At 44.2% G+C, this 1,097,527-nt stretch overlaps 49 protein-coding genes, 5 long non-coding RNA genes and 2 other non-coding genes across 103 annotated transcripts; 25 read left to right on the top strand and 31 right to left on the bottom strand.

Annotated features, from left to right (window-relative positions):
- Positions 1–8,873: 8,873 nt before the first annotated feature.
- On the top strand, positions 8,874–51,421 carry LOC143356547 (uncharacterized). The gene is made up of 11 exons (XM_076792341.1): positions 8,874–9,543; positions 9,614–9,711; positions 44,321–44,413; positions 46,276–46,467; positions 46,555–46,673; positions 47,333–47,663; positions 47,731–47,843; positions 48,128–48,263; positions 48,348–48,776; positions 49,058–49,180; positions 49,431–51,421. The coding sequence occupies exons 1-11, from the start codon at positions 9,501–9,503 to the stop codon at positions 49,767–49,769; spliced, it is 2,016 nt and encodes a 671-aa protein (XP_076648456.1). The 5' UTR covers positions 8,874–9,500; the 3' UTR covers positions 49,770–51,421.
- Positions 51,422–51,908: 487 nt separating this feature from the next.
- Hdac4 (histone deacetylase 4) lies at positions 51,909–115,934 on the bottom strand. Of its 12 annotated transcripts, none has more exons than XM_076792320.1 (19): positions 115,092–115,932; positions 112,168–112,308; positions 72,483–72,542; positions 69,340–69,506; positions 67,668–67,733; positions 66,006–66,110; positions 65,809–65,934; positions 65,654–65,736; positions 64,576–64,685; positions 62,960–63,097; positions 62,325–62,425; positions 61,482–61,622; positions 60,100–60,451; positions 59,156–59,653; positions 58,451–58,720; positions 57,934–58,280; positions 56,974–57,528; positions 56,235–56,374; positions 51,909–55,531 (listed from the first exon to the last, which is right to left on the bottom strand). In XM_076792320.1, exons 2-19 carry the CDS (start codon positions 112,241–112,243, stop codon positions 55,468–55,470), a joined length of 3,399 nt encoding a protein of 1,132 aa, XP_076648435.1. In that variant the 5' UTR covers positions 112,244–112,308; positions 115,092–115,932; the 3' UTR covers positions 51,909–55,467. The 12 variants fall into 12 exon arrangements, with proteins under 12 accessions (XP_076648435.1, XP_076648437.1, XP_076648436.1 ...); XM_076792322.1 differs by having other exon boundaries at positions 60,103–60,451; XM_076792321.1 differs by having other exon boundaries at positions 72,483–72,539.
- Positions 109,243–109,882, top strand: LOC143356550 (uncharacterized). The gene is made up of 2 exons (XM_076792344.1): positions 109,243–109,527; positions 109,624–109,882. Exons 1-2 carry the CDS (start codon positions 109,312–109,314, stop codon positions 109,867–109,869), a joined length of 462 nt encoding a protein of 153 aa, XP_076648459.1. The 5' UTR covers positions 109,243–109,311; the 3' UTR covers positions 109,870–109,882.
- Positions 115,935–116,230: 296 nt separating the features above from the next.
- LOC143356551 (uncharacterized) lies at positions 116,231–117,677 on the top strand. Its single transcript, XM_076792345.1, has 2 exons — positions 116,231–116,804; positions 116,939–117,677. The coding sequence occupies exon 2, from the start codon at positions 116,974–116,976 to the stop codon at positions 117,415–117,417; it is 444 nt and encodes a 147-aa protein (XP_076648460.1). The 5' UTR covers positions 116,231–116,804; positions 116,939–116,973; the 3' UTR covers positions 117,418–117,677.
- Positions 117,499–118,678, bottom strand: LOC143356549 (transmembrane protein 222). The gene is made up of 4 exons (XM_076792343.1): positions 118,489–118,678; positions 118,120–118,330; positions 117,918–118,048; positions 117,499–117,856 (listed from the first exon to the last, which is right to left on the bottom strand). The coding sequence occupies exons 1-4, from the start codon at positions 118,617–118,619 to the stop codon at positions 117,775–117,777; spliced, it is 555 nt and encodes a 184-aa protein (XP_076648458.1). The 5' UTR covers positions 118,620–118,678; the 3' UTR covers positions 117,499–117,774.
- A 6,214-nt stretch (positions 118,679–124,892) lies between these two features.
- On the top strand, positions 124,893–126,859 carry LOC143356366 (uncharacterized). The gene is made up of 5 exons (XM_076791990.1): positions 124,893–125,090; positions 125,246–125,518; positions 125,568–125,699; positions 126,431–126,582; positions 126,733–126,859. Exons 1-5 carry the CDS (start codon positions 124,893–124,895, stop codon positions 126,857–126,859), a joined length of 882 nt encoding a protein of 293 aa, XP_076648105.1.
- A 3,830-nt stretch (positions 126,860–130,689) lies between these two features.
- On the top strand, positions 130,690–134,833 carry LOC143356719 (uncharacterized). Its single transcript, XM_076792630.1, has 6 exons — positions 130,690–130,893; positions 131,551–131,790; positions 132,935–133,021; positions 133,657–133,788; positions 134,465–134,616; positions 134,707–134,833. Exons 1-6 carry the CDS (start codon positions 130,690–130,692, stop codon positions 134,831–134,833), a joined length of 942 nt encoding a protein of 313 aa, XP_076648745.1.
- Positions 134,834–137,342: 2,509 nt separating this feature from the next.
- LOC143356768 (uncharacterized) lies at positions 137,343–138,383 on the top strand. Its single transcript, XM_076792724.1, has 3 exons — positions 137,343–137,584; positions 137,920–138,004; positions 138,198–138,383. The coding sequence occupies exons 1-3, from the start codon at positions 137,457–137,459 to the stop codon at positions 138,381–138,383; spliced, it is 399 nt and encodes a 132-aa protein (XP_076648839.1). The 5' UTR covers positions 137,343–137,456.
- Positions 138,356–187,275, bottom strand: LOC143356767 (uncharacterized). Of its 4 annotated transcripts, none has more exons than XM_076792719.1 (10): positions 186,753–187,275; positions 156,006–156,124; positions 155,457–155,631; positions 151,343–151,670; positions 150,518–150,821; positions 148,140–148,427; positions 146,222–147,450; positions 145,120–145,518; positions 144,339–144,494; positions 138,356–144,236 (listed from the first exon to the last, which is right to left on the bottom strand). In XM_076792719.1, exons 2-10 carry the CDS (start codon positions 156,093–156,095, stop codon positions 144,077–144,079), a joined length of 3,129 nt encoding a protein of 1,042 aa, XP_076648834.1. In that variant the 5' UTR covers positions 156,096–156,124; positions 186,753–187,275; the 3' UTR covers positions 138,356–144,076. The 4 variants fall into 4 exon arrangements, with proteins under 4 accessions (XP_076648834.1, XP_076648835.1, XP_076648836.1 ...); XM_076792720.1 differs by having other exon boundaries at positions 144,094–144,258; XM_076792721.1 differs by having other exon boundaries at positions 144,102–144,236; positions 144,325–144,494.
- A 5,443-nt stretch (positions 187,276–192,718) lies between these two features.
- Mlt (tubulin folding cofactor E like protein mlt) lies at positions 192,719–217,105 on the bottom strand. Of its 5 annotated transcripts, XR_013082685.1 has the most exons (8): positions 216,664–217,074; positions 199,139–200,161; positions 198,518–198,687; positions 197,447–197,555; positions 196,962–197,066; positions 193,602–196,255; positions 193,423–193,558; positions 192,719–193,134 (listed from the first exon to the last, which is right to left on the bottom strand). XR_013082685.1 is itself a non-coding variant. In XM_076792244.1 (6 exons), exons 2-6 carry the CDS (start codon positions 200,147–200,149, stop codon positions 196,103–196,105), a joined length of 1,548 nt encoding a protein of 515 aa, XP_076648359.1. In that variant the 5' UTR covers positions 200,150–200,161; positions 216,664–217,074; the 3' UTR covers positions 192,719–196,102. The 5 variants fall into 5 exon arrangements, 1 of the variants encoding a protein (XP_076648359.1); XR_013082687.1 differs by having other exon boundaries at positions 192,719–193,558; positions 216,960–217,105; XR_013082686.1 differs by having other exon boundaries at positions 192,719–193,558; positions 216,980–217,094.
- Positions 217,106–218,866: 1,761 nt separating this feature from the next.
- Positions 218,867–245,960, bottom strand: LOC143356718 (uncharacterized). The gene is made up of 14 exons (XM_076792628.1): positions 245,558–245,960; positions 231,926–234,651; positions 231,288–231,846; positions 229,490–230,480; positions 228,994–229,162; positions 228,701–228,902; positions 228,070–228,564; positions 227,736–227,970; positions 227,317–227,485; positions 226,973–227,087; positions 226,489–226,807; positions 225,243–225,453; positions 223,173–224,790; positions 218,867–223,126 (listed from the first exon to the last, which is right to left on the bottom strand). Exons 2-13 carry the CDS (start codon positions 234,616–234,618, stop codon positions 224,643–224,645), a joined length of 6,306 nt encoding a protein of 2,101 aa, XP_076648743.1. The 5' UTR covers positions 234,619–234,651; positions 245,558–245,960; the 3' UTR covers positions 218,867–223,126; positions 223,173–224,642.
- Positions 245,961–254,800: 8,840 nt separating this feature from the next.
- Positions 254,801–367,444, bottom strand: LOC143356542 (uncharacterized). Of its 3 annotated transcripts, XM_076792317.1 has the most exons (18): positions 366,709–367,442; positions 364,019–364,128; positions 363,320–363,377; positions 334,465–334,522; positions 333,201–333,282; positions 329,392–329,477; positions 327,138–327,270; positions 325,905–326,095; positions 272,162–274,022; positions 269,175–269,348; positions 262,022–262,241; positions 260,474–260,709; positions 259,943–260,276; positions 259,328–259,542; positions 258,774–258,976; positions 258,530–258,702; positions 258,278–258,442; positions 254,801–257,718 (listed from the first exon to the last, which is right to left on the bottom strand). In XM_076792317.1, the coding sequence occupies exons 1-18, from the start codon at positions 366,770–366,772 to the stop codon at positions 257,228–257,230; spliced, it is 4,854 nt and encodes a 1,617-aa protein (XP_076648432.1). In that variant the 5' UTR covers positions 366,773–367,442; the 3' UTR covers positions 254,801–257,227. The 3 variants fall into 3 exon arrangements, with proteins under 3 accessions (XP_076648432.1, XP_076648433.1, XP_076648434.1); XM_076792318.1 differs by lacking the exon at positions 269,175–269,348 and having other exon boundaries at positions 366,709–367,444; XM_076792319.1 differs by lacking the exons at positions 325,905–326,095; positions 327,138–327,270; positions 329,392–329,477; ... (3 more) ...; positions 364,019–364,128; positions 366,709–367,442 and adding an exon at positions 289,004–289,253.
- Positions 367,445–368,919: 1,475 nt separating this feature from the next.
- Positions 368,920–370,083, bottom strand: LOC143356292 (uncharacterized). The gene is made up of 3 exons (XR_013082648.1): positions 369,568–370,083; positions 369,140–369,498; positions 368,920–369,044 (listed from the first exon to the last, which is right to left on the bottom strand). It is a non-coding gene; the product is annotated as an uncharacterized LOC143356292 (long non-coding RNA).
- A 1,712-nt stretch (positions 370,084–371,795) lies between these two features.
- Positions 371,796–372,270, bottom strand: LOC143356624 (uncharacterized). The gene is made up of 3 exons (XR_013082701.1): positions 372,151–372,270; positions 371,937–372,059; positions 371,796–371,860 (listed from the first exon to the last, which is right to left on the bottom strand). It is a non-coding gene; the product is annotated as an uncharacterized LOC143356624 (long non-coding RNA).
- A 310-nt stretch (positions 372,271–372,580) lies between these two features.
- On the top strand, positions 372,581–374,946 carry LOC143356623 (acid phosphatase type 7). The gene is made up of 7 exons (XM_076792477.1): positions 372,581–372,976; positions 373,208–373,402; positions 373,474–373,801; positions 373,858–374,040; positions 374,102–374,321; positions 374,413–374,607; positions 374,689–374,946. The coding sequence occupies exons 1-7, from the start codon at positions 372,874–372,876 to the stop codon at positions 374,788–374,790; spliced, it is 1,326 nt and encodes a 441-aa protein (XP_076648592.1). The 5' UTR covers positions 372,581–372,873; the 3' UTR covers positions 374,791–374,946.
- A 106-nt stretch (positions 374,947–375,052) lies between these two features.
- Akt (AKT serine/threonine protein kinase) lies at positions 375,053–379,734 on the bottom strand. Its single transcript, XM_076792476.1, has 7 exons — positions 378,944–379,734; positions 378,213–378,480; positions 377,892–378,129; positions 377,612–377,809; positions 377,272–377,542; positions 376,951–377,187; positions 375,053–376,496 (listed from the first exon to the last, which is right to left on the bottom strand). Exons 1-7 carry the CDS (start codon positions 379,023–379,025, stop codon positions 376,156–376,158), a joined length of 1,635 nt encoding a protein of 544 aa, XP_076648591.1. The 5' UTR covers positions 379,026–379,734; the 3' UTR covers positions 375,053–376,155.
- Positions 379,735–380,479: 745 nt separating this feature from the next.
- On the top strand, positions 380,480–384,494 carry Sec5 (exocyst complex component secretory 5). The gene is made up of 11 exons (XM_076792484.1): positions 380,480–380,876; positions 380,961–381,261; positions 381,319–381,514; positions 381,571–382,072; positions 382,142–382,431; positions 382,507–382,691; positions 382,761–382,875; positions 382,951–383,229; positions 383,286–383,612; positions 383,854–384,038; positions 384,107–384,494. Exons 1-11 carry the CDS (start codon positions 380,768–380,770, stop codon positions 384,291–384,293), a joined length of 2,676 nt encoding a protein of 891 aa, XP_076648599.1. The 5' UTR covers positions 380,480–380,767; the 3' UTR covers positions 384,294–384,494.
- Positions 384,431–390,523, bottom strand: LOC143356627 (rifampicin phosphotransferase-like). Its single transcript, XM_076792483.1, has 19 exons — positions 390,397–390,523; positions 390,197–390,321; positions 389,978–390,116; positions 389,726–389,906; positions 389,547–389,657; positions 389,252–389,476; positions 389,064–389,191; positions 388,867–388,989; positions 388,603–388,805; positions 388,401–388,546; positions 388,063–388,329; positions 387,695–387,845; positions 386,806–387,345; positions 386,245–386,547; positions 385,795–386,184; positions 385,402–385,727; positions 385,238–385,322; positions 384,850–385,159; positions 384,431–384,594 (listed from the first exon to the last, which is right to left on the bottom strand). The coding sequence occupies exons 1-19, from the start codon at positions 390,521–390,523 to the stop codon at positions 384,506–384,508; spliced, it is 3,969 nt and encodes a 1,322-aa protein (XP_076648598.1). The 3' UTR covers positions 384,431–384,505.
- Positions 390,516–394,089, bottom strand: LOC143356629 (lipid scramblase CLPTM1L). Its single transcript, XM_076792485.1, has 8 exons — positions 393,589–394,089; positions 393,228–393,348; positions 392,948–393,168; positions 392,585–392,870; positions 392,149–392,337; positions 391,916–392,088; positions 391,571–391,822; positions 390,516–391,498 (listed from the first exon to the last, which is right to left on the bottom strand). The coding sequence occupies exons 1-8, from the start codon at positions 393,840–393,842 to the stop codon at positions 391,408–391,410; spliced, it is 1,587 nt and encodes a 528-aa protein (XP_076648600.1). The 5' UTR covers positions 393,843–394,089; the 3' UTR covers positions 390,516–391,407.
- Positions 394,090–394,892: 803 nt separating this feature from the next.
- Positions 394,893–428,394, bottom strand: LOC143356548 (uncharacterized). Its single transcript, XM_076792342.1, has 6 exons — positions 427,791–428,394; positions 399,639–399,708; positions 398,072–398,761; positions 397,534–397,762; positions 397,380–397,470; positions 394,893–397,004 (listed from the first exon to the last, which is right to left on the bottom strand). Exons 2-6 carry the CDS (start codon positions 399,688–399,690, stop codon positions 396,894–396,896), a joined length of 1,173 nt encoding a protein of 390 aa, XP_076648457.1. The 5' UTR covers positions 399,691–399,708; positions 427,791–428,394; the 3' UTR covers positions 394,893–396,893.
- On the top strand, positions 407,419–408,729 carry LOC143356226 (uncharacterized). 2 transcript variants are annotated; one of them, XR_013082638.1, is made up of 3 exons: positions 407,419–407,777; positions 407,848–407,955; positions 408,023–408,729. It is a non-coding gene; the product is annotated as an uncharacterized LOC143356226 (long non-coding RNA). The 2 variants fall into 2 exon arrangements; XR_013082637.1 differs by having other exon boundaries at positions 407,845–407,955.
- Positions 425,481–425,553, bottom strand: Trnar-acg (transfer RNA arginine (anticodon ACG)). The gene has a single exon. It is a non-coding gene; the product is annotated as a tRNA-Arg (tRNA).
- A 761-nt stretch (positions 428,395–429,155) lies between the features above and the next one.
- On the bottom strand, positions 429,156–429,229 carry Trnai-aau (transfer RNA isoleucine (anticodon AAU)). Its single transcript has one exon. It is a non-coding gene; the product is annotated as a tRNA-Ile (tRNA).
- Positions 429,230–433,262: 4,033 nt separating this feature from the next.
- LOC143356783 (short-chain dehydrogenase/reductase family 16C member 6-like) lies at positions 433,263–439,830 on the top strand. Of its 3 annotated transcripts, none has more exons than XM_076792752.1 (8): positions 433,263–433,387; positions 436,780–436,939; positions 437,412–437,566; positions 437,818–437,995; positions 438,081–438,210; positions 438,282–438,408; positions 439,203–439,328; positions 439,392–439,830. In XM_076792752.1, the coding sequence occupies exons 2-8, from the start codon at positions 436,799–436,801 to the stop codon at positions 439,459–439,461; spliced, it is 927 nt and encodes a 308-aa protein (XP_076648867.1). In that variant the 5' UTR covers positions 433,263–433,387; positions 436,780–436,798; the 3' UTR covers positions 439,462–439,830. The 3 variants fall into 3 exon arrangements, with proteins under 3 accessions (XP_076648867.1, XP_076648865.1, XP_076648866.1); XM_076792750.1 differs by lacking the exon at positions 433,263–433,387 and adding an exon at positions 435,415–435,557; XM_076792751.1 differs by lacking the exon at positions 433,263–433,387 and adding an exon at positions 436,119–436,685.
- On the bottom strand, positions 439,410–442,230 carry LOC143356782 (ketohexokinase). The gene is made up of 3 exons (XM_076792748.1): positions 441,854–442,230; positions 440,612–441,208; positions 439,410–440,535 (listed from the first exon to the last, which is right to left on the bottom strand). The coding sequence occupies exons 1-3, from the start codon at positions 441,994–441,996 to the stop codon at positions 440,139–440,141; spliced, it is 1,137 nt and encodes a 378-aa protein (XP_076648863.1). The 5' UTR covers positions 441,997–442,230; the 3' UTR covers positions 439,410–440,138.
- A 685-nt stretch (positions 442,231–442,915) lies between these two features.
- Sym (symplekin scaffold protein) lies at positions 442,916–448,577 on the top strand. 2 transcript variants are annotated; one of them, XM_076792555.1, is made up of 16 exons: positions 442,916–443,249; positions 443,451–443,647; positions 443,743–443,976; positions 444,049–444,335; positions 444,405–444,634; positions 444,708–444,893; positions 444,971–445,413; positions 445,477–445,749; positions 445,835–446,018; positions 446,085–446,326; positions 446,390–446,568; positions 446,638–446,798; positions 446,882–447,017; positions 447,096–447,460; positions 447,553–447,630; positions 447,735–448,577. In XM_076792555.1, the coding sequence occupies exons 1-16, from the start codon at positions 443,196–443,198 to the stop codon at positions 447,819–447,821; spliced, it is 3,336 nt and encodes a 1,111-aa protein (XP_076648670.1). In that variant the 5' UTR covers positions 442,916–443,195; the 3' UTR covers positions 447,822–448,577. The 2 variants fall into 2 exon arrangements, with proteins under 2 accessions (XP_076648670.1, XP_076648669.1); XM_076792554.1 differs by having other exon boundaries at positions 447,714–448,577.
- Positions 448,578–449,020: 443 nt separating this feature from the next.
- On the bottom strand, positions 449,021–451,183 carry LOC143356672 (epidermal retinol dehydrogenase 2). Of its 2 annotated transcripts, XM_076792559.1 has the most exons (7): positions 451,069–451,183; positions 450,198–450,351; positions 449,962–450,129; positions 449,740–449,889; positions 449,416–449,675; positions 449,223–449,348; positions 449,021–449,144 (listed from the first exon to the last, which is right to left on the bottom strand). In XM_076792559.1, the coding sequence occupies exons 2-7, from the start codon at positions 450,339–450,341 to the stop codon at positions 449,078–449,080; spliced, it is 915 nt and encodes a 304-aa protein (XP_076648674.1). In that variant the 5' UTR covers positions 450,342–450,351; positions 451,069–451,183; the 3' UTR covers positions 449,021–449,077. The 2 variants fall into 2 exon arrangements, with proteins under 2 accessions (XP_076648674.1, XP_076648673.1); XM_076792558.1 differs by lacking the exon at positions 451,069–451,183 and having other exon boundaries at positions 450,198–451,001.
- On the top strand, positions 451,150–451,827 carry LOC143356673 (NADH dehydrogenase [ubiquinone] 1 alpha subcomplex subunit 1-like). The gene is made up of 3 exons (XM_076792560.1): positions 451,150–451,355; positions 451,517–451,603; positions 451,723–451,827. The coding sequence occupies exons 1-3, from the start codon at positions 451,254–451,256 to the stop codon at positions 451,747–451,749; spliced, it is 216 nt and encodes a 71-aa protein (XP_076648675.1). The 5' UTR covers positions 451,150–451,253; the 3' UTR covers positions 451,750–451,827.
- Positions 451,828–455,270: 3,443 nt separating this feature from the next.
- On the top strand, positions 455,271–536,679 carry Lapsyn (Leucine-rich repeat activity-regulated protein at synapses). The gene is made up of 4 exons (XM_076792557.1): positions 455,271–456,208; positions 532,779–532,993; positions 533,352–534,229; positions 534,917–536,679. The coding sequence occupies exons 1-3, from the start codon at positions 456,169–456,171 to the stop codon at positions 534,189–534,191; spliced, it is 1,095 nt and encodes a 364-aa protein (XP_076648672.1). The 5' UTR covers positions 455,271–456,168; the 3' UTR covers positions 534,192–534,229; positions 534,917–536,679.
- A 632-nt stretch (positions 536,680–537,311) lies between these two features.
- LOC143356235 (pigment-dispersing hormone peptides-like) lies at positions 537,312–538,054 on the bottom strand. Its single transcript, XM_076791748.1, has 3 exons — positions 537,925–538,054; positions 537,659–537,813; positions 537,312–537,587 (listed from the first exon to the last, which is right to left on the bottom strand). The coding sequence occupies exons 2-3, from the start codon at positions 537,800–537,802 to the stop codon at positions 537,465–537,467; spliced, it is 267 nt and encodes an 88-aa protein (XP_076647863.1). The 5' UTR covers positions 537,803–537,813; positions 537,925–538,054; the 3' UTR covers positions 537,312–537,464.
- Positions 538,055–538,822: 768 nt separating this feature from the next.
- LOC143356027 (uncharacterized) lies at positions 538,823–541,664 on the bottom strand. The gene is made up of 6 exons (XM_076791343.1): positions 541,084–541,664; positions 540,621–540,922; positions 540,401–540,550; positions 540,169–540,333; positions 539,662–540,099; positions 538,823–539,412 (listed from the first exon to the last, which is right to left on the bottom strand). The coding sequence occupies exons 1-6, from the start codon at positions 541,442–541,444 to the stop codon at positions 539,038–539,040; spliced, it is 1,791 nt and encodes a 596-aa protein (XP_076647458.1). The 5' UTR covers positions 541,445–541,664; the 3' UTR covers positions 538,823–539,037.
- An 877-nt stretch (positions 541,665–542,541) lies between these two features.
- LOC143356698 (translocon-associated protein subunit gamma) lies at positions 542,542–543,696 on the top strand. Its single transcript, XM_076792599.1, has 4 exons — positions 542,542–542,795; positions 542,961–543,088; positions 543,170–543,261; positions 543,371–543,696. Exons 1-4 carry the CDS (start codon positions 542,666–542,668, stop codon positions 543,567–543,569), a joined length of 549 nt encoding a protein of 182 aa, XP_076648714.1. The 5' UTR covers positions 542,542–542,665; the 3' UTR covers positions 543,570–543,696.
- A 5,176-nt stretch (positions 543,697–548,872) lies between these two features.
- Tpnci (troponin C type I) lies at positions 548,873–558,304 on the top strand. Of its 2 annotated transcripts, none has more exons than XM_076792593.1 (6): positions 548,873–549,147; positions 550,476–550,506; positions 554,454–554,597; positions 555,315–555,434; positions 556,227–556,358; positions 557,846–558,304. In XM_076792593.1, the coding sequence occupies exons 1-6, from the start codon at positions 549,124–549,126 to the stop codon at positions 557,872–557,874; spliced, it is 480 nt and encodes a 159-aa protein (XP_076648708.1). In that variant the 5' UTR covers positions 548,873–549,123; the 3' UTR covers positions 557,875–558,304. The 2 variants fall into 2 exon arrangements, with proteins under 2 accessions (XP_076648708.1, XP_076648709.1); XM_076792594.1 differs by having other exon boundaries at positions 548,877–549,126.
- Positions 558,305–558,393: 89 nt separating this feature from the next.
- Positions 558,394–563,723, bottom strand: LOC143356684 (NCK-interacting protein with SH3 domain). The gene is made up of 11 exons (XM_076792581.1): positions 563,620–563,723; positions 563,355–563,497; positions 562,337–562,683; positions 562,053–562,237; positions 561,078–561,902; positions 560,798–561,000; positions 560,622–560,725; positions 560,305–560,523; positions 560,076–560,248; positions 559,743–559,840; positions 558,394–559,473 (listed from the first exon to the last, which is right to left on the bottom strand). Exons 3-11 carry the CDS (start codon positions 562,359–562,361, stop codon positions 559,383–559,385), a joined length of 1,923 nt encoding a protein of 640 aa, XP_076648696.1. The 5' UTR covers positions 562,362–562,683; positions 563,355–563,497; positions 563,620–563,723; the 3' UTR covers positions 558,394–559,382.
- A 68-nt stretch (positions 563,724–563,791) lies between these two features.
- On the top strand, positions 563,792–573,957 carry LOC143356678 (C2 domain-containing protein 5). 4 transcript variants are annotated; one of them, XM_076792566.1, is made up of 15 exons: positions 563,792–564,003; positions 564,565–564,961; positions 565,049–565,189; positions 565,260–565,476; positions 565,581–565,700; positions 566,181–568,678; positions 569,502–569,651; positions 569,774–569,942; positions 570,004–570,790; positions 571,020–571,337; positions 571,402–571,600; positions 571,671–571,843; positions 571,908–572,033; positions 572,176–572,322; positions 572,397–573,957. In XM_076792566.1, exons 2-15 carry the CDS (start codon positions 564,592–564,594, stop codon positions 572,481–572,483), a joined length of 5,502 nt encoding a protein of 1,833 aa, XP_076648681.1. In that variant the 5' UTR covers positions 563,792–564,003; positions 564,565–564,591; the 3' UTR covers positions 572,484–573,957. The 4 variants fall into 4 exon arrangements, with proteins under 4 accessions (XP_076648681.1, XP_076648679.1, XP_076648680.1 ...); XM_076792564.1 differs by lacking the exon at positions 563,792–564,003 and adding an exon at positions 564,274–564,411; XM_076792565.1 differs by lacking the exon at positions 563,792–564,003 and adding an exon at positions 564,348–564,476.
- Ms (neuropeptide receptor myosuppressin) lies at positions 573,419–586,438 on the bottom strand. Of its 2 annotated transcripts, none has more exons than XM_076792596.1 (3): positions 586,198–586,438; positions 575,129–575,355; positions 573,419–575,056 (listed from the first exon to the last, which is right to left on the bottom strand). In XM_076792596.1, exons 2-3 carry the CDS (start codon positions 575,340–575,342, stop codon positions 574,968–574,970), a joined length of 303 nt encoding a protein of 100 aa, XP_076648711.1. In that variant the 5' UTR covers positions 575,343–575,355; positions 586,198–586,438; the 3' UTR covers positions 573,419–574,967. The 2 variants fall into 2 exon arrangements, with proteins under 2 accessions (XP_076648711.1, XP_076648710.1); XM_076792595.1 differs by having other exon boundaries at positions 575,129–575,352.
- A 6,154-nt stretch (positions 586,439–592,592) lies between these two features.
- Positions 592,593–609,344, top strand: LOC143356474 (acyl-CoA synthetase short-chain family member 3, mitochondrial). The gene is made up of 13 exons (XM_076792192.1): positions 592,593–592,688; positions 595,511–595,771; positions 602,932–603,097; positions 603,907–604,196; positions 604,515–604,611; positions 604,705–604,913; positions 605,184–605,412; positions 605,602–605,712; positions 606,115–606,314; positions 606,592–606,737; positions 606,808–607,030; positions 607,646–607,821; positions 608,980–609,344. The coding sequence occupies exons 2-13, from the start codon at positions 595,660–595,662 to the stop codon at positions 609,073–609,075; spliced, it is 2,055 nt and encodes a 684-aa protein (XP_076648307.1). The 5' UTR covers positions 592,593–592,688; positions 595,511–595,659; the 3' UTR covers positions 609,076–609,344.
- Positions 609,345–609,637: 293 nt separating this feature from the next.
- Positions 609,638–615,948, bottom strand: Erf3 (eukaryotic translation release factor 3). The gene is made up of 7 exons (XM_076792193.1): positions 614,829–615,948; positions 613,768–613,955; positions 613,461–613,581; positions 612,921–613,383; positions 612,523–612,829; positions 611,558–611,990; positions 609,638–611,364 (listed from the first exon to the last, which is right to left on the bottom strand). Exons 1-7 carry the CDS (start codon positions 615,067–615,069, stop codon positions 611,321–611,323), a joined length of 1,797 nt encoding a protein of 598 aa, XP_076648308.1. The 5' UTR covers positions 615,070–615,948; the 3' UTR covers positions 609,638–611,320.
- Positions 615,949–616,090: 142 nt separating this feature from the next.
- Dis3 (exosome complex exonuclease RRP44-like protein Dis3) lies at positions 616,091–620,447 on the bottom strand. Its single transcript, XM_076792191.1, has 14 exons — positions 620,238–620,447; positions 619,973–620,146; positions 619,742–619,899; positions 619,472–619,659; positions 619,155–619,381; positions 618,800–619,078; positions 618,425–618,709; positions 618,110–618,347; positions 617,778–618,036; positions 617,471–617,714; positions 617,190–617,410; positions 616,798–616,966; positions 616,450–616,728; positions 616,091–616,379 (listed from the first exon to the last, which is right to left on the bottom strand). Exons 1-14 carry the CDS (start codon positions 620,289–620,291, stop codon positions 616,191–616,193), a joined length of 2,964 nt encoding a protein of 987 aa, XP_076648306.1. The 5' UTR covers positions 620,292–620,447; the 3' UTR covers positions 616,091–616,190.
- Positions 620,448–621,411: 964 nt separating this feature from the next.
- LOC143356682 (interference hedgehog) lies at positions 621,412–630,427 on the top strand. 4 transcript variants are annotated; one of them, XM_076792576.1, is made up of 7 exons: positions 621,412–621,550; positions 625,783–625,863; positions 625,971–626,225; positions 626,339–627,319; positions 627,502–628,344; positions 628,422–628,537; positions 629,431–630,427. In XM_076792576.1, the coding sequence occupies exons 2-7, from the start codon at positions 625,794–625,796 to the stop codon at positions 629,590–629,592; spliced, it is 2,427 nt and encodes an 808-aa protein (XP_076648691.1). In that variant the 5' UTR covers positions 621,412–621,550; positions 625,783–625,793; the 3' UTR covers positions 629,593–630,427. The 4 variants fall into 4 exon arrangements, with proteins under 4 accessions (XP_076648691.1, XP_076648693.1, XP_076648694.1 ...); XM_076792578.1 differs by lacking the exon at positions 621,412–621,550 and adding an exon at positions 623,969–624,240 and having other exon boundaries at positions 629,220–629,559; XM_076792579.1 differs by lacking the exon at positions 621,412–621,550 and adding an exon at positions 623,969–624,240 and having other exon boundaries at positions 628,422–628,547; positions 629,431–629,524.
- A 1,210-nt stretch (positions 630,428–631,637) lies between these two features.
- LOC143356690 (uncharacterized) lies at positions 631,638–633,343 on the top strand. Its single transcript, XM_076792588.1, has 5 exons — positions 631,638–632,119; positions 632,191–632,327; positions 632,424–632,565; positions 632,646–632,767; positions 632,847–633,343. Exons 1-5 carry the CDS (start codon positions 631,948–631,950, stop codon positions 633,282–633,284), a joined length of 1,011 nt encoding a protein of 336 aa, XP_076648703.1. The 5' UTR covers positions 631,638–631,947; the 3' UTR covers positions 633,285–633,343.
- Positions 633,344–633,655: 312 nt separating this feature from the next.
- Positions 633,656–643,408, top strand: LOC143356685 (uncharacterized). The gene is made up of 5 exons (XM_076792582.1): positions 633,656–633,977; positions 637,269–638,335; positions 639,839–640,160; positions 640,231–640,471; positions 640,564–643,408. Exons 1-5 carry the CDS (start codon positions 633,970–633,972, stop codon positions 640,669–640,671), a joined length of 1,746 nt encoding a protein of 581 aa, XP_076648697.1. The 5' UTR covers positions 633,656–633,969; the 3' UTR covers positions 640,672–643,408.
- A 6,338-nt stretch (positions 643,409–649,746) lies between these two features.
- Ip3k2 (Inositol 1,4,5-triphosphate kinase 2) lies at positions 649,747–667,345 on the top strand. Of its 2 annotated transcripts, none has more exons than XM_076792584.1 (5): positions 649,747–650,972; positions 664,182–664,262; positions 664,937–665,299; positions 665,717–665,929; positions 666,545–667,345. In XM_076792584.1, exons 1-5 carry the CDS (start codon positions 650,625–650,627, stop codon positions 666,875–666,877), a joined length of 1,338 nt encoding a protein of 445 aa, XP_076648699.1. In that variant the 5' UTR covers positions 649,747–650,624; the 3' UTR covers positions 666,878–667,345. The 2 variants fall into 2 exon arrangements, with proteins under 2 accessions (XP_076648699.1, XP_076648698.1); XM_076792583.1 differs by lacking the exon at positions 649,747–650,972 and adding an exon at positions 663,037–663,960.
- On the bottom strand, positions 653,296–660,036 carry LOC143356695 (uncharacterized). 5 transcript variants are annotated; one of them, XR_013082722.1, is made up of 8 exons: positions 659,528–660,036; positions 658,559–658,880; positions 656,953–658,381; positions 656,398–656,897; positions 656,183–656,311; positions 655,521–655,657; positions 653,375–655,413; positions 653,296–653,335 (listed from the first exon to the last, which is right to left on the bottom strand). It is a non-coding gene; the product is annotated as an uncharacterized LOC143356695 (long non-coding RNA). The 5 variants fall into 5 exon arrangements; XR_013082720.1 differs by lacking the exons at positions 658,559–658,880; positions 659,528–660,036 and having other exon boundaries at positions 656,398–656,911; positions 656,953–658,546; XR_013082718.1 differs by lacking the exons at positions 658,559–658,880; positions 659,528–660,036 and having other exon boundaries at positions 653,297–653,335; positions 656,953–658,546.
- On the bottom strand, positions 667,125–674,629 carry Nfrkb (nuclear factor related to kappaB binding protein). Its single transcript, XM_076792569.1, has 15 exons — positions 674,144–674,629; positions 673,609–673,857; positions 673,310–673,542; positions 672,977–673,242; positions 672,490–672,842; positions 672,010–672,344; positions 671,672–671,917; positions 671,376–671,609; positions 670,913–671,134; positions 670,432–670,823; positions 669,945–670,265; positions 669,679–669,875; positions 668,811–669,596; positions 668,422–668,745; positions 667,125–668,012 (listed from the first exon to the last, which is right to left on the bottom strand). Exons 1-15 carry the CDS (start codon positions 674,147–674,149, stop codon positions 667,572–667,574), a joined length of 4,605 nt encoding a protein of 1,534 aa, XP_076648684.1. The 5' UTR covers positions 674,150–674,629; the 3' UTR covers positions 667,125–667,571.
- A 977-nt stretch (positions 674,630–675,606) lies between these two features.
- On the bottom strand, positions 675,607–680,579 carry LOC143356681 (uncharacterized). 3 transcript variants are annotated; one of them, XM_076792572.1, is made up of 13 exons: positions 680,248–680,579; positions 679,602–679,834; positions 679,281–679,533; positions 678,867–679,005; positions 678,623–678,792; positions 678,173–678,547; positions 677,934–678,093; positions 677,788–677,854; positions 677,471–677,714; positions 677,308–677,409; positions 677,119–677,232; positions 676,568–676,888; positions 675,607–676,491 (listed from the first exon to the last, which is right to left on the bottom strand). In XM_076792572.1, the coding sequence occupies exons 2-13, from the start codon at positions 679,815–679,817 to the stop codon at positions 675,890–675,892; spliced, it is 2,763 nt and encodes a 920-aa protein (XP_076648687.1). In that variant the 5' UTR covers positions 679,818–679,834; positions 680,248–680,579; the 3' UTR covers positions 675,607–675,889. The 3 variants fall into 3 exon arrangements, with proteins under 3 accessions (XP_076648687.1, XP_076648689.1, XP_076648688.1); XM_076792574.1 differs by having other exon boundaries at positions 677,119–677,199; XM_076792573.1 differs by having other exon boundaries at positions 679,602–679,824.
- A 319-nt stretch (positions 680,580–680,898) lies between these two features.
- Positions 680,899–697,585, bottom strand: Cib (thymosin beta cib). Of its 2 annotated transcripts, XM_076792591.1 has the most exons (6): positions 697,415–697,585; positions 683,443–683,596; positions 682,905–683,018; positions 681,886–681,999; positions 681,692–681,805; positions 680,899–681,603 (listed from the first exon to the last, which is right to left on the bottom strand). In XM_076792591.1, the coding sequence occupies exons 2-6, from the start codon at positions 683,570–683,572 to the stop codon at positions 681,575–681,577; spliced, it is 501 nt and encodes a 166-aa protein (XP_076648706.1). In that variant the 5' UTR covers positions 683,573–683,596; positions 697,415–697,585; the 3' UTR covers positions 680,899–681,574. The 2 variants fall into 2 exon arrangements, with proteins under 2 accessions (XP_076648706.1, XP_076648707.1); XM_076792592.1 differs by lacking the exon at positions 682,905–683,018 and having other exon boundaries at positions 697,415–697,584.
- A 1,034-nt stretch (positions 697,586–698,619) lies between these two features.
- Positions 698,620–701,552, bottom strand: LOC143356683 (transcription initiation factor TFIID subunit 6). Its single transcript, XM_076792580.1, has 8 exons — positions 701,123–701,552; positions 700,736–701,054; positions 700,260–700,663; positions 699,974–700,177; positions 699,715–699,897; positions 699,426–699,642; positions 698,989–699,317; positions 698,620–698,880 (listed from the first exon to the last, which is right to left on the bottom strand). Exons 1-8 carry the CDS (start codon positions 701,300–701,302, stop codon positions 698,785–698,787), a joined length of 1,932 nt encoding a protein of 643 aa, XP_076648695.1. The 5' UTR covers positions 701,303–701,552; the 3' UTR covers positions 698,620–698,784.
- Positions 701,553–701,562: 10 nt separating this feature from the next.
- On the top strand, positions 701,563–704,831 carry LOC143356687 (RCC1 and BTB domain-containing protein 1-like). 2 transcript variants are annotated; one of them, XM_076792586.1, is made up of 10 exons: positions 701,563–702,336; positions 702,413–702,615; positions 702,687–702,839; positions 702,911–703,148; positions 703,220–703,347; positions 703,425–703,694; positions 703,765–703,889; positions 704,250–704,347; positions 704,414–704,544; positions 704,623–704,831. In XM_076792586.1, the coding sequence occupies exons 1-10, from the start codon at positions 702,255–702,257 to the stop codon at positions 704,761–704,763; spliced, it is 1,569 nt and encodes a 522-aa protein (XP_076648701.1). In that variant the 5' UTR covers positions 701,563–702,254; the 3' UTR covers positions 704,764–704,831. The 2 variants fall into 2 exon arrangements, with proteins under 2 accessions (XP_076648701.1, XP_076648700.1); XM_076792585.1 differs by having other exon boundaries at positions 704,250–704,544.
- Positions 704,832–705,241: 410 nt separating this feature from the next.
- Positions 705,242–708,267, top strand: LOC143356771 (RCC1 and BTB domain-containing protein 1-like). Of its 3 annotated transcripts, none has more exons than XM_076792727.1 (10): positions 705,245–705,491; positions 705,577–705,776; positions 705,848–706,000; positions 706,083–706,362; positions 706,490–706,617; positions 706,674–706,976; positions 707,271–707,395; positions 707,458–707,555; positions 707,622–707,752; positions 707,836–708,267. In XM_076792727.1, exons 1-10 carry the CDS (start codon positions 705,407–705,409, stop codon positions 707,974–707,976), a joined length of 1,644 nt encoding a protein of 547 aa, XP_076648842.1. In that variant the 5' UTR covers positions 705,245–705,406; the 3' UTR covers positions 707,977–708,267. The 3 variants fall into 3 exon arrangements, 2 of the variants coding, with proteins under 2 accessions (XP_076648844.1, XP_076648842.1); XR_013082728.1 differs by having other exon boundaries at positions 705,246–705,491; positions 707,458–707,551; positions 707,836–707,976; XM_076792729.1 differs by lacking the exon at positions 706,674–706,976 and having other exon boundaries at positions 705,242–705,491.
- Positions 708,127–720,261, bottom strand: LOC143356772 (uncharacterized). Its single transcript, XR_013082729.1, has 2 exons — positions 717,681–720,261; positions 708,127–717,547 (listed from the first exon to the last, which is right to left on the bottom strand). It is a non-coding gene; the product is annotated as an uncharacterized LOC143356772 (long non-coding RNA).
- A 2,985-nt stretch (positions 720,262–723,246) lies between these two features.
- LOC143356786 (acetylcholinesterase) lies at positions 723,247–824,828 on the bottom strand. Of its 3 annotated transcripts, none has more exons than XM_076792758.1 (8): positions 824,504–824,828; positions 756,609–756,932; positions 754,394–754,624; positions 751,324–751,615; positions 749,526–750,161; positions 748,643–748,804; positions 747,605–747,786; positions 723,247–726,491 (listed from the first exon to the last, which is right to left on the bottom strand). In XM_076792758.1, the coding sequence occupies exons 2-8, from the start codon at positions 756,919–756,921 to the stop codon at positions 726,337–726,339; spliced, it is 1,971 nt and encodes a 656-aa protein (XP_076648873.1). In that variant the 5' UTR covers positions 756,922–756,932; positions 824,504–824,828; the 3' UTR covers positions 723,247–726,336. The 3 variants fall into 3 exon arrangements, with proteins under 3 accessions (XP_076648873.1, XP_076648872.1, XP_076648871.1); XM_076792757.1 differs by lacking the exon at positions 824,504–824,828 and adding an exon at positions 768,346–768,500; XM_076792756.1 differs by lacking the exon at positions 824,504–824,828 and adding an exon at positions 760,881–761,075 and having other exon boundaries at positions 723,248–726,491.
- Positions 824,829–832,601: 7,773 nt separating this feature from the next.
- Positions 832,602–836,063, top strand: LOC143356177 (uncharacterized). Its single transcript, XM_076791649.1, has 6 exons — positions 832,602–832,647; positions 833,831–833,911; positions 834,029–834,197; positions 834,513–834,707; positions 835,146–835,257; positions 835,615–836,063. The coding sequence occupies exons 2-6, from the start codon at positions 833,836–833,838 to the stop codon at positions 835,810–835,812; spliced, it is 750 nt and encodes a 249-aa protein (XP_076647764.1). The 5' UTR covers positions 832,602–832,647; positions 833,831–833,835; the 3' UTR covers positions 835,813–836,063.
- Positions 836,064–850,293: 14,230 nt separating this feature from the next.
- Positions 850,294–1,086,580, top strand: LOC143356689 (interleukin-1 receptor accessory protein-like 1-B). The gene is made up of 7 exons (XM_076792587.1): positions 850,294–850,730; positions 1,008,380–1,008,561; positions 1,033,360–1,033,573; positions 1,067,317–1,067,450; positions 1,068,821–1,068,985; positions 1,080,549–1,080,686; positions 1,083,486–1,086,580. Exons 1-7 carry the CDS (start codon positions 850,498–850,500, stop codon positions 1,083,929–1,083,931), a joined length of 1,512 nt encoding a protein of 503 aa, XP_076648702.1. The 5' UTR covers positions 850,294–850,497; the 3' UTR covers positions 1,083,932–1,086,580.
- On the bottom strand, positions 1,001,414–1,005,059 carry LOC143356345 (52 kDa repressor of the inhibitor of the protein kinase-like). The gene is made up of 3 exons (XM_076791949.1): positions 1,005,017–1,005,059; positions 1,002,804–1,004,621; positions 1,001,414–1,002,612 (listed from the first exon to the last, which is right to left on the bottom strand). Exons 1-3 carry the CDS (start codon positions 1,005,057–1,005,059, stop codon positions 1,001,816–1,001,818), a joined length of 2,658 nt encoding a protein of 885 aa, XP_076648064.1. The 3' UTR covers positions 1,001,414–1,001,815.
- A 432-nt stretch (positions 1,086,581–1,087,012) lies between the features above and the next one.
- On the bottom strand, positions 1,087,013–1,096,926 carry LOC143356680 (putative multidrug resistance-associated protein lethal(2)03659). Of its 2 annotated transcripts, XM_076792570.1 has the most exons (16): positions 1,096,769–1,096,926; positions 1,094,628–1,094,732; positions 1,093,919–1,094,221; positions 1,093,670–1,093,819; positions 1,092,646–1,093,073; positions 1,092,421–1,092,577; positions 1,092,139–1,092,341; positions 1,091,611–1,092,017; positions 1,091,323–1,091,537; positions 1,091,045–1,091,263; positions 1,090,588–1,090,771; positions 1,090,328–1,090,504; positions 1,089,789–1,090,248; positions 1,089,349–1,089,721; positions 1,088,418–1,089,114; positions 1,087,013–1,088,176 (listed from the first exon to the last, which is right to left on the bottom strand). In XM_076792570.1, the coding sequence occupies exons 2-16, from the start codon at positions 1,094,702–1,094,704 to the stop codon at positions 1,088,033–1,088,035; spliced, it is 4,194 nt and encodes a 1,397-aa protein (XP_076648685.1). In that variant the 5' UTR covers positions 1,094,705–1,094,732; positions 1,096,769–1,096,926; the 3' UTR covers positions 1,087,013–1,088,032. The 2 variants fall into 2 exon arrangements, with proteins under 2 accessions (XP_076648685.1, XP_076648686.1); XM_076792571.1 differs by lacking the exons at positions 1,093,670–1,093,819; positions 1,096,769–1,096,926.
- Between the last annotated feature and the right edge of the window lie 601 nt (positions 1,096,927–1,097,527).

The following is a 1,097,527-nucleotide window of genomic DNA, read 5'->3' as shown; positions in this document are numbered from 1 at the left end:
TGTACAATTGTGATTTTTGGGGGCCCCTCGTTTCTGTGTAAACGTCACAGTATTTCCCGGTTCAAGTTGAAATTGGTCGAACAAAATCGCCCACGATTACCACGATCACAATCAGAAGACCCACGCGGCCCTGATTTCCGGAAGACTATCGAGTCGACAGGTATCGACTGATAAGGGTAGCTAGAGCAGGTCGCCAGAGTGGATGCATCGGTTTCGCGTAAAAATCGAGCTCGGCGTATCGACTCAGGCGGAGGGAAAGGAGAGCCCCGGAGGGAAGAGGGCCCCGGAAGCAGTGTTTGCTTCGTCGAGGAGGGCTGCGGGTGAACGAGCGAGTTCCACAGCCGCCGCCGCCCCCCTCCCCCGGGAGAGAAGAAAAATTCGACTGTGTCGTTGGAACAAAGAGGAGACGATTCGATGCACGGGGAACACACACACAGAGAGAGAGAGAGAGAGAGAGGGGGGCAAGGGAGAATGAAAGAGAAAGAGTATGCGTTCTCGCGTAGGATGGATCTGGGTTCGAGGGACAGGGGTGTACAGCCCGGAATACGAAGACCGATCTGCCAGCGTTGGGAGAGGGGGGAGAGGAGTTAGGTTGTCGTATTCGGGCCAGCCAGTTCTCTAAATCACGTTTATCAGAGACGGATGGCGAGCGATGCAGTATCGGAGAAGAAGCGACCGGAGGTGCGGCCATTCGGAGAAGAAAGAGAGGCCCGGCGTCCGAGAGAAACAATGTGGGGGGACAGAGGGACACACCTGGGGAAAAAAGAATCGAGGAAACGGAGTAGCAGAGAAACACGAGAAAAAAAAAAAAGAGAGACAAAGGGAGAGACATAGGCGAACGATGAACGCGAAACGCGAAACGCGAACGGTTGATAAGTTGTCGAGTGGCGGAGGCGCGATGCGCGATGCGCGAGGCAAGAGGCAAGAGGCACGAGGCCGAGTATGAGAACGATGAAGAAGGGAAAGAAGGGAGAGGAAGCAGAGAGAGAGGTACACGCGGATATTGATTCCCGTGGGATATGCGCGCGCTCGACGAGACTCGGAAATCTAAACGTATGTACGATGCTTTGGCAGACATGCGGAGAGATATACGCGTCACGAGACATATAACTCGCGGCACCAGCCACCTCTCTCTCTCTCTCCCCCTCTCTCTCTCTCTCGCTCTCTTTTCTCGAAACGACTCCGAGAAACACGCGGCCCCTCGTATCTGCTAGCTGGCCAACGGACACGGCCAGAGGTGTTTATCTTATATTGGGAGCGCTCGAGAGCTGCCACGCCGGGGCGCTTCGAAAAATATGGGAGCCTGTCCGTCCCCTGTCCCCCCACGGAAAGATTGAAAACACACGGATCTCGACGGTGTATCGTGTTTCCCCGTGGCCGTTTTGCTCGCGAGGCACGCGCCTCGAATCAGGATTTAGCAGCTCGGAATCGGTATAAGCAGTTCGTTTAAAAGTTTAACCCGTCCACTGGCACTACGCCGATCGTAAAAGTCACGCGAGAACGGAACAAACTGCTTGGTAACAGAAGGCTAGAAAATACGAGAAGATTCTCATGCTTCCCGGATACCCAACACGACGGCCTGCTCAGTAGATTCTAATCAAAATTGATGCTCAGTTTTGATAAAAGACGTTCAGAGAAACATCGCTAATCCCTCGCACTGCGATACCCTGTCAGATTCGTGACGAAGGTTTCGAACAGAATGAAATTGAACATGTTGTCTACGGATTTCCTTCGAGTCGGAATAAAATTCTATCCCGTCATCGATATTAATTTAACCCTTTGCAGCGTATAGGACTCGCGATGAGGATTCTGAACAGAGTCTAATAGATACGGTCTATCGAGTTCTATCAAGCTTTACTATACGATGCGTAAAGGAAAATTTCCCGTTTAGTCTTCGTTACGAAAAATATAGAAGTTGCTTTTGCGCTTTTTCGCGGGCTTGTAATGAAAATTTAAAAATGTTTTGTGGATTCGTGTAAGTCGTGTACAAGCTGGAAAATTTCGCGATGTTGATTTGTTCCGTCGTTGCGACTTATGGCTGGACAAGCAAAGAGGAGGGCAAGATCGAGCGTGTGGGGCGGGCTGTGCGGCTGATCAGTGTCCACACGTTTTCACGAAACAGATCCAACGAGCGCTGGCGCTTATCAATTTGTGTACATCCATCGGCAATAAAGTTATGAATCGATGATGAAACGGCGACGATGGCTGTCGTAACAGCTCCGCTCGCTTCAACGTAAACACTTCCATTCTAGAGCAGTAGAATGCGTTTCCATGGTTCGCCCAGATCGTTTATCGCGGCTCGTGAATGTGAACGTACCTACCTACCTACCCTAAAAGCCGCCGCACACGCTCCGTCTTGTCGACCCTTTTGTGCAGTCACAAGTTGCAGCGTTGATTTCTCCGTGCATTTTTTCAGGTTCTTAATTCGTTTAACCCCTTGCAACATCGAGTCAGACGTGTTACGATGATCTCCAACGTAACGTACTAAACACGTAATTAATTCTCTTTACATCAGGCTGCATGTAACGATGAATTTTGCAGTATTCGCAGTTGCATTTTGGTTTGGGGATTGGATTGCGTACATGTGCTTAGACATACATGTGTGATTGAAGTGAGAGGGGTGTAACAGTTTTGCATTGTGCTCATCTGGATGATGTTTGTGTAGCAATGTACAAGGCTAGTAGAAGAATTCTCTTTAAAATGAAATGTAACGTGGAAATCAATTTTCATCTTCTTCTCAGAAACGATGGACAACTAAGAAATTCTAATTACTGGAACCGTGAAACAAATTATAGTGCAAGGGGAGTAATAACTGGACGTAATTCTTTTCTCTTCGGTAACCAACGATTATTTTTCTTTACAATAAGATCCACTGCGGCTGGAGTTGCTGTTAACCCCTGCGGTCCCAACGTGTTCCCCGTCTTTTGCTTCGGAGCTTGCTACAAAATTCTATAACTCGATTATAGTTCTATAGGTATGTAGCTCTACTAACCTATTTAGAACGGTCAAGAAACACTTGCTCTTGCGCAACTATGACATCATTGACGATTAGAGTGAAAACTATTCGTGCAAAAGCAAAAGTGTTATTCCAAGACTGACCAGAAAAGACAAGAAAAGAAAACAAGAAAAAAACCAAATCCGAATCCTCCAAAATCTTGTTTCCTGACAAGAAAATCTACATACTAAACGCGGCGGGTTCAACCGTGTTCCGTCCTGCATTGCTTATTTGCGACTGCACAATTAAAAGAGACGACAAGACGGAGCGTGTGTGGTAGCCTTAAGAATCGCGAATAAACGAGGCTCGCGAGAGAGAGAGAGAGAGAGAGAGAGAGAGAGAGCCGACGGAACATCGGGGGGTAGGGGGTGGGCCGGGGGTGGACGCGATCAATGTTGCACGATCGTGTCACTCGACGTTACGAAGGGATTAACGCACATTATAATTACGGGTACCGGTTTCGAGACACGGCGAGAACCCGACGGCTGCGCAACGACTGCGCAATGTCCGATGGTTCGTTTGGTGTTTTCGTCGGTTGCTCCGTTGCTGGTTTCCGCGTCCGCGAAACGAATTCGCTCGATATCGAAGGAGAGAAGCGCTCTTCTCCGAAGAGGGAGCTCGTGTCATCACGGTTTTATTTCTTCCTTTTTTTTCTCTTTTTCCACGCGCCGAGCGGATCGGGTCCGCGGATAATCGGCGACCGGATCGGAAGCCTGGGAATTACAGGTTTAGCGGAAACGGTCACGTGGATCCCACGTGGGTTTCATTCATGAAAGTCGGCCGTGGGTCTCGGAGGTGGCGTCAGCTGTGCGATAGCGGTAGCGGTCGGTTGTGGTAGGTAGCGGTAGGTTATGGCCGTAGCCCGGCATTAGTCGATAGCATTGGCTCTGCCAGAGCGACTTCCGGCTGCTCGCGAACGCTCGCAAGCACGCTCGGCCTGCTAATTCGCACGGGCAACCACGCGTGAAACTTTCACTCGCTGCATGTATCGTTGCATGTATCGTTGCATGTAGCGTCGCATGTAGCGTCGCCGTGATAACAGCGGCGGAATTGGGACCGGTAACCGACAACGATCCGAGCCACCGAGCCATCTTCTTTTTGCTTCGACATTCGATTTTCGCCGACGCGGCTCCGCTTCTCGCTTCTCCTGTAACGAAAACAAGCTCGATTTGCACATTTTTCAGAACTTCTTGCAGAACAATTATTGCACACACGGGACTCTTTCGGCGATCTAAAGAGATAGCCGAGTGTAAGAGGTTTCTCTTCTTATTATTGATCGCATAATACGCACGTTTCTCGAAACCAGGTTTTTTCAAAGTAGCCTGCACGATAATTAAAAGAACTAGTCAAGTAATCGAGGACGAAGCTCATACATTTCTTTAACCCCTTGCACTACTATTTATTTTGTGATTGACTAGAAATTCTTCATCGTTCAGAATTTCATAGAAAGTAAAGATAGTTTACATCTATTGTATGCCAATGTTTTCTCCAAAGGATATATACAGGGTCATCCGTTTTTAAACGGCCGAATGTCAACCAGCTATAGAGGACCCCAAATGAAACAACTTTCACCCCTAACACTTTTTTTTATTCGGTCTTGATTTTTAGATAATTCCAAAAACCCGTCATTTTTTGCGTTCACTTAAGATTAAATATATTAGGACTGCAATTATGTATCTTGATGATTTTTCCTTTGTTTGGTTTAAAATAAATAGGGGCATCTTTTTTATTAAGTCAACTTTTTTGTATGACCTTTGGATCTTGGTTTTTTTTTGACATGGGGCACGCCGTGGAGGCTGAATGAAATAACTTCGAATCAAAAAAAGTGTTAGGGGTGAAAGTTGTTCCATTTGGGGTTCTCTATAGCGGGTTCACGTTTGGCCGTTTAAAAACGGATGACCCTGTATATGAATGGCAACAAAATAGAATTTTATTTCGTTTTAAAGGAAATTAATAACACACATATTTATTAGACTCTGTTCAGAATTTTCATCGCGAGTCTGACTCGATATTGTAGAGCAAGGGGTTAAGGATTGGACCTAAAATTTACATCACACTTTCTATTTATATTTTTCTTCCAAACCAACTTCTTCAACTTTTTCATATTCTGCTTTCAAAGTAGGTTGAATCCCAGCGTACAGTATCTAACTTCAAGAAAATTTCTCGCTTTTTCTGTTTTTAACACTGCGGCAGGCGCTACATCGCCAGCATCGCGTACACTCTCGAACCTGTTAACCAGTTAACTGTGGAATTTAATTTGAAAAATCCCTCACGGCGCGGAATTAAAATCAAGCAACGACGAATATACACGTCGAACGCAGGCCAAGTGCGGCTATTATAAATTTTACGAAAACAGTAAAGCTAAATGAGAAAGAATTACGTTTTTATTCGATAAGAAATTAACAATTCATTAACGTTCACCGCACCGCAATAGAGTTTTCGATTGACGCGTATACACGTCATACGCGCTTAACTGGTTACGAGGTCTAGTATCCCATGTGTCGCTTTTAATACCGAACAAAAATACATCGTGGCTAGACGCTATGATATCGAAAAGGGTTAATCTGTCCAAATTCGAGTGCACCCTCGAAGATCGAACACACCAGCAGAAGGAACTGGAGAGAAAGATTTCCAAAAGGACTGTGCAATCATTTCCGAAAAATCGATTCTTTTATTCCACCAAGAGTGTACAGCCTTGGGCCCCGATTGGTAAATTAGGTTTGACACTTCGACTGCCAAACTGGAAACCCCAAAAACTCCATAAAATCAAAATAACTTATTCTTAATGAGATGGGTCCGATACACCTGGGAAAACATTTGAGTAACGCTCTATATGATTTTGAAAAACGATTCCTTCGCAAGAAGTGTTTCATTGCTTCGCGAGAAGCGTTCACCCTTACATTGCGAAATGTACATTCTCCCTTATTTAATGAGATAAACATTGCAAAAAATTCAATGTATGATTAGTCCCCCAACTTTCTTGCATCTCACAGATCCCAATCGCTGCACTGAATATACTACCGTAAAAATTCGTTTTAAAACCTGGACAAACAAATGCCGTCACCCAAATATGGGTGACATGGCGGTCAAAACATGGTGTTAAAATTGTCGAACAACAATTTCTCGTGGCAAAGCGACATTTCTTTTAATTTATTTATTTACACAGGTCGCATCAACAACTAGGTCATTAGCGACCACAGATGTTATATCATAATATTACATTATTATATCTTTGTACTTAACATATAAGTCACTCATAAGTATACCGAGGAGAACAAATTTCGTAATTGTTATATGTACACGATATTACAAAGTGTGAACAATTTTTGTGGATTTTAGAAATTCTAAAACTTGGACTATATTCGACTTAACATTGAAACGATCACTTGAATTGTTTGTCTTCTTTGGCCCAAAAACCGTTCAACCAGATACACTCGCCGAAATTTCTATAAAGTCATCGTCATTTTCATAGATATTTTTAAAATATTACAATTTCTGTTGCTTTATCGTATCCGGCCTTGTGCTTTGCTGACACTCGGATAGAAGGACCGCGCACTCAAGACCGCATTGTTTACTATTTACGTTTTTTTTAATTATTTCTGCGTGGTGCAGAACACAAGTGCGAAGTTTCTATAAAGTCACTTAGTGTTTCTCTGGATTCTGAGCAGAGAACTACGGGAAATTGCAAACATTCTAAAAGTATTAGTTTTAGAACTCATAGAAATCCTGTTTTTTATAATTTGATTCGCGTGTAGTACAATGCCGAGAGGAAAAGTACTAACAATTGAAGAAAAAGCATCGATCGATGCTTATAAAAATATGGGCTGCTCTAATCGCGCAATTGCTAAGAAAATTAATCGGTCATATACTGTGATTAATAATTATATCAATTTACGTGAAAATTGCGGAAAAAATCATTTTAAAGGTGGTAATAAAAAATTGTCACAGAGACAACATTCATTATTAATGAGGTCTGCGGCTAAGGAAACGAAAAATGCAGCACAATTGCGAGCTGAATTGGAGCTCCCAGTAACAAGAAGACGTGTGCAACTACTTTTAAATTATTCTGGGCAATTTGTGTGGACAAAAATGCAACGTAAACCAGGCCTTAAAGAAACACATAAACAGGCCCGTCTTGATTTCGCACGGGCACACATGTCCTGGACGAAAGAGTGGGAGTCTGTCATTTTTTCAGATGAGAAAAAATTTAATTTGGATGGGCCTGATGGCTGTAAATATTATTCGCATGATCTGAGAAATGAGAAAAGTGTAACAACGAGTCGTAACTTTGGCGGTGGTTCCCTAATGATATGGGCTGCGTTCAATGCTGACAAAAGGGCTCCAGTGTGTTTCATAAAACACAAAATGAATTCTGAAAATTATACGGATTTGTTAGACATGGTTCTAATACCCTTTACAGAAAATATTGAAGATGACCATTTTATTTATCAGCATGATAATGCTGCAGTGCACGCGTCGAAGCACACTGTGTTCTCCGGACATAAATCCTATTGAAAATGTTTGGGGTATCATTGCGCGACAAGTTTATAAAAACTGCAAACAATACAACTCCATTAGCCAACTAAGGGACGCGGTGACTGAAGCATGGGCGTCTGTTAAAACAGAAACGCTACAAAAGTTAGTTTCGTCAATGGCCAATCGCATTTTTAATGTAATTCAAAAAAAAAAAATGGAGGTTACACTAAACATTAAAATAGATATGATAAAAAAACAACCGTTAATTTCAACTTTATCCGTATAAAACGAAACTGACATTATAGAAATTTCGCAGTCTGTTCTGTGTGTAAAATTATATTTTCGTTTTCTTTTATCAATAAATGTTACACTTATGTTTGGAAATCGGCGTGTATGCTTTCTTCATGTAATCCCGAAATGCTACCAAATACAAATTTTTCATTGGTAATGGTATAATTATAAGAATTCGTCACAAAACACAGTGACTTTATAGAAATTTCGGCGAGTGTAGTCGTCTAGATTCGAGTAACCTCGTCGAGTTGGGAGAGCGCGTCGCGCAGTTTCGAAGATGTGAAGGCAACAGAAGGAGGAAACGCATAGAAAAGAGGAGGTCCGTGGAACGTCATCGTTACCATCTTGTTACAGTCACCGTCATCTCCATCTTTGCCGGGCCTCTGCATCGTCTTTACCCCACCTTTCGCGTTGCTGCAACAACCACTAGCATTGACAGAGCGCGCGTCCAACGTTGACGTACACGACGACGACGACGACGACGACGACGGCGGCGGCGGCGGTGGCGATGGTGGCACGGACAGCGGAGTAAAAGCTGAAGTTGTAGGTGGAGGTGGAAACGGCGGCGGTGGCGGCAGAGGTGGCAGAGAGGCAGAAGAGGCAGAGGCGGCGGCGGTGGTAGCGGCCTCGCCACCACCACCACTACCACCACCACCACCAGCACCGACGTCACGAATAACTTGGTTGCTTTCGCTCTCAGCGTCGATGTTGCCGTTGCCGGTACCGGTACCGGTGCGCAGTTCGCGATCGCAGTCGGTGCTAGCTGGTTAGAAGGAAATGGAATCGCGCTCGTGCGGCGGCGACGACCGCGGACGATTACGATAAAACGCGATTCGTCCACGTGGTTCGGGTCTCTCCCTCTCTTTCGGCCCGCTTCCAGCCCCGCTTCCAGCCCGCTTCCTCTCGAGGGAACCGGTCCGTGGTCTGTGCGATCTCTCGGTGACTCTCGGTGCTCGCTCCGAGGAGCGTCGAGCCCGGCACGAACGCCGATAACCTGACGCAACGCGCACGATAAGCCGTTAGCGTACGTACACTCTCGGCCGCGCGTCGTTGTTCGCCAGTGATGAGCCTGCACGAGGAGATACGTCGTGCGTGAACGCAGCCCGAATCGATCGGCCGGGTGGCTCTCGGTGGACACGCGAGTCTTTCGTCGCGAGACAGAGAGAGAGAGAGAGAGAGAGAGATCATCGTGACTCTCGTGAAATCCGCAAGGGAAAGTTCGAACGCGCGACACGATGATACGGCTCGTCATCTTCCGCCGCGATACGTTTCCACGGAGGAAACCGGAATACGTTTGCGACGTGCTCGACGGACGAGGAATCCTCGACGCGGTATAATCGACGTGTACAGAACGATCGTATAAGTTGCCGGTTCGCGAGAGTGGCTCTCTTTTTTGTTTTTTCCGGTGCGAGAGTAGGTTTCGTTCGCTCGGGATCACGGATTCGCGATTATCGGGATATCGGGAGGATAATATTCTGTAGAATTCGACCGTTACAGTTCCTCGGAATTATCGATCGGCGATCCGATGACGGTCGTCGGTCGCGCGTCGTGAGAAAGTCGCGTGGTGGCCGGGTTTCCGTGGTTAGGTGTATTGTCTCTCGCGGAACGGGACAAGCCGGCGGAAGACCAGGTGCGAAGAGGGCAGCAAGAGACCAGAGACCAGAGACCAGAGACCAGAGAGCCGTGTAAGCTGTGACAGAGAGCCCGGTGGTGCTGGGCCGCAGGAAGCCGCGGGAAGATGAGCGACGGGATCGTCGGTGCAATCGCGATCAGTTTGTTCGGTACTGGCTCGTCGCGAGAGTCGAAGCGCGTTTCCGCGGGCGATTTTCATTGACGGAAGCCTCGTTCCAGGCAGCGAGAAGAAGCGCCGGGACAGCATGGATTCCGGTTACACGATCCTTGGCAACGATGTCGACGTCTGCAGAATGTTCGACCAATTCTCCTACAAGGTTAGTTCTTTCATTTCGAGAGGGAACGCGCCGCGAATGTCCTATGTAATAGCCTCTCTGCGAGCTGGAAATTACTATCCGACCAGGGAGAGCGGTTCTAGGTTACACGGAGAGAGAGAGAGAGAGAGTAGGATTTCAAGGTCGGCGTATCGCGTCCGCCTGAGCCGTAACCTTCCGGCCAGTTTGTTATTGTGGTCCTCGCCGATCGAGCAACGATCTTCGCGTTTCGGGGATCGTTCGACAAGCTTCTGAACGCGGAATTGCTTCAGCGTGCTCCGCACCCTTTTGTTTCCACTTCCCCGCCGCGTGTTTCGCATTCCAGCTCCCGATCCTCTTCCCGAATCGAGACGGGAGGCGTACGATGAGTGCGCGTTGCTACGTAGAAACGCGCGGCCAGACGAACAGGTATCCCGTGTGGAGGAACGAATCCGCAAACGCGGATCGACACGCCGGGGAACCAGTAAAATCGCGTAAGCACCCCTTTTATTTCCACTCCTCCGCGCGTTTCACCGTCTGGCTCGCGATCGGATCGAAACGAAAGGCGTGCGGCGAACGCGTTGCTACGTAGATACGCGCCGTCAGACAAACAGGTATCCGTGGAACGACGAACGGACGCGGATCGAAACGAGTAGAATCGCGGAAACACGCGGCGAAAAGACGACCAACTCGTTTCCACGATCGTGGAAAATCGCACGCGTCGCGGACAGATGAAAATCACCGGGTTCGTCCCGACGAACGACTGTACAGGGCGTTCCATAAATGCATGTACCAAATCTACACAGTAAAGCAAGTTGGAAATGTCGTATGGACGCGTGTCCGATATTAACCCTAGGACGGCGGTGCCTGAATCTATTCCGCCTGAGTATTAACTCGTAGCACTCGAATGGCGACTGTAAGGCGCCACTGAAAATTGCTGCATCGTTATTCAAAATATTTTGTACGTTATTAAATTTGTTTGTATACAATAAATCACTAAACATTTCAGTATTGTACGAGTGAACTGCGCCATTCTCGTATGTATACCATGAAAAAAGAAATATATGGAAGGGAAATGTTTTAGGTCGAAAGAAATGCTTCGTTTTGGAGTTAAAGTAGCTTCGAGTGCAAGGGGTTAACACTAGAACCACCGAGCAATAAATGCGACCGACGTATATTGCTTTGGAACAGTGACAAGACTGTGCCCATTCATTGAGGAGGTTCGTTAAAAAATTTCCGCTGAAAACATTTTTACAATTTTAGTAATTGTAAAAGAAAAAAGCAGGGACCAGTCATTGTGACTGGTCCGGCAGTTCTAGTGTTAAAATCGTCGTTAAATTACTCAATTTAAGTTTAAGCACGATAGAAAGGCTAATGCATCTAGAAGAAGTACCTTCGAAAATATGTGTTTCACGAAATTGATAACAAAGCTGAGAATGGTCTGAAGCATTGCAAAAGTGCGATAACGGTAAATAGTGATTTACTCCTGGTAGGATTCACGTGTATTCATGGAACGCCCTGTATAATTGAATTCGCTTATCGCCGTTCGGCTTGGTTCGCGAGTCCAGAAACTTTCCCCATCTTCGCTCGCGTCTAATCCTTCTCTCTCTTCTCTCTCTCTCTCTCTCTCTCTCCCTTCCTTTTCCCTCGGTACTTTTTCGGCGAGACAACGAGGATCGCGACGAGCGAGCAAAGAGAAGCAAGAGTGAGAAAGCGGTGGTCGCTGAAAGATTGCGTTTGCTTTCTCTTTCGTGCGTAGATAAGCCGTTTCGCGGAGAAAGTGTGCCACGCGCGCCGCACGGACGAACGTGTAGGCGATTCCCGAGGAACACGTCGCGAAATCGAGAGACTCGCAGGATCGAGAGACTCGCAGGATCGAGAGACTCGCAGGATCGAGAGACTCGCAGGATCGAGACTCGTATCCACGAACTAGAGCTCGACCGAACGAGATTTCCACGATTCGCGAGCCTCGGTTGGGATTCAACGAATCGCAAGGATGCTACGAAACATTGTGAACACATTTTACATTGATTTATAAGAAATAACGAGAATGTGTCTATCTAAATTTTTGGCCATTTGAAAAATAACATATACCCAAAGAAATTTATCGTCTCAATAATCGTAAATTAAAGATATTAGAACGTGTCACTTTGACGCGTCCCGTAAACCCAGCGTTAACATTAGAACCACCGAGCCCTGAACGTGACTGATTACCTTGTACAGTGAATTCTCGATATATGTCACGGGTCTTTCCAGCGTCGTGTATCGTTTAGGAGACATGCTCGTGTTATGTTTACACTCCTCGGCCTCCTCGAGCTCCGTGGCCCCTCACGGGACATACCCCGCGGTAGTGGGGATAATTCCGCGACGTTTATCACCCAGGCCTTGGCGACATATACAGAGAAATCGCTGTAATAATAAAAGGGATTTAATATATTCAGATTTCATAGGATTTTTATGGTAACACGTTCTTGGCTTTCTCAAGGAAACTTTTCTGTAGCTTCGCTAGAAGAACAAATCTGAACAAATCTATTCCGTTTTGACGGACGGCTCGGTATGTAATTCTGTTGTTAAACGCGACAAATAATTCGCGTAGGGGAAGGTTTCAAGAATGAGATTGCCTCTATTCGCACAGACACACGGACCGGTTCCGTTTCAGTATAACAATTGGACTGCGGATTTGATGCGTTTGTAGCGACAACGAGTAGGTACATTGTGAAACAGTGGAGAGATTAAAATGATTTAACGACTTGTTGAAATGACTGAAGCGAGAATCGAACATTAATCTGGCTCCTGTCCCTTGGGATAGAAGCAAACGATTTTTATTTTCCATAACAATCCGCAGCTTAAGTCCATTTGACGTTAACTGTGCTGACATTTTCAACGATGCTTACAGTTCCAACACTTTCTGTTCATGCCTGAAACATAAATTAATCTGCGAAAACGTAAAAATCTGCAAGGATTTCGTTATTCGCCAGCGAGCATATGAAAGAAGTTATAAAAAGAAATTGAAAGTGGGTAACCAGGCACCCGGTTATTAAAATACGGGTGAAAGAATGTCTGATCGGCGCGGATAATATAAATCGGCCATAACGCGCGAGGGGAGAGTCGCGGAAGCGGGGAACTGGATCGGACACACGGAGCGGAGAGCGGAACCTGTTTTCTCGTCGAAAATCGCCAACTATTGCTGCCATTATGTTAAATCTACACTGTAACTCCCGGATATAACAATTTCGACAAATGCAGAACTTCCCAAGGATATACCCTAGAAAAGATCGACGCACCTGTCAGCGAGTCTTCATCGCGAAACACGCTGCGAGCTGATAATACTCGAACGAAGGGTGTCAGGAGCGGGGATCTCGACCGGACACTTGAAATTAACGATTTCCTTGTATCGGCGCGTGGTCGATCGATGGGACTCACGGGAAAATCGTGGTGGTTCCTATATTTTGCGAGATTGGGAAACCGATGAGACGATATGAAACGCTATGGACGGATAATGCGCGCGGGGGGCGAGGGTCGCAGAAGCGGGGAGCGTACCGGCGCGAGTGTTTCAGCGGTAGACCGCAAGCGGGTAACGGGTAACGGGTAACGGGTAACGGGTAACGGGTAACGGGGTAGCGGGTATAACCGGAGGTGGACAGACGCACGGACGCACCGTTGGTCGGCTCTACGGTTCCACGGGTCGGCGGGTCGACGGGTCGGCCAGCGGGCCAGTCGGTCGCAAAGCCACTGACAAAATCATGAGCCACTTGTTGATCGGCCAATGACCAATCGAATACGCTACTTTGCGGACGTCGCGGTGCGCCCGCAAATATTCGAGCACGCAACGGATCCTTTAAAATTGCTCGGACGAAAGCGACGTAACGCGCGTCCTCGACGAACCTTGACCGATTATAATCACGACGGGAACGCCTCCACGAAATGACCATTTCCAGTAACGATAAGCTGCAACGAACGAGGCTCGCGTAAAGAACGGACATTCGATCGGGAGTGCAATGACGGAGGACCTATTTTCGAGAATCACGTAATCAATGCTTATCGGCTGAACCTTGGCCTTCCTGCGAACCTGGTCCCTGCGTCATTCTGAAAAGTATCGCCGCAAACCATGGGGTGCGAGACTCCGAGTTCAGGGAACTCGGGAATACGTAGGGTTGACGACGGCTCCGTACAATTATGATAGAACTGTTAGGTAAGCTGGTTTGATCGTATAATCGCATTTCGCGTCTCCTCCTCGAGATCAACGCGCGTCGCGCCTACTTGACACCTTGTCGTCCGTACAGTGTTCAAAGATCGAGAGATCTCGATGACGCTGGGGCATCTAGCCGAGCAATTGTTGCTCCTTGTCTGTTTTTCTTCCTGTGGAAGAACAAGAACTTCCTGTGGAGGCTTTCGGGTGTAAGCCGTATCCTGGAGCAACGACACGAGACACAGTGAAGGTGTGTCTTCGACCCCCGTTTAACCCTCAAATGCATGAGTGGGGTCCGCAAAGGACCACAGTGTTGGATTTTGTGTTAACATGTTTAGCCGCGGCATTTTTAGTTTACAGAAATTTTACCGTTTTACAGAAAGTTTACAGAAATGAATTGTTGCTGTAGTCAAAGTCAGCAAGGAATTAGGTAAGCGGGGTCCTCGATGGACCCCATGTATGCATCCATGTTCCTAATATCTAGTTTACCTATGCACTTAAGGGTTAACAGGAACGGTTGGAAAAATAATTCCTCCAGGATACGGTTTACACCCGAATGCCTTGAACAATGAGGATTGTATGTTTGTTTTCATGGCATTCGCCGAATTCGGCGGGTCTGTTTGCCGGCGTGGCAGGTCCCGGCGCGCCGTGAGTTTTCGTAGCTAGGCTCGGCTCGGCTCTGCTCTGCTCTGCTCTGCTCTGCTCGACGCGACCCCTTATTGGCAACCGCTTCCCTTGTTCTCCGGCCCCCGACCCTATCTTACCCTACCTTACCTCGCGTTACCCTACTCCATCCATCGCTGGCGACCTCGCGAGCCAGCGAACCCGCGAGCCCTCCCCTTCGCCTAGCCTATTCCGCGTTACTCATCTCCTCTCTGTACCCTCTCCCAGACTTGCCTCTAACCTCCCCCCGCCCCTCCATGCCTCCCCCGATCTCCTGCTCGCGACCCCACGACCACCCTCGACCGCCTCCAACCACCCCCAACCTCCCCCTAACTGCCTCGAACCTCGCCGAGCTTCCCCGTGCTCGGTTTCCTCCTGTTTCTCTTCCGCTACTCTCTCTCTCTCTCTTTCGCTCCCTTTTCCTCTCCTCCTCTCTCTGCCCGTGTCTGTCTATCTCTCTCTTTCTCGTTAAATCAATAAGCCATTCGGTCCGCTGCCACACTAGCGACGAGGGCACTTTGTCCGATTTCGTTCCCGATCCGATTCCAAGTCGAAGTCAAAATCCAAGTCGAATTCGGTTTTCGGGAGTCGATAAGACGGAAAGATCACGACGATCTCTCGAATCGATCGCGATCGAATCCGAGCTATACGTCCCCCCACCCCTCGTCGTCAGAGTACGTAACCGTAAATGGTACCCGATCTCGCCCGTTCTGCGCACAGCGTCCCTAATTAGCTGTGCTCACGCGTTGCGCGCACCCTGCTCGAACAGGAACACCGAGATTAGGATAACGTCGTTTGTATTTTGTGCAGCTTCGCTCTGTGTTCTGAAAGTTATTACACTATTCAGTCGGTCTCCTAATCGATGGCGTGAACTTCGAGCAGAAGAATTTTTCATCGTTTCTGACTCGGGAAATTTTACGTTAGTCTAGAACAGAGATTTTTTTAAATCTTCGGTACGGGTCCGAATAAAAAAGTTGCGAAAAGCAACTACTTTTTTCTTCACAATTCTGGCGGAATTTCTCCACATTTTTCATTACAGTAAATCCAGCTAGCTTGGCAGAAAAAATGAACTGCGTTTGATCTTTCTGTGAGAAAGTTGGTCTGATTTAAAGTGTGCCATTAATTATGGGACCGAGTTGTATAGAACAACAGAAACAACGTTATGGAGGTTTTAATATCGCCGGTACATTATTCGCAATCTACTAAAATTGTAAATGACTACTCTAGCGACTGATGCAAAATAGAAATGTTTCTCATCGATTGCAAAAAACGGAGTCCGAATAGAAAATTCTTTCTCTCTTCACTAATTTCAGTAGATTGAAAACAATGTATTGTCATGCTTCAATTCCTTTATCTTTCAACTATTTTAAGTTTCCTCTGCTCGATGTTATCATGAACGCATAAAATCCGCAGCTCGTGAATTCTATACCGTAAAATTGTGTTTTCCGAAAATCGATTCGAAAAATCACGAACGTTCGATTTAATCGAAAACGATGCATCGATGTTCCCGAACTCCTTTCAGTGATTTTCAACCTCGTAAACACGAAACGCGTAGTCTAATAATTATATTGAAGTACAACTATCCGTATAATATAACCTTTTAGCTGCAGCGAGATCGCGGTAGAGATACGCCGAGGCACTCCGCGAGTCTGTGCGTAAACGACGTTGTAACATTTTTATACGCCCTCGTATTAAAAATGTTTAAAAAACGTTACGTTATGTACACACATATATATAAGCATATAATATACACGGCTTTCAATGCGAAAGCAACAAACGAGCCACTGTAGCAGCGTATCGTTCACAAAGTCGACAGACGAAAGCCACGCGCGAGGGCTTTTTTCGTCCTCAAACCCTTGCGCTGCAATTCGCTTGCAGAGCCAATAATGCCTAGGCACAAAGTTTCATTTTTCTGAATTTTATAGGACAGTGACTATAACACAGAAACTCGGCAGTTTTGTTCGTCGAACAATTGGTTATTATTAAACACTTCGGTCCTCGATAGTTCCCGACTGGCAGCTCCTCGTTATTTGGCATGAAAAACTCGTGATCAGCTACACTGGTCGTTTCAGTGGAAAAGATCAATCCCTGCACCGTGTTCGATTACTATAGTGTATTTAAACGTCTATACCTTTGCTAATATTAACTTTCGACCATTTTTCTAGAACGCAGACTAAAGTTACCGAACGAACAATTCAACCCTTTGATGAGGAGGATTTCTTAAAACGTTACAAGCATTGTCTGTTCTTCTGTTCTAGCAGAAAACATTAAATAAATGACGCACACGTTGCTACGATAATTACATTCTGTCTATGCGATATTACGAGCTCACTGTTTGCAACGTTTCCTCCGGAACTAAAAATGAATATTCTGTTATTCAAAACAATTACTAAATTGCTAAATCTCTTTGTGCGTAATAAGTGGGTAGACTTTAAAGCGATAAAAACACTGTTACATTATTTTCAATCTGCCAGACGTATTAAGAAAGAAAATGATTTCACTCCAGGTTGTAGCAAATCGGGTGGAACATTTTTATCGTTCATAAAGATTCGCAGTCTGGTAATAAATTGCCGGGCGTTCAAGCTTGCAATATAATCGATTTCATCTCGAAAAACTGGAAAAGGTCATATGTGACGAAAATATTCTAAATCAGATGAAACGTCCAAATTCTGTAATCGAAAATAGCTTCGAGCGCAAAGGGTTAAATACACGGAACCCGATGTCGCCAATTTGCGTTCGTCCTCAAAGGGTTAAACGATTACATACAGCAAAAGATTACTAGACATTTCTTCTTCTCTACAGTAATTCAGACATAGTTCTCCGAAGAGAATGTTTCCGGGTATTCTCAAAAATCCTGGTCCCCGAGGGGTCAATATTTCGAACGAATTGCGGACCTTGTCAAGTTTTATAGCACGAAGCGTGGGAGTCGAGGGACTCGCGAAACGGTTATGGACTCTGCCGACGGGAAGCATAAAGTCGCTCGAGAAACGTTTCCGTATCGATTCGTCGACTCGATCGACGGCCGAAGATCGACGAAGCTGGGCCGGACGAAAAGGTGCGTCGAGGAGAGAATATACACATAGAGAGAAAGAGAGAAGAGAGAGGAGAGAGAGAGAGAGAGGTAGGTACCCGTAAGGTAGCGACTTGGCAAAACAAGCGAATAAAGCGTAACGGAGAACCGAGTTCGTTCGTATTCGAAAGTTTTGGTGCGAACTCTGCAGCGAGGCAGTCGAATACAATGGCCGGGCAGAAGTTTCCGCGAAACTAAACAAGTTTATTTAACTTACCTCGGCACACCGGTTCCCACCCTTCGTATTCTCCCCCGTATTCTCATCGACTCTCTCTCTCTTTCTCGAGTCGCATCTCCGCGCGGAATCTACCCTGCGAGGGCTCGGTCCCCCCGTTGCGTCTCGCCGCCCCCCCGTAGCAGCCCTCTCTCCGCGAGCACACCAGCGACTATGGTTCTTCTTCGCCGGTACCCGCCGATCACCTCATCCATTTCTCCCTCTTTCTCTCATCTCTGTTCTCCTCTCTCGCCGTTCGCTCGCTTTTTACTTTTCCGCTGATCCGACTTGCATAGTCCCGCCCCTGTACCTGCAATAACGGCAAGTTTTCCAAAAGTTTCCGACAGATTAACGACTATTGGAATTGTTCGAGTTATGGAAGACAGAGAGGAGGAGGGCCGAGAGGGTAACGGTGCGGGAGGGGAGGAAGGAGGTTACCGGAAAAGGGGTAGGGATCGAGGAGGAAGGACGAAAGGCGGTTACCGATACCTTCACGAAGCGATACGGCGTGCTCGCGGTGCTCGGATACCGGCATTTTCATCGATGGCTATTGCTATCAACGGGCAGCGATAGAACAGGCCGCGGATATAACGGGGTGGGGGGGGGGGGGGAGGGGGCAGTCGATATCCGAGAAAATTGGATTTGATCTACGAGGAGATTGACCGTCGTTTCTCTCGCTCGCTCGATCCCCCGGTGTCTCTTCGAGGGGCGGCTGTCCGGTGCGAACGGATCCCGAGGAAGCCTGTAATCGTTCGTTTCGTCGATCTACGCGCGAGTTCCGTACCGACCGAAGCAAAATGGTGGCCGAAAGTCGGAAAGACGAGTAGTCGGCGAACGAAAAAGCCGAGAAGCTCGTGCAGAGAACGAGAAGAGAGGGGGGTGGGGGTGGGGGGTGGGGGGGACTCCGGTTCCACGTCCGCGAAGTACATACCGCGAAATAGAATACATATGTACCGCTGTATATCTTCTTTATGGCAACCATTAACATATTTTTTGCTACGCGTATTACCATACAATAGTGGCGCAAATATTACAACTTATGGCTGTAAATCAAAGCGCGGGAAGGGGGTGACTCGGGAGACGGAACGCCGAGCCGCGCCGCGCCGCGCCGCGCCGCTACGAGGACGAGACGCAACGGGGGTAGGCGAACGGGAAACGGGGAAAGAGGAAAGAGGACGGAACCGGGAATATGAAATGGGAACGGGAATGAAAAAAAAAAAGAAAAAAGAAGGAGGTGGGAAACGGCCAAAGAAAATGAGGGAGAGTGGAGTGGAGTGGAATGGAATGGAATGGAGCGGAGCGATCGGTGTAGACGCGTATACGTATTTACATCTATACTATTATACGTTATATATCGGCGTACGTGCGCCGTTCCTTGTACCTGTGTATCGTGTACGTGCAATAGATGTGTGTGTGTGTGTGTTTGTGCGCGCGCGCGCGTGCGTGACGGGCTCTGTGTGTGCACGCGTAGTACAAAGACGAGAGGCTAAAAGTACAGTCAAGTATTATAGAATAGGTCTTATTCATAGCAAGCGCGCGAGAGATATCGGTACTGCGCGTCCAGCGAGGTTGCAGCGTTACGTAGCCGGCTGGAGACCGGAATCGCCAAAAGCCGGGTCAATTGTGCATTATCAACCTCTTAACCGGGTGTCCTTTCAATCGTTAATCCCCCCGGAAGGACGTGAAACGAGATTAATAGAATGGATGTAACAATTTCGCCGGGATCCACGTAAACACCGGTTTACACCGACGTGGATGTTGGCGACACGATAGGGAGCGGAGAAATTGCTTGTCGAATCGTGAAGAAGATTAACCCTTTGCACTCGAGCGGTGACTCTGGAGCACCACTAAAAATTGTTGTGGCATTGTTCTGAAAGAAATGACAAGAAATATTACAAAATATTTGTTACGTTACAAAGTTTGTATTCAACGGATTACTAAACGTTTAAATATTATATGTAGAAGTCGGATCGGTTTCGTATGATTAAAATGAAAATATTAAGGGTTAATTATGGGCAAAGGGTTAATACTTGTCGTCCCCGGTTGAAACGTTAACTGTTTGCACTCGAACGACGACTTTGAGGCGTCGATGAAAATGATTCGTTACTACATTTTTAGCATTGCTCAAGTCGCGCTTTAACGAATTCCAATTAACCCTTAACGCTCCGACTTTTAATCTGTGAATATACCGGCAACTCCAACTTATTCTCATGATACTTCGACTTGCAAGTTTCTAAGTGTCGGATTTTAAATGCTACAATGATAAATAATAATATTAAAGTCATTCAAAACAATCTTTATTCATCTCAGAAGTAATATAATTTTGATTGGAATATTTATATTAATCGGTCGCACATCGGTGGTGCCTGAGAGGCACAGTTGGAGCGTCAAATTATGTGTGGTATGACGAAGCGTCCAATTTAATATGTATGAAATGAAGAAAGTTATATGCAGAATGCCAATATTCTAGATCGGAAGTCTTTGGTAGAAATGGCTTCTGAAGTTAAAATAGCTTCGAGCGCAAAGGGTTGATTGCGAACAGTTTTAGGAGTCTTCAGGGCCGTGCAATCTTATTCTGGTTCTACTTCGACTGGCTCGTGCGATAACGACTTATCAGTAATTTGATGAGTACAGTTCGCTGCTGTTTCTTTCTTCAATGTACACTGTACGAATCTCTATTGCCGTATTGTCGAGTTGCGATTACTGTGTCGCATCAATTAAGACAGTGCAAAAGTTCATGGCCGAGTCCTTGTTGTATTTTGATACGGAATCGGGCACGAATTTTTGCACTGACCTAATCATACATTTTCCGGACGATACTTCAACTCGTTGCCGAATTACTCGATGGTAATCCGAAACACGTGGGCCGTGCTCTGAACGCAGGTAGCTTGAGTCACACCTGGCCATGCGGTGCGCCGTTGCCGCCCGAGGAAACCCGAAAATGCGCACGTTTTCTCGGCCACCGTGACTCCTCGTCTTTGATTGGCGCACGTAACTAGGACCACCAACTACTATACTATCTCCTGGGACCCGACATCGTAAAGACTGAGGAATATTTCAAGATGAATTACTGGACTGCGAATTTTACGAGGAAAATGGAATTTAAGAGCGTCGATATATTATTCGCACCTTATCAAAATTATCAACGGAATAAAATCAATTTTCATTTGATCCCACCAGCTTGTAAATAATGCGGAAAATTTTTACTTTGCGTAAAGATCCGCTGTTTATTGATCACAGAAGGTCAGTCTATTAGATGCGACGTGTGCATCGTATTTGTTTCTCAGGTCTTGGAAATAGCTAAGGAAAATATCAAAAAGTTTCAATCGTCAATGGATTATTGTAACACGTTCTCGCCAGCTTCTTGATCGTACACAAAACGAAACTGTCGCTCTCGCGTTCGGGACTCCGTAGTACTACGTTCCTGCTCCGTTTATGTCGCCATTCGCGATTCTCGTAAACGATCTAGTGCTCGCCCCTCGAGCGGGGAAAGTAGCATTGTTATGGACTATAGATGCGCATGAAAACCTTCGAAAACGCAGATCTTACCGTTCGATATCTCCATTAACGTAGCGTCAATAATCAATCAGATTACCGAGAATTTCGTATAATCAAACCCGACCGAGTGTATTCGTTCTCGAGGGGGTTAAGTCGTCCGGTGCGTTATCAATTAACCGGGTTGCTACGCTACGAACACATTTTGATTAGCTTCCCACCGTGAAACATAGCGAGTGTGTGTCGATATTCATTCGTATCAGAGATTCACGACCCCGGTTTCGAATAGTGGCCAAACACACAGGGCTCGAATGAGACGTAATCGCATCGAAAAGGGCTTTCGATCTATCAGCCATGATTACGTCGAGGCCCGCCTACGCATAGAAAAGATAACGAACGAGCCAAGGAAGGAAGGAAGGAAGGAAGGAAGGAAGGAAGGCCGTGGTGTTTCGGCCTCGATGGATATACCGTTTCTTTGTACCTCCTGACGCATTCTATCGCATTGAAACGGAAACGTAGGAGAAATTTCAGATAATGCTCAATAGTAAATTAAGATATAATAACTTTCGTGAAAGTTGTACGACGGGGCGAAGAGATGGAGAGAAGAAAAAGACGATGGAGGTACGAGGGGCGAGGAGGTAGGGAACTCCATTAACTTTTATTTCTCTGGGAAAGTAACTTTGCCCCTTCCTCTCGGGTTCCTCGTTCTCCCCGTTTCTCCCCCTCCCCCTCCCTTGCTCCCGTACCACGTTCCGCGCTCCCCCCCTCCACCGCGAACCACTCGGCCACCCTCCGCCCTCCGCCCTCCACCCTCCGCTATATTCGCCCTCCGCCCTGCGCCCGTCACCTGCCACCCACCACCCATCACCCGTCACCCACCACCCGCTACACACAACGTCCCGTCTATCCTCCGTCCGTCCCTCCAACCTCGGCCGCTTCACCTCGTTCGCCTCCCTTCGCCGTTTCGTCGTTTCGCGTACGCCAATGCCTCTTCTACCCTCGCCTCCACCCCCCACCCCCTCCCTCTCCACCTTTCGTTTCCCGTCTTTGCCCGTCCCCCTACCCACCAGCCCCCGCTGCTCCCATCTCGCGTTCGGTTCCCCCGCCCGCGGCTTTCGTTCTCGAACCTCCACCTTCGGCAGAGCTCGTCCCGCTTCTTCGAGAGGATTCCCCTCCGTTTCCTCTGCCCCCCTCTCTCTCTCGCTCTAACTCGTCGATCCTTCTCGTACCTCGTCGTTCCTTCTCGTACCTCGTCGTTCCTCGTCGTTTCTCGTCGTTTCTCCTCGTTTCTGCCGGCTCTCCCACCGGCACGGCGGCGTAGCCCCGATCTCTCGCGGCGCCTCGCGCGCAACCCCCTCGCAGCCCCTCGCAACCCCCATCGGGCACAGGGCCCTCATCTCCTTCTCCTACCGAGCCCCCTCGTCTCTTCTCCTTCTCTTCTCTTCGCCGTCTCGTCTCTTCTCGTCTCTTCTCTTCTCTTCTCGTTCCTCGCAAGCTCTCTCGCAAGCCCGTGCACCGTTCCCGCTCCGCTGCCTCGATGCCACGATGCCTCGGTGCACCGGTGAAACTTTGTAAAGCGACTTAGTCAAACTTTAATAAATTCCTTCGTGGAGTTTCAAAGCGGTTCTACGCGGGATTGCAAATGATTACGTTTCCTCGCACCCCACCCCGACACAGTCGTAGCAGCTACTCTCTCACTCTCTCTCTCTCTCTCTCTCTCTCTCTCTCTCTCTCTCTCTCTCTGCTCCCCCTCCTCTCTCTCTCTCGTTCTCTGTCTCCCTATTCGAGAGATCGATCGACAAAAGGAACGAGCAAGCCGTTAAAAATTGCATCCGCAACAGAACCAGTGCGTTCTCGCGAGGCCGCGAATGCACCGGCGAACCTGCAGTCCCTGCAGTCCCTGCGCCCTAACTGACAATGATTTTTGGACACGTAGAAATCGTGGAAGTATTCGTGGAAAAACTATCACTGCCACGGTGAATTTCTGCCTGCACTTGTGCGCCCGTGGAATGGCGTGCGTCAGTGTATTGGTCGCCGGCCACTTCGGAGACTAAGATAGAGGGAGCTTAACACTAGGTGATCACGGGACCCGTCAAAATGACGGGTTCTAATATTTTTAATTTAGGATTGTCGAGATTGTGAAGATCCATCTACGTGGAATTACTCAACAAAGTTTCTTTCAACAAAATTACTCAACTAATAATATTTTTTGCCATGGTACCCCAATCATTTGTTACGTAGAATGAACGGAAGAATCGATCTGTGCAACAAAAAATATGCATTTCTATTTAAACAAATGATGCAATTGTTAATTGCACATGCACTGCTGCATCTAAAAAAAATTTAAAGGCCTACAGATGTAGTGCTGTTCGAACCATTTATCTTTCTCCTGTATCATTTTTTCGTAAATGCAATAATAACGGAGTTATGACTTGAAACAATTGCGTGGGCCAGCCTGTATAATTTCAAAAATGGCTGAAAACTTGGATAGACACATTCCTCTTATTTTCATAAAGTAATGTGAAATACTCACTCTTAATGCTCCGTAAACCTAGTTGTTAAAGGCCCCGTGCACAACTGCGTAGACGCTCTGTGCGTCGCTCTGGGTCAAAACGGACCCGAGTCCCGCTATCCGTGGATCAACGCGTTGATCGCTGTGTTAGTCGTATCCGGGGCGATGGAATTACTTGTACAGGATTGAACATTAATGTTTGCGTTTACTACATCGAATCTATCAAATTTGCTTACGATTCGCGAAATGTGAGAGGTTCGAAACAGTAATTACTCCTTTGAGGACGACGAATGCCGACATATTGCCTACGCCAGAACCGAGCACTAAATTACTATAGCGAACAAGTAACTTAATTGTGCACGTAACGGAGGACTAATACCGTAGACTGTGGATTTTATGCCAACGTGGGTAGACGAATTAGAAAACAATAGTATGATTAAAAGAATTCCACAAGGTTATAATATTTCTGGGATTTATTGAAATTATTACCAGGTGAAATCTAGGTTTATTTAACTGCCGATGCTTGCTATTAACGTAAACAGTTTTGATTTTACGTAAGAATCCGGTGTCTATTAATATGCATATATGTTCTTGAGTTTTCAATGTAGTTTAGACTTCGATACATGATCTGGTTCCACGAAGAAAACATTTTTAGATTGGTTAGATTCATTTTTGAAGTTAGTTATTGTAGACTAGTTGCCCCCAACGTAACCTACCCTACCTAATTATTTTTATCGGCAAAATTTGAGTAATTTTGACGCTCCAGATAAAAAATAGACCCGGTCCGCGTTGCCAAAGGATCTGATCGACCAATTGGATTAGTTTTGTAACGTCTCATTTCGAGGAAATCGGATCCCACGACATAAATAGAAGAAAATCGAAAATTTTGCTCAAAGCAAAATTTGTTCAAACCTTGATTCAACACCTTTGAAATTCGTCGTCTAACCCCGTAGCTGTACATTTCTCGTACACTTCAACTCTAGACCCGGCAAACCGGTCAAAATGGCCCACTTCGGAGGCTTCATTTTAAAATGACTGAAAATTACGAAACTGTTCCCGTCGAAAGTTACGAAACATACTTTCTTGTTCGTGCTCCTGTTACCAAAATTGCTCGAGATCTCGATGAAGTGGCTTGTATAATTTTAATGAAACGCCAAGGAGCATCGGCCAATGTCCCGTGCGATCGTTCTAACGTTCAAGTGTAATTGGATCCCGAAATTCCGAAAATCGACGAAACAGGTCGCTGACGTTGTCCAAGTGGCGATAAACTTGCTTACGACGATTCGAGTATACAGCAAAATTTCTTTATCCTACTTCCATTTCGTTTTTAACACCGTGTCTACCGCGGTTTTACGTGTACCATTTTTAACTGTAGAATCACCTACTTTTCGGTTGCAATCAACAATTACCGATCATCCTGTATACTCAAAGACATAAGTTTTATCGAATAATTTCCCTTTAACACATCTTTGCAGTCTCGATCGATTTTTATTGAAAATCTTTGGAAGCAGGTGTAGACTTTTACACCGATAGTTCTTTATTTTAATGATGCCCAGTATATAATAATATCACAACTATATGGTATAAAAACATTCACAGTGAATTATATAATATTGTATCAAGTTCTAAAATAAAATAGTGGCACAAGAGTTGGACCTGGAAGGATATCTCACAAAGATTTTCTTTAGCTTATGAAATTTTCCTGAACACAGTGAAGTAGAAATTGACGACATTTCATTCCTCCTTACGATGCAAATGGGTGAAAATTTGCTTAACGTTCTCGTCGACAAACAGCACAACTGCCATCGATTTCTACGTTCTTTGATAGATATAAATTAAATTGTCTCCGTGGCACAAAAACTCCGCGACGCAAATGGATTAATATCTGCTTAATGTTCTCGTTGACAAACAGCAAAACTCCTATCGATTTCTACTTCATTGAATACTTACAAATCGAGACAGACACGTCTGTATACGTCGTGGAAAATGTTATTGGCACAAGAGGGTTTCTTCGAAATCGAAATGAAAGTTTTAGAGAGAGAGGGGGGGGGAGCTGAAATCGTCTCGTCGTCTCCGGTTCGATCGGATCGACTTCGGACAGGATCGGATCGGATCGCATCGCGTACACGCATTCCCATGGCAACGATCTCAATCAGATACGAACTAGCTGAACGGAGAACAGAGAACCAGCTAGATAATGTATTCGATACAGGTAATATATAGCGTTCTAGATACAATATTTATGTCTCGACGTATTTCGCCTAGCAGCGCATTATTCATTCCGTATCGGTGAATAAGCATTTTAGAGTATGGTATCGCGTTCGGAGCGCTGCTGTTGCTCGTGGATTTCTTACACGACTACGAATCGCTTCTACGATCAATCCTCTCTCTCTCTCTCTCTCGATCTCGTGGAAACTATCGATCGACCGTGTTTCCGAAAATCGAGAAACTCCCCGACGCTTTCTCGGAAAAATCGAAACGAGAAATCTTGAAAGCTTGAAACGAGTATGCTTGCACGGAACAGTATATTTCATTTTTCTGCGAAACAAAAATTGTCTATCAAAATAGAATTGTTTTAGTCGCTGTGCTATTTTTATTTTCAACATAAATACGCGATATCCACAGTCTACTGATTCGTATAACACCCTTAGGATTCTAGAAGGAAATGAACGGTGTGTATCGACGATTTCTGGAAATCCTTCGATACAGTCGAGTCGAGTCTTGAAAGCAGGTAGGTCTTGCACCAGCAAATTGCATCAGAAATGCAATCCTCGGACCGAATTAAAGATCGCCAGACTGTTGTGCCGTCTGTTGCGACAGCGTACGCGTTCGTGTGGCTCGATGGCATTCGGATAACTATTAGGTTGTCGCATGTGAAACGTCCGATTTTAAAATGCAAATGTTACGAAGCGTTTTCCGCCAAGAAACACTAAACCAGATTCATTAATTTACCATTCTAAGGTACAGAGCTGATCTTCGAAGTGTTATCTTCATTTCCGAATCAAGGTGATTGTCGTTGTGTACTTTTCGCATCAGTATGGCGACAGCATTGTGCGATGTTTCATCGAGACATAGTGGTGAATGAGCGCGCTACTCGAAGATGGTGGAAAATATTCAAAAATATCGAGGACCAAAAAATTCAATCTCAACACACATGACCAAGAAGCTTGCAAACTTGTTGTCGGTATATGTTCAAATTTACGAATAGTGCTTACGTTTGTTTAACGTCACCGTTTGCAAATTAGACGCTTCGTATGCGCCGACCTAATAGAATGATCGCGTGGTCGCGCGCAATTGACAAACAATCGATTGCCCAGCTTGCGCGTGCGATCGAACACGATCTTTCGTTTTTCTGAGTGCGTTTACGGTAACAATGGACGCATTGAAATAAGGAAGACGACCGGCACGTGTCGCGTGCGATCCGAAACCGCACCCCTAAGAAAACGTGTCCCGTGTAAGAGAAGAAAGAGTGAAGCGAAACGCATTCCAAGAATTCTCTCGGATTCGACGGCCAACGATTGTCGGCATTCAATTAGGACGCAGGCTAATGCTTTGATCCCGTGGATCAGCGATTAGTCGCGGAAGACACAGAGGCTTGTCGAAAAACGATGCAATCTGGCTCCGGTATCGCGCGCACGACTCCCCGGGGGAGAAAGAGGGGTGGAAAAGGGCAGGGTGAGAAAGAAGGACGAGGTGAACACGCGGAGGGAGGAGAGGGGTGGTGGTGAGGGGCGGTGGTAGTGGCACTGGTGGTAGGTGGTGGTAGTATAGGAAAGCAGGGAGGAAAGCTAAGAACGGTCCGATCCGTAGGGTAGACAAGATTCACACTTGTTGCTCCCTTCTTGGTTGTAACGCGAAAAGCTCGTTTATCCGAAGAATTTCCTACGGTCAAGAGATCACGCGGTCACGAGACTCTCTTGCCGTTCCCCATTGGTTTCCCACGCGCGCAAGCTCTCGACAAGGACCGGTCGCCGATCCTCCAACAGCTGGCTTAGATCAATTTCTTCTTCTTAGATAAATTTCTCTTCGACCCTTCGACAAGGGCACCATGCTCGCTCAAACCCTCTGTCTCCAACCTTATTTTTATCGGCACCGTCTGCATACTGGATCCTTTAATTTGTTCGCGAAAAAATCTAAAAACTTCTGCAATACGTATCGAAGTCCCCATTTCAACACATAATCGTCGGCGCGTGTTAAAGCGTTAACGGGAAAGAAAGAAATACTGCGAAAAAAGAAGTTCGAGAGTGAAATTACGCTCCGGACATAAACGACCCAGTTTGCCCACGGAGGATCATCAGCTACTACATTCGACCAACGACCAAGACGAAGTCGACGAAGATTATGCGAACACAGTTTTAGTCAAGGTTTACTTTTCTCACTGCGTTCGGTTCTTTATTGCTTCATTTGCCAGGAAGAAGAACTCGGGACTTCCTCCTGTGCCCTAATAGCAGTGACCTATCACAAACCCGGTAGACCTCCACGGTCGGTCACGATCAGATGTAAGGGTTAGGGTTATCCCCGTAAACCCGCATACCGTTCGCAACGATCCCATGGCCTGTCCTCGACCATGCACAAATTGGGATTGTCTCAGGAAAACCCACTGTAAGATTCCAATTGGCAATTTTACCATTAATCAATTCACCAAAAAATCACATTCCTCGGGAGGGGATGCTGGTGAAGGTCACAGCGCTTCACCGAAAAGAAGTCAGAACTAAGACAACCATCGGCCACCAAACATCACATTTCTACATACTCCGCAAGAATCGCCATCTTGTTCTACCAAGATTTGATAACTAGATAGAGCTAGATTTGATAAATTATTACGAGTAATAATGCAAACCAGTGAAGACTTTCAAACACCGCTGTACTGCTTTTACCATGCTAATATCGCTAAAAGAAGAAATGAACGTCCACACAGCCCCCGTACCTTGGTGTTAACCCTTTGCACTCGAGTGGTGACCCTGAAGCACCGCTAGAAATTGTTGTGGCATTATTTCAAAGAAATTACAAAAAATATTACAAAATATTTGTTACATTACAAAATTTCTATTTAATAGATTACTAAACACTTCAATATTATATGTAGAAATCGGATCAGTTTCGTATGAATAAAATGAAAATATTGTAAGACGGAAGAAGAATTTAGTTTTAGATTGAAAACAGCGCCGAGTGCGAAGGGTTAATGTAAACAATATTTATGTCGCATAAAAATCCGCGGTCCAACTACGAGGCAAACCACGCAGTTGTTCTATCGAGCAAGCTCGCGCGAAGAGTGCAAGGGGTTTAACAACGATCTTCCTGAAATCTTTGGAAAGCGATCGTTCCTCGATCTCGGGGAGGTGGTCACGGGGGAACGAGGGGAAGGGGAGAGTGCAAGGGGAGGGGAGATTGCGGGTACACAAAGAAACGCTCGCTTACCGTCACCGGTAATAAGAGATCTGCGCGAGATAAGCGAACGCTCGCGTAATAAGTAAAACCGGTTTAGGAGACCGTCGACGATAATGAGAATCGAAGCGCGCGCGCGCGCGCACGCACGAGATAAAGACGAAACGGTTTAGCGAGTTGCGCGATTCGTCTCGACATGGACGAGGGACACGGGAGGGGACACGGCGAGGGTGGAGAGGAGAGAGGAGAGAGAGAGAGAGAGAGAGGAGAGAGAGAGACGCAAGCCAGTGAAACGCGAAAGTGCAAACACGAGAAAATAAAGGGACGTTTCGTCGGCGAGGAAAAGAGAAAACTGTTGTTTCGCCGATAAGCCTCGGGCTATTATCAGCTGTGCAAACGTTCGTCCAAAGAAATTTGTAAAATCAACATTTGTTCAAGATGTTGAAAAGCTCCGTTAATGGAGTCTGAAACGAACGAGAACGAGGGAAAGAGAGAGAAAGAGAGAGAGAGAGAGAGACAGAGAGAGGTGGAGCTGATATCGCCTCGGGTCCTCGCTCGCTGCGAATCCGTTTTAGGGTGGGTTGGTTTTCGTTGCACGGATTCGCCGCTGCCTGCGTGCAATTCGTGCAACTCTCGTACCTAAAACTCGTGCGGCTCGTTCCCGGCCGGCCGACAAACTGGCCGGTACGCTGACGGGACGGTTGGCAAGCGTGGACCCACAACCGTACCCGTCCCAGACCGGGTATCCGCCGGTCGCCCGTTTGTCCGGCTGTCTTGCCCTTCGACTAACTCCTCCACCTTGCTCCACCCCTCCCCTCTGCCCCCCTTCCCCTTTCCCCCATTTCCATCGTGCCCCCACTCGGAACAACTATTCGGTTGAGTCATAAGCAATCGCCGTTCCGTTCTTTCGCGTCGACTTTATTCCTCCTCCATGCAACTCGCAAGAATAACTTCATCTAGAACGTATTCCTCGTCGACGAGTACGACTCACGAAATTAACTCTTTACGCCCGGCTCGAGAACCCCTGCCTTATGCTTTATTTTACTGCTTTATGCTCCAGTGATTACAACTTTTTCTGTCGACTTTTATAGATTTACGGAGGATTTTTATGAGAATTTTTAAAAAAATATCGACACTTTACCCACCGGAAGCTTATTAACACTAGAACTACCGAGCCCTAAACGTGACTTAGACCTATCCCTTTATGATAACAGCAAGATTGAATTTGTTCAGATTTCGTACGATTTTTATGGTAACGTGTACTCCAAAGAAGAGATGTATTCAAAAATTTCTCGTGAAAAGGTTGTCATAGTTTCAGCAATCGTGAAAGAAGAAATCGTCCACCAGTCATTTTGACTGGTTCGGTAGTTCTAGTGTTAACCCTTTGCACTCGACGCTATTTTTATTCTAAAACTAAATTTTTCTTCCGTCTTGGAATATTTTCATTTTATTCATACGAAACCGATCCGATTTCCACATATAATATTTAAATGTTTAGTGATCCATTAAATTTTTTTTAATTATTACGCATTAGGCCAGAACTGGCCTATCAGCGGACATACATAAAGTGAACATAGTGCTGATAATAAATAACCGACAATATGCCTCTCAGACATATTCAGGTACTAACATTACCATCATATCACAATATAGGCTGGAAGCTTATCGACTAAAATAATTCCTATTACATCAATTATTCCACATCAAATATTATTTTGTAATATTTTCTGCAATTTCTTTAAAACAATGCCACAATAATTTCTAGTGGTGCTTCAGAGTCACCGCTCGAGTGCAAAGGGTTAACCCCTTGAACTGTAATACCTAGTCAGACTCGTGACGAAGACTTCGAACAGAATATGCTAAATATGCTATGAATTCTATTGCAGACAATATTCAGCCATTGGAGAACGCGTGGGTGTACAATAAATATTCTTTTTTTCCTAGTAAATTAGAAACATCAAAGAAGTTCTAATCATCGTGATCGTATGATCAATCGTAGCGCAAAGGGTTAAGAGGATTTTCTACATTAGGATTTTCTTTTCAACATTACGATCCCAAACGAAATGATTAGATGTCGTTACTGGGGATGACTGGTTCAGAATTGAAATTGCTGTTGCCGTAGGATCCATTAAAAAGTCTTCAGCCACGGACCGTGGACTGTTAAAAATTACGAAATAATCGCCGGTGGGTAATGCGTAAACAGTTGCAATTTAAGAAGAGTCTATTCTCTCTGTTTGTCCTATTGTTTACCTCTGGGTAATTGGTCCACGTTTCGCGCCCGTGCTATTTCGCGATGGTATGTAGCAAGAGATTTCAACTAAATAAAAAACGAGGAGGACGACTGTCGCGAGTCTTCGGGCCTCGGGTCGTCCGGGATTCCCGAAAAAGTTTACGACCGGGCACCAGCAATTACTCGCGACTTAACCGAATATTCACGAGCGAATCCTCCGGGTTGTCGGGGCTGTCCGAGGTGGGTTAGCCACCTGTTCCTCGGATCCGAATTTCGAACAGCGAGGTCCAGGCTAGCCGTTCCGTCGGGTTCGGGCCCGTTCGAGAACGGCACGGCCCGCGCCGTCGTGTCTCTTCCGACTCTCTCTCTCTCTCTCTCTCTCTTTCTCTCCGGAGAGAACCACGCTCCGATTCAATCCCGTTAGCACGCGTTTTAGCCGTCCGGGGGTCGGTTCTCGCTCGAAACTTTTCCTCGAGCGATGACGAAGGACGCTCGTTCGCCGTAATCTTGGCTCGTTCACGGCGCAAAAGTGAAACGACTCTAAAGAGGCTTATTTATCGCGCGCCGTGGACGCGCTCGACTCGGCTCGATCCGATCCGATCCGATCCGATTCGACGTCGACTCTGCTCGACACTGCTCGACACTGCTCGACTCGGAAAGCGTTTAACCTTTCCACGAGCATCGTGTACCGAACGTCTCCCGCAATCCTCCGATGAAATTCGATGAGAACTCGTCCCACGGTGTCCGCCGGGCAAATTTTCTGTGGAACAGCGTGAAATCTCGACGAACCAGCAACCAAACTGTTCCTGACCACTCCGTATCGGACACCGTTCCTTCAAATTATCGATTCCCGTTTCTTATTAACCCTTTGCACTCCACTGTCCCCCCTGAGGCAACATTACTACACCAAACAATCAAGGGGCCGGTCTCCGTAGATTCGCGATAAGGTAGAGCGACTACATTACCGTCAAAACATGGTTCTACGTGCTTCAAGTTTTTTCGTCCTTAGCACTTTGACTGGCAAACTAGAAACCTGAAAAATTCCATAAAATCAAAGTAAGTTGTTTGATGAAATAAAAATGGATAAAAATTAAATTTATGATATTGAGTAGTCCTCCAACTTTGGTACAATGAATATATTAGTGTAAAAATTCATTTTAAAGCCTGGACAAATAATTCCGTCGCCCACATATGGGTGACATGGCAGTCAACGTGTTGAATAAGAATATTTTGTCGCTGGTAAAGGACTCATTCGAAAGAGAAAGGTTCAATCTAGTGCGCGCTGGTCAGGAGCTGCCGAGATTATGCAGATATTTGGTAATATAAGCGTGAGAATTAGGCCAAAAATTGACGACGCGTGTGCCGTGGAATCCAAGCATTTTTATGCCGTTGGATGAGTTTTCTGGATGAAATTGAGAGCAGCGCGTGCTAGAAAATCTTTCCAGCTATTTACAAATCGAGCTATATTTTGTCTCGATTCTCTGCGAAATAAAGCCAAAAACTTGAAGCACGTTTCAGAATTCATAATATCGATAATACAGAGCAAAAATTGTGACAAGTTTAATCACAGACATAACACCCGTCGGATCAAGACCAAGACGGATCTTAAGTCTCTGAATGGAAATTATTAATTAAAAAGTCACGTGACTACCCCGGGCCCTTAAAAACAATTGCCGAATGCCTTTGTGTTTAATGAACTGGTAAATGCACAAGCGTGTTATCAGTAAATATACATTGTTTCGTATGGAGAAGATACAAAAGATGTTAAATGTCCGAATTCAGGAGGCAAAACAGCTTCGAGCGCAAAGGGTTAAGATTACCAAACGAAGAGGCAGCTCATGTTTCTCGCAATCGGTGTAGACAATTCTCATTTTTGCATACAGATACACAGCCTGCTCGGAACATGTTCAACCACAAGTGAAAATATTAACACAGCCAACTTTTAATTACATAACTCACGCCTTGCTAGTGTTATCTAATGAATATTCCGTGTGCAGTCCACAGTTCACACATAATTAAAAGTTAGCATAATAGCTGTGGCAATGCATACTCTGTTCGTAACTGTACACAATTGTGTATCAGTTGCCTCGCATAGATTTCGTTAGAAAAGCCAAAAATTTCTGGATTTTTTGCCGCGGCCATACGAAATCATGAGTTTCGCGTTATTATCGTTTAGCTTGCGGCGAGTGAAATATGCTTGTGAACAGATAACGTTCGAAGAAACGGACCGTAAACGATCGGAGGAGCGGTCGGTGCTCGTTTCGCCGATGAAAACGATTGAAACGCGAATCCGTTTCGATCGCGGAATGTCCCGCGGAGGAATCCGTGTATGTATATCGATTCGCAGGATATCTCGGCTCCGCGAGTCCTGTTCCTTGTTTCCTCCTTGATCGATCGTCGTCGTTTCCTCGAGCAACGAATTCGATTGTGCTCGGGGACGCGCCTTCTTGCAACGACGCCCGCACGTTTACCGTAGATCATTCGATATACAGAATGAGGCGCTTGATTACTTCGAACAGCTTCGAAATTCTGTAGAAAAAAATCATTTCGACAGATTTTACGTGGTGTATGCACACGACTTCTTCATAAGCGGAGGCGTTTAGGGGATTCAAAACTCTGGACTTGTCATGCACTGGCAGTTTGTTATTCTCTATAAAAAAGGTTTTACCCCACGAGGAAAATGATTAGTTCAGCAGATATTCTAATGGAAAGCGATAACTTTGTATACCATACTTCCGCAACACAAACTCAGCTTTTGTTAACACTATCTATTTTAATATTTACGTCCCAGGGTATGAGACATTATTTGCCCGACACATACCCGACCGCATGACTCAAATTACTCGTTTCGCTGGCGATCGCCAACGAACAAATGACTAATAACGGTCACATTAGTCATTTGTGTCTTCCAGTAAATAAATGACTATAGTTTCGTTACAACGTTCGCCAACAGCATCTGTCGCGTTGCTTACCTCCGTTGATCGAACGCTCGATTAAATGCAACGCGTCTCGTTTATTGAATATGAAAACAACTTAACAGAAAAACGTCGCGAAGCCTTTGAATTGTTACGAGAGTACGGCGCCGCGTTATGCTGAATAAAAATTGTCCGCATTTATTCCGGAATTAATTACAGCACGTAAACAGTCGTTTCTCGTATTAATAATTCTAGCGTGTTGGAAACGATACCAAGTATATATTTTTCATAAATGCATAGAATCCGCGGCTTAGTTCTGCGGTGATTACCTTCTTCATAGCGTAAGGAAAAACAGGAAGATGAACCGAGAAAAATGCTTGTCGAATACGCGTTAAAATCGCATTCCAGCGTCGAGTGGCAAAGTTCCAATTTCTCAGAGTGAAAACACCTTCGGCAAGGATAGTTTTACAATCGTTTCTAGATCCTGGGAAGAATCTCGGTTCCGTTCGCGTTCGATAATGTATAATTAACAGGGGGATGAATTTTGTGGAGGGTTCGCAACGGCTTCGGCGATCCCGTTGTCTCTCGATCGCGTAACAACCTCGTTCCAGCAAACGTTCCGAGTAAATTGTCGTTTACCGCGAACACAAATGTACGAGAATACACGTTAATACGATTGGAATGCCACTGAAATTAAAGCTACCTTTCACGGGAACGTAATGACTCTTTATAAACTGCGACGTAATCCTGGTACGCGGTACGGAGAGGAGAGGTGCGGTGCGGTGCGGTGCGGTGCGGTGCGGTGCGGTGCGGTGCGGTGCGGTGCGGCGCGCCTCTTGTTCCCCTCCAGCCTAGCTGTTTCACCGCCACCGCTGCCGTGGCCTACTTTCTTAGAATATTCGAGTATCCGAGCGTCGATAGATAATAATACTGCGTTAAACGCGCCGTAGAAACGGACCGCTCGCTGCGACGAGTTTTCTTTTCCTACGCGTCGTCGCGTTTCCTCTTCGTGTTTCGTCTTCGACGCGACTCGCAAGTTTTCCATACGCGTCTCTCTCCGTGGGAACCAAATGAAAAGAATTATTTCAGAAGTTGAAAATTGTTGAACCGATTGAAAATCTGCAAATGTCGCCTGAAAGCAGTCAAATTATCAATGATTTGTACACTCGTATTTACAGCAATATTGCCACCTTCTGATAATCTAGCAAACAAATATTAAAGCTATACAGATTATCCAGTTTTATGGACAAAAATTAATAAAGATGCCACTATCACATGGTAGTTCCTTGATCATAAGGGACACTAGATCAACATCTACGTTTATATTGCAGGTAAAAGATATACAAGATTCACAAGATTACTCAAATATTAAAGCTATACAAAACTATACACAACAAAACAAAACTATACAAAACTTAATCAGTATTTAGACGTCTATAAGCTTCAATATATACAATCTCGAGAAACAATTTTGTTCAACAAAAGATCACTTTGATTTGTTAACTATTAATATCCACTTTTTATGTCAGGATATTGTAGCCTGACATAAAATGCCAATGGCCTTGAACCTCTAAATTCTGTTAGTCCCGTACGACAATCGTTCCAGTACTCAGCCGCAGCGAGCGTCGCTATTATTAAATGCTGTTTTCTAAATTTGTTTACACCAGTTTGCCGAGATAAGGCACGTTTATCCTATTTTCAATAATCTTGACCCCCTTAACCGAAGACAATGAGCAAACTCGTCCTTTTTGTACAACTTTATACTGTATTCGAAGAATACGTCTTCTCGTTTCGTTATGTTCCGCTGACCTTGTAATTGAAAAGGGGCTCTCGGAAGGTTCGGAATAATCACTCGGTGCGTAACTGTCAAACAATGCGCGACTACCTAAATAGCTCTTTTGTACGAAGTAGCACAGAACTCGGAAATCATAACGGTACCCTATTACAACCACTTAAAGTAGAATCATGCCCTAAAGTGGCGGAAGGAAAGGACAATATTCCCGAACACCCCTGACGGTCAAGGAAAACCCATCTATAGTTGAGCCCCCTCTGTACTACAATACCTACATTGCTAAATTGAACCAAAAAAAAAAAAAAAATTCCCAAACGACCGAAAAGGAACGAAGCAGAATGGCAAATTGCTGCTCCATGTTAAAAGGGTTTTACGACAGGGTCTTTGGCCTGCGCGCGGTCCGGAATGAAGGTGCACGGGACAATGTTCGGTCGCCTAACTATCGGTTGTCGCAGGGATGTTTATTAGGACGAAGCATGCGAAAGTTAGGAACGGAAAATGCCGGGGCGTTACGAGTTTAACCGTGAACTTCTCAAAAATAATTACTCGGCGGACCCTTACCGCGGTTCTCGCCTGTTTTAGTTGTACCTTTTTCGCCTAGAGTAAACAATTTTCCTAAATCTAATCTACAAAATGGATACCATCAAGATAACAGCTATTTAACAGATGGATTGCGGATCTTTATGCAAAATAAAAATTCTCCTCGTCAATTGCAAGATACCGGGAGCCAAAGTCGACAATTTCGATTCTTCTTTAATATTTTTAACCTTCCGTCTGCAACATTATTTTCATCCATGCCATTAGCGACTAATTTTTCTTGCTGTATTAGGCTTTCAAGAAATCTAAAAAAATTCGCATGTTTGTCATGAATGTATAAAATCCGTTTACCAATAAAACATATGAACGACGAAGATACAGAGCAAAACAATGGCATCAAGCATGTTAAAGGAAGGTCCTTGTGCGTACAATGACGGGATCTGGCGAAGAAGTGGGGAAAACGAGGGTGCCTTTTGGTAAGAGGGGTCACGCTACCCCGAGACCTTGGGGGATGGTCTTATTTCTTTATTCCGATGATTTCATCGTTACCGACACGTGTTTCTGATTCGTTGTATTTCCCGGCATATGCCGGACGATTCGCGGATCGAGTCGAGTCGCGAATCGAGCTCTGTGTTTCCCCTGTCGGTTGCGCCATCGGCCTCTTTGAATCGTTGCCCCTCACCCTCCGCGCCCCATAGCCCGTAGCCCCATGGAGCCTGCCTAGGTGTACCATACCATCCAGTTGCTCCCCCTTCCTAGGAGCCGGTCTTCCCCTTTCTTTTTCACCGTCGTCGTCGCGTCCAACGATGCATGGTGCACGATGCACACGATTCCCGAGAGTCACGAGCCGTTATATGGGCCACGAAACCATGGACGCCATTGCGTTCGACCGATTTGTCGTGCTTTTCGATGCACGAACGACGATGCTCGTCGCTTCTTCGGTGTCCCGTGATCTCGTGGGACCTCCCGGAAATCTCCGCTGCTCTCAATCGTACCAGACGGTCTCGTTGAGGATCCCTGCGATTGAGGACCACTGGCGATACCTTGTTTCTCTTGCGAAACTATTATATTTTCTCGATCGAAAACCGAGTCTGCATTGCTGCCTTTCTCGATGGTTTCCGCGCGAAGGGGATCCGCTCTATCGCGCGGTGTATTTCGATCGATCGCCATGATTTTTTTAAATAGAGCGTCGAACCAACCGCTTTTCGATCCAGTTGGACAATTTTTTAGCGTAGAGACACCGCCGATCGAGTCCCCGAAACTTATTTGACATTATTAGGGGGGTTGCGAGAACCCGAAATATGTCGGGATTCTCAAAATAATCGGGATGCCCTAATGAATCGTGATTTCCGAAATGATCGGGATTCCCTGATGAATCGTGATTTCCGAAAATTCCGAGAACCCACTGACCAAATTGTGTTATTTTACTTTTTCCTTATTTAATTAATTGTTGTAAATTTATACAATTCGGAATATATGGAATAGGAATGGGGCATAGGTATAATTATTTATTGTAAATTGAAAGAATGCTGTCCATCATTATTTTCAAGAGTGTCATACGTTATATTCCCGACATTTTCGGGAAATCCGATTCTTTCGGGAATCTCGAAATTTTTGGGGTTCCCGACCCGACCCGACCCGACCCGACCCGACCCGACCTCTTCCCGACTCATCCCGACCATCGGCTTCTCGCACACCCCTAGACATTATTGTATATATGTACTGGGTAGGAACGATCTGTACCTCCAATGGTTATTGTAAAAAAATGTATGCAATTCAGAACCAGCGGATATTTAGGTAGAAATCACGAATTTACGAATATTTTAGGAATATATTCAATTCGCCCTGACGCGCGAGGGAAAACTTGCGATTACATAACCTCCTCGACTACGAAGAAGAGGCGGCAGAATAAGATAAAAATGAATTTAGATAGAAAATTATTAATATCCGTAGGCGACTTCAAAGCCGCTCGAAGTTACACAGGTGTAAAGAATAAAGAATTCTTAAAGTAGATGGAACTTTTTCAAACCTGAATTTCTCAGAGTCCTGGAGACGGCGGAGAGGAAGGATTTTGAGGTTCGTGTTCAGGAAATCTACGAGGAACACAACAAACAACGATTAAAAATTGAGTACTGTTTCAAGCGTGCTATAAATTTCATGGTATCCGGGTTAAGAAAATTTTTGAACTGAATATGTAACCTATATATCTTTGTAACTGGTCGAATAAGTACGTTTTACTTATTGAAGTTGCCTCATTTCTGCCACGGTAGAAAAGAAGCAGGAAGTGCCCAGGGATTTTAAAGAGTACACTGTATGGCGACCATAACTATGGAAGATAACTTATTTAGAAGTAATAATATCCTAACGATACAATGAAACAGAAGTTTATAGAACGAAGGAGATAGCTTCACAGAGCTGCCTCTTTACTGCACGAAACGTATTAAACACGCAATGCTATCTGTTGCGAAACCACCATACTTATCGCTCGCAGCTAACTTCTTTTTGTACCAGGTGAAAGATCACGCGTACGTATTTCTACCCTGGTATGTTCCTCGAATGAAAATCCAATTTAAATAAATGTATCCAGTGAAATACAAAATTCATACAAAAAACTAAAATTTTTATTTTCCATAAAGATCCGCAGTCTACTGATAATAACTCGGATCGTTTGTACGAATCAAATAGACAATCGAGTGTTAAAAGTTTCTATTTTTGAAAATCCATTATTTTGAAAACCGTGTAAATCGGTGGGAACGGTGTACATACCGTGAAATTTATTTCTGCCCGATTGCGTCGTAATTCGATGTGTTCGCTGAAAATACGAAGTTACGAATGAAACGTAATTGATCGAATTAGAGTGTACAATGAAATTCGACGAAGACTGCACAGGAGGGGGATATTTTCATCAACAATCGAGGATCGATGGTTAGAGAAATCGACGCCGAAAAATTAAAAAAACAAAAAGGAGCGTAGCTACCTCCATATTGTTGCAAACCTACAGTGACATCCACTAATATTCGGACGCTGTTAAAAATCGCATAACTTCGTCAATATTGGACTGTAGTATTTGAATTTTTTTGAGAAGTTTTTTGAGAACAATTGGATCACTACATAACGTGAGAAAAATGTTTGATTAAAATTGCAATTGGTCAAAATTACAGAGAAAGTACTAAAAGTTGTATCTTGCAACTTTTTTATGCGGGCTTATATTAAAAATGTAAAAAGTACGTTTTGTACATCTGTGTCAATTATACATATTCTGAATATTTCATCAGAATCGGTCAACATTGCACTGAGCTACAAACATTTAACCATGAAAACTTAAGGGCGAATTTCGCGCTTATGCGATCATTTTGGAACATCTGCAGCTCATTGCAACGTTCACCGATTTTGATGAAATTCTCAGAACATGTATAATTCATACAGATCTACAAATCGTACTTTCTAAATTTTCAATGTAAGTCCACATAAAAAAGTAACAAAATACAACTTTCAGTATTTTCTCTGCACTTTCGACCAATTGAAATTTTCGTAAAAAAATTTTTTTGCTTTATGTAGTGATCCAATTGTTCCAACTTCTAAAAAAAATTCAAGTAGTATAGTTCAATATTGACAAAGTTATGCGATTTTTAACGCGTTGAACGCCACGTCACCCATATGCGGGTGACGGAATTATTTGTGCAGGTTTTAAAATGAATTTTTACGTTGATATATTCATTGTACTAAACATGATTAGGATCTGTAACATGCAAGAAAGTTGGAGGATTACTTAGTGGCATACATTTAATTTTTCGCAATTTTTATTTCATTAAATAACTTACTTCGACTTTATGGAATTCTGGGGGTATCTAGTTTGGCGATCAAACTGTTAAGGGGGCCGGCAGGCATTTGGCCTTGTTATCCTGTGCCTTTTTTCTAGACATTTTACGTCTTAAATAAGTAAGTAATCAATTAAAAATGCATACCACCGTCTTTGTACATGTCTTTGCTACGTCTGTATAGAGCCTTTTTTTTTCGATACGAACACTAAATCTCTCGAAATTAAGAGAATCTTTCAGCGGCAGCCATCTTGTGACATGATACTTGCTTCAGAATTCGACTTTTCTGCCAAACATTACACAAATTACTCCACGATGAGGTAAAAATTCGCAATTTGGGCTCCATACAGACGTAGATTGGAGATTTAGGAAACACAATTGACCACTTCTAAACTGCTGATTGCAATATTGAAGCGGCAGTTTGTCTAGATGTTGACCCTTGCATACGTATATGGATTTCGAACCATGCAGGCCCCCTAAAGAGCGTACGAATACTTATAGGACCGACTGTAGATCGTCCGAATATTAGTGGGAGTCATTGTATTTGTTGGACAGCGGTGTCGTTGGTTTGGGGGATGGTAGGGGGTCGGTTCGGTTCGGTTGTCGGTTCTACTCGGCCCTGTGCTCGGATCCGTTGATTCTCCGTGTTTCCCCTCGCACCCCTGTCGCGATCGCTCGCATATCCCCACCATCGGCGCGTGCCACGAACCAAAGGTTCTTGAATCATTCCCGCGCCGGCCGCCGCGAGGAGCGCGCGTCGTTTTGCCACGCTGTCACCGGTTACGCCACGAGTCGACTCGACTCGAATCGAGTAGTGCCGAGCCGAGCCGAGCGGAGCGGTTGTGTACGTTGCGCAGCAAATTCGAAACTCGATCACGCGCTGTCTTTCGGTCTGGTGCTCGTGTGTGTCTTGTTCCGTCTATCGCGCGCGTGTTTACACGCGGTGTGGCAGGCGTTACGCCATCGTTTAAACATCCAGTCCACGTCGCGGGTACGCGTTCGAACGGCCGCGACGCCGTACGATAATCGCGCGCGCGCGCGTGTGTGTGTTCCGAACTATTTCATTTTCTCCACTGGCAAGTGGAAATCGAAAACTGAAAGACGGGCATCTGGTGAATCCGGAGTATCGGTGATCGGTCGTTCCAACGTTTGTGTGTTTCGAGCGTACCTGTGAAGCTTTTGCACGTGCATCTCGAGAGTCGATAATCTGGATTTCGTTGCGTCGCATGCTCCGTGGTACTACTTGGCTGCACGGTAAGTCGCTGTTTGGGAACGACGCTTCTCTTGCGAACGCGTCCGGTCGCGTCTCTTTTCTCTCTTTCTCTCTCTCTCTCTCTCTCTCTCGTCTCTCGCAAGCCGCGAACTCGGCTACGAATCGTATCGCCATGTGTATCGAATTCTCCACGATATCGCGAAGAGGTTACCATTCGACGCTCTCGCATTTTCTCTCGACGCCTGCACACGGCGTAAACGCGTGGCGTCGAGCGCCACCTCTCGAACGCTACGGAAAGTCTCCGAATTCGAGCCGCGGCACGCCATCATATTTTTCAAAGCGAACTTGTTTTCTCTCCATTTTACTTTTTTCCGGTTTGTCATCTGCTCGGATCGTCGCCCGGCTAATTATACGCGAAGCGACCGACACGTTCCGACGACGAAACATCTTCGTTCGCCCTTCGTTCTTCTCCCTCTGTTACGTCGAGCCCTTGAAACGTTCTCCCGTCAGAGAAACCGAGACACGGTTCTCTCTCTGTCCGAATTCGTTGCGCGCTACGGGATCAACGAAGATCTTCGGATCGAGTCGTTCGATCTCCCTCTCCCCGTTCCCCCGATTTGCCAAACGAATCGGTAGAAAATGGAGTTTTACAGCGGTGTCCGATGACTGCGCTCGTAACCATTGAATTTCATCAGAAATTGAGAACGACTGCACGAGCAACGAGGGGAGCAACGAGCTGCGAATTACAAAGGATAATGGTCGAGAGCGGGTCGGAGTGGGGATAGGAGAGCGAGATGGTGACGGTGTCGGCGATGGGGGTGGGGCGCCGAGGAACAGGTTTAACGTTGCTTACATCGAGTAACAGACCTGTTCGAGTATATCTATTAGATCTCCGCTCTTCTCTTTTCTCGCTTACCCGTGCTCGCTCGGATCTTTAACATGCTTTCTCTCTCTCCATCTCCTTCTCTATCCGTGGCCGAAGGAAAACCTGGTCCCGAGATTCGAGTCGTACGGTTGCGACAATCGGAACAGAGTACGAACCGCTTTCGATCGAAAACGACCGTGTCTCTCGTCCCGTAATTTGTATGCGCCATTACGGTATTGTTGGCGGCCACGCGGCCACGCGCAACGAGAGACCGTCGTGTCGATTCGACAGAAACCGGGAAGCGGAATCATTCTCCAGATTGCCGTCCTCGAGCCGTACACTCGACAAATAACACGTTACATCGTTCTCCACGGCCGATCTCTGAATCTACTCGCCCGTTGTATGCTCGCTCGCGTTCGTCCACCTAGCAACCTACCAACCTACCTATCTGCCTACCTTCCTGTCTACCTACCTACCCACCAACCTACCTACCTACCTGCCCCGCAGCCTACCTGCTACCTATCTACCTACCTGTTCGCTTTCTTGCCTGCTCGACCGGCCGCCAGCCCGTCTGCCTGCTGTTGCTTCTGCTGGAAAAAGCAAGCGTGTACTACTACTCTCTGCTCTCCCTCGTTTCGCGCGAGCCAGCCGATCGTCTCCCGTTGCCGAAACGATCGTTCCTCCCGAATCCCCGATTCTTTCTCCGACGGGGAAAGGTTTCGCTGAAGAGAGCAACCGATTTGACGCACCTGTTCGTTTAGTGGAATTATTATCGTTCCCGGTCGGAACGGCCGCGTATCGGTGCATCGAGAAACGAGGATCGCGTCCCGCCTACCAGATGTCGGGGACCGCTACGACCGACGAAGACGGAGCAACGTCCTTCTCCTCGAGGTCTGCTCCTCGGTTTTCGAGGAACCGACTCTCGGTTCGCTGGATCGTTTGTTCTCGGTTTTGAAAAACAAAAAAAAAAAAAGAAAAGAAAAGCGACGCAGACTATGGGAAACACGGGGATTTTGATCGCGTTTTCGTTCGAACGAATCCGGTAAACCAGAGGGAAGCGCCAAAGGGTCGATGACCGCGAAGGAACGCGAGTAACGCGTTTGGTCGAGGGTGGGTAGCGTCGGCGGCGGCGGTGGTGGTGGTGGTGGTGGTGGCGGTGCTGCTGCTGGTGGAGGTGGTGGTGGTGGTGTTGGTGGTGGTGGTGGGTGCTGGGTACCGGCGATGGTGGTGGAAGCAGCGACGGTAACGAACGTAAGGGGAGGCGGCCGAATCGAACTCGAGACGCACATAAAGAACCTAATAATGTTTCTGTTCGAGGCTTGGCGTCCCGTCGACGAACGGATGAATGCGCTTTGTCTTTGGCTTGTTTTTTTTTTGTTTTTTGTTTTTTGGTTATCACTCTTCTTCGCTCTAGCCCGCGGTAATCTAGTTGTAGGTACTGAGGGGGTGGGTGGGAAAGGAGACTCTCGCGAGGGAAAAAGCTTGTAAGCGTACTAGGAAACGAACGTCGTCGTCGTCGTTGTCGGGGGTCGGCCTAGGCAACACGGCTAGCCGACGGTTGATCAGGACGAATCGAAACTCTCCGACGAATAAATTGAAAGAGCGCGTTTCGTTCCCCTTCGACCCCCTCTCGTCCGACCCTCGGCGTTCCGCGTTCGAACGGAGAGGTCCAAGCCCCATAGTTCGGCAATGATTCAGCCGTGAGCGACGGTTAACGTCGTTTGTCTGTTTCCAGAGAAACGAGAACCTCGATTTCGCGCTGAACGTGCCGCAGTCTCATCACCCGACGCCTTATCATCATCAAGAGGGCTACGCCATGGCCGATCAGGTGAGTTGCCGCGACTTCTCCAGCGAGAAACACGGTCGAGCCAAAAATCGGACGCGGAAGGAACGCGCGTGCACGTTCCGCTCGCCCGGCACCCTAACCGATCACGGACCGGTCCTGATACTGAGCTTCTGGATGTCTCCGGTGGGCTCCATCTTCTCACCGATTTTCCTCATTTCGTAAAATCGCCCCCGAGAACAACTAGGTGTACTAGCCTCTCCCCACGGTTCCCTTTAGGCTCTCAGAAATTGAACGATCGGAGTTTCCCCGAGGAAAACGGAAACGAGAAGGGAACGAAACGTGTGCGCGCGCGCGCGCGTCCGCCGGTACAACATACCGATACAGTTTGCCCCGTCTCTCGACACGGTTTTTGGGATCGGGTTGGGCCGCATCGTTCCGAGCGACAGAGGGTGTCGTCTGCCGGCCCGCGCAGAGAACCCAGGGGGGAAGGCTTAGGCGAGTTTCGCACAAGCAGGACAAGGCATGCTTCTCTGTCCCGCGTTGCTTCCTCGAGTCGTTCTCTCGGAGGCAGGACGCTGAAGGATACGAAGGACCTTCACGAAGGTCCCTTTACGTAGTCTCTCTCTCTCTCTCTCTCTCTCTCTCTCTCTCTCTCTCTCTCGAATCTGCTCGTGGATGCGGGTAAGGGCGCGAGTTACGCGGGTAACGCGAGGCTGTACAAGACGAGCATATGCTCTGCGTGTACGCGGACACGAGAACGAGCTCGTTGCGTCGTCGCTCGCTGGGAACGAAGACACGGGCGAATAGGATCGCGAAACCAGGCGAGAGCACCAAGCAAACCTACCACTATCTTGCCGGAGGTATATAGATATATACATATATATATATACATATATATGTATATAATAGGGGCAAAGAGAAGAAAGGGGGTGGAACAGGCGAACGGAGAAAGAAAAGTTTCGACCCGGTGGAGGAAGAAGATGGATAGATGCGTAGTCGATTCGGCGGAGACGGAACGGGGTTTCGGGGAGTGGGTGCGCTGGAGAAGGAGTAGGAGTAGGAGTAAGAGTAGGAGGTAAGAGTAGTTGAAATAGGACGGGACGGGACGACGGGATGGGATGGGTTGGAATGGGACGAGACGGGACGGGCCGGGCCGGGCCGAGCCGGGCCGGGACGGATACGATGTACGCGTACACACGATAGCGGAGGGGTAAAGCGCGCAGCGAAAAGGGACGGGGGTGAGGAGGAGCGGGAGCGGAACGATAGAGTAAGAGAAACACCGCGAGTTAAGGGGTAACGCGATGGGCATGGGGGAGGAGAAGGGAGGCAGAGGTAGGTGTACTCGATCAATAGGCAAGTACGTTCCTTCAAAGGAAAATTCCTGACGCTATTAAATCCAATTTAAAAACTTTTATTCCCCCATGGACTCGCGCGTACAACACGAATTTCGTTCCCTTTGTTTCCCGCGCCCCTCCGTGTACCCCCTCCGTGCCCCTTGTACCCCGAAACACGAATTTTGCGGCGTGCGTACATGTACACGCGCCGCGAGTCTAACGAAACGAACGAACACGTTGTCGTTCGAACCACGATGTCGCAAGGCCATGTATGTATCCGTTTCGAGAACGACGAGAGAGCGAGAGAGAGAGAGAGAGAGAGAGAGAGAGAGAGAGAGAAGCGCGCCGGAGACGACGGTGCAGGAGAACCGGAACTGGAAACGGATACGGAAACGGAAACGATCCAAGTCCGCGAACCGGGCATGTGGAGGGCAGATTTTTCAAGTTTTTTCCGATTTCTGTCTTTGTTACGCAAGCTCTTCCCGCGCGTGCCACGTTGATTCGCCGATCCGAGCAGGCCGCGCTACTTCGATGCGTTCAACCGTTCGTCAACTTTCCCTTTCTTCGTAGACGTTTCACACGCCCAGCTTCGGCGACGAGGATTTCGATATTCCTTCGATTCATTCTCACTCGCACCAGCAGCAGCAGCACCAGAGGCAACAGCAACAGCAACAGCAGCAGCAGCAACAGCAGCAGCAGCAACAGCAACAACAGTCGCAGCAACAGGCTCAGCACGAACAGATGCACAGCTATCAGGCGAGGGTGAGTTCTTCGTTGCCGACGCGACAGAACAGCAACGGAAACGTTTGGTCGACTCGTTTTGAAATTCCTTTGAACACGATTTCACAGATGATGCAGTCCACCGGCGGCATTCAACAGTCCCCGGACGGATTAAATCTGGATCCCGGAGGATATCAGCAGTCGCTGTACATGCAGCAGGACCACGCGATGCAACCGATCAGCGTCGGGTAAGCTGCCCGCCGTCGATTCGTTTATCGGCGCGTCCCGTCGCGTCGCGTCGCGTCGCGTCGCGTTTCCCCTAATCTGACACGGGCCACGCGTTTTCCTACGCCGGGCGAAAACCTACCCCGTTGGCCCCGACGTCCTCGGATAACTTATCTTTTTGCGACCCTTGCGTTTTGCGATGTCCCATCGCTTTCAATCTTTCAATCCAGTTTGATTCCCGACGAACACCGTGTAGAAGCGAGAAGATTGAATTTACTCTGCGCGGTTTTCATTAGAATAAAGAAAAATTTAAACAAAGAACTCGATTCGGGCGTAAATACTGACCATTTAGAGGAAAAATTTAAAAATCAAAATTTAGTATTTAACACTAGGTTTACGGGACCCGTCAACATGACGGATTCTAATATTTTTAACTTACGATTATTGAGATTGCGAAGATCCATCGACGCGGAATTACTCGTCAAACTTATTTCCTTAGGTATATATTATTTGAAAAATGGCTGAAAACTTGGATAGACGCGTTCTTCTTATTTTTATAAAGCAATGTAAAATACTCACTTTTAATGCTCCGTGAACCTAGTGTTAATGAACGAGCTACCTCGCTAATCCCTAGCGACTTCGGACAGCAATTTCAACGACTTAGAATTTGTTCTTATTACAGCTCCAGCTATAGTAGTCCGCCGGGCTCGTACGCGCCGATGAGTTCCCCGCGTCAGCAACACGGAAATCAGCAGATGATGTTGTTGCAACAGCAGCAGCAGCAACAGCAGCAGCAACAGCAGCAGCAACAACAGCAGCAGCAGCAAGCACAGATGCAACAGCATATGCAGTACATGCATAATCAGCAACAACAGATGCAGCAGCAGCAGATGCAATACAGGAGTCCCACTGGGGGTAGTCCGCCCACTATACAGTCGAGCAACGTGCCCGAGCCGAACAACAACACTACCACCAGCGAGGACAGCGACGACAGCACGCCGCACTCTGGAATCGTAAGTACGCCGACGAGAAATGATTCGCGAATCATTCGTACACGATTGGTAACATCGGTCTCTTCAGATCACAGGGATAAAGCGACCGTCGCCGGAGCCAGCTGACGTCGGCGCGAAGAACCAGAGGAAGCCGAAGTCGCAGAAAAAGAAGAAGAAGAGGGATCCGAACGAGCCACAAAAGCGAGTATCGTTTTTTAGTAAACCTGCGGAACAGATACCCTTTTACCGTACATGGGATTTTTGAACGCACACGTGTAGATAGAATTCACTGGTACCGATTCTCGCGAACGTCTCGGAAACTAATCGAGACCGCCACTATCATGCGAGAGAAAAAGGTGTTAAAACCGTTAAATAATATATCGAAAAATCATCGAAATCCGAGGGTAGCCGTTCCGCAATTTCACTGATCCCATTTTACCAAACACTCGCAGAGTCTACATTCGCCGATGTAATTTCCGTTTCAGACCAGTATCGGCGTACGCTCTGTTCTTCAGGGACACACAAGCTGCGATAAAGGGTAAAAACGCGACCGCGAGCTTCGGTGAGGTGTCGAAGATCGTTGCCTCGATGTGGGATGCTTTGGACAGCGAACACAAGAACGTGAGTGCCGGTTTTTGTCGCTGACGGTGTTGTGTACCGTTTGTCCTCTGTTCCATCTTCTTAGTCCTCGTCGTTTTATTTTAGGTTTACAAGAAAAAGACCGAAGCGGCGAAGAAGGAGTACTTGCAAGCTCTGGCGGCATACAGAGCGTCTCTCGTTAGCAAAGGCGCGGCTGAAAACGAGCAGCCGCAACAGGCGTCCCCTCAACAACAACAACAACAACAACAGCAGCAGCAGCAGCAACAACAACAGCAACAACAGCAGCAACAGGTTCAGTACGCCACGTACGGGAACTACACCGGAAGCGGGACCCCCGTGAGCGTTTCGTATCAGGTCTATAGCCCGCAACCTCAGCCACCGTCTCCTCAGCAACAGCACGCGCATCCGCATTCGCATCAGCATCAACACCAGCACCATCATCCGCATCCCCAGCAACAGCAACAGATGCAGATGAAGAAGTCGGCTCATCATTTGAACATGACGGGGAACCCGCAACAGCAACAGCCTCAGCAGGTGACTTATCTTTGTTCACTCGCTTGTTCGCGTAAGCTCTTCAAACATTTTCAAAAGAAACGCGATCGATCCTCGTTCATTGTCCGGGAAATGATTTTTTTAAATAAAGAATCAGCTTTGAATCGGCTATACATAACTGTTTACAATTAATTCTTGGCCTTGCAGTCTTTACAATCTGACCAACTGGTCAATCAAAAAAGAATTGAATATGATTAAAAACATGTTTATAATATGGATAATCACATTCGCATTTTGGATTATCAACTGTTCTCCTTGTTCAGGGTATGATGAACACTGCGATGGTGTCGACGCACATTGGCCAGCAATCGCAACAGCCGCAGTCGCAGTCTCAGCAGCAACAGCAGCACATGCAACAGCAGGTCTCCCAGCAACAATACATGCAGGTGAGCCTTGACAGAGTCGATGACTAGACTGTAGATTTTATTCATTTATAAGAAAAATTGGTAGCTGTATAGCCTCGATACATTACTTTCGACTCATTAAAATTATTAGACATTTCCAAGTATCAATTTTGCATAAAAGATCCGCAGTCTACCGATAACCAATCGATTATCGCAAACGCTTTCGAGCACTCGAAGCAAGGTAGGCTAATTTTCTTCGTAACTAACACGGTATATCGGTGCACGTGGGCAGGTGCAGCAGCAGCAAGTGCAACAGGTTCAAGTGCAACACCAGTCGCAGCATCATCACCAACACCAGCAGCAACAGATATTGCACGCGAGCCCTCCCAAAGGGGATTCGATGTCGACTCCTTCTCCGGCCGGTAGCACAGGCCAGGCGACCATAACCGGTCAACGACCGGCGTCGAACGCGTGCATCAGGCATGGTTGCCCTAATCCCGCGGTTGCGAACAGCGAATGGGAGGATGAGTATTGCAGCAACGAATGCGTGGTCAGCCACTGCAGGGACGTGTTCACCACGTGGGTCTCGTCGAATCAAAATCCACAACAGAACTTTTCCACCGTCAAATAAGAATACGTAGGATCTTGAAACGTGCGATTCACCCGAACGCGTTCGACCGTCGTCATCATCGTCGTCGTCGTTGTCCGTTCGTTCGTTCGTATCCGATACGAGTATACCTGATCTAAAGCGTGTACATAAATTGACAAAGAGAATCGCGTAGGATCGAGCAACCTAACAAACCGATGACGCAAAACACTCGGACTGGTACGCGTGCGCGTCACGGGTCACCAGTCGTTTATCGTTCGTAGCTCTATATGTGCAAAACGCGAGAAGACAGTTCTCTGTCATCGCGGAAGAGTATTATGAAATCGCCAAAGTAGCCGATCGAATCGAACCGTAGTTCCGAAGCGTCGACGTCGTCCTCTTTTTCCCTCCCTTGCTCCCCTGACCCCTGACCCCTGACCCCCCACCGTTCTGTTTGAGATTCCCGCGCGTCAGAAACGAGAGAAAGAACGGCGGATCGAGTGTAAGGAAAATTGCATTTGTTTCTCGTAACGTTCCGTTAGGCCGTTTAGGCGATCGATTTTTAGCGATTACGTGTCAACGTAGAAGCACGGTACGCGATCTCGCGCATCACATTGACGTGCACTCGGTTACAATGTTCTTTCGCGAGTCGAAGCGCGTCTTCGTTTACTGAGCGTTTCTGACAACAACGTCCGAGAACCGTGCCCGGATGTCGGATATCTAGCGAAGACTCGCACGGCAACGAGCAATTTATTTTTGTATAATTATACGGATAATCGGTGGAAACTATAGCAATACGAAAAAGGATATCGGTCAAAGCTTGCGAGACGGATGATCATCTCGCCAGGTTTATCCTCGTCGACGACGGACGACTTAGGTGCGTAGAATTTTCTCGAATATTCCCGTGCGCGCGCTCGCGCGTTGTGGATTCTGTTTCACGCGAGATTATGCGAATCACCAAGCGGATAAAACACGTGGAAAACGATCGGACGAGGGTTGTGCCGCCGTCTGCCCGCCTGTCCCCCGCGTATTAATTCATGTCACCACCACTACCCCATTGTCGGCGGCGATTCTACGCTCTCTGATAGCTGATTCTAGACAGACGATCAATAATAATGCCAAGGAGAACCGTGAACTTTTGCGTGCCGGTGTTTCTATCGATGATGCAAGCAAGCAAGCAAGCAAACAAGCAAACAAGCGTTTTTAACAACCGTTTTTTGGTTTCTTTTTCTCGAGTATCCTCTTGTACATAGGACAAAAGAAATATTCCAATAGATTTTCAAAGCTCCACGATGTAAACATAATCGGTAGTGTACCATACTATGGTAAACATCCCCCTCAATATATCGTAAATGAAATGTATGAAATATATAAATACAAAACACAGAAAACCGACACGAGTACGTAAATACGTATATGTGCATGTGTACGTATAGACGATTCGCTATTGTATGTACGTATGTATAGATGTACACGGTGATAGCGTAGCGTCGCGACACACGTAACAAAAAAAAAAAAAAGAAATGAGAGAAAGGGTGAGAGAGAGAAAGAGAGACACATGCCACACACTGACACACACATACACACACGCATCCACTCGGCGAGCTGAATCGGACGAACGCGTAGATGAACCGAAATCGAAACAGAAAAACCAACTCTGAAAAGTTGTCGCGTCGTCGGCCACGTTGCGTAAGATTCTTCCCATGCGTTAGAGTCTTAATGGCGTCGATACGTATAAACCGAAGAAGAACAGGAGAAAAATACGTGAATAAGGAGCGAAAGAATGTAAGAAAGATGAAAAGATTGAAATAAATCTAGACAAGCTCGAATTACTTATCGTAGTGCTAGCACTTTGCGCCGAACGTATGCATACACGCATGCATATATGGGTATGGGTGTAGGTGTGCAGGTGCGTGCGTGCGTCCGCGTGTATGTATGTATATGTACAATGGTGGTTCGAAAAAAAAGAGTTGATTTGAATTCCTGTTGATTTCTGTACAAAGAGATACGATTAAACGAATGTCAGTGTGGAACATGCGTAACGCTTATGGTTACGCTTATGCGTAACACAGTGATGGGACACGGGGGTGAGAAGGGGCGAACACTCTCATTCTCCCTGTCCTCGGGTATAGGGGTGGGGAGGGGGGGTTCAAGAGACACTGCAAAGCGTCGGTAACGTATATGTAACACAATGACTATACCTTTTATTTAAAGTTATTTTACGAGGTACATTTATATACATAAAAAATGTATGATTAATACGTTTAAGCTTACGCAATATAGACATTCGTACACGTGCAATAACGTAATCGTAACATTTGTTTATCATCAACTTTAGCTTCTTATTCTGGTTTCGATGCGAGTCAACGAATATACATCTAACTGTATCGATTTTCTACGAACGATACCGGAATGTTGCAAGTTTCTTTGCCCGAAACTCATAAAACTCTCGTAAATTGTCAACAATTTATAAAGGTCCGTCGCACGCGAAATGGAACAAGTGGCAACGAAAAGTTTGGTCGAGCCGAGCCGATAAAACCGCGGTGAGATAAAAGAGGCGAGGATGGAAACCAGTCGAGGAGAAGATGGAGGACGCCGAGCTGTGGTCATAATATCTTCACGGACGAGCACACGATGTCCCGTTGTTGTTCGTTGATGCAGCCAGGCTTGGGGAGCGAATGGGAAATAGGGATGAAAGAGGTCGGTCTCGTCACGAGTCGACCAAAAAATTGTTTCGCGCGCTTGATAATTCCATGATTTTTTTCTTCTTTTTTTTTGGTAAAAACACGAGACGACACGCGACGAACGCTTGAGATTCTTCACGGACAAGCTTCGAGAGCGCGTCCGAACGCATGGCGTTCGTTCTCCTTGTACTCCGATGTGTCGGTAACCACGCGGCGCTCTTTTCCAATCTCGCGAAAACAATTTTCATCCGCGTGGATACACCATCGTGCCAGGTACGTTACTCGCAACGTACGTCGCTTGTTCGCGTGTCTCTCTTCTCTCTCTCTCTCTCTCTTTCTCTGTGTATGTGTGTGTGTTTGTTTTGTTTTTTTTTCTTTCGTGTTTTTCGTCAAATGCACGACACAAAAATAAATGCTCCTATTTCAATTACATATCCGTCATTCTCTCTCACAGCCATTCGCGCGCACACGCATACACGGACACACGCTCTTGTACAACATACACACGCGATACGCACGCGCGCGCACAGACAACAAACGCGCGCGCGTCAAATTTTCAACAGTTTTTTTTTTCTTCTTTTTTCTCGCGTACAGATTACAGCATGCATTCAGAGGCGCACGCGCTCGCACGTGTGTATCATTTAATAATTAAACATAGCTCGTTAAATTTCTTCTTTTTTTTTTTTTACAAAATATCACAAAAATCACACCAGCCTTTGTTCACGATAAAACAACCAAATTGTTGCTATTCCGTTCGAGGGAAATAGAATCGCTGCATTCGCGCGACACGCTGTGCCGTTTCTCGCTCGTTTGACCAGCTGGTTAGCGGTAGTAACCATAACCCGCTGGCCAAGGAGGGTCGAGGGAGCCTGGCAGTGGGATGTTCGGAGGGGCAAAAGACGGTCCAGGCACGGTGTACCACTTGGTGGTCAGGTGTACCTGATCGGGGAAAGGCTGAGGATGAAGTGTACAATATGCGCATCTCGCTCGTGTTGCCGGTCATCAATGGCAGGAACCTCGCGGCAAGATGTTAAAACTCTTTGCGTTTGATACTTGAAACTAGCGCCCTTACTATCCGCATATCCGGCTATTCAGATTACTCACTGTAACCGGAAATACGGAATGAGATCCGAACATTACAACTTAGCGAAACCACTAAAGACAAAAATAGATATCTGGTCTCTATGTCTTGCAATTAATGCAAACGATTCTTATTTTGCATAAAGGTCCCCAGTTTAACAATCAGTAATCTGGATAGTGGGACCATCTTGATAGTAAAAGTCCTACTGAGAATGGAACCGAGTCCCCACGTGATAGGTTGGTGAGACCCGAAGCCTATGGCGGAGTAGGGAGGTTATGGACCACCTGATGTTGCACTTGTTGGTTGGTTTGTAGGCTAATAGGCCAGAGGCTACGGCCAACCGAGGGCTCAAGCGAGATACGCAACATTCAGAACTTCCTACTTGACGCGGAGCTGGGAAAAGATCCTGGCCTCAGCGGCCCTCCTGCTGTAGGCCAGAGTACGGCTGCGACGAAGCCTACTGGACCCGCCCACTTGGCGGACTCAGCTACTAGGGACAAGGAGGTATATCAAATACAGCTTTCGTAAGGTCCCACGCGAAAAGCGGGGACTACCTCAGAAAAGGCGAGCATAGACCACAGGAGTGCCTTGAACGCATCATAGACACCATCAGCGAGGCTAGGGAGAGTGAGGCGGTAAAGTGTCAGGGGTAATCCCCGAGGAGGATTGGAGCCCTGAACTTTACGGGGACAAGCTAGATCTGGGCTACCCAACATCTTCCCCGTCGCTGCTTTACGACCCTGCTCCTAGTCATTCGGCTCCCCCACTGACCGATACATTTGCCGCATCCAGGCGACAGAAAGAGAGAGAACAAAATAGTTCTGATCGTTAAGGCCTTCGGCTGTAAGCCATGTCCTAGAGGAATTACTTTCCCAACGTTTCGCAAGCATTGCAACTAGGCTGATCGGTAGACTGCGGATCTCTGTGCAAAATAAAAATTCTCTACATTAACTGTGAGAAATAGCAAAAAACAAGTTCTTCCCCTCCCCCCAATAATTTTAATCTTGCTACTATTTCGAATTTCCACTATTCAATTTTTTCATAAATGTATAAAATCCGCAGCCTAGTCATCGGTGCGGCTGCCACCCTCTTGAAACGTTGGGAAAGAAAATCCTTCAGGAGAAAGAGCTGCTTCGCTAGCTCCTCCTTCCTGCAAACTATACCCGTCGGTGGAAGGAGCTGAAAGCCGTTCACGAGCAGCTTGTTGGGCAACCCTAAGCTAGACCAACCGCGTCAGGAGATTGCGAAGGAGTACGGAAACCACGGTTGTGGGCGAAAAGGTGCGTGGGGAGGCACCGTACACCGATTTCCTGGAGAGCCTTAAGAAGTATAAGATGCCCCAGCATGCCCTGCGAGGGCTGCTGCTGTCTCTGCCTGAGGGTGTGTTCGAGGACGGCGTACATTTACTTATACGAGTCCAATCGGCCGGGCGAAATAAGCGTATGACGATGCGGACGCGGAATCGCGGGCAACGCAACGGAGAAGAAGAAAACGTTCGAGGTGTCCCTAACGCTACTGTCTTTTAAACGAGAAATCGTGTAGTAGTCGTCGATCGCGACTCGTAACGAGGGGGGGATAGAGATCGCGTGCGCGCTTCCAGCGTTTCCGGTCGGTTCGTCGAGGATCCTCTCGGATGAACAAGAAAGAAAAAAAAAAACTACCTACCGATCAGGTCGACGTTTCACGGTCGACGTCGCGGAGGAGACTCCTCGCGAACAGGTGGGATTTTTGAACGGCGGCGCGGAGAAAAAGGTGTCTACAACGCGTTTCGGACGAATATCCGTGTTCAACCGGTCTGCGTTACGTCGGATGGATGCAAACGGATGGAGACAATGCCGCGCGGTCGCTCGTGGGCACGCGAAAAACGCAACGATGTCGCGTGACGTCGCGTCGCGCCGCGTACAAAGGGAAACGGCGCTCGACGGAGATGATTCGGCGTTTGTCGGCTGGAGGATCACTACTCCAGTCGGCTGCGAGTTCATTTGCCGTCGTCCTGTTCCATGGGCTCCTCGGAGACTTCGCGGGAATGTTCTGGGGTGGTCCTGCAAAAAGCACAATGTACACTGTGTATCCGACGCACACCTTAACAACGTACAACACAACTTTCGTCTGAAATATTAGATCACTCTTTGAAGCAAGTTTCCCCATGAGAATTATCCATTTCTCAACCAACAGGATAGAACGCTACTCAACCCTGAAGAACTGAACTTTTATAAAAACGACGAACAGAACATTTGACTTTTGTGACACGACAGATGAACCACTAAATACACCCGATTAATAAATCGATATTAAATATGACTTTTACATCTCACTTACGGCTAGTTCTTTGGAGGTTCTCTCTTTAGTAGTTCTCATTTGATTTTTATCCAGTCCTCTTATATTTTGCTTGCTCTTTGGTATACCAATGTGAAATAGTACTTTTGTAGTTGAGGTTTTTTGACTCTATTCTTTTCTAATCTGTTCTTCCTTTTTCACCCTTGATAATAAGACACGCAGGAAAATATCATTGCGTTTTCAGATGAACAACCGTTACCATTATAGACGATAGAAAGACTAACGTGTCTGCCAGAAGTCCCGTCAAGAATATGTTTAAAAGAAAAAATTGTTAAACGAAGCAGCGAACAGTCCTGAGCATCATCAATTACGAAGCTGTAAGAATGATCCGCTGTCCGAGGGTTGAAAGCCAAAAGAGGACCTAATACTTCCTCGTGTAATCGGGGTCTTCGAGACGGTGGGACTCACGTTAAATTGGTAGGCTGCTGCATCGATAGAGAGGCCATCGCGGAGACCGTCTCCGTTTCGTCGCGCTCCTTCTGACCGGCTTCGATCGCGCTCATCGTCACCGTGTGAGCGTTCACCTTAACGCAAGGCCAGTGCGACATCTGTATCGCAAGAAACACCGACATAAGAATAAGAAGAGATGAAGAAACGTTTAACACTTTGAACGCCAACGTGGCAGCCTTACAAGTTCCACAATATCAAAGTAATGTATCGAATGAAAGACGGAATGGGCTTTTTAGCTTGGAACAGAACCTGCATCATCTTTTTAGCCTGGACCAGAACCTGCGTCATCTTTTTAGCCTGGACCAGAACCTGCGTCATCCTTTTATCCTGTATTAGAAGCTGCATCATATTTTAGGCTGGATAAGAGCCTACATAGGAGAGCCTTTTTTTAACAATCTGAACTCTGGCATTATTTGGAATCCGCTGCTAATGATGCAGGTTCTGGTCCAGGCGAAAAATTAGACTAGGGGGCAGCACTATACCGGTGACGCTAAAATCCCAGGCGTGAGCACTTTCATTTCCTCTCTGATACGGAGAGTATGAAAGTTGACGAAAACTTCTATCAGAGTTGATAAACAATTCTGTCTTTCATTTCTGGGAGATGCGGCACTCAAAGTGTTAGACAAGGATCTATGATCAAGAGCCGATTCGGGGGAGAGTGGATGGGGAGTAGAAGAAAGCGAGATAGAGATCGTACCTGGACGGCGATAGTTTTCTGGAGCGTGTCGATCGCGTTTTGGCAAGGGATCCTGGTGAGCTCCTCTTCCCGGAGTTGGCTGGGTTCGTCGCCGAGTAACGCCCGTACGCATTCCTGCGCGGAATCGCAAATGGCGGCTAGGTCGTAGCCGCCCTCTAGAGCGAGGACGACCTTGCCGTCCGCCAGGCCGAGCAACTGTTGCGTCATCTTGCCGAAACAAGCGGGGCTGACCTTGTAGCCGCCTAGGGGCGCGGCATGGCCGACGGCCGCGTCGAATCCGGCCGAGACGAGCACTATGCTCGGGTCGAACGCCTTCGCGATCGGCATCACGATCGTGCGGAACGCGGCGAGATACTCGGCGTCCCCCATCGGCGGGTTCAGGCCGCCGGACCAGGCGACGTTCACGTTGCAGCCGAGTCCCTCGCCGGCGCCGCACTCGGTCGACCCGCCGGTTCCCGGGAAGAAGTTACCTTCGTCGTGCCTGTGTATCGACAGGTACAAAACTCGCGGATCGTCGTAGAACATCTGCTGCGTTCCGTTCCCATGGTGGACGTCCTACGGTACAGAGAGAGAGAAAGACAAAAACACGGGCCGCGCTATCGTCGACGAGGAGGCCGTCGCCATATCGTATCACAGAATAGAATAGAGACTAGAATAGAATAGAATAGAACATAACAGAACAGAATAGAACAGAATAGAATAGAAAATTCCGATAGAAGCCGATCTATAGCCGATACGAATCTGTATTTTCCGAGTCGATAAGGCGGTCTCGTGCGAGCCGAGGGACTGCCGAGGGACCGACGAGGGACCGACGACGACACCGATCACCACCGGGATGATGATACCCGAGTGGCGGCTGGTGGTGTTCTCTAGGTCCCCCGTCACCCGTCACCCGTGGCACGGAACGCGCCCAATTCGCCGAATCTTTTTCGAGAGTCGAGAATCGAGAGCTTGCCTTACCCAATCCAATATCATGATTTTCCGAACGTCAAGCTTTTGCTGGAGTAACCTCGCGGCGATTGCGACCGAATTGAAGAAGCAGAAACCCATAGCCTGATTGGTTTCGGCGTGGTGTCCCGGTGGTCGCACGACCGCGAAGCCGTTCTTAATGTCGCCCATCACCGTTTTGAAGGCCAGGTCGACCACGCAGCCTACTGCCATTCTGGCGGCCGGCGCGGTATTCAGTTCGTTCCACGTCGTGTCCGAATCGACGCCCACTCCGCCGCAAGGCAACCGAACGAAATTCTTGATCGGCAGTTGAGAGAGCTTCGAGACGTCCAACTTTTGTCGATTCATCGGATTCGTCCCTGTGCGAAGCACAATTTATTCCCTGTCCGTGCGTCGCCATCGAGGGCAACGGGCTCGCAACGAAAACCGGGAGGTGCGGGGATTAACAGGACTTAACGGGTACCAAGGACGGAAACCGGGGAGAAGGAAGAGTCCAACAACAAAAGAGATTCCCTCGCGAATAACTCACCAAAGAGAAGCGCGTGCGCCTCGCTGTGGCACGTCTGTATCTCCTCGAGGGTGGCCTTGCGTGATCTGATCCGATCGCATCTTTGCAGCAGACCGGTCTCCGAGAGCCGCGCCCACACGCTCTGCAATCGGCCACCGTGCTCCGGGTGGCCGCGCACCGTTTCCCCGCACACGCACGCGTGTTTCAACATCAACGGGTCGTAGGCCAATCCGGTGGTGGGTCGATGAGACGAGGATCGCGTGAATAGATCAGCGCCTCCCGACTGGGGACCTACGGACAACGCAATCTTTCCATTTTAGCCACTCTACCGAAAACGACGCAACCCGAACGGTCCGACTTGGTTGAAACTTTGCAGGCTTCAAGAATAGCACAAAGTACTAATTGCGTACTTTCTTCTAACTGCGACAACTCAAGTTTAAGGGGTGAAGCCACCCTCTCAATTCTCTGACCTTCATAATAGGTTAAAGTATGCATCCATCTCGGTAAATATGACCTCGAGATGAGCTTCACCCACACAGACTTATGTCCCCCTCCAAATACGATAGTTATTAGGGGTGGCAGGGTGAAGTTTGAGTTGCCTCTTAGAGATAGAACTTTGAAGGGTGCTCTCACCCCTCAGACTCGACCTATTCTTTGCTGCTCTTCAAGTTTCATCTAAATCCGAGGCGGACCGTTCGGGGCCTTTTCCAGCGAGTCGAATCTTACCCAGGTGAACCAACGGACTCGAGAGCGCCCTGGACAAGGGTCTGGCGCAAGATTGACTGCTCTTGCCCGTGCCCGATCCTCCGCCTCCTCCGCCTCCACCTCCGCTCCCGCTGCCGTTCCCGCTGTAGGCCGTGGACTCGTTCGAGATCTGAAGGGTATGCCTCATCATCAGGTCCCTCTGCTGCTGGAGAAATTGTTCGCGGTCCCGTTGCTGCTTCGAGATCTCGCTCTCCTCCTGCAGATCCTTCTTCCCGCCCGTCAAGTCGATCACCTCGGACTCCTCGGACTCCGGTGCCTCGTCGAGCTGATTCGCCTGACCCCGGGATCCGACTCGCGTCAACACCGTCTGACGGATCTGCTGTTTCAGGTAGTTGTGCGCTTGCTGCTGGTCGTGCAGCTGCTTCTCCGCCAGGTACTCCTCGTAGTGGCTCTGCGGCGCCATCATGCCACCCTGCAGCATCGGATGACCCAACGGCAACGGCGCCGACTGTGTTCTACCTGCGGGCGTGAACGACGAACCAGTGTCAATTATGGTCGTCGTGCTTTTCGGGAGGGACAAAAAAGGTTCCACGCGCGGGTATGACTGCCGAGACGCGCGTCCCTCTGAACCCCAGCTATCCTTTGTTGCCTTAACAACCCTCTCACATCCACCGTCTTGAGATGTGTTTGGCACGCAATGACCTTAGAGGTGAGAAAGAAAACTGTGATATGTTATGCTGCTCAAGTAGATAGTTAGTAAGAGACTGGCTTCTGACAATATTGTTGGAAAGAACAAGATTCTGACGATGCCAATATAAGATACAAACGTCACAACGTTTCTACCACAAACTTTCGCACACTTCTCAAGGCTGCCAACGACAGCCGTTCAGGCAACACTGCAGATTCGCCGCGCGTCTCGAGCACTCGCCGGTTCCGGGTTTGCCAGTAACAAAGAGAGAACATACTACCTAAAGGCCGGTGACCAGCCTTTTGCAGTCTCGCGTGCGCTACTTGCGTGTCCGTGATCGGCGACGCGGACGTTGCCGCAGCCGCCGCCGCGGCGGCCGCAGCCGCAGCCGCGGCGCTATGGTAGGCCGCGGCGGACGGGTGTTGCCTGTTGGTTACCGTCGGGTGCTCCAAATTCTGCATCTGCTTGTGCACGTAGCCGGAATTCGCCGAGTCGCCCTCGATCACCGTCAGCGACGGGTAGAACGGCAACGTGCCCGGTAGCATCTGCCCTGTCAACGGCATTCCCAGCCTTGCGGTGAACGCTGCCCTCACCTCCGCTTCGGAGACGGTCGCCAACTTGGTGCCGGTCTGAACAACGAGAAATGTCCGATGTTAGAATCCAAATATAATACGAAGCGCTTTGATCTAGAAGCGGGTGACTTGGGCTCTTGCTGTCCGGACATCTGATTTCGGTTTTTATGCATTTATGACAGAAACGAGCTGGTGCAATTTGAAATAGTATTGTCGGGGGCTGAAAAGAAGTCTCCTGAGACGGCACAGGGTCACGGGGGGAACCTCTCGCTCCACCATAGATGCTTCCGTAACGTTTAGGGTATTAGGGGAAATACGTGTGACTCGGGGCGTGCCCTTGTCGGATTCCTGCCAAGTGATTTCTTCTCAGACCCCGATAATATAATGATTAACACTTTGAACGCCAAACTAGAAACCCCAAAAATTCCATAAAATCAGTTATCGAATGAAATAAAAATGGCAAAAAATTAAATGTACGATACTGAGTTATCCTCCAACTTTCTTGCATGTTACAGATCCCAATTAACCATTTGCACTCGGCACTATTTTCAATGTAAAATTAAATTTTTCTTCCGTCTTACAATATTTTCAATTTATTCAAACGAAACTGATCCGACTTCTACATATAGTATTTGAATGTTCAGTCATCTATTAAATACAAATATTGTAATGTAACAGATATTTTGTAATATTTTTTGTAATTTCTTTGAAATAATGCCACAACAATGTCTGGTGGTGCTTCAGAGTCACCATTCGAGCGCTAAGGGTTAAGTTTAGTACAATGAATATATCAACGTAAAAATTCATTTTAAAACCTGCGCAAATAATTCCGTCAGCCACGTATGGCTGACGTGGCGTTCAACGTGTTAAACGATTTTAAAAACCCTAATATATCAATTCTAACTGATTAAGATTATCCAAGGAAGAATCTTCTATACGGTTTCTGTTTCTTGCAACGAATCTCGATTATTTTTATTTTGCATGAAGTCTGTCTGGTCTCGGAGAAAGAGACCGAGAGTCGGAAGTCGTTCCTGAAGGGTTCACATAGAGCGTTTTGGTATGAATGGCCGGTTGCGAGGAGACTGACCGTGTTGCCACCGGACGGAACGTGAGGTCTACCCAGGGAAATGTTTGGCATGGATGGCGAGCTGAACAGCGAGAGGTCCGAGAGGCTGCCTTGCTGACTGCCGCTGGTCAGAGGTCCTCCGTACGGGGTGTTTTCGCTTTCCTGGGAACAAAAAGCGCAGCGTTATCGCATCTTCCAGAGTGAGGGTCCAAACAGGCCTGAACGACTGATCACAGCAATTCAGCAGAGTTGCCAGAGAAAGTCTTTACCCCTCCCACGCTATACTCCTCTAGCGAATATGACGTCACGTATTCTCCTCGTGCAGAGTCGCTAGAGGAGGATCGAGCCACGTTTAGAGGGTAGAGGGGGAAGTTGAGTCGCCAGAGCGAGAAAATTGAGGGGCATATAGTTACCCTCTCTCTCCGTCATTATCGGCTTAGTCACGTGACATTGTGACACGAGCCGCGTCACGCGAGCGATCCGTGACGGAAGCGTGGGAATGCTCGCCGCCGGAAAATGGGGGAATAGCGTGGTAGAAGGGGAAGAGTAGAGTGGCAGACAGAAGTGATAATCTGGCGACACAGGTGGGGTGTACACCTCGGCTTCTCTCCCACTCTACCGTACTCCTTCCATGGCGGCAAGTATCCCCCAACAACCCCCACTTCCGTTCCTCCCTCTCCGTTGTGCACACGTGTCTCAAACGTCACGTGCTCGGTCCGGTAATGACAGAGAGGGGGTAACTGCTCTATTCCCCTAAATTTCTTGAATCTGGAATCTCTCTCTTGAATCTCTTTTCTACTTCGCCCGGCAACCCTGGCAATCAGTCGTCCAGACCCGGGGCAGTGTCAGCAGGTGTCGACTCACTTCTTGAATGGCCGCCGAGTTCCCTCCAGCGGTTGGACTCGCCTGCGAGTTGCCCACGGTCGGCGGTGAGTTAGGCCCAGACTCCGGATTGCTGCTAGAATCTGCAAAAGGTTTGGTCAGCGAGCAGCGGCGTGGCTGTCGGAGCGCGTGCCTTGCCGCGTGCCGCGTGCGAGATCGTGTTCATCCAAATTCGAATCCGGGACCTCCGAATTCGAGTTTGAAACCGCGCGAGGATGCGTCGCTCAAAAGGATCGATTAACACGTATCCGTATGAATTCAGGACGGTTCGTTCATTCTTATTCTTTCTGGTTTCTCCGTGCAATGTAGAGATTGCACGAATCGACCTTGAACTTGAAGACCGACGATCGCGGCGCATCCCGCGGACGTGATCTCGCCTTCGAGATATGTTAATCGATTACGACGGATTTCTCGTCGACATGCTGTTACTGGACACTGGCAGAAAGGCAAAAAAAAAAAAAGAATAAAATCAACGATCGATTAATCGAAAACTCTGGGTGCAAAAGAAGAACCGTTCGCTAATGCTCACGCAGGAGAAGTAGTCGGTAATCCGACGATCGATCTCCGTATTTTCTCGAGGCTCGAGTTCGATCGCGCGCGCGTGCTTGCAAACGTACTTGCTAATAGTGACTTCCGTTTGAGGTGCGACAGCAGGCGATCCTTCCGGCGTGCCGTCAGGGGCGAGTTTCTCGATGCTGCCATGTTCCTCTCCACGCGTTGCTTTAGTCGCACCTTCAGCAGGTTCGGCTCCGAGGCTGGCCAATTTTAGCCAGGGTTAGTTGTTGTTGGTCGTCATCGTAACGAACCGGAGGGTAAAACGGTTGCGAACACGGAGATTGGGGACGAGAGAGCCGTTTTACACAGGGATCGAAACGTACACGTGCAAACTTTATATTTAACCACCCAACTGTGGAAGTTCATTTGAAAAATCCCTCGCGCCGCCGAATTGAAATCAACCAATGACGAATATACACGTCGAACGCGGGTCAAAGCCCTTGTATAGCTAAATCAGAAAGAATTACATTTTTATTCGATAAGAAATTAACAACTCATTAACCGCGCCGCAATAGAGTTTTAAACGCGCTTAATTGCTTAACGCTTTAGCCACCGGAAGCCTACGAGTCGAACTCGCGATGCAAAATTTCGAACGAAGTCTACTAAACACATGTACTGTCAATCGACTGGACCTCATGCATATTATTATATATGCTTATGCAATTTGACACTAGGTTCACGGATCACTAAATGCGACTATTTTACACTACTTTATGAGACAAATAAGAATGTATCTTTCAGAATATATGCCCCGATGGAGTACATTTAGTCGAATAATTCTTTACGGATGCGTCTTTATTACAATCTCGATATTCGCGAATTAAAATTATGCCCGCTTGCGTGCAGTTTGAGGAACGTTCTCGTGGATATTTTTGAATCGGTCCAATAAAAGTTATTTCAGAACGTTCATCGAAAAGGGTTCGTTGTTGGCGGTAGCATTGAACGGTATTCGCGACAATGATCGATAACTTTTTTATCGGTCTCTGTAAAATAGAAACGCCTTTATTTTCGTGTTTGATCGGCTCCGGCCGAACATAAAACTTTCTTTAGCTGTCCCCGTCGGGAACTTATAGACGCGAGGACGTTTTTAAAACAAAGTTCTACGATCGACGCTCGAAATAGAATCTATTGAAAAGTTCCGTAACTCTTTCGATCCCTGATTTCAGGCGGATGGTGGAATAACTGGAGGATGTTAGAGCGACGAAACGCAGGTGAGAAGCGTCGCAGCGAATCGTCGACTCTCCGGAGACGCGTTCTCGCGTTTCCAAAGGCGACGACTCGCTTCGCGCTCCAACCGATGGTTATCGTCGGGAGGAAGGCGATGAATCGATCAGGCAGTATCGTTGGATCGCAAAAACCATGCTTTAGTAGGCATACTACCGTACATAGGCAACACAGAGAAAGAAAGAAAGAGAAAAGAAAGAGAAGAAAAGAAAATATAAACGGGAGAGAGTCAGAGAGACAGAGAGAGAGAGAGAAAGAAAAACAGAACGAATATAGGGAGATACAACAAAGAAAGAAAGACAGACAGATAAGAAAAACAGAAGAGAAGAGAGAAAGAAAATAAAATGTGTGGGGAGAGAAAAAAAACTACGTCTTACCAAGTAATATGCGAGTCACTCGACACCACGGGATAATTTGGCATGACGCTTGTATGCGCGTTCGCGCGTCCACGTACCTGTTTTTCGAAGAGGGAAATCGTCGGCGAACTTTTCCTGAAGCATCTGCGGCATTCGGTAGGGATGCGAGGCGTTCGCGGTGCCCGCCGATTCCGATTGTGGCTGCAACCTGCCGGACAAACAAACACGTTGCAAACTACAGAAAACGAATGATCCTAAGCAACTTTTTAATTCAACAACGCATCCAAGTCTCAAATACTAGGAACAATCGTCTTCTGTTACGTGCACGATTAACTTATCCGCTTGGGAATCGAGAGACCGGAAATACATTCGTCCTCGAAGGATTAATTACTATCCCAAACCTCGAATCCGTAAGCAAATTTGACAGATTCAGTGGTACGGTGACTCCCAGTAATATTCGGTCACTCTTAAAACCGATAACTTTTTTACCATTGGACCACACGACTTTTCGTTTCAGAAGACAATTAGCTATTTCAGCAGAATAAAATTAGCTATTCAGAATACAATTACTACAAGACGCGAGGAGTACATTTTGAGAAAAATATTTGGAACTGCAGAGAAAGTACTGAAGACTTGCGTGGGCCGATATCGAACATTTGAAAAGCAGGTTTGGTCTGAACGAGAGATATTCTGAAAATTTCAGAAAACGACCGCGAATGATCCTAAGCAACTTTTTAATTCAACAACGCATCCAAGTCTCAAATACTAGGAACAATCGGGAATATATGCACGTTAATCTTCCGTTACGTGCACGATTAAATTGTCCGCTTGGGAATCGAGACACCGGAAATACATTCGTCCTCGAAGGATTAATTACTATTCCAAACCTCGAATCGTAAGCAAATTTGACAGATTCAGTGGTACGGTGACTCCCAGTAATATTCTGTCACTCTTAAAAGCGATAACTTTTTTAATATTGGACCAGACGACTTTCGTTTCAGAACACAATTAGCTTACTACAAGAGGAGAACATTTTGAGAAAAATATTTGGAATTGCAGAGAAAGTACTGAAGACTTGCGTGGGCCGATATCGAACATTTGAAAAGCAGGTTTTGTCTGAAGAGAGATATTCTGAAGATTTTCTTGTAGAGATGAAAACTCTTTCTGAGATCTCACCAGCTCCTGTATCCAGGTGTGCCAGGTATAGCCCCGTTGGCAGCCGCGGCAGCCTCCCTCTGCTTCTTGTTCACGAGGAAACTCTGAAACGATGAAGAGGAAAGTCGTGTCAGTCGGTTACCGGCGGGAAATCATCGAAGAATCGCAACGAATACCTGAAGCCGTTGCTTAACCTCCGTCGAAGCGATCGCGCTGTGATCATGCTTGTCCTTCTTCCTGAGGGCCTCGAGCCGCTCCTTTTCCCTTCGTTGTTCCTCCAGTTGCTTCTGCTGTTCCCAAACCTGCGACAAACGATCCCCGTTACAGTCGTCCGACTTGAGAAGCAGAAGAGTTTCACAGTTTCTCTTGTTACCTTCAATTGGTGCATCTGCTGTTCGTGCAGCTCGATCAGCTGGCGTTCCTGCGCCTGATACTGTTGCCGCAGGATCTGCTGCTGGAGCTGGTGCTGTTGTTGCAGCTGCAAGAATATGCACTCGGTTTTAGCGGGCAATCGAGGACAACTATGTTAGAACGACGTTGAACGAAACGCGAGAAATGCCGGAAAAGTTGCCGACCAAGTTCGACAATTTATTAGACTGCGGATCTTTATGCAAACTGCAGGCCTTGCACTCGAAATCAATGCTTACAACGGTCACAACTTTTTACAGATTAGATTCACCCTTTTTTACAGACGCGTGCCTCCGCGAATCAAATTCATGTTGTGCGAGAATGGAAATAATGCAGTATCGCGATTTGAAATCTTTGCGAATTTCTCTAAGAGACTACTTACGAAAATTGAGTGAACATAATCTGGAGAAAGTGTGCGACAGCCTCGACAATCTACAGTTTACTATTGCTACCGTCATACTCTTTAATGACGGACCCCGTTGAAGGAGTGTCCTCCAACTCTTTAAATCAACATTTGGTGGTTGTTGGTAATCGTTCTTGCAACGATTGCCCACTGCAGATTGTCGCAATGATTATTTAAACGCACGTAGAAGAAACTGTGTGTACAGTATACGATTAAATAATTTTTCACATCTGTTTTTGTACTGTATTTCAATCTGAATCGGGTGAATTTGAGTTACAAGAGGAATGTCGAGTGCAAAACCTGTAAAAATAGTCCAAGTCAATTGTAGCAAACAGAAGTTCTTGTCTTGATTTGTTATCTATTTACGTAGCTAGATTTATTTAGTTTCTCGGTAGTTTCAATAAATAGGAAACGATATCTTGAAATTCTTCGAATGTGTACTGTTTCGCATTTGATCCACTCGCTTTTGTTATGAATGCATAAAATCCGCAGTCTAGTTAGAACTTGTTGGACACGAATGAGGGAACGGAGGGAAGAGTGGAAAGGAGAAGTGACGGAGAGAAATCCCTTTAAATTTTTCAACGACATTAGGAATGTCGATTAATGTCGGTCGACGACGATAAATTCCTCGATTTCGAATTGTTCGACGAACTTTTACGTAAGGAGATCATTTTTTCTTTTTCACTGCAACCCTTTGCGGTCGTGCGATCTTTGTGCTTAGACCGCGTATCAACGATACGTTTACGAACGAGTCTTTCTTGTCGACGCTGTGTCACTCGACACGCTGCATTGTGTTTATCGTGCGTGTAGACTGCGGATCTTTATGCAAGATAAAAATGTTCTGCATTAGTTACAAGGTACTGGAACCAAATAAAAGCGTTCTGCATTAATTACAAGGTACTGGACACAAATCAAAACTGTTCTGCGAGTGAATGGCAACGTACTGGAGGCAAATAAAAATTTATTTCTCCCGTTAAATAAATGTTAAGATTTCGACGATGACAACACGCGCGTATCGGTACTTCGTGCTTCCAACCCACTAATTTTTCTCGTGAATGCATACAATCCGCAGTCTAATAATCGTGTCTAAAAAATTCAGAAAAAATTCACAGTCGCGCGTGCTATTCCGTAGAGTGGTTCATGAATTTTTTCGTAATTTTTTCTTTTTCATTTATGTTAAGCAGAACAGAAGAAATAGAGCATAACTCATTAAATCGTGCTCACCCTATAACTACCCTTGTGGTATGGGTAGCGACTTGAAACTTCCACAGAGGGTTTTCTTTGAGGGCCCTATCGAATGGTATGAAGAAAGATCAATTTGGTTTGGGGGCACATCTGATCACCTTATCCGGCTAGAGGAGAGCGCAGAATACGAGATAGAGCAGAAATATGAGACACCGAGGTTTTGACCACGATACTGATAACAAGAATACGTCTGCGAAAGGCGTGTTTGAAATTTTCAGGCACAGATTAAAGGAGAAGTGAAAAATCCTGACCGGTCTCTTCGAAATTCCGAACAATAGGAATTTAGAAAAAAAGTCCAAGTCCAATTTTAGCCCTTTGCACTCGAGTGATGACTCCGAAGCACCACTAGAAATAATTGTGGCATTATTTCAAAGAAATTACAAAAAATATTTGTTACGTTATAAAATTTGTATTCAACCAGTTAACTGCGGAGTTTAATTTGAAAAATCCCTCACGGCGCTGAATGAAAATCGAGCAATGATATACGTCGAGCGCAGGCCAATTGCCGCAATTACATATTTTACGAAAATAATAAAAGAAAATGAGAAATAATTACGGTTTTATTCGAGAAGAAATTAACAATTCATTAACGTTAACCGCACCGCAATAGGGTTTCGGATTGACGTGCATACACGTTGAACGCGCTTAACTGGTTAATAGATTATTAAACATTTAAATATTATATGTGGAAATCGCAGATCAGTTTCTTGTGAATAAAACGAAAATATTCTGAGACGGAAGAAAATAGCGCCGAGTGCAAAAGGTTAAAAAAAGTCCTCGACTACATATATGAGCCGTTTATTTTGAAAGTGGTCTAAGTCCACTTATACTTGAGATATTTCAGGGTTTGTGTTTCGATAAAATTAAAAATATCCGTATAGGATACCAATGTGTCGTACTGCTTAAGTGCATCCAAAAGAGTTAAATTTACAGTTCCTATTAAAACAATAGCAATTATTAAGTGAATGATATATGTTTTCTCACCAAAAATAGAGTTAAGCCACTTTCAAAGTTAACAACCATTACTGAACCAACTGGCGAAAACCTACGTGTCCAAAATTATCGTACAAACTCTGAATATAATCGCGAATGTTGTTCACGACGACCAACTTGAAGTTGCACACGTAATTACGGGGCAACAACGAATAATTGACAAATGGACTTAGGCCGGTTTCAAAATAAACTTCTCATATGTGGAAATCGGAGATCAGTTCCGTCTCAATAAAATGACAATATTCTAAAGGCCCGTACAGACCAGAACATTTCGACGAACATCGCGCCGAACAGTGACCGAAACGCAAAATTGACATAAATTTCGGCGAACCGAACGGCGCGATTTTGCGTTTCGGTCACAATGTTCGGCGAAATGTTCGGGTCTGTACTAGAAACTAGCGGCGAGTGGAAAAGGTTAAAAAAAAAGGTCCTCGACTACATACACAAAATATGCGTTCCGAGAATGTCAGGATCGAAGAACGAACGTGTGCGTCCGATATTCGTACCCTCTCCTCCGTACCGTGTTCGCGGTCCGATTAGTTGAACCCGGGATCCAACGATATATCGAGGAGCCGTTCGTTGCGAACGATTGCGGTGGGAATTCGGTGGCCGGAAGTCGGGAGATCCGTTTGTTTGGTGGTGATGGCGGATACGTTACCTCTAGTATCTTTTGCTGGAGCGCGTGACCGTGGAGGGTGGCCGTGGTTGGATCGCCGGAGGCGGCGTGATAGACGTTGGGTGTCAAGGTGGCCGTAGCGCCGCCAACTCCGCCGACCAAGTCCCGCGGTCTAGACATGGGTGAGCCCGGCGTGTCCCTGGCCATTTCTGCGCACACACAACAACCACCGATCGCTCGAGTTTCGCTCTCCTTATCCCCCCTCCGCCACCCCCCTTCTCTCTCTCCCCCCCCTCTCTCTTTCTATCTATCTATCTATCTATCCATCTCTCTTTCTCTCTCTCTCTCTCTATCTATCTATCTATCCATCTCTCTTTCTCTCTCTCTCTATCTCTCTCTATCTACCTCTCTTTCTCTCTCTATCTATCTATCTCTCTTTCTCTCTCCATCTATCTATCTATCTATCTCTCTTTCTCTCTGTATCTCTTTCTCTATCTACCTCTCTATCTATCTCTATCTATCCATCTCTCTTTCTCTCTCTATCTATCTATCTATCCATCTCTCTTTCTCTCTCTATCTCTCTCTATCTACCTCTCTATCTATCTCTATCTATCTATCTATCTATCTCTCTTTCTCTCTCCATCTATCTATCTATCTATCTCTCTTTCTTTCTCTCTCTCTCTCTATCTATCTATCTATCTATCTATCTCTATCTATCTATCTCTCTTTCTCTCTCTATCTATCTATCTATCCATCTCTCTTTCTCTCTCTATCTCTCTCTATCTACCTCTCTATCTATCTCTATCTATCTATCTATCTATCTCTCTTTCTCTCTCCATCTATCTATCTATCTATCTCTCTTTCTTTCTCTCTCTCTCTCTCTCTCTCTCTCTCTCTCTCTCTCTCTCTATCTATCTATCTATCTATCTATCTATCTCTATCTATCTATCTCTCTCTCTCTCTCTCTCTCTCTATCTATCTATCTCTATCTATCTCTCTCTCTCCATCTATCTGTCTCTCTTTCTCTCTCTCTCTCTCTCTCTCTCTCTCTTTCTCTTTTCTAGGCTGTGGCGTGTCTATCTCGCGGCGGAAGCGAGATTGATCTCGGCGCGGGCGTCGAGCGTCGCAAAGGATACGCGACCGCGAAAACCGTCGCGGGCCCGTCCGCGCGCGCGATCGTTATCGTCGCTGGATCGTCGCTCGCGACTCGATAGCGCGGCTATTCTTAGACGTCGCGAGCGCGCGTGCACGCCGAACCTTATCTGCGGCCCCGTTTGTGTTCGCGGTTGCGAGCAAATGTCGCGCAGCCCGCCGCGGATACACGCGGGTCGAGCCGGATCGCGATCGATCACGGACAAAACACAGTGCGCACACCTGAATCCCGAGCGACGAGAGCGAACGACGGTCAACGGAGACGCGGTTAGGTAAGATCGGCGACCACGACGAAGAACTTTTACGAACTGCCATCGATTCGTATGCGAGGCCGACGCGCACCGGAAACGCGAGAAGCTTGGACAAAATTCACGTTGACGCTGGGTTTTAAGCTCGAAGCGACCGTTATCCGTTACTCCATGAAAAGAACAGGAATTTATTTAGGTTTTCGGGATCTGTATTGTAACATTTGTTCACTGAACATGTAACTGTAGTGAATAATTCTTCGCAGATGCATCTTCGTCGAGAATGGTGAATTGAAGAGATTAGAGCCCGTCGTTGACGGGTACTTTACGTTTAGCGTTCATTGTGATGCATTATGAACGACGAACTTTCTTTCGGCTGGTGATTCAATTCCGGTGTTACCGGTTTCTTTCGATATAAGGCGACGGCTCGGGACAGCCTTTCGACGTATTGCGGATCAGGGTACTCGGCTTGACACAGTGTCGCCAGATCAGGGGAATTCACTCGAACTATGGGGAACACGGTTACCCCCTCTCCGCATTACCGGATTAGTCACGACGCGTCGCGAGCTTGACACGCCTAAACGAAATTTCAACGAACGGAGACTTAAAACGGGAATAAGACTTGAGCAAAAGTTAGCATCGAAATTCTCATTAAATCGTTATTAGTAGCATCGCGCTCTCTTCCCTCGACTCGTTTAAGCAGCTCTCTTCTTCTATTTGATACGGAATATCTTCGTGAAACGAAAAATTGTCTTGCAAAAGTTAGCATCGAAATTCTCATTAAATTGTAGTAGTAGCATCGCGTTCTCTACTCTCAACTCGTTAAGCAGCTCTCTTCTACTTGTTACGAAATGACTTCGCGAAACGAAAAATTGTCTTGCAGATGTTAGCATCGAAATTGTCATTAAATTAGTGTTAGTTGCATCGCGCCCTCTTCCCTCGACTCGTTAAACAGCTCTCTTCTACTTGTCACGGAATGACTTCGCGAAACGAAAAATTGTCTTGCAAAAGTTAGCATCGAAATTGTTATTAAATCGGTATTAGTAGCATCGCGCTCTCTTCCCTCGACTCGTTAAGCAGCTCTCTTCTACTTGTTAAGAAATGACTTCGCGAAACGAAAAATTGTCTTGCAGATGTTAGCATCGAAATTGTCATTAAATTAGTGTTAGTTGCATCGCGCCCTCTTCCCTCGACTCGTTAAACAGCTCTCTTCTACTTGTCACGGAATGACTTCGCGAAACGAAAAATTGTCTTGCAAAAGTTAGCATCGAAATTGTTATTAAATCGGTATTAGTAGCATCGCGCTCTCTTCCCTCGACTCGTTAAGCAGCTCTCTTCTACTTGTTAAGAAATGACTTCGCGAAACGAAAAATTGTCTTGCAGATGTTAGCATCGAAATTGTCATTAAATTAGTGTTAGTTGCATCGCGCCCTCTTCCCTCGACTCGTTAAACAGCTCTCTTCTACTTGTCACGGAATGACTTCGCGAAACGAAAAATTGTCTTGCAAAAGTTAGCATCGAAATTGTTATTAAATCGGTATTAGTAGCATCGCGCTCTCTTCCCTCGACTCGTTAAGCAGCTCTCTTCTACTTGTTAAGAAATGACTTCGCGAAACGAAAAATTGTCTCGCTCGATCATTTCCATTCTTCCTCGTACGATCGTCATGTACTCGTACAGCTTTCAACTTTCTTAGCCTATAATTTTCGAGCAGCTCGGAATTTCGTGGAGAAAACGGGCTTATCAACGCGCCGTGCAACGCTTCGAACGCGGTTTTCCGCTTGACTCACCCTTTTGCGGCAAATGCGTGAACGCGGACGCGATCTCGACGCTTCTATAGCCCACGTCTTCTGAAACAGAACAGAGAATCGGTTCAGCGATTTCGATGATCGAACGGTGCTGCGTTGCTTCTCTCTCTTTCTCTCTACACCTATTCCTCGCTCTCTATCTTTCTCTGAGCGCGCACGTGTGTGTGCGCGCGCGTGTGTTCACGGCTCACGTTGGGGAGAGGCGAAAATGGGTCCAAAATGGCTGGCCGATGGTAGCGATCGCGAAAGAGAATGGACGAGCATCGAGTTAGCGAACGACCAGAGGTCACTGCACGCTGCATTCCTTCGAGTCAAGTCCAAGGTTAATCGAAGGAGGGCCGTTCTCCGACGCGCGTGCTTCGCTCTTCTCCCTTTATCCTTCGGGCCGTCGATACCGAGAACCGCGAAACCTCTGCTCCGAAAATGGGATCGTCGGCTTCGGGATACACGTATCGCGAGATTCTCTCTCTAGCGGTTTTCGTTTCGAGTACCGTTTTTCTCCCGTCTCGTCTCGTCTCGTCTCGTCTCGTCTCGTTGCGTCCCGACGCCGTCCGCTGCCAACGAAGGAGACAATTAAGGCCCACATTGATTAGAGTAATTGCCACAAAAAGCGTTGTCCGGATGTACGCGTTTAAACCCTGCCTAGTTATCAATTACACGAAAAATTTTACCGCGCGACCGTCCCTCTCGTTCTTCTTCCACGAATGGTCCCTCGGAGGATCCTCTTTCTTCAGAAATTTTGTACGCTCGTCTCGAATTCTTACACGCTTAGAACGTATGTACTTTCGTTAGGGTCTTTATGTGTCGACGAGATTAGAGCAAACGCGAAATCGAAGTCCGGAGGAAAATGAAGCAAGACCCTTTCGTTTAGTATAAATTCGTTCGGCCAGCTATGGATCTAATTCACAATTCATGGTCGATCGGTTGAAAGCGCTGACAGCACTATGAATGTGTCTCAAACTTTATGCATTTATGACAGAAACGAGGTGGAGCAATTCAAAACAGTAAAAATATTTAAACATTAGGTGTACGAAGTAACTCGCAGGCCCCACTTCGTGAATTTATTTTTTCTTTTATTTACAAACAACTGAGGGACGTTCTCCAAAACAACTTCCACCGCTGACCATGCAAATGCACTCCATCTACAATTGTTATAACGGTTGTTGAATGATTCGAACGCGAAAATGAAGTTACAATTGATTAATTCTGGGAGCCACGAATTAATTTGTACACCTAATAACATACCGTGGTCGACTCGTTGAGATTGTTAACCTCTTGACTTAAAAGCCCGAGAATGCTCGGGTATTACAATGTAAAATATAATACGCACTTTTACAAAATAATTGTTAAGTTAAGAGGTTAAAGAAGAAAAGGGAGGTCGATATGGTTACCGTTTCTCACAGTTGGTGCCAACAATTTTTATTTTACATAAAGATCCGCAGTCTGTCCGGGACACATTGTTAAACCAAACCCATAGTATAATTCTGAATAATGCTGCAAGTATGTATTTTCTTTTCAAGATAGATTGTTGCTCGACGTGAACGCCAGGCTCATGTTAGGCTACTCTCTCCCGCATTCTACCAACGCATACTTTTACCGGATCGAGTGTGGAACTGTAATTACGCGGCTCGCAAAGATACATCGATCGCTCGATCCCTCTACGAAGTTTGTCGCATGCAGCAGCAATTTCCAAGGAATTGGATCGCACGAACGGATTAGCATTCGCTTTTCTACTCTTATTCGCTGCGACACGCAAAATTCTGTGTCACTCTAACTGCCCCCCCCCCCCCCCTTCGAGAGTCCCATAAAAATGCCATGCTACATGCCGAATCCCATTTAACACGTTCGCGACAACGTCAGATTGAAATCGACCACGATTATTATACCACCGATGATGCATGTCGGTGTCAACCTCAAAAATTTCATAAAATCAAAGCAATTGATTTACTGAAATAAGAATTGAAAAGATAGGACGCGTTACACCAAGTAAATTTTCAAATCTGAAGAAACAATCCCATTTTTGGGAGATGCGGCACTCAAAGTGTTAATTTTCAAAAACCCTGTTGCGCCAAATGGAAGCTTAAAAATCTTTGACATAATAATCGCAAACGAAGTGAATATGTTACGTTATTAGAGGGAGTTGTTTATGCTTGAAGTTTCTGTTGCTGTTGAATATTTTCTGTTGCTATATATTAACACTACCGAGCACTGAACGCGATTAATTTGTATTGGCTTTGAGAAGGCAACAAGACGGTATTTACCGAGTCATTGCACGTAATTCTTCTATAAATAGACTGCGGATCTTTATGCAAAATAAAAACTTTTTATCTGAATTGCAACGAACTGAAATAGACATTTATTTTCTTTCTTATTATGTTTACCACTAGAACTGCCAAGCAGTAAATGTAACTGGCACACATTGCGTTATAATAACGACAAAATTGCATTTGTTTAGATTTCGTACCAGTTCTGTTTAAATCTCTACTTCGATAGAGAAGTTTATTGACAAATTTTCTGATGAACACATATTTATAATTTCAATATTTCTGAAAGAAAATATTAGGAGCAAGTCATTTTGACTCGTACGGTAACTCCAGTGTTGGCAGATTGAAAATAATATGACAGTATGTTGAAATTTTTCGAATACTTGTGCTACTTAAAATTACACCTACCAATCTTTGTCATAGAATCCGCAGTCTGTTTATAAATTAAGCAAATACAGCAATCGTCCAGAGACGTATCTTCACAGTCTCAATAATTGTGAAACTCCGGTAACGTTAAAACATCTATCAAACTTTAGGAAGCCTATCAAAACTTAAGAAATGATTTACGGTAGATAATACGTCAACTCAAGAGTGCTGATTCCGACGACAGTGTCCACTCGCATGAAATATTACATTATCGGGAGCAGTTATGTCGAGCATGCTCGAAACGAGCCGCGAAATATTTCAATATATACAGGGTGGTCCACGCAACTTGCACACCTATATAACTTCCAAAGGATGCGTTGCACGGAAAAGTTTTGTATACAGAAATTGCATGGTCTGAAGGGCTACACAATTTAGTGTATTTATTTTTTTTTACAGGTGGAAGTGTTTCGGAGATTTGAAGGTCGACTTTGTGTTTTTAAATGAAATACTATATTTTTTATACCAAAATATCGGAGAATGTCGAATTCTGAGTAAGAAAGTATTGACCTTCATTAGCCCTAAACCTAATAATTAACGAGTAATTTCACTTTATTTCCTGAAAATTTTCTTCGCGTGATATCAGGTTAGAAAAATAGAAAGAAAATTAAATGATTTTTTTTATTCTTTGTAAGAAAATTAAACTACTAATCTACTTTATTTCCTGAAAAATTTCCTTCGCGTAATATCAGGTTAGAAAAATAGAAAGAAAATTAAATTACTTTTTTTTATTCTTTGTAAGAAAATTGAGCTACTAAACTACTTTATTTCCTGAAAATTTTCTTCGCGTGATATCAGGTTAGAAAAATAGAAAGAAAATTAAATGATTTTTTTTATTCTTTGTAAGAAAACTAAACTACTAATCTACTTTATTTCCTAAAAAATTTCCTTCGCGTAATATCAGGTTAGAAAAATAGAAAGAAAATTAAATTACTTTTTTTTATTCTTTGTAAGAAAATTGAGCTACTAAACTACTTTATTTCCTGAAAAATTTCCTTCGCGTGATATCAGGTTAGAAAAATAAAAAGAAAATTAAATGATTTTTATTCTTTGTAAGAAAATTAAACTACTAAACTACTTTATTTCCTGAACATTTCCTTCGCGTGATATCGGGTTGGAAAAATAAAAAGAAAATTAAATGATTTTTATTCTTTGTAAGAAAATTAAACTACTAAACTACTTTATTTCCTGAAACTTTTCTTCGCGTGATATCAGGTTAGAAAAATAAAAAGAAAATTAAATGATTTTTATTCTTTGTAAGAAAATTAAAATACTAAAGTACTTTATTTCCTGAAAATTTTCTTCGCGTGATATCAGGTTATAAAAATAGAAAGAAAATTAAATGATTTGTTTTATCCTTTGTAAGAAAATTAAACTACTAAACTACTTTATTTCCTGAAAATTTTCTTCGCGTGATATCAGGTTAGAAAAATAAAAAGAAAATTAAATGATTTTTATTCTTTGTAAGAAAATTAAACTACTAAACTACTTTATTTCCTGAAAATTTCCTTCGCGTGATATCGGGTTGGAAAAATCAAAATAAAATTAAATGATTTGTTTTATTCTTCGCAAGAAAGTTTTCAGGAAATAAAGTGAAATTACTCGTTATAAAATTGTCCGAGGGAGCACCGTAAATCTGCTTAGGATGTTTGGCAGCGTTTGCAACGGGTGTCCATCGAGGGAATCGTTTCTAGCGCTTCCGTTTCTCGTCACCGTGCGTCCCTCCGCGTCGCGACGCGTCGTTTTCGCGTTTCGCGTTGTTCGAGAGTGGCCGCGGCGTCGCGAACGCTTGTCGGTATTATTAGCGGACGAATGTCGGTGTGTAGGTCGGGCAAACTGTTGCTCGAGAACCCGCTCGGGGACTGCGCGGAGCCGTGGCACACGGATTCGCGTCCCCGAGGCACCCTAACCGATCATTCGAGGACACCGTTCCTCGAACGGCGCGGGTCGAGGCGGGTCGTCGCAACAGGTGGGTCTGTACCCGGGTACACGGGTACGATCGCCGACTGAAAACACGCCGGACGCATAGTTGAAACTATGCGAACCACTGCGTCGGCGTGCAACACGTCCAAGCGGTTCGGGACCGTACGGGGTGGAGAGAATCGAGTTTCCTTCTTGGCTCCCATAACGCAAGCCCACTCTGCCATCTTTTCGGCTCCCGACGCCGCGAGCGAAACTACCAACCCGGTCGGCAAACTACGCTGATTAGGGCAATCCGTTGGATACCGTTCCAACTTTTAACATTTTGATCGCCAAACTAGAAACACGAAAAATTCCATAAAAGTAAGTTATTTACTGAAATAAAAATCGAAAAGAAATTATATGTATGATACCTGTATGATATCCTAATCAAATTTGGTACAATGAATATATCAAGGTAGAAATTCATTTTAAAACCTGCACAAATAATTCCGTCACACACATATGGGTGACGTGGCGTTCAAAGTGTTAAACAGTAGACTCACGGAGCGCTGAAAGTGACTATTTTACGTTGCTTGATTATGTAGGCGGCACACGGTTGGATCTTTATTCAAAATAAAAAGTTTCTGTGTCGATCGCAAGACACAGGAGCTGGATATGAATTCATATTTTTCGCTAATAATTTTGGTACAGAGAAAATGATGTATCAACACCTGTTTCAGGTTGCACCTACTCGTTTTCGTCATAAATGCATAATGTCCGGAGTCTAGTAATAATCATTAGAACGGTCCGCCGGACAGTTACGAGAAAAATAACAAAATTGTGCTCGAAGAAAAATAAATAAATCGATTGAACGATTCTTCACGAACGCGTCGTTGGAATAATTGCAAACTAGCAGATTTAGAATCCGCCATGTTGACAGGTCCCGTAAATCTAACGATGGAACTGGGAAACACGTGACTGACGTATTATGAGCCGTTCAATGCAAATGGTGCAAGTCGAAACAGTTAATTATTGGACAATGAGGAATTAGAAGGATGCTGCGTTTCGCTTGTGCGAGCCACGCTGTAATTATATCATAATTGTTTTATTTAATGGCGATTACAAACAGACAAATAATTATCAGTTTTATTTACGTTGAACGGCTCACATAGTGATTTGTATTATAGCAACCACACGACTAGTTACGGTGGTGTTTCTTGCAACACGTGTTGCGTGTTTTAAGTTTATTAAGAGACTACTTGGCAGACAACATTTCCATAATGTCAAGAATGTGAAAAGAACAGGCCAGGAACATTCATCGGATAGTATATTATTGTCCGTCCGTATATTGTTAACACGTTTACTGCGGTCTTGTCAACAAGTCTTGTCTATTTCATCCATACAAACGATTAGAGTTATTAATAACTATTACCAGTTATTTGATAATGAACTCTTCACCTCACACCGTAACTTAGCTCATCTCCGAACGAATAGATCGATGATCGGTGCTGCTAATTTTATGGCAATCATTAAGGCGTCAAGTGACTATAAACTCTCGACCAGAGTGTTTGTATGTATATTGTAGTTTTGTTGGTAAAATTGTGCACTATTAATTTGTAAATATACTTTTTCCGAAGTCGATATCGTTATCGTTCACACGGGTCTTCAAGAACGATTTTTGCGCGCACGTAATTATCTAAAATGGCTAATGGTTTCGGACTTTGGAACTTCGGAGGGTTATCGATCGACTGCGGATATCGTTATGCAAAGTAAAAATGTTTCACCTCGATTCGAACAAATAGGTATTCGGTAGACTTTCTACTTTCAATAATTTTAACCCTTTGCACTCGAAGCTATTTTAACTCCAAAACGAAACATTTCTTCCGACCTAGAATATTTCTCGTCTACATATTTGTTTTTTCATGTTACACATGTGAAAATGGTGCAATTTACTCGTACGATACTGAAGTGTCTAGTAATTTACTAAATATACAAACAAATTTAATAGTGTAAAAAATATTTTGAATAACGACACAGCAATTGTTAGTGGCGCCCTGCAGTCGCCGTTCGAATGCTAAGGGTTAATATTAGGTTTACCGAGCACTAAAACAGGATACCCAAATTGTTAGTTAGTTTTTGAATAATATATACCCAAAAGAAATAAAACTGAATAAATTCCTCATAGATGTGTCTGTAAGCCTAGTGTTACTGGGTTGAGCATGATGTATAACAGTATTCTTATAGTCTTCTAGTGCTTTTACGTGTTTCATCTATCGACTATTGTTACGAACGCGTAAAATCCGCGGTCTGGTTGCATAAAACAAATTCCTCGCAACATACAGCCGCAAAAATTCAATTTTGGCCACGGAAGAACGGGTTTCCAGCTCGGCGTGGTACGGCGGTATCGGGGAGCATGAGCTCGAGCATGGGAGCGCTCGCGGGCAAGGGTTGCGGGCGAGAAGAGAGAGAGAGAGAGAGAGAGAGAGAGAGAGAGAGAGAGAGAGGCGAGCAAGTTTCGCCGAAGAGGAGTCGGCGGAACTTTTTACTCGTGTTCCTGGCCGGTGGCCGACTAGCTAAGATTAGACGTACGCTCGCTATATATAGGATGACATTTATATACGCGTCTACTAAACGCGGCGAACGTACACGCGTTTCGGTCTCCGTCTCTCTCTCTCTCTCTCTTTCTCTCTCTCTCTCTTTCCTCTGCTCTGTTGCCGTGTTTCATCGCTTCCTTCGTCCATCCCTTCGATCAGCGAACGCCGCAACTCCGTGCGGCAACGACGCGATCAACGGCCCGGATTCAGAAGCGATTTTCAATTTTCGATCTTCGAGGGACCGAAAGACGGACAAGGGACGGCGCGGACCGGCCGGCCGGCAACGGTGCTTGACCGTCCGCGTTCTAAATTGATCCCGTGACACCGCCTAAGTGGCGCGAATGATTCCAGTGACGTCAGACCCGTGTCTCGTCGGTCTCTCTGGTTCCTCGTGCCGGATCCGCGAATCGCGGTCAGTCGCGGCATTCGGCTCCGCCGTTCCAAGGGGAATTCGACAGTGGTAGTTGGACGCGGCAGTGGTTCGATCCGTTCGTTCGTTCGAGAGCTTCGAGAGCTTCGAAGTTTCAGCTCCTCGGCGCGACTAGAGGGCACGTTTTTCCGCCCACGCATCGGCTCGACTCGTTCCGTGGTACTCTCTCTCTCTCTCTCTCTCTCTCTCTCTTTCTCTTTCTCTCTCTCTTGGCTGCTCGTTTACCGTCGGTTTCGAACACGGACGCGGCGCGAAGCGGTACATCTCGAGCTCGTTGCGGTCTCCGAAACCGGTCCCGTCTCTTTTCATCGATCCTTCGTCCCTTCGGGCGAGCCCATCGCGCGAGATCGCCCCCCGTCCCTGTTATCGTCGGCGAACACGGTATACAGGCACGGACACGTTGCCATAACACGTCACGGGACGTCACGTGCTATCACGGTACACACATATGTACATCAGTTTTGATGCGTCTACCATACAGTCCGGACCTGGCACCAAGCGATTACCATGTTTTTCTTGCATCGCAAAACTTCCTTAGTGAGAAGAAATTGGCATCGAGAGAAGATTGTGAAAATCGATCGCTAGAGTTTTTCGACGATAGGGACCAAGACTTCTGTGAGAGAGGCTTTGTGAAGCTACCTTTAAAATGGCAACAAATTATAGAAGAAAACGGCGCATATTTGACCCAAATCGGACAATCCGAAACGTGTTAAATAAAGTATTGAAGTTCACGTAAAAATGATGGATTTCTTTTTGCCCAACCTGATACAAATAATAATGCATATGCACTCGACGCGACGGTGATCTACCCTTAGGCTCGGTACAGACTATCGGCCCGATCGAAGATAAATGACATACAGTTTTCGACCGTTGCAACCAAAATGCACAGATCATTTACCCCTTTGCACTCGAAGCTATTTTAACTGCAAAACGAAACATTTCTTTCGACCTAGAATGTATCCCTCCTATACAGGGTCATCCGTTTTTAAACGGCCGAACGTCAACCAGCTATAGGGGACCCCAAATGAAACAACTTTCACCCCTAACACTTTTTTTTTACTCGGTCTTGATTTTTAGATAATTGCAAAAACCCGTCATTTTTTGCGTTCACTTAAGATTAAATATATCAGGACTGCAATTATGTATCTCGATGATTTTTCCTTTGTTTGGTTTAAAATAAATAGGGGCATCTTTTTTATTCAGTCAACTTTTTTGCATCACCTTTGGATCTTGGCTTTTTTTGACACGGGGCACGCCGTGGAGACTGAATGAAATAACTTCGAATCAAAAAAAAGTGTTAGGGCTGAAAGTTGTTCCATTTGGGGTCCTCTATAGCTGGTTGACGTTTGGCCGTTTAAAAACGGATGACCCTGTATATTTTTATTTTCATGTTATTCATACGAAAATGGTGCAATTCACTCGTTCGATACTGAAACGTTCAGTGATTTATTGAATACAATCAGATTTGATAATGTGAAAAAAATTTGGAATAATGGTACAGCAATTTTTAGTGGCGCTTTACAGCCGCCATTCGAGTGCTAAGGGTTAACACTAAAACTACCGAACCAGTCAAAATGACTAGCGGATCATTTTTTTCTTTCACGATTAGTGAAACTATGAAAACGTGAGAAATTTTTTAATATATCTCTTCTTTGGAGTACATGGTACCATAAAAATCGTACGAAACCTGAGCAAATTAAATCTTGCTGTTATCATAAAGTTATTATAAAGTCTAAGTCACGTTTAGGGCTCGGTAGTGTTACACACTTCAAATTCTCATATTGAGACCATAAATCGACGTAATGGTGGACAACGAACGGACGTTCAGAGCGGTTTTGTAATAATCCTAGAGGAACATTGAAAAATATTGTTGGAAGAAATGCAGTGGTAGCCGGTCACATCACGGTTAGGTTAGTGCTCCACTCTAACCGGAACGGTTCGCTTCGCACCGATCCGTTGCGCGAAAACGGGACCAAAATTTCCGGCAAGGTTCGAAGTGTTTGGTAACTCATTGGTAATCACCCTTGGTATTGAATCCGAGCAGCGATCGATGCACCTCCACGAAATTACCGTTCCGCGAAGAAAATGCAACGAAGGCTCGCGGGAATAGCGGAGACTCGATCGGGAGTGCAACGAGCCGGTCTGTATCGAGTTTTAACGCGTCGCGGCAGCGATAAACGATCGGGAGCGGAGCGCGTGGAAACAAACGCGTTCCATTGTTTCCCAATCGAAGTGTTTACGGTTGAAGCGGCGAGCGAACCGCGCTCGCAGGATGGGCGGACGAGCAGCTTTTATCGCGGATCCCGGCACAAACGTACCCTCGGTCGAAATCCAAAGAGGAGAACGGCTTTGCAACGAGAACGGGAACGAAAGCGAAACGGCGCGATAACGCGGCCCGTTTTGCAGCGTCTGGAGCTGGGGCGGGCATGGCCAGCGCGGATACGCTCCGAGCAGGAACAACAGGTGTCCGCTGCCGCCGCCGCTACTGCTGCTGCTGCTGTTGCTGTCGTCCGCATTGGAAATCGTTTTCCGGTTGACACGCAGGAAGCTCGCAAACGCGGTTGCTTCCCACGAGCGGATCGGAGAGACGAGACGAGACGAGACGAGAGGGGGTAGGGTCGGGTCGGGTCGGGTCGGTACGAGACGACGCGAGGCAAACCGAGGCACAGCGAGGCGAGGCGAGGCGAGGCGAGACGCGGAGAAACGAAAGGAGACGAGAATAGCGCGCTCCGGTTGTTGCGAAAGAGCGCCCATTCAGTCTGAGGAAAAAAGTCGATCCACGCGTCGACGGGAGGAAGATGCCGTTTCTCACGGAAAATTACGTCGCGACGATCACTGTCGTTTAGCAGAAACCAGGGAAAACGGGGACGGTCAAGGATCGTTCCGGAAGGTTGCTCGCACCTTTCTCGGCGGCGAACGCGGTCACTCTCATCGTCGACGTCTCCGAATCGCTGTTGCACCGCGTTCTTCCTCGAGCCGTCGTTCACCAATCACGATATCCTTTCTGCCTCTGTTGCGACTCCGACCACCCCCGGATACCGGTTTTCAGCCGATTCTGAGCGGGATACGATCTCGGACGGGTGAAAGGGTGAAAGCACCGGGTGAAGTCGATTCAGCTATGCTACATCGCGTCGCGCGCAAATCGAGCGAAGCCGTCGTCGCGAGCGATCGCGAGTCGCGACGCGGCGATCCGTGGAAGATTCGCGCGCGCACCACGGATATCGAGAGGATACTGCGCGTGAGCCGCGCGCTACCGCCTCTTTCGCGAATCTCTCTTCGCATTCTGCCGTTTGTCGCGCGACCACAGCGCCCTGCATCGCGAGCCTCGCGAATCTCGGCTATTTATAGAGACCCGATGTGTATTGTTGCGTTCGCGGCCCCTCCGCCTCCCGGCCGACGCTTCTATTTCTCTCTGTTTTTCGCTCTGCGGCGCGCGACCGCAACGTAATCGCGCGGCAGCCTCTCTTCCTCCCCGCCTCTCTCTCTCTCTCTCTCTCTCTTTCTCTCTCTCTCCGTCTCTCTATTCCTCCCTTCTTTCCGCCGCCCACAGCTTATAGTTTATATATACCACCCTCCTATCCGTCGCTGTCTTCCTCCGCGCCGCACGATCCCGTCCTCCGCTTTGTCCCGACTGTTTTCCCGAGCTCGGTACACCCGAACCGATCCGTCACGATCGTCGGAAACACCCGACTCGCCGATTTTCTTTTTTCCCGGCCGTCGATCGACGATCCATCCGGTCTCGAGGGAACCGGAAGATCGAACCGTCACCGAGCCGACGACGCTCGCCCCACGAGTCCCCGAAACGCGAACAAGCCGATCGATACCCGCCACGATGGTTCTATATGCGTGTTCTCTCCGTAACTGTCGTATCTTCCGGTCTGCCGAGCGACAGTTCTAGACGAGGTGCCACATTCTTCGTGTCGAACGTCGAAGGACTCGTGGCGGCTGGCTCAGCCATTTAAATTAAAAAAAAAAAAAGAAACACTTGCTGTTGGTTTTTTCGTCAATTAAACTTGAACATCGTGTTCGTCTCGATTTTTCGATTAGAATGACGCCAAACGCGATATAATTATGTACATAAATACAGTGTATTATGTACATAAAGACAATTACGGTAGAGGAACACGGATCCTTAAGTTTGCTTGTCGAACGAGTGATCGTAGTCGTAATCGTATCGTGTTTGGGGTCGTTTCAATTGGAGAAGCGAGACGAACACGATGTTCAAGTTGAATTGACGGAGAAACCAACAGCAAGAAATTTTGTTTTCTCTTTTTAACCCTTTGCGCTCGAGTGGTGACTCTGAAGCACCACTAGAAATTGTTGTGGCATTATTTCAAAGAAATTACAACAAATATCACGAAATATTTGTTGCATTACAAAATTTGTATTCAATAGATTACTAAACATTTAAATATTAGATGTAGAGATCGGATCAGTTTCGTATGAATAAAATTAAAAGACTGAAGGAAAATTTAGTTTCGGATTGAAAATAGCGCCGAGTGTTCGCCTTTCTTCTCAATCTCCATCTTCCTCCAGTGGAGGGGATGAAATTTTGCCTGTTCGACTGTTTCGATATCTTGAACGGCAAGGAAGTAAAGTAAGTCGTAAGGATTAAAAAAGGAACGAACGTGTACGAGGCTTCTGCGTCGTGCAATTAATGTGGACAATTTTTATTTTGCATAATAATCCGCAGTCTACTCATGGCCGTATATCCCGACAAAGATGCGGACATATATCGATGAAAGAGATCCTCGGCGCGCGATTCTGTGAAATCCATCGGGAAGGGTCTCCGGAGAGCGCGAGCAAGGGTAGTAGAGATCCTGCGAGAACAGGTGGTTCGAACGCGACCACTTAGGCGATCTTGTCCTGCGATGGCCACTTGTTAGGGCCATTCTTCGCCTCTGTCGAACGCCCCCATTCCGCTCTGTTTCCAACGCTCGAACGTCCAAAGAAGATCGCGACAGATTTGTAGGTAATACTTAGGAGATTGTTGAATAGATAATCGCGTCTACCCCATCTCGAATCGTAACAGTTAATTTCTATCTGCAATCTATAATGCACATCCCCTGCATTTTCAATCCACCCTTCCACATGTTTGAAAGAACATTGCGACGTTTTCTGGGGAAATGCCCTAGGGAAATACGGTGGTGGCCGGAGACAGAGTCGCCGGATTAAGAATTGTCTCCCCACTTCACCTTTACCCTTTCTACGACCCCGTTCCCCCACGCCGTCGTCACGGTTTGGTCACGTGACGCGTTTTCGCATGTGTCAGAATGTCACGTGACAAGCCCGACACCGGCAGGGAGAGGGTAACTTTCTTCCCCTCGATTCGAGTCAATTCCCCTGATCCGGCGACTCTGCCCGGATACATGTCCGCAATTCATCCCCCACCAATTGTCGGAAGCTTCGATACGAGCCGACTTATTCTGGTCTGTCTCAGATCTGGAAATCCCTGGAAAAAGTTCCTTAAAACGGACTGTACCCGGACTTGAATCAGCAAAGTTCGAATAGGTAAGAATTTTTGAAAAATTGCCAGTAGTATGTGTACGCGAATTTCGTATAGAAGTGAACAATTCGTCGTTAAAATGTTCGATTAACGCTCGAACCACCGAGCAATAAATGCGAGTGATGTATATCGCTTCATTCGGACCTGTTACAACTTTTATTCACTATATCAAACGTATCCACCATATATCGATGAAGGGGTTCATTAAAAAATTTCCGATGAAAACATTCTCACAATTTCAGTGAAAAATTAGGAACCAGTGATTTCGACGGGTCCGGTAGTAAGTGTTAAAAGCAACGTGCGTATCTTCAGATCGGAACCATTAGACAAAGGAGAGTCACGATCGAACGTTACGCTTGTTCCACGATGTGAACACTATTCAGGGGACCCGCTTCTGATAGCGACGAGGCAGTTCCGCGCGAGTCGCGAGCTTCTCCAAAGAGCTCGCGCGCGTTTCGTTCGGTTTCGATTCGATCGATAGCCCCCGGCCTCGCGTCTACCGCCTCTCGCGACGTCGACGACGACGACTACGGCAACGGGGATGTCGACGAGGACGCCGACGAGGACGAGGACGAGGACGACGGCAACGGTAACGGTAACTTCAACCCCCAACCTCTAAACCCTAACACACGTTGCCCGCGCACTCGAGTTTCTTCCATTCCCTCCCTGGCCGCCCTCGGGAGCAGGTTTCGCGCGGCCGAAAGCTTCCGACCGAACGGGTCACGAGAAAGCCACCTTCCGAAAATAGGAAGCAAGGTCACCCCTCCTCGGCCCGCCACGGCCCGCCACGGCCCGCCCGAGGAGCGCGTTCCCTTGCTCCGTTCTCGTTCGCTACACCCCGAACACGCCGAGCGAGCGCGTATCGATCGACCGAACGGTGGCCAAACAGTTCTCGAGAGGGTTACGAGGAAACCGTCTCGCTCTTCCTCTCTCTTCCTCTCTTTCTCGCTCACTCCACTCCCTCTATACGTCTCTATCTCTCTCTCTCTCTGCGTTTCGTTTCAGGGGTTTTGGAAATTGGGTCGGGAAACACTAGGGATCCTCGGAGAGCGTGTGTGTCGCTCTCGCTATCGTTCCCCGTTCGTCCCCCTCGATCCGGCTCGATCCGCTCGATCGAACAGGTGCAACGGGCCACGAACAACAGATATCCCGTTCGATCCGAGGAAAGATTTTTCCGACGAGAGGCGGGCGTGTCCGGTGGAGCTCCGCTCGTGACTCCGATCCATCCAGGGCCTCTCGTGTCACTTTCGACTATTTATAGACGACCGCTCGATATGATGTACCGACGTTATTTTTAGCTGCTTACCTAGCTACGGCCCTTTCACCCCCCCCCCTTCGAAATAGCTCTCGCTTAGACTCGAACCGAACGGGAACCGAACCGATCCGACGAAACTGGTTCTTGTTTTATCTCGTTTCATCTCTCGCTTCGCTACGCTCGTTGTTTGATCGCTCCGCTCGCTCTTTCTCTTTCTCTCTCTCTCTCTCTCTCTCTCTCTCTCTCTCTCTCTCTCTAGATATATATTTCCCTCTCGATTCGAGGAAATGCCAGCTCGCGCGAGCACCGACGAAGCCCGTCGCGTTTATTCTTTCGGCCGATCCTTTTTCGTTGGTTCGATCAGGTGCGACACACCTGACACTCGCCGTCTATTTCCGTGGTCGGTCGCGTAACTCCCGTTTAATTGTGTATTCGCGCGATTATGCCGTCGACTGGCAGCCTCTCGAAATAGCCGAATCGATACGGACGTCCGAAGGTTCGCAATGTCCCACCGACCACGCGCTCTCTCTCTCTCTCTCTCTCTCTCTTCTCCCCCCGAAATTCTCCTGTGGATGAAGACTACCCCCGACCCGGTTTTCCCGGCGCTCGAAATCGGAAAACACGGCCCAAAAACGAGAACAACAGAGAGAGAGAGGGAGAGAGAGAGAGAGAGAGAGCAGAGAGTGAAACACGACGGCAGTGAAATTCGCTTCGTAGGTGGCCGCTCGCACGGTAATACGCCGTATGGCGTGTTAGGACAAAAATAGCGGCGGACTCGTTCGAAAATATCGACTGCTAAAAATACGAGTAAAAATAAACGTCTACACGTGCGAAAACAGGCATTAATATTCGCTCGTACGCTCGACGGCCATATTTTCCTGTTTCCGGAGGGAACCAGTCGCTGACGAAAACGATCCGACGAGGAAGCTCGACGAACCGGTTCGAATACTGTCCGTAACAACGATTTTCGACCGTCGAATCGATTTTCTTACGGGAAGCTTGTCGATACGTTCCTCGATAAAGGTCGACTTATCCGCACAGACATGGATCGGTTCCGTTATACAATTTTCACCAGCGACCTCTTTGAAAAATGTGTACCTAAGTTGCGTACCAAAAATTAACCGCTGTTGGAATTGTAGCTGTTCTGACAAGAATACTCGTCATGACACATAATATTGCTATTTCTTCATGAGTATACTCGTCGAACACAGTTAACTGGTTAATACCACTTGTTTCGATGCTGTCCGATAGTGCACAATTTTATATTCAATTGAGGAATGCTTGTACGATCGGCGCTGATCCATATTCCGTGTCTCGGCGGATAGTATCGATCCTACGTCGAGGCAGAAATTGTTTAAAAGAAAACTAGTTTACACTCGGTTCTCGCCGCCCTCCCGAGTCGCAACAGTTGCACAAGGAAAAAAGAAGAAACTCGCGGAACGCGTTCGGTCCGCGTTGGCGCCACCCGGACGCATGGTGGTTTCATGCGTCATGCCAACCGAGCAAAGTCATTTTTATTGTTACTTGCTCGTGACTACTTTTCAAGCCATCAACACCCACCCGGCAGGCTAAACAATCCCGTAGAATCGAAGGAATTTATTGAACGAAATCAACATTGAAAAGTTAGGATTGCTGAGAATATACCTTTCGCCCTTCCAGCGTTTCTTCGGACCCTAATTTTTGCTACACTCAACACATCAACTGTCACGCGAATCTTACGCGTTTCACGCAAGTCAACCGTTTCATTCATAGGAGCGATTTTATTAATAACAATTGTTACTCGCTTGATAATGAAATTCTCACCTCGCAGTATAATCTAGTCAACTTCGGCGTTAATAGATTGATAATTAGCGGCATCCGTCTTACGAGATTCATCTCTAATTGCATGATGCCGGTCACCATGGCGCTTTCAACGTGTTAACGCAAAAATTTATTCACAAACCCGGTCGAATAACTCCGACTTTCGGGGAGACGTGGCGTTCAATTTCCAATACAGGTTGTAAAAAGCAGCCTTTAACATTTTCTTTGCAATGTTTCCAAAATTTCGTTCCCTCGTCATGCAGTACAGGTAGCCCTCCTACAACACGGCATCTTGTAACACGGTTTCGCTATAACACGATTCATAAATTGCGGGAACCCTCCTACAACGCGGCTACAATGAAATTAAAGTTGCGTTAAATGAAAATAATGCTTTTTGTTTTGTATTGTACATACATTTATATTTTTAATCAAAATTAACTAGTTTATGTAGAATTAGAAAAAATATTTGTTTTTAATGTTTTCGGATCGTAACCCCCCTTTTTGTACTGGCTCCGGGTCTCGTACTATCTACCGTGTTACAGGAGGGTTACCTGTACACTAATTGCTCTAACGTAAAAAAAAAAAAAAAAAAAGCAAAATAGAAGTCGTACGGTCCAGTTCTTAAAAATTTATCGTCTTCCGAATAGTGTCCGGATATTATTAGTGACTATACATGAGTGACTGTACATGAAATCGGACGTTTCATATGCAACGTTCTTACAATAAACATCCCGCTTGTTTTTCCTTTATAAAACGATCGAGAGCAAGGAGGCTCCGCTCGCTGCAACCATGAATAAAATCCTGCGGACAAGGGGGCGAAGAATGCGCGACGCAAAGGGGGGCGAGGAACGTAGAGGCAGCGGCGCCTCCAGTGATTCATGGGAAACGAAAGCCGCGATAACGCGGAGAAAAGCCGACGTGAATCGGGGGTGTCTCGATGGGAGAAGAAGAAGAAGACGAAGAAGACGAAGAAGAAGAAGAAGAAGAAGAAGAAGAAGAAGAAGAAGAGGGGGGAAGCGGTTCCGAGTCTGCGGCCGAAGCGGAAGGAGGAGCGATAAGGGGCAAACTCCTATAAATAGAGGGGACGTCGACGTCGGCCCCTGGACTTTGTCTAGGGTGACCTTTGCGGCACAGGGTGACCGTGTCCACTTTCGCGAACGACCGCTATCGGGCTGGATTATTGGTTCTGCTGGCCGCGTTCTCCGTTCGCTCGGCTTCAGCATCGGCTTCGGCTTCGGCTTCGGCTTCGACTCGGTTCGGTTCGGCCGGATGCCACCACTGTTTACGAATCTGGGTTATGTTTACTACCCCCTCCTCGCGGTTCAGCCACCTAATCGTACCTTGCACGAGACGCGCGCGTGCACGAGTTCGCCGCCACCTACGCAGTCTCGATCGCCTACTGTCGGCAGCTGAAAAGTTGGCAGTCGCGACGCTACGGGGGACAAAACGAAACTCCGACTTGTCTCCGACTTCCTCGCGTCCTTGCGACACCCCAGAAACTCCTAACTCTGCCCGCGAGAAGGCTCTTCCAAGAGACCGCATAGTTCGTCCGGAAAGTTCCCGGTAATAATTTGACAATCTCATAAGTAGGCGGATCTTATGCATTTATGCAGACGAAAATCAGTAGGCGTAATTCGAAACAGTAGGAAGATTAAACGAGTTCTACAACGTCGATATACTATTAGGACCTTGAATAAGTTCTCGCTGTTTCTTCAAAAATGACAGTAGCAGTACCCCGTTCGTGGAATTTCGAATGGTAACACACATGCAAGGCAGTAGTGTATCTAACCTTAAATTTCAGTGCATGGTAGTTCACTTTAGTGTAAACAAAGTAATTTTTTCTTAGTTCTGAAAATGTCTACTTTTGTGCCAAATAAAGTGTATTTGCGGGGAATTTTATTGCACTACTTTATTCAAAAGAAATCTGCAGCTGAAGCACATAGAATTCTTGTTGAGACTTATGGTGACAATGCTTTGTCGGATACGACATGCAGAGACTGGTTTCGACGCTTCAAAAATAATGATTTTGAACTTGAGGATAAAGAACGTTTTGGCGCACCGAAAAAATTTGAAGACGAAAAGTTGGTGGAATTACTCGATCAAGACCGATGTCAGACGCTAGCAGAACTTGGAAAAACATTACAAGTAGACGAGTCAACTGTTTCATAACGTTTAAAAGTTTTAGGAATGATCCTGAAGCAAGGACATTGGGTAAAAGCTTTTATTTTGTAAAAGAAACAGCGAGAACTTATTCAAGGTCCTAATATATATATATATAAATATAATTATATATATTTAGAAATATACTTATTTCTATACTTTAGAAATATACTTACGTATAGGAATATACTTAGAAACTGTAAAAGAATATGTTTCCTCCTCAACGATCGGTACAGAACAAAAGGCAAAACAAATTCTTTGCAAATAATTGATTACTTATGGGCCCCCCTAATAGTATTGAGGTATCGTGCCGAAACGGAACCCGTGTCTGTGCGGGTATAAATTGGAGATCGTGGTTTTGAACGCGTAGGTGCGCGTAGGGATCTCTGGGTGCAAATCGACCTTTAGGCGATCATCGTCGGTGATTCCGCGAATCTGTGTGGTCCCGCTCCCCGACTCGCGTTCGCATCCGAGAACCTTTTCATCGGCTGGACACCGAGTCCGAAAGGAACACGTCGATCGATCGCCGCTGCTATTTCTATTTTTATCGCGACGGCCCGTTGCTACGCGAACGGTGGTTTGTTCTCTGCTGTTCGCTGTTCGCACCCGATTCGATTTTTCCGATCGACCGCGGTCTCTCTCTCTCTCTCTCTCTCTCTCTCTCTCCTCCTCGGCTGTCGAACCGAGCGTCCATCCCAGAGATCAGTATCATGAATGGACATACAGCTAATTTCAGCTATCCTTGTCCTACCACGTTGCGAGACACCGAATTCTTCTAATATCCATACAGTAGAGGCATTCGGGAGATATACGAGCCGTTTATTTTGAAAGTGGCCTAAGTCCACTCATACTTAAATTGAGATATTTGAGGGCTTATGTTTCAATAAAATTGAAAATATGTGTCATACTACTCAAGTGTATCCAAAAGAGTTAAATTTACAGTTCCTATTAAAATGGTAGCAATTATTAAGTGAATGATATGTGTTTTCTTACCAAAAATTGAGTTAAGCCACTTTCAAAGTTAACAACCATTATTGAACGAACAGCGACAACTTGTGTGTCCAAAATTATCGTATGTACTCTGAATACACTTAACCGCAAATGTTGTTTATCACAGCTAACTTGAAGTTGTACACGTAATTACGGGCAACAAGAAATAATTGACAAATGGACTTAGGCCACTTTCGAAATAAACGGCTCATACAAACACTGTGTTTAGTGTTCAAACATGTCTTGGATCCACTGTACAAGTTTTAAATAAAATAAGAAATGTATAAAATATTTGTTACGTGTACACAAAATCTAGGTATAGTGTAGTAAATTATCATACAATAATAGATCGTTAATTGCGTCGACCGGATCAGAGAGTGTCTACTGCACGTAGTTCTCCAAACGACGATGCACCGCTGCAGTCGTATTTCGGTGCAGTACCACTGAATATTCTAGAAGAAAGTGATAGCGCGCGGGTCTGTGTGCGCGAGCTAGACTGGGAATCTTTATGCAAAATAAAAAAACTGTCTACCTCGATACCAATCAAATCGAATAAAATAGAAATGCATTTCCCTTCTTCCCAGCTCTCCAAACAGGTGGTGTATGCAAAACCTGTCAGGGCCGATCTGACATTTACGTTCTCTTGACGGTATTAAATTCGTCCGTGGCAGTTTTCGCATAGCAGGATTAATAGGTCAAATATTTTTAAATTCCTCCGCTCTTATTATTTCGTGCTTCTTCTACTCTTTCGCGTCTTCGTCTGAATTCCGCGACGAAACGGCGGAGACGTTCTCCATTTTCCAGGTGTACTGTCGAGACCCGAAAAGTTTAGTCTCGCATAGTCTTACCCTGCGCGGTACATAGAAAATTTGCCCTAATAACGTTTTTTTCTTTTGGTAATAATCGAGCCCCCAACTTGGTAACACGCGAACCAACATTTCCAAGTCATTCGGGAAAGAAATTTTATTTGCCTCCCATTTTTGTTTCGCACGAAGATCCGCAGTCCACTCATGAGTTGATTTTATGCAAAATAAAATTTGTACACATCAATCGCAATTTACAGGAACGAAGTAAAAATTGACTGTGCTCATTAATCATTTTTACACGTTAGAAATATTAGGACCTTGAATAAGTTCTCGCTGTTTCTTTTACAAAATAAAAGCTTTTACCCAATGTCCTTGCTTCTGGATCATTCCTAAAACTTTTAAACGTTATGAAACAGTTGACTCGTCTACTTGTAATGTTTTTCCAAGTTCTGCTAGCGTCTGACATCGGTCTTGATCGAGTAATTCCACCAACTTTTCGTCTTCAAATTTTTTCGGTGCGCCAAAACGTTCTTTATCCTCAAGTTCAAAATCATTATTTTTGAAGCGTCGAAACCAGTCTCTGCATGTCGTATCCGACAAAGCATTGTCCCCATAAGTCTCAACAAGAATTCTATGTGCTTCAGCTGCAGATTTCTTTTGAATAAAGTAGTGCAATAAAATTCCCCGCAAATACACTTTATTTGGCACAAAAGTAGACATTTTCAGAACTAAGAAAAAATTACTTTGTTTACACTAAAGTGAACTACCATACACTGAAATTTAAGGTTAGATACACTACTGCCTTGCATGTGTGTTACCATTCGAAATTCCACGAACGGGGTACTGCTACTGCCATTTTTGAAGAAACAGCGAGTATCATTTTTTTTTACAATAATAAAATGGCGTTCGTACCTTCCGAGGATCGTATTCGTCATTGCATACTTTTTCATTTTCATGCGGGATTTAATGCAACGGTGACAACAAAGAAAATTTGCGATGTTTATGGAGATGTATCGAAGGTCAACAAGGTTTGTTGCTGGTGATTATGATCTCTCTGACAGGCCTCGGACGACCAGTTGAATTTGATAATGACACCCTAAAATCTCTGGTGGAAGCTGATCCAAAATTAAGTATGCTAGAATTATCGAGAAGCCTTGGGTCCGCATGGTCAACTATACAAAGGCGCCTACACGAAATGGGAAAGGCATACAGGCAAGGAATATGGGTACCGTCATCAATTATCTGAGACCAACGAGAATATTCGTCGATCAATTTGCACTTGATTGTTATCCAGATTTCGTAGAGATCCATTTCTTAGCAGAATCGTTACCGGAGATGAAAAATGGATTCTTTATGATAACGTAGAGCGTTCCAAGCATTGGCTTTCTGCAAATCAAACCGCAATATCAACACGTAAACCTAGCTTATCGCTTAGAAAGGTGTTACTGTGCACTTGGTGGGACTGTCGCGGCATAATTCACTTTGAGTTGTTGAAACCTGGAGAAACAGTTGCTGCTGAGTTGTATTGTCGGCAAGTACAACGGCTGTATTCAGAACTATTGAAAAAGGGGGCATCTTTAGTCCACAGAAAAGGCGTAATACTGCAAATTGACAATGCCCGGCCCCGTACAGCGAAACTCACTCAGGAAAAAATCAAAAAATTGCAATGAAAAGTTTGATCGTACCCCCGTAATCACCGGATAGTGCTCCCTCTGATCTTTTCAGATCTCTGGAGCATTATTTAAGAAATAAAACATTCTGTAGAGGAGGCACCTTGAGTCATATTTTGCTTGACGAACCCTGGATTTCTATAAGAAACCGTGGATTGAAAATTTTCAGGAAAGATGGCAAACCGTCCTTGATAATGATGGAGATTATATAATAAATTAAGAAATAAAAACTTGTATTTACTACAAAATAATTAATTACTTATGGGCCCCTCTAATATCTCTCTTGTTTGGTTTCCGATACCTGTCTGCGCTGATACGATCCGACAGTATAAATAGTTATATTCCAATGCATTAAAGAACGTGTGATAATCAAAACCGTGATAATAAAAATCGGCGTTTAAGCCGCGAGCAGAGTACTCGTCGACGAACGGTGAACAGTGCTCCTATATTTTCCAGTTTATTTTCTGGTACCCAAGGAAATGAATTTATTGAATAACTCCTCGCAAATGCATCTGCACAATCTCAACAATCGTAGATTAAAAGTATTGCAACTCGTCATTTCGACGGGTCCCGTGAGCCAGGCGTTAAGGGCCCGAGATAGTCACGCGGCTTTTTAATTAATAATTTCCATTCGCAGCCTTCAGACACAGACTTACGATCCGTCTTGGTCTTGATCCGACGTGTCTTAACCCTTTGCACTCCGAATGTTATTTCAATTTCGTTACCAGCAGCTCCCAACGCTTTTAAGTATTAAATTTGATATTTACTTCAAGATCATTCGCAAAGATCATTCGTATTATCCTCCTGAGTTACGCAAGTTTTCTCTCGCTTAATAATAATAATAATAACAATAAACCGGGTCGGTAAGAGCGTCGGTAACGTGTGCGCGACATATACTTATTTGGACATGAAATAATGTCGAGTAGGACCCGACAATGGGGCTCCTGAGATCAAAACTAATGTCGAGTCACACTCGACGTAGGAGTGCAAAGGGTTAAGTCTCTGACTAAACTTGTCACATTAATTGCTCTGTATTATCGATATTACGAATGCTGACCAGCCAGAAACGTGCTTCAAGTTTTTCGCTTTATATGAGAATATTTTGAGGAAGGTTCGATCTAGCGGGCGCTGGTGATGGACTGACGAGAATTATGCAGATATTTGGTAATAGAAGCGTTAGAAGTGGGCCAAAAAATCCCGTGAAAATCCAAGCATTTTTATGCCATTGGATGAGTTTTCTCGATGAAATCGCGAGTAGAGCGCGCAATGGCGTTTCTCTGTCCGGTCTGGACGGGGCCTAAGCGGGAACGCGAGTACTGCGAATTCGAACTGAAACGCAAACGCAAACGCAAAGGGTATAGAGCTCGGTAGCCAAGAAACAGGCAACACCCGCGCCTTCGCCACGAGATCGGCCCGCGTTACGATGCGACGGAATTAGCACGGGCACAATACGCGATCCCGCCTTCGCCGGGAAAAATAGATTTGGCAAGACACCAAAGCCCGGCTGTGAATAGAGCCTAAATATATGGATCGCTGTCGTCTTTTGCGTTCCACCTCGAGACTTCCACACCGTGGGCGAAAGGGACTGGTCCGGACAGCCGAGGGACACGCGCGATTCCGCAAATCGACGAGTCCCGAGGACCGACGAGCATCGGCGGATCGCGCGCACACCCTCGCAACAACCCTTGCTCGCCCTCGAGCGATCGAGAATCGAGCATCGAGCATCGACGCGCCAGACCGTTCGGTAGCATCCTTGGGGAGCGGCAAACCGGGCGAAAATAAATGGAGCCGATGAAAATAAACTCTGCGAGACTATTTTACGCTCGCGCGGCTGTGTTCGACGCGCGATCCCGCGTATTTCTGCCGCGCGACTCGCCAACGCGAGGCGGACTCGCGAGGCAACAGCCGCGGAACACGCCGCCACCCTCGACGCCGCACGCCTAATCAGAGATTTCAGGCTTTCACGGCCTCTCGCGGTATAGTGCAGCTCTCACTGGTTAACGCATTACCTGCCGGAGATTTTTCCATAATTTTTGTTTTTAGTCTATAATCCATGGATAAGGAATTTTTAATATTGGAAATTAATTCGTGGCTCTCGATTTTCAGGAGGCTACGAATTAATTTGTACACCCGACAGAACCTTCAACAGCAATAGCAATCTCAATCGTAAAGCAACAACTCACTGGCAGTAACGTAATCTAATCGTTCGGTATTTTTTATGCGAAAGAAGAATTTTAACACTAGGTTTACGGGACCCGTCAAAATGACGGGTTCTAATATTTTTAATTTACGATTATTGAGATTGTGCAGATCCATCTACGTGGAATTACTCAACAAACTTATTTCCTTAGGTATATATTATTTAAAAAAAGTGCTGAAAACTAGGATAGACACATTCTTCTTATTTTTATAAAGTAATGTAAAATAACTCACGTTTAATGCTCCGTAAACCTAGTGTTAACGTTTTAAGACGTTCTGGTACAGCAAAAATATTTTGAAAATCGTATCAACCCTCGGACACCTGATCATCGTTACAACTATATAAAAGATGCTGTCTATTCATTGCTTTATCAATTTTTCGGGACACTTTTTTACGGTACTTCTCGCAGACACGTCAGTCCCCTGTCCATTTAATTTGATCGCCAGAAATTGAGTAGTTAATCCGTCAAGCGACTATAGTCCGTGACGGTCAATTTTAATAAATGATATTCATATATTTTGTACAGACTTTAGTTTTTTAAAAAGAAGAACCATTATTCACCGACAATATCGACTTTTTGGACCACTCTCTTGATTTTCGCGAGTCGCTTGAATGTCTCTTTCGATATCCTGGGTCGAAGCAGACCCAGGCACCGCTGTCGGACGGTTATCGGGCTTCCGGTAGATAAAGTGTTAAGACTTTCCGAAGCAGACCTTTCGGAATTATCTTCGGAAGATTTCGCAAGCATTGCAGCTAGCTTGGTCAGGGGTCAGAGCAGACACGTCGATACCGCGATCCTTGATCTTGCGATTCTTGACAAAGCTAGTTACGATGCTTGCGAAACGTCGGGAAAGCCTGAGCAGTGTAAACTGTTTGATTCCGAGCCGTGGCAGCCTCGAATCTCTGAACCAACGACCGCTGGTTCTTCGACATCGTCGATGGTGCCTCGCAGTCTCTTGTCCGCTACGTGTGGACGCGCATCGAGTGAGCTGCATCGAGTGAGCTGCATCGCATGCACTACATCCAGATGCTACGATTGCCTCGTGCTGCCTCGCGTCCTTGCCACGCAAATGCTAAAGAGACCCTCGAGAGCCGATCGGTCGAGGCTGCCTCGCAATGCCTGGACACGGCTCCGTTTGCACGTGGTTTAACCCCCATCTCTAATAATTAATGGACCCCTATGCAAAATGAAAAATCTCCACCTCGATTACAACGAACTGGAGCAGAATAAAAATTGACTTCCTTTCTTAATAGATTCAACAGGCTCAAAACAGTATGACAACTGTTCCAAATTCTTTTAATGTCTGTACTGCCTCGTTTAAATAAATTATGAGTTAATCACAATTTTATTTATATATAAAATTTATCAATATAGTGTAGATTTAAAAAATGTATAATCTAATTTAAGTGAAAATTAATTTTAAAAATGAATAAGACATTTAAATTGAACAGCGGTAAATTTAGTGCCTGTATCAGCGGTTAAACTGTTATTATGAATTAGTTTTTGAAACTCATCGAATTTTTTCATTTGAATTAACATGTATGTATTTGTTCGCGAAGTATAAAAATATAATTTAAGTGAAAATTAATTTAAAAAATGAATAAGACATTTAAATTGAACAGCGGTAAATTTAGTGCCTGTATCAGCGGTTAAACTGCTATTATGAATTAATTTTAGAAACACATCGAATTTTTTCATTTAAATTAATATGTATGTATATGTTCGCGAAGTGTAAAAATATAATAACAAATAAATAATCATTTTCATAATCGATGAAGTAATTATTGCCCTCCTTTAACTAACGCGGTAGCGTTAAAAAAAGTATAAATGTCTTGCGGGTTCACATGAAGAATTAAGTTTATGCTGAACCTCCAACTTGCAGTGACCGATATGAAGCAACATATCATCAGCCGATGCATTAAACAAAGTAGGACAATAACTATGTTGAACCTGTTCTGCAATGATCGCCTTAGTGTGACAACAATGGGGTCTTACAATCCTTTAAATTGAAATATTTCCTAAACTGTTCACTTCTCGACATAAGCAGGTTAACACTTTCTCGTAACTAATATTATCATTACTAATACATCATTCCATAAAAAAAAGAAGAAAACGAAGCTGACCTTCATATGTACGACTTTCACCCACGAAAAAACTAATAACACCAAAATATGTCACCTTCCAAATTTCTTCTGAAACATTTCTTGCTACGAAGAATAATAGCGGGAAAATCAACCCTTTGCACTCGGCGCTATTTTCATTTTAAAACTAAATTTTTCTCTTCCGTCTTAGAATATTTTCATTTTATTCGTACGAAACTGATCCGATTTCCACATAAGATATTTAAATGTTTAGTAATCTATCGAATACAAATTTTGTAATATTTTTTGTAATTTCTTTGAAAGAATGCCACAATAATATCTAGTGCTGCTTCAGAGTCACCGCTCGAGTGCAAAGGGTTAAGACAGTCTAATAATTTTCGACTTCTAAAATAATTGCATGTTTTTGCATTCCGTTTCTCATAATTGATCGACCACTATGCGTCGCGGTATCGATTCGGACCGAATCGGTGCGAACACCCGCTTCGCCTCGACCGCAACCCCGAAGCTGTCGCGCGACGATCGAGAATCTATGGCAGAACCGAGCGCGTTGTCGGCGTTGTTCGCGAATAGAATACCTCCTCGCCTCGCCTCGCCGTTCTCCACGCGTTTCTACCATCCCCTTCGATTCCCGTAACATTCGTCGGTGTTCCCATGGCAGCATTGACCGTTTCTATTTACGTAACGTTCTTGTTTTCTTCTCGCCGTCGGTTGTCGCGGCCGAGCTGGCCATCCGTGGCGCCACGGATACACGTGTACGAGCGCCTGCCTACGCGTGGCTCGGATCGAGAACAACGTTTTCACATTGTCCTATCCGCGCCGATGTGTCCCGCTCGATTGCCGGCCCCTATAACGCCAATCTTTCATTCTAACCCGTTAACCCCTTCCCTTGTCATTCCACAGCCAGAGCAATTAGAATCTCTTTGGGGCTGGAAATTTTCCATGAGAAAATCAAACTTAACCTTTACTGGTGTAAAGGATCATTTCGAGCAATGTCAATGGTTCGGCGGGGCCCCAAGAGGATTATTCGTCACACCACTTTACCGGTTTTTCCACCGTTTTCCATGTCTAATGGCGTACTCGAAATATCTCATCAACACTAAACCTACCGAGCCTTAAAAGTAATTAAGCTGGAGTGGGGTAAAACCGACTGAGAAATTGTAAAGTTTACTTTAAACTGATGTATTTTCTATCTGCTCCACTAAAACCTAATAATCTCAGTGTTTTTCTTTAGCGCGTGGTTTATTCTTTAAGTTGCATTAATTTGGATTAAACATATATTCTGGAACTTATGATTTTCTGAATAAATTGAAAACAGTGCTGCTAGGGCGGACTTCCCCGGAACTGGGGCAAAACTGTGCCTACCTGTTTAAAAATTATTGAATCTTATTTCCTTATATTATGGGGCAAAAGCGGAATCATCGTCGAGGATTTAGGAACTAGCGAATTATTAGTCAAGACATCTCTCACATTCATATTGTTTCTTTTTTTGATCCTTTGTTGCAGTTTCCACAAACCCAGTTCATGCAATTGTCATTTCTACCTTACAGTTGGTACAATGCAACGTATATTCGAATAAATAAAGCCTAGTGCGTTAGTGATCTACCCCATTGCACCATAATACATGTCTTATAAAAATGACGAAATTGAATTTACTTGCATTTTCTGCGGTTCGTAATATAATACATGCTCTCCTAAATATATCTATTTAATCATTCCCCACGAGAGCATCTTTACAACTTCAGTAATTGTAAAATAAAAAATCTGGAACGGTCATTTTGACCGGCGTTGGTAGGCTTAATGTTAAAATGAAGATGAAATTTCAAAGAAATGTGTGTTGTTTCTCTTTTCAAAGAACTCCTAAGCCCGAAAATTGATATATATCGTACGATTATATGTACAGTAGTCCGAGGCGGAGTCGTGTAAATTTAACCGTGCCCTAATGGCCAGATTACACAGTTGCACAGCTAGTAGCCTAAACCCAAAAGCCTTGTGTACATAACGGTTTCCGCTTTTTACCGAACAAAAGAAGAAGAGTCAACAAAGTGCGACAGAAAGTTGGTCGACGTTGCATCAGTGTGGACACAGCTTAAGAAACGAACGGTGCTAGAAACGCGTAAAGATCCGCAGCCTAGGTACAAATCGGTCCCCACCAACAGGCCATCCATGGCATTGGAATCTGAAAGACTATGTCCACACACATTGTGCAACACAGCTTCGCGATCCCCTGCGCCTCGCGAGGGTTCAACGCGCGTTGAATTTTCTTACCGCCTGCGAAAATCTACCGATCGATCGATACCGTTCCCGTACGGCACAGTCCGTCTCGGGAGCTTACGTTCAGGCTTACGATACTGATCGTCGAAAACCGTCCGACACCCAGAGTCGGCGTAATCCTTCGGCAGACGTTGAATTCTAAAAGGATTTTCGTGTCAATCGTATCGACGCTTCGCGACTCGATCATTCGTCGGATCTCTGAGCGAAACAAAACTGTTCCGCGTTGGCTGCGACAAACAGGAGCCGCTCATAGTCTTTGTTTAACCGTTTGGCACTCGGAGCCATCGATTCCGGACTCGTAATGTCCCCTTCGAGGGGGAAAATAATTCCTGTAGACTCGATTCCGTTAATGTTCCATTTCAGCTTCGAACTGTCGTCATTATTTTCATAAATGCATCGAATCCGCAGCAATAAGGTGACGCGATAGAATCGAAGATGGAAGATAATGGAAGATCCTCGTACCGATTACGAGCGGTTAAATCCCGCTGCCCGGGGCCAGCGTCGCGTCGTCACGAACGGCGATTACGTCGACGTAGTTGTCGAAGAGGGTTCTCGTCGCAACATGCTCGACTATTTTCACGTGGAAGTTATGGGACCTTCCGTCCCGAAACCGTGGATTCCCGTTCGGTCGGGTCGCGTATCGTCCAAGCTCGCGGAGTCGCGATATAAATAGCGTGGCTCGCAACTCGGATTGATAACGACCGCGACGATGATGCCGAGAGAGGGAAGAAGAGGAGAGGGGAGGAGAGGAGAGAAAAAGAAAGAAGAGAAGAGGAGAGGAGAGAAACCGTCGCGTCGCATGGCCTATACCAACCGGAGGAACTAATCCGTCGGTAACGTGTTTTCGTTAGACGATAGAACACCGGGAGTAGTGTCTTTCGCGGAGTGGCGGATCGATACGCGGCTACCTATTATTAGACGAGTCCGGTGGTCACGAGAAGTACGTAACGTTATCGTGCTCCTTCGCTATCGTCGTCCTTGACGCGTTACCATTAACGCGCCACCGCGGCGACGACGGCTGCGACCGCCGCGACCACGGCGACCACCATCCCTTCAGAATGATTTTCCCGTGGGTCGATCGTCACACGAAATTCTTCAAGGAATCGCAGGAACCCCGATCAGTGAGAATTCTTTCTCGAGAAATTTTATGATCGATTATTTCTCCATTTCTCGAGAAATTTCAGTATTTCTCGAGACATTTAAATCTAGGACCATTCTTATGAATCTCGTGTGTTTTATAGTAGTAATAATAATAGTATTCATTTATCGTTCCCCTCAGGGTTACAATCCCTTTACATCACATCTCCTTCAACTCGCACAATCGCAGACCACTAATTACACCGATAGAGAGAGAGAGAGAGAGAGAGAGAGAGAGCTACTGTCGCTTTTCAATATAATAAGTATAAGAACATAATAAAAAAAAAACGGACCTAGAAATATAAAATAATAACAATATATCAAAATAAAATAAAATAAAACAAATCAAATCAACCATAACGCTCGCCATAAATACAATATAGTAAAATAAAATAAAATACATTTCTATATTACATTATGTAAAATAAATAAAATAAATAACTGTTTTATAACATATAAATTCTTAAATTCTCTTAAATGCTTATTTGAAACTTTAGAAAAGCTGAATACCGAATTGAGCAATGAGTTTCTTGTTGTTATTAACCCTTTTAGTGCCGGGCGAAAAAGAGGTGCCTATGCGAAGATAACCGGATTGAAAATTACATAAATAACAAAGGTATAAGTGATCATAAAGAAAAGAAAAATTGAGTTCTCTCTTTCAAAACATAATTGTACATACGAAAAGTCATTCTTTTATCATAACTTTCTATAGACCGTTTATCACAAAGTATATTCTTTGCATTTCCAATATATTTTGTAACAAAATAAATAATATTGCACAACAAACATAAAGAATAAGTCCAAGGTACATGGTAGACGCCGGACGGATTATCTCATCCGAAACAAGTAATTGTTATAGGTAATATAACATATAGAATATAAGGGAAAGTTAAACCGAAAAACTATTTATTTGAATTCTCTCGTAATGAAATTACACCATTTATAACGTATTATAAATTTATTTTGAGATAGTGTTCTCTCGCGATGCGAATAGTAAAGCGCTACAAGGTGCGGGCCAATATATCGGCTCTGGCACTTTTCGACAGTGCAGCAAGGGCCGATATATTGGCCTCCGGCACTAAAAGGGTTAAAGAAGAAATATCGAAAAGAAGAGACAAGATTGTTGTATCCCTTATAAAGTATCCGCGTAATCCAGAATCTCTGCAAAAAAATTCGGAAGATACATTTTTCTATTTAACATCCCAGGCGGATATGTATAAAATGGCAAAACAAATTCTAAGCAGACTTTTTCGAAAATATGAGAATGATTCTTATGAAAATAATGAAAAACTTTCAGATTCTCAAAATGAGGAACTATCACTGGAAAAACAGAATTAGAAATTGCAGATAGCCTTCAAGAATTTAGTGTCAAGAGTTCGGTGGCAGAAGAAAATAAATGCCGGACTCTAACAAAGGAATTCCAAATTTTTGAGTCCACTGAAAAAACGACACCCAATCTTCAGCAACTTTTGGATGTTCTGTATACGATAAAGCCAACATCCACAGAAAATGAAGGAAATTTTTCTACGGCTACAGATTTTGTTACAAAAAAAAAAGAGAAATAGATTGTCTGATTCTACATTAGACGCATTATGCTTCTTAAGAAGTCATTTCAAAACGAAAGCGTAATGTTTCACTTCATAAAAGTTTGATAAAACTTTCCCAATAGCATACATTTAATGTTTTCAATTTTTATTTCATTAAATAACGTACTTTGATTTTATCGAATTTTTTGAGGTTTCTAGTTTGGCAGTCAAAGTGTTAAAATTTTTTCATGCGGCGGAGAGGGACCGCATAAAAAAGTCTCCCTTAGAAAATACGTCAAAGATTTACGGGATAGAGAGAAAGTGTTTCCCAAGCAAAATAAATAATTAAATTGCACACGGAAGCATTTCTTTAAAAAACTTTAATTTCTCATTTTAAACAATTTCCAAAATGCACATAATTCAATAGTACTCGTCGTAGTCAAAACGCGCATTTGCTTGTGATGAGAACATTACAAGGGTGTCATAATGCCAACACCGTTGGCATTCATATATCGCATAAAAAAGAAATCGCAGAAAATAAAATTCGCATAGAAAAGGACCGCAGAAAATAAAATTCGCATAAAAAAGGACCGCAGAAAAACAGGTGTGACTGTATTTCGTTACGCACCGATCGATGCAGTGTTTTATTCTTTACAAAACAGTACGAGCCCTAAACGATTAGTTTAGCAGAAATTTGAATTGGAATATTGCTGAGAAAACGTGTTTGTGGTATTGGTATACGATTTTTTCCTAGGAACATTGCAATTAAGATTTTTATAGAAAAACTGCATCGATGCATAACAAAGCATACGGTCGAATGGAAGAAATCAAAGTTGACCTTTAAATCTGCTAAACGCCTCCACTCGTAAGGTCATAGTACCCCGTCCCCCATAAAGATCATTTGTTCGTGCAACGCATAATTTCTAAGTTGTTCGAGGTGATCGAGTTAGGTGCTTCACCCAGTGCATCACATACATTGTCGCGGGCACGCGCGCGCGCGCGCGCGGAAGCGTCTCGAGGAAGAAACGAAACGAAACGAAACGAAACGACTCGCTGTCCGATTCGTACACGAGCTCGCCAATATGCGCGCATGCATAATGCCAAGCATAACCGAGTAGTTTATTTATAACGTCGCGGAAATACACGCGACGCCTTTATTGTAAAACGCTGTTGTGTAACGCTGGTTGCGCGTTACGTAACCCGCGGGAGAAGCTAGCCTCGCGAAACAACGAATCGGTTTTAGCGCTCGCGACGCTCGCTCGCTCATGCGAGCTCATGCGAGCGCGAGTATTCGAGGAATATCGCGAGGATCGCCGCGCCGAAAGGAAGCGGCTGCAGCCGCCGCCGCCGCCGACCTTGGTGCGCGAGCATGAGAGCTCACGCTTGTTTTGCCTGTCGAATTTTTCATAGCTGAGACAATATCGGATAATGCTGCACCGAGCCTCCTCGTTGGACATGAACCTCTTAGGGTTGCTATCAACTTCCAGGAACCTTCCATTTTCTTCTTAATTCGGCGACCACCTTCGCATCTTATCATAGTAATCATACACTAAGTAGTTCGCTATCAACTTCCAGGAGGACCTTCGATTTCCTTCTTACGACGAGCAACGTTCATCGCATCGCAGTAATCGTATATACTGCACCGTGTGTTTGCGGTGATTATGGTACGATTGTTGTCATCTCGATTGCATTCGCCGTTCCTCGTCGAAAGTGTTCACGATTGAAGATTTGCACGTCCGTAAGTGTGCAGAGTGATTCCCATGCGAAATCAAAATTGCCTGCATTAGTCGCCCGGAAACAGCAGCTACGTAGGCATTAATTGAATTTCATGATGGCATTTCACATGTGTTGGGAATAGAGCAATAGCATCTTCGAGTAGCTTGAATGTTTTTACTGGTACACATTTGATTTCCAAATTTTTGTCGTAAATGCATGAAAACCGCATGTCTCGTTATATGGTTAACACGTTGTACACCGCGTTGTGTCGTCGGTGACTGGCATTATATGTAGAATTATTTAAAAATGACTGTTGTCAAATGAACGCCACTGCGTGCCAATATATTGACGCCGAAATAAACTGGATAACAAGGTGAAAGCTTCATTAGCGAGAGCGTTATTTTTATTGTGAACGCATACAATTCGCAGGGAGTAAGTTCGTTAGTTATTAATCGGTTATTGTTGACTGATAAGTAATAGACTGCCGAAATTTGTGCACGATAAATATGCAAAATGCATACAAAAAATATGCTGCATATGCACGAAAAATGTGAAAAATATTTAGGTACGTATAAGATGTAGTATAACAATTTATTATACTGGTTATATTAATATTATTATATTATGTTAATATACAATATTCATAATAAGCAATATATTTAGTAGGATATGGCAAAATATTTTTCATAATTATTCCGATACATTACAGTTCGCGTGAGAATAAATTGCTTAAAGTGTTTTTTCCAAATTTAATCTCGTCAATTGATGGCGTTTGTCTGTCAAAATTAATTTATACGCGGAAAATGACCGCTCTACGTCACACGAAGTGATCGGTGCGTATTTAAATGTATTGGTCCTTGAATGCCTCCGTTATTTAAAATACTTGAAATCTTGGACAATATAGAGAATCCTAAATTCTCTTCTAACGTAGTATTAATTTTTATACGATTCATATATTGCTGGTGGTAACGTGTTTAAATGAACCTTAATGTACATTAACTTTGGAACAAGTTGATCTTGCTGGAGCGCTTGTTGTGCAATTTTAACGACGATGGCATCGGTGCTCGAATGATTGAACAGCCTCTTTAATTTGATCAGAATGGTAAAAATGCACGACAAATAATTGCATATTCAGTAATAGCATATGTTTTTCAACCAAGTTATGCAAAGCGTACGCATTATGCAATAAACGTAAAATAAAAGATGTATTTTTCTAATCGCAACACAAATTTCGTTCAAGGTCCCGGTTCTTTTAACGGTTTCCTTTAAAAATACGCGTTCGCATGGACTTCCGCAATCATACTAATAACGTCGATCGCTTCTATGAATCGAATAGTTGAAATTTGCTTGGCACGCGTAGAATTCACGTGGCAGCGAACGTGTGAAAACGACTACAAGACACGGTCATATCTCTGAAAGAGGGACGCGCGGCTATTAGCGATGCGCGTTTGCGGTTGCAAATGTGATTGCTGACGTAGAGTGATAGCGCGACGCGCGATACGTGATAGCGGTTGACGATTATCGATGGTTCAGCTATCGATACTTTATCGCTGTACAGCTCGTCGGATTTTCGAGCGAACGCGGAAGAAGGTGGTCGCGAGAAATCGCGTTGCTCGTCGGTTGTCCGTCGACAGATCGAAACAACGTCTGTCGTCAGGCTCCGAGTGTGACAGATTTCTGTTCACGGATTCCTCTCGAGTTTACGTATTTGTCGGTTGAATGGCTCAGAGCTGGATCGTCCGGCTCGCGGGACTTGCGATCGGGAGCTGCGGAACGGTTCTCTATCTGTTGAACGACTCGGTGAAGGCGGGCCCGAGAAGCCCGACCGAGTTGCCGAGCTACCCTTGGCAGTTCTTACGCATGTTCCAAACGTTCGATCACGCGGCCCTGCGAAGGGGCTGGCAAGTCTATCGGACAGTCTGCTCCACTTGTCACAGCCTCCAATTCGTCCGCTTCATGGACCTGATAGACGAGACTCACACCGCGGAGGAGGCACGCGCGATCGCCGAAGAGTACGAGGTTACTATGCCACCATTAAAACCGACGAAAACGTTCCACCCTTATCCGCCCCTCGCACGAAGTATATCTACACCCCTCGAACACGAATAACTTTTGCAAATGTCGACCAATCACTCGAATTTTTTGGAAATTTTACACGGATTAGTTTAACACGGGTTTGATGGGCATAATCTTTCTTAACGCTAGATTTACGGGACCCGTCAAAATGACGGATCCTAATATTTTTAATTTACGAATATTCAGATTGTAACGATGCATCCACGAGGAATTATTTAACAAATTGATTTCTTTGGATATATATCGTTAACGCTTGGCACTCGAATGACGACTGTAAGGCGCCACTAAAAATTGCTGTATCATTATTCAAAATATATTGAGTTCGATATATGAATATTGTACGAGTAAATCGCACTATTTTTGTATGTGTAATCTGAAAAAAATCTATAAAAGGGAAATATTCTAGGTCGGAAGAAATGTTTTGTTCTGGGGTTAAAATGGCTTCGAGTGCAAAGGGTTAAAAAGATGGGCACAAATTTTGATAGATACAATCGTGTTATTTTTGTGAAGTGATGTAAAATGGTCATTTTTAGTGCTCCGTAAACCTAGTGTTTAAAATTGCTGTTGGTCGCAGTTGAGAAGAAAAACGTAAAAGTTACGATTTTTCAATGTTCTATCGGTGCCTCTAATGAAAACTTTAAACATGCCTTTTTTTTTAATCCAAGCAAGTTATATACCTGCACAAAATTTCATCGGGATCGAAAACCTTGTTTCTTACAATTTTTGCTACCCTCAGTCGATCATATTTCATAGCAACCTTGGTCGATTTCGATGAAACTTTGTGCGTGCATTTACTTGGATCCACAAAAAGGCACCTTTTAATTTGTTCAGTACAGAAACAGATCAACTACTTAAAAATCTGTGACTTCTACGTCTTTTTCGTCCTGATCACGACCAACAGCAATTTAAAAAAAGATTATTTAACGGCCCGGAGTAGTCACGTGACCTTTTAATTAATAATTTCCATTCACAGACTTAAGATCCGTCTTGGTCTTAAGTCTGTGACTAAACTTGTCACATTTTTTGCTCTGTATTCTCGATATTATGAATTCTGACTAGCCAGAAACGTGCTTCAAGTTTTCGCCTTTATTTCGCAACAGAATCAAAACAAATTATAGTTCAATTTAGCCTTCTGAATACATGCTTTAGCATTTGGTAGATGATTTTTTCGAAAAGTTTAGCTAGAATGGGCAGTAGACTAATAGGTCTGAAGCCAGCGGGAAACTTGTGATTTTTACCCGGTTTTAATTTTGAATAACTTTAGCTATTTTCCAGGTGTTGGGGAAATAAGCCTTCTGAAATGATAGCTCAATTTGTAACTAGATATATTTTCTCGTCCAATGCAACAGTGCAAACTCATCCAATGGCATAAAAATGCTCAGATTCCACGTCACGCGCATCGTCAATTTTTGGCCTACTTCACACGCTTATATTACCAAATATCTGCATAATCTCGGCAGCTCCTGACCAGCGCGCACTATATTGAACCTTCCTCTATCGAACGAGCCCTTTACCAGCGACAAAATATTCTTATTTAAGGACGAAAACTTGAAACGCGTAAAACCATTTTTTGTCGGTAATGTAGTCACTCTGCCTTATCGGGAATCCACAGAGACCGGCTCCTTAACCAATTAAGCGCGTTCGGCGTGTATACACGTCGATCGGAAACTCTATAGCGGTTAACGTTAATGAATTGTTAATTTCATCTCGAATAAAAACGTAATTCTCTCTCATTTAGCTTTAGTGTTTTCGTAAATATAATGGCGGCATTTAGCCTGCGCGTATCATCGCTTGATGTTATTTCCGCGCCGCGAGGGATTTTTCAAATTAAACTCCACAGTCCACTGGTTAAGGATTGCGGGCAGAATGGTAAAACTCGAGCGCCACGAGAGAACAAATGGGACCGTTTTTCGGCACAGGTGGACGACGGCCCCGACGAGGAGGGTAACTATTTCAAGAGGCCGGCGAAAGTGTCGGAGAAGATGCCGCCGCCGTTCCCGAACGAGCAGGCGTCCAGGGCCGCAAACTTTGGCAGCTATCCACCGGATCTGACGTACATAGTGTACGGGAGAGAGAACGGCCCCAATTACGTCTTCTCCTACCTAACCGGCTGGAAAGATCCGCCGGCGGGCGTGCATTTAGGCGACGGGCAACACTTCAACCCGTATTTTCCTGGTACCGTCACCGGAATGGCTAAAGTACGCGAGCGTCGCCCACGCGTTGTTTTTCTCTTTCCTTTCCTCCATCTTTTCTCCCGACTACACCACGGTGTCATTCTCGCATCATACTCGCAGATACTGTTCGACGGCATGGTCGATTACGAGGACGGTACACCGGCGACCGAGTCGCAAATGGCGAAGGACCTGGTCGAGTTTCTGTCGTGGACCGGCTCCCCGGAACACGACACGAGGATGCTGATGCTGATCAAGATCTTGGGAATTCTCACGGTGATGTTGATCTCGATCATCGACCTCCATAAACGAAACATGTCGCACTTAAGGAGCCGTCGAATAGCTCACATCCCGAAACGGACCTGCTGAATCGGGTAAGAACGATAACTTCTTTCGAACCTCTTTCACTTCTCATCAGCGATAGACTGCGGATCTTCGTGCAATATAAGACGCTTCTGAATGGAGGATAAATAAAACTCCTTCGTTTAATCAATAAACGTCGAAAACAATACATACTACGGTATTCTTAACCCTCCGTGGGCAGCCTGGGGCGTTTCTGGCCACGGCTAACACACTTTCACCGTTCCAAGCTTTGAGAAAATCTAAACAAAATTCTGGAATACATGTTCAAGTTCTAGACTGCCAGGGTTAAATTCTTCCAGGGTGATCGCAGGATTGTGCTCGCACGATAAACGCATAAAATCCGCAGTCTATTCATAAGAGAAGAAGTTGCTAGGTCAAGGCAGCGACAATCGTAACGATCGCGTACACGCTCAGGATAGAAAATACTCGCTTCGCGACGGCGTTACTTCTCGGTGGACCCGTGGGCGCTTTGTTTCTACGAAAGTGATCGAAACACGGTTTATTCAGGGAAAAGATTAGGCAGCGTTGAAAGCCGCTTTGCTAATCTCGGGGTTAAAAATAGAGTGGCGCGCCGAACGGAACCGAGATACCATCTTGGAAACCGGTAACGAACGACAGCGATCGACGATCGACCGTCTATTTCGGATCGTAGGAGACCGCGCCTCGCCCCGCCATTTATTTTTACCTGTCCGACGGCCGCGGTCCCCCGTCGCTCTTCCGTTCCGTTGTTCCGTCCCATCTCGGACGCCCACGATCGCGGTTCGACCTGCACGATAAATCGCTACGGTCCCGAAATAGCGCGCGAGTAGTCCGAAATAATAATCACCGCCGCGTCTCCTACGCAGAAGCGCGGGTATATCTTTTCCTCTTCCCTCCCCTCGTCGAATTACATCGCGCGTCGCACCGTCGGCCATTTCCGTCGAAATAGGTGGAATTCGGCCCGGAAATGTTCGCGTCGTGAGGTAAGCTCTAATTAGGTCCGCTCGCGAGCTTACGCTCGTCCGAGAAACACTGAATGGAGAACAGACCTTGATCACCAGACTGCGGATTTTACAGGTTCACGACGAAACGCAGTGGATCAAATGGTATGCAGCAAACACGTTCAGTGCCGAAATTAATTTTTCACTAGCTTCCCACATTCGTTCTTATTGTGTTGTTTGTCGAATAAACAAGATTGCATGCGCAATTTTCGGATCCGGAAGTTTTTCAGATCAGTCTGATATCGAAGTTAATTAGATCGGTCTGATATTATGGGAATTTTTATACAGACTGTCGCATTATGTTCGACTTATCAACACCAGAACTACCGGACCAGTCAGAATGACTGGTTCCTAATTTTTTCTTTCACAATTACTGAAATTGTAAAAGTGTCTTCGTCGGAAATTTTTGAATGCACTTCTTCATAGAAGCACTCGTTACGACGGAAGTTGTGTGAAGTCTAAATGGACACAGTCTTGTCACGGTTACAAAACAATATACGTCAGTCGCATTTATTGCTCGGTAGTTCTAGTGTTAAAATCATATGAAAGAGAAGAAGAAATATTTATGCTAAAGTCCTAAAGCTTGAGATTAATGCAGCGGTTTGCGGTTTTCTAGACGAAAACATGTACTCTTATATTTTCGTTAATGGTCACCTATCGACAGAATTTGGTTTCAGTTCAAAACAGAGATGAATGAAGTACGTATTTCGTGAACCGAGCCCACCTCTGTTATACAAGTGATTGATAACGTCTAATTAACGTAGACACGAATTTTGTCCGTATTCTTGCGATTCTGGCTCGGTGCGCGTCGCACAGTGGTGGGCGAGTATGACAAATGGGACAAAAGAATCTGAAAAATACGCTGTTCATGGTAAAACTCAATTTTCAAGGAGTGCGAACACAGAGATCGGTTTCACGTGTATTACTTCATTGTAACAGGCGTGATGGGGTTTTCATTAGAAAAACGATGATGTTCACAAAGATACATCTACAAAAATTAACAGGCGTGTTCAAGTCATAATTTTGTTCCCAGTTTTTTTTTGCAAAACCGACCACTGTGCGCCGATGATCTATAGCGCGTCCCGCCGCGTCGCGTAGCGTCTCGGCGCTGAATGGCAACAAGTGGGATCGCGGGAGAGAAGGGGGGGGGGGCGGCACGGATCGAAAATATATTCGAAACGATGAATGAAAGCCCCGCGTCGAGATCCCGCGCCAACGATTCCTCGATCGACCGACGGACGATATGTAGCCGCCAGCGTCGTTTTCGCTTTCGCGATGGATCCTCGCGAATAAACAAAGCACGTGCGAATCATCCAGCACTTACCCGTGGTCGCAACGGCGCTCGCTCGCGGTTGCTCGCTGGACATTCTGTTTCCTCCAACATTCACCGTCCCCTGCATCTACCGTTTACCATCGACGCCTCGGCTTTGCGACACTGTTCTCCGTTCGCGTCATGCGTGGCACTCTGCAACGAAAATTCGACGCTCGTTTATTCCGTGTCGACGCATTGCGCGCCGAACGCGTCCCTCCCGGGGGTTGGTCAACATTTAAAAATGCTTCGAAACTTGCAAAAATAGTCTCATCGCTGGACCGTGGACTTTAAAGCGAATCCAAGTCGCTGTGGGACCTTTGAGCAAAATTGTTTCAATCATTAGCAAAGCACGTGTGCGTCGCTGACAGCAAACGTGTCAAACAGTTTCAAAAATTTTAAATAGTGCGATATTATAACATTCTTTCCATATTTCCTGAAACTTCGCATAATTCGTGCTCCTTGGGAGTCGACGAAAAATTGTCCAAAGTGTATAAACATCCACGGTCCATCAATGTTGGAATTGCATCGCAAGGAATACGCAGCTCGCGCTTTACGGCAACGTTTAAAACGAAATCGTTTCGACGCGCCGCGTGGACCCGGGATTTCAAATTTCCCGCGCTCTCTGGAACCGAGACCGCGACCGATCCACGGAACGAGACAAAATTCTTTCGCGCTCGCACGCGCGTCGCATCCGGTCCGCGCGAAACAAACGCGACGGATCGAGCGTGCTTCCTCGGTCGCGCGATTCCGAGACGACAGTTAAATAAATAATAAACCCCGGCGAGCGCGCGAACCCCATCGATCGGGGTTCAAACGCGAGCTCGGATGTAGGGTCGCACGCGCGCGGAACACAGTGCACGTTGCCCTGAAATGCAGTTCTAGCCGAGCGACAATCGAGCAGTACAAAAGAAACGAATTCAAAAAATATTCTACGATTTTCAAACAATTTTTAACACGATGACTAGCGTAGACAGTGTCAAAAGTTTTCGCACGAGTTTCTCATTTATTTCTATCAGGCGCTGAACAATTATTTGTTCACTAGACAATCGAGTCTTCGCCCTAAAATCTAGTCAATTTCGGCAATTTCAATCTAGTCAATTTTTCCCATACATCGATGCTCGATGCCATTAATTTTGTGACAATCGTTTCCGAGGAGGACTATAGGCATGGAACGTGTTAACAGTCTACGAACTTCCCAAGCGCAACAGCAATTCTATTCCCGAATCAACAAGTCTCTCGCGGTAGCGTAATCTATTTCGCTTTCGGGAAAGTTACTCGAGGCCAGATTTTCAAGCTGATTTTTACCTGCACGAAGGAACAGGTGGCTTTAACACAATCTACCGTTGCTGCGTGCTTGGTGAAAGAGGAGGGAAGAAACAATAAGAAAAGACACTTTGCTCGGCCGGAATCGCATTTTCAGCTAACCCTGCGGCGGATGTTCGATTCGCGCCGAGCGTTCCCGAGCGGAGCCGAGCCGAGCCGCGACGTGCCGAGACCGAGAACTCGGACGGGAGTTCGAGTTCGAGTCGGTGGTCCGCCGCGCGAAATGTCGATAACGAACATCGATCGTCGAGATGGAGCGGCTTTATTCTCGTCGGGAATCGACGTTACCGAATCGGTGCCCGGGATGATCGGTTTTTTCCCTGGAGCCTTGGTCCGGGTCACGCGAAACGGAAACGGAAACGTGGTTTACGTAAGAGGAACGACACCGATGAAACGGAGGCGGGAGGCTGTTGGCATCGTGCAACCATTCCGAAACCGCGGAGCAACAAATCGCCGGACAGTGTTTCGATTAATCTCAATTAGCCGGGCAGAACTGGTAACTTAGTTTCAAAAAAAAGATGGCTGCCCGTCATATATTTCTCTGTCGGCAGAATATGCATTAACATTTGATTACGTATTACTTTTTCATGATGGAAAGCAACGGCGAAGGTACGTGGATCGTCTCATTCAATTCCGTCAATTATTTTGAATGTTTAGGTTATGTTTGCAATGTTACGAGAAGCTGGAAGTAGACAAGAAACGTTGATGGACGAACCGAATTATGTTGCCAGCGTTAGAGCAGACTTTAACCTTTATCCGTCGACGTTTCGGACGATTTTCAGGAAGATAATCGCGCGAATGAATTATGTTTCCGACGTTTGCAAGCGTAGGAGCACTTACAAGAGAATTAAAATTACATTGTAAACGACAGGCGGGAGGCGTTAAAAAAAACGAAGAAAGGTTCGGCTAGTACCTCGAATCACAACACTGTGCCCGACGCGTCGGACGGGTTCGAATCTTGACAAGTGGCGCGCGGACTGGTTCGGCCGCGATGCCGTCGGTGGCCGAGACCGACCGATGCGAATCGAATCGGAATGGAAATTCGGTTTTCTTCCGATCGGTCCGTCGGAGATAAACGAGAGTAGACGAGGCGGGGCGAGACGGGACGAAGGAAAGCGTTGGGCTCTCGCGAGCTCGCGAATTCCTCGCGGGTATCGGCGTGTCCGCGAACGTTCGCGACGCTTGTCCGCGGACTTCGACTCGGTTAAGATGTGTTCGGCGACACGTGGCAAAAATGCGACGCGCGGACCGATTCGTTCGGCGAGCGTATTTCTCGAACGAGCGAGCAAGCAAGCACTCGACAGGAATGGAACGGGATGCATCGATGAAACGGAAACACAGGCGAAGACGAGGGAACCAAAGTAACGACGAGACCCCGAGCACGGGATAGAATAGAGGATGTTATGTTATGGTATGCTATGCTACGGTATGCTGTGCTATGCTATGCCGTGGCGTGCTGGTGAGCTATGAAATGGAATGGAATGGGATGGGATAGGATAGAAGCGCGGAGGAGAGGAGAGAAGAGGATCGGAGTGGAACGCAGTCGGAGAGGCAGCGAACAAGGGGGCCAGCGATGGTCGGTACCGCGCAAATTCACTAATACCGAGACTCACTGGTAACGTTGCCACACCTTCGCGAACCACGTATGTTTCGGCTCCTCGACGATCCCGAAGATTCCTTGGCACGACTTCCCTCCCGGTCGAGAACCGAAGCACTTTGGAACAACTGGACGCGTAAAAGAGACAAACGGTAGACACTCGCGATACACTCGCGCGATACGCCTTAGACAGAGCGTATATGCATGGTATGTACACACACGAGAAACATAAAAACAATGCGATCGAGCTGCTACCTCGACGCCATTCGTCCAACTATAACAATCCGTCGGACGACTGGCAAACGCACTTCGTTACCTTGGTAGCACGCATGCGTTTCCAAACACGAGGAACGCGTAAGTCGCTCTCCCGACGAGAGACCACTGGAGACCACGCGAGACGACGTTCGCCTCGATTCTCACGATCTTTCTCTCTCTCTGGCTCGTAAAAAACTTTCCGACTCGATCAACCGATTCGACCGCGATACGTCCGCGTTAGCTCGTGAAATTTTTCCAAATTCCGCGCTAACGTCCAGTCGCCAGAGAGACGTAGCTACGCAGCTATGCGACCAGCTATAACTAACCTACAACCTAGCGGTTCGCGTCAGGCTTGCCAACTACCGACTGGTGTACCTTCGACGACCTCGATCGACCAACATCTCGTCCGTGACGTCGTCGTTCCTACCCCCCTCCTAAACATTCTCTCACTCCTTCTCTTTCTTTCCTTTCGCACCCGCTCGCCTACTCGGTGCGGTCATCTGACGGAACGCGATGAAAACTCTGCGTTATTTACGATTTTCGTTTGAAGTCGGATAAAACGCATTGCGAACAGAGAGAAAATTCAAGTTCTCACACCCGGGATTTTAGCGTCTCCGATATAGTGCTGCCCCCTAGTCTAATTTTTAGCCTGGACCAGAACTTACCTGCATCATTAGCAGCGGATTCCAAATAATGCCAGAGTGGATGCTACTTCTTTGTTAAAAGAAGCTCTTCTATGTAGGCTCTGATCCAGCCTAAAAGATGATGCAGTTTCTAATACAGGCTAAAAAGATGATGCAGGTTCTGGTCCAGGCTAAAAAGTTGATGGAGGTTCTGTTCCAGCCTAAAAAGTTGATGGAGGTTCTGTTCCAGGCTAAAAAGATGATGCAGGAAAGTGGGGACACCAAAACCCCGAGCGTGAGCACTCTCATTTCCTCTCTGTTGCGAATATATTCGAACGAAATAAAACAGTTTCGAACACGGACCGCATCATTTTGGTACCGGTATTATACTAATGAGGCTGCACCGAAATGTACGAATACCGAGACCAAAATAATTATCGGTATTTCTTCGGTTTATTTTATCGATTAATTATTTCCCGCGCTCGATGCTTGACCGACTCGGTCCCAAAATGGCGCGATTCTGCAACACCGCCAGAGTGCGCAGTGAAGCTGCGCACCGATTCGCGGCCATGTCGGTATTTCAGACGATATGACGCGAAATTCTATACAGAGATTGGTCTATTCCCTGCAGCTCGTCTGTGATCGTATTCGATCGATCTCAGAAAGTTACTATATACATATGTAGTTGCGAATGCTGCGTATTTTCCATTCATTTTTTCCTGGTGCAAAATTTGTTTTTTTATTCCCTCGTTGAGTTAAAGTGTCGCGAGACGGGGATTCGTTCGGAAGATTGCATCAAAATTACGAGTCCCCGTGGGATGATTAATCTCTAAGGGGCATTTCTGCAGTTCGTAAGTTTTTCTCCTCGATGACAGTTGTAACGTCGTAAGCGACTGCCTGTAGCATTTTCTATCGATCTTTCGTGATGAAAGATCGCAATTGTATACGCGAACCTAACCTCTTTCGTGTTTGTTGGTTCGAGCAGGGACGATCGACACGGACCTTTCTATTCCGTGAACAATGTCTTGGCTGTTTGGATGGAAGAAGAACCAAAAGGGCTACGCGTCCGAAGCTGGGGAGGATGAAAAACCTTCGAACGAGGGCGAGGGCGATTACATATTCGTAGAAAAAAGGTTAGCACCGCAGCCGCCTCAACCTGGACAAAGCGGACCCGGATATCCAACCGGAAGCTTGTATCCGTGCATCCCTCCGATTTCCGAGTATTCCTCGATGACGATCGACTCAGCGACTAGCCAGGGGGAGAGCACTCGCTTCTTAAACGACATACCGTTTAAATTGTGCAAACGATTAGAGATCATAAAGAACAACGACTTCGAGATCGACAGACTCAGAATTGGCGAAATCATGTCGCTCATCGAGAGAATAGAGTCCAGCGATTACAGTTACAGTTTCTCTCTGGAGGAAGACGTTAAGGCGGAGATGAATAGCGCGGGCGACCAGTGATGCGTTCTCATTGAAACAATACTCGGGGAAAATTCGTATTGAATTTATTATGCATATTACACGGCCATGGACCGTTCGATCTGTTCCGACGGAAAGAACGTTTTTATTTTATTCTGGAAGGAGCAGGTGCGGCGACGGGCACCTGTACGCTAAACACTCGATTCACAGGTAAACTGTAAGCTTACAATCTCGCGCGTCGTGATATTACATATATGTACATATATCTGTAACATAATATAGTTGTTGAATATTGCCACGTACTTTGCATAAGCCTTAGATCCTAACCGTTGCAACCTCCACTGAAACCATTTCGTTTACACCGTTGTATCTCGCAGAAACTGTACTCGCGTTCGAGAATTATTGTAGGTAAATGCAAGCGATGACGATGATGCTGGCGATAAGGCAAAAGGGCATCCAGGTCTTTAGGAATGCTGCAAAACTAAAGGCAGACGGCTACGTGAGCAACGGACGTGAAGTCGTTCACAACGAACTTTTTTTACCTTACGTATTTCCCGTGGAGAAGCATCAAAAACGCTAGCTTCACCATGTTCCAATTGTTGGAATTGTTGTACGACATTAAATTCAACGCTGTCGCCACGTGCGAGTGACAGTTGTCGCAGCATAGGTTGTGCTGTGAAGGAAAGAAACGGATACGCATGACCAATCGCAAAACCATATTCGATTTTCGCGGAGAACACTGACCATTCTCGATTTGTAAATTTCGCTGGCTTCGGCGACACCGGTGTCCCATCCCCGAACGCCTCCTTTCGCTTTCACGTGGTTCAATTGCCAGTATTTCGTGGGTTTCCCGAAGGCCATGTTGTCCTCGGACACATGATACGGACCCGCGAAATCTCTTATCACGCCGGTAGAGGTGGCGATGCCCATGTGACCGATGAACGGTAAAAAGTACCTTATGAAATGCAAATAGAAATGGAGATGGGAACGACGATGACAGGGGTGGAAAAAATCAAGCAATTTCGAGCACGGTTTCAGGAAAACGCGACCGATCCTGGGAGTAGCAGATCTCGTTCGAAACTGTTGGAGGTTAGTCCGCGTTTCTTTACTCACGTCAAGATCGGCAACGGAGTCCAAACTATGCAGAATGGGAATCTTTGTCTATCCGGATTGATAGCGGTCTCCATGTTTATCACATCGCCTGAATATTGCTGCTCGTCAATCGGTAAATCCAGCTCCTTCATAGTTTGTTTTGACAGTGCGTATCCCCACCAGAGAGGAACAGAGAGTGCTCACGTCTGCGGTTTTGGTACCACTGGTATAGTGCTGCTCTCTAGTCTAATTTTTAGCCTGGATCAGAACCTGCATCAACTTTAGCCTAGATCAGATCCTGAATAGTGCTGCTCTCTAGCACCGACGAGATATATATAAAGACTGCCAGCCTTACGGGAGAACGTGTCGCTCGAAAAATACGGTGTTTTCTACTGCCCTCTAGGATAGATTTTGGCTGGAGTAAGAAACAGAAGGCCAACGACGGTATTAGAAATCCAGAAATAATTGATGATGTTCATTGAATGAAAAGGTACTCCGCGGCAAAAGTGTGTTTCGATTAGTAATCGAAAGAAGCTGCCAAGGAAAGTGAAGCTGGATCCTTGGCCCATCCCTAGCTACCTACAATTCAACATGTTTTTATAATTAGCAATTCTTAAATTCTATTATACAATGTTATCGCAAATTGTAAATAAGCAGCTATTAGCTCGATATTATTTTCTATTTGTAAGATACTGTTTCTATTCTCTATTCTCCATTTGTCGTTGCTCGTGGGGGGGTAGTTGGGAAAGGCAGTTTACTGGGTGGATACAAGATACTTGATTCACACTAATCTAGCTATCTCGTCTGTGATATTAGTTCCACAATATTAGTTCCGACCGATACGGTAGGACGTGACACAGATATGGTAAGGGCGCTCTGCGCTGGTAGACATACGTTACCGACAGATGGATATAGAAATAGTTGGTGGCGCCACCTTGTAGCGACTCGCTTTTACCACCTGTCGGTAATTTTGTCTACCAGTTTCAGCGTTTTGCCGCTACGCGAAGTGGCGCTAATTTTATATTTTACGGAGCAGATGATTTGTGCCGCTGTTAGTATTTTTCCTTATGGGCAGGGCGGCAAGAATCATCTGTTCCTATAAATATTATTCATTAATAACTAAAAATTATGATTTTTGGGCTCGGAAATGTATCTTCTCACATTTCTATAGATGTTAAATTATCCCTAGCAATTTCAAATGTAAAAAACAATGTTGCAAAGGCTTCCAAGGACTGCTATTGTCCTCAGGAACTTTAGAAAAATTGATCTAGAGATCCTTGGAGGATGTCAAAGATCCTTAAAATCTTCAGAAGTCCTTAGAAGGACTTTTATGATCGCCATAGACAGAAGGGATTTATGGAAAACTTGCAGTATCTCAGGAAATCCAAGGAACCCTAAAATATCTTGAAAGATCATCAGGAGTCCTTCTCATCTTTTAAATAAAAATAATTGTTCGCTGCTACGTTGAGAGAAGGAAGCAGGTATGTTCTCCAATAGAAACAAAACAGCTTGTTCGTTTCATTTCCTGTTTGACGTACATGTCCACAGGATAATATGCTTGGATCACGCGAGAACAGGGCGGCTGCATACAAATCATCAAACACGAGTGCAGCGCGATCGGATGTTCCGCTATGTTAACGCTTTGTGTGTCAAGTAGCTGTAATAGATATTCTAATCAACAAGGTTACACGGTTAGAAGATTCTTCGACATGTCACAATCGAAATTTATGAATAAAGGGTTGCCTCAAGTCTAGACAATTAACAGATGCAGCCTATCTCCCGAAGTTCACAAATGAATGACTACGAAATGACTATAAAATGACTACTTCGTTTTCAAGGATGTACTCTCATCCGTAAGTAAACTATTGGTCGCTGTGACCCATTTAAATGTTCGCTAACAATCATTTAATGTAGAACGATACAACTATTTGAATATTCTAATTTAATTTAATTTCGATCTTCCAGAGTCTTATAGTCAGCATCCAACGGTGCTTATGGCTTTCTAGACGGTCTATCCTGCGTTATCGCCGTTGACTCACCCAATCAGGACTGCAGCAAGATAAAAGATAACAATCTCCGGTCAGAAATGAGGAGCGGCACAGAACAGAAAATGACCGGTTCACGCTCGCTGGTATGTCGATGCATTTCTGTGTCAGTGGTAAAGGTCTAATAGCGGACCCGATTCGCCTATTCCTTTCGGCTTTATTATAGACGCAGGAGCATTGATTATTTCTTCGGGATCGGTCGCGGGGAACGGGTCTGGCGTTCTCCAGCCTTGCTAAAGTTCACAGAACAGTGCTTAGCCTAGAAACTCGTCAAACGGAGGGACCTCCTTCTATGGTAGCCGAGTTGCTAGACCCATTACGTTGCCGTAAAAGATTCGACAATTTCGTCCAAACGTTCTTACAAAAACATTTCTTGTCCTATATAGCCGCCCTGTTCACTCTGAATGACATTTCTGGAAACGCTCTTCCCACGACTTTCTGTTCGATGTTGGAGAGTTATCCAAATTAGTGGACTTCATTAATTCAAATTCAAGGAAGATAGATTTTGAAGGTCATCTGGACACGTGAGATATACGTTTACACCAGACCATTCTGTAAGCAATGTCAAATACAAAAATATTCCAGAGATGGGAAAAGAAGTTCACGTGGCTCGTGCAACCATGCGGTACTTTTAGCATTTAATGCTTTCAGGCTCATGTCAATGATCGCATAATCAGCTACCTACTTCGAACCAGCATTTCAGCACTCGTGCCTGCAAAGAAAATCCTCTTTTTAGAACAGCATCGAACCGTCTTCCATTCGCAGAGCAAGAGTACGTCCTAGTGGATCTGCATAGGAGACTTCGAACCCGTTCAGCACCGTAACTAACTTTCATTATTGACATAACGGTGATTCTCGGACTTCACGGGTAGCCTCTATCGATTCCTCATGGGACATTTCGACGAATCTTTCTCCGTTCGATCGGAAATGCAAGCGGCCCGCTCTGGCACGCTTACGCGAGCCGATCATTCTTCTGCCCGTTAGTTTTCGACGCCGGCTGTACTTTTATTTTCGATGACCCGGAAATTTTCGAGGATGCTCTCGGAGCCGTCGTAAAACCGCGGAATGCACCATGTAGGGCGAACTCCTTCGATTATGAGCAACCGGTCTTCAACGTTACGACGGGCTAACACGGCAATTCGACTCGGCAAGTGTGTCAAGCTTGGTCAACGGCATTCGTGCCTTCCTTTTGATTTTTTTTCTTCCACCGTGGTCGTTCCCGATCGATCCTTTATTTTTTTTTTATTTTTTTCGACAGGATGCTTTTTTCCCGACGCGGAAAAGAGAATTAGATCGGCAAATACGTTGAACGGAGGTTCGGCCGACGATCTCCTGGGATCCCAGGTCGTTTCGAGCACGCGGCGATTAGCGAGATCCTCCTAATAAGAAGACACACCACGCCAGCGTCCCGCTACTGAAACAGTTATGATGGATCGTGATCGCTTGGACTGCCGCCGGTCCATCGATCGGCCGTACCTTCAAGAAGAAAAGGAAAGCCTCGATCGATCCCCCGATCGAACCTTCGCGATCTCTGCGGATCCAGTCCGATGTTTTACCAAATTTTTCCTTCGAGGTGAAGGGGACAGCCCCTGGCGCAAGAGCGTTGTAGAAAATCGTTTACCGATTAGTAGATCGCGGAGTTTACACATTTATGAACAAATTTGTTCAAATTCTCAAACGGAGGACACGTCTGGTTCTCGAAATGAATGCAGACAATTTTTATTTTGCTTTGTGTTCAGCTGGCCGTGATGTCTTGTCGCTATCATCTTCAGTATGCTCGAGAAAAATTATTCAGAACACATTTCAATAAGCTGGACGTTGTTTACGTTTTATAAAAATTGATTTGACGAGATAGATGTTGTTTTCGTGTTGTGTAATGTGAGGCAGGGTTCGTTTTTTTTATCTATTACTTCATCCAATTAGACTGCGGGTTTTATGCATTTATGGCAACAACGAGTAGATCAAATTCAGAACAGTGAAAATATTCCAAGACTTCCGAAATATTGTTGTATTATCATTGACACAAGTCAAAGGAAGACTAGGAAATGTATATGTGGCTTCGGTAGTCTTTGCAATGAACGCAATTTTCCTCTGGAACGCTTCAGGTCCAAAATATTTCAAGTTTGTTGATTCTGAAAATCATTTGTCTCATCTTTGCGTTCGAGGTCACTACCTAACGTTCATTTCTACTTGAATAAACCTGCTACATTTCGAGAATGCGAAAGCACGTACGCAGGTGACCCGCTCGAGGTCTTCAGGGCTTCGTGCCCAGAAGACGATCGAGGAACGTGACTTTTTGCGAAAGACTTTTGACAGAGGAATTCGGTCGCACTGGATCGCGACGACGGGGGACGCGAAGAAACTCTGTTTCAAAACTGGATCTTCGGGGTCCGTGGCGGACAGTGGCGGAAGATTGGTCAGTGCCATTGAAAATAGTGCCAAAGGCGTGTGGTCATTGGCCGCGCGGTCTGCCCCCCACGTAAGTGCGCAAGCTATATAGAAGGCCCCGCGTGGAATTTCATCTTCAGAGTCGAGAGTCAGTGTCAAGGAAGTCCAGCTGAAAGTAACCGAAGTGAGTAAGTCCACAAGGTGTTAGCCACGAGAGAGCCTCTTAGACTATCCCCGCGAACGATTCTCAACCCTTCCTCGCCGCGTTTCCTCTTGCAGATACGCGATCTACACCGAGCTACTGATCTATTCTCCTTCGGGAACCTTTCACGAAGAACCTCGATCCTCCACCGATTCATTCTCTTCGTTATGACGTTGTCCCGACGCAGTCCTCTTCACAGAGAATTCAATAAATACTGTGATTAGACTTTATAATATCGCCCGGCTAGAAACGTTGACGACACCAATCTCTTCGAGGTCCTTTCACGAAGAAACTCTTCGTCTTCTTAAACTCCTTTTACTCCCCTATCTGCTTCCATTGAAACAGTATTTTGCGCAGAGTGCTTCACAAATACTGTGATTAGACTTTATAATATTGACGGGCTAGAAACATTGACGACACCAATCTCTTCGAGGGCCTTTCACGAAGAGACTCTTCGTATTCTTCGCGTCTTTCTAATTCTCTATCTGCTTCTATTGAAACAGTATTTTGTACAGAGTGCTGCATAAATTCTAGGGACAAGGTTTCATAAGATTGTAAGCTACGAAAAGGTCCTATCAGTGTTTTCCGAAAATACACTGTAATACCTTGACGAAATAAGAATGGTGTGCATTGGTTGCAGGAAACAGGAGCCAAGTAAAAAGTTCTTTCTTCCTCTGATAGTAAGAATAATTTTAGTAAGTTGAAGATAATTGCAATTTTTAAATTCTCCGAGTCTTTTCACCGTTTTAAATTGTACCTATCCATCTTCGTCATGAACGCATAAAATCCATCTAGTTTTTCAAATTTGGGACAGAAGTAACTCTCGCGTCATTCGAACTGTCACAATTTGGTCCAACACTGTGTCCGTTTCTGGAGAAACAATTTTTATGGATTTTCCTCGGCAAGTTCGTTGTAGAATTGACCGAATTTTTGAAGAGAGAGCTTGAAGACTGCAAGGTGGCAAACACGTGCGGGAGGCAGTAGAATCGTTTGACCATGATCGAAGGTACGTGTCCACGTGCTACGAACCGGTCGACACTGCCATGTTTCCTCGGCTGATCGGTCCGAGCAAGGGCGACAGTACATCGCGACCGCGTTTCCCTGTAACGGTACCGTTCGAGTTCAACAAACTGGCATAATCCACCGAGAAGTGGGCTAGCTGGCGATGCCAGGGCGACCTTAGCCGTTCTGACACACTTCGGGCCAGCTGCGAGTCGCCGTCCGCTGTTTACCGTTCTCGGTTTTACTTTTTCTCGGTTTTCGTATGGGGGTCAAGGTCCAGGAAACCCCTCGAAACCGGAAGAATCGGAAGAGCCATCTTCCCCCGAGCTTTCCAGTCTCCTTGTTACCGAGATCTTTTCATTACGCTAACAATATCCCCAAAAATAACAGTCGATCCAACGAAATAGGAAACGAGATACTTCATCCTCAACATCTTCATCTTCCTGCAAAAATTCTTCGAAAATTCTGTCACCATTACGCAACTCGCTACGAGCATGTTGAACTACAAATTCAATTGGCAAACACGAGTCGGTGCAACTGAAAACCGTAGAAACATTAAAAGAATTTAACAATGTCGATATCTCTTTGCAACAGAAAGCAAGATTGTTAAAGAAGAAGTGGAAAGAACGCGATTGACGCCAACATTTTTATTTCGCACAGAGATCCGCAGTCTGCTCATAAAATGTGACGGCCATTTTGTAATGAAATGAAATCTGCAACTCCTGAAACCTTCGAAGTAAGATATGCGAACGTTTGGATCTTGCTGATCTTAGATTTGTTCTTGCAGAATGTATTCCAAACAGTACGTGGCGTTGTGCATGGTGGCTCTCGTGCTGGGACAGGTGGCAGCGCTGCCGCAGAGTCCTCAGTATCCTCAGCAGAGCCAGCAACGGGTCAGGGACGACCGGAAGTTCGCGGAGAAACCGAACGCCATGAAGAAGGTCGGCATCGACGACTTGAACGAAGTGAGCACCAATCAGACTCAGGTGAGGAGCGAAGAAAGATCTCCTGGATCGTTCAGATTTAAAATGCTGAGGAAAAAGAACAATGTACATCCCAGCTGCTGTTTAGTCGAACAATTGAATCGCTTGTTTGTATTTTAAAGAATCGGGTAAGTCAATTAGTGAATTCATTTCAGGAGACCAGCAGCAACACCAGCTTCTCCTGGTCGAACATGCTGGGAGTGCTGATGAGACTATTGCTGGGACGCGTAGCCGGTGATAACGAGGTCAGTAAAAATGAAATTGAAGATGGCGCGCCTGCTAGTCCCTGGGCAAATGCAGTCGCTGTGGGTCTGAGAGTGATCACTGCTTTCATCGGTGGTCCTCAGCACGGTGACATCGAGGGCATTGACAAGGTCAACAACGACGGAAGTCCTATGCAGGTACCTTGCATTTTCCGAATTTTCAACAATGTACATTGCGATTTATAGTGTGCAAAAGTGACTCGATTCGTTTCAACAGTTCATCAGCATCGTGGTGAACCTTCTGGACGCCTTGAAGACCTCGTTCTCCCATCGTTCGTTCACTGCTAGGTCCGCCGGAAGACGAGACACGGTTTCCGAGGCAGCTGTCGCGTCCATCGCGATGTTCAAGGTACAATTTGCAAAATAACGGTGCAAAGTATTTACTTTATGCAAGATAAAAATTGTCTGCATTAGTCACGAGACACAGTGGTTCAAATTTTCCCTATATCATAATAAATTCACTGATATTCGTTCAACACACTGATCCATTTGCTTATGATCAATTTATTTACAACACATTCAAAGTCGATTGAAATATCCGTAAACACGCGATTACGATTTATACAACAAGTATTGAAAGAAAATCCAGGCATCTCGGTCACCTGGTATTTCTAGGATTTACAATTCTAATCACTCGGAAACCACATAACAGTACATACTACTAAGCTACAATACTCCAGACGTTCTCACCGTGTTATACTTTATCCGCTCAAGTTGGTTACAAGCGCGTAAACGAACAATTTCCTTGGTAACTGCAGCTCGCTTCGCCGATTAGGCTAATCTCTTAAATATTCGAACGTCACTGCTGCATCAACAACCACAAAAAATTTAATTAAAACCTGATTTAATATTCAAAGATACTACCACGAGTTACGCTAAATTTTCACGCGCCGCTAGTTCCACGCAGCTTTCGCAAAAAGAGCATCACCTGTTCGCAAACTATGGTTTCACGCTTCCGTGACTCTGGCTGATAACTGACGGCAAAACGAAGTCACGCACGCGTGACACCGGCCGTTGGAAGTGGACGCGCGAACACAGCTGCGCGCTATTGTTCGCGTTTAATTAAATATTCGTTTGCAGGGCTACATGAGGTCCTTGAAAAGCTTCAATAATATTGGCCGAGCGGAGGACGAGGGCCAGCAAGGTTGCGCCGAGAGAGCTCTTTGCGAGGCCAGTGCCGAGTGTGTCGCAGACGCTCAGGGGACTTCGTCCATCTTCTGTCAACTTGGATCGTAAGTGTCCAGATTAATAAACAGACTCCTTTTACCGAAACAATGTTTATTTCCATATTTTTTTTTAAAATCCCGCTCGAACTGACAACGCGAAAGTATTTTTCATTCGATTCTTATGAACCATTTGTTTGATTGACCGTCTTCTTCAAGGTACGCGACCAGCTACATTCTCCAAAGGCAAAGCGGAGTCGGTTTCGAGGCTCTCTACGAAGCAGGACGGCGAGGACGCACTGGTCAGGACTGCAGGACCCTCTTCATGGACTGCAACGCGGTCTGAAAGGTCCCGGTTCGATGATCCATGGACTCGCAGACTGACTCGGTCGCCTGAAACCAACGAAGACCCTAGGAAAGAATCGAGTTCTCGTCAACTAGTTACAGTTTTCCCTTTTTAGCGCGGCTCGGAGGGCACGGCGAGCCTCTAGCGAAACAGTGGACGCTGTTTCCTATTGGCTGGCTCGGTCGGTCACGCCGCCCACTCGCAATTACGTCATAGGAGTGGGGATAGAAGCGAGACGCTAACGAGGGAAAGCTGCAATTGCGGCCCGCCGCGATTGACTATACGTTGGGTAACCAAGAAAGATCATCTTCTCAATCGGCGAAGACGGATTCTAGGTAGCGGGAACCATCTTTGGCTTCCATTATTATTTTCCTAGCGATTCAAAAAAATTTGTATCCCGCTTTTTAGTACCTTCTAGAAACTGCCAATTTTGTGAATGATCATTTAGTTAATTTGGTTAGTCAAGTGCCCTGTCAAACAAGCTTCCATTGAACATTTTTATACCGTGTTTAACGATCACAGACAAACTTATGTCTAATCAACTGAATCTATGCGCGTTCGCAATTTACACAGTGTGATCATAGAAAAATGTAGAGCTTTCTTGGTAACCGGTGAAAATCGCTGAAATTTAGCAGAGCTCTCGGTGTCCGCGGGACCTGCATGATGTCCCGTGAACACTGACAGTCATCGAACAATAATGTCGAAGCAGACTGAAGAAGATTCGAGGCCACGATACTATATTTATGTTAAATATATCGACGGTAGAGTTAGTGCGGATTTCGTTGGCAACGTCCGTTGCATTGTACCCTCGCGCTTTCTATTATATCGCAGTTTTATTCAAAGAAATCGGTTGCAAGTAGCGTATCGAGCGAGAGAACAGTAGACGAAAATGGAGAAATTAGCAGCAGTCGCCGTTACGTGCACTCGAGAACGCTTGGTGGTTGTTGCTATCTGTAATTGTAAATACTGACTGTACGCGTTTGTAAATAAATGTAAATGAAACCTGCGAGAAATGGTACTGTTCACCCTCCAGCCCTTCCTTCTGCGAAAAGAACCAAGAAACGTCGACCCGAATCGAAAATACTGCCCCAAGAGTTAGGCAAATCCCTCGAGCTCTTATTAATTGGAGCAGTGTTGATTATCGAGCAGAATTATATATTTTTGCTGCTGGCTCGCTATCGAGAAAGTCCTCATTCTCTATCCAAATACAGCTGAAGCTGCAAGATCAGGATCTTCAGCATTCTCCGCAGCTTTCTAAGCAGCCTCAGAAGTTACGATCTCGACGGAGAAAAATTCGTGGCAACTGTCGGGAACCGTAAAGCTCGCGATGAAAAGTGTTTTAAAAGTAGACCTTCGGCCGATCGGCGACGGAGGATTGGTCAGTTCCATTGAAAATAGTGCCAAAGCCGCGTGGCCATTGGCTGCGAGGCCTACCCCCACGTGGGACCGCAAGCTATATAGCAGGCCCCGCGAGGAATTTCATCTTCAGAGCTGAGAGTCAGTGTCAAGGAAGTCTACCTGGAAGTGAGCGAGTGAGTACTCCGCCGGGCGAACCGGAAGTTCTCGTTTTCGTTCAGAAATTTCGCGACACACCCCTTCCACAAATTTTTCCCTTGGATTTCGGGCACGTAAGTAGGGCAAAAGCCGACGAAAACTTTTCCTTTCCGGTGGCTCTAGCTTCGGGTAGAGCATTTTGCTTTCGTACTTCACTCGATTAGCCTCTTCGGAAAAGGAACGTCCGCGGAAAACGCGAATTCTACGCGAATCCTAGAAAATTTTAACGATCTAGTCCCGGAACCACGGGGACATTTTATTCGGATAATTTCGAAGAATTAGGTAACGCTTGTTAATTAGTTGTAGGTGTTTTGCGAGTGTCTCACGGTGAGTAGCACACTCTGTTGATGATTTCAGAGTGCATTTTGAAGTTTTCGTTTTAAAGTTTTAGGGGAATCGGGGATCGGACGTGTGTAGAGTTGTTAGAGAGCGTGCGATCTTCCCAGCTCGCCAATTGCGTCGGGAGCAACGTTCACAAAAGGCCGAGCCGGGGAACGGGCCCGGAACAGGTAGAAAATACCTTTCGCAGGTGTCAGGGTACAGTTAGAAATCGTTCGTGATTTTTCCGGCGCGCGTGTACCGTTTTCGAGAGGCGCGCCGCTCTTTGCGCTACGCCTCGCTCTGCTCTCCTAACGCGGTTCTAATAACGCTCCATTAACAGTCACAGGCAAAAACTCACTTCCTGACACCTCGACCTATCCGCAAGAATTGTTTCACGACTGTGTCACCGTTATTAAATCGTCAGGGGCTCGTCAGACTTCAAATTGAACGTTCACCTAGCAAACGCGACAGCAAGGGAAATTCTAATCTATCGATCTCCGACTGTTTTAATATTCGTAGAAAAATTGTACCAAAATTGGTGCATCGGTATTTTCAAATTCTGTAAATTTCAATAGCGCCTGATATCGTTCGAATAACATTTGACGGCAATCTCCAACGTTGCAATCGTCTGATCTCCCGGAAAAAATTTCGAAAAGAATTCTGCCGCCGTTGTCGACTCATCGCAGGCTCGTCAAATTAATTGGGCTCGTTCTGGGAAACCTGGGCGACCAACGCCGAATGCTTAATCCTCAAAGCGGAACGTTTTCGTCGACTAACAGTGCAGCAATTCCATCGTCCTCGAAGCGTGAAGCATTTTTCATCGGTTTTCCTGGAACAGTCTTCTTCGAGAGCGGACGTTTTTCGTTCGGAATCTTTTTTCCCGCGCGGTTTCTTCGAGGTCTGCGAGATTTCCAGAATCTTCGCTGGTTCGCGAAGCTTTCTTTCCCCGTCGGTCGTCCATCTTTGTCTCTGAGCGGTCGCGGACGTAGAAGACGACGACGACAGTAGGTCGCGACCGCGTTTCCAGGTAACGGTACCTGTCGGGTTCAACAAACCGGTAGCTGCGACCGAGAAGTGGGCTACCTGGTGTTGGCAGGGTGACCTTAACCGCTCTGACACACTTTCCAGCCTTTCCAGCCGTTCCTCCGGTTGAACCGACTCATTCGTTCGGCTTTATTCGTTCCGTGCTAGGTCGCTCGCATTTTCCGGACTACCAAGGCCAGGCTCTACGACGATCAAGGTCAGAAATTGCCAAGTCCGCTCCCTTCCGCGATATCGGTACCTTCGGTACATTTGTCTTGCTCCAGGAAGCTGCTCGTAGTCAAGGTCGCGACATTAAAACGTCAAATCTACCACTTCTCGCTGTGATCTCGCACTGAGATTGACAGGACTAGTTCTGACATCAGTCTTCAACGTCTTCAACGATCAAGGTCAGACCATCGGAAAGTCAATCCTAACTCCCGAAATCGAGGTTTAAAAATTGTTCAGCCTTTTTCCACGAATTTTAAAATCTTAAATCAAGATCGCGACGTTACAAAGTTACGTTTAATACCGATCGAATAAAATTTCGTAGCGACAAAATTATTCTCAACCAGTTTAAACCAGTCTTCCTCAAAGAATGATTCTACAATCGTGTCACCATTATTAACTCTTTACGAGCTCGTCAAATCTCAATCGTGCTCGATAGAATTCTAATAGTAATCGATAATCGACATCGAAGCGGCACTCGAATCCCGCGCGTGACACATTCGAGACCAGATTTTCTCCCGGACAAGTCCCCGATCCTCCATTCTTGTTTTCTCTTTTGACTTATTGTCGTCGCGAGGGGAGAGAAAGAGCAACCATAAAGGTTGCTTTTCACGCGTCCACGGTTGAGATAGCAACCGAGGCGTCGGCACCTTCTCTTTTCGCGAGTGTTCCTCGGTTTCCGGCAGCCTGCGATTTTTGTTTTCAGAATGTCGAAGTATAATCAGTACGTGTCGCTGTTCTTCGTGGCGCTTGTTCTTGGACAAGCTGCCGCCCTGCCGCAGCATCCGGTGTACTCGCAGCAGGTCCAGCCTCAGCAGGTCAGGGAGGACCGGAAGTTCGCTGAGAAACCGAACGCTATGAAGAAGGTCGCTTTGGACGATTTGGATGACATCAGCACCAACCAGATTCAGGTGAGTCGAGCGACAAGATTTTCATCGGGACGTAACCAGACTGTCGATTTTTATGCAAAATTAACATTGTTTGAATCTGTGACGGACATTTGATACTTTAATCATATATTAACAATTAATTAATCTTACTACTGTTTGAAAATGCTACTCATTTTTACTATAAACGCACATAATCCGCAGTCTAGTTATAACATTAATATGTTCACTGTCTCTTTTTATTCGTTTATAAAGTGCAGAATTATATTCACGGAAGAAGTAAAAATATAAAAAGAATTTAAAACTATTGTTATATTGTTTTCAAGCTATAAAAACCTATTAAGAAGGAAAATCAATTTTTACGTTGCTCCAGTTCGTTGCACACGATGATACAATTCACACATTGTTAACGAAAAATTCTTCGATCGTAACATGTCCTAATCACAAAAAATTGCATAATAAATTGCCAAAACAGAAACGATTTTTGGGGATAACAACCTTGATATTGTGACATTTTTCTGGCTGCTGGATGGACAAATAATGCATTAAATGGCACACTAATTGGTCAGCATAGTTCCCGAATTTTTTTGAAGAAATTTAAAACAGCCCCGAACGCAGGATAAACTTTCGGAAAATGTGAAAAGCGTTTGTTTCGAGCCGTGGATCGTTTTGTTCCACCAGGAAGGTAGCAGTAGCGGTTTCTCCTGGTCAAACATGCTGAGCATGGTAATGCAAATGTTGTTGGGTCAAACTGGTGGTGTGGCTGGGCCGAGTAAAAATGAAATCGATGATGGAGCACCTGCCAGTCCGTGGGCCAACCTGTTATCCGTGGGCCTTAGGCTGCTCACCGCTTTTCTCGGTGGACCTCAACAACCTGTCGACGGCATCGACAAGGTTGACAATCAGAGCAGCACGATGCAGGTAGGTCAACGCGCGACTTGATAGCACGATCCACTCGATCGACACCGTTACGGATGTCTAGATCCTGGGAAATCCATTCTTCCAATGGAATCGTTCTATAAACTCCCGCTTGGAGTAGACAGGACACGCTGTACAGATTGTCCCCGCTTAATTGACACCCGAGTGTATTAACAGCGAATGTAAACTAGCGTGCCGATTAAGCGGGGAATCAATTAATAAATTGCGGATATGCATATACGCATTCACGTGGTTCATCCAAGTCTTCAGGAATTGCTGAGAATTGTTTAGCGAAGAATTTGGGAATTGTAGATTTTGAAAAATGAATTCGGAATTCTAAAAAAATTATAAACAAGGGAATGTTCAGTCTAGTGACTATTAGACTATTTGGAGGAATGTTCTATTGATCAATATGCAAAGCTTGACACCAAATTGCCCATTTTACCAAAAAGTTGAACATTTCCGAAGCGATTTGAAAATTGCGAGACACTGAACGCAGATCCGCATTTTATTAATTGCCACCGGTAGCACCCGCAGTAGATTGTACATGGCTGAGCATGAGTCTTTTCGGTTGTCTCGTTGATGTTTCTATTCTTACATACGAGAGAAGATGTAAAAATGTAATGACGTCGTTAAAGAAGTCACAAGGGTGTACGAAATCGGTTCCCGCCGCGAACGGTTGCCCACCTTAACGATGTCGCCCGAGCAATTAGGCTTGTCATCATTATTCTCGCACGGGGCGTGGTTCCGTTAACGATCGTCACGTTTTCTAAACGATATAATTCGTCGCCGCGAGATTCGATCTGTCGTTTGAAAGTCGAGAAGCAGAAGTTGTATAATTAGCGAATCGAAAGTGCATCGTTGTGACTGCTCGTTTCGCGACACGGGCATGCAAAGTTTGCTCTGTGCGGCCCGGCATTGGGGGCCAATAGGCCACGCCCACTCGGAGTCACGCCTACTCGGAGCTCTGAACGTTTCTCGCGCATTTATATTTCTCAGATATTATATTCAGCGGCTCCCAGGGGCAATCCGGGGCGATTTTTGATCATGCCTGTGTCGCAGACTTTCTTTGCTTGGGATTCGAGTTCAACCCCTCTTGTAAATAATCGTCAGAACTTAGAGCACACGGCTGGTGTCGGTTGTTTAGGAAATTTTGGCTGCGATGCTGGGCGCGTTTCTAGGACGAGACAGAGACCCTAATCAGATTTATTCCATGGCTAAAAACGCTTCCGAGGTTAGTACGCAAACGAACCAAATTGTAAAAAGACGAAACCTGACTGGTCGACTCTGGACGCTTTGCTGGGCGGACTCTGGGTTGCATGAAAAAACAAAACAAAATGGCTATTCTATCACTATAAAAATTATGAAGCTCTTCTGAATATCTTTACACAACGAAGAAAAAAAAAATTAAAACTTTGGAGAACTGTGGAGGAAGTAGAAGGAGTAGAAGAAACTTTGATCAGCAAATTTTGTTGCTACTCTCTGAACAAAATTCTTTATGGTAGATGATTGCAGTGTGATTACTCATATCAGTGAATTATTGATAAGTAACTGTGATGATCGTGGGGGGGGGGGGATTATTTTTTTCCGAGAAAGCAGGCTACAGCGGCCGCAGCGTCGGCCATCTTGTCGACCTAGATAATTCGATCTGTTCCGAAGTAACCCAGTGAAGCGTCCAGGACCATAGTAATAGAAACTTACGCTTTCCTCGTGTAGAACGCTTCTACTCTGTTGACTCTGCACTCTTAGTTCCCTGGGCGAGGACCCTTTCATCTCGAATTAAAACCATTGTACAGAGCGTTCGACGATCAAAGGGTCCGCGAGCGGAGGTCCTCAGATCCGCGTACTAATTCGATTCCTCTTAAATAGTTCATTAACATAGTGGTGAACCTTCTGGATGCCTTGAAGACTTCGTTCTCGCACCGTTCGCTCACGGCCAGATCCATGGGGAAACGTGACACCATTTCCGAAGCTGCGGTCACCACTCTCACCATGCTCAAGGTAAACCGACGTTAAAACGCGTGCCTAATTTCTTAGGCATTCATCTTTATCAGAAATTCCTTTGTTGGAACAATTCTCTAGATACCTGCATCGTCAGACCGCGGATCTTTATGCAAAATTATTTTGATCAATTTTATGAAACGCAAGGCATATTCAAATTTCTTTTTTAATCGACTGATTTTAATCGATTGAGTTGAGCTTTTACATTGCACCATCTCGTTTTTGACATAAATGCATTAAATCAGCAGTATATCTTTTGGTAGACTTTATTACAGAAGTTTCGAATAATAATATATTTTTCATAATTTTTGTCTGCGGTCCGTGGCTAAAAATTTGTTGACAGATCTTTCGATAGCAACAACAATTTCCGTCGTGAATCATTAATAACGTAATCTAGTAATTTTGTTTGGGATTAATTTATAAAAGGGAATTTCTAAGCTCTTTTTTCTTAGTACAGCAGAACTATGAAAAATCCGATTAATTAATAGGAAAAGTGTGAAGCTGAACTACTATCGAAGCTGAAGAATTAGTTTTCAGAAGTCGATGAAATGAAAGGAAATAGGGAAATACTTGCAAGGACATGAAATGAAAGCAATCCTGAAATCAATTTTCAATTTAGAACTGTAATCTTTTCGCTACCATCTCCATCGCTAACCGACAAAAATCTTGTCTCCAGGGCTACGTAAGATCCCTGAAGTCCTTCAACAACGTCGGTCGCTCCGAGGACGAAGGACACCGAGGCTGCGCGGAGCGAGCTCTCTGCGAGGCGAGCGCCGAGTGCGTCGCAAAATCCCAGGGCACCTCTTCCGTCTTCTGTCAATTCGGATCGTAAGCCCACCCCGCCTATTACTCTAATTAAACGACTCCGAAAAAAAAAAGGAGAAAGCGAGCTATCATAAGTTTTCTCTCTTCTTCAAGGTACGCGACGAGCTATCTTCTGCAGAGGCAGAGCGGCGTGGCGTTCGACGCGCTTTACGAGGCGAGCCGACGCGGTCGCAGCGGCGAGGACTGCAGGACCGTTTTCCTGAACTGCAACGCCGTCTGAGAGACCCTAATCCCAATTAGCTGAGTACGATTTAGGCTGCGAGGGACCCGAAAACCTCCGGGACTCGATCGCTCGGACCCTCGAACGAATCTAACAGAAAATTCCCCGCCCCCCGACGCTTCGCTGACCTTTGACAAGTTCGAGATCCTTCGTGACCGGGTTCTTCAGGGTCCCGATGCTTAGATCGCACTCAGAACGGCGAAGCAGCTTTTATACGCGACGTGGAACATGCGGAGAATCGTGTTGAAATCGCCGGACTGATTCGATAATACTTTGGCGATCCAATTAATTTTAAATTGTTTAACGCGCTCGTCCCGGCCGGGAAAATAATGCTCACGAGAATAGGCCGAGTTCCTTTCGAGAAGTTTCGTTTTCTTCGTCCATTTTCTTGGAGAAAACTGGAGGGGGGAACGTTCGGAGAACACGCCGAAGACCTGAACGAACTCGAGGAACGTTCGCACGGGTCTCTCGACCACGATATTTATTGCTATTTATTGATTTTAATTAAACATAGAGGTAGACACCACTCGAAACGGGAGACGGAGCTCTTGTGCGCTTGAAAGGGTTATGGTCGTTGACGATGAAGTTTCGCCGCCGATTTCTGGACCTAATTTGTTCGCCGACGGCTGGTGAACTTGTTCACTTAATTTTGTTTATTTGTTGATCACAGCGCAGTGATTATGGTCACAATTCTTCGCTGTTGTTCTCGTTTACTTGTGAGAATGACTCGGGAAGAATTGGAAATCTGAATTCTATGATCATTTCAAAATTAATATCTAATCTGAGACTGTATTTTCCCAATCGATTTTTTGCAAAATGGCCAACAGAAATGCACTGAGAAAAATTCGAGAAAAGAGCTAACGACAGGAGACCGGCTTCCGGGTCCACAGAGACCCGTTATCAATTTTTGGTTGCGTTTTCGGGGAATGATTAACAGTAGTTCATCCTCCAGCGAGTAAACTAGCTCCAGAGTAGTCGACTTAATAAAAATCGTGCGGAGTAAGTGAATTGGTCGAGATCGGACAATAGAGTTGCGCCCTTAGGGATTGTCTCGAGACAAGCATGATCGCGGTCTCCCTGAATCGACGAAAGCGTCGCGACAGCTCGAGTTGTCCTTTCGTATTTAATCTTTAGTTTGTTCGCGGTTTGCGAGAGAGAAATTCACTATCGGGGAGGAAGACGAGCTTAGGGCAGCTGGATCATCGAGGATCGGTATCGATAGCGCGCTCGGCGGATCTTGGTTCGATTGTTTTCGGTATCGTTCGTGCGGGAAGACGTCGAAGAGGTCGGTCGAATCGAGATTCGTCGTTTGAAAGACCCTCCCTTGGATTCGAACGAGTTAGCGTCTCAGGATACTATATTCGTTTCCCGCCACCCGTTATCAAACGACCGACTGTATATAGGCAATTATATACGCAGAGACGGGTGGACCCTTATCGCAATAGCCCACGTTCTATTTAGCTCAGTTAGCGTTATCATTTAGATTGTAAGCTGTATTTATGCGCGGATTGTACTTCAATCAAGCTAATAAACGGTCTCGTTCGCAGACGATCTTGATCCTCTTTTCTGATCCCCTTTCCTGGGAATTATTCCATCAATTATGGGTGGAGCACACTTTAATTCCATCAATAGATTAGCTTTTGACCACCTTGCGGTCCTGCGGGAGCTATTAGAATGCTGTAAAACGTGCGTATTCACCGTAATTATTCGCTTCATTATGCTAGAATTGTCACGAGGAAACTTCCGACTGGTGTAACAAATTTTCTCCCTTTTTAAATTTATATGGAATAATGTGTAAAAATGACAATCTGCAGAAAGATCGTCAATGTACTTGTAACAGATGTATATTTACAATATTTTTGACGAGCGACATTAATATGGTTCGAGCAAGCCATTGAAAATTCAAAAGAAACAAATAAAATTATAACAGATGGATAAATACACGATTGACAGTTTAGTGAAGATAAAATATAATGGTCGCCTAGAAACCTATTTCTTTAAATTTACGATTAAATAATTGTACCGCAGACTCTATTGTCGTGTCAGTAACACGTTCACTGACAAATCCTCACCTACAAAATCACGATTATACTTCTCCCATCAAGACAAAAATTATGAACAACAATTTACAACATTTTCCAAGCCTTTCGAAACACAGTTTACTTAAAATCGCTCTGTAGAAAGCCATTTTTCGAAGAGGCATCAACAGCCTCTGTTTCGCAATAAACCAGCATTTTCTGCTTCGAAGCTTCAGCTAATTTCCGTAACTGTCCCAGACAATTAAAAACAGATTAATTTACCCGGCCACCTGGAGAAACAATGGAACAACTGACCAAAATTCGCGGCGACCTCGTTGATCGCCAGCACGACGAGCACAACGATCGTTTAAACGGCGCGAACAGCGTAAAGGTGAACAAAATGGCAGCAGGAAGCGACAAGGGAGCCACGAGCTGTGACAGAAAGCAGACGGAACTGGCAGTTCGTTGAAAACGGTCCGAGAAAACGCGTTCCGGGGACAGTTGGTCGAAAAGTTTGCGAAATAGTTGACATTTGTCGCGGCCGAGGTGAGACAACGACCTTGACTCGTTGGCTTTTGTATCGAGCGGGAAGTTTCGTCATCGAGATGACGTTCAAGTCCTTGATGAACTTTGGGAACCTGGCTAAGGATTACTATACTCCCGTCGATCGCTATCACAGTGCTTCCAGGGGGTATCACCATAGCGGATCGGGAGGGTGGCATGGCTCCCGAGGGTAATTATGGTTGCAGTTCTCTGCTGTAATTTTTAATACTTCTTAATCCCAATTTAACGCATTTAATCCTTCATTTTATGCTTCAAGTCTTGTATTTTTTGGTAGTGAACAACAAATAACATGTGTGCACTTTTTGGAAGTGTTTTGAGCCAACAAAATGGTAGAATGTTCGAACTAATAAACAAGAATTTTAAGAATTTTACAATATACCAACACATGAAATTTCCACACCTGCACTTTTGGAAAAAATAATGAAATAAAAGTAGATTTTTTAGTAAAGAAACTATTGATATAAACGAAACTACCTACTATAGCTGTGTGATAATTATTTACAGAAGTTCGAAAGGTAAAGATGGAACCGGAGCTGCGCTGAGCGCGTTGACACTGCTTGCTTTCTTATTCCTGATAAACGTTATGCAGGTAACTTTCGACAATCAATTAACAGCAATAAACTATCGATAAATTCGCCAGTGCGAAGATTGTCTGAAATTGTGGTATATTAATTTTTAATGGTTCCTCAGAGTCGACGTTCGAGCGCGAGGGGTTGAAAATTGTGCAGAAAAACGCAGAAGAACCGCGAGGAAATGATACTTACGGATATTTCTGGTTTCAGCAATCGCTGCAGGATACTAATTCGACTATGCCAACGTCGCCGACAACAGTGTTTCTTCGTGACGGCGAGCTTCCGGTGGTCCTCGACACGAAAGAAGAAAAGGAGGTGCAGAAGCAGGACGAGGCGAGGCAGAGGACGCCAGCGAAATCCAAAATTCAAAGGCTTAACAATCAGTATATTAAATAAAACGAATCGGTACATAATGATTGATACACGATAGTAGTCGAAAAAGGATGGAGAAAATCAACACGGATCGATCGGATTGGAAGCTGCTTCGCGCTCGTTAACAATCCATCCTTGACGCCGCCCTTTTACATCTGTACTTTTTAAGATAATATTTATTTGAATCATTCTGTAACAATTCCTTAAACGGATGTGCTTTCTCGAAATATCGTATAGAATTACCGTATCGTTTCTTTCATAATGCATTCTCTCTCTCTCTCTCTCTCACTCTCTCTCTCTCTACTCGCTTCTCGCCATTTATTCTCGTCCGCTTTTCTATTTTTTCTTTCCCCCTTCGTCAACGGTGAATTCGTAGTCTCTATATTTATATATACATATATAATTTGTAATTTTTGTTTTTTCTGTTCTGAATGGAATCAATATAATTAGCCGTATAATTTCTTTTAAGAATAAACAGACATATATACAGCGAAAAATCTTGATCTCTCTTTCTTTCGTTTTCATTGTTTGTTCACGATTTTTGTTTCACAGCGCGCTCGAACATCGGGCTCTCGTGATCGTACGGACACTTCCGGTGGTCGACGCGGGAACTCAGTCGAAAGATTATTTATAAGAATAGACTCTATAGGAATAATGAATGCTGTTCCTCAGAAAATAACAGGCTGTTAGAGCCGTCCACGACGAAGAACCTTCTCGCATGTTTCTACGCGACGCACTTCTTTTGAACCGCCTCTTTCTCTCTTTTTTTTTTTTCTATTTACTTTTGTCTCCCGTTTTATCTTTCTCCCTTTTGTGGTGTTTCTCGTTTCGCCCCGGCCGGTTGCAATGTCTCGATTAACGATACACCGTAACCTCGTGTTTTCCCCGTAAATCCTCCGACCTCGAACATGGCGTCGCTCGTGGCGACGAACAACAAAATGGCGTGCGAGACTTCCGGCTCCGACGAGGACCCGATCGAACCTCGTGTCGAGAACTTCCCCTTTCGTATCCCTGTCAATCTCGAAATCTTCTTTGTCTATTGTGATTTTTTTGAAAGACGAAAGAAACCGACAATATGGCTGCCATCGTAGTTCTCGACCCGCGGCCGATCACCAGCCCCGAATTTGTACGTAACGTTACCAGCTAAAGCTTCTGCGCTAATCAATTAGCTCTTTACAATTTTCCGAAGGCGAGAGAGCATTCTAGAGTCTAGAGGAACGCGATTTGAAATGATTGAGCCACCCGTCGGTATACGCAAACATTTATTCTCTTTCTCCGGTTGTTTTTCTCTCGCTCTTTCTCTCCGACTCTCTCATTCACACATACTCATTCTTTCCGTCTCTCTTTCTCCTCTCATACCTCGTCTCACAGCGTTCTCAAGATATGCGCTCTCCGATGCTTTATTTACAGAACGGTAGAAACATTTAAACACTTTTTTAGACATCCTCGAGTAGTCGAGTCCCTTAAAAGTAATCGCGAATGCTAAGGGGAGGCTGGATCGTGGTTACGAGGGTGAATCCCAACAAGTGCTCCTCGTTCTCCCCTTTCTTTCCTAAACGAAGGACGGAAAGGGGTCATCTCCTGTTACCTGTGCGACACGGGGCCGTGGAGTGACGGGAGCTCGAAGATAAAACGCGGTGGAACCTGTGCCTTTACCTCTGCGCATCGTTTCATTCTTCAGGGTGACAACTGTTGTCTCGTTCTCTTGGAAGACTTGGTGTCCAAGTGTAAATCCTTGAGTCACACCCTCGTTTTATTCTTATAGTTCTCGGCGTGGTGACGTATCCATCTTTGGAGACTCTCTTGGCCCCGGGAGCTCACCAGATTGCCCCAGAGGGCCACGATTCGAACGAACATTGCCAGAAGAAGAGCATACGCTCGTTCCTAAATGTTCGGAGATCGTTTCGGTACATGAACATAAAATCGCAGAAATTGTTTAGTGTGACCCGAAAGAGAGTTCAGCGGTTCCACAGCGTTCATCTTTGATCGAGAAAGATCTTAGAGAATAGCAAGGGCTCGTCTGCGCGACAGACGATCTCCAGAAGACTTTCTCGATTCATCATTCCACGTCGCGAGTCGCGAAGATGGCGGCGACGAGCGTGGTTCCCGGATGAACGATCGACGAAGAGATGAAGCTACGCACACCGACATTCAAGGAAAAAACACTACTAATTACTAATCGTTCTCTTTGTCCGAGGGCGAGGATGAAAAGTAGAACAATGACTCAATTCCTAGTACACGGGAGAGCTCGAGAGGAATCCTGTGAATTGCAAACAAGTTTCTGCAACGGAAACAGCCTTGCCGTATATCCGATTGACGATTAAGGAAGATCTGATGCTCCGTTTTGCGATGAGTCCGTTAATGGCATTCTCGGATCGTTAACAAAGGAACAACGACAGGAAAGAAAATTTCGAACGTCTCGAACCCGAGGAGACTGAAGACTCGAGCCACGAAATTCGAGTTTCGATCGATTCCTCGAGAGATTCCTGACAAAATGGAGCCGTTTCCGGCGTCGCCGCGCGCCGACTTCCGGTGCGTCAGCACGACACGCGTTTCCCCCGCGGTCGAATTCCATTTTGAACACAGTGTTTTTGTTGTACACAGAGCTAACGTAGTCGAAGAAACGCAATTGTTGAGCAGAAATTGTTAAACACGACGGTCCTCGTTACTTTCTCGCGAGCGGGGCGCGCAGGCCCCATCGTCGCGGAGAGTTCGCCTAAACGCGACAAGGACACCCTCTAGGGTGGCCCCGCTGACTTTCGACCTCTACTGGATCCTCCTACTACGATCGACAAACGGAAAAAGCACGGAACAGCGATCTAGTCCGCCGGAAACGTTCACCGTTTCGCGACGATCATCGTTACTCGCGATCTCCTGGGACGCCGCGAGATTCGCATTCATCCTCGTCGCCTAATTTACCCTAAACCGTACAGCGGATACACCGTAGCTCGCTCGCTCAGCTAAATTAACAAGATCCCTATCGACCATACGATCTCCATTAAACTTTACAATTACCGCTACTACCTTGTACTCTTTAGGTCAACTTCCACCGAGCGGAATCGATCTCTCCCGAAAGAGCATCACCGACACTGTCAACCGTTCACTCTGTCAATCCTGAAATTAGGTTACTCCTTTAAAACAAAATCTCAAAGCAAAATGAAATAATTTCGTTCGAACGGACGTAACTTGTAATTTATAGTTAACGAATACCACGGTTAATACTAAAATTGCTCGTCTTTTTCAAGATCTTTGGCCATTTTGGAACTATTTTATAGCTCTCGGTTAATACAATTAATAACACCGAAAGTGTTCGTCGTTTGCGAGATTTGTGGCTGTATTTGGCCTAGTCCATCAGACAAGTATGACGTCCACGATTTGGCAGTTTACGTAAAGTCAATCAATCGAGTCAAATGAATTTTGTTGACGCTTAATTACGTCGCTAAATTGTTCTAGTAAACGACGAAAGAGGTACATTGCGTTTAACATTTTAATTGACAGGATAAAGTGGCCGTTTGTTCGTTCTTCTGGAAGCAGGATCGATCGATCCCGACCGCTCGTGGTTGTTTGATTCTGTCTTGCATCTAAGCTCGCTAACTAATCGCTGCCCTCGAGTTCCGTTCTCGTGGCAAACCGTTCCTGATCGCTCGCTGTTGGCGAACGGTGGCTGGCGACCGACAAAATAGTGATACCTAGAGAAAAAACACTCGAATTCGAAGGATATGACGTGCACGCGAATCCTCGATCGCGCGCCACACTCTTGAGTAATACTGGTAGCATGAGCTATCGATCGCGCGCGACCATTGACTGCGGAACGCGTGCGGAATTCCTCGACTTCCGCGAGCCCGACGCGTTTTGCAAAGATCGGCAATTTTCCTCGTACCTGTCCGTTTGATTCTTGATTCGTGAACAAAATTTTAGTGCATGGTGGCGTTAAACGAAATTGTGAATAAATGTTACTAATTATTGAAAGACGAAGCATTATAATAAATTATAATAAAGTCGAGAAGGCTTAACGAACAGATTCTACTAATTTGTTAGTGAAACGAAGGAGGAACTTTCACGATATTTCCGTAGAGTCGAGTGTTGTGACCAACGGCGGCCATATTGGAAAGTCGTCGAGAAGCAATCAGGTTAAAATTTGAATTCAATTGCTCCGCGTAAATCAATGAATAATTCACCGTGATTTTTAGGAATTGAATTTCGAAGGAACTGGTATGATTTAGTGAACGTTGGAATGCTTTCCGAAAATTTTCAAGACCGGAAGTCGAGTGTGGCTCTGGCTCGCTGGAGCGGTTCCAAGCGACCCGGCGCCGATAACGATCGTATATATACTTTCAACATTCGATAAATTTTACAGCTCGACGGAAAAAACACTTACAGAGCTAAAGTTCTACCTACATGATATGAAGCTGGTCGATGATAGAGAGTCGATCCATCGCGAGCCACCGTGCGCTGCCATTTGCGGATGTCGCTTGTACACTGCCTTTTCTACCGTAAGGAAGCATTTTTGGTCATCACGCGCGCGCGGGCGCGCGCGCACACGCGTACGCACACACACACACACGAGCAAGCATGCTTCTGTCCGTAAAAGGTAACGTGGAATCTAGATAACGAGGAAACGAACGAGTTCTCGTGGAAGGTACGCTCTTAGACTAAAAATGTCGCGAGTATAGCAACGTTCCGCTATTACAACGTATTTACAACTGTTCAATCGCGCGAGAGATAGCAAAAGAAGATGCCGGAACGAACGTCCGGAATTCCCTTGAAATCGACCGATTGCGCGCATTGTTCTTGAAGATCTTCCAGTGTGGGCATCGGTCGTTTGCAAGGAAACAAACAGGATCGTTGATCGTTATGGTCAACGTGTCAAAAATTTGGGAAAAGTGACAACAACGTCTCGAGACGTCGAACGACTCTGTACTGTCCTTCATTCGATACACCAGGCATGGGCAGGAAACGTAATACACTTAACGTCTCAGCATTCCAGAAACAGAGCAAGATTTCTCGAAGTGGAAGTTGTTCTATCTCCACTCTCATAGAAATGCGATAAAACGGAGAAAATACAGTACGAGAACGAGCGGGAGCACTTGTGGCAGCTCCTGGGAGCACGAGCTCGTTAGAAGGCGGAGAAACTACCCCCCACTGTACGGCCTCTCGCGTCGCGCGGCCACTCAGGCTCGGACGTCGCGTCCCCACCACCGTATCCACGCGATGTCACGCCCCTAACCCCGCCCTACCGTTCCGCGAGCGCTCCTAGCACAGTATAATTGGGCAAGTCTCTTTTCTAGGTAAAAAATGTCGTGCAACGAACAGAAATTAACCGTCTTCTGTCTCAAACATACTCTTCGTTCCAAAAGGTTTTTATCTTCGTTCAAACTCGGAGATGGTTTGTTCGAGTAAAGAGCGGTGTTAGTAAAAGATAAAATTGCCGCGGTAAAAATCCCAAATAATATTTTTTGATCCAGCTTCTGCGACAAAGTTCCCGACCATGCCTGAAGTATAGCGATCAAAAGGGGAGCCGAAGTGGTTCGGTCCGGGTGCTCAGAACGCCGCCGAAAACTGAATGATGGACAGAGAGAAAGAGAGAGAGAGAGAGAGAGAGAGGAGATTGCGAAGAGCTTGACGAGAACTCGGCCGAAGGAGTCTCAACGAGGAGGAGAGAAATCTGTTGAACAGGAGGAAAGAAGTAAGGCGTGGGAGGCGTGCCGTGAAATGAATTATTGGTGCTGGATCTCGTCAGTCTCGTCCTGGGACACGATGCTGGACCTGTTCGACCGTACGTCGAGGTCCATGCCGAAAGGTCGCGACGAGGAGTCCGCCGCGAGAAGGGTTTGCGTGCCCTCCTCGATGCTCAGGCTACACTCCAGCGAGCTGTCACTGAAAGTACAGAAACAGACTTCTACTCATCACTAGCGTCTTCGACGTGTGTCCTACGGAACGGTGCCGTTGTGATCGACGATCGTACCCGGGCGCGTTTACCTGACGATGCTGGCACGATCCACCGATCCGGACGCCGGCATCGTGCAGTTGTCGCCGTTGCACGATCGTTCGCCGTTGCTGCTGCACGAGGACGATGTCCTGGTCGCCGCGGCTTCCCTCAGCGACGCTCGACGAGACTCTTTGTGACACTCGCACCTGCCGATCGATTTTGCACCTGGTCAGTTAGCTGTTCACACGACACGCCCGGTGAGAATCGTTAGGTTGTCGCATACGAGATGTTGCAGTACCATCTCCGTAACTGTCGACGAAGACCTCTACCGTAACTGTCGAAATTTCATCCCCACTTCTCGTTCCCCTTGGAACCAAGCCAGCGAGGGATTAAAAGATCGCAACTTTTCTAATTTTTCTTTTAACGAAACTTTTACTGTCGTATTTGTCGCGTTTTTCTGATTAAAATGACACCAAGCGCGATATAGTTACGATCACAATTGCTTGTGTATAATAGGCGAAGTTAAGAATTCGTGTGCCTCTACCGTAAATGTCGAGTCCAGAAGTTGTGATCGTACTCGACCACTCGCTCGTCGACGCCCCAGTGGTGGGGATAACGTTCTCACAGTTACGGCAGAGACATTCGCGACGGTTACGGCGAGAGCACTGTAGTTGTAAGAATAGTCCGCCGTCCGAGGGTTTGGAATCCGAAAGGCTTTGTGATCGAAGTACTAGAATCAAGATTTGGCAGGCTCGACATGAACGAGTCGGGGATGAATGAATGAATGGAAATGGCGTGACGAGTCGACTCGCGCAGCTAATTAATTCGTACCTGCACTCTTCTGGCTGCACGTAGCTGTACCCGCCGGACTTCGGCTCGTCCTCGGTTCGCGGTACCGTTTGGATCCTCTTCGGCGCTTTCCTCTTCTCCGGTATCTCCTCGAAGTTGATCCAATTGCTAGGTCTAGCTGGCGCTCTCGGTGGCAGTGGCGGTGGACTCGGCGACTTGCCCGCGGCCTTGCGACTCGCGTCGGTCACTTTGCCCGCGAACTCAGAGAAAGTATTCGCTGCATGCTTCCGCGGGCTCTTCAGCTTGCGGCTGTCCTCCCGCGGCAGCGAGATCTTCATCTTCTCGATGCGACGCTCGTCGAGCGACGTCTGCATCACGAACTCGTCGAGCAGCGTCGGGTTTATGGGCGTCGTGGACCGCGGCCTCTCGATTGGTATCGTTCTACGCATCGTTCACAAACCAATTGTTGCTATCGTGATCACCGTAACGGCTACACTGCGGATCTTCGTGCGAAATAGAAACGCTCCAAGTCGACTCGACGAAACAAAAGTGAAACGAAAATGTGTGATCTTCGCTTCGCGTGTTTATCATTAATGCATGAAATCCGCAGTCTAGCAATGGCTACTGCCACAAGTTACTCTTCGTGTTTTAATTACGCATCAACTGTCTGAATCGCACTGTCCAACATTAATTTCGAGGTTGTCGGACAGTGTTATTTACAAGATGGATACCCATCGATGTTCTCAAGGTCAAAGTTTCGCTAGTAGTCTGAACGACGTAGGAGGGTTAGGTGTACCGACCGTGCAGAAGTTGAGTCGCCTAATTCTGTTAGGATAAGCATCAATAAAGGAGAACTGCTACCATCACGTAATTATTTCTAGCAATCTCAATTCTGACTCTTCCCGCTTATAAAAAATCCTGTGCATAGTCGAAACACCAACAAATCTGTACACCAAAGACCGAGAACGAAACACTGTACAGTCTCGTTCGAAAAGAATCGCGAACCTAGCAAAGTTAGGCGACTCCCTCGCACCGGTCGGACCGAAGCCAATAAACCCAAATAAAACGAACAGGTTAGCGAACACTATGAAAAACTCGGAATCTCCACCGTCAGTGGTGGAGGCTCGCCGTCGTTGGGACCTACCTAATTTCTTGAAGTCGTTGTTTCACAGGCAGGATCGGCACAGCCACGCTTTTCTCTAAAGGTAGGGTGGTCGGTACGTAGGGTAGATCCTCCTCGAAGCTCTCCTCGTAAAACAATCCTTTCCTCTCGTCGGGCAGCTCCTGCACGATCTTCTCGGCCTTGTTCCTGACGAACTCGATCTCGGAGTCCCGTTCCGACTCGGAGCTGTTGTGATCGAGATCGGAGATCACGCTGGGCGCTTTCACCAGGCCGTCTTCGGGTTTGAGTCCGTCGTCTAGGGTCTCTGTCCTCTTGGTCTCCTTGGCCTGCTCCTTGGGCTGTTCCTTCGGACGTTCCTTGGGGAGTTCTTTGGGATGTTCTTTCGGGTGTTCCTTGGGCTGCTGTGTCTGTCGGGGCAGGTTCTCATCGATCCTCTCCGGCGGTTCTATCGGCTGCACCTCTTTGCTCTTCCTCTTCGGCTTGGTGATCTCCTTCTTGCCGGAGACGGAGTCTCTGGACGAGCTGCTGGACACTCTGTGCTCCGAGGGAGGCCTGCTATCCGACGATCTAACCTCGACAATCTTGCTCTGGGAGCTAAGCTTGGAGTCCTTCGAAGAGCTCCTCGAGATCTCCGAGTCCTTCGAGACGCTTTTAGGCAGCTGGACGCTCTCCCGCGAGTACCTCGAGGTCGTCTCGATTTGGGCCTCCGTCTTGATCTTCGTGGGTACCGGATGATGCTCGATGGACACCTGGGTCACTATGCTACCGGTTCGTGGCTCAGACTCGTACTCGTCCAACAACTTCGTCGGCGTTTCCAGAGGAATCGAGACGCTCTCCGACGGCAACGCTTCCTCGTAGTTCCTGTCGTCCGCGTGCAGGCTGATGAAGATCGAGTCGTCCTTTCTGCTCTCTTTCTCCGTGTTGAACCGGAACTCCAAGTTGCCTATGCTCTCCAACGAAGGATGACCACCGCTGTCGTCCAGCTCGGTTCCGCTGGCGGCCGCGATCGCCTCGTCGTAGCTCTTCTTCCTCTCGCGTTTCTTGAACAGGCTCAACGTCGACGAGAACACGCCCTTGTTCTTCGAGTCTTTCTTCAGGCTCGAGCCTTTCTCCGCCGAGACGCGCTCGCGCGATTTCGATCTGCTGCGCAGACTCTCCGTGGTGTCCTTTATCTTCGAGGTCAGACTACGTCGCGGTTTCGTGCTCGGCGACGGTGATTCTGGGCTCAACACACTGCTGTCTGTTCGGCCCTTAAAAGTTGAACACGCGGATCGTCAAGAACATGCAGTGTTATGCGACACACTCTTCTCGAAAAAGCTAGCGGGTCTTCTACAAAGACAAAGCAAGGAATCCATGTGCGGGTGAAACAAGCGGGCCAAGCGTCAAGCGGGACGCGGCGCGAGCCTCCTTCGAGCTGACACATCGATCGCGATCAATACGCCGAGCAATCGAGCCTAGGAGGATCGAGGATCGAGCCTGACCAACGTCTCTCTTCTACGATCTTTTCAAAAAATACTCGTGGTCATTTTAATCCTCATTTCAGTGCGAAGTTTACCTCGTGACATTCATTATGGAACAATATCAAGAAATCGAGAATCATTTTAGGGTACAAAGCTGATCTTCAAGGCCTCACCTTCAATTTTACTTTGAAATACAGTTTATTTCAAGGTCAATCAACGCGATTGTTGCGTATTCTTTTTATACGAGTGGAAAAATAATATATTGATCGTAGCATTGTATGATGTTCGACGATGGTGAAAAAAAAAAACTACAAAATGGAGATAACAATGTCATAAACGAAGAATTTCTACCGTAATAATAATACGATCCTCCTAGAGATCCAGCGAACGATAAATGTCAACGACGATGTTGGAAGAGCGACCTAGAGGCTCGCGAACCTGCGCCAAAGACTACAGCAGTCTCGGACGATGAACGGTACCTTGAAGAGGGAGGCGAAGCTGCTTTTCCTGGAAACGGATGAGGGGCTTGGCGTCCGGGAGCCCTCGAGCTCCCTAACTTTCTGATGCCTCGGCAATTTCGGGCTTCCGGTTACGCTACTCGATGTTGGGGTCGTTTGCACGATTTCCTTGAAGTTCTGCGTCTTCTTCCTCTTGTCGTTGAAGTCCAGGCTGACCGGTTTCTGGAGCTCCGGAGGAAGACTCCGGCTGGACGATTGCTGCGGCGTCGTTGTACTCTGCGTGTCCGCTGGCTTCTTCACGATCGGCACCTGAAGAGTTAAACGGATGAAGAGGATGCCGAAGAGAGTCCTCACATCGCGTGCACCCAAGTGTTTTCACAAAATTCTTTCTTGCACACGTGATGTGCACAATTTCGCAATTTACTCGAACGCAGTCAAATTAATTTTAAACACATTGTTGTTTAAAGTTGTAGATATTGTTCTGTTAAGTTGTTCGAATATTTCGTAAAGTGGGTGCGTTGTATTGTAATACAATGTTTCAACAACGATTTGAACTAGAAGAACGGATACAGTGAATTCTCGATATATGTCAGCAACACGGGTCTCGGCAACGACGTGTATCGTGCAGGAGACATACCCGAGCCATGTTATGTTTACGCTCCTCGGCGTCCGAGGTCGCGGTAGTGGGAATAATTCCGTGACGTTTATCATCCAGGCCTCGGCGACATATACAGGGTGGCCCACATAACTCTGAACAGCTCAATATCTCGAAAACTATGCCATCGATTTTAAAGTTCTTAGCCTTAAATTGCATGGAACTGAAGGGCCTTTCTGACTACATAAACGTGAAGTGGCCTCCCTTCCCCTTTAACGGGGGAGGGGAGGTACCTTTGTAATTTTAAATGGAACCCACTATAAAATGTTACATATTTAGATTCTACCGGAAAAAAACAAGTCAATTTTGTCTGAAACATTTTTTTCTCAGATACTTCCATGATGAGATATAACAGTTTGAAGTTTCGAGTTGTAGGTACTTGAAGCGCTCGGAGATAGCGTTATGGAATTATACGCGCTTGAGTCCTTTGCTTATTCGTCAAGAAATAAAATGTACTTTAAATTAAATGTTCAAAATGTCCACCACGGGCTTGTAAACATTTATTTACTCGAAACATCAGTATTCTTTGTTTCATATCCTCTTTTGTCGTCGGTGGTTCAAACATAACTTTGTCCTTTACATATCCCCATAAGAAAAAATCTAATGGTGTTAGATCGGGGGATCGAGGAGGCCATTGACGAGGTCCCCCACGACTTATCCATTTGTTCCCAAATTTTTCGTTCAAAAATTGCCTGGTGATTGCAAAATGTGGAGGAGCGCCGTCTTGTTGGAACCACATTTCTCTTCTAACGTACAGTGGCACATCTTCCAAAAGCGCAGGCAAATGATTTTTTAAGAAATCACAATAACTTGCAGATGTTACAGTTTCTTGAAAAAATAAGGTCCAATCACAAAATCTCCTGTTAGGCCACACCAAACATTTAAAGACCATCGATAGTGAAAGGGAACACATCGCATCCAATTTGGGTTTTCCACGGCCCAATAATGCAGATTATGTCTATTTACATGCCCTGAATTCATAAAAGTGGCCTCATCGGAAAAAAGTATTTTGCACAAAAAGTCGTTTTCCACAACACCCTGCAGCCACTCACAAAATCTTACGCGGTGATCGTAATCTGCTATCGAATTCTCTTGTGATAAAACCATGTGATATGGATGATACTTTTACCGTTTCAAAATTCGTTGAATTGATGAACGACTAATATGTAATGTTTGTGCAAGTGTACGTTGACTAATGTGAGGATTTAATGTAATTGCAGCAAGAATACTGGCACTATTATTTTCATTAGTGACAGCTTTACTAAGCCGCTTTTCTAAATTATGAAATGTTTCTAAATTATGAAGCGCGTATAATTCCATAACGCTATTTCCGAGCGCTTCAAGTACCTACAACTCGAAACTTCAAACTGTTATATCTCATCATGGAAGTATCTGACAAAAAAATGTTTCAGACAAAATTGGCTTGTTTTTTCCGGTAGAATCTAAATATGTAACATTTTATAGGGGGTTCCATTTAAAATTACAAAGGTACCTCCCCTCCCACGTTAAAGGGGAAGGGAGGCCACTTCACGTTTATGTAGTCAGAAAGGCCCTTCAGTTCCATGCAATTTACGACTAAGAACTTTAAAATCGATGGCATAGTTTTCGAGATATTGAGCTGTTCAGAGTTATGTGGGCCACCCTGTATAGAGAAATCACTGTATTCGAATGTTCCCTATGCGATCACGTTGACCCAAACACAGTGAAAATGATACCCGGTGTCACCTTTAGTGCAATCACGAACCTCTATGTTCACCCTCTCCAGGTATCTCTTGGTGATCTCGACTTCCCTCTTGAAGATCTCCTTTCGCTCCTCGCGTCCTCTTCTTCGCGGCTTGTCGAGAGGGTCGGGCTTCAGGTTCCCGTCGATCATGGACACCTTAATGCTCTCCGGTATCAACGCTTTCGTGGTGTCGGCCTCGCGTTTCAACAGGATCTTCTCCAAGTCGTCGGTCTCCGGCTTCGACGGCTCTATCAGGTTGTCAGCCAGGGTCGGCTTGCTTCCGCAGAACGAGGTCTCCAGCAGGCATTTGTGCGGACTCGGTGACCTAGCGTGGAGACCGATTCATCGTCGAATTAAATCTCCATCCATTATCCTCGTCGTTGTCGCGATTAGCTCCGACTCGAATTTGAGAAAGTTGGCCTAGCTAATTCGTGAATATTTTAGGCTTTGCAACCGCGAGTGCTAACCACGTCGCGTTGGTAACCGAAGCGGTTACTCTTGTCCCTGAATTTTTCACGATTTTTAAAGTTACTATGTTCATGAGAAAAACGCGAAACGGCAGAAGCATTACAATTTAGAACCACAGCGTTTACTCGATACATGTCGCAAATGTCCCCACTGCGCGGTGTATATCCCGTGAGGGGTCGTGAACCGAGGCTGTCGACGCTGTTCTTTTCTACGTTCGGCTTGGATCAGAGAATAGTATCTCCTAGCCGATACGTGTCAATGGCTAGACCCATGTCTTGGACATGTATCGAGTAAACACTGTATTGTAATATTGTCAACCTATTGAACGTTTCGTGATAGGAGAATTTTGATATCGCATAAAGATCCTAATGGTCCTACCTCGATGAAGTGGCCGAGACGACGGAGAGCTTGCCAGAGGCGCCAGACCCCTGGCTGCCAACCGACGACAGCCTGGACGTCCTGCCGCTGATGTTCAACAGCACGATCTCGGAGCAGTTGCTGTCCTTGCGTTCTCTCTCGAGCTTGCTGCTGTAATCGGACAACGAGGCATCCTCTTTCTTTCTCTTGGCTAGCTTCTTCGACTCTCTTCGCAGGTCCTGCTCGTGTACAGGATCCTGCAGGTCCAGCTCCTCCGTGGACGATCTCAGATCTTGAGCGTCCTCCTTGTAACCCAGCGTCAGCTTGCATCCAGGTGGAGGCTCTCCGCCTGAAACGTTCACCGGAAAACACCACCTGAACCTGATCCAGAAGACGACGAAGAAAGTTTGCCGGGTCTACAGGTAACAAGTGTCTAGACGCAACTGGGGCTGCTACTCGCTATGTTCCCGGTACCAACCTACTTCTACGGCCGACTATTATAGTCTACAATCGATACAGGAAACACTGTTGGATACACCGTGCTTGGATGGAACCTTAGGCATCATGCACCGCGCGCTCTCGCCGTTCATGAGAAACGAGATACTCCTCGCAGGTGCAGATCGCGACCTCGAACGGTCGAATCAATTCCTCGCTACCGATTACCGCGTTTACCCTTCGCGTTCATAGTGACGCACAAAGTGGGGAAATTTGTCGAGCAGCTACCTACGCCTAATGCCTCGTGAACAGCTTCTTCGCAGCTAGTTTGCCGAGTTGTCACGTGAACAATGATGCTGCTCCTCTTAGACCAGCAAATGCTGTTCAAGAGATCTTCGTTTGTCAACCATAGTTGAAATTAGATGTGCCTGATAGTGGCTCTCGCCGTACATTTGTTAAATATTTCCATCGCGATAGTCTTTTAAGTTGCGAAAGAGAGAATCTCAAATTCAAAAATTTCTCACTGACCCGAATGAAACAGTATGTAAATCGTTTCGTTGGTCAAAAACAAATGTGACAGATCGAATTTTGTTATAAATTGTTATAAACACAGAAACCCGAGTCTGTATCTCCGAAAGCTGAAGATTGAAAAGAGAAAATGTACCTCTATTTAACTACTTTTGTTCACAGAGTATGCTTGCCGGATTGTTCATGCGACGACTCCCGGAAGGAGTGATTGTCCCACAGTAATTACAGAAGAGAATTATCCAGAATAGAATTACAGAGTAACTAAGCCTAAGATACAACAGACAGCGATCTACGAAAGTCGGACGAGGACCTGATCTACTTCCCTCGTGATCGTCAACTGACAGATTGTCAGCGGCTGACGTCACGGTGCGAACATCGTGCGGTATAATTGTCCGCTGTTAAACGAGCGTGGGCCAGTTGACACGAGCGACGGAGAAACGTGTTGCTTCTTCCTGCAGGACGGTGTTTGTGTGTCAGCGCGCGTGACAATGGCGAATATAGGACGGAACTTCCGGTAAACTCGCTTCGCGACCTGTATTAATTCGTGGTCGGGTACGCAGAAACGGGAATCGAGGCTCGCGTTATCTCCGGGGACCATTTAAACGGCCGCCGTCTCGATCGATTCCAGTCCGCTCGTTCTTCGACGCGAACTCGCGTTTTGTGCGCGAGGCGACATGGAAACGGGATCAAAAATACCGGGGTTGTTCGGAAGTTTACCGGTCCGGGCCTTTTCGGGGCAGATTCTGTGTGAAAGAGTCAAAGAAAAGTGGAGAATGCAATTTTTTGAATAAGATTTCTGTTCCCGGAGAATGGCCATTTTTCAACATTTCTGCAGCGCTTCCATTTCTATTGTCCGTGTCGTCCCATTTGTCTACGCACGAGCGAAAGATTCCTGCAGGACTTTCAAGAATTTTTCGCAAAAATGGAGTTTGATGGGAAGGCTTTAAACATAACTGCAAACACAGGAAATCATAGGTGTTAAAGACATCTATGTGTCACATTGCATTTTTATATTCACAATCTGTAGATAAATTCTGAATAATTTAGAAGGTCTGTTCAAGGAGTGTTCCATAGATAATTATAAATTGGCAAATAGTTATATGGAAGAAATAACGTACGTAGAGTAAATAAATGAGGATTGTTTAATTCGTGGAGAATGAAATTTCAAGTGGAGATAAACAACGTGCGAGATTGCATAATTGTCAATGGATGACTAGAGAGCTCGACTGTCAGCGAGACGATCAGGGTTCAAATCCAGGTTAGGGGGATACTTTTCACATAAAATAATTTTTCAATAAAAAGAAATAGATTGCGCAGTTTACTATGAAAGTTATTTCACACAAAACCAAGAAAAATATTGATCCAAACGGTTTAATACGTAGGAATAAAAAAAAAACCGCTATGAGCCCGGGTGGCACAATTACAAATTGTGCAACCGCGCACACAATAGGCGCATCCGAATAAAGCGCGTTCCGGTTGCAACGCTGTTGTTAAAAGTAGTAACAGCAGCAAGAGCGACTCTTTCAAAGTGAAAAGGCATCGGGTCATATCGAATGCGCAACTGCTTCGGCGCTGCAGGAGCGTTAACCTACTACCACTACTATCGTCGTACATCTCGTGGCATTCAAAATAACGTTGGAAAATTTACAAGTGCAATTCAATTCTTTACGCTTGATGCACGACGCTCGGGGTGGTTGGAGAGCGACGAGGCAGCAAGGAGAGAGGTAATAACCCCAACGGGACCATAAACAGGACCATAACTCTCTCTCTTCCGTCCGGGACTTATTTCGAAAAATTTCTAGAACCGGTCTGCGAAGCGGAGAATAATTTCGCTTTGCATCTTTCGCTGCCGCGGTTCAGCCCTCTTTTTACAGCTTCGCGTTCACTATCTCCCCTTGCGCAGTTGCCTTTCAGTTTTCCCCGTTCTACAGTGAACCTGTCGCTGTCAACTTTTCTTTCACTTTTTCTGCAGTCGACATTGTTCCGAGTGACCAAGGTCGGTTTACCCTAACGATCACGCCCGTGCACGGTCGTTCTCTGCGAGAAGGGAAAAAGCGACAGCGGGAGAAGCCCGGCGAGTGGATCGTTATTTTCGAAATTGGAAAAGCCAACGCCGCGCAACAGATATTTTTCAAGAAACCCTCCGTGGGAAACGAGCCACGGAAACAAAGGCGCGCCGCAGCCTTTAGGGTCAAGCTGTCGCTGTTTGATTGCCACGTCCGACTTGAAATTTCCAGACGACCCGAGGAAACCGCCGAGAGACGGACGCGTGAACCGTCTTACCGTGCTGTAATTGAATTTTGTCACACGCCCGACGCGCCGGCAATTCAATTTTCTCGCGGGAACGGCACTACCTACGTGAAAACTTCTTCGGGGGAAGAGGCGGCAAGTTGCTTCTTTCCTACCTGTACAAATATATTAGACGCCGGAGTGGCGTTGTGCGCGGACACGCTGGCCAACCAGACGGGAATCTTGGCCGAGACACGTTGGCCGATTCAAAACAGCAGCTTAGGAGGTTTTGGAAACCCGGGACACCGGTTCTTGGCCTCACATTTTTCGGAAACGATCAACGACCGATATATTTTTCGTGACAGAACTTGTCAATAACTTTCAGAATTTTTGATCGGGTCAGCTATAAAAATTTGTGCTTCCAACACGAATAGATGCGTACAAATAATTTCAGTTGGCTGGGTTGGATCGTTCTGTTGAAATAAATTGTCGAAAAGGCTCGTTTCCAGTACAGTGAATTCCCGATGTACGTCAACAACACATGTATTGCCAGCGTCGCGTTATGTTTACGCTTCTCGACCTTCGCGGCCCCTCGCGGGGTGTGCCCCGCGGTAGTGGGGATAATTAATAATTAACGCGACGTTAATCGTCCAGGCCTTCGCGACGTATATCGAGAAATCACTGTACCTCCTCTAGCTAGCTGTTTATCTCGGTAGGGAATGATCTGGATGCAAAGCTTTTCGGTGGATTCTCTAGAAGAGACAGGAGCATAGACTGCCCCGTAGGGTTTTGTCCACGTTCGGTGTACACGCAGAGGACAAGGCAGAAGGTCTATTTTTCTTTGTCGGTGAAGTCGAAGGCCCTCGAGGGGGCAATGCGGGAGGAGATCGCCGAGCAGGCTAGTCGGGAAAGGTGAAAGTGTTCCTTGGTTGAGAGACGTTACCTGCGAGAAGCTCCCTCTCGGGCGTCGAGTCCCTGGAGTTACTGTCCTCATGGTGGGAGGAACTGCTGGCCCTGCTGATGTCAATTCGCGGTGTGCTGGGTGTCTTTAGCGAACTGCCAGGCGTAGCCGGCGTGGTGACCTCGACGATGCCTGGCATTCGCGCAGCCGGTTCCCCCTGCATTCAAATTCGTAACGCTGGTTTTTCGCTTCGGGTCACAGTCACTGAGGGTGTGGTTGTGGTGGTGGTTGGTGGTTGGTGGTTGGTGGTTGGTGGTTGGTGGTGGTGGTGGTGGTAGTTGGTGGTTGGTTGGTGGTTGGTTGGTTGATTGGTTGGTTGGTGGACGCAGGTCAGCCTGCTCCGGGGACGCGGAGAGCTTCGAGAGTTTTTCGATAGACGGGGGAAGCGAGCGGCCCGCGCGCATATACGTGTACGCGCGCACGTAACGCACGGCAACAGAGATCGCAGAGATCGACGAGATCCTCGACGAAGGAGACGAGGCAGCCGATTTTTGAGAGAGGAACTCAAGGAGGACACAGGGAAGGACTCACGTTTTCCACCTCGTCGGACAGGTCTTCGAAGGATGCTATCGGCGCTGGTCCAAGCTTCCTCTGATGGGCGCCCGGTACCCCTGACGCCATATTTTCCGATAGCTCAGCCCACGATGATGCTGCAAAACACCCTTCATTTTAATCATTCGTAACGACACCGTGGCTACTGGCGCCGGCACCTCACGACGTGCAACTGGAACTCAACTCCGGACAATAGTCGGGACTATACCAATTGTTCATATTGTTCTAGCGAATTTATTGGGCGAGCCCCACCTGCGAAACATTGTTCGTATCAGAGTTTACAACCTGGGATTTATGTTCAAGTGTAGGGTAGAGTGTAGAGTCCAAACGCTCGTTAATTGTTTGGTCAGACTGCTTAACAGAATTTATCCGTCGACCTCCAGCTATAGAAATTTGTTTAAATCAAACTTTACCAACTGCTGCAGGGTTTACTTTATACGATGCATCACCATGCTGCAAGCACAGAACTTGTTCTTTAACCCTTTGCACACGAGGCTATGATATTTTAACTCCAAAACAAAACATATCTTCCAACCTAGAAAATTACCCTTCTATATATTTTTTTTTTTCGTGTTATACATACGAAAATGGCGCAATTTGTTCGTGCAACACTGAAATGTTTAGTAGTTTATTAAATACACAAAAATTTAATAACGTAAAAAATATTTTGAATAATGATACAGCAATTTTTAGTGGCGCCTTACAGTCGCCATTCGAGTGCTAAGGGTTAATTAGATCTTCAACCTGTCTAGTCGAATTTCTTAATCGATTTCCACCTATGAACAATTATTTGAATTACACCTTAAAATTTGTCACAGTGACGGTGTTCCAACCATAGTGCAATCATTTAGTCGCGTTGTTTATTTGTTATTAGACCTCCATCTGCGAGCAATTATGTAGAGCAGCGTTTCAAATGAAGGATTTAGGGTCAACGAGGATCGAGTCGATGTCACTCACGTTTGGCACACACGAGTTTTACGAAGTTGCAACGTGGTAACAAGTCACTGAACGTATGTAATCATCATTGTCACCGTTTGATTTTTTTCAGTATGCGAAGGCTACTTCTGCTGGGTAACTGGTGCCACCCGCGATCGGGGAACAGTCACCGGAGCAAAGAGGCTAATCAGAGCCGAAGTTAGAACATTTAAGCGAAGGACGAACCGATTAACTCGCGCCACGTCGCGTCGCGTCGCTCAGGATGAGGGATATTGAGAGCCTCTCGTGATCCGTCGCTGCTGATCGAGCACCTGACCTCCAATTTACCCACGAACCATCTCTGAATATCGGGTGACCGAAATTTTCGGACATGACGTGTCCCGTTTCAACCGAGACTCGAGAAAAATCATATCCAGACCGAGAGTTTTATAGCGATACGATTTTTTTTTTAGTAATGGACAGAATTTGCTCGATCAGATTTTTCATTTATTTTGAACCCAGTAGCACTTTCCGCAGAGCAGGATTTCTCTTTGCCTTCGACTCGCATAAATTAGGGCACAAAAATTTACATTTGCATAAGGAACGCGTAACAAGAACTTTCATCGAATTTTGTTTTTTAACGCGCGAGACTACTTCATCCCAGACTTTGCTCTCGGAAAAATTCCTGCAACGAAGTAATAGCATTAAATGTACTCGGGAAAGCTTGCTGTTTCCGCGCGGCGGAAATGTGGAACGCTGAACGTTTCTTCTCTAGATCTGGCTTTCTTGGCGAATTTATCCGATAAACGTATCCGTGGCTAATACCGATGAAAAGTATAAACGATGGAATTTGTTGAACCCTGTAACATCGAATAGACGTTAAAATGAATTTCCTTGAAAATTCAGTCGGAAGGGAACGAATTACCTATTATTTTTACAAGGAACTGCGGTGATTCGATCGTGTTTTCAGACGATTTTATATGTTTGTGAACTGTCGAGAGCCAGTATTAAATTTTCTGAAGTTAGTTTCGATATTTCCGAGCGGTGTTTTGACAGAATCTTCAACCAGGGATCCTTGAACTCAGCTCGAGGAAACTTCTGGATGGGAACGTTCGGAGTATCCGCGCAGCTCGGGCAAAGGATTTTTAACGAAGAACGCTGCGGAAAGCCCGCAACTTTTTCCCACCGCTGCGGAATTAACTGTCGACGCACAGCGGTTTCATTTCTCGAAAGCCTGCCAGAAATTTGTGAATTGAAAGCTGCAAAATTAGAAACAGAAGGAGCTAATGTCTATCAGAATATGGTATGCGATCTATCCGAATTATATTGGTCAGACGATAACAATCCAATGACAAAACGTTTGTTTGTTTTTAATTATTTTTATACGAAACTTCCACCAATATTTCGGTGACATTTTTCTGATTGAAACGAGTCCGAACACGACACAGATTGGATTATTTTTACGCGTTGTGTCCACGCTTAAGTAAACTCTCTATTATCCGAACGAATCTGTGGAAGATGACTATGTTCGATTGAACACGCAAATATGCTCCGAATGGTGTCGTGTTTGGGCTCATTTTAACCAGAAAAATATGAGCAATATGTTGGTAATGGTTTCGTGAAAAAATAATTAAAAAGAATATGTTGGTTGTCGATGTTTCTTTCGATGCTAGCGGTAAGAAATGAAGGAATACATTAAATTAAACAGAATATCAAGACGTTACAGTGAACGAAAAATCTACTACGTATTGTACAGTAAAGCCACTATATTTTTCAATAAATGGCACCTCCGTGCGACGTTCATTCTCGTCGAGCAGCCCACGCCACGGCGGAAACCGTAGGAAACCGTGGCTCTCCTGAGAGCTAAAGCAAACATTCCGACAAGTTGACGGTGCAAACAAGCCTGGCTCGGGAAGATTTATGCAGTATAATTGGACGCAACAGTGGCCGAGTGAACTACGCTTCAGGATATTCTTGTGGTTCGATCCTGCACGCCTCGATAACAACGGGGATCGAAATAGACAGTTGTTTTTCATTTTTAAATAAGTTCTTATACAAGAAATATCTTAGAGCCTACATAATAGAAATTCTGAACAAGTTATTTTATAACGCTTATTAGAAAGAGCTCCGAAACAAAAACATTAGCAAGGTTTGATAATCGAGGTTCCACTATATCGTGAATTAAACAAGCGAATACGCTCCGAATAGTGTCGTGCCAAAATATAATGAAAACACAAAAAAGGTTTATCAATAAAAACAGTACCATATATTAAAAATTTTCGCTTTCGGGAAATGTTTTTCGTCTGTTCCTGTTGGAACTGACGAACACAAAGGCAAACAAATTTCGCAAATTTTCCAACAAATTTTCCGGTCCACGTCTGAAACAGAACCCATCAAAATGTTCCATAACTTTTCAATTCCCGGAGAAAAATGCAAACCGGGAACGTCTTCGATCGAGCTTCCGAGGAGAATCGCGGCCGTTCGATTCGATGGGACCTGAGCTCGACCCTGGTTCGAGTTAGGGATTCGGTATTGTGTTACCAAGACCGGGAAGTTGAAAATATTCGAAGTTTACGGAAAGGACGGCGAGGACGACGCTGCGCCGGGGAAACGCGAACGGCGATCGTTTTCGGGTCGCCATGCAATTCCTTTCCCGTTGTCCCCTTTGAAAACGGAATGCGCGAACAATCGGACGACCGGCTTTCCCGGCGGCGGCCCTGGGAATGCAGTTTGCTCGAGAAAGCGAAAAAAGTATATCTGGAGCAGAAAAGAGGAGAAAATGTTGCGCGAGTAGAAAACGCTCCGCACGGTTCTCCAATTAATGAGAGCCGGCGCTCGATCTTGCGGAACTTTTACTGTCCGTGGCTCTCGAAACCCTCCATCGGTCGCTGCTGACCAACTACAGTTGCTTTTCAATCGATTTAGTCAAACATGTTCTCGAACATGCGAGTCAAACATGTTCTCAAGCATGTGAGTTAAACATGTTCTCAAGAATGTGAGTCAAACATGTTCTCAAGCATGTGAGTCAAACATGCTCTCAAGCATGCGAGTCAAGCATGTCGGTGAAGAATGTGAGTTAAACATGTTCTGAAGCATACGAGTCAAGCATGTGAGCCAAGCATGTGAGTCATACATGTGTTCAAGTATGTTAGTCACGCATTTAAGTCAAACATGTTCTCAAGAAAGTGAGTCAAACACGTTTTCAAGCATGTGAGTCAAATAGGTGAGTCAAACATGCTTTGAAGCATGTGAGTCAAGCATGTCGGTGAAGAATGTGAGTCAAACATGTTCTCAAGCATCTGAGTTATGCTCGTGAGTCAAGTATGTGAGTCAAACATGTTCTCAAGCATCTGAGTTATGCTCGTGAGTCAAGTATGTGAGTCAAACATGTTGTCAAGCATGTGTGAGTCAAACATGTTCTGAAGCATATGAGTCAAACATGTTTCCGAACACATAAGAACGGTTTCTGATGAACCATACTCGCTCTACAATGGATAGAATCACAACATTTTACATTTTACATTTTATAAAACTGTCGTGTCTATAGCATTGTCAAAATTGTTTTAAAATGGACCATGCGTTTAACCTCTACGAAAAAATGTGAGAGAAATTTCCGGTGGACCGCAGACGCTTTTCGCAGAATTCAATCAAACCATTTTATAAGAGTACTATCGGCTTTGTTCAGGTTGTTTTGAAACGGATTATAAATTTAGTCTGTGTCAAAAAACGCGAGGGGAATTTCTGCTGTGCCACAGTTGTTTTCGAACGAATTTGGTTCAACAATTCTACAGAAATGCCACGCGTATAACATCGTTAAAATTGTTTTAAACCGGGCCGCGCGTTTAATCTTTCCGAAAAAGTGTGACGAGAATTTCTGATGAACCACAGTTGCGTTGCACCGAATTTCATCGGGCCGTTTACCAAAACCACCAGGTTTAACTTTTGTGGGATCAGCGGCGTTAGAGTGAATGGTAATTTTGGGGGAATAAGCGAAACACGAGAGCGCGGTGTGCATGTTGGAACAGAAATAGTAGTAATTTCTAAATGGGTACGGTGGCTTATGGGTTAATTATAAAGACGAGCAGAGCGAACGGCGATTTCGCGGCGCCCGGTTACGCTGGGAAGGAGCTTCGCATGGAAAAAGGAAACTCGCGATGTAAGAAAGGTCGTTGATACGCTGAGTCAATTAGCAACGAAGTCTCGAGGGGCTCAGACGGAATCTCGTGCTTCAACGTGTTAAACACGCCGTGCCTCAGCCGTTCGCTTCCTCAGCGAAAGAACGACGACGCCTCTAGCTGCGAGGCAACGACCGATCGAACTTGACAGAGAGCGGCTATCGGGACAGGAAGACAGAGATAAACGACAACATTCCTTGCACAACAGTCTATTCAAACAATCGAGACCGTCACTCCAAAGACTCAGCCCTCGAGTCGACCATAATCGATCATGCCGTATGAATAATCATCCATTTTCGACGTCTTTCTGAAAAATATCTTCACCTAAATCGACAGAACTAAAAATGAAATATTCCATACGAGACAAACCACATTCTCGAAAAACAATAAAATACTTGAAGCAGTGAAGCGCGTATTTGCACAAATAAAAATGCTTCTAACATATTTAACGTGAGCGAAAGTGAGTTGAGTTTGTGCCAAGCTAAAAATTGATAATTAAACGATCTTCAGAATAGCATACTGAATTCGCTAAATGCTTTCATGAACATAGCAGATTATTTTCAAAACTTCCCAGAACTTCATTTCAAACAAAGATATTTTCTCGTTCTTCGTTCATCTATTTTAAGCCAGCGAACACATCACCTAACAAAAGCAGCATAAACAAGAAAATCACGCTGTCTGTCAGGCATCCGATCGATCCCAAATAAACCGGTCCGGTAGATTTGCTGTTCCACGCTCGATAAAGCACTAAATACCATCAAGTTTCAATTTCTGTTCATTGGTAGACGATCGAGCGTTTCCGCGCAGCAGTCCATCAACTTCGAACATCAAACAGAAGCTCGACGTTCAAACGAACGTAAAAAACGAATTTCTTCGTTTTCGACGTGGAAGATCAAGAGCTTGCAGCTCAACTCTTTGGAAATGTCTCCGTAAAATTTGAAGTTGGAACTCCCATTTCCGAAGTTGTGGATCACCGAACTGCACGTGGCTCGGTATTTCGAGTTGCAACTTCGAGGCCGTTCAGAAATCTGGTTCGGCGATCGACTTGAAATTTTAACTGCTGCTCAAGAAAGAGTTGTACTACCGTTTGATGTGCTATTTAAATGATAGGTGATGTAGGTATCTTTTTACCATTAAAAATATGGACAATTTTTCTCTACTATTGGGTTGTGAAATGAATTCGTTTGGTTGCAAACATGAGTCTGTTTTAATTTTAACGATTTAGTCGCGAGTGGCAATGAGTCAGGCGATAATTGTAAGTGTAGGGAAGTACCTAAGTAGTAGAAGAATAGTAGAAAAGTAGTAGTAGAAGTACCTGTGTAGGGGTGTACCTACTTGAAATTTTGGGCTCGGGATCCTGTTTATGAACAACGCGACCCAGAAATATGTGTACAGCTTAACGAAAGTGTGAGGAGAGCGTATGAAGAGTATCGGATGAGTTGCATCAGTCGGTTTAAAAAGAAAAACGGAGACATCGGTATTTTTCGTCGGGGAAAAAGTAATTCTGTTCGGAAAGGAGTAGACAAACAAGCACGAAGGCCGCGCGAAACTTTGCGAAAGGTGATCCATCCATCGGGCTGGTAATATCCTTAAAGTTGGAGAATTTGGCGGAAAGCCGAGCTAGACTGGTATAGATTTAGAATATAGATTCGCTGGAAAGCGGGGACCGTCCTCGAAGTTTCCGCCGCGCCGGTTCCATTCGATTCGGCTCGCGAATGATTTACGTTCCACGGCCTCGGGCTCTCTCGGATGGCGATCGTCGACTCGATTAACCGATCCGGACGAATTAATCGTTAATTAAATTCGATCACCGGGGCTCGTTACAAACGGTGGAAACTGCTCGTGGAAAACCGCGCCCGACTCGTTAACGCGTTTTCCTGACCGGAAAACGATGCGTCCGATTAGAACGCTCGTCGAAGTGCTTTCCTCTTTTTCGATTTTTTCCGTTCTGTTTTATCCTGAACGCAATAAGCGGAATGCTCGCGGATTTATTTTGTAATCAAACAACGCGATTCTCCGGCAATCTCTGTCCATCTCTCTCTCTCTCTGTTTATTGGTTTTGCAGTTATTAGAGATTTTATTTCGTTGGGAATTTGTGTGGAACGTAATAAAGGGTGGGAACGGTGTTTGTCGACGGTACACACGTCTTGTTTTGCTTTTAAAAAATTTACTCTGCGCCTTAATTTCCGGATTCGGCTCGAGATCGTCCGACGTTTGCCGATAATATGTTTCCGCGGAATCGTATCGATGTTACGACAGAATTAACGAAACGCGATCGGCCGTGCGTGAAACGCGGAGGATTCGTTAACGGGGTATTCAATCGAAAAATTCTGTGACGTTCGCGTTCGATGAAACAGGCGACAAAAACATGGCGCATCAACCTCCATGGCCTTATACAGTCGTTTTGAACTGGTCCCTCGTTTTTGCTCCGTAAAACAGTTTCAAAAAATCGTGAATCAATTTCCAAGGGCTTGTTGTAAAGAGGAAGCTTCGATCACCGAGCCCAGGGTTGGTTCAATCCCGACAAAAATTTTCCAGCGATTCTACAGCCGTTTGGATTAGCATCGAGGATGAACGTAAAACAGTAATCAACTCGTTCGCATAATTTTTTTCGTGACTTACCATCCGAATTTTGGAAAAGTAGAGCACCAACGAATTAAAGAACCATGCGCCATCGTGCCAAACGATTCGGAGTTTAGGCGTGTCGCCTGATAAAGGTCCGCCCAAACAAGACGGGCAAGATGCCGAAGTTGTTCGAACGGCCGAAGTCGCTGTCCATAAGGACCGAGCGAACTGACAGGCCACTTGAGAGGCGCTCGACGGTCCTCGCAACAAAGGCCAAGTGCCGAAAACCGCAGAACTGTTTACTCCCCTCTACACCCCCGAGATGCCTATGCTGGAGCGTGTTGCCCACGGGCAACCCACAGACAAGATTGAGCAGCGTTAGAAATCTCTGCGGATACGGACGCAGTCACGGTGCAGAATTTACTGGAAAAATTCAATATTCGTGTATATCACGATATTAAATACATTCCTTTTGCATAGAATGCGTATGACACTAAATGCGTATGTATATGAGAATGGAAATTGTTATTAATAATCATAATAATAATTTCTATGCATAAACAATTTTGCAATAATAATATGTCAATCATTTTTATTTATTCTTAATTTGCTTTTACTATACGTTTCGTACCTATCCGAAAATAATAAGAATGTAAAGATAGATCCAGATTGTTTGGAAGAACGTGAACAGAGATCACATTGAAAGTACTGAGAATGAGTCGGATAGCGAATAACATTCATTTATCATTAATTTCGTTTTTAATTTGTTAGTTTTTAAAAATAAATTTTGTTATGAAAATTGTTAACATATTTTTTCAAATTTTTTAACACTTCAACCGATGGTAAAATTTGCAAAACAAAGATATTAGTAATATTTTTGCATTAAGTAATCACATTCGAATATAAAATGATGAATTATTTAAAAAGAACAGTCTCTTGCGATGATGATTAAAAAAAGAAAATGTTTTTTATCTTTGTTTTTATCTTTTTGTTTTTATGTCTTTTATCTGTGGTATAAAATGTGTTGTGTAGGCAGTTTTCGTAAAACTCATCCCAAATAGCAAACTTTGATGGTCCGTATCCTTTAAATAATTTCGAAGATTACAAAATGATGGCTCAATCTTTCAGTTTCATCCAAATTCGAAACATGGTCCCCAAAAAAAGATTTAATTCACATGGAATGACCCCCTTCCTAATTTGGATATTTCCTTAAAAAAATTGTGTAATTCACGTATAACATAAGGATGTGTGATGCTGTTTCACCAAGCGACAGGCACAATTCTTATCCCCATGATGTTGTAGAGGAGAGATACCGATAGTTTACCTAAGGAGCTGTGGAGCCCCTAAAAACATTTTTTTTGTGCCATGCACAGCAGGGAACGTGTCAACGTGCTCTCGAAAGGCCATCTGGACGTTCAAAGTTATGGCCCCAACGACGTCGGGGCGACCCCGGAAAGATTTCGAGCACGAAGACCAATTCCTGACCGGCAAATTTCTAGCCCGTGTTCTTGAATCTGGCCGCCCAAACAACTTCGGCATCTTGCCCGTCTTGTTTGGGGCGACCTTAAACAGTCTTCCGGCAGGGTCGTCTAGCCACCGACGGACTTATACTACTTGACCGGTTCTTGGCGAAGGGGATCGGTTCTTTGGCCGGCGGGAACGCAATTTCGTGGTCCGTTTGACTCGTCGACGAGCGTTTGCACATCGGGCGACGCAGGATCGGCTCTTCGGCCGTTGAAAAATGCTGGGAACACGGGGCCCCGGGTGTTTGCGGACTCCGTTCTTCCGGGCGACAGGCTCAAAGAGATTAGCTCACGGTCTGCGGCCCCTGTTTTCGGTTACATTTGTCTAGACCCGTTAAAACGGTCTTTGTATCGCTCCCACCCGGCTTTGTACAGCTGACAGCCCCGTGCCCGCCACCTGGCTCTCAACCCTTTCTCCACCCCTTTCCTTATTTTCGATAAAACGCGCGACGGCGCGAGTCCATCCGGTCTCCGCCCGCCCCGTCGCCGCTTTATGGCTTCTAAAGTGATCCCGATCTCGCACCGGAACCTGCGTTAACATCGTTTGATGCACACGCACTTTGATCCGGTCCCCTCTGTCGAATATTTCGCTCGGCGATCGATTGTTAGTTAACGCTGGAACCAGCGAGCGTTAAACGCCCAGATTGATTTGTAATAGTGACAAGATTCAAGTCGTTCTTGAGAGTTCTTATTGGTTGCATTGTAGCGTGGAAAATTTCTCGCGAGGACATTTTTATAATTGTTATAATTTCCGCAATCGAGAAGGAAGACGCTACAGAAAAATCGTTTCGAGTGGTTCTAGCTTTATGGCAATGCTTCCATCTAAAGGGAAAAGATCGGTTTCTTTTATTGCATGTTCTTAAAGCGTAATGCTTCAAGAATGTGCTCCTGAAATTTTATGCTTCGGTTCCAGAGAAATGGCGAAGTTAGAATGATTTAATCAATGCCGCGCGCTCCTGGGAATAAATCGTGAAACGTTAAAGGCGCTTTTCTTGGGAGCGTAGCTTTGACAATTTCAAGCTCTCGAATTTGTTGCACGAAACGTACGCACGCGGACCTAATAATTTTTTAAAAATCATCACGAAGCAGTGCCTCCGACGCGCAAGCTTGTTAATGAAACATCTTGTGGTCAGCGTAGATGGAGTATCTTGTCAATGAAGAATAAAATAGACTTTCTTTGAGGTGCGTGGGAGCGTTCGAAGAGCTTGTTTATAAAATAACAGATAAAATATCTGCGTGAATATTTATAGTCTCCGTCTCCGGGCTCCTTTGATACTCGTTCGACCGGTGTTGCGTTGACGAAGACACCTTCGGCATCTTCCTCGCGGGCGAAAAATTCGCGAAACTATCTGAAAAGCCTGGAAGGGTTCTGGAATCGTTAGCAACAGTGGCGAACTAGTTAACAAACCGCCGAAGTTCGCGGGGAATTTACATTTTTGTAATAAAATTCGAGGAGACGGGAGCAAAGTAGAATTCTACGGTCTGCAATGCAAGTTTTAATGGAGTGGAAGTGAAAGACAGGCGTATGGAGACGTAAATGTGACATTTTTCAGGACTTGACGGCGCACCCTTGAAGAACGCGGGTTCATTTTGTTGTAGCATTCGTCATGACCCCGAAGTTATAAAGGTTCCATTTAAATTCTGACTTCCTGCGAGACCGTATAATTTATGAGCCAGTTACGCCCAAAGTTCAAAGTTCAAGTTGAGAAAATTAATGTCGGCTTCAAAGATGCGGGTTGCAAAATATATGTAATATCAAATCGGTGCGCGAGCTGTTATCGATTCTGATTGCGGTTCGAAAAACCCGCTAGAAAAGTTTTATCGATGATTCCCTCGAGATTGCTCGTTCGTTTCGAGAAGCTACGAGCACCGGTTAAGAAATCCTCGATTTTTCAATCGGCAACGAGGTTTAACGACTCCTGCGGGCAAGGTAGACAGTGGTTAATGCGTGGGAGTGGCTGCAGGAGCATGGAATCCTGCCAATATCTGCGAAATGTCTATTCCCGGAGGGATGGACGTTGCGCACGCAGGAAAGAGTGTAAGAAAGCGAGGAAAAACGAAAACACGACCGGGAAATAGGGTCGTCGAGACGGAATTTACATTTTTCTAATCAAATTCAGAGTGCCTGGGACTAAATAAAATTCCGGAACCTCCATTAGCAATTTTAATGGACCGAAAATAAAAGAGAAGCACACAAATGCTCGAATTCGACATTTCCCAGAAATTGAACGATCGCGTTCTCGAAGTACAATCATTTCGACAGGACTGTCAACTTTGTTGCTATTTGAGGAACCTGCGGGAACGAGAAAGTGGAGCACAGGACAGAATTTACATTTTTCTAATCAAATTCGGAGTGCCTGGCGCAAACATTTCAGCACCTCCATTAGCAATTTTAATGGACCGAAGATAAAAGAGAAGCACATCTGTAATTCGACATTTCCCAGAAATTGATCGCTCGCGTTCTCGAAGTACAATCATTTCAACAGGTCTACTTTGTTGTTATTTGAGGAACCTGCGGGAACGAGAAAGAGAAGGGGAAGAGAATTTATATTTTTGTAATTAAAATCGCAGAGCCTGACCGCAAGGTAGAACTTCGGTAATTAGTAGACCGCGGGTTTTTCTGCAAAATAAAAATTTTCTACCTGAATCGCAACAGACTGGAGTAAAATAGAAATTTATTTTCCTTCTTAATATGTTTAATAGGTTGAAAATAATGTAACAGTAATTTAAAATGTTTCCAATGTTTTTACTGCTTTAAAATACGCCTACCCATTTCCGTCACGAATGCATAAAATCCGCAGTCTGGTCGTTAGCAATTTTAATCGACTGGAAGTAGAAGAAAAGCGCAGGAAAGCTTGAATCCGACAATTTCCAGGTCTGCATGTTCGAAGCTCCAAGAAGAAGAATCGATTCGTTATGGTTGCAGGAACGTGCCGGGAGCGTCGTTACCGATTCTGCGGGGATTGCTCGCGCGTTTCAAGGAGCCTAGTATCGATTCGGAAATCCTTGATATTTCACTCGGCGGCGAGGTTTAAGGGTCCGGGATAATCACGTGACTTTTTCAGAGTCAGCAGGTCGGTAACTGCTGTATAATTTCCGTTCACAGCCTTAAGCCTGTGACTAAACTTGTCAAATTTTTTAAAATAAATATAATTCTGTATTGTCTAAGATAAAATATAGCTCAATTTGTAGCTGGAGATATTTTCTAGCAAGCGCTACTCTCGATTTCACCCCAGAAAACTGATCCAATGGCATAAAAATGATTCCACGGCACGCACGTCGTCAATTTTTGGCCTACTTCTATCGCTTGTATTACCAAATATCTGCATAATCTCGTCAGCTGATGACCAGCGCGCGCTGGATTGGACGTTCCTCTTCCGAACGAGCCCTTTCACGGCGAAAAATATTCTCATAAAAGGGCGAAAAGTTGAGGCAGCGTAAAACCATCTTTCGCCTATTTTCGTCGGTAACGTGGTCACTCTACCTTATCGCGAATCTACGAAGTCTTGGCCCGCAGGCGGGGTAGACGGTGGTTAATGCGTGGGAGTGGCTGCAGGAGCATGGAATCCTGCCAATATCTGCGGAGTGTCTGTTCCCGAAGGATTGTACGTGGCACACGCACAGAAAGGAGACGAAGAGTGCGAGCGAGACACGGGGGGGGGGGGCGAAGAGGAAAAACAGGAAGAGAAATAGGGTCGTCGAGACAGAGGAGAGGAGCCAAGAGGAACTAATAGCGGAAGAGCTCCTGGACGGCCGCGATTCATGCTGCGTTCCCCGATAACACTGTCCAACACCAAAAAAATTTTGCAATACCTGTTGGGTGATTCTTATACACTTTGTCATCCTAAAACCGAATCTGAAAGTAGAATTGCTCCATCACGCAACGTTTTCGAAAAATTTTGGTTTTTGTAAAAATGCCCGATTTTGATACGAAACGACGTGTTACGCAAAAACTAAACACGCGAGAAAGTTCAAATTTGAGTCAAGAGATAGAGGGGACTCTCCTCTACATATTTATATAGTCAATTATATTTTTATGTACTTCCTAATAGTTGTAAATGGTTGTTAAAGTTTGAAAATGTGCCGACGCGGGTACTTTGTACGCTCTATTTTTGTATTTATGTGAAAAATCCTTTATCTAGCAGGAATTTACTATACAGGAATGCATTCTACAGACATTTCTGGTAAAGAAACCATTCACGAAAAGTATTTGGTTCCCTTAATGTACGAGAAGGATCAGAAAATGTTAATTGACAGCGTGTGCGCGACGCGTTTGTAATGATTGGCACCCAAAAAGACAAAAAAAAATGTATTTAATTAAGCATAGTAAGCAAAGACATACTTGAGTGGTACCAACGTCGACTACGCATAGCGACGGCCCTGGCGAGTCGCGAAAAGGCTGCAATGGCCGTCTGGCGCGAACGCGTCGCGCACACGCTGTCAATTAACATTTTCTGATCCTTCTCGTACATTAAGGGAACCAAATACTTTTCGTGAATGGTTTCTTTACCAGAAATGTCTGTAGAATGCATTCCTGTATAGTAAATTCCTGCTAGATAAAGGATTTTTCACATAAATACAAAAATAGAGCGTACAAAGTACCCGCGTCGGCACATTTTCAAACTTTAACAACCATTTACAACTATTAGGAAGTACATAAAAATATAATTGACTATATAAATATGTAGAGGAGAGTCCCCTCTATCTCTTGACTCAAATTTGAACTTTCTCGCGTGTTTAGTTTTTGCGTAACACGTCGTTTCGTATCAAAATCGGGCATTTTTACAAAAACCAAAATTTTTCGAAAACGTTGCGTGATGGAGCAATTCTACTTTCAGATTCGGTTTTAGGATGACAAAGTGTATAAGAATCACCCAACAGGTATTGCAAAACTCGAAAAAAGTTTAATTTTGTTGGACAGTGTAACGACGAAACGGCGCGATCACTTTCGCGCGGCTTATCGGCCGGATCTGCCCTCAACGCCGCCTCCAATTTAACCGGGGGAAGACAATCGATGATGGGACGCACAGTGCACTTTCCCTCTTTCGCGGGAAGAGACTGGTCACTTGTCTGCGGTCCTCCCGAAATCGAAAGAGCCGCAGGCTCGTCTTCCGAAAATAGAATCTCCAGTTTTACGAATCGCCGGTTCGTTAACCCTCGGACGTTCTCTGAGACGCTCTCGAGGTACGGAGAATTCTCGATATATGTCGACAACACGGGTCTCGTCTGCGTCGTGTATCGTATAGGAGACACAACCCGACTCGTGTTTACACTTCTCGGCGTCCGAGGCCTCTCTTCGTGGGTATACCCCGCGGTAGTGGGGATAGTTCCGCGACGTTTATCGTCCAGGCCTTGGCGACGTATGTAGAGAAATTACTGTACTACATGATCTTGTAACGTTTGTGCCAAAAGATATGTTTCTGTAATGCTGGATCAAATAATTGTCTTTGTATTGTCGAAATGATTATTTCTGTGAGAGATATTCAGGCGCATATTGTAACAACCCGTTTGTATTGTACGATTTCTATTATTAACCCTTTGCACTCGAAGCTATTTTAACTCCAAAACGAAACAATTTCTCCGACATAGAATATTGCCCTTCTACGTATTTTCTATGTATGTTATACATACGAAAATGGTGGAATTTACTCGTCAATACTGAAATGTTTAGCAATTTATTAAATACAAACAAATTTAATAACGTAAGAAATATTTTGAATAATGATACAGCAATTTTTAGTGGCGCCATTCGAGTGCTAAGGGTTAACGGACCAATGCCGCCATATAAGCGGTATGGCACTTTTACTTACTGGGTCCAATGCAATAAATCATCTTGTTATCCTATTACTCTGTATATATATATATATTAATAAATCTTCACTAAAATATAAATATGTTCCTTACTATACTGGATATAAAAGTGTCGAGTCCACAGTTTCTCTTCGTATGAAAAATAGCTTGGTCCTGGTGGGAGGTAAACTTGAAATGCTTCCGGACCGTTAAGGGTTAAACAGCTCAAGTTCGATTCGTTTTTGCCATTTGTACAAACCGACAACAATGTCAACCGGCACCGTTAGATGCGCGAGCAGAACAGACGCAAAGAATTCGACGTTCCATCGAGCGTTTCGTCGGAGCACAAAGCGCGAGGAGGGTGAGATATCGTCGCCGGTGTCGTGATCGATGAAAAATATAATGGAAACGGGACCCCGTCCCCCGTGGGTCAGCGAGGGGGTTAAAGTTGAGCGGGCTAACGGGCTTATAAATCGCGGCGGGGCACGGGGGCCGGTGTCGTTTCATTATTCACCGCGCTCGCGGCTGTTCATTTGCTCGTGGAAACCGATTATCGGCCGGCCAGAGCTCCTTCTCCGGTTTAAAAAAAGACGGGAATTGTGTGTCCGCCTTGTCTACCCGCGTCTACCCGCGTCTACCCGCGTCCACCGTCGCCGTACCTACGTGCGAGAGCTCGACGTCTAACCGCTAACAAGGCTCCTCTATTTATAGCGCGCGGCGTTGTGTCGTACAACGCTTCGAGAACAAGCTCGCCCCGAAGCCTCGACAATTTTCCCATTTTCATCGCGACGATCGGCTTCCAGTCGTTCCGAAATCGGTTGGGAAGTGTACTGTTATGCGAGACTACCGGACTTATCTATTCTCTATAGATAAGTCAGACAAATAGATGAGTCAGAACTCACGGGCCTTCTCATCTACTAGACTAAGGCAAAATTACTCACCGGTACAGAGATTTCATGTTAAAGTCCAACCCTGCGAAAACTCCGACCTCCACGTCATTCCCTATCTCTAAGGGCTAGTGTCATCCATCCCCACCAAACTTCCATAGTTGTACTCTTATATAAGGCCCTGCGAATGGGCGCAGACAGACAGAGACAGACAGAGAAGAAGTTACAAGTAGCCCGTCAGTCGACTCGTTTGTTACAAAGTTATTCGTCGTGTACAAAATCGCTTGTATTCTTGCTTGGCGACCTATTCCCAAATAAACCTAAGTTGTGCTGGAAGAGTTTGGAGTTTATTCGAGGATACTCTTCATCTACCCCTTCCTGCGGCATAACAGTACGCTGCCTCCGAGATCATGCTAAGCGCCGACACAGCGCGCCGTTCAAAGCTGCGAAACTCTCAACACGGATTTCCAAGCGGATACAACGTTCTCTCGATTTTTGTCCACAACACGGGTCCACTCAGAGACATGTATCGACTAGAAGATACTGTTCTTCGGTGCACTGCCGTATATCGTGCAGATACACTGCCGAACGGGGTATATCAGTGGGGATAGTTCTGGGACTTTTATCTGCAAGGTATTTCTGACATTTATCGAGAGAACACTGTATTCAAATCGTGCGGATGATTCTCTCAAGCGTTCGGTGTGTCTGTGAATCTAGAACGATTAGTTCAACCCTTCGACGGCAGAGGCATCTTCACCTTTATTGTTAGTAGACTGCGGATCTGTATGCAAAATACAAATTTTCTACCGGAATTGCAACTGACTCTAAATCGATTTTCTTAATTTCGATTAATAGGTAAGGAAAATTATGTAACAGTATTTTTCACTGTTTTCAAATACGCCTACCCATTTTTGTGATAAATGCATAAAATCCGCAGTCTAATTGTTAGTATCAAAATCGTCATTCAATTGTTCAGTTTCTGGTGAATTAACGAAGTGAACAGTTGCTGCATCGGGAACAACAGAAATATTAAACTGTTTACAAGTATCTTCGAGAGTACGTTGTACAAAATTGATAAATAAATATCCATTTTGAAATGGATGAGCGTAATTTCAAGTACAGATGTACAGAGTAAAAATCCCCTTGAAATAAAATGATATTTTGTTGTTGCCGATATATTGGAGAATCCATGAACACTCGATAAATATAAACTTGCCTAGTTTTCTTCCAAGAAATTATTAAACAAACTGATTTTTAAGTGGACCAAATGGTCTTTCCTTCGGCGTTTCAGTGCCAGTCGTCGTTTGGCAGCTCACCGTGTGTCTCAACAGGTCACCGCACACGTTCGTCGCACAGGTATAGTTCGTTTCGATCGTCGAACATCTTCACGGTTGCGAGTCACATAGAGCTCGCAGTAGTTGCACAGTATAATACTAGCAGCTGTGGATCATCTCTCGATGAACGTGTGTTGGCTGCGTCAGTGTTCGCGAGAGCCAGAACCATTTTCGAAGCGTGACCGACACACTTATGCGGTCTACGCCGCTGGAAATATTCGTTGCGTCACCCTCGAATTTACGCGCGAGATCATTGATAAAATAAAATCATGTTACGACGCCAAGTATGACCGCTGAATTCCCCGCATAGTATCACGCGACATTATTTTCCTTGCGGTTGTCAACGTGCGCGATTATGGCTTGCCCGAGGAACCCGTGGCACGCCGATGAAAACTGACCTTGACATTCGCTGTCATTCACCACGTTTCTTTCAGTATGATTTCTGGGATTTTTCAAATCGTCACGTGCACTAGATAATGTCATTGTTAATATAGGAATTGTTGGATGGCTTGTACATTACTGTGTACTCCGCGAAAAAATTCTTATGTATTTTATATATATAATAATAATTTAATAATAATATCTAACTAGTGTTCTCGTTGTTCATTAATTTGCAAATTGTTTGTACGTAAATTGCTCTTTATATGAAAATTTTCATTCTAACGATACATCGTTTCTGAGCAGAATCAACCTAGCCATTTGTTCCAGTTTATTATCAATTAGGCGAATCGAGTGCCTGAGGTAACTTAATTAGTAGACCTTTACGAAGGATAAAACATTGATGCGTTAATTTAGAAAATGCAGGGGCCAAATTGAAATTTCTTTCTTCACACAATACGTTGTTTGTTATACGGGAAATTTATACGGGACTATAATTAACCTTGCTATTCTTTTCTGTTTACGATCAATTAGGAAAATCGTTCCATTGGCACGTCGATTTTCGTGCAGAATTAAAAGTTCACACATGTGTGTCATAGTTCACGTAATTTCTGTATTCAATATTAATTATGCACACTTTGACAATTACTCGAAGCGGAGGATTACACGAACACGAAGCAACAGTCCGTATCAATAATTAAACAACCAACACCGGTACAAATTATGTTACAATTATTAGCGTTCGTTTACAACATGCGTTCGGGTGTCTACCTGATAACTGATCAAACAACGTCCAATGTAGATTACATTATAATTATTGTATTCGATGAATGAGCGATGAACTGTTGTCTGCTTCACGCTGTGCCCGAATGAATAATTTTGCTTAACGGTATCCAAATGAGTGATTGTTAAACAGCGGGTTTTATGCATTTATGACAAAATGGAGCTCCTAGTGGGGCTGATGCAGTCCTACTTTTTGTGCTAGCAATTATTTAACGTGTAAGTATTAATTTTACCATCTCACTACGTTTCTAGTTACCATTTCGATGGAGGTGAATATTGTAAATCCAATTTAATTGAATCATTGCATTTTTAAAGCACATTCCGAAGGTCCGTTTAGGGGTTAGAAAAATTTAAGAATATCAATATACTATTATTGGCCTCCGTCGCTTGCATCTGACGTAGAACATTTCATAGTGATCGTGATGAGTTAATGGAGGCCAACAATTCCTCGGAATTGTTTCGAGTTTAATTAGACCAGACGGAAAATTTCTTTGCTAATTCCAGGCTCTCTGAAGCGGTGAGCATCGGTGTTTGGAATTTGAATGTTTCAGCGAACAAATACCCCCAGTGCCGTACATACCGACGATTTCGTGAAACTTACGGATCGATGGGTCCCGTGGAATCCGACGAGGACGTCGTTCCCACAGGGGCGGCACGTCGAGAGAGAAAAGCCAGGTTTTTATCCGGGATATTAGGGCACGCAGCGACGATCGAGCTTTCCAGCGCGTCCCGTGTATTTATAAACGTTCTTTTCATCCGACGACTTTCCGAAATTCCGATCTCGTCTGGATATTTGTCATCGCGACCACGAGAATCAATATTGGCCGCCGGCTTTCCGAAAACTTCGACAGAACCGATTTCTATCGCATTTTACAGCATACTCCGAACACACGATCGCAAACCGGTACACGTGAAGAATTAAAGGAGCACACTCGGTTCTAGTTGAAAATTACTATAACTTTGTGACGGACGGTCGTACAGCGATCGTTCTCGCCACACTCTAAAGCCTGAAGCCTCAGCTTTCGAACCCCTCAGTCAATTTCTTCAAAAATGTTTTTACATTCCACGGAAAAATGGAAAAGCGACGACCCCTTAAAAATCAAACAATTTCTCTCACCCGCAGACTGTCCCCCCAAAATTCAATAAAACGGAATCAAAAAATCGTACGAGCATCTTTCTCAGCTGATTTTGAAACCTGAAGCCCCCAGTCGATGTAAAAAAAAGAAAATTTAACATCCCATATGCGATGAAAAAGTCGCCCTCTCTGTCCGAACAATGTTTGCCACCAGCAGACTTTTCGCGAAAATGTTCAATTTCAGTCGTCAAGAAAGTTGTTCAAAGTCGCCAGAGTCGTTTGAATTTTGTAATCGCCGAGTATCAATTCCCAGGAAGAAGCCAACTGCGAGAGCAAACAAACCGGAGAGGCGTGCAATTGTTCGTAACGCGATTCGCAAGTTCCCGGAGTCCAATTAAATCTTTAGGTAATTAGGCGAACCGGTAACGAACCAACGCGACGCCGAGAGACGCCAGGCGGAACGGCAGGATGGAAGGATGGAGACCCGGCTCGAGGACACGCTGTTTGCGAGAGGATGACGGATGGCTATCGATTGTTCGCAAATTCTCGTGGCTTCCCATCGGACGCGATCACGAGGAAACGCGGCTTTCGACTGGCTAGCTCGGGATGCTAGCGAGTCGTCGACGCGACGGAAAGTCGACGAGTTAGACGTGAGTCATGGCAGCGCGGAATTTTGAAATTTTGCAAAGTCCCCGAGGCATCCGGTGCCATTTTCTCGCGATTTTTCCCTCGGCAGATTATCGTCCCATCGTAACTCTGAGGTGATTCTAATTGCAAACTCTAATTCCTATTTATAATTTTTCGGTGCTGTAAAAAGCAAATTTTACAAAATTTTCGAAGTGAATTTTTGTACACTTTACGGCCCGGAGAATCCCTCTGATGCGCTCTGTCGCTCATTCTACCGGAAAATGCGCATTTTTGCACAACTCGGTTGTTTTGCAATGGTTTTGAATGAATTTCGTTACTTTTTGCCCGCCCTACGCGAAAACCTCGTTACTGTATAAAACAACGCATGAAAAATATCAAAACAAGAGAACGACGTCATTCCTTGTACTATTTTCGCTCGTTTCCTGTTGTTAAATGTTGTAATTATATTTTTATATTTTCACGCGGAACAAACTCGCGAAAAATCAATGAACACGGGGGGAGGGGGGTGGGGGATGAACGTATCATTTCCTCCGATGGAAGTCTTAAGACCAGATTCCTCGCTGACACTTCCGTCTGCGATGCTTTAATTAATAAGGTTTGAGATGGCTAATGGATCGAGAGCTGTTTCCCCAGGTAAGCCTTTGAGTGGCTTCCGTTCGGAGCCTCGGCAAACAATAGGTACAATCTACTGTCTCCTAACCTCTTGCGTACATACACACGGTTCTCCTCCGTTGACACGATCCATGTAACAACGAGTCGAAAATCACAAGGAGAGATTTCTCTAACGATGCTACGAACGGTCGAATATCAAATTGCAACTGGCGTATCGAGAGATATTTCTTTTTTCACCGCTAAAATCGCATAACAAACTCCGCGCGGGAGCTTGCGAGGTTATAACAAATGCTCCTTCGCCAATTATAAAGCTGACCTCACTCCGCTCATCGAGCAAACAGTCCGAACGGTTACAGAACCCCTCGGGAAATCGATATTCCAAATTTACAAACATCCCTTCAAAATTCCAACAAAATCAGCCGCATCGTTCGCAGACGGGAATGCATTACAGGAAAATTAGGAGTATTTTAGTCGTAACATACTCCACCGTAAATCGATAATCCAAACTCGCGGAGATGAAAACTGGTTCAGCTGAAATAACATCCCCCAAAAATTGTAACAACTCATTTACAGAGGCAAGAAAATCGTACTCGAACTCCTTCGATTTTAGATTTTCATATTACAAGAATATTTCGAATCTGCAAAGAGCCCGATCAGTTCAGATAAAATACCTTCTGAAACATAGTAATTTATCCGCAGAGAAAGGGAAATTATACGTAAACGTTCCTTTGATCGTAGCTAAAAAGACATCCCCTATTTGCAATAAAATATACACGATTATTAGACAGCGGATTTCATGCATTTATGACAAAAATTGGTATGTGTAATTTAAAACAATGAAAGCAATAGAAGAATTTAAAAATATTGTTATAATATTTTCAACTTATTAGACATATTACGAAAGAAAATATTAGATAGAGAAATTTCACTCCAGCTTGTTGGAATTCAGGTAGACTTTTTTTATTTTGCATCAAGATCCGCTGTCTAACGATTACATATAGAAATGAAAAATCGACAAGTCGAATTTAACCCTTTGCACTCTAAAACGAAACATTTCTTCCGACCTAGAATATTTCCCTTCTATATATATATTTTTCATGCTATACATACGAAAATGGTGCAATTTACTCGTACAGTATTGAACTGTTTAGTAATTTATTAAATACAAACAAATTTAATAATGTAAAAAATATTTTGTATAATGATACCGGAATTTTTTAGTGGCGCCTTACAGTCGCCATTCGAGTGCTAAGGGTTAATCCTGAAAAAAAGCCGCACCGAATTAATCTTCCAATTTCACAAAAATGTCAAGTTCATTTCGAAATCATCCCCTAAGAATCGCGACGAAACTCGATTACACTCGAGTAGAATCGTACGACCCCCAAATTCGTTTGATTGCAAACTCGGAAGCACCCCCTAAATCAATATCTCGAATACTCGCTTCAGAATACTCTGTTAAAAAAACAACCCTTAAAACTCGCGATGAAACCACCGGTACAAATCGCACGAGCAAAATGAATAAATCCTTTGATTACAGTTCGGAAAGAAATATCCGGTGAACCGTTCGCGCTGCAAAAATCGTGGTCGACCATCGACTCTGCGCCTCCCCTTGGGCAAAAATCCGCCGAAGTATTTCAATTTCAACCCCGAGGGAGTGCATTTCGTGTCGCGGAATTCCCCCCGGAAAGCGAAAGTATTCGTGGAAAGACAGGGGGTTGGATTCTTTCAGTGGTTCGCGGCTTAATCGACCCGCACCCTTTAAAAGATCTCTCGGTATCGTGCTTTAAACCAGCCCCCGCGCCCCTTCGCACCCCCGCGACAGCCCGTTTCGCCCCGGCGCGGCGGCTGCAACCGCTTTTCTCCCACTATGCACCGCGTGCACCGAAACCCATGCACTCTCGATCCATATTCAGCTGCGTCCACATGTTTCGCTCTGTCGTCACGGCCCGCTGTCCGGAAGAGCAGAGGGTAGGAAGGGGGTGCGAGGGGGTGGAGCAGCGAAAATAGGAGGAGAAAGCTGCCGGTGGTGGGGGAGTGGGGGTGGTAAAAAGAGACCAGATTCGCCGGCCCGTTTCGCGCAATTGATCGGATATATTTATCGCGCGGTGGGAAAATTAGCTTTGTTATTTTTACGAAAGCGGAGCCCTAATTTCCCACCGCCGCCGCCGCCCCCGCCCGCTTCGTTTACCACCCTCTCGCTCCCCCTGGCCGTCAGCCTGAAAATGAACGCGGTTAGCCGGCGCTAATTAATCGAGTTCAAGGCAGGGATACGACCCGGAGTTACCGTAACCGCGCCTAGTTCCAGAAACCGGACTCTGCTCATTCTTTAAATGGATTTCATTATGCTCGGAGAGATCGATGCCGATGGGGCGCTGCCACTTTCGGCAGTGATATCGATTCCGCTCTCCCTGGAACTGCGATTGGTTCGCGGATTTTGTTATTCCCTTGATGCTCGCCCGACGGAGCCGGTCGCGTGACTATACCGGATCCGAGGCCGCGATTTTCAGGTTGATCATTGGCTCGTGGTCGTACATGCGTCTGTCGACGAATTTTCAATTTCATTGAAAATTTTTATTAGAATTTTTGACTGATTAAAAACGAGCTCTGACGTAATTTTGAGACGGCAGAGAAAGTAGACGAATTTAAGAACGCGAATTGTTTTCAACTTCTTAAGATTATCAAAGTAGAAAAGAACCGAATTTTTATTTTCCATAAAGACCCGCAGTCTGGATGGCAGTGCAGGTGCGGTAGAAATGAATATTAACGAACAAATTCGTTTTTGTCCGGACGAGTGCTGCGAGAAGTAGAGTGGAATGTTTTTAATGGAAGGCGAAGGTATGGCGACGAATATGTTCGTACAGCTGTTTTATGGGAGCAGAGTATTTTACACGTGCGGAACAAAATGGCGTTGTTAGACTGCGTGTTTTACGCATTTGTGAGCGATAGGTGAAATAGGTGAACGCTTATGGAGATTCAAATACGAATGAAAAATTATGAGAATGAATTACCGAAATTCTTCGGATGACGTATAGACTTTAATCTGATTCTAATCCTGATTCTAATTTGAGAATTAGATTGGGCACGTTCCCCGACATTCGGTCTTCCTCTTCGTCAAGTCCTTCGGGCTCTGTTGCGTACACAGCTCGGCGATTTATTTGACTATCCCTATTTCTCGCCGACGATTGCGAACACTCTAACACCAACATCCCCGAAAACCGATCCGTAAACTGAGCTCGAACTTTCTGCGCCCGGAAATCGCAGTGTACACAGACAGATTTGGGATCCTTAACCCCTTCTGACACGTTTCGCAGGATCGCTCCTCTACCGGGAACGTTCTGTCCCCCGATCGATCCGGATGATCCGAGCGTTAAGTGGGTCAAAGTACGTCGGGCGATAGGTATTCTTACAAATAGCAGGCTGGCTTTAAGTTTCTGCTTCGCCCGTTGACGCACTTCGACCAAAGGACACTGACCTAGACCCGAAAACTGTTTATTTTAAAGCCTGGTTATGGACATTTTTAACGGGGAAACCCGAATCAACGCGTTTCAGTCTGCGCTCTCTCATCAGAAATCTTTTTATTCGTTTCTATTAATCTACTTCTTAAAATTCCAGTTCCAGCCCAATCCCATCGGGCATCTCTCCGAAGGCAAGTCTTCGGACAAGTCAAGAGACCCGTCTCGTTTTTCCGCGCGAATCTGGAACGACGTCGACAGCATTGAGCAACGGAGAGGCGAGAAACACCCGGACAGTTAACGAGAAAGCTTTCCTCGCGACACTGTTCCCCGAGATAGAGAGAACGCGCCAAATCGCGAGGGTGAATTGTTCTCCGCTTTCCTGTCGAAGTGTCTCGCGAAGAAAAAGGGAATCCCGCTCTATATCGGTCGGACAATATTTGTCTTTGATCCCTTCGACACCCTGTGACCTTTCGCCTACAACGATCAAGTTAAATTAAACTCCGTTTTGTTGTTCGGGAAACCACCGCTCTGGGGATACTTAAGAACAACGGTGTTTTATACCTTTCCAGGAAGGTTGTATGATTACTGTGCGGAATGGTACTGTGGTCGGGGGGTGGGGGTACCAATTACTGTTTCTATATTAATTATATATTAACTGATTTTAACGAAAAAATTTAATATCTCTGTTTCAATGTTCGTTGCGCTCTAAAGATAGGTATAATTAATACAGGCACAGTAATGGTACCTCCGCAGTAATTGGGTCCCTTACCCCACTCCCTTTCGTCACAACCACATAAGATGCGCAGTATAATAACCACACAATTTCTGACATCCATATTCAACGGGTAGTTCCAACCCTACAATGAGAAGGTTAACGCGTCTACAGGAATATCCCTGGAAAACACGTATAAAACGTTGATAAATAAACCCGTGAATAATTGCAGGCGTCAACAGAGCACAGTTCTAAAAGCAGCTCGAGGTCTCAGGCTAAAACATCGAAGAACAGCAGGAAATAAGTAAAAAAAAGTCGCCAGACCAGTTGCTATCTACCGACACCATTGGCGGCATTAGGCTCGACTCGGTGTGCTGAGAAAAAAAAAGTAGCATTAACCCGGGGACGATTATTTATGCAGGCCAGATAAGAAAGAGCGTGCAACTTCTGGAACAAGTTGGTATCTTTCTGGCGTCGAGCAGGGCGGTAGTTTGCAATCGACGTTCCCCATCGGTTTTTGGGGCCACCCCCGGGGGTCGTCGGTGACCCCGAAACGCAACGTCTCAGTCAAGCTTCTTCGGGGTGGGTTCGCGGAGTCGATCGGACAGAGACCGTTCGCCGCGGACGTTCTTTGGAAGCATTCCAACGTTAATAGAGTCGCGCCTTCCTACCCCGGAGCGCGAAAAAGTTGTTAGGAGCCATTTACCTGAGGGCTCTAACCGACCCCTACACTCTTCGAGCCCGTGGAAAGCTTGAACACGGCCGCCGAGCCGCTTTCCGCCGTTCGCCTAGGCCTACGTGTTCTCGTTTAGACCCTCGTGTCGCCTAATTCGCCCATAGGGCCCCGGATAAGGAATCGTTAAAAGGAAGAGGAGGCCCTCACCACCCGGACCAATTTTGGTACCATTCTTAATTCACAATGATCAAAACTGTAAAAATACACGAATGGGAAATCGTTCAAAAAATGTATTTCCTCGGGTATATATTGTAAAAGAAGTGGCTAAAAATTTCGTTATTTTTAATTCGCCCATAGGGCCCCGGATAAAGAATCATTAAAAGGAAGAGCCTTCGCCACCCGGATCAATTTTGGTACCATTCTGAATTCAAAATTATTCAAACTGTAAAAATACACGAATGAGAAATCATTTAAAAAATGTATTTCCTTGGATATATATTGTAAAAGGAATGGCTAAAAATTTCGTTATTTTTAATTCGCCCATAGGTCCCCGGATGAAGAATCATTAAAAGGAAGAGCCTGCGCCACCCGGATCAATTTTGGTACCATTCTGAATTCAAAATTATTCAAACTGTAAAAATACACGAATGAGAAATCATTTAAAAAATGTATTTCCTTGGGTACATATTGTAAAAGAAGTGGCTAAAAATTTCGTTATTTTTAATTCGCCCATAGGGCGCCGGATAAAGAATCATTAAAAGGAAGAGCCTTCGCCACCCGGATCAATTTTGGTACCATTCTTAATTCAAAATTATCCAAACTGTAAAAATACACGAATGGGAAATCGTTCAAAAAATGTATTTCCTTGGGTATATATTGTAAAAGAAGTGGCTAAAAATTTCGTTATTTTTAATTCGCCCATAGGGCGCCGGATAAAGAATCATTAAAAGGAAGAGCCTTCACCACCCGGATCAATTTTGGTACCATTCTGAATTCAAAATTATCCAAACTGTAAAAATACATGAATGGGAAATCGTTCAAAAAATGTATTTCCTCGGGTATATATTGTAAAAGAAGTGGCTAAAAATTTCGTTATTTTTAATTCGCCCATAGGGCCCCGGATAAAGAATCATTAAAAGGAAGAGCCTTCGCCACCCGGATCAATTTTGGTACCATTCTGAATTCAAAATTATCCAAACTGTAAAAATACACGAATGGGAAATCGTTCAAAAAATGTATTTCCTTGGGTATATATTGTAAAAGGAATGGCTAAAAATTTCGTTATTTTTAATTTGCCCATAGGGCCCCGGATAAAGAATCATTAAAAGGAAGAGGAGGCCTTCACCACCCGGATCAATTTTGGTACCATTCTGAATTCAAAATTATCCAAACTGTAAAAATACATGAATGGGAAATCGTTCAAAAAATGTATTTCCTCGGGTATATATTGTAAAAGAAGTGGCTAAAAATTTCGTTATTTTTAATTCGCCCATAGGGCCCCGGATAAAGAATCATTAAAAGGAAGAGCCTTCGCCACCCGGATCAATTTTGGTACCATTCTGAATTCAAAATTATCCAAACTGTAAAAATACACGAATGGGAAATCGTTCAAAAAATGTATTTCCTTGGGTATATATTGTAAAAGGAATGGCTAAAAATTTCGTTATTTTTAATTTGCCCATAGGGCCCCGGATAAAGAATCATTAAAAGGAAGAGGAGGCCTTCACCACCCGGATCAATTTTGGTACCATTCTGAATTCAAAATTATCCAAACTGTAAAAATACACGAATGGGAAATCATTCAAAAAATGTATTTCCTTGGATATATATTGTAAAAGGAATGGCGAAAAAATTGGATAGATAAATTTTCGTTATTTTCATAAAGTAACGTAGAATGGTCATATTTAGTCCCCCCGTAAACCCAGTGTTAAAGAGCACCGATTAAACACCGGATTTTATGCATTTATGGTGAAATTTAAAACAGTAAAAACATTTAAAGAATTTAAGCATGTCAGTGTATTGTCTTTGGTCTAGGCACGCCATTAAAGAAAGAAAGGAGGGTCTGTGTAGTTACCCGTGGTTGATGCCGATAATTTTTATTTTGCATGTTAGAAGTCGGACATTTCGTATGCAACAATCTAACAGAGATAGTCGAAATAAAATATTAAACAGAAAATTATACAGCCAGGTTCGTAACACGTTTGAAAAAAATGACATCGAAGGGGGATGACAATCTACGAACGCACGAGGCTCGCATCAATTTTGTCGTGAACACGGCCTCTCTTGACTTTTAATATGGGAACAACATTTATTCAAGTACCTCGCTAACAACGATAATAATCGGATCGCCGGAGTCTCTGCAAATCGTTCTTTCCACGATCCAATTTAAAATGGCGACTATCGGACATGCTTATGCTCCTTACTTTCAATATTTGAGGAAAGTCAAGCGGAGGAAGGAGTTCTTATACAGAGAAATAATAAATTTTCCAGTATGTGAACTCGGGAAGCGTACGAGCGATAAATTTATGTAATAAATGTACTCTAAATAACAATGTGTACAAAACTAACTTTACTGTCTTTAAGCAAATGTCCCGTTTTCCTGAATGAGTGCACAAGGGTTGGACAAATTCATCTAATTGCAACGCAAACATAAATTTCACAGGGAAACCGAAAATTGTACAGGGTGGCCACCATTTTAACGGAGAAATGGAAAATTTTGCAGTATGCAAAGCAGAAGACGGGTGAATTCGAGCTCGCGGAACACGCGAGGGTTAAATTTTGTCGAAAGAGCGAAAAGGATGAAACGATAACAGTTTCCCCGTGGACGCGCTTGAAAAAATCCATCCCCCCCCGATTTCCTCCAGTGTTTCCTCATTCAATAAGCGTCCTGGTAACGACGCACGGAAGCTCCCCGTTTATCTCGTTCGCGGATCTCCGCGATTTACATTTAGATTTTCCTGGTAGCGAGCGACGCGACGTTCTCTTCACGGGGTGGTTCTATGGGGGTGGGCTTCGCGACCAGACCGTCAACCCCTTCCACGGCAGCTTCTTCAACGGGGTCCGCTGCACAATCACTCTGCCATGAATAGTTCACTTCAAACAATTTCCATATCCGATTAAAAATTCATCCCGCGTGTTGATAATCCAAAGGGAACCCCCTCGTTTCACTCGCGTTCCCAACTGAATTTACTACACGGAATATGTCGGGTAGGTGTTAAGGGCTCCTCTGGAGCTAAGGATATTTTTCAATGGTCGTCGTACGATGCTTGGAAATAAAAATAATGGACAATAATATAAATAGTCTGTGAAAGAAATACCAGAATAATATTTTGCTTTAACCTCTTGCAACGAGGCAGACTCAAGACAAAGGTTTCAACCAGGGTCTACTAACTCTACATGGTATCCATTTCTCTTAAATTTAATTGAAATTTTACTCAACACTAGAACGGTAAAGAGTAATTGTGGATATACAATAAATATAGATTTCCTTTCTCAACTAGAAAATTGTTAAGAATTACGGAAGGGTTGTACCAGTTTCTCTAGTCTTCATTTTGTATTAAATAACTTGGTTATTGCTTATTGTAAAGTGAAACTGTTTTGAATGACTACTGTCGGATGGACGTGGAAGATTTTGGTGTACAAATTGTTGTATTAAAGGTAATGGTTTTTTCAGAGAAAATAGGAGAAGATCAATTTGAACAGAGGGTGGTTATTGCTTCGTGTAGAGATGGGTATAATGGGTACGTACGGATTTGTAAATAATACTTTAACCAGTGGAAGAACTTGTTCGACCACCCAGACAGCAATAAATTTCCTGAACGTAGAACATGGGGAAAAAATCATTTCTTGTTAGAAAGATGGCTTTGTGTGTTGACCCAGACGGGGATGTCGAGGAAATATGTTCATAAAACGTTTCACATCGACGATGCGTTTGTGATTAATACTTGAGGTAGTAGAGGTACCCATCGGTCCACACGAATTACAAGAAATTTGTTAAAGTGCAAGTATCTGATAGGAAAAAACCTTTTTTGATAGGGGGTGGTTACTGCTTAGGTATTAGGTAAGATAACGAGCCCAAGAAAAATTGTTATATAATATTGTACTCATTGGTGCTGCGTTTTGCAAATAATTCTTTATGCACCGTTGGAGTCTGTCTATCAAACTACCCCTGATGAAAAAATTATATTCGATGAAAGGTGGACTATTGTTCCACATACTTCCCCAGATATGATAATGATACAATTGCAAATAAAACTGCAGATAGTCCGAATACCTCTGTATCGAAATACGCCAACCTCAAAAATGAGAAAAAATCATCTTCATGCCAAAACAATCAAGATAACTCATCAGAGTATTATATCTACTAACAATATCTTCGTACCCCATGTACCACCCCGCTTCTCCATTTTTCCTCGACAACTTTCCCATTGTTACTCCCAAACCAAAATCACAGCGACTCGATAATCTCGGCTAGCTGTACAGACTTCAAAAATAAAAACTCCAGTCCTGGCCCTAACAATTTCCACATGATCCTGCTTCGAACGATTTCACTTTCCACCCGAACACCAAGCAGTTCACACCAGCTTGCATAAATAGCTCCTAGCACGACTGTTAAGATTGTCCAGAGATAACCCTCGCGACACGCGAAACCGCCTAACAATCGTGTTCATCTGAATGGATTCCAGGTGAACGTGTTCGGTTACGAGAAAAACCATCGAAGCGTTAACCGTGCGACAGGACTCCAGAACACGGGGTTCGAACAAAGGGTCGAAAAAGACAATGGGGGTCAGTGGCGTGGGCACGGGGGTTGCTGAATCTCTCGCACGGCGACTCCAATCTCTCTCTCTCTCTCTCTCTCTCTCTCTCTCTCTCCAGGTTCGCAGAGATCCGCGGAAACGAGGCCACAGGGGCATCTCCATCGGCGATCGGGGATGAGAGCGATTTCGCACGCGGAATCACATCTCGACTGTAATAAGGGACGCATGGGCTCTCGCGACTGGCCGACGATCGATACGTTATCGATTGAGAAACACTTCCCGCTTTATCCGTCGCGTTCGTCGCGGAGCGAATGGATCGCGCGGATCGGATAGATCGGACAGATGTCGGACAGATAGATCGATCCCCGAATCCCAGTTACGGAACGCACCCCTTTAAACGCGGACCACGGTGGGCCCCCCCCCGGTGTGTGTCTCACTTACCCCAGTGCCGTGTCCTCCATGCCAACTATCGGGAAGCAATCGATCCCCCAGGTTCCCGCTACACCATCCTCCCTGATCGGCCCAGTTTGATCGCCCCTAGTCGCCACCACTTTCCCCTTGAAGCGAGCTCCACTCTCTTCTTCCTCTTCAGCTTCTACCTCTTCAGCTTCTTCTTCAGCTTCTTCTTCAGCTTCTTCTTCGCTTCGTCCGCTTCTTCTAGGTGGCTAGGTCGGCTAGGTACCTATTTCTCCGTTCTTCTTCGTTCTTCTTTCTACTTTCTCGGCTCTTACTGCTTTCTGAGCTGTTTCTCTCTTTCTCTCTCCCTCCCTCTCGCGCTCTCTCTCTCTCTCTCTCTCTCGTGCACGTTCTCTCGGCCTGGGCCAGCGGCTACCGTGGACACGTCTCTCTGCCGACAGCTTACATCTTGACGGTCCGTGCCAGCTGTGTTCCGCAGGAGACACGCTCTCTCGGCCCTCTGCACCGACGCACGGCGACCCACGTCCTACTCATGCTCGCTGTCTCTCGAACGCGCACTCGCCACCCTTACCAACGAACCAACGAGCACCAGGGGTGCACGATCGCGCGCAAGGGCCACGGGACTACCCTTGCCCGCCATCTTTCGAACAGCTCCAACCGACCCGACAGCGAGGCTTCAGGCTCGAATCCACGCACAGCGAACTATTCAACCCCAAATTGCGGTGGAATCTCCGTTTTCGTATACAGTAACGAGCAAAACTGAGTCTACACTATTCGAAGCAACATAACTTTTTAAAAATCAGATCAAACGACTTGAATTTTATTGAGAAGTTAGAAGGATTAGTTTATCAGACGAGGTGTACAAAATTTTTGAAAAACGTTTGAATTGGTCGGAATCGCAAAAGAAATAGTAAAAGTTGGTTTCTTTAGCTTTCTTATCTGAGCCTGTATTGGAAATTTAAAAAATGTGTTTGATTCGCTTGAATAAGTTATATCCGTGCTGAAAATTTCGCCGATATTGGTTAATTCGTTTACGAGTTATAAACGGTCAAAAGTGGAAAAATTGCCATTTTTCACGATTTTCGACTTAAAATCGCACTTTTAATCGTAATTCTAACTTCTCAATAAAATTCAAGTCATTTGATCTAATTTCTAAAAAGTTATGTTGCTTCAAATAGTGTAGACTCAGTTTTGCTCGTTACTGTGTATCCTCGAAATAATACAAATTTTAACTAATATTGTTCTAAAATTGGTCACATTCAGGAATTATCAACTCGTCCGCACGACTGTAAAAACGTCATTGTGATTGAAAACTAAGATTATTATTTTACAAGTGTACCTTCGTTTTAATCTGACCAATTCTTAATAAAATTGTGAGTGTACTAGATATGCACATTTTTACATTTCCCTTACCGCCCCAAATAAAAAACTAGTAAAAAGCAACTTTTCTGTGTTTTTGTAACTCAGACCGAACGCAATATTTGTAAAATTTTCATTGTGTATCCTCTTATAAACTAATCCGACCAGTTTGACAGAATAACTGAAATTGTTCAGTTATAGACTGCGGATCTTTATGCATTTATGGTACAATTGAGTAGATGAAATTTGAAATTGTAGGGGAATTTTAAAAATTTCGAACGTTAATACACTATTTCTCACCTATTATAATTAGCAAGAGAAGAAATAACGTTCTACTTGATTTATACTTCTTGTAATCGATGGAAACAATTTTTATTTTGCATAAAGGTCTGCAGTCTAGTTATAAAAAAGGTTATTCTGATTTGTATATCTGAGTTGCATCAGGTTTAATTTTTTTTTATTCGTCGCGAGGATGATCCCACAGCGGGATGGTGGTAATTTGGAGATTAGGGGATGATTACTTAGATTGGGTTGTGGGTTTTTGGAGGGAGAAGGTTCTGTGGTTTGGAGGGGTTGTAGATGGAAGCGTCGAAATTTGATTTGGGGAGTTTGAAGGAGGTTAGGAGAGTTTTCGTTGGGTTGTAAGTGCATTTGTGAAAGAAATTGTTAAATTGATTTGTGTGTTTGCGGGGATGTTGGGTTCGGAGGATTTTTTGTGACATTGAAAGGGTTGTTTTTGGTCGTAATTGTTAGGGGTGCTCTAGTAGTTCTGAAGGGAATTATCAAATAAATTGGTGCATTTTATCCATTTTCATTTGTAATTACTTACCGGAGGATGTGAAAACATTTTCGACGAAAATTACTAAATGCATCGAAGCATTCATGGAATCGTTAGCAGTGTGATTAAAATTGAAACCGTTTATTCTCATTTCACTTCACACTCTTTGTCTTTGTAAATATATTTCTGTAGGAAATTATTCAATAAATTGATGCGTTCGAGAGTGTATTAAAATGTAAGCTGATTGAAGTCTTGATAAATGCGGTACGGAATTTTATTTGTCTAATTGCATTCAGAATTTTTAATTAAAATTGGGAATTTGAGGGTGCTTTTGCAGAGGGTTGTTAAATAAAATATTGTTATGTATAAATGCACTTTAATGAAAATTCAGAATGCCAGAGGTACATTTTGTTGCAGAACGTGAGCATTCTGTTTTATAATTATTGAGAATGTCACAGTATCCCTGAGGGAAATTATTAAATAAATTCATGCGTTAGCGATTATATCAAAATTGAAGAATTTTAAATTGCGACTGTAAATTCGTGTATCCATAAATACATTAAAATTGAAGGACCTTATTAAAATGATAAAAATCATTAATCATTCTCTTTGAATCGTATGAAAGATATTATTTTAAAATAATTCTGATGCTACACGAATACAGAATCGCATAAAATAATTAAATGGAACAAGCCATTGCTGTCAAAATGAACGGAAATATCTCAAAGATTAAAATTGTCAGAAAAATATCCATTTCTTTAAATAAATTGATACACTCGTATGCATTTATTACAACGAAGATCAATCAAAGTCTCGATAAACGCAATCGGCTAATTTGTTGTTCTAAAAACATGTCTGTATTAGAATATTATTCGACACATGTTAAATGCTGCAGCGTGAAATTATTAAATATATTGATTGCTTCGTGCGTGTGCAGCAGTGGGAATCACTCGAAGCCTCGATAAATGCACTTTTAAAATTTACATAAGGAAATTGGTGCATACGATTACTTCAACTACTCTGTTCTAGCATTCACGATATTCAAAAGAACTTCTAAGTGCTACATATTTTCATAAAACGTTTGCTCAGACTTGATGAAAAGATTTAATCCAAAGACAATGTTATTAAATCATTATTCTGTGTTCATAAGCCGTAATACTTTAAACAGTATGCCTTCCGCTCAATGAAAACGGTATTGTCGCCTTAATCATGCTGGGTTCGCACGTTCGGTAAACTGTACCAAGGTGAATGACCCTGTTACCGACGACACGAGAACGCAATTGTTTCATAATGCATACTTTTTATGTCAATATTAAACCGCGTTGGCTATATACATACATACATATATTATTCCATGAAACGCTGGATTATTTATTTTCTTAATTACGTTCGACACGGTATTTTTATTAGAAATTTATAACGCAAAGAACACATTCGATCCAATGTCCCCTTTATTGACCCACTTGTGCCTGCCACGAGAATTTCCAAGCAAATGAATGCAAAATACTGTCCCCTTTCTATTCAACTGCTAATCGAATCTTTCTCGCTAATCGTTGCATAATCTTCCAGCTTCGGAAAACTCCTGTCGCGGAGTTTGCAACCCTTAGGAGAACAATTACACAAATATCCCTCATTACTTTGCTTCTAGCTGTTGCAACTTTTATAGTCGTTCGAATATTAAATTCTCTTTTTATTAAACACTGTTCTACCTGTTTCAACTCTGTTTCTCATCATCTTTCCATTAAAAATATTTTCAGGACCGTTTTATAGAAATACCAAAAAGCCTCAACAAAATTAGACTTACCATCTCTACTCTGAAATACACAGTTAAAAAATGAGGGTTGTTTATGTGCTTAAATGTAGCCTCGCAGTGAATCCACATTAAAATAAATGAAAAAGGAAACAACAAGGCTTTAAATTCTCTTTACCCTGTCAGTTTACAAATGAAAATATACTGGACCGTGACGCTTACAACAATTTCACCTGCAACCTAAACCATTCTACCTTTCTACCATTAACCTTGTTACAATTCTCCTTCCTAATCGAAAACCTTCAATCGTCCCCTAAAAATTCCGTCACCGTCCCAAAATCTTCAATCTTCTCTTAAAAACATTTTCAACCCTTCAGTTCTGTATCAAATAAGTACCAGGCTCCACAAGGTACAACAAGGTAATTAATGAGCAGGGGTTGTTCATTCCAGGAAAAATCGCTTTCAATCATCCCCTGAAAATCTCACCTCTATTTCAAGATCTCCAATCTTCCCTTAAAAACATTTTCAACCCTCTTTACGACCGTTCCAAATAAAAACAACCAAATTACTTGCCACCGTCATTCTGCAACAAGGTGTTCGCCAATCAGGGGTTGCTCGTTCGCCAAACAATCTCTTCTAAAGTATCCACAGCATAATGTTCGCCAATCGCGAAAGAACGAACGAAACGAAGTAGGAGAATTCGCGAACGTGTTAAGACACGGGGTTCCCCGAGCACAGTGTTCTTCCCTGCGGACTTAGCGTGGTAGTAGGGGCGCACGCTCCCCCAGGGTGGGATTAGTCACGATCCCACTCGGTCGTAAAGTTTCAAAGGTAAAAGGAAAAAGGTGGCGGCCCGTAACGAGCTGTCACCTCGCGCCGCTCTATTATTCCGGGTCGGATGATGTGCCATGTAATTGAACAGAATTTCGCGGCACTCGTTAATTGTTTACCGGGAGAACGACGTGGACGTGGCGTCCCGCCGATCGATCCCTCGTTGCTGCTGAAAAAAAAAGAAAGAAAAATAAAAACAGAGAATGGACACTGACGATGAGGACCTAGGGGGTAGGTCGGGGGTGGGTTTTGCAATTAGAAAGATTGAACGTTGGTGAGTTGCAGTGCGGAGAATCGAGATCGATTCGAATGGGATTGGAGGGCTGTTTGCTCTTTGATTTGCGAGAAAGCCTAACGAACCCGCACTAACTATACTTAGATATTCTTCGAGGTCGGGAGAAATGACAGACTCTTTCATTGGAGAGATCTTCTGTGATCTTCTTTTGTCTTCTTTGCGCTTTCGGCTGCACCAGAAAATTGTGCTGTAAGCAAATTTATAATAATAGGGGGTGCATCGAGGCGTGGGGCGACGGGCCTCAGGTGTTCGCACCTGTTTCAGGGGTGGAGCTATAGTGTTCCATCTCCCGTGGTCGTTTCTGTTCGTTGCAGCTGTAAAAGAAAATTGTTTTGTCAACAAGTTTGCAACGATCAGGGGGCGCATTGCATTGCACGGGGCCACGAAGTTTGGGTGCTCGCAGCTGTTTCAGGGGTGGAGATATTCATCATTTTTGATCGTTTCGTCTTGGTTGCGTTTTGGGCTGCACAAGAAAATTGTTTCGTCAGAAAATGTACAATGACAGGGGGTGCATCGAGGCACGGGGTGACAGGGCTCAGGTGTTCGCCGCTGTTTCAGGGGTGGAGCTAGTTCTCCGAGCACCCTGTGCGATTTTAGAGACATAAATCAGGGAGTATAAACGCGGTTGGCGTTTGTAGGCAATTTAAATTTGCTCGTTTTTTAACGGTCCACGGTAGATTCGTGATTCAGCTCGGAGATTTCGCTGTCGACCTGAATAATAAAAATTCCACAGCCTCGGCCAATCCGAGAGACGACTCCCTTAAGGGCGTCGCGACGCCGGCCGTCGCGATCGATGCTAGCTCGGCCATCCTCGCGGAAAGACCAGCCCCGTGCAACCAGTTGCGAAATAATATGCATCCAACCAAGGGCGACCAATCGCTTGACCTTTATTATTTAGGCTTGATCGACGTCGATTCGTTTTGGTGAACCGGAAGGAGCTTGCGAACGCACACACACGCACACACACGTACAAGGAGTGTCATATAAAGATTTTTATTTCGTTAGTACGTACACGTTTGCGCCAGCACAAAAAAGGATCGTTATTATATAAAATCAGAATGATGCAGAGGTCCTTTTCCGAGACTAGACACATATAGACACTGGTCGCGGGATCTCAGGGTTGTTTAGCGGATGCATCGATCAAACAGACCTTGAGATCCGACGCCAACAACGGTCGCGATGCAGCGTGCGATTTTTCGAGGAACACGTCTCGGCCGACTCTTCCAACCCTTGAACAACCAATCGCTTTATTCTTGGACCTTGAATATTCGAAATTTTAGGCGGTTTTGTCCTCGTGTGTTCCTCAGAGTGAAAATTTACCCTCGTTATTTGTTTAGACACTGCGAGACTTTGGCCTCTTTGTGTTTGTTTTCGAGGGTGTATTTGTTTCACTCTTCGCCCTTGTAATGTCCTACATCCATTAAATATTTTTGAACCTACTCCTTTGAGGTCAATAGATATTAACTATTCTTCTATCCTTAATGTCAACAGACAGAAGTTTAAATTGGCCACTAAACAATTACAATTTTGATAGAACCAAATGCACCCAACTGTTGCCATCCGAGGATTAAGTAAGAACATTCTCTTTTACAGATTTATGTACCTAATTCCTCGAGACCAACGCTGACCTTGACATTGTTTCGTTTTTTTCTCTTTCCGTTGAAGAGTGAATTTGCTTCACCCTCGTTAGGGGATGCTTTTGACAATTTCATGGTGGCTATAGCTAGATCCATTCAGATCCAGATGCTTCATTTCTTTTTACATATTAGCGAACCTATTTCGTTGAGATGAACATTGATTTTGATATTTTGCGATAGCTATAGCAATATATTGAAGCAAAGAAAAGAAAGAGATGTCTACGTAGCCCCTGCATCTTGCAATCAATACAAACAATTTTTACTTTGCACACAAACTCACAGTCTAGTTAGAACATTTTTACCAAAAACAATATCTTCACTGAAAATATACAAATTTCACCCAACCAATTTTTATCATGAATGCATAACAATCAGCTACTCGTAATGAACATGTTATAGCGTTCAGTAAAAGTGAAATCGCAATGAACCCAGGATCATTCGGTGCTACTGCCTCTGAGGATCGTACGAGAACAATGATTTCCGCAAATCGTAACAATTAGATCCACGAGATCCATGATCAATGAATATTCCAAGGTCAGAACCGACGCACCCGAAGAGTCGACAAAGTTGCGTCGCATTACGGATCCGATAAGTTCCGTTTCAATGGTATTTACAAGGGCAGTGTTAGATGTATCCGAGTTTATGCTAGTAAAAGGCAGGCACTAAGTGACTCTTCAAGGTCCCCCTGTCTGCTTCTCGTCTCGCGGAACACGCGACAACACGTTGCCGTTCTTCGTCCTAGTGTCTTCGCTAACGACCGGCCATGGCATCGTCGAGAAACTGGTTCTGCACACTCTCCGAATCCCAAAGAAAAACAACATATACACCACGAAGTGAAAGACGGCTGTAAATTATCGGCTAAGAAGTATAGAAAGTAGGCGGTACACCGTGTCGTCGGCAACCGATTCATCGTGACCGATTGTCTCGGAGCTTAAGTACACACCGAAAATGCATGAGATTGCGACCGAAACTGTTCGATGGTACCGGGACTCGTCCCACGCTGGACGACATCGTTTAAAAAAAATTCGATCATTCTCGCTTCTTCGGCAATTTCACCCAGCGCGAGAGCAGACCTCGAGGACAAACGAAAGATTCGGTGTATTCGCGTGTGAACGATACAAAGCGGTATACCGTGTACACTTTTCATCAACGCCCAGCCATCGGTCTTCGGCGAACTGCCCCGAAGACGGCTGCGGTCTACAAAAATAGTTCACTCTTTCTCTTTCTCTTTTGCTTTCTCTTTTTCTTAAAAACTCGCGACTCGCTCGCCTTTCGACAGAGTCCTCTTAATCGTTACAGAACATCAACAAACTGGAGTCAACATCTCACTACTCAACATCCAGCACGCAACACTAGAAGTCCGCCCGGGTGTCCGTGATCCGACGGTCGAATTCTTGACCAACTCGCACTCTCACTGTTCATTCGTCTCTAGGTCAACAAGGTCTACGATGAATTTTGATATCTTCTCTTCCATCGAGACGCTTGTCAACGGCTAAGGTATTTTGCTTCACTGTACAGTAGCAAAGTATTAACTGTGACGGCCCAAAGGATGCCGGCTAACCCGGTGGACGCTCGATAAGCACACGCGCTGGGGGCTGCGTCGAGACAGTCACGTGATTCGCCCCGCCCACCGCTTTACTGGCTGCCACTAGGTTTCATCGAATACCTCCGTTACTTTCAGAGGTACAAGAAAAGTTTTTTCACAAAAGTTGTAGGGTATCGAAGGGACTATAGCGTGGCAGTGCTTATTTATTCTTTCCGTTGCAGGATTTTAGCGGGCTTCAAGGTCAATTGTATTCGAATGAAATTCCTTGTATTTTTAAATTGGTTATCACTCTTTCTGTCTTCCTGTTTCCTGCTTATTTAAAGCAATAGTTCATGAAATGTTTTAAAATATATCATATTTTGTGTAACAACATTGTTTGTTAGCTTTCTGTCTTAATACTTTAATGCGTAGAACGATTCATAGTAGAAGATGATTTATAATTTAAAAGATTTGACCTTCAAGCTTCACCTTCAAACCTTCGGAGATTCTTTTTTCACAAAGAAATAATCACTGTGCTATAGTCCTCTAAACACCGTAAGAGCCTTATTTTCACCAAGATGATTTTATCAAAAAATTGTAAGCAATGTTTCAACAGAGAATCATGCGACACCAACGCAGTAGGAGTTCCCCGGCGGCTACTTATCGGGTTCCCACGGCACTCAGGAAGGAATCCGCGAGCGGAGTACTACTTCGACTAAGTACTTTACTGATTTATTTTTTCTCTGATAGGCTGCTGTAATCTACGCTAACGATTATTGCGAAGCTTCGCGGCAGGGTCGCTGATCCGTCAGCAAGTCTCGTGTAAAAATGAAAATGTTCTTAGCGCCCCCCACCCGCGAACGATCTACTTCGAGTATCAAACGTGGGCCAAACGATGTACCTAAGTTGAATCGATCGGTTCCTTTCGACCTCTCGAAACCCTGAAGAATCGACGATGAATACACAAGTGTCGCTAGAAAAACAATTTTACTCGGAGAATGCATATATAAAAAGGATCTTCGCCGATCGAGGCGGCCGCTCTCTCTCTCTCTCTCTCTCTATCTTTCTCTCACTCTCTCTCTTCAGGTTCTTTCTCTTCCACTCTCTTTCTTCGGGTCGTCAGCTCGTTACTGGAGATCGGACCCTGACGATCGTCAGGTGAGTTTCGCGTCGTCCGACGACTCGCTGGCGAACCTTCTTCAGGAACGTATCGACGGAGTCCCTGAAGACGCTGAAACGCAGCGGTTCAGCTTGCTGTCGATGATGATCTCGTCACCGTTCCGGATGTTGTACCGGTACAGCTGCTTGTTCGGGTAGAGCATCTCTTCAGGGCCGTACTGCGCCTTCATAACCTGGACGCAGGGATCGGAGTCGTTAGAAAACAATGAAGATGACTATACTCGCAAGGTGTCCGGTGTGAGCGCGCGCCGTTCATTGTCTTCCAATCTGCTCGAGATACAAGAAAGACTTTTTCTGGGAATTTTGTGGTGTTGTAAGAAATACTCTTTGAGAGGATGAAGATTTTTTTACAACGTTAATTTAACCCTTTAGAATTACTTGGTAGCAATTTTAAAGACCTAGATAAATTCACAATCTTAATGTCTTCAATATGGCGACTTCAATATGGCGACTTGTCTCTTCAACGTCTTGCAATCTCAATAAAAACGCCAGAATTTGAATAACCTAATGCTTTCTTGTATCCCGAGCAATTTCAAAGACTGCGTACACACACACAGGGCACCCCGTGCACACGCACACACACACGCACAAAGTTCTCGTACCGTTCGTACAACAGAAAAAAGGAAAAAAAAAAAGAGAATTCGGTACGCCAGCCGAAGGGTCGCAAAAACTCCGTCATTTAATTTACCTCGTGGCTCACGTGTTCGCAAATCGTGCAAAATTTTCGCCGAGATTCGTGAGAATGCGATGGGAGGGGTGTGTGTGTTGGGTTTTTTCTATATCGTGATTTCGTGCTTTTTTAGGGGACTCTCGAGGAACCAAACGTTCTGTAAAACAGAAGAAACAACAGATAAAGTAACGTCGCACGGGGCCGCTCACCTGGTCCACGTAGAACAGTCGCATCCGGTTCGCTGGGATTTTCACCATCGTCTCCAGCTTGGTTTTCAGCTCGAAAACCGTCCTGTACACGTCCACGGACCGTACCTACAATTTCCCATCGGTGTTTAACATGTGTCTACTAGCGTGTCGGGCCTATGGGGAGCCGTGAATCGCCTACGAGCTTTTTCAGTAGCAACGGATTGGGTCAGCTACGCGACAAAGTTGAATTCAATACGTTCATCGCCATTTTGGACACGCACTATCACTAGACCGTGGATTTTACGAAATAGACACGACATCCACAGTCTCACGGTTCATTTAAACATGAAAGAAGTACGGCGCGTTTAATAAAACAAAACGAAATGTTGGTAGTGCACTTGTTGGATTAGGCATAAAATTAGATTTTGAATTTTCCCTGCCGATATTCGGCAGTGAACGTGTCGACTATGGTGGCCGGTTATCGGTTTCGGAAAAGGTGGATTTACCTCGACCAGGTCGCCGTATGTGAACGTGACCTTGACCCTCTTCTCCGGCGTCAGGTCAACGTGTACCAGCGGGTCCAGCTTGCCATGAATAGCCACCAGCTCCGAGTACCTGAAAACGGAAGAACAGGGTCAAGTTGGGGTTCGGACGTAGCGGCGACAACGACGCCCGTGAAACTAGAATAGCTTTATGGTTTCTGGTTCTCGACTAGAATAGAAACGATGAATGCGGAGAGACCAAGAGGAATACGGCAGTTAATTCCCGACCAAATTAGCCCCTTGTACTTTGGCCAAATTCGACGGGCACAAACGCGCCATTCAAGGATTTGAACTCGCACGCGCCGGAACAATGGCGGCGGTCTCTATCTGGTTGCCAGCAACTCAAATTGTTAGTGATATTGTTCCGGCAAGTTATTAAGATCCATTTTTCTATACGAAACACTTTGGTCTTGAGCTTGGAAAAATATCTCCCATTTTCTAAAAATATTTAGTTGACAAAACTTTCTTCTTTTTGTTATTTCTTTGTGGGACTTCGAGCAACATATTCGTGGCATTTTTCTGATTAAAACGAGTCCAAACACGACATAGTTCGAAGCGTATTTGCGCGTTCGATCGAAGACACTCGTCTTTCACGGATTAGTTCGCATAATCGAGGTTCTACAATATCGTGGATTAAACGAGCAATCATGGTCCGAACTGTGTCGTGTTGGGTGTCGTTTCAATCAGAAAAATGTCGCGAATGTCTTAGTGGAAGTTTCATAAATAAATGTTTTTTCAGTTTCATAAATTGTTGTACGTTCGACGCCAACGCACAAAAGACCGAGGTACAGCGTCTGTGCACGATATAAGTGAATTTTCGGTTTCGAAATTTTCCTAATAGATCCAAGAATCCTTGAAGAGCGTGCACGTGGCGGCCGATCCTCGAGATGGCTTGCGAAAGGTGTTGATACGATCAAGAATAGAGCAACTACGAATTAGTAGAGCAGCGTGTTGATTAAAAACGGAGAGACGGGAACCAGACGCCAACGGATCTAAATCGAGGGACGAACGATTGAAAACCGAGTTTCGCCGCACCTTTCAGGCCTGTCCGCTTCCGGTTTGTCCATGTAGTAGCGGATGAAGGCCCTCTCGGCGTCCTCGCGTTCCTGAGACGATATCACACCGCCGCCGTTCAATGTCTCGACGTTCGGCAGTCTCGCTATCAACAGCTGCCGCCTCTCGTGCTCTGTGTACTCTCGAGGACTCTGAAAAACCAATTGGCAACTTCGCACTGTTCTTACGTTCACCTTCGAAGCCGGATGTTCACCATAACAGCAAGAAAATTCAAATTAGTTTCATCATTGAACCTGTACAGTTCTAAACGAAATAAGTTCTAATCTAGACAGCAAAGCAACACAATTTTTCATTCTTCTTGACAATCGTAACGAATGATGAAAGTAAAGAAAGACCGCAAGAAAAAGATTCAAAGGTATAGTCAGCCTCATAATTGATGGCACACGCTTTAAATCGGAATAACTTTTTCATAAATGGACCAAACGACTTCAGTATTTCTGCCGAGCTAGATTAGTTCACCGGATGAAGTTTAAAAAATGTGTTTCGATCATTAGCCCGTTTATAAAAAGGTTATTCCGATTTCAAGTGTGTGCCATCGCTTTTGCGACTGACTGGAGGTTTCAGAAGGGAGAACTGCTTCACCTCGAAAAGAGGACATCCCTGGATCCTCAGGGACTTCAGGACAGGGAACCTGGCGAGCCTCTCGACGTCGTCCCAGGTGGCCAGCAAGGTACCGTTCACGTTCAAGAACCGTAGCTTCCTGAAGGGATCGTGGGAGGACTTGATGGTAGTCCCGCTGGATTCCGACTCAGACTCGGACCTGTCATAATTAACCTTGCCCTCGGCGTATATCCTGTTCCCTTTCCCATCAACAGACCCGTTCTCGTCGACCCCCAGATTGTTCATGTTCTCGTTATCCTGGCAGAGACTCTCCTGCTCCTTCTTCTGACAATTAGTGGTCTCCTCGTCGTTCGAGTTCCTGTTATCGGTCAAAGCTAGCGATCTGAGAGGACACTCTGCAAGGACCAAGCTCTCCAGATTCGGGAATACGTATCCCAGCTTGGAGATCTCGTTCCAGACCTCTATGGGGTTCCCGGTGAAGTGTAGCTTCTTCACCGAAGGGTTCCCATTCTCCGGCTTCTGGTACTCGATGTCCACGGTCTTGTACTCGTTCAGGGACAGGTGTAGCTCCTCCAGGTTCCGTAGGAGACGTATGAGACCTTGTACCGTCGACCAGGACACCCTGGTGCCATTCAGGACCAGGTTCTTCAGCAGGTCGTAGCTGCCGTGCTTGACCTCGAGCACCTCCGCCAGACAGTTGAAGCTCAGATTGACGAACTTGATCTTAGGCATGTGCTGCAGGATCCCGAACACCTCCGTCCATTGCGAGAGCTTGTTCTGCGCCAGGTCGAGCTCCTCGACGTTCTTGCACTTGCTGCGCAGTTTCTCGTCGTCGTTGCCGGCCGACTCGATGTCGCAGTCCTGAAGAACCAGCAGCGCCGGCACCGTGTGCCGCGGGGACTTCTTCGGGATGAAGATGCTGACAGAGAGGGCGGCCTTCGGAGAGCTGGACTCTGTCTCTTCGTCGGTCAGCGAACAGTCGGTCGTTGAACTACCGTACTTCAGCTCCAGCGCTTCCAACAACGACGGCATCGTTACTGCATTCTGAAACGAGACAGGGAACGCCATTGTAGTCGCTTGGTGATTCGCTTAACTGGCTCGAAAAATTGATTTTTTTTTCGGGATCATGCAAAAACGCGTTCTATACGCTCGCCGGCGGTATTTGCTTCGCTGTTTTCCTCTAGTAAAATTTTTACATTAAATGCAACGTCCCTACTTTGGGAAATATTAGGACAATTTAGCAGAGGAGAGGCATAGACTTCGAGCGCATAAAATTAATTTTACTATCCTCCAGCACGTTGCGAGAATAGCTCAACTAATTTTTGGGATAGTTTCGATTAGGTTATCCCGCAGAGTACGGACCATTTCCTCAGTGGTGAGTCTTCTTAGAATATAAGAGAAGCAAGGCGGAAACGTCTCGCAAGAAGCTCAGAAGCCTAGGCCGCGGAGCTCAGATGTTTCGGAATGAGAGACAAAGGGCTGAAGAACACGGCGCAAAGTGGCTTTCGACGCCGGAAAAAGAGAGACAGGGGCATCGTCGAGGAAAGAGCCGCGTGACCGGGCATCCTCGAGGAATACCTGGTCTGACCATATCCGCTAAGGTCGCAGTATTGTCTTTTTGCGCGACAGAAAACCGGTACCGGTTCCCTTGTCGTCGCTGGCAAACGATACCTACGATCGAGCGAGTATTCGCCCACGCGATTCGACAGTCCGTTTCGCGTTGCCAACGACATCCTCTTACATTTCACTCTTGCGCGTACACGCAAAACGACACATCTTTATCTCCAACGATTCCTTCATGAAACCTTCAGCAACACATTCCGGGCATTTTTCCGATCAAAATGAGTCCAAACATGGCACAGTTCGGAGCAGATTTGCCGGTTTAATACGCGACATAATGGAACCTCTGGTATCCGAACTAGCCTGTAGAACGTACAGATAATGGAACAGTTACCTAGCTGCAATTCCAGATTAAATCCTCACCGACTCGTGCGGTAAATCGTGTTATACGCGAAACAGAATTTCAGATAATATCAGTTCGGATAATAGAGGTTCTACTAAACCGTGGATTAAACGAGCAAATACAATCGGAACTGTGTCGTGCTTGGGCTCGTTTTCATCGGAAAAATGTCGCGAATACGTCACTGAAAGTTTCCGAAAAAAATAATCTTCTGACCGGTGATGGTTTCTACGCGAATATCGTGCGGATCTCTTTCCCGTGTATCGAGACACTGCTGCGGCAACTGGAGCGCTATGGAGGGAAGGATAGACAGTACGCGTGCTATTAGAATGGACAATCGCGCGTCTCTCGAGGACATCGCTAGTCGCCTAACGCTCGAACGTGCCCGTTCGCTTCTAGCAGGCTTCTCGTTGCCAGACCCGCACCGGAGAAAGTTAATTTCGCATGGCCGTTGAACCGATATCGCGATTACGTAGGGGAAGCCAGGGAATAATGCAATGACTATTATGCCGGCCCCGTCCACTCCTCTCGCCGTGTCGTCCGGACCGTGTCGCCCGTCTTTTTTTTTTTTTTTCTCGGGCCCGTGCACAATTTCTCCGTGCGTACGTTAGGGGGATGAAAACACCCCTCGTGCGAAGATCGACAACCTTTTACTCTTTTTATTTCCGACCGGCGGCGCGGTCTCTCCGTACTGTTCTATCGTCGTGTCTAAACGGGACAATACCGTGAGACAGAGGGAGAGAGAGAGAGAGAGAGAGAGAGAGAGAGAGAGAGAGACCACCAGTAACCGAATTAGAAAGCAGGAGACGGAAAGGAGGTGCGGTGTCGCGTCAAAGTTTCGCGTAAATGGAAACGACACGGTTTGGCCGGTTTCCAACGCTCGCGGCCGCGTTCCTACGCCACCTCGGGATCTCCGCCAAATTGACGTAACGCTCCTCCGCCGCATAGTGCGACAGAGTAATCGGCAAATGTCAGAAAACGAAAGTCTAAAGTTCCCTGTTAACCCCCTTTGCAGCGCGAGGAAAAATAAAGACGTCGTTACGAATCGTTCTTTTTCGGAATAGGCCACCTTTGCTCTACCCTCTGGATTCACCCCTGAATTGACTTGATGGTAAAAAATTAGTGGAGAAAAAGACGAAGAAGATGAAGATTTCCTTTGAATCGATAAATTTGCTTTAATGTTTGAAATAAAATCGTCCTTGTAGTATCCTCTGTAGAACAGTATTTGGCGATCGTAGGTTCGAAATCGATCGGTTCAGGGGTGTAGGATTCTGTCCCGAAGAGTCAGGATTGTTCCGTGATGGCGTACATTTTTATCGGCATTTTTCATTTTCATTTCAGTCCAATTCCGTTCGAACGCGAAAATTTTCGATCGGCCTCGCTGCCGCATTCCATTCGTTGGCCAGCTCGAGACTCGAACACCAAGCGCTGGTCTAATCGGTTTAGGATGTGATACGGTAGAAAGCACCGATCGCCGAGAAACGGCCGAACTGTACTATCTTGGACCGGATCTTAACATTTTTCTGCACGGAAGGAAAACGTTTCAACGGTCCGCCGGAGGAATCGAGCAAGAATTTGTTACATCGCCGCGGGAACAGAAAAATCTACAATAATGTTGCTGTTGGTCGACGAAAATACTAAAAAGAAATTGAAAGCGGGTGTCCAGGTATCTGGCCGTTGACATGGGGGTTCAGGAAACACGAATGGAGAAAATCGGCACACCAAGGTGGTCAATTAACTGAGAAGGAAGCATAAATAAATTCGAAGCATCGATTGGTCGTTTTGGCAGGGAAATTCAACAAAACTGGAAAGGTGGTCGCTCAAAATGGTTGTTCAGCGGTTCAACTGGAACTGAGAAGGATGCATAACCGTTTTGGCAGATTCCGTGGCGTTCAATTGAAGCACTCAAAAATTGAAGCATCGATTAGGCGTTTTGGCAGAGGAGTGGCACGAAGCGCAAAAGGTGGCCAATCAAAATGGTTCTCGAGCGTTTCGGCTGGAACCGGGAGGGAAGCATAACTGTTTCGGTAGGTCTTGAAGCGTCCAACGGTCCGCGATCATGAATCAGGTTCTGGAGAGCTTGGGTCTTGCATAGGAGGCCATCTCAGGCGGGTGTTCGCGACAACAGGTCGTCGGGGTATTAGTCACAGAGTACCAGCGGATCGCATGGAAACACGGAAGGTCCTTCGCCTTGATTCCTTTCCGGTCGAGGACGCGGACAGGAAGGTATTCCGGGGACAAAGAGACGGTCGTCTGAAAAACTGGAAAAATCGATCGGTCAAACAACGAGATAGCCGCGACATCGTGAAACTCGCATCAGCGACGCGGTCCGGCGCTGATAATGAGCATGCAAAACGATCCTAATGAAATTACACAACCGGCGGAGTTGCATCACGCGATGTTTGCTGCTCGATACAACGCTGGACAACGGCGCAACCAGCAAGCCGAGTCAGAGACCGCCACGCTACTTTCTCCTCGGGCAATGATTTTCCGCGCGCACAATGCTCGCGGCCCGTAAATCAAACCGAGCAAATTGGAATGGCGATCGAGGCGGAAACCGGCACGCCGAGGAAACGATTAATAGGAGCAACGGATGCCTTCAACTCGGCGCGCTGCGTTCAACGGACGGCTATTCATGCTACCGTCGCATGAGAACTTTATTCGAACTGCGGTAATGTCCCGACGTATGCGAAAGAGATGTCCACGATACCAGCGAACCATTTATCCCCGTCAAACCGGACCTAACAGCTCGAAGAAACCTGAAGATTGATCGTCGAGAAGCGTAAGACCATTTTTCTCGAAATAAACTTTGTTATTTTTAATTATTTCTTTGTGAAACTTTTGTCGGAATATTCCTGACATTTTTCTGATTAAAATGATACCCAACATGGCACGGTTCGGACCGTATTTGCTTGTTTAATTCACGTACTAGTAGAACCTCGATTATCCGAACCGGGGACAGTTTAATCTAACACTATAGCTAGATTTAATCGTTGTTAGATTTTGTGGATCTAACAATGTGTGTTTTAGTCCAACGCTGTGCAGAACGCTTATCCGAGCAGTCATGTTTCACTGATTAGTTAATGGATTAGTTCATGGATAATGGATGTCTACTATATCATGGATATATCATCTGTGCCGTGTTTCATGTAGTGTTAAAATAATAAGTAAAAGTAAGTAAAAGTTTTATAGAAAAATCGCTAGAAATCTTTTTTCTTATTAGAAACATTGGAATTGATAGGATTTCCATCAAGGTAATAGCACAACTTCTTCGCACTAGAAGCACGATTGAAACCAACGTGGATCGTTTCTATCCGGTCTCTTTAACATAATCTCACAGTTCTGTTGGTAAACTTTGCGGTTGGGTGAAAGTTTTATTAAACTGTCTATAACTGTGACTGCAGTATTAATCGCGTGCGTACTAGTTTCAGATGTTCTAAATGTTCCAAGATGTACGCTAATCGTTGCTTTCCTTCTGTTCGGAGGATGGTAACGTTGGAGCTAGCAATAAACATCGAATGACCCATTTCAAGATTCCAGTTTTACAATTATTAACCTTCACGCGTTCCTCAGGATTAAAATTTACGCATCCTCTATTTCGATTCCTTTCTCTTTACGCTGCAAGATTGTGCATCGTCGAATCGTGAAATTGCAAACAAAATATTGTCCTAGAATATTCTGTTAAATTTTTCAGAAACACATGCTGGTCAAAAATACCTATTCATCCATACAAGGGCCATAATAAAAATGAAATTTCTAGGATAAAAGAAAATGGAGGCAATATGACCGCCGGGCGCTTCCACCGTTAATTGAAGTTTATTTTCTTAGTTTACCCGAAGTCACGCAGGTTGGAATATTTGCGAAGACGCAGCAAGTGGCCAGAGAACAGCTGACTACCAACCGTGCTACGAATTCGTCGTTAGGGTGGTTTCGCAACACGCTCGCGTGCCTCGAAATACGTCGGGGACCGTGTTCCTTCGAGAAAATGGGTAAAAGCGTTCCCGTTTTGATGCGGCTATTCGGAAGGGGCTTTCCACTGAATAGCCCTGGTCCTCTGAATGTCTAATAATTCTGAAAGAGCGTCGCGGTGGCGGTGCAAAAGCACCATAAAAGCGAGCTTTTGCTCGAACCGTGGCGTCGTCGCTCCCGCGAGCAACAGCGCGGAGCTAAATATACGTCGTTGGTGGCTGTTACGAAATGTCAAGCTGAAGCTGCCGAGCACTGGGTCAGTCGGGGACGACTGTTCTAGAGATGCTGCTGATTCTGATCGATCCTCGCGAAAACATCCTGTTCAAAACGCTTCACCAGGTCCGCAAACATAGTTACCGATTCGACGCAGAAAAATGGGCTCCGTTGACTCTGAACAGTAGTCCGAGCTTCAGAACATTGGAAACAATTTTTAATCCAATTCGGAGCAATTGTTAATGCGAAAATATTCCATTAAAAGCGCCATGCTGATGCTAAGATTCCTCTATCCCGGAAAATTTCTATTATTGATACTAAATATCATTTCTACTTCCATTCAGAAGATACACAGCCATTTTAATTCTGAACGAAGAGTTAAGCTATCAATATGGAAACGTTCTATTAAAAATATTATACTTGGGGCTGACAATAAAATTCTAAAACTGAAGAATGGGCTCCGTTGACTCTGAACAGCAGTCCGAGCTTCAGAATATTGGAAACGATTATTAATCCAATTCGGAGCAATTGTTAATGCGAAAATATTCCAGTAAAAGCACCCTGCTGACGATAAGATTCGTGAACTGGAAAATTTCTATTATTGATACTAAATATCATTTCTACTTCCATTGAGAAGATACACAGCCATTTTAATTCTGAACGAAGAGTTAAGCTATCAATATGGAAACGTTCTATTAAAAATATTATACTTGGGGCTGACAATAAAATTCTAAAACTGAAGAATGGGCTCCGTTGACTCTGAACAGTAGTCCGAGCTTCAGAACATTGGAAACGATTATTAATCCAATTCGGAGCAATTGTTAATGCGAAAATATTCCAGTAAAAGCACCCTGCTGACGATAAGATTCGTGAACTGGAAAATTTCTATTATTGATACTAAATATCATTTCTATTTCCATGGAGAAGATACACAGCCACTCTAATTCTGAACGAAGAGTTAAGCTGTCAATATGGAAACGTTCTATTAAAAATATTATACTTGGGGCTGACAATAAAATTCTAAAACTGGACGCAGAAGAATGGGCTCCGTTGACCCTGAAGAGTAGTCCGAGCTCCAGAACATTGGAAACAATTTTTAATCCAATTCGGAGCAATTGTTAATGCGAAAATATTCCAGTAAAAGCACCCTGCTGACGATAAGATTCGTGAACTGGAAAATTTCTATTATTGATACTAAATATCATTTCTACTTCCATTGAGAAGATACACAGCCATTTTAATTCTGAACGAAGAGTTAAGCTATCAATATGGAAACGTTCTATTAAAAATATTATACTTGGGGCTGACAATAAAATTCTAAAACTGAAGAATGGGCTCCGTTGACTCTGAACAGTAGTCCGAGCTTCAGAACATTGGAAACGATTATTAATCCAATTCGGAGCAATTGTTAATGCGAAAATATTCCAGTAAAAGCACCCTGCTGACGATAAGATTCGTGAACTGGAAAATTTCTATTATTGATACTAAATATGATTTCTACTTCCATTGAGAAGGTACACAGTCAGTCTAATTTTGAACGAAGAGTTAAGCTATCAATATGGAAAACTTCTATTAAATATATTATACTTGGAGCTGACAATAAAATTCTGAAACTGGACGCAGGAGAATGGGCTCTGTTGACTCTAAACAGTAGTCCGAGCTTCAGAATATTGGAAACAATTATTCATCCAATTCGGAGCAATTGTTAATGCGGAAATATTCCATTAAATCACCATGCTGATGCTAAGATTCCTCTATCCCGGAAAATTCTTATTATTGATACTAAATATCATTTCTACTTCCATGGAGAAGGTACACAGCCACTCTAATTCTGAACGAAGAGTTAAGCTATCAATATGGAAAAGTTCTATTACAAATATTATACTTGGGGCTGATAATAAAATTCTGGACGCAGAAAAATTGCTATCACTTATTCTGAATATCAATGTACAAAACTATGTCGAAAATGTTTTCAGACATAAACGAATGAAAAACATTGAACAATCAAAGCCAAAGCGAAATTCCAGGATAACATATTACGGTCTCTCGTTGATTTTGGAAAATTGCGATGGTTGTTCATAGTTCTTCAGCGAGTGGACTGTGCCAGGAGAGTTAGGATCCTCCAGGCACCAGGACACGATCGCGCTGCAGAACCCAAGGCCTTAGAAAGCTGCAGAAAAGAGCGCGGACCGTTCCCCCGTAGCGGAGCTACCATTTTCTACTATAATTTTCCCGTAATGCTTTTGGTCCAGGCCCGCGGAGAGCAACAAAAACTGATAGACGATACTTTCTAACGGTCGACTCGATGGAGCAGAGCGGCTGCGCAATTTCCTTTTGCGATGCGCATTACTATTCGGGCCCAAAAAGCGGTAAAAAATACTCTCCGACTGAATACGTCCGCCCGTACACATATTCATGCATATGTTGCTCATCTTTTCATTGGGAGATACGTTTATCATCGATATATTCCCTGCATCCATTCGTCTACGTAATATCACATTCCATACAGTCGAATTCTAAGATTTTCGAACATTTCAATCGTGAACACATTATCCACCAGTGATTATTCCACAGATTTTCAGTATTAAATCAACAATTTACCCTCGATAACCTAATCTAATAATTTCGTTTGGGATTACTGTGTGAGAGGAAATTTCTGAGCTTTCGTATGGTGCAGCAGAATTATTGGAAAAACAGGCTTCCGGAACGTTAAATTCTAATTAATCTTGTAGTTAATGTTAAAGTCAATGTTAAAGTAAATAACTTCTGTCAAGGTCTTAACAATTTCCTTTAGAAGGTTCCTCGTTGTGGTTTGGAAACTATGAAATCGAAGAAAGGAGCTTCTCGAGAAATGCGCTCCTTCTGTTTCACTTTTCTTTTTTTGTATTTAAGTGAACTGTACCTGTACAACGTTAACAATTCAGAGGCACGCATAGCAAGGTTCGCACGTCATAAAATTGCTATAGTTCGAAGAAGAGAATATCTCCACGAACGCATTGCACACGTTCGCTTCCAGGTTCGTAAGTGCACGTGCGACGACCACGATCTTCGACATTGCATAAAGAACAGACAATTATTTCGTACAATTTGTTAACATTATATTCCTTCATGTTTCACGAGAAAATACATTCTACTTAACAGAATGGAATGTAACTATGAAAGCTGTTGCTGAAATGAATTCTAGTAGCTGATCCGAAGAGCTCTTCGATGACATTTCTATAATTTTGAGACTTTTACAAATCCACATAGGAATGTGAAAAATGAGTGCTATTGGAAAGCAGTTTACTGTAACAGTATTCTCTTTCTTAGTTCACGGGACACATGGAATTCAGTAGAATATTGCAACAATGAAGGCTGTTGCTAAAGTAGAAAAAAATAATCCAAAGGAGCTTCTCAATCACACTTTGCCTGCAATGCCAAGATTGTGCGCGTGAAATCATACATGTACATAGTCAATATCGAATAAAATTGAAGGAAGAGTCCTACCACATTATGCTCCACGAATTTAATCAATTATCCCTTAGCACTCCAAAGGCGACCGTAAGGCGCCACTAAAAACTGCTGTATAACTATTCAAAATATATTTTACATTATTAAATTTGTTCGCATTGAATAAATTAACACAACAGTATTGCACTAAACACTTCAGTATTGTACGAGTAAATTGCACCATTTTCGTATGTGTAACATGAAAACAAATATATATTAAAGGGAAATATTCTACAGAAGAAATGGATGGTCGGAAGAAATGTTTCGTTTTCGAGTTAAAGTAGCTTCGAGTGCAAAGGGTTATTATCTGTGCGAATTAATAACTCATCGCGACGCCTAGAGAAAAGTGTTTTTCGCTGCGTTTCGGACCGAAACGTTTCAAGTGACGGTGTTCCGCGGGTTCGAGGAGCAGCGAATTGATTCGATGTTTCGAAAGGGAAATTGAAAGAAATTGTTTTTTGATGGCAACGGCACGGTCGATGCGAGAAGGAACTATCGACGAAGGTCCGGCTGCTCGCGGTGTGCTGCGCAAATGCTCTCCCGTCTCGGAATATTACTCGGTTAGCCAAGGTTGCCGTTCGCTGAGCTCACGACCCGAGCATTATACACGTGTGCAGATATATCTGCCACGCAGTTACAAAGTCACACACACCTCCACAGGGACGCCTATTTACGATACACGCGAGGATCCGCGCGCACAGCTCTCTCGCGCGACCTGTGCGTCGAACGGGGATCGGCGTCTCCCAGCCTTTTGTCCCTATTCTTAAACCGATTACCGGTTACGGCGAACACGCGTCCTTCCTCGTTTAGTTAGGCTAATCGCGAACACCCTCCGCCACCCCTTTCGCCGTAACGCGTCCGACGATTTCGCGCGGTTCAAGGCCGATCCGCCGCGCCCTCATTTCCCGTCGGTAATTTCGGATCCGAGGAGCCAGCCTGAGAGATTGAATTTGCTGTTGCTATTGCACACCGCGAGCCATCCTACGATCCCGAAAAATCCCGCAAGATCCAACTAATTCGATCAACCCCTCGCCGAACGATCTCGTTCGCGATTGCAATCATTGCTGCGCCAAAAAAGGAAACTTAAAGATTTTGAAATTAAAATATCTGCTAAATTAACACTGGATTTACGGGACCCGTCAAAATGACGGGTTTTGTGTTCTTTCGTTTGCAATTATTATGATTGTAAAAATGCATTTATAGGAAATTTATTTAACACATTTATTCCTTGGAACGTATATTATAGTAAAAGCCTGCTAGAAATCTGCCTGAATATATTCTTGGTATTTTTATAAAATAATCCAAGCTAGCCAGTTTTAGTGCTCCGTAAATCTAGTGTTAATCATTTTTGACATGTGTGGGTTAATACTATTTTATAGACAACGAAAAGCCGCATTGATTGTCAAAAAATATACGGCTCTATTTACAAAACCAAAGTTGACCTTTAAATCTACTAAACGCCTCCGCTTATCAAGAAATTATGTACACCACATCGTGTTCCCCTTGATATCATGTAGAATCTGTAGAAATAATTTTTTTGTACAAAGCGTAATTTAAATTTTATTCTGGGTGAGTAATGCATGACTGTCGCTTTTAGTGCTCGGTACTGTTAGCATTAACTATTCATTACAAAAGGGGAATAATATTCGCGTTTAGCAGATCTTGAAAGACGAAGAATCGTGTCACTCACGCATCGACGTGGCAGTCAACGTGTTAAAGAGGATTATGATGAGAGAAGATAGCTATGTCTCCTCCGAGCGCATCGCGCATTGCGTGGGACTCTCGGAATACTTGATACGACGAGTCTCCAGTAATGAAATATCAATGGTAACTGATTAGGCGCGATCGCAGTTTTTATTTCGCATGAAGATCCACAGACTATCTTTGCATTCTAATCATGACGAGACTGCTCTATTCCGACTTCTTACAATTTTTATTGCAATATTCGTTTCGACGATGATCGGAAAATTTATGATGGAAACATTTTTAGAACCTGAGCAATTGTGAAAGCAAAAATTAGGTTCATTCACTGATTCGGTAGCAGTACGTGCACATATGTATATAAATGTTATGTATGTATAATGGGAACATAAATATATGTATAACAGAGGCTGGTATTTCGAATTGCCGAGAATTTCGGTTGAGATGTTGTGTTTACAGTGTCTGGATATTTAATTATTTAAATATATGAATGAAGTATGTGCATATGTGTATGTAAATGTTATGTATGTATAATGGGAACATAAATATATGTATAACAGAGGCTGGTATTTCGAATTGCCGAGAATTTCGGTTGAGATGTTATGTTTACGGTGTCTGGATATTTAATTATTTAAATATATGAATGAAGTATGTGCATATGTGTATATAAATGTTATGTATGTATAATGGGAACATAAATATATGTATAACAGAGGCTGGTATTTCGAATTGTCGAGAATTTCGGTTGAGATGTTATGTTTACGGTGTCTGGATATTTAATTATTTAAATATATGAATGAAGTATGTGCGTATGTGTGTATAAATGTTATGTATATATAATGGACTGATTCGGTAGTATTGAAAGCCAAAACTGGAGTTCAATGGTATTTCAACCTTCCTGAATTTCGAGGAGCTTAATAAAACTCGATTTAATTGAATTCATCGCAATGAAAATGAATGTAACATGCTGAACACCCTCCAGAATATAATGCATTAACAACCAACACGTAGGTATGGTTATGCCATTTTATTTGGGAGCCGAATAAACCGCGATTCCGATCGCAAAATCGTTCGCCAACGACCCGAGCGATGGAAAAGTCGAGGGAAGGCGTTCTCGCGGCAAAAATACCCGAAGTGCGACGGGTTCAAATGACTCGCGGAGCATTGCGGTATCGATAGTGGATCGGTTGAATGATTTTCGCGAGCCACGGACGGTATAGAAACCGCCGTCGACCGATCGAAAGTAAAGGACAAGAGATTGGGAAACGCTGTGTGCGCGCCGCCGCGCTTCTACACGTACACGTACGCTTTGTTCGTTTCTCGGCTTTTAAGAGCGTGTCTCGCATCGGTGCACGGCAATTATATCGACGTGTGTGTGAAAGCCGACAAGAGAGACACACCGGACACCGTTCGCTGTGCATGTCTCTCGATCGGTACCGAGCCTTGTAGCCTGGCTTACAAAGGTTTCCCAGTGTGTCGTTCGACGCGAGACGAAATTTTCTTTCGAGCGACGAAAACAGACACACACAGAAACGAAATTGCGAATTTCTCTGGAAAGATTGACCACTTTAAAGTTCTCGCATTCTGCCAGGGACAAAAGCGTTCTGCGAGGAACAACATGATCCACATTTGTGGTCAATGTGTGGATCAGTAGAATTGGTGGCGTGATGATCAGACTTTCGTCAGCTCGGAGCTGAGGCGTTCTTTGATAGTGAGTTTGATACTTTTGTGTCGAAATAAAAATAGTATCGCATTTACCTGTGCGTTTTACGTTTGCATAAAACGCCGTCAAAGAGAATACGATATTGTTGTATAAACTGCAGTTAAATAAAGTACGATTTTACATGGAATAAAATGCCATTTTGTATGTTTTCATTGAATACCATTGAATGGGAATTTATACGATCATTGTTTAGAATGCGATTGAATAAAATACGATTTTGCATTACATAACGATCAAAAGCAAACAACGAAAAAATGGTAAAATCGTGTTCGGGGTAAAAGATTACGAGAAGTGTGATTCGGTTACAGTCAAATACGTGAAGATTTCCTTCGGCATTGATTTAGAACATGTTTGCAAAGACGGAATGTACTAGAAGATTTTATCGTAAATGTTGATGGAAAGATCGTGGAGAATTTTCGAGACCAATTTTGCAATATCGGAATCGTGGAAAGGAAAACCGTCCGAACCCCCAAGAACAATAATTCCCCATAGTTTCTAGTCCCCGTATACGAGACCTGAAATAGTACGTGATTAGAAAGCAAGCAACGGGTTCGGCGACCATTGTCCCGAACCAGTCCGGATAGGCCGGCTGTTATATTTTTAAACATTGGAAACACATCCGTTTCAGTCGCAGAAAATCCCGGAGTTCTTAATCCTCGGTGGAACAACGCAGGAAGTAATTAACGGGGTCTGAGATCCGCGTTAACGTAAATGTTACGGACAGTTTGATCGTCACTTCTTATCGACGGATCTTCTAAAGCAACCGACAACTTCCTTCCTGCAATCATCTTCGATCTTTCTCCCTCTTATTCTCGCGAGTCACGAGGAAAGTAGTTTCTTGGAACGAGGTTCTCCTCTCGCGTGATCTACGAGGTTCGTCGCGATAATCGAGAGAAACCGTTCTCCTCGCAGAGATCTATGGATCACGGATCCTAGTGTCGATCCGAATGACGTTCTCGGGTCGTTCGATTATCCCGTTGGAGAAATTGCGTGGGAAAGAAAGAGACAAAACCACAAGACCGAAAAGAACGCGGGATTGCACCGAGCAACAGTTAAAATAAACGAAAATGTAATTTTCAAAATATCGGAGACGGCAAAATGGAATTCGGTAGTTTCCCTTTCAAATCAATGTATGCTAACCTATAAACGCGTGAGTGTACACGTTTCCAGATTCTGTTATCGGTCAGAATTTATCTAATCTGTTCGACGAATGTTTTCGGTCATAAAAATGAATGCTGCTTCGGTGTGGACGTAGCTTTACTTTTGCAACCACAGAGAAAGTCCGGAATGTTGGGAGTTTTGCGAATTCGTGTGAACTCTCTGGCGACGGGAGAATACGAATTTGCGGAATAAAAATTTGCAGATGGGAACCAATGGTCGGAGATATTGGCCGAATTGATTGACGCGATTCGAGTCAGCGGAATCGTGATTCGCATAAATTTCGCGCTTCCTTATGTCCGAGCGAACGTGTCGGAGCACGGTTTCTCTCCTGAATTGCATCGGCCTTGAGGTAGACAAGGAACGGCGCAGTTCTCACGAACCCGAGACTCTTTGTTCGAGCCTCCTTCATCGCCCATTATCGTCGCAAAACGAACAGACGGTCCAACTTTTCGTCGCACCAAACGCAACAATGACTCCGATTAGTCACTTGACTCTTTACTACGCTGTTGCGATGCGTAACGCCGCGTCTTATCGGTGGATGATGAACGAATCGTTATGTTTGCGCACACGCGAGAATTTTATCAGAACAATTGACGTCTTAAACGATTAATCAACTTTTCCGCCTTCGAACACCGTCAACTTCGATCTAGAATTTCGTGGTTCGCCTGATTTAATTATTTCTATACTTGGCGAGTCCTGTTTCGAATGCTGTCCTAATGTCTGCAGGAACGTAAAGTAAAGTGTAATTATGCTTGTCGTGTGACAACAGTTAATTATACCGTTTACCGTCGGATATATCCAATTATACCTCGTTAGATCCGCGATAACATGGATTTACCGAGTGAAAGAAACCCGGAGAACATAATCTGTGACTGTTACTCTAATTTCCAGATAAGTTGAAACCCTGCTGATTAGTCCTAACGAGCCTGATCCGATACGAACAACGCGTAAATATGTGTGACTAAAGTTTCTGTGTTTGATGATTCTACCAACCTATCTGAAGATAATAAATCGATTCTGGAGTGATATCAACGGGTATGAACGATGTAGAAATCGCACGATTAATAGATTAAAGCCGCCCATTCAAACCAGACCTTCGTTAAACATCGAAGTCATGTTGGATAATTGACTCGTCAGTCCGAATCACCGAGCACGGCTCGTTATTTTGGCTGAACCCGCGACGCCGATCATCGATTCTCTTTAATTACCCGCCGACAGATCCTCCTTTCGAGTGACCTAAGTCGGCGAGTCGCTGGCCAATCCAGTTAAAACGAGATTTCTCAATGAAATTCACGATCGCGATAAGAGGCAGGATTGCGACAGCGGATACTGGTTCGAGGAAACGACGTCGACGACGTCGCGATGAAAATACGACGCAGAGCAGCTGTCAAAGCGTGCCTGCCGCCTAAGCGCGCACAGCTGATTGCGATTACGTAAGTCCTCGAACGCTCAGCTCAACGCACTGCGTCGCAGACCGCCGATAATGGACAACCGGACACGTGAACAACGTCCGTTCGTGGAAACGTCGAAAATACTCTATCCAATAGCGCGTTAAAATCTGTCTCAGAACAGCGTCTCCAGCAGCTTTACCGTCAGCATCATGCTTTCCGCGTCGGGTCTCAAAGATCAAACCTCGGAATCATTGCTATTCAATGTATGTTACAGTCATGGTACGACCCGATGATTTTACATGTGAAAATAACGTAGAAAAGAGAGGTACAACATTTTTTTGTTCCACGTTTTGTCTTCGAGAAAATCGTGTTCGTAGAGACGGCTCCTGGCGCGTCTGGTCATGGCTGACTGATTCTACTTCATGGTAGATTTCGGAGCTCGCGAACATGATGGATTTCCGAACTCATATTTCTCGATAGAATTATTCACGGCTACCGTAAGCCTTGTAGCCTTCGACATGACTATTAACATGGCAAGACTGCGGATTTTTATGCTAATTAAAAATTGTCGGAATTAATTGCTAGATACGGGGGACTACAATGCAGGGAAATAATGCAATAGTATCTTCAAAGGCTTTAGATATTTTCTCTGTTTTGTGTTCGACCTACCCATTTTTGTCATGGATTAACAAAGAGACTACCGAATATAGAATAAACATGCACATGCGGCGTGTCTGGTTACTCTAAACGTTCAAGTATTTTGGAAAATATGAACGATACTACAAAATGTTTCAAACAATTTTAAAATTTAGTTGACCTTGCGATGACCTTGGAAAGTCCGACAAACGTACAAATGTACTCTATCTACATTGTAAATTATGTACAAAAGCCTTAAATAATGAGGAAGAGGAACAATTTATGCTAATCTTTCGTTGAGAACACAGCTGAAATCTATATGCTTATTTAGCAATTAGATGTATAGTCTCATATTTGTTAATTCATCTCCTGCCTGACTGTCTCCTCAGGGATACTACTAAAAATTACTGTCATGACTAATAATTATAAATAATTTGTACATTGCAAAATATCTTTATGTTTAATAAACAGCTAATCGCTCGAGTGAGTGAAATGTACATTATTTCTTATGGACAAAATGAAAAAAGGACACACGTAACGAAAACATCCTAAATCAGATCAAATGTCCAAATTCTGGAGGCAAACTAGCTTCGAGTGCAAACAGTACCTTCGTTAAACCAATCCTGAAGCCGCGAGCTCTGTTAACAATGTTGAATTCACAAGCGACAATAAATACTTTGATAACATTTTCTAAAATAAGACGAACAATCCCCCCACCCCTCTCAATGAAACCAGACCTCAACAACACAGTGAACAGTGTCCTAGCTATAATAGTTGCAGATACAATCGCGTCTACAGCCCCTGCTGGATTCAAGTGGCCACAACACCCACCCACCGAATGGGCCAGACCCATCTCACGGTTTACGCTAGAAAGATGTTAGCAGGATCAGCAGGGTCGGGAGGCTGTACTCGGGAAGGAATCGAAGTCGGCCTGGCGAGGGGTAGGCCGATCCGAAAACAAACAGGCGGCAGCGAGGTGGCTAGCGGCAATCTGCGCAAGCTGAGAAGTCAGAGAAGCAGAAGCTCGGCTCCGTTCCGCGTTCAGGTTCGCCAGACCGTGCTGGTGCATCGCGTAGCCGTAGCGTAGAGCATAGCATCGCATCGCATCGCAAGGATAGAAGGGAAAACGCGACTACGTTCTGGCCGGTGGATCGATCGAGCACGGAAAGTCGTCTCGGAAAGATTGAACGGGAACAGACTTAAGACGGGTACAAGAATATCGCTGGGGGAATCGGGTCAAGGATTCGCGTTGGACCACAGAGAGCAGACAGACGGTGTATATCGGGGCGGAGATGTTACTCACTGTTTTTCTCGTCCTATATACCCGTTCCCCGAGATCTCTGCAGACCGGATCTATCCCTGGACACGGCCGATCGACCTGGCTGCTCTCGCAGACCACACACCGATTGCTATCTCTCCGTCCCCTAGCCTCTCTCTCTCTCTCTCTCTCTGTCTCTCTTTCTTTCTTTCTCTCTCTCTCTCCCTCTCACTCTCTCGAGTCGCACACTCTCGCGCGATTTCTATCCGCGCGATATCATCAAGCCAGATGGGACCGACTCGGACTCGACCCGGGGTTAGAGTGTGTAAAAAAAAAGGAACCAGTGGTGTGCCACGCGCACCCGACACACAAACGTGCCGCCTCGCCGTCCACCGTTGAACTGATTTCTGGCTCCTTTGTTTAGTAAACAGAAACAGCTGAGCCGCGCTACTGGTTACGCTGCTCGCGGAGGTGGCGGGAGCCAGGGCCTCTCTTCGACCACTGCACCGCGCAAGCACGCCTCTTGACAGATCACGTGGCCAACGAACAGCAGCCAATCGAATCTGATCAAGCCCCAGGGACGTATCTTCCAGGGCCCCGCGATCAGAGAAGCGAGAGTCTCTCGATGCAATTCTTGCGGTGCCTGGCCACTTTTGATACAACGATTGTGCTGCTCCATGCGGATCGCGACTGATTCCTTCTTAGCATGAAGTAGAACTCGGGTTTTCCAACCGACTCCGAAAACGTGGAAGTTTTTCAACATGTTGCTTTTTCCTTTCTTCGTCTGTCCAGCAATTACTCTGCAATGGATGGACCAATCGGAATCATTTGCATCTTGTAGAGAATGTTTTCCTCTTTAGTGTGGAGTAGAACCCACTGACTTGCGATGATAAATTGTTCAATAATAAAATTCAGTAAGTCTGAAAAAGGGAAATATATGATACAACTAATGTACATCTTGTATAATTTGGCGAAAGGAAAGAGAATTAATTTCGAGAACTGAAGCAAACTGTATACTCACATCAACCTGGGTTCTTGTCCATGTTAACGAGAAATTAATTGAGCTCGGGCCCGTTTGGTGCAGCACCGTCGTTTAAACGAAAGTTGTGGGCACTGGAACCCCGGGGTGCGAACATTTTTATTTCCACCCTGGTTCAATTTCTTTGGCGGAACCAAATATTTCTTATACGAAATAATATAAAAGCTCATTTGCCAGCTGTGTGTACCTCGCATAGAGTAAACTTAAACAAAAATAATGGGTTAAAATCATGAATTGTTTCAATTTATTATTTTTATTGGAACTTCAGTTGTGGACGAAATTGAAATGTGTCCTTCGAAACGATGCCCTGTTTGATGCATACCATTCTATATTTAAAATACTCTAGAATCATGCTCACAAGCAGTTTTTGAATAATAGTTCCTTCCATTAATTTTTTAGTATTGTTACCTAGCAGAAGAGGTTGAAGCTTCTCGTTGATATGAGACAGTCATTTGGAAGCCTATCATTACCTTTCGGTATTTAAAATGTTATTAAACTTGTTAACTTGCATTTTACAAGTGTGCACACCTCATGTCAGCATAAAGATTCGCAATCTGGTGATAAGAATGACCATTCACTAACCTATGCACTCCTCAGTTCCTGGTTGCCTAGATTGAGAGTCCCTGCCACCTTAATGACTCCTGGAGATGACGACATTCTACGAAATTGCACGATCTAGCACGGCAGATAATAAACTAGACTTTGGAATGAACCTTTCGTCAACATTGTTTCCGACTGTCCAGGAGAAACAAGCTTGGAAATTCGATTCCTGCTTTGATGTCCTATCAACTGAACCAGTGGTTCTCAAGGGCGTTCCGCGCATTCCTGATCGAGCGATGGAATTAGAACGCAGCAGGAATTTCAGTGTCACGGAGAAAGAAGTCGCAGATTTCATGAATGCGCTTGCGAAACCGCGAATCTGTAATTCATCGATGGCGCATAACAGAAATTATGTAACCTGACCAAGGAATGCCGTTAGACACGGTGTTAGGCGCGAAAACGCTCGATGACGCTGCGCTGCTGCAACCTGTTTTACCGTTACGAAACTTACCGAATCGTCAAACGACTGCCACGGTCCGCTGGCGTGTTTTCATTTTCACAGGAAATACGGATGATTTCTAGCGGATGGCACATCTACCGCTCGACATTTCGCGATTCTGAAAACATGAACGAACATTTACGCCAAACGCTGTGCAATCGGAATTGATAAGACGTCGACGTGGTTAACCCGATTTCGTCCCTTAAACAATGTTATATTATTTATTGATACATAGAATTTATCAATAATACCATTAGCTAACAGTATTACACTTGTTCCTGTCTCGTTCCCCGAAGGTTCTCGTTTTCGAAATTATAATACATACATGTCGAGTGGCTCGCCCCCTCAATCGACGCTCCTTTCTCTCTTTCTCTATCTCTCTCTCTCTCTCGCACTCTCTCTCTCTCTCTGTTTCATCATTCTTTGTATACATCGCACTGATTACTATTAGATCACAATTACAGATCATACATACATGTATAATTACACAATACGACGTTACATACATGTGTTGATGTATATATATATATTTTTATATGTATTAGATCAATGCAAAAGCTCGTGCCCGATTTCATATTAAAATACAACAAGGAATTGGGCACGAACTTTTGCACTGACCTAATACATATATATACATATATTTATATTTTTGTATTTATATATTTATATCTTTATAAATTACAGATCGGAGATTACAGGTGCTCTAACTCGATTAGTGGTCTTTGCGTTCATTTTCGGTCATCCTCTGCCTCCTCACATCTTCGAGGCTCGATGCCGTTCGATAACGGTGAAATCAACGTCGAATAATTTTAAAGTAAAAACAGTTCGACTATCTCTAATTACGCGCAATCGAGTAAAACCGATTCTGAAAGGAATTCGCGGCACGGGAAACCGAAGTCTAAATCTTCGCTAGCCCCTAACGGTGTTCCTCGAACCACCTACTTAGTTCGTTGATAAGTCAGGCAATCTGCTTTACCAGCAAAGACACTAATTTCGCACGGTTTGGTCGGCTAACGGTCGTTAGAAGTAATATTGTTAAAGGAACGTTTTTTCGCTTTGTCAATCAGCTTGAGAACCGTTATCATTTCCCCCGTGTAGAAAATTCACTCTTTTTTTTTTTTTCGTCGATAAAAAGCTGCCGGACAAAATTATCGGCTTATCTGCGACTGCGCGTGAAAAGGTTCGCGCGGGAAATACAATGAAGGCGCGTTCTTTTCAAAGGGGTTCTCGATTTTTCATTGCTCGATTCGCGCTCGGACACGCTCTCTAAATCTCTTAATATTCGCCTGTACAGAATGATAATCGCTCTTTCTCTCCCTCTCACACACTCCCTCCCAAGCATCCCTCTTTTTTTTCCTTTTTGCTTTATAGCGTTAATGATACAACAACGACACTACTAGATTTTTTTTTTGTTCTTTCACAATTAATCGTTAACAGCGACTCGAGACAACAGGGTTTCGAACTATTAGCCTACGCAGTTTAATATTTAGACGCACGTGAACGGATAGTTTGTTTGGAGATGGGGTGACGGATCTAGGAGCGGCAACAAACGGAGGTCGTACTGATTTATGATGACACTGTCTCAGCAGTATGGCGTCCTGACAGTAATTGTAAGCGTTTAGGTCAAGGTAGTAAGAAGTCCAGTTGGATCGGCTTAAAGACAATGTCCACTTTCTTATGTTTTTTGTCACGCAGAGATCAAACTGATCGAGTCCATCTACTGTTCAATCGAATTTATTGTACGCACGCTCGTCTACTTTTGGCTAAAATGGCGGCAGTCTATGAGGAACACAATGCTTCTCCTGCTAATCCTTGCGATCTTTCAGACATTCTAAATTATTCTACGATACCTCTGTTAATAAATATTGCTTTAACCCCCGAACGATCGATGCTTTCTAACCCCTGGCACTCCTGCAGCTTTCGATGCCATCGGCAAGCTTAAACGTTAAAGCGAAGCTCTCTAAAAACTTGGATTCTCGCAAAAGAAAATTGAAAATGTTCATTAGCATGTTCTCGTTCCTTCCATCGATCCACTTCATTCTAATGCAAATGAAAAGTGTCTTGAGCTGCGGATTATATTTGCCACTTCGACGGAGTGCAAAGGGTTAATCTCTGGACAGCAACAGCTGCGTACGAGCATGTAAAGCAATCAAAGTTCGACTTTACGCTCCCGTTTATGGCAACCCGACCGGTCGAGGGTCAAAGACCAAGATCAGCGCCAGCGATTCAAAATTAGACTCTATTGGAAGATACAAAAGCGAATGCGTTCGAAATCTAGACGTTAGGCATTTGCGAGAAACGGGCTCGATCAGTTTGCTTACCGGGCGAGACTGATCATTTTACAAATTCGGAATGAACTCAGGCAGAACCTTTAATCCGCGACGATCGCGCTCTTCGAGATTATTGATTATTGATTCTTCGATTATTATTGTTCGACGGATTAAGATTATGCTCTGCGATTGTGCGAGATCTCCGATCAATTCAATCGTCAGAAGAAAATCAATCGTAGATTACGACCTCCTCGCATGAACAACGGATTTTCGCGTTCATAAAATCCTCGATCATTCTCGCACACGTATATAGACACACTCGTACAACACACATCGGAGAAACACGATCGATAGGCATGCCGGTATATCACACATAAATCGCTAAATTTGAATAGCATTCCTAAAGATAACTATCCATATACGCATCGTGTGTTTATTCGGATTTCTCTCTCTCTCTCTCTCTCTCTCTCTCTCTCTCTCGCCCCCTTTTAGATACACAAACGCCGTTCCGGATCCATCGCACGACGCGGTGCGATATTACGCTTAGGTGAGATCACGAGCTGGAGTCGTTTTGTCCCGAGTGGAGGCACTCCTCGGAAAAGGGTGCGCACCCTCGGGATCCGTTTAATGTATCGAACGCAAACAGACCGCCACGACGACGCGGACGGAAAAGCTTTGGCGCTGCTTCTCAAAGAACGAAATCCAATTTTACCTAGGTTCCTAATTTTACCTAATCCTAATCGCACCAAGAACCACTGACTTCCGACCATAAGTCCCCGAAACCACCACCACCATCCTAATCCCAATCGTAATCCTCTCCAACAGTTGAGCCCCGTTCATTCCTCTAACCCTCTGGGGGTCAGATGGAGTCTAGGAAACTCTATGGAATTTTTTAAAATAACATCTTCATTGTGTGTACCATAAGTAGAGTTTTAGTGGTGCTACTCATTTTTTAGGCAGCCGAACGCGCTTGGCCTGATTCGTTTGTGTAGCCTCAAAGAGCAAGATGCAGTCTGGGACACCTGATGGAATATTTTAAAACAATATTCGGATTGTATTTATCAGGAATAATATGTGCTTGGTGTAACTCGCTTTAAAGTCAGGTAAAAGAACTTGGTTCCAAAGAGATTGTTTAATTGACCCACTTGAGAACCATTTAATTTATGAGATACACGTAAATTATTATCGCGTATTAAACAACAGAATAAAAGGGATTTTACTTAACCGCGTGAAATCGAACCTTTTTATGCCGTTTAACAGTACAATTCGTGTGCTGTAAACATTTATTTCTAGGCTAAAAGAGGTGGAGCCGTGAAGAGGACTTACGGCGGCCATCTTGGTTCCTGGACGAAGTCAACGAGGACCTAATGACTAGCAATCGCGATGCGATTGGACACGGATCAGAGCGACAATCTATAATACGACTAATTTTATTTGGCGGTTGAAACAGTACCATCCTTAAACCTCATTGAGTCCATATTGGGGACCATGGCTGAGACGAGAACCGGGTGACTAGCGCCCTCTTGGGCGTCTGACGTGTCACGACGATCATACTTACTAATAGTAGACTAGAGCAAACTCATCCGATTCTCCTTTGCAGGATGAGAAAACGTTGAACGAAAAAACTTGAAAACCCCTGAACTGAAACTTACGTGCCTACGTCTTCGTTCTCCGATATTAATCGCTACACCCTCCGACATCCTTACCCTAATGGATATATGTGTGCAATCACCCTTTTATACACGGAATTCCTCTCGGAACGGAAAGTCGGAAATGGAAACTTACGTGTACTTCTTACGGATTAATTTGCGAAGCGTTCGAACCGTTTTTCTTTTTCTTGCAACGAAACGACGCTGCAAGGACTAGATCAATCAATCGTTCACGCTTCCGTTCATTCGCTCGATCCTCTTCCGCTCCGGCTCATTCACTCACGCGAAATTATAGACACGGTTCTGCTCAGTGACCGCGCGATAACTTCTTATTTGTCTAGTAATCGACGGTTAGTCTCGATAAACTACGCTCTACGCCTGGATAACATTCGATATAGATCATCTGCAAGCTCAAACGACTAAGATATGCGCGCACGATCCTCCGGATCGCAACGATTCACTCTTAATTAACAACTATTGTCCTCTGATCGACGTGCTCGTGGGCTTATGTCTATTAGCGACAGATCGCGTGCTTGGATTCATGCGCTGGGAGAAACGTGTTCCACGTTCTACCCAAAGACTTAAGAACTGAGAAAAATAGAAAGAAATTTCTGAACGACTAGTTAACAGGCGGCGATCGATTCTCGATCGATTCACGCTTCTAGATCTCTCTCACTCTCTCTCTCACTCACTCTCTCTCTCTCTCTCTCTCTCTCTCTCTCTCTCTCTCTCGCTCTCTCTCTTGCTCACGATTCGCTCTTTGACGAACAGCGTCGACAAAGCCTTTTTCGCCGCGAGTCCGTGTTTACTACTTAGCAAGCTAAACTGAACGTAAAATCGGTATTGTCCTCCCTTACAAATTACATTGTTTCGTACATACATGTTTTTTTTTTCGTTAACTTCTACGCATTCAGCCGGGTCCACACTACGATCGAAACGTTGGATCGGTGTAGAGCCCGTTCGATCGACGATTTTAATCGCCGTTAATCAACACCGTCGCTATACACGATAATTATTGTATGATTAAAGGTCCGCCTGTTCATTAGCATAATCACAGGCGCTCCGCCGCGCGTGACATCTTCGACATTGAACCGGAAATGGATTTTCGGATGAAGCGGTCGTTCGTTGTGGATGGTTTGTTAGCTGTAATTGAACCGCGGATTTTACGCTTTTCATACGAAAAATTAATAGGTCTAATACAAAGGTAAGAAAATATTATAAAAGTGAAATTAGTCATGTGTCTGATTCGCGAAAAAAATATGTTACCGTGATAACTTATATAATATACGTAATTTCTCACATCATTATCTAATTAAAATCAAATCGACGTAACACGTAATAAGCAAAGAGATCAATTTTTTTTTAGAATCTTCACTCACACCACTATCATAATCGCCGGCACGTTTCGGTTTCTTATTTCGCATAAACATCCGCGGTCCAGTTATCATACTATTAACCGAGCGGAGCACTTGTAATCACAGTTTCTGTTGATGTACAGAGGTTGATTATTTTAAGACACTAATCAACAGTTGAAATTTATTCTTCTGAGCAAACGATGGATTATTTCTTCTCCAGGCATTCTGCGAGCAAATGTTGCATTCACGTGATGCAGCGAATGTTACAGCGATTTTATGCGCGGAGCACGGTTTCTAATTTGTAATATTGTCGTTCGATAAATGATCTCTAACGATTCTTACACTACACAGACCCACCCTGGGCCGATCTTAGATCTCATCGGAACCGGTTTCGATCGAGCGGGAACGCGGCTTCATCAGAAACACGCGGCGAGGTTCGTTCCACGTGGTCCGAGACGATCGAGACGCCGTAATTGGATAATACTGATGCGCGTTCGATGCTCGACGATTTTTTCCCACTCTCAGATATTTGAATATGCCGCCACGGAAAAACCGCTCGCCGCGCGTCGAGTCACAGGCATTGTTTTCTCTATGTTCGTCCCCGTTTCAACGCCGAACTGACAACTCCAATTGGTTCGGCGCACCTGGAATGTTACCTGGCACGAATCACGTTTACTCCGAGTCGGAGTCGAAATCGGAATCCGGTGGAGCTTCCGGTACTTCGCTCGGGACTTCCGGTGTTGTCTCCGGTATCTTCTTCGCGATCGTTGCTGACACGTACGCGCCCGGCCCTTCGCCCTGAGTGTGCTCGATCTCGACCCTAAACAATCGTTAGAATGATTCAAATGTTGAAATAAAATTGCTTCGAGATGATAAAACCCGATGAAAATTATTGTCACATTCTTGCCATAAATACATAAAATCCACAATATACTGATAAGCAATTCTTCAAGTATAATGATTTCTCTTTATATGTCGCCAAGAACTCGATGATAAACGTCGCAGGATTATCCCCACTACCCCGTCAGGGACCACGAAGCTCGAGAGCCCTCGGACGCAGAGGAGGGTTGTGTCTCCTAGACGATACAAGACCTGTGTTGTTGACATATATCGAGAATTCACTGTATCAAGCTTTTCCCTAAACATTGAGCCAATCGTCAAAGATGTTCGCCCAGAATCGTCTCAGAATTAAAGGATCACAGAGAGATTTATTATTCGGTTTGAAGCTTAGGGATTGTTATGGCTCGTTCGAATGGCACCTCCTTGTCTTACCTGTATTCGTGTCGCGATAGGTTCCTGACGTATTTCTCAGGTGGGGCGTCGCTGTCGCTGTTCTGAAAGCTGACGCTCCTCGCTGTCGTATGCGACACCTGTGTAGCCGGCATAGTGAACTCCACATAACAGTACTCGGAGAGATTCTCTGGTATCTGGTCGTAGGAAGTCAGAGCCATTCGACAGACCAGTTGATGCGTCGTGTACGCCCCTGAAGAATACATTGAATGCAGAGGGGGTTGAAGCAAGAAATTTTATTAGGATTTTTAGACTAGAAAATAGCATCCATCGTAATCAGTTTTACCTGTCTTTTTCCGACATCTAAATTACTTTAATTTTGTGGGAGTTTCAAATGTCTTCGTGGACAGTGCACATAGGTTGAAGCAAGAAATTTTATTAGGGTTTTTAGACTAGAAAATAGCATCCATCGTAATCAATTTTACCTGTTCTTTTCCGACCCCTAAATTACTCTAATTTCGTGGGAGTTCTAAATGTCTTCGTGGACAGTGCACATGGGTTGAAGCAAGAAATTTTATTAGGGTTTTTAGACTAGAAAATAGCATCCATCGTAATCAAATTTACCTGTCTTTTTTCGACCCCTAAATTACTCTAATTTTGTGGGAGTTCTAAATGTCTTCGTGGACAGTGCACATGGGTTGAAGCAAGAAATTTTATTAGGGTTTTTAGACTAGAAAATAGCATCCATCGTAATCAAATTTACCTGTCTTTTTTCGACCCCTAAATTACTCTAATTTTGTGGGAGTTTCAAATGTCTTCGTGTACAGTGCACATAGGTTGAAGCAAGAAATTTTATTAGAGTTTTTAGACTAGAAAATAGCATCCATCGTAATCAATTTTACCTGTTCTTTTCCGACCCCTAAATTACTCTAATTTCGTGGGAGTTCTAAATGTCTTCGTGGACAGTGCACATGGGTTGAAGCAAGAAATTTTATTAGGGTTTTTAGACTAGAAAACAGCATCCATCGTAATCAATTTTACCTGTTCTTTACCGACCCCTAAATTACTCTTATTTCGTGGGAGTTCTAAATGTCTTCGTGGACAGTGCACATGGGTTGAAGCAAGAAATTTTATTAGAGTTTTTAGACTAGAAAATAGCATCCATCGTAATCAATTTTACCTGTTCTTTTCCGACCCCTAAATTACTCTAATTTCGTGGGAGTTCTAAATGTCTTCGTGGACATTGCACAGGGTGTTGAAGCAAGGAGATCTTAACAAGGGAAGTTACCTTGGCCCTCCTTCGGCAGTCTGGGCATCCTCCAAACGATAGCGCGATGCTGGTGCTCGTATTTCGCCTGACCCGAGGTGACCTCCATCAATTGTGGCTCCAGAGTGTCCACAGCGCCAAGGAATCGTTCTATGCCTTTGATCTTGCCGGTTCTCCTATGGGCAGACTTCACCGAGCCGTACCTGAAGTGTTTCTCCACCCTGAAGAGATAGATCCAGCATTCGGGAATGGGGAATCGGACCATCACGTCCTCGCAGGGCACTTGGCCCAGCTTCCTGGAGGCGAATCCTGGCACCAGGATGTCGGCTCTCAGCTCCACCTGATAATCGAAGTGTTTCGATTATTCATCATCAATCAGAACCCCTGGGGGGTGGGGGGTCAGTTAAATGCATCCGAGGCTGAAAACTCCGAAACATTAAGGTATTAATTGGTTCGGATAAGCTTCCGAGGTTTCGTGCAATGTTAATTGCTGTTTGACCATTACCTTGTTACCGGTAACGCACATTACGGCTTTAAGCTGAAGGGGAAGCTCTCTGTTCTTAGGCGGTCTCACGCGGAATCGCATGAGCTCGATATAGCATGCATCGGGTGGCTTGAACCTTCAAACGGGTTAGTCAATGTTAATAATCGGATCACATTCACTCGCTGTAGGCTCCACGGAAAATTCAAACGTCCTTTCACAGTGTAAACCAACTTCGTCAGAGATTAGGACTGAGTTGAATCAATTTTAACAGAAACAAGAGGAGACAGTACTTTCCGTGAAACATAACGTTTTAGATAAGGTAATTGTTAGTGCAAAAGAGTTTCCGGGTGGCTCAACGAACGTACTTTATGATTCTGGATCTCTCGTACTCGTCCTGCTGGACACAGGCGTGGAACTCCACGTTCTCCAATCGAATCCATTCCTCTGTCACCACTGGAATGATGTCGTGTCTGCCCACAACTTCCTTTCCTTGCCTCCACATGTCGTTTATTCCCAGTTCAACGTCGGGCATCCCTGCCATAATAATAATAATAATAATAATAATAATAATAGTAATAATATTCTTTAACACTATAATATCTGATTTGCAACTTGTATCTGATCATTTTTAAACCAAGAACCACAGAACCTTCCAAAGTGGCCAAATTTTTGAAGACGCGAAGCAGTAAATACGTTCCCATTAATTTTACAAGGCAACCAGCCATTCTCAATGTTCAATAGATCTAGCGTGAACAGAGTGTTAGTGCTCGATGGAGGTTCTCACCGGAAAGGAAACCCAAGAAGAATAGTCGGACGCGCGCGATCTGCTTGTCCACGTGACCCTCGGCGCTCTGTTCAACATAGAGCTCATCGACCACGGTGATTTGCACCTCCTCCATTTTATAAGTCAGCGCTCGATCTCTGTGAGCGGACAATCTAAACAGAGCCTCGTCGATCGCGCAGGAGAACAGCTTCATATCCTCATAATTCTGGGAACCGAGCTTGAAGAGCTGGGAGATCTGCAACGTTACAATCCCGCCTCGGTTAACACGTACTTCAAGGTCACCAGCAATCTCTAATAATTCCAGGATAATTATCTTCGAACAACTGAGAAGTACCTGAGGCGCATGTTCAACCGGAAGTCCCAACTTCTTCAGGTCACTGCCGAACTCCTTCACCCCCTGATAGTCACCCTGAATGGCATAAGCAGCAAACTGGCTGAGCTTGTTCGTCAATCTCTCGGCCTTCGTCACCTGGCCAGGTCTAACCCCAGGTCGCTCCTTGTAGAAGATGTACTGCAGCTTCACCGTGAAGATTTTGCCATACTGATCGAACTGTTGCGCTCCGATGTCAGAGACCGAATAACAAGGCAGCAGAGGCAGCTCCTGGAAAGGGTCTTTCTCGTCCTTATTGTTGAACAGCTGGAGAACAGGATTGTCCGCTTGGTAGACGATCTTCAAGAATATCTTCTTCCAGAAACGCTGCCCGGTGATCTTCTTCTTGTTCGGTTGTCTCAGCTGCATCTCCCAGCCGTCCCCGGTGTACGTCACCCTGGGGAAGTCCTCCAAGGGTTGACTGACGTCCTCGTCGAACAAGGGCGTCGGTGGTGTTTCCTGAAAGTTTGCCTCTCAGTATGGGGCTTCGCCACGAAGATTTGGGAGAAGACAAGCGTGGAACAACATTTGGATTTTTCCCACTACCCGCTTGTTGACATTAGGATTAGTATTTATTTGCAGTAATCATGTGTACCTGAGAGTCACTCCTGGTCATTTCAGCTGTGGGCACAGCTTCCGGAGGGATGACAGCCTCCTGACCGAAGCCAGACTTGTCGAAGGGGTTGAATCTGGGCGAAGAGTCAGCGTAGGCAGAGTTCTGAGGACTCTTCGGGGGCGGAGCTAACACTGGGACAGCACCGCCCTCGCCATTGGCGGCATCGTCTCCCTTTTTGGGTCTGCAGAAAAACAACGATCATCCTCATGATATCCCGCGTCGTTTAAATCACCTGCTGGAACCAGTTAAAATTTGGAATTGTGGATATTCACTTGATGAAGACGCTGAAATCCGGCCCCTCGTCAGACTCCGCAGACTCGGTCCTCTTCATCTTCGCTTCTTGAGGCGGTGCGGTCATGCTGAGGAAAGAATCGAACCCTGCTGGCTCCCCGAAACCGGACACTGCTGTTTCCGACCCGGTTGCCGAAGAATCGCCCCAAACTGAAGCAAAAATTTGCGTTCTTCATAAAACACCATTACAGAACGTAGATCAAATAAAAATCGAAATTCGAAAGATCGCTTGAACGACTTAGAAGTTGGCAACGATGGCGGCTGCGGATCTTATGAAATTCTGACAAAAGTGAAAAAATACAGAACCGTGGAGACATGGACCAAATAAAATGATCAAAGAAAGAATACACTTCTTATTTAACTTCTGTCCCGTACAATTAATTTGGAAAAAATAGAAAAACTTTTTAAAACGAACAACAAGATCACCGTCGTAAAGAAACATTTTGGAAAATTATTTACAATGAAAAACCAGCTCACCGTCGCTGGAAGTGTCCATAGCAGTCGGTCCCCCGCCAAAAGCGTCCATGAACGGATCGGCATTGGAGTCAGGCTCGGCAGCTTTGTCAAACTTGGACGCGAAGATGTCGAACGCGTCGCCAGTGCTGTCGAGAGCCTTGGTGGTAGCAGCGAAGGTGTCCAGCTGCTCTTCGGGTCTGTAAGGCTCGCTCGCGGGGAACTCCGAAGCCGGAAGTGGACTGGTGACAGCCGTGGGAGTGACGTCTTTGCTGGGTTCGCCAAAATCGCCAAGCAGATCCGAAGCGAAGGGTCCCGAGGGTGCGGTGGTCGCAGCGAAAAGGGGTTGGGTTGGCGAAGGCATGGGCGCGGAGGTAGCAAAAGGCGAGCTGATGGTGCTGTCAGTCATGCCGAATGGCGCCGTGGTGGTGGTGTCGGTGACAGAGAAGAACGTAGACTCTGCCGTGGCTGTTGCCAGCTGATCGGTAACCGTCGAGAACAATTCAGCAGCCGTCATGGTCGGTTGAGGTTCTGGGACAGCTGGGGAGTCCGCCGAGAAGTCCAAACTTATGCCAGCCCTGTCCTCAACATCGCTGCCTACCACACCAGTCGTGGAGACGATAGACGGCCTCTTCTCGCTGGTGATGGACGCTGTCTCGGCATAGTCCCCAGCGAAAGCGTCCTCCACAGGAGCCAGGGACCCTTCCTGATCCGCCATGTTGGCGAACGGGTTGTCCTGAGCTGTGGTGGTGACCACGGCAACTCCGGAGACCACTCCGGTTGTGTCCCCTGTGGTCATCGGCGACGAGAAGATCGTGGTGGTCGTGGTGTCCGTATTGGGGGCTTCGAACAGGTCTAAGATGTCCTGGTTCTGAGGCGCCTCCATGACTGTAGGCCTGCCGTCGTCACACATCAAGTCTGGTACATTGGAGTCTACGTCCACAAGATCGGCGAAGCTGTGTTCCGGGGTTGGGGATGGAGAGTGCAACAAGGTTGGACTTGGTGTTCTTGTTGCCTGAAGAAGAATGATAGAATTACCGATGTGGTGCATAGCTGGTTGGTGAAAGAATAATAATCGGATGGTAGCTAAGTCCATTCATCCTCTAAGTATGTCCCACCCGGTATCCGAAACTAAATTGATAACATCCTCTAAGAAGGATCAATTTGCTGAACTAGCAGGTTGGTGAAAGAACAATGATCAGATGGTAGCTAACTTCATTTATCCCCTAAATCTGTCCCACCCGGTATTCGAAACTAAATCGACGACGTCCTCTAAGAAGGTTCAACTTGCTGAACTGTGACCAAGATCCAACCGACCCAACTGATGATTCGGAGTAGCAGAGTACCAGTTTCAAGTCGGTACACCTAACGCAAGGGTAGTTACAGGGTGAGCACGATTTAACGAACTGTGTCCTATTTCTCCTGTTCTGCTGAACAAAAAATTACGAAAATATTCACGAGCATTCTACCCAATCGCAAACACGACTATGAATTTTTTCCGAATTTTCGTCTGCAAGATCGATTTTTGAAAAATTCCAGAAACATAGAATTGTCAAGAAAACGTCCAGGAGGCATACCCGAGTCGTGTTATGTTTACAGCCTTTGGCATCCGTATACCCCGCGGTACTAGGGATTATTCCGCGACGTTTATCATGTAGGCCTTGGCGACATGTATAGAGAAATCACCGTATATTGAAAGTTTATCTTTGTACGTAGGGTTTTCTTTGGGGGTCCTATCGAATGACACGAAGAGAGCTCGATCCAACCCTCGATCATCAACTGTCCGTCCTACATGTCCCCAAAGAGGAATAATCAATCTAACCTGCAACCGATCCAACAGATGGTTCGACGTAGCATCCATGGCTCCCGTGACAGACAAGATGAGGTCCTTGGTGTGCTTCGGCGGCGCCGGAGGCTGCGGCCTAGGTGGTGGTGGCCTTGAAGGCGCTGGCCTGCCATTCTTAGGCTGAGCAGGCGGCTGCGGGGCCGCGGGTTGTTCGAAGATCTCCTTGGAGGGTGGTGTTGCGTCGAAGAGGTTCTCGGGCGGCTCGGTCGCCTCGAAAATGTTGCTAGGTTGGCTAGTGAATATATTGGTTGCTGGTGTAGTATCGGTGGTGGTCGGCACGGTGGTGTCCACGCCGAAAGAAGCAAACGGGTTGGTTGAGTCAACGGTGACAGCTGGCTCGTAGGCAGGCTGCTCTGCACCATAATTCAGGAAAGGATTCTCTCCAGCCCCGCTGGCCCCCGTGTCTCCAAAATCCTGAAGAAACGGGTTCGAAGCCTGGGCTCTGGTATCCTCCTCCGCCCCGTAGTCGTCCATCAAGAACGGGTTGCCCCCTTTGGAATCCATGATGACGATCGATGAACTACTACTTTCAAGATATCACCCGAAGGCGTGGGTAGCAAAGTGTTCGCTCGAGAAAGGGTGGCGAAGAGGCTGTTGCTGTAGGAGGACAGGCTTATTTATCCATCAGCTCGGACTCCAGCAGCTTCAGCTCGGTCTTGCCATGTCCAATGTTCGCGAAGCTGGTGTCGAACGGGTCCACGTCCTCCGCGAATGCTTGGTTGTCTGTCTGCAGAGGAGTCAGGACCTTGGCACCTGTGTCTTGATCGTCGATGCAGAGAAAGTCCTGCGCCTCCTCCTTCTTCTCCTCCGCTCGTGGATCGAAATCGTCGATCTCCGGGACCGTGGTGGCGATGATCGCGGTCAGGCTAACAGTGGTTGGTCTCACCGGGACCTCCTCTTTGATCTGCTGCAGCTCGCTCTCTAGGATCTTCAGCTCGGCCTTGCCGGGAAGAATATTCGTAGCGATGGACGTGTCGAATGGATCCTCGTAGGAGATCACCTCCTCCTCGATCTTAGACTCGATGGTAGGCGTCAGAGCCTTCGCGTCCACATCCACCTCAGCGTCCAACAAGCTCTCCTGTCTCTTAGGCGGCTGCTTCACCCGCGGTTCCTCAAACTTCTTCAGCACAGACTCCTGCACCTCCTGGAACTTGAGGTGTTCGGGCCTGATAGAGGCGGCCGTGAAGTCGCTCTGCCTCCTGCTGGTCTCGGTCTGCGCCTTCTCGCTGAAGTCGTGGTCGCTGACGCTGTGCGGCAACTTGGACTCCTGCTTCAGCAGCTCGGACTCGATCAGCTTCAGTTCCGTCTTCCCGGGCGCGACCTTGGCGACGAAGCTGGTGTCGAACGGGTCGACATCGACCTCCTCCTCCTCGATTGGCAGCGACTCCTCGATCGACTTTTGCGAATAGTATGGCGTAAGCGGCTTCGAGGGTAGAGCCTTCTCTTCTTCGGAGGTTGCTAGAAGGTCCGGTCTCTTGGACGGGGTCGGCAACTCGAATGCTACCGCCTTCGCGGGTGCCAACTCGAGCACTTCCGGCCTGGAAGTCCTTCGTCCGCTAAACTGAACCGCGGCAGGCTCCTCCTTCGGATCTTCTTCAAACTCGACCTTGAAAACCGGTTGAACGGGTGCCACGGGGACCGGTGGTCTAGGCGGAGCCTTCGTAACAACAGCCGGATGTTCCTCCTTCCTGGGGTCAAAGTCGTCGTCCTCTAAAACGCTCGGCGGTTCCGCTTGGTCTCCCAGCAGCTCCTTCTCGAGGAACTTCAGCTCGGTCTTGCCCGGTGGGAGTTCCTGCACGGACGAAGTGTCGAACGGGTCCACGTAAGTGATCTCTTCGACGGGAGCAATCGGTTGATCGACTAGCTGGGTTAAATCGGTGGTAGATCCTCCTAGCAGGTCCCTCTTCGCCAGGAGATTCTTCGCGACATGATCGTCCGACAGCAGTCCAGTCTCGTAGTCCCTCTTCAAGCCAGCGGGATCGGTCAAGGATATCGTCACCTCCGCGACCGGTAGTTCTTCTAGCTCTTTCTCGATGAACTTCAGCTCTGTCTTACCGGGGAGGATATTTTCAGCGAAGGTGGTGTCAAACGGGTCCTCTTCGTCGACGAAGGTGGCAGCCTCGAAGCTAGCCTCTACGATATCGGTCTGGAAGACTAGGCTCTCCGGTTCCTTGGTTCCGAAGGGATCCTCCGCTTCCTGGAGCTTGACCGGCTCTTCCGGCGCGGCTGTGAGGTCGAATTCCGCGTCGTCAAGGTCGGGGATCTCCTCTAGAATGTTCTTCTCTTTGAGGATCTCGAACTCTGAGATGTCAAGAGGCTCGTTGGCCGGTTTGGCGTCTGGTGCGCCTTCCCGAGTAACCGACGGGCTGGCCGGTCTAGGTAGAACTGGGGGAAGCTTGGTTAGATCGACCGGGATGTCAGGAAGATCGCTGTCATCGTCCAGTAAGGTCTTCTCTGTGGTTACCGGCTCTGCGGCTGTGTTCTCGGTCGGTAGTTCAGCTTCGTCAAAGTCGTCCAACAGAAGGTCCTGCTGAAGCCTGGGCCGTCTGCCTCTGGAGATCTTGCAGGAGCTAACGTAATCGACGCGGCCAGAGAGAACCTCGACCGCGTTCCCTAGGCTGACTAACCTGTTACCTTTCTTGTCGACTGTTTTGAGAACCTTGTCAGCGCTGGTAGTGTCGAAAGGATCGTCGCCAGTCTCCTCCTCGGTAGGGCTGTCCGGGATGTAGGCTAACTTTACGTCGATGTTCTGAAGAACGTCCACATAGGTGGTATCGAAGATGTCCTCGTCGACGGAGTCCTCCTGCTCATCGTTGTCCTCCGGGATCTCGACGAACCCGTCCTCGCTCACCAGTGGCTTCTCCTCTTTGCCCTTGACCTTGCCCTCGAAATCTGGCGGCTCACCTTCGATGGGGTTCCCTTCCTCGTCGAAACCGACCCACCTTTTCGAACCCTTCTTGCCGGAGTCTTCTTGGCTGTTCTCCTCTTCTTCGGCGTCCTTCTTCTTCTTGTCGTCCTCTAGCGGCGGTTTACGCTGGAAGAACGAGGTGGACTTGATGCGGTCGAGGTCGCCTTGGGTCTTCTTGAGGATCGAATCGACCCCGGCGGTTAGCGCTTGGAATTTCTTCCACTCGTCGGAGCCGGCGTTGCTGGCCTGCTCGCCGGATTCCTCGGCCTTCTGCTGGGCCTCCGCCCGCTCGCGCCTATAACGCTCGAGCTCCTCCGGGTCGAACTCTTCTTCCTCGGCGCCCTTCTTGCCCTTCTTCTGCTTTTTCTTCTTCTTCAGGCCCTTGGCTAGCTTGTGCATCCTCTAAGAGGTACAGTGGGTCGCGCGAGGCCTCTGCGAACAACCAATCAGGACAGTTAGAATCGTCCTCGAAGAGAACCTACTCGAGCTACGGTAATGCCTCGATACTGTGATCGACGCGTTGTCACTACGCTGCGGATTTTATGCGTTCATGGCAAAAATGTGCAGATCTGAGCTAAACATTTTAACCTAGTTAAAATATATAACAATTTCTGCATAAAAATCCGCAGTCCACTTGTGACACTTTTATCAGCATATTCCTGACGTTCTTCCGATTGAAATGATACCAAACGCGACATAGTTCGAGTCAAAGTTGTTTGTTTAATCCACGATACTGTAGAACCTCGATTATCCGAACTACTGGGTGGAACTGATGAGTCTTCGTTTACGGAGTTGTACAATAATTGCTTTAGATCGAACTGTTTACACGTGAAACACGTGTGTACTTGGATAACGGAGAATTCACATAGCATCGGTTCGGATAACAGAGGCTTTACAATATCGAGGATTAAACAGGCAACTTCGACTCGAACTGTGTCGTGTTTGGTATCATTTCAATCAGAAAAATGTCAAGAATGCGTTGATAACAGTTCCGCGAAGCAATAATTCAAAACATGAATAATCTCATAACAAAAGTCGAATGTTGAATCTTTTGTACTTCAACTGGGGAGGCCATATAAGTGTTTCTACAGTACGATTTTCGGAACAAGGATCAATCGGGACAGATACAGAATTAGCGGGACACTGGTATCAACTATTAACTACCATACTCGATCCACTCGTGCTTGTCTGCGTTGGTGCTCATGATACCTAGCAGGTTCTAGAGTTCTATCAGTCGCGTCCAGAGCTGGTCGACAGTTCGGATGCTCGCGCTTCGATCAAAATTGTTCGACCCTCTACAAACATTTCTCAAGCAAATGACAAGCGCACGTTCCACAAGAAGATGGCGCGTCCCCGTCATCCGGACTCGCAAACTATCGACCAGTTCGACGCGGCACTACACGATTTCTAGATACCGCAGCCCAAGGGGGCACGATTGTGGGATTTCTACGCGATTAGGGTGATTGGACAGGCAGGTTTCGCTTGGACCCGGTGCGTGCAAAACGTGTGACTCGCTGAAGGCCAGCTCCCACGCGGAGAATCCTCGAATACTTGTTGCACACTGCCGATCTTTATTTAGAGCCGGTTACACTCCGGCCGCGTCGTGCTATAAATGGTCCGGCGTTTTTTCGACGCGTGCACACCGAGATGAGTGTTCGCGTTCTCGGGCTTGACGACGAAGAACGACGACTAACGTCGACGAAACGCTCGATCGCTCGGAACAAGCTGCCACACAACAGGAAGCTAGAGAACTAGAAGCTGAAGGGGCCGGAGCTCTTCGGGGAAGCGTTCTTCCGGCCTGGCGCAACGAACTGCTCGTTGTCCAAGATTTCCGTTGTTGCACCGATACAAATCTTCGCCGCGAATTTGTTCCCGGGATCGTTGCCAGAACAGCCCGATCGATCCCCAGTGCCGTACGCTGCTTCTCACCCGCCCTCTCCTTTTCCCGAGACAATCGAACCGCCCGGATATCGTCGACGAACAAGATGCAACTGAGAAACGTTCTGCTCGACGTATCGCCAGCCGCGGTCCCCTCCGTCCGCCTGATAAGGAGCTTAAAGGCTTACGACGTGCGATATTTAACATATCAGCCCGACTAATCCCCGTCCGATGGGAAATTCAATTAACACTGTCCTGTCGGATCACGTCGCTCGATATCCTGCGAAACTATTCTCGGACCATCGTGATGGAGATACCCCGGGCATCACCGTGCAGAAGAATCGTTCAACTGTCCCGCCGAAGCATGGTGGACGCGCTTTCAGTATAGAAGTTAGGCTTCGATGTTCTGGGTGGCCGAATTGTTACAGCCGCTCTGCGTGTAGCGACGAAGTTATGCCGATGCGATCAATTTTTAAGCGGAAGCCTTGCTACATTCAGCTGTTGTTCATTCCTAATCGAGTATTATCGAGCTTTAGAAGTTGCAAATGTGGATTTGGGTATACCGCTGTACGGATGAAAAGTAGGTTCTTGAGTATAGCAATTTTGGTGGAAATGTTTCTTTACGTCTATATTGCAGTGATTGATTCTAGCAACTAGATGGATTTGTGCAATTGCAGCGAATATCAGCAGGCAAATGAAAATTTGTTTCTCCCATTAATAGTTTTAACCCTTTGCACTCGCATGGCGACTGTAAGGCGCCACTAAAAATTGCTGTATCATTATTGAAAATATGTTTCACATTATTAAATTTGTGTATTTAATAAATTACTAAAGATTTCAGTATTGCGCGAATGAATTGCGCCATTTTCGTACGTGTAACACGAAAAAGTATATATATATAGAAGGGTAATTTTCAAGGTTGAAAGAAACGTTTTGTATCGGAGTTAAAATAGCTTCGAGTGCAAAGGGTTAATAAGTTGAACAAGCTAAGTGCCGTGTATCTACCTTCTATTTAATGCTCGAAATACACGTTTATTAATGAAATGCGAACATCGAGATTCCGAATTTTTCATAACTGGATGGCCATTTTAAAGTGTTATCTTGGGAAGCTGACAGTCCTTTTTATTTCTATAAAAGGAATTAGGAACTTCTATTCCCGTGATCCGAGTACGTATTGCTTCGTTTAAACAATTTCCACAAGCAGAGAACAGTCTGATAAAAGCCCGTGGTGTTCCAAAAGCCTGAAGGATTGTATAAGCTTGACAGAGTAGGTGAGATTTTTATTTATTCGTGGTCGGATGGCCGCTGTTGGGTATCGCCAGCCCTTCTGCGAGCAGTAGCCCTTTCCACCGAGCCTGGCCGCCCTTTTTATCGAAGCCATCAGCTACCGGATCGAACAGAAGGTGTACAGGGTCTGAGATTGACCGGCGGCATCGTCGGTCGACCAGAGCAACGTGTACGAAACAGAATTCCGTCGATAACACTGTCCAACACCAAAAAAATTTTGCAATACCTGTTGGGTGATTCTTATACACTTTGTCATCCTAAAACCGAATCTGAAAGTAGAATTGCTCCATCACGCAACGTTTTCGAAAAATTTTGGTTTTTGTAAAAATGCCCGATTTTGATACGAAACGACGTGTTACGCAAAAACTAAATACGCGAGAAAGTTCAAATTTGAGTCAAGAGATAGAGGGGACTCTCCTCTACATATTCATATAGTCAATTATATTTTTATGTACTTCCCAATAGTTGTATATGGTTGTTAAAGTTTGAAAATGTGCCGACGCGGGTACTTTGTACGCTCTATTTTTGTATTTATGTGAAAAATCCTTTATTTAGCAGGAATTTACTATACAGGAATGCATTCTACAGACATTTCTGGTAAAGAAACCATTCACGAAAAGTATTTGGTTCCCTTAATGTACGAGAAGGATCAGAAAATGTTAATTGACAGCGTGTGCGCGACGCGTTCGCGCCAGACGGCCATTGCAGCCTTTTCGCGACTCGCCAGGGCTGCCGCTATGCGTAGTCGACGCTGGTACCACTCAAGTATGTCTTTGCTTACTATGCTTAATTAAATACATTTTTTTTTGTCTTTTTGGGTGCCAATCATTACAAAAGATTATAAAAATACGAGTTATATTCACATTTCATTGTGGAAATGCTTAATAAAGAAAATTGACCGCAGCAATGCGGTGACTGGAAAATTTTATTTTCAGTAATTGTTGTCTTATCTTTATAATTGTAATACCAATGGACATTCAAGATTCTTCCGATTAAAATAAGTCCAAACACTATGTAAATGGGACTATTTTTATCGATTTTATTGATCGAAGTACATAATTAAGACATAGATCGCTCTATATTAAATCGATAAAATCTCGCGGAAGTGTATAAATCAGCCGGACTGTTTTTGTTCTATTCATGACGAAATTATTTTAAAATCAAAACAAGGAATACAATTCCAGCATTAATCTTTCATCAAGATATTTCAACAATGGAAAAACGTTACAAAGGAAAAGACTTATGTGCGGATGCTTGCTGATTACTGCTGGACACTTATTATTGAAAATCGGGATACCAGGAACAAACGTCAAGCAAGGTGGAAACATTTTAAATTTGTTTACATCAGAAATAGGTAAGTTTTTGTATTCAATTTTCTTTATTAAGCATTTCCACAATGAAATGTGAATATAACTCGTATTTTTATAATCTTTTGTAATGATTGGCACCCAAAAAGACAAAAAAAATGTATGTAAATAGTAAGCAAAGACATACATGAGTGGTACCAACGTCGACTACGCATAGCGACGGCCCTGGCGAGTCGCGAAAAGGCTGCAATGGCCGTCTGGCGCGAACGCGTCGCGCACACGCTGTCAATTAACATTTTCTGATCCTTCTCGTACATTAAGGGAACCAAATACTTTTCGTGAATGGTTTCTTTACCAGAAATGTCTGTAGAATGCATTCCTGTATAGTAAATTCCTGCTAGATAAAGGATTTTTCACATAAATACAAAAATAGAGCGTACAAAGTACCCGCGTCGGCACATTTTCAAACTTTAACAACCATATACAACTATTAGGAAGTACATAAAAATATAATTGACTATATGAATATGTAGAGGAGAGTCCCCTCTATCTCTTGACTCAAATTTGAACTTTCTCGCGTATTTAGTTTTTGCGTAACACGTCGTTTCGTATCAAAATCGGGCATTTTTACAAAAACCAAAATTTTTCGAAAACGTTGCGTGATGGAGCAATTCTACTTTCAGATTCGGTTTTAGGATGACCAAGTGTATAAGAATCACCCAACAGGTATTGCAAAACTCGAAAAAAGTTTAATTTTGTTGAACAGTGTAATTGGAGGGGCGCACGTGCTCCAGATTGTCGGACAGGGTGGCCGTCGATGCTAACAAACTCACGCCGACTATCGCAGCCCACCCTTGGCTCCACCAAAACCGATACGAACCACTACAGCTGCAGAGCGCACACAACCCGGTGTTCGGATCGATAACGGAACAGGAATCCTCGAAGCGTTCCCGTTTCCCTCTTTCCCAGAACCCCGGAAACGCGATCGACAACCGATCCTGTGGCTCGTGCGATCAAGCACAAGATGTCCGACCGCCGGTACACATTGTACAACGTAATAGCGGAGCAACCGAGACATTCGAGTCGCTCCTGCTTCGATGCACTTCGCCATTGTTTGCCTCGGTGGAACAATCGGCAAAGACGCTCCAATTTGCAGCTGAAGCGGAAGGTTACTCGATTGCATCACGTGGAAAGAATTTTTATAGGGCTCGGGGATGATCGTGTGCACGTCGCCTGGAATATTTGTTGAAGAACAAACAACAAGTAAATCGCGTTTAACGTGTTCTTCAAATCTGTCTGGGACATTGGTCTGTACAAATTGTTAGCACACGAAGATTCACGACGCGCTTGCGCCTGGTGTCTACGGAAAGAATATATTCTTTTTACTTTTAGCGTATTCTTTTGCAGAATTCATTTTATTCATTCGTTTGCTGAATTGCTTCTATGTACTTTTTTTTAATGAATTTGTTGTACTCATTCGTACTCATTCATTTTTGGAATTGGTTATTCGCCCGTGAAATTCATTTTATCAATTCTTTCTGCGAACTTTCTTTTTCGAATTTTGTTCGCATTTCCCCGACATTTTCGAACTCCCCGCCGACCCGTAAAAATCAATAAACAAATAATGGACGCATCCGAGCGTAACACCGACCGGTCCCAGCGAGTCAGTTCAATAACAACAATTTCGAAATTCAGGCAACACGCGAAACAAGGTGAGAAGGCGAAATAGAGAGGCGTAAGGGCAAAGTTCATCGAGTATCGAGCGCCGTAGCTAAAGCCGTCGCTTATCCGCGTCTTCCTAACCTCCCCGTAGCGAAAAATGGCGGAGAAGTTGAAGAGAACTGAAGAATGTTATTAGACCGGCCACCTGCTCTTCCAGGCGAGTAAATATTGAGCTTGTCGAAGATCGATGGCTGACGTATTGACACGACAAACGGACCACCTGGAACCAGATAAACTCGTTGACTCGACGATTGATCGACCGATCAATGAATCCAGCTTGCCGGAAGCCTCTCTCGATCCCGAAAAACTTGTTAAAACAAACTCGCGGAACCTGTAAGCGGATTAACGAGTTGCGAGGTAACGATTCCCTCAGGGAGCTCCGACGTCTTCAAAAACCTAAAAGAAGACTCGTGTAACCCTAAACCCACCGCTACGATCTAATAATTTGATGTCGCTATTATTAAAATTATGGTGGATTTTATGCATTTTTATACGAGTAAAGTAAACGTAAAAATGTGTTGTTATCGTCTCGTTGAAATTATTGACGGAAGAGTGACAATTTTATTTGATTCCTGTTTCTCAGAGTTGATGCAAACGATTTTTATTTTGCTTCCAGATCCATAGTCTAGTTGGGAAGTTCTTTCCAGTGGAATGGAGTGAACGAGCACGTATTATAGCGAGAGGCTAAATAAGTTTGAACTGGTAATTTTCCTAAAATGATTATTTAGGAGAGCCTTGGCGCTCGGCTGGTGGGAACAGTCGAACGAGAAGTGACGTTTCGATATCGATAAGGGAGCGCGATGCGATAAGGTGTATTCTTATCTCCGGCAGCCAGATAATTAAATTTGGCTCGTGCCGCGTCACCGAGTTGAATAGAGATTATCGACCGGCACGGTTCGAGACCCTGCGGGCCGAGAATCGAGACCGACACTTGTTACGAGTTAATTATCAGCGCCCGGTGGACGTTAATTCATCGATGAACCGAACCAGACGAGCCTCGGACGTTCGTTCTGGGACCTAATCCCCGCCGCCATATTTGTTTCCCACATCTGGACGTATATTTTTTAAAGAAACCAGTTCTAGACTCACTTGAAACATTCGTTCCGTACTTCGCTCTTCTATAATTCAACGAACGTTCGGTTAAAACTTGTCATTTCAAATGCAGTACTGATAATTGCGAACTCTACAGCACAAGACACGTTGGAAAAGCGATTGCAAATTAAAAAGCTCTCGGCAGTCCGACGCACGAAGCTACGACGAACGTAATCGTCACGCGTAATTGCTCCGTGTAAAGAATCCAGAGTGCGCAAAAACCCGCACACTTCGCTTCGAAGTTCCCAGCAACCATAACGCACAACCGTGGACAGTGACACACTATCCCACTTCTGCCGACAATGACACAAACTATCGACTGCCGCTGGCCGCGGTGAAGTGAAATTTAGAAGCTCGACGAAAGAATCGTTCTCGTTAGACGGTGTCCGAAAAGTTCAAGGAGAGGTCGTAACCGGGTCGCGGAACCGAACGAGGGTAAAAATGGAGTTGGCACCGGCTTATATTTAGTTCGCCCAAGCCCCCATACAGAGTCCACGTCATTCGAAAGTCCCCATAAGCTTGCAGCTCCTCGAAAATAATTGATGGCGCCAGAGGAAGCGCAAAAATCACGAACAGACTGTTTTAATCCACCGGAACTCGGATTAAATTGACAAAAAAGATTTGGAGCCGAACGAGGGTAAGAATGGAGTTGACACAGGCTTGTATTCGTAAAACCCCGTACAGGATCTGAACCGTTCCAAACTCTTCGTAAACCTGTGGCTCCTCCGGAACAACTGATGGAGCCGGAAGAAGCACAAAAGTCACAAATTGCTTTAATCGATCAGAACTCGGAAAAATTAAAAAGACAAGTCGTGGAACCGGAGAAGGGTAAAAATGGACGCAGCACAGGCTCGTATTTAGAACCCCTGGGGCCCCATGCAGTGGCTATACCATTCCCATATACTTGCAGCTCCTCTGGGACAACTGATGGAGCCGGAAGAAGCACAAAAGTCACAAATTGCTTTAATCGATCAGAACTCGGAAAAATTAAAAAGACAAGTCGTGGAACCGGAGAAGGGTAAAAATGGACGCAGCACAGGCTCGTATTTAGAACCCCTGGGGCCCCATGCAGTGGCTATACCATTCCCATATACTTGCAGCTCCTCTGGGACAACTGATGGAGCCGGAAGAAGCACAAAAGTCACAAATTGCTTTAATCGATCAGAACTCGGAAAAATTAAAAAGACAAGTCGTGGAACCGGAGGAGGGTAAAAATGGACGCAGCACAGGCTCGTATTTAGAACCCCTGGGACCCCATGCAGAAGCTATACAATTCCCGAATCCCCATAAACTTGGAGCTGTACGAAGCACAAAAATTTCTTCGGTCACTCAGAACTCGGAAAAAATCGAGAAAAGAAGTCGTGGAGCCGAAGAAAAGTAAAAATGGAGTCGGCACAGGCTTGCATTTAGAAATCCCGAACCCCCATACAGAGTCCCCATAAGCCTGTGGCACCTCTGGATCAACTGGTAGAAGCACAGAAGTCACGAACGAATTTTTTTAATCAATCAGAACTCGAAAAAAAAATTGTAAAAATCACCGGCACCCGAAAAGTTCAAGGAGAGGGCAAAAATGAGTTGGGTCGAGTCTATATTTAAAAACCCCCAGACCCCATTCCAGAATCCCGAGAAGCTTGTGATTTCTCTAGAACAACCGACGAAGCCAAACGAAGCACAAAAATCACAATCAGCTTGAACAAAAATTGAACAAAAAAAAAAAAAAAGAAAAAGAAAAACCACCTGTATCCAAGGCACCGGGTCGCCATCGCGATCCCTGTAGGACGACAAGTCGTCGAGGAACGTTCTCGAGAAGGAAATCTTGACGAGTCACGGGATCTCGGGCCGGACTGGAATTTCTGACGTAATTCCGAGAAACTTTCCAGGAGAATACGGGTCTGTGATATCTGGTACAGTTGTTCCAGCGGACTTCCGGCGAAGGCGCACGCGTAATGCCGGTGCTCCGATGATGCTCGAGCTGAAGCTTCTCACCTGTCACAACCTTCGCGATTGAAGACCCGTGTCCGGCAGCGTCGCGATTCCGCTCTAGTTACCGCGAGAAATTCCCTGGCCGCGACCTGAAACCGTGATTCCCTTTGAAAATCGACGCGGAAAGAGACAACGACGACGGGAGAGAACCAGCACGCGTTTAGCGACCGGGAGCAGAAAAGAAAACGGACGGTATCGACCAAGCCAGTCCTGAATGGGCAGCTTCATTATCGTCTTAGCAACGATCATCGCTGCGTCAGCTATGTTCACGAAGCCAGACTAACTTACAGTCCTTTCTGGCTAGCCTATTTGTTAACGCGGTTCGAGAGAGAGATTGCGCGAGATTTTGCCACCCTCAATCCCGTGATTTCAACAACGTTGGATAACATTCAGATCCTGGGACATGGGGGGTTCAAAGGCAGCTTTTGGAAAAAAGGGTTCCAGCTTTTAAAAAAGCGGATGGAAATGATATTTTTGGCAGGAAACGTTTACACCCCAGAAAATGGGGATTCTGAACTCTAAAAGAAGAGAATCATTTTTGTCTTCTTTTCTTAAATACGGAGGCATCAGGATTCTCAGTGAACATTTACATCCAGAAAGTGGGGGTTCCAAAATGAAAATAATAATTCCAGGAAAAGAAGCCAGCAATGATTTTCTGGTCACAGAAGATTGGGACCCTAGAAATTGGGGTCCCGAAGTCTCCCAGTCCTGAGACAAGGAACCAGCAATAATTTTCTTACTCTTTTCTAAATTAAATGTCTAAACCCTTAGGCCCTGTAACTTGCAGGCTCAAGGTCTCCTAGTTGGGAAAAGCCGAGAAAACGGACTGACAATATTTTTCTTATCCTTTTCTCAAACATGACAGCGTCCTTGAAGGAACGAGGACTATCGGAGATCCTTCAAACCCTAGAAACTGGAGTAGTCTTTTAGCAACGCTACCAACAATTTCCCTGTCCCTCTCTTTCCTGAAAAAAGTACACAATTCGCAGAGGATTTATAGGATCTTTAAAATGCGATTTCAATGTTGCACAGTATCGTAAAGAGCTGAACGTGAAAGCATTTTTGATTGAACGAGGTACAAAGCATCTTGAATCCTAGAAAAGGGACTATAACCTGTTTTTCGAGAAAAGATATTTATGATACTGCCATAGTCGTAATAGATGTCCACCTCGTCCCTACTGCTTCAAGCTCGCAATATAGGCACGAAGTGGACAGCTATTATGACAGTCAGGATTGCACGTCAGGTTTTCTCTCTGGAAAACTAGGTTAAGGTAACGAATTCCTTCATTCTGACCAACTAGAACATAAACAAATAATTCAACCTTTCCTGTAGCCAGAAAAGAGACTAACAACAATTTCACTATCTCGTATGCACAGAAACGAGCCTAGTAACAATTCCAACGTCTCCCATTATTCCAAACGAGACTACTAACAACGAACGTGACTACCAAAACGTGAGCGCATCTTCAAAAAAACTACCATATACCATTTAGCTCCCTCTAAAACCCGTTACAATGTCCCCAAACTTCGCGAAAGATCCCAACAACAGAATTCCCTCACCCGAATCCCCGTGGATCTCCTCGAAAAGGCTAAAACCCCGAAGACTAGGTCGAGATACGTTACACAATCGAGCGGAGCGAGGGTCTGTTAACCATGACTGGGTCGGTGAAGACCCGAAGAGTCGGCTAGGGTCAGAACAACCCTCCGTGGTAGCGATCGATCAGGAAAATCGCGGAAGACCGACCGTGAACCTTTTTGGGATACCCTAAAACCGGACCACCCTCGAATCCGGCGATTCTCCAGAGAAAGTTAGGCAACCGGGGAATCGCGTTCTCGCGTTGGATCGAAGCGTGCGGAATTAGGGTGGCCGATCGACACGCGGCCGAGTCGACTCTTCTGTATCTGGAGCGGATCAATCGCTGGTGGCAGAAGCGTAGGTGTCGTGGGCCTCTAGGCTAGGCAGCGGTACGCCGTTGCATTCCGGGAAAGAAGCCCGTGCGACTTGCACAAACGGGGGTTGGTATCTTTGGGACAGGCTCGCGTAATCGTCGTCGAATTACTGTACTTACGATTCCAGCCTCGTCAGCCACATCGGTACGACGCACATTTTTTTCGAGTCATCCCGATCGAGACTCCTCTCTCTCTGTCTTTCCCTTCAGCGAGGCCCGAGGACGACGATGGCACACACTTTTTTTGGGGGGAGTCGCGGGGGAGGGTCACACCGGAAAGAAGAACAATTTGAAGAATGGCGGAGACTGGAGGACAACGGTGACACTCTTTCTCTCTCGCTCTGAAGAGGATTCTAGGGGTTAGGGAAAACGGACGCGACCGGAACCGAACTTCCGGAAGTCGGGCAGAAGGTGGTCCCCAGGTGAGATAGGACCGTTCTCTCCTGGCCTGGAAAACACGGAAACTACCGGGCGTAGAGAGCCGCGAAGGCCCTGCCGAAAGCGAAGCCGACTCACCTCGTACTCTCCTGCGGCTCGAGCTATTTCCAGCATCGATCCATCCGCCTCGCGGAGAAGAAACATGCGCGTACAACTTGGACGCCCACCGACGCCCCCGACGCCCCTGCCACAAACCCCCCCACCATCTAGCACTCACCCTCCAGCTAGCGACGGCCTGAAAACGCGACGATACGCGCGCGCCTACATTTCGGGATCGATTTCTTCCTACGAAATTACCGAGCCCTTTGTCGAACTATCGTCGGGAATTTTTCGTGGTCTTCCACGTCCACTTCAACAATTCAAATCGTGTCCAATATCTGAAGCTCCTAGGAGCCGTAGCTATTCGTACGTAGTGGACAATTGACGAGATGTGTTGGTTCGGTAGGTACTCTACTGCTAGACTGCTCCGGCCTTCGTTGAATTTTGTATTACATGATTGCTGGAGCCCTTTGGCAAGCTTTCGTTCGACAATTTCTGTGGTCTTCTTCGTCTACTTCGACATTTTAAATCGTGTCCAATATCTGAAGCTTCTAGGAGCCGTAGCTATTCGTACGTAGTGGAGAATTGACGAGATGTGTTGGTTCGGTAGGTGCTCTACTGCTAGACTGCTCCGGCCTTCGTTGAATTTTGTATTACATGATTGCTGGAGCCCTTTGGCAAGCTTTCGTTCGACAATTTCTGTGGTCTTCTTCGTCTACTTCGACATTTTAAATCGTGTCCAATATCTGAAGCTTCTAGGAGCCGTAGCTATTCGTACGTAGTGGAGAATTGACGAGATGTGTTGGTTCGGTAGGTGCTCTCCTGCTAGACTGCTCCGGCCTTCGTTGAATTTTGTATTACATGATTGCTGGAGCCCTTTGGCAAGCTTTCGTTCGACAATTTCTGTGGTCTTCTTCGTCTACTTCGACATTTTAAATCGTGTCCAATATCTGAAGCTTCTAGGAGCCGTAGCTATTCGTACGTAGTGGAGAATTGACGAGATGTGTTGGTTCGGTAGGTGCTCTCCTGCTAGACTGCTCCGGCCTTCGCTGAATTTTGTATTACATGATTGCTGGAGCCCTTTGGCAAGCTTTCGTTCGACAATTTCTGTGGTCTTCTTCGTCTACTTTAACATTTTAAATTGTCTTAGGCTTCTATGGGTTTTAGGAATTCGTGTAGGGTAGAGGAATGAGTCTTCATGTTCTTTTATTATGTACCCCGTTGTTCGACTGCTGTGGACTTCGAATTTGTTTCTAAAAAATTCTGGGGCCATTTTTTGAACCTATTATTTGTATCCTGTGGCTGTGCCCGTCCGCTTCACACTTTTGCAATTTTATTCGATGTCTGAGTTTTGTAGAAGTCGCGACAATTCGTATATAGTGGAGGAACGAGCCTTCGTGTTGTTTTTAGTACGTACTCTTCTGCTAGACCGCCTTGCACTCGAGCTATTATTGGAAATTTCTGTTGTTACGGTTTATAGGAAGCGGTGCATTGTGGAGGAATGAGTCTTCATGTTGTTTTAGTACCTGTGTACTCTTCTTCCGCCGCGCTATTTTATTCGTCGCTGAATGTCCCCCTACACGATTCTGGACCTCTTTGAAAGAGAAAAAGTCATTAAACATTTCAGCAGTTGTTCCTTCTTGTATTAAAGTTTTTAAACGTAATTTAGGTTCTTCGAATTACCATTTTTTACCCAATTTTGCGAAAGGGTGGCTTTCGGTGTTACCCAAGCGCCACCTTCCTCCACTTGTCGCAATTCTTTCTACGAAATTATTAAGCCCTCTAGGAAACAGTAATCGAAAATTTCAGTACTCATATTTTCATACGGGTTCAAGAAAATTTTTAAAAGCAGTTACTTTCACCATAGCACCTCATCATCTACCTTCCATATATAACCATTCTTTAGCCTTTTATGAAACAGTAATAGAAAACTTCAGAGCTCATTTGTCTGTAGGGATTCAAAAAGTTTTGCGAAAAGAATTTACTTTCCCAGAAGAGAGTTCCTATTTTCTTATAAACTATACTTTTAAATATAAAATGCTGGAGCTCCGTGTGAAGCAGTAATTGGTCATTTGAGTGTCCATTTTTCTCCCACAAAGTGAAGGCTTTGAAAATAATCTGCCTCCATTTTTTAAAACTGTGTAGAGTCTCGGTGATTGGAAGATTCAAAGTTTTTCCCAAGAGGGGTCCATATATAAAATTCTGGAGCCTCGTGCGAAGCAATAATTCATAATTTGAGCGTCGATTTTTCTCCCGGCAGAATAAGCTTTCCATCCAGAGCTCCGTGCTTTTGAAAAGTCTAGGGTCTTGCAGAGATAGGAAGACTCAAAGTTTTTTCCCCGCGAGGGTGACTTCCGCTGTTATTTGAGCGCATCGTTTTGTCCGAGATTGACTTGGGGGGTTGATGGGTAGCGGTCTTTGTCAAGGGCTCAAGATTTCCGAGGTTTGCTTCGAAAGGATTTTCCGGATCGTTGAACGCTTTCATGCGCGTTCGTGTCCTCTTATATCCATCGCTAGCCGGCGCTTCCGCCCCGCGTCGCCGCGCTGCCCTTTCGACAATGCCACTTCGTCGGGGGTGATTCTCCTTCGGCGAACGTTTCGGGGGCGAATCGAGTGCATGGAAGAGCGTATACTCATGGCAATAAATAACCGTGAATGAAACCGTCGGGGTTGGCCTGCGGCAAGTGTTTCGACACCGCAATTCAATTAGCAGTCCACCGCCAAACACTTTAATGACGAACATTCTGCTAACAGTCTCTCCAAAGTCTCGAAACATTTTCAAAAGTCTAAACTCACCTTACAGAAACGATACAGCAATTGATTCACAACCGATCAATTGCAATTTTACCAAAAATATTAGCTGTACTAATTAATTCATAACCCTTTTTACAAGCATCCGACGTTCCTTTCCATCAACTGAAATTCATCCGAGTATTTAGGATAAAACAAAGTTATAAATTACAACCTATAATTTAAGCTTGTTCCCCGCAGGTACCGCAATTTTTATTGCAGCAATATAAAGCGCAAGAAAATTAGTGGGAAATGTTAGCAAAGATCCGGTGGGAATCGTGAAATAAAATAAATTTCTATAATAAATATGGTAAATAACAACGATAAAAAAATATAAGAAATAAGAGAGATCTCGCGTGTGTTGTAAAAAGGGAGTAAAAATATTCTAGGATGATCGACGAGAAAGAACGACAGACTTGGTCGAGATTTTTATATTAAGAGAAGGGTAGGAGGGTGACGTAATCGAGGCAGGGTGCTATAACAAAGAATACATACTATACTGGGGAGTGCGAGGGGCATCGTATCTCGCCACAGGGAAACGGATAGGTCGTACGATTTCGTTTATTGCTGGCATCGAATTCATTTCGTAAGGGGTTGCAACGTTCCCGATACAGATACAGGGTGTCCAAACAACACCTAGCAAGCCTGCAAACCGACTCTTACATCAAAGACTGAGTCACTAAATTGTCAAATAAAATTACCTCATAATGTAGTTTCTTTTTTTTTAATATATTTCGAGGAAGGGAGTTTCGAAGAAACAAATGTCATTTCACATTTGTTCCACCCCTTTTCCGGTTGTCCTGCGTTCCTCACGCACCGCATATCTCTATGTGCATCTCCCCTTGCGTCGAGAATCGTGAGTAACAGGCAATTTACTAGCTGCAGTAAATGCAGCAAGTTGCAATACATTGTAAGTCAAATCACAATTTGTCTGGTGGATTGTATTCTGAATTATTCTGCATGTAAAAATCTTCTTTATTCAAGAACAGAACAGTTTTTTGTTAACTTAAAATCGAATCGACTCGTGGCTCAGAAGAAATAAATTTTTTGATGAATTACCTAATCCTGTACGAAGAAGTACTCTTCAGTGCTGGAAAAATGTATTTTTCAGAGAAATTTAATTTACAACCCTTGGATCAATTCACAACCAGTAAATCTTTAGTTGAATTATCTGATGTTGTCCGTAGAAATAGCCTTTATTGCTGGAAAAAAGGATTCTTGAGGGGAGTGATACTATTGATAATTCCCTTACTGAATTAAGTCACAATTCGCAATAAATAAATTCTCTATTGAGTTACCTGCTTGTTTGGACCCTAGAACTGGAGAAAAAGGATTTTGAAGGGTAGTAGTACCATTAATAATTCACACCCCCTACTGAATTAAGTCACAATTCGCAATAAATAAATTCTCTATTGAGTTACCTGCTTGTTTGGACCCTAGAACTGGAGAAAAAGGATTTTGAAGGGTAGTAGTACCATTAATAATTCACAACCCCTACTGAATTAAGTCACAATTCGCAATAAATTCTCTATTGAGTTACCTGGTTGTTTGGACCCTAGAACTGGAGAAAAAGGATTTTTAAGGGTAGTAGTACCATGAATAATTCACACCCCTTACTGAATTAAGTCTCAATTCGCAACAAATAAATTCTCTGTTTAGTTATCTGCTTCTTTAGACCCTGGGACTGGAGAAAAAGGATTTTTAAGGGTAGTAGTACCATTAATAATTCACAACCCTTACTGAATTAAGTCACAATTCGCAATAAATAAATTCTCTATTGAGTTACCTGCTTGTTTGGACCCTAGAACTGGAGAAAAAGGATTTTTAAGGGTAGTAGTACCATGAATAATTCACACCCCTTACTGAATTAAGTCTCAATTCGCAACAAATAAATTCTCTGTTTAGTTATCTGCTTCTTTAGACCCTGGGACTGGAGAAAAAGGATTTTTAAGGGTAGTAGTACCATTAATAATTCACAACCCTTACTGAATTAAGTCACAATTCGCAATAAATAAATTCTCTATTGAGTTACCTGCTTGTTTGGACCCTAGAACTGGAGAAAAAGGATTTTTAAGGGTAGTAGTACCATGAATAATTCACACCCCTTACTGAATTAAGTCTCAATTCGCAACAAATAAATTCTCTGTTTAGTTATCTGCTTCTTTAGACCCTGGGACTGGAGAAAAAGGATTTTTAAGGGTAGTAGTACCATTAATAATTCACAACCCTTACTGAATTAAGTCTCAATTCGCAATAAATAAATTCTCTATTGAGTTACCTGGTTGTTTGGACCCTAGAACTGGAGAAAAAGGATTTTTAAGGGTAGTAGTACCATTAATAATTCACAACCCTTACTGAATTAAGTCTCAATTCGCAACAAATAAATTCTCTGTTTAGTTATCTGCTTCTTTAGACCCTGGGACTGGAGAAAACGGATTTTTAAGGGTAGTAGTACCATTAATAATTCACAACCCTTACTGAATTAAGTCACAATTCGCAATAAATAAATTCTCTATTGAGTTACCTGCTTGTTTGGACCCTAGGGCTGAAGAAAAAGGATTTTTAAGGGGAGTAGGGTTCCTGAATCTTCCGCTAAATGACCTGACTCAATATCCAACAATCTGTAAAAAATTAAAATTTTGAGATAGGTCGCGCAATTATGCCTGAACTAAAGTCGTCCAACTATTCCCGCCTGTGTGATCGACGGTGCCCAAAGGGATCGATCTTGGGCTGTGGCGTGAAGTGGAGAAGCGACCTTAGAAATATTACAGTAACTTTTATTTAACGAAATATATAACAGAATATGGAGGAAACTGGAGGGAGTGGAACGGCGACGCTCACGCGAGATCGGGATATCTCGCTGGCCCTCGGGGTCGAAGTCTCTCGGTCATATACATACGTACATATACATATTCATGTGTCCGTGTGTCAGTGTGCATGTATATACGTTACTAATCCTCGTCTCCTATTTACAGAACGCCCTCTCTCCCCGTATCGGAACAACGATCTAAACATCCGAGTTCGATCCCGAGGGAGATCTTTCGCTTCGAAAAAAAAAAGAAAAACGAAACGCATCCTCTTCCTGTCTTCCTTCTTGTTTTTTCATTCTTTGAAACGCCGCATAGCTGCCTCCCGAAAAAGAAAATAAAAACGAGAAAATCACCCACGTTCCTGCGAGCATCACGCGAGCCGGTGATCGAGGCGACCGATGATCCTCCGACGTGGATCGTCGACGACCGGAAGTGGCCGTTGATGACGGAGGAACAATCGATTTTTTCGCTTTTTAGAATGTTTCGCCGCGCGGTCGTGCGCTCTACCCTCGCGTTATTGCTAATTATACTGCACGCCGTCTCGCTCGTCGAACGATCATGCTGCCGGAAACCGCCGCCGGAAGTGCACTGCGAAGTCGACAAACGTTCGCTCGATGATCTATTAACCTGTGGTCGTTTGCGAGTCGATTTCCTCGACTACTATTTTTTGATTACTCATAATCACAAGCAATAAAAAATTACTAAGAGAACCGACAATACCAATGAAAATGTTTAAACAAAATAGCACCCATTAGAGTCGAGTAATAATAAAAAAAATGTCGATAATTGCATATTCTGTGCCCATGAAAAATTAAGTAATTGCAAACTAGAGAGTTCAGCTTAATGTTTCGTCAACGATTCTAAATAGGCGTGGCCTGACGGCACACAACGCAGCCAGACGACTGCCCCAGAGGGCAATCTCTGCTCTCTGCGTCATCAACTCTTCTATTATCCCGTTTTCGATTAAACAGCAAAGCCACAGGTGATCTCAAACTTTTCACTGCACTTCCAGCGGACCCATTGGCGACGCAATTCCTCTTTCCTTGTCTAAGGACGCTGCAGAACGATTTATAACTCGCATAACCTTGAAAAATGGGGATCGCCCCGCGGGCTGCCTGGCTGCGACGCCCTCGGGGCGCTTCTAAACACGTATAGGATTGAAAATGAGGAACCGCGAAGCCAATTTTGGATTTTCAATTCGTCGCAGTGGCGATCGACGAGCGTTCGTTTGGTTTTGAACCTTCTAACCGGGTGTCTCTTCGATTACACTCGCTCGGGAAGACTGCAAATCGATATAAATAAGATGGACGTGACTGGAATTTTGCCACAATTAATATAAATAGAGAATAGTTTACACCAATGTGGGATAGCGTAATGTAATTAGACTGTGGATTTTATGCGTTTGTGTTGAGGTACAATTTAGGGCCGTGGACATATTAAAAGAATTTGAAGACATCAATGTGTTAGTCCCAGCTCTTTCTGTTTGCCTCCTATTCATAGTGATCGATGCAAACAATTTTTGTTTTGCATAAAAATCCGCAGTCCAAATGTGATGGAAGAATTTCATGGAAAATATTAATTTTTGGAAGGCGATGGCTGACAAGAATGTAGAGTAACCTCGTCCTTCATCCCCGGTTGAAAGGTCAAAAGGAAGCGGAAACGATCCGTTCCGACGATCCGACGATCTAACGCGATGAGTCACGACTGTTTTTTTTTTTACTGTTGCTCCTGTTTTAAACACTAACACACCACCGATTTTCTAAGACGACTTTACACGACTCTCTACCGCAACTTATTGAATACAGTCGAACGAGGAAATCCGTGGCTTCCGCGGTTTGTTCGGGGGATGGTTCAACCCCCATAAAGATGGTTCACCCGTTGCCCTGTAACATCAGATTTCAAACCGAGGGTTCAAACTACCCAGCCTTGAACGTTCACTCTTTCCCCAAGGAAAACGACAGAAACTTACAATTGAATTGAAAAAAGTTTGATAAAAAGTCAGGGTAAATTTTATAAAAATTAACCCCCCGCCTGCAACCTTATTTTTATCGACGCACGTCCACAAGCAGAGACGTTTATATTCGCGACTAATTTGTTTACTGTACTAGGTTTTTAAAAAGTCTCAAAAAATTCTGGAATACGTATTGAAGTCTCTATTTTAATATGTCGAAACGTCAAATGTTTAAAGAATTAACAGGAAAATATAATGATTGGAACGAAAGAAAATCAAGAGTGAAATTTCGCACCGGACGCGAACGACCGAGGTTGCAAATGGACGGTTAAAAATCAAGTTATTGTTGATACAGGGCAAGGGGTTGAAGAGGGAAAATTTGGGGATCGTGGCGGAACAATGACGTCGATGGACGAACACGAAAGAAGAAGAGCTGGAAGAAACGAGCACCGCGAAATCATCCTGGCCTCCCCCTGGTCGAAGGGGGGCTGGTGGGGGTGGCGGGGGAGGATTCAACAACGAGAGTCGATCTTAACAAAATACACGCTGAATTTTGATATTCCTGTATCGTATCTTTCTCGCTTTCGCAGTATACACGTGTGTTCTTGTGTCTGTGTACGCGAGTGTCTTGTGTATGCACGTGTATCTTCTTGTGTCTGTGTTTACGTAACGTGTGTGATCGTGTGCGTATATACCGTACGTATATACAAAACGTATATGCACCTATACATAGATAACGTCTCTCTTTCCAAGTTGTACGTTTATTTTACACATAAAGTCGGCTGTTCGTCGGATTAACGGAATCATGCTGCTTTTCATTCAATGTACAGAGAATGCCGACGGGCGCCGGTCAACGTCACGCTCGTTTAGGATCTCTTCGCGTCATCTGGCTGTGGATATTCATGCGATTTCAGCAGTTTTATTCAATTATTCTATGAAAGTTAGGACGAGAGAAAAATTCGCTTCGGTGGCTGGAGAAGTTCAATTGTGTTTTAGAACATTATTGTGATCGCACAGGAACGTCAGGGATTTCAAATGAAAATCGCAAAAATTTGTGCAAATTTCAATTCCAGTAAATTTACAAAAAAAAAAAAAAATACTTTGCCTCGCAAAGGGAAAGGATTCTCGCAGACGCATAAAGTTCCACAGCCTAATCGCAATAAAGAGTGTTCTTTTTCAAAGACTCTGTGAACCGGAAGTAGTCCTCCGACGCCCGGCGGCCGCGCTCGAGAAAAAGAGTACGGGTCGCGGTTAGCCAATAGAATAATCAGAATAACCATAATAATAATAATAATAATAATAATAATTAGAATAATGAATAATAATAATACTAAGTACAATAATAACGATAAAACCTCTTATTCGTGATCTCTGTTTCTATACAAGTGCACAAATATTTACAGAAACAATGTTAACGACGGACACGAGGGGGGGGGGGGTTGGGTGTCGTTGAGCGTGTTCCGTAGACTTCCACATACATACACGCACACACACATACACACGCGCACTCACACACACACCCACACACACATATACACCACGTTTTTCATTATTTTTTTTTCTTTTCTAGCCAAATCCCGTTCTCGTTTTCGCCTCCCAACGAATCGGAGAGCTCGGCCGGTCTCTTCTGGACAAGAGGACACACCCGGGACGCTATTTTGGCACATCGTTACCATGTTCATATTGGCACAACGTCCCGGGGCGTCGTCAGACGATCAATCTCGAATACTGAATCGCGGTCGAGACGAGAGGAGCATCTTCTTTTCTGTTCGGCTGGACTCTGAGCGACACCGAGATCGAGCTGCGCGACACTTTTCGTTTAAAACCGCGTCGCCGGACTGTCTTTTCGCATGTTCGCGCCGGGAACATCCGATACTGACACTGATCCAATCGAAATTTAAGTAAACAAGGAAAAGAACGGTCCTCTAGGTTCGTTGCTGCTCGCGAAAATGTTCTGCCGTTTTCTGGGGACCATAAACCCCTCTAGGTCACCGGGAATTTCTTTCAGGATATTGCAAAGCGTAGATATTCATCTCTAAAATGTCCTTTTCTATACGAAAATTATTTTTAACATTTTCTCTTCTTTGTTTTCGTTTTTAAGATGGTCTGCTTGAACAAGTAAAGATTTCTTGAATTTTTCTTCTGAATTTCTTCTGAAAGATTTCTTGAATTTTAGGTCTGACGAGACAAAGTGTGTATAATAAAAATCATTAAAGAAAGCGAGAACTATTTGTTTGGCTTCTACTTCTCGCAACTGATATAGAACATTTCTATTTCGCAGAAATGTCCGCAGTCCAGAGTACAGGACAATGTCAGTGAACAGATTTCAAGATGGTGGACAATTTCATGAGCAGCAGCGATCGGAGAGGACCTGACGAAGATCGGAAAGTCCTCCCGTGGTAGGTCAGCAATTCCTGGAGCCACGAAATCGCGTCTCTCGGCGGGGTTCGATCCGCTAAATACCGTTGATTATTGCTAGTCGTAAACAAGTGGAAAAAGGAACGGAAATGACCGTCCGTTCCGGGTTTTGGCCGAGGAAGTGTTACACCGGGTTCGGCCGGTTCTCCTTCACCGTTTTTTTCTTTCGAAAGATCGGTTCTCACGCAGATTCGCACACGAGCCTAAGTCTATCGTATTTAACGAGCTCTACGAGGGGAGGTTAGAGGGTACGACTCACTTGTCTAAACAAACACGATAGAGAAAGAGATAGATAGAGAGAGAGAGAGAGAGAGAGAGAGAGAGAGAGAGAAAGAGAGAGAGAGAAGAAAGAGATAGTGGGGAGATAGAGAGAGGGGGTGGGGGAGTCTACGACGAACGATGATGAGGGTTTCAATGTGGATTCCGTGTTCACGAGGACCGTGGAATCATCGGGAACGCGGTTCACGTTCTTCGCGTCATTTGTGAACGTGCACGCCGAGTTTCCGCGAGACAATTCCGGCTTGAAACGCGACAACAGAAGCTTGTACCGTGTCCCCGGGTTCCTACACGACCGGGGACGCTCCTGGTTGCCCTAGGTGGCTCGTGGTCTGAGTATCGTTCGCGGCTGTGTCCAGCAGGAAGTCGGTGAGCGGCTGAAAGAAGACCGATCCTCTTTCAGGCATCATCTTTGGGAAACGTATGTGTGTGTTTTATTTTTTTTTTTCTTCTCGTTCGCATCGTACGCGGAGTTGCGGCGGTTTTTTCCCTTGGGATCGGAGATATCGTTCTCGAGTTAAAACTACGGTCCCGAGCCAGCCTCAACCGGGAAGACCCGGGGCGATCGGGGTCCCGAAGATTGAGGATGACTCGCGGGAGGGAAATCCTGAGGTTTGCGAATAGCGCAGCGGATCGTCCTCAGGATTCGACTCCAAGGTTGACGCGCGTGTATTCCGAGGCCCAGTCGAGGAACACGAAGTGTCGCGACACGACGGGACGACGAGCTTGTTCTACTCTCGTGGACGCTGAAACGCCGGGGCGACGATCCTCGAAGAACATCTGATGGCACCGACGAATGCAACACGGAAGACTACGCCAAAACCAGCGGTACTTGGAGTACGATAGTCTGGCAAGGATACGCGCGCGTGTACGAAACGTAATATTGTATAACAGGCACCAGATAGAAGAACGAGTCCTTTTTGGGGAGCCTCGGGTCAGACTTTGGAGCTTGCTCTTTCCTATTTCGCTGTGCTACTGGCCCTCGCAGCTGTTCCGGGTCCGTTCGTCGGACCCGGTTCGACGGGATCTCATTCGATCATTTTCATTCCGGTTCTATGCTCTTCTTGTTTATTGTATCCAGGACGCCGGCACCCATTGCGGTTCCCTTTCCAGGGAGTTGATCTCCGTCAGCAGATCGTTGTACGCTCGATCCGTGTCGGTGTTTATGATGATCATGTCGAATAGGTGGCCGTACTTGTCCTCCATCTCCCGCGCTTTCTCGATTATGTCCTTCAGCTCTTCTTCCTTGAAACTCTCGTTGTTCTTGATCCTCTTCTGTCGCAGCTTCTCCAAGCTGGGCGGCGCGACGAACACCACGTAAGGCTTCAGGTCCGAGTTGCGCAGGATCTTCAGGCTCTGCGGGTGCAGGTTCAGTACACAGATTTTCCCGGAGTTCACCACGGTCCGTATCGCCTCCACAGACGTGCCGTAGTACGCCTTCTCGTATTCACCGTGCTCCACGAACTTACGACCGAGGATGTCCGACTCGAACTGAGAGCGAGAGATGAAGTGGTAGTCCTGTCCGTCTACTTCGGAGTCCTTCCGGGGACGACTCGTGTCTGGAAGGAACGGTTTTTAATAGTTGATCAAGGTTCGAGGGGAACACTGACGAATTGGTGAACTTCTCTATCACTGAACATGCCATACACAGGTCGAGTCTTACAAGAGCAAGATCGTTAAGGGTTCGTCAACCCCCTAGACTGAGATTTGGCTAGCAAAGAAAATGCACAAAAGCACAATGAACACCAAAATAAAGAGTGGGACACTTAAATCTTAATTTAAAGTTCAGTAATGTTAGGAAATTCTTTTATGCCATTCTTTCATTCTATTTAAAAAAGTACCGGTAACCTTGAAGTCTCTGAACATAACCTCATCGCTACACGTACCCCCTAAAATATTGCAACTTTGTCCTGAGTACTTTTTCCATAAAATCATTAATAGCAGAGGTCTAGTTAGGTGTTCCTATTTAAGTGCTGCACCCTGTATACATAATTCTTTGCTAGTCTAGAACCGCATGGTCCGTCCAGCCCTCTTTCAGCTTGTTCAGCAATACCGATTAACCAAATCGCGTGTATCCCTTCGAAATCGCTGATCAATTAAAGGGTTTGCTCATCTTACGAGGAATTGCCGCCGCAAAACGCTCGCTGTCCTGCATCAGTCTCTGTCTCAGCTCGTGTCTGCCAATGTTCGGCGGTCCGATCAGAACGATGGGTCTCTTATGGTTCGCCCTAGGATAGTACAACGCGACTTCCTCGTACGTTAACACCTCCTCGCTGTCGTAATCTACGAGGAGGACATAGGCGATCCATTAGCAAACGGAAACATTAGTCACCCGGCCAGCTAGCTCATGTTATCGTCCCCGATATCTACCGTCGATGGCTGTCGTTGCGTAATGCGGATAACCGTCGTCGTTGTAATTCGCCCCGAACTTGTTTCGCTTCTTCTTCTTCGGGTTCTTACGGGCGCAGAGCAGCGTGCTGGACTTCTTCGAGCTGCGCACGGTCGATTTGTCGCCGGCGATCGTCTGCTTCATCGACTCCCGTCTGAGGATACGAGTTAAGGTTCGATCGAAAGGTCGGGGACAACTAAAATAGAATAGGATCGATCCTCTTACTGGTTCTGGAAGGCTTTGCTGGGGATCAGACCGGCCAGGGTTTGGTCCTCCTCGCCTTCTCGGTACGCTTGCCACCAGTTCGGATCCTCCTGAGAGATCACGTGCAGCACGTCGCCCTTCTGGAAGCTAACGCCCAGCTCTCGACAGGGAATATAAGGGTCCTCTTCGGGGTCGTAGTCGAAGTGCGCTCGTATGTGTTGTATCTGGAGATAAGACAGTCTCGGTTAGCTAGCGATCGTCGTCTACACGACAGAGTTGTTGAAGAAAGCTCCACTGGTCAATAGAGGTGTGCGAGAACCGGATGTCGGGTCGGAACGGGTCAAGAATTCTCGTCAAGCACATAACAGTTCTCGAATACGTAGGGATTCCCAAGAATTTTCGGGATTCCCGGGAATAATCTCTAAAATTGTCAGGCGTCCCGAAATTTTGGAGATCCCGGGCCCCAACCCGACCACCGAGTTCTCGCACACTGATCCTCAACAATTCTCTTCTGGGTGTGGCTTCGCAAAGAAAATTGTTGTTGAAGATTGATCCAGGTAGGAGGACTCTGCTACCTGGTTGGTGTCCTCTCTTCGATTCGACAGGTTGTTCCAGTGACTCGTGGGAGCTGGCAACACCAGGAAAGTCAGACTGCCCTGCATACCAGCCAGGATGTCGCAGACCTCGTTCACACTCTTCCCACGCATCTCGACGCCGTTCACTTCAAGGACCTCGTCGCCCTCGTGCAGGAGGCCTGACTTGTCTGCTGCGCCGCCACGTACCACGCGACCTTGAATATCATTCGATTAGAGACTGCAGCGCTTTCACCCTTAACGAGTATTTAATTGTAAGCTGTAGCTCTCTCGCCCTTGGAGCAAATCAGTGAACTCTACTCTGGAGTCTACCTATTTAGATAGGAGGAGAGACATTCGGTGTGGATGGACATTGGGATACAGTTTTAGGGACTGCAGAGTCCAGGCTAGGATTTTTAGGATAGGCTATACTGTCGGAGAGTATAGAGCTTGTCTTTTCGGTAAGGTTCTTGCAATTGAAGGAGGAACAAGGTAGCCCAGAGCTAATTTTTAGAGGACGTGGTGCCTAGACCTCTAGCTCAGTATAGCCTATGATGGCAAGACTAGTCTAGGATCAAAGGTGTAAAGTTAGAGTGGAAACGAGGCTTGGGACGGTACCTATGATGACGGCGTCGCCCTCGTTCCTCACGGTAGCACCCAGGGGTTCGTTCGTCTTCTCGATCCTGATGATCTTAATGTTGTCCACCGTCCGGGAGCCTCCTCTCCAGCTGGAGGTCGGGCTGGGTGGTCCGCTGGGCGACGAGGACGACGGACTCTGTTTCCTCTGCTGTCCGTCGACGTACGAAACGATCGAGTCGTGCGCCAGAAGCAGAGCCTCCATGTCGTAGCCCGTCAGGAGACCGTTCAGCTCCTCGACGGCTGTTATCGTTTCCGCTCCGCCGACACCTGTTGCCGTCGACGACGATTGCCACTTCTCCAGAATCTCGACGCACTAAAACAACAATTCACCGTAACGACCTCGTTACTTTAAGACCGCGGTTCTGGCTAGACGAGGAACGAACGGCCCTGGGGAAACACGTTTCCTCGTGGTCGCATCAAACTCGGAGGTAATTGCTCTGCGGCTTTTAAGAGGATCCGCGGAACACCCGTTCGTTCTCCGTCGCGGTCGGGGTAATAGGTTTTACGTACATCCCGGGCCAGCGTGCACGCGTCCTCCGTGTGATGCTTCAGAACTTTGCTCGATCTCAGCTTGCTCTTCAGGGCGTGATGGGTGGCCAGGGCGGAGGCAAAACGGTTCTGGACCAGCAACGTCCTGACCGCTTCGAGTTCCGCTTCGACGCCGGGTCCGGAGATCCCCAGAGCACCGGAAATGCTGCGCAGCTGGAGCTGTAGCCTCTCCAGGGTCGCCACCACCTCTCCGTACGCTGGAACGGGTGTGAAAATGGTTAGATCATTTTTTGGAACGCAAGACAGAGGGATCGGTTGATAGAACCCCTTATGCTCCTCTAACTCCGCGAAAATCTGTGACTAACGATCAGCAGTTCAGCAGTTCTAACAGGGAATGTCAACAATTGAAATATCGACTGCTTGTCGAATTAGGCTGTCAAATGACATTAATAAGACCACAAGGGTGTCCTTGTTTTGCGAGAAAATTGAGAAAATTGGCTTGCATCTTCTCTAGAGGATCGTGCCTGGGAAACTTGATTAGCCGAAAGTGACAGCTCGTGCACGCGCATTTCATCAGCTAATTTAACAAATTTGCCATAACGCATATTTACCCTGATATCCCAACAACTGCATTACTCGCGTACATTTGTTATTTTATAGTCTGGTTTCGTAGTAACTTATCGATTACTCCGTAAAATTGGAGAAGATTTCGGAGTCGCTCGCGGCCGAGCAAGATGGCGTCCTATTAGGCTCGCAGCGGAACGATCCCATGAATCTCAAGCGTAAGACGTGAAAAAAGGGCCGACAATCGAGTTATGGAGATACAAGCAGGGTCTTATAGTCGCCCTAATAGGGCAACGAGTGTCGTTAGCCCGCCATCGAGTCAAGAGGCTCCGTCGACGAGGGTGGCGTACACACTGTCTCAGAAAAGGATGATCTTAAGAGACGCGCGGGTGGACGAGATAAAATTCAGTTGGAAAATGTCCCAGACACTGGCACGCTCGAACAGACGGACGTTTCATCGTTCGTGTTCCAACGAAACCCTACTTCCTATCTTCAGAGAGCAACGAAGCGACGTAGCCGCTTCTGGAGCCGCAAAGATGGCGGCCATCTTGGAAGTTGTGGCGCCCACAACACTTGCAGGGACAATTCAGAAAAATTTAGAGTTACGTTTGCCAAGTGTTTATAGACGGCTAGCAAAGATTAGCATTCTCTGATATTCTGATCTGTTGACATTAACTTTTGCACCAATAGTCTCCCTAATTTCACCCATTTACTATCGTACCAGTCTCTCAGCTATTTCACACAGGCCAGCAAAGGTACATGTGGCGGTATAATTGAATTATTATTATATGATTGAAAACCCTAGGGCTACCAAGAGACTCTCAGCTAAGTTGGACCAAGCTCGGACACATCTCGCAGCTTCTGCAACAAATTCTGAACGAGAGCATCGTCGGTGCTGACTTCGCAAGGAGTCTTTAATTGACTTCAACTTCTTCGTTGACTAGCTAAGAAAGACGAAGTTTGTCAGATGTTTGGCCGAGAGTTCGAGCGACGACGATAACTTACTGAGGGGCCTGGGAGGCTCCTCGACGTCCTGCACCGTGTTCGCGAAGACATGGCTGCGGCTAGCGACGATCGTCACCTCGTCCTGAGCGTAGGCAGGATTCTCTTGTCCTGCGAGGCTGGTCGCGTGGCTCTCCAACGCCTGGAGCTTCGTTGATCCTCGCAGCGATCGATTGAGTATCTCCTGCCTCTCCTCCTCATCCTTCCGTTTCCGCAGCTGCTCCTATAATCAGATCATCGATTTACGGTCTTCTGGCGACCTCGGGCCAGATCCGACAATTTCCTGGGACAGCGGACTTCTTAATTCGATCTTCCTCGGGCTGCGACGCGGAACCTCGTCGCTGTTCCAACCTCGATCACGAACGAGAGAAAGAGAGAGAGAGAGAGAGAGAGAGAGAGAGAGAGAGTAAGAGAGAGAGTGAGAGAGAGAGAGAGAAAGACACAGAAAAACAACGAGGACAGAGATACCGGTGGGGAACATTTAATTACCTTACCTCGTAACCAACGATTTACGTAATTTCACGGAGATAATCGTCACGGACATCGATCGGACATAAACAATGAACACGTTCACGCGGAAACTGAGATCGGTCGTGGGTGAATATGTTTATTTCGGGAATGACGGGGTCAGGGAACCCGGAAAATTATGAAACTTTCTATCCCAGCAGTCGTCTGGGACGCGATGCTATTTTTTGGTTTAGTCTGTTTCGCGGTTTTTAGGGGATGAGATCACCCTTTCGAAGAGGTCGCAGAATTTTCCACCCCTCGCTCTTCTGCGGATTTAAAGAGTGGTGTTGAACATTAATTTTCGAGGAGCGTGCACTTTTTAAATTACTCCTGCCTCCGGTTCTACGAATAGCTTTATCGTGGAAATTAATTGTACCGCGAGGAATCTTTTGGAGAGCCAAAGAAGTTCTTCCTTTGTGGTTATCATTTGAATGTGAAAATAGGAATTTCCATAAAGATCCACAATATATCGACGACCAATGGAACAATTCCGCATTTTTATCAAACGGAAATTTCGTCGTTTAAGATCCACAGAAAATTTCAATACGTTCCCGGGAAAGAGAATTCTGCATTTTTGCCGAAGGGGAAATTTCATCTTAGGTTCCACGACAAAGAAAATGCATTTCTTTGCGTCACAGACGACTTTCTCGAAAAGTTCAACAATTCCGAGTATTTCCGGGTTCCCGAGCCTTGCGAGATCGCTATCGCGGAGGGAATCGGTCCCGATCTGTTGAACGATTCGGCAGTTTTCAGCTCGGTTTGCCTCGCGCAAGGAGCAGCCATGAGAAACGAGCGTGGCCGATCGCGTCCTTGGACCTTGGCGTTTACCTACCTCCTTTCCCACGCATCTCGTGGCCTCAAGAAACGCTCGGCAAGCAGGCAGAGAGAACAAGGCAGAACAGACACACCGGCAACAAACGTCGAGGAACCGTAAAGAGCATAAACATAATGGGGGAATCGGCGGTGAACATCAATGGCGGAGCCGTGACGCTATCTAACATCAAGCAAGCAAACGATCGAACGACGAACGATCGGCCGGAGCAGAGTTCGTCTGCGATCGGCAGCGAAGCGGAATGTGTGCGTTGCTAAAATTAAATCGATCCTCCTATCGCTCCATTCGCAGTAAATCCGCCGGGGAATCGGCGCGATATCGGCTCTCGTTCCCGGGCGGGCGCGAGAGGCTCGAGATCGACGCCCACCGGGCGACCGATAAAACCAAGCGGAAAAATGCTATGCGAAACGTCCGCCTGGCCGATTTATGTAACACGCCCGGGCTGAAATACTTCGACGAAGCCCCGGTCACTCTCGCTACGGGCCGAGTACGGCTTCCACAAGCGTCACCTCATACCGATTCAATGGATTTCCTTGCGACTATGGCTGTGAGAGCCGCCTCGTCGCGCCGTGTCGCCCGAAATCACGGGTTTCTACTCGATTCCCATGTCTCTGCGAACTCGAACGGAACCGAGGACGAAAGACTGATCGGAGACCTCGCGTGACATCCTATACGGACGAGTAATTAAGTACCCGCCGGCTTCGGTGTTCTTAATGACCGTCGAGTGGCGGGGGCGAAAAAGTTGTGGTGACGTTCTTTGGAATTCTATGTCGGATGATACAGTTTAGGATTTTTTTCCGAAGCGACTGCATCACGGAGCTTTATGAAACTTGGCGGGCTTGTTTAGATATATCTAGGATATGTGCATGAATTTTTCGAAGTTTCTACGATTTCAATTGTGGAAGTGATTTTGTTGGAGATGTAGAGAGGATCTTTGGTAGTAACTTTAGGCCTACCTCGAGGGGTGGAATTTTTGATTAAGAAACTGAGCGAGGGATCTTTATGAAATTTTGCAGACTTGCTTAGACATATGTGGGCAATGTTCATGAATTTTTGCAAGTTTGTACGATCGAAATTATGGGAGTTGTTTACTGTGTTGTGAATTGGGCTCTGGTGTGGCAACTTTAGTTTAAATCTGCTTCCAAGGTGAATAGTTGTCCAGAGTCTTTAGGATAACTGTGCATAAAAATTCGTGAATGTAGGTTAGATATGTCGAAATCTACCCAGCAAGTTTCATTAAGATACGACGTTCGGTTCGCCCAAGAAAAATTCCCAAAGTTCCGGCTTCAAGATAAACTGAAAATAAGAAGAGTATACACCGTCGAGCTGTTCGAACAGCGAATGAAAATACAGGAACGGATAAAACATCTAACATGCAGAACGGAGCAGATCATAATGCTTCCAAACACATCGAGAATACTGAAAATCACGATCAGAAAGCAGGATGAGATATTCAACGAAGCCTGTCGACGACATAGCCTCGAACTTCGATTTCTTCGGCCAGCGCAAGAAAATCTACAAATCGTCGACCTCCCAATAAAACAAAGTAGCCGGAATCGTAAGAAATTGTTTGAATATACGCAAGCTGCAGCAACGTCTGAAGCACTTCCTCGATGCCGAAGACTCGGCGGAAGAAAATCTGTTTACGATGAAGGAAGGGACCTGTAGAAGAAGCGCGTTCATCGTAGAAAGAATCGTCGGACACCTTGTAGAGCAAGGTGGCAAGAAGAGAGGCTCTGTCGACGGCAACAGAACAGTCCGGAGACATTAACAGGTTGCGTTCCACGCCAGTGATGTGAGCAATATCACCGGAACGACGGGAAGATGACTCGTTATCGTTCACGGGAGATGATTCCGGGCTTGTCGAGTGGCCGGGTCTGGTTATGGGGGCCCACGAAAAAAATGCGGTTTCCCGGTAAAGGGGGCAGGGAAAAGCGAGGTCATGGTTGTTGGGGCTGCTAGGGGGGGGGGGGAGGGACCAGACCTGCCTGAGTCAGACTACGTTCCACACCTATCGAAAAACATCCGTAACGCTACACTCGAGCCTTGTAATCTTAGACCATTGTGCACGGGGGGGTTCTTTACATTCCAGACCACACTTGGCTTAAGGTGGCTGGCGCGAGGATTTTCTGAGATGGCTGCGTGCACGCGGGTTCCTCAGCTTCTGGCATTTCTCACGGGACCCCCCTCCTGCGAGGCCACTTTTCGATGCGATAGCACGGTGCCCCTTCAACTTTACCATTACAGGAGAAACGGTCGAGTGGGGGTGGTGGGTCCTCTCTAATTACCCCTTCTCGGTTGGAATTTGTTTCTTTCGTAGAAGCGAATTTAGTGGGTTCGTCAGGGTACGGTTTTAACAGTTTCAGCACCACGAAAAATGGGAGAATTATCTGTCGAGATTTATGCTTGAATTTTGGTGACACTCTGTATCGAGTCTAGATTTAACTGTCATTTGCGTGTAGGATCTACAGAATTCAAGAATTATTCCGTAATTTTTGAAAGTCCCTTCAACGAGAGCGATTTGAATCGTGAACCAACAAGTCAGCCTCGATAACCTGATCTAATAATTATGTGAAAGAGAATTTGTAATTTTTCAACATTCATTTCATTAAATCGATTACTTTTATTTCGTGAAACTTTTTAGACTGTCAAGGTGGCTCTCAATATGTTAGTGTTCAAGTGACTCATTTTTATAACATTTTTCGGAGCTACTTTTGCTGGTTTTAATTATTTGCCGAGTTACTTCAGCCAAGAACTGAATGGTATCAAGATAAATGGTATAATGGTATAAATTTCACTGGTTGGTTAACGTCTGTGTTAATCAGCTCGTGCGCCTTTTTCGAGGCCGGCTTTGTTAGTTTAAATTGTTTCGAACCTCTTTCGTTACGCGTGAGAACGAAGCAGCAGACTCGAAAAGAAAAATGATATTTTTCTTCAAAAACTCTTTCGTTAAAAAATTCTTTAAAATTTCTGTTTCCGTCCGAACAAATGCTCCTGCGCAACCTGCGCGAAAAGAAGAAAACGTGTCTGGGGGAAAAAAACTGGTCGTTCACAAAGGGGTTTGAAAAGCTCGGCGCCATCGTTATTCCTCTCGGGGCGGCATAAAAAATTCATTTTCTGTGCGTTACTCTCGCGCGGTTGGTTCTCCGGGTCAAGATTTCCCTACGAAACGATTTTCCGAGCCGGGAACGAAGTCGGCCGGCGATTAGAAAATTGCCTAACGATCTCCGCGGTTGCATACCACGAGCCCGTGAGAGAGCTGCATCCCACGGTTGTTCTACGCTTGCATCGTTCGCGGTGCATCGTTTGCATACGCCTTTACACGCGCGCGCGCGCGTGCAACAGCTGCGCCGGGTTGGTTGTCGCCCAGGCATCGGCGATTAATTTCCCGGCACCGCCACGCCGTTCAAATAGGAAATTCGAAATCTATAGAAACGGCCGCGCCGACACCGATACGGTCCTTCGGCATACGGACCATTGTACGGGCCGGGACCCGTAATTTCCTGTTCGAACGCGCGGGGACACCCCCGTCTGTGTCCCTTTAAACAACAGACCCGTCGATTCCGCCGCCTTTACAACCTTACGCAACGCTAAATTATTCATGCGGAATGCCAGAGCCGTGTTCCGCGTTGCATACTTCTCGTGATCCTGTCCCGAAATGCTCGACAACAGCCTGACCATTATTCCGAGGACGGGCGACGGTCCAATCCCCGCGATCCAGGACGATCCTCGTCAAGGACCTCATGAAATCGCTACACTGATTTCTCTATACATGTCGCCGAGGCCTGGATGATAAACGTCGCGAAATTATCCCCACTACCGCGGGGTACACCCCGTGAGGGGCCTCGGACGCCGAGATTAATAGATTAATAGATCGACACCAGCGTCCGGTGAAACAATAACTAATTTAGTGACGTAACTCCGTTGTTTGTAACAATTTTCTTGTGAAACTTTCGTCGATATATTCCTGACAGTTTTCTGATTAAAATGATACCCAACACGATATAGTTTGGATCATATTTGCTCGTTTAATCCACGATATAGTGGAACCTCTATTAACCGAACTAGTGGACCATGAGTGTTCCTATTAATGGGACAGTCTATATACCTATTAATGGCTCATCTAGATACAGTGCTAGGTTACATCTCCACTGACTTCTGATTGTATGAATCAATATGTCGTGCTTAGATTGTGGTAGATGTACGGTTCGGATAATCGAGGTTCCACGGAATCGTGGATTAAACGAGTAAATACAATGCAAATTGTATCGTGTTTGGGCTCGTTTTAACCAGAAAAATGTGACAAATGTGTCGCTAAACGTTTCACGAATAATTACCAATCAAAAAAGTTTATCCAATTGTTCCTATGAAAGATAGATAAATTGTTTAAAGGTTTTTTACGAGTTCAATGTTTACGATAGTTAGATTTAGACAAATCGAGTTCCACGAAAGGCATAGTGCATAATATCCTCGACAATTTTTCCTGCGAAGGATATCCAAATTTTTGTAATGTTTTTTGACTCAAGAGTTCAACGACCGGTGTTTTCGGGTCAGAGGATCGAAGAGCCAGAAGCCAGAGGCAAAAACTCAGTTAACGATTCTCGGCCTGGAATTACGTAGTGCACACGTCGTTCCTTATCTTTGCCAGAACTGGCAACGACGTGGCATGCAAGTGTTATTTCACTTAGCAACAGATCAGTTAACAATCGACATCGTCGTGCTCGGTTGGAATGTGAACGCGAACATGGCCAGCCAGGCAGCGCGTCTTCGCAGCGAAATCGTATATTATTGTCTTTCCACATAATCGCCGCCGGTGGTTAACTCTTTTGTTGTTGCGCGAGGCTCGCGTTTTGCTTGCGCGAAAATTGTACGAACGATTACTATGGGCAGAGATTGCGCTGGTAACCGATTGCGCAACCGGGAACAACTATGATCCCGCCTCTGGAGAGACAAAAATTTCGAAATGAAACCTGCCTTCAAAGAACGTGCTACTTAAACCACCTGTCGACGGAATGATCAAAAATCGATTATTATAAAAGACGCAGGCCTATGTTCAATATCGTTTTAAATCACATCCCGTGCTGTCAAATTTATCGAAAAGTTACCTAACGTTTAGTAGAGTTTATAGATCGGTATGTGTACATATTACTGACTAAATATTTTCGAATTATAGCGAAGAAAATTTCTATGCTCGGAGAGCTATAATGTTTCGAAGCCATTATCATTTCGAAGAACAACTCGGAAGTTTTTTTCTAATTCTGATGTTTTGCAAACTGGCGCACTTGTTTGCAGACACTTGGGTTTGTCGATCGCGTACCGAACGCGCCGGGGGCTCATTAATTAAAATGTTTCTCGACGAAGAAACATCGCGATCTTCTTTTCTGCAACGCTTGCGAAAGAAGCGATCGAATAATGGCGATGACTTAGTGGTTCTAGATTGAAATTTCTTAGCGGTTAATTATCCTCTCGTACCGGTTTAAACGACCGTCGTTAGACTGTCTAACCGACGAAGTACGTCATAGTATAATTCTTTCAGCAAAACAAACCACGGAAGGTCTCGATAAGCGTAAAATTCGAGGTCGTTTAATAAAAATAAACCTGTCGCGGATTGCCGAGGGAGTGGTTAACAAGCGAAACAACCGGTAAATATCCTGTTAACTGTCGCACAACTTGTACCGATGGGACCAACAAGTGGTTTCAAAGTCCGTATCTCCACCTAATTTTTCAGAAACCGGGCCCAGAAAGATTAGCGAAGACGATCCGAGCGTTCGCAGGAGCGAATTTCGCGGCGAACCGGAAGTGATCGGCTGGGCGTACCTGGTATTTTCTGATGGAGTGCAGCTGCTGCTGGGTGGGCTCGGCATTGGCGTAATCGGTGGTCTCCACATTATTGTTCTGCGTGGACAGACGCAGGTTATCTTTCGGCGGTCTGGCTGGCGCCCTCTTTTGATCTCTCGGCGGTATGGCAGGTTTCAGCCCGTTCAGACCGGCCTAAAAATCCGTTCCGAAAAGAAACAGGCTCGCATTAATCCAGCCGTGGTCGGGTGGCCGCCGCGCGATCGCGACTAAAACCGTCTTTTAACTAAAAACAAAACGTCCCGAAGAACATCTCTTCGTTTCGAGCCGTGCTCTTCAGCGAGAAATCTGTCATGATTCTCTTCAGACGACGACGAAGACGACGACGAAGACACTCGTGTGGATGTCCTCCGACGCGTCCGCTTCCGGTCTCGACCAAACGGAAGCGAACGACATAGGAGAGAGAGAGAGAGAAAAAAGTGGATAGAGCAGAGATGAAGAAGAAGAAGAAGAACATAGTGGGAAGAGCCTGGCGTTTTTGCGCTACAAGAGAGAGAGAGAGACAGAGAAATAGTTTTTCTACGACTACGCAGACAGTGTTCGCAATGGGCTCTGCGACTACTTTACCATGCTTTCCAAGTCTACTAGTGTGTCCGTTCCGCATGCGTTCTCTATCGCACCGTATACCCCGTGAGAAACCGAGCCTGGGTTCTTGCTCTCCGACTCGCAGACCATCGGAGAATCAGCTCACTTTGCACAACAGAGCCGACGAAGTTTCGCCGAATTCGCAACTTCCTAGACAAATTTTCCTCGTCCGTTGCCGCTCGCACTAATTGCTGCGTCTACCCTAATGTTTTGATATGCGCGCGAACTTCCGGACCGGAAACTTGCTTGTACCCGGACCGCGTATCCTCGTGCGAAATCAAAAGTTTCTGTCCGAATTGCGGGGGAACTGGACCGAACCGAAAATTGATTTTTACTGTTTTCAACCCTTTGCACTCGAAGCTATTTTCACTCCAAAACGAAACGTTTCTTCCGACCTAGAATATTTCGCTTCTATATATTTTTTGTCGTGTCATACGTACGAAAATGGCACAATTTGCTCGTACAATAATGAAATGTTCAGTAATTTATTAAATACAAGACGAATTTAATAACGTGAAAAATATTTTGAATAATGATACAGCAATTTTTAGGGGTGCGTTATAGTCGCCACTCGAGTGCCAAGGGTTAAATTAACAAGTGCCAAATATCAACGCCAGAGATTCTTACAAAATCGGAGTAATTTAATTAATGAAACCACAACTAGAAGTTTAAAATGTATTATAGGGGATGCTGTCTTAACTGTCTCATCTCATAATAAAAATGAATTTCTAAACCAAAAATCACTAGCCGTATATGATTGACGTGGCAGTTAACGTGTTAATGACACTCAGTTTTGTCGCAAGAGCATAAACTCCGCAGTCAATTCGGCGACACTATGGTAATTCATTGACTGTGTTGTGCTTAATGATTTCTCTCATGAAACTTCTACCAACATTCTCGCGACACTCTTCCGGTTAAAATGATACCAAACACGACGCGATTTGGATCTTATCTGCTCGTTTAATCCGCGATACAGTAGAACCTCGATTATCCGAACTGATCGGTGCAATACAAGAGCTTTCATTTTTTTTCTCATTTTTTGAATGTGCTAAAGCCCAAAAAATATCAAAGAAATCGGTAATTTCATATCGAAATTCCGCCATTTTGTAGTTAATCATTCATACAAAAATAAATTTTGTTTAGTTCCAATAAGTGGAAGTCGTTGGAACCGTCGAGCCGTTTTACAAAACATACTCTATATAAAAATATATACAACTCGTGTAATTTTGATTATTTTCACTTTAAAAAAATCGCACATGTACTTCAACTCCCAGTAAATGTTCGTGCGAAATCCCACTGCAAAAGGTTCGGTAGTTTTTCTAAAAAAAATTCCCAAATATTCGTGCAACGAAACCGTATCATCGGTTCGGATAACAGAGGTTCCACTTGAACGTGGATCGAACGAGTAAAAACGATGCGAATTGTGTCGTGTTTGGACTCATTTTACTCGGAAAAATGTCCGGAACAGGTAGATGACCGTGTCGGATCCTCTCCGAGGATCTGTTCGAGTCGCAAGAACCAATGATCTCGTTTGCCCAGATGCACCGAGAGCAGAAGGTCGAAGCAAAGTTTACCTGTGGTGTTTCGAGTTGATCTAGGCCCTGGTACGAAGCGTACATACGTGTCCTGGCAGAGTCATCGAGGATAGTGGTGTCCAGATTGCGCAGGCTCGAACCGCTGGCGGATATTCGCCAGGTGGGCGTGACCGTCCGATTCAGATTCGAATCCGAGAAGCAGGATTGGTGCATTCCGGAGCGGGAGTGCGCAAGGCGGGAACAGGAGAGCTTCGACTCGCTCCGTGACACCTCCCGGCTGGCCGTCAGTGGCCCGCCGGGGCATCTCGAGAGCATATCGCGTTTATACTCGAGAGACAGCCTTGAATTTTTCTGATTCTGCGTGTTCGGCGACTCGTCGAGACAACTGATCTCCAGCGTGTTCCATGGATCCGCGATTCTAACCCTCGCCATCTCTTGCATCGAATTCCGTGAATTTTGATTGGTCTCTTGGACGAACGACAACCGTTTGCGTTTCTCTTCGACGGAAGAGGAATCGCACGAGGGGCTGTCTCTCGCATGGAAGACGACGCTGCAGGGTCTGTTCGATCGATCGGAGGACAGGTCTCGCAAGAATCGGACCTGCGGGTGTTTGTGAGGAGGATTCGATCGGTCGTCCGCGGACAGATCGTGGATGCTCGGTTCGAGCCGCGGGCTGGAGCGTGTATAGGTCAGCGAGCTGTTAGAGAGCGAGCGGTGCGTGCTCGCGGAAGAAGCGTGCCGGGGCGGAAGCGATTTGCGGTGGCGAGGCTCGTGGTGCACGAAAGATAGGAAGCTGTCGAGAAGCAAACTCTTGACTTTGGACCTTACCTTCTTCGAGGAGGAGTCGCGCTTTCTGTCGAGCGTGCGCGCCGCAACGGGGTGCGGCTCGCTAGTGGCGCGCTGCTCGTCGCTGTTACTAGCAGCCAGCTGCGCGAGCTCGTTCGGGGGGAGACGGGACGTCGGCGACGACGACGACGGTAGAGAGGTAACTACCGGCAAGGTGGCCGCGATTGTGCTCGGTGTCGTACATGTTGCCCCGTCATCCCCCGTTAACGGACCGGTATCCCGACCACCGACCGTCCCGTTACGCTCCCGTTTCGGCTCGAGCGTGTTCTGCTTGCTGTTCCCGGGGGTCCTGTTCGGCGGGGGATAGACGGGATGGCACTTGGTCACCGGCACGAAATCCGGCGGACAGTCGACGGCCACCTCGCGATACGGTCTCGACCCGACCACGAGGAAACTACGCTCTACGTGCTCGTGATCGGTGGACGCGTCGCTCCTCAGCGTCGAATAGCCGCTAGAGATTTGCTGGTGACGCTTCTTCTTCGGCCGCTGCCTCGAGGACGAGGACAGACTGCTGCCCGACTCGATGCCCACTAGATCCTCGCTTGACCCCGACCTGATCAACTCCTCCACGTCCAGGCTCCTCGTCTTTGCCTTGATCTTGCTGCGATCGTCGGTCTGCCTTCTGGTCTTGGTGGTCTTCGCGGACTTGGCAGGGGTCGACTCGGTCTGCAGCTCTCGGGGCTCCTTGTTACGAGCTGGAGACGATCTATCCTGGTCCCTGGGTAGTCTAGGAACGGTGCATTGCTCGTCGATCAATCGTGTCAAATCGGACACCTCGTCGGATCTCATCAAGAGACCCTGGAGGTCCTGTAGATCGGCTAGACCGTATGCCGGGTTGTCGAACGACGTCGCGTCCCTGGTCCTACCGAACCTCGGTGCTACCTTGATCTCAGGGACGACCGGTCTGCAAGGAGAACCTAGATCTATCCTCCTGGCATCGTAGGTAGGAGAGTCTTTGCCTCTGTTCTTGGCGTGTCGCAGCACCAAGCTACTGTCCAGAGGAGCGGTGCTGTCCGACCTGCCCGAGGAGCTTCTTGGACTGGCGGAGTCGTCGCTGCAGGTCTTCAGCATGGTCGGGTAATCCTCTTTGGCGAACGGATAGTCTTCTTCGACGTCCACGTCGACGCTCGACTCTTTCTGGCCGTTCGTGTCCTCGTTCACTCCTTCGTCCTCCTCGTCGTCGAAGTCCTTGAAAGGATTCTTCAGGTCCGGCGAGCCGAGGGTCGAAGGACTACGACGGTACTTGTCGGTGTCGGTGTCGGCGGTCTCTCTCGCGTCTTTTCTCGGCCTGTCGCGCTCGTCCTCGTCCTCGAGGTTCTCCGACTCGATCTTCAGCTCGATCTTGAGCATGTGCGGCTGATGATGGCCGTTCCTGGTGGCGCAGGATCGCACGCTGGCGTCCGTCACGTCCGTTTGCTCTAGGCTAGTCAGCGTTTTACCGTCCGCGTTGTTGCTTATGCGAGGCGGCGGAGGCGGCGGAGGAGCAGGCGGCGACTTAAGGGTCTCGTTTTTAAGGTTTAGGGAGAGGTCGCTAGCTAGCTCGCTACGGGGGCCACGAAGCTCGTTCCTATAGTCGGAAGAGCAGTTCTTTACCTTGTTGGGGTAGGCCTTCTGGAGAAGGGTGTCGGGCACGTCGACTGGTAGCTCCCGGTGAGGCCCTAGGCCGCCAGGGGCCCACATCTCATCGGGACCCAGTCCCTCCTGAGGCTTCTTCGCGTTGTTGTTCTCCTGCAGCTGCTGTTGCTGCTGCTGCTGCTGTTGCTGCTGCTGCTGCTGCTGCTGCTGCTGCTGCTGTTGCTGCGAGTGTATGTCCGTCACGCCACTGCCGGTACGAATTCGGGACCTGTCGGACAAAACGGAGAAGGTGACCATTTTAACGATTTTCGATGCGTCCAGTGCTACCCTACATCCTGCATCCCCCACACATACACGATGCCCTAACCCTCTCTTCACTCGCACACTCGCTCTGTCTTTGGTTCGCATTCTCGATTACTCTCTCACACTCTCTCTCTCTCTCCCTCTCTCTCTCTCTCTCTCTCTCTCTCTCTCTCTCTCTCTCTCTCTCTCTCTCTCTCTCTCTGGCATTGGCTCTCTCGCGTCCCATCTCTTTTCTTTACAGAGATCTCCGGCCACGCGGCTCACCTCTATTCAACGACGACCCACTCACGCTATTTACAGAACGAAGTGGCCGCGCGACCCGATGCTGCTACGAAACTCGCCTCGAACGCGGATTTTTTTCCAACCGTTCGCGCGATAACCGATTCTCGCGATTTCGACGATCGAGGAGATCCACGGATCGATATACTCTGCCCGGAATTCACGTTTAAACGCCCCTTATAATGGAATAACATTTCCAACCCCTTGCACTATGACGATGGACTCGTGATCAAGATTTCCGACAGGTTCTATTCAATACTAGATTGTTGTTGATAGACTGAGGATCGAACGGTAGAACATTAACAAAATATCTTTTTGAATGAATGATGAAGAGAATGAATTGAATGACGAAGAGAATATATTTTTACTGTTTCTTGCAGTCGATGCTAACAATTTTTTGTTTTGCACAACGATCCGCAGTCTAGTTATTAATTGTCTTGACGATATAGAATTTTATTTTGCTGTTGTTGTTGATATGTAGTCATTGAAAAATATGTACGTAGGCATACGCAATAGGTATAATTTTTCATCTACTTCTTCTTCTTCTTCTTCTAGAAAACTCTGAACGACTAGGAAGTTCCAATCACTGCAACCATAAATTAAATCGTAGCGCAAGGGGTTAAGGTCGAACGAGTGGAGCATATTTAGTCTACCAAGTGACTAAATGATGAGCCATTCTCTGTCATCGTCAGCCCAATAAAGTATAAAAAAAAAGATGACGATGTGAAAACCTCGAATAAAAAATCCGACGATTCGAGGCAGAGTTTCGAAGCACTCCAGCTCACAATGATCAACAAACGTGTACAAACACAGGCGAAAGATGGAAAGTGCCGCAACGGGGGTAATTACCAAAATTTCGTTACCAAAAGTGACGCAAAGGGGAAAAGTACCATAATTTCGTTAGCAAAAGTTACGCAACGGAAGGAAATACCATGGTTTCGTGACCAAAAGTGCCGCAAAGGGAGTGGATACGACGGTTTCGTTATCGAATGTGACGCAAAGGAGGTAAACAGCACAGTTTCATTACGGAACACATCGTAAAAGGGGTAAACACCACAGTTTCATTATCAAATGTGCCGCAAAGGGAGTGACGCGAGGGGGCCGGGGATAACACAAAAGAAACAACAACGGAGAATACAAGGTAGTAGTTGGTCTGTGTGTGTGTGTGCGAGGTTCTCAAAAGTTAGGCTGCTTGAACAAACTATGCTTCGCATACTCGAAGGAAAAAGCAGTGCAACGTTACGGAGTTCAACAAGAACGCATCGACACACGTGGGGAGAGTAGTGTACAGTGTGTACGCGCTAACTACAGAGGAGCGGAATTAACCAGGGGGAAGTTAACGAGTTTTCTAAACGCGTTTCTTACGCGCAATCGAGGCCAATCTAGGTTACAGCCACTTACCGACGTCAAATCATAGTTTGAAACTGCGAGCCGCGGTTGGGGCTGGCTTCGCTTGCAAAATTTCCTTTGGGAGAAGTTATTTTTTACGGGAGTAACGCAAGAATTGGGTCTGCAGCAATGAAATTGATCTACTGACGGTGGATCCATTTTGTACCGAGAAGAACAAGCTTGCAAGAAACTCGGTACATCTCGTTTAAAATCTTTTCACAATCTTGTTTACATCTTGTTTAACTAGGATAATACTTCACTTACTCTAGTTTCATATTTTATATTAATGATAAATTAAGCATCATTTCTGTCAAATGTTTTACAGTTTCACAGACAATCAGTGAATTTTCACCTTGAGGAACGTATGTAATACTTCTTTCATTTTTGTTTTTCATGTTAAAGGAGTAGATTATGGTTTATTTGTATGAAACATTTTTCAAAAGCACTTTTTATGGAATGTGTTCATAAATTTCAGACATTAATGACATATACGAGGGGACCTCGAAATCCTTTAAGTGCTCGAGCCCTTGGAAGGTCTTGATCCGGCACTGGTTCTAGCAGGAGAGTGCTGCCGTTGAATTTTTATACGATCAACGCGTGAATGAACTATTATCGGAAAGCCGGTGACCTTAAGTGTCGAGCAAGGGACGCATGAACCTCCGACCGAGAAAAGAGCCTGCGTAAAAGTGAATTTTCACGCGACGTTGAGTATCGGTGGAAACCTACACACGAGTGTCCGCCCTTTTCGCCGTGTCATCCTCCGCAACGACCCACGTGCGACATAATAATTGCAACATCTCCGGAGAGGAGGATGCGATAAACCGCGGCCCGCAGAACCTAGATTTCCCTGGCTGCTCGAGAAAAAGAGAGACTTCTCAGCGAATTTCCACCGAGTCCTTTATCGAACTTCCGACTGTTAACAAGAGACCCGGGATCTCCGGTTAGGTAGGGCCACTGGCAACCCGGGACGTGAGACGATTCCTGGAGATTATGCGAAAGAGGATTTATCGGATCCTCGGTTCGAGGTGGAGCGACAAGAAATTGATGGTTAAGTCGGAATTAAAATCGCGGTGAGATGTATTGCGTCGGGACATCATTTGGTTTGTTCAAGAAAATATCTTCTCCGAAAAAACTGAAAGAATTTTAGAATTTTATGTCTACACGGTTTCCGAAAAATATTTTGCTTCAGTGGAAGGGGTGATTCCTGAGGTGATTCGAAGATATTTTTTCCTTTGCGAAAATGTTCTCCGCGGCTTCGTTCGGGAGTTATTAGCGAAAAACACGGGCCAATCGGAGCGCGGCTAACAGCGGACCGATTCCGGCTCAGCCAATGCCAACGCCACGCTCAGCGGGACTTGTCCCCGGATTGGCCCCGTGTTTTTCGTCAATAGCTCCTGAACGGAGCCGCGAGGAACATTCCCGCAAAGGAAAAAGTTACTTCAAATCGCCTCAGGAATCACCCCTTTCAGGAACGTACAACATTTTTGGGAGACCCTGTATATTTGTTACCGAAATAATCTTACTAAAGTATGAAAACATTGTACAAAGAGAGAACAATGGATTAAAACCGTTCTACGGAGAGGAATGTCGAAACAACGGAAGCAGAACCAAGTAAGATAAATAGTACCTTGTTATCAACGAACAAAAAGATAAATATTGTTGTAATAGATGTCGATACAAGCATTAAAAAATTGTTCCACTATCGGAACATCTGAACACAATAAAATTATATTACGAGGACCACTGTATTGACGTACAAACATTGTGCGGTAAACAATAATTCGTACATTTGGAGAACGTGTGAACAGTTTGTCAAAAATCGAACCAGATCCAGATCAGAATGAAAATCCATCGCTACAACGATCGTCCAATACAAACATTTTTATGAGGAATAGTAACGGATCGAAGGATTCGTTCGATGGTCAGGAAATCCTTAGAGTTGTTGTCGAACCGAAAGGGCGTCGGTCCGTTGCATCATCGATCGGTAATAAGAGATTAATGAAGGAAATTGCGCAGCGTTGCGCCGAAAGGGCGAGGAGAAAGAGCCGAGAGGTGAATAACGCGATAGAAATTTCAATCGAAAGTCACGGGGCCTGGATTGTCCGGCCGCCGAGATCGCGAGGGAATTTTATCGATTCGACAATTAGCACGTGCCTGGTAGTCCAACGGAGACTGGTCGCAATATATACATACATATAATACATACAACACAGCCGGTTTTTCTTTTCTCTTTGTTTCACGGTCCGGGGACGAGCGAAACCGATGAAATTCCGCATCGCTCGAAGAACTTTGCTCGTTAATACGAACGTCGGAGAAAAATGAGAAGCCCGACGGTTTCTCGGGCCAAGAACGTCTACAGAAATTGGAAAAGTCGTATCGGTTGCGATAAATTATCAACGACAGGCACATCCATCCAGATTTTGTTCCTCCCCTACAACCACCGAGCCCACCAAAATTACGGATTTCAGATTTTTTTTCTATTACAATTCATGAAGTTACAGAACTATTTTTTCAAGTATCCTTCGTTCAAGTACAGTTCGCGATGAAAGTCTTATGAAATTTGAATCAATACTTATTGTTATAAAAGTTTCGTTTAGTACTAGGTAGTTCTAGCGTTAAGTACTATGTTGTTGCTGCGGATCTTTATGCAAAAATAAAAATTATCAATATAAAAAGCAGTTAAAATTGTTTTCTTCCTTTGATGACTTCAATAAGCCGGAAATAGTGTATTAATATTTGAAAATTCTTTCAATCTTCCTACTTTTTCAAATTGCAGCTATTCATTACAGTTATAAACGCATAAAATCCGCGCTCTAATAATGTTTGCGTGGCTCGCGGAGGTTAAACGTGTTTCGTTATCTTTTTTCTCGATCGTCTCTCGAATAGGATAGACATTAAAAACTAATGTTTACGTTAATTATAGAGGCACAAACTCATTCAATGAACGTAGACGCAGGGTCATTATGAATTGAAGTTTTCCACTCGTTTGTGTTTCGTTGTCTAGACTACGATTGGAAAACCATCGTCGAAATGTGCTCGTTAACTTATCGACGCTTGGGAGCAGTTAGAGTGCCCCTGGTACATCTTGTATTTTTTTTTTGTTTTTAATGACTCTACGTGGATATAAAATATTGTGAAACCCGCTGTCCACACGAGTTATTCTCCAATTGTAAGACAGTCGACTAATTACTTCAGTTAAAAATGCTTGCTCTGTGGAGCAAGGATAATCTAACAATCTTTAGGGTATATAATCATCGATGAAAAGTGACTTAACATATTTGGGTTAGCAAATTATCCTTTAAGGGCACCAGAAAAAAATTACAAAAATTCCTAAATATTATTCAGCTCGAACTTTGAACTTATCCTTCGAAAAGTAATTATTAAGATAATCTAGTAAACAACCTTTCGAGGATCGCAGGACAACAAAGAAATTCCTAAACATTAATTAACTTCTTGCTCTTTCTGCTCACCCTTCAAAAAATCATTGTTGTTCGTACTATCAACAACCTCGACGTCCTTCAGCGACTTAATACAGAGAGGTACAGTATTCCCGCTTAGAGTTGACTCCATTTTAAATCCGCCTTCGAACCGTTGCCAAGAGGAACAGTCTAATAAATCCAGATCTCAAATATAAAAGAATCTGCAAAAATGCAGCAATCCGAAAAATTGACGAGGACAGTGCCAATTTACTGGGGGCTGTATCTCTCGCTCCAGTTCGTTGCCCCTTTCGAATTATCGCGGCTGGATCTTCGGCGGATCCCATAGGAGGACAATAGATCGTCCCGTGGATCGTTCACCGTGACCGAAAACCCGAGCGGAGAACCGCAGACGAATTCTCCGAACGCGATCGGCGAATGGTGGGGGGTATCCCGGGGTTTGAACGCGATTTTTCCCGTGGATCCAGTTACAAGGGCAACAACGGATGAAAGGGGGAGAGGAAGAACAAGAGAGCCCACGACGGCATTACGGTTGTGGGTAAGTGGCCACGTGAATTCACCGGCCTGAGGAACAGGAGGAGAGAGAGAAAGAGAGAGAGAGAGAGAGAGGGAGAGAGAAAAGAAAGGACAGAGACAATGCCGCATACCGGCTGGCCGGACAAAAGCGACAGAAAACGCGCGCGGGACGCAATGGCGCGCGATGCAACGTAAACGAGTTCACGTGCGTTCGCCGTGGCTCTTTTCAAAGGATCGTTTCCAAGGAACACACCCGCACGTTCTCCTTTCACGATTCTTTATTTCTTTTTTTTTATTTTTATTTGTTTCACGCTTTTATGCCGACGTACTCGTCGACGAATCGAACAGAGAACCAAGGAGATCCGAACGATTTGCTTGTGGCGCCCAATATGGCCGACGTTGGCCGACATTCTATCGACGTGACTAATGTTTCCTCTAAATTGATCTTCGTTAATCTCTTTTCTAACGCGATTGCATAAACAAATTCGTTCATTGAAAAGCGACAGAAACATCGAGAAAAGATTGCGAAGAATAGCGTGTTTCCTGTTTCTAAATTAGGTTGCGCCGACCGATACGGCCGACATTCCATTGACGTCATTTCGCCTACACTGATTCTCTCTTTATTATTATCCGTTCCTAAATTGATGTACGATTAAATCAACGAATAAACTCGCTGTGGAGCAACGCGAAAATGTAACGAGCAATGTACAACGTATAATATTCATCTTTTTAAACTGAAAATTTACTGATTTTTCGTTTTTAGGTTAGATCGACCAACATGGCGGACCTGCCGTTGATCATCTGTGTTTACGCGATGCTGTTGGTGTATCGTTTATATTAATACTGTCTTCATTAGAGTAATCAATTTTCTCGTAATAGATCAGTATTGCTGTCAGAAAGGTATGAAGCACAATTCACGATGCTTATTGTCAGCTCAATCTTCATGGTCTCCTCCGGCGAAAATTCAACCTCATTTCTATCTGTAGACACCGTAAACCATTCGACTCCATTCCGATTATGTGGCGAGCGATTAATTAAAACATCAAATTAAATATAAAATATGCAGATCGAAGAAAATTGATCCACAAAAGATTAAAAAATATTGATCCATCCACATTACCCAGGATCCACCCGACGACATCAGGAATCGAATTCGGGCACCCACCAGCCAAAAAACAAAAACTATCGAATCTCTCTCCAAACACATTAACGATCCAGCACCGCCCCCGCTAATTATCAGGCGAACAATCACCGGTCACGTTAGCCGCGTCTCTGAAATTGTCCGCGGCCGACAATCCTCGGTGATAAATCCCGCGATCGCATAAACGCGAGAGGCAACAGTCTCTCCCCGGCGATAATTCTCGCGGTCGATTCTCACGCGAAAGAACGCGCGGAATGAATCCGGTCTTGGGCGAGATTTTCGCAACGGAAATCTGCGAGCCGGTGCTCGGCGTTGCGCCGGCAACGATCGAGGCTCGCCGAAGTCGAACGTTTCCACAACGTCGACTTGGAAAAGAGCTCCGATAATTGTCGATCGCGATTCATCGGTGCCGCTGTCGACAATCGTGTTACCAGCGATGAAGGCCGCCGTGAACAGCGACTGTCGACGGAAGGCTGCATTCGTACGTGTTCCAGCAGGGAGATAAAGCGGATAGGGTGACACATCGTTGCGGAGTGAATCCAACTGCTACGTGGATACTGCGCTACTGCGATACAGGGAAACTTTAAACCGGATCGGTTCTCTCTTTCTCGGTTTGGCCGACAGAGAACTGACCGGGGAACACCGATGGCCTGGCTAGACGCTCGCCACGGATTTAACACGTTGCCTACCGGCGCGGCGGCCATTTAACCAGTGGCGAGCATGACCGTCGATTTTCTTTTCAATTATTTTCTCTACGAAACCTTCACCGACACATTCGTCGCATTTTTCTGGTTAAACCGAGCCCAAACACGACACCATTTCAATCGTATTTACTCGATTAATCTACGATACAGTGGAACCTCGATTATGCGAACCAGTATTACCGTTCGAGTACAATGTTGGATTAAATCTGATTCGTGACCATGAATCGTATTGTACGTGGATTAGCTTCGGATTAAACTGTTTTGGGAGCACAACTGCTGAGATATCGTCGGTTCGGATAATAGAGGTTCCACCGAATCGTGGATTACACAAGCAAACGTGCTCAGAAGTGTGTCGTGTTTGGTATCATTTTAACCGGAAGAAATCGAGCAATATGTTGGAAAATGTTCCGTGAAAAAATTATTAAAATTAGTAGAGGTTCGATCACTGAATTAGCACTGCCCCGCGAACAACGTGTTAGAAATTAAGCTGCATTGCTTGGTGAACGTTAAGAAAACAATTCCAAACGAACGGGGCTACCATTAGAAAGCCTTAAAATTTTGTAAATGGTTAAATATCATTGGATTTTTTAAGGTGTCCGGCGGTGAACGTGTGCGCAAGGGTTATTGTGGAAGGGGACGGGGGTAGCGAGGCTCGATTTCGACGGGGCACTTCGAGGAAAAGCGGTCGAGAGACCGACCTCAGGCTTTTCTGACTTTTCCACGGTACTTTCTTTCGTCTCTCTTTCTTCCTCCACGTGTGCCGGGTCTCGTTTGCCTAACCGAGGCTCATAGTAAAACATCTGTGGCTCCGGGGGCGCTAGACCACCGTCCACGCTATTTGGACGCTTGCCGGAAGCGCCGGGGTCAAGTGCTCTCTGTCTTCGTTCTAACGCGCGAACGCATTAAAGATACATTATCTGTCGTGCTTTCGACCCCTGTTCGCTGTTCGCTGTCCCCGGTACCGTTCTCGCTTGTATTCAATCCGTGTTTTGCTCGTAATTTTCGTAGTTTGAACGAATCTGCAAAGTTATGGGACGATTAGTGGGAAATTTAGAGGACCGAAGCGGTCGCTGTAATGGTCCCGGGCAAATAACTATTTAATGGGTGCGCGGGCTTTTGGAAATTTTATGCATTGTTGCCAGGAGTTGGGCACACTACATCATAGAAGCCTCGTAAGTATTCATGAGTCATGTGTTGTTTATATTAAATTGGTGCAAATGAAAAATGTTGTGTCTTAATTGCAACAGACACGAGCAAGAGAAGAGTCGATTTCTTCTCTTGTATATAATTTGCAACCGTTCTTTTAATGTTTTCTTTTCATTGCACCTGCTGACATGATTCTTTCATCGGGCTTGAAAATTAATTTCATTCGATAACCCAATCCAAGTTTTGTACGACTATGCCGTGCATTGGTAGATCATTTTTTGAAAATCAAAGAGTCAATGGGAACACTCCAGTCCTCCAAAGAGGCAAGTGTCTAACACAAGGTACAGTGAATTCTCGATATATGTCAACAACACGGGTCTTGCCAGCGTCCAGGAGACATACCCTGTGTTATGTTTACACTCCTCGGCGTCCTAGGCGGTAGTGGGGATAATACCGCGACGATTATCCTCCAGGCCTTGGCGACATATATTGAGAAATCACTGTATCTAGAAAAACGATTGAATTTTCGTTCGAAGAAATCACACGGGGATCAACAACATGAGTCATAGCGAAGCGTGTCCCTATAATGCAGGAGACAGTCGACTACGCTGGCAAAACTACTCGTTTGTCTGCAAGCGACAGCAACAATGAGGAAGGCAATAAATACCGAGAAAAATGCTGCAGTGTCGGAAACACTTGCTCTATACATATATACAGGTTTCGAAAAACTGTGCTTCGCACAAGTTAAAACCAAGTGCTGCGGACTAATTGCTTCTGTCCCACTGTCGAACCATCTGTGCACTATGTCGTGACAAGCAGGGCTTAGTAAAATCGTCGTATGTATTGTTAAAAAATGATTTTTGAGTCACCGATCGTTCCCAAGCTCTTTTCGGGAATATTAATTTTAAACGTTGAGCATTTCTCGCATTTCTAATCAGAATTTTTAGGAGGGTTCCGCAATGTTTAAGGGCTTTGCGGCGGGAAAACACGGGATATTGAGACTGCGGGCGGCCCTTCACGATCAGAGGGCCCGTTGATCCGACGATTCTGGAAAGGTCCGTTTCTGTTTTACAGAACAAGCCTGCCCTTTCGGGGCGAGAGGATCTGGTTTTTGTCTAGAACCGTTCCACGAAGTACCCCGTCGCTGTTACCGGGCTCGACGCTCGACAGACCTAATGGCATTGCGCCTCTTCAGCACCCGAACCCTCTTCGGCGGTCCTCTTCTTGCAAGGAATCCGCTAAAACCAGCCCATGCTCCTTCGCGACGACGCTGCGGCTGCTCGGTGGCGCCCGCCGGAGCGTTTCGCGACAACTCGCTGGGAAAACACCATTCACGATTCAAAATCACCGATAACCTCCGACAAACCTAATTGGAGTCGCGCCGAACGGAGATGGGCAAAACTGTGCCACCAAAATCCGAAAATCTGCGCTCAAACGACATCTCGAAACAGTTTCTTCCTTCGTAGCTTTTGAAAAGTTGAAAACGGGACTATTGTAGATGATTTTCACTATTTTTTTATTGTGTCATAAATAGACTGCAGATTTTATTGCATTTATAGTAAAAATGGGTACGCACAATTTAAAGCAGAGGCCATATTGAAAAGATTTAAGGACCTCAGCGTATCAGTTTCGGTTTAATAAGATCATTAAAGGAAGAAAACCTTTTTCATTTGCCTCCTGTGTCTTGCAATGAATGCAAACATTTTTTATTTTGCATAAAGATCCGCAGTCTAGTCATACATGTATAAGATTCCCAGTGTACCGATTGAATTGTACGAAGCTGCAATTTTGGTGCAATAATATGCACTGTGATTGACGAATGATTGATAGACGGTTAGGTGAACAATGAATTTGCAGGTTTTTGAGACGAACGGGTCAATGGATGTTTGCGCCTTTATGCTGACCGGATAAGATCGTATTGACGTGGCAAGCTGTATGTGCTTCTTTCTCGGATTGCAATTTAAAAGCACGATGGAAAATTGATTGGAACAGAGAAGAGCTGAAGAGAAGCACAAAGACAGCTGAAAAGAGCTCGCCAGTTCACGAAGAGTGAACTGAATTGTTTAGATCTTGACGGTTGGAGTGATCTTCGTTTCCATGAATTTCGTGGCAGGTTTATGAAACGCCAAAAGTACTACGTAGTATTGCCGCGCAAAAGTGACAGAATTCCTCTAGCTTTCACACGGCTTTACGACGCTTACAATGAACGTCTTTATGACGTCGATAATTGTAAAGCAAAACGTAAAGTCAGTCGACCGATGAATGATTGTTGGATCGTCCCTTTTCGAAAATCACGTGCTGCTCCGAAGATGCTGGTAACGTCTCGGTGCATTGAATAGAAATGTTTATCGTGCCAGAAGATTTTGATGAAAGCGGCGCTCCGAAAATTTGGCTCGTGCCAGCCATTTCGCCGGGACAGAATCGTAAATACCTTGTGTCTCTGCGCCGGGCAGCGCGCAGTCAACAGGTTCATCGTTATCAGAACAGTATATTTGCCCATCTCCGGATCAATGCGAGGGAGCAACGGTATTTAACGATGGATCCAAGGTCCTGATGATTCCCGGGACAATCTCCTGTGAAATCTTTCCGGCGTTCACATAACGCGATACGCTATCATTTTCGCGGTGGCGTCTTCCCGTACCTGTTCGAATCCGTTCTCACGGGGGGGGGGGGGGGGTGTGTGTGATTCGTAGAATCTGGGGCCCGAGGTTTGCCCGAAACAAGTTCCGAACAGTCCCCAGGACCACGGTTTAAACGGTTTCGATCGGTCTCCTTTGGTCGGCGGTCTTTGGAAACGAGAAAAATGCGAAGAAGCGAGTCGGCGAAGCCATTCATCGCGCAACGGTTTCCGGAAAGAGGAAAAATTCCTGCGTGGAAAATATAGAAACGACGGGCCGGGGTTCGGTGAAACGCTGCCCTGGCACGATACCTGCGCAGGTAAGCAGAGGACTGCAGAAACGGAAACACGAGATCCCCCCGTTCCCCCCCGGGCGCACAATGTGAGAACAAGTGTCTAATGGCTTCCCTGGGCGAGCCGCGATTATGTAAGCCACGGATCTCGGAACGAAAATCATTCTCGACGAGCGTGCCGTGACAACGACTGTGCTGGAAAAAATCGCGGACTGCTATTTTCTCGATTAGAGGTCGACCCGACCTCGCTGTTGCGAATCGCTTTTTTCTCCCCCGAGGGCCAAATAGAGCGGAAATTTTTAATTGGAGCAGCGACTACCAGACTGAGAATTGTGCCCGCACAAATTGTCCCTATCGTAAATTATTTTACAAATAAATCGAGCCAATGCAGAATTGATTTTAATACAGGAGTCGTTACCGTAAGAACGAGGATATTCGTTTGCGAATGTTTTTACCTAAATGTTTGTACAGATCAGCCGTGCGGCGATTACGACATTTTACTCCGAACTGTATGCCAACCAGTGCAATTAGTGGAATTTTGATGTTACCCTGTTTGTCCGACTCATTCGGGACGAACAGTTACGTTGAACTGAGCCTGCAACCTGCTGCATATTTTTTCTGACGGTATTATCGAGTTTAAACAGTGCTAACGAACATACGAATCTGTAGGATAAACATATGTGCCTGTCTGACTCGATTTTCTACTCAACACTGTCGTCGAACTCGACTGACGATTTAACGCAGGAAATGTACACGCCGTGCATTCATCCACGCTGTTATGAAATTTAGTAAAGTTTCAGGAACATTAGAGTGTTTCTTATCAACGTTGGAACGTGCCCGACCCGACACACTGTTCGCAATAATTCAATTCCGAAAATACGAGCAAGTTTTCTACGCCCCCAGCTCGACTTCCGGTAGCGCGGCCAGCCGCTAGGACAGGACAACCGGAGACGTCCCAATTTTTCTGGGACGTCAAGAAGTCAATTATCATTTTGATCTGCTCAGAATCGTCACAGCTTGCGTTCGAAGTTTAAATCGCACGCATCTGGTCATTCCTGGACAAAACCTGGATGAAACGTCGAAGGTGTCGGTAACCAAACGGAAACATGGCGGTTCGAAATCCTGGCGAGCAGAAAGTTCGACGCGAGGCTTTCAGAGTACCGTTGCCTGCCCATTCATGCTCGTTAGCCGAGTGCCTGGCAAATACTTGGTGCACGTAGGATTAAATACCTGTACCTTGCGCAGGCTGGCAGGCTGGCAGGCGTGTCAGGTCGGTGTACGTCCGAAGGAATGCACGTTTGATCGATCAACGAGTCAGCAAACGTTTTAAGTTTCGCGGGGACGCGACAATCTGCCATCAGTCGGCCGTGTGCCCCGCCTAACAGCGAAGCTTCCAGGATTATGCGCCGCGACGCTTCTTAGGCGAACGACCCCTGACGTTACCCATAAACATCCATAACTTACACTCCCATAGCTATTTCAATTCCGCGATCGTCCGAACCCCGTGTTCTCAGCTGCTTCTTTCTCCGGGGAATCAAGTCTAGGAAGTGACCAGGGATTCTTTAAACTCTCCCGACGATCCTACTCCAATTTCGCGATCTAATCTCCTAAACTCTAAATTTCCAGCTTCCTCTTTCACCAAAGAAGCAAAGCTACTCTCGGATGCTCTATACTCTCATAGCGATCCTACTCCAATTTCCCTGGCTAATCGTCTCGACTTTAAAATTCTCATCGAGCTCTCCTAATTTTCAGCTAGCTCCATCTCGAAAGAAGCCTACTCTCATCCTCTGTACTCTCGCAGCAATCCTACTCCGATTTCGCGATCTAATATTGTAAACTCTAAATATCCAGCTTCGTCTTTCACCAAAGAAGCAAAGCTACTCTCGGATGCTCTATACTCTCATAGCGATCCTACTCCAATTTCCCTGGCTAATCGTCTCGACTTTAAAATTCTCATCGAGCTCTCCTAATTTTCAGCTGGCTCTATCTCGAAAGAGGCCTACGCTCACCCTCTATACTCCCACAGCAATCCTACTCCAATTTTGCGATCTAATCTTCTAAACTCTAAATATCCAGCTTCGTCTTTCACCAAAGAAGCAAAGCTACTCTCGGATGCTCTATACTCTCATAGCGATCCTACTCCAATTTCCCTGGCTAATCGTCTCGACTTTAAAATTCTCATCGAGCTCTCCTAATTTTCAGCTGACTCCATCTCGAAAGAGGCCTACGCTCACCCTCTATACTCCCACAGCAATCCTACTCCAATTTTGCGATCTAATCTTCTAAACTCTAAATATCCAGCTTCGTCTTTCACCAAAGAAGCAAAGGTACTCTCTGATGCTCTATACTCTCATAGCGATCCTACTCCAATTTCCCTGGCTAATCGTCTCGACTTTAAAATTCTCATCGAGCTCTCCTAATTTTCAGCTGGCTCTATCTCGAAAGAGGCCTACTCTCACCCTTTATACTCCCACAGCAATCCTACTCCAATTTTGCGATCTAATCTTCTAAACTCTAAATATCCACCTTCGTCTTTCACCAAAGAAGCAAAGCTACTCTCGGATGCTCTATACTCTCATAGCGATCCTACTCCAATTTCCCTGGCTAATCGTCTCGACTTTAAAATTCTCATCGAGCTATCCTAATTTTCAGCTAGCTCCATCTCGAAAGAAGCCTACGCTCACCCTCTATACTCCCACAGCAATCCTACTCCAATTTTACGATCTAATCTTCTAAACTCTAAATATCCAGCTTCGTCTTTCACCAAAGAAGCAAAGCTACTCTCGGATGCTCCATACTCTCATAGCGATCCTACTCCAATTTCCCTGGCTAATCGTCTCGACTTTAAAATTCTCATCGAGCTCTCCTAATTTTCAGCTGACTCCATCTCGAAAGAGGCCTACGCTCACCCTCTATACTCCCACAGCAATCCTACTCCAATTTTGCGATCTAATCTTCTAAACTCTAAATATCCAGCTTCGTCTTTCACCAAAGAAGCAAAGCTACTCTCGGATGCTCTATACTCTCATAGCGATCCTACTCCAATTTCCCTGGCTAATCGTCTCGACTTTAAAATTCTCATCGAGCTCTCCTAATTTTCAGCTGGCTCCATCTCGAAAGAAGCCTACTCTCATCCTCTGTACTCTCGCAGCAATCCTACTTCGATTTCGCGGCCTACGCATCGAAACTCTGAATTTTCCTCGGGGCCTCTTGGTCGTCAGGGTTCTCTCTCTCTCTGGAAAGAGGCGAGCCTGAAGCGACCGGGGCCGGGATTGTCGAACGACCGCGCGTTCCCCGAATCGATTTCCATACAAAGAACAACCCGAACAACCCCAGGATTAGCGAGCAACAAAACCGGAAGAGAGCGACGCGACGCGACGCGCTGCGGGCCGAGCTCGTAGCGTGGTCAACGGTTGGGACCTACCAGTGGAGCGTTTTGAGGATTCTCATGGCGTGGCTTCTCTCAACAATTCGTCCTTCGTTCAAACCTCATGGACGGACCCTCTCTCGCGTGCAGCGCGGCCGACCAGCGAACGGTCGAGGAATCTCAATCGGCCGGCTATCTCGAGACACCTTCCATCATGCCCTCCGACTCTTCTTCCCTCCTCTTCTCGCCGAGTTCTTCGTGGTCCTCCGCTCTCCTCTCATCCGTCGCCCTTTCCTCTCCCACCGAAAACCCCTCTCTCCCTCGAATCCACCGAATCCTCTTCAACCTTTCCTCCACAATCGCACAAGGTGTTCCGGTTCCGGTTCCCTCGACGCACTATCACGTTTTTATTCGCACACCAGCACCACCAATCGACACGTACAGATCTCTTCGATACAGGCGTTGTACCCGAAGAGCAAACCGATCACATGGCAAAAACACCGTGAATCACTCCGCGGTAAGATAGCACTTGACGGGGGGGGGGGGGAAGCTGTCGATCAGGACCGACCGGAACTAGTTCGGGCCTGTATAGTTCCTCGGGCCCGACGCGAAGCTCGCGAACGAAAGAGAGACGCGGTGAGGCGCGCTCGCGCGCGTCACGAAGAAGCGCAGACTCGCTGGCAAAGCGAAGGTGTATGCACCTTTTGAAGGCTGCATGTGGCGCACACCAGAAGAAGGAGAAGAAGGTGGAGGAGGAGGAGGAGGAGGAGGAGGAAGAAGAAGAGGAACGCGCGCCAGCCAGCAAGCGCGTTCTCGCTATATCGCGTGGAGAACGCTCGTACCGGTTTTGGCCCGCCGCCGGACAGGTATTCCCGACTCCGTTAACCGCCTTAATTGCGCCCGGCTCATATCACCCGAGGGGGGAAACCGCTTTTCGCCACCCTCTGTTCGCCGGGGCCACCCCCTGAACGAAGCCTGTATATATCGACGAGCACTATCACCAGAAACGTAGTATTTCGCGCGTGATCCTGTTGGGTCCAGCCGAGGATTCAACGGGGACGCGCAGTTTGAATTCGCGGGGAACGGTTAGGTTCACCGACACCGGCTGGTTTCACTTTCAAGGCCGCCACCGGTGGCCACACGGTATTCGGTTCTGTGCGTGGATCGCGTCGCGGGAAAGATCGAGGAACGCACGAGGATCGCTGGCATCCCTCCAGCTTCGGACTGACGTGAGTTTGTTGGCTTCGGCTCGAGGCGAGCCGGTGTCCCCTTCTCTAGCTCTCTTCGTCGCTCTCCAGCGACACCGTCCTCTTCCAGCTCGTTCCTTTCCCTCGGCATACCTTGCCCCCTCCAACCGGACACAAGTCCTCCTCCACCTTTCAGCTGCGCGTTCCTACCTAACCTCCCCTCCACCGAGCTCTCCGTGCCCCTCCAACGCTGCGACGACTCGCCGGCGACGTCCCTGTTCTCTTACCTTCGCTACCTCTACTCTACCTCTTTACCCGTCTCTCTCTCTCGTTCTCACCTGTTCGCTCTTTACACAGAGAGTCCTCTCTCGGTGCGCACACACCTCTTCCCATCCGATTCCTCCAGCCTCAACCGTCTCTACCCGTCTTCTTCTTCTTCTTCTTCTTCTTCTACTTCTTCTGTGGCTGCTGCTGCTGCTTTTCGTTCCTCGTCCCTTTTCCGTGCAGATGCGTCGCCGTCTTTGTTCGTCGCGAGAGATTCCGGCCGGCTTTTGTTTTTCGACGACCACCTTTTCACTACGGGGAAAGACCGACTCCGGGGAACCCGGCCTCGAGCACCCTCCGACACACGAAATCGCCGATGACGGGCCTGGAAAACCAGTAGCCGCTGCGAGGAGGTCTTGTTTGGCAGTTTCGACCGGTCCCCCCTTAGCGTCGCGTGCGCCGCAGATCGCCGAGAGACGATGGCGTGTGCTGCACGGTGTCGCCACGCTCGGATTGTATTCGTCTCGGGGATCGAAAGGGTACCACACTGTTCTCGCGAATTTGGGAGCGATTTTGCGTCTTCTGGGAGACGCTATGGGGTAGGGAACGTTATTTTATACTGACTGGCGATTTGTCTATGCGATTGTCACATTGGCGTTGGTTTTTGTAAGCACACAGCGAACGGAAGGGACAGGTCTTTCGCGGAGCGTCGGTTGAGAGACGCTATGGAGATACTTTCTGTTCACCGACTATTTATCGGTACTGTTAGCAAATTAGTTTGAAGTTTTTCTGTTTTGTCGTTCTGAAAATTGAGTTATTCTGACGGGGCATAATTTTTCTATGTGAACAGGACAGAAGAAGGTGCTATTCCTCGTCCTCCTTAATGGAGCAGAATTTGGGAGACGCTACGGAATAGTAGACACATTTCTGTGTGGATTAAAGTACGATTCGGAATGACTAATACCATCTGCCTCGTTTCACAATTCTTCGAGTCGTGATTCTTCCTCCTTAGCGAAGAGTCATTTGGGAGCCGTTGTAGAATGATGAACACTTCTCTGAATCGACCAAAACAATGAAATGATTCGCTACAGCTTTCTTATTGTACAATTCTTGAAATTACACGGCGAATCACCCGAATATTGCATATTTCTAAAGACTTATGCATTATGGTTTTGGAGGAGATTTCCTGCTCCCTGGGCTAGCAGTAGTTAAATTTAAAATGTAATAACAGACCAGATGTTATTTATCGGTTTCGCCAAGATTCTCATTTCCTACGTTTGCCTTTATATTGCTCGTAAAACAGAATACTGTGCTTGCCTAATACGGGATAGCATATTACATTTATGTATATCGAATATACTCTTTCGATGAGAAGAAACTGTAGACCGACGAGCCTGTCACGTTCCAGGAAATGAAATCAATGATTCATATATCATGTTATTTCATTTCCAGCCGGTACTGGCCGCCATGGAAAAGACCTCATGCCACAGTTTCTGCTGCCAAATCGATTAACTTCGTTTTGTAGAAAAGCGAACATTTGTAATCCTTTGAATCGTGCAATATAAAATCTCCATACTCGCGCCGGAAGTGCAGAAACGATCAAACTGGAAACCGTGTTATCGTGTCGCTTCAAAAAATGCATTTGCCGATTGGAAATTCGAGTAATTAGTTGTTGCTGTAATATATATGAAGAAGATTAATTTTGATTAGGACCGAAGGTTCTTCATTCGTACAATAATAATTGAAGAGTATCAATGCATTGCTCGCAGCTTAATAAAACCACTAACGAAATAAATTCCTATCCGGTCCCTGCGTCTTGCAATTGATGCAAACAATTTTTATTTTGCATATCCGCTGGTTAGTTACAGGAATAACAGATATAGTAAATTTCATCTTTCCAGTTCCGATTTACTAATTCTAGATCTACGGGAACCGTCAAAACGGCGAGTTCTGACATTTTTAACCCTTAGCGCTCGAATGGTGACTGCAAGGCACCACTAAAAATTGCTATATCGTTATTCAATATATGTTTTACACTATTACATTTGTTTGTATTGAATAAATTACTAAACATTTCGGTATTGTACTAGTAAATTGCACCATTTTCGTATGTATAACATGAAAAATATATATACAAACGCAAAATCCTAGGTGGGAAGAAATGTTTCGTTTTGAAGTTAAAATAGCTTCGAGTGCAAAGGGTTAATTTACGATTATCGAGATTGTAAAGACGCATCCATGAATTATGAATGGCTGAAAATTTGGATAGATGCAATTTTATTAATTTTGCAAAGTAATGTCAAATAGTCGCTGTTAGTGCTCCGTAAACCTAGCGTTCACAAAATTAATTTGATTTTGCTGAATTTCCTGGTTGGTAACTCGGTGGTGAACGTGTTGATCCAGACCAAACCGCGGAGGATCAAAACAGAAATTTCATAACATGTGAAGAATGTCTCCGTCATAGTAGGAAGCTCGCATTCTCCAGGATCCTTTTCACCATACACTCTGTTTCTTTCCGGGGTTCCCATTTTCCTGGCAATCCTGCTTGTTATCAGTTTTTGCCTCCTCTCCACGTTTCAAACGAGCCTCTCCTCTCGTTCGTCGACTCGCGGATGGCTTTCTCTCCTCTCTCGTTCTCTCTGCCTACGGTCTAGCTTCTCTCATTCCCTCTGGCACTCTCTCTCTCTCTCTCTCTCTCTCTCTCTCTCATGCTCAGAGAGTGTCGTCGCTCCTGCGTTCCGGGGATCACGTAGCCAGGCATTGAAGTCTCTCGGCCACGCACGGCCTGCAGGAACGCGCCCGAGAGAAGCTGATCCCCGCCTCAACATTTCGCTCTCTTCTCCCCCCTCTCCCTCTTTCTCTCTCTCTCTCTCTTTTCTCTCTCCTCTCAGCTGATTCCCCCGCGTTTCCACAGAGATTCCTGCTCGTCCCTTTCCTACCGACGAACGGGGATCGACGTGGAACGCGATCGAGCCTTGAGGTTAGATCGAAAACGGCTCCTAGCTGTACTTTGCCTCTCCGTGGCTGCGCAGTTACTCCTCTGGCTTTTCTTCCTGCTCTATCCTCCCGCACCGCGTTCGCGCACGGAACGATCCGTTTAATAATCATTCATTGCACTCTCTATTTCAACAGGAACACCGGACAAACAATTAATCGTTGCTCGGTTATTCGATATTCGGGATGTTCGCCGTTTGCCTGGAGAATCTTCGTGCTTTTCTTTGATCTCCTTCTTCTTGTTCCGTTGCACAACCATCTCACAGGCGACAATCTTATTTGTATTACTTGTTATACTTTACACGCTTATTCTTCTTCTAGGCGTTTTACTCTGTTGCACAGCTTTCTCAGAGGCAACAATTTTACTTGAATCGTTTATTACACTTTACATGTAAATAAGCGCATCGAATAAATAGTTAAACGTTGCTTCGTTATTTGATACTGTACAAATTAAGTCCAGGCCCTCGCGATCACTCAGTAGCGACTTCCGCTTAGATCGAAATCTCTTATCAACCAAGACAATTATCTACAGATTGAAGTAAATACACAGCGATGAGTAGGACGCTCAAGGAATTCCAGAATGGAGGGAATTAATTTGTACACCTGACAAAAGCAGCTAATAACGCTCCTGTTTATTAAAGTTTGTTTCAAATCTTCAACGCGAAGTTCTCACACGATATTTATACCTGTACCAAGATGTTAAATAGGCACAGGTGCCTGTACTCCAAGAGGGAACCACGAAACCACGAACAAAATGAACAAAGTGAAACATGACGAAATCCAAAACGGACGAGAAATCGCTCAGAGATGTTTCTTGGATCTCCGTCGATCGCGTAAGGTGTGCACGCGTCGGACGTTAGAAAACATGGAAAGGAGGCTCTCTCGTTTTCGGTATCGATCTAGTTTTTCCAGCAGCTTTCTATCATTCTACCAGAGACCGGTCCGAGGCGTGTCCGCGCGGACAGCCGGAGCGGAAACCGCGTTAACCGAGGCGGAAGAGGAAGGAACTGAAGTTTTCCCGGAACGTCGTCGCAGCCTTCGAGGGTCTAATATCGCGACCTACTGCCCTACTCTTCAAACGAGGATCGACTGCTCCGGATCGACGTTTCTCTTCTCTCCATCGTTCAACTTTGTCGGCCCCGAGCGGAACGCGTAACCGTACGCACCCGTTCCGGGCGCGATTTACCGGGAAAATTGCGGCAGTTGTCGGGGCTTGACACAACCACTCTAAACGACCGTCTTTGTCTTCTATACGCCGACGGTTGGCCGGCATTGGTGCTCGACAAAATTTCGACCCGGTAATAAAATGTTTAAGCCGCTCTTCCGGCCGGAATACCAGCCGGAAGTGGACGTAACTGCAGTCTTGTGTGTACGAACGCGTGAAACTCGGTGAGATTGGGTCTCGGAGTTTGAACCCGTTCGGTATCCACTTCGTCCTGGGACTTCTGGATTCCGTAAACGAGGGGGAAAACGTGCCCGCGATTGTTTTCAACTTTGTTCTGGACTCGTTTGTTTGATTTTATTGCGAAAATATTAGACCTCGTGAAATACGACTGATTTTACACCATTGATTGAAGAGGAAACAGTTTGACGGTTTCATGAAATGACAGAGTAGGAGCTCGTTTTAACATCTGAATTCATTTCCAACATCGTTTCATGAATATTTATGCGGTTTTGTTAGAGTTTTAAGTTAGTTAACTGTACGAACGAGAAGAGGAAAATGTCTAGCACTTACAACGGACTTACAAATATTACAGAAAGAACAATAGCCTGTTTCAAGGCTCGTTATATCGATACATGCAAATGTTTCGCAAATGAAAAATCGAGCCCGGATGTTCGTCGGAATTTATAAAATAGAAGATTCGAGATACTTCGTTGTCCGGGACGTTCGCGAACGACACGGTGATTAACGAGGCAGCGAGTCGAAGGAACGCTCGCGCAAAACGAGGAAGTGGTCTTCGGACACGGTTTTAATTGCGCTCGTGTCGCGATTATGCAACGTTCGCGACGATCCTTCGTCGCTGCACGTAATCCGCGTGTTATCGAGCGAGCGCGATGATTTTCGCGTTCCTCTCCTGTCGTTTTTACTCCTGGCGTGTTTCGCGGATTTTCGGGTTTCGACCGGCCGCGCGCCGGAATTTCCCTCGGCGCCGAGCGTATTCGACCGCGACATTACGAAACGACCGCAGAACAATAATGAAAAGAGGGACGGCGGGGAAGAAGAGCGAGACCGAATTCGGTCGCGGACGAAACGCCGGTAATTATTTGCGGGAATTAATGCGAAATTCCTGGCCGATCGACACACCGTCGTCACGCCTCGGAAACTCGATCCCTCACGATTAAAACCGAGCACGGCCGGCTCGCGTTCGAACATTTCTACCCGAACCGTCCGACCAATTTTTTTACTCGATTTTCCGTGTCGGGGATGATTGTTTTCAAACCGTGTTCGGCGAGTTCTGACGCGGAAAATAATTAAAACGCGAAATTTCACAGATTTCGAGAGATTTCGCTTGGCAAAGAGTAATTTGCTCGTCCACAGATTTTTCGTGTAAACTATCATTTTTGTGACGAAGAGAATTTTTGTTCGAGTGGCCAACGATTAATCGTCAATCCGTGGATTTTGATGTGAACTCGAATGTTCGGGAACCAAAATTAGAAATGAATGATTGAACCGTGAATTTCGCTTTCGTTCTTGCGGATCGCTCGGAAACAAGAATGACGAAGAAAATGCCGGTTGAAGATATTAAGAGGTAAATTTTTCCAATTTGTTTAGAAGCCGGAATGTGGTAGAAATTTATTCCGGAGAGGCGAGGCATTCCCGTCGATGAAAATAGAGCGGAAACCTCATTAACGCTCGTTAACGCGGACGTTTTCTTGCGTTTTGCGAATTTACAGTCGCGATAAATGCGCGGCGAGTCCATGGATTACGTTGGAAGACGGCGCAAAATTATTCGTGAGATTAAATCGCGGATTCGTCGAAGGCGTTATTATCTTAGAAAACGAAATATTCAGCTTTTCCTTTCCGTCCTATTCCTCGTTTCGTATATTGAATAATTCATGAGTATCCACAACTTGTAGAATGGAGAGGACGAGGGTAACTGATTCTTTTTGTTTCTCTTTCTCTCTTCTGTACTTTTATTTGACGATATCGTATACGAGCTGTAACGCGCGGGAAAAAATGTCAAAGATAATTAACGAAGTCCCTGTCACGTTCGCGAACACTTCCCAGAGCAGATGATCCCGTTCGAAAACCGGTGGTCGTGCGATTCGATGAACTTTCTCATTATTCTCCGTGTGTACTTATGAAAGATCGATACTTTTAATCTATCTTTCGCCAACCGGCCCTCACACCCTCTCGCCGGGAAAAGCAAACTAAATTAATTACAGCTTACAGGCGTTTGCCGACGTGTTCTGCAATGGATTCCCGCGTTCCTTCCCATTTAAAAATGCAATATCGTATTTTCCTCCTATCTCGATTGTCGTTTGACATTCTACTTCTCTTTCTGGCCTCGTATTTACTCTACATGACATTTGCTTCACTCGACATTGTTTAAACGAGTACACGTGGTAACGCGATCCTTAATTTTATCAGGTGGAAGTTTTACACTCGAGAATTTATTTCGATTTTCTACCGTTTTTGTCGCGGTGTGTCCTTCCATAACGACATTTATTTAACCATCTCTTGTAGAGACGTCTATAAAATTCATGTGAAAACATCGACACCGAAATTGTACTGTGCATCGTGCGCGGACGCTATTCTTTCACCTCTTACCGGTAGCATCGAACGCGAGAGAATCTTAATTTTGTAACCTAACTCCTCCGTTTTCAACGACTTCTTAACGAAACTTTTACCAAAATATCCGCGACACCACGCCGATCAAAACGATACCAAACAGGATAAACTTCCGATCACATTTCCCAGCGTAATCCTCGATAAACGAAAACCTCTGTTATCCGAACCGATCAGAAAAACAGGGGGTCCAGCTCACGAAAAAAACTACCTAGCTTCGGTGTTACAAATCACGATAGATTTAGCGTCAAGCACCCGTTTAAGGCAAGGTGCAACCAACAACAGCAGAATGAACATTTCTCGGAACAGGGAGCTATTACGAAAAACGTCCACAGACAGGAAGAACCATGAAGAGGGGTTGTTTCCAAGGCCAACAAAAGAAAGTCCTCCGTCCAGCGGAAGCGTCGAGGGTTCCCAGACGAAAACAGGAAGTGTCGTAGGGTAAAACGACTGTGACGGAACTAATAGAAACGGTCCGACGGAGAGATCCTCGAATTTTCGTGTCGCGGCGACACGTGTACCGAAGCACCATGAGGACCACGGGGCGCACCCTGGAGAGGAGAGATCCAGCCACGGTATTTTATGGAGAACCGCTCGAAGAGAACAATGCCTCCCCCTCTGCGTCCCCGCTGGTGAAGTCTCGAGAGAAACCAGATTCGCGGCGCGGAAATTGCCGGGCAAAAGTCTCCGAAGGGCCACGGAATCCTGCCTTATTTTCTCGTTCTCGAGTGGGGCCCCCGGGCCCCCGGGGCCCTACTGAACAGGACGCGACCGTCTGTCGCCACATCGCGTCGCCACGCTCGCCCCGAATCAGTATTAAAACTAGAACCCATCGTGCGGCGGTTTTATGCGTGTTTCAAGTACCTCTCGATCGCTTCCTGAAGCGGTCGAATCGTTTTTCGTGGCTTTGGAATTAATTGTATTTTGTATAAACGTATTGTATTTGCTATAAATGGTATTTCATGCGCCCTTTCGAAGGAGATAATTTTCAAAAAATTATCTCAATCGTACTTTAAAAGCGAACGACTTTGATTGTCCTTGGGACGTTAGCCGCATTAATTGATCGGAATTGCGGAGATAAACAAAGGTGGCTTTTGATAACTTTTTAATCATGGTCTCTGTTTGGCGTTTAACGGTAAACCTAGCAAGTATTAACCCTTTGCACTCGAGTGGTGACTCTGAAGCACCACTAGAAATTTTTGTGTGGCGTTATTTCGAGGAAATTACAAAAAATATTACAAAATATTTTTGTTACATTACAAAATTTCCATTTAATAGATTACTAAACATTTAAATATTATATGTAGAAATCGGATCAGTTTCGAATGAATAAAATGAAAATATTGCAAGACGAAAGAAACATTTAGTTTTAGATTGACAATAGCGCCGAGTGCATAGGGTTAAACTATCTGCTACATGTTGTACAGTACAATTAATCTAGTGGTGAATAGGTTATGAAGAAAAGTCTCACGATAGAATTATAAATCGCAACACGAAGACGGCGTGACAAATACTATTATTCCATTTAATGTGAATTATGTCGATTCCCCGGGTGGTGTTCATTAGACAGATCACCCAGCATGTTTTCGTTCAATTTATTTTCAGAAAAGGCTGAGTATGTTCAAAATAAGTCGCGTCTAGTATCCACAGCGATTTCTCTATATACGTCGGCGAGACCTGCATGATAAATGTCGCGGAATTATCCCCACTACCGCAGGGTATACCCCGTGAGGTCTCGAACGCCGAGGAGTGTAAACATAACAGAGGGTATGTCTCCTGGACGATACACGACGCTGCCTAGACCCGTGTCGACGACATATATCGAGAACTGACTGTACTATCCTCTAGAAATCCTAAGAAAAGGGGAACATTGACATTGTTTACCTGCAAAACAGAGTTGAGATCCTGAGCCTGTTCAGGACGCACAGCCAGCAGGCCCTGCAGGGCCCGCGAGCGGCCGAATCCAAGTCGATCATGCTCGTTCAGAGGACAATCATCGGATGGAGAAGGGATCTGCACCCCTGATAAGAGGATCGCAGGTGAACGAACCACGAATGAAAACACACGGACAGACACACGGGGTGCAGAGAGACCAGACGGTACGAAAACTGTTGACACGGTCCGCGCGCACCATGAGAACTGGGGGCCTGGAATGTGGGTTTATCGGTCTCGGCACCTGATATCGAAAGCTTATCTCTCGAAGCGTCTCGTTTCTTCTGTGTGCATACGCCTATCTTTCCCAAAGCTGGCGCGCGTGTAAGTGCGGCGGGATACGTGCGTGTGCGCACGAGCCACTCCGGAATCGTCTCCGAGTGGAATTGATTTCCACTCGCGATCGGGTAGCATGCTCGAGAACCGCGGATTTAGGTTGTGGAGATCGTTTCTAATTTCGATGGGTTGACTGCTACGACGAAATTCGGTCCTGTGATTAATTTCTGGAGGTACCAGCCTCGGGAACTAACCTAAACGCTGTCTCCACAAACCGTTCAGACGGGACTGTTCATTAAAAACGATTTACCGACGTGTTTACTCGATGTTTGTGTTAATGGTCGAGTAGAAGTTACGAACAATATCGTAAACATTATAGAGGATTGTTGAGCGTTTAAGAGCGAATGTAAACACAGTCATTTAACAGGCGGTGACGTCACTCGTTCTCGCTAAGGTTTCATGCGAAATAATTTTCTGCATCGATTACGAGACACTGGAACCGATTAAAGATTTGTTTCTTCCTTTAATAATTCTACAAGTTGACGATAATATATCGACGCTCTTAGATTCGTTTTATCCTTCCACCGTTTCATGTTTTATCCACTCGTTTTAATTATGAACTCATAACGTCCGCAGTCCAGTTGTCACCTGTCAAATACTTCTCATTTTCTTCTTAATCCAACAGATAATTCTTTCGCTTTATTACGTCAGAGTATCAGTGCAAGTATAATCTACATCGTGTTTGCTCTTCTTTATCGAAGCAAAGATTAGGATAAAAATTGTATAAAATCTGAATAAATGCATTCGGAAGGGGACGTTCGTGCAATTGGGCTCTGTGAACGCGCTATATTGTTTGTTGGAGTGTGTGACAGATAACGAGTGGCGTTTGTTTGCGACTGTAGATAAAATTTGTTATCGTCGGAGATTCATCGACCACGTGGTGCATTCTGGCTCCTCGAAACATCACCTCTGAATTTAATAGCCTGATTCAATTAGATGTACCTTTTTTGGAATTGTGGTTTACACGTATACTTTATTTCCAACTGCTTTTTCGAAACTGTTCTAGATTTTCATGCGTTGTTGTAAATCCTATCTTCACGGAGTGACAGCAACAACGTTCGACAAATATTATTATACTTTTACATTATTTTCAATCTTAGAGTTCCGTTCATGAGAGAAATAAATTGTTATTTTTCTCAAGTTCGTGGCAACCGAGGTTGAAAATGTTTATTTGCATAAAGATCCGCAGTGAAATGACGGAGGATTGTGTGGAAAGACTCGAAGTGGTAAAAACACGGTAAAACAGTCACCGATCGTGTTACTTTTCAAAACACAGTCTACAAAAACAGTGCACCCATCTCGCAAATTCCCATGGTCGTGCATCATCCATTCAAACCCGAGCCGATGAAAAATTGCACCTACAAACGAGGAACTCCGCGAACAGCAAAAAAGAAAACAAACTAAAACCTCACAGTTTCCTCCGCTTTACAGGTCCACAGACACACACACACACACACACACACACAACAAGTACACAAAGATCCACGTGCGATCAATGCGATTATTCTGCTCCGCTGGAAAAAGAGGCCGAGCCTCGGGCGCAGACTCTTCGCCGTAGGAGTTTCTTTCTGCTCGCGATAATAATACATAGAAATTAACCGATCAGCCATCGGACTAATTGATCAATGCCGTTCGGCTCGCGCGAAATCTCCCGCGTATCTGGCAAATGGATCTAGCGATCTCGTTACCGCTCGGAATTTGCGAACCGACTATGCACGCCGGGAGCTTGCGGGTTTCGAACGAAAAAGATAAAAGCGAGGATCGGGAGTAAACGAGTTTCACGACTGGTTCGACGATAAGGGGATCCATCGATTTGCCGGCGCCATGCTCCACGTTCACGCACGTGGCCGATCGAATTCTCCGCTGTTTGCAGGGAACACACGGTGTGCGTGTACACCGGAGTGCACACGGTGCACACAGCGCACACCTGACGGGGGCAAACAGCGTGCCCGATCGGTCGTGCACGCGATAAACGCAACCCCGTCGATGAGTCAGCCGGTGTGACCAATAAAACGAACCATCATCGTCGCCGGCATCATGGAAACCCGCCCGGCCTTCGCGCCATCGCCGCTGAAAACGGAGCGTCGCGAAACGGGAACGCGCGGCGCTGCCATTTCTTGAAGAGCCGCCGGATATTGTACGATTTTTCTGCGATTCGACGTGCCTTTGCTTCTGCGATCGATGGATCGTCCCGTGTGCAAATCGACTCCCGATTTTTATGCGGAATAACGATTCCCGTTAACTGTCTCTACTGGTTACCATTTTTCTCGTACATCCAGACATTTTTCTCATACATAAAATCCACAATCTATTCGTTAACCATTCTGAATACAAAATAGAGCATCTAGTAAGATCTATCTAGTTTTTATAAGTTCATTTTTCGTAAAAATTGATTTCATGTTTGACCATTCTGATAAAATACACGATTTTTGTATGTAAGACGTCGCTGGACCGCGGATGTTTATGCAATTTCCAATCTTTGTAGACAAATCTCAAGGAAGCAGAATGAAATAAAATTCTATTTTGCGTGGGAACAGCCTCTGTGGATCCGAAACAAACAACAATCGCACTAAATTCCATTGAATTCTGTGTTACAGCATTTTTTGAAAATTTTCATAAATGCATACAGATCCGCAGTCTATCACGTGGTTCACTTTTAAAGACTTGAGACTAATAGCGTTTTAAAAAATATTAAAAGGAATCTATGGATTACGAGAGATGAATGTTCTCTGACATATTAAGTTGATCGATATATTTAACAAATTCAAATTGCACACGTTGCACGTGTACAACAATATACACAAGAATAATATTCATACAGCAAACGTGTGTAGACAGGTACGGTCAACTTGCTGTGCTAACAAAAACAGCTACATGTTTCGAAAATTGAGTTTTGACCAGCTTTTCGCGAAATGGCACCACTGTGGGACGGCTGTTCGTGCTGTTACGCGAATTCTCGCAAGCATGACGTCAACAATCTCTCTCTCTCTCTCCCTCGCTCTCTCTCTCTCTCTCTCTCTCTCTCTCTTTCTCTCTCTCTCCCTCTCTATCTGGTCGTCACGTGACCCAGAATCTAATGAAGTTTTCGTGTTCCCAGAGTGATCGGCGTGTTTACCTTTGCGCAGACTGGTTGTCAATTAAAAAGGCTCTATCAAGGTGTTAGGCAGAAAAGGTTACGCAGCCTAGATTACGCGGTTTCCTGAAGCTGAAAGGATCTCAAGCGCTTAGGCAATCATGGCGAATCGCTTTGGGTGTCAAAAGGACTCTTAACACTGAGATCGGTATTCGAGACGTTTGCGAAATGTTTCGAAGTTTTACGTGTGCAATGTTTTGTTATGTTTGTTTAATTGTAAAACATTGTTCGGTGTGGTCAAAGCTTCATTTTTTAGAAGATATTGAACATGACTGCGATTTTTATGCAGAATGGAAATTTTCGAAGTCAATTGTGAAAAGCAGATGTTCAATGGAAATGAATATTTTCTTTGAATAACTTTCATAAATCGCAAATAACGTAACAATACTCTTCAATTCTTCACAAGACACGAGTCTTCACACTTCTGTATTTTAACAATTCATTGTCATCAAAAAACGTCCACGCATCAATTTTGCCATTTTAATTACCAGATTGTCAGCCCTCAGTTGGAAAGTTGTACTTGGAAAGATTTTCAGTTAAAATGGATAGTTAAATAAGTGCTCCGGGCGCTTCTCTTTCAATGATTCTCTCGCGTCATTAAGGAGTCAATTCTCTTTCGACAAGAAATGCCAATAAAAATTATTAAACGACGTCACTCGAAGAAATCTCTTAGTGCGACCCAATGTTTGCCAACGGCAGAAACGATTTTTATTTTCTAGATCGAATCGAACCCTCGAGTTGAACCCACCGCCCAAGGGTTAGGAAAAAGGGCCAAACGAATCTGTGACTCGTCGATCCCCGAAAATGCGAGCGTCCCTGATTGTCAGCGAGACATAATCGTCGGCCGACGGATAAGCCTAAGAAGGTTGACTCGGGAAAGTCCCGTTTCACTTTCGTCGAATGATCGCGTCTGAATTCCGAGTTCGGTTTTAGGGTCTTCGAGGCTTCCGGGCGTCAGGTGCTCGCCCCTGCGATTCGGTGGGCAGGAAACGCAGGTGTACAGCCGGTGGATTCACCTACCTGGAGGTCGGGCTGGAGCCCGAAGCCTGTGACCGATTGCTAAAGCCTGATCCACACTTGACACACCTAATAACGCACGGCAACCGGACGACAAAGGTGTCCTTTTCTCAACTGTGGCGTCTCCAGGTGTATAATAGGACAGGTACGTGGCAGGAAAAATACAAATTGACGCTGAAAGGTATCAGGGAACGGTAGGATCGACGAGTTTCGGGCTGGTAGGCGCTTGCTAATGGTGTGGAGGGGGCTTTAATCGTGGCCCCTGGGTCACGAGACGACAGCCTGGTCGAGGGGGACGGGCCACAGGGATCACAATGGCGTCAGGTACGAGTAAACAGTCGCAGGTAAGCCCCGGACGACGGCTTTTCCCGTAACGATTCCATTGAAACGGCCCTGGCACCATGGATGGTAATGGGCTCGGCGCGGCGGACGCTTTGAATCACTCGAATCTACTGGGTGGTTCACAAATGACGGAAGAAACCAGCGTAGGCCGATTCTACCGGGAAAAATCGTTCGAAAAGGGACAATCAAATTTTTTCGTTCGACGCTTCGTTCTCGAGAAAATCGATTCCGATGTGAACGCTTCTCTATCGATTTTTAAGCCAATACAATTTCGACGCACGCGTAGGAAAAATACGCTGCAAAAGAAACAACATGATTTTTTCACTGGACGCTTCGTTTCCGAAAAAAGCAACTCTCAAGCGAATACCGTGGAGTTTGTCTTTTGAACACGATGCAGAAACATTTCCGTCGATTTTTGTAGTGGCACGATTTCGACGCAGGTATAGTCGAGTACAGAACGATTTTACGAGGACAAACGCGCCGAAAAAGAAAAATTCAATTTTTTCATTCGACGCTCCCTTTTTGAGAAAATTCACCCTGCACCGTTCGTTCCGGTTTCCTCTCAATTTTTAATTATTCGCATTAACCTACACAGGGCACAAGCATTGATCGATTGAAAGAGCTATTATTGCATTTAGTGCTCGTAGAAATTGAATAAAAAGGCACAATTGTGTAACGAACGTAATGGGAAACATTTCCAACGATTTCTAAAGTAAGAAAATTTCGTCGCGATTTTCGGCGGGATTTTTCGTGGAGTCCCGAGGTTCGATCGCGCCTAATGAAAATCGCACAATTGCCAAAAGTTGCACGTGAAACAATTTCACCTTGGCGGTTCGACGACGTCTCGTGTTCAAGGAGTTCGAACGCTCCAAGGCCCTCGAGACCCTCGAAACGACCGAGAGTCCTTCCAGAGACCGACCAAGAATTTTCGGGACGGCGGGGCGCGGCCCGCCTTTCAAGAATTTTTGAGCGATTCGAATCGTCGCGTGACCGAACTGCTTGAAAACTTGCACGGGGACACTGGCGAGAACGTTCCTCTCGCGGCTGCGAGCATTTTCGAGCGGGAAATATGCGATTTCTTTTTACTCGAACGCCGGAAACGCCAGCCTCGTCGACCGCACTCGACGACGCTTCAATTGCAACCTCCGACAAACAATTTGTTCGTTAACACGTCAGATCAGAGTTATTCGCAGACTGCGCATCTTTATGCAAAATAAAAATTGTCTGCATCAACGTTATTTCTTCCATTAATTAAATTTTTCATTTTCCTACAATATTAAATTTCATCTAATCAAGTTTCTTATAACTAAAATCCGCAGGCTTGTTAACCCTTTGCACTCGGCGCTATTTTTATTCTAAAACTAAATTTTTCTTCCGCCTTGGAATATTTTAATTTTATTCATACGAAACTGATCCGATTTCCACATATAATATTTAAATGTTTAGTGATCTATTAAATACAAATTTTGTAATGTAACAAATATTTTGTAATATTTGTCGCAATTTCTTTGCAATGATGCCACAATAATTTCTAGTGGTGCTTCAGAGTCACCACTCGAGTGCAAAGGGTTAATAATAATTATTATCAGTTACTTGAATATCAATAAATTGATATTCGCATTCCTCGAAAAAATCAAAATTCACGCCAAACTATAGTAGCAAAAGTTACAATTTTGTGGGCCTGTAAATCCACAGGGTACACCATGCAACGCAATTGGAACCGAACGAGAAATGTAGAAGTGAATACAAACGTAAATGATTCGCCGATTGAGTCGCTCCGTGATCTTAGACGATGCGACTTGAAACTCGAAATGAAAAAAAATTGATGTTCAGTGCCACCGCCGTGGCTGTCACGTGTTCAAAATTGACGCATTTGTCGACGGGATTAAAATAGAAGGCGCGCGTACACACAGTGGAGTCCCGAACAAAAGGAAACGAACCTTCCGCGGCACGAGTACCCTCCGAACGAAAAGTCCTCGCATGATTTCCCTTTGTGTCTCGAAAGAAGCAAGCCTACTTCGATTATGACACTTGTCGGCGGCTTACGATTGGCTGGCGCGCTGATCCTTTTGTTCGAGGAAAACTGTGGTCATTGTCCTAGCCCCGAAGCGAGACAGACCGAGAGAAAGGTCTCTATCCGAGTGAAAAGCTGAAGGAAGAGAGAAAGCGGGCGATCGGCGTCGAATATTACCGATTTGTATAGCCTGCGGGGCCCTGGTCGGTCCACGTCGCGACAGCCATAATGAACTTTCAATTAACGTGGTCGGTCGGGCCTTGACAATGAGCCAGTGGCTCTCATGCGAAGGGACAGGTACCCAGTCGTGCCTCGACATTAATTTCAATACAAATTCATCGCTTCTACTGTGTGACTATTAATAAACAAAAAACCTCTTTTGTTTCTATTTATTTTTTTATGAATCTTTTGCCTCGGATCATATTTGTCACATTTTTCTGATTAAAACAAGCCCAAGCACGATATAGTTTGGTGCGTAATTAACCGTTTAATCCACGATTTACTGGAACCTCTATTATCCGAACCGATCGTATATGAATTTTCAAATAGTTGTTCTCAGGAGGGGACTCGTATGGAATTATTGAGCAAGTCAGTAGAGATTTAATCCAGTACTGTAACTAGCTAATTTGCTGTACTATTCGAACATTCATTCATTTATTGGTTCGGATAATAGAGGTTCCATTGTATCGTGGATTAAACGAGCAAATACGATCCAAATTGTATCGTGTTTGGACTCGTTTTAATCGGAAAAGCGTCCCTAATATGCTGATAAACTTTTTATAGAAATACAATTGAAAAGAAAATAGTTTTACTACTAAATCACTATAGTTTTACCGATGTTTCGTCTATTCGCTATCCTTTTCTACGTTTGACGGCAGGGTAAAAGATCATCGAGCAGCGTCTGTGGACGATACAAGTGACACTTCGGTACCGAAATTTTCATCGAGACATTATGGTACACCGCTTATGAATTACGCTCGCTGTCGCACGAGTTCGATGGGAAAGGAGGGCCTCGCAGACCGCTCGACCTATTTCCACCGGTAAGATTTCGTTCGAGGGGGTTGATGGAACGATTCAGTGGATGGAATTGAAATCGATGGGCCTCGAGGCGGAATTCGAATCGATTCCGCCCTTTTCTTTCGCCTAATCCCGGGTGTCGCGAGCCTCGTTAACTCTCCTACATTGTTCGGCTTGATTTGCCCCGAAACTAAAGCCCGGTTCCCTCTCTCCTGTCTGGTCTGTTGCAGCGGAAACTCTCGGGCTTGCAAATTGATTTTAACAGGGGCATTTGTTGCAAAACACGCCTGCTGAATATTCGCTTCGAGGAAGAAAATTAAACGTTTGTTTTGTCCGGAGCGGTAGAAACAAACTGTTTTAAATGAAAATAGCGTTTCTTTCAGTCTTCCCTCTGTAGCGTCACCATTGATCCCAACCCCTGCACTTACAGGTAACCAATAAATTTATTTAATGGAAAAAAATTAAAAATTTATTTCAATTCACCAAAACACGAGAAAATAATCTGTTTTAAATGAAAATAGCGTTGTGTTTCAGTCTTCCCTCTGTAGCGTCACCATTGATCCCAACCCCTGCACTTACAGGTAAGGAATACATTTATTTAATTTAAAAAAAAATTGAAAATTTATTTTAATTCACCAAAACACGAGAAAATAATCTGTTTTAAATGAAAATAGCGTTGTGTTTCAGTCTTCCCTCTGTAGCGTCACCATTGATCCCGACCCCTGCACTTACATGTAAGGAATAAATTTATTTAATGGAAAAAAATTAAAAATTTATTTTAATTCACCAAAACACGAGAAAATAATCTGTTTTCAATGAAAATATAAAAATTTCGTGACTACGATTGTCTGAATTAAGTTCATACCTCTCTGCAGTGTCTCCTCTAGTGGCAATCCATGCACTTTTAATTAGGGAGTAAATTCATTTAACAGCAGAAAATAAACTGGGACCCAACTTACGTACTTGTAGCTGCAATCTAAATCCGTTTAAAAACGAACAATGAAATATTTAGGTGTATGAAAATACCTATGATTCTTTGAAACACGTTCACACCTCTCTATAATATCGCTGTTGGTCCGAAAACATGAATCGTCAAAAGGGAACAAGCTTATTTACTTGATCGAATAGAATGAAATGCTAACAATAGCTTATCCGAAGTAGAACAAACAGAAAGTCCTGGCTAAAAATCGAACTGAAGATATAGTAATAAGAACCGTACAATTAAATTATCGGTATTTAATTATCGGTCGGTTTCCAATCGTATCCGCAGCTCTCTCGTCACGCTAAGTCCCACCACTATGCCCAGGCATCAATGGAACAAGTTTCTTCTAACGAGTCCGGGTATCAAAGCTACCAATCGGTTTCCTTTTCTCGAGAAATCCGAAGAGCGTCGAGCGATCGGGAAAAATAGACTCCGCCGGGAGCAATTACTCGAGAGCGATCGTCCTCGAAATGAATAATTACCGAGCCGATTCGCCTCTTTTCCGTCGCGCGTATTAATACGAACACGGTCATCGGTACGTTAATAGAACCCCGATCGACTTTCCACGGAAACAGAATTGCTTCTTTTTCAATCGATACGCGCCTAACCTTGAGCGGACTTGGTCGTCTACGACGGGGTCCAAGGAGAGGAATAGAGAGCACGGACGCAACCGGAGGGGAAAAACAGGTGGGAAACGCCGATAAAATGCTCCATTTCCCAGGTGCGCGCTCATTATGGTGCCGGCGGCGTGGCATAGCGATTCGAAAGTGTTGCGCGCTACGCACGGCCCGTTTAAGCGCTCTCCCCTGCGAGCAGGATGTCCCGTCACACTCTTCGATTAATCGAAGCAATTAACACCTTCGCTGCCGTGTCATAAACATCACAATAACGCAATTATTCGCACAAATTGGTAATAAATATTCGAACGAAATTTTTTTAATGCACAATCGGAGATCTTTCAAGTCCTGCAACTTTCTGTAAAAAAACCTTACAACGTTCTATCCGTGCTCATTCGAAAGAGCGAAGTCTCTACTTTCACCTCCTGGAAATTACAATTAGCTTCTCCCAAAGACCTGACCTCGACGATTTTTTAATTGTCACGTGCAGACACTGCTGTTGCTCTGCTTCATGCGGCACTTCGCAGGTTCGGACGAGTGTGAGTGGTTCAACAATTTTTTTTCATATTCGTATCAATTGGATCTTATAGAGTGAAGTCTCCTCTTTGCAACGAGCTCTCAAAAATTCGTCTACGATTTTTTCTCGTAGTTTTATTGTATTTTTAACAAACAGTGTAGAAGGAGAAATTGCAGCTGCTTGTCTTCGTGATTGATTCAAACGATTGTGGGTGTCTCAAAAATTCTTGTTTCATATTCGTATCAATTGGATCTTATAGAGTGAAGTCTCCTCTTTGCAACGAGCTCTCAAAAATTCACTTACGATTTTTTCTCGTAGTTTTATTGTATTTTTAACAAACAGTGTAGAAGGAGAAATTGCAGTTGCATTTCTTCATGATTGATTCAAACGGTTGTGGGTGACTCAAAAATTATATTTTCATATTCGTATCAATTGGATCTTATAAAGTGAAGTCTCCTCTTTGCAACGAGCTCTCAAAAATTCACTTACGATTTTCTTTCGTAGTGTTATTGCATTTTCAACAGTGTAGAAGGAAAAACTGCAGCTGCTTTTCTTCGCGATTGATTCAAACGATTGTGGGTGTCTCAAAAATTCTTTTTTCATATTCGTATCAATTGGATCTTATAGAGTGAAGTCTCCTCTTTGCAACGAGCTCTCAAAAATTCACTTACGATTTTTTCTCGTAGTTTTATTGTATTTTTAACAAACAGTGTAGAAGGAGAAATTGCAGTTGCATTTCTTCATGATTGATTCAAACGGTTGTGGGTGACTCAAAAATTATATTTTCATATTCGTATCAATTGGATCTTATAAAGTGAAGTCTCCTCTTTGCAACGAGCTCTCAAAAATTCACTTACGATTTTCTTTCGTAGTGTTATTGCATTTTCAACAGTGTAGAAGGAAAAACTGCAGCTGCTTTTCTTCGCGATTGATTCAAACGATTGTGGGTGTCTCAAAAATTCTTTTTTCATATTCGTGTCAATTGGATCTTATAAAGTGAAGTCTCCTCTTTGCAACGAGCTCTCAAAAATTCGTCTACGATTTTCTCCCGTAGTTTTATTTCATTCCGAAGACAAAGCGTGCCGTAGATGTTTGCGTCACCCTCTAACCTCGAATAAAAGATTCTTCTCCACTGTCTTCGGTTTTAGATATGCAGCGGGACTTCCCGATGGCATCGGACAATTAACGATTCGCCGGCATGGAACTCGAGGAATGCTCGTCGCAGTCAGCGACCCGGTGCACCGGGTGGATGCATCGCGTGCCTTGATCACTCGAATGCAAGTCGGTGAACTTCGGCTGGCCAGAATCGACCAAGTTCCGACGTTCTTGGGTGGATATTGCACTCCGTTATACAGTATAGTGGCCCGCTTAATCACCCTCGGCGCAATGACGCACTGTGTGCGCCAATTGTTGACTGTCCTCAATGCTGACAGGGCCAGCTCCCGTTCGATCTTCGATTAGTATGAGAGGGACTTCGCTATGAGATTGCAATAACCTCGGATTTCGGACAGCGAACGGTAACCTGGCGAGATGAGGACGAGCTTGTCTATTTGATCGGAGTGGCAAATAATCCCTCGACCCTTCAACCGAGCCCTTTGCTTCGGAAATTAATTGTTGGAACACTGTTTCCTCTCGTATAAATTATTTTATTTGTGATTCCTACAAACATACAAATACTTTCATACAAAAGTTACCCTATATGACAAGGGTAGTACCCTGCGGTAGTGGGCACAATTCCGCGACGTTTATCACCGAGGCCTTGGCGACATATATAGAGAAATCACTGTAGAATGTAACAGGTTCAATATCATGTTCACGAGGACCGTGATCTACCGTTTCATATAAATGCATAAAAAGAGACAAAGGCTTTTCTCGCAAATTTTTCAACATTTCCTGAATGAGAATATCCTAATTTCGAGGCGCGCAGCTAAAACAAACGACGAACGTGTCGCCTAACTCGTCGCACGTCAGCATTTCGAACTGCTGAGCACGATTTCCGGCGGAAAGTCGTCGGATCGAAGCAGCCGCCGACGGATAACGCGAATTTCTAATCGACCATCGACGCGCGGAGAGAGAGAGAGATCGACGAGAGAGGTGAAACATCGAGAAAGAGAGAGAGATAGAGAGGAGAGAGAGAGAGAGGAGAGCCGATGCTCTCCTCGCGAGCGCGATTAACTTTCCGCGGAAGAAACACGGGGGCCGCAAAACCACTCGATTTCGTAGTTTCAAAGCCCGTAGCGAACGAAAGCGCCGCTTTAACGGTTTCGAACCACTTTCCTGGAGGCCGCGAGTGGTGAACGAGCACTCGAGCCATGCGGTGCACTCTCGAGTGCATTCTGCACTCTCGATGCACCAGCGCGTATCGGATCGCGCGCGCATCGAAAACACAAGGAGAACCACCCGACCGGGATCCCTCTGCTTCGAATATTCCGCGTTCGCTGATACACCGACTCGAATTTCACGATAGTTTCTAGTTGCCGGACTAATGGGGGATGGGGGCCGCTCGATCGCGCCAGTTCGATTATGATATGCTCGACGGGGATGCTACCCCACGCTAACATGATCGCGCGGGATCAATATTCGCCGCATGTGCTCGATTCTTTCGAAAATGTCCGGCGAAATTGCCAGGTGAGTCTTCCGCTGTAGATGCTATAGTGGCTCTAATAGATTTGCTACGGTAATCATGGCTGCTGGAGTTGCTATATTGAAGATTCGTGTAAATGTTTTCACGCTGCTGTTTGTCATTTTGTGAATGATTTCGGTAGGTTAAGAAAGAGAATAGAACAATTGAAAGGGTTCCTGGTGAACCTGGCTATTCGCATGCACTTTGCCCGGACCTGTTTATGGTGCAATGGTTGTTAGGCTAAGTACACCAAAATGGCAGCTATGGCTGCTATAGTTGCTGTATTAAAGCCATGCGTGGAAGCTTTTATTGTGTACGTTGCAATCGGTAATTTTACGAACGGTTTCAGAAGTTTCGTTGAGAGGAGCGAGAAATTGAAATTGTTTATGGTGAAGCTGGGTGTTAACGCCCTCCTTATGTTACCCTCTATGTTACGGTACGTACAACCATAATAGTTTCCTAGTTTGCCGGGGGAAACTAAAATTAACTTTGTGTGCCTCGTTATTCACAGCCGCGACGCGAATAGCTTGATGTTTAGGGAAATAATGGTTGTTATTGGCTGTCTATTGGTGCTTCGATCCAATGACTAGATCGCCAGGTACACTACAGGTAGTTTATAGGCAGTCTATAGACGGTAGATAAAATTTTATTATTTATGAAATATCATAAGTAGTAGCTTTCTAGTTCAAGTTTCTTTAATACTTCACTAGAAATTGCTCGAATGCGATAAACAAAAGTAGATCGGTTGAGATCGACGATTAGGGGTGGGTTTTCTGCTAGAAACTGACAAGATAGCCTTAATTACAGTTGCTTGAATGCTCGGATCATTAAGGCCGTCATAAGTAGCCCCCCGGCTATGACACACACTATTATGCTCCAGAGGAACCCTAGTTCCTATCAAACGCCACAAAATACTGTTGCGAATAGATCATTTCCGTCACGTTCGTTCGTCAACGTTTCACCGAGACTGTCTCGACCAGAACGAATAAAAATAACGAAGACGTCGAAGAACAACGGAGAAGACTGCAGAAGGCTAATTATCGAATGCAACGCGTAGCTCATCGAGGTCGGAATAAGTATGCCTCGAGGCTATGATGCGCTCGTACACACCTGAGGAATCCTACTTTCCATTGAATATTCCAAAATATCCACGCATCATTTTCATCAGATTCCCCGGATACCTCACTGAAATCCTCTTGAACGCGAAAGTAAAATACACGCAGGTGGAAATCAAGGATCAGGGAAGGATTTCCCGGAAAAAATCAAGCGAATGGTGATCGCAGAAAGGCGTATTGATCGATACGTGACCGGCCTGACGTCGATCGAGAGCGTGTTATCATTTTCGAACATTATTCTCGCCGCATATCGGTGTCAATGGCGTATCGTTCGACGCCTTTAAATGTGTATAGTCCTCGCGGGAACGCGGTGAGTCAACTGTATATACAGTGTGTGTGTATATAGATGTTTCTTTATTTCGACGTGTACACGATAACACGCGTTATCGTCGTTACGTAAATAACGCCGGAGCTTGTTCACGGAACGGAACGCAGCTCGTCGGCCGAGTCAATCGTTCGATTACTATGAAAATACGAGCGGAACACGCCGCCCCTGGGACTACCTTCGTTCTCAGTTCGCAAGCAACAGACGGACCAGTATGTTCGACGAACTCCCTTTGTGGAAAACCCTTTGATCGCGGAGCAGGTCGCTGGGGAAATTATGCATTGTCGAACGTCGTTGTGTATCGTTGGGCCCGAACGACGTCGAGCACTTTTCGCTCTCGTCACGCGTTATGCGAACGCCTCGTCGACGCTCCCATTTACCAAGACGGTTCCAGCCTTTCGTTTACCTTCAACTTTTAGAAACATCCGCGAGTACGTTCGACTTAATTTTCTTCTGCCCGCGTCGAAGCGCAGCGATTTTTAAAAATGAGTCTAACGTATCCACGCTTTTCGAGTATACGTCTGTTCAAGCACGTCGACGATTCTTGAGGACTTCGATTTTTAGAAACACGTTGTTACTCGTCGTTAACACTAGGTTTACGGGACGCGTCAAAACGACACGTTCTAGTATCTTTAATTTACGATTATTGAGATTATAAAGATGCATTCATGAGGAATTATTCAACAAATTTATTTCTTTGGGTATATGTTATTTTGAAAATGGCTAAAAATTTAGATGGACACATTCTCGTTATTCTTTATAAATCAAGGTAAAATAGTCACTTTTAGTGCTCCGTAAACCTAGTGTTAATGGCGGTACTAAATCGTCCTGGCCCTGTGCAGTTTTAAACTAAATATTATTTGGTTGAAACGTGATTGTTCGGTGGTTTAGGTAATTGTTGCTCGCAGGTATGTTTAGAATGCTGCATAATTAATGGTTCCCCGTCGATCTGGACAAATTCATTTAAAGATCAAGTATTGAGGACACCACAGTTCTCGATATATGTCCACAACACTGGTCTTGTATCGCCCAGGAGATATCATGTTTAAACTCCTCGGCGTCCGAGGCCTCTCGAGCTTCGTATACGCCGCGGTAGTGGGGATAATTCCGCGACGTTTATCATACAGGCCTTGGCGACATATATAGAGAAATCACTGTATTCGGGAGCTATCGAGGAGCTTATCCAGGAAAAATATGAATTAATCCCGTTTCACCAAATCTGGAAAAAAATCGTCTGCGACGATCAGTACGAAGAGACGAACCAGCCGATTAGGATCGAACGCCTCGAATCGCGAGCAGATTTCGCTGAACACCGAATAAAACGCGTCGAATGACGCGCATAATGCAACCGGTCGAACAATAGGCGAGACGTGCATGCATTGGCGTCGAATCGACGATGCCGTCATCCTCGTTACTTGCCCTTCCCCTCTTTCGATGTTTTTCTCTCTCTCTCTCTCTCTCTCTCTCTCTCTCTCTCTCTCTCCCTGTTAGTTCGTCCTCTCCTCTGCACCTTCTGCGTGCTTTTTATTTTGAAAGCGGGATACGTGGTCGGAACAGGAAACGCCATGGGAAAGTGAGCAATCGGTATTCCACGGTTGTGTCACGGAGAACCTTCATGGGACGCCATAGCGCGCGAGGAACAGGCCCTAAGGTGCATTCATGCATTCGTTGTGCAGCGAATGTAACTTCTATTGATTTTTCCTCGATTTCATTCGGAGGGATTGATTCGAAACTGTTTTAGTCCCGTTGGACCAGTCATTGTTATGTCAATCACCGAAATTTTCTACGTTGTCGTAGAAAAATAGTCGACGACGTTGCACCTTATAGTTCCAACGAATATTTTTACGCCTCGAATGCAAATCAATCTGTAGACCGCGGATTTTCATGCAACATTGACACTCATTTCCTTTTTTTAAGCATTTAGCATAAGCAACAGCATTTTCAAGTTCCTTAAATATTTTGTTCTATTTTGCGTTTGATCTAGTCATTTTTCAGTGATCACCTAAGAACCCAAAAATCTGCAATAATTTTGCTGCTTGTCAGCAGAAATGAAAGTTTTAAAAAGAACTTGAAAATGGACGCTAACCGGTTATTGACGTAAGGACTAATCAGTTTAATGATTCGTTGTCTTCACTCGGATAATATACTAGCAAAAGAGTGAAAGAAAAATTTGGAACGGTGAAACGAAAGTTTATCTCGGCGCAGTGAAACATGCTCTACTAATTAAGCTCGAATCTTAGAAAATGATCTAAAATTTGAAATTAAATAAGAGTAAATGAAAGTAAAATTCTCTTCGATCGTTGCGAAAATGGTCGAAGAAAGGCCGACCTGCTGGAGGTGAAACACGTTGAAAAAATAGTGGAAAATTTGGAATTCACGGGCGGGAAGAAACACACGGTCCAGAGCGAACGTGTTCGACATTGACGAACGCGTTCCTCTCTCTCGGAGCGATTCGCTTCGAATTCGCGGCCGGACTTCCGTCGAAGGCGAGCTCGTGCGAGCGAGTAGGATGATCGATCTATTTCGAGGGGAGGCGCGAGGACAAGAATATTGATGGCTCTGCGTCTCGAAGGCTTTTTAAGGCGACGCGGGACACGCGAGGAGTCCTCGAGCTGCTCGGTTCGGCCCGATGCAAATCCGCTCGCAGGCCGCGACGTGAAAAAATGTCTGTTCCCTCTGTACAAGCGCGCCGGGAGCAGCCGGAGCGTGAACGGCGGACGGATCGCGCGCGGATATCGATTTCGTGAGTGCAAATCGATATCCGTGGCTCGGATAGCGGACACCAGAACCGCGAATCTCACTGACTCGGTCACGGTGCGCTCGCGCCTCGCCGTGAAAGTCTTTCTTTTCACGATCCGGATAAAATTGCGGTCCAAACCCCTACCCCCCACCCCCCTTTGCGTCCCCTCTCGGCCGCTCGAGACGCGCGCTATCGATCAACCTTTCGTAATTCGTTTCTCGGGCGCAATATCCCAGGAATTGCGCAATTTACTCGGCATCGATCGATCACGGATTTATCGATTCGCAACGCGACGGACAAGTTGTTTCGACCCCCATACGGTCCCCGAGAATTCGCACGCGATACGCGTGCAAAATTTCCACAAACATCGAAGCGTTCGCGAAAACTCGTAGTAGACCACCGTGTAAAATTATCGGTGAAATGAAACATTTCTTCCAGTAATTGTTAAATAAAGTGGAAATACCTTTGTAGGGGATACGTTCAGCAACACCTCGACTGTACCTTTTCATACGCTTTTATTATTTATAATTACAAAGTGGCAACACCTGGCGAAAAGTATTCGACCACGTTTAAAACCGGACGAGTTGAGATTTTTTGAGGTATCAGTTTATATTAACCCTCAGCGCTCGAATGGCGAGGCACCACTAAAAATTCCTGTATCCAAAAGTGCTTCTTTCTCAACCCACCTATCATACAACCATTTGGATCGTAATTTCACTCGTGTCTGAACGTGATCTTTCTCGTATAGAATGAAACGCTTTACCAGAAGCAAGAGAGCATGTATGTTAATATATCGTAATGAATATAACTAGACGTTATAAAAAAATAAATGAAGGACTAGGAATCTTAATGGATCCTGATGGATCTTGGAACCTTCATTCGACGATGCACGTGTGCCAACAAATGTTCCATATTTATAAAAGTTATCCAAAAAAAAAGAAATTCCTGTATCATTATTCAAAATATTTTTTACATTATTGAATTCGTTTGTGAATTCGAGTAAATTCCACCATTTTCGTATGTATAACAAAAATATATATATATATATATATAGAAGGGAAATATTGTAGATCAGAAGAAATGTTTCGGTTTGGAGATAAAATAGCTTCGAGTGCAAGGGGTTAAACAACAGGCAAACAAAATTTCGAAGGAATTGTTGTCGGTCGGGATTCCGAAGAAACACGTAAGTCGGGTTCTCCTGATATAGATATTTGTACAGAAATTATATCTATAATACGGTTCCATTAACTGTTGTATATGTATCTCGTTACATTGTATCTCGCGGTGTCTTTAGGTATCGAATCAAAGACAGAGCCGCGCTTCTTTTTGGTCCGCCGACGTGTCCCATTCAGATGTTTTATTTTTCTTCAACGTATCGACGAGCTGCCGAAGTCGTTTAGTAAAAGCCTAGCCTTAGTAGAGGAAACATCGATCAAATATCGTTCATGATCATATCTGTGTTTTTTTTTATTCTTTCTAAATAAGTAAATACCTTGCTTCCCAAAACCAACACCTGAAAAGAATATTTTTAATTTTACCAACAACTTTGCACCTGTCCGATTGCATCGCTTCTTGTCTAGTGATGTGAACATCTTCCCAGGTTTCGTAGCAGAGGAGGATTCTCTCGGAGACGCGGGTTCTCCAGGGTGAAGGAAATCACCTTCAAGTTATTCATGGGCGGGGAGGTGTTCAGGTGTGCGAGTGAATGCGCCCATTGACACCGGGCCACTTTCGCACGCGGGGAAACACGCCGGTGAATGCGTCGGGAAAGTGGTTTCCCGGGCGAAACGTGTTCGTAGTGGAGGAACGGCCGTTTCGGGACCGTTCCCTGTCTCCGAAACTAGGCTGCCGCGCCGGGATCCCGGTATGGATCGGGATCGAGACCCGGCTCTGTCCCAGTTCTTTTCGCGTTTCGCGTTCCCGTGGCCGGCACGCGTTTTCTCGGTTAAACCCCCGCGAAAGCCCTCCAGATTGCGGACCTCGTTTCCGCGAAACGAATTTCCTGTTTCGAGAGCCCCCGTTTAACCGCCGGACGGATGTTGACGCCTCGATGATCGAACAACCGCTGTTTTCCCTGAGCGACGACAACGCCGGAGAGCGAGCCGCGCTTCCGTGTCTTCGTTTTCAATAGGAAATTAACGGGGAAACGGTAAATACCGGGCCGAAATTGTTTATTCCACTTCGTGCCAGCCGGGAGCTGATGGGACGTCGAGCTCCGTCGCCGCAGACGTTCGTTACGCTTTTGTCCGTCATTCCGTGCGACCGTGTTCTAATCAGATTGCGCAAATATTGCCGCCATCGTGGATATCCCAGACACCAAATAGTTCAGCGATGTGAACCACATAATTCACAGCTATCTTAATTGAACAACCACATCAAATTACCTCTGAGTGTAGAAAAATGTTCGTTGTTTCTCCAAATGTAAGTACCTATGTATTTTTTTCCTTTGTAAAAAAAGTGTAATTTAACACTAAACCTACCAAGCATTAACAGTACCCGGTAAATATTGCCTAGTAAAAATGGCAACTCTACGTTCACCGAGATTGTCGATAATTTGCAATGTAATAGATGCTTGGACGAGGAAATTTATTCCACTATTTTCCGTAAATGCATTTTTATAGTTTCAATCATTGCGAAATATAAAACCGGTCATTTTGACCATGGTAGGTTTAGCGTTAAATGCTTAATAGGAAAAAAATTTCATCTACTCGAATGCGTGACATCCGCTCATTAAACTATAGACTGCGAGAGTATCGCGCGTTTATTAAACTTTAATCGACCATCCGTCAAATAAAATTCTCAACGACAGTCCTGGCGTTCTACCATCGAAAGACTGACTATAAAAGTTTCGATTGGCGCGCGGAGTTCTGCAGTCGGACTATTAAAAAGCAATCCGAGGCAGTAAATTCTGTTGGACGTTATCCCGATTTTCGAAAACGCTTCTACGATAGCGGACGGCCGCAATGGAATCGCAGCAGGTTCATGAAAAATGAATTCACCGTTGGCCTTCGGTGACCAGTCTCAATCGAATAAAACCGGGATCGGCGAGCACGTGGCAATTTACCGAGGCGAGGAGGCGTTTCGTTAAAAATTCAAGATCCCGGGGTCCTCCGGCTAACAGAAAACAGCACACTTTCCTCGGCGTGCTCGCGAGAGAAGTGGCTCTTCGTCTGCTCGTGTTCGCGCGAGCCTCGCCTCGCCATTCGTCTCTGTCGTTTGCTCGCTGTGCAGCAGACAGCCAAAGGGAACAGAAGGCGGGCGAACGGACCTGAAGAGAGCGAAAGCAGCGAGAGAAGGATCGCCGAAGGGAGGAATCCGAAGCCGACGCGACAGCGTTTCCCAATCCCGCGTGTTTCGACACCCACACCTCGCGAATATCATCCTACCTTCTCGCTTTCAGAGGGACATGAATGAACTCTCGTGAACAACCTCGAATCTTGACCCCCTCAAACGCCCCAGCTACCTTCTGGACCATACTGCTTTTATTTTGATCATCTTTGCCTCCACTTTGACGCTGGAGATGCCGAGCACTGAACGCGATCGCTATAATATTGCTTCACGCTAACGTCCAGACTGCATTTAGTCAGGTTTATTGGTTGAAGCGTGTGCTTTAATATTGCTCGCTTTAATATCCCTAATATTAATATCCTCAATATTGCTCACCTTGACCAGTTAGCTGTTGCGACCTCTTTGAAAAATGTGTTCCTAAGTTGCGTCGCAAAAATTAACCGCTGTCTGAATTATAGCTGTTTTGACGAGTATACTCGTCAAACACAGTTAACTGGTTAATATCCCAAATATTAATATCCTTAATATCACCGTAATATCCCTAGTCTATATCAATTCTTTTCTGAATAATTTTACAGGTTTGCAAACAGTCAATAATTAATTTTGTGTTCGAACAACGAAAATTTGTAACGCTGTCTCCTTAGCGTAATTGTTCGATCCCTATTGCTCGTGTCCTACCGTTTTATGCTATTTTTACGCTGACTTTGTATCGATCATTTTGTGTGTCTTTTATTTTGTCGACCCCAATGTGCACACCGGAGCACTCGTTATGGTTGTCGAACGGTCGATCGAATCGCATACTGGAGAACCTCAACGCGCATGTTTCCAATGTCTTACATAGTCATGCATAATTAATTTTTTGCAAGAATGGTAGAAAACGGAAGGAGCGCATAACAGACCGGCAGAATTATGAAATGATAATTGTCACGCGTACGTGATTGCAGTCGACAACGTGAAATCGCATTGGAATGCGCTCTGCGATCGCGTTCGAGGAATGAACTTTCTAGGAGATGCACGGGAACTGCACGGCACGCTCGAGTAGCTGAAAAATAAATTCGAAACCGAGCGAGATCTGTAAAATTCCTTTCGAAACTTCGGTGTAGCCTCCGGAGCGATTTTACCGTGGTGTTTAATGAGAACTTTCGCTCCGAAGCTGGAAAATGGAATTTTTCGCCGTCGACTTTTACCATTTTTCTGGAACGAGCGCGAGCTTCGCGAATCGAAAAGCTGTCGACGTTAATTTCCCTTCTGCAAGTCTGAAAAAATCAAATGGAAAAGTCAAATTCTGCCACTCCTCTCGACTTTCATCCTCTATCCCTGGTGATCTTTGTAATATTCTTTAAACTAAAATCAGTTCCACAAGAGAAGTTCGGATAACCGAGGTTCCACTAAATCGTCTATCAAACGAGTAAATAGAATACGAATCGCGTCGAGTTTCGGCTCGTTTTAATCAGAAAAATGTCCGCGACATGCTGATCGAAGTTTCGTTAAAAACCTATTGAAAACGGAAAAGTTCAATCAACAAATGAAGAAACTTCTGCGATCCGTATCCCAAACTGTCGGAACTGCTGGGATCCCTGAGCTCGATGATATCAGGCGTTCGAACGCTAATTCGCGACTCGCATAACGAGCTATCCACGTCCCAGAAGAAAGGGACGGAAGCTGCGGCGGTTCTCACGCGAATTAGCTCGGGCGTCGATGATAATCTCGACGCAAATTGATCCCGAAATATTTATCGCGATGCATCGCGGGTCGGCCCGTAGGAGCCGTAAATTCCCAGGCGTTCCGAAATACCGGGTAAATTAGCCCGCGAACGAGTGTTTTAATCTCGTTGAAACTTTAATGGATATCGACCTGGTCCGCGCGAGTTGCAATGGCGACGACTGGTCCGCGCCGAATAAATTCTCCGCGAGAAAGAACGATGGATGGAAAACGCGGCGCGCGCCGCGCGGGGGGACAACGCGAGGCGGTGCATCGCCACGGCTGGAAAACGCATTGTTTAGGCTGCACTTGCACACACAGCCTGCGCTTATACGCCGGACTGGTGGGTGTGTCACGAGCGTGGAATACCGGCGAACCCAGACGATGCACTCCGTCGACGTTCCTCGGAAACTACGACGAAATTCAATCTTTCGAGTATCCACCTTTTTGCTGCTATTACCGGTTTCTTTTTGAAGTATCCGTGCGCCGAATGCTGTTTGAATTTTTTTTTTTTTTGGACATGCTCGTCCCTCGCTGAGATATAGCCCGACAAAGTTGATTAGATTAAAGCGTGTTTATTCTGGCGGGGAATGATTGTTTTACTAAAATTGCTTGTCGCTAAAATAGGCGTCATCGACGTTCCACTAAAACGAAAATGAATATCTTTGAATTCACCTTTGTAATTAATTTCTCGACGCGTCGTAGATTCAGGAAGCATTTATGACGGATATGAGTGCAGGTAGAATTAAAAAAAAAGTGAAGAGAATTTAAGAATATCTAAATTTAAGAATTTAAGGTTATTTATTTCAAATAAGATTATAATTTTACATTTTTAATTGTCTCATTTTAGTCAGAAGACGGAAAAATTTTATAAAAACAAGCTAGAAAACAACGTTCGCGTCAGTGATATTAAATTTGTCAGTTCGATCTGTACATTTTTAATGGCACATTCTAAATCAGCAACCCCAAAAAGATTCGTATGAAAATCGTACGAAATTCTGAATTTTGGCCACCGACCCGAGAAACAGCACCGCACAGACGATTCTAGTGAACGTTATGGGTCTCTGTGGCTATAGTGCTCGGCCCTAAGACCTCTCCCCCGAGAAATTAATTATCGGACCCGGCGAGTAAACCAAGCCCGGGCGACACGCCTTTAATTAAAAGTTCAAAGCTAGTTTTCGGAAAAGAACCGGCGCGAGACCGCCTCCAGACGCCGCTGGCCGCCATATTCCTCTTCTGGCTAGCCTCCTTGGATAATAATCGTAAAGACAATGCCGGGTACCACTGGGAAAGTTCGTAACGTTCGTTCGTTCGGCGCTACGAAACCAGGACTTTCGAATTCTTAGCCGGTTCTTTCTCTTCGCGTTTTTATCTCCGAGGGTGGTTGCGACAAACTAAAGATATTTAATAACGGGAGATAAGACATGCTCGGAGACACGAAGAATTCTCGATAGAATTTTGCGGATGAAAGGCATTTATCGATACACTCGATATCGAATTCTTAGGGGACCCAATAAATTCTTTCTGTACAATAATAATGGACTCTCGTTTACCGATCTGTTGGAAAAGAATCATTGAATGTATTCCTTCGGGTATTACATTTTTAAAGTCTCCTTTTCTATCGCCTTTATAAGGCGCCGTCCAATTATGCGCCCGTACAAAAATAATAAAGCTTGATAAAGTCTTTCAAGAATCAAATCCTGCGATTCGCCTCAATTTCACAAACTCCTTCGTCACCTTCTTATATTTCTCACCCTGTATGTATCACATTCCCATTTACCAATTCACTGGGAGTGAATCATTACCCCTTAACGGACCGATGCCGCCATACAAGCGGCATGGCACTTTTACTTACTGGGTCCAATGCCGCGTGTATAAAAAAAAAAAAATGAAACATAAATATTTTCCTTTCTGTTCTCGATATAAAAATGTTGTGTCCTGATCGGAAGTAAACTTGAAATCCTTCCGGACCGTTGAGGGTTAAATGAAATGTTCGCCGAGTTGTTGGATTTGCAAAGCTGGAGTGACGTGTGCCGGCAAAATGGAGGAAGCTGGAAGAATGTTTCCCAGCCGGGCATCCGAAAAACAAAAGGTCGAATCGGTAGCGTTTCGAATCGGCCAATCAATACGACGGCGACGCGAGGAATCAAACGTTAAACCGCGTCGCGTTGCGAGAGCAGCTCTCGTGGAAACTTTCAAGGGCGGAACTGCGAGAGTGGAGGAGACGGGGTTAGCAAAGTGCCCGATACAATCCTAGAACAAGTCGCCGGAGATTGATCAGCGAAGCTCGAGGAAGCTCTCGAAAATCTAGTGAAACTCGAAGCGGCCCATCCCCCCCCCCCCACCCCCCTCCCGGTTCTGAAATAAAAGCTTCGCGATCCACGAAGTTACAGTCGCCGCCGCCGCCTGCTCTTTTGATCCGAGTTCGGCTCGACGAACGCGCACTTTGCGGAGAGCCGGCCGGCCGCGATTGCATTACGCTATTCCATTAGCACCATTATCCTTATTGCGTTATAATTGCGGAGCCGGCGACGTCGCCGCAGATTAATCCGCGACGGATTCGTCACGGGGACGGATCAGAAATTCCATTAAAACGGTCCCGGGAACCAAGGTCCCGTGGACTTGGACTGCAGCCGGGCTGCTTTCACGGTAACGGAGGTTTCCGGTGCAACGGAGCCGAGCAACACGGTCATCGCGACATCTAACAGTCACCTGCGGAGGCCCCTGTGCACCGACCGGCCAAGAAGTGCATAGGCGCGGCCCAGTTGCAGCACGCAGGCAACTGAGAGATCTGCAGTCAGCTTACCTGAGCGCTGCCACTGCACTTTCCCTTGGACTGTGGAAATCGTGGGAAAATACTTTTGGTAGTTTGAGCCAACTTTCAGAGTTGGTTTTCGATGCACAATTTTTTCCCCTCACTTAGTTTTAGGTTTAATTTTATGTTTTAATAGCTTTGTACTTTGTTTGGAGTTGATAAGGGTGAAGATCAGATTACTGCTACATTCCTTGTGATGAAGAAATGTATGATGTTTTCAAATTGATCAGATAGTTTTTATTGATTTAATACAGTCTATAGATTTATTTGTGTTACTGCCAGTCTTCGGAGATTAATCGTGCTTTCAAGCAATGCAACACACACAATGCACACAATTGCACACACATTGACCACAGCTGAGTTTGTAATATAGATTGATGCCACTAGGGTTTTTAATAACGGTGTACAGCCCCTATAGGAGTGATTTTTAATGTACCCCAATTTTTTCCATAATCAATACAATTTTTACATTTCCTTTGGAATTGAAGTTGAATATTCGATTTTTTAAAAATTAGTCAGACAATTTTTAATCGCCTAATAAAGCGTATGTATTGCATTTGTTTTGAATGCTTTTGAACGCGATCTCTTGCAGGGTTTTTAATGTAGCTAGTCTGTTCCGTTAATTGTGACGATTTTTGTGTTCTCTTTTTAGGTCGATTTTCGACTCTTTCGAAACTGATATTTCGGAGAAATATTGGTGAGTGCTCGGTGTGCAGCGTCATAAATTAATGTAATGCCATCAGAGTTTGTAATAAATGTTCCACGAGGCTATCGCAGAAACCTGGCCCCGCGTCGATGATCGATTGCCATTAAAGATAATAGCGGATGCGGTAGAAAATAGTGGATTATTAATCGGTAAACCTGGAAACAGGCTTTTCGGGAGCGACGGACAATACGGCCAATGTGGCAGTAGATTGCTAAATTATTTAGGCACGCCAGCAAACTACAAACGTGTATCAATTAGGCTGGCCGGGTATCGTAACCTAATAATCTTTGTTCGACCGTCAACTCGTTGAACGTAAAACTGGGCCATACTCTATTGTTGCTCGAATGGTACAGCAAAAATGTTCATGTAAACGTTATTTCGTCAAACGAGCTGTTCTCTCGGCTCGATACAAAACAACGTTTCAATGAATAATCGCTAAGTGTTTGAAAAATAGACAAGAACCTATGTGAAAAATTCTCCGGTTCCCACGAACATGTTCTGCCCAACATTTCCGAGTACTGGCGCTAAATCATTCACACTCGCAACGTCGGCTAAAAAATCAACAGAAAGACAAAGCGGAAGAGCTACGCCAAGTGACAACGAGTAAACAAACAATGCAACAACGTCGCTGTCTAGCGGGTTAAAGTCTACCTGCTGGTTAAAGATGCATGCAGAATCTACTGGAGAAGAGAAAATGAAAAACGAGACAAACGATGATACGATCCCTGTGCACTGTTCAGAAGAATGGGACATTTTTGTTTCGAGAATTGAATTGCATCGGAGCAAGTTCCATTCTGCAAAAACAGGTCAGCTAAATGTTTTGACTAAATATGTGCACCAAATGAAACTTGCTGGGTTCCAAGACAATCTACACTGTAGTAGTCACTGATTTTTAGTCGCTCTTGAACGACCTTGAACAACCTTGAACGACCTAGAGTGATTTTTCAGGCTGCCGAATGACATTGAAAGACCTTCGCAATATAGAATATAGATCATTATATTCCTCTCGAAATGCTTGACTAAAATACAAATAAAAAACATCTCATACCATTCAAATAGACAACTGTTTACAGTGTCACTTGGGCAACCTTGAACGACCTTGAACACCCTTCACGGTATAGGTCACTATATTCCCCTCGAATCGCCGGATCGGAATGTAAATTAAAAAATGCTTCGATTCGTTTAAGACCGCAGGAGTGACCTTGATATCTCCTCTACGCCACCGCCCATGAAAGGATTCAAGAGACCCGATAATAGCTAGCTGAAATCAAGCAAGTTTCATCGAATGCGCATGGTTCCATTATCAATGGCAAGAGAGATGTTCAGTTGACCTGTTTTAAACGCTTTACGCGGCGTACGTTCGAGCAAGAAGAACGACAATTGAAAGGAAAGGGGTCTGCTATCAGAGAGGGGGAGGGGGTTGAAATCGTGCCGAACACGGTGCACGAGGGTCAAAGAAGACAGTAAACGGGGATCGATCGCCAATGAAATTCGGGTACTCGCCTGCGAATGGGTTTCTGGTCGTCACGTTCGTCCGGTTGGTTCGGGAAATTGGCGTCGTTCACCGCCGAAGACGTGGATCCTCGCGGCGACCTTGGCCCGCCTTCTGGCTCCCCGATCAGCACCTCCGTCTGGCCATTTTGGAAGGGGCTGCTCGATCTTCGTTCCCCGACCCTTCCGCCTTGCACCGGTGTCTGCAACGAATCACGGGTCCCTCGATCATAAGCTGAATCGATCGTCAAACATACCTCCCTCACACCCCCTCAATCCCCTAAAATTCGGATTACTTTGACAATGGCGAACGCTTGCACCCTGAACTTGCATTCTCCCTTTCGCACTGACTCGCCCAATTGTCCAAGCTTTCGTTTAGGCGACATCCCGTGTCTGGCATTTTTAAGTCTGCCCGAAGCTCAACACTATTTCTACCCTCTAATAAAAGAAAATTAATTGAGACGGCAGAGATTCAAGGGAAATTATTCTACCTGAAATATCTCCCAAGCTAACGGTTTTTCAGTATAAATAGATTAATAATTTTCTACGGGGAATGGCGAGCTGCATCGACCAACGCGTGAAAAATACATGGTTCTGTTTAACGAAACTAAAGTTGACCTTCATGTGTCCCCTACGCCTCCGCCTACAAGAAAACCATCGACATCGGATCATGTCCCCTCCGATACCATTCAACTATTGTTTGCAAAATGTTTCGATATCCTAAACAATTTCAGAGATATTCGGGGGGATGGTTTTAAATGTGACATTCCCCATAGTGTTGAAGTGCTAGAAACCATTGCATATGTTTGCAAAGTGATTGAACACCGTTCAATCGTTCGTTTTCCGCGTTCTTTTAATTTTTTTTTAATTTATTTCAGCAGCACCTCGCTTCGGTTTCGCTGTGTTTTCGCTCGGTCTTTCGCATTTTTATTATAATAACGTTCTTTGGCGCGTAGCCTCGCGGATTTAATTATGCGGGAATGAAGCACGGACAACGAATCGCGGTTCCGGGAAATGCTTGCTTCACGCTCGACCAATCGCGCATCGCCGCGCCGGCGTTGAGGCCGCGTTTACATAAGCGACGCGAAGGAGAAATCATTTTTACGCGGAAGGTGTAAAGACGCGAGAGGCGGCCAGTCGCTTTCAAGGATATTAAAAACCGCACGGACGTTCCCCGGAGAACGTCGCCTGTCCCGATTATTCTCGGCGTTGTCGATTCACAATGGATTCGGATTTGGCACTGACCAAAAGTTTCGTCTCCTCCGGGTGGCTCTGCTGCTTCTCGAGCGCGTCCTTCACCTCGCTCGAGTCCTTCCCAGGCCCCTTCGGGATCGTACCGTTGCTCAGCTTCAGGGCAAAGATGGTCGAGCTTGGCTCCCTGTGACAGAATTCATGCTTGTATTAGAATCGTTCGTGACCAGGGATTCGAATCTTGGTGCAATTGGGCGGAGCAATTCGGATTGGGGGGTAGGTTTTGATGATTAGGGTGGTTGAAGAACCTTCTTACTGTTCTCCGTCCTCGGTGAATGAATACTGTTACATGTATGGTTGGCTGTGCTCGGATGCATTTGGAATGTATACCCTTCTGTATGAATCTCAATTTTATCTCTCGGGAAAGGAGGGTGCGGTTTTATATTCGGGGTGGTTGAAGAATCTTCTTACTGTTCCCGAACCTCACAAAAATTAACACTGTTAAATATCATATAGTTCGACACGTTTAGTCACAATCTGTGACTTTAACCATTTGTGTCTGGGGAAAGAGGGGTGCGTTTTGCGTTTCGGTGAAAGAATCTTTTCACTGTTCACAACCCTCGGAGAACGAATGTTTTTAATGTTCTCAGCACTGTGGACGCTTTTGACGATCGTAGGATAGCAATGGATAGCCAAGTTTAACGGTGATTAATTGTAAAAATTAATTTCTCAATGCCGACCGATGAATTGAAGTTGAGTGAAAAATGAGCCGAGCCAAATGTTTGATATTGAAGAGAATCAATTAGAATAATATATCAAAAAATCTCTATAAATTAAAATAGCAAGTGCAGCAAATGGCGACATCTCGTTGTTCGGCTCTTAACAGGAGTCTGATATTTCTATTTATTTTTACGACGAAGAACGAAGGGAATTGATGAATTACCGGAGAGCTGGTAATGCGAAAATGAAAAAATTGATTGCGGGAACACGTGTCCCCGATTATCGACTGTTCGGAATACACGGACGTTCGATGATGTCACCTGTCAACGGAGGGACGAAAATAGCGGGGATGAATGATTGGCAAACTCTGTGTAAGACACGCGGCGTCAAATCGCGAGGAACACCGTGAACCGGTATTGACTTCTGACACGGTGATGCTACCACCGGAACAAAAACAACAACGGTATGCGCGGTTGCGCCGCGATGGGGTATCAATCACGCCAATCGCAATTCCTCGCATCCGGCCTGTAATTGTACTTCCCATCGGTTACGCGGCGAGTTTTCACGTTTCGCAGTGCGCGCTGCGCTCGGCGTGCACTATGCCGATTCCCGGCACCGTTAAGATTTCCTCGCAAAACACGTCAGAAAAACGACCAAAGCAAGAACGGCAAGCGCAGTCGTCTGAACAATAACGCTGGATCTGTAAAAATCCTGACTGCGCACTTCCACCATTCTTTCCTCCCTGCAATCTTCTCGCAATCAAGAAATTTATTCAAGAATATTTCTCATTCTATAAAAAAATATTTCACAGAAAGAGCGCGCGCGCGCGCGCGCGTCTTCGATCTCGAAGGTTCTTGTTCGCGTCTCTCTTTGCAATCGAGAAGTTCATTCCACGAGCTCTGAAATCTTTCATACGACTCGAAAATTCATAAAATTTTACAGGTAATTCGGTCGGTGCGAGACATACAGTTGAAACCGCTTGCTCGGCGGACATCAAAAATCGAAACGAGAACTGGAAAGTTAAGATCGGTCGCTTCTGATTACCAGATCGCGGCGTTCCGTGCATTCGCAGCGTATGAAGCTCTTCGAAAAGGATTTGACCAGAACCGTCAACGCAGAAGGTGTTCAATCCGATTCCAATTTCCTCGAACCGCCTTTATAAAACCATAAACGCGTCGAGGTAACAACGAGATCGTCTGTGCAGCGTCGCGCGAACGCCAACCCTTCCCCGAACCGGAAATGCCGGACGTAAAGATCAATTTTCAAATTCATCCGAGGAATAGCCGCGCTTAGGTGACAGAGAACGGTCGACCCCGTCCCAAGGTAGTCTAGAACATAACGGGCCGTGGACGCTCCACAAGTGTGTCCTATAAAATTTAACAGTCTGTCAATACCGGTTTACGAGCGGGGCGCAATCTCCCAGCGGAGCGAGCGACGAAAAACCAACAAAGCATGAAATAAAACAAGAGAGGAAGGGAGAAAGGGAGAGAAGGAGAGAGAGAGAGAGAGAGAAAAAAAACGAGCGTATCGCACGTAGGGGGGAAGGGCGCCGAAAGCAAAGAACCGTCAAGAATGAAATGGCACTTACTTCTCGGCAACCGTCACGGTAATTTGGTTGCCCGTCACATTTTTGCTCGCGCTGTCCTCGCTGGTGGACGCGGCCGACTCGTTGAACTGCACAGAACCGAGCATAAACGATCAGAGAGAGAGAGAGAGAGAGAGAGAGAGTTGTGTGTGTGTGTGTTACCTGGCAAACAGTTGTGCTTTGACAAAGAGAGAAAGAGAGAGACAAAAGAGATCCAGCAGCCGGGAAAAGCTATCCCGATCGATGCTCTTTCGCGGCGCGACAAGCAACGCGGAAAGAAACGCGAGAAGGCTGGCAAAGTCAGAGTGAAAAGCCCGGCAAAAACGTTTTTCGGGGCGCAACCTGTGGAATACGCCGGCGGAGCTGCGCCTCGACCAAGGCCGCGCATGATCGCGCCCGGCTACCACTCGCTCGCTCGGGCCTCGTTTACTTTGCATTCCGCATATCATAAGCAGCCTCCGCAACCGATTCCGATTCCGCTCGCTGTCGCCGATCCGCCGCGGCCTCTGATCAGAATGTCCGATAGATCCCTTGTCGACGCGCGCCGATGGAATAGGAACTAATTGTATTGAATACAATGCCGCGAGCGATCGCGGCCTCTATCTCGCCCGCTCTTCTGCGTATTCTACTGCGCGGCGATCGAGTGCCGCGATCGATCGCTTAGGCTCGCGTGTTCACCACAAATATCTGCGAGAAGGCTTTGATGAAGGCTGTCCTGTAGTCGACGTTGAAAAGAACGAACCATAGAACATTCATTCTCAAATAGGAACGTAAATGGAGATACTTGTACCTCTGTACTAAACCCTCGATACTTGTCACCGAGTGGAAACTCGGGTTACTAGAACCTCGAAACGTGCTTCCGCGTGAAAACGTACCTGAACTTTGCATTACAAAAGAATGGGCACCATCGGAGCCACCGTGCAGAAGTACAGAACAAACCTCGACACTTGTCTCCAGGTGTAGTCACAGCCGAAAGAGCTCAGCTTGCTTTCAAGCGAGAATGTTAAACGTCGAACACCAAAGCTTACACTCCAAAAGAGAGATACCACCGCGGAAACTCGCTCGAAAGTGGGATCACGGTACAGGCTTCGAAACTTGTCTCCAGACGGAGACGCAGTTCACAGAGCTTTCAGCGAGAACGATGTTGCAACCCGGAGCTTGCAGTCCAAGAGGAAATGCACACTGGAATCTCGTCCCCAAATGGAACCACGGCATAGACCTCGATGCTTGTCTCCGAGTGAAGACACAGTTTATAGACCTCTCAAATTGCTGTCACGTGAGGACAAGGTTTCAAACCAGAGCTTGCACTCTAAAAGGAAATGTACTCTAGAATCTCGTCCGAAAATGGAACCACAGTACTGGCCTCGATACCTGTCTCTGACACAGCTGGAATCCCTAAATTTGTACAAGTAGGCGTAGCATCGACCTTGGAGATTTGCCTCCCAGAAGGGAACATACACTAGAATCACGTCCGCAAATGGAACCACAGTACAGGCCTCGATACTTGTCTCTGACACAGTTGGAATCCCTAAATTTGTGGAACTAGACGTAACATAGACCTTCAGATTTGCCTCCCAGAAGGGAACGCACATTAGAATCTCGTTCCCAAATGAAACCACAGTACAGGCCTCGATACTTGTCTTCAAGGGAAGACACAGTTCGTAGACCTCTCAACTTGCTGTCACGCGAGAACAAGGTTTCAACCCAGAGCTTGTACTCTAAAAGGAAATGTAAACTAGAATCTCGTCCGCAAATGGAACCACAGTACAGGCCCCGATACTTGTGTCTGAGCAAGGGCAGCTGGAATCCCTAAATTTGTACAAGTAGACGTAACATAGACCTCGAGATTTGCCTCCTAGAAGGGAACATACACTAGAATCTCGTTCCCAAATGAAACCACAGTACAGGTCTCGATACTTGTCTCTGACACAGTTGGAATCCCTAAATTTGTGCAACTAGACGTAACATAGACCTCGAAATTTGCCTCCTAGAAGGGAACATACACTAGAATCTCGTTCCCAAATGAAACCACAGTACAGGTCTCGATACTTGTCGTCAAGGGAAGACACAGTTCGTAGACCTCTCAACTTGCTGTCACGCGAGGACAAGGTTTCAACCCAGAGCTTGTAGTCTAAAAGGAAATGTAAACTAGAATCTCGTCCGCAAATGGAACCACAGTACAGGCCCCGATACTTGTGTCTGAGCAAGGGCAGCTGGAATCCCTAAATTTGTACAAGTAGACGTAACATAGACCTCGAGATTTGCCTCCCAGAAGGGAACGCAGACTAGAATCCCGTCCCCAAATGGAATCACAGTACAGGCCTCGATACTTGTCTCTGACACAGTTGGAATCCCTAAATTTGTGGAACTAGACGTAACATAGACCTTCAGATTTGCCTCCCAGAAGGGAACGCACATTAGAATCTCGTTCCCAAATGAAACCACAGTACAGGCCTCGATACTTGTCTTCAAGGGAAGACACAGTTCGTAGACCTCTCAACTTGCTGTCACGCGAGAACAAGGTTTCAACCCAGAGCTTGTACTCTAAAAGGAAATGTAAACTAGAATCTCGTCCGCAAATGGAACTACAGTACAGGCCCCGATACTTGTGTCTGAGCAAGGGCAGCTGGAATCCCTAAATTTGTACAAGTAGACGTAACATAGACCTCGAGATTTGCCTCCTAGAAGGGAACATACACTAGAATCTCGTTCCCAAATGAAACCACAGTACAGGTCTCGATACTTGTCTCTGACACAGTTGGAATCCCTAAATTTGTGCAACTAGACGTAACATAGACCTCGAAATTTGCCTCCTAGAAGGGAACATACACTAGAATCTCGTTCCCAAATGAAACCACAGTACAGGTCTCGATACTTGTCGTCAAGGGAAGACACAGTTCGTAGACCTCTCAACTTGCTGTCACGCGAGGACAAGGTTTCAACCCAGAGCTTGTAGTCTAAAAGGAAATGTAAACTAGAATCTCGTCCGCAAATGGAACCACAGTACAGGCCCCGATACTTGTGTCTGAGCAAGGGCAGCTGGAATCCCTAAATTTGTACAAGTAGACGTAACATAGACCTCGAGATTTGCCTCCCAGAAGGGAACGCAGACTAGAATCCCGTCCCCAAATGGAATCACAGTACAGGCCTCGATACTTGTCTCTGACACAGTTGGAATCCCTAAATTTGTGGAGCTAGACGTAACATAGACCTCGAAATTTGCCTCCTAGAAGGGAACATACACTAGAATCTCGTTCCCAAATGGAATCACAGTACAGGCCTCGATACTTGTCTCTGACACAGTTGGAATCCCTAAATTTGTGCAACTAGACGTAACATAGACCTTGAGATTTGCCTCCCAGAATGGAACGCACACTAGAATCTCGTCCCCAAATGAAACCACAGTACAGGCCTCGATACTTGTCTCTGACACAGTTGGAATCCCAAAATTTGTGCAAGTAGACGTAACATAGACCTTAAGATTTGCCTCCCAGAAGGGAACGCACACTAGAATCTCGAACCACAGTACAAGCCTCGAAGCTTGTCCCTGCGAAGACGTGGCAGAAGCAAAAGAGCACGGGACACGTCTATTGACAAATATGCGACGGGCTCCTCCCCGACACGATCATCTCCGCCGGCGGCTGGTTTCGCTATAGCATTCGCGTATTTCTATGGGGTTACGTAACGCGTTGTTGATCCTAGTCGGTGAAAGGCCAGCTGGATCTTCTTTCCGCTAGCCGTTCGAGAGGCGGCCCCGGCCCGACACTGGAAAAGCTTAGGTTCCCGCGATTGCTCGTTACACCGGCGCTTACCTCTCGCTGTAGGACCGCTTCAATATCGCAGATCTGAATCTTCCAATGGGACGCTAGCCTCTTTAGTCTTTCCTCTGCACGCCTGCAACACAGAAACACCGTCCGATCTTACCAAAAGACGCCTCTAATGCAACGCTCTAGCCGACAGTGCTCAACAGGCTTTCTAAATCGAAAGATTTACAGCTAGGAACTCTGATTAGCTCCTCGATCTTTATCGCGATTTAGAATGAGAATCCAGTAAAACCAGCTGGCCGGGCCTAATTAATTCTTTTCTTCTGCTGCTCGCCGATCAAGCTCCGTCGTTAAAAAGCCTGTTATCTCTGTCTCCCGGCTACCATATTATTCACTTTCTTCTGCCGATCCAAGGCGATCCTCTAGTTCCGCGTTCGAACGAACCGGCACCGATCTGACGCGCGATACGATTGATTCTGCTTGTCAGATTTTTGTCGACGTCTCGGCGCACCGTTCGGCCATTGTGAGCTAATGAACGACTCTATCTGTTTCTTAGACGTAATCGTTCACTTGTTGTTTCAGTGTAACGCGACATTTAGCGAATTCGATCTCGTGTTCGTCTCGCCGATCGCGAAGTGTGAAAAATTAAGTCTGAACGAAGCGAGCAAATTGGAAGATTGAATGCGATACGAAACTGCAGCTTTGAGAAAATTACGTAACAATGTAACAGGAGAATGATCGCGGCGCTGTTTGCGCGAGATTAATTAGAAGATGTGTAAGAGCTTGAATTTAACACCTAACCGGTCATGTGCTGCGCGCAAGGTCACTCCAAGGCGATTTGCAAAGTTTTAATAATGAAAATTTATGTTTTTCCACAGGCTCTTAAAATCGGTAGAACAGTTTAATGTTAATGTTGTGCGACGGGTCCTATAAATAATCCTTTCAAACTATATAGCAGAAAATACTCTATTGCTAGAGTGTGCTATTTCCCCAGGCAGAGGATTCTGTCGGTTTCTTCGTTGATAACAAATTAAACGGACGACAGCGAGTTTCGCAATCGAAACGCGAGAAGGTAATTGCATCGGGAGGTGCGCAGTGCTTAATTAATGTCGAAGTTGGCACTTTAAAATGCCAGAAATACACCGAATTCATTTTTACATCGAATAATTGAGTGTTTGAGAGAAATAGAACGTTCCGTATGCCCCGAAACAAATGAAACTCGCATTTCACTCGTCGCTGCACCGAAAATAAAAAAAGACCGACAGAACCTCCGCTCGGCTGCGACGCTCGAACCCCGGAGTGCATTCATTACCTTTCGACGGCGATGACCCAAGCCTTCCGCAACCGGGCAGGATTGAAGCCGTCCACGTCTGCGCAAAAACAATATCAATCGGATTAATCGCACAGAATCACGCTTAAGTGCAGTTACGCGTACGCTCGCGACTACTCGCTCCGTAATATCGCGTCATATATTATCAAGGTCTCGAGCAGGATTTATTAAATACGAACGCCGCTTCCTTCGTTACTAAATCAAGCACTGAAAGTATCTGATAAATGTTGCCGGTTTTCGCATAATACAAGAGGGGGTTATTGGCTAGCGAAACACAACGGAAAAATTAAAAAATAGTATTGGCCAGCCCTGCTACCCTCAAAACGAACTCTGAGCACCACAATTTCGAGAGAAATCACAGACAAGAGCATAACCGCAAAACAGAGTTACAAATTAGTGAGATTAGTACGCAAACGAAAAATTGCATCAATTACGAGATACACGTTTACTTTTTCTCTGAAAAATTTTAGTGAGCTGAGAAGAAATGTAACGTTGCATTAAATATTGTTTAACACTGGGTTTACGGAGCACTAAAAGCGACAATTTTGTGTAACTTTATAACAGGAATATGGCTCTCCAAATTTTTAGCCGTTGTTCAAATAATGCATATCTAAAGAAAGAAATTTTTGGAATAATTCCTGATCTCATTTAAAAATAGTAGAGCCCGTGATTTTACGTGGGTCCCGTAAACCTAGCGTCGAATCGGTTTTCCCCGGCTCCACTTAAATTCGCATTTTCTCTCGAGGGATCACAGTTTACGGGGGTTCGAACAAAGGCGTCGAACGCAAGAGAAAGAGAGGGAGGAGACGATAGCACACGGATCGATCCGTATTCTGTACGTGTCGGACCTCCTCCGTTCCTGATCGAGGTTCCAGCAGCGTCCTCATCCGGCTCCTCGTCGTCTATGAACCTAATGGCGGACAGATCGAAGTGTTTCGCAAAATCCTCGCCGTCCCTCTCCGCCGGTGGAAATTCACTGGACTTGGACGCGTCGTCATCGACGGACTCGTCAACGACGAAGGTCCTGGAGTCCATTCCCGGCCCGCGGGGCGAGCATCCGCAGAGAATCATCTTGCGGAAGAACCTCGACATCCTCCTCTCCTCTGATCCAGCTTATCCGAGACTTGCTTATCGTTCTATCGGGCCAGGGAAAACCGTCGAGTCAGTGTTTTGCCGAGGACCGGTTGTTTTCCTCGATCGTTCCCATGTCCCGCGATCGAGTTTCCTTCCCGTCGTTCGCGGACACGCTCCGAACTTTTTCTCGGACCACGCAAACACTCTCGCGAGGAAAGGACGCACGGCGAGAACGCGAGGCGACGGCACAACCTTCGAAGATCGCAAAAAAAGGCCCGGGGTCGAGAAGTTGGTCGGATTTCGAAAAGTTCCCGAACGCAGGGAAGAGGAGACGATGCGGCGACGATGATCGCGCGCGCACGTGTCGCCCGACCATAGAAAATAAACTCTCGAACGGGGCCGGGAATGGATGGCACGGCAAGCACCGACCAAGGGGTTTATATTTGGAACCGCTCGACGCCATCGCACAGAAAAATTCGGCAGGAGAGACCGAGAGCGCCGACTTCTGCACAGAAGAGGATCGCGCATGCGAATCCCCCGTCCGGAAAACCGTCTGCGCCGGAAGTCTGTCTAAAGTTGGCCTAATCGGGCCACTGTCTCGCCCGAATTGCGATAATTGTAGTGATAATCATAGTAAAATAAGGGCCTGGGATAGTCACGTGACTTTATCAGAGTCAGCAGGTCGCCAACTGCTGTATAATTTCCATTCACAATCTTCAGCCATTGACTTAAGGTCCCTCTTGGTCTTGATCCGACGGATCTTAAGTCTGTGACTAAACTTGTCACATTTTTTGCTCTGTATTATCGATATTATGAATTCTGACGCCAGAAACGTGCTCCAACATTCCTCTTTCGAATGAGCCCTTTCCCAGCGAAAAATATTCTCATATAAGGACGAGAAGTTGAGGCACGTGAAATCATTTTTCGCCTATTTTTGTCGGTAACGTGGTCGCGCTACCTTATCCCGAATCTACGGAGTCTTGGCACTTAAGTTGTAAATCGATTTTTGACGGAATATCTATTTTTAAAAATTGCAAACAAACAATTTAATTGTATACGTAACAAGGGATCTAGTAATTCTTTCTTTTTTCCAGTATTTAAGACTGTGATGTGTTGTTCCTTGTATTGTAACTTGACCGGAAAGCAGAGCGCCAGTGTTAATTAACAACTTTGAGTAACAGCTTGATTTTTCGAGGAATGGAATGTCCAGCATGAATGCCTTCGATATCGTTCTGAATATACAAATGTCCCAATTCCCTGAACGGTGTGCAAGCATTGGAGGAAGCCTCAAAACCGCAACGACTCGATTCGTTTAGTTTTAATGGCGGGACTGTCTCCCGGAATTAGTCGGGGGACATTAATTTTACTTTGAGGTATGTAGGGAGGTAATAGATTGAGTCTTAAGGATCAAAAGGTGGCATCAGTCATTGCGGATCCACAGGCAGACACTAAAACGAGATGTCGTTTGTTCGTTTCAGACGACTCGAACAAATAGAATCGTTGCGCTGTAGGGCACAGTTAATTGTTAACGACTTACACAATTTTTAAGGAAGTATCTTGGAAAAATTTGTGCTGTTGCTCCAAGCGTGTATAAACACGAGTGCAAAATTTCGGAACATTCGGTTCGACCGTTTTCTTGAAATTAATTCCCAAATCTTCCAAAAAACAAGAAGCATTGGAAAACTATCGTTTTAGTTTGAATAATGGATCTCGTTAGAGTTAGTAGAGGGAGATTAATTTTACCTTTACCTAACAATAGAGAACTGAATTTTAATAATCCCAATCGTGTATCAGCACACACGACAATCTTCACATCGTGTCGTTACTAGATCGCGGAATTTATGCGTTTACGATAAAAATGAGTGAGAATAAATAGAATTTAAGAGCATCAGCCGTTTCCATCGACTTATTAAAATTATCAGAGGAAGATAATTTCTTTGATTCTGGTATTTAGCAACTGATGTAATAAATTTTGATTTCGTCCAGTCGCTCGTCAACATCGACAAGCATTACAAAAGAATACTAAACGAGAACTCGCGAGAAACAAGCAAACAGATATGACACAACAGTTTTTGCGCCAAATTGTTGTTTAGAAAGCATGTTCGACTCCGAAAGCGACTGCAACGAATTTCAACGGAACGGTGTAGCCCCGACGAATGCAATTACAAAAGAAACCTGAAACTGATAAACTTCCCCACAATTAATCCTACGAAATGACGTATAATTCGTCGTGCACGTGCACACATACTCGTTTCTCAAACACCATAAATCCTCCAAAAATTTCAGCATTCCGTGAACAACACCCATAACCGGGAAACAGTATAAACAACGTACGCTGCGTATCCGCGGCGAATCTAAGGAACTTATGTTCCACTTTCTAACTGCAAGTGATTTATTATTTAGGGGAACGCGGGAAATCCGATGGACGGAAGACTCGAGCACAGAGTCGAGCATAATGAACGCTGGATGCAGGTGGAATTAGTGATGTATAGAGTTGGTTCAGTTTCGCGCGAACATAAACGGAGCGAGTCGGTTCACAAATTCGCTAACAGCTAAATTCGCTGTTCACTGTATTAACAATTTCACAGGTACATTATACATGCTTTTCTGATTATTTTCAGGATCTCTTCCATTTACTAGAAACGTATAAGCAGTTTGTATTCTATCAAAATTGTTCGCATTTCTAATTGCAACTGAAAGAATTCATATTGCAACCGATCGGAAATTACGATCAATTTTTGACCCCTTCGGAGCAGATGGGCGGGGGAAAAATTGTCAGAATTTCTGAACAAAGACCAATTTTTCTATAAAATATATTTTTCTATAGTCGACATTACCAAAACATTTGCCAATGTTTTCCAGAGGGCGCACGACCAAAGGATTAAATTAAATGAATACCTGTCACGAACAAAAAGAGAACAAAAAGGAGGTAAGTTCGTCCTAAGAAGTAGCTAAAAAAATACAATTGGAAAAATTGCACCCGGTACAGTTCAATAAAATGTACGTTTGTTACATTGAGAACAACAGAGGAACTACAGTGATTTCTGGTATATATGTCGCCAAAGCCAGGACGATAAACGTCGCGGAATTATCCCCACTACTACGGGGTATACCGCGTCAAGAGTGTAAACATAACACGGCTCGGGTATAGCTCCTGCACGATACACGACCCTGGCAAGACCCGTGTTGTTGACATATATCGAGAATTCACTGTAATAGGTTCGTACGAAGAAGTTCGCTGCTCAAGTATCGTGAAGTATCGTGAATCGTACAGTTGTGGTGAAAAGGCTCTGCGGACGGGGGTTAATAATTAGAGTGGCATAACTTCGGTAAAAGTCCCGGGGGGGGGGTGTCGTCGCGACTTGGAAAATAGTCCGAGGCAACGGGCACGAGCAATAAACGGTCTCGCATTCGGCAATAATCTTATCGTGCCGGAGACACTCGAGTTTCTGGAAAACAGCCACTGACCCGGAAGCGGCAACGAGTCAGCAGGATTTTCATTATTTTTCAGACGGGCCGGGCCGGGCCGGGCTGCTCGCGAGAGCCAGCGAACCGGTCCTCGAATAATGGGATCCGGTATTAAATTCGGGACGCGGGGCTGCCGCGTAAATTGCACGCGATTTTATCTCCGAAATAATCGAGTAAACAGTCGACGGATCGCCGTACCCGCCCACACGCGGCCCGATGCCAGCCCGCGTGCGACCCGCCGTTTCAGTTTCGAGATTCGATCGAAGTTAACCCCCGCCCCCCTCCCGTAAACCGAGATTTTTATTGTCTTCGATGAATGCCTGTCTCGATGTCTTTTCTCTCTCTCTCTCTCTCTCTCTCTCTCTCTCTCTCTCTCTCTCTCTCTCTCTCTCCTTTTTATTTCTCACAGAAGATCGAATGGACTTTTGCTTTCGATGGAATCGACGGAACACGACCGGTAACGACTTCCTGGATCGATAAGACGATGATGCGATCGAGAGTAATCGACGAGCATCGAGGGCGCAACAAATTGGAGCGATGGCGCCGAGCTATTTCTATCGAGATGAAGGTGTCAAGAATTTTTGTTTCGAAGAGATCGAGGGTACGCGTGGCTTGATAGTGTATTTCTTCGAGGTTTCCGCATCAGCTACGAAAGATGATTTAAGAAGAAAGTTTCTTCCTCCTCCATCGACTTTAACGAATTGGCAGTAGCGTGATTAAATTTTCTTGATATCCTCGGCACTTACTATCCGTGAGTGCATACAATCTGCAGTCCGGCCGTACTTCATTGCTACACTGTGGACCTTCATGCAAAATAAAAATTGTCCGCATCAGTTACAAGAAGGAGGAGTTACATAAAAATTGAACTCCTCTCTGAATAATTTTCGTAGCTTGCAAACCATGTACCAGTAATATTAAATTTCTATTTTGTGTTCGATCTGCTCGTTTTTAATGCAGAATATTCGCAGTCCGTTCATCACCTTACGATCACTTCCATAACTATCACAATTAGAAGTACTTTATCGTCCATTGTACCAGTAATATTAAGTTTCTATTTTGTGTTCGATCTGCTCGTTTTTAATGCACAGAATTCGCAGTCCAATCGTCACCTTATGATCACGTTCATAAGTATCACAATTAGAAGTACTTTATTGTCGATAGTGTTTAACATGGAAAAGAAGATTTGCATTGTTCGCTCGTGGGAGAGACCAGGAGTATGGTTTGTTGTCAATGTAAATGTAAAAAATGAAGCCTGCTCATCGCCAGGCTGTATAAATAGTACAAGGATGATTTTCTCTCGTATAGACATCCTCAGTCCGTCTACTACAACCTTTAAAAAATAATAAAAGATCGAACACCTTTCCTAATCGTGCACGACAACGTAAAACACAGCTCCAACGAGTTCCCCCGACGGTACCGGGCTGAAACGAAAGAAATCATGTTTCGCTGCCGCCTTGTTTCACACAGACATCTTGGATCCATTCGTGACAACCACAGAAAATTGATAAAAGCTCGAAAACTTCGCCTAATCGTTCGCAACAACGTAAACCGTTGCTCCCGCGTTGTCGTCCGACGGTGTCGCGTTGAAACGAAAGAGATCAAGTTTCCAACTTTCTTTCTGATGTACGTCCTCGGTTGATTCGTTGCCGTTACTAAATCGTACAGAAAGCTCTAAAAACGAGCGGCAGCGTGCGCAACAACCTAAAACGTTATCGCGCCGGCGGACGGGGACCGAAGGGGGGGAAGGGGTTCCGTTCTAAGCTGACATTAGCGCATCAATGGCGGCGTGGGCGTCGGGTCTCGCCCTTGAAAAATTGTCTTGGCAAGCGGAGAGGCGCTTTCTCCGAATCGGTCGGGGCGATATTTGAACACGTTCTGGCCCGGAGCCAGGTTTTCCCTCCGAAACGGAGCAGATCGCGTTCCATTGTTACGGATTTTCTTTTTCGGGCTTGTCCCGCCGCTTCCGAGACCGGGGAGGAACCGAGGGATCCCGAGCGAGAGAACAACGGCCTAGGTAAATTTGCGCAGGAGCTTGATCCGTGGCCCCCGGTTGAACGATGTTTGCGCAAATCGGGTTACGTGCTCGAAATAATGGCGCGAGAAACCGCGGAGGATTTATTCACCTTGCCGTCGTCGTCGTCGTCGCGAGCTACGCCGTTAAACGCGTCGAACAATGATCATCAGTCGATCCTCAAAGGTTTTCATCTCTCCCCCGAGACGGGGAGGGGGAGGGGAGGCGGCGGAACGGGAACTTCGTGCGCCATTATCGAGTCGCGGATGTGTTTATGTAGATCCACGGTTTTATGGGCTGTTTAACATGTTCCCCCGGCGAACCCATAAAAATTCCACGAGACGACGCGTTTATACGCGCTTCTTCATAGATATTTTATGCTTTTACCGCTCCGTACCGCGGCCCCGGTTAATTCATACTTCCACGTTCGACAACGGGAGCTGATGAAGACGTAGACGCCCCCGTATTCCTCTTCCTGGACTGCGAATTTATGCCAAGTCCAATTTTCCAGGAGAATTTCTAGAAACAGGTACATACGTGAAAATGTGGTTTCTCCTTTTTACGAGTTTTCTTTATCGCAGAGTTTAACTCCTGCGATGGTTCCATGGTTTGGCATTTTACCTAATCATTTTCATTGCAAACGTATAAATTTCGCAGTCTAGTTTATCATTGACAAATAATCAAACAAGCTTGGATTTATTTTCAGGCTCTGTAAACTACCCCAATGAAATTATCACACAGAAAAGCTTGAAAAGTGTGCCTGCGCAACAATCAAAAAGCAATTGTACGTCATTTTACTTTAAAATAACACTGAGAGAAGTTACAGACATAGTGTTTCGCGTTCCTTATCTTTTCATGATACTAATAAATGTACCGAGGATGTGTACGCGAAAGAAATGCATCCTTGTGCAATTTCGAAAGTCTGACAACAATTGTTCGCACAAATGAAACGAGCTCGGAGAAACTTTTGGATTTACTTGCAACGGTCAGAAAATAGTATCGAAATATCGTTACGCACAGGGTGCGAGAACAATCGGGGTAACGAAAACGGAGAAACTCGTCGAGTAACACGTGACGAACGGTTTTTGAAGCGAACCAGGGGAACGAGCTCGCGCCGGAGAAAATTAATCGAACTGTCAAGCACATCCATTGCCTGTCCGAATTGATTTTAAACAATCTTCCACTAATTTCGTTGTCAAACAAATAGCGCCTCGCGAACAATACGGTGTGCACGGTTTCATTCGACGCGCGCGAACAATGACTCCCGATGATCGGTCCGGTTTCGAAAAAGTCCTATCGGGAGGACTGCTCTCGACGCCTATTCGCGAAATCGGTTTCTTCGGAATCATTCGACGCTGGGACAACAAAACGACGAGTCATCGGAACGTTGGGCGCACGCGAACGGCGGTAATACAGACTACCGCTCATTAAAATTTCATTAACAATGGCCCGATCAAACCATTGATACCAATCGACAATATTGGTCACGCTGCATGGATTTGTTTGTCGCTGGATTAACGACCGGTCTGAGTTTCGGCTCAACTCGGAATTTTATGTGCAAAATAGTGAAAACTGCAATCTAATAATCAATTCTAAGCAACCTTAAAAATTGGATGAAATCTGGCTAATTTATTTAACGAAATGAAAATTGGAAAAATTGAGATCTATGTTACTGAATATATATCCTTTTTTTTTTTTGCCAATTCCAATCAAAGGTAAACTGAATGTACACTGACAGGTGCGCTGGGCACGCGTATCAGTGGAAAAATTAATTTCCAAAGCTAGGAATTGAATCTCTTCAAACCTAAAAATCTCTCGTACCGAGAATTTTTCAAAAATCGGTGTTTAAACGCATTCTGGACCCGCTGTAAATGGAAGCTTCTGAAAGCAACAGCGAGCCAGTCATCGCCGCGACTGATAACAATGATAGTATTCAGAAAAGAGCGAAGTTCAAACTTCGCACTAATTCGTTTCGGTGCAGCGAGGGTGGCAGGAGGGAAGGGAAAAAAGAGTTGCGGGGGTGGCCGTTTATTCCGTGACGTTTAAGAAGCCGTGGTCGTAATCAAAAATTTCGCGGGATCTGGGTCAAACAACTCGTAACCTTCGCGTCGCGCTTTCCCGCTTGACAAAGCTCGGGCCGAGGGAAAACTGTGCGCGCCCGGATGGAAACCAGACGAGCAGCAAATTCCACGAGAAATTGCTTACGAAAAAAAAAAGGGCGGGAAGCTTCTCGACAATCGCGTCCAAAAACTCTGCGAGCCGAGTCGACGCGCTCAACATTTCCGCGGACCGAGCCGATTGACAGGGCGACGAAAGCGCGATTGACGCGGACGAAATTTTCGCGGGCCGAATGTACGCGCTCAAAAGTTTGCGTGGGCCGATTCTACAAACAACGAATTTTGCGCGTGACGATTCTACTACACGTTTCGTATTTTACGCGATCCAATTCTGCGCACTTAAAATTCTACGCGATCCAATTCTGCGCACTTAAAATTCTACGCGGACCGAGTCTGCGCACTTAAAATTCTACGCGAGACGATTATACGCGCTCTAATCTTTCCACGTGCCGAATATAGACGCCCCCAAATCTTGCGCGATCCGATTCTACGGGCCTCAAATTTCACGGGGTCAAATTGTACGCGCTCAAAATTCTACCTGAACCGAGCCGAGCCGCTTAAAATTTTGCGCGGGCCAGATTGCCACGCCTCCGAATAGTCACGCCCCAAATAGCCACGCCTCCGAATAGTCACGCCCCAAATAACCACACCTCCGAATAGTCACGCCCCAAATAACCACACCTCCGAATAGTCACGCCCCAAATAACCACGCCTCCGAGCAGTCACGCCCCAAATAGCAACACCCCCAAATAGTACGCGCTCCTAATTCTACGTGAACCGAACCTAGCCACTCAGAATTTCGCGCGAGCTAATGAACCACGCCCCCAAATAGCCACGCCTCCGAATAGTCACGCCCCAAATAACCACGCCTCCGAATAGTCACGCCCCAAATAACCACGCCTCCGAGTAGTCACGCCCCAAATAGCAACACCCCCAAATAGTACGCTCCCGAATTTTGCACGAGCCAAATAAATACGCTCCCAAAATTTTGCGGAATCCAATTCTACGCGCTCTTAATTCTACGTGAACCGAACCTAGCCACTCAGAATTTCGCGCGAGATAATGAATCACGCCCCCAAATAGCCACGCCCCCAATTTTTGCACGAGCCGAACAGACGGGTCCACAAATTTTTGCACGGCAAGCAATCATTCGCGTTTGAATTTCGCGCGGGCCGATTGGTTGGAGCACAAATATTTGCGGTCCGAGCAATCAATCGCGTTCGAAATTTTCGCGGGCGATGCAGAATTGCGCCCGAAGCCTCTAATGAACGGGCAGCGATTAACATTTTCTCCGGCGAGGAACGTGGCACTCTCTAAACTAAATCTCGCGTAAAATTGCGACCGGTCACGGTCGAACGTGCCGCGAGCTCGCGCGGATTCGTCGAATTCGGGTCGAGGGAAACGGTGCCGTGACGACGACGTTCCAGGGAATCCTTTTCTCGGTCGGAACACATTGTTATACAGAGCCGGCCGACGAGATAGAGCAGCCGGAATTCTTCGGACGACCTCGGGCAGGCTTTCTCGCACCACGCGATTATGCATTTTTCTTCTGGGGACCGATTTTTGTCTGCCAACCCTCGTGCCTCGAATTTTGTTCAATGTATGAGCGTTGTAAAAACGTATGTCTTTGATTTTGTATAGATCTAATACATTCCTGGAATTGTCAATGAATTTTTACTAATAAATTCTCTTTTCATGAAACTGAGGTGCAGACAATAGAAATGTAGACAAAAGATTTGGAGAAGTCTTGCTTTCATTTCCCTTCTTGTAGCATATTTAAAGAAATATTTAAATATAATATTAAGTATAAATATTCTCTCAACGAATGTTTTAATAGGTTCAGTAAAGTCTTTTGGACGAATTAAAATGCGGAGAGAAATAACACAGCCGTTCGCAAAAAGGTACAATTAAGAAATAGGAAAGGATGTTCGATGAATGTGAATAATTCTGCAATTAAAACGCGTAAATCCACCCAACCATTTCCCCGAACAATTCGCCCATTTATACTTTATATTGCCACCAATAAAGCTTCTCGGGTTTCGCGAAAAACTTCCGGCACGGCATTTCGAGCACCGAAGTTGTCAAACTTTTCAAATAATCGCGTTACAGGTCGCAACAACAAAATTCTTCGGTACTCCCGGCAAATCTGAAACGCGCGAAGCGATCTAATACCACCAAGGTCCAGGAACTCTTCGAGTTTATCGCCGAGTATCTTCTGAACTATTAATCGTTCTCTCCTCGATGTTAGCGTCATTAGCCTCGGAAACCAGGGTAACACCTTTGGAACTGTGAGCGAGCTCGAGGCTTGCTTAGCTTTTGCAATATTCATAAACGTCTCGGTCCTCGGGAGAACGATTTTACGAGTTTGCTCGGTCCTGTCTGGGGACCATAATACAATAATCCCGTGCTTGGTAATGTCTTGTTCGGCTAGTGCGCGAGCAGGACAGGATCCGCGAGGGCAGGCATCTTGCGAGAACTAACGAGTCACGCCACGAACTACTGGGGACCGCTCGAAAAACGCCCTAATTTTTGGGGGTAAGTGGTCCTTCGGGATCAAATTGCGCTGCCGCGGGACCACGTCCAACAACGGAATCGTGTGATCATTCTGAACCGGAATTTGGTGGAAGCTGCAGATCAACTATCGTCTGGAGAAAAAGGTATCTTTTGGGCGTGCAATGCGTTTATTTTCTTTTTCTTGTTTTTTTACAGAAATGTCAATTATTTCTGTCCTGGTCACAACCCCTAATTCCTAAGTGTTTAATCACGACCCTATTTACCGTTTTCTTTCTGATGTTTCTTACAGAACTGTCAATTATTTCTGTCTCGGATGCAACCCTTAATTCTCAAGTGTTTAGTCATGACCCTATTTACTGTTTTCTTTCTGATGTTTCTTACAGAACTGTCAATTATTTCTGTCTTGCTAACAACCCTTAATTTTCAAGTGTTTAACCACGACCCTATGTAATGTTTTCTTTTTGATGTTTCTTACAGAAGTGTCAATTATTTCCGTCTTGCTAACAACCCTTAATTCTGAAGTGTTTAACGACGACCCTATTTACTGTGTTCTTTCTGATATTTCTTACAGAACTGTAAATTATTTCTGTCTTGGTTACAACCCTTAATTCTTAAGTGTTTAATGACGACCCTATTTAATGTTTTCTTTTTGATGTTTCTCACAGAACTGTCAATTATTTCTGTCCCGGTTGCAACCCTTAATTCTCAAGTGTTTAAGCACGACCCTATTTACTGTTTTCTTTCTGATGTTTTTTGGAGAAGTCTCAATTGTTGCAGAATAAGCATCAACAATCGTTTCGTGTGTATTGTTATAACTGTTTAAAGTTGTGCATAGATAAACTCTTACTTCTTCGTCGTTTTCGTTCTTTTATCATTCATTGCGTTCTCCATGTGGAGAAGAAAAATGAGTCTCCAATTACCAATTCAATGTACCGAATTTTAAATACACTGATTCAGTTGTTGCATTTTTCAAGCCCACTTAGGGGTTGAATAATTTATAGAAATTGATCCTCACCGGCACAGTTTGGTACAATTAATTATCGATGGTTAGCGATGGAGAATTACTCGGACACAAAAATGGCTATCGGTAGAGAATAAGATAAAATACAAAAGAAAAATTCTTTATCATCCTCACTCCTCTCTTTCTCGCGAAGTGTGCTGTTCTATAAAAATGGCCAAAAATCCCAGAGTATTTTCTGTCCAATTAAAAATCGACTTTTCTTCGCCCGATCTAGCGACTGACAAGCGAAAAATCGACGAGAAGAAGATTCCGTGGCATTATCCCCCGTTATTTCAAGAGACCCCACTTTCATCCCCCAAACGAATCAGCATGTAAAATAAATTCCCGAAAAATCCCACGTAATTTCTATCTAAAAATCGATTGTTCTCCGCGCGATCTGTTTGCAGCAAACCGGCGACCAAAAAGCCGAAGAAGAAGAAAAAGCCAAGAACATAATTGGAGCTCGAGCGCAGAGGATGCTGGGCCTCTCTCGTACGGTACACTCGAGCGGGAATACTCGGAACCATAGCTTCGGGTATACGGGTTGACGCGCGACCAGGCGAAAACCAGTTTCCTAACTGTATAGGCGGTTCTCCGGTGTACGTTTTACAACCGTGCGGTGGAAGAAGTCAGTCATCGGCGGTGCGCGTAAAAATGAAAGTCCGTTCCCGACAACAACGGAGCCTCTAATAAATTCGAAACGGGCGTTGCGCGCGGCACGGCGCGGCACGGTGGTCCCGAAAGTTCTTCGGGCTCCCAAGGGTGTGACGGGGCGGGTTCGTCGCATGCAAATTTGCGGCCAGCCAGCCCGCAACCAGGAACTCCGTGAACGCGCGTTATCCACTGTCTTCGCGGCGCAAATTGCGCGGAATACTCGGGGCTATTTAGCAATCTAAATGCCGGTACGTCTGGAACGCGATGAACAATCGCGGCTCCTCGCGGCGCTGCTCCCTCAATCAGGATTTAACCGTTCCGAGCCAGACTAAGTAGCCCCTTTGAAAGTTCAACCCCTTAGCCGGCGACGACGCGCGCACTTATCGCCAGCAATATGAAAATTTCCGGCGGAGTGTTGTCGCGCGATACACGGGATGTTCCCGAAAGCGATGCTGCGGAAACAAGTCGGCGAAATGGAAAAATATCTTTTTGTTTCACGCCCCGTTTCGGGGAATATAGTCTGACGCGTCTGATCATGACCAACCCATTCTACTTTCTGCGTACAATACCGAAGCACGCGAACCCGGCGAGTCTAAACTCGATTTTCTCAAAACCGAGACGCTAAACAAAAAATTTTGAAACACCCTGTGTGAAGACAGCGGATCTTCGCCGCGAAATAAACATTTCCCACTTGAATTGCAACGTACTACAGTGAAATAGAAATTGGTTTTCTTTCTCTAATTTTTGTCGCAAGTGCATAAAATCCGCTGACTACGTACTGATAACGTTACATCGATTTATTTGAGGGCAGAACAGCGAGCAATTTGAACCCCCATGAATGTGTCGAGTTAGACGTCCGATGATTGAAATTGTAATTCACACTGATTGCTAAATATTCGAATTCGGACAGGGTGCTCGTAACACTGGATTAAAAGTGATGTATCGAATTTCTCACAAATATGGTGCACATCTCTTCTCCATTTATCGAGACAGTACTGTAGTCGCCGTGCACACGCGCGAACGTTCGCACACGTACGCGTGTAGGTGTAGGTTACGGGGCGTGAAAACGAAGGGTGAAAGGGAGAAGAAAAATAGATCGTTGGAAAATATTTATACACGGGACTGGTAGGCGAGCTACGCCCGTTCCGATTATCGCACTGAAAATGGCGGCACTGTGGTGGTTTTATAATAATTACAAGATCCAATCTATTGAGTTTATTTGCGATTCTTAGAACAGTGTGTGCTAAAAGGAAGAAAATTCGAGAATTTCCGTCGATTTGCTGAAGTGCTTTACTAGTTAATTGTAAAAAAAACTCGAAAAGTAGTTTAATTTAGCCTGGGAACGGTGCATACAACCGAGAAAAAAAATCAGCTAAAAATGGGAGCAACAACAAATTGCTGAAAACCCTTCAATTCTTCCTTCCCATATTTTTGAAAAAGCTACCCTTGTTTTTCACCCGGTATTTTTCCAACGTGCAGATCTCAGCAGAATGAAACAAAACGCGGGGGGTAGTTAGTTAATTTAACCTTTGTCTTTCTCGTACACAACAAAAACCGTGTTGAAATCAGAGCTGCCTTTGTGTTGCTGCCAACCGTTCAATTCTCCCCACTCACACATTTTCAAAACATCTCCATTGTTCTTCATCGGGCATTCTACAACGTGTAGACCGCAGTAAAATGCAAGAAAATTCGAAGCACAATTAACGCGTTAAGTGCCCAGCCCGTTTTGCTTGCCGTTTAAAAAAGTCCACACCTTTGATTACGTTGTTACAACAAATTACATTTACCCCTTTACATTATATTCTTTTCCTTGAAGCATCGACTGAACAAAAACTGATGTCCCCTAAGCGAAATCTTTAGTCTCGCGATCAGTATGCTTGAGGACCGTCGTGGCGCTTAACGTGTTAATTAAATTAGCCCTCGACCGTCTCGTACAACAAGCAATCCGTAAAAAGCAAAGCTGCCGCCTGCTTACACTGGCAAACAATTTCTCCCTCCCATATGTTTAGAAAACCACCCCTATTTTTCACCAGGTATTTTCGAACGTGTGGGCCGCGATCAAATGCAAGAAAATTAATTGAATTATCCCTCGGCCATCTAACGCAGAAAACAATCCGTAAAAATCAGAGCTGCCTTGTTATCGCGGCGAAACTTCAACGATTCCCTCCCAGATTTTCAAAAAGAAAAAAAAAACCGTGAAAGAGAGAGAATCTCCGCGCGTTCTCCGTCGTCGAGAATCGATCTCGACAGGCGCTCGGCTCGTCGAGATCGTTTTTCACCAGGTATTTTCCAACGGGTAGATCGAGGGCTGGCGAGATTCATGGTATGGTTTGGACGTGGATTGCCCGTCGTGTTCCCGTCGAACCCGAACGATCCGTCCCGTCCCGCTTCGACGTGTCTTCCCCTCTCCTACTCTCTTTCCCTCTCTCTCTCTCTCTCTCTCTCTCTCTCTCTGCCTGTGTGCCGAGTGCTCTAGATTACGCGGCAGCCAATTTAGACAACGCGTTTCACGCTGCTAATGGTTCGATCTTATCGCGGCGTCAATCGAATTTACCCCCGCAGAGAGTGGAAAGTGGCCGGCGCTAATCGAATTTACTTTCCCGCCGGGGGTTGATGCGGAACGATGGGGCTGTGACGCGGGGGTGTGCGAAGTGACGGGTCAGCTCTCTCCCTCTCTCTCTCTCTCTCTCTCTCTGCACTTTCAAAACGCGAAACGATCTCCGGAATTTCACGGGAAACGCCCCGGGAATTTGATGGTGGCGCGATCGAGGAACCCGCGTTTTTTAAACGGAATGCCGATCTCGCGCGGCAAGACGCCGATAGATTGCACTCCTGGCAATTGGCACGTTCCACAGTGGCTAATTTTATGAATATATCCGGGCGAAATCAAAAAACTGCCGGAATCATCCCACATCTTTGAAATTTTTTAAGTGGGCAGGTACGTATTTTATAGTACGGAATAGCATTAAAATCGTGTGGTTATCAAGATAAATTATATGTAAATTTGTCTGGCGATCGACTGTTAATCAAATATCAAAAGATTTTCGTATCCTGTGATAGCTACGGATTTTATGCATTTCTGGCAAAAACTAGTCGGTTTTTATTGTTTTAAAACAATAAAAAGCTTTATGAATAGCATTTTCAATTTTCTAAGATTATTCAGGAAACAAAGAAGCTTCTAAATGACTGCGTCTTGTAATGCAAATTACTGATGACTCGAACTGACTACAAGGTGTTACTTCAGTCAGAAAAATGTCTCACATGTGTCGGTAAAAGTTTCACAAAAGAATCCTTGCAGTTTTGTTGGAGCGGTACTGTCATACATCTAAGATTATTCAGGAAACAAAGAAGCTTCTAAATGACTGCGTCTTGTAATGCAAATTACTGATGACTCGAACTGACTACAAGGTGTTACTTCAGTCAGAAAAATGTCGCAAATGTGTCGGTAAAAGTTTCACAAAAGAATCCTTGCAGTTTTGTTGGAGCGGTACTGTCATACATCTAAGATTATTCAGGAAACAAAGAAGCTTCTAAATGACTGCGTCTTGTAATGCAAATTCTAATGACTCGAACTAACTACCAGGTGTTACTTCAGTCAGCAAAATGTCTCACATGTGTCGGTAAAAGTTTCACAAAAGAATCGTTGCAGGTACTGTCATACATCTGTTTTCTGCTTTAGCGATGAGAGATCATGGGACAGTGTCAGTAGAAGACGCAAGTAACATATTCGCACATGTATCGAGGCATTACTGTATCCTCATCTCCGCCGGTACACATCGGTGCCACTCTTTTTTCTGATACTTCCTTCTCCACCCCCTGCTCATCCTTCCTCCACGCTTTCCTCCCCCGCGTGTTCGGAACGCTCGCAACGGCATCCAGTAATTGTCCCGTGCTCGCGGTGCGTGCAACTCGCTTCCCTATTTTCCGCGCGGAACCGCTCGCTCGAGACTGAACCGGCGCAAATGATAGCCTCGAATTCGCAATCGGGACTCTCGATTAACCGTTCGACGACCGTTTCCTTCCGCCATCGGCTGGACGAATGGGGGGGGGGGGAAGAGGAAATCGGAAGAAACGGTGCTCGCTGTCGAGGGCTGATACGGATACTTAAGTCCGAGCACGATTCGAACGATGTTGGAGCTTTAAGAAGCTTGCTTAGAGTTTAAAGAGTCGTAGGACTCCGGTGGCTGTGGTGCTTAAGGCGTGGGAAATGAATCAGAGGTCGCGGGTTCGAGCCCCGGCTCTCTCACGCCATTACCATTTTTCAAGAAAGATCACTGATTTATGAGGACTCCGTTGAGCTTGGGTAAAATAAAAAGATCCAAAATAGCACAAAAATTGAACTTAATTCTGCAAAAAATATGCGAGATATACCCAGCGCATATTAGTTGAAAGAAGTTCCATTCAACAATCACCGATTGATGATAAGATTGTCATCAAGAAAGCAGATATTAATAATTGAAAATGCAAGAGAAAAAATGAAATTCGTTGGAATATAGACATCATATTTGTCCATAAAATGGAACAGTCAAACCGGTACATCATTGATAATATAAAAACTGTCGATTAATTATGAAATACACCGGACAGGGTAGCACACCGCCCTCGGGGAAGGGTAGATAGCAACGTCATCGATTGGATAAGATCGAAAAAAGAAAAAATCTGCCACTCAGCGGAGTAAAGTGTTGACAGGAAAATGGCGTGGTCGGTTAAGAGTGTATACGAGGGGTTGCATGCACCCCCAGAGTGATAACAGCCGTTATCGTTTAATAAAATGGTGAATTAAAAAGGAAAGCCGGAAAGAAAAACAATGGGTGCTCCGTTGCAGGGGGGTTAACGGGACGGGGCACGGTTGGTTGTGAAGGGGTTGCGTTGTATGCAGCACCCCAGGTGCACTATATGGAGGTCATCGGTTGATAAAACGGAAAAAAGGGAAGTAGGAAAATAGAAAAGAAAAATGTTGTCGCCCATTGTAAGGGGATAAAAAAGGGGAACACACGAAGTCGGTCGAGAGGGTCTGATGCAATGCGATCGTCATCAGTTGATGAGATGAAAAACAGGAGAAAACTGCAAGGAAAAAATTGCACTCCCTGCAAAGAATCAACGTGGAGGTAATGGACATATGAAAAATGGTTGTATGCACCGTTTAGCAGGATTATCAGTGCCTAATGGCGGGTTGATAAGATGCGCAAAGAAGGAGAAAGGAAAGAAAATAATAGAAAATCGCTCTCGTTGCATATGGCCAATAGGAAAGACCACCATAATTGGTATAGAAGGTTCGTACGCATTTCTAACACGATTACGAGTGCCATTAGAGTTGATAAGACGCGAAGGTATAGAAGAAAGTAAAAAAATTGCGCTCGTTGCCCTGGGTCAATAGCGACCGGGAACGGTTAAGTAGATAAAATGGAATAAAGGAGAAAGAAAAATGAAATGTAGGGTAGATAGGAGAGAGAGGAAGCACAGGGTCGTGTGCAGCCGTGGCATGGATCAGGAACACCTGATGTAAAAATTTCGCAGGATCGAAGGGCTGGGTGAGCCGCATCGATCTCTGACGCCACAAAGGGCGGTCCGGATCACTGGTCTTTCGCGTTGCCGAGGTCAAACTGCACAGGTCTATAAACACCGCAGCGGACTATGTGTTCCCCGGCCATTTTTACACCAGAAAAGGTGTGCTCCTCGGTCCCTGGCGACGTCGATCGCGCTATATCGGGCGGCGGACCAAGATTCTTTGGGGAATGTGGCTTCGAAATTGATATCGCTTCCCCGTGATCGAACTCTCGTGCACCTTCGGGACGCCGCGCCGCGCGCCGGCTCGTAGTTGTACAACTATACTCGACGAACTATCCCTGAAACCGCGGACCAAAGAATCTCGGAAACTTGCGAGCATCGCGTTCCAAAGACACGCGTCCCGATTGTTCGGAAAAACTTCGTACAAGCCAATGATTCCATTAAAATATCGATAACGATTCGAATATCTCGTTCTCGCAAACACGATCTTTGAATAAACGATTAACTCTGCCTCTGCGGTCTCCTTCATGTCTCCTTTTCTCTGACACAGTTACGATTGTGTAATATTTTTCGACCCAGTTGCGACATCGTGTTTTCAAAGATGGATTTACGTTTGGGCTATCGGAAAGAGGTTATAGAAAAAATGTGAAAGTTCATTGCTAGAAAAAAAATAATATTACATACATCAATTGCGAGGCATGGTGGTTGCATAAAATTAAACTGGTTTCCCGAGTTCTGTAAATATTTCTTCGATTGACGGTGCGGCGTGGATAGGATCTATACAATCGGAAAATAAATTGCGACGAGGCCTGCGATAATTTTGAGCATGATCTAACCGGCGCGGTGGTTGAAAGCAGCCACGTCCCACGGTATCGACTTTCCTAGCTTAGAAGAGACGGAGAGCAGCAGCCTCGTGGCGCAATTAAATGGGCGTGGAAACGAACAATTTCGAAATCCCGCGCGACTCCGCGATTTCCTATGCAGCCGCCGCCGCCGCCGCTATCGATCAGTCGCATCGATCCGTCGCGCGTCGGAACGGTAACTCGTTAGCGGTTGCATCGCGAAAGTGTCTCCGGAAGAAAGCGGATTCGTGGAAACCGCGAGCGGCGCGCGCGTTGCGCAGCGGTTCGGAAACAACGTCGAAGCGTGCACGCACGTCGATACGCGTCGTGCACCGGCCGATTGTTGCCCCTTCGTCGGCAAAACATTCGCACACGTTGCATCCCGCGCACGATACGCAAATACTAGTACGCACGCACGCACGCACGCACGCGTTTATCGGGCCGGCAGCCTGCGACCGTAATTACCGCTGCGCGAATCGCGATTTCCACCGTGAAACCTGCTCCAAATCAGTCGTAGTCGCGGGAATATGTTCCTCCATGGGTTTGGCTTCGTACGAACTCGAAGAGCTGAGAAGCCACGCCCACTCCAGAACGACTTACGGAGAGGAAAAGAAAATTACTCGTTTCCAGAGCTAAATTAATAAGGGACGTGATATCTAGGGTAGAAACGAGCACAGGATGCCCTGCGAGACATTGATCTGGCTCTGTTGAATTCAGAAGAGCAAAGAGGCCACGCCCACTAAAAACAATTTCCAAAGAGGAAGAGCGAAACGATTCGTCTTGAGAGATAAATTTATAAGGCACAGGATATCTAGGGGAGACATGAACAGAGGCTGTTCTGTAGTGTATTGGTTTGCCTGCGTTGAATTTTCGAGAGCAAAGAGGCCACGCCCACTCAAAACAATTTACAAAGAGGAAGAGCGAAACGATTCGTCTCGAGAGATAAAATAAGGGACAGGATATCTAGGGCAGACATAAACAGAGGCTGTTATGTAGTGTATTGGTTTGCCTGCGTTGAATTTTCGAGAGCAAAGAGGCCACGCCCACTAAAAACAATTTACAAAGGGGAAGAGTGAAACGATACATCTTGAGAGATAAAATAAGGCGCAGGATATCTAGGGCAGACATGAACAGAGGCTGTTCTGTAGTGTATTGGTTTGCCTGCGTTGAATTTTCGAGAGCAAAGAGGCCACGCCCACTCAAAACAATTTACAAAGAGGAAGAGTGAAACGATTCGTCTTGAGAGATAATATAAGGGACAGGATATCTAGGGCAGACATGAACAGAGGCTGTTCTGTAGTGTATTGGTTTGCCTGCGTTGAATTTTCGAGAGCAAAGAAGCCACGCCCACTCAGAAGAATGTAAAGAAAGAAAGAGGATGAAAACTGTAAATCTTCAGAGCTGAATTTTCAGGGAACATGATGTCCAGGATAAGTGTGTGCATAAATTATACTATGGGGTACTGTTACAGTCTTGTCAACATTTGGAGCAATGAAGCCACGCCCACTCTGAACATTCCACAGAGGAGAAGATCAGAGCAGCTAGCCTGCTATTTTCTCAATTTGACATTTGTCTCGATTTGCCCCCTGGGGCAATCCTAGGTGTTTTCAGGGCAAATAGCATTTGTTGCTAATGCATCAGGATCAAGTCTACCTGGTAACCATCCTCCGAGTCCTGAAGACTATAAGTTGAAGACTATAATCTGACTACTTCAATGAAGAATTAGGAGGAAAAATTTAGGAGGATCATTTTCGTCTTTCGAATTAGATGTTCAGTGAATCTGGGTGTGCGTAGATTGCCCCGTGGGGCAGTGTCCCGGTTCCCTCGGAGCGTCGAGCGTCAAGACCACGCCCACTCGAACCGAGCTGGTTTCTGTGCGGAATCGAGCTCGTCGGAGTCGAACGCGAGCGACTATTTAAAATAGTCTCATTCAAGTACGGGGCAATCGAACCGATCTATCGGCTCCCGATGATCCCCGGCGTTAATGGCGTGTCTCTGGCAGAAGCCTTTGTGAAGGTAGCCGATCGTTAAAGGTAATTCGCCCGCGGAAAAGGTACCCGGTTAATTATCGCGTCCATCGAAAAAGCAATCGCCATTTGTCGCTTGTAATCCTAATTACGCGATAATTTCTGTCGACGCTCGCAATTATGAACGCATTATGCGCTCGCTAATGCTCCGAAGGCCCGAGCCCGAGCCCGAGCCCGAGCAAGTCGCGACACCGTCCCCCAGAGAGGATCTCCTGGTTTTCCCCGGGAGCGCGATCGCGAAATTATTAATATCGAATGTCTGTAAATAACTAGAACGGGGCCCTGCGGTGCTAACAAACGCGAACAACAATCACCGTGTCCGATGATCGATGCGCTCGAGAGCGGCGACGATAAAACGCGTTCCGCGCAGCTTCTTCTCAAACAAATCCGTTTCGACTGTCGCCGGACAAGAAATACAAGCGGAAAACAAGCAGCGCCGAACGATTCCTCGTGCGACGCGACGCGGGTCGCCGTTCGATATTCGGCTAGCTCCGAAATTTCCACCGTTTACGATCTTCTTTTATACCGTTTGCTCCGCTCGTGCCATTTATCCCGTTCATTCCATTCATTCCGTTTCCGAGGGAAATTCAATCGACGACCCGTGCGGCCGCCGCGGCCGAAATCCCGTCTACGAAAAACGGAATTTGCATAATCGTCAACAGTCTGTTTGCACGCTGGTCGATAGCTACGGGTCACTTTGCGAGCCGGAATCGCGATAACGCGCGTTAACAACGACACGACGACGCTACCCGCTCGCGAACATGAAAAATTACTCGGCTCGTCGATTAATTAATCTACTAGCGCCTGTTGCGACGCGGCTCGACTTCTGACATTTGCAAAAACGTTTCCTCGGACAGAACCGAAAGTGTCGCTCTGGCTTTTTGCGGCCGGATCGTTAAGTCACAAATGTGCGAAACACAATGGAACCTCCGCGCCTGAATAATCTACATATGCTTCGTTGCTAGATCATTTTTTATTATTCAACGGATTTTATGCAGCTCGAAAAAACGACCGAGTGAAACATAAAATGGTAGGAACGTTAGCGGCGCTGTCCGTTGATGACCCGAAAGAGACGTGATTTTTAATCATCTCTGCTAGATAAAATTCATTAATTCATCTTCGAGACGAGTACTTTGTTTAAAAATGCACGTATTGCCTTCTAAAGTTCATGTTCCTTTCGGACTGTTTCCTAGGCCGATCTCTCAAGATTTTGTGCGTTTAAGGCACATGTGCTAGATCATTTTTTATTATTCAACGGATTTTATGCAGCTCGAAAAAACGACCGAGTGAAACATAAAATGGTAGGAACGTTAGCGGCGCTGTCCGTTGATGACCCGAAAGAGACGTGATTTTTAATCATCTCTGCTAGATAAAATTCATTAATTGATCTTCGAGACGAGTACTTTGTTTAAAAATGCACGTACTGCCTTCTAAAGTTCATGTTCCTTTCGGACTGTTTCCTAGGTGATCTCTCAAGATTTTGTGCGTTTAAGGCACATGTGCTAGATCATTTTTTATTATTCAACGAATTTTATGCAGCTCGAAAAAACGACCGAGTGAAACATAAAATGGTAGGAACGTTAGCGGCGCTGTCCGTTGATGACCCGAAAGAGACGTGATTTTTAATCATCTATGCTAGATAAAATTCATTAATTCATCTTCGAGACGAGTACTTTGTTTAAAAATGCACGTATTGCCTTCTAAAGTTCATGTTCCTTTCGGACTGTTTCCTAGGCCGATCTCTCAAGGTTTTATGCGTTTATGGCACATGCGAATAGCTGCAATTTGAACCAAGAGAAAAGAATCGGGCAACACCGGCTCGCGAAAATTATTGAACAGAGAAAGCGGCTCCTACGCGTTGCGAACAGAGGCGAACAATTTTTATCTTTCACAAAGATTCGCAGTGCAATAATCATAAATAGCTGCGTTTAGTTTGAAAGGTGAAAAGTGAAAGCTTCGGCGGCTGTGTTGCCAATCAATCGTTCTGGGCCAAACTAAAACTGATTGTAATTTGACTGGAGACCGTTAAGCTATCGGAAACGGTCGTGGTATGAATATGACAATTCATAATTGTGAATTAAACAAGAATTTAAAACCCCTCTTTTAAAAAATAATCCCGAAAGAAACGATTGAATTATATTCCTCGGAATGGCATTACTAGACCGCGGACGTTACGCGTTTATGACAAGAATGGCACGTCGGAGCAAATAATACTGTCACATTTAATTTATTGAAACGATTAAAGTCAGTCGAACAATTTTTGGAGAAATTCTGAGCAGCGAGTCGGAAAGTTTCAAACGCAATAAACAGCGGGCAGTAAAGCGACGGGCAAATGTGATTCGATTAAGTCGAAATTTGCATTGGAAGCCCACTCGATCTGGCAGCGATAGTGCAACCGCACCGTCGCGCACCCACGCATCGGCTCTCTAACCCAGAAACTGCAACCATGACGGATTCCTTGTCTCCGTTTTCGCCTATTAACGTGTCGCGTAAAACGATGACACATTGCTCGGTCGTGCTTTGCGGATCCTTGTCGTTCGTCGACGGCGTGCGCTCACGAAAACTCATTTTCTGTCGGCGAGGCATGGCACGGCGGTGGTCGTCCGAGATACGGCCCGTATAATGTACTATAGCAGAGCGCGACGGTTCCGTGCGTGTGTGTGTGTGTGTGTGTGTGTGCACGATCGACCGAACGGGGCCTTAAAACGTGCCCTTAAAAACGTGAAAGCTGCCGCCGCCTCTCGGAAAAACCAATCGCGCTTCGCCGACACGTAAAATCCCCCGATTAAATCCGACACTCTTGTCCGCCGATAACGAACGTTAAGCAACGTCCTTCAATTTTTATGGAACTCGCATATCCCGCGGAAAGAACATTTCGTTTCCTTAGCGAACGACTACCGTCGAAAATCGCCCCATCAAATGCAATTAATTTCGAGGATCGAACCGACTATGAATATTATTTCCTTGTTTCAAAGAACGTACCAGTTTCGTCGAAATAGAAAGGACATACCAGCACAACCACTCTAACGATTCGAACAGTCGAGCATGTTCCAGAAACGGGACGTAAAAATCGGTAACAGTGTACTTGTTATTTGCAATCACGAACATCTTCGCATACAGGAAAGACAGGTGGTCATTCAATGAAAAATTCCATCAAAATTGAAAGAACGTGCTAGGATAATGAACTTGATCGACGATTCGTCGAACGATCGAGCACGTTCCAGAATCGGGGACATAACAATCGCTTGCGCGATTTTTGTCATTCGTAATCATAGACATCTTCATTACCGTAGACAATTAGGCTACTCGCTCGTGGTCCGACAGGAAAGACAGGTGGTCATTCAATGAAAAATTCCATCAAAATTGAAAGAACGTGCTAGGGTAATGAACTTGATCGACGATTCGTCGAACGATCGAGCACGTTCCAGAATCGGGGACATAACAATCGCTTACGCGATTTTTGTCATTCGTAATCATAGACATCTTCATTCCCGTAGACAATTAGGCGACTCCCTCGTGGTTGAACAGGAAAGACACGGTCATGCAGAAATTCCATCAAAATTGAAAGAACGTGCTAGGACAGTGAACTTGATGATCGACGATTCGTCGAACGATCGAGCACGTTCCAGAATCGAGGACAGAATAATCGCTTACGCGATTCTTGTCGTTCACAATCAGAAACGTCATGGTTCCCGTAGACAATTAGGCTACTCGCTCGCGGCTCAGCAGGAAAGACATGGTCATTGAATGAATGCAGAAATTCCATCAAAATTGAAATAACGTGCTAGGACGTTGAACTCGATGATCGACGATTTGTCAAACGTCTTGGTTCCCGTAGGCAATTAGGCTACTCGCACGTAATTCAACGGGAGAGACACGGTCGTTGAACGAATGGACAAATTCCATCAAAATGGGAAGAATGTATTAGGACGTCAGCCTCGATGATCAACGATTTGTCGAACGATCGAGCACGTTCCAGAATCGGGGACATAATAATCGCTTACGCGACTCTTGTTGTTCATAATCATAAACGTCTTCGTTCCCGTAGACAATTGGGCGACTCCCTCGTGGTTGAACAGGAAAGACACGGTCATGCACAAATTCCATCAAAATTGAAAGAACGTGCTAGGACAATGAACTTGATGATCGACGATTCGTCGAACGATCGAGCACATTCCGGAATCGGGGAAAGAAAAATCGGTCATGCGTTGGCTCCCGTAGACAATCAGCTGATAACCCCCTTACAGTTCGCTAAAAACGATGCGATCATAAAATGAATATGCTAGAAAGAACGTGCTAGGACAATGGCCGTATCGAGCAAGCAATTTGCCAATCGAACAGGTTCCAGAATCGAAAGAGAAAGATCAATCGCAGTTTCTCATAAATAAGAACGGTCTGGTAATTCAACAAGGTAAACGTGGTCACGGAATGAATATGCAAGAACGAACATACTAGGACAATAGCCCGGACGAGCGAACGACTCGTCGAACGATCGCGCACGTTCCGTAATCGTGGAGAGAAAAATCGGTCAGGCGCAGCTAGTTGCTTATAAACTAAACTACGAGTGATCAAAGTGACAAACGAGTTGGCTCCCGCGGCCAATCAGCTCACGGCTGTCTCGCAATTCGATAAACGAAAAAAGGAGCTGTGGTGACAGAGTGAGTACGCGATAAATAGCATACTAGGACACCGGAGCGAACGGTTCGCCGGACAATCTTGCCTGTCCCGGTAATGGAGTAAAGAAAGATCGGTCACCTTTCGCCGGTGAACCAGCGAGCGTCGATCGGCGATTAACGGTAACGCCGGTCAGAAATCGTGGAAAGATTCCGTGGCTGGTCGGTGGTCTGTCCACGGTCTCCTGGAACGCTCGTCCACGTATCCAGCTGCCATCTGGCTCTTTGTCCCGGTTTCCCTCGACCGGTAAGGCGACCGGCCAGGAACACAGCCGAAGACACACGGTTCACGGAGTACACGCGCACAGAACGGTGGAACCACGGGAAAACCAACGTAGAACCAGGGAGAAATACGAATCGACTGGAACCAAACAGAACGGAGCCCGAGGAAGCCCGAGGAAACCCGGGGAACCACGGGGGAGGACCTCTGTCGAAGCACCAGCACAGCACTGTCGGAGCACGAACGTGTTCGTTTGCTTCCTTCCTTCCTGGTTCCACGCGAGCGGAAAAGAACTCGCTCTCTCTCTCTCTCTCTCTCTCTCTCTATCTTTCTCTGCCCTCTATCTCTCTCTATGTGTGTACCAGCCTGGTAGCAGGCCGCGACCGAAACGTACCCGCTCGGCTACCCGAGCTCCGGTGCGCACGAGAAACTGCCAGGAAGACGATGGAGTCCGCGCAGAATTGCCGCGGAACCGCTGGCACGTATGGACGGTTCCGTACTAGCGGGGACCGAGCGTGACAGCGGATACATTCGAAGGTTAGATCCACTCGGTTCCTCCGGGGACCTCTCTCTCTCTACACGCTCTCTACGCTGAACACTCAGAGCCCCTCTTCCCCCCCCCCCCTCCCGCTCGCCCTCCTCCGGCCCAATCCCCTCCATTCAACGGGCCCCGTCTCTCTACCCTCCCCCACCCCTCCTCCTCTTCCCTGGTCCCGCTCCTCTGCTACCGACGTTCCCGCGCGTCACGATCACGAGCCGCGACCTGAACGTTTACCTGGCGAACGCCGGAGCAGCACGAGGAAACACGAAATCGGCCGACGATTTACCTGAGCTGCGCCGGTAACGGAGAACCCGGTAACACAGGGACTTTGAAAATTCAGCAGTTTTTTCACATACAGTAACGAGCAAAACTGAGTCCACAGTTATTTGAAGCAACATAACTTTTGAAGAATTAGATCAAATGACTTGAATGCTATTGAGAAGTTAGAAGGATTAGTTTGTTAGACGAGGTGTAGAAAATTTTTGAAGAAAAGTTTGAATTGGTCGGAATCGCAAAAGAAATAGTAAAAGTTGGTTTTTTTTTTTTAGCTTTTTTTATCTGAACCTGTATTGAAAATTTGACAAATGTGTTTGATTCGCTGAAAATTTCACCGATATTGGTTAATTCGTTTACGAGTTATAAACGCTTAAAAGTGGAAAAATTGCCATTTTTCACGATTTTCGACTTAAAATCGTTTGTAACTCGTAAACGAATTAACCAATATCGGTGAAATTTTCAGCATGGATATAATTTATTCGAGCGAATCAAATGCGTTCTTTAAATTTTCAATACAGGCTCAGATACAAAAGCTGAAAAAAACCAACTTTTCTTGTCTAATATCTCGTCTGATCTCGTCTAATAAACTAATCCTTCTAACTTCTCGATAACATTCAAGTCATTTGATCTAATTTTTCAAAAGTCACGTTGCTTCAAATAGTGTAGACTCAGTTTTGCTCGTTACTGTACTCACCGTCACACACACGTGACGTCCCCGATCTACTGGCATAGTAGTCACCGGTGACCGGCAATGTTCATCCGATTAAAAACGATTGTCTAGGCTGCGGATCTTTATGCAAAATTGTTTGCATCGATTACGAAAGATGGGAGCCAAGGAAACAAATCTTTATATAACTTCGCGAAAGAAAAGTGGAAGAAAAGTCTCGCTTGGCAAAATATTTGCAAATTTTTGCGACACGAACCGCACCACGGTTGAACGTTTCTTTGTCCCGATGCATTCGTGTTGTTTGTTTGTTTGTTGAACGGTGAAGGGCGTTCGGGTCAATGGTTTTTATAAGGATCGTTTGATGTTGTCGAGGGTTAATCGGATTGTTGACGCCATTTTCGGAGTGGCAAGGTTTTTTGGTTTCGGTTGTTGATTCAGTTTATGCGAGACTGAGCATTACGAAACAGCGATTTTTAATCTTTTTCTTTTTGTGTGTGTGTGTGTGTGTGTGTAATACGACACGGTAAAGCTGCTATGTCGAGTCATGAATAATTTCTATTTCCGAGAATAAATTACAATGTTGCATTTATTATTCCAACAACTCGTCGAACTTGAGCTATCCGATAAACGATAAATGGCGCAAGAATGGGATTCGAGTTTGCCATGCATTGCAAAGTTGCCAATAAATGTAATTGGATATATAAACATTCATTTATCCTGCATTGTTAGGTTGCTGAAGAGAAATGTAGATCACCCTGAACTTCTGATGAAGTTGTAGAATGTACCTCTACTAAATTAGTAGCTGTATAAAATTTGCAATTGTTTTATAATGTCGAGGGTCACGAGAAGTTCCATTTAGCGAAAGTGTTCGCCTAATGGATACCCGCGGGATTAAAGATGGAGGCACGCGATCCCACGGAGTAGTTTTCAGCAAAATGATGGCAGCGTTCGTATGTTTAATCGTACCCTGTCGCGTTGTATTAACGGAACTATCGGTTGCGGCCGCGATCGAGCTAGCTAGCGAAAATCGATATACACCTCTTGGTACTTCTAATCGTTCGACGTGACACGTTTATCCTCTTTAACGGTCCATTTTGCACATCGATTTTTCCCTCGTTTCGCGCCGCTCCTAATGAGAAGTCATTCGAGACGTTTGCTCGGCCAACTACATGTTACGATACTGTTCCTGCTGTCTTGCTGCCGCGGAATTATGCTAATCAAAATGCTTTCGGAATGGACACTCACCCCTGTTGCTTCCGCTTTTTCTTCGGACCCGCAGACATACTGTTCGGGATTTGATGCACTGCGGATAGAAAACGATGCTGTTAATCGACAGGCTTAATATTCGAACCCCTTGGCAAATATTCGACCAAGCAAATCAAGGTTTAAACATTATAACTATCAGGATTATCATACCATCGTCGTCACGATTATTAACTTCTATAATTCGTGTACTTGACCGTGAAAGATATTTTAGTCGACGATAAAAGCGATGACAAAAATAGTCGGAATATAAAGAAAATCTTAGCTGGGAATTGTAACAACTATTTGAAGAAGGGTTTCGTCACTTCTAAGCGTTGGAAAGAACTTTTTGACGATCACTATCGTCTGTTCAACTCTTTGCACAGGAGAATTTGTTCTGTTATATTTTTATCGATGAGTGCAAACTATTTTCTTTGTGACGCAATTTTTCTTCTTCAATGCACGCGCAAATAATTCTGTTGACGGGTTCGGATCGAATATTTGCTGGCAGGATGAGCAATCGAGATGAGGGGGGAAAAAGAAGGAAATCGACTCTAACCAGAGCGAAGAGGCGTCGACGACTCTTTCTCTCGAAAACGGAAACTTTTTGGCACTTTTGCGCCGGTTTTCGCGCTTTAATAGACCTCCGCACGGGGGGCGAGGCGTGAACCGGAATGTCGGTGATAAATAAACGTTAAGTACCTCGCATATATATTGAATCACTTCGGGCTGGCTGACGTTCTCCAACTTGCTGCCATTAATTTCCAAAATTTCATCTGCCACCTCCAGCGCGTCCACGTAGCCCGGCGAACCTGCGACACATTCGGAAATTGTTTCAATTACTAACAAGTTTCGATTCAACACAGAGCGATCATGCGGTGAAAGAAATTGTCTCTGCATCGAGCGAAGCTGGATCCGTTCAAATCTTCACTTACTATTTCACATATTTTTCAATCTACTTCTTTGAGATCAACGACGATCTCACCGAATCTAATGCAAATAGAATTTTATGCGTTCATAACGAAAACTAGCGAAACGTGAAACATTGATCGATGAAACATATACAATAATAGAAATTTTAAACAGAATAAAAATTGAAACGTGATCAAACATTTTTTCTTTTAATAATTTTAACAAGTTGAAAATACTGTAACACAGGTTGGTCCGCGTTTTTAGTTAATAACTCCTTAACGAAGCCGCGGAGAAGATTTTCGTAAAGGGAAAAGTTATTTCAAGTGTTCTTGGGAATCATTCTTTCCGAGGATATGCAAAATTTTTGGGACCCCCTGTATAAACGCATTGAATCCATAATCTAAGTACAGATTTGTTAAAATTATTAAAGGAGAAACACAGTTTTACGTGTAGCTCGTGATTGTTGCAGTTTTATTCTGCGTAAAGATCTACGAACAGACAACGAATCGATTGCCAAGCAATTGGAAATTAGGTACAACGTTTGTAACTCTCGGTCCGAACAGACCCAGCCATTCGAAGTTCATTTGCGGCAAGGGAAGATTCCAGCGTAACACTGGCACGAGCAGTGTCCTCTGGGACAGTAGAAAAGGACGATGTCCGGTCAGGCAGGCAATCCGATTATTTTCAGCAGGACGAAGAATTTTCCACGAGATTCGTGGCTTTAACGAAAGAAGCTTGAAAGCGACGGTGTATAGCTAAACTCCTGCGTGCTTGACGACCACCTTCGCGGCTACTCATTAAACGACAAACACCGCTGCTAATTAAAGACGGGAGAGAAGCTTCTTTCGTAGCGGCCAATTTTTTCTTTTTTTTTTTTTTTGTTTCTTCACCGACACGTCGCACACGTATGGCGAGACGCGGAGCGTGCTAGGTCAGTTTCGAGTTCAAACGTAAATTCGACCTGTGTTCACGGGACAAGTCGCTAATTACAAGGATAGCATGTTTTCCCGGGTGATAATTTTTGAAAGTTCGTTCGACCTCGATCGGGGAAATGGAATTTCAGGAACCGAGAACTCGAACGGAAAATAAATCGTCCCTTCCCGTGTTTTAACCCTTTGCACTCGGAACTATTTTAACGGGAAAAGTTAGGGTTTTAGTTTACCTGGAACATTTCCGTTCTACATGATTTCTTAATTGTATGCATATGAAACCGATGCAATTTACTCGTGCAATACTGAAATGTCTAGTAATCTATAAACAAATTTAATACAGTAAAAAATATTTTTAATACTAAGGATAATTTTTAATAGAGCGTCGCTACTCGAGTGGCAAGGGTTAATAAAGAACATTAACTATTTGTTGAAATACAGAGCCACTATTTAGGGTATATCGTTCAATCCTAGAAAGACTTTTTTAGTAAGTTAAATTTTGGCTTTTGTCCAGCCAGAACATACTACTAGTCAATGTACGTCGAGTCAATTTAATATCAAGAGACAAATTAAGTTCGGAGAACGAATTCCGATATTCTTCATAGCTGTAATAAAACTCTAGAAAGTAAACAATAACGTATGAATGTTCATCGCTCCTAATAATCTAGTCTTGTGTAATCAATTTTGAAGTACTCGTCAGAGACAGTTTAATCCGCAACGACGTCGTCCCCGAAGGATTAATTTGCATCTAGAGTACGATATTTGCTGTCTTCGAGATACAGTGATGTCTCGACATATGTGAAAGCTTCGGGGCCAAAACGTTATTTATATTGTGTACGGTTAATTTCCAATTATTTCTGTACGAAAATTTTACCAATACGCTGGAGACGTGTTTCTGATTGAAGTAACATCAAACACGACAACTTTTGGGCCAACTTGGTTAACACTAGAACGACCAAGTCAAAATGACAGAGGTCAAAATGACTGCTTCCTAATTTTTTCTTTTACAATTACTGAAATTGTAAAAATGTTTTCACCGGAAATTTTTTAATGAACCTCTTCATTGAACCACATATTACACTAAAAGTTATATGAAGTCCGAATGGGCACAGTCTTGTCGCTGTTACAAAGCAATATACGTCAGTCGCATTTATTGCTCGGTCGTTCTAGTGTTAAAAATGATTATCACTAAGTATCAGTTTGTGAAAGTATAAATTAGACTAGAGTGTAAGCTGATGGTTTCGTTGGTTATGAAATGATTATCACTAAATATCAGTTTGCGAATGTATAAATTCGACTAGAGCGTAAGCTGATGGTTTCGTTGTCAAGTGACTAACAAATGTTTGATTGAAACAGGCGAAACACATAAATATTCGCGTGGCAGTCAGCGTGTTAGATAAAGGATTCGTGATGTAGAGGGTTAAAGACACCGAGTAACGTGGCACGGTCAAGTCGAATGCATCGTACCCGAATCCCAACGGGTCGGGTACGCGTGCACCCGCCTCGGCCTTGTGTCTATAGCAGGCAGGTGGAGGGGCAATCGATGCTCACCGTACAGTTTGATCTTGTCATTCTGGTTGATCAGTATGATAATGTATCCCCCGAGATCGACCATTTTCGCTGTGTTCGAGCGGGTAGACGGTCGGTCTACTCGGTCAGAGATGCGTAGAGCGGCGGGTTGTGTTCGGCAGAAAACAAAGAGAGAGAGAGAGAGAGAGGGAAAGAGAGAGAGAGAGAGCGTTGACACCGGGCGAGCACACGGTATCACAGGCCCGTCATCGTCGAGAAAACGAATCGTCGATGTTCACGTCGTCGTAGCCGCGTGCGATTCCTTCTGTTTCCTCTCGCATCTTCGCTTAACGTTCGATGGTACTATCGACCTCGCGCGACCTACTTTTCACCGACAATATCTACGCTTCCTATAAACGTAAACGCGCATCTTCTCCTCGGCCCCGTGCACTGCCTCTGTCCGTGTCTCGTGTGCTGCACACAGTTCTCCTCCGATCGGTAAAACCACGAGGGGTATAGTGAGCCGCGGGTGTATCCTCCACCGACAAAAAGAAAAAATAAGTATCCCGACTCCGCCGGCAACTCCTTCGAAACTGGTGCGAAGAAGAGATACGAGTCGTCACTCTAAGGGGACCGGGGGATCTATTCGTTCTAGGACACGGTCGCCGTACACCGATAGACTACATACAAGACTAAACAAACGCGAACAGACAGATCTACACACGACGAGTATCTATCTTTCCCTCTTATCCCGTGCTAAGATACGTGACCGTGGCCGGACGCTCATCCCCGAAGGCGGACAGAATTCGCAACCGAAAGGAACCTTCTTCGTTCGCTTCCCGGTACCCGGGGACACTCCGAACTTCAGCCGGAGGAGAGTAGAATCGAAATCGGTGGAGCAGCGGACAAGTCCACCTGTCCTGATCACCGTGTGTCCCGCGAGAAACAGTCCCGAGGAAACCCTCGTCGGGGCCCCGATCGTGGGCCCCCCCTACATCCTCGCAACGGTCTCCTCTTCCTTGAACGATCCACCGAGTACTCTCAGAACTCCCGATGTCCTGGCTTATTGATCAGAGGCCTCGCCGGACTCGGCTTCTCGCACGCTTCCAGCATCCTGTCCCGTTGCATCCTCGAGCAGCGTCGCGCGGCTCTCGGCCCTCCTATCGTCCCGTGGCATTCGCGAGAATGGGAACCCGGTTAGACGACACCGGACCGCCAACGGCAATCCTCATGCTAGCTCTCCGCTAGACTCGTGCCAGACTCCAACTTCCACTTAGCCAAGCATCCCAAGCGATTCCTCATAACATGGGGCAAGCAATTTCTCTCTCTCTCTCTCTCTCCCTCTCTCTCTCTCTCTCTTTCTCTTATGCAATTCCTCGAGTCCGCTTTGCCTTCGGGTGCCCTCCTCTCGCCCTCCCTCGAAGGACACTCTCGATGTCCTAGTTAGCACTTCGTTAGGACGTCTGCCACTCACATCCCCGTGTCAAAGGATGTCGCGTTCTCTTCTGCACGCAGGCTACCCCGAAGAGATACGACGGTTACGCAAAACAACCCTGCGGACATTCCTCGTGATCAGCCGACGAGGACTCTTGCTCTCTCTCTCTCTCTCTCTCTCTTTCTCCCTCTCTTTCTCTTTCTCTCTCTCTCTCTCTCTCTCTCTCCCTCTCTCTCTCTCTCTCTCTGTCAATCCGCCCCCGGTGCGAGGATTTTACTTTCGCTACCCTCGGATCACAATCATTTCTATCACTGGCGGACGTCCACGACCCGATCACCACGATTCACCGACACTGACCGACTCGTTTTCTGATCTACGATCGAGGACAGACCGAACCGAACGGCCACCGCGACGTCGCTACGGCTCTGGCGAAGTTTCGAAGGCGAGGATGGGTGTGAACCTGTGCGTGTTAACCGACGGCGGCTGCAGCCCTGACATCGCTCGTCGCCCGCTGATCTTCAACCCTCACCGCGTCGCGGCGACAGCGGCGGCCGCGCCGCGGCGCCCTCGTCGATTTAGCGCGCCCCCACTCGCGCAGAACAGAGAGGAGAACAGAGTCGCACGCAACCCCTACGTGTGTGCCAAACCTTCCGGATAAGGGACTTGGTTTCATCCCCCTTCTGATTACAGCTTGTGTTTTTTCCTTTTTCTTTCGGGGATATTTTGCCATTCGGAATGGGCAGTCGAAGTTAGGCGAGTCTAGCGACGGTTGAGACGGTGCAACATCCTCCGTGGTCTCTACACACCGAGGTGGAGGCCCGGATGTTTCTCAGATCAATGAGGGATTTCGTAGGTTTTTTTACCGCGGGATTTGTCTCCGCAAGATTGGTCAATTACGTCCAATTATGTCCTGTAGCATATTGGTGTCCTGCTGTATCAACCCCTGGCTGACAAGGAGGAATTTTATGGATCGATTACAGATTTCATAGGTTTTCAATGGGAGATTTTTAATGTGATAGATTCGGTGGTCAATTATACCTGACGATGTGGCACGGAGCATCCCCTCTTTGAATAACTTGACAAATTCATCCCCGATCGACGAGCTGGAGTCTCACAGTGGAGTTTCTGAAATCAATGACAGATTTAGTAGATTTTTATTGGAAGAATTTAATATATTCTAACAAATGGTTGGTTATGAGTTTTCTAATATCGTAGAACATTCTCCATTCGAATGGAGCATATTGAACCCTGATAGACAAGGTGAAACTTCTTGAATCAACGATAAAATTCGTTGCTTTTTAATAGGGAATTTTTTCCTGCCAGATTGGATGCTCAATTATGCCTCACAATGTCATGAAGCAACCCCTATAGAGACATCCCGCCATATTAACCTCCGTCTGCAAAAGCGGAGTTCCATAAATCAATGATTTTCATAGGTTCTTAATGGGGGATTTTGGCGTACTAACCTCGATGCTCAATTATGCCTGATGATAGCATGAGGCATCCCCTATGCGAATAACTCGGTATATTCAACCCTGATCGGCGGAGTGGAGTCTCAGAGAGGAATTTCCCAGGTCAATGATAGAACTCGCAGATTTTCACTGCGAGAATTTAATCTACTTTGACTAAATAGTTCATTATGGTTGACAATGTCGAACATCCCCTATTTGCCTGACTTAGTACGTCAATGTCTGATCAACAAGGTGGATAGTGCATCTTCCTAAATCAATGATAAACTTCGTGGGTTTTTAATGAGGATTTCTGCCGCGCTAGATTGGACGCTCAATTATGCTTGATAATGTCATGGAGCATTCCCTATTTAGGCACCCTGCTATATTAATCCTCGGCTACCAAGGTAGCTTCTTAGATCAATGATAAATTCCGCGGGCTTTTAATGGGGAATTTTAACGTACCAGATTGGAAGCTCAATTATGCTTGATGACACGGTATTGTATCCTCTATTTGTACAACTTATATATGTTTATCCCTGATCGACGAAGCGTAGTCTAACCGTGAAGTTTCTTGAATCGGTGATGAAACGAATGTTTAACTAACTTAATCTCGCGTCTTCGTATTAGTTCGTAAATGAGAAGTCGTTCCGTAGATTTTCTTTCGTGTTGGATGGAACAAACGGTATCCCTCAACCGAACGCGTCTTCTCAATGGCCCGCTTTATCGATCTATCCCCGTAATAACGTATTATAAATAAAAACGGCTTTTTTAACCTTGTTTTGAACGATTTTACTCTCGACAGAATCTATATTTACGGGACTCTCGCCGGTATTAATAATCGTAGTAGTAATCGGGCCGTAGTCAAAACGAAATGATAGTATTACCTATGGTACACACTCGGAGCGACTGGAATCGTTCCAAAGCAAACACACGATACTCTCGCGGTCCTTGGCCTTGATCGAAATACGGATGCGATACTACGAAAGTAATTGTTATCATCTCTTGCTCTCGATTATCGGGTCGATCCCTTAATATGCAACAAACGAAAGCAAAAGTTCATTCGATTCGCATCCGAACTAACGATCTCGTCGCAGTGTAATAATTATAGCATGGTATGCTGCTGAACCTAACTATCTTCCAGTCTCTTTTAACACTACACGAAGTTCAACAATCATAAAATTCTATCGTTTCAAAATTTAAACTAATAGAAGAACTAATTAAAATAGACTCAAGACATTGCTCTACATTTCCTTTGAACTAATCAAAATCTGTTTCTTTCGGACTTCCAGGTGTGCGTAACCACACCCCTGGAATAATTCCTGAAAGGTGGGCCTGCTGGTCAATATGGCGACGTTCGGCGAGGTTCAAGGCCCATCGAACGATCCGAAAAATGAATTTGGAAAATGATTGGATGGCCGGCGAGGAAGTGAGGCGGTAGCGAGCGTGTTAAGGAGAAAGAATTGAGTGTGCCAACCATGTTGTGTACGGAGCGACAAAAGGAGGGTCGGATAATGGGCGACTGTGAACAGTCCCCCGAAAAGAGAGCATCCTAACATTAGAACTAGGAAGATGGAAGAAGAATGAAGGGGCAGGCCCGTTGGTGGTGTCACGGGCGACGGTGTGCGTTCACGTTCGTCGGGATGCATCCTGTGTGTAAATACATGTTCGCGCACGTGCGCCGTAAAAGCGGAACGGCAATCGCTGCGACAAAGAGGGAGGAAGAACTGGCAGAGCGCGTGATCAATATAGGGCATAGGGGATGATGCTAGCTCTGCAATTGCCTGCTTAGTTCTCCGCTCGCGCTGTATTCCGTCCCAGCATCCCAACTTATTACAAATAACATCCTCGGGTCCCACTCGGCAATCCCCTCGATCGATATGCCGAACCGCTGCGAACAAAATCGAACGAACAATTCCTGTTCCGAACCTGTTCGCATCATTGGCGAGTGCAGACTGGCTCTGAAACCTAATACAAATTGGATATAAAGGATAATATAAAAGGCGATATAAAACGAAGTATCGTTCGTTTTTCTCTTTCTCTTTTGAATACGCGCCAATTTGCTCTTCCGGCGGCAACTCCCTGCATAAACGTTCTATATGCAATATATCGACTTATATATGTCGATGAAAAAATTGGTGCATATTCTTTGAATAAGAGACAAATTATTTTGAAAGATTCAGAAAGAACCGCCTCATAGTTTTTCAAAAAATAAATCGCAAGTGTCACCTTATTTCTAGCGTTTTAAATCGGGTTCACTCCTTAACGCCATCTGAACTTCCCTCCATTTTAGTTTCAATGGGTTATGAGACTGTAAAAATAAAAATTTGTAAAAAACAAAGAATCATCAACAATGTATCATTTCATCAGCATTTTCCTGAACCTACTGTCCTATCGTACTTGTTCAATGTATAAACAACACTATTTTGCGTCTTTTTTTTTTGCGACGTCTACGAATTTGATAACATAATTTCTACCAGGGATAGTATCATCCCTTTCTCGAAATAGATCTACGTAACACGAGAAATATCAATTTTCTTTCATACTTAGGAAATTGTTAAGGACAAAGGTTAATCATTGTAACGGAGAAGAAAATCATACGGTAAAGGGTTAAAGGCTCGGACCTCCGACATTTTGTTTCCAAGGGTTGAAACTAGCGTTTTGAACGAATTCTTGAATATTTCGAAATCAACGGTGCCCTAACCCTTTGAACACTGAAATCTCACTCGGCGGTACGTGTCAGCCCAGCAGAATTTCCAGCCGCATCTGTTTCTTCTTGTGTATCATGCCTGATCATGCCAGAAGGAGACTCGAAGTGCGTTTGTGCATTGGACTGCAAGCTGCAATCAATTACGGTCAAGATGGCGCTATTATGTGATCGCAGAACGCGGGGTACAAGCACGAACGAACTGTAATGCTTTGTTCGAGTGAGTTTCAACTTTGATCTGAGCCAAGATGACAATGACGTTGCACGAGTCCACGATCATGTAAATAGCGGAGTGAGAACGATCGATGCTGCGTCTGCAAACAGTGTGATAATGATAAATAACTGCCATGCTCACGGTGTTCAACAGTTAGCAGAGCTGTTCCTGCGATAACATCTGACTCATTGTATTTGACAATGCGATTTCAAGCGATACATACTTATCACGCACAAATTCAGTACTGTTTGTGCATCCGAGCGCAGCGATCCATCGACGCTTTCTGCATTTTCGCGCCAAGGTCGACGAAATCTGAAAATTCGTGCGTTTCGTAAATTCCGAGCCTATCCAATGCAGTGATTTGTTTGTTGCCCACGCCGCTGTGATTTATTAAAATTGAACGATGGCTGCGCTCATCTTTGCACTTGCAATTTTGTCGTCGATCTCTAGTGTATTTTGTAATGTAATTTATTATCAACCGGAAGCCGTACATATCGCTTATGGAGGTAAGAATATTTATGGTACATCGTTCGTTGTTAACACTAAATTTACGGAGCACTAAAAGTGACTATTTGACATTACTTTATCGAAATAGCAAGAATTTATCTATCCAAATTTTCAGCCATTTTTCGAACAATATATACCCAAAGAAAATAATGAGACTTGTCATTTTGACAAATCTTGCAAACATAATGTAAATTACAGTGGCAATTGTTTTACCTTGGTACGGTTTGCAGATAACATTCATGACATTGTTGTCACATGGAGCACTAAAAGCGACACAAAAGAATCTATAGTGGAATACGGAATAGGAGGATACATTCTGACTGCCAGTGGAAATGCCACCCTATTTACCGATGGTGGGAAACAAAAACATAAGCAATATATCCACAGAGTATGGCTGAGAAATTTGACACCAAATAGCAAATACAGTAAGTCAGATAATTGAAAAAATTATTTGTATTTTTCGTGAGAATCATATCGATAAAATATTTTTCCACAGCGTACCACTGCGGCAGCAAATATGGGTGGTCAAATGCTTTCTACATGAGAACCGCTCCAGAGGATTCTGCAGAGTGGTCACCGCAAATCGTTATTTTTGGTGATATGGGTAACGAGAATGCTCAAAGCTTAGGAAGGCTACAGGAAGAAGCACAGCGCGGACTATACGATACAGCAATTCATGTTGGAGATTTTGCGTATGATATGGACACTGACAATGCACGCGTTGGTGATGAATTTATGAAACAAATTGAAGGGGTTGCTGCTTATTTACCTTATATGACAGTACCTGGAAATCATGAAGAGAAATATAATTTTAGTAATTACAGGTCAGTTGCTAATTACTCCGTTTACGTTTCATTATTACTAATACAAATTTTTCTAGGTCTCGTTTTTCAATGCCAGGTGACAGCGAAGGATTATGGTATAGTTTCAACGTAGGACCTGTTCATTTCATTGCCATTGAGACAGAAGCATATTACTTCATGAACTACGGCTTGAAACAGCTGGTTAAACAGTATCAATGGCTAGAAAAGGATTTAGAAGAAGCCAATAAACCTATGAACAGGTAAAACAAAATTTTCTCTTGTTCCAATTCAGAGAAATAATTTAAAAAATATATTTTTCAGAGAAAAACGACCATGGATAGTAACATATGGACACAGGCCAATGTATTGCAGTAATGCGAACGCGGATGATTGTACGAATCATCAAAGTCTAGTCAGGGTGGGTTTGCCATTTTTCAATTGGTTCGGACTCGAGGATCTCTTTTATAAGCACAGAGTAGATTTGCTACTGTGGGCTCATGAGCATAGCTATGAGCGTATGTGGCCCATGTACAATTTCAAGGTATATTTCATTGTTTCGTAAACCGAAGATTATTTCGAGCATGTTTTTTTTTCAAATAGATTTAATCAATAATAAAAAGAACTAATCGTAGGTACAAAATGGTAGTTACGAAGAACCGTATAAGAATTACAAGGCACCTGTACACATAGTAACTGGGTCGGCCGGATGCAAGGAAGGTAGAGAAAAGTTCGTCCCGCATAAACCAGAATGGTCTGCATATCGTAGCTCAGATTATGGTTACACAAGGATGAAGGCATATAATCGGACTCATCTATATCTTGAACAGGTACTGGATTATAGTTCGGAATAACAGGCACAAGGAATGTTCGTTATTATTCATTTTACAATGTATTTCCGACGACAACAGGTGTCTGATGATAAGGATGGTGCCGTGTTGGATCAAGTTTGGCTCATAAAGGACGAGATTTTCCCGGCGTACAATATAGATCACCTTGCAAACAAACTATAGAGCACATTTCAGGAGAAAAAGTAATTGGAAATAATTACATAGACGTATCTTTTTAGTTATCATTTTTTCTCGTTCGACAAAATGTACCATGCTGTTTTATGGTAAATAGCAAAAAGTCTAAAGCTATAAACGTCAAACAATCGACTCTTTTTTTTTTAATTCTATCTTTAAACATTCTCCCTGTTCCCCTTCTCGCAGTTGAAACGAATAAGCTACAAGTATTTGCTAATTACAAATGAGATGGAAATTAATAATGCGTACGTACAATATAATAATCCTTTAATTGTTAAAATATAAATATATGTGTGTATATATATGTATATATATACACACATGTATATACATGTATATGTATATATATATAATCATTGTAGCATATAATATTAATAATATAATATTAGAGTAGCATTTTATATTTCCATCTGATTCTCACAGTAAATTATTAATTATCAATGATACATAATGAAAGCGCGAACCGTAGTAAAGGAGAACAAAAATTTCCTAGTTCTTCAGCAGTACTAGTCATTTATCAAAGAAAACGCTTCCTTTTTAGTGCTAAAAATCTTGATCTCAAAATTTACACGGTAGTTCAATTAAAGCTGTAAATGTTTCTCTATGCTCCTACTTTTAAAATGGATAAACACCACTTGCCCCGTGGCTGGCTCCTTGCCAAGTGTAATTTGCTATTTTGGCTTCTGCTATAACAGTTGACTAATGAATTTCAAAAAATAACCAGGAACTGCCCTTCCATAAATTATTATAATAAAGTTGACGATGAAGCTAAAAAGTGTTGAATCACCACTTTCGTCGAACAAAGAACTGTAACTATGATTATCAAATATCGTTCTTCCCCATGGAAGAAGCATGCTATACTTTACAATGTAACACAGCATCGGGGATCAACTTAAGTTTTTACCTTTAGCGTTCATTCTCTCTCTTTCTCTCTCTCTCTCTCTCTCTTCTGCTTCGTTCTTTTCTTTTAAAACAAAAATTGATCCCCATCATCATGTTATTGTAAACCTACAATCGGATAGTATAGTACACAATCGTTTTTCATGTACAATTTCAACGGATGCGCGTGTAGTTGCGCAAATGCCGCGCACACGTGCACACAGGCACACACGCGGACGCACGCACGAACTTGATCTGCCATTGGAGATATGTGTTAAAATTTATTCGAAGATGCGTAAAAAAAAGCATCATAAATTAGCAAAAAACGATACTTGAATTAATCTGCTTTAAAAAAAGACGTTTTTCCAAATTGGCCGACAATACTTCTTATCGTATTCGAGTGTCTTTGTTTGACCGTGCCCATGCATTTCGCCACATATCTCAGTATACAAACAACGGAAACCCTTGATACTGTCAGTGATGAATGGAAACGATGGAAGAGGTTGCTGCTGAATGACTCTCTTGATACGAGAACTGGGGAAAATGTTCTTGTTCTTCAGCTATCGAGTTCAAACCACCCCCGCTACCTAAAAAGCTTTGATCGGGAGGAGTAAGCTCGACACTTTCACCCGTGAATTCGCTATCAAAGTATCGGGTGTCCGTGTCGGAAGTTACTTGAGGTTTAAAAGGAGGAGGAATCTTCTTCAGCACCAAATCCGCCCAATCGATCGATGAAAAGAATGGATGATCCATGATCTCCTTCGCGTCGTTAATTCCGCCGCCTAATCTTTTGCCTGGATCTTTTATAAGTAATCCTGTAAAGCGAAATTCAACGATATAAGCTTGTCCTCTGGATCAACAAATCAATTGCAAATCATCGGTAAACCTGCAGAACAGTTACCTACTCTCCGATTTCGATGAAACATTTTCAACAACTTTTTCTTTTGCATGATAGTGGCGGTACCGTTACAGTGAATTCTGTCTACACTTGTGCGTCTGTGGCATGCGTTAACTGAGTTGGACTGCAAGAAATGTCTGTTATAATTATTTCACGGATACGTTGTCTATTTTACCTAGTAATTTTTAATTGAGTTATAACAGACATTTGGTACCGATAGTTTTCCGCAAATACCTCGGAAACTAAAAGAGACTGCTACTAATGTGCAAGGAAAAAGTTGTTCAAGATATCGATTTCTGCAATATATTCAAAAGTCACCGAACTCGGAGGATGGGTAGCTGTTCTGTTGGTTCACCAAATCATCTACTGACCACCGAGCATGTCTTTCGCCTCGTTGCCGAGCGTCCTAGGAAATTTGACTTCCTCCATCACGATAAGCGTGAAAAGTTTCTCATGGTCCTTGTTATAAAAAGGTAATCGACCACAGATCATTTCATACATAACAACGCCAACTCCCCACCAGTCCACCGCTCGTCCATAGTCGTTATCTTCGAGCACTTCTGGTGCCAGATACTCGGGAGTCCCGCAGAATGTTTTCGTTGTTCTTCCTACACGATTGAAACGTAACCAGTATTTGTTGGGACTCGGATAAATTCGAGAATGCGTTGCTGATTCTGCGCGCTACACCTTACCATACGTTATGTCTTCCTTACATAACCCGAAGTCAGCGATTTTAATGTGTCCGTCTTTGTCTAAGAGAAGATTCTCTAGTTTGAGATCGCGATAAATGATACCCTGCGAATGAAGGTAGCCTAAAGCCGAGATAATCTCAGCCCCGTAAAATCGTGTACGGTCCTCTCCGAATCTGCGAGAGCGTCTTAAATGAAAGAATAACTCCCCGCCGTTTACGTACTCCATTACAAAACACAGTCTGTCCGCTGTTTGAAAACTATACTTTAAAGACTGTAAAGTTCAACGTTAATTAGTCAGAAGCATTTAGCTGTAATACGGAATAATGTCTATGGAACATACAATTAGGAACGGATGATGGGTAGTACGCAATACTCTATTCTCTGTAAGTGCGTGCGCGACCTCGTGTTTACGAATGATCACCTCCTTTCGTAAAATTTTTATAGCATACAAGTGCCCTGTCGCCTTTTCTCTGCAAAGGATCACCTTCCCGAACGTACCCTTTCCCAGAACTTTTAAAAATTCGAAATTCTCGAGGGTCTGGAATGCAAAAATCAGAGTTAGAAAGTGTGACTACGCTAGTGGGGGAAAAAAATAACATATTAGTATTGTAAGTACATACTACTTTTTTCTTCCCTGTACTTTTACTACTCGAAGTTCCTTGGACACTAAATTTCGCAGACAATTCGTCAATACTACCACCGTCTATGTCTGAAGAGGACACTCCGACAGATCCACTCGAATCTGACCTACCACCTCCAGAAGATTCCATTTCGACATCTTCCGACGAGGACGAGTGTTGAATTGTAGGCGGTTGGTTCTGTTGGACTTTTTCGGTTGCTAATCTATCCGCTACGTAGCTGTTCACAAAGAAAAGAAAAACAATATTTTCAGAACTTTTTAGAAGGGACACACATAACATACATAAGAAAACGAAGCAAACCTGATTGCTGCCACCCAATCTTCTCTCTCTTGCTCTGTTTCTACATGAAAAGTCCTTTCTATTACAGCTGCCCATTGCAAACCTCTTATAACAAAAGTATAAGGCTTAGGTCTATCCACAGACATAATCTGGCATCCTCGAACCGTAAAATTATTTAAAGGCTGTGCGGCTGCTGCCATTTGTTGATCGGGCTTCGCTTTGAAGCCCACCAGTGTGCCGTCGTCTCGCAGAACAAAATACCTTGACCTCCAGTTTTTAATGTGCTCCCCTACATACAAACAATAAACGTTCGAATAATTTCACCGGGTCATTAACGGAGGCTACTAGCATAATTCTGCGAGAGTTTCATAGTTCGATTAGTCCCGCAACTGATTGCGTTACTCGGTTATTCCGATAATTTTTTCAAATTTTTTCAGACAGCAAAAACGTACGAACACAGTCCGATATTTTGACTCGGTACTGCCGGACGATTTATCAAGGGAAAAAATCGGAGAGGCGGCGAGACACGGATCTCGCGCGTGAAATAAGCTGGGACTTTCTAAAAATTTTCACGGGAAGACACGTCGGTCAACGTATTCTTGACATTTTGCTGAACAGACAATCAGCCGAGATTCGAGGGGGTACACAGGGAGTACGGGGAGAAGCCAGTTTGAAGCTCGTGTCGCAGCATTCGCTCGGAGCGAGGCGAACGGGTAAACAAAAATATTATGAAACTGTTCTATGGTGTGTACCGCGTTTTTGAAGCCAGCCTTCTTTAACGACACGCTGACCGCCGCCACCGGACGCTGCGACGTTCATCGCTGCGTCCTCCATAACTCCTTCCTCGGTCTGAACTCGTATGCAGCCTCCTGATACTTCTTATTTCCGTTCGGGCTGAATATTCCAGGGAAATTAGTAAAACACAACAGCGAGAATGGCACGAGTATACAAACTTGAGCAATCATAGATACACGTTTGGCAGGTAAACTCGAGTATACTCTGATCGACGGACGCACTAATGCGCACTAACTAGCATTGCCTGCTTGTATTCCGGAGATGGCGCGTCGATCAATCATGATTAAGGAAGAATTCTCATGGAACGTCCTTCTGCTCTCGTCCACCGTCGCACGGCCGGCACACACGCACACGTTTCTTTTCCGCAGTCCCTTCTAGGTAGCCCACTTTTTTCAGACAGCCGTACGCAACATCTTTTGTTTATCACGGTTTATTGTTGCATATAATTACGCACGGATCGGAAAGCATCGATTCAAAGACGATGAACTTGATTGCTAGCGAAAGCAGATATGTTACTTACTGTTTACGCTTGGTAAAAGTGGCTAGAAAATAATTTACCAACAGATTAGAGTCTGATGGTTAACTTGAGATACGCGCAGATGTTACTTATGGGGTTTTCTGTTTATAGTTGAGAGATTCTTAGAATCACTGTCAGATTTTACTGTCACGCTTGATGTTACCGGTTGTCTATAAATTCACGTTTTTAGGAGGAACAAAATGTCTTGTGTACTTCGTTTATACTACGGTCATAGACGAAGTGCGAGAATAGACTTCGAATTTTGTGTATTTTTGTGGCTCGAAGTTGACTGCTTTACCGACGCAGAAATTGAAGGTTGCTTAGAGCGACCTCTTCTCATAGACAATAGTCAGTTGACGAACTATTTGCTGCAGTAGTAGTGAAATTCACATCTCACACCTACACACTATATATACACACGACCCACATCATATTCTTTATCCTAAACTATACTTTCTGTATCCCTACTCCTTCCTTCCTTCGCTTTGAAATTAAAAAATTAAAATTAATTACTATTACAATAAAATCAATTACTATTAAAGGACACTAAATGTAATTGAAATCTGCTATAAACATTATTCATTACTCCGTTGGTAACGTTGCAGATAATTCGAAATTGTCAACCCTCATATACGCTTCACAAATAGTTGCATAAAAGAACCAATTCACCTGCCCTTGGTCTGCACTTTTAATCAACAAATTATGTTTCGTTTATAATGTTACGTTTCGAAGAAATACATCGTACAATACAAACAGAAAAAAGTTAATCGTTTTACAGATTCTAAACAGAAATAATATTTAGGTGATTGTTCACCCTGAGAAATGCATGAACATCAATGGGGCACCAATGGTCCAAAATATTGGACTACAAAAATATATTGAATGTTAGCTTCTTATGTCTCGAAACCTAAAGGAATAACCTTCCTCTCTGCTCGAAACAACGAAAAACCTGGTTCGACTTGTAACTATAATCCGCGACGTCAATGGCCGCTACTGTCATTGGGTTGTCAGCCGTCATTATTTTGACAGGAGTCCAAGTTATCTTCTAACCTGTACTTTTATGTCTAGATCTTGCAAACGTTATTGACATTTTCGATTCATGCTGCGTCCTAGAAAGCTCTCAAATAAAATATGCACTTGATACGTCTTTAGAGAAGAATCGTAGACTTGACCATAGAGCGATGATCGAGGTTAGAATTATGAGTAGCCGATACCCGTTCGCACAAAAGTAGGAAGAATTTTGTACTGAACTAAGATTGAGAAAATGGGTCCTCCACCGGTGGTAACGGGAATATCGCCCAAGGAAGGACCGCCAGGAACCCGCGTTATCGTTCGGGGCGAATTCCTGGGAAACAAAGCTCAAGACCTTGTAGGTTAGTATCCACAGATAAAATCACCTAAAACACTCTTTCTAACAAAAAACGGTGTAATACTCTAACAATATCCGATGCTCGTAGGCTTAACAATATGCGGGTGTGATTGCCTTCTGTCTGCCGAATGGAAATCCAGTAACAAGATTATAGCTCGGTCCGGACCTTGTAAAGGTCGTGGGGACATCATAGTTACGACTAGAAGCGGAGGACAAGGCACATCGACGGTACAATTTCGTGGGTATCACGAAACCATAGGACCTATGAAAGAGTCAGCAGTATGGGTGGAAGAAGCTCCGTTGCAAAGTTTTGTCTGGGGGAGGAGAACCCTCTCCCCTACGAATTATCAGCAAGAAGACCCTCTAGGTCTGAGCGTAGAGGGCAATGAGTATGTTCACTTAACAACTATTAATTGACAGAAATGTTTTAACATGTTCCCTTGCAGCAAAAAATTTCCTGAAGATGAGCTGATGGAACTTTTTGGAGAAGGTAGCGGCGATCTCACTAATGAGAAGTTCCATCCTGGTTGGTTTCTATTGCAACACCATCACGCTACCACTTTTGAAGATTTAAAAGCTGGCTTGGCGTATCTTAAACGAAAAGTCAATTCTCAGAAGGAGGGTCAATTATCATTTTTGAAGGTGATTCAATTGTAATTTTCGTCTTTGCTTGCTTATTGTGGTTTGTTATTTTTCAGGCTAATGTAGGATCAGTAATGGAACAATTAGACACAATAATGTTACTGAAAGAACAATTCGAAACAGATATAAAAACGTATGGTAGCGACCCTACCGAGAAATTAGAAAATGCTATTCAACAATCTATGTCTGAAGCAAACAAACTATTTGACGATGTATTGGCAAGAAGAGATAGAGCAGACGCAACAAGAAACGCTCTGGCCGTAATGCAACGATATAAGTTCCTTTTTTGTATGCCAATTAATATAGAGAAGAATATTAAACGAGGAAATTACGATCTCGTAATTAACGACTACGCTAGAGTAAAGAATTTATTCAAGACCACAGAAGTAGAGGTTTTTAAACAAGTGTTACAAGAAATTGATAATAGAATCGAAAATCTCAAGGTATTTTTAAGGAACAAGTTAGAGGAAATGCCATTGAGTTTAGAGGAACATAAAAAGATAATTAGAAATCTTGTTAATTTGGAGGCTGATGGAGATCCAGCTTGGGATGCAATAGGTATTTTTTATCAAATCCGATGATAATAACGTCGTAGCAAATAAAAAATATTAATCATTCATTTTTCAGTTTCACACGCAAATTACTTGAAAAAAAGTATTACAGGCTGTGTACAGGAAAATTTGGAATCGGAGAATTCGAACGGGGACGATTCGAACAAATCAAAATCTGCACAGAACAACAAACAATTAAGATCGAATAAACATGAGGACAATAATATGTTTCCGCAAATAATGTGCATTGAAGCGATTTGCGATATCATAGTTGAACAGTTACCAGATCTTTGGCGATTAGGTCAGAGTTATTTTACTGGACAGCTGCATGTCGCGGTGGACGTAGAGAAACAAACACCTTTCAAAGTAAATTAACGTTAATACATTAACATTACCGAACGGTGCAACATTTGTCCGATTTAATGAATTGTCTTGACGCAGAATCTCGTGCTATCTAGTATGCAACACGCAATGGAAGCTCTGAGAAACATGTGCAGTAACGAACAGGATGCAGTTTGGTTATTGCATACCTTGCGCAGGATTCGACAAATGTACGCTTCGCTGATTCACTTGGATTTACCAAGCGACGCACTGGATATCTTTGGGAAACTCATACTGGATCTGAGGTACGAAATGCTCCTTAAAAATATATTCTGCTATTTTGTTATATTATAAATTGAATATTTTTATTACAGATTACAGTGCTTCGCTAGTCTTTTCAAACAAACCGCAGAAAAGATTGGAGCTTTGAACAAAAAAGAAACTTGGCAAATTGAATACGTGAACGAAGACGGCGGTGTCACAAGATTGGTGATTATTTTTGTACATTGGAACTTTGTATATTTGTTTCTTGATTGAATATGCATTTTTTAAAATTTTGAGCAGCCATATTTATTCGAGGAGATGGTCCTGGATGTCTCGAAACGGGCTCGAGACACCGTTGTCGCTTGTGGTCCTCGCGAAGGTGCATTGTTCGCTAATTCTGCGCATCAACAATTGTATTATAACTCTATCAAGACGCTGTTCACGTCGTTCGCACGATGTTTACAGCAGTTAGCGTTCAGTGCCTGCGATGACGCTTTAGAGGATGACGAATCTTCCGTTTCTCAATTAGTTGGCTCCCCTTCCGGCTATAAAAGCAAGGGCAACAAACATCAAGGCCCGGTAGGTCCTTTGAATTCAGTGTTACATATTTGCCACTACTTATGATTTTGTTTCAGACATGGGAACAATGCCTTTTGATTTCGTTGAGTAACATTCGTTACACGTTGAACACGATTCTACCGAAAATTAGAGATGCATTGAAGGAAATGGATTACCCGAGCTTATCGAACGCGGTTGGATGGAACTCTGATTGGTCGCAACTGGAGACGTTGGACACCGCCGTTTTGGACGCGTATTTGGAACGCCGTTGTGACCCATTGGTGGGCACAATCGAGCCCAGTATGTATCTGGGTGGCCTGGAATGGGATTTCGAAACCGAACCGACTCACGTGAGACCGTACGCTCAAGAGATCCTGGCGAATTTAATTGCAGTACATGCAGAAGTATTTGTCGTTTAGTGATTTATTTGCTCAGCCTGCAAAATAGTTGCTCACCCTTCGATTTCGATGATTTTTGGATATATTGCAGAAATCAATATTTTGAACAACCTTTTCCGCACAAGTAACGTAAAACGTAACGTATCTGAAAATCATCGAAATCTGAGGATAGTTATCTGTTCTGTAGGTTCACCATTTATTTAGAAACAAATGTGTCTCCATTATTATTCATTGTATTTTTTTATAGGTCCGTCGTGTCGCGCCAGTTTTGTTGCAACGAGTGCTGTCTCACATTGTCGAGACTGTTGCAGAGGAACTAGCAAGACTCATGTCGTGCGTTACTCAATTCCGAGCTGCAGGTGTTGTTCAAGCACGAACCGACATCATACTTCTGCGGAATGCCTTGCAATGTTACAGTACAACCAGAGCAAAGTTTGTATCTCTTGTTCGAAATGATTTGTAGTGGTTGAAGTATGTTTTAATGCAACGTTCATTGACAGAAACTTCTTCGAGGAGGCCCTAGACGCTATACCCCAACCGGTCAGCAAAGACGACAGCATGCGCATCGACATGCTGCTGTTGAAAGTGACAACCTCCATGCAGCTGCAGTTATCGTGTCTTGCCAGTAATACTACAAATAATACTTCGCAACTGGTAGCCGATCCTAATCGCATAACCACTGTATAGTTACAATAGATACCCTAAGGACCTAATTTATTACACTCGCCGTTATATTTTTATACCGTTACAACGGGACTCTATATACATTGCAGTATCCATACTCACCGCTATTGTCATGGATAAATGAGAAACATCTCCAGATGTAAAACTGTATAGAACGATACGCGCGATTCGTGCGGAAAAAATAAAATTTGTTTATTACAGAAATTACAGAAATGTTACTTTGTCGTTCCCGTTTCTTCCTTTTCTTCGGGTCTCTCTACCAATTGTAATACTCCGGTGTCTGCGACTAGCAACACTGTGTCACCTAAAATCCGTAAAAGTTCCAATATATTATTTAGTTTCAAAGGGCTGCATACAACTTGGTGGGACAAAAAATCGATTTTTTCAATTGAGTTGAAATTTGACACTTATTTAGTAACTTGTCATAGGATTCTTTAAAAGTGTTACAGTTTCTTTCTTACAAATAAAAAAAAAAAGATTTTATTTGACCCTATTTTTCACGCTTCAAGGTGTATGCAGCCCCAGAAATCAATTTTCAAGACGCGAACGATATATTAACCTGTCTTGAACAGACGCGTGGCATGATTAGTCCCGACTATGCAAGGCAAACCATATTCTCTAGCTATAACAGCTCCATGGCTTACGAGCCCACCCAATTCCGTGACTATCCCGCTCAATAGGGCAAAGAATGGGCTCCAACCGATGTCGGTGGTGCGAGTGATTAAAATGTCACCGTTTCGTATTTTGTGCGTGTCCGACAAATTTGTTATCACACATGCTCTGTTAAGTACAGAACCGCCACATATCGGTGTCCCTTGGATCTTTATGGAACCATCGGTTGTTACCAATCTTTCAATTTCCGAGTCATCCTGTAACATGGCATCACTAGAGTCTCCACTGTTAATTGAAACAAAATGGAATCTTTCCACTAAAATAAATGTGACTACCTTTATTGGAAACGGCATACCGGTGTTGAGTTCCGAGTACTCAAGTTGTTTCAGGTGGGGATACAGTCTGCGTCTACGGATGGCTCTAACAAAATGTACAAACGTTTACAAATAACCCACGGAACGACCGTATTTTATAGAATTAGCAGCAGTTTGTCAATTACTTCTGAACAAGCGACGTGCTACGATAGTTTAACATCTTTCCTAATTCTTCATGCGTGAAAAAGAATATAAGGTTCTCGCTGGGTAGGTACTCTTCCAGGATCATCAGTTTCTCTAATCTCCTGTAAGCCATCCTAATCTTATGTACAACGAACACTAATCTTGCTTTTGTCAACTCTCTGCGTACAATAGACTTTCTACAAAGGGGTATGATTTTTTTTAAAATCCACCTAATGATCCTCGACTTTGGTGTCTTCAGCAAGGCTACCGTTTCCTCTGTGGTCAGCTGTTGTTTCGACTTGTCCAATTCATCCGCGGACGTTATAGTCTGGTGATGATATTGCCGTTTAGCGATTCATTAGAAATGATTTACTGTTTCAAGCCATTCGTTTTACCTGCAGCGTTACGATAAGGTCCTCCGGTCGAAGTAACCAAGGCTCTGCAATGAAATCTAGTTCTTGAATGCTTCTGTATCCATGTTCTCTAAGAACATTCTCAAATTCCTTTGCAGCTGGCGGACAGTTAATTTTCAACCAATCGATAGCCTTCGTAGGGTTCAGTTTCTGAAATTCCTGGTCAACCTCATACTTCTTAAGGTACTTCAGTATTTTTTTAAGTCCTGTCACTATCTGACCGCTGATTAAATCATTAGCAGAGCCCAGCAAGAGGGCGATGTCCGATAAATGGTCAGGCACTAAATCGTCGTAGCCACTGGTTAACAATGCCATCGCGAAAATTTGATAAGCGACATTGGCTGATGTCAATGTCGTGTGAAAATCTAAAATCTAAAAATTATACGTATTTTAATGCCCTCTTACAATGCTCAGCAACAGCCGACGACTTACTTCGTGGTATTCTGAAAAATGTTTACTAATTTCATTATATAAACTGTAGGCGGTGTAGAAGTCCTCAGGATTCAAAACAATGCTGTCGTGGAGTTGTTTGGCAGCCTTTTCTATAGCATCACTTCTGAAAGCGACCACAAACAACTTGTAGATTTGATGAAGTCGGGAGTAAGGAGTAATTTCACCGTTTCTTTCAAGTCCGATTTTATGTATTTCCGGCGATATCACTATGTGTCCAGATATAGCCATGTCGCAAACTTTATTCATAAGCGAGATGTTCTGGTCGGCGTTTTTTAGGAACATCTGCAATGACAAGCAATTGCTGTTTCTCTATCTTAAGGCCACCACACACGTTCCATCTTGTTGTCCCTTTTGCTGGTGCAGTCATAAGTTGGAATGCAAGGAATGTATGTAGTAAAATTGTCCGAGTTGGTGTGTGAGTTCTGCTAGTTGTCTCGCATGAATGCAACTACCAGGATGTTAAGCAAAAAGGACGACAAGGCGAAGCGTGTACGACGGCCTTTGTAAAAATATAATGATTTGCTCTGTAGAATAACTTACATTGGAATAGTTTAACATGCACCTACATGCTACGACGTTCAACATGTTCCGGTCAAAACTTCCATTGATATGGTTGGCTATATCGTTGAAGTGATGTTTGAGTAAAGAGATTGTCAATGGCGACACTGGATACGGCAATACTTCGTTGAAATTTGCCAATGTTAGTATGTCGACATCGCTGGGCACTGCTGTGTCTAATTCGTGAGTCAACTCGAAATCTGTCCAGGTGTACAAACTGGTGATCGGTCGTGCTTGGAGCAAATAAATCTGATCGCCGACTGTTGCCCATTCTATGTCTCGAGCACTAACGAACAGATTTTCTAAATACACTCCAATAGCGGCTAGTCGCAAAGCAATTTCTTTGGAGACGCAGACTTCTTTGCTCTCCTGCTCGCTCAAATCAACTGCAATTAAGCCATCGTCGCTTATCACCATCTTCTGCTGTTTATTTCCTGGCGTCGAACTCTTTACAGTCAGTTTATCATCCCAACTCTTGTGAACTATTATTGTATCTGGTTCAACTGCGGCTGACACCACCGTCTAGACAAAGTGAGCTCGGTAGTGATCAGTATTATACTGTCAGGTTCACCGTTTAGGTTGGCCGGTGTTGCATATGAAATAAATCTTATTCAGAAAAGCAGTCACCATTGTGACCAACATATTCTGTCAACGAAATACAAGTTTCTTGAGTGTAGTATGGTAGATATTGAGTTTCTTCATTTATTAATGCCGTCAATATGTATATTTTTCTATTCGTATAAAAAGCATACACGGCAACCACATTAATTCACGTTGAAAAAAACTTTATCTAAACTCTAAACACTACACAACAATTGTATTCTAAAATCAGACATTTCATATGCAACAGCCTAATGTATTATTACGGTACCTCTCCTAAACCATAATTGCCAGTGATAAGGATATTTGAAGGATCTCCAGTTGTCGGATGTCTGGTGAACATCACACCAGCAGCTTCAGCATCCACCATCTGCTGCACGCAGACTCCCATGGATGATTTAATAAACATGCTGTACTGTTTTCTGGTGCGTGCGTTATTAAAAATTAGAGTTTAGCGTCTTATGTGCAAATGAATAGTCACTAGAGATATGTGAGAATTCGAAAATGTCGGATATCCGATGGTCGGGACGGGTGGAGTTCCCGAAAATGTCGGGATTCTTGAGTATAATCCTAAAAATTGTCGAGAACCGACATTTTCGGGTTCTCGCACACCTGTGGTAATCGCCGCTTAAATCCTACCTGTATTTGACGCTTTGATAAGAGAATAAGCTTGCCCAACATTTAGCTACGCTTTGAACTATGTTATCAGCGCCTTGAATACCCAGATACGTTGAGTTCTGGCCAGCTGCTGATGTTTCTTCGCTGTCTTCGCCGACAGCGCTTGACCTTACCGCGTATTTATGTGGTTTATTACCACCCTCTTCTGCTTCCAAATCATTTATTGCTTTCAGAATAGACTCCCTTACTTCGTTCACCACAGGAGTCGATTGGATAATTTGGACAGCTCTGAAAAGGGCATACGATGGACGTTGTGTACATGCGCATTCATCAAATATTGAAGTAAACGACTAATTTACCTATCACAGTATTCTTGCAAGTCGCCATCCTTTTTGCCAACGCTAACATGCTCAAGATCTTCAATCGCCTTTTGTAATGATTTATGCGCACGCAGTTGTAATTCCAACCCGAAGACGGTGACGCAAAATCCTTTCGGTACTACAAACTGCAAATCATTCATGTGATTCGCCATTTTTTAAATCGACATAAGACACTACTTACGTCTGCGTCTTTAATTGAAGTTAAGACCGCGAGCGAGAAGCCCTTTCCGCCGACGATATTTTCGCTTTGGCATTTCTCATCATCGAAGCGCAACACATAATTACTCATTTCCACGTGAACGTGGAGCTGTTTTAAATATTGCAATTTTCTAGGCTTCTGACTCGGCCCATTATACGAATTACATAACTGCAGAAGTCCAACGCCTATTACAAATGTTACATCATAATTTTAATTTGTTACCACACATGCTTCCGGTATAAATACCTGGTCTTCCATTGAGTTCTAATTTCACAGAAATAATCTTGCTTTCCCAGTCCCATGGCTGACCGTAGCAAAACGTCACCGACTCGTTTAACTTCACAAGAATATTATAATCTTTACCGCGAGCTGGAGAGAAAATTATTAATTAAATTGTACAGTTATCTATGCAGACTTTGAGACTGAATTAAAACGTGAACAACCTGTGAACCAAATGTTATGCTCAGAAGAGCTCGTCAACTCCTTTTGCGCAAAGTCAGACAACCTGAACCCCATACGCTCTATCTCAAGAGTCTCTTCGTTGTTATCTCTAAATTGCCCATATTTTATTCTGTAATTATATAAAAAAACATCAGCAGCTTGGTAGAAAATGATCCATTGTTCAACTTACGTTGGGAAACAATGTTTCGTGCTGCTCGTATCCAAATAAAACAAGGCTCCATACATCATAGTGCCAAATAGGGTAACAGATTTGTTGAACTCGTAAGATTCATGGTTTCCCCAACGATGCTGATGAAGTCCACGCAAAAATAATGTGGAAGTGGTTCCATCGTTGTACTTCACCTCGCCTATCAGAGAACCAATGTAATCGGTACCTGTGTAATCCAGCTGTCTTCTGTAAAGGTTGAATATTCAGTTATAGAATAGTTAGGTGTCTACGGAATAATTTATCAAAATAGAGGTACATCTTGTTCATCCACTCAGGACTTCTCCATGGTTCACGAGCTAGCACATCCGCATGCAGTTTCGGACTCCAGTCTTCTGGCCATCTCTGTGGTATGGCATCCGTAATAAATCTAAATGAAAAGAAGAATATTTAATATTTCATTTAACTATCCATCCTGTTTTAGATTTTTCTATTTACATGCAGTTCAAGCGAACGTGTTGAACATTTTCATCGTTGCATTCGTCGCCCTGATTCAGGTTCCTCAACATGCCATTGTAAATTATTCTCCAACGCTGATGCTCTTGCAGTAATTCGATTTTAAGACCCGCTGTCGACCATTTCTGATTGGAACTGCTGGCCATCGTGGTGTCAGGGTAGCCTGCAAAATATTTAAAATTATTCAATGTTTTGCATTTAGAATTAGGGTAGTTATTGTCTATATTATCATACCGGGCAGCACGTAGAGACGACCATCGTTTGTTGCAAGATGCAACGTCACTTCCACCGTTTTGAATCCTCTATGGGCAAATTTAATTAATAACGTGTTCCCTTTCTGATCGGCACCATAGAAAAGCATGCTGTTGGTGCTCTACATAATAATAAAAATTACTGTCAAACGAATCACAAAATTACAAATACAAATGATAATTACGAATTATTCTTGCTTACATTTTTGTTCTTTATTCTTGGAGTCTCTGGTTTGTTGTTTCTACAATTGATCGAAGTCACTGCCTTCTTTCTTCTCATTCTAAGAAAAAACTCTGCTAGCCAGCGTTTTAGTAAAAAGTATATACCTGAAAACATTTTCAATTGTTTCAGTCTCCTACTATTCAATAATCTGTTTTGTTATTACAGAATAATGTACTCACTTGGAAGTTCGTGCATCGAACTTGAGCATGACGCCTTCTTTCTCGCAGCTTTGTTAAACCTGAGGTACAACAGTAATGGAGCGGCGACGGAAAGTGCGATTTTAGTAATAAGCCAAATGTTGTCCATGGTGATTTTGTATTTCACATAAAAATAATTACGTATAATAATAGCAACGAGTGCTATTACAATTGAATTAGCGTTCTATAAAAACAAAGCACATCCCACGGTGTCCACAAGACCGAAATAAGTTATTTCTACTGTAACAATCGTACGATGGCCAGTTAAGCAAATGCTACTTTCCTTAATTATCGTAAATAATCGCGTATCAGCAGTGTAGTGAAAATGTTAGTTTTTTAATTATTATGTTGATTCTGTAGTCGGACTCTTTATGTAACTTTCGATATGAATATATATTGAACGTCGAAATGTAATATTTCAAATTCCGATTAAGAAAACTGGCTGGTAAAATGTCCAACGGTATACTTGTGCCACTCGTCGTACCTGCAATTATTCTCGTTGAAGATTATGTAACAAACTCGTGCACATTTGAGCGATTGACGCCTGAGCGTCAAGCAGAAATTCTTATATTTCACAACGCCGATATTCACGAGATTAAATGAAGTTATATACAATTCTATACAATGCCTATCTTATACAAACATTATCTCAGAATCTGTATTGCGTTATCTTAAGCCGTCTAATAAAACACCAATCCATAAGTGACACAACGATATAATAGATTTCAATTGTCGCGTACGGATCTGTGTAAAGAAAATAATGATGACTGTTCGAATCTTTCTGTGTCGAGTGCTTTTTTTTCGTTCGATACAATTCGCGAAGTTCTCGTTGTCAGTGTCACTTTCTTATAATTAATGAAGTAAACCTCGTTGAGGTACGCTTGCTATGTTGGATTCAGGCATCTATAAATCGTTGGGTGTCTCACTATATCACAAACAGTGGAAAATATATTTTTATCTCTATTTAACAGTTTTATTTTTATCCCGCGTCTCTCAATTTGTCTTTTTATCCGAGTTTCCGAAGTTCACGGACTCCTCGCCAATTGTCTCAGCGTTTGGTCGAGATTTATCCACGGGGTATAACCTGTAGATCGTTAAACAATGTGAAACTGTCACTCTCTGTCTACCCACGCAACTAATTAACAATATGACTCACCATCTTTGATAGAGATAAACAAGGAATACTGCGTCGTCTCGGAAGCAAGCGATTCTGTGCGCGGTAGGTGTAACAATAATAAATGCGAACACGTCGTCAATGAACGTGTTAACTGCTTTATACATGAAGGCCCTCCATGGTAAATGCGACACGGATTTCAGCTTGTAATTGACAAACAGCTGCGGCAGCATGAACAAAAATCCGAAGACATACACGCCGTTCACCAACGAGTTGATGCTCCAGGAATACCAGCTGAAGTGACCAAAATTGCATATGGAGTGTATATTTATATATTCAGTAAATGTTTACGTCACCTTCTGTATTGACGTATTTCGTATCAGTTACCTTCTATGTGGTTGATAAAGCAACGAATATATTGCTCCGCTGATAACTAATGGGTATAATAAATAACTTAAATATCGCATGCTCTCCGCGTCGAACTCTCTTGTCTTTATTTCGGCCACGGTTTTGCTGCTTGTGCTCTGCCTGAGGTTGAATACCTTCTTCAGCTTCCACATCTGTTGAGAAAATACACAAATGTGTATGAGGTACACTAGAGAATGTGTTTGATTTGTTACCTCAATGATGGATGCTATTCCGGCAGGAACAAGAACAAGCAAAGAGGAACCCTGATCCAGTAAATAGAGAAATATGACAGTCTGACTAAACCCTCTCCAAATAACAGTCCACTTGCTAAGGCCAATGAGATTATCTCTCTGTCTCCAATAGCTGACGTCGTTTTTAAACGCGAGACAGTCGAACAGCAACTGCAAACAGGGTAGAACGTTCTAATATTTCTGATTTACGATTATTGAGATTGTAAAGATGCATTCGTGAGAAATTATTCGATAAATTTATTTCTTTGAGCATACATTATAAAAAGAATGGCTAAAAATTTGGATAGACACATTCTCGTTATTTTTATAAAGTAATGTAAAACAGTCAGTTTTAGTGCTCTGTAAACCTAGTGTCAAGTAGATTCAATTTTATTTCTTTTGCTAATGGACTACATACGTGAATAGCTGCAATGACGAAAGTCCCTCCCAGAATATATATATTAGTATCAGCAAAAATCTCTTTCACCGAATCTATATCCTTTTCAGAGAATCCGAGATTCTTCATAGCATGCATTGTGGGCTCAATTTGCAACAGCAGCCTCAACTTTCCGAGAGACATCGGCGAATATTGCAATGTAATATTAATTGTGTCATTTTGGGGTGTAATTCTCACTAAATCTTTGTGTCTGCTTTGCAGAAAGTCATTGTTAATGATCGGCAAAAATGTCCTGCCTTGTACAATCCTGAAAAAGTGGAAGCTCATGAAAGATTTGTCTCGAAAGAGCTGCCAAGCCAAATGATACAATTATTAATTGTATACTTTAAATGATTGACCAGCTCCATGGGTAACGACTGTACGGGAAGCTTCACATCGTCAGTCATTATTGTAAACATTACTCGGCTCTTAATATGGGTCACAGGACGTATATATTCTTTCTTTTTCTGTGAGTTCGAGTCTTTCTCTCCTAATAAATTAAAAGCCTTTGCTTCAGGAACTGTGTACTGTGTCATCTTAATAATGGTATACGATGTGTACGGATCCTGAAACATGTTTACATGAAATATTCATACAAATATGATTTATATATAACAACACTTACCTTTCGCATATCATTAATAGCAATGTTCTTGCTGTATTTCTTAGAGCTAGGCGCAACAACAACGTGGAAGTATAATGTGCCATTATTCCTTGTTTTGCGTGGCACATTTAATGTCAATGGGCTGGATGAAACGTTCATAAATTTTAATTAAAGATTAGACCGTAGAACTTTAAACAAATTCAGAATTTTATAAATATAACGAAATTGAGGTTAATTAAAATTTTATTCCCTTCGCGATCAATTTCAGCAAATTGGAAATAAAATAAAGCAATGTTCGATTTTACGAAATTTCTCAGATATTTTCTAATGCCATAGATGCGAGTTCCACGACGGTATTGAAAAAACATTTGCGTGTACTCACAAATTATTTGGATGTGTGTAATTAAAATCCTCTGTGCCATAAACGAACTCGTGGTGCCCGTTATTCGGGTATTTGTCAACGGAACTGTAAACCTGTAACTGCAAACGTGGCGTTTTGCTCAAGTAGGTTGTCAAACATGGTTTTCCCTCCTCGCAAGTCGGTGCCACGAATAATAGCGATAGACTATAAATTATGTAGGCGATATAAGTTAAAAATATCTCCGTCAATATCAAATTCAGCGACGGCCACTGCATTTTCTTGTTTTCTCTTCGAATGTTTACAACATGATCCGTCACCGTTTACAGTTAAACAACGTACAGTAAGTTCGATTGCTAGACGCTCAATTGTGACAGCGCGATAACTTACGCGAATGAGCTCATTGACATTTGACCCGCGCGAGCACGTGCAAATTGTTTACAGATTTTTGCCGGTCGAGAAACATAACCGATAAGGCTATTCGGAATTGTGCATTGTGGCACGACTACTGACATATGACATATGGCATATGTGCTGCAGCCCTATCGTTGTCTCTATCACGACCCTCGCGGAATGCGACAGAACTACAAAGATAATACAAAAATCAAGCATAAAAAATTCGAATATCTACACGATTAATCGTGCTAATTTCAAGCGAATTTATTGTATAAATGCTAAACGTTTCTTTGTATTTCGAAGCTTCAATATTGCGAGAGAAAGTCCTCTAGAACTGTTAAGTAAATCTGTAAAGTTTTAATATTTATGACTTTTTTCATGAATTTTCATTGTGAAATTGTCAATTATAATGTCCGAAGAACGAATATTTAACAGTACATTAATTGTTCGGTTTACTTCTAGTAAAATATGCAAAATGATTAAAGAAAGTATAAAGAATGTTTGTCTGTATACCGGGTTGCCTACTCAAGGACTGCACCGTGCCTCCTCGAGTATTAAAATGATGGGAGTCTTTTACAATTTCTTTCTTATGAAATAATGAGGTTAAAGGAAACTTTGAAAGCGGTGTTTATTATACAAGTCTTAAGGAATATTTATGTATTTTTCTTTTACATATATTCCTTAAGATTTCTGTAACAAAAATTGTAAAATATTACTATGAATTAAACAGTAACCCCCTTACTCGTTTATTCTGGCGAAACGGCGCATTTCCAGTGTCCTTAGGATTTTTCTATTAATGAAGCAATGAACAAAAGATCATTATCTATTCATGTAAAACAATTTCACATTAATTTCTATTTTAGCAAACGATTTTACAGTTGGGTATTTTGGACAAATGGGGAGCAGATTGAAGGGGGTTGACAGTCGATCGATTAATAATAATATGAGTGGTTTATTCACAACCGTTACCATAAGATGAATCAGTGATAATTTTACATTTATTAAACGCTACGATCTATCACAATAAACTCTGTTTTTCCTCGATAGCGCGAGGCTCGGTATAGAAATATATTTGAAACAACACGCGCTAAACTTCTACTAGAACGTAAATCGTGTTTTCGAGGACGACGGTTCGAGTGCCGTCGTAGAAATTTGCACACCTAGAAGATACATCCGTAATTATTGTACACGTACGTACATACATATATACAAGCTAGAAGTCATTAGTGGAAAAAGACGAATCGAATATCTCCGCCTCGCGAACGGTTTTGCTGGATATGTTGTAAAGGCATGAAGCTACGAACTACGTAATGTATTTGGTCCGATCCTTTCGTTAGCCCGGTTTCGTTTGTTCTCTCTTTTTGTTTCTCGAAAATAGTCTGTGTTCATTGAAGCCGACAGTAACGTGCGCAAGCGAGTTACAATATTCTGTTTCTCCCGTTATCCTATTAGAACCATATGTATACTCTCTTTCTGGTTTGAAGACCGTAAGAAACGTTTTTGAAGCTTGATCACAAAATTAAGAGGAGATACCTAAACGTGGTCGTAGAAATAGAAATTCATAATACATATATACAGGATGTCCTCTTTTACTTTATCTCGTAGTAATATTTCTTTCGCTTGGAGCTCTCTTAAAGGTAACAACGGTTCAGCCTGTATCTTTGCATCATAAAATAGAAAGCCACTACGTACGTTGCAGCCTTTAACGATAGTTCAGTGCCTTATGGCACAGGGTCACGAAAGGTCACCGAAGATCGCGGTCTAAATCATAAAACAATACAGACAAAGGTCTATTAAGACACTATAAGCAAAAGAAACTCACAAGGAGCGTCACCCGAATGAAACTTTGTGCACACCGACGTAAAAAAAATATTCGACGCACACTGTTTTAGCGGGCATTACTAGACCGCGGGAAAATGAATATTAACACAATTATGGTATTTTCCAGCCGCTTGGAATTGACAATTCTCATATTGCATAAAGGTCCGCAGTCTAGTTATTGTCTACATTCAAGGAGTGAAAACAGTCCTCGAGATCGGGGCTATGTATAATTCATTTTTGAAGAGTTAGTCGGACATTTAAACTTCTCGGAGTCTAATCTAATCGACCGAATATGGCTTTCAACCCTGAATGGGGCTATTCCCGTCTCTTGAATGCTAACGCGAGTTTGGTTGAATCGCTCGGGTAACGCCGCTTGTTCGGTTCAGTGATAAAGTTTGGTGGCTACCCTCGTAGTTTTGGAAGTATTCTCTGACGACTTTAGTATTCTCGTAGGAGTTCGTTCTTATCAAATCACTGCTCGCTCCCCTTCATCCCTATTTATATATATATATCTAGCTAGAAATTAACGGTTTTATTTGTACTTAATGTTCTAATGATTTATCGTTAACCGTCGCGCATCGATAAAGTACATCCTATTGCACCAACCGATTTTACTGCAGCCCGAGGCGACGATGCTCGCCGCTGCGAAATAGTAACGGTAGAAAAATATATATACGGAACGGTGCTAGTGACGAAATCAAAATCCAGGCGTGTGTAAGAATATCCCCGATCGTGTGACTGAACGATACGGGAATATAGGAATGCGTGCGCGTCCTGTAATTTTGATGCGTCGTCAACGATTCTCTCCCTCCTATCGAGTAGGCTAGAGTTCGACTATCGAATCCTGCGGGAACGGATAAAAACGCTTTGTTCGCTTCAGCGGGAGAGGAGGGACGTAAAAAATACAGAAGAAAGTAAACGCTATCGGAATTCATTTCCGTCCGTTCGTTAAAAATTGAAAACAAGAAAGAAAAAAAAAAAAAGAAACGAAAACGCACGGCGCGGCGTCGCGTTAAGTACTATTGCTCCAACAATGAAATTTGTTCGTGCGCTTCACCGTCGGAAATACTGAACGTTTCCATCCTCTTCCCCGGCTGGATTATCTTCTTTTGTCATAGCTTCGTGTGCTTCACGCTGTCCGTCCAGTAGTTCTGTATTGTCATCGCCTCCAACGAGTTTAGGAACGAATCGTTGTCCAGGCTGTACATCTCCTCGGAGTTATCCTGCAAGAACCGGAAGTAGTCAACTAGGATTCTGCATTCCCTTACACTACATCAAACTCTGTTTCACGTACAGTCAAGAATCAAGGCGCTTCTTCTATGAAGAAACGTTCGTTCTGCTTACAAGGCGAACTTTGAGAATTTTTTACAAGAAAACGACTGTATATTTTAATTCCAATTTTGGTACAGTTATTACCTGACATTTGAAGAATCTACTCAAATTTTTCCAGGCACAACAGCGATTGTAAGAACGTTTGAAACGGAAAATCAACTCGGGTAATTTTACTGTTCTAGTACTTGTTTAGAACTTGGCGCACGGGTTCTGCAAACGTCTCGACGACTGTACGTTTCCGTAGAATTCACGTTGGTGATACTCACACGAATAGTGGAATCGTCGATGTAACCGGAACTATCGGGGTTGCTGCACTTATCGCTATTCAAGGTCTGCGGCGGATTCAGGTACCTACGCCTGCAAAGCAAACTCGTTAGAACCTTTTCCGAGCGGCTTGGCTCTCTGCACCGAGATAATTACCTGTACATAATGAATCCGAGGCTGCCCATTGTGCTGAGCACGACAACAGTCGCGAGACAGCTTCCGGTGATCGCGGCGATGTCTACGGTGGACCTCGAGGAGTTCTCTTGCTGCGAGTTCTCGCCGTCGATGTAGTCAGGCAGATGGTCTGCTTGGATCTGATCCCTTTGGAAATCTTTGGGAAACGCGCTCCTGGCTCGGCTCAGACGTGTCGACTCGCTCACGCCAACTGAAACGTTCAATTTCAGGTTCGATCGTTGATTAAAATCAAGAAGCCCTCGCTTCTGAACGCCTCGGATCCTTGTTGCAAGAATAATATTTTTCAACATTGTCACGTTGCTGAATCAGAAAAATATAAAAATGGGACTTGAGATTGATGTTGCCTGGAGTCTATAAAATTAGATACAAGGTTAAGGAGGAAGACTCTAAATAAAAATGCGGGTCGGAGAGACAGAGATGGTTTCATGGATCGATCGGCACAGGGAAGGCTCCGAGAACTGACGATACTGAGACGCGAGGCGAGGATCTGTTAGATCACCTTCGAGGATCGACGCAGCGGTGGCAAACAGCTGCGGCTTGACTAGCTCCTCATCGATTTCAACGTCATCGTCGGACCGATTGAACGTTCTAATGCCTGATGCACCAGCCGACGAAGCCAAGGACGAGGAGGATGCGGACAACAGCGTCGCGGATTTCGTCTTGTTCAGTACCAGCCTGATTCTAGACACCTCTTCCTGAAGAGGCAACACCGTGAGGTCCTCGACAAACTCCACGCTCCCGTTCCGGTTCCCGTTCTCCTCCAACCTCTCTTCTTGTTCATACTTCGACCTGGCCGTCTTGTTCGACGTCAGGATCCAAGTAATCTTGCTGTCCTTCTTCGTCAAAGGTCCTCGAACCCTTTCCGAATTGTTGGGCCGACCAATCGGCTCGAGATTCGTTTCGTTTCCAAAATTGCGCCGGAAGTCCTCCGCAATGGGGTCCAAGCTCGTCACCACGACGTTTCCTCTGGACTCTATGGGAACTGAAGCTGTTGTGGATGGCAGCCTGTCCAGGACCATGGCTGCGTTTGTTGCTGGATTGAAACCGATCGCCTTTGCCACCCGGAAACCCTGTCGAGCCTCTACCATTTCCGCGTCTACTGATGACACTTCCGGTGTCGGCTCCGAGCTGGGACGACTCTGCACGCGAGGTTCCGCCGTGCTGGACGGCACTGGGTTCCCTAGAATCACTGAACGTGAAATGTCATTGTTAGAAACTTGCTTCGAATCTGTTTTTGCTGATCTAGGTGCTACTCGAATTTTTAGCGAGCTAATTCTGAAGCTTCGGAGGCGTCTGTTCTTTTTTAACACGTCTACCCTCGAAGAACTAGGTCCGAAATCAATACGTTCACACTAATTGGTAGATTGCGGATCAGATAAACATTTTTTTTTCTTTTTCTTTAACGGTTCTGATTAATTGAGGGTAATATACCAACGTTCCCAGACTGTTTTCATTTCTTTACTGTATTAAATTGCACCAACTCGATTTTACCGTATAAATCCGCAGTCTGGTCATTAGCGACTAGCAAACGCATTAGCAATCACAAAAACTGGGTGAAATCGAAGCAATTTCTTTCAGCACACTCAAAATAGTAATTCAGTTACTCGAATATAGGTGACATGGCTGAGCAATGCTGATCTTTCTGTCGAGCCTGATTTAAGTAGTTGACGATGCAAACTGACTGGTAGTAAATCGGATGTGAGGTTTGTAATTTTTGATCGAAGTCTAACTCGTGATTGCGAAAAGATTTTTCGGCACGAGCTAATAAATTGCAAACTTTCGATCGGCGAGAAGGGGGGCGGGCGGGGGCGCACAGGGGCCGTTGGGGGTTGAAGCTCGGTCATTGCGCAGGAATCAAGGTCTCCGGCTGCGGATCTATGGAAACCGTGTCGAGGATCGCGGATCCTCGCCGCAGAGACCTTGATCCCTGGCTCGGGGAGACGCCCGGTCTGCGAATACGCGAACGTTTCGAATTTCATCTGGACCGTGAACGCCGTGGCGCTGTTAGCGAACGGCGAGTAAAATCAAGTCGTCCTTGATTCCCCCGAGGATCGTTTCGAACGCACCGAGAAATTGAGCGGTAACCCAGAACCAGTGCATCCACCAGTGCAGCGTCATCGCGTCATCTGCGTGTACCTGAAACAGAAACGAGCGCTGTTAGCCGACGTCGTTGAATGATCGATTGCGCAACGGCCCTCGAGGCATCTGAATGATCGCGAATCGCGGTATGCGTGATTCGGTGATTCACTGCGGACGTATACAGGGTGTCGCACCTCAACACGAACCACCCGAGTTTCTACGTCTTCCGCCAGACAGGAAATTAAGTCGCGACGTAATTAGACCGCGGAAGCATGCGCGGTTGCCATCGGAAGAATTTTTACGCGGTTCCCGGCACTTTGGCTTTCTAACGTCTTTATGTGTATTTGTTTCTTTTTTTTTTTTTTAAATATTCTACAATTTTTAACCTCGCAGATGTTTCAACTCGGAAACAATTCTACCGACCCAGAATTTCTTCATTTCATTCCGATACAATTCTCACACAATACTTAAATGTTTAGTAATTGATTACATACGCACAAATGTAATGTAGACGATATTTTTAATACTGGTGCAGCAATTTTTAGTGGCGCCTCAGGGTCGCCATTCCAGTGCTAAAATTTGTAGACTACAAATTGATACGAGAAAAATGTTGAATGCTCGTTTCTGGTCGACTTGAATAAAAATTGCCTCTCATTTCCGGCCCAAGAAAAGTGATAACAGTTTTCTTTTCTTGGCTCGAATGCAATTTTCTTCGGTCAGCGTTAAAATCCGTATTTTTGCGATTCCTTATTTTTCTACGTCAGCGTTGCACAACGATGGAATCAAGTTTATGATTTTACACAGCAGGAGGATCGATAGGTAGTTGATTCTGGATTCGAGGTCAGTTCCGCGATCGCGGTCGGGTGTACCGAAATTTTTAACTGTAACTTCTATTCGGCGCAGCCTTCAACAGAAAAAGACCGAACGACACCACGGTGACACACAGGTGGTGCAGTCACCGGTACGGTTTTAGATGATACGTGTCCAAGATATCCCGTTACGCGGACTCTTTTTCCACGCGAGTTCGCTACGAAACGAAGAGCGAAACCGAGATGGAAATCGTGGGAGCAACACGCGAGCATCTCGATCAACATACGAATTATAAAATCAAATATCGGGGAACGTTGGCTTTGAACGGAGAAACAACGTTGATTGTCCGTCGTCGCGCTAAAAAACGTTTAGCATAACAATAGACGCTTATTTATAATATTCCGTTTTCATAGACTTTTCTCGAAGATTTCTCTTTTGGTGAAATTCAGGTCAGCCGTAAAATATTTTTCACGTTAGCCTCCGGAATTTTCACTTTGAAAAAGCTGTTTTCGCAACCACGAACCCCCGCTTGCGAGATCGTAACCGACTGATACAGATGTTTCAAATTAAACTTAACGATCCTGAATATCGTTGACTCGATTGTTTCGAGCTGGCAGAAAATTCCAGAAAGCTGGGAACAATGGGAATAGATCTAACGATCGCAGTTGCGAAAGAACTTGTGAAGAAGAGGGATGAAACGTTATTAAAATTATACAGGATGGACTAGAGCAAATATGTAGACATTCGAAGAATTAAATGTTGCTGCTATTCCCAGCTTATTAACCCATCGCACTCGGCGCTATTTTCATTCTAAAACTAAATTTTTCTTCCGTCTTAGAATATTTTCATTTTATTCATACGAAACTGATCCGATTTCCACATATAATATTTAAACGTTTAGTGATCTATCAAATACAAATTTTGTAATGTAACAAATATTTTACAATATTTTTTGTAATTTCGTTGAAATAATGCCACAACAATTTCTAGTGGTGCTTCAGAGTCACCATTCGAGTGCTGAGGGTTAAAATTATTAAAAGAGCAAACGCATCTTTACGCAATTTCCGTTTCTTATTCGAATTAGAAGAATAATGTAGATGTATGTAAATTTTTAATTATTCAAATCAGCTTATGGGCTTGTTGTGTAGATATTTTTCTTACTCGTGGCACTTCTGCATACACTCTCCGCCGTCAGCTAGCATTCCAGCCAGCCCAAATTCGCCCTGTATTTCCAGCAAACGTCTCCGCCGACGGGGAAACGATTCAATGGAGTCTCCCGACCCTTCGCCCTCGGTAAGAATAGAAATTTCTGGGTCGAAGGGATCGAGATATCGCGCGTTCCCTTGGTCCACGGATCGCGGCCCAGAATCTGATATTATCGGCGGCCTTGGAGGGCCGCGGGTGTCGAGGTCGAATTTCAGCCGTCCGAGTAAAGTCCAGTCGAAGGTCAACCTTCCAAGCGGATTAATATGGAAAGTGAATGATGCACGAGCGAAGGAAACGAGTCGTCGAGATTCGCTTACGCAACGGTCCCCGCGCGACCGTCTCGTCGCCTCGTGCCTTTCAGGAAACAAGTTTTCCTTCTCCTCTCGGCTCCCCGGTTTTATGGGACATCGCCGATCCCTTCTGGTTCTCCCATAGGCGCTTTGGGATACCCTTCGACCCTCCGGCCAAGCCGTTGCACCTTAATAAAAGGGACCTCGGTCGCAACGGTCCCCTCTACCCATATGGAACCTAACTTCTACGTCTTTTAGAACTGTTGCGACTTTTTCTTGCGAGAGAATGCTGTTGAGGGACGGTTTGTACTGTGGATTCTTTTTTCTCTTTCTGTTGGAGCAGGCCTGTCCAAACCGCGGCCCGCGGGCCACATTGAAGTCACGTTCCCCCACTATTTGACACCGCCGTGTCGCCATAAGCACATTTGTTTCTGTCGCGGACTCATGCTTATCGTATATTATAACAGAAGAAGGAGCCTGTGGGGGAACGGACAGGCTGATGATAGGGACCGTGTGGCCCGCCACGAAGAAGAAGTTGAACAGGCCCGGTATTAGGGCATGGTTGGACTGGGAGCTTCGTCATAATATTTTAAGATTTACAACAGCAATAGCAATGTTAACCCTTTGCACTCGAGTGGTGACTCTGAAGCACCACTAGAAATTGTTGTGGCATTATTTCAAAGAAATTACAACAAATGTTACAATGTATTTGTTACATTACAAAATTTGTATTTAACAGATTACTAAACATTTAAATATTATATGTGGAAATCGGATCAGTTTCGTATGAATAAAATGAAAATATTCTAAGACGGAAGAGAAAAATTTAGTTCTAGAATGAAAATAGCGCCGAGTGCAAAGGGTTAATTGTGATTCGGAGATTGTAGACGGAGATTTTGACTTCCTTTTGACACAGCATTCTTTCGAACGCAAAGTTTCATTCTCCATGGGGAGAATTGTTGCAAAAATGTGTAAAAGAAATGTTGAGAAGAACGAAATTGTTTCTGTGTTTATCTTTTGACCGCGAAGGGGGCCCTGGGCTGGAGCGCATGAAAGCCATGACTAGATCCGCCGCTGGCTCGGAGATTTGATTAGAATACAATACAAAGATTACACCCGGCCATTTTGTGGAAGAAAAATCGAAAAGAAAAATACGCAAATACCGTTTAAGCACTGTGAAATAGATATGATATTCGAAATTTTTCTTCAATTTCACTTCTCCAAGTGGAAAAGATACGACGAATTTACGAGACGCTCGAGTGGCCTAATCCTTTGAACACCATAAACCGGGTTTCGGCTCAAAGTGGAGCGAATCTTCTTCGACTTCGGAGGAAGAATCAGCGAGCGAATGAGACTAGAACGGCATCCGGACCAGCTTTTTGGTCTGAAAACGATGTGGCACGAGAAAAGAACAAGCCGGTCACCGTGCAGGATGCTAACCCGCGAATTATCCTTGATGACGGCGTCGTCGATGCTCTCCCGGCTCTCGCAGCCTTTTTATTGCCCGCGTGATTCATCGAGCTGTTTTATGTAACTCGCTCGGGATCGATAAGGAAAACGGGAACGACGAGCACAACAGATAAAATAATCTCGCGGACGGATTACGGGCTGCGGCGTAACGATAACGCTTGCATTTTAATGTCGCTTTATCGATCCTGCCTGCCGAGGATAATTAATTACTCAATTATCGTTATTGGCGAAATTAATGGCCCCTATGAATATCATTCGGAAATGAATCTGTTAATCGGACCGAGCAAACGACCGGTGACTTTTCATTCCCTTCTCAATTCGACCAATCATTCCACCGTGGTATCTTTATCGATGCAAGCTTTATTGTATTGTCTTTTCTTAGGGTATACAGGGTGTCCCAAAAATTGAAAAGGGTAATTCCCGAGGTGATTTGAAGAAACTTTTTCCTGTGAGAAAATGCTTCTCAGGGATCACCCATTTTGAGAAAGTGCAACATTTCTGGGACACCCTGTATACCTAGACAATGAGAGAATCGAGGCAAAGAGGATCGTTGTTCGAGATAGCCTTGTCGTCAATCGTTCAACCGTGCTGATTAAGCTTGCAGTTTACGTGCAATCTATTATCATTGTTTTAGCCGCGTCGGGCGTCTGTTGCGAAAATTGTGCGTTTCGCTCGACAGAAACATAATAACAACGATCACGTAACAAAGGGTTCCAATAATAAACCAATTTCAGCTAACATTCTTCACCATTCTCTTCGTCGAGACCGTTCGAAGACGAAATACAATTTCCGCAAACATTCAATTACTGTACGAGGTACGCCAGTCGAATAATGAAACGAAAAAATCATATGCAAAGAGATGGAAGTATTCTATGTCGGAAGAGATGTTTGGTTCAGGAGTTCAAATAGCTCCGAAGGGTTAATTTTTATAGTGATTTCACTGGGTGGATGCAATTTCAAAGAATAGAGGGATTCAAAGAATTTAGAAATACACTATTTAGTTCCTACGTCCTACAACTAATGCGAACAATTTTTATTTTACATAAGATTCGCAGTCTAATTGAACAGTTATAAATTTGAGTGTTCGATCAAGTCAAATAGATAATTTTTTTGTATTCCAGATTTGCTTTAGGACGTTCGCATTTCCTACGGAGGATGCTGCATCGTTTGACGCGCTCGGGAAAATTTGCATGAATTTTCATAGACGTGTCCGAGGCCCGGGCTTTGCTAGATAGAATTCGTCCTCGATCAACGTGTATCGCGGACACGACGAGCGTAGAGAGCGAAGCGTTTACTAAGCGGAAAGGGAGCGGCGCGACGCTGTTCCGGCATCTCCGTCGAGGCCGGTCCAACATCAACAGCGTCGGGAAAATTGCGAAATCGCGTCCCGGTCGCGTCGCACACCGTCCAGGTGCGCAGCTGGTCACAGTCAAGGGAGCATGACCGACCCGCGAATAACTGTAACAGATTTTTTCGCGTCCCTGGCTGCCGCTTCTTTTCTTTCCTTTGGAGACTTTTCATTCGAAGACGATACGCTCTCGACACGCAACTGCGTTCTTCGCACGGCTCTCTGCGCCGTCATTTTGTCGCCGGGACACCATTTTGTCGCTACTCTATGTTAGCTAGAAATCGCTCCAGAAGCTACACTGAATTTTGTCTTATTATCTAGTTCCTCTTCAGGTAAAATGTGTACCATATTTGGTACTTTTTGATGTGGTCTTTGCGATAAGTTTGTCGGTGCGACGCCATTTTGTCTTGTAATGAACGGTTTCGTACGAACCAAATTATCTAGTTCCTCTTCAGGTAAAATGTGTACCATATTTGGTACTTTTTGATGTGGTCTTTGCGATAATTTTGTCGGTGTGACGCCATTTTGTCTTGTAATGAACGGTTTCGTACGAACCAAATTATCTAGTTCCTCTTTAGGTAAAATGTGTACCACATTTGGTACTTTTTGATGTGGTCTTTGCGATAATTTTGTCGGTGTGGCGCCATTTTGTCTTGTAATGAACGGTTTCGTACGAACCAAATTATCTAGTTCCTCTTCAGGTAAAATGTGTACCATATTTGGTACTTTTTGATGTGGTCTTTGCGATAATTTTGTCGGTGTGGCGCCATTTTGTCTTGTAATGAACTGTTTCGTGCGAACCAAATTATCTAGTTCCTCTTTAGGTAAAATGTGTACCACATTTGGTACTTTTTGATGTGGTCTTTGCGATAATTTTGTCGGTGCGACGCCATTTTGTCTTGTAATGAACGGTTTCGTACGAACCAAATTATCTAGTTCCTCTTTAGGTAAAATGTGTACCACATTTGGTACTTTTTGATGTGGTCTTTGCGATAATTTCGTCGGTGCGACGCCATTTTGTCGGTATTCGTTGTTAGCTAGAGCCCACTGAAGAAGATACACGAAACTTTCTCTTCTTAATAAGTAACAAATTGTTTCGTAGATTAAACAAAATGATGTAGTTCCTATTCAGGTGAAATGTGCGATTTGGTGCAATTTTTCTAATAATTTCGTCACTGTGCCGCCATTTTGTCGCCGCTTATTGTTAGACGGCGGTCGCTGACGAGACGCCTAGAACGTTGCCTTCGAATTACGGTTTTTGAGTGTCATTTTTGCGATGATTATACGATAAATGTTTTCCGAAGGAGAAATACTAGTGTTTCTATTCTATTATTACCGCGAAGAATCTTCAATCACGCGAAGCAATTGGTTTTCTCTTGTAACGATTTTTGGAAAATATGCTCGTGAAAATTTGCGTTGCAACGTTCACTGGTTATTGATGAAAGTACTGTGTAATACGTGGATAACCGAAGTTAGAGCGATTAATAATTTCCATCAGGTGTTCCGTAGAACACAGGCCGCGGCTCGGAGAGAGGTTTCGTTCCTAAAATTCCTTCTCGCGATGAGTCATGTTGAAACCATGATTGAGCAACCGATTACTCACTTAAATATCCGATTTTCTGGACGACGAACGAGCTGCGGTTGTTCTACCGAGAATAGCTATGCTTCTGAAGACAGATAACGGGGCAGATAACTATCGAGGGCGATAAGATGAAAAATGAAGTATTTACATATCTGTAATACGTTAAAATATATTTACGGAAAGATATGCTTTAATCAGCTCCTGTATGCACTATTTATACCGGGAACATTTCAAATTTAAATCGCTTAAAAAATGCGCTCGACGATAATGATTTTCGCCACGAATATTTCACTTTCGACAGGAATATTACGCAAATAACAGGCATCGTAACTAACTAGTCGGCGGATGTTTACGCAAAATCAACTTTCCAAACGACGCTTTATGAAAGCATGCAACCAATAGAAATTTCTTCCTGAAGCAATTCCGACCAATAAAGAATAACACGAGCACGCCGAGGTGAACGTCAACTATCCTTTCCACTTGCAAAAACCTGCGCGTAATTTCGGATCATTCAAATTTATTGTAATCGTAACTTCCATAAAACAATTACAATTTCAACCTTCGCGATTTGCATCGCAAAAACAACAATTCGCGAAAAAGTCGTTTATACGGTTTATCGGACCATTAACACATTAGCGACCGGCAAATTTTTTCCGTTTCTAATACTGAGTACCGGCGAAAATAATGAAATTCTGAAGCTGGTTGCCGCAAACTTGTATCGCTAAAGCAAGGATTAATTAATTCATAATTAAAATTTAAATCCAATCCCATTAATGCGCCTAATGTTGCCGCATTCAGAAACAAAAATTGCAGGACGTGAATTCACCTCAGCGGCAACCACGAATAGAATTTAAAATGACGTGAATTCGCGTCAGCGGTCGCGAATGTGTTAACATCCTTATCTCAAGGATAAAAATTTAGATTTCCCTACCTCGATATGTATCTTTCGTTTTGAATATCCGCTCGGGCAGCGAGCGCATGAATTTTGGAAGCAAAAACGTGGCAATCGGGTCAAATAAATTATTTCCCAGTTTGGAAAATGTTTTCAGTCGTTGGACGACTTCGATGGCGTGTCGTTCGGGGAAGAATTGACCGGAATTTTCCGGGGCCAAGTGGAAAAGCTTCATTGTGGTCGGGAAAGCAGACGGGGTTCGTTCTGGTCCCAGGTTTGAATCGATCTGGCCAGTCTCGAGCACTCTGTCCACGTCCAACGCCGATATTCCTGCGTGTCCACGTGACTAATGGACCATTGTCCTGGCACGGACACCGAGAGGCCGGATAAACGACATCCACAAGGATCGGTCACTTTCAGAATTTCATGCGGGCTATCTCCTGCTTTTTTTCCTATTTTCTCCGATTTTTCTGGGGTCAAAGCACCAGCCGCCTGTGGACACTGGGCTCATCTCCACTTCGAACCGCAGTAATTATTTAAAAAGTAATTTTACCGTACTCTTCGTCGCCCAAAATTCAGCGAAATCACTTTTTAGCAGAAACTGAACACAGTCTCCTGATAGACCATACAGAATACAAAGAATGGAGTTTAGTTATTTTTCCTGCTAACGGGAGCATTATTGCATTCATCTCCACTTGGAACCACAGTAATTATTTAAAAAGTAATTTTACCGTACTCTTCGTCGCCCAAAATTCAGCGAAATCACTTTTTAGCAGAAACTGAACACAGTCTCCTGATAGACCATACAGAATACAAAGAATGGAGTTTAGTTATTTTTCCTGCTAACGGGAGCATTATTGCATTCATCTCCTCTTGGAACCACAGTAATTATTTAAAAAGTAATTTTACCGTACTCTTTGTCGCCCAAAATTCAGCGAAATCACTTTTTAGCAGAAACTGAACACAGTCTCCTGATAGACCATACAGAATACAAAGAATGGAGTTTAGTTATTTTTACTGCAAATGGGAGCATTATTGCATTCATCTCCTCTTGGAACCACAGTAATTATTTAAAAAATAATTTTACTGTACTCTTTGTCGTCTAAAATTCAGCGTAGTCATCTTTTTAGCAGAAACTGAACACAGTCTCCTGATAGACCATACAGAATACAAACAATGGAGTTTAGTTATTTTTACTGCAAACGGGAGCATTATTGCATTCATCTCCTCTTGGAACCGCAGTAATTATTTAAAAAATAATAGTAGCGTCTCGCGCGTCTCATAATAAGGATCAAAACGCGAGAGGAAATATGATGACGTGTATAAAGAGTGACGCCTGTAGAGTGTCGTTTCTTTTTCCTAAGAGCAATAACCTACTATTACTGCACTTACTTCCTCTTGGAAACTCGGTAATTATTTCAAAAACAATGTTAGCGTACTCTTCGTCGTCTAAAATGCTTTAAAACGCGTATGTTTGGTAGAATATTTCAAAATTACTACTGTCGAACAGTTCGTTCGTGTATTAAATGTTATAATTGAGATGCAGATTTGGATCCTAGTATGAACAACCAGAATATTCAGCAATCATTGCAAATTAATTAAATGTAACTCCGTTTACGACGGGCAACATTTTCCACAGCGTTCGGAGCAAGGTTAAAGCCGAATTTATCAGAGTAAATTTGTTAATTTAACTTTGTGAAAGCTGCTGGAACGTTGTACTCTATCCCCGATTGTTCAAACTCTTACGAAAGTAATTAAAACGCCGCGAAGAGGTTAATGGCAGGGAGGCAGTGGAAGAGAGAGGGGAACGTAACGAAATAAATCAAGAAAAACCAGAGAATTGGAGAAAACCATGTTTGAAAAAATTGTCTACCAATTAGCAATAGCAGGAGCATAATCAACAAAGAAGGGGGCACCGGAGGAGAGAATGGAGAATGTAAGAACACAACCAAACGGATAAATAAAAATCGTAGAACTGGAGCAGGCGATGAGACCGCCGCCGTTGAAGTAATGCTACGTCTAGAAAAATTGTCTATTAATTAACCGTAGCAGGAGCATGATCAACAAAGAAGGGGGCACCGGAGGAGAAAATGGAGAATGTAAGAACACAACCAAACGGATAAATAAAAATCAGAGAACTGGAGCAGGCGATGAGACCGCCGTCGTTGAAGTAATGCTACGTCTAGAAAAATTGTCTATTAATTAAGAATACCAGAAGCGTGGTAACCAAAGAGAGAGATGATGAAAGAGAGAACGTAAGAAATAGACCTGCAGAAGTTGGAGAACTGGAGCAGCCGATGAAAGCGCAATCACCGAGGCTCGCGACGCGACGCCCGGTGTAGAAAACTGGACTAGCAATCGACAATAACTGAGAACACGATGGCGGCAGAGCGATGGTCGCGGCAAGGACGGAAGGATAGAATCATAAAATGGTCGTATTAGTCAACCGTGACAATTCCGCGAATCATGGAAACGCCTCGCGGTTCGAGCGAGAACGACCGGTGCAACTTTCTTCGAGCGGTTTCCGGCACGAGTTTCGCGATTAGTTCGAGCCACGAGCAAACGGAACTGCCTCCCGCGAAGCGATTCTGACCCAGATCCACGTGGAAGCGGTTCCACTGTGATCCAGATGATCGCGAGCGCGTTAACGATCACTTGTTGCGAGACACCGTCTCCTCTTTCTCCGGAAGCGGAAGCGAGGAACCGAAGATAACCGATCGGCGCTGTACAGGCGACGATAATGCCATCCCACGATTCGATCGAGAGGAATGCGTGAAAACGGCGTCGCCATTGTTCCTCCCACGGGCTTTGTCTTCGCCGTTTCCAGCTGGAAAAGCGGCCTGATAGAAACACGCACGCTGGTCCCCAGTGACGGATCCAGGAGGGCGGTAAATTTTTAGAGAAATACCAAAGGCGCAGCAATAAAAACAAATAAATGAAAATGTTGAGCAATTTGAAAATAAAAATGTTTGAATGACGTTGCATGAAATTACAAGAAATCATTTAAAGCCGATAGAAAATTACGCTTAGCAGGAATTGTTCTTCTTTGAACCTCGTAAGCTTTTGACGATTTTATAGCAGCCGCGGTTAGGTTCGTCCTCGTGCACCAATTTTTTAGCAGCTACACTGCGGATTTTTATGCGAAATAAAAATTGTCCGAATCAATTGCAAGATACAGAAGCTGCACAGGCATTAATTTCTCTTCGTAATAATTTTAATCAGTATTTTCGTATGGTTTAAATATACTTGTATTTGGCTTACCCGATTCAAAGTGGATGGCACAAAATTAGAAGCTGGTACGTTTTCAACTGTGGGTCAAAATGGACCCGTCTCGCCCGTGAGTTAAAGCTTGTTCAAACTTCTATGGAAAGTGTCCCGACGGAATCGATCTTTTCGAATCTGTGCAATCAAAGTTCCCCGAAGATGGATCGTTTCAAACGTTGATTAGAATTTATTTAGAGGCAGAACATTAATGAGGGGCTCTATAAGAGAAACACAGACGAGCTTCGAATTGTGAATTGTACACACGGGTGTCACAAATAAGCGACGCATCCGCGACATCAGTTGAATCATGTCGACGTAAATTCTGAACCGACAAAGTCACGAATTTGCGAGTCTAATGGAGGGCTTTGATTGGAAAGTCTTGAGTTAGCAGAGGTTGCAGCCTCCGAACGAGGCAAGGGCAGAGGTTCAGAGGAAGGTTGAACGAGGGCAGCTGCCCGATTGGGAAACGTGATTAACGAGCAATTAGAGGCCGTGGTGTCAATCGCTAAAATTAACCTATGCCTCGCGCGGACCGGATTGCCTGTTAACAAACGGCAGAAAGAGGCTCGGGGGCTAATCGGTTCATGGCCGTTTGCCTCTTCGAGCCGGCTGAGTCAGGCTAGAGGAGCCTGCTCGATAGCGCGCCGTTCCTCTCCCATGGGAAAATAGAGATTTTCCATGAGAGCTTTCCACGATTTTCCATCGGTCTCGCAAACCCCAAAATCCTTTACCGCTTTGTTCTGTTTTTACGGACACTGGAATGCTCTGCACCCCGAAAAATCGTTTCTTCTTTTTCTCTGAAGAATTTCTAATCGTTATAATCGCTAAATAAATAGTAGCGCAAGGGGTTTAGTGTAAGACTGAAGAATCGCAGGATCAAGATTTGAAAATATTGAACATCTCATCCTACAATGCCCTCTTTTCTCCTTCCAAAGAAGACGCTTGGCTATCCCCAACAATTTAAGTGATTGTTTCAATGTTAAGTCGAATATAGACCAAATCTTAAAATTTCTAAAATCCACAAAAATTTTTTACACATTGTAATATTGTATACATATAACAAGTACAAAATTTGTTCTCCTCAGTATACTTATAAGTAACATATATGTTAAGTACAAAGATATAATAATGTAACATTATGATATAATATCTGTGGTCGCTAATGACCTAGTTGTTGATGCGACCTGTATAAATAAATAAATTAAAAAAAAAAAAAAAGATTTGAAAATCCGAGTTCCTATCGACATCCTCAGTGTGTCGGCTCATCTTCTCCCGGGGTGAGTTCAACGACCTTGTTTTCCCATTGAAATGATGCACCGTTCGACACCGTCGTCTCCTCTTATCCTCCCCGATGGGACCTCGATCGTTTTCCAGCGAACGGGGGAGAAAAGTGACGATCGCGACTCGTTTTCGATTACTCGGTTGCATAATAGTGCACAACCTCGCTATAGCCGATCGAGCAGAACTGGTTTCGCGCCACCGAGCCCCTCGATCAGCTCGAAATTAAGTGTGTTAGGCCGCGGGAATTGTTGCGGAGCTGTTTTATATTTGGCGTTATTTCACCGTGAAAAAGAAATTCGACGGCGCGGCGCTTAGCTCGAACATCATCCTGTAACGAGCGAACGATAAGCATCTTTCGCAGCCTAGAGCCAGGAGAACCGTGAGAATCTCGGTCACGGAAGCGACGAAACTGGGTGAATCGCGATGCGAGGCTTCCTGGCAACCGTGGATTTTCGTCTCGCAATTATTTAATCGTCCGACCACTCGTTTTTGCATCGTCGACGACCAGTTCTGCCAGAAAATCAAATGATCAACGCTCGATTCACGGCAGCACTGAAACTGTCCCAATTACTGTGGGGATATCGATTACCAATTTCGTCAATTTTCAAGTCGCAGTACGTTTGAAAATCGCAGCCCTGGAAAATGCGTTTCACTTTCGCGGCGCTTCTCTAAAAATCGTCCCGCTTCACTAACTGACCGATTTCTTTCCTGGATTCGCGCTTCATGCTTTCACTTCGGAAGCGATCGCATTTTTTTTTTATTTCTTCCTTTCCCCAGGACGACCCAAGCTAAATTCGGACTTTCCATTATCAAAATAATCCGCCAGTCCAGTCTTTCCGACGAAAATTAACTACTCGATTATACGCGAATTAGTCTGAAATCGATCGAAAAATTTCGATCGTTGTAACAAATGCTGAATCAGCGGATGCAGTACTGTGTAAAAATATTACACAATTTTCACGGTTAAATCGACGTTCCGATTATACAGACAACGCATGATTTTAATCTTACCAGCGTCTCTCTTGTGGAACCACGTTTTTGTTGATATAACTCCGCTATTTTTAATGATTTCTTAACGAAACTTTCAGCAACATCTCTGCGACACTTTTCCGATTAAAACAAGACCAAACACGACATACTCCGACACATGTTTGCCCGTTTAATCCACGATCGAGCGGTACCTCTCGCTGGTGTTTCTCTTGCGAAAGCTTTTTAAACAAATCTTTTAAAACAACTTTTATACGGATTGCGAACCATCTGTCGCATAAGCACCCTCTTCCAAAGCCAAAAGATACCCGTCGTTTATCTCGATCCCTCCCGAAAACATTGATCCGCATGTGCTTGAATAATTCCACAAACTCGCGAAGTTCGCGGAACCAGTTTCGTTACAGCCCGTCACGATTAATAATCAGCTGCTTTAAGTTTTATCAGTCGGCCGATAAAAACGAACACGTGTGTTTCGTGAACAGATAATGAGAAACAGGAAGCTCGAATTCAATGTCCCCGGACTAACGACAAGGGCCGGGCATCGATCGCGTCGATTGAAAGTCTTCATCGACGAGACCGATCGGGCCCATCTGCGCGCTGCTAACTCGATCGATCGTAATTCCGAATTGGAGCGGCGTTCCCGAATTAATCTAATTTCCATGGTAGCGTCTGTAACGAGATCCGTGCGGCCAACAGAGACTCGCGGAATCCAGCGAATCGAGGTCCGAAATCGCGCGCAAAATTCGTACCGCGAATCCAGACCTCGGTTCAACAGCCTCCGCAAATTAAAAAATAAAAAACAGCGTGCCGTGTTTTGTCCGTCGAGATGGCGCTCGAGGCTCGAACACCTTCTTGCATTTTCTACTAAACTATCATTTGTCATCTTTCTTAAATTTTCGAGAAAAATTGTAATTTTAGCTTTCGATAACGTTCACGGATTGTTCTATTGCGTTGTAGTATGGATACCTTCGGTTATCGATATCTCTCTTTCCGTTCATCAGATAAGAACAGATTTATAGAATCGTTGACTACGAGTGGTTTCTGTTTGAGCAACATTACCTGTACGTATTTGCAATGTGACTGGTAATCTTTAGGCGAAATAAAAACTTTCCAAGTCGACTATGGAGAGCAGAAGTTAAACAGAAACGTACTCCTCTTGACAGCTTCATTGAGTTGAAAATAATGCGATGAGAAATGAGTAGATCGAAGAAACAGTGAAAATATTCAAATGATCGTTATGGAAAGTTGTTAAGTTTGAAAGTTGTAATGTTTTAACAGTTTCGTGTTTCATCTATTCGTCTTTACCACAAGTGCGTAAAATCCTATTTCTGTGGCAACCTAACATTTTGATTTTTTGGGGGAGATCCTCAGGGTTGTGGGCCAGCAGTGAACGTGCGAAATCCGCGATTTTTCGAGCTATCGATATTCCGTTCGCTGAAAGAGCAAGTGAAATCCAGCGTGGAGAATTGCCAGGAAACAGCGCAACCAAACAATAATTCCTCAACACCGGCGTAACGTCGACGCTGTAATTAGAATCGCCGCGAACAATTACCGCAACAGGGGTCCGTGGCAAGCGTTCCGCTCGGCCCCGGAGGAGCAGATTCGCAGATTTCGGTTCGCAGATTATCCAACAGACGCTCATTTGCGCTCCGAAGCCAGACGGCACGTTGCAGACACTGCATTCGAAAAGTTCCCGGAGTGAAACACAGCCGAGATACACTCTCGAGGCTTCCACGTAAATCAAATTTGATCATTCCGCGCTCGGCCCGCGATTCTCTCTCGTGGGTATCTCGGTGCACTCGCAGTTACACTTGCGCAGAATTTGGAACACGCGCAGATACTCTTTCGCGGAATTACTCTTGTTTAACGCGTTAAGTGGCGAGCACGAAACACGGCGAATTACCGCAAGATCGGAACGTTAATTGCGTTAACCTCTCCCCCCGCGCAATGACGTGGTAGACTCGGGAAGCAAAGAACGGTGTTCGTATAAATCGAAATTCAAATTAAATTCGTATAAATCTGAAATCGAAATTACATTTCATACGTCCTCTTCATCACTGCGAATTTTTATGCAAAATTACATGGATATTTATTATATGTGGGTGACGGAATTATTTGAGCAGGTTTTAAAATGAATTTTTACGTTGATAGATTCATTGTACTAAACTTGATTAGGATCTGTAACATGCAAGAAAGTTGGAGGATTATCATACATTTAATTTTTTGGAATTTTTATTTCGTTAAATAACTTAGTTTGATTTTATAGAATTTTTCGGATTTCTAGTTGGGCGTTCAAATTGTTAACAGATGAAAATGATACAACAGGATTTTGATTAGAAATGCCTAAAATCCGTGCGACGGGAATTGCGACGCAAATGAACTTTACGGGAATCGATGCGAATTAATGTGGAGACTGTTGATAGCCGCCCTCTAACTGTTTCGAGTGGCGGCACGAAGATCGCCAGGGAAAAAAATCGATTTTGGGCTTTTAGAATGCAGCGGGTGGATCGACCAGTGAGCCTCGAAGAGCGAAGCTCGGCTCGTTGAAAGTCAGCCAACGATCGAAGGGTGGATAACAGCGTTTCGTCGGCGGTGTACGCGCGATGGGCAACAAACAGCGCAAAAGCCACGGACAACGGACGCGCCGAGGAAACAATTAACGCCGCGCGAGTCTCGTTAGCGAGCGGCCAGACGATTCGTTATTACGGCGACCAATTATCACCGGCGCGGCCGGGAACGTCCTCGACGTCACCTCGCGTCCACTTCAATCGACAAAGTTACGTTTGCTTTTCAATTGCGGCGCGTTATCGACCAGATTTTCGATTATTTTCGCCGCCAAGCAATTTCCGGAAAACGCGCGGCGTTCCTCGCGCGGAAGCGCAAATTAAGGGATGAAATTCGGTGGAGAGGACTGCACGCCATTAGCAGAACTCCGAACGGTTCGAAATCTACAGTACTGTCCCGATATACGCGAAAGAGATGCGCACGGATGATGCAGGATTAGTAATATCAGCGAGACTATTGCAATTCGTTGATGAAACTTTCTTGTTCTTAATTGGTTCTTTGCGAAACCTTTGCCGATATGTTTGTGACATTTTCCTGATTAAAACGAGTACCAACACGATATACTTCGCAGCTTATCTGTTTGTTTAATCCACGATTTAGCGGAACCTCGATCATGCGAATCGTGTTCGATGATATACGAATTACACTGACCGATTCGGTCCAAGGCGATCCAAATACAACAAGATTGTACAATTTAGCAAGGATTTAATCTTATTATCTGAACACTCGCGTTCCATTCATTAGTTCGCATAATCGAGGTTCTACAATATCGTGGATTAAACAACCAAACAGCGTCCGAATTGTGTCGTGTTTGGAGTCATTTTAATCAGAAAAATGTCAGGAACACGCTGTTACGAATATTGATTTAAACTTTTGTAACTTTTTCATTGCTCCCACGCATCTGGGCTCAGATTTTTCAAAGTCTCTTCAGGATGCTCGCGTTTTTCCCCGAAGCTCCGCCCACGAACAACAAGGCAGACGCGTGATAGGAATTTCAATCGAAATTTAATCCTGTAATTGTTGACCCAAATTGCTCCCGGCCGACTCTGATTTCATTTGCTCCTCTTTTGAGATTAGGTGCACCGAGCTGCTACGTAACTCGATTTTAATACCTCGTGGAGACTGCGAGAGCGTATTTATTGCAGCCAGCGAAACACTATTACGGCTCGAATGCTTTCCGAATGGAAAATCGAGAAAGAAACATCGTTTCACGCCAGACGTAGCATTATTTCATCCGCGTTCGCTTCGTAGTTTGATTATTCGGCAACAAAGTCGATGATAGCGGCAATAATACTAACAATGAATTTTCACGGCTGGCCGATGTCCGAAAGCAGAATAATTGATGCTCGCCTCGGAAATTAGTAACGATAGATTAAGTTTCACGAACGCAATCGAGAAAAGAAATCGAGTCTGCTCGTTGATCTCCGATTCCGCTCGCAATAAATACAGCGTTCACCGGTTTTCGCTAATCATTTATTAATTATTTATTTGCAGTCCGCTTATTAAATTTTATAAGCCTGTTTAATTCATTTCAACGACCGATACCGATCGGCGCGCGATCGCGATACGGGCCGTTTCGACCGGAGTTAATGAAAAACCCGCGATAATCAGGTTTCACTTTCGAAGAAAAATACGCATGTACAAGGGAGATCACGAGAACGGCCGGCAACGGTGCATCGTGGGAGAAAACGCGAGTGGCGCATCCGTAATTCATCGCGGGACAACGCGAGGAACGTTGCGGCGGGCCGCGACCGGCTAATAAGTTGCAGCTAGTATGTTTCTGAAAGCGAAAGCTTCTAACGCAACTGGTAGTCACGCTCGCGATCATGCAAAACCAGCGAGAAAGCAGTCGCGTCGCTTTCCTTGCCGATTAGCAAAGTCCCGGCATGCTCGATAAACCCGTCATTTTTGCGAGTTAGCCGCGCGATTAACCGTTCGAGCTTGGTCAGCCGTGGACGCTAGCCTTTAGCACGTGGACAACCCCATAAGAACCGTGCGAGTGCTCGAAATCACGGGGGACACTTGATCGAGACCGCAACTGATCGGTTTCGGTCGAATCTGTTTCGAGCAGTGTTGCCATAAAATGCCCATTTGGGTACCTGTTTCCTCTCCTCCTTTTCCCCTTCCACTATCCCATTCCACCACCATGAGCACGCTCCAACGTCCCCCACTAAGACCATAAACTGGTCACGTGACTGAGGCGCACGCGCAACGTGTCACGTATTACTCTGGTCATCGGAGAGGGGGTACATCGTATTCCCCTCGATTTTCTCCACCCGGCAACACTGGTTTCCAGCTCAAATATGAACATTCCGGGTCGAACAAGACTGGTTCGAGTCTAAAAATTATCATTTCGGATAGAACAGGATCGATTCCAGTCTAGAAATGATCGTTCCGAGTCGAACAGGATTCTTCCCAGTCTGAAAATGTTCGGTTTATCTAGAATTAGTCAGTTGAGGAGGAATCGTATCGGTTCAGGTTTGAAAGTAGGCTATTCAGCTTGATTTTTATTGATTTACGTCTAAAAGTGGCCGTCTAGGGTCGCATCGCGTTTGTTCAGCTCTACAAATGATCAGTTCAAGTTGAATCCTATCGAATGAGGTTTAGAAGTCGTGAGTTTAGTTGAAGGCGTATCGATACAGCTCTGAAACTGATCATTTGTAATCGAACCGGTCCAAATCAAGTCTAAAGTTAGACAATCCACGAGGAATTGCATTAGTTTAAGTCTAAAATTAATCGATTCGGGTTGAATCCTTCTGATTCAGATCTAGAAGCGATCATTGTAGACCGATTCGTGTTGAATGTTTGAAAGTAATTCATTCAAGTCGAGGCGTGTTGGTTCGGGACTAAAAATGATCCGTTCGGGCCGAATCTAGCTGATTCGGGTCTAAAACAATTGGATCTACACTTACACCCTTGTCCATAACTATTGGGACACCCTTTGAAAACGGATAACTTTTTTAAAATTGTTCCGGACGATTGATTTTGAGATATTAATAGGATTACTTGGCGTCCTCGAATACTCCTCGGTGTCCGAGACCTCTCGAGCTCCGTGGGCCCTCACGAGGTGTTCCGTAGTGGGGATAATTCCGCGACGTTTATAATCCAGGCCTTGGCGACATATACAGAGAAATCGCTGTGCTACGCAATTCGTAAAAGAAAAGTTATTCGTTTTTGAAAGGTGTCCTGATACTTATGGACGGGGGTGTAAGTTTAGATCCAGAGCTCAATCGTTTCAGGTATATTCCAAGCGATCGATTCGAGTCAGGTCAGTTCGGCCGCGGAGAGCGGTTCGATTTCGTTTCAGGTGCAGCGATTCCGTGCAGCAACCGGATCAGGTACGTGCCAAAAAATTTCGAGAAGATCGCGGCGCGACTTCCGGTGGAAGACACGCGACTCGACCCACCTGCGGCCTCTCTCGCAAACCAATTAGCGTTCTTTCAGTGGTGTACAGCCGACACGTAACGCCTCTGAAAAGAAGCAGACCGGTCCGCGGTCTGTGTATTTTTAGCGGTGCGCGTTTTTACAGTTCACAGAAATTCTAGATCGGAACCCGTCGACCGGGCACCGGAAAAATCCGGAACGAGCGGGCTTTAATTCGCATCCGCGGGATCGACCCAGCGATCAAGGACTCTCTCGGCTGGTAATCACCATTATCCTGTTTTCACCGACTCTGTTTTCTGTATCCCCCGGCAATTTCATCCGGCCGTCCTTCGTTTTGTTTCCCGTTGGATTGGTGCCATTCGCGTGGTTAATCGTCGGTGCTAATCATCCGCTCGATATTAAACGATGCGCTCGCATCGCCAACGACTGCTGATACAATTGTTGTTAGACTGCGGATTTTACGCGCCCATGACAAAACCGATTCGGCGAAATTTCGAACAGCAGAAAGATTGACCCCTTCCGCTGTTTCAACTCGAAAACCATTTCCATTTGTGTCCTATCCTGCGTGTGAAGTGTATTATTCGAGCTTACAACACTTTTATCAGTTTCTTAGATACGAGCAGAGCGGTGCTTTAAAAATTGTTTTAAATAATGGTGTGGCGCCTTGGAGTCGTCGGTTCGAGTGCTAAGGGTTAGCCATTTGTGTCTGGTTCGACCCAGAGTATTAGTTAAACAGTTTCATTAGAAATTTAAAATATTTAAAGTATGTTTAGAAAATTGATAAAAGAAGCTGCAAACAGTGTAACTACGAGAAAGATCCGCCGTTCGAGGGTAAAAAGAATTTAGGAGCAAGATTAAGGAAAGAAAGGGAATTGGATCGACGCAGCGAATTTTACATAAAGATCCGCAGTCTAATCATTGCGGATGAGAAACTCGGATACGCGAACTGGGACAATCAATTTCCAAAGAAAGCGCAATTAAATCGAATCAATCGGACCGCGGGCTATCGCGAATTGGTTCGATTGACGGTCGTCAATTTTCTTTCCGCCGATACAAAAGAAATCAATTTTTCCAATCGGCTGGTTTATCAATCATTCTTCGATATGACAGCCATTATACGGAACAGTGTAAACGTCAACTCGACGATCAACGAAGGATTGCTCCGGCCCTCGAGCTCGGTGGAAAGCTGCAGGGTTAATCGAATGTCCGCATGCGAATTTCCACGGAGAATCAGGGTGGAAGAGAGAGAGAGAGAGAGAGAAATAGGCCGGTTCGTTAAAACTCGCCGGAGGACCCGGTGAAATGAAATTAAAAATGGAAATTGGAAAGAATAACTGGCCGGAGCCGAAAAGAAACTGGCATCTGGAATAATCTCGTCGAAGAGGAATGGAAGAGGTAAAAACGGTTGAGAGGCGGGACAGCGTGGAAGATGCGATGGGGAAAACGATGTTTGCGGTCCGAGAAGATCTCGCTGGCTGGAAGTCAAGATACACTATCGCTTAAAAGCTTTGCTTTCACTTGCTGGGCGAATAACGAAGATAGATTCGCCGTTGAAAGCAAATAGTTGGAAGCCGTGGTGCAAAAACCTGGCTAGACAACTTTTTAGAAAAATTATACCTGTCGGAGTTCTACATACTTTTCTATATTGGTGATTATTTGGTGCAAGAGCATACGCAATTTGACTTTCTTGTATGATTTCCTTGCTCATGCAAATTGTCGATAATCTTGGCATTGGTAATATTAACTTCTGTTTTTGGATACAATGGTATACTATGGTTTTTAGATACAATAGTTGAGTATAAAGGTAGGCTATAATATTCCCTCTATAATGTTAATCTATTTGGAGACACGCTTCAGAAGAAAACTGTTTGCCTCATCCTGATTGGTTGCAGATTCGATACTGCATCACGGTTCGCGCGCCACGAGGTGGTGGGGGTAGAAGGGCGGTGCTGAGGGGCGTGGCTATGGACCAGACCACCGTTAGCGGGCGTGGCTATGGACTAGACCACCTTTAGCGGGCGTGGCTATTGACTAGACCACCTTTAGCGGGCGTGGCTATTGACTAGACCACCTTTAGCGGGCGTGGCTATGGACTAGACCACCTTTAGCGGGCGTGGCTACGGACTAGACCACCTTTAGCGGGCGTGGCTACGGACTAGACCACCTTTAGCGGGCGTGGCTATGGACTAGACCACCGTCAGCGGGCGTGGTTTCGTTGCTCTCGGCTCAGATGGGGCCAGAACAGTGACCAGGGAGCAATTCAGCCTTCCCTGCACGGAAACAGAGACGATATCTAATCTATGCTGCAGGGACCGTAACTGTGACCGAGTCCATCGGAAATCTAGCTTCTAGATCCCCTCGGAAATCAGATTAGATATCAACCGCGTTTAGATCGTTCATAAATGCAGCTTCAAATGTCCGAATCTTGCCCGCTCCACATAGATACCAGACGCTCCTAAGCTGAAAAGTGAAAACCGAAGGGAAAGAGGAGCAGCACGGGGCCACGTGCCATGATACAGGTGAGATATTGCACCTATCAAGTAATCGTCGGTTGATAAACCGGGACACCATGGAAAACGAAGAAGAGGAGGAAGAAGAACCGTGAAAAATAGTCTCACGACGTTCGCCATTGTCTATTGTCCGCGAGCGGCGAGATAACCAAGGCAAAGTTCCCTTTCACTTGCACGCTCGCGTCCTGGATAAGGATTCCGAGGACCGAGAACAATGGGGAAGAGGCTTCTCCGCGTGCTGGGAGATCACAGGCGTCTGTGCCGAGAGCGTTAGGAAACGTTTGAAAACGGCGCGAGAGAAATAGCGGGACGTTGCCGCCGCGCCGCGTCTTCGCCGATTTTCTCCGGTCCGCAGACTTTCCTCCTCGTATCTAACGGGTTACGAAAACGAAACCGCACAGCCAGATAACTGTGCCGGCGTAATTTATACGCGAGTGTCGAATTACCGAGAGCAACGAAGGGAAAAGTGAACGCGCGCCGAGAAAACGGTGTTGCGCTCGAGAGCGCCGCTTCGGAGGATCCTCGGTGATCCTTGAAGATCCGCTCGGGATCAAGTTCTCTCGCGCCACGATTCTTCTTTGAAATTTCAGAGATTGTGTGATGGCAGAGATACTTTTTCCCTGGCTGATGCGAGCTAACATTTAACGTCGCGTTGATTGCGTCATGCGCAATTAGCATTCCGTCTACCAGCGCGACTTCGAGGGATCCTCGGTGATCTTTGCACCACGATTTTCCTTTGAAATTTCCTCGATCATGTTAACAATAATTTCTCTTCGTTTGCAGGGTGCCGTTTATGTTACGTCGATCACGCGATGTGTAATTAAAATTGTGTCCATGATACCGCGAACAGATGGTTTCTTAGAAACTTCTGATTTTTCTTAAAAATTTCAATGATCGCGGTAACAAGGATTTAGTTTTATCTATCGGTTGCAATGCTCCAATTATGACATTTTGATCACGCCTTGCGCTATTAAAATTGCGTCTTCTTCATCTTTGCGTCACGATTCTTCTTTAAATTTTCAATGATCGTGGTGACAAGGATTTCTTTTTATTTGTGGGTCACGGGGTACCATTTATGACACGTTGTTCCCTTCGCACGCAATTGGAATTGCGTCGATGGCACCGTCGACGACTGTAATCGTCGAAACAAATGGAAACGAGTAGCAATCGCGAAACGGATAAACGATCGAATGCGCGCGAACCAAACAAATCTCCGCAAACGATCGTATCGCGAACAAAAGATCGCTGGTTCGCGTTTTCCATTGATTTCGCACGGGGGATTAACTCGCGCTGGTTCGGCCGTTTATGAATTTTGAAAGCGTATTCGGTCGTGCGGGATATCTCATTAGAGAGTGCTACTGGCGATTCGTTTGAAACGTTGAAACTTTTGTTTTCGTGAACCGATCAGCTAGAAATGTTGAAACAAATATTTTTAATGTTGGACATTTCCGACTGTCAACAATGACAGGCGAGTAGCTGCACGCAGCAAACCATTTTCGACGTGTTGAGCATTGTCGGATTGGATGCATCCTGTGGAAATTCGCGTCCCCGACCGGAAGTCGAGGGAGACCACATCGAGATACCCGGTCCCGGCAGCTGTTCCGATTGCCCGGCATGTCCACGACCTAGCAAATCACTTGGCTGGGGAAAAACTCGAGAAAAATGTCATCAGAATGATTACGAATCAACAGGGTTTCTGTCGAATGAATTCTATAAAAATTAATTTTCTATTCTCGACACTTAAAAGACACGTGGTCGTTGCGTACCAGATAAAGTTAATTGAGAAGGCTACAGAGGCCAACAACGATTAGCATTTGATGCCAAAGGAGTGAACCGATGCTCAACTTGTCCCGTTTCAAATAAATTTCCTTAACACTACCGAACGATAAAAATTGAAAGAACTGTTAAAAATAAACCTTCAGGTTCCATTGGTCCTCCCGAGTTTCTACTTTCCAGGGTAACTCGCTTAAGAATAAGGGAGCATCGTTTTAATCGTAACAAGATTCCCAAGGTCGTCCGATTATTTACGGGAAGCGCGAACGAGTTTTACTTTTGCAGCAAAGCCGATCCGAGTCGAGTTTATCAAAGTTTCCGCCAGTTTCGAAATAAAACAACAAGCTCGTTAAACTCTCGCAAACTCGTTCTCTCGCCGGCGATAATGCTCGCGAAGCCTGCGCATCCCGCGATGATCATTGTCATCGCATGGGCCTGGAGCGGACAGAAGAAATCACGTCCGCGTATAATTTATTTGCCAGGACTGGCGAGCAATCGCCGATAAGCTCGTTCCAATTCTCCTCTAATTAAATCGAACGACGATTAAACGTGTTGATTAGTGACCGTTGGCATTAATTCCGCGAGAAACGCTGCGCTGGCAGCGGGAAACAACCAGGTTTCTGCTGATGCTGAAGTTGGACGGCGAAAGCCCTGCAACGGCGAATGAACAGATCCGAAGAAATTCTTTGTTCTGTTTTTCATTCAATGGACTATTCGAACAGATTCGATGACAGACCGTAGAGTATCCGAGACTGTCGTGGATGCGTTCATTATGGAAGGACAATGGTGGACTGCGAAAGAATTGGGAAATATTTTGTAGGTAAATGGACTATTCGAGGAGATTGGGCACCCATAAACTACCCGAGACACTTGTCTACGCGTTCATTAGAAAAGCTGGGCTGCGAAAGCTCTATAACGGTGGACAATCTGAATGCGTTGCAAGAAGTTTTACTCCGGGTGATTTCTTAGTCTAATGGATTGCTCGAAGATGTCGAAGATAGCAACTTCCGAAGTATTTTGTGCTCGCTTCTATTAGAAAAGTTTGATGTATGGTGAAAGCCCTATCGAAGGTGAACAATCTAAATGGGCCTCGAGAAGACTTACTCTTGGCTGTATCTGTTAATCGCACGAATTGCTCGACGTTCGAGTCGAAATAAATTTAATGTGTGATTGCGAAATGCTGGTTGAGCGAAACTATAAATCAAATTTCAGCCAATTCTATGACTATACTGTGTCCCGCGCCTCGTGTCGCCAACGACCGATTTTTCACCTGCGGTCCCGACTCGAGATCTCAGCGGAGGAACCCTTGGCTCTCTGTTTATCTTCCGGGTGAAGATTCCGGCGGCGTCGAAGAACGCAAAATGAGAAACAAAAGCGGCGAAGAAGGGGCATCGTCTCCCGTCCCGGCCGGAATGCGCACTATTCCTGGAGATTCTTCGGCGGCGCGTTGCCTCGCTGCCTCGCGCTTGCGAAAAAGTTCTTCCTGGTCGCGCTCCGTTTACACGAGCATTCCCCTACACACCTGCCCAGCTAGAAAGTATCGGAACACCCGCGATCGATTTGCGATTTTACGTATAATCCATTAATCTGGCCGCTACTTCGTCTAGCGGTTCGATAGGAATTATCTTCGATCAATTCTTGGCGAAAAAACGCCGATACTCGAGAGATTAACGCTCCACGCCGAAGAGAACCAGTTTCGTTATCGTCTAACAAGTGCAGACTAATATGCGGCTGAATTTTGCAGAAAACGACCCTAATCTTTGCACGTAATCGGTCAAGCTATCAAGAGTTGATTGAACTGTGAGCCGTTCGAATGTTTTACACGTTTAACGTAGCTCCGCGTATAGATTTAATATACAGGGTCATCCGTTTTTAAACGGCCAAACGTCAACCAGCTATAGAGGACCCCAAATGAAACAACTTTCACCCCTAACACTTTTTTTTTTGATTCGGTCTTGATTTTTAGATAATTGCAAAAACCCGTCATTTTTTGCGTTCACTTAAGATTAAATATATTAGGACTGCAATTATGTATCTTGATGATTTTTCCTTTGTTTGGTTTAAAATGAATAGGGGCATCTTTTTTATTAAGTCAACTTTTTTGTGTGACCTTTGGATCTTGGTTTTTTAGACATGGGGCACGCCGTGGAGACTGAATGAAATAACTTCGAATCAAAAACAGTGTTAGGGGTGAAAGTTGTTCCATTTCGGGTCCTCTATAGCTGGTTGACGTTTGGCCGTTTAAAAACGGATCACCCTGTATATGTATAGATTTAATATAGTTTGTACAGGATTTTCTTTTCGGTGAATAGCGATGCAAGAATGGTTTGTCGACGGTTCAATTTTTGCATGTAAATTAATTCTACACGATCGAAGAGGATTTTGTAAAAAGATTTGTTTCAGCGGATAAGATGAACGGAGTGGGAGAGGGAATATAGAATGTTTAAAATTGAAAAAAAAATAATCCCGATCCTGCCAGGATTCGAACCTGGAATCTTCTGATCCGTAGTCAGACGCGTTATCCGTTGCGCCACAGGACCGCCTTGCTACAACCCCTCTAATTTCAGCATGAATTCCTACACCTAAACCCCACGTCATAACACCCCGAACTCGATAAACGATATTTAATTGTCGATCGATCGACACCTACGGCACGAGCAAATTCGTTCTTCTCGCACCTGACGCATTCGATATGACATTTAGAACTTTCCTGACCTTTTTACAAGAACTACCCCTGGCGACGGATCAAAAAATAGTTCACGTGTCCCATTTAACTTCGTACTCTAGATGCGGCCCGTAATTGCAGCTCGGTAATTGTTTGTACACTCGCAGAGAAAAGTTCTAAAGGAAAGTCCGTATTCGTTTCTAGATCGGGGACACCCGGTATACTCAAACAAGAATACCAAAACATTCTGAGAACAGTAAATCGAGACTGTCCGCCTGCTAAGTGAAATAAACAATTGTTTTTCTTTCGATAAAAGATCAATTTAAGAGGGCGGAATCAACCCCGAAGGTTTCAGTAATTTTTCTTAATCCCTCAATTTGTTATCGTTTTAAATGAATGAATTTACCGTAAAAGATAGCTCGTCCCTCGGTACAATTATCTGCATTGCATAATATGTAAATGATATATGCAAGTATAATCATTGGGTAATGACGGATGATTAAGGTGCCAGTTTATTTTAAAAATATCAAATTGTTATATAATCGCAGGAACGGAAGAGCAAACGGGCTCTGTCGAACAACCACTTGAATTCCGGTTAATTACTCGGGCATAAGAAGCCCAGGCTGGGCGGTTTAAGCTAGTTTCCAATCAAGGTAATCGGTTGCACGACGGGAGAGTACAAAAATGGATGCAACTCGGGAACAAGGTCACGCGGGGCAGATTTTTACGGCGAGTTTCAGTTTTTGTCACATGGTGCCCCATGTTCACCATTCAACTGGGTCCCCCAACCGTTTAAACGGAACTATCTGACGCGCCGGATGTCTAGTAGACATTTATATGCGAGTCTATTGTCTGCATCGGTAACAAATGCTATAGTTGAAGAGTGCTGGTAGAACATACTGTTTTAACATGGGCCTTAACGGAATCCTTGCCGCATTAAATACAGAGTGGTCTAATAATCACATTTTAAAATATTAAAATATTAATCTATCAATATAAACCGTTACCCCTTCATTTTTTGATAAAGAAATTCAAATTTGAAATGTTCCAGTGACTTTTGGATCACCCTGTATATGGAACCAAAATGACCCTGAACTCCACTCCCCAACAAATTGTTGGTCGAAGACGACTTTATTCCTCCGTTCGACATTATGGAGTGAATTTATTTTGTCCCCTCGTTGTTATATATAAACCCTCTTTTTCCATTCCATACTATTAATTTAACTCGCATTACCCTCCACCTCCCCAACCACCCCTCATAAAATATAGTTACAAAGATTTAGCTCCAATATTGTCAACTTATATTTAACCTTCATCCCTGTAAATACATCCCTTTCCTCATTCAACATTATCAACCCTTTCCCCATTCAACGTTACTAGCCAAGGGGTGGGAAAGATTAAATACCACGTCTTGCGTCTTTAAAAAGACGATTAATAAAATCACCGCTAGCGCCCCATTCATGACGTTATTTTTACAACGTTGTAACCTTCCTACGTCACTCGAACCCCATGTGGACCAATGAACCATAAGAGGTTAAAACGAGGTGGATCAATTCGCGGACTAATAAAAATACATCCATTGGATTCCCAGCGGTTCGCGTCATTTTGTTCATAAAAATACGCGACACGGTTAACCTATCCCGTACGCAATCGTTCTTTGTATACGAACGTGTCTTACAAAGCAACAAAAGCTATTGTTAACGTTCGAACTACCGAACGAGTCGAGACGGCATATTTCTCATTTCTTCTCGGTACAGTTGTTAAAATGATGAAAATGGTAGTCACAAGATATTGTTGAACAAACTGCTATACTCAAGCCCATTTATTATTGTACAACGATACATAATAATTATAATGATTATGAAGATCTTACTAAATTTAGAGTACATTCATCGATAATGCTAGAGTTTCGTAGCGTGTAAAAGCGATCGTACATCTCAGCTGTTCTTGTGCATAGGCGAGCAAAGCTAAATGTGTGAACATAATTGAGTTACGTTGAAGCGAGTGAAATGAAAGAGGAAAAACACTTCGGACGGCATAGTTAAAAACAAAAGTAGGTTCCACACGTCGAACGGGTTGATCGTCAGCCCGATAAAAGAACGGAGAACTTACCGTGGTCGATGGAACTGCAGCCGCGGAACGATGAATCAGAAAAATCACGCAGTATCGCAACGCGCGACAGTCCCAACTATCGAGGACTAGGAGCGTAATCGGTGCACGTTCGAACGCGCACACGATCGCACACGGGCCCGATACTTTCGAAACAATACGCGCACACCTCGTGACACTTCCGCGAAACAACAATAATCGAGAACACTTATCGAACGATCTCTCTTTCTATCGTCGACGACACACACCCACGGGAGCCCGATGGTCCCAGCGTTGTTTACACGGAGCGGAAGACGCGTGAAATGCTCAGGTGTGTTTCCGCGTAACGGACACGGGCCACTTTAAATCGACGAGGAACGTCAATGTCACCCCGTCACTGTGCATCGGGAGCACTAAGGGTGCCGATCCGATGTGCACGGGGGTGATCGTTGATCGGCAGAGCTTGCCACCGATCAATCGATGATATCCATTCACCGTTCGCGCTCGGATCGGTCACGTGTGCCACATAGTACCGCGCGACCCGTTCAGAAATCCGTGGACACGAGCGAACAGCGGCGAGAGCTGTCACGACCCGTCCTCACACTCGCCATTTTGGTTTACACTGACACTCGGGGAACGGACAGCGAGGTGCTCCGAACTCCTGCGCATGCGCGCGACAGGTGGCTGCCCGGGAGTTAAACCGCGATCCGCAATGCCAAAATTTTGAATTTCCAGAAACTCCCAACATTCCCGCTTTCAATTTGCAATCCTCCAGTTCTGAGCTCTTCCTAAACTCTACGATGCGCATTTCTGGAATAAATAATTTTGAAACGAATTCAACCACCGTCGCTGCTTTACCGACGTCCGAACAGTTACCGACGGTTGGCTAGTTACCACGCGAGTTTAGCACTCAACTTACCACCATCGGTCACATAGGAAATTATACAGATTCTTTCAGTGTGAATTTATTTAATAATTTGCATAATTCATATACGTATATGTTACCTTCAGTACCGCACAACTTCTAAATACATTCGATTTTGTTATTTTCGGAACGTCTGTGATAATACCCACTGTTGTCAAGATTTGATTGGAATCGAAGAATTTTATAAAAGATAATTTATTATTCGTCTAACAGTACAGATGTTGTTCAATATTCATCAGATGCCTCCGTAATAACACAACGATGCCTACATTATACACAACTATTACAGGTTATTACACAACTGAAGCATCAGCAACGAGATTGTTAAATCCCATTTTAATAATGTTTTAATGTTTATACTGTAAGCGATGCTGCAAAAATAATGCGAGAGTAAGGTAGTGATGTTTCAATTAAAAACATAAAAAACAATTTAAAAAATTGGTGTTTGATGATTGAAAAAAATTTGGCCCATGGGGGGATCGAACCCACGACCTTCGCGTTATTAGCACGACGCTCTAACCAACTGAGCTAATGGGCCAAGTTGATATTTTATGATTTATGCACTCTTTTCTGCGAACGATTAAGCTTCCACATAAGTAAAAATTGTATGCAAAAATAACTTGGCCCTTGAGGGAATTGAACCCGCGATCTTGGCGTTATTAGCAAAACGCTCTGATCAACTTTTTCTTTTAATACACATTTAATGAAGACCAACAATTAGGTAATTATGGTTATAAAAGAGATCTGTCACTTGTGACTGTCGCGCTCCTCTATGACGTACGCAACGTACACCTCTGTTGGTCGGTTTGCCGATTTTTAATTGTTAATAACTAAAAAGTGAAGCCCAAATCGCAATATTTTTATTCTTCATTTTCATCCTATATTGTCATGGAGATTCACCCCTTAAATTTTAACCTGTAGTCGAACACTGTATAGAGTGGGGGAGATGTATGTACAATCGGTGATTTACATTTACTGCAAATTGTGAATTTATGTATCAGGTCGCTCCCATGTGTCTCTCTTATGTGCTATGCTCTAATTGTAATCTTTTGTTTATAACTCTTGTTCGAGATTGCAGTCGTATCTAATCTTCAGTATCTTTTGAAATGTGTGCCGATAAGCCTGCATTCGTTTACAGTTTACGACGTCCGTGCTCATTAACTTATGAGGTATATGCTTGAATCATTGTTGCTTCGTTGGTTAGCGCTGTCAAAGTTCAAAGTATAAAAACGACTCCTGATAATGAGTACAATATGCATCGTAATTTTCTTATACAGGGTGTCGACCGTAGATAATGACGAAAATATAATTCTAGGTTTATTTTCGATCTTTATCAACGATTAAAGATTTCTTCGATCCGTCAAGAGCAGCATGCATAATCAAGTGGATCAATCAACTTCCGATTGCTAATCGTTAAAAAACAACACCGATATCGAATTTTTCTTCAAGATTAAATTTCCTTCCAACACCCCACGTACATGCTGCATTTATAAGCAACTCTTGAATTGTAAATATAATGCTGTAAACTTTAAGCGTATGGAAATATGTTTGTCGACAAATGTGATTAACACTAAGCCTGCCGACTTTTAAGAAAAGTTATTTTTAATTTAATTAAACGTAGATAATAGTCAATTTGTTGCTGGATGAATTAGTAAACGAACAATTTCCATAAAATGACAACACAAATTTATTTTTCGGCGTCACACGAATTTTCGCTATAATCTGCTTGCTATAGTGATAACTTCTGACCGATGTTACATGGACATTCGCATCGACGTTGCGTGTTTATTGCCACATGGATTCTTACGTGCCAATGTCTTTTCTTTTTGCAAAAATTTTCGCATTTTCTTCGGAGCCTAGTACTCGAGCCGGTATACTTTGTTTCTGGAACGTATGCTCAAATTATGTTTGCCAGCCAGCACGTACGGTTCGCAATGGCTGCGCGAAAAGTCCGTAAACAGAATGACGCGAGCGAATAATTCGAGAATGAGTCCGTGTTGCATTTGGAGCGGCCGGGAGCGTTTATTGCCACCCACGCGAATCGCTCGCATGATCTACGATGGTTGAAGCGTTTAGCTCCTCGGGCAACATCCTCGCGCCTGACCGCGCGTAATCGAAGTGCGCAAAATGTCAGCGAACGAGGCGTTAATTGCCCTACGTTTCGCGCATTATTATTCCTCGTTGCATTAGAAATGGTGGAACGAGTATCTCGCGATCGTCGCAGGTCCTTTTTATGCCAGCCTCTTGGAGGATTTATTCAAAGTTGTCGGGATTTACGTAAATGGCTGACGCGCGAGCAGCATATGCAACGATTAGCATGTTTTCAAATTAGAAAATCACGATTGCAGGCGATACATACAACGCGGACGTCGAATCGAAGAACGGAAGTCGAAGAAACGGCTTCCAAGATGCCAGGCTCGCCAGGAAGAGCGTTTCGAGCCACGAACTATTGTTAGACCGGCTGTTGCATGCAAAAGACAGTCCATTGACCGTTCCTCATCGTCTCTAGGAATAGTGAGATCGATATAGGGTTCACGAACCTCCCCTGGAGCGCGGAACGATGAAGAACGATGAAGAATGCATCGAGGGAAAAGTTCAACCGACGCGGAAGTTCTTCCGGCGTCGGTTTTTTTTTTTTTGTTCGTTCATTTTAGTTTCCGTTCACGGTCATCGGCGAAACAACGAGTTAAATCGGTATCTGCGCACTACAATAATTAGTGTTTATCGGAGGCATGCGACGTACATGGAATAATTGCACGTAAGTGATATATGATACAGCTATATTTAACTATATCAAAAAACTGTGGAAAATTACAGAATTGCAGGATTTTAGGATTCGTCGGTTCATAGAGTTCGATTATATAATAAAATGTTGTTCGTTACTAAAACATAAGTATAGATGTAGAAGCAATAAATAAAAAAAGTAGAAGGGACATTATAGAAATATAAAATCTTTTCTCCTTTTAAATGGTTTCGAAATTCTTGCATAAATGTGTCAATACCGAATAATATAAAATTAGTTACTTTTAAAAGTGTGATTTAAAAAAATTTACTAAAAATATTCGTTATTATTAGACTGCGGATCTATATGCATTTATGGCTTATGGAAATTTTCAAAAAATGCTATAATATAAAATTCAAGAGAATTTAGTACGATTTTTATTTGTTACGGATCTGCAAAGGCTGTTCCCGTTAAAAATAGGATTTTATTTCATTCCACTTTTTGAAAATTTATCTATAAACGTTGGAAATTGCATAAAAATCGGCAGTCCAATTATTATAAACAAGTTTTGCGGACAGTTCTTTCCACGAATGTCCGACGATTCAACGGGATAGATTCACCCCCCGAAGCCGCGACATATGTATTTTCTACGCCCTACACTTCCGGTGCTATTTAACGCCAACGACTTCTGTTGTTGCAGTTAGCAGCAGAAGAAAGAGAATATTAGAATAATCTATCTACGGAACGATTGAGATCTCACGACATTTTGAATCGTTCTTTTTAAATCTCTGCCTACAGACGAGGAATGCGAGTACGATTTAATGATACGTTTCTGATTAACAGATTACGGATCTTTCTGCAAAATAAAAAATATTTGCATCGATTGCAAGACACAGGAGCGAAATAAAAATTTCCTTCTTCTTTTAATTATTTTAGTCAGCTAAAACCAATACGCTGGTGCCCTCAAATCTTTTTTAAATTGTGCTTACCCATTTTTGTCATAAATGCATAAAATCCGCAGTCTGATTAAGATAATAATAATAATATGCATCGACTCCGATTCTGCATAATAAATTTATTGTCGAAAGATGCAACCGTTTATTCGTGGATGCAACACTTTTAACTGCAAAATTTTCTTTTGTAAATAAATAAATTTAATAATAAACTAATGTTGATCTCAAAGAATTAGATACGAATGGATCATGAGATCGTGAACAGCAACCTCGTTGCGAGGGTGAAACCTCGACAATTTCGATCTCTGCGCACATTTGTCGCACGAAATCGTCCTCCGAGGTTGCAATTAACGTCACCGCGAATCGTCATGGATCACAAAGGGACCGTGTCTCCGTTCCACGGGCCAATTACTCGAAAGAGGTTCTAATCGGTCCGACTTGTAGAGGAGAACGCTATGCGAGGACTACGAGGCAAAACGCGCGTTACGCTTCCCAAGAACGGCGACTTTTCAGTTCACGTGCGCGTGTGTTTGTGCTTCTTAAAATACGCTCAGAGGTTCTCCGACGCGCATTACACCCGTGTCTCTCACACAACGATCGTGGCCACGTGAAATTAAAATTTCACCCGACGGCCTACGTATGGGAGGATCGATCAATTGGTGCATTGACCCATGGCCGGCTATAGTCGCGCGAATTCCATTTTCATCGTGGAAAATCGAAAACGATCCTGCTGCTCGCTCGAGATCTATTGCTCGTAGGTACATTGTTCGCAGCATCAAAACGCCGCACGGATGATCGATCGGTCGGATCCGACCCGATCAAGAGAGATCGGGTCGCGGCTATGTGTCCAATGAAACTCCTGTTCGAGTTCGAGTACTTTTTATCGCCGGCAGGCTCTCCCTCTGCGAGCATATTTATATTATCACCGGGCGCACGATCGCTTAGTCGTGAACATCTCACCGCGGTGGCCCGACACGATTTCGCAGCTGATACCGAGCAACGTTATCGCGGCAAAACTGGCGTAAGTACGACGCGAGAAGAGGCGGTCTCTGCGAAATTAGCGGTAGCCATCGAGCCGAACACCGGTGAAATTTTACCAGATTTTCTGGGGTCCGAGAAAACGGACGGAATTTCGAAAAGGCGAGATCGGCGAGAGTCAGCGCGCGGCGCGGATGACCGATATTCGAGGGAGAACCGGCCGTGGACCCGTTTTACGGGTAAAACGCGGTCGGGCCGGGTACGAGGCGTGCATCGCGAAACGAAAGTGATTGTGTAAGCGACGTATAAAAGCCGGTATATATCGTCGCGAGAGGCCCGCTCGTGCAAGGAAGGAAGAAGTGCACGCAGTTTCGCGCGAGAGATGCTGTTGCCAGGACGGCGAAAGTGAAGAGAGCGTGCGTGCCTCCTGTATTCTCGAAACGAAAAGTTCCCACTCTTTCTACCCAGCTAGGACGTTATCGCGTTTTTGCTGGACCAGCTTATCTGCTCCGAAAGTTATCATCTCGCTCCTCGTCCGGTGGAGAACGGTGTCTTGTTCGTATCGAGAATTCGTAGCTGTAGGAAGACTCGCGAAGGTCGGGGGCAGAAGTCTTTTTATTTCTTTCTCTGTCTCGAAAGCCTGGCTTTTCGACGGCCGCAACAGCAGATTATCGATGCTAACTTCCTCGCGAGTTCCTCGAAATAACCGTGAAATCATCGCGATCGACAGAGAGAAATTAGCTCGTCGAATATTCTCGAGATAATAAAACTGTGTCGCGCGCTCTCCGCGCCTTTCTCGCGATAACCGAGTCCACACGCTGATAAACCCCGAGTGAACCCGTGACCAGATTTGCTCGAATTAGTCGAGGAAATCAGGATTTCGTGACTAAGCCGAAGGTCGAGAATGACTAGTCCGATTGTGCGTATGCATTGTCTGAATGATAATGTTGTTTGGATGTTTCCAGTTGGTGGGTGGTGTCGATTTTAAAGAAGAGAGATAAACCACATGCTTCGCTCTTCACCATACTTCTTCGAAGACGAACGGAACGGGTTTAACTTTCTTTCGGTAGCAGGGTCGACTGCATAACGTGCGAAAACAACTTGTATGCAAATCGTGTTTTTAATTAGAGAAACAGGAGGAAAAACTTCTCGGACGTGACCTTTGGTATCTTCACCTCGGGTCCGAGCAATTATAATCGTTTCAGAAATTATCTTTAATGGATCGTTTAGGAAAATAATTCTTCCAAGCACTCGAGAAAATTCAAATCGTCCGGATCAGTCTTGAAGAAGTTGTTCCGTTCTAACCGTTTCAGGACCAATGCAGAGATGTCGACTTGGGTCTATTTTGATCCAGGGCTCAGAGTTACAAACGTACTATCTAAATCAAAAATCAATATTAATCCCCAAGAAGAAGGTTCAATAATAAATTTTCAAAAATGATTCCACAGAATACTTGAAAGCATCCATCTTGCGAGCGTTACTACATAACGAAAGACCAGCATGAATTCATCCTTTTCCCATTATTTAACAACCCAGTTCTGTGAGGAAAACATTCTCAATATTTTCAAAAATCGTCCTTCGCACAAGGTTGAAGAGTATCCGAATACAAATACAGTATCAGGTCGTTCGGACGATATCAAATTCTTCAAAATTTCATGTACAGCTTCTTGAAACGTCCTAAGAAGGCCCGAGTCGCTCAATTTGAAGAAATTTTCTGGTTCGAAGTAGTGTCCAAACAAAATATGCGAGTCAGTAGATTCAATAGCGTCCGAATTCAAGGTGACTCCGGCGATCTGGTTGTTTGGAGCCAAGGGTCGTTTAGCTAAGACGGTGTTTCCTACAGTGGCGATAACCCAACCAGTTCTGAAGCGTGTTTTTTGTCCTCGACTAACGTAAAGTCTGGTTTCTAGTGTCTTCGGCCACTGAACCAGCGCCGGCAAGGTATACACAATTTTCTCAGCGGTGGTCTGCACCCAGGCGACCCCACTTTGACGACAATTTCCCGGCAAAATCGACACGCGACAGCTACCACCCACCCCGTTGCTATTCCAGCCGATATTCTGAATCATCCTATAGACGAGCGGCATGAACATTCCTGTCCGTGTTCGTCAGAGCGGCATTATAAGCGGGCGGTTCAGTCGCGAGTCGAAGACGAACGGAAACGGTTCGTCAGTTCTCTCCGATTTTGTGTCTGATCGATCCACGCTGACTCGGTGAGGCTTTCTTTCAGTATCGTTTTTATCCTCGACAGGATCTAGTGCCTTTCAACGTTCTCATCATAGAAACTTTCTCATTAGAAAAGCGTTAACCTTCGGTGTACGACACAGTTCATGTTTATGTTGCTTCGCGTAAACAAAATGTGGCCGTTGATCATCGAGCACAGTGTGTAGTCCATTTAATAATCGCGAGAACAAGCCGCAAGTGTGCCGTGAATTAATGGCGACAGATTTTTTACAGTTCATGAACAGCGATCCCGATTTCTTCTTCGCGTTCGGTATTCCGCGCGCCGGTTCTTAACGAGCATCGCCTTGAGGCTCATTTAGTGTTTTTTACGCATCTTTCTTCGATCGCGACAATTTACGACCGAGGGAGGTGGGGTGGGGGGTTCGAGAACGATATTTATGTAACGACGTAAGAACTGTGTGCTTGCCGGATTAAAATCGTTTTCCGCTCGTCACGCAGACAGAAGGATTGATCGCAAGTTTTAGTCGACGACGCAGCCGGCGATCAATCGGATCGTTGTTGTGTCAAACGCTTCAGAGCCAGTCGCTCCAGACGCTCCGCAACTCCTGAAGTGCCCGGGCTCTGCGAGACTTGTATCAACAATCGCGTTCAGTTATATCGTTCTCGTTCGAGGTCTGCTTGAACTCAAGATAAAGTAGAAACTCGAATCGTTCGTCGAAGCTCGTGTTTCAATTTCGCAAAACGCATCGCCTTATCTTGTCTTATATAAAGGAGCGGCTCGTAAACAAAACTGTAAACAAGACTTATATTGAGGGGACGTTTATTTACAGACTGGAATCCCCCGGCAGACCATAAATCGTGTAATAGCGTTGTTTCTTGTACGAACGATGCGGTGTATCCGGGATCCGTTCGATCGGCTTTGAAATACCGGCTCGCCGCGAGTACGACGTATACGCGCATCCGAAAGGCAAAATCGAATTTCTGTGTGCTTCCGCGTCAATCCCCGTGCGACGCATTTCGTAAACGGTGAAATTGAAGGTTGGCTCGGTGCACCGGGGATTTTATATAATCGCGTTCGACTGGTGTGCCGTGTTTGCCAACTCCAATACACCGGAAGATTCCGAGGGGAACCGATTCGGGTAGCCGCGAGTCATGAAGTTCGTACTTTGCTTTGATAAAACGAGTTCATTGCTGGACGAGACAGAGAGACCGGTCCTTTTCATCAGCGGACCTGGGATTTTCGTGTTACAGGGGAACACTCCGAGAAAACATGGTGAAGGCTTACGGAGGGGCGTTGATCGCCGTCGACATCTTCATGATACTCCTGAAGGTCTTCTACTATGTTGGAGAAGGGATCTACAGACTGTTTGTGCCCGTCGAGGAGAAGAGCGTCGCTGGAGAAACTGTTCTGGTATTTAGCCATTAACATTTCCTACAAAATATGCAGAAGTTAAAAATTGTTGCACTCCACGGAGAAGCTGTAGGGATTTATCTTTCTCATAGTAATCTTCTCCATTTTGTACCTACAGGGTGGTCCAACGAAATACCTTCTTCAAACGTGACTAAACTGCGAATTTTATGCATTTATGACAGAAATGATTAGGTGCAATTTAGAAGAATTTGAGGATATCAATGGATTAGTTTCATCGTACTCCAATTATGATAATAATAATAATTATTATTATAGTTTGAGTACGATAATAATGATGATTATTATTATAATTGGAGTACAATGGAATCAATTTTAATCATCTGGCAAAGCAACTGTCGATTCTAATGAAGTATCAAATATTTCTTGTAAAACTTTTTGCTTACCTCATTTACATAAGCGGTCTTGAGATTGACGGATACGACCATACGCTAATCAAATCCCCTCCGCATAGGTGACGGGTGCGGGACACGGGATTGGCAAGGAATTAGCATTGAAATATGCATCGTTGGGAGCAACAGTTATATGCTGGGATCTGAACGAACAAGGAAATAATGAGACCGTGGAGGAAATTAAGCAGATGGGCGGGACTAAGGCCTACGGCTACAAGTTCGTATTTGGTTTTTTGTTTGATAGTAGAAGAATCAACATATGTAAATTAATAGGAACTAGTTTAGAGAAGCTAATAACATTTAGAGAAGCTAATGCATCGACTTCATTTAATCATAGCTTTTTTTATCATGACTTTTAGTTAGTCTGTAGTGAGCTATAATGTTAGTGTTCTAACAAGGAAGTGCCTATACTTTACACCGAGCTTGCTTGTGTTCCAAACTTAATGCAAAAATATTTTCCTGTGTCAGGTGCGACGTATCGAAAAGAGATGAGGTGCTCAAAGTGGCACAGAAGGTCAAGGAGGAAGTAGGTGATGTTACGATCCTAATTAATAACGCCGGCATCATGCCTTGCCGTACGTTTATGGACCACTCTCAGGAAGAAATCGAGCGAATATTCAACATCAACGTGTTAGCACACCTCTGGGTAAACTTGGCTTCTTCGGGGTCTCTATAGCCAAAACATCCACGGGTCCTTTTCATTCGTTCGTATCTTCTTCGTTTGTCTACAGACTCTGCAAGCTTTCCTGCCTTCCATGATCGAAAAGAACCATGGGCATGTCGTTGCCTTGTCGTCGATGGCCGGAATCGTCGGTTTGGCGAACCTGGTGCCATACTGTGCCTCGAAATTCGCTGTGAGAGGTGAGAAATTTTTGTTTATTTACCACCGAATATCTTTCATCATCTGAGCCTGGTTCTTCTGTTAAACGCAGGGTTGATGGAGAGTCTGCACGAGGAGATTCGTTCCTCGAGCCCCAAGGACAACCCTTCAAAAATCAAATTCACCACCATCTATCCGTACATGGTGGACACAGGGCTCTGCAAAAATCCAAGGATCAGGTAGGACCCTATTTCTATTGGAACCTTGCATCTGTTAAAGTACAGTTAGAGATCCTCCGATCTCGCCTAACTGTGCCTTACGTTCGAACAATTGCTTAGAGTTAATCGCATAACGTGTGTTCGCATGCAGGCTCGATTATTGGACCAGAGGTGGGCGTACTTTCTAAGACGAATCAATCAGCTATTAAATGTAGCCAGGCTACGCGCTTCTCTATTCCCAAACAGTGTGAAAAATGTTTCTAATATTTTAAAGAATCGTCGTCCGCAAAAACTCAATACTGTTTAACACTAGGTTTACTAAGTTTATATCATAAAAAAGAAAATAACTAAAAATTTTGATAGACACATTCTCGTTATTTTGATACAGTGATGTGAAATTGTCACTTTTATTGCTCCGTAAAACTGGTGTTCAGAAGCGATAAAGCAACCAGAAGGTCCTAAAAAATCAATAAAATAGACCCGAGGTCTGGAATAATGTTGATAAAATTTTTTTTTAGAAACGACGCGATTAAAATGAAAAGCATTACGCAACGAGATAGAGATTGTAATTAATTCTGTTGGGAATCGAGCGGCCTGTACGCCGTTCGAATTAGAGCTCTTGCTAATCGGATATTCGACTCGTTACCAGAGCTTTCATTCGTGATTACTAAAACGTAAAGTTTCTGTATAAATGTTCACCAAGTATACTGAAATTGAGTGGGTATCTGAGTTGAAGTAAGAGCTCTGGTCCGGATGGAATGTGCGTGAAATGATTTCCAGCGGAGCGATCGATACACGATGCACTTTTTATTCAGGTTCCCGAGCCTCATGGCACTGGTTTCACCGAAAGAGGCAGTTGTTGAAATAGTTAAGGCGCAGAGGCGGAACATCCGAGAAATATCCATTCCCGCGTTCTGGATCTATGTCAACTGTTTCTTAAGGTGAGCTTAAGACGGCGGTTCGGTAGTGATCTTCGATGAATCGACACGGTCTGTTTCTTCCAGATGCCTCCCTGAAACGGGTTTGGTTGGCGTGATAGACTTCCTCGCTTCGGGCGTCGAGGCGGATAGCTAACAAATGTTCCTGGGACAACTATCCTAACAAACGACAAAGAAGAAGTCTTGTCGTCGATCCACGCCAACGCTTGTGAACTATTAAACACAAAACAAATAATGAAAAAAAAATCGAACTATTTACATATCTGAACGGTTTTCTGGTATCATTGTGTGCACAATAATTCTGTCCATAAACATGCGGATAAGTTATCGATTAGGGAATGGAACTCCTTGGAATATTCCCTTCACAGTTCACCATTATCTTCGAACACGGTTATAATTTTCTCTCTAACTTGTTGTTGGTATTTCGTAAGGAGTTATGCATAATATGTGTAAAACTGAAGAAAGTATTTCTTGATGTGCAAGAAAGAAACTTGTATTTACTGAAGTGTTGTCGTTTCTTTGTTTCTCTTTCTCTTGGTTGTAATCCGCATTCTTCGAACGACCGATTAACATGCAAACACGTGTAACAACACCAATAATTTATTTTATCTTAATCTGCTCGAGATAGCGGATTGTTCTACCTAAGATAAACATCAAGGATTACTGAAGCCATATTTTTAGATAAGATTAGATTGATCGTATTGAAGATTAGATAAGCATCGGAGAACAGTTAATGCTTGTATAAAATTCCGTAAAAATAGGTACAAATTGTAGTCTTAAAATATTTACATATCACTCGGTGTATCGTTCTGACTAGCTGTCCAACGCGTTTTTAAACATCTCGTCCAGTCTGCTGTAACCTATCAAGCCAACCTTAGCGCCGGCCACTCGACAACCGAAACTCACAGCCGCTTGTAAAACACTTTGCGTAATAAATTCAGTACGGCTCCATTCTGTGCTCTCTATGTTATAATTCCTTTTGATGTTCTGCTTGTAGTCGTCATTCGATTCAATCGATTCGGACATTCTCTTCTTAACATAATCTAATTTCGCTTTGTTTAAATAGTGCAGCACCGCTGCATTGAACGTATCACCGGCACCCAAGGTGTCCACAACTTTGTGTGGCGAGAAAGCAGGAGATTGCACTGTGATGTTATCGGGAGTCCTTGCCATAGCACCTCGATCTCCCCAAGCACAGATCAAAGTTGCCCTAGAAAATATAAAATCAATCAAATATTTTTACATTGCGTGTAATTTATACGTAGCTCTTGATCTTTACCACTTACCCAGATTTAGCATCGTCGCTAATATTTTTCAGTGTCTCACTCATATTATCGTACCCCCTACTTTGAGCAAAATCCTTAGATATAAATGCCATGTCAACATATGGCAGTAAATCTAACAATTCCTGCCTGGGGCATTCCAGCTCCACGCTAACTGTGATCGGCATCAGGTTCCAATCCCTTTCTTTATCCGTGGAATCTTGAAAGCAACTCAACATGTCATTATAATTTTCTACACACTGCATCATGGACAATACTTCGGCCAAGTTTCTGCCTTCGAAATGAATCCAACTGTAGTCTTGCAGATGCAACTGCTCAAAATTCTTCAGCGTCAATTCGGGCATGCAGGGATTGTGATGTAAAATTGTGCGCGAACCGGTACTCTGGCTCAGAATAACCGTAGATGTTGGACAGCCTATTCCTTGCACCATGGGGCAGTGAGAGAAGTCGATGTTGTACTTTCTCATGTCGTTCTGCAGAAAATTAATATGCTCATCCGTGCTCAAGGTACCAAAGAACTCGCATGGGCTTCCCAACAGAGAAAGGACTGTGCATGTGTTGGACGCATTGCCTCCTCTTTGCCATCTGTATTCCACAGATCTGAAGCATGGGAAACAAGAAGAATAAGCTGAATCTAGAAAGTTTTCCAATAGTACCATATTCTTGAATATTATTCTACATACATTATGCATTATGATAATGATTACACTAAAATGTACTCTAAATCTCTTTAACCCCTTGCCGGATATGATTTTGTTCACGACTACAATGATCAGAACATATTCGCCTCTAATAACTCCCTAGAAGAAACAGAACACTTGTATACAATGTATATGTCTTCATTAGCACATTCATTACCACTGTCACACACGTGTGACCTTCATGATCTCGCAATTTTGATTAGATTAATTTTATACATGTTACTATTTACTTTTATTTGTTTCATGACCATCTTCTATTGAATTATTTCAATATTTAGTATGGCAAGGGGTTAATGGGTACTTACAATTTTAGTTTTACTTTGGCTCAGAGAGGAGACAGGTCCAGTTGTTAAATTGTATTTATTGGAACGGTAATTCTCTCTGAATTTGTCACGAATATCAGTTGACCCCAAATTTCTAATACGTTCATGAACTCAAATCATCCGAAAATAGAGGTAAATGTCATTTTCAAGTGTCAGCTGATGAACGGAAATAAGAGGCGAAAGATGATAATGCGCAATCGCACACGGATGAAAAATCTCACCTTTGATCAGAATCCTCCGCGGGGTATTGCCTGCAGGTTTGGACGATGTCTAAACAAGTTAACCCGATGCAGAGAACCTTTTGTTGGTTCGGCACCGCAGCAGAGGACATTCCAACAATTTTCTCATAGAAACTTGAAATCATGTCGGTTGTTGTCTCGAGGCACTAAAATCGCATCAGGTTTCTGCCGGGCAGACGACGGATCCTAACTAATCAGCATATACACACCAAACAAAATTTTATATACCGATAATGCGAACCCTGCGGTCTGTCGTATCGTTTATACAACATTCCCCCGTTATCGGTTAGATTACGTCTAAACGGCTATCGGATCTACTCGACCTTTGACACATCGCATAGAGCAACATCGATAACTCCAAAAATAACGATAATGAACCTCATTAAAAATAGGATGACAGCTGAACCACAAACAGGTGACATCGCGAGCAATAAGACACTACTTTGTAGCTTAAACAATGTAGTGTACCTTGTGAGACATCAACAATCACAAAATTATACAATAAAAAAATGCTTGATTCCAGTACAATTTTTGATCTGCCAATATTGCAAGAGCAGCGTTACGTAAAATCGTTTGCGGCGGACGTTGTTTTGCGTTTTTACGGATTAATCGCGGTCTAAAACTTGAAATTGACGAAACGAAATTCAATTTCCCGCTTCTCGGACGCGAAACGGTTATACAGGGTGTCCTAAAAATGTCGTACTTCTCTGGAAGGGTTGATTCCTAAGGTCATTTGAAGTGTACAACTTTTTCCTTTGTTTGTAAGCGCAGAGAGGATACCTCTCTGGTAAGGGTTCATTGAAGAAAAACAGGGACCAATCAGAGCGCGGCTGCAGCGGACGAGTTCAGCAGGACCGTATTCTGATTGGTCCGTGTTTTTCGTTAATAGCTTCTTAACAAAGTCACGAAGAATATTTCAGCAAAGGAAAAGTTACTTCAAATGATCTCAGGAATCACCCCTTTCAAAGAAGTACAACATTTTTGGGACACCCTGTAGCGCTCGGCGACAGACTGCCAGACTGGCAGACTATGTCTATGGTAAAAATGGCAACCGAAACGATATTGTCGGATATCGAGACAACTTTTATAGTTTGTTGACTTAGAATTCCGAACAGAATATTGAAAAAACTATCGTAAAGATAACGCAGGCTTTTGTTTTATTATAGGAGAAATTCTTATTCTCCAAAATAGGCCTAAACATATGCGATACATACGTGTAAGCGGTATAGCGTACCGGAGCTGCGGCACACGAATCGTCCGACAGCTTTTTTTTCGATAATATTTGTACACGTTTCATTTTGACGTGTTTATATAGAAATATAATATGGATCCTCGATTACATAGACGATCGGAGTCGGAAAAGGGACCGGGTGATTTGGTCAGTGTCATAACCTCTAAGAGATGCTTTTTATGTATACACCAACAATCAATGCATACATTTTATGAATTTGTAATGATCGCCTTCAAAATGTTCGATTTACTTATTAGAAATAATGTTTGCGTTTCTCTACTCAGCAAGTTGTATACGAAAAGTTACTTAAAAATATCAAAGTTGTTTATTTTTCATTAACAATTGCAGATAGTCGAATGGTTAAACGAGGCCTCCTTGAGTCCAGCGGAAGATGTGAAAGTCTCAAATTTATGCAAGGTCCAAGAAATCTTAATAAACAAGGAACCGCAGTTGCTTCCGTTATACTTGGACGAGGCCTTGCAATTCTCTTTAGATAGAAATGCAGAAGTTAGAAAAACAGTGACAGGCTTCATAGAAGAAGCAGGGTAGTTTTTTTATTAAAAAATGCATTATATATGGCATCATAATCATTGGTCTTATCATTTAGTATCTATTGACTGTATGATTGTCTAATTTGCAGGGTAAAGCAACCAGAAGTAATTCCACGTGTAGTTCAAATACTTTTAAGGCTAGTTTCTGACGATTCGTCGGCTGTGGCTAAAAGAGCTCTGAGAGCCAGTGGTAGAATACTGAGATCGGCATTGAAATGGATATCTGTTGCCACTACAGTTACTCCAGAAATGGAAGTAGCTTGGGGTCAACTCAGTGCTCTTAAAATACAAATTATAAATATGATAGATAGTGACAACGATGGGTAAAGTGATTTTCTTATTATTCTTTCAATCCGCTTGGTCAGTTTCAATTACTAACTTGTTTTATATTTCAGTATTAGAACACAAGCTGTCAAGTTTCTCGAGGGTGTTGTTTTAATACAAACATACCCAGATCCAGATTCCCCGAAGAAGCCAGACGACTTTTCTTTAGAAGATATTCCATTAACTTTAAAGATAGCCCGTAGACGAAAGCTAGAAGAGGAAGCTAACGACGTGATGGATTTGTTGATTAAATTTCACGGATCTCCTCACGTTAGCAGCGTTAATTTAATGACGTGTATGGGCTCTTTGGCATTCATTGCTAAAACAAGGCCCCAGTTTATGCCCGGAGTAATACAAGGTACCTATACTGCATAGACAATAGGTATTTCCTTGTATAGACCTTGTGACTAACACGTTCAATTTACAGCTCTGCAAAGACTGCAAAACGACTTACCTCCAACATTATCGGATTCTCAAGTAACTAGTGTACAGAAGCAACTAAAATTAACTTTATTAGGTCTAATGAAGCACCCTGCTAGTATAGAATTCGCGCCTACTATAGCTAAACAATTGACTCAATTGGGAGCGAAAGAACAAGAAATAATCAAGTCTTATCCGAAACCGGAGGACATCCGGCGCATGAAGAAGCGACAACAAGTAAATCCGTTATTAACACGAATCAGGAGTGGCAATCGAGAATTTATTCGTTAGTAATGTATATAATTTCTAGGAAGCGGCTGCTGCTTCTGCTGCGAAACGCGTTAAAGTTGAAACTCCCTTAATACCGGATGAACCGGAAGTTGTTCCCACCCCTGTACCACCACCGAAATTACCGGAGTTATTAGAGCTTTCAGAGAGTTTTATTTCTGACAGATTAAGTGTAGAGATCGCTACAGATTTAGTAATGAATAGCATGGTAAAAAAGGTTTCTCTTGTAAAGATCATTAATCATTACTTTAGAGTCGTCTCTGTGAAAATATATCATATTCGCAGGCCTGGGTACCAGACACGATGACAACGATCTTCCAAAGAGAATATCAGCCAACCTCGACAACCGACATCAGCATTCAGCGGCAAACAATCGCTAAGTTGTTAGCCGTGCAGATCAAGCAAGTGAAAGCGAAAAAGAAGAAAGAAGCTAAGGACGAAGATGCGGTTATGGAGGATCTGATAAAGAATCCCACTATCAGCGTAGCAGAGGCGAAGCGTGAAAGAAAGCGTGAAAAAGACCGGGAGAAAGAGAAAGAAGCAAAAGCTTCTCTGGAGGCTCACGAAAAGTCGCTGGCTAAAGCGAGAAACCGTCTAAAAGCTTTGAAGTTGTCCGAAGTCACGAAACCATTATCGAAAGAAGTGAAAGAGAAAATGTTACTAATGGCGGTTAACAGGATCCTCTCGTCCGAGAAAACAGCCGTATTCAGTGGCGTTGCAGCCATACGGTAAATCAATTTTGTTAAAAAATATTTATATACTGGAATTTAATTACTATTATTTCGTGTTAGGTCCAAGATTTTAACAACTTTAGCCGCAACGTTTAATCCCTACATTAAGGAGGCTGTGCTACGGTACATCACTGACGACATGAGAAATCGTTTAGATTTAGCTTTAGGCTGGTTGTACGAAGAGTATGCATTACTTCAAGGTTTCCAAAGAAGGACCACACTATGCTCGAAGCCTCAAGAAGCGCCGCATCAGGCGTACAACTTCCTGTTGTGCACTTTAGTGTCGGCGATTGATCTAGTTCAAGGGAAAGATCGGGATACGTTGTTAAATAGGTAACAAATGCATTGATTAATATTTGTTGAGACATCTTCGCTTTCGTCAGTAAATAATTTTGATTGTGTGCTTATTTGAGAGTAGGCTATATCTGGAAGCTCCCCTAATTACGGAAGATGCCGTGGAGGCCTTAAAAATGGTGTCCTCCGATGAGACCAGAGGACTGGCGCCGTTGCAGTTGCTGAAGGAAATGGTTATCCGTAGACCTACGAAGCAATTAGTCTTTTTGAATGTTCTATTGTGCCATACTGGACACGAGAACAACACTGTAAGCAATCTTTATAGAACACTGTTTGAAACAGTTTCAACCTCTTAATCTTCCATTTACATTTAGATAAGGGAAGCTGCGATACAATTAGTCTGCGAGCTATATAGCCGTCCTGAGTTGAGCAAACTTATAGAGGAGTATGCAGTTCTTTATTTGGGTTTCTTACGACTTCACACCCCACCGGAAATAGTGTTTGGACAGGATCGAGGTAGACCTCAAGTAGAAACACTTTGGACAGAGTCGACTACAAGAGCGTGTCTGGGATTGTATCTTGCATTGCTGAGCGAGCATCAAGATTTGATCCACGAGTGAGTGATAAATAATAGATTGAACTGTGAATTTTTGTTAAACACTCTTTTAACTGTTTTTAGGTTGGCGAGAGTTTACACTTCGATGAGCGCAGATGTGAAGCGCATGGTTCTGCGATTAGTCGAAGGACCAGTGAGGTCTCTAGGAATGGGCAGTCCACAGCTACTGGCTTTAGTTGAGAATTGTCCGAAAGGAGCAGAGACGCTGGTTACGAGGATTATCCATATTCTTACAGAGAAGTGTATGTAACTTAATAATTCCACGTAATGCATCAATTTTGCAATATTTTAATCTATTATTTTACATTTAGCTGCACCGAGTGCAGAATTGGTCTCAAGGGTGAGAGAACTTTATCAGACCAGGGTCTCCGATGTCCGATTCCTGATACCGGTGTTAAACGGTTTGACAAAGAAAGAAGTTATAGGCGCCCTTCCAAAACTAATCAAATTAAATCCCTTTGTTGTCAAAGAGGTAGCCGTTGCGTTCATAGCTGGACTTGCATATGCAAATTTAACTCAAGATCGAATGCTAATGATTCGGTGATCCTTTCACAGGTGTTCAACAGGTTACTAGGAACGCATAATAATGATAGTGGTGTGCCTCATACGTCCCCCATTACACCTGCTGAATTATTAATAGCCCTGCATAATATAGATCCAAGTAAAGCAGAATTAAAAACAATTATAAAAGGTGTGATGCTGTTCACTGTTGATTGTTAGAGAACAACGGTTTTCGATGCAACATTTCTTTGACGATATTGTTTTCCAGCAACTTCGCTCTGCTTCGCAGAGAAGCAAGTGTACACGCAGGAAACGGTGGCCGTTGTCATGCAACACTTGATGGAGATGACACCGCTACCAACATTATTAATGCGCACAGTGATACAAAGTTTAGCACTGTACCCAAGATTAAGCGGGTTCGTTATGAACATACTTCAGCGATTGATTCTCAAACAAGTTTGGAAGCAGCCCAAGGTTTGGGAAGGTTTTGTCAAGTGCTGCGAACGAACGCAACCACAAAGTTTCGCTGTCATTTTGCAGCTTCCTCCAACGCAGTTGGCCGAAGCGTTAAAGATGGCCAGTAATTTGCGCGCTCCATTGTTAGCGCACGTTGAAGCCTTTGCCGAGAACCAGGTAATTTTATTTTTAAGTATTCCATATTTTATCGATCATAAAAGTCGACCTGTCTATTTATGTAAAGAAATATTTGAATTACTGTTTTATAGAAAGCGCACATTCCACAATCGATAATGGACGTCATTCAGGGTAAATCGCCTTGTGACATGCATGATGAATTTGATATTGTGAGTAAAAATGCTTGTATATAAAGAATTGAATCTTTATATTATCGTAAAAACAAAATAAATATATGAACTGATCCAAACAGTATTCCTCGAATTTCTTGCAGGCACCACCCGGTGATTATCCGATCGAACAAAAACCAGAATCAATGGAAACTGATGTTTCAGAACCAGCACCACCTGGTTTAGATTAGCATAAACTTATTCCAGTGTTGGGATCTGAATCATCATCGACAGATTGTCCCAACTTTAACGAGTTCACACTGTAAATCAGAAATATTTTTATTTATAGACCGTGATATATCTAAAACGTTAGATTCACGTATTCTTTGGCTCGCTCGCAGAATGTACATAACTCTCGCATTTACAGTTCTTTTCTTGGTTTTGTAAATAGATCATCATGGTTCAATGTTTACACATAGGTATCTTGTTCTTGCATACATATGATTTCACGGTATAGTATATTCTTCATTACGAGACTGCGGATTTTATGCATTTATCACAAAAATGAATAGGTGAAACTTAAAACAGTAGAAAGATTAAAAGAATTTGACAACATGAATATATTATTTTCAACATAGTAATCTTTATTTAACTCCTGTATTTGCATAAACATCCGCAGTCTATTCATTACATATCAAAATTAATTGAATCGAAGATTATTCTTTGGCTTTGCGAGCGCCATTAATTTTTGTATAAACATAATTTGCTTTTATTTTTCATTTCAACAGGGATCAATCAAGATTGCTAATAACCGAAAATTTATACTTGTAAAAATATATTTATTAATACTTTCATGAAATATATAAAATATTGTTAGAAAAAATGCAGATGTTCTTAAGAAATTACAAATTTGTACATATTTTGTACACAGTACTGGACGCGCAATCCAAAGTACACTATATATCGAACAAAAAAAATAAATATTTTGTCACGTTGAATTGTCGCAATACCGTGTACATAGACCATTCTTTCGATACAGAGTGTGAAAACGTTTTCTATCTGTTGCACAAAATATATGTGATTTACGTTGTGTACATGTAAATTGCTTACGATTAACTTAGAGCTACATTACATTTTACAGATGTCAGTCTCAAACAGTAAGTATGACGACTATTTTATAGTTTCTGATTTATACCAAAATGTTAAGTGCCATGTGCGTTTATAATGTTTTATACATTGTGTGTGTGTGTGTGTTTGTTCCTGCACTAATTAGTGAGCTGCTCTATCGACTCGTAATTAATCCACATGTGTCTTCATTACATGTAAATAAATACTCTCGTATACGATACTGAATTACGAAACAGAAGTTACTAAACTTTACATTATTCGTAAGTAATGTAACGAAAATCGAACGATGTAAAAACAAAAACAAATAAAATTTGCTTTGTTATATATAAATCTAAAATGTCTTGCCTAAATTTCCCTGCCATGCAAAATCAACAGAACGTTATACAAAATCAACTCCGGTATCTAGTAATTCGCGCAGCATGAACGATGCCTTTTTCGGAAGAATTCTGGAAATAAGAAATGTTAGGTGCATGCAAGATAATAATATAAGAACATAATTGATTATATATCATGTGTATATTTACCTGCAGATGTGTCTCAAATACAGCAAATACACAGGTATGCTGAATTCCTCATAATTTCGACGAACTCCCTCCAAAATTTTCTTGGCTGCTTCCTTGGCAGGTATCGTGCCGAAAAAGCTCGGTATTCTATACGAAAAGTAAAAAAGTATGATTGTTTTGTAAGATGGCTGTTTTCATCAATACGAAATCATACCTAAAACGAATATCGCTAGCCGCTTCTATTCCTATAATAAATGGATAAATATGGACTAAGGTAACTGCGATGTTCTGATTATGAGAATGTCTTAATTCAGTACGGAGTGATTCAGCGAATCCTTGAACAGCAAACTGTGCAGTAGCTGTTGTAACTCTGCTGCCTCCTCTAGCAGCAACCGATAAACCAGCCACAGAAGACAGAAGTACTATATGACCCCTGCCGGCTTGTTTCATTTGAGGTAGAACTTTGTTCGACAACTAAAAATATGCATGGTTTAAATTTACAAATTATTACACGTGCATTGAAGTAAGATATAGTTACCCAAAAATGGCTAAGAACTGTCACGTCGATTATCTCCCTTACATCAGGTTGATCTTCAAGCAAAGATCTAGGACTTGGTATACCACAACAATGAAAGAGCATTGTAATATTACCTAATTCATGTTGAATTTTATTTACAGTTTGAGCCACCTGTAATTGATGTTTAATTTCATTATTATAATAATTTACCTCATATTCGAATGTTATTTATAATAAACTTGCCTCTTCCTCGTCAATGATACTACAGTAATATGATTTTGCTACACCTACTGCTGTTGCTACTGTGACATTACAACTTGCTATATCAGCGTCTACGCAAGCAACTTTGGCACCCAATTTACTTAAACGAAGCGCCAGTTCTTTGCCTATCCCACGTCCAGCACCAACAACCTAGAATAAGTAAAATGGTTTACAATTTATGCGTATAATTTGCAGACTAGTTCGAATAGGTCTCTTACCATCACAACTTCTTTATGCAGACTTTTCAGCGGTACAGGCTTCAATGTTCTGTATAGTGCAATAAAAATTTCAAAACAGATCTTAAAAAAAAGTACTATAAGATCCAGCGTCAGGATACTGAGAGAATATACTTTGAGTAACATGTTTGGTAGTCTGAAACTTTGCCACAGACCGTCCTGAAAAATGAATGAGCATTTCATTAAAAAATATACTAATCTAGGTGAAATCTGATCTCTGATATTATGACGTGGATCTGATAAAACGTTAAGTTCAAGCATTCGTAATCACCGAATACTGCTTTCTTCTGTCGAATACAAACACTTGTGCGATATACGTACCATCTTCTTGAAAATATAATTGAAATGATGCACAAGCTCAACAGTGTATAAAAATAATTTGAATTAATCAAACACGAAAAGGGGACCTCCACTTAATCGAAATGTATGTATGTATATATCTTGAATCAATTATCGTTTTGAGCTCTACGATAATGTGTCGTGTCGTTACGAAGATAACTTTATCCAAAATTTGTATCGCATTGTCAGTCGAATTTTTCGTAACGAGAATCGAAATGTATAAATGAAGATTTCACAAAAATCTGATACCAAACGCGTTATCACGCATACCGTTCAGAAACTTCTAACTGAATGTCGATTATGGTACACAAACATTCGCTATAAATCGGTAACTGATCAAACTGAAGGTCATTCAAACGAAACATTGAAATTTCGAATACTAATAATGGAATTTCGAAAAGAGATGTACCGTTTAATTCGTAGCTAACTAATAAATGTATTAAAAACGGTTTAATCTCAGTTGTATACATATACACATTTGAAACCAACGTGCCATCGTTCTATTATATCGTACATTTGTAGAATGTATTCACAACGTTATCGTTCAGCTTCAATATTTCTAAATGAAGTACATAGTAATTTAAAAGACGGTAAACGCAAGCGCGCGTTTACGCTTTTAGTGTACCCACAGTACACGCGGATAGGGGACATTTTGGAGCTGTAATCGACAGGGTTACATTAAAAACAACTTTCTTCAGAATGTGGTGGTTCGAAATACTTCCAAGTGTAGCTATAATCGCAGTTGCAAGCGCGGTTCCCCAACATTTAGCTTATTATGCGGCAAAATGGCAATTTGGAATCGTGAGTACTACACGAACTGCGCGCAACATAACCTATACCTCCTAGCATGTCACGTAACAAATAATCCTAAAAATGTTTCATTTGTGTTTCTATCTTACTTGATAAATAGTTTTTTTTTCTCGTACTTTACCTCGCGGTTAAACTTTATTTTTTCATTGCAGCCAATGCGTAGATATATGGAATCCGATTGGGATTTGAACATGAATGAGAGAGATACTAATATAAATGGGGTCCCTTGGAAAAGGGCAGTAAGTAACTTTAGTACAGCATTCAGTCACGATAAATTTGTTTGAGCTTGCACGACATTGAATTTTTGATTAGTCTTTACCGAAGGAGTTTCTCTAATGCATCCATTGGTATTTTGCAGGGTCTGGAAACCATCCCAGATAACTAAGTATAATTCAGCGAATGGTGTATTAGCATTATTCTAACCAATGTAAATAATTTATAAAATACATATTTATAAAATGTTCTCCTGGTTATGATCTCTCAGTCTGCCCTGTTGTATATTATGTTATATATTTCTTTTTAAGGTTTACTCTGTATCTTTTCTGTTGTAGTTGTAACAAAACGATGTATAGATACATTTTCTCCTTACAAATGATTATAACCTAATTTAACCCTTTGCACTCGAAGCTATTTCAACTCCAAAACGGAACATTTCTTTCGACCTAAAATATTTCCCTTCTATATACTTTTTTTTCTAAATTTTGTTCTATTCTGAAGTGTTTAGTAATTTATTAAATACAAACAAATTGAATAATGATACAGCAATTTTTAGTGACGCCTTGCAGTCGCCATTCGAGTGCTAAGGGTTAATAGTTTGTAATACATAAATTACATTGCCTGAAAAAGGCTATGAGTCTCATGAATTCTTGAATATTTAAAAACGCGATTCCACGGCGGTATAAGGTAGTCTCAGAAAAATCCATCCACGTTCTATGAATACCATTTCACGTCCGAGTAAACGCCAGTGTTACATTTTCTTGTTAGGAGGAATAAATTGGCCTGAACAATAACGCAGACGTTTCAAAGGGTGTTTCGCGTATCTTATAATCTGTTATTGCGATGAGATTGTCCTTTGAGGGTTACGTCCAGGCGAGGAGCGGGTTCGCGCAGTTCCGGTCGCGGATATTCGAAACAGAACTCCTCGGCGAATGAAAAATTAATAACTGCAAAGTAGTTCTGTCAGAAGGAATGTTATTTCGTGCCGGTAGCCGGACAAAGCGGGACGTCCGCTTCGTTCTCAGACGGGGCACGGGCACGGTACAGGAAGAAAAGAAATATCCGCGGGAATTCGTATTTCCTTGCAGGAGAGAGAGAGAGAGAGAAGAGTATTTCCGTTAATCATTTTCCTCGGCCCCGTTTTCCAATATAAGGCGCGCGCGCGCGCACACCCACGCAGCACCAAAATTCTCACCATCTCAGGTAAACTCGGAAGCGGCACGCGAAAGTCTTTTAAAGGGAAAAAAGGCTCCAGGTGTTCCGGACGTCGATGTCCTTTGTTTTCACGCCATTATAGTTCTGAACCCCTCGAAAATATATAAGATCGCCCCCTATGCGTAGCAGACAGAGATAACGAACAATAGGCAGCCGAGGGGACGGGCCTTTGAACTGGGAATACAAAGGGCGTTACAGGTATACACGTACGTGCATTTTTCACTGGGAACGATGATAAAAAAAACAGAGAGAGAGAGAAGAAAACAGAGAAGCAGACAGAGTTAATAGCGATTATCACGGGACTAATTAAACCGCCACGTGAAAATTGCAAAAAAATTTGTTTCATCTTTATTTGCGCGGGATACGTGGCCTCAAGTGGGACACTGGGACGTTTGAATACAAAACCATGTTAATTCAACGGGCGCGTGACCATATTTCGCACACGAGCCTCAAACAATTTTTTCCGTTTTAATTATGCTGTACAAAGAAGGTTTTACTAGGTCACATGTAAAGGATTTTGTTTATATTTTTCAGTATTAAGTTTTCTAAAAAAAATGTATGTCGCTACGTGGATTTTTTTCAGTAATCACTAACGACGACTCGAATTGAAAATTTCCTGTTCGGGTTAATACTCTGTATTACATGATATTACATCAGTATAATAGCATGATCCACTGATACGAGATATCGTTTATGTAAGTCTTTGTTTTAAAAAAAGTGTTTGTCCTCTAAAGGGTACTAATCGACGTGTTGCAATTAACTGTTACGTGTGGAAGTAATTTGTTAAGAGCTAGATAGTGTATCGCAAATACTCGTGCTTCCTAGATAAAATGATTGGCAACATTCTGTCGTAAATATGTGTCATTGCATTATTGCTCATTCGACCTTGCGAAATATAAAATAAAGAAGATATCGCTCGAAATACTGATTCATTGATTACTGTTCGTTGCAGAAACTAATCTCTGTTTCTTAGATAAAAGCACTTAGGGGTCCAAGATACTTCCAGAGATTTAACGGATCTTAAAACGTTTCCTGAACCGGTACGCCAGATTCGGTCGAACGAGAGCAGAATTTATCGATTCTGCTATTCATCTCTGCTCGACGATACCCGAGACCCCTTTCGACCAATCGTGACGTCCGAAATTTTAAAAATTTAACCGCCACGCGCTGCTTATGGGAAAATGGCGGACAAACTCATTTCCCGTTACCCTCGTTCCCCCTTTTAACCCTCGAATGGCGGACGATTCTTGCTACTATATAATTTAAGGTGTTTAGGACTGTGCTCGATATATCACTTTTTTAAAATATTTTAGGTGGTATTTGTTGTAGACGTGTTAATTTTTTTCTTGTTCTTAATTTAACAGCAATTCATTTAATTTACTTCTCAGAAACTGAATATTTAAATTATGGCTTTGATATTCTGGGTCAAAGTAGACCCAGCCCCCCCCCCCCTGTCGAAGGATGAAGAAAACGAATAAGACTTGACCCACGAATCTTAACAATAAAACATTAACATATCGCAACTTCATCGTTAATTAATTCGAGAAGTTTTCGCTATCAACTCTTCAAAGACATTAATATTTCGCAACTCTATCGTCAATTAATTCAAACACCCGAAATAATCTTCAGATAAGCCAAGCGAGTTTCACTTAACATCTAATAGACAGTTAGACATCTAAAGTATAACAGAATAGCCACCCGAATCAAATGTCAATTTGAATCCAATTAATTGAAAAAATTCCTACAATTTACGGTTTATTTTATAACTTGACGCTCTTAGATGTGCAGTTACAACACAAATCAATAGCGTTTTATAAGTCACTACACGTGTACATAAATTATCAACCAAGTCGTCAGTCATAAACAGACTCCGAACGTTTGTGCCAAATAAAAAGTTTATCCATCAATTACAAGACGCAGGAGCTAAATATAAATTCATAATTATCACTAATAATTTTCTGGTAGTAAAAATAATATATCGATACATCTGAAGTCTTTTAAACTTTCACACTCTCTCAAATTGCACCTACTCGTTTTGTGTCATAAATGCATAAAATTCCAGTCATTACAGTGTCCAGACTGTACCAAGTATCTTAATGAAAAGAAGTCGAACAACTTCCTGAATGGGAAGAAGCTCGACAACTTTCTTTAGATAGTAACCTTACAAAAATATCATAGGTTATATTACCAAAGACGGCCCGTAATGAATGAAATTGCTATTGCCAATTTCGCAAGAAACGCTCGACGTTCGATGTTCAAAGGAACATGTAAAAAGAGTAAAGCGTTTACGTTACAATGTGAAAAAAAAAACGTCGACAATACTGTCGGCGAGCGTGTATCGCAAATATCAGATAGCGTGGTTCGATTTGAGGTCCAATCACAGTGAAAAGTGGCAGGAAAATCACCGCTGCTCGAGATACGCTCAGCAGCCTATGGCGGTGCTTTAAATCGGTCTTGGGACTCGGCGAGCGGGCCGCAGTCTAGCGCGAGACGTCGCGGAAGCAGCATCGTGTCCTACGCGTCACGATCTTCTACGATCTCTCGATTCGTTCCGATCGATCGGCCGTTCGACGCCTTTCCGAAAATCCACGAACAATTATCCGTTTCTCTGCGCCGGACTAGGGGTAGAGTTGTGCGAAAATCCGACGAGCCGAATTTTGCGCGGGAATTGGCCATAAACCGGGGTAGCGTTGCAAGCGTTGCATGCGTCGCAAGCGCGCATCTGTCCAGCATTTGTTCCTTCGGAGAAGGAACCGTCGGACACGCTTGTCAGAGCAGGCTCTCCGAGAGACAAGGAACGGCGTGCAACGCAGGATTTCTTCGAATCCAACCGGACGCATTCCGCAACAAGTCCTCGGACACTTTGCCATTGTTTCACCCGCGTTACCCTTTCACGGTGCAATTAGCTGTTCCGTTATAAGTCGGGCGAGCGTTCACAAGCGTGTTTCGCACAGTGTTGTTGTATAGTGTATCGACGAAAGTTTCGGTCTCGGCGTTCACGGTCAACCTGTTAGTCATGTGGGAACGGTAAAAACCGCTCGCGCAGGAACTCTGGAAGAGCAGTTTCCTCGGGAATGGTATAATCATGACATAGTGTGGAACCTGCTCCTCGTTCCGGGCAAGGATATAACGCACGATGCTCTGACGGGTCTTGTACCCTTCGGCTCTCTCTCTCTCTCTCTTTTTTCTATGTTGTGGTTCGTGCGATGTTTGCTCCCTGGTTCTGCGAACGGTGCAACATGACCACACTGTGCTCGAAAACGCGTCGCTCGAACGACTCCGCGAACGAAACACTGTGAAACCGTTCTCTCGGGACTCCGGCTACAGGAATTCGCCTAATTCGAGACACGGGAACCCGCCACCGAGCCGGATCATGCGGCGTTTTTCGCTGGGACCGCGCGCTAAGAAGATGGGTAAGTCTGTTGCCAGAATCGTTACGGATAATCCGCTCGAACGAGATAATCGATATCGTTCCATTGATCTAGCCAGGTACGATAGACTTCCGTGATCAAAAAGTTGTTTAAAAAAAACAACGAAACTGTATACATGCACCCTCTGTGGCAGTAAGTGGAAAACCTCCTTTTCGTACATTTGTTGTACTCTTATTTGTTAGTGCCACGTATAAGACACAGTCTTTTTAAACAGTTCTCTCCATCGTGTTATACGGAGTCTATTGTACAGTGGTCCAGAAAAGTATTTGCGTGTTATACGTAATTCTGTGTTCGATAAGGCATTCGAAAATGCTTCTTTCAACGAGTGGATGCAGTTCTAGGCGTTTGCTACGTGTTAAAACGCTGTATTAAATGCAACGCGTAGGTACCATCTTTGCGAAACATCAAAACAGTTTAATAGAAGAGGATTATGAGCTCTTTCCGAGCATCATACTCTGCAATATAACCTGGAACGACAAAGTGTATAAAATTAATTTCATTACCTCCGAGTAAATTCCCAGGACGTCAGATATGAAAAAGAACATCAGTTTCAGCTTATTAAAATCAATAAAGAAAGAAAGAAATTTCTTCCAACCGATTCCGACAATTTTCATCTTGCACATACAAAATCCGTAGTCTGGTTATCAAACAAAGACCGTACACGTGCAAATTCTTTTCTGACCCACTCTATTGTCTCCAATGTCTATGCCCGTTTCATTACCTTGACAGCGGCGTGAAATAATGTTTCGATAATTGGATTTCAACGATTCGATATCCGCAGGTAATCGATACACGCTCTATTTCTATGGAGATTCGTGTGTCTCCCCGTTATTTCCCGAATATTTCGGTATTCCTCGAAAGAGATCCGTGACGTCCCGTGACGTTTTAAACGAACGGGGTTTCGACGCGAACGGTATTGCGACTTGGTTCCCTGAAAAATTGATCCGAACGTTCACGGCCGCTTCTTTTTTTTCTCTCGGCAACGATCTCGTTTATCTTGGCGATTTTGTTCTTGCAAATCCGCTTAGCAAAATCGTGCGCGCGCAGGGACACGGTCAGGCGGATTTCGGCCGATATTTTCGGTCCAAGGACGACCGGGTTCTTGAACGATTCGACTCGCCGGTTTTCGCGTCCATCGCCGCGCAATTACCGATTATGTAATTGCTCCTTTCGTTCTGGAAAATATCGTTTCCTTCTAGAAAGCTTAATCGTGAAAGGAGTATGCGATCGCTGTGTTATGCTTAGACACTCGACGCGTTGCAATATCGATTCTAACACGAGTGAATCATGCGATCGAACGTTTGAGACATCGCCATTCAATATGCTGTTCGTTGTACCGAGAAAAACAAGTGTCACCTATGACTAAGAATTTTCGCATAATATCTCGTTGTAGTTCCACATCTAGGATGTCGCGACCTGAATAATTTTGAAAGAGGTCGAGTCCATCGATTCATTACGTTTTGGACACGGTCGCCGCCATCTTGGATTTGTTCGTCGTTTTAACGAACTTTTGTGCAGGATTTCAGAAAAGAATATGTAAAGTATTTTAACGACACGGGTGGAATTTCTCTGGTGAGAAAGAACCTCGTGGTATTGATGAATATTTGTACAAGATTTTCATTTATTTACGAGGTCATACATGTTCGGGATGGCACGGAAAGAATAGACATTTATTGGTAGTATAACGGACACATTTCTGACATGAAAATTCGTTTACTTAAACCGAGGTCGTGAAGACTGACAGTGTGTTTAAATATTTACCAGTCCCGCGTCGTTCTTGCCGCTAAAGTACATTTTTGAGGCATAGGTTGAACGTGCCTTATTTCAACAGCTATTCAGTAGTCAACTTTCCCGAACACAAATTGCTTAGAAACAAATAGTAACAAATTATTACATATTGGAAAGAGCACGATGAATGAGCCTAGTACTCGGTTCCAGTGTCCCTATATTATAAAATATTTAGAAAACGGCATACTAATAACAACAACGTTTCAGGTGGCAGGCTATTGTTTGTTCGAAAAATCCGTAGCCAGGAGAGCATCCGTGTGCTCGTTTCTGCGACGTATTCGCCATCATTGCTCGGACCCTTTGGGTTGCGTCATCCAGAGCCAGGAAAATGGCGGTCCTTAGGGGATTTTTGTGTGAACAGAACAGGGAAGATCGTATTAAGAGCGAGTAGAATTACATTTCCTTGAGCGAGGGACAAACGGGCGTCCTTATCGTCTCGGGAGAGCTAATCTTCTTTCGAGCACGTTGATAAATCGTTCTCCGACGACAGTTTTTCCGTACGTGTACGACCCAGACGAGACAACGGTTGTCTTCGGGAACGGAGCCGTTTGTTATGTAAACACACGGTTATTTCGTGGACAGACACAAATACTGCCGCGATAAAAATTGTCGGCGGCCATCTTGAAAGCGATACATCTTGAAGGCTCGCTGGTAGCTGTTATTATAGACTAGTCTCGACATCGGATAGACCGACTCTTTTTCTTTTTTAATGAGCAGCGAATTTGGAACGGGGACTAATTGTAGTCTTTAGAGCCACGATTTTTGAGGGATGTAGAGCGTAGGCCATATGCAGATTGCCCTGTGGGACACTGGGATGAGTATGTTGAAATCGGGAGCATCGAAACCACGCCCACATAGGACGTCCTGCACAGAGAGCTAGGTATGCAGAGTTTTCCGACAGAGTCTTCCATTTTGGATAATTACGTTTATTCTCTGTTGTCTTTAGGCCGTTGTTAGACCGAGGAACTTGGTGTAAAATAAGAACTTGGAGACATTTTTCAAATTGCAAAAATAGAAGCTGGATAGAAATTTCTTTCTCTCTTTAACACATTGTTGCTGCCGAAAAATTCTGTGCCAATCGGCCTCTTAAAATCGAGACTCTTTTTTCTGGGCGTGAGTTGGCTCGGAGCGCGGCTCCGAGGGGCAATCGGGGGCGTTCCCGGGGCATCGCGAGGCTTGTCGGCCGCCTTGAGTAATCGGTACTTCGGGAAATCGGGGCGGAAGCTTTCCTGCGTGCGAATACCCGGAAAGAATGCGGGCAACACAGCGTTTAATTAAAATAATACTTCGTTGCGGAAATCGCGAGCGATGCGTTCTTTCGGTCGGTCCATCCGCGTGGCGCGGCGCGGGCGCGGCTCCGAGGGGCCGAATATTCGCGCGCGTAATTAAAATTTCCATCGCTTTGAATTCAGTCCGAACGGCGCGCCCCTTTTCGCGTATTAAATATTATAGTCCCGGCACGCATTCGCGGGCGCAGGAGGGATTCGTTAACTTTTATCCGCCATCTCGCTGCCTCGCTATTTCGCTCTGTTGAAAAACGAGAACTCGCGCACAGAATTTTTCCGTTCTTCCTTTTTGCCGCGCTCGGTTTTCGGTTTCGTTGGTCGGAATATATTCATGAATTTCCTGTAAATATTACTTCGAACGGAATTCGAAGGATTTTATTCCCCCGATGTATTGTATACATGTCTTTTTGTTTCTTTTATCCTTCGTCTTCGTTTGCAGTATGTTTTTTTTTTTAACGAATCGCCATCGTAGCTGGACACCTTGCGCCGATGTGGGTGTACTGTAGCCGAACGAAATTCGATAAACCAATCACGTGCCATCGATTTATTTCAAGTGTAGTTAGACCCGAGCGTTAGACGATATGCTCGTCGATATTTTCCAGCGAAACGACAAAATAAACCGAAACAAAGTTGAAACCATTGTGACGCGAACATCATCCTCGACCCCACTTTGTTTGGCTTATCTGTCGTATCCACGAGGTCAGTGTCCTTTTGATTAACTCTCGAACTTCTACCCGGTGGGTGCTGGGTCCATTGCGACCCTAAGGACAAGTTGCAATCTGTATTATTGAAACTGATCTTTTTACATAGAAATGTCCTTAATCTTTTATCTATCGATCGCTGTGTTATTGAAACTCGTCTTTCGGATAGATTGTCTTTGTTCCCTCGTCTGTGCATTGTTACGATCTATTTTATTGGATCGGATTGAATGTCTTTATTCTTTATGTATTTATCCGTGGATTCTTGGTCTCTGTTATTGTGTTACAGTTGCTGAAAGACGGATTCATTTGCGGTGCACAGACGTGTATACAAAAGTACGTGGTACGTGTGTACTATGAACACTGCAGACATGTTTAGAACATTTATTGCTAGACTGCGGATAGACAGGAGACTGTTACGTTCTCGTTACTATGCCAAGATTCATAAAAGTAATATTGCATTTTTATTCCGCCCTGCTTCGCGAGATTGCCTCGGAACATTTTGATCCTTTGCAAAGATTTGCAGCATGTTTATCGCATGTTTTCGATACTTTCGATCGGTTATTAACCGATCGGTGAATATAATAACGGAAATACCTCGAATATCAAGCAGACTATTTATTACCCGATAGATATCTGATATGGAATTTTTCAGGAAATCGAATCATTCGAGTTGCAAATCGGAAAATAGTTTACTGGAAAATCTTTAAAGCACTGTTCACACTGAAGCAATATCGAGCGGCCTTTTGTCGCCTCTTCTTGCCCTCTTCTTCTATTTGGCGAAACTTTTGCAAGATACGTGGCAACATTCGCTGTCTGAATACGTAAGTTTGTATCGACAAAGAAAATATTTTACGAGCCGCAGATAAAGAACGCCAAGAATCTCACCGTGTTGTACCAAGATCAAAGAGAGCTGCATTTTCGAAAATTTTAGACTCGGTCACCTCGCTCACGTGTTGACAAATGAATACACAATTCCGTGTCTACTATGCGGAGCTCGCTATAGCACTGCGACAATGGTGCTTCAGCAAAAAATCGAACAGTTCGACGATAGAGTTTGATAAACAACGCAAAATGTGCTGCGCAATTCTTCTCCCATCTGCAATAAAACCGGAGTTATAGCCCGGGCCAGTTGCTAAAATCACCCTGCACGCACCTCGAACCGAAACACATGATTTATAAGCGTCCGCTGTTCCGCGGTACGGCACGGGTCCGCTCGGACCCGGCGTTCGCCGAGCGAGGGTTCGCGAGAACGGAAAAGGGACTGCGCGCAGGCAGGCACGCACCGCTCGTCCGCGTATTTAAACGCATAATTAAACCGAGTTGCATCATGGGTAAATTGCAATAATCCTTGTGCATTCGCCGCGTCCCCATTCGCGGGGTAGAGAAAGAGAGAGGGAGAGGGAGAGAGCGCAAGGGAATAATTGCTTTTGCTTCATTGTGTAACGAGCGAGCGCCGGCACACGTTTCAGTTTGTAGCTGGAAACATCTTTGTCGTTTCACCGCTGTCATCTTTCTCTCGCGGCTGTCATCTTTGTTTCGTCGCTGTCACCACCGGAAGCCGTGCTTTTCTTCGGGGTCGTTCCTTATTTCCAGTCGGGAGCCGCGCGATTCGACTCTCCCGGTTCGAGCCGAACCGTGAAGCTCGACGTATTATTACGTCCTTTGACGAGCCGCGGAAGCCCTTTCACCGAGGAAAAGCTCTGTGACGTGTGCGGCATGTTTCGTCGTATGGAAATTTCAATGACGAATCGGGTTGCCAGCGAACACAGCGCTGATAAAAGGACAAGACGCAAGACATTTTTATTAAAATCTGATTCCGGCCAATGGGCCACGCGAACCTCGAGATTCGATTTTTGAAGCTCCTTTGTCACCCAAAGGGATGTAGCGCAAAAGATACTTTATCCTCCACGATTTTCTTCCCGATACAATTATGCTCTCTCTCTCTCCCCCCTCCTCCATCCACGTAATTTCAGAAAGAGGATGAATATGGATGTTGGAGACCGAGAGAGAGATCTGGAGCAAGAATTTAGCACGATCTCCGACAACGGGAGAACGGAAGGGGAGTTTCATATTCGTTATCGAGGATTGTTCCGGGGAGACACGATTTATGAATGAACTCAATAATTGCATAGACCAAACAGGAACCTGGCGTACACGTGCTCGCGGAGACGGTGACAAAAGAACGGAAATTTTAGGTCACCGTGCTTCTCTAACGGGCAAGGACTCCGGAGACTTTGTCAAAATGTGTGCTGCTACGTTTCTCATTTTCTTCATTTTTGTATGGCGACGGATTAAATTTCACCTACTCGTATCTTTTTTCCATAGACGCATAGAATTTGAGCGGAGAACATTAGAATTTCAACGGAACGCGTCCATCCAAAGTGTACTCGGGCCATCGAACGCGTCAACTCGAAGCGCGATCCCGCGGGCCAACGAGCGATGAATCATAGCAGCGAGGGTGAAGATGGGACTTTTCATGTCTCCGTTAACCGCGTCTTCGGGTAGCGCGTGCAGCACCCCGTTCGGGGAAAGAATAGATCGCATCCCTTCTAACGAGAGGGCGTGTCACGGCGAGCGTAACGATAAATGAATCCTTTTGTGTCGCGTGCAGGCAAGTTGTCCTCGGCGGTGTGCCGGCGGCGCGGCTCGGCTCGGCGTGTCGTTAAATTCTGTATCGAAACTGGGCGAACACAACGGGGGTGGAGGAAACTTTTCCCCCGTAGCGCGGAAATGGAATTCCGGCCGGTAGCTCCGTTCGCTCCGTTTCACGGTTGTTAGCGATATTTTTGATAATTGCGTATCGGTGTGGCCCCGGTGCATTCGCCTCGGCGCCGTTGTCGTTGCCGTTGTCGTTGTCGTTGCCGTTGCCGTTGCCGTTTTCGTCGACGGGTCGCCGCCGTTTCGCGCGCTCGGCAATCGAGCAATCGATACCGAACCGAAGCGCAGTTTCCCCTGCGTTCCACGGTAATTGATACCCCGTAAAAAGCTGTCTTTAATCGCGCTGCGCCCGTGCTCCCCTTATCCGGGATATTTAACATTTAAATATTGAACGGGAGCAACGGGCGAACGCCGTGAACGGCCCTCGTTCAAACACCGGCGAGCGTTTTCACCGGTTCGAATCTCTTTTTCGAGCCTCCAACGGCCTCCGTTTTTCGCCTAACCCCTCGCGCTGCGATTCGTTTGCCAGCAATTATGGCGGCGCGTGAAATCTCGCATTTCTCCGTTTTATGGACCACCGGTTAACACAGACACTTAACATTATCGTAATTGGACAGTTTATTTATTGTGAAAGCCCCTACGTTCGCAATCTTGAAATTCACTTAACGATTGTCAAATTAGTTCTGTAGACTCTGCTATTCAATGTTGTAGTAATAATATTCGGAGACTGTACGACTTTTTGTTAAATTGTTCGAGTATTTTGTGAAGGAGCATTTATAAAAAAAAATGTACAGGAGAAAGACAAAACAGAGTAAAATCGTTTGGAGAATATTAAAACTATTATCGTATTATTGTCAAGCTATTGGATCTATTCGGAAAGGATGTAATTGTTTATTTTACCAGTGATAGGCTTTAACTCGGATATTTTTACTGCAATGGCTTTTGATTTTATTTGAATATGACTGTTCGATAGAAACAATATGGAAGTCGCACAAAGCGTTCACCACGCTCGACCTTTTCAGCAAACAGCAAAGGGATGAAACGTATCGCAAACTGCGTGCCAATTAAGGGTTTTGCGCTCGATTTCTCAATAATTCGCAACGATCGCTCGTCATCGGATTTCCGTGTCGAATGACGGGCTTCCACTCGTCATTTCCGGTGGAGGGGGTTAATTTTCCATCGGAGCATCGTTGCTCGCGCGGAAAAATCGCTGCGGGAAGAAAGCGAATTACGAACAATCGGAGTTTTACGGCGGAACGCCCACATATACATATATTCGCGCGTCGCCGCATCCTCTATCCACCGCGCCGCCGCTTTTGAAATATGCCGTTTAATTATCAACAATATGTTCGTTCCATTAAAATTCGATCAACGGCCCGGAAAGATTTCATTCCGTCGCGAAATTGGATCGCTTCCGGCTCGTCAAACGGGACCAATCCACTTCCGCTAATTTTCGAACGTGAACCGACCCTGGATAACGCGCGCGGCTACGGAAACTTTTCTGTCCCCGTTTCAAAGTCTATTTACGGATCCATGATTTATTAGTTCAACTTAGTTCCCCGGTTATGCCGATAATGTGACCGTAATTAAGCTTCGATTCCGGCGAGGACGCTTTCGAGCCCCAACTTTCGCCTGGTTTTTCTGTTGATCGTGATTTTCTGCTTAGGCGGGAGTATCTTATTCTTAAAAAGCGACGCCGGTAAATCAGAGCCGAGCGAAATTATTTATTTAACGGGTCTGGGCAACTGCCCGAAAGAAACGGGATTTTTCGGAATTTTTCTGCGATAATTAATGGGCTTCCTTTGAGAAACAGTATCTTGTTCGGAAGTACGTATGTTGCATAGCTTGTAGCAATCTTTTTCTCTATTTAAAAATCTCTGAGTTATAAAAATCTTAAAAACAGCTCCTCTTGGAGTCTGTTTTCCTAAAGGCGTTGCACTCCGAGCATGATTTCTCGGAGCTGGATTAACCGAGGTGAAAAATTCACAGAGATTCTGTTAATAGATGACTGTATCTAATAGCTAAATGGAAGGATTTTTTCGAAAACTTATTTTTCACTAAATGTTCAGAACGCTATTAATATTTCCAGAATAATAAAATCCTTAAAGCAGATTATGAACATTAATTAGTATAAAGTGTTGTCATTGCAAATACAATTGCGATTAAGTATGATGGAAAATGAACGCGCAATAAAATTAACAAACGGTATCTTGAGAAAGAATATTTGTTCATGGTACGATATTAACGAGAGTGGTTGGCGATGAGGAATTGTAAAATTTTAAATAAAAGTGCACGTTGCAATTGCAGGCAATTTTTTGAATCCCCCAGCGAGGCCATAAAGTGAAAAACAGCGAGTACACAATAAACAACGCGTAATCAGTTTAACAACGTGCCATAAGCAGTTCTGAATAATAAAACGCGTTTCTTTCGCTTGTTATTTTTATGGCACGATATTTTTTTTTCTTGATTTTATGCAACCGGAACAAGCAACGCCGTTAAAATTTAATTTACAACAAACGCAGCCGTATTATAATTATTATATAAAAAGTTCTCCGCTGCCCCGGGACTACCTATCTCGCTGGTTGAGGGTTAACGCCTATCGCCGAACCTCTTAGCTCTTAACTTCTCGTAACGAGTGCAATTATTTGCAGCTACTTAGCGTAATCATCCCGGACGAACTTTCTTAAGACTCGGGAAAATAAATGAGTTATTTACTCTCTCTCGTTTTACGGTCGTTAATAGTGACGGTTCTGCTGACGACTGTGGCAAATCCGTATGTTTCTGTTGCACCTTCTAATAACAATGTCGAGCATTTCATAATTTTAACCGGCACAAATGCATCCAGCTGTGTTTATTGTGGTATACACTGAGGCTTACGTACACCCTGTAGAATAATTTATGAAAATCTTGCGGACGGAATGCAAATTTTTGGTAAAACGAACTTCAGAACAGCCAGAATTTTATGATTCTATGCATTTATGGTAAAATTTACCTGGTCGATTACGAACCTCTAAAACTGTAATTACTAGAATCGAAGAATATTTTCAATTTCTAAGAATTATTAACACATCAACTGCACGAGTGAAATATTCTAAATAATCTACGAACGCTGACGAAAGGAGGAACCATAACTGAACAATAAAATAAAGAACAGAGAAAATTTAACGCCAGCTTCTCCGGTCCACCGCATCAAATTCGAACTTCGCCTAAAGCTTCTCAATCTAATCACAACCAAACTAATTCGCCATAATTTCCCGGGTCGGCGCAGACCCGGTTCGGAGTGGAGTGAAGCAGGAACCGAGAGGGCGGCTCATAAATCGTTTTCTACCACCGGTTTGTCCACGGTCGAGCAGATTTCAACCGATTTCGGTGACACTCGAGCCGCGGGTGCGTTGGGCGGGGGCGGTGGATCCATTCGTTTGTTAATTACTTGATATTAATTTCGCAGCGGTACGGTCGCGGCCGCTTGATTAATCACGGTTATTACCGGGGTGCCTGGAATTGAAATCGTTCCGCGTTATTATTTTATAATAGCGCGCGGCCGGTTTCTCAGGGCGCGATCGACAACGGTGAAAATCGGTGGGGAGATCCGCTCATTGCCAGAACGTTAGCCACCGACGTTAATTCCGTCAGGACTGGCTTGGTCTGGTCTGGTCTGGTCTGGGTTCGTATATATATTCGACCGATAAACGAGTCCGCCGCCATTATAACCGGGGGACGGTGTCGTTAAACCGGGGAAACCTGTAATGAGGGTTGCGCTCGAGGATTTTCGATGAGCCGTAAATTCACTCGCAACCCGAATGGCCCGAACCGGCGAGAATTAAGCTGTTGCTGGCTTGTTGCACAGATGCACCGCGTTTATCGTTACCAAGAGCCTTTCGCGGCTGCCAGAAATCCCTCACAACCCTTTACCGGCACCCGCGATGACACCGTTTTCCAGTTTCGAACCACTGATTCCATCCGTCGCGTTTTCCCTTCTTAACCAAAACATTTCTCTTTGATGTCCCGGCGCGGAGTCTCTCTTCGCGAACAACATTTTCTATGAAAAAACCTCGCATTTTAGAACGGGTTAGTTAACCCTGCACGCGGTCAACGGTGTCAATTTTTTCGTTAATATTTCTTCTTCGACGAATTCGGAGCTGCTCTCGCAAAATGCTACTGCGGATTTATTGCATAAAGTTGCTCCTTGTTAAGCAAGAATTCATCGAGGAATTTCGAGATAATTCAAAGAAAATTGGAACAGTATAAATTGAATTCCTGGATCTCTCAAAGAACCAATTTCAAAACCGGCTACGTCCGCAACACGCTCGCGTTAAATCCACCTTTGCTGCGAACGATTTTATTACGTTGACAATTTGGTCGATTCATTGTACGCGAATGTTTCTCTGTTGCCTGGTATTTTTAATTTACGGTTAATAGAACGTCAGCAAGCGTAAAAGTCGCAGTATCGTTTAACGCTTCGTTCAATCTATATCGCGAGTTATGGTTTGGTCTGTGTGCTCGTTTGATACGAAATGAGCGAATTCGGACGATATTGTTCGGTGAATTTAAAACAAATCCGGGAGCAGAAAAGATATAACATATACATCAACTGATCCTAGTGAAAAAATTGAATATCTCTGTTTTAATATTCATTACGCTTTAAAAATAAGTATAACTAATATAGCCACAGTAATCGATACCGCCACAATAATTCGGTTTTCATAGATAAAGTGGAAAACAAATTCCTAATTATATTTTCTATTTTAGTATGAAAATAAAATAAAAGATTTCGAGAAGCTCGGGTCCCGCTCAGAAGCGCAATTATAATTACAGTAGGGTTGTCATATAATTTACTATTTTCCTCGAATATTCTCCGACGCCTCGACAACGAGCAAAGACGATAGTTAGGATAGTTAAGATAAACTATTACACTTTTTCCTTTCTTTCGCCTCTTTCTCTCTCTCTCTCTCTCTCTCTCTCTCTCTCTCTCTCTCTCTCTCTCTTCGTCGTCCTCTTCGGTAACACCTTAGCAAAGTGTAATCACAGGGCTCGTTCGCTGAATCTCACCCCTCCACTGTTCAACATTGTCTTCAGTATTTCGTTTCACCTCGATTAATCATTTCCCAGCTATTCGAGAATACAGGCTTTACACCCATAACTTTTGAAGCCTGTTTTCGCCGCTGCTACCGTAACCTCGACTGATAAAAAGTGCAGCAGTATAATGGCTTTTTCGGTAGTCCATTTTCGTGGAAAAGTTCGTCGAAGTTGACGATCAACGGTGCTCAACAACGAGTCTCCTGTCATTTATTAGATTTAGTATAGAAACTTGCTTCTTCAAGGCAAAATCAGAATAGTTTGGTTTAATGATTAAATTATAATAAAAGTTCACTTTCCAGTCTGGTGAAGCGTATCGATCGTACACGACCAACGCGGAGAAGTGCCGACGAACAAAATATTCCGTATTTAATTGTACGCTTATTGAAATCGTAAATATTTTGTCGGAAATTATTTATTCCAACTGAAATTTCGACGTGAAACGCGTGTTCAAGTCCGTCAAGATAAATGTAATAATATAAAATTGTAAATTGTCTTTTCTCAAGATCCAGAGCTCGGGAATTTCCCGATTGACGCGTGTTTATTCACAAACAAACAATAGGGGAACGGAATCTAAGGTTTTAGAAATCCGAATGATATGCGAGGTAACAGCAAATCGGGGACCGACAATAGAAGCAAAATAATTGCGAGCGAGAGCCGAGCCGTACGAGAGCGCGGGCTGCTGTTGTAAAACCTGTTCGGGATATTTTTTTAACTGGTCGAAAAAAGGAAGTACAATCAGAAAAGTTTTTCGCCGAGTGCTCTCCATTGTATGTTACCGCGAGCGCCGACACCAAGAGTCGAGGATAGCCGAGCCAGCCCTCGGATGAAGGGCCCTCGAAAAGGTCCGCCCTTCGTCGGAACGAAATTCGTTATTTCGTTCGAAAATCTCTAGGCACAGAGCTGTCTCGAAACCGCGCGGTCTCTCGCAAATCGATGGTCTAGTTAAAGCTGCGTGCGCGACACGTTAACGAGCGTTAATGAAAGAGTGACGGTGAAAGGGAGGAGCGAAAACGGCGAAAAGGGAGGAAACCTGCCGAGGATGAGTCGTGTGTATAAGTTCTTGCCCGGTTTACGGTGCTAATGTTTACGAGCGATCGTTATAACGTTCAAGAAACCGAGAGGTCTGCTAACTTTTTTCGCCTCGGAATGTTCCAATTTTTACCGCAAATAAAAATGCTTTTCGTATTTTCCGACCGCGGCCACCGCGTTCTACATTCCTTGCTCGTTGGAGCTGCCATTCCTTCGCGGTCTCGTTTATTAATATTTATAATTCCCTGGGCGAAGTACTTGGCCGTTAAATATTCGCTCGGGAAATTGATATTAATATATTATCTACAGGCCTGCAATCTCTTGCAATGTCTACACGTTAGGCACTGGGGCTGGACCGTTTTTGTCATTTTTTACAGGAAGAATCTTTGTCGCCTTTTGCTCTAATATTTCTCAGATCATTCTGTTAGAAATTGCATAATATAAGACCCGAACTTGTGCACTGACCTAATTACTATTCAGGCGTTGTTCTGCATGCATCTCTTACTATTATTCAGGATTAAATTCTTTTTGAGAATTCCTGTTTCTTGGGACCCTATAGAACACTGGACTCTTTTATTTGTGTAGTAAGATGTACTAAAATTGCTTATGATTTTTCGGTTAAAGCGCCGAGCAAGAATTTCTCTATTCGCCTAGGATCGTTTTTCATGATTTCTGAGAAGCTGACGAGGGTAAAATGAATCTCGAAAAATCTGCGTCTGCACAAGGAACGGAGCCATCACAGGTTATTTTCAGAATCGATAGCGAAACGAATGATTCATTCGTCAAGAACCAGGGAAGAACTCGCGCGATCCTGTGCTCGATCGAATCGCTATTTTCGAGGACGTCGGGCTTCTTTCTGAAATTAGCGGAGAATTTCATTGCGGAACTAGAATACGCGATCGGGGCTGGATAACGAGTTGTGTGTGTATCGGGTTAGCTCCCGGGGAAAAGTAGAGGAGGGCCCCCGCGAATCGTTACCGATTTCCTTCCATCGGCACCGTTCCCGCGGAATTGCGATTTTTATTCCCGTATCGAGGGAACGGGACACCCGCTCGTACAGAAGAGCCTCGACGATATGTTTCCCAGATGCGCTCTCACGAGCGCTGGAAATATCGTGCCACTCGAAATTCGTGTCGAGCTGGGAACAGGTTTTATCGGTTCGAACCGATCCGGGCCGGGCCGGGCCGGGCCGATCCGGGCCGAGTATGTACCGGGATCGCAATACGCAATATCCTCCGGCCGGTTGCGATTTCGATCGAGCAAAAACCCGTGTGCTCGCCCTTTTACCAGCTCGAGTAATGCGTTTGGAAAACGCCGCGCGAAGTGTATCGATGTTTGATTAAACTTTTCGACGCGCGGGGCCACCTTTGACCTCGTGCCCATACGACTTGGGACTCGTTTATCAGCGAGATCGATTTCGTAAAAATACATTCCATTCTTTTAAAATGTAGTATTGTTACAGTGATGCCTGGACGTATCGGAAAAATCGTGGAAACTTCACTTGCATCCTGCACGGACCGCCGGTTCCCGATCTCTCGCCGCTGCCGCCGAACGCGAAAGCTGTTACAACTTTTTTGTCATTAATCATTTTTGTGTGGAACTTCGATCAGCATATTCGTGACACTTCTCCGATGAAAATGATACCAAACACGATACGGTTCGCATTGTGTTTACTTGTGTAATCCAGGATAGAGTAGAACCTCGATTATCCGAACTGTTCGATGGATCGCGAGAACAGTTTCAGTGACTGAAACAGTACTATTGTCACAGCTCCGTTGTAAACCCAACGGGGAAAGATATTTTTGAGTTATCGCTGCTATGATAGCCATTCTTGTACCGCAGCTTCAACATGTACCGTTAAGCTGTGTCCACACTGAAGCAACATCGATCAACTTTTTATCGCTTCTTTTTAATCGAGTGAAAGAAGAAGGAGACAGTCTCAATCAACTATATTTTTAAGATACGTCGTAGTTGGAATAAAACAAAAATCAGCGTTAACTCGACTTCGAAGATGAGGATAAAGATTATGTTTCCTTCGAGGATCGAGGAAAAGTCGAGACGCGTGACTGCGATTAATTGTTCTGTCGCGAACCGTGCAAGTTTCGCGGAGTTTTTCAATATTGCTCAATATTGCTTCCGTGTAGACATTGCTGAACAACAGTTTGGAATGTTTTTCGCGTTTTTAATGCGTTTGAGTCGACAACACGTTCAGCGAAATGGCACCACCGCATTCAGAAAAATGAGGGATCGTCCCGTTTTCGATCGCACGCTCTCTCAATTCATTTTGGTATTTTCGTGCGGCGACGCGTTCATTTCATTCGTCCGAATGCGATCCAGCCGTGCGATCGTATTCATTGTTGCAAGAACGATCCAAACGTAAAGAACGCGCCGCATTGAGCGAGACCGCAGCCTTATTCTGTCTTGCATCGGCAGACACAACCGAATAATCTCTCGATTACTCGCATCCGACGAAATTGTCCTTTTCGGAAAGCATCCCGAAAAGTTCGGCCCCGGTCCCGAGCAATACAGAGAATAGATCCGAAAATGTTTCACGGGAACCATCTGGAAATATAAATTCTCGGAAGGCAAAAACGAATACGCTGTTTTATTGAATCCAATTTAGGACGGGCAACGCTTCTATTTAAAATTGTATCCGTTCGTATATTCTGCTTTCCGTTCGACAACGAAATTGTATCTCGTTCCACGTAGCATCGTCTTTCCGAATGTTATTTGATCTCCATCGATGTAATTTTTAGCATCGCTGCAGTATCTCGTTCCCGTGATTTCTGGATGGTTTATTTCGCTGCAAAAAACTGTGCTGCGAGTCGAAAATTCATTTGCGCACACCGCCAACGAAGTGAGAGAGCAGTTCGGCTGTCCTGTTTTCGAATGAACAACTATTTTCCACGTGTTCGATCGATAATTAAAGACTGCAGCAAAGGGAACGCCGGTGATTATTCCAGAATTTTTTGGAAGTCTATGGCCCCATAGGGATTTAACGTTTCAGTTTAATTTTGGGTAGTCTAATAATTTGGGATTATCGTGTACGAAAGGATTCGGTACTGTACAATTGTTGAGAAGCGTTTTCGGGAGATAAAGTGTCCAGTTAGGAAGACCTGATAGAACAATGAATACTTTAGAGATCCGAATAACGAACGCATGACTTGGAAGTATAACAGAAGGTCGGAAATGTGCGACGTATGGCGAGACAAGGTGATCGGATTATCGGCATTCTTTGAGGGCTGTAAGATGAACCGAAGAATGTGTGGGTTAGAAGCGGTTTCTTTTGCGTCAGATTCTTCGAAGCAATTATTTCGCGAAGATGTTAGGAATATTTGGATCGCGACGCCGGATCACCGTCGTTTCTCGGAACGCCGGCTTGCAGCGGGGTTAAATTACCGGTGATACAATTTCAGTGTTGCTGGAAGAACCTCTAATCAATCCGGTCTTCGAGTTTCTCTACAAAGAAAAGGCTGAGTGGCCGGGCTTCACGGATGCGGGGCACGAGTCTCGGGGTCGGCGAGTGATATTATTTCAGCTCGGATCCAAGGGAAACAGATTTTTCCTCGGTTTTCGTCGGGTAAACGTACCTAGGGTACCAACAGAAATGCGATTACCAATCAGAGACTAGCCTGGAACACGACGGGAGATTCCCTTGATTCGAAAGAGAGAGGGGGAGAGAGAGAGAGAGAGAGACGCCTTGATTCGACCCAAAAAAGATTACGGGGATGGCGACGCGCTTATAGAGAGATAAGCAAACGACGGGATCGTAGAGGGGGAGAATCTGTTTGCGATAGTCGGATGAACGCGCAATCGCTGGTTTCAAGCTTGGTGCACATTTCGAATGAATCGCGATCCAGGTTGTGTATCCACAGTCGGTGCTCCGGTCGATTGATCGATCGTTAGACGACGACGACGACGACGACGACGACGGACGCACCTGCTAGACACCTTGCCGCCAGCTGTGTAATTAGCGATCGCAAGGAGAGCCTCGTGATTCAATCCGACGATATTTTTATCGATTCGGGGACGGGTTCGATTAAGACGAGGACACTTCACTGAAATGGCTGTTGACACCGCCCCGGGATAATTTAGAATCGATTCTGGTCTGTCTCTGGTTCAGGAGGTCCTTTCTATCTTCGGATTTATGGATTATCGTTGTTTTCAGTTGTGCTTGTTGTGGGAACACCGGAAAAACGAGAAATCTCTTCCTGAACCATGTTTTGTCTGTGCACGTGCCTGGCCGACACGATTTTGTATTCTACTGTGAAGAATATGAAATGAATTTTATGCATGTGCTTCTTTAAAATTATAATGCGTGGCATGATAAACCAGAGAATTTGTAACTCGTCTGTGAAAATATGTACTTTCATATTTTTTAAGACACCCCGAATTTAATGGAACGAAGTAACAAATATCGAATATGCACGCCACTGCAATTTAACATCCTCGTTGTAAATATTTAATGACGTCAAAGAGATCGGAAAAATATTAAATATTCGTACCGAAGCGTAATAATTTAAATGGTCGCTAGCCAAACATCTTTTTTAAGGTGCCTCGAGATCGATGTAATTTATTTGTCGGATTAAAATGCTCTTTATCGCGCCCGCATTTTGCAGATTCCAGTTGAACCCGGTGCACTGAATTTAATAATTTACTTAAACGTGGATAATTAATTCTGCCTTCAATTCCCGGCCGGTGCCTGCGCTCGAAGTCTTAATGGCAACATCAACTATATTTTTAAGACACGCCGTAGTAGAAATAAAACAAAAATCAGCGTTCACTCGACTTCGAAGATGAGGATAAAGATTATGTTTCCTTCGAGGATCGAGGAAAAGTCGAGACGCGTGACTGCGATTAATCGCTCCGTCGTGAACCGTGCAAGTTTCGCGGAGTTTTTCGTCGAACGGAACTGTTAAATGGAAATAAAATTTTGTATAGCTCCGCGGCTCGAAGAAACACGCATTTACGGGAACCGCCGCCGGTAATTGTTCATTGAGAACAACGAGAATCGAGGGGCACGCGCCTCCGCGATTTTTTAAAGCGTGTTCGATGCGCAACCGCAGGAGGCTCGCGGAGAAACAATTTTCTAGGTGGATTTAAAGAAACCGTGATCCGAACGAACACGTTTTTCTCGCGAGGCTGGTATCAAATTCTATGAAACTTTACACCGCGCGATTCTCAATAGATTCATACGCGATACGGACGCGCGATGTTTCACGGAACCGGCGGAGAAAAATTTTCGATGCGGAATAGCGGAGAATTATGCAGATTGCGACGAGGTCTAACTGTTTTTCTGACCAATTTAGCCTAAAATTGTAACGCCAATTGTATTAAATAAAAATCATGTTCCGTAGACATGGCCGCCACGTCCTTCCAGTTCGAGTCATTTAGCTCAATTTTTCAGCAAATGGTACTCGAACATCGTGCAATGGGACGTATATATTAATTGTTCGGAGAAAAATAATTTTACACACGAAAAAAATCGCCGAATATTCTACCGTACCGAGCACGAAATGTGTCTGCCATATGATGTTTCATAACAATTACAGGACGCAATTTTTATAACAACATGTGAACGATGAAATTTATTTCGTAATTTCCAATGGAAGTAGCTTTGTAATTTCAATAATCATAAAGCGATCAGCGCTGTGGAATTGCTTACTAAAAATGAATTACTAAATATCAGTTTATGAATACTGACGTTAACTAGATTACAGCGCACAGTGAGATGCAAACGTTTCGTTATCGAGCAGCTAACAGTGTGTTATTAACAACGCTGATTGCTTTTGTGATTGAAATACCTACACTTGTGTGACAAAATTCGAGTGGCAGTCGCCGCGTTAAAGGAAGTTTCACTCCGCCTCGCAGAGGTTCTAACGAAATCATCGTCTTACGGAGAGTCGGCTGAATTTTTCTATGTGAGTTGTTGCTCAAAGAACGTCAACGTGCGCGCCCGCTCGCCCTCCGAATCTGTTAAATCGCGGCGCTTTCCGCGATTCCGGAAGTGTAATGCAAACTTCGGAGTGCACGCAGGCGATGGGGCTTTTGTATATCGAGTAACAACGGCGCAAGTAATCTTACTAGCGGCGATCCTGTTCCGCGAGGCAGAGATCGTTCTGTTACGTTGTTCGGGATTAACTTTCGAATTTGAATGGCGGCGCCGGGCTGTAGCCAGGGGGTTACTCCTGCCGGAAGTGTCCCGGAGGGTTCCGGAACTCGGAACAGGCGGATCGCGAGGGTCGATCAAATCGAAAGAAAGAGGCCAGGTTCTTGCCGAACCCTGTCGGCCCGACCCCCGACCCGAGAATTTGTTAAACCAAGCTTTCGTTTGAATTTCCCCCGCCACCCCTGTAAATAAACACCCGCGCACCCGCGCCTTTGCTCCACTCCAAATATCGCCAAGCGCTAGTCGCTCTGGCAATTAAACTTCCCGGGAAGTGAATTTTACGCGAATAATGCGACTCAAATCGAATGCACAAGAAACATTTTAGATACATTTTTTTCATTTTTATTTCACTCCCGAAAATCGATACGGTATAAAATTTCATATACAGGCTGTTCCGAAAATGCAAAAGGGGTAATTCCCGAGGTCATTTGAAGAAACTTTTTCGTTTGGGAAAATGTTCGCGGCTTAGTTATGGAGCTGTCAACAAAAAGCACTGGCCAATCAGGGCGCAGTTACAGTGGTTGGATTCCGGGATCCGCCGCCCCGATTGGTTCGTGATTTTTGAAGCCGCGGAGAATATTTTTACACGGGAGAAAGTTACTTCAAATGACACAAGGAATTACCCATTTCAAGGAAGTGCAACATTTTTGGGACACCCTGTAGCTTCTCTGGGAGGTTTGGTAGTAACGTTTTAATCATTTTAAATTAATGGTCCGATCGATTCAAAACTATATCTACTGGCTGTTGGTTGTGTTTTACGACCGTGATTGCGAATGTAACAAATAACAATAATAATAATAATAATAATAATTATTATTGTTATTGAACTATTTGTGGGCTTCGAATTATTGGGAGAAAATGTTCAATTGATGCTCCACGATTTGTAGAATTATTGATAATGATTCTGGTAGACCGCTCCTCTGTTTTGATTAACATAAATTGATCTGCGTTCTAGAGAATTCGTGCGAATTCTTCGAAACAGAATTTTCATTAAAAATTCATCAATTTTGGTTTCATTCTTTGACAGGCACGTTCCGTTTCGTAACGCGTGGCATTAATTTTATGATATGAACAGTGTAGAAGCCATGAATGTTTTTGTGCTGTATATGCGCGTGTATGCGTGCAAACATTTGCATTGTAAAATCAATCTCCTCGTCGCTTACGAAACGGGAAAAGCATATTACTGTAGTTTTGGCACGTTTTTCGCATACGAATCGCGCTCGTATATTCCATTTTATCTGAACATCTAAACATCTATCATAATAACAATAATAATGATTAATAATAGTGATTATCGCATAACTACGATTATTCAAGCCGCGAGGAAAAACGTGTTCCCAATTTCTGTTATAACACGACTGCGTGGACCGAATCTCGTTAGGATCATTACCTAGGAAACCTAAAGAAGACCTGATCACTATAACTTCAACCCTCCGAATTCATTGACGAAATCGCTTTGATCTTTCGAGGATTTCTCAAAATGCTGTTTCAGGCTTAAAAATTCATTTCGAATTCCAAGAGTGTACAGACCGACAGCGTAATTACTAGCCTGCGGATTTTCGTGTCTGCGGAAATAAATTAAAAATTCCAGCTGCTCCGTGTCCATTTTATCGAGTAAATTGCTCTGGTCTTGTCGAATTCTTGCTTGGCAGCGAAATAAAAGTTACAGTTTCGGTTTCACGTGAAAACTCGTCAACCGAAGGCTGTCACCGAGGCCTAGGCTTATCAGAGTCCTCCGACTGAACCGTACAAACAGCTTAGAGTGTACGCAACCATGGTCTCTTCCGGCGGAAGTGTCCTGCAGCTCCCTGGAGAGCGCTCGTAACGTTCGGGATCGGTTGTAAATCAAATCGAAAGGAATCCAGGCTTTGCGAGGCTCGGGCTGGTCGTGTAAGCGGAAGTTACAAGCCCGGCCCGGCCCGGCCCGGCCCGATCTGTTCCTCGGGCTTGCCTAAATTTAGCCGGGCAGCGCGTCCTTCAATTTAATTCGTTCTTCTTGACCCAAAACCGGGATTTCCTATCCCTCGCTCAAACCTCGGACAGGTTACGGCGCAAAGCGATTATTAATGGGCCCGCGAGGCACGACAATCGATCCGCAAAACGCCAGGAAATCAACTTCTCGTCCGCCGATAAAACGGGACTCTACGAATGCATTCGAACATGCTCGACAAAGCACGAACATCCATCAATTCTTTGCAATTGGAAACATTCCTCGGATCACCTAGTTTGCTCACACCTATCCCCAATACCGCGAAGTTAATCTAGCGGCAAACATTTTACTTTACGAAACGGTTACCAGAATGTCTACGACATTCTTCTGATTAAAATGATTCCAAACACGACACAATTCGGAGCAGATTTGCTCGTATAATTCTCGATTTAGCAGAGCCTCGATTATCCGAACCAGTGATACCTAAATTCGCGTCTCGCATGTAACTCAGATCAATCTAAAGCGATCCATATACAAGGTAAAGTTCAAATCGATCAAGATTTAATCCGAATACTCATCCTAACGCTCCGTTGACTAGTTCGGATAAGAAAGGTTCTAACACGAATTAAACGAGCAACCACGATGCAAACTGTATCGTGTTCGGTATCGTGTCGCTCGGAGAAGTGTCAGGAATAAGTTGGTGAAAGATTCGTTAAGAAAAATGTTCAATCGTCAGTCGATTAGGAGCGAGAGATCAAGAAACGATGTAATTCGATTTCCAGATCGTAACACGTTTACAGAAATCCAGAGATAACTTGTCGAAAATTTTCCGTTCGAAAAAATCGTATGTGGGTGTGATATGGCGGGGGAAGGTTCACGGTAGCGCCGCGAATCATCAGCGCGCAATCAAAATGTATAGAATCGCGGAGCACCGGTTATTATTTATTCGGAGTTCGGCGCCGACGGTGGTTCGTCATTCGTTCCGTTAATTTTCTAACTGATCGGTCCGCGGAGACGGCGTCGTCGTTACTATTGCAAGGATGCGGTACGACGGATCAGGGTCACGGAATTTCGTTGGAGGATCGATGACACGCTTTGTTCGACGCGTTGCCCGGCACGAGCACAGGAACGCCGCGCATTCTGTCGCGGTCCACCTGATCCGATTGATTCCCAGCCCCGATATGAAATACATTATTAATATCGGATGTCGGTGCAACAGAAGCTCCGCGGTGTCGAGTGTCTCTCGGAACGCGCGAATAGAAGGTCGACGGGTTCGCGATCTGCTTGGCGATTTTTCTTCTAGGACACGAGCACGTCGTACGCGTATGACGAAACACCGGAAACACCTTGTCTCTTGATATTCTCTCAATCTTCCTGCTGTTTCAAGCAACGATCATCTTTTCAAAAATATTTGTTTTCTCTTTTCCTCGGCCCGAAACGGTGCAGTATCAAGAAAATTCTGGTGACGTCTAAATATACAGCCAGGCCCATAATCGATGGCACAATTGGATCAATGCGAAAGTTCCCGTTCGATTTCGTATTAAAATTAGTCCCCTGACCTAACAGCGTTATCGGTCTGAAATAAGTTCGACCGAACTGGTGTTTCCAATTCACATAATTTTCGCGATTGCTCGGTAACAACGTTCGCAGTTAGCTCGGTTATCTAGGGTCGTCGAAAAATCGCGCAAAACGAAACGTAGCACATTCCGCGCATGAAACTAATTCTTCGAGCTCGACGCTGTTCCAATTTTCCTGGAACAAGAAAGCAGTGTCATTGCGTAAACGAAATTATCGTCGACCATTTTCCACGCTTCCGTGCGCGATTTAAATAAAATCGACTCGGGACGCGAGAAAGAGGCTGGCCGGCCGCGCACGGTCAAGTTGATTGCGATTTAGGAAAGCGGAAAATCCATCGGGAGGGACGTTTAAAGTCTGTTTTTCGGTGGCTGGAGGTGTGTGTGTGTGTGTGTGTGGAGGCGAGGTAGGTCACCGTGACACGTGAAATATTAATAATAAGATTTCTATCGGAAACTGCGCCGCTAATGGAAGCTCTACGAGCCATGAAATGGGTTCGAGTATCGTCCCGTGGCCAAACAGAGAGGGATACGGACGCGCCCGATGGAAAGATATTTTAGAACAACATGCAGCACCGGGAGCTATCGAATGCATTCCCGGAGGAAAATTAATTTCCAATAGGATGGAGACCCCGGAGCGTATAGCCGAAAGCGCGCAATATTGCCGGAGTGCACGCTCGAGCCAGTTTCCGTTCGTTCGCCCATCCGGGCGCACCTAAAGTCCCGATACCTGATCCCCTGGCCTCCAAAATTTGCGGCCGGGCATTAACAAAGTCGACACAAGGAGGCTCACTGAAGTCCAGGTACACGATCCTCCGGCAATCATCTTGGACCGAAACGAGCACCGCCCAAGTTTCGCCTCGTTTCGCCGCTTTATGGCTCTACACAGTGGTCTCAACTCAAGATTTACGTGTTCACTGTTCAGAATCGATGTACAGTAACGTCTTCAAATATGCGAAAACCTCGAAACTTGTTCAATTCCCCTTTGTTGTAATCGAGATAGAACAATTTTACGTATAGCAATCTTCTGCAAACTACAGCTGCCTGGAATTATGTGACAAGACTAGTCGAGCAAGTAAGGGGTCACGTGGCCAGTGGGCGGCGCCAATAAGCTCCGCCCTTCCACGTAACGCGACGCTATTGGTCGAAGCAGATATTACCCGCAAATCTTTCCAATTTGAACAGATTTTCCGTAGGGCAGAATTGTTTTATATATCGCTGCTAGTGGCAGTAGCAGGAGGTCACGTGGACAGTGGGCGGCGGTAATAAGCTCCGCCCTTCCACGTAACGCGACGCTATTGGTCGAAGCAGATATTACCCGCAAATCTTTTCAATTTGAACAGACTTTTCGTAGGGCCGAATTGTTCTATAAATTGCTACTAGTGGCAGTAGCAGGAGGTCACGTGGCCAGTGGGCGGCGTCAATATGCTCCGCCCTTCTACGTAACGCGACGCTATTGGTCGAAGCAGAAATTATCCGCAAATGTTTCCAATTTGAACGGACTATTCGTAGGGCAGAATTGTTTTACATATCGCTGCTAGTGGCAGTAGCAGGAGGTCACGTGGGCAGTGGGCGGCGGTAATAAGCTCCGCCCTTCTACGTAACGCGACGCTATTGGTCGAAGCAGAAATTATCCGCAAATGTTTCCAATTTGAACGGACTATTCGTAGGGCAGAATTGTTTTATATATCGCTGCTAGTGGCAGTAGCAGGAGGTCACGTGGACAGTGGGCGGCGGTAATAAGCTCCGCCCTTCTACGTAACGCGACGCTATTGGTCGAAGCAGAAATTACCCGCAAATCTTTCCAATTTGAACAGACTTTCCGTAGGGCAGAATTGTTTTATATATCGCTGCTAGTGGCAGTAGCAGGAGATCACGTGGACAGTGGGCGGCGGTAATAAGCTCCGCCCTTCCACGTAACGCGACGCTATTGGTCGAAGCAGAAACGAGTTGCAAATGTTTTCACTTTGAAGGGAGGTACTTTTTCATAGATTTTATGCAGTTGTTTATATTAATACAGAGACGAACGGTTCTTAAAATAGAAATTCCCTGGCTAAGTTATCGCAGATGCCGCGACAGTAAGTTCATTTATTACCTGAAAGTTCGTCAATCTCCCTGGAAGCTGCGAATTTCATTAGCGACGAAAACTGTCGCGTCTTTTCGAGTGGGGCGTAACTTACTTTTACAGCGGGGACGAGGCAAACAGGGTTAAAAAAAACGATGACGGAAGGAACACGATTACAAATAGCTCCGCGTGCGGTCCAAGTTGCGAAGTTGCGCCGACACCGCCATGTATCTTAAAGAAGTTCGTAACCGGGAGGCTATTTATCTCTTCCGCTGTTTCTGCTCGTCGCTACCTAGGCAGAAACGCGGGACCGTTCCCCGCGCGTTGGATATCGCGGCTTTTTCTCGTCTGCGCGACGTCGAAACGTGCAGCTTCGTCGTCGTCGTCGTCGTCGTCGTCTCGTTGCGTGAGGATCTCTCGAAAGAGGTCTCCGGAACGATGCGAACCGGAAAACTTTTGCTCGATGGGGTACACGAAGGAAAGGTGGAGGGGCACCAGGGGCGAAACTTTAATTAACCGCGATGGCTCGGCGTTCGCTCGAAATTAAAATAGGGTATCGAATAAGAAGGGCGAAAGTTCGAAGAAACGGGGGCGAGACGCGACGAGGCTCGCCCCCTTATCATTAGATACCTTGCCTCGAACTTGGAATTAATTTTTAAAGTGTCCCCCCGGGGGGCGGCTCAGCGAAAGTTCGCCGAGTCGAATGGCTGCTCGAAGATCATCCGGCTTAAGGGGGTCCTCCTGGTATAGAGTGTCATTTCTTAGGCCTTGTTTCGATATTTTTCTACAGAGACGAGACCACCGTTTCGCGTCGAGGCTTCTCACTCATATTTCCTATTATTCGGACTGAACGACAGAATTTTCTCAAGTCGAAATACTTAAAATTGTAAAAGTTACAGTCCCTTGTTGGCTCTGCTTTATTGGCTGGCACGATTCCAGCCGTTCTGAAATTCCTTCGGTTCCTTTTCAAAACTTCTTTAATAGTTTTGTTGACAAATGGTAAAATTGTTGTAGACTTTTATGTTCATGGGTGATCACAGATTAATTCGGAACAGGATTGAATAATTTGGTTATTGACTTAAGGGCTGAGGAAATGCAGAGAAATCGATTTTTCCAAGGTTCTGATCAGAAGACCCTCTCGTAGGCGGGTACCATATCGAGAGAGAGAGAGAGAGATGTTCTTCCGGTTTGCTTTGCCAGGCCAACGACGAGACAGTTGGAACGAGTTTAGACGGTGTAAGACAGTGGCCCCGGTATCTGTTATCCTGGCGGACCCTTAACAGCCCTCTCCGGTTCGTAGGACGGGCTCGGCCAGAGTACATAAATAGAGACGTCAAACCATAATCCAGAGGCACGTCTCGCCACGGGACGTTCTCATCGCGTGGCGTTTCTTCCTGTCCGCCAGGAACGAGTCTCGCCCGGCCATGCTTCCAACTTGTTCCGAACTTCCCTCGAAGTTCGGAATTGCTGGTTCGACGCTGACGAGTCTATCGAGGTCGGCTGATCCGACATCAACGGCCAGATGAGAAAGTTACGGGGCCCCGTGACATTTTTTCAGAGAGATTGCACCTTCGTCCCACCTGGGGATCCCGCGTTCACTGACAATTTCGACGCCGCCGGTGACCCGAGGCTGCGAAACGATATTTGCGACGTTGGATCGTCAGACTTTGATGGGGATCAAACGTTGCCCTCTCCTCTTTTCGTCGTTCGATTCGATCCATTTTCTTCGCCCCTCTGCGCTGTCTTTGGCCCGCCGCGCAGTTCTTCTCTAACGAGGACGTAATGGAGTCTTTATGCAAAGCAAACATTTTCCAAGTGGATCGTCAGAAGTGGAAGTCGCAGGAAAATGTGTTTCTTCTTGTAATGATTACGGTACGCTCGAAAGTAGGTAACAGTATCCCCAAGTTCGTCTAATGTTTGCGCAATTTTGCTAACTCCTTTTTATGGCGAACGCATAAAGACTCGAAGTCTAGTAGCCAGGACGACTTCAATCGAATCAGAGACGGACTCCGAGCCAGCTATCAAACCGGCACTGTTCTTCTATTCCATTATCTTCCACTTTGGGGCCAATGGAAATGTTAGAATCAATAAAACGAAATCCGAGGAGAAAACGCAATACCGTCTGCGGAAGCTTTTAGAGCAAAACGCTACGTTGCTTTCGAGTTTGAAAATCAAGTTCGACTATGTCTACGTTCTCCTTCGTAAGCTTCCAATTTATTCGCGATACGGATAGAATCGGAATAGAAATGTATATTTCGATTAGAATCCTTTAGAGCACCGGCGAGTTTTGGTCGCGTCTCTAAACTCGCACGACCCCCGCTCTCGTAATGTCTCCGTAAGATGGAACAACTAGAGTGGAGTCTTTCAGAGTCGAACCGCGAGTTTGGCGCATCAAATGTATTTTTAGCGGGCAATTTCGAGGGTGGTTTTTACCCGTTCACCGTAGACGGTGGTGTCGGTAAAGGATATTTTTAGAGGAACCGTCTCTCACATTTTCCGAAAAATCAGCTTGTGTACCGTGCAGTCCCTAAAATTCGCAAAGGTTCCTGCTACAGCATTGTCTCGAATTTGCGTTTCGATTCGACCAGAACGAAGGCGAAGCGACAGAGAGTGATTTAGGCTTGGACGTCGGGTTTGGCATGGTATCTAATTTCCCGAGGTCCCGGCAACCCCCGGTCCAGGGATTTCAGTTTTTCTTTGGGGCCGTGAGTTAGGCCGGGATCCCGTTGGATCCGACGTCACGGAGGACGTCGCCGTTGGCGAGATACATCATCGCGACCTGACGAAACAACGTCCCCGGGTTTGACGCGTCCCCGATGAGCGCAGCCCCGCTCGCTGGCTCCACAGACGGGATCACAAAGGCTTCCGCGAGCGGTTTCTCGTTCATCTTCGACGATGCTTCATAAATATTCGCGAGCTCGGTGGATATTGCGCGCGACGTATCCATTACCGGGGGCTCGTCCGACTTGGACAAATGAACCCGCGGAATTGCAACAACCTCGTACGCATCCACCGTCGGTTAGAAACGGATAGAACGATGCGAGGGCGCACACTACCTTTTCGAGATTCAGTCGAGATTTCGAAAGCGTGAATATTTTAAAACCGCCTGGCTCCGCAGGCTCGCGCAACTGTTGCGTTATTTTTTCCCCCTGTTCCCCTTTTTCGCTCCCTTTCTCGTTCTTGTCGAGATCTGCGGTGGGATCTGTGACGGTCTCTGGACGAACGAGCTTGGATCACGTGCGCCTGCCCGCCATTGTTGATCCCGACCCGACAAAATCCTCGAACCGCTGCACAAAGAATGGAAAAAATTGACTTCGAAACGAAAATTGTACGAGCTACTTTCCACCTCGAAATGTGTAAATGCTCGCCCCTGTCTCGTTTGTTTTTTAATCAGATTTAAACGTTGCTTCAACGAGCAGGCTGCGGATTTTTGCGCACTCGTAGCTTGCTGAAATTTGTAAAACGCCAGGAAATATTAGCTATCGTTAACAATATTTTAATTTTAACCTTAACAATCCTTATAAATTTTTTGCATTATTCTGTTCTCCACAAAACCATACACAAAAATGGGAGTTTGCGGATATTCGTGCGAAATCAAAAATTCGGGGAGCTGCGTAGACATTTATTTCTTCTGTAAATAATTTTAACGAATTATAAATCATACATTGGAATTCTTAAAATCCGGTGATATTGTCACCGTGCATTGTGTCACATAAAACCCGGCCATAAGTAAAGCCGCGTGTATTTATGATTAAAATCGGACAAATCTACAACTTCTATTGTCTTCGAATTACCGCAGTTCAAATAAATTTCCATGAAACTCTCGTTTTTCGCGCTCGGCGTGGGACACATTTGTTTTACAGAAACCTCTACGGCATAGTCGTTAACGATGCAACTGCTGCCTTACATCCGATGCGAATGCAAAAAGATGGGGCACAGTTTCGTTATTCGCGAGCGCAGCACAATTGTTGGGACACAATTAAATTGAGATTACTCGTCGGGGGAAAAAAAAAGGGAAGGAACGCTTTCATTTGCTAATTATCAGCGTCCGCGATGAACTCTTCCGGTAACAATGAAGCCAACCGTTCCGAGGCTTCGCTTCCGGTTGGCAGACGGAAGACGGGGGAATCCTTACGTATCTGACAGCCGGCGATTCAGCAAACAGGAATTTTAAGTAGCCGGATCAGGTTGCCAGCTATGGTTACTTTTAAAAATATTTTAACCAACTGCTCCTAACTTTGCGATCGTTTTTCTCGACCAATTGCGAGATGGATCCGTTTAGTCCTGCATAGTTTAAAATGTCAGAAGAAATTGGCTTTTCATACTTCTGGAAGAAAAACCATTTATAAATCGTATTATTGTCGTATAAGTCAACAGTCGTTTTGTTCGGCGATGCTTCACGGGAGAAAAGCGTTGATCAAACGTTTTCGCGAAGAACTATCGCACGGTTGAAAAGTGAATCTGACTGACTATCCCAAGAACCTTGCGAGCAAGCGTAGTTTCGTCTGATTCGTGCGATGAGAGGGTACCGGAAGTGCCCGCTCGGAAGAGCCGTTAGCCCGTGAAAGAGTAAACGCGCGAAAATGGATCCGCGAAGATGGGACCGTGGGATTGGCAGTGACGGCCGGAGATTTAGAGTGTCTGCTTCTAATTACGTTAAATTATAGATAAGCTATCGCCGGTTCCCACCGTGGCTGTTAACCGTGAACGTCGAGAGAAACAGGAATCTCCTGCCGTTCTCGAGAAGGAAGAGGAAGAGGAAGAGTAAGAAGAAGAAGAAGAAGAAGGAGGAGAAGAGAACGGTACACACGATCCACGGGAATAATCGTTCTAATTAAAGATGCAACAAGATCGGGCCCGCCAGAGCATTCTTTCCAATATGCCGGGAGGAATATCGATTAACCGGAGGGCCTCGGTGCCGAACGGGAATGGCATTATAATCGAGTCTTCGATCGGCCAACGTTAATAACGATGGTAACGATAACAGAGGCTAGGCTCCGCCTTAATATTCATAAGAAAGCGCAGTTACAGCCCGAGAGGGTCGCGGCAACGAACGCGAAAAGGAGAGCCCGTCGAAGAATGCGTCCTCAGCTCCGTCCTTTCGACGGCCCTGAGTCCCTTTGCACGGGTACACGAACACGTACAATTCACTGGCACCTCGAGGAATCTCATCGGATTCCATTGAGCAGCCCGCGGTCTCGCTTCCGGTGTCCGTTGCCACCGTTATCGACCGTATAATAAATACCAGACATCGAAACAAACAATTACCGGTCGCGTTTAACACGTTGAATGCCACGTCACCCATATGTGTGCCCATAATTATGAAAGTGGTCTAAGTCAAAATTAAGAAAAAAAAAATGAGTTTATCAGTTATTTCACAGCACATTGTTTTAAACTAAATTTATTCAATGTAATTTGTACGATACAGTCAAAAATGAATCATTAAATAGTGGTTGTAATTTCAACATTATATTTCAACATTTAATGTTAATTATGAAAGCGGTCTAGGTAATAGCTTACAGTGATGCTTGTTCAGGCCAAAATCGTAACATTAAAGTAGCATTGACATGGATGAAAATTGCTCAGTCATCAAATAATAATATTGAAACGGTAGACCACAAATTTTTGGTGTCGGGTCACTCCTTTCTACCGAATGACCGTGAATTTGGGTTGATAGAAATGAAAATAAAAAAAGCAAATTACTTATACAACCCTGAGCATTATTATGAATTCATAGAAAAGTGTAGAAGAAGAAATACATTTTCGGTAAAACGAATGTCGCAGCCGGATTTTATTTCAACGAAATCACTAGAAGAGTCAATAACAAGAAGAGTAACATTCCTCCAGTTTTTCAGGAACATTTTAAGAATCTTAAAAACTCGAAATGATAACAATGGATTACTTTTTAAAAATAATTAATAAATGTTCATGAATTATTTCATTAAAGTTATTGTTTCAAATAAAACTCATAGTTCTTTATTGCTTCAAGTCATTTATAGGACATTCAGTTAATTTTGGAAATGGTCTAAGTCAGTTCAAACTTTAAAAACCACATTTTCGTATGAAATTCACACAAAATTTCATATTCATAATACATTTCCATTAATCAAGACTAATAAAATTATAAATTAAAATGTCGCAGAATGTAAAAATATTTTTTAATTTATTCAAATGCAATTCATTAAATGTCTCGAAACAAGAAATATATGACTTAGACCACTTTCATAATTATGGGCACATGTGGGTGACGGAATTCTTGGTGCAGGTTTTAAAATGAATTTTTACGTTGACATATTCGTTGTACCAAATTTGATTCGGATCTGTAACATGCAAGAAAGTTGGAGGACTACTCGGTATCATACATTTAATTTTTTTCAATTTTTATTTCAGTAAATAACTTACTTTGATTTTATGGAATTTTTGGTGTTTCTGGTTTGGCGATCAAAGTGTTAATCAACGCGCGAACGTTTCGTTCGAGAAAGACGCGATGCTCTAAATAACTTCCGTACAAGCATCGTAATAAACGTTCGAAAACTTCCCTATCTTTAATCAGTTCCTTACGGAATTCATAGCAAAAAATTGCCGACATTTTGGACATGTTTATTTTTTGAACACATTAGTGTAACCTCGATCATCGGAACTGATGACATCCGAATTAGCGTTTTACATGCATTGATTAATTGTACAGGTCGGTAAAGATTTAATCCAGCACTTCACCCAGATAATTCTTTATTAATCGAATACTGATTACATCTGCAGTCGAGTAACTGTACAGCGGATATTTTATACAAAATAAAAATAGTCTGCGTTCATTGTAGGACACAGGAACCATATTTTTTTTTTGGTCTCTCTACTGTTTGAAATTGCAGTGACCTATTTTTTTTTTTTTTTTTTTTTTTTTTTTTTTTTTTTTTTTTTTTGATAAATGCATAAAATCCTCCGTCTACAGATCGCAGATATGCTAGCCGGAGACGAGAGAGCTATGCCAGGCTTGATCCCCATAAAAATATCAGCGGACCACCGAAAACAGAAAAGAATAGCGAATAATAGCGGGTCAGCGTTATAACCGCAGTAAGTCACCGCGGGCGATTTTATTGTTCATTAAAGCAACGAAATACGCCCGCGGTAACAGCTCGTACAGTTTTTTCGCCGAGGTGGAGGAATAAAAATTTTACTGTCCCTAAACAGAGTGGAGGGAACGGGATCGATCCGATCCCGGGCCGCGCGCGACAAGACGTTCACCTCGTCGATCACAGATTACGAGATCCTCGAGAGAGAAAGGTTTCTCCTCGCGATCGTTCATCCACGTCGCCGTAATATCGCAATTATTACCGGCTGGGAGAGCGTGTCGCAGTTTTTCCCGCGGGGGCGTCGCAGAACGTGTAAGAAAAATCAAATCGTTCGTGTCGGACAACGTCGCGCGCCGGGCAATTTCCAGCAGGCTGAAATGAAAGCAGTAAAGAAGGCGTTATTAGACACTCGACGGGACGTGCGCCTCGAGAAACGTTCAAATGGAGCCTGCTAGTCCGAGAAACTTAGTATCACGAGAATTTCTCTTCGCGTCAACGCTCAACGTTCGGCAACAACCGAGACATAGTGGTTTCTCGATATGCGTTCGATTTCGGGGCTCGAGCGCTATCGAGGAACCAATCGGGCGCGTTCGCCGGTCCTGGGCGGTCTAGTGGGCGGAGCCAAGCGCCCGTTTGCAGAGTTGTTAGCTTAAACTTTGTCCTTCTGCGTGATAGATATTGTATAACGTCAGGGATGTTACCGTAATCTGTTGGCGAGCTAGACTTTTCGATCGTTTCCATAACAATATTCAAATGGAAAGTGTACTATTTCTAATAGTTCGATCATGTGCAATAAATTTTTCAATATTCGTCAGAGTTAGTATGGCGTAGCGAGCCTGCTACACCTGGAAATTTAATACCTCTTCGCGTCGACGCTCAACGTTCCTTAACAATCGATAAATAGTGGTTTCTCGATAAACGCTCGATTTCGGGGCTCGAGCGTTATCGAGTGACCAAATGACGCGTGTTCTCCGGCGTTAACCACTCCAGTGGGCGGGGCCAAGCTGAATCTTCTCGCTCGTTTGGAGAGTTGTTAGCGTAATGCGTTCCTAATGCATAGTTAAAAGGCTCCGGTCGCGATCGAGGGAATAATTGGCCAGTTTCTTGGATTCTTCGTTCCACGGACGATTTGCCGAACAACAGGCCCGCGGATACGGTCTAATTGCTCGTTATTCCCTTTCGCTCGGCCGGCTTATTAGCCCGGGACGATGATTCGATGCGTTCCCGTCGATATACTCCTATCAGAGCCGCGTGGACTCGGCCTGAACAAGTTTGCACCCCCAACCCCCGTGCTACTTCGACCCGCTTCTTCTTCTCCTTCTTCTTCTACTTCTTCTTCAACGTGGCTTTTAAACTTTCGAGGATCGAACTTTGTAGCGCCATTCAGCCCCGGTGATTCTTATTAATTCCCGCCACTCGCGTTCCCCTTTTTGCCGGGGCATCCGAGGGAACAGTTTCGTTCGGACTTTCTTGTAATCGAAGACTCCTGAGATCCATTTTGCGCCATTCGTATGTTTACCCGGGCTCTTCCAGCCCCCTGCCCTCTCTTAATAACTGGACCAACTTGCGGAGGAAAGCCGGAATGGAATCGCCGGAAAAATAGTTGTTTCTTCGCAGTTATTGTTTGTTGTTTGCCAGTCCGCCGATACCTGCGAAGAGCCATTGTTGGCTCGGAAGAAACTTCAGCGCTCGATACACAGCTGTTCTTTGCACGAAATTAGGAAATAAACTCTTTGTAAGTTTCACATAATGTACATGGCTGCAATAATACAATTGTAATAACAGAAACGATGACACAATAATGCGCGCGGAGAAAGGAAAATGAAAAATTGGAAGACCGGTACTGTTGTTCACGGTTTAGCTGCAGGGAGCTTATCGATACACTCTTGAACGAGTATGCTACATCTAAGAGAAGCTTGGTAGTTATTTTCTTGATATGACGATCTTCTGAAAAAAGAGATCATTCTCTCAACAAAATTGATTGAAATTCCATGTTCCATCTCTGATTGAAAATGTACCCCCTTTTTTAAAATAACTTTAGTAAGCAGAATGTAGTGTAACAAATATAGTACAGAGTGCAATCGGTCAGTGACAACGTTTCTTTGAACAAAATCAATTCCCAGTACCAGAGAAAGAATTACAAACGTCACACGATCAACATGAAATTCATGATCCGGGAGACCTGATTCCATAAGGGCGAAGTTCACGGGTGTCTGGTCGCGGAAGTTAATTCCGCGAGCGATTCGAGCTAATTTACTTTGCTAATTCAATCTGACGGAAAGCAAAGACTAAAAGGATTGAACGGGCTAGATAATGGCCGGGCAATCCGAAAAATGGAATACGTCGATTTGGCCGGATCAGAAAGGGGACCTTTCGAGCGGTTGGAAGTCATGCTCTCTCGGATGATCGTATCAAGATGGCGTCGACCGGTCCCGCATAAAGATCAGAGTAGCGGTTCGGATGTCGAGGTGAGAAGATCCATCTGCGGTGCTGGGCCGTAGAGAGTGAGAATATACGGTATACCGTATCAATGAAATTCCAAATCGTACAAGTTTCTCGGTCGGATTCCGGCGTTGAGAAGCAGCGGCTCCGCCTCATTGGAAATCCGCCCTGACTCGAGTTCAATACGATTTATATCGGGATCTCGCGGAACCTACCTTGGTTCCGACTCATTTGCATTCCTGTTTACACACCGAGCCCCCCTACCCCTCCGACCGGAAACGGAAATAATATCGCGTGTCGACTGCGCTTTAACCCATTACCTTCGTCCGATCCCGTATTTGTTCCTGTGGAAGGTAATAATCGGCGCGAACGCGTCGAAACCCCTCGTAAATCGATTTTGGATGCGGGAATGTTAGGAATAATATTCGACGGCGAATGTTCGTCGGATTTTTATGCGAAATGAAAATTGCGTGCATCACCTGTCTAGCTATTTGTCTTCTTAATGATCTTAATCCGGTGAAAATAGTGCGAACAGTGTCTTCGGATTCTTCGAATGCTTTACTTTCTCGCATTCGATCTACTCGTTTCTGTTGTATATTAACCCATTTGCATCATTAGCGTATATATACGCTCAACTTTTTGTTGGTCACTATCATTATTCGTTAGCTGAAAAATAGAAATCGAGGGTGTTGTTGGAGACGAAAGTAGTATTTCTGATTTTTTCTTATAATGCTGAAACATGAAAATTCTTTTACTTGTAGTCATTTTTGTACTTGAATATAATAAAAAAAAAAGTATGGCGATAAAAGCCTTCTTTTCATATTTCCTTACGATGCAAATGGGTTAATAAAATCCACAAATTATTAACCATTATCGATCACCGTTATGATCTCATTTTTGCGGTTTCCAATGGCAAATTCAATTGAAATTTAACTTCGATTAAATGTTGGTCCGTGCGAGTTTAAAGCCAGCACTGTTTGAACAATTTTTGATGAAAGTACAACATGAACGAGCATTACTTAACGACATTTATTATTATTACGTTCTCCTACCAGATACGTGTCTGTTTTAGCAGCATTACATTGAATAATTCAGCCATTTAAATCCTGCGGATGCTTGAATGCTCCGCACGCTTAACAATTAATTTTAATCTCTGTTAGACAGTATTCCGAGCCGCAGGTGCACGTAGTTTTTAAGCTACTTTCTTGTTTAATGCCTGCATCAAAATCGAATGCTTTACACGTTGCACTATAACACCTTGGAAATTGTACGTACACTGACTCGCGTGATTTTGTACAAAGCAACAAATATCAGACACCTTTCGATTGCTGGGTAGGTTTGATGCTAATACAAATATTGTATACTGCTAACTAAATACACTAACTTTTTTCTACAACTATACATCCGAGGAACGAAGAAGAACGTTTCGGATTGTACGTCGAATGTGGGGCGTTCTTAATGACTTTTCCGTCGAACTTCCGGTTGGCAAGTCGTAGATTGGCGTCGGGAAAGTGTGAACGCGGCTTAAAACCGCGTCCGCGGCCTCTCGAGCCGCAGCATCGACAATTTCGGCTCCGCGGGCAAGAAACACGGTTGTTATTTTTCAAGGGATGGACGGCAACGCAACGAGAGCGCGCAGAAAAGGGAAGGAAATTTTATCGCGCGTAAAAATAATGCGGGCTGCTCTCTCTCTCTCTCTCTCTCTCTCTCTCTCTCTCTGCCGGGCCGAAAACCTTTAACGAAATGGCTCGCATAAAATCTGCATGAAACGCGAGCAATTTGTAGCCGGGTGTAATTCATCGCGCAAGCATGGACAACGAATAATTCATTCTTTTTCATAAATTTCGGCCACGGCATCCGATCTCCGATAACGAGTCCGATCTTCGCCGGAGTCGGCTTTAATCTTCGATTCGATTTCAATGGAATTTTTACGAGGATCCGGCCAAAGGCGTCCATTCTGCTCTTTCTCTCATTGCATTATTAAGTGCATCCACCGGCCGATGCAGTTCCCATTCGAATCTTGGTCCATTCGAGCTGGACGCTTTCTTCGGCAAAATGGAAGTCGAAGATCGGTGACCAAACACTAGATCCTCGTCTGCACTCTCTTTAGCCAATAGAAAGTTCTCCATACGTCGCTCGGGAAACGATTTTCAGAAGCATTTAACCGTTGCGTCGATAACCAAAATTTTCCACGCTGTTCAAGGATGTTGCACTGTGTAATCCCAACGGATATTTTCGCGTCTAAATTGCAAATCAATCTGTGATCGCTGGACTACGAGTTTTATGCATTCATGACAAAAATCGGGGGATCTGATTCAAAACAGTGGAAGCATCAAGAGAATTTAAGAACATCCATTTTAACCTCTTAACTTTAAAGCCCGACAATACTCGGTTATTATAACGTAATATAATACACACTTTCAGAAAGTAATCGTTAAGTTAAGGGGTTAATTCGTTAAAATTGTTAAAGATAGGAAGAAATTTGTATAAGGTTTTTGTGGCTTGTGGTTAACGAAGAATATTTTGTTTTCGCGTGAATATCCGCAGTTAATCGATACCGTAATTTGTGGGGTAGGTTGCGGGCGTATTACGTGAGATAGTGTTCCATTTGTCGTCGGCGAGGGAAGCTGAACAATTTCAACGGACCAAGTGAATTCGTTTTTTGGTCGGAGGCGAGGATTTAGTGAACGAGTGACTGTATTTATAAAATGCTGGGGGCGAAGCAGAAAATCTGCAGAACGCCCGGTCGTTTGTGGGTTAACCTGTTAGCAGGTCGGGGGTGATCAATGACCGGCACTCGGGCTGCCAGTGGCGCCATGGGGGTCATTAGTGACCGGCAGTTTCCGTGCGAAGGGATTAAAGCGGCTGCAACAAACGAGCGGTAATTGTGAATTATTCCATAATGTTAATATTACTGGTAATATTCACTTATAAAAGTGCCCCAGCCCCGAAAACCCCACCCCCGAAATTCAACCTGGATTTCGCTCCACAAAATATCACCTTCCGCGTCGCCTCTGTGCAGCGACTTTTCATTTGATCAGAATTTCCAGCCATTCTAGCATGTAATTACCGTATTCAAAAATGGCAACGTTGATCAAAGAACAAGGACGAGTCTTTTGAAGACGTCAAAGAAACGAGTAGAGACCGCTCGACTGAAATTAAAACGAAGTAACAAGATGTTAGGGTAACAAAGGGTTAATTATTATAAGAAATGCACAAGTTGGAAGCGGCACTCGTTCCAAGCAACAGAGAAAAATTCTAGAAACAAGTGTGTAACAGAAGTACAAGGTGTGTCCGACAGAGTGGGTTGATCTGTGCAGGATATGATAAATTCTACAAATATGGAAAATGTCTTATTTTGTTTAATACTGTACTGTACAACGAAAATATCGTTCCAGACGCGTTCGGAGACGCGGCTTGACGTCCGGAAACATTTGGTCCGATGTTGCGCCCTTTTTCGTCTTGTTTCGAGATCGAAGGAGTCGGTCAATCGGCGAACAGAGATCCCCGGTAAGGAAACGTGGCTGTAAGGGAAAGCAGAATCTCGGGGGCCGTTTATAATTAGCGGCTTCGGAAACGGAACGTGGAGGGAGCATAGAAGGAGAGGAGAGAAGAGAAGAGAAGAGAAGAAAAGAAGAGGAGGAGGAGGAGGCTTGTGTGCGGTCGGCGCGCGTGAAACACCCGGCAACAACAATGCTTGGTTCTCGTCAGAGTGACGGGCCCACTCTATAAATCGACGGTTAAAATAATATTTGCCGTTTCCACATTATTTCCGTCGAAGTAGCTCGGGATATTGCGCTCCGATCCCGCCGCGTTTCCTTCTCTCTCCTCTTTTTCTTTCGCTCTCTTCTCTCGCGTTCTCTCTCCCTCTCTCTCTCTCTCTCTCTCTCTCACTCTCTTTCGTCGAGAGAAACTCTTTTTGATAATGGGATTTCGCTATCCCGGCCGCGATAAGGGGAATCTCACGGGAGCGAACGGCTGTCGAAGGTGTTCCGACCGGTGAAAACCGGCTGGAAAATCGCCGGAAATGAACCCCGATCCGGACGTCGACGGTCGAATCGGGAACGACCGAAGGAGAACCTCGAGGGAGCTGATCGCGAGACCGTTTCTTCTGTTCGACGTCCAATACGATTTATCCGTCACGATGGATCCTACTCGATACGGCCGAGACAAACTTTTCGATTCTCATGCTAATCACTCGGCCGGCGCACACACCCCCGAGTCAAAGATAGACGGCTATAGTGAAAAAGTTCTCGTACAGAAGAACCGGCTCTTGTTCTACCCTTTCGTCGCGGGCAATGCATTTTTAATTGGGCCCCGTTTAAATCAGCGACGCGCGATTTCATCGACTTCACGTCTTTCATCGGGAACGGAACAGCCGAAATGACGGATTTCAGGTTTCTTCTTTCACGATTCGTGAAGTTATAGAAGTGTTTTTAGCATACCTCTTTATTGCTGTTGTTATAAATCCTGTTAACGTTACAGAGAAATATACATCAGTCCCGTTTGAGGGTCGGTAGTTCCCGTGTTTACCGACAACAAAACTAACTATTAGAAGACAGCCATTATTGTGCGAAACAGGAGCCAAGGAATAAGTTCTTTCTCTTTCTTTAACAATTTTAGTACGTTGAAAGCAGCAGTGTTTCTAACTTGTCACAATCGTTTCACTGTTTTTTCGATTGTTGTCATTAATGTTGGTACATACTACCCAGCATTTGTATATCAATAAGAGAGGCTCAAATGATTTTTAATTCCATTTCTTTCGCACTGCGATAAATCTGTCTTACCATACGTTGTAGCAGGGAAAAAGCGCATTAGCATCGCTGATGAATTATTAATATCGCTAGCGCTGTCAGCTAATGTCATTGTCAATTAATACAGACGTTGTAAAATCTTTGTAAAACACTCCGAAGCAAGAACGTCAGCGATTTTCGTTAACGGTTCTTCGTAAGTGAAAAATTCAGGGTTCTCGTGTATATCATAAATGCTTAAACAACAAGTGCGAAAAAAACAAGACAAGTGCGAATTTTATTTGCGACACAAACCGTAACGCTGTCTTTTAGGAAATTGTCGTTAGAGGGTGGTTTTCTATTTTTTTAGAATTTGCGCGGGACACATATGTTCCATTAGTGGTGAAAGGGTTAAAGTTCGCTGACTTTGGAGTTCGACGAACCCTGCTTTAGGAGTTTCCGAGTTAATACTTGTGAGAGAACGCTTGTCTGCTCGACATTAAATGGCACTTGACTAAGTAAGCTTGGTTACAGGGGACTACAATTAAGTATTTTAGTTTATACGCCGGGTTTGAATATACGAAAAACCTTCAACAATTTTTACGTAGCAAGAACAGCAACTTTTATTTAAAATTCACTGACTCCGGGATCCAACGTGTCCCTTCTTCGGCAATTCTGAAGATAACTCGGCGCGAAAACAGCATCGAATACAGTTTTTTTAATATAGTAGAAAATTTTCTGAAAATTATCGATCGTCCGAACACGCTTTTCGTGGGAGCGAATTCACCTAGAAATCGCCCACTATATTTAACTACATCGCTCGGGTAATCTCCCTGCAATATGTTAACATCAAACAAAGTGTTAATCGAGCCAAGTTGTGCAGAAATCCATCGGCCCTCTGCGATCTAAAATTATCTGGTGGATCGAAGATTGTAGTTCCCGAAAGAAACAGTAACCTTCATCAATTCAGCAGTCATATATTACCGATAACATTTGATAACAAGTGATGCAATAAATGTTACTTCAAATTTTCCACAGAACTTATTCTACGTTTTGTCACTGTCAGTCCTGCCATCAAAATTAAATCTGTCGAAAGAAGGTGCTTCATGCATCGCAAATGTTTAAGGTTCGATCAATTATTCCAACAGGATTGAAATTTTCCTTCGCTTCCTCCGTCCTCCAATCTAATAAGAAATATCGAATTTATCGAACAAAGCTAACAATAAGATCATTTTCACTTTCATTCTCGGCGGGGTGTGTGCTGTTCGTTCTCGTCGCGGATTCGGTGCTGCGATTGCACAAACACCTCGAAGTTGTCCGCCTTCGGGTTCGAGGGACCCGATCCGAAGTTCCCCGGTTAATATAATTTTGATTAAGCCGATGTTAAACCCTCGTTCGAATGGAACGCGGATTCGATGAAGTCGGGCGGTTAGGGAAGTGTGGGCGGAGCGGAGGGGGAGAGGGGCGGGGCCACGAGTCGCGGTTGCGGTCGCGATGTTATCGAACGTCTTCGATTTCTTGCTCGAGGACGTCCCGTTCCCGTTTCTGGGCCAGGAAACTAGTTTCCCCGGAATCGCGAACTAATTGTTACGTAACCAATATGAAAGTCAGTGTCACAGTAACGTAACACGCCCTCTCGACCGCAGAGGCCTCGGGGCTCGCGAACGATCTTGTTACGGATCGCCTGCTTCCTCGTACCACGGATAACGTTTCCCGGTCGATGCATCGAGAACCGAGATACCGATCGCGCAATAACTCGCCGGCAGAGTAAATAGCCCGATCTGTTTTCCCCGTGTGCGGTGCCCGTCGATCGCCTCTCTCGATCTCCATCGCTCGTCCCGATAAACGAGCACGCCGTCTCTCGGCGCGGTTCCCCTCGAAACGATCCCCTCGATCCTTGATATTTTGAATCGAACCCTTCCGCGAGGATTTCCCTGGAATTCCCATCGACTCGACGCCCGTACCGCGATTTCCATGATGTAGCTTTTATCGAACGGACACGGGGCTCTGAGGCGGGGTCAAGAGGCGAGTGGGCGGGGCGAGCGTCCTCGTTGGACGTCCGCGATCGAGATCGGCCAGTGGCGTCGCGTTTGTCGATCAAAGTTTCTCCTTGGTGGGATTTTAGGGGAAGAAATTGATAAATTCTGAGGATTTTGTGTAAAATCTGTGCTTCTTTAAAGATGAATTAAAGCAGTGTGTTTTATTTCGTAACGCTCTGTGGTGGATTGTAGATCCCCTTTATAGCTAATACTATAATACATTTAATAGAAACAAGGCACATCCAGACGTTCAATTAAAAATTTATTAAAACTTTCCGCAACTTTGCTGCGTCTGTTCGAAAGTTCTTCTCCGCAAATATTTAAACGTCCGTAATGTAATTTAACTGTAGCCAACTGTGACTCGACTTAAATATTCAACATCCAACTTTTCATCGAATACTTTGCGATCCTTTCTCTCTGTCTGAAAAAACGATTTTTCCAAGTTTATTCAGGATTGCGACTCTAAAGCGGTACAAATAATTTGTAAACGGTCCTTCCGATACTTGTAGACACACGCTTATCACACGATTTCAAAACGCACAAAGACTTTCACGTGTCTTTGCGTTCTTCGATAGGCGACTCGATTTTTCCAGGATTTTGTAAATACAAAATGGGGCAAATGATGCTCCCCTGGACACTCGGAGACATCGATACGCTTATCAATTCGTATGAAATCCACCCGATAGCGGGGAACAGAGGCCTAGGCCTCGCGATAACGATTTTTCCCCGACGTCGATGGATTACACGTCGGGGCCGGCTCCATCGTTCTCGGTAACGATGCCTGTTACCGGTTTGCAACAGGGGCGCGAATTCTCAGCCCCTCTTCCCTTAACGGAACAATACCCCGGAGGAGGCTCGCCGGATCGACGATCTCTCGCTATCGTCGCGATAAATCGCCGGAGCAAGGATCAACCGTCGGCCCGACACCGTGCACTTTATTCACTCACGAGTGCTCGGTGCTCCGGGGGGAAGAGCATCGGGGACGACGATGCCTTCCATTGATTTATTGCCATCGGCGATCGTTGTTTGTACGCGTCTCCGTCGTTGCTCGAGCACACCTGTACACTATATCTTCCGGTACCCGTTAATGAGTATTTGTGAGACTCGTAATACCGCGCCCGCCACATAAACAACCCTCCGATGACGCGCGAGGTGAAAGTCTTCGGCCGCGAACACTTGTCTTTATCAAAACCCTCGTTCATTTTCTAATACAGATACGCCTCTCCCAATTAGGAAGACTCTACAATACCAATCTCGTTAGTGGACATTGAGAATTGCGTTTCTGTTTCACCCGTTGCACTTTATTTTACGGTCACAGTGATTTAACCTTCTCTGTTAATTTCCTAGAAGAAGAAGAAAATTTATTTTGATTAAAGTTTGGAAACACCAAGGCTTATCACGATTATGTTTTTCGAAATGAGAAACAACGTGAAACAGAATCCTCCTCGTCGCCGACGAACAGAGAATCTTGTTGGGGGCGTAGAAAACTCGTTCGGAATCTCGTGGTTCGCGGGAGACGTGGAAGGAGCTTATGCTCGCCGATAAAAGGCGCCCTAAGTTCTCCATAATTGGAGCGAGAAACGGCGCGTCGTCGTCGTCGCGGACGCGCATCGCCGGTCTCGAAACCAGAAACAGCTTGTCGGAGCTCGCGTCGAAAAATTGCGAGCGACGACGCGACGACGGCTCTTCTCGTTGCCGGAGCACGGACGACAACCGCTATTAGGGGATTCCGTGTCGCATTCCGCGTGAACACGCGAACGCACGCCGGGATTCCGGGGGCGCGATACGAACGCGCGAATTCCGGGGCCGGTAGCGCGCGAGATCTAGCCGCCGCCGCGCCGTTGCGTATCCCGAAATTCGATCCGGTTTGCGAATACGTATTGCGCGCGAGGCGCACGCACAATGCGCGTCTTGTTTCGCCCACGGTGGTGTACAGGTGTACGTGTATATCGCGCGGAGCCCGGTTATTGGATTGGGAAATTCTTGAGCTTTTCGAGACGGTGTTTCTTCGCCCCGCGTTGGGTCAGGACGCGTTCTACCCGATTCGCCGGGGGATGTTGTTCTTCGTTCAACCCCCTGCGGATACTGGGTCACCGGAAATCCGCTGGATCTACGGTGATTGCGTACATTGCGACGCTGTCTGCTACACGGGGATGGAAGGGTCGAATACGGGTGGGAAGACCCGGCAATGACGTTGCACGGAATAGGGGTTGCCGAGGTAGAAATGCTGCTGCGTGGGTGTGCGAGATGGAAAGGTAGATTAGGGGAATGATAAAAATATACCCGTGGACGGAGGAGTGGATTAGCGATGATGGCAGGGCGGAGGACTGGTGGCAGAAAAATAAATCGGTAGAAAAATTTTGGATGAGGGAGAACGTGGACCTGTGGACCGAGGAGGGTAGATGTGTGGAAAAGTAGATTAACGGGGAGATGAGTAGGAGAAGAAAAATAGATTGGTAGATACAGGGAGACGGGTGGAACAAGAAAAATAAGATTGGTAGAGATTGTAGAGAAGGAGCGGCAGAAGAGTAGAGGGGGAATAGCAGATCGGTCGAAGCAGGCAAAATGTAGACGAGTGGTAGAAAATGTGTAGATCACCAGGGACAAGGATAGTGTAGACGATTAGAAGAAAAAGAGGAGATTGGTAGAAAGGGGAGGGATGTGTGTAGATCACCAGGGATAAGGACAGTGTAGACGATTAGAAGAAAAAAAGGAGATTGGTAGAAAGGGGAGGGATGTAGACGAGTAGATTAGTAGGGCAAAGGACTCAGGTGGAGTGTAGATTGGTAGAAGGGTCGCTGTAGAGTGTGGATTGGTAGATCAAGAAAAATGGATTAGTGGGAAATGTAGATGAGCGGGAGAAGTAAAGTGGTAAAGTAGAAAAATGAATTAGTAGAGAGTGGGAGAATGTATGAGAAGTAAAGTAGATTAGTAGAAAGTGGGGAAATGTAGATGAACAGAAGAAAAGCAGATCAGTAGAGGAAGAGGGAAGCTGGGAAAACCTAAATGAGTGGATGTCGAAAATAGATTACTAGAGTCTAGGAAACTGTAGATTAACAGAACAGGAAAAGAGGATCGGTAGAAAGTTGGAAAATGTAGATGGTAGAACAAGAAGAGTAGATCAGTATAAAAGGGGAAGTTGGGGATTTATAAATGAGTGGAACCAGGAAAATGGATTACTAGAGTCTAGGAATCTGTAGATTAACAGAACAAGAAAAGCGTTTCGGTAGAAAGTTGGAAAATGTAGATGAGTAGAACAAGAAGAGTGGATCAGTATAAAAGGGGAAGTTGAAGATTTATAAATGAGTGGAAGCAGGAAAATGGATTACTAGAGTCTAGGAATCTGTAGATTAACAGAACAAGAAAAGCGTTTCAGTAGAAAGTTGGAAAATGTAGATGAGTAGAACAAGAAGAGTGGATCAGTATAAAAGGAGAAGTTGGGGATTGATAAATGAGTAGAAGCAGGAAAATAGATTAATAGAGGCCAGGGTGGTCTGGCCAAGTAGAAACAGAAAAATAGACCATAAGGAACCCACCGATAAATGGAATAGTGATTCACCCGGTGAGTGATTGAGGACAAATGCAGAACGTAGACGCCTGGAACAAAGAAGAAGAATGGAGTGAACGGAGAATATGGGCGAAGGACGAGAAATAGGTCAGCAAGCATACATAGAATGATTCGCGCAATTTTCGCGATTCTTTCGACGATATTTCGAATATAGTTACATCGGCCGTGTTCACCATTCTATTATACATGCATGCGCAGCGCGTTCGGTACATTTCGCAACCTGTCCGCACCGATCGAATTTGTTGCGCAACCAGGGATAACATTCTTTTCTCATTCGGAACGGTTTGTTATCCCGGCGAATATCGCATGTAATTTTACGCGAACTTTCGATAAAACCAACGCGTATCTCTCAATTAAACAAACAACGGCGCGGAACAATCCACCGAATGGCCTCGTTTATGCGATTGATTTTTAATTTTCGATTTATTCCGTTAATTGCAGTTTGTACGCTCGAAATGGAATATCGGGACTTGATCGGACAATGCATCGCGTTCCGCAACGATCTACACGAACGAATCGTCTTGAACAATGAACGGTCAATTTATATCTGTAAAAAAAAATAAAGCCAGAAAAATCACGTCGTCGCGTTTCGTTTTATGATGTTTCATCGAACGAACCTGCTAGGATATCTTTATAAATGTTGCTGCACGGCCGAGTGCTTGGTAAACGAGGCTCGTTACTCACCGTTTCTACTAATTATATTAAGCACACTACACATCGTTTTACCCTTTTACAGGGACGACCGAGACGCGCCTGACGTCACTGTTCTACTTAAATCTAATCCAAATTCTTCAGAAATGTTTTGGAAGTTCATAAATAGATACATTTTCCCACATTTACCACCGGTACTAAGAGCAGTTCAAAGACCTTCTTTTAATCAATCGGTCACAAGAGTTCGGATAATAGAACTGACACTTCTAGAACTAAGACATGTAAGGAATTTAAACAGACGGAAAACATTAAATCATTTATTAACAACACGTCTTTCTCCGGTGTCCGACCTGACGAGACTGCTCGTCCTTTTATCGTCTCGTTCGTTTTTCGTTTTTCGACGTTCGTTTTATCAATAATTTGAACATATGAGTATTTGCATGAACAATATATACAGTGACCGATTAAATCTTAGCTTACAGACATTAGAAAAATTGTTCTAATGAACGTTAGAACGTATTATTTTGGCCGCCTTGAGACGATGAAAAGGGGAGACACATTTCTCTTCTGTCTCTTGCGATTGGCTATGTTTATTTTGCACAAAGATCGTGCACCCTTTTTCGCATATACCGATACGTGTCGTAATTCGAACGGTTAACCCTTAGCACTCGAATGGCGATTGTAAGGCGCCACTAAAAATTGCTTTATCATTATTCAAAATATTTTTTACATTATTAAATTTATCTGTACTTAAAAAATTACTAAACGTTTTAGTATTGTACGAGTAAGTTGCATCATTTTCGTATGTATAATATGAAAATAAATAAATAGAATCTAGAATATAGAATATAGAATATAGAATATATAATCTATAGAATATAGTTTCGTTTTGGAGTTAAAATAGATTCGAGTGCAAAGGGTTAATAGCAAGTCGCCGAATGGTTAATAGTAAGAGAATGCAGGAGAGGATTAGACCGCACGTTCGACTAGTCTGCCGAGGGCAGGCCACGGAATCTTTTGTGCGTCACCGTGTATAAATCGCCGGTAACAATCCGAGCCGGAAGGAAAGGATCCACTGGCAAAAGGGAGGCAGCTAGGGAGCGCGTCCTTGGTCCTCGTTCGGCTCACCTGGCCGTCTTTGAAGAGCGTAAATCTTGGTCGCACGCGGCAGTCAGGTAGCGCGCGGACGCTTTTCGAATGCAAAGGATTCCATAGCCGGTGGAATCACCGGCTCGTCGACAGAATTAAATCCTTGCCGGCGGGTCTCTCTCTCTCTCTCTCTTCGTATCGCATCGATCCCAGAGGAAAGGCAGAGCAGCGTGCGCTACCATTCGACCAATCCGTACTTAGAGTCCTTGCCTCGGCGAACCTTCTATCTACCGTGAACGAACCTTTGAAGCGCGGGAATACGCGATTTTTCTCTCCCGGATTACGGCTCTCCGGAAAGCGCGTAATCCGAGCGCGCGACTTCTGTCCCTGATCGAACCGATGACGTCGGACAGTGTCCTACCGGCCTAAATCTGGATTAGGCGTGGGTCGATCGAACTGTGGTGGTCAGCCTCCAGCCAACGGAAGATTTCGGCCTCGGGTATATATATTTTCCGCCGATTGTTTCTTTTCCCGTGGCTCCGCCGAAACGTCGATTACACACGGACCTCATCTCGGCCTCTGAACGGGCTCAATGTAATCAACCGATGCGATAAACCCTGATCCCCTAAATTTCATCGGGCATCGAAGGTCCAATAGAAAGAGCGTAGACGAGTTGAATAGGAAAAACAGATCGGTAGAAAGAGGGGACCACAATTAAATTAGTGGAACCAGGAAAGATCAATAGAAAGAGGGGGGCGAGTAATAAACAGGTGCGATAAACCCTTATTCGCGAAACCTAATCGGACAGCGAAAGTCCAGTTCGCTTAGGGTCTCGCGGAGCCTGTGCACCACGTTTTCGAAAACGGTTTTCCTGGGAAAGAGGTCGAGAGCCAGGCAGCTCTCTTTTCTACAATTTATTTTTGGTTGCGCACACCTGCTCCTCGTCGGAGGATTGCATTGCTTATTCTTGACGCGTCCTGCACGACAGGGATTACGAGAAACTAATGCTTATTGGTTCACGGAAAGATGTCCGAGACTTATCCGTAGGATCTAGCTCTGTAGTCTGGGTTACAGGGTGTTCTCTTGGCGCTAGAATATCTTTTGTTCTCCGATGTGCAAAATTTCCTCGTTCGCCTTTCGTGTCCGCTCGATACATGTTTTCAACTCTTTGAGGACGAACGTTATGATTTGGCGATATTCTTAAGCTTGTCAACAAGTAATTTAATCATCGTGATCGCAGATGATCGGAATATATTTTTCTTTATTAAAATATGTTTCAAAGAGACTCGTCGGCACGGTTTAATTGATTGCGAATGAATAGTCCGCCTGGCGTCAGTTATTTATTAAACAAATTTCGAGGGGACCGTACTCACTTTACCAGTGCATATTTCATACGTTTATAACAAACATGCATAGTTAAAGCGTAAAACAAATATTAATAGAATTCAGGATGACCTCTACGAACCAAAAAGTACGGAAAAGAATGTCACGAATAGATTGAAAAAGTGACCGGATGAAAAGCCATCAATGAAACAATACAGAATCCTCGATGAGATTCTTCAATTTCTCGTCGTTTATCGGTATCAAACTGCCAAAGAAAATTTCGAAAAATTCAACAACAGCTACCGAACATCTCGCGCCGTTTGCGATTTCTCGAACCCGTCAACGAAACAAACCCACGTCCAACACCTGTTTACCGCAATCACCGCCGAAAACCCGAATCCTCGCCGAAAGATCCGCGCATACGCGAGCAACAAAATCCGAGTAAATTCCCAGCGAAGGTATCGCAGCTTAGCGGGTAACCGAGCAGATCGTGGCGGAGCATAAGCGTCTCCGTGGGGCTAATTGCGAAGATCGGGGGGTCCGTTCTCTGAACCCTGAAGTTCTTAATCCCTGAACCGGCCGTCATCGCGGGCGGCAGCGCCGAGGACACATTGGATTTATGCGGTCGGGCAGCGTGCGAACCGGTAAACTTGACCTACTCTTGAAATACCGTGTTCTGGCCGGCTGTGTAATAAATACGAAGGAGAGAGATTTCCGTCTTACGAAATTACCAGGACAGAGGGGGGGGGAGGGGGTTGTGACGATACCGGAAAAAGGAGAAGGAGAAAGAAGACACACTGTTCGAGCAGCGGCTGGCTCTCGCCACGCTATTTTCGCGCCTCGTTGTTACCCGGTTCCGGGGACTAGGTGGTCCATAAATTTCGCCTAACGATTCCCGGACAGGTCGAGACTGCAGCTTCTGGTAAAATCGCCGAGGACTGCCGCCACCGCCGCTTTTTTTCTTCCCTCTCCCGTTTCGCGAACCTCCTTTTTCCGCTCGCGGATCCTCTTTTTTCCCGTGCACCGACGGATTTTTTCGCGCGGGACTCTCGCGCGTCCATCTGTTTCGCAGGCCGTGATTAATCGCGCGTAATTCTTGCTGGGCCCGGTGTCCTTCCGATCCGACCTCTCCAAACCGCTCGAAACCGCCCGGCTTTTTACGTTGTTTCGTTTTCACGCGGTTTTCCCACGCAGGGACCGCCCTTTTGTCGGGCCGCAGAACGACATGGAATGCGAGCTCTCCCGGCCACCGCCAATTTAGGTAACGCGAGTAAAATATAGGTGAAAAAGTCGCCGAGAGAACCGAGAGCGAATGGAAAAGGGACGGCGTTGCTCCTAATAAAATACAGCATGCTGCGCTTCTACGCGAGTCTTATCGATCCCCTGATCGCGTCGCCATCTTCGTTCTATCCTGTTTACGTCTTCGACCCGCGTTCCATAAACTGTGAAATTGAAATATCGAGTTGTGCACGACGTTTGATAGTATTGGCTTTTTACGGTGCGTTCTGTGTGCCCTTTATGCTATGCAGGAAATAAGGTTGTGTGGTTGGTCGCGAACCTTAAACGTGAAAAATTGCAGGATCAACATTTTTACAGGTTTCGTTGACTTTGATCTACTTGGCGATTCTAACTGGACAGAAGTAGTTGCCATTGTTGACTTTGGTTGAACCGCCATGGAAGAAAAAGCGACTTCTATAATTTATTATGTTAGCCGACGAAACCGTGCAAACCTCATCCTTGGCGATTGTCACTGAAATTATTACTGCGAGAGTCGCCGCAGCAGTTCGGGTTAGGCTACCTCGAATAATTTTAGTTAACACTTTGAACGCCAAACTAGAAACCCCAAAAATTCCATAAAATCAAAGTAAGTTATTTAATGAAATAAAAATTGCAAAAAATTAAATGTACGATACTGAGTACGCCTCCAACTGTCTTGCATGTTACAGATCCTAATGAAGTTTAGTACAATGAATATATCAACGTAAAAATTCATTTTAAAACCTGCACAAATAATTCCGTCAGCCACATATGGCTGACGTGGCGTTCAACGTGTTAAAATATCTTCGAAAACAGAAATATATGATTCCACTTAGAAAAAGGAACAAATTTGACCTTCATGTGTCCTTTGCGTACCTTCATGCAAGGAAATTATTCAGGTCAAACAACGTTCCCCACTTTCATCTGATTCCCCCGGAAAAATATTTTTGTCTCTTCGGAATGAATATACATAGGTATTCATAACTCGTTCGTGCTTCTCATCCCGGAGTACCCTAAAATCTCGTGTAAATAAACTTGCGAGGTACGCTCCCGCAAAAACAGTAATAGAAATGCAAACAGCATTTTCCCGGAGATGCCATTCCTTGATGACGAGTGCACTCGTCGCGCACACGGGTGAACAAGATGACGTACCGAGCCATTAAATTATGAACGCGAAGCACTGCGGTCACGGTTAACCATTTAGAGTTCCTAAAATTTGCAATAGGGGGGAGTGGGGACACGGTAAAGTTGCGGAACGATCGAAATCCCGCTGGCGTAAGCTGCGGACGTTTTTATTCGCGAACGGAACGGCCGCGACGATTTGCGAAGGCCCCGTCGTCGCGACGTAAAATTTCCGGTTCTGCAGTGAGAGAGAGAGAGGGGTTTTGGCCGGTGGTGTGCGCGCGTATCCGCGCTGAACTTCCGCGCGGAGAATGCCGGGCGGGTTCTCGGGCGCGCGCGCGCGCGCGCTCGTTACGGGTGCGGAATGTCCGATAAAAATTTCAATTTATACGCAAAAAAGTGCTCGAAACTTAGATGAAGAAAGTTCATAACTAGCCATTAACTCGTTTGCCTCGGCTGCGCAAGGAGCGGCCCGGCGTTTTCAACCCCCTCGCGTCTGCAACGTCGACTGGCGGCCGGTGTGACCGTCGCGTCGCGTCGCCGGCAGCAGCCGGTGGTTTTCCAGCAGTTTTCCGCCGGTTGGAAAAAGAAAAGTGCTGGCTGGCCCTTTGCTTTTGTCGTCGCGAGACCATTATGCGCCGCCTCGAAATCCTGTCGCGTGCAATTGCTTCGATAAACGCTTCCCTCCGCGCGAAGCGGCCCGGTTTTCAACCCCTCCTATGCTCGCCAACCCTCGTGTCGCCCACTTCCGGTGAATCGACCATGATTTATTCGCCGGTCGTGCTCGCGATATTAAATACTCGGGGGACCGCGCGAAAAATTGCTAACGGAAGAATGTGTTTCGCCGTTCTACAATATGAAATCCGCGCGCGCGCGGGAGCGAGCGAGTGAACTAGCGAGTGTGCGAGCGAACAGCGGTTATTAGTCGGCGTAACTTCCGGGAATAACGGGGACCAAGGCTGAACGGCTTTGAAATTGCTTCCCCTGCGAGTCGTTCGGACCATCAGCGTAACATCTTGAGTCGTCCCCGATAATGGTCGTGTCCTGTGCTCTCGATTCCCGATGAAAATTAACTTTCTACCCCCCCGGAGACTCCACGGATGACCGTGCAACTTCTTCCCGCCATTTCGCTGAACTGCATTCGGCCATCTTGATCGCGGTCCCCGGTGTCCTCTTTTTCGCCGCTCTGTATTTACGAGCCCGTTAGCAGCCTTCTTTAACGTAATGTTATCCCGCGATTTTCCCGGAGATACAGTCTCTTAAAAAGACAACTTTTTCAATATTGCAACATACGACTTAAATCGTTTGAGAAGTTGGAACAATTAGTTCACTATGTATGGAACGCGAAAAAGAAATTTTGATGAAATCGCGATCGGTCGGAATTCCCGCGAAAAATAGCAAAAGTTAATTTTTGAGATTTTATTGGTGAAAAACGACAGGCATCGAAAGATTTATGGACCCTTGTGTGTATTGCGGCTCGAGGCCATAAATCGTGAAAAACTGGAATTCTCACCATCTTTAACACGTTGACTGCCATGTCACCCATACGTGGGTGACGGAATTATTGGTCCAGGTTTCAAAATGGACGTTAATATATTCATCGTACCGATTAGGATCTGTAAAATGCAAGAGAGTTGGAGGACTGCTCGATATCATCGATTTAAATTTTTTCAATTTTCATTTCATTGAATGACTTACTTTGATTTGATGGAATTTTTCAGGTTTCTAGTTTGCCAGTGAATGGTTTCAAAAGCTCGTTGCGACGATCGCCGATGTTCTGCGGTCGGAAATCGATCTCGGTCGACGAAAGGGAGTCCCGATCGTCCTCCGCCGGAAGTAGCTTTCATTCCGTCGGCCTCGTCGACGGGCGTTCGCTCCTCGGCCACTTTTCTCGACGTTGCACTTATCCGCGCAACAATCCGCCCCTCGGCCCCGGGGGGAAAAAAAGAGAAGGAATAACCACGCACGCTGGTGGAACGTGTACCAGCCGTGTATCTTACTAAAAATAACAACCACTTCTCCGAGAGTCGGGCTCGTGCGGGACCGACTGGCGCGCGCGTGCTCTCCGAGCGATTTTATTTATTTGATTCGAGTCGTCTGAACGCGCGGCGAGGCGAGGCGAGGCGTCGGGAGTTCATCCTCTCTTTCTCCTGTTCACTTTCCCTCGGCGAGAGGAAATTACCGAAACTCCTGCGAGGCAACTCGATTGCGAAGCCCGCGCGAGAGCTCCTGTCGGCCTTCCCTCCCTTTTCATCCGATTTTTAACTCTAATAACTCGATCGTCGATAGCTGCATCCACAGGCCCGATCGATTTTTCCCGGCTGTTCTTTACGAGCTCTTTCCCCTCCCCGGAACGCGCATACCATGAAACTTGCAACACCGGGAAAAATAGAAAATAACGAGCACGGTGTTCCACCTCGGCGAGGCTCTCGCAGATGTGCGTCCGTATTAAATATTTAGTAAATATCCGGCGTCAAAGGGCTCGTTTCGACGGCGGTCGCGTCGGTCTTTATGCGATTTTGCTCGTCCGTGAATGACCGAGTCGAAATTTCGAATAGAATTTCCCTTCACATCGGCGCGGCTGCGCTCGCGTCGAACGCGACAGAGACTTATTTAATTCAATCGAGCCTCTCCGAGCGGTGCAATTATGATGTACGGTTGTGTATTGATCCGTTAATTGGCTCATCCATCAAACACCGCAACAACGGCACAATATTCTGTAATGAAACGGTGCATTAACAATTACTGCACCCAAATCAAACACTCCGGCGCGGTGAGGTTCCGATGAAAATTTCCCCGGGATCAGCGGGCAAATTTGACGGCATCAGTTCTCGAAAACGGATGATAATGGTAGAACGAAGTTGTCAATTTCTTTTTTTTTTCTTCTTTTTAAGAGAATATTCTCTGCTCCCCCCGCATACTCTTTGTAAACTTACCAGCCTGTACTACAACATCGAGCAGACTTTCTCTTACCAATATTTGTCCTGTTCTGGGCGAAACTTCGCCAAAGTTTAAAGCTTTCCTTTCACGGGACCGGACACAAAGCCGTGTCCTTAACGTGCCGCATCTCGGAAAAACAGAAAATCTATCGGTGCGCGAAAAGAACGGAACAATCTCTGAGAAAGCAAAATGCAATTTCTTAACAGACATTCTTGATGTGCCGCTTCTTCTGACTTTCGCTCGATCGTGACATTGATTCCGGAGTTGGCAAACGCAGTGCTGTTAAGGCAAATGTCGTTTTACCATTTCGCTAGGTGTAGGATAAAAGTCCGGCCATTTCAGGCACATTAGGTTTACCATTAGAACACAGAAATGTACCTGTGGAGTAATGTTTCTCCTGTAATTATCTTTTTATGGGACATTTGCTGACGCATTCGAGTCGTATTTAGTTGTTCGATCCACGATGTACTGGAACCTCGATTATCCGAACGTTTCACTGATTAGTAAATTTGTAAATACAATTCAAATTATGTCGCGTCTGGTCTCATTTTAATCAGAGAAATGCCACGAACAGATTGCTGAAAGTGTCACCGAGAAAGATTGAAAACGAAAGATTTTTTGCCAGCGAATTAGTATCGTTTCACCGGTATGTCCGTTGTGTATCATATTTAGGGACAAATTTGTCTCGTGCACACCTCTTCCGCGCGCAAGCGCACGCACACACGGGGATCACAGTAATTCGAAAACGGATCGATCGATCAACTATAAAACATTTTTGGTTTCCGACAGGGATACGGCGCGACGTAAATTGTCTCGTTAACTAATTCGCCGTCGATAATTCAGTTACGTCAAACGGGAAAACACGTCGGGTGTTCGGAACACGAAAATTCCTGCGGAAGATTAATAACGGGGAACACTTTGTGCAGCGTCGACACCGAACCGAGGGCGAAGTGCCGGGGAGCCTCCTCGGTCCCAGGTGTCTGGAAAGTTTCGCCTCCTCCGCGGACGTCCGCCATTTTTACGTCCGAGTGTCGGTGATGTGCAGGATCGAGCACGAGATCATGATCGGACAGGGAAAAACGTCGAGGCGCGTGGAAGCCGCGTGGAAACCGCGTGGGCAACGCGATACGCGGACAAGGCGATCGCTGCTCATAAATATTCACGGGATCGCGCAATCGCGATCGACGCGCGATAGATCGCAAACCGGGACGAGAGCTGACGAGCCTCTCCTCGAGGCTGCGGCCGCGTTAATCTGCTCACGATTTCGCTGATCCGACCTCGAGCGTTTTCGCGCGAGTCCGAAGCGTTCTTCGAAAGAAAAATAAACAAGAGGAAAACCCACCAAAAAAAAACCCCGGCCAAATCGGTTTTTAAAATGAACCAAAACTCACTTTCGACCCTATCGGACGGGAGAGAAAGGCGAGGATATTTTTGTTAGCGGTTTTTGGGGAGAGGGAGAACACTGCGAGTGAAAAATCGAGGCACTCGAGGCTATGATACCATATTAATAAAAAAAGCTTTTGTCGCATACCGAGGAAACGTGTACAGTGATTTCTCGATATATGTCGGCAAGGCCCTGGCGATAAACGTCGCGGAATTATCCCCACTACCGCGGAGTATATCCCGTGAGAGTGTAAACATAACACGCGTTGTTGACATGTATCGAGAATTCACCGTACACAGTATTTTCCCTGTAACTCGTGTGATTCAACACATGGAAATTTGGAAATTTTCGTGCTGCTTGAGAGGTAAATTGAAATTCTTTTGGACATTTGTACAAGATGTGACCAAAGTTGAAAACGCGGTTTTCGTTCAAATTGTTTCTGAACTGATGCGCCCGACTCGGTCGCAGCCTGTGAAAATCGCTTTTACTCGAACAGAACAAATTGTTGTCGATTGTACGGTAGCTGTAGAAATTCCTGGAGATCGATACCGGCTTCCTCTTGATCGCCGGCGACTTCCTGGTAATTAAAGTTTCTGAAACGGCCGCGAAAGAGGAAATTTGATGGATCGATCTCGGGCATCCTCTCATCTTCTATCGTCGAATTGGTCGGTCGGAGATGGAATTTCGCTCGAACGACGAATAAAACGTACATTGATTGGTAATTTCGCAAATTTTCGATCTATGCGAGATCGTGGACGGCTGTTCGAAAGTTTTAGAGTCCCCATTCGGAAGCGTTTGATTCGAGTGCGAATAAAAAAAGAAAGCGAATGAGAAGAAAAAAATAGGTAGAAAGTTTTAGGTGGCCGGTGAACTTTAGAACATTCGCGATTCCGCAAACTAGCGAACTTTCGAATGTTTAAACATTCAAGTTTCAATTCTGCGAGCGTTCTCTCTCCGACGCTCGAATGTTTAAATATTCAGATTTCAATTCTTCAAACTCGACCACTGCCGGCCGTTCAAATATTCAAATTCGAGTTTTTTAAGTTCCCAATCCTGCAAACTTTCAAACTTTTAACATTTTTCAGCTTTGTAATCACCGAATTCCTCGGCCGTTAAGCACTAAGATCGTTAAATTCTGCGCAGTGGGTTAAGCTATGTCCACAGTGGAGCACCACCTAGCAACATTATGTCGCCCCCCTTTTCCTTTATTCGGTAATAAAAAAAGAGGCAATAAGAGGCGACGAAATGTTGCTGGCTGGTGCTTCAGTGTGGACACAGCTTTACACTGGTGAAAAGTAAGCGAAGGACGCGGAATAAAATTTGCTCGCTTGGTGCTTTGTTCGCGAGATAATCGAACTGGAAGATTTATTCAACGCGAGTGCTAATGAACAGGAGAAGGATGACGTGTCTGCTCGTGACTCATCGCTTCTACTTCTCGTACACACGTTAGATATTTGCGATTAACTCTGAAATGGAGATTAGCATGAAAGAAGTCTGTTCCATGTCGCTGATCGTTCTCTTCTAAGATAGAACGGAGGTAGGGGATGATCTTCTGAGGACTTCCGGCTCAAATTTCCCGCAGGGTTGCACCTTACGCCCTTCGCCATTTTTTGCCCCAAGTTCAGCTTTACTACTTAAAACACGTTTTTAGAATTTTTTAACCTCTCAAGTCACAAATTCAAGCAAGGCGATTATTGAAAATTGCGCTTGTTGAAAAATATACAAGATTATTTTTAAATATAAGCGGTGCCTAGGACTTAGGTGCTATTTTCATTTTTGGAAGCCCGACATCTCTCATTTGAAGTTCACTTTTATTATTTAAAAAGTGAAATATTCAGACCTAGTCAAAAGATAGGAAGTTTTACACACAATTATCGAGCAAACGAGTATTTTTACACTCTTGGTCCGCCATCTTTCCGTTCCCGAAGATCGGTTTTATTAATTGAAACAAGCCTCTTGAATTGTTTATCGATCGAAAAGGGTAATCGAAGAGAACGATTGATCAGTGATATTTTTAAGAAAGTGAACACGTGGCTTTACATTTTTAATCCACCATTCACTCTTTCAATGACCCGCCATCTTTCTTCCCCTAAAGATCGCTGTTACTACTCGACCCCTTGCACTGTAACATCGAGTCAGACTCGTGATTTCGAATAAAATCTAGCAAGTATGCTACCAATTTCTTTTAAACCGAAATAAAATTCTATTTTCTCGTTGTCGACATATATAGCCATTGGAGAAAGTAAATACAGTGAATTCTCGATATTTGTCAACAACACGGGTCTTGCCAACCGTCCCGGAAACATACCCTAGTCGTGTTATGTTTACACTCCTCGGCGTCCGAGGCCTCTCATGTCTGGTACTGGGGATAATTCCGCGACGTTTATCATCCAGGCCTTGGCGACATATACAGAGAAGTCAGTATATAAACTTCCTTCTTCTAAGAAATTACGAACGACAAAGAAGTTGTAATCGCTGCGACTGTGAGATAGGGGCGAAACTACATCTTCCAAATTTTTGCCTACCCTCTCCAGCAGGAGAATGAGGTAGAAGGGTAATTTGGAATTCTTGAACAACAGCCAAGAACAAGGTGAACAGAGGTGATGTTTTTTTCGGATTTCGGTCTCTCCGGTGTTCCGGTCACTCGTCGAATGGTGTTCCGGTAAAAACTGTCCGTGCGAGGGTGTTAAATCGGTCGGTGACAGTCGGCGCGTACATACATCTTATTAGGGGACGTTTTCTGGTTGTTCATCATGTCGGGTCCGCTCGAGAACGTGCCGGGCAGAAGGTGTGTGTGTGTTTCCGTGACCGTGGGATCCGGACGTGTCCCGATGTCCGGTGATGAACGAGTACCACCCAGGAAGTCGAGGACCGACTGTGGTGTTGGTTCGTCTGCGAGTTTCTTTTTGCCGATCTTCCTTCTCCTCCTCCTCTCGACGAGTCCCGGCGCGCAAAGTGATGGAAAAGCGTCGCGACGCGCCGCGGGGATTTGAAGGTTCGCGGCGCGTATTGTTCCGCTCGACCTATTCACCTCGGTCAAATTAAATTATCCGCGTCAGACGGCAGAGCGTCGCGGAGTTCTCGTAAACGCGGATACACGCGACAGAGCTAGTTAGAAAAGCCGGCTAATGCCATTGCCTCGGGTGTTAATCACGTCCCCGTCTGGTTAGATCTCATTTTCGCCTCTCGCGAGCTTTTTCGACGCCTCGCGCCGTTGATCCGCGAACCGTGCTAACTTGTTCGACACACACACAAACATACGGAATTCCTGCGAGTACGCCTCACGATACCCTTTCTTCGCCGGGATTTTCAAAACGGATCGATCGACAAACACCAGACCGAACTTCCGATTCCTTCTCTCAAGTCAGCTAAATTTAGCGGTTCGTTTAGCCCCGCTACTGCAGCTTGTTAGAACTTGCTACCCTCATCCGTTCGCAGCGTTCTCGCCCAATCAGGAAGCTTCGGACATAAGAGTGCATCGTCTGCAGCAGCCTCGAATGCATCGTTAATAGTTTACTCTTTTAAAAACCATCCGGTAAACTGTTCGTCTCACTCTGATCACTCAAAGTGCGTCTGTCTCTTACTAAAATCTTAATCAATCATAAAAATCCGAATTTCCGTAGACATCTAGCAATCAGATTACACATTGTGCAAAATTAACACTAGAACTACCGAGCCCTAAACGCGACTTAGACTTATCCCTTTATAATAACAGCAAGATTGAATTTGCTCCGGTTTCGTACGATTTTTATGGTAACGTGTACTCCAAAGAAGAGATATATTAAAAAATTTCTCGTGAAAACGTTTTCATAGTTTCACTAATCGTGAAAGAAAAAATCATCCACCAGTCATTTTGACTGGTTCGGATAGCTTAGACGATCATTTCATTATTTTTCCGTCGAAGAACAAAATTGAACAAGTCTTGACCCCTTGCCTTCCAAGAGTCAGGCCTAATCCAGAAAAATCGTTTTTCTACAGTGAAAACTAATTGTAAGATACTTCCACGGTAAAAACACGTCCCAAGAGTATAAAATCGACTGCGCAGAAGTGAGTTAGAATTCTCGCGACTAATTCTTCGGCGGAACGCCTAACAGCGCCATTTAGCGGATCCGGAAGACCCCGAGTTCGGCGATTAATGATTCTTTCACGAGGTTACACTATAAGAGGAGCAGCGTCTCTTTCGGAAGCTGATTCGCCGGGAAAGTTTCGGCCCATCGAGAATGAGGTTCAATCTGCTCGGATAGTGGCTGGCTCTCCAGTTACTATCCGCGGCATCGCGTTTAAACTTTAATTCTTCATCGCATCGGTGCGGCCGGCGCGGCGTTCCCGCGGGGTCGGGCCACTGCGAAAGTTCAATCAGTAAACTCGGTTTATTTCCGTCGACGGTGTTGAAGATTCCGATAATGTGATCAGCGACGCCTAATTGGCGTCCGGGAAAAGTTCACGTGTCGCCATTCTGCTCGACAAAATGATCGGCGCAGACTGTTTACCGCGACGGCGGACATCTTTGTCACCGACGTAGAACATTCGTCGAGAACGATCGAATGTCAATCAATTTTGATGAAACTTTGCACCTGTACGGTCCGGCAAAAAATACAGGACAAGCTCTACCCTTTTATCGAAGAATATCCCGAATGAAATTACCCGTCAAGGCATTTTTTTCCCCCAGGGGGATCGAACAATTTTTCGCACATCGAAGGCCTCGGGAATTTTGCAAGTTTCGCCGCAGTTTTTCGCAGAAGCGGTCAGCGTTCTAAATAACAATTGTTATAGTTACCTGATCACAATTTAGTAATTTCTAGTGTTCAGATATTGCTGTTCGGTGGTGAGAAAAACTGTCGGATGTAGAGAAAAATTATGCAGATGAAAAATACTTGGATTCTGATGAAATAGACTGTGGCAAACGGAAAATCTGTGCAAAATCCTAGATAGCGACGCGGTAGCCGAAAAATGTTTACTTTCCGTGAGATGTTAATACCCCACTAAATTGTTGAGTAACAGAAAAATAACGGAGAAATTAGTTTCGTTGTTCAGAATATTCCTCCTCGTTTACATAGTCCCGTTCGGTCTGCGCACATCTATGAACGCAATCGCGAAGGGTGAGCGATCGGTCAAAGGTATGCAATCATCGTTAATACAATTCCAGCGAACGGGTTACCGATCGAAAAGCCGCGAGCCAATAAATTAGTTGGGTGTTCTCCGAGGCTGAAAATCAGGGAACCACGTGTCGCAGCGTGTTGGTCGCCGGTGGAATCGCGACGGTCGCATGTTATAGGCGGGCGACCGGTCGGGGTCGTCGCGTTTCTGGACAGGCGGCCGTCTCGGAGGCTTCTCGGACAAGAAAGTGACCGTTCGTTAACGGAAATCGATGGCCGGGCTTGTAAAAAAGGTCTGCCAGGAGCATTCCCCGGGTTTTCCACGGGACGAACGGGTGACAAGGAGCACAGGGATTGCGATGGGACGTTCGCGGCGCGCAATAAACGAGCGCAGGAAAACTGTGAAACGGTGGGACACGACGGAAATATGCGAGTTACGTGGACCAAGGATCGCTCGCATTTCAGAAAAGAGAGAGAGAGAGACAGAAACGGCGAGAAAACTTTCGGGAGAGAGGCCAGAGAGGATCGGCTCCTACGGCGAATGTCAACGTCGCGCGACAGCCAGCACGCCGGCACTCGTTTAATTTATTTTCTCTTTAAACTGCTGCCACGGTGAAGAGCCGAGCCGTTAATGGCCGCCGCGAGAACTACGGCTGTTTGCTCGGAAAATATCTGTTCCCGATGCCCGCGCCACGAGCAACCAGAGATAGAGGAACAAACTTTTCTCCGGCGGAAAACGATTCGAATTTTCCCGCGGCACGCGAACGGAGCCCGCCATCTTTCTTCGTTTGCCCGGCCACTTTTATCGCCTCCCCAACCAAAGACGTCCGAACTAACTTTTCGGGGTCTTTGGCAATTTTCCGCGCGAACAATTCGAACTTTTGTTCCGTCTCCGGGTGTTCGAACTCTCCTGGATGCCAGAGATTAATTTCTTTCGCTTTCTGACCCGATTTCCGCCGATGCGGACTAATTTTTCGGATTCTTTGACGATTTTTCCCGGTCGGATCACTCCGAACTTTTACGGATTCGGTTCGAGCAAGCCTCTGTTCAATGCCGTCAACTGGACCCGGTTATCTCCTGTCTCTCTGGTTCGATTTTATAATCGAATTCTACAGACTTTTGTATTTTCCAATCGATCGATGGCGCTCCGTCAGATCCCGAACATCGGTGTGTTCGTTAGGTTCTTCCTCGCTGGTTCAATTTCAACCGTCGCAACCAATTTTTTTCGTTTCATTAGCGATTTTTCGCGCGAGGCTTTTGCGAACTTTTCTGTTTTTCGATCGATCGACGCCGAGGAACAGTTTCTCGACACTTATACCGAATAATTAACATTAACAGAGAATTCTTCGATTCGGAGGAACTACTGGAATAATTAAAAAAAAAAAAAAAAAACACCAGCAACGTTGTTACGAAACAATTCCCGAGGCGTGCAATTAATTTTTCACCGAGTTACAGCGTAATGAACGTCCGTCTAATGGAACTTTGAGCAGAAACAACGGAGAAATGACTGAAAATGCAGAGAAAACGAGGTTCCATTTTCGGGTCCGAGGGAAAAAGCGCGCGAGAGCTCAAAGTTGATTAAGCGCGACCGCGGGCCGAATTGAACGAATCAACGGGCGTTTAAGTAAATTTCACGGGTGATTGAACGGTCGATCGGTCGGGAAACGAGGTATCGATGACACGCGCGATGAACAGGTGTCCGTGGCTACCGTTAATAAACTCTCGCGACCATTTTACCCGAGGATGCTCCCGGGAAAAAGCGCGACATTTGTCGGCAAAACCGCTGCACAGCGATCTGGAACTAAAACTTTGCTTTTCCAGTTTCTCTATAAACAGCGATGTCTCTCCGTACTCGGCTAATGAATCCCATTATCTCACGATCGATTAAACACGGAATATCCGCGGCCCCTTTAACCAGCGGGCTCTATTGTTTCATAATTGATCGACCGTCAAAAACGCGTGACTCTTGCACTAGTTGTTTATCCCGCAACTGAGCGAACATGAAAATTACTATTTCGCGAGAGGTGACTCATTTGTTCATTCATCTCGTTGAAGGGGAGCTTACTATTTGTTTAAAGCTGAGTTTGGAAACATAGAAAACATTGTTGAAACTTGGTGATCAGTCGACTCCGGATCATTCTGCAAAATAATAAAAATATATTCCTACTTGTAATAAATTGAAAGTAACGCGGAGAAACAATCCTTGATTCAATATTATTTTCGTAGTATCTACAGTGACGGGCAAAAGTGTAAACACACTTTGCTAGTTTTACATAAAATGTGACGATACCTATTTTTCAGTTGAATGATAAAGCTTAGGCAATGATAATTATATGGCGAAAGTGATATGATAAAAATTATATGGTGCACTTTCGCTCGGCACTGTACATAGTAATTTATGGTTTAGGGTTCTGTCATTTTAGTGCTTTACCTGAACACACGTCATTTTAGTGGTTTACCTGAGAGGGTCGTAAAAGTGAAAGCGTTTAGGCCATTTGGCAAAAGTCTGGGACTGTTCGGGGACCTATCGGAAAATTCGATGATGCCCAGAGTTCTAGAGTTGAAGTTGCCACTGCTTTGCTTTCTAATTTAACGCGTGTAATCCTAGTTTAAATAAATTGTTTCTAACCGATTCATCGATCCCACATTTTTTAAGAAATTGCGAACGGTAATCCTCCACTAAACGAAGTCATGGAATTGCACAAGAAATTTCATGATTGTCCGCTTGTTCGTTCGCAAATGTTTCGCCCGATTTTGATTGTTTTTATCATGTTGGAAGTGACGGGTATTGAGAAAGCAGTACAAATGCGGTGAATATCGATACGAATCGATTGATTTTTTAGCAAATGAACAATCATTGATCGCACATTTTTTAAGAAATTGCGAACGGTAATCCTCCACTCAACGAAGACATGGAATTGTCCAAGAAATTTCATGGTTGTCCGCTTGTTCGTTCGCAAATGTTTCGCCCGATTTTGATTGTTTTTATCACGTTGGAAGTAAATATCGATACGAATCGATTGATTTTTTAGCAAATGAACAGTTCGGCAACGCGCCGCGGGTTTGCCCGGCTGGGACAGGCTTTTCATCCGATTATTAAACAAACGGCGCGAAATTGTACGGTCAGTGTGTATTCGAATGATCCGCAAACGTTTCTGTTGTCGCTCCCGCAATTTCCGCGAGACTCCGCCCGTGAAATTCGCGCATTCTCTGGCGTGTTTGCAACGTGCCGCATTACGTCCTCGCGTCGTCTCTGGAGCAGGAGATTTTCAAGGTAGTTTGTTTTCACTGTCGGATAGAGGTACAGTGATTTGCATAATGAATCGAGCAACCTTTAACGCAATATCATCTCTGGAAAGTTCGACGCAGCCGCGCGGCGCCCCGGGCCTTTCTAAAAAGCGAAATACAGCTACGCCATTGAAAAGTATATTGAAGAAAAATTGAAACTGCTTCGATATTTTTATTTGTCCCGAGCCGCCTCGTGATCACTTTGTTTCCCCAGCGGAAATTTTATCGACGCGTTTCGTATAAACATCGGGTGAAAAACATTTCGCGAATATTACGAACGCATAGATATTCGCGAATTAATTGTTAATCACACCGCCGAATCGAACGGACAGCAAGGAGTCGCGAATTCGACCGGGTAGGTAATTCGGTCGTACGTTAAATGATAATTGCAATTTAATTGTTAATTCTGTTTGCTAGTTACTTCAACCAACTAGTTAATTACCTAATGTAACTGCCCGGTGTAGGAGAGACTTGGTGCATTTATGGAACACGCGGATACGTGAAATATGAAAAAACAAAATCCCACGGCGGACATTTGATTGAATTCGTAATGCAGTCCGAAATTTCTCTCCGGTCTGAATACAATAAAAATAATGGAAACATCGTGCACGTCGTTACGGGAATAAGAAATATCAATTTGCGGGAAGAACGCGTGAGGCGGAGGGTCTGCGAAAAACGTCAAAAGAACCTGCGGCTTGAAATTCTGCTTTTTTAAATTGCTTCGGAAAATTCCGAGTTTGCGGAAGGATCCGCGGACCAGTCATCGTCGATGTGTAATCAGTTTAAATTGCACCCCTCTCCGAGGGACCGAGGCTCGCCGGAGAAATATTATTTTACGTTTCTCCGTATAGCTCCATGCGACTACATAACTACAACGTTTAATTAATTAAAGCCAACGCGGAATGCAAATAACTTTTGCCCCAGATTATACCGGCGCAGAAACTGTAGGCGCACGGGGGCGTTCGACTGTGCGTGGCAAATATTTTAAGGGTTAATTCGGTGAACCAAGATTAATTTACAAAATCTCGCGACGAAATTAGCGACAAAAATTCAGTAGCAGATACGGATCGATGTTACAAAATCAAATGGCTCGACCAGATGGAGTTACGAATTGAAATTACCGTTAAAAATTAACGTCGTTGGATCAGAGAAATTTTTAATTCTAAATCATCGTTAAACGATCAGCTGAGGAAGAATTTATTGGATTTAAACGGACCGACTGGATCAAAATGACGAATTCATAATTATAACTAAAAACGCACTTCCGATAGCGTTCGCGTTCCGTGACAGAAGATTGATTTTGTGAATTTAAATAAATAAATCGGCTAAATTGAAATTATAGATTAGAATTAATACTGAAAACCAGCTTGCTATCGAAGGACCAGAAAAATTCTTAATCATCTTAAAACGATCGGAAAAAGAGATTAATTTTACGGATCTAAGTGCATCCACTATTATCGGTTTCGCGGTTTCCGGTCCTTCATAATTGAAAAACGAGCTCTACCCCGCAATTTCGCTCTCAATTTGAATGCAACCCCAACCTGCATGTACCATCGCCTCCTAAAACATATACATACCTACCGCGCATAGTCGAACACTCTGCACAACTGCACATAGTTGCACATAGAAACATCTATCCGTATCATCCACGAAGATCGCTATCAAAGGGTCCTCGAAAACCCTACGGACAAATATACCCGTTTTCCTCCCACGATTGCTCCCTTAAAATCCATCAACAGCTTGAACAATTTATACGTTTCAACCAAAATATTTTTCCGGACAAAGAGTGCGTTATATTAACGCTAAACCTACCACGGTCAAAACGACCGGTTCTCTGTTTCACAATTATTGAAATTATAAAAACGTTTTCGTAGGAAATTACTGAATTGACATCTTCATTTAAGCACACGTTATAATGAAAATCGTACAAAAGTTCAAGTAAATTCAATCTTCTCTCTCCTGTAAAATGTTTCACTTTTATACGTTTTGTATGAGAATAGTAAAGGGTGAAATAAATGGGGTAACAATAGAGTAAAACAGCAGGAACCTAACGTGTCGATGAGATATTGTAAACCAAGTCGAATTCTCAAGGTTGAATAAAGCAATTACAGTGATTTCTCTGTATACGTCGCCGAGACCTGGATGACAAATGTCGCGGAGTTATCCCCATTTCCGCGGGGTGTACCCGGTCTCCTGGACGATATACGACGCTAGCGAGACCCGTGTTGTTGACATATATCGCGAATTCACTGTATATCTATCAGCAGAAATAAATATGAAAAATTGAACCTAACCCACGCATCGTCGGGATGGTGTGCACACCGAAGTGTAAAAGCTCGGGCAGCAATCATCGTAGAGTTTTACTCGGCCATTTGTTTGTAATTATTTGCCGGGTATCGTGCGCCGGGGGTTACGACCCTTCAGTTATCTCGATAATGGATCGTGTCCTCGAGCAATTCGCCCATTTCCGTATTGGATCCATCGTCGGGGATTAATTCTGTTTACGGTGCCTGCAGCGACGATTCGCAATAATGTTTATCGGCCGCGGTATTTTCGCGTGTTCCGCGTCGCGAATCAATAATGCGGGATAACTGGGATATCTCGGGTCCCGTCTGTCGTGGAACAGCAATGATTCAGGCTTACAGGATCGATGAGGAGGACCCTGGCCCCAGGAAATCCTCTCGCCGGGGCTCGATCATTGTCGGATCGTGGAAGACGCTGGAACACGCTTACCCCCTCTCTCTCTCTTGTCGAAAAGGGTTCCAGTTTCGCAACTATCGGGTTACCGTTATTATTTCATTGTACCGGTGAAGACTCGACCCAGGTCGCATGATCGATAACGAACCCCCGTGCATTTGATTTCGTGCAGCCCCAGGCGCCGCAGCGTAATACTTCGCTCGATTATATACCGTTCGGTAATCCGTAATAACCGGAAGTCTTCCGCCTTTCAAGCGGACCCGGACAGGCATCGAGGCCTTTGATAAGCACGGAATTAATATCGACTGGGGACTCGACGGACCCGGGGATTATTATTTGTATTAATTTGTACTTTTCTGCCGGCGGAGATTCAACGAACTTTCCCCACCCCGCCAGAAAATTAAGCAGAAAATCAGAAATTATTGGCCTCCGGCGCAAACTTTTAATATCTCTAGATTAGGATCATTCCGATTGCGAACCTGCGAGAGGAATTGCTCGCTTTACGATATCTCCCCCTCTACAGAATCCACAGAATATTGGGCTAATCGGTGGAAATCGGTGAGATAGGGCAACGTGTGCGTTTACGTGCACGTAAAATAATACACGTGAAATTTCACTCTTCCAGTTCTTGCTTTTCCATATTTTTGTCCCCCATTATCTTCTAAAATTGGGACGTCAATAGGTATTCCAGAATTAAAAAATCCTGGAATAAATCCTGGAATCCTGGAATTTGCTGGAACAGCAAAAAAATTAGGTCTAAAAGCTACCGGCGATTATTTCGTATTTTTTTTTTTTTTGTTTTGTTTTCTGTAGTCCACGACCAAGGATTAGTGTAACAGATCCCTCAACAGCAATAGCAATTTCAATCGTGAACCAACAACTCACCCTCGATAACGTAATCCATACGTACAAAGTAACTCGTGGCCTCCACAATCAATTGACTGTAACTTTATTTTACATTCCAATCTTTGGAGATTTATTCATCGAGACGAAGCAAACGCAAAATAAATGACGGAAATTGTTTTCGAGAGATTATCGAATAATCGATAAACTCGTTAGGCGATCTATTCGTACACCGTGAAGGATGATTTTTATGTTTCCCTTTGGCACAGCACAACTATCGAAAGCATCCTATTAACAGGATGTCGGTGACTCCAGTGTTAAGAATCGATAGTTAATATGCAAATTTTGTTGTTTAAGGCAAAGAGGTTTGGATAACGCGATGGGCGAAATTGCGACGAGGTTGAAATTTGAATCTAGAACAGTATTAGAAGTTTCAGGTTGCTCGGTTATTACCGAATTTCCCGAATGTTTGTTCGATCGACGCAAATCGAACGCGAATCTCTAGATTATCAACGTTAAGAATCGAGGTCTCCCGGAGTCTATTATGATTGTTCAAAGTGGAGGGATTTGGCTAAAGCGATATGGCGAGTTGAAATTCAAATCCGGAAGAATACGGGAACTTTGTGGTAGCTCGGTTATTGCTGAATCTCTCGCATACAAATCGGCTATCAAGCGGAAGGCTCTTTCGAGCGCTAGGAATCGAAGGATCTTAAGATGATTATGAATTTTATTATTTTAAGCGGAGACATCCGAGTAGAACGGTATGGGAAATTCGAATTGAAATCCACGAGACTGCGTGCGATCCTTCGAATTGCTCTGTTATGGCAGAATCGTCCCATTATCAGGCCAATCTACACGAATCGTCCATAAATAGATACCAACATCGAGAACCAAAGTAGCTCGAACCTCTTACAAATTTGATTGTTGTCAGCAAAGCCCAAAAACTATTTGGATAATGCGATATCGAAAATTATTATATAAGAACATACAGTGGCTCACGAAACTGTTCGAACGCCCTTTGAAACAGTATAACTTCTTTGCTTTACCGAATGATGTGCAGAAAAGATTTGGAAAAAATCGCAACTGGTCGGAATTATACGATAAAATAAAATTTGCTTATTCGAGTCCCCATAATGAAAATTTAAAGTATGCATTTTGTAGATCTACGTTAGTTCCACACATGCCGAATACAAATTCAAAACGAGAGAGAAACTTGAAGAAATAAAATATACTGTTGTATGATTTTCAGTATATCACAATTGTTAACACGTTAACTGCCATGTCAAGTCACATACGACTGACAGTGATTTTTGACTAGGTTTAGACATTCATTTTTATTGTGTCATATCCGGACAAACGGAATTTTATTAAGATCTCTAGAATTAAAAAATACCCCCGTAATACATTTAAAATTTCTAGTTCCGCTTTCATTAATTATATTACACCGATTTTGTAAGAATCTCTGGGAATGATATTTGGCACCTAACCAGTTAAGGAAGAGTAATAAATGTTCCGTAGCTTGAAATTAGTGCAAATTTCATTAAAAAATCGCAGTCTATCTATAACAATATTGGCATTTTTAAATTTACAGATGAATGGAATGAAATAAACAATTCCCTAAAATTGTAAGCTGCTGGAAACGATTCGCTGCACAGTGACTCCAACTAATACTCAAATTTCCAATAACTAACATTCGAATTTCAGCAATTTTTAAGGGCGAAACTAGCAGAATTTTGGCCTTCTCATGGAATTTCACCCTTATGTGATCATTTTGGAACATCTGCATCTCATTGCAACGTTGACCGATTTTGACGGAATTCTCAGAATACGTATAATTCATACAAATCTACAATTTCCAATGTAAGCCCACATAGAAAAGTTGCAAAATACAACTGTTAGTATTTTCTCTGCACTCCCGACCAATTGCAATTTTTGGTAAAAAATTGTTCTCGCTTCATGTAGTGATCCAATTGTTCCAACTTCCCAAACAAATTCAAGTAGTATAGTCCAATATTGGCAAAGTTATGCAATTTTTAAGAGGGTACGATAAAAGAGCAGCGATAATGCCTGGTCGATAATTAATCGTCGACGATCCGGAAAGAACGGCTCCGGATAAACGATGCGATAAACACGTAGGTCTTGTCATGCCGATAATTATGTCTCATAAAATTGCAAGCAAACGATACGAACGTAGGTCCGAGATCGCAAAAGCGTTATCCGTTCGGTTCGCCGTCTAACGACGTTCTCCCCGCATAGTGGCGGGCGGAAACTTCGGCGCGGGGGACGGGAACAGAGATCGAACTTGGTGAAACTAGATCGATTGATTGCTCGCAGTAGCAAACTTGATTCCCGCGACGACAGTCAACGGAGATCCCGGGCAAACATCGATATTACGCGGCGTCTGTCGACCTTTGGCGCGAGCGGGCGAACAGATTGCGCGCGGAATTATATCGGTTCGCGGTCTTTTGGTGGATGGCGAACCGTGACGAATCGACTAGAATGTAAAACGTCGAGATAGCGGGGCCGTTTACGGCATGCCGGGATTGTTTCGAAGCCGTGGGCAAACAGTCGATAACGCCGTTTCCCCGAGGAAAGAATCGAGCCGTTGCCGCGCGATAAACCTGTGCGTCACAAAAGCTGCGTAATCTTGTCGACTACTCTCGGGGTGCACGGCGTCTCCCGTTCGACTTCGACATTCTTGTTGTCATAACGAGATAACGATCGCCGTATCGCTTGCATCGTAGTGCGGCGTCATTGTTTCTTAATCCTCCGTTCGCCGATCTGCAATCTTTAACTGCACGGACGTCCGTCATTCTACTTTTACTCCCGAGTTTACCGGTAGCGTTCTAATACTTCTCATTTACGCTTGCTCAGACTGTACACACGCGTCCACGAGAAATTGTTCATTTTTCCAAACAAATTTGTGTCCAGACTTTGTAAAATAGTCACCTTTACTGCTCCGTAAACCTACTATTCTTAAGGAACAGATGGTTTCTAAGCCTTTGCACTCGAAGCCATTTTAACCCTAAAACGAAACATTTCTTCCGACCTAGAATATTTCCCTTCTATATATGTATATATATTTTTAAACTATACATACGAAAATGGTGCAATTTACTCGTAGAGAACTGAAATGTTTAGTAATTTATTAAATACGAACAAATTTAATAATGTCAAAAATATTTTGAATGATGATACAGCCATTTTTAGTGGCGCCTTACAGTCGCCATTCGAGTGCAAAGGGTTAACACTAGAACTACTAATTACTAATAATTGCAAGACTACATTTATTCGAACCTCGTACCATTGTTATTCCGACACGTGCTTCAGATTCAAACATTTCTGATGGGAACATTTTTCTAATTCCAGTAATTGTGAAGGAAAAAATTAGGAATACAGTCATTCTGAATGGTTCGGTAGTTCTAGTGTTAAAATGGCAGCCTTGATGCGACACGTGGTTTTATAAATGTTCGTAAATCTTTGCGTGAAACGCGATTTTATATAAAATCTGGAACTTGGCATTCCGGTAACGCATAGCTTCTGCGAGTTTTTAAGGAACAAATCATGAATCAATAGATCGTTCCCCATAGAGCTGATCTACGGGCTCCTGCGAGTTCTAGACCTGCGCCGGAGTCATTTCTGACCCACGCTGATATTTTACTACAGTTTTCCTTTGATATAAGGCGATGCCTCTGGACCGGCTTTCGTCGTATTTCGAATGAAGCAAAATAACGGATAGGGATTTTCTTATTTCGAAAAGCGTCCTTATATCGGAATAAAATTGTACATATTGTCGAGCAATCAATTTTCGATAGAAATATCGAATTGTTTTTTTATAGAGAATATAGAACCACGAGAATATTATTGAGATGCGTATGTATGTACGTTGATTTAAAACGTCGGGACTAAAATCATCGAACCGCCTCAACTTCCAATAGACGGGAACGCAGTACGCAATGCACCAACGGAAACCACTTAATTCCACTTCTATTATTAATGCTCTAAGTTCATGGGTTACCTCGATTAGACAGAACATCCTCTATTTCATGAAACATTCGGTGTTACTCATAATTGATGCGTTATCGGGTTTTCCGCAGCGTTATCAGATGATAAGCCATTACGGCCTCTGAAAGCCAAGAGAAATTCCGTTCGCCTATCCCTTAATTAATTCCGCCACTCTAGAAAAAGGAAAGAGACGAAACAAAAAACAAAAAGAGAAGAGGCGAAGACAATAAATTCATTCCAAGTACCATTTACCACTGTTTGCCTAACAATAGGCCGCGTCGGACGATGTTCTGTTGCAGGCTTAAAGCCGAGAGCTTGCGTTCGGCTATCCCTTAATTAATTCCAACCGTTTAAAAAAGAAAGCGAAGACGATAAATTCATCTCGAGAACCATTTATTTCTGCGAGCTTAGATCCCGAGCGATCACGGTTTCGAGAAGGGCCAAAACAAGAATACGCGCCGGACTCAATCTCGGGAGCGAGAGTAATCGAGGTGTATAAATAATTGCTACAAAAATCTTTTTTCCCCCGGCGGCCGGGAGGGGAGGGGGGGGGGAGAAGGAGATGCAATTTAGATCCCCTTCAGCGCGAGATGAAGCGCCCGCACCGTTTCTTACGCAGCGCAGGCTTAACGAGTTACTCGTCGCGAGTAACCGGCCAGTAAAAACATCTGAATCCGGGGAAAATATTTACGCTGCCGGTAAACGACCCGGTTAAACGTTCTTCCGAGACCATCGTCGTCGGCGAGAGGAAAAAACGGCTCGAGCACGGTGTTGCACCCCATAGAACCGTCGAGGAAAAGCGGCATGTTCGAACTAGTTCCCGAATTCCGCTCGGGATTTAATTACATTTCACTCAAACTTCGGCCCCGAAGAGTATACGGTGTTTACTCGATATATGTCGCAAATTCCTAGGCGATAATAGTCCCAGAACTATCCCCACTGCCACTGAAGCTCGAGAGACCTCGGTCGACGAGGTGTGTCAATAACAATTGTCAATAACAAAGCTTCCTCATTCTTCATTATTTCCTATTTTCAGTATTGTCCTTTTCTACGTTCGGCGGGGATCAAAGAATAATATCCCCTGCTCGATATATGTCCCTGGCTAGACCCGCGTTTTCGACGTGTATCGAGTAAACACTGTACATCACTTCAAAATGGAAAATCGGGTGTCATCATTATTTTTTAATTCATTTTTGTGAACATGGACCATTCTCTGACTTTCTAAATGTTCGTAACTTTAAAATGTTATACATGTAATTGTCTTTTTTTAACGCTTTGAACGCCAAACTAGAAACCCCAAAAATTCCATAAAATCAAAGTAAGTAATTTAATGAAATAAAAATTGCAAAAAATTAAATGTACGATACTGAGTAATCCTCCAACTTTCTTGCATGTTACAGATCCTAATTAAGTTTAAAAATTCATTTTAAAACCTGCACAAATAATTCCGTCAGCCACGTATGGCTGACGTGGCGTTCAACGTGTTAAATAAACTTTTCTAATACATTAAATATCTTCTAATTCTCAAGAAGTTGAAGAGCATGAAATTTCGTCAAGTTTGACGGCCTGTATCTGGGTCACAAAATATTTGAAAAATCGAATCGGTGTGGATACGCTGATACAATTAATAAACAGCGGATCATATGCATTTATGACAAAAATGGGTAGGTGTAATTTAAAACAGTAAAAATATTAGAGGAGTTTAAAGATACTGTTAAGTTCTTTTCAACCTATTAAACACATTAAGAAGGAATATTATTTTACTCCAGTTTGTTGCTATTCAGATAGAACATTTTTATTTTGCACGAAGATCCGCTGTCTAACAATTAACTTGCTGCACTAGTAAAGAGCTACTGTATGGTTCTAAAGTTCAATTTTGACAAGGTTATGCGATTCTGTGCGTCGACCTTGAAGAGTCAAGACCGAAGAACCAACTAGAAGCTGTAGATTAGAGATTTCCCATTGTAGTCTCGAATAGCCTCGAATTGGCCGGTGTCGCGACGGTTATTTTTCCCGGGGAACAATTACGAATGATTGCGGCTGACCGTCCCCATAAAACGGGATCGCGCGTACACGCGCGTGCGCTCCCTGCAAATTGAAACCGAAAAACGTGACGAGCGTGAAAACGGACCCTGGCCAGCTCCAGGAGCTGACGTATCGATCGCTTTCGTTCGATCGCGGACGCACCTTTTCGCAAACGGCACCTGTTACCATCAAAAATGCAAGGAGACAGAGCGTCCCTGCTCTCGTTACGGGCGCGCGCGACCTAACGGGGGGAAGGGGGGGTGCGCGCGCCACCCGAAACTGTGCCAGTTTCCGCGGTGAATGGTAAGCTAATTTTATGCCATTCGCCCGCACCAAGTTCGCTGCAATTTTTTCGTTGCGCTCGTGTTTGTATTTATTTTATCGAGCACCCGGTGACTTTAACAGTTTTATGGGACCGTTCGTGGAAATTGGAAACGCGAAAGGCTCCTTCGGTCTATTAAAAGTTCGCAGCATGAAAACCCGTAGAAATTCTGGTTGGGTTTTCCCTTTTTTAAACGTTTCAGTGACACGCGTTGACTGCCACGTCACGTTCGACTATTTTCGGTGGACGCGCGGTGGAATTAAGATTTCGATGCAAACAAGTCCGTGAAAAAATATAGACGCGGGAATATTTAATATAAATATCGAGTATTCTCTATGTTTTGGCAACGGTATCAATTTTTTGGAATATTTTCCCGATTGGAAAGGTCTGGCGGAACTGGCCCAGATCAGCCCGGAGCGTCGCCAGGGGGATGAAATTCTGTAACAACAATGCAATCCTTTTAATAACTAACTTGACGGGGGATCCCTTCGCTACTGTATTTCCCCGACCCGGAACCGTTCGATTTTTTCCTCGAACGATGATCCCGATCAAAAGAGCATCTGTTTGCACGCCGAACAAAGCGCGGTCGGAGAGAAACGCTATCGAACCCGGACGGTGGTATTTTTTAACGATATTATTTATCCGCGGAACGCGGAGGCTCGCGAGGAGCCGAGTTAATTGGGAAAACACGGTGTCCGAGCGAAAATTTATCGAGCCCGAGTGTCTGGCCGTGGGAATAAAGTTAGCACGAAATTCTGCCACCGCCTGCCTCTGCAGTTCGTCAGAGTCTTGGCACAATAAACACACCGGGGTCTTGGTGTCTTCTTTCGAAACTTGTTGACTCGAGGAACACCGTGGTCTCGCCGCGGTCCCACCGGTGTCTGGTAAACTAATTTCTTCGCGCGAACGAATACTTCGCGGACCGAGCTGGAACACGCCAGTCTACGCGGATTGAAGTGTTGATCAAACAAACGCCAACCGAACCCAATTATTGCCCGAACCGCGAGCGGAGGTTAGACTGTGGCTACATTATCTCCACATTCTGACGGAAACGTTAGTATATATATATTTTTCGAACGCGTTTCCGTCTGTTCACCCCGCTTTTCGATACTTAATTAAAATTCCGCTCTGTGAATCGAAATACATTCACGCGAGCCAACTTTTCTAGGAATTCGTGAACTCGAGGGGGTCATTTTAGAAACGCGTTTCCATGCGAATTTTTCGATTTTTCACGGCTTAAATTGCAACTGGTAGATTCCATTTTAAGATACATGCATTTGGGTTTGTAAGAAAAAATCGCAATCGCGTTGCGAAATCGATGAGTCCCAAGGGCAGTTGAACCCAATTTTATTCGACTATATTTTTAACCATGTTAAAATGTTGGTATATATATTTTTCGAACGCGGTTCCGTCTGTTCACTCCGCTTTTCGATACTTAATTAAAATTCCGCTCTGCGAATCGGAATACATTTACGCGAGCCAACTTTTCTAGGAGCTCGTGAACTCGAGGGGGTTCTTTAGGATCATTTTAGGAACGCGTTTCCATGCGAATTTTTCGATTTTTCACGGCTTAAATTGCAGCTGGTAGATTCCATTTTAAGATACATGCATTTGGGTTTGTAAGAAAAAATCGCGATCACGTTGCGAAATCGACAAATCCCAGGGGTAGTTCAACCCAATTTTATTCGACTATATTTTTAACCATGTTAAAATGATAGTATATATATTTTTCGAACGCGTTTCCGTCTGTTCACCCCGCTTTTCGATACTTAATTAAAATTCCGCTCTGCGAATCGAAATACATTTACGCGAGCCAACTTTTCTAGGAATTCGTGAACTCGAGGGGGTCATTTTAGAAACGCGTTCCCGTGCGAATTTTTCGATTTTTCACGGCTTAAATTGCAGCTGGTAGATTCCATTTTAATATACATGCATTTGGGTTTGTAAGAAAAATTCGCGATCACGTTGCGAAATCGACGAGTCCCAGGGGTAGTTCAACCCAATTTTATTCGACTATATTTTTAACCATGTTAAAATGATAGTATATATATTTTTCGAACGCGTTTCCGTCTGTTCACCCCGCTTTTCGATACTTAATTAAAATTCCGCTCTGCGAATCGGAATACATTTACGCGAGCCAACTTTTCTAGGAGCTCGTGAACTCGAGGGGGTTCTTTAGGATCATTTTAGAAACGCGTTTCCATGCGAATTTTTCGATTTTTCACGGCTTAAATTGCAGCTGGTAGATTCCATTTTAAGATACATGCATTTGGGTTTGTAAGACAAAATCGCGATCACGTTGCGAAATCGACAAATCCCAGGGGTAGTTCAACCCAATTTTATTCGACTATATTTTTAACCATGTTAAAATGATAGTATATATATTTTTCGAACGCGTTTCCGTCTGTTCACCCCGCTTTTCGATACTTAATTAAAATTCCGCTCTGCGAATCGGAATACATTTACGCGAGCCAACTTTTCTAGGAGCTCGTGAACTCGAGGGGGTTCTTTAGGATCATTTTAGAAACGCGTTTCCATGCGAATTTTTCGATTTTTCACGGCTTAAATTGCAGCTGGTAGATTCCATTTTAAGATACATGCATTTGGGTTTGTAAGACAAAATCGCGATCACGTTGCGAAATCGACAAATCCCAGGGGTAGTTCAACCCAATTTTATTCGACTATATTTTTAACCATGTTAAAATGATAGTATATATATTTTTCGAACGCGTTTCCGTCTGTTCACCCCGCTTTTCGATACTTAATTAAAATTCCGCTCTGCGAATCGGAATACATTTACGCGAGCCAACTTTTCTAGGAATTCGTGAACTCGAGGGGGTCATTTTAGAAACGCGTTCCCGTGCGAATTTTTCGATTTTTCACGGCTTAAATTGCAGCTGGCAGATTCCATTTTAATATACATGCATTTGGGTTTGTAAGAAAAATTCGCGATCACGTTGCGAAATCGACGAGTCCCAAGGGCAGTTCAACCGAATTTTATTGGACTATATTTTTAACCCTTAGCACTCGAATGACGACTGTAAGGCTCCGCTAAAAATTGCTGTATCATTATTCAAAATATTTTTTACATTATTAAACTTGTTTGTATTTAACCCGTAACGGATCAATGCCGCCATATAAGCGGCATGGCACTTTTACTTACTGAGTTCAATGTCGCGTATATGGCGGGAAAAATCAAATTAATTGATAATAGAAATATTTAAATTTATAATATAAATATTCTCCTTTCTATACTTGAGCACAGTTTCTCTTCTAATGAACACAGTTACTCTTGTAATGAAAAATAGCTTGGACCTTTCTTCTACTTCCTACGGTCTGCTTCCGGACCGTTGAGGGTTAATAAATTACGAAACACTTCAGTATTGTACCATTAAATTGCACCATTTTCGTATGTAGAACATGAAAAGAAATATAAAGAAGGGAAACATTCTAGGTCGGAAGGCATGTTTCGTTTTCGAGTTAAAATAGCTTCGAGTGCAAACGGTTAAATTGTGTACCGGCAGGAATTTCCAAACTTTTTTAGCGCCCGAATTAAAGCTTGTAGTATTCGATACGATTCACACACCTCGTAAACGAAGAAGAATTTTCGATTTTATTAATTTCCCTTCCAGATACAGCCATCTATTCGATTCCATCTGCACACACTCGACGACGTGTTCGGTTTTTTAATATCGGCGCAAATATTTCCCCGGGGCGGTTACGTTAACGATTTTCATTGGAAATTTTTCGCGCGGGCGTCTGATAATCAAATTTGTTGGGCAAGAGGAAATCGTGCGAACGTGAGATCCGAACGAGAAGCGATCGATGAAGGGGCAGAGAGGGTGTGCTCGTTCCGTATTAAAACAAAGTTCCTAATATTTCATCGGCGCCGGTGTTACAGGATCGTAGTTTCCCCGGGAATAGCGGTAACCCAAGTCTCATGGACGACCGATAGGTATTCGAAGCCGTTAAAAAATTCACGCGAGGTATCCGCTCGCGTTCCTCCCTCGGAGACTGCATCGAGAATGCCTCTCAGAAATTCTCCCGTCATTGTTCCCGTTCGGAACAAGGTCGGGAACCGGGGCTAACGCGAAATAATGCATCGAAGACCCGCTGGCCATCTTCAACTTTCACGATTTCTTTTACGAACAAAAGCGTAGAGCGTGTAACAGTGAGAACGGCCATGAAAGCTCTCACGAGCGAATGTTCGCGTTTCGGTTCCAAGCGGAAGCTTCCGACAGCTCCTCGACGATCGATAGATCGCCGTGACGTTGCCCCGTGGGCTTCGAGAACTCGTCGATTCCCGGGATGCCATCGTAAACCGCCCGAAACGCGTCCTGACCGTCGATTACAACCGGCAAATCTCATCTTCTCTGTTACAGACATGGGTCTGAGATTGGTTAACGCGTTCATCGGATTCGTCATCACCACCATGCTCGGCACCATCCTGCTGGGCTCCGCCGGATCCACCCTCGTTCTGCAGCAGGACATACCCTCCAAGACCTGCAGGTACAGCAGGACCTACTCGATGCTGCAGGTGCGATGCGCCAATCTCAGCCTGGTGCATGTGCCTGCGACCTTGAAGACTGACATTCAGGTACGTTTGTCACCCCTGAAGCCAGCCCTTTAAAAATAGCCCTCCAAAGCCAGCTCTCTAAAGCTGGACCTCTAATTTTAGCCCTCTAAAGCCATCCCTTTGAGAGCCAAGACTTTTTCAGAGTCAGCAGGCCGAGAACTGCTGTATAATTTCCGTTCACGAGATGGAGGTTTGAAAAGTTGAGGCACGTAAAACGATTTTTCGCCTATTTTTGTCGGTAACGTGGTCGCTCTACCTTATCGCGAATCTACAGAGTCTTGGCTCTTAATCTTAGTCCTCGAAAGTCTGAAGCAACCCTGTAAAGCCATCCCCCGATAAGCCAAAGATCCCCGCTGATCTCGCGCGCAATTCCTTGCAGATACTAGACCTATCGGGGAACAGGCTCCGAGAACTGACGAACGACAGCCTGGCCCTGTACAAGAACCTGGCGTTCGTCTACCTGGGCGACAACTTCATCCGGTCGATCCACGAGGACGCGTTCAGCAACCTGCACTACCTGGAGGTGCTGGACCTGACTCAGAACGGCTGCGACAACCTGCCGCGCAGCATGTTCCAGCTTCCGTACCTGCGCAAGATGTACTTGGGCAAGAACGACTTGCAGGACGACATGTTCACGCACATAAAGGTGGTGTCCCCGTTGAACTTCCTGCAGCTGTCGGTGAACAAATTGAAGAGGATCCCGCAGATGGGCCTGGTGCCGACCTTGGACACTCTGAACGTCTCTCGCAACTCGATCGAGTCGGTCACGCCCGAGGACCTGGCTCCGTTCTGCTTCCTGAAGTCGCTCGATCTGTCCAAGAACCCGATCAAGTTCAACGCGACAGCCTGCCAATGCCAGACCCTGAACCACTGGTTCAAGACGCGCAACATCCGCGTGAAACCGGCTTTCAACTGCTCCGAGGAGCTGAAACGAGACTGCCCTCCTGACCCAGTCTTCAGCAACAGGACCAGCGAGCTGTACGACCAATGCACGGAAATCGAACGGCTCCGGATCCAGACGGAGAAGGTCAGGAACATTTGGATTCTCGTCGCCTGTTGCATCGGCGGCTTTCTTCTTAGCCTGTGCGTCGGACTCACGTGCGTCCACAAGCGGAACAAGCGCCGAAAGAAGAAGCTGAAGGAGCAGCAGAGACTGAACGCGAACAACGCGAACACCGAGCTGTTGAACAGCAACCTGAACCAGCCGGAGAACACCTGAGCGGCGCCAGGATCCAGCGAGCCACTGAGAATCGTCAGGTACCGGTCTTCGTCCTCTTAAACATCGAAACTATCATCATTACAACGCTCATTTTGCAAGTAAAAGATATGTAGCTACCTCGTTGGTTGAATCTTCTAGATTAAAAGGAAAAACAATTCAACTCGACGTGGCGAAAAGTTTCAGAGACAAAAATTCATAGACTTTATCTTTAAGAACGCAGACGTTGTCGAACTCGGTGGTCTGTATTTTATAAAGAAATGAGAAAATAGCAAAGTGAAGACTTAGATCCACCCTAATTTCACGAGTATTGCGTGGTACTTTATTTTATAAACAAATTCCCTGACGTCTTTCGTATATACAAACAAAAGTTTGATCAACGGCTTAAACTACAACTAATTTCGTGTGCACTTCATGGTATTTAATTTTGAACTGTAGCTCTTGCGAAGCATATTTTTCAATTGCACAAAATTACAACTATTGGCTGAACTTTCTAGTTTATAATAAAAAAAAAGATTCAACTCGATATAATAAATGTTATTCAAGTTAAAAATTCATAAGTGCTTCCATGATATAGACCTACTAAATCCGCGGCTGTGTATATTATAAATAAATTGAAATTCAGCGAAGGAATGAGTTAAACCCATCCTTATTGCGTCTGAACTATATGTAACTTCGTTTTTAGGCAAATAGCTAAGGTCTAAGATCTGGTATTACTTCTTTTGCAGGTGCAAAGAGAGGTCCCTTTTCCACCGAGCTTGTTTCCAAGGAGTTTCCTGAAGACATCCGAATGCATTTACGAGAAAGAAGTGGGCGGAGGTGGCGGAGGGGCGAAATGAAGAAACTAGAGATGCGGTTAAGCTTTGAGATAAATTGAAAATGACTATCGTGGCCGTGGATTGCGATTGCGGGGCAGCTTAAGCGGCGATTTCGCGGGCTGAATCGTTGCTCCTGGCCGTAAGCAGCTCTTTTCGGTGGTCGATACTCGCTCGGACAGCGTCGGCCGCGGTCCTCGGATTCTTTGGAATGATTACTCGAAAATTGTACCGTTTAATATCGATTCGATCGCCGTTTTTACGTGCCTCCACACGCTCGACGTATCCTCGCAGAGCGAACGCGAAACGGGAAATATTAAAAAATCTCCATTTTTTTCCTCGTGTCATAGAAAAAATCTCGTTCGGCGGAGCCAGTCGGCCCCTGTAATTGCAATTACACGCGAGTTTACCGCTGGGAGATTGTAACGCGGCCGCGTTTAATTGCAATTAGAGTCGTCAGATCGGCGAGTATTAGCGTCGCGTTTCGCACGCCCGCTCGGCGAGCGCGTATTTTTTTTTTCGCGAATCCGCGAAACCGGAAACGATAAATGACATTCGATCGAACAGCCGCCGAGTCCCCGCGAATTTCGAACTAATCTAATTTTCGTCGCGAGCGAAAAACGGGTTTCATATTCCACTCTTTTTACATTAACGGAACCGTGTTGTAGATATATACTCTTATATGTGTATGAATGTATACGTATATATCTATATGTATGTATTATTATATGCTATTTATTTATATTGAACGTCGAAGAGCTCTGCATTGTTGTAACTCTTGGTTCGTTTTTTACGCGACACCTTTGTCCGAACCGAATTTATCGAGATGTTTTTACAAGGCCGGAATTCTACGGTCTACTTTACTCTACTAAGGTGCCAAATTAGATTAATTTTGTTCGAGGGGGGCAGCTCGGTTTATCAACTTCGAAGATTCATTTTTATTTTGCTTCAAGAGAAAAAAGTATTAGCTAAACAATAGCTAAACAACACGAATTGCTTCTTTGTTTTTTGGTAAAAATTGTGGGCTAAAGAATGCTAAAGAATTCATTTCTACCACGTATTTTTCAACGAAAAAATATATATCAATTCTTCGAGAATGAGGTAAATTATTTGTAGCGTACTGAACCGGGCTGTACCCTTACATCATATTTTGCAATGAGGTTCTGCGAATTTTTGTTAAGTGCGTGCACCGTACGAAGAAATCGACAATTTGAAACCAGGTGAAAATGATAATGCTCCCTGCGTCTTCGATCCTCCTCCAATGCTGCCAATCGCTGTCGTCTTTTGAAACACTTTAATGTCTCGGTGGAACTTAAAATTTATAAAGATAATCATCAAGACAACAGTTTTTAATACTATCACATTTCATTGTAATTTAAAGTAGCGACTTATACACGAACATTCCATCTTTACCATTTTTAAAATTAATAAGTAAGCAAGTTCGTCGCATGAGGCAGGAGCAATATATGTACTTGGTATTGATAGAATAAACGTTCGAATGAAGTTTCTTCGTATGCAAGTGCCCGCAATTGTACTTAAAACTGTGTTGTAGCACATATTTAGTTAATTATCCTCTCGTAGCGTTTACTACATACGAAACGGACCTATATACAATACGTTGTACAAAAGATGTTACCGAAAGTTTGATGGATTCCATGAAATAAATCTTAAATCTAGTTGTTGTTGATTTCATTGAAAACCTTGTTACTTTATTTTACATAAATAATTCAATTAAAAAGACTAATCGCTGCACACGCATTACTGGAACAGATGATCCTTGCCGCTTTTGCCATTAGATACAATGCATATTCCGGCAAGAATTATTTGGTCCTTTCAAACGACCGTACAGCGCCACTTCACGTAGCGGTAAAATGCTGAAACTGCTAGCCAAATGTTACCGACAGTTGGTAATTGTTACCTGTCGGTAAAATTGTCTACCAGTTTCAGCGTTTTGCCGCTACGTAAAATGGCGCTGTACGGACGTTTGAAAGCAGCAATTAATTCTTGCCGGAATTCCCATTGTACCTGATCGTATAAGCGGCAAGGATTATTTGCTCACGAATAAAGAATTATATTTTAATATTTTTACAATTTTGGGGATACAAATTTTAGTCAATTTTAGAATGTATTTCTGTCGGAATTTTTGGACAATACAAAGTATTAAAAAACATACGCTAAAATTGTGTACTGAAATTCTTCAAAGCATCGCCAAATATCAATATTGAAAAATGTTTCCTTTTGTTTGTTTGTTTTAGTATTGTGATCGATGGAGTCGGTACTTGTTGCAGTGGGTGGAAGATCGAGGAGAAATAAACAGCCATATACATTTTTACATTTATTAAGCCTGATACGTTAGCAGGTCCAGAAATTTATTTAGAATTTACAAGATAAAATTTCATGAACCATAAGTTTGTAATGCTAAGCGATCGTAATACTATTTTCGAAATGGTTCCGCGGTACCTCATTTTCCAGCGTTGTTCACATTTTTCGGTAGAGCCAGCAATGAGTTTATCAGTTCGGAGTTACGTTTAGGGTGATAGAAACGTTGGGGCACCAGTAGAAGTCTCACGAGTTGTAAATCGTCCTGCAAATACCGTTGCTCAGAAAGTTGTTTCATTTTACGGATATGTTATACCATTTTATATTCGTTTATACCAGTCCTCCTCCATATGGATAATTCAGCCCCAAAATAGTTTTCTCCGCGTCCTCGAGTACTGCAATCGTCTCGTGTAACACTCCCAACATAACGAACAGGATGATTATGCGTTTCATTGAAGCCATTGAGGTATCTTGATACATTGTGCCTACAACTTTTAATTATAATGATTAATAATAGAATCGTTTCCAGTTATAAACACGGACAATAGAATGTTTGAAGTTTTGTAACCGTTTACTTTATAGATAAAAACTAATGTAATTACTTGTTACTCTCAGCCAGAGGACTACTTCGAATGCTTCTGTTGGACGTTCAGCTCGCTGTGCGCTAACTGCATCCAAGACGCGATACTTTTATATGCAGCAGAACCCATGGGGGATGAAATCTGTTGGTGACAGATGTATCTGCTTGCGACAGATTTAGTTCTCCCTTCGAGAAAATTCGAAGAAAATCATCTCTTAGATCCTTCTTCTTTCTTAAATTACGTAAACGCACGGTGTGCAAATGATGGCCTCCTCATGATTTGTTTGAAACCTGTCCTTATTCTTTTCTCCGTATGATATTCGTTAGACATCTGCAGCTTCAGTATCTTTTTATTGAAATAGAAGTTTTATTATCATTGTTATTCATATCACAGAAGACTGGAGACAGAAGAAAGTATTTGTACATCTCCGACTCAACAATGTGTTAAACTACTTTACAATTTTATATTGATGAGAAGTAAAATCATTCTAAAGTAGACAGGAAACACCAATTTTTCACTAGACTATTGAGTTTCACATTTCTAGGTGTTTATTTATCCCATTACTTCATCGTAAATAATTTTTGCCGCCTTTCCTATAAAACACAATATAAATTCCGGTAAGAATCAGTTGCTCCTTTCAAATGTCCACAAAGGAGTTCAACATTACCGACAGGTACCAATTACCGACTGTTGGTAACATTTGGCTACCAGTTTGAGCGTTTCGCTACTACGTCGAATGGCGCTGTACGGACATCTCACTGAGCTTCGAGATTTCGTCACAAGAGGCGCCACTGTCATACATGTCGCCATGTATACATGTGTTTATATGAATATGTGTATGTGAATACTTTTAAATTTTGTAATCTAAAGTCGCGCGAAAGTTACAAACAAAATAATTACAATTCTCTGTACGTTACTCTATTAAAACCTTTAATGTATGTTTCCAATAATCAATACATATTAAAAGTACAATATACGGTTATATCATAAAGAATATTGATCAGAATGTAAAAAAATGGTTGCGCGTTACAATAATCAGTACATATTAAAAGTACAATATACGTTATATCCATAAAATAATATTAAACAGAATGTAAAAGATTGGTTGCGCCTAATCAAGGTATTTTCTTTGGATTAGGTACTGTGCTGTGTGTAGAGTGAGTCATCCAAAGTTAAAGCATGCGAGCTACGCTCTCTCGTGTCCGCATTCAGCGAATAATTGTCCCTCCAGATACTGGTCTCTCGAGAATTCGTCGTGCCCAGCAAACGCCTTGGCCGTCTATTGACATCCACCTGTTTCAGGATCCGAAACAGTTTGTTGTCCGTGTCAGCCATGATCGGAGACAAGTTCAAGCTCGACGCTGTGCGTGTCTTGATCATGCGGGGGCTTTTCGGGGATCTCATTATTTCGGTTGTTCTGCGCCTGGCAGATTTCAATTTAACGCCGCGTAACATGTCTAGCGAGATCACTGGTCCCCTTGGCCCTGGTGCAGTATTCTTTCTATTCTCCTGCAATACAAACGTCCCCCTTTACCCATTCTTTAGCATAGTTTCAGGTGGAGACAACACGCTAGAAGAACCTACGACACCCTATCGCGATAGAAGATGCAGAAACTCAATTGCAGAAACTAAATTAGCGTTGTCGAGACGCTGGCATTAAACAGTCAGACAGGCAGCAAAATGTAAAAGTCGTTTGCGTGGTTTCGCTAGAATTTTTAGGCAGTTTTTGGGCGAGTGGTGCCGATCCTCGCGGTTTACCTTAATATTCTGCGGTGCTTTTTTTAGGGTCACCTTCAGCAGATCCTCGACGGTTATAGCTGGCCTATTACGCAATGGCGTCGAGCACTTTCTCGAGGGTGTACTGACGCTTCTCACCGGTGTAGTCGGCGTGATTGCTATTATTGACGACTGGAATAATGGAACTGAAGGAGGAGGAGGAGGAGGAGGAGGAGGAGGCAGCGGCGGTGGCGGTGGCGGTGGAGGTGGTGGAGGAGGAGGAGGAGGAGGACACGCCGGGATAGGTGCAATTAGATTCGATGGCAGCGGCGGTGAAATATTTGAAGACGGTGTAATCTTATCCTCTAAAGTTCTATGCAGCATCTTTAAGTCCTGCATCATTGTCTCGTTGTTATCAGCCAAGATCCTACTGATCTCTTTAGTCAAGGCAGCTGACGCAGCTTCGTTGGCCGCATGTGTCTGCAACCGGATTACTTTAATCGTCCTGGAAGATCTTTAACGTACACACGTGTAAAGCTATTTACTCACGCGAGCAATCTCTGCGGTCAAGTAGTTCATCTTCTCCAAGAACGTATTAATTATCCGGTCGTTTTCGGAGCGCAGGGCAGCAACGGCTTCAGCAAGCTCTTCGAGTTTTTTCGCGTTCTCCTTTCCAGACGGCAGCAAGATCGTTTGCTTGAACCGAACGAAGTTCTAGAACGATTGTCCGAAAGTTACCATTGCGCCGAGCTATGTAGAAAACCTAAGCAAGGTTACTCACGCTTTGTAAAGTATTCGCTAGTTTCTTCATCAACCAGTGGCAGAAGACAAAAACTTTAATCACAGGGTTACTGGAGGTCGTGAACGATTGATAGCTTTCTTTCCTGCTAGAACGAATACATTTCGGACAGTACTCTATGCCCGCTTCAGGCTGAAAGCGAAACGTGTTTGGTCAGTAAAATTCTATCTCAATTAAAGAGCACACCGGTTGAAGGACGTACATCGTGCAAACTTCTACTACAGCCACCGCATTCCGACACAGCAGGTAAATCCAAGGTAGAAGCCGCGAGAGATTCCGGTGTGCTGATAGCAACCGTTTTCTGTTCTTCTTCTTCGTTGTCAAACTTTAGAATGGTCCTACATCTCTTGGCAGGAGGCGGCGAAATATTGCACGGTGTAGGAGAGCGAAGCCTAATTCTAGCCGCCTTGTCATCTATCTCGCCAACATCCTCGAAAGGACGCTTATTGGTGCGTTCAGAATTCTCCTGCGATGTTAATGCGTGCGTGTGTCCTATCAAAAAGCCTGCAACGTATTCCTGCCGTTACAATCCTGCGAAGTCTTGTCGTGCACTGTCTCATACTTCGTACCAGAATTCCCTTGACTGCTCCACTTTTCGAAGTGTTCGACGCTCTTCGTTTCGTCTTCGAATTGATTCGGAAGAAAGAAGTTCGAAAAGGACTTACCATCCTGCAAGGAGTCGCATTTGTTCATCTCCAGTTTAATCTCCGGGTTCAACGATAAAGTTCTGTCCAATGGATAGTCGCCAGTCTCCGCGGATGTGACAATTTTCTTCGATGGATCGTCACTGTGATCGTCATGCTCGTCCGATGAATCTAATGTTTTTCGCCGTCGCTTAGGTGTAATTTCCGTGCTCAGCTCATCGTAGCTCAACAGCTCCAGCTGCTGAGACTCGAAGAGCACCGATTCCGGGGAACGTTGCTCTAAAAGTCTAAGAGACGAACACGATCTCTGCAGCAGTGTCTCCTGAGATTTGTGGTGGCCTTGCCTGCGGCCAGATTTTCCATAACTTTTACGTTTCGGCATGAGAGCAACACTTTTGGAATAAACTAACAATTTTAGCCTGAAGAACGCACGTCGCTGCCGTTACTCCTCGTTTAAACTACTCTAAGGAACGGTTCTGCTTCCTGTATGTATATGTACATACAGTTGACATTGTACGGAACAACTATCGTTCGAGCATTTAGGTATTTGTTTTGACACCGACAGGCTTGTTTCAGTTGAAGGGAGGAGACTCCGATCAAGTGAGAGTGCGGAGGCACACTCACACGCTATTACGTCGGCATATAAACAAGCAGAGATAATAAATTTATTAATTACATGTGCTCGATATCATTACGCTTGGCAATATTCATGTGTTAAAAGTTATTCTGTATCTCGAGTATTATCAGCAAGTTTTACTAAAAAATTAGATTAGAAGATGGTCAATGAAGTGCTTGTCTACATCGTTAGCAAAGGGGATTTTTATGAAGATTAAACAGCTAAAAATAATAATATTGTCGCCTTTTTAGTATAGAACAGAACCATGTCTACTTTTTAGCATGGAACAGAACCAAGTCTACTTTTTAGCATGGAACAGAATCCACATGTTCTGATCCTGGTTAAAAAGATGATGTGGTTTCAGTTCCATGCAAAAAGATAATGTGGTTCTGTTAAAAAATTAGAGTTGAAACCCTGGACGTGACCACTCTCATATCCTCTCTGTGTAACAGATACAGGTAACTATTACCAACTGTCGATAACATTTGGCTACCAGTTTCAGCACTTTACCGCTACATGAAATGGCGCTGTACGGACGTTTGAAAGGAGCAGATAATTCTTGCTGCTATTTCTATTATTTCTTATGGGCGTAGCGGCAATGATTATTTGCGCTATCCTTAGCAGCTTCCCAATACAAATATTGTAATTGTTTCATGAGAAAAGAGATTTTCGTGGCATGAGAAATTAAGAGTATAATAATTGTTGAACAAGGTTGATGTAAATGTAATTATTTTATTAATAAATTAGTGAACAAATGTAGCGATGTGGTTGTATTTTAAACACATAGGCGTCGCTGCGATTTCCTGATCTGTGGCGACACACCGTCGAAGTGACGTTTCTACGGACACGTCGCCACACGCGCCTCCACACTGTCCATCGCTGCGCATGCGTACTAAATCGGCAGCGACGTTTACGATTCGCGTGGACGATTTGTGACAACTTGTTGTTTAGAGAGGACTCGAAATATCTGAGAAAACGGCGCGGACAATGTCGGGAAAATCGAAAGCATTTACCAAAGAAGAGGAGCTGCTTCTTCAAGACTTCTCTCGCAATGTTTCCACTAAATCGTCGGCGCTTTTCTATGGCAACGCACTCATCGTTTCTGCGATACCCATCTGTGAGTACACAAAACTTTACAAATACAATATTTGCCTTTGTTCCAATAATTTGAACGGGATCTTCAATTAAATTGAGTCCATGTTTATATCATGACTTGACGGAAGAGCAAATTACTACAAGAAGAATTCAATTTCTTTGAAGATAACCTCTCTGTTTGTTTCAGGGCTGTTCTGGAGGATCCATTTGATTGATATTTACGCAAACCTAATTTCCTTCGTTTTAGTCACGTTAACTAGCACATATGCACTCGCACTTGCATACAAAAACACCAAATTCATTCTTAAACATAAGGTAAGGTTTCCGGGATTATATTTTAGGACTGGGTTTTGATCCTTCAGAATGGAGATGAAATAAATTATCTTTGATTTATAGATTGCAGTGAAGAGACAAGATGCTGTGACCAAGGAGATGAGCAGGAAGTTGGCTGAGGACAAGAAGATGAGCAAGAAAGAAAAAGATGAGAGGTAATTTGGTATCTTACATATTCGATCCCACAGCTCCTCTAACGAACGATTTAAATTACTTTAAAAATTTGTATTCCCAGTAATTTCTAACATGTAACAATTTTTGCAGAATCCTGTGGAAGAAAAACGAAGTGGCAGATTATGAGGCAACCACTTTCTCAATTTTCTACAACAATGCCCTGTTTCTGGCTCTAGTAATCGTGTCCTCATTTTACATTCTGAAGACATTCACTCCAACTGTTAATTACATATTCTCCGTTGGCGCGACGAGCGCGTTGCTCGCGCTATTATCAACTGGTTCCCAGTAATGCATGCAATATGAGAATATGTGACTGCAATCATTTGTTATGTTAGGTGGTGTCGCGAGATTCTGTAACTGATCTTTTGATATGAATGAATGCCTACAAGTAATAAAATTTTCTCTATTTATAGTAATCTCGGTCGACATCGTTGCCGCTCAAAAATTTGGACGCGTTGTACTTTTATTCAAACTTCAGGTTTACGCACATGTTCCAGATTCTTAAACGGCAATGTACATCGTTTCTGGCTTCTTTCTAGTCGTTCACCCTGTCCTAAAAAAGGTCCCGATTCCTAGTTGTATTTGAAAACGCTGTCACATTAGGACAGATTTTGCAATTATTGCAACAAAAAGGTTGCGTCCGTGGGAAATTGATAAAATTTAGATGTGTCAATTTTGGTGCTCAGTGGTTCTAGAGTTGAATAGGAGTCGGTAGAGAAATTTCTGTCGTATTTCAATCACGATTGTGCCTGTTTTCATCATAAACTGGCGACAGATGATTAATCGTGTTACACTCACCGGTTCTGTCACGGTGCCGAGCGAGACCCGGCGGGAAATTAACGGGCCGCGCTTATTATCAAATATTTCGCGTTCGGAAAACTCATGTTCCTGGCAATCGGTGACCGGCTGCATTAGCGACACACGCCCCTGCATCCGTTTACGTCGGCGAGATACGCTTTATCGGGCAGCCGATGATTCTAATACGAATCAATTAGGCGCGGTCCTGCCGCGGATGACGGGTTATATCGGATCACAGATTGTAATCCATTATAAGCGTCCCAACGTGGGTCATTCTAATGCTTTATTTGTTTGTTTGAATTGGAGGCCTGCCAGCATATAGCCCGCCGAAGGAAAATCCCTCGCCAAATCGTATATTCTATTCCTGTGCGGCAGTGAAAATACAAACATTTACTTATACGATGTTCGGGCATTATAGTCCGTATCACTAAATGTTAGTTGAAGCGCAACTATAATTAGGTTATATTTGGAATACAACAAACAATAATTTATCACTCCAACTTGTTTACTATGTTCGAAATAACTCGGCGAAAGTAACTTCATTTCCTGCGAAATTCGTCAATTCGACGAAGAAGAAAAATCTGTAGTGACATTTTACTAGGTTTACGGAGGTTAGGTTTACGGAGCACCAAAAGTGACTATTTTGGTCTAGTTACTATTAAGGGGGCCGGCATGGTTTGAAATCCATATACGTATGCAAGGGTTAAAATCTAGACAAACTGCCGCTCCAATATTGCAATGAGCAGTTTAGAAGTGGTCAATTGTGTTTCCTAAAAGTCCAATCTACGTCTGTATAGAGCCCAAATTGCGAATTTCTACCTCATCGTAGAGTAATTTGTAATATTAGAAAATTCGAATTCTGAAGCAAGTATCACATCACAAGATGGCTGCCGCTGAAAGATTCTCTTAATTTCGAGAGATTTAGTGTTCGTATCGAAAAAAGGCTCTATACAGACGTAGCAAAGACACGTACAAACACGGTGGTATGCATTTTTAATTGATTACTTACTTATTTAAGACGTAAAATGTCTAGAAAAAAGGCACAGGATAACATAGCGTGACAGTCAAGGCCAAATGCCTGCCGATGCGTCTATTCAAATTTTTACCATCTTTTTAAATAATAATATATACTCAAAGAAATAAATTTGTTGAATAATCCCTTGTGGATGCATCTTTGCAATCTGAATAATCGCAAATTAAATATATTAGAACGCGGTACCGTAAACCCGGTGTTAAAACACTTACCGGCAAGTTTAGAAATTGCATACGAGACTGTCCGCAAAATGTTGGTTTATAAATCGATTGGATGGAAAAACGTATTGCGCCGATTGAAATGCAATTAAATTCGGCACCGATCGTTTCGGTATATGTTCTTATGTATTCTGATCCGGTGCTATGTTAGCGAGTTTTGCAAGTATCACCAACGAAAGCGGCGGGACAGATGCGTAAAGGAAAACCGTGTCGCGGGTTTTCGTATTATAAGGAATTTGCATTGGCACAATCATAAGTGTGCATTTGGCAGAGGCGTATCAGCTTCCTGGTATGATTTATCTGGCCCTCGTGATGTTAGCGTAATGTTGACGAATTTCTTCGATTATTACGCAGATATTCAGCCGATTCGGAATGGGAGGCCGGCGATCTCTTGGAACCGTACAGAGGATCGCGTGTCCGACTGGACGATCGAGATGGCCGATAAATAATAATTTACAACGTTCGACGTACACCGTGGCACTTAGGCACCGTGCGTTTTGGAACATCTCCAAAAGTGTTGATCCACGTTCTCCAGACGGAACAGCCACGATGAGTCCTCGCGTTGCCGACCCACTTTATTATCCGGCAATGTTCCACCAATAATAACCGTGTTACTGGCACCGCCGGTAATCCTGGATCACAGATCACAAACGTGTGATCTGCCTCCCTCCTGTGTTCCACGTTTCCCGTTGGTCGAGCATCGATTTATACACTCGTAACAATTATACGATCCCCTATTTCTGATCTCATACCGACGGATCTAGACTGATCTTTATCCATCTGTGAGATCAGTGAACATATAAAACACCAGTAATCCAGTACACCGAGAAAAATGAAGATTGCCCCTTCTATTTTCATTGTAACAAATGTTCCAGTTCGCAGAATTTATTATCCCCTCGTTTTAATGTTCGCAAAACAACTCATGAATAATTGCAGGTCGTAGAAAAATTCGTGGATAACATTTTAAGGATAACGAATTTAGCCAGAGGAGATACCGCAGAGAAAATGCGTCTATGAGAATCCGAAAACACGCATGCTTAAATTGGACCATTGTTTATAAATAACGATTTTGGCTTTCGGAGTCCTCGGTTGCGGTAGGTTATGAAAAGCTAGAATAATAGATGCGGAATTGCAAATTGTTTGTTTACTGGTGTGCTCGAGACGACTATTCACTGCGGAAAAGACACTATTGGCAATTTGGCACCAATCCACTCAGCCAGCTACAATTCTTTGTTGGTATTCGTCATCGTGGCAATTTCTCTTTGTTGACGAGTTTTCTGGTAGGAACATTGAAAAGGATGGACCGCGGGGCCCTTCGATGCAGATCCAAATTCAATGGTACTCTTTTCACCTGTTTTGACTACTGTGGAAGGAAACGTCACGCGTCGGTGCTGACTAGGTAGGTTGCGTAATAATACTCGGTCCCTCAGACTGTCCGATCCCTGTCATCAATTGGGGTGTTCGAAAGTGATCATTCTAAACTACTCGAAATTAGGGGATCTTGGGTTTGAAATGTAAAACAGCCATTTAGTCTGTGGAGCAATCTAAACAAACATGTTTCATTCGATAGATGGTACCTCGAGCTCGGCGTTAGGAGTCTACAAGAATCGCAGGATCTTCGAGGAGAAAGTTGAAATCGTTGTGAAGATAGTTGGAACAGCCTACAGTGCATCGTCAGGGTTAATTTAACGAACAAACTATAGACAGGAATGTCTGATTCAATAAATGGTACCTTGGACTCGGTGCTCATTCCCTGTAAAAATCGTAGAGCCCCAGAAGGGAACGTTGCACCCCTGAAAAGGGTAGCTAAGGTTGTTCAACGTCTCGGCAGGGTCAACTTGAAGAGCAACCCAAAGTGGCTTTGTCTGATAAATGGTACTTTGAAGTCAGTGCTCAGGAACTGTAAAAACTGCAGGACCTCCGAGGAGCGGACTGCACTCTTAAGAAAGTAGCTGCGATAGTTCTTTACCTTTACAATAAAAATTTGGGACATTCGGAAAAGAGACTGAACCTGTAAAGGATAAATTGAAGTGACCGTCAAGATGTCAAAAAAATGAGATGAAAAGGTGTAGAACTGGTAAGCCATTCGAATGTCTGCTAATCGTGGATGTTTTAATTGTCATCGACGTAAGAGGCCGTCCCTTGTGGATCCGCTAAAGACCCACTTATTCTGTTCTAGATCAGGCGTGCGCCTAAATTACTGGCACTGACCAGCGACCGGTCGGCGCATAGACATAAATTGTTTCTTTTGTTTCTGGCACCGCCGCCTCTTGCCCCAGCCACGGTCCCGATCGTTTCTCTGCTTTACTGTCGCTTACGCGGATTGTACAATTTCCATTCTCTATTTTCGTAACCGTCTCGGGGGATATCGTTCGGCGAGGAAAAGAGGTACGCGACGTACCGCTGATTCAATGAACGATTCAAGAGGTCCGCGAGTCAACGGAACAGGCCCGCCGCGGACATCTAAAATTAAAAAGAAACACTTTCGCCCGGAGATATTTACTTCTTGCACCGGCGGTTATGCTACCCCGTTTCGTTTCTCCCGCTGTTCTAATTCGAGAACCACGAAATCTGTTTTCTCCGCATTATTCTCTCGCGATCGATGCAACTTTTTGGCGATCCCCGACGGTACGCATTATCCTACTCGTTTGGGGTCCGGGCGCAAAGTAGTCTGCGGATGACGAAACGTCTCCGTAGGCTCGAAAACCCGCGAAACTGTTTCCTCCGAACGCCCGTTGCCCACCGGGTTTCACAAAAATATCTCCAGCTTCTTTACAGCCCGCTACCGACGGCAGTGGTTTCTTAGAAGCCATTAAAATTCTCACTTTGGATCCCGGCGATGATGCAGGGTGCATCAACTTGATACCGTCGGACCGGCAATTATTATCTGACGATCGTTTCATATCTCGAGTGTTCAGTGAATCCGCGTGAAATCCTCGAGGGATTTCAGCGGCAAGCGAACAGGTGGTTAATTCTGAAAATTCAGTATTTGCAAATTATTTTGTTTTCTACCGTAGAATCGGTTGACGACGATTTATTATTGTTACAGGAGAACGGGAGTGTTACAACGGATGAAACAGGACAAACGGATGGAACCTGTTATTGTTCTAGGAGAACGTGTTCCAGAGGGCGAACAATGTCAACGGGAGCCGGAAGAATTTGTCCCTGGTGAAAGAGAGAGTCCGAAGGCAAATCGGTCGACGAAGACCCGTCACCATGGTCTCGGGAGACCGGGGATGTTCCGGGGGATGAACAATGGGGTTCTCCAGAGGAATGCGTGTCCCTGGTGAAAGAGCGAGGACGAGAAAATGGTCTGGAGGCTGAAAGCCTCGAAGACGGCCCTGATTTCGAGCCTCTCGCGGCACCGTCTGCATCCCAGAAATAGCGCAAGCGCCTTTCCAAAAGCTTTAAGGCCCGCTACGAGAAGCGAACCGAGGCGGCTAGAACAAGACCGGACGAAACCGTGAGAGGAGAGGAGGGAGAAGAGGAGAGCTAAGGATTGGTAGCTGGAGGTAGGGCGGGGTGCGGTCCGGGTCTGCCACGCAACCGCTATATCCTCCAATTCGAATATTACCGCGACGGTGGCCGTTCTTCGTGACAGTGCTCGACAGTCAGCAACATCACCATCATATACAACCACCGATCCTCAGTCCGAGTAAAAAAGCAAAGACCCGTAATCCGCACGCGAATAAACCTAAAACACCCTCCGGGCCGAGGCCAAGTTGCACAGTAGTATAACCAGTGTTTTAAACCTCTAAACGTTTTAAGTAAGAAAAAAAAAAGACCGCGCCACCATGGTATGTTCTATTGATGATATCGTAAGTCGTCGCCCTGGTAAACATACACGTTTTCCTACTGTTTATTTATTTATCGTATTTTTTTTTCTCTCTCTCTCTCAACTTAATACACTTCGTTGATGACCGCGGCGCCTCTCTTTTTCGCCTGTCTTTCTTCTATCTGTCTCTGTTCGTTGGATCCCGCTGTCCCTCCGGACTCGGTGATTCGATCCTTCCGGCGTCCAGCGTGAACGATTGTTTCTTGAACCGTTTGAAGACCAATTTTTCTGAACCGGTTTTCTTCGTTTCTAGTTTTTACAATTTTCCGGAACTCTGTCCGGAGGAAAGGATTTTTCCGTTTCTCGGAGTGTAACGAAATTGTTGAGTGAAGGAATTTTAGTTTAACAATGTTTTGTGTTTGCTTCGTCAATCTGTACTCGACGGTGGACGAACCAGTGATAACGGCAGCGGTTAACGAACGAGAACTGTTTGTTCCAGACGGCAGAAGCGATCGTTTACACTGTCTGACACGGAATGCCTGCATCCACTGCACTCTCTCTGTCTCTCACACTATTTATTTTACTATTTTTCATACTAGTCTCTGGCCTGTGATCTTTTTGTTTCACTTTTTTTTCTCTCTTTTTACATAGTGCACGACGATCGAAATTAATCGTGGTCATTGTTGTCCCAGAGGCCGAGGTCCTGGAAACGTGATTGTTTCTTACATGGCGAATTTCTGTTGTCGAGACGTCTTCCTTCCTAGCTGATGAAACAAAACCAAAAAAAAAAAAAAGGATCAAATTTAACGAAAAACATCTTAAATATAATATTAAAATTATACAATTGATTAGTCGTGATTGGTTACGTTAATTGGAGCAGTAATTTTACGTTTAAAAATGTTGGAGAGTTTATGGAAGAAAGGCTGCGACTGTGTGTCCGACCACTTACGGCTCTTTCTACTTAAACGAGTAGCGAGCGCCGCAAGGATCAGTCCTTTTATATATTTATTTCTTTTTTTAAATTATAATCGACGATTTCCGGTGTTCTATCCATATGATAAAACTTGCAAGCCACAGAACAGTGAACATTAATTAATCGAATCTGCACGAGTTCCATCGGATCGATGTTAACATTGCACGAACACTTCGAAAGTTTCTCCAAATTAATTCGACATGACGCTCTATTGGTAACAGCTCGCCGACTCTGTGCAATTAGAATAACAAAGTCTCTCACTTCTCTTAAATAATATTCTCGAACGTCTCTATTCACATGGGAATAATTAATAAATTAATCATTGCAACGAGTATCTCCGTCAGTGAACACCGAGTGCGGAACAGACGTCTCCAGTTTCATTATTTTTGTGTTCGCAGGCCGACGAACTTCCCCCCGAACAAATTGCTGGTATGTAACAATCAGTTCATTAATCGTCGATGTTTTTATCGGTCGTCGATCGAATCGGTTCACCGCGAGAGGTTAAATAAGAACGCTGGTCGACAAGATCGGATGTCGAAGGAGGAAGTATCGTATTTACCGATCGCGACTATATTTAGATTATTGTGACGAAATTAACGGTTAATTGAGAAGAACCACGGAAATCTGGTTCAAGTGACTACATTCTTATTATACCGAACAATCTACAAAATACATTTCTTACTCTAACACGATTTTTATACGATTTTCCATTAGTGGTCGATTGGGCAAAAAATTAATTTTAATAGTTAAAAACTGTACAATTATTTTCTTTTCTATCAGAGGTGGTATTCTCTCTAAGATAAAACGTTCGAACAGAATAAATGTCTTTGTCGAAGTCCATATTTACTTATAAAAATTAATACGTTCGTCATGACCTGTATATTATAATGCGAGGGGTTGATCACATATCACAACCATCAATTCCACATTCTCTCCAAGACAAACTACTCGAACCATTAAAATTCGATTTACAACAAACCTAAACAACCGAAAACCGTCTTGAAAATGTAACGGGCTCTTCTGTGGATCTTCAGCTAGATAAACGACTGAAAGATCCAAAGGGGGTTGCAGATCTCTCGTAAATTGAATGTTCGTCGAACATGTCGCGCCATTCTTGGCTTTCCGGTATTTCAATCCTCCCGACATTCGTCGAAAGCGAAACGGTATCGTGTTTACTGGACGCAAACTAAATTTAGCCATCATGTCTCTCTCTCTCTCTCTCTCTCTCTCTCTCTCTTTCTCTGTTTCTGACCGACGTTCGTCGACGAGAACGTTTCCCTTACGGCTCCCTGACCCTTTCGTCAGCGTTAAGCCCCGTTCAATCGTTCCGGAAGATCTCGCGGCCGCGTCCGACTATCTTTAGTCCCTTCGTCGCGTCGTCTCTCTCTGAAACTCCGCGGACCAAAAGAATAGGGTTGCTCTCTGTTCGGGTGCCAGGCCACGATCCCCGGGACAAAGAAAGCCTGTCGTTGGTTTCAAAACCCGCGCGGCCCGGTTTACGCAAGCGGAGAACACGTTTTCGCGATACGGACGCTGTCAGCCGTCCGGCCGAGCGGCTTTGCGAAAACAATGCAGCTTGTTTTACATTTATTTGTTGACTCGCGCTCGCTGATTTATGCTTCCTGCTGAAAGCTCGCTGCGCCAGGTGCTCGGTCTTCGGGTTCGACCCTCGCGCGATTTTCGGCCACTGGTCGCTGGAGATTCTTGGCAATCTCTCGTCAATTTGATCTTCACTTCTTTCGGCTCTTCTGGTTCATTTCTTCCGGGGTTTTCCTGGTTTTGAGAGTCCACCAAGGAGAAATCAATTTTCGTTGTTATATGGAGGCAAAGGATTTTTCTTTATTCTTCATTTTTATGTTATTGATTGTGTTGATTTTCTAGGTTCTTTGTAGTTACATTCTTCTAGTTCTTCATGGTTCTGATAAGCTCAGAAGATGAAACTTTGCTATTATATTAACGCAAGGGTGTTGATCCTACTTTTTCAATTTCTCCATTTTTATTTGATAGCTTTCCTCATTTTCCCAACTTCTTTATAGTTGGATTCTACCAACACTCTATAGTTCTGATAATTTCATGAGAGCAGATCAATCTTCGCTATCACGTGACCGCAGGGGGTTGATTTTCTTCAATCTTGATGCTCTGAAGTGAGCATTTTTCTTTATTCTTCATTTTTATGTTATTGAATGTGTTGATTTTCTAGGTTCTTTGTAGTTACATTCTTCTAGTTCTTCATGGTTCTGATAGGCTCAGAAGATGAAACTTTGCTATTATATTAACGCAAGGGTGTTGATCCTACTTTTTCAATTTCTCCATTTTTATTTGATAGCTTTCCTCATTTTCCCAACTTCTTTATAGTTGGATTCTACCAACACTCTGTAGTTCTGATAATTTCATGAGAGCAGATCAATCTTCGCTATCACGTGACCGCAGGGGGTTGATTTTCTTCAATCTTGATGCTCTGAAGTGAGCATTTTTCTTTACTCTTCATTTTTATATTATTGATTGTGTTGATTTTCTAGGTTCTTTGTAGTTACATTCTTCTAGTTCTTCATGGTTCTGATAAGCTCAGAAGATGAAACTTTGCTATTATATTAACGCAAGGGTGTTGATCCTACTTTTTCAATTTCTCCATTTTTATTTGATAGCTTTCCTCATTTTCCCAACTTCTTTATAGTTGGATTCTACCAACACTCTGTAGTTCTGATAATTTCATGAGAGCAGATCAATCTTCGCTATCACGTGACCGCAGGGGGTTGATTTTCTTCAATCTTGATGCTCTGAAGTGAGCATTTTTCTTTACTCTTCATTTTTATATTATTGATTGTGTTGATTTTCTAGGTTCTTTGTAGTTACATTCTTCTAGTTCTTCATGGTTCTGATAAGCTCAGAAGATGAAACTTTGCTATTATATTAACGCAAGGGTGTTGATCCTACTTTTTCAATTTCTCCATTTTTATTTGATAGCTTTCCTCGTTTTCCCAACTTCTTTATAGTTGGATTCTACCAACACTCTGTAGTTCTGATAATTTCATGAGAGCAGATCAATCTTCGCTATCACGTGACCGCAGGGGGTTGATTTTCTTCAATCTTGATGGTCTGAAGTGTCACAGTTTCAGCAACGGCCAGCCGATCTTCTTTCGAGAATGGAACGAGGAAAGCCCGGCCTAAAAAAAAATTGAAAATAGAGCGAGGAACGAGCGGGTCGGATAAGTTATCTCCGCTTCTACAAGCCGCGTTCCCAGAGTTTATTTGTGCTTCGATTCGATCGAGGGCAGCCAGCGGGTGCCTATGTATAGCTGCGGAACCGAGTTAGCGCATATCGCGTGACGATTCGATCGCGGGAATCGGATTGGTAAAAATAGAGGAAGGTTTCTCCAGAGGGAAGCGTTCTCCGGCCATCGAAAAATAGAAACCTGCCTCCGAAAAATCACCGACTTTCGTTCCGACCCGAGGATGCGGGATGATCCTTCTGGCGACCTTCCTCCATCTGTACAGAAAGAATTATCGACAAATATCTAACATTTACTATACGTCCAAGCAATTACTTAACAAATAATTGACAGGCTGGCTCTGCACATACTTACAATCGTCAAACAGTTTAAATCAAATCGATATGAAGCTTTCGTAGAATGCGATACAGTCCTATATTACTTTTCAGAAGCAACGTGTTTCTTAATTTCACTTTGCCGACAGTTGGCCTGAAAAATGAAAGTTTGTAGAAACATAATAATTGTAACAATGCATGGTTACTCGAAGAGGATTAATCTATCAATCTATCCAATAAAAGCATCAGAATAGAACAAATTAAATAATTTCACTGTTCTCAGTTTGTTATCTTTGCTACCAAAGCAATCCTACTCCTCTGCCGTACAATAAACCATTTTTAAACTGGAGAATGACTGGAGAAACCATAATAATAGCTGAAACAGCTTACACGATTAGGCTCCGTGACCCTAATTATTTCCCAAATTGTACGATAGCAAGCCCTTGGTAGCAGCAGCTTGTTCGTTGTTTTTCGGCGTGATAACGAATCCGTTCGGCCTGTAAATTGCCGTCAAATTTCATCGCACGGACCGCCGCCAGTCGACATCGATAAATAAACGTTCTAACTAGTATGAACGATGGTGCACCAGGCCAAATAAGCATCGAGCCAGAATCGCGGGGGTACGGAAGGGCATTAACATCGGATTCTAAATCTGAACCGTATCGTCGAGTGCTCTTAACCCGACGCACCGATGAAAGTGAGGCCTAAAATCCTTCCGGCGCGATATTTAATCCTCGCCTGCGACCGGTTCGATGCGATCGTCTAATTATAAATCCGCGTGCATACTTTCACGGGCAGAAACGCATCCGATTTTTTTTTCCCTCCCCCGCAGTTCTGCGCAAAGCGTTCGACAGCTTCGACAGGGAGAAGAGCGGGAGCATACCTACCGACATGGTCGCCGACATCCTCAGATTGATGGGCCAGCCCTTCAATAAGAAGACCCTCGACGAGCTGATCGAGGAAGTCGACGCTGACAGTAAGTAGTCTGCGTCGGCCATTGGTCAAACGCCGCGGAAACGTTACGAACACATTATCTACCGGCGATTATTCCATAATTTTCGAAAGCCTTATGGCCCGTGGCTGAGGATTTTCAAATAGCTCCTTCAGGCAACAGAAACTTCAATTACTGAAACACCTTCCGGCAAATAAAGTGTTAACAATAATTCGCAGGCGCCGTTCGATAACAGTCTAGTAATTACCTTAATTACTGACTTCTTAGCTTTATGTTCGCATAAAACACAATTTTTACAAAGTCAACCGCAATGTATAACTTCTTTCCTCCACCTCCAGTAATTTAGCCTTTAACTCGCCAGTTTCTGGATAAAAATCTGCCATCTATTAACAATTTTCTTTGACAATAAAAAGCTACTGTTAAGAAGATTACACATATATTCGACAAATCTAAGGCTTTACAATCTATTGAGTTCTTTTAGAGTGACAAGTGCTAATTGAACCCGACCAGTAGACTGCAGATTTTATGCATTTATGACGAAAATGAATAAGTGCAATATAATGCAGTGTTCGAGCTGATTTAAATCTCTAAAGAAAGAATGAAATTTCTATATGGCTCCTGTTTTGTACCACTTTTTAAAATATTTATCTTGCATAAAGATCCACAGTCTACCAATCAGTACCGCTTCAGTGCCAGAGAAAAGTGATTTCAGAATCAGGATTGTTTGTTGCTAATTTACAGAATCCGGGCGCCTCGAATTCGAAGAGTTCGTTACGCTAGCCGCGAAGTTCATTGTTGAGGAGGATGCTGAAGCCCTCGAGAAAGAACTTCGGGAAGCCTTCAGGCTCTATGACAAAGAAGGTAGGCTCTTCTGAGGCTCGGTGAAGTTTCAAGAATTTATATTTGCTACGATTCATCGCGCGAACGTCCCACGATTATTGCCGCGCAACTGGAGAACGGGCGACGGGATCAAAGCGAAAGAAGAATGGAGAATGATATATATCCGCTCCACCGAAATAGCCCACTGTTCTCGGAACACGTAGTAAAAGCGCTGTTGACGTCTCGTCTCGCATGGGAATGAAAGCTGACCGAATTCGAGCAGGCTGGGCGGGCCGCCGGCCAAAAATCGGCCGCGTTTCGCCACGAATCCTCTATGAATTACGATTAAGCCAAAGAGTTTCGGACGTGAATTAATGCCGGCGGTTCCGCTCGTTCAGAATTCCTCCTGGATCTATAAATCCTGTCGTGCGATCGAAGACTAATCGATCATCCACGCGCATCCCACGAATAACACGATTTTTCACAATATTTTCAGTCGCCAGAGTCCCTATCACGTTCAATTAGCAACATCGTGGCAAACGTATTTGTCAATTTCTCAAATGAGATCACGGAAACGTTCAACAATTATCCACTTATTGATGCAGTAAATTGTTAAACACTATACATCAATTTTAACCCTTTGCATTATGATTTTCTTTACGCCTACAATAATCAGAACTTGTCAGAACAATGACAAACAGAATTTTAGTTCAATTCAACAGAAATGAATAATCTGTATATTTAGATTGACTATAGAATATAGTTTTAGTATTTAATTTTTGCTGAATTTATGGGCCGAAATAATGCAAGATGGCGACCGGATTTTCTCCGCAGGAAACGGCTACATCCCGACTACGTGTTTGCGTGAGATCCTGAGAGAACTCGATGACCAGCTCACGGACGAGGAACTCGACATTATGATCGAGGAGATCGACTCCGATGGATCCGGCACCGTAGATTTTGATGGTAAATTCTTCCTTCAATCTGCACGCAAGCGTTCTCCAAACAACAATCTTTCCAAACAGCAGAACTTCTAGATTTACACTGAAAGGCTTTGAATATATTAGCGCTGCTCCTTTTGCTACAATGTTCGTGCATAAGTCGCGTAATAAATAACGCCAGCATTTGTTATCGTTTTTGAGAGCCAGCACGTGCTCCTCCGGCATACATTTTAGTTTATTTATACGTTATCGATGAATCGGGACCGTCCTTTCGTGGCTTCCTGCTAGTTACACGCGCTGACTTAGAGACTAACGTTTTTCAATGGCTTAGAATTATAAATACACCTCTTACAAATAATCTCTGTTGCCAATCTTTCTTTTAAACAATCTAATACTCTTTTTTTGTTCGATTCTGAAACCTCCAAAGATCTTCAGCCATTCCTTTCACACCTGCAATTAATCATTTAAAAATTAGGACGTGAATCCATAAATTCATAAAGTGTTCTGTAAAATGAAAAATTTGTCTCGCTGGATAAAAATAGAGTATCAATGTCGCCGTCTGTTAACGCGAGAATTTACAGGGATCGTCGTGATCGTTGTTTTCAATTTATGAAGTAGCAACAGGGCAGCTATTATTTTCAAGATTCCCTCGGTATTACATCACGTCGGAATTCAAGCTTCCTGTGTCTGCGGGTACAGTCCAGCTCACCGATGATTCTGAGTTATGCAAGATGACACCGGTGGCTCGGTCCAACTACTAACTACGATACACGACACTTGGCATTTCTCCTTTTCGAACAACCTGCAAACTGCTTGGCATATTAGCAATAATTTATCCGGCGCGTAGCGTTGCCAATACCAGAAGGATAGACGGCACCGGTAAATAGTAAAGTAGCCGCATCTCGCCATGCCATCGATACGACTGTTCCCTTTTGTTTGGCTTGGACAGTTGAACCGGCTACATGTTAATACTTCCTGAACGCGTCGTATTTTAGGCGGACTGTCTTCCAAGTCTTTGTGATTTATCGCCCGACTCCAGGGCCAAGCTTTTTACAATGTGCTTTCATAAATTTCCAATGGAATTTGACATTCAACTTCTTCAACAGAATTTCATGACTGCCCCTTGTGTAGGCAACCGGGTACACGGACACCCATTTATTATATTTCCTTTAACAATATCTTTTCTACTCTAAAAATATCATCAAACCGTTCTTGTTTGTTCTTTGGACATTCCTGTTTATTTATAGAACAAACAACAATTATATCGTAATCCAATATACATTTGCCACCGACCTAGAATTTATTTGTTTACACATTGTATGCCGACAATTATTTATAGAAGCTGTGGATTCCTCCACATGCATTCCATACGAAATATCCGATTTTAGAATGCAAATGTTTTGAAGCGTGAAGATAATGGATCGAAAAATTAATGAGCTTCCTTTTATTTCGATTTAAAATAGAATTTAACTCCTCCCGCTAAATCTTTATTATTTATGATTGCTGTTCCAGAATTCATGGAGATGATGACCGGAGAATAAACGGACTCTGACTGATGGTGCAGCACAATCCAACTCGAAGACGATAAATGTGCGACGGTCGCGTTACTTCAAAAACTAATTATCTGCGTGTTTCTAAAAAAGGAAAACAAAAAAATAATGTAATGCACGAGAACAATGTCTGAACAAAATGTAAAAAAACGTACAAAGGTCTCCTCCTAACGTCATGACGCGTCTCCGGTTCTTCAGGGGCAAGTTTGTCGGATCTCGAGACTTAATTTTTATCAAGAGATTGCGGTCACACGCCATTTCTCCTTCTGTTTAACGAGTGCCGCCTAATTAACCGTTTCGTACGCAAATTATAATTAATTATAACGTAACGAAATCACAGGTCTCATACACTTGTATCTCGCCCGCTAAGTTTTTTCATGGACAGTATTTATTGTTGTTAATAAAATACCATTAAAAACGACTTCGCTGTTGTTCCTTTCTATACATAATTACACCTAAAACATATACAGCTAGAGGTAATTACATTATTAATGAAAGAAACCCCCTGAATCGCCTAAACTCCCTTTTATTTCATTAACATTTGATTTATAATCACAATAATTCGAGAGTTCTTTATAATTGACATGACAATAGTCGTAAACGTAACGTGGTACAATACTTTTAAAAAAATAGAGTCGCTAGCAATAGACTAGAAAGTTCGGTAACTATATCATAATAGTGGCACTAATTAACTTTAAAATTTTCGACGCGAACAATCGCGCAACGTATCGTTTGCAATACTCTGAATCATAGGTACGCTAAATAGATATCGTTTAGAAGAATGTGTCGAGCATAAATTAGTAAATAGCGAATGACTTAGAACACTATACGGACACGCCCATACGCGGACTAGACTATCGTTTACAGGGAACAAGAGACCACAACTGTTGTTTGTTAGAGATTAAATTCCTTGTTTTTGTTCCAATGGACATCTTTTTGCTTTTCCGTTTTCTCTCGCAATATAGAACTTTTACAGATTCAAAATTTGTTAATAGCATAATAGAATAATATTTTAATCTGTGATTTTTATCCGTGCAGTCTACTTTATCTCATTACACGACTAATTTCAGCTCGTTTATCAGGAGAATTTAAATAATTCTACCGTACTTTGATGGTCCTCATGCTTAGAATGAGAAAAAGTTTCTCGCTTATAATATATACAACGATTTCTTCACTAAATGCTGATCTAACTTCTGTCTTTTTTTTTGTCATCTAGATTTTGTAGTTTACTACAAAGATTAAAATTGGAAAAAAATATTCTTCATGCGATCGAAGGTTCTGCGAATAGTGTGCGTACTCGGTAATAATTACAATCGGCTGAGCAAAATATATGCAAAAATCGAAGTTAGAAAAATAAAGAACATTTCTGATCGGTAACCTGTTGATTGGTACTCCGTTTTCTGCTCCGATGTATTCGATACATACCAGAGTCGCATTTATACTAGAGTTTGTAAATCATCCTCGTCCAAGTCGGGCTTGTCGGAGGATTCAAATAAATGTCACATCTTGAATAAATGCGGAAATTCATTGCTGATTTCGCGTACCGACTGTTGATCCTCTTGGCTTTCACCGGTTTCCTCGCAGAATATTCTGTAGAACAATTTTTCTCATTAACGTGCTAAAATAAAGTTGATTAGTACTCTGTGGATTTTATGCATTTCGAACAAATACGAGTAAGTACAATCTAAAGCAGTGGACAGATTAAAAGAATTTGAAAATACCAATATGTTAGTTTGAACTGATTAAAATTATTGAAGAAAGAATGAAATTTCTATTTGGCTCCTGTTCTGTACAATTTGTACAGACAACTTTTATTTTACAGAAAGATTCGTAGTCTATTGGTTAAACTATATGCGAACCTTGTGAAGCATTTCAGTAGGTCTTCAGAACGATATTTATGCTCGTTGTAGCTTGAGGTCCGTAACACTCGTCTGCATAATTCTAAATACTGTCTACGCTGTAAAAATAATTATTGAATTGAATTTTTTACTTTTCATATAAAATTATAGTGTAAATTGCGAAATTTTGGTCTTCCACAAATGTTCACCATATCGTGGCGCCATCTTCTATTTAAGAACGACGAAAATTAGAACTAAATGTTCCAAATACCACCGCAATTAATTACAGAGGACGCTTCGATACGATTCTTTTTACAGAACTGTGGTGAAAATATTTTTGATTAGGTTTAGTACCTTATCCCCTGGAAACATATCGTACAGCTGCCGCAGAATAATATCAATTAGAACCTTTACATCGTTGGTGTAAAAAAGTCCCGCAGTAATATCGTTATTGAAGAGGTCAATAAATAATTTGAGTACAGAATGAGGTGGGGGTGGTTCATGGTCAAATATCCGCACTGGATCCTCTGAAATCGATGTTTTCTTAAAATCTAGTTGAAATTTTTATATTATTTTAACATACCTTCTCTATTAAACAGCAGCAAAATTTTCTCGGTAAAAATTTTTGCTATTGTTCGTTCCTTCAACGTGTTCAAGACTATGTTCTCCGAATTTGTGAACTGTAAATTGTAGGACAATATCAAATTTACAAATAAATCCGAGATCTGATCTTCCAGGTCCATGTCTGGGGGATTTTCAATTAAATCCAGAACAAAAGATATGAAATCTGGACCCAATTGCTCTGCAATGGAATTTATCATTAGAGATTTTTAATTGGGATAACGGAATATTATCACACACAAGCAACTCAGCTAATGTACCACTACCTACTTTACTCACCCAAGTGCGTAACTGGCATGGGTTCACCCATTGAGAAAATCATAGTGAGCAATAACGAAGAATAATTTAACTTTATTACATTTCTAGGATTACTCCGCATGTCCCTGCTCAGAGATACATTTTAAATTGTTAATCGAACTACGACATAAAATTATTTAGGATACAATAAACGGTACCTTGCCAGTTCCATAGGCAACACGCTATTCAACATTATAGTTAAGATCACAGAATCCAAACTACACATTACACCAAACGACTGTAACAACAATTGCCTAATAGTCCATCTGGGTTCCATCTGGTAATACTGTATCAGTACGGTAACTCCATTATACTGATCCTGCTGCAAAATATATCTAGACACGTTCGCATCTGCGTTTGTCTGCAAAATTGAATCATGTATACACGTAATCTGCTTAAATACTACATAATTTGACTTTCTAATGTATTTCAATGTACCAATATTGAGGTAAGTTCTTTGATATAGTCAACAATAACACATTCATCTTCGTACAACATCCAGTTTCTCTGTTGCGAATCTTCCTTGCAGGAAGTAAGCTCTGTAAAAATTACTTTCAATCTATTGGCGTCGTAGGTCTCCTCCATACTCAATTGCGACACGGTAAATGGTGTCTCCAACTGATGCAGCAGTGCGTCAAAATAGTGGCCTACATTCTTGGGCAACAACTGTTGGAGACCAGTGACCACCACAGTGACTGCCACCTTGGACATCTCGTAGCTTAATTGAGTATTCCTACGAACTTGGTCGAGTAATTGATAAGCTGTATGAGAATTAATATCACATTTGGTTTTCATAGGCGAACTGGTGGGAGTCTGCCTGTTGCTGCCATGCGAGGGACTCTTCCGTATCTCAGACTGAATCTTCTGAGTCTCCGAAGAAGACTGTCTCGGCAATGACTGTCTCCTCTGCTGACACTGCGGTACAACAGGTGCTTCTTCCTCTTTGTCTTCGCTAGCATTAGTGTGCAATGTAGTTTGTGCTGTAGCATAAGAAGTATTGCTAGGAGCCGTGTTAACGTCCCCTTCTTTGGCATTGTAAAGAGGCGAACATATTTCTTTGCTAGGCGTGCCATTCCCAAAATCAGGGGGCATCGGAGCTTGCTTCTTAGTCTTCTTATTAAACTCAGCCTGTCTCTTCTTCTCTATCAACTTCAAGAGAAGATCCTGCTTCTCCACATACAAGGATCCAGTTTGCTGCTTGGTCTCTGTTTTCACATTTTCGATGCAATCCTCTAGAAACTCTAGCAAGGTTTGAGCAGGTACCTGAAAACAGAGTTGGGCAAGAGTTATTTCGAATAACAAATAAAGAAATAACTCGAATATGAAATATTCGAATAACAGATTTTTGTCTTTTTCTGCCTGAAAGACCATAAAATGAATCTAACACATGTTACAATGATTTCGCAATCATACCTTGATGGTAGAGACGTAATTCGACGGTATGTATCCGATAAGCCCGTTTCTGTTGACCACCTGCCACCAATTTCTCTGCTTGGTGTTGGTCTGATACAGAATGAAATAGTCACCCTCCTGGAAAGTGAGGGTCTTTGCGAACGTGGCCTTGAAATCGTAGAGAGCCTTAAGCATTTCATAATTCTCTGGGTGCGTGAAACAACGACGTTAGAAAAATTTCAGATTATCGTTATGACGCATCGGCGGAATATGACAGGTGATCATTGATCGATTTACCGACTCACCTAACCTCGTGGAATTGTCACCCATGGTCGCGGATCGAAACGGAGAGCTGTTTCCGTTCACGAAGGGACAACGCCCAGATGAAAAGTAAACGGGAAGTGGACTGCCTACCGCCGCTCACTAATTTCACTTTCATTCGTGCTCGACATTACTTTTTCCACGGTGTCCTTTTTTGCCCGCCGACTATATATATAGTAGATTCGAAAGGCCCTCTATAACGCGAGATTGGCGTAGGCCAAATGACACCGGATTGCAGTTGCAATACTGCACCGGGGGATACAATATCCAACGCATGGGCAGATTACGGTCGCGTCTATAGTCGCTCACGCATAACGCATTCCACCCTCACCTGCACACGAACGATAATAAAGCAATAGACTTTTCATGTTTACATTCTATCGATGTTAAATTAAATCAATGGCGACTGCAATTCGTTCTCGAATAACGCAGCCTAACAATTTAACTCAATTTCTTGATCGTAAGGTTGAGATTATATATATTATATGTATAACTATTATGTCCGCAATATGTAGACATATATGCAGAACACATATGTCCGCAATAAACCAAAAAGAAAGATAATCGTCAGTGGCGATTTTCCTGTTCATACATGAATTTCATCACATTAAATAACACATTATTTGGATATCAATATATGTATTAACTATTACGATCGAAAAATAAACCACAATTTAACACGACAATCATGAAAGACAGTGGCGATTTTCCGGTACGAATTCCCATGAATCATACATGCATTGCATCGCATAAATTAATATTATCCGGATATCATAAAATCTACATGAACTCAAATTCAATTCCTTCTACATATGTATAGTTCATGAACTGGATGTCAATGATAGACAACGGGGTGATCGCATCGACAAAGAATTAGAACAAAGTGGAAGCGAAAATAGAACATTTACGGTCACTTAAAGGGGTAATGGTAATGCATGTAAATAAAGGTGGAAAAATGAGGAAGATTGGCTATAAACGCACAAGACAATAACATCCTCTCACCTCGTACGGTTGCGCAAAGCAGAATGCTACGGAAACCCTCCGTTTTGCGTACAAATGCACATGCATCTTCCCACTCTAGCTGATTTCTTTCGAACGCATGCGGACTGGTTGCAGACTGCAACGTGCTGTCACGGTGAAGGTCGCTGGAGCAAGGTCAAAAATGCAGCAAATTTTTTATCGTGACAGCTAGGTTCTTTAATCGTGTGCGCTGATTTTGCAAAATACAAACAGCATTCCTTATCAAATTAGAAGCTTTTAAAAGTACCCCATATAACTATTGCATTCCTCTCTGCTATTGCCAGCTCGACGGCAATCTGACCCCAAGTTGCCCCAAGTCAGCTTTTTATCAGTTTCTAACTACAGATCACCTCCTGTTTGTTTTTCCTTGAACTACATACGCGTTGCAATCGATAACCATGCCTCGGTCGGTAATAAGTTTATAAATTTTCAAATCGAGCACACTTCTCGGTTCTGTAACCTAAAATAGAAGTATGTAATATAGAGGACATATCAAAATCGCCACGATGCTCCGAGATTAAACCAATAAAACGTAGAAATTCCTTAAAGAGCAATAATCTGGGCGCACTCCAATTCCAATTATAATGCACCGAATATAAGGATTTCGTACGTTGTTGGTGAAACGTTAGTGGTAAGCGAAAGGATACTGACAGCAATAAAGTAATCGATAAAATTAGCAGCGAGCATCGCTGTTCAGAGATTTACACGTTACGTTTTAGCAAGTCCGTCGCAGAAACGTTTTCTTTTTTTTCGCGGTGATCGTTTCGCGTGCAACGTGACAAAACGAATTCATCCCCGCGGGATCGTCTGTGAGAAAGGACACGATGCATCCCTTTGACAGTGTGACTGTAAACAAATATCAGCTTAACGCTAAACGAAATTTTAATCGCACCATCCGCTAAAATGATTGGTCCACGGTGTTTTCACACACGCTCGTCGAGATAAAGGTTTCGTACACTAGTGCAGTAAATAATCCACTGGTTCGTCAAATGAATCGCAAACGATAGCTAACGTTTACAGCGTTCCGAGTGTTCTGGAAGTGAGTACCTCTACGCACGATTACTATTCCTACGTCCCGCGAATCAATGTTCTATCTCACAGAAGGTACAGCATCTTACTGACAGGCGATTTGTATCTAAACATAACCTTCTTCGTTCTGGTCATCATAACAATCACGAACTACTTGTTACAGACTTTCGGTAGAGCCTTAGCTGCCAAGATGCCAGGCAAAATAAAAGTCAAAGTACTGGCAGGCCGTAATTTGCCAGTGATGGATCGGTCAGGAGACACGACAGACGCTTACGTAGAATTGAAATTTGGCACTATAACGTACAAGACCGATGTGTGCAGAAAGTCTTTGAATCCTCAATGGAACTCTGAGTGGTACAGATTCGAGGTTGACGATTCCGAACTGCAGGATGAACCCTTGCAAATTAGATTAATGGACCACGACACGTATTCTGCGAACGACGCCATCGGCAAAGTTTATATAAATCTAAATCCATTATTATTGCCCGGAGTTCCTCCTACCGTTAAGAATATTTGGACACTGGAGGCTGCGATGAATACTAACACTGGCTCTCAGACTGGTGAGCATTTGATTACAGTAGATTTTAGCTCATTGCACTCTTACTATATTTGTTTTATAAGTTAATGATAACATATACTTATTCTAGGTTCAGTCATGACTGGGTGGATCCCTGTATATGACACAATGCACGGCATTCGTGGAGAAGTCAACATCATAGTCAAAGTAGAACTATTCTCTGATTTTAACAAGTTCAGACAATCCTCCTGTGGTGTACAATTTTTTTATTGTAAATAATCAAAAGATTCTTGCCGGACAGAGATAATATTCCACGATAAGTACATTGAACATTATTTCAGCGCCAAATATACCACATGGATACCATACACAGAGCATTCATGGCTTCGTAGAGGAGTTAGTTGTTAGCGATGACCCCGAATACAAGTGGATCGACAAGATAAGAACACCTAGAGCCTCCAATGAAGCACGCCAAACGTTATTTTTTAAACTTAGTGGAGAAGTGCAGAGAAAAATTGGACTGAAGGCTTTGGACCTTGGTGGAAATGCTGTCATTGGGTAGGCTTGTATTTCTGAATGATTATTATACAGGGTGTCTCATCTAATTTGGCCACCTCGAATTCGATGGAAAAATCAATCCTTAATCGTTTATTTATGCGCAGATATTTACAAAATTTTGATCTGGAAGGTGAATCTGGCATTGTGGCCAGAGGCATCGGTACTGCTGTCACTCTTGTGAAGCTGCAGGACACCTTGAACTTGCCAACCGACAATATCGAAGAGTAAGTGTTCGCAATGCTTTTGACTACATATGCTTAATTTAATCTCTCGCGAACAAGTGATTGTTTAATTATGCTCTATAATCCCAATAATCGTTGATCTGCCTTCCACTTAGCGGAACGTCTAATGCCGATATTGCCTTAAAGTGTTCTGTGTTGTGAGTGGTATGCTGACTAGTCGATTAAATATTAATTACTAGTTAATCAAATATGAAATTTCTTTGTAGAAAGGAATCTGTGACACTGCTTACTACTAACTAAATGCATGGAAGAGTTTTTTTCTAAATGAAACCATGTTTCATAACGAAAACGAATGAAACCAGCTGTTGAAGAGAAAAAAAAATGATAGAATTAGATGCGATTATATCGGTAAACTTTCTAGTTGTTAGTACAGTTGTGCTTTATACTTTTGACTACGAAAATATGAATGTATAAACTAATAGGTATTTTTTCTTTTTAATTCACTTGCATGTGTTCATATAGGGCATTCTTTTCACAACACAAAGCACAAAAGGAACATGCAGGACTCGATGAGAGTATGCCGCTATATCCCGCCACTCCTACATGTGTCCCTGATCCCTTTATTGCAAACATGCGTATAAAGGATAACTTCTCGCATCACGCAAAGACGTTCAGGGGACTGAGACGAACTGTGAAACCGTTCGATTACACGTGCGACGAGTTGGAAGATGCGAGACCTTACAAAAAGCCGCAGAGAATAAGTGGTATGAAGAAATCCGCAGTCTCTTATTCGAGTCTAAGCGAATCCGTGATCCAGGATGCTTCCATAAGAATCATGCTAGCTCAGGAGGACGAAAGAGGCGAGGCCAACAAAAGTATCTTGGACATGCGCATGAAGAACTTGAAGAAGTTGTTCACCTCAAGCGACGGTGACGGTAAAATGAACTCGCGCGTGACTAGCTCGGCTAGATCTTCGCTGGCGGGCATACACAATCCGAGAAGACACAAATTATTCAAAGACAACAAAAGCAAGGAAGGCATCGCTTCTCTTCTGATCAAATCTATACACAGCGTGCCTCTGGAAGACGTCAATGAAGGTCGTGAATCGCCACTGACACTGTCTAATAATATCGAAGAAGATGCTAAACAGTTGGAACAACAAAATGCAGCTGAAAAACGCGAACAAGAAGAGAGGGACAGAGAAGACTACAGAGAGAAAGTTGACGGCCTGCTGTTGAAAGCGCAGGATAAGATACAATTCGATTCGTCGTTCGAAGAGAACACGCCTAGTTCCAACGAATTTTCGGACGAGTCTTCGATAGACAGCGCTAATTATGATGTTTTACAAGACTCTAAGATGTCGACTGTCGAAGTACGAGGGCCAGGTTACAAATATATCAGAGCGCTCACCAGGTCTGACACCTTTCCTCCGTTGCGATCAAGGTCGTCGAAAATCAGATTACAGAGAGCAGATAGCGAGACGTGTCCTCTTCATGAGGACGATGCATTGGTTTTGATCAAGTGCATATCTACGAATCAAATACCGTTTAATTTGCCCTTTGCGAAACTACAGATTGACGATATCGACGGAAATGCTAATGCAGAATCGAGTCGGAATGTTGGGGATGATATACAGCATCAGCAAAAAGCAGATTCGGAAGATTCATGTTGTCCTCTAGCGACCAGCACACCCGTAGAAATTCGACCCCCGTTCTTCCCGGAAATTCAGGGGGATAGACCTACGTTAATTATCGCAGAACCGAGAATTATCATTCGCCAGCCCACTCCGGTAGAGACCGACAACACGAACGATGAACTATCGTACGCCGACGAGTCTGAGCTGTCCGCGTCTGCATACTCTTTGCTGCAAAACAGCGATACGGAAAGAAAAGACGAAGTAGCGTTCGGTCAGGTGAACGAAGAAGAAAGGTTGCAGGCCGAGGAAATTGACAGTGGACCCCGCAGAGGCTCGTTCAAAGACATGGAACGCTTCGATAAGATGGAGGAGCATAATGTGTTGAAGTTTTCGACGCTGTCGCAGTCGCTGCCATCGTTGCAACAGTTTCAGACTTCTGTGACCGTGGAGTCTCAAGTCGGAGACAACATGAACAGTAAAGCGACCGTAGACTCTGTTTCGAAGACCTCGTCCAGCATTGAAAGTCTGATACAGTCTTCCTGCAACGATATGCATAACACACAGTATAAGAACAGGCAACGCAGGATGCTGGATCTGATTAAGATAATTGACACGAAGATGATGGAACACCCTGACGGCTACAACAATAACGATCATTATAAATTGAAGAGAAAGAAGAGAGACAAACTGTACAGGAACATCCATCCGACGAATCTGCGGAAAAGTTTGCACAACAAGTGTCTGAAGAGACGTCTCCAGGTCTACAAGTCCTCGGACATTATATACCCTCTGAACGAATCCATGCTGCCACCGCTCACGCCCGATTCCTCCTCCTACAACTCCTCTCTCGAGAGCATAAACATTAGTGACACTGTAATGAAGTCGCACTCCCATAGAACTGAGTCGTTCAGCTCGAGACACAGTTTCACCGCAGAAAAATCCGTGATCGATCCGCGATCGCGCGAGCTCCCTGTCAAAGAGTTCGTCGTAGACACGCAGAGCAGCGACTCGTTTAGGTATAGCAGCGGCGCCATAGAATTGAAAGAATTAAAACCGATTGATACTAACATCCAGTCATCGTCACTCCCATCCATTGATCGCGCGGTACACAACAGTCATAGCATTTGTAATATAAGCGAGGTATCGGACAACGACGAGTTCACTAATATTACTAACACTGCTAATATCACTGACAACTCGTGTGTGTCCCGTCCTTCTCCCGATCACAGGCAACAGGACGAGGCATCTATAAGTCCACCTTGTCCACTTCCGGCTGTTCCCTCCATGGTCTCAAAAGTCTGTCAGGTGCCAACGACCAAGGCACAGCCCGCAGTGCCATTGCACCGAAGATCCAGCGACTCTGACCTGAGCATCACCCCGAAAGGTGAGTCTCGACCACGCGAGAATAATCTCGAAATTATGTTTACCTTGTCAGGTCTTGCATAAAGTCTGCGTCTCGCTTATTGTGCATTTTACAAGGAGACCGCACTGTTCTGGAACTTGTTTTCTTGGACATATAGACTACGCATTATATACCCAGTACTAAAAGAAACCCTAATGGCTTTTTGCCTGGTGGGCCTTTGTTCTCGACAAAACTTTGGTCTTTTTTAAGAACTATGAAGGAGAAACGTGTTACAAGAAGATGTCGTAGCGGCGTTGGTGGGGCCCCTGGCTGCTACACAGGAGGTCCTGAGTTTTCCAATCCATGCACAGTGTTTTATTCTTTTTTTTTTTTGAATATATATTTTTATATTGCTAACCAATTTTTGTTTTATTGGGCTCAATCCAAAAAGCGATTTCCGGAACCGTGCAGTCTCCTTGTTAGCAGCATCGTTGTTCGATCTGTTCTCGAATCTCGAATCACAATATTCATCGATGCATTGCCCCTCAGGTAGTTCATTGCGGGCCCAGATTCGAATCACAGGTTGCCTCATAAAGTGAGTTATACCCGGCAAAGAAGAACATTCCTGTACCAAAAACTCTCATTAATCACGATGAACCCACACGGTTATAGGTAATCATTTTTTTACATTACATACTTACTTCTTTGCCTATACTTTGCTTAGGGTAACGGTGCCTATGTACTATCAATAAGTAGTCCCATCACTTTATGAGACATTCCTTTCGCAAAGAGACATAATTACGCGCACAAGATCAAGCAGAAAGTAGATTGATTAATTAACAATAAATTGTACCGTGTGTTGTAGGCAATTCTCTTGGGACTGATAAATCCATGACTGGGTTCCTGAAGACACCCACGGCTGTGATAAGAACCATGAACCAGGATGCTTTTGAAATGTTAGAGTACCCGTTTATCACTATGCAGCAATATCCGCCCGGATTTATTCTTCATATCGGTAAGATTTGATCGTCTGAACAAAATTCCTGAAAGTACATGGTGGACGTTGATTTTTTCCCTGAAGATGTTGCATCCTGCTGTTACTGTATTTACTAATATTGTGTGTGTATATTGAGACAGGTGGTCTTGTAAGCTCAAGGTCAGTCAAGCTACTGGAGAGGATCAGTAACTTAGAGGAGCCTGAGAGCCGCGATAGCTGGTGGAAAGAAGTTAGAATGGAGGTTCGCTCTCATGCCAGAGCATTGGCGTGCAACGTTATCATTGGTTACAAGGAAGAGACTAGCATTTGGTAAGTAATTCTATCAATCAGCCTATTCCATCAGCCCCTCATTCATGATTCGTTTTCACAGTGACGACGTCTGCGTGTTGAACGCTTACGGTACCGCAGCCGTAATCAATCTGCACAGCTCGACTCAGGACGCCGACAACGTATTCGTTAGCAAAGTACAATCAGGCTCGGTGATAAACCCCACAGAAATAGAAAAGTCCCAACAGAAACCAGTACCTGTCAAAGCAGAGAAAACCGAGATGGACTCGTCAGTGACGACATCTGTTCATCCAAGTGGCAAAGTGAGGCACACGTCAGAGAGCAAAGACCACGACGCTCAATTTCAAAGCAAATGTAGTCTCTGTCACTTGCCCTACAATGAGGCCAGCGTGCCTTTCCGCGTGAGCGTGTCGAAATGTACAATATGCAAGCGTGCCAGGGTACCGGACGTGATGTTCACCACCATAGAACTTCCGGAGAATCTGGCGATGACAGGGAGGGGATGTATAATACAAGCCACCGTCTGCAAAACGAAGAAAGATCTCAGGGGAGAGCTGAACGCGAAGGAGATATCAGACTGTTTGCCATTTCTAGAATACGAGCTGCATAGTTTGCTCCTAAATAAATTGAAGGTTAAGGGTATGAACGCCATTTTCGGCTTGAAACTGCAAGTCTCTGTCGGGGAGAGGCTGATCATCGGCATGGCTGTGGGAAGCGCTGTCTTTTTGGTTGCTTTGCCCACTCCGTCGGTGCCCCAAATTGCTTCTGGAAACTCTTGGCACAAGGAGGAACAGCTAGCGGAAATCCAAAAAACTTTGCTGGAGACTGTTAAGAAGAACAGAGAGTTCTATCGACTCAAACCTGTTGCGGTAGGTGTACACGTATAATAAAAACGTTGAGAAATGCTGATTCACGCGATTAGTAATAGTGTACCGTTATTGTTAGCGGCTAAGAAATTTTTTGACTGACTGGTCTAGCAAACTGAGGCTCTTTGATTCGAGTCTTGTTTGTATTTAAAACGAAACTGCATTTTGAGCCAAACGCATATAAATGTGTCAATAATGCGCCACGAAAGAGATAATAATTTATTGGTTGCAGGATGTTGAAAATGGTCGGGTGGCAACTTCGGACACCGACGAGTCCGACGAAGAACTGCCTGACATAGACTTCAGCGTTGGTACCAGGGATACTTGTGTGTTAGAAGTCGACGATATAGAAGACATGGATAGGATATCGTTGCTGATGGACGACAGACCTCCCGAAGACTTCCATGTAGTAAATACTCAAACGATCCCGGGTCTCGACGAGTTGGAGATCGTTAGGAACTTGCAGATGTTCACCCAGATCTCTAGGACAAAGATTCCCGCGGGACAGTTCGCATCCATGCCATCGAAATGTTTCGCTAAATTGCTTCAGGTACTTTTGCAACTGAAGATATTCTATTTTGGAATCGTGTTATTACAATAATTTATTTTTGCAGTCTGTGTACTTTAAATTGAGGAAAATGATCCCGTGTGCTCTTTGCGACATGCAGTTTAAGTTAGCCCTTCCTGAACCAGACGAGATACAGTTCACGGTCATAGGCATGGCTCTTGGTTTAGGCGATCCGGTTAAAATGAGCAAGACCAAAAAGAAACTGATGAGCCATTCTGTGAGCAAGGATCAGGTTAAGAAATCTGGTAAGTGATTTAATAATGTTGCTTTTTCTATTAATATCTAAATATTTATGGAGCTACTTTGTTCTTTCAGATGACACTGACATGATATTCAATTTGGACGTGGACCACGCAGAAATGTCATCTGACAATGCGTCCAGCATTGTCACAGTAAACTCTTCCCACCTAGTCAACGCTGTAGGGTTCAAGTCCAGGACCCGTTCGCCATTGCGAACAAAGCTTCACATAACGCATAAACATAAACATGTGAGTGTCCGTCTTTCGGGGGACACGTACGAAGTTATTCAAAATTAACAAAATAAATTTTCAGGTGCCTTTAAAAGGGAGATACGGTGTAGATATTACCCCTCTTTCGTATCTACCCGGTGGTCGGATAGAGAGGTATCTAGGGAACCTGAACTTTTTCTTTATCCGTGAGAGCACGTCAATCAGAGAGGTTCGTTCAATATTCAGGATTCAGTACTAACTCTCGAGTGGACTATTAAACATATTTGAAGTCGATATTGGTAGTCCACTTAACACTTTGGCAACAATTCCATTCATAAATCAACATAAACTGAATTTTATCATTGTTTTAGAACGGCGGTTTGAGCGGGTTCACGCACAGTTTCATAATGGAGGTTCTGGCAATCGTACGAGCACACATAACAGCCTTAGGAGGCAATGCCATGGTGGCGTTTTTTATGACTAAATGTGTGCTCCTCCACAGTCCCCATAAAAATCAAGTAGGATCAATGATAACGGAGTACGCGACTCTGAATGGGATCATTTAAACCTGTTCTTTTTTTATGCGTTTTAGGGGCAGTGCCTGATAAATGTTGGCGGGGACGTGGTATCGGTGTCGTACTTCGCGAACGATAAGCACTGTGGAACTTCAAACTGCTGACCCCAACCTCCCCATTCGGCGCCACCATAGCTGCACTGCGAGAACCAACGCCGAAAGTTCGATTTTTCGGCGAACGTTGTTGGTCGACCGGGACGCGTCGCGACTCATTATCCTGTGATAGGATAGGGCTTGTAAATATTCGAGATTTTAGCATAAGTACTTAACTCCTCGAGTCACGGCAATCGGGTCGACGGTAGATAACGCTCACACGTGTCATTTTTAGCCGAGTCCAGCGGTTCTAGCGTAAATACCAAGCAATCTCACGACGCACACGCGCGACCCAGCGATTCTAGACATACGTAAAGCTTTGATGATCATTAGGTGCCTTCAGAATTGTACATAGAAGTTTGCGGTGGGTCGTTCTCGCCACCTCAACACCGTTGTAGTGACCGTTACAGGCAAACTGTATGATTCGGGCATCTGAGAGGAGCTCAATTTTTCCCGTTTTCGTAGGTAACCGTCGGATATGATCCGATTTTCTTTTAATCTATAGAGGGCGGCAGTACTTCCATTAAAGCTGCGATGTTCTTTTTAGCCAAGATTTGGAACGGGTTTTCTAATTGGACGACTTGAAAAAGTATTTTAAATAACCGTTGCGTGGCGTCTAGGCGATAGTACGTTGTAATAATTCATTTTTTAATTTCTCTTCAATTTAATCGAAGCATGCTCAACTTCAGTTTTTAAAATTTCGATAGAGTGTGTCAAAAGCCATTTGAATTAACACTGGATTGCCGGAGCGAGTCAATTTGACTCATTTACGATTTTATTGCTATACATGTATATAGAACAATTTAAATAATTTTTTTTTTAAATATACGTTGGTTTTTAATAGAATTATGAAGGTAGGTATCTGATCACTCTCATTATCATACAATACCACCAATCTGTCAGAGGGAATCACTAACTGACCAGATAACTTCTTTTTCATCCGGCAATCTAATGTTAATGGTTTCTGAAGTATCGATAATATAAGTTTCATTTCGCTACACGAAACAAAGACACACTATATTTATAAATGCTCTCTGATAGATGTTAATTTGAATAGTTAACAACAAAAATCTTAGTGGGTGGCGATGGCCAGCTCGGCCCTCTAAAATCTTAAAAATCGATTGAATTGACGGATTTGTTTCTTTGATTGCCATAGAATGTGTTCCAAGAGAGAAAAAAAAATGAAAACGGCGTAAGAGTATACGTTTATTATACTCGTTTATGTACTTGCAATATTTTTAATTGTTAACGATCGAGATCAGCGCGAGGAACGTCAATTTCCGTTGACGTGTTAGAGGAATGGAATGGCCTGTAAAGAGTCCGAATTCTGTAGATAGTAGAACGATATAAATCCGCGAAACTATTTTCCACCTTCGATGGAGGGAACAAAGAGTCTTGAGTGTGTTTTCTTGGAGCTGTACGAATCGTGGTGAATTAGATTATCGGATATAGGGTTACGAAATATACCTTGTACATTGGATTGTTATGCATGTGTCTTGAACCTTTTTACACTCGGTTGTTGTTTGTCGTTAACAAAACATAACTAAGTCACCCTGTGGACGTGCATTGTGAAACAAGTTTTGCGTTTTATTTTTACACAGTCGTTAATCACTCTGTCTCTGTTGCGAACGCGATCAAATAAAATTCTCGTCGAAGTGAATTATTCGTGTGTTCTCTTCTTCTTTTCTTTATTTTTTAATTATTAAATTAAAAAATATTAAATATGGTTACCGTGTTGAATTACCTAAGGAGTCCTAAAAGAACGTCATTCTTTTAAAACATCGGGAAGGAACAACAATCATTCACACTTCAATATTTCCTTCCATTAATATTTATTCTTTTTACGTTAAATCATTCTCGCGTTAATATTATAGCAAAGATAAATTTTCTTGCATAAATTACATATCAACTTCTTAAATGGCCGCCATGCTGGACTCGAGAAGCACTATAGATCTTCCTCCGAAGAAAGCTACTTTGTCTCGTTTAAACATTGAAAATAAATAACAATTATATAATATTTTAATGAGGTTTCCTTCCATTAATATTTATTCTAATGTTAACCATCCTCGCGTTAATATATATATATATATATTATAGGAAAGATCAAGTCTCCCGGATATTCGAAGTTACATTGGAACGAAAGAGTCCCCCGTTCAGGGAAAATATTATCAGAGATAACTATGCATCGGCTCCGTTGTTTGTCTTACGAAGTAAAATCGAGTTCCAGCTGAAATGAATTAGTCGACGTCGGTTCCAAGTTGCTTCTGCTTTGGCGAAAGAATTTATTTGCAAGAAGAGACGAACCCCTTCGTGGCTCGGTGAAACGTAGCGCGCTCGATACAGATACAGCGAGTCATTCTCGTTAAGTAGTTTCGCTCGATTAGGTCGAAAATAAATCATAAGATATCGTTTCCGCAGCTGGACGATGAGACGATCAATTGATGAAGAGGTAAATTGTTCAGTGTCTTCTCAGTGTAAAGCATAATTCGGGTCGGTCTAACGACGCCTTCCGAAACGGAGGAAAACGTGGTCGACGTCCTGTCTTTTCACGCCGCTGTCCAATAACGGGATTGTCTCGTGGAAACCTGAAAACAATCGGAAAATTATGCGCTGTACGTCCGGTTTTAATTCCTCGTTCCTCGGAACCGTTTCGTTACCTGTTATATGACTTTCTTTGTCGTCGATGTAGTTCTCCATCTCTGAGCCCAGCTCGTATATCCTGGAAAGGGCAGCGCAGACTTTGCGGATTCTTGGGGGAAGATCGTCCCGGAATCCGGGATTACACTGGGACGGCAAAGCAGATAAGACATTGTTGCAGAGAATCACCATGGTCGTCATCGAAACGAGGATTACCACCGTTGTTGAGCCCATCGTTCTCCTCCTCCTGGAAAAACACCGAATCCCGAATTAATTGTCACCGGAAAATTTCTCAGAAATCCTCTACATTCTAAGACAAATGATTTCACTCTGTTCCGCAACGCTTTGTCCACCAATGACGGCTCAATAGTCCTCTAGAAAGAAAGGATTAATAATTGAGATCTTTGTTCGTCAGAAATCTTTTGTATGGTACAATGAACGACCTAACTTTATTTAACTTAACACTGTGTCCACCTTTGACAACTTCGTAGTCGATAATAATAAATAAAATTTGTCAGTAGTGTTTCCTGTTCTGAAATGAATCATTTAATTACGTTCCTCGACAATTCGCCTACCAACAATGACGTAACAGCCTTTTAAAAACCAAAGGTTAACAACCAAGAGCAATTTCAATCATAAACCGATTTCTTTCGAGATTTTTAGCTAAATTTTTATTGAAATCTGTCACACAACGAACGTACGCAAAACGTATATTATTAAAGAATTAAACAAACTCGATTTTGCGTTATTTTTTTGTGTTATATTTTGTGTGTTTCCAAGGAAGTTCATCCCGTTGGTAACAATGGGTACACGACTGATCAACAATTTACAAGTTAATCAAGCAGCAGGCTAGCTGCACGCAAAGAGTGCAACCGATTAAAAATAAAGACTACGATCTTCTGACGACAAAAAGATTAGCTCGTTGCGTATGGATGCGCGGGAGTCCGAAGGGAAATCAATTTTCCAGCAACAGGTTTTCCATTAAGTCGCGCGCGGCGGGTTGCGTGCCAGGATTCCGGCATTATCATAAAAAGCATTAACATTTATAGCTGTGTCCACAGACGCATAGGAGAATTTCAAGGAGTATTTTGTTGAATATTTTGAATTGAAGATATTCGGTCCAGATTTTTATTTAGCCGACATTATTGCGTCACCTCATTTTGCAAAAGGTGGCTAAAACAATGTTTTTCTTTTCGTTATCAAGCGGCCACGTTTTCCTGCTATTATCAGGACAATTTCGGTATCTCATATGAAGAAAAATGGTAGATTAGCTCCAAATTATTATTTCTCTAATACCACTGTCTCACTAGTCCCAATTTTGTTCTGCTGCCATCGAGTACAATAAAGTTCAAAATAAAATGATTAGTATGGAATCGATCTTCTCAAAGTTCGGACTGCAAAAAAAAAGAAAGAAAGAAACAGGTGTCAGGTGTTGATCGAGGAAATGCCATCGGCAGAAAGTTCGCAGGGGGTGCGATCAGTTACGAAAGAGGGTCCACTGTTTGTCGATGCTGTGGAAAACGAAGGAGGGTATTGTGTTACACAAGACGGTCACGGAATATCGAGTAAATAAGTCTCGTTGATCCGAATGTGATCTCACAAGTGAGCTCAAAGTCGGGGAAATCGCATTACCGACCTTACGTGCTCGGACTCTTTAATGGTTCTCGATTTGCTCCTGTATAACGGACGTCGCGGGAGTCCGATCCTTCGTCTTAGACAACAACAAAAAAAAAAAAAAAAAAGAAAGAAAGATGGACCTGGGATTATATTAAATAACCAATAAATCCGAGCTCGAGTACCGGCGCTAGGGTAAACAACGTTGAAATTCGTATTTTTGGCATGTCCGGCTGCTACATCCTACCCTTATTACTCTCATCAATTAGAATCCTGAAATCTCCGGGTCGTGCGGCAGTTTATGTATGTCGTTTTCGTGGAAACAGTCATGATGGACTGCGGATCTTTATGCAAAATAACAATGGTCTGCTTCTCACATATTTCTCATAGGTTTATCGCGAACGAGCGTTCTTCCAATCGGAGAAAAGGATTCAACAAGAGGAGGTAACCTTTAATGAAATATCTTGATCATTTTAAAGTGAATTTAAAGTTTTTAGATATTTATAATCTGTCCACTGCTTCGCCATAAATCCATAAAATCCGCAGCCAAAAAGTTCCTTTTTGTTCAATTGCAAGAGACAGGAGCAAAATGGAAATGCCCCTCTTGTTTTCACAATTTTAATCAGCTGAACACAGTAGGACTGGTGTAATCTGCAACTTAAAGCTGTTCCGATCTCTGTGCTTATGTAACGTGGCAATAAAGGACGCTGACATGAAGAATTGGAGGTCGGAAGTAACGATTTCGAGCTTAAGTAACATTTCGTAATAAGGGGATGACGCAGCGCGCAAATAATTCGGCAACGTATCAATAATTAACTGCTGGATAGAATTGCTTTGGATTGCTCCAGTAACAATGTGTTTCCTGTACTCCCCACGACGATACTTGGAATTTTGCCTTGTTTCCCGGCTCTTAATTACTCTAACAACCCTTAATTACCTTAATGCTCCGTTGACTCCGCTACGGGGACATCTAACATGCGTTTACGAAATAACCGGAGCCGTTCCTAAAGGATAATTAATACCCTGCAGTGTTAACGGTTGAATGGTTTGTTTTTGGCCGTTCGAGTTAATTTCGGCGATCGGTGGATCATAAATCAATCGCACACGTGATCCTCTTCGCGTGACCAGAAGCGGAGGACGAATTAAAATAAAAATTCTGATGTATAAAAGTGCATGATTGAAAAACCTAGAATTTCAGCAATCGAAGTCCCGTTCGCAAACAACAGGTTGCACCCGCGAACGTTCAGCGCATAATTATGACGAGCGCAATTGCACAACTATAGTAATACCCGGGACAACGTAGGACGACACCGCAGGTGGTCTAATCGTAATTCCCCGACGAGGACCGTGTGTATCGGACCCGTGGTTTTTATAAGTTTCAATTAACGCGGAGCCGTTCCGTCCCATAAACCGCCAGCGGGCAACTTTAATTTCTCTCACATAAGTAAAAAGGTAATTACATCGCGGCACTTTTCTGTTATAGTTCTGGGTCAGATCTGCGTTAAGTCCGCAGTCGCGTTGAAAACTGCACTCTGTAATTCAATTGCCGGGATCGGGAAACGGAGACCAGAGAGCACGGTGCAGTTCGCGGGCAGAAGCGAAATTCTTTCGGCAAACAATAGCCGTTGTTTGTTCTCAGGTACACTAATCTTATTTAATAGCACCGGCGGCCAATCTGCGGAGCATCAGGAGCAAGCCGGGACCGTCTCCGACCTGGAAACACCTCGAGTTTGCTTTTTAAGTTACGACCCGACGAAGAAGAATACCTCGGGTCTGACCTTATTCACTCTTATACCACTGGCGCAGCGGAGGAACCCGGCGCATGATCCTCCGAACGATGTTTGCCCCGACAAATTTGACTTAGCGAGGACGCACGCGATTATTTATTGCTACAATCGAGCACCTTAATACCGCCGTGTTTCACCAGCCCGAGTAATAGTTTCGCCGCGAAGTCGATTTAAGAAGTTCCGAGAACGAATTTATTAGGAGCGCGCTGTTACAACAACTACACGCGTTAACGTCGTCTGTTTGCTAGCGTAATCCGTTTTGCTAGCATAATTACGAATTTCTGGGTGTACCAGAGGGAAATTGGTTCGTTCCAAAGTCTGTTTCTCCTGTGTATACTTGTATTTGTTTGGACGGTTTTATAATCAACGTAAATTGCAGAAGCAAGTGGTACAAGCAAACGGAAAATGATTCAGAGTTTGTTTCAGGGAATGTAATGTTTCAATGTTTCGAAGAAAATTGAGGTTTTGTTTCGACAGTGTTCTATCATGGTTTCTGATTTGTTGGATTGTTTATGTTCAATGTAAAAATGGAAAAAATGTACACATTTCGATAAAGAAGTTGGAAAACGTCAATACATTTTCTAGCAAGGAATTTTCAGTAAGAAACATCTTGAATGATAAACAAACGCGCAGAACAACTTGCAAAATGTACCGGAACGTTTGACTCGCGTATAAACGCTTTAAATGTGTCGAGCACATACAGCAAGGAACGCTTTGGACGAATAAAAGAAAATGTGCGAAAAGAGTTTTTAATGTGCCAGAAATGTACAAAAAGCGTACAGAAGGACTTTAAAAATATACGAGTGGAAGAAAATGTCTAAAAAAGCATTGAAAATATACAAAGGCTTTAAACGTGGAGAAAAATGCGGCAGCGAGGGTTCTGAACGAACAAAAAGTTCGCAAAAGGTCTTCGAGTGTGCCAACATATGTGCAAATAAGTTTCAAATTCAAGTAACGCGAGGAAATGTTCGAAATAAATGTTACTGCAAGTAAAAACTAACCCGGAGAAACGAAGTAAAGAGGCATAAGATTTCCGAAAAAAGATGCCCGAATTGGAGAACGAACATTTTTCGGGGGTTGTTCGCCGGTCGGGGGAAAGGGCGGCGGATTAGAACGGCTGAAACGCGGGTTCTCGTTTCCGCTCGTTCCGGGAAGTTTTAAATTTCAATGAATGGAGGAAAAACAACGGGTGTTTGTCCGTCAAACGGATCGCAGCCGGCGACGATTAAATTCCTGAGGGCGGAGTTGCGAAAATTCCTCCGGTTACGTACACAGTCCTTCGTCCGGAGGTTTCCACGCAAATCTCGACGATTCGAGACACCTGACGAGTGGAACAGAGAGAATAGAGAAAGCAAGAGAGAGAGAGAGAGAGAGAGTGAGAGAGACGGTCGACAAATCGATCAAGAAGCCAGGGAAGATATCGCTCGCGGGATTGCCGCCGGAAATGAATGTCAGTTCTTAATCGAGTTTGCGTGCCTGAACTACCGGCCGATGAATTTACGGTCTTGCTATTGTTGAACATTATCGGAGGCGTTGGAACGATCGCGGGGGTGTCTTGACACAATAGTAACCCTTTTCTTGGGAACTGTCCACCCAAACAGTTCACGGGAAACCCATGAAGATAACTTAGGCTCGCGTGACGACGACACACCGCGAATATGGGTCACGGTATCGCGATCTTCATAATTGTGTGCTCGAGTGTTTCGTATACTTAAGAACTTGCAGCTCTTCGTGTACTTAGCAACTTGTAGCCGGGCCGTTTTCTTGGCCAAATGTTTGAGTATTTGGTGACTCGATTTAATTAATTCCTAACGACGCTGCTGTGCATAACTATTTAGACACTTGTAGCTTTCGTTCGCATGCAGGTGCGAAAAGGAAACGTTTAAGAAACGATTTCTCGCAAACAAGCGTTCTTCCAATTGCTAAAAGAATTTAACAAGAGGAAGTAGCTTTTAATATTTTTATTATTTTTAAAGGAATGAATCAATTGCAAATGATCTTTATGAGTCGATGGTATTTTTAAGTACAGTAGAACATTCCTAGATTTTCTTCCTAGAATAATTTGATAGAATAGTTTTAACAAAAGGTTATCTCTTCAAACATTAGCAAGTTCGCATTGGAACGGGGAGAAGCCATAAGCGTTCAAGCACTTATGAGCTCCAGCGTGTGTCCCAAGGTACTCGAACAAGCGGTTAAATCATTACAGATCGCAGTCTCAATATTTTCGAAACTGAATGTTCAAGTAGTTCTGAATTTCTGTGCTTGAGTACTTAGAGGAACGATTCAATATTTGAACTGCTAATGCGCATCGAGTGCTTGAGAACTTGCGTTGATCAGTGCTGAAATGGTCGTGCAACTTTCTACGTACCTGAACAATCGATCTTCGAATATTCGAGCATTGAATATTGTTTAAAAAATTCTCAGGTATTTCGAATCGATTCATTTTCATCTTAAAATACATTCTCTTACAATTCAGCAACTATGCCACTGTTTCTATGAATATGTTTCTTAAAGATCTAAACTTCAAGAAGTTACAATAAATCAGAACGAAGTTTCAGCGCACTGTAAGATCTCCGCAATAAATCTTCAACTATCCAGAATTATTTTAACTTCTTTTCAAGTAGATACAGAAAATCAGAACGAAGTTTCAAAGCGCCGACAGATCTACGCGATAAGTATTCTTCCCACAACACGACTTTCCAAATCCTCAAATCATGAAAATGCTGTACGTTCAAGAAGCAATATTTTCAAACCCGGCAGAGTCCAGCGCGAATGATCAGTACTACGTCTTCATTATCTCGAAATTGATCCAACTCGATCAATTAAAGAACAAGAGTCTCCACTCGGTCGTAACGAGATTAGAGCGAGGAATCTTCAACGAGAAGGTATGTTTCTTGTCCGGCTTCCGCTCACGGTCTCGCGGAGGAGGTGTTCTGATTTTTCATTTTCGAAAAATCGATTTTTTGTGCACTTTCTTTAAGCACAAGAAAATATACAACTTATGTAATTTTAATAATCTTTACCTAGGAAATAATCGCACGTGTACTTCAAAGACCAGTCGACATGCGTGCAAAATTTCAATACAAGGGGCTCGACAGTTTTTCTGAAAAGAATTCTTGAAAACCAGAATGCAAGTATGGAGATTGAAGCGTCAGAATTTTGTAAAAATGTAAGACACGTCATGGTGCTGTTAATAATTCGTGAGCTCGGCGATGCAAGAATCCATAGGAACGCGATCGAGCGGATTCCATGCATGGGAACGACAGTGACACGGGAGAGGGGTGTGGGGGGAAGAAGAAGGTGTAAAGAATAAGAAAGGGTGAGAAAGGGTTGCAAAAGGTGGAGAAGGGTGAGTCGTAGATAACGCGAGTGCAATGGAATGTCGGCCGGGATTTATTCCGAGCGAATGCTACGCGGGATTCTATTCCGGTGACATTGCATTCTAACTCGCAAAAAAGAAAAGCGACTGGGTACGAGAATATTATGCGAGAACACTGCGTAATGGAATCTGGGAACTCGCCAGGATGCTTGTCTGCCATGACGACTTCCGTTTGCACGCGCCCATCTTGGAAATTAACTACACTTCCTGGAACAACACTGTTCTTGCAGTTGAACGCTGTGGTTGTTGATGTAGTTCGAGATGAAGAGAGAAAGACATTAATTTTTCATGTAATTGTATTTGTTAAGAAAATATATTCTTGTCAAGTTGTTCAGTGTGAGACACCGAGCTTGAAAATTGAGATAATTAAGTCTTTTAAAGTTCAGTTGTATGGAAGCGTAACTACACAGTGAATGTAAAGGTTTGGAAGACTGATAACACATAACTAAACTTTAGTATAAAAAAAAATAATATTCTGTTCTGCATTGATAAAATCCAGAGTCGGACAAATTTGTGGTGATTAAACATTAATAACGACGGTCGAGACGCGAAACAACGTTTACAAATTATTTTCTGCGATTCTTAATTGCAGTTCATTGTAATTCCGTCAATCAATATTTTAGGTTAGCCAGGATTAACAGACGCGATAATCGGATACACTGGTGAAACGTTTATATTGTTTCAACTCCTTTGAAAATAATCTTTCGCGTATTTTTACACGTTCTTGAAGCATTAAATCGAATCTAATATTCTTCGTCAGCGATTCCAATAGAGTACAGAAATCTGTACTCGCGTGGGTGGATCTTCGTGAGTTTGTCATTTTCAAAAATTTGAAAAACTCGAAAGGTTAAAGATTGTGAGAGAAGCTTAATAGAATTCTCTTCGCTCTCATAGGGATAAAGTCGACCAACCAAAATAATTCATATCTTTTCCCAACGGTACCATTTTGCATCAAGTCTGACCAATAAAACTGAATTCAAAGTAAACCCACACACACATACATAAATATTATCAAAGAGCGAAGAATAGCTAGAATTAAATTAAATTCAGTAATAATTTCAGTAAAGCGAGAAATGAAAATTCTATTCAATCGTCTTCCAATTATTAGGCTTTCTTGGCTCCTAACAATAAATCAGTACTATAGTCGACAAGGTCGACGAATTAATTTTCACCCTTGACATAAGCGAAAAATAAATTAAAATCTGCGCACTCTAATAAGAACAGTCCATATTCTACCCCAAATTCATTCAAAAATTTAAAAAAAAACCCTGTGCATGCTCGCTAAAAAATTTCTCGGAAAATTTAATTAGAGAGTCGCGGTAGGCTCGAATAAATTCATGGTTTGCGGGAAAGAAAGTTAATTAAGTGGACAAAGAGCAGTCATTGGAGCAGCTTCTCGCCCACATAATAAAACAAACAATACCGCGTAATTGTTTATACTATAAAAAGAATGTCGGATCGCCGGGAGATGGAATGGAATTTTATAGCCATCGAAAACTCGAGTTCTCTCTCCCCTCTCTTCGAGAAGAGCGGTGGTTTAAAACTTTTGATTAAATACGTGTCCTGTCACGAATCCCTGTCCACTGTTATCCCGATCAGGGATGCCAAGGATACGTCGCTGGGATATATTGGAATTTCGTTCGCAACCGGAAAACACCGTCCCGAAGACAACGGCGCGTCCCCGGAATCGTCCCCAGAGGTTTTATCCCGGGAAACGAGACATTCCGCAGGTGTCCCTGACGGAATTAATGTTTCCCGTTGTGCCGGCAACATCCTGCGCGCTTCCTCCGCAAATCTTTTGCATTCGCGAGCTCGCATTTCACAATTTCTCCGTTTTGGCCGCCCGCGACTTTGTACGAAGATGATAAGAATTTACGACCGCCACCGATCGTCCAAGTGTCAACGAGATCATTTGTTTTGGTCAGTCAGCTTCTCGAGATTTTATTCCGCCCACTTTCCGCCTCTCCACTTTGTTTCCGCTATCCGCTGCGATATATTCATCTCTGAGAGCAAAATGGTACCTGTACGGTTTCTCCCTCGCGTTACAAACATTTGTTCTCGCAGTTCTCGCGAATCGCACGTTTTTGATATTCTGCTGCGAGGTGAAATTCTGAGTGACAAAAACATTTTCAAGTACTTCTTGTACTCTCCAATTCAACATACAAGTGATATTTCAACCGAATGTTTGAACCAGTTTGCAATGAAAATAGAAACGAGGAATTCGTCTGCAACTCGGCGGCCATTGTAGCTGTTAGTTTGATTTTCTTTATGTGAAATGAAAAATTACGGTCTTTACTCGTGTATGAAGCTGGCGGAGGACGTGTTAATGTGTTTTTTAATCACCGCGGAATGTTTCTCACGTAACGTGATGTGATGCTTTCTGAGGAATTAGGATTTAAATCTCTGACTCGCGAGGAGGACTCTTTTCAAAGAAAGTTAACGAGAAAGAATAACGTAGCAACGAGAAGTTCATTCAGTGTATTCTTCCACTTGAAAGGTTTAAAAGAGAGTTAAGGGAAAAGGATTTTTAAGAAAGGTTTGAAAGAAAGAGGAGTAAAATATATAGCTCAATTATTAAATTTTCTTTGGAAAACGCGGAGGATTTAGCAAATGAAAGCGTCGATTCGTGAAACATTATATATGAATTCACACGTTGCTAAATTCATTGATTCTGTAAATGTTAAACTGTAAATCAAAGTTAGAACGTGCGTGCAATGATTTATCGGACGGAACCATAACTTTTGCAAAACATTAATATTTGAATCTACCGTTTCGAAGACTTCTACTTTATAAAATTGTGTTATGTCTTGTATATCTAATATTAAACTGACGGCCCCATAAGATAAAATGTAAATGAATTGACTGGCAAAATGGAGGAGAAAGTTTGTTACAAGCTTAGAGAGTTGAGATTAATTTATTTTTGTAACTTCATCGCGTTTACTGCCGCGCGAACATTAGTTAGAATGACTAATTATCTTCGCCGCCTGTTGCTGCGTTATTAATGTTAAACAGTTGTTGCAACGTTTGCACGGCAACAGGTGAATAATTAGCATGCTGAAAAGCCCATAAAAAGAAGATTGAGAAAGAAACGACGAGAAAAAAAAGTACGCGATACAAAACTTCGTGCAGCTATGTAAAGGGCTGATAAAAAAAGTTCGGTAAAGAACTTGTTCGAAGTAATTAAATGAATACTAATAACAGGGCGATTTATAAACTTTGATTAAAGATTGATCGGGGGACTTTAATGGCGGCTTGATCGCGTACCAGCCTTCGCAGAAATGAAACTGGACCATTCCTTGCAAATACACAACAGTGTAAACGGTGAAAACCAGTTTAAACAATTACAACTTCTTCGAACAATCTCAATAATCAATTTCGGTTATGGAAACGCAAGAATAAAGAATTTTTTTAAAAGAATTTCTTTAGGAAAGATTAAAAAATGCATGCAGCATCTTGGGCATCTTTTTTCTTTCGATATGCCCGTAATTGATGGCGAAATCAAAGCAATCATTACGATTGATGTTTCATCTAGTAAAAATACATTCCTCTTTGATCTTTACACCACAAATTGCCATGATCGTGTTGGTGCATCACACTTTCTTCCCGCAACAGAGAAAGAACATTCGCAATTTAAAGATTCCTGCAGACATCATCATGCAGGACTCACTCCATGCCATAACAGCACTCACAATTCACATCGTTAGACTATTAACATTAAAAATCGTCCTCTATTAAACAGTTTCAAGAAAAATTACCCTCCAAGGTTCACTCCACACTACAAAAATTATCCTCCATTTACAAATGTTAACAAACAACCCCGGTTTACACAAGCCCTAAGAAAACTACCCTTATGTACAAAATTGAATGAAATGACAGCATCTGCCGCACTACAATGGCTCCCAGAATCTTTGTTATTACTCCTCTATCGATAAAAATCGACCTCACCGAAAAATTATAAGAAATATCCCGCCCAGTCCTTCAGCAAAACGCATGCCCTATTAAAAAATCTCAACAAACATTCCGAAACATTCTGAATCCTGATCCAACAGCAAAAATCACTACCCAACAGCGAGCCTCCTGCCTTACTCGAGAATGCTAAAGCAAAATATCACCGTGTAAAATCGTGCCTCCGCTCGTTTCCGGGGACGTTTTCAAACGGCAAAAATGATCTACTCGAAAATTCCATCGCCGGAGGAAACGATCCCCTAAATAATTCACAGCCTTGCGATTGCGATTTCCAACCCCATCGTCGAAGAGGGACGGAAGTGCGCGGCGTTGCGCGTCGGAAATAACGAGAGATACCGCTAACCTGTTGCCCGATCCTGGACGCAGTGGCCTTGAAAGTGGGAGCGTGTCCTTGATACAGCGTTGGTAACGTTGGCGGTGGAGTGTCCTCCTCTGTTGCAAGCGAGCGTCTCCGACGTTCGACCTCTTCGTCACCGCGCGTTGCACACTCGACTCGAAACGCGTGTTGTTTTGCGTCGACAAAGGGAGCGTGCGTTAACGGAGTTGGCTTCGGTTTGCGTGGGAGTCGATAAGATCCAAGGGTACGGCTGATAGTGGCGAGATTCGCGATCGTTCAGCCCTTAAATACGAGCGGTTCGCGGGCCGGCCATGCGCGTTTCGCCGGCCCGGCCGGCCGGGCGAAATCGCACGCATATCACACCCTCTTCCCGGACCCGGTTGACGCACATTTTCAATTTCATCGTGACACGTCCGATGAAAATTTCATGGGGCACCGAGGACCGTTGCGCAACCCCCCTTCGCCTCGCGAACCACCACTGACGCTTTCCTCCTTGACGCGCCGCGACGCGACGCCCACCAATCGGATTTTTAACTGCTACTTCGCGGAATTCCATCTCGTCGCAATTTTTTATCGTGGCTGAAACGTGTTAACATCTGGATCAAACGACACTCGGTACGCTCAACTAGATACCACAACGCGTGTCGTAGAATTTTTTCAGATTTTTCGAACGGCCTGACAGTGAGAGACTCGTTGCCGCGGACCACGTTGATGATCAAAAAGGATATTGCGGTCGAACCGTTAATCATTTTTTCGTGAAACTTTTATCGGAATATCTGTGACATTTTTCTGAATAAAATGAGACCAAACACGACCCAGTTTGGATAGTATTTACTTCTGTAATCCGCGATATAGTAGAACCTCGATTATCCGAACCGATACGTTCCACCGGTCGATTCGGATAATCGAGAATTGATAGGAGCAAAAGATATTCCAAATTGTGTCGTGTTCGGTGTCATTTGAACTAGAAAAATGTCACAAACGTGTCGGTAAAAGTTCCATAAAAAACATAATGGAAAAACAAAAAAGTTGACACAGAATCACCGACAGAATTGTTGATACTCTAGAATATTCATTTCCAAAGTTCCGTTTTTACCGTTCTGCGAATACAATTTCTCCCGGTCAACTTCCGAAGCTTATTGTTCAATTATGCAAGTTGAATTTCACCGATAATGTGATTTTTTTATATCGTTCGCCATGTGGATCTTCGAGTGGGGGACCGTGGAGATCGTTTCCCGAGTGCAATGGTTCTTCGAGAACTATAAAACGCAGCGAATCTTTAATGCTATTCTTTCGAGCACCGTGAAGACCCTCCGCCGGCAGTGATCAAGGTTTTTCGAAACTCTTCGAGATCTTTTAGGTGCAATCAAAGTTCTTGGTACTGATCCGACGATTGAAGCGCTAATGAAGATCATCGAGGACCAGTTAAGACCGCAAGAACTTTAATACTGATCATTCAGGATCGTGAGAACCTTTCGGAGCCCATCCAGCTCGCTTTCAACGATTTTATGGTAAGTTGAAGATCACAAATTTTTTGAATAATCGTTAAACCTGTTCCGTAGTTGCCATCGAGATCCTTCAAAATTTCTCGAGAATGATCAGTTTCCTTTAATAACTAAACTGCTGATTTGTATGCAAATAATTTTCCTAACTGTTTTTGTGAAAATCAGAGCCAGAGAGAAATTTATTTCCTTAACTAAAATATTTCTAGAAAATGGAAGATCTATGATATTAATTTCTCTGAACGTACAGGGTGTAAAGAAATATTTGGTCCTGGCTGCCATAGAAAAAAAGGAAATTAACATCATAGGTCTTGTATTTTCTAGAAATATTCTAGTTAAAGAAATAAATTTTTCTCTAGCTCCGACTTTCACAAGAAAAGTTAGGAAAATTATTTACATAAAAATCAGCAGTTTAGTTATTAGTATTTTTACAGGAAACAGGTAAAATTATGAGACGTGGATAGAAATTTGTTTTGTTATTGGGAGATTCTAGAAATACCTTTTTTATTTTCCATGTTTTGCATATTACATATGTTTTTCATATTCTATTTTAACGACATGTGCACACCTTGAAAAATACTTACATTTTTCTGACATATTTTACTTGCACGCACATCCGCAGTCTATATATTACATATATTATACATATGTATATTCTCGGAATATGCATTGTATGTTTGCATATGTCGTTAAAATAAAATATGCAGACCATATGCAATATGCAAAATGAGCAATATAAAAAACACATTTATAGAATCTCCCACTAACGAAACAAATTTCTGTGCGGGTCTCGTAACTTTACCTATTTCCTGTGAAAAAAACCCCATTTCCTGCATTCGCATAAACATCCGCAGTCTAGTAATAACACACTAAGAAAACAACTCCGAGAAAAGTGTCGTAGTCTGGCGCAGGGTGTTATTAATTAATATTAAAGGAAACAGAGGTGGAAAAAACAAAGGCTCTTTCTCGGGTTCGGCCAACGCAGGGGAAAAATATTGAGATACGGGATTGATCCTCGTTTTTGGTCATGCACCTTCGGGATACCCAACAGTTTTTACACTACGATTTAATGTTTAAATGTTTTCTAATCGCGGTCCCTCTCCTGTTTTTCCATTCCTTCTGGCTCGAAAAAACACTTTTTTTCTAGGCGACTGAAATATAGGACAACTCTCTGATCCTGCAACATTCATTTTTACATTTGAATTGAAGATGTGACGCACGTACAATGGCTGTCAAAAAATTCCGCCCCGTATTTTCGCCAGCCAATTTCTTGCTTATGTTTTTCATATTCTATCACGGCATCTGTAACGGCATTTCTTGCCGTTCGACGCGAACTTCAGAAAAATTGACACTTCCTCTAGCAGTAAAATGGTGAAGATTGGATCTCCGGGTCAAAGTGAACCCTGGCAACGGGTCTATCATTGACTCTATCGATTCCTTCGTTAATTTAGTTTATTTTCAAGCATGCTCTTAACTGCAAAGTTAACGAAACTGATAGAAATAACAAGAATTAGCATAGGATAAGGAACCTAATTGCTGTGGGGGTGCCAACCCCCACTCGTTTCTTTTTTAAGGGGGAAATTGAATATCTAATGATTTTTTAATATTCATTATGCTTTAAAAATAAATATAATTAATATAGGCACAGTAATTGGGTCCTGTGTGTACATTTTTTCCATAGATTCGTTAAGTGTATGCTTGACACTGTTGGACTGGCTTTTGTGTTTCAAAATTCTATAATTTTTCTGTAGAATATGTATTTTTCAAAGATGCTTCCAAAGGAGAGCTACTGCCATATGACGTCACAGTTCCCAATACTACCAATACTCCCCTCAGAACAATTCGACATTGTTATTGCTACTTCTCCAATTATTCTCATTACTTATACCACCTGGTCATTGTTGACATGCAATCGAGCGTGTTTATCTATTACTTGTTAGATAATATCACTTAATATTTATAACTGATTATGCAACAGGAAGAACTTCGTTGACCCGTTTCGCAACGAATAATTCCGCCATTTTCAAATATTTCGACTTACAGAAAATTGTAATACAGATCTGAAAGTTACAGTTTTGTAGCTGCAAAAAATTAGGACTTTTCATTTGGTAATTATCTGTAAAAAAAATCTTTAATATTAAATATTAAAGCTGGGAAAAATTTGATGAGAATGAGAATTCTTTCGATCATTTCAATCGTTTTACACTATTTGGATTAAGCAGAAAGACTTTCTAATCATTTACTATAAAATAGTAATCATTTGTATATTACCTTTGCATAAATTTTAGTAGAAATGTTAATTTTCGCTGTCATTGTGTCTCTTATAGTGTACCACAATTTCGCTGCGACATTTTCATTCTAATGACAATACTATGTTTCGTTAAAGAAGCGTTTGAAGAAATACTTATCGACAGAACTGAAGTGTACAGTATAGCTTAAGTTGTTCTCGGCGTTTAATCGGTTACATTAAGCACAGACTACTTTACTGATCTCGCGGGAAAACCGATATGGCGTCGAATGCTGAAGAGACTCGGTAGAATTTTCGAACTTCTGTAAATTCTGTAAAAATTCTCCCGTGTTAACGTGACGTTAATTACAATTACTGCAGCCATCTTCTATTTTCAAAAAAGCAGCCACCATTTCGATGTATCGTCGGAAACGATTCTCCGAGGATCGCAGCGCGTTCGAATTTGAAAAAAAAAAAAGAAGACGGAAGCTCGTAGGAAACTCGGCGAAAATCGTTCCGACGCTTTGTAAAAGCGAGTCGACCAATGACAGAGCCAAAGTAATCGTTAAATAAAAAGGCTGGACAATAAAAAATAAGGGAGAATCGATTCTCGAGTCTCGGAGACGTTTATGTTTACGCTCCCCTCTCGCGAAGCACCAAAACCTCGAATGATCTCGGCGATTCGAGGTTCGAGGAAGGGATAATAAAAATCGCGGGATTGTATACACCGAGAATATTGGAGTGGAATATTAGGATATCGATCGAATACGAGCTACTTCTAATCGGGGGGACAAAGAAGAAATCGAAAGGCGTTGAGTATACAGCGAATCGCTGATTGAATGGTACCCGAGTCGATTAATTGGCGGAAATGGTGGGGGAGGGGCGAAACGTGGCGTCATAAAACTGGTATGGGCAAACACTGGAAAAACGATAGTAAACGAACGGTTTTTGGCGGTCGTAAAGCTGCAGATCACCACGGAAAGCAGCGGGGTGATTTGTACGAGCGAATTTTACCTTTTCGTTTTTCGTTAATTTCGTTTCATACTGTTTCATAATTTCTAACTGCGACTGGCTTCATTTTAATCGCGGTTGCGCGCATTCGCAAACGAGGCAGTACCGAATCCTTAGAATTAAAACGCTTTTACGTTTTCGACTGAACCCATTAATGTTACAATTTCATAATTTCATCGTAATTTGATCAAGTTTACCTCGCCGATTACTGCACTACGGATCTTTATCGAAAATTAAACTTGCCTGCGTCGGTTGTGCGAGAAACAGGTGTACACATTGAAAATTATCTACCAATATTCTCGAATTCTTTTAGTACCTTCACTGTTCCGTATTTCACTTGTTATTTTTTTCATTATTAAATTTGTTTGTATTTATTAAAATACTAAACATTTCAGTATTGTACGAGTAAATTCTAGGATGGAAGAAATGTTTCGTTTTAGAGTTAGAATAGCTTCGAGTGCAAAGGGTCATTTATGGGAAAAATGAGTAGGTGAAATTTAAAACTGCAGAAGGTTTAAAATGATTTAACCCTTTGCACTCGAAGCCATTTTAGCTCTAAAACGAAACATTTCTTCCGACCTAGAATATTTCCCTTCTACGTACATTTTTTCATGCTATACATACGAAAATGGTGCAATTTACTCGTACAGTACTGAAAAGTTTAGTAATTCATTAAATACAAACAAAGTTAATAATGTAAAAAATATTTTGAATAATGATACAGGAATGCTTAGTGGCGCCTGACAGTCGCCATTCGAGTGCCAAGGGTTAAAAACATCGATGTCAACTTGTTGAAATGATTAAAGAAAGAGACGAATGTCTATCGGGCTCCTGTCTCTTGGCGTTGACGCAGACAATTTTTATCCCGCATAAAGATCCACAGTCTAGTAATGAAAAAGCAAAGATCCTTTATTGATCGTAGGAACTCGTGAAAAAAACTTGTTGTCCTAGGCCCGATGAATTTTTCAGCGAAACGTTCCTTCGCCACGAAGTTATCGCGTAAAACAAACCTCTCCCAAGCGGGGGCGGGGCTTTAATGTAATTTTTGTGAAACGATTAAATTTGTGGCGGCTCCCGAGAAGTCGTTTCGCAGTATGTATCAACCTCTCTCGGGAGACGAGACTTCGTCTCTCGGTGTTTTTGCCTGAACAGTTCTGCTTCTTTGATTCGTGCTCCACCTTGACCGTCTAATACACCGGAAAATTGTGGAAAGTATATTCGCCGTGACACACGCTGCCGCGGACAGCTTAATCACTACCGTAGATCTCTGCCGCTTCCGTGAAACCGATTTATATCGCCAGTCTTTACAAAACTGGGATCGAAAAGTTGGCAAGAAGATGGCCGAAAGACGGCGAAACTCGGTGAAAATATAAAAGAAACCCTAATCGTTGGACACGTCTTCGAATTAGCGAAATCTCTGCTTGCTACCTGTCTATCGCTATTTTTACATAACAGAAAGTCTTTCGACTGTCCGACGATTTAAGCTTTAATCGAATGCGACGACCTACGGATCAAATTTCAATCCGAATGTAGATTGGTCACCACATTCTACGTCATTCTTCGTCAGTGACGACGTGCCCCGGTTATCGGAGGGGGCCGACCGCGATCCACGATCATTTGAACCCAAGTTCGTCGCGAGCTTCAGAAAAGTTGTTGTAATGGATTAACAGCCGGAAAGTTTGCCAAGAAACGTCGGACGTCGAGACTTCGGACGGTTCTATCAACGCCGGAGACTGGGAGATCGTCGAGATCCACTGGTAAAATTCGATGGGAAAAAATCCGTTTCTAATCTCGAGTGTACGTTTTTCTAATCTTTTTAAACGTACTCTGAATTTAAAATAAACCTTTATTGTAGTATAAGCAGCGGTCAGACCTGTGACCTCCCCTAAGAACGGCCTGCCATATCGTTTTTTAAATGGTAGATCATTATTCAATTCGACATTGTTGTTGCTACTTCTCCACATTATTCTCATTACTTACACCACCTGGTCATTGTTGAAATGCAACCGAGGGCGCTTATCTATTACTTGTTAGATAATATCATTTAATATTTATAACTGATTGTTCAACAGGAAGAACTTCGTTGACCCGTTTCGCAACGAATGACTCCGCCATTTTCAAATATTTCGACTTACAGAAAATTGTAATACAGATCTGAAAGTTACAGTTTTGTAGCTGCAAAATATTAGGACTTTTCATTTGGTAATTATCTGTAAAAAAAATCGGAAACTTGGCTTATCTTTATAGAAATTAGGGTTGACTTTCCCCCTTAAGCGCTCGTTGTACCTTATTTTCCCCATTTCGGCGAAGTTTGGAGAACACAGCGAGACACTATCGAGTAGCAGACACTAATTCCTGTTTGATTGACGATTCGATGACGTTAAAATTACAGCTGGACACGCTCTACAGCGGTGGAATTGAAAACGAGACGGTAGAGAGGAAAACCATAGCCGAAACTTTCTTTCGAAATCAAATACGCGCGTCGGTCGCTGGTAGAACTTCACTTTGACTGTATGCCACAAAGCTTACAGAACCAAACAATGTGTTTTACAAGCACATACGCACACGGTCTACTTTTTCAAACTTCCAGAAATTTTTCTTTTTCGAAACAGCACATTTGCGTCGAATCCACGAACTAGAAAATTTCGCCGCGATTATAATGTTCGACCGAGGTGAACATGTGTCTCGACGGATCTTCGGAATAAACTCTTTGAAAGTCAAACATATGGGAGGGTTCGTTTCGGAGCAGCAAGGGTGGGAGAGCGACGTACAACCCTAATTTTTTCGTCCGTCCCATGGACAATCCGTGGCGCATAAATGTCCGAAAATATTTCTTTCCACCCCTCGACCGATGCTAATTTCATTTTTGATCCTTCGAAATCCCCTTCTTCTTTCTGCTACTTTTCAGAAAATTTTCGAGCATTATTTCCACTGTTATGTCAACATTTTACTGGGGACAGTAATCGGTCAACTGTGAATTTTGGTCGCCGAGTTCCAAATAAAGCTGCAAGATTTTAGGAAGATTGTTTTATTCATTGTTGAGCATTGTTCTCCGTGTTTTGTTAATCTTTTTTAATAATCACACAATTGTACATTTCATTTAACGAATCCCTCATTATGCTTAGAAGATAGTGCTTAAAGATATAAAGAAAATTGTTTTTTTCACAATTTGCAATTGTGTTTAATAAAAATCATGTTTACCATTCTCTTATATTTACACAGTGCATGCAATGGTGACTATCCGGATAGGAAATGTAGAAAAATATAATAATACATATTAACGTAGACGCTTCACCGAGCACGTATTATAAACATATACTATTTATTAGTGAAACTAATATTATCCAAAAATACAGAAAATTATTCTGCTAGTTCAATTGAAATAAGCTCCGGCAAGACCCGTGTCGGAAAAACGGAAGAAAGATTAGAACAATTTACGAATATCAACATACTGTTTTCAGCTTGTTAAGATCATGAATTAAATGTTTATGTGGCTCCTGCTTCTTACCATTGATGCAGCCAATTTTTATTTTACATAAAGATCCGCGGTCTAGACATCACACAGTGGCAAGTTCCTTTATTTTGAAGATTTATGTGTTGCATTTCATTTCGGAATGCTAAATCATAGTTTTTCACAAATACCAATTTCCAATAACAAGTGTACTCGTCATTGAGGAAAAATTCTGATAATCATTTTGTTAACGGAAGACAGAAGAACAAGCAGAAACAAAACACATAACAAACCAAATATGCATGAGTTTGGGGAGTTGAAGTGGGGAGCGAACGAGCATTTGTTGGTCTGGTTTAAACGCATCAGTGCAGTTGCAATAGTGACGACTAAAAGACCTGCATAGCTTTTTCCTCTTCCCTAATTAGGGGAACAGCTATGTATCAAGCGAGATCAAGCGGAAAATTTGTTTAAATAACCCTTGAAGATTCCTCAAGAAAGGTTATCGTTGTATTTTCCTGCATTAATTTGTGATATTGCGTGTTATTGTCATTTCTTTGCCGACCATAGACTCGTAACGGAGTATCGCGTTTTGCTTATTTAGAGTGCCTAATTCTAAACCTACATGGTCTCACTAGTTTTGCAAGTGGCACATTTACAGCGTAAGATTAAAAATCTCGAAACAAGTAACGTTAACATTATACATCGTTTTAGTAAGTAACATAATCCAATTTAGTAAATTCTAACGACACGGACGTGATTTCTTTGCTATTTTCGAGAGATAAAGAAGAAGAATAGAATTGATTAATTAGTGTATAAACTTCAAGAAACTGCTACATGAAAAGCTAAATATATTTTACATCCATCGAAGTAACATCATTGTTACATGGAAAGAAAATAAATATATCATTCTGATACTTATAACATCAAGAAAAAAGGACATTATTATCATTTTAGAGTCATAATAATCATTCATTATTTTAATTATTATTATTTATGCCATAGGTAGACAAATATTACCATTGGCCAGTATTTCGGCGAAACTAGCTATTGTGCGTATTCTCGAAAGTGTTAACCGCGCGTTATGCAGTATAATTTGGGGGGGATTGTTTATAGAACTGTCGTTTTCAGCGACGGAGTGGCCGACTCGAGCGATCTCGAGCCTGAAAAGTGGCCGGGAGACATTGTGGGTGGACCCGGCCTCGAACTGCCGCCCCCGCACCTTACAGACATCGAGAGGACACCGAGTTTCCAGGACTTTTCCAGGACTTTTCCAGACGATGCTGCGACAGGTGGGCGCCGACCTGTTCGCCCAGCAGTCCCCCGACTCGCAGAAGACGAATTTCCAATCGTCCATCGCGAGCGAGAGGACGCTGAAGAGAAACAACGACGGTGAGTATTTTTCCACGTTCGCAAGCAAAACAACCATGAGAATTTTCCGCGGGAAAAATACGCGGAGAACTCTTCTTCCTCCGGCGATGTTTAAATTATCGGTTTCGGGCCCGTCAGTTTCTTCCGCGCCGTCTTTAAGTAAACATTTTAACATTACATTTTATAATTATTGAAAGTACAGACTCTCGTACGACAGCATCAAAGAATTGTTTAAAAGAGACTGTGCGTATTTTTGTCGCTTCTACGGTAAGTCGACAGTCTGTTTAAACAGTTTTGTTTTCAAACAGTCTTCCCAACACTAGGCTCAAATCGCTTTCCAATGAATGCGCCTTGTTCAAATTCCTTTTCAATGTACAGTAAGGTCTTGATCTAAGCCGCACGGAGCTGTACGATCTTAGTCAGTTTGCCTAGCCCCTCGGTCGCCGATCTATGTCGGTGCACCGACCCGAGGATCCGGCTTAGATCAAGCGGTATGCCCCGCGGTAGTGTGGACTTATATCGAGAATTCACTGTACTTCGTTTTAATCCTAGACAACTAAGCGTTCGTGACAATGACGATCAGAAAGTTTGATCGAATGCTTCAATTACTAAATTCAATACAATAAATAAAAGGCATTCAACCATATTCGTGTCTCCAATTGACGTTGTCGTTTTCGTGCATGAAGTTCAGTTATCTAGAGTTAACGAATTTCCAATTCCAACATACAGTACGTTTAGTGTTGTAGATAAAAGTAAAAATGGTAAGTGACCATCGGCGATAACCGACACTATCGCAATATGCTCCATAGTGGTTTGCGCGATGGCATCTGAAAAATTGAAATCAACCTTGTAATACTTTTGAGTTATGTGTATTGTTCGACTCTCTCGGACCCAGAAATGGCTTCTTTTCCCCGAGATAAAAACCAAAATGGCGTCGTTCTTTATCTTGCATCGTGAGAAGGTGCGAAGATCAATCGAACTAGAGTTCACGCTAAAATTAAAAAACTTCCCGTCTCGTTTCACAGTTTCTGAGCCCGGCGTGAAGGAGTTGCTTTTGTTTAGCATTTTCGTGGAATAATGTGAGCACACCGACGATCGAAATTAAAGGAGAAGCACGGTCAATCGCGGGTGGACAGCGTCGATGTTTGAGATGGTGTAACTTCGTTGAAAAAAATCGTACAGGGGTGTACCTTCGCTCATTCGGAAGGGCGGAGTCTCTATTTTCATTCCCATAAAATATTTTTTTCCTACAATACTTTTGCGCTTAGCAGCAGGTGAGAGAGCGAGGATAGTCCTTCTTCTAAAGGAAAAACAATTTTGCAAATTCAAATGTGTCTATGGAGTTTGAACAATTTTTCCCGCGACTCAGACTACCATGGATTTAAAGATTGAAGTTTCCCCTTCCCAACGAACCCTTAAAACTTGAGGTACGAATTTTTCCTGCCGTTTTATTGCAATTCGAAGGTACACTGGTCGCTATTTTCCGAATTAGTTAACAAGAACAGTGATCGAAATTGAAATTTACTCTTAATCTTCTTACGATCATATATATTTATGCAAATATAGGTAACAAGTTTTCATTTTTTAATCGGATAAGGACGCATTTGCGACGCATTTTGCCGGTAACACGATTCCCTTGAGCACCGCAGCTGCGCAGAACGGTCCTCGTCGAAATCTCATTGTCAAGAAACACGCATAATGCCCATTAACAGAATTAGATTGTTCGTCCGCAGCTGCTATCTGCGCGATAAACGTTCACGTCTAATTGAGCAGCTCGGATCGTCAACACTTTTCCGCATAATAGTCAAAGCTAATCTCAATCGTTGTCGAACGATGTGTCGGGACTCACATCCACATTATACCGGTATTAAGTTCCTCAAATTAAGTGCCTGAAACAAACGCGTGTTACGATCTCGTTAACATATGTTCAATCGACCGGCTAGGCTGACGATGCGCATTATGCAAACTCGGAATAACAAATGTCCTCTGAGTCCTACTTACAAGCTCGAAAATTCCTTTCGGTGAGAAAAATGCAAATGTTTCACACGTAACCGAATCACATATCAGCATTAGCTACCAGTGTTGCGATTATGGCAACCGGAAAAAGACGAGAGTGCCATGTCCAAAGGGCAGCGATAAAATATCTAATGATGGGAAGCATTAGAATAGAATTTCTCGTCTAGAGAATTATCATTACATTATTTCCATTTCGTTTAAATGCGTCTTCCGTGGCACTTTTTATTTTCCAATTTGTTTCCAGGTCTTTTATACCTGATTGGTCCGTGTTTTTCGTTAACAACTCCCTAAACAAGCCGCGGAGAACATTTTCGTGAAGGAAAAAGCTATCTCAAATGCCCTTAAGAATTATTCCTTTCAAGGAAACACAAAATTTTTGGGACACCCTGTACACTTTACTATGCAAGTCTTCGTCAATTTATGGCATCTGCAAATTTCGAAAATGTAAGGAATCTTATTTCCGTCCGCACATTTTCTAGGCAGTGAAATATACTTTTTCTGTCTCATCCTATTATACGTTCTCTAAAATTACTTATGGGAACAATAACTCTCGTACAATAATAACTCGACGTTGATTCAATTGTATAAATATAATCCCTCGTCATTTTACAATTGTAACATTCGATCGATTTATTGGACTACTGCACCTTCAAATATTAATAGATATTAGATATACAAATGAACAACAATTCGATTCTTCCAGCCACCAATCGCAAAAAGAAAATCAAGCTCTTAACGAAGCGTTCAGCCAGTGTACTCCGAAACTTTAAACCATTTTGCAGGAGACGGCTTCCGTTTGTTTTAAGTAGTCAAGATTAATTATTCATCGCGAGAACGATTAATCTTTTAAAGGCTTCGAATGATTCGTTTGTATACCTAGTAACTATGGGACAAGCTCCTAGCTGGCATGAGCAAAAAGAGAACCCGCGCAGCGCACGCTGTACCACTGTCTGGCCTAATCCGGTGTTTACTACTGGAGCTGCCAGAGTATTTGCGATTCTACTGCGGGGGAGTTTGACTTTATCGATCTCTTGCAGACTCTAAACAACATTGTTAACCTTTCAAAGACTGCAGGTGGCCCGAGGATTTTCTCCTTAAATTGTTAACAGCTGTTAGCTCTTGAATGCGAAAGCCGGCTTACCATTTGAGAGTCGAAGTTTTTCGAAGAGTCAGACAAATCATTTCATCAAATACACGATCTTCTAGCAGCTAATTTAATTTAATGATATCTGCGTCAGTTTTCGTAACGCAGCGGCGAACGACGACATGATTGCCATGATCCATGGGTTAGATCGTCGATCAGTATGGTCGTCGTGGTACAAGGTCGTCGCTAAACGATTCGTACGAAAGTAAAACTACGATTGAGCGCCGGCGAGACCGTGTTAAGGCAATTTCACACGATACCCGGAAACGCGAGCGACAGTTTAAAGTTACACGTGCAGCATAGGAAATCACTATGGACTCGGTGCCGACGTCTACCGATGAATAATTCATCGTCGAAGGCAAAAAAATATATCGGTAAGACAATGCTACCGTCGTGGTAGTATAAATATTCATCAGACGCGGTCACACGAGTCAGATGAAAATTGAGTTGAACAACGATCGCGGTAACACGATAAATTATTTCTCTATTAACGCGACTAGATACTCTCCTGTTACCATTGTCGTTACTCTTGTACCTTGCAAGCGATTCCACGATCACATGTGTACGATCATAATTAGCTATCATTAATAGTGCAATAGTATTAATAGTGTAATAGTTAGCTATAATTAATAATTAACCATTGGCGACGTTTTTATGGAGCAATGTCTACAAGAATAATTCCGTGGCTGTGAACTACGCAATACTTTGAGTCATTTTCGAGCAACGTTGACCCGTGTGAATTGAATGCCTGTTCAATAATGTCACGCGCCACTTAAGCAGATAGTACTTCATGAACTATTGTTCGCCGTTCCTTCACGATAGTCAGCAAAAACTGCTTGAACGGTTTAAGTCGTGCTTCGTGCAGGAATGAATGAAAATTCTACGAAATTGAAGAATCACTTCGCCGTACACAAATCTTTCCACAACTTTAACCTACTATAACTTTGTGAAAAAGTATCGTACAATAGTCGAATTTTATAATTGTAGTCTACAATAGTCTTCTTTGAAAAATTAAGGTGACCCTGATGTCTCTGGAAAAGAAATTAAGGGCAAACACTTTTTTTTTTCATACGTCGTGTGAGCCCAATTAAGATTCGCTTCAAAATGGTTCTGTACACCATTACAACAAGAACAACCGAACCTTAAATACAGTGTTTTGTCGACCATCTGTCTCTTTAAATTAATTCAGTATACACGATATGAACATTCCATAGCCAGAATACAAGCCAAAACCCAGCGTTAGGTTAAATAAGGAGTGGTCGGTGGATTTGCGGCCCATCAACCGGAAATCCGGGGTTGAAATCCAATATGACTCTCTTTATCCGGCCCCTTTTTTTCTGGCAGGCGTCACTGATTCGAGGAATACCCTAAATATACGACAGTATTAATGGTATTATATACCTTCTCAAGCAGGTACTTGACGTCGCTCCGCGACCCTAGGGAAATCAAATACCTTCTCCCTTCCCAAAATTTAGTCCAAATTGATATGGATCTTCAGAAATTGAAATGTTCTAGAATCCTTATGTTTTAACCCTTCGACGTACGATTTTACGAATGATACGAAACAATTAAGCAGAACAGGGATCGATGCAGACGCGTCCAGGAAGTTCCAAAAATTTTGTTCGCGACTCGGACCACCCCGAACTTGAAGATCGAAGACTCCCCTTTACAACGAACCTTCGAAATTCGATGTACGAGTTTTTCCTGTCGTTCCACTGCAATTTGCAAGGTAAATTGCGATTTAGAAGGTGTAATAGAAAATTGATGTTTTTGGTCGCGACAGAAGCCGAAGGAAAAGTGACATACTTGTTATACTTGTCGAATCAGGCAAGTTCAAGGTTCCCCGACCTTTCGCCACCGAACAGTTTCGTTAGGATGATTATCGTATGCATGTGGTGGCTCGCACGAGTCCAACCAGCTCGAAACGAAAACGCGTCGGAACGATTTCCCGGCGAGGAAAGAATAGCATAAAATATTCATAGATTCGACAACGTTCGATCTCGAAGTTCACCAGCCCTACAGTGGGCCGATTCTATAAAATAGGCGGAATTAATTAGAAAAAATTTGTTTAAGCAAGTAATTTCGTAATGAGTGAAAGAGAATTACAACTAATAATAATTTCATAGCAATTTCAAAGCTCTTTGATTGAAACACCCCGTAGAAGGTATATAAAAACGAAGAAGAAGAAGGTTAAGAAGGTTATAAAAACAGTTTCCCATTCTAGCAAATAAGTGATTCTAGAATCAGACTCGACGGTTTCAAAAATCCCTAAAATCGTTCTGTCTGTAATTAATAATTTATAATCAACAGAGGCATGAATTTTGTCGAGCTTTTTACCATTCTGGCCCACTGTACGGCCCGAGCAAGTAATTAAACAGTTCCCGGTAATTTGATTTCGCGTTGCAGCGAAACGCCGGACGCATTAATTGGCGGTCTCTGCGGGGGACAATGAAGAAAACAATCTCCGCAGGCATAAACGGCCCCTGACATTGTCCTAGAAATTTTATAATATTTAGACGGGTTATTTACTCGGGCCGGTTTGGAACGGTTCATTATCTGATAGCGCCGAGGCGCATACATTTCCATAACTTTTAATGTCATTAATGTTATTCATTGTGGCCAAGGTTTGGAGATCATGAATTTTCAAAGACATCGATATCGTTCATAATCACCCCAATCCTGTTCCATCTCGGGGGACGGGGGGGGGGAGCCGGAATGTTGATGTTGAAAATTAAAATATTATTATAAAAATGAAAGTCTTGAACAGTGATCTATAGTAATCAATCGCGAAATAACCCGCGTGTTCCATTTTGTGCAACAGGTGTCGATCGCGCGGTAATCGATACTGTTGCTCCTTCCGAGAGAAATTCTCCTCTTCCCTTTAAAGTGTTTCTGTTCACTGGCAGAGATGTTTATTGATTGTTACTCCCCATAAAATTAACATCGAAAACGCCGGAACGGTTTTGACGCAAAGACGCCAGTTTTTAGGAGGGATGCAATTAGTATTTCTTTTTTTGCGACTGTGTTTTGTCCGACAGCTATACGTTAAGCCGACATTAGCTGCCACTGTTATTCCCCGTTAAGTTAATGCCACTTCCTGACATTGTCAGTCGCCTTTAATTCATTATATGTATATAACGGATTACTATTTCTGTCCGTTCTTTTACGACGCCGTGATAATGGTGTATTACGAGACTCATCGATGTCTCTGGTTCAACGAATGGCTCTTATTACGATCATTGTTATTCGACGGCGAAGCAACAACGCTTCCTGGCGTCGCCAATTTGCCATAGTTAATTTTACGACAGCGTTCTCTGCACTTTCACTTTCGCGATAGCTTGGAAACTGCCGGGGCGCTTGTCGTTGTCGTCTTGCGTACAATTCCAGTCGCCATTAAAATTATCACCGGTCGTCGATGTAAATTTTTCCTCGATTATATCAATTTTTCTCGCGACTGGGGCTACCATGCATTTGAAGACTGAAGTCATACGAACATAACGGGACCTTAAAGAGTGCCGTTTGATTTTTCCCTGACGATTTAATGCAAATTTGCAGTTCCGTCAGCATCGCCAGCATTTTTGTCGAAATAATTTAGCGGAACATCGATTCAGACGTGTCTGCGAAGTTCCAAAATTTTTTCGGCGACTCGGACCACCCCGAACTTGAAGATTGATGTCTGACCTCTGCAACGAGACCAGAAAACTTGTTGTACGATTTTTATTTGCAACGTTATCGCAACCTGTACCTTCAGCGTTGGAGTAGCACAAGGGTCGCCGCGCGAATAGGTGACGGACGCCATTAAAATCGCCAGAAAACGGTGGAAAAAATATGGGGAAGAGAGAGAACAAATTGTTCAAAATTGGTTGGAAAAGTTGTTTTAGAAATTAGTAAAATAGAAACTGATGCGACAATTACATGGAAGAATGAATGAAAGATCGAGAAGCTCTCGCGACACGAATCCATTCGCCCGGTTTCGAGGTCGAAGGAGACTAAATCGCAAGCGAAACATTATGTTCTCCAGATTACATCGTCAGCCCTCATTATTCCCATTGTCCCACGTACCACGAGGCGTACCGGAGGTCGCTGGAGGAGCCAGAGAAGTTCTGGGGCGAGGTGTCAGAATGCATCGACTGGAGCAAACCGTGGACGAAGGTCCTGGACAATTCCAACCCGCCATTCACGAAATGGTAGGTGTTCATTTATAATTTATATACGTCGTCGGGACGCCATCGATTCTGTACCTCGTTAATCTTTCATGAGCCATCATCCCGCAGACGCTCGGCGTCGCTGGAACATCGTTCCCGCGAAACAGAATGTTGCCAATTATCCTATAAAAATGTTTACTGCGAGACAATTATCCTGCGTCCGATATCTTCGCCTCGTTCGTCGCCGACTTTATTTAAACCTGAAGCGATGGCGTCGTTTCGATGCATTTCTGCAATGTTAATAAAATTCTGCAAAGGATAATAAAATTGCCAAAGAAGCGACGCTACTAGTAGATTATTTACAAAATTAGACTACGGATTGTTATGCAAAATAAAAATGGTCTTAACAAGTCAACAATAATACCAGAATTATTTATTTTACATTTTTGCCATAAATGCGTGAAATCCGTGGTCTACATAGAATTTTAGTGAAAGAGTTGAACAGGTGGGACCTAAGAAATGAATAGTACAAAACAAGGTAAAGATTTTCTAATAATGTTAGGAGTTCGTTAAGAAAGAGGAGGCTGACTACTTAACTACGATAAACAAGTAAAATATGGAGCGAGAAAAAATGTGGGTGGAAAAAGGAGAGGGGGTTGAATGAGGTAATGGAAGAACGAATGAAGGCTAAGATAATGGAGGAACGAAAAGGTCAAGGTGTTGACCGAGTCCTCGGTTCCTCGAGGGTGAAGATATCAAATAAATGTAACTAACAATAATCCTGTGCAGCTTAGATCTTAAATGAACTTCAGGGAATGCAGATGTATAAAATTAAAGATGCATTTGAAAAGGTTCGTCAACGGAGAATTGAATGCCTGCTACAACGCGGTCGATCGCCATGTTCTGGCTGGGAACGGTAACAAGGTGGCCTTAATTCATGACAGTCCGTTGATATCGACGATCCGAAAAGTGACTTACAACGAGATGTTTGAGAAAACGTCAAAATTAGCTGGATGTCTGGCAGAGATGGGTGTAGGCAAAGGGGACGTCGTGATTATATACATGCCGTTGATTCCGGAAACCATAATCGCCATTTTGGCGACCGCGCGGCTCGGTGCTGTCCATTCGGTAGTATTCGGTGGTAAGTGTAATTATCGCAACTCAATTTTACCGTGGAGACCAATCCAGGTATTTCTTCCTCTTTAATGGTTTAACTGCGGATCCAGTGAACTAAACATTTCTATAAAATGCATGCATTGCTTTATAAGAATGACAATTATAATACATGCTCGCATTAAGAAATTCATTCAACCATTTCCCATGAAATGAGCCTCCATAATTTCGACAATTTGAAAATAAAAAACCGAGTCCCGGTCATTTGACCGGAATTACAGATCTTGAGAGATAAAAGTTGTAAAACGATTAAACAACACGCGGAAGTTAAGGATCATTTTTGCAGGATTCGCTGCAAATGAACTGGCCACCAGGATAAATCACGCAAAACCCAAAGTCATAATCGCAGCCAGCTGCGGTCTAGAGCCGACCAAAGTGATTCAGTACGTACGATCTGTCTGTTGCGTAAAAATTCGCATTCCTCGTTAATTCAACGACGATCAACGCTTATCTACACGCTATGATTTCGCGTACAGGTACACAGACATGCTGAACAAGGCGTTGAGCATCATCACCGTGCAAAAACCACGATGCATAGTGTTCCAGAGAAGGAACATATGGCAGAGCACACTCAGCAATGATCAAATCGATTGGGACACTGCGATGGCACGGTCGATACCCCATTCGTGCCAGCCTGTCGAGGCCAACGATAGTTTGTATATCTTGTACACCTCCGGAACAACAGGTAATTGACGTAAATGTTGCGATTTTATTTTTAACTACTCGACCTAATAGAATAGCGTGCCCAAAAAGAATGACTTTACCGAAATATAGTGAGTCGATTGCGGAATTGTATGCAAAATGAAAATTGTTCGCGTCAATTTCAAAAAGCCAAGGTCATCAATTCAAATTTTTCTACGACTGATACATCATCGTTTGCGTAAAGATGGCATCGCGAGGGTGGGGGAAGTTGAGGATTTTGTTCGCGATCAATAAACCAGCTTTTCGATCGAAGGTCAACCGAAAGGGATCCTGAGGACGATCGGCGGACACCTCATGTCCGTTTGTTGGACCATGAAGACGGTTTATGGGGTGGACAAGGACTCCGTTTGGTGGGTGGCATCCGACTTGGGATGGGTAGTCGGACTTTCGTACATTTGCTATGGGCCCCTGCTCTATGGAGCCACCAGCGTAATGTACGAGGGCAAGCCTGATAGGACGCCGGATGCTGCGCAATACTTCAGGTTCGAATCTGCAAAAACACTCGCTATGAGATTGACTGGTAAATCATTTCCGTTTCACTACAACAATCTTCTTTGCAAGTTGAAGAAGCAACGATCAATGATATCGATAATTGTCGATCCATTTCCATGCAAACTCGCAAACGATTGTTGAAATGCTGATTTTGTTTATAAAAATCTCACGTTTCACAGGGTCATCGATCAGCACAACGTGAACGCGTTGTTCTGCGTGCCGACGGCGCTTCGAGTGATAAGACGCGACGATGAGGACCGAAAACTGAGCCGGAAGTACTCGACGAAGTCGTGAGTCTTTCATCCTTAAACAAACCTACTACATATTCCTCTCAGCGTGTATTAGATTGCGGATTTTATGCATTCAAACATGAGAATTTCGAAGTGTCGATCAACTATAATATTTTCAAATTATTAAAATGCTTAAAGAATGAACGAACTTTTTATCTGGCCCCTGTTCCTCGGAATTGATGCAGAAAGCGTTTATTTTGCATAATGATCCGCAGTCTATGCTGCAATTAAACTTCGAGTCTTCGGCGCCAACTCTTCCGTTTCTTTGAATCGTGTCGCAAGATTCTGTGTTTACACCTTCTCTTAAGAATTTCAATGAATTGAAGAATAGCATAACGACGCTCTCAGGATTTTCTGCAAAAATTAGAATGAAAAACATGTTCGGGTCACGTACGGTTCCAGGTTGAAGACCATATTCGTGGCCGGCGAGTTCTGCGACTACGAAACGAAAATCTGGGCGGAGATGGCGTTCAACGTACCGATTGTAAACAATTGGTGGCAATCGGAAACTGGACACCCCATCACAGCTCTGTGTTTAGGGTACGGCCACTGTCCTAGAATGCCGAAGAACAGCACTGGTCTTCCCATCCCTGGCTATCGCAGTACGTACCCCGAAAATCTTTAATCGAGAAACCAGCTCAAGGCAGCTATAAAAGAAAAACCTTTCTCGTCCGAAATTCCTAATATCTTGGAAATTGGGGTTAATGACATTTAAAGAATTTTAAGACGTTGATACATTTTCCGACACAACAAAATCATTAAGAAAATAAACAGGCGTCCACGTATAAAGATTCTGCGAAATTTCTGCTGCGCGAAGCTGACGGCGAATTAAAACTAAATGATAAGAATTGATTGCGATCGAACCTACCTAATTTTTAGTTGACATTCTGAGGGACGATGGCAGTATGGCCGAAGCTCACGAGATGGGCAGGATAGCCATAAAGCTGCCACTGCCTCCAGGATGCATCTCGACGCTATACGAGGCAGCCGATCGTTTCAAGGAGATCTATTTTTCTAGACATCCGGTAAGTCCGACGTGCGAAACGGTAAATGGCAACGTTGTCTAACGGATAATTTTGGTGACACACGTCTTAGGGTTACTACGACACGATGGACGTCGGGTACAAAGACGAGTGCGGATTCGTTTACGTTATGGCGCGCGACGACGACGTCATCAACGTCGCGGGTCATAGATTGTCTACGGCGGCACTGGAGGATGTGATTATGGCACATCCTGAGGTCACCGAGGCCGCTGTCGTCGGTGTTCCCGATCCGACCAAGGGGGAGGTTCCTTTGTGTCTTTACATAATGAGACCAGGTGAGAATTTACGCTTTCGTTGGCCCTCGTTACCATTTCTTTGACAGTGTCGTTTTAATGGTACCACGAGGACAGTCTGGGGATAAAACGATTTGGCAAGAATGCCGTGGGTGAAGTAATTCTTCAACTGTTTCCTTCGAAAACTTTGTTTAAAAGTTTGCAAATATAACAAAGATAATAGAATATAAACAAAGTTGTGAATAGATCCGCTTGGAACTTTGAGTTAGACTTTGATTAGAGTTGTGTTTAATTAAATTATTCGGTCATCTTGTAACTAGTGCAGATTTCCTTTCGTACTTTTGGAAGACGAAATAGCATAATCACAATGATTAGTTCTGGAAAATGTATAAAATACTAATGGTTATGATCATATTCTTGTATTTCGCAGGAAACACGAAACAAGATCTATATTGCTTGTAGGATAACCCGATACTTTAATTGCGAATCGATCCGACAAATTTCCCAGAAGAGATTTCCAAACAATCAGTTGAATGCCAGCGTGTTATACGAGGCTTCACCTTTAACTGTCCTATAAATACTCAAATGAGCTTGAAGCTCCAGTAATTCAAGAGTGTTACAGAAATTGACGACCGATGAGTTTGTTTTATTAAACAGATTCGACGAAAAACGAAGAACAAATTAACGAGGAGTTGGTGGCTGCAGTGAGGAGGTCTATAGGGCCCATAGCATCGTTTAGGACCGCAGCACCTGTTCGAGCTCTGCCCAAAACACGTTCGGGGAAGACAATCCGCAAATCTATCGCCATGTTGGCCCGATCCAAGCTCGTCAAGGTAAACCGCGCGAAAATAAACGTTCCTACTCGCAAAGAAACACTAAATTAACATTGGAGAATGTCCTGAGTAAGTTTTCTGGAGTTAATTTCGAGCAGGCATGGACAATAGGCGCCGTTTGCCCCGGGAGCTGTCGTAATTGCCCCCGGGGGCATCTTGGGGGCGAGTGACGTCAGCGGAAGAAGAAACTTTCAGTCTCGAGAACAGAATAGAAGATTATCTCTGTTTGTACAGGGTACGCCAAAACAACGGAACTAAAATTAAAGATGCCACAGCAGAAATAAATTATATTATAACTTACAATTCATTATTCTATCTTGCTCTTTTTCATTTTAATTTAACAATTGTATTACCTGAGACTTGACAAATCCGTCCAGTAAACATTCCACGATACCGAATGAATATCTAGTTCACAGAATGAATCCAGTTCACAAATTACCCATATTTACATAGAATATGACTAACATTGTGCGCGTCAGCAATAAACGTTTTGCCTCAAATATCGTTACAATAGTTCCGGTAACTTCGAAGAAAATTATTATTGTTAGGTAAACAAATTTTAGTACACTCTTGAAATGTTGGTTAACACTAGGTTTACGGGACCCGTCAAAATGACGGGTTCTAATATTTTTAATTTACGATTACTGAGATTGTGAAGATCAATCTGCGTGGAATTACCTCAACAAACTTATTTCCTTAGGTATATATTATTTAAAAAATAGCTGAAAACTTGGATAGACACATTCCTCTTATTTTTACAAAGTAATGTAAAATACTCACTTTTAATGCTCCGTAAACCTAGTGTTAATAAACGGACCAAATTTGGAATTATAATACACCATACTTTTTTTTATAAAAAATTCCGAAAAATTGCCTTCTACCTAATTACTTGTGTCTAAAATGATCTTAAAAATACATGAGCCCGTTATTTTGGCGTGCAGTGCAGAATGGCCCTAGAGAGCCGGGTCAGTGCCCCGTAGGGCAAATCCGTGCCCATGCCTGATTCAAAGCGTTTCCCGTTGTCCGATAAGTACCGGTATAGTGAAACGGAATGTGAAATGAAATGCCGGGTCTCTCTTGTACGAGATAAAGAGTAATATCGTTTATTCATTCACTATTCGCCAATGTAAAATATACCGTTCTTCGTTTCTCTTCCAGATTTCAAGTACAATAGAGGACGCGTCGGTGTATCGCGAGATAAAAGAAGTACTTCAGAAGCTCGGATACGCTAAACTAGCGCCGGATCCTCAATGATAACTGTTAGTTATAAGCTTTTACCATTTTTTATTATATAAACTTTTGTCTCTTTTTTTTTTTTGTTTTCTTCTTCTCATAATCGTATATAAAATTGTAATAAACCTACGTACGATATATAGCTGACACGCATAGGAGTGTGTGTGTGTGCTTGAGAAAGACGCGTCGACGAAACTCCGATTACCCAACAGTTAATCCCATATAAATTGCACGGAAATCTATGTGTAACATTGTTCTGAACGGTACAATAAAGTGAACAATCTTCTCTTTTTTTTGGTTTTGTTTTTTAAGAAACAATGACGGTCTCCATCGTGATCGGGAAACGAGGTCGGAGCTCAAGCAACTTATAATTCATAGCTTTCCACTCGCTGTTTATAGGCCTTTTCTTATCTCTACGTTTAATAATTACATTTGAACGAATCGTTAATGTAAAACGTTAGGGAAAAAAAAACAGAAAAAGATGAAGAACAAGAATAAAAGAAATAAAAGCCTCCTTAAAAATTACCACACATCAATGTCGCATGCGTCATCGTGAGAGAGAAAAGGAAAAAAATCTCTGGTATACGTGGATCGCAAAATCTCGCTTTAATAATGCCAATTGTGATATAATATTAACAGCTTTAAAAATATAACATAATTCGTAAAACGATCATCTCATCGAGCAATTGGTAAAGATCAAAGCTGACTTGGTAACGTTCTGGTTAGTTCGTAGGCTTCGTTACGGGGAAAAAAAAAAGAAAAAGATGAACGCCGAAAGTACAATGTTATAAATAAAAAAAGTCAAAAACATGAAAAAAAAACACGAGAAGAAACAAGGAGATACGAACGTGTGTGCCCGGTGAACGTGTGTAAACGGCAAAGAAAGAAAAGAAGAAGCAGTCAAGAACGTGTAAAGAAAGCACTCACAACAAATGTATGCTTTGAAAATTCTCTATATTAACTCTTTCCTTTCGATTCAATCTCGACATATTCAATTTTTCGTTTATCGTTTTGCGTTTCGTCTTGTTGTTCCTGTGTCGCATTATCAACTAGTAAATCGTCGAGACTTTTTCTCCTGGAGAAGCACAAAGTTAAGAACATCTGGTGTTAATTAGTTGTTTAGTTACATCGATACAATTACACGAACGTTGGCAGCGTCGAACGCGGAATCGTATAAATTCTTGTTTTTTCTGCCATAAGAAAACGGAGCATGTGCAAGCGAAAAGCAAATGAACGAACTCAATACACAAAACCGTGAGAAAAACCAGAATTAACATCGAAATTAGAAGAGCAGTGTCTTTGTTGCAAATTTGTTTTTAATGACAATTTAATAAGAAACAGTATAATAATAATAATAATAATAATAATAATGGTAATAATAATAATAATAATTAATATAATTTGTTTTATAATTATAAATTGTCGTGTAACACTATCCGGCTGATTTTTATCTGAATAAATTTTCTGCCTCTCCTCTTTCCTTTCTCAGTTTTTCTTACCACCAAATTTTTAATAATAATTATTCAATAATCATTACAATAATATTAATAATATTTGTTATTTCTTTTTTCATTAGTTTGTTTTTACTCGCGGTAAATCGGTGATCCTCTCCCCCTGCCCTCATTCAGTGTCTCGCACCTCAGAAGAATAAAAATATCGTGTTTTACAATATTAAAGGAGACACCGGTGTATCGTTTGATCATTATTCGATTTCATATAATTAAACTCCGCTGCGAGTGTCTGTCGTTCCGCTTACCTAATTAGAAGGAACACGCGCGCGCTCTCGAGTTTCATTTACTTTACTTTAGCTGCTTGTCTCCTTTTGTTTTCTTTTTTTATCTATATAATCAAATCTATTTGCTTTTTTTTTCTTCCTCTTTATTTCAGGTTATAAATACCCACCCTCCCCCCTCGTGGTTTTCCCCGAACCCCGGCCCAACTGTCTGTGCATACGATGTAATGTGCTTCTTATTTTTTTTTTTTTTCATTTGACGCAAAACTTCGTATATAATTCATTTTTCATATTTTTTTTTTCATTTACTTGCTTCTTTTGCGTGTAGATGAGTGTATGTTACAATTAACGGCAGCCCGCGAATAGTTCGTTTACGCTGGTTAACGTTTTGCTCCTTGTTTAGTTGTTTCGTTTGTTTTGCTTTTCTCGTGCGTACTGTGTTCGGCTTTGCGTACTCTTCTGCATGTGTTCGTTCGTCGTATTTCCCAAAAAATTGATTAATAATCCCAATCCGTGGTCACAGTTGAGCAACATTTACTCTACCACTTTCAGCACCTTACCGATCGCGATAGTCTTATCTGGAAAATACAGGATAGAACCGGTTAGCGCGTGTATTATCGAATCGCTATATATAGATCCCCTGAGTACCGACTGATACTTTTCTTTGCCGCTATCTTTCGCCGGAGCGAAAAAATACTGTCCAAGAATAATTCACAGATTTTTATTACCTCCCCGCCCCCTCCCCAAATAAAGAAAAAACGAAATACTCACTTTCATCCCTGAGGGTGAAACGTCCCAGCTGTGGAAACAATTTAAACTTTTCAAGGCATATCACACCGGAGCATTCGATTCTCATGATGGCCACTTGGTCCTGTTTGACGAACCTCGGCCTGGTTTTGCTCTTCTCGCCCGTCTTTTTATCGACAAGACAGATCAGTGCCTTTACTGTGACTTCCTCCGCCGCGCAGTTGATGTGCATTACAGCACTATAGCCAGCACAGATGATGCTCTTATGCTCCAGAATAACAACCTGAGCGTCGAACACTCTTCCGGTCTTAATGGGATTGTTGCTGTCGCAAAGTACAAATCCAGGACTCACGTCCTCCTCCTCAATACCCTTCAACTTGATCTTTACATTCTCGCCGGGGCCAACCGATGTCACTTCCTCATCATCCGACCACAATTGGTCTACCGTCACTGCCGTCTAATAACACGCAAACAAACATATCAGAACGAGAACTGCCTCTACGATTTTTATACAAGATGTCTCAACTAAATATCTTATTTATTGTCATATGAAAAAGAAAACTTTTAAGAACGAACACTATTTCAAGATGTAAGTAAATAAAAGAGTAAATTCAACGATCTTAATAACCGTTCCAAACATCTTCAGATACTGTAGAACTTCGACTATCCGGGCCTCTGATGTTTAATCTTTTTTTTCTGAATATGGTCCGCAAAGCAATAGTTTGATTTTTAAAAATCCATATGCTACACGATTTATTGCACAATTCAATAAGGATATAGTTACGTACCGAAACTAAGTAATTGTTGTATTATCTACTGATTAGCACAGACCATCGAGGCTCTACTGTACTTGCATTTAAAGATTTAAATCCTGACCTCGTTCTATTAGATTTCGATTTACGATTCGTTCATACAACAATAGGGGAGATATTTAGGTGATCCCATTTAGCAGGGATACCCTGTATCTCATGCAACCATCGATACGTTACCCTATTAGGCATAACAAGTAGTGACTGTCCCTTCTTCGCTTCTCCAGCTTCGACCTTGCCCATCACCACTGTTCCCATGTCCTTATACTTATCAACAATTGGCATGATGAAGGGTCCGCTGTTCTTACGATTAAGCGAAGGTAGGGAATCGATGAAAGATATGAATGGCGGGCCGGAGTACCACGTACATAGATGTTCCGGTATTGGGTCTTTCAAGCCGATGCCTAGCTGCCCGGAAACTGGCATAAAGGTGAGGTCTTTTGCCGGGTTGAATCCCAGTTTGCGAAGGTATGGCAGTATTTTGTCTCTGTGTAGAAAATCAAACGAATAGTATATTTCGATGCGGATTAGCCGGTGATCCGTGACGCGGGCTCTTCGATTGTATTCCCGATACACACCTGCATTCATTGTACCTCCCCTCATCCCACTCGACGGTCGGATCATCCATCTTATTTACTAACACAACCAAATGCTTCACGCCAGCAGTTTTGGCCAGCATAGCGTGTTCTCTTGTCTGGCCGCCTCTGTCGAAGCCAGTCTCGAACTCGCCCTTTCGCGCGGAGATTACTAGAACTGCGAGATCGGCCTGTGCCGTGCCGCCAATCATGTTCGGTACAAAACTCTTGTGACCTGGAGCGTCCAGGATCGTGAAATGCTTTCGCTCGGTTTCAAAATACGCCCTGCCAACTTCCACCGTTTTTCCCTTCTCTCGCTCCTCTTGATTCGTGTCTAGCGCCCAACTCAAGTACCACGTTTCTCTACTTCTCTCCTTCGCTTCTCTCTCGTACTTCTCGAGGGTTCTCTTGTCCACCATCCCCGTTAATGCCATAATTTGTCCACCAATCGTTGATTTTCCTGCATCTGTAGCATATACAATCATTATTATCATCTTATCGTCCTTATATTCCTGTGCATACGCGTGCAAATGCACCACTTACCAACGTGTCCTATAAAAACAACATTAACATGCTCCTTTTTACTCTTAGTGTCTTCAGTTATCTTAACAGGCTTCTTTTTAGGTACTTTAACAACCATTTCTTCGTCTTCCTCATTGTCAACCTAGAAACAATTCGAATTTGAAATGATGATGCCAGGCAACCAAAGGGACTGTTTGACTACCTACTCAAGCTGTTCGAACGTTTCTTAAGGGAGAATTTAGTACGAGTATTAAGAATTGAAAATTAAACAAACTCTGAGGGAGCTCCTCCTATGTATGTCAGGCTATTTATAAAAGCTTGAGCATACTTCTTCATCTTCAGGAGTTAACAGAGGATCTCCATCCACCGCTGCTTCTTCCCAGGAGTCAGCTGGTTGATGCTCAGGACTAGTATTTATTTGATCAGTGACATTCGGAGGTGGAGCCCCTCCCCCGGCAGGCGGTTCCTCCACACGGCTGCCAATTGGATCTGGTAGAACCACTGGAGTGGTATTGCCTAGAACAAAACCGTTCGATTCCTTAGATTCGAATATCCTCATCCTACTTATTAGTAAACTACAGCTTTTATTCACTTATGACAAAAATATCAATATGTTAGGTTCAGCCGATTAAAATCATTAAAGAGAGAACATACTTTCTATTTAGCACCTGTTTTGTTCCCCTTATACAATCTTTATTTTAAGTATAGATCCACAGTCTACTTATTAGGCTCAATTTATCAGACATTAAATAGATTTATGATCTCTTACACATTCGACGTGATTTATAGATCACAGATCTCTTATATAATCGATCATCGAGCAATCAATTAAAAAGTAGTCATAAAAATACTTCTTACGTGAAAGTAATCAAAATTACATAGGGCAGACTTATATAATCAACAATTAAGAAAGTCTGAGCAATTGCACAACGATTACGCAGCGAATGAAATATTATATTAGCAGAAAAGGTTCTGAAAATCTTCCTGAAATCAATCTAGCACCTAATTGTCAACCGAATGTTTTGATCGCACGTGTAAATATTTTCTATTTAATATTAGCACCAGCGTTGCACAACGTTGAGTTTCCATTCGTAATATATGCGCTACGTAAGTACGTTTGCTTGTGCTACAAGGAAGAACGATTACCAATATCTGTTTACAACTGGAGTCTAAACATCTGATCAAAAGTTTCATTCGCTCAATGATCGTGTCCTGCGGTACTACCAGGCTGCGTGGTTCTCTGTGTGAGCAAGGCAATGGGGGTTAGTCGGAGCAGCTACAACAAAAGGATGGTAAACCTCAGCCCGACAGGACTGCACAGCTGGGAGATTCGGACTCCGACTGACAGATCGGTTACAGGATTAGTTTTGATTCTCTGTTAGAACTAACCATGGTGTATTTCAGGGGGCACAGAGGTGGTTACACTATTCGTCATGACAGCGACATTGCAGGAACTGTCGGCCGCGTTACTGTCCTGCGGTGAAGAATGAATGCAGAATGAAGGCACGAATTCCGCAGCGTTCACGTTCAGAGTCGAGAATTTGCTCTCGATGGACTTGTCCTGCGGCGGGCCGATGTCTCCGTTGTCCGCCTGCTGTTCCCACGAATCTGGTGCTACACTGTTCGCCATATTTAACAGAGTTCGATAGTCGAGCCGGCCTCGTGGATAAATCGTACACGAAAGTCACGCTATGCTACGTGCAGGATCTCGATCGTAACCGCGACTGCGATTGGGACGGGGTTTAAAAAAATAATTATTTACGATATCCGCGCACACCGTAACACGCGTATCGGTACCCCGCGTGCGACCCCCGTGGTCTGTTTCGTTGCTCCACTTCGCCGGAACTACAAACATCAAAACACCAACTTTCAACCAAGGGAACGTTCCTGCGCGCGTGCCGCGCTCGCTGGCCAATCGGACGGAAATCGACAGGAAATTCGACGAGCCGATTTACCGCCTCCCGACAAACAACCTTTCCAAATCGTTCTTTTTTTTTCCAGCCGCGATTTTTCCCGCAAATATCTCTAGCCCCGCGACCGGTTATGTTGGCACCACGAACCCGATTCCTGGCGCAACACCGAAACCCATCGTGATAACGTGGAACTTTCCACAAAAAAGCAATATGCTAAGGAGACACCCCGTTTTCACGAAACGGCCCCGCACCTTCACCAAACGGGGAACAACGACTCTCCGGGACGTGTTTCTTTCTAGTTCGTCGAAAATGACAGCGTATTTTTTACTGATTTACCCGCAGCATGAGCGTATATGCGCATGCATGCGCATAATGTGTACGCACTATATATAGAAAATGTTATCAAACTTATGCTTAAAGTGTAGAATTGTATATGTTAATACGCGTATTTATATCTGCGACTAATGTTCATTTCACAGAAAATAATGATACATTATTTTCTTATGTACCTCCGAAGGATTCTGTCGCTTAGGAAAATCGACTCGGAATGCATAACCCCATATCTTTTAGGTTTTCATATAATCGGTTTAGAACATATTAAAACGCTTGTTGTTACCTTGGAGAAAAAAATCTTTATTCTCGCGTATGAATCGAATCGTATGTACACATGTTTTTGTTTTCGTTATTTCTGTCCCACATAATATAGCCACCGTGCAATAGTGCAACAATGCAAAGTGGTTATAGGTTATAAAATGATTTATTCTTCGCTGTACAGATATTTAAAACATTTAATGTACAAAATACACTCGAAAATATATCTCTCGAAAGGTAGAATTGATTAATGATCCTGATTCTCTTTCCCCTTCTTCTTCCTCTTCTTTTTCTTCTTTTTGCTTTCAACTGTTTCAGTACTATCCTCCATATGTTTATCTTCGTCTAACTTTCGTTTCGGTACTTCTGCTGTACTTTGTTGTTGCACAGGACATGAGATCTGTGGACTCACCGGAGGGACGCTAAATCCTGAGATCTGTATCAAAAGAATTTGTTATTTATGGTTACTTGTAAAGATTGTATTATAATTTATTGGATGTACTTACAAATGGATGAACAAGTTTGAATATCAATTTCTCGTGCTGTACATTAGACCTGTCCAAACAAATTTGCACAATAACAGGATCAAACGTGCGGAAGACGATATTCCCACAAGTTTGCGAATGATCCTCTACGCTGTATTGGAACGAAACAGCTGCTTCTTTGTTGTCGTGCAAGTACAAAGTTCCTTCTAGACCGTACTTCGGAATCAGCACTTGCAAAGCGTTCTTTCGCACGAAAAGTATGTATCCCTCCTCGTCTTGTATTTTCTCTCGGAAGAACAGCTACATGGAAAAAGAAATCATTAATACGATGTTTAAACGGAAAGATAAAAGACTGTGACAAATACGAACATGAGTATTAAGTGCAACGGATGCACGACCGGCGTACTGAGCCATTTTATTTCGATAATTCAGATTATGGCAGAGAGAATGGTTCTTCTTTTTATCCAATAATTCGGGATAAGTGGCATCAGCTCCTATGCAGACCGCCAATAAACGATGAACCATCACGTCCGCGTATCTATGTATTAAATGAAAATGTATTAATTCTATTGGCGATAGGTAGACTGCGGATTTTTATGCAAAATAAATATTTTCTAAGTTGAGCGTAAGAAATGGAGCTAAACGAGAACGTATATCTTGTTTCACTAAGTCGAAAATAATTTAAGTTTTTCACACATCCATTTTTGCCATAAATGTATGAAATCCGCAGTCTGGTGATAGGAATCATTAGAAACTCTTACCTTCGAATGGGCGACGTGAAGTGGGTATAAATAGGGCACGCTAAACCATAATGGAAGTATTCACTTTGCTGGTGCATGCCACTAATGAAGTACACGGCCTGCATCATGCAACGAGTTGCCAGTATTCTTAACATAGTGTTAAAGTACGGATTGCCCTCTTTATGACATTGATCTAAAGATTCTGCCAATTCCTTTCCGCTGTTGACGTTTATAGCGAAGCCCTATTGGAGCAGCATAAATTAATGACATTGTCCGTTAATCTTCCAGAGAGATTTTTATACCTGATTTTTTCCTGCTTTTATTAGAGGCTCGAAATTGGCCGGCGGTGGTTCCGGATGTCTTCTCAACACTGCACACTCGGGGAATTCTTCAACAATCTTTTTAGCGACCGATATGTTGGCAAGCAACATGAACTCTTCGACCATGGAATTGGTTTCTTTTAATTTCTTCGCCTCCACGTCGATAGGATCGTGAGTCTCGTCATCAACTTGGAAACGAATTTCTGGCGAAGCTAGTACCAGTGCACTACAATGCAAAAAATTCAGCTGTTAATAAATAATTCATATCTCGTAGCAACAGTGTACGCACCCGTTTTCTAAACGTTTCTTTTTTAACTTCTTCGCTAAATTATTAAGACCTCTCAATGACTGTGCAAGTACATCTTGCTGAGTGTGGTCGTCTATTTTCAATTGGGCTTCGTCGTAGGTCATGGCTGCCCGTGAACGAATTATAGACTTGCAATATCTGGTGTTAATTATATTTGCATCAGCGTCAATTTCCCATATACAAGAGAATGCAAATCTTTCTTCGTTTCCTCTTAGAGAACATAGATTTGTACTAAGTAATTCTGTAACAAATATTTCGTCAGTTGTTTTACCAATATGCTGTTGACACATTGTTAATAAATTCGTGGTCTTCACCTGGAATCATTTGAATCCTTGTGTCAACCAAATATACAGTTGTCGCTCGCAACGCAGCTTCTTTGTCCAAAGCTGTGCCAGGTCTAATAAAGTGTGTTACATCAGCGATGTGTACACCGACTTCAAAATTACCATTGGGTAATGGTTTGCAATGGAGTGCATCATCAATGTCTGTACATCCTGGAGGGTCGACCGAGCATACATCTAGATACCTGAGATCCTCTCGCTGTGCTATGTCCTAGATAACGTTAAAACGTGCGTTTAGTTTGCGTAAATTATTTTGGCGAATAAATCTCGCCTTATCGGTATACATACAGATTCAGTGATACACCAAGGCATTTTAGGAAGCGAGCCAAGAACGGCATCGGAGAACCGACTATGCGGAACATCGTGTTCCAAAAGAATGACTTCGTTCTCGGTCGCTTTGTCTCCTATTTCGCCTAAAGCGCGAACGAAGTGACCCAGGGGGTATCTAGAGTTTCGCGGCCATGAATCGATGGCAACTATGATTCTCTGTTTCCTCAACAATTCGTACTGTCTAGTCTCGATTCGAATTTTCGGTATTTTACGTTCAGCTGGGACGAACAAATGTTTCACATTCTAGTGAGAAAACATAATAAGGTTATGAGATGCAACTATAGGCGTGCGATGGATGTATGGTTTAAATGATGAGCACTCCAGACTCTTTACCCCATCAATGTTACTAGGCTGCAATATCCCGCAGTACTGCCTCCAGTTTCTTCTAATTATACCAACAATCTTTCCAGTAGGCGTTTTTTCCATTTTACTGGTGGTAACAAATTTGTCTAATACTTTCTCCGTTTCAAGAACATCATTTGCATCCGCTTCCACTTCATCCTGCAGGACAATATCACTGGGAGAGGACCATTCTTCCTCTGCTAAAAGCTCTATTGCGACTGTATCACCATCAACAGCTCTATTAAGGTTACTTCGACCTTGAATAAGAATCTAAAAACAAACATATATAATAATTATAGTCATATTTAGACGTGACAAAGAATATAGAAAGCAGTCTGGCACCTACAGATTTTTCTCTGCCTTCTGTGTTCACATAACCCTCAAGAAAATTCTCTCGAGAGACTGTAAACGTTCCTTGCAAAAATTTCCCATTTTTGATACCATCGTGCAGCTGAACTGGGGTAAGATGACATGGGAAAAATTGTTGGCCTCTGTTCTCTGCTCCATAACTACGTTTGCATAATTTATCTGCTAGCAGGCTTGAATTTTCTAATGATAGTACATAATCCTCCACTGAAAACAAATTTGTAGATGTATGTAATAATAATATTTGAATCTCTTCACGTTCACAAAATTAACAAAAAAAAAAAAAAAAGAAGTTACTTGATAGGACTGGTACACCCTCCTGTTCTGCTAATTCTTTGTTCCTTGAATCGTCTGTTAATAGAACAGTTTTAATATTGAAATTGCTAGCAGCTAAATGAGTGTTGTACCACTTTGTCGCAAGACGAATTGCTCTGTCATTTCTGTCATTCATGCTTTCACCAGGATTACGTTCAATGTATGTCTCCCTGTATAACAAAAATATATTGTAACAATACAAAAATAATTTTCGACCGAGACTAATGTATTCAACGTATAACTTTTACATACTTGTGATGTTCATTAATAAATACATAAAATTTCCTATGCGTCTCGCTGATAATAGCTTTCAACTTTTTAAATACTGTGGAACTTTTATGCTTTACTTCCTCTAACACTGTTTGCAAAATGATGACATTACAAATAACATCTTCTTCCAAAATGTCGATCTGAAGTTTAAAAAATTTTCGTTTTATAAATCGATTCGAAATGTCATCAATGTTTCATAGAAATGATACTCACTTGATCTAGAACGATATTAGTGTCCAATAAAAGGTAGTACGGTTGCGAGAGTCTAGAATTTTTTACGCTGGTATCTTCGTCGTCCAAAATGATATTTTTGTTTCTGTACAAGCATTTATCGCAAGCTTGCGAGCCACAGTGAATGTCATCCCGGAGATAATGCTCCCGGACCGTCTAAACATAAAAGAAATAAATGCATTTATTTAACGCTCACTGAGCTGCAATTATCCGGGTTACTCAATTAATGTTTTCATCTGTCGTTTACCTTAAAGACATTGCCGCTTTTGGTTTTCCGGAAGAAAACCTTTGACGTTAACATTTTCCTTTTTCTTACCACGCGACAAACGTTTAAACAATAACACACAGGTGTTCTTTCAGAAAACAATAAATAGTGTCTATTATTTCTTAAATTCGAACATGTCTATACACAAACCGATCGACACTATTTACACGTGGATCGAGCATCCATGATGTAGATATGTAAATAATTAATACTGTAGTACCACCCCTGTTCAAAATCGGAACTAAATACGAAAGAGCGGGAAATTCAAATTACGTCAACTTCTGCGCACGAATATTTACTCTATAGATCGACGACTCTCTTTATAAATCATTTTGCAACGCTGCTCGTGTTTAGGTAGGCAAACTAATAATAAGAGAGGGAAATTTGAATCTGTATTAACAAATCATCCATGCATTTCATGTACAATAAACAAACGGCGGATTTTTATGCAAAATAATCATTTTAATAAGTTGACCATATTATCATGATATTCTTAAATTCTTCTAATATTTTGTTATAATAATACATATAGTATAATAATACAGTTATAATACATATTGTCTTAAAAGAATAAGTTTTTCCTAAACGAAATTGAATTTCTTGGATGTCTCTTTACAATTATCTGATAATGAAGTAAACCTTTGTTAAGTAACCCATTTACATAGTAAGGAAGAATGAAAAATGATGTCCTTGTCAACTTCTTTTATTATATCAGAGTAGAACAATTTCCAAAATGAAAAACTACTGAATATTTCAGTAGTTTGCACATATTGTCACGTGTATACATACATTTGAGCGATAATACCCGTGTTTTAGACAGGAAAATAACGCGTGTATATACGCCAAGGTGCAAATGGGTCAATACAAGCGAAAGTTGTTTTTGAAAAAATGTCATTAGGATGGTTTATTGTTGTTTCTGTTGGTGTGCGATCTACAGACCGCAAACCATAGATCATCGTAGCCGGTATAGGATAGGGACCTCGTGATAGGGACCTCCACCTTCGCTAGTGACTTTTCAACGGTAGTAGTGGGGCGAACAACTGCATACTTTATCGCGGTTCAAAACCTGTCGGTCTACATTCCAGTGTGCTGGTAGACGCCAAGCGTCGTGTTCTATAGGAAATCGAATCGATCGAACCCAGCGACGATCGACGAAACGAAAAATGAAGTGATTCACCGGAAGAAGATCGCAGGAACTGCTCGTTCACCTCCGAGAGGAGCATCGGTAACGAGTTTACGTGTATCCCACAGGATCTGAAACGGGAAGATCGTACAGCCGGATCGAAGGCAAAAGGGTAAGTGTGCTCCCAATGCAACTACAAATTTTCTTAATCCATCCGGATTTTTACGATTTCCGATTCCCGTTTCGTTTTTCGCGAAACTGTATCTGAGAAATTGCGATCGTGAACGGGACCGTGCGACCAACGGGAGTGATCATTATCGGGATGATTCACTTATGGTGTAGCAGCGTAAGATCACCTGCCGGAAGGGGTGAGCCACCAGTATTTTCGTTAAAATTCGAGCGGCCGGTGTATCGGTCGAGCGTCGTGGAATCTGGAAACAATCAACGAAGAATCAATTAGAACAATCGACGAAATCGTTGTTCGGATAATGCCGCGCTGCTTAATGCGCCTGCGTTCCCGACGTATGTATGCACGTTACGTGCTTTTTGATTAAAGTTTGATAAATGCGTCGGCGGTACGCGCGGTAATATTAGTCGGGCCTGTCATCTGCCCGGCTAAAGCAATCAGTATTCGTGTGCAACCGTACGCACGCACACGCGTACACGGTGCCGACACGGTGCTCGCGAGAATAACAGGTCGCGACAAATAAATCGAAAACAAAAGAAACAATGGTATTACAGTTATGGTTTCACTTGAAATGGAACGGTAATGGCAGGAGCATAAGTGGCGGCAATGGGGAAGCAGATTAAAATAGCTTATGACACATATACGGCTAAATATTCTTCGCTCGTTTTGCCTAAGCGGTCGCCCTGTGCATACCGAGGAAGAGAATTAAGTTAGTCGCAGTTCGGCTGGTATCGAACGCGCGACGATACGAAACCAACGAAAGCCGTTCACGTGATTAATCGGCGATCGGCCCGAGAGGAAGGGTCCACTTCTCTCGGACCTGTACGATCAATGGGAACCCGATCTTCCTGGTTCCTGTTTGTCACGTGTAACGGAACACTGTACTTTACTCTCCTGCGCGAAATTAACGCCAATTTAATCCCCGCGGGGTGGCACGTCTTCGGGAAGATTGAAAGAATCGATCAATCGGGAACGGAAGATTCGAAACTCTAACCGCCTTCCAACCGAAAGGAAATTACACCTCGCACGGTTATCATATTATCTCGATAAGTTCAGCGTAAACAAACATTGGCGGTCCGATTTATTTTGAAAAATAAATACGCGCACGCATGATTTGTTAATCCTTAGCACTCGAGTGGTGACTCTGAAGCACCACTAGAAATTGTTGTGGCAGTATTTCAAGGAAATTACAAAAAATATTACAAAATATTTGTTACATTACAAAATTTGTATTCAATAGATTACTAAACGTTTAAATATTATATGTGGAAATCGAATCAGTTTCGTATGAATAAAATGAAAATATTCTAAGACGGAAGAAAAATTTAGTTTTAGAATGAACATCAATGCGAACATCAATGGACTTCTATACACCGTCGTTGCGTTCCTGTTGTAGATTAAATTGGATCTCGGTTGTCGTTTAACCGGGAAGAAAGAACATTGTATAACGAATGATATAATTAAAACGATTTATTTCTAGCTCGAATTGGTCTTAACAGCGTAAGTAGGTGGAACGGTAGATTATTTCGAAACTAGATTGTCTCGCGTGGAATCGTGGAGAACAGCGATCTCTCGAGGATTCAGCGCACCGTTTTACGGTTCCCTCGATCCTCCAAATATTTCCGCATTTTGGTTGGCAACGACAACAGCAGCGGCGGCCGGGTCAACGAAAGCGGAACCCGGGTTCTCGATCCGTGGATCGATCAACGTGCTCGAGAATGATTCAGGAATTCGGATGACTCTGGTTGAACAACGATCGCGGGCCGAACAAGTCTAATTCTTTCTCGTTCAGCTGTTACGATCGGGACGCGAGCCTGTGTGCGTAACCCGGGTGGCATTGGCTCGTCCGTAAGGTTAGGTTCGCCGAGCCATCGTTCGAGAGGGCGCGGGGTACGGCGGGGGGTTGACAACCACTGCTTTGGAATTCGAGTTCTTTATTTTTATGAGAAGAGGCAACGTCGGAAACCAGCCTCTTTCGGGCCCTTCTCACCTGTTATATACCACCGGCATTTATGCTACCATTTAACCAGAAGTTAAATAGTTTTATGTACTACCGTCCATAAAACACGTTAAACTGCATCGCGAACGGGCCGAACGTGTGCTTTTTTGCGTGTCCCCCATTACCCCCCCCCCCCAGCGAATTTCGTCTCCGATGAAAAATGCCCCTTCGCTTCACGACGACAATGACGAATCCTCCCGGACGAATTTCTTTCTTCGCCGTAACAGACTCGTCATCTTGCCCTGATGAAATTCTTAAAAGGCCCGAGAAAAAGTTTCTCGAAGCATTTGCGATAGGAATTTTCTATTATGAAACAAAAACTCCATCGGTTTTTTTTTTTGGAACTACAGAACTCACGTACGAGATGGACGATCGAACGTACAGGCTTGTTCGAGGAAATGATCGATGAAACGTGAAATATAAATTCGTGTTCGATAAATGAGATTTCTTGGTAGTAGAGGAGCAACGTTTCCTAGAGAAAAGGGAATGCGTGTGCGTTAATTCCGTGTGGCAGAGTGTCGCGTGGGCGAGCATCACGATGTATACCGTGAATGGATCTGCCTACGTAAGGCGCGTGTGTTAGCCAACAAATAATTTCCATCGGGCTCGGACATGTCGGTATGGTTTTCTGATCGTCACTTGCGATGGTCAGGCGTCGACACGTGGGTGGAAAGCGGTGCGCGCAATGATCGACGATTTTCGTCACCGTATATGGCCATTTTTCGTATTGTTATTATGGCACCTCTGGGCCCCTCGATTTTCTACCGACGACCTTGCTCCCTTTGTTCCCCCGATGCATTTTCGACGTTCTCCCGCAGGCGCCGCGATTAGATTTCGAAGATCTTTCTCGAGTAAATCATTAAACATATTTTATACTTCGTCATAAAAAGATTCCACCTTACACGAGGGGAAGGGAGAAGTGACATATGAAAACGAAATCGGCTGCTTTTTGTAAAAAGCCGTTAAGGGTCCCGTCCAATCAGGTTACAGGTACTTCCTGCTGAGGTCGCACCGGTAGCCCCCCTCTCCCCTCCACCTTTCGTCGCGCGCTAAATACAAACTCGATATGGTGTCCCAAGAGACCTTTCAAGGATAAACAACTGGAAACCGTCTAGAATCAAAGTTATAAATAGACAGATTAAAAGAATTGAAGAGAATGGCTCCTATTTGTTGCAACAAATGCTGAAGATCCGCAGTCTAGTAATTTCCATTTCATTAAAATTACTTAAAGAAGTACGTGTTTTCACGTAACAGACGATTTAACCGGTTAAGCGCGTTCGACGTGTACACACGTCAATCCGAAACTCTATTGCGGTGCGGTTAACCCTTAGCACTCGAATGGCGACTGTAAGGCGCCACTAAAAATGGCTGTATCATTATTCAAAATATTTGTTACATTATTAAATTTGTTTGCATTTAAAAAATTACTAAACATTTCTGTACTCTACGAGTAAATTGCACCATTTTCGTATGTATAGCATGAAAAAATACATATAGAAGGGAAATATTCTAGGTCGGAAGAAATGTTTCGTTTTAGAGTTAAAATGGCTTCGGGTGCAAAGGGTTAACGTTAATAAATTTTAAATTTCTTATCGAATAAGAATGTAATTCTTTCTCGTTTAGCTTTACAAGGGCTTTGGCTATTATAATAGCCGCGTTTGGCTTGCGTTCGACGTGTACATTCGTCATTGCTGGATTTTCATTCCGCGCCGTGAGGGATTTTTAAAATTAAATTCCACAGTCAACTGGTTAAATAACTTTTGCAAAGAATGTCCGTATAAATATTTGCGTTTATCAATTATCGTTAAAAATACACGTGTACAGCGTATTGTGAGCGTTAGGACGATCCCGATCGGCAGAGCGCACGCGGGAATTTTGAAAACGGAAGCGTAAGTCGGAGCCAGCATAAATCATCCATTTGACCGGGGCTCGGTATGCGCGGTCCCATTAAAAGTGTTGACGTTTTCGCGTCCCGAAGTCGTCGAGCCACGATATCGTGAAAACTAGAACGAGAATGCGTTCTATTTCCACGTTGAACTCTCCGCCGTTCTAAACTTAAACATGCTTGCCGGGCATTAATTTTAGTGGACTCTTGCCGGCGCCTCGGGTCTCCGCGAATTTCCGTCCCACCACCGGGCAACGAGGTCGGAAAAGCGAATGAGAGAGAAATCGGCCGAGTAACGCGTGGCGAATCATCTCACCTCTTCCTTCATTCCAGAATGTGTCAAGATGCAGCCTGTGCCGTCCCTGTGTGGCGTCGTTGCGGCTTTGCTTCACGTTCTGGTCAGTTATGCGCACGGTGAGTGTCTTCAGCCGATCCACCCTTACATTTCAAACGGTCTCACGACCGAAATGACTATGGGATGCCTCTGATTCACACGGATTACAAAGTTCTTTCTTTCGCAGAACAAAGACAAGATGTGGGCATGTCGTTCACCCGGCACCCTCAACCTCTGGACGCACCTTTGGACGACGATGTGAACTTTGAGTGCAACCTGAACCTTCCCGCGGAACGTTTCGCTTGGCGCCATAGACGATTGAACACGGACAAATGGTTGCCGGTTTCTCACACGCCTAGCAATAGTGGTAAATCGTCTAGGCACGTGGTGAAGTTCGACGACGAGTCGAAAGCCGGGGATTACCGGTGCATAGCTTTCTATGGTAATTTCATTTACTCGGGAATCCCGAAATTAAATAACTCTAGTGTCCAGATTTCGTTCTTCTTGGTCCCACAACGCCTCTGCGTGCCGACTGATCTTTATTCACCGTTCCAGGGTCCAGTGGATTAGCTTCTGACCCGGCGCGTTTGACGCTTGCAACTCTGCAGAAGTTCACCGACAAGAGCGACGTCGTCATACACGTTGCCGCAGGGAACACGGTGCCTATAACCTGCCCCGTGCCTTACTCAGCACCGGAAGCTATAGTACAGTTCTACAAAGACAACGTTCTCATACCGAACGTGAACGGGAAGACCATGATCATCGAGACTGCCAAGGTGTCGGACAGCGGAAACTACCACTGCACCGCTAGCAATTACATAACCAGTCAACTGTTCACCAGCAATCATAAAACCATTTTGAACGTACACACGAATCCGGCTTTCCAAACGCCTTACTTCATTAAACAACCGCAAACCGAGTACAAGGTTCTGCGGGGGATGAATGTTACTTTGGAGTGCTTCGGAGCTGGTTATCCAGTGCCTCACGTCGCCTGGAGTAGATTGGGTAGTCAGTTGCCAACGAACTCCATAAAGACCGCAATGGGATTGACAATAATGGACGTGCAACCGGCGGACAGGGGAGAATACGATTGCATGTGGGCCAGCAAAGGTGCACACATTAAGTCGGTGATCATATTGAAAGTAATGGAGGCGCCGAAGGTAACCAAGTCACCGATGACGTCCACGTTCTCCGAAGGCGGAGAATTGGAGCTTTCCTGCTCGGTAACCGGTGAGCCGCATCCGAAAGTCGAGTGGCTGATCAACGGAGAATATTTAACGCCCAACGACAATCTGGAGGTCAAAGGATCCAGTCTCGTCATCTCGGAAGTTGAGAAGAAACACGCTGGCATAGTTCAATGTACTGCGACCAACGACTACGGTTCGGACTCCGGCTACAATTTATTGAGGGTCAACCCGAAACAACATATAGGCACAACCGAATCGCAGCCGGACTATGGGCTTCCTAATTCGAGGCACAAGCATACGAGGGGAGGAGGAAGGAGGAGAAGCAAGGACGGAAAGCGGAAAGGCGCTGGTAATTTTCAATGTTTGACTTAACGAGGTAAAAAGTGATTATGAAAATGGTGCGCGTCATACATATTTTATATCGAGATATTTAGACCTTCGCATTTAAATATATTCAGAAATATTTGTCCACTTTCATAATCACCGGCACAAATGTGCCAACTGTTCTGAACATGTCTTTTGAATTTTTAGCAGTTCTAGTGCCACCGATCCCGCCTAATGTCACGCGACTATCGGATGTGTCCGTGATGGTGCATTGGTCTGTACCTAACAACACGGGATTGCCGATTCAGTTTTTCAAGGTTCAGTACCGGGAGCTTGGACCGAAGATCAGTGGCAAGCCTGGGGGGTGGCATACCGCGAACTCTGAGATACCGAAACACGTGACATCGTTCGAGGTGACCGATCTGCAGCCTGATCACACGTACAAGTTCAGGATTGCTGCGGTTTATTCGAACAACGATAATAAACTCAGCCCGAATTCGGTTCGCTTCCATCTGAACAAAGTTGGCGGATTCGAGAGCAACAGAATGCCCATACCGCTGTTAACGAACACCGAAGCTTTGAGTCCGCACGAGGTGTTGCTTATCTGGCAGAATCCGGATAAATCGGCAGAGATCGATGGCTTCTATGTTTACCATCGGGCCTCGACGTTTGCTGGTGATTATGTGAAGACCACGGTCGAAGGAAAGGATTCTTTCAATATAACAATATCTCATTTGCAACCCGACACAACGTATGAGTTCAAGGTACAGAGTTTCTCGGTTGACGCCGCCTCGGAATTCTCGAAGATTCTTCGGCAGAAGACGAAGAAGCCAGTCGTAGAGCATCATGAAAACGACAGTCGCAACGATCACGGTAGCAATCTGACGTTGGACAGTCGGGTAAGACCTGCGGACAACAGAAACACGAACATGTATGCCATAATTGGCGGTGTTCTCGGGGGATCGGCTCTACTAGGTGGCCTAACCGCGGTAGCAGTGGTGTACAAGAGGACTAAACACAAACAGAGCCGGGAGTCTTCGCAGAGCGAAGGTGACCACAATTTCTAGTATCAGAAATAATTGAAACTATTATGTCAGGCTTCATAAAATTGTATTCTGTTTCTCCAGGGAAACCTATCACAAATGGAAGAGTAATAAACGGTGGAGTCACCGACTCCAAAATAAATATAACGTCAAACCCGCTCGCTGGTCTCGACACGTCCGAAGACATAATACAGCCTAAGGTCGGTATTTGTAAGTAGCAATATCAATAGCTGTTGCTCTGTCTCAGAGGAAAAGAATGACTGAAGGCTGTGCTGATTTTATGAAAAAAAAAGAAAAAGAGACATGCCATTCTGGTTGCGCATATGAATTACATTAACTGAGCTTCCGTTGTCTAAAGTCATTCGACTTTCCCCTCACAGTCAGAAGTACATTAGGCGAACGTAAACAGAATCTTAGTCGCGTACGTGTCCACTGTGTGCGCCTACGATGTTTGTACTGCGAACATTCGTATAGTTCTGTGTGTATGTGTGAGTGTTCTGTGGAGTTGGAACACAATCCAGAGTTTGACTTTTGTTCAACGAAACGAGCATGGCACGAATGTAGTTCTCATAGTTGCCGCTGTTCTTCGTAGATGGCGTGATGATCAGGGTACGGTGAAAAGCAAACTTGCGCTAAATTTATTCACTACTTAGTTTGATTTAAGTTTGTGTCTATGTATATGTTGGACTCGATCGAGCTCCATTGTGTTCCAACGGTACGCCTTGAAGTTTGGCACGTTCACCTCTGCGGTGCTTCGGCCCCCCACCCCCCCTCGTTCTATTTTAAAGCGAACCTCTATTTTTATTTTATTTTTTCTTACGCACTATCCGCACGCGACTGCATCTATGTATTTACATTGGACTAACGTGTTTCTGCTTTCAGACTATTCGATATTAAGGAGACTAGTCTTTCCTAGCTTTAGCATTGATCGCGTGTGCTGCTACTTTAATTCTACTCGCTCTCTGCACTCTTCTCTGGAGCCGCTTTTCTTTTGTTTTTCTTCCGAGCACCGCACACGTACGTTACCCCCACAAAACTCGCTCTCTTCGAGCTGATCTGAAAGAAGCGAACGAACACGCATGTTTCTAAACAGAGCGGACAACAGTCGCCGATGGAAATGGCCTCGTTTCTAAACGGGCAAAACAACAACAGCAACAACCATAACAACAGTGACACAGCTGGAACTGACGTGAACACATCGTATACTGAGCCCGCTCTGCTCCAGGGATCACTGCCTATCGAACAACCTCTGTGAACGACATCTAGATCTTTCGAAACCAGTTATCGTGCCAGGATTTATTATTTTTTTTTTTTTTCAATTTTAACTATACATAGACAGGAACTACGATTCTTCGTTTTAACGCATTGGAGAAAGCGACAACGATGCTTCTGTTAGTGAGACTTTTAAACTTGTAGATCTTAGTCGTCATCGAGTCCAATGAACAAACCGTTTTAAGACATGTACAGGGTGTCGTAATAGGTATGCTCAAATACTTGGATTTATTGCCGGACCAGTGTTCGTCCAGTAGTTTCATTCTGATTTTAAGTTCTAGGTCTTTCCTTTTGCGCATGATACCTTTTGGTTAAGCTCAAGGTAGTTTAAGGGAATCAGCGTTCAACCATGAAGTGCGTACCTTGAAATTATTAATAATGTACCTGTTCGACGAATCTTTGTCTTGTTCGATGTTGCTGCCCATACGCACTTTATGGTCGACAATTGATCAAGAAATTTTACGTGTAAGTCAGCTTATGCGCGCATAGATAGCTCCTAGAATCGCGCAAGCTCAGTACTGAACCAACTCTTTTCTTTTTTTTCTCTGTTTTTTTTCGGGGAGACACATATTTGTCTCTCGTCGGATTCGCGTAGGTTTAATATTAATTTTACACCAGGCAGCTGTTTCCTAATTTAAATTAATTAGCATTTCACGGTCTTGTACATACGCGATTTATTGATAGTTAGGTGGAGTCCAGACGCGGATGAAATTGTGCCTGATAAGGAAAAAAAAGGTAGCTGTGCTATGTGTTTTATATTGTGCGTACACCGTTTTGAAAGTTATCAATGATATCGAAACTTTCGGTTGCTCTTACCAATCGCTGACTTGACACCGCTTGTATTCAACGTTCGTCGTGTCGTTACCGACGAAATCGGCAGCATTACCTTGACAAAACTACTACTACACATTAGCAAAGAATCTGACACGAATCCTTAGAGTACATAGGTTGCTAACAGTATTTGTTACGTAATGCTACGAATTTAACTTATAATAGCAGTATTTTTTCCTAGCTTCAAGTTAGATGCAATAATTTTTTAGATCGTTGTTGTATTCCTGACGGTAATCAAGCTTTACAATGACTCTCGCGACTAAAAATCCGTGAAACTAACGAAGGTTGTACGACCTGTTGGAATTTCGATATCAGAAAACGAGAAAACGACTAAGTTTCTGTAAATAAGTATTTGTAAAATTTTACGACGCTACTTCCTTATATATATTAAAGCATATTTATACACGCGCGCGCGCGCACACACACACACACACACATATCTATGTGTATTTTTTAACGTAAAGTTAATTTTATTTAAAACTTTTTTACTTTTTAAAAGTAATTGTGTAACAATTTATGCTGTCAAGATAGCGTTTTGTGAACGAGAGGAAGAAACAATTTTGTATATATTAGGATGGTTCAGATTTTATGCAGAAGCATACGTGCCTTACATCTTGCCTCTACAAAATAATGTTAAGATTAATTATTTATATACACGTATGTATGTATAGCGACATTTTATGTACTTAACATTTTTTAATAAACATATCAGGAAAAATCCGTTAATTCGAGAATGAAGGATAGAGGATCAGAGGGAAGGAAAAAGGAAGGGGAAAAGAGCATAACAAAGACTTACTATGGTCCTCCTTTATTTATACAGTAGATCGACAGTACACTTATTAGAGCGCATAGCCGCGGAAATTTCTCTTGGCAATTAGCAATTGTAACGGAGACGAAATTGAAGTTTCTACCGAAGACACTATGCATTTATTTACACTAAAATATTGCCTTTCATATTGTCTTACTACTCCGCCATAATTTTTTCAATTAGCTATCAACAAAAAAGAATGTTCTTATCAATTATTGCTTTTTAAATACGGGAGCTAAATAACCCGCCAATTTCGTCAGTACTTCAAATCATGTAAGAAGAAACACTATGTTGTAACTGAGTTATACTTCTATGTTTAGTTTATGATTCTAAGTAGTAGATACGAAATTGCATAACACGAGATATCTGTGCTTGTCTTGAGTCTATGGTCTGTCCTGAAACTTTGACGTTTCGCCATTGATGGCGTCACATACCGTTCCGATAGCTTCCATTATACGTAAACAAATTAAACGTCAATTGAAAACATTGTAATCGGCAGTTAGTATTTCTTCGGAATTTGCGGAATGTAAAAGAGACATTTAATTGCTATTTGCGCATTATATGTACACGTATCAACGTATATTCGATTACATCTCATTGATTGTGATAACGTAAATAGGAGAGGTGACATTTCAATTAACTGTTTCGATCGTCGGCGCACGTGTATAACGAAACACTGTAATAAAATAGCATTGAAAAATGGCTGTGGCTGTGAAGGATGAGACGATGCCTGTAAAAGATGCCATAAAAATATTCACGGACACCATGCGCTCCTTAAACGAACCAGATCAACAAATTTTCTTATCGTTTATTGCTGATAATTGGAAGCCCGAAGATGTCAAAATGCGATTGCTTCCACAAAAATTCACGGGTATACTTCATTTGCTATTCAGAAATTATAAAATGTAAGATAAATGATAATGACTAAAAGATATTTTATAGATGGTTGTTCGAATAGTAGTGATATTCAAGAGGAACGGCTAAGAAGTATCAAACAAATTGTTCTTGATATCAGAGACAGAGTACCATTCGATAGTATACTGCCATCAGAAAACATTGTGCCACCAACAGTGGGAGAGGTCTGTTGTCAGATGTTATACAAAACTACAATTGCACGTTAGACTTGCAAACTGTTAACAGATACAGAAAATGTTATTAGTTCGATAAATCTTTAGAATTCTGATTGTGATGCTATGTCAACAAAGCACATTGATGCATTTCTTTATGACAATAATGAGGTCGATGATCTCATACAAGAAGGAAAACTGGACAATCTGTATTGTGGCAAGTGTGGATCCACAAATATAAAAACGTACAGTAAGGAAACATCCATCAAGCGTTCCTCTTAACGATAAATAATCCTCTCAACTTGCTGAAAACAATGCACTTTGTTTCAGATATCATATCACATTCCATGTCAGTGTCTAACATGGTCTATGTATTCTGCAACATTTTACCACCCCTGGATGGAAAAATTGTGCTTGATATAGGATCCAGATTGGGTGCTGTCCTCTACGGAGTAAATTACATTACACCGTTCTAATTCTACATTTCATTAACACCAAGTATGCGTAATTAACTAGTGAATGCATTTTCAGGCACACATATTCTCATCAGCACAAAAGATCATTGGAGTCGAGATGAACAAAGATCTCTGCACACTACAGTCTGTGATCATAGAAAAGTTCAAAATGAACGACCGTATAGAAATTGTAAACAAGAAAATCGAGGAGTGTCCAGACATTGTACAAAGTAGCAATATCATTATCATGAACAATCCGTTTGAATTCTATGTTCCAGAATCTGTGCATACGGAGATCTGGAAATTCTTAAAAGCTAACATCCAAAAAGGAACGATTCTCGTCACTAGACCGTCTATTGAAACAACCTTTAAGACTTTAAAGACAGGAATATCCATCAAAAAGTGGATTAAACCGTTCGAGGTAGATAAAAGCGCGCAAGAGTCTCAGGTATTTGGATCTCTTGTATTGGATCCAAATGAGCATTCTGATATTACTTTCTACGAAGTCTTGTAAAAAAGAGTTTAAAGCAAGATACTTTTTTCTTTTAAATAAAAATTTAAGAGAAAGACGAAGACCCTTCGATCCTTCTTCCAGTTTGAATAATGAACGCGGACCGTACGAATCGCGTTGGCACGTACGCTGAAATTTATAGTGTCATAAATTACCGTGATAACTGGGGGAAACCGAGCAACGTGTATATGGAATCATATGAAACCTAGCGGTTTACGTGGTATCGTAATTACAGGTTTTACGTCACTCGTAGGTGTAAACCTTCCCTTCTGGGAGAACTGATTTCAATGCAATCGATCCCCTCCTTTTAGACAGGAACTCGTGTATAGGTGGTCACCGCGGAGTGGTCAAGTTCAAATCTCGAGTTCAGTCAGCCATCAGCTACGATTGACGTACAATCATCGCACACATTGCTCCATCCAGTTACCACGATCGAAAATTAACACCCGTGGTGATTGCGACCGATAATGAGCGCCGAGGACGTCCGGTCGAATTCCTTGAATTCCAAGCACAAGAAACGAATCGTATCGCGTCGTCGACGTGTTGCTTGTTAGCATCGAACGATCTATTGCGAATCAATTATTTCTCTTTCAAAATTTCGCGATTCTCTCGTACACTAAATTCGATGCTCGCTCGAAATCGTTCTTATGTTATCGGTCCTGAATAAAATGCGGAATAGAACATCGGGATGGACAGGTAAGACCTGAAAATCGAAAGCATATTTTCCTCACATTTGTCTTGTGCACGTTAGCAACGCATTTTTGTTATCGTACGAATCTTTCCCGCGTCATTAAAATGACGTCAGAAGCCATTATACGTAGTTAACGTCTTACAATATTCGCTGAGAGCTTAAATTTCTGTTGTTTACGATGTTACGATCCCGCGGAACCGTCGTCGGTTCCAATTGAAAATCGTACGAATCGTACGTGGAGCATCGGCCACCTGATGTTTAGTATAATAGCACAATTTGTTATTGCTTATCTGGAACACGAACGAGTCATTAGCCTTGGGCCGACATTGACCCGATTTCGACACAAATATGAGCCTGGCTATACAGCCTCGTCTAGCCTTCCTCCGTGCGAATCATCTTTGAATTCCCAAATAGAAAGGCCATGAAACGGTTCTAGCTTGTCCATCAAATTTCTCTATAGACACCCAAATGCGAGGCAAGCGACCGATATCCGGATCCTTTACGAATTCACGCGCGCATCTATTTTCGACTAACCTTATCTGCTTTTGCGAAATCCGAGACATAATCAGACAACATTTCGTCACGACTATTCCCGCGCGAACGGAGCTACCAGCGTCTCTGAATCCTCTAAACCTCCAACTGAACATTAAGCGAGGAAAGACTTAAAATTCGAAATGGAAAATATATTTTCATTCATTATCCCCCCATTTCAACTTCCGAGGAACCGTGAAGAGGGGGAGGGGGAGTCGCAGAGTTTTGTGGAATTCGCGTAGACGGCGTTCTATTTACTCGCTTCCGGGACGTAAAAATGACAACGGACCTTCTGTTTCGCAATCTTATCTCGCGGTTTGCAACGTTGCGCCGGTTGCAGTCGGGAACGGTTCCCTGCCGCTACAAACCGATGCGTGGGCGAGAGAAAAAGAGGAGAGACGGGGAAAAAGAACGAAAAGACCTCGTAATTCCGCTCGTTGCGGTGCACGGCTATTTCGTACAATGAAACAGCCGAACGTTCGAACGAACGAACGAACGAACGTACGAACGTACGAACGAACGAACGGTCGCAGCACAGATAGGCTCAAGTGGCCAAGGGGCACTTGAACTGACGAGATAATGGACCGTTTGTCGAGAAAGAGAAAGAAGCAACGATACACGAGAGCAGCGGTACGCGGCCGCTGTAACCGCCGCGCGATCATTCAATCGCACTTTCTTGTTTCTTTGGCTCCGATGACGCACTTGTGACGTCAATCGCAGGAGCAAGGAGCAACCCTGGCATACCTCTTCCATGCATCTTTCCCTCCGCATTTCTTCGACCCGGATACACGGTCCTTGACTTTTGCACGAACTAGCAGTCTCGCGAAAAATAATCCTTTTCTCTCTCTCTCTCTGTGTGTGTCTTGAGAATAGCGATCTCCGAAGCCTTAGATCTATCGGTTCGACAGAAGACGCGATTTTGGATTATATCCGTGGAGGAGTTCGAAGCGTAAAATATAATAATGACCGTTTCGTATGGGGAACAGCATGTAATAGTATTATTCCGAGATTAGATAAGCGCTCGTAATGACTGCGCTGGTATTAGAAAAATTTATGTCCCTTCGGGCGAGTGTATTATCATAAAACCACTTTGTCGCTGGACGAGTACTTTTTTAGGGGGGAACTTTGACACGCACGATGGATAGGAAATATATATGGTTCTTTGTAGTCACAGTGTTCTGTTTAACTATGCACTGTTTTTTAAAGTGAGAACATTTTTCTTAGTTATTGTTAGCTTTTAGTGGAATAGAAAATTTTTTGTGACCACGCTGATGGCAACATCGTGCCACTTTATGCTACGTAAATGTATAATACTATTACATCTTTGTTTATATTGTAACGTGCGCGCGATTAACATTCGAAAACAGTGGACTTCGATTGACTCTCATATAGAGATTTGTATTCGGAATGTGAAATACCGGCCGTGCTGTTCAGGAATTGTTTTCGAGCTTGGCCTAAAGGCCATTGTGTGTTCCTAAAGTGGGACGCAATAGTAAACACACCGTGCTATATACCAACGAAATAATGAGCATGAACTTTCAATTCCTTCTTGTAATACGGCACGATGCTGCGGTTCATTTGTCTTCAGGGTTAGATTTAAATTCACACCATCGTTTATTCTCGCTATACTCTACGCTAGTATAAGCGTAAACACTGCTTCTTCATTTTTGTATTTACCAGCGATGACTGTGCAACAAACACAAATCATAACGAAATCAATTCGAAGTCCTATTTCATCTCGTTTCATCCGAACTGTGATCCGACATCGTCACGCAATGTCGTCGCACATGTTTACAAATAAAATCCTGTGTCCTTTAGTTCGGTTTATATACTTTGCTGTTGAACGTCCTTGTATTACACAACGCTGTTGAATGTCCTACACAGTGATGTCGAATGTTTCCTTTAATAGACAACCGATCATTCTAAATTTATTTATTCGTGTTTAAGTGTATACAACAAGAAAATACACATTCGTTTTTATTATATAAAGAAACATATTTTAACCAATTACTTTATGCTGAAAAATTAAATTGTAGCGTACGAAACATGTTAACACTATTCCTTCCGCGACCGGTCAAATGACCGTTTTTAATATTTCGATTAGAACTCCCTATATACAACGTAATTGAATCGCCTTTAAACTTCACGACTTTTCCTAAAATATGCGTATAATACATTTTTCAATATTCACTTCTTTTTTTATTGTTCATTTTCTGAGAAAAATTTGTAGTCTGTCTTACTGGTTAGTCGTCTTACCGGTCATTTGACCGGTAGAACGATTTATATCTTTTTGTAATAGTATTCTTTCAAAGACTCAATTCCGAAACTATAAAGTCGTTACAATCGAAAGGTAATGCAGTTGTGGCATGATTTTAGCCGAAAAGTGCCTCCCAGGGACTGCTTTAACGGCACTTCAAAGTGTTTACAGTTCTCGCTCGCCTGTCGGCCTCGCGGTGTTTATTTGCTTGATTGGTATCCGAAGCGGTCCAGAACCTCCGATTTTCTTACACCGTCTTATTTATAAAAAATGCAATGAAAACGAATAAAATGTACATTATATACTCCTAAATAAAAGAAACTATATTTCTATACTATCAAATTGGCTATTATCTTCATTCTATATTTAAAAATATAATTTGTGCTAAAGACCGGTCGCGGTAGGAATAGGTATACGCGAAGTGTCGGTAGCAATACTGCTAATGTATAATTGCTTTTCGATTTGCTTCTATGTGCTCCACATCTCTCCGGCAAAACAACACGTCCAGCAGTGCGAGAAGGGAGCCGGTCGAAAAGAGGGTGAACTTCTCGAAGATCGTTCGAATAACGTACGACGAGGAGGCGGTCGATCCTGTTTCCGGCAAATGCGCAACGATCGAGAAGAAAAGAGTGCGTAAAGTGGACGAGGCTGTCTCCGATCGGGAAAGAAATCGTTCAAAGTCGCCCCGTGCCCGATCGTCGAAACCAGGTCAGATGATCGACGTACGTTATCCGTCTAGCTGCCGCGTGGTCTACGGAATTCAAGATGGCGGCTGGCCGAGCCAGCGTCGACGCCGTGGTCGCGATTGGTTCAGGCTCGGTGCGCGATGCGTCTCCCGTATTTCAAATCGAACGTCTGGCGACCTAGTGCGGAGAGGACGATGGGAATCCTCTCGGGACCGGGGTCGACGCGATGAGGAGGGCGGCTACGCGGTGCTGAGACGTCGGCAACAGTCGAAACAGCTGTCGCGAGCTGTACAGCAGCAGCAGCAGCAGCAGCAGGGGCCCGAGGAGCGGGAGCTGATCCGAGGCGCGGAGGAACCGTCGTGGAAACGGAACAACGTCTCGAGCAGCACGGCCGGCGAGCAGAGGAAACGGCGCGTCGGTATCGTGGAGAATCAGTACGTCGCCGAGTGCGAGGGTGGTTCGTCGGTATGCGAGCTGGTGCACGGTCTCGAGCGGCTCTTCTTCGGTGATCGTACGAAAGCCGGCGAGGAAGCCGGCCACGCGATGAGGTCCAAGAACCAACCGGTCCGCGAACAGCAACAGCAAGATCAGGAGACGACCCTCGTCGATCCGGTCGAGGCGAACGAAACCTACGACGAGTTCGACACCGTACGAATGCCGGTGGTCAGGTCACTCAGCAAAAGCCCCCAGAGCGACGAGGGGATCGAGGCTGATCCGGAACGGAGGAGGGGATCTGTCGCACGGTGTTGGAGCCTCGACTCAGCCGCGGCCAGCGACGAGGACCTAGCCTCGTTGACCAACACACACCAGCTCAAACGGCACAAACTACGGGTCACTAGATGCTGCAGCTCCGACAGCGCGGTCTTGAGCGACGAGGATCAAATCAAAGGTGAGGGGGATGCATGCGATATACATACGCGCGTCGATCGTCCGGTGCCGTGACACCAGTTGCTTGCGTCTTGCCTCCTTGTTTTGCCTTGCCTTGCATTGCATCGCCTTGCTAAGCCTAGCGGCGCGAGAGGGGGGACGTCCGTTCAAAACACGTCCCCCTGACCCACGCGCTTCGCGCTCGCTGACGTCATTGTTCTCCATTTTCCCCCTTTTTTTACCGTGGCACGTTCGAAACCGCCACAGGATCGCGTAAGTGGGACTTTGTTTTGCAACGTTCTCGTTAGCCCTCTCTCCCCAGTCGTTTAGCTTGCATATTTTAGATGATTTATTTCGGTACTATACTTTCGATTCATATCATTTGTTCTAGGACACTGTGACGTCTTCGCACACCGGCCACGCGTGAATGCGAGACTTTACCGCTTTACTGCTCTATGCGTATATTAACCCTTAGCACTCGAATGGCGACTGTAGGGCGCCACTAAAATTGCTGTACATATTATTATTCAAAATATTTTTTACATTGTTAAATTAGTTCGCATTTAATAAATTACTAAATATTTCAGCACTGTACGAGTAAATTGTACCATTTTCGTATGTATAGCATGAAAACATATATATAGAAGGGAAATATTCAAGGTCGGAAAAAATGTTCCGTTTTGGAGTTGAAATGGGTTCGAGTGCAAAGGGTTAACACTAGGTTTAAGGAGCACTAAAAGTGACTGTTTTACATTACGTTGTAAAATAAAGAAGAATGTGCTGCCCAAAGTTTTAGCCATTTTTTTTTTGATAACATACCCAGAGAAATAAATTTGTTGAATAATTTCTCATGGATGTATCTTTAGAGTCTTAACAATTGTAAATTAGAAATATTAGAACCCGTCATTTTGACGGGTCCTGTAAACCTAGTGTTAAACGTTGATAGGCACCCGTTCAAGCTTCTTTATTTTTATTTTGACGTATGCTCTCTTTTTCCCGAGATGCATATATACACGATAAGTGCATGAAAATCTCTAACAAGATGCATTAGACCAGTGCAAAAGTTCGTGTTCGATTCTGTTTTAAAATGCAACAATAAATAGCGCAGAAACTTTTGCGCTGACCTAATACAATACAATAATTAGCCAGCATACAATGTGTCGATGTTAATAGTTTAGTCACTGAAGGTCTGTTAACATTACTTATCAGCAATTCCTTTCATAGTCTTCAACACCAAAGGTTATACTTCGAAATATTTATCTTAAGAAAAGTACAGCTACTGCATAATTTATTGAGAAATTCTTGGTCGTTGAATAAAGATGACTTGACAACCTTCTAGAAACCATGGATTAACAATTCAGAGCTACAACACGTCTTTTAGAACTTTTTGCACTGACTTTCAGCTGAATTGGTCTTATTTTAAGCTTAACTGAAGAAGTGTTAGAAAAGATTCTTCCGAATATTTTCATGTAAGACACTTTTAATGTAAGATAATATTGTTTGATATAATTAATATTGTCTGCAGGCTGGGACAGCACGAATGCAGTGGAAGGAAGCGAGGCTGAGCACAATGAAGGAAGGCCCAGATACTGGAGAACGCCGAGCGTGGTTGTTAGTGACTACTCAGATTACTCTTATCTTGACGAGAAGTTGGAAAGAAATGACCTAGAGCTTGAGAAGTACGAGGGAACCAGCGGCACGCCTAGCCAAGCCAGCAGCTGTTCCTGCCTGGACTGCGATGAGATTAGAGAGTCCTTGGACAATCAATTCCTGAGTGTTTGTCGCAGTAGAAGGCATTCAGACTCTTGTTGTTTGTGCCTTGATTCTATGAATGCTACTGCTCAAAGGTATCCTCTTAAGAATTCTGTTGATACCACTTTGCTTCTGCTATTTCTAACATTAAAACATTTTATTTAGGAACTACAATGAATCTGGGAACAGGCGGAACTCCTGTCTGGACTCGACAAACTCCTATTACTCGAAGCTGGACTCCCAGCTGTTGCAATATACTCAAGAGAACAGTCAGGAACTGCAAGAAAAGTCGAAGATCGAGTTCCTGGACATCCCTCCTTCGAGAAAGATTTCCGACTGCTCGACGACCTCCAGTCTCAGCGGCGACGAGTCCGACGTGACCGACCAGCCGCAACAGAAGCCCAGAGTAAGTGTAAAATTACCGTTATCATTTTTCCCCGTTCAGATAAGACAGCAAGAATAGAGAAAGAATCGCGGAGGATGCGTCTCGGTTCCCAGAAACCCGTCTCGAGGAACTCCGGACGTACCTCGCACCGCAACGAGCCCGGAACTATTTCAAGGGGAGAGATTCTAGGAAACCAAGAAGCGGCGGGCGAAGATAAATAAAATTACCATAAATTCATTGAACGGCTGGGCTGTCCGGCCCGTTCTGACGTATTCCCATTGCAGGCGTATAAATATTTCAATGTTACACCGAAGGAAAAAGCTATGTTTAGCGCGACACCGCCGCCGCCGCCGCCACAGATTCTCGTTAGCCGTGCGGCGAACACGCGGCTAATTTATCTTACGCAACGTCACGCTTGTGCTCCAGTTCGCGAACAAACGGACCGTTCATACGACGAATACGGAATTCGCGTCGGTATTTAGGGACGCTTAATGAAAACGGGAACGTGACCGCGACCACGGCGAGGCTCAGCTTTATCTGCGTTTCGTGCGCGCGTTCTCTCCCACTTTGGGGACTTATTTTTATCACGGGAATTATTTCCGAGCGTTTCGGCGAGCGAAGGAAATTGACAGCGGCGCGGAACGACCTCTGAGAACGTTCTTCTGGAAGAGGACACGCCGAATAAGAAGACACGCGTCGCTGTTTCTTTGAAATGAGGCTCGCGACAATGCAGCGAACAGAGGAATCTGTTATGCATGCCTGTCTTTTGTACGAAGCAGCGTGCGTATTTACCTGGCCCTGTCTCTGCATACTCGTTTTCCATACGGATGGATCAACGTGTTTACAAGCCCGTCGCGCACGTGCACACGCTCGCTTTGTGCATTCTTTCTGCGTGGGTTACAGTGACGTACACGCGATCAAGGAACGCTGCAGCCGATGCTGATTCTCTTCCTTGTCTCTCGCAGCCTCTCGCTCGCCCCGAGATCCCATGAATTCATTTTCCTCCGATCCATGTGGCGGATCGATAAAGAGTTTCGGGGAACTTTATAACGTTAGAACGAGGGGCTGGGACAGTATTCATTAGTTTCTTTTATTTAGCGGATAGAACGAGCCACGCTTGAATAGGCAGCGGCTCTGACGTAGCTCGACTATCACCTGGCGAGAACCGCGGCTCATAAACATCGTTGTAAATTCCACAATTGTTTGACGTCACTAGTTGCGCCTTTCCTCTCCGCGAGCGTGGAATCGAGCTTGGGAACCGGATTCGCGGCGATAGCGGTCGACCAAGACCGGCCTAGGCGAATGTGATCCCTGTTCTGGGCTCGATTCTAGCGTAAACTCGGCAGAATGTTAACCAAGCGATTTGATTGAATTTTGTATGTACTTTTGCGGTGGAAGAAAAAGAGATCAATGCTAATTCGTGCAATGTTGCCTTGGCAGAACTGCATCATCTTGCTAGGTCAGTCGGTCGTGTTATTTCAATTATTCATACAAGAATAATGAATTTTTAAACTCACTCCTCGTCACAGTTAATCCCTTGCGATCAGCTTTAGCAATCTAGTCTGCGTACAGTGCGATAAACCTGTGACTCGCATAGCATGCAGTTGATACTGAAACAATAGCTTCTCACGAATCAGAATTTCGATAAAGCTAAGCGCGGTAGTGAACTCTTTCGTCTGAAATAACGCGTTGGCCGTTTGTCGTGCGAAAAAATGTTTCATACAACAATTGCACAGTATCGAGAGGGATTAAAAATGTACCAATTAGTTTTTCGTTATCTTGCTTCTTTATAAAAATATGTGGGAGATTTTGAGATTATCTTACACTTGCACCGTGCTTAAACGACCAAAGGTGACTCTCTTATCTTCACAAAGAAGAAGCGTAACAAAAAACCAATTACTACCGATGAATCTATATTCGATACACTATAACTTTCGTCTCAAACATTTCTTCGTACGACGTACAGCAAAGGGGAACGCTAAGGTGGCAGAGTTAAATGGCTCGCACTGTACGATTCCGTGCGACGTCCTTCGGGAAGCGTGCGTCCATCAAAGACTCCACTATGCCACTGACTATAACTGTCCAGCCGCTTCCAGTGTCGGCACGAGTAGAGCGAGCCAGGCCTAGCGGAGACAGGCTTTTACTTTCAAATGCTCCATTATCCCGCCCCGTTCAAGGAGCCAGAAAGTTCAAGCTCGAGGCATCTCCAGTCTAGCCGGGGTACTCGATGTGGTAACAGTGAGCCAGTGGAGGACCGGTGACGGCGGTGTGCGGTCTCTCGTCAGCGTCTCCGTTCGCGGCACCGTTTTCCACCGGATTCAGTCGGTCCGCCGACATTGTCAATCAACGACGCCACGATTCTCCGTGTGACCGGGAAACAAGTTAACAAATACACCTGCCCGAAAAGTTTCTGCGATCTCGATACCTCGACCGCTGAAAGGTCACTGGAGGATCTCGAAGAAGTACACTGAAGGTTCAAGGAAACTCGACGGTGCTGGGGGGGACCCTTTGACGATGGCCGCGGCCATCAATTAGGGCTCCATCGACCCCATATATAGGACCGAAACGCGATACGGCCGATCATTAATCCCGATGACTCCACGCCGCGGCTCCGCGACGGGAAAAAATAGAATTCCAGCGAAACCGGGGGAGGAAGACGAACTTGATTTAAATAAAGCCCGGCGAATCGGCCTGTGTATATTGTGCGCCGGCGGAGTCGGTCGGGAGGAGTGTATCTGGAAGCCGCTTCGAGGATCGTGCTATCAGCGGGAGTTGATTTCGGCGGACTGAGTCGCCCGGAACTGGAGGATAGGTTCGGAACAGGTTGGTCCTGAACCCTTTCGTTGCCGTCTTCAGATAGAGTCCGCGAGCGTTCAACTCTGCAGGATTATTGTACTTTCGTTCTTAGAGGAACCTAGGAATTGGACACTGTGTATACGTAGCAATTATGATTAGACATTTGAGGTTTGTTAGTTAACTGTTCTTTATGATAGTTGTTATTCAATCTTTTTCGTTTTCGTAGAGTAAATATTCGTGTTGCCTTTCAAACTGGAGACACGCGAAACGTTATCGTTTCGAGCAGGTCGGTCCTGAACCGTTTCGTTGCCGTCTTCAGATAGAGTCCGCGAGCGTTCAACTCTGCAGGATTATTGTACTTTCGTTCTTAGAGGAACCTAGGAATTGGACACTGTGTATACGTAGCAATTATGACTAGACATTTGAGGTTTGTTAGTTAACTGTTCTTTATGATAGTTGTTATTCAATCTTTTTCGTTTTCGTAGAGTAAATATTCGTGTTGCCTTTCAAACTGGAGACACGCGAAACGTTATCGTTTCGAGCAGGTCGGTCCTGAACCGTGTCCGTTGCTGCCTCGAGCTAGAGTCCACGATCTTCAAGTATTCAACAAGACAGACAAGTCAAGTTCAGCCGAAAGATCGCTCGAGCAGCTGTTCGCGCGTAATCGGTTAGGTTCGCGGGATCGGAGATGCGCAGCTGCGGTTCGTCAGCGGCCGACAGGCATCTGATAAGAGTCTCGCAGCGATTTCCACGAAGGGATCTCGTCGCGTGTTTCGCCGCCGGCCGGGCACTTATCAACAAACACTACCAGGTGATAATGTGCACCGGCGTGCCGATGGCAATCTCGCGGTATGCTAGTTTCCGCGGCGATCCGCTACCGATGACTGCGTCTCCGCCGGGAGCGAAACCTGAGGACGCGAACGATGAAGCGCGGAAAGCAACGGCCCCTAGGCCTGCTCAGGATCGACCTGGACGAGATCCTCGACGGGAATATCGCTTGCGACGCGTTGCTCTACAAGGTATTTCGAGATTTTCACGTTAACGCGTGGCCCTGAAGGATTCCCTGACGAGGAGGTGGCTACCCTGATCTTCGGGTGATCTTACTCTGTGAGATGTCCAGAATTTTTGGATCCTTTCGTGCGGCGGGTCCCTGCGATCGACGGGATCGTCACATAAATAAATTGTGCTCAACATCTTTCTTCATGTATTAACCCTTAGCACTCGAGTGGTGACTATGAAGCACCACTAGAAATTGTTGTGGCATTATTTCAAAGAAATCACAAAAAATATTACATGTGGAGATCGGATCAGTTTCGTATGAATGAAATGAAAACATTCTAAGACGGAAGAGAAAAATTGAGTTTTAGAATGAAAATAGCGCCGAGTGCAAAGGGTTAACACCAAGCCTACCGAGCACTAAACACATAAAAGTGAAACGCCTCGTAGTGAGTGTGCTTGAAGTTCGGTTTTCATTGTATTATGTGCTTAAATAAAGGAGTCAGTTCGGTCGGTAATTACGATACAGATAACCGGCCGTTTGACCGTGGTAGGTTTAGTGTTAAACAAGGTACAGAGTTAGGTATATTCAATCGATTATATAATGTCTGACTGCTAGCGGCTTCTTGTAAATTACGGTTATGTATATTTGGTATGAATCATAACTAGACTGCGGATTTTTTGAATGTACGACAATTACAAGCAGGTCAATTTCAGAACAGTACGAAATTACTGAAGAGACGAAGAAATTTTTATTTCGCTCCCGTTTTCTTTGTTTTTGCAACGAAATTTTTATTTTACATACAGATTCGCAGTCTAGCAATCATGCTCCGCTAAGTCTCCTCGATATTTTTGTGATAGGCAGACCTTGAGCTCCTCTAATCTTAGACGATCGTTTATCTTGTTTTGTCTGGCGTTTTCGAAGGTTCTATGATAAAAACAGGTCCTTTTAGCCTTGTACACGATGATTTCTCTTGATCAGCATTTTCGAAGGTTCCACGACAAGTATAGGTTCTCTTAGTCTCTTATTAATTTTGTCCTGTGTCCTCCGAAGGACCTTCAGAGGACCACCTATATATCTTTCAGTAATTTTGAGCGAACCATATTAAATTCCTCCAGCGTTCTTCGAAGTAAATTTTGCAACTCTATTGTCTGTGCTCCAGGTAAATTTCCAAAGGTTCCCCGGCTTGATCCGATCGATCGTCGGAGCGTTTTATCAGCGGTTGATACCGAGCGTGCTCGAGAAGATTCGACGAAGTCGCCTCGGGCCTCGTGATCGATCAAAACGATCCACGAATCCCTGGAACACGATTACAGTTCGCTTTCTAAGCGGTGCAAAAATAGTGGATCCCTTGTTCATGAATAATTGAATCCGCAAGAAAAACACATTCGTAGATAGCAGCGACGAATAAATTATTCGAAGGTCTATTACAATTAAGGCGAAGAGCAGAGCCGTGGAAACTTTTGCAGGATCTGCGAGCATGTTGCTCGCAGAGCAAAATAATTCTTGGAGAGACGTTTGTCCAGTGGAACGGTTGCGTCCTTTGTTCCAGTCGCGAAACAATGACGTCCCTGCGATTGAAACGCGAAGACAATCGTGGCCCGAAGATTTTCTAAGCGCGTTGCGAACGTCTATCGATCGACCCACGCGTTCTCCAGCACTCCGAGCATAGAAAATTCGCGTTGCACACGGGATGACACGCACGCGGTATGAATAAAACATCGCGCGGCGTGACCGAAAATAATATCATGGACGTAGGTCGTCGGAAATCCTGGTGTGCCAATTTGTTTTCTAATCGTTCCGCCGCGAAAACTCGGCCCACTCGATCGAAAGAAGAACATTCCAAACGCGTACAATTGATTTCGGAGTCGTTCCCCTTCCACATTTCGAACAATCATTGTTTATTCTCAGAACCGGGCCTGTCACGAGGTGGCTCGATTACCCAACGTGTTATTGTTGACAACAATAAATCAATATCTTTCGACGGACCATGATTAACCACGATACCGATAAGCAGTTGTTGTTGCATCTTATCGCTGCATCTCGTTCTGCTCGACAACAATAATTGCTTCTGGTGAAGAAAATCGCATTCTTTCGATATAGTAGCGCCACGCGACGCCCACGTAGTTGCCACGCCCATTTGTTGCGAAGCTAGCCAATGGTAGGAGGCCAGGGCCAAGCCCCCGGCCAATCAAACGCTCACCAACCACGGTTGCCATAAACGCGTCCCCACTCCACAGTGGCGTAGCCTTAGACGCGAATTCTATGCGAATGAGAAAGCATTCGTTCTTGTGACATTTTTGTGAAAAGAATTGCTAGGATCTCTTTGTTTATAGAATTAGGACGTTCATGAAAGATGCATTTAGCCTCTTAGTTGTTCATTCTAGCGGCGAACACAAGCTTTCAGCAAGTTAATAATTATTTAATATTGGACAGAGTACGGTTGTTACGATGACTTTGACTGACTGTGGTTGAACATGTGGTTTTTTATTTGTTCATCGGAATTTCTGGTGCGATAACATTTTTGGAAAATAGCTCCATGTCTTGAATAGAAGTTGACGAAAGGCTCCGGAAATTTTAACTGTTTGATTCGCGACGGGAAAACAGCTCTCCATCTTTTATTCGTCCCAACTTTTTCCTTGTTTGCTGAAGTGCCCCATTCGAATTGCACTTTGGCGATCTTCGGAGTCTGTTGGAGTGCAGTTCGCGGCGCAGCTCAAAGACAGTCCCGCTTAGAACGTGTCCGTTAGAAGGCAGCCAGCTTCCTTTCACGGCAGGCCAAGATCGAAACGCTTCTTATCGGGATCGTAACGCCCATACTTAGTAGATTGTGCTCGTAGTTTTCGTCACGTGTCTGACGCGATACTGCGGGGCGAGGGGTCAAGAGATTTGGTAATTATGCAGCTCAGCGATTCTTCTCAATTTCGACTATTTCACTACAGTCTCCTCTTAATTCATCCACCGGAAGCCTGTGAAAAGGACGCTTAAAAATCGCCTTTTACACAAAAATCCGAAACGAAATTATCACTTTATTGGGGGGGGGGGGGGTGAGTTGTTGGTTTATGAATGAGGTTGCTGTCGAAGTATAATCGTCCCTGAATATCGATATCCGATCCTCGTGGATCTTGTAGGTCCCTCGTACTCGGACATTTTTCTGTGCCTTGATCTTTCTCGTAGCGCTGGCGTTATTGATCGACCCAATCGCTGATAACAGTGATCCCATTCACGGGACCACTGATAAAGAGTCTCTTCCCCCCTCTTATGATTTCTCTTGGTCTTTTTTCTTCTCTCGGTCGATCAGAAACCGACGCGTCTCCGCGATATTAATGGCTGCTGTCCGGCAGTCACGGCAGGAATCATAAATCGCCGCGCGTAGATCATCGACGAAGATTTAGTGAAAGTTAAGTGATCGAAGCATGGGTGATTCGTTTGTTGTGACAGTGCGGTGAACGATAGTCGGTATCTCTCGAACGATTGACACAGCAACATCTCGATGTATTGCGTGATTGTTGTTTGGAAAAATCGGATGGAAAATTCTTTTATTTTTAATAATCTTTTGTGTTACACTTGCACGAACCGCACATTTTTCTGATTGAAATGACACCAAACACGGCGCAATTTGGATCGTGAATAATTGTTTAATCCACGATACGGTGGAACCTCGATTATCCGAACTAATCAGGAAGACAGTAGTAGTGTGATTAGGAAGATAGTAGAACAATTGTGTAACTACAGTGCTTGACCTTTACTAATTTTTACCATGAATCGTGTTGCGTATGAACCGGTTTAGATCGAATCGGTTCGGATAATCGAGGTTCCGTTCAATCGTGAATTGAACGAGTAACTTTGCTCCGAACTGTGTCATGTTTGGACTCGTTTTAATCAGAAAAGTGTCACGAATATATTGGTAAAAAAAAGTGATAAAAAGCAACAAAGTTTTGTCATTAGATTAGGTATTGTCTCACCGATATCAAGGGGTTCACAAATTCGGTAATTGTTCAGAAAACTCGCGCACACCTCTGTCATATATATCGAGACATTACTGTACTAATTTTAAGAACTTTTACGGAACGAGAAAAGATTCAGGAGCTTTTTCAAAATTTTTGCACGCAACGATCTTCGCGTTTGAGGCCGCGGAAGCTCGGAAAGTTATCTGCGGGACGGACAACGGCTCTGTTAGGTGGAGGATTATTGGCGCGCGGTAGGCGAATGTATTGCGTCAATCGTAGGATCAGATACTGGTTCATTATGCAAGCGGAGGATACCGCGGAGATGTAACTAAATACCTTTTGTCTCTGCGCCGGCCGACAGTCCGGTGGTTTAGAATCGCAGATTTACGCCGGGAAAATTGCTCGCTTGCTTCCTATCGATGATGTATCCATCGGGAAACACATAAGTGGGTTAGCAAACGATTAATTAAGACATTAAGCTATTCATCTTAGGCAACAAAATCCCTATTCCATAAAACAGTCCGTAAAAATATAAATTCGCAAAGAGATTCGCAGTCTAATAATCAGATTACACTTTGCTCGATCATTTACAAGATTGATCGAATCTACAACCGTGACAATTGTTCCATTGTCTTCCAATCAGACGTTCAAATCCAGTCTTAAATCAAACGGTAAAATATCTGTGCAGCACGGGTTTCTTTATTCTCTACAATTCGATGCTTGGAAGAATTGAAAAAAGGACACCGGAGCTCCTTGAAGAGGGGGTTATCTTTTAGTCCCCAGAGATCTCCATCAAGATAACCTAACGAGAGCCCCCACAGTGCTCAGGATTGTGAAGCTAGCCTAACAGTCCTCCCGTTGGTAGGATTGCCACCTGTGGCATCGGTCGATCAGGTGCCCGCGCTCGCGCGCGCGATAGTTGACACAATAGCGAGATCTACGCGTCATATAGGTGATACACGCGATAGATGATCGAGTAATACGTGGCCGGCTGGTTAACAGGAAGCGCTCAATTCGGGTCAGTAGAGGAAAAGCGTGCAGCCGGGCCCTGCGCTCCGCTGGATCCCGGTTTCTCCATGTCCTCGGGAGCCTCTCCTTCCTCCGGAACAACTTGGGAACCTAATCTCGACGATCACGCTTATCACGGAGCCGCGCCTTTCGCGACGTCTATCCTCCGCGGGGGCTGAAACGCAGTACAGCATTTAGCAGAGCAACGAAAAACTGGCGAAATGAGTATCGCAGCTCGCGGCACAGGCTAATCAGATCAACTCGAAGGCTACAGTTTTCGCAGTCGTCGTCCCCCCTCCCCGGGCACTATCAATTGACCGACGCGCGAATTAGCAAGTACTCCGGGAACCGCGACAAGTCCGCAGAAATTGATCCCGCCGCGGAGAGTGTCACGGTCGTTGCTTTTTTTTTTCGCCACGACACTCGGCAATGAATATGATGCGGGTGTTAGTGTTCCGAGGAACGTTGCTGCAACCACGGAGACCGGCAGTGAACCGGCCAGCTGCATTCTAGGACCTCCAGCCGCCGCTCCCTGGCCCGTCTAAAAGGATCCAAGAGGACACCGCTTGTTCCTTGATCCTTGACCTCTCCGACAGGGGACTCAGAGTTTGAGGAAATACACGAAGAAGAAAGTTGTTCAACTCTGTCACGGGACCTTGGGTCGTTTAAATCAATTTCGAGTCCTCGGGAACGAGCCATGTTCGATTAGCAGCAGGAGAGTTGAAGGACAAGGATGTCTGGACAACAGGAAAATTAAGTTGGAGGATTTGGAGCCAACTTCTTAGATCTTTGGGTTTTTAAATCGATTGTTTATTCGTTGGCAGGAAATGCTGCAAGGACCTCATTCCTTTTAGACCAATTATCTGCTGGTTCATCAAGAAGAAGCAAAATCTAAATGGAAGGAAGGTTGTGACCTCTTGGATCGCTTATTAACTTCGTGCTAGTAAGCGATGTTGGATAACTGGGAAAAGATTTGAGATCCGAGGTAGTCTGGGAAGAAGAAAGACCAAACTGGAAAATTGCGGAGCTAAGTTCTGGGTCTTCTGGTCTTCTAGATGAATTATTCTTCAGTTAAAAATGCTTTTGGATTACTAAGATGATGATGAAGTTTGTAGGACAGAAATATCGCATGGAAAACAGGACTCTGTGCTAGTCGATGAAGAAGTTTGATAGCAACTGCTGGTGAACCACCAAGAGAAGACTTCGAGAAGATCTATGAGATCTGGAGGAGGGATCCTGCAGCTAGGACCTATCTTTCTGATTAACAGGGTCTAGAAGAGAAGGATAGAAAAGAGAGATCTTCCAACTAGGAGCTGCAAAGATCATTCCGATCTTCTCAGACAATTCCAATTGTCTAGACCACCAAACCTAGAACTCGAGTCCCCTCGAGTCTGTCAAAGTCCCAGCAGCCAAAGATCCAAAGATGGAGCAGGAAAAGAGGATCGGTCAGTCGCACCCGTCGTCCCCGACGCTCTCGTCCACCCCGACGCTAAACCTAATGGAGCAAATCCTGCTGGCGAAGATCGAGAAGCAAAGTTTACGCGAGGACGAGAAGAACGAAGCGGAAAGACGAAGCGGTGCGTCTCCAAGGAAGAACCTCTTCCTGAGGAGAGCCGACTCGATGGACAGCCAGACCAGTGCCAGCACCTACAACTCGCTGCTCTCGAGCGATTCTGCGTCGAGCGGCAATTTCTACTGCAAATGCGACGATTGTTTATTGGGGATCGTCGACAAGCATCAACGAAGACCGCCGCAAGTTGGACAGAAAAAGGTAAAATTTTCTTGCGACGGATGAGGTGGATTTTGGGTAATTTTATCGTTCCGGGATGATGCACTCTCGCGCGATCAAAATTTCTGTACACTAATTGTCACTACTGTGTTGCACGACGATTGCAACTATGAAGTTTCCCTGACTGTTTTTGGAACAGCTTGCCTTCAGGTTTAAATTACATACCTGTAAGGCAAACAAATTTGTTATTAACTTTTCTTGCTGTCCACGCAGGACAGTTTAAGAAATTTCCACGCAGATCGGTCGTCGTTAATTATGCGCGCGTCCATGAACCTCTTTCGGTCGGTTCCTCGTTCGGGCGATCGATGTCTCAATGAAACCGATCGATCGGCCGCTGACGTCTTTTGTCAGGCTCTTTAACAAGAACATTGTGTCCCCTCGACAGGCGAACAAAAAACCAGGCGAAATGGGTTTCGAAATTTCGAGCCATCGATACGACGTTTCACTTTGATTCGGTATGCCGCAGGACAGCCGTCGTAAATGAATGCAGGGACGTCGACAGCCCGATGATCGATTAGAAACTTATTACCCGGCCTGTTGCGCAAGCTACGCAACGCGGAGGCCTAAATTCTTCGAGGTTTCCTCGCGGCTGCTTTTTCGCTCGGCGCACACCATCGAGGAGGTTTATGCAACTTGGTCGTCCGCGAGAAAAGCTGCGCCGGTCAATTAGCGGCCGTGTTCCCGTCTCGTTTCGAACCCATTGGCTAATCAACCGGCTCGGTCCAATTAGCTCTCGTGGCCGCTCCAGTTTCCTTCGGACGAGGAATGCCGGTCTGCCGACAAGATACCCCGGATGGTTTTTCCAGAAAACAGAGCTAGATATTTTCCTGAAAGGTTCTGGAAAGACTATATTCTATATTCTACATCCCCTATTTTTTACTCCACATTCTATAGTCCGCAGTCTATTCTATATTCTATATCCCCCACTTTCAATTTGATATTCTGTATTCTGCATCTCCTAGTCTCTATTGTATATTCTGCAGTGCCGATTTTCTACTCTAGATTCTATATTCTGCATTCTGCATTTACTATTCTATGCACATTCTGCATTCTACATTCATTACTCTATATTCTACATCACATATGTATTCTCTATTCTATATTCTATATTCTATAGCCCCCATTTTCTATTGAATTCTATTCCATATTCTGCATTCCGCATTCACTATTCTCTATTCTACATTCCACTGTTCCTATTTTCTATTGAATTCTATTTCCTCTTCTATTATATATTCTGCATTTACTATTCTATGTATATTCTGCATTCTGCATTCACTATTCTGTGTATATTCTGCATTCTGCAGTGATTACTCTATATTCTGCATTCACTATTCTATACGTTGCATTCTGCATTCACTATTCTATATTCTACATTCCACTGTTCCTATTTTCTATTGAATTCTATTTCCTCTTCTATTATATATTCTGCATTTACTATTCTATGTATATTCTGCATTCTGCATTCACTATTCTATGCACATTCTGCATTCTACATTCATTACTCTATATTCTACATCACATATGTATTCTCTATTCTATATTCTATATTCTATAGCCCCCATTTTCTATTGAATTCTATTCCATATTCTGCATTCCGCATTCACTATTCTCTATTCTACATTCCACTGTTCCTATTTTCTATTGAATTCTATTTCCTCTTCTATTATATATTCTGCATTTACTATTCTATGTATATTCTGCATTCTGCATTCACTATTCTATGCACATTCTGCATTCTACATTCATGACTCTATATTCTACATCACATATGTATTCTCTATTCTATATTCTATATTCTATAGCCCCCATTTTCTATTGAATTCTATTCCATATTCTGCATTCCGCATTCACTATTCTCTATTCTACATTCCACTGTTCCTATTTTCTATTGAATTCTATTTCCTCTTCTATTATATATTCTGCATTTACTATTCTATGTATATTCTGCATTCTGCATTCACTATTCTGTGTATATTCTGCATTCTGCAGTGATTACTCTATATTCTGCATTCACTATTCTATACGTTGCATTCTGCATTCACTATTCTATATTCTGCATTCACTATTTTCTATTCTACATTCCACTGTTCCTATTTTCTATTGAATTCTATTTCGTATTCTATTATATATTCTGCATTCACTATTCTATGTATATCCTGCATTCTGCATTCACTATTCTATGTATATTCTGCATTCTGCAGTCATTACTCTATATTCTGCATTCACTATTTTATACGTCGCATTCTGTATTCACTATTCTATATTCTGCGTTCACTATTCCATATTCCCTGCTCTATATCAACGTTAAGATCACCGATTACTAAACAAGAGAAACGTCTTCAAGCCTAAAGAATTTCTGCTGCACCGAAATCCCTAAACAGAACCCAATTTAGTTAAAAAAAAATGAATGAATGGAATCTATTGTAATCACGGTGAGCATAATTTTGTCACCGATTTTTATGCAAGTCTATCTTCCCGAGGACACCTTGCTGAGATCTGCAAGTAAAAGCCGGTGGCCTCGATAAACAACTTTGTTACCACCTTAACCACCTACGTCCCATCGGTTTATAAATATCAAGAGTACAAAAATAATTTGGCAGAATTGATCGCGTCCGCTTGATCGTGCATCGCGATAAGCGTCGCGCAAAAGTCCGGGCAGACGGAATCTTGCTACTTTGCAGTCAAATACTACCAATTCCTGTCGCCAACGGATGGTATCAGCAATAAAATGCATTTCTTCGGACCCCGGTCAGCTAAATTTGCTATAAACGCATAAAGACCCGCGATCTGAGCAACCTTGCTGTCGCCGGGGCATAAATCACGATCCAGAAACAAGGATCCTCGCGCGAATCGCCGGAAAGAGACGGAATCGTTCGATTTTGAGGTGGCCGAGCCTTGGCGCGTTATTTATCGAATAATTTGTTGGCCGGATGGCATCTGGGTCAAGGGTTTTCGCCTTGATCCCCCCCCCCCCTTCACGTCCCTTTGCTTTTTCGCCGGTGGATTCTACCAAAACGACCGCGGACCCGTCATTAATTGCAAAACACCGTCGAATTCGCATGCAACGAAGAAAGCAAAAAGGACACTTAACCCCGATAGCCCCGTGCTCGGTTTTACGAGCACCATCGGATCACCATAAAAACGCGAACGGACTCGATATTTGCTCACGAGCGGACTGCCGGGGTCTTTATGCAAAACAACATTTTTCTGCGTTGACTCTTCGCTTGTACGAAAAATAAGGATTTTATGTTCCACTTCTGTTAAACCGACTGACCAAACGTTTTCGTTTTTCATTCCTCAACGCGATCACTACCTCTGCCACAAATACGTGACGACCACAGTCTCGCGACTGAAAATGGTCAAATTAATTTCATAGACTTTGTTGCACAGACAATCCTTTCCTCTGCTAAATCGTCCCAATATTTCATAAAGCAGGCACGCTTTAGCGACGAAGATAAACAGCGAAACAAATGCTGGTAGCAAACGTGTTAACGAAACGTTTACCATGTTCGTGACATCTTTCCGTTTGAAACGAGTCCAAACACGGTACAATTCCAATCACATTTACGTGTTTAATGCACGATATAGTAAAACTTCTGTTATCCGAACCGGTGATCTAAATTGATCATCCGAAAACAGTTCAATCCAATGCGAGATTCATGTACAACACGATTCATTGTAAAAATTGATATAGCATCGTAGCTAGGTAACTATTCTACCATCCAAACCCTTGTATTCCATTAATTGGTTCGGATAATCGAGGTTCCACTAGATCGTGTATTACGCGAGCAAATATAATCCAAACCGCGTCGTGTTTGGTGTCGTTTCAATCGGAAAAATGTCGCGAATGCGACAGTAAGAGTTTCGTAAAATTTGCAATAGAAAAGTTCAACGTTCGATGGATCACAGCGTTTAGGCAAAGTTCCCAGAGCGTGGTATCGTTTCGACGAGCAGCGCGCGGACGATCGTCGCGCGCCCGAGAATTGAATAATTAAACGGCCGGCTTCAAGTCATTTGCGCCCGTTTTATTAATCACGAGCGGCGCGTAAAAGGCGTCGAAGCGTAGGCGGGGTGGGGGCAGAGACGAGAAACTGCGAAACGACCGTGAATTCGCGCGCGTGTCCCGTCGACGCTGCTTTTACGAGCCACTGGCCGAATGAGGATTGACATCAGGGACGGATTGGCTGGCACACGTGGATGCCGAGGATGTTGTTCGATTTTTTAGAACGACCGAGAATCCCGCGAACAACTATTGCAAAAACGTCAGAGTCCTCGCGTCGCTCTCTGTCGGAATTAATGACCACGATGCTAGCGATTCGTTCGCGGAGATTGTTAACCGCGTCATCCTGATTGCCTGCCACGTAATCTTCACGATCCTGACATCGCTTCCTGTGTTGCGTCACTGTTGTAACACCTGCGATTCCTGAAAGAGAAGACTATATAGTCACGGCTGGTTCAGAATCCGGAGAACGCGTGATTTTTTAGAAATTTTTCTGTAACAACCCGTGGAGTTACTTTTTTAACCGGCACCTCAGTTGAAAGTGCGTATATTGAGCATGTTGTGGTAATTTTCTTCGGGTAGAATCTGTAGAAATGACCGAGCTGCGGGCTCTCTCCTTGAAGTCGTCTTCCTGAAGACTTTGCGCGATGAGCAGAGCTTCACGTAACTAGCAGAAATAAAAGATTCATGGAGATTCTATATCAATATACATGATTTTATCTAAAACCTGAGTGGAAGGTTCTTGACCAAGACACGATTTTTTAACACGTTGAAAGCCACACGAATGTTGTGTGTTTCACACAACCGTAATTTATTTCGCTCGTGGAAGCTATCAGCGTAATTAAGGACAATTGTTAGTTACCGGATAACGAAGTTCTCACCTTACACTATAGTCCAGTCAATTTCTAGTCGAGTACTAAACTGATGTTCAATGTCATTAATTTTATCAGAATTATTTTTAAGAAATACAATGGCGTCGGTCACCGGTGACCATCGTGGCGTGCAACGTGTTAACATTTAAATTGATTAGATACATTACCGAAAAAATTTATCATTTCACGGTATTTAGACCGCAAGACAATTCTAAACATGTCTGAGTAAATGTTCTCGAACGCTCAAGAAAAGCACAGAACAACACTTTAAAAATTGTTAAAAAATATTTAAAAAAACTAACGACCATTAGCTCTCTCACCCATGATCACATCATAGCTTGGCATTGCGCATCTCGAATGGTTCTCGGAGGAATCCTTGTTACATCTTTTATAGCCAATTACTATGCCGCGGGCTCCCTTAAACTGGCCGACGATCACGTTCTGCGCAACTGTAAAATCATTCTCCATGTTAGTCGACGAAATAATTGAATCGCCTTTTGGAGATCGCGATCGGCTGCCCCGAGGGGCTGGCTACCTTGTTCATTTGACGTTACAATCGTTCTCGAGCCGACCTTTTACTCGCCGCGGCTTCGGCATATTCTGGTATTCCTAGCGGGAGGAATGTATTTGAAAAGTTCATGAGTCTGGTGGATTGAGAGTTAAGCGATCTAGCGAACTCGCTACCGTGTGTGGACACAGAGCGTCTCAGCCGCTGAGAGAGAGAGAGAGAGAGAGAGAGAGGAGACTGTTTACAGAGAAATTCATGCGTCCGAAGACGGTAAATGTTTTGCTCAAACAAACACCTCGCCGGTGATCCCAGTGGAAAATCACGGAGAAATTGAGCGAGTCACGACGGGGCCGGGGCAAAACAATATTAATGCCTTTGTTCTGCATTCTACATTCCCTATTCTTTGTTTTGCGGCCTACATTCCCCATTCTCTATGCTATTTCCTGCATTCCCTATTTTATATTCCATATTCTGCTTTCCGCATTCACTATTCTATTTTCTGCATTCCACATTCACTATTCTATATCCTGCATTACACATTCTATATTCTATATTCTGCATCCCCCGCATTCCCTGTTCTACATATATTCTACATTCCATATTCACCATTCTATATTCTATATTCTACATTCCACATTCACTATTCTCTATTCTATAGTCCCCATTTTCTATTGAATTCTATTCCATATTCTATATTCTGCATTCTATATTCCCTATTCTTTATTTTGTGGTCTACATTCCCCATTCTCTATTCTATTTTCTGCAGTCCCTATTTTCTATTCCATATTCTAGATTCTGCATTCTGTATTCCCTATTCTTTATTCTGTGGTCTACATTCCCAATTCTCTATTCTATTTTCTGCAGTCCCTATTTTCTATTCCATATTCTATGTTCTGCATTCCGCATTCACTATTCTATACTCTATATTCTGCATCCCCCGCATTCTCTGTTCTATATTCTATATTCCACATTCACTATTCTATATTATATATTCTGCATTCCACATTCACTATTCTCTATTCTATAGTCTCCCTTTTTTTTAATTCTATTCCATATTGTATATTCTGCATTCTATATTCCCCATTCTTTATTTTGTGGTCTACAATCCTCATTCTCTGTTCTATTTCCTGCAGTCCCTATTTTCTATTCCATATTTTATATTCTGCATTCCGCACTCAGTATACTATATTCTGCATTCCACATTCACTATTCTATATTCTGCATTCCACATTCTCCATTTTCTATTTCATATTCTATATTCTGCATTCCGCATTCAATATTCTGTATTCTATATGTCAGAAAATCAAATTGAAAATAAAGAGAACAGAATTATTCTACCCTATACGTACAGCGTTTCAAATCAAAGTGCAGTCAACAACTGCATCGGTGACTGTGCAAAATGAAATTGTTGACAAAGTTCCTTTATTGCCCACGTTACAAGCTATTTTTCTATCGAGAAGCATGCATAATAAGCCCGATGAGCCTGATACGGGTCAAAAGAGCCGGGTCACTGGCCTAAACGTCGCTCTTTTTTCCTAGCGGACATAACTCATGACAATCGCGGTTTCGCGTTTTGCATAAGACAAGCTAGAATTTATGTATCTCAGAAGAAAAATCGTGACGCAAAGATCACAGTACCAGCGGGGCCCAATTACCATATTTTTACAATGCAATTCCTTTTATCGTCCTTGGTTTTTTGCCATGTTTGTGTTCTATTCACTCGCTCTCTCTCCCTCTCTCTCTCTCTCGTCCGGTTTACATATATTCTTTTTTCATATCTTTGGTCGCGATAATGACTTTAGCATCATCGATAACGATAAAAAATAATTTCCGCGTCGGTTAGCCACGGTGACGTTCGCAACAGTGTGTTTCGTCCGCTCCTGATAACACCGCTAATGACGACTGCGAACGCCGGTTAATTAGTCGATGACGCATTTCGACGTTCGCGGCGTGCGGCTCGAAATCGATGCCATCCGCGATCACAATCGCGCGTCCCATCGGCGTCCGTTCTCTGTTGAAGAGAACACCATTGAATGATTTTTTAAAAATCCCGCGAACACGTCGCGATCAACAAAAACAGGACTATAGTATACAATGCAAAATCCCAGTCAAACCCAAAACAGCTTCTCCACACGCGCACACATACATACAGCAAGGTCACTATCAAACGTCAACAATCAACTTTTACCTGATCCGTCAACTGACCCCAGCTTTCGACATCAACCTCCAGTATCCAAGATATAATCCAACAGGAAAGACTCTGCAAATTTCAATCGAACAAACCAAGATACAAGCGACAATAACAGCAGACCCAACCAAGAACCGATCCTCGTGATTCAAACTTGGTCAATTCCCGTTATCGGCTAACCCAGACCGGAAGTCCTGGCGCCGTCCAGCGATTAACAGAGACAGGACTTCAGAAGATAAAGCCATTCCCCGTTGCAATTTTCCCCAGCAACGTCACCGAGATTCTATGCAATTATTCCCAGGGATTCACCGCGCCACCGAGGCTGCGCAATTTTCCCCAGCGATTCGCAGCTGAAGCTGAATCTTCCCAGCGATTCACAGCGCCACTGAGACTCCGTTCAATTTTGTCCAGCGACTCGCAGCGTTACCGAATTTCCGAGGAATTTTCTCCAGAGATTGACAGCGCCACTGAGACCCCGTGCAATTTTCCCGAGGGATTCACAGCGCCACTGAGACCCCTTGCAATTATGTCCAGCGACTCGCAGCATTACCGGGATTCCGTGCAATTTTTCTCAGCGATTCTCAGCTCTACTGAGACCCAGTGCAATTTTCCTCAGCGATTCGCAGCTGAAGCTGAATCTTCCCAGTGATTTACAGCGCCACTGAGACTCCGTTCATATTAGTCCAGCGACTCGCAGCGTTACCGAGTTTCCGAGGAATTTTCTCCAGGGATTTACAGCGCCACTGAGACCCCATGCAACTTTCCCCAAGGATTCACAGCGCCACTGAGACCTGAGACCCCGTGCAATTTTCCTGAGGGATTTACAGCTCCATTGAGACCCCGTGCAATTTTCCCCAGTGACTCGCACCCTCTCCGAGATTCTGTGCAGCTTTTCCCAGGGAATCGCAGCGATGTCTTCCGAGATTCCCCCGTGCAATTTTCCCCAGGGATTCACAGCGCCACTGAGACCCCGTGCAACTTTCCCCCAAGGATTCACAGCGCCACTGAGACCCCGTGCAACTTTCCCCAAGGATTTACAGCACCACTGAGACCCCGTGCAATTTCCACCGGGGATTCACAGCGCCACTGAGACCCCGTGCAATTTTCCCCAAGGATTCACAGCGCCACTGAGACCCCGTGCAATTTTCCCCAGGGATTCACAGCTCCATTGAGACCCCGTGCAATTTTCCCCAGTGACTCGCAGCCTCTCCGAGATTCTGTGCAATCTTTCCCAGGGAATCGCAGCGGTGTTTTCCGTGATTCCCCTGTGCCAATATTCCGCAGCGATTCGCAGCTTCGTTCGATTCTGTGCAATTTTCTACGGATTGATCGATGACACGGAGAACGCGTGCGTGGACTCCGCGTGAGGATCGAGATCGAGGATCTAAGAAGCGGCGTTTCCGCGCGCGTCCGAGCGACAACTACGTGGCGGATCTTTGCCGCGCGAGGTTCGGCCCGTTCGCGTTGACGTAAACCATTTAAATGGAAATAAATGCGGTACCGTCGATGCGAGAGCGTCACCAATTATGTAACACAAGCGTCCGGGAGGCCAAAGGCGCCAGTTATTTGGAATGTGCACCGATAAACAGGCGAGCCAGTCCAACGGCCGCTTCTTGCTGATCCAGCGATCGTGCGATCGAGTTAGCCGCAGAACCTGCCGCGATCCTGATTAGTGCACAGCCGATAGGATCACGTGGATCGCCGCTAATCACCTTCCGCGAATGCACACGGTGTCTCTCGAAAAAGAGACGAGGTACTTCGTCGCGTCGCCGACACGTGTTTGGCTTTTGAGATTTCGGAGTTTTTGAGAATTAAATTGAAACAGTGAACAGCGTGCTGTTACGATTAAGACCGTACCGACAGTGTTGTAAACACTGTTCAAGTGTTCAAGTTGCATTTCTGTGTGTTCAGTTGCGATTGAACCGGCGAACAAACGATGAACACCGTGCACTGCTAGTCAAACTGCTCGAGTCTCAGCTGAAGCGTCTGCTGGAACAGTCTGTAGAATTCGTGTCGACGTTTATGCCGGATCGTTGTGTCGTAAGAACAAGACAGAAACACGCTAGCGTCGCACACGAAGAAGAAGAAGAAGAAGAAGAGTGTCGAAGGTGTTCTCTCGACTCGAAACTGTTCCAGATGCATTCTCTGCGTGTTTATTCAGTGAATGAACAAGTGGCGAGCAAATGGCGAAGGTCGCGAGCGGCTGGAATCACGAGCCAATTGATCGAACCGTAGTTTAGAAGTATTTCGTGATTCACGTATTTGTGTGATCGACGACACATTCACAGCCGACATTACGTAAACAATAACTGTGACGGAACACGGTTGTTGTGGTAAAAGGAAGATCGAGAATACTGTGCCGAGTATTTGACCGGAGTACGGAAGATTTCGAATCGAATATCCTGTCCCGAATTATTTTGCCCACCGTGTACAATAATTAGCCTGGCATTGCGCAACGGACGGGGAAAAAAGAAAATTGAGTTATCGGACGTTGTCTCATTTTCTTGAATGAGTCGTAAACACAGCAGACGAAACAAGCCGATGTAAATGTTGCACAAGCGGACTACCGCAAAAAAGAAGATTAAGGTGTTGAACTTCGTTCCATTTTCTCGATGCCCGCTGGTTGAATTGGCCGATGCGAATGTTGCGTCAGAAATTCAGCAAGAACAAGATCACGGCGCTGAATCGAACTTCGTTCCATTTTCTTGAAACCCGCTTGACGCGAACGTTGCACGAACAGGTTCACAAAAAGAAGGTTGCGCTATTGGACCAAACGTTTCGCGCGACACCGCGAGCATCTCTTAAAATCAAGTCTGCGGATCATATGGACGACATTAAAATGTTTCGAAAGATCGAATCGCACGTAAACACGATGCGTGGACTGGTCGATGCAAATGTCGTATGAGAAAAAAAAGAAGAATAAAGAAAAAACAGCGGAAAAACACGAATAAACTATTGTGATCGAATCGAACATTTCTACAATTTTTCCCGGATTGACTCAGCGAATTAACGAGTCGCGCGTTAATTGCAACGGAGGGGGAGCTGGCCGACGCAAATATTCCACGGAGGATAGGATAAAAGGGAAATCAGATTGAACGGGGATTCCAGTTTCTTCGAAATCCGCTTGTTGATCTATCGCGCCATCAGATTCGGCGGACACTCGTTGCAGTGGAGCGACAATTCTAATTTCAAAGGTGGACGGAGGAAGGATAATTAAACTATTCGAACGTGTTCCAATTTCTGCAATTTCTCATTTAACGAATCTTAAGACGCACATTGATCGTTTCAACGGAGAGGGAACTTGAAAGAGAAAATTGAGATATCATTTCGAGGAACCTGATGGGTCCGAAGATGAGTCATCAAAGTGAATGAAGGATAGAGAAGGACCGGTAAGCCAAGAACGCGGAGAAAACTTTGAAGCCAGAAGTCGCAAGGAGGGTCGAGGATTCCGCTCGTGGGCCGAAAGAGCGTAACAGATAGGCTCGTTATCAGCGCGATCATAGTTGCTGTAGTCACCTGCAGGAGGCTCGAGTCGTATTTGCAGAGCCGACGGAATTTTGCGTAACGCGAGGCCCGCTCGAGCCCGACCGTAAAAAGTGGCACACGCGGCTCGCTTTCCACGGCGGGACGGGGCCCCGAAGAGGACGCTCGACGTGGGTGGAAAGTGTCCCAGTCGACTCAGGTGTCTCGGCTCGGTCGCGCCTCGTGATTACAGGCAATTACAGCAATTACAAGCCGAGCGGACACCTGCTGTGAACGGACGACTCCGTAAAATGAACGCGTCGCCGGCCGCCGAGACGAGATTCGAGGCTGGTTGACAAAGAAAGTACAGGTAGACGACGAGTGACCTGGACGAGGTCGATCGATCGCCGGAGATCATCGTGTCCGTAGATCGCGCACAAACGATCCAGCCGCCGTCGGCAATAGATCCGCGAACGATAGTTTTCGTAGACGGAAGTACGCGAAAGTCGCCTTGTTTCCGCCGACGCCGGGTCTCGGTTAGGCTGTTGGCATTCGGGCAGGACTCATCGATAAAAGTGGAACGCGGCCACCTGTTCTGCGTCGAACTCATTGTACCCGTCTCGACGATAGTGCCGCCCGGGAAACGGTTTGTATAAAGTATGACACTTGTGATCTTCGAAAGTGTACACCGAAGCTGAGTCTGGACCTCGAATTGGATAAGTACACGTGGATCGGTACTTGTGCGTCGGTTGTAGACTTCGTGCAGCTTCGTACAATCCTGGAGAAAGGATTAAGAGTCAGGACGGTCGGATTACAAAAGGATTATGTGTGGACTAATAGTTTAAAGATCGCTGTTGACGGGGATTTTTAAAAGTGGTACTCCATTTGGACCAGTTACCATTTGTACACCTGGTATCCTCTTCCTGAATCTCCGTAGAATCCTGGAGGAAGAATCAGGACAGAAAAGTACAAGGGTCTAAGATAAGGATCTTCAAAGGATCGGCCCTAGAGTTCTTCGAGGGCGATACTGGAGGGCTTAAGTAGACTTGGCCAGGCGAATTCGAAGCCAGTTATCCTCTTCAAGAACCTCCTCAGAGTCCCAGAATCCTAGAAAGTAGATCGAAGTATCGGTTAGGCAGAGCTTCGTGTGATAGAAAGTGAGTGAAAAGCGGATCTACAGGATACAAAGGATCCAAAAGAAACCGAGAATTCTCCAGGACCGAGGACACCAAAGTCCTGAGGATCCGCAACCCAGTGGATACTCTAAACCGAAGATGCAGAAGGCGTACGAGTGTATGACAGTGCCGAAGATAGTGGTGTGCTCGAAATCGGCGTTGGAGGATTGCGCGGAAGTAGAGGATTGCGAGAAGCGGCCGCCAGGTTTGCGAAAAATGATCCGATCGCGGAGCAGGAGAATGTCCAGGCGATTCTCGACGTCGATCGTGGATCGACGCTCGCCGTCCTCCTCTAGAAGTCCTTCCCCCTCGTTCCTGAGAACGCAGGAATGGGAGGAGAAATCGCAGACGGAAGCAAACGAAGAAGACAAAGTTAACGTTGAACCCGAAGAAACAGGAAGTCACCTGGACGCGAATACCGGGTCCGAGATGAAGGAGTCCGCGTTGGACAGGCTGCAGAACGGTTTCTCGAGCAGCGAGGATCGAAAGGAGGTTGGATCCTGTCCGAAAGTGGTCGTGGACTGCGTCGCGCCGGAAAACGAGGCTGAAGAGTGCAAAAGTAAACACAGGAGCGACAAGTGTATCAGAGGACGGAGTCTCAAGGACGAGGCTTGCCTGAACAGGTGCTCGGGGTACCAGCAGTACCTGAGGCTGCTCGCTGTGCCGCACACGAACCTCGAATGGGGAGAGGGTAGCGGCGACGATCTCAGCTCCGAATGGGACTCCGATCACACGGAACGGTCCAACGATCGAACGATCGCCAAGGTAACGAGGACAAGCCTCGGGACAGGTTGCTGAACGTTTAATAAACAACCCCTGAACACCTTCCTCCCCTTCGACCGTGGCGAAATCCCTGGTAATCCTTGCTCCGAGGAAACGAACGTTTGATCGGTGAAGATCGTTCGAGTGTCCGGTTCCCGGGTGATCCTCCCGGAGATTAGGTAGTCGAGACTCTATGGTAATATCGGGTTTCTGTTTGGTTTCAGTCGTCCGGCTGGAGGAAGCTTAGGAATATCGTGCACTGGACACCGTTCTTCCAGACGTACAAGAAGCAGAGATACCCGTGGGTGAGTGGAACTACTTTAATATCCTCTACTCCTTTCGAAGAAGCTTCAATACTGTCTTCCGAGTAACGATCCTGAAAAGAACTACTTTAGTTCTATTATTCTAAAAAGAATTACTTTAATGTCCTCTATTCCTTTGAAAGAAGCTTCAATACTGTCTTCCGAGTAACGATCCTAAAAAGAACGATCGGAGCAGTAATAATACCGGTCGATTTTCTAACGAGTCATTGGTGTTGACCTTGAACGACCTCCACCACGTAACTCATTGTATTCATCTCGAAATGCTCCATCAGAATATAAATTGAAAAATACTACCTTCCACCTTCCAAAAAATGCATTCATTGGTGTCGACCTTGAACGACCTCCGCCACGTAACTCATTGTATTCATCTCGAAATGCTCCATCAGAATATAAATTGAAAAATACTACCTTCCACCTTCCAAAAAATGCATTCATTGTTGTCGACCTCGAACGACCTCGAACGACCTTAAACGACATTCGCCACGCTCATTGTATTCATTTTGAAACGCCCCATCGGAGTATGAATAAAAAAATACATCCTTTCATTGTGAAAAGTTGATTTCTCAGTGATTCGTTACCGTTGACCCTGAACGACCTTGAACGGTCATCATTGTATGTCATTCGAAATAATTGAACGTGTCTGTTTCTGGATGCAGGTGCAGTTGACAGGACACCAAGGGAACTTTCGCGCAGGACCCACCCCAGGGACGATTCTAAAGAAACTCTGTCCCCAGGAGGAGGCTTGTTTCCGGTTGCTGATGAACGACGTGTTGAAGCCGTACGTGCCGAATTTCGAAGGTGTTCTGGACATGAAGGAGACGGAGGAGGGGAACGTGGACGAGCCTGAAACAGGGGAAGCTGGTCAGAAGGACGGCGTCAACAAGAGGACGGTGATGTGCTCATACCTGCAGCTTCAGGATCTTCTTGGAGACTTCGAGCATCCATGCGTGATGGACTGCAAGGTCGGCGTTAGGACGTATCTCGAATCCGAGCTGGCCAAAGCGAAGGAAAGGCCGAAGGTAGAAAGTCTAATGCGGCGTCAAGTGGATCAGGGATTAACACTTTGACTGGCGAAGCTCTTGCAAAAGCTCCGCAAGCTAGAAAATATTCAAATCAAAGATTGGTATAGTCGAGGAATTTTCTAACAGGTTCTTTCCAATATACAGGCTGATTCGCCAAAGTGTGCCACCGAAATTACGTGTAAACGATTTTTTGAAAGTAACTACAAGAAGTAATGAAGAAATTACAAGTAATTTAGGTGACACAGATGGATCACCCTGTACAGAGTGTAGAACATTTTTGAAAAGATGATGAAGTTGTTTGCGTGGTAGCGGATTGAACAATGAAGTATGACGAGTGAGGTGGCGGTCAAAGTGTTAAACCGGATGGATAAGGCAGGCGATGTTCATCAGAGTCTAATAGCAGCTTATCCCCAGTTAAGGAAAGACATGTACGAGAAGATGGTACAAGTGGACCCGAGCGCACCGAGCGCCGAAGAACGCCGCGTGCAAGGTGTCACTAAACCGAGGTACATGGTGTGGCGAGAGACTATATCGAGCACGGCAACGCTCGGCTTTCGCGTGGAAGGCATCAAGCTTGCCCACGGTGGCTCGTCCAAGGACTTCAAAACGACCAGGACGCGAGAACAGGTTTGTTAATTACCTCGCTAATTGACTCTGGCTCGCTGTAAACACGGAACAAATGAGGTTACACTTAAAAGCAAGAAAAAATTACAGAAAGAATTCCGGCTGTAAAACAGGAAAGAGAGAGAGAGAGAGAGAAAGAGTCTACGGCAGCCTCCATAGTCTCGTAAAGAAAATTCAAATTTTCAATGGAGAAATGCTGACCCTCTAAACGCAATGAAACCTCTTGTAAAATATGAAAAGCTATACATTCTCCGAGTATCATGAGTTATAAATTTTAAATAACGAGAGGCGCAAGATTAGTTTGATTTTCTTTATGTAATATACAAAATTGTAGTTGTCACACATGCGTGATGCTGGTAGCGAATGTGTTTACACGTTATCTACCGGAAGCCTATTAATAGGCTTTTCCAGTAATCGTGCTGTATCAAAAGCTTAAAAATCTTCTTTTGCACGATAATCCCAAACGAAATGATTAGATTACGTTATTGAGGGTGAGTTGTTGGTTTATGATTGATGTTTCTGTTGAAGGGTCTATTAAAAACGGCCCATGGGCCGTAAGGACATGAGATTAGGAATCTGACCACAGATTTTATTAACAAACGAATCTATCAATTGCAGGTGACGGAGGCGTTGAGGCGATTCGTCGAGGGCTACCCTCACGCAGTGGCCAAGTACATCCTGCGGCTGAAGGCGATCAAGGCGACGCTAAAAGCGTCTCCGTTCTTCGCGTCGCATGAGGTCGTCGGCTCCAGTCTGCTGTTCGTCCACGACGCTAAGAACGCTGGCATCTGGATGATCGACTTCGCGAAGACGTTGCCACTTCCTCAACACCTGCCGCGTATCCACCATGACGCGGAATGGCAGGTGGGGAATCACGAGGATGGCTACCTGATAGGCGTGAACAATCTGATAGACATATTCCAAGATATACGGAACTCCGAACAGACATAGTTGTCGTTCGACCGTGCTCGACAAACGCACAGTGAAACAAACGCGGTACTTGTGCGTCGCTTCTTCCCCCCCCCCCCTGAAGTCTTGTACATACATAGATAGATTTCGCGTTTCTAGGACACGTTCACGGTAATCCTCGCGCGAGAAAAACGGACCAAAGACGCGGCGGCCACTCGCCGCCTAGGTATTTCATAATAATAACATAGACCGCAGAGAAAGCCTTTGTAAAAATAATTTAATCTTCTACGGTAATTACGTAAGATTTATTTATACGTTACAATACGACGCCGCTGAATCTTCTTGATACAAGAGAGAAAATGTACGTTTGCGTGTAATGAGAGTGTCTGTGTGTGTACGTGTACGTGAGAGAAAGAGAGAGAGACAGAACGAAAGGTGTTTTTGTATTTAAAAATCGTACCATGCATTTGTAAATAATCCGACACTTAATAGAAAACAAGGTCAATGACTCGCGTTGTGTACTTATTTCGCCGTCTACCGTCATGTGTGATCACGACACCGAGAAGATATATCTCGCTTCCTGAAAATTTGTACGCACGAGCATCGCCTACGCGTTTACACTGCTTTTTACATGCGTGTCGTGCCCTAGGTTCTCCTCAAACACCGAAACTACCCCGCAGAATTCAACTGAACAAAGAATACGTAATGAAACAAGGAAAAATGAGTATCAATTTTGTCAGGGTGCGTTGTAAGGACTGTTCCTCGGCTGCTGTTGAGTCTGTATCGTTTGCTGCTGTTGGTTCCCTGTTGACTGGGTCGATGTTATCGTCGTCGGCGCTATCACTCGCGCGTAAACTGCGGCGCCGGTCGTTTTCAGGCCCGCCGGCGTCGGTATCACCTTCAAGCCGTGCAGGGTCTTGATGTTGAGCAGCTGACTCGGCAGGATGATCGGTTGCTGCTGCGTTTGCTGCTGCGACGACTGTTGCTTGCCGAGCACCACGCTCCCGCTGCTACTCATACCGACTCCGACGTTTTTATTGCCACTGGCCAAGACGATCGGCTTGCCAGCCAACTGGGCCGTGACCATTCGCACCGTCTGGCCCTGTTGCGGCTGGGACTGCTGGGTACTCACTATAATCTTCGACTGTCCCGAAGACGTTTGCGCCTGTGACACAACCTAGGGATTTCAAGAAAGAGAATTAATTGCATAGACATTTGTTTCTTTTCTTAAGAATTTCAGTAAGTTATAAGTAATGCAATCGAGTCCTTAACCCTTTGGCACTACAGTGATTCGAATTTCTTTTATTGTTCATAATTTCTATTCTATGCCTATGTGTTCTCCAATGGCTCTACATCTGCAACGACAAAGTAAAATTTTATTGAAATCTATAGGAAATTAGTGAAGTACATGTTTAGTAGATTCTGTCACGAGTCTGACTCCATGTTATAGTGCAAAGGGTTAAAATCGTCTTCACAATTTTGTATTTCACCCGCTCATTTTTGCTAGAAATGCGTAAGATCCGTAATCTAGTGATTACAAAAGAATGTGCCAATGAAAAGTTAATGCTAGCGAAACAAGTTCCCACCTGATACTGAGTCATGACTTGCTTCCCCTGCCGGTTAAGTTGATTCGCATGACTGGCAGTGGTCGCCAACTTCAGCCCCTTCTGGGCAAGCAGACTCTCCACAGAAATTAGCTGGCCGCCACCGGAACTCGTCAGTACTTTGGCAAGTATCTTTTGCTGTTGCTGTTGTTGCTGTTGATGCGGCGACTGTTGGATCTGCACAGCGATTGGCTTCCCACCGATCTGAGCAATTATGCGCTGCATACCGGATGTTTGCAACGATTGTTGTTGACTGGTCACGACCCGTTGCTGTATCTGCGGTTGCTGTTGTTGTTGTTGCTGTTGCTAAAGCACGATGAACATTTCGTAAGAAATTTTATCGTGTAAAATGATTTCGCGCGGTTCAGTACCTTCAGTTGCTGTTGCTGCAATTGCTGCGGTTGGTTCCCAGACGGCGACGATTGTTTGATGAATATCGTTTGACCCTGAAGACCGTGACCCGTCAGGAGCGATTTAATCTGCCCCGAACTAACCAGTTTGATCTGAGAAGCCAGCAGAGTCTTCCCGGGCAGCACGTGCTGCTGCTGAGACTGTTGCTGCTTTATATTCGCGGTTTGTAAGATGCTCTTTCCGCCTTGGTTCGTCACGATGGTCTGCGATTGTTGCTGCTGCTGCGGTTGTTGTTGCTGCTGTTGCTGGTTCTGCACCTTGGCAGATGGAAATATGGTCGTCAGGTTGGTGTTCACATTGGTGGAATTACTGGAGGCGCTGCTGGCTGCGACGGACTGAGCAGAGTGTAGCACAGAGTGTCCGGACAGCCTGATAGTCTGCAGGCCAGCGGAAGTGGACACTTGGATCTGATGATGCGGAAAGTGTTGCTGGTTCGACTGCAACAAACTCTGGGCGCTGGTCTTGACCACAGCGACCGGTTTCCCTCCGATATTGGTCACTTTCTTAGCTGGGGCTGTCGTAGTGATCAGCGGTTTCACGTCGCTCGTTGCGATCTCCTTTTCAACGGTAACGGTGCTGATCGAAGCAGAAGAACTGGGTAGAGACGTTACGGGGATAGAAGGGCCCGCGGCGCTGATCACGGGGGACGTGGTCGCGCTCATGGTTGTCGTCACGTTCGTAACAACTGACTGCTCGGTGGACACGCAGTGCTCGTTCACCGCCTTCTCCTCGATTTTCTTTTGCTCCTTCCTGTAAGATAATACAGCAATGATATACGCAATCATTGGTTACGCAACAATCTAATAATTGGACTGCGGATCTTGGAACTCGCCTGGAAATGACTGGCTGCGCGACAGTTGTGGTTTTCCTTTCTTTCTTGGGCGTAGATTCCTTGCTGTTGCTCGGAGATTGCTCCTTGTTGATGTTCGTTGGCTTCATGACGGGAGGCAGCGCTTTGTTCCGAGACATGTTGCCCATGTTCTTCTTGTTCTTCGCGACGCCTTGCAGTTGTTGATGGTACATTTCTGCAAAAGAACGACAGCATGACGTATTTTATCGAAAACCGTATGAGACCAGTGGTAGGGCGTACAAACCAAATTCAGATTCCGATCGTGCTCGATGAAGGTACAGCCACTCCTTGCGTCGAGGGTAGTATCGCACGCAAGGGTCCGTTTCGTAGTGCAACCTGTCCAATGCACCGGACACAACCGAGTGCAAGTATCCTTCCTTGTCGTCGCTGTCGGTTTGTTCTCTGATATACTGCGAGTCCTTCAGGAGCTGGCAGATATCGGCTCGCGTTCCTTCGCCGTTAGGTAACCTGGCTGTGGCGTCTCGGACCAGTGCTAGAATCGTCACGAAGTTCGGACGATCGGCTACTAGCAATGAGTGTCCACGAGCCTTGGTCAATCCTGAAGCTATAAAAGCGTTCAAGTAGATTAGAGGTGTGCCCGAAGAGAATCCGACGATCGGAACGGGTCGAGATTCTTGAGAATTTTCGTGATTCCCAAGAACAATCCCTTGGACAAATATATTGTAAGTCCATTAATATCGACGTGAGCATAATGATCTAGGCGAACGTACCGACGTTGTGCTGGTAAATGCCTTTCACGGGCCCGACGACGGAGGCGTACCCGTGCATTCTATACGTGAACGCTTTATGGGGCGCAGCATAGCGCATACGCTCTTGCCTTCTGAACTCTTCACGCTCCTCCACCGTGGAAGGTCGAACCTTCCATTCCGTGGGCCACAAAGCCCGTGGCGGCTCCCATTCAGCTACCGTGTTGATGGATCCTCCGTCAACGTTGATCGACTCTAACGGAGGACTACTAGCTCTAACATTCACCGTAGTAACATTCCCGTTCCCGGAACTACTGGTAATATTATTGCAAGTAAGCTGAGCTGCTTGAGACTGCTGTTTCACAGGCACCACGGAACAAGTAGTGGCAGTGGACGTTGGCGGACCCAGTGAATCTCTAAACACAAGCGATTTTTTTTGAGAACATCTCATCCGCAGAATAATCTTTGACATTTTAAGGCTGCACTTCTTGTTGCGCGAACTTACTTGTGCATCAAGAATTTTGCACACAGATCCGACAGTCGCGAATCCGAGTCTCGGCCAGCGCCGATCCACGCGTAGACACCGTTCCCTTTGTTTTCCAGATACGGTACGAACTCTGGTTCGCGTTCCTGACGGTCACCCACGTCTTGAGAGTACGTGTACTCTCCGGCGAGAAAGCCTAAGGCTAACGGGACCAATGCGGTCCAAGATGGCGCCATAGAGTACCTGTGTTAACAAGGATTTACAAATTAGCTGCTAGCTCCAACACCTTGAGCGGTACCAAAAACGGGAGCGGAATTATCTGACCAGATTTATAAATGAATTTTAGCGTTGTTGTATTTGAGTATTGCGAATTTGGTTGCGATCTGCATCGTATATTTTAATCTTCAAGCTTTTATTTCATTAAATAAATGACTTTTACTCAAACGTTACGCAGGTACAGATGTTGTCAGTTAATTATACCAACCAATCGTTCAACGGTGAGATAGGATTCCCTTGCCACAACGTCACAGCATCCTTCATCTCGGCGGCGCTCATTCTGTATTCGCCCTTCGAGGTGAAGGCGTCCCTCAGAAGCGAGAAGAAACATGCATGCGTTTCTTGCATCAATTCCGCTCCGCTGTTGATATCCATAGCCTCGTCGTTGGTCGGAACATTCAGTTCCTTGTCTGGTATCGATATAACGCCTTCGTCCTCGCATCTGCAGCAAAGTTGCAAATAAAGATACCAATTTTAATCGCACCCTGGAAAAATAGCGCATACTTCACGTCGTCCAGTATGTCGATCCCGTCGTCGAGCTGGATAGGTATCTGCATCATGTCGATGCTGTCCAAGTCAAGCTCCTTCTTATCGTTCTCTTCGTCTTCCTCCGTCTCGGGCGGCATCTCCTCGTTCATTCCACTGTTCAGCTCCGTTTTAATTTCCTCGTACTCCATGTCCTCCACTTCTTTCTTAATTTCCGGTGTCGACATTATGGACGCCTTGCTACCCTTCGGTGTGGGTGGACTCCTGCAAAAATGAAATACAAGTAATGAATTGTAGAATACAATTGACTTCATGATTACGAACACTACCGCAGCGCATATCCATAACGAACATACAATTTCTTTTTCGACATCTGATGCACTTCGTACGGATCCACGGGCTCCGATTTAATCGGTGTCAGCATTCTGTGATCCATGTCCAATGCGCCGGGATGCCTATTGTCGTCGGTCGTGTGAGAATAATCACTATTGTCGCTCTCGTGTTTTATGTTGTTCGAATTGATTAATCTTGGCGCGGGCGGACAAAGCGGCGATTGTTCCAATTTTATACGTTTCTTCGCGGGTGTCATTCGCATGGAGGGGCCGATGGTTAATTTGTGCTTCTGGCCGATTTGTGCTCTCTGAGTTAGGTCCGCTAGGGCGATGCCCTGGGTGTTCAGCTCCGGATGAACCTGAGATAATAATTATCCAATAAAATGAATAAAGTGAACAGTTTACAGTAGTGCAGAGTTCGGCGAAATTTATTTCGAATTTGTTTGCCATTCGAATAATGCCCAACTCTGCAGTAGTGCCTACGGCAAAGAACATGCTACGCACATCGCGTCGTGCTCGTCGCTTCTTGTGCTCGAGCAGCATCTCACGGTACATTTCCTCCGTTTGTTCCCGAATGAAGAACGACCTATTCATGGGGAAATCGGCTCGTTGCAGCGTGGAGAAAACAGGCCGGATAGTCTCGTCGTCATGGTTCATTTGCAAGCCCCTGATGGACAGGCCCTGCGCGCCCATGAGCGAGCGCCTCTTCTTCTTCTGCTTGGTCCCGGAGAGTTGATAGTACGGATAGTTCTCCTCGTTCTCTGAAGTGGTGTCGGCCGCAAGCTTCGCGCTCGCCCCAAGCTCGGTCCTCAGCGCATTCAGTTCCTCCAAATAGCGCAGTTGCGTTTTCTCTTCAACTGTCGGTGCATTGCTTGTTAGTATTGTCCCTCGGAAGTTACTACATACTTCTCTGCCAAACGGCTGGAGCGTGGGGTACGTATAAACAGCCAGAAAACTTTCGACAATCGTTCGCGACGGTAGCCTGACTTACCCATTGCAGGCTTCGGCTTCCTCCAGTGGATCTTCGACATGGTCCTCTGCGCCGGCTGACAGAAGCCCTGCTTGTACGCGTTCGACAGTAAACTCTCCCGGGATTTTAGCAGCTGGCTCGCAAGCTCGTAGGACCGTTTCCGTTCCTCGAACAGCAACCTCCTCTGCTGGGCTTTGCGCACCAAGCTGCACATCCTCCTGATGTCCGGCCGGTAATGGCCAGCAGACAAGTGACTGTGGAATGCTTCCAACGGTGCCACGCCGAATCTAAAATAAACATTTAAACATTTATTTCAATCAGAAGTACCAGTTAAGATCCCCGAATCCAACTCACCTGTGATTCTCATTATCGAACAACATGCGCAGAGTCTTCTCTGTTTCTAATTCTACATCACAATCCTTCGGGAACGTAGGTAACAGGTTACAGAGAGTCTCCCTTTGATCCTCAGTTAGGCATTCGTTCCATATATAAGGGTAATCCAAAAACTCTTTAAAAATGACAGCGTGTTCACAGAGATCCTGTGGTAGTTTCACTTTGGTGTTCGCAACGACGCAAGTCTCCCACTTCTAAAAGTAAAAAGCTTTCAAAACGATTGCGCGTTTCAGTGTAAATGGAAAAGCGATAGATTCTACCAAGGTGTCCGGGCTCTCCGCTTTAACAGAGTACTCTGTGTTCTCATTTTCGTCATCCTCGTCCTCCCCAGAGCTGTGACTCTCGCTACCGCTGGAGCCATGCTCTTCACCGCTCTCGTCGCCACTGTCGCTGGTCGTGCTGCTTCCGCTGATGCTGCTGCTACTGCTATTGCTTCTGGATCCATGAGAGGATGCGTCATCCTCGTCTTCTTCTGCTCCACTGTCTCCACCAGCCGAACATTCGTCAACCTACACGCACAGCAAATTACAAAACATGCGAGCAATAGAACAGACAAAGACACCAGAGTGCACGCGACGAAAATAGACGAAGAACGCGCGTGGAACGTGTCACGAGTAATTATCCAATTAATCAATTGTCCGATCCGTAACGATCGAAATTACGAGCATCAATGAGAAAGACGAGCCGTCGGATTTCAGAGTAACGTGACACAGGGTATGCACCGCGCGTTTCCATCGTATACAGTGTTATCAATCATGCGATCACGTTATTTCGAAATAATTAATCGCGACCAACCTCCATTCTATTCGGTTCCTCTGCGCTTGCTCTCCCGTTGCTCCGCAAGTTCTGCTATTCAAACGAAAACACCGAATTTCCACGGTGAAACGATAATTCCCGAAACAGAGAAACCAAGTTCCGTGGAGAGAACTCGAGGCGTTTTCGCGATGCGGGAAATCCTCGTCTCGTATCGAGCGAATATTAAGTAATCTCGCTGTTAGCCGTTTGACCTGTCACTGCTACTACACTCCTACTCTTCCGACAAATTTTAGTCATGGCGTGGAATACAGCAAACAGAACCACGGTGTTTGTATATTGAAGGATCTCGAGAGCGCGCACCTTCCTCGCCGGTTTATAGCCGCGGCCGTTCAATGGCGGAGATTTTAGGGCCGGTTCAAACGCTGTTCGACCTAACAATTCATCGTATCGTTGAAATCGCCGTGCAACAGGGCATATTGCAACGTTTTACACGCTCAGATATCCGTATATTTGTTGCATTTCTTTTTACGCGAAGAATAAAAGCGAGGGTCTGTTAAATTCTGTGAGACCCTTCCTAGTGACATTTCTTCGACGCTCGTGACGGTTGGTATCCCCGAAAGAGAGCGAAATTTAATTTGAATTCAACATTAGAACTCGGCAATATTTAATAGAATTAATAGACTGTGGATCTTTATGCAAACTAAAAGATGTTTGCATCGACCGTAAGACATAGGAACCAAATCGAAATTTCTTTCTTCTTCTAATCATCGTATTAAGCTGGAACTAATACACCGATGTCCGTAAGTCTTTTTAACACGACCACGGCTTTAAATTGTACGCACCCATTTTTGTTATAAATGCATAAAATCCGCAGTCTAGTAATTAACGATTAACAATCACGACTGAAATAATTTACTATCAATTGCAGCAGGTACTTAATCGTCCATTAGGTTAATAATTAAGTTGAGTTTTATCATCTTTTTAAGTCGTAAACACTGATCAATCAAATTAAAAATTTCAATAGATTTGATTAACACTAGGTTTACGGAGCACTAAAAATGACTATTTTACATTACTTTACAAAAATAACATGATTGTATCTATCAAAATTTGTGGCCATCTTTTTAATAATATATACCCAAGGAAATCAATTTGTTAAATAATTCCTCATGGATGCATCTTTACAATCTCAATACTCGTAAATTAAAAATATTAGAATCCGTCACTATGACGGGTCCCGTAAATCTAGTGTTAAGACAAGATGGTTTACGGAATGATCGATAGGTTGCATCGGCAAATACAGAATTTTTTATTTGCAAAAAGGGGTCTCAACAAACAGTATATGTATATGATAACAGCAAAATATATTTAGGAACTAAAGTCACCTGTATAAAATATCAGAAAGACTTGTTTTTCGTTTCGAGTTACCTATGTTTGGCGGTACAGTAGTACGGGAATGGAACAATCTACTGAGTTAGGATTATACAGGCATTTTCTTAATACTTTTACCTATTAGTTCACTAGGTCTACTTGACTATGCTGGTTTGTACTCTTGTCGCTTAAATTGTTACAACTCTTTAAGATATTATTATTGCAAAAATACGAATACTCTAATTAACATTACCGTTACGAAGGAACTTTATGTGTTACACATATTTACATTGTTTAGTATTAATACTGTTTGGCAGTACTGCTAGATAAGTCTTCACTCTTCACGGTAACTTACGTAGACTATGCGCGAGTAATGAAAATACTGTTTTAGTTGTATCTTTGTGCAAGATACGCTCACAGGTTCGAACATAGTTGCATTGTTATGCATTCTGGGGTCGGGGTGTTCTGATTGACGTTTTGTGTGAGCCCGTTGCAAACTCCGTCTGCAGCGACGGGCATCACCGGTGCATACGGCATGTAATGCGGTTGTCCAGTAACTGCATACCAGTGTTCCTGCATGTTCTGAGGCGGCACGCTGTATGGGGCAGGTTGAGGACACATATACGGTGGACATACGCTAGGATAAGCCTGTGCATAGTCCATTCCAGGGCATAAGTGCGGTGAGAATTGTTGCATGTTACCATTATCAGGCATATCTGAATGCGGTAGACAAGGCATCGGGAAGAATCCTGGACTAGGAGGATAATAAGGATTTGCGAATGCTTCTGCCTCGTTCGCATAATACGGTATCCCGGAATACATGCCCTGTTGCATGTAAGGCGTTTGATAGGAATTCACCGCTGCAGTTGGGGAACCATGCACCTGCTGAGGTGCCGCCCTCGATTGTTGAAAATTATCGCTCTTCGTTTCTTGCGATTTAGTGGACTTCGAGTTCCCTCCACAATACGAGTACTGATTACCCTGTTGCGCAAATTGCGAACCCGTACGGTGTCGATCTGAAGAATAAATCATATCCGTGTTTGTTAAGTCACCGTTAATACATTTGTCAAACTTATTGTTTTCCGAACGTACTGTCTGAATTCTTCTTAAATCGGGGACCCAAACCGTTCCTAGTTGGACGAGGAGAATCTCTGTTAACGGGCTCTTGATCCTTTATTTTCTCGCGCACCGATTGCGACACATTTTTCCCTTCGTCCGCTTTCGGTGCTTCCGGTTTTTGAATCAGCGTGTCCTTCTTACCGTTCACGCATTTCTCCCCGTTTTCTTGGCTGAGCGATTGAATGCCGTTCTCTTTGTGATCGTTATTGTGCTCCGGTTTCTGTTGTGACACTGTACAATGCTGCATCACACCGTTCGTGATGGTTGTAACGTCAGCTTCGTTTTGCGGCATACCTTCGCAACAGACACATTTACATTTACAGGATGCAATGATTAGAGGTGTGTGAGAACCCGAAAATGTCGGAACAGGTCGAGTTCTAGAAAAGTTTGGAATTCTCGAATAGTCTCGGGAACCCTAATATTCGAGAACTCGTCCCGGTCCTGAATAAAACTCACGACCCGTTCTCACACTCCTCTAGCAATAATGTACAGATATATTTTTATAGACGTATAAATGAGTGCACCTTGGTACCACTGTCCTACACTGGATGATTGTTCATTTGTCAAATAATTCCAGTTGTTGCTCCCGCGAAAACATTCTAATCCTAAGTTATAAAAAAATCTCAAAGTAAATGGATCTATAAGGAAAAAATATAATATGTAAACGGAGAACAATTAAGCGTATCCATGTACGAAATGATTTTTACTTATACCTGATAACGGCAAGTCACTGCCGTTCACGTCGACGCTTTTCTGTACCGAACAATTGATGGAACGCAGCATATTGTCCACCTGAGCTGCGGAAATCGGCTCCCCTGCGAAAATGATCGATAGCTAGAGAAACTGTTTGATCAAAGATGCGACGATCTTACATACCAGAATATGGGGAATAGAAATTTTCGTTTTGCGTTCTTTGGTTCGGATAGGAATCGAATACAGCATTGTTATCGGTATTCATCGTATTTTCCGATTTCAAATTTTTTGCCGAATGCTTCTCGGCATTCTTGTTCCCAAATGAGCTTTTTTCTTTATATCCTTTGTCATTATCTTGCTTAATATTCAGAGCTAACGACTGAGTATTATCAAGATTCTGTCTTGCGGGGTACATTTCAGGAGAGGCCTATGAACAAAGACTATTTTTAATGTTTTTCACACTTATGGATTTAACATTTATCGGCAATAATTCAACGTACATTAACCGAGTAATTAGCATACTTTTCCAATTCATAGTTTTCGTATGCTTGCGTAGGTTCCTCTTTTCTAGAATAAAAGGCAGATTAATATAGAAAAAATCTTACAGGGCGAAGTGCTTTTCAGGTAGCATAAAAGGAACACTTACGAACTTTCCTTTGTCCACTGAATATTATTTTTGTTAACACCGTCAGTGCAATTATCATTATTTCCATTTTTATCAATGCTACCTGAAGAAATGGTCACACTGGAAATTGACTGTTTCATCTTGCGTGAAGTTGTAGCATATGGTCTTTTCCATTTCTGATCTAATGACATTTAATACAAATATTATAACAAGAGATATAGATTTTTTTATGGTGTATATGCATTTTCTCAATTACTAACTCGAGTCCACAAGCACATTTCTTTTGCACACCGGCACCCAATTATTCTGTTTGCTTTTTTTTAAAGGCAACGGCTTGAGAGCACCATATGGTACAATCTTTTTCTCTCCTAATTCTTCAATGAAAACCAATACAGGACCCTGATTTTTACTCATCTCTTGTATGTGACCGTAAAGAAAAATTGGATCCTGTTTGTCAGTTTTCTGCAATGCTTTTGTATCGTTGTGGTTAACATCTTTCTCAATTGAAGACACATAGACATTCTTATTGTTAGCTCTGTCAAAATCATTCTCGTTAAAATCCATTTGAATCAAACATTTACCACCAACTTGTAATTCATGACTATTGTGTCTGGTCCAGCCTGCATTCTTTACTTCTAAACAGTCGAAATTATCATTATTTTAAGCAGAAACAAAAGTATATCATTATAATACGGACAAAATAATGTTACCTTTTCTAATCTCATACCATATATCAAAGTCAGTATTACGATAAATATTAGGGTCCAGAGCTTTCGCAACTCTGTAAGGAAACGGTGGTATATTCTTAGTTACACCTTGCGCATCATCCAACTCATCGTTTCCACTCTCCACTTTATTATATATTTCTGCAGTCAACCGTCTAAACGGACACAAAATAAATTCATTTATACATTTTTAATCAATCGTTAACAATACAAGCGTTAAAAGTCTTACTCTCGTATCTCTAAGTTTCCTTTAAGGAAAAATTTGTCATGTCTAAAACTAGCAGTTCGGTCATGTAACATTTTGTGAACAGTAGTCTCCAAGTTAGCCATATTGAAGACACCTTTGTAAAGTACTTGATAAACAATAGCTGCAAAATCATGGATATATAAGTATATAATTGTAATTATTCATCTGGTTTATGAACACGTTCGCTACCAGCAATTTTCCATTGTTCAGCTTCATTATTAAAATGTTTTAATAAATGCAACGTTCTTTCTATTCTACATTATGTTATGCACTATAACTTTTAATACATAAGAGGATAAAATCTATCATCGAGTAAACTGCAAGATTATGGATGTCACATATCTATGACGCTGGTAGCGGACATGTTAGAGGAATGCCTGAACAATGTGATCCTACATTGACAATAGGCAGCTGTTGCAACAAAATCCTGTGTGTAAATACTTTCATATTGTTTCTGTGGGGTGTGGCACAAATAGATTACATCTTTGAAGCCATTGTTGGTAACATTACGTTGCACCTGTTTTTGACCATTCAATATCACAAATTCTCTTTTGTACAACAATGACATAGCTTGAATTTCATTTATACCACCCCATTCAGTGAAACACGTCATTTGGTCCAGGTAGTCATCCAATGGAATTGCTATGTTCTGGGAAACAATGGTTTTAATATAATAACTATCAACAGGATAATGCTATTTCAAATTTGCTGATATACCTCAAAAAATGATTGTTTCATCGTTCTCATAAATTCCACACACTCCTTCCTTACCCTAAGATGGTAGTGTTGTGTCATATAAACTTGTTCACTGACTGCTCTGAACAAACAAGTCGGATCTCTAGGTGCATGTTTCCTAAAATATCCTTTAGCTTGCAGCCATTCATCAACTGGTTCTTGTGCACGTTTCGACGGTTTTCTGGGCGATATTTCCATTCTATTTCTAAAGTAAACTAACATTTCATGATTAACGATTAATACGTTTAATCAATGACTATCAATTAATAATTGTAATTAATAACTAACTCCCTAACTATTTACGTCAATCGCCTAGATCACCATAAGTTAATTTTAATCGTATATAATCGTATATAGGAATTAAATGATCGATCAATTAATATAATAGTTATAAAATAATATAAAATTCCGTTGATCAATGCCTAATAACTCGGTCGAAACATCATATAAACATCGAATTATCAGAACATTGAAATTAACATTCTTAAATAGTTTCGATAACAGTCGAGGACATTCGAAAAACACGAAAGGACATCGCTCTTCGCCTTGAGTCGCTAATTTGGAAATAAACAAAAGAAAAAAAAAACGTGAGATCTAAATTGATAAGAAAATATGCATATATTTGTACCTGTTCAGTGGAAAAGTAACAATAAGTTGTTCGAAGCTCGTTCGATCGAAGATCGTCGATCGTAAAGTTTCCAAGACGAACAAATTAAACTATTTACTTCGTACTTGCGATAGGCAGCATGGCTACCAAAGGACTAGCACAGATTAGCAACAGCAACAGGGCAACAGGTCCTTTCTCACGAGGTAATTATTAGAATCGATTTCCACGAGACTATTGGACAGAAACGAATCACCGACCAATCGTGACCCGTTGTTCCATCACTTTTCGACTTGGTTTTTGTTGGGAAAAGAGATTACCACCATAAGCTGACAGACGACACTCTCCCTTTGTTTGAACTTACGCGCGCCAGTTCAAACGATCGGAAAATCGCTCGGGATGAGAAGTACACAGAAAAGAAGTATTTTCTTTCAAGAAGAAATATTCGTACAGACTGATGCAAAATTTACGGTAGGATTTGACACCTAAATAATTTTCTTGTGGACAGTTCAGTACTTTTTTTGTTGCAAGGACTTATTATTTTAAAAATAAAATTCGGCCATTTTTCTGCGTGAAATCTATCGACCCATCTGTGACATGTACTTTGAGGCAAAGAAAATTAATTAATAAAAGGATTATTCTATAGATACAGGCATCGGAGAGAATTCAGCAACATTTCGTTATTTTTTTTTTTACAAATTACTTTTTTATTCGTCATAATTTTTATCGGAATGACAATGCGATGTGTACGAAATATTAAAAAAGTACAATAGCCCGTTTATATAAAATATGATTTTTACACAAATATAAGGTCAACCGCTGTACCATTGCGATATATCTGTAACGCATGCAATGCTACCCAATTTTGTTGCTATCGAAAATAACGTTCGTCTGGCGTGCAGAGCTTTTCTTAGTATAAAAAGTACATCCTTTGGCGAGTTAGTATATAAAGACGGATGCTGATACAAGCCCAAAAATGCTTAGATCGTTGGTAACGTTAGGAATCGAACCGGTTGCGCTTTATCAAAAAACTTCGTTATCGTTATTTTTCGTTTATGTTTGGGCCCGAACCCTCACACCGCCTAACCGTTGTTAATACAAATAGGTCCGTGTAAAAAATCGACTTGTACGTGTCTCGCCGAAAGGAACGCTCGTGGCGGTAGGATAAGTATAATCATAAGATTACATTAACACAGTGTCTCGCATTTTCCTTTTTTTTTTCCTGTCGGCAATGTATGAGTAATTGTTATAAAATGTCGTGATATAGAAAATGGAAGAAATGAGTCGCTGCTCCCTTTCTTTTCTGCTTTTTTTTTCTTTTTTTTTTCCTTCGAATCACAAAAGCTTCCCTTTAAGCAGCTATTTTCTCGGCGTCGATCGCTGAAACAGAAAACGTGACTTCATTTAATTTTCTTCTCTTTAGAAATACTCTCAAGCTTTTACAGGATGATCCAAGTTCAAGATCTACCTTCTTTGGTTGGCAAGGGATTTTTCTCCAGCGTTTCCGCGTGTTTCAGTTTCGCCTGATCGAAATTTTCAATTCCGGAGATTAGCTGCTGCTTACCCTTCTCCTGCTGGATCACTGTACACAAGAAATACACGCGATATTAAATGATCTTTTCTCAAAATTTCTTTTTGAGAGAAGATGAAAGGATACTGTACCATCCTTGTCAGGTAGAGGATTCTTTTCTTGGGTCTCGGTGTGTTTTAGACTGGCCGGGTCGAATTTTTCGATGCCGGCGATCAACGTTTGTTGAGTTTTCTCCGCGGCTACGTCTACAAAACAAGAAATCATTGTTAGAAAATAATATAAACGATGGTAAACCAAAAGACATGGCAACCGTGTTCCCCTGAAGTACACCACAGTTCTGAAGAAAATAGCGGAGATGTATGTTGTCTGTATTGAATGTACGTGTAAGCGAAATACATGGATTGTTTTATCAAACATGGACATAACTTCATAATTAAATTTGGTAGCCTTACACATGATCAACTAAATAAAGATTCAGTTGTATATGAAATGGAACAAAAGTCTCGATCATGACTTGAAATTATGTCTATGTTATCCAAAAGGACTTATACTATGTACCTAAGCGACCAATGTGATTCGATGAACTATCTCTCGGCAAGGAAAGTCATACAGTGTTATTGTGATAGTTCTGCAATGTCTGTGTACACTTCAGCCACCATACTTTAGCTTTTCAATCATCGTATTCTTCTCGAAAGAGTCTCTGTAACTTTCTTTTGGATCGGTGACTTCATTGATCACGTCATTTTACTCAAGATACTTTGATCACGAATGAGACTGCCATGGTTACAGAACAATTTATCAATTAGGCAATTGCCGGTAGCTGAAGCGTTAACGTCGTCGACAGTAGAGAGCAAGAGACCAATAATTTCCCATGAGAGGTACTGCGCAGAGATAAGAAGATGCGTACCGGATTGGTTGAATCATTAACATACAATAGAGCAGGACAAGCAGAGATAGCGGGGAGTCCTCTACCAATCTTCTCGCCTCTGCACGGTACAGTACATAATTTTTAAGCTCTCCGAAAGCGAAAGCGTATCTAATGTACATAAATAATTCAGGTGGTCGCGCGTGTGTGATTGCTCGCGCCACCTCGAAGCACCAAAAGCAACAGGCCCCTCTGTTACCGGCTGATGAAACCTGTCTGCGGTACCTTTGGCGTTGGGTAAAATAATCTTCTCTTTCGTGTCGGCGTGTTTCAATTGACCTGGCTTAAACGACTCCACGCCCTGGATCAATTCCGAGTGCTGTCGTTCTTGTCGCACGTCTACATACAATACTTCTGTTACAATCTCTCTCAACAAATCGGATTTTACTTACGCCGCCGAGTCGGGTCTTCCCGTTAATTACGAGAGGCACACTTGCGTTCGGGAATAAGACGTGTAATACAGGGTGTCTCTGTGGTACCGTCGTTAAATTCTCAAGCGCATATGACAATATACAGTCGGCCAGAAACGTGTAAGTACATGTTCCAAATTTTGAGCAATTCTCCAGGGTCTGTTCAATAACTAGTTTCAACTAGTTTTTTGAAGGATGGTATTACACTTTTGCGACCGACTGCAGGTCCCACGACCATTTCCCTCGAGGACACCGAGGGAAAATGGCTCTAGGGCTGACATTCAGATTTTTGTCGGTTTTCGAGCGTTAATTCGAGGACACCCTGCACGATGCTAGTCCAGGGAGACATGTACCTTCGGCGGAAGGCAGGACATTCTTTTCAGCGGTGGCGGCCTTCTTCATGCAGCCGTGGTTGAAGCCCTCCAGCTCGCTTTTCAGGTCTAAGGCTACTTTCGGCAGATCCTTCAGCGACGGACTCGACATGGTGGCTCTGTTGTACTCCTCAATCTGCAACAGGAGACGATCGTCGTCAGAGAATCGATCCGCCAGGGGAACATCTCATTCGCATAACCTCGGCGAGACCGTTCGCTCGGCCGCGGAGAAGTTACGGCACTCCTTAACGGCATTACGCGTCTTTCTGATATTTTTAATCGCGACCGGGCAACGAATGTTTACTGTCGATACTTCGGCGACACCCAAGCGGATTCGGACCCACAGGAACCCCCTCCCCCTCCTGCCAAGCGAGATTACAGACGGGCAAAAGCAATTTCTAACTACAGAAGTGACATCAACAACAGTACCATCTGAGATTAACCGTACCGTTTTTTTCCCCGTGCCGAAGCGATACGTTTCTGTTTACCGAGTCCTGCGCGACGAACCGACCGCAATTTTGATAAATGCTGCGGGTCACGCTGATTACAAGAAAACCCGATTACTCTGGCCGAGCGAAAATAATTGCGATCCCGAAACGGGATTTTAATCGGGAACTTTATTTTATTTTAATTGAAACGGGATATTTCAAAGCGCGAGTTCTTTCGCTTGCGAGATTTTATCCAATTTTATTCGACTGCGTTTGGAACAAAACAACGTATTCGTATTGTAAGGCTTTTTTGCCGATTATGCAGATCTGTGAAAATAGTTGGTCTAGATAAACTAATCAATCAAAGCTTTGTCACGTTTTGTCCAGTTTCACGCGTTGCAATTTTTTCGGGAATTTTTCCGGCAGAGGGGTACAGGGGTCGACGGTGTAACAGTTGCACGGAATAATAACAACAACGAGTTGCACAGAATGTAATCGGAACGAAGAATAGCGGGCGTAACGAACGCGGTGTCGGCGAACGCGTCGTTTCATTGTTATCGTGTTACCGGGAATGGAACAAGGTTGTGTGACAACGCGAACCGTTTATGCGCGACACTATAGGCACGTATCGATAGGACGATGTCTTCGGCGCGGCGCTTTCCAAATCAAATTATTGGCAGAAACGTCGGAATACGTCGACGAATGCGTTAAACCCGGTTCGACGCGCTTTCAATCGTTTCCAGACACGAATCGATATGGTGCCTCTACCGGAAAATGCTGTCCACTTTCTAAATTATAGCAATTTACGGAATCTAGGCAAAAAGAGATTGTTACTATCGGTCTGTCTTTTTCTATCGATTTAAAGAAAAAAATTACCGTTTTATCGCCGGTGAAACGCTAAAATGTTACAAACGAACGTCGAACGACTCCAAAGCACGTGTAATTTGACCATTTCAATGATTATAGTCGTCCAAGGTCGTTCAAGGTTACAACCACAAAAATGGATGAAAAATAGGCATTTTCTTCGGGAATGGTTCTATTTAAAACATATTAACCCTTTGCACTCGGCGCTATATTCATTCTAAAACTAAATTTTTCTCTTCCGTCTTAGAATATTTTAATTTTGTTCATACGAAACTGACCCGATTTCCACGTATAATATTTAAATGTTTAGTAATCTGTTAGATACAAATTTTGTAATGTAACAAATACATTTTAATGAAATAATGCCACAACAATTTCCAGTGGTGCTTCAGAGTCACCACTCGAGTGCAAAGGGTCAAGTTGACCTTCGAGTCTCCTAAGCACCTGAAGAAAAGTTCCGTGTACCACGTTTCGTGTCTGAAACATTTCTCCCTACCTCAAAAAATATAGAAGTTATTCGGGCTGCGTGTATTCGGTGACACACCCTGTATGTTATCGCAATGATTCATTTTCAAATGCGGTATCGCAGCGAACGTGGTAAAAGCTGTACCGACTTCGTTTCAGAAAACCCAATTGCCTTTGGAAACCATTAATTTCGTACGTACTCGATTTTGATTTTCCCATGTTCGCAACAAAACTGTAAATTAACCCTTTGCACTCGGCATTATTTTCAACGTAAAATTAAATTTTTCTTCCGTCTTACAATATTTTCAATTTATTCAAACGAAACTGATCCGATTTCTACGTATAGTATTTGAATGTTTAGTAATCTATTAAATACAAATATTGTAATGTAACAAATATTTTGTAATATTTTTTGTAATTTCTTTGAAATAATGCCACAACAATTTCTGGTGGTGCTTCAGAGTCACCGTTCGAGTGCTAAGGGTTAAATCGAGCCGAAGCTGGCAGCATGGCGGACGATAGTGTTCGCGAGCGTCCAGGGAACGAGAATAACGTTGATTTTCGCAGGACGAGGATCCCGCTGGATCCTGAAGATACGAGACAGCCGAGGAAAGGCCGGTGCCATAAATTCCGGGCGAGTAACGGCACCGTTTCTACCGAATGCAAAGCCGAAGGCAGCTGTTGCTCGCCTAGCATTTCCGGTGTTACCCGGTTTGCAGAAAGTAACGGATTTTCGGGTCTCCTCTCGGCAGGCGCGCGAGAGCTTTTTTCCTCTTGATCGCTAATTAACGCCCGTGCTCCTCGCTTCAAGCTTCGACGGACACCCGAGGTTTCATACTTAATCACTGGACAAGGCGAAAAAAAAAAAAACAGCCGGAAAGAGGCGAACATGTTCGTGTAAGAACACGAAACAGGCTCGTGTTCTCTCGTTAAAATTCGGCCGGGAACGAATCAACGGCCGAGGAGGCTTTTCTTTATCTGCGGATCTTTTGCCACCGTTGCACGCCGCCAACTAACGCGTTACGAAGCGGAAGCAGCAGAAGCTCAACACTTCCGGTCCCCTCTTCCTACCATTTCGTTTCTTGTCACACATCCTTCGCCGCCCGTAATCTCCTACCGAAACGCTTGCATTTTTTATCGGTTGCCATCCTAGCCAAACCGCGTTCCGTTCGGGAAAGAAACGGGTTCAAGTATCCTGGTTTCTCGTGTTCGAAAAATCGATTTTTCTCAGCCCACTGAGGTGCAATAAGTGTGCGAAAGGATTCGATTGTAAAATTCACATGTAACTCGTGGAATTCTGATTATTTTTACTTTTAAAAAATCACACATATACTTCGGATACCAGTAAACGTATGTGCGAAATCTTAATTCATAAAGTTCCATAATTCCCTTGAAAAAAATTCTTAAATATCGGCGAAAACTCGGCCACGAAAACCAGCATGACTACCGTTATTCCTAAACATCTGTGATCGTTGAAGGCTTTCTAATCACGTATTTAATGGCACCGACAATTCATATCGTGAACCAACTAGTCATCCGCGGTAATAATTTAATCACGCCTTTTTCGATCATTTTTTTAAAGGAAGACTTCTAAATTATTTTTAATAGGGCGCGATCGTTGAGATCGCGGTTAACAGGCTTCCTGTGCGTAGGGCGTGAATAACTTTCAGGAAGTACACGTTATTCGACAGAAAAATGGTGTTAGAGTCTGCCGTAAACGGCTCTGACGAAAGATGAATTCTTTTCGGATTACTCCATTGAATCAATAATGAAAGTGCCATTGCAAATACACGTTTAACGACACAAAAATTGATTTTTCGTGACCACGGCTCGTTAACGGTCTTGTCTTCAAAACCACTTTTACGTCGGGAATCCTTATCGCGCGTTTGTAACATCGCTATCGCATAATCGTCTTCGAGGAAAGGATCCGCCACGTCCGGCAACGCGACAGCGTTCACAAAAAACAAAAAACCGCGACGTGAAATCAAATTTTTCTCGGGCACGAGCCGAAAAAAAATGAGAAACAAAAAGAAAAGGAAAAGACAATTGACAGTCCTCGCACGTCCGATGACTCGAGGACTCGTCGTTCCTACATCGAATCCGGTACTCGCGCAGCTTTTACGATTTACGGTTGTTAGGCCAGTGACACGCAACCGTCGGCGCCGGCGTTTCTGAAGCCGAGCAGGCTGCATTCTGTTAAACAAATCGGTTCGAACATGATACATAAATACTTTAGCTCGGCGCATCCTGCGGTTATTAATTAACGCTGTATCTGCGCGGCTTGTTTCTCCTAATTAATGCGGAATGAAAATTGTTTCAGTTAATTGCGATTCGCAGCGGCCGAACAGGAATTGATCACTAGATTTTATGCTAAAAGTAAGCAGGAGAAGATGTTTTAAAAACATTCGTCGAACATTTTCATGCTTTTATGTTATTTTCAACCTGTAATTTTTATTTTACGATTTTTATTTTACTCTAGCCCGTTGCTAGTTCGAGGATACTGCAGTAGCAAACGTGATTTTCACTGTTTTCCATTCTCGGCGCGAAAACTCGATAGCGCACGTGAAGTAAAAACGGGAAAGAGTAAACACAAGTGTGTCGCAGATAAGCGTCATCGTGGTTTGCACTGACACGTAATTAAGCAAGATTGTGCACCACTGGAACCCACGGTGACTCATGCTCCCCTTCTCCATTTGTTTCGCCGTTTTTGCTTCATTTTTGCCATTCGCGTTCGTTACTTTTAGCATCTAGATGACTATTTTTATAAGATGATATACCACTGGGGAAGAGGGAGAGAGAGACTCATCTGCATTCCGCGCGGCTTAAGTCACCCACGAGAGATTTATCAAACGTTATCAAAGCGAATCATGCTCCCCCGCGGCTCGTTGTCGCGTGATCGAATTGCCAGCTTCGATTTCGAAAGCATCGACGACCACGCGAATTTGCATTCTCGGAAACTAATTGAGTCTTTCAGCAAAAACAATCGTTTTCTGCGTCGTTCGCTATTGGATATTTATTGCATTTTAAGAAATCTTTCTGTGCAATCGTGCCTGACAATTCGCGGATTTTATGCGTCCACGACAAAAACCGAGTTGATGCAATTTACAACGGCAGAAAGATTTTGAAAATTCAAGAATGTCGACAATTTTTATTTTTCAAGGTAACGTTATTATTTCTGTTATTTAGAAATGAAATGAAATACACCTTCGTTCAACGTGAACGACGAATGTTGACGATTGACCACGAACATTTTTTTAACAGTCCGCTGATAAGGAAAATGGTGGACTAGTTTCCACGCAAAATGTTTCGAAAGCTTTCGGACGCGTAATTGCATAGTGCAACGAATCGAAACTCCAGCGTCGAATTTCTTCGCGAGCACGATTAAATTCGCGACGTGTGCAATTAGCGAACGTTGTACGTACAAAAGAATTCCAGTCAGCGTTCGACTTACACAAGCTTGACGCCTCGCGATTCTTCTTTGTCGCGCGAAGAACGCGTGGAAAACGCGAGCACGGAGAAATTGTTTCCGAATTCTCGATTAAACATTTTTTAACGCACGGTGATTTAATCCGAGCAATTGTCTCGTTGCGGAATCTGAATTTTTTCGTAATTTCAAGTAGCAAACCGTGTTTCTGAACGCGAGGACAAAAAAAGAAGTGGTCTTAACCACTAAATGAACTTTCAAATTGAACATTAACATTATTATCATTAGAAATGCTAGAAGGCAATCAGGCTTAACACAATCATTATTTATTTGAACGACGATCGATAATGTTGTTAGAGCTTGCCTCTACCATAGATCATTGATCATTGACATCCACCGAGCTGCATCTAAAGGACTCAAATTACTGGGTTGTAACATAAATTCGGCGGGGTTGCAATGATAAATACGATCCAATTTGAACGATTTAGACTCGTTTTTGACTGATTGCAAATACAACGGATAACTGAGTTTATGATTGAGTGATTGCAATTCTGCGCCTTGTAAATAAATGGAAAAGAAAATACCGAGGATAACCGAACGAATTAATGTTGCGATCTAGTATGAAGAGGTTGGCCCTGAAGATCTGCCATGTCTGTCGCGATTAGTTCAGAGAAGGGGTCCCGGAGGACTCGTTCGCGCCGAAACGAGTGATCGCAGTGTTCGGTGAGACCCGTTCGGTTGAAATTTCGTTTTTGGGCGAGATTTAGCAACGCTTTGCGACGGGGAAGAAGGAAACGAGTCGAACGGGTAAGTAAGTCCTAAATGAGTGTACGCCAGTGGCTCCGGGAGAGCGTTTCGAGGGATACATGTTCCAACGGTGGGTCAGCACCGACAAGGCTGTGTATAGGACCTTATATGGTAGCCGGTCGTATGGCTGTATATAGCGAGAGCTCGAAACAGGCCGAATACGCAACCGTGGACGCACGCTCTCGCGTCCTTTACGTGTATCCCGCTCGGTGAATATTTCTTCTCTCCTCTCTTCTCGTCCCTATCCGCGGCGTGTGGGAGTCTTGCATCGAGTGCGCGCGCCCATACACACGGGAACACAAACATCGCGTAACGGTAACAAAACGAAGAGGAGATGCCTCGACGATTAGTCTTCCTTTAAGGCTGGCGCGCGTGGACCCGACCTCCATCGATATTTCCACCGTCGGACGCGTCCTTAATCGCTCCCCAGGTGAAACGCGGAATTTCTGCTCCGTCTTCGGACCTATTCGACCCTCCTTAACCCTTTAACCCTCCGCGGGCTCGTTTATGCCGCGCAGCGAAATTTCTTTCTTTCCAATATCTATTCTTTTAACGCTGGGTTCACGGGGGGGGGGGGGGGGGGCACTAAACGTGACTGCTTCTAACTTTCTGAAAATAACAAGAGTCAAGATTTTTAGTTTAACATTCGTACTCCGAATGGTTCGCGTTGATATATTTCGGACGATTTAAAAAGTGAAATTGAATTGAATGAAAGTGATATTACAGAAACATTTGTAGTTAACATAGAATAATTTTGCATGAGAACCTGCAGTCTGGCGACAGGGTCCCGCGGAGGACCGTCGAAGTCGGTCGATTTCACAGGAGCTAGGAAACCAGCGGTGTTTCTTTCTCGCCCGGGATTATCGCGGCGGAGGAGAAATGAACATGCTCGGGCACAGTGAGCACGGTTGTCTGGAGAAATCACGATGGATTCTACTTGATCTCGCGAGGAGAAACGGGGGCCGAGAGTTAATAAGGAAACTAGGTTGGTCGCGCCGACTCGCGCTAGCCGGTTTGCTGGACGCGCGTCGGTGTAAGTACCGTGGTATGTACAAACGAACGAGAGTCGTGCTCGTCGACGACTACGTACGTCGACGTACAACAAGACAGATTCGCGTTCGACTCGCCTTGGAATCCGCGAGAGTCATCCATAAAACGGACTCGACGAGCGCGCGCACGCGCGCGCGGAATTTCAATGTCGTGCGTCTCCGCGACGATCGCCGAGGATTCGCGTGGGATCGACGCCGGGGATCGATCCTCGAGGAACCACGGATTCGGGACGGCGAGGATCGTTTTGGTCCCCTTTTCGTCCCCGACCAGTTTCGTTCCCTCGCGTTTGTAGCCTTCTGCAAAATTTTCCACGATCGTTGGAACCCGGCTTTGTTCATCGTCGGACTGCGGGTCTTTACGCTGAAGAAAAATTGTCTTGGTCAATTATGAGAAACGGGGATTCAACAAAAGATTCAAAAAAAGATATTTTCACTTTTTCGTATTTTGTCCACCCATTTTTTCCGTAGACGCATAAAATTGGCAGTCTATTCGTCACACTTTATTCGACGAGACGAGTAAAACGCTGGTATGCTCCTTTCCCGAGAATCGTGACTTTCCGAATCTACCGGCGATTATTTCCTAATTGTTGAAAGTCTATCAGCAGGATTAGCAATTTCAGTGGTGAACCTACAACACGCCCCAGCGACGCAACCTAACAGTTTTGCGCTCGACTTTGATTCTACCGTCATCGAAATCCACTACAATCGGTTGCGCAGCGGTGCACACTAGTGAAAGAGTGAAGCGACCGACTCGGTTAATCCATCACAGGTTGACGAGTTCCGATAAAGCTCTTGGAAACTCGGGTCGAGATCGATCAGTGCATCACGGTGCGAGGGTCGTGGCATTGGATCTCTCCGCGGACTAGGGCACAGACGCATAACTGGATTATCGAGCACATGCTGTTCGCGATTCTGCTCCATTCGACTACACGGTCAACGTGCGAGCATGAATTTAGACGCTGCAACTGGCCGCAGGTATACTTTGAATTTCTGTCAACAGTAGGGTCTCGTGAATGCATTGATGGTACAATTTTGATACGCCTAACCGCACCATAAAAATTAGAACATTCCTATCCTCGGTCGAATATGATTTTGTCAACAGTAGTGTCTTCTGAATGCAACGATGGAACAATTTTGATACGCCTAACCGCGCCAGAAAAATTAGAACATTCCTATCCTCGGTCGAATATGATTTTGTCAACAGTAGGGTCTTCTGAATGCAAGGATGGAACAATTTTGATACGTCTAAGCGCGCCATAAAAATTAGAACAATCCTATCCTCGGTCGAATATGATTCTGTGTGACGGTGTGTAATAGTGAATTGCGACTTTAGTAAGAGGTAAAAATATAGAGAAATTTTTTCATTGGAAACAGATGAATGCCTGTACTGTAAAAATCAATTTTTAGCCCATTATCCGCCGATGTCCCATTTTTGGGACACCGAATAAAACGAATGTATAATTTTAATTTTGTTCTTTTCGTATACTACAGTACATTCCGCCAATGTCCCAAAAATGGGACGGGCTTCAATTTTTATATTTAAATAAAAACGATAACAATTATGGCAAAAATAGTTCCAGTTGGTTAGTATGAATATGTATTATACAGTTAATTTGATTTTCTTTTGTATTTTTGACTTGCGGCGGGTAATGGGTTAATCGGCAAGAAAATATTCAATTAGAAACACAGACGCGAAGACTGATACGTTTAACTATCATTTATTTAAGAAAAGAGATCAGCCATCTTTTTTCGGAGATCGCTTTCCAGGTTTTCTCAATCAAGTATTAGTTTAGGAAAAGTCCTAGTTTCGACCCATGTCGTAACATGAAAATTTTGGAATTAATTCCACCGATTTTGTAGGAACGGACCACTGCGCGACGGGTTTCGGTACAGAGAGGTTTCGGGAGAGAGAGAGAGAGAGAGAGAGAGAGAGAGAGAGAGATCTTACGGATGACGGCTAACGAGTTCGCGCGGGCTGCCAATTAACTTGGGGTAATCGCGTTTAACGGAGAGCCGAGGCGGAGGCTCGATGCAGCAGGCGTTTCGGAGCGTTTCGGAGCGTTGCGGAGCGTATATCGACCGGTGGGCTGCAGTCGGCCACCTACGTGCACCTAATACCCACGTAAAACCATGCACAGCGTGCGCCTAGAAAATGCGTTGCGATCATTTCATGTCGCACTCCTGCCCTAGGCGAATGCGATATCGTCGCACTCTCTCTTTCCCTTTCTCCTTCCCTCTTTCTCTCTCTCTCTCTCTCTCTCTCCCTCTCTCATCTCTCTGTCTCCCTCTTCCTCTCTTTCTCTGTTCGATGCGACCGTGACGGCTAACGAACCCTGGACGCCGCGCGTATCGTATCGAGCGGTGGCGAGAACATTCAGGAGCGTATTACGTGTTACCAAGCGGCTCATCCGAGCGGTGGACCTGATTCCACCGAATCCCCCTTGGACTCCGAGCGTGTCGGACACTTCGAAGTTCGGCAGCTTCGAAGACGACAAATACAATTCTCGTCGTCGAGGCTTTTCAGTGGAAGTACACGTCCTACCTTCGGAATCGCAGCAATGCCTTTCAGCCCGCTGTGAAACGATGCTGATTCAGTGACGAAACGTTTGTTTTTAATCGTCTTTCCACGATACCCTAACCGGCGTACTCGCGGCATTTTTCTGATCGAAACAGGTCCAAAGAATTCGAAGCACATTCGCTCGTTTAAGTCACGGTACGGTAGAACCCGGATTATCCGAGTCGGTGAAATCATTATTACCTCGTCGCAAGGATCTAACAATTTTTCGATTACTTTCTCATCGAAGCTTCTGTGGTCCTGGCTACGGTTTAGTTTGTTACTACCTCGGCGATCCCCAATTGACATGAAAACAGTTCAAGACGCAATCCCTACCGACAGATTTCGTCGTGTGGATGTTGAAATCGTCCATGACGAAAGCATGGGTCCGTTATCAGGTGATCCGAACGCGAATTATGCGATCTATCGGCATCCGCTCCAGCGGGTCAAGAACGGTGAATGAAGCGCTGAAGGGAACCCTTTGACCCAATCTCGTAGATTGCAGATTGCTTTCGCCATTAAGGCTCCCGGGCGACGGGCTACATCCTGGCCACGGCACTTGACGACGAGAACGCAAGGGGTGCGGTACAGTCCTGCGCAACAGTTCGCGAATCCTTGTTCCGGGGGACTCGCGAACCCGCAGGACTCTGCGTGCAGGCTCGTTCTGCAGCACGAATCCGCGCGAACCGAGCCCACAATGAGGACATCCGAAACGAAGCCTCCACCATTTTATCTCCCCATGTCTCTACTCTTCTGAAATACTTGAGCGATCTTTGAGCACCCAGTCCACGATAAGAACGTCTCAAACGAAGCCTCCACCATTTTGGCAACAGTCAACCATCTTAACCAATTTGAATCATAAGGAGATATGAAAAGAAGACCTTTATCACCGAACTTCTTTTTTAATTATATTTAACACTAGGTTTACGGAGCACTAAAAATGACTATTTTACATTACTTTATAAAAATAACATGAATGTATCTATCAAAGTTTGTAACCATTTTTTTTTAATAATATGTACCCAAAGGAATCAATTTGTTAAATAACTGCTCATGGATGCATTTTTACAATCTCAATATTCGCAATTTGTAGTGTTAAGTACAAAAATGACTACAAGTAAAAGAATTCCATACTTCAACATTAAAAGAAAAAATCAGAATTACTAGTTTCATCTCCAACAACACCCTCCATTTCTAATTTTTAGAACGATGCAAATGGGTTAAGCGTTATTATTAACCCTCGGCACTCGAACGGCGACTGTGAGGCGTGATTAAAAATTTGCTATATCACTGTTCAAAATATTTCTTACGTCATTAAATTTGTTTGTATTTAATAAATTACTGAACATTCCACCATTTTCGTATGTACAACGTGAAAAAGACATATATAGAAATATTCTAGGTCGAGGGAATTATTCCATTTTGCAGTCAAAATAGCTTCGAGGGCAAAGGGTTAATATATTCGTAAATGTTTTATACGAAGACGTGAAGCTATACACTGAAAGTGAGGAATAGGCTGACCATTTTGATCATTCGATTGTGTAGATGTGGGCGGATATCTCTTACTTTGACGGAATTTATTTTCAAAAATGGCTGACTACCGGTCACGAGTCGAGAGAACGCCCTAGCATACCCTTCAGGTATGACTTACCGCGGAGAATGCCAGCGGCCCGCGATCCTAACTGCGTGCGATATTTTTCTGCGGGCAAAAGTGAATGAAACGTGCGCGTGTTTGCGCGTGTGTGCGCGTGTGTACACGAGGGGTTGCACCGGGGGAGCGGTCGACGGGTGGCAGACGGTTTCATCGATTGGCAATGCGGGGGTAGAAGAGTGGGGTTCGTGAACTCCACGGCTATCTGTAAATATGTACACGTATATATAAATATATATGTACATGTATATATAAAGACACAACGCTATATATATAAAGACACAACGCTATATATAGTGCCGCCCGCAACATGTATATACCGCGTATAGCGCACGCTACTACGCAGCGTGTATCGACGACCCAGAGTTTTCATGGTCACGGGTAAAAAAAAAAGCCCCCAAGAGATTTTTCAATATTCCGCGTGGGACTGGTCCGCCATCTTTTCTCGTTGATACGCGACGCAGTACGAACTGTACGAATCGGGTAAATCGAATTCGTAGAGTACTTATTCGAAAAGTCCTCCTCTCTCGCTCGCCTTGAAGCGAGCCAACTCGTTCGGGACATGATAACATGCAAATACTCTCCCTCGTGCCGCGACACAACATCGGAGAAAAACAGAGAGAGAGAGAGAGAGAGAGAGAGAGAGAGAGAGAGAGAGAGAGAGAGAGAGAGAGAGAGAGAGAGAGAGAGAGAGACAGAGAAATACGCGCACTTAGGCGAGCGGAATGGCGTTTGAAAAATTGCACGCGAAGCCGTCGCCGAACTACGGTTAACGGTTCACCTGCCGGTAACAGTATAATAAAAGCGGAAGATCGACGATTGAGAACCGCTTGGACGACTTGTCGATAACACGACGAAATGATTCACAGGCAATTAGCCCTTTGATGAGGAGAATTTCTTGAAATGTTAGAAACGCTTTCCTTAACACTAGGTTTACGGAGCATTAAAAGTGTGTATTTTTCATTACTTTATAAAAATAAGAAGAATGTGTCTATCCAAGTTTTCAGCCATTTTCTAAAGTAATATATACCTAAGGAAATAAGTTTGTCGAGTAATTCCACGTAGATGGATCTTCAGAATCTCAATAATCGTAGATTAACGCTTTGCACTCGGCGCTATTTTAATTCCAAAACTAAATTTTTCTTCCGTCTTAGAATATTTTCATTTTATTCATACGAAACTGATCCGATTTCCACATATAATATTTAAATGCTTAGCAATCTATTAAATACAGATCTTGTAATGTAACAAATATTTTTTTACAATTTTTAGTAGCGTTTCAGAGTCACCACTCTAGTGCAAAGGGTTAAAAATATTAGAACCCGTCATTTTCACGGGTCCCGTAAACCTAGTGTTAAACTACCAGATCGTGCGACAAACTCGGAGATACTAGGAAAAAAAGGAAACTGCTATTATTTAAACTAAATCTAAAATTTAACTGGATACACGAGCCCGATGTAGTCGATATGCCGACATTCGTCCCCGAAGGGTTAATCTTCGTAGGCTTGTTGTGTGAAAAATTTTTGTTTTTTGCGTTGAACACAGTAGCGAAACGAAAACGGTTGCAGGATACCGGTATCATTATTTTTTTTTTTTTTCGTTTCGAGCAGCGTACACTTCCGGTAGCCGAATCGTTAATACTCTCCACGATCCCTGCTTTCACAAATGGCCCCCGAGGACCGCGAGGTTGCGTAGCAACTGCGAGAGAGCTTCGGGAAACGTTGAATGTTAAAAGCAACGCGTTTGCATCGGCGTTGTTTTCCAACCGCGGGGGTATGGAAAAGAATCGTGCGATCCCAACGGACGGGATTGTGCTCGCCGCTCGGCAACGAGAAGCGCATTTGCGCGGCCGATGCGCAACGGTGTGCATCTGTCAAAACCACGCCCTTGTCCCATCCTATTGCCCTAACAAGGTGGACACGAACCCGGTCGGTAAGGACGAGGCTCCCGAAATTGTACAGACCTCGGACACATCGTACGTGGGCCGAATTATATCGATTATTATGAGTTCCCCGAAACCCGAGCTCGATAGTTTCGAACGAATCCGTCACTGATGACTTCCGGTTTCATCCGGCGCAGCGGTGGCGGCGGTTACGCGCTAAACTCGAAGCAAAAACGAACCCAGCCCAGCACAGCTCGAAAAATTTCCCCGAGATATTCGATTTCCGTTTCTCGAAGGACCATGCCCCGATCGATTATCGAAAGCTCCGTCGAGCATCGGGGAATGAGACAAAGGTTTGTCGTTCTCAGGATAACGGCGTTGAATGAACGAGATATGGTGGTCTTACTCGATTCCGGCTTCGAAGAATTCGTTTCGAACGATGTAAAGCTCGCGCGAAATCGGTTCGGGATTCGTGGTACACAGAGAGAGAGAGAGAGAGGACGGGTGCGACGGTTCCCGACCACACCCCACCATTTTCGATCTTTGAGTGGCGAAGTCGATCAATATCGAGTCGGAGAGCGTGCCGGGGAGCCGGTCGATTCCCCGGTCGACGGAGCGTTCGTGGGACGAGCAACGGAATCGATAACGACCGGACGAGAAACACAAACGCACAATGCACGCACCGAGCGTAGCCACTGCTACGCTAGTCCTTTAACCGAGCAAAGCCGGACCTTCGCGAATCGGTTCTCGCTTGTGGAAAGCATCGTCTGTCGCATGCAATTTCTAGCAAACGGGATCGGAATGTGTCGCGACGTGAGAGGAGCACTGACCTGTCAGTTGACACTACGATAGGTAGGCGAGAGCGCAAAGAACACCGTCCAGCCGAGCGTTCAAGGGCAGGAAGGAGACAGTACACTGACTGACCGGCTAGTGATTCTGTGGCACGTAACACCAGGTAACACCGGCGAGCCACTCTACCACTCTCGCCTCCGTCGATCTTACGCTCGCACTGTGCCCGACCCCCACCCCGAATTCCGTGCCCGACCGTTCGGCCAATCGCAATCCGCCGTTCGTCTCTCCCCCATCGAGGAATCACCCCCACCACCGTCGCGAACGCTTCCTCCAATCGTCTCCTTGACCGTCATCGGAGGGTGGCTGACTCACCCTTCGCGACGGAACACGATTTCACATTCGACGCACGAAAAAAGACGGTCCCCGCGTTAAGCGTGAACTTGCTTTTTACGGAATCTCTCTCCGCGGTTATTGAACTATATTTACGTATCTGCTGGATGTCCCATGTATTTCGAATCTCTCTCGGAGAGAGCCACCCGTTTCTTTACAGCCTCTGACCAGAAATACTTCTGTAGCTATTTCGGACGGAGCAGAAACAGGGAGAGGGCGGGCAGGGCTAAAGGACGTTTAGGGGTGGACGTTCAGCTCGGATGACTCATCGTGCAGTTATCCCAGCTGCGCGTCATATGGCTGTTCGGTTGGTTGGGTGTTTCCTGTACTTTGGAATCATATGGTCTGCTCGATAGTATTGATCGGGGAACAATAGAGCTGTGATATTTTCGAATTAGGCGGTTCTACAGTCGGTGGGGCTGGCTCGATCGAAAATTCCTCTCGGAATGGTCGATGGACGTATTCTGCATGCTCCTTTTTAACGAAATTTGAGGAACCTGCATCTCAATGGTGTTCCGCTAGCTTCTAAGGGAGTATGCCCTTAGTGCGGTAACATAGATAACTAACAATAAGTTTTAAGCTTGTTATCCTCTGTACCAACAAGTATACCCATATTACAGGTAATATAGAAACCGTTCCTTACTTGCGTCGATACAACTTCTTTCAGGCCAGGCCGCAGACAATATATCAGAATAGACCGATCACTGTTATGGGGTTTCGTCGCAGAGAGAATATAAGAATAGACCTACCATCTCACGGGTTCTCGTTGCCTAGAAATGATCAGTCCCATCCGAGCTTCGTTATCCATTTCCCATCCCCTTCCTTAATCTTTCCCCATCCTTACAAGCATATGTAGTTTATAAAAAAATTGTTTAATTTTTTCCTTATATTAAATACATTAATCTTAGGATTCCACTGATGTACAATGCGTAAGAAAGGTAATAGTCCGGCTTGTTTAGAGCAAGTACAAAGTGTTACGCGTTTGTATGTCATCGATCGATGATCATTGCACTTTTGATCACTGAAAAGTATTCTTTTCTTCTTCTTGACCTAAGGCACACTCGATGCCTTGTTGCGTGACGAAAACGTTTTGTGCTTTTGACGTCAGATTTCCCTGTAACAGTACAATCGATATAATTAACTAATGTGCTCTATCGAATGGTTACGCTTCTAACGTACTCTCCATTTCAATAGGAATACATTTTAAGATGTTAGTACATGCCTGCGCTAGCGTAGTAGTAGAAGTGTGGCTGGTATTCGACATGCAAACCACCACTAGCTTAGCGCCGCCACCTGGTATGTGGGACTTTTGTTGAACAACATTTGTCTGAGAAATTATAACTTGTTGCTGCTGCGATTGCTGTTGCGTCTGAGACGGTTGTTGTTGCTGTTGTTGTGGTGCTTGTATTGCACAAGTTGCGGTCGGCGTTTGCGATCGCGATTGCAGGATTACAAATTTTTGTCCACCCCCTGTGGTAGTTCCCCCGGGGGTTCTACTTGTGCCTAACATTATTGTCCGCCCAGTTTGTTGGCCAGGACTGGAACTCGTCACTTGCATGAAAAATTAAAACAAAAAAAAAAAAAGAAGAGGAGGAAGGAGGTGTAGAGGTATTCAATTTCGCAGCGAAAACGGTGATGCTTCGTAAAGAATCAAATTACCGGCCTGCATGATGGTCTTTCCGGTACAAGCTGGCCCCTGTTGACTAGTTGTTAAAGCCGCTGTTGTAGATGCGGTTGTTGCTAATGTTGTCGGTTGCGTGCGAGCCTTTACAACCGCTGTGCATAACGCAGGCCCTATGTAACCGTAATCTTGCTTGTAATCTTCTACGTAATCGGGCGGCGACCGTATAGTCTTTAAAACAGGACCGACGGATTTCTGGAAATTGCGTTGAAGCTTAATGTGGATGTACACGCTGGAATATTTTGATTAACCGAACGTTCCACTTACCACAAGCAGAGTTTTTATGTGACCCGCTCCATTCTTATCCACGCTCGACAAACCTGGCCCTTCGATACACGACTCTATCCGCTCAGAGATAGACTTTATTTTCGGAATAACCAACGCCTTAATCACCTCCGGACCCAATTCGCACAATCCCTCGATCGCACCGTAAAGGGATGCTAATGGAGTCTAGAGATGAATTAATCGACAATTATTATCATTGACTCATACAGTCACACGATAGTTTTTAATTCGATTACCAGACCTGATTATTCTTGGCCAGTGCTTGACTGAACATCCTGGTTACACGGGTCTGTACATTGTTCGTGGACGTATTAAAATTTTTACATATTTGAGCCATAAGACGCGAAGCGAAGTCGCGCAAGGCCCAGTGATTATCTACTTCCGGTCTCATGCATAATTGCCGTGATACTATACAAGTCGCGATAGACGGTATCAGTTCGTGTAACTGCAAATTAAAATTACACATTAATGCGTATAAATTGAAGATTTTGTTAAGGATTGCATGGGACAAAGACTAGAGTATTTACATATTTCTCTAAATAGAGGCTCGGATTGTCCAGAAGGGCTTTAACCATTCGCATTAGGTAAATTAGGAGTGCAAGATGATTTTGTACAACATTCACGCGAACTCCTTCGGCAATAAAGGTGCACATGCGTGCCAGCATTTCATGTAAACCAGGATCGGCAGAAAGAGATTGAAGCGCTTCGGCTCTGCGCGCTTCATCCGATCCAACGCAGGCTTCCGTAATTTCTTTATAATACAATTGCTGCTCGACGCTCAGTTCGTGGGTCGCTAATTGCTTAACGTGAACAGTCTCCACATTACGTAATTTCTGACTCTTTCCCCCACCACCTGGTTTCCCGACACCAATATTTTGGTTTTTGGTCGAGAGTTTACTCGTCGGATCGACGCTTTCCAATTTTTGGACGTCTGCAATGGAATTGGTAAAAATAAAGAAATCAACAAAGAGCTAAAATTTATATTACAATTTGAATTCATTACCTTTGGAGACTGGAGGCGGATTTTCTGGTATTGTGGGTTGGACACCATCTATGCATAGCCAGTGGGTGCGCAGAGTAATTTCCAATGGTAACTTTGGCCACGACTGACCACCAGACATCGATATAACTTCGTTTAAATCGATTTCCTTTTCTTCCACAAAATGTAATTCTCTACCACCTCCGGAAGCAAACCGGAATGGTACATGGTCCTTGGCAAAAAATCCATATGTTGGTTCGATATTCTTAATTTTTAGAGCACAGTCTATGTCATGTGTAGTCATACGTTGACGTTTGCCATGCCTCATAAACTTGGCTGCATCCTAAACATGAAATAATATTGTTTAACGGCAAATTTCGGTTTGAATAGGTTTTTAAAAAACACACTGACCTGAATGATTTCCTTAAGTCTATAGCTCACATCTTCGGCGAGATCTTTGGCAGCTTCATCAGGAAAGTTTCCAACACCTATGCTTTCTGCAATTACCTTTATCGATTCTTGGGACAATGTAGTCCCATAAACAGACTCACTTTCACTCATTTTTAAAGTGTTCTGGTCATTGCAGTCCATATGATACACTCTAAAGATGTAGACTTTGTAATTTCGGTCTTACATGCATTAACCTATTAATTTTGCAAATATGTTTAAGTCACAAACTTCATTACTGCTGATATTGGTTGGGTACACAATAATTAAACTGGGCCCGCTTTGCAATCAATTCTCAAGCACAAATAGCATAACTATGCAATTACTTGACGTTACAAACGCTGAAGCCCACTGAATTCCACCACCATCGCCTTGCATCGGCCTGCCCAGCCAAATGCAACAGTTACACTATTATTTGAAGACTTTGTTTCTCAATACTAACCCTAAAAGAGTCTGCTACAATAGGGCACTCTGTTTAACAAACATAGCAACTAATCGAAATTTTGACGGAATAGTCGGTAACTATGAAAACTACAATATCGTTTTGTAAATTAACCATTGATATCGCAGTTTGTTTACAAAGTAAAGGCAGGTAAAGGCTGTAGCTGTGACAGAGAGAAAAAGCCTCTCTGGCTGTAATACCTAAATAATAATAATTATAACGTAACCTATACTTGCTTACTTTATGATGTCGCTAATAACAGTAATAACCTACATGTAGCAGTTGATGTGATATAAGACCATAAAATTTAAAAAAAACCACAAATAATCGATGAGAACATTGAAAACATGTATAGAAATAATTTTATTGTTTTATTAGTATGTCTTTTTTTACAGCCATTATTGTATTCATTATAGGACTGGAGTTTATCATCAGTTTCAGCTGATTGAAGTTGTTTCTGTAAAAGTTACAATACCTGTACCTCTTTGACAATACCTCGTCTGTGTTATTAGCAGAGAAGAAATTTCCTCTCAGTTATTAGTTTATTAATTCCAATTAATTAATTGCATTGCTGTTGAGAGTATTATCCGGTATTTTTTGTGTCTAGCTGTATACATTATTGACATAGGAAAATAATTTTGAATTTCAAAGAAAATGGGGGATATAAAGAAATGGCCAATTTTTAATTTGATGTCACCGGAGTTTCTATCAAGTGTTCGAGTGGCTTTTGCGTATGGTAATGTAAACTTTGTTGCTTGCAATGTATGTAAAACATAAGCAAACATGTTTTGACATCATAGTTTATCAAGCAGGTGATCATGTTTGCAATGCTTTAATTGTAACAAACACCGATCAGGTGTACAAAATTGAATATAATACACAGAGGCTCCTTGAATTTAATGACTGTCACAATGCTTTCAGTCCAAAAATAATAGAATCATTATGCGGACTGGGTATTAAAACTTTTGCATTTTTCGAGGGGCCATATATTTTAGTGCTTACACATGGAGGAATGGTATTTTCTTAAAATTATAAATATTAAATTATATTTTATCATGTTGTATTAATTATTATGATAATTAATAGGTGTTTTCCATAACGACAGAGTACTTTAATAAAAATGGGTTTATTATTGAAGCTTCGACACCAGGTATAATGAATACATATTTTGACAATGAAATCGTTGAGGACATAGCTTGTGGAAAGTATCATTTTTTGGTATTAACATCATCTGGGAAGGTAAACCAAATCTTTCTTTTAAAGACAATGTACTTAGAAGAAGGATTTATAGATTATTTTATTTTATTTAGGTTTATGAATCTTGCAGTGATTATACAAACCATAATCCTAAATCAGCATCACCAAAAAAAGTAAATATAGATAAAAAAATAGCTTGTATTAGTTGTGGCCATTCATCTAATGTAATAGTCACAGATGATGGGGTGGTTTATAGTTGGGGTGACAATAGTGTTGGCCAATTAGGACTTGATAATAGTATCTGTCAAACAGAACCTTCCCAAGTTACAAGGCTTGTTGGAGTTATAATAAGTATGTCTAATGTCTTTGCTCTTCGAAATACACTAGAAATAACTACTAATAGTAATCATTTTTACTTACAGAAAAAGTAGCTTGTGGTTACATGCATGTTCTAGCATTAAGCAATGAAGGCGTCCTTTATGTTTGGGGTGCAAACAGTTGTCGACAATTGGGTATTTGCACACCTAATGATACCCATGTTCCAACAAAGGTAGACTGTTATTAACTGTTTCAGAACTGTTAATAGATGTTTGAATTTTTCATCTAGACTGTTAAAAATCTTTCCAGTTGGATGCATCAGAAATGGAAAAAGTGGTGGATATAGCAGCTTCTTGTCATCATAACATAAGTATAGCTATGGGAACGAACAATCGTATATATATGTGGGGTCAGTGCCTAGGACAGAACATAAAGGTTCCGACTCTAACATCAGTGAGCTCCATCCACGACGCTTTTGCATATTATGCGTCGTCGAGAGTTATGCATCAACCGCTTATTTTTCATAAAAATAATGAGAATCGTGTGCTTGGATCACTAAAGTGTGCATTTAACGATCCAGTGTGTATTTATGTACAACACATGCATTTACTATTTCGACGCTATTGACTGAATTTTTTGTGCATTCTAGAATACCAGTGATCTTATTATTCAAGTACACGGGATTCCTATATACGTACACAAATCTATACTGATGATTCGTTGCCAGTACTTTAGAACGAGGTTCCAAAAAGATTGTGTGGCTGAAGATCAAGGGTAAACTGATATTCGCAATGCATGTTGTTTTTATTAATATAGCAGGTACCCGCGCGTTCCACGAAGATGGAACCGGAATTTCCGACAAGATCAGAGGTTTTTATAATTTATTTTGCGGTGTCCAATCAATCGCATAAGATTTCCCACCTACAATTCTCCCGCTATTGAATCGAAACTACTCGCAACACCACCACGAAATTACTATTTCTTCTTTGTAAGCTACATTTCCCACCTTCCGCGAACAAAATGAAACGGGCGAAGTTCGAAGCGAGTACCTACTGTATATGCAATATGAAAGGTTGTTCGTTTTTTCGAATTATTTTAATATTTTTGTGATTCTTTACCAAACATTTATTTCAGTGTTATAGAGGAGAACATGTTTTCATACGATCTTTTTAAAGCTTTCCTACAATATTTGTACACTGATGAAATTGATGTGTCAGCAGAAAATTTTTTCGGTAAATATACATGCGTAATATTTTTTACAATGATATGTTACATTCATTACACTTTTTTTTCAACAGAACTCTTAAAGTTAGCCAACCATTACTCCGTAAATCAATTAAAGAAATACTGTACGCAATCCATATGCAAACACATTACAGTAAAAAATGTAATATCTTTGTATAACACAGCCATTACATGCAATATGAAGGTATACTATGTATTTCTTGCTTACTGTTAAAATATCTATTTCCTAACATTATGTAATATTTATTGTACTATATTTTAGAAATTAGAAGACAGTTGTTTTAAATTTATTTTAAGAAACATGACTGCAGTGGTACAAACTCCAAGTTTCGCTGAATTGGATGGATTAGTGATCAAAAGATTTATTATTAAGGCTGCTGAAGCAGGTGTATTTCGAACATAACATTGTTAACGGTTGAGACTTTCGAAAATAAACAACATATTTTTTGATAAAAAACACTGGAATTTTTGGAAAAAACTTGCTGGAAAATACTTGTATGCTGTCTTATAAAATATGTAAATTTTATTTAGAAAGACATTTGTGCTCATAAACCCAGCTAACTGTATCTGCAGTATTGCACACTCCATAAAAAATTAAGGCATCACCTCTACGAACCCGAGAAATTGGGTCAATTTCAAATGATCATAACTCCGACAAAAATTGTTGTATCGATATCGTTAAAAAATCATTTGAAAGCTTGAAGTCTCTACTTTCAGATGCTTTTTCAAATTTTGAGCTACGTTGCTTTTTAACACAGTTATGGCGTTATAAAAAAGACTTTGACAGTTACAAAAAATTTTGTTCAACTTCCAGACATCACATGAAGTAAGATAAACTGTTTAAATGTGCGCGCCCCGTAGATTTGGTACATCCGGAGTCATTCGCGCATGTGTATTGAAACTCGGCTCTCAAATGCAATTTACAAAAACAAGTGCAAGGAAGATACATTTATTTACTTCACAACTGCTCTGTTCACAAAGAACCTGTTTAGGTTACACCAATATTGTTCCATTGTTATGATAAATACATAAACGATTACATAACTATGACTTCAACATTGAAGAAGTGGTCAATACTCAGTTTTTTAAAGCCGAAGTTTACATCGAACATTCGCATGGTTCTAGTATATGGTAAACATTGTATAAAGTTATGCTTAATTTACATTGCGGTAGTATGCAAAATGTTTATAGTTTGATAGTAAATCTATTTAAACAGGTCATTTGGGACAGTCTTGTCTAATTGTAACAAAGGATCGATTGGTATATGCCTTAGGAATTAATCTGCACAATTGTCTTGGAACAGGTGATAAGCAAAGTACTATTTGTCCGAAGAGAATTGATGCACTATGTGGAAAAAATATCAAAACTTTCGCATATGGCCGGGGACATGTGTTAGCATTAACAGAAAATGGAAAGGTATGTTCAGTTTGTTTGCAGAAATATGTATTTATGAGATAATTATGAATATGGAATAATTCATTTGATAGGTGTATTCATGGGGATCCAATAATTACTACCAATTGGGTCATTGTGATAGTTTAGTACCAGAGATTGTAGTGATACCAGAAAACAAGACCAACTTTGTAGTGGACATTGCTTGTGGAAATGATCATTCTATGGTACTAACAAGCAATGGAATGGTATAACAAACAGTAAAAAAAAATAGCTAATTAAAAGAATAACATTATTTTTAATAATACATAGACCTCTACTTACGTCCAGGTATATGCTTGGGGAATGTGTGTAGATGGTCAAACAGGCAGTGGATCTTTATGTGCATCGCAGAGTTATCTTGCCACACCGAATGAGGTGAAATTAGATAGTACATTTCCTATGCGATTTCTTAACATTAGTTGTGGTGCCCGTCACAGTGTGGCAGTTACATGCAATGGACAGGTGTATAGTTGGGGTTCTAATTCACATGGCCAGTTAGGATTGTCTAGTGACTCGAAAGTTAGTAAGAAGGCTCTTGAAGTCAAACACCTTACAGGAATTATAATAGGTAGTATCAACTTATTATTACGAAAAAATTAAGACTCCTTTCTAATATATGGTAGCCCTATGTTAATCATCTCTTAAAATAAACGAGAGTTGTATGGATTATTAACAAAGCATATATGTATTTGTAGAGAAGGTGGTCTGTGGTTGCACACATACTTTGGCACTAAGCAACGAAGGAATTCTCTATAGTTGGGGTGACAACACTTTTGGGCAACTAGGCGTTAACTTGCGCAGCAATACTTTTAGTTCGACACCGGTAAAGCAATGCAATGCAATTGACTTAACGAGTTTCAATTAAAAGATGCTTTTTAGTTGGTGATACAAAGTTTGAAGAAAGTATTAAATATGGCAGCTTCCAATAGCACTAATATAAGTGTAGCTTTGGAAATGGGACATCAGATTTTGATGTGGGGGAACTGTTTAGGACAAAAAATCACACTCCCAACATTAATCTCAGTAGATAGCATACATGATGCTTTTGCATTTTATGCATCGCCAAGCGGTATGCATCAGCCATTTGTTATAAGCGATGAGGAAAAGGAAGAAGAGGATGACGTAGATATTGAAGAAACAATGAGTATAATGGATCATTTAATGGCAGCATTTGATAATAAGGTATCTGCTCTCCACGTGTAACCAGGGGAGGGATTTGGAGGCAAAAGGAAAACCGAAAAATACCGCGGTTTTTTTTAGATTTCGGTAGTAGATCGGTACTTAGATTTCGGTATTCATACATTTCGGTACTGTAACGATTTCGGTACTGTAACGATTTCGGTATTCATACATTTCGGTACTGTAACGATTTCGGTATTATATTGGTTTCGGTACAGCCTTATTAGTATAACAACGGTATCAAAATCATACCGGTTTTAAGTCCCTGCGTGTAAAGAATCTTTCTGTGTGTTGAAGGATACTAGTGACCTCACTATAGAAGTGCAGGGAAAGCCAATTTACGTTCACAAAGCCATATTAAAGATACGTTCCGAGTACTTTGAAGGAATGTTTCAAGGAGATTGGAAGGAGAACAACGACAGGTGAGTCACACAACTTAGTATTTTCTTCTTATCAATTTCATCGATGCTTCTTTCCTTTATAGTGTCTTACAGGAACGTAATTTCTCTTACGCGGCTTACAGAGCATTCTTGAAGTTTCTGTATACCGGCAAACTTGATGTAGCAGCAGACAACTCTGTAGGTAAGGTGTCGACATTTTTTTAGCCTGTTTATCACGATTTTTACATTCTGTTTTTCATTTTTTTAGAACTTTTACAAATGGCGGACTTTTTCAATGACGATCATTTAAAAGCAATTTGCGAGGACGCACTAATAGAAGATATTTCAACGGTCAACGTGGCGTTCCTCTACAGCGTAGCCGTGCAATACAACGCTATGGTATATGAAAATTTTCAGCGTTATATGTTAAAATCTGTTGCTTTGCATACAGTTGAAATTTCAACAGCATTGTACGTTCTCAGGTTTTAAAGAAGCACTGCGTCAAATTCGGCGTGAGACGCATGTCAGATGTTGTTAAATCCACGAGTTTCTCTGAGCTAACCAATGAGACGATGAGAAACTTCATAACTGAAGCTGACGAGCACGGTGTTTTCAAAACGTAAATTTCAAGATATTACGATAATTGTGCAGTGCTGCCTTCACCAAAAAGATTTTATTTTTTTACAAAACGCCTGCAATAGTACATAGATTGTCCGCATACTTACAGAGTACAAGACATTCGATGGAAGGAAATATAAAGTAGACTCGTTGGATCTGTCGTTCGTACATTATTTTTATTACGATAATCTCAATATATACAAGCAGTAAATTTTTTTGTTTGTATAATATGTACGTAGCTACCGATTATTAATAATATTCAATATTGGTATTTAATAAATAATCATTATATTTTATATTTATATATTTATATATATTTATTTATATAGGTAATATTAAGGTAATCGATTTGCCGTTCGGAAAGTAGTTATGTGTCTTTATTTCGGCCGCCGCGGTTGAACGCCCCTGTACCCCGGAATGTAGCCAGACGATTTTTCATGGACTTAGTAGATTCCAAATCATGCGAGCCGGTGTTTTCCCTCGTTAGCGCATCAATTTTACCCCCATTATCGCATGGCTGATCCAACAATATTTCTCTCTGGATAGCGTGTTCGCCCTTAGGGTGCCATTTTCGTCCCCATCGTTGCATGGGGCATCCAACTGTGCACCCCTGGGAGCAGAACGTTGTTGGGTCGCCAGCCAATGGGAAATAGTGTTCGCTACTCGATAGAGTCTTGCGGTGTGTTTGGCTCGCGCGACGCTAACGAGGGAAAGCTGTGTTGCCGTTTCGGGGAAAGCGTTGTTGGCGTGTCTTTCGGCAAGATGGCGTCGCGTGGAACGATTCCGCGGGTAGAGAACAAGGGGGACGATGTCGGGCGGTCGTTCAACGGCTGACTCGCACCGAGAATCGCTGCTCGATACGACAGGGAACCGGGAAACGCGGTCGATGCCCCCCTCCCCCTCCCCCGTAGAAGACGTGGTCGTATCGAACAACTCGATCAGCTATTCGGCTATGATAATTAATTAATTAGTACTCTCTCTCTGTACTTCATTCTTTCTCTTCGGAGTTAATTAGAGCGTATTTAGGCCTGCGGGCTACTTTTCCAGCGACTCGCTGTGAATCCCATTGACAGAAGGCGAGATATATCTCTATCGTCCTCGACGAAGGAGTAAAGTAAAAGAAAACAACGATCTCTCCGCTAAAATCGTTTCTGTTACCAGTCTCGGTACCCGTCGGTCCTCTTGCGTCTCTACCCCCCTTGTCGTCGCGATCAGCTCCTCTTGGAATTCCCTTCGGCGTGCAACGATCGTCCCTCAACGTCGTGTTTTACTATTCGACGAAGACAAACCCGGCTTCCCACTGCTCATCAGTCGAGCCACGGTTAAGGAACGATCGCTGGACGGTATTCCCTCCGTAACGTCGCGTTTCGGCGATCCCCTCGACGGTCACGTTCAATAATTTTTCCTATTAGCCTCGCGATCACTAGACTGCGGACCTTCGTTCGACAAAAGTTCTCGACCTATTCTTCGATATTGTTTTCTATTCGTAATCTTATATTTTAAACAAATACGTACACTCGATCGCGATACGGGCGTGGAGAAGTGAACAATTTTACATGAAACAGACAACGTGTAAATTTTCATCCGGGGAGCCGTACCGAGGGTTAATCATTTTTATTAATTGTTAATTGTCTGCATCGAGTGCTAACAGCAGAAGCCAAATGAAAAGTTCTTTCTTTCTTGAATGATATTAACAGGTTGAAAATAGTGCATTAGGTTGAAAACTCGCAGTATTGTAATAAACTTTTCGGATGTTTCTCACTTTACACCTTCCCGTTTTCGTCGTGAACGTATAAAAGCCGTAGTCCAACGATCGTTTAACCGGTTATCTGTTGAATTTTCGAAAACATGATCGGCCTAACTGACTGCAACCGTGGTTTCAGCGCCAGCGTCACGTGTCTGTCCCCACCCTCTCGCGGCGCGACCAGTATCGAGGCAACATTGAGCCGTCGGCCAATGAGGAACGGAGGGCGGAGCGACCGACGCGCCGCCTAGTCGCGCGACGCTACGGGGGAAATCGTTCTTATCGGATTTGTTCGCGCTGTTTCCCAATCGTCGACGAGCTTTCGCGATTCCCTGAAACGAGGTATGTACACGTATACGGGGTGCACGATATTTACACGGGTTCAAAGTACGGCTTCGACGAATGCTGCACAAGATTTCGAATACCTACACATAAGCCTACATTTAACATCATCGGGTCACCGTTAAGAGCTAATTATTTCCTCTCTCCGAGCAAGAGTTTCTTTTGTTTCGAGAATTTTAATAATACGTCACTGTAAATCGATTGTTTTCTTGGAACGTTGGAGCTAGGTATCGTTCGACCTATATAGACTTTTCTTTTTTTCAAGAAAGCGAGAATTTCTTATGTGGTACGATATTGGCAACTTTCCTCTATGTACAATATTATAATTTCTCTTTTTGGATACACGACCAAGTAATCGTTTCGACAGTCTTATTCGTGATTTCGATCGAATGTTTTCCGCCAAGGATAGAACTGCTATAATGACGATTTCCGATTCGCAACGGAAGGCTGGCCAAACTGTTCGCGTTACAATCGTCCTGTCGAGCGATCGACGATTGGAAATCTCGTTTCTCTCGGGTTAATCTTCGTTGGAGTGACGACCTTGAGGCGACCTTGAGGAGACCTTGAACAACGGGCCGCGGAGGACCGACGTCCCGACGGTTTGCGATTATTGTACATTAAATTACATACATAGAGCCACAGTTATAGTCATACCGTGAGTATCGCGGGTTTCTCTCTCTCTCTCTCTCTCTCTCTCTCTCTCTCTCTCTCTCTCTCTCTCTCTCTCTCTTACGGTATCTCCTTTTCTCGTTGCGTCCGATTTCTTTGTTCGCGGTTCGACGAACGAGAAGCAACTTGTCGACAAGGCTTGAAACGGTTCTGAACGTAACTATGTAATTAAAACTGTCATACAAAGGTTCCGACCGAAACGGTCACGAAAAACCATTGTTCCGAGGAACAGCTCCGGAAGACCGAAGTTTCCGCCTATCATCCATTTCGACTTAGGTTCCCAGCTTCAGCGTGCATATGTCACCTTATTGTACCCTAAGTTCATAGTAGCCATTAGGTTGTTGCACATGAAATGTCCGATTTTAGAATGCAAACGCTCTGAATCGTTTTGCAGGTTTATGTTTTCATTTAGATGTTCAATTTCGGTTTCGAACGAAGCTTATTCCAATGCCAATCGATATGATTGTCGAGTATGCTTTTCACACGGGTGAAACAATTAGTATGGTGGCAAATGAACACGCTATTCCTTAATGGTAGAAAAAGCTCAAAAATGGAACGTGACAATCTAATAAAGGACGAACATGAACGACCAGAAAATTCAATTGCTACCATAACACAATCAAGGGAGCTTGTGATTCATTGACAGAGCATGCTGGTTGCAAAAAACTTGCGTTTGGTTACCGTTTACCGTTCAAAATTCGACAATTCGTGTGCAACAAACAATCTACAATGAAAACAAAAAATCGTAAACAAGAAATCCAACGTCCCACTTATCGAACATACTGTCTCGAGTAGATATAGCGCGCGCGAGTGTGTAAAATTATCTGTTCCGACGTTTTTGTTAGACATCAATGATATGCGTAAATGTGTCTCCCTTTTCTAGAATGATTTCGTACAAAATACGCACCGTTGCTGCGGTAATGAATGCTACCGATCACCGGAGCCATTTTGGAACCGGCATGAAACCGAGAAAGAAACCGAGAACAATCGGTTCGTACGAAAGTTTTTCGTGATCGTTTCGAGAACCGAAGTATCGCGATCGCATACAGCGTTCAAGCCCTGTCCACCGATGGCGGGTTTCTTCCGCTTCCTGCGTCTTCCACATTTTCGTTTCCGCTCGTGTATTCCGCGCGCGTAGGTTTCTTCTTCTTCTTCTTCTTTTCACCGTTTTCGGTTCTGCAATCTCGCGCAGCGTTTTGTTCGTTCGCTCGAATTCACCGCGACGCCTGGCGCCGCGGTGGAGGATCGTTTAGAGTCCTTTGTACAGACTTCTAGGAAATCGTTCTGAAACCTCTGCCGGCTACTCTGCGTCGATCCCGAGGGGTTCGCGTCTACTTTTTACTTTTGATTCGCTGATTCGATGTGTCCCAGGACCGTTCTCAGAGTCCCGGACACGTGAATTTCGTTGGCAGCCTCCGCGATCCACCGAACGCTCCCGCTCCCAACGCGGTTTTCCCTCGTTAGCGTCCCGCTTACGGCCCCGCCTACTTTCTGTCTCCGCCCAACGAGGCGTCACCGAGTCCTCGGCCAATAGGAAACGGTGACCGTTGCTCGACGGCGACTCGCCAACGAGGAAAAACTGTACTGTTTGACAAGCTTCCTCGTCGGCTCTTTGTTCGAAAGAAATTTGAAATTGACTGCACCAGATCGGCAAGTTGGCAAAAATCTATCTATCGAAGCAACATAATTTAAGGGACGAGAAGACCCTGCAGAATCGCTGGGATTCTTTTTCAAGCGAACCGTTCGGAACAGATTCCGTTCCGGAACGATACGTTCGAGGATTAAGCTGCCGGTATCATGGTCCGTACAATACCAGAGATCACGGAACAGGAGGAAACGTCAAAGTTAAACGAACAAAGGGATCGGAGGAGTCGAAGATGGCTGCCCGTGTCGACGCAAGATGGCCGCCCGCGGCGATACCCGCTGCATACGCCGGAAGGATACGAAATAAAAATCAATAGAGACAGACAGACCTCCTGGAAACGTTCCAGCCGACGTCATTCTTCCAGTTCTTCCCGGCCGTCGAACGTCCGCGCGAACAACGTCCTGATCGCGGGATCGACGGGGAACCGGATGAAAATTAATCAACCCATAAACAGACCGTCGATCAAGGAGGAACCGTTTGTTTGCGGAAGAGAAGCAAGAGGAAGGGTTGTCTTCCTAAAGTATAATTTTTTAAATTCCTTGACGCCCAAATGAAAACGCGATGCAGGATCGATCCAAGAGGAAACGTTAGCTTTTTCAAAAACTTCCTCCTTTCTCGAATGTTATCGGAATGGAGGATCGATCCAAAAGGAAGGGGTAGCTTTTTCGTCGTACAGTAACTGAATTGCCGGTAGATCAACCGCGAGCGACGCGAGGAACGATCGAAGATCTTCTTTTCCCGATCTAGAATGTGGAACGAAGCTTTCCCAATGTTGCCGATCCCGGTTTTAGTCGGATCGACGGTGGACCGTAGCGTTCGGGGACCCACGGGGCCCTTTCTTTGAGCACTATCGTCGTCTCTCGGTCCCTTCGCTTCATTTTCTAGCGATCGAGTCGACGCCCCCGATAGGAAGAGAGGACAAACAGCGAGCCGACTCTCGATGGCTTCCGGAAGACCTTCTGCCGCGAGCCCGTCTTCTTCGTCAGTCGGCTCGATTCGGTTCTGCGTTCTCGACTCGTGATAATCCATGGTTAGAGTCCTTTCTAATCATGTTGTCCCGAATGTTCGTTCGATTAACACGTTCGCTGCCAACTTTGCATTTCACTCGGCAAACGGTGGTAGCGGACGTGTCGATGCACACGATGCCGAGTTAGAGCGGCCTTTGGAAAAGCGAATGATATGATTAAGCCTTAGGGACGAGCCTTGGAGAAATAATTAAACAAACGGGACACGTTTTGTCGAACGATATGAAACCTTCGGGACAACCTCGGACTTTTCGAAGAGACAAACTCGATTCTCGCTCACAGTTCGGCCACGGAAAAATAGGGGAGCCCGCGGAATCGAGAATTCCGCCTCGAAACGGGCTCGCGGGCAGATTTCTTTCGCCGTTCCGTTTCGTTTCGCGACCCTCTCTCGCGAGCCGCAATTTGTTGCACGTGACAAAGTATGTACAAACGTACGACGGTACCGTCTCTATAGTATATATCTCTATACACGCTACAATATGTATATATTTATATATGTTTATATGTATAGTATGTATAATATTATCATACATAATGCATTGAAATCATCGCAGTGAGTTTAACGCGGCAAGGTAGAACGTGCACGGGCACGAGCACGGGCGCGACATTCCCTTCACGACGTCGCACAGTGCCACGACCGACCTGTCACACGTTTCACAGTCGAAACGAAGTCCTTTTGCAAGATAACATTCACCTTTTCTTTCTTCGCGCTCCGAATTCCACTCTGTTGCAGGCCTCGTTCCCCCCTTTGCGAATCAAATTCACCCCTTTTTCTCTACAAATTTGTCGCCTCGACGAGAAAATATCCGACGCGAAGTTGTTGTTCCGATAGGAAAAATTTTATTGCGTACGTGTAACAATACTCGATCGTTCCGCAAGGATCTATTCGACGGCTTCAGTGACGTAGACCTTGCAAATTCTACATATTCACGCTGTTCCGTAAATATTTATCGCGACAATATCGGGGAAACATTTTGTCCAACTGTTAGCACGAATTTGATTTAGAAAAAGGTGAATTTTTATTTTCAGAAAAGTGGCGAGAATTTGATTAGCAAACGGGCGAGCAGGACTTGCTGCAGAGCTAATTCGGAGTGCAGAAAGGCGGACACGATCTACGAAGAGGATCGATTTGCAAAGCCCGTTGTGTATACGAAAGAAAAGCCGAAGAATCGAAGAAATGTCCCGATGTAAGCTGACACCCGTTCGATTAATTAATTTACGGTTGCCCCGTGCCTTGGAATTTCATTCCGTTCGTTCGATTTCTCCGAGTGTCGTTCTTTCGCTCGGTGAAAGCGTACGAATGATGTACGGAGGACCAATTAATGGTAAAAGAAATTTGCCATAGAAGCGCGACGAATACAGCTTCAAGTATCACGCGACGTCTCCGAGACGTCATTTTACACGACGGCGGGGGACTCGTTTTGTTGTGCAGGTCGAAAGCTAAATTAAGAAGAACAAGTTTCGCTTGTCCGAGAGAGAGAGCGTTCGATCGACGACGATCTAGCCGCGGATCGTTCGGCGCGTGCTCGCGGCCGCGCGCTCGCGCTGTCATTCTACTTACAGTAATAGTTAGTATGATATTGTTAGTGGTTAATCTTAATTTAACATAGCCTGAGAAAAAACGGGAAGAAAGTCGGGACGGACGATCGCGCGGCGATCATCCCGGCTCGTCCCGTTTCAATCCTTCGATCCCGTCTTCCCTCTCCCGCGTCGTGGATCGTTCGTCCCGCTGGATCGCTGATCTACGGATCACGGAACTACGCTGCCCAGTTCCGTTCGGCGGCGAACCACGCGGCTCTGATCGCGTTCGGATCTCGTTTTATTAATTATTCACTGTAATGACACGTCGACTGCCGATCGATCATCCCCCAAAAATCACACGAAATCGAAGTGATCTAATCGCGGGGATTGTCTCTTGAACCCCTTCAGATCGTACAAATTCTAACGACGTTCGGTTCGAGCAAAATGAATTTTTCAACGCACGAATAACAGTGTCATCGTATGATCGACGTGGCAGTCAACGATCAACAAAATGGCGGGTCTAACGATCTCCCAGCGTTGAGATTATTTCGTCGAGCGAGAGATAGTTCCTCTGACCGATCGGTTCTTCAATTATTTTGGAAGCTTTAGGTTCGTGGAAGAGACATTCGTGATAACACTTCTCGTTTCGTCAGGGTGAATAAACGATTTTAAACGGCGACTAACCACGCCATTTTTTAATATTTAATTCTGGAAAAAAAATGGAGAATGTAGTTCAAGGTTGTGCTTGATATCGCTGCGAAAAAACCGGAGTTTTCCACTCGTTCGTTGTTCTTCAAAAAAATTCCCGAGTACAGCACATTTTTAGATAGTCGAGCAGCTGTAGACTATAAAAGAATATATAACCGACGTATGCTTCGTTACTTTTACTTGACAAAAATCCTACACGTGCTTCAAATATCCCTGAATACGTATGTAAATTCCCAGTGCAAATGGTTCGATAGTATTTCCGAAATAAATTCCCAAAAATCGAAACGGCTTCGGAACAGTTCCCCCTAACTGCTTTGTACGGGACTCGCTGCGATTGCAAAATGAGAAGCCGATCGTTCGGTCATGGTAGGTTCAAAATTGCAGGGGGAAGGGTTGATCGGACGCTTTGGCAGAGTACGGGATCGTTTAGCGGGAGTGTATCGCGAGAGAGGCGACGGCGAACGTGACACCGGGCCGGGCCGGGTCGGGCCGGGTCTCGGCAACAGCCCCGAGACGAGGCGGGCTCCTAAAGGAAGACGACCCGCGCGGCTTGAAACATTAAGGCGCGACCTTCGTCCGCGGCCAGGCTGGAAGAATAGAAGCGTATTCTGGCGTAAAATCGATGCGGCAGCCGCCTCGCGCGAGGAAAATAGAGCGCACGGGGAATTCACGTAGGAGAAAACGCCGTTCTCTCGAACGAGCAGCTCCTGCTCTGCCGGTCCCGTCTCCTCTCGTTTCGGTGCCGGTTTCGATCGGCCGCGGTGCCGCAGACCCGCCTCCGTACCGTCGCAACCTGCATTCGCCGTAAAACTTTATGGCGTCCGCGCTCGGCCGGGTCGATCGACCCGTGTCACCTGCATTTACAACACCCGCCAACCCCATCACCGGCAAATCTCGAATAGTTGCTGTTCTACCAACACCTTTAATACCGAACCCCTCCCCCCCGGAAAGTCCTCCGAGTCATTTAGTCATCGCGAGAAAAGAATATTGTACAGTTGTATCCTGTCGCAGTGATCGCTTCTCGAGTCCTGCGAATCCTAATAAAACTCGATTTGATCTACTATCGGCTGTACAAATTAATTCGTGGCCCTCGCGATTAATGCCATCAGCAACCCCAATTGTTAAAGCGACGCTTGGAAATTGAAATAACCCGTATAGGTTTGCAATGTTATATGTTTTGGGCGCCCACAGTTTCAACTGTTCGAGGAATCTTTTGAAAGATCGTACGAAACGCAAATAAATCGATTACGTTCGGTGGTGATATTGTTGAAAGAAGGATCGAGGGGTCACCCGAAATCACGGGGATCGTTTGAACCAATTATTTTTAAAATTCGCAGGGTAAGTTGCTGATCGAGGGGGCTCGATTTGCGCGGGCCTTTAAGTCGATAGCGATAGGAATCGAGGGACACCTTGCCTATCGATCCGGTCGGCCGTTTCGAGCAGCCCCGAGCGACTTTTCGATCCCGCGGCCGCCTTTATGACGAGCCGTCGACGACGGACAGGTGATCGAGTATTCAGGCTGCGTAGGCCCGGTCGATCAGCGGGCGCAAATCAGCCGCGGCGAACGCGATTTGCAATTCTATCGGGATTGGCTCGAGGAGGCCGGCTTGATTTACGTCAATTTACCGAGCGGAGCGACGCGTGCAAGCGAAAATTAATCGGCGAGCGTGGACGGGCCGCGCGTATCGATGCCCCGTGGCCAATAGAGTCGCGCGGAATTCGAGTGCCCCGAACTGCTACAACACACCATCTTGTCATTTTTATCAGGACCGACGGTGTTAGGGTTTACACAGGACTCTGGGAAATTCTGAAGTCTGTCTGTTTTCCAAAGTCATTTTGCTAGCCGATCATGCCCCAAAGTTTCTCAAACCGAAGGAACGGGAACAGATGATTGCTTTTCGCGAGATTTTACCAAACGGCGGCTCGTTGTTTTTATTTGACAGGATTTTGTGGAAATTCAAAGACTGCTTTGTCGATCAAACATTACCCGAAATTTCTGGAAACGATATTCGAGGAATAAAGAAATGCTTTAGATCAGCTTTCAGAAAATGGTACCTTGTGGTTTTTATTAGGATCGATGGTTTCAGGTTTTTACACGGGATTTCGTGGAAATTCAAAGACATTGTCGATCAAACATTACCCGAAATTTCTGGAAACGATATTCGAGGAATAGAGAAACGCTTCAGATCAGCTTTCAGAAAATGGTACCTTGTGGTTTTCGTGAGGATCGATGGTTTCAGGTTCTCGACAGGTTTCATAGAAAATCAAAAACTGTTTTGTCGATCAAATATTACCCGAAATTTCTGGAAACGATATTCGAGGAATAGAGAAACGCTGCAGATCAGCTTTCAGAAAATGGTACCTTGTGGTTTTCGTGAGGACCGATGGTTTCAGGTTCTCGACAGGATTTCGTGGAAATTCAAAGTCTTTGTCGATCAAACATTACCCGAAATTTCTGGAAACGATATTCGAGGAATAGAGAAATGCTTCAGATCAGTTTTCAGAAAATGGTACCTTGTGGTTTTCGTGAGGATCGATGGTTTCAGGTTCTCGACAGGATTTCATAGAAAATCAAAGACTGTTTTGTCGATCAAACATTACCCGAAATTTCTGGAAACGATATTCGAAGAATAGAGAAATGCTTCAGATCAGTTTTCAGAAAATGGTACCTTGGGGTTTTCGTGAGGATCGATGGTTTCAGGTTCTCGACAGGATTTCGTGGAAATTCAAAGTCTTTGTCGATCAAACATTACCCGAAATTTCTGGAAACGATATTCGAGGAATAGAGAAATGCTTCAGATCAGTTTTCAGAAAATGGTACCTTGTGGTTTTCGTGAGGATCGATGGTTTCAGGTTCTCGACAGGATTTCATAGAAAATCAAAGACTGTTTTGTCGATCAAACATTACCCGAAATTTCTGGAAACGATATTCGAGGAATAGAGAAATGCTTCAGATCAGTTTTCAGAAAATGGTACCTTGGGGTTTTCGTGAGGATCGATGGTTTCAGGTTCTCGACAGGTTTCATAGAAAATCAAAGACTGTTTTGTCGATCAAACATTACCCGAAATTTCTGGAAACGATATTCGAAGAATAGAGAAACGCTTCAGATCAGCTTTCAGAAAATGGTACCTCGTGGTTTTCGTTAGGATCGATGGTTTCAGACGGGATTCTGCGAAACTCTGGATTCAGTTTTAGTGGTCAAACGTCCCCGGAATTTCTGAGATGGAAGCTCAAGGATCGAGAATAGAGAAATGCTTCCGGTCGAGCTTCCGCGAAATGGTACCTTGTAATTTTTGTTAGAATCGTCGAGGATCTTGGAAAATCCTAAGAGTTCAAGGGCCCGGAATAAAATATTGATTTTGTTCAGCTGCCACAAAATGGCGACTTTTCTACCATCAACGGTCCGTAACTTCAGAGATTTACCGTCGGTACACCGAAATGAATACAGACAGAATTCTACGATACTCTACTCTGTCGTTGCATTGTCGAGTTCACGGGGTAGAGAGGATCGGTGTCGCAACACAGTTGTTGAACGACAGGCCTTTTCTTTGTGGATCGCGATCTCGGCCTTCAGGATTCATTGGGGACGTTTCGGCGGAGGTTGTCGCAACCATGGTCGAACCATGCGATAATCGTTTCCCTCGCGGCGATAATATCGCGGCCGGACCGGGCCGCGTGTCTCGCTCGGCTCCACGGCGTTTAAGTCTCCGCAATTTCGACGAATGCAATCGACTCTGCAGTGGCTGCACCGCATTACAAACATGCGCACGTATAGGCGGCCGCAGAGCATATAGATCGAATTGCGGCTCGCATTACCCTGCTTCTATCTCGCTCTCCTTCTCCCCCCCCCCCTCTCTCTCTCTCTCTCACACACACACACACTCTGTACAAATAGTCGCTCCACCGATCACCGAGGCCAGATTAAACGCCGCCAGGATCCTCCTCTCGCGAGCAACGCGAAAAGAATCGACTATTCGACCGGATCGCCGCGTTTTAAGCCGACCAGACGACCGGACGACCATGCTCCGATGATACTGATCGCCGACGACATTTTTTCCGCCCTGGTTTCCGGCCGACACGGCTCCCGTCCCGGTGCAGCCTGTGCAGAACTAATTCCTCGGGCTTTTCACAGGTTCTGCACTCGAAATTAACACAGACGAAACTCATCCTTTTCATCGAGGGCGAGTCCAGAACGAAATAACACGGTACCATTTTGATTTTATTTGAAATTGTACGAGTCTCGTTAACCTCGCGCTCAAGCGGCAAACACATGAGCATTTTTGCGAACTTCTTTGGGAGGCTGCTACGAAAATTGAACGAACACAATCGCAGCATAATTGCAGCAGGCTTTGCAATGTACACTTAATATTTTCAAAATTTCTTTCTCACGTCTTGTGGTAAAGGATCTTCATGTAAATTCCAATTTTCATGGTTTATTTGATAAAAATCAGGTCGAGAAGCGAGCTCAATTTAATAGAATCGAGGTATCATTAATATTTGTTAGCATGCACGGTTCCTTGTATTTTACAAATTAGTATACACATGCGTCGGTACCACTCTAAGAATGCCACGTGACTCGTTTTCACGTGTAGCGATAGCAGAGCGTGTTCCCGCCTTAATTGTCCTAATTTCTACAAAAAATCCGGGGCGTATGGTCGAAAAAAAATTATCTCTCAACACTTTGAACGCCAAACTAGAAACCCCAAAAATTCCATAAAATCAAAGTAAGTTATTTAATGAAATAAAACTTGCAAAAAATTAAATGCACGATACTGAGTAATCCTCCAAATTTCTTGCATGTTACAGATCCTAATGAAGTTTAGTACAATGAATATATCAACGTAAAAATTCATTTTAAAACCTGCACAAATAATTCCGTCGGCCACATATGGCCGACGTGGCGTTCAACGTGTTAAAAAGCGTCCGAATATTATTGCGAGTGACTGTACGCCGATTTTGAAGTGACGAATCCTGATTTGGGACCGCCCACCGGCGCGTCGGAGGCTACGTCCAGGAAATAGAGGATAACGAACACGCGCGCGGATAATGGCCGGCCGTTTTATTAAATTTTCCAACGTCCCGGCCGACTCGAATTATCCTGGGTATATATCCAGGGGACGAGTGCGTCCCGCGATAACGTCCAGGTCGACGGCGATACCGCCCATAAAATAAAAGCCCCCGATCCGGTGACCCACATCGGTCTCCACCCTCTCCCCCCCCCCCGCGCCCCCGCAAACCACCACCCCCGCCCCTGCCCGTAGCTAAAAGCCTGAAACATTCCACGTGCGCCCCCGAACTGCTAGCCGTCTCTTCTGAAACGGAAAAATGCCGCAGGATCCTCGGTACGAGGAACGCAATAATTTAATCACCCCGTTCCCGGTCGTCGACTGGTCTGCGCAACTTTCCACACCCCCCCCTCGACCCCTCGACCCCTCCGCGATGCACCCCCGCAATTAGACTGCAGAGTTGCATGCACTCGCCTAGTGCATGCTCCTAGACTGCGGATGCTCGCGCGTTTGCGTCCCACGAGATCTCGATCCGGGTTTGTTCCCGTAATTTTGAAAAATGGATTTTCTCATATTTTGCATAGATGGAAAATTTGTCTCGAAAGGCTGTAGCCGGACGAGGAGGCCAAAAGTGCCACCAAACCATATTGAATTTGCAAGGTCATTCAATAGGCGATTTTCAATCCTGTATGTCGACGTGGGGGGGGGGGGGGTAGCAATGGGCTGACAAAGAGAATCAAATTTTTCTCTTGTGCCCTTGTCCCTTCAATTGAAAATTCAGAAAAAAGTCAGGCATATTTTGCCTATCAGAATTGTTTCAGAATTTTTAGCATCGAAACCGAATTTTAAAAAATAAAAATAATTTTGGAATTGGCCGATTTCTTGTAGATGTTATGAGATACTATGTTTATATTTTTACAGTTTTAGAAACAATTTTTCAGATTTTTCGAAGTGGCACATAGTTAAAAATATCAAAAACCGCTATTTTTAAATAATATGCTTGTATTTCCACTGTAGAGTTCTTATCCCTCTGCTTACCCCGTATTTAGAATTTCATTTAACGACCATCTAAGAAATTCATTATATGAATTACATGGTGCTCGTACGAAAGGGATAAAAAATAGCGGTTTTTATTTTTTCAACTATGTATCTCCACTTTGAAAAATCTGAAAAAATTATATGGCAACAACCATGACGAGATGCTAAAACTGTAAATATATAAATTCAGTATCTCATAACTTTTAGAAAAAATCGGCATTTCAAAAATTCTTTTATCTTTTAAAATTCGGGTTTCAAGTTAAAAATTCGGAAAAAATTCATAGACGTGCGTTCTAGTAGCTAAAATATGACTGATTTTTTTTTCAGAATTTTCAATTGTAGAGGATAAGAAAAGTTACGGGAAAACCTGTTTTTCTTTGTCACACCATTACTACCCACGTCGACATATAAGATTGAAAATTGGCATGAAGTATTTTCTTTGGATAAGCTATCGAGTGGCCTATTGCGAATTCAATTTGGTTTGGGGGCACTTTTGGCCTCCTTATCCGGCTTATTTTGCGGTCGAATTCGCGAAGATAACGAGAATCCGCCCTTAAGGGGTCGATCTCCAGCGAGTCAAGATGACAGCATTCTTCATGTAAATTTTATAATAAAATCAGAACGAAATTAGGGGAAACCTCGGAATACAGTGTTTGTTATAGAAACGCCCTAAAGATTCTGTATAATCCTGTATTTTCGTTTTCTCCTTTTTAGAAAATGGCCGAGCTAGTGTCACCATAGTGGGCCACCAATTCGGACGACACTTCCAGTGAATGCTACAAGAACGATTTCGTAGACTCCCTCAAACACACAGTATTTCATAGAATTATGAATATTTAAACAATTTTAAACAACAGTTTAAAGAGGGACACCTTTGACACAACTTCCTCGGACATCTTTCGATTCTTTTCGAAACCTGTCCGAAAAAGTTGGAACACAGATTTCATTTGCGATTGCTATCGTTAGCTCGACCATTTCGATTTTATTGTCATAAGCTGCGTACCGGAATGTATTTCAATCAAGTTTCATAGGATTTTTTACGCGTTCTAAAATTACATTCGACAGAAACTCTTGTGTAAGATTGGGTTATTAATAGTCTGCGGATCTTTATGCGAAATAAAAGTTTTCCTGACCAATCGTAAAAAAAAACGGGAGTCGAGTAAGAATTTAATTACTTAAAATTAACGTGTTCTTATATTCTTTCGATTTTACTATATTAGAGACATAATGTCCGCAGTCAAGTTATGAAGCTTTTTAAACATTCAAACGGAAGAAGTTGATTCTCGAAATGGAACGGCTCGTTCGTATAACGTTATTCGAATGATCGCGAGCTATAGCTGACGCGAGGCAGTCAGAATAGCAAACGCACTCGAGGTCGGGCAAGCGTCAATTCGATTCTGATTGGAGGTTCAAGCCGCCCAGATAAGTAATCCACTATTTGCTTGAATAATCCGTTAGCGTCGCGTCGATTGCTCGAAACACGCTGCTCGCTGTTCTAGATTCTACAAAGAGATCAACGGGGAAATACGTGTCTGTGCGAGGCGCAGGTTTTCCATTTCCCCAGAAATATTGAATCCCATAGACGGCAATAGGTAACTCGTTCTTAATTTGAGAAAACAGCATTCGACCAACAGTTTTCCTTCACCGAATAAAAATAGCGTGTACGTGAGACGAGTCGAGCCTCGATTAAATTTAATCCGTTATCAGCGGCGACCACGCGTTCAAATTCGATTTCGAGGCTAACACGAGGCCAGGAAGTAACTATGAAAATCACGATAAGATTCGGAGATTGCAGTTTGCAACCGCATACCATACGGAAAGCCGATGGAGATGGGAGATAAGCGAAATTACGAAGCGACGACGGTTTCCCGTGTATACCGGCGACCATAACTTTTCGGGTGCTCGCCTATCTCCAACAGAAAAATCAACAAATCAAGTTTTTCAAATTGTGGAAGAAGCTCCCATTAATTCTACTCATTTTACAAAATATCCCATCATGTATAGAATCTTCCTTCTATATTAGCTTGCTTATTTTGAACACCGTGTTTTTAATTAATCTTGTGTCCAATTGCTGATTTATTGAACCTGAACATTCGCCTCGGGAAAAATCCTTCCCTGATTTTCAGTCAATTGATAATCATTTGCTCGTCTTGTTCCAATGTACTCATTTTATTCGCACACTGTCTTTTTAATTAATCTCGTGTCCAATAGCTTATTGATCATTTGCTTCGGGAAAAATCCTTGTCTCATTTTCTTGGGGCTTTGAGTTCGACATTTCTCGAACTGCATCGAAGTGGAATAAATAAAATGGTTTCTGCCATGATCGGACTGTAGAATTTTGTATATAAAAATCTTGAGAAGACTTCGAGAATGCAAGAGTCAAGAGAAAGCATTGATTTAATAGAATTCGTTTGTGTGATCACAGTTTCCCTAAAAAGGATCACGTGCCCGGCGACTTACGAACTATTAAGCTTCTCAAGCAGGAAGACCGTGTTCTCGAACCGACACTGATCAGAGGAACTTTCGACTATCCTCGCTGGGAACAAGTATAATGATTTCTTTCGACCCGTTGCGCTCCTTCCCGGACCCCGACGATCGGATCTGGGACACTGTTGATTAGGCAGTAGAGGACACTGTCGAGCAGTCTGATCCAAATTTAATAATTCTTGCATCGCTGCCTGCCGAGCAGAGTTGGGCACCAATCGATCTCGATCAACACCATAAATGAATTGTGTAACACCTAGGAGCAATACACAATCCTCTGCAATACACAATCTTTTGGATGCTTACCAATTTCGTTAACAAATGTGCTAAGTGCATCAATAGTTGCTGTCTTAGCCGCATTTTATACTTGAAAAGAATATTCAGAGAACTATGTTCTCAACGTTCAGCGGTATTCCAGTAAAAAAATGTAACGGTTAAATTCCGTGGATTTATTTTCAAGCGGCTACAGTCTGTTTATTGGTGCACTTAATTGTTCACCGTCTGAGCTTGAGTCAACAGAAAGCAATGAGTTTATGGGAACGCTGAGCGCTGTGTTATCTTTTACAATTGACAAGATGAAATTTATTTGCCCGATTTTTATCGTAGCACGTCGAAAAAAATGTACTCGTTGCCAAATTTCATTCGAACATCTAATTTAATTTAATCAATCCAATTTAATTTAATATAATTGAATGTAATTTAACTAATTGGTACAACTTCAATTGCCCATGTTTAAATCGATAGATTTGGTGGTAGGTTTACTGATTTTCTACCAGGCGAAAAAACATTCCAAACTATAGCAATTCTTCTCGTGAGCTCCATAAAGAATCATTCTAATACGAATTTCGCCCATCTCTGTTATCAGTGGCATGATCCAGCGTACAGACCCTGACCTCGAAAATTCCAAAAAGTACGAGAGGATATGTAGTGCATATGTGTGTTGTTAAGCGATTTTTTCGCAACCGAAATTCACTTTAAGGGGATGAAATCGACCCTTGGAAATTCGGTTATGTTCCGATAAAGGGGTAGGCAAAGAGTTTCCAGACAAAAGTTGCTCTCTGTAATAAGGACTGCCAATTACATATTTAATCGATTTATATGATTAGAAGAAAAATGAAGAAATTTCGAATTTTCAAGGGCCGATTTCACCCTGTTAAAGTGAATTTTGGCGGCAAAACAAAGTCGCGTGACACACACCACGTATCGCCAATGTTTCACAATTGATTGAACTTTTGTTTGTTGTCAGCTCTAAGCCACAGAAGACGTTCGCATGAACGTCCTCAGTCTACTCACCAGGTCCCTCCCGCACGCAGGAAACCACTATACCCGTCCTACCCGGCAACGTTCGCTTGTACATTGTTGTGTCCCTAGATCACGTCACCTTTGGGGATCCAGCGGAGGAGGAGACACGTTCGTCGATCAGAGCCGCGTGGATCGCGCTCTCGGAACCGGAGAGTAACGTAGCCGGAAGAAAGTCGTAGAGTAGAAACGAAAGGGAATATAGAAAAACAATGGGGTCAAAGAAAGAAGTGAGTCGGCACTCGTAGCGACGCGCCGGTCCAGGCAGATCCTCGAGTCCAGGCTGGAGCAGCACAATTTTCTAGCGGGGATCCGATCGATCCGGGATCTATAGTTTCGTGGATCGCTTCGCGTCACGGTTTTCATTTCAGCACCGAAGCGGAGACTCGTCGACCGCGCGACCGATCGAGCGCGCTCTCTTTCATATATTTCTCTTTCTTTTCTTTTCTTTTTCTTTTTTGATCGAGCGCGTTGATATGTCTGTTTTCCTTTTGTCCTGTTTCGGTTTTTGTGTTTTGTTTCGTATTTTGTTCGTCTCTTGCTTCCCCGTGGTTCTCGGTTTCTCTGTTCGTGCGACTCGTTGCCGTTGTTGCACCGTTCCCGGAGACCCTCGAAGAGCGGTTGTTACTAGCACTCTCTCTCTCTCTCTCTCTCTCTCTCTCATTCTCACTCTCGCTCACTCACTCTATGCTTCTCTCTTTCTCTCTCATCTCGCTCTCTCAACCCTCGTGTTGCTGTGTGTGATTTTTGGCTTTGTCCGTGCTCTCTCGCGTCCTCGTCCGTTCCGCGCGCGTCCCCCGATCCGGGCTGCTTCGTCTCGCGTTCCTGCCGATCCTTGGCTCGCTCAACGATCGAGGACGGTCCGGACCACCGGACGCATGAGCTAGACGAAGCCTCTGGTGTCGAAGAGCGGTGGCACGCCGATCCTCTGGTTCAACAGCACGCCCAGAACCGCCAGACTCAGCACCAGCAGCTGATGGCCGCCGTCGTTCACCCTCGTGCCGCTGCACGTCTCCTTCGAGGAGCGGTCCAGTTTCGCTGGAACAGAAACGGAGAAGGATGCGTTACATTCTGTTTTCTGATTCCAACTGGTTCAGTTAGACTCGACGATTTTTGGCCCTGGGGGCGCCTTGAACTGCCCCGGGGAGCCACGCAGTTGGTTAGGTTAAAAAGGCGTGGACGCTTTTGATTTTTGCTCCTCACTTGGATGGAGTCCGAGTTTGAGCTCCTCAGGTTGGGAAGAGGAGGAGAAAAGCTTAGGCGATGGGTTGGATTGGGAAGACTAGGAGTGGGGACTGGAGGGGGAACTGGGGAAGGGACTGTAGAAGGGACTGAGGTAGGGACTAGGGATGGAACTAGGGAAGGGACTGTAGAAGGAACTGAGGCGGGGACTAGACAAGGAATCGAGGCTGAAGGTTAAAGGTGGAACTAGAAGAGGGCTGTGGTAGGGAACTAGATAAGGGACTAGGCAAGGGACTGTAGGAGGGACTAAGGCAGGGACTAGAGAAGGAATCAAGGGAGGGGATTAAGGGCGGTAATAGAGGAGGGACTGTAGAACTGATTATGGCAGGGACTAGGGAAGGAATCAAGGGAGAGGGTTAAGGGTGGAACTAGAGAAAGGGCTGAGGTAGGGAACTAGGTAAGGGATTAAGACAGGAATCAAGGGAGAGGATTAAGGGTGGAACTAGAGAAAGGGCTGAGGTAGGGAACTAGGTAAGGGTCTAAGGCAGGAACTAGATAAGGAATCAAGGGAGGGGATGAAGGGCGGATCTAGAGAAGGGACTGTAGAAGGAACTAAGGTAGGGACTAGGGATGGAACTAGGGAAGGGATTGTAGAAGGGACTGAGGCAGGGACTAGACAAGGAATGAAGGGAGGTGATTAAGGGTGCAACTACAGAAGGGGCTGAGGTAGGGAACTAGGTAAGGGACTAAGGCAGGAACTAGACAAGGAATCGAGGGAGGGGATTAAAGGTGGTACTAGAGAAGGGACTGTAGAAGGGAGGGACTAGAGAAGGAATCAAGGGAAGGGATTAAGGGTGGTACTAGAGAAGGGACTGTAGAAGGGAGGGACTAGAGAAGGAATCAAGGGAGGGGATTAAGGGAGGTACTAGAGAAGGGACTGTAGAAGGGAGGGACTAGAGAAGGAATCAAGGGAGGGGATCTATGGTGGAACTAGAGAAGGGACTGTAGAAGGGATAAAGGCAGGGAGTAGGGGAGTCCTCCCAGTCTTTAATCGACTGTCAGCGAAAAAGAGGGCACAGTAACGTATTTCCAGATTTTAAGGAGAATTGAGCATCGATTTTCGGGCCGCGTAATTATTTATTAAATATACGGTGGTACTGATAGCTACCCGTTGAGCATTGCAACACAGCCATGCCGGAACAACAATAAATTAAAATAGCCGAATGAAATATGAGAAACTGAAAAGAATATAACGTCGACCTCTCGGAAAACGCTTGAGCTATAGTTCAGCTCTAGGCTGGTATTATGTGGGTTACCGGAGTGAGGTGGACAGCTATTGTGACTGTCGTTCTATCTCTCGGGTCTCTTATTTCGGGAAATGGACCATGGAGCATAGTGTGCGCGCGCGTGCGTGTGTAGCGTTAACGAATTTTAAGTGAAGCAGAAGACGGATGAATAGCAGCTATTCAACCGCTCTGAAGGATACATCACGAGGACTCTAGCCAGCGAGCCTCGCTGAAAGAGGATTGTCATTGCCAGTTGTTTTCACCGCTCCGGGTCTGACTTTTAGAAACATTTTAATAGTAGGTCTCGACCGTCGCGCGTGCCCACCAATTCGGACTCGCGACTAATACGTTTCCCGTTCAAGGAAACTCGATGCTGAAACTGTTCATCACTATTTCAGCGAACCCTTAAAACAGGTAACATTTCAAATAGTTTCAATTTTATAACAACACATTTGTAGGAATATTAATTGTAAAATGATTTTGAACGATTCACGCGTGGACAAGCGAGCCTGATATCGTCCTCGAAGGGTTAGGTCACTTTTTCATCATTAGACTGCGAATTTACATGCGAAATAAACATTGTCTGCATTCATTGCAAAACACCAGAGCTACATAGACTTCTTTTCTTAATCATATTAATAAGTAAAAAACAATACAAGTTTATTGGTAAATTCTTTAATATAATTCTTTAAATTCTTTAATTCTTTAATATATAATATTTTCGCTGTTTTAAACCTCATCTACTCATTTCTGTCACAAGTGCATGAAACCCGCAGTCCATTCGTCATAGTCACCCTCATTACTACCCCGCGAATTTTATGTATTTGTGACCAAAAAGTTAGGAATATTGTCACATTCTGAAAAATTAGAAGAAGAAAACAGACTTTCGTGTTTCTGTTTCTCTCAAGCGATAGTTTTTATCTTGTCTGCTCGAAGTCTCCCTCAAAAATTGCGAGAGTGCACTCCCATCAGAATTTCCACGGTTCTATGCAAGAAAAGCGTTCTTATAACATCAGTAGTCAATTAAAACTAAAAAAATTCAATCCCGCCGAGAGAGTAGTTCGTCAGTTTTTTCAGAAGAACGAAGCAACGCTGTCTCGCGGCACACATTCCAAGTGCGAGAGAGTATCAAAAATCGTGGAGCGAGTGGCGAGCAGCGAAAATTGCCAGGCGGCTCGTGAAAACAGTGTGAAATTACGGCCAGAGTACTCGGAGGGTCCTGCGATCTCAGCGGAGAGGCGAGAGAGAGAGAGAGAGAGAGAGAGAGAGAGAGAGAGAGAGAACGCGTTTCGCCGGTCTCAGCGGGGCCCACACGAGCGAGAAAAATTTCTTGTCGCTGCTCTCTCTTGTCGCGAATATTAATGGGCTTCCGCAAATAGCCGCGGGCCGCTGCTTTTGCCGTGGACATTTCATAAAGCGTCCGGAACAATGGAAACAGCCGGGCAGACGACGACGACGTCGACGACGAACGACGAACGACGACGACGAATGACGAACGACGTTCCTTCGGCCCAATATAAAAGTAATACACGAGAGAAAGAGAGAGAGAGAGAGAGAGGGAAGAGAAACAGATCCTGTTTACCAGCAGAAGTTCGGAGAGAAGAGGACGGAGGAATAATTCGAGCAAAGTCCCCCGATGACGCGGATTACGGGCAACAAAGAATTAATTTGGCTTTGCGCGCGGCGACGAGCGTTGCGTCGCGCGAATCCCCGGCCCATCAGCCCCTCGCGAAATTCAATTAAAATGCACCGGATAATCGGGGATCACGATAGCTCTCGTTGATATCGCCGAGCAATTAACAAGCGACCAAGATGCCCGACCTCTTTGCCCGCCGGGCATCCGACACCATTCACTTTTCCACGGGACTGTCCTCCGGAAGTGTCCTCCGAAGGATATGATATCGTCATAGTGCTTCCCGGATCCTCGAGAAATTCGGCGATCTCTTCGGATATTTAAGGATTCTTGAATTTACAGAAAGTATAAAATTTCCGGATTTTTGTCGTCCCTGCTCGCTTGATTTTTTGGTATTATTAGCACTGATTTTTGGTATTATTAGGCTGGCAACTAAACGGTAAGTTTACGAGAACCGTGTGTCTTCATGTGAAATTAGTTCCGGTGCCAAACTGACTCCACGAAAACAATCTGTGTCTACCAAAACAGTGATGGTGACACGATCGTAAAATCTTTTTCGAAAATCCGAGGATTTCTTTATATTCTACAGTGACTCCCACTTATATTCGGACACTCTTAAAAATCGCAAACCTTTGTCAATATTGTACCATACTACTTGAATTTTTTTGAGAATTCAGAACAATTGGTTCGCATTGGTCGAAATTGCAGAGAAAGTACTAAATGTTTTTGCACCATTTTATTCGTGCTTGTATTAAAAATTTAAAAAGTACGTTTCGTACATCTGTATCAATTATACATACTCTGAATATTTTATCTAAATCGGTCAACGTGATTTTCTTTTGTGCGATTTATTTTGTGCGATTTTTTTTTGATGCGGTATATGAATGCTAATGGTGTAGGCATTATAACACCCTTGTAATGTTCTCATCACAAAAAGATGCGCGTTTTGGACACTGTGACGAGTAATATTGAATTATGTGCATTTTGAACATTTCTCCATGCTCGAAATGAGAAATTAAATTTTTTAAGAATGTTTCCATGTGTAATTTAATTATTTATTTTATTTGGAAAGCACTTTCTCGCTATTTCGTAAATCTTTGACATATTTTCTAAGTGAGACTTTTTTTTATGCGGTCCTTCTCCACCGTATACAAAAATTCTCTTTAATATGTTGTAAAAAATGATTTGTCACAGCTATTTATGAGTTTCTGAATATATTTTTGTGCGTTTTCTTTTATGCGGTATCTATTTACCGCACAAAAACAGGTTTGACTGTAGATGCAAATATTCGATAAAATATCGTTCACGTTTCGATTCCCTCCGGGAGGGGAACTTTTGCTGCCAACTGTGGACGAAGAGGATTTTGAAAGTGGCTCGAATGAGTTCTTGCGTTTGACGAGTAGGAGTCCACGTGTCTTTGAACGCGTTTTCCCGCGCGTTCCCGCGACTCGCTCGGCTTCTCGAGCGTCTCGAGCCGGCGCGGTGTTTACAGAAGGGTTTCAACGACTCGCGAGGTCGCGGAACGCTCCGAAACGGGAACGGCGATGCTCGGAGAGCGAAAGTTGCCGGCAAATTGAGCGTCCGCGATTCAACGGCCGCCAGAATGGCTCGATTCCGAATGCCGGGGCGATGCTCAAAGGGAAACGACACCGTTCTCCTCGCCATTCTAATTGCGAGTAACTGCTGTTTGCAAACTTCCCGGCAGCTTTGCGCGGCTCTACGCGGCGTGCACGCCTCCTCTCGGCCGTTCCCTTTCCTTCGCTTCGCCACCAAAGGGGAAACTGTTGTCTCCGACACGAAAACTCCACGGCCGCCGGAGGACAATTCCCTCTCGCGCTCTGTAACTCTCACTTTTCGCCCAACTATAGCAATCGAGGCGGATTTCGCCCATCTCTTCGCACGAGGAACTTACGAGGAACATCCCTCGACTGGCAATCATCGATTTAGGTGAAACTTTGCCGCATTTTTATAGCAAAAAATATTATGGGGTGAAATGACCCCTCGGACCGAGCTAAAAATGATAGCACCCCTAAAGCTTTTTTCTGATATCTTTTCGGGGGGCATGAAACAGTTTCGCGGAACAAGTCCGCGGGTTAATAGATGGAAGAGGGCGAACAAGGACGACACAGATTCGTGTTAAAGGGGTGGTGCCAAGGGTCCCGAGGGGATGAGGGTCTTAAAAACAGCGCCGCGGGGGCACACGATCGATCACGCGTTTCTGCGGGCGGCGATGAAAAAAATCCCGGTGGACGAATCGGCGATTAACGCGCGGCAGCGGCGGCGTCGTCCACGCGGGTTCGCGCACGTGTACACAGGTGCACGCACACGTGCACACGTGCGAGCGTGCGAACACGTGCACACGTGCACAAGTTTAGCGCGCACGACGCGGAGCCGCTGCGGCATCGATCCACCCTGCGGCCAGTTCCAGCCCCGCACCCTCTCGTTTGCCCTGCTCGTCCGTTCGTTTCGTTCCTGGGTGCCGCGATCAACCCCCTCCCTCCTTCTCCTCCACCCTCTCTTTTTTCCCCACCCCTCGACCGCCGGGCAACCCTCCCCTCCGACCCGCCCCTTAACTTTATCAGTGTTTTGTTTCCGAGGCGCGAGCACCGAGAAAACGCACCCCCGCCTCCCTGCGCCCCGTTCCCCTCTTCTCCCTTCATTTTCTACTCCCCTCCTCTTCTCTTCTCTACCCTCTCTCTCTCTCTCGACACCCTCTTTGTATTAAATGCCGCCACCCTCTCGACGTTCTTTATTCGATAATTATCGCCTGATAAGGAACGGGCGAAGAATATAAGAAGAAGAAGAAGAAGAAGAAGGTAATTGGACTGGCGGATCTTTATGCGAAATCGTATTTCTGCTCGGCGGCGTTCGAATGGGATTCCCTGGGGAAACCACCCCTCTTCTTTAAGATCAGGGATTCTTTTTAAAGACCGGCATGGCGGAGCGTGAACGGGGTGTTGCGTTTAATTGCCGGTCGAGGGGTTTCGGTCTGTTGCTCGACGTCTGGCGGTTTGCGATTGTTCGATGGTAATTGATCAATGGGTATCAAGACGGATTCAACCTCTTGGCTGTGGAAAATGTTTTTCGGATGTTCAACATGGAGCGTGGGTGGAGCGAAACTACCGTGCCCGCTTTTACAATTCGCGTAGAAATATTTTCCTCAGACATTTTTCAGTATACCGCGTTACTCAAGTACCATCAAAATCCTATTAAACCTGATTAAATTCTACCCTGTTAATGAATCTCGCGTAGGGCTCGGTGGTTCTAGTACTAAAAGGATGGTTCAGATTTTGTTGGATCGTTGTTGAAGGTTTCTCGGTGGAAGAACTCACCCCCCGATTTATAAATTTATTTGCAGGATATTTTATTTCATAAAAAAGAATAAGAAAAAATCGTCCTCGAGAAATTAGAATTAGTTATTTTATGGGAATCGTTTGACGCGTATGATCAACAAATTCCACTTCTACAAACGAGAAAATTTTATTCCTTCTGTTCAATTTACTGTTACCTGCAGAATCACCCCCAGCCCGTTTGTACTACAATTTCCGCCCACCCAGTATATTATTCTATTTAATTGTAGATTATCTAAGATGTAATTGTCTTAACGAGTAACGCGATCAAAGTGTAGATTGTTTATCGTCAGCGGATGGACCAGCGAGGACAGACGAGAATTCACCCCCTTCAGCCACACCGTTCTAAATTGTTTAAACTCTTCAAAACCGGAGCGTAGACATGGTCCTTCATTTAATTGCAGGTTATTTCACAGCGGATTTAATTTGACCACCCCTCTATCCGACGTCGCACGGTTAGGTTAGGCTAATCCACCCCTGGCTCTCGCCTCTTTTACATTTATTTCCGTTTTCATATATTCGCATGCCTACTTTCTTATTTCCTCCATCTCTAATGCAACACCGGCGCCAAAAGTAGATCGCGTTTTTATCAGCAAGCTGTTACCCGAGTTATTTATTAGACCGTTCGCCAGAAAGAGCGAATGTAAACATGACGCAGCTACCAAACGGATACGATCGATTAAACATATCAGCACGGCCAGCGCACGAGTTGTTCGAGAGGCCGCATAGTCTTCGAAGATCTCTTGCAAATTAAGACGGTGTGTTACCTCAATTAACTCTCGTCCAATTTGACACATCTCGCGCCGCCTCCGAGACGGCGGTGCGCGTCTTGAGCGTCGATTTATTACTCATGAACGGTTTCTCATTCTTAGAGGAGGAGAACGCGCAAATTGAATTGCCAATTCTTCTCGCCCTATTAATTTTTTTGCATCGTTACGCGATGGGATACATTTCGGGAGGGTCGGCACCAGAACTGTCGAACCAATCGAAACGATTCGATACCCGGTTTTCTCTTTCACGATTACTGACGTTATCGAGTTTCTGTATCGAGGCGCACATTGTCTTGTCATCATCACAAAGCAATATGCATCATAACGTAGTTCCAGCGTTGATTAACACGATCCCGAGATTTCGCTCAATGCAGCGTGAACAAATTTTGTCGAGGGAACGTCGCCGCGAGCAATCAAGCTCATTATAGAGCGTACGAGAGAGAGAGAGAGAAAGAGAGTCGCATACTCATGCGTGCCGCACATAAAAAACACCGTGAATGAAGGGCGATCAATGAGGCGAGAGTCAGGAGCGTGTGTCGCGACAGTATTTTTCGCATTCGTCGTTTGACCGTTCCATCTGTCACGCGAACGTTTCACTTTTATTGACCCTTATTCCCTTCGCGGGGAAAGCCACGAGGAAGGGCCGATTCGCTCGCATAAATATCGCATCTTCGGCAAGTCACGGAGAAAGCTAGGGGGGCGAGCAGGCCAATTGAGGATCCTCAAGTTCCTGAACTTACGCCGGACTACTCTAGACGACGTTCCTCAAGTTAACAAGGTGAAAGATCCAATTCCCTTTCCCTTCGTGGTCGGGCAACTTTGAAGATTACGGCTCGAGGGCCGACGATTCACCGGCATCCAGTCAAAGCCGACCAATTACTGTATCCGCGGGGACATCGATACACCGTCTACCAGTATACAGGGTGTCCCGTGACAAAAGCAGATCACGCCAAATATTCCCGAAGAGACTTCCCGAAGAAAATTCTCTCGACGAGTTAACAGTGCTCTCTCTCGATTCGGATATTCTGCCGGTTGCTATGCGTGCTCATTCCTACGGTCAAAGTGAATGCACAGGGCGATTGTCCAGGAAAAAATACGTCGAAAATAAAGAATGAGTTTTTTCCCTACGAAGCTCCCTTATCGAGAGAAACGCAATTAATTGGAAGCTTCTTTCAGCAAGCTCATATTGCTCTCGCTCGCACAATCTCCGAGACATTCCGTTCGTTTTTACGAGCACGTGACATTCCTACGGTCAAAGTGAATGCACAGGGCGATTGTCCAGGAAAAAATACGTCGAAAATAAAGAATGAGTTTTTTCCCTACGAAGCTCCCTTATCGAGGGAAACGCAATTAATCGGAAGCTTCTTTCAGCAAGCTCATATTGCTCTCGCTCGCACAATCTCCGAGACATTCCGTTCGTTTTTTCTAGTACGTGACATTCCTACGGTCAAAGTGAATGCACAAGGCGATTGCCCAGGAAAAAATACGTCGAAAATAAAGAATGAGTTTTTTCTCTACGAAGCTCCCTTATCGAGGGAAACGCAATTAATCGGAAGCTTCTTTCAGCAAGCTCATATTGCTCTCGCTCGCACAATCTCCGAGACATTCCGTTCGTTTTTTCTAGTACGTGACATTCCTACGGTCAAAGTGAATGCACAGGGCGATTGTCCAGGAAAAAATATGTCGAAAATCAAGAATTAATTTTTCCTCCACAAAGCTCCGTTTCCGAGAAAAACGAGCTCGAAAGTGCGTCAAGCAGGCGCGCTATCGGGTCAGCTGATTTGCCCGTCGGTGACTCACCGTTTCTACTTATTGCACTAACGCACGCTCGCCTAGTTTTGAAACTCGTTTTCCTCGAAAACGGAGGGCCGCGGGTAAAAATCTCTTTGTACGCTTTCGACGCGATCTTTCCGGAGGATTCTCCGTGTATCTGCTTTCTCATTACAGCGACAGCGTGTACATTGAAAAACGTACAGAACGTAGACCTCATTATCTGGAGCGCGTAGAAAATAATCAGGACTCGTCTCTTCCATTCCGGACAAAAAAAAAAGTCGGAGCTTTCCATTCTGCACGGGAACGTTCCGAAAATTGCGCGAGCATGGAGAGGAGCATTTTAACTAGCTGAAAGCGTCTTTTGATTCGCGTTTATGTCATTTTTCATATGTTGGTCGTTTAAGAATGTATGCGGAAAATGTCCAAAAAAGTTTCCAGGCAGACGAGAGACGATGATTTCTAATTAAATTTAACTCGTCTAAGGGGCTTTTCCGATCAGTATTCGCGTGTTTCATGAATGGCCAGACGAACAACGTGATTATGAACAGGCACGAATCGCGATTTCCTCGGCGGGAGTGCTGTTCACGCATCTCGGGCCGGGTCGGGCCGGCTCTGGCCCTGGTAATTATAGCCCGTCCGACGGGGCTAATCAACAGTGATTCGGGTCAGGTGACCTGTTCACACCGGTGCGGTGGGACGTGTCGGGTCGTCGATCACTTCAGGAGAGTTGGCACACGAGACGCAAAAGTGTCCTCGCCGCGATTATCCGCGGCCTCGGGCTTCCGCTCGCCGGGAAAGTTGGTCCGGGACGGTACGGGACGGGACGATACCCGACGACAGCCGGCTCCGGGAAAGTAATTAAGTGAAAACCTGTCGGAAGGGGGCGAGGAAAGCCTGGTGAAAGGGGCCGGCTAGGCTACGAGATGGCTCAAGTTTGATTACCGCTCTCCTCTTCCAGCGAACTTTTCCAATCGATCGTGAAATCGATCCTGCTCCCAGGGGCACGCTTCCGCGCCGCGGCCTCGTCACGGTCTCGCGTTCGTTTCCTTCACACACCAGGTGTCCTCGAAGTACAAACTTCGATACCGAAATCGATCCAATACATCTAGAACTAAATCCTAATCGATCCTCCAGATCTTTGTGCAAGATAAAAATTGTCCCGGGCAAATCTGACAAACCGAAGTTGAATAAAAGTATATTTCCTCGGTTTAATTGGCTGAAGATGTCGGAAAATAAGGTAACAATGTCTCTAGATTCTTCTAATGTCTCTCCCAATCTCACGTTTGGCCTACTCAACTTTGTCCATTTTAAAACAAGTTGGCGCCATTTTTAAAACAGTCGAATCGTCACGTTATGACTGAATCATTATATTAATTACAGTAAGACCCCGCTTAACGCCGGGGATACGTTCCAGTAAGTTCCAGCGCTACACGAAACCTTAACACGTACATTTTTTGTTTAATTTTGTAACATTTTTGGTAAATAGTTTCTTATTACATCAATTATAGACTTATTTATTGCTAATATCCATTTTTATTCACGAAACATTAATGAAAATCGAAAAAAGTTCGAGTAAAGACATCATGTTTGTGACGAGGAAGGTTCTTCCCCATACTACCGCGTAATACTGAAACAGCGTTAAGCGGGGTCTTACTGTACAAGAAAATATTTTCTTACTCTGTTTTTAATATTTTTTCACAATATAGAAGAGTACTAATGAAGCACGAAGCAAGGGCTTGATTTCCAGGCGAAATTTGACTCGAGCCATAGCAATCTCTGTGACCGAACGACCCCGGCGGCGTTACACGATGTCCCTGTTGTATGTTTGCAGGGAATATTCTTCCGAGCAAACGGCAACAGCGAATTCGATCGGGCCGACGCAAACCGGTCGCGAGACTCGGCTGAAAAGGCTGATTCACGGCTACCTGGGCTCGGTACACGCGCGCAAGCGGCGTTCACACACACGAGCACACCCCTTGACATGGATTTCGGTTGATTGATTGCGACCGGCCGCCCTCCCCGACTCTTTATCGGCCTCTCTTCCGCGTTTCCCTCGTTTTCCTCGCGTTTTCCTCCCGCTCGGAAACCGGGCTCGTCCGGCGTGTGCAGGACCGCGTGAAATTGAACTGTCCCGCCAACGGGTCCGCGCCGTTTTCTCTCTCTCTCTCTCTCTCTCTCTCTCTCTCTCTCTCTCTCTCTCGGTCCAACCGGCGAAACTTTATCTCGATCGCCGACTCGATTTCTGCGGCACGGATGGAAAAAAGGCTCGCGCCGCTGAAATCATTCATTCCGGGGCTTTGACGAGAGCGCCGCGTCCCCGATTCTGTTTCTCTTCGGGTTCTCAGCGGTCACGTCAGCCCCGAGACTTGAGCGCCGAATGATGCAGACATTTCGTAGAGAACATCATCGGACCCACGCCTCTCCTCAAATTTTCAATTGCGCATCTCAAAATGAACCGTCAATACCAAAACTGTTGTACTTCCTTGCAAAGATAGCTCAGGTCATTTGAAGTAACTTTTTCCTTTGCGAGAATGTTCTCCGCGGCTCTGTTAAGGAGTTATTCGAGAAAAACGCGGACCAATCGGAGCGCGGCTACTGCGAGCGGATTCCGGCTCGGCCAATGCCAACACCGCTTTCTATCGTAGTCGCGCTCTGGTTGGTCCGTGTTTTGTCGCGCAGACATTTCGTAGAGAACATCGTCGGACCCACGCCTCTCCTCAAATTTTCAATTGCGCATCCAAAAATGAACCGTCAATACCAAAACTGTTGTACTTCCTTGCAAAGATAGCTCAGGTCATTCGAAGTAACTTTTTCCTTTGCGAGAATGTTCTCCGCGGCTCTGTTAAGGAGTTATTCGAGAAAAACGCGGACCAATCGGAGCGCGGCTACTGCGAGCGGATTCCGGCTCGGCCAATGCCAACACCGCTTTCTATCGTAGTCGCGCTCTGGTTGGTCCGTGTTTTGTCGCGCAGACATTTCGTAGAGAACATCGTCGGACCCACGCCTCTCCTCAAATTTTCAATTGCGCATCCAAAAATGAACCGTCAATACCAAAACTGTTGTACTTCCTTGCAAAGATAGCTCAGGTCATTCGAAGTAACTTTTTCCTTTGCGAGAATGTTCTCCGCGGCTCTGTTAAGGAGTTATTCGAGAAAAACGCGGACCAATCGGAGCGCGGCTACTGCGGGCGGATTCCGGCTCGGCCAATGCCAACACCGCTTTCTACCGTAGTCGCGCTCTGGTTGGTCCGTGTTTTGTCGCTGATAACTCCGTAACAAAGCCGCGGAGAACATTTTCGCAAAGGACAAAGTTGCTTTAAATGACCTCAGGAATCACCCCTTTCGAAAGAAGTACAACATTTTCGGGAAATACATAATATTCTCGGTGGAAAAGAAAATGTGTCTTTATTGTATAGCTACGTTCAGACTAACGTCTTTACAACGATAACAAGAAACTAGCATTTCGATGTCAAAGAAATTAACTACATAAAATATTAGTGGAACCTAATCGGACCAAAAAATGGTCAAACCGGTCTCCTCCAGTTAAAAAACGACCTCTGATTTTCGCTCTGCGTGACTGAAAAGATTCGCCGTTTCATGGTCCGGCATTGTACCCCCTCCGTTTAAAAAGCGATTCTCTAAAAGTGCCACGGCTCGTTAAGCGATATCAGCTTCCGGTCGTGCCGCGGTCGCCGGAAAACGTCGCTTCCGGTCGAAATCTACGAGCGTGGGTCCGCGTTCGCGATTGGTCCCGGTGTCGTACCTGTTCGACGGTTCGATCGTAGCGAAAATTTTGGACCGGAGTCAAAGCGGTCGCTCGCATAAAGTACGCTTTTACCGGTTTTGGGGTGGGGAGAGGGGGATCGTTAGCGAGAGATAAAGGCGTTATCGGCGAGGCGTAATCGTTGCGGCCCGTTTTCCAGCGGAATCCGCGCTGGCGCCGTGTCAACGGCAGTTCCGTTCCGCCGTTGCATCGTTGCGTCGCGTCGATTGCACACGGAACACGTCCGACGACGCCGAGAGTGCAAGGGTGCATTTAGCTCGGTGACGTCACCGATGCACGGCGCACGGTGTGTGCGGCGGTACGCGAGCCGGTCTCACGCCAGCGCTGCGCCTCGAATTCGGATCGTTAGCGATGATGAGAATGACACCTTTGTCCGCTGACAGGTTCAAACTGCACCGCTAAACTCCCGCCGAGGAACTATCCCGAACCCGGAAATTGAAAAATTATGAAACTTTCGGGATACCCAGTGCATAATAGGTATGCATTACGTGAACTTTTTTGCCCAAAATCACTTTAATCGACTCCTGAACACTCGGGTACTTTTCGGTTTGTTTTTCTAATTATAGAGGGTGGAGCAGCGAGTAACTGGAACCACTTTGGTTGCTAGATAAATAATGATTTTAGCGAAAAATGTTCCGGATCAAAGTTGAACGACCCCGTGGAGGACGTCATTCGAGGTGGTCAGGTTTTTTGTACCAGGCTGCGTAAAGGACACGTGAAGGTTAAACTTCTTTTTTTAATACGAATCATATTTTTTCTTACTCGACCCAGCTGATAATTCTGTTTAAAAACTGTATTAACACGTGAATATCTAGAAATGATTAGTTTAGAAGAAAATCGCTAGGGATGAAATTTCATGAAAATCGTCCGGTTTGTGTGTATCGCGTAGATTTTTTGAAATTTCAAGGGAAAAAGAAGATGTTCGAGGCGTCCTTTGCACTTTTTAGCACCCTCGTTGGTTCCCGTCGTGTCATGGTGTTCCGGTATGATTTTTTTCGAAAGGAGGAAGTCGAACGTAGCGAGATCTCCGGGCCGGCTTATCGGCGGATAGATCGGATGGAAATGCAGGGTCGCGGAGTGCATCTGCGGTTACGTCAATGGTTTGCCGTGCAAACGGGCCATTAGTGCTCGTGACAACGACGGCGTCCCCGTGCTCTCCGCCGACTGCCTTAACCGCCGTGCGGTTAACCTTTCGATGCCCACCGGCGTAATTATAAAGCAATGCCACGACGTCGTTGTGCTATTTCGACGATACCTTTCGTCTGCCTTTTATTTAACCATGCCGCGCGGCCCTAGCTTGGCGCACAGCTTTCTGTATTTAGCGGCCGTGATGGAATAAGCTGTTCCTGAAATGGACCAAAGAAAGCCAGCGGACAGCTTCAGACCGTGGCAAAGTCGGGTTTCTTCCAAAGATCCACCTCACTTCTTTTGGGACCGAGGATTTATTCGTTCGACTTCTAGGAAGACGATGGGAAACGTTCAAGCGGGTTTGCATCTGGATTCGATTCGTTCAAATTAGGTTAAACCTGTGCCCGCACGGTTTCAAACTGGGAGAACTTTGTGGAATGAAGGATTTATTCATAAGAGATCAGGTAAGGTAATGGGAGGATTTGTGCCAGGTTTAGATCTAAATTGTGTTGCTTCGAATCGGCGCAAACTTCTTGACACTTCTTCAAACCGGCACAAACTTGTTCAAACTAGAAAAACTTGCTGTAGGCACAAACATTTCTTTTCGAGTACTTAGGATTAACTCGTTAGATGTCTATAGAGATACTAGAAGAATTGTCAGACAGGTTCACAGCTAAATTATGTTGCGAATCAATCTTTTACGGTACATCTTCAAATCAGCACATACCTGTCGCAGAACAGTTTCAAACTGGGAGAACTTTCTGGAGTGGAGGATTCGTTTGTCAGATATCTGCCAAGCTAATGGGGGGATTTGTGCCAGGTTTAGACCTAAATTGTGTTGCTTCGAATCGGCGCAAACTTCCTAACACTCCTTCAAACCGGCACAAACCTGAGCTAGAAATTGTTCTACCTAGGAGAACCCTTTAGCGAAAACCTCTGTACAGGTTCAAACCTAAACGGTATTCCTTCAAATCAGCACAAACCTATGGCAACAATATTCTCAAACGGGAGAACTTTCAAACGAGTTGAAATCCACAATACCACTTACATGAAAGACCTGTTTCAAACTTGTCCTAATCTACTCTAACTCTCTCGCAATACCAGCACAAACCTACAACAGCACTATATCAAGCGGAGGAAAAGGTATAAACAGCCTTTCAAACAGCTTCAAACCTGAAACAGATTCTCCAATAGTAGAAACTGAACATCGCCGAAGTTAGTTGAATACTTCTAACAGTACCTCTTCAAACTAAATCCAATAAATGTCGTTACATCAAACGAGCACAAACCAATTGCGACAGAGTTCCAAATGATTCATCGATTTCGTCCGAATATTTCCAATCGGCTAGAATTCCCAGGATCAAATAAAGTTTCCGTTGCAAGAGTAAACGGTGTAAGAGCGTAATCTCCGGGTAATCCGCGAAAGTTAGGAAAGCTCGACGAGAAAACAAGAGCACCGTGTCGTCGAGCTTCCGCAGAGAGAGAGGAAGAGAGAAAAAGAGATTGAGAAAGAGAGAGAGAGAGAGAGATAGAGAACTCCGCGGAAACGGTTTCTCGTCCCGCTGCCAATAAAAATTGGCTCTGACGGAGCCGTTCCCAGAGAAGGTTTTTATTCGGTGCATCGAGCCGAGTCGAAAGCATAAAGAATCGGATGAAAGACGAAACAGACGTTTTCGAAGCGGGCCCCGGCCGCCGCGCCGCGCCGCGCCGCGCCGGTTGGCTCGCGGCCATTTCTTCGTTCGCGAGAGGCAACTTTCTTCGTAAGGGCTGAGCACCCTCGATTAATAGCCCGCCTCGGAGTCAATGGGATGCGAAATTGCTTCCCGAAGAGGGCCAGAGACTCGTTCCTCGATCGTTGCCAGAACTCGCGCGCGCGCTGCTCTTTAACTGACGCTCGATCGTTTAATCCGCCGGGATTAATCGGTAAATAACTGGGTTGTTCGGGAAGCTGGCCGGAGAATCGACGTCTACGCGATTATGCCAACGATTCCTCGCCGTGATCATCCATTGACGTCAGCTCTACAGTCACGGTCTTCTATAGTCTTCAATCATTGCAGGAATTTGAGGAAGACTGCTTTTGCTTTATCATCTACCACTTGATTTCACCCTGACAATTTGATCACGGTGCGAATAAAAATTAGGGTTATATCATAGAAGATCTGGTCTTACAATTTTCCGAATTTTACACAGCCACCCAAAAATTCTGTTTAACACTAGGTTTACGGAGCACTAAAAGCGACTATTTAGCATTACTTCATAAAAATAACAAGAACGTGCTACCCACATTTTTAGTAATATTTTTTAAATAATATATACCCAAAGAAATAAATTTGCTAAATAATTTCTTATGTATGCATCCTCAGAATCTTAATAATATTTAATAAAAAATATTAGAACCCGTCATTTTGACGGGTCCCGTAAATCTAGTGTTAAACCACCCCCAACCACAAAAAAGCAAGTTTAGCCTTCGGGGAACGGGTGAATTTCACTCTTTAAAATTGCCTTGTAACCGGAACAAAAAATATCATGGTCTTCCGAAGAAATCGCCCTAATCGCAAACTTCCACAACTTCCCGAGCCTCCACGCTCCAGAGACAAATCCCTAGATCCGATCTCGCGGAACGCGCGGTTTCGGAGAGCCGGGAAAAATCGTTTTCCGGGGGAACGCGTGCGATTCGACGGAGCGATTACCGTTTCCAGTTTGTCGGGAAGACGAGGCACAGACGGAGAGCTGCCGCGTCCATCATTTATTCAGAGCTGGTATCAAGTGTCGGCGGCTGGCGAAGCGTTTCCACTTGACGCTCGTCGAAGAAGCCCGGAGAGGAAGCTCGCGTTCCTCTTCGCTCCTCGCCGAGACCGCTTTGCTCTCGCGAGTCCCCCTCCTCCCTTTTCCCCGGGAGATATACGCCGGATTTCGAATCGAATCGGAGGATTTACCAGAACGGAGGCTATTACGTTAAAAGAGGCTGCGCTCGAGATATTCAAAGCGAGCCTCTCCTCCCTTTTGTCATCGCCGGGGCGGGTGGGCGAGCTACGCGATCGCGGCCAATAATCGGATCTGCATAATGGACGAATCGAGTCCGCGGAAAGCGGATCAAGCCCCCTTCTGCATCGGCCTAGGCTCTTCGGGTGCTTAGCGGAATGGCGCGGGGCCAGCTCGCCGCGTTAGGTCCACCCCCGGCCCGCGACCTTTAATATTTCTCGCAAATATTAGGCTTACCGAGGACATATTAATAAGGATATATCTTCCTTGGAACCCTGCCAACCTGCCCGACAAGGGACACCGCGAAAATCGTCTTTCGAACGACTATGTTGCACCGTTGGTCCAGCCTGGATTGGCTCTCGGAGAAAACGAGGACGCGGAGAGAAAGGACTCTTGATGTTGCGGGCTTCGGATTTGTGATAGATTGTTGTATAGCTAGATTTTTGTGTGGGGAGCTCCGAGTGCGCTGCTAGTGGGCGTGGCTTTGTTGCTCTTGATTTCAGGTGGAGCTAGGAGACTGTTCCATAGAGAAAACTACGTTCTTCTCGCACAATGAATCTCTGGTTTGATTTCTCCTGACGTATTGTGCTTATTTTTGCCTGTAGGGAGATCTGGGCGGGTCCTGAGTGGGCGTGGCTTCGTTGCTCTTGAATTTAGGCGGGGTTTGGACAGTGCTTCATATGGCGGTTTATGTTCTTCATCAATTTGGACATATTAATAAGGATATATCTTCCTTGGAACCCTGCCAACCTGCCCGACTAGGGACACCGCGAAAATCGTCTTTCGAACGACTATGTTGCACCGTGGGTCCAGCCTGGATTGGCTCTCGGAGAAAACGAGGACGCGGAGAGAAAGGACTCTTGATGTTGTGGGTTTAGGATTTGTGGTAGATTGTTGTATAACTAGATTTTTTGTGTGGGGAGCTCCGAGTGCGCTGCTAGTGGGCGTGGCTTTGTTGCTCTCGATTTCAGCTGGAGCTAGAACACTACTCTATAGAGAAAACTACGTTCTTCTCCCACAATGACTCTCTATTTTCATTTCTCCTGTTTTTATTAGTAAATGCTCTATTGTGCTTATTTTTGCGAGTGGGGAGCTCTGGGCGGGTCCCGAGTGGGCGTGGCTTCGTTGCTCTTGAATTTATGCGGGGCTTGGACATTGCTCCATACGACAATTCATGTTCTTCATGAATTTGGTCTGTATTTCTCTTAGAAATCTAGCTCTGAAGACCACAATGACTCTCTATTTTCATTTCTCCTGTTTTTATTAGAATAGTAAATGCTCTATTGTGCTTATTTTTGCGAGTGGGGAGCTCTGGGCGGGTCCCGAGTGGGCGTGGCTTCGTTGCTCTTGAATTTAGGCGGGGTTTGGACAATGCTCCATACGGCAATTCATGTTCTTCATCAATTTGGACTGTATTTCTCTTAGAAATCTAGCTCTGAGGACCATAATGACTCCCGATTTTCAATTCTTCTGTTTTGATTAGAATAGTATATTTTATAGTTCTTTTCAAAGTATTCTAGTTTGCCCCTGCGGGCAACACTCTCAAGGCAGAAGATATTGCGAGCTTGTGATCTCTGGAAGCTTATTGTATAGCTTGATCGTTGTGTGTAGATGGGTTTAAGAGGACTTCGAGTGGGTGTGGCTTTGATTTTAGGCGGAGCTAGAAGAGTCTATTCGAAATTCGTATTGCTTATTGCTCATTGTTACATAGAATAAGCTCGTCGCTCTATCGGATAGGACGAGCAGAAAAACAATGTATTCAAGTCATTACGAGACGTCATTTCATCGCGCGTGTCCCGATATCCACGGGACGTCAGTGTAAATGTCCCACTTGCTCTCCTTTCTCATCCCGGGAACGATTCAATTTCTCCGCCCTCGGGGAATCGAACTTCTGTTCGTGTCTTCGCGATGATGGATGGAGAACTTGCGGGGGAATTGACGTCGGGACGTCGGGACGTCGTTCGCCTCGAGAGACAGCCAGTTTTTCTGCTCGCTTTCTGGAAGAATGTATGTCTCTCGATGGACACGATCATGGTCCACACCTGTTACTTATCATCAAACATCATCTTCCATCCGAGCCCAAGGCAATGTCTTTCCAAAGAATGTCCATTAATTTGCACACGATTCTTTCAATATACCCGCTTCTACCACATACTTCCTGACGAAAAAATTAGTACACACTCATTGAATATGGAGCAAAATTATCCCGAAAGCTTTAAGGAGAACAAATTACACAGTCCCCTAAAAAAAAATTGCGAAAATCACCTAGTTCTCAGGGTTCAGAAATTGATCCGGGAATGCGATTAGAGAAATTGATAAGTCTAAACGAACCTAAGCGTCAATGATCACGCAGTGGGCAGCTTTACCCTGAAACAATTCGAGCTCAGGATGTTCGGAGTACAGAAGAAAGGAGAAGAGAATCTTTGAAGAATATCGGCACACGATCACATAAACCAAGCAGCCCGTTTCGAAAGAGCCATGACTCGAACCCAGCATACTGGAACGTTGGAAGCTGCTGGATCCTTGGACACTGGAAGCTGCTAGACCCAAGGAAGACGATAAGATCGTCTGTCTCCGTTCCTGGAAGCGTATTCTTCCGGGTCAGCGAGCAAACGGCCATGAAACGGGATTTAGGGGAGTAAGTTGGAGAACGAGCGACGCCGGCGTCGCCGTCGGAGCGATTTTATTTCCCCGTTGGACCGAGTTCAACAGGGTCCGGAAAAAGTGTCGCGACGACCAGCTGGCCGCGGGTTAACACGGTTCATTTGGGAACCCGGCGGCGACCTTGGCCAGCGATCTTTCATCGCGAAACATTCCCGGAGCTTTCCGTAACTATCCTCCGATCCCTCTTCCGTCGAATCGAGCGCGACTCCGTTACGTCAGGGTCCAGATTACGTTTATTTTATCGGAGGAAACAGAAACTCGCCAGTACGCTAATTCCGATTCCGAAAGGTTTCGTTCTCGGTTTCATCAGACGTCGAGAGGGTGACTTAAACGCATCGTAATCGACGATCGATTCAGAACCGCCCCGAGGCTCGGGAAATTTCCTGTTCAACAGGTGCTACGATCTACCGATCGAGGGAGCCCTGCGAATTGAAATAATCGCGTCTCGAATGAATCTTCCGGGCCACTAACTCTGTTGTTCGAGTTAGTCTAGTTCAATTTTGTTGTACGATGCTGTCGAATTAGACCAGTTTGGAAACTCGTGTAAAGCGATCGTAAAATCGAAGTGACTGTTAAGCGTAAATCGGCAAAATATTGTTTAAAAAGACCACTCACTGCCACAAAAGATCTTTTTAATGTATTTGGGGTAGTAGTTTATGTGGAATTTGGTAAAAGTCGATTTATTCGGATGTAAAAGAGAATTTCGAAGCTTGTGTAAGCGTAAATGGACAAAAAATTATTTAAAAAGACCACTCACTGCCACAAAAGATCTTTTTAATATATTTGGGGTAGTAGTTTATGTGGAATTTGGTAAAAGTCGATTTATTCGAATGTAAAAGAGAATTTCGAAGCTTGTGTAAGCGTAAATGGACAAAAAATTATTTAAAAAGACCACTCACTGCCACAAAAGATATTTTTAATATATTTGGGGTAGTAGTTTATGTGGAATTTGATAAAAGTCGATTTATTCGAATGTAAAACAGAATTTCGAAGCTTGTGTAAGCGTAAATGGACAAAAAATTATTTAAAAAGACCACTCACTGCCACAAAAGACCTTTTTAATATATGCTGTGTAGTAGTTTATGTGGAATTTGATAAAAGTCGATTTATTCGAATGTAAAAGAGAATTTCGAAGCTTGTGTAAGCGTAAATGGACAAAATAATTATTTAACACTAGGTTCACGGAGCACTAAAAGTGACTATTTTACATTACTTTATAAAAATAACAAGAACATGTGCTGCCCAAATTTTTAGCCATTTTTAAAAGTAACATATACCCAAAGAAATAAATTTGTTGAATAATTCCTCATGGATGTATCTTTAGAATATTAAGAATTGTAAATTAAAAATATTAGAACCCGTCATTTTGACGGGTCCCGTAAAGCTAGTGTTAAAAAGACCACTCACTGCTACAGAAGATCTTTTTAATACATGTTGTGTAGTAGTTTATGTGGAATTTGATGAAAGATGATTTATTCGAATGTAAAAGAGAATTTCGAAGCTTGAATAAAGAATCGTGTCGCCCGAGTGACAGCGAGCGCGTTGAATAAGGCGGGACCGTGGCTTTTTGTTCAGGCGAATAAAGAAAGGGTGTACTCACCTGTAGCTGAGAGAAGATGAGGAAGATACTTCTTCCAGAACGTGCACTGCTTCACCCTAAGCCCGTTGCCGATTGTCGTGCTCTCGGTGTCCAAAGTGAGGTACTCTTTCGACGCGGCAGTGTGCACCGGCCAATGGACGTCCCATGTTGACGATGAGGAGTCCTCGCCTACATTCGGATCCCTGTACCATAATTAAATCGCTCAGTCGTTGCTGCCTCAATTACCAATCTCGCTGGGTCTCCTCTAACACAAGCTCACTACTCTCGATACACTAGAAGTGCTACTTTTCTCAATAATTAACTAGGCAAACGGGTATTAGGTTGGAGCGAAATGTCACTTTTTTCAATCAAATTCAAAGATAAGGATGTTTACAGTGAATTCTCGATATATGTCAACAACACGGGTCTTGCCAGCGACATGTATCGTACAGGAGACACACCCGAGCCGTATTATGTTTACCGTGGTAGTGGGAATAATTCCGCGACGTTTATCATGGAGGTCTTGGCGACATATATAGAGAAATCACTGTACAGTGAATTCTCGACATATGTCAACAACACGGGTCTTGCCAGCGACATGTATCGTCCAGGTGACATGCCCGTGCCGTGTTATGTTTACCGAGGTAGTGGGGATAATTCCGCGACGTTTATCGTCGAGGTCTTGGCGACATATATAGAGAAATCACTGTACAGTGAATTCTCGACATATGTCAACAACACGGGTCTTGCCAGCGACATGTATCGTCCAGGTGACATGGCCGTGCCGTGTTATGTTTACCGAGGTAGTGGGGATAATTCCGCGACGTTTATCGTCGAGGTCTTGGCGACATATACAGAGAAATCACTGTACAGTGAATTCTCGACATATGTCAACAGCACGGGTCTTGCCAGCGACATGTTTTGCCCAGGTGACATGCCCGTGCCGTGTTATGTTTACCGAGGTAGTGGGGATAATTCCGCGACGTTTATCGTCGAGGTCTTGGCGACATATACGGAGAAATCACTGTATTCATAGATTTATTAGGCAAGACTGCTTACCCAGTTTTCGCGAAGTTCGACCAGTACTTCATCATCTTCTTGGACAAGGCCACCTCCTGCCTCGTGTAGCCCTTCGACGTGTCCAACGGCTCGCCGAAGATGTAGCTGATCTCGTCCGCGTGCATCACGCCGGTCCACCTCGGCCAGGGATTGTTCGCCGATCTAGCAAAGCAAAAAACAGCGACACATCGATCCCGCGATCCTTCAGCTTTATCAATTCGAGAACACCGGCCCGCCACGATCTCGTAAAATTAGCCCTAGGAGGCTCTGCTGCGACTACACTGCGGCTCCTTATGCAAATCCACCGTTCCCGGGGAATAATTCATGAAACCGGGAAGCTGCCGGGAGCGTACTGCTTGAATAAACGTCTTCGCTAGCTGGGGAACGTTATTAAATCTCGATTCCCTTAAAATAGTTAGCTTTTTCGAGTTTGCACGACTTGGGGAGATTGTTCGCTAAATATCTTCGTCGAGGAATCTCGGGAACAGAAACGAGAACGGAGATTTTGCTTCTGATATTATAGTTGATCTGGACATGCAGACTTCTTCCGACTATTCCAAGTCCTTTTATCTACCTTCAAAGCTGTCTCTTCATCATCGAAATCAATTTACCAGCTTCCTATAGCTGGTCCAGCTGCTATACACCTCTTAAAGGACCAGGGACCAAGAACAATGGGGACAGTTAGAGTACAAGCGAATGAAAATAGGAGGCAAGTGGATACATTCGATCTCCGAGCAAGTGTCGAAGCCATTGTCCCTAAACTGAACGAATAGTCTCTACGAGAAGCGCGAAGGAAGACTTCCGACGATCGGCAACAATTTTACGAGTTCGCTACAGCTTGTTCTCGAACGGTACAAACCCCGAAGACACCTATCCCGCTCACCTGTGCTTGTAGTAGTACATGTAGACGGTGTTCCCTGTCTCGGCGTACCGTTCGGCGAACTCGTTCACGTTGCAGGTGAACTGGTAGTCGCCGACGATCTTGTCGAGGGCGTTTCTGTTCGCGTGGGGGTCGTCAGGGTGCAGCCAGTCCGTGTACTCGTAGATGATCGCCTGTCTGCCCAGTTGGCTGACGTAGGGGTTCAGCTCGGAGATCGCGCTGACGAACTGCTCCCTGGAGACTTTCACGTCCTCGGAGCCGTCGATGCGGAACAGCTCGGTCAGGTAGTAGATGATGAAGTAGAAACCCTCCTCGCTGTTCGAGCCCATCATGATGTTCGCTTTCTTGAAGGAGGAGGTCGCCAACGACTGTTGCGGCGTCTCGTCGAGGAACGCGCCGTCTATCACCGGGACGAACGGGAACTCGCAGATGCCCAGGGTGCCCCACTCGTTCTTGACGAGGTCAAGGGCGTCCTGCGCCAGTAGACAGTCGATCACCGCTTGCAGGTTGTTACGGTCGTGCGGACAACCGACAGCTTCCGCCAGCCGGATCCCCCTGACTATCGACTCCTCTCGCGAGATGATCGCCCAGGGAGCCGTCGGCGAGCCGGACTGCATGATCGCTTGGTTGAACAGGTGCCTGGAACGTAGGAAATCGTCCGGCAGACCGATCAGGGGACGTAGCAAATCGGATAGGATCGAAGCGACTATCGTTCGGACCAGGCATGTCCAATTGGAGCGACGTTTTCATAGAAGAATTACTTTCGTGGGGAACACCGTGTCTTGGGTGGAGCCAGGGCCGTCCGGAGCAGGCTAGGACCGCCCCGGAGGCGTGGCCGAGCTAGCGCACCGCGAGACTCCGCCTCTTAGGGTTCCAAGTCGAACATGCCTGGTTCTGACTAATGAATCTCGAAGTGTAGCTCAAAGTGACCATTATTAGGACCAGGCATGTCCAATTGGAGCGATGTTTTCATAGAAAAATTACTTTCGTGGGGAACACCGTGTCTTGGGTGGAGCCAGGGCCGTCCGGAGCAGGCTAGGACCGCCCCGGAGGCGTGTCCGAGCTAGCCCACCGCGAGACTCCGCCTCTTAGGGTTCCAAGTCGAACATGCCTGGTTCTGACTAATGAATCTCAAAGTGTAGCTCAAAGTGACCATTATTAGGACCAGGCACGCACAAAAAGAAAAACGAAAAATTAATTCGATGGAGACCACCGTGTCTTGGAGCGTCCTTGGATGCCTCCGAGGTTCGCAGGCCACGCGGATAGCAGTGGGAATGGGGGATAGAGGCGTGGTCGAGCTACGCCCACGACCAAAACCACGCCTCCTAGGGCTCCAGGTTGGACGTGCCTGGTTCGGACCAGTGATTCTCAAAGCGTAGGTCGTCATGCTGGCTATTAAGAAGTCTCTAGACATCCACGGTGGCGAATTGCGAGTTGAGAATCGAACTCTCGAGGACCTAGCCAGTTTGCGAACCACTGGTTGTCGTCAGCTGCGCTGCCGTTCATAGGCCCGCCAGATCGCGTCCGCCCTAGCGTGAGCTCACGATCATCTAAACTTATGATCGGTAGCGGTGTACGTTCCAGCAGGCGTACAACGTGTGTGTGTGTGTGTGTGTGTGTGTGTGTGTTGCGTGTATACGTGGTCAAGCAAAGAAGACAAAGAAGTAAGAGAAGAACGAAAAGGAAAAGAAATGAATTGCGAACAGAAACGAAAGACAGCGAAATACGTGAAACAGAGAGAGAACAGAGACAAAAGAATTTGAGCTCGCGTGTGTAGTGACTAAGGAGAATAGGTATGCACCTTGACAGAGGCGAGAGTAGGTGCATAGAAACGGAAACGGCGCCCGCGCTCTCTCCGAACAGGGTCACGTTGTCAGGATTTCCGCCGAACGCAGCGATATTGTCGCGGACCCACTGAAGGGCCATCATCTGATCGAACAGACCGGCGTTCCCAGGTACGTCCGACGTTCCGAAGTAGAGGAAACCCAGGCTGGCGACTCGATATTGCATCGAGACCAGAATCACGTTCTCCTCCGACACCAGGGTTTTGTGATCGTAAACGTCGAGGGTCGCCGATCCGGAGTAAAAGCCACCTACAAGGATTTGTCGCGCGATTCCATCTCTCTCTCTCTCTCTCACCCTCCTGCTTTTTTTCCGAGGGCTCTCCGCGTTCCCTCGGCACGGGGGAAAAACCTCCGTTTCTCCCTTTCTCCCTTCAGCCCAGAGACGTGCTCCCTCGCTTTCGGATTTCCGGTTCCGATTGCACGCGACACCCGGCATCGTCACTGGCCAGCGCCGACCCTTCGGCTGCGCTCACATCTATCGCCTTTCTTTCGATCAACACAGTAATTCTTAATCGCTAAAATGGAAGGCTTCCAGACATCGAAAACGTTCCAGCTACCGACGAGATGTCTGTGTTTGAAAAATAATCTAATAATTACGTTCGTACGGGTTCTCCTGCAGTTCCTTCGGGTTCCCAAGTGTCACAGCCAAAGGGTCGGCGAACAAAAAGGGAGAGGATCGCGGTCAGGTGTCCGGGAAAAAATATTGGGATAGGTGATCCTCAGTTGGTCGCTCGAGGATATTAGAATTCGGAATCGATCGATTCGGAAGTCCTCCTCGAGCGGCCAGGGGATCCAAGACAGCGTTGTCTCGGATCGTGTCTCGGGTCCCGCACGAATTGATCTGGTCGACCTACGGGCGACTGGCGTTGAAAGTTTAAAAAAAGCCGGCTGGCTGGAAATAGCCGGCCACGGGGGCGAAAATAATCGTTTCCCGGGGTAAGAGGCGACCACCTGTGCGAAAGAAGCGGTGCGCGGCGCCCCAAATCAGAATTTACCTGTTCGGAACCCACCTAACCTCTGGAAATCTACAGGAAACATCACCGAGGATGTCCAGATCTTGATCGAGGGCAGAAAACACAACCCCTTGACACACGAACCGAATGAAATTCAATTTGACGAAAGGTGTGTGTATGTTCGTTTCAAGTCGTAATTTTTGAAGGTTAACAAAGGTCGCTTACTAATTAATTTCACTCGAATTAAAAAACAGATGTGTTGCTGGGATCATAATGGACATATAGTTGGTAATATTAAACGATATTTTATGAGTACGACGACACAGGGATCACATTTAACAGGACCTTGTATGTCAACAGGTTCAAGACATGTTCAAGTTGTGACTTATATGAAATGCTATAGGGTACAAAAATTTTCTAAAATTGTTTATCAACAATAACTATCGAGTTCAAGGGTATGTCTACGGGGTATTGTTCGCTTCAAATCACTTTCCAACTGAATTGACAAAGCTTCATCCCCCCATCTGAAAGTCATCTTAAAGATCTCTATTCTATTAGGTTGGCAAGAAAGTAATTTCGGTTTTCACTAATAGATAGCTTTATGTTTTGTTTGATTGATTTCTGTTAACGTTGCGTTTGTTTTCCTTCTGACATTTCATAACTGCATCTTTTAGGTTACTTTTGAAGCAAATTGCACGTAATTTTGATTAGAATTGTTAGTTCTGTGTCAATTTGAACATGGAGTGCAAAAACGAATATTATAGGCACATATTGCTTTTTTATTTCCGTAGAGGTAAAAAAGCTGCCGAGGCTTACAAAGATATATGTGAAGTTTATGGTGTGGATTGCTTAACAGAACGCACGTGACAGAATTGGTTTAAAAAATTCCGTTCTGGAAATTTCTCACTTGAAGACGACCAACGTTCTGGTCGACCATCTAAAGTTGATGACGACCACATGAAAGCCATTATTGAATCGGATCGTCATATAACTGTCCGAGAGATTGCAGACAGGTTAAATGTCTCGCATACAACTATAGAATATCGTTTAAAAAGTCTCGGAATCGTTAAGAAGCTCGATATTTCGGTTCCACGCGAATTGAAAGAAATTCACTTCACGCAACGCATCAACATATGCGATATGCATCTCAAACGAAATGAAATCGACCCTTTTCTGAAGCGAGTCATCACTGGTGATGAGAAATGGGTTGTTTGCGATAACACAACTCGAAAACGATCATGGTCGAAGCGTGATGAATCAGCCCAAACCACACCGAAAGCTGAATTGCACCAAAAGAAGATCATGTTGTCAAATTGGTGGGATTGCAAAGGTATTGTGTATTTTGAGCTGCTCCCAAGGAACCAAACCATCAATTCAGATGTTTATTATCGACAACTATCAAAACTGGACATAGCAATCAAAGAAAAACGGCCAGAATTGGCAAATCGCAAAGGAATCGTGTTCCACCATGATAACGCTAGGCCACACACATCTTTGGTAACATGTGAAAAGTTATTGGAGCTTGGTTAGAAAGTGATGTCACATCCACCATATAGCCCTGACATTGCACCATCATATTATCATTTATTCCGAAGTTTACAAAACTCTTTGAATGGTAAAACTTTCACTGATGGTCTGAAATCGCACTTGGATCAGTTTTTCACCGAAAAGGATCAGAAGTTTTATGAGCGCGGAATTATGAAGCTACCGGAAAGATGGCAGAAGATCATAGAACAAAATGGAAAATATTTCACTGATTAAAATTCATTGCTTTGATAAAAAAGATTGGATTTTATTTCACCTAAAAATACCGAAATTACTTTCTTGCCAACCTAATAGGACAGAAAGAATGCTGAAAATCATCTTTCACAGAAGCACCTCCGAAGGCGCATACGGGAATATGACGAATCGGGAAATTGCTAACACTGTCTGAAATAATGTATTGCATAGGACTAACGAAGAGATTAATTTTGTTGAGGTGTTCGGTGGAATTGACAGTTGCCGGCGCCGCGCACGGTCCACCCTGCGAAAACGGTCTAGTGATCGGACGGAACAGGTGTCAGCTGGAACTCACCACCGAATATCCATACCATAACAGCGGCATTGGTAGGCCTAGGATGCGGCGCGACCACGTTCACGTAAAGGCAATCCTCGCTGCGCGGCGTGTTCGGATTCCACATGGTCGCGCCCGCGAAGTCGCCGAACACCGTGTCCAGGATCTGCACGCAGCTGTTCGGCATCGTCGTCGCGTTCAGGATGCCCTGCCAGCGCGTCGCGGGCCGTGGATGCCGGAAACGGAGCAGACCTGCAACCAAACACCGCGTCCCGATCGTCTACTCCGACATTTTACCTCTCCTTGCTCTACAATTCCTTCTTTGCCTCCCCCTCCTCCTTCAGGATTTCTCAAAAAATTCAACAGAACAATTATCTACCCTCGATTCCGCCTTCAATTTCAATCTATCTCGCAGCAATTTCGTCACACTGATCTCTCCATATACGTCGCCAACGCCTGGATGATAAACGTCGCGGAATTATCCCCACTACCGCGGGCTATCCCGCTAGGGGTCGCTGAGCTCGAGAGGCCTCGGTAAACATAACACGGCTCGGGACATATATGGAGAATTCTCGGTCTCCTGGACATATATGGAGAATTCACTGTACCTATCTTGATTTTATTTTTATCGATAAAGCAGATCCCTATAGGAATGCAAATTTCGATCGAATTTCCCGCCGACGGTCGTGAGAGGCCAAAACTCGCGAACACTCGCGTATAATGGGATTCCGAAGAAGGGAAAATGGTGGATGGTGGTGCGAGACGATCGTAGACTGGCCGTCCATTACGTAGGGACTTCGTAGCGCGTTCAACCGCTCGATGCAAATGGGTTAATGGACCAAATGCGCGCCGATAATACCGTGCTACATTGTTTCGGCAATACAGCTGATCGGCGGCGTCGGTTAACATGGCCGGCAACAATGGCCGCCACTTGCAACCTCGATCGACCGTTCAACCGTCTTTTGTATTTTTATAAAACAATCGATCAGCCACACCGTAAATAAAATAGAAAACACTTCTACGCTCCGCTCCGCCATTCGCATGTGATCCGTCTAGCTATGACCGATTAGTAGACCGTGGATCTTCATGCAAAATATAAATGGTCTACGTCAATTGTAAGTAGTACTGCGGATTTTATGCATTTGTGACAAAAAGGTGTAGGTGTCATTTCAAACACGGTAAAAACACTAGAAGATTTTAAGAATACTGTTATATTATTTGCCATCTGTTCAACGTATTAAGAAAGAAAATGAATTTCTATTTCACTCCAGTTTGTTGGAATTCAGATCGAAAATTTTTATTTTGCATAAACATCCGCAGTCTAATTATAATTTCTCTATTTTATTTGATTTCTAATTATATTTCTCAGCGCAAACATTTTTACGCGAGGAAAAGGGTACAGGAACATTCTTAAATTCATGTTTTCCCAGTTTTGGATTTCTTCTTTTCAATTTTGTCACGGATGCATGAAATCCGCAGTCTACTGATTAGTTGTGAACACCACGAATTAGTTTGTGTACTCGATACAGTATACTGAAAGGTATCCAAAAATTGAAGAATAATTGATGTACTGAAAGGGTTGCAAAAATTGAAGAAGAATACAGCTGCAGCACGTGGCTCGTAAAATGAAGTACGAATTAATTTGTGCGCCTAAGGTGTCGATAGGAATATCAAAATTGAGGAGAAATGGGGCTGCAGCAGGTGCTTGGTAAAGTGAAGTACGAATTGACTTGTATTACCTAATATATCGAGGGGGTTGCAAAACATGAAGAGCAATTAAGCTGCGTCAATGAAGTACGAATTAATTTGTGCACCTAAGGTGTTGAGAGGAATATCAAAGTTGAGGAGAAATGGGGCTGCAGCAGGTGCTTGGTAAAGTGAAGTACGAATTGACTTGTATTACCTAATATATCGAGGGGGTTGCAAAACTTGAAGAGCAATTAAGCTGCGTCAGGTACTTCGTGAAACCAAGCACGAATTAATTTGCACCCCCAATGTGCCGAACGTTGAATGGAAAAATTGAAAAGGTATGGGGCTGCGGGGGGTAATTGGCGAAACGAAGTACGAATTAATTTGTGCACCTAAGGTGTTGAGAGGGATGCACAAAATTGCAGAGGAACGGGTCTGCGGCAGGTACTTCGTGAAGCGAAGTACGTTATAAATGCATAAGCAGCCGCGGTCTATTTCCGAGTACAGATACATATAGAGTGTACATCCCGGAGTAGGTGGAACGTACCGACAGGTTTCTGCGCGTAAGGGATCCCGAGCCAGGCGTCGACCTCCTTCCCCGTGGTGGCAGTCATGGTCTTACCCCTGACCTTGCCCTTCCTGGTCTGAACCACCAGCGGATCGTCGTTCGAATTGAGGGCGGCCGGTCTTGGCAGCTCCTCGCTCGTTCTGAAATCCTTCGCGTCCTCGTGCGACATGTCCGCGTGGTGTCTGCTCTTGTGGGACGGCGAACACCAGCACACGTCCAGCTGGACCAGCAACGTTAAGCACAGCACCATCAGGGCCTCCAGTTTCGTCAAGGAACTTCGGTTTCTTGGCATCGTGTCCTCGCCTGCCAACCCACACGTTCGCAGTTTAACTTCCAACAGAAATACTCGCGTTAACTGCGGCATAATTTCGGACACAGACTTAAGATCCGTCTTGGTCTTGATCCGACGGGTCTTAAGTCTGTGACTAAACTAATCACATTTTTTCCTCTGTATTATCGATATCATGAATTCTCATTATTATTGACACCAGAAACGTGCTTCAAGTTTTTCGCTTTATTTCGCAGAGAATATAGCTCAATTTGTAGCTGTATTTTCATCCAGAAACCTCATCCAGTGATATAAAAATGCTTGGATTCCACGGCATGCACATCGTTAATTTTTGGCCTAATTCTATCTCTTATATTACCAAATATTTGCATAATCTCGTCAGCGCGCGATAGATTGAATTTTCCCCTTTCGAACGAGCCCTTTCCCAGCGAAGAATATTCTCGTATAAGGACGAAAAGTTGAGACCCGTGAAACCATTTTTCGCCTATTTTTGTCGGTAACGTGGTCACTCTACCTTATCGCGAATCTACGAAGACCGGGCAATTTTAAAGAAATTGAATTTCGAAATTCAATTAATTTTGTGCACCTCGCTCTTTATAATTGTAACGCGTACTGCAAGCTTTCCCTGACTATATCTTTTCTCGTATTTCACAAGAGGTTACATTGCATTTTTAATCCTTTTCCTGGAAGCCATTTTGTGGCCAGAATTCGGACATTTTCATTTGATCTAGAATATTTTCATTTTTGACCTTTCTCGTTTGGTCTATATAATAAAATTTAGCGTACACACTCGCACCACACGACGAAGTCGTTTAGTAATGTAGGAACTGTTTTGAATTATGCTGGACTAATATATGACATAGTAATTTTTAGTGGTGCCTCCTCAATATCAACTTTCAATCAACTCATGGGTTCTAGAAAATGTTGTACACTTTTATAAACTTCGTTGGCTCCACGTTTTCTGCAAGCTGTAGGTACCCAGGTCTGGCGATGCCCGGGTCTGTCTCGACCCAGATTATTAAAATCATCCACTCATCCATTCACTCGATCCACTCAATTTCTGGCAAAAGATAAAGACTAACGACAAGACAAAAATAGAGACTAATGTTTCTACAAGAAGTACCATCAGAAATATATTTACAAACATCAATAATTGAAGCTGTGCACACGTCCAAAGCGTCGTCAATTATGCATGAAAAAGGTTTGCCATTCGAGGGTTAATACCACAATGGTAACGCTATTTTCGGTGAGACCTTCACAGGTTTCACAGTTTCGGTAAAACACCTCGGTCAATGTTAACGATATGTTTACAAGACTTTTGTCAACATGTTCCGGACATTCTCCCGATTGAAACGATACCAAACACGATACGGTTTGGATCGTTTTTCCGCGTGTAATCCACGGTTACGTGGGACCTCGATTATCCGAACTCTGAATTCTCCGTTGCACGAAGCGGGCAAGGACCAATCTCGCCGGAGAAGAGGGAAACCGGTGGAAAGATTTTTCCGTGGAAAGTCTTCGCTGGTGAAACGTGATCTTCGGTCACGAAAAGTAATTGTTTCCGTTTCCGCGAGGGGAAACAAAGCGGTCCCGGTCCCGGTGTTCCAGCTTCCGTCGTCGGAGGCGTAACCGAAACGCACTCGTTCGCAATCGAGTGCCTTTGGTTGCGCGAAAGCGGCTCCCGTGCTTTCCCTGCTGTCTAGCAGAGCGACAGAGAAAACGCTGCAGAGGGAACGACAGACAGAGAACGAGTGAGAGAGAGAGAGAGAGAGAGAGAGAGAGAGAGAGAGAGTGTGTGTGCAGCACCGTTTAATGCTTCTTCTCGTGATAAACGAACGACGCTGAGACGACGACGGCGGCGGCGGCTGCTCGTTCCGATGGAAACGAGCCCTTTGTGCGGCGCAGATCGCTCGGGAACGATTGTTACCTTCTTGAGGCGGGTCTCCGGGCTCGGCCCGGGCCCGAAGCCCGGAGCGGAGCGAAGCAGAGCGAAGCGGTGCCGAGCGGAACGGAGACTCGATCTGAAACGCCGCTCTGATGGGATTCGGCGTGCTCGACGCCCGATCGATTCGCATTCGACTAATTGGAAACGGTGTTGGGCTTTGTTCGGCCGCGTGCACCTCGACGCGTTTCCCCTGTCGAGCTTCCATCGTTTGCTCCGTACCAATTAACCGGCTCTTTCGACGAATCCACGACGAAATCGACGACTCTGCCGGCTGCTCCGTCGAACCTGTTACACATACCTGTCTAGGATTAATGGTATCCGGCCTGGATCTTCTTTTTTAGGTGCGTTCCGTCAAAGGCCCTTTCATCCTGAACGTACAAAGGGTCCAGTCACCGGTAGGCTATCAGAGACGACGGGTGCCGTCAGTTTTCTGAGAGGACCGGAAAGGACTACGTTTACGCGAATTTTTTCCACCTCGTTAAAAATATTTTCGACGTACACGACAAACATGTTTTCAACGCGGCACAGTGATAAACGGGCTTTTCGAAATTTCGAAACGGACCGCTCGATAATCCAAGATAGAATCGTCCAACAATGCGTGATATCGAAGGATTAACGCTAAACCGACCGATCATTAAAAGCGTCTGGTAAATAAATTTGTATAATTTCAATGAAGTTGTAAAAGAGAAGTTGAGGTTCTTTCATACAAAGCGTCAACTTGATAACGATTACTAATGCATCGATAACTGACAATTTATGTTTGAAGCGTGAAAGAATTGTACGACTTATGAGATGAAACGTTCTGAAGTTGGTCACACGAAAGAATGAAAGTTGCGGGAACTACAGATACGATTTATTGTTATCCAATGATACAAATGCAAATGTTTACAAGCGTTCTTTAATATTCTGTGAAGAAAGTTTGCGAAAATGTCGAAATTTAACTATGGGACAGGTTTAAATTCTTGAAGTGGTATTGTCCTCTTTCTGTGATGGCCTCCGCCATTTTGGATACGCGAAGAGTTTAAAACAAACGCTGAGTTAGTTCAATCGAATCACTGTTCACAAATAAATTGTACCAAAGAGGTGTTCAAAATTGTTTTAGTGAAATTATAAATAATGAGAAATGTTTCGAACGAAAAGGAGACCTGAGTGATCTGTAGCAGATGCGTTAATTAAGTGAATAACAAAGTACTAAAAACACGAATGAAAGTTATTCAACCTCATACTTCTTAATAAATATTTTCTTCAGATTAAGTTTGAGTTTTTTCAAGCGAAGATGAAGATATCATTAACGGAGGTGCGTGTTGATGATCGAGACGAGCCAAAGAGAACAGTCGACACGAAGAATCGGGCCTGGATCCTCGAAGATCTCGCGTCACCGCTCGATCGAGAGCTCGGTCCGGCGTAAATCTCCGCCGATTATGTTCGTTGTCTCTCACGCGTCCACAAGGAAATATATCGGCCAGGTCTACACGAAGGTCCGCGTTGATTAGTCATTTCCTTCTGCGTGGTTCCGTCTGCGTTGCGGGTGATGGTGCGTGCACGCGCGCGCGCGCCGGTTACACGCAGTAGATCGAGGTGTTACACGCGGAAGCGTTCGTGAGAGAGAACAGAGCGTATTAGTGTCATCAGGAATGACGATTTATTGCCCGGTGAGCACCGTTCGCTCGCTAATTAACTCCGTGTCGCGGTGGCAGTGGGAGGAAATCAGCTGGTGGCTCGCTGACAGCGTTGCTCCCGCTGCCGAGGAGAGAGGGGGAGAGAGAGAGAGAGTGAGAGAGAGAGAGAGAGAGAGAGAGAGAGAGAGAGTGAGAGTGAGAGAGAGAGAGAGAGTGAGAGAGAGAAAAAACAGGAGAGAAGCCATCGCAAAACCACAGGAAACCGAACCGGAACTGGTCCCACGGGAGAAAGTCGGCGCGATCGTTCCCCTCTTTCCCTACGGTTCGTTCGAACTCGCGGAGATTTTTCGCGGTTTGTTTTCCTCGCGATCGAGGACTCGCAAAGTTGCGTGACTTACCAAACGGTTTCCGGCGAAACTAACCAGACGCCAGTTAGGGTTTTCTCGTGCGTTCGGTATCCTCGGGCTGCTCGCGACACAACGGAACCGTTCCAACGATCACTCTCACACTCGCCGGGCACGCGAAAACGAAAAGGGGAAGTCGGAGCTGTGCGACGCGGCTGCCTTTCCGTCGACGCATAGGCGAACACAGGCCTCCCGGACCCGTCGGGGAAACGATAGTTACGTCGGCCGACGAGGTGGCAGCATCGTGCAAACCGCACCACGCGACGGAGCCGTCGGGGCAACGAGTCCGGCCCATATTTGGGTCGGTCCCCGTCAAGTCTCACGTCGTAAAACCAACTCCGGCGTTCCCCGAAACGCATCTGGAGTCCCTTTAACACGATCGACTCTTTCGGCGATTTTCGTACACCCTCGGTGCCGCTTTGGACAAAAAAAAAAAATGAGACGACATCGAAGAGAATGCTCGGGATACGATCCTGTTTGCTGCGATTTGTTTCCTTTTAAACGAGAGAAGATTAACCTATTTTACAGGGGCTCTTTAAACACCTATCGTCTATCTGTCTACCTGGTAATGTCGTTCTCAAGCTTCTTTTACACACTTTTACACAATCTTTATAACCCCCTCCATCGAGCGGGTCGAATCTAAACCGCTTGGAAAAGAATCTAATTGAAAAAGGATAAAATAATAGTAAAGAGATTTAATGCAGTTTAATTGATTTTCCTTTTTATTTTTCAAGCTCGTTTTATATCTATAATTTTACAGAATCTTTCCAACCCCTCCATCGAGGAGCGAGCGGGACAAATCTAAACCGCATGGAAAAGAATCTAATTGAAAAAGGATAAAATAATAGTAAAGAGATTTAATGCAATTTAATTGCTTTCGCTTTTTATCTTTTAAGCTTGTTTTATATCTATAAATTTGCACAATCTTTCTAACCCCCTCCGTCGTAGAACGAGGGTCAAATCTAAACCGCTTGGAAAAGAATCTAATTGAAAAAGGATAAAATAATAGTAAAGAGATTTAATGCAGTTTAATTGATTTTCCTTTTTATTTTTCAAGCTCGTTTTATATCTATAATTTTAGAGAATCTTTCCAACCCCTCCATCGAGGAGCGAGCGGGTCAAATCTAAACCGCATGGAAAAGAATCAAATTGAAAAAGTATAAAATAATAGTAAAGAGATTTAATGCAATTTAATTGCTTTCGCTTTTTATCTTTTAAGCTTGTTTTATATCTATAATTTTGCACAATCTTTCTAACCACTTCCATCGACGAGCGAGCGGATCGAATCTAAATCGCTTGAAAAAGAATCAAATTGAAAAAGTATAAAATAATAGTAAAGAGATTTAGTGCAATTTAATTGCTTTCGCTTTTTATTTCTCAAGCTTGTTTTATATCTATAATTTTGCACAATCTATTAAACCTCCCGTCGCGAGGCGAGGGTCAAATCTGAGCAGCTCGAAGAAGAATCTAATTAAAAAGGGATAAGGTAGCAGTGAAGAGTTATCTCGAATCTATTTCCGAAAGGATTAAAGCTCACGGTCGCCTTTACAGGATTTTCTTCAAACGTTTCATGCGCTTCCCAAGTGTTTCCCAACACGTTCCGCGATGATCCTAATGAGAATGATGAAAGGGACGAAAGAATGATCTCTGTGAAGGGACAATGCCGCTCCATCGCACAGTAGTTTCTCAGGCTACTAAGTTTTTATAGAACGGTGTATATGGAACGGAGAGCTCGCTCGAAGACGATAGAGCCTTTTATCTCAATGCTGCGGATTTTATACGTTTATAGGCGGCCGTTAATAAAGCGATGGCTATTGTATCTTTATTACACGTAATGGAACAGAATGATGATAACATGGTGTCTCTATAAGAAATAAATCTGTCTCTCGAGAGTGTGTCTTTATAAGAGGATAAACTGCGGATAGAGATGGAGTGCAGAATGCTCGACACTGAATCGGGAAAGTGGTTGCTCGAGTATTAAACGATGAAAGCTCGAGTCTTTCGCACAACACAGTTAGCGTGCGCGACTAAATAAAAGTAATACCAATAAACGATAATCAGTGGACTGCGGATCTTCGCGCAAAATAAAAATGTTGCGCATTGTGGGAAGCAGAAGTTAAATAAAAATTCACCTCTTAATCATTTCGATGCGTTCAAAACATATTCTTAGACTCTTCTAATCTGTTTTATATTTTACTCAGCCAATTTTTTCATAAATTGCAGAAACTAAATAAATAAAATAAATGTATGCCGTGTTCCATACTGTTTCGATGGAGAATACAGTATTATTGCCAGTGGTCGTTGCGTTACAGATTTTGATGCATTCATGGCAATTACAAATAAAACTGCATTAAAATGTACCGTTATATAAAATGACAAATCGTCTCCAATTCTAACGCCGAAATATTGGAACGATTAGAATAAAACGGCGTTCTCGCACAATCACTTTCCAACTCTTGCGGCGGCTCAGTGGACGAAGACAATACTGATCAGACAGGAGCCAGGAAGTTCGATTGTCGACGCGGTTCGAGAGTTGAAAAACTAGACAAATTTTCTTGGAGGATTTTTCTATGGATTCTATGGAGGATTTTCTAGAGGATGTTCTCGGTGAAGGTGCGCGTTCCTTCGGGACAGCAGCCGGACATCGAAGCTGGCAACCACTCGGTCACCCAGAAAGAGAGAGAGAGAGAGAGAGAGAGAGAGAGAAAGAGAGAGTCGCGGTTTATCCTGGCTGATCGATACAGCCATAGCTCTCGTTTATTTATGCTCTTTGCCAGCCTCTTTCCGCGTCTCCCTCTCGAGCTCCGGCTCGCGATTCGCAACGGTTTCGTTTGCGAAACGCTCGCTCAAAGTTCCTCGAGCACCCTCGACACTGCAGATCACGCCAATCGACCCCCCCCCCTCTCTCTCCTCCCACTATTTTCCCACCCTGTCCAATGACCGTTTGGTTCTCCAGCCGGAAAAACAAGCGGAACATCCAGCGCGGTCGACCGCGTGTTCTTCGAATAACTAGCATAAAGGACCAAAGAATCAATCCTAATGGTGCGTACACACCAAACGAACGAACCCCCGCTCCGAAAAAATTATGATTATCCGCTCTCGCTATGGTAATCAGCTTACTATAGTATTATAATTACATTAACCAGTTGAGGGGAAAAGCCTCGCGATGCTTAACCACTAAAAAATTCAATTTCTATCGTAATATGTCCCGAAAATGTTGCAATTGAAACAGGCGATTCCCGAGATCATTCTAAACAACTTTTTCCTTTGCGAGAATGTTCCCCGCGGCTTTGTTGAAGAGTTATCAACGAAAAACGCAGGCCAATCAGAGCGCGGCTCCAGCGGACCAAGCTCGGCCAATGCCAACGCCGCGCTCCGATTGGTCCGCGTTTTTCGTTAATAACTCTTTAACGAAGCCGCGGAGAACATTTTCGCAAAGGAAAAAGTTACTTCAAGTGACCCGAGGAACCATTCTTTCGTTCTCCGGTATTTTTGGGGACATCGTGTACATTAACCCTTTCGTCCCGAACACACATATTTACCACACATATTTTCGACACATATGTACCAGCCTGATTCAAAAATTACTGAAATGCCAAGAAAGCAAGATTTCACCCACTACCCCTACTATGATAGGAAAAACCTATCCCCACCCCTATCCCTATCCCTTTCCTCTGTGGGTGAAAACCTATCATTTTTAGTACAACTTACGTATCCGTTACACTGTAATGGTTAAAATTTCAATTTCTATATTCACGGACGAAAGGGTTAACACCCACAATATGTGGGTGACAGAATTATTTGTGCCGGTTTTAAAACGAATTTTTACGTTGATATATTCATTGTACCAAACTCGATTAGGATCTGTAACATGCAAGAAAGTAGGAGGTTTACTCAGTATCATACATTAAATTTTTTTCAATTTTTATTTCATTAAATAACTTACTTCGATTTTATGGAATTTTGGGTGTTCCTAGTTTGGCGATCAAAGTGTTAAACCTGCAGGCAACAGTAGTATTTCTTGATTAGAACGCTTCATGAGTAACAATCTTATAGTGAGAATCTAATGAGACAGATTTTCACATTCTGAGGGAAACAGAATGTACCGTTTCAGGATTCAAAAGCACGAGCTTACTATTACACATATTTCCAGAAGTAGAATCAGTCAACATCAGTCAGACAGCTGTCGAAAGCGGCGATCATATTGCGATCGCAATAGCGTAGGTAAGGTATAGGGAAAATCTATGCCGGATTTCTAGTTTGGCGATCAAAGTGTTAAACCTGCAGGCAATACTAGTATTTCTTGATTAGAACGCTTCATGAGTAACGATCTTATAGAGAGAATCTAATGAGACAGATGCTCGCATTCTGAGGGAAACAGAATGTACCGTTTCAGGATTCAAACACACGGGCTTACTATTACACATATTTCCAGAAGTAGAATCAGTCAACATCAGTCAGACAGCTGTCGAAAGCGGCGATCATATTGCGATCGCAATAGCGTAGGTAAGGTATAGGGAAAATCTATGGCGGATTTCTAGTTTGGCGATCAAAGTGTTAAACCTGCAGGCAATACTAGTATTTCTTGATTAGAACGCTTCATGAGTAACGATCTTATAGTGAGAACCTAATGAGACAGATTTTCACATTCTGAGGGAAACAGAATGTACCGTTTCAGGATTCAAACACACGGGCTTACTATTACACATATTTCCAGAAGTAGAATCAGTCAACATCAGTCAGACAGCTGTCGAAAGCGGCGATCATATTGCGATCGCAATAGCGTAGATAAGGTATAGGGAAAATCTATGCCGGATTTCTAGTTTGGCGATCAAAGTGTTAAACCTGCAGGCAATACTAGTATTTCTTGATTAGAACGCTTCATGAGTAACGATCTTATAGAGAGAATCTAATGAGACAGATTTTCACATTCTGAGGGAAACAGAATGTACCGTTTCAGGATTCAAACACACGGGCTTACTATTACACATATTTCCAGAAGTAGAATCAGTCAGCAGCAGTCAGACAGCTGTCGAAAGCGGCGATCGCGTTCCGTAATCCGACAATAGCGTAGGTACGGTGGTATAGGGAAAATCTGCGCCGGATTTCCTGTTCGTGTTCGCTCGCGCCGAAAGCCTCGCGAATCATAGTGCCGTGCTGGTATCGGCTTCGATGCGGCTTTGCCCGCTGGAAAATACGCATTACGACGATCCGGATAGCGCGATTATACGTTCGGGAACTGGTTTCCGTGCGGGCACCGATTAGCGGCTCCGCCGGGCGCGTTCGCGACGATCGCGCTGGAAAATCGCGCGCATTACCCGAGGAAGAATGGAATTACGATTGTCGTTGCTCGTTCCGAAATTAACACGAAAAGAGAAAAAGGAAAGAGGCGGGAGAGATTTCTTCTCGGTCGAGCGTCGACGCGGGCGGCGGCACGCGGCGCGTAATTAATTATCGAACGATCCTCGGCTCCGTCGAGGGCCAGGCTGATTTATTCATGCGAGCGACGCGCGTTTACTGATACCCTCGCGAATTTAAATAATCGCCGACGTTTCCACCTATTTGCATTTCCCGCGCGCGCGCGCCCCCCCCCCTCCCCTCTTTCCCTGGCAATCAGCAACCCCCACGCGATTTTCGCACCTCGTTAAAATCGTTCCAACCCCTCCCGAAGCCGATTCTCGCGGTGACGGTTCGTCGACAAGTTCTGCACATAAATCAGGGATGTTTTTGTATAAATTCGGACGTACGGTGGCTCACGAAAGCGTTCGAACGCCTTTTTTAAACCAGTATCACTTTTTTTTTCGAATAGGACTGAGCGAGGCCTCTCAACGCAAGTGAAAGAGGAGAAAAAAGAAACCTTTCGATATCCCAAAGGCGGGGCCCTTATTCCCGCTGGATGGCCCTTACCAACGAGAGTCCTCTAGAGGTGGTAGGACGCGAAAGGGACGCCTAGGGCCTCTCAGCCAACATCGGTCGCCGCCAAATTGTCCATAAAATCGAACATTAAAAGAGACCACGTCGAAATAACATTGGAAGAAGACCCTTCACCGTCTTCGAACACCCTCGAACAGTGTGTGTAACTTACAATTACATCGGAGCAATTTATCCACGGAAGATCGTGGAAACCAATGAAGACAATTCTCAGAATTATTGCCCTTGCTCGCTCCGCTCACTGTGCAGCGACCCAGTTGCCGGAATCCCTTGAAAACAAACCGAAAACCGAACGAAAGAAAATGAGAAAGAAGGAGCAAAGGGGCGGGAGGGGAGGGGAGGGATCGAGTGCCGAAAAGTTCATTACGCGGCCTCTCTCTCTCTCTCTCTCTCTCTCTCTTTCAGCTCTCCAGCTTTCAATTCCGTCGCGATTGCTCTTTCCTTCGCGCGCGCTTCCTCGCGAGGAGCGAAGAGATCATTTTCCTCTTGTCCGCGCGCGTCTCGGTTGCGGCGAGGAAAATGGAATCCGAGGAACGAATTAGCATTGACCGGGGGAATAGAGCCATGCCAGGTAAGTAACTAATTGGTCCAGGGGGCAGGGAAGCGAATCGAACGGCGAACGGAATCAAAGCCCGGCCTCTTCCACGGGCCGTCGGACTAATTGGAGCTCTCTCTCTCTCTCTCTCTCTCTCTCCCTTCGTCGCAGGGAGTCAATTAATCTCGCAAGTCGACGAACAAGCGTCTGCTGTCCGCTTCCTTCTCTTTGACGAGCCGCCGGAAGCCGTGCTCGAGGGCTACGCGGAGAGACCGACTGGTTTCAGTCGCGGTTCTCCGCTGGGCTTCCTTCGAGAACGAAACCGTCGACTTGTACCGAACTGGTTCGGGCGTCCGAAGCTGTCCGAGTCACGCCTCTGATCGAATTATAAAAATTCTTCAGAATTATTCACTTCGGGGACACCTTCTGCACACGGTACCGACTCCAACGAGCGTTCTCAAATTGATTGCACAGATTGTTATGCGGTGTCTACCAAAAATGTATTTCCCTGAAAAGGGTGATTCCCAAGGTCATTTGAAACAACTTTTTCCTTTACGAAAATCTTCTACGCGGCTTTGTTCGGGAGTTATTGACGAAAAACACGGACCAATCAGAGCGCGGCTATAGTGGGCGGGTTCCGGGTGGGCGTGGCGTTGGCATTGGCCGCGCTCCGATTGGTCCGTGTTTTTCGTTAATATCTCCTTGACGAAGCTACCGGGAACATATTCGTAAAGGGAAAAGTTATTGCAAATGACCTTGGGAATCACCCTTTTCAAGAAAATTTATTGATTGGAAGACGCAGAAGCCAGAGGAGCATTTCGTCTTGTAAGAATGTCGATGAGTCAGATTCTTCTAACGTGTTCCTAGAGTTTCCTGTTTCACTCGTTCGTCTTCGTCAGGAATGGATTCATTTAATTCAGGTATTATAATTATGAGAATTTTCACCGGAGACAAAGACGACGTGGTTTTAGCGTCGAAGGGGACTGTACTCACAGTGTCCAAGTCGATGCGGTGGTTAAAGATGTCCGAGGGTGAGATAACGGCGAAGATGATGGCGGAGCTGGAGGAAAGGCCCTTCCTTCGATGCTGCGAGGGGCAGATCCGCTTTTCCCGCCCTTCCGTCTACATTCCCAGTTCACGGATCATCGCTCGGCTGCAACAGTCAAGTGGAAAATTGAGTTCCCTAGGATCACCGGTGAAAAATTCGATTCGAATAGGTCACGCGGGTTAGCCGAGCCCTTGCCCTAACGCAGCCACCGGGAGCAACGACTTTCCACGCTAAATCCACCGTTCCAGAAAATTCAAAACGAGTCTGGCCTGGCGGACAACAAATTTCCAATGAAAATTCTCTATAAAATTCCAAAAAACAATATCTATCGTACTCCATATCTCCAAGCTAACTTATGGCTGTATCGAAAAGATCCACGGTCCTCCAAAGTCCAAAACGTTTAATCCTTAGCTGATCTTTGTGGCATACTTTAAACGTACAATTTAAATGTCTCTTAACAAAAGTTAAGATTATTCTAGAGATATAATATTTTTCACGTTCTCATAATTTTCACGAAAAATTTGAAATGGTCTAGTGACAAAAATGAATATTAAATGTATACAAATTTTTCAAGTCGATCGCAAGGAATGGAAGTCGGATGAAAATGTGTTTCGTCTTTCGATAGTTTTCTCAAGTCGAAAAGGGGGTAACAATATTCACAAATTCTTTTAATGCGTGTGCAGTTTCGTTTTCAACTTATCCATTTTCGTCGTAAACGCATAAAATCCAGTGATAATATAACAGCAAAATGTTTACAAGAATTTCTGACATGTTTTCCAAGAGCAAGAATGTGGTTGAAACGAAGAATTCTCCAGCAACGAGCAATTTCGAACGCATTATCCGAGAGAGCAGTACGCCGAACGAAGCGGGTTTGTCGTTTTCCGAACGATTCAATAGACTTTGCAAATGTCCCGCGAACATGTTAAACGATCGAGAGAGAGAGCGAGGGTAGCGTAAGATCTCTCTGGATCGCGATAATGACGCTCCGGCACAGGGCGTTCCGTAGCAAAGAAAGAACCGTTCGCGTCTCGTCTTCCATTATGCTCGCGGTTGTTATCCCTCGGGACTCTCAGCAAATAAGAAATAATTGTCGGCTCGCTCCATAATAGTTCGTTCCCGTTCCGATATCCGCGCTACCTGCGAAACGGGAACAGGCTTTCAATTTCTTAGCGAGTCGTTTGCGAGGCGAGGGAATCTATACCTCGCCGGAGGAAAAAGGGTGATAGAAAGGGAGAGGGAGAGAGAGAGAGAGAGAGAAGGAGAAGGGAATCTAGGGGAGAAATATATTCCCCGGGAAACGAGCGATTTCCCGAGGACGAGGATAACAACTCCTCCTAATGGCTCGAAGACGAGGCGGCGCGGATAGAAAAGTCTTGTCTCGTGAAAAGGCTCCGGGGCCGAGGACGGAAATCTCCTTTCTCTCGGATTTGTTTGCCTTCCGTCGAGCCCACGGATCCTCCAACACGCGTCCCACGATTCGATTCCTTCGCGAGCCCTTCTCCCGGTCGAGATCCGTCCCTTCGAAGCTCTCCTGTTTTGTTGGGACCACGGGCAAATCGGAATCCGACGATTCCTGTGCCGAACGAGCGCAATTTCAAGTGTCCGCGGCATACTTTCCAAGAGAACAGGTTTCTTTCGTTGCCGAAAGAAACTGCAAACATTGTGTGTAGCAATTTTTGATGTACCTGCAACGTGCTTACCTGCAGATCGTTTTCTTTTTTCCATTGTTCGGCAGCTGTGCGTGCGTAGATAGAAAAGATCAGTAAATTCGACTTTTCTCACATCTGTCACCCCCGCTTGGTTAATTAACACCGTGCTAGGTAGTTCTTTTCAAAGGGTGAGGTGTTTTGAGCGGTATAAGGTATCGTAGAACTTGTTGGTAACAATAACTCTGAATTTAATGATAACAACTGTACAAAGATGTGGTGTAAATGCGGACTAGCTGAAGACTGACTGAAGACTCGCAGAGATGGTTTTCAAAAGATGTGAAATTGGTGGTGGAGGTGGTAAAGAATAGTGGGAGAAAATTGGGGGTGTTAAAAGTGGTCCAGACGCTGTGTTAAATTGTTAGTGTCATGGCGCCGGAAAGTCGCAGAAAAAATGGGACGAGTCCCGTCGCTTGGGACTCAAGAGCCTTCGACTCTTAGGCTAATTTATTGCCTCTAGTCGTGTGGTCGAAGCGATTGGGACTCAGTGTCAAATTCGAGAGACACTTTCGTGGGTCTCGCATTGCGTTGCGTCTCAACAGCAGCATTTATAACAATATATAATATAAGAAATTCCGAGAAATGGCAATTTCAAAAGAATTTTCTTCACGCTAGTCTATTAAATTTAGGAAAATTAGTTTCTCAAGGGTGTCTACTTAACACTAGAACTACCGAAAACTACCAGTCATTTTGACTGGTTCCTAATTTACACTAACCACCAGTCACCAGAATTTTCTCCACGCATCACCTAGTCGACCAATCATTCTAACATCTCAAAAAAGAAAAGAAAATACTCAAATCGTATCAATTTTAGGAAAATTAGTGTCTCAAGGGTGTCTACTTAACACTAGAACTACCGAACCAGTCAAAATGACCGGTTCCTAATTTTTTCTTTCACAATTACTGACATTATAAAAATGTTTTCATCAGAATTTTTTGAACGAACTTTTTCATCGAAGCACATGTTAGAATAAAAATGGTATCAGGTTTGAATAGATGTAGTCTTGTCATCATTACAAAGCAATATTCATCACGTGTATTCATTACTCGGTAGTTCTAGCGTTAATTTTGCAGCCGACTGTATATTAGGACCCGTGTACCGGTCTATGAAAAAGTACATGGACTAAAACACGGATGTATTGACACTTTGAACGTCCAACTAGAAACCCCAAAAATTCCATAAAATCTAAGCAAGTTATATAACACTAGGTTTACGGGACCCGTCAAAATGACGGGTTCTAATATTTTTCATTTACGATTATTGAGATCGTGAAGATCTATCTACGTGGCATTACTCAATAAACTTATTTCCTCAGGTATATATTATTTAAAAAATGGCTGAAAACTTGAATGGACACATTCTTCTTATTGTTTATAAAGTAATGTAAAACACTCACTTTTAATGCTCCGTAAACCTAGTGATCCTCCAACTTTCTTGCATGTTACGGATCCTAATCAAGTTCAGTACAATGAGTGTATCAACGTAAAAATTCATTTAAAAACCTGCACAAATAATTCCGTCACCCACATATGGGTGACGTGGCATTCGACGTGTTAACTACACGTGTACACGTGTACACGTGGAAGGGGGATCACCGCTACGAACTCTCGCCATTACGAACTACCCGAAAAATAGGGCAGACAGGTCCAAGAAGTGTGCACACAGTCCCGTTGCGCGCTTGCTCTCCCAGCTCCGGAGAAGAACGAGCATTCATCCGGAGGATTGAGTTCGAGAACAGCTCAAATTCTTCGTGGATCCGAATTCCAAGGAGTTGGTCGGGTGGTGGGAGGGTCGTAAAGCCGGGAAACGCAGAAATTCGGCCGGTAATGAAACCATAGATCTCGTTTCTGAAGTCGTTCGAGGGCCCCGGTTCTCGTTGCCTCTGGCTCTCTCTCTCTCTCTCCCTGTCTCTCTCTCTCTTTCCGGTCCCCCCCAATCCCCGATCCATCGGCCATGCCGGGGAAGGATCTATGGATCCACCCGGTAAATGGAGCCCCGGGTACACACGTACGCGGCAGTAATCCAGGAATTTCTAATAAGCGTGCGCCCCACTTTCGAAATTCATTTCGACGCGCGGCTGCCTCGACATGACTCGCCTCGCGGGAACGCGGATAATGAATTTGGATCGCGGCACCGAAGGCTGCCGACGACGACGACGACGACGACGAAGATGAGGACGAAGATGAGGACGACGGTGTTCCCAGCTTCTTCGCCCGGAAGCCAGACAGCGGCTCGATAATTATTTCGTCGACGGTGTCGCTTCTTCCGGCGACCTGTCGCCGAGCACTGCCTGCCATCTTCTTTATCTAGGTCTTGTCACTTCCGGGGACGGGCCGCTGCTCCCGATGACTTCGAATGACTCGACGCTAGCCCCTGGATCCCGGGGACTTTGATCGATTGACAAGAGGTAGCCGGGGAAATGGACAGATCTGGGCTGGATTTCGATTTTAAGGGAGAAATCTTTTTCGGTTAAAAATATTTAAAACTTTTATTTTAAACACGGTTTTCTAGTTTAGCCTTGTAAGAACTTATCTGCAGAATATCGAGTTCATGATTCCACTCTAGCCTCTGGATCAGACGTTTCTAAGCAAGGATTTTCTTTACTGGTCAAAAATACAAAAAAAAAAAAAATTGTAGTTGAAGCTTATAGGAATGTATCTGTGAAATTTCATGTTGAAATTTTATTAGACTGCGGATTTGTTGCATTTGTGACAAAAAAGGATCAAATGCAAAATACGGAAAACATTGAAATAATTTAAATTGTACTGTTCTGTTATTTTCCGCCCGATAACTTTATTCGGAAATAGAAATAAATGACTATATATAGTTCCTGTGTCTTGTAACTAATGCACGCGATGTTTATTCTGCACAAAAGCCCGCAGTTAATTATTCGCAACTGATTAAAATTGTTCGAGAAAGAAATATACGTTCGTGTAGCTCTTAACGCAGGCATTTCTTATTCTGCATAAAAATCCGCCGTCTATTCATAATATTTCCAAAGATATTAACCCGACGGGGAAGCAAAGTGCAATGAATATTTTTAAACAAATCTGAATATTCATACTGCTGTGGACCACGGATGTAACTCAGACCCAGCACGCCGTGCTTTTTTAATCAAGTGAATTTCGTTCGAAACAATTGCTACACGCTCCCCGAGATCTAATTATAACAATAGTTCGGTGCGGAGCAGGCCGAATTGCAATTGAAATGCGCCGCGCGCCTCGTACGGGAATTTTTAATGATCCGAAATACGGGTGTCACAATGGAATTCGAAATACTAATCATATCGTGTGCCTGTGTGCCGTCTACATAATTCACGGCGTGCAAAGTTTAATTAGTCAATTAGTCACGCATTTGTGATTACCCGACGATCCCGTGTTCCGCGGGAAGAACAGACGAACGTTATGCGGATTGTTGTTTAAAATTTCAATCGGACTGCGGACTTTGCGCGTTCGCGGCGATCCTGATCTTTCGGGAGTCGGCAAGAAAGAAGTTTTTCCGACGAAGTTTCAACAAGTTCCAGGCTACTTTTATCTTCATTGAAATGCCAAGGGATCTTTAGAAAGATCCTCGATGGAGAAAGGAATTATTTTATCGCTCCTGCTTCCTGTGAATTAAGTCCCGAGTCGCTGCATAAATATCTTGGGTAACAGCGATTTTTCAAGATTGGACGATTCCGCCATGTTGCATTTTTGTTAAGTGATTTTTGCAGACCTTCCTTATCTACGTTTTAAATTGCTATAGCCTGGTCTTCTGCGCTACAACATTACAACTGCGCCTACAACGGGTCTTTATGCGAAACAAAAATATTTTTCACATTGATTTTACATTACTTTAGAAAAATAAGGAGAACGTGTCTGTTGAAATTTTCTGCAATTTTTTACATACACCCAAAGAAATGTTGAATAATTCCTCACGGATGCATCTCTACGATCTGAATAATCGGTACATTGAAAATGCTAGAACAATTAATTTTGACGCGTCCCGTAAAGATAGTGTTAAATAGAGAATTACATTTCTTTAAAAGTGCCATAACTATTTCGATCTCTGACGATACAACAATTTGAATGAAAAGGGGTCCGGGGATATTTGGTCGAGCAGAAATATTCAAAACGAGTGTTTGGAGGATAAATATGTGTAAACAGAGATCCGGGGGGTTTCTGGGCAGCCATTTTGCGCGTCGTGGGGTGCATCCGCATCGGGCGCATCGCGATGCAACTGTACGCAGCTCGGGATTCGTTTACGCTGGATCCGCGGTGTATCGCGTAACTTTGCATATTCATGGGGAGTATAACTTGGCAAGATTACCGGTGATTTACCCCGAGCAATCTATCCCGATCGAGAGCGCGTATTAATATTAATGACCGGCTCGAAATCTGTTTGATCCGCTCGTCAACATCGGCCAACCGTCTCGCGAACCACTTCGAAAGAGAGAACACCCAGGGAGAGAGAGAGAGAGAGAGAGAGAGGGAGAGAGCGAATGGGGAGAGGGATGGACGAGTGGATTCGAGAGGAAGAACAACAAAATTTCGCGCAGCAGCGAATTATCGACTGGTCGGTGCACCCAATTTGCCTCTCCATGCGATTCGCTTACGGGCTGGCTCTGTTTGCTCGCGAACACAATGATCCACGGGAATTTCTACTCGTTCGTTCCGGACCGACTACCCTCGTCAAGCTCCCGGAGAAATTAACACTGTTGACCAGCGGAAACAATGGCCCTAAGCCCCACGGTTTCCGGGAACCTCTGCTCGACGACCATTCTCGCATCGCGCACGCGGAAAAGAAAAACAAACGGCCTCCCATCCGGGAACGGTTTCAACAATTTTTCCCTCGCTGCTCCCTCCTTCACGGCGGACCATTTTCTCCGCAGTGCAACCGTGTTCTTGGAACTCGCAATTTTCTGAACTACACTCTTCCGAGGACGCTGCTTGTACGAAACTTGTTTTAATATCGTCTTCTCTCTCTCTCTCTCTCTCTCTCTCTCTCTCTCTCTCTCTCTCTCTTCGTCTCTTTCTCTCTATCTCTCGTTCTATTCGAATTTCTCTCGTGATGCGCAGTTTTGCGAATACAGGTTTTGCACTCCGAGTTAACCCAAATTCAACTTTTTACAGATTAGATTCATCCTTCTGCAAATTCGTCCTGCAAATCAAATTCATCTGAGGGTGACTAGAGTTGCACTCCAAAGTAACCCCCTTTCAAAATTCAATTTTTTACAGATTAAATTCACCCTCTTGGAAATTCATCCTTAAAAATGCATTCCAGATTAGCCCTTTCAAGATTCAACTTTTCACAGATTATATTCACCCTCTTTCAAATTTATCCTTAAAAATGCATTCCAAATTAACCCTTTTAAAATTCAACTTTTCACAAATTATATTCACCCTCTTCCAAATATTAAACGGATTTTAATAAATAAATATTAAACCAAATATTGAAAGTCCACGGTGCAAGTGAAAGCTGCACTGAATTATCATTGAATTGTCAATTTTATATGAACTGTCAATGCGTGCAAATTACAAATGCACATTTATCATCACAATAGACAACATTCTACATCTCACGGTTACAAAATATCTTACCAACATCTTTTCTACAAGCGGTTGTTGATCACCAGACTGCGGACTTTTCTGCGAAATAAAAATTATCCGAGTCGATTATAAGAAATCGAAACTCGACGAGAATGTATATGTTCCTTCAACAACAACAACAAGCCAGAAATAATGTGAAACCATTTTGAAATTCTTCCATTATATTTACGGTTTTGTTTTCCTAAAATCCGCAGCCTAGTGAGTCAAAGTTTGATCGCATTTGCAAGGAGCCGCACCTATGTCCTCGGAATTAAAACCATACTCATGCTCCGAATTGACTTATGCCACGATCTAATGCTGTGTGGACTAAACGCTGCATAAAATAGTAAACTGGCAATACCCGGCTCCAGAGTTCTGGAAATGAGAGATCAAACGGGATCAAATTTTTCGGTGCCCTGTCCATTTGCAGGCTAGCGCCCTTGGAATTTCGATCACTTCAATTATCTTGAGAGAGAGAGAGAGAGAGAGAGAGAGAGAGAGAGAGAGAAAGTGAACTACCGGACCAGTCAAAACGACTGGTTCCTAATTCTTTCTTTCCCAATTACTGAAATTGTAAAAATGTTTTCATCGGAAATTTTTGAACGAACTTCTTCATTGAAGCAGATATTACAATAAATGTGTGAAGTCTGAATGGGCACAGTCTTGTCAGTGTGACAAAGCAATATACATCACTCGCATTTATTGCTCGGTAGTTCCAGTGTTAAAGACGCTTTCGTTGAAGAACCGTGTCTCGTGCAGCGGGGCGCGAAGAGATTTTCCAGGAGCGAGGAGAGATTCATTCGCGGGGCTGCGAGCGCTCGTTTCCGCGCAAAAGCCGAGAGAGAAAAGACGCGGAGAGAGTCTCGGTTTCTTGCGAGCAACCGGCCGGATGCTGGGGGACAAAACACACCGGCTCTGGCCAGTTATACACGCTCGGGAACGCGCGAACTCGACGATACCGCTTTGTTCTCCGCTGTGTGTCTATCTGTTGCGCGACACGCCGCAACATCGTTTTGTTTTTGTTTTCGGAACAGGTTTTTTTTTTTTGTCAACGGTTCAAAGGTATGCAACCCCTTAATTTACCGGTCGAAAGCGTCGATGCACAACGAAACTCTCCGCGGCGTCCGTGATATCGTCGCCTAAAGCCGAAATCCGTTCTGCGCCGCTATTCATCCGTATCGCCGTATTCTATTTGTCCCGTCGATGCGGCGCATAACAAAGCGATCGTTATTATAATCCCTCGCTCGAAGGAGCATATGCGCCATGATATATTAGCGTGTATGCCGGCACGCCGATCGATAAACGAATCGCTTAGCGAGCGGCTCCGCTCGGCCTGTTCCAGAAAATGGAAAGCCGAAAGCTGGGGACGCTTACGGCGGGGAATTCTGGGATTTCGGGTCAGACAAGCATAATAAAGTAAGCGAAATTATAACGGCATTTTCAAGGGGATAGAGGCAAATATTTGATCGGGCGAAGTAGAATTGAACTTCGCGTGGTCGGACACGCGTCAGTAGAATAGGACATCTTATGATCGGACGAGCAGGAAAGAATGTATAGAATGTACAAAAGAATGCGCATACAAATGAGAATGTTATCGGCAGACAGTCGGTCCTTATGCAATATAAAAATTGTTAACACGAATCACACGAAATCACACGAGATTCTCTGAATTATCTTAATAAGCTGTACACAACGCATCTCTAAATATTAAATATAAAACCGAAAAGACAGTGGAAGAATTTAAGGGTCATTATTAGGCTACGGATCTTTATGCATTTGTAACGAAGTTGAGCAGATACAATTTGAAATTGTAGGAAAATTTAAAAAATTTTTAATGTCGACCATTTCTCGTCTATTAAAATTAACAAGCGAAGAAATAACATGCTACTTGTTTACAATCGATCTGGAGGATTTTTATATGTCACAAAGATCGGTATTCTAGTTGCAGGATTGTGCTGAGCATTTTCAGCGGAACGTAAGCAACCGTTTGACCGGGCAAAATAGAATTGAACACCGCGTGGCCCGGCGTGTTCCAGAAAATGGAAAGCCAAAATCCGGGAACGCTTTCCGAAGGAAATTCTGGGATTCCGGACCAGTAAACTGTGCGCGAACGATCCTCTCGAGGGCATCGAAAAACGGTTCTGCGAGCCGGATGACCGGATGGAAATTTATTCGAGCTGATGCGAGAGGAAACGCAGTTATGCGTTGAGCGGACCGGTGCGGAGCGGTGCATAGTCGAACGAAAAACAGGTTTCGTTTAAAGCGTTTCCACGGCGAACCGACCGGAACAATAACCGTCGCTCGAACGGGACAAGAACAATGATTCCCATTACGAGTTGCAGTTTTATTTAAAAGCCGGTCGCTCGGATAGCATTGTTTTTCGCGGACAGCGCGGTGGACCGTGAATTCGTCGCGTTTTTTCAATGCTCGATCCTCTCTCTCTCTCTCTCTCTTTCTCTCTGTCTCTCTTTCTTCCTGCTTCGTTTCGTTTAAACACTCCTTACGAGCATTGTTCCCGACGATGGAAAAAGCTTCCGCTCGTATCGGAGACGCGCCGGGATATTCGATTATGCTCCGGCGTATTTTTAGAACGATTTGGGACGAAATGGATTGCGATTTTTGTTCGACAAAAAACGGTACTATGAATGAAAACCTACGAATCGAAACAGAACCGAGATGGAACCTCCTGCAATTCGTAAAACGTGTAGACAATACAAGGGATGAAACTTAAATCTTGATAATCGTAGGTTTAAAAAAGCATTGAGAATTGCAGTGAAAAGAGAAAAATAGTCTGAAATTGCAAAGAAGATGGCAAACAGTCCACTCGGACGTCACACTGGAACTGTACCAGGGTAATAACTCAGCGCGACGAGTAATCATCGGAGATTGTCCGATGGTCGAATCGACCCTGATGATTAATCCGAAGAGCAAAACCAGAGAGAGAGAGCAGCATCTCGTCATCCCGGCGATGGCTCGATCGACGATCCGAGACGTTAATCCCAGGAATGGTTCCCGTCCACGGTCCGTGGCGTCGAGCTTGTTGTCAATTGGAAGCGGTTCAAGCTTTGCGTGCAGGCCTAGGATGCAGAAGAACGGTTAAGTGGAACGCGAAACGTCCGTATGTAGATGCGCCCCAGTGTATCTGCAGGGCTGCATGCCAGCCTATGACAGGGCAGAGCCGAGTGTGTATCACCGGTATCAGGGTTATGGATGGCCCATGGGCACGCTAACCCAGTGACATCTCTAGGTCACCGCCGGCTCCCAAGCCACCCCATTTCGTTCCGTTCTGTTCCATTCTATTCCGCTCCGTTCCGTTCCGTTCCGTTCCTCTTCCACCGATGTTGAAAGCTTTTGCTTTCGTGCAGGCCCTCCCTTAACGACGGAATATTCGGAGACCCGGTTTATGATGCGGATGATCGAATCACGATATTTTTCCCGACCGTTTTTTGACCGACTGCCTTGTCAGCTCGCGTCGTAAATTGGGACTATGATTTTCCGCTGCAGCGGCTTCTCGCGATCGCCTCGTGGATCGCTGATTATTTTTATCTTTGCCTTTCCTCTCTACACGCAAAATTTGACGTAGGTGAATTCAGCGTTTCTTTGTGAATTTCGTCTGCGAAGCAGGCCTTGTCCATATCGACTAAGTAGTAATCTTTTAAATAGGGTCTCCCCCCTTTAATATCCTGCAGTGTTCTTCATGGCAATTTTTCCTCTATTACCATTTTTCATCGGAACCCCTTTTTGTTGCAATATTTAACACAATGGACTTTCTGTACAGCAAACTTTTATATCAGCAGATTTACCGTTTTTGTTAATCTTCTGCAAAGCAGTGCTTCTTCATGGTTGTAATTTTTGCCTCGGTGACTCTTTTTCATTGGAACCCCTTTTTGTTGCAATATTTAACACAATGGACTTTCTGCACAGCAATCTTTTAAATAAGTAGATTTTCCTTTTTGTGAACCTTCTGCAAAGCAGTGCTTCTTCATGGTTGTAATTTTTGCCTCGGTGACTCTTTTTCATTGGAACCCCTTATTGTTGCAATATTTAGCACAATGAACTTTCTGCATAGCAAACTTTTGAACAATCAGATTTTCCTTTCTGTTAACCTTCTGCAAAGCAGTGCTTCTTCCTGGTGGCAATTTTCCTCGGTGACTCTTTTTCATCGGAACCTCCTTTTTGTTGCAATATTTAACACAATGGACTTCCTGAATAGCAATCTTTTAAATAAGCAGATTTTCCTTTTTGTTCACCTTCTGCAAAACAGTGCATCTTCATGATGCCAATTTTTGCCTCGGTGACTCTTTTTCATTGCACCCCTTTTTGTTGCAATATTTAACACAACGAACCTTCTGCATAGCAAACTTTTGAACAATCAGATTTTCCTTTCTGTTAACCTTCTGCAAAGCAGTGCTTCTTCCTGATGACAATTTTTCCTCGCTGACTCTTTCTCATCGGAACCCCCTTTTTATTACAATATTTAACATACTGGACTTTCCTGCATACGAAACTTATAAACAATTCTATTTTCTTGTTTTACCACGTGACAGCAGGTTTTCAAGTTGGGTTTTCACTATAGAGCAGTTTGCCACAATAACCGCAAAATCAATATTAGTGTAAAATTTGGTTTATACCTTCAAATAATAAACAATGCAATACAAAAGGTGTACAATCAACCTTAGGATTAGTATTTCTTGATTAAAACACTTCGCAACATTTGCATCCCGAGATCGGACATTTCGTATGCAACGACCTAATACATTCTCGTCCGGACGAAAGAGGAGGCGCGCAATATGTTTCCCGGAGGGAGGACAGGAAAAAAAAGAGAAAACGTTGCGTTTGCGTGACGTGTGCGAGCCCGGGACGCACAAATTGTCAGCGGAGAAGCCTGGAAATCGGACGCCGGTTTCCGTCGCGTCGGTTACGGTGGCCGGGCTCGCGATTCCCGGTAATTGAGCGGCCCGGGGTAATTAGAAACGGTGTCGCGTGGCGCAAAGCGGGCTGCACAGGACTACGGAACAAGGCAGCGTCGAGACGCACGCGACGCACTCTTCGTTCGTTTATTCGCTCGGATCGAACTTTTTCATTCCGCCGGGCCCGATTGGAAAAGCCGGTTTTTGGTCGACTTTTTTTTCTACCGATACTTATTTATTGTTAAAGTTCTACCATGAAATGTTAGCCTATTCAAAACCGACTTCTTGTCCCATGTGCGGAGCTGGCAGTTCGTTGCTTAGGGCAAAAAGTCCCTATTATTTGACAACTGGTATTTTACGTAAAAATAATTACCTTGTAAATGAACAGATATTTGTTAAATTAATTGTTCTTGTTATGCGACATTGCGGCTTTATTTTAAACAATATAATTAGAATGTAAAACAAAGATTTTTTTCTATTCGACGAGCTCAAACGAGGAATTGTGTGCAATAATGACTTCTCCTTAACAAAAAGTAAAATTATGCTTATTTTACCACAAACAAAAATTATTAATGATACATCTTCGTGTTACCGATACGTACATTGAAAGAATTATCACACGATCGTAGTATACTCGTGTGCTATGTTCATAGACAATAGGTTAGGACACGGAAGAAAAATCGACAGTACAGTCAAACCTGTTTTTGTGCGGTACATAGTGACCGCATAAAAGAAACCACACAAAAAAATATTCAGAAACTTCATAAATAGCTACAACAAATAATTGTTTACAACATATTAAAGAAAATTTTTTTTATGCGGTGCAGAGGGACCGTCTCACTTAGAAAATATGTCAAAGATTTACGAAATAGTGAGAAAGTGCTTTCCAAACAAAATAAATAATTAAATTACACATGGAAACATTTTTAAAAAATGTAATTTCTCATTTTAAACATGGAGAAATATTCAAAATAATTCAAAATAATTAAAAAAAAAAACGCGCATCTTCTTGTGACGAACTGGTTCAAAATCGCTTTCGTCACTTGAAGATATTAGAGTTGATTTATTTTTTGTTACCATGAAGTCAGTGATCAGTTTTTGCGACGACGGTCGTTCGATCGGCAGCTTGTATACGTCACGATAGCCAGATATACACGATCGAAGCACTTTTTCGAATTTCAAAAGCCTTTCGGAATTGTTATCTATTTTCAGAAAATGCTTTCCCAATTTGTTGCAAAGCTGGATCCCTGCAGGGGATCCCTATTACAAGGGTGTTATAATGCCAACACAACACAAAAACAGATTTGACTGTACTAAAAAGTAGCTGTGAAAAGAAGCTAATTATTTTCATCTTTTCGAAATTATTACAGAACGAGAGTTGCCGTGGTTCCAATATTCCAACAATTTTTATAATGCCAACACCGGTGGCATTTATATACCCCATAAAAGAAAAATCGCACAAAAAGAAAATATATGGCAAACTTTGGTCGACCATAAACAAAGATAATCGAGTCGTGACACTTTCAGCCCCAGTCCGCCCTCCTAAGAGAACTCCCCCATAGATTCGGCAAAAGCTCGGCGGGAATCGAACGAGGACACCATGATCAATGGAGGAGGGGGCGAGGGAGGCTCGCGAAACTCGCGAAACTCGCGAAACTCGCGAAACTCGCGAAACTGGAAGTGGGAGCCGCGTTCGACGCGCAGTTTCGAGGTCTAATAACGAGAAGCCCGAGTGCCGTTGCGTTTCGGCGACTATCGCGGCAGATATCCGAGCGGATACGCGTGCCGGGGCGGAACTTTTGTTGCGAAACTCTCTGCGGAACGAACGTCGTAAAGCCGCTTACGTATTGCGCCGCCGTTCCGCGCGATTCCGTGCATGCTCTCGCGAGCGGATCCTCTGGCAGAACCGTCGACCTACATTCTCGCGAGGACCATCTCCTCGCGGTATCGTCTTCTCGTGCAGCCCGGCTGAACGGGTTCGCGTTTCATCGGTCCGAGTAGATGGACAATTGCTACCAGCTTCTGCATCGCTGCCTTCCGAAGGTCTCCTGCTTCCGGTTGGAGCGGAACGCTTAGGAGAGTCGCGAAATTGTTGCCGGTTGGTTAGCAGAGATAGGTAGAAATGAAAATAAAAATTGTCTGCGTCAATTCCACGAATCACCGGAGCTTCTTTCTTCCTTTTAATTGACGCTGACGTGACTCCGTTTTAAATTGTGCTAGCTCGTTCTCGTCATAAGTGACCAGGCAGCGGATTTTTCGGGAAAATAAAAACTTTCGAAATAAATTCCTTTCAATGATTCAGTAGAAAATAATATTATAACATTCCGAAATTCCTTTAATGCCTTCACAGTTTTGTGTATCGCGTGTTCAATTTTTTATAATCGTTAATATAATTATGATTATTGATTTTTGTCATAATCGGATGAAATCCGCGGTCTAGTCATGACGTACCAATAAAAATCCTCGCAATATTCTGACACTGGTGTTAGTACGATTATACTGTAGATCATTTTCCGCTGGTCTAATCGTGAGATATTCCGCTGGTGCTGCGTCCGTCCAGTTCTGCCTTGCACGTTCAGAAAGTTGCTTTTTTTATTCCACTGACAACACAGAATTTAATGTATACGTCCAACGACCTTTGATTCTACTTGTCTGAGAAAATACCGTGCTGTTCCACTTGCTCGGTGTTAAAGCTACTTTATTCTGCCGGTCGAAGATCTATCTCTTATTCGATTATACTACCCCTTCTTGGTCGAAAACCGTTCTATTCTGCTCGTCTGGCGGAAACCATTCCATTCTACTTGACTGGTTGAAAGCTCCCCTATTCTACTTGCCTTGCCACAGACCGACCTATTCTACTACGTCCGATCAAAGGCTGGCCTTATTTCATTTGTCTCGGGCAAACGTTGGGAAAGAATTAGCGCACGAAGACGATACAAACGATAGAACATTTTGAAAAACGCGATGACGCGAAGAAAGCTTTTCTGGAAACCTCTTCACGACGATAATAGATCCTATGATAAACGAAGGAAGAAGCGTCGTGTCTAATAAATATTTCTTTGGTATTTTCCGAGAGAAATGATTTCCTTAACCCTGAACAATTAAACTTGAAGCAGCGTTACTTTATAACTAATCACATTTTTATAATCTCGATTCTTGTCAATTTTTATATTCCCTCTATTTACTTGAAACGAAGTATCACAACTTGAGAGATTATTGGTTTTTAAATGAAGAGCGGAATGAAGTTCAAAATTAACTTGATTTTACTGGAAGAAATTCGAGAAGAAGTTAAAAATGACTCGTAGACGCAGAACGTTAAGAGCAGAGGATTAATAATCGACACAAAATTATCACAAAATTCGAAATGAAACGTCTCTCCATCGAAAGGGACCCAACACCCTGAAGATTAATAAACGTTTCCACCCCCGTCGGAATGACACCGTTTATTGGCATTTTATTGGAATATCGCGTGACCGTCTGAGCGGCCCTAGACGAACGCGAGCTGGAGGAGCGTAATGGCCGGATATCAGCTCGGACAACCGAGTCGAAAATCGTTAAGAATAACGTTAAATAGAAGGAGCGGTCGATTCGGTATCCGTTCGGACGCAATTTCCTCCGCAGGATATTCCCGGGGCTGTCCGCAGGTGGGCTGATCGACGGCGAAAAGAATTAGCTCGGCCGAAAAGGAAAAACCGTCGATCCCTCGGTCCGTCGTTTGATAAGAACTAAAGCCAACCTCGAAGAGAGATCGATGAAGAAGGAGTGGCCGGAACGCAGACTTCCGGCTTCGCCGTTCGGAAATCAACGACGAGAGGCCGGTGGTTCCTCGGCCGGTTCGATATCGGGGCCGCAAGGACGACGAAATATCCAATTTCGAAGCCGGCCAAGGGTTTCGAGTGTACGCCGCTTTTATTGGATTCTACCATCCCCCACCCCCCTGGCCACGACTCACCCCCACCGAACTTCTACGGAAACACCCTCGGAATTCTACGCCGGAGGAGTCTGCTCGAGCTTCTCGGTTTAGCGAAAAATATAATAAATACTCCGTCAACACCGTCGCCCGCAGATTTCACCGTCGTTGTTCCTCTTCCGCTGCAAAACTGACGCGGCGCGACCAACCTTTTGCGCTCTAAGCAAATTGACTTCAGAATTTGGACATTTCAAAGTAAACATTGTTTACGGTTATTCCTTGAAACTGTTTGATAACTCTCACTATGTCCGACAATAAGTGAGAAACATACCTCAATCGTGCTTCGAAGTACAGGGCATGCTGGGAGGGATACATATTTTTTGCGGGCTCGGTGGAACTGTCCTTAACGTCCCTGTAAAGTTTTGTATTGATATTTCGATTTGTTGCCCCCCTGGAATTTTTTTAGTGGCGGGAGTCCGGTTACTGAAAACCAGGAAAAAGTATCTGTATTGTTCTATGGGTGTTGTGCGTTGAGAATTTGTTTCTTGGAATACTCAGGGGGAAGTTTGTTTTTTGTGAGCTTGGGGGAACTGTCCTTAACGTCCCTGTAAAGTTTTGTATTGATATTTCGATTGGTTCTCTTCCTGGAATTTTTTTAGTGGCGGGAGTCCGGTTACTGAAAACCAGGAAAAAGTATCTGTATTGTTCTATGGGTGTTGTGCGTTGAGAATTTGTTTCTTGGAATACTCAGGGGGAAGTTTATTTTTTGTGAGCTTGGGGGAACTGTCCTTAACGTCCCTGTAAAGTTTTGTATTGATATTTCGATTGGTTCTCTTCCTGGAATTTTTTTAGTGGCGGGAGTCCGGTTACTGAAAACCAGGAAAAAGTATCTGTATTGTTCTATGGGTGTTGTGCGTTGAGAATTTGTTTCTTGGAATACTCAGGGGGAAGTTTGTTTTTTGTGAGCTTGGGGGAACTGTCCTTAACGTTCCTGTAAAGTTTTGTATTGATATTTCGATTGGTTCTCTTCCTGGAATTTTTTTAGTGGCGGGAGTCCGGTTACTGAAAACCAGGAAAAAGTATCTGTATTGTTCTATGGGTGTTGTGCGTTGAGAATTTGTTTCTTGGAATACTCAGGGGGAAGTTTATTTTTTGTGAGCTTGGGGGAACTGTCCTTAACGTTCCTGTAAAGTTTTGTATTGATATTTCGATTGGTTCTCTTCCTGGAATTTTTTTAGTGGAGTGAGTCCGGTTAACGTAACCGAGGAAAAAGTACTCGAATTGTTCTCTGGTTATTGCGCGCGGAAAAATTATTGCTGAGAATACCGAGAGGACTGGGGGTACAATTATTTTTGCTATGTTAGAAGGAACTGTGCTCGGTGTTCCTGTAAAGGTTTGCATCGATATTCCGTTGGTTGAGCTTCTACAATTTTTTCAATTAGAAAGTGCACTTCACCTAGATCTAAACCGTACTTTGGAGTGCAGTCTTATTAGACATGTCTGATCAAGCGTTGTGCTATTCTACTTTGGCTGGCGTACAATCCAGAGAACGGAACAGTGTCTGACAACAATCGATCTTGTACGATTGTAGAACTTTTCTACTGGTCATCGGACATCCCATTTCCAAAAAATTGTTGCTATTACATCTATCGCAACCTTCTATTCTATCTATTTCAATGAACAGAGTGTTCGAGAAAATAGTTCTAAACGGTGACTGCTGTGAGTTTCAGCGCAAGAATCTGCATGATACGAACTAATTAATGAACCTAATAAATTAACGAATATATCCAGCAGCAGCCGACCGAAATTAAACATCCAAAAACCAAGTGGCTTCCCGTAAAAGCGCAATGGCGCAGTAGATCGCGCCTGGAACAGTTTCAAGGGACGAATTCCGGTTGCTGCGAGTTCCAGCGCAAGAATCTGCATTGGACAAATTAATCAGTACACCCGATAAACTGTCAAACGTGTTTAGGACCGCACCTGGCCGAAATAAAACGTTAGCCTAACCGTAGTTCCCGCGCAAGAATGCGCGTTGCACTGGGGGATCCGCGTTGATAACGATCCGGCGGAATGCACCTCTGCGAGGCGTATCGCGGATCCAGCCGCCAAAACTTTCCAACAATGGCGGGAACCGTTCATTATCTTAAGCGGGGAGGTCAGGGAGGGGGAAAAAGGTAGCGCGACGAGGCGAACGAGGGGGGGGGGGGACGGTTCGCAAATCCATTGGCGCGTGTTCGCGGGGTTTTATTGGCGAAATGGGGCAAAGGGGGCTTCGGGTCCCGACGTTTTCTGTCATTTTAATCCTCGTCCCGCGTTGTCTAGCCTCGTCCCCGTCTCCCGGTCCCCGGGTTTGCAGAACCGTGCCCGTCATGTGCGATCCCGTTCATAAATGCCCCTCCCTCCTCCTCTCTTCCTCCCTCTTTCGTTCTCGTGCACGCTCTTTTTCTCCCGGTTCCTCTTTCTCCCGGCGGGCCAGCCTGTGAATTTGTCAGCAGGATTTCGGAGCCGCGTAACCCAGACCGGGACACGAGGTAATGAGAAAATCGTGCGCGATAAAACCCGGCGACAAACAACCCGGCCGGATTAATTTTCAATTCGCTGCCTCGGAAATCAGCCGCCATTCACCTAAACCTTCCCCCTCCCTCCGCCCTCTCCCTCGACCGGTGTATCGCTTTGTTTCCTGCATACTCGGCCTCTGCCGATCCCGCCCTCCCGAGAGGGACGACCGATATTTCGGCCGCGATTGAAATTTTCTCTTTGTTCGGCTCGCTCGTTCGCGGCGAGCCCCGTTACTTCCCTTTTTTTCTCTCCCTTTTCTGCCTGCAACCCCTAATCTCTCTCTCTCTCTCTCCCTCTCTATGTATCTGCCACCCCCGAGGGAACCGGCGGCAGGGAGCTCTTAAAATCTTATCTCCAAGCCGGATCTAGAGTATCGTTCCTCTACACGGAATCCGTGTCACTGAAAATATGTGTCGACGATTCGACGATATTTAACAAAAGTTCTTGCCACGGTCTTGCCGGCGGGAATTTCGCCGCTCGAGGCACTGCTGGAGGCACGAATATTTTTTTAAGGATTCCCGGGAACCGTGCTACACGTGCCTGTACAGTCTCCTATTGACGTTCCGATCAGTTGGATTTCTGGATTTTTTTAAGTGCAGGGAGACTGGTGATTCGAGAGAGGGAAAAGTATTTGGATTGTTCCTCGGGCATTGTGCGTTGTGAAATCGTTTCTGAGAACACTGAAGGAGATGATTAATTTTTTGTCAGCTCGATGGAAGCGTTCTTAAGTTCCCTGTAAAGTTTTGCATTGATGTTTCGATTTGTTGTCTTCCTGGAATTTGTTTAGTGGAGGGAGTCCGGTTACCGAAAACGAGGGAAAAGTGTTTGCATTGCTCTTTGGGTATTCCGTGTTGGGGGTCCGTTTTTGGGAATACCGAGAGGGACGATTATTTTTTGTCAGCTTGGTAGAACTGTTCTTGAAGTCTCTGTAAAGTTTTGCATTGATATTTCGATTGGTTGTCTTCCTGGAATTTGTTTAGTGGAGGGAGTCCGGTTACCGAAAACGAGGGAAAAGTGTTTGCATTGCTCTTTGGGTATTCCGTGTTGGGGGTCCGTTTTTGGGAATACCGAGAGGGACGATTATTTTTTGTCAGCTTGGTAGAACTGTTCTTGAAGTCTCTGTAAAGTTTTGCATTGATATTTCGATTGGTTGTCTTCCTGGAATTTGTTTAGTGGAGGGAGTCCGGTTACCGAAAACGAGGGAAAAGTGTTTGCATTGCTCTTTGGGTATTCCGTGTTGGGGGTCCGTTTTTGGGAATACCGAGAGGGACGATTATTTTTTGTCCGCTTGGTAGAACTGTTCTTGAAGTCTCTGTAAAGTTTTGCATTGATATTTCGATTGGTTGTCTTCCTGGAATTTGTTTAGTGGAGGGAGTCCGGTTACCGAAAACGAGGGAAAAGTGTTTGCATTGCTCTTTGGGTATTCCGTGTTGGGGGTCCGTTTTTGGGAATACCGAGAGGGACGATTATTTTTTGTCCGCTTGGTAGAACTGTTCTTGAAGTCTCTGTAAAGTTTTGCATTGATATTTCGATTGGTTGTCTTCCTGGAATTTGTTTAGTGGAGGGAGTCCGGTTACCGAAAACGAGGGAAAAGTGTTTGCATTGCTCTTTGGGTATTCCGTGTTGGGGGTCCGTTTTTGGGAATACCGAGAGGGACGATTATTTTTTGTCCGCTTGGTAGAACTGTTCTTGAAGTCTCTGTAAAGTTTTGCATTGATATTTCGATTGGTTGTCTTCCTGGAATTTGTTTAGTGGAGGGAGTCCGGTTACCGAAAACGAGGGAAAAGTGTTTGCATTGCTCTTTGGGTATTCCGTGTTGGGGGTCCGTTTTTGGGAATACCGAGAGGGACGATTATTTTTTGTCAGCTTGGTAGAACTGTTCTTGAAGTCTCTGTAAAGTTTTGCATTGATATTTCGATTTGTTGTTGTCCTGGAATTTTTTTAGTGGCGAGAGTCCGGTTTCACGTATTCGAATTTTTCTCTTGTTATTGTGCACTGAAAAATAATTCCTGAGAATTGCTGGGAGCAGTGGAGGTGCAATTATTTCTGCGATGTTAGAAGGAACTATGCTCGGTGTGTCCGTAAAGTTCTGCATTGATATTCCCGTTGGTTGAGCTTCTACAATTTTTTAAATTAAAGGTGCATCGTCTGTTTCAAACGACGAGAACGCGTTCCAATTTTTCGCGACTATAGCGTACCGCGAGGTAAATTCTGACAATACCGAGAACACTGGAAGTACAATTATTTTTTGTCAACTCACTGAGACTGTTCTCGAAGTCGCTGCAAAGTTTTGTATTGATTTTCCGATTTGTCGCTGCTCTATAATTTTTCCTATGAAAAAATTCCGGAAAACAAGGTGCGACGTAGAAACTCGCGGGCAAGGTGCGAGCGCCGCAAGGGACGATGGGTTTCCACCGTTTCGACACCGGATCGAACGCTGTCCGTTTCTATAAATAACCCAGCCGGTCTTCCGCAGACGGCTGACAAAGGTTACTTTAGCCACGCGTTTCCAAAAATCGCCACGTTTAATCGAGTTTCCGCAGACATCCGGAAATAGACGCTGGCCTGCGACGAAAACGGTTACGGACGCCGGTTTATTTACGGGCCGTGGGGAACAGAACGGGGAATAGAAATTTGCAAAATCGTTGCAACGAGAGCCGAGAGAACAAATTCCCCTCGAACGGAGAGAAGTTATTCGAGGGACGTATGTATGCATAATTGATAGCGCGCGCATTGTGACACGATGAATGCCTGATTAAGGCGAGCTCCGGCGTAAGAATCGTAATGGCGGCTAAATTGGGTTCGTTAGCGATCGCATTATTAACCCCTTCGTGCTAAAAGCATGCCCTTTGACTCTTCACGGGACACCGACTAACGCAATTACGTTTTTATTTGTTGGTATTCGTTGGCACATGTTTTCGCGTACAACACGTTACTGTACTCCACTTATTTGTATGTAGAGACTATTTTTGAGATCTATTATTCATGCGAGTGTTATAAAAAAAAAATAGTACAATGCAAATATTAACATATTATAATTACATTAATTTCATGCAGATTTATCGTAGATGTAGTAGATTTGTTACTGCATCGGGTATATTTAAATATATAAATTGGGGACTCAATAAATCATTTAAGAAATAATTGTTCATAAAAATCCAGTAGGATATGATGCACTGAGAATATTTAATACATATTCTATCCGTCTCTGTTAACACGTATTCCATGTACTACTTGTGTGTCGCAAGAAAGTACATGTACCACCTGTCTGACTCAAGGCTGAACCTATTCTACTTGTCTGGCCTATTACACCTGTTCGATGAAAACCTGGACCAGTTCTACTAGCCTGATTAAAGGCGGCAGCTTGTTCCACTTGTTGGTAGAAGAACAGGAAGGACCTGTTCTGCTTGTCTGGCCAGTGGAGTATTTATTTCACTCACGAGCTTCTGAAATTACTCCTCGTTCTACTTGACTGTTCAAAGATTGTGTTCGTGCTCACTCGTTTGGTTAAAATGCCTACATCACTGATCCAACTAAAATGTTTCTTCCTCCTGTCCAAAGCTGTACCTATTCTACTTGTCTGACCAAATACGTTTACTCCACTTGTCTAGTCAATGACAAGTCTTGTCTTGCCTATTCCCCTCACTCAATCTAAACGTATATCTACTTCACTAGCGTTCCTAAATGTTGCACATATTTCACCAGCCTAATCGCACTCATCCTCGATGCCCTCGTCTGACCAATCCTCCCGCCATCCACTTCTCCCGTCAAAGAACAATTTTGTACCACCATCGCCCAGTAGAAGACATCGAAATTATCTCAACAAAGTATTCATATTGTAGAAACAAGTGGACAAATTAATCCGCTGGTAATCACCGGTGTACAGTGATCATCAAAAGGTCATCTAACAAGGTGGCTATTGTCTTCAACCCTAAACACATCGGCAGCGTTGCACCATGAGAATGGACAAAAATCAACCTTCCTATCGGCATTCGAAACTTTCACAGAAGCGTTCCTAGACATCTATTGTAAATGTAATTGGACTGCGCGGTATTTATGACAAAAGTAGAAAATACATTTTCATTTCACTCCTGTTCCCAACAATTGCCTCGGAACGTTTTCATTTCGCACAAAGATCCGCAGCCAAGCGACGACCGATCAAAATGAAATTTCTGTATCATGACACCGCTCGATTCTCGTGCAAAGGGTGTATTCGTCATCATGGTCGTCGTCATGCTCACCATGGAATTAGGGAACCGAGTGCTACTCGGCTAAACGGATAAGCGAGAGGATCCCTCGGTAGCCGCGAGTGAAACGGTCTCGGACGCTGAGCGGTTTCTCGGGTCAGCGAGGCGACCATAAACGCGTGGGTGGCTGGGTGCACGGGTGCTGGAGGGTCCCGGTATTAGCCAGCCCTAAGTCATCACGGCGCGGAAGAGGAGGCAGGGTCACAGAGGGTTGATCGTCGTCGTGTTTGCGAGCTGATATTTGCACGTGGCCCGTCGTCGTAGTCCCGTTCCGCGGACTTGTCCGGCGTTCCTTTGTGCGCGCGCCAGCCCCCCTCCCCCTCTCCCCCTCCCACCCCCGTAAACGCGTTCACCTGTGTGCGAGCACGGTTCCCGTGGTGTTCGTGTGTCCGTGCAGACTGGTCGCGGCGCGGCGCAGAGTTCCACGGTGCTGCGAATGTGGCTTGTACTGCAGATACGTTGCGGTTCTGGCCTCTCCGGCTCGCCTATTACTCGCTCGCCGCTCGAACGTGATACATTGTCCCTGCCAAATTCATGCAACGACCGAAAATTTAGCCCCGGACGGAAACCGACGGGCGAAACAACGCCGGCCCTGGCCCTCGAGAGAGCCCAGTCCGACCAACTGTCCGATTAAACAGACACGTGACCCGGCGATATGCTGACTGCCGAACGAACCACCCTTCCGTATCCCCTATGTTCCGCTCTGACAATCGCCGTGCCGCACAGTGCGTTGAAAAGCCCGTTCTCCTACACACGTGGACGCTCGTGTACCTGTTAAACAATTTTCGTGACTCGACAATTATACACCGCTATCCTCGATTTGCGTTTGATCCACTTACGCCCAGGTTCCGCGGTCTGGTCATTGCCAAGTGGAAAGTTTACATTTACTAACCCTTAACCAGGTCCTCAACATTTTTCTATCAAGTATAGAAAGGAAAATGTTTCCATTACAAATTTAAATATTTATATGATCAACCTGTTAACCGAGTGGTACGTATAAATACGTCAAACGTAAACAATATCGGGTACGGGTAGGACATACGAACACGTCCTTTTCTATTTGTTTGTAATTTTGTATTTTCCTTTGTGCGTTATATATAAATAAACGAAAAAATATATATTTCATAGTCTTTTCATTTATTTTAAGCATAAATAAAAAAAAAATAATAATAATAATATGAAATTACATCCTCCGGGCGTGACGTATTTACACGTCCTAGTGAAAGAGTTCGCGCCCGTTATAGGCTGCGTAATTAAAAAGCGAATTCTCCGGTTAACAGGTTAATTAATTTGATTTTTCTCGCCATACACGCGGCATTGGTAAATAAAAGTGTCATGCCGCTGGTATGGCGGCATTGGTCCGTCGATGGTTAATGAATATCGGGTTGCGACTTGCTTTTAATTCGACGAGCTTTGTTCCGTCTCGTCTGAAACGCGCGGAACCGTAACTAACAGCATGCTGCTTGTAGTCGGAGCTTACACGAACGGCAATTCTCAAGAACAGTACCGGCAACCATAAACCCCGAAGTTCCGGGGAACTGCAGTAATCCCGAAATTTGAGCCGCTTCAAAGGGCACCGGAGACCTCGAGATAGCCAAACTGGTCAAAGTTCTCCCGAAGAACGAAGCAAAGCCTCGAAACACGCATACACGCGGAAACCGTCGACGGAACGCCTCCAAGGATGACTAGTTACCGGGGGAGGACTACATGGGAGTTGCAGTCCGGATGCAGCGGAGCTTCAAGCAATCGGGGTGTCCCACCCCTTCTAACCTAGCTAGTCAGTGCTGCGGTTGCACCATTGTGGCGTCGGTGGTAGCCCCATATCGTGGAGCAGGGTGCTTGCATCTGCCGTGAGAATTGCGGTTAACCGGCTCGCGCGGTGTCCTGCTTAAGTGGCGGAGTTTTGGGGTGGACTCGTAAATGCGGTCGTCCGAGGACTACCGGTACCGATAAGTACTCCTGGATGTCCTGGATGTTCGCTCCTCTGTTTTAATTTTTCTTTAAGCTGCTCGACCCTCTCGTCGCTATAAAGGGGTTTTGAAATTCCATTTCGACGGGCCCTACAGTTCTTCGGACCGTCCGAGGGACGAAGGTACCTAGGGTTAATCCCTTTACGCGGTGCTTCGGGGTCCCGCAGTCCTGCGAGGACAAGCACGCGAGCGGTTCCCGTTTTCTCTCCGGGGCTGGCTGCGAGCCGAAATAAAAAATTCCCCCGGCGAGGATATCGAAGGATCAGGAGGATGCGCTGTGTAGGATCCTTGACCCGGTTACCGGGACCTGGGCCGCGGAACATCAACCTAACCTGCAGCCAGCCAGGTCCGAAAGGCCTGTCTTTAGGAAGTCGTTAAAGCGAAAAGGTCTCCCACTCTCATTTCTTTTCTGTCCCTCTTTCTCCCTCTCTCTCTCTCTCTCCACTCCGTTTCTCTCTCTCTCTCTCCCAGGTCGTTCTTAAACCGCGCGACACTGTTTCGCGGCTCGTTACTGTCGCGGCTCGAGCTTTTTCCTCTCTGGCATCTATTAAAATAATAACGAGGCAGGGTGTCTCCGTTCCTCGCCGATGCGATGCGGGTCTCGTATCGAGTTTCCCTCGACCCGCTGCGCCAACGAGTGGTCGCCGGAAGTCGCGCGGGGATCGCGATTTAACCGAGCGCGCCGGCGAAATTAGCGACGGCACGCGAACGTTCGCCGAAAAACGATAAAACCCCGAAATCAATACGATCTCGTACAGTTTCTGCCCGGTTGCTGTTCTTATTCCACTTGTCCGGCGTATGGTCGCGCCTATTCCACTTGCTGTGTCGCTCGCTGTGATCCATTTCACTCTGCTGGCCGCAAATCTTACGTAGCCCGCTCGTCCGATCGAAAACAGTAGTTATTCCACTTGTCTGACCACAGGATGCCTCTATGCTACTTGTTTCGCGCATGGTCGCAGCTATTCAACTCGTGTGACGCGGTACCGTACGCATTCTGTTTGTCCGATGCATACACTGCGGATGCGTTTATGACAAAAATGGGTAAACATTGGCTCCTATTTCTTAGAATCGATGCACAAAATTTTTGTTTTCCATGAAGATCCGCGGTCTACCGTAGCGTTACTGTACCTATTCTACTTTGTAAGAAACGTGACGGTACTTTATTTTACTTGTCTGATGCAATGCTGTACCTATTCTACTTGTCCGATGCATTGCTGTACTTATTCTACTTGCCCGATGCATAGACTGCGGATTTTATGCGTTTATGACAAAAATGGGTAAACATTGGCTCCTATTTCTTAGAATCGATGCACAAAATGTTTATTTTCGTCTATGAAATGTCTATTCTACTTTGTAAGAACCATTACTGTACTCATTTTACTTGTCTGACGCAATGCTGTACCCATTCTACTCGGCTGACGCACCACTGTACCTATTTCACTTGTCTCCCGCAAAACTCTGACTATTCTACTCGTCTGACACGCAACGTGCCTATTCCACTTGTCCAACGCATGACTCTGACTATGCCAGTAATTCGACGCACAACTATATAAATTCTACTAATTTTGTCACCGACTGCGATCCCTCATGTCTGACCTGAAACTCTACCTACTCCACTTGTCTGATCGAAATTCGTGTCTGTTCTACTTACTCGATCGTTGGCAGACTTCACTTCAAACTGTGCGACCATAATCCAGATTGAAGACTGCACTTAATTCGCTCGCCTGATAAGAAACAGTGGCTGTTCTACGGAGTTCGGTCGAGGCATCGCTATGCTGTATTTGTCTGACTACAGAAGCGCCAGTTCTACTGGGGAACGCAACGAATCGCGATTTAATCGGTGAGTCGCTTAAAGCACGCCGTCGAAACGGCACGCAACAACGATCCTATGCAAAACGGAGATCCTCTCTGGGAAGAGAGTGTTTGCTTCGCGGTGACGGCGGGCCTCGAGTTTGTCGCGGCGCGTAAATAAATTATTTCGACCCGAGGGAATTGCGCACCGCTCGGGGAGAAGCCCGTTTCCTCCCGATGCGATTCACTGCACGATTCCCAGACCCCCGGCAGCCTCTGCTAGGCAGCCATTGTTTTGCCTGTATTGCTCGAATCGCTTAATTGGTTCGCCTCGGAATGTCACAGTCAAAACATTAACGTTCGCACCTGAATCCCAACAACCCTGGATTTATCCAGTTAACTGTGGAGTTTAATTTGAAAAATCCCTCATGGCGCGGGATTGAAATTAAGTAATGAGGAATATATACGTCGAACGCAGGCCAAATGCCGCTATTATGAATTTTACAAAAACAGTAAAGCAAAAGGAGAGAGAATTACCTTTTTATTGGAGAGGAAATTAACAATTTATTAACATTAACCGCACCGCAATAGAGTTTCGGATTGACGTGTATACACGTCGAACGCGCTTAACTGGTTAACCCTTTGCACTCGGCGCTGTTTTCAATCTAAAACTAAATTTTTCATCCGTCTTACAATATTTTCATTTTATTCATACGAAACTGATCCGATTTCTACATATAATATTGAAATGTTTAGTGATCTATTAAATACAAATTTTGTAATGTAACAAATATTTTGTAATATTTTCTAGTGGTGCTTCAGAGCCACCACTCGAGTGCAAAGGGTTAAAACGTTTATTCTCTCTAACGTCTGTACATTTTGTTTCAACATTAAAACGTTGAGAACCCTAATTTCGAATTTTAACACTTTGCATCGATTTCCACGCTTTGTAATTCATGACAGGTGTATTTTTGACTTAATCCCTAGATTTACAATCTTCGTTTTGTCTTGCAGATTTCTCTGGAACTTCTCGTCGCTCGATTATGGAATATTGGAGAAAATTAGTACATGTTCGTTCTCTGAAGAGCTGGATACCAACAATTGTACAAAAATTCTTTGACATCTCATTTTTTTTTCGTTTAAACTGTTCTTCAAGAGTTCTCTTTGTAAGGCCAAGGTTTGTGAAATTCCTTTTAATCATCACATATCCTGCGCCATTTTTTGATATCATTCTGTTCAATTATTGTAAGTCAAGTGGGATAAAAGTTCAATCTTTGTAAATCCAGTGGGATAAAAGTTGTCATTAATTTTCTAGTATATTCAAGTCGTCGGTTATTTCGTTCAACACGAAGATCGGGACCCGAGGATCTAGAAAAATTGATACCTAAGAATTTAGACAAATCCAGCTACGGTTCCCGTGAAATCGTCCCAGGCACCCTATTCGTGGACTAAAACCACTGGTACGCGACTCTAACCTGAGATCGAATATCTACGGAGAGTTTCTCAGAAACAAATGAATTATAGCGTCTGGACAGATGCACAACGGCGACAAAGCAATTCAAGGTCGCGGAATTGTAAACTAATCGCGACGCACAAGGGTTTGAACGCATCGAATCGGGTTGGGTTGAACAGGGTCTAAATATTTGCTCGACGAAGCTAGAAAGCGAGCGACGACGCGGATGTAAATCCTACCGAGCGGATCTTAGCCGAGACGAACCCGAGGCTGTCGCCGAAGGTTGCTTTTCTCGTTCACCCGTCGACTCCATTTTCGAAAGAATCGGATACAAACCCCGTCGACGTCCGGAATAGCTTCGGGATCGCTTCCAGGGATCTCGGTGACCCCGTTGTTTCTCCAGGAAATCTAGACGCGACGCGAACCACCTCCATATTTGTTGCGCTTCCTTTCCAGCGCGCGTGTAGTCGAGTTTCAATCTGCTCTCTCTCTCTCCCTCTCTCTCTCTTTCAGAAATAAAATTATCGAATAATCCCGCCTCTTTCGTCGTTTGCGATTCCAATTCGATCGGCGAGCAGTGAAACTCGAAAAGAAACGGAGAGGATCGAGAATCGCTTCCCCCTTGCATCGCCGGATACTTGACCCAATGTTATTTACCGACTTCCGCGAGATATCGATTCGCGCCCGCTAATCTCAAGCCCCCCTATTCTAAGGCCGTGCCGAAGGCGAGAAGAGACCCTCGAACGCGGACATCCTCTCCTACCGTCTACGTGCAAGCTGTTTACTATGCTCTATGCTCCGTGCTACCACCAACCAACAGAATATTCAGGTGGCGAGTGATAGGGATCGATTACCTCGAAAATTCGAGGATGCACCCACCACTGATGGAAAAGCGATTTTGCTGGAAAAACCTCGAACCCACCGCCAAATAAATATTACCACCAAACTCCTCCGCGTCTACTGCGCTTATTAACACTAAACCTGCCACGGCCGAACGACCGGTTTTCCATCTCAGATTTAATAATCAATAAATTCACGAAAACAGATTTTACAGGGCACGTGACAACATTTAAAAATTGCGGGTTTAACGAACGCAAGAACTCGGAAATATTTAACTTTTTAACACGTTAACTGTCACGTCAGTCACATATGACTGTCAGTGATTTTGTGACTAGGTCTAGACATTCATTTTTATTGTGACGTATCCTTCAATAGGGTTAAAACAGCACCCCCTACAATACATTTAACCCTTTGCACTCGAAGCCATTTTAACTCTAAAACGAAACATTTCTTCCGACCTAGAATATTTCCCTTCTATACAGGGTCATCCGGTTTTAAACGGCCAAACGTCAACCAGCTATAGAGGACCCCAAATGAAACAACTTTCACCTCTAACACTTTTTTTTTATTCGGTCTTGATTTTTAGATAATTGCAAAAACCCGTCATTTTTTGCGTTCACTTAAGATTAAATATATTAGGACTGCAATTATGTATCTTGATGATTTTTCCTTTGTTTGGTTTAAAATAAATAGGGGCATCTTTTTTATTATGTCAACTTTTTTGTATGACCTTTGGATCTTGGTTTTTTTGACATGGGGCACGCCGTGGAGACTGAATGAAACAACTTCGAATCAAAAAAAGTGTTAGGGGTGAAAGTTGTTCCATTTCGGGTCCTCTATAGCTGGTTGACGTTTGGCCGTTTAAAAACGGATGACCCTGTATATATTTTTTCATGCTGTACGTACGAAAATGGTGCAATTTACTCGTACAAATTTAATAATGTAACAAATATTTTGAATAAGGATACAGGAATTTTTAGTGGCTCCTTACAGTCGCCATTCGAGTGCTAAGGGTTAAAATTTCTAGTTTCGCTTTCGTTAATTAAATTACTCTGACTTTGTAAGAATCTCTGGGAACGGTATTTGGCACTTAACGTGTAAGAAATATTTCACCACCGTGAAAGTCGCCGAATACCTGTTAAGCCTTGTTCCCCAGTTTTTGATTTACTCGCCCCAGTATGAAAAGGTATTAGACCGATCGTGACGGACAATGGTGTATTATTTGAGCGTGTAGCCTCTTTTGAAAGTTCGCTGAAATATACGCAGCGACGGCGACAGCATGAGAAAGCGTCGTCGGAGTTTTAATCCGGGGCTATGAATTTTTTGTGACGATAAATTCGGGCGGTGTCAAATGAATCACGAGGAGGGCGTGTGCGTAGCGCCCTTCCCCTCAACCTGCAGAGGGAGGGGGCGGGTTAAAGGTGTCATTTCGCATCGCGAAAGTACACCGGGCGAAAGTTTTCGGTGAACACGGAAAGTTCACGCGAGCGCCGAAAGCTGGCAATGGGAACCGAGTGTGCCAGCCCGAGTCAGACACCGAGACCTATTTTCTCAGTCGACCACCCTCGACCGTTCGCTTCTTCCGACTTTTACGATCCTTCATCCCCCACCGGCGGCCTCGAGAATCATCGAAGACAGTCTCATAATTCACCTCACCGAAAATCGTCCTTCCCCCTCCTCGAGGGAACTTTTGATTTATTCGCCTTTAAGCAGCCGCTCGATGCTAACCTCGCTGCCATTCCGACTGGTATAATATCTTCGGGCGCGTTTTCAAGATGCCCCGATCCTGTTGCCCACCAGGATATCGAATTTTCTTTTTTCATTCAATTACATCCATTACTTTTCTCTAGGCGGCCTGTTTTTACGGGATTTTGGAAAATCGTGTTCAAACGTCTCTAAAAACAGTGGAAAAATTTATTTTCGAACGAATCTTCCGCGGATTTGAGGACCGAAGTCTCCCCTTTAAAACGACGTAAGAAAACTTGATCTACGATTTTTTTTTAGTCGTTTTTTAACGTTGTAAACGGTGAGACACAAGGCAGGCCTCGAGGGCTTTACACCACCGATCCTCATTTTTGTGCTATTGGTAAACCGCGTTGAAGCGTCTCTAAAAACATTGCAAAAATTTATTTTCGAACGAATCTTCCGCGGATTTGAGGACCGAAGTCTCCCCTTTAAAACGACGTAAGAAAACTTGATCTACGATTTTTTTTTTAGTCGTTTTTTAACGTTGTAAACGGTGAGACACAGGCCACGTCTCGAGGGCTTTACCACCAGTCCTCATTTTTGTGCTATAAAACGGTGAAAAAAAATCGTACGTCAATTTTTAAGGTGTCGTTGTAAAGGGGTGGCTTTGGTCGTCGAGTTTGTGGAAGAGTCTCTCAGGAAAAAATTTTTTAATGTTTTTACAGAGGTTTCAGTTTGTAGCATTTCTTAGGGAAAATGGGTCATCTAAATGGGAAATGTTCTACTGAAAATGATATCTTCCCTCTGTTATTAATTTTCCACTGAAAATGATTATACACAATTCTTTATTACGCTACCACGCGTGCGCGACACACTTTGATCTCGTGTAATATATGTAGAAATTCAAATTAATTTTATGGACGTCGTTGTTTAAAATTGTGATGCATGGTAGTCAGAGAATTTCCAGCTTTTCCATGACAATATCTTTTACTAGAGGGTGAATTGCGTTTGATAGAACAATGTAAATGTGAAAACTGTAGCTGAAATGAATCCTGGCAATGATCGCGTGAAGCTGTCCAAGTTAGGTTCTGAGTAAGAGCGCGATTGGGGTAGGTGGGAGCGTGAATTCTCGATTGGAGGACCATTCGGTGAAGAAAAATCGACGACTCGTTTCGGAAGTTCGAAGGATCTCGAGTTCGAAGGCAATATCGATAGCTCTCGTCCGAATTAAGCATCCGGCGCGGTCGCAATTGCAGTTGGTGCGCGACGTCAAAGGGTCTCGCGGAAAGCTCGAGCCGCTCTTACAGATTGAAAAGCTGTTGGTACGCCGCGGACTCAGACTCGACTCGACTTGACTCGACTCGACTCGACTCGACTCGGATAAGTCGAGTGTTAATCGTCAAGGCTCAAAGGAGACCGAGCGCCGACAGTCTCTTCTTCTTCTTCCGCACGGAGAGAGCTTTCGAGAACCGGAAAGCTCTTCGAGCTCGGCGCTCGCGACGCCCATCGTTGACACGCACGACAAATATTTGCTTACCGAACTATTGCTCTTGCAATTCACATTATCGAACTTCAGACCGACGATAATACTCGGAACAATTACGAAAATAATTGTCAACGAACCGTGTAATCAAGAGTTTACAGTCCAATCGAAAGATCTCTTATTAACAATATATATTCTTTATCGAAGTCTATACAACCATGTAAAATGCCTGTGTGAAAAAATTATTTTTATATTCTCCGGAGACGGTTAAACATAGCCACCGAGTTCGAAATTGGTGCGACCAGTGGTTCTGTTCTAAAAAAATTCCCAAAAATGCACAATTCGTCGACCATCAAAGAAGAATAGAATATTCCATGTACTGAAAATGCACGATAAAATATGCACAATGTTCGTATATCAAAACTATTCTCACGTTCTGCAAAGATTCGTGAATATACCGACCAAGTTCGAAACCGAAATGTTCATTAATTTCGTTACGAAAAATTCCCAAGTAACGCATAACTGATTATCAAAACGGGAAACTTTCGAATATACAATATACATCGTGTATCGAAACACGATACACAATACAAGATACGCACACGATGCCGTTATAAAAATTATTCTCGCGTTGTTAGAAGACGGACGAACGTACTTACCAAATTTGAAGTCGATATGTCCGTTAACTTCGTCAAAAAAAAAAAAAAAACTCCCAAAGATCCCCAGAGCGTGCGACCACGACCCCCGAAAAAATAAACCGCAGGCATCGTCACGGACCGAGAGGCGTTCAATTGATTAACGAGCGTGGAACAATAGGTGAAAACTGACGTACGCGGGCGTGTTCTAATTTATGTATCCGAGCCGAAGTAATTGGCATCGCGGTCCAAATCCATTTGATTTGGTATTCCCGGGAGGCCGATCCCCACCTCGTGTCTCCCATTAAAAACCGAAACGGGCGGAGCTGGTTATTTTCTCGCCGCGTCTCGGACACGTGAAATCAAAGTTATCGGATCTTTGGAGGGGTAAGGGGAGCGAGGGAGAATGGGTGAGGAAGAGAACGCGGGAGGGGAGGAGGGGTAGGGAGGCGATAATAAATTCATAGAGTCGCAGGAATTCCGCGGGTGCAATTTGTATGCGGAAACAGGGGGAACTCGTCCGGTCGGACACTCGGGGCGAAAACCGTCGGGTTCGACGCAGCCCGTCGACGCGAGTGCACGGTGGCAATGCGTCGGGAACTGCTGCAGCCGCAATGCAGCTCCGGTGCAAAGGAAAAATCGTTCGCGGCGCCGGATGCACTCCGTTCCTTCGCCGTTCCCGATTCTTCCCCCCTCTCCTCCCGATCAGCGAGTCCCGTATCGCTGGCGACTTTTCTTCTGCGTCGGTGCTCACACGATGATCTCTCGATCCTACGCGTAGATCCACACACGGAGGATCCGATGGGTTACAAAGGTGAAAGGGCAGGCCCCTCTTTTCCTCTCTGTTTCTCTCTCTAACGTCTTCGCATTTTCCTTCTGCACCGTCGTCCTCGTACGATGATCTCTCGATCCTACACGTGGATCGATAAACGGAGAATCCAACGTGTTACAAAGGTGCTTTGCATTTTCCTCCTGCACGGTACTCCTCGCAGGACGATCTCTTGACTGCACGCATAGATCGATAAACGGGGGATCTAACGGGCTAGAAAGGTGAAGGGGCAAGGTCTCTCTCTCTCTCTCTCTCTCTCTCTCTCTCTTTTCCTTTGGCTTCTTCAGGTTCTAGGTAAGATAGCTGCCGCGATAGTTTCGACGGGAGAAAAGCCCGGTTGCAACGCGGTTCGCAGAGGGAAGCCACGTGACGTATAAGTCATGCATAAAAAATCAGGCGGCACGAGGCCTGCGGGAAAGCCGGGCGCAGCCAGATTGACCCGATTAGATAAGGATCTGCCCCGAAAGCTGACATAATGAGCGTAACGAGCCCCCGCTAGAACAAATGGAGAAAAACCGGCCCCGACCCCGGACGAACATAATCGGCGTGCTCCACTTGCCGCGGGCCGGTCACGCGTCTTCTTCTTCCACTTGATTTTCCGTCCACGCGGAGATCGGGGAATCACTGGCGTTCCTTTTGTACGGATCGTAATCGTAACAATGAAATGTGCAACTTTGAAATTCGAGAAGGAAAATCGCAATGATTTCCGGACCAATCAAATGCAGTGCGATAATCGCTGTGATTGCGACAAAGATCGTACAGCAAGGATTTTAAACTTATATATATATTATGATAAAAATACGTAAAATATATGTATTGCAATATTTTCAATGAATTTTTGAAATCTTACTTTCAGTGGTAATAGCCTTCGTAGATCTGAAATAGGTAAAAATCGTACTAAATTCCGTCGAATATTGTATGCTGGCATTTTTTGAAAATTTTAGAGACCCACAGTCTATTAACACTGGAACTTACCGAACCAGTCATAATGACTGGTGGATGATTTCTTCTGTCACGATTAGTGAAACTATGGAAACGTTTTCACGAGAAATTTTGCACGAGAAAATGGATGTTAGGGTAACAATTTAGAATATTATAATAAGACAGAAACTGAATGTTTAGTGTAAATGAATATGCGTGAAAATGGATGTTAGGGTAACAATTTAGAGAAATTTTTTAACACGTGCACGGACAGTAAAAATGTCAGTGAGCTGCAAAAATAGACAGGCAATGTTTCTTGAAACTAGTTGTACTATCCGAAATCTGATTGGAATTAAACAATAATAATAAGTTAACTGCCATTAGTAATGACAAATGAAATGTATATTAATTAGAAGAACAAATTTTCATTTGAAATGTATATTAATTAGAAGAACAAATTTTCATTTGAAATGTATATTAATTGGAAGAACAAATTTTCATTTGAAATGTATATTAATTACAAAAACTTAAGGTTGTACAATATTAAATGAATAAAAATTGGCTTTAAAATTTGAATGCTATTCACGTCATTTTGCATCACTATGAAAATGAATGCTATAGCATTTGCGTCCGCGAAAGTGTTAATGTATCTCTCCGTTGGAGTACACGTTACCATAAAAATCGTATGAAACCTGAGCAAATTCAATCTTGCTGTTACTATAAAGGGATAAGTCTGTCGCGTTTAGGGCTCGCTAGTTCCAGTGTTAATGATTATACAATCAGCGGAAGTCTCGGAAGCAGGGGGTCTTCGGAAGGGGGTTTGGTCCAGGCAATCCGAGTCGGTGACGAGTAACGTCGTTACGATAGCCAACAATCGGAAGACAATGGGGGACAGGAGGAAGGAAGAAAATTGAATAGGAACTTGAGAAATGGCCTAGGGATACCTTTGGGAGCGAGAGTGCAAGGCTGTCGAGAGAGTCCACCGGCGACTACAACGAGCCCTCGCGGCCTTATTATGCCGCCAGGTTCTCCGTAGATCCTTATCTAACCGGGTTAATCTATCCTCTGCTATCCCCCGCGAATTTACCGTCGTCGTAACCCCCTGCTACCCCTCCTCTGTTCACCTTTACCCCTGTGCCTAGATCCTCCTCCGACAGACCCCCCCCCCTCTTCCCGTTTCTCCGCGTTCGAGCGACCGACGATTTTCTAGGGCTTTGTGTCAGCCGACACGGGCCGCAAGCTGTTTATACTATTCCGAGTGGCGCATCGCGTGACGGGAGCATCGGCTGGTCTCTTGCGAACCACACAGCGCTGACACACATACACGAGTACACCGAATATCGCCTAACCGAGCCTAGTTGTTCCGCTGGATTAACCAACCACCACTGGCGGCTAGGCTGGTTCGTGGTAATTTTCAGTGGCGCCGCGGGGGTCACCGGTGGCCGGCAACTAATCGCACACCACCTGACTCAATTTCGCTGGTAGCGTGCCGGCAACTTTTCGACGTTGTTAACGCTGCCGCGGGAATTAAGCGGCTTTTTGCGAGACGCGCGTCCCCCGCACCGTTGCTGTCGCTCCGAGCACCCCGGCTTTTGTCAAACCTCTCGCTGTTCCAAACGACTCGCGGCGTTGCGATTCGAGGTACCCCGACCGCGCAAAAACACCCTTTCAACGGTTATCGTGCAGCGTGTGTCGCGTGCCTTCGTTACGTGATCTTTCACCGCGATCTAGTTTACCGTCGCGGTGATTACAAGCGGATTCTTTGCTGTTCACGATTTCCTAGATCAAGAAAATTTGTGTCTGTTGCGTATGTTTTTCAGATGTTCTCCAATGGCTGTACATCGACAACGAAATACTATTTTATTTTGGGTTACAATGAATTAGGAAAATACAGATTTAGTAGACTTCAGGAATGAATATACTGTTTTTGGTATGTACAATGTTTATTAACTGTTCGGTTTAAATATCTGCTGGTTTTCTGCAAGGAGTTAATGACAACAACGCTGAAATGGTTCATCGACGAAATGTCTGACCATTGGAACGGTTATACTACTTATCGTCTGGAAATTTACTGATTCGTAAGACTTCAGAAATGAATACTTTTTTTGCTACAATATTTGTTAACTATTCGGTTTAAATATCTGCTAGTTTTCTGCAAGGGGTTAATGACAACAACGCTGAAATGGTTCATCGACGAAATGTCTGACCATTGGAACGGTTATACTACTTGTCGACTGGAAATTTACTGATTCATAAGACTTCAGAAATGAACATACTTTTTTTGGTATATACAATTTTTATTAACTATTCGGTTTAAATGTCTGCTAGTTTTCTGCAAGGGGTTAATAACAACAACGCGACAATGATTCATCGACAGCCTGAAATGTCTGACTATTGGAACAGTTCTACTACTTATCGACTGGCAATTTACAGATTGATAAGACTTCAGAAATAAATACTCTTTTTGCTGGAATATTTATTAACTATTCCAAGGGGTTAAGTACCAAGGTGTTAATAACAACAACGGTAAAATGGTTCAACGACGAAATGTCTGACCATTGGAACGGTTATACTGCTTATCGACTGGAAATTTACAGATTGATAAGACTTCAGAAATGAATACTATTTTTGCTACGATATTTATTAACTATTCCAAGGGGTTAAGTACCAAGGTGTTAATAACAACAACGGTAAAATGGTTCATCGACGAAATGTCTGACCATTGGAACAGTTCTACTACTTATCGACTGGCAATTTACAGATTGATAAGACTTCAGAAATAAATACTCTTTTTGCTAGAATATTTATTAACTATTCCAAGAGGTTAAATACCAAGGGGTTAATAAGAACAACGGTAAAATGGTTCATCGACGAAATGTCTGACCATTGGAACGATTATACTACTTATCGACTGGCAATTTACCAGTTTGCGCAACGTAATTGAACGTCCACGAAGGAAATGGTCCCGCTCCGAAAGATCCACAGCGAGATCCATAGGATTTTCCGCGGCGCCTCCTCCGTTCGTTCCGTTTTACTTTGGCGTCCCGACGCGTCGTCCAATTTCTGACCTGGCCTAGAAGGCTTATGAATATTGCACCGTGCCACGACCTTTTCGCTTCTCGTCGCCGCACCAGCGTCTGCCACCGTTTCATTATTGACGACCGCTTTCTTTATACGCTCGCGGCGGTTTCGTGTGTCAGACACTGCCCCCCGGAAATTACTTTTTTCCACCGCACACATAGAGAGAGAGAGAGAGAGAGAGAGAGAGAGAGAGAGAGAGAGAGAGAGAGAGAGAGAAGGAGAAGGAGAGAGAGAACTAGGTACATGCCAACTTGCAACGCGATGATCACGGGATCGCAGGCACGTTCCACGAACCCGAATGCAGCTCCCTGGAAAGTCGATTCTCGCGTGGCCAACGGGAACACTGCACTCTGATTCGATTTTACGAAATCGATACCTCGATCGAACACAGTTTCCTCTCTCTGTCTCTCTCTCTCTCTCTCGCGCGCTAAATCATTACGCCATTTCCCTGTCTGCTTCCCGTCTACTTGCTTACCAATTTTGTAAATTCGCAGAGATTTCGACTCCATTTTGCACAAGGCAATCTTCATTCAATCGGTTCTATTTTGTTCGAATTATTACTACGGGATTTTTGAGCGAGTTATTCGTGGACTATTTTATTTGTAAAGTGGAGAAATATTAGCAGTTCGTGGGCATTGAGGTTTCGCATCGGTAGAATTTTTTTAGCGATAGGTGCCCTTTCAGTGACTTCAATGATTAAAAGAAGTGTGTCAATATATTATTTTCTACTCGTTAAATTTCTGCTAGGTTCCCATTTCTTGAATATCCATTTTACCGCCAGAAATGATTGATTAACACCTTGACCGCCAGACTAGGAACCTCAAAAATTCCATGAAATTAAAGTAAGTTGTTTAGTGAAATAAAAATTGAAAAATGTATGATATTCGGTGGTCCTCCAACTTTCTTGCATTTTACAGATCCTCATCTTTGGTACAATGAATATATTAACAGAAAAATTCATTTTAAAACCTGGACAAATAATTCCGTCACCCTCAATGCGTCCAGGAGCAATCCAAATGGTACAGTTTTCCAAATAAATGATTATTAACCGGTCCTCCATATTCTTGGACTCCTTCAATCTTGCTTCCTTCCGTTTTTAACACGTAACCACCCACGTTTCACCCCAAAAATCCACGCGACCATTGCAGATTGAAATCCGGATACTGGTCGACCGAAAGACACCGAGAGTCAGCTGCCGTCAACCCGAACGGAGAAACGATGACTCCCAAAAGAAAAAAAAAAAAAAAAAAGAAAAAAGAAAAGCCAGTCGATCCGTCAGAGGCGACATCGTCGAGCGCGTTCTCGCGGGGCGTAAACACTTTGCGCCCGAAAGGCACAACAGAGAGTCGCGGGTCTCGTTGCGGCCCGGTTTTTATCAAGCTTTTTATCTGGTTCCTGGCCATCTTCCGTCGTTTCCGTGTCCCGGGGGCACAATAACCGGCGGAACCGCCCCCCGAGTCGCACAAAGGGAATCCCTTTTTTTTTTGTCGGTCGCCGAAAGACGGACAATTTGTTTCAACGGTCCCTACAAAAGACGGGCGGAAAAGGTCGATTCCGCTCGGCGGGTACTGGGACGATGAAGAGACGAGGACTTTGGGGGACAGAGGGGTGGGACAGAAGGGGTATAGAGAGGGGCGGGGGACGACAGAAGGGGGACAACGTGTCGTCCCGGAATTGCAGACGCGCGCAGATACGCCGCGATGATAACGGGGCCGCGCGAATAAAGGCCAGCGCCTTTATCGGGCCGTTGATCTCGACACTTACCGGTATCGAGATGTACCTTTTTTTCTCTCCAGGGGACGCTCGACAATCGGACTTTCGTTCCGCCTAAAAAATACGCCTCTCCCCGCCCCTCTATATTCTTCTCCCTCCCCCCACCCCCGTACGACTGATAACGCGGAAACCTAATCGGAGATATCGTTATCGGGCCCAGCGACGAATTCGTGTTATCGTGCCGTTTATCCGAGGTTTTCGCGACCTCTTTGTCGAATTCTTTTAATCGTAGACCGACAATATTGTTTTCAGTTGAATTACAGTGAATTCTTGATGTATGTCAGCGTCAGGTATCGTCCAGGAGACTTATCCTAGCCGTGTTATGTTTACCGAGGCCTCTCGAGCTCGGTGGACCCTCACCGAGTATATACCCCGCGGTAGTGGGGATAATTCCGTGACGTTTATCATCCAGGCCCTAGCGACATATATAGAGAAATCACTGTATCCTGGTGATGTTTCGCTGGGGACGTATTCATACGTCCATTACTGCACCAAGAGATCAGTCTCGTAAAGGCTAATGGATTTGGTTAATTTTCATACTGTGCACACTTAACAACGAGTAGATACGGCTAGTTCAAATTTGTATGCAATTCTTTTTGTATGTTTTTAAGCGTATGATGCAACGCTCGTCTTATTTTATTTTTTTTTTTTTGCGTCTTTGCAAAAGACTTTGCGAATACGAGAAATATTTAAGATAGTATTCAGGTGAAGTTCCACTCTCGATTTTAATCCTCCGACAGCGGAATCCGGGTCTCTTTTGACCCACCGCACAGTGGGCCAAAAGCGCCAAAACGTGGCCAAAATAGGAAGGAGTACTTCAATTTAGTTCAAAATTGATACTCATAGGTTTCTCGGGTTGCTGATTATAAATCTGGTGTCAAAATTACAAAAAACAAAATGGCGGATTCACTATGGCGGATGCGTAACCAAAAAAATTATTGGACTTCCTTGAAAATTAGTGTTCCCATATTTTTCGGGCCGGCGAATATGTCTCTGATGTCAAAATTACAAAAAATAAAATTTTTTTTAAACAATAAAAAAATTGTTGTATCAGAAAATTCTGTAAGCGGAACCATTCTCGAGAAAACATGCTTGTAACTAGTACCATGACTACCTCTGCGTCACAAAAATGGATCGCATTACGAAAGGGCCAGTTTTGGGCAGCTACTTTTTCAAAATAATGTTAAATAATAGTATCTACTACAAGACTCGACAAGAATCTCCGTGGAATATTGTGGAATATACAACTTTTAGTATACATTTGTAAAATCTGTGCACTAAGTTTTATCGTTCACTTCATACATTCCAAACATTAATTAATATAAATCCAATGTTATTATTATGTACGGTACTTACTTCCAGGAACAGCATCCATCGTACACGCACAAAAAAAATTCAATTTCTGTAAAATTGTAAGCTTGACACCTTTTTTTTTCACAACGTAGTTCACTCCACGAAAACTGCGAGACGACTGTATGGGATATTTATACTCCCACCATTTAACAGGTATAGGTAGTAAGACCTTTTTACCTTCGGCTTCTTATACAATCATTACCTGAGTATCCAATACGGCAAGAGCCATACCCCTAACGTAAAATTCATTTTTTGCATTTTGGCCACGTTTTGGCGATTTTGGCCCACTGTGCACCCTGTCAAACTCGTAATTCTTAGTTTCTGGCGAATTAGTAAAATGGACAACTACTGCATTGGAAACAATGAAAAATTTACGGTTCGAAAAGTTCGTAAATAAAGCGGTGAATGATCCTAATCATCATCAATTACAATATACAGTTATAAGATATGGTCCGTTGTCCGAAGGTTATGCGTTCAACGTCTTCGATGGACATTCGAATGATCGAGCTGCGTGAGATTGGAGCTCCGGAATCTGTTTTTGAATAATTATTCGAAAGCGATTAGATTAGATTGTTCAGATGTTGTTGGTACATAATTGAAATTGCTGTTGTTATTGAGCTGCTTGTTAAGATAAACTTTAAGGTGGGAGCTACAGATCTCTGAAAAATATTATTGGATTATCGGCAAAATTAGATGCGTAGATGTTCTCCAGATTTGATTAACTGTTCTGTTTACATCCAATACGATGAAAATATTTTCGTGAGATTTTTCAAAGAGAAAGAAGGGAGGGACACACACCACTTTTTCGAACTTAATCCGCAACATTTTCACTTTTTTCTGATGAGAGTATTAAAGTAGAGACTCGAATAAGTATTTCAGAATTTTTAATAGCCGAAAACAGTAAAAAAAGAAAATGGCCCTGGACATTAATGACCCAGTGCGCCCGTGGAGGGTTAAATGTAGTCCATCTCAATTTTGAAGCACAATTATGCCCCGAAAAAATATAATTATTTTTACATTGCAAAGAAATCGTGAGGAAAGTCAACGTTAGACTACGCGCAAAATTTCTCGGATCCGTAATCTTCGTCCGGAGGGCGATAACAAATAAATGTATTGTGAATAATGCAGCAGATGAAATCAACGCTTTCGATAAAGATCGCAGAAATTTGTTTTCACGTGTGTCCCGCGACGAATTCTTCTCACGTTTGAGTCCGAACGTTATCTGCCACGCATTGCTGCTGATAGTGGCGATAATCTCGTGTTCTAACACCTTGGACAAATTTTCTCGGGTGATTGTTTTGTAAACGCTGAATATGTTGCGACGAGCCTGGATTACGATATCTCTCATCCACGTGTGGACACGCTTTGTTACACAGTGAATGGGTTAATCTGTCTGTTCATGAATTGCTGTTTCTACTTCTGGTTGGCTACTCGTCTACGCGAGTCGTCTAGCTCTCCAAGTGGTTTTACCTTGAAACCGTTGACTCGTGTGAACAAGTTTTATTTCGTTATTCCAGCTCCATTCATCGAGCACTATTTACCTCGCGATTTCAGATTAAATTTATTTCGTTCTCATCGAACTTTGATCATTTGGCAAATTCTACTGTCACTTGAAAATGCTTAGAGAGCTTATCAGCTCAAGAGAAACTAATTAAACCGAGAAAGGGAATTTGTTCAAGGAAATAAATAATTGGTGACCAGAGGGTCCACTTGAATCGAAATCAAAAAACCAAAAAAAAAAAAAAAAAAAAAGCAGTCTCTTGCGGTGCTCTGCATTTAGATGGTTCAAGAAAATCTATTTAAGTCGCGCAAAAAATATCAATATGGGTTAAGGGGAATCGACTCGAATTGGAAAAGGAAATAATTAATTGGCAGTTTAAGAACGCACGAGAATCTACTCTCGGACTGAAAAGGGCAGAACGAATGCTTTGCTGCGGGCTGCGGGTCAAAGAAAATCTGTTCGAATTGAAGGGAGGATAATTGACTGTCGAAGGGCCTGTGAAAATAAAAAGGGAAACGTCTGGCATCTAAGAAATTATGGAACGCGGGCACATCGCGGACCGCAACGTCATACTAAAGGGCTGTGTTGACCAAACTTCTACCGCCCCAGATAAAAATTGATAACGGCTGTTCTCCGACTATCGGCGAATAGTCAAAACACACGTCCCCGATCGTTGAAAATCGAGCGATAAGACAGTTTCGGCACCGTGGGCTCCGGTAGACCCCGTTACCGTGCTCGAAGGGTTGAAAAGTGCGATCAGGAGGCTCGCGTTTATGCAAAAACACCGAATCGATCAGGCTCGTTGAGATGCAGAGCGGCGAGTGGTAAAATTGCTTTCGCTCGGATTCCTCGGCCGGGCAAGATTACTTTCGCCCCGGGCTGATCCCGCCATCGAGAAAGAAACAAACCCGGGATGAGCCGAGAACCGGTGTCAAAAAAACAAAAAAAAAAAAATAGACGAGGGGATGGAGAAAATCGAGTTGTCTCCCAGTTTCAATTGTACACCTGAAGGACGCACGTATGTTACATTTCATAAAATTCAGAGGGGTGGCGCAAGCACAACTCGTTGCTCACCCTGGCTGAATACAATTCCTGACGCGTCAGCAGCCATTTTGAGACTACAAAATTTTCCAAAAATCCATTAACACTTTAACGACCGCTCGCACAACATGTGTGTGATGCTACCGCCGAAGGTTGTGGGCCAGTACCACACTCTTCGTGTGATAATTTATGAATGTAAACAAGTGCGGACATTGCTATCGGCTTCGTATTTCATCGCCACGTCTTTGATTTTAGGTGATCATTGCCTATTTTTCATTTTTAATTAATTCTTCAAAAATACTGCCGGCCCCTGGCGACGTTTCACTGCGTAGACGTGTGCGGTCGTTAAAGTGTTAAGACGATTGTCTAAAAAATACATTCTAAAATACACTCTTCTGTCCTTCGGTTGCCTTGAAACTCGAAGATGGTCGCAGAATCTGGGCTGAGGTTTCGTGCGGAAAAGGGCCGAGACGGGGGATGATCGGAAAAAAGCGATAGAAGAAGAGAAAAATCGAGTCGACCCTGTTCCCTTCGATCCGTATGAATTTCATCTCACTTTCAGTCGACGCTATACCCACGGGGTTGAACCTCCCCCTTTCTCTCTCTTTCTCTTTCTCTTGCTGGCCAAGCTGATGGTCGTCGCGACACACAGACGACGGCCGACGACGTTGTTGTATTGGCGGCGCATTGATTCGGCCACGGGGGAGCGAAAAATAGTCGGACAACCGGAGGAAGTGCATAATTGTGGAATCGAGCGTAGTTAGGTCACGGTTCCTATTTTTAGTTCGGCACTGATTGTGAGTTCAAACGAAAGCAAAGGCCACCTGTGTGTGTCCCAACGTTTACTTTACGCCGTCGCTTCACCGTCTACTTCCCTCCCCTTTTTTCCTCCCTACCATCCTCTCTCCTTCTCCCTCTCCCTCTCTCTCTCTCTCTCTCTCTCTCTTTTCTCTTTCTCGCCTATCTTCCTCGGTCATCTCCAAACACTCGTCTTCTTGCCTCTTTATCTTGGAAGAGACGGACAGCAGAGCTTTTGACACGATCCTTGATCCTCGGCGGGAAAAACGAGCGTCAATTTACCTTTTGTCGCTCTTGCGTGCTACCTTGTCGTTGTTCCGCTTTTCTGACATGACGGATCGTGCAGATAGATCTCCGGACAACGATCGGGCACGTCACACACCCGCAAGTTCACCGAAATCTGCACTAAGTTTTCTTTTTCTCTATCCCGAAGACTCATTCGTCGCCGTTGATTTCGTAATTATTAACACTAGATTTACGGGGGGACCCGTCAAAACGACGGATTGTAATATTTTTAATTTAATATTATTAAGATTCGAAGGATGCACACGTAAGAAATTATTTAGCAAATTTATTTCTTCGGGTATATATTATTTTAAAAATATTGCTCAAAATGTGGGTAGCACGTTCTTGTTGTTTTCATGAAGTAACGCGAAATAGTCGCTTTTAGTGGTCCGTAAACCTAGTGTTAAACCACGACTCCTCGACTGGTGCCAGTCTTTGACGTGTGCAATTTTTTCGTACTTTATTCTTCAGTATTGCATTATAATCCTGTTCTCTCAGCGGTTGGTAGCCTTCCAACGCGCTCTAAATTTGTATACAGTGTTTCCCAAAAATGTCCTGCTCTCCTTGATAAAGGGGTGGTTCCTGTAGTCATTCGAAGTAATTTTTTCTTTCTGCGAAGAAAAGGGAGCCCTCGGGAGGTACATTTTTTGGGACACCCCGTAGAACCTCTGGCGACGTTGTCGAGTACTAAAAGCTCCGGAAAAGTAATTGGTACGCCGGGCAATCGGTACACGGAAATGTCCATTTCAGAAAATCAGCGACACCCTTTTTCCAGAAGGTCGTTCGATCAACGTTCGATAAATTTGAGAACGCCGTCGGACGATCCGATTGGCTCGACCACTGAGAAAATACATGCTAAACGCTCTTTCCCCGAATCCGAACGAGAGACGAGTCCGCGTGAAAGGAGGATTCCAGTGAAAAATCGATCGAAGCATCTCGCGGGTTGCGGTGTCGCAGCCTTTTTTCGTTTCCCTCGGCGGGCGTACATTTTTAATGTTGCCGCGGAGGATTCGGAACACGCCCGGAATCGGATCCGCTGGCAAACACTCGATAAATTATCTGTCGAGTGGCCGGCCGCGATAATTCGACGGGCCGAAGTCAGCGAGAACGGGATCAAGTTCAATATGTACTCGCCAACTCGATTCGGACACTTAAAGTTTCACTTCGCGGGCTACGAATAATTGATTCATTAATCCCCCCTGCCGCACCCTAACTACGTGTGTTCAATTTACGTAAGCTGCTTTCCGATCCTCGGTATCGCGCGTCGCTAGAAACCATGGGCAACGAAATGTGTCGGGTGCCAACTGTCTCTTGTGCTTTCTAGCATTTTTCAGCAAAAAGGCGTCATCGGTTTTCCACCCGCTACGTCATGCAAGAGAATCCTAGAAGAACTACTTAGTCGTACTATATATTTTTTTCTAATTAAACTACCAATGCTTGAATGTCGACAATTTCTCGAGAAGCAGAAATTCAGTGTTCTCCATGAAAATTTAAATTGTTATTAGAATTCTTCTGAATTTAATGTCACTATAATAATTCCTTTAAATTTAATTCCACCATAACAATTCTTTTAAAATTTAATTTTACTTGGAATATTCCCCTAAATTCAAATTAGAAATTTAAATTATTATTAGAATTCTTCTGAATTTAATTTCACCATAATAATTCCTCTAAAATTTAATTTCACCATAACAATTCTTTTCAAATTTAATTTTACTTTGAATATTCCCCTAAATTCAAATTAAAAATTTTAATTATTATTATCTGCAGAAGCTACAAATGCTAACAAGTCCCTAATCAAATCTAGAGATTAGGATCCCTAATCCCTAATCAAATTTTTGACTTTCCCTTTCAAGCTACCAATCGCAAAAATTCAAGCAGAATGACAAAAACACTTTGTTCACTTATCTCAAGTTGAGGTCTGACGCAGCCGAAGAGACAAAGCTGATCGACAGATTGCAGATCTTTATGCAATACAAAAACGTTCTATCTCAACTGTAACAAACAGGTGTCACCTGCAAGTTTATTTTCTTTTTCTTTTTCTTTTTTTTTTTTTTTTTTGAGGATTTCAACGAATTGAGAATACCATATCGTGCCTCGTTCATCCACATGGATGCACAAATTCCACGGACTGCTTATCAGTTTAGCATACAAAGTCGACGTTCCGCGATAATATCTACTAGCACGAAAAAAAATACATCGGCACGCTGTTATTGATATCGACATTCGTTCGTTACAATAGTACGCCGGAAATAGAATAATCATCACAGCTCTTACATAACTCCGTGGACAATTACGTCATACCTCTCTAATGACACACGGTAGGTAATTTTCCTTATCCATCGTTCCGAGAATTATTTATCTCGCTCGACTATAATTTTGGTGCTAGTACACGAAATCACAAGATTGAGTTTACGTAAACTTCATACGATTGTTGCGATACGTGCTCGATTGAAACGCTCGATTCAATCGCTCCCCACGAAAAGATTTTTATAATTTCGCTGCAAAACAATCTCAACAATAAAAACAAAAACACTTTGTGCAGTCTTGTGATAACAACGGGACGATAAAATATGGAACAGTGAAAAGATCGATTGTTCTCAATTTCTTCAAATGATTCCGACAAGCACAATTTCATATTTAGCTCCCTCTCTTGAAATCGTTGCGGAAAATTTCTATTTCACACAAACATCCGCGGCACAGCGATAATTACACTTCATCCATTTCTGATCGAAATGAGTAAGATCAAATATGAAATAGCGAAAGTAACCATTTAAAAGTACTGTACCATTATTTCTATTCCATTAAAACACGATTAACAATTTTAACTATTTTCATTTCCCATAGAAACCCGTAGTCTGCTAATAACACTTCGGACAAACACCGGAATCACACCGTTCCGTTTTCACCGAAAGAAATTCGTGCCCAAAGAGGTTGAACTCGAAATTAAAAAACAGAATTTCTTTCGGCGCAGGGACGTAAAAAAAAATCATGTAAGCACCGTTGAAACGTAGAAACGTACTGTAAAAAGGAGACGAAGAATGATCGAACGAGGTAGTGATTCGTGTCGTCGATCGACAACAACGTTTAATGGCAGAGCGTGAGTCAGCTTCGAGGGCAACAATGGGAAAGATTAGCGTTATCAGGCGAAAATATTTAATCCGACCGCGGCGTCGACGTTTCCGATGGCTCTCGAAAATGTTGGCACTGCCATCGATACTTGGTAGTCGGCAGCGGTTGCTGGTGAAACTCGCCGCTCGACGGAATAATCGCGAGACGCAACGCGGACGCTCGGGGATACGCGCGTAACGCAGCCGAAGATAAAAGCCGTTTCCCGCGGGTCGGAGAGCGATCGATGGATTCGTTATTGCGAATCGTTTCAAGGACCCCGTTTGCCACGGACTCACTCCGATTCATCGTGTGCTCGATTTCAACAACGTCTTCCCACTCCCCGTTCGCAAAGTGCGTAGGAATATTAACACGTCGCCGCGCTCCTTTCTTTGAACGCGGGAAAAAAAATGTTTACCCTCAACCCCTCAGCCCGAACTAATTTTTCTCTTTTATTTTAGAACCTGCTTCGATGCAATACAATTTAATTATACTCCCATAGGCTTTGCTAGCCTATCTGGAACAGCTGAGAACTACCAGAATCGTCCCTACTAGACCTTCGTGCAAAATTCTCCACTTCCGTGAAACTAAATGAGAAGGGATTTGTCCTGTTTTAATAATTATAACCTGATTAAGATTTGAGTCGTTTACTCGAACCTCCTTCCTTCCTTCCTTCCTTTCAATGTTTACTTTTTCCTGTTAACACGTTAACTGCCACGTCAGTCACATGTGACTGACAGTGATTTTTGACTAGGTTCAGAAATGAAATTTTATCGTGACATATCCAGATAAGCCGAATTTTGTTAGGAACTTTAGAATTCGAAAAGGTTAAGACAGCATCCCCTGTAATACATATTAAATTTTTAGTTTCGGTTTCATTCATTGAATTACACTGATCTTGTGAAATTTTCTGGGATTGATTTTTGACACTTAACGTGTTAACCCTTGGCACTCGAATGGCGACTGTAAGGCGCCACTAAAAATTGCTGTATCACGATTCAAAATATTTTTCACATTATTAAATTCATTTGTATTTAATAAATTACTAAACATTTGAGTATTGCACGAGTAAATATATAGAAGGGAAATATTCCAGGTCGGAAAAAATGTTTCATTTTGTAGTTAAAATAGGTTCGAGTGCAAAGGGTTAAAACAGAGGCCTCCACACGTATGTCAGAATTATGTTACATCTTTGTGGTACCTAGAAATGCAAATTTTTACACAATGCAAAAAAACCAAACGAAAATAACTCCGCGTTTAACGCTTCGGCGAATAACCAGGATTTTCCAGGATATTCAAAATTGTAAATTAATCGGAATATAGAAATGTACAATAGTCTCGCAATTGGTCAACGTTAAAAAACGTTAAAAAAGTTTAAAGAAGGAATTAACGTGATACCGACATAATGATTAACGTGTGCTAAGCGAACTACAGTGAATTCTCGATAATTGTCAACGACAGCGTCATGTATCGTCCAAGGGACATGCCCGAGCCGTGTTATGTTTACTGTTATGTTTACCGAGGCGTGCGAGGCCTCTCGAACATCCTGGCCTCTCGCGAGCTATACCCCGCGGTAGTGGGGATAATTCCGCGACGTTTATCGTCGAGGCCTTGGCGACATATATAGAGAAATCGCTCTATTCGAGATCTTTCGTGAAGATTATCTTCAGCAGGCGACTCCGAAGACGATCAAGTTCGAAAGACTACGAAGCTCGAAGCTCGAAGCTCGAAAGCGGTTGCGGCGACGGCCTTCACCGTTCCGTGGCTACGCAGCGAGATTTATCGGGCGACCTCGGGCTAGGAAAATCCGATCCTCGATCTCCGGTGCATCCAGCGGACTTAAGCCTATCGAAATTTATCGGCGGAGAGCTGGCAACGAGGCCTAGCCAGCGTTAATCCGTGCCACATATTCCTCGATATCCGTTCGCCGATCTTATCGTTGATCCAGTAGCTTTGTCGCCGTAACTCACGCGGACTAATAGGACTATTGCGGGACGATCTTCTTCGCTCGAAATCGATCCTCCGCGTCCCTACCGCTAGGCTCGAACAGGCCTTTTTATTTGATCTTTTCTTGTTTCTTTTTTTTAACGCTCCCCAGAGAAATTACTCCCGTTCCTCCCCCCGCCCCCCTTTCGACGTCTCGACGCCTCCGAACGCGGAAGACGCAACACTTGTGCGGGCAGTCATGTTGTAGTATGGTGAGTCGGATTTGTTAATAATATGGAGACAGAAGTCCCCGAAGTATGCAAACTACTATTTGCAGAATTTTCAAGTGCAGTACCGCGTGCAATTTTTAGATCTGGAGAAGCTGACTTGGAAAGAAAGAAAGTGAGACAATTGGATATCAAAGTGGTAGAACGTTCTTAGCATCCCTATTTCAAAACTGTGTTTTGAAAGATGAAGACGGAGGCCTTCGAAATCTGCAGACTACCTCCACTGATGAAATACCCAAGTGCGCTAACGCAAGAAATTTTTTAATTTCAAAAAGCTGGGTTGGAAATAAAGAAAATAGAATGATAGAAAAATAATTTATATTGAGACCACCTCAGCGCCCCTATTTCAGAACTGTGCTTGAAAAGATGAAGACGGAGGCCTCCAAAATCTGCAGGCTACCTCCACTGATGAAATACTCAAGTAAGTAAATACTCAAATTTTTTAATTTCGAAAAGCTGGGTTGGAAATATAGAAAATAGAATGATAGAAAATTGATGTTTGTTGAGACCTCCTCAGCGCCCCTATTTCAAAACTGTGCTTCAAAAGATGAAGACGGAGGTCTCCAAAATCTGCAGGCTACCTCCACTGATGAAATACTCAAGTAAGTAAATACTCAAATTTTTTAATTTCAAAAAGCTGGGTTGGAAATATAGAAAATAGAATGATAGAAAATTGATGTTTGTTGAGACCTCCTCAGCGCCCCTATTTCAAAACTGTGCTTCAAACGAAGAAGACGGAGGCCTCCAAAATCTGCAGGCTACCTCCACCGATGAAATACTCAACCAAGTAAATACTCAAATTGTTTAATTTCAAAAAGCTGGGTTGGAAATATATAAAATAGAATGACAGAAAATTAATTTATATTGAGACCTCCTCAGCGCCCCTATTTCAAAACTGTGGTTGACAAGATGAAAACGGAGGCCTCCAAAATCTGCAGGCTACCTCCACTGATGAAATACTCAAGTAAGTAAATACTCAAACTTTTTAATTTCAAAAAGCTGGGTTGGAAATATAGAAAATAGAATGATAGAAAATTGATGTTTGTTGAGACCTCCTCAGCGCCCCTATTTCAAAACTGTGCTTCAAACGAAGAAGACGGAGGTCTCCAAAATCTGCAGGCTACCTCCACCGATGAAATACTCAACCAAGTAAATACTCAAATTGTTTAATTTCAAAAAGCTGGGTTGGAAATATATAAAATAGAATGATAGAAAATTAATTTATGTTGAGACCTCCTCAGCGCCCCTATTTCAAAACTGAGCTTCAAAAGTCGGAGACGGAGGCCTCCAACACCCCCACCACCACAATTTCCAAGCAAGCCACCAATTTTCGAATCTGAAGAGCTCGCATCGAAAGAAGCGGGACATAAAATACTAAACCGAGCGGAAATTGAAAATTGAAGAACCGAACAGCCGCGCGATGCATCATAGTCTAGCGATAAGGCTGCGGCCGAAGAAGCCTGTCCTCGCGGGGATGTTTGCTTCGTTCGTCTCGCATTACTTTTATCATCGTGTACCGTGCTTTAATATCCCGCGGAACAGATTTATGAAATAATAAACACAGCTTCCTCTCCGGGGTGGAGCCGGCACGAGCGCTCCTCGCACCCGGGAGGAGTGGCTGGACTTTAAAAGTTTTACGCGGGCTGTTGATAACGATAAGTAATAGTTATTAACGGATACAGCCTTTCTAGGGAGACGTTGATAGTAAAGAACGCGGGGCTGTAAAGGAAAGAGGCGAGGAAATAGAAAGATTTTTTATAGAGATGGAAAATACGACTGCCGGGTTCCTGCTGGCCAACCGGCAAGGACGCTCCTCGGGTAATTAATTTGTAGCCGCGATGTTTAAATGGGACTCTCCGCTGGGACATTGATCACGGTGAACCAAAGACCGGCTGCTTTAATCTTGTAAACGAGGACGCGGGGAAATAATTATTAGACGACGTCCCGATGAAAAACATTCCTTGTTGCAATCGTTCCTTAATCGTTCACGGACCAAAACGATTAGGCACCTCCTCAGCTTCGTTCACCCTTACCTCTCTCTCTATTTCAAATTAATTTCCTTAACGATTGCTGCACGCGTTTACGACATTTTGTTACACGTAGAATATTTCCAGTATTTCATGATTTACTTGCTTTTATGGACATCAAGTTTATTACTCGTATTTACGACACTTTAATTTTTAGCAATTTCTTGGATACAAACATAGCAATGTTGTTATTTTTTTAAATAATAGTATGGTCATTTTTAGTGGCGTTTTAGAGTCGCCGTTCGGGAACTCAGGATTGGACGGCAGATTTTCTGTCGAAATCCTTTAAAATTGTTAAAGAATGGTGGAAATTTGGTTTCTATTTCCTGCAATTTTTATTTTGCATATAGATCCACAGTCTAGTCATTACCAAAATATCAAAGTTATTAACACTAAACCTACCAGGCAGAAAACATGTAAAAGTGAAACGTCTTATAGAAGTAAACTTTGAACGATTTTCATTGTAACATGTACTTAAATAAATAAGTCAATTCCTATGAAAACGTTTGTATAATTTCAATAATTGTGAAATAGAAAACCGGTCATTTTGACCGTGGTAGGTTTAGTGTTAAAGAAAGGGACAGATCAGCTCGGTTGCTTGAGATTGACATTTAGAAATGTTTATTTCGCACTTATGCTTCCTATCGTCAAACAGCCATTAACACTAAGCTTACAGGGCCCGTCAAAACGACGGGTCTTAATATTTTTAATTTAAAATTCTTAAGATTGTAAGGATGCATAGATGAGAAATTATTTAGCAAATTTCTTTCTTCGGGTATATATTACTTTCAAAATATCGCTAAAACTGTGGGTAGTGCGCACTTGTTATTCTTATAAAGCAATGTAGAATAGTCACTTTCAGTGCTCCGTAAATCCAGTGTTAAAAGAAGTTTCGAAGACGAACGTAGGCACCCCGTTTCATCAATTAACGCTCCCGGAGTTGATTGTTGCCGATTGTTTCGGCTGAATTTGTCGGCAGGCATCGTCGAACCCGCGAGAAATCGCCGTGCTCGGGAAAAATCGTCTCCACATCCGCCTCGCGCGACCTGCGACCGTTATTTTTAGCTGCTTAAAAATAATTAACCGGCAACGAAAAAATATATCGATCCACGGTGTGTATTCTCCTCTGCTCCGGCGTGGAACTTTCTTTTCCCCCACGTGAAACGCGGTGTTCGCCGCGAGCGCAATGGCATCGTGTAGAAAAATCGTGTTTACATTATGTGCACATATACATGTGGGGTGAAAACGAAAAAAAGAATGATGCAACTTTTCGCTGTGTGCCGCACAGTGTCACCAAACGGAGCCGCGCTCGCTCCGCAGCCAAGGTTCCCCGGGAGTTTCAGTGAAACAAGCACACACGGCGAGAGAGAGAGAGAGAGAGAGAGAGAGAGAGAGAGAGAGAGATAGATAGAGCGCAGCTAAAAATAATCGATTGCTTATCGATGCTCCTAAATAACTTCGTCGAACTCCGCATAATTAGACAGGCTATAAAAACCGGTGAATTAATCACTCGAGAGGCGAACGGGTCGCCCAGAAATTCGATCGATCGGTCGCGGATTCCGGCCCCGAATATTTACGTCGGTTTTCGGTAACTTGTTGCCACCGAATCGAGTTATCGTTATTATCATTTCGGGTGTACACGGAGGGGGAGGGAGGAGGGGGGAGTGCACGACTACCGTTTTCATTTGACGCCGACGAACGTTCGGCCGTTCGCGAAATAATTGCTGCACCCGTTAACCTGTTCACACGACACCCCTAACTGCGGATCGCATCGGAATCGTGCGTGCGCGCGCGGTGCGAGTTGCATCTGCAGCGCATTCGATTCCGGGAAAATGAAACGCGTGCTCGTTTCTGTTTCAGAAAAATTTTTTCTTCCATTCGATGACCACGTTTTCTCTGGCAATTACACGATTAACCCTTTGCACCCGGGTGGTGACTAGAGAAGCGCCACTAGAAATTGTTGTGGCATCGTTTCGATCGAATTATAAAAAATATTACAAAATTTTTAGATTACTAACCATTCGAATATTGTACGTGGAAATCGGATCAGTTTCGCATGAATAAAATGGAAATATTCTAGGACGGAAGAAGAATTCAGTTTTAGGATGAAAATAGCGCAAAGGGCTAACAATCAGCGAGATTCTGGTTTAAACGATTATGCAGATGTTGAACTTTGTTTCTCAACAAGGTGGAATTTATTTGCAGTGAAACTGCTGCGCCAAATTCGATTCGGGAGAATAAAGCACTGCCTCGTTTTAAAGAGCTTCGCGGATATTAAATTTTAATCTCGTGGAAGCGAGCGAAAATATGGCGGATCGAAAGGGAAGTAAACGAGATTACCGATGTTAAGGAAACGTTTAGTAGCGTGGACTACCCGATTTTCGATCGCTAAATGTAGATCGTCTAAACCGATTTTCCATCGGTAAATATAGACTGTCTGAACTGATTTTCTTTTATTAGAGTGCACGGAGTAATTGAATTTTCTGTTGTTAAATTTAGACTGTCCGCACTAATTTTCTATTGCTAAATGTGGACTATGTAAATTATTTGCAGACCGCCGATAGACTTTGGAAATTAATTTTCAATTGCGCCTTGATTTCGAAGAAGAGTGAACGGGAAGATCGGCGATATTCAAGGAACGTTGAATATCACTTTGTTAATTGATTTTCTGGTATCAAGCGTACATTGTCTAAATGAATTTTCTGCAGCTGAATTTATAGACTGCCTAAACGTGGACTGTGTAAACTAATTTTAAATCGTGTATAAATTAATTTTAGGTCCTGCATGAATTAGTTCGAGATCGTAAGTGAATTATTTTTAACTCCTCGGTTTCTGGTGTTCCGATTGTTTTTGGATGAGTCGAGCATTTTATCGAAACATGCGTTTTTATTCGGCGAAACGAATTCTGGTGTTGGAATGCACAGGTGCAAGAACCGTTCCGTCTCAATTAAAGACTTTCCATTTTTGAATCTGATAGATGCACTGCGCCCGAACTCGTGACTTCTCCTATTGCACCCAATCGAGGGTTAAGTGGACTTCTAAAGTGGACTTTAAAAGCGTAACAACTCAATTTTCGGAATTAATTTCCACCCGGTAGCATTGAAAACACGACAGAACTACGGGCAATCACCGGAATCGCCACTTCAACATGTTTACAATATAATTATAAACAGAAGACCGCACACAATTTCATAGCTCTTCTCGAGCCTAGAATTATTCGAACGAATTCCAGAAAACGTGACAGAAAAATTACACGTGAAACTTAGTTCCCCAGGGTAAATTCAACAACAATTCAACACTTAATTAAACAATCTCCTGGACGTCTCACAAAATTGCAGTGAAAAAGTCCAAATTTTCCACAACGATTACTCTTTTAATCCTCTAGTTTCAATCCTTCAGATCCTAACAAACCAGCCATAGAAAAGCCTGCTATCCTAACAGAAATCCTAACAGAAAATCGTACAATTTCCATATTAACTGACAACTAGACTGCGGATCTTTATGCAAAATGAAACTTTTCTTCCTGAATTGCAACAAACTGGAACGAAGCAGAAAGTTATTTTCTTCTCTTTAATACGTTGAATAGGCTGATGATAATATAACAGCATTATTACAGACATCTACTTCTCATAAATGCATAAAATCCACTGTCTACTGACAATACAATTTCAGACAGGGCCCATACCCTGGAAGACAGCACAGAAAAAAAGCCCCAGCTCCCATCGAACAACGAACACCTGCGTCACATTAAACCCACATGAAATCCCCATAACCTACCCCTAAACCACTTCCCTCTTCAGCAATCACAGGCTCCGGCTACGCAAATCTGCGACAACCAAGAAAGCTGACAAATTCTCATCCACGCACATTTCTCATACCGGACTTCTACACCTGGAGTGAAAATCGTGTCACCTGATACCGATGCAACTATCTTTCCAAATACTGCCCAGGCCTGGACAGCCAACACGGAACAAAATCCCAGCATCCCATCAACCAACTACACTGCACCACTTCAAACCCGCATCGGACTTGCCTCTTCGCCGATCCCGAGCCCTAGCTACCGACCTCTACAACATTCAAAGAAGAAAACCAGCATAATCTGATCGGGGCACGGTTAGGGGTATACTCGCACGAGGCTGCGGCCGCCTAAGACGAGGACGCCGGCCGGAAGTGACGCGTGGTGCGGTGGAATCCGTTACCAGGCCGATCCTCTCTCGACGCAAGACTCAACAACAAATCATCTACGATCCTGGATCTAGCCAAAGAGAAAAGAAGAAAAGCCTGCTGCAAGATCCTTCTTCTCTCGGCGCGGTTCAACCCTCGAAATCAAGCGCACGGGGGCTACACGGTATCCTGATCGCGAGGAGATACGAGAAAGGGGATCGATCAGCCTTGGAAGGAGAGTGATCACTTACGAATTTCGTGGGTAGCCAGAGCACCAGCTGGCTCCGGTGTCCAGCTCGAGGTGGACCTGGTTCAGCCGGACAGGTAGACCCTCTGTAGCTTGTTGGTCCGGCTGTGTCTGCTCTCGCCTGGGTTGCCACGACCCTGACTCTGGCCTTTGCCTCTTTCCTGCTGGCGGTGGCTTGGCTTGGCTTGGCGTTCAACGGCTGCTCTTCATCGGTATCGGGGCTTGTTATCGGGCAGCACACACCGGGAAAGACACAGCCGCCTCTCTTTCTCCGGGTCCTCCTCGCCTGGCACACTCTTTCTCTCTCCCTCTCTACCAGTAGCTTTGCTCCCTCTCGATATCCTTCTCTCTTTCTCTCTGTCTCTCTCTCTCTCTCTCTCTCTCTCTCTCTTTTAGGGGATGACGGGGACACCGGAGACGACGATGGAATCACGGGGGCCGCTAACGACGAAGACGAGGCACCTCGACGACGCAAATCGCGAGAGAAACGAGAGGACGTCTCGAGGCAAGAGCGTGCGAAAGAGAAGTAGGCCGGTTAACCGTTCAGGCCGCACTGACGAGTCGAGCCGCGGCTAGTAAGGGTAAACTGGCCTGGCATCCCCTCTCGGCTTCACCCCACTCAACCCTCTCGCTCTCACCCCTCGAGCAACCCCTGCTCTCCTTCACCGTCTCTCTTTCTCTCTCTTTCTATACCCCCCTCCCTCCCTCTCTCTCTCTCTCGCTCTCTCTCTCTCTCTCTCTCTTTCACTCTCTCGCTCTTTCACTCTCCATCTCGCTCGGAAACTCCCCTACCACCGCGCGCCTTCTGTCTCTCGTTCGCCTCTCGTTCTTCTGTTTCTCGCGCTATCATCCGCCGACCCCTCCGGCTACCTTGCACCCCCGCACCGTCGGACTTCGTCGTCGTCGTCGTCGTTGTCGTCGTTGTCGTCTTCGTCGTCCTCATAGTCGTCGTTGTAGTCGTCGAACCGCTGCCAACTCGATCCCTTTTCCTCCCTTTCCGAACCAGTATCGGAACCTCTTAAAAACCGATTCTTTGCGGAACGTACACCAACGAGCAAAACTGAGTCTACACTATTTGAAGCAGCATAACTTTTTAGAAAATTAGATCAAATGACTTGAATTTCATCGAGAAGTTAGAAGGATTGGTTTATTAGACGAGGTGTAAAGAATTTTTGAAAAAAATTTGAACTGTTCGGAATCGCAAAAGAAATAGTAAAAGTTGGTTTTTTTTTCAGCTTCAATCGAATCAAATACGTTCTTCAAATTTTCAATACAGGCTCGGATAAAAAAGCTGAGAAAAAACACAACTTTTACTATTTCTTTTGCGATTCCGACCAATTCAAATGTTGTTCAAAAATTTTGTACACCTCGTCTAATAAACCAATCCTTCTAACTTCTCAATAAAATTCAAGTCATTCGATCGAAAAAGTTAGTCTCTTTTCAAAAGTTATGTTGCTTCGAATAGTGTAGACTCAGTTTTGCTCGTTAGTGTATGTTTCTAATAAGGCGTTTCTTATAGGGTGAGTCTCATAACGTGACCAATTCTCAAATAACTCGCAAGTTATTTGTTGTACCGAAAAGAATTTTTCAAATTGTTGCGTGGTTTCCGAGGGGTGGGGGACATACAGTCCTGTAATCTGTTTTTTTTTTTGTTACTTTGATTTTTAACCAAGATACGAGGGTCCCTTCAGTCTTCTTTTTTTTTTAAATGGAATAACCAATAGGTGGGTTAAACCAAGGTGGTGGTGGTGGCGTTAACCATAGGTGGTTAACAATATTTTTTCTCGAATTTGAACGGAGCACCAAATTCCGCGGGGAAAAAACTGTTACACCGAATAGGGTTTACATAAAATTCTCATTCTCTTTCCTCGGGCTACCTTGTGTCCCTGCGCCATCATACTTCATCATAGTCGTCCTCCTGTGGTTGCAGTCTTCCCAGACTTTCGATTCCCCTTTTCTCGGTTTTTGGAACACGACCAGCATCGGAACATGATGCGCTGATGCTACAAGACAAGCACCGCGCGCACTCTTCCACTTCCTCCGGCACTCGAAGCTTCCGCGACCCTCGAAACTCGAAGCTCGATGCGTGTGCCGCGAGCTCGTTAAGCTTGTCCTCCCGATACCTGGAGTCGACTTTCGAGACCAACCTGGTCGTGGACTTTTTACATTTTGTTGTTTTTCGTGTCTGATGGATTGCAATGGCTCGTGTATGCGTGCCAGAGACGTGGCTCTTGGAGAAGTACACGAGCTTGTTCGCTGGGAAGAGTAACGCGATCCAGGATTAGATGTATTGGTACGAGAATGTTGATTTTGCGATGAAACATTTTTGGCTTGAATTATTCTTTTGGGAAGGTTCCAGCGACGTGTTCGCGACGTTTTTACGAGCAAAATGAGTCCAAACACGACACAGTTCGAAGCATATTTGCTGGTTCGTTTAATACGTTGAGTAGAACCTCGATTATCCGAACTGGTGACCTCTAGAGCGACGACCTCTGTACAACTCTATACAATACGATTTATTCTACGAGTCTGTGAAGATTCTGGTACAGTAAGCATCTATTCTATTATTCAAGGTATCAGCTGTTCCACCGATTGGTTCGGATAATCGAGGTTCTACTATATCGTGGATTAAACGAGCATATGTGCACCGAATTGTGTCATGTTGGGCATCGTTTTAATCGGGAAAATGTCGCGAATATGTTAGTAAAACTTTCATTTGAAAAAATCATCAGAAATAGCGTTAGCATTTTAAAAAGTAAAGAAACAGTGTTTGTACCTGATGCTTACTGTATTCGTCTGTATGAGACATTACTGTATTTGTACGTGTATTATTGTGTGCTCGCATAGTGAAATTTATTCAGTAATTATTCACAGAAACGTCATCTTGTGAATTCCAATAATTGTTTTTACAATGTATTCTTTAAATTTATTTCTTCTTTATTTTTGAAGAATCGACGATTAAACCATGGTAGGTTTAACTTTAACGCTGGGTTTCCGAGGACCGTCAAAATGACTGTTTCTACTATTTTTTAATAAATAGTAAATTTATTTATACTATTTTTTTTTTTTTCTTTGAGCATGCACTGTAAGACAATAAGCCAAAAACTTTGATGGATGCATTCTTTTTATTTTTATACAGTCATATAAAGTAGTAAACTTTCGTGTTTCGTACAGCAGGTTCGTGCCAAGTGTTAATATCGCTAGATCTATTTCGTTAAATCTATTTTATAAGTTCGACGCAAACGAGAGCTTTCACTTTCAAGAGCGTCTCTCGATCAGCTTCGGCTGGAACTTAAACTGCGAGAAACCATAAAAAAATTCCGCAACACTCTCGGTCCCACGTTTCTTCCGGTTGATCCTGGGCCCCCGATTTCCAGCCGAGATTTCCAGCACCGATTTCCAGCACCGATTTACCGGTAGGTATCGATAGTTTGCTCGCCGGCTCACGGCCTCCCGTCTCCGGCTTCCAATAACCGTGCATTTACGCCATGCCGATCGATACCGCGCGAATTTCATGGCCACCTAAAATAGCCGTTTCGGATTTATGGAAATTCACGCTCCCGTTCGCGTTTAGATAATTACTGGTGCCGGTCGCGTGTGTCCCAAGCTCGTTAGGGACCACCGGCACAGAAAAACCGAAATTTCGCCGCCGCCGTCGAACCTTTGTCACGTTCACTGTCATATCCCGCTGACGCAATTATTTCTTCGAATTTGATTACTCGCTTCTCGGCCGGTGCTCCGAGAGCTAAACGAATGTTATTACCTTGTACGATCGACTGTTCCCTGGTGATTATCGAGTTTTTCGCCGTGACGAGCGTGGCAAAAATCATCGTTTCAGGCTTTGAGAACGTTTTAGCTTTAACGCATGAAATCGAAACAACTCGTTTCATAACACCGAGAACAGAAAATTCAACGTTTTGCGTAATAAAATAATTTTTGTTTTGTCGAATGAGACAGGAAGTTAGGATTTTAAACTTGACGAGTTGGACAACAGAGTTTACTTTTTATTTAGTGTGTTATTGTAGTGTGTGTGTGTGTGTGTGCAGTGGTGGTCGAGAATGTTTGAAATGCTAAATGCAGGCTTGCGCAGAAAAATGAAAAAGAATTTCTTAGAGACGTAACTTAATTTTAAAATTGAGTTGAAGAATAAGGTTTATCTTTTATTCATAGTATTATTGTACTATTTATGACAGTAGAAAATTTTGTGAAATGTAAAAAGAGGAAAAATTTGAGAAAAATGTCTACGTTCAGAATTTCGGAAGTTCCGAATTGTGAAGTGGAACAGTCGGTCAACGGGGTATTTTTAGTACGATTTGTTTAACGGTAACAGTCAGTTTGTTAAATGCAAATGTAGGACCAGCGCGCGAAGCGAGAGAGAAACGGACAAATCGGACTGTTCGAATCGTATGAACATTCTCGTTTTAATTGTAAGTATACCGTGTACGTGTGTGTGTGTGTGTTTTTCTTGCATCGAGATCGATGTTAAATATACACGGAACGAGTAAATAAATTTTAAATCTCGCACGAGTGTCTCGGTGTTCGGTTTAAAACGCGACGGCCGCGACACACGGAAAATCGATCCTGGTCCGAGGTAATTGATTAATAACGTTATTGTTACAACGATTAAATGCATGGACTGTTTGCGCAACGTTGTAAAAGCCAGGCTTTCGAGTTATAAAACCGGAGCACGGTGTACCAATATTTTTTTTATTAGATTTGTCAATATTTTACCGCGAGAGTCGCAACAAAACCGGGCAAACAAAGCGCAAAAATAAAAAATCACTTGGCTCCGCACTTTTGTTCTACAAATCTCCATTCTTTACCTTTACTTTATTCCATTTCATATTTGTTTATCACGTTTGTCGTTGTTTCATTGGAACCGAAGCTGATAGCTATTGTAATGGAATTAATGAAATTACTAAACGATGCTCGAGGCTTATCTCGAACGTTTACACATTCTTCAACTTTATGCTATATATACTTCAATAATTTTCTGTTATTTCTGTGCTCGTTCTCTGCTGCTATCTGACTTGTCGATAATGTCAACATAATTGGCAGTAGTTTGCGGACTCGATGAATTTGCGACAAGAATGTGACAGTAAAAGCATCGGAATCTCGAGAATTTCTCAAAAGAATTATTCAAAGATATAAATTTGTATGTGGCCTCCGTTTCCTACGATTTGAATCTGTAAACGCAAAGTTGCAAATTACAAGCAGGAACAAGAATTACATAATTAACACGGGTTTTCCGTGGTTCGGCGAAAGTAGCGAAAATAAATTCGCTCGAAAACGCAAAGAAGCAATATACATCGACAAAGGACCGGGAACACAATAGAACCAGAAGCCAATTCACTGCAAAAGCAACGTCGTTCAGCGACAAACGAAACGGACCTCTAAAAGTGCACAGTACTGTTATTATTATTGTTCACTTTAATAACCTGCGCACATATCCTTTAGGCAGCGTACGTACCAAGCAGCAAGATACAATGAAAGGGGACCACGCTCTGGCAATAAATTGTTCGCGATTTGCAAAAAACCTAACGAGTTCATTTAGCCCTACAACGTGTACTTCTCGCATTACTTTAATAAACACAAGCGCATATCGTTCGGAATAAATTTTCGTGCGCGACGCCGCGAGACGCGACGAACAGAAACACAGGAAACGAATTGCTCGCGATTTGCAAAAACCCATAATAAGTTCATTTGGCGGGCGAAACGTGCACTTTCTCGCCGCGAATTAAAAAATCTCGTAAAAACCGTCCGGCAGAGAGCGCGTTAATTTAATTCCCGGGGCGACTTTTAAAGGCGCACTATTATTATTCAGCCCTTATTGTCTGCTCAGGATTCTTTTTCGAGAATTTCCTCGACCGCGATTGCGCAGAATTTTTGCACCGCCAAACGAAAAATCGGTTTAGTCTCGCCCCGGCGAAACTGTTAATTCGAGCTTTACGTCGAAATCGAAATAACAACAGGCAAACACAATTAATGGCGGAAATCACGGTCCGATTTAATTACTCTATTGATGTTCGATCGACTCTGATTTATTTACTTAAGGGCGAATAACGTTTATTGCGAAAATCGTGCGCATGCTTCTCGAAAAAATATACACATTCAAAGGACCGATTCGAAACTTGGAAAATTGCCGATTTAGTTACTCTATTGATATTCGATCGACTCTGATTTATTTACTTAAGGGCGAATAACGTTTATTACGAAAATCGTGCGCAAGCTTCTCGAAAAAATATACACATTCAAAGGACCGATTCGAAACTTGGAAAATTGCCGATTTAATTACTCTAGTGATATTCGATCGACTCTGATTTATTTACTTAAGGGCGAATAACGTTTATTGCGAAAATCGTGCGCATGCTTCTCGAAAAAATATACACATTCAAAGGACCGATTCGAAACTTGGAAAATTCCGATTGAATTCGACAACGGCGTATACTACACGTGCCGCGCGGATTTTCCGGCGACTCGTTCAAGGTTACCGACATGAAAAATTGAGCAAAATGAAAATGAACCGTGTAACCGATACACGGGGGTTTCCTTGCAATTGTACACTGTCAGTCGAGTGCCACTCGACACGCGTCAGCGGTAAAAATTTCGAATGTTTTTTGCTGGCCGAACCGACTGCGAAATGATTTTATTGCCGTGCCATCCTTCGCGAACAGTGACATTCGCAAACAACACGCAGCGAAAGCAGCGAAAACAATTCTCCCGCTGCGTTAGAGAAAAATGATTAGTAGAGAATTTAGTGCAGCAGACGAAAAAATTATTTAAAAATATATACGTGTATCTCTTCTATGTTACGTTTGAAACGGTAGAAAAATTAAAAGAATCGAAACGTGTCGATATACTATTTTCAATACGATCAAATGATTAAAGAGAGAAATTTTTCAGAGGCTTCTCCGAAGCAATTTTTATATCGTATGGCGACCTTCAGTTCGATCGTCGTATTATATTATTTTACGTCGCGGCGCAAAAATATTTGCCGTCCGACGCGCGACGGTATTGGAAATTCGACTTTTTTAAGAGCATCGCGGGCTCTTCCATTTATACAGCTATCGACTCGGGTTTGCTCGACGCCGAGACGCCGCGAAGAATGCTGGGAGATCGCGAGGCAGACTCTGCAGGTGGCCTTGATTGAGTTACTAACTTGGTTGAGTATTAATATTGGAAAGAGTTATGAAAAACTGTCCGTTTTAAATGTCTCCTTTTGTCCTCGGCAATTTTAATTACTCGAGCATAACGAAATTAAATTCTTCTATCCCTTTTTTATTATTTTCTATTTAAACTATACATTTGTCGAATGATAAATCCATAAGTAAAATTAGTTCTCGGAGCACTGGCTCTCGTCCTACTGGTGTGCGAGGAGCAGTTATAAACTGACTTGAAGTTGTTAGTAAGCAATTTAACATTTCTCATTGGTGAAATGGGATTGTGATTGGGTGAGGAGTGACCCGGAGGACGCTAGAATAAATTGTTATTTTATAGAGAAGGGGTGAACGGTTTTCCTGCATGCTGTAACAATGAAATGGAAATTTTTCTCCATTACTTTATGAGTCCCATAAAAATTATTACAATTTCTAGCGTAATGCCAAGAAATTAATGAATCCCTAGGACGAAAGCTGTATAATCAAAACCAGCTGAACAACTGAGCAATAAGATCTGCCTGAAAGAAGATCAAACAAAACAAGCCAACCAGAAGAAATGCTCCATCAACGAGTAGTCGAAGAACGAACACGTTGAACCACATTAAAGATAAGACGATAGAGCACAACTGAATAAATCGAAAGAAAGCCTAATGATCTATTCAGCAGGATCGCGGATAATCTATCAGCCGCGTCGGGTCGCGAACAACGTCGAAAAGTATTCGCTGGTATAGAAAAAGACGCGTAACCATTTATCTTCTCCGCGTCGGCCGAGGGCATGCGCTCCGAAGAGATACAAAATAGTCATCCGACCTCGACTAATCGAATTTTTCAAGTCGTTGATCGAACGATTGAGCGTTCCCGATAACGAGCATCCGATTATGGATCCTAAAGTTCAGGTGTCCGATACCGACGCCTATATAAGAGACAATTACTCGGCGTCGGCCAGTGCTAGAGCTTTATTTCTCGTTGGACGTCGTCGACTCGAAAAATCGTGTGAGTATCTGCGCGGAAAAAGTTTCGAGATCGTGCGCGGAGAATACGAGTATTCGATTCATTTTTCCTTTTATTTTCTCGTTCGCAATTCGTTCGCGTGCTCCACCGATTTTTCCGGGAGAGAGGCGAGGAATTTTTAGTACGTGTACAGGCTGAAAACGCGACCACGAATTCCGCGTCCGGCCGAACGAGTTCGGAACGCGTTCAACGCCGGTCCGGGAAAAGCCAGTGAAACTCTGCGGCGGAAATCTGTCAAAAACAATCGCGGCCCGACCGGTTCCGCGCAATTAACCGCGAGACTCGCGGCGAAACGCCACCCGAGGATTTTTAATTAAACTAACGTCGCGCTGCTGTGGTCCCAAATCTGAATTTACCTGCGAGCAATCGATGCGAGCGCCAGGGTGTCGCATGCGAAACGTCCGAATTCTGTTCCTATTTCGTTCAAAATAGCGTTAACGGTGACCATGGTCGTTTACGACCACGCAGATTAATCGAACAGAGCAAATAATTATGGATTGTGGATTTTTATGCCAGACAGAAATTTTCCAAGTCGACTGTGAGAAGCAGAAATGAAATAAACCAATAAATTTACCAACTCAGTTTTCTCGTAAATGCGCGAAATTCGCAGTCTAATTATAATACTGATAACTTAATTTGCGCAGTCTTTGTTGTCGAATCAAATGCGGGCACAACGTTGGGAATTCTCGGTGTAGCATAGCGTGTTCTTACAGTGAGTGTGTAAGATGGTGCAACAATTGATCGAACGTAACAACATTTTAGTTAGAAAAAATTTTGTTTGCCATCTCTTCAGAAACGAAAATAAGTCCAAAGTGAAATGTGAATTGGTCGGAAATGACGAAAAGACCGCATGAGGATTAAATTATGCCAAGCTAGAAGGATTATACAACGCGTAGTAAAAATGTCGGTAAAAAGCAACTGTTACTATTTTTCCCGTAATTCTGTAATTTTTCATTGTGCATCGTCTAGTAAACTAATCCGTGTAGCTTGGCAGGGAAATGTCGCTTGGTCCGTTTCTGAGAAAGTTGTTCCGATCGAAAGTGTGTGCCATCGATTATAAGAGTGACTGTACACATTATCGTCGTAACAATAGAAAATCCGCGGTCTGGTTGTGTAAGGGATTGCAAAAGTAGGGGTGCTGAACGACGCGTTTCAATTTTCAGGAATTATGCGTGTGTTGGTGTTGGTGTTGGCCGTGCTCGCTGCCTCGTGCGACGCGTACAGCAACAGTTTCTTGCTGCAGGGTGAGTGGCACATCAATTTTCAAACTCCGACGAATTCGAGCGGATTGCTCGGTAATTCGATTTCGAATTCAATCGGGCCTCGGGACCGAGTGAAACGCAACTGTTTCGCCGTTTCAGAGCCGATCGCGGGGGGATCGTCGAACGGAGGTGATCAGCTGGTCGGTTTCTTCGAGAAGCTGAAAGATTGGATGAAGAAGGGCCACGATAAACCGGCGATCCCTGTCCTGGACCCGCTGAAAAAGGATCATCTTGAACTGAACGTAGACAACGAGAAGATGGGCATCGCGTACGAACACCTTCCATTTTCGATTTCAGCTCGACCACGCTTTAGCCCTCGCGCGCTCCACAGATAGAGCAGCATAACAATTCCCGGTGTAACTTTTTGTAGATAGATTCCCATAAGATTAAATCGCAAAACCCTGTGAATTGATATGTTTTGTTTACCAAAGAAACACAAATTAGAAAATCATCGTAATCGTTGGATTTCTCTGAAATTGAGAGATTTCGGAAGTCGCGTTAGAATCAATGTAAATGTTCGTCGCGACGAAATGTATGTTGACCAGTGTTATTGACAGAATGATTGTTCGATTTGCAATGACAGGGTGGAGGGTGCGGTGGACAATCTGCGAGCGCTCGGTTTGTCAGACTTCGTTGTGAACAGAGCCGATTTTCGACTTGCCGGACTTCAAGCGAACGTCGACTTGACTTGGAAAAATATCGACTTTTTCACCATGTACAAGATTACCAAGGGAAAAATACCCCCTCAAATGGCGCTCTATGGGGAAGGAGCTATCCTGTAAGTTGCACAGCTTGTTCGACGCTTCTTCGTCTAGTGAGCGACGAAAGATTTCAGTCCGACAATTGACGGCTTCTCAATAGATCAACGTGATAGCTCGAGTAACTTGTTTTACGAGTTAGATTTTCATAATGTCCATTCGCGCAGAATAATGTTGAGAACGAACAAGTTACCAAACGAGTAGCACACTTTTTATCAATGTAGCGTTATCTCCGAGTGATACGACGAAACTCGTACCACTGCCGTAGGAAACTTCTTTGCCGACGATTCTCTGTCGGTCATTCGGTGCCCTACCGTTGCTAAAACAGGATTACCCGTGGTCGATAAAGAAGTTTTCTACCACAAACCCCTGCTACCCTTACAATCTACCGATAAAGAAGACTCGAACGATTATCGGTCGAATAAAAATTAATTAAATCGTGTCTTTTTAATATCCAGAGCTATAGCAAAGGATTTACAAGTGGCAGTGGAAGTGAGGCTTACAGTAAACACAGACGGCAAACTGTATGTGAGGGACATCGACCTGAAAATTCAACTAGGGGAATTGGATGTAAGTTTTCTATGTCAACCCTTAAGTGGGCTTACGAAATAGGGTGCAAAAGCGCAGCAAATCAATTATTATATTAGTATTCTCATTGAAGATTGTATATTGACTTTGTAGAGTGGAATTTTTATTACAATTTATATAGTAAACTAAAGTTTGTTAAAACCTACCAGGTGCAATACGTAGACATTAGACATTTTCAATACAAAAATAGACGTTTTTGATCATTAGAAATCATTAGAATTGCTATGATAAATCTTGTCTGTTCTGTTCCTTGTATCATCGAAGAAATTGTTCTGATCTTGTGCGACGTTTATGGAGCACTAGGGATCATTGTCATTATCATTATCTTGAATGTTACAGTTCAATGCCACCGGTTTGCTCTACGATGAAGAACTGTCGAAGATCATCAGCCAGATCATATCGGAACTAGTGCCACAGGTTCTCCGAGACTGGCCAGCGGAGGTATCGACAAATGGTGGCAAATTATTGAAGAAAGTGTTGGATCAGGTTCTAAGCAAGTTGACGATAACTGATCTAATCGAAATCATCGGCTCGTGAAGATTACCTCGCACCTCTGTATCCTCATCTTATCTGGAAGCTTTATGAACGAATAAACGGGCATATATTTAATTAAAAACAAAAAATAATAATAATTGCTGTAGTTGTTGCTCAAATCGTTATTTAATTGCCTGTGCGCCATTTCTATCAGAAGGTTGTCTTCTAAATACATAATATCCGCAAGTCTAGTCATTGTAAATAATACGAAAAGTTTAAATAAATAATGACCACAGCTACCACAAACAGATTCATCTTCACATTGGCGTTTCCTCTACCATCGGCGAACAGATGCTATCATCAATATGTTTGTTCCTCCACTCGTGCGAATACGATACATGAGAATCCAACCATATGCATAAGCTCTCGCGATAATCGCAACCATGCTCCCGATAATTTGTGCAGAGCAGATCATTATCTCCTCGAAAACCGGAACTCCACGAAGTTGCTAACATCGATGGTCCCCTTCGTCCTGGACATCAGCATCGTCGAGCTTCCGTTGCGTTTTCTGAACAAAATTCCATTACTCGAAGTAGAAAGCTGAAGTACACGATGATCGACATATCCAGGCATAGTTGATATTTGTTTAGCGATTTTAACATCCCTACTTTCCTTTGCGATAGACATCTAGGATCGGTTCTACGAATGATTTAAATACCCACCAGCACGAAAGTTGATATTTTTATTTTTGTCCATTGCTGCAATCCCTGGTTCGCGATAAATTCGTGGATTTTCCCGTCTGCATCCGTAACGCCGTCGCGTCGCTTTCTTCGTCTAATTCATCGGCGATCCCCCTAAGCCCTGGCGCGTAATTAGCCGAGAATCGATGCGAAACCGATGCACCCGGCACTATGGTTCGAGAGAATCCCCGGATCCTCGCCCCGGTAAATCCTTATCTCGCCTCGATGCGAGGCAGCGATAGCATGGCCGCGACGAAATTCCGCGAAAGGCGCTTAGCCTGCGAGAACGAACGGGTTGCAAAGTAATCAGCGGATATTTGCCGGGGCGACGGAGGTTGCAGACGCCTCAGCGCCGAGTCAAAGAAACCGCGGGCCAAGGGAAAATCCTTCCCCGTTAATGGACTTGCCAACTTAATTAAGCCCGCCCGAAGACGCACACCTTGGCCGCGTCCTCGTACCGAGCAGAAAATCCGGGTGTCATCCGAAGAAAATCCTGGATTGGCTTTCGCAACTGTGCTTCCGACGATCAACCATGAAGGGCTCAATTGTTTTCGGGACTCTGGATCCCAGAATTTAACCCTGCGCATTAGTATAACGACCAGCGTCTCTGTACCCTTCCCCTCCTACGACGCGTCACGTGACGCGGAGAGGGGGCAACTGTATTCCCCTCGATTCTAATCAATTCCCCTGATCCGAGTTAGAATCTACTAAATTACTAAATGCGGGGTGGAGCTTGCAACACACTGAGCGTTGTGAAATGACTGGGTGTTGGGCTGATTCGTGTAAATTTAACCGAGCGCCAGTCGTAACGCGCCCGATCGTTCCCGCGTGCTACAACAGCCGAGATCTGTTCGTCGATCGATCGAGGAACAGACAGGAGACTTCGGGGGGATTAAATCTCGGCGAGAAATTCATGAAGAGATCCTCGCCGGGTCCGCCGGCTTTGACAAGAGCAACAAGTGTCTGTTTGGTGTACGCGATCCGAATCGGACGGCGCGCCGTGTTTTCGAGAGGATGTATACCTCTTGGGACAGGCCCGTTGGGACACTTTCTTCCCCACGAATCACCATTACAAACGATTTAATCGACTTCCACCGAGAGCGAGTCTCCTCGCCGTCTTGTAACGGAGTGTCGCGCCGTGTCGTGTCGTGGCGCGTTGGCCTCGACTCCGCTCTATCAGTCGGCGCGACGTTCTACTGACATTTTTCCGAGAAACGCGATGATGTAACGCGATTAGCGTAGCGTTACGATAGCGCGGTAGGTGTGCGCCGGCTTGCATGATCGTGAGCGGTAGCATAGTGTTCGAGCGTCAACACGGTTGCGAACGGAAGCGCCGTGGTTGGGTTTGGAAAATTCTTGACTCGAAACGGGAAAGTTAGAACGGTGGATATTTTGAAAAAATACGGAGATTGAGATTTGGACATTTTTTCGGTAGATTTTAGTATGCTGTAAAACATCGCTTGTAGGGTGAATAGGAGATGGTGGAGCTGTTGGACTCTAGGCAATGATCGAGGTATTGGATTCGAGATGGTAGCGGGTCTAATAGACTCCAAACAGTCATAGAGTCATTAGACTATAAACGGAGATATGGCTAATGGACTCGAGGCAATGATAGAGTCATTAGATTCTAGGTTCTAATGGACGCCAATCAGATCTGAGACCGTTCACCTACACCCTTTTATATTCCTTCAGTGGACGCAACATTTTCCGAGAATAGTCAATGAGACACGAGATTGGGGATGCAAAAATGCCGGGGACTAGCGAAGACCAATCAGAGCCACGTTCGGTCGCTACATCATCTTCCTGTGCTCATACAGTACACGAATCTGAGACCTTTCACCTTTCTCTCATTTTCCTCCAGTAAATACAATTTCAGACAATAATCAAGGAAACACGCTATAGGTGGCGGGCCGACCGAGGTCCAAAAGTGGTGGGGACCAATGAAGACCAATCAGAACCACGTTCGTTCGCTACATCATCTTCCTATGCCCATACAGTACACAAATCTGAGGCCTTTTAACTTTTTCTCATTTTCCTCCAGTAAATGCAATTTAAGACAATAATCAAGGAAACACGCGATAGGAGGCGGGCCGACTGAGGTCCAAAAGTGGTGGGGATCGATGACGACCAATCAGAGCCACGTTCCGTCACTACATCATCTTCCTGTCTCCATACAGTACACAAATCTGAGACCTTTTAACTTTTTCTCATTTTCCTCCAGTAAATACAATTCAAGACAATAATCAAGGAAACACGCGATAGGTGGCGGTCCGACCGAGGTCCAAAAGTGGTGGGGATCGATGACGACCAATCAGAGCCACGTTACACAAGTACCTAGAAGACGTCCACGTGGCGCGAGACACCACGATTCGATTTTCGGCGGGTAAATCGATTACGTTGAGGAGGCAGGGACAGCCAAGCGGATTGAGATCGAACGATCGCTAGGACGAGGCCCCGTAGGGCTCGAGAAGGATCTCGGATTCTGTGCGAGTGGAAAAATGGCGAGGTCCGAGGGAAACCGGTCGGTACAGGGAGCGTGAAATAAGCGGCGGGACGGACAGCTGACAATTACACACACCGGTCGAATAAGCGAGACGGCTTTTCCTCCGTGGGACACCTGTGAATCTCACGAAAGTAAAAACGATCGACCGCCGTTTAAGGATTAATCTCGTAACGGCCGGTCTGTTTTTTCGTCGGCGTTCGGACGGCCCGACACCCGGTATGTGCAGCCCCGGGAACGCGTGTAAGCGGCGTGTGTGCCGTGTAATTACGTATTCTCGGTAAACCGGCGAGGAAAAGCGGCCGACATACCCGGCCCAGGCGTTTCTCATTTCCGTTGAAACGTCGATACGTATTCGCCGTGACGCGACCGACGTTGGAAACGCGACCGAGGACCGGCCCGACACGGCCCGCGCGGAAACCGTGGCGATTTAGTCGCGTCTCGTTGCGTAATCAGCCATATTTATCCCTTTTGTAGAGCGTCGACTTTCTATAGTGCTCGGAAACCGCGCGGCATAAATGCAGACATTACTTACGCAGAATTTTTCAGACAGGACGCACGCGGTGCGTTCACAACGGACAAAGGGTGAACTGGATTTAGAAAAGGGCGAATTTGAATTGCAGAAATTTAATTTCGAGTGGAAAACCTGTACGGCACGTATGGCTCGATCATATCCGTGCTAATCAATGTCACGCTTGTGTTGGAATAGTAGGACTGTCACTTAGCTGGAATGCTCAATTAAACCGTCACTAGGTTGTACGATCAATCGTGCAGCAAACGTTTTAGATTCAACTATTTATTTGTTGGAACTGCTCGGACGACGAAGAACCGAATAATCGATGTTCTGACGTACTGAAAAAAAAAAATATGTATCTTTACACTAGAACTACCGAGTAACAAATACACCCGATGAATATTGCTTTGTAATCATGACAAGACTACATCCGTTCAAACCTAATACCATTTTTATTCTAATATATGTGCTTCAATGAAAAAGTTCATTCAAAAAATTCTGATGAAAACATTTTTATAATTTCAGTAATTGTGAAAGAAAACATTAGGAACCGGTCGTTTTGACTGATTCGGTAGCTTTGGTGTTAATGTAGAAAGACATGCTATGAAATTTTTTCGGAAAGTGAACAATAAGGAAAGTTGTGAATATTGGAAAATGAGTTGTATGTATATTATAGGAAAAGTCAATAACATGGCAATACAGAAACGTTGAATACAAGAAATTCTAAGCGAAATTTCAAAAACGGTCATTTGACCGCGCGCGGTAGGTTTAGTGTTAACACTAGATTTACGGGACCCGTCAAAATGACGGATTCTAATATGTTTAAATCGCGAATATTGAGATTGTAAAAATGCATCTATGAGCAATTATTTAACAAATTGATTTCTTTGGGTATATATTATTTAAAAAATGGCTACAAACTTTGATCGATACATTCATGTTATTTTTATAAAGTAATGTAAAATAGTCATTTTTAGTGCTCCGTAAACCTAGCGTTAAACGCCTGGCATTGGCTGCACTGTTTAATTGCAAACTTCATAGAACGACGATATGAAAATTGAATCAAGAATGCAGCGGAGAAATTTTGCACTGTCCTCGGCTCGCTTACTGTATAATCGCCGTGTATATTTTCAGTGCCGTGTCAAATGAATCTCCTAAATATTGATGCACATATATGCCAACCGTTTCCATCCCGTCGTTCTGTTAAATAATGCATCTGTCAGACGAACGGCTGATAAATTCACAAAGAATCCGCACGTATTCTGCTCGCACCGTTTCTAAATACATCCTGGTGAATATTTTCACGAGCATCCGCGACCGAGAGACCGCGTTGTTTAAAACTAGCTGGTTCGAATGCTCGTGTCGCGAAAAAAAAAAAGATGGCTGCCGCGGTGACGCCGAGGAATCGATTCTATTTATTTCGAGCGTGCCGGCGAGCGAGAAGTCAAACGATACGGCGATGATCGTTCCGCGAACGTGTTTGTAAAATTGTTTTCGATCCGAGCGGAGCTCCCGCGATTCTCTATAATTAATGTCCGCGACAAGTAGACGGCGGTCTTAATTGTACAAGATTTCAATAAAGTGTGTCGGCAAGCGCGCGGCGCTCCTTTCCCGGCGGTTTCGATGCCGCTTCCGAGAACGCGTATCGTCTTAATCAGGAAACTCGTACTGCCCCCACGGCTGGATGCGCCTTAACGCCATTAATTAAGGGGAGATTAATTTCGTTACGTGCACCGTGATCTCGGAACTCTAATTGATAACACGGACCGTTTCTTTGAAGCGCGGGCCCGGACGGGGTGACTCGATAATCGACGCACAGACTGATTAATGCATCGCCGAGCGATACCGTCAAATTACGCGCCGATCGGCTTTATTAATTAGCCTGACGCCAAATAGGTGGAATCGATCGAACAATTCTCACATTTTTTCAATAAATAATCGGCAAGTTCGGTCACGAACGTTAATGTAATCTAATTGTATTTTCTTGCCACTTGAGAATGTATTTTTATCATTTATCTGTTTCCATTAAAAAAAAGGAACTTCGCCTTCGGCTTGTTAAAGCAAGAAACGAAAGATCTATATGGTCGCTGTTTCTCGCGATCGATGCCGGCAGTTTTTATTCTGCGCAAAGATCTAGTTATCATGGTTCGTCGTCGCGCCATACTTTTTGCAGCGGCGAGAACGCGTTAATATTCGATCAGGCGGCAGATATCGTGGTTATCGAGTTTATGCGCGAGAATTCCGCATAAAGCCAGCACGGAGAGGCTGTCACAGTCGAGGATCCGAAATGGGTCGTCGAAAATTCAGCATATTCGCGACGGAAGGTGAACCGGTCGCACAACGGCGTCGAAAGTGTCGCCTTAACGAGGTGTCAAGGGAGGTGACGATCAATCAACCGTGTCAGACTCAATCCGACCGAGGAGCGCGACAAATCACCGACACGGAAAATATTAGTTGCGCAAAAACTGTTTTCTTGCGGCCGAGAAACATCGTCGCGCCTCACCAAAACAATACAGAGAACGGTTAGGTGTTGTCCGTTGGTCTGATCGCTCCTCCGCCCACGCAGTTTGCCGCTACTAACCACGGTCCAGCAACTTTTTCCTAATACCTGAAGCAGTGGTTTTCGCGACCTTCACCTCTTTCCGAACGCCTGAACGCTTTCTTCTCACTGTTCAATCCTGCTCGACGTCGACTCGACAACTAATCAGAGTTAATAGATTTAATTAATCCGAACGGTTCCGATTCGATTCGAACGATTCGGTTTCTCAATTTTTGGAGAAATCTCACGAATCACTTCGCAAATTGTGAAAGAAATAAATCTGAAATCCGTCAGTTTAACGGGCTCGGTAATTCTAGTGTTAAATATTCTTTTCCCAATTTCAGAAGGTCAAAACTCTGTGAGAGACCACGGTCTGTAGTCAACTGACAAATAGACTATAGCTCAAGAGCTATACCAAATGTCGCTAATTTACAGAAAATAGGGTCAGAGAAGAATTTCTAACTAGGTTTACGGAGCATTAAAACGGACTATTTTACATTACTTTCTGAAAATAAGAAGAATGTGTCTATCCAAGTTTTCAGCCATTTTTTAAATAATATATGCCTAAGGAAATAAGTTTGTTGAGTAATTCCACGTAGATTGATCTTCACAATGTGTTAAATATTCTTTTCCCAATTTCAGAAGGTCAAAACTCTGTGAGAGACCACGGTCTGTAGTCAACTGACAAATAGACTATAGCTCAAGAGCTATACCAAATGTCGCTAATTTACAGAAAATAGGGTCAGAGAAGAATTTCTAACTAGGTTTACGGAACATTAAAACGGAGCATTTTACATTACTTTCTGAAAATAAGAAGAATGTGTCTATCCAAGTTTTCAGCCATTTTTTAAATAATATACACCTAAGGAAATAAGTTCGTTGAGTAATTCCACGTAGATTGATCTTCACAATCTCAATAATCATAAATTAATCCTTTGCAGTCGGCGCTATTTTCATTCTGAAACTAAATTTTTCTTCCGTCCTACAATATTTTGATTTTATTCATACGAAACTGATCAGATTTCTACATATAATATTTAAATGTTTAGTAATCTATTGAATACAAATTTTGTAATGTAACAAATATTTTGTAATTTCCTTGAAATATTGCCACAACAATTTCTAGTGGTGCTTCAGAGTCACCACTCGAGTGCTAAGGGTTAAAAATATTAGAACCCGTCATTTTGACGGGTCCCGTAAACCTACTGTTAAAGAAACAGAGGTGCCCAAAAAAAAAAAAAAACAACAAAATCAAAACGGTGATTTTGAAACCGAGTGAAAACCGAGGATTCCCGGTGTCTCGAAAATCGGTCGGCGTGTACGGTGTCGTGTCTGCGTGATCCTCGGCCGTTATTCCGATCCTTTATCCGGACGGTGATCATTAGCAGCTGTGCTTGTCACGGGGCGTGGAGTTTTATTTAACGAGGCCGTTTATTAATTACATCTTAAACTGATCCGATTACATCGGCACGATGTTTGTCGCGTCTCGCCGCGAATAAAAAGACCGGTCGTTCGCGCTTGTAAACACGGTCTCGGAGCTCCGGCGATCATCCGGCATAATCGTTGCCACACGACACGAAACGAAACGAAACGAAACGAGACGAAACGAGACGAAACGAAGTGAACAGGACCGACTCGCATACGCTCCGGGGATTCCGGGAACGCGAGTCAGCGAGGGCCGCCAACAAATGGAACGGCTTTCTGTGTCTTGGTCGCTGCCAAATCACGGACGGGAGAGAAGCACAGTCGCGGCGCAGAAAACGTTGCTCGGCCTGAGCTACGCTCGAAACTGGATAATGAGAGCGACGCCCAGTTCCGAGGAATCGAGCTTTGATAACGAGAAACGATAGAGAGAGGAGAGACACGGCGACGCGACGCAGAGAGGACCACCGAGCTGAAAATAAAAGAGAGACCGGCCTCGTAATTTCGCGGATTAAACCACCGGCCGAAATAGATCTTGATGTCGCCAGCGAAATCTCCTCGAGATAATGATAACGATTCCAGATCACCGGATAAACGCTTGCAGGACCTCGCTTTTTCTTCTCCTAATGCGCGTTTAGAGAATTCTTGAAACTTTGCCGGGAATCCATCTAATCTGGTCTCCGACGTTGTTCGCTCCATGCGTCTCTCCTGTTAACAAATGTTTTCCGTCTTATTATCGCCGTTTGTACGTTTCACGTAGATGAAAACCGTTACCATTCGATTAATGACAACGTTAACACATCGGTGACCAACAGTTTCTCTCTGTGCCGGCCACGATGACCAACCGTGACCGACATCGAGCGCCCACATTCAGCGGAATCTTATCCGTAAAGTTATCCAGCCGGCGCGTCGTTAAACGTGTAAATTCGAAATTTTATCGCGTTCGCAGAAACGCGGCTTAATCGGGGCTCGCTCGAAACTGGAATTCCTATCGGCGGCTTTTCGACGAACGCGCACGAAATTAGCACGCGCGTACGTCGCGAAGTTTCCACATCGTTCAGGCGAATTTATACCTCTTCGCTTCGCGCGCATCATCGCGGGTGCATCTTCCACAATAAATACGAAAGATGAGAACCGGAGTATTTTTACTTCTTCACAGTGATCGAACTCGATTCACCGGTTCTCAAAATGGGGGAAAAAAATGTTTCTCATCACAAATTTTTGCATCACAAATGCGCGCATGTGCATAGAAGAGGAGCATTAAAACTGAACGATAGAAATGAACACCGTTCCAGCGGTTGTCACTGCCGTTTCACTGTTTCGTTATAGGCGAATCACCGGGTCAATTCATCAAACATCAATCCTCAGCCTACAATGTCCACCAATCACTTTGAGCGATCATTTTGGATAAAACTCATTAAAATCATTGCGGATGAATCGGCCGGGATGTACGGCCAAAGTGAAAACTCGGGTCGGAATCGCGAAAGGTTGAAATGCACAGAAGAATTGGAAGACCGTGAAAAAGCGTAATGCTTGTAGGATTACTAGACTGCGAATTTCACGCATTTATGATAGAACCGAGTTAGCGCAAATTGGAAGGAAATAGATGTTTACCTAACTCTTGTATCGCGTTATTTTCTTCTTTTTTTTTTTTAATTGTTTAATGTTGCTTCAACATCAAAGGTCATTTTCTTACAATATATTATACATATTTGTATCCTTGACATACTTGGCAAGACCGGCGATATACTCCTTAGAACTTAACAGAATGGGTAAGGATCTAGGCAACTCAGCATTTTTCCTTTCATTCTCATATTTTTTGCGTTCTATTATTAGGTGATTTATGTTAATTGGTACTTTACATATATCGCAGATCGTATCTTCTTTCTTATTTAACAAAAACGAATGGGTTATTTCTGAGTGCCCAATTTTCTGATTCTAGAAATTGAAGTTTGAATTTGACGATCTACTGGACTTGGAAATTTGTGCCGCTCAAAATCCGCTCCTTCATTATGATATTTTTGTATATAATTCCTTTTAATTTTGTCAAATGCCTGTTTCCTAAAAATTTCATGTAGGTGGTTTTTAAGATCGTTTTGCACGCTGCTAATTTGGCTGCTCTATCAGCATTTGCATTACCTTGTATACCCATATGCGACGGAATCCAGCAAAAAGTAATGGATTTGCCGGTTTCAACAGCCGCGTTATAACTTTCTTGTATTTCCTGTATACATTCATCGGTTGTTTCCAAATCTTCAATGGCCATAGTAGCACTCTTTCAGTCTGTAAAAATTGTAAATCTATTCCCAGTGATACACAAACGTATCGCGGAAAGATCCGCGGTCTAGTGATTGCAAAATTTTTGGGATCCTCAAATTTGACTTCGGCCCCGACCCGACCCGACCCGACCCGAATCCGAAATTCGCCTTTAGCCCGAGGTTTCCACGTCGTTGCGATGCGTCGAAAAATAACGCGTTATTTGTTTTCCGGCCGTGTACACGCGAGCTCGTTGTTTCAATTATTTGCGCTCCGAGCGTCGAGTAGGAGCAAAGCAAACAGCCCGGGACCATCTAGTCGACCAGGCCCTCCTCCAGACCGAAGTTTGCACGTTGCTTCTTCGCAAAAATTCAGACCGTGGGGAAGAAAAAACAACAACCGGCGAACCAACAGAAAAACCGCCGGCGACTCTCGCACCAGTACCGGGAACGCTCTTGTCTTTTTAACGACGCTTGTTTAAACCGCGCCGTGCCGTTAACCTGTCAACCGGGGATGACGAGTTAACTCGTCGCTGGGAAATCCTGCCGCAACGACGACCATGTTAACCGGTAATTGGAAAAACTACCTCCGCGCATACGTCGAAACCCGACGGATCATTTGGCTTTTTATTCCATTCGTTTTCCTTTGTTCTGGCATCCTGCTCGCGATCGTTACACGGCGAAACTGGTAGCTCATAGATATTTTCATCGTTATAAAAATGTCCCTTCGTACAAGGTCATTTGTTACGAACTTTAACCCTTTGCGGTCCAACGTGGTTCCTCTCTTTCGCTTCGGTACTCGTTACGAAGTTATGTGCAGTTCATTTATATTCCCATAGGTAGCTCTATTAACCTATTTAGAACAGATAAGGAACGCTACAGTTTTACTTGAGTACCGCGTAATTGGGAAATTATTACACTGCGGGCTTTCACGCAAAATAAAAATTGTCTTCATTGCCTTCTTTTTTTAATACTAAACTTATCGAGCCTTAAAAGAAATTCATACATGTTGTCTTATAAACATGACGAGATTGAATTTATATTTGGATTTTTTTATAATACATTCTCTCCTAAATATATTTATTTAATCATTTCCCACGAAAGCACTTTTACAATTTCAGTAATTGTAAAATAAAAAATCTGGAACGGTCATTTTGACCGGCGGTGGTAGGTTTAGTGTTAACAATGTTAATAAAGTTAATAGTTTCACTGTTTCGTATTCCACTCGCCTATTTCTATCTAGATCTTCAAGATCTTCATCCCTCCAGCATGGCTGCCAACAAAAGAACCACCTAGAAACACAAAAATACTGACTGTACCGGAAGTAGTGTTAGAATAATATCACAAAATATTCATTACTAACCTTGTATGTTGAAGTACCTGTCCCCCTATACTTCCCTAAGCCATAAATCGAACAAAATGGACGACAAATGCAAGTCCGCGTCAACAATTCACTAAACAAGAGTTTTCCGTTAATTTAAAAAGAAAATATGGCTACCGATGGATGGCTGCATGAATAAAACATACTCGTTGACGCCCGGTACGTCATAACTCATTTGCGTCAATCAACCGAACGTTACAGTATGCAAAACGCGGAATGTCAAGTAAAAAGTGTTTCCAAGAAAAGCTCATTACGCATGCTCGGTCCCCGTAAACGAGAAATTATTATCTGGAGTGTACCTCGCGCGGAATCGGTCCACCTTATTTACCGTTGCAGTGTCCTACATCGTGCTCGAACACCGAACACGAATCCTCGCAAAAATACGTCCTGCCTGTAACTACAATAATTCGTCATTATAAAGCTACGTGCACACTGATTGATCCGTGTTTTGCGTTTAAAAAAAGTCGCGGAGAATATTTTCGCGCGGGGAAAAAAGTTACTTCAAACGACCTCAGGAAGACTTTCAAGGAAGCACATTTTTGGGACACATAACCTAAGCCACGGACATACATTGTAATGAGTGTTCCTGATTTCTCAACATTTTTCATTTCTCGAGAAATGAGAAATAAGAGAATTCTCGAGAATTTTTAATAAAATAGAAAAATATTGGGAAACTTATAATATTTGGAATATCGTTAGTAATATTTATCGAAAGGACAAAAAACTTTAACTCAGTGTTTATTCCTGTTCAATATAACTTTAATAATGCAAAATACGACTTTTAGTACTTTCTCTGTAATTTCGACCAATTTTAATCAAACATTTTTCTCACGTTATATAGTGACCCAATTGTTCTAACTTCTCAAAGAAAAAAAAAATTCAAGTAGTATAGTCCAATATTGACAAAGTTATGCGATTTTTAAGAGCGTACATTAGTGGGAGTCACTGTAACTAAAAATCGTGTTGGCCTCAATTAGGCCGTTCATCGACGCCGTACAGTGGGCAATTTGGACGAAATCGGATTTAAAATCAAAGAACTTTCGATAGGAATGAGGTAGAACGATGAAATTTTTTTAAAATGAAAGCTGCAACTTTGTAGAATATGGGAAAAATAGGAAGATTATGGTACGAACGCTTTTTGACCTCGATAAAATTCGTTAAACTTGCACAAATTCAAGAAAATTTTAGTTTTCTCAATACCACGCGCGGAAAAAATTTTTTTTCAACATGCTATACATCATTTCCCATAGATTTTTTCACGCTGATTTCAAATCTGGTCTCAAAATTTGTCTAGGACCTCAGGAGTTTGCAAGAAATACATTTTTGTGACAAAAACTAATGAAATCATTTTTTCGTTGAAATGATTCGATGGTAATAATCTCCCTATTTTTCCCATATTCTACAAAGTTTCAGCTTTAATTTAAAAAAAATTTCATCGCTCTACCTGATGTCTATCGAAAGTTCTATAATTTTGAATCCGATTTCGTCCAAATTGCCCACTGTGCGCCGCACAGGAAAAAAATTATATGAAAAAGAAAAAAAAAAGGTCAAACATCAAACAACAAACAATGGCATGTGCATTAACATCAAATAATGGTGACTTCCGCGCGATGCATTCTTGGAAATTCCGAAAGTTGATGTTTAAACTTAAATTGCGGCGAAAGCATCTCGAAGTATCTCACGAAATTTTGCACAAAGCTAGATCAATATCATAACTTGCCAAAACGATTAGTTCCAGACCAAAATCTATTAAAGGATTTCTTGTATGCTTCCATAAATAAAAAATGGGCAGAAAATAGAGATTTTCGATTAGCCCATCTTACTTAATGTTAACAACTTTTTACAAAAATTTTTTTTTGCCAAATAAGCGTTGTACCTGTGGCAATCTCTCCACAAATTTTCAAACAAATTCGTTGGATAGTTTCGTTTTTGCAGATTTTTTTCCGCCTTTTGGCCATTTGGCACCACTGTGCGCCGCACAGCGGGCAATTTGGACCAAATCGGATTCAAAATCAAGGAACTTTCGATAGGAATGAGGTAGAGCGATGAAATTTTTTTTAAATGAAAGCTGCAACTTTGTAGAATATGGAAAAAATAGAGAGATTATTACCATCCAATCATTTCAACGAAAAAATGACTTTTTTTTGTCACAAAAATCTATTTTTTGCAAAATCCTGAGGTCGTAGACAAATTTTGAGAACAGATTTGAAATCAGCGTGAAAAAATCTATGGGAAACGATGTATAGCATGTTAAAAAAAAATTTTTCCGCGCGTGGTATTGGGAAAACCACAATTTTCTTGAAATTGTGTAAGTTTAACGAATTTTCGCAAGGTTAAAAAGCGTTCGTACCATAATCTCCCTATTTTTCCCATATTCTACAAAGTTCTAGCTTTCATTTAAAAAAAATTTCATCGCTCTACCTCATTCCTATCGAAAGTTCCTTGATTTTGAATCCGATTTTGTCCAAATTGCCCACTGTGCGCCGTGGAGGGCCGAAAGAGGTTTCTGCCGTTGGTTTTCTTGTTGGTTCCAGCGAATAAAACGGTCGAGCAGTTCGCGTACCATCTGGTTCGCACATCGTCTTGCGAATCCACGAAAACTTCCAGCGAAAACATCGAGGGTGGTGGGAGGAAAAAAGGTGGCGGGAAACAGTGCCCTTTCGACGAGAACACAAAAGCTGCGAGTGTATTAGCGGCCGCTGCGCTGGCTGCCGGCGTCCCGTATAGGAACGGCGAGGAGAGCCGAGTATATCCGAGCGCGCACGAGGCAACAGGCGGCTCGTTTTAAACCCGTGGCCTACGGGGAGTTTTCCAAGCGGTTGGCTGACAGTAAGCCGCCGGCCTCCGAAGCGCGTGTGTCTCTCGTGCAGTTCGAACAATAGTGCTTCTCTCTCTTTCTCTCTCCCTCGCCGCAGTGAAAGTACCCCGTGGATTCCTCCGCATTGTTTTCTCGTTCGGCTGCTTCCTTCCTTCCGGAAGCAGCGACATTGTTCCTCTGCCCTTGAGAGTGTGGTCTCGTGACAAGTGACAAGTGTGCCAACATCACGGGGTCTCGAAGAGTCCCGCAGTATTATTCGAAACGATACTTACTCGTTCTCCCTTTCGAAGTAGTCGATCGTTACACGCCGGTTGGTTGAACGTTTCCACCGAATCGAAAGTAACCGAGTAAACACGTCGAGTCACGGTTTCTGTTTGACAACAAACGGATCGGCCTCGCGTGTTACGTGCAGCGCTATACCACAGTGTTCGGACCTTCGCGACCGTTCAGATTGATTTGCCGTTCGTGTCCTGTGAGACGAGATTCTCGGTGATGGCGGTTCTCCGGCTCGAAAAGCCCGCGCTTTTTTGAAACCCTGCCCCCTCCACCCTCCCACCTCGCGAATTTGTTCGAAGCGTGATGAGACCGACGAAGATGACAGGACCCGTGGAGCGTGGTCTCCTCGTGCTCTTGTATTTCGTTACCGTCTGCCATGCGAACGAGCTGAAGGACTACTGCTCGATGCACACGTTCGATAATCTGCCCGTCAGTGGATTGAGATTCACCAAGGAAGTCGTCACCACGGAGTACGCGAACATCGGCGCGTTCAAGGCTCTGCATTGCTGTCTCCGAGGATACAGGAGCATCGAATGGTCAGTGAAAGCATTTCCTTTTTTCTTTTTTTTTTTTTCATTTTTACGTCCGCGTGCCCACGGAGAAGGCGTTCAGTGTCCCGTGACGCGTATACGGGTTACCGTCACCTCGAAAACTGATTACACGTGGTACCGGTGCACGGTATCCTTTGAACGGTGGCCATTTTGAATTTTGCAGAACCACTTTGCGGAGAGTTTGAAGAGAATTCTGTGTTACGGTCGGTTTTGGAAATTGGTGTTGGATTAACCGATAAGCTAAATAAGAGGTTAGGGCATCGGGAGTAGAAGAGGGCACCATGGGAATTTTTTCAATTTTACGTCAGTTTATACGGTAAGGGACCCCGATTACTGTACCTCTATTAATCGTATTTATTTTTGAAGCATAATAAATGTTTAAAAAGAGATATTAAATTTTATTTTTTTAGAATCAGTTAATATATATGTTATATATCTCTCTTTAAATATTCATTATGCTTTCAAAATAAGCGGTAATTGGTGCCCCCGCAGTAATTGGGCCCCCTACCTTAGGTAGTAAAACAATTTGGGTAGACAAATTTTTGTTATTTTTACAAAGTAATTTTTGAGAACATTTTAATGCCCCGTAAAGCTAATATTAAATTTTATTCGAGAACGTTTGCGCATCGCGAAGACGCTAAACATGTGGACGCAAAAAGTCTGGTGTTTCTTTGACAAAGAAACCGGATCATAACGGTCCACGAACATTGTACTACAATGTCCCTAAGGTTTTTCCCTGTTTGTAAGACGTTCACGATTGTTTTTAGAAATTCGTTTTCTTTGAACGGTTTTATTTACATTTTACTTGAAGATGTGTATCCATTGTCTGACCTCTGAGCGTGTTGATGCAACAACATTGACTCTGCTTCCTTTGCAAAGAAACAGGATTGTGTGATTACATAAATATTGTTCTACAATGTCCTTTTTTTTTACTATTTCGTAACAAGCTCATGATCGTTTTTAGAAATTCGTCGTTTTCGAACGATTTAATTCAAATTGTATTTAAGGACGTGTACACATTGCCAGCGTCGATGCAACAATGTTATAGAAACAAAAAGATAATCGGTAAACTGCGGATCTTTATGCAAAATAAAAATTCCCTACTGGAATTGCAACCAACTGGAGCAAAATAAACATTGATTCTCCTTGGTAGATTTAATGGGTTGAAATTGATGCAACAATATTTCTAATTATGTGCTTCTAATCATTTCACCGTTTTAGATTTCTTCTGCCCGCTTTCCACGCTTAAAATCCCCAGTGCAATAATCAAACACTGCACAATCGGATGGGGAAGCATCGTTTGTTTATGCAACGTTGCAAAACGCCAGGATCAATCGGAAATTATTCAAACCTCGATCCATAAACTAACATCCGAATTCAATCCAATCAATTTCGAACCGAATTAAACAAAAACCCGACAAACAGCCAGAATGATGCATCAAAAATCCATGGAGAACGCAAAGCGAAAGAATGCCCGATGCGTTTTATGCAAACAATCGCCAAAAAGCGTGCCGGTTAAAACAGAAATTAAATTCCCCTTCAAACCGACGAATTCGATTGTAAACTGTACTGGGCATTATCGACAAAAAAAAAAAAAAAGAAACAAAGCGTTATCATATATTTCGCGCTTTTGTTCCCTCGTCTGTGGGATGTTTTCACGACATTATGGGAGCATTTTTTTCTCCCGGTATTCGATCGATAACGTCGGACACACGAATTCAGTTTCCCGTTTTGGTCGAGGAAAGACGCGGCCAGGACCTCCGTCGTTTTATTTTCGTCGAGAGAACGTTTGTCTCTGCATTTTCTCCTATTTTCTTTTTCGGTGGACGTTTCAAGGACCGATTTTTGAATGGCGGGGCCGACATTCGCGGCGACTTTTTCGCTCGGGTTCGCGAGGCTACCTGGAAAACGTAGCTTCCCTCGTCGTGGAACTAATCCATTTATGGAACGAGCATTTTTCTCTCTCTCTCTCTCTCTCTCTGTCTCTCTTCGCCATTTCTTTTTTCACCGGTTGAATACGTTAAACCGGTTATTAGTCCAGACATACGGCACGCTCTCGATTTCCGGGCAAAACGCGCTTGCGACTTTGTTCTCCACGACCTCGCGAACTCCTTATCCTCTCGCAAACCTCATCCTCTTTCTCTCGGTCCCCCTCCCCAGCATTATGGCAAAATGTTGGTTACCAACTCGCAAGCTGCTCCGCAATATTTAAGCGCGACTCCGGTCGCACGCGAGAAAAGAATGCCGGGTCGTTATGCAAATATAGATTTTTCTGGCGTAATTTCGGCCCGACGGAATTAAACTGCAATTTGTTTAAACGGTTAGCCGCGAGCGCACCTGCTCGCGGAATAGAGTAACGCCGGCTAACGACCGAATTTATTTTGGAACGCGTTCACATTTTTGGGGTCGCTTGATATTGATCTTCCCGTTGCGTCTAATTGGGTTTTGATTAAAACGGTGCCCGGTTATCGCTGTCCGCGAGAATCAATTTCTTTAGACGTTGTTCTGTGCGTTTTAACACGCGTTGCGTCTTTGTGTGAGCTCGACGAAACTAATTTAATCAATTCTGAAACTATAATGTTTCGTCTATTGGTACTGCGAGAGGTGGAAATTCGTTTGAAAGTTTACAGGTTAATAGAAAAATTTCGAATTAAACGGTATTACAGGTGGCACAGGTCGAGGGTTAAAGAATATTTCTGTTTAACAGTGAACCCACCACAGCCCGTCGAATTATTTTACAATTGTTGAAGTTGTTTCACTAGATTTCTTTTTTCTAATAAGTCTTTTAATCTAATAAAAATTAAATCTTGTTGTATTTATAAGACAGTATATACTAGCCAATTTTAACACGTTGAATGCCACGTCACCCATATGTGGGTAACGGAATTATTTGTGCCGGTTTTAAAATGAATTTTTACGTTGATGTATTCATTGTACTAAACTTGATTAGGATCCGTAACGTGCAAGAATGATTAGGATCTGAAACAATTTTTCTTTCATTGAATAACTTACTTTGATTTTGTGGAATTTTTGAGGTTTCTAGTTTGGCGATGAAAGTGTTAATGCTCGGTAGGTTTAACGTTAAAAAGAGCGTTGTCAATTTTAACGAAACTTGGACGGCATTTTGAGAATACACAGATGTTCGACGGTGAAATGAAATCCTCGTTGCTTGGAGTTCTACAGGGTGATTCTTTTGTTTGGGGGATTAAAAAGTCTGGAGCCCGAAGGATTAGGATCAACCTGCGTACCTCGAAGGAAGGTCACCGAATGTCCCCTCAAGTTTTTATGGAAGTTACATGTAGTATACCGAGTGATTATCTTGCTGGGAGTTCTAAAGGGCCTCGAACTCGATGAATTGGGCCCTCCAAAGGGACTTCCAAAGGAGGGATGAAGTAGAGTTGAACTGTAAAATCGAAATACCTGCTGCTTTGAATTTTTATGGAAGGTGTTGTATACATAGCAATTCTCCTGCCAGGAGGCACGTTTCTAATTTAGAGAATTGGGTCTGACAGGGGATTTAGAATAGGCCATTCTAGAGAGGTCACGACCCCTTTTGCTAAGCCAACTATATACATTTCAAAGCAATCTCGATGCACCTAGGACGAAAACAGCAACAATAAAGCGAGGGTAAAATAATCCCTAAAGAGCCAACGGTACCCTAAAACTGCACCTAAACCGTGTCTACTTATTGCAATTAACCCTTTGCACTCGGCTGACCCCTCGAAGACAGCACCACTCTAATTATTACAATTAATCCTTTGACTGTTCCCTTCGAGACACCACCAGAAATTCCTACGCTATTAATTAAATGGAATACAATAAATAAATAATAACTGGACTGCGGATTTTTACGTAAAATAAAAATTGTTTCCATTAATTTGCAAGATACAGGCAGCTACATTCTAAAACTCTTGAAGTCCGTGAAATCCGCAATCTGATAATGACACTGTAATAAAACAATACACGTCCTGTGGTTGTGCCTTTATTACCGAAAATTACGTTTTCACCAAAAGACTTTCTAACAGTTTTTCCTCCTGGTCATGCGAAATCCATGCCATACTATATGCCCTATTATACATTCAGAATTCTAACAAAAACAAATTTTCCATATTTACCGATTCCAAATCCGCTTTTGACGCCATTGGCAATCCGACGCAACACCCTACTATCCAACGTATCCATAAAATTGTATCAGAAATCCAAAACGATAATAAATATATTAACTTCGAATGGATCCTATGTCAAGAAAGCCATAATACATTTTTGGAATTCAAATTGGACTAACGGCACCCAAACCAAACTACGTAAAATTAAGACCAATGTCTACGAAACCCTAACCGATTCACAACTTTCTAGGAAAGATCAGGTCGCAGCTATCCGCATCCGAACAGGTCACTCAAGATATACCCACGAACAACAAACAAAACAAACAACAAACAAAACCACCGGGATGTACAACTTACTCCGTGTCCAACAACATCCAACATATCCTACTCGAATGTCCTAAATTCTCTTCTCAACGATTTTCCAGATTTTCCATCGAAAATGGCCTCATGACAAATTTAAACGAGAACCATATTGGAAACGTCCTTCTGTTTTTTAAATCTATTGATATACATAAACTGTTATAAATTTGTTTCTCGCTGTACCCCGCCACAATGTAAATATTAACCGTAACCTTCTCTTTTATATTCAATTGTAATCGATGTGGTCCCTAATTGACCCAGCTGTTAACGCGACCACTTTAAAATAAACGATATACACTAACGAGCAAAACTGAGTCCACACTATTTGAAGCAACATAACTTTTGAAAAATTAGATCAAATGACTTGAATGTTATTGAGAAGTTAGAAGGATTAGTTTATTAGACGAGGTGTACAAAATTTTTGAAAAAATTGCGATTCTAAGTCGAAAATCGTGAAAAATGGCAATTTTTCCACTTTTAAGCGTTCATAACTCGTAAACGAATTAACCAATATCGGTGAAATTTTCAGCATGGATATAATTTATTCAAGCGACTCGAACACATTTTGAAAATGTTCAATACAGGCTCAGATAAAAAAGCTAAAAAAAACCAACTTTTACTATTTCTTCTGCGATTCCGACCAGTTCAAATTTTTTTCAAAAATTCTTTACACCTCGTCTAATAAACCAATCCTTCTAACTTCTCAATAACATTCAAGTCATTTGATCTAATTTTTCCAAAGTTATGTTGCTTCAAATAGTGTAGACTCAGTGTTGCTCGTTACTGTATACAATAATAATAATTCCTATACGAAACTGTGCATCCTCACCGATCCGTAGAAACACGGTACTCGCACCGGCACGGGCGGATTAGCCTCGTTTCTCCCGAAAAAGCCGAATCGGAGAACCGAGAATCGGCATGCAGCTGCTGATGCATATCAGTCCCCAGAAATGGAAAACACATGACTCACGGGGAGGAGGGGCCCCACCCGTCATCCTCGAATCGAAACCTCGTGTCAGGCTTCCGGGCAGTGGGAATCGGCGTATCGAGGACTCGTCGAGAGCTATGTCGTGTCCAATTCTGTTGTCCTTGAACTCTCCTTGGACAGGTTTTTCGCGGACCGGTACGCCACGTTGTTCGGGGAAAAACAGTGGTCGTCGGAGCGTGTCGAAACGAGCGTATCGTGGGACGTTGTTGGTAAAAACGGCGTCGAACGGAACAGAACAGAACGAAGAAGAAGAAGAAGAAGAAGAAGAAGAGCGAGTTGGCTAGCTGGCGAGCGAGTCACGTCACGCGGTAATAACGTTTCCACGAAACGCTTGTTTATTCCACGATAAATCTAGAAGAGCGCGCCGAGCGCTAGCCTCTCGCGCGATCTATAGCGTTCCCGGCCGAGCACCGCGCAGTAGTGCTCACTTTCAATTTGCAAACTTTCGGAACCGGAAGCGAAATTTTTCCGTTAAAGCGTGCCGTTTCCCTCTCGGGAATCGACGAGCACGCGTCGACTATGGGAATAGACGCGGAATAGACAGAGAAATCGAAGCAGACGAGATCCGAAATTTTCGAAATTCGTTCATTTTTGCCTGACTTTTTCGAATTCAGTATATACTGGATCCGTTGAGATTCTGTCGATTCGAATGAGCACAAACACCGTCGTGCATCGGTCTATAAAAACAGGCCGCGTGTACAGCGTCGTACGACGTATGTCCTTGAATTTGTTATTTACATTCAGTATAGAAAACTAGTCTGATTTACGTCGTCTTTGGAATCGTTTTAATGGGAACGATCTCGACGATCCGCCGCTGCTACGTTTGAAAAGGTAAGACGAAAATGAAATTTGAAATTTTCTTTGTGGTTACCTTTCGGCGGCGCAGCTCTTTGAAGTCTTTGTCCTTCGGTAGGTTCTTTTGTCTACCGAGATAAGGCCCCGCTGAGCTCGAAGCGTTAAACGGTGGGGGGGGGGGGAAGAGCGGAGATCTTACATTTATTTCTTTGGGTATAATTTTACAACAAGAAAATGGCTAACAATTTCGATAGATTCTTGTTATTTTTACGAAGTAATGTGGAATAGTCGCTTTTAGCGTTCCGTGCAGCTGGTGTTAAGTGAGCACTACTGTAGCGTTTACCTATAGCGTTCTGCGAGCTGCAGCACTGATGGAAATCGCTATAGGGGGTCGCGGTCTGAGACGAGCTGTGCCCCCGAGGCTGTCCCCCGGCGACCGCAAGGCCCCTTACAAAGAATCGCTTCCGAGAAGGGTCCTCGACGGGCCCATTGCCGATTTGCTCGAATCCCTTCCCGTACTGGGAACCTTATTATTCCCCGGGACAAAGTGGCCACCTCGTCAGCTAGCAGGACCCTCTCCACTCCCCCCTCTCTCTCTCTCCAGGTGTATTGTGCTCGTCCAGGTGTCAAACAACATCCTTGTTCCCGAGCATTCACCGAACTCTCGAGACGGGGCTCGGGGACCGTTTTGCTCGGGCCTGCTCGGGCTCTCGGGCTCTCGGGCTCTCGGGCCTGTTTTGGGAAAGTTCGAGGGCAACGGACGTGTGCCGCGCGCACACCGACGACCCCCTTTTCATTCGATGTCCGCACCTGTTACGTCTCTATCGACCGTGTCCATCTCTTGGAGGCTTGCGGGAACAGCCCCGAACGATGATCGCGCACGAAATTATGCGAACTGACCGCACCGTGCGTCACCAGCTCGAATCGAATTAGCGTGCTCGACTGTCGCGAGCGTCGCATAATTTTTATTTCACTGCGGTCGACTGTTCGGTTGATGGCCTGTTGCGTTTTCTTTTTCTTCAACAATGGAAATGTCCATTGGACATCGTTTATTATACTTGGAGTTTGATGTAATCGTGTGCTTTCTCGATTGCATCATTTTTTTCGTTTGTAGATAAGAAATACTTTCTCATCCGAGGACGATTTCATCGAAGACAATTTTACGTTGAACTCTGTGTGATGTTGTGGTAAATATCTTGTGAGATTCAACTATTAATAAACAGAAATCTATTTGAAGAAATGATCCCGCAAGCAACAGTTAAATCACGTTACTGACGGTTCGTTCGCTCGCGACAATAATTGATGTCGAACAATTTTAGAGAAATTTTCTGTCGTGAATCAGAAACATTCCGAGCCTGTTAGACAACCGTCGTCGTGCCAAGTAGTGCGTTGACATAATTTCCAGAGTACATATGCGCTCTAATACGTAACAAATTGTCGGTTGTTCATGTTCCTCGTTATTTAAAACGTTGACACGTTCTCCGAGGGAAATATTCGTATTTTGAAAGACCCTCGTCCGCAACAGGTTTAATGCACTTTAACCCATTTGCATCATTAGCGTACATATATACGCTCAATTTTCCTGGTTACTATCACCGGAGCCGTGTGCATACGCTCAACTTTCTTGATCATTATCATTATTCGTTAGCTAAAAAATAAAAACGGAAGGTGTTAATTGAAAACATGAATTAGTTGAAATATGAAATTCTTTTACTTGTGGTCATTTTTGTACTTAAATATAATAAGAAAGAAGTTCGGTGATACAGGCCTTCTTTTCATATTTCCTTATGCAAATCGCTGAATGCACTGTGTGTACTGCGCTTCGTTTCTCTGACACGTTTCGCTGGCACGTTTCGCAATCTTCAAGAAACGGAAAGGAAACTATCATTTTCGAGGGACGGCCGATTTCTCCGATTTCTCCGGTTTTTGCCGACGATCGGATCTACGTTTCGCGTAGAAATCGCTAGCATCCGCAGATCGAGGGACCGCCGGCGATTATTCCGTCGCGTTTCCACGTAGTCCCCCGTCGTTTTCCCACCGTTGCGTTGGTTTTTCGCGGTAAACGTTCCCCTCCCGCGTGCTGCGCACCGGGTCGTGTCGATGACGATTCCGGGAAAAACGACGCCTAGCATAATCGGGTTCAGGGTTCGACGCGGAACAAAGGGCGTGGAATCCGTCGAGAGAGACAGAGAGAGAGAGAGAGAGAGGGAGAAGGGACGCTTTTTATTAACGGTCGAATTCACCCGCGGAACAACAAAGGGCGCACGCGGAAGCCATAAATTAAACGACGATTTTCTCTTTGCCTCCGCGAAGCGCTATTCGCGATGTTACGCCGCGATAATGGTAATAGTATGTGCCCCGGCGTGGGAGGAGTGCTCCCATAGTAATCTCTGGTCGACATGAGTGGCGACTGCCGGGTAAAACTCGCGGTAAATAAATGAGGCAGTCGGGTGCACACACACACATACGTAAAAATAGAATGTGAATGATAGGAGCTGTAATAAAATATACATAATCGGAGCTGGGGACGGCGCATAAATATGATTATAGTAATTAGATTTATTATTATCATCATCATTCGCTTCTCTTTCTTCTTCTTCGTCTGCTGCCGCCCCCCTGACCCTTAGATAATTGATTCATTATGTAATTAAAGAAGAGGAGGATAAAATCTGATATCGGTGTTACGATCATTTTTTTATGTACTTCTTCCGTTTGAATTACTGCGAGGTAAACGATGAGTCAATCTCAATTGACTTCCCGCTGTTCTATCTTGTAATTGGTCGTTTGATACAGTATTGCACGGTAAGACACAGTATTACAATCCACGAGGTACTCGCGTACGAACGTTGTTCAACATACCTCGTTGGTAACGACCATTATACAGTGATTTCTCTTTATAGGGTGTCATTACAACTTTTACTTACCACATCTATTCCCAACCGTTTGGGAGGTAGAGCCTGTTCCAGTTGCGTGGGACACCCCGTATGTGTCGCCAAGGCCTGGATGATAAGCGTCGCGGAAATGTCCCCACCACCGCGGGGTATACTACTAGACGATACACGACGCTGGGAAGACCCGTCTTGTCGACACGTATCGAGAATTCACTGTACATAACTAGTACATCACGGAATTGGAAAAGATTAAAAATTACGAATATAATTACAAATGGAGTTTCGATAAAAGTCGTGCAAAATTACGGCCGAAGAAGTCGAACGAAGCTAAAATCTACGCGAGAAAGTCCAGACAACTTTAACACGTTAACTGCCACGTCAGTCACGTATGACTGACAGTGATTTTTGACTAGATTTAGAAATGAAATTTTATCGTGACATATCCAGATAAGCCGAATTTGGTAGTACCTTTACAATTCCGAAGGGTCAAGGCAGCCTGCCCTGTAATACATTTTTCTAGTTTCGGTTTCATTAGCACTAGGTTTACGGAGCACTAAAAATTACTATTTTACATTATTTTATAAAAATAACATGAATGTATCTATCAAAGTTTGTAGCCATTTTAAAAAAATAATATATACAGAAATAAATCAATTTGTTGAATAATTGCTCGTCGATGCATTTTTACAATCTCAATATTCGCAATTTAAGAATATTAGAATCCGTCACTTTGACGGGTCCCGTAAATCTAGTGTTAATTAAATCACACTGATTTTGTGAGAATCTCTGGGATCGATTTTTGGCACTTAACGTGTTAACCCTTAAGTGCATAGGGTCCATTGAGGACCCCACTTACCTAATTCCTTGCTAACTTTGATTACAGCAACAATTGATTTCTGCAAACTTTCTGTAAAACCGTAAAATTTCTGTAAACTAAAAATGGCGCGGCTAAAAGTGTTAACACAAAATCCGACACCTGGGGTCCTTTGCGGACCCCACTCGTGCATTTAAGGGTTAACAATGAACGTCCGAAGACGTCGTGATAGTAAATACAAGGAACCTTCTGGAACATGATGTAGAATTTATCGATCCCATCGTTCGCGCTCGCCAGGCATTCCACGAGAGTGAAAGGCGGCGGCGGGTGGAACGCGAAGTTTCTTCTTCGTGTTCGTCATTGTCATCGGCTATTTATACGGTCGCGTGGAATTGCTGTGCTCGCGACAACGACACGGCGACGAGCATCCTCGACGGACAAGCGAAACGAACATCTTCTCTCCCGTCGGAGGAGGAACGTTTCCCAGGGAATCGCGAAACTTTGCTCGATCGTTTCCCGGAGACCAGAAGACCTCGAGGATCTTCCTTTGCGCCGAGGAGAACAAGGCTCCGCCGGAAGCGATCGAACCAGACGAACAAAGGATGAAATTCGAGCGGAATCGTTGACGCGCGAACACACGCTCTTTTCGGCGCGGAACGATGCGCCGCGCCGTACATCGCGCAAAATGGCGCCGCAGGTACAACATCCGGCATTGCGAATCGCGTTTCTGCAACGATGACTCGCGTTTCGTGAACGCTCGCTGCTCGGAGACGATTGTGCGCCGAGAAAATTGGTCGAACTCTGCTTCTCTCTCAGGATTTCGGGGAACGTGTTCTCCGCCATTTTCAACGTCCCGGTTACTGCGAAGCAGTAATAGTTGAAATAATATATTATCTTTATTTGGCTACGAGTTGATCGATGTACTATTTTATCTCATACAATTCTTCTGTCGATTATTTCGTTATTTCGAACTAATTTGAAATAGCACTTTATTGGAACAAATGGTTTTGGAAATACTATCCCGAATATTCTCCGATACTACCATAAACAGCGTCGTCAATTGCGTACGAAATTCTGTTCTAGTCTTCTGGAAACTTAACCCTTTGCACTCTCTAAACTAAAACTAAATATTTCTTCCGTCCTACAATATTTCGATTTTATTCATACGAAACTGATCAGATTTCTACGTATAATATTTAAATGTTTAGTAGTCTATTAAATACAAATTTTGTAATGTAACAAATATTTTGCAATATTTTTTGTAATTTCTTTGAAACGATGCCGCAACAATTTCCAGTGGTGCTTCAGAGTCACCACTCGAGTGCTAAGGGTTAACTATTTTACCATTGATTTCGAAGCAATAGAAACGATTTTAGTTTTCACCGATGCGTACGCAGAGCGTCGCACAAATGAAATGTACTATGTTTCTACGCTTTGACACATAATTTAAGCTAACACTAAACCGAACGAACACTGAACCTACCACGGTCAAAACGACCGGTTTCCTATTCCACAATTATCGAAATTAATAAGAACGTTTTCATGGGAAATTACTGAATCGCCTGTTTTATTTGAGCACATATAACGAAAATCGTACAAAGTTCAAGTGAATTCAATCTTCTCTCTCTTATAGAAATAAGATGTTTCACTTTTACATATTTTGTGGTGGGTAAGTTAAATGGTAAGGGGTAAACTTCTCGTCGTAAAATGTTCTGTCGCAAGAACGGGAACGTTGTAATCGATGGTTGCCTGAAGGCATGCTTCTAGAAAAAGCAAACAAGGTAAACCGAATTTCGTCAAGGTTTGTAGGACCAGAAGAGCCGCTTAATTATTCGAACGACACGGTGCCGTTACATGGTAATTGAACCCGACGAATCCTCGGGTAACGAGTACGACAACGACGTCGCACACCAGCGCGGAACCGGAAGTACCACGGAAAAGATCTTCGCCAGCAGGGGGGGGGGATCGGAGGAGGAGGAGGAGGAGGGGGAAGGAGACCCGGTAGCTACCCGACGAAGTGTGCGGGTCGTTCTGTTCCCGGTTCGAGAACGACGCTCGCCTCGCGACGTCGTTAGGGATAATGATGCTGGCGTGCGGAACGCGACCAAGGAGATCGGCTCGGGGACACGGTTTCGACGTACCGGAAGCCGATAATCGTTTTGTGGAAAGTCGTTTCCCAGTTTGCCGGCGACGATCAACGCCCCTCTTCTCTATTCTCTCTCCTCTCCGCTCTCCGCGCGGCGCACACCGTTGTGCGGTTTCCGGCACGCGACCGTGTCGTCGAGCACATGCTCTCCCGCGACCCGCGAGGATGAGTCGGCTTTCGCTTCTACCTGGAAAATTGTGCTAATCTGATTGCGCGTACCTGCGCAACTTCCTGCTGCACCGCGCGTCCACCGGGAAAGACATTTTATCCGGATAGTTGCTCGATGCAAGCTGATATTGCCGCGAGGCATTCTCTTGTCAGTCTGTGTCAGTTTATTTCGTTTTTCTTCTCCCCCCCCCCTCCCCCCGAAACAATTGTATCTAGCATGTGTCGAAATGTAGCACCGTGTATTTATTCACGCAATCGTTTTACGAAAGAATTGTGCAGCAACGGACTAGTCGTTTTCGGTTTTAGTCAATCGTTACTCGGACAGCTGGAAGCAACAAGCCTTGCACGAAACAGTAATCGTCGGTGTAAATATACTAAAGTATTGAATTTATTAATTTAGAATCTAAATTTAGTTCACTGACGAACGTCATTTTCTTTTCTAGTGGATAATTTCCCGCAGAGTTGAAGTCGGCAGGTCTTGCAGAAAATACGAAAGAAATGCTTCGGAATCAAACTTTCCATTCTGAAATTGTACGACTTAATTTCAGTTTTCAAGGAACGGCGACACTTCTGATTGCGAGACTAAGGATTTCGCTTAGGGGACCATCGGTTTTTTGTTCAGTCAATGCTTTAAGAAGAAAAATACACAATCTAAAAAAGTCAACGTAATTCATAGAAACAACGTAACGAAAGGTGTGAATTTTTCTAAAATTGTATCTAGCATCGAAAAAATTGTATCTAGCATGTGTCGAAATGTAGCACCGTGTATTTATTCACGCAATCGTTATACGAAAGAATTATTTAGTAACGAACAAGTCGTTTTCGTTTTTAGTCAATCGTTACTCGGACAGCTGGAAGCAACAAGCGTTGCGCGAAACAGTAACCGTCGTTAAATATTGCATTTGGAATTTATTAATTTAAAATCTAAATTTAGTTCACCGACCAGCGTCATTTTCTTTTCCAGCGGATAATTTTCCGCAGAGTTGAAGTCGGCAGGTCTTGCAGAAAATACGAAAGAAATGCTTCGGAATCAAACTCTCCATTCTGAAATTAAACGACTTAATTTCCGTGCAGATTGGACTCGGAGGAGAAATAATTGAAAATTGCTCGGAGGCAGAAGTTTCGCTCCGCTCGAAAACCCGACGTTTCCACGAGCGTTATTACCGTGACTCTGCCTATGAATTGTTGATACTTCCGTGGAAAGCCGGTCGAGCAGTGAGAAAGAATTCCGCGGAGGCCAGCAATTTGCCGGGTTTCGCGTTCCTCGGGAATGCGTGGGTAAAAGGAGTCCTCGGATCGCGTGTCGTCTTTGTCGTCAAAGTCGCGATAGAGAGGGTTTTGCACACACGTGTGCCCGACCGTCTAGGTTCCCGCGAAGGGCCTCCGGATAATGACAAGTTGAAGGAACGGGAGCCATAATTTCGCGGCGAATAAGGGACGGTGGTTCTCTCGAGGATTTGTTCGATCTTCGAGAAACGTGCAACGAAGATGTTCCAGGGAACGATTTCTCAAACTTTGGTACTCGCGTCGGAGTTTTAATTCGCCGGTCCTCCTTTTCTATACTTTAATTATGGACGTTGTCGGATAATTTTACTGTGAAATCGGCTTCTCTGTGGAAGTTGTTGCACACTTTTGTCGATTCAATTAGTCGCTCTGTGTGAAATCGGTTGCTTCTCGCGCGCACCACCCGGTTCCTCAAACATTTACAAGTCGTTTGGAGCGGTTAAACATTTGCCCGAAAGAAATATTTCCGGAGATTTTGAAAATTTCCGCGTGTCTGGTTCCGCGATATGGTAATGCGGGTCTCGCATTCATTAAGGGGGGAGGTGTTCTATTGTTCGAGCAAACACGCGAAACCCACGGAGCTCGGTTCAGTGGTCGGAAGAGGGGCCCCTGGCAGGGGCGTGTTCATTCATAAAAGTGTAACTAAATAGGCGAGCGAACGGGATGAACGTTTCACGAGCGGCCGAAATATTTGCCCGCGCGAAACGAGAGATTACGAGACGCGGCGAAACTTGCGGAACGGCTTGCGATAAAATCCACGGGGCCGAATCGCGGCGAGTTCACGCGGAAAATATTCCATCGGCGGCGATGGAACGCGCGTCAGTGGTTATTCCCCCGATAGTTCCACGGCTGGTGGAAGGCCTAAATTTCTCTCTCGGTTGCTGCTTCTGCTTCTGCTTGTGCGCCGCACACCGCGCGGTAAAAGTTTTTCGATCTCGCGGCCCCGGTTTCCTTTCGCAGACTTTACTCCTCTCTCCGGCGGCGGCGTTTCCGCGCGAGAGACCGCGAACTCGACGGTGAATTTTACTTCCGTTCGTGCCCGTGTTACGCGATACGCGATACGCATGCAGCACGTGAACGCGGTGGCAATGCGATTCAATTTTACGAAAAGTACGATGCACGTCGACTTGCGGCGGCCCGGACTTGCTCGCGGGGGCGGGTCCTCATCGATGCAAATGCCGGTCGTGATGCCGCGACCCACCGTGTTCCCTACGAGCACCAGGAAAATCGATTTTTCCGCTTTCCATTTTTGGCACGCTGTCGTTTCATCTGTTCTCGGACGATTCCTCGCGATATCGATTCGTTTTCTGACAGACGTTCGACTGATTTTAGTCGAAATGTTTAAATATTTTTTGTTGTCGGATTAGGTGCTTCGTCCATACTGAAGTATAATATGGTCCAGGGAAAATTAGGGGCAGCTTAAGTCATCACTTTGCCGCCCCCGAATTTGTTTATAAAATACGGAGCCTCGATTTTGACTATTCTTGGCTACCTCGCGAAAATTTCTATCAGAACCATTTCACGTTGAAATCGATTATTTTGTGCGATCTAAATTAGGCAGTTTGTCTAAAGTGAAGTATGATGTAGTCCAGGGAAAATTAGGGGCAGTTTAAGTCATCACTTTACTGCTCCCGAATTTGTTTCTAAAATACAAAGCCTCGATTTTGACTATTCTTGGCTACCTCGCAAAAATTTCTATCAGAACCATTTCACGTTGAAATCGATTATTTTGTGCGATCTAAATTAGGCAGTTTGTCTAAAGTGAAGTATGATGTAGTCCAGGGGAAATTAGGGGCAGTTTAAGTCATCACTTTGCTGCTCTCGAATTTGTTTATAAAATACAAAGCCTCGATTTTGACTATTCTTGGCTTCCTCGCAAAAATTTCTATCAGAAACATTTTACGTTAAAATTGATTATTTTGTGCGATCTAGATTAGGCAGTTTGTCTAAAGTGAAGTATGATGTAGTCCAGGGAATATTAGGCAGAGTTTAAGTCATCACTTAGCTGCTCCCGAATTTGTTTATAAAATACAAAGCCTCGATTTTGACTATTCTTGGCTTCCTCGCAAAAATTTCTATCAGAAACATTTTACGTTAAAATTGATTATTTTGTGCGATCTAGATTAGGCAGTTTGTCTAAAGTGAAGTATGATGTAGTCCAGGGAATATTAGGCAGAGTTTAAGTCATCACTTAGCTGCTCCCGAATTTGTTTATAAATTACGGAGCCTCGATTTTGACTATTCTTGGCTACCTCGCAAAAATTTCTATCAGAACCATTTCACGTTGAAATCGATTATTTTGTGCGATCTAAATTAGGCAGTTTGTCTAAAGTGAAGTATGAAGTCGAAGGAAAATTAGGGGCAGTTTAAGTCATCATTTTGCTGCTCCCGAATTTGTTTACAAAATACAAAGCCTGCAATTTAGCAATACCTGCTTATTTTCGTGAAAATTCATAGTAGATTAATTCCACAAGTTAATCGACTGGTTCGCATAGCTAACGTCGACGAATTTTATCGAAAATAAACCGTAATATAGTACAGACAAAATTAGAGTGAGTTTAAGTCATGACACCGTTGGTTTTCAATTTGTTTATAAAATACGGAGCCTTCACTTTCACAATCCTCTCCAAATTCTAGAGGAAGTCACTTGCGCTCATGAATGTTTTCATCTCGTAAACTGCTTGCCTAGTAAAATCGAATCCTTTTTCGTTCTAATCTAATCGCCTTGACCAACAAATACATTTGTACATCCCCTAAAAATAATCCGGTAAACTCGAGGCACAAGCGTGATCGAAGAAAACCCCCGTATAGAACGTCGAAATATTATAATTTCTGAACGCAGAAGTGGCACTTTGACTCGACGCGCAACGTCACCGAGGAAAGGTGGCCTTTATTTCGAGAAAGCTCGCGGGGAAAAGTTTTCCTCGCCGCGGGAAAGAAACCGTTTCCTCCTCGTTGGCCGGGTTGAACAGCTTTTGCGGGGATTCGATGGCGAGCACGCTGGAAACGGCGGCTGCTCGCGGGACAATGGCAACACGGTTTGCGAAACGTCGAGCGGTGCGGCCCGAGCTGGTCCTTTTCAGAGCCCGGAACGGCTCGGGTTTCTTGCGGAACGGTGAACGTTTCTTGCGGGTCGCGGCGCTGAAAAATTGAAATCCTTGCGAAACCATATCCGCGTCGTGCCCTCCGCGTTGTTGCGTTAATTTCTCCACGTTTACGCCGTACCACGGCCTTCTAGCCCCCCTCCCCTGTTCCCCTAACTTCGATTGGATCGAGCGTTCCAGGGATCGGGAGCTTTCGTGGAATTATTTCTGCGCACCTTGCCTCGTTGCGTCGTCGCGCCTCTTCGTTCTACAGGGAAAAGCGCGTGAAAAGTTACGCTGCGAGTTCCTCGAACGCGTGGGCGGAGAGCACGCAGCCTCGAATTTCATGCTAGACCCTGGGAATCGAGTTACTGCATCGCGAGCCATCGAATCACTCGGTTTTCCAGCGATTTTCCACGGACAGAGGTTTCCGATTCGTCGTATTACTCGAAAAGGAAAATTTCAAAAATACCACCTTCTCGTTCCACGTACAATAGGACCTGTGCGGACCCTTCGTCGTCTAAAATCCCCGAAGCTAGCTATACTCAACCTATAACAAACATTATTTACATATCGTACGAATCAATGAACGACTCTCTGATAACCGAGGTCTTGCTGTTTCTTTGTAAGCGGACAGCGGATTTTATGCATTTATGGCAAATGTGACTAGGTATAATTTTAGACTGTGAACGAAATTTAGAAGCATTTAAAACGGATGGGCAACGGATTTTATGCATTTATGGCAAAAATGACTAGGTGTAATTTAAGACTGTGAACGAGATTGGAAGCATTTAACCCTTTGCACTCGGCACTATTTTCAACGTAAAATTAAATTTTTCTTCCGTCTTACAATATTTTCAATTTATTCAAACGAAACTGATCCGATTTCTACATATAGTATTTGAATGTTTAGTAATCTATTAAATACAAATATTGTGATGTAGCAAATATTTTGTAATATTTTTTGTAATTTCTTCGAAATAATGCCACAACAATTTCTGGTGGTGCTTCAGAGTCACCATTCGAATGCTAAGGGTTAAAACGGATGGACAGCGGATTTTATGCATTTATGGCAAAAATGACTAGGTGTGATTTAAGACCGTACACGAAATTAGAAGCATTTAAAAATACTGAACAATATTGGAACGAAAATAAGTTTCCATTTCACTCTGGTTTGTTGGAATTCAGAAAAATTTTTATTCTGCCTAGAGATCCGCTGTTTACAAGTTAAAACACCTAACAAATTGAACATCACGAGTGGATGAAGTGTCCAATCGTGGATGAGTCTCTGAAAAAATGTGTGGCTCAGCCTTGTTCTTCCAATTTGGCGTTCATCGTGTGAAACGAAGACGGTTTAATTATATTCCTGTTTCCATCTATCAACGTCATTTCTATACGCGACAGCTGAGTCACCCGGACTTAACCTAACGTTCCCTGCGAGAACGTGACGCGAAGCCCGTCGTTTCGAGTGAGGGAACCGTGTAGAAAATTGAATACTGCACCTTCCCCGCGGGGGTTTAAAAAGCTGGCGGTTTTGATAGAACCGTAGATTGCGTCAGGAGCGGCGATTACGCTATCGCGCGCGGGTTCCAGCAACGGGGTAATTAGCGGTATTATTATGTTGTTCGAGGTAAAGCTGGCGAGGCGTGTGTGTGCGCACGTATAGTAAAAACGGCGGCAGGAGCTGTTTCAACATGTTCAACTTTAGACTTTCCTCGTTCGAAGCAGCCGTGCGTGGCACGTTTCCCGGAACGATGTAATCGTGGTGTTCGACTATCGATGCGTTCCGACGTTATCGTGCGCGGTTTAAAGGGCAGGATTACGCGAATTTTTGCGCTCGTCACCACGATGCGCGCACCGATGCACCGATGCACCGATGCACCGCCTCTCTACATTCATTATATTCCGACATTCCCGTTTCGTAACGACACGGCTCTGCTCGGCGGCCTCGCCTCGCCTCGCCTCGTATTTTTACCTGCGCGCGCGTCGAACTGTCTCTCCTCTCGGCCATAATCGCCGAGACTATATTTACCGGTTGCGTGTCTCCCCGGCGACCGCTGCTCGCGGCCTTATTACGTTACACAAATTTCTATCGGGTAGCATCATTTCCGAACGTAATCGCCGGTTTTTCCATCCGTCCCGCTCGCACGTCGCGCGATTCTACCGTTTTTGCGCGCCGACAGGTTGCAAACGCAGCCTTGAGAGGAAAAGGGACGAGCTCGGCTTTCCTTCCCTCGTTCCTTTCGCTCGAGTCATCGGATGCAGTCGCGTGGCGTGTCGGGAGCGAGGGATTTTCGCAATTTTTGGTCCCCCATGTTGTCCACGCTCGATCTCTACCTAGCTTGCCGAGCACACAGAGAATAGAATAGGCAGAGAACAGTGTCTTCTGAGACTGGAGACTATAAAGGGACTGGCAAAAACTATTGCATGACTTCGTTCATTTTTTCTCTTAACAATTTTCAACTCGTTCTCCGAGTTGTTGGACTTCCATTCTCGCTACATTCAATTTTTACCTGGATCCCGGGTACGTTGAAGCGGACAGTCTACGGTCGCGTCGATTGAGACCGGCGACGCGACTATAAAGAGGCGGGGATACTTATCTTTTTCCACTCGATTTCCGCTTGCCCTCGGATTTTTCGAATTTTTGGTCTTCTACTTTCGCCGCGTGCAATTTTTACCAGGATCCAGGGTAGATTGAAATGAACAGTTCATGGTTGCATCGTTTCAGACTGGAGACGTGACTATTGAGAGTCGCAGACACGATTCTCTGACTTCTTTTATTCTTTCCTCCCGATTTTCTGCTGGTCATCTACACTCGATTTTTACCAGGTCCCTGGGTACATCGAAGTCAGTAGTTTACTGTTGCATCGTGCGAGGCTACCGACGCGAGTATAAAGCGGCGGAGATACGACATCGAGGCGCCTTTTATTCTATTTTTTTTTTCCCTCCCAATTTTCAGCTTATCCTCGGATTTTTGTGAGTTTTTGATGTTTCACTGCTTCTCCACTCGATTTTTATCCAACTCCTGGGTACTCTGAAACCAATAATCGATGGATGCATCACACAGGACTGTGCACGCGACTATACAGCACGGGAGATACGGTTTTAACATTCTCTTTCATCTTTTTCCACTCGACTGTACCAGATACATCCATTTTGCTGCTGATTCAATTTTTTACTGTCTTTTGGATCAATGTTTATCAACACGCTAAGTGCAACGCCGCTGTGGTCCCCAAGGAACGTCGACACTTCTGACTGCGAGACTAAGGATTTCGCTTAGGGGTCCACCGGTTTTTTGTTCAGCCGATGCTTCAAGAAGAAAGAGTCAATGTAATTTATTGAAACAACGTAAACGAAGGTGTGAATTTTTCTAAAATCATTCTGAATCGTGCTGCGCACTTACCGCGTTACACTCGCAGGTATACCGAAGGTGTAGCAGGCTGTGGTTGCTTAATTTGAAACTTGAAACGTGACTATAAAGCGATATCCCGCTTTCTACAATTGACACTCCACGATTATTATGAAACTCCACGATCTGAATTATGAAGTAACACGCAAAAGTGGATATTCGAACAGAAGACATTCCAATGCACACCATGATAAAATCCAATGGACGCAGAAACGCGACGACACCGAAAGAATCGTCCAAAGCGAGTCTCCCCCGCAAAATCGTTTACGATTTTTTCACCAGGATTCTTCTCGAAAACGATGAAACCGAAACGTCGTTCTCCAAACGAACCTGCGGAAGCTCGTCGTCGACGTTCGCGGTTTTATCGAGCACTTTTCAGAAATTCAGCGACGCCGTGGCAACCGTGAGAGAGTCTCGGATGGCACGACGATGACGTATAATAATACTCGAGGCTGGAGAATACCCGGCAAGATAAACGAGTAGGCGAGTCGCGGCCGCGGACCGCGTTCGACCGTGGCGAGGAGATAGAGGGAGACGCGGAATCGCGAGGAATCGCGAGGAACCGCGAGAAATCGCGAGGCAGAGATGCGTTTTGATGCGCCTCTGTGGGGGTTCTCCTGGTTGATGATTTCCAGGTGGATGCACCGGGAGACTCGCATTCCATCGATCTGCATCCAAACGATCCTCCAGAGATCCTCCCGAGCGTCTTGCGATTTCTGGGGAAAAACGCGCGTAAATTTCAACACCGATTTTTCCGATCCGACATAACTCGGACCTCTGGGTTTTCCTCGCAAAAACACTGGACTTGCGAGTTGTTGTAGTTCCGTCGATCCGCGCGATTTCGACCGCCGATCTTTCTCGGATTTTCATCGATCGCCGAGGCTCGTTCGAGCACAGCGTCGCGCGAGTTCCGGGAAAGCGAGCGTCTCGGTTTGCGATTTCTGGGGAAAAACGCGCGTAAATTTCAACACCGATTTTTCCGATCCGACATAACTCAGACCTCTGGGTTTTCCTCGCAAAAACACTGGACTTGCGAGTTGTTGTAGTTCCGTCGATCCGCGCGATTTCGACCACCGATCTTTCTCGGATTTTCATCGATCGCCGAGGCTCGTTCGAGCAGAGCGTCGCGCGAGTTTCCGGGAAAGCGAGCGGTAAGATCGGCGCCGATTTTTCGGGAAGACGAGCGCCGGGAAAAGTAAATTGTTGGGGACGTGTTTGGTTAGGACCGCGATATGGGAGGCTCGCGGCAACGAGACATATCCCATCGCCGCAAATATTTGACCGGCTCGTTTATTTTTCTACCGATACACTTCCCTGTTTGCTAGCAAACGCGGGGACGTGTCATGGTGTTCTGGCCGTGCACCGTTATGCGAGGCGAAACGCCTGACGGATGCGTCATGGCTCGCGATAATCGCCGCGCGGAGAACAAACCGCGCGTGCGTGCGCGCGCGCGCGCGAGGTCCTGTTTTTCCGTGCACACAGAAACGTTTGCGCGAGTTCGTTGAATCGATATCGATCTGGCCTCGGTCGAATCGTCTTTCAGAGGAAGCTGCCTCGCGACTTCAGCATTCCATTATCCGTTTAGGCGGAGAGAAAAAAATTCCACGAGAAGTTTGCGGCGATCACAAGGCGACGGATCATTCGTTCATCTCGGAGTGGTTTTCGGTTTTAATTTTAGATTTTGTTTGTTTTTTGAAATTCGTGGGCCCCGGTGATCGGACACACTCGAAAGTGTGCTCGTTGAACTTTCCATCAGGCAACTCTGATTTTTAACGTAAATGGCACTTCTATCTCGTAGATAAATGATGTGCGTTTTCATTTGTTTTTTAGTGCTGCTATCTGCGAACTTGTTGAACTGGATCAACGTTTAGGCGGAGGGCAGACGTGTACGAATGCCGATGCGATTACATTTTCACCGTAAACGACACTTGTGTGTCATAGTTCAAGCGATTTATATTTTATTTCGTTTTATAGTGCTGTTATCTGCCAGCTTGTCGAACTGTCGAGTGTCTAGAAGTACGAATAATTTGATGCACGAATTAGTTAAAAATTGATTTTAGAATTGAAGTGTGCAGAATTCAGATTGGTCCGAAATAGTAAAACGAGACGAAAATGTACCGTTATGAAAACGCGACGGTGTGTGTCTGCGTTCACGTTGTTGTCGATAAAAAAACCTCCCTGAAGCATAGCAATCCGCCAAACAGCGGCGCGAGCGTATGTCAATAGGCGCGCGACAGTGATGTATCGCTCGAGAGACACTTTAAGGCAAAGTTGATCTTTCTGATTTCAACTACATAATACTTTTCAAAGAAAGTTATACACCGTTGGCGCAGCGTATCGGTTGCTTAACTTTCAGTTGAATTTTTCACGAGACTTTGGTTGACGGATTTTTCAGCCGTCTCGGAAAATTTCGCGTTCTCGTACAGTGCAATATGTTGTTGAACGAGAACGATTAGCTCGAGGACATTTTTATAAACACATTTACGTACAAAGAGTGGAACGGAACTTTTTCAACTTTGTTGGACGATCACCAGAATTTCGTTTGCTGTAATTGGAAAGTGTGTTGAAGGAGTACTGAATTATAACTGTTTTTTCAAACCGCTACGAATGTGAAAAGAAGCCATCAGAATAGCTCACTGAACGCAGGAAAAAGTGTTTCACACGGGATTGCATATTTTCACTACAACAGTCTTACAGCTTATAAAAAAACGAATCCAACGAGGTGCAATATGTTGACCTTCACGTGACCTTTACGCGTTCGGGGACGATAAATGAAGGAATTTCAATTTTAACAATCTTAAGTTAAATCTTTATTTTAGGTGTTCAAATTTTGTGCACCATGAACCTGGACACATTTTGGAGGCGGTAAATAATATAATTTATATAATAATAATATTTTCTCCGCATGACATTTTTTCCATCATACAAAATAAGCGATATATTTAAGGTGGTCAAGTTAGGTGAGATACCCTGTACATAAGCCGCGAGCAAACTAAAATAAAGAAGGGACAAGCTTCTGGACCGATACTGAAGATATTCATTGCCTCACGCGAGATAAATGTATGTATAGTAATTTAGCAATTTGTCAACGGGAACACTGAAAAACCTTGAAAAATAAATCGGGAATATTAACATAAAGTGATCGCGTTTTGTTAGACAAAACGGAACGATGCACAAAGTGCTCCCCCGAAAGCCACTTCTTCCTGGAAGGAACTGGGAATCGAAAAAGGGTGGAAAAAACAGCAACAGCAATCTCTTGTAGCTGAACGTCGCGGAGCTTCCAATGGGACCATTGAAATTCCGCTCGGTCTACAGCGAAGCCGGTATAGTGATCTCAATAACGGGGGGCGGTGCCGTGGATGTGCCCCATGGGGGGTGGGCAGATTTTCGTGGGCCTGTTAATTCGAGGCTGGGATATTTACATACCGCGGTGGACCGAGTACTTTCTCGGAGCGCAATTTGCATCCGGGGAACGTTCTCGCCGGGTTCTGGGGCTCTCTCCTCCAATAATACGATGTCTTCCCCCCGAGAGGGCGCGTCTCGGCGCTAACGTCGCGCGAGAGCGTCGTTACGACCTCCCTTCGCGGCGCCCTTTGGAATTTGTTGGCTCCTGTTCCCCGGGGAAGCGTGATAGGCCCAGTTTTCCGGTAATGCTTCGATGTGTGCGAAAGGTGTGCATGATTTTTTTGAAAAATGTATCCCCTCCACCTCGGCACGTGCCCTTGGGAGGCCAGAATCTCAGAAATTTGAAACTGGATAAGATACAATACTCGGATCGGTGATGCAATACTAATCCGATGACATAACTTTTCTATTATCAATCATTCTTTCAATGAAACGTTTACTAGCACCTTCGTGACCTTTCTCTGAGTAAAATGAGTCCAAACACGACACAATTCGGAGCATGTTTGCCTGTTCAAATTCGCGATTGAATAGAACCTCGATTCTCCGAAAACGATTCGTACAACAATACGGCTCTTCGTATAAGTCTGTAAAGAAATCTAGCGTTTTATATGCCCAGTTCGGATAATCGAGGTTCCACAATATCGTGGATTAAACGAGTGAACACGTTGCGAATTGTGTCGTGTTTGGACTCGTTTTAATCAGCCAAACGCCAGGAATACGTTGCCGAAAGTGTCATTAAGAAATCATTGAAAAATTAATTATTTCGAAAAGCATCTTCATATCCCCCAAGCATACCGACCCGAAAAAAAAGAAGAAATCTTCTTCAGCTCGATTAGCAGATTAGAGCGGCGAAAGGATGGGCAACGAGTCGAGACAGACGTCGTAGCCGTGTCCCATCGATGTTACCGTTTATATGGGGTTACATATGTAGGAGAACGCAGGTGCGGCGATAGAAGAAGGGCACGCAGGAGGAGCACATACTCGCAACTGCCGGTCGAACCACTTTCTTCCTTATATATACGCAATAAATTTCCATCCCGTTCTTGTTCGTCTTCTTGCCTCCTCCATTTTGCACGCAGAGTCGCCTCTCCTCCGCCGCAAACGTGGCCCCGTTTCGACGCCATACTCTTTTTCCCCGGGACCCTCTTTCCGCTGCCAACACACCCTGTTTCCCGACTCGAAATTTCATTCGTCGAACAAGACGCTTTGACGCCGCTGAAATTGCTCTTGCTTCTTCAGACAGACAGAGAGAGGGGGGGGGGAGACAACTCCTGATGCTACCAGCGCGGCGTGTCTATTGTTCCTGCGGTCTGGGACCATCGGCGGCTCCTGATGGAATTTCGTTTCGAACTTATGCGAGTCGACGTTGCTGCTGCACCGTGTATTCCCTTCTCAACCCTTTACGCTTCGTTCACCGGTAATTTTTTAATAGTCGATCAACGGATTTCTCAATACCCCTAATTCCAAATTTTTTGAATTATACCTTCTGAAATTATTGCTTAAAAGAAAATGATTGTTACGGTCACTGAAAAGCCCCTTTCAGGAAGCACATTTTTTGGACACCCTGTACAATCCAAGACGGAATACTCCAAACGTGTTCACCAGTTAACTTGTGGAATTTAATTTGAAAAATCCCTCACGGCGCGGAATTAAAATCAAGCAATGACGAATATATACGCCGAATGCAGGCCAAATGCAGGTGTTATCGATTTTACGAAAAAAGGAAAGCAAAATGAGAAAGAATTACATCCTTATTCGATAAGAAATTGACAATTCATTAACGTCAACCGCACAGCAGTAGAATTGTGGAAGGAAGTTTTTAAAACTCGATATTTGCAAGTATCGTACAGTAATAGTGAGTGTAGAGAAATTTTGTTGGGTCATGGGAGGGCCCGGTATACCTAAGGGTTAACCGCGGGTAATTTAGGTTATCCAACGTTACATCACTGGACTGTGGATGTTTAAAATAAAAGTTGTGTTTTTTGTTTAGAATAGAAGATTAGACGTTTGATGTTTTCTTAAAAGAAGAATTCGTATCTGTTGCACGGCTGTTTGCATTCCAGTGGTTATATGTATACGGAGAGAATAGAATTCGGTTTTGGTTTAAATAAGACTCGCATAATAAACCGATTTTCGACACGGTGGCTGCGCGTTTATTTTTACCTGTGAGAGCGCCAGTTCATACGGTGCCTCGAGTGTTTGCTGTGCCAATAAGCAATCGGGATTATTTTTTTTATCGGTTTCGCGCGTTTCCGTTTGAGCCTGAACAGCCGTTCGAAGAGTTTGCTTGACGGAAATGTAGAGAACCTTTGGGAAAACGGAATTATCCCTTTACGGATCGGCCGCCATGCTGCGTGGTACGTTCGCCGCATTCCAAGCCAAATATTTTACTTTCGTGACGTTCTGCTGGATCGAGGCGCGGTCTTTTTGTTTCTAACATGTAATTTTCTGCGATCGCGTACGCGGCGATGAAACTCCTTCGGGGAGAGTCGTTTTTGAGGCAGTTTTGAACAAATTTTGCCCGAGGTTGTGCGAACAAATTTCTTTTTTCATTAGTTGCAACATGTATGAAACGCATTTCACTTGGGACGAATTTGTTACATTAAAATGACAACAGATCAATTTATTGTATTAAGGATCTGAAATCGAGTTGTATCGAGAATTTCTTTTTATCAATCAATCTCTCTTTCGTTCATGAAACGCGGCGGATGTTATTAATCGTTCTTATTTATCACATTCCGATTATACCTCTACATGAAATTACCTCGTGCAGCGATGGAGGAATCGTCACAGATGAAACTGAATAAGTATTAACAAGTTAACCCTTTGCGCTCGGCGCTATTTTAATTCTTATACTAAATTTTTCTTCCGTCTTAGAATATTTTCATTTCACTCATACGAAACTGATCCGATTTCCACATGCAATATTTAAACGTTTAGTAAGCTATGGAATACAAATTTTGTAATGTAACAAATATTCTGTAATATTTTTTTTATTTCTTGATTAAGGGGTTAAAGCAAGTATTTAACGTCTGTGAATTTCCAGTGCAGAACCTGTAGCACAAAGTGTCTACTATCAGCAAGTCTTTACGACGAATAAATCGGCGAAATGGATTTCGCGCGAATCAAACCGGCCATCATCCGATTTATGTGTATCCAATGAGACCTAGAATACGATTATCACAGCAATTACGATTATTATTTAATTCCACGGCCACCCCACCGGCCTCGAAAGCGCGTCCAGCGAGAGCGAAAGAGAGAGAGAGAGAGAGAGAGAGAGCAAGCGATTTAAAGCCGGCATAATTAACCGAATTAAATCCAGTAAAACAGCGCGCCGGTAATTCCGCGGATAATCACGGAGAAATCGAAGATTGCACGGCAATGAAGCATTAAGTGCGGGTTTCTCGAGATACAGATACCGTTCCTCGAGAACCCACGGTGCTTTACATCGGATTATTGCTCGACGATGAAACAGGCTCGCGTCGTCGACTATGCCATATCGAGAGATATAAGCGTTACGCATGCGAACGCGAATTCTATAAATAGTCGCGGTGTGCATACCGGTGTACGCGAATCGACGCTAATGACGCGAGTCAGACTGGTGGCTCGTCGACGGGCCGGACGCGATCGATTTCCACGCCGAGGATCGATCTCTTCCTTTCCCAAGCTCGAAACCGAGCATCGAACGCCCGGTCCGAGATCCCCGTCGAGTATTATGGTCCACTGGTAAACGGCTCCGCTCCGGCCAAGAAAAATAAATGCATCGCTAGGCGAAACCGATTAAACCCGCCCCGGAACGGAAATCCTGCGAAACATTCATAAAAGCCTGAAAAAATCTCGCCTCGATCGCCTTCCCTCCGGTTCGAAACGGTTCCCCAGAAACGATCACGTCACCGCTCTATCGTCTTCTCGAACGACCTCAATCGATCGGTATCGTCAGCAGAATCAACAGAGATCGGTAACAATGCCGAAGTGAAAGTCGATTCGAGACTTGTTCCATAGATCGTGGAAAAAAATCCGCGATACATCTTGTTCTCTGTGGCGCGCAATGCTCCCATGAGGATTACCACATCGTGACTGTATCTTCTTTTCGAACGACCTTAATTAGTCGGTATTACGCTCGGGACTGAATGATCGTAGTCAAAGGTTAGTTAATCGAATCGTGTTCAATTTTCGATAGAACATATCTTGATAAATTTGAACTGTAGCGAAAACAATTTTTGCCGACTCCGAGTAACGCGATCCAGCGTTCTATTTTTGAACCAATCGTGCACCGCAAATCAGATTCAGTTCTACCGCTCGATTGTCCAAACACCGTCGCGAAACTCGCCGGTAATTAGCTTGAATAATTACGGTTCTTTCGGTATCGGTGCTCGGTTTCTCGGGGATCGATCGCTCGCGGAAAACTCAGGCCGCAAAGGTGGTTCGCAGCGGTCGAACGGGAACCCGAGGAACTGGTGGGAACGTTCACCTCGAGGCGGCGACTATGATGGCGAAACCGGCGGCTATTAACCGCGACAATGGTCCTCGACGAGAGGCGCGCGGTTTCCGAGCAAAATTTCTGTATTTTGCCGCGCGAAGTCAAACAACGCCGCAATTGAAAGTCCATTAGTTAACCGGCACAATGGGGAACTTAATATCGCGTTCGAAGCGCGGCGCAATTGTGTCGGATGCGCGTTCCCCGTTTCGAAACGGGCCGAGAGAGAGAGAGAGAGAGAAAGAGAGAAAGAGAGAGGGAGAGAGAGAGAGAGTATGCAGGAGAGGAGGATTCCACTGCGAAAAGAAGGATTAAGCGGAGGATTCGGTTCTTCTTCCTAGAACGGGAATCTATGCAGCTGCATGCGTATGCATGCGCCGTGGCTGCTCGAATGCAGATTTCTGGGACGTCGAATCCGCCGAGCGTCAAATCTTCGCGGAGTGTGAATTCCTCGGCTTTGCGTTTTAAAAGCTGGAAATCTCTGCGGCCGGTATCTTTTTAGTAATTGATAAGCTCTTTGCCGTGGGAGCTCCGTGGATCGCCCTAAAGAGCAAACGGAGATGTTAGGGTAAAAGGAACTGTGTGTGTGTGCTGCATTTTGAGAATTTATTTTGCTCTGTCTGTAAAGAGTGCTGTGAGTGGGCGTGGCTTACTTGCCGCCGAGCATCGAAAGAGCCAAGATGACGCCCCATAGGGCCACCAGAGTGCGTATACTTCGGGATCAATTTCTCTAGAACGATTTTAAAGGAACGATTGCTTATATATATTACTGAATTTATATTACCGAATCTTATTACTGGCTTATATCACTGAATCTTTAGAACACATATCTCGAATAATTTTTGATACCGCTTTGTACCTCGAATTTCGAGAAAATGATCGGCCGCAGCATTAGCTTTTAATTCCCGTATGCCAGGTCGTTTTAATTCTTGCAAAGGCGACGCCACGCGAGGCGTTTCTGAGGATGGACGGGGAGCGTCGCTTGAAAAATATCCTCTTACCGCGCGACACCCTTTAATTACCGGCCGGTACTCTATTTAAAAAGAAAGCTCCGTTAACGGTAACTCGAATTAATACGTGTTCGCGTGAAATTGAACGAGAAAGGCCGCGGCCGCACAAAGGAACTCGTTCCGCGTGTAGAACGGACAGGGCAAGCACCAGCGTGTCCCGCGGCTTTCATCTTCGCTCCGATAATAATTAAAGAGTTGTCCTCGCATATCGAGTAGACTCGCGCTTCGACACACGATCGAGCTTTTATCGAGTCCCTTTCACCGTCGCGTCGCTCGTAGCCGGAATAGCTTTTTTCTTGTTACTTCGGACGGCACTTGATGCGAGCGTGGAAGCGTCTGTTGCAGTTACATGTTTCACCAGCGAGATTTCTATCGTCGACGGTGGGCATCTAATTTGAGATGCCGTGCGTTCTAGTCCGGGGAAAATTGAGGCCAGTTTATGTCATCGTTTCGCTAATTTCTAATTTGTTTGTGAAACACGGAGCTTCTAATCTCACAACTTTCCCTTATTCTCGTGAAAATCTGTGTTCGAATAGTGCCGTGCAAAATCGATTGTTCCTTGCCACGGAGGCTAAGAATTTCGGTGAAAATGGAGTATGATGTGGTCCAGAGAGAATTAGGGGTAGTTTATGTCATCGTTTCGCTGGGTTTTAATTTTCTTGTACAGTGCAGAACTTTTAATTTCACAATTTTCGCTTGTTTTCGTGAAAATCTGTATCGGAATCATACTATGTAAAATCGATTATTCCTTGCGACGGAGGCTAAGGAGTTCGGTGAAAATGGAGTATGATGTGGTCCAGAGAGAATTAGGAGTAGTTTATGTCATCGTTTCGCTGGGTTTTAATTTTCTTGTACAGTGCAGAACTTTTAATTTCACAATTTTCGCTTATTTTCGTGAAAATCTGTATCGGAATCATACTATTTAAAGTCGATTATTCCTTGCGACGGAGGCTAAGGAGTTCGGTGAAAATGGAGTATGATGTGGTCCAGAGAGAATTAGGGGTAGTTTATGTCATCGTTTCGCTGGGTTTTAATTTTCTTGTACAGTGCAGAACTTTTAATTTCACAATTTTCGCTTATTTTCGTGAAAATCTGTATCGGAATCATACTATGTAAAATCGATTATTCCTTGCGATGCAGGTTAAGGCTTTCGGTGAAAATCGAGTATGATGTAGTCCAGAGAGAATTAGGGGTAGTTTATGTCATCGTTTCGCTGGGTTTTAATTTTCTTGTACAGTGCAGAACTTTTAATTTCACAATTTTCGCTTATTTTCGTGAAAATCTGTATCGGAATCATACTATGTAAAATCGATTATTCCTTGCCACGGAGGCTAAGAATTTCGGTGGAAATGGAGTATGATGTGGTCCAGAGAGAATTAGGGGTAGTTTATGTCATCGTTTCGCTGGGTTTTAATTTTCTTGTACAGTGCAGAACTTTTAATTTCACAATTTTCGCTTATTTTCGTGAAAATCTGTATCAGAATCATACCATGTAAAATCGATTATCCCTTGCGACGCAGCTGAAGGATTTCGTTCAGAATGGAGTATGGTGTAGTACGGGGGAAATGAGGGGTAGTTTAAGTCATCGTTTCGCTGGTTTCGAATTAGTTTATAAGAGTTTCGAATTTCTCAATTAGCTATTTCCACGAAACCAGGCTGTACCAACAAATTTCAACCTTGGCAACCATCCGGCCGATCGAATCAACGTTTCTTCTATTTGTTAGCTACAACAATCTGCCACAATATTCGGCGAAATCCGGTTTCCTTAATGGGCAGGGGTGGGGGTGGGGGGCTGTAGACCGCCACGCAATCTTATCGGGCCACGAGAGCATAATGCTCGCGCTAGTCGCCGAATCATGGCCGTTCGATAGCCGCCGGATTCCGGCGGTTTAATCGAGGCCTGGCGAATAATTGGGATTCGAGGTCCGGTTATTCGGCGGGCCCTCGAGACCCTACGAATTAGGAAAAAGGGGTGGGCAGGGAGATCAGAAGCAACCGGGAGTTTAGAAATTCCTCGGCAGCTCCGTGCTCGGCATCTTGCACACGGTTCTAGAGATCTAATCAGGCCCGTGAGCATTACACGGCTCGCGGAAATCGTTCGGGGCGACCAGATAGTCCCGATTTGCGGGGAAACCCACATTCTTCCGGTCCTGCGGACAAGAGCTGCTTCGGCGAGAGCACCTCCAGGCGGAAACCCATTCGACCGGCTCGAATCTGCGAATGCCTGCCTCTTTCTTGCGTCCTAAAGCTCTGCACACACTGGCATTCTTGATCCTTTTGTGCGCATACTATCGTACGTTCCCATTCTATCGTATTCAGTTGCTGGGGATGCTTGACTTTTCGTAGTCGCTTCAGACGAGTCAGCAAAAATTGTAATATTAAAATCTCTGTACTTTACAAGAAAATCGAAACTCGGCAAAATGATGACTTAAAGCACACCTAACTTTCCCTGGACCGCGTCACGCTTCGTTTTCAACGAAATCCTTAACCTGGGTCGCGAGGAATAATAAAGTTTTCTAAAAAATAAGCGAAAATTGTGACATTAAAAGCTCTGTATTTTACAAGAAAATCGAAACTCGGCAAAACGATGACTTAAAGCACACCTAACTTTCCCTGGACCGCGTCACGCTTCATTTTCAACGAGATCCTTAACCTGGATCGCGAGGAATAAGAAAGTTTTCTCAAAAATAAGCGAAAATTGTGACATTAAAAGCTCTGTATTTTACAAGAAAATCGAAACTCGGCAAAACGATGACTTAAAGTACACCTAACTTTCCCTGGACCGCGTCACGCTTCATTTTCAACGAGATCCTTAACCTGGATCGCGAGGAATAAGAAAGTTTTCTCAAAAATAAGCGAAAATTGTGACATTAAAAGCTCTGTATTTTACAAGAAAATCGAAACTCGGCAAAACGATGACTTAAAGTACACCTAACTTTCCCTGGACCGCGTCACGCTTCATTTTCAACGAGATCATTAACCTGGATCGATTTGACGTAACATTGTCGTTACAAAATCGGACGAAAAATCTCACAGAAGTTGACAGAGAATTCGAGCCTTTGGAGAAATCGAATTATAGGAAATCTCGACAGCGCAGAAATCGGTCTCGCAGAGAACGTCAGGTCGAAATGTTTGCAGAAGGTTCGGTAGGATCGTCGGGAAGCGGAATAACGCGCTGACCGAGTTTTGCGTGGAAACGCAAAGGGACTCGGGCAAAGTCTGCAAACTCTGTTAAAGTGCGCGCGCGGACCTCCGTCTGGCCGATGTGCACGGTTCCCCCAACAACGCAAACTATGAACAATAACAATACATACCGGCGGCGACCGAAACCGGCTCCGGTTCCACCGATCGAAAGAGTGAGAGAGCGGCGATACTATCGATTCTCCTCTCTCTCTCGCTCTCCGAAGTCTGAGGGTTTGAAAAATGGCCGTCCGCGGAACGAAATCGAGGACGAGGACCGAATACGTGATTCCGATGGCCGGGGGAACGGTGCATGTGCAGGCTTCCGTGGCCAGCCGGCAATTTTCGATGCACCGCGGAATGGATAAGCACGAACCCCAAGCAATTTGCAAGGGGCAACGTAGACCGAGCCGTCGGCAAGCTCTGTACACACCGGGACACTTGCTACGCGACCGCACGAACCCTCTGACTTCGCAAACTTTGTAAACTTCAACGGAAATCCTTCACCGCCCAAATCCATTTTGAAATTTCAGAGTACACCGTTTTTGCTGCGAAAATTGCTGACCCGTTTGCACCAACCGCTCCGAACAGTTCATTTTCCACAACCGTCTCCTAACGGTTCTGCAAGAACTCATTTTTCATAAAAATTGAGTGATGCTTTCTTCAAAGAAGATCTTCGGGTCCTTGAAAGTCGGACACGAATTTTCGCAATCGTCCAGTATGCGAGTCGACAGTTTTGGTAGACGAAGAGTTAATTATTAGAAGCGATATTATTGCCATATAAATTCTCGGCTTCGTGAATCGCTTCATGAAAATTAGAATGTAGTTTGCTTTGTCTAGCGAGGGATTTCTTTGCGAGAAAACGTGAAGCAATCACGCCGTTTATAAATAACGTCGTAATAATTTTTATCGGTCGGCATTCATACGTCCAAGATTTATTTTTGAATAATCTATTTTATCAGTGAGAAATTTTACATTTAGTTGTTTTACGTTTATATTGTAGTAACAATAGGCAGTGTAGAAGTAGCAGCTGACTGCAGTCAGTTTCTAGTGTCCCATACTGGAAGCCCTACATTCTAGGGCTAGTTACCCACAATTCTGTGCAGCTTGAAAATAAAACATCCCGCTCCGGAAACATTATACAGCTAAATATAATCATAGAACAAACTGATTAAGTCGATAGTGAGAAGAGGTAGTTCGATCAGATCCAGTCATGATTAATTAAGATGTTTCCGCAGAGCGAAAAATAATCTGCAATGGAGGCCAAATTGCAAGCAACTTTTACGACAAAAGCGTCAAAAACCGCGTCTTTGGGAGGTCTATGCAGAGCGAACGCTTACCGGAAACGGAACAACGGGAAAAGAATCTCGCGGCGGAAGCCACGGGAAGCGGAATTAACGCTAATTGCCGGTGCACAGGACATTTACGCGTTCGCGGAACAGGCGACGCGGAAACAACGGCGCGGTTTGCAAGGAACAAAGCCGCGCCGGTTCGAAAATGGCGGGACCCGCGTGCTGTGCCCCGCTCCGGTTTACGAGTTTTCGCGGACCGATCGGTACGGATTGTTAACACTTCTCTCCGTCTCTGTTTCGCGGACGACGACTCGCGGCCACCGTCGTCCCGTTCTTCGAGGAGTCTAAAATTGCGAGCCAATGACGGGCCCGCGTCTTCGAGTTCGCGGCTCGATGTCAATGACACGGTACAACAACCGGGATCGCGACTGTTCGTGACGCAAACGCGTTTAATGCTCGTTCGAGATTAGACTGCGGATGTTGTATGCAAATTCGCATTACCGCATGCTAATTCTCGGCGCGGCCGCGAACGAAACACAAAGTTGCTATACCGTCCGTCGAAATCGTGCACGCTAGCTCGCCCGAAAACGACAATTTTAACGCCCGGTTTACGCGGCACTGGAACCGATCATTTTTCACTGCTTTATCAAAATAACAAGGATCCGTCGAAATTTTTACAATACACGGCCAAAGAAAGAAATTTACCGAGCAACTCCTCGTGGACGCAGCTTTGCAATCTTGACAATTGCAAATTAAAAATATTAGAACCCGCCATTTGGCGAGTTCCGTAAATCTAGTGTCAAAAGAGCACATTTTGATATGCACAAAAAAAGTATCGAGTTTTATTATTATTATTATTATTATTATTATTATTATTATTATTATTATTATATGTAAAAGAAATACGATAGAGGTTATGTAGATTGGTTGTGTTGTATTCCTTTTAAAACTCATTTTGAATTGGATATGTATTGCGCATGTCTGTAGAAGTTGATAAGAGTAGAGACACAAAAGAGAGAAAAGCGACGCGCATTGCAAAATCTAATTGATTAGGATTGTCACTTTCTTACATAAATCTTTGCGGAATAATAGCTTTTAATCGTCGTTTCTTGTGTTTACAGGTAAGAGTGTAACCAATGTAAATAATGTAAATAATTGTAAATAGCGAATAAAAAAACTTTAATTTTGTGCTTACAGTGAAACTCAGTTTGGTTATTATTTCCTCAAGATAAATTAAAGAACGAAAGGATAAACTTATTATATATATATATATCGTTTATTTTAAAGTTGTCGCATTAACAGCTAGGTCATTAGCGACCACATCGATTACAATTGCATATAAAAGAAAAGGTTACGGTTAATATTTACATTGTGGTGGGGTACAGCAAAAAACAAATTTATAACAGTTTATATATATCAGTTTTGGATCGACAAATACCAAGTTTGTAAAACACATTGAGACGTGTTGTGAACAGTGTGTCAATTCGATTTCGCCCTAACCCTTAAATGCATGAGTGGGGTCCGCAAAGGACCCCAGTGTTGGATTTTGTGTTAACATTTTTAGCCGCGCCATTTTTAGTTTACAGAAATTTTACAGTTTTAGAGAAAGTTTACAGAAATTTTACAGTTTTAGAGAAAGTTTACAGAAATTTTACAGTTTTACAGAAAGTTTACAGAAATAAATTGTTGCTGTAATCAAAGTTAGCAAGGAATTAGGTAAGTGGGGTCCTCAATGGACCCCATGTATGCATTCATGTTCCTAACATTTAGTTTACCTATGCACTTAAGGGTTAAATTATTTTTGTATACTGAACAAATATTTAATTTATCGACGCTTTCAGGGCCGTAACACGTGGCCGTGCCTCTTACGTAAAGTGGCTCGTGAGACTGCATTTCGTGCGTTTTACGCGACATTATCCGACCGTCTGCCGGAAGACGGTGCACGTATGCAAAACTCGGGTCACCGTGGCGGCGCGGATCGCATAACCGGCTCCCAAGGTGTTCATAAGCGGCAATATATGTTCGCGAACGGTGCAATATGGGAAGAGAAATTAGCGGTCGATCGCCGGCCGGAGATAATTGATAAAGCTTCGCCGGGGTACCAAGACTAATTGCATCGAAGCCTCTGAAAATTTATGTTGACCGTTCCACGGCAGCGTTTGCTTCGAGCACCGTGAAAGCAAACGATCGAGGCGAGCGCGCCCCGGGATCGGAGCGTTGCACACGCCGGTGCAGCGGTGCAACGGTGCAGTCTCGTGTGCAGCTGCAAGCTGTACAACGTTATATCGCGCGCACCGGGGCTCCCTCGTCTCGTATCAGCAGTTTTAGGGTAGCCGGGGGTTTATTGGCTAGCCGCGAGTTACGATACCGGCGGAGTAGTTGCCGAAACTGCGACGCTCTTCGACTTTTTTCGAATCGTTTCGGATCCGGGATCGTTTAATCGAACCCCGTCTCGGAATACGTTAACGAATTTCGTTGCCCGTCCCATCGCGGACATTCATGGCTGTACTTCGAACTGTCGTAACCGTTCGTACACTCCCTGCAAAGAATTCCGGGCGATTTCCCATTTGCGTTCGAACGTGTGCGATTTTTTCGCGAGCCGCTGCAACGTGATTCTTTTGGACAAATTAATTTTGATACAAATTACGGGAGACGTTCTTACACCGTTTCTATACACAATGATTTCTTTATGTGGGGTTTTTAAATGGGGTTAAGTTAAAAAACAAACACATAATAATTTAAATATCGCGCTGAAATTTATTAGGGTTGTAGCACACACTTTACATTTTTATTGAATTATGTGTGGAATTCGATGTCGTTCGTATGACCTCCACGGGCACGACGGCAGCATTCGATTCGTTGTCTCACACATATCAGCCGGAATGTTGTTAATTTCTTGTTGAATATCGTTCTTGAGGTCGCCTAACGTCCTTGGACTCGGAATTTCGGTAGTAAGATTTGACGATTTCCAACCGCTGTTCGATCGTAAACTTTACCGTATTATAAAAATGTAAACCTTCACGGACTATTTTACATTGAGAAATCATAAAAAAGTTTTAGGTTAGGTTCGATATTAAAAAACAAAAACGTTATGTTTCTATTGAAAAACCCTATATATGTCGGCAAGGCCTGGATGATAAACGTCGCGGGGTACATCCCGTCAGGAGCCGCGAAGCTCGAGTAAACCTAACGCGAGCATGTCTCCTGGACGATATACGACACTGACACGTATTGTTGACATATATCGAGAATTCGCTGTACTCTTACACGAAGGTTTTAAAGACACGTTGCCACGGGGGATGTGTAATTTTACTAGACCCGCAGGCAAAAACGCTAAACAACAAGCATCGACGATGAACCAGACAGGATAATAAATTTTCAGCTTGTCTGCCATTAGCAACAATTTTGAAATAGAAATCTGTCACTGAATTAGCACGTTCCCGGATCGATTTCCAAGGAAACCGATCCCGGGACAAGTTTCGGGCCGACACGAGTGCTCGCGTGGGGTCCAGCTGTAATCTCGCGTGACACGCCAACGGGGCCCCGGGGCCCCAGTCCGGTAAATGGCCCCTGCGGACCCCTCCGCCACGAAGAGGGCCGTGTTTTATCGCGATGCTGAAAGCAGGCGCGAGAAAGACCAGTCTCGAGTCGAGAGAAGACCGTTTAAACATCCTGGAAGACCGCGGGAGACCTGTTAGCTCGGCCCTCGAAGTCCCCTAAGTCCCCACGGGACCGTGCCCCCGACAAATCGGGGCCCTAGTCCCACGCTGATCCATCGGGAACACGGCTGGCCGGCAGCCTCGAATCGCATACTTTCCGCGCGTATCTTAACGACGAGACGCGACCGTTCGTTGTGTAGGAGAATCTGGAAGGTGCCTCCGAGCTTCCAGCACGCTGGAATACCTTCGCTGCATGATGGAGAGGGGGCTGTTGGGTACCTGCGTTCGTGATCGATTGCAGGATTTCCTGGTCGGACCGAGATCGATCTCTTTCGGAGCCCCTTGGGAGTTTACTTTTAATTACTTTGCTGATAGTCGAGGTTTGCGATCGTTTGGCCGCTTTTCTTGCAACTGTGATGGTGGGGGGAGGGGGGGGGGTGCTTATCTATTAGAAACCGAGTTGATGGTTTTATCTTGGCAGTCTTTCAACACTTTTTGGCCCATCCCGGCACCTGGGAGTTAATTTTTATTGTTTCATTGAACAGTCTTTTTGAGCTCTTCAGCAGGGACCGTCGAAAAGTCGAGGTTTTAATCTCTGCGCTGAATTCTGTTGCTTCATGCTTTGCGGAGCACTAAAAGTGACTATTTTACAAAAAATAACTTAATTTTACCCAAGGAAAGAAATTTGTCGAATTCCTCGTGGACGCATCTTTACAGTCTCAATAATCGTAAATTGGAAAAAGTAGCACGCGTCGCTTGAACCTCGCGTTAAACACAGGAGCCTTGAACTTATTTCTACATTTAGGTTACCGTAGCACGATCGGATAGAAACTCCGAGAAAAGATGATTAATCGAGTTAACGCGTTACGTATTTCAATGACAGAATGATTTTTTTCCCAGTGTTAGAACCCCGTTCGTGCGCTAGGTAAATCGCACCGAATTGTCCTAATCGTTAGGCCCTGATGCAAGGTTGTTGAGAGAGCGACTAATATCAGAAATCTCAACTTCTCAGTAACATGCTGACAGAAATAAGCTAATGAAACACTGCGGTATCAAACGAGCTTGATGCTTTGATTCTGATTAGAATGTCTCGATTGTTGAAGCGTGTCGCGGGACAGGATTGAAGACGATTTCCGCGCGGAGTGAGTTGATTAGCTGATTATGGCGGGCGTTCCCTTTGACGAAAGTTTGCTCGCGTAACCCTATTCGGGACACCCAGTTCCATGTTTCGCAGGTTCGTGACGATACGCGCGCACCGCTAAACGGCCGACGTAAGGAACTCGATGCTCGTGACCCCCATTTTCTATCAATCTAGGCTAACGATATATTTATGTTACCTAGAGGCAGCAAGCTTTTATTATCCTCAGCGCACGCGATCCAGTCACGGAAGACGAGGGCACCCCTCCCTTGCTACCCTGATCCGCGAAACTTTCAGGATCAACCGATCCCATCGCGCGTGCCCTAAATAGGGTCATTCGCGTGACGTGATCCGTCCGCCAAGGTCTTCGGGCTGAAATCACTTCAATGTGTCGCCATTGATATCGGAAATAGAGCTCGGAGCATCGCTGCTGTGAACTGGACAATTTTTATCGACTTTTTTGTTGTTGTCAGGAACAGATTGTTTACTGTTGGAAATGATTTTAGGGAGAGACGATTATTGAGAGACAATTTTCCAAAGTTTGCACGGAGAGGGATACTGTAGAACTATGATTATCTGAAGAGGGAAGCATCGCTGACATTAGGACAGTCGATCACTTATAATTCTAGATTTCTTGTTTAGTAAATTATTTGTCGGACTAGTATTGTACAATATATGGATTACCTTTTAGATTGTCGAACTACAGTGAATTCTCGATATATGTCAACAACTCGGGTCTTGCCAGAGTCGTGTATCGTCCAGGAGACATACTCTCGAGTTTCGCGGCCTCTAACGGGGTATACCCCGCGATAGTGGGGATGATTACACGACGTTTATCGTCCAGGCCTTGGCGACATATATAGAGAAATCACTGTATTTACGCGTGAAGCATGTTGGGACACTAAAGTCTTCAAACAAGATTCGGATAATCGAGGTCCTGCTGTAACCGTAAAGAACAGAGTTTGAAAAATCTTCCTCCCCTTGCGATTCGACGAAATATTCTCCGTCAGAATAAATTCCTCGAACGAAACCCTACGAATTACCAATAGAAATCCGATCCCCGAGCATCCACCGCTGGAGCAAACGTTGATTTGCATAAAAGATCGACAGAGAGAGTCTACCTGCAACCTTTTCCGAAGTTACTAGCTCACCAAACCGGTGAAGTATAAGCCGAACTAAAAATTCTCGGCTAAATGGTATCCGCCGGCGCCAGAAGCGTTTCCAGCTGGCTGGGGCGTCGAAAGAGTCGAAACACGATTAAAAACTTGGTCGATTAGTTCTCATTCTTTCCGACGAGTTCGTGAGGTCGAGTTCTCTCTCTCTCTTTCGCACTCTCTCTCTCTCTCTCTCTCTCTCTCTCCCTCTCTCTCTCAATCTCTCTCTCACTCACTCACTCACTCATTAGGTCTCTCTCACTCACTCACTCACTCACTCATTAGGTCTCTCTCTCTCTCTCTGTCTCTCTCTCTCTCAGTCATTTATTCACTCACTCACTCAGTCATTTATTCACTCACTCACTCACTCACTCAATCACTCACTGGCTCACTCACTCAGTCACTCACTCACTCACTGGCTCACTCACTCTCTCACTCACTAACTCATTCAATCACTTACTCACCCATTCGGTCTCTCTCACTCACTCACTCACTCGGTCTCTCTTTCACTCACTCACTCACTCACTCACTCACTTGGTCTCTCTCTCACTCACTCACTCACTCACTCACTCACTCACTCACTCACTCACTCACTCACTCACTCGGTCTCTCTTTCACTCACTCACTCACTCACTCACTCACTCACTTGGTCTCTCTCTCACTCACTCACTCACTCGGTCTCTCTTTCACTCACTCACTCACTCACTCACTTGGTCTCTCTCTCACTCACTCACTCACTCGGTCTCTCTTTCACTCACTCACTCACTCACTCACTCACTCACTTACTCACTCACTCACTTGGTCTCTCTCTCTCTCTCTCTCTCACTCACTCAGTCACTCACTCACTCGCTGACTCGGTCTCTCTCTCAGTCGCTCTGTCTCTCGCTCTGTCTCTCTCCGGCAAGCACATGCAGGATAGAACTTCCCGAAAGGCCTGATTACACGTACGTACGCGATCTCGAGTTATCAAAGTTTGCTCGCCTAGGAGAACCGGAGAACCGTGTGTCTCGCGAAACCCGCCCGCGATTCGATAAACACGAGCCCGCGAAAGGATTAGCAAATGGTCCGGACGATTAATCACCTGGAAACGCGAATTTCAGCAACGCGCGCGCGCTTTCAATCGTCCTTGCTCCCTCCCCTCCCCTCCCCTCCCCACCCCGCTCCTCATTTTATTACGAGTGCCGCAATTATTCGCTTTTCGGCCGAATTTCGCCGACCCTCTCTTCCTCTTCCCCCTCTCCTCTCGCGAAAGACATTCATTACCGAGCCATAAGTAGACCCCGGACGTTCATGCGAATTCATATTCATAGATGAGAGCGGGCACTCGAATAGCAGGATTCCGCGGGGGTTTTCCGTTTGCCTTACATTAATCTATTGATGTTAAACTAGCAGCGGTATGTGTATTCTATATTCTTTTGAACGAGTTTTCCACAATTATTCCCGATTAATTTGTAGCTGTTCCTTTGATTCGATTTAATTGGAGTTCCGACGGAAATGGAATTGAGAATAGTCGACGTTGAGGAATAGTCGATAATCGTTCTACCTTCGCGATTTTTATAGAGTCTAATTTTTGGCACATTCGCGGAGCAATTTTTAATCTTGTTCTCGTTTAATTTCTAGCATCGATCGTCGCATCAATCATGTACGAGTAATTGAGTAATTTTCCCCTCGTTCGAAGGTCAATTCTCACGATAACGTACAGAGTGTGCTAATTTTACTTATGCGCAAGATGCAAGTGGATCTAACACTTTGAACGCCCAACTAGAAACCCGAAAAATTCCATAAAATCAAAGTACTAAGTTATTTAATGAAATAAAAATTGCAAAAAATTGAATGTATGATACTGAGTAATCCTCCAACTTTCTCGCATGTAACGGATCCTAATCAAGTTTAGTACAATGAATATATCAACGTAAAAATTCATTTTAAAACCTGCACAATAACTCCGCGGCGACGAACGTGTTAAATGATGTAACTAGACTGCGGAAATTTCGAGTAAACATATTCTGCATCTACCGCAATGTACCGGAGACAAATTAATATTTCCGTTTATCATTTTATCGGACCGGCCTTGAACACCCTCTCGAAGGCGTCTGGAACGCGAGCGGATTAGGAACGGCTACGGCGGCAATCGTCTAGAAAGTGAAAATCCCGCGATATCTCGGCAAGAAAGGGTTAGTGCTCGGCGCGTACCGATCATGGTCGCTCGGAAGGACTGTTAATTATCGCGGGCGACGATCGTCTCTCGGGCATGGATCGGCCAACACCTTGATTCGGCCTCTTTGAGCTGTTCCCGGAAGAGACATCGGTTCCCGGGACCGGACAATGCCTCGGGAATTTATCATTCCGAGACCGGTACCGGCGCGACGAGTACGTGACGAGTGCATAATCGCGATACCCTTTGTCCGAGCGCGATGCAGAAACGTCCGACGGGCGTTTCGGCGCATGTGAATGAACGTCGATCCACCTACGCCTTCGGAGGACGTGTTTTCCAGCGATCTGAGGCTCGTTCGTTGCCCCCGTTCGACGAAGGACATGTCAACCGACGCTGAACCCACCTCCCCGTCTCTCGTTCATTATTCAGATTCACCTATTTATTGCCTGCGCGGCTTTATTCTCGCGACGGCTATTGTATTAGACCTTATTAATAATTTCGCGACCCTCCTCTTGTCTGCCTCGCCGGGATCGACCGCTCTATATCGTTGCATCGAGGATTTTCTCTGCTTCAGCGCTTGCAAAACCGCGCAGGTGACCGGTTAATTATTTCAATATTTCGCAAACAGTCAGCCAAATTCTCAATTTCTTCATAATTTCCCCTGGAAATTTACTGCAGATTTTATAGCTCGATTTTTATTTGCAGAACAGGTTCTCCCCTTGCACTACAACTTATCTCACCTGTTACCGCGATTGGAACTTCTTAATTTATTATTATTATACTGAGAATTAATAACAGTAACGTGTTTAGTAGAGCCTCCTCGAAATTTTCGTCTCGAGAGTTTATAGTACCTACAAGGAGTTAGACATTTGGTTTAGGGTATCTCTCGCACGTTAAATTCGAGACTACGTGATCAGTATCTCCATGACTGCTAGATACATTTTGAAGACAGAAAATTTGTTTGTTTCACGGGAAAATTACGTACGACCGCGGAACAAGCCATCTATGAATTACGTCGGTTGACATGTTGGCCCATACACACGCATAACCGTGTAACTTTGTAGCCCGAGGTACATTCTTATCTCGAACAGCCTCCGAAACGAGGCCTACTAATCTCCGTAGAATTATCTCGTCCCTGAACCGACGATGTGTCCATAGATAAAACAGAAATGTGGACCAACCAAGCAGATCTGTTTGCGTCTCCACGAAAAATCTGCAAAATTCGTTAAAAATCATACAGCGTTTGTTCCACATTATCACGGGGCCGTTTCAAAGCGGCCGTAACGAGGCCACGTGCAAAAACCCCGTGCATCCTAAACGCCGGGGGATAATTATCCGCAAAGTGCTCGTGTGTCTCGCAAGCCGCCATGCCAGCTCGAACTTGCGGGCCCGGAGTCGCTTTGTGTCGGTACGCGGTTTCCGGAACTCTTCGAGAAAGCAGCGCGGTGGTTAACGAACCTTTTCAATGGGTTCCCCGTTCGTGTTACGATCTCGTCGCGTTTCCTCGAGTCTCGTCGCCGGAGTTCGGAAACGGATGAAACGCCGTTTAGGCGGATTCGGCCCGTGAAACGGCCGAAATTCCGCTCGCGTGAAATTGCAAGCGCATCAACTCCGCGGAAGAGTTTCGGTTGCCGTTCCCGGCGAGCCTGATCGATGCAGCTTTCTCTGTCGGCAACACTCTCTTCTCGATCTCTTAACGCTGCGATTCCCTGCCCGATCTGAAGCTAACTACTGCGAACAATGGCCGAGGGAACCGCAGTCGCGGCGTTAATTAAAAACGTTCGCCACCGAATTCTATCGCGATGATGATGGAAGTTTCGTCGGCCTCTGGTACGTGCTGCTGATCAGCGCAACGAGATTGCCGGGAAACCTCGATTTAACCCGAGAATGTGAGAACTTGGGAAGCTGGGAGCTGGGAGAGATAGGGACATGAGATTTTAGGTCTCCAGAAGGATGTGGAGGCAAGAGGTTGAGCAATTGCGAGCCCAGGGAGCTGAGACTCGAAGGGATTAAGAAATATGTGCTCTGAGAACGTAGGGACTTCGAAACTTAGGGGTCCCAGAATTTTGGGAAATAGAGATTCGAGCATCTAGGGGTCCGAGAATAACTTTAGATCCTAGGAGACTAAAGTTCTGAGGACAGAGAAATCTAGGGACCTGGAGAGACCTAGAAGTTTAGGGGTTTAGGAATCTAGAGACCCAGGGATCTTGGAGTTTAGTGGTTTAGCAATCTAGGGACCTAGGAGTTTGGGTATCCCGCAATCTAGGGACCTGTGAGTTGAGAGATCTCGTAATCTAGGGGAATAGGAGTGTAGGAGCCTAGGAATCTAGGGACCTAGGAGTTTAGGCATCTCACAATCCAGGGACTCAGGAGTTTAGGTATCTCGCAATCTAGGGACCTAGGAGTTTAGGTATCCCGCAATCTAGGGACCTGTGAGTTGAGAGATCTCGTAATCTAGGGGAATAGGAGTGTAGGAGCCTAGGAATCTAGCGACCTAGGAGTTTAGGGATCTCACAATCCAGGGACTCAGGAGTTTAGGTATCTCGCAATCTAGGGACCTAGGAGTTTAGGTATCCCGCAATCTAGGGACCTGTGAGTTGAGAGATCTCGTAATCTAGGGGAATAGGAGTGTAGGAGCCTAGGAATCTAGGGACCTAGGAGTTTAGGGATCTCACAATCCAGGGACTCAGGAGTTTAGGTATCTCGCAATCTAGGGACCTAGAAACGTAGAAGTTTAGGGGCTTAGAGAGCAATCCAGAGATCTAGGGAGTTGGGAGTTGAAGAGCCTAGGAATCTAGGGACCTTGGAATTTAGTGATTTAGGAATCTAGGGAACTAGGAGTTTAGGGATCTCACAATCTAGGGACCCAGGAGTTCAGGTATCTCACAATCTTGGGACCTATGAGTTGAGACATCCTAGTAATCTAGAGGCATAGGAATCTAGGGACTTAGGAGTTTAGGGATCTTGCAATATAGGGACTTAGTTGTTTGGTGGTATAGGGATCTAGGGACCTAGCTTACGGGAATAGGAGTTCATGGGTCTACAGACCTAAATATCCTAGGGAACTAAAGATCAAGGTATCTAGAAATCTAAGAATCTGTGGAATTACAGATTTGGGGGTCTAAAAATCGAATGCTCTAACGATCTCGGGACCTAGAAGTTTAAGAACTCGGGGGTTTGTTAATCCAGCAGTTTAAGAATCTAGAGATCTAAAAACGGTGTCTACGGATTAGGGGATCCAGAAGTGTAAAAAATCCAAAGATCTCGAGGATCGGAGGAGCTAGAAACCTCGGAACGGCATTCGGAATCCGGGAGCTGGGTAATCCCGTGACCCGGTAATCAAGCTCGAAGTTCACAAGGCGGACTCGATCGTGGCCCAGTTAGCGTTGCTCCTCGCGTTTGGCAGCGTCGGTCCCGATTACCGTGAGTCGTTTAATTAAGCCGCTGATTATCGGGCCGACCGAAGTAAACCGTGACAACCGGCACGGCGGCGTTAAGTGAACGCCGCGTTCCCCCGGCTATTATTAGCACCTGTTGTCTCCGCGGTATCGCGTCTGACAGAGCCGCGTTAAGCCCTGAACGACGTTAATCCGGCCGCAAACACGTATCTATGGATCCTTTGGCCAGTGTATCAGCTTTCCGACCGAATGCAAACGCCCGGGCGTCGTGTGATCCTTTAATGGTATCGATCGATCTGGTCGCACCGGTTGGTTCGCACCTCGCACCGTGGATCATCATCAGGAACAATTTATCGACCGTGCCAGATGGACGAACGCTTCCCCGGAACGAAGAAAAATGTAAGGATCAAGCACCGTGAGGCGTTCTACGTGATCTATAGATCGTTGATCCTTCGCGCCTTTCGACGCACACCGCCATCATTAATCTCCCACGAGTGGCTGGGCTACAAGCTCCGATGGATTCTCCATCTGTGACTGCCGCACGATTCGCAGGATTCCGTGGATCCCCGTTCTTACCTTCGCCAGCCGCTCAATTACAAACTAATAGAGCTATAGTTCGCAACAGACGCCATACTGTTGGCTCCGCCAGCCTGCAGTTCCCTCTGAAATTGTCTGCAATTGTCGCAGTCGCGAGTTCGGAGGATTTGTGGCGTATACAATTTTCGAAAATTTATGCACCGAAGAGATTTACTCGTTGCAACGAATAATTTACATTCTTCGTACATGCTCCGTTTGTTTCTCGGTGCCTCGCGAATATTTAATCAAATTTTAAGCGTCATCTTTCAAGACACTATGCCACCTCCGCTGAAACTTATTTCCAGACCCAGGTCGCCGGTAACACGAACAAAATTAATTCAGTCTCACACAATTAATTTAGTCTCACACAATGTCTGTACAGCTCGCAAAAATTTCATAGATCCACTGTTCATCATTTTGCGATTCAGTTTCTGGGACGCTGCGCTCGAGGAAGAGCGAATCATGTACTAGAGTTCGTAAACTCGCACAAATTTGATGTAAGAAAATATACATTTCACCTGACACGTTACCTGCAAATTTTATAGCTCACAAAAATTTCATAGATCCACTGTTCATCATTTTGCGATTCAGTTTCTGGGACGCTGTGCCCAAGAAGAGTGAGTCATGTTCTACAGTTAATAAAATCGTGACAAATTTGATAAAAAATTTCCTTGAACCTCACTTTGCCTCCAAATTTTCACGAGCTAATACGGATATTATTTGCAACATTTTCATAGCTCACAAAAATTTCATAGATCCACTGTTCATCATTTTGCGATTCAGTTTCTGGGACGCTGTGCCCAAGAAGAGTGAGTCATGTTCTAGAGTTCATAAAACCGTGACAAATTTGATAAAAAAATTTCCTTTAACCTCACTCTGCCTCCAAATTTTCACGAGCTAATACGGATATTATTTGCAACATTTTCATAGCTCACAAAAATTTCATAGATCCACTGTTCATCATTTTGCGATTCAGTTTCTGGCGCGCTGTGCCCAAGAAGAGTGAGTCATGTTCTAGAGTTCATAAAACCGTGACAAATTTGATAAAAAAATTTCCTTTAACCTCACTCTGCCTCCAAATTTTCACGAGCTAATACGGATATTATTTGCAACATTTTCATAGCTCACAAAAATTTCATAGATCCACTGTTCATCATTTTGCGATTCAGTTTCTGGGACGCTGTGCCCAAGAAGAGTGAGTCATGTTCTACAGTTAATAAGATCGTGACAAATTTGATAAAAAAATTTCCTTTAACCTCACTTTACCTCCAAATTTTCACGAGCTAATACGGATATTATTTGCAACATTTTCATAGCTCACAAAAATTTCATAGATCCACTGTTCATCATTTTGCGATTTAATTTCTGGCGCGCTGTGCCCAAGAAGAGTGAGTCGTGTTCTAGAGTTCATAAAACCGTGACAAATTTGGTATAAAAAAATTTTGACGGTACGAGGATGCATCGTGGAGTTCTGAAAATCTCCGGAGATCTCTAGAGAGGAGAAACCAGGAGCGATTCCGGCCGATTGCCTCGAAAACCAGGCGAAATTGCCCTGGAGCCTCGAAAGAAGCCGCGCCGGAAAGAGCATACGCGTTCCTCCGTCGATTCGAAAAGGTTTCTTCTCGCGCATGAACCCCGTGCCCCTCGTCGGCGGGCCCCGAAAGGTAATTCGTGCCCTCCGAGCCACTTATTCCGTCTGCTTCATCCTCTTTTTCGACGGGGTCCCCCGAGCAAGCGAATCCGACGCTCGGAACGACTGGTTCTTCGCTCTAGAAAAACGGTCTCTCGTGATTCGTGCGGCGAATTCGCGAAAATTCGCGAACAGCTGCTCCAGCGAATAGCAGCGGAATTTCTAACATTTCTGCAAGGAACAAGTCCGGGCCGCAAATTTCGTTCCACAGTTTCCGTTTGAAAACATTCAATATCATAGTCTAACTTCTGATTCGATTGGACACAATTTCTTTCTACTAAACTTGAAAATTAATTTTTACTACTACCTGTTAAGTGCAGCCATTGAGATCTACAAAGCGTGAGAAGACCAGAAACGTCATTGTTACTTTGTCTTCTCTGTTCTCGAATAATTGGACTGTTCGATTGTTCTTGTATAATTCTTGAATAATTTCGTTCCACAGTTTCCGTTTGAAAACATTCAATATCATAATCTAACGTTTAGACTTCTGATTCGATTGGACACAATTTTATTTCTACTAAACTTGAAAATTAATTTCTACTACTACCTATTAAGTGCAGAAAATTTCATTGAGATCTACAAAGCGTGAGAGGACCAGAAAGGTCATTGTTACTTTGTCTTCTCTGTTCTCGAATAATTGGACTGTTCGATTGTTCTTGTATAATTCTTGAATAATTTCGCTCCACAGTTTCCGTTTGAAAACATTCAATATCATAATCTAACGTTTAGACTTCTGATTCGATTAGACACAATTTTTTCTACTACCTATTAACTGCAGCAAATTTCATTGAGATCTACAAAGCGTGAGACGACCAGAAAAGTCATTGTTACTTTGTCTTCTCTGTTCTTGAATTCTTGGACAAGTTTTAATTTTGTGTGATCTTCCAAGAGCATTGGCGTGGAACTCACCGTGTCAAAGAAGGAAAGAAATTTTTACTTGGTTCCGGTACCGCGTAATCAACCAAGAAAATTAATATTATGCATAAACATTCGGCAATCTATATGACAGTGCACTACGATGCAAAATATTTTTCCTACCGCAGGACAATCCGGAGTATCTGTGCAGTTCGCGGTGAGCATAAACAGGCTTTCAAGCGGAGTACCATAAGAGAGCAGAACAGGTGGCATAAAGAAAACCGAATACGGCATAAAGAAGACCGAATAGCGTAACTCTGATTTATGCAGAACAACGTTCTGTATCTTTCGAAGTGGCCAGAAACTTTCTGGAGTCGGTGTATACTTCTCGGAGTTGCGCGCAAGTTTCCCCCGCCCCCCCTTTTTTTGTTGTTGTCGCCTAATTGGGGACGTCTACGCCGCCGCTTAATTCGCGGAATATTAATGTGATAATTAGCCGGTGGCGGTGCAGGGTTGACGACCGCGGCGTCGTCCGCACACCGGTGTATAACTTGGTGTGTTCCCCGCGACTTTGGAATCATTACTATTCGGTATATTCCAGAAGGTAGTTGACTTTCATGGGCGGGAAGAGCGGATCCTCGAGCTGTCCCGAGCCAGCCCTCTAAGCCCCGGCGTCTCGCGGGATTTTCCGCAAGTTTTCGAAAGTTTTCCCTCGCGTGAAAACCCCCACCGACGCGGTTCTCTGCCTACCGCGAACAAGAGTGGATAACCGCGAAATAATCGCGATGGTTTCGCGCCAACTTCGCCGCAGACGTGAGAACCGGTGCCGTCGCTCGTAATTAAACTTTACACGAATCGCATAATGCGCAATCACCGTCGAATCGGCTTTGCACACAGGTCCGCTTCGCGTTTTATAGAGCCGTTTCGCGCAAGACGATGTAATTCGTTCGTTTGTTTCTTTCTTTTTTCGGGGCGTATTCGGATTCGTTCGGCGAAACAATTCTTCCTTGCTTCGAACGATCTCCTGTCCCGAATTTTGCATTTTCTATTTTTCACGCAAAAGGCGTTTGCTCGTGTTTACCAAAGACGTTCTGATCAGGGTAATATTAACCCTTTGCACCCGAAGCTATTTTTACTCCAAAACGAAACATTTCTTCCGACCTGGAATGTTTCCCTTCTATTTATTTTACGATATTTTATGTACAATTGGATTTACTTGTACAGTACTGAAATGTTTAGTAACTTATTAGATACAAACAAATTAAAAAATATTTTGAACAATGATACAGCAATTTTTCGTGGTGCCTTGCAGTCGCCATTCGAGTGCTAAGGGTTAATGTAACATACAATAGAAATACTCGAAGTTATTAGAAGACTCGGTGGATATTCGTGCAAAAATAAAGAATGCATCGATTGGAGAACACAGGAGCCAAATAAAAATGCCTTTGATGATGTAATTGTCTTATTAAGCTGAAACTGGACGGATGTCCTTAAATCTTTTTAATATGTCCACTGATTTTAATAGCACGTAATAAAATCTAGTAATCTGTCTAATAGGCTCTAAGAGCCAAGTAACCGCTGTATAATTTCCGTTCAGTATTCAGCCACTGACTCAAGATCCGTCTTCTTCATTCGACGGGTCTTATGTCTGTGACTAAACTTGTCAAATTTTTTGCTCTGTATTATCGATATTATGAATTCTGACTAGCCAGAAACGCGCTTCAAATTTTTGGCTTTCAATTTTGGAATCAAGACAAAATATAGCTCAATTTGTAGCTGGAGATATTTTCATAAAAATGCATAAAAATGGCATAAAAATGCTTAGATTCCACGGCACGCACATCGTTAATTTTTGGCCTACTTCTAACGCTTATGTTACCGAATATCTGCATAATCTCGTCAGCTCATGACCATCGCGCGCTGGATTGAACCTTCCTCTTTCGAACGAGCCCTTTCCCAGCGAAAAATATTCTCATATAAGGACGGAAAAGTTCAGGCAGGTAAAATCATTTTTCGCCTATTTTTGTCGGTAACGTGGTCACTCTACCTTATCGCGAATTTACGGAGTCTTGGCTTTAACTGTTTACTATCGATAGCAAGACTAAATTCGATCTTGTGGGAACCTTTTGGAGGTGATTGTTCGACAATTTGAAAAATTTATTGTATTGAAGAAGAGCAAGCAGACCAGTAGCAGGAACAGCAGAATTCAAATTTGTCTCGGATTAATGTGCTCCGAAGCGTTTTGGGAGCGGGAAATTGGGCCCAGCCGGTCTCGAGACATGCGAACAACGATTCCAGGAACCGTCGACGACCGATCCGTCGGTCTGGGACGAGGTTTCGACGCAGCTTTCGAGTGGTTTTTCGCCTCGAAAACTCGCGCCGACTCCCCCGAAGAAAGTCTCGAGGATGAAAACGCGCTGTTCACACGTGTCTAGAGCTCTCACGCGTAGCTGAAATGAGAATAGCTCGCGAGCCGCTTATTATCCTCCACTCGTTCGCCCTCCTCTTTCTCGAACTCCCTTCTGGTCCTCCTCCTTCTTCTTTTTCTTCTTCTTCTTCTTCTTCTTCTTCTTCTTCTCTCTCTCTCTCTCTGTCTCTCTCTCTCTCTCTCTTGTCACGGCTCTTCTCGGTTCGTTGTTCCCGGCTCCGTTCTGTTCGTTTTTCGCCACCGACCGTGCTCTCCCTCCGGGTCCTGCCGAAAACGCGGGGCCCCTCTCTCCACCTCTTTCGAGAGTCAGGTAAAACGCGGCCCAAGAATGTCTCGGGCCCCGCAGCACAGAAAAAGGAACGGGCTTTTCGATTTCTTTCGCAGAGCCCCGGGATCGTGAGAAACTCGCCCACTGCGCGAGCCGAATCTTTCTTCGTTTCGTTTGGCAGACCCTGATGCTCGGATTTCGTGACCTGGTCCCATTATGCGACTCGATATCAAATGATGCAATTTTATATTTTGCACCTTCGTGACCCCAGATTTTACGCTATTTCTACCGCGGTTTCGTGCACTCCTATTTCGACCGATCGTTTAAAATGTAGGAGTCTTGGATTCTAGGGACTCGCAGGTTTTGGGATCTAGAAATCTAGGAGTTTGGGCGTCTAGGAATCTAGGGACCTAGGAGTTTAGGGGTGTTATAGGAATCTACGGACCTAGGAATCTGGGAGTTTAGTGGTCTGCGAATTTAGAGACTTAGGGGTCTACGAATTTAGGAGTTTGGGGGGTCTAGGAATCTAGGGACCTAGGAATCTGGGAGTTTAGTGGTCTAGGAATTTGGAGACTTAGGGGTCTAGGAATTTAGGAGTTTGGGGACCTAGGAATCTGGGAGTTTAGTGGTCTAGGAATTTGGAGACTTAGGGGTCCAGGAATTTGGGGATCTAGGAATCTAGGGACCTAGGAATCTGGGAGTTTAGTGGTCTAGGAATCTAGGAGTTTAGTGGTTTAGGAATTTGGAGACTTAGGGGTCTAGGAATCTAGGAGTTTGGGCGTCTAGGAGTCGAGGGACCTAGGAGTTTAGGGGTATTATAGGAAGCTAAGGACCTAGTAATCTGGATGTTGAGTGGTTTAGGAATCTAAGGACCTAAGAATCTAGGACTTTAGTGGTCTAGGTATTTAGGGGCTTAGGAGTCTAGGAATCTAGGGACTTAGGAGTCTAGGAATCTAGGGACTTAGGAGCCTAGGAATCTAGGGACTTAGGAGCCTAGGAATCTAGAAACCTCCAAATTGCGGGGTCAGAAATCTCGGGACCTAGAGACCCAAATATCCCCGAGTGAAACTGAAGCTCTAGGCGTCTAGAAACGTAAGAATCTGGGGAATTAAAATATTGGTACTCTAAAAATCTCTAGACTTAAGGATCCAGAGATTTAGTAGTTTGGGAATTCGTAGGAAAATCGACAGAGCCCAGAACGAAGGGACCCCTGTTGCCGAGAATCGCGAAATCGAGAGTAAGAAGGCGGCCAGTTTAATTAATGTCCAGGAGCGGGGCACGACGGTTGAATCAGCATCCAAGTTAGCCGCAAGGGATCGCCGAGGAGCCCGAATCCCCGGTGGATTACCGCAGATGTCTCCGCACGTTTTGCATCCGGTCGTCCGTTTCTGCTCTTTACGACTGCCTTTATCCCTGGCGCGCTCCGTAAAGATGTCCGCCAGCACCGAGTATCAGGATTGTTCTTCGTGGAATCCTCCACGGATTTGCGCTGCGAAAATCGTGATCGATCGGACCAGTCTGCGCCGACAAAAATACCGTTCGACACCTCGCCGCTGATCGATCCTCTTCTCCTCGTGAACTTTCGAAGTTCAACCAGCAAAACGAGAGTTCCTCGGAGGATTATGCAACGGATTATGCTCGGACGGATTTTTATGCAAAATAAAAATATGTTTCTTCTATTAGTCAACTGGAGAAATCGAAAACAGCGCCTCCTAGTCGAATTTTTCGCAAGAAAAGGGTGAGAAGTGCAGGTACAACTTGTCCTCATCGTCAGCGTCAATTTTCCGCTGCCTCATGCTCCGCAGGCTAACTTCCCCGAAAGATCTTCGGAGATAGCAGGAAGTAAAGGACTCTTCAAGATTCAGGAGCCCGGTTCTAGCATCACACGGCGTCCCAGAGACCCGCTTGAACCCGCAGTCCAATTATTATCCCGAGGGGAAGTCGCGTGTATTCGTTCCCGGACTCGATTAGGCGGAATTCAAATAAAATTAAGCGTATGCGCCCGGAATTCGTCGCCGCGGGAAAACGAGATTCCGCCGGCCGAAGGGTTAATAATGTCGGCTACGGAATGGCCGGAAGGGGAAGGGGAACGGGGGTTGTTTCATTAGCGGAATAAAAAGGCTCCGCTGCGAAATAATCCAATTTCCGTCACGGAAGGAAAGTTTCGTCTCGTAAACATCGTTACCGGGCCGGCCTTAAACGCGATCCGAGGCTGCGCCGCCTCTCTTGTAAGTCGTTTACATCGACGGAGGAAACTTTTACGGCGGGGGTGAGCCACCCCCGAGACAGGGGCGGAGGACTAACTTGGTTAAATGCAGGCTGTCTTACGCGGCTGACCGGAAACGCGGAAAGAACGCCGGGTTTCGAACTCGATACGCGAGGCGTGATAAAAAAAAAAACAAAAACCGAACTATGGTCGGTTCCCTCGCGACGGTGTCGGACAAAATTCGATTACAATGAATTCTCGATGTATGTCAACAACACAGCATCGTCCAGTAGACATTCAGTCGCGCCGGAAAGTATGTTAAACTGGAAGTATGTTAAAATATGCGTTTTGTTGTTTTCGATAACTTACATGCATACTGAAAATTTCATCGAAATCGGTCAACGTTGCAATGAGTCACAAACGTTTCAAGATGAGAGTTTAAGGGTGAGAGTCGCAGATTTTCGACCTCGCCGAGGAATTTCGCCCTTGTGTGATCATCTCGAAACGTTTGTAGCTCATTGCAACATTGACCGACTTTTATGAAATTTTCAGTATGCATTTTTTAAATTATAAGATCGGGTGAAAAAGTTGAGAAAAACATGATTTTTTAATTTATTTATCAGTCGCAGATTTTCGACCTTGCCGAGGAATTTCGCCCTTGTGTGATCATCTCGAAACGTTTGTAGCTCATTGCAACATTGACCGACTTTTATGAATTTTTCAGTATGCATTTTTTAAATTATAAGATCGGATGAAAAAGTTGAAAAAAACATGATTTTCGACCTTGCCGAGGAATTTCGCCCTTGTGTGATCATCTCGAAACGTTTGTAGCTCATTGCAACATTGACCGACTTTTATGAATTTTTCAGTATGCATTTTTTAAATTATAAGATCGGATGAAAAAGTTGAAAAAAACATGATTTTCGACCTTGCCGAGGAATTTCGCCCTTGTGTGATCATCTCGAAACGTTTGTAGCTCATTGCAACATTGACCGACTTTTATGAATTTTTCAGTATGCATTTTTTAAATTATAAGATCGGATGAAAAAGTTGAAAAAAACATGATTTTCGACCTTGCCGAGGAATTTCGCCCTTGTGTGATCATCTCGAAACGTTTGTAGCTCATTGCAACATTGACCGACTTTTATGAATTTTTCAGTATGCATTTTTTAAATTATAAGATCGGATGAAAAAGTTGAAAAAAACATGATTTTCGACCTTGCCGAGGAATTTCGCCCTTGTGTGATCATCTCGAAACGTTTGTAGCTCATTGCAACATTGACCGACTTTTATGAATTTTTCAGTATGCATTTTTTAAATTATAAGATCGGATGAAAAAGTTGAAAAAAACATGATTTTCGACCTTGCCGAGGAATTTCGCCCTTGTGTGATCATCTCGAAACGTTTGTAGCTCATTGCAACATTGACCGACTTTTATGAAATTTTCAGTATGCATTTTTTAAATTATAAGATCGGATGAAAAAGTTGAAAAAAACATGATTTTCGACCTTGCCGAGGAATTTCGCCCTTGTGTGATCATCTCGAAACGTTTGTAGCTCATTGCAACATTGACCGACTTTTATGAATTTTTCAGTATGCATTTTTTAAATTATAAGATCGGGTGAAAAAGTTGAAAAAAACATGATTTTTTAATTTATTTATCAGTCGCAGATTTTCGACCTTGCCGAGGAATTTCGCCCTTGTGTGATCATCTCGAAACGTTTGTAGCTCATTGCAACATTGACCGACTTTTATGAAATTTTCAGTATGCATTTCTTAAATTATAAGATCGGATGAAAAAGTTGAAAAATACATAATTTTTAAATTTATTTATCATTCCAACCAATTGCAATCTAAAAAAAAAAAGCATTTGTTTAGTAATTCCCTAGCAAACTAGTCGGTCTAACATCTAGAAAAAGATTCAAGTCATTTGGATCAATTTTAAAAAAGTTATTCCGCTTGAAAAGGTGTCAACATACTTTCCGGCGCGAGTGTTATGTTTACACTCCTCAGCGTCCCTTTACGAGGTATAGGTAGTGGGGATAGTACCGCGACAGTTATCACCCAGGCCAAGGCGACGTATATAGAGAAATCACTGTACTTTGCCAAGAAGCTGTTCCTATTTTGTCCCCTCCGTCTGACGATATAGTTGTTTGAATCTCGACGCGTTCCGTGCCCCATGGCGAATAGTCCCGTGGTAAGATGGCGTCCGGACACTTTTTCCGTAGAGGTTTCGGGTCGTTGAGCCCCGACGAAAAAGAAAGCAGCGCGAGAATGTCCGGTTTTAATGGAGCTCGCGTTATCGTTCCGGCGGCCACCCTCGCCGCGTATCTCGATGTAATGACGAGAGAGCATGGTAGCCGCCCCCGAGCACCACGGCCTTTACATCCTGAAGAAGTGGTCCCTCGAGTCCTTCCCGATAATCCCTGGGCTCTTCTCGCGAGCGAGAGATGGCCGGAGGAAAAAATATCCCGACGAAGAAATTGTGGAATCCGTTGGCGGAGCAGCGCGAATTCCTCGAGCACGATTATTCCGCGCGCATTTTCGCGAACGCCGTCCCTCGGGCATCGTCGTTTCCCAACGATTTATTTCCTCGAACGATATTTACCATGTTTATGCACATTTTTAAGCGGGACGCGACGCTTGATTTCACGTTTGAACATGCTGTCTAAATCGCTCGGTTTATGGCAACGTTGTTCCCGAACGTTCGGGGGATGTGTGAAACGGAATTTTAGTAAAATGGAAAATGGAACCTGAGTAAATGGAAGTTGTTAATCCAGTTAATCCGGTAAAATGGAAACTGAGATGCGAAGAAAATGATTCCGAGAATTGCCTAACTCTTCCGGGAGGAGATCAGTATGTACACAGCCGCCGTATCGACTATAACGAATATTTCATTGTATTATCCATAGATCCATTGTATTATTAGTAGACTGCGGATGTTTAGTAGGCGAATTTTAAGAAAGTAAAATTAAATAGAATATTATTTCCAGTGGTGGTAGCCTTCGTAAATCTCAAAAAAAAAAAAAAAAATAAAAATTGTACTAAATTCTGTCAAATTTTATGTCGTAGCATTTTCTGAAAATAGATAACAATTCCGAAAGGAGTTTGAAATTCGAAAAAGAGCCTCGATCGAACGACCGTCGTCGCAAAAACTGATCACTGACTTCATGGTAACAAAGAATAAATCAACTCCAATATCTTCGAGTGACGAAAGGCAAGAGATTGTTTCCCCTCGGTTGGAGTCAAAATTCCCCTGATCTGGGGACGCTTGGCGATCCTCGTCGATTTTCGCTGATGCTCGTCAAACATCCGAAAAAACCGCCTAAACTGACAAACGATCCGACGGGAATCCATTAGCAAAAAAAGCCTCGCTCTCGCGCGCGATTAGAGATAAACGCGAGGCATCGTTTCGCGCAGCTCCCTGGCAGCGTCAATAAACGACATTACTTATGGAATGAGCGGATAGTTAGAGGATCGCGAGACGTTCCCCGCGAACCGGTCTCACGGTAAGTTTTTGCACGGGGTCTCCTCTCCTCTCGAGCCTGCATCGAGACGTTTCGAGACTATCTTTCTCTCTCCCTCTCTCCCTCTCCCATCCCATCCTGTAACCAAGAGAGCCGGGAGAGCTGCCGTTGGAAACTTTCCTGCCGGTTGATAGCGAGTTTAACTTAAACTCGACGGGGGATTCTTTGTCTCGCGCGAAACGAGGAAAGTTAAGCCTGCCGGAACGTCCCCCCTCGATACAAGTTTCCCGTAGCCCTCCACCACCCCTCACGTGTCCAATGGTCCCATAAGCCACGTGGACGAGAACCCCCGGTCCAGCTCGAACCGAGAGATCGTCGTTCCTCAGCTTCTCCGTTGTCTCTCGCGCGTTTGTCCTCTCTCGTTTCCACCGCGATGAGATTTTTTTACGGAACATGTTTACTCTTACCCCGTCCCCGCGCCCCCCCCCCCCGTCTTCCAGACGCGTTTCAGGGGCCCGGAACGATGAAAGTTACCGGGAAGCGTCGGGAGAGGCGATCTCGACGGGATCAGATTTTGCGGAACCGGGAACGCCGGGCCACGCGACCAGTATATCATACTTAGCGAGGATCCCGGTTCACTGCGAACGATTCGCGCGCGTCCACAGGACCCCTGGAAATCCTTAGAAACCAACGCCGGGGGGAGGGGGTGGGCGGGGGTTCGTCGAGAGCTCGTTTATTTCGAGAGAGGCCGACCTCCTCTCCAGCTTCTCCCTTTTCCGCGATTTACGACCCACTCGTCCGATTCTCGAAAGCTTTTCCTCGAACTCAGACTTTTCGTGCTTCTCTCTCCTCCTACTCCTCCCCCCCCCCCACCCACTGTCGCGATACAATGCCCGTTCACAATGGTGTAGAGTCCACCCACGATTCCACCCACCACGTGCTCGTTTCCTTCCTACCTCGTTTTCGCTCGGACGAGCCCCAAACCGCTCCGCGTCTCTTGTCCCGAACTTGCCCGGGATAAAGACGGATCGTTTGACTGATCGAGGGACAATGGGGTCCGCGTCGGCCGGCCTGTACGCTGCAGAAAAAGCGGTCCGATCGAGAATTTGTAATGCGGATCGTGATCCTCTGAATCTTCTCCTCTTCCACTCTCTCTCTCTCTCTCTCTCTCTCCCCCTCCCCCGCCCCGCAACCTTGTTTCCCAGTTTCGCCATTATACTGTCTTTCTTTAGTCGTCGGCGAGCATCCTTATGCATTTATAATGCCATTTCTTTAGCAGATTTTGCGACGCTTTCAGCCATTTCTGAGACGGGATGACGTTTTTGGGGTAATGGAGGCTTCGGCGATTATTGTTGCTTGTCTCTGGAAGGTGTGTGTAATTTTGATATTTGCAGAATGGATTACGCTTCTTTGGATTGTGTACTGTAGTGGAATGCGTGTGAAAATATTTTCGCTTTATATCGCATCGAACGATACGTTTATTTTAAACACTGGCCGACGTTTGTAACCGTTTGCGAATTGTATACTTTGGCTCATGTTTTCGAACAATGTCCTGTGAAATAGCTCATCATTCACGGTGGATTACGTTTTAAATAATGCACGTGCTGGATTTCATTTGAAAGTACATTTTTAATTCGAATTACGCGCGTACGATTTTATTTCGGATTGTGCGTTGCAACGTTCTGATTTAAAACAACTCGTGTTTTGCATTATGCACACTGCCGTGTGGTATTTTATATCGTTCGTATTTGGAATTTGTGTACATAGATACGTCAAACCTTATTTTGCAGTACGTTTATTTTAAATGTCTCTTATTGGATTTTACTTTCAATGACACAGTTTCGTTTTAGACTATTTTCGTGTAAAGCGATTCTCGCGGTACACAGTCTACATACGCTGAATAGTGCTATAAATTCTTTGTAAGTCTTTTTACACCGTGCAAAAATAGTTGCATAAAGAATTCTCTCCCGATTCTCGTTCATTTTCGTTCCGCACGCACTAATCCGACCCAATTATCCCATTCATAATTTCACGTTTTAAACGAACGCATTAAACTGCACCGCGCTCGCAAGCAAGTCAAACATACTCCACAATGTGGAAACATAAAGTAGATGAATTTTCACCCAGACACAATGTACGAATTTTAAATCACACGTTCCAAATATTGTTCGAAAATATTTTCGTTTTTAGGTCACAACCAGACAGCCCCGTGCAAAATACAAATTTTGAGTTGCAACGAGCCCGAGTGAAATGGAAATACATTCTTTCCTAATATGTTCAATACGTTGAAAATTAGACGTCTGCATACTCGACGACTAATTTTTTTCAGTGTTCTAGGCTTTAAAAAATTTTTTAAAATACTGAAATACGTATTGAAGTCCCTATTTTCACGTAATCGTTGGAACGCAAAATGTTCGGAGCATTGACAGGAGAAAATAAATTCCGGTTGTCCACTGAGTGTTAAATTACAATTTTTGTCATGAACGAATAAAATCCGCAGCTACAACATAAATTCCTGGATCCAATCAGCAACGGTGCATATTGTCGAAGCTTGAATAGTGGATTATTATCCAACTGGCTTTGTTCCCGCGTCGTTTCGCAATGCAAAAAGATTCTCGAGAGGACAATGGCGGCTCGAAATTTCATTCAGCGATCGGCGGGAGAGAAGAGAGGCTTCCTCGGCCGTTTCGCAGATTCACTCGGCAGAAAACGGTCGGAAATCCTGTCGTTCGATCGGAAAAGCGAGCGAATCGTTTCCGGGGAACGATTAACGAACGACCGGATGACGAGACGCCGGGGAAAGAAGTCCCTTTCGCCGGGCGAAAGTTAATTGCCGCGTCGTTCGAGCGTGGAATCGAGCTCGTTATTAATTTACACCTGCCTCCCCCCCCCCTTCACTCCCGTCCGTGCCGCCATTAGTAAAATTGAATGTTCCCCCGGTAAGAGAAAAGAGTATCGATAAAACGTGGAAAAGACGATTTCCTTCGCGAGACGCGAGGAAGTTGCTTTCGCTCTGCGACGCGTTAAAAATTGCACGGACGTCGTCTCGCGACGCTCGACGGCTTGCCAATTTATTCCTGCCTCCGCGTAATTCAGCTGCGATAATATCTCCTTGATAACAACGTCTTAAGATGCCAAATTTACATTCCCGAATTATCAGCGCCTCCGCGGAGAAGGATTGCACAGATCTGCTTCAACACCGGGTTCACGGAGCACTAAAAGCGACCATTTCGCGTTACTTTATAAAAACGATAAGAATATGTCTGTCCAAATTTTCAGCTATGTTCTAGATAATATAATAGCCAAAGAAAATGGAATAACCGGAAATTAAAAATATTAAAACCCGCCATTTTGAAGCATATTTGCAACTGGACGAATTTACGTCTCGCGAACCAATAATGAAAGAGAGGAGGAAGAAAGTGGGAACCGATAAGGAGAAAAACGAAAGAATATTTTTCTGCAAAAATGTGGCTATCAAAGTGGTACGAAAGTATGAAATCATGTTCGTTAGTGGAAATCGTCATAAAAGAGTGAGACCGGTGCTTTGGCAGCAGACGAGATCGATGAAGAGACAAAACGGGCTCGCATTTAATTCTTCATTCGATCAATTCACTCGCAATCATGTTAGTTCTCGCGAACGTGTGCACGCGTCGACCAATATGACTGGAATAGCAACCTTTCCGAACTTCGTCAGATCCGCGTCTCCGTTTTAACAGGTTGAAGATTCGTCGCGGAAATAATTAACGACGCCCGACCGAAAATAGTTTCCAACGATCGGCAAGACATTGTTCGGAGCATTTTTTTCTGCAGGCTCGCAGATTCTCTGCCATATGCGGCGACCATTTCACGCGTCGCGTGCACGCCATTTCAACGTAGAAAACTGCCCGGCCACTGTCACGTGTCGTCGCGTGTCAAGCCCGTTCTCGCGTCGCGAAAAAATTTGCAAAAGCAACAGGCAGTTGCGCGACCCCCGTGATTGGTCTGCTATCGAAGAAATTCCTAATTTTCATTTTAATTGGCGAACCGTGTTTCTCCTGTGCGAATTCGCTCCCGTAACTAATTTTTTACGCACCGGTGCGATGCGGTGTTCTCGAAAGGGTTTAAAACTCTTTTTTTTTTACGTCCTTGTAATTTTGATATTGAACTAGACGCATGAAAATTTTGAGCAATATCCTTCCATTGATACAGGTTTTATAAGTTCTTTGTTTGACAAAGTTTGGGAATTTTTCATGACAGTGTTCCTGAACAGACTCTAGCTTTGATAAATTTTTTTGGAACGTTGTGATCGGTATTTTTAGTCGACATTTTTTTGTGAGGATGTTTTAATGCTGGATTATATGGCAAAATATTTTTATCGATATTCTTTTATTCATGGTGTTTTTAAAAATTGTTTAAGCCGACCGCTTTCTCAGCTTCCAAGTACCTAGTGTTTCCAAATCGAACTGATACTTAATCTTTTTTTTTTTACATTCTTGTGTTTGGTATTTTTCGTTTGAATTTTTTACGAGGAAGCTTCAGTACTGAGCTAATTATACAAAAGTTTTCAGCAACATTATTTCGTTATTAATGTTTGAAAAAATTCTCAAACTCACCGACTTCTTATCGTTCATAACGTTAATAATTATCTCCGTTATTTTTGTTAATAAATTGTAGTCGGGGTTTCCCTCATTGTAACGAACACTGATTATTACAGCACAAAATTAAACTTCGAAATTCTATACTCGATTCTTTTATTCCGCGGGGAGGAACGCTCCGCTGATAATACGATTTTTCATTAACGTAGTCTGCGTACCATATCTTTATTCCTAAACGTGATTTATGGTTGTTTGGGTTACCGAAAAAATCCGAAAAAATCCTGAGGCAGTCATTATAATTTCTACTTCAACGTACAAGTAAGATTCCACCTAAATGTGCAACCCCTTTCACGATAAAACTAAAAATTCAACAGAGAATTCTGAAGAAATTAAAACAGTGTTTCTCTCAATTCTTTTCCAAGCTTTCCATTATTGTCGTCGACAATATTCAACGGTGGGGGCTTGAACGGTTCCTTAACAAAAACTCAGCCCCTAAATTTGGGATCAAGCGATCGAGGGATCGAGTTCGAGGGCAGTTTGTCGCGGTCCATCGCGGGGCTGTAATTTTTCGACGGGGTCCATCGAATCCCGTTCGTCACGGGCCGTCGACCAGCCGCAAATTCGATGATATTGTTTAACGTGCGTAATACCCTCGGCTCATTTGCGCCGCGTCCCTCTAACTGCGTAAATACGGCCGTCAAAGCGAGTGGATGGCAATTTGCGATATTTATCCGGTCGCATTACCGTTTCCCTCGCGCGCGTCGGTTTTATTTCGCGCTGGGCCGTTCGGTTTTCAATCCGCCTGAAATTAAATATATAAATATCGGAGAGCATCGCGCGTGTGCACGGATCGATGCGGCGACCCGACAGCCCCGGCGACCATAAATTCGAATTCAATGAACATCCTGAGCTCTCGTGGCCGACCACCGATCTTCGTTCCCTATTAACCCTCCGAAGATGGACGTCTCTCCGGTCTAATGGCCTGCCGCGAGCTATTTTACTGTCATGAGAACGACATAGGTCAGATAATGATAGGCGACTATCATACAGCAACGGATAGTCCGCAGACTTTTCAGAGAAATTGCAAGTTATTGCAAAGTTACATCTCTCATTGAAAGCTCAATAAATCGGCTAGAAAAAAAAAATCGTAGATTCAGTTTCAAGCACCCGTTGCAAAGGGGAGGTTTCGATCTTCAAATCCGCGGTGGTTTCAGTCGCAAGAAAAATTTTCCAATCTTCTTACAGACGATTCAATTTGTAACATTTTGGACCGAGAAAAGCAATCTATTTGTCACTCTCCGCTTCCCTCGTTTTTGCGTATCAATGCACTTGGCATTTCAAGATAAACAAAAGCGCGTTGTTGTTATCGTGTAACACGCGTCACACGACCGAGCCGCGACGGACAATCGCGGATAGTTACTCGATGAATCGGAAACCGTCCGATGGATCAAAGCCGGTGATATTCACCGACTCAAGAATCAATTCGCGATGTATATATATATATATATATATATATATATATATATATATATATATTTTTATCCCGCATACGCGATGAATCGCATACAGAATGCATCCCATTGATCCGCCGCGCTCGAAAATAGAATCGCCACGCGCGCTTCGCAACGGGGAATCGAATTTCGACCGACCAGGACGGCTACGAGAAAGGTAAAAGCTTATTTGCCGTCTCCTTCTGCTTTCACCGTGTCCTCTTGCCCCCGGTAATTTATTTTTATCCGCCCTATTCATTCTACATTATTTACCGCCCTAGTTTTGTTTTCACATGGCTCCGGATGCCATTATAAATCCTCCCTCCATTTCCTCCCCCTCCCTCCTCTACTCACACACTTTTTACTCTGCCCCGTTTTCTCGTATTGCTACTTGCGCGATTATAACTCCATCTCGCCTAATAGAATTGTTTATTACACGCGAAACGCGCCGCGTTAAATTCAATTGAAATATCCCATTATAATACAACATAACGTTTAATCCCATGCATTTTCGATGGGACGCGCTCTCTTCGAGCGGCTTAATTATCTCCCGGGATAAATAATAGGCTGGAACAGCCTCGTTAATGCACGAATCGTGCGGATATCGATGTTTGTTCTAGATTATGGAAAATTTTTATTCGTCCGTGAGTCTCGGAAAAATTTAAACATGGAATTTTATTCTCGTTATCGGATTTTCGGAATTTTTTACAGCCCTACAGTCGGAACCTCGTTAACGATAAAAATTTCATTTCCTACAACCTGCTTTAAAAATATAATGTAGATCAACGGTTTTTCCTAGATCGCGTCGCGGTATAGTGTTTGTTGCGGGATTTAGAGAAATCTAGGTGAATATGGGTGGGTCAAGAATTTTTGCGAATTTTCTAGTCTTACGCAAATTGTTGACTGGATCAAGTTTGCATAAAGTTTATTGTTGCTGTGGAACGCCAAGCTTTTTACGGGCAATCAATTCGGAGACTCATTCGGCTGACCGATCGCGAAAATGGCTCCCAGATCGAGCTTGACTATTTGTCAGCTGTTGGTGACTTACTCGCGCATGACTCGCCGACTATTTAATTGGACCCGTCGCGAGCCTGTCCGCGGATACTCGAGTCTAATAGATATTTATTTAACCTGCCGAGACCTCGAGTCAGTCGGAAGCATAATCAGAGCCCCGCTGAATCTCATTTGAATACTTATCGGCCCGAACGTTCGGAAAGCGTTATTAATTTATATAATCTTCGGTGGAGTTTTGCAAAATTGGGAACATGATCGAAGAGAATGTTAATAGAGAGCTTGTCGAAGGTTTACGTCAGGGGTTTTCGTTTGCTTAATGTACGTTTGAATATTAGTTGTTCAAATTGTTCAAGTACAATGTAAATACAGCATCGTAAATATATAATCGAGAATCCGGATATGAATTATTTCGAAATTGGTAAACATAGATTTTTATGCGTTACGATATTTGCAAATTTACGAAGCTCATGTCATAGAAATGCAGCCACGAGGGAAATAAATTCATCCCTGATGAAAATTTTTATAAAATAATTATTTAGGGGTTTCGTGCAGAGTTTGGTAACGAGAACAAATAACAAATTTAAAAAAATGATGTTATTTCGAGGGTGCTGTTTTATCAGAAAAATACTGTTTATTATTGTCCACTGGTGATCTCTGTAAAACGAAAATGATCTATCCCACACGATATGGGCCAGAGGCCATTTTATCAATTTATCTTTTCTTTTTAATTTCATATAACTTTATGTAACAAAATCGTAAACTGTTTTTGTTTGTTTTTTTGTATAAGTATATACTACAGTGTACTTAATGTGAACAGATCAATATATTTAATGTCTTATTATTCTTTTAAAGTTGCCAACTATGTAGCGGCCATTTTGTTGTACGTTTGATGAACTAGTCTGTGCTGACCTGTTGAGAGGTATTGACGTTAGTGGATAAGTTTCACAAATTCACAAAGTTTCATTACACAAATCGTGTAATTTGTCAGTATAAGCTCGTTCATCGAACGTACAACAAAATGGCCGCTACCACTGACACAGTCATGTCGCCAACTTTACAAAGCTAATAAGACATTAAAAATATTGGTGCGTTCACATTAATTCGAACACTACTGTATTGCGTGGAAAAATAAATTCTAGAATGTGACCAGAGTTGTGAAAAATATCAAGAAGCCTAAATCAGATTACGGTAACATCCCTGACGTCATACAACATGGACGCTCCGGCGACGTCCTTGAAGGGTTAAGTGAAATTTCGGGTTAGCGAACGCAGTTTTTCGAACTGCAAACTGGAAAAATAGTAATAATAAGGAAAAATGATAATTTTTCGAACCTCAAACTGGAAAAATAATAATAAGGAAAAATAGTAATTTTTCGAACCTCAAACTGGAAAAATAATAATAAGGGAAAATAAATTCTAGAATGTGAGCAGAGTTGTGAAGGATATCAACAAGCCTAAATCACCGGCAGATTACGGTAACATCCTCGACGTCATACAACATGGACGCTCTGGCGACGTGCTCGAAGGGTTTAGTGAAATTTCGGGTTAGCGAACGCAGTTTTACGCACGGCAAACTGGAAAAATAGTAATAATAAGGAAAAATAGTAATTTTTCGAACCTCAAACTGGAAAAATAATAATAATAAGGAAAAATAGTAATTTTTCGAACCTCAAACTGGAAAAATAATAATAAGGGAAAATAAATTCTAGAATGTGACCAGAGTTGTGAAAAATATCAAAAAGCTTAAATCACCGGCAGATCACGGTAACATGGACGCTCCGGCGGCGTGCTCGAAGGGTTAAGTGAAATTTCGGGTTAGCGAATGCAGTTTTATGAACCGCAAACTGCCTCGACGGTTCAAGCCAGAGGAGCCAACCGGTCACGGTTTTCCATCGGGAATCGCCGCGCTGATTCGCCAAGACGAGACGAGGCGAGACGAGACGAGACGAGACGAGTCGAGACCAGACCAGACGAGTCGAGCCGAGTCGAAAGTTCGTTCCGCGTAGGTGTGTTCGCCGAAGAGGGGGATAACCACCTGTCTATAAAAAGCGTGACCGGATGTCCCGGACGGAATATGCCGTTTCCTGTAGGAGGCGAGGTGCCCGTAGGTGGGCACCGGTTCACGCGCCATCGTGTCGACAATTTCACGCGTTGGAAAAGTCTCCTCGAGGGATTTCCTTCCCTCCCGCCTTAACAAAATATGACACGGGGAGATCCTCCGGCGATAATTCACCACGTATAACCGTTCCGCCAGGCGTTACTGTCATTATCATACAGCGGATTTTCATGCGAAATAAACATTGCCTGCACTCGTTACTAGTCACGGAAGCCACGCAGACGTTTGTTTCTTTGCTGAATAATCGTAATCTTATAAAAATAATGCAACTGCATTTGATCCAAATTCGTCTTCATTACAAACGCATCGAATCCGCAGTGAAATAGGTGCGGACATGTGGCGAATTATACGTCTGCAAAATCTGTATCTTGCGAATATTTTATCGCTTTGTCCGTCTAGAAATTTATCGACAAGCGATGAATGTATCATAAAGGATATTAATAATGTGATTGTTCTACGTCTGCCTTCGAGAATCTTTCAAATCGAAAGATTAAACAATCTTTGTCTTAACCCTTAGCACTCGAATGGCGACTTCAAGGCGCCACTAAAAATTGCTGTATCATTATTGAAAATATTTTTTCCATTATTAAAGCTGTTTGTATTTACTAAATTACTGAACGCTTCAGTATTGTACGAGTAAATTGCTCCATTTTCGTACGTATAACATGGAAAAAAATATATAGAAGGGAAATATTCTAGGTCGGAAGAAATCTTTCGTTTTGGAGGTAAAATAACTTCGAGCGAAAACTCGTTTATTCTTAACCTTCCATAAACCATCCGTAAACTGACATTGGTACGTGACAGCAACGTGTTCACGTCGACTTCGAGGCAGCACAAATTACTTTATTCACGATCGACGCGTGCGCGCAGAGCGTCAGAGGAAATGGAATAGCACGGTTTAATTTGTGCCAATGCTCGAACCGAAAGGCCGAATGAAAATTACGTGCGGATGGCGTGCCGCGAGGATCGCTAAGGTGCTCGCACACGTGATCGCGCGATCGGCCATCGTAATCTCGGTCTCCCATTGGCCGCGGGAACGAGAATCGCATCCGAGCGAGGCTTTCCTACGGGATATTTCTCCTCGGTGTGGATCATGGTCGGGTAATATAAAAAATAAGCAGTAAAAGGAAAAATGGAGAACCGGCGAAATCGATCCGGAGGTCTGTTATCGACGCGCACGCCCACCGGGTCTCGTGGGCCGTGAGGATGCACGGCGACGTTGCAACAATTATTATCGGAAGAAGCCCCTTCGGTTCTCCTCGAGAGCAGGCATTAGGCTGCTCGGATGGTTCCCTGGCCAGCCGACCGACCAATTGCTGCTCTCCGTTCGCGGAATAATCAGCCGAGGCAGATCGCAGCCCTGGAGAGGCAGTCGGTGAATAGCGGTTATGAGTTCCCTTTGTTCCAACTCGCCGATCCACTCTCTTGCGCCCTGTCTCCTTCTCGCCCCTCCTCCTCTCTCTCTCTCTCTCTCTCTCTCTCTCTCTCTCTCTCTCGCCTCGATTCTTTCCTTTCCTTTTACTCCGCTGCTCCCCTCGACGCTAACCTCTCTCCCCTCTCCTCTCGCCGCTCCTTTCGTCTCTTCGTGGCCGCCTGTCGTTTCTTCGTTTTTGCACGGCCACAGGCTCGAACGTTCCGGCATCGCACCGATCGGAAATCGGCGAATCCGGAGTTTCCTCGAACGTTGTTCGCTGGTTGACTAGAAAATTGTTTTCGGGTAGTCGCAGGCGCTCTGTATCTTCGAATTTCGAACTCGTTTTCCTGCTCGATTGTTCAACGAAAGTACATCTCTGCAGCACCCAGTTATTATGGTTTTGTAGAATTTTGCGGGATGTCCAATTCTCTCGACCGAGAAAAGACGACATCAGCGCGTCCGGTCGCTCTGCCCGCGGATCCAAGAATAAATCGAGGCCCGCGGCGGATCTATCGATCGCGGTCGCGATCCCGGGAGCAAGATGACTGATCCTAGACACCATTTTCCGTCGATGACGATAAGCTCGGCGCTGGTATCCTCGTTTTTGCCCGGTGCCAGGTCGCCGGGCTCGCTTTCTCCGGCGATGACTAATGCGCGTTCTCGCGAGCGTTCGTGGCACTCTCGATGCGGAGGCGAGCCTTGGCGAAACACGGACAGAGAAGGACTATGGTTCTCGTGGGCAGCATGATCCTGCATCTCGGTCCAATCGACCGGCATCTCAAACGCCGAAGCACGCGCACCGAGGAGCTTCGCGAAGTCCCGGCGAGATCTCGACGCGATACGGTAGAGCTCGTTTTTTAAATTTGCTGAATCTGTCACGCTTAAATTGTACAGATCTAATTAATTTAATGGGTCGTGCATCCCCACTCCTCTCCCACCACTCAGTCCCTCGAGCTCGGCGGTGGACAAGGTAGAAGAATGAAATTAGTTGAGAAAAGAAGACAGAAATAAATTTTGAAAATATTACAAATTCATTTTTTTTTGTCTTACCTTTACGAAAGTGGTACCAGTGGATCGTTGAGATTCTTCTGATTGAAACGAGCCCAAACACGACGTATATCGGACTAGTTTCATGGACTTAATGGTAAATGAGCATAATCAAACAGTATGTTTGCTACGCACGAAGTCTGTAAAAATAGGCCGATTTACGTCGTGTTTGGGCTCGTTTTACTCGGAAGAATCTCAGCAATACACTGGTAATGCGTTCGAGAACCTAAGACAAAAATGAATTTGAAATTTTATATATTTTTCATTATTCTCCCGAAGTGTCGACCAAGAATTTATTGATTTCCGGATCCCAACCTCCGGAGCTATATTTCAACTGCTATAATAAAGCGAACGGGGGCTACACTCCTCGGAATTTTCGTCTCCTCGCGGAATCCCTGTGTACAGCACCGTGTCCGACGGTCCTATGAAAAATGGCGATGTCCCCGTTACAGCGGACAGGCGTTTGATTGTAAAAAATGGACACCGGAAGCTCGGCAAGGTCGCTTTGTTCGGACGATTGCGGACGGTTCGAAAAGCCCGCTACTATGTGTCCGCTGTCGATCGAGCTGATTGATAGAGCTGCCCCCGAAGCTTGAAGTGGCTGGACATAAATTAAAGTTGCGTGTTTTTGCGACGCGCCGACGATTCATAGCGCGATTTATACGAACGCTGTTTTCAAACGATTGACCAGTTCATTGTGCGAAGCGTGGCTAGTACACTGTTACAGAGAAGTTTTCGATAGAACTGTACAGGGCAGCCTGGGGACATTTTTATGTTGGCTTACAGATTTCTTGACATTTATTTCTAACTATCTGCTGATTAATAAATAGATTTTCTAATCGGTCCTATTTTTGTTTCAGGTGAGTGCAAGTAGCATCTTAATTTTGGAAAGAGAAACAGTGGACAGGGTGGGTAAGTAACTAAATAAATGAACTGAAAATAATTCCGGGAAAATTATTCGCAGTCGATCCAACATATTTCAGTTCTATTTTATAATTCTTTACCCGAGCTGGTGTTCCCAAAGTCACGAACAGACGGCAACTAATAAATAAATTAAAAATTATTCGCAATCGCTCCAACATATTTTCGCTCTATTTTATAATTCTTCATTATCCGAGCTGGAGTCCCCAAAGTCATGAACAGACGTCAACTAATAAATAAATTAAAAATAATTCCGAGAAATTTATTCGCAATCGCTCCAACATATTTTCGCTCTATTTTATAATTCTTCATTACCCGAGCTGTTGTCCCCGAAATCGCGAACAGACCTAATAAACAGATTAAAGATGATTCGCACAATCGTCGCAACATAATTTGGCCGTGTCCCCTAATTCTTCCGCACCACCGAAACGGTTGTCCTCAAAATCACGAAGAAGAGACATCAGCGTAAAAATCGGGAACAGGTAAGAGGGGCATAATTTATTCGTCGGGGGTCACACGTTCGGGTGCAAATAAACGTCATCTGGCCGCACCTGGACGTCTCAGGCGCAAAGAACTTTTGAATGAATCTGCGGAACAATTCCGAGAGGCCACGGTATAACCGGGGTCCCGGAACGATCGTGTTTCACCGTTCGAGTTCCCAACCGTTTCGTTTCTCTGACGGCGCGCGGAACGGAACGGAGCGGAGCGGAGCAGAGCGGAGCAGAGCTTGATATTAGTTTCAGAAAGAAAGGGTGGACCGGATGCGTTCCTCAAGATCGTTATCCCGATGAGATCGCCGCGGAGGTAGCCTGGGCCCGGCTTTAAAGGCCGGCCAGCCTTCTCCGCTCGCTTTTGTTTTCGAGCTCGTTTCTATTAAAATCAGATGTCTCGAGTTTCGTATCTCTATCTACGGGGCTGCCACGGACAGGTATAAATCGTCCTGCGACCGGGACACGAGGCGGGAGACCTCTCTCTCTCTCTCTCTCTCTCTCTCTCTCTCTCTCTCTCTGTTATGTTCTGTTCTGCGTTCCCAGGGAAAAACGCGCGATAACCTTGTTCCTGGGAATACTGAAACTTTCCACCCTGAACAGTATTACCCGCTGCATCGTATAGCAGAGGGTCAGTTGCATGGAGGACCCTCGGAGTTCAAGTTCGAAGTTTCCGAGGACACGTTGTTGAACTCCGGCAACTCTTCAGGATCGATGAACCAGCCTGAATCTCGGAAATTTATCGGAGCACATCTGCCACATGGCGGCTGTTCGTTCGTTTAACCTTGGGATTCGATATTATTCGAGAACCTTTTTCTAACCCTTAACGGACCAATGCCGCCACACAAGCGGCATGGCACTTTTACATACAGGGTCCAATGCCGCGTATAAAATAAAATATAAACATTTTCCTGTCTATACTTGACGTCAAAATGTTGAGTCCACAGTTTCTCTTCGTATGACAAATAGCTCGGACCTGGTCGGAGGTAAACTTGAAATACTTCCGGACCGTTAACACCAAATCCCTACCACGGTCTAAGCGACCGGTTTCAGATTTTACAATTGCCGAAACTGTAAAAATTCATTTATGGAAAATAGTGGAATAAATTTCATTGTCGACGCGTTTATTACATTGAAAATTACGGAACATTTCAATTTTAGGGTTGCCATTTTTGCCAGATACTGTCAATGCTCGGTAGGTCCAGTGTTAAATTGAAAATATTTGAGAAAGGTCTTTCGGCAATGGTGTGTCGCAGTTTTCCGTGAAGGGACGACGTATGATCATCGTGACCGCGCAAAATCATCTCACGCTATTTCCGTCCGTCGATACGGCAATAGTGTCGTTGAATAATCCATCAGTGGCCAGCGGCTTTTAAAGGCTCTGGTCTCCGCGTCGAACTGTTACTCCTGGACAAGATTACTTATAGGGCGATCCACGTACGCGAGCCGATCCGGACTATCGGTAACTGGTACCCCGTGTGTCGACGAGTCCTCCGTGTATGTAGCTACCCGTGTACCCGACCGGGAGAAGGTGTAATTTAACGGGAACGGCTTGGATCGAACGCGAGTTACGTCAGTTCCCGTTTACGCCATTTCTCTCTTTCTCTCTCCGTTTCTGTTCGTGTCGTCCCGGACTCGAATCGGCTCGCGCGGGATTCGGCCGATTTTCCGATGGAAAAACGACCAACCGGGGAAAAAACCGAGTCCCCGTGGTCCAGTTTGTCCCTGCCTTGTTTCGCCCCGAGCGGAATTAATCCTCTATCGAGGACCAATCCTGCAGAGTGCCACGATTTCTGGGGGGGGGGGGGGAGACGGCAAAAACCAAGGTAGCGGGCCCGCGGATTTAGCATCCCGGAATTTGCACCGGGAATTCGAACCTGAACGAAACTGAAGAGGGGACTTCGAGTACTCTTGCCACTCTCGGGTCCACGGCTTTCAGAGCCGATTTTTGTGCAGATTTTTCTTTTCGCTTGTTTGTGCATTATTGCATTCAATTCCACCAAACCTTTCTATACCTAACCTTTCTACCCTTCTATGCCTTGCTACCCTCGATTTCATCCAGAAAACTCATCCAATGCATCCACGCGCATCGTCAATTTTTGGCCTACTTTTAACGCTTACATTACCGAATATCTGCATAATCTCGTCAGCTGATGACCAGCGCGCGCTAGATTGAACCTTCCCCTTTCGAACGAGCCCTCTCCCAGCGAAAAATATTCTCTTACAAGGACGAAAAGTTGAGGCAGGTAAAATTATTTTTCGCTTATTTTTGTCGGTAACGTGGTCACTCTACCTTATCGCGAATCTACGGAGTCTTGGCTCTTAATTTTTGTCCTACTTCTAACGCTTATATTACCGAATATCTGCATAATCTCGTAAGCTGATGACCAGCGCGCGCTAGATTGAACCTTCCCCTTTCGAACGAGCCCTTTCCCAGCGAAAAATATTCTCTTACAAGGACGAAAAGTTGAGGCAGGTAAAATTATTTTTCGCTTATTTTTGTCGGTAACGTGGTCACTCTACCTTATCGCGAGTCTACGAAGACCGGGCCGTGAATGCGGTAAATCCGTGGGAAAGATGAAATGGAAGTTAACGTTGACAAAGCAGGGTTCCTGGCGGCGCTCGAAGGGTTCTTCTCGATATTTTCCCCTTTCGTTAAAGCAGCGGAGGTACTTGTTGCTTCGAGTGGCATCGACTCGGAGAGCGGCGTCGCGGCGGTATAGTTCTCTCTCGAGTCGAGCCGGGAGAGGGAAACTCGCGAGCGAAAACAAGCAAGCCGAGAGGAGGAACGAACAGCGCGCGCTTCAGCTTCGAGACACTCGACGATGCGAGGAACCCTGGAAAATTCAATGAAAAGAGTTAACCCCTTCGATCTCCATAATGCTCGATGTCTGCCGTTGCCCCGGAACTTGGCGCGTGACTATACGCAGAGAGAGGGATGCTATTTTACTCGCTGTTGGCTAGATTGGGTTAACCGTCCGCCTCGTGGCATCCGAGGTTCTTCGGAATTTCATGAAATTCGAAATAGAATTATGAGAACGTTTCACGGAGAATTCGAGGGTGAAACTTCTTTCCCACACTTCCTTGCTCTTATCGCGCTTCGTGGTTGGTTAGGCTAGACTCTAACTAGCCTGCGGGTAGGTCCTAAGGTTCTCTAAAATTCGATTAAGTCGAACATCTGAATGCAAGATCCTGTCGAGTTATGAACACTTTAAAGTTGAACCTCTTGGAACAGGAGGTTGTTAACACTGAACCTGCTACGGTCGAAATAACCGGTTTTATATTTTACAATTATTGAAACTATAAAAATTCATCTATGGAATACAGTGGAATAAATTTCCTTGTCCGAGCATTTATTGTATTGAAAATTGCGGACTAATAAATTTAGAGTTGACAGTTTTATAAGGCAATATGTACCAGATACTGTTAATGCTTGATCCAGTACGAACCTATAGCATCATATACAATTTCTGAACTTCTTGCAGACCCTCTCTCGTTATAATCGTACCTTCCAATTGACTAGATTGTCCTTCATAGTGTCCAATGTCATCCAGAGATAGAGAGAATTCACGAGCAATGTTAAACTCTCTTCTGGGCCTTCTCTCGTTATAGTCGCGTGTCCCCCACCAAGTAACAGGGGTCAGGGGCGTGACCTACAGTCCCCCTCCACTGGCCAAATATGGCGGAACGGCGCGACTACAGCGAGAGAGGGCCACGAACAGGCTCTATTTGCAGTTACACATGATTTCGTAATTACTTGGAATCTTTTATTTTCTCTTAGACAGTTTATTTAATTTTATTTAATTTTAGACAATCTCTACGTTCACAGTGTTCTCGCTAATATTGTCTGTCGAGGCCCGAGGGAAAGCAGAGAAGCGCGTTTAAGCTTTCGTCACTCGAGACAGCTCCGGAGAACTTTGTTGAAAGGTAACAAAGTACTTCTCGAATAGAGACACCGAGAATGAGAAAGAGAGAGAGAGAGAGAGAGGGAGCCACTTAGAAACTTGGCGAATCATGTTTTATTCCCTGAATTCTTCGGAACAGCACTTTTCACGACTATTTGGGTTGAATTGTCTCTCGAGGAGGCGGACTGGCCGGGATTTCCGGTTGACCGAGTGAGAATAATGATTTTTACAAGAAGGTTCCGTGAAAACGCGAATTCGATCCGTGTAAGGGCCGAAAGCCTGTAAGAGCGCAGCTTCGAGGTGGAAAAGGGCGTAGGAGTTCCCTGCGAGATAAAAGTCCAATTTTCGAACCGGGCGAAATGGTGGGCTTTTGAATCCTGGAACGAGACTGAAGTCGACCTCGAGCCTCGAGCCTCGAGCCTCGAGGTATCGCGTTAACCCCGAGAGCTGGTGCGAACCGGCCTTTACCTTCGTCGGGTTTCTTTCGAGCGGCTCGTCGCCGTCGAAGATTGATCGTCGTCCTCCGCACACGGCATACGGAGACGTCCAAGGTTTTTTGCGAGCTCGCGACGTCCATTCGGGACGTTTATTGGACGTTCTTGCGCCGGACGCTCGAGGAGACGGGCGTAGGTGTCCGCCAGGACGCCAGCCGATAAATCTCGCATTTTTCCACGTCCCACGGGAATCTTTATTCTCTCCTTGATCCACATCATATTCGACAAAATTCTACGTCGTCGGTATCATGCTCTACACCGTTGCCCGAAACGATAGCACGTGTGCGCTATCCCCGACACTAAACCTGTGCCCGGTCAAACAGATCGGTCTCAACATTTCTATTTCACCATTATCGAAACTATAAAAATTCATTCCGAAATTGTCCGAGTCGATTGTAAGAAACAGGAGTTAACCGATAATGCATTTTCTCTTTTAGTGATTTTAACAAGTCGAAAAATAAATATAAAAACTTCATTCAATTCGTTTAGTAAATGCATAAAACCCACAGTGGACTAATGCAATGTTTACTCGATGTATGTCCAGAATACGGGTCCAGCCACGGACATATATCGTATAGGAGATACTATTCTTTGATCCACACGGCATTCGGGGTCTCTCGAGCTTTTTGGTCCCTCACGGGGTACACACCGCGGCAGGGGGGATAATTCCGCGACGTTTATCGCCCAGGCGTTGGCGACATATATAGAGTAAACACTGTATCTCAGTGAATGAAACTCTTCCAGAGATCGTTGTCGACGTGTACAGCGTAATTTCCCAAAATACACTGTTCGTCAGTGCAAAAGCAACTGTTTGAAGTTCGTGGAGCGCGAAATCGATCCGGCAAATGTGCCGAAAGTCGCGGAGGTATCGTCGTCGAAATTCGGGCGGCGTGAATTTTTAATTCGCTGATTAAAAGAGACAACCGTGGACAAAGCGTGTCCCGCAGCGTTGATTAGTCCCGGCGCGCGCCGTTGCTCGGCCGATGACGCAACATCAATTTCTCCCGGTGTGTTCCAGCCATTTCGTTGCCGACCCGGGGTTTGTAATCCAATTTCAATTAAACGGGAATTTAATTTTCCGTTCGGCGACGGCGGAAACGTTCGACGCTTAAATAGTTCGGTCTGTTTGCCCGAGTTTTGGCCGGGTCTCGCTCGGAAAATCGCACAAAGCCGGAATTCCTTGGCGCGCACCACCACCATCTCGCCCTCCCTGCAACCCCTTTCGGACAATGTCGGGGAACGGTCCTCCATCTGTATCATCCCCTATTTCGAGCAAAGTCGATCGCTCTAATGCACCGACGAGAGAGAACCGTTCGCGTTCTCTCGACGAAGAGAGGACGATGACAGGCGGTCGTCTGACGCGAATTCTTCCGACGATTCTCAACTCCCCTTTGACCGGGACACCGGCGAAAAGCGGTTTCGAGGGTCACCCTAAGAGGATAGAAGCCACCCCCCGTCGTTTCGGCTCCTCGAGATCTCGAACTTCTTCCCCGGAAAAATATCCGTGGCTTTTCCTGCGGAGAGAATGGTCATCGGTGCGTGCGGTATAGCGTCGCGACGATCGAAATCAAGGCGAGAAATCGACCGGAAAGAAATCGTACGTCAAGTTTCAGGGTGTCGTTGCGAAGGGAAGCCTCCAATCTTGAAATCTATACCGACTCGGTCATGGGAAACATTTTTCAGAGACGTTTCAATCCGTGGCTTCTTCGAGGAAAAGCGTGTATCCTGATAGAATGTTGATTTCTGATCTAGAAATCGGATTACAAGTTTCGTAAAGTAGGATTTTCTGAAACAGCGGTACGAGGAAAAACGTGACGCGGGTAAAAAGTGACCCGGTCGTCGCCTGCTGCATCCCCCTTTCCGGTACCTCATTTTCGTCCCATAAATCGACCAAAAAAAAAATCGTAGATCAATTTTTAAGGTGTCGTCGGAAAGAGAGGGAGCCTCAATCTTCAAATCCACGTTAAATTCGTTGACGAGAAAAATTTGTCGACGTTTTCATAAACGCTGCAAATCGTAGTACTTCGACGACGACACGAGTTTCCGAATTTACGACGAATCGCGAATTGCTCGGAGGTTCCAAGCTTTGAGAAGAGTTTAGAAGTTTACTATTTATTGTTACGAGATTTTACGAGGGTGTACCAATGCTTTTCGGATCCGCTCTGATCGATACGAATTTGTACGTCCGGTGCCCGACTGGATCGTCCAGAATTTTCGATTCGCGATCGCAGAGGACGGAAACGTAGCAGCGATTCGGCGACTCTCGGAACGGAGGTGCTCCCGCTGGCGGAGAAACGTCTCGGAGACGAATATCCTCGTTCTTCTCGTCTCGCGAGCCATCGAAAACGATTCGACCTTCCGAGAAGCGCGAGATGAAGAGGATGAGAGGGGCGGTCGTGCGCACACCAGTCCCCGAAGCTCGCCGGGATTGGTTCGCGTGCAACGTTCACGGTTAGTTAGCCGCCACTTTCTGACGAATTTCGCAGACCGGCTGGCCGACGTTTGCCGCGAGAGAGCAACAAATAACAGAGCGCTTTTGTGGATTGTTGGAGCGATCGTTGCCACTGAAACGGGGCCCTGGAATGCCAGGCCCCTCGCTCTCGAAAAAACAACGGACCTCGAACATGAACTGTTATAGGAAACGTTCGAGCTAGTCCGGAGTGAATGCCGCCATTTCGTAAATAATCAAGATCGTCTACTTTGGTTCATCTTATTTTCGATCGGTAGGAAGACCGGAATCGTGGTAACAGTCGTCGGCACACTTCTCTTCAAAAAACGTACTCTATAAAAAAATATATAGCTCCTACAATTTTCATTATTTTCGCTTACTAAAAATTATACGGGTACGTCAAATACCCATAAATGTGGTTGTAAAATCCCAATGCAGAAATTTGAACAGTTTAACCGGAAATAATTGTTAAATATTGATAAAAAAGAAAGGCATTCAAACTCTTCGTTTCGGTCTCGAAACTTGATCATTTACTTTTAACTTTGCGTCATAAAATACCCCATACAATAGCAATCTGATCGTTTCACATCGATTACGAGGCAATGCAAATTATTTGATTTTCCGTCGAGGCGTATCTAGAATTAAATAATGGTTTTAATCCGAAACCGTGGAATTAGATCGTAAAGGGTTGAAGACAGAAATAAATCAGTCGCCCGACTGGTTTTCTTCGTCCCGACAAACACGCCCGTCAACAAGCGGATACGCCTCGGAATTGAATCTGAAAATCGCGCAGCCACCATCGATTTGCGAGATCGATACGGGGGGGGGGGGGGGGGCTGAAAAATCGGCAGGAAAATCTGCGCGAGCCCGCCCGGGCCGGCAAGACGCAGTCAAATGGTTCTCGCCGGCAAATGAGAAACCGCCCCGAGGAAAATACCATGCAAATCCCGTATCCCATTTTATCAAGAGCGTATCCAGGGGGCAAGAAGAATGCGGTTTCGCGGTGCCCGCCCCTCTCTCTCTCTCTCTCTCTTTTATTTGCCGCGCGGCGTCTTCCTCGCGGCTCGTTCCCCGCCGCGTGACCCGCAAATGCAAATTTCCTATCGCATTTGTTCGAACCGCAGACCTTCGCCCTTCCTCCTCGTCCTTTTCACTCGTCACGACCCTTATATCGTGGCGAGCGAGACGCGGTTTCGAACGCCCACGCGACTTTCTTCTTCTGCGTCATTAATCTCCTATAAATCGATATCAAACTCGACTGTTTCTTCCTCGAAAAAATTGCGGACCACAAAGAAGGGGTCACTGTAACCGCAAAATAACTCAAAATGTCAGGAGTCAAGAAAGGACGGGGTAAAATAATTACCACTGTACTGTATTACAGTATACGTGCGAGTGCACGGTTAAATTTACAGTTACCCAAAATTTTTTTGATTTTCCCGGTTCGGGACCATCACTCGCGAGTGTTCGGAAGAGAATCGATCTCACTCGTGCAAATTTAACCGTGCAGATTCTAGTTGTGACTCCGCAGGATCCTCGACGAGTTCAGCGGCGCGTTCACTTCCGGCGCGGCGAAAATTAATTCCAGCAAGTTGCAACGCACTTTTCCGCTGAGCGTCGTCCCGGAAACCGGAACCGACCCGCGTGTTGCGAGGTTACGAGCCGCTTTACGAGCCACCGCGATCGTAATCGTTTTGATCCAGAGCGCTGAAGATCGAGCGAGCAGCTCCGTTTGATTTCAAAAGTTGCTCTCCGGAACCGTTGCAGCTGCGAGATGGCCAGGTTTGATGGGCTCCCGGAGGATTATGGGTGCATACGAGATCGCCCCGGACAATTGTTCGCGTCGTTTTATTGCACCTCAGAAATCATATTTTTGCATTTAGTGGTTCTCGGGGTGGATTCGAGACACGTTGCGGTTTGATACTGTTCGAGACTATATTAAGTCTCGGTCTTACATTCCGTTTAATGCTAGGTAGCCTTTTGTTGAATATGAATGCAGATATTCTGATAGAAAATTCATGGATTGTTATAACGTTATGTTACGTTTTCTCGCAACTTAAAGTAGTCGCATATTTTGCCATATTTTGTCAGCCGCGAGAACGTAAGAAGCTGGCAATATATAGTTCAAGGAGTATCCATCTGCGTCGCGTTTAGGAGTTTCTTCGGCGCGGTCGCGTCCCCAATGATTTATGAACGGTGGCGCACGCATCGTACGCGAGTACACACGCTCTGTTATCCCTAAGGGCCCGGAAAGGGAATACCGGAACAGGTGAGAATAAATTATTCTCTCGCGAAGGAGGGCTTCGCGTTTCGTGCAAACGCGATCGACTTCCGCTAGTCCGACTGCCTCCGCTGCTAATCCTCGGCCACGATTAATGGCTATCAAATTGATCCGTCAAGGCACGCGATCGTTAAAGCGTTCCCTGCCTCTCGAGATGGTTTCATAAATTTATCGAACGATCGTTATTCCCATGATCAGATTTCTTCGCAACGACAATTTTATCGACGACGTTGAACGGTCGTGAATCGGAAGATTTCGAAAGTCTGGGAGCCGTCGCGCTGGAAACGGCGACGGATTCTGGTCGGAGGCTCGCAATTAACGCAGCCTGTTGCGAACCCGGTCGAGATTTTCGGAATTCCGCGAGTTCCGGCGCGCGCCGTTCGAGCTGTTTCGCCGAGGACTTTCGCGAGGAGATCGCTCGGCCGCCCTGCCACGGTGACATTAGCAGATTTTCCGCGAGCGGAGCCGAGCGGATCTCGGAAACTCGTTGATCCTTAACAGGTCTCGGCGAACTCGCTAATCCGTTACGAAGCCCGTTAACTAATCGACTACTCCCGTAGCAGTCGTTTCGACGAATTCCAAGGGCTGGTATTTCGGTTGCGCTTCGTCTCCTCTCTCTCTTCATCCTCTGGTCGCGAAAGAGGAAGAGAGAGAGAGAGAGTTAGCAGTTTTGCTACCCCCACCCCTATACCCCGTAGGAAAGTTTTCCGCGGAATTCTCGATCGAGTTATTTCAACGGACCGAGTCACGGAGGACGTCGAGAGCTCGGTCCGACCGGGGAAGACCGTCTTATCCTTCGCAGGAAACTTCCTGACAGGATCGCACGTGCGACGAACATTCAATTTCGGGTTTGGTCTGCGCGACGAGCAACGCGTGGCCCCGACTCCGTGGGCCCCATTTGCTCCGGGATCCAGAAATCGGAGGTGTCCCTCGATCGCTCCGAAACCCACGGATTAACTCCAACTTTGTCCGAACGCGTGCCACTCGGCGGACAAAATATTACACATCAGTCGTAACATCTTCTCGTCCCGTTTATCGACGAAACAGACTCCTCCAATCGATTATAAAATCGTTGACCACGCGAGTGGCTTCTCTTCGATCACTTGGACTACGGATCTTTGTGCGAGATAAACAGTCTCTGCGGTCGATTGCAAGAGACACAGAAGGTACGCCACTATAGTGGCTTCCGTGGAAAGCGTCGGTTTGTCGGAATGAGGTAGAGCGATGAAATTTTTTGGAAATGGAAGCTGCAACTTTGTAGAATATCGGAAAAATAGAGAGATTGTGGTACGAGCGTTTGTTAACCTCGAGAAAATTCGTTAAACGCGCACAAATTCAAGAAAATTTTAGTTTTTCCAATACCACACGCGGAAAAAATTTTTCTTTAACATGCTACACATCGTTTCCCAGAGATTTTTTCACGCTGATTTCAAATCTGGTCTCAAAATTTGTCTACGACCTCAGGATTTTGCAAGAAACAGATTTTTGGGACAAAAACTAATGAAGTCATTTTTTCGTTGAAATGATTCGATGGTAATGATCTCCCTATTTTTCCCATATTCTACAAAGTTGCAGCTTTCATTTCCAAAAAATTGCATCGCTCTACCTCATTCCTATCGAATGTTCCTTGATTTTGAATCCGATTTTGTCCAAATTGCCCACTGTGCGCCACTATAGTGGCTTCCGTGGAAAGCGTCGGTTCGAACGGTACGGACCACTATAGTGGCTTTTGTGCCATCCGCGGATAGCCGCGCCGTCCCTGAGAGGTAGAGTTGCGGACAACCGCGCCGAGGTTAATGCGGTTATTGAAACGACCGTTTGGGAAACAATAAGACTGTTGCTCGTGTTGCTCGAGGATGTCAAGTCTGTTAGGAAAGAAGCAACCGAGAAGCGTGAAGATTAACCGATTTCTCGGCGAAGCAATAAATCGGGGAGAGTGGAGGGCACAACTTCACGGGGGGTGAGTCCGGGCAAAGTACGGTGTGCTGACACAGCTAACGCCATAGTTTGCGAGCGCAGCCCTGAAAGTAGAGGGTGGAGTGCGGCTGGTCGTTGTGTAGCTGCGTAGGAGCAATTTTCAGATGACCCGATGGCATCATTGCGGGGTCCGACGTGGACGAGAAGCTATGGCAACCGAGGGTGCTGTGCTCCGCGGGGGCCATGGTTACCACGAGATGCAGTTATCGCGAGCGTGGGCGATAGTTATGGGCAACGTGCGCCCGCGCAATTATGCAAATAGCCGGTAGAAATGTCAGGGTGTGTTTACTGGCGGTCGCTGATTCTCTCGGTTAGAAGCTCTCCGTTTCCGGAGAGAGCGAGAGAGAAAAAAGAGAGTTGGACAGGCGACAGTTGTCGTCGCTATTGATCGAAGCCTGGCTTAATTACCGAATCGACCGATTATATTAAATTACCCACGCAAGATAACCGCAACGGTTAATATTCCACGGATAGCTCGAATTGCTCTACTTCCGACGATAGCGCGATGATTCGTCGACGGGAAGTTATCGGCGCTTTTCCGCGGAATGATAGTTGAGACGCGATAATGTTCAACAAGTTCATTAGCACCGTTATAGATAGATGTGTGACGTACGTAATCTCGTGGTTCACGGTAGTCTCCCGTAACAATCCTCAGGCTAATAATCATATCGAAACCTATCTACCAAGCACAAAACATTCAGGGGGGGGGGGTTTAAAACAGGTCACCCGAATAAATCGCTTGCTTTAGAATTTAGAAGAAAACTTGGCATCGAGGTTCTCATAATCTGGTGTTACCATTTTTTTCTTGTAGGTAGAGGGGTCAAGGAGATACGAAGGTCATCTATATTTTCTTTTTGAACTGCATGGTTCTTTATTGACATTTCGACAGTGGGTTGCCAAGACGAATACATTGAATTGTCGCGAAAGTCATTGAAGGTCACTCAAGGTCAACTGCGATAGAAAATAAATTGTTTCGCGTTACAAGATCCACGGTGTCTCGGAAAAATCTGCTGCTCGGCGATGGACTGCGGGACGAGCGGGGAAAATGACCGAAACGGAACGCGCGTCAAACTTTTTCCATTACCGGCTGGCAAACGTCCGCATATCGGAGCCGACGCGGCTGAAACCGCAAGTCCGCGGACGACCCGCGTCCCAATATGCCTTTCGACATTCGCAGACCGCCGCGGCCACGGCATTCCGGAAACGGCGGCAAGTCCGTGAAACCGCATCCAGCCGGAGCACGACGTTTCGCGATTTGTCCGCGAACTTTCCGCGTCCGTCGAACCCGCGCCGCTTCCGCGAGCTGTCGGCTTTCCCCGTTCGAATTTACCCGGCGCGGTGCATTTTTCGAAAAATTCTGCCAAGAGATTTGGTCATTTGTCGACCCACGGTGTTTCGACCTTTAGACGGGATAGGCTAGAAACAGTACAGTGTTTTTAAACAGGTCTTTTATTCGTTTACTTGCAAATTTACTGTCGCATAACGTACAGCCATTTTAAATTATTTTTTGATCGCCTTGAACGATAGTCTACCGTATAATTATTGACTGAATCCTATTAATAGGATTTTCAATAATTGTGCTGCACCAAAGGGAAGCCTAAAAATCATATTTTATATAATAATCCTAAACGAAACTAAATTAGGTTTCTGAGGGTGAGTTGACTTTTCAAAAATTAGGAAAAATTATTGCTGCTGGTTAATGTGTTAGTGTGTTACGTGTTACTCAGTTGGAATGATAGGCAGTGAATTTTATAGCTGCGAATGTGTGTCAAGTACGATGTCGTAGGAAGCAGAATTTAAAGAAAAATTAATTTGAGCTAGAAAGAATTTTGTAATTTCAAATGACAGGGATTTTACAGTTACAAGAATTTTTGTAATTTGTGATTTCTTTGGGGAGTTTTGGAAATTGTTTTTCGAATTTCCTCGAGAGCCTGCGGTCCGACGGAACCTCGCATTTTCCAGAAATTCCGGATTAACTCCTGCTGAAGTCAGGAAGATAGAAACCCTGTTTTCAGAATAAACATAGTACATTAACACGTCGACTCCCACGCTAGAACATATACGTCGCTTAATTTTCAACTTGCGCGTATACATTGGCGTGCCGCTCGCGCCATCATGCACTGAAATACGTACTTTGCCATTTCTATTATGCATACCGTATAAAATTGGGTCGAGCAATGATATTTAATATTATTAGACCGTGGAGCTCGGGCACCTGTAGAGTTTACTGATGCATGAGCCACGCTCGAACGAAACGTTTAATGGAAATTAATAATATTTTCCCTTTGCCATCGTCTGGAAAAGATGCACGAAGAAACTGCTGCGTTCACCTCTTACCTGTCCCTCATTTCGGAAAAAGATCAGTACGATAGAGAGGTGCACAATTAATTTCAAATAAATTCCTTCTTCGAAAATGATGCACAGAAGATGCTACTTATTCGGAGTCTGTTTTAAATTGTTTTAAAATTGTTTTAAATCGACTAGAACAGTTTACGTACTTAGTATAGATAAAATTAAGGAGTTGATACTCCTGCAAATGGTTGTTGAAAAATCAGAATTAAACAGAAAAGGCTACGGTCACGATTATGCAGTGGATCTTTACGCGAAATAAAAATTGTTTGGATCAATTTGCAAGAAGCAGAATACAGATTGCAATTTCTTGTTTTCCGTAACTGTCTCGATAAATTGAAAATAATATACGTTTTTGGACTGTTTCAATTTCTTCAGTGTTTTAAATGGCACCATCTCGTTTTCGCCATGGATGCATAAATTGCAATATTCGGTAATCGCGATAGTAGAACATAGGATGATGGCGAATATGAAGGTAGTGTGTTTGGTGTGTGGGTGTGTTGGTTGTTGCGCAATTCCCTGGAAAATATGTGAAATTTCGGCGCAGCCGTATTCCAGCGGTTCACCGAATGGCTCATTAAAGAAACCGCAAAGTTGGCGTTCATTTAGGCACGGCAATGAACCCTCGAGATTACGGAGAAGCGGCGAGTTGTTCTACGAGCGGGTTCGTGGGGAGGAGATTACCGAGATGGACGTTGCGTGTAAATTGAGAACTCGAGGAACGCGCGAGATGAGCTCGCCAAGAGGCTCCAGGTGCTCTGCACGCCTCGAGCTAGCAATCTTCTGATTTAGAAACGTGACATTTCGAGGCTGGCAATTTTTTTAATCGCCACCTTTCCTCACTCAACCGCCCATTCCCCCAATGAGAACAACATCTCTTCGAAATACAAATTTTCATCCTCGTTAGAAACAGTTTCTTCGAAGAAAACATCTCCTAGAATCCTGCTGCGATTTCTGGGAAAATCCAAGCACCTCTTTGCTTCGAAACAAATCTACTTCATTATTGAAAAGAATACTTTATTGTTTAAGATGCTGGAGAAAATTCTTGATCTCGTTTGGGGTACTTTCTCCTACCTAAATTTTCATTCTGATCCTACTCTGATTTTTCCAAGTACCTCTCTGCTTTGAATAAAACATACTTCGTTAATAAAAAGTACATTTTATTGTTTAAGATGCTGGAGAAAGTTCTCAATATTGTTAGGGGTAGTTTATCCTAACTAAATTTTCATTCTGATCCTACTCTGATTTTTCCAAGTACCTCTCTGCTTTCAATAAAACACACTTCGTTCATAAAAAGTATATTTTATTTTTTAAGATGCTGGAGAAAATTCTCAATCTTGTGAGGGGTACTTTCCCCTAACTAAATTTTCATTCTGATCCCACTGTGATTTCTAGCTAATTCCCAGCAGCTCTTTGCTTTAAAACAAATCTATTTCATTATTGAAAAGAATATTTTGTTCGAGATGACGGAGAAAATTCTTGATCTTGTTAGGGGTAGTTTTCCCTAACTAAATTTTCATTCTGATCCTACTCTGATTTTTCCAAGTACTTCTCTGCTTTGAATAAAACATACTTCGTTAATAAAAAGTACATTTTATTGTTTAAGATGCTGGAGAAAGTTCTCAATATTGTTAGGGGTAGTTTATCCTAACTAAATTTTCATTCTGATCCTACTCTGATTTTTCCAAGTACCTCTCTGCTTTCAATAAAACACACTTCGTTCATAAAAAGTATATTTTATTGTTTAAGATGCTGGAGAAAATTCTCAATCTTGTGAGGGGTACTTTCCCCTAACTAAATTTTCATTCTGATCCCACTGTGATTTCTAGCTAATTCCCAGCAGCTCTTTGCTTTAAAACAAACCTATTTCATTATTGAAAAGAATATTTTGTTCGAGATGACGGAGAAAATTCTTGATCTTGTTAGGGGTAGTTTTCCCTAACTAAATTTTCATTCTGATCCTACTCTGATTTTTCCAAGTACTTCTCTGCTTTGAATAAAACATACATCGTTGATAAAAAGTATATTTTATTGTTTAAGATGCTGGAGAAAGTTCTCAATATTGTTAGGGGTACTTTCCCCTAACTAAATTTTCATTCTGATCCTACTCTGATTTTTCCAAATACCTCTCTGCTTCGAATAAAACATACATCGTTGATAAAAAGTATATTTTATTGTTTAAGATGCTGGAGAAAGTTCTCAATATTGTGAGGTGTACTTTCCCCTAACTAAATTTTCATTCTGATCCCACTGTGATTTCTAGCTAATTCCCAGCAGCTCTTTGCTTTAAAACAAATCTATTTCATTATTGAAAAGAATATTTTGTTCGAGATGACGGAGAAAATTCTTGATCTTGTTAGGGGTAGTTTTCCCTAACTAAATTTTCATTCTGATCCTACTCTGATTTTTCCAAGTACTTCTCTGCTTGGAATAAAACATACATCGTTGATACAAAGTATATTTTATTGTTTAAGATGCTGGAGAAAGTTCTCAATATTGTGAGGTGTACTTTCCCCTAACTAAATTTTCATTCTGATCCCACTGTGATTTCTAGCTAATTCCCAGCAGCTCTTTGCTTTAAAATAAATCTATTTCATTATTGAAAAGAATATTTTGTTCGAGATGACGGAGAAAATTCTTGATCTTGTTAGGGGTAGTTTTCCCTAACTAAATTTTCATTCTGATCCTACTCTGATTTTTCCAAGTACTTCTCTGCTTTGAATAAAACATACATCGTTGATAAAAAGTATATTTTATTGTTTAAGATGCTGGAGAAAGTTCTCAATATTGTTAGGGGTAGTTTATCCTAACTAAATTTTCATTCTGATCCTACTCCGATTTTTCCAAATACCTCTCTGCTTCGAATAAAACATACCTCGTTAATAAAAAGTATATCTCATTGTTTAAGATGCTGGAGAAAAATGTCAGTCTTATTAGGTCTAGTTTCTGCTACCTAAATTTTCATTCTGATCTCACTTTCTCGACCAGCACACGAGCCGGAAAGTCGTTTAAAAATTCCTGGGAGTCACGGGCCGGACAAACGAGAGCAGAAATTGATCAAACAAATGAGCCTCGAAATTCTCGTGAACTTTCTGGAATTTTCGGCAAGTTGAAGGGGCAGCAAAGCGTGAAATCACACTGCCGCTTCACGGGTGCATCTCTTTCAACCGTCAACGCGCGAGAACCGTCATCAACTTCCGCTCGAGGGTTTTCCGTGAAATATTCAACAGCCCCCGGACGAATCGTCGGGGTTTGTTGCTCGCCCGACGACAATTTCATAACGCCCGATGATCGTTCTTTCGGCTGACGAGCCGGATTACCCGCGCAATTTCTGCGACAGGTCCGCGGCGCAATTACCGCGGTCGGAAAATTTATCGTATGCGGGAATTTCATTGGCGCGGTCGGGGAATTTATTTCGAGCGGCGAGAACGCCCAGCTCTCTCTCTCTCTCTCTCTCTCTCTCTCTCTGACCCCTTGAACTCTCGTCTGGCCCCGCCATTTCGGCTGTCCCGAAACTCGATAACCGTCCGACGAATCTCGATTCCCTCGGAATTATGCTCGCCAACGGAGTGCTTTGTTGTCCTTATTTCCCGCCGTTTACGAACCCCCGAGCGATGAAAATCCCGTTTTCTGGGCAAAATTATTCGAAAATTATAGGTGACGCGAAAAATTGTTTCGGAGGAAAGTTGTATCACATAGAAGAGACATGGTGATTGCATTTGTTTGGCGCCTGAAGAATGTCAATACGGTGAAGTCTCGATCTGAGCCCAGTTCTCGGGACCGTGCCGTGACATAGATCGTGCAGGGCTCGATAAGCGTTCGACGAATCTCGATTCCCTCGGAATTATGCTCGCGAGCGTCCACCGGGGTGCTTTGTTGTCCTTATTTCCCGCCGTTTTTCCCGAGCGGTGATAACCCCGTTTTCTGGACAAAATTACTCGAAAATTATAGGTGACACGAAAAATTGTTTCGGAGGAAAGTTGTATCACATAGAAGAGACATGGTGATTGCATTTGTTTGGCGCGTGAAGAATGTCAATACGGTGAAGTCTCGATCTGAGTCCAGTTCTCGGGACCGTACCGTGACATAGATCGTGCAGGGCCCGATAACTGTCCGACGAATCTCGATTCCCTCGGAATTATGCTCGCCACCGGAGTGCTTTGTTAAAAGTTACTCGAAAATTATTGGTGACACGAAAAATTATTTCGGAAGAAAGTTGTATCACACACAGAAGAGAATATCAGTACGGTAAAGTCTCGATCTAAGCCCGATTCCAGGGCCCGTGCCGTGACATAGATCGTATAGGACTACTATTCTGTGACCGTGCCGAACGTAGAAAATCACTCGCAGAAGAATTGTATGAAAATGTGAACAGAACGTTGAAGTTCGTGCAAGAAAAATGCTAAAACAGTACCCATTAGTAGATGAACGTTTAGCATGTGCTTTATCCGCGTCCGAGTGATTAACAGTTTTGCTACGTGTCTGCATAAGATGCATCGCGCATGCAACGTTCGTTTCTTGCCCTTTTATCGCTTCTGTCTCTCGCATCAGGTTCGCCCCTGCAGCAAGTTCGCCCGTCAGCATAACGCCGCTTATCTCAGCTATTAAATTGCAGCATAAATTCCCCCCCCCCCGTTAATTTCTCATTAGACGTAAAGAAGAGGTCCCCTTTGTTTCCAGAAATTCTCCTTATTAAACGTCGTTTCGGTGAAATTAAATTCCCGTCCAACAATGCATCGCAACGGGAGTCGAACACTCGGCTACAATTTTCGGTTGCGTCGTTATCGAGCTTCTGCGACAATGATAAATACCTCTGGCCGCTATCGATAACTCGGAGATGTAATTTATCAGTCGCAAACATAATCGTAAATTCAATTTTTGATCCTCGGGAGATCGTCGACTGAGAATCTATCAGTGTTGATCATAAACGAACCTCTATCGGTGTTGTCAGTTTCAACACGCTTGATAGGTCACGTCCCAAGCGCCCTTTCGCAGGTGTTAGCAAAACCCTCCTGTCCAAAGACAAAGATTAGGGTACACACCGAACTGTAATTAACGCTGGAACGCCCCGAACGCGTTAAAACGGCTTCCTGTCAGAATTATTAAAATTATAAAAATATTCTCACTAGAGTGTAACGAATTTCTCCATTAAAGTACACATCACATAATTGAAAAGAAAGCCCGAACAAAGGCAGTGTCGTCATTTCTATAAAACGACGCATCAGTTATTGCGTAACTCTATTGGTAAAGATGGAGCGGGGCGTCGTGCGGCAAATCAATCTGATTTGAAAATACGAAACGGACCGCACGCGTCCCGGCATAGTGATTGAAGACACTTTAATCAAGTTGCCCGCAAACTGGGACCAATTCGAGGGCGATTTCTCTCGCAACCATAAACGAGCTCCGTTTTCGAGAGGCGCGAGAGTTGGTTCAGGGAGGCAGCCTTAACGGCGCGATAAATCTCAATCGCGGCTAATAAATTCTAATCCCGTAGCGCGTACACCCCGATGAATAGCCTATATAATAAATAATAAACAGCGGGGCTCGACGAATGGACCGGTGAACGGACGAAAAGCTATCCTCGCAGTTTCGACGCGAATATGAATCGCTTTACGACCGTTTCTACGCTTACTGGCTGGTAAACGGTCGTTTGCGCGGAGACAATGAACACGAGAGGAACCTGGAACTCCGTTACGACCGCCTGAAATGACTTTCTGATGCGTATAGTGCGTGCAAAACCGATGACAGTGCTGAAAAATCCCCTGGCTCTTTGGCGAACGCTCTTGCCTTTGTGCTACCTGCAGATCGACTCTAAATGATTCTGACGGATAAAAATTGTTTGTACTATATTCTAAGGTGCAGCTACCTAGACATTTATTTTTTTTTTTTTTTTTTTTGTAAATAATTTTAATCGGAGACTAGAATTGTATCTCAACTTCTTTAAATGTTTTTACTGTGTTTTCCACCGTCCAGTAATAATCATAGATCACCTTTTCCACGTACAGGCGTGTTGCAACAATTTTCGAACAAAATTTGTCGAAGATTCAGCGCCCGGATTTTGGATTTTTTTTTCGAAACGTTAGAAGGAACGGAATTTTACAGAACACTAGAAAGGAAGATTTTCGAGGATTATTTTTCGTATAGGAATGGATTACAAGCTTTTCCGAGAGGAGGTTAATTTGTTTAGGGAACGGTCCGTTGCAGGGTGTTCAGCCACGTTTAGGGGATTCTAGAGCAACCATGAATCTGCATCCCTGGCCCAGTATCCCTTCATCTCCGGCAGCAGACCAAAGTCCGTCGCGACTAGCTGGGATATTAGGATTAAAGACGAGGAAATTGGGGGCCAGCGGAATACGCTGGACCCGGAGACTACTCTAATTAGTCGACGGCTTCTCATCGGTCCTAATATTGTCCGTAGACGACGACGACGACGACGAGGACGACGAGGACGACCTTTCGGAGAACTGGCCTCCCCGAGGACAACCGCCTCCAGAGAGATGAAACGTTATCTCGTCGCGTGAGCGTTGCTCCTTTTGTCTGGTTTATGCGTGTTGCCATTATTTTCCATTACGGGGTAATTGAACCATCGTTATTCGAGTTCCCGTTTGTCTATATGCTGTCCTGGATTATACATTTATTATGCGGGGTGTCCCGAAAATGTACTTCCTTGAAGAGGGTGATTCCTCAGATTGTTCGAAATAACTTTTTCCTTTGCGAAAATGTTCTCAGCCGCTTTGTTCGGGAGTTATTAATGAAAAACACGGACCAATCAGAGCGTCGCTACGGCGAACGTTGCTATTGGCCGAGCCGGAAACCGGAAGCTAACGTGACTTTTAACACTTTGGCTGCCAAACTAGAAACTCCAAAAAATCCATAAAATCAAAGGTCAGTTATTCAATGGAATAAAAATTGAAGAAAATTAAATGTATGATATTGAGTGGTCCTCAAACAGTCTTGATTTTTACAGATCCTAATCTGGTATAATGAATGCATCAACCCTTTGCGCTCGAGCGGTGACTCTGAAGCGCCCCTAAAAATGGTTGTGGCATTATTTCAAAGAAATTACAGAAAATATTACACAATATTTGTTACATTACAACATTTGTATTCAATAGACCACTAAACATTTAATCGGATCAGTTTCGTATGAATAAAATGAATATATTCTAAGACGGAAGAAAAATTTAGTTCTAGAATTAAGATAGCGCCGAGCGCAAAGGATCAACGTAAAAATTCATTTTAAAGCCTGTTCAAACAATTCCGTCGTATGGATGACATGGCAGTCAAGGTGTTAAATAAATGTTATGCAATAGCTAATCAACAAAATATATATGTTACTTGGCTTACGAATTCTTTGTCTAACCCGGGTTATTCTACGGTTCCGAGGACCGAAGCCGGGTTAGGGTTCGACTCACCGGTTACAATATTAATATTCCACGATAACCATGAATATTTGACTTTTTGCCCTTTGCCCGTCATCCTGCGCATCGTTTCGAATAAAACGAAATTCCAGCACAACCCACCACCCTCGATCCCCCAACTCGAAAATCACCCGAAAGTCCGAGCTCTCCGTCGAAAAAACCCTAACGACCCTTCCTCCGGCTGTCATCCCCAATGTTCCCACACCATCGAGCAAAACCTAACGACGATCCCCACGTTTCTTCCCCGGGGAGAAGGGCACTCGTCTTCCTCCGATCCGGTGGGTTCTCCCGGACTGCCGACAGTGTCTGCGGCAGACGTGCGACCCCCGTCTTCCGGTGGTAATCGGTCGCCATAACGCCGACAGGTTTGCCAGGGTAGCAGGGACGAAACGCGCGAGCAAACAATTCCGCCTCGCAATTACGCGACCGGTCACGATCCTCGCGCCGTCTGTCTGCAGCAGGAGCAGCAACGGCAACAGCAACGGCAGGAGCAGGATGCAACAGCAGCAACAGCGTGCCGCACCGGTGTGTCCTAACCATTTCGTCTTCAGCATCTCCATCGTCGTCGCCGGGAATCCAATCTCGCGGGGCGGAGAAGAGCGTTGTTGTTGCCGCCGCCGCCGCCGGTGGTATTTCCCGCGGGGACGGGACAAAAAGGGGGGACGCTGGAGAGGAGGAAAGTCGTGGAAAGTCGTTTCAGAACCGTCTACCCATCCTTCCACCCCACCCCCCCTCCATCCTTCGTGCCCCGCTACTCGCTGATGGCTGCAATCGTTTTCTTATGCGTCGCAACGTGTCCTGGAATTGCCTCGTCCCTCCGCCAACCCGCCACCGGACATATTTCACCGGTCTAATGAAAATTTGCTCGCGTTTTGCGTCCTGTTCCCTCTCTCCCCCTTCTTCCCCTCTTCTTCATTCTCTCCCCCCTCCATCCCCGCTGCTGGAATTGCGCTCTCGTCTCTCTCTCTCTCTCTCTCTTGGAATTCACGAGAACGGTGAAAACCCGCGGAATTCTTTGCGGAATGTTCAACGAGGCTCTGCGGTCGGCTGCAATCGTTGTTGTCGCCTTCCACCGTGTTTCGTCGACTTGAAGAGCAGCATCTGTTGTGTTTTATTCAGGTACACTGTGAGACGGGGTGGTACGTTGCCGTGATCGTTTTTCGGAGAGGTCACAACCTCTCCTCACAGACAGAAGATTTTCGTGCGGGCCTGGCGAGCTGATTTTGCGGCAAATTGGTGATTGGAATTGTATGTGGAGGGAGGGTTCTTGTGTTGAAAAGAGATTGAGGGGAATACGGGTACCCCTCTCCGTCATTACCGTGTCGCCGGACCGAGGAAATTTAGGGGAATACAGGCACCCCCTCTCTCTCTCTCTCTCTCTCTGCTATTACCGGGTTTGTCACGCGCGCAGGCGCAACGCGAATTCGCTGCGCGCATCGTGCCACGTGACCGCTCCGTGGCGGAAGCGTGGGGATGCTCGCCGCCGGGGAGTGGGGGAACTGTGACGTAGAAGGGGAACGGTAGAGTGGGAGAAAAGTGTTAATCTGGTGACACGGTTGGCGTGTGATCGACGATGTTTAGACAGCGAATTTTATGCACTTACGAGAGAAACTAGTAGACTGCGGATTTTATGCATTTATGGCTTCTGAACATTTTCAAAAAATACTAGAAAATAACATTCGACAGGATTCAGTAGAATTTTTATTTATTTTAGATCTACAACGGCTACTACTACTGAATGTAAAATTTTATTTGACTCCAGTTTCTTAAAATACCTCTAGAAAATTTGCAAATTCCATAAACATCTGCAGTCTAGAAATGGGTAAATGGAATACAAAATATTAGAAACATAAAATAATTTTAATATTACTACTGGTACGTTATGCACAACTTAATGAAATTTTTAAGAGAAGAAATCAGTCTCGATGTAACTCCCTTTTTTTGTAATTCTGCAGACAATTTTCATTTTGCTTAAATACCCCGCAGTCTATTAACGACTAGACTGCGGATTTGATTCATTTATGACAAAAATAAGTAGGTGTATCTTAAAACAGTGAAAACACTAGAAGATTTGAAAAATACTGTTATATTATTTCCAATCTATTCGACCTATTAAGAAAGATAATAAATTTCTATTTCACTCCAGTTCGTTGCAATTCAGATGGAAAATTTTTATTTCGCATAAACATCGGCGGTCTATCAATGACACCTCCAGAATTTTCTCGCTCAAGCATCGCGGTTCTAATAGCACCGTTTAAACCGTTTAAAGTAGCTCATTATCGTCTCCATCGAAAAAGCTTTCGAGCATGAAACGCGTATGATTCGAGCACCCGCGCCATCGAAAGCGCGCCGAATTTCCCGGCAGTATAAAGAAATCAACGGAGATTTTATTTGGCTACAATAAAACCCGCTCGTTTCTTTTGCTCGTGCGTTTGTGTCGGGCGTTGCTTAAAAAGCGCTTTGTAATCCAGCCTCGGGTCCGAAGCGGTTCGAAAAGCGGACGAGATTGCGCGCGCCTCCGCGCCGAGGCCCGCGAGCACTTCCCTTGATTAATTAAAACGGACGAGGCAACCAGAGTCTCTCTCCTCGAGCGGCGGCGGCGACCTTTTGTCAATTCCGATCGTCCGTCGAACGCCGGTACAATTAAGAACCTGCCGGAGGAACCTTCACGAGTCGTCGGACCGTGTTATCGGTTTTACCAAAAGAGCTCGCGGTACACCTATTGGTTTTGCCATTCGCTCGGTCCGCGGATTTATCCGCGTTCATCGCGGACAGGATTGCTCCCTGCCCTCCCCGATATCGGGAATACTGTTTCGCGGGATTTAATCGGGATTGCCGTTCGAGACTGTGTCGATATCGCCAACCGGGGAATCGCGGTCGTGAAGTTTCGCAAGAACGGTCTGCGCGCGGTTTTACTTGTTGCCGGCGATCGACTGGCCAGTTAACCCTTTCGACACTGTTGGGACACATATATCCCAGTATATCCCATATATCCCGAAAATCCGTCTCGAAAGGGTTAAGGGGGCCGGCAGGCATTTGGCCTTGACTGTCACGCTATGTTACGCTGTGTGCCTTTTTTCTAGACATTTTACGTCTTAAATAAGTAAGTAATCAATTAAAAATGCATACCACCGTGTTTGCACATGTCTAAATCTCTCGAAATTAAGAGAATCTCTCTGCAATATACGTATATGAACTCGCAAGGGTCAAAATCTTGACAAATTGACGCTTCAATATTGCAATGAGCAGTTTAAAAGTGGTCACTTGTGTTTCCTAAAAGTCCAATCTACGTCTGTCCGGAGCCCAAATTGCGAATTTCTACCTCATCGTGGAGTAATTTGTAATATTCGGCAGAAAACTCGCTTTCTGAAGCAAGTATGACGTCACAAGATGGCTGCCGCAGCAAGATTCTTTCGCGATAAGGTAGAGTGACTGCATTACCGTCAAAAAATGGTTTTACGTGCTTCAAGTTTTCGTCCTTAAATAAGAATATTTTGTCGATGGTTGAAGGGCTCGTTCGAAAGAGGAGGGTTCAATGTAGTGCGCGCTGATCAGCAGCTGCCATATTAATTAAAAAGTCACGTGACTACCCCGGGCCCATAACGCCTTTGTCTCTCTCACGGTGCTCAGAAATGATTACGGCGAAGACAGTTGGTGCAACTGTGTCGTCGCTGTTTCGTTTCACACTTCTGTTCAACCCTTTTTGCAGTATTTTATAAAACTACGATAATTAATTCCCACAAATTGAAGTTGAAATAGTAGAAATCGAATTTACCGACGTCGCAATCTCAGCCCCATGACTCAAGCGATCCATTTATGAAACAGTTTATGATCCATTTATGAAAAATCAGCTAGGACTGTTGCAAAAATCTACTTACTGCCGTCTTTCTATCCCCAACAAAAATTTTAGCGTTGCCAAATGGTTAATCTACGTATTTCTCTTATTTCTGACCTTGTGCAACCTTGGAAGTCATCGTGTCACTTACGAGTGAGTTCGTCTTGACCCACGCTTTCGTCGACTTCGTTTCTCGAGAACCGATGCAAGTATAAAACATTGACGCAGGTTATCCTGTTGTTCCTCTTCCATTTTTTAAAAATACTTATTGTTCACGAGCAAACCTCTGGCCCCAATTTACCGCGAACTGTATGTAATAATTTCACGGTTCGAAGGGTGTGCGTACACTGAGTCGCCGCAACATTGTTTAAACAAATCGGAATTGGTCGGAACCGTGGCAAAAATGTGAATATTGATTTTTCCAACTTACCTCTCTACAACTTCAACCGAACTAACTCGCGGAATCGTTGCGGATTCTAACAAGTTTACCCCGCGGACTCTGATAAAAAATTGATGTTTGCGTTCGCCAGCAAAACTTCTGTCGCACAAACAACCGACGTGGCAGTGGAAGTGTTAACAAAGACGCGAGCACGAGCGCGGCAGTTTTTCGCGGGACGGAAATGCAAATGGCGCAGCTGTCGGCGCCGCCGTGCAATTCGGGCCGCGTTTTCCGTCACCGGGCTGGGAAAAAGGAGCGTTTTGTTGCACCGGTACGAGCGGTTTTTGGGCGATCGAAGACGGGGGAGGGGGCCGGGGCAGAGAATGAGTGGTCCTCGATTTATACGGGAGAGCGGTTCGCGGAGAGGCGATTTAACGCTGCTCGAGAATTTCGAGAATCCGGGCGGACAGGGGCGGCACGCGGCGTAAATAACGGGTCGCATGTGTCCCGGATTACGGGCCGTTCGAATGTTTTCCACCCTCCCCTGGTCGACCGCGAGATTTTATTGCCGTTCCGCCGCCGGGTTGCTTCGGAGCGTTAATACTTGCGCGTTACCGGCCTCCGCAATTTATTAATCCGGCGAAGCCCCGCTGGCTCTGCGGCCGCCGCAATTGCACCTGCAAAACCGTGAATTACGGAGTCGACTATGAATGAAAAGCCTGAACCGAAATCCGACGCGTCTCCCTCCCAAACCCTATCTCTCTTTTCGCGGATCGGCTCTCTCCGCGCCCCAGCTTCCGGTCGACAACGTTTTCCTCGAGTTCGAAATCGAGGTTCGACTGCCTTTCATTTGTTCCACGAACTCTTCCAATGACCATTTATCCGTTTTATTGGTGAACATAATTCCGAAAGCCTATTAACTAGGTAAGCGTGTACACACGTCAATCCGAAACTCTATTGCGGTTGACGTTAATGGATTGTTAATTTCTTATCGAATAAAAATGTAATTCCTTCTCATTTAGCTTTACAACGGCTTTGGCTTTTATAATAGCCGCATTTGGCCTGCGTTCGACGTGTATATTCGTCATTGCTTGATTTTAGTTCCGCGCCGTGAGGGATTTTTCTAATTAAATTCCACGCTTAACTGGTGAATCCTTTGAAGACGCACGCTGATATACCGACGACGTTAGAACTGTGCATCTGTGTACTTCCTCCAATTACAAGCGGGCAATTCGATTATCGAACCAGTATTTAACGTTACTGCACTGGGGGCTATTTTGAATATAAAACGAAATTTTTCCTCCGTCTTAGAATATTCTCATTTTATTCATACGCAGCTGATCCGATTTCCACAGATAATATTTAAATGTTCAGTCATCTATTCAATACAAAATTTTGTAATCTGACGAATATTTTGTGGTATTTTTTGTAATTTCTTTGAAATAATGCCAGAAGAATTTTTAGTGGCGCTTCAGAGTCACCACTCTAGTGCAGAGGGTTAAATTAGTTCGCATTTAATAAATCACTAAATATTTCAGCACTGTACGAGTAAATTGCACCATTTTCGTATGTATAGCATGAAAACATATATATAGAAGGGAAATATTCAAGGTCGGAAAAAATGTTTCGTTTTGGAGTTGAAATGGCTTCGAGTGCAAACGGTTAACACTAAGTTTACGGAGCACTAAAAGTGACTATTTTACATTACAGTCTAAAATAAACAAGAATGTGCTGCCCAATTTTTAGTCATTTTTTTTTTAATAACATACCCAAAGAAATAAATTTGTTGAATAATTTCTCATGGATGTATGTAGACTATGACAGTCTAGCTCTCCGAGGAAAATATTCTTAATATTTTCAAAAATCTGGTAGATAATGTGCATCGAACGGCTTTCAATTTTCGCGAAGGATTTTTCAGGAAACCTTGACGCTTCTTAATATTTTCATATACAGCCAGCATCTGTTGACCGCGCATTGTAAATTGTCTTTATTGTCTACATTTTCGCCGTGATCTATTTCACTGACGGGTTGAAGCGTTCTACCGGTGATCTACCAGCAGATGAAAATGTCTGCTAATTCTTCGCGGTAGAATATCTTCTCGAACAGGAAGCGAAGAGCAAAAGAAAATATTTGTGAGAACATCCGAAGCATTACTCCCTCCCGCGGGGAATTTTTCAAATCGAGTCGGTTTTCATCGAGAAACGAGGGCGGGGGCTCGACTACGTATTTTCCGTAGACTCTCGGATCGATCGATGAGGCTTGTCGATCGTATTTGCGAGCTCAGCTTTCCCGTACGAAAACAGCCGGTTAATTTCTTTCCGTGGAAACAGCCGACTCAATTCTTTTTTCCATCACGAATCGCTTAAAATCGTTGGCAAAGCCTGCTTCTATCACAAAATTTTATGGGATGAATTTTACGGCACGTAAACGATTTCACTATTCATTTTGAAGCCGCGTTCGCACAGCCCGAGATTTTTCCGCGGGAAATTACCGGCATGGCACCTCAAACTTATGCTCCAGGTTTCGAGCATGCCGGGACACTTTTTAACCCTCAGTACTCGAACGGCGACTGTAAGGCGCCACTAAAAATTGCTGTCTCATTATTCAAAATATTTTTTACATTATTAAATTTGCTTGTGTTTAATAAATTACGAAACATTTCGGTATTGTTCGAGTAAATCGCACCATTTTCGTGTGCATAATATGAAGAAAAAAAACATAGAAGGGAAATATTCTAGGTCGGAAAAAATGTTTCGTTTTGGAGTTAAAATTGCTTCGAGTGTAAAAGGGTTAATTCACTTTCAATCCGTCGGTGGTGGGGGAGAGGTGGCAAAAAAGAAAACTAAAAGGTCATTCAACGCTTTGAGAAGTACATTTTTGAGACATCCTGTAAACCTATAAGCTGCAATAGCATCGGAACACTTTACGAAATTTGCATTTTCAAATTGGACATTTCCTATGCGATAATAAAATCGCGCACGGGAATGCGATAGAACGATGCGACGTTGCAAGTCCGGAAACAAAGGAGCGAAGGATCGGGCTGTTAGGGGTTCAGATGGTAGACTCCGTCGGCGGCTATTAGGAGGTTAAAGTTGACATAAATCAAGAGCCGGGTATCGCGCGAAGCGTTCCAAAGGGGGGAATACCGTTCCCGAGCCGTCGATCGGCAGTTTCTTCACCGCTAATTAACGAATTCGATCGCGTTATTTCGCTGGAGCGCGGAAAGCCGGTCTCTCTCCGCGAACGGCGACCGGTTAGTCCGGCTCGTTTTTGCGACGGGAGACCACCGCGTCTTCGGCCCGTCACCGAGACGACAAGGAAGCCGACGGAGAACTTCTTCGACGACAACCAGGTCCCCCGAGTACCGTTTCGAGAGACCTGACAATCTCGCGAAACCGAAATCGCGGGAAACCAAAGCTTGTCTCGATCGTGCACCGGCGAGTTCGTTAAACTTTTCCTCGCGTTGCCCTTCTGACCGTGCGATCGAAACAATCAGATTCGACGCAACAATGCTCGGACACCGTTAAAAAGATGATACTGTTAACCCTTTGCGCTCGAAGCTATTTTAACTCCAAAAGGAAACAGTTTCTTCAGACCTGGAATATTTCCCTTCTATAGATTTTATTTTATGTTACACGCACGAATATGATGCAACAATACTCGTACAATGTTGAAGGGTTTAGTAATTTATTAAGTACAAACGAATTTAGTAATGTGAAAAATATTTGGAATAATAATACAGCAATTATTAGCGGCGCTGAGGGTTAATATGGGATTTGGATCTTTTTTTTTTTTTTTTTTTGAGACATTGAAACAATCAGTTTACTGCCTGACGTGGGAAACCAATTTTGAAGAAATTTGCAATTTCTCGGAAGTGAAGGGAAAAATTCTCTTTTGTTGATCTCTGGTCGATTAGACACAGTCTGAAAATTTAACTGGTGAACGTTTAAAGATGGTGGAAATTGCGTTTTTCAGTCAGTAGAATAATCTAAAAATGCTGTTAATCGAATGCTCGTTAGTAGTAACAATTGAGAGAAACAAGAGACGAACAAACCTTTATTTCAGCCCTTGAAGGTCCTAAAAATCTGAACCACTGCAACCTTCTCAAATTCGGTAAATGTCCTTCTGATTTAGTATACAGTGTTTACTCTATACATGTCCCGAATGCCTAGCCGATAAAAGTCCCAGAACTGTCCCCACTGCCGCGGGGTATACCCCGTGAGGGGCCGAGAACTAGAGAATAAAATCTCCTGGACGATATATGTCCTCGTCCAGACCCGTGTTTTGGTATCGAGCGAGCACTGTGTCATTTGCCGATTCCTCCGATAAGCGCACAAAAATCGAGATTCTAATTGAATCCATCCCACAGCGACGTCCCTTGAAAAAAATGAAAGGGTTCGTCAGCAATTTATCTGAAGGTCATTCCAGGTCCCTGCGACGTTTCCGACAACTGTGGTCGCGTTTCGACAGGAGACAGAAATTCTTTGGTGTCCTGTCTGGCGGCGATATCGAATCGAGACGATAAAGAATATCGGACGCGTGTCGGGAGTCCGATAGCGATCGAGCACCGGTGTAAAGCGACGAAATTAGCGGGGAAAAGGCGAGCCGACCGTTCCGACAACTTCATCGGACACAGGCGAACAGCTTGTATCGTTCCCCGAACGGCAGGTATAGCAGGTTGTAAAAAAAAAAAAGAAAAAAGAAAAAAAGGACGACGCCAGAGAAGCCGACGTGCAAGCGGACAGGCAAAACGAATGACAGAAACAACGGGCCTACCCGGTACAAATCTATGGAATCTGTCGAAAGCGGGCCCGCTACCTGAAAAAGAGGGCCTCCGCTCGGTCACCGATGGCCTCGAAAGGCCCGCCTCCGTTCGAACCAGCTCGTTAGGCGAATCCGGAATAACTACTGAATCCGTGGAATCGTGTCGAATCCCTCAAACCTTGGGCCGACGATTGTCCCTCGACCGGCGATTCGTAAAAATTCAAAAGAATCGGCGTTGATGGGAAAAAGCATGGTTTTGGATGGCTTTCCCTCCGTAGCGGCGCGTTTTTCCACTCCCTCGTTTGCATCTTACGGTAGTCCAGTCGCGAGCAGAGGCACAGTATTGTCTCGATACGTGAGAACTCTGAAAAAGCTAGTGTTCCTTGATCAAACTTTTCTAATCCATTGTTAAAACTGTTGTTTATAATTACTTTTCTCTCTGGAACTTTTACTGAAATATTCCTCACATTTTTCCGGTTGAAACGATCCCAAACACGACACTCTTCGGATCGCGTTTGCCTGTTTAATCCACGATATAGTAGAACCTCGATTATCCGAACTGAGCTGTGAGATATCTGATAGCTCGAACAATGGGTTGGGTATGGGTTGTTGAACTACAGTGTTAGATTAAATATTCACTGATATACATAATGAATCGCCTTAAATTGAACTGTCTAATGAAGAATTGAGACATCGGTTCGGATAATGGTTCTAATTATTTATCAATTGAACAAACAACTCTGCGCCGAATTGTGTCACGCGTGGACTCGTTTGAATCAGAAAAATGTCACGAATCTTCTGGTAAGAGTTTCAGTAATAAATAAATACTCCACTGCTCCCGATCGTCTCTCTATGTCCTTGTGTATCACTATCGTGCGCTTTTACGGAGGGAAAACTGTAATCTGTCCTCGGAACAAAATGACTATAGTGTAACATAAACACAAACGTTCGTCCACTTTCGAATATAATGGAAAACTTTCTTCGAGCGCGAATTCTATAAATCCTCTATAAATCTCTGCACAGAATCGCAATCAAATAATTATAGAACAGGCGTACGCGCTAGCACATTCTGCGAAAGCACACTATAATCGTGGGCGACCAATCGGGCCGCTTGGTTCGCTGGTGAATTATAGCCGAACCTGGACGAAACACACTATCCAGCCGGCGATTACGGTTCATAGGCGCTAATAGTACATGATGAGCGTTTTCGTCGAGCACGTAGCATAGTCGCCGATAACAATGGAAGGGTTAAGAGTAGCCTTGCGCTCGACGCTGCAGCGGTGATTACTATCTCCGAAAAGATAATCAGACGGGGGAACTTCATGGAATCTCTTCTCCTCAAACTCATCATCGACGTTGCGAACCTTCCGGGAACAATCGACAAAATTCTGTTTCAAGTCGAGATTAGGTTACACAGATTTTGCGAACTCGATCGTGATTCACGGAGATCTTGACCGGAAAAAAATTTTCAAATTCGAAACTCCTCCGGTAAAGCAATCCGAACAATTACAAGTGGACTGCGTTGTTTCGTGCATTTATCAATTTGTGAAAACATTTGAAGAAACTAGAAATCTGTGTGTTATTTCCAGCTGGTTGAAATTATCGGAAAAAAGAAATAAATATGTAGCTCCCGTGTCTCCCGTGATTAATAGAAGTAATTTTTATTCTCCACAAAAATTCGCAGTCTAATTTTCAGCAATGTTACTCAAAAGTGACCGAGGAAGAATGATTCTTCCATAGTGAACGCGACTGGTACTTCTTGGCAAAGTCCGTCTGGGAGGGCAACTCTCTGAGAATTGCAGAAAAATCAGCCGTAAAAATCGCGAGTGACGATATCGCGGCTTGTGGCCTCTGCAACTCGTTCGAACAATCATGAGCGGCGCTGTACGTGACAGCATGATCAACCGAAGCATCAGACACGGCGAGTCGCTGGGGAAACCGGGGATTATCCAACGTAGAAGCGAACGAGAAAGAGAACCGAGAAGTGGAGGAAGGCTCATCATCCGTAGCTTGTTTTTCTGCGAGATTATTTTCTATATTTTAGCTGCGGGTGGCGTTCGAGAAAAGGGAAGGAAAAGCGGGAGGAAAAGAGAGAGAGAGAGATTGTTGGAGAGAGAATGGGCATCGCAGGTCACGAGTCGTCGCCGTAGGTAAGTAGGAGCGGCCTGATGGTCGAGGGAAAAGGGAGCAAAACAGGAGAGAGAAAGAGAGAGAGAGAGAGAGAGAGAGAGAGAGAGAGAGAGAGAGAGAGAGAGAGAGAAAGAGGGAGAAAGACGCAGGGGAGATGGGTAGGCGGATCCTGTCTCGACCTGATGAAATTCCAGCATGTACCGGGTGCTCGGGAATAGAGCTTCCGAGCGAGCGGGGGCGGCTCGCGCGCGAAACACTATGCAAATTAGAGACCGTGTCCGGGCCACGTTAATTAATCCCGGTCTCGCGGCCACGACCGCCGTGTCCGACCGGGTACACGCGAACGTTTTTGTTTCCCTCGCCGCCCTGCGCCCTTTTCTATGCTAAGTGGATCTGATGACGAATGAAGATGACGAATGGAACCCGGCTGGACCGAGCTTCCGAAGTCGCCCGGTTAATTAACCCGCCGCCATCAACTCCTTCGGAGACCATCTGCCGGAACTTGGGAATTTAGAAAAATTTAGAAAAATTCGCAAGAGTAATAAAAATACATTATTTGCACCGATTGCAACGGACAGGAGTCGAGTTCATCCGTCTCCTGCTTTGAACTGCACCGACCCATTTTTGATTAGTATATAATCCTCGGTCCAGTGATTCACAACGCTTGTCCCTAAATTGTTCCCAATTTCAGCAAATATTGTCGCCATTCTTGCTACACCTCTCTCCGCGACAATGTCTTGAATTTTATTGCCAATGTTTGTGCGATTTTAATGTATCTTCCGATGCAGAACATGGAGCAGTATTAACCCTTAACGGCTCGGAAGTATTTCAAGTTTACTTCCCACCAGGTCCAAGCTATTTTTCATATCATTTTATATACATTTATATTTTATTTCTTTTTTAATTTCTGCCGCCATATACGCGGCATTAGACCCAGTAAGTAAAAGCAGTAATGCCATGCCGCTTATATGGCGCCATTGGCCCGTTTAAGGGTTAACACGTTCAGCGCCAAAAATCAATCCCAGAGATTCTCACAAAACCAGTGTAATTTAATTAACACTAGAACTACCGAGCCCTGAACGTGACTTAGACTTATCCCTTTACAATAACAGCAAGACTGAATTTCCTCAGGTTTCATACGATTTTCATGGTAACATGTCCTCCAAAGCAGAGATATGATAAAAACGTTTTCATAGTTTCAGTAATCGTGAAAGAAGGTAGTTCTAGTGATAATGAGACACCGAAACTAGAAATTTAAAATGTATTATAACTGTCTTAACCCTTCTGAATTCCAAGGGTCCTATTAAAATTCGGTTTATCTGGATGTGTCGTAGTAAAAATGAATTTCTAAACCCAGTCAAAAATCACTGTCAGTCGTATGTGACTGACGAGGTGGTTAACGGTGTTAAATAATTTTTCGGATAAAAAGAACAAGGAAAGAGTGTACATTACGACCATGCAGTGGGAATGACGGGGGGTGAGATAAGCCTAGGCCTCGCGCAAAGTACACATTGGATTCGCTGGAGGGCTCGAACGAAAAGTTTTCTCCCCTCGGAGCATCCACTCCGGGTGCCTCGACGACCCGCTTTTCATTTTTCCACTCGAGCCTTCCGCTTTTCATCGGGCTTCTGGAGAGCCGCGGGCACGAGAGTTGTTTCCCTCGGAGCCTCGAAGCCTTCGAGCCCAGCCCCGGGAGCCCTCGCCGTCTCGTTTTCCGCGGCTCTAATCCGACGATAACCTTTCCCGATCGCTCCCTCATCCCCCTAACCGGAAAACAATCCAAGGACGAAACAACGAGTTCCCTCGAACTCGATACTCGATCGAGATTGCTCCATCTTGTTCGCGTTTCATTCATTCCGACGCGGGGACCCTTTTTTGTTACTTGTTACTCGCGCGAACTGAACAATTATCTTCCTGCAAGATCATACCACTTGTCCCTGTTCGTGCCACTTTTGACTTCCGTTTTTATTAACCCATCATAAGGAAATATGGAAAGAAGCCCTTTATCACCAAACTTTTTCTTTCATTACATTTAAGTACAAACACTTCATATTTCAGCATTATAAGAAAAAATAAATCGAGCGTATATATACGCTCCGATGATAGTGACCAGGAAAATTGAGCGTATATATACGCTAATGATGCAAATGGGTTAATACGCTAATTGTAAGTACCAAATATCAACCTCAGAAATTCTTACAAAATCAGAGTAATTTAATTAATGAAACCAGAACTAGAAATTGAAAATGTATCATAGGGGATGCTGTCTCAACCCTTTTGAATTCGAAAGACTCCAATATAATTCGATTCATCTGGATATCTCATGATAAAAAAGAATCTCTAAACCCAGTAAAAAATCGCTGTCAGTCATATCTGACTGACGTGACAGTTAACGTGTTAATAATGATTTAAGCGGACCTCTTGATACTCATTTTTCATTATATTTATTTATAGTTAATAATTGAATTCGCGTCGCATTCCGACGAGAATAGAAATCGCTTTTAACTTTGTCAGACAGTTCGCTGTACTTCTAAAGGATCGGAGGTTACGAATGAATAAAACAAGCTTCGTTTGATGCAATTATCCAGCATTCTGCGGACTCGAGCTATTATTATATCCGTTTATCGAGGATTAAATATTAATCCTCGCAGTCTGCAATGAGAATCAAAACTCCGCTAGACTTTACCTATTGTTTGATGTTAAAGGATCGGAGGTTCTCCAAATACAATAGAATTGCAACTTACGTATCCGAAGACCAGGTTCTTGCTTTAATTATCTTCGCGATAACATTACAACAACTGTATTTCTGTCGGACACTACGATAAAAATTCTGTTGAACTTTGTCGAACACTATCTTAAAGCATCAGGAGCACAAACATATAAAATATACACAGTTCAGACAACCCAAGACAAACTTGTGCCTCGCTTCAACTTAATTATCCATGCACAAACTTCGCGTTACGCTTTCCGCAAATTTATCATGCAGTATCTTTCGTGTTCGAGAGCGTCCAAACTCAACAACTAATCGCGAGAAGCTTATCCAACCGTTCTCTTCGAGGTATTACAATATCCTCGTCGGAGACCACGGATTTCTTTCCGACTTCATGTTCTTCGATCGATTATCGGAGTCCTCGGACAGACGAGAGAGATCGATCTTCAACCCCACCGGCTGGTCTGAAAAAATCCAAAGTGCAATTTCCTCGGCGGAAACCAAAGATTTCTTTTCGATTCCTCGTAGGTTGTCCGTTATCCATTGTGAAGTGTCACGATACAGAAAAAAGAGATCGATCTGTCGCGTTAATCGCGAAAAGGGGAACGGAAGCAGAAGCCGGGCCACGTTTCAGGTTTCCTTCGGGCGGCCACGCGACGCCTGGTAATTTCCGTCCTCGGAGTAGCCATCCGGGAGCGAGCCGGAAGCAGCTGTCCCCGGGAACGTTGTCCGCCTTTCAATTCTCCTAACCGTGCCCGCGGAGCTGCACGAAAAGTCCGCGGCGGGGATGCAAATGCAATTAAATTAACTTGCTGACCGACCTCCTTCTTCGACCGCCGCTCCCTCTCCTTCCGCCTTTCCTCCCCTGCCCTTCTCGGCTCACCTGTTTCTCTCGTTTCGTCCAACGAGAACGCCGTTTGCTGTAAATAGTCATTCTCTCCAGCGACTCATTGTCGAAAGTATTCCTCCTCGGCCGGCTGTAACTCGTGCGGACGTAGTCTAACTTCCAGGTAACGCGATTCCGAGCCCTGCCCACGGAAGAACTAACCCCTTCGCTGGAGGGTGGTTTCGCTGCCGGAGGGAATTTGTTTCCGCGAAGATGGCGCGCGATGATTCGACATGGCCGGAAACGGTTGGAGAACGTTCCCTTGGTCAGCGATTTTGTTGTGGTTTGGTGACGAACCGTTTTTTCAAGTTGGAAGGGCTTTGATAGGCCCTTTTGATAGGGCGGCTTTGCTGTTGGAGAGAGTTCCTTTTTGTAGGGCTGGTTGGAGATGGTTTGAGAACGATGGAGAACGTTCCGAGGCTACTGAGTTTGTTGTAGTTTGATAGTGACCATTTTTTGGAGTTGGAAGGGCTTACGCCCTTTTGATAGGGCGGCTTTGCTGCCGGAGGGAATTTCTTTTCGTGGAGGTGATTGAAGATGGTTGGAGAAAAGTGGGGAACGATCCGAGGATAGCGAGTTTGTTGTATTTTGATAGTGACCATTTTTTGGAGTTGGAAGGGCTTACGCCCTTTTGATAGGGCGGCTTTCTGTCGTAGTTAATTTCTTTTTGTGGAGGTGGTTGGAGAGCAGTGGAGAACGTTCCGAGACTACTAAATTTGTTGTATTTTGATGACTATATGTTGGTGTTAGAAGGGCTTACGCCCTTTTGAGGGGGGGTCCTTTGTTGCTGGAGGGAATTTCTTTTCATGAAGGTGGTTGGAGAACAGTGGAGATCAGTGGACAACGTTCCGAGGCTACTGAGTTTGTTGTATTTTGATAATGACTATTTTTTGGAGGTTAGAAGGGCTTACACCCTTTTGATAGGGTGGCTTTGCTGCCAGAGAGAATTTCTTTTCGTGGAGGTGGTTGAAGATGGTTGGAGAAAAGTGGAGAGCGATCCGAGGCTACTGAGTTTGTTGTATTTTGATAATGACTATTTTTTGGAGGTTAGAAGAGTTTACACCCTTGTGATAGGGTGGTTTTGCTGCCAGAGGGAATTTCTTTGTGTAGAGGTTTTTGAAGATGGTTGGAGAACAATGGAGAACGTTCCGAGGATAGTGCGTTTCTTGTAGTTTGATATTGACTACTTTTTGAAGTTGGAAGGGCTCACACCCTTTTGATAGGGTGGCTTTGCTGCCAGAGAGAATTCCTTTTCGTGGAGGTGGTTGAAGATGGTTGGAGAAAAGTGGAGAACGTTCCGAGGCTACTGAGTTTGTTGTAGTTTGATAATGACTATTTTTTGGAGGTTAGAAGAGTTTACACCCTTGTGATAGGGTGGTTTTGCTGCCAGAGGGAATTTCTTTGTGTAGAGGTTTTTGAAGATGGTTGGAGAACAATGGAGAACGTTCCGAGGATAGTGCGTTTCTTGTAGTTTGATAATGACTACTTTTTGAAGTTGGAAGGGCTCACACCCTTTTGATAGGGTGGCTTTGCTGCCAGAGAGAATTTCTTTTCGTGGAGGTGGTTGAAGATGATTGGAGAAAAGTGGAGAACGTTCCGAGTCTACCGAGTTTGTTGTATTTTGATAATGACTATTTTTTGGAGGTTAGAAGTGTTTACACCCTTGTGATAGGGTGGTTTTGCTGCCAGAGGGAATTTCTTTGTGTAGAGGTTTTTGAAGATGGTTGGAGAACAATGGAGAACGTTGCGAGGATAGTGCGTTTCTTGTAGTTTGATAATGACTACTTTTTGAAGTTGGAAGGGCTCACACCCTTTTGATAGGGTGGCTTTGCTGCCAGAGAGAATTTCTTTTCGTGGAGGTGGTTGAAGATGATTGGAGAAAAGTGGAGAACGTTCCGAGTCTACCGAGTTTGTTGTATTTTAATGCTGAACTATTTTGTGCAGAACAAGTAACACCACTTTGCAGGGGGTAGTTTTGCCGCCGGAAATGGTTGAAGATTGTCTAGAGTAACGTGTCTATTGCTAATCTAACTATGTGGTTGAAGTCTAGCCGTCAAGAAAATTACGAACCATCGGCAAGATCGAACAAGGCTGTCCTAGTCTGAGCAATGGGGTAGTTCGAACTACACCGTTGATAAATAGGGGCAGGTCGCCTCTGTCGTAAAGAGGTTGACACGGTATGAATATTACACCACCCACGATGAGCCCAGAGTTAGCGGCGAACTTCCAGCCATTGACAAGACTCAGCCAAGTGTAATCTAGTGTAAACTATCCTCTTGATAGATGGATGCAACCGCACACGACGGTACATTTACATTGAAATTAAGGATCAGGTGGCACTACACCGCCTTGTCGTTAAACTTGCACTTTTGTCACGCGAACGCTGTCGCACAAATGTACACCTCCCGGCCTCAAAATTACCAATTCGCTTGCACTTTTAACGATAAACCTGCCGAGCACAAAAAGCGACCTGCACGCGTTGCTTTACCGAAAATTACAAGAGTCAGCCTATTCAGACTCTTAGATGTTTTTATTAACCCTTTGCGCTCGAAGCTGTTTTAACACCGAAACGAAACATTTCTTCCGATTTAGAACTTTTTCCTTCGACATATACTTTTTCATGTTATACGTACAAAAATGGTGCAATTTACGAGTACAATACAAACAAATTTAATAATGCAAAGAATATTTTGAATAATGATACAGCCATTTCTAGTGGCGCCTTGCAGTCGCCATTCGAGTGCCAAGGGTTAATCGTGTCCTACAATGCAACGTTTATAATCTCAACAATTCCAATATAAATAATCTGGAACCTGTCAATTTGGTGTTTGGTCAAGTAGGTTTATTACGTGGGAAAACCAACCCTTGGTGCTACGATCGTTAGAAAATTATTTACAGATCGTGGGACCTGACGCAAAATAAAAATTATTTGCATCAGAAATAGAAATTTTTTCTGATACATAGATATTCTGAAATTCTTTTAATCTGTCTACCTAAGAGCCAACGGTAGTCACGTGATTATTCCAGAGTCAGCAGATCGGTAACTGTTGCATAATTTCAAAACCATTTTTCGCCCATTTTGGTCGGTAACGTGGTCACTCTACCTTATCGCGAATCTACGGAGTCTTGGCTCTTAAATCGGAACTATTCGTTTTTCTCGAAAAGAAACGCATAAAATACTCAGAGACTGAGTCTAATTATGTAAGACAGACATTATCTACCGTCGGTCGCGGGATTATTATCAGCAAATGAGAAAGAGAGGTTACGTCTCTGGGGTCGAGGAAAGAGGTCGAGCAGTTTGTTTCCAAAGGACAGGTAATAATGGGTGTTAGAGGCGGGTGGCGAGAGAGAAAGACAGAGAAAGACAGAGAGAGAGAGAGAGAGAACGAAGAAGCGAGCAAGGATGGTTTTGTATGCAGACGGCGACGCTCGTTCTGACACCCGGCACGCGTGATGAAATTTCCTGAGGCCGCTCCGCTCGGCTCCGCTCGGCGCAGCTCCGCGCGGCCTTTTACGTTCCCTCGAAGAGAGCGGAAGGAAGAATTTCGAAACGAAGACGGCGGGACGGTCGTTTTGACAGGTGTCGGCGACGGGGGAATCGACTGGTGTCCTCTTTCCGCGAGTCCTCTTTCTAGCCGGCCTCCTAACGAACTGTCAGGCGGTTTCGACGTTGATATAGTCCCCGGTGTAGACACTGGCAACGCTGGAATGCGAGATGCTTGCACTTCGACTCGTGTTCTTTGCCCGTGTACATACACCGCGGATACACGCTATAGGCCACGTTGTATGTGCACACATTGTACATCGGCTTTCAGAAACCGCGGGGCGTGTTGGGAACGTCGACCGGGCTGATGAAACGGTTGCGCGCGCGCGCGCGCGCTTTTTACCCGGGACAAATTGAACGCTTCGGATATTTTATTTTCTTGCGCGTGGAACCTATTTTCGAAACGATTTAATGCAATTTTCATCTTCGATGCCGCGCGATCGAACCCTCGGGATATTTTACTGCCTACAGCTCGGCACGGGAATAATGTCCAAAACCATTTTAACGCGATTTTTTAACTTCGATAGGACGCAATAGCACCCTCGGGATGTATTTCATTTCCGAAAGTTCCGCATGGGAAAATGTTCAGAACGATTTAATGCAATTTTCATCTCTATTAGGACGCGATAGAACCCTCGGGATATTTTATTCTCTAAAGTTCCGCGTGGAAAAATGTTCAAAACGATTTAATCCAATTTTTAACTTCGAGCGGACGCGATGGAACCCTCGGGATATTTTATTTCCGTAAGTTTTCGATATGGAAAAATGCTCAAGACGATTTAATGCAGTTTTTCACTTCGATGGGGTGCGATGGAACCCTCGGGAGAAGAAAATAATTTATTTCCTCTCCGTTTTCTATCAATTAGACCACCGTATCGGTCATATTGCAGCAAAATGCATTTTCAGCTATTAATTACTCGCACCGTGTGCTTACGTGCGTTCAGAACTTTGTATTAAATATCTGGAGACTTAAACGAGGATCTGTGCGTTAACGAATACTCGTTGTCTTCGACAAAGAACATATGCTCCGTGCAAACAATTGTGCATGAAGAGCAAATAACCGAATTTCAATTAATTGGTCACTTCAATGCTCGATAACGCAAACTTTCCCACAGATCGGTAATAATTATTACAACAACTCCCGCAAGTTACTTCGTTGAGGTTCGAATATTCGCTGGGAAAATAAGCGTTAAAACCAGTCGCAGACCAAAAGAAATTAATCATTACCGCGTTACCTTTGCTAACGAGCCGCGGCCTCAAAAGCGGCCAGCTGAAACCTCCACCAGCGAATCAGACATCAAAAATCACAGTTTGCCCGAAAACGTTCCTAACCATTTCCGTCGTCGTTTCTGCCAAACATTAAAACTTCGCCGAGTGTTCGCGCAAAGGAAAATTTCGCCGCTTAAATCCGCGCAGTCGATTGAAAAGGCAGCGGTAGTAGTTTGTAGGAGAGTCTGTGCGAGAGAGAGAGAGAGAGAGAGAGCGAGTTGGCCTAATTTCGGCGAAATTCGCCGTCCGCCGACCGGAGGCTTCTATAGAATATAAAACGCCTGGGTGGTGCGCCGCTAACATAATTTCTTGTTCTCTGTTACAGGTGAGTGCCTCGCTTTATTTTCGACGGCTTGGGGCCGGATGCGGGCTGTTGGTGAGTTTTACTCGGCCGAATCGCAAGTTTTGCGGCTTGCCAAACAGGATATCCTGTTCCTGAGATTTTCTCGAAAAAATCCGATGTCTTCAGAAATGTCTGCGAAAAGATTTACTCGAATTCCTTCGGAATAACGAAGTTGTGGACTCCTCGTTTCTCTCGGAACCTTATTTTTCGATACAGCGACCCCATCCCAAGATGTCTTCGATATCTCCAGATGTCTGATAGACTTCAAATTTCGTGAGGATCCTCGGAAGATCTGTCACTATCGTATGGAGTAAAAGCTTCGGAGAAGTTGTATCTTTGTAGGATTTTGTTACTACGTCAAAAGTGAAGAAGAAGCCTGAACAATAATTTCGATTTGAGTCACAATTCGAGCTCCCACGTGATATTTTATTTATTTTGTATCCAGACCATAGCTGCACTCGCACTGATGGAACTCCATTTTTTCGGTTCAAATTTTTAGAACCAGTTTAAATCGTATCTCTCGGTGAGACGTATTTTCGCTTAAAGAGCACCTCGTTCTAGGAAGCGTAGCTCCTACATTTTTGAGTATTCCGGTTGGGAAAAAATACACTGTCTGGTCCAAGGAATAGTAAATATGTACCCAAAAGATCAGTAAGCTACAGTCTCCTGATTTCGTAAAAAAAAATCCCAAAGATGCGCAAAATCTGGCAGAGTGGACTACTTGGACACTACGTTCGAGTGACCTTGTTCTAGGAAGCGTAGCTCCTACATTTTTGAGTATTCTGCTTAGGAAAAAATACACTATCTGGTCCAAGGAATAGTAAATATGTACCCAAATGATCAATAAGCTACAGTCTCCTGATTTCGTAAAAAAAAATCCCAAAGATGCGCAAAATCTGGCAGAGTGGACTACTTGGACACTACGTTCGAGTGACCTTGTTCTAGGAAGCGTAGCTCCTACATTTTTGAGTATTCTGCTTAGGAAAAAATACACTATCTGGTCCAAGGAATAGTAAATATGTACCCAAAAGATCAATAAGCTACAGTCTCCTGATTTCGTAAAAAAAAAATCCCAAAGATGCGCAAAATCTGGCAGAGTGGACAACCCTTACTTGGACACTACGTTCGATTTATGTGACCTTGTTCTAGGAAGCGTAGCTCCTACATTTTTGAATATTCCGATTGGGAAAAAATACACTGTCTGGTCCAAGGAATAGCAAATGTGTACCCAAAATTTTAATAAGCTAGAGTCTCCTGATTTCGTAAAAAAAAATCCCAAAGATGCGCAAAATCTGGCAGACTGGACTACTCCTTACTTGCACACTATGTTCGATCGTATGTGACTGTATTTTTATGAACGGTCGAACCAGTGCGAGATTCGTTTAATCTCTATCAACATGGGGACGGTGTTTTCCGCGGAAAAACGTGCCGGAGGTGGCCGGAAAAACGCGAAATCCTGGGCGCCTGCCCGCGCGAGAGCGACGGCCGGGTCGCAGCGAATTAGCACGAATTGGATTTTCACGGAGTTCCACCAAATTTCCCGGCGCGCCTTTGAGAACGAGCCCCCGGGTCCTCGGCGATTCATCAAGCCGGGTTTCGAGCGGGCGCCACTCGTTTACGCCCGTTCCCTGAATCTTCCAGGAATTAATTATCGTCGCGTTAATAACCTCGCCGCGCTCCCCGGAGGGAAATGAATCCGCCAGGAAATAAAATGGTTTTTCCAGTCGGCCGTCGCTTGGAAAAACACCGGTGGATCTCTCATTGTTTCTCTATGAAAACTCTTCTCTCTCTCTCTCTCTCTCAATTTTGCTGGGAACGAGAGTTCCGGGCCGTAGGCAGACTCCTCCTTTTTTTCATTCTTTATTAAGCATTTGGAATCTCATGCGAGATTCGTTTGGCTGTACACTATAGGTTCACGAAATAACCAGTACATTAATGGACATATTAAATTCTTAACTCACACTTTTTTTTAGAAATTAATATTGAATCTACCCAGCGTCGCAAGATGAGGAGAGGGATCACGAATTGAGGGGGAGAAGTTACCCTTTCTCTGCCAATTACCGGCACGACAGTGACGGAACGCGTCACGTGACCCGCCCGTGGCGGAGGAGTGGGGAATGATGCGGTAGAAGGGGAAATTAGAGTGGGGGAACAAGTCTCGATCTGGCGACGCTGAATCCACCGGTTTCATATTTTTTACTTCAGAATTATTAGTATTTCTACGGGAAATGATTCGATAAATTTCTTTCTTCGAGCACATATTACCCAAAAAATTGCACATAATCCAAGTAAACACATCCTCGTCAATTTTCATAAAGTATGGCACTTCAATCGCTTCTAGTGCCTGGCAAGTTTAGTAATATTTTTTGTTCCACAATTACGAAATTGCTTGTACGGGAAATGCTTCAATAAATTTCTTTCTTCAAGCACATATTACCCCAAAAATGGCACATAATCCAACTAAATGCATCCTCGTCATTTTCATAAAGTATGACACTTCAATCGCTTCTAGCGCCTGGCAAGTTTAGTAATATTTTTTGTTTCACAATTACTGAAATTACGAAATTGCCTCTACGGGAAATGCTTCAATAAGGTTCAAGCACATATTACACTAAAAATTGCACGTAATATAAGTAATTACAGCCTCTTCGTTTCAACGAGTTATAACATTCTAATCGCTTTTAGTGCTCGGTAGATTTAGTGGTAAAACGTACATGGACGGACATTTATATTTGGGGAAGCAATGAACATTTCTGCACGGGCAGGTAAATAAATTTTTGCCGCTTCACTCCCCGCTTTTCAGGCGGGTCCCGTGTCGCGAGAAAAGCTCCATTTGTCCGTCCCGCGGCTCACGATCGAGGGAACATGAGAAACGAGCAGCCAGTAGAACGGATGGCGACGACGTTCCCCTAATTTCGGATTCCCGACGGTGCGTCCCGCGCGAGAAACGCGAGAGGGTGTCATCCCGACCGATTCTTTCCTCTTCAGGGGGTAAAAGCTGGTCACGGCCGATTTCTCCCGCTGTGTTGGCAGACACGAATTTTCAGCCGCGGTTTCTGTCTGGTTCCTTTTTGATCACCGGCGGTACTGTGTGAACGATAACATAGCGATTCAGCGACCTCGGCGGACCTCTATTGACCTCACTCGCGACACTTTTGGAATCTGTATGGGGTTCCTTCATTTCGCGATTTGTACCGAGCGGAGATAAAAATGGCGCCGGACATAGGTGGACGAAAATTGTAGGAAAACAGAAAATTCCATAAAAGATCGGCTGTCGCGACGATCGCGTTGTTCGGAGACAAAATTGGTGCTGGAGATAGGTCAAGATTCTAGGAAAATAAAAGATTGCATAAAAATCAGAAGGGTGCTGAAGGGAGGCAGACAGTCTGAGTCGTACTACTGCGGAAAAAGATTAACCCTTTGCACTCGAAGCTGTTTTGACTCCAAAACGAAACATTTCTTCCCACCTAGAATGTTTCATGTTACACATACGAAAATGGTGAAATTTCCTCGTACAATACAAATTTAATAATGTGAAAAATATTTCGCATAATGATACAGCAATTTTTAGTGGCGCCTTACAGTCGCCATTCGAGTGCCAAGGGTTAACTGTCTGGTCGTTCGAGTAACTCCAAGAGCTATTGCGTTGTCCAAAGATATGAAAATTGTGCTGGAGATAGATATAAACAGTTCTTATCACATTGAAACAGAAAGAGAATAAAAATGCACGACGTGGAGGGTGCCTGAACAGTGGTTTTTCCGTGTTAGAGATAAATGCTGGATCAACGCGATCTCGACGGTAGATCGAGGGAGGAACGCGCGCCTAATTTCGCGTCTGGCAGCAGCAACAGCTTTCAGGAAGCATCAGCGCCGAGAATACCCGAGTCCTCGGTATTCTAGGACCTTTGGGTAGGTCAGGGCTGGCGGTCGCAACGGCGTCTAATTTAACCGGCAGTCTAGTTCTTAAATAGAAGGCGGTTCCCGGTAAGCGTCGCGAGTTCAACCGGCCCGATAAGCCCTCGTTCCGACAGCTGTTACCGAAAAGTATTTTTCATCGTTCCATTAGGATCGCGGGGAGCAGGACGGGCCTGTTATCGGGTGGAAGCCCGCGGGTGGGCGAAAAAGCGTGGCGGTGTGTTCTCACCGGGACCCGACTTTCGCGCCGTTTCTATCGGCGTTCATAAATTCACGAGGACTCGGCTCCCCCTTACAGTCGTCGAGGAGACCCTTTTATTCGTGGCTCGGCGGCCCCCACGGTTTCGACACCGTGTAAACGACACCGAGCCACTTGTAAACGATCCTTTAACGAGCGAGTAACCGAGTTTCCTTAATGGCCCGTAAACCGTGTGACTCGCCGAGATTCTCTTTTTACCCCCACTCCCTCCGCACGCCCCCCCCCCCACGGTTACCCGATTATTGGAATCCCGGCCAGGCCTCTTGAATAGCAATCGACCTAATTCCCCCCCCCCCCCCCGGTTTTCTGGCCTAAGCAGACCTCTATTATCTTAATTACTGCCGGGTAATTGCCACTGGAAACTCCGGGGTGCCTCGATAGTTGTTCCCCGATCGAGGGAGGGCGAAGCGTTCTGTCACTGTACTTTTAGGTTTCGCGTGAAGTGTGATGTTTGCAGCGAGTATCGAGACGATACAGAGGTGCCTCGATACTTGTTCATTGGGTGGTTCCACTGAGGTGCTTGTAACGAGTGTTGATGTGACAGATTTCCTCAATACATTTCTTATTTGTATGCCTAGCTGGAATTCAAAGGGTCTCCTTGCTTCATGGATTACTTAAACTCCACTGGATTACCTCGTTACATGTCCCCCGTACAGATTCGCCCCGAAGCTTGGTAATATACAGTAAATTGCATTGTCATATATCTGCCTTTTATATTCTCCACGTCGTCGTTTCTAATGACTATTAACGCGATGTACTGGATTACCTCGCTACATGTCCCTTTATGGGACCCCGTCCGGAAAGGTTACAACGCCGTAGTAAGCCACAGTGGCAATTCCGACGAATCTAACGATGCTTAATAAAATCACTGGGATTCTGCGAATTCAGCGAAATCCACTGGATCACCTCGCTACATGTCTCTCCCGCGAATCCACCGAAAAGTTCCAAACCAACAAGCACGAACGCGACACGTGCTACATTTTTACCTATCACGCTTACTGCGACGAGTATCGACAGGTTGCGCTGAATTCCCTCGCTACATGTCTCCCAGGTGAATCCGTCTAAAAGCCGGCAACATTGGCGAACGCGATAAAGTAGATGCATTATGACGATCATCGACAGTATGCGATGGCTTCCATCGGCAGATGTTCCTCGGCGTGACGCGCTCGTAACGAGCATGAATCGCGATGCCTGGTACACTCGACGTAGCTCCCGGAGTGCTCGGAGCAGGCAATAAAAGAGAAGCAGCGCGAACTGCAACATTGTGAGAGCGGGCTTAACACGCACCGATCGATTTCGCATAAAGGGTTCCGTGAACTGGCGTGTGCCGGAGCGTTCCGAGGAAACGCACGGCCACGTGGCTACCCGCGGAGAAATCGATCGCTTTATCGCCTGCCCGACTATGCTTTGGCCGGGGCTAGACTGCTTTGCTCGGGGCCAGAGAAATGATTCTTGTATGGAAATTCTGGCGGAAGTCTGGAGAAATTGGGGAAATCGATCGCTTTATCACCTGCCGCACTTTGCTCTGCTTTGGGTTTCAGTTGGAAAAATTATTCGAGTAGAAGAATCGCATTAGAAAAATTATTCGAGTATACGAATTGCATTAGAGCGCAGAGAAATTGGAGAAATCGATCGCTTTATCACCTGCTGAAATCTGCATTGCTTTGGTCTGCTTTGGGTTTGGGTTAGAAAAATTATTCGAGTATAGGAATTGCATTAGAAACATTGTACGAGTATAGGAATTGCGTTAGAAAAATTATTCGAGTATAGGAATTGCATTAGAAAAATTAGTCGAGTAGACGAATTGCATTAGAAAATTATTCGAGTATAGGAATCGCATTATAAAAATTATTTGAGTAGAGGAATTGTATTAGAAAAATTATTCGAAAAAAGAATTGCATTAGAAAAATTATTCGTGTAAAGGAATTGCATTAGAAAACTTATTCGAGTAAAGGAATTGCATTAGAAAAATTATTCAAGTAAAGGAATTGCATTACAAAATTGTACGGGTAAGGGGATTGCATTAGAAAAATTGTACGGGTAAGGGGATTGCATTAGAAAAATTGTTCGAGTATAGGAATTGCATTAGAAAAATTGTACGAGTATAGGAATTGCGTTAGAAAAATTATTCGAGTATAGGAATTGTATTAGAAAAATTATTCAAGTAAAGGAATTGCATTAGAAAAATTGTACGAGTATAGGAATTGCGTTAGAAAAATTATTCGAATATAGGAATCGCATTATAAAAATTATTTGAGTAGAGGAATTGCATTAGAAAATTATTCGAGTATAGGAATCGCATTAGAAAAATTATTCGAGTAAAGGAATTGCATTAGAAAAATTATTCGAGTAAAGGAATTGCATTAGAAAAATTATTCCAGTAAAGGAATTGCATTAGAAAAATTGTACGAGTATAGGAATTGCGTTAGAAAAATTATTCCAGTATAGGAATCGCATTGTAAAAATTATTTGAGTAGAGGAATTGTATTAGAAAAATTATTCGAAAAAAGAATTGCATTAGAAAAATTATTCGAGTAAAGGAATTGCATTAGAAAAATTATTCGAGTAAAGGAATTGTATTAGAAAAATTATTCAAGTAAAGGAGTTGCATTAGAAAAATTGTACGGGTAAGGGGATTGCATTAGAAAAATTGTTCGAGTATAGGAATCGCATTATAAAAATTGTTCGAGTATAGGAATTGCATCAAAGTGTAGAGAAATTGGAGAAATCGTTCGCTTTACCACCTGCTGAACTCTTCGCTTTGGTCTGCTTGAGTCTGCTTTGGTCTGGGTTAGAAAAATCATTCGAGTATAGAAGTTGCATAAGAGTGTAGAGAAATCGATCGATTTGTCGTTTGCCTCGACTCTGCTCTGCTCTAATCTGCCTCTGTTATGCTATACTTGTGCTCTGCTCCGTTTTAATCTGCTTTGTCTCTCTCTCTCTCTCTCTCTCTCTCTCTCTCTCTCTCTGCTTTATTCTGTTTTGCTCGGCACTATTCTACCGAGTTCGCCACGCTGTCCCGCGAATTTATCGCGAACCGCTCGACTACCTCGAAACTCTACGCGTCCGATTCCGAGGAAACGATTAGACTCGCGTCGATTAACTCGGTTCTACGGTTACGTCGATAATGGAGTAACCGGGAACTGCCGCTCCGAAACGGGCTAATATGATCCGAGGTAATCGTAATGGTTTATCGTGAAATTGGAGGCCATTGTTCGAACCGCGGGGACACGTTCCCGAACGAGAGTTTAAGGGCTAGGTACATGTGCAATTAACGATCTCAAAGGAGTGCTGCTGCCCCCGGAAAGTTTTCCCGAAGTGATTAATAAACTCCTTTTTCTTCTTCTTCTTCTTGTTCTTCTTCTTTCTTGGAAACTATGTTAGCTTGAAGTACATGTACCGTGCGACTTGAGGACGTTTTTTTTTGTTGGGAACTTTATGAAAAGTATATAACAGTCTTTTACACGGAAATTGTCTTCCTGAATCATCAGAAATGAAAGCATTCGCGAAGATTCTGTTAACACTTTCAGTGCCATCAGTGCCAAAGTCAATTAAATTCCATAATACTTAAATGTTCAGATTATTAATGCAACGCAGTGATTCACCTACTATGATAAATTTTAATTTTCTAGTTCCATTAGTTGGAGCATTTTTATTTCCTGGGAATTTTTCGAGTTGACGATTTTTAGGCGATTTTTAAGTTGCTAGTTCCATTAAATAGATCATTTCGATTTCACGAGAATTTTTGGAGTTGAGTACTTTTGGGGCGAAGAAGGGTTAAATTAGGGTCTGCTATAATAAATTTTAATATTCTAGCTCCCTTAAATAGATCATTTTGATTTCACGAGAATTTTTGGAGTTGAGAATTTTTAAGACGCAGTAGGGTTAAATTAGGGTCTACTATGATAAATTTTAATTTTTCAGTTCCATTGAATAGATCAATTTAATTTCACAGAAATTTTTGGTGTTGACATCAACGGCGTTAGCGCAACAATTTATTTATAAGTCTAGACAAATCGTTCCAACTCCCGTTTCCAACGAGCGTTAATGGGACATGATTTTTACGTGCCAAATGAATTTTAACGGTCCCAGATTCTTTTTCCCATAAAATTCCATTTCACAAGCTGGAGGAGCGCCTAAAACGAGCACGGTGCATCCAAAGCGAAGCAGATCGACGCGATCTGAAAAGGGAAAAGCAAACACCGAAAGAGGGAGAAGAAAAAAAAAACGGTAAAGAACAAGCGGAGATCCAAAGGAAATGAAAAGCAGAGCGTAGGATGAAAGAGCCGAACTCGACCAGGGGATTGCAGAAAGTGTCAGCTCGATACGGACAACGCGATTCGACGGCGGGCGCGGCGTTTTTGTAGCCCTGCGAAGGGCCGTCGTCTGTGTTCCTAAAACTGCTCTTTAGCGGGTGGCTCGTTCGGTGTCCGATTTTTCCCGGCGGATAACAGGCCCGGTTTCGGCGAAATCTCCCGTGCAACGGGACGCGGCCCCGTTGCATTATTCGCTCGTCGATGCACCGGATCCCCCGTGAAAGCGATACGAGAGTACGTACACCTCCCGAATGCGTCCTATTTTGCGCTAAACAAGCGAGCGGGGCACGGGGTTTCCTCGAAATTGCACGCAAAGAGGGATCGTCGACGACGAACAAAATAAAAACAGGAAAAACCGTACAGAGAAAAAGAGACGAATCGATAGAGAGAGCGAGAGAGAGAAAGAGAGAGAGAGAGAGAGAGCACGGTTCTCGTCGAAAAAAAAACGGTTCTCTCCGGATATCCCCGGGGCGTTCCCGGAGCCGAAAGCGATTAAATCGCGCGACAGGGACGTACCCCCTCGTGTTTACGCCGAAAGGGGTGGCTCGGGGTGCCGCTGGCCAGCCTGGAACTTTTCCCCGAATTTCCCAGGCCCGGCTAATCTGTTTCGGCGAACAAAAGTTCGAGCAAACGGAATAAATTAGCGTGTCCACCCGACGAACTCATTCTCCCTCTCTCTCTCTCTCCTTTCTCTGTCCCCGTCTGTTTTCCTTCGACTCCGACGAAATTGTTTTTTTCCCCCCCGGAAGGGGGTGGGTTTTCGCACCCCCGAGATTCGCCGAGGGATCGACGAGAGCGAAATTGCTTCGGTTTCCGACGCCGCGTTTCCGGGCGCGATGAAACCGATCCGAAACTCTGCAACTCGTTCGCGGAGGGTTTTCGTGTTATTAGGTTGCCGGCAGTTCTTTTTCGAACGCGTTGTTTCGGGGGGAACGTTTTTGCTGAAGACCCGTCTTTTCGCGTTCGTTGGCCGGGCTTCTTCAAGAAATGAACGAATTTCGGATTACCGCGGAACCAGCGTGTTTTCGGAAAATTGTTGCCCGGAAGACGCGAGTTTGTTTCATTCCGCCGTTCCGCAGTTACCGTCGAATGTAAATTTCCGTGAAGCAACGTCTGCCCGTGGACTGGTTCCTCATGCAAATTTGCCGGTTTCCGACCGGCGAGCTTTGACGCGATACTGCTTTGTGTATTGACGCTTCCGGTTGTGTCTATACGCACAGTCTCATAATTGATGGCGCACGCTATTTAAAAATCGGAATAACTTTTCTCTCGGTGGACCAAACTGCTGCCGATTTCTTGCCGAGCTGCACGAAGATCAGTTCCATCTAGTTTCTCCGTAATTTAGACTCTAATAATAAAGTAATTTAAGAAAGTAATTTAGTCTAAGAAACTAACGTAAGGAATTTAAAGAGACCTGACCTCCGGTATCGGACCTGACGAGACTGCTCGTCCTTTTATCGTCTCGTTCGTTTTTTCGTTTTTCGACGTTCGTTTTATCAATAATATGAACATATGAGTATTTACATGAACAATGTATACAGTGGCGGATTAAATCTTAGCTTACACTAATCCGTCCGGAAACAACTGAAGTCGTCAAAGTAAGGAATAGCACGTGTACAAATATGAGTGGGAATGCGCATGCGCGTGTGTGAATTCGGTTGTCCAATATGTACGTGTACTTAAGATACAGCGATATTTACAAATTCGATTTTACCGTCATATGTTATTGATTTATGAAACAGGCCGGACGCAGACCAGGGGCAATGGAAATTGTATAATAATTATGAATAGATTATTATCAACCAGTCTCGCAATTTTGATCTAAAGCGAGTGCCATCCATTACAACTGAGTCTTTCCGTTTTCACAGAGCAGAAAAATTCGCGAGATTAATTAACACCGGTAATGGCTACTGCGGGCTCTCGACGCCCACGAAATATCTCCAGACAAGTTACTTTTACGACGCTCGCGGAAGGGGATGCTCTCTCAATGGCAATAAAGGGTCCAATGAAAGGCGTCGTCCCTCACAAGACGACACACAGGTCTCGCCCTCTCGCTATCGACACTGACCTACCGCAAGGCGGTCGCGTGTCTGCCGCCCATAAAGCCGCGCAAGTTCGTATCAAGCCGATCTCCCGATGGAATTCCTCGTCCTGCTTTAGTTTTTCGGGAAACCACGGTACTCCCTGAAGATCTGTCATGATAATACAACGATATCGCACGAATCGTGCGCTATAAATAGCTCCGCTATCGTTGCGTGCTCCTCCGTCGACAAATGAAACAATAAGTAGAATTCTGCTTTATCGACGTCTCCTCACTTATCATCTTTAACACTAGGTTTACGGGACCCGTGAAAATGACGGGTTCTAATATTTTTCATTTACGATTATTGAGATTGTGAGGATCCATCTACGTGGAATTGCTCGACAAACTTACTTCCTGAGGTATATGTTATTTAAAAAATGGCTGAAAACTTGGATAGGCACGTTCTTCTTATTTTGATAAAGTAATGTAAAATACTCACTTTTAATGCTCCGCAAACCTAGTGTTAAGCAACCTGCAAAACGTACTAATAGACTGCGGATTTTATACAAACTGACAATAATTGGTAGAGGAAATACTACACGGTGAAGAAAGAAATTCTTTCACTGTTGGAGATTTTTAAAAAATCGAAAGAAAAAATTCCGGAGTACTCACCGTGAAGTCCCTAGTTTAACACTAGATTCACGGGACCCGTCAAAAATGACGGATTCTAATATTTTTAATTCAATATTGAGACTGCAAACATGGATCCATGAGGAATTATTTCACAAATTGATTTCTCCGGGTACATATTATTTAAGAAATGGCTACAGATTCTGATAGATACATTCATGTTATTTTTATAAATGTAAAATAGTAATTTTTAGTCCTCCGTAGACCCAGTGTTAACAGGTGATCGTTGAAACGTCAAATGTCTAAAGCCTTAACAGGTAAAAATAAAAACCGGACATAAAAGACCCAGGTTGCTCACGGAGAGAGCGCGTGTCTCTCCGCTCACGGAGGTTCACTTATGGTATCGACAGTTCGGATAATCGAGGCTGTCTCTTTTTATGGTGTGTCCAAAAAGAGTATGTTTTCCAAGCGCCCAGGTAAGGGGAAGGAGCCGAGAAAAAATAGTTGCGGGACGCAAAACGGATTCGCCTGGCGAAAGTTCGCGTTTTCCACTGGCGCGGGGGGGGGGGGGGGCTGTGACGACAAGGGGGGAAATTCGCATGAAAAGCGGTGAGCGTTGATACAGTCGAAAAACACACCGAGTCCCGACCGGTCGGGGAACTTTTTCCGAGCCCCTGGCTGCCGGGCGCGCATTTACAGGATTATTTAGGCCGGCTGACGCGGATTTACTCGTCCTGCGAGAGGAACGGGAAAGTTTGCTCGTTAAAGGAAAAAATAAAAACAGCCCGAACGACGCGCCCCTGTTTCGCCGGACTCGTCTTTTTTAACCGGACGCGTCGCGGACGCTCGGGAAATTATTGTTATTCTTATTATGGACGACTTTGTTAAGCTTCTGCGAACGGGAAAACGCACGCGGAGAATAGCGAAGCGAACGAACGAACGATAAACCAGAGACCCCACCCCCGGAACAGCGAAATTTAAATTTACAATGTCTGTAATAACTTACGGGAATAAAAATTCTTCGTACGATGGCACAGCTGATATTCGTTCGGTTGGATTATCTACTGCCTGTTCACCCTGTATCTCATGCTGTTTTAAATCTGAACGAGGAGTACTTCCGGTAAGTAGGAAATTAGAGAAACCGATAAAATTGCGAGATATTTCTCGGCTCTTTTGAATTTTAAGGCTAGGAACAGGTAGTGAACGTAATCAAATGTTACGATCGAACAAATGCGTGATTTTATATTGATCTTGCAAAAGGTTCATCTTGTTTTACTAATTTTATTCGCTGTTCGACGAATCCTTTCGTTAAAAGGGAACGTGAACACATTCTAGACGCGTTATACCGCATACCGGTGATTGTTTAACATATTTGATTAGGCAGTCTGATAGTGCGTGGAAAACTGCGTCGAAAATGTGAAATAAAGTTTTTTTGTTTATCGCTTCGTTCTCGAGATAATCAACTTCAAAGTGCGAGGAGGACGAGAAGTAGAAACGGTCGGCCATAGTCAGACACGAATCGTGAGGTTTATGGTTTCCGATTATCTCGGAAACGATGCCCCGTACGAAAAAAGAGTACTCTACATTTTTAACTCAGTTTTTCACGTAGATTAACATCCGCCCACTTTGATCGTCAGTCCGCCCCCGCGTAACGTGTTAGGTCAGTCGAAACGTCTCTTCTTATTTCGTTTACCGAGAATTAAAGCGCCATTTCGCTGGATTAAATCAGAATTATTATTAATTAAATCAGATTCGGGAACCGTTTACCGTCCTCCAATGGACGTGTCTATTTACGCACAATATTTATTGTTACATCGTGCTGCTAACCGAAATGAAAAGCAATAAGACGTTCGCCCGAGTCAACACTGAAAGTTAATAACCGAAGACAATAGAGAGAAATCGTAACAGAATGGACTCTGTATCAACAGCAAACCGAGTCAATCAAATATCTCCAAGCTGCAGTACACAACCCCTCTAAGGATATAAAGATTTCGCGCAGATCGATCCGAAAGCGCCCGATAAAAACCGATCGAGAGTCAAGGTTCGGGCTGAAAATCCTGGTCGATGGGTTCGGGCATTAAAACCCAACAACCAGAAAGAGAGAAATCGTTGCACAATAAATAGACTCCGTGCGAACGGCAAGCCGAGATAAACATTTCCAAGCAGCGTACGACCACTCCCAAAAAAGTTCGTAAAGACGCGATTTCGCATGCATCGATCTAAAAGCCAGAACCGGATCGAGAGGCGAGATCGAAGAATCCTTCCCACCGATCGCTTCGACAAATTAACACGGGCCACTCACGGAGTCCCAAACAAGCATAACAAAAGCACGGGCTCTGTCCCAAAGAGCGAAATTTGAGCGTTGCTTTTAAAGAATCAAACGATTCGTAGAGTGGGACCGATATCTTAAAAGGAGCAAACCGGCAAAAAAAAAAAATATCGGACGCGATGGCGAATTAGCGTCGGCGTATCTGTATGCGGGCCCGTTGATGCGAAAGGGAACGGCCGGGGCCTCTTATCTGCCGAACAGAATTCGTACATCGGGCCCCCACAAGTCCCCACGAGTCCCCTGTCGGTCACCGTTGTTTCTCGGGCACGCAATTAGCACGGGCCGGTGGCGATAGCGTCGGCGAATGAGTCCCGACAGTCATTAGGCCCGTCGAGATCGAGCCGGGCCGGGCCGAGTCGGGCCCGGGGCCCGATGGGAACTTCTTCGCGGGGATCCGCAAGAATGCGCACGCCTCTTAATGGCCGGAGGATCAGCTGGGCTCTCCTTAATGCCAGGACCGTGGAATTTCGACGGCCGATCGAACGAACGAGCCTGTCTTCGATCATAATGCACGTATAATTAGGGGGACCGATCGGAGGGCCCGGTTCGAACCCGATCCCGGTCCTGTCCCGGGAGCCTGGGCCTGCTATAAACCACCGGCCCAGCGTATCATTATCGTCCGAGATTAGAAATTGTCCGGCGATACCATCGATTCAAAGTGGAGACTCGGAAAGTCCTCGGAATATGGAATTACGCACGAAATTAATGTCCTGATGACGGTGTGCCGTCGCACGAGGGGTCTCTCATGATCGTGGGACCGCATTGATGATCACTGGTCATTTTCGATCGGGGGGAAAAAAACGTTGGAAATGTAGAATCAGAGATCTCTTTGTTTCTTTTTCTTTTTCTGTCTTTTCGTAAGATTTCGGGCGCGTTGAGTGGGAATCGTTGCCGAGACTTATTTATTCATCGGAATAAAAGTTTACTGTCGTCGCCGATCGACGAACACATTAGGGGTTCCCATAAGTAATCAATTATTTGCAAAGAATTTGTTTTGCCTTCAGTTCTGTAACGATCGTTCAAGAGGAAACACGTATTCTTTTACAGTTTTCGGTAGAGCAGCCTGTGTTCAAAATATTCTAAAAAGTGTAATTTCTTTTTACAAGCCTGTAATAAAATGGCGGCGTCCGTACCGTCCGAGGATTATACTCATCGTTGCATACTTTTTCATTTTCATGCGGGATTGAATGCAACGGTAACAACGAAGAAAATTTTCGACGTTCATGGAGATGTATCGAAGGTCAACAAGTGTCAACGTTGGTTCAGCAGGTTCGCTGCTGGTGATTATGATCTCTCCGACTTCTACAAGAGGGGGATTGCAAATTTGCAGGAAAGATGGCAAACTGATAATGATGGAGATTATGTAGTAAATTAACCCTTTGCACTCGACGCTATTTTCATTCTAAAAGTAAATTTTTCTTCCGTTCTAGAATATTTTCATTTTATTCATACGAAACTGATCCGATTTCCACATGTAACATGTAAATGTTTAGTAAACTGTTAAACACAAATTTTGTAATGTAGCAAATACATTGTAATATTTTTTGTAATTTCCTTGAAATAATGCCACAACAATTTCTGGTGGTGCTTCAGAGTCACCACTCGGGTGCAAAGGGTTGAGAAATAAACGCTTGAATTGACTACAAAGTTTGTTTCAGATTTCAAAATAATTGATCACTTATGGGTGCTAACCCCCTAATAGTTGCTCGCTCGTGTCGAAATCGGTGCTGAACGTGTCCAGTTGCGAGAGAAAGTCGAGACGCGGGATAATTGTTGCCGGTATCCGTGCAAACGAATCCGCCCGACCGGCGCGTTCGAGGTTCAACTTTGCTATCGATTCCACTTAATTCATGACTCGGTACGCGTACGCCGTGGCTCGGACAGACGGAGATGGACGATCCGGCCGTTATCTACCCTTCGAAATAACCCGGTTCTAGCCGGCCTCGCAACTAGAACGAACACCGGCAGCCTGTCGATCACGCGGCGTCTCTCCTCGACTCGCTCCTACGTTCTCGAAATCCTCGATAATTGACTCGTTCCCGGGCGTCGTTGAAACGCCATCGACGTTTTCGGCCCCGTAAAACACGCTGATAGACGTCCATCGATCTTCTTCCCCCTCGGCAAATACCTCGACGCCGGAGCCCGATGTTATTTCCGGCCTGGAGAGAGCCCGTGCAACCGTGCCGCAGTATACCTCCAAGCTCGACCAGAAAAAGCTTCCCGACAGTGTCCTGTTGCGTCCCCGTCGCGAATAAGCTCCGGTTTCCAGCCATTTCCATCGCACAATGCTGTAATGCCTCGATATACGCGACGGAGATGCGCACGATATTTGCGTACAATTTACCCCCCGCCATCTACAGCCAGAGTATACACTCCTCGGAGGATCTAGAAGCAAGACATTCCCCGCACGATAGGATGATAATTCGGTGACGGAACTTTTTGAAATCGATGAAATTTTTATGGACCCATTGCTGGCGTTCTTCCGAGTAAAATGAGCCCAAGCAAGACACAGTTCGGATTATGTTTCCTTGTTCAATTCACGATTTAGTGAGACCTCGATTATCCGAACTGATGGCATCTCAGACCTGTCACAGGTTTCATCGACTCGTTTGGACAATCGAGGTTATCGTTTTAATTATATGTGCCTTGCTGTATCCTGATGTAAGTCTGAATCCCTTCATCAGCGGAGGATCTTAGCCGATAGATCCGATAGATCCTAGGCTTTGATGGAGTCTGATCCGAGAGAGCCAGCAAATCGGTAGCAATTTTGTAGAATCACCTTCGGGATCGAGGAGCATATATAATCAGCTCCATGTTTGTCGGGCGCGTCGCGCTGAAACAAAATTGGCCGGGCGAACGTCGAGCATGTTCGAAAGGATCGATGATTAGGCGATGCTGGAAGGAAACCGGACAATGTCCTCGTTAGATGAACGCGGGCAAATTTGTCGGGAAAGTGACGAGAGGACACAGCCGATCAGAACAATTCTATGGGTTCGAACAACGACGATTAATTCGGGGAACACGTGGCATTCGAGTCACGTGTCTACGGGACAAGACTCTGCTGGCTCGACCTCGGGATCCTGTCGGTTTACCAGCCGCCAGGATAATGGCGGATCCGCAGGATTAAAATAACGACGTGTCCTTATTTTGTTTTTTCTTTTTTTCTTTCTTTCTGGTTCCTTGTCCCTTTTTCTCCGGGACTCACCCTCTTTCGCTTTTTTCGCGTTCGATCCCGAAAAAGGGAAATAAAAGGCCCGGACGATTTCGAGTAATTGCAGAGTGTAGGCAAAGATCGAGATTGGCCCGGGCGTAATTTCGTCGTCGGGTAATCGGTCGATTTAAGGAATCGACGCTCGAAATTCAATTCGGGCCCGAGCCGCGTCGTTCTCTTCTCTCGGGCGCAATTAACTCGGCCCCGTCGTTAGGAGTGCAACGGGCCCTTGCAACTGCAGAAAAAATCTTTTTCCGTTGCGATCGACTCGCGGAATTTTTCGAATTTCTGCGTAGAGCCGCATAATAAATAACATCTGTGTTCAGTGTTCAATTGGTAAAGTTTCCCACACCCACTCAGAAACCTAGCGGCACGAACAACAATCTCCTCCCAGCTGTACAAAATACTCTGTACGGTGGGCGTGGCTTCGTTGCACTCGGTGTTAAAGGTTCGAAGACATTGCTTTATAGAGCAATCTACATCCACGTCAACCCTGTACTTTGTATCCACTACAAATTTCGTTCTAAAGACAACAATCTCCTCTGTGTATAAAATACAGTGCACTCGGCACGGTGGGCGTGGCCTCGTTGATCTCGACTATCCCAGAGCCACGCCCCTGCCTCAATGGGCAATCTACGTATACACGCGTCTGGCCTATACACTGTATCTGCTGAAGATCTAGTTGCAAAGACAACAATCTCTGTACATAAAGTGCTTTAAGTGGGCGTGGCCTCGCCGTTCTCGGTTTTAAAGGTTACAAAACAGTGCTCCATAGAGCGATCCACTTCTCTGCCAAACCTAGACTCTATACTCACTGAAAATTCAGCTCAATAGAGAACACTCTCCTCGCATCTGTACAAAATTCATCCCACTCTATACAGTAGGCGTGGCCTCGTCGCTCTCGGTTTTAAAGGTTACAAAACAGTGCTCCATAGAGCAATCCACTTCTCTGCCAAACCTAGACTCTATACTGAAAATTCAGCTCAATAGAGAACAGTCTCCCTGCATCTGTACAAAATTCATCCCACTCTATACAGTAGGCGTGGCCTCACCGCGCCCGGATTTTTCACAGTCACATTACTGCGTCACAGAACAATCTGCACGCACATACGTCTGACCTACACTCTGTATCTACTGCAAATCTAGCTGCAAAGACAACAATCTCTTTCTTCCTGCATAAAATGCTTCAAGTGGGCGTGGCCTCGTTGCTCTAGATTTTCTCAGAGCCACGCCCCTGTCTCACCGGGCAACCTACATGTGCACACGTCTGGTCTACACTCTGTGTCTACTGAAAATCTAGCTGCAAAGACCACAGCCTCTTTCTTCCTGAATATAATGCTTTAAGTGGGCGTGGCCTGGTTGCTCTAGATTTTTCCAGAGCCACGCCCCTGCCTCACCGGGCACCCTACATGTACACACGTCTGGCCTACACTCTGTGTCTACTGAAAATCTAGCTGCAAAGACAACAATCTCTCAGCATAAAGTGCTTTAAGTGGGCGTGGCCTCGCCGCTCTCGGTTTTAAAGGTTTCGAAACAGTGCTGCACAGAGCAATCTACATCCACGTCTAGACTTTGCGTCAACTAAAAGAACCATCCGAGAAGCAGCAACCGGATGACGAAGGGGAAACAGACGATGAACAATTACGAGAAAGAATTTCATTAGCATTTCAGCAAGTACGAGCAACTGGGAGAAAGATATTCGGCGCATCGATAAACGGGACGGAGCGGAGGAAGGGGTGAGGGAAAATTTTAGAAATTCTGGTGCAGAGCGAGGGGAATCCGAGGCATTTAGGATGTCGGAGGCATGGCGGACATTAGAGAAAAGCGCGTCGCGGAGCGAGCTTTACGCTGCGCCGGACAGAAGACGCGAATTACAGCCGATCTGAAGGAAGCATCGGTATTCCTGGCCGGTGGCCCGCTCCTTTTCAAACCCCGGATAATTGGATCGGCGCAATCTCGTCGGGCCTCGAGGATGATCCCGCTCCCCTATCTTCCCCCGGTCTTTTTTTTTTTTTCTTTTTGTGCGTCTATTTTATTTTTCCCCGGCCGTCGAATTGCCCGAAGACGAGATCAAATTGCTAGCTCCCAGCCCGCACTAATTGCATCTAGCCTGTCCCTCCCATAATCTGTAAAAGAGGAGAGGCCAGGATACGCGCGGCCGCCATCTTCTGGTATCCTAGCTCTCTCGCGGTGAAAACGAGAGTCCTCCAACGGCTCCGCGGCCCATTAGCATTAAGTGCGGCAATAAGTAACCCGCTACCCCTTTTTTACCAGGGATATTGCGATACGCGAGGTGAAATGAAATTATCCCGAGTGCCTCTTTTATAATAATCACGCCGGAGGTCCTGCGCATCAAGGATATTTACTGTTCGCTGCCGCGAGTTGATCAAGCGGAGTCTGCTTGTAACAAACGGTAAAAAATCTGCACGATAGAGTGGAATTCGATGCCATTCTATTTAGTCATTTTACAATTTTTTGTAGACTCGAGTGAGCTTAAGTGAACAGAAATCGACAACAGGAAAATCACAAATTTTTAAAAAAATTCAATATGTCCTCGGTTATCACCTCCGCAACTTAAGAATAAGGATCTTTCGAATCCCATTGGACCTCGCACTTTACAATTTTCTGGAGAGTCTAGTGATCCCGAGTGCATTGAAATTAACAGTCCAAGAACCACTGATTAAAAAATAAGTTTATATTTTCCTCCGTAACCATTTCCTCGGCTACATAATCAACCAACAGTCCATCAAATCCCATTGGACCTCGGAATTTACAATTTTCTGGAGACTCTAGTGATCTCGAATGCATTCAAATTAACAGTCCAAGAACCACTGATTAAAAAAAAAGTTTATATTTTCCTCCGTAACCATTTCCTCGGCTACATAATCAACCAACAGTCCCTCAAATCCCATTGGACCTCGCACTTTATAATTTTTGGAGACTCTAGTGATCTCGAGTGCATTGAAATTAACAGTCCAAGAACCACTGATTTAAAAAAGTTTACAATTTCCTCCATAACCATTTCCTCGGCTAAATAATCAACCAACAGTCCATCAAATCCCATTGGACCTCGGAATTTTCGGGATCGCGCGAAGATCGCCGATAATTATATACCTATTCGTGGGAAGTTATTGGATCAGCAGGAGTTTGCAATGTTTATCGAAGTTTCGCGCGGAGACAGACCGTTCCTCGAGTTTCTCGACAGCGTTGTCGACTGCAACAAGAAACAGAAAGTTGTGCAGGTACGCGAGCGGTGTCGGGTCTTTTCGTATTCTCGCGTTCTTTCGCGGTGCGGCACGAAGAAAGTTCGAAGACCGGGACAGCAAACTTCTCGGCGGGCTTCCGCAACGCGTTCCTGTTGCTCGGCTCCCGCGGGAACACCGCGGACCGAGGCGAGAAATAATAATCCCTCGGGAACGCTCGAAGAAATGGCGCAATCGTTAACGAGGCCAGCCTCCTGATTAAACAGTCAACCGGTCGTGCAGCGTTTCCCACGATTTCTCCTGAAAAGAACAATCACGAAGCGAGCACGACGAATATATACATCGACGGTTCCATTTTGTCAATTTGTGCTCGCAAATTGCTTTTCAATTCGACGATTTTTTTTTTTTTACAATAACAAGTGGAATTCCGGAATTTTTCTCGTTTCTTTTTCTCTTGAGAAAGTAATAAATTAGATGGCAGGTCGAATATTAAATGATATTTTTCCTCGGGTAGGTTTAAGAAGAAATACTCGGGAAATTTTTCAATGAAAGAGATTTATAAGAAAGAGTTATTGTATATTTGATATGATTATTTAATTCGCAGACAGTGAAGATGTGATTTGCAGAAATTTCGATGGAAATGTTCTGAAGAGATATTTTTCAACTGTTCTGTTGCAGCTTCCATGGGAAAGAAAAAATTATTGCACATTTTTACACAGATTTTCGAGCGATAGGAATTTTGTTTCAGCTTCTCGTGATAAACAAAATTCCCGGCTTCAGGAAGTGCTTAAATTAAAAAGAGTGGTGGTGAAATTTCAGCTTCTGTACGGCGGACTTCGCATAGTTTATTCCAACGTTCGCCGGTATACGTTAAATTCTACTGAAATCTTTATTTCGTTTGATTCGAAATGCATAAATAACACTCGTACGCTTTGAAATGCATAAACTTCCGTAACCTAATAACTGCACTGCGGATGCGCGTGTGTTTGCAGCAGTTCTTGCTGCGAATCAGCATAGCGAAACAAATATTTTAAACACTGTTGGCACCGCATAAATATTGTACAAAACATGATAAACCTTTTGATAAAGGGGATCAAATTATGCTTGTTTCCCGTTTGCGCAAATTAACGTCTGCATTTACATTTTACCTCTCGCATGAACCCGAACAATTCGGCTCTGCAGATCACAATCTCGTTGTCTGTGTAAAATGTTTTCAGTGGGCGTGGCCTCGTAGCTCCTGGATTTAAAGAAACCAATCCAGTGGTCTACAGCAATCTACGCTTAGGTTTGACTTAAATCCTGAGTTTACTCAAAATTTAGCTCTGAATACATTCTCATTTTCCCCGTATAGAACGTTCTAAGTGGGCGTGGCCTCGTTCCTCTCGGTTCTGACGGGTCCAAAACAGTGCTCTATAAATCAATCTATATTTATGACAAGATATCCACTGAAAATCGAGCTCCGAAGACAACAATCTCAGACCCTTTTTACAAAATATTTTCAGTGGGCGTGGCCTCGTAGCTCCTCGATTTAAAGGAGCCAATCCAATAGTTTCTAGCAATCTATGCTTAGTTATGATTTAAATCCTGAGTTTACTAAAAATTTAGCTCCGAATACAATATTCTCATTTTCCCCGTATAGAACGTTCTCAGTGGGCGTGGCCTCGTTGCTCTCGGTTCCGACGGGTCCAAGACAGCGCTCCATAAATCAATCTACATTTATGCCGAGTCTAGATTCTACATCCACTAAAAATCTAGCTCCGACGACAACAATCTCGTACCCTTTTTGCAAAATACTTTAAGTGGGCGTGGCCTCGTTGATCCCAGTTTTCAAGCTTCCAAAGGCGATCTATAATTGGCCTGTGTACACTAAAAATCTGGCACTAAAGGCAAGAATAGCACTTCTTTTCGTAGAAAATCCAGTCTCCAGAGTTCAGTAGGCGTGGCCTAGCAGCTCTCGGCTCCGCCAGCGTCACGCCGCTGCCCCGCAGGGCAATTCGTGGCTACCGCCGTCTCAGACGAAGCTAACCCAGCTGTTCTCGCGTTGCTCGGCAGAACGGATCACCGGGGCTCATTAACGAACCTCAACCAGATCATAAAGGATCTATCCGACTCCCTTAACAGCTTAATGTCAAAGCTCCGCGAGTTTCGCGATCGAGTTGGCACCGTTTCCGCGATTCGCGTTGCATCGGTCGGTACCGAGCTTTGGTCTCCAATCGATTCGAGACGAAACACACACACACACACGCACACACACAGGCTTCGCTGGTCCTTTGAGCTGGTCGGACTACCGGATCGGATCGAGCTTTGATCTCGACGGCAGCCAGCGAGAAAGTGGATTTACGTGGCGCGGGAAATCGAGTCGCGCGAAAGATTTCCTTTCTCTCCTCCGGGGAGATTCTCCTGATTCACGATCGCGATGCCGACCGGTCCCCTACCCGAGGACCTAGAAATCGGTGAGAGATCATTTTCCGTGCGGGGCGGAGGGGGGAGGGGAGGATAGTTCCCGTGGATCCTCGGTCCCTTTGATCCCCGTGGATCCGCGGGACGGTCGCCTAAAAGGCTCGCCCGCCCCTCCCCCCACCCTTTTCTTATTCTGCTTCTTCGTTCGTCTTTCTTCAACCACCCACCCCTCCACCCTGTAACCACCCCTCTCGACGGAGTCTCTTATCCGCTGCATTAAGGATTACTTTATTCCGCTTTGGTCCCCCGGAGCGAAACAGCCGACAGCTTTTCTTCTAGGGAGCGATTCGGAAATCCTGGGACACGGTGAAACGGCTTCGACGGGGCTCCAGCCTGTCGCCGAGATACAGAACTATGCTATTTCTTCCTTGTTCGCTGGAAATGCGTCGCGGAATCGATAGCCGCCATTTACGGGAACGGGAAGGTACCGTTCCGCATCCCTCCGGAGCCGTACCTTTTTGTCATATTATTTTTAAAAGCTATGTATGGGCTCTCGGCTGCTTCAGCCGCGGCTCGCGGTGACGGTTCAGCGAGAGGAAATTTTGTTTTTGGCTGTCGCTTCGATGAAACGGTTTTTGTTAGTGGTTAGTTAAGGAAAGTTGTCCGTCAGTACTTGATTATATCAGTTTTCTTGGCACGATTATGTCAGCGCCTGATAATTTCACGAAATTAACCCTTTGCACTCGAGTGGTGACTCTGAAGCACCACTACATAGAAACTGTTGTGGCATTATTTCAATGAAATTGCGAAAAATGTTACAAAATATTTGTTACATTACGAAATTTGTGTTTAATAAAGTGTTAAACATTTAAACATTATATGTGGAAATCGGATCCGTTTCGTACGAATAAAATGAAAATATTCTAAGACGGAAGAAAAATTTAGTTTTACAATGAGAATAGCGCCGAGTGCAAAGGGTTAAATCACCGTTGGTGCGATCTGTTTGGTAATGTTTTAATAAAAGTGAATTATTTTCCGGTATTATTTGAACAAGATTAAGATGCTTTTGTCGGTGCGACTTCAATAAAATTGTATTATTGCGTCGGAGCTAGTTTAATAAATCAATATTACGTTTGTCCGGCAAGATTGCAATAAAGGTGAATTACTTTCATCGGTATGGCATTTTAATGAAATTAAATTATTTTCGTAGACATTGCCCTAATAAAATTGAATTATTCTTGAGTAGGAGATTGTTTAAAAAATTGTCGAACCTTTTGCTTAAAAAATATTTGGCAACAGGAATGCCGATCGAAAATTGTTTATGAAACATCGTCAACTATTTAACACAGCTTACTGTGAAATATTTCACGACGCGAATACCTTTCGGAAATTTATTAAAAACATCGCCGAACGGTCTGCGCAGCGTACAGTCGCTTAAAAATTACTCGACAATGGGAATGACATTACTCGACATTGTCAATGATTTTGTGACAAACACAGGTCGCTATAAAATATTTTACCGCGTGAATACCTTTTGGAAATTCTATAAAAAAATCATTGCGAAACATTTTGCGAAAAATACAGCCTGTTATGAAATATTCGACAATATGAATACCCTTTGAAAATTCTTTTTCAAGCTTCGACGCTGTGAATCGCCATTGAGCAACGCCCTCCGCGAGGAGGTTCGCCGAGTGAAATAGTTATTGCGACAAAAATCGACCGGAACGGGGCGAACGTCGACAAATACTTTCCCCGCCGACTGTATTAATGAACTCGGCGACCATAAGGGAACAATGGCCCGGCCGGCTCCCGTGGTCCCCGAAGAAACCGCTTACCGGCGCGAAAGAGGAGCGATTGTTTGCCCGTATCAGAAATTCCTTTATTAAAGCCGCGCGCACGCGGGTTCGTGGTTTTACGAGCTTTTCTTACGAGCCGACCTTGAATACGGATTTTTAATAAAGACACCCGACGACGACGGTGACCTGGGAAAACACGGATTTCAGAGCCCCGGGTCATCCCGAGGGAGAAACCAGATTTCTCCTGGACAACGTCGAACCCCGAACCGAATCGGGTTTTTTCCGGATTTCACGGGAGATTAATTAACTCGCCGGGAACGACTCGAAGTAAGTCGAGAAGGCTTTTCTCGGACACAGTTTGTTTTTTTATTTCAGGACGCGCATTTAATTACTTTCGCTGCCCTAACGGCGCGACCGACCCTCCCGCCCCGCGATTTTGTATTTTATCGTGCATTAACCGATCGACCCCCTCCCCTGCGGAATAATTGCCGGGGCCGCTCCTCTTTAATTGCTCCGATTTTCGAGCGTGTCGCTTCCGAGCCCCGGGTCCCGAGGCGTAATTATATCCCTGGCCCCCGGGCCGTAAATCCTTGTTCTAACGACCGGAGTAGCGCAGGACAAACACCGATCACCGACGCCGATATTTTCGTAATTTCGCGGCCGCCCGTTTATTAATCGGTTCGCGCTAATGAACCGCCGCGCCGCGCGCTTTGTCTCCTCGCTCGATCGATTCTGTGCACCCAGCCATCTCGTAAATCCCGTTAGCTTATTCCCGGGTAAGGTACGCGTACCTTCCTTATTCGATTCGCGGCATTGTCAAACCCTTCGCCGATTCCCCCGGAAAATATTGAAAACCATTTCCCCCGAGAAGAGTAGATCAACGCGAGCCTTCAATTCTGAATCACTGGCAAAAATTAACAAGACGTACGGAATGTTTCGTTACGCGGTTAAACTGGTCAGTGTCCAACTTGAGCAATTAGATTCGCGGCCCTGATGTTAGTTAGCTTGCCCACATTCTTCCCCGAAAGGGCCAATATGTGCTGCGTGTCTCCTGCGAAATAACTTCATTTGTTCGAAGAATGTTGTTGCGAATAAAAATTGTAGGGTTTGAAGAAATGGTACACGCAGGGAATATTGTTCTTTTGAATGGCCAATAGTGAATTTTCTCCGTTCGATTTTGATACAGCCGGAGAATTTGCGATGTAGGATTGTACGGTAGAGAAAAAAATATATACAGCTCGTGTAATTTTGATTATTTTTACTTGGAAAAAATCGCACGGGTACTTCGGACAGCGACGAATATGCGTGCAAAATCCCAGCGCGGAAGGTTCGGTAATTTTTCCGGAAAAAAATCCGTAAGACCGAGCAGAAACGGCCTCGAGAAGCACGGAATGCCCCCTTGAAAGTTCGGAAGTCGCGGAATTCCTCCAGGTTCTCGCGATGCAAACTCGTTCAGGGGCATCGAGTATGGTCGGCGGTGGCCTGGTTGGTGTCTCGCAGTCGGCCTGGATAGTATCTCGTATAAATATAATAAGGCGGGGGCGGCAGGTGCGATCGATGGATCCGCTCCAACGGCTCGAGACCGTTCCCCGAATCGTAGACATTAGGAGTGGGTTCCTGGAACGGCGTCATTTCACGGTTAACACGCGGGCTCGACCGCGAAACTCTCTCTCTCTCTCTCTCTCTCTCTCTCTCTCTCTCTCTCTCTTTCTAGGTTTTCGCGAGCTGCGCCTAGACGCCTCCCTTTTCCAGGGAACGGCTCCCCCGGGAATTCGATTGTCGTCTCCTGGAACCTTGCCCTTATTATATCTGTCGGCGCGCAGCAACTGGAAAATTTATCGCGGCTTCGGCCTCGGCAACTGCAATTTCTCCGGTCTAATACACCAAGCGCTATCGTTGCGCCACTTTTCTCTATCTCTAGCGAAACCCACCTGCGCGCTCCCCTTGTGCCATTTTTCTGATCCACTGCGGATCCACCTTCATCCCCCCCCCCCAATATTCTCGCCAGTCGTCATTTCGGAGACCTGCAAATACTTGGGCTTCTCTGGCGCATTTATCGCGACGTATAAACTCGTCCCGGATTGTCCTTGCATCCTCTTCGAATCAAAATAAAATTTTGTGATTTTGTACAATTTATTTAATCAGTTAAGCGCGTTGTGTATACACGTCGGACCAAATCTCTATCGCGGTGCGGTCGACGTTAACGAATTGTTAATTTCTTATCGAATAAAAATGTAATTCCTTTTCAATTTGCTTTACTTTTTCCGTGAAATTTGTAACAGCGGAATTTGGCCTGCGTTCGACGTGAATACTCGTCATTGATTTTAATTCCGCGACCGTGAGGGATATTTAAAATTAAACTCCGCAGTTAGCTAAATAAAAATTGTTGGACATTCGTGTTCTTCTTCTTGAGAGGTCGAAGGCGATACATCGACCTCCTTAAATTTTGGTAACGTTTTTACTATTTTAAATTGCCCCGGCGCCCTAGTCGTTAGCAAATGTGGCAATTTTACGCTGATCGATAGTGGTGTCTGTGTGCGATTTTCTTACAAAAATGAAATCGTTCTTGATACAGATTTCCCGTCACCAGAGATTGAAGAAGATTTAATATTCGCCGAGGAGTCTTGTCACGATGTAAGCGTCGAATTAAATGCAGGCCTGCGATTAATATGAATTTTTTCTTTCGGATAGCAATCTATTAGGAACGATGAATTTTTCATCACCAGACTGCGGAGCTTTAGACATTTATGATGAAATTCGGTAGATGTAATTCAAATCACACGGAAGATTCGCGGAACATTAATACGTTATTTTTAATTTACTAAAACGATTGGAAAAACGAGAGGTCCTCGTATCCTTGACTCTTGCCTTCCGCAATTAGACAATTTTTCTTTTGCATAAAGATAAGATAGATCAACCTGCGGATCGTTACACAAAATTTTCTGCATCGATTCTGAACAACAGCAGCCAAATGAGAAGTTATTCCCTTCTTTGAATAACGTTCAAAAATTGAGAAACACCGACGCCCCTGAATCCCCATAATGTTTCCCCTGTTCGAAATCGTGCGCATTTGGTACTTGTCATGAGTGCACAAAATCCGCAGTCCAGTTCATTTAAACGCAGGAACAATTGGTACAAGGGGTTGATCGATTTGGCAAACAAATAGCTGCAATTGGCGCCGGGTATCGAAGCCAGAAACAAAACGGATCGGGGAAAAAAGGGTACGAAAGGCCCGATAGGCCGAAACAAAGTGCGAGAAGAGCGGAAGCGCTGTTTAACCGGAAGCGGTGAGGGGGAGGAGGGGGCAAGAGCGCGCGGAAACGCTTCCGTCTCTTTCGTAGAGTGCAGAACTTCCGGTTCGGGCAAAATTGGATCTCCGTCATTCCGACGGAAGGAATTCCCGTCGATCGATCGGCGGACCGTGAAAATGCGCGGCGGATCCTCGAACGTAAATATTATTTCGAGGCGGTAACACGGTTACCCCCGGGGGCGCAATACTTTCGTCCCTCGAAAGAAGAGGCATTGGTTCCAACGAGGAAAGAAGAGAAAGAAACACGATTCGCCTGGCGAATTTCTCGAATTATTGACAGGACCCGAGCAGAAAGAGAGAGAGAGAGAGAGAGAGAGAGAGAGAGAGAGAGAGAGAGAGAGAGAGAGAGAGAGAGAGAGAGATCAGAGAACCAGGATACCGAGGAAATTTACGAGCGGACACACCGTCGAAAGCTCCTCTTTCTATCTATCGGCACTCGGAAGTCGCGTTTTCGAAGCTATTTGCCATTTCGTTACGATCACCCGATTTCCGGGGCTGCGACTGGTCGAACCGATTGCTTAGGCCACTCCACTGTCCCCCGCAATAGCGTTCTTCTGCTGTTTGATCGTTTAATTTGTGCACCGAAGAACGAATTGGACGGAATTGATCGAATTAATTGAACCCCCCGACGGTGGTGATTTATCGACGAATTTTTGCTTTCTTTTACGGGGCTTTTAGCATAGAGAGTTAATAGGTTCATTGTTTGAACGATCCTGGACTGGTCCCGTTAATTTTACAGTGAATTCTCGATATATGTCGACAACATGGATCTTGTATCGTACAGGAGACATACTCGAGCCGTGTTACGTTTACACTCCTCGGCGTCCGAGGTTACTTGAGCTTCGCGGCAGTGGGGATAATTCTGCGACGTTTATCACCGAGGCCTTGGCGACATACATAGAGAAATCACTGTATACCGCAGTCGAGGATTTTTGGCCTACTTCTAACGCTTATATTAGCAAATATCCGCATAATCTCGTCAGCTGATGACCAGCGCGCGCTGGATTGGACCTTCCTCTTTCGAACGAGCCCTTTACCAGCGACAAAATGTTCTTGTATAAGGACGAAAAGTTGAGGCACGTGAAACCATTTTTCGCCTATTTTTGTCGGTAACGTGATCACTCTACCTTATCGGCCGGGCCGGCATGGTTTGAAATCCATAGACGTATGCAAGGGTCAAAATCTAGACAAACTGCCGCTTCAATATTGCAATGAGCAGTTTAGAAGTGGTCAATTGTGTTTCCTGAAAGTCCAATCTACGTCTGTATGGAGCCCAAATTGCGAATTTCTACCTCATCGTGGAGTAATTTGTAATGTTCGGCAGAAAATTCGAATTCTGAAGCAGGTATGACGTCACAAGATGGCTGCCGCTGAAAGATTCTCTTAATTTCGGGAGATTTAGTGTTCGTATCGAAAAAAAAGGCTCTGTACAGACGTAGCAAAGACATGTACAAACACGGTGGTATGCATTTTTAACGGATTACTTATTTATTTAAGACGTAAAATGTCTAGGAAAAAGGCACAGGATAACATAGCGTGACAGTCAAGGCCAAATGCCTGCCGGCCCCCTTAACGATCGATCAGCTCAAGAATTTCGCGGGGATCGCTTTAAAAATGGTTGTCATTTGGGTTCAGGACGTGGCCGACAGGTCGAACGCGCTCAATTTCCAAGTAAACGAAGCCGATAGAAAGCACAGGCAGCGGGTGCTTGACAAGTAAATACGCGGGACGATATTAAATCTACCGTGCTGAATATCAGCTTGCATGCGTCTATGATATTACGGGCACAGGGGGGGGGGGGTCGCTAGGATATTCGGAAATTGCACGGCACGGAGACGCGGAAACGCTTCTGACGGCTCGATCGCCGCGTCATTATCGCCGCGATTTACTGCCCCGATTATGGAAATCATTGGCAGAAAACGCGACACGCCAACTATACACACCTACACACGCCCACTTGTGCGTACCTGCGCGTTCCTCGATCCGCTGTCATGTAATTTCGATACTCGATTACTATTCATCGCGAAATCGACGGGCCGGCCTGTTGTCTTTTTGCCATGCAATCATCCGCTGTGCAAATCTCCTCGAGAACGGTTTTCCACGATCGCTCTGCGAACGTTTATGCGAAATCGAAATTTTGTGCATCGATTCTAGCACGCCAGAGATAATACATCGATCCATCGTAATGCTCTCAATCTTTTCATCGTTGTAAATTATTTGTACCTACCCGTTTTTGTCATAAATAAAATCCGCAGCGTAGCGGCTGGGAAATTGAAGTCACGTCGTCAGACTTTGAACGTTTACGAAGACATTGGAAAATTTTTGTCGTCACTGAATCCACCGTAGATTTGAAGATCGAAGCTTCCTCTTTGCAACGAGATCACAAAAATCGATCCACGATTTTTTCTTTCTCATCAACGTAGGTTGAAAGTTTGAACGAAAAGTGCACCGCAAACCAGATGGACGCTTCTCACGATCGAACTTGTTCCCCGTTTTTGTTCCCGTAAAACGACTAGCAAAAATCGTAGATCGATTTTCAAGATCTCGTTGTAAAGCGGAAGCTTCAGTCTTCAAGCCTCCGGTAGTTTCGTTGCCGGAAAAAATTGTTCGACGTTTCTACAGACGTTCTCGTCGATCGCATACGCGAAGATCGAAGATCGCGTTTAATTGCAAGCATAGCGACACGAAATGGACAATAATGAGCAGTGGAGGGGTTAATAGGAACGACGACGAGAATCATGGTAAAAAATATGATCGGTCCAGCTCGCCGGCCACGGTTGGTTAAAGCGGGGATGGTATTGGTTCGCGGTTTGTCCCCTCGACCCGGTTTTTCCATGGAAACGGTTTTTCAGAGTGTCGTTGAATAATCTCCCCCGTTCGCTAGCGATCTCTCGTGATAGAGAAAAAAAGGGAGGGTGGGGGCGGAAGTCGCGGGATCGACGGGGGTGGTGGGAATGGTAATTCCATTCGGCCGGAATCGACGAATCTGGAATCGACGTCGAAACGACGGTTATTAAAATCGCCGACCGCGGATGCGTCTGATATCGAGCGGAACGGGTCTTCCGTCTGACCGACACGGATTTTCGTCCCGTTAAAAACGTCCAGAGTTCACCCTGGGTCAGCTTCGAGGTCGAGCAGTGACGGGCCTTCGATTGTTTCCGCGTCCCGAGCACAGAAACGTATCGAACGGGGGACTCGTCCGTGGGTTTGAAGTCACTCTCATTTAGCGATTAAACAATTAAAACTAACGGCCAAACAAGTTGGAATCTCTTGGGATCATTCCCATCATTAGACTGCGGATCATTATGGAAAATAAAAATTGTCCGCAAGAAGCAGAAGGTACATTGAAATTTCTCGCTTCCTTTAACGATCTTAATAAATTGAAAATTACGCGTCGACGTCCTTAGACTGTTCTTTTATTGCTTTAATTTATTTTATTTTATTTCTTTACTTACGAAATTGCACCAACTCGTTTTTGCCGTAATTGCATAAAATCCGCAGGCTACCTGCAATATAATCCTTAGACCGTGGATTTTATATATTTATGGGAAAAATGGATGGGCGTGATTCGAAATGATAAAAATATAACAAGAATTTAACAGCATCGATACGCTGTTTCCAGCTCGATAAAACCACCGAAGAGAGAAATTTATTCCTAGTTGGTTCCCACGTCCTGCAATTAATGCGAACGATTTTTATTTGCGATGGAAATCCGCAGTCCAGTAATCCTGGTTAAAATAGACCTAGATTATATCAGTCGATGGTCGATCAATCATTTTGGGCCATAAACAACTGCAGAACATGGGAGATGCTGACCAAAATTCAGTGGAAACAGTCAGCAATCGTCAGACAGTGCATTTTCATTCGAGACAAACGACGGTGAAGAGCGATTAGGCTATATTTTCCTTCCGTGGGAGAGCTTATATTTTACATCTTCCGCGGCCAATTTGTTTACGTCCACAACCAATTTTTTTCACTGTTCTAGGCTTTCGAGAAATCTGAAAATATTGTAGAATATGCACCGAAGTCTCCATTTTAATGTGTAATCGTTGGGACGTCAAATGTTTTAATTAGCGGGGAAAAAATAAATATTAGCAGAAAAGAAATTCAAAAGTGAAGTTTCGCTATACGGACATAAACGACACCGCCTATCGCGGACCTTGGTGACCCGAGGAAATTTTATCTAGCTAAAAAAGACGAATGCCATTCTAGAATCTCAAGGAATTGAAAGTGCAACAGTTACCGCGAAGAGACTGAAAGAGAAAGGTTGCATTCAGCGAAATGGCATGATCCCAAACGCGACTGTAAGACGGATCGGGAAATTGGGCGAGCCGATGACGCAATCGACGTCAGTGTTTCGAGGAATCGAGGCGATTCCAGGCGAGAGTCGACTCGAAGGTCGTGCGTGTTGCAACTGCATCTCGTGTCGCGCTCGATTCTCGGAAATCGTCGGTCGTAACGTCCTAGAAACCCTTTTTTTCGTTCTTTAAACCTTACCACAGTACAATATGCATCAACCATAAATGCACGGAGGCCTCCAATTAATTTGAAAGGCTGAAAAGTATCGTAAAAAGTGTAAAACATATCAGACTTTGTATAACGTGAACGAAATACACGTGGCACGAACGTGAATTCGAAATAGAAAAAACAATTAACCCCTTAATTTGTACGCTCGAGTTAATTCGAGCGCGCTCAACAGGCCAAACTGTGCACACTCGAGATAGTTCGAGCGGCGTTGTATTTTATGCTGCTATAATTTTTCACACTCGAATATAATCGAGAAAATTACAATGTGAAAGCAAAGTAAAAAAAATCGTTTTATTGATATTTATCATTTACATGGGACTGTAAGCTATAACATTTATTTATTCAAGAATAAAATATAGCCTTTTTCCATGGAACAAAAGCGCAGTATATTAAAAATTGATTTTTTTTTGGCCTGTTTTTTTTCAAAAAAATTGTGCGTTAAGGGGTTAAAGAATTTAAAGAAGCTACTGTATTATTTTCGCCTGTTTAGAATAATTAAGACAAGAAATACGTGGCTTACAAATTAATCCAGACAATTTTTATTTTCCATGAAAAAATCCACTCTGTGGATTATTGTAGAGAAAATATAGAGTAGATAAACCTGAAGAGTGACAACATCGAAAGAGCGTCCAGCGAAGCAATAATTCGATAATATTTAATAGGATTTTTATCGGAACGTTCACAAAGGGAATAAATTAGAGAACGCTGGGAAGGAAAAACGTCAAAGAGGAAAAATAGTGTTGTCACAGTTAAAATCGTGGGGAACCATAAGGACGTCGAAATGATTCCAGACAGCATAAAATCCCCGGGGGTGGTGGCGCCGTTAAAGAACCCCTGGAAGCATGCTGCTATCGGAAGCATTAGAATAGCTGCCGAGGCTGACGCCTATGTCGCTCCCAAAGCGGTATGCAACCCGCTTCGCACGGCCGCGCGGATTTTCAGCAGGAAAAGGGATTGTGTCGGCGGGAAAATCCTCGGGGACCGGTTCGCTTTCGTCCTTCGTGTGCCCGGCCCTGTCGATGAACGTTCCCCGGCGTCTAAATGGCCGCCATTAAGGCCCATTCCGCTCCGGTTTTCCCGGGGATTTTTTCCTTCCGCAGCCGGCACCGCGCCAGAATTTCACGACGATCGCGATAACAATTATTGTTATCGTTATTACGAATGCAGCCGCCGCCGCCGCGATACGACACCGGAGACACGCTTCTTCTACTTCTTCTTTTTCCCTTCTATCATGGAACTTTTTAATGTCGCAGCGTCTGATCCATTTATTCTGATCGCCCATGGAACGGTTAATGGCTCCTTAGATCCGAAAGCGATTTTTAGTTTTCGGGGAATTTATCTTCGTCCCGGATGCAGCGTTCTGGTCTTATTCGACCATACAGTTTACTTTTTCTCACTTTTAAATCGACCGCAGAACTTTTTGCTGTATATTTACACTCTGCAGTTTTAAATTAAAAACTTCTCCCTTCAATTTACATTTTTATTGAAGAGCTTGCAGCTTCTCGCAGCTTCTCCGCTAAGCGGGTTCACTGTACACGCGGCACGCAAAGTGTTGAAGACCGTCTTTAAATTCTAGGAATAATTGTTCGTGCACGTCGTTCTTTAAAATTGCAAGAATAAGCACTGTTTTCGATTGTCCGTTTCACGGTGCAGACTGTAACATTTAATTTGTCGAACATTTCGTGAAAGGCCGGGGGGGGGGGGCAGTCTCGTTCGAAACTCGGTTGATTTTTCGCACGGCAAAAACATTTCTATAAATTCCGTATAACTCTCGTTCGAAGTGGAACGACCGAGTCAAAAGTTTCCTGGGGCTGTTCGCGGCCGATTTCAGCCGGCAGTTCCACTTGCCGAACAAATTCTACGGGCCAGGATGACGCGTTTCCGGCGCGGAAACCTCGCCATCGGAAAACCCCGGCTTCCGCCCAGGACTGGAAATTTCGCGGGAAAATCCTCCCACAGGAGATTCGAAACGCAACCCGGCAATCCCATAAAACAGCGGACTGACTCAGCGAATCCTCGCTCTCGCCGACAAACTTGGTTAATGAAAATTGGAACGGAGTTTCATTTCTTCCGCTAACGGTTCCAATCGATGGCGGACGAAACGAAGCCGAGCAAAAGGGACCTAACGCGCGATCTAATTTCACGCGTAACGCACGTTCGAATTCTATAAAAATTCACCATTGATTTCACATACCTTCCTTCGTGTAACTCGATTTTATTTGTACCGACGAGTTTACATGTATTCGTAAAATTTCTGCCGTCGTCTCACTCGAGGAAAAAAATTATTCGAACGTATGCAGATGTTTATTGTGCACGGGAGTTGTTCGTGTAACAACTGTTTAAATATCTTTCGTGGTTCACGCGCGAGAAGTATTCTTCAAGTTGAAATTTCGGATTAGGAGAATTACCCGTTAACCCTTTGGCACACAAATTAAATGGAGAGATCCTGCAGCCTGAAGCTTATTGGCAATATTTATTGTTAACCCCTTGCCGTACCTTTTAGCTCGGAAAAATTCGGGCCCAAGCGCCAATTCATGTTTGGTTCGAACTTCTGAATGCGAGGCGGACTCGCAATGTTAATGTTTACGTTTGGTCCGAAATTCTCATGACGAGCCAGACTCGTCGAAGTACGGCAAGGGGTTAAATATGGGAACGCGTTTGAAGCGGACGATGGTCGTCAGTGTTAGCAAATAATTTTTACGGTTCGAACGCAATGTTCGAGGAGGAATTTCCCAGCAGATTCCCGACCCCATAAAGCACCCGGTTGTCCCGGGATCAACGATCGCAATTCCAGCGTCGCGGCGACCGGAATCGCGATAAACGCGGCCCGTTTGCGAATTTATTCCCGCGGTTCGTGTTTTTCGCGTGCGACGAGACCGAAACAGCGAACCCTCCACGCGTCGATCAACCGTCCGCCATCGAGATCACCGTAATTCTGATCGACGGATATCGGTCAGAATGATCGACATCGAATCGCGTCGGGTCGCTGTGCTGCGATTTTGCCCCGATTCCCGGCGGAAATTGGGGCCTCGATTACAGGTAACTAATTAAACCTGATGAAAAGTAGGCAGGGTGTTTACAAGAGGGAGGGTAAATGCAAGAGAGAGAGAGAGAGAGAGAGAGAGAGAGAGAGAGAGAGAGAGAGAGAGAGGGAGAGGAGGTCGGACCCCGGTGATTGCGCTCTTTTATTTGCGAGAGCCAACGAGCAGCTGTTCCAGGTGCTCGGCGTTAATTAAAGCCGATAAGCGATCGGAGCCGCGAGAAAATCTCTCCGAGCCGTTTTACCCGGGCCACGGTAACTATGCCCGGCTGTTCACAAAGAAAGTCTACGATCGGGCCATGTTTTTAGCCCTTTATGGCCACCGGCTGCCATTTTTATTAACATCGAGCCGCTGGACCAAACGGATCCTTCGATAATTCATATTAAAGCAGCTCTCAGCCGCGCTGCGCGCGTCCAACTTGCGATCGGTGGACAAAATTGTTTGCTGCTCCTGTTGTTAACCCTTTGCGCTCGAAGCTATTTTAACTCCAAAACAAAACATTTCTTCCAACCTAGAAAATTACCCTTCTATATATTTTTTTGTCGTGTTATACATACGAAAATGGCGCAATTTATTCGTGCAGTACTGAAATGTTTATATATATATATATATAATTTAATTGTTTAATGTTGCTTCAACATCGAAGGTCATTAGCAACACGGTACATTTTCTTACAATATATTATACATATTTGTATCCTTGATATACTTGGCAAGACCGGCGATATACTCCTTAGAACTTAACAGAATGGGTAAGGATCTAGGCAACTTAGCATTTTTCCATTTATTCTCATATTTTTTGCATTCTATTATTAGGTGGTTTATGTTAATTGGTACATTACATATATCGCAGATCGTATTTTCTTTCTTATTTAACAAAAATGAATGGGTTATTTCTGAGTGCCCAATTCTGATTCTAGAAATTGAAGTTTGAATTTGACGATCTACTGGACTTGGAAATTTGTGCCACTCAAAATCCGCTCCTTCATTATGACATTTTTGTATATAATTCCTTTTAATTTTGTCAAATACCTGTTTCCTAAAAATTTCATTTAGGTGGTTCTTAAGATCGTTCAGTCTGGTATAGTAATTTATTAAATACATAAAAATTTAATAATGTAAAAAATATTTTGAATAACGATACACCAATTTTTACTGGCGCCTTACAGTCGAGTGCTAACGGTTAACTGTATTAGGACGTTTCTGTCAGTCGGACACAGTAGAAACAAATGATAATAAAATCGCGTAAATACAAATCGAGCATCGCAGTTTTACAGGTTTCCAAGACACTACCGGGCAATGCTCGCAGCAATACCGCAACCATAAAATCATGTTCCTCCACGAAATGTGCTCAGGAGATCGATTTTCTTTTGTTATTTGGGAAACGGATCCGCTCGAGTCGGAGAGCATTAAAAATGGAAATAAAATCGCGTAAATACACCGATACACCTTCAGAATCGAAATTCTACAGACTCTCGCGTAATCCTAGCAACAATGGCATAACAACAAGTAACGTTCCTCCATGTTGTGTCATCGACCAAGAACGCCTGGGAAGATCGATGATTTGGGAAAAGGAGGTGCTCTCATGGTCGGCTGGCATTAAGAATTAAAGAAAAACAGCAGCGGGTGTGTATCGACTTTCCTTCGACGAGAAGGGAAGAGGACGCGGAGGAGAAATCCTTTCCGGCATTCGTCCTTTTTCCCGGCATTCCTCTTGCGGGATATTAAAAGGACGAACCACGGGAAAGATAGCGCGCGCGATTTTCCTTTTCTTACGACCGCAATGCAAGATATCTCGACGGTGGCTCATTTCGAGTTTCCCTTTGAAAAATTCGATCCGGCGCGGTCTCTCTCTCTCGATTCCGTTCGGAAAACCCATGGGCGACGGAGTTTCCACGCTCGCCGGAGAGACCATGGTTTTCCGAAGAGAGTCGCGGCGCCGGGTTGCCCTCCATTAATTCGCGCCGATTCATTTTCCCCGGGCTCTGGGCGCGCGCGCCGAGCGGAACGGTTCGTAATTAATTTCCAGTCGCAGTCGATTAAGGAAAGTTGCCCGGGAAGCTAGACGCCCTGAGCGAGAAAGGACTGCGGTAATCAGCCGGAACAAATGTAAACCATTAAACGACCCCCACCTCCCCGTGCCCGTCCCCGCGACCCGATGATTTCCTCTAATTGTTTCGCGAGGCTGCCGCCAATGTTTTATCGCGGTTTCGCGTTTTTATCCGATGCCCGAATTACTCTCTGCCGTTTAATCACCGGTTGGACTTTCATGCAAAACAAACGTTGCGTTCAGCGAGAACCGCTTGGCAATTTCTTTCTCTCTTTATTCATTCTGCTAAAAGCTGAATATAATACCGTCGGTCGAGAAAGTAGATTTTAAAAATTCATTTTTTAAATTGTCAATATAGCGACCCACGTGAAAAAGTGGTGAAATATAAATTGTAACATTTCTTCTGAAATTCTAATTGCAATTTTTCCAAAATTTTCTTTTTGTACACCAGCTAGTGAATTACTTCTTTTAATATCTTAAAAATCTCACATCGTTTGAACTCACTTTGAAAAAGTTGTTCCGCTTCGAAGCGTGCACGGAGACTTTCTCGACCGTCTGTGGATATTTTTAATCTGTTCGATTTGAAATTATCTCGTAATCAAATTCCATTACGAATAGAACTATTACAAATTTCGTTGCATCCTTTCAAATTGCATTACCAATTTTCGTTTCACACTACAGCTACTCGTTTTTGCCACAATAATTGTATAATATCTGCAATCTATCAATAGATGTTGATATTAACAGTCACTTCTATCAAATTGGAGATAGTGATACAGGCAAAGATTACCAAAGAAAAACTCTTTTAAAATATAGCGCCCTTATCTTCAGGCGAAATTAGAATTCTAAATGCAAGAATCCTCCGGTGAGGATTCGAAAAACGAATTGTTTTTCAGCGATGTGGACACAAAGATGGTCGCAGAGCGAGTTCAGGATTCCACGGTCCCGATTAATCCGGATTTCGAAGTTGACAGGCTATTAGTCAGTGGGAAAGACATAATGGAAGTTTACCCCGGCACCGAGGATAGATATTTTTGATGTATATTACAGCAGGCTGCTCTCCCATTGATATCCACGGGTCCGTTTAGCGATACCGCAACCGGCGTCCATTAAACTGATTTAAAATATTGGTTTCTGTAACCTATAAAACCGTGCGGCCGTGTCGCCTGTTGAAATATAAATTTTCCGAGCAGATACCGACAGACGCGGATATTATTATTATTATATTATTACGCCGCGACCTTCTGCCAATATGTAATCTATTAACATTCGCTGTTTTCTTTCGGTAACGCTCGGCACCCGACGATCGAGCGGGACCGTAAAATGGCAACATTTGTCTGTATTTCCGCGGAGCTCCGTTATTTCTTCGCGATCAAAATTTATCACCTCTGCGCTCGAGATTTTTCATTTCTTCGACAAGGAGTATTCCGTAATGTTTGGTTATGGTTTTTTCTTTTTTTCTAACCATTTTCCGGAGAATGGTAAATATAGCGGAGCGAATAGAACGTGGTCAGATTTTCGAATAAATTCATTCGAGATTCTTCGGTCGGTCAACTGCAGCTCTCATATTTTAACGGCGGCCATCGCGTTCTAAAGCGAAATTTCATTACTCGATTCTGTTTTCTGCGAAATTCAAGTTTAATTATTAATTGCCGTATTAAGTGCCATATTTTTGGCTGCAATATCGTTTCGTGCCCGCCACTTTACCTATCGAGAGCTTTGTAATGGAATTTGTATCTGCGTCGACAGTGTGCATATCGAAAGTTATGCACATTTAAACGAACGCGTAAATTGCTCGGGACTGCAATTAGATGAAATTCTATGTAATGCTTCATTGATTCGTTCATTCATTGATGAAAAATTCACTATTTTAGAGATACATTCTACACACTCTCTCTCTTTAAATGACGACAAACCGAATCAGAATAAAATCTTTCCGTTACGAAGACCGTTATAGATACTAACAGCGGTGGCAACCAAAGAGTAACCATTTGAAAAATTCATTCTGCAGTCTCTTTCTGAAATTTAAAAAAGCGAGTCGGGCTAAGTAAAATCTTCAAACTACCAGGACTGTCGTCGCTAGAAATAGTTGTGGCAGTTAAAAGTTCGCCATTTTAAAAATTCATTCCGCAGTCTCTTTCCACGTTTCGCGAAGAAGGCTAGATTCGATGACATCGTCTAATTACGAAGACTGTCGCCCAAACAAATGGTACCGACACGAACGTATCAGCAATTTTCAAAATTCACTCTGTACAGTCTCTGTTTAAATTGTATAAAACTAGTCGGGCTAAACAAACTTTTTTAATTACGAAGACTGTAGCCAAAAAAGAAAATAATAATAACACGAACGTGTCAGCAATGTTAAAAATCTGTTTAAACTTCTTCTGAAAATAAAATGTTTTAATTACGAAGACTCGAAATCTCTTCAGCTTCGCGTCGCTTTCCCAAACATCCCGAACAATTTTTCCGGTGTCCAGGGCTCGGACGTTCTTCCCACGGTTCATCTTTCTTGCTCATTTTAATAACCGACTGTAGGAAGTTAATTAATTCGGTCCTCGCGGTCCGGCGAAAATACACGAGAGTGTTCGTTCCGAGAAGATCTCTCGCGCCCATCGATCGCGATTGCTTCGCGGTGATTTCGTCGTTTAACTCTCTGTTTGCTGAGAAATCAGTCGTCGATGGTGCGGGACGTTTCTCCCAATATTTTCCCTCGAAACAGAAAGAGAGAGAGAGAGAGAGAGCCCTTTTCATGCGATCTTCTTGGTCCTCGAGCAGAAACAGACCCAGAAGAGAGAGAAAGAGAAAGGTTTGCTGATATCGATCTTTAGGGGATCGGTATCGGTCCTGATCTAGCAAGCTCGTCACAAACTATGTCGATTGCTATATCAACTCTGATATTCCTCTCCGTCGAAAAATTGTCTTCACCAATCACGAAAAACTGACACCAAATAGAAAATTCCTTGTCTTTAATCATTTTAATTCCACGACCAAGGTTGCACTTGCAACTACTTTTCCAGTGCTCAAATCTTCTACCACAACTATGTAATTCACGACTACGTCTTGCAGAGTCCCCCTCAAACCACAATTGTGAATAAATTTTAATTCCACGACCAAGGTTGTCTTTAATAATTGTGTCACTATTTTCACTCGCATCCACTCAACTTTAATTGACAATCGGCTAACCTAACAGCAAGACCAGCAGTACAGTGTTTTCTGAATGTATGTCCCAAAATGCCTAGCCGATAAAAGTCCCACAACTATATATACCCCGCGAGGGGGCCATGAACCGAGGCCTCTAGAGAATACATAGTCACACATCGAGTAAACACTGTCCTATTTTTATCTATATTCAAATAAAGCGAACCCGATACAAGAAATCAAAGTAAATACATTCAGAAAAATTCTGTTATTCTGTTGTTATTACAAAGGACACATCAGTCTCGCTTATGAGCAAGGGCGGATCCAGCTTTGGCGCCAGGGGGGGGTCACATAGTCGTGGTCAAGTCAAGAACTTATAATTTAATTTTGATAACAATAGATACAAGTAAAAAGTAGGTATTTTATTAATGTACGTAAGTACTGTACTTAAAAATATTTATTCTTTATTGTACACTTGAAAAACTTAACACATAATAACTTGTACATATACACGTACATATTGCCATCTTCTCTTGAAGACATTCAGAGAAGCACTATCACGCACGGAATGAGGCAGCCTATTTATATTCCATAACCGTGGTGAATGATTTGTCATAACAGCTAGAGGTATGTCGAGGGGTATGACGCAAAACTCCGCAAAAGTGAAGAGGTGGTACGACAAGGGTTTCCAACAAACAAAATAGAAACAGACAAAATACATATATTTAAATAACAAAATCAATTTTTCTTTTACGTCTTCTCCCGAAACGCGTTATTACGTCATTTACGTCAATGGGTACGTTTTTATGAATGTGGAGAAGTGCCAGTCCGGTTAGGCGATCTTCAACCATTGAAGATCTTAGCCACGATTTAATTCTGCGCAACGTAGAGAAAGACCTTTCTGCTGTCGCTACACTGACAGGTAGTGTAGCCATAATACATAAAAATTTTCTTATATTAGGATACATATCGATGTCACAATTTAAAATAAGATCAGAAATCGACTGCGGTATGTCCTGGCTCCGCTGCCACGCCTGCCACTTCACCATCCACAGCCGATATTCATTTACAATGACAGAAAATGGAGTGTTATCTAGTAATAATGTATAGTCGGTAGCTAGTTGTTTCACAGTTTCAATGTCTTCATTACTACATTCGCTTTTTGGCATGAAAACGCTTAGCTGAAACAAATTAAGTACATCAGGAGACAGGCGGTCCTGGAGATCACTTATTATTGAATCTAGAAGAGGGATGTATATAGCTCTGCGGAAATACTCTTCAGCAGATTGAGCAGGTTGGTTATTGGCCCTATGTATTTGTTTTGATACTATTCTGGGGCATTTAATTTCTACATCTAGCTGCTCAGCTACTTCTTTAGCCTCTTCAAAAAGCTGTCGGTAGATTACGTCCACATTTTCTCTTTTATTTTGTAAAACACTTAAAGTATCATTAATAGCGTCCGTAGCTTTTTTTAAATCAATTGAGTTCGATTGCAGTATTCTGCTTAAAGATACAGTAGTACCTGAAAAATAAAAAGTAAGTGACTGTGACTGTAGTGCATAAACTAAGAATTTATAACTTAATATAAACGGTATGTACTCGTAGCATAAAATATTAACAAAACAACAACATAATTTTAAAGTAGGTTTAGTATACTCGTATAAGTTCATTTGCCAAACAATAAGAAATAAAATAATTTAGGGAAGTACCCACCTAATACATCACTTAAACAGATGGAGGATATAATAAAGTCAGAACTGCGCAATGTTTGCAGCAAGCAATGCGCATCATTGGCAGTTTTATTGTCTTGCCAAGCAGAAATCTTCTCCAAAGCGCTACAAATTTTGACTAAGTTGTCTCCTTGAAATTGAAGATGCCCATCATGCCTCTCTACCCAACGTGTCTCACAAATACCTTGCATGGCAGCTCCGAGTTCTATTTTAAAAATTTCATGCCTCTTAGCGGATGCATTGGCAAATGCCACAACTTTTCTCATTGTGCCAGATGTATTGCGACAGGAAACTACTTTGGATGATCTTGCCAATGAGTTATTGAGCACATGGTTGTTGCACGGGCAACGTTTAGCATGAATGGCTATTTTCATCAATTCTTGCACTGCACCTTTTGTATCTGATGCCATAACCGAGCAGCTGTCAGTTCCAATACCCACACACCAAGATAAATCTAAGTTAAATTTGGTACACAGATTTTCAACGATTTTCGCCAAAGCTACACCTGTCAATCGAGGCTCTATGTCACCTGAATTGTTGTCTTCACGTCTAAGAACATCGTAGGTATCACAAAAAGTCACAAAATGTTCCTTAATAACGCCATCATGCAAATATCGGAATGATAGGCTCAGCTGTGAGATATGTGATATATCTGTTGTTTCATCGAACAAAATTGAAAAATATTTAGCTTCCCGCACATTCTGTAAAATGTTTTCCTGGATGATTTCTGCGCAAACATCTATCAACTCATTTTGTACAGTCTTGCTGATGTACGTGGCGTTGGATTTTGAAGATTCTAAATGTTGCTGCAATGCAATATCGCCAGAATCAATACGGAATTTTAAAAGGGCTCTAAAATTCCCTTCATCGGCTACTACGCTGTCATAGTTCAGCAATTTACCATCGTCGCGATGGCCACGTAACGATATATTTTGATGGCCACAAAATATTATAGTTTTTACGATTGGTCGCAAACGTTCTCTATTTTCATTTATTTGTTTCAGTCTTTGACTATTTACTTGGTTCATTATGTTAATTTCCGGTTTATGAAAACTCAATAAAAAGTTCTTCCCTGCTTGGACAGCTAATTCGTGGTATTTGTTTCGCTGGTGTGTTAGCAGAAGACCATTTTCACCTAGCAAATTACCGAAAGCTTTTAATGGTTCTTTTACGAGTCGACATAAAGGTGTTTTTGTCTGTACACCACCTCCAGGAGCTACGACAAACAAAGCACAGTACTTGCAGTAAAGACCCTGGTCTTTATGCGACAAAACAAGCCAGTGAAACTTGTCAAGGTGAGACTTCTGAGCATATTTTTTTGTTTGTTTTCCTTTTTTATTAACAACACAATGCGGAAAAGTATAATTAGGGGGAGGCTGCCAATGCTTTTCAAGCAACATAGCTTTAGTTGAATCATTTATATTTTCCCCTATATAACAAGCAATATCTGAAGCAAACTTTGGTTGAGAAAGTGAAGTCTTTATCTGATCAGAATCAGAAGTCGATGTACATATTGTAGGCTGAATATCGTTAGTAACAGGAGAGCATGTTTTTTCTTCATCTATGGTTAATGTAGGCAATGTAGCTGTAGAAGCAGAAGCATCGGCAATACAATTATTTTCATCTGTAGTTGTTGTAGGTGAATTTTTCGAGTAAGCAATCTCAAGCCTTGGTTTCTTTGGGAAAAATGAATCTATTTTTTTTAATGAATGTTTCAATCCACCACTACCATCTCCTTTTCCCTTAGAATCACCCTGCAAGCAAATCCATGCAAATTTCACACCCCACAACAGACAACAGACTGTTGCAAATACATATTAAATATATATTCGCTATAGTACAGGCTGGTGGCGCAGGCGCATTACCTCACAAACAAAGCAAAACCATGCAAATTTCACACCCCACATCAGACAACAAACTTTTGTAAACATATGAGTTATAAGTACATAAAAACATAATAATATAGGTAGTTTTACAGAAACTGATTACTTACCATTTCTTGAAATTAATGAATTTGCAGCTACAATTTTTAAGAATACTTATAAAGGTGTAGGAATAACTAAAAATTAACCGAACACGTCTTTCGCTTTCAGCCACGCTATAAAGACTGACTGTCGCCCGTTGACCGTCGCGGGTCGCCGGCACAGGGCCACCTTCTTTTGTTTATTACAAACTCCGATCGTCTTTTTATCTCACCGGTCCGCCGGCCGTGGTGCGGTCCTAGGCGACCGGGTTTCATATTTTTTTTTTTTTTTTTTTATGTAATTACATAAAATCTGTATGGTGACAAAATATATAAATAAAATCATTATGTTCAATTAGTGGTCCACCAAAGTCCTGGAACCAGCTCAGGGGGTGGTCATGACCCCCATGACCACCCCCCTGGATCCGCCGTTGCTTATGAGAAATACATAAAACGGGAATACTCTTGGCCGGCAGAGATGTTTCTTTCGGTTAATTGTCCGGATAAAAAAAAGGAAGATCGACGTGACATAGGGGGACCTAGACATTGCGCCATCAATTGTTCTCCGATCAAGGAAAAAACGAAGGACTGTGCAGCGATGATTGTGCGGCGCGTTTCGAATCGATTTCACGACGGCCAGACTTTTCCATTCGAGGAACCGATTACCAGGGGGTGGCGGTGGTAGTTGGGGGGTGAAGGGAGAGGGAGGAGACGGAGCACAGCTATTGCTTTATTTTATACTGTATGGGCACGTGCGATATTTCCACGAGCCTCGGACACCGGACCGAGTGTGTCGCAACAACGGTGTTGCGTCCCGCAGCGTTCCAGGAAAGTTCGTCGGCACTGTTCGCGATCGATTCTGTCTTTGTTCGATCGGTCGCTCGTACCTGCACGTCTCCGACTAATATTCTTGCGTAACACGTGGTGGCCGGCCACGTTGTTATCGTTCCGGCTGTGTTGTTGGCAGTACAAGGGCGAGTGCATTGCACCGATCGTACGTAGATCCAGACTGTACAGAAGCCAACCCTTGTAAGTATTCTAATCGCGAGTGACTCGTTTTCCGGTTCGAATTGATTTTGAGTCGGTGTACGGCCGATTAGGTTTCAGGAAGAGCGAATCCTGACCGATCTGTGTGGACGTGTTCGGGATTTTCTTTAAACCCTTGCCCTACGATATGGAGTCAGACTCGTGGCGAAGATTCTGAGTATTAATTTCCGAAATAAAATTCTATTTGGTTGTAATTGATATACGATACCGCTCGATCCGGACACTTGCGGAATATGTATCAGCATTGCATAAAAGTGATTTCAGTGCCTAAAATAGTGACTGAAATCGATTTTTATTAGTTTCTTATGAAATATCTAAGGTTTTAAATTTAAAATTACGTATGTGGAAAACTTACCATGCTACGCTAAAATTAAATACGAGATTCATCGACGTGTTCACCGCGGAGTGTCCGGATACTTTTGAACGGTAGTGTATATGCTTTGGAGAAAACGTAGGCATGCGATAAATATAAACTAATCTCCTTTTTCCGTGAAATTCTGATCGATGAAGAATTTCTAGTCATTATAATCACAAAATAAATAGTAGTACAAGGGGTTAAAACTGTGATCATAATGCGGAGTCTGTTATTACTAGACCGCGGATATTTATGCAAAATAAACATTTTCTACCCGAGTGGCAACAGACTGGAGTGAAATAGAAATTTCTTTTCTCTCCTAATATGTTTAGTAGGTTGAAAATAATGTAACAGTATTTTAAAACTTTTCTAATGTTATTACTGTTTTAAAATACGCCTATCCATTGTTGTCATGAATGCATAAAACCCGCACTCTAATTATTACGTGCATCAACGAAGACGTTGTAAGCTTTCTGGTGAGAAGAACTTACAATACCGACGTTTCTAGAACACAAGCAAGGCGAGTCGTCTGCAAAGTCAAGCTGTAAACGAAGACAGTAGGCACTACGGGTTCGAGTCGCAGAGTTCAAAGAGACAAAAGCTGAAATCGTAGCTGCAGTAGGTACAGTTGCATATCGGAAGATGTATCGAATCAGCATCGCTTTGAAACGGGACGCGCGTTCCTCGCTTTTCGTCTCCGTCGTAGGAAAGCGGATTCCGAGAGGAGAACCTCTCTCTCTCTCTCTCTCTCTCTCTCTCTCTCTCTCTTTCCCGTTCCTCTCGTAATCTCTTCCGCGTAATATACGTGTATATCCGGCAGGAGTAAGCCTTGGATATGGTCGCGAGCAAGAGCAATAGCGCTCGCGCTGTTGAACGCAAATAAAGGCTTCTCGGAAGACAGGTGAACGAGCCGGGAGGCGAACGAGCGCCTTTGTCCTCCCGGGGAACAAGGGAGCGGCTTCGGAAAGGGGGCCCTTCGTGGCCTGGCCAGACACCATTTTTCGAAAGTGCTTCCCGATAGTCGAACCGGGAGAAAACGAACTCCAATACCGCACAATTCCAGAATATTTAGAAAAGAGCCAAGATTCCGTAGATTTGCGATAAGGTAGAGCGACCACGTTACCGACAAAAATAGGCGAAAAATGGTTTCGCGTGCCTCAACTTTTCGCCCTTACATGAGAATATTTTTCTCTGGGAAAGGGCTCATTTGGAAGAGGAAGGTTCAATCTAGCAAACGCTGGTCAGGAGATGCCGAGATTATGCGGATATTTGCTAATATAAGCGTTAGAAGTAGGCGAAAAATTGAGCCAAGACTCTGCAGATTCGCGATAAGGTAGAGCGACCACGTTACCGACAAAAATAGGCGAAAAATTGTTTCACGTGCCTCAACTTTTCGTCCTTATACCAGAACATTTTGTCGCTGGTAAAGGGCTCGTTCGAAAGAGGAAGGTCCAATCAAGCGCGCGCTGGTCATCAGCTGACAAGATTATGCAGATATTTGGTATAATAAGCGTTAGAAGTAGGCCAAAAATTGACGATGCGCATGCCGTGGAATCCAAGCATTTTTATGCCATTGGATGAAATCGAGAGTAGCGCGCGCTGGAAAATATCTACAAATTGAGCTATATTCTATCTTAGATAACACAGAATTATATTTATTTTAGATAATGCAGAACATAAAATTTGACAAGTCTAGTCACAGGCTTAAGACCTTAAGGCTGAAGGCTGTGAATGGAAATTATACAGCAGTCACCGACCTGCCGATTCTTATCTCTTAATTCACAAAATCCAATTCCGATCGAAAAGATCCACGCCCAATCCACGAATACGTCGACAATGGTATTGTTCGTTGATTGTACGTGACCGGACTGCGGATTTTTATGCAAAATAAAACTTGTTTTCACTGATTTCGTGCTACGGTGGCAAACATTTGATGTCTCTTCTTAATAATTGCAACAAACTGGAAATGATACAAGAGTGTAATTCAATTCTTTAAATGTTCTCACTGTCCTGAATTTGATCTGTAAATTTTGAGAAAAATTGTTATCATAAATGCATAAAATCCGCAGTCTATACTTCTTGTTTTTGACTGGATTACTTAAATCTGTTGGGAAACAGGGAAAAAGTTTTCATTCAGATTTTCTAGGTGACCGAATACACGTTGATTGTAACATTTCGCCTGTTCTTGTTCCAGGTACAAGGACAACAGAGCGTATCCTTGGCCAGGTGGCGAGAGCCACTTCATCCTGTACCCTGAGAGCGCGAATCAGACGATTTACACTCAGAAGGTGAGGGCCTCGGACGCGGGCAGGTACTCCTGCCGAGCCAGAAATGACACGACCATCCTCGAAGGAGACATCACTCTTGCGGTTCTCGGTGAGTTTCTACCTTTGTCTTCTCCGTGACGTCGACCGCGGCGAGCACTTTTAGAAAATGTCTGTCTACGATTCCAAATTGCAATTTACCACATGGTTTTCCGAGTCACGGACGCTTTTCCGAGTCCGTAGTCCTTTTTATACAATTTCTTCCTGTTCCGTGGCTCTTTCCAGTAAACTACACGGGCTGGGCAAACTAATAAAGGCATCATCGTTGATACGTTAACACTGAATCCACCACGGTCGAGAAAATCGCATTATTAACATGTCAAGTGCCGAATATCAACCGTAGAGTTTCTTACAAAATCAGTGTAATTTAATTAATGAAACTAGAAATTTAAAAGGTATTATAGGGGATGCTGTCTTAACCCTTTTGAATTCGAAAGACTCCAACAAAATTCGGTTTATCTGGATAACTAGACTAACTTATAATTAGAATAGGCCAAACACAAAATTGAGAACACACAGGAAAAATTTAAGGACACTGCTATATTATTCTTGACTTTTTCAAACGATTAAAAGAGAGAATACATTTTCGATTAACTTCGGTTTCGCACAATTGTCTTGGCCAACTTTTATTTTGCATGAAGGTCCAAACTGTTAGAGAAAGGCCTCTGTCGTGGCAATGCATTTTAGACGACGGGACACTACAGAATAAATATTTTCTCAAGAATATAAAACGGTGTATAAAATAAAATGTCCGATTTCGAATCACCCGTGAAATTTCTTCGGATTTCAACTTCCCAGAACCTGAAAAAGCTACGTGAAAAAATGCACAAAATCACTGGAAACGAAGAATTTGAACGCCTCTAGAAACCTGCGCGGCACAGAGAGAACTTTCTGAAAACGCCCCGACAGCAAATATTGTTTGCAAAACCCGTTTCCGGAAAAGAAAATTCACCGGCATACGTGGCTGCGCGAAAAATCCGCGAGCAAGGGCTGAAATTATTCCGCGGGATGAATGATGAATGGCCGTTGTTGATTTCAAAATGGAGGGGGGACCCAGACCGCGGACGTGTGTGTTTTTCCCGGGCTCGGTTTCCATACTTTCCGCGGGCCATTTTCCGTGCGCCGAGCATCAAAGGGAAATTTATCTCGTAACGGGCTCGCTCGTTTTCGCGAAACCGAAAAAAAGCTATTCCGCGGCGAAGAATAATGCCCGTGGGGGCGGGATGAAGTCGGCCCCCGGAAGCCGATGGAAATTGCGGGGAAACGAGGCTGTCGCGGCCGCGACAGAGACGGATGCCTGTAACGAGAGGCGAGAAGACGAGCAGAAGCGCTGAAAAACCCCGGGAACAAAACCGCTGAACGTCCCTGACGGCTGCGCGCCATTTTCGAATTGATGGCCTCTCCCCGGCGAAACCCGCGATAATTATCATAATCGTCTGTCGATCAAAGATCCTCCGCTTTCGCCCGGAAAGAAAGGCAGCAAAATGAAAATGAAGAATGATCCACTTTGCTGAGCACAGTGTTTTCTCGATATATGTCCACGACACGGGTCTACCCAGGGACATGTATCGGCGAGAAGATACTACTTTTTGATGCACTGCGGAACGTGGAAAAAAAGACCTCGGTCGCCGAGGAGTGTAAACATAATACGAGTAGGGTATATCGGTGCGAGACCAGGAGACCACCACTAATAACAAAACTTGTTTATTTTTAATTATATTTTTATCGGACTTTCGCCAACATATTGCTGGAATTTTTCCAATGAAAATGATACCAAACACGATATAATTCCGATGATATTTGCTTGCGTAGTATACCCCGCGGAGGGGATAGTTCTTGGACTTTTATCTGCTAGATATTTGGGACATATATCGAGAAAACACTGTATTTTGTGGAAAGTGAACGTCTTGGAGTTATAATTAGGATAATTTTCCATCGATCAAACATTTTCTGCTGCCATCGAACAAAGGCTTTTTCCTTTGTTAAATACTTTGTCGAAAGTAAACACGAATTGGAACGTGGCCTTTGTGGAATCGGTATCCAGAAAGAATCAAAACAATCTAAGAACGTCGATACGTTGATACACCGTTTTTAAAGATATTCGTATGCCGAGTTTCCCTGAATCAACTCTCGCAATTTCGATCTCGCACAAAGATCCGCACAGTCCGGCGATGAATAAGCAATGCAGTGTGTTTCATATAAAACAAAATCGAAGAACCAGCTTGCAATTGTTCCGCCTGTCAATACATAGCTCGAACAGGTCAATCGAAGCTAAAACAATAGCGAATTCAATTTCATATTTTATATTCCGCTTCCCGTGCCTGTATGCATTACAAACGAATAAACATAGTTCGGGAATGGTCCGGCAGTGAATAACCGGAAACAAGCGAGTGTTGGCTAACAAATGGCCAAACAACATTTCTAACTAATTTTATCGTTTCGAGACAAGCTTTTTATAAAGGGTGTCCCAAAATGACCTTATATTTTAATTTATGTGTGTTTAATTTTAATTAAAGTGTGGAACACTTTTTAGAAAACGTTCAATCTTTCGACGAAATTTTCGATAATAGGTTGGCATAATTTCCGGAATGGTCTGTGGATCATTGGCATACACTTGTCCTTTCAGAAAAACCTCAAAGAAAAAAGTCCAATGGCGTCAAATCGCACGATCTTGGTGGCCAATTCACCGCGGCGAATTTCTATTTGAAAACGGACTTTTCGAACCGTCTCTGCAAAGTCTTCGCCATTTTCCCAGTGAATTTTCACAATTTCTATGCGTTGCTCGATCGTGTAATTCTCCATGACCTCAATACTTCCTGATGACAGTTGTCAAAGATCAGTACACCATGTTCGCCCCCTAAATGGCGCGCAATTTAAAATGTCGGATCATTTTCGGACACCCTTTATTTCTCTGCATACACTTTCTCTGATCGAACGAATCACGAGAAAGAAACCGTCGATTTCACCTAACAGGTGAATCGCCGAGTCTATAGCGATCGGGTAACCGAACTAGGGCTCGCCAGTCAGGTGCAATCGTCTCCGGAATTGCACTTCCGGTCCGTGGAAGCCGAAGAAGGTGCGCGTCAAGGGGTTAACTTCCGATCGAACCTTCTTATCGTTCGATTTATGGGACGATCGCTCTCTGCTCGATCCGCGATCATCGTCCTCACTCTCTTGCGCTATTTCTTTCTCCCTGACATATTCTTTCTCTCTCTTTCTTATTCGCTCTCTGCTTCTTTCATACTCTCCCCTCTAGCTCTTCATTACTCTTTCTTATTCGTACTCTTTTTCTCTCTCTCCCTCTCATTCTCTCTGTTTTATGCGTTCTCTAGTTGTTTCATTCCGAGTTTTGCCTCTCTCTTACTCCTACGCACTCCCTCTCTCTCTCTCTCCCTCTTTTGTAATCGTTTCCACTTTTTAATATAGTTAAATCTTAATATAGGATAATCTATCTAGGTTATCTTATAATAATATATATTATCTTATAATAATAAATCTATCCTATAGTATTTCTCTCTCATTCTCGATTTCCAGCTTTCCTACTCTTTCGTACTAGTTTTATTTTTCTTCCATACTCTTTTCCCTTCTCTCTCGCTCTTACATTTTCTCTCCCTTTCCTCTTGGTTCCCTGTTTTTCTCGTAGGTACCATTTCTCTCTCTCTCTCTCCCTCTCTCTCTCTCTCTCTCTCGTTCTTTTTCTCTCATATTCTTTCTCAATCTTTCTCTGTCACACTCTTTCCTATTCGCTCGCTGTTTCTTTCATACTATTTCTCTTTCTCTCTGCTCGGCTTCCATCGTAAACACCGGGATCGGTTTCAGCAGGGACGCGCGTGCTGCCGATTTATTTATCTATCGTCGAAGAGAGAGAGAGATAGAGAGCGAGGCCGCGTCCGCGCCGTTTTTTACGATGCAATATTCGCTCCCGGTAAAGTGCACCGTTTATACCGAGCCTGCGTTTCGGAGTCCTGTGGGTAGTAAACGGGTCTCAAAAGTTCGAACACGTTCAAACACCTTTATCCCCTTTTTAACTGGCCCGAAGCCCCGAAAGGCCTCGAGGGGGATGACCGCGTCGTAAAGACGCGTGTCTAAAAATTGATATTTCCATTTATTTGTTTCTTTTCTCTTTCGTTGCTTTTCGCCTTCTTCACCGCGAATTATCCGATTCGCCGGCGCTCGTCCACTTTCCCTCCGGTTATGTAATTTCGACAGTTGTGTCTCGCTGATTAATTCGATTAGCCGGCCTCTCGTTCCCACATCGATCGGCCACCGGTGATCGCTCGCGCGCGTTCTCTCTGTGGGAACAGACTGCGCCGGGAAACTCGAAAAATTAGTATCGCTTGGGAATGTTTTTGCAGGAGAGATTCGGTTCACCGAGTTTCGGAATTTTGTCCATGATTCATTCCCGTAATTTTCTTCCCGCGCTAGAACGAACGGAATTTAGTAGATATGTCATTAACTCCATGGAAATCCAAATAAAATTTTCTCGTTGTCCGTATAGGCATTCGATGAACATAAATTTCCTCTCCCTTGTTATGAATTAAGAAATTATGACCGTCGAAAGAGTTCCAATCACCGTGAAACAGGTCGCAGTGCAGGGTGGAATTTCGTACGAATAATTCGATTATGCCAATGGGAACGCGAACGTCAATGATGTTCACTGATCTGTTAATATGTGTTTATTAATTTCAATTTTTAATGAAATCCCGATCACAGGATCAACAATTCCAATGTGAAACACACGATTCCAAGTAGAATACAGAATTAGGAAACAGAGTTTGGAAACGGAACGATAGAAACGGCAAAAATGTTGAAAATCACCAAAATTACGACGATGACGACAAGAGTCTCCGAATATTTGAAGAACAAGATAAGCGAGACAAAGAGAAAGGGGGGCGTCCTAAAGATAAGCAGGCGAAAGAGACATCGAACGGAAACGCGGGTCAAGTAAAATTCTAATTAAATTAAGATCGCGGAACCAACACTCTTCGGCGTCTCGGACGCTCGATGGGGAAAGAAAACAACGGGAACAGAAACAAACGTAGTTGCGAAAGCGAAACGACTAAGTGTTTTCAACCTAAAACATAGAAAAACGAAAGACAGGAGGAGAGGGAACAGAAGCATTTGTTAAGTAGAATTCTAATTAAACTGCGATTATAAAAGGTGAGCTTGTCCGAGAGAAAGAAAAGAACTGGGGGCTCCGCGTTCAACGAAAAAGTACGAAAGATAGAGGAAAACAGTTTTAAAAAAAGAAGAAGAAACGAGAGGAGAAGGAGGGAACGATTATGCTGAAGATAAAAGCAGCCGAGAACAAGGTATTGTACGGAGGATCTCATCGAATGGAGTTTCAGCCGAAGTAATTGTAGGATTACCGGACGAACAATTGTGGACGCAAATTGTCCACACAAAAAGACGCCGAAGCGAACGAAGACGAAAAGGAGAATGACTATTGAGGATGGAGGAATCATTATTTTCAAGACAAACGTATCGAAGAATTGAATGAACGAACTCTTGAAACAGAACTGCAGTTCAATTTCAACTGTGAAATCTACACTCGGATATTTCGGAACAGCAATTAACTTTCAATTCTGAAATGTACAATATTTAAAATACTTCGTGAAAAAGGAATTCGAAATGTGGGGAGACTGTACAAAATCATTGACAAGAATCATTTTGAAGATCAGAGAATTTAGTCTAGTTAGAATTAAGAGATTGCATATACTCAAGGTCACGCGAAGGTCGTAATATTACAGGTCGTTGGATTCGTCTCGACCACGGCTATCGTACAGCGGTAATAAAAATATATCGTTCCATTTAAAAAAACTTCGATGACCTTGAAATCTCAAAAAATATAACCTTCAAAAAATTTGTTTCCCTATCACAATATTTGCTCCTCTGAACCAACTAATGTTTTCCTCTGCAATTTTTTTCTATCCCAAACAGCAAGCGAGATATTTTAGTCAGGTGAAACACCCTGTACATGTCGCCAAGGCCTGGATGATAAACGACGCGGAATTCTCCCCGCTTCCGTATACCCCGTGAGGAGCGACGAAGCTCGAGAGGCGTACCCCGAGGAGCGATTACATAACCAACAACTGTAGGTTCCACGCGACTGACAAATTATTTAAAAAATTGCAGGAAGACTTCCCAAAAGCGTACAAAATAAGCAGGACCACTTTTACGGAATACAAGTGCATCAGAAAATGAAATAAAAATCCGAATCACCGTCGAATCGGAGCCGAAATCACGATTCCGACAACAAGAACCAGAGCATCGAAACAAATGGCTGAAAGAGGCGGCAAAATTTCGCGAAGCCGAAGAAAAGGTCGAACGGGTTAAAATCGAGTGGCGTCCGGAAAAAATGAAGTCCGTCCGACGGAAGGCCACGAGTTCGATGGAATTCGGGTTGCGGGGATGGTCGGTGTTCGATCGATGCATAGTCAGTGCGAAAATTGCTTTCGTTCTCGGTTATTTACGCTCGTCTTTCCGGCGCGGCGTTCCGCGAGCCGTGTTTCCAGGGATGATTTACAGGGGGTTGGGGGGAGGCTGAAGGAGAAGCGGGGAGTGTAGAAACTCGACTCGAGCCGAGCCGTGTAGGGTCGTTCGGTCGATAGACAGTCGTCGTCACGGTCTCCCAAAGCGTTCGCGTAGGCGTGCGATTCCAGGAGCCGGCGCGCGAATCGATTCTTTTTCCTGGAAATTAAATGGTCCGCGCGCGCGGGGGCGAGAGCGGAGCGGAACGGAACGGAGCGGAGCGGAGCTGCTCGTTCGATAAAGAAAGAGGCTGCGGAGGCGCCAAGCACAATGGTTATCGGACAAGCGAGTCCGAGAGATAGCAGGCCGTAGGAACGGAGAGAAGGAACGCGGAGCGGGGCCGAGCCCCGTTGTCGCCTCCGCTTCGGGGAAACGCGATTAGCACCGTTCCCCGAACGAATTTCTGCCGTTTCACGGTATCTCGCGTGTGCCTCCTACCATGCCCGCGACTAATTACGCTCTCACGCTCGTCCCAGTTTACGGCAAACGCCGCTCCTTATTCTGGACGCCGAGCCGCCAACTTTCCGAACGATTCGAAACCACGGACACCACACGCCCTCGCTCGGACCAGATTCCGCGGACAGCGAGATCGAGAGTCGACCAGGAACCGCGCGCAACCCTAACTGCGCACTTCGATTCTCATCGGTTCGGATCGGTCGAACTTTATTTAGTCCTGGTCCGCGATACGGATGCGACTTCTTCGCTGTTTTTTACGGGAAACATTATTCGAACTAGGAAGTATAGTCTTCTTTCGATATAAGAAGAAATATAGGGACGGCGCACAGTGGTCCAAATCGAGAAATTCAGTGACTTTTTGTTATAACTTTTGCACCATAAGAGTTATCGGGATGAAATTTGCACTAAAATTCATTAAAAAACTAGTCAATTTGAACTAAAGAAAAATTAATATTTTTTAAATTTGTTAAACAATAATTTCTTATTAATTTTCATTGATATTTTTCACTAAAAAAAGAAATTGTTTAAATACAATCTTCCAAACCATTTTTTCTTTCTAAGTGTGTATTTTATATTTGTTTCACACATGCAATGTTTAATGAATTGGGAGAAATGTAAATTTGAGGAGTCGGGTAAGGTAAAAACGTCACATAACTGTGTCAAAAGATATTTTTTATAATAATTGATAATATTTGTAATATTGTATATAATATAAAATAATTGAGTAACATTTTTGTAAATCTTTTCTGATAAAAATGTGATAACAATGATGGTTTTATAATATAATAATAATAACATGAAATATGAAAAAATAATATTTGTTTATACTTTGTCAGTCTTCATTCTCAAATGGTTTTGTCTAGCATTATTTTTTATAGTCCATCCATTTCAAAGCCTGCCTTTTCTATTATTTAATTATTAATAATTCAGCTTCTGGTTCTAAATTTTGTATTCTTTTCTTACATGATTTCACTCGCATTGCTGACATGTGCGGGTCCGATGTCAATAAAAGTCTATAAAATACATCTTCATTTGTTAATATTCTGTCTGATTTTCTTGTATGTTTGCATCTAAATTGTTTAAAGTCTTTGTGACGTGTTTCTTGAGCCTCCTCCGATAATTGTCCGATTGGTAATAATGCGTGTTTTATTACATCTGCACCATGCATTAATAACTTATGGACTGAAGCAGGCATGGGATACCAATCATAATCGTAACATTGTCAGTTTTAAACTGCTATAATTTGCAAAGGCGGAAGAGTGCGGAAATAATTTTTATACCATCATATAGAGGAAGGTGTACTGAAAATAGTCCAATTTGTTAGAAACTGGGACTTCCTGGGACTTTAAAGATATCTCTTACCGAATATAAAAAATTTTTTTAATTTTCTCCATTTAGTCCAGCATTAACTTTTAATACATTGTGCAGACTAATTAATAATGTAAGACACGATTTCTTATCGCAAAAATCTGCTCTTTAATTTAAAAAAAAAAGCGCGAGAAAATATTAAATAGGAACGTCAGGGCATCGCATCAAAGTGAAGCAATTTTTCTCGTGAAAAATACTCTTCTTAAAATGTCCAACTTTCAATATTTATTACAACTATAATATTTAATAAATTGTACTAATTTCTCCATTTCCGAGGTCTATGGACATATGGGAAGCAATGTTCATTGATCAGGTATCGATACATGAAAGTTCATTTTCGGGCCAAAAGTCACTGAATTTCTCGATTTGGACCACTGTGCGGCGCTCGACGTGTTGCGGATGGGGGTACCTATTCGGCTTGACGTTGCTCTCGAGTGGGCCGAGAGTTTAACAATCAATTTGTTCGGTGGTTCAGATAAAATTTGCTCATCGGTAAGGAGCAGCTGAAGCGGTGGCAACGATGTACAGGGTGTTACATTTAGCTCTGATACCACTAAGGGTCGGTGGCATTAGAACAGGTCATAGTCAGGATAGGTCATTAGAATGTAAATGGTATGTATGCATAGTCTACAAGGTGATATTTCAGGCATTTGTAGAAAAACATTTGATTAGGATAGATTAATTTTTGTTAGTTTTATACGCCCCTTATATATGGAAGGAAACAGAGTGCATTATAGGCATTTGATGCTTTTTTCTTCCAAAAGCATTAGACATTACACCCTCAGATCTCCATCTCTTTAGGTCAATACAAAATTCCCATAAAGACAAAAACTTTAACTCTTTGATCCACATAAAAAATCATATTTAAAAGTTTCTCGCCGAGAAACGCAAGTTGCGTGAAAGATGGAGAAAGATTATGGAGCAAAATGGCACTTATAATAATTCAATAAATGTATATCGAAATGTAAGATGTACCGCGTTTGAGTTTTCCTTAATAATCAGCGCGAACTTTCCGGACAACCCAATACATCTAACACAGTGAATTCTCGTTACGAGTCAGTTGCGCGGTTCTGGCGACTGACTCTTAGGCGAAATCCGAGGTTCTCGCCGAGCGTCGCGTTTGAAACACACAGGGCACGCTGGAAACCTAATCCCATCCGTCTACAAGTCATAAGCCTGTGACTACAAACTGATAATGACAAGAAGACTGAGAAAATGTCTTTCACCGACTCCAAATCGTAAGGTTCGCACCGACTCCCAACGAGAATTCACTGTAGCGAATTATTATCGATATAATCTTCCACGTGCGCTCTCCATGTTCAAGTTAGGGGACATCGAGCTCCTGCTGGCTTCCAAGCATGTGGTTGGCAACTATTGAAAATTCTCTCGATAATACTTGTGTTCGGTTCAGGACATCTGAAGGTCAATACCGATATAAAATTTCGATCCACGACACAAAAGGTGACTCCGTTTGAAAAATCCTTACTGTTCGGAAGATCTCGGGAAACGACCTCGAGACGACCTTCACCTCCACAGACTTGTGTCCCCGTCCGAGCACGACTAACTTTCTCTCTCTCTCTCTCTCTCTCTCTCTCTCACGTTTGTTTGTGACAAAGTTATCAGGGATGGCAGAGTTAAACGAGACACTCTGCATACATCCAACCGTCGCTGTGTTTCGCAACCCCAAAACCACCCCACACCCTTGCGTTCCCGATGCCTTCGGCTCAATTCCCGTCATCCAAAACAGTCAGCCGAGAGTCTAAAACTTCTCCGAGCTCCGAAACACGCGTTCCCAGGGCCGCGAGTGAGGTGTTTACAAGGGAAAATGGTCTGCGAAGTCGGCGCAGACGTCGGGGGCAGAAATAGCCAGGAGAGATAGCGCGGTGGCGGCCGTCGGTTCGGCTAATTGCATTACCGGTAGCATGATCGGCGCGCAGCCTCCTCCCGCCCGCGCGCGAGATCATACGCATTTACTTAATGTATGTGGCGCACAACCACTCGGTGCACTTAGCTCTGAGGTATTGGCTCATAATTCTCTCTCTCTCTCTCGATGGCATCGGCGCGGCGTCTACGGCGTCGTCTCCCTACCACTCCCTCTCCCCCTTCCCCTAAATGTGTATGCATATTTATGCGGGCCGAGTTACCAAGGGGTTACTCGCTCGGAAATTAATTTCGTTTCGCCCCGGAACACAACCGGGGCTTTCTCTTTCCTTACCCCCGTCCCTCCCTTACGGTTTCCACCCCCTTGTTTGTCGCGCTTTTAACCATACGCCCGTTCCGCTCCGCACTTGCTCGGCTTTCATCGCTCGCCACGAACCGATTCGAAACGGGAAACCTTTCATGCCGGCGACCTTTAACCGAGAGAAACCCGGGGTTTCTCCTTCTTTGCCGCGCCATTTCACCCCGTTAACGCGAGCACACATCCCCGTAGCACCGGCTCGGAAAGTTTTAACTGCCGTTTAGACTGTTTGAGAATCCCCACCCCCCACCCTCCCTGTTCGCGCTGAGCCGCCTTTTCTGATACGCCGTGAGCCGGGTTCGAGTAATTTGGGTTCCGGAAACGGATTGGTTCATCCCCTATATTCGAAGAAATTGTTCGAAGCTGGAGGAATTGTGGGATCGGCCGGTTTCGGTGTCGATTTCGCGGGCTTAGAAGAAAGCGGACGAGTTTGTGCTAAATGAGAAGAAATGTTAGCAGGTATTTTAGTAGGGTGTTTGTTGCTCGCTTCGCCGGAAAGTTTATTCACCCTCGAGCAGCCTGCTTGGCACCATGAAGATGGACAGCTACGGGCCAGTTGATGTTACGCATTTAGGTCCACGAGCTAATTTTAAAGAAAAGTGTACCGATACAGAACGCACACTGAGAAAGAAAAGGTTCTTTCTTTCGATTTGATTTAGGTCCTGCGGAGGGCTGTATTCAGCCTCGAAGAATTGGCTGTCTGCTACGGATAAAGGGCCCCGACCCGGGAATATCGTTTCAAGATACACCACCTGACGCACTTAACCCTCTCACAGTTTACCGCAGCAAAGTCTCGGCTGAGCCGACGGCATACTACTTCCGGTGAAGTCGGGGATAAGACGCGCATCGCCTACGGAACTTATTTATTTATCTCGAGCTCCCGAAGGTATAGTCTACCTCGGTGTTTCCCACTCTTGTGGTGTTTGCTCCGTGCTTAAAATGATTTTTGTGATCTTCTCATATTCCCCTCTTTTTTCAAATCAAGTAATAAGGGGTTTGGACATCGTCGGTTCGGATAATCGAGGTTCCATTGAATCGTGGATTGAACGGGCACACGTGATCCGAACTGTGTCGTATTTGGACTCGTTCTAATCAGAAAGATTACCAGAACACGCTGGTGAAAGTTCCAGAAAAATATAATTATAAATAACAATGCTCTGTTATTAAATTGGTATCGTCCCACCGATATATCTAATCCTAACTTGCACCTTTGAGCGATCTAGGCCTCTTAGGGGTTGCTCAAATTCACTGTAACTCTACTGCAACTGTAACTATACTATAGCTTAAATTCGTCGCAAATATCGTGCACATCCCTGTCACAAAAACGGAGGCGTTACCGTAATTTTCTAACAAAATGGTATCGAATGCATCCGTATGTTTCCCATTAACAGGCTCGCAGTAAAATAAAGTATTAAAGGCTCCTCGAGTTTGGCCACACGAATCGAGGCATTACTGTAGTTCTGTGAAAAAATGGCTCCCAGTACATTAATACGTTTCCTATGGATAGACTTTCAGCGAAGTGTGAACATCCTGTCAAATTCGCTGTAACTTTGGTGTAACTTAAAGTCGTCGCAACTATCGTGCAGATCTCTGCGAAATAGATCGAAGCATTACCGTAGTTCAGCAACACGATGGTATCCAACGCGTATGTTTCTCCATTTTGCCCGGAACCGTGACCTTTTCGGGGAACAAAGATCTCGACGGTGCGAAAGAGAGCAACGGGCCCCGAGAAATATGAAGTTCCACGATCATTTTTCTTGGCGGAAGGGTTAGGTTAATCCATGGAGAAGGATGCCAGGCTTCAACACAGAGGGCTCTACGCGCTCGGCGAAGCGGAAACGACGGAACCGGAGTAGCTACGATGCCTTATCGGATGACGCGTGCATCCCGGAATGCATATGCATGCGCACGGATCGCGGATTATTCCCCGCAGCTGCGGAAACGTCCACGGTTTACGTACTTTCCGCGCCGTTTCACCAGACGAAAAGATTCGGGGTTCGTTGCTCTCCTCCCTCCCTCTCTCTCTCTCTCTCTCTCTCTCTCTCTCTCTCTCTCTCTCTCTCTTTCTCTCTTCGAGACTTCAAAATGCACGGTCCACGCTGAAAGTTTAAACACTGATGCATAGTCCAGTCGTGACTCGACTGGAAATTAGTCTCCCATCTTGCTCGAATCTTTTGTCAGCCCTCTCGCAATTTTCCTTCGAGATTTTCTTGGTAAACTTCCATTTTGCGAAATTGTATTTACCCTGCCGACCCAATTTTCAAGATTTCGGACCGGTTACAGGGTGAAGAAGACTTTGGTTACTTGTCTCGAGGCTGGTAATATTTTTTCTTCGAGATAGTCGTTATTACTATGCAAAATAGAAATTGTCTGCATTAACCGCTTGACAGGTGCCATTTTAATATATTTAACTTGCCGTTTGTATAAGCTTGAATGGATTCAACGCGATCTTGTGCGAAATAAAAATTGTCTCCACGAATTTCAAAACGCGACAGTCCATTCGGAATTTTGTGTATTTCCAACAATTTACGAAAACTGCAAATCACATATCTAATTCTTATATATCCTTACATATCCTTATTCTTCCAATCTCGCTATTGCTTCAAATTTTCTCGACTCACTTTTGTCATATTTCTCTCAAATCCGCAGTTTACTGATTTATCCGCTTTAGAGCGAACAGTGTTTAATTTACTGTACCGAACTGCTTCAACCCTTTCGTCCCAAGCGGTACACATATGTACCAGCCTGCTTCAAAAGTGACTGAAAGGCCAAGAAAGCAATGTGAGCATATGGCGATTGTACCACACCGGTCTTTTGAAAAAAAAACCCTGCTGGTACACACGCGTACCACCTTTCACCACCTACCCCTACTGCGATAGTAAAAATTTGAGGGTGACCGGGGATGAAAACCTATTTTATTTTTAGTCCAACTTACATATCCATTACACTGTAGTTGTTAAAATTTCAATTTCTATATTCCGGGACGAAAGGGTTAAAAATAATAGCTCGTACCGTTAACCTTCAAGTTGACCTTCAAGTCTCCTGATCGCCGCCACTTGTAAAGAAGTCATGTGTTCACGATTTCCCCTTTAATACCGTCTGCATAAATAATTTTTGGTAAAACACATCATTTCGAAGCTACTCGAGGCGGTATCAAGTCCCTGTGTATCAAATCGGTTCTCTGTGGAGGGGTTAGGCGAAAAGAGTAGCAAGGTCGAAAATAAATCAGCTTCTCTCTCTCTCCCTCTCCCTCTCTCTCTCCCTCGAGTGTTGCGATCGGGTCGTAACGTTCGATTGGCCGTCCTGGGGCATTGTAGCGGATAGTTAACGGCCGATAGCCTCCGCGAGGATGTTAATCAATTACCCAGAGCGGCTCGGTGTAACGAGGAAACGCGAGAGCGGTTCTTCGATGTCCTGCGGTGGCCCGATAGCATCGCGTGTCCCGGGCTAAGCCGATCGCCGAAGGAGGAGAGGATCCTGCAGCTCCTCTCCCTCCGTAGCGGCGCGGCCGGAACCACGATGGCCCAATAACCCCTTCCGCTCGAGAAGACAAAGCCATTATATCGGATATTCCGGCTATTCCCGATTCTCGCCCGATCGAGCCCGAGCCTCGGGCGAAAATACTACCGGGCTTCCACCGAAAAATCTTTCGCGCCAATCAATCTGGAAAAATAAGCCAAGCGAGCCCCCTCTCTTAATCCCACTGCCATTAGGCTCCCCCGTCCACAAGAGAAATCGGTTCCACACGGTTCCATTACTGGAGATGTTGGCACTCGACTGGGAGAACGTCTCTCATTTTCGAGGGGACACTCGAGCGGAAAATTAGTATAATATTGTCACGATTTATGGGGAAAATTTAGCATCGAAATTGTTAGTTACAGTGTGTAGAAACAGTGTACCTTGACGGTTCGCTGTACAACGAATCGACAAGGCAACCATGTCGTATCGGACGGCATACTGATTAGACATTACTAATTTGGCGATAGAACTTTTTTATTTTGAATCATTTTCTCGTGAAATGTTTACCAGCATATTCGCGACAATTTTCCGATTAAAATGAGTAGAAACATGACACGGTTCGGAGCATATTTGCTCGTTTAATTCGCGGTCGAATAGAACCTCTATTATCCGAACATGAATATTGTCCGAAACGAATAGAAACAGGGCAAGCTGTAGCAATACGTGTACACTGCAATTCATTGTGCGAATCAGTGAACATGTAACACTACAGCTAGATAACTGTTTTATCATCCGAACAGTTATGTTCTTCCGAGGTAGTTCGGATAAGCGAGGTTTTGCTACTGTATCGTGAATGAAACGAGCAAACATCGTCGTGTTTGGACTCGTTTTAATCGGAAAAATGCGACTAACATGTTGGCAATAAAGGTTTCTTGCGAAAACGATTAAAAAAAAAACAAGTACAAAATGAAAAGCATTGAAACGCATCGATTTTCTGAAAACCCTTGGCAAACGATTAATCGTCTTTGAGAAAAATAAATTAGGAAAGCATTCAACACGTGCGATTCTCGACAATTTCGACCGCAGACGTCGAGTTCCATCGATTTCTCTCGCCGTGACCAGGATCGACGGAGAAACCGGAGGAACTGCAAGACCGTGAGAGAAGCCAAGCGAGAGAGGACAGCATGAGAGAGAGAGAGAGAGGGGAGAATAGCAAGTATTTGAATAAAGCTACCCACGCGCTGTTCCGAGAAGCCTTCTTAAAACCACGAAAGGAGTCGTGCGCCCTTTTGTTCGCCGCGGCAACCAGAATTCTTGGAACTCTTCCTGGTGTGCCTCCTCTCGAGGCAGTAACGCGAGTTAGTGAAGCTCTCGCTCGTAACCACGCGGAAGATACAGCCCCGGGGGTCACGGGGAACCATGGAATATAGCACGGGGGTCGTTTAATTTATCGGTCGATCGCCGGCACGGGTTTCCCTCGATCAAGAATAACACCGGTAATAATCCCGTCGATCGCAATCGAGTTTCGGCACACGGGACCGTCCCGCCCGAAAATTTCCGGCGGCTCTTCTGCAACAAACGATGCAACCGGGTGCAGTATGCGCTCCCAGAACGGTTCGCCGTGCTCGAAAAATTCTAAATCATTCCCGCGTTTGTTACAAACTTTGGGAAATTCTCTGCTAGCTTCGACGAATTTCTAGAACCGAATTTTATTTTTATCTTACTTTTTGGTGAAATTATTCTCGACCAACTGACACGATCGAACGAAGGAATACATTTTAATCTATCTTCTGTTCTCTGCAATTGATGCTACGTGTTTCGTGCTTCAATTGTTTGTCGGAACACTTTTCGGTGGAATCGCATGAAACCTTTTTGACTCTGAGTGTACCATCGCGGGAGTTCCCGTCGTTTTAAGTTGCAAAATGATTTTTACGAGTGTCTCCCGCAGGGTCGCGTATTTCACGGCGAATTGCGGCTCGTCCTGACCAGCCGCAAAATTCCGATATGCATGCACGTTGCGACGCGGTGCACGTGCGTCGCGCGACACGTGGATTCCCGCTCTTTGCAATTTCGAACGGGCCGCCCCGTCACTTTCGATCACGCTATCCATCATTTCGAGCCTCTCAAAATCAACCGCAGGGACCCCCTCGAACACGGCGAAACCGATGAATCACGGGAGAACGATCTTTCGCAAAGAGATCCGTCCTCCAGGAAAAATTTGCATCGAGTTTTCGAGATTAATGCGTTCCCTCGTTGTTTGAGCACCGTGCTGTGCTTGTTTTTTCCGTAGAAATTCGTCCATCTCCGAGACGCGTATTTCGCGGCGAGGAATTTTTTAAAACATCAGCATCTGCGTCACCGAAAACGCGATACTAAATTTTTAGCGGCCACAAACGTGTTATTTCTTTCTTGGTACTCGTAAAACACGCAATCTCGTAAATGGATTTGTGAAATTTCGTGGCTCGGTTTTGCAAGAGAGAACGCTGGAATTAATTATTTGACAATTGTTTGCACAATGCGGAGCTTTATTCGAGCTTCCCATACATTTTTCTGCTTGCCCCGTGCATCGCATACACATAATTAGGAAGTATTGTTTAACTTTCCTGAAATTGTTGAATAATGCGCTTTCAATATTACATCGGAACATGCTACGTGTTCATCAAATCCACGGTCCAATTATTTTCCACGTATCTTTTGGAATTTGATCACGCTGTGAAAATTATTACGCTTTTCTACTTCAAAGATCAAGAGAGTCTGTAACGAAGATCAAGATCACTAGATCGAAACTGTTCAATCTACTAATTATTTTCTCATGGTGACACTTGAATTACCACTTCCCAAAAAATAATCTTGTATATATCAAGGACCAAGGATTGAAGTGAGGATCAAGACAGCAGATCTAGATCGAAACTATTCAGTCTAATCATTATTTCTCATGGTCAGACTTGAATTACCAATTCCCAAAAAATAATCTTGTATATATCAAGGACCAAGGATTGAAGTGAAGATCAAGACAGCAGATCTAGATCGAAACTATTCAGTCTAATCATTATTTCTCATGGTCAGACTTGAATTACCAATTCCCAAAAAATAATCTTGTATATATCAAGGACCAAGGATTGAAGTGAAGATCAAGATAGCAGATCTAGATCGAGAAGACGTTAAAACTAGATCCAGGATCGGAGAGAGATCGTTCCGAATCGACGTATTCGCCGTTTCCCGGGTGAAAGAGCTTTCACGCGGCCGGGGAACGGTGACGTTAGCATAATCGGTATTAGTAGCATATTCGGGAAAGCCAGTGGATCGAGGCTGGCAGCGTTCCGTGCACGTTACGATCACGGAGCAGGATTTGCGGATGACGTACATGTACGCCCGCGTCAATTCCATCGGCTGGTGCAGTTGCAGTTGCAGTTGCAGTTGCAGTTGCATCGGTGCACGTACTTACCAGGGCCCACACCTGGTTCGTTTGTGCCGCGGGAAGGCTATTCGGCACAGTGAACGGAACAATGCTTGTGATTTATGGCGTCGCTTAATCCTGCGAAACACCACGGAACTGGCATTCTCTGACAATTTTAATTACGCATAATAATCCGCTAATTGAGTCGTGCGAAGTCTGTCCGTTTAACCGAATCACTGAATTAAGTATCAAATCTGTAAATTATATCGTGCCCTGCAGTTGTGCAAAATACTGTAGAATATTGCTGCATTCGCTATAGTCGAGTTAGAAAATTTTCTGTCGAGTCAAACGGAAAAATATTAAAAGTCGATGAAAGGTACTAAAAGCATAGCTGATGAAAATTAAAGTCGCAGCAGTTGAAAATTAAATAAAAATTTCTACGCCGTCTTTTCGCCATTCCGAACTGTGTGATCATAATTGCAAATAATTTTCTGCGCAATTATATTGTCAGGCAAATTTTCTCGTACCTCACGATCATAATTTTTGGAAGCTACCATAGATAGTCCCGTGTCCATAAATATTTCGAGCGCACACGTACGAGATTATCGACCCACGGGAAATTTTGGCATGATCTCCCTAATTCAGCAGCGTTTCCAGCACGGCGCACAAAGTTGCGAGGGATCTTCCTCGCGAGCTATCGTCTCGGATCCAGAATTCGCATGAACGTGTCCAACAAAGTCTGGTCCCAGCGAAGTACGCTCGCGACAACGAGCAAGTAAACTAACTCCGTGCCGCTTTAGCGTCAGCGTTTTAGTGTTCATAATGCTCGCGGTGCCGTCATAATTAGACTGCGGATGTTTGCGCATTCATGGCGTCCCGTAACGTAACAAAACGCAACGCTACAAAAATTTTAATCAAACTTGACAGCGCGCCTGAATCCGGACGGGCTTCGCTGTCGAGTCGAGGATGATAAAATTCAAATTTCCCGCCTAATCTACGTCGGTGCGAATCGGTGCAACGTGTAACGAACTTGCGAAGTTAATCCTGTTACGAATAACCTTCCACAGAAACGACAACGGCACTTGCGACAAAAATGAACGGCTGCGATTCAAAACGGTAAAATCATTAGAAGAATTTGAGAATCCTACTCAATTATTTTCAACCAATTAAACATATTAGAAGAGAAAATAAATCTCTATCTCACTCAGAAAATGTCTATTTTGCACAAAGATCCGCAGTCCAGCGATTACAAGAGAAAATCAAATTTTCCGACTAAACCAAAACCATTGGGAGAACAAACAGACGTCTATCCCAGCTTCTGTATTTTGCAACTAACGCGGAAAAATTTTATTTTTCACGAAAGCCCACAGCCTAGGAAACTTTCGATGTCTTTTCTCGATGGATTGTTGGAAAGCCGTCCGGAATGGCTTTTCAAGATTTCGTCGAACAGAATTGTGGTCATGCGGGATCGATTCCCGCTCGATCACCAATGGAGACGCGGCTTAAGGTGTGTGCATCGCGACACGTGACACATTCTCGTGCACGTAGCTGTATGCACACCTGGCCCCGCGATCCTATCGAACGATATATCGTGGATATTACGTGGGCACGTAGCCGTGTAATATGCGACGAGGATCCTCTCGATAGGAGGGGTCGCGTCCATGCAGGAGAGACTGTCCCGGGGATCTCCGCTCGATCCTTCGCCGATCGGATCAATAGGATCAATAGGACGCGTACCGCTAAGATCCTCATCCTCCTCCTCCGTTGCCGCTGACCCCTGTACACGCAAACCTCGAGTGTACTTTCCAAGAAACAAACATTATCCACTGTTTGATTGCTGCTCGCCCATCTGGAACCCTCGCTATCAGATCCGCTGTGGTCCTGATGCAACGGCCACGTTGAACACGGTGCCCCGGGGCCGAGGGAAATTAAGCGAACTGCCCTGAGGGGCACTGCCGTGGCTCTGCTAATGAGCAACGGCTGTTCGGGGCACCACAAAGTCAACGGAGGTCAGTAGAAGTCGGTAGATGCTGGTAAAAGTTACCAGACTTTGGTCATAGTGGATTCTTTATTTGACCGAGAGCGCCGAAGCCACGCCCACTAGGTCAATCTCTATCTACGTGGCGAGTGCGTGTTTGTACGAGAATAGAGGAAAATTTAGCAGATACAGGCTTAGTTTAATTTCTTCAGAGTTTAATGCTCCAATGGACCAAGCTTAGGCTAGCTTCCCTGGCTCCGTTGAAGCTGAGAGCAATATAGACACGCCCACTCGGACTATTCTTTACGGATGCATGCTAGCTTTCTCTTTGTTGCCACTGGTTCGAAAATATCACTCCAAAACAAGTATAGACACAGACCACTTTGTGATGCTCTGTTCTGGCTCGGTTGAAGTCGAGAGCGCCGAAGCCACGCCCAGTAGGTTAATCTCTATCTACGTGGCGAGTGCGTGTTTGTACGAGAATAGAGGAAAATTTAGCAGATACAGGCTTAGATTAATTTTTTCAGAGTTTAATGCTCCAATAGACCAAGCTTAGGCTGGCTTCCCTGACTCCGTTGCAGCTGAGAGCAATATAGACACGCCCACTTGGGTTATTCTTTACGGATACAGTGACATAAATATTATTCTAGCTTTTTCTTTGATGCCACTGTTTCGAAAATAACACTCCAAACCGAGTATAGATATAGATCACTTTGTGATGCTCTGTTCTGGCTCGGTTGAAGTCGAGAGCGCCGAAGCCACGCCCAGTAGGTTAATCTCTGTCTACGTGGCGAGTGCGTGTTTGTACGAGAATAGAGGAAAATTTAGCAGATACAGGCTTAGATTAATTTTTTCAGAGTTTAATGCTCCAATAGACCAAGCTTAGGCTGGCTTCCCTGACTCCGTTGAAGCTGAGAGCAATATAGACACGCCCACTTGGGTTATTCTTTACGGATACAGTGACATAAATATTATTCTAGCTTTTTCTTTGATGCCACTGATTCGAAAATAGCACTCCAAACCGAGTATAGATACAGATCACTTTGTGATGCTCTGTTCTGGCTCGGTTGAAGTCGAGAGCAATGAAGACACGCCCACTCAAGGCACTCCAACGTAGAAAGATCAATCGGACAGTCTTTCATCTGTTTCTTTTGATGTTATTTGTTTTGAAACGTCACTTTGAGGTGAACATTGGTAAACGTTGCTACCGAGAGTACAGCTCTGACTTCATTAGAGCTGTGAGCAACGAAGCCACGCCCCCTCAAAGCACTCTCACACAATGAAAACCAGTGGACAGTCTTTTATCTCTTTCTTTTGAAATTATTCGTCGTGAAAGATTATTTTAGAACAAACATGGGTCAAAATTGCTCCTAAAGGTACTGTTCCAGTTTCGTTGTAGCTGAGAGCTCCGAAGCCACGCCCCCTAAGGGCATACGCAAGATAAACAGTCTCAAGACTCTCAAGACAATATTCAGTACAGTTTCTACAATTTTTCTCGAGTTAGAATACTATTTCGAGATTTTTGATGTTTCATGCAATTCTAGGATCACCGGAACGTTCCAAAATCGCATGATTAGTAGGTCAGAGACGGCCGGTATTAAAACAAGCCAAAATTGTGTTTCACTGTCGGTACTTTCGTATGCCGCGAACATTTTACGCGTTTTAACAGCGAAGCGGAACGGGCTTCGAAGTTTCCGCCGCTTCTAGGGCAGTTTATATTAAGTTTCCGTGCGTTTATGAATCTTGGGAATTTCCCTCAGCTTCCGCGGGGGAGCCTGTGACGACAGAGATCGCTCGATCGACTCCTCCGGTTCGATACGAGTTCGAGTTGAGAGGGCCGTGCAGGCGCGAGAATTCCTCGGTGGAAACGAATCGTACGCGAGCTGGTTCGAATCGAATTAACTTCGTTCCGCTTTTCAAAACAGACGTCGGCGTGGTGTGCAACGAAGTCTGGACCGATTGATAAGACAACTGATAAGACGTTTTCCCAAGCACCGTTGCACAGGAGATCCCCTTGCAAATGTTCACTGTTTTTCAGTCTACACCGCACTCCAATCGATTCTAATAATTTAAACGAACTTAAACGAACACGTGAAATTGAGGCACAACGATTCTCAATGACTCCGAGTTAAAATTCTCTACCAGAATTGCAACAGACTCGAGTGAAATAGAAATTTATTTTCTTTGTTAATGTGTTCAACAGGTTGAAGATAATGTAACAGTATTTTTAGATTCTATTCATTTTTATCGTAAATGCGTAAAATTCATCTAGTAAAATTAATGGTACTGGATATCGATTGATTCGTTCTGATACGATCCAAATTATGGCGTAAGGTGCAGAACTCGTTATTGGACTACGGATTTTATGCATTCGTGACAGAAATGGCACAATTTAAAGCAGTGGGCGTATTAAAAAGATTCAAGGACATCAGCGTACGTTCATTCGTTCACGAGCTATGTGACTCCAAAATTGATTCCCCTCGCGCGTCTCGCAACAAATTTCCCGGATCACTTTTTAAGTCTGCACCTTCGGGCGGCGTTTCTCTCGACTCCCTTAAATTTCCTCGGGAACTCGTCCCCCAGTTTCCACGATTGATCGTGTTCCCGGGAACACGCAGAACTTGCCGCGAGAGTATTTTCAAAAAATGTCCGCCGCAAGTTGGTCGCTCTGAAAATTTTCGCGCGAAGACCGCGCCCCCGCAAAGTTGGCAACTTTCTGTTGCTCGTCCTCGCGGAAGGAACTTCCGTGGGAAAGAAAAATCATGCTCCGTAGCCGTGCCGGATCTTAATCCCGGCCGGCGAAAGGGTTTCTGGGCGCGCTTTCGGGGGAAAGGATAATTTGCGGGATCCCGCGAGGGAAATGAAATTTCGTAATTATTCTCGGCGCGCGGCCCGACCGGAGCCCGAGTCCGTGGAACAGAATGAATCGGCCCCGGGGAAATGAAAATCGCTTTAATTACGCCACTTTCGCGCGAGCGGTGCGATTCAACGGGCGTCGCCGACCAAGTCCCGTGAAATACTTTCCGCGGAGGTTATGAAAAGCTCCGCGACGCTGTCTTCCGTCGGACGATTATGCGATTCGCGGGAGTCGATTAAAGGTTCCGTCACCCACGCGCGGAAAGTTCCCTCGACCTTATTAGGATCGAAATTCCCTGAGCGGAAAGTTCTTGGACTTCTCAAGCTGCGTACAACGTGAAAGCCTTGGATTAGAGTACTATTTCGCGAGGCCGCGATCATAGTTTCGGGGGGTGTCGTTGGACCAACAGCTTTGCGCAGTACTCCTGCGGATTTTCATAGAATTTTATGGGAGAAATCAGATTTTTCTTTTCTCACTGTTCCTGTGATTTTCCCGGCTATTAAAATGATTAAGAAAAGAAATAAATATACAGCTGTTACAGCTTCCGATGAATATCAAATTTTTATTTTGCACAAAAGTCCGCATAAAATTTCAAACTTTCTCTTTGGTGATCACTAGACTGCGGATCTTTATGCAAAATAAAATGTCCATACATCAATTGCAATAAGTAAAATTTTATTTTGCTCAGAAAAACGATACATCGACATTGTTAAACCCCTTTAATCTTTTCACTGTTTTGAATCACACCTACTCATTTTTGTCGTAAATACATAAAATCCGCAGTCGATTAATTTACCGTACAAAATAGGCCTATGAATCGAGCCTGTGCAGCAGCAGAGAGTTGGGAGTGCAATTTTTTAATTGCCACAATAAGGGTGAAAAAGCCAACCCAACGATTTCAACGAATAGCGTTTGTTCGTACACACACATCTATTCACCTGTCGACAAATGAGCACGTATCAGAGCAGAGTGACTACTAGTGAAACACACAGACACACAAGTTCGCGAAGCAGTTCCCACTCGTTCCTCGATCGTGCTCGATCGGGGAAACCCGATTTGGAGATCCCCAACCGTTCTCGCCAACGAATTCATAAACTGGCCAACAAGGGTTCTCGTCGAGATTGCGCGGTCGAACGGGCCGGAAGTAGATCCTCGCCGCCCTTTGAAACGACCAACTTCCCCGAAGCCGCTTGTCCCTCCATCGAATTCTCGCTTGTTCCCTCGAAAACTCGAACACGAACACGAACACTGCTGTACCATAGAGGCACCATGAGAGCGAGCGCGCGCAGAAAAGCGCGGCGTTTGTTTGACGATGAAACAGAGCCGGCCCTTCGCGACGCGGAACGCAGATGGGAAACAGGAAGCGGATAATGGAACGTAAACGGATTACAGCGCAAGTTGTGTTCGAGTAAATATCAGTTGCGCGTTGAGAGAGGGAGAGGGAGAGAGAGGGAGAGAGAGAGAGAGGGGGCTATCTCCCCGGTAATTCATGTTCCGATTAAACGCGCGTTGTATTTTTCCTCGGCTAAGCGAAACCCACCGTGGTTACCATTATTTATTTCCGGTTAAACCGCCGCGCCCCAGCGAGTAACGAGTTACGCGTTGTTATGGGCCGGAACTGATATCCATTACTGTTCTTATTATTATTGTTATTCGCGCGGCAACGCGCGCTCTTTAAATCTCGCGCTTCCGCTCTCGAATTGCTGCTCGCCAGGCCGGCGCGTGTTCTTTTCGCAAACGAGCACACCGGTTGCTTAACAAACGTGGAATAACGAAAGTGTTACATTTCTCGAGAATCTCTTTTGTCTGTCCAATAAACGAATTGCACGATCTTTAACCGCCGATTTTTATTGTTTGACACAAATTTAGAACCAGAATTTTTATTCAGTTCCAGACTCTTTGGAATCTGGAATGATCGGACAATTTTTCTCCGAAATAATATTCACGTGGAAGTTCATCTTTTGCAACTCTGAGGCGCCATTAACAACGTAAATGATCATTACGCGTAATTCAGAACGACATCCACACTGCTGAGTTTGATGAATAAATATTTCAGTGCGAATGCGCTCCATTTCACTTCTACTCGTGTAGAGAAAACAATTTTTGAAACAGGGTTTCTAAGATTGATGAGATTTCGGAATTCTGAAATTAAAAGAGCTTCGAGTGCAAGGGGTGAAAAGAGGTCTTGTCCTGGCAAGTAGAAACGGTCTACGGTGATCAGACAGGTCAATCGATTCGAACTAGTCGAAACGATCTACGGTGATCAGACGAATTTCTCGAAAAGAATTTGAACATGAAAGTAACAGGAAAGTCCGTCTGCTGCATCTGTATTCCTGATTCTAACTAGTAGAAACGGTCTACGGTGATCAGGCGAATTTCCCCAAAAGAATTTGCACATGAAAGTTCAAAGAAGTCGTTGCTCCAGCAACTAGAAACGATTGGGGATCGGACAAATTTCACCAAAATAATTCTAGCTTCGTAGATGTTAAACGAACCTATGTGTTTTTGATATATAAACGAACCTTCAGAGCTTTCTGACACACATTTTGTCTGTTGCATTTCCAGGTGAGAAATCCGGAGGCTACACGGGAAAGCCTCTGCCAACGTACAGACCAGCCGCGCAATTGGTACCCCTGGGAGGAGCAGTGAGATTATTCTGCGAAGCTTATCTCGGCAAGGTCGAGCTACCAGATGCGAAAAATTCGGTGACCTGGTCGAAAAGCGACAGCAACGTCACCTTGCCCAGTCATGGCAGGATCGCGCAGCACAGAGTGTCCAGGTGAGTTTCTCCTCTGGCGAAAAACCTATTGCGATTTTCCTGAACGAAATTCGAGGGGACACCCTACGGGATTTGATTTATTTATGGAAAAACTTCTACGGGGAACGCTTCAGTTCATGAAATTTCGAGTCTTAAGTCTGTGTGACTAAACTTGTCAAATTTTTTGCTCTGTACTATCGATATTACGAATTCTGACGCCATTTTTCGTATATTTTGCGAATCTACGGACTCTTGGCTCTTAACGCTTTGAAAAAATATTTTATCGAATGAAATAACAATTGAGACGTTAAGATGCGCAACAGCAGAAATGCCCCATCACCGTTCCGGAGCTTTACAGACCCCATAAAAGAGGTCGAAATGAATTCTGCAAGGGGCGGGGTAGCTAATCAATGGGATTAGCGTATCGAGACGCATTAAAAAAGTAAAAGAGCCCATCTTAGCTTAACGATCGCCGGTTTTCTTTTGTCGGGCCGATCGCGCGGGGGCCTCGAAGTTCGTTAGTCGAACGGAACACCGAAATCGATCTCGAACACCGGTGTCGGATCGGAATCGAAACAGGTCGAAGAACAATCGGAAAGCCGGGCGCGGGGGTGGATGGGGAATCGGACAGGGAACGGGAAGACGTAGCACAGGAGCAAACCGCTAATTAAGGGACACGGGGAGTATCGGAATTTCTCTTTGATCCAGAGGCGCATATCCTGCTTCCGGTAACCGCGGAAGGCGCGCGGAATGTGTACGCTCGCGGATCGGTTAATAGGAGGTTTGCCTAACGAGGGATCGATAATGAAATCCCCGTGGTCGTTATCGCCGGAAACGGGATTTCCTTCCCCTTAAGACCCTTTTACGTCGCCGTTACCCTTTCGGGAAATCCGGTGAAACCGTTTCAGAGCCTGTTTATGCCGCACCGTGACCGATTGCTTCGTTATTTGTTGCCTCGCTAATATGGTTTCCTTGCCTGTGTCATACGTCGAAACACAGCATTGTACTTCTTCTCAATTTATTTCGCTGATCAATGGCCCTCGGTCGTCAATTTGAATGCTTAACAAACGTTTCGCTTCGTTAAATAGAGCTTTAAGCATTTCATTCAATTACCTAATTGGGTACCTTTAGCTCTCGTTTCATCCTAGCTGCGTTAAATATAAAAAGATGCTTTGCATCAATGGCTGACTTCAGTCCTCCGGACGCCATGTTGCCAAGAATCTGCCCAACCTTAAATCGTGGCCAGAAGTTGTATTCCTGAAAAGGGAGACAACTTTATTAAACATTGTCGTCTCTAAATTGAGGCAAAAGACTGAATGTTACTTCAATGCCGTCGAATCTAGTCCTCCGCCATATTGAATGAAAATGGCAAGACGTCACAAACTCCGCTAACAGTGACTAAAAAGCCATACTTTTCAGAAGTGGAACGGGTCGCATAAATGCTATTGCAACGAGTTACGGCTTCGGTTTTATCGTATTCGCATAAAATTGAGTTAAAAGCCACTTTCGCCTGAATGGCGATTGTCCCAGTTCGACGGAAAAGAACGCGCAGAAAGACCTGTTGAATTCGGATTGTATCGGCGGCGTTCAAAAACGTATTTATGAGAAACGGAACAGTCGTTTAAACAGTTTTACGACTCATTACGACTCTGTTTTACCGCTTTATTCGCGAGAGATTGAATTAAAATGCCGCCGCACTTGAACGGCGTCGGGTGTAGTTCTTTAATTGCCGCCATCTTGAAAGAATTTAAATTTTCGTAGTGGCGTGTTCAAGGTGCTGTACTTTTAGAAAGCAGGAGAATTGTGTTCAACGTGTTAATCTATGTAAATGGCAATTCCTTTTTTTTTGCAACAAAAATATCTGTCAAATTTAATTTGCCACGATCAATAATTAAAACAATAACACATCTTTAAAAAGTAGAACAATTCTATTTAACATTATTGTACTGAATGATAGCCCCGCTTTCACGGCATTCGCTTAAAATTGCTTTAAAAGAGCTTTCGACAGGTTTGGCCGCGGTCCTGCATCTCCGGGCGCCATGTTGGCAAAAAAGCGCGGGAGGGCGCGTAAAATTTGAACGGTGTTATCGATTTCCCTTCTGGAGGCTTCCCTAAAAGGCAGGAAAATTCAATTAACGCGCCCAGATATACCACAGCGATCTCTTTCACGGAACTCTGTCCAATGTCCCATTGAATTACGCAAAGCTAGTGTACAATGGTCCGGCGTCGTAACAAGCCCAGTAGCCACGGACCGGTAACAATTATCTGTCGACGCGAAACCGTTCGACGGTGCGGTGGAAAGGGGGAAATCAATGTTCCCGGGGCGAGACGGATCCCGTCTTGGATTTAATAGAGGAATTTCGCGGACGAGGGGTCCGCGCGCGTCAGAACACCGGCTCTCTCGTTACAGAAACGCGCTTTCGCCGGGCCGCACCGGCATTACGTCGGCGGCGGATGCGGACACTAATTGGAGGACAGGTTTCCAGCACAATTTCGAAATTTACCCGTGAGACACATGGCTGAACGCGAAAGCATTTGCATTCGCGGAAACCGCGGACAACGGGCGCGCGCAACCTCCTGCGTTGCAACGCCGCCGATTATGCAGCCGCTGTTTACGCGGACAATAGTTTACAGAATTAATCCGGTCGTTTGCGTGTTTGCCGGCGACGACCGGGCTTCCCGATGCTACTTTCTCGGTCGGAGCGGAAACGAGTCCGAAATTTGGCTGACCGAGAAACGGACCGGTCGCTTCTTCATTTATTTATCCGCGTGTCCGTCCGCCGTTCTCGCCATCTCTCCGTCGCGAATATCGAATTAACGTGTCTCCCCGTGAATTCACGGCAGCGTGCTTCGACCGCCGCTTGTCTGATTAATTATACAATAATAATTATACCAAGTGCTGTTTTTAACCGTCCCCGTTTGAAACAAAGTAGACGGTATTCTCTTCTCGAAGAATTTCCTCGGTGGGGAAACGAAAGCGGCCATCTTGTCTTCTTGGACAAGATGTTCCGTGTCAGTTCAGAGATGCACAGACGATCTTGAAACCGAAATAGAAAATGATGGTGGAAGGTAATTCTGTACCATCGTCGGATGCACGGTTTAAAATAACGTGATTGTGGCCAGACAATTTTTCCAGAAATTCGAGGACGTCGATATTCGCGTTTCGTTGAAGTGGCTCTGGCAAAATGGCTGCCGCGTCCATCCGGTTGAAGTTGTTTAGCTCAATTTTTCAGCAAGTATTAAATGTAACTAGCCTGCGGATCTATATGCAGAATAAAAGTTTTTTACCTGAATTGCAACGAACTTTAGTGAAACAGAAATTTATTGTCTTTCCTCTTATGTTTAGCAAATTGAAAATAATATAATATATATATATATATATATATATATATATATATATATATACTTTTATTTTGCCTCCCCTAAGGGTTACAATTTCTTTTTCCTTACATCACCTTCTCCTTCTATCGCCGTCTTGAAAATAATATAATAGTATGTTTCAATTTTTCTAATATTTCTGCTACTTAAAATTAAACCTACTCATTTTTGTCATAAATGCATAAAGAACCCGTAGTGTGATCATAACGTATCGAGTTTTTACAGAAACATCATTTTGTACGTAAACAAAATAATCGAATTTCTCTATCCCCTTAAAAGGGCGTTGACAATTTTCATGAATTATTTTTAAGCTACGTGTAACGATATAAATCTTTTTCTTTAGTCATTTATGCAGTTACCATTTCGGCGTGTGCAGCCATTTTTTCAAGGATTCATAATTATAGTTTGCCTGCGATGAAGGAACGTTTACGCACATCCACATCGAGAACGAGAAGGTGAAACAGATATTTCCTCAGCGCTCTGCAGTCCATCGTCGAGATGATCAATAAAAGACAACACAGCTGATCGGCGCAGTTCGAATCCGAAAAAACCATGCCCAAATACGATCCCTACACCTCGCCGGCTATTGATCCCGTTGTTCACCGCTTCGCAACTGCAGACGAGAGATCATAGATCGGCTCCCGCGTTTTGCAGCGATCATCTCGCGGATTCCGCGCGGAAACGGCGAATTCCTCTCGGAAACTGCGAAATCCGCGTCGGAACCGCATTCCCGTGGGACTTCCGTGTGCCATCGATCCCCGGGCCATGTCCCGGAGAGGAAGTTTGCGTTCCGGGCGCGACCGGAGCGTGTGTCCCGGATTGTTTGGCGGCGTCCCCAATTATTTCGCCGTTTGTTTGCACAGTCGGCTTTCGAGGATCGATCGCCTAGGTAACGATCTCCCGGCAGGAGAATCTGCCGATTTCTGCCCGAAGGAAAGGAGAAGGTCCACACGCCGGGAACGCGGAGTGCGTCAGGGTCGACGAGTGCAATCGCGGATCCCCGGTGATTAGCCTTTTTGCTGCTCGTCGCCTCTCTCTCTCTCTCTCTCTCTCTCTCTCTCTCTCTCTCTCTTTTCGTTTCTCGGTCTCTGGCTCGGTCTCTGTTCGCGAAGCATTATAGGCGTAATAACAGAGGGACAAACTCGGAGTCCGGTCCCGGGAACAACGAGCACGAGCAAGATGGCCGAGGGATTCCGAGGAATCCTCTTGTCTCGCTCGTTCGGCCGTCTGCGCGAGCTCCGTCATTACACTAATGATACCCTGGTCTGTTTCCTCGGCGAATCGGCCCCTTTTTCGTGCGTGTCCCCCTTCTTCTTCTTCTTCTTCTTCTTCTTCTTCGTCTTCGTCCTCTCGTTCGTTCTACCTTGGTCCGAAACTCCCGACACCGGGAGAAAAGAGAAAAATGCCGACAGGTAATCGGCGATCCGCGCCTTTGCGCGCGCGAGTCTCGATTTCTTGCTCTTCTAGATCGATCGCCGGCTCCGGACGTTTCGGAGCTAAAAATCGTGTCCGGTTCGCCGATTAGTCCCGGCCATCGTTCGCTATAGTCTCTATAGTCTGTAGATCAGTCGACGTCGATCCTGTACCCGCGGTAAATGAGTCTCTCCGCCTTCAAAGAGAATCGCGGGACCGAGCGTTCTGCCGTTTGTTTTATTTGCGGCCGTGAAAAATTATTCTGCGGGATTGAAGCCACCAAGGTCCCGAGAAATCACTTTTTAATTGTGCACCGAGATGTCCTCCATTTTCTGCCTCCGTACCCGAGGGAGTTGGTATTTTATCTTTCGTTGGTTTCTCCTGGTGTATTTTCGTCGGTGTATTGTCTGTAATTGGAAAATTGAGGGGACGGTTGTTTAACGCTCTGAACGCCGTGTCTACCTGAAATGAGCGACGGAACTAATTTTCTATATCTAGAACGGAATATTTGAGGTAATTTAGAGAGGTTGGGACTGGCAAAATGCGAGACAATCGCAAGAATAATAACCTAATAAATTGCTTTGATTTTGTGGAATTTTTGGGACCTTTGTTATTGGAACTGCTAACAATTCTGCGCTGCAATTTTATGGTTTTATTCTGAATGTTAAAATGGTCGCGATTCCATTTGGACTCGTGCCAGTCTGAAAATCGTGAAGTCTGAAAATCTCGAGACGAACAATAACCGGAAAATTAATTCTCCCATTCACAAAAATTAATCAATCCTGCAGTTCTCGACTCTCCTATTAATTTTCGAAATAGGATTTCAATTTATCTAAAATTCCTTTCAATCTTCCTATCGATTCGTCCCATTTTTTTCATTTTCGATCTCACTTTCGGATTAAAAAATTGCGGGTGCGATTATTGCTGTACAGATATTTCCATAATACAGTTGAGTCGTATTTCCGTAGTACAGTGTAACACCCTTTGTTTGTGATTGGCGAACACAATTTTTATTTGAAGATCCGCAGTCATATGATGTATGCTTCTGAAGGATTAAAAAGAATTGCCGTGAGCCAGAAACGATCAGTAAATAATGGTCCATTCGTTCTTTCACCTAATCTCGTTTCATTCGTGATGTTTCCTGATAATGTGCACCGTTCTGTTCGTCTTTAATTTATCGCACCGTAAAGTTTGCGTATGAAACACGCAATCTGTCGATGTAAAGTTTCCCCGGCACTGATTCAGCGACCATCAGAGAGACCGATGATTCCCCCAACCATCAAAATAGCCGACCAACGCGTCTGTTTAACGAGGAGCGACAAGTGGCACTCTGTAGTAGTGCGTTTGATAAACTGCATCACGGAAACCGCATCGGCCGGTGTTAGCTAATCATCGATTTATACCTTAATGGGCACCCGTTTAGCGCAATCTTCTTGATGGAAAACACTATCAGCTCGTCGCTTTATACGTACCAATACCCGAGAGCATTCGAACATATCTCTGAATCGTTTTGCGTGTGCACACCGTCTCGTTTCACGAGAATCAAACCTTTACTAACTGCGGATTTTTGTGTAAAATAAACATTCGATTGATTGCAAAGTATAGGAGCTACATAGAAGTTTATTCTCAATCATTTTATAGACTTGAAAACGAGGCAAAATTAAATTGTTTTAATCAGGCCTGGGCAACTTCTTCCCCGCCGTCGCTTCACGACCCCCACTACCAATGTGTAGGTTCCCCCACCTACTTTATATTACTCCTTCATGCTTTCATGTCTCTTGGAGAGAACCTTCTATAGACGCCCCCTCCTTCCACACTCCATAGGAGCATGGTGGGGGGTCTCATGAGCGGGAAGGAGTCGCGTATGGCTCGCGAGCCACCAGTTGCCCAGGCCTCCTTCAAATGTTTCCATTGTTTTGCATTTGATGTGCTCACTTCTCCCGTGGACGCATAAAATCCGGAGTATGGCGTTTAATAATCCACGGACTAAATGTTCCACCAGAAATAATACAATAATAATAATAATAGTCTCTTCGCTCTTACAATTCGCCTATTAATTTCTACCAGAACCGCATAAAATCTGGTCCACCTCACGAACTAAGTGTCCCATTAAAAATATGAGAGAAACGGTACAATAATATTTTCACGTTCGTCTACCCATTTCCGGTTTTACCTCACAAACAACACGCCCCACCGCAAAAATGAACTTCACGTGTATCGCCCGGTGATTAAACACTTTTTTCCGGAAGCCGATTGTTCGCGGTCAGTTATCTGCCGGGCGTTGCAACCCGGACCGCAACTAATTCGGTGCACTTCGCCAAGAAAAAGTGGCTACGTTTGGCCAGATCCACGACGAATGAGAGGGAGAGAGAAAGAGAGAGAGAGAGAGTGAGAGAGAGGAGACGGTTTCAGCGCAGCTCGAGCGATACGGTTTCCTATCCAGCAGCAGCGTCGATCTCGCGTCCATTCGAACGAACCCGGCTGAATGCACGGGTCTAAGAGCGTGATCGAGCGGAACCGACGTCGAATAGGCGAAATCGACGGTAGGGAAAAGCCGTCCTTGTCCATCGGAGAGGACTCCGTGTGCAACGACGATCGATCCCCCCCTGGCTATATGTACTATACATATACGTACGTTGCATCGGCCAGGCTTCTATCTGCCAATCACGGTCTAATTCCGAAACGGCCGCAGCGCAGGACGATCGTGTCCCTTCAACTCGAGTTCCGCTTTCGCGGTGGAATTATCCTTGTGTCCAGTCTCCGCACAGCCAAAACCGAACTCGCCTTTCTGTTCGGCGCATTTCGGACCCGAAATTGAATCGTCGCCGGTTATCGGACCTCCGACCACCATTTTTTCCCCGTTATGGTTCGTTTTACCCTTACACGCTCCTTAAAATCAAGTGGGCGAAATGCTCTGTGAGTCACGCAGCAGTATCTTTAGGAATTTATTATAGGAAAAGTAAATTGTGGAGAGATAAATAATTTTATGGAATATATTTGTGCATGATTCGGTATAGTAGACGAATTTTTGCCGCCCGCTCTGTCCACTGATATATAGAAAATTTTCACCCGAGAAGCGTATGAGAATTGGGAGTGAATTTTCATCTCCTCTGTGAATCTCGCAACAGTAGTTCATCTTTAGAAATTTATTATAGGAAAAGTAAATTGTGTAGAGATAAATAACTTTATGGAATGTTTTTGGCCATGATTCGGTATAGTAGACGAATTTTTGCCGCCCGCTCTGTCCACTGGTATAGTGAATTTTCACCCGAGAAGCGTATGAGAGTTGGGGGTGAATTTTCACCTCCCCTGCGAATCACGCAACAGTAGGTCATATTTAGGAATTTATTATAGGGAAAGTAAATTGTGGAGAGATAAATAACTTTATGGAATATATTTGTGCATGATTCGGTATAGTAGACGAATTTTTGCCGCCCGCTCTGTTCACTGGTATAGTGAATTTTCACCCGAGAAGCGTGTGCGAGTTAAGGGTCAATTTTCATCTCCCCAGCGAATCACGTAACAGTAGGTCATCTTTAGGAATTTATTATAGGAAAAGTAAATTACGTAGAGATCAATAACTTTGTGGAATGTTTTTGGCCATGATTCGGTATAGTAGACGAATTTTTGCCGCCCGCTCTGTTCACTGGTATAGTGAATTTTCACCCGAGAAGCGTGTGCGAGTTAAGGGTCAATTTTCATCTCCCCAGCGAATCACGTAACAGTAGGTCATCTTTAGGAATTTATTATAGGAAAAGTAAATTACGTAGAGATCAATAACTTTGTGGAATATATTTGGCCATGATTCGGTATAGTAGACGAATTTTTGCCGCCCGCTCTGTTCACTGGTATGGTGATTTTTCACCGGAGGAACAGTTGGGCCTTGTTAAAACATGCCGAACTAAATATCGCCGGTTCAGAAATTTTGCAGCAATGAGAAATCGCATGCCCGGACTAATTGCACAATTGTTTCGCGCCGATAGGAGGGTAGCAGCTCTGAGTCGCATGGTACAACAACGTCCCGTTAAAAGGAAAGCAAAGTTGACCTTAAATCTTGATGAAAAGCGCCCGAAGGTGTCGCCGTCGGGGGAGCGTTTCAGAAGTAGGAAGTAATTGCGCAAAAAAACCTAAAAACCGGCGGAATTAAATCGCAGCTAGAAGAAGGGGGTAGGGGACGGAGAGAGCACACTGTGAAGTTGTTCCTCCTCGGGGCTCCGGTTTCCGGCCGTTCCCAACCCCCGCGAGGAGGGTGGGTCCGCCATTTGTCGGATCTTCGTTGTGTTTCGGCCAGGAAAATTTTCCGGCGTCGCCTCTGCGCCGGCATTACAATTAACGCGACGCGGAAAAGTGGGTCGAGCCACGGTAATTGCGTCGCATTCATCGTTGCCCATCCCCGTTCGACAACGGGGGTAGACTCTCCGCTTCATCGAATATCGTTTCTACCCCCGACAGCCCCCTTTTTGCCCGCCAGCACCGTTCCCCATCGATGTCCACTCCTTTTTTTCATCTTCCCCCCCCCCAACCCCCAACCCCCGACCACCCCTTCCACTCTTCCAATCCCCATCCCCAGTCTCCGCCCCGCCCTCAGCGACCCTCTCGCCGGAGAATTCTTTTGCTTTTGTTCGCGGCGGACTCTTTTCAATATTTCAGCGGTCTTTGTCTCCATACCTTTCTCGCTCCTCTCTCACCCCACGGCTCGCTTTGAACCCGTTCACCTGATTTTTCAACCTCCCCCTCCGTTCCATCCTCGAGTTCGCAGTCCTCGCCCCTGCAATTTGTTCCCTCGATACATTTCGCGATCCTTTCAGCGAGATCCTTTCTCCCAGGAAAATGAAAACGCATTCGTCAAGGCTGAACCAGTCGCCTCGGAGAATTAACCCTCTACGAACCTCTGTACACCGGTTCTACATCGTGTCACAATAGTGATTAAACGTGGTCAGATCATTAGACATTATTATTAGATTTTTATCGAAACAATATTGAGCAACTTTTTGTCACCTGCAACCGTTGCCTTCTCCTTTTTTCTCCGAATAAATGCCGTATTGCAATAATTGTGAAATAGAAGATTTTATGGCAGCTGTAACTGCAACAGGTACATTTCAACGATAGGCCATCTTTGCGAATTTGTTAATGGAAAAGTAAATTGTGTAGAGATAAATAACTTTATGGAATGTTTTCGGGCATGATTCGGTATAGTGGACGAATTTTTGCCGCCCGATCTGTCCACTGGTATAGTGAATTTTCACCCGAGAAGTGTATCCGAGTTAAGGGTGAATTTTTCATCTCCTCTGTGAGTGTCGCAACAGCAGGCCATCTTTGCGAATTTATTATAGGAAAAGTAAATTGTGTATAGATAAATAACTTTGCGGAATATATTTGTGCATGATTCAGTATAGTAGACGAATTTTTGCAGCCCGCTTTGTCCACTGGTATAGTGAATTTTCACCCGAGAAGCGTATGAGAATTGGGGGTGAATTTTCATCTCCTCTGTGAATCTCGCAACAGTAGGTCATCTTTAGGAATTTATTATAGGAAAAGTAAATTACGTAGAGATAGATAACTTTATGGAATGTTTTTGGGCATGATTCAGTATAGTGGACGAATTTTTGTCGCCCGATCTGTCCACCGGTATAGTGAATATTCACCCGAGAAGTGTATCCGAGTTAACGGTGAATTTTTCATCTCCTCTGTGAGTGTCGCAACAGCAGGCCATCTTTGCGAATTTATTATAGGAAAAGTAAATTGTGTAGAGATAAATAACTTTATGGAATGTTTTTGGGCATGATTCGGTATACTAGACGAATTTTTGCCACCCGATCTGTCCACTGGTATAGCGAATTTTCACTCGAGAAGCGTACGAGAGATGACAATTTTTGTTTCACATGATGATCCACGGTTGAATGATTAACGTTCGCAAACGTCGCACAATGTCGATCGTGCAGGAAGAAATCAACGATCACACATCGTCCCTGAAGGGTTTAGCGCCGCGTTCGCGCGTAGTGGCGAGGGAAATGGGACACGCGCGATGATTCCCCGTTGCACTTTATGCGTTCCCGGATTGCAGCCCGGATAAAGGTTAATAGAGTTCTCATCTTCGTGCTGCAACCCTTTCGAGCACTGTAATTCCGCGATTTACTTCGGGTATTACGGCTTCCTGCGGATCGCGGCGGTTTTTATCACTGTGCAGTCGTCGGACCTGCTTTTGATTCCGGTTCGCTTTTAGCGAGCGCGTACTGTTTGTGCAAATTTCTATTTTCGTTGGCACGTTGATTTTCTGCGGTGCATAGTCAATAACAAAGCGGCAAACATTTGTTAATACGCCGGTCTTGTTATTATTTCGCGAACTCGCACGCGAAAGATGAGATCAAACGTTCCTCGTACACGTGAACAATTAATAATTTCAATCCGGCACCCTTTCTCGCACACCTTTAACCTTTCCCGCTCTAAGGCGGCAATAAAAATTGTCACACTACAATTTTTACGTTGCCATATTTGTGTCTAAGAAATTGACAACAATTCAACTGCTGTAAGTTACAAACTACGTATGCAGAAGTTTATCGTAAGGAAACATTTTAACCAGTTCACCGCGAAGTTTAATTTTAAAAATCTCTCACAGCCGCGGAATTAAAATCAACGATGTATACACATCGAACGCAGGCCAAGTGACGTTATTATAAATTTGACGAAAAGAGTAAAACAAAATGAGAAAGAATTACATTTTTATTCGACAAGAAATTAACAATTCATTTACGCCAACCGCACCGCAATAGAGATTTGGTCCGACGTGTATACACGTCAAACGCGCTTAACCGGTTAAGTCGGAAGAAACATTTTGATTTTCGAGTTGGAACAGCTTCGATCGCCAAGTATATTTTGTATGAAGCAGTGCATAGGATTAATTTAAAAAAAAAAAGAACATTATAAAGATTTTCCAAAGCTTGCAGCGTTTATACTATGGAAGGACCAATTGAACCAAAAATGCTTTTACCGTCAAATTTGATTCGCGATTACCGAGGAAACACAAATAATTGGAGGGGCTGCAGACAAGAAAATGCAATCGTTCGCAGAGTCAACCCTTTCGAGCCGATTGGTACTCATATGTACCATCAGTGCTTTGAAAAAGACTCTTCTGTTTTGCATTATTATTTTTGCATTATTAATGTGTACCAGTCCGTTCGGTAGTGTGCAGTGTTTAACCCTTTGCACTCGAAGCTATTTTAACTCCAAAACGGAACAATTTCTCCGACATAGAATATTTCCCTTCTACATATTTTCTATTTATGTTATACATACGAAAATGGTGCAATTTACTCGTACAGTGCTGGAGTGTTTAGTAATTTATTAAATACAAATTTAATAATGTAAAAATATTTTGAATAATGATACAGCAATTTTTAGTGGCGCCTCACAGTCGCTATTCGAGTGCTAAGGGGTAATATTGAAAAGATGCGAGTTAGTATTGCACCGTTCTCAGATTTATAGAACAAATCTCCAATTGAATTTAGACGGAATCATACATTTGCAAATGTTTACAGTATTATTTTCATGGACAGTTTGAATTCCACGTTTGAAAGGTACAATCAGTATTTTCAGAATTGTAAATACAGAATGTTAAAAACAGTGTTTTAGCGTCCAAGATATTAAATTTCCAGTGTCGCGAATCTATCTAGTCTGTTTTCGGATTCAACAAAATGGACGCGCTGCACACGACATGGGTGCGGTGGTGCGCGCGAGGATGCAGTACTCTCGAATTTTGAAAAATGTCTCCGTGCCCCGTCCGTAAAGAGGAAATACTCCAGTCGAATGGCCTCTCGATCGAAATCCGAAGGACCGTCGCGTATCGACAGCGATTTCACGTGCTAAGGGTTAATACCGTCTTGAAAGGGTTGAAGTGACCAAAGAACTATTCGCGCGAACGACCATGACAGAGCCGGCGAATCCCGAGACCCGGAATAATCGGGTTCCGTTCAGCCCGGCTAAAAATGCCGTAGTTTCGTCTGGCGGCGTGGAACAATCGCGGATTTGCATTCTAGCGTAATCAACGTTAATAGGCTGGCGCGGCGCGGGGCGTCGCGGCGCGGCGTCGGTGGCCGCCGTTTGTAATTCGTCTCTATTAGTCCCCGGGAAACCGGTCACTCAAGATTTACGAGGGCGAATCGTCGTCGATCGGCCGGCAGAATCTGTTCGTTACACCTGGTAATTCGGTCTATCGATCACCAAGGCGTTCCGGGCGAGCGCATCGCGAGAAACTCGGCCGACGACGATGAATCGCTCTCCCCGGTCGCCGTTCGAACTGCATTTCCCGTTTTACGCGAGGATTTTCCCTCTCCCGCCCAGGACAACCATTCTCTCTCGGCCCTGGAACGATACACAATGGTCGACGCGAATGCGAAAGCTTCGGGACGAAAGTATTCGCGAAACTGCTTATACAGTGACAAAATTTCTTTCTCTTCGCTTACTTTTTAACGAAATATTTATCGGCAAGTTCGCAACATTTTTCTGAGTGAAACGACACCAGACACGACACCGTTCGGTTCGAATTCACGCGAGTAATGCGCGATATGGTAGAACCTCTGTTATCCGAACTGATCGGTGAAGCGCGAGCGCTCAGGTAGTAGAACGATTATTTAGAGATAATGATAAATCTTTGCTGGTTTGTGCAATCAATCTATTATTTTCAATGGAGGATACAGCTATCGTTCGGATAACAGAGGTCCCGCTAGATCGTGGATTAAACTACTGAACGCGATCCAAAGAGTGCCGTGTTTGGACTCGTTTCAACCGGAAGAACGTCGCGATCGTGTTGGTAACAGAAGATCGAGAAAATTGTGTGATCGAGTCAAAGATTCTGATCTAGGGTGTCCACGAAGAGAGTCGTATCTGTTTGAGGAGTAATCGGGTTTAAATAATAAATAGCATCGGCCCGAAAAGATGGTGGACGCTGTTAGGGCATAGAGTCTTCAGCGGACCAGAAACAGTCTGGAGGCGAAGTCACCGATCTACGCGGTATCTGCGCGGAGGATCATTATATTTGATCCATGAAGACCGTCTGCTTCCTGGACGAGATTCCGCGGAGAAATATCGCCGGGTAGATGAAGAAACACGGTTCGACTGTAGGCAGAGGCGAGGATCCAGCAGCCAGCGGTAGCAGCAGTCCAGAAATCTGATAAGATCTTTTCGTCAGGGAGAAGACCGTGTTCTACTTCTCATCGTGATAAAAGTATCCGCGACGACGACGACGAAGACGATCCCTCCCAGCTGGCCCGTTCCCATCAACCGGAAATACGCTGACGCGGCCCCGGGATTGGACTTTCTTGCTCCTTTCGCGGTCCGTGGAGCGCGAGATGATGGTTACGTTTCACGTGAACCATCCCGGGGAGAAGGAGGAGACTCGACCATCCGTCAGCCTTCCCGGTGACTCCCCTGGCCCGCGTAATGAAACCGTACGAGAGTTTTGAAAAATAACACGACCCGCCTCGAAACTTTACCCCGGCCCAACAAGAAGAAGAATCACCGTGACTTCTGTCGACGCGCGGCAGAATGGACCACGAAGTCTCGATGCTCTTCCGCTCCTCTGCCGCGCTCTTCTTGTCGCGAAACTTCGAGAAGTTGCGGAACCGCGACACAGTGGCGCCGTCCGGCCGGACGCCATTTTGGAGCGCGCCTCGCAAATCAAAATGAAGACGCTTCCTCGCTCCCTGTTGCTTCCGCTGTGACCGTAACAGCCGAAAAATTCCACTGATCCAGTGAAATGTTCTGGAATGCAAAATTTTAGGCTCCATATTCCCCTACAGTTTACATGTTATAGAACGTTACACTCTTTCATGATCGAGCGAATTCTCGATATACGCTAACGAGAAAAACTGAGTCTACGCTATTTGAAGCAACATAACTTTTTTAAAATTAGATCAAATGACTTGAATTTTATTGAGAAGTTAAAAGGATTAGTTTATTAGACGAGGTGTAAAAAATTTTTGAAAAAAGTTTGAATTGGTCGGAATCGCAAAAGAAATAGTAAAAGTTGGTTTTTTCAACTTTTTTATCTGAGCCTCTATTGAAAATTTAAAGAATGTGTTTGATTCGCTCGAATAAATTATATCCATGCTGAAAATGTCACCGATATTGGTTAATTCGTTTACGAGTTATAAACGCTTAAAAGTGGAAAAATTGCCATTTTTCACGATTTTCGACTTGAAATCGCACTTTCAATCGTGAAAAAACCAACTGTCTAATAAACTAATCCTTCTAACTTCTCAATAAAATTCGAGTCATTTGATCTAATTTTTAAAAAGTTATGTTGCTTCAAATAGTGTAGACTCAGTTTTGCTCGTTAGTGTATGTCAACGACACGAGTCTTGCCAGCGTCGTGTATCCTGTAAGAGATACTATTCTCTGATCCACGTGACCAGCCATTATACTTTGGATTCTCTGATTCTTGCTTTCGGAATCGTGATTTCGGGTGAGCTCCGTTCGAACGATGCTTCTGATTTTTATTTCACTTTCTGGTGCACTTGTATTCCATAAAACTGGCCCTTCTTCTTTTGTATGCTTCTGGGAAGTTTTCCTGCATTTTTTAAATAATTTTTAAAACTCCAGTTGTTGGTTATGCAATCGCTCCTCGGCGTCCTCGGTCTCCCGAGCTTCTCGGCCCCTCGCGAGTTGTACCCCGCGGTAGTGGGGATAATTCCGCGACGTTTATCGTCCAGGTCTCGGCGACATGTATGAAGGAGTCACTGTATAACGACAAGAGCTGCAACGCCACCATTCGCGGTACACTGCAAGGGTCAAAATAAGAAGCGGCATTATAGACGTCGCGGGGGCAAAGGTGACGAAACGAAGTTCTCGATCACGGAATGAATCGACGCAGCCGCTTCTCCGAACTGTCGACGGTCTACGGAAATTCACCTTCGCTGAGATTCTACCGGGATTTCCAGCACGGTTTGCATAGTAGCAGGAAGTCCCGTCGAGAAATCCGAATGACGGAAGCCGAACGGCGATCGAGAGTACGTCGATTCTGATGATCGTGACGCGTCGACGGATACGGTAATTCCTCGATATACGTGAAAGACATGTGCACGGTATATTTCCGGAAAGATGATCTTCCGCGAGCCGTGTCGCTCGACAGGTCTAGAAGTGGATATATCAGCGAGGCAATACCTAATTCGGTAACAATTTTCAATTATTTAATTATAAAACTTTCACTGACAGATTCGTGACGTTCTCCCGGTTAAAACGAGTCCAAACACGACACCGTTTGGATCGTGTTTAGTCGTTTAATCGACGATATAGTGGAACCTCTATTATCCGAACCTTGTGTCAGTCGAACACATGAAACGGATCGATCTAATGATTCTTTCCGCAAGCACGATTCCTTGTGTAAAGTCGTGATACTGTGCCTCGGCATCTGATCTATTCACACTCATCCTGACGAGTTCGGATAACAGAGGTTTTACAGAATCGTGGATTAAAGAGGCAAATATGAACCAAATTGTACCGTGTTGGGCATCATTTTAATCGGAAAAGAGTCGCGAATACGTTGACAAACGTTTCATAACGGTACCATTAAATCGAAAAGAGCTAGACCGCGAGAAAAGGGATTACGGATGTTCGTTTAAAGACATCCCGGGCACTTTTCGATGAAGCAACGTTGTCGTCCGAGTCTCTGATCTCTTTATATTGTTCCGTATCAGTTTTCTTGGACTGCTGAGCGTCGTCGCGTCGAGCGAAATCAAACTGTAGACTTCTTTCGAGCAAGAGCGCGGGTCGCGCGTTCAACAAGCCACGATCGTATTAACTGGATCCTGCGGGACTCGGGCGCGCCGGCACGTAATGGAAGCTCGATTAAAAGCGAACGGAATATAAATTGGAGGACAGGGGAGCGTAGCCGAGCACGCTCGTGAGCCTGCTCTCAGGTATCGACGATCTCGTTTAATCCTGACCGAGCGCGGCGACGCTTAGAATATGAGAAGCCGGGACGGACCACCGGCCCAGCCGCGCTATCTCGCCACGATGATCGAGAGCCCGGCGACAAAACGACGGGCAAAACGAGGATGCCGAGGGCGACGAGCCCGAGCAGGCCCGACAGAGGCCCGTGACCCTAGGGACGATTCATTCCGACCCGATTCCTCCTCTCTTCCGTCCCGGATTAACCTCATCTTCTCCGAGGACCCAGGGACTAAGACCCCTTATCGTCCTCTCGCGTTTAATTGGTCCCAGGGACCAGTTTTCCATCCCAGCCGACTATTCAATTACAGCTGGAGACTAGGTTCGTTTCGCGAAAATTTTCCGAGCGACTTTTAGCCCTTAACACTAGTTTCTAATATTTTTAATTTACGATTATTGAGATTGTGAAGATCCATCTGCGTGGAATTACTCAACAAACTTATTTCCTTAGGTATATATTATTTAAAAAATGGCTGAAAATTTGGATAGACACATTCTTCTTATTTTTATAAAGTAATGTGAAATACTCACTCTTAATGCTCCGTAAACCTAGTGTTAAATGGTACAGATATTAAATGCAGGCGCCTAACTTGAATACAGTGATTTCTCTATATATGTCGCCGAGGCCTGGACGATAAACGTCGCGGAATTATCCCCAATACCGCGGGGTGTACCCCGCGAAGGGTCACGAAGCTCGAGAGACCTCGAGGAGTGTAAACATAACATGTCTCCTAGACGATACACGACGCTGGCAAGACCCGAGTTGCTGACATATATCGAGAATTCACTGTACCTCGAATAACTTCTAAATTATACGTCGTTACACGGTATCACGAGCGACACAGTGTAGTGTACATGTCTTCTTTGAAGCGTCCGGGAGATTTGAAGGTCAACTTTGATTTTTTTTTTAAACGGAACCAATTTCTATTCTGTATTTAAAACATTTGAAACCGTCGAAAAGTGATTCGTTTAACGGGCATTTTAATTTAAATCCCACACGTTGTCATCCCGGAAGGGTTGAAACGGATTTTCGTTAAAACCTTGCACTAATAAACAAAGTTAAGATTTTTCCGGCGGCGAGCAGAACGAGCATTGTCGAGCCGAAAGCTCTGTGTTTTACAAAAGGCTCGTCGTTTGTCAGCTCGCGAGCTGTCACGGGAAAATGTTTGATCGCCTGCAATGCGCACAGTCTCCGGCCGAAGTAAAGTAAATCGGCTTGTCGTTTTATGGTTATTGTTCCACCGTTTCCATTCTGTTGCTCGCGCCCGCGTGTCTTTCTCGCTGGAAAAAGCGGCCGTTCGTTGTTTATCAAACTAACGGATGCGCCTCTCGGTATTATCGGCCGATGCGATACCTTTGCCAGGCTTCGCGTTCCCTTTTGTGCCGTCTCTAATTTACGGACAAATGAACAAACTTCGACGGGTTTGTTAGCGAGAAAGCTGCCGGTAATTAAGCCGCATCGAATATTGAAATACAAGCTGCGACTGGCGCGCTCCTTTACAGCGCATTCTTCCGGCAGTGTTGAGATCTCGTTTCGAAAAACCAGTGGACCACGAAATTATTTTTATGCTTCCTTCTGGTGCGGTACAATCATTGAAAATCCTATCGACAGGCTTCCGACAGACAGGGTGTCAAAATTGTTAACAATATTGTGCTGTAATTCCATTGTAACATAATATTAAAATTGTTGCAATTTTGTTTGGACTTGTGGCACAGTATTTCGGCGTTTTTTCCTATTTTCTTCACTTTTCGAAGCACGAATTAAGAATTTGCAAAACACAAAAAAGTTCAGATATCGGTTCGGATAACGGAGGTTATGCAATCTAAACTGGGTCGTGTTTGGGCTCATTTTAATCAGAAAAATCTCACGAACATGTCAGCGAGTAATAAAAGTGACGAAACGTGTCCTATTGCGGGAAGAATGCGCATTTTTGATACGCAGTCAAATCGTTGAACTCCGGAACGGTGTTCTGGAAGTTGGTCGGAAACCAGCTTTTGTTCGTCGTCCTGCCATTGTTCCTCGTCGAGGGCTGCGTAATACGCTCGGATATCGATAGTCTTATCAGCCTGTGTTCCTCGAATCCTCGCGATTCCGCCTCGATTATAATCGGAGCGGAGTTTCGCGCTCTCCGAGCCGAAAGTCGACTGGAAACTGGGCGCAATGAAAATTTCCCGCGGACTTGAAACAGAGAGCACGGCAGGAACGTTGGGACGAGGCTCGAGGAACGTTGCAGTAATTTGAAAACGGAAATAGAATACGCCAGAGACAGAGGGTGCTGCGAAAGCATCCCGGAAATGGGGGTTGGAGCTGCGAAATGGCGGATCTACGGGTGGTTGATGGGAATGCCGGCCTTGCCATACCTAAAATATTCGATCGAGCAAATCAAGTGTCCATCGTCCTGCCAGAGGCTTCGTTAAATAAATCCGTTGAAAATCGAACGGATTTTCCCGTTTCGTTTTTTTCCCCCCCGGAATTATGCCGTAATTGTGTTGGCGATTTTTACGCAGAGTAAATATGTACTGGTCACGTGAAATAGGGGTCGCATAAAATCATGCTTCTTCTAACAATTATAGCAAAGTGAAATTGAAAATAATGTGTTTAGTTCGTCTAACATTTTTACTATTTTGTACTTCGCGACATTTGCAAAGTGAAATATAAAACAAAAATCAGAGAATATTGATACGTTATTTTCGACGTATTAAAATTATTAATGGCTGAAATCAATTTTTATTTAATTCCTGCTTCCCACAATCGATGCAAGACATTTTTACTTTGCCTACGGTGATCGGTAGTCTACTCGTGATTGCTCGTGTATTTAATGTTTCTAATTATTGAATGTACATTTTTGTTCAGTTTCTTCTTCCAACAGTTGATTTCGAAGTTTTGTACTTTGCACAAAGATCCACGTTCTTTGTATGTGCAACTCGATAGTCTTTGATGGAATATTTTCTGTCAGGGAATATTGCAAAGGACGCTGACAATGATGGTAAAAATAATAGATGGACTTTCGACGAGGATGTAAATTTTCATTTTCAGTCGATTCTCGAACGAGTTTCAGTTTTTAGATGATTCGAAGAACGTGGAGACCGCGAGATTGTTGGAAACGCGTCGCTCGCGGAACGCAGCGATAGCCCCGCGACAAACTGATTAATTAACATTTGACCGTTTCGCTAATTTGATTTCGCGAGCCGATGGGAGCGTGCGCCGCGATGGCGCAATTCATTCGATTAAATTAGCGTATTATCGGCCGGCTCGATCGATTCCGGCACGCGGTTGGATTTCGGCTCGCCGATCCCATAGAATTCGAAGGATCGGCACCCTGCGCCGCACAATCATCGATGGTGTAAATGAACGGCCGAAATCTGCCTCTGTTCACATGTAGGAATCCGTTGGATTAGCTGTAACTGGGCTGCGAGAGTCCACGTGGCTTTAATCGACAACAAACCCAACTGAAAAGCTAGTAAAAAACAACCTTCAACGTTTCCTCCGCGACTCTGACCGATTGCAATTTTAAAAAATCTGTGCACGCTAGAAATCCTAGCATCTCGGAAAAAAATTCATGTCCAGTGTCGTCCAAAGTCTTTTTAAAAGTGTCCGCATACTACAGTGAATTCTCGATGTATGTCAACAACCGGGTCTTGCAGTGTCATATATCGTCCAGGAGTCATGTCCGCGTTATGTTTACACTCTTCGGCATCCGAGGGCTCTCGAGCTGCGCGGCCCCTCACGGGGTACATCCCGCGGTAGTGGGGATAATTCCGCGACGTTTATCATCCAGGCCTCGGCGACATATACAGAGAAATCACTGTGCTTCAGCAGGCTGAGTAGCTGTTTCCATATTATCGATGCCTTTGATGAATCAGTAGTACATCCGAAGTTCGAGCGAGTGTGTCAGTAAATTTTTGAACTCTCAACTGTGCCATTTAGATCCCATGGAATGAAAGTCCCTGAAACGGGGATTCGACGCCTAATAATTAAAACGGGCAAGTAAATGAAAGGAGAAAGGCATCGAGCACCGGGAGACAGCTGATGAGAATCCCGTGCTTTGGAAACCGGGTTAGGGGATCCACTCCGGGATGAAGGACTCTAGAAACGCGAGTCGTCGCGACCCGGCTCGGAGGACAATGCGCGTGACGCAATTTCCTGTCGGCGTGCCGGCTCGGAATAATTAAACGGCACATTGTAATCCGCGATGACAGTACCCTATCTTCTTCTCTCTCATACTCTCTGACACACACACACACATACATACACACACTCTCTCTCTCTCTTTTTCTGTGTCGACAGACGGATCTCGTCTGTCAAATTCCAGCCGGCTGAATCAGGCCAGATTAAGTTTCCACCGCGTAGACGGTTTCGCGTGCGTAGGCACGGGCCAGGCGCAGATTAAGTGTCTCCGACGCGATTTCTCTCTGTTTCACGTGCACCGACTCTCTCGTCACGTGTCCGCGAGATTTCACCGGTTAATCAAATCCAACGGGAACCTGGTCAAATCACTGGCCGGCACAGAGATCCCGTGGATCGCGATCGACGGACTCGTCGACGCGGAGATCCTGCGATCGGCCGCGTCGGAGACGTTCGAGCGATTTTTCCGCGGGCAATGTTAACACGTTCGGCGGCAAAAATCAATCCCAGAGATCCTCACAAAATCAGTGTAATTTAACCCTTTGCACTCGAAGCTATTGTAACTCCAAAACGAAACATTTCGTATGACCTAGAATATTTCCCTCGTATATATTTATTTTTATGTTATACATATGAAAATGGTGCAATTTACTCGTACAATACGGAAGTTTTTAGAAATTTATTACATACAAACAAATTTAATAATGTAAAAAATATTTTGAATAACGATACAGCAATTTTTAACGGCGCCTTACTGTCGCCATTCGAGTGCTAAGGGTTAATTAATCAAACCGAAACTAGAAATTTAAAATGTATTATAGGGGATGCTGTCTTAACCCTAATTCTAAAGATTCTAATAAAATTCGGTTTATCTGGATATGTCACAATAAAAATGAATTTCTAAACCTACTCAAAAATCACTGGCGTATGTGATTGACGTGGTAGTTTACGTGGTAACTCAGCCGTGTCTATGGCTGTCACGGGAACAAGGTAGCAAAGGATTTATCCATGACCCAATTTATCCATTATATTTATGTAACTGGTGGATTTAATCACCTTGCGAATCGTTTGGTTTGACTAAAGACGCTTTCGATCTTGTCGGTGCCATTAACGCGCACATGTTTGACATTTTGCCAAGCAGACGGTAGGAAAGAACGTTTATTCTCTCCTAATGGTTAATTCTCAATTTACATATTTCATTTGTGTAAATTTAATCAACCCTTGTGCGCGCTTAGGTTCGATTGAAAATAAATTGTTGCTTTCAGTGGATTTTTTGTCCATTTACCGGAAGGACGACAAACCGATTCAACGGAATTGTTTCATTTGCTCAACAATGTTGCTATGACAGACCGACGGAACTGTTCGGCGGAGTTGATTAAAGGACGCAACTAACGTTTAAAACCTCTCGCTGCGTTTTCACTGTAATAAAGATGTTTTTTTAACTTGCTTTTTCACGGTGCTCGAAGTTTGCAATGAAAACAGTTGACCGTGGATAGCAGAAACTCTCCCGTAATCCTGCCCCGCTATTGACAAAACGTCATGAAGCGGATTTTAACGCGGTGAAATCACTGTCGATACGCGACGGTCCTTCGGATTTTGATCGAGAGGCCATTCGACTGGAGCATTTCCTCTTTACGGACGGGACACGGAGACATTTTTCAAAATTCGAGCGTACTGCATCCTCGCGCGCACCACCGCACCCATGTCGTGTGCAGCGCGTCCATTTTGTTGAATCCGAAAACAGACTAAATAGATTCGCGACACTGGAAATTTAATATCTTGGACGCTAAAACAATGTTTTTAACATTCTGTATTTACAATTCTGAAAATATTGATTATACCTTTCAAGCATGGAATTCAAACTGTCCATGAAAATAATACTGTAAACATTTGCAAATTTATGATTCTGTCTAAATTCAATTCGAGATTTGTTCTATAAATCTGAGAACGGTGCAATACTAAATCACATCTTTTCAATATTAACCCTTAGCACTGGAATAGCGACTGTGAGGCGCCACTAAAAATTGCTGTATCATTATTCAAAATATTTTTTACATTATTAAATTTGTATTTAATAAATTACTAAACACTCCAGCACTGTACGAGTAAATTGCGCCATTTTCATATATATATATAATTTAATTGTTTAATGTTTGCTTCAACATCAAAGGTCATTAGCAACACGGTACATTTTCTTACAATATATTATACATATTTGTATCCTTGATATACTTGGCAAGACCGGCGATATACTCCTTAGAACTTAACAGAATGGGTAAGGATCTAGGCAACTTAGCATTTTTCCTTTCATTCTCATATTTTTTGCATTCTATTATTAGGTGGTTTATGTTAATTGGTACTTTACATATATCGCAGATCGTATTTTCTTTCTTATTTAACAAAAATTAATGGGTTATTTCTGAGTATGTATAACATGCAAAAAATATATATATAGAAGGCAAATATTCTAGGTCGGTAGAAATGTTTCGTTTTGGAGTAAAAACAGAGTGCAAAGGGTTAAGCACACTAGCAAACGTACAAACCGCCTTTGAAAATAATATGCAAATTTGCAATTCATAAACGCGTACAATCCGCAGTGTAATTATCATCCAACATATTTCTCACGCGAAAAACGAAAGAAAACCGCTGGTTTGATTAATAAACGCGTTTCCCTGCACTCGGAAAAGTCCGCAGCCTGGGAGCCCGCATCGAAAACAGCGGCCCAGCCGACACACCTATAACAAAGACTAATTGCCGTTGTTTTTAACACGATGAATCATAAGACAAGTCGCAAGGCCGGCGATATCTCGCCCGGCAAAACAGAAATAATTCAGTCGGTGTTTCACCGACAGCCTCGGGAGTTTACGGGCGAAAACATTGGACAGCGGAATACGGCGGAATCCGTACGAACAAAACGAAGGCGAGAAAGACGGTTATGTTGATTTTCTCGGCGGGTTAATCCACCCGGAACCGGAATCAATATTAATGGCCCGGCGACATAATGGCTCGGAAAGTTAATTCCGGGGCTGTCCGGCTCTCGAATAATGCCATTCCTCGGGGAACGAACAGGGCTTGAATATCTAGCCGAAGCCGATGAATGCGTTGGGAACGATTCGATCCTGTTGGGCCAATCATTTTTCCGAATTAGGTTCTCTGGTCAATTTAATTGCGAATCCCGTTTCGAAAATACAAAAATTCCGAAACTCCTTTTAATACGTGCCCTCTGACAATTCAGCATCTTTCAACATCCCGGAAACAATAGGATCCAGCGACGACATTGTCACGGTGAAATCTCGCGATCTCTCGGAAGATCGCAGATAGAATCGTCCGGATAGGATCGCATTGATTAGCTCTGCTCGGATGCAGCATTCGGATGCAGATTGCGAAGGGACACCGAGCGTGAGACGTCCATTGAAAAATTTCGATTCGAGAGATCCGATGGCTGTCACGCGCAGATACCCGCCGACAAGACGCACGCAGCTTTCTTCCGGTTAATCGGCTCCCATCGTGCTTCCCGGAGAGATCGGAAAGCTCCGAGTCGAAGTCGACGAATCGGAAGCGACATACCGGTAACTGTCCGAAACGAGTTCGCGAAACAGAGGGAAACCAACCGGCGCTGCCAGCTTAACTGTTTTCGAATACATATCGCGTTGCGCAGCGAGTTTTCATGCCGGCGTGTGCCCGTTCCATGCAAATAGAGGAAGCGCACCTGGGAACCGGAAGTCGTTGGACCGGTTCCAAGAAATCCCGAACCTTTAACGACCCGCTCGACAGAGGAAATTCGGGAACAATGCGCGCGGATCCGCGTTGTCCCCGTATCCGCTGAAATATCGATTCCGTAAGGAGCTTAATCCTTTCGCTACAGACGCGGTTTCCCGAGCTTCCTCATTCCTCCACGTTGTCCCATTTTTATTATTCCATTGCTTTCGTTGCGACACGGGCGAAGATCCTCCTCGATAATGCCGTACGTTGATTGCGCGAACCGGGAGCTGCATAAAAATTTGTTTGCGTCGTTAACAACCTTAGCACCGGCGACAATATTGTGACAATACATTGAAAATTGTCTTGTGTTGTGACTATTTTATGTTTCATCCGCTAATTTATACTATAAACGCTATGTAGTTTTGCCGTTGGCATCGTTGCTCCTTAACTATGCATAAAATGAACAGAATTTCTGGATAAAAATTACCTGAATCGATAGCTAAACGTTCAAACTACGTGTGCGAATAACTTTTGTCTCCTGTTGTCATCTAGTTAATTGTATGTTTTGTAATTAACCGTCAAGTGATCGTATAAATTTTATCGCACAGAACAGTCTCCCTTACACAGACGTTTTCATCGATCGAATCAATATTTTCGCTCGGTAAAAAAATCATACAACTTCTCAAAATATCCAGTCAACAAGTCCACGAAATTTCAAATTCACACGTTTCATAATTCTCTCTGAAAAAATGCCCGAATCCCGCAACTTCCCGAGTCGTATTTTTACGTAAATTACAATTTTCACCGGTCGCGGTGCGAAAAATAAGAACTAAACAGTGTATACAATATACGTCCGTCGTATTTGGATATAAAACACCGTGCGATATAAATTCGAATACAATTTTTTCACAATTTCTCACTCCGGAGACGCGTAAACACCCGCACTTCCGTCGATTAGTTGAATCTAGTCGATTACCTCCGGTCCCTTTTTTTTTTTTTATTTACCGGTGAATAAAACATGATCCTTTTACGTCGAACCAATCCAATCAAGTTTTATCACGAGCAATCCGGCCGATCGCGTCGCAACGATTGCAAACAGAGAAAACGGCGCGGATCCTTCCAGCGTGCCGCGAATAATCATTTTTCACCGAGAGGATATTCCGTGCTCTCTGTGTTCACGCATCGCCAAAGATCGCTTAATCGCGGCTGAAATCGTTTCATCGGTATGGCGCGAGCGCGCACGGTGTTTGCGATTCGGTCCTTTGTTGTTCGAACGATTAAAATCCAGCTGGAACGTGATATCTCACTGGCCCTCGGTGACATCCGCTTGGAAATTCGCCGATTTCCGAGCCGATCTCGAATGAAAGGCGCCGCATTTAATCGGATCACGTTCCCGCGTCATTGCTCTCTGATCCTGAACCAATGAACTCATTTTTACCATTTTCTGCCACCGGTTGTTAAAAATTTCACAGCGCGTCGGGATTCGACGTTTGAATTTCCCGCGCTTCCAGACTGGGTTCCACTTTCATGGCGCCGAACACTGGTGGGGTATTCGCTCGGTTTAGCTGGGCAAAATTATTTTTCTTATTCGATGGGTTCACAAAAAGATTAAACATTAAACAATAAAAGATGTACTGCAGCTGTTCAACATAATTTTTCTAAGTAGACGATTTTATTTGGAGCTTAGGGACCCGGAATAGTCACGTGACTTTTTCAGTGTCTTCAGACACAGACTTAAGATCCGTCTTGATCCGACGTGTCTTAAGTCTGTGACTAAACTTGTCACATTTTTTCCTCTGTATTATCGATATTATGAATTCTGACTAGCCAGAAACGTGCTTCAAGTTTTTCGCTTTATTTCGCAGTGAATCGAGACAAAATATAGCTCAATTTGTAGCCGGCAAAATGCTTGGATTCCGCGGCATGCACATTGTTGATTTTTGACCTACTTCTATCGCTTATATTACCAAATATCTGCATAATCTCGTCAGCTGATGACCAGCGCGCGCTGGATTCATCCTTCCTCTTTGGAACGAGCCGTTTCCCAGCGAAAAATATTCTCATATAAGGACGAAAAGTCGAGGCACGTAAAACCATGTTTCGTCTATTTTTGTCGGTAATGTGGTACTCTACCTTATCGCGAATCTACAGAGTCTTGGCTCAATTTTTCGCCTACTTCTAACGCTTATATTAGCAAATATCTGCATAATCTCGTCAGCTGATGACGAGCGCGCGCTAGATTGAATCTTCCTCTTTAGAACGAGCCGTTTCCCAGCGAAAAATATTCTCATATAAGGACGAAAAGTCGAGGCACGTAAAACCATGTTTCGTCTATTTTTGTCGGTAATGTAGACACTCTACCTTATCGCGAATCTACGAAGACCGGGCCATTAAGAAATATTTGACTCCATTAATCCTTAAATGCATGAGTGGGGTCTGCAAAGGACCCCAGTGTCGGATTTTGTGTTAACATTTTTAGCCGCGCCATTTGTGAACTGAGAGTTCAACTATTTGCTTCTGTCAATATTTAGGTTATGTTTAATGTGTTTACAGAAAGAAATTGTTGCTGTAATCAAAGTTAGCAAGGAATTAGGTAAGTGGGGTCCTCAATGGACCCCATGTATGCATTCATGTTCCTAATATTTAGTTTACCTATGCACTTAAGGGTTAAATTGCACCGACTGACAACTATCAGTCGTTCGAAGCTCGTTCGATGTCCACTGTTAGGTCAGTCGGCCATTTCCAACCCTCGCAAAAATCGGCGTGCCGCTATCAAATCGAAGTGGATAGCAATCCCGGAGATTGTCGGCCGTTTTCTCGCGTTTGAAACGAGAAAGGAGCATCGAACGCGAGGCGAGGCATTGCGAAATGATTCGAGCAGGTTCGCGAGCCTTATCCTTGCTCGAGTCCCTCGAAACGAAACTTGCCGATTGAAATCGACTCGATTCCCAAGGAACGAGGTTCGCCACCTGATTCTGTTGTTTTTTTTTTTCTTTTTCATTAGGCCGCTCGTCGGCCGTATCTATCGAAATCAATCGACAGGAATGAAGATTGATGGCTCGCCGCGAACGCGAACGCGCGCGCGGTTCATAGAACAGAGCCCGAAGAGGGCGAAGGTCCCGAAGTATCCCATCAATTGAAATAGTTTAAATCGACTTAACGGCGCGGAATTTATAGAGTGTTCGTAGAAGGCCTCCCCCCCCCCCCCTTTTTCGATCGCACGGCCCACAGGATAGACTTTAATCCCGTAAGAGGTGACGGGAAATCGATGGGTCTAATGATCCCGCTTGCCAACCACCCCTTGCCCCCGACACTATCAACATCGCCCGGACCCCCTGCTTAATTAAGAGAAACCAATAAACTCGGGTTGCTCAGCCTCGTAACGCGCCGATTCCGGCATTGGTTACCGTGTCCATTGAAACTTAATTAACGCTCGATAATGTTCTCCTCCGCCCACTCCCACCCACTCCGATCTTTTGATTTTATTTCGGCGAGGATCAAACGGCGCCGAGAACCGGAAATGGGTCATGCAAATCGTTCGGGGATTTAATTGGACACCGGTTTTTCTCGAATTTTCTTTTCTTTGAACTCATTTAGCTCTTTTCCACATTTCTTGTTGTTCAACACAGATTTCCGGAAATGTTTTACACTATTTTAGAATATTTTACACCGAGGAACGAAGATAACATGTCTTCTAGCTTTTTCCTTGATGTTGCTTCATTGAAAACATTATTCTATGGAAGACGTAGCCATAGATTTCCCTGTGGGACTCTGTCCATGCTCCATCGCGTAGCTGAGAGCTACGAAGCCACGCCCACTCGGGACATTTTACACAGAGGAAACAAAGCAAATAGTACGGTATATCCTTATCTGACATTATTTGGCCTGAAACTTTAGTATAAGGAAGACATAGATACAGATTGCCCTTTGGGATATTGTCTATGCTCCATCGAAGCTGAGAGCTAGGAAGCCACGCCCACTCGGGGCATTTGATACAGAAGAAACAAATAGAATAGTATTTTAGCCACTTCTATGACTTTATTTGGTCTGAAAGTTTAATACAAAGAAGACATAGTTACAGATTGCCCTTTGGGACACTGGCTGAGCTCTAAAAAATCTAAGACGCCACGCCCACTCGGGGCATTTTATCCCCTTCTATGATATTATTTGGTCTGAAGCTTTACTATAAAGAAGACATGGACACAGATTGCCCTTTGGGACACTGTCCAAGCTCCATCGAAGCTAGGAGCTACGAAGCCCCGCCCACAATTTCATATAGAGGAAACAGAACAAACAGTATTGTGTCTCCTTATCTGACGTTATCTGCTCTAAATCGTTGCTTTAAAGCAGACACAGACACAGATTGCACGGTGGGGCACCAGCCAAGCTCCGGAAAAATCAAACGCAAAGAAGCCACGCCCACCCAGGAGACTCTGTGCACAGAAATCAAGACAGATAATCTACGCTAGTCTATTAGTTTATCCACCGATGTCACTTGCTCTAAAGTATTGCTCCCACAGGAACCGAGAGTGCTCCCAAGAGCAAAGAGCGCTTGTTAAACATAGCTGAGCTAGATAAATGAGTAAACTTTGATAAAACAGCTCAAGTCACTGTTGCGCGACCAAATTCACTACGCATAAACAAGTTTTAGTATTTCGAAAATTGCAAAATAGAAAAAATCTAGAGCCGTTTCGACAAACGCCGATAGGATTTAGCGTTAAAAAAATTGAAGCAACGAAGAAATCGAGAAGATCGCTCGATCGGAAATCGCACGCGTACGGTTTCCACGACCGCGGCATAATTCGCGATCGGCGAGCGTGAATTCGCTTTTGTAATTCGCGTAGCGGGCTAACGAGACCGCGCGCGACGCTGTTTCGAATTTCCGTGGGCCTTTTAATTAAAACTTGTCGAATTGTGTCGCGACATCGAGTGTCGGCGTCGGCGTCGGCGTCGGTGCCGGCTGTCAATCCGAGGCGCGGGAAGTTGGTCAATTTAAAATTCCCGTCGCCTTCGATAACGAACAGCCCGCCCGCGGACAAAACGCGAGCGGTTGCGGCTCGTCGAATTACCCCCTCCCCTCCACGGTTTTCCGCGGGTCGCAATTAAAAGCGACAGGGAAAATGAAATATTAACGAGGACCGCGCCGCTCGATTTCCACGCGAACTCGTTTCGTGCGACGCGCGCAAAACCGATCGCGGATAATCGACGCGCGTTCGACGAACACAAAAAAAAAAGAGGAAAGAAAAAAAACTAATCGGAGGATTCAATTTCGTCAGCGACACGAATTACACCGTTCCCCAGGCTAAATAACCGAACACCACTCGTAAACAGTTTACGATTTTTCCCCGATGATTGCGCCGCCGGCCACTTCCGGTCGGAACCGGTTGGTCCAGCTTCCGAGCTTTTTTCGGTTTTTGATTGTAACTAACTTTTGGCTGGATTGTTACTAGTGGATGCTCCAGTTTTTCAGTTTTAACGATATTTCTAGCTTGTTGACTGCTCATTGTGAAAGTGAAAGTTTAATTGTAAGACGACATTCCACAGAAATTGATCGTCTCCCTGATAGAAACAAAAATTTTGTATCTAAATCGCAACCAACAGGTTTGAAATAGAAATTGATTTTTTTCATGGTATTAATCAATTGAAAATGACATATTGTTTAAACCTTTAAATGTTCCTTCTATTTTATCTTTCCACTGTTGCTGTAAATGCATAAAATCCGCAGACTATCATATGCATAATAAACTGCTGTAAATTATGCAACACACCGAACCAGATTGCGACATACATTCTCGTCACCGGAAGAGAATATTTTAAAAATTGTCGTCCACAAATGGTTCGAATAAAATAAATCGCGTTATTCGGTCAATGAAAACGAACTTCGCCCTTTTTGCGATTAATATTTTCATTATTTTGTCCAATTATTATACGGACTGGCGGAAAATAATTGTATAGAATGAACGTGTTAAGCTTCCGTTAGTTTCCAGATTATAACAAACAGTGCATCGACATCGCCAACAATTTTATCCATAAAATCGTGCAAAAGCCTGTGACTTCCATTTTAGGGAAAACCATGCCCTAGAATATCAGCATACCGTTCCACTCGCATTTGTCCAAAGGACAACAAAGAACCATCATTGCCAAAGATTTTCTCCACACGCGATTCAATAAAATCGTGCAATAAATTCGGGGGCTAACAATTCTGAAAAACTAAATTCCAATAAAAACTCTCAACTGGAACTACACCCTAAACTGTCTAACACAGTGCTCCACTCACGTTTTTCCAAACAATAATCAATAACCAATATTAAGAGCCAACATTAAGTACCGACATCTCCAAAAATTCTACGGACACGCGATTCGAGAAAATGCCACTGCGAATTCGTGCAATTCGGAGACAGGCGATGCTAACGAGACAAAATCAAGTTCCGAGGAAAGCTTTTGCCCGACACTGTACTCCAGAAAGGCAAGCGCAGCACCCTCGCAGCGAGTACAATTTCATAGCTCCGTTTCAGGCTCGATCCCTGCGAAACGATCCGCGGCGAAGTTTCGCGATCTCCCCGTCGAAGATTCCTCGCCGAGAGCGAAAGGAGAGATCTCTCTCCCTCTCACTCTCCTGGATCGTCGATCGACCAGAGGGATAGACGGTCATAAATCAGTCGATCCTCGCGAGAGCACCGCGTTCCCCGGCTGTTCTTTCGCCGAGGTCTCGCGATCTCGCGGCTTATTAAGCTTATAGAGCCGTCAGCTGTCCGTGGACGTCTGTTATGTTGCTTGGGTATCACTCGCATGCGTCCCTTCGCTCGTAAACTAATCGCTCGGCCCCGATCAAGACCTCTCCGACCCTTTTTTCCCGCCGACTTTCTCTTTCCCCCCTTAGCGGCGCGCTCGGCTCCGCGGCGCGCGAGAAGAGAGCCTCGCGACCCACCTGGCCTCGAAAATTGCCACAAATCAGGCTGATTTTAGGATTACCGAAGCACCACAAACTTCGAGATCAATTTTATAGTCCGCTTGGCAAAAAGGTTATCCGCAGAGCATAAGTGGCTTAAGAAATCTTGTTTTTCCTGCATTGCTGTGTCATTAAAGCTGCTGCGATTTTATGCCACCCTTATCGTCCCCGGAATGGCAGCGACCGCGTTAAGGGCGTTTCTCGAGACACGTGCCCCTGAATTAATAATGTCGCGATAATCGACTCGGGTGCGAGAAAGTCCAATTCCCAGTTTAACATCTCCCCCGAAATCACAAAGATATCCTTTCAAACAAATATTGACAACAGAATTGAAAATATTATAAAGTATAAAAGGACACATAGTACCAATCAATTGATTTTCCACGAATTTCTCAGGAATGCAAAGGATTCAACAATTATTTGCCGTGTAAAATGAACCTAAGAGAAAATCATCAATTGCAGAATTGTACCGGCACGCGCGTCTACGTTACAATACTAATCGATGTACCTTGCAAGCTGACGGTTCCTACATAAATAAAACGTCACGGAGATACTAAAAAAAAAAAAAAATGATCATGGAACGTAGCGAGAAAACGGATGAGATCAGCGCGTTTTTATAGCAACCCGACGCGCAACACGACCAATTATTTTCCCCCGGACAGGAGCCCGGAAGGGATTCCACGGAAAATTGAGAAATCATCGCGAGGCTGGTGCTGACTTCATCGGGACCGCGAGACGACGGTGATATTTTCTCGAAAGTACCGCGGTACGGGTGTCCAGCTGGCAGATTTACAGCCTCCGGCTCTCGAACGACGAGCCTTTCCTCTACCCTTCGAACCTACGGGCTTCTGTCCCTCTCACGTGGCTCTTCGGTACATTACCAGCCATAAGTATTCCCCTGTCCTTCGACACTCGCGAAAAAACGCGGCGATCTTATGGCGAATCGCCGCTTTTACCTTGATCATTGCTGTTGGAGGAGTCTGCGGCGCTTGAAACGGCGTTGCACGCTGTGTTTGGTATCTATAACAATAGCTGGGCCTTTTGGTCCTGTCCTTGGTCTTTTTTTACCTTCTGAGGAAAAATCGATATTAATGTTTCTAGCGATTTTTAAAGTTATTCATTTGAATAAATTACGTTGAGAGATTGTGGATTTGCGTGCGTGACAAGAACAGTTTAAAACGGTAGAAAGATTGAAAGAGTTAAAAATATTTCAACTTATGAACCCTTTGCACTCGAAGCTATTTTAACTCCAAAACGAAACGTTTCTTCCGACCTAGAATATTTCCCTTCTATATATATTTCTTTCATGTTATTCATACGAAAATGGTGCGATTTACTCGTACAATACCGAAGTGTTTAGTAATTTATTAAGTTCAAGCAAATTTAATAATTTGAAAAATATTTTTAATAACGATACAGCAAATTTTAGTTTAACGCCTTACAGTCGCCATTCGAGCGCTAAGGTTAAGATTATTAAAATAAGAAAGACACTTCTACGTTGCACTGTGCCATACACACTACTGTTTAGTTTCCATATAAATCCACGGTCTATTAAGATATTTTTATTGGGAATTTTACTCGACGAGGTTTTACACATTTTTGCAGATACTCTTGATTGGGTATGACTTACACTATTTTGAAAATCTGCACCCAGTTTTGCCATTAGTTACGGCAGCTATAATTTAAAACTGTACCTCAGAACGTGGTTCGCATATTCTACTTAAAAATTTCTTAATAAATATTCCCACGGCGCTGAGTAAAATATAAAGCAACAGCTGACACGTTCACTATAAGTACACACACACACACAAGATGAAAGCAACAGCAGTTGATAAATTAAACGTCTACTCGCGAGAACCTCGAACTGGTCCCGAACACGTTCGGCCGGAAACTCCAGCGATCCTTCTCGCAGGCCAAAATGGCGGCGCGTCGAGGTTCCCGAGGGCATATTTGAATGATTTCACCGCGAAAACAGTTATTGTCCCGACTCTCGGCGCTTTATTGTGTAACAACGATAACATTTACACTGGAAGGGGGATCTTTTTGTCGCCAACAACCTTTTTGTCCACCAGGATCGTCGTTCCAGTGAAACCGAGGCCCCCAGACCTTGGTTTCCGCGATCGGCGCGAATAAGAAACGATTACGTGAGGGCATGGTCTCGATTGTTTATTTCACCTGCTCGCTCACTCTCCTTCGTCCGCCTTTTGTCTGTCCGTCGAACGCCGACTCAAAAGATTAACGACTCGGTTTCAGGGAAGACAATCAGATCATCGGCTCTTATTTGGAGATCGAGGACATAACTCTGGAGGATTACGGGGAGTACAAGTGCGAAGTTAGCAACGGCGTGGACGAGGAGATCACGTTACCCGCTCACGTTTACAGACAAGGTATAGTAACTAAGCCTTTTAATCTTTCCGACGGTTAGGCAGTCGCGGCCTCGGTTATCGTGGAAACACGGTTGCGTGCGCGAAAACCGAGCGCATTCGTCCTGGACGCGCTTCTGTCACCGCGAATCGTTAATTCGAGTCGTGGACGTCAGACGATTCGGCTCTCTGGCCCGCCATTTTGTCGATCTTCGGACGCTCTTCGGCATCGCCTGTCAATTGCAATTCGGCAATCTCTACTTTTATCATTCGTTTCGAAAGAATTACAAAACGCTCATACATACTGATGGTCACACTTTTATGTCGTCACTGGACTGTGGATCTTTATATAATATTTATTATTTACACGATCTTTCGAGTCAATCGTCACGAAGAACAATTCATTAACACCTCCTGTGCCAGTTCGATTTTGGATGTGCTTAAAATCCACAATAGGTCTTGTATATTAGGTAGTCCCATAAGTTCGTGCCGTGGATATGTTTATATTATTCACCATCGAAAAGTATTTTAATGAAAAACCGCAGAAATTGTATAGTGATGTCTTTGCCAAGAAGGTCAGAAGAGGTTGTGGAATGAAAGGGTGATTACATATTTTATTTCTAGAATTTAAATGGTACAAGAGTAAACGGCACGAACTTATGGGACGACCTGATAGCATGTGCGTCGCAACATTTATTATACCTACTACGCGAGCAACCCGGTTGTCAAGAAAATAGTGTAGAGTACAATATACGCTGTTGAACAATTTAAACATTTTTAATCTCATAGATTACAGTAGTAACGCGGTCGAAGCAGGTACCGCCGAGTAACAAAAATTTCAATCGAGTTCGAGATGACCTCGGGCGGTGCGAAGGTGTCAAAAAATTTGAGTACAGGTAGCCCTCCTGCAACACGGTTTCGCTATAATACGATTCATAAATTGCGGGAACCCTCCTGCAACACGGCCACAATTAAATTAAAGTTGCGTTAAATGAAAATTTATATTTTTAATAAAAATTAAGTTGTTTGTGTAGAATTAAAAAAAATATTTCTTTTCAACGTTTTCGTAACCCCCCTTTTTGTACTGGCTCTGGGTCTGATACAACACGGCATTTTTTAGGAACCTATCTACCGTGTTATAGGGGGGGTTACCTGTAATTGCAAAGAGGCCAGAAATAACGTAACCTGCTTCGAATCGAGTGACACGAGCCCCTCGGCGAATCTTGTCGCAACGTGAAAACGCGCAGTTGCTTGCACGGGTGGAACGAAAGGGGGGAAAAATGTTTCGACGCGTGTAGGAACAATGTATGTTTCCGCGGAGCGTTATCAGCAGGACAGTTTGAGGGGTCAGGGAGACGGATTCTACAGAAGGTGTGCACCGTTTTTGTTCGCAGAGCCGCAGTTCGCTTTGGGTCTGCAGAACGGCTCCTGGAGGAAGTCGTTCATGCTGGGCGTGCTGCTTTTGGTACTGTTGATCTCCGCCGGCGCGTTTTACGCGCGCTGCTGGCTGCCGTTGGTGCTGCTTTGTCGCGACAAATTCGCCCCCCTCGAGGAGAACGGTAATTATCGGGGGACACTGGGAGTCCTTTTCCTCTTTTTTTTTTTTCTCTGGCCCTGTTAACCGGCGCTTTTAATTACCGTCGCGATACGTGCGCTGGGCGCACTCTCTTTCTCTCTGTGTGGACAGCTTTCTCTCTCTCTCTCTCTCTCTCTCTCTCGCCTCTCTGTCGTACGCGAATTAAAAGACACCGGTCCCTTTTCGCGAGCCGCTTTCTCGCGGACATTCAGCCTACGCGGGACACCGAGCCTCGCTCTGCTTTCCCCTTTCATCCTGACCTCGATATTTCGCAGAACACGAAGCGTTCGTAGCCGCGGCCGTTTAGCTGCTCGCGCGACTTTTTAACCCTCCGGGACCGGTTCTCTTTGACAAGTTTATAGGGGATGCAGTTCGGGGCCATTCCCCGAGCCTTCCTCGGCGATTTCACCGGCCACGTTGCTGCGCCAGATTGAATAAAAGCGAAATTTTACCGGCGCTTCTTCCCAATCTTGTGTCGTTAGCCGGACGGAAATTGTTTCTTTGTGCAGATTGTGACAACATTTTTGAAGGCGCTGTATTGATACCACTCTTTGGAAAAGGGCTACTCATGAAAGTATTTGAACACTTGCCATGAAATACTTTATTTACTATAACAAGTATATTATACAATACTTACGGAAATATTATCGGCGTGTAACACCATGAGCTTGACCCACACGTCACGTCGTTGCTCAACAACCTGGAGGTTGCTTACAAAGAGTTGTGCAAAACAAAATATTCATTACAAAAAGAAAACAAGCATTGGTAAGTGCTTTAATAACACTTAGCGTACGTTCTGCGTAAAAGGTATTAATACCCGACCCGCCGATCGGCGCCAGTCTGTGGAAAAGGTATTAATACTCTTCCCGCCGATAGTGTGTTAACATTGTAAATGACTCTCCAAATTATACAGGTCAAGTTTCAAGTGAAATATGCATACAATAGAATTATTTCTCACAAACATAAACTTCGCTGATGCCACAAAAGTACTTGAACAGGTAAATTTGAAAGCTTTGATATTTAGTAGGTCCACCTTTGGCACGAACAACACGTTGTAAGCGAGTATGCATACTGTTTACTAACTTTTCTGTAACACTCGGCGATACAGAATTCCGCACTTCGAGTATTTTTTAAACTTGCCTTGGATATCACATTTTTTTTACTCCTTTTTAATATCGGGGCTTTTTGGTGGTGTGACCAACGAAAGAGGTTGGTCTCTATTTTTGTAGGACACGCGATTTTACTTCGGCACCGAGTAGGAACCCAGAAAATTAATTAATTAAAGATCGTGGAATTTTTACTAGGATTGTCCGCTCTCTGGGAGTCCATGTGAATCGTTTCAGTGACCTTGAAATTGTGCAAGAACAGTGGGAAAATATGTATTTTTGAGTGGACTAATTAAGATCGCCTTGTACAATTTAGTATAATGCGGAAACTGTTGTGAGATCGCATAGAACTGAAGAATATGTTTCTATTGCGAGTCCTTACAAAATAAAATCGAGCATTAAAAGCAAGACGCTCTCCGAGGTGTCCGTAATGTGTTAAATTAGCCGCTGGTTGCTAAGAAGAAAGAAGCCTTTAAAAAGCTAGGTTAAAATGGACTCAGACGCTGCCGTTGATGGCTTAACACACTCACGACCGACAGTTTTCCTATTTTCGCTGGCGTTAAATACCACACCTTATAATTTTAGAAGCCCGCGATGTATTCAGTTTTACCATCAACCTAGAAACATCAAAACTACTATCCTTAGAATGAATGACCAATAATTCTGCATTTTCCAGCTCTGAATGCAGTATCCACCAAAATTTAGATTATCGGTCAGATTCGACTACACAAGTCTTACCGTAGACGCGCAAAATCAAAATGGCGGAACACTCCTAAAAATATCATTTTCGAGACTATTCATCGATCCATTCTAAAAGGGCCGTTTTCGTTGCAAATCTCGCCCGAGAAAATAAAGTAAAAAATCGTGAAAAATTCTAGAATGCTATCCCGACGATGAGAGATTGTTAAAAAAAAAGAAATTAGGCAGACGTCCGTTAGAACCACTGTCTGCAGAATTACACCGACGGCCTCGCGTTTCCGCATCGGATTCCAATTTCGAGCGAGCCTCTCGCCCTCGGGTCGCTTTGCCATTTTTCAATCGGGAAACCGTTCCCGGATCCGCGAAATCGGAACGACATATTCAAAGATGGCGTCGCCGGTGCTCTCGGGTAACCTTTTAACATTCCCGGTTGGCGAACGTGTGCGCGGTTCGCGAAACCGAGCCGAAATTAACATATCGAATTCCCATTTCGTGCATGCTTTACGTACAGCCCCGTCGCCGCTCGATATTCGAAACTCTGCGCTGCTATGCTGCTATGCTACTGTATGCTGCTGGGGGCACCTCTTTCGGTACGCCGACAAAATGGCGGAGATGGCGGTGCCCGATGGCCAGTTTGCTTAATCTTCGTTTAATCCGGCCGCGCGGAACGACTTCCGCGTTTTCGATTTTTTTTCCCCCCCGGAAACGGTACGAAACCAGCGTGTTTCGCTGCCGTACGCGATCCCGAGCGATTAGGGGCCGGCTACGCGAATGATCGCCGGGGGATTAAGCCGGACAACGGGCTCAAAAGATTCTCTCCGAATGAATATTCTTTGTCATACTGCTACGGGGCGTCTCGATTTTTGAGGGTAAATTTTACCCTGGCAGGGGAGGAAATTGTCTTGCTGACTGTCTTCAAAGTTAAAGGGAATGTTTAACAAAAAATATTATCATTTTTCTGTTGATCGAGTACATTTTTGTGAAAGTTACTTTACGAGAAGACTTACTTATTTTATTCGGTCTTAACGATTCAAAGCAATGAAAAGCTTATCGGATTAGAAATCATTTGTAGTTGCCAGGTTTTTAGTGGTTTTTAACTGTTCGTGAAATTATCAGTGATTCTACTCTCTCTCTCTCTCTCTCTCTCTCTCTCTCTCTCTCTCTCTCTCTCTCTCTCTCTCTCTCTCTCGTGCTCGTTGCAAAATGCGCAGCCCGGAACGGTCTAGTAATTAGAATCCTCATCTCGATTCGAAAAATATCAAATTAGTTCCTTATCTTATTTATTCAGGCCGCGATTGCTTATGCAGGACCACGTTCTCACGGGCTAATTAGGGGAAACGGAAAGCAAATAGAAAGGTCTTCTGCCTGTTAAAGATCCTATTCGATTAAGAACGGTATAAGAAGACTATTATCCTTCGTTAAACTCCGCTTGTTACGCTATATGAGCCCATCAAATCCGCCATCTACACGATGTTGCAATCCGCGCGCGCGCGCGCAATGTAAAGCTAATGGTTACATCTATATTTTACGAGATTTAATTCAATCAAACTCGAAACCCAATTAGCGGAAAAATTTGCCCGCGACACGCTAGCGAGAGGTTTAAACTGTTGACGAATACATCAAGTTCGGTAGCGAAGTATTTCGAAATGTCGGATAATCGTTCGTTTTTCTGCAAACATTCCCTAAATGGGAACAACGTAATTGCGGTGACCAATGAATGAACTACACGCTGGCACACGCTTCCAATTATAATTCGAACATTGAATGCAACCATGCGTTTATTTGTTGTGTTCATAAGTCAATCAATACCCTGAATAAATTCCAACGGGAGAGCACTTGTACGTTCTTCATAATTGTAAAACCATACATCCAAGCAACAAGTCATGTTCAGCCTTCCGGCGTTAATAATATCTTTTCCAAACCAAAATTAACAATTTAGTAAAACTCTTCGGGGTGTAAGCGACGATATACAATTTTACAACATTTTTTGCAACAAGAGAAATTCTACTATTCTCTGCATTTTCGATCGAAAGACTTAATGAGCCCTTAGCCTTTCACGCTACGACTCAAAATTTAGGCAAAACTGTCCAATGTACCGACAATTTTAAAAACAGCGAGCCATCACTACCGACTCCCCGTAATTTCTGACTAAAAACGCAGCAAAAAATTTCCCTTTTTCGCGATCCCCTTCCCATTACTCGTAACTCCAGTGTCAAAAATATCTTTGTCAAACCAAAATAAAAATTTAGTAGAAATCTGCGAAGTGTGAATAACGATATACAATTTCATAAAATTGATTGGAACAAAGGTAACTGTATTTTCTCGACATTATACACCGAGCCTTCCTTAGCCTTTCATGCTGCGACTCAAGGACTCCCTTTCCAGGATTAAATTTACTATATTCCGACAATTTAAAAAATCAGCGGAGGCCATGGCTGCCGACTAAAACCGCAGGATAAAATTTTTCGCCTTTGCGGGATTATATTTCCTATATTCCAACAATTTAAAAAAACAGTGGGGGCCATCGCCGCCGGCTAAAAACGCCGCAAAAATTTTCAATTTTCCTTGATCCCACAATTTCAGAATACCGCGCGTCCCCATGCCCCTTCCCATTACTCGTAACTCCAGTGTCGAAAATATCTTTGTCAAACCAAAATAAAAATTTAGCAGAAATCTCCGAAGTGTAAATAACGCTATACAAATTTTATAAAATTAATTGTCACAAAGGTAACCGTATTTTCCCGTCATTTTACACCGAGCCTCCCTTAGCCTATCATGCTGCGACTCAAGGACTGCCCTTCCAGAATTAAATTTCCTATATTCCGACAATTTAAAAAAACGCCGTAAAAATTTTTAATTTTCCTTGATCCCACAATTTCAGAATAAAAAATCAGTGGGGGGCCATGGCTACCGGCTAAAACCGCAGGAAAAAATGTTTCGTGGTCGGACGATTTGAGAAGCGCGTTCCCCAAGTCTGTCGCACGTTTGCGAGAACTTTCAGCCGGCTAACAAAGAGAAAACGATCTCCCGAGAAACGTTAATAGGAGACGTCGTGGCGGTGGTTCTGGGAAGCAGCGTAATCGCGGTAATTTTCTACTTTCCGTATACGGGGTGAGGTGGTGGGGGGAATCAGTGGAGACCGCGAGAACGTCGTCGACGTGTGTAACCCCCGTCGACGAGAATCTGGTCCGCGAGAACGGGACAAAACGAGACGAGATGAAACGAGAGACAGATACCTGGAGATACCTGCAGATAGATACCTGTGTACCGGCAGGACCTCTGTAACAGGCTGCGGGTTACACGTGTAAGTCGCGAGCCGCAGCCGCACACGATTTATCGTCGCCGGTCGCAACGATTCCGGCATTTTTATACTTCGCTGCCACGCTCGAATCGATCCCGATTCTCTCTCTCTCTCTCTCTCTCTCTCTCTCTTTCTCTATTTCTCTCCTTTTTCCGCTTGCCGAACGCGGAACGCTCCAGTTGTACGCGCGGACTGGTTCGCTAGGCAAAGTCTAGTCTGCCGGTCGAATAGTAAATAGTTAATTGTACAACGTGGTTCGAGGCCTATTTGCTCGAAATGGTGGCACGATCTTGTACTGTTGATGGCACGCAGACTTTGCGGACACCGTGTTTGAAGCTGATACTGAATTTTTGATTGCACTCTTTTGATTTTCAACGTATTAGACCGCGCTGGTTCTTTAGCATCCGAACGCGGACGTGTACCGTGGACATGGAGCACCCAAAAATATTCATGCAAATTGTTACCGAATTTTTCGAACCCGAGAAACTCTTACAACACGTGCTAGGTCCGAAGGTTAAAATTCCCAATTCCCGCAATAAAATTTGCTATCTTAAAAGTGTGTCTAATCGAGATAATTCTATTTCTTGTTAGTCGTAATCCGGATCAAAGTCCAAGCACAGTTTTGTTGACCTTAATCAGCGATTTTATCAAAGGTTCTGAACAACGCGAAGGCTAGAAAAAACCCGGGCTCTTTATCAAAGTCTATATTCTTCGAATCTTCGATTATTCAATTCTCTAATTTTCTAATTGCAAGCCCATTTCCTTTTAGTTCTCCTACTTTCACGTTCAGACAGACTTCTGCGAGACTAACCAAATCCGAGGATGATAGTTTCAGTATTAAAATTCGTTCTGCCTTTAAAAAATTGTCTAAAGAGTCCTTAGCTACGAATTAGACATTGTTAGAATAAGCGAATACGTCCTGTGAATTTGAGAAGCTCTACGAATTTTCAGAAATCACGAGAACACGTCCCACAGTAAATCTGTGCTTATTTAGCGTATTTAGCGTTATTGCTCAGTTCTTTCGATAAGAGCTAAACAATAAATGTTCACACCCCTCGACACCTAGCAAAAGAAACCCCTAACCATGCCTCCGTTCTTCAAATTCTCATAACACCTTCCCCCTTCAATTGTCTCTCTGTCTCTCTCCGAAACGCAAACTCGCTTCTTTTAATTTTCATACCTCCGCAAACGCGCACAGACCGACAGCGCGCACTCTCCCGGCTGCAAACAGTGATTCAAAATTAGCGTACCGAGTTAATCGAAAACGGAAAAGTACCAGTGCCTGTCAATAATTTCCAATCGTCGAGCGCGAAAGGGAACGAACGAGAAAGAGAATAAAAGGGAAACAGACAGATCTGTGTGAAAAGAAAAAAAAAAAAAAGAAAAAACGAAGAAAAATCGATAGCGCTGCTGAAAACCATCGAGGAACTCCGCGGCGATCCTCCTCTCGGATCGAGACTCGAGGATCGTTGCTGCATCGATCGCGCGTAGATCGCCTGGCCTCTCTGGTTGCTTCCATTCCCATGTTCGATTTCCCAGCACGAAATTAGTTTGTTTCCAGCAGACCGCGAGCCGGACACCGAAAACAGTGTAGAACGAACCATTTTATCTCTCCGTCCGGGGATTTGTTACCGCGGCGAGGATCGAGGAGGATCGATGATCGATCGCCACCGGGATTTATTGCGATTTTTCGCCCGTCGCGTCGCGGGCCAGTTTAATATGCGGACGCGTGCTCGGACGTGGGAGGAGCCTTTGCATACGATTATTCCTGCCAGGAATTCGATTCTCCTTTTATTCTCATTTGCCGGGCATTGTTCGCGATCCTACCGCGTTTTCCTTCGTGATCCAAACGCAAAATACCCCTTTTCTCTCTTCGTCCCGCTCCCCCGCTATTCCCCCTTTTCACACCGGAACGCCGTAATCGCGAAACACGCGTTTTCCGCGAAAATTTCCCCTGCAGAGAAATTTCTATCCGTTCGAGATGAAAATTGCACTCAAGCTTCCGCAACAACAGCGATTGCTTTGTTCGAATCTTGCGATTACCATGTGGATTACCATGTAGATTAGGATCGATAACGAGTGCCTCTTGATCAACAAGCGGCTCGAAAAATGAATTTGGTTGTCGAGATGTGCCGATAAATTTGTAATAGTCATTCGTAGATAAGAACTGTGATTTTAATCCGAATTTTTGCGATCGCACGTGGTTCGACGGATCGCGCACGTGCGCGGAGCAATCGTCGACAGTAACGATAACACGGGCCGTTCTAATTATAAATACAGATGTATCACGCGGTTAACGAGCGTCGCCGATTTATCTAATCTGATGGCCGAGATTTATTGGGCCGCTGAATAAATTCGCGCGGTGATTCTTTCTTTCTCGTATCTCGCGGTAAGCCGCGTGGAAGATCGTCTTTAGAAAGACATCGGTACAATCGTTCTCGATTCAAAAAGCAAAACCGAGCCTGGAAAAAATTACTGGAGACACAAAACAAAAACGCTCGAACACTGCAACCACGCTCAATTCCTCTACCCATAGAAGCGTTTACAAAACTGAAATGATTAAAAACAGTCAGATACCACGATTAACAAAACCGGTTCAGACAAACGAATGCTTAAAATATAAAACAAGTTGCAAAGAAAATGCAATTCACACTCGAAACCGTTCCAAAAAATATGAAACGATTAACCCTTTGCACTCGAAGCTATTTTAACTCCAAAATTTAACCCTTCGCACTCGAGTGGTGGCTCTGAAGCACCACTAGAAATTATTGTGGCATTATTTCAAAGAAATTGCAAAAAATATTACAAAATATTTGTTACATTACAAAATTTCTATTCGATAGATTACTAAACATTTAAATATTATATGTCGTAATCGGATCAGTTTCGTACGAATAAAATGAAAATATTCCAAGACGGAAGAAAAATTTAGTTTTAGAATGAAAATAGCGCCGAGTGCAAAGGGTTAATATATTTTTATTTTCATTTGACAAAAAAATTCTATATATTTGGTTTCACGTTGTACATACGAAAATGGTGCAATTTACTCGTACGAATACCGAAGTGTTTACTAATTTATGAAAGACAAACAAACTTGATAATGTGAAAAATATTTTGAATAACGACACTACAATTTTTAGCGGCGCCTTACAGTCGCCATTCGAGTGCTAAGGGTTAAAAACGTTTAAATCTTCCGTGATGAACGAAACTATACGGGAGAGTGACTTGAAACGTGAAACAAATTGCGCAAACAATCTACCTACCCACTGGCTCGATGCTCAAACCGTAAAAGCATTTGCTAAACCGATTAAAAGCATTAGATACAATGCTCCGTGATTGAAAAAAAAGAAAGAAAGAAAGAAAAATCCACGCTACAGAAAAATATTACAAAGAGCGTAACAAGCTCGTCGTGTGTACCGTGAACCACGTAAACCCGTAACTCCATGAAAATCTGGAAAATAACCGGGCACGGGCAGCGGTAACCGAGAGCATTTAATCAAAGACAGTAATGCAGCTCGCCAGTCACGTTACGATGATTACACGGTACAGATACGGGCAGGGCGTAACCCGGAAGATTTCATATTCCGTTCTACGGGCGCGTATCGAGAGCCAAGTTGAAAAAAATTAATAATAAAATCGCGGTAGACTTGCAAAGATAGAATCGCAAACTTCGTACCGAGAATCCGGGGGAAGTTTCTAATTCAGAGGGGGCCAGTTTATAGAGGGGGGAGGGGGGACAAGAGCCGGAGGATTCCGTGGAAAAAGGCGGCGCAATAATGGCCTATACAACTCTCGAAAGGATTATCGTTCGTTTCTGCTCGTGACTGACTCTCCTTATTCGTGCCGGCGGCGAGGAATCGTTCCATAAACAATCGGCCACTTTCACTACGGGGGCCCCACTGTGCACGGAATCCGCGGGAATGCACTCCCGTGTATCGTTTAACCCCAGAATGCACCGCAGGCTGCCACCTCGAACCGCAGAATTCGAAATGTCGAGGCAGCTCTGCTGCTCCTCTTCTCCGGAAAAAGTTCTCGAAAATTATTCACTGTCCCTTTGCTCCACAAAACAGTAACGCGCTGTACGTGTTTGCACGTTAATTGAACATTTTCAGTGCAACGTCGGTCGCATATGACGTCACTGCATGCGTAACATTCGAGCAGCACGACCCCTCTTTCGTCTAGAAACATTTCATAAAATTATTTACCGTCGCTCGTTCCCTCAGGATTAACACTAGGTTCACGGGACCCGTCAAAATGGCGGGTTCCAGTATTTTTAATTTACAATTATTATTATTCTGAAGATACATCCATGAGGAATTATTCAACAAATTTATTTCTCTGCGTATATGTTATTTAAAAAAATGGCTAAAAATTTGGGCAGCACGTTTTCTTGTTATTTTTACAAAGTAATGTAAAATAGTCACTTGTATTCAACAAATTTATTTCTTTGGGTATATGTTATTTAAAAAAGTGGCTAAAAATTTGGGCAGCACGTTTTCTTGTTATCTTTACAAAGTAATGTAAAATAGTCACTTTTATTCAACAAATTTATTTCTTTGGGTATATGTTATTTAAAAAAATGGCTAAAAATTTGAGCAGCAGGTTTTCTTGTTATCTTTACAAAGTAATGTAAAATAGTCACTTTTATTCAACAAATTTATTTCTTTGGGTATATGTTATTTAAAAAATGGCTACAAATTTGGGCAGCACATTTTCTTGTTATCTTTAGAAAGTAATGTAAAATAGTCACTTTTATTCAACAAATTTATTTCTTTGGGTATATGTTATTTAAAAAAATGGCTACAAATTTGGGCAGCAGGTTTTCTTGTTATCTTTACAAAGTAATGTAAAATAGTCAGTTTTAGTGCTCCGTAAACCTAGTGTTAAACGCCCGGCAATATAAGACAGTTTAAGTATTTCCAAATATCAGTTTTCGAAAACATCCGGAGAGCACAAATAATTGCATAACAATCTCACTGCGGATATAAATGTAAAAATAAAAATGGTCCGCGTTAATTGCGGAACACAGGAGCTGCGGAGACATTTATTTATTTTTCCAATAATTTGAACGAGCTGGAGGCTTTCGTTCACTATGTCGCGAGCATGGCCGCGAGCAGCAGGAACGAAGGCCTAGCGAGCAAACACCTCAGGGTTTTTCCCCCCGGTTTCTTTCTTCTTTTTCTTTATCGTCACGAAGGCCCCCCTTTTCCGTAAATAGGAAGCTCCCTCGCCCGATTGTTTGCAGTCAGAGGCCGCTCTTATCGGGCGCTCTTATCTCGGATCTTTTTCCCTTGTCACCGGCTAGCCTCTTCCTCCTTCGCCCCTCCGTTTCCGTAATCGTTGAACCGACCGAAGTAGTTTCACGACCAATTATATTGTCCCAGCTGTTCCCGAAACCCCGCTCAAACTCTGGGAACTGTGCTCCCTTCGCTTCCGCGAAAATGAAAACTCCTGTATCGTTAAGACCCCTTCCAGGGACCCGCCAAACTACCCTTAGGAAGCATTCGGACCATTGTAATGTGGCCCGCAGCTGAAACTTGGCTGTTAAACAAACATCGAAATCCCGAACTCTTGAATAAATAAGTTTTATCACCCCCCAAAACTGATCGGACATCGAAATTCTATTATCTTGTTCACGCTGGAACTATCGGGCGCTAATAGCGACTAGTATACTATACGTACAGTGTACTTGGAATCCTCTATAGCAATGAGAACATCGAATTTGGTCAGAGTTCGCTGTAGTAATATGTGCTTGAATAACAAGGTATATAAGGCGCACTTCCTTGAATGACAATGGAGCGCAATATTGTGGATTCTATTCGAGAACGTTCCGCCATCTTGCAGTGTGTCCCAGAGTATTTCCATTCCGTATGATTTTTCAATTGTATGCATATGATATATTCAATATTGTGAGAAACGGTATAGAAATTTTTAGCGGCGCCTGAGAGACGCCATTCGAGTGCTAAGGGTTAAAATCGTCAGTCTTACAGTTAGTTAGTACAGAAAAAAAACTTTGCGTTCCAAAAACTAAATTGAACCTTCTCAATTCCTATTGAACCATCAGGCTAGTGTTGATTGAAGTTCGTTTCACCGATCATCTGGCGTCGCAAGATTCGTACGTTGTGTCCGCCATTTTGAGAAAAAAGCTAATTATCCAAAACAAAGGGAGAGAGAGAGAAAGAGAGTAAAGAGTTTATTCGTACGATATCGTCGCGAATACTTGGCGGGTTCGATCGCACGTTTTCGCGAAAGGTATCGGGCTCCGAGGACACGTCCAGTCGGAAGGACTTCCGTCGGTGTTGCGACGAGCTAGCCGGAAACGAATCGCTCGGAGACACACGCCGGTTGTACACCTTCTGATTGCGAAACAACGTGTTCTCGGTGTGTACGGCAGGAGAGCCGGCCACGTACTCAAACATGGTCACGAACATGAATTGCAGACGGGAAGGAATGCGACGCTCTGGTCTGCTACCACGAGAAGGACTCCAGCCTGGTCATCGGTATAGTGATACCCACCCTGGAGACCAGGCATCGATACAAGTGCACGGCGCTCGAGCTCTCCCATCTGAACCAGAACTGTAAGTCTCAGCTTTAATTAAACGAGAGCTTGCCACTTGCCTTCCACCGCTCTTCTCCCCCCCCCCCCCTCCCTCCCTCGTGGGAAGCTCTCGCTAATGGCGTTATTAAGTTCCCCTTGCTCTCCTGATAGCGAACTATTCTTCTCTGTTTTAAATGCCACGCGAATCGCAGGACCGTTTAACCCTCGCACGCTACTCAGAAATACGATTAAAAGACCGTAGGATAACATCTCGACCGTTTTTGCGTTACACTTTCAATCGACAAATTATGTTTCATTTATACCGGCCTATTCTAGCACGTTCGCTACCGCCATTTTGTGCACGTTGCTGTTCGAAGACGTAGAACAAACATATTCCCGGAGTTTATGAGCTTATTTTACTAAATTGTTTAATTTATAATAAATTTACTAATTTTACAACACTGATATAAAAATTCAGTCTGCAGTTCTGCAGTTGCCCCCCTTTTTATTTGCAACTTCGTCGATTTGTTTCGCTCTGTAGGATGTTATAGTACATCCTGGGCGTGGTTTCGTGGCTCCCGGAAACGCCGGAGCGAGGCCACTCCCCCACGGAGCAATCTCCAGTTCGCACCTGTTGATCGAGTCGATTTTGCTTCGTTAATTCTAACGCGATCAAATTATAAAGGACTCGGACGTCGTCAAAGATCGTACAGTCGTCACGTGTTTTGCTGTCGTCGGGAATTACAGAACTTTTTGAATGGGCGTGGTATTGTGGCTCCCTCGGAATCGCCGGAGCCCGCCCAGTGGCCCACGGAGAGCCGCCTCTAGCTCGTGCCCATCAATCGATTCGAATTTGCTTGGTTAATTACAATACGATAGGATTTGAAAGACTCGCGCATCGTTAAGGGTTCCGCAATCGCCACGCCCTTCGTGGAAAACGTGCTGAGTGGGCGTGGTCTTGTGGCCCTCGGAACAGAGAGCCGTCTCGTGCCCATCGATCGATTCGATTTTGCTCGGTTAATTACAATACGGTAGAATGTAAAATACGTGAACGTCGTTAGGGGTCGCGCAGTTGTCACGTTTTTTAATTTGCATGTAATAACTCGGCGGACAGAGTGGCTCGACGATCGAACACGGGTGTAAATTTCCGATTATCGAGTGCTCCGGGAGGTCGAGTTTCCGCGGGCGTAAAAAGAGAGCAGAAGGGAAAAGAAAGAAGAAGCAACGCGGGGGGACGCGCAACGAAATTTATGTATAGGTTGCTTTGCATCGTCGGATTGGGGCCGGGCGGCGTGCAGCAATTTGCATTAATAAAATCGCGGTCGACGGGCTTGCACGCGCGCGCAGCGCCCGCGCGAGCACGCGAAAGAGATGGAGAGGAGCGGGCTACCCGCTCACCTACACGGCCCAATTTTGTCCCGCCAATTAGAAGGAAATTAGTGTCTGAATATTTTTCGTCGGCCGGCCGTTGTCACGTTGCACACCTAGCCGCCGTTGATATTCATGAGATGCGACCAGACCGCGAAGCTAGACCGGGTGCTCCACACACGTCAAACTCGGTCGTCGTCGGTACTCTGTTTTCCGCGGAAGATTCTACTGGAAACGCGGCTTTATGATTTACGGTTTTCGACCGGCCCCATAAATCACTCGCGGCGGTTCGCCTCCGCGATAATTGCGCGCTACATCGTTTTTTTAATTTTTTTAATTCGTATCTCTTTGGATTCTTCTTCGCGTTGGTGGCTCAGCTTCTTCGTTAAGCTGCCCGACTTTTTTCCCGAGTCGAAGGAACCTTCACGTTTTCCATTTTGTAATCGAAGTACATCTCGGAACTACGTTAACTTTCTCGTTGAAAAATAGATTAAAAAATGGGCGTTGCTTATGTCGAGCGTGCGCATAACGCCGACAACGTGACTCCCAGGACAGGTTTAAGTCGCGTTTCCATCCGAATTCGTGGGTCCCTGGGAACAAGCGTGCCACGGCCCAAGGGGCGTTTCCATGCAACGGGTTCGCGTCGCGGAGGTCGACGAGAATAAAAGCGCACGGTCGGGCGGGCCTTAGAAAATCGCGCTTCCCTCGAGGCGTCCGTCTCCACGGGAATGCATATACACGGGGAGATAACCGGAAGATAACGGGGATCCTTCAGGATCACGGAATCACGGGCCGGGGAACTTGGCAAATTGAATTAGAAAGTTGCCCGCTCCCTCGGACTGCGAGTGTCTCGTTTGTCTCCGGTAGACAGCCGCGGTTTCGAATTAGGTGTGTACAAGGCTACACCCGCCGACTCCGCGTTTTCGCTCCGGTAACTTCTGATAATGCTCCCCCCGAATCCGGAGGAGAACTGTTGCGATCCACCCTTCCCCTTCGCCCTTCGAACCAGCCGGCTGATGAAAGCGAGACACCCGCAGATTTCTCGGCAATCTCCCTGGAATCGCGAAACTTCCAGTTTCCGCGCTAAATCTCCGCCATTTCTGGAGCCAGTTTCCCCGCTAACAATGGATCTCTGCCAGGCCCTCCAGTTTTTGAACCCCCGGCGTTCACGTCATGTTTGCGAGGGAAGCTCCTCGGGTGGGTGCTTAGTCCCCTGGGAATAGGGGTTGGAAGTTCTACCCTCCAAAAAGATACATCCTAGTCCGCCGTAAACAGCTCTGAAAATAATATAACAGCATTTTTTAATTGTAATGTTTTCACTGTTGCAATCGAGAGCTGATCATTTTTGTCAGAAACGCATAAAATCCGCAGTCTGTTCATGAGACACACGACGATAAAGATTCAGGCCAAGTTTTACGTTAAGGATCATGCTGTGAAGTTCCCTTGCGTAACACGCGTAATCTGATTTTAGGGGGTTTGGAGATCGGGCCCCACGCAGCATCCAGCCGCAGAGTGATCATAGTCCTGAGCCCAGCCTCCCTGGCCAACGTGTGGAACGAGACGAGTGTCGGTGCTGTTCTGAAGCAAATATCGTCGCTGGCAACGCGATCGATAGTGGTGGCAACGAAAGAGTTGCCCAGCGTGACGACGATCGCGAAACGATCGACCAGAGGCTGCAACGACACCGGTGAACTGTCGCTGGATCGTCTGAAGATCTTGACCTGGGAAGAGGGCGGCGGCACCACCGGCGGCGCAAACAACCGGAAGTTCTGGTACCAGCTCCGACTGGCGATGCCACCTGTTCGACCGATCGCCAACGATACCGGATGTCAATCGGTCGCCATGATTGTCCAAGCGAACGGGAAATGCGGTCAACAAAAAGCACGATCGCGCGAGAGCCTCGAAGTGTTGGTGTAAAATGGGGTTCTCGCGAAAGTAATCGGTGGAACATCGACTAAAATCGGTTCCTCCGTTTCTTCCTTTCCTCGGTCATCGGGAGACGAGTGGGAAATCGCTTTGAGAAATTGCCGTTGCTCGCGTTGGGTATTCGAGAACAGATCGCACGGAGAGGTGCGAGAATCGCAAACGACAGTCACGGCGACCGAAAGTTCGTCGATTTTCGAAGTTCCGCAGGAAACCGTTCTCGAATCGGCGAAGTGCACGCGCGAGTTTCGCCAATGTTCGGCAACGACTTCGCAGCTGAATTGTTAAAGTCGCACCCGAAGCGAGCGCGCGCTCGAAAAACGTTACCGGAAGAGGTAACGGCCGCCGTGCAACTCTCGAACCGCTCTCGACGGAAGCGTTCCATTTCCGAATTACATTTCGAGGGCCCCGGTTATAACCGTTACGCCCGTTTTACGGCCGGTAACCTGCTGTTAAATTTTGGCGCGGAACGAGCCGGACCAACGGGCGTCCATCGAGAAGGATCACGGGTACCGCGTTTATCCTTTTCGCAAACCAGCATTCCAGCGTCCCGATCGCGACCGTTCCGAATTCGACACGAACATCCCATAACCGTTGATCCCTCGGATTGGAGAACGGGGGCTGAAACACTTCGATCTCGAAACGCACCGAAACGATACGTTCCGTTTCATTCGTTCGCCCTTAAACAGCGAAACGTTTCGCGACAATCACGAGAATTCGATTTAAACGCCGAAGAAAATCTTGAGAGTTTCAAAAGACTGCGACTGATTGTTCTAAATCACCCCTGAAAAGAAAAACATTTCCTTGCGATTTTAACGATGTAGAATTTTAATTCGTTTTTTTTTCTTTTCTTTTTTTTTTTAGTAGAAAGTTTACTCGAATTTGACGCTCCTCGACATTCGAATCCGAGGATAGCCCGAGCGTGTTATAGAAATTACTTTTTATAGGAAGCGTCGGTAACCGCGAGAACTGTTTTATCCGCAACGGGTCCGTCTCTGTCGGTAAGCAGTTCCCTGTGATGCCGACCGTTTCATTTTCTCGCGGTTTCCCCTGTTTTCTATCGCGTAAAATCTCTTCCCCGATTGAAAAATGAAGCTGAGAAAGGAGGAAACGGATGAACGAGCGCAGTCTTCCGTCTTGCGAGAGAAAAACGTTAAGACAGTGCTGTCCTAGATTTCGCGCCGCATTTTTTGAATCGTGTTCGAATTGCAAGACGTTTACTGACCGAGGCCAACGCGCCGGACAGGGCTGCCTTAAAATCGCGGCGAGACAAAGGACAGAAACAAAACGAGATGAAAGTGTGTCACGTCGCTCGCCGATTGCACGGACTTTTCATTCTCTGTTTGTATATATTGGATACATATCGGTGCTCCTTTATTTATTTAGTTAGCCGTGTATTTTATTTATAACCGTTTAAGGTCCACCGGTTGTTCGGAATGCATTCGTACACGTGCTCGACGAGCCCGCGTTCCCGGTCGCGCGCAATTCTGCGCGTCCACGAGTCTCTAACGAATACGTAGATATTTTATACTGTTTTTGTATATACACGTAAAAAGGGGGAGAGGATATATAGATATACATACATATTCGTATATATATATATATATGTACATATATTGTCGATTCGAACAGAGATTAAAGCGGAACGCGACAAAAGTACCATTCTTAGCAACCATGCCGCCAATGTGTTTGAAATTTGTAATCATCGTTTTTGTTTGTACAAAACTGCGAATGTTCATGCAGATATTTTAAATTATTTAATAAGAGTCAACGATTGTACGGTTTTCATATTATAATAATCGCGTTACTTATTTATTTAAATTTCTCTTTTACTCCGGTTCGAGTCGCGCGGGAACTACGAACGCATGAACATCCGCAGCGCAAATAAACGGCAAGTGATTTTGATCTAGCCGTTATTGTTGTTGCATATCGCTGTAATCTCGAGTCGAAGGCGAACAATACATACGCATAGGTACACACACGCGTCTGTTTTTATACAGGAGGGATTATCGGTTGCGGCGACGCGGCTCGCGAAAGACTTAGAGAAATTGTATATCCGCGCGAGGCGCGTAACCTGAACGATAATCCCGTCGTTCTAGTGGTTAAGCTGATTATTACGTGTAATTGTATTACAGGGTGGCCCGTTTTAATCGACGAGACTCGTTCCACGATTCCACACCGCCCTGGACACGTGTAAAATATACGATATACACACTGCGTTATACAGATAGATCGTGCGAGCGTGTGCGAGATACGTTCCGCGCGTGCGAACAGATTAAGATGGGTTACCTGTTAAGCCGCGTTCCCACGATACGCTCGTGCGCATTATGTTAGCCGTTGATCGCGTATAAGTGTACTTTAGGTGTCGCGCAGACAGATCCGCGAGGCGAGCTTAATTTTAATGTCATATGGTAATCTCTTTACTGTCAGTATTACGATACACTAGTGTACTTGTCTCGCGGGGACGCGCTCGCCATTTGTCAGGCGGACAGTAAAGCCCGCCACACAGGAGCGAGCGAGATCGTTGCGAGCCGAGTAAGCAGAGTATAGATGTAGAAGTTGAAACCCGTTTGTTCGTTTAGCGATAGAGCACAGGCACACATCTACGACACGTGACGATTCGACGCGTTCACAGAAAAATAATCCACCATTCTTTTCTCTCTTTCTTTCTCATGATTTTTATTTTCCTCCTCACAACAGTACACTATATGTCCCACCGTAACGGCGCGCGACTCCGGAGCAGCCGAAGCTGCGATCTGCGCTGCTATTGGCCAACAGCCGCTGTCTCTTGATTGGTTGCGCCGCGAGACGGCGGGAATGCGAACGAGACGAGAAAATGAAAATGTCGCGAGGGTCTGCTGTTTCTCTTCGTGGCAAGACAACAGAAAACAAAAAAAAAAACATTGTTGTTCGTGAAAACCGATAATAAACGAGAATATTTATATTTCCAGAAACCGTCGGACTCTGTTGCCCTCTTTCTCTCTAACTCTATGATTACGACAGACCAAGACACACTGCCAAGACACTCTCGTTCACGAACGGATCATGTGTGAATGGAAAAAACGTAGCCGCTCGGTCGTTTTCAGACGCATAAAAAAATGCTCCGCATCTATATTTTTCATTCTGTAACAATTCAATTACATAGGCACTTGTACGTAAGGCAATCGTATTCTCGTCCGACCGGTACAATACACGTTTCCACGACGAACGAGAAGTATAGCACCGCGACATGATCGAATAACTCTATTCTCCCTCGAAGCATTCGCGACAAAGGGACAAAATAAAAAAGGAAAAATATCCTGTACCGTTTCGACGCAGTACAAAAAACTGGCCAAGAGTTTTCCCGCGCGAGTTCAAATTACGCGCCGGACCTGCTGGATCACGTGTTCGCCCGCGTGCGCGTTTCTTCAGGGAAACGCGAGAGGGCCGAAGAGTTTCCGTACTCCTCGGCGATTATGTACATAAGGCTGATACATCGGTGTTTTAATAAAAATTGTTTCGACATAGTACGCTATCATCGATCGAAAGTAATTCTATATTAGGAAATTAAAAAATCACCCGTCCTCCCGACTGAAGTACAACGTTTGTACCATTTGTTAAGCACCGACTCGCAAACGGGGCGGCGGAAAAACATTTATCCTGTATAAAACGTTCCTCTAACGAATCGCACGAGTCCCGCTTAGTTGTGCTCTGTGTGTATGTTTCTGTATGTATATATATATATATATATATATACACACACATATGTATGTGTAAGTACGCTCGTGTGCAATATACAAAAATAGTATACACAGTGCAGTCGATTTTAGGAAGCCGCAGGACGGCCTGCGAAGGCTACGATTACTTCCGAGTACAAAGACAATGAACCGGTTACAAACAGTCTAGAAGATAATACTGTATCCAGGAACGCGGCGCACTCGGCCGCTGAAAGAACCGACAAAATGGCGAATTATTGTGTGACTCCTGAAGTGAATTCGGCTCCTGAACGATCTTCAGGTATATTCGTAGAAAAATGGGTACGAATTAAAAATTAGAAGCTACAGCCTATAAGTAACGGGTCCGAATCGGGAACTTCGTCGATTCCTTGTAAGGTAATCAAAGAGCGGTGGACGTGCGGTTCTGGTAGCTTTCACGAGCGACCTCCTTCAAGGCTTCCGCCATTGCTGGACCTGTCTCGCTCACCATGCTGTGCAAGAACCCGCTGCCCTTTTGTAGCAACACATATGGAACATCGTATTCCTGCAATGATACACACATTTAATTAGTGGAGAGCCGAGGTGTGCGAGAACCGAAAATGTCGGGTTGGGACGGGTCGGGGATTTTATTCGGGATCAGGAAGGGTTCTCCAAAATTTTAGGATTCCCAATATACTCGGAAATCCCAAAATTGGCGAGAAAAGTTTCACAGGTTTGTCACCTCTGTAGTAGAGTACTACCGTATTGTCCAGGAAGAATCAACATGGCGTCTACCAAAAACTCACCACTGCGTTACCAGCGTCCATCACCAAGATCTTGTCGCTGTCCATGACCGTATTAAGCCTGTGGGCGATAGTCAGCACGGTGCACCGGGCGAACTTCTTGCGGATCGTCACCTGAATCAGCTCGTCGGTGCGAGGATCTACGTTCGCCGTAGCCTCGTCGAGAACGAGGATCGGGTTATTCTTGACGATAGCTCGAGCGAGACACACGAGCTGGCGTTGTCCCACACTGAGATTAGAGCCGCCCTCGTTTATGTGTGCCTCCAGACCCATCTCCTTCAGCTCGACCTCGTCCAACGCTTGCCAGAGCACGTCGTCGTTGTAGCTGCTGAAAGGGTCCAAGTTCCTTCGCAGCGAGCCCGAGAAGAGGAACGGCTCTTGAGGTATGATACTGATCTTGCCACGCAAGTCGTGGAGGCCGATCTCGTTAGTCTTCACCCCATCTATCTCGATCACGCCTTCCAGGTCTGTCAGCCGGAACAAAGCCGAGATCAAGGACGATTTTCCAGCGCCCGTTCTACCAACGATGCCTATCTTCTCTTGAGGATTGACGACGAAATTCAAACTCTTCAGCACTGGAGCCTCCGCTGGATCGTACCTTAACGACAGGTTCTTGAACTCGATCTTGCCCTCCTCTGGCCAAGAGTCTTTTGGCTTCTTCTCGGGTGTACTTTCCAATGGCGGCTCGCTGTCCACTTTGCTAGAAGGTGATCGCAGGGTTAAGGGTTATGCGTGAAGTTTCGGGAAGAAAATCTGGATATAGTACGAGATGAAATTTGGAGGGATTCTAGTATGCTGACATATCTCGGAAACTAATAAAGACCCGCAGCTAAAATTTTATATTCAGAGTCCTATCCCCCTCACCTACGGCCCCTACGAGTTTCATCTCAATATGATGTGTGGACCGAGGTAGCTAGGTCGTTGGAAGACCTACCTGTACTCCAACACTCGTTCGACGGATGTCATCTGGTTCTCCAGCTCGGTGCTCTGTCGCATACCCCATTGGAACATGCCAGTCAACCCGATACTTTGCGTGATGGCCAAACCCACGTTGCCTCCGAGTGTTGTGCCGAGGCTGTCCTCTAAGATCAAGAAGCTGTACGTAACTAGGACGATGTAGAGGACGCAGAAGAGGTCCAGCCAGAAGCCGAAAGCTCTCGAGGTCGCTATGAATATGTACCAAGCGGACGAGTGCAAGTCTTGGTGATTGTCGAACTCCTTCGTCAAGATTTCGCCCGCCTCGAACGCGCGAATTGTTGGCAGCCCTTGGAGAGTCGCGTTCAAGTGTCCGAAGACCGGTGATCGAGCTAGAAATCAATCGATGTTAGCCTACGATGCTTACAATGTTTTATTTCGTTTATACTAAATACTCACTGACTCCTTCAAGTCGTTTCACGCTTCGACTGGTGGACAGATAGAAGACTCGAAGGTAATAGAAAATAATTCCTATGACTACTGTGGGTATTAATAGCCACGGGTTGGCCATAGCTACCACCACTATGATACCTAGAAGACTGAGACCAATTTGTATGCAGTCAATCATCGCGGAGGGTAACAATTCGTCTATGGCACCCATGTCCTTCGAAAATCGGTTCAGAACACGACCGGACGTGTTCGTGTTGAAGAAACGCATCGTCGCGCGGCTGATGCTGCGGAACATCCGGTCGTGTAGCTTGATGGACGCCTTCATGCATGTCGAGAAGAATATGAACGAACGGACCAGAGTGACGCCTATCGTTAGGACAGTCAGAGCACTGTACAAGTATATACAAATGTCGCGAGTGATGGGGCTATCCCAATGCACTTCCAGCGTACCGTTGTCGTAATCTGTTACCTGAAAAGACAATTCACTGAGAGGTCTGTTAACGATAAGAAGCGTTCGCTTTCCGACGGTTGAAAAAGTTGATGCTCACGAATTTTTCTTCCATGTTGACCCACTGTGAGATAAAGTAGTCGCCGCCGCTCGCAGCTAACTGCGACAGCACGCACAGGAGGAACACTATGAGCACGATGCACCAGTTTCCACCTGCCTTCAGATACCCCGAGTAGACCTCGCCGGAAACTTTTCCCTTCGAACGCGTCTCTTCCACCTGCAAAAGTCACACAAGATTTTGTAATTGTCCCGGCGATTCAACACAGCGTTACTAGTACCATGTACTTATCGAATGAGTACCTCGACAGGATCCAGCTTCTCGGTCCCGGTACTCATGTATGAGCTTAACGACGTAATACTGGCATTCCTCGAGTTGCTTCTGCTAGGTGGGGCGGACGATAGCTTTCGTTCCTCTTCTTCGGGATCTTGGTTCTCCGCCAACCTTCCAAAGTCTATTCCCATTCTGGTCAACTCGTCGTAAGAACTGTGAAGAACGATAGAAAGATATATACATGCTATATCACTTCACAAGTTTCGTGTTACCATGATTATTAACGTGTACTTTTGTCACATTTCTCAGATCAGGCAGACGTATTTCAAAAATTAGAAATCTCGAAACATAGAAATTTTAGAGATACTAGTTTTATAAAAATTCAGTAGTCAGGTATCGTCGAAAGTAATGTTCCTAATTTTTTTCAGATGTTTTTGTAAAGTGCGTCAACGGGCTAAGAGGAAATAGTTGAATAACGAAACCCACCCCTCCGCATGAATGTGGCCGTCCTTCAACACGATGATCCTGTCGACGTTCCGCAGGTATTGCAGCTGATGCGTCACGAGTATCCTGGTGGTTCCCCTCAAGAATCTGTCGATGCACTCCTCGAACATGTGCTTGCCCACGTGGGCATCGACAGCGCTCAACGGATCATCGAACAAGTACAGATCAGCCTGTGCGTACACAGCTCTGGCCAGGTTGATTCTGCAGAAATTGATGGATGAGCGACGGTTCGTTTCATCTGCCGACGTTATCGTAATTACCTAGCACGCTGTCCGCCAGAGAGACTGATACCTCTTTCGCCGACAATGGTTTTATCGCCATATGGCAGCAGAGTGAAATCCCTCTTCAATTGGCAGACCTTGACCACGCGATCGTATCGGAACGTGTCCATCTTCTTGCCAAATAGTATGTTTTGTCTGACAGAGCCGGCAAACAGCCACGGTTCTTGACTGGCGTACGCTATCTTGCCGTTTATCTGTGCGAATAAAATGAAAGAACATTAGAAGACCGCGCACGGTAAACAGTCGGTGCGCGATAAGGATACACACTTGTACGGTGCCACTGTTCACCGGTAGCTCCTTCAGTATCACGTTGAGCAAACTACTTTTACCGGCGCCGACTTGGCCGACCACGGCGAGCAGCTCGCCCTGCCTCAAGTCGATGTTGATGTTCTTCAACGTGTCCTCCTCTTCGTCGGCCATCCACCTGGCGCAGACATTCTTCAGAACCATGGAGGAGTTTCCGTTGTTCGTGTTAATCTTGTCTGTCCTGTCTGTCCTGTCTGTCGCGTCGTTCCCTTCTTTCGTTGTACCGTTCAAGTCGCTTTTGTTCTTCTCGGTGCTCGAATCTACGCTGTTGCATTTATTCGCCTCGTCGTGGGGCTCGACCTCATCGTACATCATGAACTTTTCTAGACGCTTTATGGAGACCATCGCCTCCGCTATTTGCGTTATACCTGCGCGATCGAACGTTCGTTTTAATAGTCGTACTCGCAATTATATTGTCCAAGAAATTTCTCGAGGAACCCACGAGAGACTCGTTTATTCACTATTTTAATGAGAGTTGACGATGCTTACCTTGCGGGAAAAAGACAGTCATCGTCTGACGTAAAATATTATAATAGGCGGTCAACATGAAGACCTTCTCGGCAGTTATTTTATGAGGGTATAACACGTAAGCAAGTATAGTAATGAAGAGCGACATCCTGGTGCTGAACATGATGAAAGACATGGTGACACCCCTGATCATCGACGTGAGCTTGACAACGTTGATCTCTTTCCTGCAATCATTCCGCATAGAATCGATATAAAAGTTCTTGGATTATTTCCGGGCAACAGATTACTCTATTGTGTAATTACTTTCTTGCTCTCTCGACCAGGGCGCTGAAAGGCTTCTCCCAGGTGTACATTTTGATCGCCTGGATACCGCTGATGATCTCGTTGGTCAATCGAACCCTCTCGTCCGTCCTTATGGCAGTCTTAAGTCTCAGGATCGAAGACTTTTTACCCAACCAACCTATTGTACACAGGATCGAATGTTAGACAAACCAAACTGTATTCGATAACGGAGATTATGGTGTTTACCTTGCAACGGTACGAACAACAATAGCACTGCGACCCCGATGATAGCCGATATTTCAACTTCTCTGTACATAAAGTACATAACGATAACGGTCTCGAGCGGCCCGATCCATAAATAATGCAAAAATATAATCGCTACATCGAATCGGTTCACGTCGTTGGACAACAGATTTACCGCTTGTCCTACTGTCGTTTCGCCCAGTGCTGTCCTCGAGAGTTTCAACGCTTTCCTGTATATCAACGAGCAACAAGCCACGCGCATCTTCATGCCCATGTGAAGGATGGCCATCATGTACGGGTGAATGACAAATATTAGCAACGCTGAACATAATATCACGCCGGTTGCGTACCAGTAGGCTTCCTCTTTTGTAATTTCATTGGGACTGCTGTAGTATTTCAACAGTCTTCCAAGGAATATCGGCTGTAGCACCCTGTATATAATAAAGCGAAATTAGTGGGACGATCAACGTGTATACACACTGAGGTAGCATGCTCAAATCTCAAACTAAATTCACTATCATATTGTGGCCACGAGGTCATTAATTTTGAGAGTTTCACCATTGCACTTGCCTTTAGCAAAATTATATTGCAATATGGATTTCCGAATAGAGACTAAAAGGATCTAGGCGTGCAGCTTATGAAGTCGCAAAAGGTCTCGACCGTCTGAGGGATTAAATAAACGCTACGCAACACGGTAAACGAACCAAACATCTCGAAGTTTAATGGGTTATCGTGGAAACTTCAACGGTAATTATTAGACTGCGGATTTTCACGCGAAATAAAGATTGTCTGCATTAATTGCAAGACACAGAAGCCACGTAGACGTTCAGCTCTTTTCCCAATCATTTGAATCAGCTGGAGGTAATACAGTAAGATTTTTCAATTCCTTAAGCGTTTTCACGGTATCCAGTCATTTTTGTCATAAATGAATAAAATCCACAGTCTAGTGATTGTATCTCTAAGAAACAGGATGCGTGAAAGAATTAGTACAATAGGTACAGAAGGCAAGGAAGTTTAGGGACTTAACGATCTCGTCGCATCTTCGTCTTCGTGAACTTGTGGTTCAGACGAGTTGCGTGTTCGAGGCAGTACAACACTATGCAGGGGCACATAGTGTCTACCTTTTCTCTGATTGTAGTAACGAATTAGGAGGCCAAGAAACATGGGCTGTGATAATCTGAACAGGCAATAGAAATACTTTTAGTATCTCTTAAAATAATATTTAGACTAGTCTACGTATTTGTATGTTGAGCTGTAGACCCGCCGTTCTATTTACCTGAGTAAAATCTCCATTACGGCTAAAATTAATCCGTACATCAATAATTTAAAGCCGAAACATTTGATAAGCACTTTCGTTAAACTGGGCGTCTTCACTTTACTTCTCACATCGTACGTTTTGCTATTGGCGTTTTTCGTTTCACTGAGCTGTTTCCGTTTTTCGTAGGCCTCCATTTCCTTTTCCCATGCTTTCGTAATCTGCGAGCCTAAAACGCTGCTTTTGTGTTCCTTCAGAGGTTTGTATAAATCTCCTACTTCTAGATCTCGGCGGTAACCCTCCCAAAAAGTACCTAAAACCCATCTGTTAAAAATAATTAAAAAAAAAGGGAGATCAGTTTCGTTGTTACATAACTGTATCAATTAGTGATATAATTAATCAAGAGATATTTTTAGGTCATTTGATTTGAGATTTTATTATCTTTAAAGCCAAGACAACACTACACTGTATATTAAATCAGGCTTATCACTGTGTTTTTGAGTTTTTATTATCATTGGTAATTGATTAGAGATAACAAAACGGAGTTTCTGTTACAGGTATTTTAGATAGTTCTCCTTTTATTTGCCGAAGGTTTATTTGTATCTGATACGAACATTCTTTTAAATCGACGCTCATTTATTGCCTTGATTTCGTGTTCTTATTGACAATGACAAAGAAAGAAAAAATTACGGAGTGTTTTGTTGATTATAGAATTTTCCGTCGCACTTACGAGAACGTCATAGAACTTAAAGGATTTGCCCCATGACGCGGATTGTTTCTTTTTTCTGCCTTCACTTTGCCGTCCATGATTGTTTCATTTATTTGTTTGTCACACCTGAAAGAATTTGATATTATATCGACTGCGGTACATCGTAAACAACGTGAATCATGTTAAATGACAATGAGAAAGGATATACAAGTGATAGAATCCAATGAATCACATAATGACTCAAAGTCATTGATAACTGAAGAAATGATTTTTACAAAAGGATCAGGTGACAAACATTTCACAGTTCTTGTAAACATCTTATTTATTAATAGGTAATAAATTACAGATCTACAGTTTATATACATAAAGAAAAAAACAATTATAACGGTATGACAAAAGATTGGGTGAATGTAACATTGGGTAAGTTGTGCTTTCATATTATCTAACAAGGTCTTTCAAACTTTATAACGAGTGACAGTAAAATTTGCTTATCTTTGTTTCATAAACCATAATTCACAGAGAGTAGGTAAATAAAAGCATACACATTCTTAAAGAGATTTTCACTTGTTGCGATAAATAATGTACACAGTGATAAAGTACTTTAGCAAATAGGGAATATGTTCTGGAAACCACATCGGTCTGATAAACCACTGTAACTATCATCTTTTCACCAATTTTTCCTACACTACAAACAATATTATCTGTTAGTTACATAGCTGTTAGAGGAAACAGTGAATAAGATGCGTAATAAGCTTAATCCGATAATTCGAACACGAAACTAGAAATACTGAGCTTTGCTTCATTGCATAAAGAGTTCATGGTACATGTGACATGCACAAATGTAACATACAATTAGTCACGGACGACAATGACACAAGAAAAGTGCAAATAAAGGTATAGTAAGCTTTTCTCGCGTCACAAAGCGAACAGTTAATGTCTTTATATTAAGCAGTACCGATAGCGAATAACTTAATATGTAACTTTCGTAGGGTGATATAGAAAAAGATATCCAGAGGCTACATGTTATCACTGTTTGTTATCGTGAATAATAATTGTTCCGAGTCGCAAGAGCGTCGCAGGGCTACATGCGAAAATCAGGCGAATCAAAAACTCTTTCCCAGAAGTAACGGTGGTTTTAGGGCAACAGAACCGTTTCTCGGAAGAATGCGAAGGGCATTCGAACAAAGCGGATCTTACAACCGTGTATTTCAACTGCGAAACCTACAACGAGAGGCTATAAGAAAATTCATCGGAAGAAACGTGAGAAGATCGTTCGAAGAAAACGAAATAAAGTTCGCTAACACGGAACGTGCCGCATTAACATTCGACTCAATGAATTGTGTGTACACACGGTTCGGCACAAAAAAGATCATTTCGTATTCAGCGCCGTGAAAAGATGTTTCTGTTCACAGAGAAACGATTGAGTAGACTCCCGGTGTTCGTTTGAACAATAACAAAAAATTCACAAATTCGTATACACTTGCTGTGAAAACCGGCGAGAGAGACCGGTGGCGTGCGCCGTTTTCGAATCGAATTTTAGCAACAGTAAGCGGCGCGCAATAAAGATAAAAACATTCCGCTTGTCTCGGTTATCTCTCTTTTCTGGTTCACAATTACCGGTTTTTCGAGATAGTTGATAATAACAGCTCCCGCTCGAGCAATTATGTTACGCTGGATGGCGATAGGTAATGCATTGTGTCGCCGAGCGCGTAATCAATCACGTATACATGATTGAAATCGATTCACACGCGTGATAGCGGCGTTCGACGCGATCATACCCGTCCACAACGAGTATCATTGCGACGGTTAACGTTAGCGTCAGGAAAAATCCCCGGGGCGGAAGATGATGCTAACCGGGGATTTTGCGGAAGAGCAGCGTGTCGCGCTGACACAAAGATAACATAGTCGGTGGAAATGAACTTATGTAATGCGTGGGAAAACGCGAGCTACCCCGTGACGGCGTCGCGATCGAACGTGTATAACAATTGACGATGAGAATTGGCAGATCACGTCCGACACGTTTCGAGATATATTCGGAGGAGTCTTTGTTGGTGCAAGCACGTTTCGATGCAGCGAATGATGAATTAGGCAAGCGATAGTGTCTAGACACGAGGATACAACGAGGAAACGTTTCGGTCCCGGCGTGGTTTCGTCTGACTTACGATCGACGACGACGATAACGATGATACGATCCTGTCTAATTCCCAACACGTTACTGGCCCATTACTCTTTGATCGCTTGCTTGACTTGAATGACAGCCCACATCCAGTTAAGTAGAAGGCCGTTACTCGACTGGCGCACGACTGCTCGATGCTCGTATGTGTCATTGGTTAACCTTAAATTGACACGTGATCAAGAACAACGGCTCTGATAGATTGGATATACCTTGCGGTGTACGGATCAGTGTACGCCTCCTAGGCTTTTCCGTATCATCGTCAATATCGTCGTCATCTCTTTTTCGTCGCGACGACGACGCGACGCGACGGCGGGTTTCACGATCCCCGCGGCATCTCTCGATGGAACCATGAAAATCGGATTTCGTTATCTAAGCCGACACCCCGTTTATCATGGATCGCTGTGGACCTGTCGAAAAAGCAATGTCATTAAGATAAAAAAAGTTGCCATATACATAGATTGCGTGAGTATTGGACTCTGATGTCATGCGGATGACTATACAAAAATCACGGTGTTGTGCTTCGTTACGACATGGGCAATGGCGAGGTATACGAATAGATCAATCAGCCAATGGGTTTCTCTAGAACGCGTTTCTCTGATTCGGTGCAGTCCCATTACCATCTTCGTGTCACGCTCGATGTTATCGGGAGTTCGGGAATTTAGGATACTGCGCTTCTTCTGTGGACGATTAATATGGGATTGGTCTACTCTTGTGTGCAGTATATTCTATTTTGAATTTAGCAAAA

Source organism: Halictus rubicundus, chromosome 8, assembly GCF_050948215.1.
Source record: "Halictus rubicundus isolate RS-2024b chromosome 8, iyHalRubi1_principal, whole genome shotgun sequence".
Classification (NCBI taxonomy): domain Eukaryota; kingdom Metazoa; phylum Arthropoda; class Insecta; order Hymenoptera; family Halictidae; genus Halictus; species Halictus rubicundus.
The sequence above is the reverse complement of the archived record's forward strand: the minus strand, read 5'-3'. Positions and strand labels throughout refer to the sequence as shown.

Bases quoted from the DNA above. Each gene is read 5' to 3' on its own strand.
- LOC143356673 (XM_076792560.1), top strand. From the start codon at position 451,254: ATGTGGTGGTTCGAAATACTTCCAAGTGTAGCTATAATCGCAGTTGCA. The intron at 451,356-451,516 runs GTGAGTACTACA...TTTTCATTGCAG, and splicing joins CAAAATGGCAATTTGGAATC to CCAATGCGTAGATATATGGA. The intron at 451,604-451,722 runs GTAAGTAACTTT...GGTATTTTGCAG, and splicing joins GGGTCCCTTGGAAAAGGGCA to GGTCTGGAAACCATCCCAGA.
- LOC143356767 (XM_076792719.1), bottom strand. From the start codon at position 156,095: ATGGCGTCAGGGGTACCGGGCGCCCATCAGAGGAAGCTTGGACCAGCG. The intron at 151,671-155,456 runs GTAACGTCTCTC...TGAACGTTTCAG, and splicing joins CGAGAGGGAGCTTCTCGCAG to GCGGAGAGCCTCCACCTGGA. The intron at 147,451-148,139 runs GTACCGTTCATC...TCAACTTTTAAG, and splicing joins GCTTCGCCTCCCTCTTCAAG to GGCCGAACAGACAGCAGTGT.
- LOC143356542 (XM_076792317.1), bottom strand. From the start codon at position 366,772: ATGGTCGATCTCGGGGGATACATTATCATACTGATCAACCAGAATGAC. The intron at 259,543-259,942 runs GTACCGTCCCAA...ATGATATTCAAG, and splicing joins GGGCGACGCCGTCATCATAG to GTCGCGTGGTACGTGGCGGC. The intron at 258,703-258,773 runs GTAAGAGGATCG...TCGTATCCTCAG, and splicing joins AGCAAAGCCTTCCAGAACCA to ACGGGAGTCGATGAAGCAGA.
- LOC143356682 (XM_076792575.1), top strand. From the start codon at position 624,177: ATGTCGGTATGGTTTTCTGATCGTCACTTGCGATGGTCAGGCGTCGAC. The intron at 626,226-626,338 runs GTAATTTCATTT...TCACCGTTCCAG, and splicing joins CCGGTGCATAGCTTTCTATG to GGTCCAGTGGATTAGCTTCT. The intron at 628,538-629,430 runs GTCGGTATTTGT...GTTTCTAAACAG, and splicing joins AAGACATAATACAGCCTAAG to AGCGGACAACAGTCGCCGAT.
- Sym (XM_076792554.1), top strand. From the start codon at position 443,196: ATGGATCCTCGATTACATAGACGATCGGAGTCGGAAAAGGGACCGGGT. The intron at 445,750-445,834 runs GTAACAAATGCA...ATTTGAGAGTAG, and splicing joins CGGGATACGTTGTTAAATAG to GCTATATCTGGAAGCTCCCC. The intron at 446,569-446,637 runs GTATGTAACTTA...TTTTACATTTAG, and splicing joins CCATATTCTTACAGAGAAGT to CTGCACCGAGTGCAGAATTG.
- LOC143356687 (XM_076792585.1), top strand. From the start codon at position 702,255: ATGGGGGATATAAAGAAATGGCCAATTTTTAATTTGATGTCACCGGAG. The intron at 702,337-702,412 runs GTAATGTAAACT...TTTATCAAGCAG, and splicing joins TCGAGTGGCTTTTGCGTATG to GTGATCATGTTTGCAATGCT. The intron at 703,149-703,219 runs GTATGTCTAATG...TTTTACTTACAG, and splicing joins GCTTGTTGGAGTTATAATAA to AAAAAGTAGCTTGTGGTTAC.
- Hdac4 (XM_076792320.1), bottom strand. From the start codon at position 112,243: ATGCAGGGGACGGTGAATGTTGGAGGAAACAGAATGTCCAGCGAGCAA. The intron at 66,111-67,667 runs GTGAGCACGATT...ATATTCTTGCAG, and splicing joins ACCACAAGGGTAGTTATAGG to CTGCAACAACAGCACCAGCT. The intron at 64,686-65,653 runs GTGAGATCTCAG...TTTGTCCGGCAG, and splicing joins ACACCTGGATACAGGAGCTG to GTTGCAGCCACAATCGGAAT.
- LOC143356548 (XM_076792342.1), bottom strand. From the start codon at position 399,690: ATGACGCTGCACTGGTGGATGCACTGGTTCTGGGTTACCGCTCAATTT. The intron at 398,762-399,638 runs GTGCGTTCGAAA...TTTCACGTTCAG, and splicing joins GGTTACCGCTCAATTTCTCG to TGATTCTAGGGAACCCAGTG. The intron at 397,005-397,379 runs GTGAGTATCACC...CGGTTCTTGCAG, and splicing joins TCGACGATTCCACTATTCGT to GATAACTCCGAGGAGATGTA.
- LOC143356783 (XM_076792750.1), top strand. From the start codon at position 435,430: ATGAACATTCCTGTCCGTGTTCGTCAGAGCGGCATTATAAGCGGGCGG. The intron at 438,409-439,202 runs GTAGGACCCTAT...CTTTTTATTCAG, and splicing joins TGCAAAAATCCAAGGATCAG to GTTCCCGAGCCTCATGGCAC. The intron at 439,329-439,391 runs GTGAGCTTAAGA...TGTTTCTTCCAG, and splicing joins TATGTCAACTGTTTCTTAAG to ATGCCTCCCTGAAACGGGTT.
- LOC143356698 (XM_076792599.1), top strand. From the start codon at position 542,666: ATGTCGGGAAAATCGAAAGCATTTACCAAAGAAGAGGAGCTGCTTCTT. The intron at 543,089-543,169 runs GTAAGGTTTCCG...TTTGATTTATAG, and splicing joins AATTCATTCTTAAACATAAG to ATTGCAGTGAAGAGACAAGA. The intron at 543,262-543,370 runs GTAATTTGGTAT...CAATTTTTGCAG, and splicing joins AAGAAAGAAAAAGATGAGAG to AATCCTGTGGAAGAAAAACG.
- LOC143356685 (XM_076792582.1), top strand. The intron at 638,336-639,838 runs GTGAGGGGGATG...TATTGTCTGCAG, and splicing joins CGACGAGGATCAAATCAAAG to GCTGGGACAGCACGAATGCA. The intron at 640,161-640,230 runs GTATCCTCTTAA...CATTTTATTTAG, and splicing joins ATGAATGCTACTGCTCAAAG to GAACTACAATGAATCTGGGA.
- LOC143356689 (XM_076792587.1), top strand. From the start codon at position 850,498: ATGAGACCGACGAAGATGACAGGACCCGTGGAGCGTGGTCTCCTCGTG. The intron at 850,731-1,008,379 runs GTCAGTGAAAGC...TTCTTGTTCCAG, and splicing joins GGATACAGGAGCATCGAATG to GTACAAGGACAACAGAGCGT. The intron at 1,068,986-1,080,548 runs GTAATTATCGGG...CATGAATTGCAG, and splicing joins CGCCCCCCTCGAGGAGAACG to ACGGGAAGGAATGCGACGCT.
- LOC143356366 (XM_076791990.1), top strand. From the start codon at position 124,893: ATGTATTCCAAACAGTACGTGGCGTTGTGCATGGTGGCTCTCGTGCTG. The intron at 125,091-125,245 runs GTGAGGAGCGAA...TCATTTCAGGAG, and splicing joins TGAGCACCAATCAGACTCAG to ACCAGCAGCAACACCAGCTT. The intron at 126,583-126,732 runs GTAAGTGTCCAG...GTCTTCTTCAAG, and splicing joins ATCTTCTGTCAACTTGGATC to GTACGCGACCAGCTACATTC.
- LOC143356771 (XM_076792727.1), top strand. From the start codon at position 705,407: ATGACTTCAACATTGAAGAAGTGGTCAATACTCAGTTTTTTAAAGCCG. The intron at 705,492-705,576 runs GTAAACATTGTA...CTATTTAAACAG, and splicing joins TCGCATGGTTCTAGTATATG to GTCATTTGGGACAGTCTTGT. The intron at 707,396-707,457 runs GTGAGTCACACA...TTTCCTTTATAG, and splicing joins TGGAAGGAGAACAACGACAG to TGTCTTACAGGAACGTAATT.
- LOC143356027 (XM_076791343.1), bottom strand. From the start codon at position 541,444: ATGCCGAAACGTAAAAGTTATGGAAAATCTGGCCGCAGGCAAGGCCAC. The intron at 540,923-541,083 runs GTAAGTCCTTTT...AATACGTTGCAG, and splicing joins ATGCGACTCCTTGCAGGATG to GCTTTTTGATAGGACACACG. The intron at 540,551-540,620 runs GTACGTCCTTCA...TTTCGCTTTCAG, and splicing joins GTAGTAGAAGTTTGCACGAT to CCTGAAGCGGGCATAGAGTA.
- Ip3k2 (XM_076792583.1), top strand. From the start codon at position 663,295: ATGCAGAAGGCGTACGAGTGTATGACAGTGCCGAAGATAGTGGTGTGC. The intron at 663,961-664,181 runs GTAACGAGGACA...GTTTGGTTTCAG, and splicing joins ACGATCGAACGATCGCCAAG to TCGTCCGGCTGGAGGAAGCT. The intron at 664,263-664,936 runs GTGAGTGGAACT...TTCTGGATGCAG, and splicing joins AGAAGCAGAGATACCCGTGG to GTGCAGTTGACAGGACACCA.
- LOC143356623 (XM_076792477.1), top strand. From the start codon at position 372,874: ATGGCTGCGCTCATCTTTGCACTTGCAATTTTGTCGTCGATCTCTAGT. The intron at 372,977-373,207 runs GTAAGAATATTT...TACGGTTTGCAG, and splicing joins CGTACATATCGCTTATGGAG to ATAACATTCATGACATTGTT. The intron at 374,041-374,101 runs GTAAAACAAAAT...TATATTTTTCAG, and splicing joins GCCAATAAACCTATGAACAG to AGAAAAACGACCATGGATAG.
- LOC143356782 (XM_076792748.1), bottom strand. From the start codon at position 441,996: ATGATTTCAAGTTTCTATGAGAAAATTGTTGGAATGTCCTCTGCTGCG. The intron at 441,209-441,853 runs GTGAGATTTTTC...CCCATGCTTCAG, and splicing joins GCGGAGGATTCTGATCAAAG to ATCTGTGGAATACAGATGGC. The intron at 440,536-440,611 runs GTAAGTGGTAAA...TATATTTTCTAG, and splicing joins AGCGACGATGCTAAATCTGG to GGCAACTTTGATCTGTGCTT.
- LOC143356627 (XM_076792483.1), bottom strand. From the start codon at position 390,523: ATGGACAACATTTGGCTTATTACTAAAATCGCACTTTCCGTCGCCGCT. The intron at 389,192-389,251 runs GTAAGTTGAACA...ATATAATTACAG, and splicing joins ACGAAACATTGTTTCCCAAC to AATAAAATATGGGCAATTTA. The intron at 386,548-386,805 runs GTAAGTTATTCT...TTGTCATTGCAG, and splicing joins GCATGTTAAACTATTCCAAT to ATGTTCCTAAAAAACGCCGA.
- LOC143356719 (XM_076792630.1), top strand. From the start codon at position 130,690: ATGTCGAAGTATAATCAGTACGTGTCGCTGTTCTTCGTGGCGCTTGTT. The intron at 131,791-132,934 runs GTAGGTCAACGC...TCGGTTGTTTAG, and splicing joins ATCAGAGCAGCACGATGCAG to GAAATTTTGGCTGCGATGCT. The intron at 133,022-133,656 runs GTTAGTACGCAA...CCTCTTAAATAG, and splicing joins TGGCTAAAAACGCTTCCGAG to TTCATTAACATAGTGGTGAA.
- LOC143356786 (XM_076792758.1), bottom strand. From the start codon at position 756,921: ATGCCAAGAAACCGAAGTTCCTTGACGAAACTGGAGGCCCTGATGGTG. The intron at 754,625-756,608 runs GTACGTTCCACC...GTTTGGTTGCAG, and splicing joins TTACGCGCAGAAACCTGTCG to GTCTGCTCCGTTTCCGGCAT. The intron at 747,787-748,642 runs GTAAGCAGTCTT...ATTATGGTACAG, and splicing joins TCGAACTTCGCGAAAACTGG to GGATCCGAATGTAGGCGAGG.
- Nfrkb (XM_076792569.1), bottom strand. The intron at 673,243-673,309 runs GTGAGTTGGATT...TGTTTATTTTAG, and splicing joins TTCGATAATGAGAATCACAG to ATTCGGCGTGGCACCGTTGG. The intron at 672,345-672,489 runs GTGCGTAGCATG...TTATTATCTCAG, and splicing joins AGCGACGAGCACGACGCGAT to GTTCATCCGGAGCTGAACAC.
- Akt (XM_076792476.1), bottom strand. From the start codon at position 379,025: ATGGAGGACGCAGCGATGAACGTCGCAGCGTCCGGTGGCGGCGGTCAG. The intron at 377,810-377,891 runs GTATGTACTTAC...TTTGCATTCCAG, and splicing joins GTACAGGGAAGAAAAAAGTA to ACCCTCGAGAATTTCGAATT. The intron at 377,543-377,611 runs GTATGTTCCATA...TGAACTTTACAG, and splicing joins CCCATCATCCGTTCCTAATT to TCTTTAAAGTATAGTTTTCA.
- Ms (XM_076792596.1), bottom strand. From the start codon at position 575,342: ATGGGCTCAACAACGGTGGTAATCCTCGTTTCGATGACGACCATGGTG. The intron at 575,057-575,128 runs GTAACGAAACGG...GATTGTTTTCAG, and splicing joins CAAAGAAAGTCATATAACAG to GTTTCCACGAGACAATCCCG.
- Mlt (XM_076792244.1), bottom strand. From the start codon at position 200,149: ATGCCGTCGTTGTTGGAAGCGCTGGAGCTGAAGTACGGTAGTTCAACG. The intron at 197,067-197,446 runs GTAAATCCACCT...GGGAAATTGTAG, and splicing joins CATACGGCGACCTGGTCGAG to GTACGGTCCGTGGACGTGTA. The intron at 196,256-196,961 runs GTGAGCGGCCCC...CCCTGCGTCCAG, and splicing joins GACTGTTCTACGTGGACCAG to GTTATGAAGGCGCAGTACGG.
- LOC143356547 (XM_076792341.1), top strand. From the start codon at position 9,501: ATGAGCGACGGGATCGTCGGTGCAATCGCGATCAGTTTGTTCG. The intron at 44,414-46,275 runs GTGAGTTGCCGC...CTTTCTTCGTAG, and splicing joins GCTACGCCATGGCCGATCAG to ACGTTTCACACGCCCAGCTT. The intron at 46,674-47,332 runs GTAAGCTGCCCG...TTCTTATTACAG, and splicing joins ATGCAACCGATCAGCGTCGG to CTCCAGCTATAGTAGTCCGC.
- Sec5 (XM_076792484.1), top strand. From the start codon at position 380,768: ATGGGTCCTCCACCGGTGGTAACGGGAATATCGCCCAAGGAAGGACCG. The intron at 382,876-382,950 runs GTGATTATTTTT...AATTTTGAGCAG, and splicing joins ACGGCGGTGTCACAAGATTG to CCATATTTATTCGAGGAGAT. The intron at 383,613-383,853 runs GTATTTGTCGTT...ATTTTTTTATAG, and splicing joins TAATTGCAGTACATGCAGAA to GTCCGTCGTGTCGCGCCAGT.
- LOC143356680 (XM_076792570.1), bottom strand. From the start codon at position 1,094,704: ATGGACGGCAAAGTGAAGGCAGAAAAAAGAAACAATCCGCGTCATGGG. The intron at 1,092,342-1,092,420 runs GTAATTACACAA...GAATGATTGCAG, and splicing joins CTGGTCGAGAGAGCAAGAAA to GAAAGAGATCAACGTTGTCA. The intron at 1,090,505-1,090,587 runs GTACTCATTCGA...TGACTTTTGCAG, and splicing joins AGAAGCTGGATCCTGTCGAG to GTGGAAGAGACGCGTTCGAA.
- LOC143356235 (XM_076791748.1), bottom strand. From the start codon at position 537,802: ATGTATCAAGATACCTCAATGGCTTCAATGAAACGCATAATCATCCTG. The intron at 537,588-537,658 runs GTATAAACGAAT...CGGTATTTGCAG, and splicing joins ATCCATATGGAGGAGGACTG to GACGATTTACAACTCGTGAG.
- LOC143356718 (XM_076792628.1), bottom strand. From the start codon at position 234,618: ATGCACAAGCTAGCCAAGGGCCTGAAGAAGAAGAAAAAGCAGAAGAAG. The intron at 228,903-228,993 runs GTGAATATCCAC...GTTTTTCTGCAG, and splicing joins GATTTCAGCGTCTTCATCAA to ACCCAAAAAGGGAGACGATG. The intron at 224,791-225,242 runs GTAAGACAAGGA...ACGATTGTTTAG, and splicing joins CTATCGCGACACGAATACAG to GGTCGAGATCGAGCACACTC.
- LOC143356629 (XM_076792485.1), bottom strand. From the start codon at position 393,842: ATGCAGTGGCCGTCGCTGAATTTGATATTGACGGAGATATTTTTAACT. The intron at 393,169-393,227 runs GTAAGTGTTGTT...AACATGTTTCAG, and splicing joins CTATTAATGATATGCGAAAG to GATCCGTACACATCGTATAC. The intron at 392,089-392,148 runs GTAACAAATCAA...TTTTCTCAACAG, and splicing joins GAATAGCATCCATCATTGAG to ATGTGGAAGCTGAAGAAGGT.
- Erf3 (XM_076792193.1), bottom strand. From the start codon at position 615,069: ATGGCGAACAGTGTAGCACCAGATTCGTGGGAACAGCAGGCGGACAAC. The intron at 611,991-612,522 runs GTAACGTATCGA...GCGTGTTATTAG, and splicing joins TACTTGTTATGCCTAATAGG to ACGGCAGTGACGGTAGACCA. The intron at 611,365-611,557 runs GTGAGTATTTCG...TGTATTTTCCAG, and splicing joins TTTCACCCTCAGGGATGAAA to ATAAGACTATCGCGATCGGT.
- LOC143356551 (XM_076792345.1), top strand. From the start codon at position 116,974: ATGTCTTGGCTGTTTGGATGGAAGAAGAACCAAAAGGGCTACGCGTCC.
- LOC143356177 (XM_076791649.1), top strand. From the start codon at position 833,836: ATGCGTGTGTTGGTGTTGGTGTTGGCCGTGCTCGCTGCCTCGTGCGAC. The intron at 834,708-835,145 runs GTAAGTTGCACA...TTTAATATCCAG, and splicing joins TATGGGGAAGGAGCTATCCT to AGCTATAGCAAAGGATTTAC. The intron at 835,258-835,614 runs GTAAGTTTTCTA...TGAATGTTACAG, and splicing joins TTCAACTAGGGGAATTGGAT to TTCAATGCCACCGGTTTGCT.
- LOC143356690 (XM_076792588.1), top strand. From the start codon at position 631,948: ATGGCTGTGGCTGTGAAGGATGAGACGATGCCTGTAAAAGATGCCATA. The intron at 632,566-632,645 runs GTAAGGAAACAT...ACTTTGTTTCAG, and splicing joins CACAAATATAAAAACGTACA to ATATCATATCACATTCCATG. The intron at 632,768-632,846 runs GTAAATTACATT...ATGCATTTTCAG, and splicing joins TGGGTGCTGTCCTCTACGGA to GCACACATATTCTCATCAGC.
- Tpnci (XM_076792593.1), top strand. From the start codon at position 549,124: ATGGTATGTTCTATTGATGATATC. The intron at 555,435-556,226 runs GTAGGCTCTTCT...TTTTCTCCGCAG, and splicing joins CAGGCTCTATGACAAAGAAG to GAAACGGCTACATCCCGACT. The intron at 556,359-557,845 runs GTAAATTCTTCC...TTGCTGTTCCAG, and splicing joins CGGCACCGTAGATTTTGATG to AATTCATGGAGATGATGACC.
- LOC143356681 (XM_076792572.1), bottom strand. From the start codon at position 679,817: ATGGAAATATCGCCCAGAAAACCGTCGAAACGTGCACAAGAACCAGTT. The intron at 678,548-678,622 runs GTAACATTATTT...TCGACTGTTTAG, and splicing joins ATGGTATGAGATTAGAAAAG to AAGTAAAGAATGCAGGCTGG. The intron at 677,233-677,307 runs GTATAAGTAAAA...TTTTCCTTATAG, and splicing joins CAGTGACTTGCCGTTATCAG to ATCCATTTACTTTGAGATTT.
- Lapsyn (XM_076792557.1), top strand. From the start codon at position 456,169: ATGCGGCGTTTTTCGCTGGGACCGCGCGCTAAGAAGATGG. The intron at 456,209-532,778 runs GTAAGTCTGTTG...TCTCTGTTACAG, and splicing joins ACCGCGCGCTAAGAAGATGG to ACATGGGTCTGAGATTGGTT. The intron at 532,994-533,351 runs GTACGTTTGTCA...AATTCCTTGCAG, and splicing joins CCTTGAAGACTGACATTCAG to ATACTAGACCTATCGGGGAA.
- LOC143356672 (XM_076792558.1), bottom strand. From the start codon at position 450,476: ATGCTTGAACTTAACGTTTTATCAGATCCACGTCATAATATCAGAGAT. The intron at 449,890-449,961 runs GCAAGTTTATTA...CATCAATTACAG, and splicing joins GTATCATTGACGAGGAAGAG to GTGGCTCAAACTGTAAATAA. The intron at 449,676-449,739 runs GTAACTATATCT...GCATATTTTTAG, and splicing joins CAGTTCTTAGCCATTTTTGG to TTGTCGAACAAAGTTCTACC.
- LOC143356678 (XM_076792566.1), top strand. From the start codon at position 564,592: ATGCCAGGCAAAATAAAAGTCAAAGTACTGGCAGGCCGTAATTTGCCA. The intron at 565,477-565,580 runs GTAGGCTTGTAT...ATTTATGCGCAG, and splicing joins GGTGGAAATGCTGTCATTGG to ATATTTACAAAATTTTGATC. The intron at 569,652-569,773 runs GTAAGATTTGAT...ATATTGAGACAG, and splicing joins CGGATTTATTCTTCATATCG to GTGGTCTTGTAAGCTCAAGG.
- LOC143356474 (XM_076792192.1), top strand. From the start codon at position 595,660: ATGCTGCGACAGGTGGGCGCCGACCTGTTCGCCCAGCAGTCCCCCGAC. The intron at 605,413-605,601 runs GTTCGAATCTGC...CACGTTTCACAG, and splicing joins GATGCTGCGCAATACTTCAG to GGTCATCGATCAGCACAACG. The intron at 605,713-606,114 runs GTGAGTCTTTCA...GTACGGTTCCAG, and splicing joins CGGAAGTACTCGACGAAGTC to GTTGAAGACCATATTCGTGG.
- LOC143356345 (XM_076791949.1), bottom strand. From the start codon at position 1,005,059: ATGAAACCCGGTCGCCTAGGACCGCACCACGGCCGGCGGACCG. The intron at 1,004,622-1,005,016 runs GTGAGATAAAAA...TATTTGCAACAG, and splicing joins GCACCACGGCCGGCGGACCG to TCTGTTGTCTGTTGTGGGGT. The intron at 1,002,613-1,002,803 runs GTGGGTACTTCC...TTTATTTTTCAG, and splicing joins CTGTTTAAGTGATGTATTAG to GTACTACTGTATCTTTAAGC.
- LOC143356768 (XM_076792724.1), top strand. From the start codon at position 137,457: ATGACGTTCAAGTCCTTGATGAACTTTGGGAACCTGGCTAAGGATTAC. The intron at 137,585-137,919 runs GTAATTATGGTT...AATTATTTACAG, and splicing joins GGGTGGCATGGCTCCCGAGG to AAGTTCGAAAGGTAAAGATG. The intron at 138,005-138,197 runs GTAACTTTCGAC...TTCTGGTTTCAG, and splicing joins TCCTGATAAACGTTATGCAG to CAATCGCTGCAGGATACTAA.
- Cib (XM_076792591.1), bottom strand. From the start codon at position 683,572: ATGTCGAGTCCGTCGCTGAAGGATCTGCCGAAAGTAGCCTTAGACCTG. The intron at 683,019-683,442 runs GTACATGTCTCC...TATTGTATGTAG, and splicing joins TGTCCTGCCTTCCGCCGAAG to ACGTGCGACAAGAACGACAG. The intron at 681,604-681,691 runs GTAGATCTTGAA...TTTCTGTTTCAG, and splicing joins TCCCTTGCCAACCAAAGAAG to CGATCGACGCCGAGAAAATA.
- LOC143356550 (XM_076792344.1), top strand. From the start codon at position 109,312: ATGCCGCCGCCGTTCCCGAACGAGCAGGCGTCCAGGGCCGCAAACTTT. The intron at 109,528-109,623 runs GTACGCGAGCGT...TCATACTCGCAG, and splicing joins CCGTCACCGGAATGGCTAAA to ATACTGTTCGACGGCATGGT.
- LOC143356684 (XM_076792581.1), bottom strand. From the start codon at position 562,361: ATGGGTGACAATTCCACGAGGTTAG. The intron at 561,903-562,052 runs GTATGATTGCGA...CTCTGTTTTCAG, and splicing joins ATTACGTCTCTACCATCAAG to GTACCTGCTCAAACCTTGCT. The intron at 560,726-560,797 runs GTACCGTTTATT...ATCTCTGAGCAG, and splicing joins TTGCCTATGGAACTGGCAAG to GGACATGCGGAGTAATCCTA.
- LOC143356683 (XM_076792580.1), bottom strand. From the start codon at position 701,302: ATGGACTGCAATGACCAGAACACTTTAAAAATGAGTGAAAGTGAGTCT. The intron at 699,898-699,973 runs GTCTGGTAATCG...ATTCATCTCTAG, and splicing joins CACTGGCCAAGAATAATCAG to ACTCCATTAGCATCCCTTTA. The intron at 699,643-699,714 runs GTAAGTGGAACG...CGCAATTTCCAG, and splicing joins ACATAAAAACTCTGCTTGTG to AAATCCGTCGGTCCTGTTTT.
- Dis3 (XM_076792191.1), bottom strand. From the start codon at position 620,291: ATGTTAACGTCAAAGGTTTTCTTCCGGAAAACCAAAAGCGGCAATGTC. The intron at 619,079-619,154 runs GTAGGTGCCAGA...GTTTGTTTTTAG, and splicing joins CAGAAGGCAGAGAAAAATCT to ATTCTTATTCAAGGTCGAAG. The intron at 616,967-617,189 runs GTAAGAGTTTCT...TTTAATACATAG, and splicing joins TTCACGTCGCCCATTCGAAG to ATACGCGGACGTGATGGTTC.
- LOC143356549 (XM_076792343.1), bottom strand. From the start codon at position 118,619: ATGAAGGAGCTGGATTTACCGATTGACGAGCAGCAATATTCAGGCGAT. The intron at 118,049-118,119 runs GTCAGTGTTCTC...TTTCCTTCACAG, and splicing joins AAATTTACAAATCGAGAATG to CACAACCTATGCTGCGACAA. The intron at 117,857-117,917 runs GTAAAAAAAGTT...GTCTGCCTTTAG, and splicing joins CTCCACGGGAAATACGTAAG to TTTTGCAGCATTCCTAAAGA.